The sequence below is a fragment of the Homo sapiens genome, chromosome 8, assembly GCF_000001405.40.
Source record: "Homo sapiens chromosome 8, GRCh38.p14 Primary Assembly".
In the NCBI taxonomy this organism is placed as follows: Eukaryota; Metazoa; Chordata; class Mammalia; order Primates; family Hominidae; genus Homo; species Homo sapiens.
The window spans coordinates 105981240-107134672 of record NC_000008.11 but is presented as its reverse complement, the minus strand read 5'-3'; the positions used below and the strand labels follow the sequence as shown (position 1 = coordinate 107134672).

Here is a 1153433-nt window from a genome sequence, read left to right as displayed (position 1 = left end):
CCAGGCGTGGTGGTGGGTGCCTGTAGTCCCAGCTACTCGGGAGGCTGAGGCAAGAGAATGGCCAGAACCCGGGAGGCAGAGCTTGCAGTGAGCCAAGATCACGCCACTGTACTCCAGCCTGGGTGACAAAGTGAGACTCCATCTCAAAAAAAAAAAAAAGAGAGAAACTGATAACCTTAGAGCTGCAAATCTATGTTGGCAGCCCTACTTCTGAATATTTCTGATGCTGATAAATGTATTTGAACTGATTGAAGTCTCTTTTACTATTTTTGATCCCTTACAATTGGAGTTGTTAAGTGATAGACAGTCCTTGGTTAGAGTAGGATTTCTTAAAGTATTAGCCAAAATATTTTCCAAAATTTCCCAGGAAATTTATCATTAAAATAAATTTTCATGGTCAATACATTTGAGGAATTCTAAATATCTTTTTCAGGAAAATGATATTTTAAACACCAGTTCCCTCCTTAAAAAATTTGCACTTAGAATAAAAATCATCATTCATATTATCTATAAGATTCTGCATGGACTTACCCTTAATTATTTCTCCTACTTCATCTCGAGTCTCTTGTTTGCTAGACTTTAACCACATTGGCCTTTTCTCTCCTCCTATATAGCAAACTCTCTCTTGCCTTGAAACTTTGAATTTGCTTTTTCACTCTATGATCTTAAATGCCCCTCTTTATCTGGCTAATTCCCACTTCTTGCTCCAGTTTAGATCACCCTTTTTGTGGGAGGAATTTCCTAAATCCATCCTCCAGTTAAATTGATACCTCTTCTTCATTCTCATGGCATCTTATTCTTTCCCTCCATAGTACATTACGATTCACTGCTATCTAAACATTTACATTTTTATTTGTTTAATCTCTATCTTCCCACTACTTTGGAAAGCTTGTGAGGACAGAAACCATGTCTGATTTGTTGATGTTTCTTTGAGCAAAGCATGGTACCATTCCTGGCACACAGTAGGAACTAGATAAATATTTATTGCTTAAATGCTATCTAGAGCTGTGAAGCATCTTAGCATATTACAGTGTTTTAATAAAGAATCCTATTTAAATTTGTTTAACCAAGAATTTCCCAATTATTTAAAAATCTAAACTTTTTATGTTTTAACATATACTAATATTTCTAGATACTATTGTCTTATAGCTCACATTTCATAAAACATTGTTTTACACTAAGTCATTTCTAATTTAAAGACTCAAGTCTAAAAGCCTGAGCTTATATTCTTATGATCATTGGATGAGTCTAAACCTCAGAGGCTTAAATAAGATAAAGCAACAATCGTCTTCTAGGACATTAACCCCAATCACTTTAGGGGGCATTGTATAGCATGCATATGTTACTTTTCTTGTGCTGCTTTTCAGGGAAAGGATGTAAAACATGCATCTTAAAGTTCATCAGCATGGAGATTTTTATGATATTAGACTTTAAAGAACTAGTGCATACTCCATTAGAATTTTAAAAATTACTAAATCAGTGTTCATTGAGAATATGGTTTGGCTTTTATTTTTAGGCACCTTTTAAATAAAGACTATCACATCATTGTTATGGAGATTAAATACTGTGGCGATTATTTTATTTTATTCATGTTCTCATTTATATTTGAAATGTACATTTTCCTAATACACAGAATTCCATATAAGTGTCCTTTAAAAAAATCTCGGAAGAACACTTCAAGCTGGCACTTGCTTTACTTTGCCTTCAGTATTTTGAACTTAACTTTCTGAATTCTGCCAAAAGCAGATGAGGTGAGTCCAAGAATATTTCAAATGACCACACACATCAATAATCAAACCTTCAAGCCCAGGTTCCTAACTCCAGAGCACAATAGAGTGCAGAAAACATTGAAAATGTCCATTATGCTGAGCAGGTGGAGAGTGAACTATTATTTGCTCACTCTGATGGAAGTCTGCCCACAGGCAGAATTCTTTCAAAAACCACAGGCTCCTCACTAACCATATGCAGGAATGACTTGCTCAAGGAAGGGTTGGGAAAATATCATCAGCTAAACCTGATAGTCATCTTTGCTTCTACCCAACTAGATCTACTTTCTCAATTTCATTTTAAACCAATGGATTTCAAACCAAAACTTACCAAGGAATGTTATGATTTTCTACTTATGATTTGTCCAACACCGTCTGTAATAGTTTTTTGATGTGTTCAAATTCATTTTCAACCACTGCAGAAGGTAAGAAGTTTTTCTCTCTTTATCCTCACATTGGAACATAAAACACAACCATCACCTTCTGGAACTTGCACGTAGAAAGCCTGGACAATGAAGAAGAGGCCCTTTTCACTGTACCTGATAGCAAGATAAGAGATAGAGGGTCTCTCCAGTGAAATAATACTCAGGTGTCCTGCAAGAGACAAGCCATCCTAGCTAAACCAAAATCTGTTTTGCCTCTAGAGAATTGGCACTGAGATTAGTCAGAATTGTTTTAATTGTCTCCCTGCAAATGTCCTCAACCCTCCTTGGATTTGAACACTCTCTAGTTTAAGGAAGAATGACTGGAACTGCATGACAGACATCCCCAGCCAAAGGAGAAAGAGAAAGGGTAGGACTATGAGAGGAAGAAGGGAGTGGTGTGTGAAAGTGGACCTAGAACACCAATAGGAAAGGGGTGGAGAGGAGATCTGAAAAGAAATAGGGTCCTTGGGGAGCAGAAGAAGTAGAGACTGTGCCCAGGAAAGTATAATGGGTGGAAATGGGCTTCTGTGAGTGGCCAGTCCTGCAGAAAGGATTGTCCTGCACATTGTTATGGATGGCTTGTGTGTGATCAGTCAGCACTGAGTTCCATCAGTGACAGATTATACTGTCTCATTTGTCCAAAGTTAAGGTTGAGTTAAGAAAAATTATTTTTTATAATTTCAACTTTTATTTTAGATTTAGGGGATGCCTGTGGAGGTTTGTTACCTGAGTACATTGCATGATGTTAAAGTATGGGGTATGAATAATCCCATCACACAGGTAGTGGGCATAGTACCCAATAGGTGGTTTTTTAGCCCTTAACCCGCTTCCTCACTTCCCCCTCTAGTAATTTATAGTGTGGGTTAAAGACATTTTTTAACACAGTTTTAAAAAAATACCTCATATCAGAAGCACATTCAGGAATAAATATATTCAACTATTGTTGGTGGAATAAATGCCTATTTTAGGATAAATTCTAAATTGCTTTATACAATATCAAATGTACAGATACCAAGGTATATATACAATTCCAGGCATCTATAAGAAGCTCAATGCATTACATAAATTATTTTATGTGGCTGAGATTCTACATGCAAACACACACACACACACACAGACTACCATCATTGCCTTAGGAATCCTGATTCTACTTTAAAGCTTACTAATACCTCATATTTATTCTGATGCTGCTTTGAGTTCTTACAATGAAAGTGATAATTTAAAACAGGGTGATTTACTGTTGAACTTTGATATTGAAGTGAGACCAAAGAACAAAACATTTGTATTTCTGCAAGTTCAAGCCAAGTAATTTTATGTATCAAAGACATCACTTCTTTTTTCTGTGTTCAATAACAGTCTTACCAGTGGTGGCCAACATTTCTCATGAGTTGAATATCATTTTACCAGACTTTAGCTGCAATTCAATCACCATGGGTCCTTACTTTCATTTGAGGAAGGGGAGTAGATTAATTAATACTTATAAAGCATTACATAAGTTTAAATAAAAGTTGAAATTAAAATGTGCTCGATGCAAGACAGACTGAATTTCATCAGCAAAATCTTTAGTCAATTTTTAAGTATATGAATAGGGTTAGGGAGCCAAACTGCCAAAGAAAGTCTTAACGACATTGAAAAAGGGATAAAAGCCGGGCGCGGTGGCTCACGCCTGTAATCCCAGCACTTTGGGAGGCCGAGGCGGGCGGATCATGAGGTCAGGAGATCGAGACCATCCTGGCTAACACGGTGAAACCCCCTCTCTACTAAAAATACAAAAAATTAGCCGGGCGTGGTAGCGGGCGCCTGTAGTCCCAGCTACTCGGGAGGCTGAGGCAGGAGAATGGCGTGAACCCGGGAGGCGGAGCTTGCAGTGAGCCGAGATCGCGCCACTGCACTCCAGCCTGGGCGACAGAGTGAGACTCCGTCTCAAAAAAAAAAAAAAAGAAAAGAAAAAGGGATAAAAAAAGGCCAGAAAGCACAAAAATTCCTCAAATGAAGGAAACAAAAAGAAGAAACAGACATCAACTCAACTTCTAAAACCTGAAACCACAATCAGCTAGAAAATACATAAATAGAAAACAAGAAATCAAGAAATTAAGACAACAAGAGAAATTTTTTTTTAATATGAGAAGAAACCAACAAGAAATGGAAGAAACAGGAACCTAATTATATTTAAATTACAGGGGTGGAGATTTAAGCAGCTAAATAGATGGCAGATGTTAGAGATTTCAGGATAATAATACAAACCTTTGTATTTAAGTGGAAAGTGAATTAACAAAAAAATGCAGCAAAGAAATACAGTATTATATTAAAATAAGAGTGTAGGTATAAAACAGCTAAGCAATGCAGTTTAGGAGGACCCAGGTTATATTTATACCCAGATCTCCAGCCTGAGATTTCAGCATGCTTGAATATGAAGGGAGTGTTTGTTGGATGGCTCCACCAGGAGCCATCTAATAGAAAGAGCTACCTGGGAAAGAAGAAGAAAAGGACAGGCACTTGAGATTGGCTAGTATGAACACATCAGTCATCTGACAGGCCTATTGGAAAACAGTGTCGTTCTTATTTAACATCTGCCATATATTGAACATTCCCAGGACCCCAGAAATACTATCTGCAGCTGAGGCTTATCCACTATTCACCTCCTTCCTCTTTCCCCCTTCCTATCCTCTCCATGCATGTGTCTCAGGTCTAAGGAAAAAAGTGTGATCGTATTAAAAATAATTAATAAAACAAGAATCAAAAGATCTTTCATCCCCAAATCCTTGTGAAACCTTTTTTGCTTTGCTACCAGTGGAACACAAAACAGTGAGAAAAAAGATGCTCCTTCCTTAGTAGATAACACATCCTGGATATCTGTAGAACAAAAGCTGCCACTGACACAAGAAAAGCACCTCAGGGGCCTGGAAAACAGGAAAACCTGATTGAGGCATGAATATCAGCTCCCTGTGCAGTGCACACAGCCAGCAGTGGTAAAGTGAGTTGCTCTCATGAGGGTTTACAGACATGTGAGGCCTAGAGAAGGCAAATATCTCGGAAGTATATTTATGATAGCAGAAGTGACCTATTTGTGAGCACATATGAGATATCCCCAGAGGCCTCCCAAGGAATAGTAGTGAGACTCTGAAATAGAGGATGGATATCTATAAAATTTGTGGTAGAAACTAGAGCCAAAGAAGTTTATCATCAACCTGTAGCCCTGCCTTGCTTTGAGATAACAATGGTCTGTAAAATGGACCCTATAATTCAAAATGATAAAAGGTATGAAACCACTTGCATGAATGCATGATGACCCAGAGATATGTAATAGTTTAACAACAAATATATTTACTGAGGACTATACTTCCTATTAAATTGAAACTCGATGAACTGAAAGTCTGGATGAAGTCTACCATCTGCAATCAAGACCTAGGTTCAAGAAATCTTCTTTTAATGCCATAGGAAATGACCGTAATCCCTTTGGGTTTAAAACTCAATTATCACAGGTTTTTCTCACTCACCTACATTTGAGAAACCCTTCCAAAGTTAGTGACTTATGAATGGTTTAGCCCTCGGAACAGAAACATGGGTAATGATTAAAGGCCACTGCTCCAGTATTAGTCTGCCTTTGTACACATCACACTTTCAATATTTAGTAGTTTAAATGCTCTAAACTTCAGTATACCTATCTGTTTTGTAGACTTTTAAGCACAGAGCCTGAGCTCATGTCAAAAGTATATGTGCCATAATCACATTCTCAACTAAAGTTTTATTTACTGGGTTAGTGCAAATGTAATTGTGGTTTTGGACCATGAATTTCAAATCAATTTAACTAGGCTAAAACACGTCTTTATTAATGAGAATAGAAAATGATAGAGTTTGGTTATGTCCCCACCCAAATCTCATCTTGAATTACAGTTCCCATAATCCCCATATCCCCCAGATAGAGAAAATTGAATCATGGGGGCAGTTTCCCCCATCCTGTTCTCATGATAGTTAGTTCTCACAAGATGCACTAGTTTTATGCAATACTTCATAGTTTTATAAGAAGAGTCCTTCACCAGGCTCTCATTCTTCTCCTTTATGCTGCCATGTGAAGAAGGATGTGGCTGCTTCCCCTTCCGTCATGATTCTAAGTTTCCTGAGGCCTCCTGAGCAATGCTGAACTATAAGCCAATTAAATCTCTTTCCATTATAAGTTAGCCAGTCTTGGGTGTGTCTTTATTAGCAGTGTAAGAATGAATTAATATAGTAAATTGGTACCAGTAAAGTGGAGTGCTGCTATAAGGATACCTGAAAATGTGGAAGTGACTTTGAAACTGGCTAACAGGCAGAGGTTGGAACAGTTTAGAGGACTCAGGAGAAAACAAGAAAATGTGGGAAAGTATGAAACTTCCTAGAGACTTGGAGGACTCAAAAGACAGGAAGATATGGGAAAGTTTGGAACATCCTACAGAGTTGTTAAATGGCCTTGACCAAAATGCTGATGGTAATATGGACAATGAAGTCCATGTTGAGGTGGTCTCAGATGGAGATGGGGAACTTCTTGGGAACTGGACTAAAGGCCACTCTTGCTATGCAAAGAGACTAGTGGCATTTTGCCCCTGCCCCAGAGATATATTGAACTTTGAACTTGACAGAGATGATTTAGGGTATCTGGAAGAAGAAATTTCTAAGCAGCAAAGTGTTCAAGAGGAGTTTGGAAAATTTGCAGACTGATGATGTGATAGAAAAGAAAACCTCATTTTCTGGGGAAAAATTGAAGCCAGCTGCAGAAATTTGCATAAGTAATGAGGAGCTGAATGTTAATCTCCGAGACAATGGGGAAAATGTCTCCAGGTCATGTCAGAGACCTTCACAGCAGCCCCTCCCCTCAGAGGGCCAGAGGCCTAGGAGGGAAAAATGATTTTGTGGGCCATGGCCAGGGCCCCCCTGCTCTATGCGGCCTTGGGACATGGTGCCCTGTGTCCCAGCTGCTTCAGCTCTAGCCATGGCTAAAATGAGCCAAGGTACAGCTCAAGCTGTTGCTTCAGAGGATGCAAGCCCCATGTCTTGGCAATTCCATATGGTGTTGGGCCTGCAGGTGCACGGAAGTCAAGAAGTGAGGTTTGGGAACCTCTTCCTAGATATCAGACGATGTATGGAAATGCCTGGATGTCCTAGCAGAAGTTTGCTGCAGGGGCCCTCATGGAGAACCTCTTCTAGTACAGTGTGGAAGGTAAATGTGGGGTTGAAGCCCCCATATAGAGTCCCCACTGGGGCACTACCTAGTAGAGCTGTGAGAAGAGAGCCACCATTCTCCAGATCACAGAATGGCAGATCCACCAACAGCCTGCACCATGTGCCTGGAAAAGCTGCAGACACTCAATGCTAGCCCATGAAACCAGCCAGGAGGGTAGCTGTAGCTTGCAAAGCCACAGAGGCAGAGCTGCCCAAGACCATGGGAGTCCACTTTTTGCATCAGCGTGACCTGGATGTAAGCCATAGAGTCAAAGGAGATTATTTTAAAGCTTTAATTACTTCCTCATACACTTTTGGACTTGCGTGGGCCCTATAGCCCCTTTGTTTTGGCCAATTTTGCTCATTTGGAATGGGTGTATTTACCCAATGCCTGTATCCCCATTAAATCTAGGAAGTAACTAACTTGCATTTGATTTTACATGTTCATAGGCAGAAGGGACTTGCCTTGTGTCAGATGAGACTTTGGACTTGGACTTTTGGGTTAATGCTGGAATGAGTTGAGACTTTGGGGGGCAGTTGGAAAGGCATGATTGTGTTATGAAATGTGAAGACACAAGATTTGGGAGGGAGGGGACAGGGCAGAACGATATGGTTTGGCTGTGTTCCCACCCAAATCTCATCTTGAATTGTAGTTCCCACAATCCCCATGTGTTGTGAGAAGGACGTGGTGGAGATAATTGAATCATGGGGGCAGTTTCCTCTGTTGTGTTCTCATGATAGTGAGTGAGTTTAATAAGATCTGATGGTTTTATAAGGGGCTTCCCCCTTTGCTGGGCTCTCATTCTTCTCCTTTCAGCCACCATGTAAAAAAGAACATGTTTGCTCCCCCTTCCATCATGATCATAAGTTTCCTGAGGCCTCCTGAGCAATGCTAAACTATGAGTCAACTAAACCTCTTTCCTTTATAAATTACCCGGTTTTGGGTAGTCTTTATTAGCAGCGTGAGAACAGACTAACACAGGAACCAATACAATCAACACATTTTTGCCAATGAGGAACATATTTATTTATTGCTGTAGTGTGAAAATCAATGCTTTCGGATGCTATGAATGCTTGGAAAGCATTTTCTATATCCTGCTGGTTGTGGAAGTGTTTTCCTTGCAAAAAGTCATCAATGTTTTTGAAGAAGTGGTAGTCAGTTCATGAGAAGTCAGGTTAATATGGCAGATGAGCCAAAAATTTTTAGCCCAATTCTTTCAACTTTTGAAGCATTGGTTGTGCCATGTACAGTTGGGCATTGTCATGGAGAATTGGGCCCTTTCTGTTGACCAATGCTGGCTGTGGGCATTGCACTTTTCAGTGCATCTCATGGATGTGCTGAGCATACTTCTCAGATGTAATGGTTTCGCCAGGATTCAGAAACCTGTGGTGAGTAAAACCAGCAGGAGACCACCAAACAGTGACCATGAACTTTTTTTTATTCAAGTTTGGTTTTGGGAAGTGCTTTGGATCTTCTCAGTCCAATCACTGAGGTGGTCATTGCCAGCTGTCATATAAAATCCATTTTTCATTGCACATCACAATCCAATCAAGAAATGGTTTGTTGTTGTTGCATAGAATAAGAGATGTTATTTCAAAGCAACAATTTTTTTTTTATTTTTGGTCAGCTCATGAGGCACCCAGTTGTAGAGCTCTTTCACCTTTCCAATCTGCTTCAAATGCCAAATGACCATAGAATGGTCAATGTCAAGTTCTTGGGCAACTTCTCATATAGTTGTAAGGGGATCATCTTTCATGATTGCTCTCAATTGGTTGTTGTCAACTTCTGATAGAAAGATGCTATGCTCATCTTCAAGGCTCTTGTCTTCTTTGCAAAACTTGAACTATCACTGCCCTGCATGTTCATTAGCAGTTCCTAAGCCAAATGTGTTGTTGATGTTGTGAGTTGTCCCCACTGCCTTATGACCCATTTTGAACTCAATTAAGAAAATTACTTGAATTTGCTCTTTGTGTAGCATCATTTCCATAGCGTAAAATAAATAGAAAAGAAATAGTAAGTAATCATTAGCAAAAAAGCAAGAAGTGTGCATTAAAATGACGTATAACATAACCACATTTATTTAAGCATGCATTCCAATATCAAACAGCAAATTCTAACCATGCAAAAACTACCATTACTTTTGCATCAACCTAATAATTAGGTATCATTATAAATTAGACATCATTATAAAAAGGGTATATTCTCTTGACATTTCACCTATGTGAAATGCCATGCAACTGATACAAATCCACAATATTAACTAAGTTATTCACATAAAAATCAACATATTTTATCAAGTTTTGAAGGTTATTATATTACCATTCATTTCATCAACAAATATTTACAGAATGCCTACTTCCTGTCAGGCTTTGTTCTAGAGCTATAGGCATAGTGATAAATGAGACAAATTGAATTTTTCCCTTCCTACCTCTTAGATTCTAGCAGGGAAGTCAGCCAATAAGCAAGGAAATAAAAACATAATTTTATATAAAGTCAGGGTAAAATATGAGGAGATGAGAGAGTGATAATTTAAATACACTTGAGGATCAGAAAGGCATCTTTGAGGAGGTGATAGTGAGGAAGGAACAAACTGAAGGGAGGCAATGATCCTTGAGAAGAGATGAAGTCACGCAATTCCAGGCAAAGGCAAAAATAACTGCAAAGGTGCTAAGCCAGGAAGAAGCTGGGTACATAACAAAAAGGGCAAGAAGTCCCATATGGCTGGTGCAGAATGAACATGGGGTCAGTAACAAAAGATGAGATTAGACATGTATGCTGCAGCCAGATCAGGCTATGGTAAATACTATGAAAATTCCTAATTTTTGTGTGTGTGTGTGTGTTTGTGTGTGTGTCTGTCTGTCTGGAGTGGGGGGTGTTGTGTAATAAAAACTCCAGAGCTAAATTGTAAACATAAAACTAATAGATTATTATCTAAGTAAAAAAGAGGAAGCCATATAGGCAGGCTTTTGATTACCTCAGGTCCTGTGGAAGAGCAAAAAATTATATAAGCCAAGGACCATGAGGTATTAAACTCCGGTGAGGTGTAACAAAATAGTCTAGGGTCACTTGTTTGGAGGTATGAGAAGGGAGAATCTGGACTTGACAGGAGGCTATATGACTCATACATTCTCTGATGTCGGCTCCCAATCTTATTTCTTAGGAGAGAGGATCTGTCAGTAAAGAAAAGATAAATGAATGAGCGAGTTTGTTTGCCTTAATATTGGATTTAATATGAGAGGTTAAAAATGAATGGTCCAACTTGAACTTCTATTTCTAATAATATTTCAGATTAGAAGGTCTCAGATACTACTCCTAGCATAGCATAGCTGAAAATGCTATAAGGGGACTCTTCTGTCATGGGATCCTTGGGTTGTTGCTTCACCAGCCAGAAAACTTTGTGGCCAGTGGTGCCTTTGCCTGAGTTTTGCTCGAGCCCGCTGCGCTCGTTCTGCCCACTCAGCCTAGCAGTGTGCCTGGCTTTTGTTACCAGCCCAGTTCCCACGCCTGCCAAGGGTGAGCCACACGTGAAACAATGAGGGGTGGGTAAGCGAGCAAGCACAAGGTCCAGCCACTGTGTGCAGCCATGCATGCCAGCTGCAGTGGGGCAGGCAGCTCTAGGCGCCGACACAGGCACTGGCTCTCTGCAAGGCTGCGACTGGACCAGGTGTACTATAGGTGGCTTCCACTGTGGGCACCAGGGAATGCAGTGGCACCCAGAAGCTTGAAGATGCCAGGAACCACAGAGCCCCAAGAGGGTGTCACATCCCTGGCTTGGGGTGCTCCTAGGTCTGGAATCCCTGAAGGGCTGCAGCTCTTCTCTCCTTCTTTATTCTCTTCTTGTCACCTGCAACGTGGTGAGCAGGCTGGTGGGGCGGGGGACGGAGGGGGGCCTGTCTTAGCCCTGTTTGTGTTACAGCTCTTTTAGTCCCTCCATTCAATGGGTCCTGAGTTCTTGTTCAATGTCCAGGAAGAATAAGGTACATGGACAACTGGACGGTAAGGGTGAGCAAGGTGGAGAGGAGCTCTACAATAGCTCTCAGGAGACCTGGAGTGGGTAGCTCTCTTCCACAGGCAGGTTGTCCCCCAGGTGTGCAGCTCTTAGCAGAGAGGAGACCTGAAGTGAGTAGCTCTTTTCCGTACACAGGTTGTCCTGATGAGTGTGCAGCTCTTAGCAGAGAGGAGACCCAGAGTTGGTCTATATGCAGGCATGTTGTTTCGACGTCTGCACGGCCCTCAGCAGAAAGGAGACCCAGGGTCTGTAGCTCCTATGGGCAGGCAGGTGGCCCTGTTGTCTCTGAAGCCCTCAGCCGACAGGAGACTTTTCTACCCAAGAGCCTGTCTGCCTCCTGCCGTCATCAACCTGCTGTGCATGGCGCCCAGGCTGTTCCTGCGGAGAGGCGCCTTCAGGCTCATGTTGAGCCGCCCTCAGCCCTGCCTTGGCCTCCCTTCCATGCTGTGGCACCCAAAGTCCAGAGGGGGCTGAGGCGGCAGGGGGGGTTGGCCTATCAACACCACCCCAAGCATGCACACATCTGGCCAGATCAAAACAGCGCTGGGGCTTGGCCACAACTTTGCTCTGAAATTGAGGCAGGCGCTGGGAGTGAGGAGAAGCCAAGTAGCAGGAGCAGGCACTTCTGAGCCTGTGGGGGAAGAGGAGCTTCCTGGTCCCCAAGAGTGCCGGGACGCCCAGGTCCACAACCGTGGCTGGGTGGCTGCAGCTACCCCTGGGAGGGTGGGGCTCCTGCCCCTCCCACTCAGAAAGGGGCGGGGCTCCTACCTGTCCTGGATCCTGCAGGCTCCATGGAGCAGGCAGCCCCAGCGGCACCTCCCACACGGCAGCCGGCGTCATGGCAGCTGCTCCAGACAGGCCACCTCTGCCATCACTTCCAAAAAGGTGATATCCTCAATTAATACATTCTGAAAATAAGCAAATGAGAAAAGACAATAGGGAAACGTTATCTGTCTTGATGTTTGTTCTAAGTAAACTGTGAAAAAAGTCAAAATGAAAATAGTTTCCCTTGAGAAACTTGCCACAGCCATGTAGTCACATGGTTTTGGTGTGGGAATTCATACTAACCACATGGTGGGGGAAGGCCTCGCAAAAACAAATATATATATATACACATACACACACACACATACACACACACACACACACTCTATCTGGAGAAATGTACTTAAAAGCCAGATCTAAAGGACATGCAGTATGCAGAGAAAAAAGTAACTGATACTTAAAATTCTGTATCCAGTAAAACTATCTTTTAAGAATAAGGTCAAAATAAAGACAACTTCAGGCGCACAAAACTGAAAGATTTTATTACACAAAGATCTTCAGTAAAGTAACTTTGAAAAGATATCCTTAAAGATCTGCGATGTAAGGTGAACAATGAGCTAAAAAATGTAAACATATAAAAATAATAGGGATTTATAAAAGGGTAATAAGAATGAATAATTTGTGAGATTAAAAATTCAACATTGAATTAACTGAAGCATCTACCATTACATAAATTGAGTGATCGAAATTGAACCACTCTAAGAAGTTTGTATTATTCAGGAGAAAGAAAAAAGATATATAACCTTTAAAATTTGTTGTTACTTGAGTATTTTCAAATGTCTAGTATAACCATTAAAAACACAGAAAAATACTTTACATCTCCCAAACTATCAGAGAAAATGTAAAATGGTGAGAGAGGAAAATAATTGATTAATCACAAAACTAGCAAGGAAGAAAATTAGAGAAGTGAAAAAATAGAAAGTAGAATATAAGATGGTTGAAATTAATCCAAATATAACAGTAGTCACAATATGTGTAAATGAAATTATTTCTTCATGAAGAACAATGTTAGAATTGACAATAAAATCCAATTATGTATTGTTTACAAAAGACAAAGATTAAAAACTGAGAACAAAGCATATTTACATATACTATGTAAATTACATATACTATGTAAATTACATATACTATGTAAATATAAATCAAAACAAGTCTTGTTTAGCTGTTAATAATATAGATAAAGAAAATTCATTTTAAGGCAAAAAGCAGCATTAGTGATCTTTGTCTTTTGGGAAATCAGATACTGATATATTATGTAAATATACATCAAAACAAGTCTAGTTTAGTTCTATTAATAACATAGGTAATATAAAAAATTCATTTTAAAGCAAAAAGCAGCACTGGTGGTCTTTGTCTTTAGGGAAATCAGATACTGATAAATATTTTAATTTTGAAAAATGATACAACAAGTCTTGGATACAACTATAATGAAACTATCAAATATAAGATAAATATTGACATATCTACATAATAATTGACAAATCATCTCTGAATTTTAGACTTTCTAATACTTCTCCCTCAGTATTCTCTCAAGTAAACAAAAGATATTAATAAAACTCTAGAAAATTTGAACAACCCCAAATTAATAATATTGATTCAAAGGACATATGCAGAAAACTCACACAACTATTGCAAAATACACATTCTTTGTCAGCATAAATATTTATAAAAATTTATTTCATTTTATTTTTTGAGATGGAGTCTCATTCTCTCACCCAGGCTGGAGTGCAGTGGCACAACCTTGGCTCACTGCAACCTCTGCCTCCCGGGTTCAAGTGATTCTCCTGCCTCAGCCTCCTGAGTGGCTGGGATTACAGGCACATGCCACCACACCAGGCTAATTTTTGTATCTTTAGTAGAGATAGGATTTTGTCATGTTGGCCGTGCTGGTCTCAAACTCCTGACCTCAGGTGATCCACCTGCCTCGGCTTCCCAAAGTGCTGGGATTACAGGCATGAGCCACCATGCCCGGCAAAAATTTATGATGTACAAGTCCATATAGCAGCTCATAACAAATTTCCAACATCTTTACGTACAGACATATTTATCAATCCAAAATGCAGCTTTGAAAATCTAAAACAGTAACATAAACTTAAAAAAATTAACATTTATGTGCTAAAGAAGATATAGTACTGAAAATTAGACAATATTTAGAACTGGTCATTATTTCATAATGACAAAAGTGACATTATTAGAGATGTAGCAAAGACGTAAAAGATAATATAAACCACTTTGAGGCAATGTATAAACAATTTAGTTGAAGAAATTCCTAGATTTAAAAGTAATAAAATTGTCATAAAAAAAAACCTGAGACATACAACAATTTAAATATTCTGATCAGTGGTTTAAATGTTTCTCCCAAACACTATGTCATAGCTTTGATATTTGGTCCACATTACTAGCCCCCCAAAATGTCTTTTTTATAAACTGAGAAAAAACATCTCCTGTACTATAACAAGAATATAAAAAATAAGTGTATAAAGATTTTTAAAGAATAAATATTTTTATTATTTTCAAATTCTGTGATTGTCTACATAGCAAATCCAAATTTCTAATGAACAAATTATTACTAAAACTAACTAGAGATTTCAGCAAAATTGATACATAGCTCATGGTGTGTCTTCACATCAGAGAGAAAATGTTAGACAATAATTTTTCTTTTTTTTTGGCGACAAAATCTCCCTCTTGTCCCCCAGGCTGGAGTGCAATGGCACAATCTCAGCTCACCGCAACCTCCGCCTGCTGGGTTCAAGCAATTCTCCTGCCTCAGCCTCCTGAGTAGCTGGGATTACAGGCACCTGCCACCAGGCCCAGCTAATTTTTGTATTTTCAGTACAGACAGGGTTTCACCATGTTGGCCACGCTGGTCTCAATATCCTGACCTCAGGTGATCCACCCGCCTCAGCCTCCCAAAGTGCTGGATTACAGGCATGAGCCACCGCACCTGGCTGGCAATAATTGTTTTAAACCATTTGCAATAATAACTAAAAACAAAAACACCTAGGAATAAATATAGCAAATTGTGTACAAGACTACTTTGGAGAAATCTACCAAACTTTTAAAAAAGATTTTAAGGACGACTTAATAAGTAAATGTAATGATGTGGCATGGTCACGGAATAACACAAAACAGCTTAAAGACATCAATTTTAAAAATCTATAAATTTATGTAAAATCTAATTAAAATCTGAATACAGTTTTTTATATGAATGTGAAATTTAAATAAAAACTAAAGGGCCAATAACAGCAAAAAACTCCCAAATAGAAGCTAGGGGGAAATGACTTATTAGATATCAAAACTTTTGTGAAGCTATAATGAACAAGACAGTGTAATAGTGGAAGAGCATTGGAAAAATTTTCTAATTAAACCAAAAAGAGAGCTTAGAAATAACACAACACCAGTGGAAAAAAAGAGGCAAATCAAGTATGGATTGCAGAGAAATAGGAAACTGAAGGACTACTTTTCAAAAAATAGTATCGAAAATTGGGTATCTGTATGGGAAAATGGAAATGGGTCTCTACTTCACAATATAAAACAATTTCAAAATGGATTAAGACTTAAATCTGACAAACAAAACCTTATAACTTTCAGAAAAATATGTAGGAGAATAATTTTGTAAGCCTGTAGTTAGGGAATATTTTCTCAGACTCATAATATGTAAACTGAAAAATATTTCTACAGATCTGCCAGAAAAAGAGAACTCGAAAGAAAAATAAGCAGATGTAAACAGACATTTCATTGGAAAGGAAATGTAAGTGATCAATAAAAATGTAAAAAATACTAAACTTTGCTAATAATGAAATAAAATTTCAAATTAACCTGACTTGCAAAAATTTTAAATGTTAGGCCAAGTGTTAATGAGATTATAATAATCTCCTTCATTGTTGGTGGGTATGTATAAATAGGGTCAACTTCTTTGGAAAACAACTGGGCCTCACCTAGCAATATGGTAATGAAATGGTCCTAACTCTACAACAGTTTTTTGACTCCTAAGGCATATACCATAGACAGCATTTGCACATATTTACATATAATTACACAGAACATGGACATTCACAATAGAATTGTTCATATTATTTAAAACATTGCTGACAAACTAAAAGTCCATCTAGAGTAGAAATGACACTCAAAGTGGCAACTCATACAATAAAACAAATACAGGAGTGAAAACTAATAAACCTTAGCTATGCACACCAATGTAAATGAACCTCAAAGACATATAATGAGCAAAACAAGCAAGTCATAGAACAAATGCATTGTAATTCCTTGTACGTAAAGTTCACAACCAGGCAAAACTAAATACTAAACCCTTTTGGGATATGTGTGCATGTGGGAAACGATAGGAAAGGCAGGGAGATAAGTGCTAAATTCAGGCTAGTGGTTATTACCTCTGCTGGGGAAGTGGGGATGAGATAGGGGGACAGAGAGTGATTCAAAGCTAAAAAGTGATTAAAGTTCTATTTTTCAAGCTGGCTGTCAGGTTCATGAATGTTCATTTTATTATTGTTGTTTATACATACAGGTATATCATATTTACTTTTGTATGTATTATATATTTTATTAAGATTCATATATTTAATATATGATACGGTTAGAAATTTTTTTTAAAAAGGTTTGAGGGTCCACTATATTCTCCCTTTTCAGCTTGGCGATGTTGAAGCAGAGCAGCTACACATTATTGGGGTGCTTGCTAAAACAATCAGCATGGCCTCAAGAGAAACATGGATAATTTTTAAAAATGGTACCAGTTCGAGGATGTAAATTCCAGTCATTGAACAAACAAGGGTACAAGGATGATTAGCACAAAGTTGACAAGGAGGAATACCTTAGTCACTCCTGAATGCACGAGAAAAACCAAACACTGCTTAAACTGGAGGAAAAAATATTTTAGACCATTCAGGTTGTAGTGTTATTGCTAGAAATTTGTTGCAGCCAGAAATTATTATTTTGTTTGTGGTCTGCAATGCACAACAGGCTGTAGTGGCCTCAAGAAATGTAGAATAAATATGCAAACATAATTAAGTTAGAAAATTATTAAATTAAATTTAATTTTTTCCCCACTGAGTTATATAATGATTCCAGGTTTTCTCAGTCACTAGGTCCTTCATGTTTTAAAACAAACTGCATAAGACAACCTGTATTTGAAAAAGTAAAAATCTATGTAGGTCACTTTGAATTCTGATATTCTTGTACAGAGCTAAAATTAGCAATGTATTGCATTGCTTCTTAAGTGTGTTCTGAAATTATTAACACATTCTCCAAGAGGCTAAACTTCTTCCAGGAAGGCTCTTATCTCAGAAGAGTAAAGCTTTTCTGTTTTTTTCTAAAACAGCTATAAAATAAGACTAGTATTTCCTGCCTTCCTCAAGACATGGTAGTATAGTTGATTGCTGAGATGTTTAAAAAGATCTATATGGTTCTATAGAATAAAGGACAAATAAAGCATTATTATATTTGAACATATTTTCCCCTAATGAACTCTTCAGATTTTGGGGGGTTGGTATCATTCCAACAATTATAAATTAGGAAGAAATGTGTGTTTTCTCCCAAAGGGCAGTTGAACTTTGTTCAGAATGCTTAAGAAAACATCCGGTGGGATGTTTGCTGATGGAGCTATGTCAACTCATCTTCAAGATTCCCCTCTAGAACAGTACAACAGTTATGAGTGCAAATGCCATGAATATTTTATTATCACTGAGATCTCATCTCCTAGTGGTCACAGAGCTGCTCTAAACAGCTACTGCTGGAAGCTTGGACATGTTGTTTATTCAAGAACAAACTGAAGGTTAAATGATAACATAAAATTTTAAGAGTTAGCATTAGTCACAGGAACAAAACACTAGAGACATTTTTAGCCAATAAGAAGTGTGTGCGTGTGTGTGTGTGTGTGTAATTCTTCTCCATTGAGAAGCATTTAAACATTAAACAGTTAACAAATAAAAATGTCTAAGAAGATCTTTACAAGACCTGAGCCATAGAATATTACAGTATTCACTGGATGAGGTGGTTTGACCCTGAGACTCTGTCTCCTGTTCCTCATGTGTTGTCCCCCTCCAGGGCTGCAGCAAGCAGGCATCTTTCTGATTGAGAGATTCAGAAACAGGAACAAAGGTCATGAATGTGTGACTCTACAGAGAGAGGAATTTAAAAGGAGATTACTCAGATAGTTCTTCTGTTCTTTTGATCTCTTAATCAAATTATATTTAAAAAGTCATAATTTCAGGCATTCTAGAAACAGTCTTGATTTTTTTTTCTTGACAACTCCTTTTAGAATATATGGTTGATAGCTCATTATAAGCAAATCTCCAAATGGAGGCTAACTAAAGTCTTAAAGTATAACAATCACCAAGTGTAAATCTGAAAAATTTAATGTAAATCAGAAAATTGGAATGATTCATTTATTCATATATAATTACTGATTACCTGCTATGTGCTCAGCACTGGGCTGTGTACTGGGGGATGTAGCCATCCCACACATGGAACTCACAATATAGTGGGATGAGTTGTTTTTACAGCCACATATATCATCACACAAATGTGATGATAATTAATAACTACACACGCTATGCCAGAGTGCTATAATAAAGAGCATGTAGCTGGGGGACCTTGAACACACCATACTCATACGCACGCACACACACACACACACACACATATATGTCTTAGTGGCTGGAAATGTTTTTCTTGTTTTGTTCCTGTGCCTAACCCTAACTCCTTACAATTTTATGTTATCCTTTAACCTTCGCTTTGTTCTTGAATAAACATGTCCAAGCTTCCAACAGAAGCTGGTTAGAATGGCTCTATGGCCAGTAGGAGATGAGATCTCAGTGATTAATAAAAAAAAAATTCACGGCATTTGGACTCATAACTGTTGTACTGTTGTAGAGGGGGAATCTTGAAGTTGAGCTGACATAGCTCCATCAGCATGGAGGGATTTCTGGCCATTAGAAATGCAGAATGGCTTCATAATATTTCATGGTGCATACATACCACATTTTCTTTATCCAATCCATGGTTGATGGATACTTAGTTTGATTCCATGACTGGAAATCAGAGAAGAATTCCAAAGGAAGCAATGGTTGATCCAAAGATAAATAGAAGTTAGCTTGGCAAGGGATTGAAGATGAAGGATGTATGAAGACAGTTCCAGGCATTTAAATATTTTTCAAAATTCAAAACCAAGACAGACTTTATGTTTCAGGAGAGTTTTAAAAATGTATTCACTAGAGTCACTCATCCTCACAAACCAAAGTGAATATACTCTAGGCTGAGAGAGACTGATGGCAGAATCACTAAGCAGTGACTCCATCTCTGGTCTAACCACACCTTTAGGCGAGGTAAGCCACCTGTTACATGGAATGATATGTGAAACTTTGTAAGACCAGGTGAGCTCAAATATCACGACACATTGTTATCTTTCCATTCCACACTTTTATTTTTTACTTTGTTTTATATTCAAGAAATACTCTATGCAGGTTTGTTACATGGGTGTATTGTGTAATGGTGGGGATTGAACTTCTAGTGTATCCATCACCCAAATATTGAACATTATACCCAAATGGCAATTTTTCACCTCTTCATCTTCCTCCTTTTAGAATTCCCATTATCTATTATTTACATTTTTATGTCCATGTGTACTCTTTGTTTAGCTCTAACTTATAAGTGAGAACATGCAGCATTTGATTTTCTGTTTCTGCATTAGTCACTTAGGATAATGTCCTCCAGCTCCATTTATGTTACTGCAAAGAACAAAGGACATGATTTCATTCTTTTCATTATATAAAAGACAACTGAACTTGTATGTTTATTGCAGCACTATTCACAACAGCAAAGTGATGAAACCAACCTAAGTGTCCATCACTGATTGACTGGATAAAGAAGATGTGGTATATATGCACCATGGAATACTATGCAACCATCCTGCATTTCTAATGGCTAGAAATTCCTGCCATTAATTTCATTCCTTTAGATTACACAACTTCAATAAAGGTATGGGCGTTGTCCTCTATAAAGCCATTTGTCATGATTTTCAAGACCTTGCATGATCTGGCACTTGTCTCCTCCCAGCCTCAGCCTCCCCTCGTGTTTCTTTCCATCATCCTCAGTATAGCCCTGCCACACTAGCCTCTCGGTTCATCTAATATGCCATGTTTCTGCCCACCTCAGTCTTCACAGATACCCTTCCCTCTCCCTGATGTGCTCTTCATTCCCTTCTTTTTCTCAGTAATTGCTCTTTTTAATTTAGATCACAATACATTTCTCAACCATATTTCCTTTGGGAAGGCTTTCCCTGACCCTCTAGGCCAGGCTACTTTCTCAGTCCATACTGTTTTAGCAGCCTGTACTTATATCATTTATCACAACTGAAATAATTAAGAAATTGAATAATTAACTAGTCATTTCAAGTTTATCTTCCTTCCTAGAATAAATACTAAACTTCACAGAAGCAAGGTTATATCTGTTTTATTCCTGACCCTTTTTGCAATAACTAGCACACCCTAGATGCTATTGAAGGAAGAAGGGAAAAGGGAATGAAAAGAGAAAGACAGAAAAAACACATGTGGCCCAACAAGTTTGCCCACTACCTCACTTTAAAAACTACTCATCATTGCAAGTAGCATAAATGGTGCTGGTTCCAACCTGGGACATTTGGCACAAGCCTATCCATATCCCTGGTCACCATGATTTATTCAGGGTTGTGCATATGGCTCAAATTGGGCCAGTTCATCTTCTTTCCCAGATTTCTTATCACAGAGCTTTTGGAAGAGATGCTGTTATTTCCTCTGAAATCACAAGGTTAAAAGAAAATGCAAATGAAAAGATACGCAGTTATCATTTGCCACATGGAAGAAGCAGTCAGTTACAGAAAACAATCACGCCAAAACTCAAAATGTAGCACATGGAGACATGGGACAGAAAGAGTGTGGACACAGAGAGTGAGAGCAAAGCAGTAGGCTCTATAACATCCCTTGACCTCTGGTCCAGCCACATTTGAAGGCTCCCTACCCACAGATTTTCAGTCATACAAATTGATATGGTTTGGATCTGTGTCCCCACCCAAATCTCATGTTGAATTGTAATTTCTAATGAGGTGATTGGATCATGGAAGTGGATTTTCCCCTTGGTGCTGCTCTCATGATAGTGAGTGAGTACTCATGAGATCTGGTTGATTAAAAGTATGTGACACCTCCCACCTCTTTTTCTTCCTTCTGCTCCAGTCATGTAAGATGTGCCTGCTTCCCCTTTGCTTTCTGCCATGATTGTAAGTTTCCTGAGGCCTCCTCACATGCCAAGCAGATGGTCAGCATCATGCTTCCTGTATAGCCTGCAGAACTGTGAGCCAATTAAGCTTCTTTTCTCTACAAATTACCCAGTCTCGGGTATTACTTTAGAGCAGTGTGAGAATTGACTAAAACACAAATCAATTCATTTGCTTTAGATTTAAGTAGGTTTCTGTTACTGTTTCTAAGGTGGGTTCCTATTACTTGGAAGAAGAAAGCAACTTATGCCTGTAATCCCAGCTCTTTGGGAGGCTCAGATGGGAGGATCACTTGAGGTGAGGAGTTTGAGATCAGCCTGGACAACATAGAGAGACCCTGTTTCTACAAAAAAGAAGCAAGCAAACAGACAACTGCAGAAGTTAATGGTCTGCTTAAACAAAAATTAAACCCTTCTCTCAGTATAAATTAATATTTTTGTTTAGTCTGTTCTCATGCTGCTAATAGAGACATACCCGAGGCAGGGTAATTTATAAAGGAAAGAGGTTTAACTGACTCACAGTTCAGCATGGCTGGGAAGGCCTTAAGAAACTTACAATCGTGGTGGAAGGGGAAGCAAAAATGTTCTCTTCACATGGCAGCAGCAAGAGAAGAATGAGAGCTGAGCTAAGGGGGAAGCCCCTTATAAAACCATCAGCTCTTATTAGAATTCACTCACTATCAGAAGAACAGCATGAGGGTAACTTCCCCCACAATTACATTACACCTCACTGAGTCCCTCCCAGGAAAACATGGGAATTATGGGAACTACAATTCAAGATGAGATTTGTGTGGGGACACAGTCAAACCATATCAATGTTGTTCTTCCCAAGTGCCAAGAGCAGAGCGTGGCATATGAGTGGCACCTAGTAAATATTTGTGACTGACTGATAAATGGATAAATGACCTAACAGTAACCATGAGTATTTTCAAAGGCACAAACAAAGGAAAGAAATCGAGAGAATATACTTTCAACATGAGATACAGAGTTCTTGGCTAGCAGATGAGAAGTTCAACCTGAATAACTATCATGGGCAAACTAGGCATCAATTATTAAGCAATAAACCTGTTCTAAATTGGGACAAAGAAGACCCAGCTTGCATCTCAGCCCTATTCACTACTAGAGAGTTGTTGCTGAAGAAAAAAAATTAAAGAACACAGAATTCAATTAGTAAAGAAAATGCATGAATCTAATCAAGCTTTCATTGAAAACACACACATATACACACCAGGAGAAGTAGGGTATAAGGTCAGAAATAGATTGAAATTTCAATTGAATACAATGGGTTTGATGATGCCCCATGGGCAGTACTAAAATAATTGCTCCAAACTTCCAACTATGGTTCTAGGAGGATCATATGGAAACTTTTTACTCTCAGGCACCATGTTCTAGACTCTGATTCCTAACTGAGAAGTAGCTATATTATGGCCCTGAGTTTATGGATTGACAACCTAAATATGTCTCAGATAGTAACTCTCCTCCATGTAGCTGGGCAATTAAACTCTAGGAAGACTTAGAAATAAAAATCAAATTAATACAATGTTGAATAGGAGTGGTGAGAGAGGGCATCCTTGTCTTATGCTGGTTTTCAAAGGGAATGCTTCTAGCTTTTGCCCATTCAGTATGATATTGGATGTGGGTTTGTCATAAATAGCTCTTATTATTTTGAGATATGTTCCATCAATACCTAGTTTATTGAGTGTTTTTAGCATGAAGGGGTGTTGACTTTTATCAGAGGCCTTTTCTGCATCTATTGAGATAATCCTGTGGTTTTTGTATTGGTTCTGTTTATGTGATGGATTACATTTATTGATTTGCATATGTTGAACCAGGCTTGCACCTCAGGGATGAAGCTGACTTGATCGTGGTGGATAAGCTTTGTGATGTGCTGCTGGATTTGGTTTGCCATTATTTTATTGAGGATTTTCGCATCAATGTCCATCATGGATATTGGCCTGAAATTTTCTTTTTTTGTTGTGTCTCTTCCAGGTTTTGGTATCAGGATGATGCTGGCCTCATAAAATGAGTTAGGAAGGAGTCCCTCTTTTTCTATTCTTTGGAATAGTTTTAGAAGGAATGGTACCAGCTCCTTTTTGTACCTCTGGTAGAATTTGGCTGTGAATCTTTCTGGTCCTGGGCTTTTTTTTGATTGGTAGCCTATTAATTACTGCATCTATTTCAGAACTTGTTATTGGTCTATTCAGGGATTTGACTTCTTCCTGGGTTAGCCTTGGAAGGGTATATGTTTCCAGGAATTTATCCATTTCTTCTATATTTTCTAGTTTATTTGCATAAACGTGTTTATAGTATTCTCTGATAGTAGTTGGTATTTCTATAGGATCAGTGGTGATATCCCCTTTATCGTTTTTTATTGTGTCCATTTGATTCTTCTGTCTTTTCTTCTTTATTAGTCTGGCTAGCAGTCTATTTTGTTAATCTTTTCAAAAAAACAGCTCCTGGATTCATTAACTCTTTTAAGGGCTCTTCGTGTCTCTATCTCCTTCAGTTCTGCTCTGATCTTGGTTATTTCTTGTCTTCTGCTAGCTTTTGAATTTGTTTGCTCTTGCTTCTCTAGTTCTTTTAATTGTAATGTTAGGGTGTTGATTTTAGATCTTTCCCGCTTTCTCCAGTGGGCATTTAGTGCTATAAATTTCCCTCTAAATATTGCTTTAGCTGTGTCCCAGAGATCCTGGTATGTTGTGTCTTTGTTTTCACTGGCTTCAAAGAACTTATTTATTTCTGCCTTAATTTCATTATTTAGTCAGTAGTCATTCAGGAGAAGGTTGTTCAGTTTCTATGTAGTTGTGCAGTTTTCAGTGATTTTCTTAATCCTGAGTTCTAATTTGATTGCACTGTGGTCTGAGAGACTGTTTGTTATCCGTTCTTTTGCATTTGCTGAGGAATATTTTACTTCCGATTATGTATCCCAGAACTTAAAGTATAATAAAAAATAAAAATAAAAAAAGAAATTATGACTAGATCAAGAAAAAAACAAATTAAATCTTTAGTATGAAAACATCACGTTAAATTCAGAATAATCTGTTTGCTATTTATTTTATTTGTAATATTTAAGATAATCTGACATAATGGTTTTGTAACTTTTAAGTGAAAGTTATTAGAGAATTTAAGTTAGTCAAGAGTGCTAGAATGTCTAAGAGAACTTGATTTACTATACTGATGAGTTAGATATACTAAGTTAGTAAGAGTTCTGACACTTATTAGCTTATGTGACTTTCAGCAGGTTACTCAACACCTCAATGTCTTAGTTTTCTCATCTGTAAAAGAGAAATAAGAATAGTTAGCCACTTAATGAGAATCTTGTGTGAATTACATAAATTAATATTAAGATATGTAAAAAGCTTACAAAACTATCTGGCATAGTGTAAGCACTAAACAAATGTTAGTTGTAAGGGTTTAGAAAAGTTTTGCAACTTAAGGTTACAAGTCTACCCTGTTATACATTTGGATCATTTAAGAAAATCAAATTATTAAATTCATAAGTGCAGATAAAATATTTAGAGAAATTTAACAAAATTGTAAATGCCATTGATTATTTAAGATGTTTTAGTCTATTCAACCCGAGCTCATGGATTGCTGTTTTGATACATATAAAAGTGATTTTGTTTTTATATTGTAAATAGCAGATATATTGATAGAATATATATCAAGAACTGTATGTTAAATTGAAAGACTAAAAGCTATGTTTTAAATTTTTTTCTAATTTAATATATTGAATATTAGTTGAAATCCCAAGTAACTATAAGGAGTTACTTTGCTCATCAAAAGTTACTTCTGGCCGAGATAGCTTACACCTGTAATCCCAGCACTTTGGGAGGCCGAGGTGGGCGGATCACTTGAGACCAGGAATTTGGGACCAGCCTTGGCAACATGGTGAAACCCCATCTCAAAAATACAAAAATTAGCCAGGTGTGGTGGTACTCACTTGTAATCCCAACTACTTGGGAGGCTGAGGCACAAGAATTGCTTGAACCTGTAAGGCAGAGGCTCCAGTGAGCTGAGATCACACCACTGCCCTCCAGCCTGGGCGACAGAGTGAGAACCTGTCTCAAAGAAAAATAAAAGTTATTTTTGTTCCCAATATTAAAAGAAAATTTACCTTGACAAATACCAGTTTCTCTTAGTGCAAAAGTGAAATAGAATCTTATATGTAAAAATGTATTTAATTATTTTCCAGTATGTGTTAAGAAACTACCTATACTATCTGTCACTTGAAGAGTCACAGTGCTTGTTAGCCTGTTGGTAAACCTGTTAAATTTATCTAATCTGGATTTTCCAACAGCCACAGAACAGTTTATTTTTGTACATCTATTATCTTTTTTGTGTAACACTTTTAGAGCTTTAAACTCTAGACCTACAATAAATTTATAAATCACTAACTTTGGTGTGTCTGAGATGGTAACTCTCCTCTCACGTAGGAGCCAAGAGGGCAGGTGCCTGGAGGGATGACAGGGAGACCCAGCGGAAGGTGGGAGAGAAATCTGCTCATGAAGGGGAAAGGCAAAGGGAGACAGTAACCCTGGGACACCTTGGGTTTAGGGGCTCCTTGTCAGGCCATTCCTCCCTGATTTGTTTTCCTGTCAGCATTCCCATGGACAACAAGATGATAGAGATTCATTCCTCCTCAACCCTTCCTCCCAATTTCTGTTACTCCTGGGAAAAAATTGTACAATATTTTATTGATAGTTTTTTTTTTTAATTGGTGGTTTCGGTGGTGCATCATTTCAATGGTTGATGTATGGAACTGGCAAAAAATTTGCCTGACACTGCACAACCCTGATGCGCATGAGTCAGACTACCACAGCAGAATCTGGAGACGTCTTTCCCCCACTTCCTCTGTGCTTTTCCAATGTTCATGCATTCTTTTTTTTTTTTTTTTTGAGACGGAGTCTCGCTCTGTCGCCCAGGCCGGACTGCGGACTGCAGTGGCGCAATCTCGGCTCACTGCAAGCTCCGCTTCCCGGGTTCACGCCATTCTCCTGCCTCAGCCTCCCGAGTAGCTGGGACTACAGGCGCCTGCCACCGCGCCCGGCTAATTTTTTGTATTTTTAGTAGAGACGGGGTTTCACCTTGTTAGCCAGGATGGTCTCGATCTCCTGACCTCGTGATCCACCCGCCTCGGCCTCCCAAAGTGCTGGGATTACAGGCGTGAGCCACCGCGCCCGGCCCCAATGTTCATGCATTCTTACCCAGCATAGTCCTTTTCTGGTGTTCATTGGCTCCACCTGCATTTGGCTGATGCCCCGTCAAGTGCATGCTAGTTATGCTAGCATAGGACCTGAAGCCCTTTGTTCCTCAAATCTTAAGTATGTGCAAAGAAAGGAAGATTTTTTTTATTTGCTTGAAGTCCCCAATCCATTTTTTCCAGGTGTCTTTTACTTTCCCAAATCTGAAAGTTGTCACTGTCATCTTCCTGTGGAAGCTTTCTCCTCCAGCCAGTCTCTACTCTTTATCATAGGGACCCTCCCATAATGTGAAGTTGCAGGTATGCTGTTTTCTGAAGCATTACATTTTCCATAAAAGTTTTGGCCCTAGCTTGTATTTACCAAATAAAATTATGGTTCTTTTTTAGTTTATATGTATATGCATGTGTGTGTGTGTTCTTTGAAATTGCTCTAATTACTTGTTGCTCTGATTTTGGTTTGGTTGAGGTTAGCCAGAGGAAATACATGACCCAAAAAAGGACTGTCTGAAGAATTTTTGTTTCCTGTCTATTTTTTTTAAGGTGCTGAAAAAAAAATAGATGAGATTCCATTGAAAAATCTCAGAAATGAGAGGCAGTCAGGATATTCGTTGGAGAACTACACTTTAGAAATTGAATATAGCTTCCAGAATCTAAACAAAACTTCTGCTTTGGGTAACTGTTTAAAGTTACCTTAAAGGGTTTAATAACAGTCAATGTATGTCCTGCGATTTACATATTTAACACATATAAACACATATAAAAATTTATAACACATATAAAACAAAATGTATGCCTCTGGATAAAACTGTGCTGGGCTTCAAGCAATCTAGGAGATAAAACATTTGTATTAACATCTACAACTGACCTGCTTCATCTCAATCACATATGCTTGGTGGAGGTGATATCAACCCCAACAGGGCCAAAATTGGTTCTTGAGAGGTGAAAATAATCTTAGCTATTACGATGGTTTGCAGTTACATATAAACAGATATATCTATTATATTAAAATTTCATGGGGAGTAGGAGAAGTGATTAGGAAAAAATGCTCGTTGGCAAGAGAATGATAATGAAATAAGGTTGAGAAACAGTAATCTAAACTGAGATTGTGATGAATTGGTAGAATTATTGAAAGTTCATTTTTCCAACATTTATCAGTCCTTGTTCTGGAATGTATGCTTTGCAAACAGAATCTGCTGACTGTGTGGATCTTTCTGTTTTGGTGCTGAAGAATTGTGTCATTTCTCATAGCCATGCAATTTTTGGTGTTTCTTAGATGACATGTTGGGAGAAGGCTATACATGTGAAATTCAAAACAACATTTTCTAATGGCTCATTTGACTGAACCAAAATCGATTTTTGTATTGGCCTAAGAAAACCTTAAATGAGGCTCGGCGCAGTGGCTCACACCTGTAATCCCAGCACTTTGGGAGGCCAAGGCAGGTGGATCACTAGGTCAGGAGATTCAGACCATCCTGGCCAACACAGTGAAACCCCGTCTCTACTAAAAAATACAAAAAATTAGCCAGGCGTGGTGAGGGTGCCTGTAGTCTCAGCTACTCAGGAGGCGGGGGCAGGAGAATGGCATGAACCCAGGAGGTGGAGCTTGCAGTGAGCCAAGATAGCGCCACTGCACTCCAGCCTGGGCGACAGAGCGAGACTCCATCTCAAAAAAAAAAAAAAAAGGAAAACCCTAAATGATTGGACTGCATTGCCATATGTCACCACTCATAATTTGTAATTACTTGCAATTTGCAAGACTTGTAATTTCCATACCTACTCAATCTTCAAGAGCTAAATCAAGCACCACTCTTTCGCTGAAGTCTAAATAGAGCTTCAAGGTCCACAGAGTAATTATTCCTTCTTCCAAGCTGGCAGTACTGAGTATATATGTCAATTATGATACTAACCACACTGAATTATAATTATTTGTTTCTGTGTCCATCTCACCACCTACACTGAGAGCGCCTGGTAACTGGAGAGCAATGTCTTTTCCATTTCTATATTCCTAGACCCTAAATGCTAACCAGCAGATGGGGATGTGATGCACAACTTACCAGTTGTCCAAATCAAAAACCTGGGAAGTCTAACTTGCCTCACCCCAATCTCCACCCCATGTTGATCTTTTTTCTACCTCTTTAATATTTATTCAATTATTCTTCAACTTCTAGTGAAGAAACAGCTTCATAAAAGTATATCCCTTCACTGGTTGAAGTGTTAAATTTGCTGTAGTGCAAAGACACTGTTTGTTTTTTCAAGCTCTGCTGTGGGGAGAGGGTGGTGGCAGCTGCAGTGCTGTAGCTTGGTAAAGTTTGGAAAGTAATACGTTTGGAAACAAGGATTTCAGAATCAAATGGCAGCCATTTTTATTTTACATAGGAAGAGAGAACACAGGAGAAGAGAAGACTGCAAAAGCTGAACTGCTTTTGTAGTAATAAGGGATATTTTTAAATTGAAGAGACCTCTCAATAAAACACATAACACACACACAAGCAAACTATACAATAGGCTAATGCTGTTATATACTTACCTCTATTTTCACAAAAAAGTAGTTTAAACTGAATATAGTTCCTAAAAGTACTTTTTCTGTTTTTAAAAGATTATAAACATTCCCTGATAGCCATACAACTTTATCACACATTATTTAATGACTCTATCCCATTCTAGTCTAGACTATATGAGGAACCTTGCATTGTGCAACATAGTATTTTTTCAAATTTATCATTATATATAATACTTTGAAGGAAAACTGTATGCATGAATCTTAATATACATCATTGAAACTTTTTCCTAAAAAATTCTAGAGTCGAATTGCTGAGTCATGAATGGTAAGCATTTTTAAGTTTTTTAGTGGGTACTGCCGCATTTCCCTCCAGGATGGTTGCATTGATTCACAGGCAAAATATATTAAAGACAATATTTAAAACCACAGCATGACCCACCTTCACATCATAGCACAGATGTGGGCTTCTAGGCTAGACCACAGCAGATAGAATGGCTTGCTTTGTGGCAATAAGGAAAGCTCTCTTCCTGGAAAAGTTTGAGGCAAAGTTACAGAGTCACTAATAGCAACAGCCTTGATTTAGGGTTCAAACCACAAGCAAGAATTAATTCCTACATTACATGCTGGTCATGCCAACACATTTTTTTAAACTTTTCCAATAAGGTTAGTAGTATCACTTTCAGGATTATCTTTGAATCCTATAGGACAACATAGGCACAGCAGAGAAGGAAATAAATAAAAATACACATAAAGCCTTCCAAATAGACACTGAATTAAGATTCTAAAAGGAAACCACAAATTATGCCTGTCTCTATAGATGGTCTCTGCATTTACATGTCAAATAAAGTTTAATGCCACACTGTGGAAACATTTAGGGACCTAATATTAGTCTTGTCAGCCATTTCTCCCTCAGAAATGACATATAAAGACAATAGAAGCCTTGGACTTTATAGTGTCACTTCTTTCCAGTGCCCAAAGCATTTCACGTAAGTGACAAATGCAATCATTTGTTAATGCTGGATAATACTGCTTTTATCTCCATAGTATAATTACAGCTGCCTCTTAACATATCTTAAACTGATAAACAGAAACATGTTTTCTACTTCCTTCTCTGCTCTCACTGTTAACAATGACAGAACATCCAAATGGGGAAAATGTTCAGAAGCAGAGATCCAACTTATAGAAGAATTAATGTCATCATCAACTCATGGCCCAGGGGTCCTTGCACAGACATGGCATTCTAATAGAAAATGGGCAATGGGACACTGTTGAAGGTAACTAGACCTCAAGCGACAGAATCCATCAGGCCAGTCATTCTGCACGACTCAATTTATAGACAAAACCCATAAAATTTTACAATCAGGAAAGAAAACTTCAAAGAGTTTCATCTCTTCAAAGGATCAATTTTCATAATTAAGCCCACAATTTGAGGCAGCAAAATACATTTAGTGGGAATGCGGCCTGGTGATTATCTGTACAAAATAAGCAGCTTCAACACAAAAAAGAATTTACACGTGCACACTTCTGTTTGTATAAGCAATCTTCTACTTTGCACATGAGGCCATATATTGTGCAGACACAGCTCCTTAAAATGTTCTGGAGCCACTGTGATTTAGCTGGTTGGTATTCACCTAATGTCAGTAATTAGAGTACAAGTGCTGACCTAGGGGCAAATTCAAGTTCTTTACTGTTTTACAGCTAAATACATGTATTTTAAAAAAACATAGTTATTTAAAAATTGATAGGTTTATAGTTAAAGTATTTGAGGATAAATACTCAAAAAATCTAACTTCTGTAATAGTAAGTTTACCTATGACTTGATTCGTTTTAAGTTCCCAACTTACAAACAGACCATGCTCAAGTAACCTAAATCTGTCAACAATTACTCCTTCTTACCCTGCTTCTGAAATACTTACTAAAAGGATTGCTGGGAACACCTATCAAATGCTTATAGGAAATTTGTTGTTTTAAAATGGAAAGAAAAGAACAAATTGAAAAGCAGAAATCATGAAGAGTGGCTAATTTAAAAAAAATGGTTATTGGCAAAACTAGGTTTGCTATGTGCATGTTGAACAGAGCCTTCCTCATTCTACACAGGGCACTGGAATGATTTTATCCTTTCATTTTTTCACATCCCTTTACAATTAAAAAAATAGAGATAAATTTTTAGAAAGCTTCTTCATAGCGCAAAGGGCTCTGCAAACTTCTATTCTTTAAAAACCCCCACATTTTTGTAAGGACTACATAAGATAAAATAAATTAAAATGCTTTTTAACCTTTGAGGTAGTTTATAAATGTACAATCCCCTCTACTATTGCCTAGCAAACCTAAATTATTCCTTTGCCCCCCTTTTCACCATGTGAGAACTTGATGTCTTACACATAAAAAATGCTTTAAGAGTTGCCCAGACTTAAAATAACAACTTTATCTCTTTGCTGACATGTGGCAACATATATGCCAAGTGTGCATATACAGGGTACACTTTTAAAAATGTCCATGGAAATAAAGACTGATTAAAAGAGCCAGTATATCCACAGAATTTTAGATTAACAACCTGAGCAATAGTAAATTGGGAGCAGAAGGAATTATGCAAGGGTATAATAAGTCTTTTTAAAACTTCAAATGGCTTTACAATAAGGAGGATGGTATATTTTCTTAGAAAACAATTTTATTTAATTGTTTCTTCAAGTTCTAGTGACAGATATGATTATTGCCAAAGCAGATTAAAAAATGATAAATGAGAAAAGGCAAAAATAATAGCTAACAGAACAGGGTACTAAAATTTATCATCAGTAATAAGTACGCTCATGAATCAAGATGCTAATGCTCTATATCATATGGAAAACAAATGGTGTGACTTACTATTAATTCTGACACAAAGCAAGAGACTTTCATGCATCTTCCCAAGATATTTCTAATACACTCTTTTCTAAGTAGCTAAAAACAAATCATATGATGAATGATTGAAGCAATGGAAAAAAAAAGTTTTTTTGCCTGAGGAAAATAAATATCCAAGGGGTAGCATAAGAGCATCAAGAAGGAACAACAACAACAAAAACCTGCTCTCAATTCAGACGGCAGAAAATGATAGGAAGTACAGAAAGACAGACTTCAGCAGCTCAACATAATCTAAGAAAGAACATTTAACAACTACAATCGACTAGCAGTGAAATTGATTCCTTATAAAGTTGTGTGTGTTTCTTGTCACAGATGTTCTGTGGAGTTTCAGCAGAGTTGGGCTGACTTTTTCATGGAAGTTGTATAACAGCATCTTATTTATAACTTTCTGCAAATTTATTGAATATCTATGATACACCAAGCATTCTGAATTATTAGAACCATGTGATACTGGAAAGAGAAATTTATTTTGCATAGTACCTGCCACTGATAAATGCCACATCCTACCTGTACCACTAACTCTAAACTCTTGCTTATCCTGGGAGTGCTAGGCTGCCAATCCAATATGTGACAGATCAAGACCTGCCTTTGAAGCAACACTATGATAGATGTCAAGGAACTGATAATTTGATGAGCTAACATTCTGGCTGAATGATCGTCTCATGAACGTGTTGTGTGTCTGGTCAGAGCTCTGTCTACTCAACAATACACAACTGTTTTCTTGCTTCCTACAGTGAAACCATACAAATCAATGAAACTATTTTGGTATGCACAAGTGTTATGTAACACAGCACTGACCGTATTACTGTGCTTTATGACAGACACTTCTGGGCTCCACTTGTGTTGTGTTTTAACCTCTTCTTTCCTATTTATCTTTGGTATCACCTGGTATAGAATCCTATCATCCCAGTGACCATATGTTTACCAGGAACAGCCTTGATTTATAACTGTTATCCCTGTATAATAATTGATAGAGCCTATTTCACTCTCAAAGCAATCTCAATTTAAATGCTAAATTGTATTGCCACCTACCTGTGACCTACTACATCCTAGAGTAACTATACGTAGTCCTTGCTTTGCATGGTATTATTATTGGGAAGTCATGCATGTCAGAACTGTGTCCTTGCTTTGTACAGTGAAACCATACAAGATGATGAAACTATTTTGGTATGTACAAGTGTTATTTAGACAGGCCATGCACAGTGAAGACTGCCTGTAGTCTGATATAAAGACTCCTGTGCTTTATATCAGACACTTCTGAAGCAATTATTTCTGGCAAATTGGGATTACAGGTCTACTCTAACCCTTCTTCTAGATATTGTCCAAACGGGTCAAACACTAAGGAGACTTTTGCAATTAGTATGCTAAATATTGTGCCTTACAACACAACCATTATTTTGCAATTGACCTAGTATCCTAAACAAAAGAACTGGAGCCCCTGACCCAATATGGCTTTCTTGTTAACTCTGTGTAGTTAACAACACTAATTAGCTTAACTGTGTTAGGGAATCTGCATCTACAAAAAGCTGGCCCTTTGGAATACATACAAACTTCTCTGGGTACACATCTAGGCCAGTTTAGACTTCATGATGTCATAAGCTATATATAACATTGTGTCTCGTTAGTTAATAAATTGTTTTACCCCATGAATTCCTGACCTGGGAAATATTTGATGTAGTCTATAATATATTTAGATGATATTCTAATACAGTATTCAGACTTTCTTGTACAAATCTTCAATCTACACAGATCTCAGTCATCACCATTTTTAAGTTAATTCCAAGTAATGTTTTGTTTCTATTCGAGCAGTGGACTTCCTGGGCTTAATTTGTCAGATAAATATTATTTATTTTTTACTTTTCTGAGATAGGGTCTTGCTCATTCACCCAGGCTGCAGTGTGGTGGTGTGATCATAGCTTACTGCAGCCTCAGACTCCTGCGCTAAAGCTATCCTCCCACCTTAGCCTCCTGAGTAGCTGGGACCTCAGGCACACACTACCATACCTGAAAAATTGTTTAAATTTTTATTATAGATGGGGTCTCCCTATGTTGCTTAGGCTGGTCTTTTTTTTTTTTTTTTTTTTGAGGCAGAGTCTTGCTCTGTCGCCCAGGCTGGAGTGCAGGGGCAAGATCTTGGCTCACTGCACTGCAAGCTCCGCCTGCCAGATTCATGCCATTCTCCTGCCTCAGCCTCCCGAGTAGCTGGGACTACAGGCACGTGCCACCGTGCCTGGCTAATTCTTTGTATTTTTTAGTAGAGACGGGGTTTCAATGTGTTAGCCAGGATGGTCTTGATCTCCCGACCTTGTGATCCACCCGCCTCAGCCTCCCAAAGTGCTGGAATTACAGACGTGAGCCACCCCACCCGACCTCCAGGCTGGTCTTAAACTCCTGGGCTCACGTAATCCTGCTTCAGCCTCCCAAAGTGCTGGAATTAATAGGCATGAGCCACCACACCCAGCATTTGATTCTTTTATCAATATCTGTATCTATCCTCTTGGTACATCAGGCTCCCTAGGCTAACAGCACCAAAGTTTCTGAGGTTTCAACTAAACTCCAGATATTCCAAGTTCCATTTCTCCATCCTTTATGTTTCATTTATGAATTCCTTCAAAAGGGGACCCCCACAAGTCACCATAGTGTTTGTAGGAGAAAAATGGGGAAACCCCAGCAGAAATAGAAAAGAGCACTTTAAGAAGACCCAAGTACCAACAGATTTACAAAAAGTTGGCCCCAGATATGGTAATGCATGCTCATGAAAGATCATTAAGTCCACATTCACAATTCAAGCATCCAATAATCCAGGTTTGGAGAAGGTCTGACAAATCCAGAAAATCTTCTGTGATGTGATGTGCCAGTCTTTTGGGATCAAGCAGGTCTGGGTTGAATTACTTCAGTCTAGTTTGCCCTGTGCCAGTCTTTTGGGATCAAGCAGGTCTGGGTTGAATTACTTCAGTCTAGTTTGCCCTGTGCCAGTCTTTTGGGATCAAGCAGGTCTGGGTTGAATTACTTCAGTCTAGTTTGCCCTTTCACATAGAAACCATTTAATGAGAAATGTATCTAATTACTAAATCTAAAATACAATGCTTTTCCATGTGTCTCTACATATTCTTGGATGTCTTAATTCTTTTTGTCATTTTCACAGGCTTTTCAGGATTTTGTAAACCAATTTGTTTAAGTTTATTTCCAACTTTTTTTAAAACTATTTATAATATTTACAGCATCTTAAAAGAAAAAGTGTTGTTTTGTTCCCTTGTAGGAATTCTTTCTTCTCTGCCTTTGGGAACTTAATATTGCCCTACCCATATTAAGAAGGAAGCTTTGTACACATTTTAATAGTTTTATTTTATTTTACTATTTTTGACTGCTTTAATGAATCCTTAAACACAAGGGACTCCAATTTTAAGCTAGCTAATCATTAAAACATTAAGTCAACAAACTGATATTACGTGAAGAAATGAGTTTGTTTGTTTAATTGGTTAGTTTTATTGTTTTTCCCCTTTCTTCCTCCATCTTTTCCTCTTTTTTCTTTTCTTATTTTTCTTCTTTTCTTTTTTTATACCTGGGATCCAAAATCAGTAGGCAGATTTCTGCTTTGAAACCTATGATAGTAAATGGAAAGCAGAAGCTTTTCCACTCACAGAAACTCCTATTGAGGCTCAGAAACTGATACCCTGAAATATCAAACACCCTGAAATACAGTGCTTTAACATGCTCAACTAAAGAAGCAAACTCAAGGTCTCTCTGACCTCCTGCCTACCCACCCTTGTCTCAATCCTCCATCTCTCCCAAAACACAGGATGAGGCTCTTCTCTGATGTCCCCTTATTTACCTAGAAACACAAACAAAATTATTTTTGATCTCTTCCCTGAAATGTCATTAATCAGAGAAGATTAAAATTCCTCTTACAAAGGAAGAGACTGAAAATTAAATATCACACCTAGAATGTAGATGAACTTTGTCCCAAACTACTGTCTGTTCTTAGACCCCATTCAATTCCCAAAGAGAATCATTTACAAACCATTTTATAGTCTTCAGGCCCATGGTTTTACAGCAACCTCCTCCGTGCACCCCATACACGCTTGCTTCTCCTCCAGTGAAAAGGGTATTTAAGCATCAACCATCTGGCCCTTTCTTTCAGTTTTCAATATTTTGCATGACTCCTGTGCACATAATACATTTGTTATGCTTTTCTCATTAACCTGTGTTTTGTTTTATAGGAGTATTGGCTGTGACTCTTTATGATTGGGAGGAAAGAGATTTCTCCCTTTCTGCCTCTAAATCCCCAACTTGCTGAAACTTCCCTACAATAGATTAGCTGAAGTTGGAATCACATAGGCAGGACTGATGCTCTTATGTCACTGTGTATCTATATACACACAATGGTATATCTATTCCAGTTGTCTATAACTGGTATCTTTTAAAATTGAGCCAGCATCAGGTATGATTGGTTGATACTTATGCTATATTAAACTTCACTATACTTCTGCACTGAGAATAGATTATTATTAATATCTTGGCTTTCATGGCCACTAATTTGCCCATAACACCGTACATTAGGGGTCCCCAACCCTCAGGCTATGGACCTGTACCATTCTGTGGCCTGTTAGGAACTGAGCCACACAGCAGAAGATGAGTGGTAGGGAGCAAGCATTACCACCTGTGCTCTGCATCCTGTCAGATCAGCGGAGGTATTAGATTCTCATAGGAGTGCGAACCTCATTATGATCTGTGCATGCAAGGGTTCTAGGCTGCGCGCTCCTTATGAGAATCTAATACCTGGTGATCTGAGGTGGAACATTTTCATCCCAAAACCATTCCCCCACTCCCAGCCCCTACCCCCACCCCACCCCCCAAGTCCATGAAGAAACCGTCTTCCACAAAACCAGTCCCTGGTGCCAAAACTGTTAGGGGCTGCTGCTATACATCATTATAACGCTGAATGTGAGCTGGAAAAATTGCCAGGCCAAACAGGGATATTATAACACACAATCCAATGCACCAACAGGTAATACAATTGTAACTGAGTACCCTATTTTTTCCCTCAACAAGTACAATTTTATTTATTTATTTTTAACTTTTATTGTAAGTTCAGGGTACAAGTGCAGGTTTGTTACATAGGTAAACGTGTGTCATGGGGGCTTGTTATACAGATTATTTTATCACCCAGGTATTAAGCCTAGTACCCATTAGTTATTTTTCCTGATCCTCTCCCTCTTTACACTCTCCATTCTTTGAAATGTGTTCATTGTGTTCCCTCTACATGTCCATGTGTTCTCATCATTTAGCTCCCACTTATAAGTGAGAACATGTGGTATTTGGATTTCTGTTCCTGTTGCTAAGAATAATGGCCTCCAGCTCCATCATGTCCCTGCAAAAGACATGATCTTGCTCTTTTTTATGGCTGCATAGTACTCCATCATGTAAATACACTACATTTTCTTTATTCAGTCTATCATTGGTGGGCATTTAGGTTGATTCCACGTCTTTGCTACTGTGAATAGTGCTGCAACAAACATACATGTGTATGTGTTCTTATAATAGAATGATTTATATTCCTTTGCATATATACCCAGTAATGGGATTTCAGGTTGAATGCTATTTCTGTCCTTAGGCCTCTGATGAAGTGCCACACTGTCTTCCACAATGGCTGAACTAATTTGCACTCCCACCAACAGTGTAAAAGTGTTCCTTTTCTCCACAACCTTGCTATCATGTGTTTAAATTTTTCTTTCTGTTTTCCTTTTTCATCCTTTCTTAGTAATGAAGTCATAACCTTTGCTCCTTCTTCCCATCAGGCATCTCCTGAGCAATGTTTCCCTTATCTAATTATATGCTTGCTTCAAAGTAAGTTCTGGGGACTGAATCTTAAAACAATCTGGGCACCTGTGGAATTCTGGCCCACCAGGGGATTACCTCAAGGCTTTAGTTAATTTACAGCCTGACTGTGCCCAGGAGGGTTCTAGCCCACTTACCAGATGGGACAATAACTCAAGATAAGTCGTTGGAACAAGTCTCATAGAATAGCACCTCCTCACCCTCCTTGCATGCCCCGCATTCCAAGCACTCCTTTTTAAGTCTTTGTTTTTTGTCCAAAATTTGAAATGGTTTCTTTAAGGTAGGAGCCTGGACCATTTCTTCACTGCTAGCTTTGGAAAATAAAGTCATTTTTCTTCCACTGAACCTCATCCTTGTTATTTGGTTCTGTGAGTGTTGAGGGACTGGACCTGCGTTTGGTTACACAATCAACATAAGTCATAGAGAAAGGACAAGCATAGATATCAGGAGAGACACTGACTCAAACACTGCATGGTACAGAGCTAACAGTAAGAATTCAATAAATATCATCCAGGCTCACTTTTCATTTGTTACATGAATATCTTTTTTAATAATATAATAACCCTATGAAGTCAATACTCTTATTATGTCAATGTTACTTATGAAGAGACTGGCATTGACCCAGCATGGTGGCTCACACCTGTAATCCCAGCACTTTGGGAGGCCAAGGTGGACAGATCACGAGGTCAAGAAATCAAGACTATCCTGGCCAACATGGTGAAACCTCATCTATACTAAAACTACAAAAATTAGATGGGTGTGGTGGTGCACACCTGTAGTCCCAGCTATTCTGGAGGCTGAAGCAGGAGAAGTGCTTGAACCCGGGAGGCGGAGGTTGCAGTGAGCCATGATCACACCACTGCACTCCAGCCTGGCAACAGAGCAAGACTCCATCTCAAAAAAAAAAAAAAAGAAAAGAAAAAGAAAAAAGAAAAAGAAAGAAAAGAAAAGAAAGAACCTAGCATTCAGAGAAGTTAAGGAATTTGCCTACAAATCTATTCATTGATGTTACTTTTCTGAGGTTTTCTCAATCCCTGTGACCTCCGCTGATCTCGATCAGACCATGTGCCATCCACCACTGCTCCTGCTGCCCAGCATGCACTATGAGGGTAGCTGCCATCTTTTGCTTTTTAAATGCTATTTCTAAACATCTCTGACCAGTGAAGTTTGGACACACTGATCCTTTCCACTTGTCAGTAAGCTAAGTTCTTGTTGCTTTTGACATCTTTAACTCAGCACTTGAGAATTTCTCTTATTCTTCACTGTAGCCTTTGACTTGATCAATCTTGATTCTGAATGGTTAAAGTCCAGCAGGCAGAAGGTTGGTAATTTAAGGCATTACTTTAATGAAGTGGTGGATAAAATATATTTGAATGCCTTCAAAGTACAAATAGAAGGTAATTTGCATCTTCTCTAATAATGTGTGTTGGTATTTGTGCGTATAAATATACACATAAACGTATATATATCTATATATGAATACAGATATATCTATTTTTAAGATTAGAACATATACTCAGGAAAATAAAATTTACAGATGGGAAGAATTTGCCATCTATTTCATTGCTATCCTGACTTATAACTCCCCTTAGTTAAAGACATTTGTTTTGGAAGTTGTCAGTTCTTATGTATAATCCAGTGTCTCAGAACACACTACAGAGTGCCATTTTTTAAAGAAAAAGCAAGAAACAAGTATAAAGCAACACATTGAAGACAATAGACCTCAGTCTAGAGTGATCTCCCGTTAGCCATCTGTCAATTTAAATAAAACTTCTTGCACAACAAATTTTTTTTAGGCAAAGACTTGACTAAATAGATTTGACCTTTCCTTCTTTCTGTCCACTTTCAATTCACTATGAAAGAGTTTAAGACAATTGGTTTGACATTATGAGCCAGGTCCTCTAAGTTGCTGTTATAGATAAAGCAAAGCAAAACAAAACACCACTGACAAGAGTTCTTTTTGAAGATAGCTTATGAGATTTTTATTTACCCCAATCCAATGATAAGAGTAGGTAGATCCAGGTTAAAGCATATATAAAATATTCAAACATCATTGCCTCTGTCTTATAGGCCATAGCCACATTCCTGCCATACCACAGCAGTAGCAACTGGTAAAAAAGCCAAAGTAAAATAACAACAAGATACCACTACATACCTATTAGAATAGCCAAAATCTAGAAAATCTGACAGCACCAAGTTCTAGGGAGGTTGTAGAGCAACAGAAACTTTCATTCATTGCTGGTGAAATGCAAAATGAGACAGACACTTTTGAAGACAGTTTGGCAGTTTCTTTCAAAGCTAAACAGACTCTTATTATAAGTGATCTAGCAGTTGTGCTCCTTGGTATTTACCTAAAGGAGCTGGAAACTTATGTCTACACAAAACCTGCACATAGATGTTTATAGCTTTATTCATAATTGCCAAAACTTGCAAATAACCAAGTTGTCCTTCAGTAGGTGAATGGATAATAAACTGTGGTGCATCCAGACAATGAGATATTATTCAGCACTAAAAAGAAATGAGCTGTCATCCATTAAAAAACGAAAAAGGAAACTTACATGCATATTATTATACTAAGTGAAAGACATCAATCTGGAAAGGCTATATGCAACATGATTCCAATTATATGACATTCTGGAAAAGGCAAAACAGTGGAGACAGTAAATAGATCAGTAGCTGCCGGAGGTGAAGGGGTGGAGGAGAGATGAATAGGTGGAGCATAAAGGATTTCTAAGGCAGTGAAAATGATCTGTATGTTACAATGGTGAGTACATGTCATTACACATTTTTCTAAACCCACAGAATGTACGAGAGTGAACCCTCATGTAAACCATGGACTTTGGGTGATTATGATGTGTCAATGTAGGTTCATCACCAGTAACAAATGTACCATTCTGCTAGGGGATTTTAATAACGGGGGAGGTTATGCATTAGTGGGGACAGGAGGTATATAGGAAATCTCTGTACCTTCCAACCAATTTTGCTATGAACCTAAAACTTCTATAAAAATTAGCCTTAACGAAAAGGTCAAGGTGACACTTCTCTGTGCATGCCTATTCCCACACCTTGGATAAGGTCTAGACAGCCCATTGAAAAGGAGGCTCACTCTGTTATCAACCAGCTGTGTTTTCAGCACCACATAAAACTGATTTGATTGATTCTTGCTCAGTGAATTGGTCAAATTATTTAGCTGGTTTAGTATAGGCTTCTGGATCTAAAGTGAAGTCTTAAAAGTATTATTTAACTTTTGGGGGAGAAAAGAGAAGCAAATGTCCATCCGATTTGTCCTTGCTTGGGTAGTGGTGTAAGAATAGCTGGCTGATCATGTGTGCACCGATGAATGTTCTTAGGTACTACTACCAGAAAAGCAAAGTGAGTTAAAATAAGAGACAAAAATTCATCCAGAATGTTGAACAATAAGCATTTTACTTCATCAAAATCTTTGAAAGCAAGAAGGAATTCTTGCTTACTTAATCCTTTAAAACAAATTAAAACTTTAAATAAATTAAGTGAATTAATTAATTTACCTATGGTAATGACACCTATCAACAACAGTGAATAACACCTCTGAAATATTTCCTAAGCATTCTGAAAAGTAGTAACACCTGATATATAAATATTTTGAAAGCATGTCAGGAAGAATTCAGTATTTTTTAAAGATAAGAGAAATGATACTTTTACATAGATATCTTGGAAATTCACATCCTTTTTCTTATTTTTTTTAAGTAGTGGATTATATTTCCTGACATAAAATTGATCCAGTCAAAAAAAGTTTGAATATTATTAATACATGTATTCATATTGAATTCTCACATCTTTTCAATCATTTCCTTGACAAATTGAGTATTGAATACAAATGTTTTTTCAGAGAGTATTACTGGTTAATAATTTCAGTGATCTTTAAATCACATACTCTTACATATATATTCATAAATATGTACTTTATAGTACTTTCACGTATATAAATATGAACTTAAAGATCAAAGTCCTATAATTATATATATTTATACAATTTTGTGTGTGTATGTGTATAAAATTATGTTAAAGCAGGTTTTGTTGTTGTTAACAATCTAATGTGATTTAGGCTCTTTTTTATTGCTTCATGTGCTAGACAGGCCCAAATAAAAGACAATTCTCCCATTTCCTTTGCTTTTACTTTCCTGTTATCTCACTTATAGTACTCTGTTTGAAGTCTGTCTTCCACACATTAATAAAACATTTCTTGCATTTTCCTGCCCAGCAAACTTCATATCAAAATACAGGAGCGATCATGTGGGAATCTCGCTGTCATTTGTCTTCCACACAGGCTTAACTGAGCTGGCTTTGGGGCAGATTTGTTAGGCTCCTGATGATGATGGGCTTGTTTGGGGATTTTCTTTTTAGTAACCTTGCCCTATGTATGTGAAATTGAGCCCAGGATATAGTTGATTCTTCTAAAATCCTCCCAAGAGCTACTATCTGCAGATAATTTTTCACAGAGAGTCATACAGCTCACAAATCTTTTGGACTTTGATTTTGATACATCCTTGAATTACTATTTAAATGAAGAGGAAACAAAAAATATGAGTTCTTCAGTATATTTGCTAAGTAGTTACTGAGCACCTATATTTTACATAGCACAAGTGGGAAAACTAACATTTGTTGAGTACTAAGTATTTTAGATGAGGATCATTATACTTGCCGTGATCCTTTGAATTAATTTGTCTTACTCATTCTTAAAGATGAGCACTGAGGCTGAGAGAAGTAAATGAATGACCTTCATGAAGCTTGTAATGGTGTCAAGATTCAAATTTTAGGATTGCATATTCTAAAATCAATGCACTTTTATGCACGGTATTCCAAAGGATAAAATAGGCAGTGTCTTCCCTAAAGAGCTTCTAAAAATAGATGTAATTAAATGATAGCCCAAGAATCAATCAAATATATTACATAGAAAAGTATGGATATAGTTAAATGATAGCCCAAGAAACAATCAATCACATATATTACATTAAAAAGTATAGATATACCAAAAAGCATCACTAGGTTAAATGCAACAGATTGATATAATGTAATGAATGCTTGAGAATCAACATTACGGTGGTTTGAAATGATCAAAATAGAGGTGAGAGAGGAATTGGACCTAGAATTAAAGGTAACTGGAAAGGCAACTGGAATTAAAAGTAACACAAATTGAGGAGAGGGACAAGAAATTATGATATAACGATAATTAAGAGAGATGTTATAGAAGCAAGAATGACCAGCTTTATTTTAAGAGACAGTGAATAACATACACTTGCCAAAGAAAAATGTAAAAAAAAGAATAGTGGCAGATTTGATTTCAAAGGTCATTTTATGGTTGGTTATGTCAAACTTTTAAGACCTAATAGTAATTTGGACACTACCATATAGGGGGAAAAAAGGGAACCATTGAAGATTGGTGAGTATGAAAAATGACATGATGAGAACAGGATTGAAATTAGTCTGGAGTACATGTGCAAGACATAAAGAAAATGAAAGAAAACTAGAAGCTAGAACCTGAAGTCAGGAAGCTGGGTAATACTATGCAGGAGGGAGTGAAAAAGTGTATTGGGGAACACAAGAAATGCTTAGGCAGGAATCTTCGCATTGATACCAATATGTGGGCCATTCTTAAAGGTCTGATGTTATCATAAGTAATCTTATTAGTTTATGTTTTATTTTTAATTGACTGGCACATATATTAATTGTAGATTTTATAACACAGAGCCACAAACCTTTATGCTAAACATAAAGTAATTATAGACTAAAATGTATTTTCAAGGCTTTATTAAAATTTAAATTTAAAAAAATTGTAGATGTCTTTGAAAAGAACAGTTTTTTTACTGGTTTCTGGGAGGAGGGGGCTAGAATTAAATATCATATATCAATATTAAATTTGGCCCAAAAAGTACGTATCAGCAGACTTGAAAAATAAAACGTTAAATGCACACATCACTTTTATTTTATCACTGTCACAGACAATTTTCTAAAATATGATCCTATTTTAAGACTACTAAAGTGTCAGCTAAATAATGTTACATCAGGACATTTGGATGAAATAATAAATAGGTTCTTTGACCTACAATGTTAAATTGTGAGTTAATATTTATTTTACTACCACAACAGAAATATTAATTTTTGAATGTAGTGATAATTCTTATTATCAAGTTAATCCCCTCATATATAACTGACTGTAAAGAAATGTTGTTCCTGAATCTATTGTATAAGACTCATAATCTATTCTTAAATATGTTTTATGCTCTTATTTATGAGCTTTTTATCATTATAATTCTCAAATTTTAAATAAGATTTGTAATTTAAACTTCTCTAATCTAAATGTGACTATGTGTAGTTGAGGCTATGTGATCAGAAACAGGCAAATGTCTGCTTCCTTGAAATTTCATCTAACAGTAATAAGATGTGTGTCAGTTATGAATCTTAGCCAAATTTCTGGATAATGTTAAGTCTCAATTTATATGGAGCTACTTCATTAGATAAGCAGACTTTTTAGAAGCCAGACCTCCCAAACAAGCATTTGTAATAAAGAAAAAGGGGCTGTTAATAGTAATTCCCTCATTGTTGGTGGTAGAATTTTCTATTTATGTTTGTTTTGGGGGGATTTTATTTTTAGAACCAGCAGATACAGAAGATATTTCTAATAATGAAATGGAGGAAAGGAATATAAAAAGTTCAGAAATGAGGAACATCATTTAGTCCTCCTCATCCAAAGTACCTATAATCTAAGTATATAAGCCTGAGAGGTTTTTTTTTTTTTAAAAAAAGTTGTAAGTTATGTTGTATCTTATCCATGATTATTCTGGATAAGAATGGCCAATAATAAAATGATGATATTGAGGCTGATGATGATTATGATGATGATGATAGTCCAAAAACAAAACATGTTATTTAAAAAATATTTTTGATTGTAAAAGATAAGGGAATTGAGGTGATAAGAAATAATGAAATCACCCACTAATAGCAATGCTGGGACTGTTCTATTTTGACTCGGGAGTGTGAGGAAGATTAAACCTATGTATAAAGCCAAGAATAAACCACTGACCTTCCAGAAAAAAAAAGAAGATATGATTGGTTTTTAGTCCTTCTTTCCAACAGTGATTTCCAGGAAGCATGATATCATTTTTCCTAATCTTACCTACAATATTACAATTTGGAAACATCTTTATTATGCTTTGTTCTAAAATATAATCATTGCTGGACCAGCCATTACAGTAGATAAGTGAAATTTATTATACCATATATTAGTAATATTACACTCTAATGTATATTGTTAGATGTGGACGAGGTACATTCTTAAACTCCCTGGTGGGGAAGCTCTCGTACATTATCTCTTATTCTCCACAAGCTTGATTCTCACAAGTATCAACATAAATGTAGAAACAGCCTGCTTGAATGTTTGTTTTTGAGAGGCCCAGGTTCCTGCCTCTCAACAGAGGTCTAATACTCAGACCAACAAAAGATTGTGATTCTTCACTGAAAGTCAAATGCCATTGAAAATATAGAACCCTGACCACTAGATCTCAAGATACTGAAAGGCTGGTAATCTGATAACAAAATTTTATTTGATATTGGAAAATATTGTTTCTTTAAATATTGCTTTCAAAGAGCACTACATATTTGTTTGGTTGTTTTTCAAATTTCAATTTGCCACACTGAGTGTTCCTGCATGATCCACAGATACACAGTATCTGTGTCCTTTTCAATTTTGCTGACCACTGAACCTATTATGAGGGATATGAGCTTCCTACACAGAATGGGCAGGTGAGTGAGCCTAGCATCCATGAGCACACACCTTTTCATCAGGCTTTGTGTTTGTACCTTGAAGTGGGTTATTACTGAATCCAGACACTTTAGAAGGTCCCTGTGGAATAAAAAGTCCATTCTACAGGTTGTAATATATAAGATAAAGTTAGAGTTCTAACTGTTCTCTGATCAAGGACAGAAAGCGAGTTTACATTGTACATTCTTAACAGACCTTCTTTGAAACACCTTGATCTCGATTCAATGTTACTAACAAAGTTGTTGAATGAAGAAACCATCCCCAAATCTCGTAAATGCAGTAAACTGTATTAGAATATGTTCGAACTAGAAATCTAGTTCACTACATTATTAAATTGGATGCCAACAGATAGGAAAAAGTGATTATGACATTCAACAAATTATTGTCTGCCTTTAGGTAACAGACAAATAAATAAGCCCAGATATCTGATAACCATTTAAATTTCCAATACAGCCACAATAAATCCCCTAAAGCTTAATTACAATAAGAAAAACCAAATACTAAAGTGTCTAATTAAGAGCATCCCTTAACATATGTTCCATAAAATAGAAATTTGCCAATATATGTACTATTGTCTCTGAATTAATTGCTTTATATTTTTTATTGTATCATACCAACAAACATTACAATCATTCAGTGCATGAATTTTGTCTTTATTCATTCAACAAAGATGGCTATTTCTATTTTTCTTCATGCTTAAATGAACAGTACAGAGTATGCAGATGAAGCTCAATAAGTAATTATTAACTAGGCTTGCCTACATGACACTGTACTAGGCTCAAACAATACTTTCAAGAATTGACATCTGTAATCAAGGTGTGGTATATCACTTCAGGAAATGCATATTATTCTTCGTAATGCTTTAAAAATCTCAAGAAAGCGTATGCTTTCTTCATTACTCTCTGTGAAGGCCATTACTTCTGCTCATAAGTATGCAGTTGATTGCTTCAAATATATTTGTGAGTAATTCTCAAAGTTTGTGAGAACAGTTTCTTTTGTTCAGTTTTCTTTCTAGCGCTCCCAAGACACATAAACTTTCACACAAGTTGCCTCTCACAGCAGGAAGTTCTACTGTGTCATAGAGAGAAAAACATAACAGTACCAACCAAAGACTTGACTATACCCTTAGCTGTAAACAGCAAAGCATTTGACCAAAAATGAATTGGCCAAAGCTGGAGCAATTTGAACAACAAAATAAATAGTAATAAGACTGTATTACAACCCAAAGAATAAAATAAATATCCATTAATCCATACTGATATCAATAAATGATTAAACAAACAAACTGGGGAGGTGGGATAGCTGCTCCTTAAAGAAAAATTCTAACTTAAAAATGTTAAATACATGAGGAAAACAGAAAGTCACTACTGAAACACTTCAGTAATACAGCTGCAAGCAAGATTTACCGAAGAATGCTAAATTAAAGAGAAACAGAAAGTCTACATAGCCTCAAAGTACCTCCCTCAACATATTTATTAATTACTGTGGTGATTTTTAAACATAGCAACATATTTTATGACACACATTCTTTGATGCTCCTCTTTAGAGGATGAAGCTAAATCCTTCTCTCCTTGAGTGTGGGCTGGACTTAGTGGTTTATTTCTAAAGAATATAGTACAGAAAGGGAAGAATAGTGACTTCACAGTAGTGAAACCTGGCAGGTACCACCAGGTTATCAAGGTCAATGTGGCTTGTAATAAAACATTGATATCCTGAACCTTTTTATTTAATGAGAAGAATACTTCGCCTCTGTGTATTTTTTCTCGAAATTCATAACCTCAGTCTAATCATCAAAAAAATCAGACAAACCCTAATTGAGGGACATTTTACAAAATACATGATCAATACTCTTTAAAATTGTCAAGATAATGAAAGACAAGAAAAGGCTGAGGGACTCTCACAGATTGGAGGAGATTAAGGAGATATGATCACCAACTACAGTGTAATATCGAGGCTTGGACACTGGAGCAGCAAAATGGCATTAGGGGAAAACTGGGGAAATAGGATTAAATCTATAGTTTGGTAAATGGTATTGTAACAATGTTAATAACTTAGTGTTGACCATTTTACCATGCAAAATGTACAAGATTAACTTTAGGGGAATAAAAGAGGTCACTGTACATTTTTTTTTTTTTTTTTTTTTTTGGCGACGGAATTTCACTCTTTTCCTCCAGGCTGGAGTGCATCGGCGCGATCTCGGCTCACTGCTACCTCCGCCTCCCAGGTTTAAGTGAATCTCCCACCTCACCCTCCCGAGTAGCTGGGATTACTGGTGCACGCCACCGCACCCGGCTAATTTTTGTATTTTTAATAGAGACGGGGTTTCACCTTCTTGGCCAGGCTAGTCTCGAACTCCTGACCTCAAGTGATCTGCCCAACTTGGCCTCTCAAAGTGTTGGGATTACAGGCATGAGCCACTGTGCCCAGCCTCTGTACCATTTTTATAACTCTTCTAAAGACTAAAATTATTTCAAAATAAAAAATTTTAAAATTTTTGGAAGGACTCTTAAGTGAAAAACCTTCTCTTCAGGCAGGTAACGTGTCATTTATTCAATCATTTATTCCTAGAATGCAAACTTCATGAAAGCAGGGAATTTACCAGTTTCGTTCACCACTATAGCCCAAACATCTAGGTGTAACATATCATGAGGGAAATTTTTAAAAATTTGAGCTATAACAAAAACAAAAACAGAAATAAAACACCATTTAATAAAGTTGACTTATCCTTATATCTTAAAAGTAAAAAAGTAATGACCGTAACAACAGCATAAATCATAGATATGAAGGATATTCTTAAACTGTCCCTTTTTTTTAAAAGCTATAAAGTTCTCATAAGACATTTCTCATTTTCCTAGTTTTGAGGAGCTGAGATGAATTTACTGACAAGGAATCACCCTGCACCTTGTTTCAAGGCCCTTTAATCATGAAGTTAGATATCACCTTCTGAAGATTTAATAAATAGCTACAGTGGCTTGGGGCAATAGACAACCAGTCGGTATGGAAAGTGATCTGGAACTTGTTACCGATCACCAGGAACTTGTTAAATGATGTACTCTGTGACTGATGGAGGCTTTTGAGTTAACACTCTGCAGGAAGCTGACAGGGCACAGGTTACACTCTGCTTTATCTTCAAACAGGTTTTAGGAGGAAGGAAAAATAGGAGGGAGATTACAGACACCTCTGGTGAGAATTCCTTAAATGTGAGAGAGTTTCACCCTGCTGTCAGAAAGCTTCATTCCTGACACTTTCCTCTATCTAAACAGAATCATCTTTGGAGCGTAAAAATGACAGGATATGGCTTTTCAGTCAGAGGAAGGGTAACTATTGGTGAAGTGATTTAATCCCTGTAATCTGACACAACAAGGAAAAAAATAAATAAATATTCAGACCCATATTCAAAATGTGCTACTTTGGAGCCAAGACACAAATAATATGTCTGCTTGGCAACTGGATTGGCCAAAGTAAATAATATTTTCTCTTCTGCTTCTTACCTCTCCATAATATATATATGTAGATATAATTCTTGCTGAAAACCAAAAAGAACATACCATATGATTTTTTTTGCTAATCTCATAAAATTACAAATAAAACTTTCATAGAATCATAACATCTGCTTTAGCAGTATTTTGGAGAAAAGCCATCTCTGCAGAATCACATGAGGACATACAGCTTAATGTGCAACTTGCCTTTCACATTTGGCGTTCACATTGTCTTTGAGAGAGCTTGGAGAACATTAGCAATAAATGTCAGATGAGGAATACAAAACCTCTGGACAATATGAAGACTTTTGCCTTATGTTACTGATAGTATTATCAAAATTGAAGTATAGTGTTATTAATTTGTTCTTAAATCCTATGCTAAGGCTTTTTAATATACTTTTTCTTAAGAAACAAATGGTATGACTAAATGTACAATGGAATGTCCAAAGAGTTTGAACTTTGTTTTCAAGCTGGAACTACTTGAAGAGTATCAAGTTAGAACTCTACTGGCAGATTGGAAAAGAGCCTGGTGCATCCTATGCCTTTCTTCTGTCTCCGTCTCTACTTCCAGAAAGCCAGATCATACCTAAATATTTCTCAAACGTAGCCATGTCATTCCATTCCTACTGCTACCACCCATGTCCAGGCCTTCATTTTTCTCATCTCCAGTCTTGCTTATATCCATCCATTGGCATTCTGGTAAACAAGCTTTGCAACGACAATAGCAACATGAAAACCAGTAACAACAAAACATTTACTTGTGGTGTTTGCCATTTCCAATACATAAACAGTCCTACCATTGCCAATTTCAAGCTACCAACAATTTAACAACCAGTAAGATTCCTAAACCTTTGAGAATTGACTCTCCTATGCCAGCTCAGCACACCACTGTCTCAATGCAGTACCCAGTGCAGCCAGTCATCTGTAATCTCCTTGCTTAAGAACCTTCAATATCTCCCACTTCCTTTAGCACTAAGTCCCAAATCCCTCTCTAAATTGACAAGCCCCCTACACTCTGGCCCACATCCACTTCTTTTTTTTTTTTTTTTTTTTTTGAGATGGAGTCTCACTCTGTCTCCCAGGCTGGAGTGCAGTGCGGTGATCTCGATTCACTGCAAACTCCACCTCCTGGGTTCACACCATTATTCCCCTGCCTCAGCCTCCCGAGTAGTTGGGACTACAGGTGCCCGCCACCACGCCCAGCTAATTTTTTTGTATTTTTAGTAGAGACAGGGTTTCACTGTGTTAGCCAGGATGGTCTCAATCTCCTGACCTCATGATCTGCCTGCCTCGGCCTCCCAAAGTGCTGGATTGCTGTCCCTCTTTTAACCACACACCAGCTACACTGTTTTGGTTTGCTTTTGTTTTCTAGTTCCTTTAACTTATCCTGGTATCTCTGGTCATTGAGCCATCTATCCTTTGCTCCCTGCTCTGTTCACTTTAATTACTTCTACTCCTTAGGTCTCAGTTTAAACAGTCAACATCCAGGAAGACTCTAGACATTGTAAATCAGGTAAGTATCATTCTAATGTACATTTGTATGCTTTTCTCATATCAGAAAACTCCCCAAAGTCCCTCAGGATTACTTGTTTTACTACCTTTTCACTCACCAAACTCAAAAGGTCTTCGGAGCCATGTCTTTGAGATCATCACTCTTTTCAGGGTCTAGCAATAGTGCCTGGCACCTAGCACACCTTTACCTTTTTATTAAATGGTAATTAAATGGGGATTTTTATCTGATATACCTGATCCTTAGTACAGGGCATATTTATAAATAAAAGAAATTCATAGCTATATTCAGTTGTATTATAACTTTTGCCATTAAGAGTCAAGTAAATTCCAAAAGAAAAGGTTTTCCACATTCTCGCCACCAAAATATGGTTTAAAAAGCAATATATTCTGAAAGCTTAGGTCTTATGAAATCAAAGTTATGTAGCTTATGGCAATGACTAAGGAATGCCACTCTTAAAGGGGATTTCAGAGTATAAAACAGGAACACATTCTTCCCTAGTCCAGAGCACACACTTTTGAATCTTGGTTCAGGGCCTAGAACCCAGAGATGAATTCTTATAAACTTGTCAAAGCTAATAAACAAGAGATCTCTGTATTAAGAAAGAAGTCAGAGCAGATGATCTTCGTGTTTGCGTCCAATTCAAGAGTTCTAAGAATACATAAAATAAATATGGGTGGTAGGTGATGGTAGATTAATATTCTCTTCTGCCTCCACTTAGTCTCTTATCCTGGCACCCTGGCAGTGACCCTGAATGTTAGGAGAAAATGTAACTGCAAATAGGGACACACTTCCACTGAGCAGTGCCAGGAAAGAAATAGGGTAGCATAGTGAGAACAATTTTGCTTTGCAAACCATCAACCTCTTCTTTAATGTTAGTGTTGGAAAAAAATTATCTTCAGAGACTCGAGGAACTAAAGATACATGTAAAAACAAAACATAAAATGCTTAAGACATTGTGTATGTGTATTCTTAAAACTTACAGATTCCTAGATGTGGATTCCCACATAAATCAACCAAAAATATTAGAGCAGTTTATAAAGAATGCCTTATAAATATTACAATGTATTTTTGAAATCTCAACTAAAATTATAACCCCACAAATAAGAAACAGCCCTCTTCCTTTCAGGATGTGAGTGCCGAATACCTCCTATTAGGAGTCTAAAATTAGCTCTACTTGTGGTGTTGGTGGTATACATCTGTCTATGATATAGTCTGTGTCCTCAGGATACACACAGTATAATAGAAGAGATACATAGTGGAAATACTTGTAATTCAGAGTGATGGGTACTGTCATAAAGATATGTATAAACTATTCAGGAACAAGGAGTGAATACCACGTGTTTCCTTTTAATTAGTTCTTTAAAATGCCACAGAATATTTTCAAATAGATCTTACATTATATTATATGTCTCCCTCTCAAATTTTAACATACCAGATGCATTATTAGATTAAATTGGCATATTGATTTTAAATTGTATTGCATTTTCAAAAATGTTTACATGTGAAAAAAAGTATTTGTATAGAAGTAAAGAGATAAGTGAAGAAAACTAACTTCAAAATGAAAGCCAAATTCTTCTTAGATAGGTAATTCTATTAATGGGGAAATATTACATTACAAATATATCTGATAAGTGATATGGTTAGAAAGGTATCTTTTCCTCCAGTGCTTAGGTTTTGGCTGGGCAAATTTGGGGTGAGGTGTGGGAATGGTGACAGCACTCTACAATTTAAGGAGGGACTGGAAAGATAGTTTCCAGGGCAAACTCATTTGTGAAAGAAGTAAAAATAACAGAAAAAAAGGGTAGGAAAGTAGGGAAACACTGATAAGAATATTGTGAATTATTCACCACGTTCAACCTAATCAACATATCCATCACCTCCCATAACCTTTTTTTTTTTGTGCTGAGAACATTTAAGATCTACCCTCTTAGCAAATTTCAAGTGTATGATACAATATTGTTATTCGTAGTCACATTGTTGTACCTTAGATCTTTTTAACTATATATAATTTTTAAATAGTTAACTGTATCTCAATAAAGTTGGGAGAAAAACTTAAAATTTAAAACACTGTGAGCTTGTCCTCTAATACATAAAAACCCAGACATTTTCATCTTGAATTTTACAAGAAAGGAGTGGGGAGCATAATGAAATGTGAGATATAGACAGGGCTGGGTTCACGGGCATGCAAACTATATGATCACCCTACATGTTGTTTAATGCTCTGCTGTTGTCATCTTAAAATTCCTAATAATCTTTGGAGGTATATTTTGTAGGTGAAATCCAATGAGACAATGGAGCTTGTGCGTGAGCAGAGGAGATAAGAGCAATATGCATATCTGCCATTTTTGCTGCCCTATTTGCATGCAATAGTTTCAATGTCACATGAGTGTAGAAATCCCAGGGACCTACCCTGCATGGGAGTTCAGCAAGACTCAAAGCATGAACAAGGTACGCATATTATGTCTACTCTTGAGAAAGTGGGGCCATTGACAACCCTTAGAAATCACAGTGTCCAGTCAAACCATAACTTGCTTAAAATGCAGAAAGAGGGCAATAATTTTCCAAAAAATACAAATAATCAAGAAATCTATCATATCACTTACATTGCTTCTCTGTATTAGCTGACCCTTATGCTAAAAATGTTAACATTATGGGGAAGATAGGCAATACATAGTTCCTTTTCCTTTCAGTTATTTTTTATTCATCAGTAAGCCTAAGATAGAGAGTGTTGGTAGAATGTGCACACATCAAGAAATGGAATAAAAAATAGCTGAGTTAGTTTTGTGCAGCATTTCTGTGGTTCTAGTCATAATTACATATATATGCATGGATGAGTTGTAAAAGATAAATTGTATAGTATCAGTGATTCTACCTATATAAATTAAATGCTGTAATTTGGCATTAAAGCTGGAATTGCATAATGTAAAGAACAGTAAAACTCATTCTAATAATTTACAATTTTGATTTTCTTTACTTAGAACAATGATAAATAACAAAAAAAATACCATAACCAGTAGAGAGAAAAACTACAGAGGTGAGAAAACTTTTACATTTTACTGTGTTTAACAGCAATTTATTTCCTGCTTTATGTGTTTATTTTTCACTAGGCCTCAAAATTAAGTAGCAGGCCTTGGATGTATAAGGTACAGGAAGGGAGAAAGGGAGGCAGCAAGATGAAAGGAGAGGTCTAGAAGTCTCCTGGACACATACCCAAAGGCAAAGCAAGGGATGGAGGATTACTTCCCAGGTTCTCAGGTGACTTCAGCTCAGAGTGATTTTCTTCTCCAAGCTGTGGTTAATGAAGTTTTTACATATGCTAAATCACTATATATTATGTATTTGATACTAATAAAAATGTAAACTCATTATTGGCAGGAGCTATATTTTAATCTTTACATATGCATATTCTCTTACAATGATGTCATTATTAAAGATTTGTTAAAGTATTTAACTTATATCTGTTGAGTCTACCCTCAAGATATGTCCAGAATCTGAACATTTCTCCCAGCCTCTACCTCTACCAGGGCTGGCCCACCACCATCATATCATACCTGGATTATCACAATGGTGTCCTAACTGGTTTCCTGGATTTTGCCCCTCCTCCCATTACATATCCTTTTAGCACAGCAGCCAGAGGGATTCTTTCAAAATTTAACTAACAGATTAAATGCAATCCCTGTCAAAATGCTAATGACATTCTTCACAAATTTTTTTAAATCCTAAAATTCCCAAGGAACAACAAGACCTCAAATAGTTAAAGCAATCCTGAACAAAAAGAACAAAGCTGGAAACATCACACTACCTGACTTCAAATTATACTTCTAAGCTATGGTAACCAAAACAGCATGGGACTGGCATGAAAATAGACACGTAGACCAGTGGAACCCAACAGAGAACTCAGAAATAAATCCACACATTTACTACAGATTTGACTGTGTCTCTACTCAAATCTCACCTTGAATTATAGTTCCCATAATCCCCACGTGTCCTGAGAGGGACCTGGTGGGAGGTAATTGAATCATGGGGGCAGTTACCTCCCTGCTGTTCTCATCATAGTGAGTTCCCATGAGATCTGATTATTTTATAAGGGGCTTTTCCCCCTTTTGCTTGACAGTTCGCCTTGCTGCTGCCATGTGAAGAAGGATGTGTTTGCTTCCCTTTCCACCATGATTGTAAGTTTCCTGTGACCTCCATAGCCCTGCAGAATTGTGAGTCAACTAAATCTCTTTTCTTTATAAATTACCCAGTCTCTGATATGTCCTTATAGCAGCATGAGAATGGACTAATACAGTAAATGAGTACCTCAGAGAGTAATATGCTGCTATAAAGATACCCAAATATGTGTAAGCAACTTTGGAACTGGGTAACAGGCAGAGGTTGAAACAGTTTAGAGGACCCAGAAGAAGAAAGGAAAATGTGGGAAAGTTTGGAACTTCATAGAGACTTGTTGAATGGCTTTGACCAAAATGCTGATAGCGATATGGACAATGAAATCCAGCCTGAGGTGGTCTCAGATAGAGATGAGGAACTTGTTGAAAACTGGAGCAAAGGTCACTTTTCCTGTGCTTTGGCAAAGAGACTGGAGGCTTTTTGCCCCTGCCCTGGAGATCTGTAGAACTTTCAACTTGAGAGAGATGATTTGGAGTATCTGGTAGAAGAAATTCCTAAGTGGCAAAGCATTCAAGAGAAAGCAGAGCATAAATGTTTGGAAAATTTGTAGCCTGACAATACAACAGAAAAAAAAATGTCTCCAGAAAAATCCAAGCTGGCTACATAAATTTGCGTAAGTAATGATGAGCTGAATGTTAATCACAAAGACTATGGAGAAATGTCCCCAGGGCATATCAGAGACCTTCATGGCTATTCTTCCCATCACAGGCCTGGAGGCCTAGGAGGGAAAAATGGTTTCCTGTGTTGGGTCCAGGGGACCCCTGCTATGTGCAGCCTCGGGACTGCATCCCAGCCCCTCCAGCCATGGGTAAAATGGGCCAAGGTACAGCTCAGGATGTTGCTTCATGGGGTGCAAGCCCCCAGCGTTGCCAGTTTCCACATGGTGTTGGTCCTTTGTGTGTGCAGAAGACAAGAATCGAGGTTTGGGAACCTCTGCCTAGATTTCAGAGGATGTATGGAAATGCCTGAATGTCCAGGAAGAAGTCTGCTACAGGGGTGGAGTCCTCATGGAGAACCTCTACTAGGGCAGTGTGGAAGGGAAATGTGTTGTCAGAGCCCCCACACAGAGTCCCCACTAAGGCACTGGCTGGTGGAGCTGTGAGAAGAGGGCCACCAACTTTGAGCCCCAGAATGGTAGATTCACTTCCAGCTTACACTGTGCACCTGAAAAAGCTGCAGACAGTCAATGGCAGCCCATGAAAGCAACCAGGAGGGGAGCTATACCCTGCAAAGCCAGAGGATGGAGCTGCACAAGGCTGTGGGAGCCCACCTCTTGCATCAGCATGCCCTGGATATGAGACATGGAGTCAAAGGAGATTATTCTGGAACTTTAAGGTTTAATGACTGCCCTATTGGATTTTGGACTTGCATGCGGCCTGTAGCCCCTTTGTTTTGGCCATTTTCTCCCATCTAGAATGGTTGTATTTACCCAGTGCCTGTACCCCCATTGTATCTAGGAAAGCTAACTTGCTTTTGATTTTACAGGATCATAGTTGGAAGAGACTTGCCTTGTTTCAGATGAGACTTTGGACTTGGACTTTTGAATTAATGCTGAAATGAGTTAAGATTTTGGGGGACGGTTGGAAAGGAATGATTGTGTTTTGAAATGTGAGGACCTGAGATTTGGGAGGGGCCAGGGGAAGAATGATATGGTTTGGCTATGTCCCCACCCAAATCTCATTTTGAATTGTAGTCCCCATAATCCCCACGTGTTGTGAAAGGGACCCAGTAATTGAAGAGGTAATTGAATCATGAGCTGGTAACCTCCATGCTGTTCTCATGATAGTGAGTGAGTTCTCATGAGATCTGATGGTTTTATAGGGGGCTTTTTCCTGTTTTGCTTGACATTTCTCCTTGCTGCTGCCATATGAAGAAAGACGTGTTTTCTTCCCCTTCCACCATGATTATAAGTTTTCTGAGGCCTCCCCAGCCCTGTGGAACTGTGATTCAATTAAACCTCTTTCCTTTATAAATCACCCAGTCTTGGGTGTATCCTTATAGCAGCATGTGAATGGACTAATACAACAACCAACTCATTCTCAACAAAGGTGCCAAGACTATGCATTAGGGAAAGGACAGCCATCTTATAAATGGTGCTGGGAAAACTACATAACTACATGCACAGTGAAACTAGATCCCCATCTTTTACCATATACAAAAATAAATTCAAAATGGATTAAATACTTAAATTTAAGACTTAAAATTTTGCTAGAAGAAAACATTAGGGAAATGCTATAAGACATTGGTCTGGGCAAAGATGTTTTGGGTAAGATCTCAAAAGCATAGGCAACAAAAGCAAAAATAACAAATGAGACTACATCAAGCTAAAAAGCTTCTGAATAGCTAAGAAAACAATAACAAAGCAAAGAGACAACCATCCCAACCACAATCAACAAAGTGAAGAGACATCTACCTATTCCTGTCCTGTCCATGTGGCAAGGGAGCAAAATAAGAATATATAAGGAACTCCAATGACTCAATAGCAGAAAAAACAAATAACCCAGTTTTAAAATAGGCAAAAACCTGAATAGATATTTTTCAAAAGAAGACACAGAAATAGCCAACAGGTGTAGGAAAACATTTTATCATTATTAATCATGAGGGAAATACAAATTAAAAGCACAATAAGCTGTATCTCACACCAGTTAGAAAGGCTATTATCAAAAATACCAAAAAACAACAACAAATGATAGTGAGAATGCCAAGAAAAGGTAATATTCATACACTGCTGGTAGGAATATAGATTAGTACAGCCATTATGGGAAATAGTATGGAGTTTCTTTAAAAAACTAAAAATAGACCTACTATATGATCTAGCAATCCCAGTGTTAGGTATATATCCAAAAGAAAGGAAATCAGTATATCCAAAATATATCACATTCCCACGTTTGTTGCAGCGCTATTCACAACAGCCAAGATATTCAATCAACCTGGGTGTCCATTAACATATAAGTGGATTAAAAATGTGATATAGATACACAATGGAATATTATTCAGCCATTTAAAAGAATGAGATCCTGTCATTTGCAACAACATGGATAGAACTTGAGGTCCTTATTATAAGTGAAATAAGCCAGGCATAGAAAAACAAATATTCCTTGTTCTCATTCACATTGGGAGTTGAAAAGATGGATCTGGATCTCGCAGAGGTAGAGAGTAGAATGGCAGGTACCTGAAGCTCAGAAGGGTGGGGGTTGGGGGTAGATAAAAAGAAGTTGGTTAATGGGTACAAAAATGCAGTTAGATAGAAGGAAAATGTTCTACCATTTGATAGCACAGTAGGGAAATTATAGTTAACAATAATTTATTGTATATTTCAAAATAGCTAGAAGAGAAAAATTAGAATATTCCCAACACAAAGAAAAAGATAAATGTTTAAAGTAATGGATATCCCAATTACCCTGAATTGATTATTACACATTGTAGACATATATAAAAATGTCACATGTACCCCAAAATATGTACAACTCTAACTTATCAATAAAAAAATCTAGCCCTTAATAAAGGATTTAATATCAAAAAAATTAATTCAGATCATGTTGCCCTTCTGCTGAAAACTGTTATTAAAGCCCATTCCGTAGATTGACTCCAAGTTTCTATACATGATCTGGCCCCTGCTACTTTTTTGAATGTATCTTTCCTACCTTCACTTATCACCAGCCACACTGACTTCTTTGCTTCCTTGCTGTTTCCTAACACACAGACATATCCTTGCCTGGGGACTTTCACAATGGTTCTTCCCATCTCTTTGAATACTCTTCCCCCAGATACCTCTGTACTTTGCTCCTTCACCTCTTCTTTGTTAAGCCATTCTCATTTTTAAAGTACAACTCCATTCCCACCCAAAGCATTCCTTCTTCCCTCTTCCATGCAGTATGATTCCCCACAGCACTTAGCCCCAGCCAGCCAGTATGTATTTCTTATATTTATTTTAAATTGCCTCCGCCCAGAATGTAATCCCCATGAGGGTGAGGACTTTTTTGTCTGTACTGTGGAATGCTATATCCACAGCATTTACAACACTAACTGACATTCATTGAGAATCCAATAAATATCTGCTAGATAGATGACTAAATGAACACCAGATGATTTACTAGCATGCTTATAGGTGATCATGAGTCTCCAAGAAGACTGTGTTTCTGTATTTTATACCTTTGGGGAAATAAGTGTTTAGTACCATATGTCAATATAAACTGTCATTTTTCTTAATTTTTTTAAGAAATATACTTCCTTTTATATCTTCACCTTGATTGTAGTATATCCCTTGTCACCAGAGAGTGGTGAGGTGTAGAGTACCACACTGCAGATATTTCAGAGATTCTAGAGGAGCTGTCAGGGGCTTGTAATCCAGCAGCTTAGTCAAGCACTTGCCCTGATTAACACCTTTGAATATGCTCAGCATGTCTATGGTTTCGTTTTTGATGCTGGTGTTGACTTTTCTTGGGATTCTTAAGCCAAGTGGCCTCTTCTGCTGCTGAGGTGCATTTGAGCATGAGAACTAGCCATGCAGCTCCCATGCAAACATGTTTCTCTTGATGCAAGCAACTCTTAATCCCACTTTACAAATCTCAGTCTAGCTATGAATACTAGGAATGTAAAAATTGAAAAATATTAAATATTATATATATATGCTTTAAAAAATACAGTTGTCTTTAGACAACTATAAATGTGCAAAAAAACCTGATTCATAGTTCTTTAAAATCTTCATAATCAAAGTATTTTCTTCCAGAAGCCAAGATGTGTATTTTCAGAATTCTTTTCTTTGCAAATAACAGAAACCCATCTCAAAACAGATGAAGAATAAAATGATGAAGACTAGGAATAAAAATGGCTACTGGAATATCTGTAGTGAAATAATGCTATATGAGTCTCTCTCCTTCAGACAATTCTCTTTTTTGTGGTAGGCAAGATGGCTGACCTATATCCTGCCAACTTATCAAGCCCAATGGAGAGTAATAGTTTCACTAATATTTATGGTGAAAAGCTAGAGAAGAAGTGTTCTGACTGAGATTACATGCCACTTGTCCATTCCTTAACCCATCTCTTTAGCTAAAGGGAGAAATACTCGGATTGATTGGATATGGAGGTCATGACTACTCTTGTAATTGATGAGTGGAGTGAATAGGGCTATCTCAGCCACAGAACCACAGGAAAAAGTGCTTCTTATACTGGAAAGGTCTATCATAATTCTCAATGTAATCTGTCATAGACCAATCACCTATTATTTAAATACGATTTCTAGGCAAGTTTCATGATTCAAATCTCCGGAAAAGGGGAGGCTTTCAGAAGTCAGGAGGTGGATAAAGTGGTGGTCTGGGTATACAGACAGGGTCTACTGGATTCATTCTATTTGTAACAGACAATGCTCACTATGCCTAGAGCTCCCATATTTTTTTTTCTCTTTAATCTTCAAAACAACTCTGGGAGGTAGATATTACTAGTCCTCATTTTGTGGCTGGGAAAGTAAATTGCCCAAGTTCACAAGCTTGGTCACATAAAAATTGGAGCCCAATTCTGAACCCAGATCTAATTCTGAAAACCATGTGCTTTTCGACATAAGGTAATATTCTTAGTTGGAAAATGCTGATGCCCTGACAAAAGTAGAGGTTTTATTTTGTTTTCTTTCTTTTGCTTTCCTATTAATCAGAGCATGTTACTTGTTAGAGGTCAACTTTGAGAAAGTGACCCATTTCCAGGGTCCAGGAGCATGGGTCCCAGAAGGGCTGTGAGATCATTAGCATTGAAAGCAGCAAGAAGGACAAGAAAGGCGTTCAGGTGATCTCAAGATGGAAGACACCCTGTTCCTCTATAATCATAATATTCAAGGGATGGAGATTTGGTAAGATATTTTATTTCCATATGTAATTGATAAATATATTATTTGTCATGGATTTTATATTAGTTGGTATGGAATGTAAGAGTATGTTATTCACTTATGTAACTACTATTACTGAATTTTTACTATAGGTTAAGCATAAAAAAAAGAAACCTAAGGTCATAAAATATCTAATGAAACAATAAAGACATAAACCAGTGCTAAAGATAAAGAAAGAAAGGTACAAAAGGAAGAGACTATATGAGTCTCTTCATAAGCAGAGTCTCACATAGGCTACCTTATGTACTTTGACCATTCTCATCCTCGTAAATGTAAAGAAAGAATGTGTTATGGACAAGTTCAGCTCTTGTTATTCCTTCTACAAAATTACAGTACACTATGAACAGTATAGTTTCTGTCCAAGTGAAAACTTCCCATAATTACGATTCTGGCATTTTACTATTTGAAAAGAAAAATCTAATTTCTCTACAGAAAAACATGATTTCCAAATTAAACCTGGAAAAGTTCAAAATGCATACTCTCTCTGTTATTTGGAGTGGCCTTCAAGGATGCTTAGTTGGAACCACTAAAGAGCAAAGTTATTTATTTTTAGTTTTTCATTTTTTAAAAAAGTATGTGCATATAAAGACCCCAAAACCCCAAAGGGAGCTTCACAGTATTGTCTAATCCAGAATAGACATTGTCAGTATCCACAAATATTTATTCACAGAAACCTTCAGTTTCTCAATTCCTACAGGATTAAGTCCTGAATCTTAAATGGCATACTTGGCTTTCTGCATTCGGGTTCCTGCTTACCATTATGTCTTGCCTAAGTCACATCTTCTCCCTCCTTCAGGATCCAAAGGCCTATTTGCTATTTTCAAATATCCTGTTGTGGGTGGTTTTTCATTTTGCCTCTATGCCTTTATCCCTTTGGGAACAATGTCTGTCACTTTTAGAACTAGGAAACTCTAATAATGCACCCTTCAAATTTTAACTCAAATACAATTCCGGATGCTGTTACCAAAGGAAAAGAAAATCAACCTAACTATCTGCTCTCCTAAAAAATTTTTTGTCATACCTCTAGGACAGATATTTTACTAAATTATTTTGCATTAAATTATGTTTAATTAACTGCATTTAATTATATTTTCCTTGATTTACTTAATTTAGGTCATTAATCTGCAAGTTTTTCAAAAGCACTGTTTTATTCATTATCATGCTTTCAACCCCTAAGGGTGCTTTTGTATGAGACTAATTACTCACTTCATAGTTGGTTAATTAATTCATTACTTTCCTGAACTACATGCTAAACAGTATTCCAATCAGTCAAGATAAAAAGAGACAGAAATAATGCCTCTGACTCCAAGAAGTATGCAATCTGTTTGCAAATGGAAGGTACACAAAATTCATGACAAAATAAAAAATATTGATATAACACATACCATATACCAGGGACCATTCTAAGTGTTTTAAATGTATTAATTTGTTTAATCCTCATGATAGTACCTATAAGGTAGATGCAGTTTTGCTAGTGAGAAAACTGAAACAGAAAGAATAGGGAGTTTGTTCAAGGTAAGCAATGTAAATGGAACAAAATCCCAGGCAGTCTGGATTTAGAGTTAATTTCAATCTACGTATTATACCATAAATGACCTAATAATACCAAAAGTTAAATTTAGTTAATTACATTAAACTAAAATGACTTTAAGTGTAAAATAACTACACATTCAACTATTAACACATGCAAAATATCCATACGAAAATATTCTATATTTTAATTTGAATCAAGGGCTGTGCCTTCATCCCACGTATCCTCTCAAACACCATTAAACTTGTAGAAACTCCTAACAGCTCCTTCTTAAGGTCCCCCATTGGTACCAACTGCCACCTACTTCAACCAGGGAAGCTCTGCTTTTTAAAAATTGATACATGATAATTATATATATTTATGAGGTATATATATTTTGATAGATGTATACAAATACATAATGATCAAATCAGAGTATTTAGGATATCCATTACTTCAAAACATTTATCATCTATTTGTGTTGGGAACATTTCAAATCATTTCTTTCAACTATTTTGATATATACAACAAATAATTGTTCAATATTGCCACTTTACTCTGCTATAGAATTGTAGAACTTATTGCTTCTATTTTTTATGCACTGGGGCTTCATACAGGATTTTGCCCACTGATCAAGTAAAAGGTACTTTGGAAATCACTGTTATATTAACATATATAAGTATATGTAAGACTCAGGACTAGCCTCAGACAAAAAAACAAAAAATAAGTAGAATGTTCCTTCCGAGATCACATAGCTCCCTTCATCTCCAACTCCCCATACTGCCAACAACAGCACCACTCTCCACAGCCACTACCAACTGCACATGTGGTTAAGCCAACCCTTCCTTGAACTAGATGGGAGATACTCCCCAAATCTTGCCTTTATTAACCATCTATGTCCTGAATTTTTCAACCCATCTCCTCCCTCTTCCTTGGTCAACACCATTTTGATATCTGTACTTGATCCCCTCTTTCTTCTCTATTAACACTCACTAAACCTTGGACTTGATGCTAAGCACATGCTTCCTTCAATACTCTCTATTCTGATCTTGTTTCCCATATCATCCCAAATGTCCTGGCCCAGGACATCATGCTGGTACCAGTCCAGGTCACTTGTATTCAGAAGAAAATAGAACATCCACAGGGTCTTGATTGGGGCTATAGCATTTGCTGATCAGAGATGTCTCAGCTTCTATGACTTTATATTTTACAGATTCTTATAAAGTAAAAAAATTGGATTTCTGTTGGTAGTTTGAAGCACTGCTGGAAGTCTGGGTTCCAGAGGCCTATCATCAGAATTGATTTTTCTGACCTGCCATCTTTTCCAAACTCATGTAAAAAGGAATTATAGTGTCACCCACCTCTTCTATTTTATCATTCTTTTTCTGCTACGGTGTCTGTAAATACAAGGCTCTATTTATAGGTGGTACTGTTCTTGGCTCCAGAAACCATGAAGAATGGGCTTTAAAATAGGGCTACATAAGTTAAAATACAGACAGAAAGTAGAATATCTAATCAACAAGACCTTCAAACACTTATATGAGATTAAAAGACAAAGTCTTATAGGAAATTAAAAGTACCAATAGGCTGACACTGGTATCATAAGTAGCATCATATGTAGTCTTTTAAATAACTCTTAACAATATTTTATGTTTAAGGAAAAACAGAATGGCCAAGAACCTAGCTATTCTAATATTTCTGAAATCCGGCTTGTGGCTTACAGAAACACATGTCCATTGGACTTAGTAACTGAACAAAAGACAAGTGCTGCTGGATGGTAGATAAGATAGATGGATGAATATAAAATGTATAGAAAGGGAGAGTGCTGGAAAAGCATCACAAAAGTAGAAGCTGAAATTACCTGACCATCAAATTCTAGGAAGTCAATCTAGTAGACACCCTATTATAATGTTGTAGGAATGATGACAATCTTTTTGAGCCAGGAATCATGCGGTCCCTAAGACAATTAGGTAGTTTGATAAGATGCAAAGACCTCTGTAAACAATACCAATGCAATAGAATAATTCTGATATATTGGAGAAGATTAATCACATATATATCTTTAAAAACCAGAAGATGGGAGGAAATAATCTCAGAAGGAGTATCTTCTCATACAGAGAACAAAAACAACATGCTTAATAGTCATTCAATTTTTTAAGGAAAAATTTGAGAGCATCTTAATAGGGCTTGGGAGTCACCCATCTGACCATATCCATCTTCTTGCAGTTATTTAAAGGTAACTTCTTTCCTTCTTATTTTTCTTCCTTCTTCCCTCAACCCCTCTCCTTCCCTCCTTTCCCTTCCTCTTCCTTCACCAAATATTTATTACATTTGCACTCTATGTCAAGAACTTCGCTAAACAGTTCATATCTTTATGCAATGGGTCTTGAAGCCATTAGAGCCTAGGATTGAATCCAACTGTGTAACCTTTGACAAGTTGCTTAATCTTTAAACTGCTATAGCTTCATTTGTAACCTGAGAATGGTAGTTACTTATCTATCTCCTAGGTTTGTGGGAAATATTAAATGAGATAATCCATGTCAAGGATTTAGTATTATACTTGGCATGTGGTAATAATCCAATAAATCTTAGCTATTATTATTGTTATTTTTAAGATTCATTGTGGATTCACTATCTATGATCTACTCCCTGAGGCTGCTTTGTAACCTTCCTCTAGGGTTTCATAGCATCCTATGTGTATGTGATCTATACTGTAATGCACTACCCAAAATTCCCTATAAGAAAGGACTTGCTTCTGAGCTTATAGGAAGTGTGGTCATGAGGCAGCCTTCAAATGTCAGCTTCAGGGTCTGCCTCAGCTACAAAGAGTGACCTCAGCCTCACCCAAGGTCATGCCTTCCTCGGGCAGCCCACATCTAGCCACTGAGTGAGACAAAGATTTAAAGGCCCAGGCTGACGTGGGACAGCTCTAATGGGCAATACTTGCCCCAGAAGTCCCACCATGTTGCCCAGTGCTTTGGCAGACCTGCAGCACATTTTAACTTTCCTCCCTGCCCATTTCTATTTCCACCCCCATCTTTTCACAGGTGTTTAACCCTAATAAACATCTTGCACCCCAAACTCCATCTCAGTGTCTGCTTTCTGAGAATGTAACTTAGGACCACATCATAGCTGTGCTCTGTTAGTTGGCTTATTTCTCTCTAACTCACTGCCTGAACTGTATGATCCTTGAGGACAGGGAAAATCTTATTTACCTTTGTATCCCCAGCACCTAACAAGTGATGGTTAAATAGAAAACACTCAGTCAGGATTTGTGGACTGAATGAATAAAAAACAAAGTCAACTTGAGAGGCAATTTAAAATAAAAACAGTATGTTCAGGGAAATTAAACCATCATACAAATAATTAGCACATTTCAAGTTAACTAAAATGTTTCCCATGAATGAGGTAGCAGTTCTTTTCTAAACTGCATGTACAATGTTAGAGGAAGTAAATTTTATCAGTAAACTCAACACTGCTCTGGACATAATCTTCTTAACAGCTGCAGCAATTCTTTCTCTTTCCACCACTTACTACATGTACTTGAAGAAGTCAAATAATGAACAATGTATGTACGACATCTGGTGGCTCCCAGATTATGTTACATCGACCTTGCCTGGAGTCTGAGCCACAGAGGTTGGTGATCCTGTTAGCCTGAGCCTTTTCTTCTATTGAAATCCTACACAGCATTAACATGGGTCAGTCTGCCTGTGCTGGCAAGATGGGAGCTATTAAATTTGTCAAAGATTCCAGTTGTGATGAATATAACAGCCCCATTTTTAAATCCTTTGATTTATATTATCTTTAGAATTAATAATCACTCATCCAATGAAATGATCTTGGTCTGGGCCTCTAGCCAATTCTGTCATTGAAGGCGATAAGACCTAATAGCTATAAGCCTTATATCAATCAGCTTCAGACCCAAGGGAAGTATGTTGCCCAAATGAGCCACTCCCTTCTAATTCCTTGCCATCATGACTGATGCTAGCAAGCATCTTCATTACATTGCTGCTGTTATGGTCTGCAGAACAGATTTACGTGCTACAGTTAAGACTACAAAACAAGATCTCATGGTACTTTTTCAACCGGTGTTGAATTAAATTTAGATAATTTTAAAAATCTATACAAATATTACATGACCTAATGCAAACTTATGCAAACATAACCATCTATAGGTAGAAAGAGTAGAATAAAAAGCATACAAGAATTTTATATGTTGTTGATGATATTATTACAGTATTATACTCTGGTGACCAACACTTTGACTTGATTTAAAAATACTCTGAGGGAAAAAAATAGGAAGATCAAACTTTTGTTAATAACAAGTTGCAGATTGAAGGTGAAATTATCTTGATTTGTATTATTTGGATAATTGACTTTATTCTGCCCTTAATTTTGCTAGTCTTTTTATAGCTTGTGTTGACAAAATATAAACATATGGAGATATAGATCATACATCAGGAAAACTAGGAGAAAAAAATCAAATCAAAATGTAGGAAACATTAACTAAGTATCCGAGGTTTCTTCAGGATGCAAAAGAAATCCACTAAAGCTAGGTAAATGTTTGGTGCAGTTCACATGGGTTGGAGCATATAGTACTTCGTAGTGGGCTAAACTATGGACCTTTCTTTGAACTACAAATCCACAAGAATAAGAACTGATGAAAAGGGTCAGTTAAATCGCCACGGAAATCCAGGCATTTTTACCCTCTTCACTTTCAAAGTTGACAAGTGTCATTGGGTTGAGGTCAACCTTGGTGTTCAAATAAGAATGCACCTACATTCCTTATAATGAAAGCCTAATAAATATTTTTAGAATATGTTATTAATAGAAACATCAATATATCTTCAATCTTTTAAATTTTCTTATACTGTTAATAAACATGGAAACTTTTTTCTAACAATGCAATGATACTGGGAAATATTTCTTTATTAGTTTTCATCTAAGTACATGAATTGCCTAAATTATAATTACCAGAATTTGTTGATCATGGTTCAAAGAAAAGCCAGGAGATTTTCTGGATTAAGTTACCTCACCGCTTATTTTATTCCACTTGATTTACAATGACTTGTGTATAATCTCATGACTACACAGTTTACCATAAGAGTTTGATTAGTCAAGAAGGATATGAGACAATATTTGTTCTTATTGCCTGTTGCCTGCTAAGGACTATGCCATCAATTCATGGATAGTAAACTCATCCAGATATGGGATATACACATGAAGCTCTCTAATTCTCTCTTTATTTATCATGCCTATGTTATCATGCTTATATATTTATCATGCTTATTGAACTTTGAACTTAAAGTCTTTTTCAAAAGTTACTATCATTGTTTCCTATCATAAATAGACATCTATAGAAATGAAAAAGGCTGAATTTGTATTTGATTCTTAAATCCCCAAATTGTATCTTATTAAGCAAAATTTTAATAAATGACTGAAAGTACAGACTTTTAAAAAGAGCTGATGACCTCATGAAAATCAAACCATAATTCTAATTTTACCTTAGAAATTATAAAAATTTGGAAGGAAAATATATACATATGAACACAATTAGTTTTCTTTTATATATGTCTACTTTTTCTGTTTTAATTATAAATATTTAAGGTGTACAACAGGATGTTTCGATATATATACACATAGTGAAATGATTACTACAGTCAAGAAATTTATCCTATCTATCACCTTCCATGGGACCTTCTAGTCATCACAGTGTACATTAGATCTCTAGAGTTATTCCTCCTACTTATCTTAAAGTTCGTACCTTTTTGTCAACATCTGCCAATTTTCTCCCCCTCTCCCTCCCCTGGTAGGCTCCATTCTAACCCTCTGTTTCTATGCATTCTACTTTTTTATGGACTCCACATATAAGTAAGATCATGCAGTATTTTTTATTTCTGTTTCTGGCTTATTTCACTTAGCATAACCTCCTCCAGGTTCACCCAGGCTGTTGCAAATAGCAGAATTTCCCTCTTTTAAAAGGCTGAATAACATTTCACTGTGTATGCATATATGCGTGTATGTATCACATTGTGTGTGTGTGTGTGTGTGTGTGTGTGTGTGTGATATCTCACATTTTCTTTTTTCATTTGTCAGTGGACACATGGGTTGTTTCCATGTTTCTGCTATTGTGAAAAATGCTACAATGAACATACAAAGGCAGATATCTTTGAGGTGCTTTGCATATATATCCAGAGTCATATGGCAGTTCTATTTTTAATTTGATGAACAGTATAAAGAAACTCCATACTGTTTTCCATAACAGCTGTACCAATTTACATTACCACCAACAAGGTACAAGTGTTCTCTTTTCCCTTCACCCTCACCAGAATTTGTTATCTCTGGCTTATTTGATAATAGCCAATCTAACAGGAGTGAAGTGATACCTCATTGTGGCTTTGATATGCACTTCCCTGATAACTAGTGATGATGAGCATCTTTTTATATAACTGTTGGCCATTTTTATATTGTCTTTGGAAAAAATGTCTATTCAAGTCTTTTGCCCATTTTTAAATTATATTATTTTGGGTTTTTGCTATTAAGTTGTTAGAGTTCCTTACATACTCTGAAACACTTATCAGATATATATTGCAAATATTTTCTCCCAGTCCATAGGCTGCCTTTTGATTTTATTGATTGCATGTTTTGCTGTACAACAGCTTTTTAGTTTGATACAACAGCTTTTTAGTTTGATACAGTCCTAATCCTTTATTTGTGCTTTAGTTGCCTGAGCTTTTGGTGTCATATTAAAAAAAAAATAATCGATTGCTGGCAAGATGGCCGAATAGGAACAGCTCCAGTCTGCAGCTCCTAGCAACATCAACACAGAAGACGGGTGATTTCTGCATTTCCAACTGAGGTACCCAGTTCATCTCATTGGGACTGGTGGGACAATGGGTGCAGCCCATGGGGGGTGAGCCAAAGCAGGGTGGGGCGTCGCATCACCTGGGAAGCACAAGGGGTCAGGGAATTTTTTCCCCTACCCAAGGGAAGCCATGAGGGACTGAGCCTGAGGAACTCTGGCACAGATGCTGTGCTTGTCCGACGGTCTTCGCAACATGCAAACCAGGAGATCCCCTCTGGTTCCTACCACACCAGGGCCCTGGGTTTCAAGCACAAAACTGGGTGGCCATTTGGGCAGACACCGAACTATCTGCAAGAGTTCTTTTTTTTTCAATACCCCAGTGGCACCTGGAATGCCAGCGAGACAGAACCGTTCACTCCCCTGGAAAGGGGTGCTGAACCAGGGAGCCAAGTGGTCTGGCTCAGCGGGTCCCACCCCCACGGAGCCCAGGAAACTAAGATCTACAGGCTTGAAATTATCACTGGCAGCACAGCAGTAGTCTGAGATCCACCTGGGATGCTCCAGCTTGGTGGGGGGATGGACATCCGCCATTGCTGAGGCTTGAGTAGGTGGTTTTACACTCACAGTGTAAACAAAGCCATTGGGAATGTCGAACTGGGCGGAGCCCACTGCAGCTCAGCAAGGCTGCTATGGCCAGACTGCCAGATTTCTCTTCTCTGGGCAGGACATCTCTGAAAAAAAGGCAGCAGCCCCATTCCGGGATTTACAGCAGACTTAAACGTCCCTGACTGATGGCTCTGAAGAGAGCAGCAGACCTCCCAGCACAGTGTTCGAGCTCTGCTAAGGGTCAGACTGCCTCCTCAAGTGAGTCCCTGACCCCTGTGTGTCCTGACTGGGAGACATCTCCCATTAGGGGCTGACAGACACCTCATACAGGAGAGCTCTGGTTGGCATCTGGCAGGTTCCCCTCTGGGATGAAGCTTCCAGAGGAAAGAACAGGCAGCAATCTTTGCTGTTCTGCAGCCTCCACTGGTGATACCCAGGAAAACAGGGTCTGGAGTGGACCGCCATCAAACTCCAGCAGATCTGAAGCAGAGGGGCCGGGCTGTTAAAAGGAAAACTAACAAACAGAAAGGAATAGCACATCCATTCAAAGACTCCATCCAAAGGTCACCAACATCAAAGACCAAAGATAGATAAATCCACAAAGATGGGGAGAAACCAGCACAAAAAGGCTGAGAATTCCAAAATCCAGAATGCCTCTTCTCCTCCAAAGATCACAACTCCTCACCAGCAAGGGAACAAAACTGGACAGAGAATGAGTTTGATGAAGTGAAAGAATTAGGCTTCAGAAGGTGAGTAATAACAAACTCCTCCGAGCTAAAGGAGCAGGTTCTAACCCAATGCAAGGAAGCTTTGAAAAAGTTTGGACGAATTGCTAACTAGAATAATCAGTGTAGAGAAGAATATAAATGACCTGATGGAGCTGAAAAACACAGCACAAGAACTTACTGAAGCATACACAACTATCAATAGCTGAATCCATCAAGCAGAAGAAAGGATCTCAGCAATTGAAGATCAACTTAATGAAATAAAGGGAGAAGACAAAATTAGAGAAAAAAGAATAAAAAGGAATGAACAAAGCCTCCAAGAAATATGGGACTATGTGAAAAAAACAAATCTACGTTTGACTGGTGTACCTGAAAGTGATGGGGAGAATGGAACCAAGTTGGAAAACACTCTTCAGGGTATAATCCAAAAGAACTTCCCCAATCTAGCAAGAAAGGCCAACATTCAAATTCAGGAAATACAGAGAACACCACAAAGATACTCCTCAAGAAGAGCAACCCCAAGACACATAATCGTCAGATTCACCAATGTTGAAATGAAGGAAAAAATGTTAAGGGCAGCCAGAGAGAAAGGTCAGGTTACCCACAAAGGGAAGCCCATCAAACTAACAGTGGATCTCCCTGCAGAAGCTGTACAAGCCAGAAGAGAGTGGGGGCCAATATTCAACATCCTTAAAGAAAAGAATTTTCAACCCAGAATTTCATATCCAGCCAAACTAAGCTTCACACATGAAGGAGAAATAAAATCCTTTACAGATAAGCAAATGCTGAGAGATTTTGTCACCACTAGGCCTGCCTTACAACAGCTCCTGAAGGAAGCACTAAACATGGAAAAGAACAACTGGTACCAGCTGCAAAAACATGACTAATTGTAAAGAACATTGACACTACGAAGAAACTACATGAACTAACAGGCAAAACAACCAGATAGCATCACAATGATAGGATCAAAGTCACACATAACAATATTAACCTTAAATGTAAACGAGCTAAATGCCCCAATTAATATTTACAGACTGGCAAATTGGATAAAGAGTCAAGACCTATCAGTGTGCTGTATTCAGGAGACCCATCTCATGTGCAGAGACACACATAGGCTCAAAATAAAGGGATGGAGGAAGGTCTACCAAGCAAACAGAAAATTGACCACAAAATTGGACGTAAAACACTCCTCAGCAAATGCAAAAGAATGGAAATCATAACAAACAGTCTCTCAGAGCACAGTGCAATCAAACTAGAACTCAGGATTAAGAAAATCACTCAAAACTGCACAACTACATGGAAACTGAACAACCTGCTCTTGAAAGACTACTGGGTAAATAATGAAATGAAGGCAGAAATAAAGATGTTCTTGAAACCAATGAGAATGAAGACACAATATACCAGAATCTCTGGGACACATTTAAAGCACTGTGTAGAGGGAAATAAAAGCACTAATTGCCCACAAGAGAAAGCAGGAAACATCTAAAATAGACACCCTAACATCAAAATTAAAAGAACTGGAGAAGCAATAGCAAACAAACTCAAAATCTAGCAGAAGACAAGAAATAACTAAGATCAGAGCAGAACTGAAGGAGATAGAGACACAAAAAACCCTTCAAAAAATCAATGAATCCAGGAGATGGTTTTTTGAAATGATCAACAAAAGAGATAGACCACTAGTCAGACTAATAAAGAAGACAAGGGAGAAGAATCAAATAGATGCAATAAAAAATGATAAAGGGGATATCACCACTGATCCCACAGAAATACAAACTATCATCAGAGAATACTATAAACACCTCTACACAAATAAACTAGAAAATCTAGAAGAAACTGATAAATTCCTGGAAACATACAACCTCCCAAGTCTAAACCAGGAGGAAGTCCAATCCCTGAATAAACCAATAGCAAGTTCTGAAATTGAGGCAGTAATAAATAGCCTACCAACCCAAAAAAGTCCAGGACCAGACGGATTCACAGCCGAATTCTACCAGAGGTACAAAGAGGAGCTGGTACCATTCCTTCTGAAACTATTCCAAAAAATAGAACAAGAGGGAATCCTCCCCAACTCATTTTACGAGGCCAGCATCATCCTGATACCAAAACCTGGCAAAGACACAACAAAAAAGAAAATTTCAGGCCAATATCCCTGATGAACATCGATGTGAAAATCCTTAATAAAATACTGGCAAACCGAATCCAGCAGCACATCAAAAAGTGTATCCATCACAATCAAATCAGCTTCATCCCTGGGATGCAAGACTGGTTCAACATACGCAAATCAACAAACGTAATCCATCACATAAACAGAACCAATGACAAAAAAACACATGATTATCTCAATAGATGCAGAAAAGGCCTTTGACAAAATTCAACAGTGCTTCAAGCTAAAAACTCTCAATAAACTAGGTATGAATGGAACATATATCAAAATACTAAGAGCTATTTATGACAAACCTACAGCCAATATCATACTGAAAGGGCAAAAATGGGAAGCATTCCCTTTGAAAACTGGCACAAGACAAGGATACCCTCTCTTACCACTCCTATTCAACATAGTATTGGAAGTTCTGGCCAGGGCAATCAGGCAAGAGAAGGAAATAAAGGGTATTCAAATAGGAAGAAAGGAAGTCAAATTGTCTCTGGTTGCAGATGACATGATTGTATTTTCAGAAATACAATCGCCTCAGCCCCAAATCTCCTTAAACTAATAAGAAACTTCAGGAAAGTCTCAGGATACAAAATCAATGTGCAAAAATCACAAGCATTCCTATACACCAATAACAGACCAACAGAGAGCCAAATTATGCATGCACTCCCATTCACAATTGCTACTAAGAGAATAAATTACCTAGGAATACAACTTACAAGAGATGTGAAGGACCTCTTCAAGGAGAACTACAAACCACTGCTCAAGGATATAAAGGAGGACACAAACAAATGGAAAAACTTTCCATGCTCATGGATAGGAAGAATCGATATTGGGAAATGGCCATAATGCCCAAAGTAATTTATAGGTTGAATGCTATCCCCATCAAGCTACCAGTGACTTTCTTCACAGAATTGGAAAAAACTACTTTAAACTTCATATGGAACCAAAAAACAGTCCACATAGCCAAGACAATCCTGGGCAAGAAGAACAAAGCTGCAGGCATCAGGCTACCTGACTTCAAATTACACTACAAGGCTACAGTGACCAAAACAGCATGGTACTGGTACCAAAACACATATATAGACCAATGGAACAGAACAGAGGCCTCAGAAATAACACCACACTTCTACAACCATCTGATCTTTGACAAACCTGACACAAACAAGCAACGGGGAAAAGATTCTCTATTTAATAAATGGTGTTGGGAAAACTGGCTATCCATATGCAGAAAATTGAAACTGGACCCCTTCCTCACACCTTATCAACTCAAGATGGATCAAAGACTTAAATGTAATACCTAGGACCATAAAATCCCTAGAAGAAAATCTGGGCAATAACATTCAGGATATAGGTGTGGGCAGAGACTTCAGGTCTAAGACACCAAAAGCAATGGCAACAAAAATCAAAATTGACAATTGGGATCTAATTAAACTAAAGAGTTTCTGCACAGCAAAATAAACTATCATCAGAGTGAGCAGGCAACCTACAGAATGGGAGGAAAGTTTTGCAATCTATCCATCTGACAAAGGGCTAACATCCAGAATCTACAAGGAACTTAAACAAATTTACAAGAAAAAAACAACCCCATCAAAAAGTAGGCAAAGGATATGAACAGACACTTCTCAAAAGAAGACATTTATGCAGCCAACAGACATATGAAAAAATGTTCATCATCACTGGTCATTAGAGAAATGCAAATCAAAACCACAATGACATACCATCTCATGCCAGTTAGAATGGTGATCATTAAAAGGTCAGGAAACAACAGATGCTGGAGAGGATGTGGAGAAATAGGAATGCTTTTACACTGTTGGTGGGAGTGTACATTAGTTCAACCATTGTAGAAGACAGTGTGGCAATTCCTCAAGGATCTAGAACTAAAAATACCATTTGACCCAGTGATCTCATTACTGGGTATATACCCAAAGGATTATAAATCATTCTACTATAAAAACATATGGACATGTATGTTTATTGCAGCACTATTCACAATAGCAAAGACTTGGACCCAATCCAAATGTCCATCAATAATAGACTGGATTAAGAAAATGTGGCACATATACACCATGGAATCCTATGCAGCCATAAAAAAAGATAAGTTCATGTCTTTTGCAGGGATGTGGATGAAGCTGGAAACCATCATTCTCAGCAAACTATCACAAAAACAGAAAACCAAACACCACATGTTCTCACTCATAAGTGGGAACTGAACAATGAGAACACATGGACACAGGGAAGAGAACATCACACACTGGGGCCTGTTGGGGGTGGGGAGCTAGGGGAGGGATAACATTGGGAGAAATACCTAATGTAGGTGATGGGTTGATGGGTATAGCAAACCACCACAGCATGTGTATACCTATGTAACAAAGCTGTACATTCTTCACTGTGCCCCAGAACTTGAAGTATAACCAAAAAAAAGAAAAAAGAAAAATAAATAAATAAAAATAAATAAAATCATTTCCAAGACCATATTTTCTGTATCTTTTCTTCTAGGAGTCTTACAGTTTCGGGTCTTACATTTAGGTATTTAATCTATTTTGAGTTGATTTTTGTGTGTGGTGTAAGATAAGAGTCCAGCTTCATTCTTTTACAGGTGGATATCCAGTTTTCCCAGCACCATTTATTGTGCCCTCTTGACAGCCTTGTTGAAAATTAGTTGATCATATATGCTTGCATTTATTCTGCATTCTCTATTTTGTTCCATTGCTCTATGTGTCTGTTCTTATGCTAGTATCATGCTACCTGACTTCAAACTATACTACAAGGCTACAGTAACCAAAACAGCATGGTACTGGTACCAAAGCAGAGATATAGATCAATGGAACAGAACAGAGCCCTCAGAAATAACGCCACATATCTACAACTATCTGATCTTTGACAAACCTGAGAAAAACAAGCAATGGGGAAAGGATTCCCTATTTAATAAATGGTGCTGGGAAAACTGGCTAGCCATATGTAGAAAGCTGAAACTGGATCCCTTCCTTAAGCCTTATACAAAAATCAATTCAAGATGGATTAAAGACTTAAACCTTAGACCTAGAAGCATAAAAACCCTAGAAGAAAACCTAGGCATTACCATTCAGGACATAGGCATGGGCAAGGACTTCATGTCTAAAACACCAAAAGCAATGGCAACACAAGCCAAAATTGACAAATGGGATCTAATTAAACTAAAGAGCTTCTGCACAGCAAAAGAAACCACCATCAGAGTGAACAGGCAACCTACAAAATGAGAGAAAATTTTCACAACCTACTCTTCTGACAAAGGGCTAATATCCAGAATCTACAATGAACTCAAACAAATTTACAAGAAAAAAACAAACAACCCCATCAAAAAGTGGGCAAAGGACATGAACAGACACTTCCCAAAAGAAGACATTTATGCAGCCAAAAAGCACATGAAAAAATGCTTACCATCACTGGCCATCAGAGAAATGCAAATCAAAACCACAATGAGACACCATTTCACACCAGTTAGAATGGCAATCATTAAAAAGTCAGGAAACAACAGGTGCTGGAGAGGATGTGGAGAAATAGGAACACTTTTACACTGTTGGTGGGACTGTAAACTAGTTCAACCATTGTGGAAATCAGTGTGGCGATTCCTCAGGGATCTAGAACTAGAAATACCATTTGACTCAGCCATCCCTTTACTGGGTATATACCCAAATGACTATAAATCATGCTGCTATAAAGACACATGCACACGTATGTTTATTGCAGCATTATTCACAATAGCAAAGACTTGGAACCAACCCAAATGTCCAACAATGATAGACTGGGTTAAGAAAATGTGGCACATATACACCATGGAATACTATGCAGCCATAAAAATGATGAGTTCATGTCCTTTGTAGGGACATGGATGAAATTGGAAATCATCATTCTCAGTAAACTATCGCAAGAACAAAAAACCAAACACTGCATATTCTCACTCATAAGTGGGAATTGAACAATGAGAACACATGGACACAGGAAGGGGAACATCACACTCTGGGTACTGTGGTGGGGTGGGGGGAGGGGGGAGGGATAGCATTGGGAGATATACCTAATGCTAGATGACGAGTTAGTGGGTGCAGCGCACCAGCATGGCACATGTATACATATGTAACTAACCTGCACATTGTGCACATGTACCCTAAAACTTAAAGTACAATAATAATAAATAAATAAATAAAAAAGAGTAAGGAAGAACAGAGCACTAATAAAGAATGGAAAATAAGATGAAGTAGAAGTTTGGGGAGAGAAAATAAGAGGCCGCTACAGAACTAAATCATCACAAATGTCCTAAATTTAGTGCAAATTATATTGGCTCTGAAACTGGCTGAGCTTTACAGGAACTACCTGGGTTGGTCTCAGGGAATTAGTGGAGGATTAGAAAGAGAGTAAGCAACTGCATCAAATGCATGTGACTGGTTAATGTGGCAGCGACAGTGGTATGTGCTCCCATTTTCCTATCCTCCTGGCCATAGAGCTAGATTCAATTTCCATTATGTTTAGCAGTTAGGTGTGGCAATGACACTGAATTAGGCCCAATGGAATGTAGCAGCTATATTGTGAATCATTTTTAACACTAACCCCTTTGTAAACAGTAAACCTTGCACTATTTTCTTCGTTTTTCTCTTCTCTTATCTGCCAGCTGTATGCCAAGAATCCAGGGGATGACTCTAGGGCTCTAGGGGATGATGAAGCCATTGCTGGGAAAGGACTTGGTCATAAGGTGGTGGCATGGAGCAGCCCTCCTCCTACTCCAACCTTCATACAACAGTGGCGTGAGCAAGAAAAAATCTTTCATTGTGCAAAGACATTCAGATTTCATAAATGTCAGTAAACCTACCCAGATGAGAACTCTCTGTTGACCTTTAGGTTTGGCACAGTGTGGGTAATTGATAACCTTCAGCTAAGTTTCTAGTAGAATTATGGAAATGAAAGCATTATGACAATGCATCCGAGAGACAGTGTCACAAGAGAATGTAGAGACACAATTGAGCAGTTTTCCTGTGAAAGCAAAAAAAAAGTGTATTTGTATGTGTATATAAAGTAGAAAATATAAATGTATAGTGAGGTGTGTGGTAGGCAGAATAATGCTACCTCAAAAGTCCACATCCTAATCTCTACAACCTGTGAATGTATTAGGTTACATGGCAAGGGTGAATTAAGGTTGCAGGTAGAATATAGTTGCTGATTAGCTGACCTTAAAACAAGGAGATTATTCAGGTGGGCCTAATGTAAATTTACATACATTCTTAAATAGAGAAGGAGGGAGAGGAATCAGAACTGGGGGGAGAGGAATCGGAACCAGAGAGATGATATCATGAGAACAGCTCAACTGGACATTGCTGGCTTTGAAGATCGAAGGGGGTCAGCATCTGGGAACTATAAAAGGCAATGAAATATTTTCTTCTTTAGAGCCTCCAGAAGGAACACAGCCCTGCCGACATCTTGCTCTTACGCCAGTGAGGCCCCTTTTGGACTTCTGACCTCCATAACCGTAAGATAATAAATTTGTGTTGTTTTAAACCACTAAGTTTGTAGTAATTTGCTACAGCAGCAATAGAAATCAAATTTAAAAAGCTCATTGTTTAAAAAACAACAAAAATGGCATGCCTAAGAATATACTTTATAAAGAATATGTTCATATATGGAGAAAATTACAAAATCTTAATGCATGTTATAAAATGATCTGCTTCCAAGTAGGAAGGCCAAATACTAAATGTGTTCAGTGTTCTCAAGCTAATGTATAGATTTAATGCAATAGCCCTAATATTCTTCAAGGCCTAATGTATTAGTCAAATATTAAATCCAGCTTGACACAGTATTTTTTAAGTGCTTTTGTTTTGAAAAAGTGAAGCTAGGAAGCATTGAAGATTTGGATGTTCCTTGCCTCTCTCTCATCAAATTAATTTCATTACTTCCTACCACAGTTAGGTTTTTTCACATTCTCTAGGGTGAGGGGGTGGGAAGGTGGGGTATGATTGCCCTGCAATACGCAATCAATAAGCTGTTTGGCCCTGTCTGGATCACATAACTGCTCCTGAATGTGTTTGTGTCGTGAAAAGAATAGGTATCATAATTGGCCCAGTCTGGGACACATGCCAGTCTTGTAGCCAGAGGAGATGGGTATTTTACCATAATAAGTAGGGACACAGATAAACAGAGTAGGTACTTAAGAACTTTATTTCTAGGAATCTACTATAGGAAACCGATGCAGAAAAATGTCTATGCAAATGTTTTTCATCATTGTAGTATTTATAAAAGTTAAGGAAACAATTGAAAAAATCCAACATAAGAAATAGTAAACTAAATTATGGCCTATCCACATGATGAAATACTTTGCAGTCACTAAAAATATTTTCCATGAGTTTTTCGAACTGAGTGATAGAATTCAAAATCCATGGGGAAATGCTCAAAATAATAAGCTAGCAAAAACAAAATACAAAAGAAGGTATAATATGGCCTAATGTTACAAAAAGGTATATATTTATACAACTTATCAAAATAATAATATATCTAAATAATATTAAACTTTATCTTGAACCTTTTCTGTTTTCAAATAAATAGCCTAAAGTGGCAGATACCTTAAAGTGTATAATTCCACATATAAGATTGTCTTTGTAAACTCTATAAATATTCAATTAGTGTAGACATATCTCTTGCCATGGTACCCAATGTTTTAATCCAATAGTTCTGAAGCTTGACTGTGTATCCCAATCACCTGGAGGACTTGTTAGACCATAGACTGCTGAGCCTTATCCTCAGAATCTGACTCATTAGGTTTCTGGTGGGAGCTGACAAATTGCAACCCTAAGAAGTTCCATGTGATGCTAATGATAATGGTTTGAGGAGCACAGTTAGCTACAGCTCAAATTCTGACTAAATAAAATGCCTTCAACACTCCCCTCAGATGCACCTCTGAGCCTTCATCTAGCTTCTCCTTTTCCAGGTACCAACCCCACCACCATGCTTTCTCACCTGCTGAAATCCTCCCTGTTCAAGAATCAGCTGAGGGATCATCTATCCTAAGAGGTATTTCCTTAACTTCCTAATCTGAATCATGTGATGTTCTCACCTGCTCTGAGTGTCTTGGCTCACTTCTGTCAGCCTCTCTGAAAGTCAACAAGCCAGTATATCCCCTACCATAGCTTTGAATAGATAAATGAGCCTATTATTTTTATCGATCTATAATTATGTAAGGTGGTAGTTGTTATTCAATCAAATTGTACAAAACAGCAAACAGATTCACAGAGATTAGTTACCTATTCAGGGTTAAACAGACAGTGATTAGCAGGGGCAAGTCTCAACCCCAGTTTTTCTGAATGCAAGTTTTATCTTTTCTATATTAGTCCATGCTGTTCTCCAACCATATATGACATAAGCTATGCATATACAACATTTTTTTCCTACCACCTACTACTATGAGATAAATTTGGCTCAAAACTAATGGATCTGAAGGCTTCATCTTTGCATCCTTGAAGAGCCACCAGTAGCAGAAAAGTAGAAGGCAAAAGAAATGATTCTTACTTAAAAACAAAACAGAAACATTTCTCTGTTTAGCCAAATTGGTTTTTTGTAACAGATTTATTGAGATTTTTCGTATATAATACACCTATTTAAAGTATACAATTTAATACTTTTTTAGTAATTCCATTGTGCAACCATCACTACAATCGCTTTTGGAACACTTTCATCACCCTCAGAAGAAACCCATATCGTTTAACTTTCATCCCCCAACTCCTGCTTCCTTTAGTCTTAGGAAACCACTATTCTCTCTCTCTCTGGATTTTCCTGCTGTGGACATTTCATGTAAATGGGATCATGTCACCTTGTGTGCCTGGCTTCTTTAAGTTAGCACAATGTTTAAGGTTCAGCCATGCTGTAGCCTGCACCAATAGTTCATTTGGTTTTATTTCATTTAAGATATACTATATTTTAACGTTTTTTCATCAGGTGATGGACTTTTAGGTTGCTTTCGCTTTTTGACTATTCTAAACAATGCTTCTGTGAACATTTGTGTATAAGGTTTTGCGTGGGAATATACTTTCACGTCTCTTTGGGCATATACCTAAGAATGCAATTGCTAAATCATACAGTAATTCTATGTTTAACCTTTTGAGGAACTGCCAGACTGTTTTCCAAGGTGGCTGCACCATTTAAAATTTTTTAAATTATGAACTTAGTTGATAAATTTTATTCTGGGAAAAGCAACATTTAAACCAAATATATACTTTTCACTTGTTATTCATTGTCAGGCCAATACAACTGGCAGTCTCCTGGGTCTCTCTGAGGGAGGATCTCTGAAGAATCCTCACCCTCCTCACTTGTTCATGCCATTTCATCTGGTCCATCTGTTACCTGTGGCTAATTTATCATTTCACTCATTGCCTACCTCCTAGTCTGACCATTTCTAGAATCCTGGAATAAGGCCTAATTGATTGAGCAGCTGACCTGTGGTTTCATGTAAGAAATTGAAGAAAAAGTTGGTGAAAACATGTACGTTTACTCAACCAGCAGACAAGGTTTGGCCCTGATTTTTTTCATTACTGATCATTTTTAACCTCTTGATATATTTCTGCTGAACTCATGGAAAGTACCATGCCATTGAAGTACTAATCAAGATATCTGTTTCCCATTTCAAAAATATTTATCTGTAATCTCTTATAGCCTGTTCTTTAATTCATGTTTCAGTTAGGCTTTTCCATAATCAGAGTTAGGTCTCCTCTTAAAAAAAATCAAATTTACAAAATGCTTCAAATTAGAAAAGAGTTGTAAAGGAGGGCAGCCTATAAGCCTACTGCATTAAGATTAAGTTTACAGTAATTCTGAAAATGAATAAGCCATTGAAATTGTGATTTTCTTAATTAATGAGGAGTTGGCAGTACTCTGTGGGATTTTAATATTTCTCCAACAAAATAAGAATCATATGTTTCAGAGCACAGGCTTTGGGGTCTGTAGCCTCCAAGCTGAGTGACCTTAGGCGTGTAATTAAATCTCTCTAGTTTCTCGTTGGTAAAATTGGACTATCGATAAGATTACCATCCTCTTACAGGATTTTTGCAAGAATTAAACCTGTTATGTAGCCAAAGCTCATTGCCTAGTCCTTTGAAGATAGCAAGTACTCATAGATGTTAATTATTATTATTATATTACTGCTACTAAAAAGAGGAATCAATCTTCTCTAAGAAACTATTAACTATTGAACTGTGTCAAATAATAGAAATAAGAAGTCTGTAATGAAAAACAGCAAAGGATGTTTTGCCTCCAACTTCTCAAAAACTAAAACGGTTTTTAGAATTGGTTTTGGTACAGTCCCCCTTCAACAAACTCACCTGCTTTCAAGCACTAGTTGAGTCTTCTCCCGGGCTATTGTAGCAATTTTTTACAGCTGTCTTCCTTGCCAGTTCACCTCTCCTTCTTTACCATATCAGTCTTCAAATAGTTTCTTCCAAATGGTGCCTCCTCTTTAAGCTGTTTCTCAGCTTCTCAGACACAAATCGCTGTCTTCATTACCATTGCTTGAATCTGGTTCACATCTTTCATGCTTATCACTCCTATTTTTATCTTTTACCAGTTCTACCTCCCTTTTTCCCTTTGTATTTTGAAAACTAAGTCTTCAGAAAGATTGCTAAAATAGTATAATGAATATTCAAATACCTTCACCTAGATTCATCAATTGTTAATTTGCCACATTGACTAATTTTTATGGTATGTATTTTTTCAGGATCACTTGAGAGTTCAACGTAAACATCTTGATATTTTACCCTAAATACTTCAGCATGTATCTCCTAGGAATAATTATTATATTTGGGAAATTTAGCATTGTATAATTGTATTACCTAATACATAATTCATATTTAAACTCCTCTACGACTGGGCCATTGGAGTTGTCTATTAAATGTCTTATTCCCAGTCTAAGTTAATGGAATCACTATCCATCATTGACAGCATGTTTACAAACCATGCAAAACATGTCATTAAGGTTTTTTGTCCAATAACCCCACATTTTGCAACATTTTGATTCCAAAATGCATTAGTTAATCAATAGATTTTGAACTGTCAGCACAAGGTTAAATTTTATTTTGGGTAAATATCTATTACACCTCTTATAGACTTAGTGTTGACAACAGTATTTAGACTCATTCCCACACCTCTGGAAGGGATACATGAACCCCCAAATTGAGAACTATTATCTTAATAAATGTGAAACTACTTAACCTGCCCTGTAAATCCCTTACACTGTGTCCCTTCCTGCCTCTGGCCTATTTATCCACCTCACCTTATTAAAGAAAACCAGAAAGGTTAAAGCAGTAAAGGCAGATTTTACTTAGGAACTATTGAAATAGGGTAAAACAGACCTTAGTATAGAATTGGGCTCAATTCTGAATACAACAAGACAAATAAGAATTTATAGCCAAGAAACATGTTTTTATGTTGTTTGTTTGGAGGGAGTGTGGAATTACTAAGAGGAGACATTAAAGGTAAGGGAAGTTCTTTCTAAACTGACCTAACAGGATTCTTGCTGAAGGAAGGTCAGGGTGATCAGCTATCATTTCAGGAATTGTGGGGGAATGAGGAATTTGATCAGATATCAAGGTTGAGGGATTCTCCCTAAACTGACTTGGCAGAAATCTTTCTAAAACTAGGATATACAGTCCTGAGTACAAGGGCCAAGGACAAGCCTATTAAGAAAAGGTCTTTTAAGTCTATTGATAGATGTAGATCAAGTCTATTAAGACTCCTATTATAGGAGTCTGGCTAAAGTTTGGTCAAGGAGAGAGTCTCTCAACTCCTTTTTACATGCTATACTCCAGCCATTTTTGCTGTTCCTCCAAATATTTCACACTTAACATCCTTTCTTTATCCTGTTTCCAAAGCTTGCAATCTACTTGTCTCCTTTTTTACCTGTCGAGACATGGGTCAAATGTCATGTTCTCTGTAAGGACAGCTCTTCTCACACTGACATTCCTAGTCTTATTTGAATGACTTCTCAATAATTTGATGATATCTCTATCATAGCATGTATTGACTGATTGATTGATTGAGATGGAGTCTTGCTGTGTTGCCCAGGCTGGAGTGCAGTGGCGCTATCTTGGCTTACTCCAACCTGCATTCTCCTGCCTCAGCCTCCTGAGTAGCTAGGATTAACAGGCCTGTGCCACCATGCCCGGTTAAGTTTTTTTTTGTTTTTGTTTTTGTTTTTTGTCTTTTTTTAAGTAGAGATGGGGTTTCACCATGTGGGTCACTCTGGTCTCGAACTCCTGACCTCAAGTTATCTGCCTGCCTCGGCCTCCCAAAGTGGGATTGCAGGCATGAGCCACTCCTCCTGGCCTATCATAGCTTTTATCACATTCTATTAGAATTACTATTTTGTCTCTCACTTAAGAGATAGTAAGATACTAAAGTTCAGAGCCCCTCATTATTTTCTTCTGTGGCCTTGCACTTAGAGATCATTAATAAATATATGGCTAATAAATTAAGCAACTAACTCTTGGGCAGACAGTGAAGGCAATTAGAGAGTACCTTGGTGATAGTGTTCTATTGGTTCTCAAGCATTTTGGGGTCTAGAACTACTTTGAACATCATATACAAGTTCAGAACCCATTCCCCACAAGGATGTTTACATAAAATTTCTTAAAATGTTAGGTCAGTGGACTTGGTCTCAACTTATAACTTCTGTCTTGAGAGAGAAGGATGTTCTGTTCTTCTGATTATAGGGTGGGTACCACTTACATGAGGGTCTTATGACCTATTTCAGGGGAAGGACTGAAAATTCTAAGTTTTATGCACCACTTAAGGGAAGAAGGATGGAAGATGGTCAGACTTTCCTGCTTCTGCAATTTTCTCAGCTTCCTTCAACTTAAAATATTCAGTATACCAAAGTGTTATATTGGGGTAGTGTGCTCTGAATCCATCAGGAGAAGAGGATAAATAAATATGAAGTGAAGGGACACGTTTAGACTAGTATTTGTTGTCTTAAACTAAAATTAATGTAATTATTGCTTGAAATAACACAAATGTAAAAGACATACTACATAGAATACAGAGCTAGAGGATAAGGAAAGAGTTGGTGGGAGGGAGAGTCCATATCTCCACCAATACTGTATTTATTGTTTTCTGTTGCTATATTTAAAGAGAAAATAAGCAGTAGGATAGGATATCATTTTTCTTTCTACTATGGTTAATGGGCACAAATTACAAGATAAAATGTGTCTGAATAATGTCTTTGTAATTAGTGACTGAGTATGTCATTGCAACAAAGGAAGGTAATATCATGGGTTGGCTGAACTTCAATTGTGATGAATTATGTAAATGAAAATACCTGAAGAATTAACTAAATCAAATTATTTTTGGAAAAATGGATGAAAGAACACACATGACTGTAACAATGTACGAGTATACTAGCAAAAATAATTCTTCTAGTGTTCTTGAGTTGCTTCCATGAAATCCCTGAAATTATAGATGTTTCCATTTGAAAATAATTTAATTATCAAGTTCTTTTAGAAATCTATTATAATGGGATTTTAGAAACTTATAATGGAATCAAGTTGGTATTTGCACATCCTTTGAAATGTTACTGCACTGATAGAATCATTTTAAACAAAATTGTTGCCCACAGATAGTTCAAATATGTGGAGATGCCATCAAGGAAACTCTCTTTGTGCTAGATATTGATAAACAATTTTACAACTGCCTCTATTTACATTGTAAAACTGCCTCTTCAAACAACTTCTCTAAAATGACTTCTTTACATGTTAACTTTCATAAAGTTTAAATAGATTTAAAGAAAAGCTGTTTTCTACTAAATAACATTTTGGGAAGCGTCCCACTATTTTATCTCAGTTCTATAAAAAGGAATAAACAAACTAAAAATACATTAATGCCTATTACTGCTTGAATATAATACCTTCTTCATTTATTATTTATGGGGGAAAATACTGAAAAGACGGGAAAGCATAAATTAGATGTAGAAGACAGGCTGAGACACAGATAGGGAGAGGACTTTGTCCCTTCAGCTACTATTGTTAACAGGAAGAATGTGTAATTGATTATCCAAGTTGAGACACTTTAGAGAGTCCAAAGTGGCTATTACTAATTATGCTGGGGCAATGGGTATAAGATTAGGCCTTTCTCAGGAGAACTGGGTCATATGAAGTGGGTCATACGCTCACCCTAATTAAGCATCTGTTAACACACCAAACATAGGGACTCTTTAACAGCAAAAGAATAATAATTGTGGCCCTCAAGGGTCCCACAGTCTAACAGGTGAAAGAGTACATTGGTCCTGCAAAACACACTACAGAGAGGCACTATCTTCCCAGCCAGCTGTGCCTCATAACACCTTTCTCACCCCCTGTTAATGTAGGTTTCCTACATTTAAGTAGGAGCACAAGAACGCTCTTGCTGTCAGAATTGTGCATGCCACAGAATGCTTGAGCCAGTTCTGAGTGTTAGCTCACTCTCTGAGGACTTATGAGATAAACAGCATTGATCTCGAATCTCTACATTGACACTTTCAAGTAGAAGACAATTTTCTCATTGTTTATAATATGCTGGGTACTGTCCTCTATATTGGCTTCCACACGTATATTGATCCAGACAATCTTCAAAGCCACTCTGTGACATTGATCCTATTGTTACCCCAATTTACAGATGACAAAATATCTGTAACATTTTATACCTCAAAGAGGTTAGTTAACTTATTCCAGGACACAGCTCATAACCATGGAAACTGGATTCAAATCCAGAAATGTAGCTCCAAACCTGTTATCTATAATCAGTACACTTTACTGGATTTAACAGAATACCAGGTTCAACTTGGAACTGACATCTATGAATTAATAATCGTTATCAGTTCAACTGTAATAAGTAGGTTTAGTGTTATTAATCTGCTTGTATAGCTATATATACTTCCCTTATAATTGATTATCTTTCCCCAAATATGTATGCTTAAAAATAAAGGAGTCTAAAATTGCTTGGAAGATACATTATCCTTTCACAAAATAAATATATACTAACGTTATTGAAGAAAGGCAGGAGTCCATGTTTTAAGGGTCAGAAAAAAAATCACTATTTAAGCTCCAAAACCCACAGGAAACCACAATCCCTTATCCAACAGTGCAATCAGTTGAGTGGTCCAAGTATCCATCATTCCAAATATAACTCCCCAAAGGCCAAATGAAGATGATTGGTTCAATCAAATTCTTCTGTCAGAAAAGCTTTTTTTTTTTTCCTTTTCTTTAACATGCTGATCACATAAAGATGACTGGCTTGTACCTACACTGTGAGTAAGTTAGTTTAACTTACATTTCAATTTCTGAACTCTCTAAATAGTTTCAATTACTAGAACAGTTTCAGATATCAGAAGGACATGAAGAGGATTCTCATGGCCTACCATCTGCATGAAGTAGGATTGTATTCCATCAGGTTATTCCAAGTACTCTGCATAATTGGGTTTATTATTATAAATGTTTGCTAACAATTAATTGGAGTCCTCTTTCTTTTGACCTAAATAACTGAAAAACATTCTAAATTGCATTTGTTCACATTACTTCTTTTATACATATAGACAAAGACTTTAAGGTATCTCCACCAGTCCTTAATGAGGTAGTATGAAACAGTAAACTTAGAATGAATTGGGTTCCATTGCTGTCTGCTCCTGCAATTTAGTCATTATTGAATGTATTAGTCTGTTTTCACACCGGTATAAAGAACTGACTGAGACTGGGTAACTTATAAAGAAAAGTTCAATTGACTCACAGTTCTGCATGGCTGGGGAGGCCTCAGGAAACTTACAGTCACAGCAGAAGGCGAAGGAGAAGCAGGCACCTTCACAAGGCAGCATGAAAGAGAGCAAGCAATGGGAGAACTGCCAAACACTTAAACCACCAGATCTTGTGAGAATTCACTATCATGAGAGCAGCACTGGGGAAACTATAGAACTGAAAATAACCAGCCTGAATATTATAAAGATGATGTTGTTTCCCCATGATCCAATCACCTCCTACCAAGTCCCTCCCTCTACATTGGAGGATTACAATTTGAGATGAGATTTGATGGGGACACAGAGCTAAACCATATCATTGAGGAAAACTCATGACAGTTTATGCCCTGGTTTTCCAAACTATAAAATGAGATGATTTCCCACCTATTTAATTTTAAATATTGGTTCAAAATTAAAATAGCATAATACATACAAATATACTTTGTAAATTATAAAGCTCTATATGTTTCATATTATGAAATATGGGTTGCTGGACAATATGAACAGATCCCAAGGTATAATCTGAAAGTTGAGAGCTTCTTGTCTGATACTTTTTTCCTTACTGCATTTGACTTCTTGATACAATAATCTATAATCTATATTCCTATTTTGTGAAGGTAATATATTTTGTAATGTTTATTCCTCCCTTCAATATGGGTTCCAGTCAAGAATTACATATTGCACTTAGTTGTCATATCTCTTTAAGCCTCCTATTATCTAAAAAAGTTTTTAGCTTTCATGACACTGATATTTTCATAGTATATATCACTTATTTTTATAAAAATGATATTCAGTTTGAATGTGTCTGATAGTGTCTTGTGATTATATTCAGATTGTCTCTCCAGCCTGAACATTACAAAGATGATGTTGCTGCCTTCTTTTGTTGTTACATCCAAAAGCACATGATGTCCAGTAGTTCCTCGTTCCTAATATTAAGCTTAAGATGATGTGTTAATGACACACTTAGGGAAAAATCTTGCACCTACAAGAGACTATGGGGAGACATTATGGACCATGTAAATATCCTGTTCCTCAGACAACCCACTATCCAAAAAGGTTTATTATCTCTTAATTCTTGCCTGAACAGAACTACTATCACATTTGAAAATTCTGATTTAAAAAAAAATTTTCCATTACTTTCTACTTAAGTGCTCATAAGTATGTATACATTATTTGAAAACTTTATATTTGTTTTAATAGGAAAACATATTTATTGAATATATTGTTCTGTATTTCTCTCTCTCTCTCTCTCTCCCTCTCCCTGTTTCTCCCTCTCCCTGTCTCTCCCTCTCCTTGTCTCTCGCCACCCACCTGCTCTCACTGCTCACTATGCCCCTACCAATCTCCCCTCCTGGCTCCCTCCCAGCTCTAACCCTTCCCCCTCTGCTTTCCCCTCCCTCTCCATCCTCCCTCCCCCAACTATTTCCCTTTTGCTCTCTATCCCCCTCCCCCCATGTATACCCCCTTGCTACTTCTCCCATCCCTCCTGCACCCCCACCCCGGCACGTGATCCCCACCCCTGCGCGCCCCCGCTGCTACACACTCACACACCCACACGCTCTCCCCCATGCAAGTTCCCATCCCCATTTTTTTTAAATTTTATTTTTCTTTAAATTACTGGATTACAGGTGGTATCTGGTTGCATAAGTAAGTTCTTTAGTGGTGTTTTGTGAGATCCTGGTGCACCCATCACCCAAGTAGTATATGCTGTACTGTATTTGTTGTCTTTTATCCCTCGCCCCCCTCCCACTCTTCCCCCCAAGTCCCCAAAGTCCATTGTATCATTCTTATGCATTTGCATCATCATGGCTTAGCTCCCAACATCAGTGACAACATACCAAGTTTGGTTTTCCATTCCTGAGCTACTTATAATAGTCTCCAGTCTCATCCAGGTCATTGCAAATGCTGTTAATTCATTCCTTTTTATGGCTGAGTAGTATTCCATCATATATATATCACAGTCTCTTTATCCACTTGGTGATTGATGGGTATTTGGATTGGTTCTAGGATTTTGCAATTGTGAATTGTGCTGCTATAAACATGCATGTGCAAGTATCTTTTTTGAATATTGACTTCTTTTCCTCTGTGTAGATTCCCAGTAGTGGGATTGCTGGATCAAATGGTAATTCCACTTTTAGTTCTTCAAGGAATCTCCACACTGTTTTCTACGTGGCTGTATTAGTTTACATTGCCACCATCAGTGTAGAAGTGTTCCCTGTTCACCGCATCCACGCCAACATCTACTGTTTTTTTGATTCTTTAATTATGGCCATTCTTGCAGGAGTAAGGTGATATCACATTGTGGTTTTTATTTGCGTTTCATCACATTGTGGTTTTTATTTGCATTTCCCTGATCATTACTGATGTTGAACATTTTTTCATATGGTTGTTGGCCATTTGTGTATCTTTTGAAAATTGTCTATTCACGTCCTTAGCCTGCTTTTGAAGAGATTGTTTGTTTTTTTTCTTACTGATTTGTTTGAGTTCATCATACATTCTGGTTATTAGTCCTCTGTCAGATGTATAGATTGTGAAGATTTTCTCCCACTCTGTGGGTTGTCTATTTAATCTGCTGACTGTTCCTTTTGCCATGCAAAAGCTCTTTAGTTTAATTAGGTCCCAGCTATTTATCTTTCTTTTTATTGCATTTGCTTTTGGGATTTTGCTGATGAAGTACTCGCCTAAGCCAGTGTCTAGAAGGGTTTTTCCAATGCTATCTTCTAGAGTTTTTATAATTTCAGACCTTGGGTTTAAGTCCTTAATCCATCTTGAGTTGATTTTTGTATACAGTGAGAGATGAGGATCCAGTTTTGTTCCCCTACATGTGGCTGGCCAATTATCCCAGCACCATTTGTTGAAAAGTAGGTCCTTTCTCCACTTTATGTTTTTGTTTGGTTTGTTGATCAGTTGGCTGTAAGTATTTGGGTTTATTTCTGGGTTCTCTATTCTGTTCCATTGGTCCATGTGCCTATTTTTGTACCAGTACCACCAGGTGTTTTGGTGACTATGGCCTTATAGTTTGAAATCAGGTAGTGTGATGCCTCCAGATTTGTTCTTTTTGCTTCGTTTTGCTTTGGCTATATGGGCTCTTTTTTGGTTTCATATGAATTTTAGAATTGCTTTTTCTAACTGTGGAGAATGATGGTGGTATTTTGATGGGGATTGCATTGAATCTGTAAATTGCTTTTGGCAGTATGGTTATTTTCACGATGTTGATTCTACCCATCAATGAGCATGGGATGTGTTTCAATTTATTTGTGTTGTTTATGATTTCTTTCAGCAGTGTTTTGTAGTTTTCCTTATAGAGGTCTTTTGACACCTTTGTTAGGTATATTCCTAAGTATTTTTTTGTTTGTTTGTTTTTTGCAGCTGTTGTAAAAGGGGTTGAGTTCTTGATTTGATTCTCCACTTGGTCACTGTTGGTGTATAGAAGAGCTACTGATTCGTGTACATTAATCTTGTATCCAGAAACTTTGCTGAATGCTTTTATCAGTTCTAAGAGCTTTCTGGAGGAGTCCTTAGGGTTTTCAAGGTAAACGACCATATCATCAGCAAATAGGGACAGTGTGACTTCCTCTTTACCGATTTGGATGCCCTTTGTTTCTTTCTCTTGTCCGACTGCTCTGGCTAGGACTTCCAGTACTCTGTTGAAGAGGAGTGGTGAGAGTGGGCATCCTTGTCTTCTTCCCATTCTCAGAGGGAATGCCTTCAACTTTTCCCTATTCAGCATTATGTTGGCTGTGGGTTTGTCTTAGATGGCTTTTATTACATTAAGGTACGTCCCTTGTATACTGATTTTGCTGAGGGTTTTAATCATAGAGGGATACTGGATTTTGTCTAATGCTTTTTTCTGCATCTATTGAGATGATCATGTGGTTTTTGTTTTTAATTCTGTTTATGTGGTGTATCACATTTATTGACTTGAGTATTTTAAACAATCTCTGCATCCCTGGTATGAAACCCACTTGATTGTGGTGGATTATCTTTTTGATATATTGTTGGATTTGGTTAGCTAGTATTTTGTTAAGGATTTTAGCATACTTTCTCCAAGATAGACCATATGATAGGGCATAAAATGAGCCTCAATAAATTTAAGAAAATTGAAATTATATAAAGCACTCTTTCAGACCACAGTATAATAAAACTGAAAACTCCAAAAGGAACCTTCAAAACCATGCAAATACACAGAAATTAAATAACCTGCTCCTGAATGAGCATTGGGTCAAAAACAAGATCAAGATGGAAATTTAAAAATTCTTCTAACTGAATGACAATAATGACACAACCTATCAGACCTCTGGGATACAGCTAAGGCGGTGCTAAGAGGAAAGCTCATAGCCCTAAACACCTACATCAAAAAGTCTGAAAGAGCACAGACAATCTAAGGGCACACCTCAAGGAACTAGAGAAACAAGAACAAACCAAAACCAAATCCAAACCCAGCAGAAAAAAGGAAATAACTGAGATGAGAGAAGAACTAAACGCAATTGAAACAAAAAAAAATACAAAAGATAAATGAAACAAAGCTGGTTCTTTGAAAAGATAAATAAAATTGATAAACCACTAGCAAGGTTAACCAAGAGAAGAAGAGAGAAAATCCAAATAACTTCACTGAGAAATGGGAAATATTACAACTGATGCCACTGAAATACAAAAGATCATTCAAGGCTACTATGAACACCTTTATGCACATAAACTAGAAAACCTAGAGGAGATGGATAAATTCTTGGAAAAATACAACTCTCCTAGCTTGAATCAGGAAGAATTAGACACCCTGAACAGACCAATAACAAGCAGCGAGATTGAAATGGCAATTTAAAAATTACCAACAAAAAAAGTTCAGGACCAGTCAGATTCACAGCAGAATTCTACCAGACATTCAAAGAAGAACTGGTACCAATCCTTTTGACACTACTCCACAAAATAAAGAAGGAACCCTCTCTAATACATTATATGAAGCCAGTACCATCCTAATATCAAAACCAGGAAAGGACACTACCAACAAAGAAAACTACAGACCAATATCTTTGATGAACATAGATGCTAAAATCATTAACAAAATACCACCCCCATCTTTTTTTAAAAGACAGTGTTGCTCTGTTACTCAGGCTAGAGTGTAGTGGCACAATCATAGCTTGCTGCATCATTGAACGCCTGGGCTCTAGTGATCCTCCTGCCTCAGCCTCCTGATTAGCTGGGACTATAGACACACATGCACTACCATGCCCAGCTAATTTTATTTTTTTGTGGAGACAGGGTCTTGCCAAATTGCCCAGGCTGGTCTAATGAACTCCTGGCCTCAAGCAATCATCCCACCTCAGCCTCCCAAAGTGCTGGAATTACAGGCATTAGCCCATTGCACCTAGCCCCTCTGCTATATGTTTGAACTTAACTCTATCATAAATTTATATAATTACTATATGTATTATATTTTATTTTCTATGGTGTTCTCTACTAGATATGTGTTTACTTTGTAAAGAATTTTCATTTCGAACTTATGAAGGTTAATATTCTTAATCGTTACCTTCGTAGAATCCTTAACCCTTCTTTTCTTGCATACCCTTTTACATGCTGTTGTTTAAAAATATTATTTTTTGGCCGAGTGTGGTGGCTCACACCTGTAAACCCAGCACTTGGGAGGCCAAGGTGGGTGAATCATTTGAGGTCGGGAGTTTGAGACCAGCCTGGCCAACATGGCAAAACCCCATCTCTACTAAAAATACAAAAAATTAAGCCTGGGCGGTGGCGTGCGCCTGTAGTCCCAGCTACTCAGAAGGCTGAGGCAGGAGAATTGCTTGAACTTGGGAGGCAGGGTTGCAGTGAGCTGAGATGCCACTGCACTCGAGCCTGGGTGACAGAGTGAGACTCCATCTCAAAAAAAAAAAAAAAAAAAAAATTCCTTGACTCCCATACATTGCCTATTCAACAATCGGTAGCCACAATTCACTTCTCCCTTTCCCTTTTTCCATTGCAGTCTTTCTCTTCTGTAAGTACACATAACATTTGCTTATATTCTTCTGCCATCTTCCTACTTGTTTGTCGTCTTCATAATTATATGTTCATAATATAAATGTTTTCTGCTCACCATCAGTCCTTTTGCTGAATGTTTCCCAATTATATAGTTGTATAACATGTATTAACTAGTAATTTCCTCAAGAGGTACACTTCTGAATAATATTCCCTGCTTGCTTACGTGTTTAAAACTGTTTTTTCATGCTCGCCTCGGCAACACATATACTAAAAAGCACCTGTTTTTCCTATAGTCCTGATAATTAAAGTACAGCTTGGCTGAATAAAACTTATTCTTTCTTCATAACTTCCTTGAGCTTCTTAAAAATTACTGATCTACTAGTACTTGTATTAAAAGTTGCTCAAAGTCTGATAACAAGCCTAATTTTCTTAACCTAATTAATACTTTGATCATTTTGCATGGAAGCCGTTAAGTTATTTTTCATCTTTCAAATCTAGTGGTTTTCATAGGCAAAGAATGGACCCCTTTTGATTTGGAGATTTGTCTTATTTATAGAATGCTTTCTTGGATTATAACATTAAATATTAGTTCTGTTACATTCCCCCCCGCCATAGGGACCTCAGTTACATGTATGTTGAACCTTCTTAGTTTGACTTCCTTCTTATCACTTTGTCTGTGACCTTCATCTCTTTTCTTTTGTTTTTCTTCTTTAATTTCATTCTCATTTTCTTGGATGTTATGCCTTTCTTCGGTATACTTAAATTTGTATTTGAATCTTTTTTCCCTTGTGCATCTTATTCTTTACTTCTGAAGTGGTTTGGAGTTTTCTTCTATTTTTTCCCTAAAATTGATCAGCTGTGATATACTTTCTCTTCTTTTTTGTCCATTTCCATTTAGTTTGTTATTCAATTTCTGATTCTAGTTTTGTTTTTTAAATCTCCAAATGCTTTTTAAAGTATACTAAATGACATTTGTAATATGGCACACTATTTTTCTGCTTCATAATTGTTGGGGAAGGAGGGGATTTTTATTACTTAAAACGTTATAATTTGCCTTTTCTGTTTCTTTGCCATGAATTTCTATGAATTTTTTTTCTATTTTTTCAACTGCCTTCTGACAAGGGTTTCATCAAGCACACACTCTTTAGCCAGTTCGAGACCAGCCTAACCAACATGGTGAAACCCCCATCTCTACTAAAAATACAAAAATTACCTGGGTGTGGTGGCTTGTGTCTGTAATCCCAGCTACTCAGTGGGCTGAGGCAGGAGAATTGCTTTAACCCAGGAGGTAGAGATTGTGCCACTGCACTCCAGCCTGGGCTACAAGATTGAAATGCTGTCTCAAAAAAAAAAAAAAAAAAAAAGTACAGTTTCTTTAATGAGTGGTGGTGGTGGTGATTGTATGAAATTAGGAGAGGATGACATGTTATTTTTTCTTTCTGCAAGGTATTTTATTTTCCCCTTTGACTTTCTTCTTTCCCTACACCTACCATTTTTCTGGGAATACCACCCTTGTTTATTTAATTCTCTTACAGAAGTAAGGCTTCTCTGAGGTTGCCACTCTTGGTCCCACTCAGGTCAAGTTCTTTTCCTGTAGCTGATACTTTCAGTTACCACGTTCCAGTCCTGAGTTTAATATTTTGGAACTGGTTTTGAATGTATCTTTCTGAAGGGGATTCTATCTGTGTTTCATCTATATCTTAGGTACTCTTTCAGCTCTGACACACAAAAGTGAACAGCTGTCCTTCCCCCACTCTCACAGGCTTAAAGCATCAGGAAGAGCTCTTTTGAAAATTAGTGTATATTTCTTTAATCAAAAGAAATGGAAACTTCAGAGAATTTTGTATCCTAGAACTGTGGAAGACAGGCCATGTGTGATTCAATTTGTGCCCTTTGCTTTCTCATTCTATAATTTTTGAGGTGAATGTGTGAAGTCATTGGATTCAGGCTACACCATTATTCTCCAGACCCTGAATTTGACTTCATTACTGATTAAAGATGAGTAAGTAAGGCGAAGAGAAGGGAGAAAGAATTGAAAAATGACTGGAAAGTATGACATAATCAAGAAAAGATAAAAAATAGAGACTGATGAGGAAAGAGACAAGGAAGGGCAGGAATACAAAAGGTGAGAAGACAGCAATTAAAAAATATCAAGACTGAGAGTGACCTAGGGAGATTATATACACACACATATTCACAAAATTATACATGCAAGTCATTAAGGAAAAACTAGTTAGATGACACAGTAGTAAGTTCTTCATCTGTATAACAGGAATAATTATACCTCATAGGAATTATGTAAGAATTAAAGGAATTCTTATATGTAAATAGGATATTAGTGTATTATAAGCACTCAATAAATGTTAACTATTAGAGAGAAAATAAGAATGCAAGTTTGCAGAGAGACTGATAGGCAAATGCATATTCACAGAAACACAAAGTTACAAAGAAATCAAACTTTCAAGTAAAAGCATTTTTATTCCGCTATTAAAGAGGAAACATCCTCTTGACTCAGGTCCCATGACTATGATAAAGCATGGAAATGCAAGAGGTAAAACTGATATATATAATGAAATTACTCATTAATACATGCTCACTTTACGCTCAAACATACATGGTTTAATGCACTGAGGTGGTATATGTCTCTCATTTGTATTTATTTGAAAATATAAATTGAAGTATTTTGAAAAGTCTTAAATTATAAAAATACATTTAGAAATACATTTTAAAAGCACAAAAGGTAGACAACCTTAAAAGAATTATGCCGAGTTTTCTCTTTATCTTTTTTGTTCTTTGTAAAATTAATTTTTTCTATGATTACCTTGTCTTTATTTTTCCCACTCTATCACATTTATTTTGGTCTTTTTGCCAGGTACAAATATTTTTAAAGTGCCTTAACATAGGCTCAAAAAATGTTAGACTTGCAAAAGGACTTTATTTTCTAAAAGAAATTAGCTTCTCTTCTTCTCTTTTTTATATGTTTTAAGGTGGAAAAATTGAAGACACATGAATATCAATAAATTGTATAGTACTACTTTATGTGAAGCTCTCTTCTCAACCAAAAGATTAAGAAAAGGTGTAAGATATATCCCCATCTTTAAATGAGTTATAATAGGTGCCTTATTACCCACATAAACTATTATTTTATACCAGTGTCTTTGTATATCTATGTGCCTAAGCCTTGAAATTAATCATGTTAATTCGAAAGACAGCCTGATGTATTAACATCACCATCACAGGAGATTTCATTCCTATGAAACTGCTTAGGTCACTAGAAACTAACTTTATCAAAGCCAGCATTTAACTGTCTCTTTAATCTTGACCTCTCAACAGCATGTGACAGTGTCTGTTGCTGCTTCTTGCAATGCTTTCATTGCCAAGCTTCCATGACCACACACTTGCCTGCTTTGCCTCTCTCCTGACTAGTCTCACTTTTTTAGATCCTTCTCCTCTAGCAGACCTCTAGTTGTTGAAGTATTCTAGAGCTCTGTCTTCAGCAATGTCTCTTCCCTATGCACACCATCTCCCTACAAACCTTCCCCTGCTCCCATGGTTTCAATATCATCTATATGCCAATGTCTCTTAAGTGTTACATCTTCAAACTGAAATGATTAAGTGACTCAATGTAAAAACTTCGACAAACAATTGCCATCTTCTTTTGAATGCCTAAGAGTAGTCATTGACTAGTTTTGTAGATTATGCATTGTACAACCCTAAAGGAATATCATTCAGATTGAACATGATATGAACATCTTATATAAATTGTTTAAATTATCTTACTCATAATCTGGAAAAGTAGATTCAACTAAATTCCAAGGTTTCTCCATATACTAAACACCTGGAGCTAGCTATTATACTTTTACTGTCTCCTTTCCATTTTAAGCAAAACTGAAGTTATACTTTCATTATTCTAATATTCAAAACTAGAAATTAGTAATTGGTTTTAGGACTTGCTAATACAGGCAATTGGAAAACTTTTATAAAACTGGATAGAAATATATCCTCACCAAAGATAGCAAGCAAAATTTTGAAAAATATTCTACGGTTACTCCAAAAAAAATTAATACAGACTAGGATCATGTTAATACATCTACAACTACATTTTACTAGTGGAAAGGAAGAACAGGATTCAGTGATCAACTCAAAGACATAAAGCAGATATGTAAACAAGTCTTCCATTAAATAAAACAGCAAGTAAACTAAAACATTGCCAGACTTCCTTGATAATTAGCAAATGAATGACAGTGTCCTATATTTCATTGGTTTAAGCATACATGATAATTATTAAAGTAATCCTGCAGTTTTCAGTAGGCTGACTGTGAGAGTTTCCAGAAATTTCAAGATTCATAATATGTCTTCTAGTCTAATATACAAAGCCTTGACACTCTAGTCTAGCTGGGATTCTTATGTCCAAATTAAAGAAATTCAAAAATAGTCTATTCTTAACCGATGGAAGAAATCCTCAAGCAGCTTCCATTCTAACAGATTCATATATATTTCTCATTTTTCCTACCAAATGAAAATGAGCTTTCGAACAGATTTACTTCCCAAAAGATGTTAAAGAATTAAGAAAAATCAGCTTATGCAAAAGGTAATAGTAACAAGAATATTGTGAACAGAAGAAACCAAAAATTTCCTTACCTTCAAGTTATTACCACAGACAGAAGAGTTCTCAAAATGTTTTATCATATATGCTCCAAAGTATATTTGTATATAGTGTGCTATTTTAATTTTGAACTAATATATGTTCCAATCTATACTAAATTTCACCAGTTCAACTTTATTTTTTCTTCCTTTTTCTCCTCTTTCTTTGACTGAAGTAATTGTTTTTTTAAATAAATGAAATGAACTCGAAGGTTTCCATATTAGAGTAAACTAGGAAATACTCCTAAATACAGACTTGATAACAAAGAAGGATTTTTAAGAAGAAAAATTGATCACAAATGATATCTCTGAGACAAATGTTACTGATGCTAATATTCTCTATGACAGTGGTTCTCAAATGTTAGTGTGCATCAAAAACACCTAAAGAATGTTACAACACGGATTGATGGTGCCCACTCCCACAATTTGATTCAATGTGTCTCAAATACAGTCCTATATTTGCATTTTGATCAAGTTCTCCACTGATGCTGATGAAGTTATCTGAGAGACCACACTTTGAGAACTACTGCTGTATAGAATTCTTCTCTTCCTTAATATTTTGAAAACCTGAGAAGATCCAATTACTTATTTTTCTTATGAATTTTCAAAGAGCTGTCCTATATCACCATCTGGCCACTTTGATTAGAGGTTTCAGGTCTCTACAGCATTAGTGACTGTTAGTAACAATAAGATATTTTTAGAGGCTTACTTTGTTGAGCCTTTATGTGGTAATTTCATTATCTGACAGGTAGAAATATTATTATTCCCACCTTAGAGATATAAAAACAGTCACACAACAATAAGTAAAGCCAAAAGTCACACAGAGGTCTGCCTGACTCCAGATCATGAGGTTTTACTCCCTCCCTATGATTTGCTTTGAGATAATAAACTTGGAAGACCCAAGATGCATTATTCTGTTGTCTGTGTCACAATGTAATTCAGCAAGGATAATTAACAATTTGATTGCATTAATGACAGAATTCTTTTACAAGACTAAACAGTATTCATTGTATATATATAATACATTTTTATATATCATTCATACATTAACGAACACTTGGGTTGATTCCATATCTTGGCTATTGTAAATAATGCTGCAGTGAACATGAGAGTGAATGCAGGTACCTGTTTAATATGCATCCCTTGAATATATACCTACTAGTGGAATCCTAGGATTCCTACTGGATCATAGGACAGTTCTATTTTTGATTTTTTGAGTACATACCTGTATTACTCCATTCTCACACTGCTAATAAAGACATATCTGAGACTGGGTATTTATAAACGAAAGAAGTTTAATTGACTCATAGTTGAGCATGGCTGGGGAGGCCTCAGGAAACTTAAAAACATGGTAGAAGGAGAAGCAAACACATCATTCTTCACATAATTGCAGAGAGAAGAAGAATGAGAATTGAGCTAAGGGGGAAATCCCTTATAAAACTATCAGATCTTGTTAGAACTTACTATCACGACAATAGCATGGGGGGAACCGCCCCCAAGATTCAGTTACCTCCCACCAGGTCACTCCCATGACATTATGGGAACTATAAGTCAAAATGAGATTTGGGTGGGGACACAGTTGAACCCCATGGACTGCATACAGGTTTTTGCAACTGCTGTACTAATTTACATTTCCACTACCAGTGTATAAGTGTTCTCTTTTCTCCACACCCTTGACAACACTTGTTATCTTTTGTCTTTTTGATAATATGTTAATATTATCAACATTAATATGCATTTCCCTAATAAGTGAGGTTAGCGTTCTTTTTCATATACATCTTGGCCATTTGCATGTCTTCTTCTGAGAAATGTCTATTCAGATTTTTTGCTACATTTTAATTGTGTTGGTATTTTACTATTGATTTGAGTTATTGATATATTTTAGATATTAATCCCTTATCAGATATATAACTTGCAAATATATTTTCTCATTGAAGTGAAGGTTGTCTCTTCACTCTGTATCCTTTGCAATGCAGAAGCTCTTTAGTGTGATATAATTCCATTTGTCTATTTTGCTTTTGTTGCTTGTGATTTTAAAGTTATATACAAAAAAAGTATTACCCAGCTCAAAGTCATGGAGCTTTTCCCTTATGTCTTCTTCTAGTAGTTTTATAATTTTAGGTCTTATATTTAAGTTTTACTCAATTTTGAGTTAAAATTTTTTTAATGTGATGTAAGAAGATGGTCTAGCAGCAGAAGTAGTAGTAGTGGTAGTAGTAGTATTGGTAGTCCTGCATGTGAATATCAAGTTTTCCCAGTATCATTTGAAGAGAATGTCCTTGCCATTGTGTGGTCTTGGCACCTTTGTCAAAAGTCAATTTGCCATAAATGCATTCATTTATTTCTGGGTTTTCTATTCTATCCCACTGGTGTATTGTCTGTCTTATGCCGTTATCATATTATTTTGATTATTATAGCTTCATAATGGATTTGAAATGAAGTAATAAGATGCTTCTGGCTTTGTTCTTGCTGAGGAATGATTTTGCACTGGGGTCTTTTGTGATTTCATACAAATATTAGGTTTGTCTTTTCTATTCCTATGAAAAACGTCATTGGAATTTTCATAGGGGTTGCATTAAATCTGTATATTGTTTTGGGTAGTATGACCAATTTAACAACATTAATAATTTCAATCCCTTTACATGGGATATCTTTCCATTTATTTGTGTCATTCTTAAATTTTTTATCAATGTTTTATAGTTTTCAATATGTCTTTCACCTGTTGGTTATATATATTCCTAAGTATTTTGTAGCTATTATAAATGGGATTGTTTTCTGAAATTCTTTTTCTAGTAGTTCATTACTAGTGTATAGAAATGCTAGTGAGTTTTGTATGTTGGTCTTATATCCTGCAACTTTATTGAATTTATTAGTTTTAACATTTTTTATGGAGTCTGAAGAGTTTTCTATATACAAGATTGTTAAGTGTAAACAGAGACAATTTAAGTGCTTCCTTTCCTATTTGGATGCCTTTTATTCTGTTCTCTGACCTAATTGCTCTGGCTAGGACTTCCAGTACTATGACGAATGGAAGTGGCAAGAATGAGCATCCTTGCCTTGTTCCTGATCTTGGAGCTTTCAACTTTTCACTGTTGAATATGATGCTAGCTATGGGGCTTGTTGTAAATGGTTTGAATTGTGCCAACGTACATTTCTTCTATACCTAATTAGTTAAGAGTTTTATTATAAAATGATGCAAAATTTTTTAAATGCCTTTCATGCATCTATTAAGATGATAGTATGGCTTTATCCTTCATTCTGTTAATGTAATATATCGTATTTATTTATTTACATATACTGAACCATCTTTGCATCCCAGCAATAAATCCCACTTGATCATTCTGAATAGTTCTTTTAATATGCTAATGAATTTGGTTTGCTAACACTCTGCTGAAGATTTTTACATCCATGTTCATCAGTGATATTGGACTGTAATTTTCTTCTCTTGCAGTGTCCTTGTTTGGCCTTGGTATCAGGGTAGTACCAGCCTCATAAGTTTGGAAGTTTCCTGCCTCTTCAATGTTTTGGAAGAGTTTGAAACAGTTTGGTATTAGTTTTTCTTTTTTCTTTTTTTTTTTTTTTTTTTTTTTTGAGACGGAGTCTCACTCTGTCGCCCAGGCTGGAGTGCAGTGGCGCTATCTCGGCTCACTGCAAACTCCGCCTTCCGGGTTCACGCTATTCTCCTGCCTCAGCCTCCCAAGTAGCTGGGACTACAGGCGCCTGCCACCACGCCCGGCTATTTTTTTGTATTTTTAGTAGAGACGGGGTTTCAACGTGTTATCCAGGATGGTCTCAATCTCCTGACCTCGTGATCCACCCGCCTCAGCCTCCCAAAGTGCTGGGATTAATTTTTCTTTAAATATTTGGTGGAATATAACAAAGAAGCCATCAGTTCCTGGGCATTCTTTGATGGAAGACTGTTAATTACTGATTCAATCTCCTGACTTACTCTGTTTAGATTTTATATTTTTTTTATGATTCAGTCTTGGTAAGTTGTATATGTCTAGGAATTTATCCATTTCATCTAAGTTACATAATTTGTTGCTGTATGATTTTTCATAGTAGTCTCTTATGATCCTTTGCATTCATCTGGTATCAGTTCAAATGTCTTCTTTCATTTCTGAATTTGAGCCTCCTCTCTTTTTTTCTTAGTTTAGCTAGAGGTGTATCCTTTTTCTTTTCAAAAAATCAACTTAGTTTTGATCTTTTGTATTGTTTTTCTAGTCCTTATTTCTGCTGTGGTCTTTATTTCCTTCTTTCTACTTTCTTCAAACTCAGCTCTTTTTCTTTTTCTAGCACCTTAAAGTGTAATGTTAAGTATTTTTGTTCTTGTGTGATGTAGGCATCTATTGCTATATACTTTCCTCTTAGAAATTATTTTCCTGCATCCCCTAACTTTTGCTATGTTGCCTATAGATTTTTGTTTCTATGAAGATATTTTTAAATTTCCCCTTTAATTTCTTCTTTGACCCATTGGTTTAGGAGCATGTTTAATTTTTACATATTTGCGAATTTTCCAAAATTCTTCATTGACTTCTACTTTCATAACATAGTGGTTAGAAATGATACCTGATATGATTTCAGTCTTTTAAAATTTGTTAACACTAGCATTATAGCCATATGATCTATCCTAGAGAAGAATTTCTGTGCACTTAAGAATGCATGTTCTGTTGTTGTTGATAGAATATTCTATATATATCTGCTCACTTATTAGAACTCCTGTGTATGTGATCTCTTTTTCTCTTGCTGCTTTCGGTATCCTCTCTTGTTTCGATTTTTGGCAAATTTAATTGTAACATATCTCAGTTGTCTTGTTCTGATTGGAGACCTTTGACCTTCCTGTACCTGGATTTTTATCTTAGAGTTCAAAAGTTTCTTGCTATTATTTTTTTAAATAATCTTTTTTCCTCATTTGCTTTTCTTTTCCTTAACTCCTGTAACTTAAACACTTTCTCTCTTAATGCCATTCCATAAATCCCATGTTTTCTTCATTCCTTTTTATTGTTTTTTCTTCTGTATATTTACAAATAAACTGTTTTCTAGTTCACATATTCTTTCTTCTGTTTGATCAGTTCTGCTCTTGACATTTTCTGTTGCATTTTCCATTTAATTTATTGTAGTTTTCAGCTCCAGAATTTGTTGGCTTTATGTGGAGATACATATAATTCAGATAGATAGATAGATAGAGATATATATGTATATACACATATAATTATTTTGGTCATTTATTGCTTTTCTGATTTCACTGAATTGTTTTTTGGTATTTTTTGAAGTTTGCTGTGCTGCTTTAATTATTTTTTAATTCTTTGTCAGGGAATTTGTGTATCTATTTCATTGGGTTCAGCTACTAAAAGATCATTTTGTTCTTTTGATGACATTATGTTTCCTTTGGTTTTTTTATGTCTTCTTACTTTGATATCTGCACATTTGATGGAAAAGTCACTTTTTCCAGGCTTTACAGGCTAGTTTCACTATGGAACGACTTTCCCTTAGGGAAAGTACTTACTGGGAAAGTATATGTGACAGTACTTACTGGGGTAGGTGCAGTGGTTAGGGTACTTGTGAAAGTTCCTTTGGTATGGTCTCTGCAGCTCTTTCAGCTAAGGTCAGTATTGATGAAGATTTTGGAGATCCTCAGTAGCTAGGACTACTATGGTGGAAAGGGCATTGGATAAACATTCCTATTCCAAAAAAGAGAAATCAGTCAAAAGAAATGGGCAGCAGGTCCCAATGCAAGTCCAAAAACCAGCAGGGCAATTGTTGATTCCATGTCCCACATTCTGGGCACACTTATGCAAGTGGTAGGCTGCCAAGGCCTGGGGTAGCTCTGCCCCTGTGGCTTTTCTAGGCTGAGATTATAAGCTTCTGTGGTCTTAAGGGTGGTGCCCCCATTCCCACAGCTTGTCTAGGCAATGCTCCAGTGCAGACTCTGTGTGGGAACTCCAACCTCACATTCCTCCTCGGTATTTCTTAGTAGATTCTCTCTGCAGGAGCCCTGCCCTGTAGCAGGCTTCTGCCTGGGCACCAAGATTTTCCATACATCCTGTGAAATCTAAGTGAAAGTTGTCAAGCCTCCTTCACTCTTAAATTATGTGTGCATCCTGACTTAACACCATGGGGATGCTACCAAGGTTTTTGGTACTTTGTGCTCTTCAAAATAGCCCAAGCCATACCTGATGCCCTATGAGCCACAGCTGGAGCTATAGTAGTGGGGATATAGGGAGCTGTGTCCCAAGGTGGAACTGAACAACTAACTCCCTGAGCCTGGGCCCCCAAATCATTCAGTCCTCCTAGGCCTCTGGGCCTGTCAAGGGAGGGGCTGTCTTGAAGATTTCTGAATTGCCTTCAAGGCCTTTTCCCTATTTTCTTGACTATCAGCACTTGGCTCTCTTTTAGTCATGTAGATCTCTGTAGCAAGTGGTTATTCAGCAGCCAACTTGTATTCCTCTCCGGAAAATGCTTTTTCCTTTCTATCACATAGCCAGGTGGCAAATTTCCTGAATTTTATGCTGTACTTCCCTTTTAAATATAAGTTCCAACTTTAAGTCCTTTCTTTCCTCCCATATCTTATCATAGGCTACTAGAAGCAGCCATGTCACTTCTTTAATGTTTTGCTGCTTAGAAATTTCTTCTGCCAGATACCCTAAGTTATCACTCTTACATTCAAACTTCCACAGCCATAGGGCATAGAGGTAGTGCAACCAAGTTATCTGCTAGGGCATAACAATAGTGTCCTTTGTTCCAATTCTCAATAAATTCCTCATTTCACTGAGATCTCATCAGCCTGGGCCTTTGCCATTTATATTTCCATCAGCATTTTGGTCACAGCTACTTAAGTCTCTAAGAAATTCCAAAATTTCTCTCATCTTCCTGTCTTCTTCTGAGACCTCACAACTCTTCCAACCTCTGCCTCTTATCAAGTTTCAAAGCCACTCCACATCTTCAGGTACTTTATAGCAATGCCCCACACTCAGTACCAATTTTCTGTGTTAATCTCTTCGTGTTGCAATAAATCTAAGACTGGGTAATGTATAAAGAAAAGAGGTTTATTTTGGCTCATTATTCTGCAGGCCATATAGGAGGCAGGATGCCAGCATCTGCTTCTGGTGAGGCCTCAGGAAGTTGACAATCATGGCAGAAGGCAAATAGAACAGATGTGTCACATGGCAAGAAAGGGAGCAAGAGAAAGAGGGGGAGGTCCTAGACTCTTTTAAACAATCAGATCTCACATGAACTCAGAGTAAAAAATCATTTATTAACATGAGGACAGCAGTAATACATTCATGAGGGATCTGCCCCTGTGACCCAAACACCTCCCACTAGGCTCCTCACCTCCAATATTAGAGGTCACATTTCAACAAGAGATTTGGAGAGGACAAAACATCCAAACCATATCACTGGGAACCTGTGGAGGGAGTATAGCTCTGAGATCCAGGACCCTAATGACACTGGTGCACGAGTTGCAGTTATCCCCACTGCCATGTTGGTAACAGAATGCATGGTATAGATGATTTTGAAGCAGCCATGGAGCCAATAATGGAAGCACTGGCATTTGAGAAGCTCCATGCTTGGAGCAGGGTCTAGCTCTCTGTGGCACGTGAGCTGGTATCCAGCATGGGCAGGTACAGCAAGTACTTGGTTCCAGGCTTGTGGTGTGAACTAGCTAATTATGGAAATGACTTTGTTGTCTGAGATGTGGGTTGGTGTATGGCCCAGTGCAGTCACAGAATTTAGATCTGGATTATGAGAACTCATGGAGTTGCTGAAGCTTAGGGGTCAAGGCCTGCAAGGGGTTGGGAGAAGTGGCAACTGCTTTCCCAAAGCAGCTCAAAAGAGTGACCACTTAATAGGTGGGCAAGGAGTGTGGAGCTCTATGGAATTCCCTGGCAGGAATGGCTGTTGGTTACCTCAGTGACAAAATGTGCTGGTATCCTCTGGAGAGCAGGCCACTGGAGACCAGTGGTTCCCACCATGTGGCTGACACTGATAGCTTTCACCTTTCCTCTTTGCTCCAAGAAATCTCCTGGTGTCTCCACTCTGTTGCTGCAGATTCTTTTATGGGTCATGGAGCTGTCCCAAGGCTATTTTCATATGTAAATAGCTCTTTTTGTTATGTCAAGACATGAAGGTTGGTATCTCCTACTCTAATATCTTGGTGACGTCACTCCCTTGGTCATTTTCATATTCTCAGCAACATTGTCTGCCATTTGACAAGAACCAAAAAATCACTGTTGGAACTGACTTACACTTGAGTTGTCTCTCAATTTGTTTTCAAATTACCAAGTCTCATCACATGGTATTAGCAATGATCAGGTCTGAACACTCTTGGCAGCAAGATGCAAGCAATTTTCTGGAAAAGACTGAAAAAAACTTTAAAGGTCATATATGTTTTTATTCACTTCTTGGTTCTCAATCAGTAGCACCATTTTCTTAGAATACTATAACAAAATAAAAAGCAGATATATTAATAAAACTCTAAATCTCTTTCAACAATGCTTGCTTTATGGCCTGACTCTGAGAGAAATTTAATCCTAAGCATTGAATAATGAAAAAGATTCCTACTTTCTGTAAAGGTGTGATTCCCCCACTCATACCTAAAGTACAGTCAATCGCCCATTTATCTTTTCTAAGGAGCAAAAATATCTATATTACTCATATATTACATTGATAGTATTTCTATCAATGAGGAACAAAAAATTCTTTGTTTCCCTTTCCAAAGTGCTGCCCAGAGAAAGTAGTAAATTTACTGTTGGAAGTCACTGGTAAACCAAAAAAAAAAAATTAAAATCTTGATTAAAACCCAGATGTTGAAAAATCCGTGGCCAAATTCCAGGGCAAAAATCTATAAATTTCAGGGGTACAGATGCCAAAGAAATGTAATGTAAAAACTAGTGTTGACAGGGAACCAGCAGGGCAAGATCATAGGAAGCAAAAAGCATGTAATTAGATATTTGATCTGTGACATGTTATAGTTAAGTCAAAATGATGTCAACCAAGTTATGGCACAGTTTGAAAGGCTTACAATGAAGCTGAAAGTAAAGAACAAAAGGATTATATGGACAAAGGATCCAAAGCAGTAAATAAACCAAGACATGCTCTTGAAGCAGACTAACATCTCTACTGGTGAGGGCCTGGGGGTTACCACATCAAGAACAATCACATCTGAGCATAAACTTTACAAATTTATAGCTATACAAGTACTCTATGTATACATACATATATATGTTGTATATCCAGGCATTCTCTCATCAGTAAATCCGATGCAAGCAGTTTTTCCTCCAGGCTGAAGGACAGCTGTTTCTTTAGGTGACACTAGAATAAGTTATGTGCTTTGTATCTTGATATACTAGGTAGTAACATGCTTTCAGTATAAGAGACTCGTGGGATCAAACAAGGAAGGATAACAGATTTACTTCACCCACCTGCCACTCAGAGGCATTGGCTCATCCCCGGGGAAGGAGGACAGCTTTTCCCACATTGTCTTCTTCCCCACTCTTCTCCTTTCACTCTTTTACATTTGAGTAAGTTACATATTGGTAATTGGACTCTTTCGTTTTGATTTGATTTTGAAGTTCTAGCTCTGGGTAGACATGGCCTCTGTAAACATCCTACCTGGCTTGACAATTTTGGGTTTGATCCAATATCATTTAATCCAGCCTCCTTTCTCCTAACACCAAGCATCTGTTCTCCATCTCTAGAGGTTAAAACAACAGGAGCTGCTTTCTTCTCCAAATATACTGAGGTTTTGACAGTATAACTTTTTTTTTTCAGAGCTACACCTGACTTAATAAAACAATAATATTGGAGACAATAGAGTTGAAAGAATACTTGGCTTCTAACTTCCCATGGACATTGAGTCACTGTCTTCATACTACAAACCCATGGTTGACAGTAACTTTTTAAAGAGAACATTGTTATGTGAACTTATGAGCTCAGTTTCAAATAATTATTTTCTTTAAAAGTAAACTTTTGCATTATTTTGAACTAGCAAATACAGCCAATACAAGTAGGTATGGACATAGGATGCATCATTTGCAAGTAAAACAAAATAGGTTTGATCAATTTTATCTCACATTATATTTCCATTCACTTTAATTTGTAATGTCTTCATTTATTGTGTCTCTCATTTGCAGTACTGACTCTGTAATAGTAGTAAATACCAAATTTTTAAGAAAATAAAAAAATGGAACTAACTTAAAACTGGAAAAATTATGGATTTTTTCTTCTAGAATCTAGTAAAGGCTCTGCTCTTTTTTTCTGTAGGAATTTATTCAGCTCAAACACCAGTGTTTTACAAGATCACAGTTTGAGAACTATCATGAAACTATCAGATACTATGATAATAACCTATTCTTGTTCCATCTCTCCATGATTTGGACACAACTGGTTCTTACAGCCAGTCTCTTCTCCACATGGATTGCAAAGAGCCTAAACTAAACAGAGCAATTTTGAGACCCCAGTGTAGTTCATATTTTATTGAAAGTAAAACTCTAATCTGTGGCCTCTTGTGGATACAGGGCCCCAGGGCAATAGGTTTTGTTGCGTGTTTATTTTTGTTTCTATTGGTTTTTAGTGAAGGACAGCCACAACTATGAAGGAAACAGGATTTTAAAAGAATTACTATCTTGAGGAGATAGCTCTCAGTAGCTCTTAGTCCAAACAATATTATACTTCCTCCCAAAACATATTCAAAAAAGTATTTCAGGCCTGGTGCGGTGGCTCACGCCTGTAACCCCAGCACTTTGGGAGGCCAAGGCTGGCAGATCACCGGAGGTCAGGAGTTTGAGACCAGCCTGGCCACCATGGCAAAACCCTGTCTCTACTAAAAATACAAAATTAGCTGGGTGTGGTGGTGCATGCCGGTAATCCCAGCTACTCGGGAGGCTGAGGCAGGAGAATTGTTTGAGCCCAAGAGGTGAGGGTTGCAGTGAGCCAAGATCATGCCATTGCACTCCAGCCTGGGAAAAGCAAGACTCCATCTCAAAAAAAAAAAAAATTCATTCTTGTTACTTGAGAGCATCTGGAAGGAGGAGCACAAGAGGACTGTCCATTGTGCAACTCCCCTTTGCACTGATTTGAGCAATAGTAGATAGAGAAGTGGCAGTAGAATTACAAGTGACAGGGACCCACGATGTTCACACAGAAAGCATCTTTCCTTTACAGGCTGAGATTTGAACAACTGCAGGCAAGCATCTTCTGTTCTCAACAATGAGCCCTAGATACAGAATACAGAAGCAAACCATATGAGTCAGAGGCAGAAACAGAACTAAGATAAAGACTTAAAACAGACCAAGATTCAAATATATTATTCTAACCATACCCAGCTAGGGACTTCCCCAGGAGCAAGAAAATGGGTGATAAACAGCTTTCTACTCCAGAACCTGTTCGGATAATTGGGTAGCAGTTGCTGGAGTGCGGTTAGGAAATCTCACCTGATTTCATTCTATATAAGCTCCATGTTTGAGTCCAATGTCTATCCATAGGTGGAAGAGATTTAAAAAGTAACACCTGTGGCCGGGCACATTGGCTCAGGCCTATAATCCCAGCACTTTGGGAGGCCGAGGCGGGCAGATCACGAGGTCAGGAGATCGAGACCATCCTGGCTAACAAGGTGAAACCCTGTTTCTACCACAAATACAAAAAATTAGCCGGGCGTGGTAGTGGGTGCCTGTAGTCCCAGCTACTAGGGAGGCTGAGGCAGGAGAATGGCGTGAACCCAGGAGGCAGATCTTGCAGTGAGCCGAGATAGCGCCACTGCACTCCAGCCTGGGCGACAGAGTGAGACTCTGTCTCAAAAAAAAAAAAAAAAAAAAAAAAAGTAACACTTGTGCTATAGGTTTACAACCCCAAGCCTAGAAAAATACTTCACACAACCTGCAAGCAATTATGTATTTAGGCCTCTGTTAACTATAAATAGAATATTTTAAAGAATGGATTTTATATTTCAAACAATTCTTTTGTTGATATTAAAAAGTATCAAGTAGAAAACTTTGTTCAGACCTTGTTTAGGAAGAGCATGTGAATGAGAAGGCCCCACATGAAATTGCAGTTACCATCCTGGGTCACTGACGGATTTACAGAAATGGCTCCATCACAGGGAAACATGCCTACTGAAACAAGTCAGTAAGTGGTCTCCTTTTGAAATGTGTCTGAAAAGAGCCCAAATGTTTAAAAGCCAGCATGTAGCAAGAAAATACACATAACTGCATCTTTAAATCTAAGACATACATTTACTGTTTCAGAAGTCAGTAATATTAGAACATTGATGTAGTGATAGGTTTTTGCTAAACCACTGAATTGGTAATTAAACTGACCTATTACAAATTATGGTACCTTAAAACTGGGAATATGACAGTAGTTTCATCATGCTATCAAAACATTAAGCCCAGCATTTATCCTGGTATCTTTAAACAGGAAGCTGATTAACCTAACCTTAGGTGATCTGTATAAGCCTGTGATTCAGAAAGTGATTGAGGTGCTGTCTTGGAGAAAATCCAGATGACCTTGATCACATTTCTGGCTCTATGCTACATGAACTTATTAGAATCTAGTCTTCTATTGATAGTAAGCTTTGATTAGATTATGTCTGTGAGCTTTGCCAAATCTAATCTTGGTTTTTATTAGTAAGCTTCAAAATATCCATAATACAAGAAGAATTGATATTTATAACAAATCATTTATAATTCAAAATATAAATGTATAAATTATCAAGGATTAAACTCTCAGTATAATCTTAATGCTAGATATATTTTTTATTTTCACCTTTAAATTGCCCATCTACTTACAGCGAATGAGCTTTTTCTTAAATATAATTTGCTATCAACTAATTAACTCTTTATTCAATCTGGTTAAATAAGCTAAAATTTATTTTTTAGACATTATAAATTTGATACAAGCATGGGCTACCACATAAAACAGGTGAGATTTAAATTATTATTTCTAAGTAAAAATAAGGTAGGCATATAGCACCATCATAGATTAATCACTAAGTTATATTTAAGTCACTTTTCATTCAAATTAAGAATCTGTCCAAGAAGAAACATATCAACATTAGAATATATTCATTATACATAAACACAAAGGACTATCTCTAGAGAATTTAGCAAATAATTAATCCCCCAAATCTGAAATTTATAGATATATCCCAATATGCTTATCATGGACTGTAGCAATAGCTTGGTTTTTAATTCCTAAATGACATTAAATCCATAGGCATCACTTAGCTGAAAAACATCACTAAAGTAGAATTGAAGCTCATATTGTTATTTGGAGAGGCTTAGATTTAGGAACTTTTTGTAAAAGCTCCAAGAAGACTAAAATAGAAATATTGGCATGGGATATACCACTTCTTTGCCTGCTTTAAAAAGAGATGTCTGTGACAAAGTTTATTGACATGGAAAAGAACATTAATGATATCAAATTCTCAATTAGGAATCTTGAAACATGCATTTCTCTGAATTAAATACCAGTTGCACGTTGTCTCTCACCAATGACCATTTCAAATAGTGTTTTAGCAACACTGGTGCATCATAGTCCCATAATATGTTTTCATTCCAAGCACAAACAGTTGTACTTGGAAAATATTAGTAATGTACCCAAAAGTCTTTTTAAAGAGACATTGCAAAATTATGAGACAGTCCAATAAGGGAATTCTTAAATGTGAATAATATTATATTTACAAAAAAATTAATATGGGGAAAACATGACAATCTCATGTCAATGAAAATTCATAGTACAAAGCTATATGTATAGAATAATGTTCACCATATATAACATCTGTAAATATAAATGTATTAAAATGAAAAAAATTAAATTATTCAAATCAGCTCTGGGCATGACCTTTATTATTCCTTTTCATATTTTTAATAGCTTAATTAGCAAGTGAAAATTGTATGTATTCATGGTGTACAGCATGATTTTTTAATTTATGTATACATTGTAGAATGGCTAATTCAAGTAACTTAAGGCATTCATTACATCACATACTTATTTACTTTAGGACAAGAACATTTAGAATATGGTATCTGAGCAATTTTCCAGTCTACAATGTATTGTATAAATTGTAGTCATCATAACGATCTGTTGAATTTATTTCTCCTAACTGAAATGTTGTATATTTGACCAAAATCTTTCCAAATTTCCCATTATCCAACCTCTGGTTAACACCATTTTACTCTGTTTTTATGAGTTCAACATTTTTATAATTCATATATAAGTGATATCGTATGGTATTTATCTTTCTGTGCCTGGCTTATTTCACTTAACATAGTGTTTTCCAGGTTCACCTATGTTGTCATAATGACAGGATTTCATTCTTTTTTATGGCTGAATAGTATTTCATTGTGTATATATACCACGTTTTTAAAAATCATTCATCTGTTGATGAACACTTAGGTTGATTCCATATCTTGCCTATTGTGAATAATGCTGCAGTGAACACAGGAGTTACCTGTGATTTTGGAGTCATATCCAAAAATAAAAATAAAAAAATAAAAATCATTGCCCAGAAAAATTCCAAAGTTTTTGCCCTATGGTTTCTTCTACTAGTTTTACAATTTCATATCTTACATTTAGATCTTTAATCCATTTTGAGTTGATTTTTTATATTGTATAAGATATGCATGTCATTTTATTCTTTTGTATGTGGATATCCAGTTTTCCCAGCACCATTTATTGAAGACCCTGTCCTTTCCCCACTGTATGGTTCTTGACATTTTCATTCAAAGTCAATTGACCACAATGTACGTATTTATTTCTGGGTTCTTTATTCTGTTTCTTTGGTCTATGTGCCTGTTTTTATGTCAATACTATGCTCTTCTTCTACTTCTGTTTTAGGTTCAGGAGGTACACGTGCAGGTTTGTTACATGGGTAAGTTTTGTATTGCTGCAGCTTGGTATACAAATGATCCCCTCACCAAGGTAGCGAGCATAATACCTGCCTGATAGGTAGCCTTCCAACCCCCACCTCTCTCCCACCCTCCCCATTCAAGCAGTCCCAGTGTCTGTTGTTTTCATTTTTGTATCCATGTGTATTGAATACATAGCTCCCACTTTTATGTAAGGACATGCAGTATTTGGTTTTCTGTTCCTCTATTCACTTAGGTTTTGTTCATTTTTTTAAAGTTCTTTATTTGTGTCTGTCTGTGATGCTTTAAAGAAGCGCTCTTCAGGTTCTGAGATTCCTTCCTCAGCTGGGTCTGTTCTGTTGTTAATGCTTGGAACTGTATTTTGAAATTCCTGTAGTGAATTTTTTCATTTCCAAAAGTCCAGTTTAGTTCTTTCTTAAAATGGTTATGTGGTCTTTCAACTCTTTGGATTGTTCTACTGTTTTCCTTGGATTGGGTTTCAACTTCCCCTTATATCTCTGAGCTTCATTGCCATCCAGATGCTGAATTCTATGTCTGTTATTTTAACCATTTACGTCTAGTTGAGAACCACTGCTGGAGAGCCAGTAGATCATTTGGAGGTAAGAAGTCACTCTGACTTTTAGAGCTGCCAGAATGCTTGTGCTGGTTGTTTCTCATCTGTGAGGGCTGATGTTTTGTTATCCTTTGACACTGCTGCCAAAGCAGCTTTTTGGATGGGGCTTTTGTTTTCAAATCCTCTTTATTGTCCTTGAAGGTTTGACCATGGTGCAAGTTGGTATACTGAATGCTTCATTTCTGGGTGCTCTCAGAGGTCCAGGGTTCAGATTTGCACTCATGGGCTGTGTGCTCTAGGACCTGGGACTAGGTCTGTGGCTTTGTCCTCTTGTCCCTTAAGGTTGAGCCCTGGCTGGGCTGGAGGGGCCAAGGAGCTACCAGACCGACTGGCAACAGCATTTTCTAGGAGAGGTGGGGGCAGGTGGGTGTAAGTGCTTCAGTGGTGTCTCCATGGAAAGGAAGCACACCCCCAGCAGGGGTTATGGGGGCACTGTAGGTGAGCATTCTCTGGAGGGGTGGCAGTGGGGTCACCGGCAAATCCATTCTGCTGGGAGGCTGTCAGCAAAATCACTCCAGTGGGGCAGTGGGGTCCTCTGGCAAAAGCACTGTGGTGGATGGCCCCTGCCAAAAGTGCTTCAAATTAACGAGTAGCTGAGGCTGCGCTGCATGCAAATATAGCCAGGCAGGGACTCTAATAGGGGGCTGGCAGAGAGCAGGGGCACAGATCAGACTCTCTAGTCCCACAGGATAGACATCCCTGCTGTCTCTCCAGGTCTGGCAGATTACACAGGTCACAGCCTCTCCTTTAGGAGCTGTCCAGGGCCTGGAATGCATCTCAGTGCTTGGCAACCCCATGCAGGATTTACAGCATCCTCCCACTTCAGTCCTGGTGTCTAGGTCATCTCTCTAACCTCTCTCAGTGCCTTCTCTCAGATGATCTGTTCCAAGTATGCCAGTTAACTCAATATTCTGTTCTATCTGGGTGGAATAAGTTCTTCCTGGCTGCATCTAGTGGGCCATCTTGCCTACGTCTCCATATTATGCTGTTTTCATTGCTATCGTTTTGTAGTGGATTTTGAAATGAGATAGTGTGATACTTCTAGCTGTGTTCTTTTTGCTTAAGATTGCTTTGGCTATTCAGGGTCTTTTATGGTTCCATACAAATGATAGAATTGTTTTTAAGGTTTCTTTGAAAAATGTCATTAGAATTTGTATCGGATTTCATTTAACCTGCAGATCACGTATGGACATTTTAACAATATTCTTCTAATCCATGAACGTGAGATATCATTCATTTGTGTCAACTTATTTCATCAATGTTTTACAGTTTTCAATTTATTGTCTTTCACTTCCTTGGTTAAATTTGTCCCTAAGTATTTTATTTTTGTAGTTATTATAAACGGAATTGATTTATTGATGTATTTTTTGGGATAGTTTGTTAGTGTATGAAAACACTGCTGATTTTTGTGTGTTGATTATGGTATCCTAGAACTTTACTGAATTTGTTAGTTTTCAGTTTTTTAGTGACATCTTCAGGGTTTTCTATATGTGGAATCATGTTGTCTGCAAACAGACATTTTTAATTCTGTCCTTTTTAATTTGTATGTCTTTTTTTCATAATTGCTCTGGCAAGGACTTCCAGTACCATGATGAATAAAAATGGTGGTAATGGGTATTCTTGTCTTGTTTTGGGTCTTAAAGGAAAAGTGTTAAACTTTTCCCCATTGAGTATGACATTAGCTATGGGCTTGTTGCATGTGGCCTTTAGTGGGTTGAGGCACATTCCTTCTCTTCTTACTTTGAGAATTTTTAATCATGAAAGGATATCGAATTTCATCAAATGTCTTTTCTGCATCTGTTGAGATGATCATATGGCTTTGGCCTTCCTTTTATTTAGGTGGTGTACCACACTTATAGATGTGCATATGTTGAACCCTCCTTGCAATCCAGAAATAAATCTGAGTTGATTGCAGTGATTGTAGTGTGTAATGTGCTACTAAATTAGGTTTGCTTGAATCTTGTTGAGGATTTTTGCATCTATGTTTATCAGATTTAGTGGCCTGTAATTTTCTTTTCTTGTAATGTGCTAGTCTGGCTTTGGTATCAGGGAAATGCTGACCTTATAAAATGAGTTTGGAGTTATCCCCTCTGTTTAATTTCTTTGGAAGTATTTGCGAAGAATTTCTTTTTTAAAATATGTGGTAGAATCTGCATGGAAGCCATCAAGTCCTGGACTTTCCGTTGACAGGAGACTTTTTATTACAGATTCAATATCCTACTCATTATTGGTGTCTTCAGATTTTCTATTATGATTCAGTGTTGGTAGGTGATACGGTTTGGGTATTTGTCCTCTCAAAAATCTCATGTTGAAATGTGATCCCCAGTGTTGGAGGTGGGGCCTGGTGGGAGGTGATTGGGTCATAGGGGTGGATTCCTCACAAATGGCTTGGTGCCCTCCCACAGTAATGAGAGTGTTTTCACTCTATTAGTTCACACAAACTCTGTTAAAAACAGTCTAGCATTTCTTTATATTTCCTCATTCTCTCTCTGGTTCCTTCTCTCACCATGTGACATGCCTGCTCCCTCTTCTTCTTCCATGAGTAAAAGCTTCCTGAGACACTCACCAGAAGTAGATACTGGCACCATGTTTTTTCGTACAGTCTGCAGAACCGTGAGCCAAAATAAACTTCTTTATAAATTACCCAGTATCAGGTATTCCCTTTATAGCAATATAAAATGAATGAATACAGTAGGTATTATATGTAGGTTTTATATTCCTACAAATTTATCCCTTTCTTACAGGTTATTCAATTTGTTGATATGTAATTGTTTATAGTTGTCTCTTACAATCTTTTGTATTTCTGTGATATCTCACTTGTAATATCTCTCTCATTTCTGATTTTTAAAAATTTGGTTCCTCTTTTTTCTTAGTGTAAGATTTGTTGATTTTGTTTATCTTTGACACACTTCTTAGTTTTGGTCATCTTTTCTAATGTTTTTCTCATAATCTGTTTCATTTATTTCTGCTCTGATCTTTATTATTTCCTTCCCCCTACTACTTAGCTCAGTTTGTTTTCTTCTAGTTCCTGGAAGTATAATGCTAAGTTGTCTATTTGGGATATTTATTCTTTTTCAGTGTAGGCGTTTATTGCTATAAACATTCCTCTTAGGACTGCTTTTGTTGCATCCCTTTAGTTTTTGTATATCGTGTGTCCATTTTCATTTCTCTGAAGAAATTTTTTAATTTCCATTTTTTCTTTGACCCATGAGTTGTTTTAGGGCATGTATAATTTCCATATATTTGTGAATTTTCTGAAATTGCCCCTATTATAGACTTCTAGTGTCATACCATTGTGGTCAGAAAAGGTATTTGATATGATTTCAATCTTCCTTGTTCAATTTGTTATGACTTACACTGAGGCCTATCATATGATCTATTCTGGAGTGTGTTCCATGTGCACCTAAAAAGAATGTGTATTCTGTAGCTATTGGTTGGATGTTCTATATATATATCTGTTAGGCCAATTTGGTCTAAAGTGCAGCTCAAATCCAATGTTTCCTTATTGATTTCCATCTGAATGGGCTGTCCAGTGTTAAAATCATGTTATTAAATTCCCTATTACTCTTGTATTGTGGTCTCTCTCTCCCTCCCTCAAATCTATTAATATTTGATTTATATATTTTTGATATTCTGATGTCAGATATGTATATATTTACCATTTTAATATTCCTGTGATGAATTGACTTTTTATCATTATATATTGACCTTATTTGTCTTTTTTAAAGTTTTTCACTTAAACTCTATTTTGCCTTATATAACCATTGCTACTTCAGCTGTCTTTTGGTTTCCATTTGCAGAAAATATTGTCCCTTTCTTTAGTTTCAGTCTATGTGTGTCCTTATAGGTGAAGTAGGTCTCTTGTTTGCAGCATGAGTTTGCATCTTGTTTTTTATCCATTCATTTACTCTATGTCTTTTGATTAGAGAATTTAATCCATATACATTCAAGGCAGTTATGACAGGTAAGTATTTACTACTGATATTTTGTTAATTGTTTTCTGGTTGTTTTGTAGATTCTTTCCTCCTTTCTTCCTCTTTTGCTACCTTCCTTTGTGATTAGATGATTTTCTTCAGTTGTATGCTTTGATTCCTTTTTATTTTTTGTATATTCTCTTTAGGTTTTTGGTGGTTACCATGAGTCTTACATAAAACATATGATATAATATACTATTTTAAATGGATAACAACTTAACTTTGATTGCATAAAATAATACACTTTTAATCCACCCTTCCCACATTTTTTATTGTCACAAGTTACATCTTTTTATATTGTATATCCCGTAACAAATTATTGTAGCTATTTTTAATAGTTTTGTCTTTAAGCCTTCAAACTAAAGATATAAATGATATAAGTGATTTATACACCACCATTAAAACCTCACTACAGTATTCCATAAAATCATTACAGTATTAGGCTATCTTACAGTTGGTTGAATACTTTCTTTTACCAGTGAGTTTTATATTTTCATATGTTTTTGTGTTACTATTTAGCATTTTTAAAATTCAGTTGGAAGAACTCCCTTCAGCATTTCTTGTAAGACAGATCTAGTGGTAATAAAATTCCTCAGCTGTTGTTTGGGAAAGTTTTAATCTTTCAATTTCTGAAGTACTGCTTTGCCAAATATACTATTTTTGGTTGCCAGATGTTTTTTTCCTTTATAACATTGAATATATCATTCCATTCTCTCCTAGCCTATAAGATTTCTCTTGCAAAATGCACTGATAGTTATTGAAACTCCTTTTTATGTGATCTGCTTTTTAAAGTTTTGCTGCTTTTCGGCAGTTTGGTCATAACATGTCTTAAAGTAGTCTTGTTTGGATTAAATCTCACTGAAGACCTTTGACCTTCCTGTTACCTGCTTTCCTTATATTCGGAAAGTTTTCTGCTATTATTTCTTTAAATAAGCTTTCTAATACTTTTTCTTAAGCTCCCATAACTAGAACATTTGTTTTTTGAAGCTGTCCCGTAAATTTCATGAGATTTGTTTATTCTTTTTTAGTCTTTTGGTTTTCTCCTGACTATATATTTTTAAATAGCCTGTCTTCAAGTTCATAGATCCTTTATTCTGTTTGATCAACTCTGCTGTTGTTGCTCTCTATTGTACTTTTTCATTTCATTATCTATTTCTGCTTCAGAATTTCTAGGTTTTTTAAAAAATATAACTTCAATCTCTGTTAAGTTTCTCATTTTGGTCATTTATTGTTCTCTTGATTTTTTTTGGTTGAATTGTTTCTCTGTATTTTCTTGAAGTTTGCTTAGCTTCCTTAAAAACAATTATTTTGAATTCTTTGTCAAGCAATTCATATATCTCCATTTCTCTAGGGTCAGTTACTGCTGCTTTAAAGTAGTCCTTTAGTGATATGTTTCCCTGATTATTTTTGACTGTTGTGGCCATGTGTTGGTAGTTATGCATTTAAAGTAGACTTATTTCAGTCTTTAAAACTGGCTTCCTCTGGGAAAGCCCTTCACCAGTTAACCCACCCAGAGATTGTGTAAAGGCTGTCTAGTGTGGTCCATAGGCAGACATGCTGCTGGAGCACTTGGGCAGCCTAAGTTGTGCCTGGGTCAGCAATTTGACTGTAGTGGCTTCCGAATCTATGGGTTTGTTTCTGGAGCTGATAAACAGGCCCACAGAGTGGGACTGGAGCCTGAATTTACATGGGGCCAGCATGAGACCTAGGTCTACAGGTACTATCTGGAACTGGGGTAGGCCTTAAGACTGAGTCTGCAGAGACCATCCAAGCCCTGGGATGGGCTGGGTGCCTGGGTCCACTGGGACAAGCCTGGAACCTGGGTTCATGAGGGCTGGCATGGTTCTAGGGCAGGCCTGGATCCTGAGTTCCTGAGAATAGGCCCATATTCAGGGTCTTGGCAGCTGGCCTGGAAATTGATTTACAAGGGTGGTCTGGAACCTTAATTCTTGATGGCTGACCTGGCACCAGGTCCTACTGGAGTTGGCCTGCATCCTGAATCCACTGGAGTTTGGAGCCACAGGAAATAATCTGGAGCCTGGGGCAAACCTGGTCCTAGGGCAGGTTTAGAGACTGGGACCATGAGGGTAAGCACATGGGATCTGTTCTGGAGGTTAGGTCCAAGAAGGCTGGCCTGGATACTGGATCCAGTTTGCAACCTGGATCCACAGCAGTGGTTCTAGAGCCTGGGTCCATTGGGGGCTAGCCCAGTGATGGGATCTACTGGGATAGACCTGGGTCGACTTGAGTGTGGGATTGCAGCAGCCAGCTTGGGAGCTCCCTAGGGCTCCAGGAACTGGCCTGGTCTTGGGAAGGCCTGGAGCCCATGTCCACAGGTGCTGACCTCATCCTGAGGGCTCCAGGAACTGACCTGGCCTTGGGAAGGCCTGGAGCCTGTGTCCACAAGTGCTGACCTCATTCCTGAGGCCAGGAGTATTGATGGAGACCTGATTCTGGGCTGTCTTAGAAACTGGAGTATGCTTGCATCCTGGGGCTGCAGGGGCAGGCCTGGCACTGAAAAGGCCTGGAGCCTGGGTCTTGAGGTAGGCCTGGTCCTGGAGTGGGCCAGAAACTCAGGACCCCTGGAGCTGGCTCAGTATTTTAGTCTGTCCAGAGCCTGGAGCCACTGGGGTTGGCTTGGCTCATGGGACAAGCCTGGAATCTGGGATTGTGTAATCTGGCCTGGCATCAAAGAGGGTCTGAAGTTTGTGGCCATGAAGATCTGCACTGTGCTGGTTTTTAATTGGGCAAGCCCAGTATTGGGATCTGAGGCAATGTCCAGTACTCACTTTACTATCCTTCCCCATGCAGAGGGTCTCTCTCTCCATTCTGTTCTATCTCTGGTTGGGAGAGGGGTGACATAGGTAATGTAAAACTGTTCTTCCTGCACTCTTAAATGCTATTTTCTTATTTTTCTGCTAAGCCCAGGTGCTGTAATCTCTCCTCTGGTTTCTTTATCTCTTATGAAGTATTTTTGTGCATGAATAGATCAAACTGATGCTTCTATGGGGGATTAGAGCTAGAAAGCCCTATTCTGCCATCTTATTAACATTCCCTCCTGATTATATTTTTTATACTTTGCTATATTTTTCACATTCTCTTTATGAAAAGGAAATATGGCTAAGGATATAATACAAAATTAAATTTTTTTTGTTATTAGAAAGGTTGATAGCCAGAATGATACAAAAGTGAAATCATTTTTATTTATTTATTTATTTATTTATTTATTTTTGAAACAGGGTCTGACTCTGTTGCCCAGGCTGGAGTATAGTGGCCCAATCTCAGCTCACTGCAACCTCCACCTCCCAAGCTCACACAATCCTCCCATCTCAGCCTCCCAAGTAGTTGCGACTACAGGTACTTGCCACCACACCCAGCTAATTTTGTTTTTTTTTGTGTGATTTTTTTTTTTTTTTTTTTTTTTGTATAGACAGGGTTTTGCCACACTGCCCAGGCTGGTCTTAAACTCCTAAACTCAAGCAATCTTCCTGCCTCGGCCTCTGAAAGTGCTGGGATTATAGGTATGAGCCACTGCACCTGGCCTGAAACCATTTTAAATGGGGCGAAAGAGTGCCTCCATACTCAATTCAAATAAATAAGACAGAATCAATTCTAGATTAGAAAAAAATAGTATTTAAAATTCAATAACTAACCAGAGAACAATATCTTTAGTAAAAATGTTTTCTTCCTAATAAGAGAAAGGACTAATAAGAGAAAGGAATCATTGTCTATATTCAGAATTGGGATTTCAGTCTTTTTTTTCCTAGTTATCTTGTGTTTCTTCTGATTGATGTCTACAACTCAGTGTTTGTGTTACTGAAGTCTGCGTCTTCTTCTCCATTGTTAAATCATATTTGAGACCATGTTATAACATGTTATATGAGAAACCAAGCACAGACAAATCTTGAGTCAGGCACCTGTATTCATATCTTGCCTTCAGCACTTTTTCTGAATGCTAGCCAGTTTCTTAATTTCTATGTCAGTTTCATCTTCAAGATGCAGATTATAACGTCAAAGAGTTTTAAGATGATTAAACGGATAGTTCTGTAAGCTGGTGATAATCTCTGCCACTCTACTCTGAAACTTCACCCTTCCCACCTCACTTTCATTGCTCAGGTTCAAATCCAGGCCCATCCTAGTCCCTATTTTTCTTTCACACCCCACATCCAACTTGTCAGCAAATTCTGCTCTCTCTGCCTTCAAAATAAATGCAGGCTCTGATCACTTCTCACCATCTCCACTGCCACCAACTGGGTAAAAACTGCCATCATCTCTTTCCTGGATTATTGCAGCAGCCTCCTATCTACCTTGCTATCTATGATAAATTCTGTGCAAATAATGATGTAAGCCAAGTCATGTTATGCCTCCACCAAAATCCTTCAATGGATGCCCATTCTTGCTCGGAGGAAAAAGTAAATTCTCAACCAAGGTCTAGGAAGGCCTACAAAATCGAATCTCTCACTCCCTCTGAGCTTAATTCCCTGAGCTAATTTTCCCTGTAATACTTTTCTTCAGTCACACAGGTCTCCTTACAGTTCATCTAAGACAAAAGACACATCTTGCTTCAGGACCTTTGTACTTGCTGTTCCCACTCATGCCATGCTTCTACTCTAGAGGGGCCCATAGTTTGCTCTCACTCCTTCACATCTTCACTCAAAAATAATAATCTCAACAAACCTTCCCTATTTAAAATTGCAAATCCTCCTTTTGAATGCTCCATCCCGTTTCCTGGTTCTATTTTTCTCTTAACATGTAGTATTCTGTAGCTTATTAATGCTATTTATGCCATTTAGAATACCACTTTATGAAGGTAAGAATTTGATGTAACCCTTGGGCCTAGAACAATGTCTGGCATCTAATATTTAAAAAGCATTTTTTAATGAATGAGTGAGCACATGCCCTCAGAACAGTATCTCGAAGATAGCAGGTACCATCTAAATTTTTAACTACTTTCATGTTTTATGATAATACCATGAAATCACTTAATTGAAAAGAACACTTTATCTAAATTTTTAGAAGATGATCATCTGACCTTTAAGCTCTTTCTCAACAGGGAACCATTAAAATCCCATAAATTTTATAAAATGAGCCAGAAGAATCTACTTATTTTAAGAAGGTAACATGTATGTTGATTTCTTGGAACTGAGTTTCTACTATACCACACACATTTATCCACATGCAACAAGAGATGTCAACTAACAAACTACCCCCTCTGTTTAGACAATAGGTAGTCCAAAGCAAACATGTGATTTAAAATGATATTAGTAAGAAAAGTTAAAGAAGTTTGCTAGGCAACTATAGTCTTTGCAGTAGAGTCAGCTATAGTGATTAATGTTTGAGACAGATTTCTAATCATGACCTCACTTATATTTATGCCAAGCCAGGTAAGCAGCATTTTACTAAAAATGCTTACAGAGATTTCTGCCTGCTGTAAATTAAGAAGTATAGACCAATATTCAGTTTCTAATTTGTTATGGAGTGGCAATGTGGCACTGTTAGTATCTCTAATTCACATTAGCCCCTTATTTTCTACTTATTGACACACTGATTTGGCCATGACTATGATTTTCTGCCTACACAGAAAAAAAATACATCTTATAGGAACACAACAGAGATGTTTCCTGTGGGATACCTTGTACATAGGGGTCACTCATTAAAAAAAAAAAAAAGGACTAGTAATTCTTACCTAAGCCTCCATTATTTGAATCACTGCATTGTTAGATGGTACGGTAATTAAGGAATGAGGGTTTGTGTTGGTCTCTTTTGTGTTGCTATAAAGGAATTCCTGAGCCTGGGTAATTGATAAAGGTTTATTTGGCTCATAGTTCTGCAGGCTGTGCAAGAAGAATGGTGTCAACATCTGCTTCTGGTGAGGGCTTCAGGAAGTTCCCAATTATGGTAGGTGGCAAAAGGGGGAGCAGGCATGTCACAGGGTGAGAGAGGAAGCCATAGAAAGATGCCAGGCTCTTTTAAACCACCACATCTCACATGAACTAACAGAGTGAGAACTCACTCATTACCATGGGGAGGGCACCAAGCCATTCATGATGGATCTGCTCCCATGACCCAAACACCATCTACCAGATCCCACTTACAACACTGGAGATTACATTTCAACATCAGATTTGGAGGGGACAAATATCTCAAATATATGAGGGTTATAAATTTACCTACAAGCTGTCAAATTATCTCTCCTGTAAGTTTTGGTTTTATTATTCAATTTCTGGCATAATTTAACTGAAAATTTCACTACAGGTTTTCCCTACTGTTAGATTTAAGCAAGGAATCTGAACATCTAAATTGAGAAGCCTAACTTTATAGAAAGAATTACATGTGTAATTGGAACAAATAGTCACACTGGGGATATCACATGCAATTTGTTACATGGTGAACTAGAGTATCTAGATCATGTAGGATTTAGTTTTGACATAACATATCCAATATTCAATTAAGTTCCCTATGGATGCTATCAATTGTGAAATCTTTATTATCACATTATTTTTCCATGTATAAACAGAAAAGAAACACAGGGAAAAGGTCAAGTGTTTCATGAAGAAAACAAAACAAAAAATAGAAAAGACGACTTGGTCCATGATTTTAGGAAAGCTTTCCACATCTTGGATGTCATCTGCTTCTGAGTAGAAACCTGCCTGGTCAGTTTTACCTTGATCTGCAACGGGTGTAAAGTTCCAAAAGTCTGAAGGTACCCTCTTGGGTTGAGAGATGTGAACCCAAGATTTGAGGCCCTGACGTTTTACTGCAGTTATTGGTGGTGAAAATCTGGCATGGCCTTCCAACAGAGCTCAAGGGCAGTCTTTCTCTGGTGTCGTTTCCAAAAGGCCCAATCTCTGGGTACTAGATGATGAAAGTTCTGATTGTTCCCAGTGGGCGGCGGCTTTTAGTTGGTAAAAATACATTTTGGCATAATGCGTTAAAGCCTTCTAGTATTTAGTCATAAGCAGAGATTACAAGCATAAGAGATACATGAGGTTCTATTACTAGGTACGAAAGTCTCTCAGTAACTATTTTATTAGGGGTTAAATTGAATATTACAGTAGGAGTGGATCTGATTGCTATCCAGGCCATTGATAATAGCCAAGGGAATCTAGTTGATTTAGTTAGTTTTGTCAATTTGTTTAACATTTTTAAATTTAGGTTTTTGGGGAACAGGTAGTGTTTGTTTACATGAATAAGTTCTTCAGTGGTGATACCTGAGATTTTGGTACCCCCACCACCCAAGCAGTGTACACTGTACCCAATGTGTAGTCTTTTATCCCTCACCCCCCTCCCACCCTTTCCTCTGAATCCCGAAAGTCCATTGTACCATTCTTATTCCCTTGAGTCCTCATAGCTTACCTCCTACTTATGAGTAAGAACATACGATGTTTGGTTTTCCATTCCTGAGTTACTCCATTTAGAGTAATGGTATCCAATTCCAACCAGATTGCTGCAAATGCCATTATGTCATTCCTTTTTGTGACTGAGTAGTATTCCATGGTGTGTGTGTATATGTGTGTGGGTGTGTATGTGTGTATGTATACACACATACACACACACACACACACACATATATATATATATAAATCACATTTTCTTTATCCACTAGTTGAGCATTTGGACTGGTTCCATATTTTTGCAATTGTGAATTGTGCCACTAAAAATATGTGAGTGCAAATATCTTTTTTGTATAATGACTTTTTTCTGCTGGGTAGGTACCCAGGAGTGGAATTGCTGGATCAAATGGTAGATCTACTTTTAGTTACTTAAGAAATCTCCACACAGTTTTCCATAGTGGTTGTACAGGTTTACATTCCCACTAGCAGTATAAAAGTGTTCCCTTTTCACCACATCCACCCAAAATTTATTATTTATTGTCTTTTTTATTATGTCATTCTTGCCAGAGGAAGCTGGTATTGCATTGTGGTTTTAATTTGCATTTCCCTGATAATTATATTGGGCACTTTTTTCATGTTTGGCCATTTTTATATCTTCTTTTGAGAATTGTCTATGTCCTTAGCTTACTTTTGGATGTAATTGTTTGTTTTGTTCTTGATGATTTGAGTTCCTTTGGATTTAGTACTTTGTTGGACACATAGATTGTGAAGATTTTCTCCCACTCCATGGGTAGTCTGTTAATTCTGCTATTTATTTTGCTGTGCAGATGCTCTGTAATTTAATTAAGTCCCATATATCTTTGTTGTATTCTTGGTCATGAAGTCTTTGCCTAAGCCAGTGTCTAGAAGGGTTTTTCTTATGTTACGTTATCTTCTAGAATTTTTATGGTTTCAGGTCTTAGATTTAAGTCTTTGATCCATCTTGAGTTTTTGTATAAGGTGAGAGATGAGGATCCAGTTTTATTCTTCCACTTGTGGCTTGCCAATGTCCTTTCCCCACTTTGTTTTGGTTTGCCTTGTAGAAGATCAGTTGACTCTAGGTATTTGGCTTTATTTCCAGGTTCTCTATTCTGTTCCTTCGGTCTATATGCCTGTTTTTATATCAGTACCATGTTGTTTTGGTGACTATGGCCTTATAGTTTGAAGTTGGGTAATGTAATGCCTCCAGATTTGTTCCTTTTTCTTAGTCTTGCTTTGGCTCTGTGGCCTCTTTTTGGGTTCCATATAAAATTTAGGATTGTTTTTTCTAGTTCTGTGTAGAATGTTGGTGGCATTTTCATGGGAATTGCATTGAATTTGTAGATTGTTCTTGGCAGTATCATCATTTTCACAATATTGATTCTACCCATCCATGAGCATAGGATGTGTTTTCATTTTTTTGTGTCATCTATGATTTCTTTCAGCAGGGTTTTGTACTTTTCCTTGTAGAGGTCTTTCACCTTGGTTAACTATGTTCCTAAGTATTTTATTTTTGCAGCTATCATAAAGGAGGTTGAGTTCAAGATTCTCGGCTTGGTCACTGTTGGTGTATAGCAAGGCTACTGATTTATGTACATTAATCTTGTATCCTGAAACTTTGCTGAATTCATTAATCAGTTATAGGAATCTTTAGAACTCCTAGGGTTCCAAAAAATGAGTTAAAGAACTCATCTTTTTGGATGAGTCTTTAGGGTTTTCTAGTATACCATCATGTCATCAGCAAACAGCAATTTTTGACTTCCTCTTTCCCAATTTGGATGTCTCTTCTTTGTCTTGTCTGATTGCCCTTGCTAGGACTTCCAGTACTATGTTCAACAGAAGTAGTGAAAGTGGACATTCTTGTCTTATTCCAGTTCTCAGGGGGAATGCTTTCAATTTTACACATTTAGTATAATATTGGCTGTGAGTTTGTCATAAATGGCTTTTATTACCTTAAGGTATGTCCCTTCTAGGCCGATTTTACTGAGAGTTTTAATCATAAAGGGATGCTGGAATTTGTCAAATCCCTTTCTGGGTCTATCGAGATGATCATGTGATTTTTAATTCTGTTTATGTGGTGTATTACATTTATTGACTTTTGTATGTTAAACCATCCCTGCGTCCCTGGTATGAAACCCACTTGATCATGATGGATTATTGTTTTGATATGTTTTAGGATTCAGTTAGCTAATATTTTCATGAGGATTTTTGCATCTATGTTAATCAGGGATACTGGTCGGTAGTTTTCTTTTTTCTTTTTTTTTTTTTGTTAGGTCCTTTCCTGCTTTTGGTATTAGGGTGATACTGGCTTCTTAGAATGATTTAGGGAGGATTCCCTCTTTATCTTTTGGAATAGTGTCAAGAAGATTGGTACTGATTCTTCTTTCAATGTCTGATAGAATTCAGCTGTGAATCTGGTCCTTGACTTTTTTTGTTGTTGGTAACTTTTTAATTACCATTTAAATATCACTGCTTGTTATTGGTCTGTTCAGAGTTTCCACTGATTTCTGATTTAATCTAGGAGAGTTGTGTATTTCCAGGAATTTATTCATCTCCTCTAGATTTTCTAGTTTATTATGTAAAGCTATTTATAGTAGCCTTGAACAATCTTTTATATTTCTATGGTATTGGTTGTAATATCTCCCATTTCATTTCTAATTCAGATTATTTGGATCTTCTCTCTTCTTGGTTAATCATGCTAATGGTCTATCAATTTTATTTTTCTTTTCAAGGAACCAGCTTTTGTTTCATTTATCTTTTGTAGTTTTTGTTTCAATTTTATTTTGTTCTTCTCTAATCTTGGTTATTTCTTTTCTTCTGCTGGGTTTGGGTTTGGTTTGTTCTCGATTCTCGAACTTCTTGAGGTGTGACCTTATATTGTCTATTTGTGCTTTTTCAGACTTTTTGATATAGGCATTCAATGCTGTGAACTTTCCTTTTACTACTGCCTTTGCTGTATCCCAATGGTTTTGATACATTGTGTCACTATCATTGTTCAGTTCAAAGAATTTTTAAATTTCCATCTTTATTTCATTGTGTACCCAATGATCATTTAGGAGCAGGTTATTTAATTTCCATGTATTTGCATGGTTTTGAGGTTCCTTTTGGAGTTGAGTTCCAATTTTACTCCACTGTGGTCTGAGAGAATACTTGATATAATTTTGATATTCTTAAATTTACTAAGACTTCTTTTGTGGCCTATCATATGGTCTATCTTGGAGAATGTTCCATGAGCTGATGAAAAGTATGTATATTCTGCAGTTGCAGGTTAGAATGTTCTATAAATATCTGTTACGTCCATTTGTTCTAGGGTATAGTTTAAGTCCACTTTCTCTTGACTATCTTGATGACCTGTCTAGTACTGTCAGTGAAGTATTGAAGTCCCCCACTATTATTGTGTTGCCATCTATCTCATTTCTTAGATCTAGTAGTAATTGTTTTATAAATTTGGGAGCTCCAGTGTTAGGTGCATATATAGTCCCTCTTAGTCCTTTTTAACTGCTGTTAAAGTTTGTTTTGTCTGATGTAAGAATAACTGCTTCTGCTTGCTTTTGGTATTCATTTGCATGGAATATCGTTTCCACCCCTTTACCTTAAGTTTATGTGACTGACTCTTTAGTGTCAAGAGAATCTCTTGAAGACAGCAGATACTTGGTTGGTGAATTCTTAATCATTCTGCCATTCGGTTTTTGTTGTTGTTGTTGTTGTTGTTTTTTGACGCGATCTCAGCTCATTGCAACCTCTGCCTCCCAGGTTCAAGCAATTCTCCTGCCTCAGCCTCCTGAGTAGCTGGGATTACAGGCATGTGCCACCACGCCTGGCTAACTTTGTATTTTTCATAGAGACAGGGTCTCTTCTTGTTGATCAGGCTGCTCTCAAACTCCCGAACTCAGGTGATCTGCCTGCCTTGGCCTCCCAAAGTGCTGGGATTATAGGTGTCAGCCACCACACCCGGCCCATTCCGTATCTTGTAATTGGAGAATTTAGGCCATTTACATTCAATGTTAGTATTGAGATGTGAGGTATTTTTCTATTTATTGTGCTATTTCTTGCCTGAATACCTTGTTTTGTTTTTAACTTAAAAAGTTCCAGGATACAAGTGCAAAATGTGTAGGTTACATAGGTATATATTTGCCATGGTGGTTTGCTGCACCTATCAACCTGTCATCTAGGTTTTAAGCCCTGCATGCATTAGCTATTTGTCCTAATGCTCTCCCTCCCCTTGCTCCACCTGTTGACTGGCCCCAGTGTGTGTTGTTCCCCTCCATGTGTTCTCGTTGTCCAACTCCCACTTATGAGTGAGAACATGCAGTGTTTGGTTTTGTCTTCCTGTGTTAGTTTGCTGAAAATGATGGCTTCCAGCTTCATGCATATTTCTGCAAAGAACATGATTTGATTCCTTTTTATGGCTACATAGTATTCCTTGGTGTATGTGTGCCTATTTTCTTTATCCAGTCAATCATTGATGGGCATTTGGGTTGGTTCCATGTCTTTGCTATTGTAAATAGTGCTGCAGTAAACATATGTGTCCATGTGTCTTTATAGTAGAATTATTTATATTCCTTGGGGTATATACCCAGTAATGGGATTGCTGGGTCAAATGATATTTCTGGTTCTAGATCCTTGAGGAATTGTCACACTGTCTTCCACAATGGCTGAACTAATTTACATTTCCACCAACAGTGTAAAAGCTTTCCTATTTCTACACAGTCTTGCCAGCATCTATTGTTTCCAGACTTCTTAATAATTGCCATTCTGACTGGTATGAGATGGTATCACATTGTGGTTTTGATTTACATTTCTCTAATGATCAGTGATGATGAGCATTTTTTCATGTCTGTTGGCTGCATAAATGTCTTCTTTTGAGAAGTGTGTGTTCATATCCTTTGCCCACTTTTTGATGGGGTTTTTATTTTCTTGTAAATTTAAGTTGCTTGTAGATTCTGGATATTAGCCCTTTTTCAGATGAGTAGATTACAAAAATTTTCTCCCATTCTGTAGGTTGCCTGTTCACTTTGATGATAGTTTCTTTTGCTGTGCAGAAGCTCTTTAGTTTAATTAGATCCCAATTGTCAATTTTGGCTTTTTTTGCCATTGCTTTTGGTGTTTTCATCATGAAGTCTTTGCCCATGCCTATGTCCTGAATGGTATTGCCTAGGTTTTCTTCTCGGGTTTTTATGGTTTTGGGTTTTATATTTAAGTCTTAATCCATCTTGAGTTAATTTTTGTATAAGGTGTAAGGAAGGGGTCCAGTTTCAGTTTTCTATGTATGGCTAGCCAGTTTTCCCAGCACCTTTTATTAAGTAGGAAATCCTTTCCTCATTGCTTGTTTTTTGTCAGGTTTCTCAAAGATCAGATAGTTGTAGATGTGTGGTGTTATTTCTAAAGTCTCTGTTCTGTTCCATTGGTATATATGTCTCTTTTGGTACCAGTACCATGCCATTTTGGTTTCTGTAGCCTTGTAGTATAGTTTGAAGTCAGGTAGCAGGATGGTTCCAGCTTTGTCCTTTTTGCTTAGGATTGTCCTGGTTATATGGGCTCTTTTTTTTTTTGTTCGATATGAAACTTAAAGTATTTTTTTCTAATTCTGTGAAGAATGTCAATGGTAGTTTGCTGGGAATAGCATTGAATCTATAAATTACTTTGGGCAGTATGGCCATTTTCACGATATTGATTCTTCCTATCTATGAGGATGGAATGTTTTTCCATTTGTTTGTGTCCTCTCTGATTTCCTTGAGCAGTGGTTTGTAGCTCTCCTTCACCTCCCTGTTAGCTGTTCTCCTAGGTATTTTATTCTCTTTGTAGCAGTTGTGAATGGGAGTTCATTCATAATTTGGCTCTCTGCTTGTCTATTGTTGGTGTACAGGAATGCTTGTGATTTTTGCATATTGATTTTGTATCCTGAGATTTTGCTGAAGTTGATTATCAGCTTAAGGAGTTGTGGGGCTGAGACGATGGGGTTTTCTAAATATAAAATCATGTCATCTGCAAACAGACAACTTGACCTCCTCTCTTCCTATTTGAATATGCTTTATGTATTTCTCTTGCCTTATTGTCCCAGCCAAAACTTCCAATTCTTTGTTGAATAGAAATGGTGATAAAGGGCATCTTTGTCTCATGCTGCTTTCCAAAGGGAATGCTTCCAGCTTTTGCCCATTCAGTATAATGCTGGCTAAGGGTTTGTCCTAAGTAGCTCTTATTATTTTCAGATATGTTCCATCAAAACCTAATGTATTGAGAGTTTTTAACATGAAGGGATGTTGAATTTTATCAAAGGCCTTTTCTGCATCTATTCAGATGATCATATGGTTTTTGTCATTGGTTTTTTTTATGTGATGCATTATGTTTATTGATTTGTGTATGTTGGACCACCCTTGCATCCCAGGGATGAAGCCAATTTGATCTTAGTGGATAAGCTTTTTGATGGGCTGCTGGATTCAGTTTGCCAGTATTTTATTGAGGATTTTCACATTGATTTTCATCAGGGATATTGGCCTAAAGTTTTTTGTTGTTGTGTCTCTGCCAGGTTTTGTTATCAGGATGATGTTGGCTTCATAAAATGAGTTATAGAGGAGTCCCTCCTTTTCAATTGTTTGGAATAGTTTCAGAAGGAATGGTACCAGCTTCTCTATGTACCTCTGGTAGAATTTGACTGTGAATCTTTCTGGTCCTGGCCTTTTTTAAGTTGGCATACTATTATTACCTCAGTTTCAGAACTTGTTATTGGTCTATTCAGGGATTCGACTTCTTCCTGGTTTAGTCTTGGAAGGGCATATGTGTCCAGCAGTTTATCCATGTCTTTTAGATTTTCTAGTTCATTTGTGTAGAGGTGTTTATAGTATGCTATGATGGTAGTTTGTATTTCTGTGGGGTCAGTGGTGATATCCCCTTTATCATTTTTTATTGTGTCTATTTGATTCTTCTCTCTTTTCTTCATTAATCTAGCTAGCAGTCTATTTTGTTAGTTTTTTTTTTTTTTTTCAAAAAACTGTCTCCTGGATTCATTGATTTTTTTTATTTGAAGGATTTTTTATTGTCTATCTTCTTCAGTTCTGCTCTGATCTTAGTTATTTCTTGTCTTCTGCTTCTTTTGGATTTGTTTGTTCTTGCTTCTCTAACTCTTTTAATTATGATGTTAGGGGGTCAATTTGAGCTCTTTCTAGCTTTCTGATGTGAGCATTTAGTGGGCATAAATTTCCCTCTTACCACTGCTTTAGCAGAATCTCTGTGTCCCAGAGATTCTGGTACATTGTCTCTTTGTTCTCATTGGTTTCAAAGAACTTCTTGATATCTGCCTTAATTTCATTATTTGCCCAGGAATCTTTCAGGAGCAGGTTGTTCAATTTCCATGTAGCTGTGTGGTTTTGCATGAGTTTCTTAATCCTGAGTTCTAATTTGATTGCACTGTGGTCTGAGAGACTGTTATGATTTCAGTTCTTTCACATTTGCTGAGGAGTGTTTTACTTCAAATTATGTGGATGATGTTAGAATAAGTGCTATGTGGCACTGAGAAGAATGTATATTCTCTTGATTTGGGGTGGAGAGTTCTGTAGATGTCTATTAGGCCCACTTGGTGCAGAGCTGAGTTCAAGTCCTGAATATCCTTATTAATTTTCTGTCTTGTCTACTATTGACAGTGGGGTGTTTGTTTAAGTCTCTTTGCAGGTCTCTAAGAACTTGTTTTATGAATCTGGGTCCTCCTGTATTGGGTGTGTATATATTTAGGATAGTTAGCTCTTCTGTTGAATTGATCCCTTTATGATTATGTAATGCCCTTGTCTTTTTTTTTTTTTTTAATCTTTGTTGGTTTAAAGTCTGTTTTATCAGAGACTAGGATTGCAACCTCTGCTTTTCTTTTTTTTTGCTTTCCACTTGCCTGATAATTTTTTCTCCATCCCTTTATTTTGAGCCTATGTATGTCTTTGCACATGAGGTGAGTCTCCTGAATATAGCACATCAATGGGTCTTGACTCTTTATCCAGTTTGCCAGTCTGTGTCTTTTAATTGGGGCATTTAGCCCATTTACATTTAAGGTTAATATTGTTATGTGTGACTCTGATCCTGTCATTGTGATGCTAGCTGGTTACTTTGCACATTAATTGATAGTTTCTTCATAATGTCATTGGCCTTTATAGATGTATATTAGGTCCACTTGATCCAGAGCTGAGTTCAAGTCCTGAATACCTTTGTTAATTTTCTGATAAGAAGCATTTACAATCTATTCTCTTTGAAGCCAGCCACCTGGAGGCTTTATGTGCATGACAAAACTTTGGTCTCCACAGCCTCTTATCACAACCCAAACATTTCCTTTCTATGACCCCAGGTCTTTAGATAAACTCAGCCAGTTATCAACCTGAAAATTTTAAATCTACCAATAACCTGAAAGCCCTGCTTCAAGTTGTCCCACCTTTCTGGACCAAACCAATGTACATCTTAAATGAATTTGATTGAAGTCTTGTATCTCTCTAAATGTGTAAAACAAAGCTGTACCCCGACCATCTTGGGCACATGTTCTCAGGACCTCCTGAGAGGCTGTGTCATGGTTACTTACTTTAGCTCAAAATAAATCTCTTCAAATATTTTACAGTTTGACTCTTCATCAATACAGACATACATAAACACATAGAAACTGATCTTATAGCTTTTATTTTAAAATTTTGGTGATGTGCCTGGTACAGTAATACAAAGCTCACTAATTTATTAAATAAGATCTGAAGCCAAATTGTATTTCTGGATAATCAAACAAGATTTCCTGATGGCTAAAACTGTTTACTAATATTTGTGGAAAATCAATCATTTTTATTTGTCCAGTTTCTAAATACCTATTTTTAGTTCTTCTAATGAGTCATCTCCCCTAAACTTAAATTTTAAAGGGACAGCTGTCAGGTCTTAGAGAAGACAGGTAGAACATTTACATCTCAAAGGCATAGAGCTTAGACTTCAGGCTTAAATACTGCCATTTGCCTAAACCATGAAACAGGAGTGTAGGTAAAGGTCTAGTTAAAACAAGATGGGCCGGGCACAGTGGCTCATACCTGTAATCTCAGCACTTTGGGAGGCTGAGGTAGGCAGATCACTTGAGGTCAGGAATTCTACAACAGCCTGGCCAACATGGTGAAACTGTCTCTACTAAAAATACAAAAATTAGCTGGGAATGGTGGTGGACGCCTGTAGGGTCCCAGCTACTCAGGAGGCTGAGGCAGGAAAATCACTTGAACCCAGGAGACAGAGGCTGCAGTGAGCCGAGATTGCACTTCTGCACTCCAGCCTGGGCAACAGAGTGAGACTCCACCTCAAAACAAAAACAAACAAAAAAAGACAGCCAGAAAAGCATCTTTAAACCAAGGGTAAGGCTTCTTATATAAATTTAAGCCAATGCCTTCTCCATTGTAAGAGTTTCTAGTGACTTAGTCTCTCTTTCTGCACTGGGAAGAAGCTTTGACAAATGGAGATTTCCTTTATAGATGTAAATTTCTCTTGCAAAAGGGTTTTAAAATAAGCTAAAAATAGTTCTAATGCCAGAAAGACAAATTTTAGAGACTAATTCAGCTGGATCAGTGGTTTCCCTGCCCAGCTTGTGTTTTAACTGTATAACTGAGTTCAGGGTTGAGTCCAGAAAAGAATAAGACAAGCATTTTCTATGCCTGCACTCAGCATGGATACTTCTAATCTTGCCTTATTGTCAGAGATGGGTTAACTTTTGTTTGTTTTGCAAGAAAGAGTTTTGGGGCATAGCAAAGGCAATGATAACAAGAAAGACAATGTTGGCAGAACATATCATTTGTCAGAGAGGGTCCCAGGGGAGAACAGGATTCGAGAAAACAGAGGACTAATTTTTACAAGTGCTTTTCTGAAAATGAACTTTATTTCTGCAATTGGGGTTTCAAATATTCTTCTGGTTTTTTTTTTTTTTTTTTTTTTCTTGGAGGGATTGGTTAATTATTGTCCTGGGAATCAAGCCCTTGGCTTGATTTCCTCTAGTGAGGAAATGGTCCAGGCCAAAGGAAAAATGTCTATCAGATGGCCGGTGTAAGCATGGACAATTTATTTTCCAGTGGCCTGGCTATTTACAATAAAGGAAGACATCTCAGGGCATAGGGCATAGTTTGGGACCTCTTGGTTTGGTTTAGAATGGTGGTCCCCAACCTTTATGGCACCAGGGACAGGTGTCATGAAAGATAATTTTTCCACAGACAGGGTGGGGGGATAGTTTTAGGATGAAACTGTTCCACCTCAGATCATCAGGCATTAGTCTCATAAGGAGTGCACAACCCAGATCCTTTACATGTGCAGTTCACAATAGGGTTCACACTCCTACGAGAATTTAATGCCACAGTCATTGACCAGAGATGGAGCTCAGGTGGTAATGCTCACTTGCCCACCACTTACCTCCTGAGTGGCCCAGTTCCTAATAGGCCACAGACTGATATAAGTACATGGCCCGGGGGGCTGGGGAATCCTGGTTTAGAATGTATACATGGAGGTCCTCTTGGTCCCTGTAGCTGTTGTAGCTATAAAAATACATGTCCTTTTGCAAGGAGTTTCTCCACTGCAATTCTAAGTTATCTTTGATAAGGTCCACCCATCTCACTAGAAAAGCATGTTTTGCATCCATAGTTCTTGTACATGAAATTAGCCAGAATTCCAGATTGAGGAGTTATAGATTCCTTGGATCCAAATGATCCCATGATTCCCTGTCTTCTAGTAACCTTCTCTGCTGAAGGTCTCTTAGTGGTCCCAGTCCATTTTCCTTATTGGATGTCATCCAATCCTGAACCCAGTCTGGTCAAAGAATTGCCCAATAAAGTCAGAACAAAAAACAGAAATTTGCAGAGCTTGAATCCAAGAAGAAACTTACCCATGACCTCCAGTTACTGTGAAAGAATGATGGGTCTAGTGGAAACCTTCTCTGGGTCACTGGAAGTCTCCTTCATATCCCACTTCTGATGCCAAACTATTATTAAGAAGCAACTTTAGAGAAATTAATTTTAGCAATATTTATTTGAACAAAGAATGATTCATGAATCGGGCAGGACTCAGGACCAGAAAAGGTTCAAAGAGCTCTGCCCAGCAGAGTGAGCAACAAGCTTTTACAGGCCAGATGGAGAAGCAAAGTAGAGAAATCACCTGATTCTTTACAGTTAGACATTGCCTTATTTGGGCACAGTGCAGTAAGTTGTCAGCATGTAATTGGCCAAAACTTGGCTCTTTGTTATATTCCTAAGTTAGGTTGTGGTTTGCTACTTAGGAACTCAAACTATGTAGATAGCCTCAGACTAATGATCTACTTATTTAACATCTTCTTCACAAAGACATTGTGAATCCTTTCACATCCTCCACTTCACCCCAAAATGAGCACAGAAGTGGTCATACCAATATTAATTTTATCTAGTGTGGTCACACCATTAGCTCCTGGTGAATTTGTAGTGACATAAAATGTCGAAATCATGCACTATTTTTCACATTAGCTTCTTTTAAGGTAGTTCTTTTTCGTTCCATTCTATGCTTTTCTCACAAACACAACTTAATCTCAATTGAGGTCCTATCCTCTTAAGTTTAAAAATAAAAGTCATTCCAGTGAGACGCTAAGGCTTTGAAAGAAAACAGTAATGTTAGCTTTGAAAGAAAACGTTTGGTATATATTTAAAGCATCACCAAAGAATTTCCATTAAAAATTTTATTCACCATGTTATTTTCTGCTAAAATTTTCAGAATTTGCAGCTAAGAAGGATCCCATCTTCCATGGCATCCTCTCAAGCACCTCTCTCTCTGTCTACCACAAAGTTCCAAGATGTTAAGAAAACTTTGAGCTGAAAAAAGTCTCCTAATGTAAAATAAAAAATATTAAGTAGAAACTTTAATTTGGTAAACAGCATCCTTATTCTATGATTTTTTTGTAACCTCATTGCTCAATCCCTTTATTAGTAAAAGTATGACCATAGCACAGTATCTAACAATATCAACAGTAGAATCAGATAGCCTTAATTGGATGCATTTGTAATGTATTTGAACTCCTTACAAGACATATTATAAGTAAGTATTTGAGTTAAAGCATAAATGCAAGCAATTAAGAATTGTTTAATAGCAGAGCAAACAGCTTATTTCCTGTAACAAAATATATTAGAATCCTCCTGAAACCAAGCCTCAACATGGCTAATGGAAAACAGGCTTTATTCTAACCTCAAAACAAATTAGTAGCCAGGAAGATGGCAATAGATGTGGTGCTGCTTCTGGGTGTGTAGTATTTGCGATCAAAACAAATTTGTTGAACAGTTATCTACTTTGGACATGAAAGACATATACATATACATACATTAAACCCTGCAGATAATGAAATGTTCATCAGAATGTCTTCCAGTGGCATGTACAGGGCTTTGGCTAAGATACAGTTGCCAGGTTTAGCAAATAAAATACAGAATGCACAAACTTGAATTTCAGATAAATATGAATAATTTTTAGCATATGCATTTTTGAATGGTTCATGGGACATGTACTAAAAATAGTTCATTGTTTATCTTAAATTTAAATGGATGTCCTGTATTTTATTTGGAAATCTTAGTCCAAGATCAAAGTAACATGACTGTCATTGGCGTTCACATCAGTGTAACAGTGCGTTCACTGAAAGTTTTGACCCAGGCAACTAAAAGAAAGGAAAAATATTTTTCCTCCTAACCATCTTAGGTTCATGCCTGAGGCCCCTGTAACAAAAGACAGATTAACAAGAAAAATGCAAACTCATTTATTTAATATAAGTTTTATGTGACACAGGAGTTTTCATAAGGAAATGAAGACCCAAAGTAACTATTAAACGTGAGTGTTTTTTTACAGAAGGTTTGATGAAGAATGGAGAGTTCTGGAACAATATGATAGAGCAAAAAGATTATGATCTAATTTAGCAAGGCCTGTTCAGATTCTCCTTAGCAACTCTGTATTTGGAGGTCAAGATGCTTCTTTCCTATGGGTAGAGGGAGCGTACCTCTCACATGAGTGTTTTGTCTGCCTCAGGGGAAGGTCAAAAAATCCCTGGTAGGTTTCATAAACTGCCCCCAAGGGGCAAAGAGACCTTCCTTATTTTGTCGTTTTCTCAAATCTCTTTAGTTTGAAATACTCAAAATGCCAAGGTGCCATATGTTGGGGTACCACATCCTGAACTTCATCACAAAGATGCCAAAGCTAAGGCCCAAACAAAATGCAGAATTCACAAACAAAATGTGCAAAAACTGGTTTCACACTTGAGCTTCTGAGACAGATTAAGGATATATTAAAAAGTGACAGTGTGCACAGAATGAAACAGAATGTTGTGGGGAAGGTTCCCATGGGAAAAGCTGGGCTTGAGCCTTACCTCTACTACCCAAGGAAAAGAAGAGTTTGTTGCCCACACATCTCAATGTAAGTAAGGGCTTCACTTGGAGGGCCCGATATTCTCTGCAGGGGGAATAACATGGACTGAGAAAGTTAAATGGCTTGTGCAGGGACAATAGAGAGAAGAGAGGCCTGTGTTTGTGATGTAACTATATTTCCACTGGTAAAAATCAAAGAATGTGTGTTTCCCATGGACCAGATGTGGGCACGTTAGGGAGAGAGCTTGCCTGGAGCACAAAAGGATTTGGATCAGCCCTGAGATGGACAGAGTCTCAGTACCAGGGCTGAGGCAGGAAGAGAAACATTACCTGTGCTGTGGGAGCTGCTGCTGGACAGGGCCAGTCATAGGTCTTCAAATACTCACAAGAAAAAGCATTAGTTGCAAACACCTGCGGAGTAAGAAGTCAGGTTTTGACAGTACCTATCACCAGTTAGGAAACAACTTGCCTCTTTGTCTCCCTAAATTTCTCCCTTCTTCCCTGGCAGAATCTAGAATTACAGCTAGAGAATCCAGGCCCAGGAAAAGGGTGCTAATAAGCTTTTCTTCCTCCTCTGCAAATCCCCCAGACTGCCATCTATAGAACTCAACCTTTCACTCTTGATTAAAGTGCTAATATATTTCTCTGGATTATTTTTTAAATTATGCATTAAGACTATATCTTATCTCTTACAGTAACTACATACCTTAAGTGTGAGCATAAACATTTAGAATCTGCTAAATTTTCATCTAATAGAGGAAAGGTTTCCCCAACTAAATAAAGTTAAAAGGAGTGATAAGAGATAAAGATAAAACTGTTTAGATTATATCCAGTCACTCACATGTATTAATGCATTGCTTATATTGAGACAGGGATTAAAATTGAATGCTTTTTTTGAAAACTTGGTTGGCTGGAACAGCTTGCAAGATAAACCCATCTGTTTATCATATTGATTAGCCAAAACAAAATGAAAACTACTGTACTGGCCACTTTTGCCATGCTACATTTATTTTAATGGCCAAATATAGAGCTAGTTTCAACTTTAGACGTCTGTACACCAAGATGCTTTTCATGCACTTGAATGCCTACCATTGAACACTTTTTTTCAACTTGTGATTCTCAGCAAGAATGGAAAAGGACTATATATAAAAATACTTCTAAATTTGTCTGCAATTTTTCATACCTAGCAAGGTTTCCCTTTGAGTCAGTTTATAGTTTTCTCTCCAAAAACTTCATTCAGCTCTTTAAAAAAAATAATGTGGCAGTTTTATTCAGCTCTCAAGGATTCCTAGATTCCTTTCTGCAAGAAAAGGAAAGATGCTAGGCAGATTAACCTCCAGAAACTGAGAACAAGAAAGACATATAAACGTATCTGGAACCAATAACAAAATCTATTGCAATAATGTATACCAAGAAACTCTTGACACAGCCAAAATGTGATATTAGCCAAACATTGCACAATGCTGAAGGCAGCAGTCAAATTTGAAAGTAAAAATAGTAGTGTCAGCATAGACAGAATGTACAAATTCCCATAATATAATTATCTCACTAGGTATGCAGAAAAAGAAGAGCAAATATGAAATGACCTGATGGTCTATTACATGTGTCTATCTTCAAAAATTTTCAGAAGTCCAAAATGCAGACAAAACTATCCTGTCATACTTTCTTTGATATTATCTTTTATAATAAATAACTAATTTCACACTTGGAAAAGGGCAGGAGATACTTTTAAACAAAAGTGAAATTACATACAGCATCTTGTGAGTCCATGGAATTTATATGTATATATCCAAGTATTTATTTTTCCTAAACTTTTGAAAATATATATAATACATTATATATAACATATTTTAAATATATAGAAAAAATAGTGTGTATACATATATATGTGTATATGTGTATATATATGTGTGTGTATATATATACACACATTAAAAGCCTAGTTTTAGGGCAACAACCGAAAAATGCTATTTATGGGGTTTTTAAACATTTCTGAAGAGCTAGGCATTAATAACAACCAGTCCTTCAGAAGAAATTTTTAAAAGTATGTTAGTGGGTCACAAATGAGAAGCCCTGGCTGTCATCTCCCGAGAGAACCTGAAGAAACCTGGCGCAGGTGCACCCACACGCCATTGCTTTTGCACCATAAACAGTTTTGCAAAGGAGTAGTTGTGCCAACAAATAATTCTACCTTGGAGCCACGGCCTAGAAGAGTCTCTAATATAAAACACACTTGTCTGTAATTTCTCCTCACTTCCCACCCTCACCTGTTCCCTATAAAATATTAATTTTTCTTCAGTGGAATAAGCAAGATGGATGCAATCTAACCAAATATTCAGGTTAAATTTCTGCCTGCCCATGCAGGTTAATCACAACAAAGTTTGTCAGCCAACTGATTCAAAATAAACCAAGCTCTGCTACACATTCAGAACATTTATTTATTTTAGGTTCTATTATGGGCTTTACTTTGAAAGCTATTCCTGTAACAGCTACAATAGGGGAACATTAAATTACATTTTGGAAGTCTGGGGACTTCACTTTGGCTTTAATTATGTTGGGTTGAAGGGGCTTAGGTTTGTTCATTTGTTTCCCTTTCTTTCTGAAAATTAAATTTACACTACTGTCATTGCATATAACTTCCTTAATTTTTTCATTTGAGACATTAACAGACATTTGAAAATTCACACAAGTAGAAACAAAGCAAGGAAAACTATCCATTTTCCTACCAGCTACCTTCAACTACTTTTTTCTAACAACTGTGGTCTTTGTATTCTAATCCTTTGACAAAAAAAAAGGTGTACTTCAAAAAATATATATTTGTGTCTTTATAATATGTATCTTACATATGGCATAAATGATTTCATGTTCGGTTCTTTTCACTTACTCTTCCATTAGTGGTAGCCATGTTATTGCATAATCTTTGTAAATACTTTTAGTGGCATTTACTATTTTATTGAGTGGGTATACCATGGTTCATTTATTTATGATTGGATATTCTGTTTCCAGTTTTTCACAATAATTAATGGTGAACCTCTGAACTTCTTTGGGTATAAAGCTCTTTTCTAGATTTGGAATTATTTTATTACAGTAGATTTTCCAGGGTGAAATTACTGTTCAGATGATATCAGGTTTCTTAGGACTCTTGATAAATACTGATAAATTGCTTTCCAGAAAGGTCATACCGATTAACACTGCCAGCAGCAATAACTAGTGCATTCCATCACACACTTACTTACTAGTGTTTTCATCCCAGGCTCACTAATATCTTTGCTAATTTGAAAGGCAAAGAATTGGATTCTATTATAACTTTTAGTGCGTACTCTTTCATCAGAGACATATATGAAGACGATTGTAGGCTTAAAAATCTTACAAGGACTTTTATGAAAAATGATAATCCCTTAAATCCCTGCCCAACTACTTCCCTACTGCACAAAGGCAATGTGTTCCAGCCACTGATGCTGCCTTATCTTTTAACAGTAAGACCACCTGTGTACAGGCCTGGAGCAGCATGACATCCTTCCCTCCCTATTCTGATTGCTGATCTGTCCATCCACCTTGGCATGATAAGGAGTGTCCTTATGTTGGTGTGCACTGAAATGCCTCACACATAAGGATGTAAAACAACTTTTGTCTTGGTTTTTGCTCCTTAACATGTTTCACTCAATAGTCTGTCCCTGGGTCATTCTGCCAGCCTTATGCCAATAGCCCAGCAACACATAAGATTAATGACAGGGTCAATTGTTTTTACCTGTTTTTCCTGGCTCTGCTCATGGAGTTGATTTTCTCCATCTTCAGTGGTCCAAGTTCATTCACTTAGTTACAAGATTAATTGTTACTACCTTCCTCTAAAGCAGTGGTCCCCAACCTTTTTGGCACCAGGGACTGGTTTGGTGGAAGACAATTTTTCCATGGATTGTGCAAAAGTACTAGATTGTATGTGCAGGGATCTAGTACTTACATCCGTCAATCTAAGAATAGTATTTAGAGTGCATGCTCTTATGAGAATCTAATGCCACCACTGGTGTGACAGGAGGTAGAGCTCAGGTGGTTGGAGACCCCTGCTCTAAAGGGTATCTTGGGGGTATTGAGCTGCTCCATTTCCTGCCTGTACCAGGGTAATTTCTCAAATAGCAGAGCTGAAGTCAAAACGAAGAAAAATAGGAGAAAGTAGGGTAGGAGCTCTAACCTCCATCACTCTCTGGCGTGACCTTATTGCTACTTACTGGTGGGACCTGGGGCAAGTTCTTCAATCTCTCTGATTCCATTTTTGATGTGTAAAATAGAAACAATAATACTTACCTCATAGGGTTACTGTAATGATAAAATGAGCTAGTATGTGTGTGTAGCACTTAGAAAATGAGTGTCTCACACATAGATATACCATATGTGCTAGCTATAACTACTGTTTTATTCCACTTAATTCTTGCCATCTGAAATGAACATCTTGCATTCTGGTTTATGTTTGCTTGCTCCAGACCTTTCACACAACTTAACTATGTCATGCTTCAAAGCATGGTACAGAACCTGGCCACTTCTATTAATTTGTTCCAGCCTTATGCTCCCACCAGGGAGCCTCAGAGATTCAGTGCAGAGACTTTCTGTGTTCTGTGGCATACTTACTGTTAAACTATTCTTACTGACATTTTAAGTTCTCGGAGGTGTCCAACTGGATTTGTATCAGGACTATTAAATTCATAACTGCTTTCAGGGAGAATTGACACCTGCCCAATAGTTAATCATCTCAGTTTACAACATGACATGTGCTATAAATCTCTGGCATCAGAAATAATTCTATCAGAGAAGCAGAACCACTGCATGTAAAATAAGGGACATGTTATCAGGATTGAATCTTACACAATCATGGGAGCTGGCTCAGTAGTATTTGTAAGGCTGTTGTCTTCCATTTGATGTTGGAGCTTGAAGTCTGCAGGGCAGAAAGTTGGGGACACAAGATGGATGTAATACAGGGGAGATCAAGGACCAACTAGAACCCATGAGGAAAGAATAAAACCCATGCCAGTTCTCACTGCCTGCAATCTTGATGACACAGTGTTCTGCACAGAAAGATGGCACCTGTCATGTAGCTAGACACATACCTGCCAAGAGGAGGAGGAGGATCCAGGGGAAGGAATTAAAGCTGCAGACCCAGTTGCTGTCCAAACCAAGATCCAAAACAGCCCCACTGGGTATGAACCACAAATTAAATTTCTGTTTAATTTCCATTCCCCAAACATCCTATGAACATTCTCTAGTGGCCCACTCTAACTGGCAATATACAAGAAAGGGAATTTTGGGAAATATTGTTGAGCCTAGCCAAGTTGACAGATGACAAACCCACCCTATCTGTTAGAATTTTTAATAGATCATACATGTTTCACACTCATAATTGTTTATTAGCATATTGCCACCATTGACGTGATCTTTATACACCATACTTACCATATGATTGTAAACACCCTAATTCCTTTTCCTTCTTTCCCTCCATCATATTATATCCCAATAACTCAAACTTCCTTGTCCAACACTGTTCTCTGTGCACTAAAGTAGCTGAATAATGCTAGAATAAAACCTGAAACTATGCTGAACAGTCCAACTTTAAATTTATGAATAAAAATCTTAGGTAAGCCCTCAGAACTGCCTGCCAAACTTACTATTACATTTCCCTGCTCAATTCACTTATTGTTCTCCTATATTACTTTTACATATTTTCTCCTCAAATCTCTAACATATCTTCTTCTGTTTTAGTTTGCTTTAGGTAACAAAATGTCACAAACTGGGTGGCTTAAACAACAGAAATTTATTTTCTCACATTTCTGCAGGCTTGAATTCCAAGATCTAGTTGCTGACTAATGTGGTTCCTTGGTGAGGACCCTCTTTCTGGTTTGTAGACAGCCACATTCTCCCTGTGTCCTCACATGGCAGAGAGAGGGCAAGCTCTCTGGTGTTTCTTCTCATAAGAGCAAGTCATCCAATCATGAAGGCCCCAGCCTCATGACCTCCCCTAAACCTAATTATGTCCCAAAGTCCCCATTCCAAATACTATCACATTGGAGGTTAGGATTTCAACATACAAAATCTCTGGGAGGGGTGGGGTTCCACAACTTAGTTCATAGAATCTCCCTCTTGCTGAAAAAACTCTTCTACTTTTTATGTAGAAAATGGAAACAAAAGAGAATGTGTACATCATCACACCTACAAATCTATCAACTCACACACGCCTGAATTCATATACTCTCTTCCTCTCCTGTTACAATAGCTAAAATATACACACTTCGTTGTGGGACCAAATGTTCCACTTAGGCACCAGACTTTCTTGTTCACTGAAGAACCTCACTCCAGGAAATTATCTTCTTTCTCCTACAGTATTGATTTTTCAATATTTTCTCTGCTGAATAATTCTCATGTGTATAGCAAGTTGTTGTAATATCACTAATATTGATAAAGCCTTTCCCTTCACCTTATGTCCTCCTACAAACAACTGTCTTTAGAACAAAATTCAGGAGTTGATTATACCCACTTTCTCTATTCCTTCTCCTGTTCTCTCGGGCCCATTCCAAACAGGCTTTCATGGATGCCAGTGACTTCCTCAGCAATAAACCCAATCATTAGTCTCCATCATATGTGGTCCACTGGCAGCATTTAATAATATTAACTCCTTCTACAAAAACTCTTCTTCACTTTTGAGACACAAGGTACTACAAGTCTTTTACCTTCCTGGCCACTTTTTCCCAAGATCCTTTAGCTAGTCCCTCTTCATTAGTCCACCTTCTGAAGGTCAGAATGCCTTGATAACTCAAACCTCAGTGCTCTGCTCTTCTCTAACCAACTCATTCTGAAGTGATATCATCAAAGCCTCAGTTTAAAAATCTTTCATGATCTGGTGATGCCTAAATGTGCAGCTCTAGCCCCAGTCTCCAGACTCATACATGCAACTATCTACTCAACGTCTGCACTTAGATGCCTAAAAAGCACCTAACACTTGCATGTTCAAAACTTTCCGATTCTCCTTACCTTCAACGTGGTTTTTTCCCCAATATTCTTCTCAGTAAATGTCAATTTTATTCATCCTGTTAGGCCCAAATTTATAGCATTATCCTACCTCTTTTTCTCCTGTGCCACAATCTATCAATGAAACTCGTTGGTTCTTTCTTCAAAATACACCCAAAATGTACTCACTTCTACCCAGGTGGTAGCCTGTTCCAAGTCCTCTTCATCCTGGAAAATTGTACAACCCACCTAAATAACCTCTCTGCGTTCTACCTTGCAAGTCTACAGTCTGGTTTCTAAAAACTCTTAGAATGGGCCTTTAAGTGTTGGGATTATGCCAGACCTATTCTCAAATCTAATAGCTTCCCATACAACATACTGCTGTTTTGCATGTTATACATCTAGCCACTTAAGTTAATTCACCCAAATTTTAATCATTTTTGTGTTCTGATGCTTCTAGGTATCCAAGCATACAAATTTCAAATATTTCCTTATTTTCATATATTTACTATCAAAAGGTATGCTTTGTATCCTTTTTAATTGATTGGAACTTTTATAATAACAACCCTTACTGTTCTTCCATCTCAATTTTAAGAAGGATACATAATAGTGGCTACTGGAAAAAAAAGAAAATATCAATTTTGAAATTTACTAGAATTCCTTTTTAGTGTAAACAGTAGTCAAATAAGTTCTTTCTTATTTAACCTGGTAAAGTGGTAAGAGTTTGTGTGTGGCAGCCAACTGTTGCAATCTAAGCACACAAACCCTGGGATCATACAGACATAAGTTCAACTCCCAGCCCTGACTTCCCAGTCCAATGACTTAGAATCAAAGATTCAGTGACTTGTTCAATTATGTTCCTACTTCCTCAAATGATTACTGTAATAATTGAATAAAACAAAGAAGATAATATGCTTGAATTGATTAACAAATAATCTAACAAACTATATACTACATGCTAAAAATGTTGTGTCTCTCTTCCCTTCGTTTTAAAAAATCATTTCTGAATACTTACATTCATTTATTTGTCACATGTGTATACAAAGTTTACTAAATATTAGCCATTAATCCAGCCACTGGAATAGAAGTTTCTCACAGTCTGGTAAGAGACAGATCATTAAACACATAAATATAATGCAATGTAAACTGAGCAGGTGTTCAAGTAACGTTTAGTAAATAAATGAACAAATAGTTAAGTAAAAAGCTTAATCTATAGTACCTATCTTTTTCTAGAGATTCCATTTTAAAGTTATATATCCTTTATTGGTGAAGGCTAAAACTTTCAGTTTATGCATATATTAGCACAGTATTCTTCATGTATGTCTGTGGCTAAAACAGGGAAGATGATCTAGGTGATATAGAGTATGTGGCAACAGTAGAATGACACTATGGTTTTGGTGCCTCAAAAAAGGTTTCAAAATAGACTAATCTTCAGTGTTTATTTTCATAAATATCCAGCTCCATCATTACCAGTATATTCAAACAACAATCACATTAAAAAGTGCCATTAGCGCAAAATGAAGAAATTCATATGACTTCTAAATACCCTTCAACTGTTTTCTTTTCTGAGTTTCCAATAAGCACTTAATTGTGAGATAAGGCAAAAGTCCAAAATACCACCCTGGTATTTTTCTAATTCCAGAAAAAAAAACAGACATCATTAAAGTTAAACCTAAAATATTACATTCACCTATCATCATCCATCTTTACTCAGAAAACAATAGTTGACTATCCAAACAGAGAGTTTGATTGATCCTAGGTTCTCAAAACACAGATGAATGATTTTGGACAGATGCTTCATCAATGACAAATTGGCCTTGAGGGAAATCTGACCACCTTGGAAAAACGCCACATATCCAACTACTTTTAGTTCCAGCAGTACTCATTTGAAACTATTTTCCAATCTTAAATTTCTAAGTAAACTTTTGTTAAAATAAATATTAAGGAACTCCATTTAAATTAGATTTAAATAAATCCACTAAAGGCTAAGATTACAGCTTTAAGTAACCCACTGATCAACTCTCCAATTTTTATGGCAATAAAACTATTGGCAAGATTTTGCAAAGCGGTTGATGGCATAAACCACAAAGCTCTGTTTGTAAGTACATATTATCACATTAGGGGCACCCTGTTTTGATTTTTAGAAAATTCCATTGAAGTTTTGACCTTGAACTGATCTCATTAATACTTTTTCTTGTAGTGGTTGTATTTCATTTTTGACAACAGAACAGACGAAAATTTCCACTTAAAATTAAATTCTCTAAGTATCTATGATTTAGCACTGTTAGCACCAGAAACTGTGAAATTATCTCCTAGATATTCTTCAGAATCTAGGATGGAAGAAATATCTGTAGTAGACTTACACGGTGCTTTCAAGAGGAATCCAAGAATTTCATAGCTAGGTAATCACTGATGAGATCAGCAGATGTTTCTGCTGAATTTATATTAAATGTTCTCTAATCATAGAATTAGATGCCCACAAAAAAATACTACCACCAAATACGATGAGGGCTCTTTATGCTATGAGATTGTTCTCAATCTACCCATTTTTTTGTTGTTTTATTATTTCATTTTATGATATGTTTTGTAGTCTTCATTATCTTGAAACCTGTTTTAATGCCATATTCAGGAAATCAATTGATCAAAGCTTAAATGCAAAGAGCAAATGCAAAAACAATCAAGTGTGTCTAAGATTCTCTTGACCTCATAAAAATGGGTTTGTGGGTATGTTTTCACAAATAAACACTTGTACACAGGCATGTACACATGATGCTTCTTGGGTCAAATATTTGATCATTTAAATGCTAATGAAGATACAACAATTTCTAGAGAGCTTACCGCTCCTCTTAACTTAAAAACTTTTATGTTTAATAGCACTTACAGGATATTCTCACAAGTGACACAGGATGGATTGTGATAACTGGGTTCTCGCCCTCCCTACGCACTGGTTTAGACACACTATAGCCTAGTAGAAATGACTCTCCTCACTACACCCTGAGCCAGGGCAGGAAAGACTCTCTTTCCCCCTGCTAAAGGAGATTAATATTCCTAAGATTCTCTCTCCCCCTGCTAAAGGAGATTAATATTCCTAAGATCTTACATTCAAGAAGAGCACCATTAAAAAGTCACGGACTCAAAGCTAGCAAGACCCTTGACACAATCAAGTCCAACATTTTTCACCATTGTCCCAATCAATGACCTGAGCTCTCCTCCTCTTCACCAAACCAACCCCTGGCCATCCTGTGAGTCTCTCTCTGGTTTTTGCTTCTGTAGAAATTAGATTGGCAAGCACCTTTCCTGTGATTTCACTTGGAATTCTTGCACACCTCTATACCTCTCTCAGGGCATTTACCAAACAATATTGTGTAATCCAAATGTCAACCGTTCCCTCCGCCCCATGGTCAAATTACACTTCTGCAAATAAAAAAATAAAATCACTATTAAATAGGTTTACATCACACAATCTACTACTTATAACTTTAAAATTCTGCTTTTGAATCTGTCTTTTTCAAAGTTCCCTTCTTTACCATTCTCCTTTTGGAAGAAGCATCCTGGCCTCCAGGATTCCCTGGTTATCATCAACACAAAACAATTCCACTTTAAGGCATACCAGATGCATTTTAGTGATTGAAAAAACTACGTCATGCAAATAACCGTATCTACCCTCCCCAGAGAACAATCACACATCAATCCAGTCTAGTGTTTCTTGAGCATGCTCTTTGACATCTTCCCTCCTACTTGAAAAAACAAAAGTATTTCACCATCAGGACTTTGTAGTTCTTTGGTCCAATGCTCTACTAATGTAATTCAACTCCCCTTCAGGTTTCTGCTTTGTTTCCCATTCTCCGTTTCTCCAACAATTGGCCTTTTCGCTCTGTGCTGTCTGCTTGCCATTTTTCCACCTCGAGGTTGCTGCTAACTCATAGTATCTGCCTCCCTCAGAACTCCAGCCTGTACATTAGGTCATCATGGCTTCTCAGCTTCTGCTTCCAATATAGCCTACTTCAAATATCCAAATTAAGAAATCTGATTGTCCTAGCTCATCTTTGAAACCTAGTCTTATCATAACTCATTGCTCAACATAGGTACCAATTGATCTTTTTCTGAGGCCTACCCTATCAAGCCATATATGGTTTTGATAATCCCATGGTAGAAAAATAAGCATCCAGACCTACCCACTCTGCAGCCATTGCTGACAATTTAGTTCATGTTAGACTGAGCCAGAAGGAAGCAACTATCATGGCTGTTGTCTGCTATGCCAATTGAAGGTCTTTTTTGTCTATTGCAATAGCATGTAATCCATAACCCCTGTCTGCATTGTGAGGCAGTGCACCCTCTCCCAGCTCCTATGAGTATGATTCCCTCCCTTCTCCAGGAACTGTCCTCAGCTGATGGGAGCTGCCTCAACCCACAGGGCATTGCCCTTTCCCCTCTAATTCACCTTCCCTCTCCTGCTTCACTTCCTCTCTTACAGAGTTTTTTTCCTGAAGAACACTCCCTCAACAAATCTGCATCTAAATCCTTGTCTCAGGCTCTGCTTTTAGGGAACATAACCTAAGAATCCTGTTAAGTAAACCAGGCTTCTCTTGTAACTCTATTGGAAATAAGCAATTCTGCCAGCTACTTTTGATAGTAATAACTTTGCATTTATTTTTAAATGTCTAGAATGCAGATTGTTTTGATTTCAGACATAGTATCATTCAAATGGGGACATATAATTGCATAATTAATCTATTGAAACACTTTCACGAGTTTGTGAAGGTAAATGAAATCAACTACAACAAGCTTAGCATTTGTATTCATATACATCATATATTTTTAAAAATCAAATTTCCAGGATCAAATTTAATGAAATAGGCTTATGGGAAATAAAATTAAATCATTTATGTCTAAAAAGAAATTAAAATAAAAACATTTTTTAAAGTGCTTTTAAAAAATGGATCAGAATAGTTAGCCTTAGGAAGTAGACAAGAAAAAGGAACCAAAATAGAATCTCACCTTATACAGATAACAAAAGTTGGTATTATATTTAGATTTCAGTTCTCAAAAGCTAACTTCTTCAAAGATTAATGTTTTGTCTCTTGCACTCTGCTTTATACATTTATTTTTTAACAAAACTGTTTGAGATGGCTAGTTTAGAGTCCAATTAAAAATAATTCCAAGAAAAAAAATCTCCCTTATGAGGTATATGTCCTTGTTATTCCAATAACTTGTTTCTGGCAAAAATTGATTAAGGAGCACTTAGCTTCGGGCCTAATTTAAAGACCTTTACATATTAGCTTTCATGTTGCCAATTTTAATTAGGTCATTAATGTTACCATTTCTGAAATCTTTAGAAAAGTTTTTCACTTTTACATAAGTAACCTCAGCCTTTTGTTGTTGTTACTTGGTATTTCCAATATTAATTTGTCTTCTGTATTCTTGATTAGCTTGCTTTGAGTTACTTTTATATTCCCTGAACTACTGATGGTTTCTTGGTTTAATCCGAGATATAACACAAGTCTAGCAGTTTTCAACAAGATATACTTCCATTCTTTTCAGTTTCTCCATACTATAAAGATGGTAGACCTTACTTTCTACACTTTGAGTCACTCTACATGGAGTCAAGGTGATTAAGACAAATTCCCTCCACTTAAGAGATCATTTATGAATTTAAGAAAACTTTTTGTCAAATACTATAACAAAAAAACACAAATATTAACACCCATCCAGTAGGATACGACACCAATTATCCAGTTGGTGTGTTTTAGTGTTGTTTTATTCACATTATTATAACTATTTACCTAAAATTCTCCTCATTTTAATACAAAACACGTCTAATGTTTACTGAATACCCCTCTGGCAAATAAGAATTGGCTTACCGGTGTTCTGTTCCCTCTACTTTCTAAAGTATGTTTTTGAGTTGCAAATACTGAAAAACTAAAAAATTATATTTCAAACTCCCTTGCAGCTAGGATTCTAGATGCCAAGCAGGTTCCACGCATGAGATCCACTCATGCAAGATGCAGAAAACAGAAGTGGGTTGGAGGGCAATGATCTACTTCATTGCTGTCTTCTGTGGACAGCCATAGCCAGAGACATTGGGTCTTTCTGAAATGGTGCTCCAGTGCCCAATCACTGCCACAGGGATGCCCAGCAGCAGTTGTGGAGTCCACTGTTGTAGCCTTGTGATTCCTACCCTTTACTGTGGTGGAGGGAGCCACTTTTGTTTCTTGCAACTGTATTCTTACTGATACTTCCTGTGGAAGAACAGCTTAGAAAAGAGCAACTGAGGTATATTTAAGGTAAATCATTTCCAAGAAATTCAGCCACTGAAGCACTTTATTGTAGTCTTTGGTGCCAAGAAATTCAGCCACTGAAGCACTTTATTGTAGTCTTTGGTGCTTGGTGGGCAGGGGCAGGTAATAACTGACTGATCATGCTGATAGGAAGTATAACTGGGTGCAAAAAGCAGAGTCTTTGAAGATAGACAAGAGTGTTAAGTCTAGTAGGTTCACAGTTAGAGTTCTGGTTCCCAGACAGGCTAGCAAAAGAAAAGGGAGCAAAATCAAGGAAATCTATCCTATGGTAAAAGTTTCATGGTTGTCACTGGAAAATGAGTGTCCCATGCCTGGGAAGGTGACCCCACCATAAGCTAGACCTGGTAGACAGACCATAGCATAATAAAGAAGAGGAAAGACTTTGGTAGGCAACAGTCCTGATGTCTTCCATGAGCTTTGCTACATACTGGCAGCATGATCTTAGGCATTTTGCTTAATCCCTGTGCTTCAGTATCTGCAACTTTAAATGTGGATTTAATACCATGTGCATATAGTTATTTTATTGTAAATAAAGTATGCAAAGCCCTATACTGCTGGGCACATAACAGGTGTTCAGAAATAATTAACTATCCTTCCCTCAGCTTTTGATTTAATAGCAAATCCAGCCTTGTTTATACAGAAGCAGAAAGAATATGAGAATTTAAACAGAAAAAGTAATAAGATAAATAGCAAGAAATAGAGCCAAAAGGACTCATAGAGTCTCATGCGCTCTGAGACATAGGGAAAAAGGAAACATTCTCTGATGGTGAGAAGAAAGGAAATAAAGTAGTTTGGAGACACAAAGAATCCAGGATAGGGCTCTCCTGCTGCATTAACAATGGGTGACTACAAAAACATGAGGTCTGATCTCAGCAGCAGAGGCATGCATAATGGTTTCTATTATAACTCTGTTTTCACTCAAAACTTGCTAAAAATTTGCAGTATTTTCTACAGCACAAATTGCGTATTTGAAAGTAGCATTGAAAGAAAGTGGAAGAAGAGGCACAAAGTTGTATGCTATCCCTTGTAAAACGTTAGCTGTTAGATTGCCCATCTGGATCATTAAAAAGCACTTGCATTTTTTTTTTTCATTGAAATTCAGCATGTGAAAAGGCTTTACAGTGAAGGGTTCTGCACATTTAAATGTTCTAAGTATGAACAATATTGACTAAAACACAAAACAATGTGAACTCCATGAGTCTAGCAACCACATTCTTTGCTTATTTGGACCAACATGGCTTAATGTACACTGTGTCCACAGCCTATATGAAACAACTTCTACAGCCAAAACAGCACAAAAATGACACATTCATTCAGTAAAATCAACCAAACTATTGGATAGTTCAGTGAAACAAAACATGACACTTGTTTTACCAGGCAAATCAAATTTGTTTGTATATAGACATATCTATAATCTTCTGGTTAATTTAAATTCCATTTAAAAAACCATGTCCAAATAGCATAGTATACATATATTATTATGAACTCTTTAAATATGGATTCAACTATATTTTTGGAATGACTAACCATATTCAATGAAGTTCAATCTTTGTCTGGTGTCAGTTTTCTTTAAGAAAGTTTACTTTTGTCAGGCAGAGGAAAGTTTACTTTTGTCAGGCAGAGATAGGTCTGAAAAGTACCACTGTCTTGAGCATGACCCAGAAGAATGATGCTTCCTGGGAAAGCCAAGTGCTCTGGACATTTCAGGATGGATCAGCAAGTGATACAGGTAAAACAGATACAACTTGGAGGTCTGGCTTAATTTAGAATGTGGTTCGATGCAGATATTTGAACATAGTAGAAATTAGAGAATAAGGCACAGATACTGAACCTCGATGGCATTAAGTACCTGGTCATTGGCACTCTTCAGATTAGCAATCCCTTTGAGGCAAGAGGAAGGTGCTATAAAATCTCCTGCACTCATGGATGCCACCCCCACATAGTACCCTGTGCTGACTGACATCAAGTTTAAGCCCTCGGAAGAACTTCCAGCCAAGGATTTCATCCTGCCTCTGGTGGAAGCCATAGCCTTCTCCTTTTCACAAGCCAAGGTTTCTCTCCAGCCTGGCAGCTTCAGTCCATTGTTTCTATCGAGCCACTCCACAGACCCTTGTGGTATATAGCCCTTTAGCAAGAATGCTGCAGCATTCCGTGTTGCCCTTTTAAGCAAGAATGTCTGCTGTTCTGTCTCCAGGGGTCCTGTCCTGGCTGCCTCACACAGTTCTGGTAGCTATTGGCATATATGAATTTTATATGCAATTCATGCTGTCCCCTCAGTCAGTCTGCAGGGTAGATGGCTGGCTTACAGGCCATCCTGGCAGTGGTGAGATCATTGTTCTCTGTCGTATAGGCTCCATGGCAGCCACTGCTTTTTCATTCATTGGGAAAAGTGACAAAAATACTAACACAAATAATGTACTTTTTCTGGTCCTCCCTTCCCTTCCTCCTTCTTTTCAGGTCTCCTTATCAGCTTTCTCTCTTAACCTTCTAATCCATTCTAAAGTCCATTTTGTATCTTAATACTAAAACTTCAAACACTTGGTTTCACCCTGATTCTGCTCTGTCAATATTTACTTAAATCTTACGTCCATAACATTAAATTACATTTAGACTGGTGTAGACTGGAGAGGAGCCTTAGGTCCAAAAACATTAAATAGTTCATAGAATACATCTATTGTGCCACTGAAGTTGTAATTTGACTTGAGAATAATAGTAGTAGTAGTAGTAAAATACATTTGATATTTACTGAATTCCAGACACCATGTTAAGTACTTTCCATACACAAAGATGGTATAGAATAATGGTTAAAATCTTCAATCTAGTATCAGAAAACAGATTTAAATCTCAGTTTTGCCATGTACTAACTTTGTAATCTAGACAAATTAATATTCCAAAGGCCTCTAATTTTCTTCTCTATAAAATGATACGATTATCTGTTCCAGGGCTATTTTTGTTACAGGTAGTTAGGCATGAGCAGGGCAAGAGAAGGCTCTCTCGGTGTTAGGAATGCCAAGTGATGGTTTGACAATTGTCACACTGCCTCTCTAAAAATGACAATTTGCCAGCCCACCCAGGGATCCAGGGAGAGGCCATTCCCTGATGATCCACAGCTATTAACATTAAAGCATTGATTGAATGTAGATGCCAAGGAGAAGAAACTTCTGGGCGTGCGCATACGAGACAAAATAGTGAAATACGATCTTCCCGGTACACTCCGCAGGAAAAAGGAAAAAAGCCTCAGATAGGCATGCATACAACTTCCTAAACACACTGTGCCTGCTCAATTCCCAAGGGTAAGGAAGGCATCACGCATGCGGGAAGCCCATCCTAAGGGAAGAATCATGGTCTGGCCTGAACAGACCCAGTATCAAGGTTAAATGCCTCTTTTATTCTCTTTAACCTTCACATGCTTGCCTGTGTCTCTTCCAAGTGCACCTCCCTATCTTTCCTTTTCTAAAGCCTTTTTTTTTTTTTTTTTTTTTTTTTTGAGACGGAGTCTTGCTCTTGTGCCCAGTCTGGAGTGCAGTGATGCGATCTCAACTCACTGCAAGCTCCGCCTCCCGGGTTCACACCATTCTCCCGCCTCAGACTCCCGAGTAGCTGGGACTACAGGCGCCCGCCACCACGCCTGGTTAATTTTTTTTTCTTTTTAAGTAGAGACGGGTTTCACCGTGTTAGCCAGGATGGTCTTGAACTCCTGACCTCGTGACCTGCCCGCCCCTGCCTCCCAAAGTGCTGGGATTACAGGTGTGAGTCACCGCGCCCGGCCTCTAAAACCTTTTTAAATAAATTTCCACTCCTGCTCTGAGACTTGCCTCAGTCTCTTTGTCGGCTTTACGCTCCTCATAGTCTTTCTTCTGAGAAAGCAAGGACTGAAGTTGCTGCGGAGCCACACAGATACGCCACCTGTAACTCGGGGTAACTTGGAGCTCCTCTAAGGTACCATATCAAGGATTACCTGAGATATTGCATGCAAAACTTAGAGAATGTTGAATGCCTGGCACTTACCAAATCAGAAATGCAGTGTGTGAGCTGTTGCTGACACGAGTATTTTTTTCATCGAATGATGATGTCATGTAACCCCACTATGTAGATGAGGAAACTAAAGCTCAGAAAAGCTAAGTAACTTGCCCAAGGTTATGCTGCTGCTAACTGGTTGCAAAGGAGTTTATTTCTAGTCTGCCCATAGAACCTGGGCTGTGAAACAACGTATTTATGGTTCTTGCCTCATGTTCTTTAAAACTACAGCTGCCCACGTGTACCCATGGGGATTCACATTCATGAGTTTGCTGCAGCTACTCACAGGTGGCATTTTGTTACTACTTTTTAGTTTAACCAATAATATCGATGACAACTACACAATGTACACTGCCTCTCACTTATAAAAGGGCACCAAAGCCTTCCTCATGGCATGCTTTGATTAGGATAAAATGAGAACAAGTATATGAAAACTACTTAAAGTCTCTAAAGACCAGCTTCATGTCAAGAGTTATTATTTTCCTAATTATGGAAATGGACAAACATAATTCATAAGGATAAATGCATCAAAGGAAATTCTTGTTTGTTGGGCAAAAGACATTGCACCTGGCAGAAGGAAAGCTCATGGGCTCTGAGTAAATTATACTCTGACTCTGAAAATTCAGGAACTTTTCAGGAGATGTTAAACAGTTGTTCCCTGGGACAGAACAGGAATCTGAATCCCTGGGGTGAGTCCACTGTGCCCCCAGCTGATCTTTCCATGAGGAGCCACCTGCTGTTTTGACTCTGCCCTCCTTACGTCCATTGCTGTGCCTCCTTCACTCCCGTCCATCTTTTTCCTCTCCTTTCCCACTGCTTCTACTTTAAATCAAGCTCTCATTAACTTCCCTCCGGGAATATTTTAAGTTTCCAACTATGCTCCTCAATCCATCATTTCTACACACATACCATAGCTCTGCTTAAAATTCTTTTTCCTAACTAAAGCCAAATCTCCTTAGTTGACTAGTCAACGATATCTATGAGCTGGTTCTAGCACTAACTTTCCATTTCTTTCACCACAATCATGCCCCATGCTTTCTCTCCACTCTCTGCCATATTGCTGCATGGCCAAGCCCTGTCCTGATCTCTGAGTGAAGTTCCAAAGCCAATTTTTCCACAACTTTTCTGGTTCCTACAAGCAAATGTGATATCTCCCACCTGTGAACTCATGCCAAGTGTTATTATTCTATTTCTACTAATTTTATGGCACTATAAGAAAGGAAAAAATTATCTGCCTCCACTCATCTTAGGTTCTTCAGCTTAGGGGACTATAAAATGAACTAGGCAAAGACAGATTAATAAGAGAAAAAAAAGTTCATTAATATTTGTATCACACAGGTACACAGGGGAGCACCCAGCAAAGAGTAACCCAAAGAGGTGATTAGAACTGTGATTGCACCACTGCACTCCAGCCTGGGCAACAGAGCAAGATCCTATCTCAAAACAAACCCAAAAAGAGTATAACAACAAAATAATTACAACAACATATTGTAATAAAAGTTATATGAATGGGATCCCACTTTCAAAATATCTTACCGTATTATACTCACCCCTCCTGAGAGGATGTGAAATAATGCCTACATGATAAACTGTGGGGACGTGACTGATGTAGGCTTTGTGCCATAGCGTTAGGTTGCTATTGAAGTTCTGATACTACATCAGAAGGACATCATCTGCTTCAGATGATCCTGGGTCACTGAGCCTCAGTGATATTGATGACCAATGGGCATGTCCCATCTACCGTGTGGATACGCTGGAGAAAGAGACAATTCATGTCTTGGGTGGGACAAAGCAGGACAGCATGAGATTTCTTCAGGGTACTCAGAATGACGTGCAATTTAAAACTTATGAACTGTTTATTTCTGGAGCTTCCCATTTTATATTTTCTGATCACAGTTGACCATGGGTAACTAAAACCACAGATGAAGGGGAGACTGCTATATCTGCAAACATCTCATCTTGCCTAATATTACTATATGTGGATCATCCTGACACAGATTAAACTTGAAATCTTTCTCCCCTCTCTGCCTCTGCAAGAAAGATACTTTTAAAAAGGGTAAAAGAATAAGGAAACAATGAGTCCTACCTTCTTTGGAAGAGGCTGGGTGGGTGACTGGGGTGGGAATCCTGCAGTCACTCTGGAAACGCCAACTCATCACTCATATTTTCCAGAGAGAAAACTACTTGGAATCACTAAAAAATCATTTTACTTAACAAAGATTGGTGTGACTAGGTGGCCCCACTGTCCTTGGTGGGGGGAAAAAAAAGCAGAACTAAGCCTTTCCTATTTTTTAGTTTAAAATCAGAGCAGCCTCAGGACTGGGACTGTTGGCTCTGAGCCTGGGAGTTGGCAGAGTAGATGTGCACCTCAATCCTGACCCACACTCTGATACTGTCCTGTAGCCAGGGAAGTGACAGAACTTCTTTAAAGAGGCATCACCCCCACCCCCACCATGCACCTGACCATGTCTTCAACAGAAGACCCAGTTCAGCCCCTAAGCTCCCAAGCTCCCGAGTACCTGATGACTCTGCCCAGGAGCTTCAGAATAGGATGGGCCTTAGCACTCCTGGGGACCGCAGGCTCTGCACATCAGAATTTCCTCTCTGAGGCACTTTCCCATTCCCCAAGGGCAGCACTGGGAGTCTGGCTCTGAGTATGTAGCCCTAGGGGACCTCTGGAAAAAGGATGATTTTGGATTTGCTACTATTCTTAATAGATGAGGAAACGAGTGTCAATCATCTTATCCTATGTTCATAGTAACACTCCTGAAATATAGAGAGAAGACCCACCCCAGTTACAATAATAAAACCACTGTAGTAGATGATCTGTCTTATTCACAGAGGTTCAATAGCACCTTGCACACCAGGTGTTAATACTCACTGAATAAAAGTTATATAGATACATTTTGGTAATTGGTGTTTTCTTTTCTTAGATTTGCAACTCATCTCACTTGGATTTGTTGCTAATAAGTATAAATGGCAAGTTTTATATAAGATATTGCAAAAGTCCTATGATTTAGATAATTCTAAGACATTGTTTATGCATTCCTTCATTTAATAAAAATTTCAGCTCCTAATATGTGTAAAGAACCACGCTTGATACTAGAATAATCATGATGCAAAACCACAGCCCATAAGCCTGAAACTGACAATATATTTAGATAGGCATTCACCAAACATTTACACATGCAACTTCTATTTATTTGGGGAAAACTAAAAAAACAAAAAGCATCTTCCTGGCTGGGCCCTAGTGACACAGCCCTTCCCTCAGCGTAGCCACTAAATAAGTAAAGAAAAATTTAATATATAACTATAAATCTTGATGAGCTCTATGAAGAAAACAAATAAGGTAAAGTAACTGAAAATTACCCACCTAAGTGACAGAAGATCTCCATGAAGAGATGAGGTTTCAGCTGAAACCTGAAGGTCAGGAAGTAATCATTTGTGGGAACATCACCCCAGACAGAGAATAGTATGCAGAAGGCTTTAAAGAAATACCTTTTAGACTGATCCAGCAAGACATTATGAGGGATTAAACTGGTACAGTATTAAGAATATTTGTATTCTTTTCAACAAGTGTTTAGTGAGTGAACACAATGATCTAGAAATACAGCGGTGAATACAGACACAAAAAGGTCTGGCTGTCCTGGAACTTACAATCAGGTGAGGAAGATGAACACTGAGCATGTACTGGGGCTCAGAAAATGATACTCCAAAGCGGCAGCCTCGAAAGCAAAGTTTCTATCTTTGTCCTCCTGTCTCTCACCCCCCATTCTCCACAGAGGCTAGCCATAGAAACTATAATTCCTCTTCCCCATGGTGAGCCATAAAAACCAGAACCCGTTTTCCCCAAAGCCAGACATAAAACCTAAAAATGTGACTCCAACTTTCCCCCACCTTTCTGTGTGAGAATTGGCCATAAAGAAATTCTCTGGCCTCCCTTGTTTGATTGTAGGTCATAAGACCCCCATTCCAAAGAGGGCCCTGCCCCATACTCAGAAGGAAGGAATGCTGCAGGGAGAAGAATCCAAACAGGCAGGGCTTGCTGGGTTTCCCGCCCCTCAGTCTATTACTATTAGATCACACCCTTTTTGTTTAATCATCTTTCTACATGGCTGGCCATGCTTCATCTACCTAAGCATAAAAATGGATAGTTCACCCTGGGTCTTTGGGGTCGTCAGTCTGAAGCCTCCCATGTCATGTAAAACTATGATCAAATAAATTTGTGATGCCTTTTCTCCTGTGAATCTGTCTATTGCCAGTTTATTTCAACAAACTGAAATCTCAGATCTTCAGAGGAAATGTTTGAACTTCCCTACACATGTAATTACAGGTGTGATGAGGGTCATGTGACAGAATCATAGGGATGTAGGTAGCACGTGGATCTTAATGAGCCTGGAAGGACTGGGGGAGTTCTTTCAGAGGAAATATCTAAACCCCAAATTTTGAAAGACAAGTAGGCATTGATTGGATAAGAAGGGCTGGAATCTCAGGAAATTGTCCCAGACAATAGCCCTTATCTGCTGGTTAAAGAATCTCTGAACGTGGGGACAAGCATATCTGTTATTTCAGGTAAAGGATTGATAGGAGTTTAGGGGCAGTTTAGCACTGGATGATAGAGAAGGAGGCAGTAAACCTCCTTTGTTGAAAACAAAAGGGATAAAGTGCTGCTCATGGCTGGATAAAGAAAGGAGATAAGCACATTTGAGCCTGATGGCCCATTAGTTTTCACTGAAAACCGTTTGTGTAATAATCAGCCTTATATTTTCTGTTATCCATGCTATTAATAATAAATTTAATTCTTTTCAAAATTGCTGTCAATAGGGCATTTGGGCTCCTCTCCTTAGGGTATAGGTTTTGTTTCTTTTCACTCAGAGTAGATTTCCTTGGGGGAAAAATGGAGCAGATTTTATGAAAACTAAAGTAGGTCACAAAACATAAACACAAACAAACAAACACAAAACAAAAAAGGTATGTGTTTTCCCCCAAAGGCTTCTAAAGTAATTTTGAACTCAGAACATTTCTGATTTTTTTCCTGTCCACAGCATCAGGCATTCATGAGAGCAAGAAAAAGGTTGCAAAAGGTGAATGCATTCCTTTAGTGGAAAGCACAATTTGTGGGAAATACTAAAATATTTATTGTTTTTCTAGGAGCTTTACCAAAGGATGGCAAGGCCATAAGGTTACTAATCAAGATTTCACCATTGTGACACTGGATTGTCAAAATACTTTAGTTTTTCATTTCAGAAGTTGCTGTTCTAAATATAGTTTTGTGGCATGACAAATTGTCCAGTGATCTATGGAACTTACCATACTGTGGAAGTTGCTGTATTATAAGAGCACAGCTGAATGCCACTTCAGATGGAGATCTTGAGCCCTGTGTCTCCTACTCCATGAAACCTTCCCATCTTCTTTTGAAGACCTGATACTTTCTGTGCTCAGCCTTTCATTCCAGCAGTTATAATTGATTGTAGTTATTGTTCACATGACTATCTCCCTTGCTAAACTGAATCATCAAAGGCAGGGACTATTATTTGTCTTTCCAACTGCATGAACTTGCATATAAGTAGATGTTCAAAAATCTGTTTGGCAACTATAAATGTAAGTGAAGTTTCAAGATATATTATTGAGGAAATCAAAAATCAGATTTTTGTCTTAACATAGATAAAACCTGAAAGGAGATGTTCATTTAAAGAGACCACCTCTCCCCAACAAGTGAACCAATATTCAAATATCCCCTCAGCCATTTTGACACCTAGTTCTTTTAAATGTTTCCCTTCCTTGAATGTACTCACTTTCACGATCCAGTGAGCCTAGGAAACACAGCCTTGCTGAAACATCTGGGATTCATCATGCTGGTTCTGTTAATCAAAGTTTTCTAGATCAGTTCCAGATGTTGACTAACTAAAGTTACACAAGCATTGTTCACATTTTTAACTACAATCAGATCTAACTTTCCATATCTTGAAGGTGACTTAATTTGTATAGGTAGGAGTTACACTCTGTCCTATTTTTAAAAATTAACTCTTAGTACAGAAATAAAGCTGATAGGTTATCCTAGAAGTAAATAAAGATCATTAAAAAATTCAAGATATATTTTCAGAAATAATACATCTAGTCACATAAACTCATGGATGTCATGAGAAGGAAAGAAAAATTAATCCTGTGCAAGTATCTACTATGTGCTGGACACCGTAATGGGTAATTCCACATGTATGATCTTGTTTAATTGATTTAAATCTCATAGTGACTGTACAAAATAGAAATTATCTCCATTATACAGATGAGAAAACAGGCTCATTATATTGTTGAAAATAATATGCTTAATGTCTAAGCTGAGATTACAGACTATTTTCTGACCCCAAATTCAGTATTTTTTTCCACATTTCCTTTCCCTGTGATCTTAAATAATATGAATTTGGAAAAGAGAAAATATACATACAAGTATGTTGTAAAACATTTTCTCAAGGAAGACTATAAATGTAAAAGCTATATCTACTTTTCACATAATTTAGTATTTTTGTGCATATTTTATTAAAATAATTAGTTTAATGATATATCTGATAACATAATTGGATTTTCATGAAGCCTGAACAAATCTGGCAGGCAAGGAAAATAAAGTGAATCAATGTAATTCCAGAGCTGGAGACTCCATAATAAACACCTTACACCAATCCAGAGATGCTTCAGGGCACTAGAAGAAGGCTGTCAGTTATAATGACGGGCTGACTTCTGCTGTTAGAATTATGAGATAGATGTTTCTAATGGCCCATGGATGGCAATGCAATTTGATCCCGCATAACTACAACAAACTTATTTCTTAAAGCAGTGTTGGGGTTAAAAAAAACCTGTAGAAATCACCAAAGATGAAGACAAAGAAAATATATGGGAAGGAGAAAGTGGAGAAAGAAGAAAAGAAACAGGGAGCTATACCCTGAATTATGCCAGTAAGCAAACACAAAAGCCAAGGTTCCCTGATTCTAAGAACAGTCCCTGGCTCAGGAGATGGCTCGGCCATTCTTTAAGGTCAGGATGCCTAGCATGAAGGCAGGATCCTCCACAAAAGTTAAGATGTACATTTACTTTTACTGGAGCCAAAGGAACACAGATCTATAGTCACTTTATATGGCAGAAAGCTACTCTACACATTAGGGCTTCTGTTCTCAAAGATTATGTGTAGTTAAAAAATAAGCTCACAATTTTTTTTAATTTACCCAACCATAAATAAAATAGGCCACCATGAGTGAGAATCAGCAGAAACCACACAAAAAAACTATCAAATATTGGAGACATTGGAATTAGCTGATGGTAAATAGAAAATGATCACATTATAAAATATCTAGGAAATTTTTTAAATAGTAAAAGTCAGTGAGGAACAAGAAATTATTAAAAATGACTAAGCAAACTGATTATAGAAAGATGAAGTAGAAATTTTAGAAAAAATAGATTTATTGAAATTAAAAGCTCAGTTTTAATTTAATTTAATTCCGTTATTTAAATTAAATAACATATTAACGGTGAAAAGACAATGAACTAGAAGTAAGAGCTGTAGAACTTGCAGCATTGAGAGACAAGGACATGAAAATATAAAAAGAGCTATTGAAAACAGAATAAAAATGAGAAGGTCAAACATATATGTAATTGTACTCTAAAAAATAAGAGAATGGAAAAGAGGCAATATTGGGAAGACAGAGACTTAAGCTGAGAATTCCTTGACTTTTTGGATAGGCACACATCTACAATAGAAAATGCACAATATATACCAAGAGGATCAAGCAAAGAAAAATCCACAAGTAAAACATAGTAAAATTTCAGAGCACCAAAGATAAAGTATCTGAAAGAGAGCCACAGAAAAAACCAGAGTGCCTAAAAGGAGGATGATCTACTCTAACAGCAGATTTCTCAATAGCTTCAATGGAAACCAGAGTTCATAGAGTAATATATTCAAAATACTGAGAGAAATACTATCAACCTAGAATTGTGTTATAAAAATTATTTTTCTAGGACATTGTCAAACACATGTCCAAAATTAAAAACTGAGTTTACCACCAGCAAATCTTTACTAACGTACATTCTAAAAGATATATTTAAAGAAGGAAAGATTGTAACAAGTTCTAAAATGCAAGAACTGTTGATCCAAGAAATTGTGAAATATGTAAATTAATCTGAAAAGAAATAATGTAAAATAATACATAATAAAATGAGTAAATTCTGAGTTCATAGGGACAACAAAAATACTACACTGACACTGTCCAATACAGAATCTACTAGCCACAAGTTGCTATTTAAATTTAAATACAATTAAGTTAAAAATTTAGTTCCTGAGTCACACTGGCCACATTTCTTGTAATCAATAGCCATATACCAATAGAGGCTAATGTTTTGGATAAAACAGATATAGGACACTTCTATTATCACAAGAGTTTATATTATACAATGCTGCACTAAATATACACTTGTAATTTGGAATGTGTTAGTCAGAAGTAGATGGTTCTAGGGTCCCTGTGTTCTTTAGTTAAGATACTGGCTCTCTTTAAGACTTTTAAATCACTAAATATGCCTGGTAAAATGTTTATAATAATCACTAAGGAATAAAAATAGAGAAGTAAGGTGTGGAAAAATCAAATAAGGAAAAAATAAACCCAAAGTAGAAAAAAAAATAAATGAAAGTGAAACAAATAGAAAGCACAAAGGTGGTGAAAACAATTTCGAATATATTTGCACACAATAAAATGTAAATAGACTGAAATTGCTAGTGATGAATAAAAATATCTGTCATGATTTTAATAATTTGTTTTTTGGTTCACTATAAGAGGTTTAATTAATCTAAGTATGTAATACTATGAACAATTTTATAATACAAATTTGAAAACTGGGACAAAATGGGAAAGTTTTTGTAGCAATGAAACCAAATGAATGTGACTAAAACCCAAATTTTAACAAATAAAATTTGCCAAACTATATGCTATCTAGTGCTGAGTGGCAAACCACTCCAAAACTTACTGAATTAACATTTATGTTGTTCATGGTCCTTTAGTGTGAGCAGGGATTAATGGAACTCATTCTTCTCTGTTCCACTCACATCAACTGGAGCAGCTCAAAGGCTGGAGGCTGGAATCCAATCAAAGTTCAATCGTTCACACATCTGGGGTTGGTGCAGGCAACTGTCTGAAACCTTGACTGGGTCTGTCAGCCAGAACACCTACATGCAACCACCCCATGTGACTTGGACCTCTCAACATGGTGGCTTTTTCCCAAGTGAGCATCCCAAGAGCATTCCTAGGGCAGGGCACTTGACGTTTCATCACTTAGCCCTAGAAGTCATGACACATCACATCTGCCTCACTCTGCTTGTTGACTCAGTCACAAAGTTCCCTCACCTTTTAAGGGAAAGGAAAATAGACCTCACCTCCTAAAAGGAGTGGAAAGGTTCTGGTAGATGTTGTGGGACTGAAAAATTGCTGTGGCCATTTTCGGAAAGCACAATCTGCCACGTTTCAATAATTTACAAAATTCATCAGAAATTAGGAAAAAAAAACCGTTTCTTTGAGTCTAGTTTTACCTCAAATACAAAAATCATGCAAATCTAGTAAAAGAAAAGCCAATCGCATTCACATGTATGAGAAAATATTAGTAATTCAGCAGCCATCCCACTACTGAATATGCATATAACAAAAAAATGAAATAAAATATTTGTCAAAGAGATATCCACACTGCCATGTTTATTGTGGCATAATTTGCAATAGCCAGGATATGGAATTGACTTCAGTGTCTTTCAGTGGATGAATGAATAAAGAAAATGTGGTTTATATACACAATGGAATATGCAATGGGATATTCAGCCTTAAAAACAAAATCCTACCATTTTTGACAACATGGACATTATGTTCAGTGAAATAAGCCAGACACAGACCGACAAATACCCCCATGATCTCACTTATCTGTAGACTCTAAAAATGTTGAATTCATAGAAGTAGAGTGTAAGAATGGTAGTTAGCAGAGACTGGGGGTGGGAAGGAGGTTGGGAAAATATTGATCAAAATACAAAATATCAGCGTGGATGACCAAGGTTCAGAGATCTATTGTACAATATGGTGACTATAATTAACAACAATGTATTATAATCTTGAAAATTGCTAAGAGAATAGGTTTTCAGTGTTCTCACCATGAAAAATAAGTATGTGAGGTAATGTATTTGTAAATTAGCTCAATTTTGCTATTCCACAGTGTCTAAATTTTGAAGCCATCATGTACATGAGAAATGTATAAAATTTTGTCAACCTTTTAAAAGATAAGAAATTATTAGGTATCCAAATGTAGTCAAGTGTTAGAGAATATATCATGAAGAGGTTGTGTTTACTCCAATAATCAAAGGTGGCTTAACATTAAAATGTTGTAAGTGTAAACCACTATATTTCCAGGTTAAATGAGAAAAAATATAGTCGTCTCAACAGATGCAGAAAAAACATTTTCTATAATCCAACACCCTTTTCCAACAAAACTAAACTAAATGCTTAATAAAACAGGAATAGAAGACAGTTTTCCTTATCTGCTAAGAAGCATTTACAAGGAGAAAAAGAACCCATAGCAAATACTAATGATGTAATGGGGGCATTCAATTTATTATCATGAAAAAGAAAAAGATGGATACCCCAAATCACTACCTCTATTCAACATTATGCTGAAGATCCCATCCAGTTTGTAAGAGAAGAAAATACTATAAATATGGAAAGAAACCAGGCTGTCACTATTAAAAGGTGATTTGATTGCTTATATAGAAACCCCATCTACCAACAAAATATGAGAATTAATGAGTATTTAGCAAGGTGTCTGACTATAACAATATGCAAATTTTATTGTGTTACTATACAACAACTATAAAACTAGAAAACATTTTAGAATTCTTTGTAATAGCAAAAATATGTAAGTAAAATGAAATAGATATTTTAAGAGGATCTGTAAGAAACTAAGGAAGAAAGACAAAATTTTTTGAAAGCTGTTTTTAAAAGACATAAATATGAAAAGGGAAATATGCCATGTTCATGGGATGGGATAACTCAATATCATAAAAATGTCACCTTAAATTGAACTACAGATTTAATTTGTTTCCAATATCATAAACTCAATATCATAAAAATGTCTCCTTAAATTTCTCCTCAAAATGAACTATAGATTTAATTTTTTTCTAATAAGGTTTTTGAGAAACTTGAGAAGCTAATTCTAAAATTTATTTGAAAAGGCAAAGGCTCAGTAATGGGTAAAGTATTGAAGAAGGATAGGAAAACAAAATTGTGCTACCAGATACCAAGTTTTATTATAAAGCTATGTCAATGAATACAGTGTCAATTAATAAGCAAAAACCTATCAGACACTAGGACAGAATTCCCAGTAAAATAGAGAACCCAGAAACAGATCTATACATAACAGAACCTGATATATGGCAAAGATGATATTACGATATCTGGAGAAAGGAAGTAAGCTAATAATATTAAAAAATGCAGGTATTATTTGTTTATATAATAAACAATATTATATATAGGCATATACAGGCATCAATTCCAGGTAGATCAAAAATTTAAGGCAAAAGGGAATATTTTAAAACTTTGAGAGCAAAATATAGAAAATAATCTTTGTGAACTCAGAATAGAGAAAATATTAACTATAAATTTTTAAACAATGCTAAGCTCACCTAGATTAATAGGAAGAACTTCTGCTTATCTAAAGACACCATAATATAAAGTTACAAACTATTTGTAACTTTTATAGTCAACAAATAATTAGTATTCATTAAGTATAATGAACTCTTCCACATTGAGAATAAAATAACAACTTCCTCTCTCCCCTCAAAAAACTAGTAAGTGGCCAAACCGGCATTTCAGATCAGAGAAAGTACTAATGACCCAGCCTCTTCAGTAATCAAAGAAGTACAAAGTAGGATCACAATAAGATATCTTTTTTTTGCATTATACTAAAATTAAAAATTGATATATATTGTTGGTAAGAAGTAGATTGATGAAAAAGATATACAGCTCTATAGTATAAGCATAATTGGAAACATCTTATTTGAAAAACGTTCATCTTATACATCTAAACACTAACTTATCTATAACCCAGCAATTTTACTCCTAGAAACAAAACCTAGAGAAATTTGCATGTGAGACCCAAAAGATATATACCAGAATTTTATAATTGTCAATAATAACTGTTGTCAATAATAGCAATAGAAATAGAAAAAAATCAGGTAACAAAAGTCAATTTACAGAAAAAACGTATTGATTATAGCATAGTCACATAATATTACAGAATTGTGAAAATGAATATATTATAGCTACTGGTGACACAATAAACAATGTTGAGTGAAAAAAGTTGAATAAAATTGCATAATATATGAAATGACCTATAGTATGTACCTAATTATTACATGTTATCAATTTTGAACTGTTACTTGTTTTAGAAACTGCCTTTATGTAGGGATTGCTACGTATTTGGTAAATTTATTGTAGAAAGAAAGAATAATAAATACATCAGTTACTTCTGGAAAGGTGGTAAAGGAATGGAATTTTGAAAGAATATGCACATAACTCAATGATGTTGATAACGTTCCTGTTTTTAACCTCAACAGTGGGTTCACCAGTGTTGTTATTATGCTTTCTAAAATCTCATAAATTATGTATATGTATTGGTTATTACATAATAATGCTTAATCAGAGCTTTTGTTTATTGCTTGATATACTTCATAAATTGTTTTGCTAAAAATAGTAAAGAAGGATTCATTCAATAAATTATATTATAGATGAGTAAACATAATAGAAGAATGAATTTGAAGCCATATAGATCTGGACTGGAGTTTTTGTTTTGAAGCTTACTAGCTTGAGCTATATACTTATGAACCAGATACTTAAGACCTCTGAATATCACTTTCCTTCAACAGTATTTATTGTAAGTCTGCTATGTACTAAGTACCATTCAGAACACTGGAGATACAGTGGTGAACAAAATAGACACCATCTCCAGGCACTGCATAAGTGTATGTAGAAGAGGTTCTATGGGAGCCTGTAAAGGGCTAACCATGAAAGAGCAGCAGTAGTACTTGGTGTGAGGTGTACGTCAGTACCTTCTTACAAAAATTTCTGTGGAAAGCATGTCATGAGCCTTTTCTAACTTGCCATATGCTATTCTTGCAACTTGTGCAACATTTTGCACAATATTGGGGAAATTTCCTGCAACTGTGAGCAAAGCAACACAATAAGACTTGACTATGTATTCACAATATATATCCTGGGAATATATGAAACACAGCTGAGGACATCATGCATCAAACTAATATGAACATAAAATACTATCAAGTAGTTTGCATAAAAGCTGACAATCTGCCCTTTTGCCAATCAAATTATGGTGTGAGGATGGTACAGTGTACAAGGATGTCTCTGTAGAAAACTCTTTATTATAACTTCATCAGATGCTAATAATCCCAGACTGCTTTAGTTGTATGTTTTTCCTATTTACACTATCACTACCTTGAATCTTCCCTAGTGTTACCAGAAAGAGAAGAATTCACTTCCTCCCAAATTACTTTTGCAGGCGTCAGGAGTCTAGTTCTCCCCACTCCTATCTCACTTTCTGTCTGCTCTCACTGAGCTCCTAGACACTCAATCTGTTCTAGGGTTACTGTAAGTGACTCTATGTGGGTTTATCAATAACTGTCTATCCTCAAGGAACATTTGCTCCAAAGAGGCACATGGCCAATTTGAAAGCAGAAAATGTTTCTATCATCTGCAAAGAACCCAAGGAAAAAATACAGTGATAATCTGATACCAATATCATTACTATGAAAATGAAATTTGAAGAAAAGAGAGAAGAATCAAGTAGATGCAATAAAAAATGATAAAGCGGAGATCACCACCAATCCTACAGAAATACAAACTACCATCAGAGAATACTATAAACACCTCTATGGAAATAAACTAGAAAATCTAGAAGAAATGGATAAATTCCTTGACACATACCCCCTCCCAAGACTAAATCAGGAAGAAGTTGAATCTCTGAATAGAGCAACAACAGGCTCTGAAATTGAGGCAATAATTAATAGCTAACCAACTAAAAAAAGTCCAGGACCAGATGGATTCACAGCTGAATTCTACCAGAGGTACAAGGAGGAGCTGGTACCATTCCTTCTGAAACTATTCCAATCAGTAGAAAAAGAGGGAATCCTCCCTAACTCATTTTATGAGGCCAGCATCATCCTGATACCAAAGCCTGGCAGAGACACAACAAAACAAGAGAATTTTAGACCAATATCCCTGATGAACATCGATGCAAAAATACTCAATAAAATACTGGCAAAACCGAATCTAGCAGCACATCAAAAAGCTTATCCACCATGATCAAGTGGGCTTCATCCTGGGATGCAAGCCTTGTTCAACATACGCAACTCAATAAATGTAATCCAGCATATAAACAGAACCAATGACAAAAACCACATGATTATGTCAATAGATGCAGAAAAGGCCTTTGACAAAATTCAACAGCGCTTCATGCTAAAACCTCTCAATAAATTAGGTATTGATGGGACGTATCTCAAAATAATAAGAGCTATTTATGACAAACCCACAGCCAATATCATACTGAATGGGCAAAAACTGGAAGCATGCCCTTTGAAAACTGGCACAAGACAGGGATGCCCTCTCTCACCACTCCAATTCAACATAGTGTTGGAAGTTCTGGCCAGGGCAATCAGGCAGGAGAAAGAAATAAAGGTTATTCAGTTAGGAAAAGAGGAAGTCAAAGTGTCCCTGTTTGCAGATGACATGATTGTATATCTAGAAAACCCCTTGTCTCAGCCCAAAATCTCCTTAAGCTGATAAGCAACTTCAGCAAAGTCTCAGGATACAAAATCAGTGTGCAAAAATCACAAGCATTCTTATACACCAATAGCAGACAAACAAAGAGCCAAATCATGAGTGACCTCCCATTCACAATTGCTTCAAAGAGAATAAAATACCTAGGAATCCAGCTTACAAGGGATGTGAAGGACCTCTTCAAGGAGAACTACAAACCACTGCTCAATGAAATAAAAGAGGACACAAACAAATGGAAGAACATTCCATGCTCATGGATAGGAAGAATCAATATCATGAAAATGACCATACTGCCCAAGGTAATTTATAGATTCAATGCCATCCCCATCAAGCTACCAATGACTTGCTTCACAAAATTGGAAAAAACTACTTTAAAGTTCATATGGAAACAAAAAAGAGCCTGCATTGCCAAGTCAATCCTAAGCCAAAAGAAGAAAGCTGGAGGCATCACACTACCTGACTTCAAACTATACTACAAGGCTACCGTAACCAAAACAGCATGGTACTGGTACCAAAACAGAGATATAGACCAATGGAACAGAACAGAGCCCTCAGAAATAATACCACACATACACAACTATCTGATCTTTCACAAACCTGAGAAAAACAAGAAATGGGGAAAGGATTCCCTATTTAATAAATGGTGCTGGGAAAACTGGCTAGCCATATGTAGAAAGCTGAAACTGGATCCTTTCCTTACACCTTATACAAAAATTAATTCAAGATGGATTAAAGACTTAAATGTTAGACCTAAAACCATAAAAACCCTAGAAGAAAACCTAGGCAATACCATTCAGGACATAGGCATGGGCAAGGACTTCATGTCTAAAACACCAAAAGCAATGGCAACACAAGCCAAAATTGACAAATGGGATCTAATTAAACTAAAGAGCTTCTGCACAGCAAAAGAAACCACCATCAGAGTGAACAGGCAACCTACAGAATGGGAGAACATTTTTGCAACCTACTCATCTGACAAAGGGCTAATATCCAGAATCTACAATGAACTCAAACAAATTTACAAGAAAAAACAACCCCATCAACCAGTGGGCAAAGGATATGAACAGACACTTCTGAAAAGAAGACATTTTTGCAGCCAACAGACACGTGAAAAAATGCTCATCATCACTGGCCATCAGAGAAATGCAAATCAAAACCACAATGAGATACCATCTCACACCAGTTAGAATGGCAATCATTAAAAAGTCAGGAAACAACAGGTGCTGGAGAGGATGTGGAGAAGTAGGAACACTTTTACACTGTTGGTGGGACTGTAAACTAGTTCAACCATTGTGGAAGACAGTGTGGCGATTCCTCAGGGATCTAGAACTAGAAATACCATTTGACCCAGCCATCCAATTACTGGGTATATACCCAAAGGATTATAAATCATGCTGCTATAAAGACACATGCACACGTATGTTTACTGCAGCACTATTCACAATAGCAAAGACTTGGAACCAACCCAAATGTCCAACAATGATAGACTGGATTAAGAAAATGTGGCACATATACACCATGGAATACTATGCAGCCATAAAAAAGGATGAGTTCATTTCCTTTGTAGGGACATGGATGAAGCTGGAAACCATCATTCTCAGCAAACTATCACAAGGACAAAAACCCAAACACCGCATGTTCTCACTCACAGGTGGGAACTGAACAACGAGAACACTTGGACACAGGAAGGGGAGCATCACACACCAGGGCCTGTTGTGGGGTGGGGGGAGTGGGGAGGGATAGCATTAGGAGATATACCTAATGTTAATGACAAGTTAATAAGTGCAGCACACCAACATGGCACATGTATACATATGTAACAAACCTGCACATTGTGCACATGTACCATACAACTTAAAGTATAATACAAATATATATATATAAAAGAAAAGAAACCTCCAGATTAACTAAAAAAAAAAATAAAATAAAAAAGAAATGCAATAAAAGCCCTCACATTTAGCAAGAAGACAGCTTCTGTGTCACACAAAGAGCCTGTGCGAAACCAGTGGTAAATTATTGAAGAAGGGCAGTTAACTGAAACAAATTTGAGTATAAAAGCAGCATGGAGACAACTGATCATTAAATTCTCAGCATCTGCAAAGAAATAGGATGGAGAAGAAAAATAAAAAATTAAGTCAAGGACCTTTTTCACAAGTAATATTTGAGAAATTTCCCACAACTCTGAGCAAAGCAACAAAATTAGACTTGAATATGTATTCCGATAGTTATTGATGGAAAAGAAAAAAAGGGATGAGATTATAATCATTTAATTTCCTAGGAAAAGTGGTTAGGAGAACACATAATAGAACTCTGTCAACCCAAAATTCAGATGGTAACATAGGCTTTCTTGAAAGGGTACTTCCCATTCTCAAGCAGCTGAAAGGGTAAATGAACCAGGTAATCAGACCACAGAAGAAACTTTAAATATCAGAGGCTGGTTTTTAATTGTTTGCTTATTTGTATTGTTGAAGCTCAGATTTATACCCCAAAATATGGCCAACTGACATGCTGAACCAAAGAAGCAGCCTCATGGTCTCTGACCTTCCCCATCCCTCAATGTCTTTGCCAAAAAAGTTGACGTTCTTTTATCTGTCTGAAGTCCAGATCCACCAAAGTAAACAACTATTTTTTCCTCCCTTCTCTGTAAGACCAAGAATATAAGACCACACCTGAACAGACCTTTTCATTGTCAAAGAAAATTATTTACAATCTTTTCCCAGATCCATTCATTCTCCCTAGAATTGCCAATAGAATTCCTTTTCTCCCCCTTCCCATATCCTGTTTTGCCAGGATAATATATAGGCTTCTGAATCATGTTGTGGGGTTGTGTCTTCATTCTGAAGGCTCCCCTGTATACACATTAAATAAATTTATATGTATTTTCTCCTATTAATCAACCTGCCTAATGTCAGTGATTTTTAAGCAGACCTCTATGAAGCCAAGGGCTTTGGCCCCCAAAGGGTTTTGGAGTTGTTTTGTGTGTTTGTGTGTGGCAATATCTACAACATAAGACTTGCCTCATTTACAAACAAAGCATAACACCTAAGCAAAAAAAAAAGTACCACTCTGACTCTATCCCATTATACCACTTTTTAAAAAAATTTTTAAGTTCCGTGATACATGTGCAGAACAGGCAGGTTACATAGGTGTATGTGTGCCACGGTGGTTTGCTGCACCTATTGACCCATCTTCTAAATTCCATCTCCTTGCCCCCCACCCCCAACAGGCCCTGGTGTGTGTTGTTCCCCTCCATGTGTCCATCTGTTCTCATTGTTCAACTCCCACTTATGAGTAAGAACATGAAGTGTTTGGTTTTCTGTTCCTGTGTTAGTTTGCTAAGGATGATGGCTTCCAGCTTCATCCATGTCCCTGCAGAGGACATGATCTCATTCCTTTTTATGGCTGCATAGTATTCCATGGTGTATATGTACCACATTTTCTTTATCCAGTCTACCATTGATGGGCCCATTATGCCACTTTTCTAAGCAGTTAATGATTTCCAACCCATAGGATTAGGAGAACCTAGAACTACTAGGCTACTAGCTCTATCCTCTTTTAGCTATCTTTCCATAGAAGATCAATGAACATTCCAATTCTATTATGGGAGCCTTGAATTTCTTAATCTTATTCGAATAAATGGGATTCTAAGCACAAACAAGGGTCAAAAATTTAAAAAGCATAAGATTCAGTCAGCACACATAGCTCTATCAAGTAACTGAGATGGATTTTAGCCTGCATAATATTTATATGGTTTACTTATTCTAACACCAAGTAATAAGAATCTTCATGCAAACTATGCTTTTCTCTCACCTGTGTTCTGTATTCTTTGTGTTACTCTGCATAATTAAGCAAACCCTTGAAAATATCTAATTGATCTAATACTTCAACCCTTTTGCTGTTTTTACTAGTCCCAGTGGTATCTTGCAGACACAGTTCTAGTCCCTCTAGTCAAAGTATAATTTTTTTCTTAGGATGAACCAAAGAGGCTATTTACATCTGGGTAGTGTGTAGCTGCAGACTTTTGTGAAACAATATTGGAAAACGAAAGGGTCACAAATCCTTTTCTCAATTGAAAATACAAATCAGTTCCTACTTTCTATCCAGGCAGACAGCCAAACATAAAATAAGGGAAGGCATATATCCATATTTGAGAGAAAGGTGCCTACATAAGTAAGGATTTCCCCCAAAGAACAAAGGTAACTTTTTTGATGGCTTTTGGTGGAAGATGGAAATGTAATGGACAGATGACAAAACTTTAAAATACTTTCCAAATAGCTTGAGGTAGTTTTTGAAGAAGAAACAGCAAGATAAAAGAGCCATAACCTTCATCAAAACTGATTAATGCAAAGAGGGCAGCTATGATATTTAAAGGTTCACCAGTTTCCTTACACTCAAGCACATCTGAAACTTGTTCTAATTTACCATTTCACTAATTTTCATATTAAATGTGAAATTTAATATTTTCACATTTTCTTTTACATATATAATTTTAAAAATTATTCCATATATCTTTATGTAATGGACTCTTAGTATCATGATTAAAGATATTTTCTGCCCTGTGGCCTTAAATATCTTCTACAAATTCTTGTAAAAATTTAAAGTTTTCACAATCTGTTCTTTAATCTAGCTGGACTTGGATTCTGTATATGGAATGAGAAAGGAATTTAATTTATTGCTTTATCTATTTGGATAATCAATTGTCCAAGGACCATATATAATTATCAGCTCTTTGTTCATTAATTTGTATTTCCACATGAGTCATAATCTATGTTCCCATATATGTGGGATCAGGTTTCTGGGCGCTGTATTCCATTCTTTTTGTCCATTTGTCTAATACTCTTGCAATTCTACAATGTGTTAAGTATTATAGATATGTAGTAAGCCATTCCACATTTTTAATGACACAAAAATCTATCATTTTCTCAATTTCTAATATCATTTTCTAAATATCATCGAAGCAATTGCTAAATAGCTGATGACAGCCCAATCACCACATCAAGGACAAATATGTAAAATTTAAAGAGGTGAGAAGAGAACATTTCCATGGCAAAACTTTCTAGAATACTGTAGCATTTTTCCCCTCCCACATAGGGGAAAGAAAGAGATGCTCACCTTATAACTTATAAGGAGCTTTAAGAAACCACTGGTAGTTCGACGCCAGTGTTCTGGAGCTCAAATAGCAAAGTGGAAAGAAATGGAGATTTACCACTAAAGGCAGCAGAAGCTGATGTGGAGGGATCAAGCAACAAGCAGCCAGCCAAGGAGGTGCTGCCTACATCAGGGAGCTAGAGCCAAATGGAGACTCTCTGAGGAACCTCTGGAACTACCCTCAAGAGAAACATTCAGATGACTTAAAAAGAGTTAACACGAATCCATGTCAAACTCTTCCAAAAGCTAAAAGCCAAAGGACTACTTTCCAACTTATGTTATGAGGTCATTATTATTCTGATCCCAAAACAGATAAGAAAATTATACAGATTAATATCCTTTATGAATAGAAACCTAAAAATCTTCAACAATTACTAGCAAACCAAGTCCAACAACATATAAAATGTACTGTACACCATGGCCAAGTGGGATTTATTCTAGGAATGTAAGGTTGGTTCAATATGTGAAAATCTAGCCACATAATATACCATAATAGTAGGAAAAAAGACAAAAACACATGATCATCTCAGTAGATGCAGAAAGGCATGTGACAAATCCAGCATTCTTTACCGTCAACAAACTAGGAATAGAAGGGAACTTCAACCAGGGCATCTATGAAAACCTCACAGTTAACATTATACTTAACGGTGAACAACTGAGAACTTTTCTCCTAAGACTAGGAGCAAGAAACGTTTTGCTCTCATGATGTGCATTCAACTTTGTACCAGAGGCTGCAGCCAGAGCCATTAGGCAGGAAGAAAATACAAAAGGCATCTAGATTATCAAGAACTCTTACAAGTGAACAATAAAAGGACAAATAACCCAATTAAAACATGGGCCGGCGGGGCGCGGTGGCTCACGCCTGTAATCCCAGCACTTTGGGAGGCCAAGGCAGGCAGATCATGAGGTCAGGAGATCGCGACCATCCTGGCTAACATGGTGAAACCCCATCTCTACTAAAAAAATACAAAAAAATTAGCTGGGCGTGGTGGCGGGCGTCTGTAGTCCCAGCTACTCGGGAGGCTGAGGCAGGAGAATGGCGTGAACCCAGGAGGCGGAGCTTGCAGGGAGCGGAGATCGAGCCACTGCACTCCAGCCTGGGCGACAGAGTGAGACTCCATCTCAAAAAAAAAAAAAAAAAAAAAAAGGGGGGGGCCAATAAATTAAATAGACATTTCTTCAAATAGGAAGGAAAAAGTTGAAAAAGTTCTCAATAATATTAGAAATTAGTGAAATAAAAATTAAAATCACAGTGAAATACCATTTTTCACCTACCAGGATGGCTATTAGAAAATAGGTTTTGGCAAAGATGTGGTAGGTCCTAATGTGAATGAAAAAGGTGCAGCTGCTTTCAAAAAGTTTGGCTGCTTTCAAAAAGTTTGGCAATTTGTTAAAAACGTCAACCTAGAGTTACTTTATGACTCTGCAATTCTGCTCTTAAGTATTTACCTAGGAGAAATGAAAGCACATATACATGTAAAAACTTGTGTCCAAATGCTCATAGTAGCATTATTCATAATAGCCAAAGAGTAGAAACAACTGAAATCTTCATCGTTATTCAGCCATACAAAAGATTGGAGTGCTGATACATGCTACATCACAGATGAACGTTGAAGACTTTATGCTAAGTTAAATAAGCCAGATATGAAAGGCCACATGTTGTCCAATTCCATTTATACTAAATTCCCAGAATAGGCAAATCCACAGAGACAGAAAGCAGCTTGGTGGTTGCCAGGGGCTGGTCAGAAGGGACAATGAGGAATAACTGATTAATGCATAGAGGTTTCCTTTGGGGATGATTAAAATATTTTGGAACAAAACAGAGGTGATAGTGTCACAGATTTGTCTATATTCCAAAAACCACTTAATTATACACTTTAAAAGTAGATAATTTTAGGTACTTGAATTATATCTCATTAAAAAATGATCAATGTAATAGCCCACATGAAGCAGGGAAAAGTAATGTGATTGCTTCAGTGGAGGAAAAAAATTTTGAAAAAATTCCAGGTTCATTTATAAGAAAAAACTGGCTGGGTGCAGTGGCTCATGCTTGTAATCCCAGCACTTTGGGAGGTTGGCATGGGAGGATAACTTGAGGCCAGGAGTTCAAGACCAGCCTGGACAAAGTAGTGAGACTGTCTTTGCAAAAAAGTAAAATAAAATAATTTTAACTAAACAAAGAAAAAACTGATCACAAACTAGAAATTGAAAGAAACTTCTTTAGCTTGTTAAACTTCACATTCACACACAAAAAGTAAACCAAAAATGCAACTATCTATGATTAATTATATACTTAAAGTAGAATAACTTTTTCCATTAAGAATACCTACCACTGGCCGGGTGCAGTGGCTCACACCTGTACTCCCAGCACTTTGGGAGGCTGAGGCGGGCAGATCACGAGGTCAGGAGATCGAGACCATCCTGGCTAACACGGTGAAACCCCATCTCTACTAAAAAAATTCAAAAAATTAGCCGGGCGTGGTGGCAGGCACCTGTAGTCCCAGCTACTCAGGAGGCTGAGGCAGGAGAGTGGCGTGAACCCGGGAGGTGGAGTTTGCAGTGAGCTGAGATGGCGCCACTGCACTCTAGCCTGGGCAACAGAGCGAGACTTGGTCTCAAAAAAAAAAAAAAAAAGAATACCCACCACCAACAATGTTATTTAACATAGTACCAGAGGTCCTGCCCAATATGATGAATAATGATATAATGATAATGATGATGATGATGTAAACCTTATAAGGGAAGATTTTTAAATGTTGCTAACAGATAATATCACCATCAACCTAGAGAAAAACAACTAAATTAGCAAACATTAAGAATTAGTAGGACAGTTTCACAAGATTACCGGAAATAGAATCAATATATTTATCTGGATAAATGGAGATATATTCTGTGGATGCGTCCACTTAACATTATAAAGATATAAGTTCTCCCCAATTTAATCTATAAACAAACTCAATTGAATCCAATAAACATTGCACTTAGAATTTTTAAAGAAAAAACCTCCAAACATATTCTGAAATGCACATAAAGAGAAATATACAAATAACTGTCAGCCTACAAAAATGGTTTAAATGGATAATCATCTCATATGATGCTGAAAAAGCAAATAATTTTTATCTTGCTTAATTCAACAGTTAAGAGAAATTTTTGTTTCAAAGGGGAATCAGTAAGGATGCCTATTCTGACCATCATTATTTCTTGTTTTTCTAAACGTTCTGGCCAATTTCAATAAAAATCAGAAAACATAGATGTAACAACATGGAAAATACAATAAAAATAATTATTTTCTGATTTAAATAATTCTTTACTGATAAAGCTCAAGAAAATTGACTAAAAGCTTACTAGCATTTTACTAGCATTCAGTAAAAAATCCAAATAAAAATGAAATATTCCCAAATGAATAATCATTCTCCTAATTTAATGAAAGGAAAATAACAAAATTATAAGATGAATATAAATGACCTCAATAATATGCTGTGTTCATAAAACTACAAAGTTTCTCTAAAGAATAAAAATTTATATTAAATAATGACAGTGCCAAATATTGTAAAGATATCCATTTTACTAGAATAAAGTTTAGTTAAACCCAAAGATAACAAAGAATATATTTAAATTTTTCTTGATACATTTGAATTTAAAACATCTAGATAATAAGTGTTTTACCAAGAAAAAAAAAAGGTAATTAAAAAGAGATGCATCCTACAAGGTATGCAAATTTATTCTGGAGTTACAGTAACTAAAATAATGTAAGCTTAAACTAAAAAATCAATCAGAGTATATGAAATTTTAATATATGCTAATCATTGTACAATGAAAAATAACTGGGTTATTTCAAGGGAGTTGGAAAAAATTGACTTGTAGAAAATCAGTTGGGTCATACTGTACTCCCAAATAAATTTCATATTAAATGCTAAGTATTAAAAAGAGTAAGCTAGAATAAAATATAGGAGAACAGTTTTAGATGATAGAGGAAGATTTTTCTATCTGTGCTGAGCTGGGATAAATGGAATAAAGAAAAAATGTGTCTAGGGCCTCTGAGGGAATGCCCAGAAACTAAACGTGGGTTAGATATGGACAATTTTCCCACCCACCATGCATCTTTCCATAAATGTGGACTTCCTACCCCCAACCCAGAGCACTACACCTAATTATGTCAGTTTCTCTGTGAATCTCTCACATCTTCTTCCAGTAACTCATTTAATAAATATACATAGCAGAATACACAGGCTCTGACTCTGATGAAGAAAAACTTCTGGCTTTTTGGGGTTGAACTGAGGATCTCAAAAAGGTAGCTCATGGAGGAGATACCCCTACCTTTTATGAGAAGTTTATTGTTTATAAAATGTTCATAAACAATCCAGTATTTGAGCAACAGGACCTTAACAAAGGTAAACTTTGAATATATGGATGCAATAACAGGGCAGTCCATTACAAAGGAATAGCAATGAAAAAAGGCAAAGAATTGGAAAGGTTTGGGAACACAGATGGGGATATCAAGAGATGGAATGAGCAAAAGTATGAGGAGGTATGTTCATCTGCCAGGGCTACAGTTACAAAACACCAGAAACTGACTTAAGCTGATAGTCACAGGGTTCTGGAAGCGAGAAGTCCAAGATCAAAGGATGGTCAGGGACATACTTCTTCCAAAGGCACTGAGGAAGAATCTCCAGATCCTAGCTAGGTAGTTGTGGCAGAGCTTGGCTTGTGGCAGTGTGTTCCAATATTTTCAATATTCACATGGTGTTTTCCATATGTGTCTTTTTTTTTTTTTTCTTTTACCAAATTTCCCCTTTATATAAAGACAGCAGTCGTATTGGATTAGGGCCCACCCAAATAATCTCATTTTAGCTTGATTACCTCTATAAGACTGTTTCCAAATAAGGTCACATGCTGAGATACTGGTGGTTAAGACACCAACATACTTTTTTTGTGGGGAGTGGGGGGCAAAATTCAACCTCTATAGTAAGCAACAGACCAGGGGGAGCTTTATTTCATGGGCTAGTGGGGTGAAGTACTGATAAACAATATCTGGTAACAATGTAAGTTAAGTGATTTTAGTTTGAGGAACAAATGAAAACGGGAGGAAGAAAAAAATCTAGTCAGCAAAAGCAAAAATGTTAGTGCAGGTAACAAGGTCAGAATAAGCTATAACAATTTACATAGGCTTTGTCATTTCCTTTGGAAATTAGGAATTGGTAGTTCAGGTCAGGGAAGAACTATACCAAGACACAGCTTTTAGCAAAAAAGAATACTGGAGCTACCAAGAAAAGTTGAACCAACAGTCTTAAAAAAAAAAAAAAAAAAAAAAGGAACACAGCAAAGAAATCTGCTGGAGGATATACAACCCCAGGAATTTTGCATGCCCTAACAATGAACAGCAGATGGTACTAAGTCCAAAGAACATCGGTAAATAAAATAGCCACTGGTTTCAATCAGTTGAAAAACTGGAATGTTAACTCCAAATCCTATGTAAACCAGTTTCCACAGAGAAATTTTTTTTTTCTTTTTAAGTGAAAACATATTTACATTTTGATGGCACATTTCTTCCATGGCTTTCAAAGCATTTCCATGGGTAAGTGTTCAGCTTTATGAGTCATCCAGGGCAGATCACTTTTAAATTGGTATTGTGGGGTTGCTTTCATTATAAAGGGGGTATTTCAGGTCTACTGTAGTTTCTAGGGTTTGGGGATGGCTTTCCTGGGAAGGGAACCATTATTTATAACAATGTTTCTATGTGAAAATGAGTACAACTGCATGAATAAAGTGCAAACTACGTAAGTATAAGCAAACCAGGAAATAAGAGACTTACATATTGCCATAAAATGTATCCAACTTAGTGCTAGTTATAGCTGTTTGCAGAACGTAGAGATGTTGGCACAAATCCATGAATAGTAACCGATTATGCAAAAATTAATCTAACCCATAGAAAACAGCTCACATTAGCACCACAATGAAATCTCTAACAGGCGTTATGTTCCAAAATGAAGTACATGAAAAAAATTCATATTGTCATAATTACCTTCAATAAGCCCCCAAACCACGCATAAAGTACATTGTGTTTTTGTACACTCTCCCAACATAGACTAAAACTGCTATTTTGTTTCTGCTTTTTGTTTTTTAGGTGGGCACCAAGCAGAGATAAAGTAGCTAATATAGAAGGTCCATATTTAATAGATTTTAAAGGTATGTATCTATTATCTATGTCGAGTGCTATAGTTGAATTTGGATAAGTGATATGATGGCTCTACTTTCCCCTTAAAAATATTTTTTAATATTTTCATGATTAGGGTTCACTTCATTTTTACTCAAGTCAATAAAGTATCCTTAGGCCCTGACCTAACACTTCTCTTCCTCTCTCTTATTTTCATTGTCTGTTTCTGTTTCTGTTGGATCCCACAGGTCCAACCAGTTCTTGCGGGCATAATGGGAACAGCAGCAGTACTGGAGCTGTGTCAGCCTTAACCAGACTCTGCCATTTACTAATTTTGAGCTCTTGGATCACTAAACCTCTCTGATCATTAGCATAAAGTCAGCATTAGCATCTAATTTATATGGTTTGGGGAAAATAAGGTATTTATAGACAAGCAGGTAGCTATAATATATGTGTAAAATGGCACGCATTTTACAGATGAGGAAACTGGAACTCAGAGACATTAAGCCCAAGATTATTCTGATATGAAATTACAATTGACTATATTAATTCAAGCTGTTATAACTACAGAGCCAGAGTTCTTCACCACTATATGTTCCTAATACAAAAGCCATAGATCCAACATTCCTCAAGATCTGAAATACTGCAGTCAGACTTACACATATTCACCTAACAACTGAGAAACCCAGGCTCTTTTCTCTTCTGCATCCTGCCATCTATTTAAATGTGAAGATTCTGTGCCAAAATTGCCACATTCTGCAAATTCCCCCAGATACTTCAGTAAGATGTGGCTCATAGAAAATATTTCAGAAAGAGCTAAAATATACCACATGCTGAATCAAGATTTCAACTTGAACATATGAGATGTTCAACTCAAACATATCAACAAAAACAAATCAACTATTTGTTCCATATCTACATCATCGAAGTGTTAAGACAATTTTTTATAAATTCTCTTAGTATGCCTTCTAAAGGGGCTTCATATAAATTCTATGTTATCTTAAACATTCTCTTACTTTAGTAAAATGAAAAGTATAAGAAAGTGATAAAAGTCAGAATAAAACTTAAGCCATGTTCTCAGTAATATTAAGCATGGATAAAAATAAAATAAATGCATGCCAGAAATCAACTTAGAAAAAAACAACAAAAGCGCTAAAGAAAAAAAATAAATATTGAAATGTGCTATTTCCTTTTCATTCCAACTAGCTTACTTTTGCTTATAATAATCTTTTGGAATATATACAGAATTTTCCTGGGGCAAGGATACATTCTGAATCTAGCAATTTTACTTTTTGGCCCTCATAAATACATAGCAAAGAAACATAAAAAGATGACAAATACTGAGATGCTGGATGACCCTGAATTAGTAACACTCCATACTTCATTTGTTAGTGGCATTCAGTATTGATCCTTAGTCCAGATATTCACAATTCCAAACATTAAAAAGAGTCAGTAAAACACATTTATGAATTTTTTTTCTGATCACAAGATGAATATGCATGCCCTTCTTGAAAAATTCTACATTAAAAATTATGGCAGGAACAATAAAATCTTCCAAAATCCTCCTTGAGATAACCTCTACTTCATTTAAAGATGTAAGGTATTATGGCTAAAAAATAAATAGGCAAATACTTGATTAAATTTGGTTCTAAATTGCAATTCTCAAATTTTAGAGAAGTCTATATAGAAAATATTTGTTTAGGTCATCAGTTAAGATAGAGGTACATATTATTTGTTCCAGGAATCTTTATTTGATTCTTTATTCAACAAATTCCATTTGAAATATACTAAAATTCAAGTACTTTCCTAGGTGATAGGAATGAACTAAACACATGCAAATTTCTGCCTTCACAGAAAAATTACATTTTATTAAAGGGGATGAAACCAAATAATAATTATCTTTAAAAGACAATATTTTACAAGAAACTGAATGTATTGATGAAAAATAAAGCAGAGAAAGGAGAAAGAGCCTGCCAAGGAGTAAACAAATGCTGCAACTTGAAGTAGGGTGGTTAGGGATGGCCTCACTGATAGGATGACGGTTGAGCAAAAAGCTGAAGATGAAGAAATGAGGTATGTCTGTCTAGGAAGCAGATTTCAGATATATCTCACATGCTGTCATGGGATCCTTGGGGTGTCACTTTGCCAGCCAGAAACTTCTGTGGCCAGTGGCGCCCTCTGCTTGAGTATAACTCATGCCCTCTGGGTTCATTCTGCCCACCTGGCCCAGCTGGCTGTGCTCAGTTTGCACTACCAGCTGTAGCTCTTCTCTCTTCATCACCCACAACATGGCAAGTGGGAGACAGGCATGTTTCAGCCTGGTTTGTTACAGCTCTTTCAGTCCTGCCATTTAGAAGATCCTGAGTTCTGGCCCCACGTCCAGGAAGAATGAGGTACACAGACAACTGGGGGGTGAGCAAGGCAGAGAGAAGAGCTACATTGAGTGACAGAACAGCTCTCAAGAGACCCAAAGTGGGTAGCTCCTTTATGCAGGCAGGTCATCCCAATGAATGTCCAGCTCTCAGTGGAGAGGAGACCTGCAGTGGGTAGCTCCTTTCCACAGGCAGGTCATCCCAACAAGTCAAAGAGGGTAGCTTCTTCCAGCAGCTGGTAGTCCTGATATCTGTCCAAGTCTGGCTGAGTCCAGGGTTTTTATGGGCTCTGATGGGAAGAAGTGCATGCTGATTTGTCTATGGGTGGCCATGAGTGGGCCTGAAAAAAGCAACATAAGTTCTCACTCTGGGCCACAGACTCCACCTGGAACTGGCAGCTCAGCCACCAGGTTTCAGGCTGTCCCTGGCTTGAAGGTGGGGTCTCACTGGGGACCTGTCCCTTTCCACCCAGAAGCCTGCCTGCCTCCTGCCACCATCAACATGCCATCCATGGTACCCAGGCTGTTCATTCTGAGGAGTGCCTGCACCAGGCTGCCCTCAGTCCCTCCTTGGCCTCTCTCCTGTGCTCGTTGGCACCCGAAGTTCAGAGGGGACCGAGGCAGCAGGGGGCTGGTATGTCAGCATCACCCTAAGCACACGCATACTTGGCCAGGTTGCAACACCACCCAGGCTTGGTCACAGCTTTGCTCCACCCTGGAGCAGACACCAGGAATGGGGAGAGGTCAGAGAGCAGGAGCAGGCACTTCCAAGCCTGGACAGTAGCTGAAATTGCCATCCTATCTAGTCTTGCCGGCAACAGAAACATTCTATTCTCTAATACTAATACCAATTACCTCTTAATGGCCCACATGAGCGGCCTTTAGAGGAATCCTATTGCTAGCTTATGAGAGGGAATATCTGGAAGACACACAGGCTCTTCTTAGTTACAGCAGCTTATTACATTTAGGTCTTCCCATCAAGGGGATGTACAATATTGTTATCAACTTTTCTGACAAGTTTTCACTCTTAGCTGGGATAGTTTTAATAAAAATTTTGGGTCTACCTACCCATATACAAACTGCAAAAGATAAAAAGCTACTTGTCCTATAACTCTCCGCCCTTCCTGGGGTCATGATGTATGCACCCAACAAATCAAAGGTCTTTCTTCACCCTTGGGGATAAGCCAGACACTTTGTTCTTTTTCTGGAGCAACGAGCTCTACAGGAATTCAGGAATAAGCATTTCACTGCAAAGCATGACTTCAGAAGCAGAAGAAAGTAGCCTTAAAGCAAAGATGAGGTTAGAAGTACCCTTGTAGTCAGCATGACTATTAGGCACCAATAGAAAAGAACATTCACATTCATGTCCATCTAATTGCCTTCAACCAAGGTCTAGTTAACACCAGTTTTTTTTTTCCATAGGAGATACCCCTTATGAGTATACCCTTAAAAATCTGGTCTTAAATGACCTCCTGTTTGACCATGCAAATGAGGTCATTAGCAATAGCTCATTAGAACACACCTTAGATTTCAGCCCACTGAGAAAGGGCAGGCAATACTGAGAGCTACCAGAATTTCCAATTATTATGCTTGATAGCTGCAGCTCATTGACTATGACCACTTCAGAGGTAAACTGCTTCATCAGGGAACCAGTTTTACTTGTCAAGTCTTAAAGACAAAACTCTTTTTGAGCTAGAACTTTAGGAAAAACAGCTAATGTAGATATTTTTCCAATAGATGGGCAGCTAACTACAGGTGGAGTTAACTGAGTCTGGGAGGAATGGTCTTATTCCTTGACTGGATGTACCATTTTTATTTCACAAGACAGCATCCTCAATTTTGTCTTACCTTATGGGACTTCAACTCAGAAAGTACTTATTATCAAATAGGAATGTGAAATTGAAGAGTCAAAGTTTTCCTTTAATGAGGAAAATCTCTCCACCAAATCTGAAAAGAGGTAAATAGATGCCAACAGTTTTATTATCAAAGACACAAGCCAACCAAGAGCCAGGTTATGTATATCGGCAAATACTTACTTTGAATGACCATAGCAGGTCTTGGTAGCATAGGAAGTTCCTACTGGTGCATTCAGCATCAACACATCAGGTCCTACTGAGGGTCTTCTACAGTATAAATTTCCTTTGCCAATTATGCAGTCTGACAAAGGAAGGGCTATCATGTTCCATTCAAAAGGTGAAAAATATCAAGTAATTATGATCTGGGCTTATGAGCAATGGCAAACACTAATCTCAAATCAAGAAAAAAAAAAGAATTTATTTTGTAGCTTCTCTGACCCATGGGTAAAAGTTACCTGGGGTTTTTAATCTAGTAAAAGTAGGAATTTGAAGAGTTCAACACTTATGGTGATTCTCCCTGGGAGATAGAAGGACAAGACCTCAACACTAGTTTTTTAATGTGAAAGGGCTCCCACTCAGGGACCAGGATCAGTTTTACAAGATGGTGCTGAAAGCAGCAAGAGTTTCCTCCATGTGCTCCACTTCAGTACCACCAATGTAAATGAGATTGGTTTGACAAAGTCTTTAGCTTCATCTCTTGGATGTACTTTCAAAGATTCCGGGATTTGAGGGTCATGCATGGCTAACATCAAGGATGAGAACAAACAATTCTAGTCTTTAAAGGGATCTCCCTTTGTCTCAATCTTCTGAAGGTTCTCCTTCTACTAACAAATTGCTCTAGCTCACAGATTAGTCTTCATTATATCCTATTAGTCTGTTCCTTGTACTTTCTTTAGCTTCCTTTGGGTTTCCATATATGAACAAGCTACCTTGCATCTAAAAGTTTGAGAAGCCATCATTTCCTCTGTGTCCATCTCTTTTCATAGGAGCTTTAGTCACATTATTTGGTGTGAGATAATCTCATAAGGCAGTTTGTGGTCCAGCACTCAATCCCCCACTTCATCTTTATTTCTTACTGTTTTGATAAAAAAAAACATGGACTCGTTTTGAGGATCCTTTGTCTCCATTAACTTCTTAATGCAAGTCATCTACCAGCCTGGAAGAATCATCTCATCCCCATTTAGACATTTAGACAACTATTCCAGGTATATTCAGGTCAGGCAACCGGGTGGGGCTTCATCATGCTGTACTGGTGTTTCCCCCTCAGGGCAGATTTGCTGTTCCAGGGCTGCAGTAGTCCAGAGACAAAGACCCCTAATCACTCCCCTGTTGGCATCCCAACTCAGCCAAGTCGTCCTCCATGTCCAAAGGGAGATATTTCTCCCATTTAGGGGTAATATAACACCTTGGACACTTTGTAAAGGTTGTACCATCAGGACTAGTGGGACTTGTCCTTCACTAGGTGCCACTGGATGTGCAAGTAGAAAGGGCAGATATTACAACCTATGTGCAGGCTCACAGAAATGTATACCTTCAGGGGTAGCAGGAAAGATGTGGTTTGACATCCCAAGGAGAGGCACACATCGTCAGCCATAACTAGGAACTTAGTGGATTTCCTCCAGGAGACGGACATACACCCTTGCCTCCTTCCACTTACATGGGGGAGCTTGGAAGGGATGGAGCAGAATCACCTGAACAATCTAGCCTTGGTGGCATCCAAAGTTTCCTCTTTTCTTATACTAATGACATGGAGAGAACAGTTACATATGAGAGGTCTGGCACGGTTCCTTACTGAGCCACAGTATCCAGTGAGCATATTTCTGTCTCTCTTGAGTCCACGTCCTGGCCCCAGTGGCTCTGGAAACATAGCTTTCATATCAGAAGACATTAGTTGCAGTATTGTGACTTGTTTGCACCCTGAGCTATTGGCTGGCATGAATCTGAGAGGCTATTTGAAGGAGCTTCTCTGTAGCTATAATACAAGAGGAGAAAGAAAGGATCATTTGCCTTGTAACCACAACATGCTGCTACTTGCTTTCTGGAGCTGGAAAGATTCACCTCAAAGTCTGTAGCCCATGGCAGGGCATGTGGGGGTGGGTGCCAGGTTTTTTGGTCCTTGCCTGTCACTCACTTGACTGGGTTATGTCTAGTCCAATTATGTCTCTTATATGGGATGCCAAAATTCTGGGAGGTGATGTATATTTTGATAGTCTGGCATTTAGAGATTATGCCAGATTGTGTCTTTTCTGGTATTTATCCTATCCCTTGCTTAACAATCCTAGAAAAGATAAAAACCACGTTGCATGGTTAGCCAGGGAAGGTCTCAGGTAGAGTTTTCCACAGCACTGGTGAGATCCAGGAGCAAAGGTGATTGGCAAGCTTAAATGGAACAGTAAGGTAGCTAAGTAAACACAAAGTCTGAAGAAGACTTCTTGTTAGAAGCAAGAGATACCTTAGTTATGATCTATGTGGACTATCCTGGACCAATCTGTGGAAAAAGGTGACTCGGCCAGGCGTAGTGGCTCACACCTATAATCCCAGCACTTTGTGAGGCCGAGGCGGGTGGATCACCTGAGGTCAGGAGTTCAAGACCAGCCTGACCAATATGGTAAAACCTCATCTCTACTAAAAATACAAAAATTAGCTGGGCGTCGTGGCATGCGTCTGTAGGCCCAGCTATTCAGGAAGCTGAGACAGGAGAATTGCTTGAACCCGGGAGGCAGAGGTTGCAGTGAGCCGAGATCGCACCACTGCACTCCAGCCTGGGTGACAGAGCAAGACTCCATCTTGAAAAAAAAAGAAAAAAAGAAAAAGGTGACTCAACAGATGCCAACTCAAATAGAGAGAAACCTAGTGCAGCCTCCTTCAATGTCCGTGGGGGATTTGTACAGGTGGTAACCCAGAAGCAACCCTGGGAAAGTAGAAAAACTGAACTTAGTGTTTGCCACCATGTGGGTTGGGAGTTGAATTAAAAACCAACTTGGCATAAAGAAAAATAAAACTAGTGGGTTCGTTTTCTTCTGCTGTGTAACAACCACAAATTTAATGACTTAAAACAAGATCCACTTATTAAGCCATAGTTCCACAGGTTGTAAGTCTAGCATGGCATGCCTGGGTTTTCTGGTTAGGATATCACAGGCCTGAAATCAAAGCATCGCACAGGCAGAGCTTTTGTCTGAAGGCTCTAGGAAAAAACCCACTTCTAAATTTATGCTTATTGTTGGAAGAATTTCATTCCTTTTGGTTGTAGAATCGAGGTCCCTTTTCTTTGCTGACCTTCATACAGGGGACTCTCTCAGTTCAAGAATACTCAAGTTCCTTGCCACTTGGCTTCTGCCAACTTCAAGCCATTTTCCTGTGTCTCAAATCTATGACTTCCTATCTCTGATCCCCAGCAACAGCTCTAAAAGGCTCATGTGATTAGATGAGGTCTACCTGGATAACTCCCTTTCTTAAAGTCAATGGTTCCATGTAGCATAACTTAATCATGGTTTTTCTATTCTATCATATCCACAGTACTCAGGGATTTTGCCAGGCGTGCGTGCCAGGGGATATGAATTAGGCAGACTTCTAAGAGGTCCTCCAATCATAAGTATATATTTTCTGTATCCTTGATTTAATGAGCTGGGAGAGATACGTGCTACATGTATATCTAGGCTGGTAGGCCCTTGGGACCAGCAACTGTCTCCATAAACAGTAAAGTGGATGTTAATGACATAGAACAGGGATAACTTGGCCACTTGAATATAATGCAGGTACTTTAGGTAGGTAGCAAGAAAACACAGCAGTATGTTCCACTACATACCATGAATATCTTTATAAAGTTTTATTCAACTTTTAGTTCCTTTTGTGCCTCTTCTCAGCTTTGTCTCACTTTCCTACTTCATTTCCTTTTTTACCTCTTCATTCTTCCTTTATTTTCCCTTCTCTTGTGTCTGCCTAAGACCTATCATCTGTGGATTGGGAGTAGAGGACCTAGCCTCTACATTCTAGTTCCACCAAAATATGGGTGGCCTTGAGCAAGTCTCTTATCCTCCCCATGGTTTGATGCCTTCCTCTGATGGTTGTAGTGAGAATAGAGAGGGGGTGCGTGATATTGAAGTATATAATAGGGAGGCTATAGAGTAAAATTGAACCACAGGGGTTTATAATCAGGCTTCTCTATGTAAGTTGCACAAAGTCATACGACAAGTAGGTTGTAGAGGCAAGACCAGTAGGTTGTATGACCTTGTGCAACACACATGATCTAACTAGTTCTTAGTCTCGCAGTCATAAACTGCAAATGGTAGTACCTCAACTGTCAGGAGTATTTTCATTATTATACACATAAGGCACTTAACACAATGTCTCTCACATACTAAGTTACCAATAAATGATAGCCATTATTTTAATTAACATATAAATATATATTATTATTTTACCTTTCTGATTTTATTCATAGCTAAAATTATTAATGATATTCTTCCTAGATCCTTTGCAAAAGATCCTTAGTAGCTTTGGGGAAAAAAACACATCATATTGGACTTTCATTTTTCATTTACCACTTTGCATCACCACTATGTATTCAATGTCATCTTCTTTTGGCAATTAAGAATTTCTGCTGACATTGGCTTTTTCTTTTCCTACTTGCATCTGATTAGCTTATCTTTCTCTTACTCATGACTGATTAGGTTATCTGCTCCTTTGGCAACTTGCAAGATTATGTGTTCTCAAGATCTATTGGCTATGTAATCTTTCCCTTTAGTCAATCTAATACATATTTAGTAAACTCCTGTAGCCTCAATAAAGTGAGGGGGCAGAGTAGACTAGATAAAGCACTAGAATGTCATTTCTGTCTTTAGGTGCAGGTGACTAGCTAAAGGTAAGTAGCCATGAAAAGAGGAAGGAAAAAGAAACGTTAAAACATGGGGTCAAATACAACATAGAAATAGAAGTCAGGTCAAAAAAGTAGACAAATGAAAGCTGTGGTAGGCAGAATAATGCTCCCTCCCCATGGATATCTACATCCTAGTTTCCTGAAGCTGTGAATCTGTTACATTACATGGCTAAGGGGACTTTTCAAATGTGATTAAGGTTCTTGAGATTGGCAGATTATCCTGTGTGATGCAGGTGAGCCCAATGTAATCATGGGATTCCTTATAAGAGAGAGAGGCAAGACACTGACTGTAAGTAATACAGCCTGAGAAGGACTCTTCCAGCTATTTCTGGCTTTGAAGATGCAAAGGAGCCATGAACTAAGAAATACAGGCAGCCTCTAGAAGTTGGAAATGGCAAAGAAACAGATTCTTACTCAGAGCCTCCCAAAGGAATACAGCCATGTGATACCTTCATTTTAGCCCAGTGAGCCTCATTTCAGAATTCTGACCTAAAAAACTGTAAGGTAATAAATTTATGTTGATCTAAGCCACCAACTGGGTGGTAATTTGCTACAACAGCAATAAAAATGAATACTAAAAAGGTATCTAATAACTGCAGTGACACTTAGATGGCAGCCAATTCAACAAGAAAAATCAGCATAGGCATTATAGGAGATGTTTCAGTGCATGTGTTGTTTACTATCCCCCATCTTCTGTGCTGGGTTCCCAAAGGCAACTGTGGTTGTAACATTTTGCTGCCACTCCTGTTTACTACAGCAAGAAACAAACACCTGATCAGATATGGGCCAATCAGGATCCATTTCCTAGAAATAAGAGAAGTCTGGCTTTGCAGTGTGCATTGTCATATATGAACCTGAATGTCATCAGTGATCATTTCCCTCTTACCACCAATATTGATAACAAAGAAAGCCAGCCTGTCAAGAAAGAAGACTTCAGCCCCGCAGAGAGGAGGAGAAAGGAGGGTGTGTGTGTGTATGTGTGTGTGTGAATTTGAGAGAGGATATTCTCTAGGCTTCCTACCCACCTTCTAGTTCCTGGATCAAATCCATTCTAAGGTCAAGCTGCATTCCTGCCTTTCAATTCCATGCGAGTTCTCATTCATGAACAGTTGCATATGCCAATTTCAGGTGGTTTCTTTTAGTCAGAACGCAAAAAGTCTTAAATATTGCAGAAAGTAAAGAATACAAAAGGAGAAGGGATGGATTAAGACTTGTATCTAAAAACTGTAAGCTAATGAACTATAGCTGACTTACTATGTAAGAAAGGATCAGTGGCCTGGATAGCAAAGTATGTAACAAGGTGTTATAGTTAAGCTTTTGTTGTACATACACATATAATTTTGTATGTCACTTTTAAATTTTTGAAAAGAAAATATTTTAATAAGTCACAAAGGTAAAAAAATAGAAATTTACAAAGGTAAAATGTCAAATGGAAATGCAGCACTTAAAAAAAAAGTCAAAACTTAGTCCAAGATGCTTTGGACAGCATGGACAGAACAAGGATAAAAAAAGAGGTCAAATTGGAAAGAGAATATGATTTTAAAGAGCTACTTCTGCAAAGAGGACTTTCAGAGCATGCCCCAGAAGGCTGGAAGATCTACTCCCTCAAAGGGAATATTGTGGAACCTAGCCCCATACCTCACAAGCTGGCGAAGAGGGATTCCAATCAGACTCCACTGAGAGCTTACTCTGAAGCCCTTGAAGCTTAGGGCATAGTGAATTAGGGTGCTGATAGAGATAAAAGCAGAATATGAGGCAGAGGGCTAGACACTATTTTATGGAGAGCAAAAACTAGAAGGTATAAGCCCAGGTGACTTAGTGCTTTTGGTTGCAGAGCCAGGACAGTTGCCTTGTCACTGGGGTTGGGGCCATCCCCAGAGTTTGTTGAAGCAAAGAATGTGTGAGTGTTTCCCATGTGCCATGAGTGAGAAGGAGCTAGTGAGGGGTCACCTCTGGTGTTCTAGAAAGGTCAAAGAGATCTTTCAGCAAGGGGCTAGAGATGAACATGAGTTCCTGAAGGCCACAGAAGGAAGTTCAAATGACTAGTTAGAATGGACAGGCAATCTCCTGGGTCAAGAACAGCCAAGTGAGAGGTCCTCTATTTGAGATTTTCAAAAGAGCCTATGGAAGACACCACAAGAGAGAGAGTGGGCATAAACCATGCCAAGCCCAGAGAGAATAAAGCCATTCAGCCCAGAGACACTTGTATGCCTTCTGACCTCTCTTCTTTCCCCAAGCCTCACCCCTGGAGGGGTATAGAACATCCACTGGGGGATAGAATTAGAAAGGGTGCAGGTAGTGAGTACACCCCAGACCTTAGCTGGGAGAAGGTGAGAAGTCATGTCTTTCAATAAAGACAGAAGTGTTCATTCACAGCTTGGACTAGATGCTCCTAACTCTTGAATTATGACTATTTTGTGACATATATTGACTCTGGGACAGTCTATTATTTCAGTAACTCTATTGAGGAGCTGAGGAAAGTCTTCCTCCACCGAATGAAGTTGAAAGGGACGTCAGGAGACAGAGCTTTTATCCATCTTATGAGTCATACATTCAGTGCATCAGTTACACATACCTATTACATATAGGTAATCTTCATTATAAATGTTGTGGTTTTCACATTTTAAGACATCTGTAAATAATTGGGCATGCTTAATTTAAATGCTGTAGATTTGATCTTACCCATACATTTAGTAAGTAATGAGCTCTCAGTGAGGAATTGATGCTTCTAAGTCTGTACAGAGACAATGCAGCTGATGTAGCTGTTGTCCCACCCCCTAAGCACTGAATCCACCTCTGAATTCACCTCCAGGTTGGGGGAGAAGATCCCTGCAGGCTGACAGTTTCCCTCCTCACAAGGGTGCTGTATCATTTAGTGATGTAGATATAATTAGCAGGAAAATGTAAAGAGAATTTGTATAAAAAGGTAATAATGGTTTCTTCTGGGGAATAGGATGGGATAGAGAGGGGAGAAACCGGTGATGGCTTTCCTTATGAACACCTATCTCCTTTTAAAAAATAATTATTTAAAGTATTTACCTGTGTGATATGGTTTGGCTGTGTCCCCACCCAAATCTCATCTTGAATTCCCATGTACTGTAGGAGGGACCCAGAGGGAGGTAGTTGAATCATGGGGGCAGGTCTTTCCCTGCCCCTGTTCTCGTGATAGTGAATAAGTCTCATGAGATTTGATTATTTTATAAAGGGGAGTTCCCCTGCACAAGCTCTCTTTGCCTGCTGCCATCCATGTAAGACGTGACTTGCTCCTCCTTGCCTTCCACCATGATTGTGTGGCCTCCCCAGCCATGTGGAACTGTAAGTCCATTAAACCTCCTTCTTTTGTAAATTGCCCAGTCTCAGGTATGTCTTCCTCAGCAGGGTAAAAACAGACTAATACATTATGCATACTTTCCAAAAGGAAAGCTATACATTAAGTTACAACTACAAGGTGCAGCGAATATGTACCTATCCAATTTCAATAGAACTAAATGCATGCATGCGCAGGCACATACACAAACACACTCATAGGACATAAAATTTTTGAAACTCCTCTTAAAATGAGCCAGTTTCTTTTGTTTCAACTTGACAGCTATTATGATCCAGAGAAAGTCAAGACAGGACAGATGCTATCCTAGAAATTTCTTCCAACCCCAGAAGACTGTGGGAAGAAAAAGATTAGTGGGGAGTGGTCAAGACCTCCTCTTTACTTTAAGCCAAAATCTGAAGTTGGGGTAGGAAGCATATTACATAGGTTGAAGAGAAGCTAAAAGTGGGAGGGCTTTTTGCCAGTTCCACATTTTGTCCTGTGGGAAGAGTCTTGCATGGAGTGGCCACCACACAGTAAACACATGGACATGGTGCAGTGAAGGAGAAGTCAGGTCTGAGTTTATCCTTCTAGAACTTCTGCCAGCAGCCTGCACACTATGTAGAAGGTATCCACAGTTCTTAGGTGCCCTGTGGAGGGAGGATGGGCCTTAACTGGTTCTTTCCGAGAAGCAGGACTGGAAGAGGAAGATGGGGGAAGGTATAGAAGAAAAAGTTTGGGCAGGAAGAGGAGAGGAGAAGCAGCTGACCCTAGTCTCCTTACAAATACTTTTGTACAAGTGAGCTTTTTATATGCTCTCCAGCCACAGGCTGCAGCAGGCAGGGGTAGCAGTGACCTTGTGGACAAGAGTAACCAGGCTGTAGAGTCCAATAGGGAGCCAGAAAACAACTCTGGGACTCTCCTGCAGATCTGAAGCCCTCCCTCCTAACACCCCCTCCACCAGCCACCGACACATGGCAAACTGCCCTAAGACTTCGTCATCAATCTGGGAAGGAGAAGAGGTAAGACAATCTGAAAAAGCAAGTATTTCCTCATGAAGGGCTCTGGTACACAAAAAGGAGACTTACAACTACCATCAAAATTTCACAAAATACACCCAGAGGTTTGTTTTTTTTTTTTTTTTAAAAAAAAAAAAAAAGAAAAAAGAAACTGTCAGAAAACTAGTCCAAACATGAAAAATGGTGAGTCATGAAAACACAGTGTGAGCTGTGAACTTTTTTTTTTCTCCAAGTCAGTGTAAAATGTATGCAGGTTTTGTTAGAATAAAATGGAGAATGGAGAGGATGGAGTGTCCTCTTAGGGGAAGACCTCCCATCCACTGCCTCCTGGGAGCCACCAGCCCTCCTCCACCCCCAACCTATGTTGTCCCAGATCATACATGCATATCAGAGTTAGCTAGTGTCAAACTAATTAATCAGAAGCACATAAGGTTTACATCAGACTAATTAACTTCAAAACAAACATAAATCTTGACAGCACGTTCCACAAAACAGCAGGGGTGAGTGGAATAAGACATTGTGACCGGGGCCCCAGCTCCAGCTCTATAACACCTCACACAGCCTGGCCATCACTAACAGAAGATGACCAGGTTTTACTTTAAAATTGTTATTTTGGCTGGGTGTGGTAGCTCACCCCTGTAACCCCAGCCCTTTGAGAGCCAAGGCAGGTGGATCACCAGAGGTGGGGAGTTTGAGATCAGCCTGGCTAACATGGTGAAACCCTGTCTCTACTAAATACACAAAAGGAGCTGGGTGTGGTGGCACACACCTGTAATTCCAGCTACTCGAGAGGCTGAGGCAGGAGAATCGCTTGAACTCAGGAGGCAGAGATTGCAGTGAGCCAGGATCGAGCCACTGCACTACAGCCTGGGCAACAGAGTGAGACTCTGTCTCAAAAACAAAAACAAAAACAAAAACAAAACAAAACAAAAAATACTTTTATTTTATACTTGATGACAAAACAATGACCTGAAAACTAAGATACACAGTAAGTCAATGAGCCACTTCCACAATGCTAAGCTTTATTTTTACAGCCATTTTTTTGCACTCTTTTTCTCACTAAGTTGAATGAACTGAAGATGGTTTCAGCATCACAGACACCCCTGAATTGAGTTAGGATGAGAAAGCCTGTCCCTGCTCTCATTAGAGGTGCCACTGCAGAAGGGTATACAGGTTTTAATGAGCCAAGAGTGATTTTCTTATAAAACTGGACCCAGAGGCAGCTTTGCTTGGAAAAGAAGCCATCTCTGTAGCACAACATATTAGAAAGAGCATGGACTTTATAGACAAATAGGTCTTCATTAAACTCTGATTTTATTCCCTCCTTGATGATATCAGATTAATAATATTAAATGACTTAGGTTCTTAGATGCAAGCAGCAGATGCTGACTATGGTTTTGTTCAGAAAAAAAGAAAAAAGAAAAGACTTGATTTAAAAGATACTGAGTAGCTGACAGGATTGCAGGGAAGACCAGAGAACCAGGCTTAAGCTAAGGAACTCCACCGGAGCCCCTACTGGCAGATGCCTCAGCTTGCCTCTCAGATACTATGGCCACCTCTGGAAAATGGATGTCTCTTTCAATCCCTACTGCTTCCATCAGTCACCAGCTCAGTTTTATTTTGTTTTTCTATGGTCTCTGCTTCATCAGGACACTCTCTTCCCATTCAAAGTCTGGAGCCAGTGTGCCCACACCTTAGCTAGGAGGGATGCTGAGAAAATGGAGTTGAAAACAGACCCTGCTCATCAGTCAACTACAAATACTTCTTTGGAAAAGTTTCAATAAGGCTAAAATTACAAAGACAGGTGTAAATTCCATCAAGGAAGAGATCTTGACCCCTAATTTAAGACTGGCACATAATGAATGCTTAAAAAGAGTTGTTAGAGTAATTTTAGGAAACAAGAAATGGATGAAGAATACGGGTAAAAATTCTTACTCTGTGTGGAATATAATAGACAAGTAAGGAAGTAAGACAAGTAAGACAAGTTTTTTTCTTTTTTAGTCTTATGTCACTAACTTCTTTGGAAACCATATTCTATACATTCTTTATATTTGGCAATAAGAAAATAAGTTTTCTGATACATGGCTTAGTATGTTTAAATGGGAACTATACGTTATCCAAATTATCAATTTTAAAATAACTAGAATGAAATAAATGCACTTATTGCCAAAAGTTTTTTTCATCTTCAGAAAGTTCTATGGCAGGCAGGCATTGTGGCTCATGCCTGTAATCCCAGGACTTTGGGAGGCCGAGATGGGTGGATCACCTGAGATCATGAGTTCGAGGCCAGCCTGGACAACATGGTGAAACCCTGTCTCTATTAAAAATACAAAAATTACCTGGGTGTGGTAGCGGGCACCTGTAATCCCAGCTACTCAGGAGGTTGAGGTAGAAGAATTGCTTGAACCTAGGGAGGTGGAGGTTGTAGTGAGCCGAGATCACGCCACTGCACTCCAGCCTGGGAGACACAGCGAGACTCCATATTGAAAAAAAAAAAAATAAAGTTCTATAGCATTACCCACTGGGCATTATTTGTTATCTCTGTAATTAATATTCTGATAATGAAAGTAAATGTCACATAATAGACTTCCAAATTTTAGATTGCTTCCTAAATCAACTTTTAAATGAATACTTTTCTTAGTGACTATAATTTTAAAAATATTAAAAATTTAAAAAACAAACACCTAGTGACTTTTTTCAAGCAGTGTCGTTTCACTTTTAAGAGAAAGAAATGCTGTTTTCAAACATGCAAATTAGTTTTTAATTGCCTCACTGGCAATATGTCCTTCATTCACACTATGAAGTGTTTGTGTCCTCTAAACAGAATTTGCTTTACTAATAAAGAAATCTTTATGATGGGCCAAATTCTCACCCTATTCAGTTGTCAGAATTCAAAACTTTTATTATAAAGATCTTATCATTTTCTAGGCAAGGCACTGAAAAATTGGAGGGGAAAGTAATTTACCATAGTAACTCTGAATATCTTTCTACTTCTGAAATTTGCAGGCTTATAAAATTACAAAATAAATACAAAAGTAATTCAAGATGTTCTGAACCATGGTAAATCAGAGTTAAACAGACCATGCAGCAAAGCTATTTACTCAGCATAGAATTTTGGCCATCTGGATCATCTTTAAACCAGACCAGGCAAAATGATAAAACACACAGCAGAAGGACAAAAGCCACATGCAGCAAAGCCTCCACCTCTCACCTACACACTATGTGTGGCCCCATTGCTAGAAATGGCCTAAAAACCAAAAGTTTCAAAAACAAACTTTCAATAAAAAGCCTTGGTTTGTTTGTTTGTTTTTTTTTTGGAAAAAAAAACAAATCAAATATATGTTAAAGGAAAATGCAAATAAACAAAATCAGAATGAAATTCATTATAATCCTACCAGAAGTAATCATTAACATTTTTGTGCATTCGCTTCTAATTTTATGTGCATATATGTGTATGTGTGTTTAGATGTATATGTGCATATTCACAAAAAATGAAGTCATATTGCACCTACTTTACATAACTTAATTTCCTCACCTATCAATATTTCCAGTCTCACAATATTTCATTGCATGGAGCTACAAAATTATTGACCACATCCTCTCCTTGGGTATTTAAGTTGGTTCTAATTCTTTGTCAGTATAAGTAGAATTATGATGAATATATTATAATAAAAAATCTGACTTCCTTTCTGATATTATACCACTGACCCCTTTCAAATCCCATCCCTTATTTTCCCCCAGTTGCCCCACATCTGGGCAAGCCTATAAGAAAGCCTGGTGCTGCTACTCCTAGCACAGAGAAGAACTTCAAGCCACACAAATCCTGCAGGAACCCTCACCCAAGCTCCAACCCCTAAATGCAATAAAAATCAAAGCCAATTTTTCCTTCTGTTTTGCAAACCATTTTAAATGATCCTATTGCTTGAGTATAAAAACTTTTCCTATCCCATTACTGCATGTGTGGCATCATCAGTCTCAGCATCTGAACCAATTTTGAGAGGTATAATTGGCGCTACAAGCAGGAAGTTCTACATGATGACTCCTACTTCCTGGGTCTTTCTTCTTTTGCCTTTGGCTTGCCAGCTGGATCATTTGTTGTTACAAACATGCCCTTTGACCTGTTGTCTGCTGACTCATGCAAGCTTTGAGCTGTGTGGCTGTCTGCTGTCAAGCTTGTATTTTGAGCATTCCCATGTTCTGATCCACTTGTAGAGTCCTACTCTGAGCGTCTGTTATAGACTTAACCTACCTAAGTCATATGTTCCAATAATTAGCATTTAGGGACAGGAGTATGAAATTGAGGCCTGCTTTATAGTGAATCTGGGTTGTATGCCTTGGCCAGGACCTATCCATCTGTCTCAGGTTGAATCATGTCTCAATCCCAGCATCATCAGTAAATTAAAGTTGGGCCATTCGTCATCACTGACAAATTGCCCCATTTTGAACTGGGTCCTCTACAAAAAAAGAGGGGGCAGGTGGGGGCAGTAGTCTCTAGAATCCATCCAGATTGCTATGCAACAGGAACTCCCATTAGTATGCCAGAGACCCCTTCCTGTAGAGGCTTTACCAACCTCCTCTCAGGCCTCCTAGAGCCACTGGACCAACCATAGTGGCCATAGTTGCCCATGTGTTTCTGACGCAAGAAACTGCCCTTCCCAGCCCAATGCCACATTGCAGTGGAGCAGCAATTTCTGGCCTCATACAAGGCCCTTCTGGAGATGAAGGCTTCCACAAGCCCTGAGCCTATGACTCTCCAAACTTAGCTGATTGTTATGTCTCAGGTTGTAGGGACAGAACCCTGAAGTCTTGGCATGGCCAATGACCTCCTAATGAAAATGGAAATTGTGCTTCCAGATAGACCCAAACCTGGACCCTCTGGCATATTCCACCTATGAGAGGAAGCAGCTTCCCCTGTCCTCATTCCGTTGTCATGTACGATGACACCAGAGGAAGGTCATCCCTCTTTGGACCCAGTGACCACTTAGGAGGCCCACAGGAGTCAACTGAGTGATCAGAAAGGGTGTTCATAACCTTTAGAGATATCACATGTGTTGAAGCTCCCTGGAGAGCTTTTGCTGTCTATCCCCCAACTGGGATATCCCTGATCAAAGACGAGATCCAAGGGTTACAACAACTGACCAAACTTCAGGCAATCGCCTTAGCACTAGAAGATGACTTGGACAATAGGAAGCTCTTTCTGCACATTTTTACAGACTCTCGGGCTATTGACAATGGTCTGGCTAACTGATCCAATTAATGCTAACAGCAACAGTTCCTTCTCTGAGGTTATCCCGTTAGAAAGAACTCTGGGAATTCTTTGTCCCACAGATACCTAAAATACACACCAAAGTCACACCTATCTCTCTGTGCCCTGAGGCATGACACAAGGCCTCACCAAGACATTCCTTATACCCTTCAGTTCTAGTCATTTTTGATGGTGACCAAGGCATTCATTTTATTTCTCAAAATACAAAACACTGGGCCATTCGCCAAAGCCTTGAATGGAACTTTTACATTCCTTACCAGGCTCAGGGTGCAGGCCTCACAGGATGCCAGAATAGCCTATTTAAGTTCAAATTTCATTAAATGAGACATGGCACATTTCCATCATTGATCAGGTATCAGGAATGAATTGTAATAAAGAGTCTGACTCCAGTTTTGGTGTTTGTTCACTGACAGCGTTTAAGGCCCACCCCTTCTCTTGCCCCTTTTGCCCCACATCTGGGCAGGCCCATAAGAAAGTCTTTTGGTGCCAGCAGGAAATTCAAACCACACAAGTGGCTGGCCCTGCACAGGAACACTCACCCCAGCTCCAATCCCTAACCACAATCAGAACCATCACCTCTCACCTCTCGCATCACTGGAGCCTTTGCAGATTGGCTTGGGTTTCTGCCATGCTCTCCCAGAAAGTCCTGTTATGTAAATTAAAAGCCTTTCCATACCATCTTTGTGTGTGTGTGGCTTTATCAGTCTGCACATTCAAAACTATTTTGGGTGAGGGGTTGATACCACTCTTCAGTGGCAAACACAAAACATATACCTATAACTTTGGGCACTTGTCTAATTATTTCCATATGAAAAATTCCTAGAAGTAAAATATTCATGGCTTGCAATTTTTAAAAGTTTACTCTTTACCTAGCAATGTAAATTGAGTATCTGTTTCTTGTAAATATCAAATAAGATACTCTTTATCCTTGCTAGTCTCATAGATGAAAAATGTATCTTATTGTTTAACTTAAATTTATTTGATTCTTAGTGGTATTAAGCATGTTTTCCAAATTATTTCCTATTCCATTTATCTATATTTTTTATTTCATGTACTTTCTATTTATATAATTTGTCCTTTCTTCCTATTGAAGCTTTTTTTCTTAACTCTGAGGAAATTTATATGTTGATATTAATCCCTTGTATATACTTACAAACACATAGAAATATATAAAAATTGTATATACAAAATATAAACAAAAAATACAAAATAAAAATACAAAAAAAATTCTATGTTACAAATATATACAAAATAATGTTTGTCAACTGTCTCATTTAACTATATCTATGGATTTTTGCAATAGAAATGTTTTAAAGTTTTTATATTAAATCCAAAGTCTTCTAGTGTCATTTACTGATAACTTGGTAACCTACAGAGAGATTTCTTTTTTATAATGAGTTAAGAAAATTTTAAGTTTCTGATTTGTAGTGGGAGGAGAGATGGCATATTTGGATTTGCTGTGATTGCTATGAATTTCCTTTAACTATTGAGCACATGAGATATCATACAAGGAGAAGAGATCCTTGAATATGCAAAAAAATTCTCATTGGCAATATCCAGATTTTAAAAATCAGGATCCATTGAACTACAGAAATATTGTATGATTTCTCTCTCTCCAATTTGTACTCAAAATTGCAGCCAGAGTGATCCTATTACATTTTAAATCAGATCTGCAATCTTCCCTTCAAAACCTTTCAGTGGCCTCTCGTATCACTTTGAGCAGTGGTTCCCGACTGGGAGTGGTTTTGTCCCCCAGGAGATATTTAGCAATGTCTAGAGACATTTTTAAATTTTCACACTGGGGAAGTGCTACTGTAATCTAATGCACAGAGGCCAGAGATGCTACAAAACATCATGGAATCCCCAGGACAACCCTGTAGTAATATGTCAATAGTGTTCCAATTGGGAAGCCCTGAGTTAGAGTAACAGCCAAAGCCCTTGCTATGACTTGCAAAGTTCTACAGTATCTACCTCCTGTCTGCAACTGTTACTGTGTAACTCATCTTGATCTTCCTCTCCCTTGCTCTACTCCAGCCATGCTGGCCTCCTTGCCTTCCATTTCACAGGAAGCCAAGGACAGAAAGGCACAGAAACTGCAATACAGAGGTACTGTCACCATAGTACTCCTTCCCTCCCAGCATCTCTCCTCAAATGCTGCCTTCTCAACAAAGCCTTCTCTGGCCACAGGCTCTAAACTTTGTCTTCCTCCAATGCTTTCTTCTTGTTCTCTTTAGTGCTTACCACTAACAAGCTATGAGTTTTATAGCATATATTGTCTTCCTCCCTAATTAGAATATGCTATGGTTTGGATGTGTCCCCACCCAAATCTCATCTTGAATTGTAGCTCCAATAATCCCCACATGTCATGGGAGGAACCTGGTGGGAGGTGATTGAATCATGGTGGAGGGTTTTCCCCTGCTGTTCTCATGATAGTGAATAACTATCACAAGATCTAATGGTTTTATAATGGGGCATTCCCCTGCACATGCTCTCTCTCCTGCCTGCTGCCATGTAATTTGAGCTTTTGCTCCTCCTTTGCCTGCCATCATTGTGAGGCCTGCCCAGCCACATGGAACTGTGAGTCCATTAAAGCTCTTTTTCTTTATAAATTATCCAGTCTCGGATATGTCTTTATTAGCAGTGTGAGAACAGACTAAAACAGAATATAAGCTCCAAGAGAACAGAAATTTTTTTGTCCATTTTTTTTTTCACTGCTGAATCTCCAGTACCTAGAACACTGCCTGGTGTATAGCAGGTAGTCAGTAAATAATTGTTGAATTAATGAATTGATGAATGTCCTAAAATATTCGACACCGTATATCTGCTGTATCCCAGGAACTCTATACCATCCACAATATGTAGTTAGAGGTTTTTTGTTTGTTTTCCAATGTTAGTTTAGGTGATAAGAGAATTTAAGGAAAGTATTTGAATTATTTAACTACAGAATCCAATTTTGCTTCAATTATTTGACTATATCAGACAAAATTTTGTTTTTACCTCAAAACAAAGTACTTCAGAAACTATAAATTTAAACAAATGATTGGGGCCAGAAAAGATGTAGAGAAACTAACACTCGCACAAATGCCTTTCCTAAATCTACACCAAAAATTCTTTGAAGTTTTCTAACCATTTTCTAAGAAGACAATTTCGTTTATAATTTTGAAGATCTGAGCATAGAACAATTGCTTTACTTTGGATGAATTATTTTAACTATATTACTTTATTTCCCAAGACTCATTTTCTACTGTTCTATTCAATTCTAAGATACTCCTTAGCATTCTGCAATATATACCTTCTAAAAGTATTCAGTCCCTACAGACATCAAAAAAAGGAGATAGGATTTGCTATAAAAATATAACCTATTTGTATACTAGCTTCAAATCTACACTTATATTCCTGGGTCTAAAGTACAATACTATCTACATGAAGCAAATGAAGTAACAGCCACAATCAAGTACTCATGTCTTGATTCTAAATAAATTGAGTTCTCCCTGAACTATGTCAACAGATAAATATTACAGACTACGTACAGCTTAGAAAGCCTATGTATATCAAAGGCTTCCATCTCTGTTGACCTGTCGTAGAATGGATTGAAGAGACAACTCCCAAAGCTACTTATGTGGAAAATTTGAGAGTGAAAAACATTCTGTGGACTTAAAGAAAAGTAGATTCAAAGCAAAATATGAATCTGAATCTCATAAAATTGTCTGCCTTCATCAGCCAGCCAACAGATCAAATAAAGTATACATCACCCCTCCCTTCTGTCTGATTTTAGGTCATCAGTTTATTAATGCAGGTAGAGATTTTGCATGGTTGAGTGATTTGTACAGATTTGATTTAAAAACAGGAAGAGGGCCATAGTTTCACTTTGGCAGGAGGACTGAATATCAAGTGAAATACTCATCACAGTCCCAAAGTCCAGACTCATAAATGTGAAGGAAAGTTTTATAGAATCAAACTGAGCTCTCAAAGATACTTGTCCAAGTATCCTAAGTTCACAAAGCTGTGTATTCCTTCTTAAAATATAAATTTTAGTCCGCATTCTGCTAATGCTATCTTTTTTTTTTTTTTTTTTGAGATGGAGTCTTGCTCTGTCACCTGGGCTGAAGTGCAGGGGTGCAATCCTAGCTCAACCTCCACCTCCTGGGTTCAAGCAATTCTCGTGCCTCAGCCTCTTGAGTAGCTGGGATTACAGGTACATGTCATCATGCCTGGCTAATTTTTGTATTTTTAGTAGAAATGGGGTTTTGCCATGTTGGCCAGGCTGGTCTCGAACTCCTGACCTCAGGTGACCCTCACCTTGGCTTCTCAAATGGTTGGGATTACAGGCGTGAGCCACTGTGCCCAGCCAATTTTTATTTCATTTACTTGGGAGCGATGGGGAAGGGATGAACAAAACAGAAAATAGTTGGGAAAGTAACCTCCTAATACCACAAAAAGAAATGTTTTAGTTCGAGCATGGGATCCAGAGATGGAACTTAAAATCTTCTCCCAGTCAAGTAGGGTTGATCACCAGTGACTGTCAAGAGAGCTCAACTGGGAAGGGGTCTGAGGCTGAGGCGAAGTGCATCTAGGTCATCTAGTTACATAAACTCTCAGTTGTGAGAAGGCTTTAGAGTCAGAGAGATGTGGGTTTGAGGCCTGTTCCCATCCATTGCTAGTTTTTAAACTGGCTGCATCATCTGTAAATGGAGATAATGTTTCCTACATCAAAGGATCTTTGTGAATATTACATAATTTCCATAAAATGGGTGACACGCACTCATGGTGAGTGCGCAAAATGAGTGAATATGCACTCAATACAATGATAGCTGTTATTTTAGATTGATCAAGTCCTCATACAATTGTTTATTCATAACCTGTCTTGTTCCAAAAAGGACAAGAAAACATTTTGAAATGATATGCTAAGTAGTGGTATAAATTTACCTTTGAAAAGACATGTTGGAGTAAGGACAAATCATGATAAGAAGACAAGTAAGAGGAGATCAGTAAGAGAGATTAGCTCCCAGAATATATATATATATATATATATATAAAGTTTTTAATTTTGCTGAAGTTTAGGGAAAAAAATTGACTTTAAATCTTCTTACAGGAAGCATGAGAAGGAAACCTGAACACATTAAAGATTCACAGGGCCCAAATGTAAAAACATGTTAGTTGTTCAGATGAAACAAAGCCATTCCTAATTTAGCATTAGAAACATTCATATGGTTAATAGAACAATCAGTTTCACACAGGTCTGCTTCTGAAAATACCTTTCAAAATAATTCAATGTCATTAATGCTAATTCATCTATATATACACACACACACACACACCACCACGCCTGGCTAATTTTTGTATTTTTAGTAGAGACGGGGTTTCATCGTATTGGCCAGGCTGGTCTCGAACTCTTGACCTTGTAAACCACCCGCCTTGGCCTCTCAAAGAGCTGGGATTACAGTCGTGAGCCACCACGCCCAGCCAGATCAGCTGATTTTTAACAAAATACTATGAACTAGCTGAACTGCTCCCTTGCCTATAATATTATTCTCAATATCAAAGAGGCCTTCCCCACTTTTAGACCTTAGTTTTTTGCCTGATTATATAGCATGTGATACCTATGGCCTTCAGTATGTTATTATGGCATTAGTCTTATCGTTCCAACTGGACCATGCATTTCTTGAGTCCAAGGAGAATATCTTACTAAATGTTTAAGACAGAATAGGATTTATATAATTTAATATAAACTCAGTATTTATGTAATTTAATAACTGATGCTCTTTTAACACTGTATAGATACAAATTAGAGAGAGAGTGGCAAAGGAAGATAGCAAGATAGATGACAGCGAGATAGAGATATATAGTGTATTATATCTCTTCATTTTCCTTCTTGGTAAGTTAACGGTACAATGGAAAGAAATTTGGAAAATTACTTCAGGAAGGACTGTTGTGATTTAGCACAGATCGATAAATAATACCTAAGATCAGGAGATAAAGAATAGTTAACACATCTGGGTCTGAATTCGATTGCCTCTACTTACACCTCTGTCACCTAGACACAGTAACTTCTCTGAAACTTCATCTCCTGAATGGCCAAAGAGAGATGATAAAAGAAATCTACCAATAAGGCTGCTGGAAAGAATAAAGAGATGACACATGTAAAATATTTAGTCTAATTCCTGGCACAGAGTAAGTGATCAATAAATGCTAGCTGGTGTTGGTACTCGCCTGTGATGATACTTTGCAAACTGCATTTAGAAAAATTCAAAGATGGAAATGCTCTGATGGTGAGAGCTCTCTCCTCTTTGCTTTGGGCTCTGTTTTTCCCAAGATTCCCCACAATTATATATGCTAATCTCCTTGACTGACAATTCCTTGAAACAGGAAGTACTTAAGCCCTATCTTGAAGGGATTGTAGCATTAGGTTATCCCCAACATGAAAAAGCGACATCCCATCGTTCTCAGCAAACTAACACAGGAACAGAAAACCAAACACCCCATGTTCTCATTCATAAGTGGGAGCTGAACAAGGAGAACACATGGATACAGGGAGGGGAACATCACACAACAGTTCCTGCCGTGGGGTGGGGGGCAAGGGGAGGGAGAGCATTAGAACAAATACCTAATGCATCTGGGGCTTAAAACCTAGATGATGGGTTGATAGGTGCAGCAAACCACCACGGCACATGTATACCTATGTAACAAACCTGCACATTCTACCTATGTATCCCGGAACTTAAAATAACAAAAACATTTTTTCTTCCAAAGAAAAAGTGGCATCCCCAGGCTTTCTTCTGATTTGCAGCCTGTTCATTACTTTTTGATGCCCATTCATTTAATTCTAGGGCACTTTTGCCTGTCCTCCTGAGACTACATCATAGAAATTTACCCAGATTCACATCATTGTACTTCTGATTCCATGTTCCACTTCTAGAAATCTCTCCCAGGAGTGTAATTCCTTGACCATGCTCCCAAGTCTCTGAGATTGTCTTCACTCTCTCACAGTGTTCCCTGGCTGTAAGGGTTTAGTCCTACCACACTTGGATGCTCCATGAATGACCATGGTCTACTCACCTGCGCTCAGTCTCCATCCTGCTACCTCTGTGAACCTGGGACTGCCCATATGTGAATACAATTTTGAATGTTCACTGTTCTCCAAACAATGCATATAGTTAGCACAGCAAATTCCAATCTGAGGATTTTAGTTCAGTACCCTCTTGCAGACCTAACACACACAGAAAAATAGGGAGTTAAGATAAAACTATTTCAGCAACAAGTACAGATGAATCAGAACAGTTTGTTTTTCAACTTTGCCTATGCAAGATTCATCATGCATTATATGATTCTACCACTCCTAGTTTAACACCTCATCAGCTTAATATCTACACAGATCTGCCCTGCCTCAGTCTAACTAGCATTTCATTTCAAATACTATCTTCCTAGCAGCACTCTCTCTATTCCCTGAAGTGTAGTGTTCTGAGGCAGGTCAGAGAAATCGTTGTGGCAGTGAGGCAGGGATTGTATAGAAACATGTAAGGGCTGAGTCGGGACTAGGAGTTTAGCTACATGGAGTAAGGCCTAATGTTATCTGAGATAGATGTTCAGAGACCAAGCTGAGTGAGGTCAGAGAATCTCCCAACACCAGAAACATAATTTTCTATCCACTCCTTACACAACCATCTATGGAACTTTCTAAAACGCAGACACCTTGGCCCTAATCTTAGATATTCAGAATCTGTAACTCTGTAAAGGAGGCAGGAAATGATTGCCAGGTTCTGATTTAAAAAGAAAGTAAGTCTGTTGTCCATACAATCATCAATATCATTGCACTACAGATTGAGTATTCATCATAGGGCAGAAACTATCCTAAGTGTTTATGGAAAAAATTAAAGCTTGCCTAAAATTGTGCAACTACCAAAGGTCAAAGCTGAGATTTTAATAATGAAACTCCAAAATCCAAAGCCATTCTCAATCCCTACTCTACACTACTTTTCAGTGTCTCTGGCTCTTGCTGCTGTTGCCATTTATACAATTTAATCTTTGGGATCTGGCCAGGTGCACTGGCTCATGCCTATAATCCCAGCACTTTGTGAGACTGAGGCAGGTGGATCATTTGAGGTCAAGAGTTCAAGACCAGCCTGGCCAACATGGAGAAACCCCATCTGTACTAAAAATACAAAAATTAGCCAGGCATGGTGGCATGTACCTGTAGTCTCAGCTACTTTGGAGGCTGAGGCAGAAGAAACACTTGAACCTGGGAGGTGGAGGTTGCAGTGAGCCGAGATTGCACCACTGCACTCCAGCCTGGGCGACAGAGTGAGACTCTGTCTATGGAAAAAAAAAATCTTTGGGACCTTAGAATCAAAATTCTGCAGAAGGCTCAGCTCAACCATTCCTCCAAAAGTACTTGGCCTAAGCATAACCAAGACAGGAGACAAAGAGCCTTAGATCAAGAACCTGTCCAATTCTTTCTCCATGTCAGCTTGCAGGAGGGAAATAAACTTGACATAAAAAATTACCCCAGTGCTGCTCTCCCAATAGGATGCTGACATTTCCCCACATTGCCCATAACATTCTTATGGCAGCCACATAAAACACTAGAACAAAATGTTCTGAAGATCAAACTAGCTAGGCTTGCTGACATTGTGTTATTGTGTATGCATATGAGTGCATGTGTGTGTATTATTAAGGTATTGTTTAACCTAAAGCAAATTTAAATCCATAAAATCAAGGCAAAGCACCACAAACAGCTAAAATTGGAAGTAGAATTTGCCATAATCATCATCTTCAGAATTCTCCAGCTTGGAATATGTTGTTTATTAGTTTGTTTAAATTACAAACAAATTCTATCTGAGCAGGTGCTAGAGAAAGAGGCTCAGCTACTTACAGTGTGGCTATTCTCAGATTTCAAGGGCCCTAAACACATGCACAACCTAAGCAGAGAAGAATTCATCACCATTACTGCTCCAACCCACTAATATGAATCATGTAAATTGGAAGGTAATCAGAACTTTTTCTCCAGCCATTAATGGGATAAACGCATGTGCTGAATTGCCCGAAGAGACGAATGAACATACAGCATGAGAAATGTTAGAACACTTTAGTCCCAAATTTATGCTTCCCTGTGTATCCATCCATTCCTGAAGCGAGATGTCAAGACAAACATGTCAATCTTTCTTGGAAGCAGCAGCCAGCAGCACTGTGAGCATCCAGTAGTCTAATCTGTTCAAACTGACCATGAAACAAAGCCTCTGGGGCTTCTCCCAGGCCCATGTCCTAAGCCAGTCTCCTCTCCATTAGTGATCACATTTCCCCCATCTGTGAAATCGAAAAAACCTGTCATTTTGCTCTGCGAGAATGAGATGATGATTAATTATTTACTATCTGTCAAAGGAGCATCAACTACTCTGGGGAAAATATCCAAAACTGTTATGAATAGTAATATACAGAAAAGTACCCTCCTGCTTTTTTCTTTCTTGGCCAGTTGGCAGCTACTGAAAGATTAAGGGCTTCAGGAAATATTGCCCCAAAGCCCCAGCATTCCAAAGATGTACAGTCACAGCACAAAATATTTCATCTGGTTTTTGGTGTGAATACAAATTCTATCTTATTCTCTTTCTCTCCGAAAGACCCAATGAATGATGGATCCTTTGTCTCTAGAAATAGAACATCCCCAAGTGTGTCAAGCAGTTATTTAGGCATGGTTTTTAGAAATCGTAGAGAAACCTTTTAATAGCTTCAGAGTGTTTATTAAACTTCCCACCATCAGTAAGCTTAGATTCTCATGGGCATAGAATGCTTCAGGAGAATAAGTTGGAGATAGGAGTATGCCCCATGACTGCTAAATGACCTCTCCTCTTTTACAGTCTGACACCTGCTGTATTAGTGTGATACACAGTGTGGAAGGCTCACAGGGCTTAGACAGAGGCTGTTTGAACTGCTTTATGTGTGACCACAGACTCCAAAAGACACACTGCCTCACCTACTCAATTCATGTTTAAATCTGGGTTTCTTTTTTTTAAAGAAAAGTTTAGGTTCACAGGAAAATTGAGCAGAAAGTATAGAGTCCCCATATACCCCTGTCTTCACCTGCCCCCTGCCCTCCCCTCCACACACACAGTATTCCTCACTATCAACATCTCCACCAGAGTAGTATAGTTGTTACAGTCAGTGAACCTACACTGATGTCATTATATCCAAAGTCTTTCATTAACCTTAGGTTTCACTCTCGATCTTATACATTCTGTACGTTTAGATAAATGTATAATGACATGTACTCCCCAGTATAGTATGAGAATACTTTCACTGCCCTAAAAATCCCCTAGAAAGAAATCTCCCTGTTCATCCTCACTAACCCCTGCCAACCACTGATTGTTTTCGTGTCTCTAGGGTTTTGCCTTTTCCAGAACATCTCATAGTTGGAGTCATACAGTATGTTGCTTTTTCAGATTGGCTTCTCCTGAAGTGAGATGTCAAGTAAGATTCTTTTAATGTTCTTCTATTTCTCTTCATGGCCTGATAGTTTATTTATTTTTAGTGCTGAGTAATATGCCATTGTCTAGATGTCCCACATTTATCCATTCACCTACTGAAGGACATTTTGGTTGCTTCCAAGTTTTGGCAACTATCAATAAAACTGCTATAAACATCCATGTGCGGGTTTTGGGTAGACATGAGTTTTAACTTATAAGTACCAAGGAGTGTGATTGCTGGATTGTATGGTAAGACTATGTTAAGAAACTGCCACACTGTCTTCCAAAATAGCCCTCATTTCTTTCTTTATCCGGGGGAAAATTGTCTTGGGGCTCCAAATTTCTCCTGTTTATTACACCATCATACTCAAAGAATGCCTCTAAACAGAGGCAGGCCTCTGGCTGGGACACTTCTAATATGCTTTGGCTCTGTCTCCACCCAAATCTCATGCCAAAATGTAATTCCCAATGTTGAGGGAGAAACCTGCTGGAAGGTGACTGGATTATGAGGGTGGATTTTCCCTTTGCTGTTTCTCATGATAGTGAGTTCTCATGACATCTGGTTGTTCCCCATGGTTCTCTCTCCTGCTCCGCATGTGAAGAAGGTACTTGCTTTCCCTTTGCCCTTCTGCCGTGATTGTAAGTTTCCTGAGGCCTCCCAACCATGCTTTCTGTATAGCCTGTGGAATTGTGAGTCAATTAAACCTCCTTTCTTTGTAAATTACCTAGTCTCACCTAGTTCTCTATAGTAGTGTGAGAACAGACCAATACAATTTCCAATTCCTTCCTTCCTTATCCCATCTCTGAGCAAGGTCTCTGGAAGAAGATGCCAGCAATGAACCATGCACCACTAATTAGGTGGTCAAAAATCATATCCAGAAGCTTCCATCATCTGTTTCATGTCAAGAAGAAGCCACATCCCAATCACAGTTCAGTCCGTGTGTTGTATTTACTGGCAGGAGTTTTTCCTATACCCAAACCAACCTTTCAGAGGTTAAGATTTGCAAAAATTCTTCATCAATTTGCCTGTTGGGCTGTCAGGTAACTCACCCATTAGTGGCTGCTTATCGTCCATCAAGCTCTTCAGGATTTTCTCAGTTTGAGAAACACATTGCTGTCATCAGCTACATTGAAGGGTCTGGAGCTAGAAAAAATCTCCAGTTCACTATCTATGGATGCAAGCTTCCCTATGTTCACAAATTCTTAATTGAATAAATAAATAGATGAACAGAGTCACTCTGCATCATCACCCACAACGCACAGATGTGGATATGTCTTCCCTTTAGAGTGGATACACATGCATTCTCTTATGCACTCCAAGAAGCTCCACTGAGCCTGACAGGCTCACGAACAAGGACAAAGTAATAAATTATTGTCACTTAGACCTGCCCAAGATTCTGTTAAACACAAATCATTGCCAGAAAATGTCAACATGTTAATTCCACAGTCTAAAGAGATAAAGTAGTAAACCTGGGAGTATTCACAGTAATAATACACTGTAGGTTATAATGTCCACATCATAATTAAATGGCCCCTGATTATCCACAAACAAAGCAAGCTATAACTCTGGAAATCAGGATGAGTAAACTTTAATTCTTTGGTTGGCCTGGATTGTGAAAATGTAAGGTACAATTGTATTTGATGAGAATTGTTTTGAGAACTATCTTGTTGACACAAGTTAAAAAGTCCTGTGTTAAAATTGCACTTGTGAATAACATCTAGAAGGTTATAGCACATGGCATCAGTCAGGGGCCTAACAGTAACCATTAGGCACAAACTAGGCATTGATGAGATCTCAGTAATGAATTGCTATGTACAGCTTAGAGCAGAGTGCAGTAGCCAAGGGCTATAGCGGGGCCATTAACATTCACAAGCCAAAAGGTGCACAGGAAAGGGGAGGTTACTGGAATCCAAAGAGAGTTGTATGCAAAGAGGCTGCCGGACAGAAGTCTGTGACTTCCAGAGACAAAAAGCAGCCAACCTATGGCAGTAGGTCAGGGAGGAAGCTGGGGGGATAAATACTCAAAAACTCACTCTCCTCCAGTCTTCAATACCCTGCCACTGCTTCTGCTGGTAGAGCCTAAAGGATGACAGAGAGCAATGTGGCCTGTGATACAGAGGTTAGCCATAAGGAACAATTGTCTTATTTAAGTTGAAATCTACACGCTCTGTTTCTTATTAGCACGATCAAAGCTCCTCGCCTTAATATTCAACTGCTTAACTAACCTTTTGGTTTAATCACAAAGGAATGTCACTTTTAACCATAAAGCTTTTAATAACCACAAACCTTATGAAACATTTGTTATAGAAAGCCACACTCACCCATGTAAATAAAAAATGTTTGTTATCAGAAGTTAAAGTTACACACTTAATTTATAAGTGTGCTTACCAGCATCACCCTTATAATCAATCCAGCCCTCTGTAAATGAACTCATCCCTTTTGTGGATTCTCTGTTAAGCAGGGGGCTTTCTGGCTGGCTGCCTTCTCTAGCTGTAGAAAGAAAAAAAATCCATCTCACCTCTAAATTGACCTAAATATATCACAAAGTTAATCTGCTTTTTCATATCAGGTAATTTCCTATGTCCTGGTTAGAAAGCTTGTCTGTCCTTCGATATTCATGTCAGTCATGGTCATAATTACTGGACCTTGAAATAGAGAAAATTCTAAATTACCAAGATGTTATATGCTATATTGTTTCTTACTTACGATCACCCAAATACAAGTGACTCCAGACCTTCGCAGGATGTTCAAAGCAATTACCTGGGGCTGGGGAAACAACAGGAAAATCTGTATGTGTATCCGTTCAAAACTTATCTGCAGGTGGGAAATGTCAGTGAAGCACAGATCCCAAGTGTTCAGTGCATACTGCTGTTCTCTCTACACTTGACCCTTGGGTCTTACATTAGCCCTATGATACCAGGATTCTGGAAAATTGACTTAATAACACTCCTTAACACGTATGCATCCAGAACATTTTGAAAATTTTCTAGGCCTCAAGGGAACCCAACCAATTGTTATTGGACTCAAGCATCTGTTTTTACACTTTAATTTTTTTAATGCTATTTGCAGTTTTATTTGTATACTTATATACAACAAAATAAAAAGGAATTTATTCTCCTAAGTAGTGTGGCTAAGCAGGCAGCTGTGAGTCAGTTCTAGAACCTTTTCTATGGGACTCGTCCTGAGCTTTGATGTCATTCTCCAATGTCTCCTGAATCCAGGGCCTGTATCCTAAGTCTTTAGGAAGGAGCTGATGGGCAGTTTACCAATGCATTTGCCACAAGTCAGCTGTTATTGAAACCTTATTTTTCTTCCTCCAGCCTCACCTGCACCTGATCCTGTACAAGCTGCCCCAGTCCCTTCTAGGTGGCCAATACTAAACACCAGTCTGCAGTCTTCCACGTTTTCCTTTTGCTCATAGAATTACATATACACGTGCACATTTACACGTACTTAGGGATGGAAGATTGTTTTACAAAAATTATTTTCACAATATTTTCTCTACATCTATCATTTCGCACATAGAAATCTCTTTTTTCTCAAGAGAGTTGACAGATCTAACTCATTCTTTGTTCACATATACATATTTGATGCATTTAATCTTAAATTCTACCCCACCTAATAATATTGCCATTCTGTCTCTTTCTTTGCCTTTGTCTGGCTTCTCTTTTTAAACTTTCTTCATAACTTTCAGTGTTTCATTACTGACTATATCTGGGTGGTTTTTTTTTTTTTTTTAAGTCTCTCAGTGTCAATTTTTCAATAAGAGAATTTGGCCAAGTCGTATTTAACATAACTTTTAGTTACTTTGTTTTATTCCTTACATCTTACTGCTTACTACTGTTTTACTTTGTTGTTGCTTCTTTAATATTGCTTACACTATTTTTTTGCTTGCTTTTGATGTTTTACTATTTATTCCTTCTTTTCCTTGGACTTAATATGAAATTCTGTAGTTTTCCATTCTACGAGTGTTTACTTTCTCTTTTCCAACTTCTTACATCTATCTCTTTTTATATGAAACCAAAATAACAACTATTTTCCTGACTGAGATGTGCTATTTCCCCACGGTGGTGGTGGTGGTGGTGGTGTTTTTTTCTTCCCTAAGAAGGCCACTGAGAGACTTTTCTTTCTCTATTCTCCCTTTTAGTGATGAACCCTGTAGAATGAGCCTTCCTAAGTTTTGATGAACATTTAGTAACTGCAGTTTTTCCTCTCTGAATGTCCCTTCTGTTTCAACAATTTGTATTTAGCACTTAAAACATGCATTCCTTGTTATCTTATCACTACTATTTATTTATAAACATTTTGTATCCCCTTGGTTATATATTTTAGGTACATTGTACACATTTTAAGGTTTATTGCTTGCTTGCTATTTGTTTTTCGACTTATAGTCACCTATGTGGAAGTTTCTTTTTTTTTTTTTTTTTTTTTGTTTGAGACAAGGTCTTGCTCTGTTACCCAGGCTGCATTGTACAGCACAGTCAAGACAGACTCACTGCATCCTGAACTTCCCAGGCTCAAGTGATCCTCCCACCTCAGCCTCCCAAGTAACTGGGACCAGAGGCATGTGCCACCACATGCTGGAGTTTCCTTCTGATGAAAGCTTTATTTTTTTTTTTAATCTTTCCCATTTGGGGCATATACATGACATATTCTCTGAATTCTCACAAATCCATAAATATCTTTCTTTTCCTTTAGCAGATGAATTATATCCACATTCCCAGCTTGTAGCCCTCTCCTCCTACTGATCTGCAGCCAGTTAGTCCACAATCTCTTTGCTTCCAGAATTCTAATCTCATTTTTCTTCCATTGTAAGTAGCTTATTAATATTTTTTTGCCTCTTTAGAAACTTTCCAGATTTTCTCTTTGCATCTTTTACCTTCTCAAAAATTTTATAGGCCTATTCTTCACATTTCTTAACTTTTTCTATTATCTTTTACGTTTTCCTGAATGTCTTCTAATTACATAGTAAGGACCATCCCAAACTAAAATTTTTTCTAATTTTAAATTATTTTTTACTTATCCTCTTCTTTCAGTATGTTGACACACTATTTCTATTCTCTTCTGACACTTCTTAAATGGGAAATGTGCAATTAATGTCTGCACATTTATCCACTGTCCAGTACATGGTAAGTGCTTACTGCTTCTCATGTACTCTTCCAGGGGCTGGGGGGTCAGTCATACATTTTAAAAAGACAAAAATGCTTGCCCTACTGAAACTTGCTGTCTTCATTTTATTTTCCCCCGTTCACTCTTCTACCTACTGAAATCTGCTTCCATCCCTCTCCCCAAACAGGGCTAATCTAGCAAAGACAGAGAAAGAACTGCAATTGCCAAACTCATGCCTAAGGTTTCTGTGGCATTTGACACTTTTCTTAATGTCTTATTTCAACATGTCCCTTTTTAATTGTATATATTTAAGGTATACAGCATGGTGTTTTATATACATACACAGCAGAAACTTCCATTGTCACTTTGGGTGTGTGAGTGTATGTCGTAAGAGCACCTAAAATTTACTGTTGTAGCAAATTTTCAATATGCAATACAATATTATTAACTACATTCCTCATGTTGTTCATTTGCAGCTATCAGGGTGCTTTCCATTTCAAACAAAGGAAAACTCAAATAAAATTGGTCTAAATAATAACAACATATAAGTTAATGTAAATGAAATTTCCAGATAAGGCAGAGGTCAGAGCTGATTGGATTAGGCAGCTTGTCCAAGGACCTGGTTTCTTTCCTTCTATTCTGCATCTCTGGTGTCAGTTTTATCCTATGTTGTAACAGTTCCAAGCTTCATATTAACATGTCACACCTTTCAGAATGAACAGACTGTCTTTCAGAAGATATACTTTCCCCAGAAACCTCCATCCAGCAAATTTCCCATCATGTCCAATTAAATTTAATTAGATCTTTTGCCCCTCCCATCCTGAAAATGCCATGTTACTTAGGCTTGGGTTATTTGAATTAATCATTATGGCAGTGATATAAGGTTAGTCTGAATGGCTGTATAAACCATGGCTCATCCCTAGAGCTGTGTTTGAGACAGATTCCTAAGGAATCTCGGCAACATAATGGGAAGATGTATGGATACCCAAACAAAAACCTGGGCACAGTTAGGAAGGGGAAAGGGGGAAATTATTGCTCAGCTGACCACAGACAAATGCCAATCATTATAACTCTCTCTCAGCTTCCTTCTTGACCGCGAAGTAAATTTTGTGGCTTTGTAGAGTTTCATGTACAGCAATTTTGGGTATTCTCATCCACTACTCCATGGCTTTAACTACCAGCTCTGTGATGGACATTCTCAAATCTATATCTGCAATTTCAGCTTCTGCCCTAGAATGAAATACATATTTCTAGCTATAAGACAGTTATCTTGGCTCATCAGTACTTCAGACTTAACTTGTTCTATACCTGCATCAACATCATCAGTAATCCAAGACAGAAGTCTCAGAATAACCTTTTACTAATAACCATCCTTTCGTTGGTAATGCTTTCTCCAAAACTGGGGAGCTTCTTACTCTCTGCACCAAATATTTGGAACTTCTTTATCAATGTGCATCTTGCCTATCCTCATATTACAGTCATTCCAGCACCTGAGACTTTCATCAAGAGGACATTTAATGTTGAGTCTTTGCTCCTGACCGTATCTTTTGTCCTAAAGGTCCATCAATGTTCACAATATCAAGGCAACTTGGTAAACCAGCTTAGTAGTATGGGAAGGTTGATGTCATTACCCTTTGTTATTCAGCCTTCCTTGGAGCCTTGACCAGAGCTAATCAGCTGGAAATACATTACTCTTTCATGTATTTGAGTTACCATCTATTCTCCATGCCTGAAATTTTCTTTCTGCTTGTGCTCTTAGGTGAAGTCTTCCTTGACTCATCCCCAGTCCTAACAGAGTTACTGACTCTATCTCTCCAGATGTCTTACACAGACCTAATCCTCTATAACAAACATTATCTATTATTGTCCAGATGCATTGCATCAAAATTATTCAGTTTTGTCTATCTTCACAGCAGATAGCAATATCCTTGTAGGGTAAGTAAAGATAAGCAAAGATGCAAAAACTATTTTTAAGAATGGAAGAAGGGAGGGAAGAAGGAATGTGTTGCATAATAAACAATGATCTATATTGTGCCCCTTATAGAATTTGCCTTCAATTTTCAGGAGATTTTATATGGGGAGAAAAAAGAATAATTTCAGCATCAAACAAGGATCTGAATCAAAATTCTTCTATTAAGCACAATGTATACCAGGGGCCCCAGAGGAGCCAAATCCCTTTTCTTTCCAGGTCCAGCCTCAGTGATTTACAAATGCAGACAATTCTAATCAGTCAGAAATTTTAGGTTGGCTCTGAGCACTATGAGATATGCAGTTCACTGAAAATGTTGCAAATCAAATGAAGCATGTTACATTGGTAATATATACCTGGTTTCATGTGCCACAGCACAAATCTACATAGGCATTAAAATAGACACAAATATCACAAGAGGATAGCAGATATCTCTCTGCCCCATTTAACACACACAACTTTTTCTTGTTTCTTGGAGATTGAGCTCTTGTTTCAGTTTTTTATTGCCTATCAATCAGCTTGAGAAGGCATCTGCAATTGTGTTTCGTTCATGAAGATATAAATCCTGGCAGCAGCAGCCTACAGACATCGAAAAGCTCCATTCTAAATTACCTTTGTCAGACTGTATAGAAAGTAAAAGGCACACTTCAGTCTTATTTTATTAAACAGGGGACGTACCAGCCAGCCTAAAAATGGAAAATCCTTTTCATTGACATGCTCCATTAACTGCATTTCTCTGAAAAAAAATATATATCTCAGTGCACTTCTTTACCTCTGCTCCTCTAATTACTGCTTACAAATTCTTTTCTCTCAATCATGCTATCTCCCATAAATCAGGAAGCAAAAACATTTGCAGCTGAGTCCCTAGCTATAATTTAACATGATATGCCACAATGCCACTATTATGCCAAAAACTAATAATATACCAGTCACCATGGGAACCAGGGCATGAAAAGGTGAAAGTCCTCCTTTACACAAGATGGGTGGGACTTTTATGGAGCCATGTGTCCCACCAACATCATGAGCTATACTATTCTGGCAAAATTCCTTAGACTCAGCTGATTCTCAATCCCAGAGAAGTGTTCATCCATCCTGCATTTCCTGATATTTAACTTGCAATTCGTCTACACCCCCAAAGGAGATAAATTATAGGGTAATCATTCATATTATGGACAGGTTTTTCATTATACATTCACTGCCAAGAAAAATAGCATATGACAAAACATTAAAAGATCAACTTAAAAAAGAGAGCAACTGAGAGTTATCACTACCATTAAATTAGTTTATTTCACTTTACAAAAGCACTGATGGATCTTAAGGTTCTATACTGTACTTCCCAATTCTTATGGACACATTCAAGATTGATAATTTCAAAGTTGGAAAATGTGGTCACAATGTTAAAGGTTGATCAGAAAAGAATTAAATATCTCTATAGTTATAAATCAGTGGGAAGGAATTATTTCATTTTCCAAAATATTAATTCACATAGTGATTCTGTGATAAGACTTGTTTCAGTGAGGAAAACCTGTTCTAGCACATGCATTCATACCTGTGCCCCCTACATACAAGGAAGGAGCTCCCATATAATTCTGTTCTGCAAATATTTCTTGCTCACTACTCTCCATTTCTATCTTATTTGCTCGGCTTTGGCCTCATGAAAACAGAAAATTTCAATTACAGGGGAAAAAATAATTGGATTTCTACCATAAGGAAAATATTTCTTAGAGGAGAAGGCAAAGAAAATGCAGGGGACAATACTAAAATGATAATATATAATGAGTTTGGATAAAAGTCAACTCAGCTGTATGTATGGTATTGAATGATATGACTCATTTATTTTTCTGCAAAGTTTTGTCCATGATTTCAAGAACTGAGCTGAAATTCTCTTTTGTTATAGTTCTATAAAATTTAAAGTAAAAATTGGTGCACAAATGCATTGCTGCTTACCAGAGTAGACAAATCTTTGCCACACATGTTGATTTCATTGTGATTCAAATGATTGCTAACAGTCTTGAGTTCATTAAATTTAAAACATATTTTATGGAATATTTTGTTCCTTCAATGTGAAAACCATGTGTGCTTTAATAAAAAATTTAGTTCAAGAGAGTTCAATTCCATTTCAAATTATTAACATTTAAGTGATTTTCTTGATGTTAACCAATAAAGTCAGCTAAACCTGCAGAATAATGTTGCATGAGATGTTTTGCAGTTAATGGGAGGCCAAAGTTAGAATTAGTGTCCTATGGAAGGAGTGGAAACATTTGTCCATGTACGCCAAGAAAGTAACCATGAAATTTTGAAAGATAATGGTGGATTAGAGGGTGCAGATTTCTTGCAAATGATCTTCAAATGATTTGGCACATTTATTTTGCTCTTTTTGTGACTAAATAAATACATATGTCTCTCACATATATCCTTTCTAGTTGTGTGTATGTACGTGTGTCTACATGCATTGTTATAATAAAATATAAATTCATCTAATAGGATAGTTTTTCAAGTGTTTTTTAAAGTAAATCATTTCTTTTCATGACTGTTCAAGTATCAATTGAGCTCTAAAGATATCAAAATATATTACGCTTGAAATAATACTAATAAGATAATATTTATTGAGCACTTACCATGTGCCACACAAACACTGCTAAAGGCTGCTTAAAAATCATCTCATTTAATCCTCGAAACAATTCTAAGAGGTAAACCTCTACCATACCTCAGATCTCTTCCAAGGTCATATATGTACATATATATATATGTACATACACATACACACACACACACATGCTTGTTAGATTGGTGCAAAAGTAATTGCGGTTTTTGCCATTACTTTCAATGGCAAAAGTGACAATTACTTTCGCACCAACCTAATAAATGTGTATATATACATGTATATTTTGTGTGTGTATATGTATGTGTGTGTATATGTATACATACACACACATATATATACACACATGTGTATGTATGTGTATATGTGTGTGTATATACACATATGTCTTTATAAAGGATAAATATGTCTGTCCTTTATAAAGCAGTTTAGAAAAGAGTGCAAAAAAACAGGCTACCCTGAGAGGTTTTTATTTTTAATTTTATCCTCTCAAAAAATAGGCATCCTAGAAGATATGGGGGGAGAGAAATGCCATCTATTTGTACCAGAGTCAAAACTAGACAATCTGTAATTGTATATGCTAGAGAGTCAAACAGTCTAGGTATTAAACATTGTACCAGGCCCAATCAGGCAAAACCAAAAACACAAGAGGTAAAACCCTTTGCTTGCAGCAACGTAATATATTATTTATTCAAAATATTCATTGCTCTCAGTGGGAGGATTATACATCCCCACTCTGCTGATAACAGGTTTAGCCATGTGACTTGCTTCGGACAATGAAAAGTGAACAAAAAGTGAGATATACTTCTCAGCAGAAGTTTACAATTCAGCTCATGAGTCACCATGATTCTATGTCCCCTCTGTTATGAGCCTTGCAATATCCCTGACAGAATCTCCATCAGCCCGGGTCCAGTTACGAAGTCAACAGATGGCAAAGCCTCAACCAGCCCATGGTGAACATGTAGATGTAAATGAGAAATAAGCTTTTATGGTTTAAAGCCTCTAAGTTTGGGGGTCATTTGTTATTACATATTAACTTCCTACACCCCATCAAATATAAACAATATAGGACAGGTCTTAAAAGAATGGGATAAGCAAACTGCCTGGTCTTTAATCAAAATTCTACCACCGTTATTTATGCTATTGTGATTTGGTTCCAAAAATCTGACCATTGAATTAGCCAAAGTGAATGTACAACAAATTTGATTTGATTCCTTAAATATTCTCATTGGCTAACATGGAAAAACAAGTAGGGCAATTTAATGTAGGGTTTACATTAAGCAAGGTAGATTACAAAGCTCATACATCTCAAAGGTAACTGTCAAAGTTTTTCCTAAATATATGTAACCATTTAAAAATTTTAAATTCTGACTCTGATGACCTAATTCCTTCTAATAACACATGCATAATAGCATGTGTTATTTTATCATGAATTCACAATTCATGATAACATGAATTATCAGTTTTTTTCTCCCTTTCCATTACTGGAATAACAACACTAAGATTTTTTCATTTCTGATCTTCATACTTTGGAGTCCGTATTCAGAAAATAATGGTATGTGATTTTTTATCTGTCACTTTGGCATAGTTGATAATTCATTCCTTGTTACTGTTTATTGCACTTATAAATTTTGATAAGGAAAAATACAACATTTGTTCAGGTAATTATACCCTATGTCCTTTCAAAATGATTTGAATTTTCTTACAGAAATATAGATAATGCAACAGGCTCAAAAACAAATCCAAGAATGAATACAAAGGATAATAAAGGCTGGCCTATTAGATAAATTTAGTACACAAAATTGAATTCCACAGGATATTACACGGTTAAATAAAATGCTTTTCAAATTCAGCTTTGAGATTCCTAGTGTCCAAAGCAAAAAGAGAAACAAAATTGCTCATCAGACATATAATGTCCAAATAATTTTAAAAGGCAATCATTCAAAAGAAGCATAACTTTTCATGTCATGGAAATATGTCAGACATTTCTTCTGTGGGTCAACATAAAAGAAAAAATGTGACATACCATCCTTAGCAATGTCTTTATCAATATCCCTACAAACACAACAGCAATGTGTTTATCAATCGTCCTACAAACCCAATAGGAAAAAGACAGGAAATTTTTCACTCTGCATTCTATTGGAGTTGCAGTTCATTTTGTGAATTGAGGAAATATTCAGTCCAAGCTGATAAATTCTTCCACAATTTTCCTTTACATTAAGCTTATGCAGCCATTTACACAATGTCAGATTCTTTATGTATAACATTCCAAGTGGCATTTCTGAACCAAATACAAAAATTAAGATTGAAACATTAGTTGTTGTTTTAGATACTCTGTGGTTTGTGTACTACAATTTATTCAGGCCAAATGTTAGAAAAACATTCTGATTTATCTCCATAAGAGCTTTGAATAAGCAAGACCATATTTTTATTCAGTCCAACAGTCTCTACATTTCTTGCCATCAACATCATTTTCTATTGTCGTATACAATTGTTTAGTTTTTATTTAGATTTTCTGAAACCAGTCTTCGTTTTATAACTGCCATCACTCATCTGTCACTTCACTTAAGGTGACAATCATGTGAAACTAGTACAGGATACTGTGTTCCTAAATAAGAGTATAACTCCTTAGGGAAACACCCCACTTGTATTAATATAGAGATTTCACAATGATCTCACCATTGGCACTTCTCTACAGAGTCCCTTGCTTTCTATAAAGTTTCCTTGACTTTGCTTATCTTTCTATTAGGTTGGTACAAAAGTAATTACGGTTCTTGTCATTTCTTTTATGGCAAAAACTGCAATTACTTTTGCACCAACCTAATATATATGTCAATGTTTGTTGTAGTAAAACTGGGCCTCATTGAAGAGTATTAACAAGTGCAGTCTAGAAAAATGAAAAAATCAGCAAAATAATGAATTGACTTGAGTAGCTCTTTGAGATTTCATATTTAAAATGAGAAAAATGGTTTCAGAAGCCATATAATGCACTGATAGGAAAAAAAAACAGTCCATTTAGATTTCTAAAGTCATTTTTGCTCTGCCATTCATTCCTAAATATATAAGGATTACTAAAACACTTCATTTTGGAAACTAATATTGGGACATACTGTTCATATTTTAATTGTTTGTTTGACCCAGAGCAAGTAGATCTATCTCTTGCTTCTGTTTCTTCTTCTTTAAAATAGAGATTATAATCGCAACTCGTGGACTTGTTATAAGGATTACATGGATTAAATTCATAAATCACTTAGAGCCCTGCTGGGCACAGTGTGAATACTATAAAGTGCCTGTTATAATTATTGTTCCTGACAAAAATCTAATTCCCTATATTTTTTCTTCGACTATTCAATAGCATATGATGGAAACAAGGGCCATGAAAATTAAACGTATTTGTAGATGAATTCCAATTTCTACTTCATTAGGAAGAAATGAAGCTGTAAGTTTTCCTTTTTTTGCACACACTGTTTTAATCAACAGACATCATGACATTTCAATCAGTGATAATTCAAGAAAGATTTGTTATTGCTAACATTTCTTCACTAATTAGTACTTTTTGTTAGAGGCCTAAATGAAGTGAACTACAGTTTTAGATTAAAAAAAAAAAAAAAAAGACTTATGCTCTTCCATTTAGCTTGTCCCTAAAGGTCCTCTTCACCCATCCCTGTGGGCAGCAGGTTACAATAAAAAAGAGCACCAGTCTGGAAATAAAAACCTTGTGCTGAATTGGCTGTGTGACTCATAAATTCTCCATATTTAAACAAGACATTTTCCCTTATTTAATTGAGTTTCCTGCAGGGGCTAAATGAAGATGATCATTTTGAATTATGAAAATTATATAATTCTCAGAAGCCTTTCACACATTATCTACATATGTTGGACAATGTAACATCAACTCCTCTAAAATTATACATCTAAATATATTCAGATTATCATTTATATCATTCATATATTACCCAGTTTTTTGCTTTGTTTTGTTTTTTGAGACAGAGTCTCGCTCTGTCACCCAGGCTGGAGTGCAATGGCGCGATCTCGGCTCCCGGGTTGAAGCAATTCTCCCACCTCAGCCTCCAGAGTAGCTGGGACTACAGGTGTGCGCCACCATGCCTGGCTAATTTTTGTATTTTTAGTAGAGGCAGGGTTTCACCACATTGGCTAGACTGCTCTCGAACTCCTGACATCAAGTGATTCACCCGTCTCGGCCTTCCAAAGTGCTGGGATTACAGGCATGAGCCACCACGCCCGGCCAATATATTACCCAGTTTTTTTGCTTTCTAGTAGGAAGGGAAAATAGTTTATATTTAAAGCTAATTAATACTTTAATAATTAGAATATTCTTAACAGCATTGGAATTATCTTTTCTTTCTTTCCATAAAGCAAACACAAATTTGACTGTATTTTTTTTTTTAAGACAGAGGGTCTAGCTCTGTCAGCTAAGCTGGAATGTAGCGGCATGATCATAGCTCACTGCAGCCTTGAACTCCTGGGCTGAAGTGATCCTCCTGCCTCAGCCTCCCTGGTAGATGGGACTACAGGTGCACACCACCATGCCCTGCTAATTTTTAATTTTTTTTATAGAGATGATATCTCCTTAAGTTGCCCAGGCTGGTCTCAAACTCCTGGGCTTGAGGGATCCTCCCAACTCAGTCTCTCAAAGTGCTGGTATTACAGTCATGAGCCACTGTGCCCTACCAATACTTTTTACCTTTCCAATGTTGACAAATCTCTGGCTGCTGCTTCTTGTTAGACGGTCACAAATACAAGAAAGATACTAATGCCAACATTTGCCTCTCAAAATATAACATCTTAAATATGGTTCTTTTACTCTCCATATACAAACATAGCTACTTTCTGGGACTGCCACTTGTATATCACAGTGCCAAGACGTCATCACCTTGTTTTTACTTCCAGGGTCACTAGTATTTAAAAGGTATGAGCAATCATTTTATTCATAACCAGACAAAATACTGCACCTCCTTGGAGACAACCACTGGTGTCACAAAAGGTAGGAAACATTTCCTGGAGTCAACACCACCACCACCAAAAAGAAAACAGACAAGCCAACAAAATATTGCTAATTCCAGGACTTCCAGGACAGGGAGTCTGGGTCAGACTGGATACAAAGCAGGAAACCCTGAAGGCTTCAGGAAAAACATCCCGGGACCCAGCCCATAGAGAAGGGAAGTCTGAGCTAAAGCAGCAGTTAGTCAGAGCAGTGGGCAGCCAGAGGGCATCGAGCTGGACTAAATCAACAGGTGCCCCTGGAAAGCGGTGCCCCCAGGGAACAATGCTGTAGAGATAGCACCAGGACGGAAATTGAAGTCTCAGAGCCCTCTCCTGAGCCATAACTGAAAGAATAGCAACTGAAGTGCCTGGGATAAATCACCCACAGGCAAAGGCAGAAGCAAGCCCTCCTTGAAGGAAACTTTCCTCAGGTAGGCTAAGTCTCCTACAGATTAAAAGCAAGCATGACCTTAAAAACAAGGATTCTCAAATACACAGAAAATCAAGCTGCTATGTATGAGAATCATCAGACAAAAAAAAAAAAACAAAGATTTAAAGTGAAGGAATTGCAGACCTTGAAACTGACATAATAGAAAATAGCTATAAGGGCCTGGTGCGGTGGCTCACGCCTGTAATCCCAGAACTCCGGGAGGCTGAGGCAGGTGGATCACAAGGTCAGGAAATCGAGACCATCCTGGCTAACAAGGTGAAACCCCGTCTCTACTAAAAATACAAAAAACTTCGCCGGGTGTGGGTGGCAGGCACCTGTAGTCCCAGCTACTCCGGAGGCTGAGGCAGGAGAATGGCATAAACCTGGGAGGCGGAGCTTGCAGTGAGCCCAGATCGCCCTGCTGTGCTCCAGCCTGGGCAACAGAGCAAGACTCCGTCTCAAAAAAAAAAAAAAAAAAAGAAAAAAAAAAGAAAATAGCTATGCATGAAATTTGTAAAAGAAAAGTGAAGTTACAAAGAGAAGCATAGAGTAAAAAACATGAGAAATAAGCACATTGAGCTGAAAAGATAGTAATTACAGAAATAAAATATTATAACTGTTGAAATTAAAGGCTCAATAAAGGCCAATAAGTATATTAGGTAAATAGCAAGAATTTTTTTAAAGAATAATAGATCATACGCCTATAATCCCAGCACTTTGGGAGGCTGAGGTGGGCAGATCACGAGGTCAGGAGATCAAGACCATCCTGGCTAACACAGTGAAACTCCATCTCTACTAAAAATACAAAAAAAAAAAAAAAAAAATTAGCTAGGCGTGGTAGCAGGCCCGTGTAGTCCCAGCTACTGGGGAGGCTGAGGCAGTAGAATGGCATGAACCCAGGAGGCGGAGCTTGCAGTGAAGCCAAGATCGTGCCTGCACTCCAGCCTGGGCGACAGAGTGAGACTCCGTCTCCCCCTGCCAAAAAAAAGAATAATAGATTATGTAATCCCAGCACTTTGACTTTGGGAGACCAAGGCAGGAGGATCCCTGAGGTCAGAAGTTCCAGACCAACCTGGCCAACGTGGTGAAACCCTGTCTCTACTAAAAATACAAAAATTAGCCAGGCATGGTGGCAAATGCCTGTAATTCCAGCTACTCAGGAAGCTGAGGCAGGAGAATCGCTTGAACCTATGAGGTAGATATTGCAGTTAGCCGAGATTGAGCCACTGCACTCTAGTGAGGTGACAAAGCAGACTCCGACTCAAACAAATAGTAATAATAATAGAATAGGCTGGGCGTGGTGGCCCATGGCTTTAACCCCAGCACTTTGGGAAGCCAAAGCAGGCAGACCACCTGAGGTCAGGAGTTCGAGACTAGCCTGGCCAATATGGTGAAACCCCATCTCTACTAAAAATACAAAAATTAGCCAGGTGTGGTGGCAGGCACCTGTAATCCCAGCTGCTGGAGGCTGAGGCAGGAACCTGGGAAGTGGAGGTTGCAGTGGGCCAAGACGGCACCATTGCACTCCAACCTAGGTAATAAGAGCGAAACTCTGTCTCAAAAAAAAAAAAGAATAATAGATTAGAGGAAGACATAGCAAAATAATTTATCCCCAATGTAGCATAATGAGACAAAACAAGTAAACATTAAAAGATATAGAGGCCAAGTGCAGTGGCTCACGCCTATAATCCCAGCACTTTGGGAGACCAAGACAGATGGATCACTTGAGGCTAGGAGTTCGAGACCAGCCTGGCCAACATGGTGAAACCCCATCTCTACTAAAAACATAAAAATTAGCCAGGCCTGGTGGTACATGCCTATAATCCCAGCTACCTGGGAGGCTGAGGCACAAGAATCTCTTGAGCCAGGAGGCAGAGGTTGCAATGAGCCGAGATTGCACCACTGCACTCCAGCCTGGGTGACAGAGCAGGACTTGGTCTCAAAAAAATAAATAAAAGAAAATAAAAGATATAGAGGATATAGAGGACAAAATGAGAAGGCTTTGGATTTTGTTGAAGATCAAAAAAATATATAAAAAGAAAGAAAATGAAGAGAACAAAAGAAAGGCAATAATAGCTGTAAAATTCCCAGTAGAGATGCAAAATAAGAAACCACAGATCCAAAAATACATCCATATTTGACAGATCATAATAAAATTATACAAAAAAAATCTTAAACGTGTTAAAGTGAGCCCCTACTTACAGACAAAATACATTCCTTGTGGCTGAGGTGCTCAAAGTTAAAACAGGTGGCCATGGCTGGGTGAGGGAGCAATCACACAGTTTGCGTTCTCAGAAAGTTGTTGTAAAAGTTATCATAGGACCTCCCTTTCTAGAATCAAGGCAGACCAGTTATTGTTGTTAGTGTCAGGATAAACTGCTTCCAGAAATCCTCCAACACCTGGCATTTGAAAGAAGCATCTGACAGATTTCTGGTTTGAGGGTTGGAAACCAACCAATCAGAGCTCATTTGTCCTAGTCCAAGGGCTGAGCTATATCAACCAATTAGGGCTTAACTGTATTGACCAATCATAACTAAGCAAAGTTCAATTCTTCTTTTGCATAAGTGAACCTGGTTGAGAAACTAGACAGGAACATTTGCTATAAAACCCAAACCCTCTCTTTGTTTTTGGAATGTATCTTTGTCTTACACTGCTATGTTTCTCCAGTTTGCAAACTATTCACTGGAATAAAGCCTCTTTCCTCCAAAATCCTTTCCAAAGAACTCTTGTTCATAAAAGCAACTAGAGAAAAAGCACAGCTCATATTTTTAAAAGAAGAAGATCAATTAAAATGACAGCAGAATTATTTTTGTTTCAATTGAGATGGAGTCTCACTCTGTTGCCCAGGCTGCAGTGCAGTGGCGTGATCTTGGCTCAGTGCAACCACCACCTCCTGGGTTCAAGTGATCCTCTTGCCTCAGCCTCCCAAGTAGCAGGGACTACAGGCACATGCCACCACACCTGGCTAATTTTGTATTTTTAGTAGAGACAGGTTTTTGCCATGTGGGCCAGGCTGGTCTCGAACTCCTAACCTCAAGTGATCTGCCCGCCTCAGCCTCCCAAAATGCTGGTATACAGGTGTGAGCCCAGCCAGCAGAATTCTTAACTAAAATTACAGCCTGAAGATTATGGAATAAGAACTTCCAAATGATGAGAGAAAATAACTGTCAACTTGGATTAATTATTGCAGCAGAATAAGGACAAAATAAAAATATTTTCAGATAAAAACTGACAGGGTTTAATCACAAGATCCCATCCAAAATACTTGCCACTACATTGGTAGGGAAGGAAAGATAAAACCTAAAATGTTTTAATATACATTTATCATATAGGAGAGGGATCAAGATGGTGTTTAGCTTTAAGGCTCTATTGGAGTAAATGTTTACAATACAATTATAAAGCTAAGGACTAAAGAAGAGAAGTTACATGTATAAATTCTAAGCAAATAAGATGTGAGAAAAGGAGGATAAAAACAAATGAAAACTCAATCACAGAAAAGGAAGAGGAGAAAACATAAGTTTTAAATGGTAGAAATAGCTCCAAATATACAAATAATCACAATAAATATAAATGTACTAGAATCATAAATTAAAGGACAACATCAAATTAAAAGGAAATGTAACATATTACATTTATAAAAAGTATCTGGTCTTTGTTTCCAGTCCCTGGCACACAGCTCCTAAAACACATGGAATCTGCATAAAGAAATGAGTGTCTCTTGTATGCTAATTAGATGACTGGTGACTGAGGGTCCCTAGTTAGCTTTGGGATTGGAACTAGGCAACAGGAAGACTAAGGCATGATTGAAGTATTAGAGCTTTCAACTCCTGGCCTGCAGGGAAGAGAGTGGGGCCAGAGATTGAGTTAATCACCAAAGGGCAATGATTTAATTAATCATGCCTATGTAATGAAACCTCCCTAAACAATGGGGTTCAGAGAGCTTCCAGGTTAATGAACACATTGAGGTCCTGGGAACACCCTGAGAGGGCACAGAAGTTCCACACACCTCGTCCATACCTGACTCTATGTATCTTTTAATCTGGCTATTCATTGGTATCCTGTATGACATCCTTCATAATAAACTAGTAATAGTAAAGTGCTTTCCTGAGTTCTAAAAGCCATGCTAGCAAATTATGGAACTTGAGAAGGGGGACATAGAAAACTCCAATTTATAACTGGTTGGCCAAAAGCAAAGATGGCAACCTGGGACTGGCATTTGCCATCTGAAGTAGGTGAAGCTTGGTAGGATTGAGCCCTTTAATCTGTGGGCTCAGTGCTAACATAGGAGAGTTAGCGTCAGAATTGAATTCAATCATAGGACACAAAGTTGGTGTCCATAGAGTTGGAGAATATATTGGTATAGAGAAAACCCCCACAAATTTGATGTCAAAAGTGTTGATAATAAATATAGGTCAGGAAAAAAGTTGTATCTTGCTTTTTAAAATTAGACATACATAAAGAAAAATTCATTTAGCAGACTTGGAGCCCAGTCTACAACCCTGGCACTCCCCATTCTGGTCTTTGCCTCAGGGTTATTGGTCAGGTACCACGTAAGACAAGTTGAAAATGCCTGGCAGTTAATGGCCCATGCTTTAGTCTGCATATTTTCTGTGGGCCTATATTCCGGTTCACTAATCCTATCTTTTGTTTTTCCAATTGGCTAATAAATGCATCTGTTGACTAATTAATTTCAATTATTGAATTTTTCAGTTCTAGAATTTATATTTAAAAAAAACATTTTAGAGGCAGGGTCTTGCTTGCTCTGTTGCCCAGGCTGGAGAGCAGTGATGCAATCACAGCTCACTGTAAACTTCTATTCCTGGGCTCAAGTGATCTGCCCGCTTCAGCCTCCCAAAATGCTGAGATTACAGGCGTGAGCCACTGCACCTGGCCTATAAATATTTTTTTGTCAAAGAAAAGATAAACAAAAAATTCAGCATAATGTTTTCCTCTGAGAGAGTGGCCAAAGACAAGCTGGAAAGAAGGCTATAGGTAGAATGACTGGCTTTGTTATAATTCCTGGTTTAGATAAACTCAGAATGAATATGGTTGAGTAAATAAACAAATGAATAAAAAGAACGGGAGGGTCCTGTGTGGAGCAATAATTACAGTACCATTGCTCTCATTCCTCTGCAACAGCTCACCTTTCTTACGAGCTACCAGAAGGAAAGTCTCCTTCCTATTTCAAGAGCAATTGGTTCCTTATATGAGACTTTGAAACATATCCAAATTAAATAATCTGTATCTTATTTGAAATCCCACCATTTTATCCCATAATACCATCCTCTCTTCCTTAGGACGAAAAGAAGAAGGAAGAAGGGGGACAATCTGGAATTTAATTTTTTTTTTTTTTTGCCTCAACGCTATGTTTGCATGGCATTGCTTCACGCCTTGAAAATGGACCTTCAGTCACTTTGACACTAAACAACCAAGAGTATAATTGTTTTAATTGCATTGAATAACTGATTGAATTAACAAAAAATCAGGCTTGTGTTTGATATATACTTAGCATAAATTGAGGCAGATTTCATTTTTCCATAAAGTTTTTAAAATTGTAATAAAATTAAAAGACTTTTCATCACAGAAGCCACAATATTCCCAATATTTTTTATTTCTCTGAAATCAAAAGGAGTTATTCTGCAGACACAAACTTGAATTGAAGAGTCACAGAATCTTACAAAGGACCTATGGTAGACTAATGGACCCCAAAATGTTTATATCCTAATTCCCAGAATATATGAATGTTCCTTTTTGTGGCAAAAGAGGCTCTGCAGATGTGATCAAGGTTATGAATTTTGAGATGGGGAGATTATGCTGGATTATCATAATAGGCCTAATCTAATCACATCAGCTCTTAAACATAGAAAACCTCTCCCAGCAATGGTCAGAGAGATGTGATGACACATAAAAAAGCAGGAGAGAGAAGGCAGGAGAAGGATGACAACTTACATTGTTGGATTTGAAGACAAAAGGGCCCACAAGTTAAGAAATACAGGCCACCTCTAGAAGCTGAGAATGACCACCAGCTGAGAGCCAGCAAAGAATGGTGCCTCAGTCTAACAACTTCAAGGGAATGAATTTGTATTTGTCGGTTCTCATGCTGCTAATAAAGACATACCCAAGGCTGGGTAATTTATAAAGAAAAGAGGTTTAATTGATTCACAGTTTCACATAGCTGGGGAGACCTCAGGAAGCTTACAATCATGGTGGCATGGGAAGCAAACATGTCCTTCTTCACATGGTGGCAGGAGAAAGAATGAGAGCCAAACGAAGGGGGAAGCCCCTTAATAAAACCATCAGATCTCATGAGAACTTACTATATTGAAACCAGGATGTGGGAACCTCCACCAATGATTCGGTTATCTCCACCTGGTCCCGCCCTTGGCACATGAGAATTATTACAATTCAAGATGAGATTTTGGTTGGGGACACAGAGCCAAACCATATCAGGTCCAATTTACTCCCTATCGAGATATAAAATAATATATGTGTGTTGTTTAAACCACTAAGTTTGTTGTAATTGATAAGGGCAGCAATAGAAAATGCATATAGAACCTTAGTGAACAGAGATGTGATTTCCTCAGAGTCTACAACTTTTAGGAAAAATATTAGGGGCAAAATACTGTACTATTAATTTATCTATTATCTTTAAATTTATTATTGGGAAAATTGGAATATACCCATAGTTTCCTGGTAATAATTATTGAACTGCTTCCTAATGTACATTAGCAAATTAACAAATGTTTTGAAAAGATGCAGAAAATGATTTTCTTAAATTAACATCAATTAGTTTTCAAGGAAAAAAATTACAAAAACTTTTTGTTTTGGCTTAGATGAAAATAATTTCCACATTTTAAAAAGTTGTCTCATGTACATCATTTAAGAAATGTTAGCTTTCATAGATGTGTACTGTGACTACTGCTATTCAACCTAGTACTAGAAGCCCTAGCCAGAGCAATCAGGTAAGGGAAAGAAATAAAAGGCATCCAAATAGTTAAAAGAGGAGGTCAAATTTTCTCTCTTTGCTGACAATACCACTCTATATCTAGAAAACTCTAAAGACTCCACCAAAAAGCCCCTGGATCTGATAAATAACTTCAGTAAAGTGTTAGCATACAAAATCAACATACAAAAGTTGGTAGCATTTCTATACACCAGTGATTTTCAAGCTAAGAGCCAAATCAAGAACACAATTTTTACAATAGCCATACACAAAAAAATAAAATACATGTAACCAGGGTGGTAGGAGAGCTCTACAAGGAGAACTACAAAACACTGCTGAAAGAAATCATAGATGACACAAATAGAAAAAACACTCATGCTTATGGATTGGAAGAATCAACATTGTCCAAATTGTCCATATTACCCAAAACAATCTACATATTCAATGCCATTTGTATCAAATCATCATCATTTTTCACAGAAAAAACTATTCTAAAATTCATATGGAACCAAAAAAGAGCTCAAATAGCCAAAGTAATTCTATGCAAAAAGAATAAAGCTAGAGGCATAATACCTGATGTCGAACTATACTACAAGGCTACAGTGACTGAAACAGCATGATACTGGTACAAAAATAGACACAGACCAATGGAATAAAATAGAGAACACAGGAGTAAAGCCACACACCTACAACCAACTGATCTTCAACAAACTCAACAAAAATAAGTAATTAGGAAAGGACTTTCTATTCAATAAACAGTGCTGTGAAAACTGGCTGTTTGTAGAAGAAGGAAACTGAACCCCTACCTATCACCATATACAAAATGACTAAAGGTGGATTAAAGACTTAAATGTAAGACCGCAAACCATAAAAATCCTAAAACAAAACCCAGGAAATACCCCTCTAGACACTGGCCTAGGGAAAGAATGTATGACTAAGTCCTCAAAAGCCAATTGCAATGAAAATAAAAATTGAAAATTGGGACCTAATTAAACTAAAGAGCTTCTGCACAGCAAAGGAAACTACCAACAGAGTAAACAGACAGCCTAAGGAATAGAAGAAAATATTCACAAGCTATGCATCCAACAAAGAACTAATATCCAGAATCTACAAGGAACTTAAATCAACAAGAAAAAAAGTAACCCCATTAAAAAGTAGACCAAGTACATGAACAGATACTTCTCAAAAGAAGACATAAAAAGGCCAACAAACATATGAAAAATAGGCTCAACAACACTAATCATCAGAGAAATGCCAATCAAAACTACAATGAGATACCATCTCACACCAGTCAGAATGACCATTATTAAAAAGTCAAAAAACAACAGATACTGGTGAGGCTGCAGAGAAAAGGGAATGCTTATACTCTGTTGGAGGAAATGTAAATTACTTCACTATAGAAATCAGTTTGGAGATTTCTCAAAGAATTAAAAATAGACCTTCCATTCTACCCAGCAATCCCATGACTGGGCATATAACCAAAGGAAAATAAATCATTCTACCAAAAAAAAAACAACACACACACACGCATGCATATGTTTATTGTAGCACTATTCACAATAACAAAGAAATGGAATCAACCTAGGTGCCCATCAACAGTGGACTGGATAAAGAAAATGTGGTACATATATACCACGAACACTACACAGCCATAAAAAAGAATGAAATCATGTCCTTTGCAGCAACATGGATGCAGCTGGAGGCCATTATCCTAAGCAAATTAATGCAGGAACAGAAAACCAAATATCACTTATAATGTCACTTATAAGTGAGAGATAAACCTTCAGTTTGTTCCCTTCAGTTCAGTTCCCACAAACATATTGATGGGAACAATAGATACTAGGGGGCCTAAAGATGGTCAAAGGAATGAAAAACTTCCCATTAGGTACTATGCTGACTATCTGGGTGATGGGACTATAAAAGTCCAAACTTCAACATCATGAAATGTACCCTTGTAACAAACCTGCACATGTATCCCCAACTCAAATTAAAATTAAAAAAGAAATGTTCATTTTATTAGCAACAGAACTCATGTAGACTTCCAACAAAAAAGCTGTTTGCTGCTGTTCTTATACTACAAGAGCAGCAGGCAGGTTCCCTGGAGAGTTCAGGGTGGACCACTATGGAAATTATTGCTTTATTAATTCAATAAAACATGTATTTTAAAATATTATAAATATAAGAAATCTAAAAAATATGAAGGGCGTTTAAAATAAAAAGAGATTGTAGAATTTATTAATGGGCCATAGAGAACGTTTTTAAGTTGGAAAGCCAGCAAATTGTACTGGAAATACCTTAAACTTGGGGGCAAAACATTTCTCGTCATATAGCCTTGGACAAAAATCCCTCTAGGGCTCAATATTCTTATCTGTAAACTAGTGGAGGACCAAATCTGTTTCTGCCTGAATGCCATATTATTTTATGAACCAAATGATACAGTGCAGATGAAGGTGACATGTAAAGAGAGCACAAAAATTACTCTGGACTAGGAGCCAGAAGCCCTGAGTGTTCCTTCCCAATCTGCCACATGACATTGTATTCCATAGCAAGCCATTTCAGCCTTCAAAATTTCAGTCCTATCATCTGAAAAACAAATAATGTAACATTGCCTTTGAACATCGTAAGATGCTGTCTTTGATATTATTTTCAAATAGCAAAGCTATAATACACCTGAGACTTTTTGGATACATAAGAAGGACAGCTCACTTTCAAGGAGTCAGGTCCAAAGAAATCTGAATACTCTCTGAGTAAATGATGAGATAATGTGTTGTGGATGGAGTTGTTGTCCCAGATACAAAAATTCATGATTTTAGACTGCTATGTAAACCTACAAGTTTGGATTAATTCCCAAAGGAGCTTAATCCTTAAAGGAAACACTCTTTGAAAGAGAATCATTAAGTATATGTGCAAGATTAATGGAAGAGAGACCTAAAGTGAAGCCAAAAAAGAAAGGCATTGCACAGAAACTTTCTGAAAGTCAAGAGGTAAACACTAACAGCATTGATATAATGAAGAGGACTTCCACATATTACTTCATGAAGAGAGGATTCTGTCTCATGTGTTTTCAGAAATACCTGAAAGGGTTATATGATATCTCAGTAATGAGAAATATCACAAAAGCTAGCCCACTCATCTCTTTGAATGGAATCTGGAGTATCTAACATGTCATTAAATTAAGAACATAAAAGTAGAATACCATTTTTTGGGGGGTTTTTGCCATGCAATTGAGACTCTTTTTCTTACAAAAATGGTCAGAATACTCTAATGTTTCTGATTAGAACACAATTCCACCAAACTAATCATACATGCTCAGATGGGCCAGGTATCTTATTTCTAATATAAATTACAAAAGAAAATGTGTATTCTGTCCAGGTGGATCAGAACCCAGAAATTCTAACAACTACTCCTTAATTGTACTTTCCACTGTTAAGACCAAAGATGATAACCTGCTGTTAATAATTCTTCCAGAAACCTCCCTGGATGCTGACATACTGTTTCTGAACAAGTTGTGATTATTTATCCCTCTCTTCTTGCAATTGTTTACAAATATCAAGCTTCTCATTCAGAATTAAAATTTTAATTTCTCCCAACAAGTAGTAGAGCATCACTTGGCAAATCCACAGTATGGCATCATTATATCTTCATAAAAGATAGGATTTTTAATATAATCACTAGGTCATTAAAAATGTAATGGCAAAATATTAAAAATTTTAAGGAAACTAGCTCAGAAATAAACCAATTATAATTGAATTATAAAAATGAACAATAAAATTATAACACATAAGAGTGTTATTGTATGGCTCTTTAAAATCCCCACCTTGCCTTTGGAATCACGGAATCACTCAGACCTGATTTAAATCCTCTCTCTGACACTAATTCATGTTAGGAACTTAATCATCTTAACCTGTTTACATTACAGTATGCTTGGTAAGACTATCTAGTTTATAGGACTGTGGTGAAAATTAAAAAAGGAAATATGTGCAAACCTCCTACCATAATATATATTAAACCATCAATAAATAAATGGTAGATATTTCTCTTTAATTAGTCCATAACCATAAAAAGTAGAGAAAATCATTCCAATTTTACAAATGAAAGCTCTGCAGAAATAGAATCTAGAAACCACTTTGGTGACACCAGTGTAATAATCAGAGCAACCTTTTAGAACTGTATAGAAGTTTGTCATTTAAAACTTTTAAAGTATCTTATTTGATACATATCCATAGCAATAGACAATTCATACACTTTTAGAGAAGAGAAAATTGAGGCTTAGAGAAATTAAATGACTTTTTAATAATCACTGTTATTGTAGTAGATGTATTTTGGTTGCATAGCGTTTTTCTTTGTCTTAAAACATGTCCTGTCCTCTTCTTCATTTATAGGGTTCCTGTGAGAACTTCCAAGCTTCAGATCATTCCCTTTTCTGTCTAGAGTTGATTGGCTCATGAGTGGGAAGAAAACTCAAATAGGGCAATAATAGTAGCCTACATTCACAGAGACCACAGTTGATTGGTCCAAGGGTAGACATCTGACTCAGTCTGAGCCAATGGGTCCCATCTCAAGATTTTTTGAAAGTTCTCTCTGATGACAGGGGTTTAATATGTTTAACTCTGGAGTTGTGTGTTGGCTTCTGTGACTTCTGTAGAATGTGAAAGATGATTCTGAGCAAGAGAAAAGGATAAAGTAAATAAACAAATTGAAGTAAAGATGTAAGAGAGCAAGAGAGTCCCTGTTCCAATTTTTCATGAGATGCAGGCTCATCACATCCCTGTTCTTGGGTTCCATGTGGTACACCAGTATCCTTGTTCTAAAAAATTCCATTTTAGATGAAGCCAGTTCATATGGTTTCTGTAACTTGGAGCCAAGAGAGACTAAAAGGAGGTTTTCTTCTACTAAATTTGGTAATCATCTCACTAGATAAGACACTAATAACCATCGCTGTCTTCCAAATACCTCCTTTTGCCATTTTTATTTATTTAATATTTGGTCCTAAGTAGGAAGTGTGATGAGCTTGAAATTCTATGCATGCATCGAATGTATTACAGTATATATGAAGGAAATGACCCAAAACATAGAGGGAAAGACCCATGCCCTAAAACTGCTTCAATTCATCCAGTATACACTCAATTCAGCTAATGAATGTTAAATTATTTAAGCCTGCCCTTCTCCATATAACCCCAGTTCATTCCATATGTTTGTTGTTTGCTTGCTTTTCCTGCTGTTGGTATTCCCAACCCCCAAACTACAACCTTGACAGCTGTTTACCTAGCAAAGTGTTGTTGCTTGTATCTCAGCAGAGAGGTAATTTCAAGAAGTCTTCCCTTAATTTCCAGCTCTGGGTTCTGTGCACCTCCTTGTGCTCTCTGAGCACCTGTATTTGATCTACTATAACTCTTATTCCTCTGCAGTGAAATTGCCTAATAAGGTCTACCAATATAATGTAAGTCTAAAGGGCAATAACTACCTATTTCAGTAGTGCATTTTTGGTAGCTAGAATATTGTATAACATGTAGTGGGCACTCAACAAATATTTGTGAGAGTCACTCTTTGTGAATAAACTCCCTTGGAGATTTCTAACAACTTCAAAAGCACCCACATGCAAACAAATCGCTGATGAGATTATCTCCTTACTGATGAAAGCATCTGAGATTACTCAGTTGTGTTGGGATACACATTAGATTGAAAGCTACTCAATTTTAATATGCCTGAAGTCCTCTTTGGAAATCTGATAAACAGAGTATTAAAGGCAAATTTAAATGGGCACTGAAATAGGAACTGCCTTTGGAGCATGTTTAGACAATTCTATTTAAGGTTGATAATAGAGAATGAAAGATTAATATCTATATTCCAGCAAAGGACAATAAGAACACCAAATATTGTCCCCCTAGAAAAGCAAATTACAACAGGTTAAAATTGAGAATTGTATAATGGTTCTCATCTAACTGGCTATTGACTCATATTTTGGCAATATTATTGTAGACTATCAATTCTCAAAAAACAAAAAAATGTTTTGCCATATGGGAGTGGACAAAACTGTGTAACCGAATCTCTCTCAGAATCTATTGGAAATGACAGTGATTAAATAAAATAACACAGTTAAAGAAATATATATGCTACTCGGATTCCATCAGCAATTTAAATGGTATGAAACAAATGATCCCCCTCACTAGGTGACATCAATCTGACATAAACAATAGCACTAGGAGAGAAACATACCTAAATATACTCCTGTCAAAAAGACTTAGGTTGAAGAGAGGCAGAGAGGAAGTCCAATGTTTTAGTTTCTATCAACTGTTTGACACAGTGTTTTCATCCTACTGCTGATCTTGGCCCTCCACTGTTTTTCTTAAGATTTCTAGAAATTTACAAGGGCATTGTGCATCCTAGGCAGGAGAATGGCAGTGCTTGGTAATGTGGTATGTCTAATATCATGCCTGGCACATACTATGCATTTAATAAATACCATTCAATAAGTGAAAGAACAAAACTAGCCAGCTTATTGCTTGGCTATACACTTTAAACTTATTTTGCAAATGCTTTTCAATTTTTAATTGATTTTTAACAACAACAAACCTTGGTAGTACATGAAAGCAAAGCAGTTTTATTCATAAATAGAATAGACGGCCTTTAACACATCTTGAGTTTAAAGCATGCCTCTCCCAAACTATGTCTATGTCTGTCATTAGAGTCACTTTTGGTTTGTTTATAGAAACACACTAGTGAAATCCAAATGTTTTCTCTGGGTCAAGTATTTGAATATAAACGTACCTATAGTTCTCAACAAATGGGAAAAGACCAATTTATCCACTTCCCCAGAAAATATCTTTAAAATCAGAAAAGTGACAATAATATATTAATATTGTGCCAACATGATTAGTAAACTAAATAAAACAATTTCCTACAAATATGTGTTTAGTATAAGTCCTTCAAAAAGAAACAGGAAACATAAAAGTCTATAAACCATTTGTGATGGTTAATACTGAGCGTCAACTTGATTGGACTGAAGGATGCAATATTGATCCTGGGTGTGTCTGTGACAGTGTTACCAAAGATGTTATCAGTGGGGTGGGGAAAGCAGATCCACCCTTAATCGGGTGGGCACCATCTAATCAGCTGCCAGCAAATATAAAGCAGGCAGAAAAACATGAAGAGGCGAGACTGGTCTAGCCTCCCAGCCTACATCTTTCTCCCGTGTTGGGTGCTTCCTGCCCTCGAACATTGGACTCCAAGTTCTTCAGCTTTGAGACTTGGACTGGTTCTCCTTGCTCCTCAAGCTTGCAGACCGACTATTGTGGGAACTTGTGATTGTGTAAGTTGTGTAAGTTAATATTTAACAAACTCCTATATATATTATATATTATATATAATACGTATTATATAATATATATAATATGTATTATATGTAATATAATATATGTATTATAGGAAATATATAATAGATATAATATATAATATCACATATATTATTGTTATAATATGAATATTAATAATATAATTATAATTTATTTTACATATTACATATAATATATATTATTTTATATTATTACATTATATATTATATAATAAAATAATATATATTTTATATAATATGTATATTTCATATATATGAAATATATATATTTATATATAATAGGATATATATATATATCCTATTAGTTCTGTCCCTCTTGAGAACCCTAATACACCATTAAAGAAATATTAGCAGTTGAAAATCTACCCAGGTCATCCAAAGCATTTCAAACTACATTACAGATAAATTATACTAAATAATAAAGAAAAATTGTTACAAACTTCACAAACTCTTCCAGAAAAAGGAGGAAGAGAAGAAACACGCTGTAACTTTTTTTGAGGATAGCATCACCTTAATATAAATATTAGAGTTTAAAAGGAAACTTTAGACTAAACTCCTTATTAACAGAATTGAAAAAAATGAGTAATACATTTTAGATTTATTCTATCAATACAAGATGAATTTTACAATAGAAAATATTATTCACCACCTAAACAGAGTAAAGAACATTCAGATAATCACAGAAGCAAGGCAAGCATTCAGAAAAATTCTATACCAATGAATGACAAAACTTTTATAAAAGTCAGTAAGAGATTGGAATTTCAGTAAAATCACCATCTAGTGTGATATTTATTGTAAGTTTTATATAGATCCTTTTATGCTTTCAGATAAAAAGGATCTACATAAAACTTACAATAAATATCACACTAGATGGTGAATCATTAAAAGCATCCCCTTTAAATTCAGGAATGGATAATATCTGGAATTATCACTTTTAACCACATAGACCTGAAGGTTCAAGCCATCCAGTAACATGGAAAAATCAATGTTTGAAGGAATAAAGATTGAAAAGGAAGAAACTAAACAATTATTATTCCCACACATAGATACCCCAAAAGTTAACATGGGAAATTTGTGAGAACTAAGAGAATCCATCGAGATTGATGGACATAAGGTAGTTTTAAGTCTCATTTCTATATACTAGCAACCAATAAAATAAAATTTTAAAACATCAATTTAAATAACAATAAAACATAGTAGATAGAAATGAATTTAAGAAAGAGCTTCATGGAGAAAAGTATAAAAACTTACTCTAAGACATTTTAAAATACCTGGATAAGTTCTTTGCGGGGACATAAATGAAGTTGGAAACCATCATTCTCAGCAAACTAACACAAGAACAGAAAACCAAACACCGCATGTTCTTACAAGTGGGAGTTGAACAATGAGAACATATGGGCACAGGGAGGGGAACATCACACACTGGGGCCTGTAGGAGGGTGGGGGGCAAGGGGAGGGAGAGCATTAGCACAAATACCTAATGTAGATGACTGGTTGATGGGTGCAGCAAACCACCATGGCACATGTATACCTATGTAACAAACCTGCACTTTCTGCACATGTATCCCAGAACTTAGGGTATAATAAAAAAATACCTGGATAAGTGAACAAGGATAATAAAATATGATATTTCTCAAACTTAGCTGTGGCTGCTCATTGGAATCATTTGGAGGATTTTAAAAAACACTGACCTCTGGGCCCCACTCCCAGAAATCATGATTAAATTGATCTGGAGTGCAGGCTAGGCTTTGGAAGTGTGCAGAGCTCCTCAGGAGACTCTAATATGCAGTAAAGGTTGAGAACGAATATTCTAGTGAATGCTGTGGTGCCCACCCCGATCCCCACATATGAAAGAAACACCCCATTCCTCCAGCTGCTTAGAGTAGTACTGGCAACTGATAAGCTGTCAGGTGACTCCCATCCCCAGAACTTGCCCTCAAGTACTTCAGCTGAGGACAGCAGATACGTAAATTACAAAATTGAACAGATTCTGGCATACTTAAACAATCTCATATAGGTGATCCGTAACAATGATGCAGTTCTTCCCTCTTGTGTTGGTCCTGGCAGCCTATGATTTCTAATGTCCTTGTACATGCACGGCATTGATTCATCACCTGGTTTACCTTGTGACATCGCACATCCCTTCCCTTGTCCATCAGTCTCACTAGAGACATCCTGAATGAAACGATTTCCACACCATTATAACTAGGATGAACTTTCATTCTCATTTGCCTGGGACAGTCATACTTTACAGCTATCTCCCAGTGCCATTATTAATAGCACCCTTTTCACTCTCATAAGTGTCCCACTTTGGTAAAATTTATGATTGCCAAAATTGTAATTCAATTTTATGATCACCATAAATGCAATAGTTGAAGACAGGCTTTTGAGAAGGAAACTTCATCTCTTAGAAATAAAGACACTGAAGTAACTTTTAAACAAACATAGCCATTCTTTCCAGCAGTAGAGAGAGATGAATAGCACCCAGTCTTACCAATATTCAGAAAGTCCTTGCCATAAACAGAGACTGCAGGTCCCTACAGCAGATGTTCACTAAGGAGATGGAATGGGACTAGGTGGATGAAAAGAAGCTGTTCTCCATGCTGCCTATTGCAGGAGAAAGAAATGGTTCTCTGACAGCATGACTAATGATCACTTGTCCAAGCCTTGCCCTTTCACTGGCCAAATCACCTGACCTCTGAACTGATACACTACTTTTAGAATCCAGATTCTCAGAATTCTTAGTAACTTGTCCAGCTCCCAAAACTAACTTTGTAATTCCCAGAAAGAAAACAAGCTGTGAAAAATGCCTGTAGTACGACCAGTAGTCAGTTCTAAATACACACTTTAAGTGGAAAAGTGTATACTATATTTTCTATGCCTATCTTTGATACAGTAATATATGAACATTAGAATGGCAGCATTAAGAGTGCTTTCATGATGATCAAAATGTTATAATTATAATCAAATGAAAACTGAACACAGCATTGTTTATATATTAAATGGGGACACAAAAATGAATTAAAGCACACATTAGTGATATGGAACTTTCAGTGATGCGCAATTCTTCAAAAAAAGTGAGACAATCCCAAATTTCCAATCTATTTGTCCACAAAGACAATTTATAAATCTAATAAAGTAATAAATATTAATAAGACGGAAATGAAGATTTTAAATTGTTTATCTAAATTTAGGAATATATATATATATATATATATAATATATGCTAAGCAGAAAGATTATCATGTGAAAATCTCCCCAGAAAAAAATTCCTTTCTTTTAGAAAATTGCCAGAGCTCCAAGTAAATTGAATTAATGTGAACAACTGATACCAGTGAGGGCTAGATAAATATCACTGGAATCCACCTGGCTTAAGGAATAAAAATTCTCTGGTTGAAAGTATTTTATTAAAGGAAGAAAATCATTCAACCATATGATCTCCAAGGAGAAAAATCCTAAGGAACAAGTATCCATCTTACAAAAAAAATCGAATAGGACCTACATTCTGATATAAATGCTGATGGTCTCGCCAAATGTTCTCATGCTGCTGAGATTTCCCCTACAGCTTGAAATGAAAATTCAACCATAACTGGCACGTAGGGACATGTTCCTTGTTCAAAAATCCAGTATCGCCAAGTGAAGTAAAACCCAGTGTATGTCAACCTTGAGGGGATTGGTGTTTTTATTTGGCTCAAGAATTTGATATGTAGAACATGAGCTGGGAACACAATTTAACCCAATTCCCATCTCAAAGCCTAAATCCAAATGAATAAATGAATCCCTTTTGGGTTTTATCTGCCTGGTACAATAAAGACACTGTCACGTTAAAAGAAAGCTGTGACATGATGGACCAAGTGGACTCCTCCCACAGCATTGAAGCCAGTGCCAAGGAACTGGAATATTTGTAGGATGAAACCATATCCTGACGGGTTAGTCTTCATGTATATCCAACTGTTCCTTGTTTGGCAATCTGAAGCTATTCCAAAAGGGCATACTATTCTATCAGCAACAGTGGAGGCAAGGTTGTTTACAAATGCCACCTACAAAGTTACTAGCTTTTGAAACTTCCATGTGCTTCCATCCCATTAGGCAATGCTGCTTCCCATTCTGTTAACAAGGGCCAGTGTCTCTGGCAGGTGTAGCGAGTTTAGACAGAGATGTCTTGCATAGGCATCCCATAGAGCTGACCCTAGACCATCATTTTGAATCCCTGGAAAGCCAAAGCAAGAAGTGCTTCTGAAACAACCTCAGGTTCATGCCAAGTCCCTAGCTGTACAAGAAAGAGACATATTTTTTATATACTCCCAACTAGAGTTTTTGTAGCTGAGAATACGATTTTTAGTCCTCAGCATACCAGTGAGAATTAGGTTTTGGACCTCAGCATGGTACCTCATGGAAACTGGAAATACATGACTTTCTACTTTCTCTAAATATCTGTTTTAAGCCCTGCAAAACTTAGGGAATGTTAGGAATCCGGTGACTGCATGAGGAATATAACTTCTGCCACTTTCAGGTGCTTATTAACTGGCATCTGAATATTTTAAGCTATCTAGAAAGCATAGTAAATAATATACTTCTAAAACACCCTTCATTAAAAAGTAGTAACAGCATCAATGAAAACCTGTTTATAATACAAATGGGTACTTATTCATATCAAGTATCTAGTGAGCAAAAATATATATATGTAGGTAACAAATATTATATGTTTACATGGTTTTATGTCTCCTCATTAATTGAAAGTTACCTACTTGGGTCAGCCATGCACTGACCAAAATTTAGAAGGATTTTTTATTGTACTTAGTTCCCCTTCTACACAATATGATAATTAAATTTATCTGTCAACTTAGTGGGCCTCAGGTGCTCAGATAGTTGGTCAAACATTATTCTGGGTGTGTCTGTGATGATGTTTTTGGATGAGATTGACATATGAACTGGTAGACTGAATACAGCAGATTGTTCTCCCTGAAGTGGGTGGCCCTTATCTAATCAGTTGAAGGCCTAAATAGAAAAAATAGGCTAGCTCCCCCGATGAGTAAGAGGAAATTCCTCCTGCCTGACTGCCTTTGAGCTAAAACATCAGTCTTTTTTTGCCTTTGAACCCAGAATGAAACATAGGCTTTTCTAGGGTCCCGAACCAAACTGGGTTTTGGACTAGAACTTACACCACTGGCTCTCTTGGTTCTCAGGCTTTCAAACTCGAACTGAAACTACATCATCAGCTCTCTTGGGTCTCTGAGTTGCTGAATGCAGATCTTGGGGTTTATACTCCTCCATAATCATATGAGCCAATTCCTTATAATAAATAAATATATCCTGTTCCATTTCTCTGGAAAACCCTGACTAATACACATGAGGAAAACCACCGAAATAATTACCAAACCACCAAAGAGTTTCAAAACTAGCCTTTGGAATTCAAGTTCAGTTAATGAACGAATATACTTTTAAATATCTAGTGAATCAGAGCTGCTCTGGGCAACACTGAAGAAAAACACAATAAACACAGTCTAGTGAAGAAAAGACAACATATCTAGGCTAGGGAAAGAGATACTTATTATGTAGATAAGAAAACTTCTATACATGAAAAACCAAGGAAAATTTCCATGAAAAAATATAAACAAGTGCTAGATGGTGAAGAAAAGAGTTACTTTAATGTCAGAAATAGCCCTGGGTTAACCAAAATTATTGACACAAAATTCAGTTCTTTCACATCTGCATTTAGCATTTCCTGCTTTATCTAAATTATTTCATGTCTTCCTTAAATTTGGAAACCTCAGTCATCTACATTATATTACATGTCAAGTTGCAGACTAGGAAACAATAACCTATATACACAGAGAGAGGAGATATATATATATATATATATATATATATATATATATATATGTATATAGCGAGAGAGACTATACATATATACCCTATGTGTATAGCCTGGATATATGGTGTGTGTGTGTGTGTGTGTGTGTGTGTGTATATATATATATATAAAATAAAGAAAATACAATTAAAACCACAATGAGATACCACTACAAACCTACTAGAATTACTAAAATTTTAAAAAGTTGACATTGCCTAATGTTAGCAAGACATGGAGCTATTGGAACACTCATATACCCTGATCATGGAAGTGTAAAATGTTGCCAACACTTTGGGAGTGGTTTGACGGTTTCTTAAAAGTGGAAAGTAAATTTACGTATGATCTAAAAATATATGTTTTCCCAAAGATCTACAAGATAAATAAAAATACATGTCTATACAAAATCTTGTCTTAAATGTTTATAGCAGTTTTGTATGTAATAGTGAAAAAGCAGAAAACTGGGAACAAACTGAATGTACATTAACAAATGAATGGAAATACAAACTAGATATTTTTATGCAATGGAAAATTACACAGCAGTGAAAAGCAGTGAATTGCTGAGGTACACAACAAAAAGATGAACCAAAAGGTATGCTAAGCAAAAGAAGACAGATGCAAAGAAATACATATAATTTTATTTATCTAAAATTCTAGAAAGATAAATCAAAGTATAGGTATAGAAAGCAAATCAGTAAATACCTGGGGCTAGTGGTGAAGCATAGGGACTGATTAGGAGAGGGCATAAAGAAAGCTTTGGAGGTGTTGAAAATGTTTTATATTTTGTTGCTGATGGCAGTAACATGGAATATATATTTGTCAAAAATCATCAACCTCTACAGTTACCATGGGTGCATTTTGCTGTATGTAAATTATCCTTCAATAAAATTGATTTTAAAAATCCAAAGAAAACCCAAAGTCAAGTCTAATGTTCTTCTGGATACTCACATGAAAGAGTTCCTTACCTCCTTTCAGTCTTTGTTCAAATGTCATCTTCTCAGTGAGGACTTCCCCTACCACTCTATTTAAAATTTCAACCAGGCTTTCCAATTCTTAACCCTTCTTCTACCCTCTTCCCTACGGTGCTTAGTGTCAGCTAATACACTATATAGTTTACCTAGATTGTATATTTATCATTTATTGTCTGCTTTCTCAAACTAAAATGAAATTTCCATAAAGCTGCAAATATTTTATATTTATTTTTATGTTTCGTTCACTGATGCAACCCCAATAGCTATGTACCTTACACACAGCACATGTGCAATAAGTCTGTACTGGATAAATGAATGAAGTTCCAAAGAGCAAATTTTTTCAGAGCAATCCAGTTTTAGCAAGCCACTAGAGGAAAAGTATTGGGATACCTTTGGGTAATCACATTTCTATGTTGTCATATCTAAACAGTCTTTCTCAAATGTATTTGCAGTGTTACTGGTTAAGTCTAAGTAACAATTGACACATAATCTTGGTATTAAACAGGAGAAAGACTGAGAAAAATATTTTTTAAAGGACGCAAAGACCATGGTGCCACAGTCAATGATACAACAAAGGAGCTGACACGTACCCTATTAAAATGTCACTTTAATCACATTTACTCTTAGGAATGCTTTCAAAGTTAATTTACTCTTAGAACCATTCAAGAAGGTTTATTTACCTGTGTCAAAGAAGGTTTATTATATTTACTTTAATCAAGTTATTTAACCTCTCTGGATCCGTTTTCTCAACTGTAAAATGAATAGGGTTTTCAGACTACGTAGAATCATTGAGTTTTGAAGAAGCTTCTGAGAAATCTAAAGGGTGTTTTTGGCAAGTAGAGCTGGGCTTAGGTAATTAATGAAAAATTTTTGGAGCCAAGTCATCAACATATCAGAACGCTAGAGAGAAAATTCACAAATTCCAGCTAATTCTCCGCTTCCCCAAAGCTAAATTGTCCCACTCTTCTTTTGATTCTATGGGTTACCACAGGGATTCTCCCATAACCTCACCCCCTCTTTTAAAAGTATGTTGACCAGGGTCATCCTCTATCATTTGTCACTGAGAATCCTGAATGATAAAGAAATTGGTCCTTGTTGAAGTGGGGTATCACATGCAGCAAATGCTAAAATGTGAAAATAACTGAAGTTTAAATGAGAAACATCAAGGTTTTCTTGCATTAATTGAGAAAATTTCAATTCTTGCTAGTTTAAATAGAAAAAAATGTTTGATTAAGATGCCATCTGTTATATTTTGAAGCCCAGATCAAATGACTAGACTGGACTTCCAGGCTACTGATAGGAAAGGTCAGTATGCTGAAGTGTGTCAGTTACTTCTTTCAAATTTTCATAAAATGTTACAAGACAGCGATGATCCACTGACATAGCTATATGTATAGGTTTTACCACAAAAGTTCATGTGAAATAATTGCTGGGGGTTCCTGTCATTTTTACTGCATTTTCTAAGTGTTTGTTGTAATTGTTAAAATTGTGCTAATGAAAAACTAGCACATTTAGATTATAAAAAAATTTCAATTGTAAATCACATTACTTTTCTATGTCCTCCAATATTGATCGAGATACAGTACATATTATTAATATAGAAGAGCTTAGCTAATTATAATGCAAAGACTCAGATCTTCCCAAGCATTAAATATGTCATGTTTTTATGACTCTCTGAGAAAACCTGTTATTGTCTCTTTATGTAATTGTACCTTTAACTTTCCTTATTTGCCATTTATAAAAAGCCTTTATAATGCTTAATTGTAGATGTATCTTTCTACCAGTCACATCACTGTTTTATTGTGACAATCAGACAAAACAACTTTAAAGAATTGTAAACAAAGTTTCATCAGCTTATACTTGCATTGTTTTTCTTTTTTTTATTATTTTATCTTAAGTTCTAGGGTACGTGTGCACAACCTGCAGGTTACATATGTATACATGTGCCATGTTGGTGTGCTGCACCCATTAACTTGTCATTTACATTAGGTATATCTCCTAATGCTATCCCTCCCCACTCCCCCCCACCTCACGACAGGCCCCGGTGTGTGATGTTCCCCTTCCTGTGTCCATGTGTTCTCATTGTTCAATTCCCACCTATGAGTGAGAACATGTAGTATTTAGTTTTCTGTCCTTGCAATAGTTTGCTGAGAATGATGGTTTCCAGCTTCATCCATGTCCCTACAAAGGACATGAACTCATCATTATTTATGGCTGCATAATATTCCATGGTGTATATGTGCCACATTTTCTTTACCCAGTCTATCATTGTTGGACATTTGGGTTGGTTCCAAGTCTTTGCTATTGTGAATAATGCCGCAATAAACATACGTGTGCATGTGTCTTTATAGCAGCATGATTTATAATCCTTTGGGTATATACCCAGTAATGGGATCGCTGGATCAAATGGTATTTCTAGTTCTAGATCTTTGAGGAATCACCACACTGTCTTCCACAATGGTTGAACTAGTTTACAGTCCCACCAACAGTGTAAAAGTGTTCCTACTTCTCCACATCCTCTCCAGCACCTGTTGTTTCCTGACTTTTTAATGATTGCCATTCTAACTGGTGTGAGATGGTATCCCATTGTGGTTCTGATTTGCATTTCTCTGATGGCCAGTGATGATGAGCATTTTTTCGTTTGTCTGTTGGCTGCATAAATGTCTTCTTTTGAGAAGTGTCTGTTCATATCCTTTGCCCACTTTTTGATGGTTTTTTTTTTTCTTGTAAGTTTGTTTGAGTTCTTTGTAGATTCCAGATATTAGCCCTTTGTCAGATGAGTAGGTTGCAAAAATTTTCTCCCATTCTGTAGGTTGCCTATTCACTCTAATGGTAGTTTCTTTTGCTTTGCAGAAGCTCTTTAGTTTAATTAGATCCCATTTGTCAATTTTGGCTTGTGTTGCCATTGCTTTTGGTGTTTTAGACATGAAGTCCTTGCCCATGCCTATGTCCTGAATGGTATTGCCCAAGTTTTCTTCTAGGGTTTTTATGGTTTTAGGTCTAACATTTAAGTCTTTAATCCATCTTGAATTAATTTTTGTATAAGGTATAAGGAAGGGATCCAGTTTCAGCTTTCTACATATGGCTAGCCAGTTTTCCCAGCACCATTTATTAAATAGGGACTCCTTTCCCCATTTCTTGTTTTTGTCAGGTTTGTCAAAGATCAGATGGTTGTAGATGTGTGGTATTATTTCTGAGGGCTCTGTTCTGTTACATTGGTCTATATCTCTGTTTTGGTACCAGTACCATGCTGTTTTGGTTATGGTAGCCTTGTAGTATAATTTGAAGTCAGGTAGCGTGATGCCTCCAGCTTTGTTCTTTTGGCTTAGGATTGACTTGGCAATGCGGGCTCTTTTTTGGTTCCATATGAATTTTAAAGTAGTTTTTTCCAATTCTGTGAAGAAAGTCATTGGTAGCTTGATGGGGATGGCATTGAATCTATAAATTACTTTGGGCAGTATGGCCATTTTCATGATATTGACTCTTCCTATCCATGAGCATGGAATGTTCTTCCATTTGTTTGTGTCCTCTTTTATTTCGTTGAGCAGTGGTTTGTAGTTCTCCTTGAAGAGGTCCTTCACATCCCTTGTAAGTTGGATTCCTAGGTATTTTATTCTCTTTGAAGCAATTGTGAATGGGAGGTCACTCATGATTTGGCTCTCTGTTTGTCTGTTATTGGTGTATAAGAATGCTTGTGATTTTTGCACATTGATTTTATATCCTGAGACTTTGCTGAAGTTGCTTATCAGCTTAAGGAAATTTTGGGCTGAGACAATGGGGTTTTCTAAATATACAATCATGTCATCTGCAAACAGGGACAATTTGACTTCCTCTTTTCCTAATCGAATACCCTTAATTTCTTTCTCTTGCCTGATTGTCCTGGCCAGAACTTCCAACACTATGTTGAATAGGAGTGGTGAGAGAGGGCATCCCTGCTGTCTTCTGCCAGTTTTCAAAGGGAATGCTTCCAGTTTTTGCCCACTCAGTATGATATTGGCTGTGGGTTTGTCATAAATAGCTCTTATTATTTTGAGATATGTCCCATCAATACCTAATTTATTGAGAGTTTTTAGCATGAAAGGTTGTTGAATTTTGTCAAAGGCCTTTTCTGCATCTATTGAGATAATCATGTAGTTTTTGTCTTTGGTTCTGTTTATATGCTGGATTACGTTTACTGATTTGTGTATGTTGAACCAGCCTTGCATCTCAGGTATGAAGCCCACTTGATCATGGTGGATAAGCTTTTTGATGTGCTGCTGGATTCGGTGTGCCAGTATTTTACTGAGGATTTTTGCATCAATGTTCATCAGGGATATTGGTCTAAAATTCTCTTTTTTTATTCTGTCTCTGCCAGGCTTTGGTATCAGGATGATGCTGGCCTCATAAAATGGGTTAGGGAGGATTCCCTCTTTTTTTACTGATTGGAATAGTTTCAGAAGGAATGGTACCAGCTCCTCCTTGTACCTCGGGTAGAATTCAGCTGTGAATCCGTCTGGTCCTGGACTTTTTTTGGTTTGTAGGCTAATAATTATTGCCTCAATTTCAGAGCCTTTTATTGGTCTATTCAGGGATTCAACTTCTTCCTGGTTTAGTCTTGGGAGGGTATATGTGTCCAGGAATTTATCCATTTCTTCTAGATTTTCTAGTTTATTTGCGTAGAGGTGTTTACAGTATTCTCAGTTTTTCTTTAATTAAGCCAATGCAGTTAAACTAAGGTTTAAGAAGATATGCACAGTCCTAGTTCTGTTCTTAAGAAATTATTTTTTTTACTTAATACACATACATAATGTGCTGTACGCTATTCAAAATGAAGACAAATACTAACTCTTTAAATCCTTATGAGGATGGTACTGTTATCCACCCTATTCTATAGATGAGAAAGCTGAGACACAGAAAGCATAAATAAGTGTACCTGATCACACAATTAATAAGCAGTAGAGCTGAGATTTGAACCCAGGCAGTCTGGCTTCAGAAAACTTTTTTGGTAAAGCCCATCTTTATATTTATGTCAATGGAAGGTTTTAATACAAGGTCTTTATGTACATAATCTTTATGTATATAAAGGACTCCATTTACTAAAATATATAAAGTTATCTGATGTATCAAATTATCGTAAGCATTTAAAAACTCAAAATAGCATTGACAATTCCAAGATTAACCAAGCCCCAATGCAAATATTATAATTCAACAACATTTTTAATATTGATTACTTGGTATCACAGTATTCTAAAAAGGAGACCAGGCCGGGTGCGGTGGCTCACGCCTGTGATCCCAGCACTTTGGGAGGCCGAGGCGTGCGGGTCACGACGTCAGGAGATCGAGACTTTCCTGGCTAACACGGTGAAACCCTGTCTCTACTAAAAATACAAAAAAAATTAGCCAGGTGTGGTGGTGGGTTCCTGTAATCCCAGCTACTTGGGAAGCTGAGGCAGGAGAATGGCATGAACCCGGGAGGTGGAGCTTGCAGTGAGCAGAGATCGCGCCATTGCACTCCAGCCTGGGCGACAGAGCAAGACACCATCTCAAAAAACAAACAAACAAAACAAACAAACAAACAAAAATACCCAAAGGACTGAAGGTAGTTGTGTTGTCAGAAAAATGCCAATTCTGAAAGCAGTCTACTGTTGTTTGATCTTTGTAACAATCTCTTGGAAATGGGTAAATAAGTTTTTATATACCTGCCAAAATATACTCTACAAATACCCACTTAGAGAAGGCCATCAAAAACTATTATTGGTTTCCTCCAGCCCAAGATCACCAGAGATACGCCCGTGGTCAAAAAAAGTTGTCATGATTGACTAATGTTGCATAAGAGAGCACACACACTATGGAGAACCATTGGGCATCTCAGCGAGAGAGGTTTAGAAAATATTCAAAACAGGGTTTTGGCTTGTGTTAGGTGATCTGGGGTGAGGTCTGTGGAAGGAGGGCTTGCTTTATTTTCTCCAGGAAATTAGCATAAATTTCTAATTATCTTAAGTTTTATCTAGAAGGTGGGAAGAATTAAGTGAGGCTAAAGCTATAATTGGTGAAGAAGCAGTTTCTGCTCACAGTAGCCACGAAATGGGATGTTAGGTTGTTTTTGTGGTTTGGGCAACAATCTTGCATTTTTCTGTGGCTAGATGTGATTATGAAGTGGTCTTAAATCACAGCACAACTGAGCTTTAAGAAATTACTTGTTGAATTATGGTGCAAAAACAAAGAACAATATTCACAATTATCTGAAAAGGCTACTAAAATGCATCTTCCTTTTCCAACAACATATTGTTTTGAGGCTGGATTTTATACAGATCCTTCAACCAAATCAATATATTACAAAAGGTTGCAGAAGCAGAAGGAACAATTCATGTATCTTCTATTAACGCAGACATTGAAGAAATTTGAAGATACGAAACAATGGTACCCTTCTGAATTGTTTTATTTTGAAATATATAGTTTGCCCTTCATAAAAATGTTATTTGTAATAACACAATAGGTTCATGTTGTTATATCAGAAATTATTAAAGTTTTGGATATTTAATTTCCAATGTGGTAGACATATAGCCTATGTCAACAAAGGCTTTTTGGAGTTCTCAATAATCTTTATGAGTATAAAGGAATCCTAAGAACAAACAGCTTGAGAATTCCTGATCTGGGCAAAGGGAGCAATGTGTGCAAAAGTTCAGAGGTCATAAAGGATATAACCTCACTGCAAGAACTGAAAGAAATTCAGTATGGTTTCATCATAGAGTAGGAGGAAGTAGAAGAAGTTGGCAAGAATTGAGGAAAAACATCTGTCAGAATGGCACAAAACTCTCAGGGACGTTAGCATCTCATGGTCCATCACAAAGGCCCAGCATATTTTCTTATTAATCCTTTGATCTTTTTTGTCAGCACCTATTGGTGATAAGGCAATATCATTGTGAGATCTACATTTAGGCAAAAATCACAATAATAATAATAATAATAATAATAATAATAATAATAATAATAATACAAAACTACTTAGAAGAATTCCTTTCCTCCTCCTTGCTTCAATGATTTGAAAATAAACAAAAATTAAGACCTCTTTCTAATAAGGGGTTTTGGTGAAGGGCGCGAGATTGAATGAGGCAGAAAACTTTATTGCCTTCTTTTCAATAATCACCGGCTAACCATCATGACAGTGTGCAGCATTAAAATACACCTGCTGTTAGATTTCAGGTCATGCAAAATAATGATTGAAATACTTATAAGCTAAGCCACTGACTGCCTGAAAACTCACCCCCCATATTTTTATTTTGCCTTAACTTAGGCAGGTATTGTGCTTCTCTCTAAATAAATTGTGAAGAGAGAAACTTAAAGCCTGATACCTCTCTGATGGAAGTGGCAGGCAGGCCTCTAAATTTGAAGATCCTTTTGATATGGAAAGTTGAAGATACTTTATTGTACTGTCAAGTATAACCACCTAGTTTTTCTGTAACACAACCTTGATAAGTTTGAGCAATGAATTTTAGTCATAATATATCTTACCCAGGAATAATACATCATGAATTTGTTATAATTTTTATATTAAAGGACATGGCTTTGAAACTGATAAGAAACTAAAATCTATGAGGTTAAAATAGCTCACATGACAAAGCAGTATGACCTTATACATATAAAAAAATCAACACAGGGAAATATGTTGAAGATACTTTTAACAGAGTGAATTTACCTGATCAATAAGATCTCCAAACTTCTTTAACTTACCATCCTAGAATTATTCATATTTTATTAATTCTAATGGTAAAGATCCACAACACAAAAATGCCTTAAAAATAGTACAAATGGAATTATCTGACATTTATTTGACAAATAATTCCCACATTCTTTTTAGAAACCAGATTTAAAATATGCATAAACTGATCTAATCTTCCAAATGCCCTTCTCTGTTGCTTCAGTTGTCCCGTCATATTTTTAACCAAAGCCAAACCCCTATCTTTTTCTCATAATTGCCATTAATCTTCTTAGGAGAAAGAACATAGCTTCTGTTTTTCACCACAATACTAATATAAGTCATAAGCCTCAAATATAATGAATTCACTGGAAAAATCAGTTGGGAATGTTTTTCACACATGCTACACATTAAAATCACATAAGAGCTTTTTAAAAATACTTGTATTTGGATCCTACTCAGAAATTATGATTTAATTGTTTGGGGCAGGTAGATAGGTGGTTATGTATCAGTACTTTTAAAGCAATATTTCTCAGCCCCTATTTCGTATAAGAATTACTTGGTAGACTTTTAAGCCATGTAATGCCAAGCCCAACCCCAGAACTATTGGTCAGACTTTGGGGGTAGCACCCAGCCATAGCAGTTTTTAAAAGTTCACATTTATTTCTAACTGGCAACACATGTTAAAAACTTCTGGTAGAATTTTTTTTTCTACAAAATAAATGAGCAATCACAAACTTGCCCACAGTAGGAGATCCTATCAATAGATGAACTTTCTGGCATTATGCTGGTAGAACATACCGTGTTCTGCAGTCTGTCAACTTGAAGCTGCATTGCAATCAGCTATACTGAATATAGTGGGGTTTTCATATCTGTACAACTGGACAAATTACAAGCCCATAAGATTTTCAAAACTTAGTGCTAACACATTACTTAAATATCACCATTTATAAAAGAATGTAGAAGACTGAACATTCCTAAGGAAAGGCCAGCAGTTGCTACACATGAAAACCAAATATATGAAAACAGTAATTCAAGAGATGAATAAGAAGGAGATTATAAGAGGAATGTAGTTGAGGCATAGTTGAAAAGTGCTGACTCAGAGGACATAAGGCTATATGACGGTATGGGCTAAATTCACCTAGCCTCTATTTCCTCATCTGTAAAGGGGGTTCATATCGATTCCATGTAGCTATTGGAGGATTCCATGTCAACATGCAAAAACTCTGTGCCCTTGCTACTCCAAGTGTGGTCCTAGGACAAACAGGATCACGTGGAGTCTTGTTAAAAATGCAGAAACTCTGGCCTCACCAGAAACACCCTGAATCAGAATTCATATTTAATGAGATCCTTCAGATGGCATGTAAACACATGCAAGTTTTAGAAACTGACCTCTGTACATCATCATTGATGCTTCTACTGTTGAAGTCAAATATAGTATCTCAAATTTCTAAATTTAAAACATTTTATATGGGAAGCAAGAATTGCAATGTGAGGCATACACACAGTCCAGGTGGTCTTTGGTATGTCCAAAGCACAAAGAGAAGGTTGGAGGTCCTATAAAAAGGAGAAATGTTACATACTGTTTTGCAAGAAAGTTCATTGTGACCAGTAAAGTTTTAGGGAGCTAACAAGCTCCAAATGATGGCAAAGGGTAAAACTCTTGTTTCAGAAGCTATTAGATAAAACTGGTTTCAGGTTACAACAGGCAGCTTCAGCAGCCAGGCTTACACAGAATTACATTCTTGGAGCAATGTTATATGCCCTGAGTGCTTTCCCCCGCTGGCCTCTGGAGTCTGTTTTAGATGCGTATGACAAAAATGACTCAATTTGTATGATCAATTTTCACATTACTAAAGAAGCCATTTGGGGATGCCTTTAACATCAAATCCTCTGATACAGATTCAAACACAAAAACAAAATACATGTACATAGAACTTGCCAGTCACACAGATTTTTCTGAAGCAGCGAGCATCTATGAAGCGTTGAGTTATCTGCAAACGTGTGCTACAACCTTACACTACAACCTTGCAACTTAATAGTGGGAATTTAGTTGCCCCGATAGTCAATCATTGGAATTCCTGTTCTGAGCCAGCTTTGAGGCTCCTGCCCATGTGACCATGACATCTCAGTGGAGAGGGCAGCTTATGTTCAACTGTTTTACATTCAGTTGCCTGAGAAGACGCCTGTCCCTTGTATTCCAGACAAACACACAAGATCCAGAAATCATTTCTAAGGTTAATTGGAGAATGAGACCAGGAAATGGGGCTGAATTATATCAATTTTAAAAGACAGGAAGTTGTTCAGAAAAACAACAGATAGAGGATCATGAAGTTTTACAGAAAAAAAAGAAGTTATAATTTTTAACCCTTAACTACATCTCATTTCTCTGTTTTCACAGGAACCATGCTTCCAGCAGTGAACTGCAGTGGCTAAGCTATATTTTGGTAGGTAAAATATCTTTTGAGAGTAGAACACAAGTTGCCTGGATCTGACGGAAGCTGTTTATGTTTATATTTGATATAAAAGATGAAATACACTACATTACATTGTTATGTGACCATCCATCGTTTCTCTAAGAAACACTCTCTCTCTCTCGAACCACATACAAATGCAACATGTGTCAAAGGATAAACAAGTTACCATTTTGTGTTAAAATATCTATATGGAATTGTCATATGACCATTCTCACAAGCCCTAACAAAAAGTGGGCATGACAAGAAAAAAAGAAAAGTTTTTTTTTAAATATAGTAATTTAGCATAACATTGGAGACTAAATGTCCATGTGAACATTCTCAAGAAATACTTTAAACATTTGGTCTGCCCCAGACAAAATGATAAGCTCTTGTTAATGCCTGTCTGATGATACATCTGGATGGGAATTTTCAATCTGCTTTGCTTGTAGGCAAATTTTCCTCTATTTGACCAGCCCATGAAAAATGGAAATACAATTACGCACAGAATGAGGAAAACAGAAACTCATTCTCTGCAGGTTTTCCCTTCAAATAAAGATAATTTCAATATCTACAAAGATTGGAGGTTTAGGAACAAAATAGAAAAGCACAAAGACTAAAGAATAAGCTTTTATCTAGGGTGTTTTATTTAGATCTCTAAGAATTTTTCAGTTTTAACCCTTTCTCACAAGTAACTAATGGTAATATCTTTATGAGCTAGCATTTAAATATTTTGCTCACAGGTTGATATTAAGTATATTCTCCAACTGCTCAATGCAATGTTTTGTTTTGTCATTGAATCTAGTTTCTTAATTACTGTTCAAAATCTACCATGTACTTAACTGATTTTGGTTTTTTACTGCTTCTTTTACTAGGATCTTATATGATATATTCTCCCTTTTGATTATAGACTTTTCCATTTATCTTTGTACTATGTCAATTTTAGTTTAGAATTGTTCTTTCTTCCAAGCAAATCAAAGATTTTTTCATTATGGGGTGACTCTATGAAAGAATAAAGTAACCTTACCTTTTAAAAAATTGCCTTTAAAATTATTTTAACCTTAAGGTCTACTTTACCTATTAATTCAGCTTCATTCACTTTCTTTTGGTTAAAATATAATCATATTTTCCATTTCTTTTTCTTTCAAAATTTTATTGTTATTTTAGCCAAATCCCTTATAAATATCACAAAACTGAATTTTAGATTATGTGCTTACAATTATTGTATTTTAACTTGGGGGTATATTCCATTTATCTTTATTTTGGTTGCTATAAATTTTGACTTTTTTCTGCCCTATTTGCACTTTCTCATTGTCTCAATTTTCCTTTTTTTTCCCTCATAGCTTGCCTTCTTTTTATAGGGATATCTTTTTTTCTTATTCTGAATCTATTTATCCCCTCTATTAGTTTGTGAATTAGGCTAATTCTTTTAGTGCTAATTCTTTTAATTATTTCATGCAAACTCAATCTAGACCAAGAATCATGTTAATAAAGATCCTTATTCTCCTCCAAAGCCATATAAGGGTCTTAGAACACTTTAATTCTGAAAGTCCCTACTAGATCATATGCTATTGTTTTACAGTTTCTTTGTTCTATCTTGTTATATTCATTCCACCAGTCCAGATTGAATGATATGTATTCAGCTATATCTCACTATTCTTTTCTTTTAAACTATGAGTTCTACATTTTCTACCTGTCTATGTGATCCAGAAAACTTCAATCATACTCATCAATTTTTTTCACAACAAATGTTTATTTAGACCTGTATCACACAATTACTTATAACTGATTTACCAATTCTCACCTCTTAGAGCTTACCTATAAGTTTTATTCTGCTTTAAGTATATTCTGTTGAATATTCTGTTGGCGATAAGTGCTCTCAGTTATTGTTGTCTGGAAGTGTCTTTATTTTACCAACACTCTGTTTATTATTATTATACTTTAAGTTCTAGGGTACATGTGCACATTATGCAGGTTTGTTACATAGGTATACATGTGCCATGCTGGTTTGCTGCACTTATTAACTTGTCATTAACATTAGGTATATCTCCTAATGCTATCCCTCCCCACTCCCCCCACCCCACAACCGACCCTGGTGTGTGATTTCCCCGCCCTGTGTCCATGTGTTCTCACTGTTCAGCTCCCACTTATGAGTGAGAACATGCGGTGTTTGGTTTTCTGTCCTTGTGATAGTTTTTTGAGAATGATGGTTTCTAGCAACATCCATGTCCCTGCAAAGGACATGAACTCATCCTTTTTTATGGCTGCATAGTATTCCATGGTGTATATGGGCCACATTTTCTTAATCCAGTCTATCATTGATGGACATTTGGGTTGGTTTCAAGTCTTTGTTATTTATTTTACCAATAGTCTTAAATGATATTTTCACCAGATGTACAATTTTAAGCTGACAGTTATTTTCTTCAGCATTTTGAAGACATTTACTTATCTTTGGCTAGGGCTTTTAAGAATTCAATCATCGATCAAATTGTCACATCTTTGTGGTAATCATTTTTTTCTGTGTTTGCTATTAACATCTTGTTTTTGCCTTTAGCATTCTACAGTCCGCTCTGACTCATCTAAATTAGGATTTCTTTTTATTTATCCTGCTGAAAATTGTATTTCATTCTTGTATTTCTTCAAAGGATTGGTATCTTTCTAAAATTCTAGAAAATTCTTAGTATCTACCCTCTCAATTATTGCTCCTTCCTCAGTCTCTGATTTCTTTTAGACTTCTAATTAAATATATTTTAGAATATTACCTTCTCACTATTCCTTTTTTCTCTTACTCTCTCTTTTTCATTTTCTATCTCTCTATGTAGTCAAAAATACTCAATTATATGCTTACAAATTTCTCACAGGATTCAAAGTGGTTATGCTTGATATATTTTTGGAACAAACAAATCACATGAATCCAGACAGTAAATCTGCATGAGGATTAAGTTGTGGTACAAAAAATCAGGGGAGATATTTTCTTCTCCCAATCTATGTCAGTGTTTTGCCCTCCTCTGTGTGGCAGGGTCATTACTCATCCTCCATTACATTAAAGTGTGGGTCTTTGACATTCCAGCTTCAGCAGCTTTCACCATTAATATCTTATTTTTGCTTTTGGCATTCTACAGTTCACTCTGACTCATCTAAATTATAATTTCTCTTTGTTTATTCTGCTTAATTTTGTATTTTATTCTTGCATTTCTCTAGTCAATGGATTGATATCCTTCCAGAATTCTGGAACATTATTAGCATTCAGCCTCTCACATATTGCTATTAGATTATTCACATTGAGAATGTCCTAAACTTTATCCCTGTACATCAAGACCTAGGGAACTTTGGAAATTGGGATTCAATTCTCTTCCCCCTTCCTTCCTCTTTTTAATTTTAAAAATATACTGACTTCTTTCCTTCATCAAAAAGCCATTCAAAAGTCCTGAACTTGGTGGTGTCCTAGAGAGGCAGACTCCTAAGTGGGTGGGGTGGATTAGCCGCCAACAGAGTGAGAACATTGGCCTCACACAGGGAAACTGAGCCAACGGGAACCAATTTTCTTATTAGACTAAGGGGAACAACTATAAAAAAGGGAAAGGTAGAATAAATCTTTTGTTGTTGGACTAGAATTGGAGATACCAGTATGAACTCATGGATTTTAGCAAATATCTAAGTAAAGGAATAAATGTATGTGTTGTGAATATGTGTGTGTGTACACATATATACATGCATGTATTTCCTAATCCATCCACTGAGAGCAATGGAGGAATGACACCCCAGTAGCACCATGCACAGCTCCTACCCAAATACTGCTTTCTGAATACCTTTCTCCACTAAATGGAACTAAGAGTCCTTGGAATAATAGGTTAATCAAGGGCTTGTACACAGGAAGGGCAAGATAGTAAAGACATATACAAATAATTGGGACATGGCCAAAGAACTCAAAAGGCAACTTGAAGGAATTCCCATTGGCTAAATCAGGGAAAATAAAAGCATCAAAACAAATAGTGGTAGTAATGTATTATATCGCACCCAATAAAATAGGAGCTCAGAAGCCCACACTAATATAATAAATAAGTATAGAGAAAAGAAACTTCTCACTTAATAGATACCAGCCAACAAATGTTGAAAAAATAATAGTATTATTTTTAAAAATCACCATTTGATAACCATACTAGTAGTCATTAATTCAAGCAAGAAACATTAATGCTAAAATTAGTTGATCAAAGTTATTTAAGAAACAGGATTTTGCATAGTCTTTAAGTATCTTACCATAAAATAATTATTAAAAAGGAAGGGGTGTCTGGGAACAACTCTACAATGGAGAAACCTGGCAAGTATCACCTTTTTAAAGTAATCATATATAACTCAACCAATAATGGGACAAATAGACATGCACTATCCAATAGGATTTAGTGATATTCAGATAAAAAACATAACCTGGCTGTAAAAGCATGTATTGCCTTCATAATCAGATAAAAAATAAAGCTAAAAACACATTTTTTAAAAATACATAACCTGAGACGGATAAGGCAATACAAGAGTAGCTCAAATTGAGAAACATTCTACAAAATGACTAGCCTAAAGTCTGCAAAACTATTAATGTCATGAAAGTTAAGGACTGAGGTGCTGTTACAAATTGAAAGAGAGAGACATACAACTAGTATAAGGCCTAATACAGGATAGAACCTTTTCTATTTAACAAAAACAAACAAACAAAAAAAATCATTGGGATGCTTAGCCAAATTTAAATGGGGTCTCTGGAAAAAGCATATTTAGGGATTCTTTGTGATATTTTTACATCTTTTCTTTAGTTTCAAACTATGTCAAAATAAAATAATAACAAATCAAACAACCTGAAGCTCAGGGTCACTTACGGTAGAGCAGGTATCCTCAGGACACTTCCTCACCTCCCAGTATTCCTGCTTTCACTTTGCTTATAGCCTTTGTGGATTTATTTTGTCAGCTCAGTGATACATCCTAAATATTTTTATTGTATTTTACCAAGAATTTTCCGTTGTTTTAAGTGGAAGAAATATTCAGAGTATCTCATCTACAATACTGCCAGAAGCTGTAGTCTCATATCTATTTTAATCTTTTTTTGTTCCATTTTTCCCTTCTGTTAAGAATATCGATAATGTGTGTGTGGTATCTCCTTTGCCTTTCTAGCACATTCTCCCTACTTCCTTTCTCTATGTTCTTTTTATCCACTTTTTTCAATTTCTTCAGCTGTCTTTCATATCTCCGATTTCATTTTTAGCAGTATCCAATTTTCAGTTTTCTTTTTGTCAATTATTTTATGTTTTTAATTTGTGATACACTTTTGTTTCTCACATTTCTTTTCTGAGTTCTGCCATCTTACTATTTTTATTACCTTCTCTTGTTCTATCTCTATTTTAAGCATTTAGGGCTTATCTCTATTTTTAGCATTTATTTCAGGGTAGTCGCTACTAAAATAACTTTATAAAGACTTTCTATCCTAATTTGACCTGCTTCATGGTTAAAAAAAAAAAAACTAATATGTACCAATTTTCAATCCTTTGTCACATTTTTGTCCAGATATTTTATACAATTTTAAGAGTCCCATCCTCATTACAGTTATTACTAGCCTTTAAAAGGGGCTGTTCTTTTGTGCCACCTATATTACTGAAAGATGGTCAATAAAGAGCTTCAATTTCAGTAAGTTGTCTCTGTACACTTACTTCCCCACCAGCTTTCTGCAAAATGAGCAAGTTTCCACTCCAGGAGAACAGGAATGTTTTCTGGTTACAATGACGCCCCTAATTCACAAGCCAGTATGTAGTAATTTAGTCTACTTCTCTTTAGCTGACAAAGATCTACAGCTGCAAAACTAATTACAACCAGAAGTGTAGTGATATGGCATAAGAAAGCAAGCAGGTAGTAAAGATGGCATATCACTGCATTTGCCTTTTCTCCCTGTCCCCAAACAGTCTGCAGTATCACACGGGGATGTGCATATAGCATATTAGACACACACAAACCTCTAGATCATACTAGAAGTGTTGCCCATAGGTGAGATGAGGTCAGAGGAGTAGGCAGTGGCCGGCCCTCAGAGAGGTAGTGGGGAGTCCAATTTGAATGGCATTCTCATAATCTAAAAAGAAATTGGATTTAGATGGTAGCAGTAAAAAGGATTGAAGTGCATGGATGCACAATTTGGGAGATACAACCATCAAGACTTACTGATGGATGAGATATGGAGGGAGAACAAAAAAGAGGACTCAAAGATGCTTTGCAGTATTTTTCTAAACAAAGGGGGAAATGAGAGATTATGAGTAAAAATAGGGGGGACCTTTTTAGAAGGAAGGTTAATACTAAGGTTTGGAAATAAATTTAGAAAACCATTGAAGACACATCAGTCTCTGCCCTCAAGGAGCATATATAACTCAGAAGGGGAACATAGAGAAGGAAGGAGGAAATATCAATAAAATGTGATAAGTGTGATCATTAGGAGAATGTAGAGCACTGTTGCAGGAAGTACATAGAAAGGGCAACTAAACCATTCTTTCCAAGTTGGAGTGGACTACCTGCAGGAAGTTACTATCACTTGAGTGAAGATCAGTGATGAGAAAGAGCTAATGCTTTCAGGAAGGCTCAGGATGGCTGAGACAAAAAGCAAGGCAGGAAATAATGAGAGGAGGGCTGAAGGGGTAGAGGCAAACAGACTGTGAGCAAACATTTAAACCATAATCAGAGTTTGGTAATTATCCTGTGGGGAACAGGACATCAGGGCAAGTGACATGCAAGCAGGGAACACATGTACTTCCCTTCTGCTCTCATTTCATTGGCCAGAACCGCTCACTGGCCTCACACCGCTGCATGGGCAGGAGAATGAGGTCTCCTGCAGGTCCAAGGAAGAAAAGAAGGAATAAGTGAGCACTAGCAACCTCTACCACAGAGGGAGATCAATTACTATGTAGATTGTATGTTAAATACCAGGTATCCAAACCATTCTTCTTCAGTGGAAAAACCACAGGGACAAGAGTTTTTTTAAATGATCTATTAAAATAAAGTTCCAGTCTATGTGTATATTTTTCTATTGCTATAATATATGGATAAAGATATATACACTGTGACCAAATCTGCAAGCTAAATTTGGGACAATTGATTTTTAATATGAGCTCTGCACCAAACGCCTGAACTGCTGAAATGGTACCAAGGAGAGCCCAGTATGGCTAATTGGAAGAGATTTGCCAAGTATATTAAGATACCATTGACAGAGAAAACAGCAGTTTCAAATCTGATCTCCAAACAGAAAGCCACATACGGAGAGGCCTCGGATTGCTGTGAAATGATTAGACTGTTTCTCCCTGTGACTGTCTGTGTGGTCAGGGGAGAACAGATCAGTGGTTGCTTTTTAATAATGGTTTTGATTCCCCTGAATACCTCTGTAAAAACTAGCTAATTTTGATATTACAGGGAAAGTCCAGTCTATTGCTGATATGAATCTCTGCTTAAGCTGTTTGACATTGCTTGAACTACATTACCTTTGCCTGCCACTTAGGTAAGCTCTTTTTGAGCACTAAAATTGTTTTAATTCTTCTACTCCTTTATTCTGCTACATCTGGAGCATTTATATACAGCAATGCTCTCACCATGAAAATAATAGCAGGCACATATTCAGCTGTCTTGTGAAGCAAGTTAGAGTAACTGTTCCTTCCACTTAGGTCCCGGGGCTGCAAAAGCTCTAGCTACTTTCAGCTGGACTCTTGCTGAAAGTTCAAAATATCTCTCTCTTGTAGGATCAGATTCTGAAAAACCGAATTCGCTTGAACTTCTCAAAGAGGTAAACAAATGCTAAGTATTCACTTTCTTGTCAGTAAAATGCACCAGTAGCCTTTCACGGATTAATAAATTATAATGATGAAACTGACATTTCTCAGGCTGTGCAGTGCTTCCTATTTACAACTGGTAATACACTCTACAAAGTTTACTCTTACTCATTACTGTAGGTAATACACTCTACAAAGGCATGTGCTTTGGTTTGGATAGAACCCAAAATAACCCCAGGTTCTACCATCTACTAGCTGTGTGGTCTTGGATAATAAACTCAAACTTTGTGAGTCTCAGCTTCCTCATCTAGAATATGTCATAATAATATGTATTTTACTATGTTGCTATAAGGATTAATGTTTTAAGGCCTGTAAGTCACATAATACCATGCTTGGCATGTGGTGAAAGTTCAATGAATGCAAGTTCCTACAACCTCATCTTTCAGACCCCTGTGTGCAGTTGTCATTTTTGGATAAAACCCATTTTTTTAGGTCACAAATTTAAAATAACATGATTTTTTTTATTTTAAATGTACAAAATAATTATCGTAAACAGGAATTTTTATAAAGTTGATTTTAATAAACAAATTTTACTTAAAAACACAAGTCCTAGTAAGTTCAGATCTTTTTGTTTTTCATGAAGTGTGGACAAGTAAAATCAAATGTTTGTTACATGTTTTATCATCTGCTGGAAACTACAGATGTCCTGGCACATGGTCCAATAACACCCACAGTCATGCCCACAGCCTGAAGGGCTTAAAAAAAAAACCTAATGTTTTCATATGAGCTAATGTTTTAATATGATTCCTAACATATGGAATCAGAGCTCATGGTGCTTGTTGATTCACAAAGCACCCCAACATCCAGCTCTGGGGCTGGGCTTGGTCCACTAATGGCCCCCTCAGGAACCCCTAAACTTCGGCTGAGTACTAGAGGCATTAAATGCAGATAATGCATTTTTGCAGATCTCCCTGTAGATATGATCTGTTCCAGAGTTCATATGGTAGAACAGGTACAAAGAAAGAGGGAAAGTATTAAGCAGCATCTGGACATTTGTGCTTAAATAGTAGTTCTGTAAAACATGAGGATAAATACAAAAGACATGGAAAAAGACTACATCAACATCTATGCAAATTCACCAGGTTGCTAATATTAGGAAAGAAAGATCAGAAAAGAACCATAAAAGGGAACTCATATTCTGAAATAAGCCTTCAGAGAGCAATAACACTAAAGCAGATGAAGTAACACAGTCCTTGAAACAGTGAGGTTTGGCTAATGAGTGGTTCACTAACTAATGTATGCCTGAGGTCGTTCCTTTCATTCTATTCCTATTCCTTCTGCATGTGTGCAGGGAGAAGGGCAAGAAAAGATTAACTTCCAAAAACAAGCTGAAGGGTAAGAATTCACCTTTGTTCTCATAGTTCCCCCATTATGATTTGCAAAGTTTCCTATCTAGCCTCTCTTGCCAGGTGAGCATAGAAACATGTAAAAGAGTAGTTGGAAAGGAAGGTAACTATATAGGAGAAACACACACACACACAACTTTATCAAGAGATGACTTTTCTCCTAACTTGGTCCCTGGGGGAATCTGTGACTTCACTAAGTTACAGTGTAGAACTGTGGCTTCTTTTCCTAATCTGTAGCATGACAAGGTTGACAGTTGACCTCTTGGTAAATGACCATACATCCCAGAACAGTCCAGCCTCCACCTGTGTCCTAGAGTTATTATAGCATCTCCTCTCACTCTCAGACATGTTCTGGTTTGAAGTTACATCGCCTGCGTATTCATTTCAGTTGTCTTTTTGAGCTCTAAAATTGGTTTAATTCTTCTACTCCTTTATCTGCTACATCTGGGGCATTTATATACAGCAATGCTCTCACCATGAAAATAATAGCAAGCACATATTCAGCTGTCTTGTGAAGCAAGTTAGAGTAACTGTTCCTTCCACTTAGGTCCCGGGGCTGCAAAAGCTCTAGCTACTTTCAGCTGGACTCTTGCTGAAAGTTCACAATATCACTCTCTTGTAGGATCAGATTCTGAAAAACCAAATTCGCTTGAACTCCTCAAAGAGGTAAACAAATGCTAAGTATTCACTTTCTTGTCAGTAAAATGCACCAGTAGCCTTTCACGGATTAATAAATTATAATGATGAAATTGACGTTTCTCAGGCTGTGCAGTGCTTCCTATTTACAACGGTTAATACACTCTACAAAGTTCAGGATTTTTAGATGCTAAAAGTCACTGAAAATATACATATACAATGCCACATTTTGTGGAAGGTTTTTAAAGGATAAGTCAAACTCAAAAAGTACTTTGCCCATACATATATTTAAATAATTTTAACATCTTCTTTCCCAAATTAAGGACTATCATGATTCGTTACATGTTTTAATATGCCAACAAAATTGTATAATTAAAATTTTCTGGCCGGGTGCGGTGGCTTACGCCTGTAATCCCAGCACTTTGGGAGGCCGAGGCGGGTATATCACGAGGTCAGGAGATACAGACCATCCTGGCTAACACGGTGAAACCCCGTCTCTACTAAAAATACAGAAAATTAGCCGGGCGTAGCGGTGTGCACCTGTAGTCTCAGCTACTCGGGAGGCTGAGTCAGGAGAAAGGCGTGAACCTGGGAGGCGGAACTTGCAGTGAGCGGAGATCACGCCACTGCACTCCAGCCTGGGACAGAGCGAGACTCTGCCTCAAAAAAAATTTGTCTCGATTTAAAAAAAAAAAAAATCTAAACCTCTAACTTGCCAATTAATTAAAATATGCTTTATCTTAGCGTAGCCTAAAGCAAACAAATCTATTTATTGGCCCTCTTATCCACACTTGATGCTCTTCCTTGGAAACCCTGACTCCCTCTGTTCCTTCTCCTTTTCTTTGGCAGCCATGATTGTTTTCTGGGACTCTCCTCCTCCCTCTGTCTGGGCCTCCTCTGATTGCCTTCATCTGTCCTGCACCCTTTGGCCGGAGCTGATGGAAATTTATAAATGTGATGGCTGCTTTCAGCAAAGCTGAGCTTTAAACGTTGACACAACATGTGTTTGGGGACATCTACAGGCTATCTTCACAGGGAACTCAGATGAATTCTTGGATTAATTAAGGTCACCTCACCTTCATACCTTGCACTCTCATCCTTCCTCCAGCAATTAATCTTCACATTTGTCACCATTCCAAAAGAAGACTTAGACACAAATCTTAAATTTATTTATCATCCACATAAATAATCTGTACTTATTAATTACTTTGACAATAACTTCCTGGAAAGATTGTAAACTCTCCCCTCTATATATGTGTTCCAAAAATATTTAAGTGACTGATTTTATACTTCAAACTGCAGAATATTAATAGTTTGACAAGTTATAGTTCATACTTAAAGATTAAAATACTTTGGAAAGTCAACCAAAAAATGACACATGCATTCAGATAAGATTAAAAAATAGATAAGAAATGAGAGTTTAGTCAATGTTTACAATAATTGTATATAATGTTTACCAGAAACGTTTTATGTACCAGTCCCAGATTTAAGCTTTGAGATGGAGTCCTGCTCTTGTTGCCCAGGCTGGAGTGCAATGAATGGCGGGATATCAGCTCACTACAACCTCCACCTCCCAGGTTCAAGCGATTCTCCTGCCTCAGCCTCCCAAGTAGCTGAGATTACAGGCACCCGCCACTACACCTGACTAATTTTTGTATTTTTAATAGAGAAAAGGTTTAGCCAGGTTGGCCAGGCTGGTCTTGAGCCCCTGGCCTCAAGTGATCCACCCACCTTGGCCTCTCAACGTGCTGGGATGACAGACGTGAGCCACCACACCAGGCCGATTTAAGAACTTTCTGTTGTATAAACTTATATAATCACCATGGCAATACTATGAGTTAATCATTTCACAGATGGGAAAACTAAATCAAACAGAATAGGAATGAATTCCCAAGGTCCTCCCAGCAAGTGGCAGAGATGAGATTTCATCCCAGGGCCAAGTTCATAGTCCTTGCTCTTAAATCATTGTGCCCTTCTACATAGATCAATGATTGTCAACCCTATCAAATCAAATACCCACTTAAAAATAAATATTGTGTAACTCCGTTTTCACTATTCTAAAACATAATTTATAGAAAATGTAATCTGCCTACAAGTATAACTTTTAAAAAACATAGAACATCCTAGTTATCATATAAAAGAAATAAAAAGAAAGCAATTTGCAGTAAAATAATAAATTCAATATGTAAATACTGAGGAAGCAATAATGATCTAAACAGTCAAAACTGCAAGCTGATACAAGTGCATTGCATTTTTAACTCAAATACCACAAGCAGCATTGTCATCAGTGATGAGATTTAACATAATAACAGACAATTCTTGGTAGAGTTCCAAATCAAAGTAAAATCTTTCTCTATATCACAATAATTGCATTCTAGCAGGAATAGCAAATTGAGTTAATAAACTGCATTTTAAAAAATGTGTTTATATGTGAAAAGAAAATTTGGTTATTCCTTCAGATAGTTTTAAATAAATTATTTGCATATATAAATGTCTGAAGGGACTTCAAAAGTCAGCAGTACAGGCTGGGTGCAGTGACTCACACCTGTACTCCCAGCACTTTGGGAGGCTGAGGAGGGCAGATCACTTGAGGTCAGGAGTTTGAGACTAGCTTGACCAACATGGTGAGACCCTGTCTCTACTAAAAATACAAAAATCAGCCAGGTGTGGAGGCAGACGCCTGTAATCCCAGCTATTTGGGAGGCTGGAGGCAGGAGAATGGCTTGAACTCGGGAGGCAGAGGTTGTAGCGAGCCGAGATCTCGCCACTGCACTCCAGTCTGGGCAATACAGCAAGACTCTGGCTCAAAAAAAAAAAAAAAAAAAAAAAAAAGGTCAGCAGTACATAGGATGATTATTTATTATGTAGGACTCTCCTGAACATTGTTCAACATCTAGCTTCCTGAGTTTCCTACTCTCTAAATGGCAGTAAGACATTTTAAACATTCAGACAAAAACAAAATACCCGCATAGATTGCTAAAACACTGCTTAGTAGGGGGACCGGCCCTAATAAGCACCATTGCTATACATGAGAGAACAGATGATTGCCTTAGAGCAGAGAAGGTGCCACCTCCAGAAGAGGAAAGTAAAGCACAAGAACAAATAAAGATGGAAAAGTTTTCTTTAGAATCTACAATCTAAGAAAACCTGAACTTGAATTTTAAATGGATCCTGAAAACAGGTCTTCCAGGGTTTTGGTTTTGACATTTTCCTCCCACCGCTCCAGCAAAAGGCATCTCACCTGGCACAACTGAGTGCATGCCTCTGGGTTTGGTCCTCTTCCAAAAGATCATCTTGGAATGGGCCCACTCTACTCTGAAGTTTATTTGCTCTTTATTCTCCTTCAGTCAAACATCATCACCTTCTCGTCTCTGACCTCTCTTTCCTCATTATTCCATTATTCCTAGCAGACGCTCCCCAGAAAGAGAGAGGAACAGAAATGAACTCCAAGAACATTTTTGTGATAAAGAGATTAGTTGATATAAAAGGGGACTATGACTCTTCTAGAAAGTATTTTATTCATTCATTCAACAAATATTACTAGGCACCTTTGCTATGCTAAACACTGGGTTTGGTACATACTCTCCCTCTAAAAGGAAATTACAACCTAGTGGGAAGGCAAATAATAAACAGGCAATTTCAAGAGACTATCATAGGCCGGGCGTGGTGGCTCAAGCCTATAATCCCAGCACTTTGGTAAGCAGAGGTGGGTGGATGACAAGGTCAGGAGTTTGAGACCAGCAGTGGCCACTTTTGAAAGTTATGATGGACAAAGGAGTTGATAGGACTAGGCAATTGTCTGAATCGGAGGGGTGAGGATGGGTCACATGAAGGTCTCTGGTCCCATAACCTCAGTGGACTATGGTGCCATTAACTGAGGTGGAAACCACAGAAGAAGCAGGTTAGGAATAACGAGAATGCTAAGGGTGGAGTTTGAGGCACAACATCCTGTTACTAACAGCTCTGTTACTAATGCATCTAATTGGTGGCTCAGAAACCAGCTTCTCTATTTAGAGCTATTGACTTTTATAATAATAGAACCAAAGGAGGCTTTGGATATAAGCAATCTCACTTTAAAAATAAACTGGGTACAGACTAGGAGAGAAAGCAACTTAATCCCAAAAGTACAGCTAATTAATTAATACAGAGTGATATGATGAGAGGAAGACACAGAATCAAATCCCTGACCTGCTACTTGTCAGCTATGTGATCTTTCCAAGTTTCCTTCCCTGTCTACCCCTGCTTGTGTTAAAAGACAAATTAAATCCCAGATGCAAAAGACACAGAATCAAATCCCTGACCTGCTACTTGTCAGCTATGTGATCTTTCCAAGTTTCCTTCCCTGTCTACCCCTGCTTGTGTTAAAAGACAAATTAAATCCCAGATGCAAAATGTAGCATAGTGCTTGGCACAGGGTAAGTACTCAAAAATATTTTCCTTGTGTCTCATTCCATGGAACTTGATTATTAAATTAAGTCTTCTCTAAGTAAAAGGGCAAAAGTACAATATTCCTAAAATTTATTTTTCATCAATCCTCTACTTGAGCATTGGAATTAGGCACAATATGATTTAAATACAGTTTCTGATATCCATTTACTAGATAAGCTACTTAAACATCTTAAACTAGATGTCCTTATCTGAAAATATGAAGACATCTACCTTGCAGGTTTTCCCAAAGATTACATGAAATAACACATACATGAAAATATCTAAAATATCATATGTCACATAGTAGATGCTCCAGAAATCCTTCCAAGGAGGCAGAGATGGTGGAAATTTCAATCCAGCTGTTAAGAGATCAGGATGAGAGGTGGGGTACTCTAAACAGTGACAGTAGATAGAAGATTGAGATTGGGAAGAGAGAGATTAGGAAGACAAGTAGCACCCCCCACACCAAAAAAAAAACCCACAATTAAAAAACCCAAAATGAAAATCATGCACACCCCTGGAAATTAATATTTGAAGTACAGTACATATTTACTGACTCTTTTTCTTCTTTTTTTTTTTTTTTTTTGAGACAGAGTCTTGCTCTGTCACCCAGGCTGAAGTGCAGTGGTGTGAAAAAGGGAGAAATCTATTAAGTCTTAAGGAGAACCTATACTTAGAGATGAGGGAGAGAAACAAGGGTTAGTCAAACAAAGAAAATAGAACCAAAGACACAGCATAACAGTGTAGAGAGGGAATACAGATTAAGCAAGTAGAAAAAGAGGCACAGAAGTAGGTAATAAGAGGTGTGGCGCTAAGACTATAAAACATGGAAATCAGTTGTGAAGGATAGGACATTTAAAAGAGCAGTTTCAGTTGACACTACAAGAGGCTGAACTGGTACAAAGTAAACAAGTCGTTTGGGAGGCTGAGGTGGGCGGATCACGAGGTCAGGAGATCGAGACAATCCTGGCCAACATAGTGAAACTCCATCTCTACTAAAATATAAAAAATTAGCCAGGCATGGTGCTGTGTGCCTGTAGTCCCAGGTACTCGAGAGGCTGAGGCACAGGAATCACTTGAACCTGGGAGGCAGAGATTTCAGTGAGCTGAGATCACACCACTGCACTTCAGCCTGGGCGACAGAGCGAGACTCCATCTCAGAGAGGAGAGGAGAGGGGAGGGGAGGGGAGGGGAGGTCAGTAAATATATACTGTACTTCAAATATTAATTTCCAGGGGTGTGCATGATTTTCATTTTGGGTGTTTTAATTGTGGGTTTTTTTTTTTTTTTTTGGTTATGGGGGGTACTTGTCCTGTAGTCAAAGGATATTGTCTGCACCATTTTTGCTTTGGAAAAGTTGTTGTACATACCGGAATCTCTGAGACACAGCTAAGGTAGTGTTAACAGGGAAATTTATAGCACTAAATGATCACATCAAAAAGTTAGAAAGGTCTCAAGTTAACAACCTAACATCACAACTAAAAAGAACTAGAGAATCAAGAGCAAACAAATCCCAAAGCCACCAGAAGACAAGAAATAACCAAAATCAGAGCAGAACTGAAGGAGACTGAGATACAAAAAAAAAGCATTCAAAAGATCAATGAATCCAGGAGCTGCTTTTTTGAAAAAATTAATAAAATAGACCACTAGCTAGACTAATAAATAAGAAAGGAGAGAAGTTTCAAATAAACTCAATCAGAAACAACAAGAATAAAATACCTAGGAATACAGCTAACTATGGAGGTGAAAGATCTCTACAAGAATGACAAAACACTACTGAAAGAAATCAGAGAGGACACAAACAAATGGAAAAACATTCCATCCTCATGGATAGGAATAATCAATATTGTTAAAGTGGCCATACTGCTCAATTTATAGATTCAATGTTATTCCTATTAAACTACCACTGACATTCTTCACAGAACTAGAGGAAACTATTTTAAAATTCATATGCAATCAAAAAAGAGGCTGAATAGCTAAGACAATCCTAAGCAAAAAGAACAAAGCTGGAGGCATCATGCTAACCACCTTCAAACTATACTACAGTGTTACAGTAACCAAAACAGCATGGCACTGGTACAAAAACAGACACATTGACCAATGGAACAGAATAGAGAACCCCAAAACAAGACCACACACCTACAATTATCTGATCTTTGACAAACCTGACAAAAATAAGCAATGGGGAAAGGATTCCCCATTCAATAAATGTTGCTGAGATAACTGGCTATAGCCATATGCAGAAGATTGAAACTGGATCCCTTCCTTACACCATATACAAAAATTAAATCAAGATGGATTAAAGATTTAAATGTAAAACCCAAATCTATAAAAAACCTAGAAGACAACCTAGGCAATACCATTCAGGACATGTTAACATGGTCATTATCCTTTTGAATTTCTTTGTTCCTGACAATTCCTTGCCATTTCTTTTATTCTTAATATTTTTTGTTATTTCACTTTAGCTGTGTCCCTTGCAGTATATATTTGACTTTGGTGGGTTTTTTTGCTTGTTTGTTTGTTTGTTTTGACACAGAGTCTTGCTCTGTCGCTCAGGCTGGAGTGCAGTGGCACAATGATCTCTACTCACTGCAACCTCCACTTCCTGGTTTCAAGCAGGAGGTTTCAATTATTCTCCTGCCTTAGCCTCCCAAGTAGCTGGGATTACAGGCACGTGCCACCACGCCCAGATAATTTTTGTATTTTTAGTAGAGACAGGTTTCTACTGGCCATATTGGCCAGGCTGGTCTCGAACTTCTGACCTCAAATGATCTGCCCAACCTCAAAATGATCCTGCCTCAGCCTCCCTGAGTATCTGGGATTACAGGCATGAGCCACTGCACCCGGCCTCCTTCTCTTTTTTATTTAAAAATAGAATCTGTTTATATTTAAGTTACAGACAAGTTTGTTGCTATTTATGTGTATGTCTTTTAATACAGTTCTTGTTTATACTTTTCTATCACCTTGTTTCTTTTTCTTTGTGTATCTGCTACATTTTCTCTGCTTTTATTAAAAGTTATCTAAAGTGTCTTCTAAATGTATTTGAAATCATCTTCTCCAATCATCAATATCAAGAATGTAACATCCCTCCCACATAAATAAGAAATTAGCATGTTTTTGTTTCCCTTAATTCTCTTCTACCTACTTGGAATTTTTATAAATAAAATTTTATATAGCATGTTTTTCTTTTATTTATAAAATATGGCTTTTTTAGGCATATATTTTATATATTTTTCTTTGGACATGTTTTTATGTTTTAACTACTTTTGTATTTGTTTACAGTAAGAACTTAGGCTTGCATCTATATGTTACTATTTTCAGTATTTAATATCCATCTTTTTATTATCTTATTTGTCCTTTTTTATTTTATTATGTCTTATTCCAAAGTATATTTAAATTAATTTTTTAAAAGTAGATAGGTGGTATATTTGAATTTTTTACTTTATGAGACTTTCTTTTTTATTTTATATTTCATATACTTACATTTTCACATTTCACATATACGTTGGATAAAGAGCAAAAAACTGGGTCACAAATTTTTCCCAAGAATGGATAATGGGTTGTGCCTTTAGAGTCTAATGCTAATGTTTTCTTTTTCTTTTTCTTTTAAATAGAGACAGAATCTCACTATGTAGGCCAGGCTGGTCCTGAACTCCTGGCCTCGAGCAATCTTCCCATCTCAGCCTCCAAAAGTGTTGGGATTACAGGCATGAGCCACCACATCTGGCCTAACTCTAATGTAAAGTGTGGGCCGGGCCCGGTGGCTCACGCCTGTACTCCCAGCACTTTGGGAGGCCGAGGTGGGTGGATCACTTGATGTCAGGAGTTTGAGTTCGACCAGCCTGGCCAACATGGAGAAACTCCATCTCTACTAAAAATACAAAAAATTAGCAGGGTGTGGTGGCAGATGCCTGTAATCCCAGCTACTTGGGAGGCTGAGGCAAGAGAATCGCTTGAACCCGGGAGGCGGAGGTTGCAGTGAGCCGAGGTTGCGCCATTGCACTCCAGCCTGGGCAACAAGAGTGAAACTCCACCTCAAAAACATAAATAAATAAATAAAAATGTGAGACCAGTTTCATTTCCGTTCATTTGTAACTACTCTGGTATGCTTCTGTGTTGTTTTTTTTTTTTTCTGCCTGGGTACTTAAAGAGAGTGCTGTCTCTGAAATTTAGCAATTCATCAGGGTATGACTAAGGGTTGTTTTAATCCATTTTACTTGTTATTTGATGAGCCTATTTTATCTATAAATGGTGTTTCTTAGGTCAGTAAAGCTTTATGTTCTCATGTGTTTTATTTTATTTATTTATTTTGAGATGGAGTCTCACTCTGTTTCCTAGGCAGGAATGCAGTGGCACGATCTTGGTTTACTACAACCTCTGCCTTCCAGGTTCAAGTGATTTGATTCTGAGGTTATTTTTAATATTTATTATGTCCTTCATTGCTTCTATTGAAACTATAAGTCATGCTACATCATTTACGGTTTTGTATATGATTTTTATTGTTTTTACCTCCACAAAAGCCACTCCTTTTTTATATTTTCTTGTCTTATATGTATATGCTAAGCATCTTCTTATAGAAGTTTTCTGTGTTTTACACAGAAAAGCTTATAAACTTTGCTTTAGTATTTTTCAGAATTTTCCTCTACAATTTGAAAAAAAAGTTCTCATTCTTTACACTGTACAATCTTTCTTAAGTACAATATTTATTTTATCTGATTTCTTATCTTTAAATGAGGAACACTCTATTCAGGTCAACTGTTTCAAAAAAAAAAAAAAAAAAAAAACGACAGCATGAGAACATTCTGCTTGAGATTCTGAACTTGGCATTCAAGTTGACGTCTGGAGCATGTTAGAGCATTCCAAAGCCAATGAAGCCTATAAAATGTTCCTCCCACCCCAACCCCAAGAGGAGTTCACCAGCAGAAGGCATCTTGATACACCAGAGGATAAAGGTTCTGCCCACGGATTCCGGGGCCCGACTGCCCAGGCTCAAATCCTGGCTCCACCCCTCTTAGGAGTATTGTTACCTAGATGCCTGCTTTGGAGAAGGCCCTCTGGGGCTGTGGTGAAGGAAGTATTTCATAAGCTTTAATGGTCTCATCTCTACAATAGGGATAATGACAGTTTTTTCCTCGTAGGGCTGAGAGCATAAAATAAATTTATCTATGAGCATAAAATAAATAAATCTGCAAGAATGCCTGGCACGTAGTGATGTTATACAGCATGGTGGCTGTTTTAAGGAAACTTTAGCTTTGAAGGAGATTGTGAGATTGGCAGCCTTAGCATTTGTACAGATCTATGCCCTGTCAAATAGGAACTGAAACAACTAGAGCAATAAATACCACCTGGTGCGCAGATGATCCACTCCACACTGAGGAAACTGCCTCCACAGCGCTGTTTCGTCTTTGGTTGTGTGCTACCCGTGACGTCATGTTCTAACAATTCTGTAAATCCCAGGGTGTATATTCGCACCCATTAAAATCCTCCCATGGAAAATGGGTGAGTAATGATGTAAGTATCCTTACTATCTGGCTGGCAGTGAGCAACAATGAAATGAAAAGACAGCTGTGTGTTTGGAATTTGAGACCTCTGGAAGGATAGAGAGCTGTACCGAAAAGGCAAATGAGATAGAAGATGGAGAGGCACAGGGCTGTGGGCCAAGCAACAGAACAGACTTGAAGTGAACTGATTGTTCCAGAGAAACAGACCTATGATGTTTCAAAGGACTCAGTAAAGAGAACACAGGTTGCAAAAGAATAAAAATGCTAAGGAGTCAACCGTCCCATGAAGGACATTAAAGGACAGGGCAGAGGCGCTGCCTCACTCCGCATTCACACAGACAGCATCTACTGTGTGCGGAACACCACAGAGGCCCAAAGCATCACCAGATATAATCGATCGCTTGCATGGTGGGGCACACCTGTAATCCCAGCTTTTTGGTAGGCTGAAGCAGGAGGATCTCTTGAGTCCAGGAGTTCAAGTCCAGCCTGAGCAACACAGCAAAAACTGTTTCTTAAATTCAAAAACAAAAACAAACAAAAAAATCAACAGTGAATGTAGAGAAAGGGATTCTCTGCCCCTCTACATATAAAAAAGATTCTGGAAGGGAATAAAATTAAGAGTGGTACAGGTTTGTGTTGATACAGAAGGAGTAGGAAGAGGTGGGAAATGGTTATGCTCACATTTATTTGGCCACAAACCTGGCCCACCCCATTCTGCTCCTGTGATGTTTATACAAAGTAAAAATGCCAAAGGTGAAGCACTTATGTACTTTATACATATGTGCTTCTCTACCTGATCTTCTCTCACTGTTTATTATCAACAGCCTTTTTTGTTTCAAACCTAACCATTATAGATTTTAATGATTTATAGATTTTTTAAAAACTAAACAAACTACCTAAATAAAATATATTTTGACCCATAGATATTAAAGAAGTTAAGAAAACATCATAGATTCTGTATGTTCCTCCAATCTAACCAGATCAAGTATAGTTTTCTGGTAATTTTGTTTGAAATTGCTTCAATAATTTACATATTTAGGTAAAAACTCACTTTGATCTTAACCATCTAAATAATTCATGTCCATTTTTAAAACCACAATATTTCCTCCTTGGTTCAATACACACGGCTTTGCTATTACCTTGAGCAGTCATGGTTTAGATCGAATCTGATGCAATTCTGACTATGTCCTCAAGATGGCAGGCGGGGATTTAGACTGAGCTTCAGGGTTCTAGCAAAGCCTTTTTACAGCTTTTTTTCTCTGAGTTAGGTCTCCTGTTACTGATTACTGAATCTATCAGCAAATCTTTTTGGAATGCATATTATGTGCCAAAGATTATGCGAGATTTTGTTGGGCAATACTATTCAGTTTTTCAAAGTGCCTTAATGCACCACATGGTTAAAAAAAAGCACCGGGTGTTTTTGGTTTGTGGGAGAAAAGGCAGGGACTTTTGTATAATGTCATTATACTGTGCACAGGATGCTGCAACTAAAAAGCATGGATGTAAAGTAACAAACACATAAGACAATAGTCAGCATATGAGAGTGACTGGGAATACCTGGAACATCTTTTAAAACCTACCAGGATTACCACAAAAATCTGGAGATTGACTTCAAAATCCCAACCCTCTTTTGTTCCCAAAAATATTTCCTTTGGAATTTGTTTACAATAATAAAATTATAAAATATTTTTCCAGATACCAATGTTAATCTTGCTTATTGATTACAGTTTGAATGATCAATACTAAGAAATCAATCTTCACTATGTTACAAAAGTCAATAAATAGAGTTATATTTTAAAATACGGGAAATTTGAAAGGTCAAGAGATACCAGGAAAAACGTTCTTTCCAGAATCTTAAAATTTAAATAAGTTTTCTTTCTACCACACCGATATGAGGCAACCTAGATTTAAGCAAAACTGAAGTCACTGAAAAATTATATATAATACAGCTTTTCACGTGTTCATTTTCTTAGCATTCCATGCTGTTTAACATCATTAATTAAATTAAAATTATAAAAGATAAAATTTAAGATTAGTATCCAAGATTAGGGAAGGCTAAAATAACATGACCAAATGCAAAATGGTTTTATGGATTAAATTTATCTGGGAAGAGAAAAAAGGATATTAGCGGAAAAATAGATGAAATCTGAATGAAGTCTGCAGTTAATAGTGTGGTATCAATGTTAATTTCTTAGTTTTGAGGAACTATGGTATGTGACATGTTAATACTAGGAAAAGGGGAGCTAAGTGAAGGTTATATAGACACTTCCTATATTTGTAGCTTTTCTATAAATCTAATATTATCTCAAAATAAAAAGTTAAAACAATATTAGTGCCCAGTCTATTCAACATTGTTGAGCACCTCCCACATATCAGATAATGATCTGGATGCTGAAGACACACACCCTACCTAAGTTGTTGACAGCCTAGTAGAAAAATTATATTGTTATATTACAAAATATGTCTTTACTATACATTTTGAAAATGTACCATTCTTGTTTTCTTTTTTAATTTTAATTCTTTTTAGAGATGGGTCTCACTGTGTTGCCTGGGCTGATCTCAAGCAATCCTCCTGCCTCGGGCTCCCTAAGTGCTGAGATTATGAGCACAACTGGCCAGTTTTCTTTGGAAGAAATAAAAGTATATCAAATAAATTAATGTGAGTGAGAGAGAAATGGTATAAAAAGCAAAGAAGGGAGAGGTCAAGTGGAGAAACAAAAGGAATAATGGCAGAAACAAAGAAGAGTTGTATTGATGAAGTACACAATCTGGTATGGTGGTGGAAACCCTCTCCACATTGCTTTACCTGTAAACTCGTTTCTTATTTAAAATGTGCAATTATTAATAACTGTAAAACAAATATGACTAATATGACACCATTCTCGTGGGTAATTTCATGGATACCTTGTTTTACATCCTATCATGTGGCTTGCATGAATGGGGCATGTGTACCCCATTCTAATAATATGCTTTGTAGATCGTGAGGAAAGAGAGGTTAAAGAGAGAAGAAAAAAGCACAGGAATAAAACATATTGTGGAAAATGAGAAAATAGAAGAGAAATATCAGGGAGGGAAATGGAAAAAGGAAAAGGCATCCTCAATCCAAACATTTTTCTCTAGTTCTTTAATACTCAAATGATCCATCTCTTATCTTAAAATTTTAAAAAGATCCTCTTGAAGACTTTTATTTGGGGGGTAAGTCCAGAGATGGAAATACATTCGTTCATTCATTCATTTAGAGACAGAGTCTCGCTCTGTCACCCAGGCTGGAGTGCAATGGCAAGATCTCGGCTCACTGCAACCTCTGCCTCCTGGGTTCAAGAAATTCTCTTGTCTCAGCCTCCTGAGTAGACGACAGGCACACACCACCACGCCCGGCTAATATTTTTTTTTAGTAGAAATGGGGTTTCATCATATTGGTCAGGCTGGTCTCAAACTCCTGACCTCAGGTGATCCACCAGCTTCAGCCTCCAAAAGTGCTGGGATTACAGGCATGAGCCACCGTGCCCGACCAGTTGAAATCTTTATATTGAGAGAAAGATGTTCTTATTTAAAGAAAGTATTTTTAGCTTGCCTTTCTCTTCGATGGTTTCATTGTATATAGATGGAGATTCTGATTTAGAATTATCTGTATCAATTTTGATATCGTATTTTCTTTACACTTTGAAAAGTCATCTCACTAAAATAAAATTTGCTCTTTCAATATGAAAATAAAAAAGGAAAGGCATCCTGCCTTATCCAAAAACTCAATCTTGAAATATTGAAATAAACAAGTCTGGTATATGCTAAGCCAGCCCTACTCAGAATCCAGCTATCACCATTAATTACCAACAGATGGCCCAGATAATGAACTCTAATCTGAAAGGATGCAGGAACTCTGAGAAGGGAGGCTAGCAAATTCTGAGAAAGTCACATTTTCACCCTCCTTTATGAATCAAGAATAATTTTGCCTCCTCTTGTCTCTTTTCAAAAATTGAACCATACAAATTTCTTGAACACATCACAGTCTGTAATGAAGTATACTTCTGTACCAGGGAACACAGGATATGATACAGGTAAAATGTATACACTTAAAAATTGAACCGACTGGCCACCTTGAATTTTATAATAAATAACACAACTATTTTATGAGAAATCATTTCTCATGTCAAAAACTCAAAGTTCATAAAGTGGAAAATGCTCAGAGAAGGGCAACCAAAAAGATCAGAGGAGAAAGGGTGCTGACAGTTTGGAATGTGTAGATTTATAAAGGCAAGGCTGGAAAGGGAACAGGAAAATGAATAAAACAATAGCATGGATAAACAGAGTCACTCATCAGATTCTGCAATGTGAAAATACTGTTTGAAATCTGAATGAAGTAGAGCTATGATATACTTAAATATTTGTTCTTTCAACTGGTTAAATTTTGGAACTGAGGGGGTGATAAAAATCAGAAATTTGTAGAGGCTAAATCAAAACTGGTTTGAGGAAAAGAATTTTGACTACAATATGCTAAGGGATCATTTTGTGATGGTTTGCCCAATGTCTCTCCACAATGTGTGTGATTGTTGTAAGAGCTGTCGGGTTACAATGTGACCTGTCCACCGGCCGATGAGTTTCCTCCCTTTTGAAAAGCTGAACCTAAGTCAAGAGAACTGAGATAGTCTAAGCCCGTGTTGTCGTACACAAACCCTGGGAGTTGTGGCCGTGTCCCACCATGTAGACAGAGGATCAAAAAACGCTGGTGTATACTAAGAGGAAAACGTAAACCCAAACATCGTAAGGAGTAGAAAGAAAGCGCCTTGATAGGGGTTCAGGTCCCTGAATCCCTAAAATGAATTCCAGAGGCCCAGGGCATTACTATTCTTTGATTCCATGATATACCCAATAATCTTATAGTGAAATTTTTTGCTGAAATTTAAATCGGTTTCTGCTCCTTTTAACCAAAATAATCTCAACTAAAACAAAAGCTGTATACCACTGTCTCTCCTTTCTCTCTCTCTCCAATCTTTTAGTCCCCTGCTGTAGACTGTTTATGTATACGTGTTGAAACCTAACATTCAATTTGATGGTCTTAGGAGGTGGGGCCCTTATAACTGGCATTAGTGCCTTTATAAAAGAGACTCCAGAGACTCGCCACTTAACGCCATGTGAGGACACAGTGACAGGATGGCTATCTATAAACCAGGGAGTGGGTTCTCACCAAATACTAATCTGCTGACACTTTGATCTTAGGACTTTCCAGCCTCCAGAACTATGAGCAATACATTTCCATTTATAAGCCAGTCAGTTTATGGTATTTTGTTATAGAGGTCTGAACAAACTAAGACATGTCCTCTCTCATATCTTCAGTTCCTCTGTATATAACCAGTATGTATAACACAGAGAAAACTATTGAAAGCAGTTACATCCCTGCTAGTTAGTAAGTAGAGAATGTTAACCACAGCCACAGCTACTTGGGTTTCGGGTGGGTGCAGTGGGATAGCGTCACCTGATAATGCAAGCAAACAAAAGAAAAACAAAGAACAATTACTTTTAGTGATGAGTCTGAGCCTGAAGTAGTAGTCAGCGTAGAAGGTTTTCTGATCTTGCTGAATACAACACGGGTCTTTAAAACCTCTTCCGCCTGGCTCGGTGGCTCACGCCTGTAATCCCAGCACTATGGGAGGCCGAGGCGGGTGGATCAGGAGGTCAGGAGATAGACACCATCCTGGCTAACACGGTGAAATCCCGTCTCTACTAAAAATACAAAAAAAAAAAAAAAAAAAATTAGCCAGGCGTGGTGGCGGGCGCCTGCAGTCCCAGCTACTCAGGAGGCTGAGGCAGGAAAATGGCGAGAACCGGGGAGGCGGAGGTTGCAGTGAGCCAAGATTGCGCCACTGCACTCCAGCCTGGGCGACAGAGAGAGACTCCGTCTCAAAAAAAAAAAAAAAAAAAAAATTACCGGCCGGGCATGGTGGCTCACGCCTGTAATCCCAGCACTTTAGGAGGCCGAGGCAGGTGGATCATGAGGTCAAGAAATTGAGACCATCCTGGCCAACATGGTGGAACCCTGTCTCTACTAAAAATACAAAAAGAAAAAAATTAGCCAGGCGTGGTGGCGGGCGCCTGTAGTCCCAGCTACTTGGGAAGCTGAGGCAGGAGAATCGCTTGAACCTGGGAGGCGGAGGTTGCTGTGAGCCGAGATCGCGCCACTGCACTCCAGCCTGGCGACAGAGCGAGACTCCATCTCAAAAAAATACTACCAAGATAAATCTTATTATATATGATAAAATTTAGCATTTATCCTAAATAAATAGGAACAGAAATATCCAGTCATAGAAATACGGTTGTTGAAAACCCTAAACGAATATGGCAGCTAGTGTATCACCTCTGGCTGCAGAAAAGACAGAGTAGTGTAATCACAGAGGGCATGCCCCAGTCCATGGATCACTGACGATGTGGAAGTGATCTTATTAGTACCCAATCTACTCAACAGACATCGCTGACCATCTACCAAGCAAGAATCAGAACCAACATTTTATGTAGATTTCTATCGCAATGATTTCACCAGTTCCCTGGGTTATTAAGAGGAGAATTACCTTGCACTGACACCTCTCATTTCTAGGAGGAAGTAAAAGTTCTAGCACATGGGGCTGCTTGGACTAGATGATCTCAATTTTTCCCTCCAGCTCAACATGTTGCTGTGCTTTTTATATTTCTAAATGTGAAAGGACTTTTTGGTTGACACCATTAAAAAGCTATTTGCAATGACAGTAGAGGATGTGGGAAAGTAGTGACAAGACAGAGGAAATCAGTGTGTATAAAAAGCCATTTATTTCATCAAAAGAGGATTTTTCTTGTTAAAATGTTTGAAGTACTTAGAATATGTCAAACTCAAAATATCTCTGTGGAAGGGATATGATGATGTATAAAGCTAGACAGCACACCAAATTGACTCATTTTATTCTCATCATAGATTCACATGCATTAAAAAATGAATCAGGCTGGGCGCGGTGGCTCACGCCTGTAATCCCAACACTTTGGGAGGCCGAGGCGGGCGGATCACGAGGTCAGGAGATCGAGACCATCCTGGCTAACATGGTGAAACCTTGTCTCTACTAAAAATACAAAAAATTAGCCGGGCGTAGTGACGGGTGCCTGTAGTCCCAGCTACTCCAGAGGCTGAGGCGGGAGAATGGCGTGAACCTGGGAGGCGGAGCTTGCAGTGAGCGGAGATTGTGCCACTGCACTGCAGCCTGGGCGACAGAGCAAGACTCCGTCTCAGAAAAAAAAAAAATGAATCAAAAATATATATTTCCACGTAATATCTGAATGTCTGAATGTGTGTGTGTACTGAGCATATATGTATTTTTTCACACTTTTTCTACTTTGACACGGCAATACATGCTGGCAGCCTTCTCTTATAGGAAAACCTCAATATTAGATTGGAATTAAAATTATTTAGGAATAATAAAATTAACTTTTCTTGAGAAGTCACTGTGTACCAGGCACTTTTATATGTGCTTTATGTATACATAATCCTCATCATACGTCTATGTGTCAAGTACTATAATTATCAGCACCCTTTTATAGATGAATAAACCAAAGCACAGAGAAATCTTCCAACTTGTCCCATGACCCACTTCTAGGAACTTGCAGTGTTGGGATTTGAACCCAGGCATCCTGTGTTCAGACCTACTGTCATACCTCCCACATAACCAGCTTCTGAGAAGCCATTAGGGGTAGAATTGTATGTGTAGGGGCTTGGTGTGGGCTCTGTAGGCTGTCATAGCTGGGTGCCACAATTCAGGTGCGAGGAGCTGATACAAAATTGGAATGGACGGTTTGGAGAGGGTACAGTGGATATGTATCAACTCTGCAGACAAATCGCATGTAATAAAGGACCAAGTACAAGTTTAAAGCTTTAAAGCCAATTCCACTCTATTCACTTTATGTCAAAGGAAATGACAGAAATCACAAAAGGGAACATCTGGATTGCTCGCCACTTTGCTCATATAAAATTGAAAACTATTATGATGCCAGCAAGACCACCAGCGTACATCCCCTTGGATCATTTAGAAATTGTTCCCATCACTCACTCACTCACCCATGTGAGAGCTAATAGAGCAATATAAATGCCCTAATGGGACCGGCTGTCTTTTATACACTGCTTGCTGAATTTTTGAAAGTATTTAATAATTTTTGGTAATATATTTTCACATTGCCTTTTAGAATTGGAAATTCTATGAAAGTTACTTATAGAGGGTTAAAAAGAAGACTTTATGTGGAAGCATAGTGTATAAAAAATATTAAAAATATGGTGGCTTCACTGAAGGGGCTGCAGAGTTCTGGTCTCCCACCATCACTACCAGCACCACACACACCCCCTCAATCTTTTTTTCTCTCTCCTTTCCCTAAGAGAATCCATAAATGTCTCTATTCAACTCACAGGCCTCCAGACCACAGTTTGAAAAGCACTGGCTTAACTGAATGGGAAGTCTTCCTGAATTCTGGAGGTGATGTATACTGCTTTCTGAGGACCAGAAAGATCATGTTTTGGTGACTCTGGCAAAGTGATTTAGTGTAGTCAATTTCCCAGAAGGTCTCCATGGAAATGGTAGTGGTGGGGAAGGGATAACGTGGGTAATTCTGAAATACGCAAGCACATATGATAGACTAGACACAAGTCCATTTGATTTAGGATTTGAGAAGTGTCTTCAAGTATTCTAAGGAGAGAGGGAGTCAAGCTGAGAAGATTTTATGAAGGTTATTAGTGCACATAGGGCAGGGGGAAGGTGAAGAAATAAGTGACTATGGTCAGAGGCAGAATGTCAGTCTGATATTAGTGACAAAAATGCTTCCTGATAGTGATAAGTACAAAGAAGAGTCACTGAAGTAAATTTGAAGATGACTGCTTAAAAGTGAGGAAATTGAAGAATGATGTTAGATTGCTGCCAGGATCATCATCAATATAGATGGAAAGAAGAAAAAGCCAGGGAGTATACTGAAGAGAATAAAGCACATTTGATGGAGAATCAACTGCTATAAGCATTGAGCAATATTTCGGAAAGTTCAAAAGGTTCTTAGCAAGGGTGGGACAAGCATCATATGGATGGAAAGCACAATCACAGGTGGTGGTGGAGGTCTTCATCCCAATTAGGGAGCCTTATGATATCTGTGTAAATTTCATCATGTTACAGACTTTTGCTCTGGCTGAGATGCTTTTTCGATTATATGTCTGTTACTCAAAAATTTTACCATTTTTTTCCATCTTAAATTCACGAAATCAACTGAGGTCTCAACCAGCATTTTTAATAAAATGGGATAAAATATTAAATGTATTTCACAGAGTAAAAGTATTGTTTTGTGAGATCTTTGTATTAAATATATGTGCATACATTTATTATGTGTATAACAATGTGTGTGTGTTGTAAATTACAATATAAAACTTGTCTTTTCTTACTGTTGGGTTATATTCAAGATAATTTGGAAAGCCATTGGATTAGACAAACTTCTGGTAATGATGATAGTGTGGGGGAAAAAGGCATTCTCATAAGCTTCAAGAGAGAACATGAAACAGTACAACCATTTTAGAGGGTAATTTGGCAATAGGTGTACTGAAAGTCTCAACATTATTCGGAACTTTTGATCTTGTAATTCTGCCCCTCAAAATTTAGCCTAAAGAAGTATTTGATCAAGTACTTAGGCACATATGTTTTTTCACAGCAACATGAATAATAATGAAAACCTGGAAACAACTAAAGGTCAAATGAAGTAATACTCTAAACAAATTTTGTGGCAGGTATATAACATGCAACCAAATTTGCTAGTTGTTATTTACCAATATAGAAAGATATTTATTATAATATTACATAACACAAATGGCATCATCCAATTTTTGTGGTTTTCTAAATTTGTGTCCATAGAGACATTTCTGAAAGGATCTATATGCAAAAACTGTAAAAATCAGTAACTCTGTGGAAGTGGGGAGGCGTTATGGATAAGTTCTGTTTTTCCCATTTCGATTATTTCAAACATGCTTTTTTCTAAAATGAATATGGATTTCTATTTTAGAAACATTGATAATTATTCCAATCTTGTTCAGTCTCAGATACGATGACTTTCAGATCTTACGCCTGGAGACCAACTTCTGACGCTCAGCCCAATTTCTTAAAAGAGTAGTTTGACTTAGGTATGTTATACCCTAAAGTTTGAAAAGGGAAATCAGAATTGTATATAAAGGAGACAAGAAGAAATTGATCCAACTAGAATAGGAGATGCTTTTCATAATTACATTATAAGACTAGATAATAAAAGGAAATCAATATAAAATCAGGCCTTAAGGTTTAGGATTTGCAACATGGACTTGATCTTCATAAGGTAATGTGGAGTCATTTAAGAGGAAGGCATTGATGATGTTTTACCAAACAGTACATCATAATTTCACCTCATGTAACTTTAATACTCTGTGAAAACTAGTTCTGAAGGTCAGTGTGAGAGCCATGCTGCAAAGTAAGAGCGGTGGAGTATGGAATGAAAAGTGAAAGTGACACAGGAGGGTTCTTCATGGAACTCTTTTCTCACAAAATGTCATATTCTATTCCAGCACCTCTTACAGGTACTTAAATCTTTATGACAAGCTTAAGAACATTGCATTTATACACCTACAAATGTCATCTTGAGTCCTAGGATTAATATTCTACTTGAATATCACCTCCATTTTGTGGGGAAAGATCTTTAAAGATTCCTTTTTTTTTTTTTTGCAATGTTTCAAGAATCATGTTTGGAAAATACCATGCCCTAGTGAAGACCTTATATTGTTCTAAGAGAAATAACATAGGCTCTACTCAGTATTTCAAAAGATAAGACCACACATATGTTTTGCATTGACTAAGCCTTAGTCTATGAGTTGGCAAGCTTTTTGTAAAGGGTCAGATAATTATTTTAGGATTTGTGAGACATATGGCCTCTGTTGCAACAGGAGCCATAGACAATGTAAAACAAATGGGAGTGGCTGTGTTCCAATAAAACTTTATTTGCAAAACTTTGTTATTTGCAAAAACAGATACCGGAACCAATTTTGCCCACAAACCAAGGTTTTCCAGCTCCTAACTTAGACAACATAATGTAAACTTTACCAAAACACAAATTTATCCACATTCAGAAATTTACTAAAAAATAACTGAACAGGATATTTGATCATTTAAGAATTCAATATTCTACTAGATTTCATATAAATCATTTATATAGATTTAGTGATTTTCTAGAAAGTTTTTATATTTTACAAAATCCAACAATATAGAAATGGAGATCAGGTCTCATGTTTACAAACTTACTTAGAATTTTAAATTTCATAAAGGTTGAAATTATTCTAAATCTGTTGGAACCTGCAAGCGTTTTAAGTGCATGCTTGGCTGTGCAAAAATGTAGCCTTTTTCTCTATACTGGAAGTTGACTAACTTCATAGCCTTTTCTGCTGATGGTGGAAAATTAGCCAATTCTTGATCAGTTCTCAGTTCAGCTCAAATACTCAGTTCAGGCCCAGGCTCAAAATTCTCTCCCAAATTTTTGGGATTTCTCCTTTATCCAGTTCCTGGATTGACTCTGTAGTCCAGTACCAGGGAGGTACTAGTATCAGCTACTGAATTTTTGTCCCATTTCTCCCCGGGGCACAAATGAGGCATGTTTCTCCCGAATAGTATCCTTAGTTTAACTGACTCCACTTCTTCCCTCTTCCCTGGGTTTTGGGATCTACTAGAATTCTAACGAAGTTTTCTGATGATACCTGAGATAAACTATATATCACACTCTCTCCCACTTCTATTCATGGCCACCTGGTGGCAGGCCTAGGAACACTTCCTCTTGCATATTCTTTGAGACTCCGCCAGTTCTCCAGAACAGTGAGAAAGTCAGATGGGAGATGAGGACAGGGCAGTCCCTGACCTTCTGATTCTCAAATACGTTACATTTGCATTTTCAGCTCTCTCCCCCCATACTGAGCTCAGTGGTATGGGGAGAAAAGGTATGGCTGCTACTGTTCAAGATCTCAAACAGGCAGTAGACGAGTCCATTCTCTCTCCAGTCCTCAAATCCTATGGCAGTGGAGGGTAGGGGGTGTTGAGGCTGTTAAGTCAGGGTACCACATCCCCACTAACTATTATCTAACTCATTTTATTTCCACAGATAGCTCTTTACATCTGGTAGAATGTACCCTTAGTTTTACACGTGAAATTAAGATTTTCAGGTCCTTTATTTTAAATTGGTCTGTCTTTGTCAACTCTTTCTTAGTGGATGGGGTGGGTGATGGGATGACAGGCAAAACAAAACAGGACCTCAGGAATGGAGCCCAAGAATCTCTGAGCCTTTATTCTAAGGAGACTGCCATCTCTAGTTGTCAACAGCCCAGAAACCCATGGGTGAGAACAGCTGGGAACAAAAATCTTGGCTGGAAAAAGGAAGTAGGAGATTAACAAAATATATTTATCGCCACTGGAGGCTTAAATAAAAAATAAAAATAAATTTAAAAAACAATGAAAATATATTCTTATGATTCTTACTTTTTAACTCATTTTCAGAAGGAGGCAGGCATATGATATAAAGCCATGAACTAGTAAATTGAGGATAAGGTATTTGAGGAGAGATAGACATAACAAGAAATTCATACTGAACGGTAACTTACAGGAGTATAGAATAATGAATTTAATATGCCATTGTATGGTGACTCAGCAGCAGAAACACCCGCTTCAGAATGCTTAGTTCTCTTTACTTGTCACAGATGAATTTCCAGCTCCTATCCAAGGCCAACCACTCCACTGGTACAATGGATCCTTACATTACCTACCCTTCAAAGACTTTGCTTCTGAATAGACCCCCTTTCTCTCCTACGCCATCCTTTTACTGTCTTGATGGGGTCTTTTCTATCAACATACTTAGATGCTGTAATATCTGCCATCTTTTTTTTGTTTTTTGTGTTTGTTTGTTTTTATTTTCTTGAGATGGAGTTTTGCTCTTGTTTCCCAGGCTGGAGTGCAATAGCACAATCTTGGCTCACCACAACCTCCGCCTCCTGGTTTCAAACGATTCTCCTGCCTCAGTCCCCCGAGTAGCTGGGATTACAGGAATGCACCATCAAGCCCAGCTTATTTTGTATTTTTTTTTAAATAGAGACGGGGTTTCTCCATGTTGGTCAGGCTGGTCTTGACCTCAGGTGATCCGCCTGCCTCGGCCTCCCGAAGTGCTGGGATTACAGGCATGAGCCACCGCGCCCAGCCCCAATATCTGCCATCTTTCAGAAGACCCCACATCTACTAAATTAATCTGCTCTAATGCTGCTAATAAAGATATACCCAAGACTGGGTAATTTATAAAGGAAAGAGGTTTAATGGACTCACAGTTCCACGTGGCTGGGGAGGCCTCACAATCATGGCAGAAGGTAAAGGAGAAGCAAAGGCACTCTCTTACATGGCAGCTGGCAAGAGAGCTTGTGCGGGGGAACTGTCATTTATAAAACCATCAGATCTCGTGAGACTTATTCACTACTGTGAGAACAGTATGAAGGAACCCACCCCCATGATTGAATTATCTCCACCTGGCCCCATCCTTTACACGTGGGGATTATTACAATTCAAGGTGAGATTTGGGTGGGGACACAGCCAAACCATATCATCTACCAACCCTTTTCTCTCTTCCTATTTATAGAAAAATTTCTCAAGATTTTGTCTGTACTTACAGTCTCCATTTCATCACTTCCCATTCTTAGAAAGCCACTGGCTATGCTTTAATTCATTCTAAACAAGTTATCCTAATAACCCTATGGAAACCTCACTTGAGATCACCAGTGGACAATCTGAAGGTCAATTCTCCCAGCTCATCTACTAAAACCATTCAGCAGCATTTGGCATAGCTGATTATTTCCCCTTGAAAAATTCTCTGCAGTTGTTCTCCAGGATATTACACTCTGGGAATATGACTCCTATTCATGGATCCATCTTTCTCAGTCTCTTTTGCTGGCTTTGCTGGCTCTTCTTCCTCAACCAACTCTCTTTTTATTATTATCACTTTTTTAAGACAGAGTTTCGCTCTGTCGCCCAGGCTGCAGTGCAGTGGCACAATCCCAGCTCACTGCAAGCTGCACCTCCAAGGTTCACGCCATTCTCCTGCTTCAGCCTCCCAAGTAGCTGGGACAACAGGCGCCTGCCACCATGCCTGGCTAATTTTTTGTATTTTTAGTAGAGACGGGCTTTTCACCGTGTTAGCCAGGATGGTCTCGATCTCCTGACCTCGTGATTCGCCCACCTTGGCCTCCCAAAGTGCTGGAATTACAGGTGTGAGCCCCCGTGCCTGGCCTTCCTCAGCCAACACTTGTCTATCCTCACTTTCCCTAATGAGCCCTCTCAATGTTCTTGCTTTAAGTGCTTTAAATATCATTTATAAGCTGAAGATTTTCAAATCTTTAGCTCTGTTCTTGACGTCTACTCTGAGATCCAGAAAGACTGCTCTGTATCTCTATCCTAATATGTAATAGGCACCTCAAATTTAATTGCCCCAAATAGAACTCAAAATCCTCCCTCAGTCTAAAGATGAAAACAAATGCAAACAAATACTGAACTCTATTTAATAGATTGTTTTTCATGGTGATATGAATTAGCAATTCTGAAACTATTTTATATATATTTCAGGATTGAACAAATGGTTAATATATTGATAATCATGGGAACCAGACATCTCTGTTAGAGAAAAAGCTACAAATATGGGAATGAAAAAGTATAGACTGGAATGGAAAACATTAGTATGAACTATGGTGTTTGACATAGATAATAGATGGAATGTAAATAGTTACACACAACACACACACACACACACACACACACAGACACACACAGACACACACAGCTCTTTCTGCTGAAAAGACAGTAGCATTGACACCCCAGGAGAAATGAGCTCACCTCGCATATACATTTCGATTTCAAAATAGCATTCCTCACAATAAGGAACCAGGGAATCTTGGAAATCATGGAGCACCAAAAGTATGTCATAAACCTGGAATATCTTTTTCCAGAAAGTAACGAATTGCTCAAAGAATAATGGGAGCATACAAAAAGGCTGCAAGAATTAGCATAAAGATGCTCTCAATGGCTATATTTCTTGGGAAATTGGAGCAGCAAAATAATTAATGAGAATAGATAATAATCCATTGAATAAAGCAAAAATCCGTAAACCAACACTTATATAAATACATAAATGAATAAGTAGTATATGCAGGAGAAAGAATAGCTTTATCTTAGAGTTGAATGACAACTAATAAATGTAAAAGCAATGACAGAGTTAAGGGAAAATTATCACTTTGCAACCACCCTGTAAGAACTGATTTAGGTCAAAATCACCAGTGGAGTGTTTGATGAGGAACAGGGTATTTACATAACCTCTGAGTATCTGACAAAGGGAAATATAGTAACTTTACAGTGGACCAAGCTGGTGGACACCTTAATATAGAAATCAAAGTTAATATCACCAATAGTAGGCAACACTTTATCACATGCCTTCTGATATGATATACTGAGAAAAACATATTATTATTCTAGTTTCCCTGCTGAAAATACATAAATGAATCTAAGCATGAGAAAGCTGTAGATAAACCCAAATTGAAGGACATTCTAGAAATTAATTGCCTGTCCTCTTAAAATATTTAAAGCTCAAGAAAGACAAAAAAGACTGAGGAAATGTCCTAGGCTAAGGGAGACTAAAGATATGGGGAAACTAAAAACAAATCATGATAGTGGAATACTAGGCTAGGAAGAAAAAGACATTATTGGGACAACTAGAAATTTGAATATGTGAGTTAGATAAGAGATATTTAATATTTAGGATCCTGATTTAGATCATTTTACTGTAGTTATGTAAGTCCTTGTTCTTAGGAACTGCACCCAGAAATGTTTAAGGGGTTAAGGGGTACTTTGCAACTTAATTTTAAATAAATCAGAAAAAAAAGAATGAGAAAGCAAAGAGGGCAGAGTGTTAATAAGTGCTGAATATGAATATGGAGAAGAAAGTTGTTTGTACTATTTTTGCAACTTTCTTATGACATTGAAATTGTATTAAAAGTCAATTGTTTTTAGAAGAGTTGGGAGCAGCAAAGATGTCATAAATAATGCCAGAAGCTAATATCAAGTAAGAATAAGAGAATTCAAGTGTGTGCTGAGAAGAAGAAACCTCAGAGTTTTACCTCATAAAGGAAGCTATTTCAGAAGATACAGTCTAAATTATGGCCTTACTTACGGTAATGATTTTATATATCAACTTGGCAGGGCTAAAGGATGCCCAGATAGCTGGTAAAACAGTATTTGTGGGTGTGTCTGTGAGGGTGTTTCTGGAAGGGATTAGCATTTGGGCAGTAGACTGAATAAAGAAAATTGTTCTCACCAACGTGAGTGGGCATGATCCAATTCACTGAGGGCCTGAATGGAACAAAAAAGTGGGACAAATTTATTCCCTCTGCTTGAGCTGGGATATCCATCTTGTCCTACCCTCAGACATTCATACTCCTGGCTCTTGGGCCTTCAGACTCAGACGGGGACTGATGCCATTGGCTCCTCTGGTTTTGAGACCTTCAGACTCCAACTGGAACTACACCATCAGCTTTCCTGGGTGTAGCTGCAAGATGGCTGATCATGAGGCTTCTTAGCCTCCATAATGATGAGTCACCTCCTTATAATAAATCTCTTTCTATGTAGAGTTGGTTCACAGTATCCATGGGTTTTGCATTAGCAGATTCAACCCACCATGGATCAAAAATATTTAGACTTTAAAAAACAACATTATAGGCCAGGCACGGTGGCTCACGCCTGTAATCCCAGCACTTTGGGAGGCCAAGGCGGGTGGATCACAAGGTCAGGAGATTGAGACCATCCTGGCTAACACAATGAAACCCCGTCTGTACTAAAAATACAAAAAAAATTATTAGCCGGGCGTGGTGGCGGGCACCTGTAGTCCCAGCTACTTGGGAGGCTGAGGCAGGAGAATGGCATGAACCTGGGAGGTGGAGCTTGCAGTGAGCTGATATCACACCACTGCACTCCAGCCCTGCGCAACAGAGCAAGACTCCGTCTCAAAAAAAAAAAAAAAAAAAAAAAAAAACTGTAAAAATAAAAACACAAATTAAAAAAAAGTATTAAAAAATATTTTAATATCAACTAAAATAGTTGATATACTGCATTACAAATAATAAAGTATATCAACTATTTAAATAGCATTTACATTGTGTTATGTATTATAAGTATACTAGAAATGATTTAAAGTATATGGAAGGATGTGTGTAGGTTGTATACCATTTTATATAAGGCACTAGGACATCCACAGATTTTGGTATCCAAGGGGGTCCTGAAACAAATACCTCTAAGATATTGAGGGATGACTGAATGTGTATCCTACTTCCTACTGGTTTTGTTTCTCTGGAGAACCCTGACTAATATACTGATAGTTTTAAAAAAGGAAGCCCAAAATCTTGGCATTGTGAAAGTCAAGGAAGAGAGGCCAGTCATCAACATAGTGTTTGAATTCTGCAAATATGATAACAGTGATTCAGCTGTAGAGAAAGACTCTTCTCAAGTTGTTGAAATCTTTCAGATGGAATTAGTGAATCATAGCAATGAGGATGGAGAGAAGATGGTCTAAGTGGAAAATACTGGGCATCCAGAGAAAGACACTAAAACAAATTCGAATAAGCTGGAGTACAGTGAGGGAGGAGCAGAAAATGGGAGTTTAACATGTTTGATCTTTCCAGGATCCATGAGAAATTATAAATAAATCCTTTATTTAATAGGGCAGCCAGGAAGTGATATATTATTGGGGAGAACTAAAGTTCTTTAAACAAAGTGTTCCAGAGAAATACTGAAACTATGGGGTTGTGTATTAGTCTGTTCTCATGCTGCTCTGAAGAAATACCTGACACTCGGTAACTTAAAAAGAAAGAGGTTTAATTGACTCAGTTCCACAGGGCTGGGGAGTCCTTAGGAAACTTAAAATCATGGAGGAAGGGGAAGCAAGTACATCCTTCTGAGAGACAGGACTAGCTGGATTTCCTAGGCCAACTAATAGCACTTGGGTTTTCCTGTTGAGAGTGGGGACTGAGAGACAGGACTAGCTGAATTTCCTAGGCTGACTAAGAATTCCTAATCCTAGCTGGGGAAGTTGACCACAACCACCTTTAAACACAGGGCTTGTAACTCAGCTCACACCCAACCAATCAGGTAGTAAAGAGGGCTCACTAAAATACCAATTAGGCTAAAAGCAGGAGGTAAAGAAATAGTCAAATCATCTGTCATCTGAGAGCAGAGCGGGAGGGACAATGATTGGGATATAAACCCCAGGCATTTGAGCCGAGAGTGAGCAACCCCTTTTGGGTCCCCTCCCATTGTATGGGAGCTCTGTTTTCACTCTGTTAAATCTTGCAACTGCACACTCTTCTGGTCCATGTTTGTTCCGGCTCAAGCTGAGCTTTCACTCACTGTCCACCGCTGCTGTTTGCCGCCATTGCAGACCTGCCATTGACTCCCACCCCTCAGGATCCGGCAGGGTGTCCACTGTGTTTCTGATTCAGCGAGGTGCCCACTGCTGCTCTCAACTGGGCTAAAGGCTCGCCATTGTTCCTGCACGGCTAAGTACCCGGGTTCATCCTAATCGAGCTGAACACTAGTCACTGGGTTCCACGGTTCTCTTGCATGACCCACGGCTTCTAATAGAGCTTTAACACTCACCGCATGGCCCAAGATTCCATTCCTTGGAATCCGTGAGGCCAAGAACCCCGGGTCAGAGAACAAAAGGTTTGCTGCCATCTTGGGAGCAGCCGCCACCATCTTGGGAGTGGCCTGCCACCATCTTGGGAGCTCTAAGAACACAGACCCACCCCTTAATAGTTCTTCACATGGTGGCAGGAGAGAGAGAGAAGTGTCCAGCAAAGGGGAAGCCCCTTATAAAACCATCAGATCTTGTGAGAACTCACTATCATGAGAACAGCATGGGGAAAACCGCCCCCCCTTGATTCAATTATCTCCACTGGTCCTGCCCTTGACATGTGGGGATTATTACAATCAGGGTGGGATTTGGGTGGGGACACAGAGCCAAACCATATCAGGTTGTCTCTTCAACAAATGCTGCTCAGTAAATGGAATAGCCACAAGAATGAAATTGGTCCCTTACCTTACGCCGTATATAAGATAAACTGAAAATGAATTAAAGGCCTAAATATAAGAACTAAAACTATACAACTATTAGAAGTAAACAGAGTAAAATCTTCCTGACACAGAATTTAGTAATGATTTCTTAAATATGACACCAAAAAGCAACAAAAGAAAAATTGTACTTTAACTGCTACTTCAAAAGACAAACTGTACTTCAGCACAATTTGAAACTTTTATTAAAGAACACTATCAAGAGAGTGAAAAGTCAACCCACAGACTGGGAGAAAATATCGGCAAATCATACTTCAGATGAGGGTCTAGTATCAAGAACACATAACGAACTTTTACAATTTGACAACAAAAAATACAAACAAAACCCAATTGCATGTGTGTGTGTATATATACATGGATTTATATACAAGTATACATATAAATTATCGACGGATTCAATAAATTCATACATATAATTATATATAGGATATGTTTATATAAATTGAATGTTCTCTTGTTGAAACTTCTATATGTATTCTAAATACATATTTAAATTCACATATATATGAATTGAAAACAGATGTTGAGAAACTTGTATACAGATGTTCATAGCAGCTATTCACAATAGTCAAAAGGTGGAAATATCCAAAGTGTTCATAATGGATAAACAAAATTTGGTATATACATACAATGGAATGGGTAAACAAATGGGTAAACAAAATGTGGTATATACATACAATGGAAGAGTCTTCAGTGATATAAAAGGAAAGAAGCACTGCTACATGCTACAACATGGACGAATCTTGAAAGCATTATGGTAAGTAAAAGAAGCCACCTGCATAAGGCCATATCTTGTATTATTCCATTTATATGAAACATCCATAATAGTCAAATTTATAGAGACAGAAAGGGCTGGTGTGTGGAGGAGAAAAAGGGGGTGGATACTTACTGTGTATGAGCTTCCATTAGCAGTGGTGAAAAAGTTCTGGAACTAGATAGTGGTGATGGCTGTATCACATTATGAATATACTTAATGCACTAAATTTTACACTTTAAATGGTTCAAATGGTACATTTTATGTTGAATATGTTTTACCACAATTTTTTAAATCTGGAGTTCCTTCTGGGAACATAGTAGAGGGCCCTAGAGAGGTGTGAAGTTGTATCAGGTGTTGGAGGGATGGGGAACAAGCTGATGGGAGGAGGAGTTGCATAAAGACACTAGAAAGGAAATTTGGGACCAAATTGGAAGAGGCCTGAACATCATACGAGTTTGCGTATTACCCAAAGACTATAAAGAACCATTAAAGAATTTTAAGCAGCAGGGTAAATGGATCTGGCAGTTCTAAAGTTTCTGTAATTCTCTTTTGAATGGAGTCCTGGTAGGGCATCTAAGCAGCTATCAAACACTCCTTTACTGAGAGTTTCATTAGTAAACATAATTAAATTATCCCCCACCCTTTTCAGGAAGCCCAGGCTAAAATGTCCTCTCCTCGTGTATAATTTTTGCTAAATCTTTCTTCCAACTGTAAGCCAAAAGAAGTAGCCAGACTGGTGACCATCTCTGACAAAGTTTTAATACCTCTCAAAGAAAACATTTTGTAAAAAAGTATGAAGACTAATGCCGCCATAAACAATTAGTGGATTAAAGGCCTAGGCCATGTTAAAAGGAAAAAAAAAAATTAGCAAAAATGTTTCCTCTGCTCCTAGGCAGCCCTGAAACCTCCTCCCAGCTGTGGGATGAGCCTTTGTATGTAAGCACAAAAGCCAGGGCTGTTAACATTACAGGGCAGAAAGTCAACTCTGCCATCTGCAAGTCTGGCATGTAAGGCATATAGATCTATCTTTAATGAAAACCACAAGCAGCTGGTACTTTGGGCACTCCAAGAACGCAGGCAGGAATTCTCCGTGATCCAACCCTGGCCCTAAGTGCGCATGAGCACCTGATGCCAAGAGACTTTGGTAAGATCATTGGTAAGTCTCTACTGTTCTCAATAGTCTAAGCGCTACTCTAAGTTAGATGTGTTCATAAATTTCACACGGAGGCCTCATTACCATAGTCCCCCATTTGCAGGCCTTTAGTAGACTTTAAGTAATGTTATAGTTTCAGATTCAAATATCCAACTAAATAATACTTCTTTTGTTTTAAAAATCAACCACGTTAGCCAATGTGTATTGAAGACTCTCCTTGAGTTGCTTAGAGGCATTCTATCCTTCTAGACTCATCTCCCTCTTCTCCCCCAGAGAGCTCCGACTTTTACCCACTTATCTTGTTGTGTACCTACTGATGTGCTGGGTGCTAGAATACAAAGATGATTAAGATATGGTTTCTGCTTTCAAGGAACTATCATAGTCCAACAGAAAAACAGACACTGGGCATTCGCAGGAACAAGGTATCTTTCAAATGTATCTCCCCAGTGCTGTTTTAGTGTCTGCCAAAATTATATGCAAAACATTTTAGAAGCTTTACAAAATTAGAGTCACCTCTCCATTCTAGGCAGGGCCTTACTTTGCATTGTTTAATCACAAGGAGATAGAAATGTAGGAAAATTAGAAGAGACTAGACAAATGGGCTTTAGTGTCTCTTTATGGCTGACAAAATGCTGCGCCAAGCAGTACTTCGATAATACTAGCTTTGCCCCTGCTCTGAGCATGAGGGTGTCATCCCCACCCTAGGCCAGGCACACATTCCACAGCCAAACTTCATGGCACACATTCCACAGCCAAACTTCATGGCCTTGACCAAGTTGATGGCATCAAAAGCTGAGGAAGTGCTATATTCTCTTTTATTGTCTCCTGAGCCTCAAACTGTGCTATCTAATCACAACTTTTACTTATTTTTGAGTCGTGAAGGGGCAAGTCTCTAACATCTTCTAGAAACATTAAAGAGCAGGCAATCTCTGGTCCAGGCGCGGTGGCTCACGCCTGTAATCCCAGCACTTTGGGAGGCTGAGGCGGGCAGATCACAAGCTCAGGAGATCAAAACCATCCTGGCTAACACGGTGAAACCCCATCTCTACTAAAAATACAAAAAAAAATTAGCCGGGCTTGGTGGCAGACGCCTGTAGTCCCAGCTACTGGGGAGGCTGAGGAAGGAGAATGGTGTGAATCCAGCAAGCAGAGCTTGCAGTGAGCCGAGATGGCGCCACTGCACTCCAGCCTGGGTGACAGAGCGAGACTCCATCTCAAAAAAGAAAAAAGAGCAGGCAATCTCTGGACAAATAGAGTTTCCTCTCATACATTTTATAAGATCAATATGTTCACTCCCCTGTGCAATATGTAGAATTTATCTCACAATGACTTATTAACAACACTAAACAATGGGTACAGTTAATCCTATTTGTTTCCCATGAAAAGATAAAAATAGCAATTATACACCAAGTATCAGGGATTTTGACTGAAGATCTCGAATAGCAAACATCAAGCGTGGTGCTGGGTGCATAGTTTATATATGTGTTCATTGTGGGCATGGACGCAAACAATAAATGACAAAGGTCATCTGGAAACACGAGAAGCACACTGTCTGGAAATAGTCAGGCCTGGTTTTGGTCCTCCCTTGCTATTAATGACCTCAAATGACTGTGAGAAAATCCCATCACTTTTTGTGGTTTTGGTTTCCTCATCTGAAAGTTAGAAACTGAGCTTAATTTCCAAACTTCTTTCTAACTCTAAAAAATGTTGTATTCTTAAGCCAAATCTCCCACCCCATCCTCAGCCTTTCCTCTAAGATGCCCAGCCTTTTTAGTGTGACCACCAGAATATAATGAGCTCCATTAAATCTTAGTAATATAAGTTCTAATTTCTAATATATGGTAGGCACTCAGTAAATTTAATTTCATCCTACTATAGAACGACAGTAAATTTAGTCCTGAATGTGGGCTTTCATGGAAAACTGGTAGGTACTTTTCTCCCAGTTTATACAGTTCTAATTAAATTTCTAAATATAGAACTTTTTTCAGTGCCTATTAGGTCCATCCTATTTGCATGTAGCAATTCTACATAATCATTAATAAATTTTTATCACTCACCCTCTCACTTTGCAAACTAAAGTCAATCTGACGTTTTCCACCTAAGGTCATTAAGGCAGATAGCTTTTTTCTGTCTGATATTTCCACCCTATGTGTCAAATATTCCATACCAATGGAATGGAATCACACACAAGGGGACGATTGTGAACTTCATATGCAGTCTTTGGATTAAGACAAAAAGTACTATGGGATACATATTCACCATGAATGAGTTTTCATTTTGTCCTGCATATGTTATAGGATTATTATTCTAAGACTACTATAGTCTTGAGACTAGAGCAAACTCATATGGGAATATTTCTCTTCTCCCTGCACTGCTACTGGCAGTAAGGCAGCCCAAGATCCTCCAAGTAGTTAGTAGAATCAGGTCACTCTATGTTTTGCAGAATCAACCTTCTCCAGGGCCAGTTCAAGGCCATTTGGATGGAGGTAGTAGGAAGCCTCTAATATTGCATTAATTGCCAATCAGGGAGCCATGGGCTTTGGGGTAATAAAACTAATAATTAAATTTCATTTATCTGGATCTGTTTTGTACTTGTTAGCACCCACAGCAGAAGAGAGGTGATTCCTTGGTACCCCTGGATGCCAACAGGTTTAGAAGGCCATTTCTACATTGGCTCAATTGTACTTTTCAGGACATGTTTTTATAACTTTGTGGTTGAAAGAACATAGAATTAGAGTGAACACTTGAATCCCTTAGCTCTAACTCCTCCTCTCCCTAAATATATGCAAAATCTATCGTTCAGAAGGCAGATCAGAGTCTAGAATACCAGACAAATCTATGTGTCTCCAATTTACTCCCAAATAGCAGGAGTGAGAATCTATTAAAGGGAAAACGATAAGAAATATGAGAGGAAAAAATAGGTACATAGCTATAGAAACTAGAAAATAAATTCAATCTTAGCAAAAACAAAAATTCTAATATTGAGGACCTTTAGCAAAGAAATGAAACTTATCACTAGAAATACAATGCGCAAGCTAGGTGGTCATGTCAAAGGGCTCTAGATGAGCTGTACAATTTGAGGGATAAATTAAGGATTCTCTGAGATCCAAATACATGACACAGTCAGAAGACACCAAGCTGTTGGCCAGCCCAAAACACAACCTAGAATGGCTTTCTTTCCTCACATAACATGAGAGACCACCAGGTGTCAGTGAAAGCTAGAAAATAAAAACAAGACTTTGGGCGTTTTTGTTGTTTTGTTTGAAAATAGCTTGCCTAAATTTACATGAGGAGATAACATTCTGGACATGTTTGAGATTTTAAAAAATGATGAATCTCAAATATAGGAAATCTCAAATACAGAAATTCACAAATGTCAAAAAAGTTTGTTAATAAACATCATGAGGTACTCCCAATTTTTTACATATCAGAGAATGTCTATTTTAGTTAACCAATGCCACATTTGAGATGAAGAAACAAAGTTTTCAATTGGTTAGAGATGCAGGAGATAGTAAAATTATTTTAATCAATTCGACTGTCAGATGCATCCCCACCCAGGATCAGCGCAAGCATCATGTGAAAGAGGCAGTTGTTTGAGGATCCCGACTATTGATTAACTCCAAGGAATTTTAGCTGGCTTTTCCATACCACACTGCCCTCCCCCAAGCTAATGACCTTGCTTCAGGTTCTTAATGACTATTTAGAGAAAGTATTATTTCATGAATTGTTGTGCCAGAAACAATCTAGTGAAAACAATCAACTCCCTTTTCCCCCCATGGATCTTAAACTTACCATGCTTAGAATAGATTAGAACTTCCTAGAAAGCAATTTTCTATCTTTCTACTTTAGAAGCCAATAGGTCCCTGAGTGGCCTCACCTGTGCTTTCAAATTAGCCCTGTTCTTAAGACTTAACTGCCTGTCTTTGCCTCAAAACCAAAATCATTCCTGAGTAAATAAAAACCAGCATTTTTTATCTCACCTTATACTTATAGGACAACACATTCACTCATATTATTTGACATTAGCAGCAATTCTATTTTGCAGGTAAAATAATATCATCCCTGTTTTATAAATGAGATTGAAACTAAATAATTCATCCAAGTTTGCACACTGTTAACTTCTTAGCCTCAATTTCCAATCTGTAAATTTTTCTGACTCAGCTCCAAGAGCAAATATAAATAAAGAGCCACGTTATAAAAAATGTTTTCTGTTTCCAGAGAAAACCACTATACAAAGGTAGAATAAAGAGACAAATGTGAATCTGGTTATCTGACAGAAAAAAAAATTCAATACTGAGAACAAAAGCAATATTAGTCAAATTTTAGCAAGGAGACTAAATCTGTCATGAGGCTATAGCACTATAAACAAAATAGAAAACAGCTACATATTTTTTCATGTCTTTGGCAGAAACAGAGTGGGTTGTGAAACAAACTCAGTGTTTATTTAAAAGGATAAATTTTAAATTTTTCAATTTTATTACCAGGAAACTCAAAGAAGCAGAAAAGTAAAAATTCTGAAGACTTGAGAAGGAACACCAATAATATAAACCATTTACCCACCTGAGGTCAGGCAGATGGGACTGGAAACATCTGCTTTATCACTATGAGCTGTGGGAGAAGGCAGCATAGGCAGGCGGGAGGCAGCGTTGCCTAAATGATGGTCTCTAAACAGATTCACCTGAAGCAGAACCCAAGCCAAGGATTGGACTAGAAGTAGTTCGTTTGGGAATCAATCCAAGAAGGGGAGTGAGGGAGTGAGACAGGGAAGAGAAGAAAGCCAACAAAGAGAATGTTCTAAAGCCAGCTATTGTTGCAGGCAGCCTGAGCTCAATCCATCTGGGTAAGGCTGGGAGAAAGCACAGAACACAACTCCAGGAAGCTGGCATATTTATTCATTAACTCCTAGGCCGTCCTTGTTTGAGGGCTACTTCTAGGGACATGAACTCTTAAGTACAGCTTGTCTTATGCATGGGCCAAGAATACTCGTGTGGCCAGAAAAAAAACAACAAAAACATTCCAACATAAAGTGCAGGTGTTTATGATAAACACTCTTCTGTGTGTAGAGGTGAACACTGGGAGAAGGATGGGGATGCGGCAGCATTTGCTGTATCCATCAAATCACAGGCAGGGGGCCTGGCATGGTGGCTCACACCTATAATCCTTGCAATTTGGAAAGCAGAGGCGGGCGGATCACTTGAGGGCAGGGGTTTGAGACCAGCCTGGGCAACATGGTGAAACCCTGTCTCTACTAAAAATACAAAAGTTAGCCAGGTGTGGTGGTTCATGCCTGTAATCCCAGCTACTCGGGAGGCTGAGGCATGAGAATCCCTTGAACGTAGGAGGCGGAGGTTGCAGTGAGCCAAGATCACATCACTGCACTCCAGCCTGGACAACAGTCAGAGTGAGACTCTGACTCTGTCTCAAAAAAAAAAAAAAATCACAGGCAGAACTGGCCAAACTCAGGATCCCCCCGCCCCCGCCCCCGTGAACACACACACACACATAAACACACAAGGCAGGCACTTCACTCTAAGCTTACCACATGGCCAAGAGCAGAGAGACCAGACATTAGGTGTTCCTGAGCGAAGAAGAAGCAACTGAGCCGTGTATACTCAGGTCTTCACCCAAACTGATTGCTTAAATCACACCTCTGCTGAGTGAATGGCGAGATGAAAGGCGCCAGGCGCATGCTCTGATGGAGCTAGGGAAAAAGGGACTTCTCAACAAAGGTAGTTCTGGCTAAGAATTACAGCAGGTGAGGACTATCTAGAAAAATCACCCAGAATGTTTTCACTCACCTTTTTACCTCTTGTTGCTGACTATAAAGAAATCCTGAGAAAACTGCTTTTTCTGGTGTAACTTAGGTTTCACTGAGGTATTAGCACATCTCAACAGAAATAGCAGAAGGTATATTTTAGGCAGTAGAGATCCAAAATATATACATTTAATAGAGTCAACTGGCATAAACATTACTTTCAGACATTAACATTTTTCCTCTATGGGAGAATTCAAAACTATAATCCAGCTATTGGGTACTAAATTAGGCTATCTTAAAATGTTTTTATAACTCCTAGATATCAAGTAAATTGACTTAAAAAGGTGAGAAGAGAATAAGCAAAAATAAATAAATGCTATGAACAGCAAATAGTCTTATTTGTAACTTGTCAGAATTTTTTTAAAGTTTTTATAGGATTATGGCATACTTGTCCTAGGAGCATTTACATAACACGTGGATATGGCAGGCCAACACAAACCACCTAACTTATTTTAGAAAGGGAATCCTTTCTGATATAAAATATATTTGGCAGTATCTATATCTATATATAGATACACACACATATATAATGTGTGTGTGAATGTATTTATGTGTGTATACCACTGACTTATTGAGTATAGATTTGAATAATAGATGTGAGTGTAGATTTAAATAATAGTCTTTGGCAATTTTCAATTCCATAGAAAGTTGAGACAATCAAAAGAGACCTATAAAATTCCCATAAGAAAAACAAGTATGTGCTATGAGAGACAATGGACCACCTTTGAGGGCCAAAGACAACTTATTCAGCATTGACAAAGGGAGACTGGGGAAAGGACAGAAAGAGATCATATTAGTTATCCATTGCTGTGTAATGAGTTCACCTACAATGTAGCAGCTTGGAACAAAAACAGGAATTTATAAAGGTCAGGAATCTTAGAGTGACTTAGTTGGGTCTAAGGGGTCTCATGAGGTTGCAGTCACCTGAAGTCTGGGCTGGAGGATTCACTTCCAAAGTCCCACTTCTGGGCCTTTTGGCCCTAATACTCAGTTATTCACTGCATGGGCCTCTCCCTAGCACTACATGGAAGCCAGCCTCCATAGAAGCATGTGATCTAAGAGAAAGAGAGAGCAACCAAGAAGGAAGCCACAGTGTTGTTTACCATCACAGAAGTGACACACCTGCACTTCTGCCACATTCCATTGATCATATAGACCAACCCTGGAACAATGTGGGAGGGAACATGTATAAATACCAGTGCCCACATTAGCAGGCAGGATCACTGGGGGCTATCTGGGAAGCTGGAAGAAAATAAGTACATATAGGCCTTGGAGCTTTTTCATCACAGCCAAAGAGATGATAACTTCAGTGAAACCTTTCTGAAGGACGAGGTCTTCATGCGAGAACAAAAAGATGATCAGAAAAAGCCTGAAAAATTGGAAAAGGTAGACTATTGCAAGTTGATAAGACAACACAGAGAAGCTGAAGGAGGAACCTGGTTGGGAAAGCAGTCAGGTCTGTTGTGAACTGATAGTGCAGAAAGCAGGCATTTTCTAAGCAAAATTGTGGTTCTCACTTTGGAAATTTTATATCCGATCCTACTCAGAGAAGAAAAGATGTCTTGGGATTTTCTGGTTTTTGTTTTTCTTTAGTATATTTCTTCATCTGTCATGCATTTCAAGATGGCCAGCTCTGGCTCCCAGCTAAGGAAGCCCCATAGGTAATCCCTGGGCACACAGAGATGAAAAGGAGGAAAATCCATCAGATTCAGATGGGCCAATGGTTCTGAGCAGACAGAATGCAATTGTATCTCTTCAGATCATTACCAACAATCTCCAGAGCACAAACCACTTATAGAACAGTGATGCATAAAATGTCACTATGGGAATGTTGGGCTCCAGACATTCAAACGATACCACACGCCTGACATGGTACTGAAGGCAAATTTGTTTCTTATGGCCACAGATCTAAATTACAGGCTTTACTATGAGCAAGGATTTGAGTTTTTTTCATACTAAGAGCAAGGCCTTTGCAAATGAAACGAATTTGACCCTGCGGTGGTTGTAAAACATGCCGCTGATTGTTTGGCATGTCGCCCAGCAGAGGCAGATCTTAATCCTGCTTTCCTTAAGCATGGGCCAGGCTTACTAACTTCCTCCTAACAAATAGAATGTGGAAGACATGACTTCCAGGGCCAGGTCATACAAAGCAACATGACTGCTGCTTGGCTGTCTCTTGAGACACATGTGTTTGGAGCCCTGAGTCACCATGTAAGAAGTCTGAAAACTGAAGCCACCATGCTGAAGAGAGCCCTTGGAGAGGCCACAGAGACCCAGAGAAAGATGCCCAGGAGACCCAGTGTGGCAGACGCAGCCTACAGCAGACCTTTGAGTTTGGAGGCCTTCAAGAAGACCCAGCCTCAGCCACTATGGGACTGCAGTCCCATGAGAGAACCTGAGCGAGAGCCACCTACCTGGACTCAGCCAAACCTCAGCACTTTCAGAGATAATAATCATCAGTGATCCTTCTTTAAGCCGTTATCTGAGGGAGTTTTGTTACACAGTCATAGATAACCTGAGACAGACTTCATTAAAAGTAAAAAGTCCTTCAACCACAACTAATCAGAAAAGGGGACTGAGAGGGATTATTTATTCGCATGGAAAAGGACTTCAATTGATGTGTTTTAGTCCAGTTTGGTGACCCTGAAAGCCCCTGATTTCATTTTTCCCGCTTCCTCTCTCCATCGTAAGTGCAGGCCTCTTACAGCACTTTCTCTCCTACAGAGCTCAGCTGTCAAACTTTCCCAGTACAAAACAAGTCACTTTCTTATCCTTCTGTTTAGAAATTCTAGTGGCCATTACCCTCAGAAATGGCAATTTTAAGGGAGAAAACTACCAAATAACTGTGAAAAAATGATATTTTGGAAGATGACAATATCCAAAGGGTAATTTTCAATACAACATTATTATAAATTGCACTAGTCTCTTCTGTTGTTTTTTGTTTTGTCTTGTTTTTTGTTTGTTTGTTTTTTGAGACAGAATCTCACTTTGTTGCCCAGGCTGGAGTGCAGTGGCACAATCTTGGCTCACTGCAACCTCCGCCTCCCAGTTTCAAGCGATTCTCCTGCCTCAGCCTCCTGGTAGCTGGGATTACAGGTGTGTGCCACCACGCCTGGCTAATTTTTGTATTTTCAGTAGAGACAGGGTTTTGCCATGTAGGCCAGGCTAGTCTCGAACTCTTGGCCTCAAGCAATCTGCCCGCCTCAGCCTCTCAAAGTGCTGGGATTACAGGCGTGAGCCACTGCGACTGGCCTGTTGTTGTTTTTAAGCGACATATAAAGCATTCATACATTCATGGGTGACTCCTTTTAGTCACTGCAGCAGGAAGTGTGCGGATTGAAAGACATCAAATGCAGGAAATGGACAGGATGCATTTGCTTCCCAGATCTAATTTAGAGGATGCTAGAAGTGCAGGCAACAAAGCAGTCTCAGGAATGGCCAGTGCAGCACCTGCCAATGAGAGACACTCCAGGAGTGCCAGGAGAGAAGGAATGCCAGGGTGGGGGCCAGCCAGTGAGCACAATAGGAGGGACTAGGGGGATAGGCAGGGGGAATGAAGTGGAATACCAGAGCTTCTTACTCAAAGTAACATCAACTGTGTCTCCTACATCTGTGTCACCTCTCCTACGTGGAATTCGTGTTGTCACATAGGGCAAATATGAACTAAGTGGCCCAGGCCCTCCTTTCTACAGTTGCAGAACATCAAAGTGAGCTTTGCCCGAATGTCTGATTTGCTCTGTAGGACTCAGTGGCCTTTGTGGCAGATTTTCGACATTTGCATACTGGCCTTGAACCTTGGGCCAATTCTGCCATTTATTACAAATGCAACATTTAAATGTGGCCATGAAGTTTCTTTTTGAGGTCACAGTTATTCTGCATGTTAACTCCTAGATACTCATATCAACCCAGAAAAGTTCCTTGACTTGACAGTATCTTTACTTCCTAAAGAAGCACTAGAGATGGGCTTTCTTGTGATATATTAAAGCTGAATGACAGAAGGGTGTTGGAGAAAATGTATGAGTTCTCCACACATGTGACTGATATGCCTGTGGCCTTCATTGGCATGCTTGGTGGTGATAATCTCTACAACAGTGGTCCTCAAGTCTGGCAGCACATTAGAATCACTGGGAGAGTTTATAAAAAATAGTCATGCCAAGCCCTCCCCAGACCAATTATATTCAAATCACTAGGGGTAAGATGCAGGCATTGGTATTTTTTAAATCTCTCTCATGATTCTAATGTGCAGTTAGGTGAACTTATGCTTTATATCATTTTTATCTATAATAAATTCTTCTGGTTTTCAGAGTAAATAACTGTTTTCAATGCCTTCTCATACTATAGGGCTGTTCACCCCTATCATTCATCTTTAAGTATTGCTACAATTGGTACTAAAAATGGCCCTAAATCCTTATTGAAAGGAAACATTGAAGACTATTAGGAAAGACAGAACTCTGAGAAGAAATTGATGCTTGAAAGTGGAGATCTGTACTCAACATGATCCTGAGTCTAGTCATTTTCCTTAAAGACTTGACAATGGCTTCCAAGAATCTTATGTAACCCAAGTTAAACTGGGTACCCTCTAGACCAGAACCAGCATAGTATTGAATCCACAAGACAGCTCAAAGATACTGCCAAAAAGCCTTAACAGATAGTATAAGTCTTTACTTGTATTTCTTGAAAATTGAGAGAGAAAACTATGTAGCAACGTATGCTTTAAAATACTGTCACCTCAAAATCCTACATTATAGTATAGTATAGCAAACACCTCTAATATTGATTCCCTGCTTTGTGTTTATTTATTTATTTATTTATTTATTTATTTATTTATTTATTTTTGAGACAGAATCTCGCTCTGTCACCCAGGCCGGAGTGCAGTGGCGCGATCTCTGCTAACTACAAGCTCCGCAACCCAGGTTCATGCCATTCTCCTGCCTCAGCCTCCCGAGTAGCTGGGACAACAGGTGCCCACCACCACGCCTGGCTAATTTTTTTTTGTATTTTTCATAGAGATGGGGTTTCACCGTGTTTGCCAGGATGGTCTCGATCTCCTGACCTCGTGATCTGCCTGCCTTGGCCTCTCAAAGTGCTGGGATTACAGGCGTGAGCCACTGCGCCCAGCCAATTCCCTGCTCTTTCTAAATACCCCGTCTTTCTTTCTTTCTTTTTTTCTTTTGGAGACAGAGTCTTGCTCTGTCGCCCAGGCTGGAGTGCAGTGGCACCATCTCGGCTCACTGCAAGCTCCACGTCCCGAGTTCACACCATTCTCCTGCCTCAGCATCCTGAGTAGCTGGGACTACAGGCGCCTGCCACCATGCCTGGCTAATTTTTTTTGTATTTTTAGTAGAGACGGGGTTTCACCATGTTAGCAGGATGGTCTTGATCTCCTGACCTCGTGACCTGCCCGCTTTGGCCTCCCAAAGTGCTGGGATTAGAGGTGTGAACCACTGCGCCTGGCCAATACCCTGTCTTTCAAAAGCTCAGTGTACTCAGGGTTTTCTGTTCTCTCTCCCTTCCTTTTCAAATCCATTCCTTTCTCCTATATACAGCTTTCTGTCTCTTTAATATTTCACCAGTCATCAATATCTTTTATATTTTATGCCCAGTATCCATAAATTCTTTTTTCCCCAGCTGAATTTAGGTATAATTGATAAAATTGTGTACATTTATGGTATGCAATGTGATATTTTGATATCTATATACATCAGGAAATAATTAAATCAAGCTAATTAACATATCTGTTTCCCCTCATGCTTATCTTTTTGTGGTGAGAACATTTAAAATTTACTCTCAGCAATTTTCAAGTGTGCAATATTATTAACTATAATCACCATGCTGCTCAGTAGGTCACCAGAACTTATTCATCCTAACTGAAACTTTGTACCCTTTGGCCAACATCTTCCATTTCTTAGTCTGGTAATGATAAAAGCATTTTTCTTAGAGTAATCAACCTTGCCTCTGTTAAAAGTGTTTCCAGTGGAGCTGACCAAGCCTGCCTCAAGGGCCAACCATCAGAGGGCCAAGCATGAGATCTGGTCAGTCATCTGCATCCCACAGTGATCTGTTTAAGATGAACAAATGTCCCAGCAAGGTGAATTAAGGGCAATGGAACAATTCCAAGATTGTTTATATTGTTAGACAAGAAGCTTGCTTTCTTCTGAAGATAATAGTCTTAGGAATAGATAGTCTATAATTGCTGAAAGTGACTATGAGAATTCTAAGAATGAAGCCAATGATAAGGAAATAGAATTTATGGGTAGAAAGAAAGTACACCTGGATATGACATAACTCTAGTAGGTTAATCCCAAACCTACTTAGCTTTTGATGGAATCCAGTTGTGCTTCCAGAAAAACTATCCTGTGTTGTACATATAGAAGACAATGAACTATTTTAAAGTAGACCGAGTTTGGTTTCTATTACTTGACACTGAAAGAGTTACATCTAATACAGAAACCAGTACTTGGAAATAAGGTGTTATAAATAAATCCATAAAATGTGGAACTGGCTGAGCTGTGATATGGTAGATGGCAGTAAAAATACCCATATCCTTACTATGTTAAGGATTTGGAAATGTTTGTTACAAGGTGCTTGACCTGTCACTTATTGTACCTCGGGATACAGATAATGTGCCTAACAAGGCTAGAATGTTAGAAAACTTGGCAGAAAAACTCTAGAATGTAGGAATACATTGATTACTCCTTGCAGCCTTCACTGAAATCCAGCAAGAGAGAGACTTTGTTTATGAAGAACTTATATGCATGCTAGCCTATCTGGAGACAGAGAGGGAAAACAGTAACATTTTGCTAAGAAAGACTTTTCCTGTCCACAAGTAATTGAAGATGTTTTAGAACCTGTTTGTCTTTTTATAGCAGGGCTAGAGATACTAAATTCTTTGCCCCACATTGAAGTTAGAATTGAGGCTAAAAGTGGAACCGGAGATAAGATAGACACCCAGGAGGAAGAGTCAACACCATCCTCCCTTGGGCTTCTTTTAAGCACCCCGACCTATGAGCTCCCTGTCAACATAGCAGATAACCCCAAGGAAAAAAGCCAATCATTGGTCTGCAGGTTGGCAACAAGGGACAGATAAGATAGAATTTTTGAGCTATCTTGAGACAAAGGTGGAACTGGAAAATATGAAGCTAATCACTGGTCTAACGTGCAGAGCTCTCCTTAGGCCCCATTGTCCCGAATCTAAATTCTGAGACACTGAATTGACAAGATAATTAACCTTATCAGGACTAAAATGGACACACCTTCCAAACTTTTAAGAGACGTGTTTTCAGTGAATTCTCAGTCTGTTAAACAAAGGTCAATATGTGTATCATTCTGAAGCTTTTCTTCTTTCAGTTAGTGGTAGGTTGTATCTTGTGAAAAGGTCTGTACTAGTCTTTACTGTCTTAACTCTCGCACATTAATTTCTGCAAATGGTATTTCATTGTATAATTTATTTGTCAAATTCACTATTTATCTTTATTTTCAAGTCCACTATTGCTAACCACGACTGCTATCCAATTTAGGTATATCATAAAGAATGATCCAACAGATATACTTTACTGTATTTATGGAAATAGATTTTTACTGAAGGCTCAAACCTGGTACTATTGGAAGGGTTAACATATCCTAGCTGACAACTTCTTTAGGCTCAAAAAAAGCATTTGTTCAATAAACAAATTGATGACTATCATTATTACCATGAGTGTCATACTTTATTCCCTCATCTGAGGGTCTTATAAATATCCTCCATAATACTCCAACCAAATACTCCACTGATGGAAGAGCAAAGTGCCCCATGGATAGTGAGTTGAGGTCCCGGCCTTTTGTGGAGCCCACCAGCACAGTCTCCACACCAGAGTCTGTTTTTTTTTTTTTTTTACTAGTTGGTTTTGTTAAATCCCCATGGTTTCCTAATATGCCAGCAGTATGTTTGTTTTTCATTTGCTTGTGGGTTATTAAAGCCACAGATGCGGGTGGGTGGCAGGAACTCAGCACTTTGCTTCCTTAGTGATAAGTACTGCCATCAACTGCACACACATGGCTCCTATTAAAGTCAATGGAAGGCACGTGTCTAATTTGGAGGGCAAAATTGGCAAAACTGAAACAGCTGTAGCTATAGACCCTCTGTTTTGAATGGGTACTACATGAGGTGGATAGTTCAATTCCTTCTTCTAACCTGTTTATATGACTTCCTCATTGCATAATGGTCATCTCTTTCAACCTCTGTTCACATATCCTGGGATTTTCTCTAGGCTTTTCTTGGTTCAGTATTCACTTCTTTCTTTTTCATTATGAAAGAAGAAACCTAGGAAAGCCATTTTGGATCAAGTCTATGGACACCAATGACAAACAATAACCCTCTAATGCCAACAGAACCTGGGTGACCAATTGTTGAGACATTTTAGAGGAGAATTAAATATCTAATTGGAGCAAGGAGTTAAAGGTAATGAGAGGTGAAGCCAGCTGGACTTCCTGGGTCGAGTGGGGACTTGGAGAACTTTTCTGTCTATCTAGAGGATTGGAAACACACCAGTCAGTGCTCTGTGTCTAGCTAAAGGATTGTAAATGCACCAATCAGCACTCTGTAAAAACGCACCAATCAGCGCTCTGTGTCTAGCTAAAGGATTGTAACTGCACCAATCAGCACTCTGTAAAAACATACCAATCAGCACTCTGTGTCTAGGTAAAGGATTGTAAATGCACCAATCGGCCCTCTGTAAAAACACACCAATTAGTGCTCTGTGTCTAGCTAAAGGATTGTAAATGCACCAATCAGCACTCTGTAAAATGGGCCAATCAGCACTCTGTAAAATGGACCAATCCACACACTGTAAAATGGACCAATCAGCAGGATGTGGGTGGGGACAAATAAGGGAATAAAAGCTGGCCACCCCAGCCAGCAGTGGCAACCTGCTCGGGTCCACTTGCACACTGTGGAAGCTTTGTTCTTTCACTCTTCACAATAAATCTTGCTGCTGCTCACTCTTTGGATCTGTGCCACGTTTAAGAGCTGTAACACTCACCGTGAAGGTCTGCAGCTTCATTCTTGAAGTCAGCGAGACCAAGAACCCACCAGAAGGAACCAACTCTGGACACAATAAGGCTCCTTTTGCCCTCAATTTGTCTACGATTCATTGACTAATTTTGTGAACATTTTTTGAACATCTCAACATGCCAATTACTGGTAGAATCAGGACACATAACAAAACAAAGACAATTTCTATATCCAAAGATTTTACATTCTAGGAAGGACAGTCAAAAAAATTATCTCCAACATGAAATCATGAACAACTTGAGGGCAGGGAACTTATGCCATTACTGTCATGTTGTCAGTTCTCAAGAAATATTTATTATTCTTGTTAATAAAATAATTGCAATGTGTGGGAGAAGGTCAACTAGAGACAGTAGAGACAAGGTCTGAGAGTTAAAAGAATGGTTCAAACTTAGATGGAGAATTACAAAGAATCACCATAGAGGTTATAGAGAAAATGTCAAAATGAATAGGATTGATCATATGAAGCATGGTCAGCTTTGGAGCAGCTGATGACCCCTAGGAGACAGAACAAGAACAAGGAGTCATCAGGACAGATAGAGATGTAGGATGAGAATCTGTAAAAACTAATGCCACAGAAGGCAAGGAAGAGAGAGAAATATCCAAGAGGGTATAATTAAAGATAAGAAAAGCTACAGAGTACATATGTAAAACGCACACTAAAAGTGTATGTTGAATAACGAGGATTGAAAAAACTAAAAGAATGAAAACAAGGCCAAAACTGTAAATAAGAAGTAGATGAGAGAAAGGAAAACATAGGCTTAGAGGAATAAGGGGTTCCTATGCCCATCCTTATGAATAAAACCTTCTTTTGCACCCCTCCACAGAATCCAACACAAAGATTATCAAAGCAGTCTCCTGTGAAATTCAGATATATTTCAAGGCCAGGTACAGTGGCTCACAGCTGTAATCCCAGCACTTTGGGAGGCCGAGGTATGCAGATCACTTGAAGTCAGGAGTTCAAGACTAGCCTGGCAAACATGGTGAAACCCCATCTCTGCTAAAAATACAAAAATTAGCCAGGTGTGGTGGTGCATGCTTGTAATCCCAGCTACTTGGGAGGCTGAGACAGGAGAAAGGCTTGAACCCAGGAGGCGGAGGTTGCTGTGAGCCGAGATCATGCCACTGCACTCCAGAGCGCAGTGGGCAAGAGAGGGAGACTCTGTCTCAAAAATAAATAAATAAATAAGCTGAGCATGGTGGCACATGTCTGTAATTCCAGCTCCTCATGGGTCTGAGGCAGGAGAATCACTTGAACTCGGGAGGCAGAAGTTGCAGTTAGCCGAGGCGGAGGTTGCGGTGAGCCGAGATCACACCCCTGCACCCTAGTCTGGGCAATAGAGCGAGGAAAGAAAAAGAAAGAAAAAGAGAGAGAGAGAAGGAGAGAGAGAAAAGGAAGGGAAGGGGAGGGGAGGGGAGGGAAGGGAAGGGAAAGGAAGGGAAGAAAGGAAGAAAGAGGGAGAGAAAGGAAGGAAGGAAGAGAGAAAGAAAGAAATTGATATATTTCAATAATTCAAGTTGGACAAAAGGCATTGTAGCACCTTGAAATAAAACACTGGTAGTTTTCCCCAACTTGCAAGAAAAAATAAAGGGTGATATCTTGTTAATTTCATTTGTCTCATATATTTGTATTACATTTTTGGCATTCACTCCATACTTCTGCTCTGAAGTGATAAGGGATGAGAAATAAGGGACTAAATGGCAATCAATATTAAAGAAGGAAACCTAGGAAGAAGTTAACCATGCTGGTTCGATGACTTTATTTCATGGACATGTATGCCCACGATTGTGATTTTATGCTACAAATTAAAGTATGCTCTTAATACATATGATAGAATTAACTAGTGCTTCTTTTCATGGCGTTCTGAAAAGTACCATAAAATTTGAGCACTGTATCTCCTAAAACAATTTAAGAACCATTGGCCTAACACATTAATTGGTATAAAGTAAGCAAACAAACTTCTAAACTGTCATTTACCTAGATTTCTATGATAGCAATCAGAGAAATAATGGTGCAACAGTGTGCTGAAACTGAAGAAATGATGGCATAGCCCAGGTCAATTTTACTTTCCCCCATGTATATTTCTTGTCAGAAACCTCACAGTGAGTTCAGTGTGGAATGCACGCTCTAGTGAGAAGCAGCTTTCTCCTTTGGGCCTACAGGAAGATGATTATTGCCAAGAATGTGGAATCTTCTAGACTGGGAAGTGAGACTATTGGGAGAGATTGGAGAAACTAGATAAATGAATAGAATCGATATTTTAATAAGTATTACTGTATACTATTGAAACGGGAAAAGTTCCCTTGTCCCCCTTTCAAGGCACACAATGGGGGTGTGGCTTGCTTCTTCAGTGCCCCGCTGCTTAAACCTCTAGGAGAGCATACAGATGGGCAGGCTGTGGGGCTCTGACCCCACCACAGTGTCTAGGGGTGAATGTTTACTGCTCCTGAAGCCCCAGTGGACATGCATTACAGGGTGCTCTTTTAGTTTTGCTCTTTTTATTTTGCTGTCTGTAGGAGGCTTGTGTTAACCAGCTCAATTAGACCCTCTACCTTGTCACAAGGACAGAGGGCTTTCTGTATCCCTGGGTTTCTTGCCATCAGATCACACATGGACTTGGAGAATGAGAGCAAGGTTTTATAGAGTAGAAGTAACTCTCAGCAGATGGGGGAGCCAGAAGGGAGACGGTTTCCCCTGGAGTCAGGCTGCTGAGCAGCCCAGGCTCTCCTCCGACTGCCCCAGCCAAACTCCACATTGTTGCACCAGTCAGTGGCCTGCCGGCCTGCTGGTGGCTGTCAGTGCACTCCTCTGCCTCGTGCTCCTCTTGACGCCCTCACGACGTCCAGTTGCTTCTGTTCTTCTGCTGCTAATGTGTTCCCTGGCCATCCAGCAGCTTCTTCTGTCTCTGCTGTGCTACGGTCTTGGGTTTTTATAGGCCCAGGATGGGGGCGTGGCAGGCCGGGGTGGTCCTGAAAAATGCAACATTTGGGCACGAAGGCAGAAGTGCCTGTCCTCACCTAGGTCCGTGGGGGTAGAGCCCTAGCCAGGGACCATGCCTTCCTCTACCCAGCACTTCCCTTCCCCAATTCCATATCATTTAGAAGGACCACGCTCTTCCCTTCCCAGCACTCCCGTATCATTATATTCATTCCTATTAATATTCTCAAAGTAGCCCAAATACTTGAATTTTTTTCTAGATTCCTTTTGAGTGTCTGGATTGTATTTTTTTTAATGTAAAACTACTACTTAAATAGGCCTATATGAGTCTCTGAGTTCAAACACGTTACACGTAGAATTTCAGGTTCATTGGGATCACTCTGGCAGGTCTCCAGGTTTAACAAGCCTGACTTCCTGGGTAGAAGACTTCCTTACCAAAGATATGCTGATATACACATTCTCTTTGTATCAATGTAGATGCTGCGCCCACGACCTCTGAGTGACTAAATCCTGGACAAAGGGCTGTGTCCACCTACCTTGCTTTAATTCGTTACTAAATTTAAAACCAGAAGGCTTTCTATTTATCAGCAAGATGTATAACCTACTTCCTATTAGTATCCAAAGGAAGCTGGATACCATCACGAATAAAATGAAATGTTCTCTAAGACCTTCAAGGAGGCAGAGCTGAAGGAAAGACATTTGAATACTATCGCTATGGTTGGTCTAAATAAAAGAGTTGGTCTCTTTGGCCATGCTCAAAGCTTGTGATCTTTAATATTATATACAAAGAGGTGACTGCGGGCCAGGCACAGTGGCTCACGCCTGTAATCCCAGCACTTTGGGAGGCCGAGGCAGGCGGATCACGAGGTCAGGAGATCGAGACCATCCTGGCTAACACGGTGAAACCCCATCTCTACTAAAAATACAAAAATCAGCTGGGTGTGGTGGCGGGCACCTGTGGTCCCAGCTACTCGGGAGGCTGAGGCAGGAGAATGGCGTGAACCTGGGAGGCGGAGCTTGCAGTGAGCCAAGATGGCGCCACTGCACTCCAGCCTGGGTGACAGAGCTAGACTCTGTCAAAAAAAAAAAAAAAAAAAGAGGTGACTGCACACAAAAATCTACATTTAGAAGAAATTGGTGTCTCAGTCTTAATCAAACCTCTCAGGTAGAGAAACCAGAGTCTTGTATCCCATGGTGAAAATGTACTGCTGCATCATTGGTAGGCTATCATTCTCCACACAATCGCCAAATGAGCTAGAGGAGTTTCCAATTTTCTCCACCCTTGGGAGAAGTCGCTGGAAGAAGTAGACCTCAAATTGATTTACAATTCTAGACACCCTTTCCCACCTATGTGAGAAAGTATTTCTCATAGGGCTTTTCACAGCTGTTGCCTTTTCCTGACACAAGTGTCAAACACTCTGGCAGGTGAATTCTGCGCCCCTTGGTGGCCTTGGGTGTTGGCATTTGTAAACCAGCATATTTCTGACATCACCCACATGCCAAAGCTCAGAAGAAAGCTACATGTGCGTTGGAGGAAAGACAGCTGCCTGGTCCCTGGAAGAAAACGCAATTAAGAACCCTTTCACCACACAGCCTCAGCAGAGTTAAGGGAGTTCAGGTGAGGGGAATGGAATCCCTGGGACCAGATATATGTCCCTGACAAAGAAGCCTAAGGAGACAGCAAGGTAGAACAAAAGGGCAAAAGATCAGTGTCTCATCTTGTTCCTCATTTTGCCCAAACCCTTGTCTGACGCAGCACCCAAAAACTGCTTCCTTTGATTCTGTATGGCAAGGCACCCAGGGTGAAATTAATTTCAATTGCACTTAATGTTTTGTAAACATAGCATGAATTGATTGGAACGAAAGAAGCCAAATCTACACAAAAGAGTCATCTACCCTGAGCCTGGTTACCTGTCAGGTGAAACATCTGACACTTTACTGGAAGACAATTAATGCTTTTTCTACTTTGTCAAACAATAAAGAGAGTGTGTAAAACCATCACAGGGTGAAGTGACACTTTACACACTGAAAAGATTATAGAATGTTAGAGACAGAAATTACCTTAGAATTAAGATTTCTAAGCACCTCATTTTGGATGAGGAACCTGGGTCTCAGTAAAGTGAATTCACCAAGTTTACACAGCCAGTTAGTGAGAGTCATATACTTGATATAGTTATTTAGCAAAAAATCATTTAGTAATATTTCCAGGCCCTATGCTGAGGACTGAGGATACAAAGGAGATATAAACAAGTCTGAGTTCCTTGAGGTCAGGGGCTATAGTTTTCCAACTGGGAGGTCAAAGTTGAAGTATTACACTAAGAATCATCCAGATATAATGACGGATAAATCCACAAGTGGATGAGTTCATTCAGGTCCAATGTGCAAAGGGGAAACAGGGGACTCACAACCCAGTCTCCTCATGAGCAGTCCAAGGTATTTTCCACAAGGTCCACCCCAGCCAATACCTTCAAAAGAAAAACAAAGCAATCCCTGCAGCATCACATTGTAAAATCTTGTGATTTAAGAGAGTTTTCTGTGAATCAGGAATGTCATATTTATTACCAAAATGCTCTCAAATCTCATACTTGTACTGATTACTATAAAACAGATCTTGGTACATTACATAAATAGCCCAGACTTCATAATCCGTGAGGTCCCACTTTCCTTTAACACACAAATCACAATAGTTGGAACCTTTTATCCTTCTAATGTTCAGTCTTTTGCCAGGTTTTCTTCTTCTAACAGTTTCTGAATATCTCAGTTTCTGATGTGTTCCCTGTACTAGTCAGGGTTCTCCAGAAAAACAGAACCAATAAGAAATATAGAGATATGTGACCAGGCATGGTGGCTCACGCCTGTAATCCCAGCACTTTGGGAGGCCAAGGCGGGTGGATCACGAGGTCAGGAGATCGAGACCATCCTGGCTAACACAGTGAAACCCTATCTCTACTAAAAATACAAAAAATTAGCCGGGCGTAGTGGTGGGCACCTGTAGTCCCAGCTACTCAGGAGGCTGAGGCAGGAGAATGGCGTGAGCCCCGGGAGGCAGAGCTTGCAGTGAGCTGAGATCTCGCCACTGCACTTCAGCCTGGGCGAGAGAGCAAGACCCCATCTCAAAAAACAAATATAGAGATATGTAAGAGGAGATTTACTAGGGGAATTGGCTCACAAAATTATGGAGACCAGGACATGTTGCCATATGATATCTTCAAGCTGGAGAACCAGGAAAGCCAGTGGTGTAATTCAGTCTGAGGCTGAAGGCCTGAGAACCAGGAGCTCTAATGTCTGTGGGCAGAAGATGGATTTCCCAACTCAAGAAGACAGAGCTAATTTGCCCCTCCTCTGCCTTTTTTACCCTTTTGGGTCCTCAAAGGATTGGATGATGCTTGTGCACATTGGCAAAAGTGAAGCTTCTTTACTCAATCTACAAATTCAAATGCCAATCTCTTCTGGAGATAGCCTCACTGGTACACCCAGAAAAAATGTTTTACAAGCTATCTGGGCATCCCTTAACCCAGTCAAGTTGACATATAAAATTAATCATTGCCTTCCCCAGGCCGCCTTCAGCAGCCATGTGATTCTGGACTCTGTAGATTATGTCTTCCCATTCTAGGGGAGCCATCTTCAAGTACAGCAGAAGCTATTTCCTTCCATTTCTGACAGCATTGCAGAAACAAGATACTTTTTGAAAAACTAAGACTTTTCCAACATATTGCACAGTCTCCACCCTCTTCTAGGTCCCTTACAAAGTAAGTTGACACCGTGTCTTCTATCCCAGGCCACTTGCTCAGGCCCAGGGGTTTATCCTACCCCCAACATCTATATGCGTTCTTGGTTCCTTTCGCTCCAGATCTAGGCTAAATTAACCCAGGCCTTGGAGAGAAAAGAAAGGTGTTTTCCTCACCCTTTCTAAGACTCACCCAGGAATGACTTCTTTCCAAAATGATTGACAATTGAAATATCCACTTCCATTAGAGGCAAACTTACTCCTATGTTCAAGGCTGCAGTTGAACTGCTCCCAGGAATTTTCTATGACGTGATATCAGCACATCCCCCAAAGCCTCTGTTCTTTAGTTTGTCCCAGTTTATAGGACATCAATAGCCCAATGGAAGTTAGGTGGTGCCAAAATTAGTCTTATTTTGTAATAGGCAACATAATGGCTCCCAAAAGTATCTATATCCTAATCCCTGCAACCTATGAATATATATGTTACCTTACATGGGAAAAGGTACTTTGCAAATATGATTAAGTTAGGGACCATGAAATGGGGAAGTTATCCTGGGTTATCTGGGTGGGCCCAATGCAATCACAAGCATCCTTAAAAGCAGAAAGCTCTTCCTGGCTGCGAGGAAGGTATGACTATAGAAGAAAGATCAGAGAGCTGCACATTACTGCCTATGGAGAAAGGGGCCACAAGCCAAGGAATGCTGGCACCTAGAGAAGTAGAAAAGGGCAAGGAAATGAATATTTCCCCAGAGCATCCATAATGAATTCTACATTGCCAACACCCTGATTTTAGCCCAGTGAAATCTGTACCAGGCATCTGACCTGCAGAACTGTAACATAAAAAATTTGTGTTGCTTTAAGCTCCTGAATTTGTGGCAATTTGATATGGCAGCAATAGAAAACTAAAACCTATTCCCTTTCAGTGTCTTTACATAAAGAGTGCAGAAGGCATGGAGGAGCAAGTCTCACCCAGAAATATCCTTGTAATGTGAGTTCATCTTGGATGTGGTTTAGTGGGTTTTGATAAGCAGCAGCTCTTTCCTAACCCCAGTCATTGTCAAACTCAATAAAATCATCTAAATCAGTAAATAAGGTTGAAGTCAATAGAGAAAATATTTAAATCAATTAGAAATAGATTCTCTAACCTAGGATTTCTCAACCTTGGCACTATTGACATTTTGGACCAGACAGTTCTTTGTTGGAGGTGGGATGCTGTCCTCCTCATGTAGGATTTTCAGCAGAATTCCTGACCTCTACCCCCTTGATGCCAGTAGCAACCCTTCACCTGTGACAACCAAAAATATCTCCAAATATTGCCAAATGTCCCCTGGGGGGAAAAAATCACCTGTGGTTGAGAACCACTGTTCTATCCCAAAAATCTCTTGGAGAAAAGCAAGGAAGCTGTCTTATAAAAATAACTAGGATATTTCAGGATATGAAATGTTTAGTTGAGAAGTAAACACTGGGAGGATATATGTCAATCCCATAGGCCTTTACACTTCTGGTACGTGAAACAAAAAGAATCAGGGACGTAAATATCCATTTCCAAGTGATTTAGGTATCAATAACTTCTTGAATAAATTCTCTGTGCTTTCCTCCACTTTTAATACAAGCTTTCTTTCCATGAGTCAATGATTTTTCCTGGCAAAGTGACCTGGAATGGCATTAAATGAAGCTAGGCACTGTGATTTCACTTGTAAGGACATGGCATGACTTCTTAGGATATTACACACTAACACAACCAACTGCAGGTGGCTTCAAGTTACACAGCAGAGGCCAGTAGACAGTGGGTGTGTCATCATAGAGCAACCTACTGAGAGGGGTGGAGGCCTTCAACATAGCTAAATTAACTTAGACTAAAACTATTAGGTGGAATCTCTTCCTAGAAAAGAACAAAAACAATTGAATTCAATGTCACAACTACAACCAGCCACATACTTTCATTCCATGAATGAGATTTAGCTACAATAGCCCTAAATGCTGGCACCTCAAGCTGCCACATGCCTAGGAAATCAAAGGTTCTCTATTCTTCTCAAACACGGCAATGATCTAAAAATAGGGAAGTGATTTAGGAACTAAACAAAGCAACTGAGTTAGTTGTTTGTAACCTGTAAATAAGTCAGCATATGAGTTCAACTGACAGCAATTTCAAAAGGAAGAATTCAACCTAGAGCAAAATGTAATCTATCATCACAATCATATTAACCAAATTAATACATTAGTGGAGCAAATGATCCAAGGTTTGAGTCTATAGCAAAACAGCTAAAGATCTGGGTGACATTTTTTTCAGACCAATAATAAATTTGTCTGGATCTCTTTTGTGGGATTGAGACTTTTCAAAATTGGCATTTTCTGTAAAGTACATTTCAAGATCTATTACATTAAGGGGGAATAAGTCCTTATGTATTTTTCCAGAACTAGGGCCCATGAATGGAAGTTTTAGAAAATCAGGTTTCAGAACAAAATACCAAAAAACATTTTTGCCCTTGTTGTTGAATAAAAATTGCTTAACAAGGGATTGAACTCTGTTGTGAATCAGTTTCCAGAAGGGGCTGCATCATCATTTATTAAAAATGGTGGTCGGGCGTGGTGGCTCATGCCTGTAATCCCAGCACTTTGGGAGGCCGAGGCCAGTGGATCACCTGAGGTCAGGAGTTCGAGACCAGCCTGGCCAACATGGTGAAACCCCGTCTCTTCTAAAATACAAAAATTAGCTGGCATGCGCCTGTAATCCCAGCTACTTGGGAGGCTAGGGCAGAAGAATCGCTTGAACCTGGGAGGCAGAGGTTGCAGTGAGCCGAGATCATGCCACTGCACTCCAGCCTGGGTGATGGAGTGAGACTCTATCTCAAAAAAAAAAAAAAAAAGGTGCCTGTGACAGCCCTGATTTAAATGAGAGGTTAGACTAGCAGCCCTTCACGTGGCCTCTTCATGCTTTTGGGGGGTCTACAGTAAGGTAACAGCAACCAAGAAGTGACTGTCATTGAGGGCTTCGGGGTCCTGGGTTCTAAGACACCAGATGACCTTTCCCTGCCCCCAGTCCCAGAGGAACCTGCTACTGCCCGCAGAAGAATCGGTGACAGGGTGCTTGTCCTTACTTCTATGATGGAGCCACTGTATGACTGAGCACATAACTGTCAGTTTGCACAGGTTAGCAGGGGATGAGGAAAGGCCCATCATCCTCTCTGTTCTCTACCTCTTACTCTTCTCGACAATATTTTTTTTGGTGGGGGGGTAATTCAGCTAAGGTTCAATCCCTAATAATTTAGTTCTCTTATTGATGTTTTTAAGTTGGCTCACAATTTCAGCTCTCACTTGTTCCCTTTGTATATTACAAACTGAAACCATTCTTTCAATAAATATTCATTAAGAATCTACTCATGTTGGATACTGCAGCAGGCACTGGAATTAAAATGGTGAGCAATATAGGGTGGTCCCTGCCCTTCAAGGTGTTAACAGTCAACAGAGAATACATGGAAACAAGCAGGCAGCAGCATCAGTGAGGTGTCAGAAGGGCAACAGAGGGCCTTAGGGGAGTGAGGGGCAGCATGCCTCTCACCTCTGGGAGGGGTTTGCCGGAGCCAGGGCCCTTTAAATTGAGCCCTGGGGAAGGAGTGAAAATTAGGCAAAGAAAAGAATAACTGTTCCAAACAGAGAGAAAAGCATGAAGGCCAGGAGACAAGAGAGCTACGTGCTTTTGAGGAGGTGGTAGGAGCTGTCCATGGCTGAGTTGCAGAGGACCCGGGGGCGGGGAGCCCTAAGCAATGAGGCTGGAGAGGTGGGTGGATGTCCTTCTTCCCTTTGGTAACCATGTGGTGTAGCCACATTAAGCCTGTTATAGTGGGAACTAGGAAAGCACCACCCTCCAAGTGCTGTAAAACAACCCTGTCTGTGTTCAAGCAACCCCAGGAGGTAATCTGCTCTGGGCACACTTTTCCTCCATGCAGCCTAGAGATGACACTGATGGTGGAGTCGGTGACTGTCCCTGTGCCCCATTTCTCCACAGTTCCCACCAAAGGCTACACTTACACTCTCCCCTCTCTCAGAGTGGGCTTACTGGTGATGTACACTGCACAGCACAGGCTCTAGGTCCACCCCACCTCCCTAATTCTGGTACTACCTGCAGGAACATTTCCAGTAGGCAGGCTGGAGCAGAGGCCTCAGTGGGGAGCACCCACCTATCAGCATTGTTCTCAAGGCATAGCCTCACCTGGAGAGGGAGGTTGGTGAGGAGAGTGTTAGTGAGACAGCATGTCCCTTCCATACTGAAGGGTTTCCTCTTTGCATTCCTTGCCAGGGTTGACTGGAAAGGTCTTTCTGGAATGACAGATACCAATGCTAGCCTCTCTCTGGCACCCTTCCTCCCAGGGTACATAATGTGGGAGGGTGGGGAAACAGTGGAGGTGGCTGTAGGCAATGAGGTCTCCCTCATCTAGAATTTGGGCCCGTCCACTCCTGTGCATCACTGAGCTTACTAACAAGGAAAGAGAAAGCTCACTCGATTCTCACACTTAGCCACTAGTGCTGATTCAGGGTCTCATGGGTGAATGTAGATTTTCAGGACATGCCTCTCCCCTTTTTCTCATAGCTGGCAGCTCTCCTGGGCCTTGGCACTCAATATTCCCAGAGAATGTCCCTAGTGGATCAACTTGGTTGCCAAAGGTTCTTGTTAGGCATAAAGTGGCCATCTAGCGGGTGACCACACAGATTGACAATTCGTTCTGGAAATGACACCTGGGGAAAAAAAGCTACAATTTTCTGAAGTTAAAAATATGATTCATTTGGTGAAATTTGGACCCTGACTTATTGATCATGATGTTAAGAAAATATTATATTTTAGGTCTGGTGGAGTGGCTCACGCCTGTAATCCCAGCACTTTGGGAGGCTAAGGCAAGTGGATCACGAGGTCAGGAGATCAAGACCATCCTGGCTAACATGGTGAAACCCCGTCTCTACTAAAAAATACAAAAAATTAGCCAGGCGCGGTGGCGGGCGCCTGTAATCCCAGCTACTCAGGAGGCTGAGGCAGGAGAATGGCGTGAACCCGGGAGACGGAGCTTGCAGTGAGCCGAGATCACGCCACTGCACTCTAGCCTGGGTGGCAGAGCGAGACTCCGTCTCAAAAAAAAAAAAAAAAAGAAAAGAAAAAGAAAATACTTTATTTTAGATGTGATTATGGTATTTTATATATATATATATTTTAAAACAGATTTATCTTTTAGAAAGATGGGCTGAAATATTTATCAAAAGAATGATATGCTCTCTAGGGTTTATTTCAATAGAATCTGACAATAGAGAGAGGGTGGGTATGTAGGTAGATGAGTCAAGTTTGGCCATTAGCTTATGAGTCTGGGTGATGGGGACTCGGGGTAAATAGAATGTAGTATGCTATACTCCCTACTTTTGCTACATTTGTAACTTTGCCCAATATAGAGTTTTAAAGGATATAATTAGTAAATATATAAGCTCTTCAAAAGCTTTAAAATATCTGAAATCTTTTAAAACACTTTAATAAATACCATTTCACCTCATGAATAAAAGAACAAAGCCTTCATAGTACATGTTGTATTCAACAAATCAAAGATTGATTTTGGAACACCTGCTACTGTGGATTGTAGGTAAGTGAAAATTTAGGCTCAGAAAATTAAAATTAGATCACATACAAAGAAGCTAAAATTAGTAAAGAGATCTTAAATATTATATATTCTTTCTTGGCAACAATACTATTGGGTTTACTTGTACATGATCAGTATTGAACAACAACAAAAAAGTTTACATATTTTCTGAAAAGTTTTGAGTCTAGTTCTGCCTAAGGACAGAGATACAGTTCCAAGTAACCTAGGATCTCTCAATTGAGTTTCTGTGTAAATGAGACATAATATGAACTCTCTCAGAGACATTCTTTCTGTTCTATTGAGGGCCTGTTTCATCCAAAAAAAAAAAAAAAAAAAAAAAAGCAGACAGAAGTTTCACTATAGAAACCCAAGGGACTGGAGATGCCCAGTTTTAAAACAATGGTGTAGACAGATGTGGCAAAATTCAAGCGGCTCCTAACCCTATAGTTTGAGCTTTCTCTCAAATGTAAGAGAAAAGAGACTACTCCAGCGAGCTGATCATTTCATTCTAACTTAGAATTTAGGTGTGTGTCACAATCCAAATTCTTAGAGCTCTGTTTGTAAAAACTCTGGTAAAGTTTTCATGTCACACTTCAACTGCCACTGAGGAACTGTATCAGGGGACAGATAGAAATTGACCACTTGGGCCAGTGCCCGGCCACTTTCAGGTAGGAGCGGAGTTTAACAATGAAATATTGAGTACTTGCTGGGTGCTAAGCACTTCGCCAGCATTATCACGTGAAAATCTTTCAACACCCTTTATTACTGTCTTCCCAATTTACAAATAAGGAAACTAAGGCACAGAGAGATTCAGAAAGTCACCTGAGATCATACAGCTGAAATCATGGGGTCAATTGAGATCATGGAGAAGCCTGGATTTAAAAGATATGAATAACCCTAGAATATATATTCTTCACCAGCACACAAGCCCATTGTATTAAATATAACAGAGGTATATGAAATATATCAGAGACCATGTTCTCTCTGGCATTGACCGAGTAAGTATTAATACATATCTTTTTGTTGATTCATCAGGCAAGTCATGGGCTGTGTCCTTTCTCCCTCGCTGCAATTAACCTCTAGTGCTGTGAAATTCCTTTTCATGCAGAAGCTCACAGAGCTCCAACCTGGGGTATGGCAAAGAGCCACTCATACATCCAAAAGTAGCCACTTATTTTACACACACACACACACACACACACACACACACCCCCCACACTGATTTCGGTGACTTGAAAGAGACGAAGATCAAAGAATCCCTAAAAATGATTGCTGAGTCAAAAATATCTTCTGATTAGAATTCAGAAGAGAGCCCAATCTAAGGCAGAGTTGACTTCTTAACTTGCCAAAGAGTTTATTTCCTACTCTGGGAGAAAAAAAAATCTGGGCCTGCAAGTATGTGGGCAAGAAGGCTACATATGACTTGAGAAGAAACTAGGAAAGGAGTAATTCATTCAAATAGAGTCTTTCTCAGGAGTAAGAAGAAAGGCTGATCTTTTCTCTGCAAGTGGACTTTAAGTGGATCTGGTTACAAGGTCCTTGTTAACCCTAAAGGACAAGTTACTTGGCAGAAAGGCCGAATGCAATCCTCACTTTTGAGAGATGTAAATGTTTACCTCCCTAATACCACTTGAACAGCAATCTTGTGGCAGGCAATATCCTCCATGCAAAGATTTACCATAGTACCCAGCACAGTATAGTTGTTAATTAAACGACAGCTTCTCCATGACATAACATTTGTGCCACCTGACAAGAAGCATTTGAAAGTAAATAAGGTATCTTATTTCCTGGTTTTTGATACTTATTTGGGTTGACTATACTCAGTTCATAAATTCTTTTTTTTTTTAGGGGCGGGGGGGCATTATATTATGTGTTTCAAGAAGACCTATTAGGTTTAGCGTTCTGTTGTACTTTGTGTTGAGATTTTTCATGAAGGATGGTGGCCAATTTCTTTTATAATGCTTGACCATAAGACATTCTTAGGTGTGGTAAATTCCTTCTTTAATTAAATTCTGAAATAGACAAATTATCGCCCAGACTCATGCTCTCCTTAAAAGACATCCCATAGTAATTAGATAAATGGCACAAAATAATATCTAATTGCATTTAAGAAAACAAACATTTACATGATTTTTTTCTTAAAGCAGAATCATGGTTATTCCTAGAATGTCACTCTCACTGGCTTATATTTTATTAAATTCCAGATTTTACTTGATTTTAAATGACAAAATTTTTTGCAAGATGGCTTAAACAAAAAAGGGAATTTATTGACTAACAAACTGAAGAGTCTCAGGAGACTACCACCTTCAGATACAGTTTGGTCAAGGTGCTAAACCAATGTTATCGGGAATCTGACTCCATCTTTTGGCTTTGCTTTCCTTTATGTTGATTTGATTTTTATATAGGCTTTCTCTGTGAACTGGCAAAACAGAGTACCCATTATTTAGCAACACCCACAGTAAGAAAATCTCCCCTTCCCGGTAATTCCAGCAAAACTCAGGGACTGAGTCTCAGTGTATCAATAGAATCACGTGTTCATTCCTGCCTCCAAGGGGGATAAGAGATGCTAATTTCTTAATCCAGTGGGAGGGAAAGAACTAGGTAGGTGGTGGGTTTTCAGTCCCATTCAACTACATAAGTAAGGAGTAAGATGATTTCCTAAAGAAAAATTGAGATTCTATTTCCAGAAAAAAAGAAAAATAAGAGACAGACAAAACCAACAGTAGTTAACTCCATACCGTAGGGTGGAGTTTTAGCAAAAGCATTTGTGAAATGCATGTACAAGCGAAGCCTATCTTTTTTTTTTTTTTCTGACTTTCACGATAGCAGCAGCTTTATAAGTTACAGTGGTATTTGTGGGTTATAATTTCATAATTCCTTTGAACTTGTTTTCTCATTTTATTAATAGATAAGCTTTGAACAAGGAAGAAAGGGAAAATGCAGAAAGAGTAAGTAGTATATCCACATCTACATTGACTCTGATGCACTTATGCAAACTTTGCTTCAACTTAACATCCACATTGTTTAAATTGCCCTCTATCGTGTGTGAAAGCAGATAGAAGTTTGACAGCTGCTTTGAAACCTCTGGAGATTAAACCTTAGGGTACCCCAACTCTGCCATAAGGTAAGCCTCCAGCCCACTAAAGATTTTTCTGGACCCTTAGTTTACAGTGTTTTGGAGTATCCTGTATCTTTTTTCTTAGATTTTCAACATACATTAGCACATTATGTAGAAATTGCCATAGATGTGACGGATATCTACTGAATGTAATTTGCATAAAGATTCATGCATTGGCCGGGCGCGGTGGCTCATGCCTGTAATCCCAGCACTTTGGGAGGCCGAGGTGGGCAGATCACCTGAGGTCAGGAGTTCGAGACCAGCCTGGCCAACATGGTGAAATCCCATCTCTACTAAAAATACAAAAATTAGCTGGGCATGGTGGCAGGCACCTGTAATCCCAGCTACTCAGGAGGCTGAGGCAGAAGAATTGCTTGAACAAGGGAGGCAGAGGTTGCAGTGAGCCGAGATCACGCCACTGCACTCCAGCCTGAGCAACAGAGTAAGATTCCATCTCAAAAAAAAAAAAAGATTCACGCATGAAAATAAGGGTAGAAATAATTATTTCATTGCTTTATACATGTAGTACATGTAGTTGCCTTTTAATGGTCCTAATACAATACTATCTTGTTTAACATTGTCATAAAATGAGATAGATATTCAACATCGGAAATTTTTCCAGTCGATTATTTTAATTACGTGTTTCCTTGACATATTTTTCTAAAATGCATTATTTTCTTTAGTAGCTGGGTTAACATACATATCTGGATCATAGACAAAAAAAAATTAAATTACTATGACCAGAATCAGTGGCAGCATCAGGGCTTATGTCTTACTCAAGTTTCCAAGGATTGTTAGCCAATAGATTAGATGACTTCAAACTCACACATTATTAGAGTTGTGTCTGCTGTGGCCTCTGCCATTGCGAGATGATCAACTGAGGCTTCTTAGGGCTATATTTTCTTTTGTGTGGCTTCCAATTTGTTAGAGAAGGGATAATACACAATTGGGTTTGTTAGACTTTTCTCTAAAATAAGAGTACCTAGATTTCATGTGATCATGTAAGGGGCTCTGTAATGAATAAGGCATAACAGTTTCAGTGCATTGGTTGTGTTTTTGTCAACCACTGCACTCTAAAATCTAAGACAGCAGAGGCCAAGTCTACATTAGAGCCTGATAGAGTATCTAATATATAATCAGCACTCAATACATATGTGTAGAATGACTGAATTTTTAGTTTGTCATTTATTCTGTCTGAAACTTATAAATGTACTTGCATACTCTTGGCTTTGTTCCAGATAGTGAAGATTTAGATAGGTGGATTCCACGTGAACTATTATTGACAGTTCATATGAAGTGAGAAAACGTGTATAAAAACCACCTAGCTTAGTGATGGACATGTAATATAATGGGTGCTCAATAATATTAGTTGAATCAGCATTTTCCTCACCTAGGGTACCCTTTAGTTTGTTTTTAAAATTGACCTTCATTGCTTACAGAATTTTTAGAGTTTGCATGGTATATCAGGAAAACCAGTTAATCAAGTGTCAGAATACCAAGTTCAAGTCCTCCCTTTCTCACATATTGTTTATCTGGCAATTAACATCTTTTTTTTTTTTTTTTTTTGAGACAGAGTCTCGCTGTGTCGCCCAGGCTGGAGTGCAGTGGCACAATCTCAGCTCACTGCAAGCTCCGCCTCCTGGGTTCAAGCGCTTCTCCTGCCTCAGCCTCCTGAGTAGCTGGGACTACAGGCACCCGCCACCAAGCCCGGCTAATTTTTTTTTTTTTTTTTGTATTTTTAGTAGAGACGGGGTTTCATCGTGTTAGCCAGGATAGTCTCAATCTCCTGACCTCGTGATCCACCCACCTCAGCCTCCCAAAGTAACATGATTTCTTTGAACCTCAGGTTCTACATATGTAAAACAGAAGTAAAGATTCAACCTAACAACATGTATTGAACTCTAGTCAGTGTTAAGTTGTACAGGATTCAAAAATGATCTATGCTTTGCTACTTTACATGGGTTCTTTTGAAATTCAAATTAAATAATCTATCATATGTAAACTATGAATCAATATTAAAAAATTAAATATGATTAGTATTATTTTTCCATGAACTCTGTCGTATTTTTTGCTGCTGAAAATCATCTAAATCCATGAGTTTCCCCCTTCGTTGTATTTTTCTGAGACAAATCAAAATCAGTAATATTTTGTTTTATTGAAAGCTTGTCTTTATTTGCATTTGATCTGATTTTCCCAAAGTCCAAGTTCTAGTTTGCCTTTCAATTTGTTCTATGGGATTCAGCTAAATATATTATAAAAGTTTGGGGAATGTTAGGAATGAATATTTGCTTAGAGGATCTTGGGGAAAGGTTTGTAGCATTTTCATAGGTAGATTTGATTGATCCAGGGAATCTACTTTCTGTATCGATTTAACAAAAAGCCAAGGAATAAAATATGGAAGGGGATGATTAATTTCTTCGAGACCAGCCCCTTTCTTTCTCGGATAGAGATTCAGCGACCTGTGCTAGGTTGCCAAATTTAGCAAATAAAAATAGAAGGCAGTTAAATTTGAATTTCAGATAGTAAATTTTTAGGGTTAATATTGCTGAATATTGCAGGTTCTATTTTATGTGTCAACCATAGGTGAGACAGTGCTTTTAAGATTCTTAGAATGCTTCTTGTCTAGTTGAAAGGGTCTATGAGTTATGACCTTCAGTCTTACAGGAGCCTTAACAAATCTGCACCCTTCAGATGATCTTCACCTTGTTAAAATGTAGGGTAAATTTGCCAACTGGATAGAGGGGTCTGTTCTTTGACTAGGGTCATCTGGAAAGTTCTCTTTGGGCTCTCTCATGTGGTACAATGGTATGGCTGCTGGGGTTGGGAATTTCTGATTGCTCAACTAAGGATGACATCTAAGAGAGCTCACTCACAGGGCTGACTGTTGGGCTGGGTGGTGACCAGGAGTTCAGCTGGAAGCTATGGACTGAAGTGCCTGCATATGGCCAATCCCCACGGCTTGGGCTTCTCCCAGCACAATAGCTGTGTTCCTAGAGGAAGCATCCTAAGAATGAATGTTCCAAGAGGTGAATCCTTTTCTTTTGCCTTCATACTAAAAAACTCACTGGATTTGGTGATACCACCAGCACCTACTTCTTATAGATGATTGATATTGTTATGTGGCTTGTTACACAGCTTCTACTCTCTAGGAGAATATTTATTTCAATGACCAGGAATATAAAGATACAGAGGAGAGCTCAAAGCCTAAGATGTGAAGTGAGGATTGAATAAGGAGTAGCAGAGGGACTGGGGAAGCAGGTGTTCCCCTAAAATTCATATGTTGAAATCCTAACCCCCAATGTGATGATACTAGGAGGTGGGGATTTGAGGAGGTAATCAGGTCACGAAGGTGGAGCCCTCATGAATGGGATTGCTGCTCTTTTAAAAGAGTCCAGAGATGTCCTTGCCCCTTCTACCATGTGAGGTTATGGAGAGAAGATAAAGCAGGTCCTCATCAGACACAGTATCTGCAGGTGTCCTGAACCTGGGCTTCCCAGCCTCCATAACTGTAAGAAATTAAATGTATGTCATTCATAAGCTACCAGTTTATGGTATTCTTTTACTAGCAGCCTGAACAGATAAGACAGGAAGTTCATAAAGCAGATATATAGTGTTTGAGAAATAGCCACCTCTGCTGGATCAGGGTATTAGCTAAAGTGGGAGAGTTATGGATTACATTGGATTGATACCTGCATTTTCTAGGATAATTCTGAGAATAAAGAGAACAGGTTTAAGAAATAAGTTGATCTCTGGGGAATAAAAACTAAGAACCTAGAATACACTTTTTTTTTTTTAAATCTCAGTCTGTCCAAACATTGGGTCTGAAACATTAGAGGTTCATAGTTTATCCTTTTAAAAATTCTCATTTGCTTTTATTTAAACTTTTTTTCATTTAAGTCTATGCCTGGTTGCTTTAAAAAAAAAAAGGCTACTTTTACTTAAATGCATTCAAAAATGGCAATTAACTAAAGGAACTTGCCTCTGACACAGATCTTGGCTTATATCTTGAATTGTATTGTAATATTTGGTGCACTTCTATTTCCTTTCCATATTTCATGGATGTCCCACATGTAACCTAAGAGTCCCAAAGGCACTCAGGAGCCTGAGTGAGTATAAATCCCACACTACTGAGGTTTCAAATCACAAGTTCTTGACATGCTTAAGACACACTAGATGTACAGAAAATGTTTGATTGAAGCTCACTATGATTTTACATTAGCCCCAGAAGTTGCTTTTAGCTAAATAAGTATTAGGTCTGTTAGAAGGGCACCTTTTCCAACCACAACATAGCTGCCTGCTGAGCAAAGCAGTTGGTAGCTAGAAAAGCAATGAATAAAAACATATTCTGCCTGTTGCTATGAAATGTGAAAGGAGGTAGCTGATAGCTCAATTTGCTCCAAGAGACTCTGAAGAATAGAAAAGTCAAGCAGCTCAGCTTTATTTTTAGACTAAAATGAAACTGAGTTGTTTCTGAAAGCTTAGTCTAGTGAGGGAATGTAACAAGAGGGAAAAATGAGATCATATTGTCCATCTACTGACTGAAAAGTCAGGCTGTGCTCTTAGGGTCTGCCACTGTATCAGAATTGACAGTTTCACCAATAGCATTCAGTAGTGGGAACTGGAAAGCCACCTTGCATAGGCAGAGAAAGGTAATGAGAGTGTGTATTTCACTAAACCAGAGTACAGGTGGCCCTGGAAAATAGTAAAATAAAACCGGTCATCGGTGAACCATATATACCTCTGTGAATGTGGGCTGGCCATTACCAACTAAAATAAAGTTTTACTTGGAAAATGGGGATTAGGGATGCAAAACAATTACTCTCACAGTGAGCAAAGAATCAGTTTGATGCCATAGAGAATACAGGTTGAAATAATTCTATCCTAAGATGGCATTTCTGAACAACCATTGAGATGGACACTAATGCCTAAATATTTAATCTTCAGTCTCCTTCCCTGTGAACTAGTCTTGACATTGGAGCCATTCAGATATGTTGGAAAACTAAGGTGAATCTTTACTACATGAAATGTTGCTTTAACCTTGTCACATTATCACAGCAGAAAGACGAGTGATTCATTTATTGATATTTGAAACTTCAGTTACCAGTCTTCCCTCACTTAAAGAAAAATAACTCATGAGGTTTATCTAACTCAATTCACAGACTGTCTTTGTTTATCTCCCAGAGAAGATCTCTTCTTTCTTCCTATGTGTTTGAGGCCAGCTTATCATAACCAGCAAGGTTTGTTTCTACGCAGCCAAATCCTGGCATTCTCCAAGAAGTGGTTCTGATAATATTTTTGCTCTCATCAGATTACTGTTTTAAAGCATTCAGAGGGACTCAGCAAGAGTTTTTTAGCAGCTCCATTAAGGTATTCATTTTTCCAAATATCAGGCCCCATGAAGAAGTTTTCCAGGTTGGAACTTCACAGAGCAGAGGCAGATTAGTTGACATTTTTAGAGTTTGAGATGAAAAAATAAGGAAGCACGCTACAACAGAAAGAAGAGCAAACACATCACAATCTTTTTTAATACTGCTCTAGGTCTTAAAAAGGTGAATCACTGAAACTTCGCCAGCATCAAAACTAGTTATTAAATAACATTGTCCATGGGTGACACTCGAAATATTGAACCACTGGGACAGCCTGAGCACTGAGTTGAAGCTGACTCTCAGGGTGCCACTATGCACCAGGTGTTGACCTTTGAATGCTGGATCTGGGGTGTCCAGGGGGGGTGTTGAACATGGGCACATATTTTAACAATTTAAGCAACTCTGATGGCTGTGACTGTGTTTACCTGAATCATATTATTCCATATTCATATTATTCCTGTTTATCCCATGCTGCCCCCCAAATTGTTTATTACAAGATACAACAAGAAACAAATATGAGCATATAATCTAGATTCTGTACCTTTGTTGTGATTTTCTTATGTGATTGTACAATTTACTTAATCAATTCATGTCTTAGTTTCCCTTGTATAAGATAATTTTTCCCACCCTAAGTCAAGGCATTGTGAAAATACAATGATGGTGAAAGCTTTCTGAAGGAAAATATGTCATCTAAAAATATTTTTGTAACTCTGTAGTATTGTTTGTCATTAAAAAGTTCTTTAGGAATTTTTGTCACGTAACTTTCCTAACATAGTCCATTAAAAATGCCTACATACAAATTTAGCTGGATTTAGATTTTTTAAAAAAGGTCTACTTGTTATCATCAATATCATTATTATATTGTGTGTATATTGTTTAGATATCTTCAGTCTCTAATAATGTTATGAAGAAAAGTTTATGTTCACTTTTATCACTATCACCAAATCAAGTTTTCTTTTTTCTTTTTTCTTTTTTTTGTTTTTTTGAGACAGAGTCTCACTCTGTCACCAGGCTGGAGTGCAGTGGCACGATCTCGGCTAGCTGCAGCCTCCGCCTCCTGGGTTCAAGTGATTCTCCTGCTTTAGCCTCCCAAGTAGCTGGGATTACGGGTGCACACCACTATGCCCAGCTAATTTTTATATTTTTTAGTAGAGACGGGGTTTTACCATATTGGCCAGGATGGTCTCGATCTCTTGACCTCGTGATCCGCCCACCTCGGCCTCCCAAAGTGCTGGGATTACAGGCGTGAGCCACTGCGCCCAGCCAAATTAAGTGTTTTTAAGTAGGTTAAAAACATACTCCATTGTGGCTTTTGTCACCAAAACAACTACAAAACCCATAGTTAGTGATGTTGGCCTCTTAGGGTTAAAATATATTAGGAATCCAGGGACTTATAATACATGGATCTGTTAGGTTGTTGCAAAAATAATTGTGTTTTTTGCCATTACTTTTAATGGCATAAACCACAACTCCTTTTGCAACAACCTAATGAATAAATATTTATGTATATGTAGACACCTGTAACCTGTATATTAATTGAGACGTAACTTGTAATCATCAACACTGGCACATTAAATTAATTAGTGAATATGAAATAAATATATGTACATATGAATACAGTCTATTGTATTATCATGCATATCTGAGGACAACACATAATTTCACAATTCAGCCACTTCTTCAGCAGGCAAAGGTAAAAAAACCATATTTGCATTAGCAACAAAACCTAAAGCTTTAGTTGATAAAAGAATGAAAAGTAAAACACGTACTGAGAGAGATAAACCTGCTTCTTTATCGTATCCTTTAGTGGCTTAGGAAAGGTTTCTGTGAGAAGAAAAGATTGTGGGAAGTTGGCTGCACATTGCAAAGGATGATTTATGAAAGTTCGATTATAGAGTGACCTCATCTATGGTATTTGCTAAGAACCAAATGTGAGCATCTGGTAGAGTAGAACAAAAAGCACTTCTAAATGAATATTGAGTTTCAAAACAAATAGCAATATCACAGGAGGCTGCCAATACAAGCGTCCTGAAAGGGCATTATAATTAAATATATCTAAACAGAATTCTAAATACAACATACAAGGTCATTCCAATAAGAAGGTAACCCAGGCATTGAAAAAGAATGACAGGGATACTAAGAATGTAGGTGTCTGGAACTGCATTGCATATGAAGGTTCATGTAGAGGCTAAAAAATTAAGCATCAGAAGAAAAGATGGAATTCATCTCCCATTCTAATTTTATTGTCACGACAGCAGTTGTGTTGCCACTCAAAGGCTCAGAGACCTGCCCTCGCTTCTGCATTGTTGATACCTGCAAGCAATGGTGTATAATCAGAACTAACATTTTACAAGTCTCCAAAGTTTCTGTCAAAGAGAAACAATGGATGGTTTATTGATTGGCAGGTTGGGAGGGGTAGACCCAGAAAAAAGACACAAGAGCTGAAATTTTCCCTGAGAAATGTCCATCCTCCGCCTTAATTTGTCCTTTGCCAAACAGCAAATAGCTCATGATGTTGTGAGAATACAGGCATGAATCAAGATGCAGGACTTTGGCCACGTGCAGTGGCTCACGCCTGTAATCCCAACACTTTGGGAGGCCAAGGCAGGCGGATCACAAGGTCAGGAGATTGAGACCACCTTGACTAACATAGTGAAACCCTGTCTCTACTAAAAATACAGAAAATCAGCTGGGTGTGGTGGTGGGTGCCTGTACTCCCAGCTACTCAGGAGGCTGAGGCAGGAGAATGGCGTGAACCCGGGAGGCAGAGATTGCAGTGAGCTGAGATCACGCCACTGCACTCCAGCCTGGGCAACAGAACGAGACTCTGTCTCAAGAAAAAAAAAAAAAAAAAAAGATGCAGGACTTAAATTCCAATTCCATTTATGCAATCAATTTCCTCCATGACATGCACAAATCATTTCCTCTGCAGCTCCACCTAACTGTCTATAAAATGAAGATAATGTGCATATTTTCACACTTTGGATTGTAACCAACAGATGCTTCAACAGATTCTTTTAGGTGAACAAACCTGATACAAACATGGACATAGACTTTAGCAGTGCTTACCTATATTTTTAGTGAAGCTAATTCAATAGACACATTTGGGTTTAATGTCCTAGAAACTCATATGCACGAAATGCAACATAATTTTTTGACCTTCATTCATTTTTCACACACTGCTTCAGCTCCCTTAAAAAGCAGTTTTCGGCCAGGCTCCATGGCTCATGTCTGTAATCCCAGCACTTTGGGAGACTGAGGCAGGTGGATCACAAGGTCAAGAGATTGACACCATCCTGGCCAACATGGTGAAACCCCGTCTCTACTAAAAATACAAAAATTAGCTGGGCGTGGTGGCTTGTGCCTCTAGTCCCAGCTACTTGGGAGGCTGATGCAAGAGAATTGCTTAAACCCAGGAGGCGGAGGTTGCAGTGAGCTGAGATCATGCCACTGCACTCTAGCCTGGCAACAGAGAGAGACTCCGTCTTAAAAAAAAAAAAAAAAAGTAGTTTTCAAAATAATTAAATCATGTAATTGTTTGTATCAGATAAATGCTATAATAATAAAATTTACTGAGTACTTACCATGTGCCAAGCACAGTTTTAGGCATTTTACACATATTACTCATTAATCTGCAAAATAACCCTATGGTTAATACTAATTTTATACTCTTTTGATATTTAGACAAACCTGTCAAAAGCAGATAAACAAATTGCCCTAGAAGTATTGGTTTTCTATTGTCATGGAACAAATTAGCATAAGTTTAACAGCATAACATAGTATTCATTTATTAACTTATAGTTTCTGTGGGTCAGAACTCCAGGCATATCTTAACTGGCCCTTTGCTCAGAGTCTTACAAGACTGTAATCAAGTTGTTAGTTGAGCTGTATTCTCATCTGTAGGCTCAACTGGGGAAGAATCTGTTTCTATGCTCCTTTAGGTTGCTAGCAGAAATCGTATCTTGGCAGCTATATGGTGAAGGACCCTGTTTTTTGCTGGCTATTGGCTGGAGGTCACCCTCGGGTCCTATAGGCTGCCAGCAGTTCCATGTGGGCTTCTCCAACACAAAGCCATTTATTTCATTTATTCCATCAAGCCTAAAAGGAGAGTCTCTCACCTCAAGGAAGGTCCAGTCCCTCTTTTAAAGGCTATTCACCTGATAAAGTCAGGCCTGCACAGAGTACTCTCCCTTTAACTCAGAACCAATTAATGTGGGGGGTTAATTACATCTGCAAAACGTTTTCACCTTTGCCCTCTTCCATTGGGTAGAAGCAAGTCACAAGCCCCATCCATACCCAAAGGGATGGGGTACACAGAGGCATGAACAATAGGAGGTGGGAATTACTGGAGGTCACCCAGGGTGTTTCTGTGACACTAGGTTAGTGCTCCTCAAACTTTAATGTACCTACAAATTATCCAAAGATTTTGTTAAATGCAGATTCTGATACAGTAGGTCAGGGATGTGATCTGAGAATCTACATTTCCAACAAGCTCCTACACAATGCTAATGCTACTGGCTGGTCTGGGAACCACCAAAACCCCATAAAGTTGGGACTGGAACCAGTAGTTTCAGCTCCAGGTCAGATACTCTTAACCACTTCCCCTATACTTGTCAACTCTCCCTGGACTTTATCTAAGGTCGTTATCAATAAGGGATATAGTTTTATTTTTGTTCCACGTTTATCCTAAGGTAGTCAATGTAGTTGACATCTAATTGTCTCTTTTCACATTTATGGGTTTTTTTTTTTTTTTTTTTTTGACAGAGTCTAGCTCTGTTACCCAGGCTGGAGTGCAGTGGTGCTATCTTGGCTCACTGCAAGCTCCACCTCCTGGGTTCGCGCCATTCTCCTGCCTCAGCCTCCTGAGTAGCTGGGACTACAAGCACCCTCCACCACGCCCGGCTAATTTTTTGTATTTTTAGTAGAGATGGGGTTTCACTGTGTTAGCCAGGATGGTCTCGATCTCCTGACCTTGTGATCCACCCGCCTCGGCCTCCCAAAGTGCTGGGATTACAGGTGTGAACCACTGCACCTGGCCTATGGGGTTTTACAGAACAAGCTTTGCCACAGGAAACGTGGCCTTTGAATCAAAGCTCAGGCATTCTCCAGCTGGCCCAGATGTCTTCTATCCCTTTCCTCAGGCAAGTGACCATCTGCTCTGGGCTAGGTAACACTCCGAAGGGGGAAGATTTGCCTGTTCTAGAGGCCCCATGTTTTACTTGCTGAGGAGTATTGGACAAGTGTCTAGGCCATCACCACCTTTCACTAGAACAAAGAAGTTTCTTCTTCTTTTCAAATTTATTTTTCATTATATATATTTGAGATGTGTGTACAACATGATGTTTTGACATACATATAAATGGTAAAATGATTACTACAGTCAAACAAATTTACAGATTCATCAAAAGAAGTTTCTTCTTGTTTTATAAATTGGGTCTCCTAGAGACTTTTCGTTTGACCTAAGTGTTTTTACCAGAAAAACATTTCCTTTTTTTTAGAAAATAAAAGAAGCGAAGATTTTAAACACTAGTTGGCTTTTGAAGAGAATAAATATTTACTTTGAAGAAAAGACTTATGAGGACTTAAAACATCTTACTTAACTAGCTACAAATAGCTCCTCCCTGGACTTTATGTAGGGAGTAGGAATCATTCTCACCAAAAGAGTAAGGAAATGTTGAATCAAAGTTTCCTTTTCAGTAATCTTTCCCAGACAGGAAGCTGTTATCTGTCTTCCTTTAAAAGTGCTGCTTATACCCTTGCAACTTAAATTTAGCTCTGAGGCAGCCTCTCCTTTCTCCCTGTGGGGTACAAATGGTGGTAAATGGCAGACAGATGTTAAACAAAGATACCTTCCCACACAGCTTCCTTTGATTCTTTAAGTAAACTCCAATCTCTATTTTTTAAGAAAATTGCAAGATAAGCCTGTCAGAGGCCTCTGAAATTAACATAATTCAGACCTCCTGCCAGTGTCCTAAATCCTAAAATAGTGAATTTCCAATTGTCTGCTAGCAAGCTGCAAGGCTTTCAAAGCAAAGCCAGGATTCCAAGATTGGAGTAAACCCCCAATGCTAACCTTAGCATTGGGAACTTGAAGGCAGAGGAACCAAGATAAATGCCTCCTTGTATAACTTGTATAACCATACATTGAAAAGCTGGAGTCCTCCTGGTCTCTACTGTTAGAGATTGCTAACCACAACAAAATAATATCTTCACATATTTATTGAGCTGCCCTAGGAACTTTACCTTCCATGCCTCATTTAATCTTTACAACAATCCTGTCAAATGCTCATTTACAGCTTCCATTTCGATGGACAACTCAAGCAGAGAGAAGTTAAGTAACATGCCCAAGGTCACACAACTAGCAGCTAGGCAGAATTCAATCCAAAGTCAACATATAGTGCTTTTAAAGAAGACTAAATACACAAGATGCTAAAAGAAAGAGGACACTTGCTTTCTTCTGAAGTGCCTGAATGGTGTTCCCCTAAAAGACATGTCCATGTTCTAACTCCTGGATTCAATGAATGTGACTTCATTTGGAAAAAGGGTCATTTCAGATATAATTAATTGAAGGATCTCAGGATGAGAATATCCTGGACTATCTGGCTTGGCCCTAAATTCAATGACACGTGTGCCTGTAAGACAAAGGCAGAAAAAGATCTGACTTTGACAGAAAAGAAGACAGAGACACAGAGGAGATGACCACGTAAAGACAGAGGCAGGAATTGGAGTGATGCTGACACAAGCTAAAGAGGCCTGGAGCCACCAGGAGGTGGAAAAGAACAAGGAAGCCTTCTCCCCTAGAGCCATCAGAGGGAGCATGGCTGCGCTGACACCTTGATCTTCTTCTGGTTTCCAGAACCGTATGACAATAAATTTCTATTTTCAGCCACTGAATTTTTGGTAATTTGTTATTTGCAGCCTTAGCAAACTAATATAGTCATGCACCTCCTGTTTCCATCACTGACTGACCACATATAAGACCATGGTCTCATGAGATTAGAATGGATCCGAACATTTCCTGTCACCTAGTGATATCCTAACCATTGCAATATGTCTGGAGTTGGTTCCTTCTGGTGCGTTCTTGGTCTCGCTGACTTCAAGAATGAAGCCACAGACCTTCGTGGTGAGTGTTACAGCTCTTAAAGGTGGCACAGAACAAAAGAGTGAGCAACAGCAAGATTTATTGTGAAGAGTGAAAAAACAAAGCTTCCACAGCGTGGAAGGGGACCCGAGCATGTTGCTGCTGCTGGCTGGGGTGGCCAGCTTTTATTCCCTTATTTGTCCATGCCCACGTCCTGCTGATTGGTCCATTTTACAGAGTGCTGATTGGTCCATTTTACAGAGTGCTGACTGGTGCGTTTACCGTACTTTAGCTAGACACAGAGCACTGATTGGTGTGTTTTTAGAGTGCCGATTGGTGCATTTACAATTCTTTAGCTAGACACAGAGCACTGATTGGTATGTTTACAATCCTCTAGCTAGAAAGAAAAGTTCTCCAAGTCCCCACTCGACCCAGGAAGTCCAGCTGGCTTCACCTCTCAATCCCCCCTCTAAACAGGACACCCCAACTGCTGTTGGGAATTGGGCGATGACTGCTCTAGCTACTTTCTGCTGGATAGGGGTGAAGAAGGGGCCCTGCAGTTGTAGTGTCCTCCAGAGGGGAACTCTTTAGGCCAGTCAAAGGGCCAGCTGGTTGGTCCAGGGGTCCTCGGTAGAAGTTGTTAGTTGAGCTCATTTGGGGTTCCATTTGTAAGACCATCTGTAGCTGGATGGCCTCAATCCTAGAGGAAACAAATTTGACAAGGAGGTTAAAAATACAGGGCCCGAAGGCGAGTAATAGCAAGATGGCTGTCACAGGACCTAGAAAGGGGAGAAGCCATGTCGCCCAACTCCAGAGGTTGGTATAAGAGTTTGAAAGGCATTGTCTGATTTCAGAAGCCTTTTCCTGTAAATGCCAGGCGGCATCTCTGACTGGTCTATCCCTGACTGGTTAGTGTAAAAAGAACACTCTCCCCCTAAGAAGGTGCAGAGTCTGCCTTTCTCAGCAGTGAGGAGCTCTAGGCCTCAGTGATTTTGGAGAGTCACTGCTGCCAAAGAGTCTATTTGGGATTGTAGAATAAGGATAGATTTCATTATTTCTTGCAAACTGTCTGAGAAATCCTTTGAGGGTGTGCGGTAGTAGGATAATGAAGCAGATAAACTGACTATTCCAGTTCATGTAGCAGTAGCCATTCCTAACCCTGTAAGTAGGGGTATTAGTTGTATGGCTCTGTGCTGACAGACTTGAGCTTTGAGGGGCACTGATAGGGTTTGATTTCCTGGGGCAATGTTAATGTTGAGACTTAGGAAGACTAAGGTGCAGGTGCCTGTCCAGTTAGTAGGGAGGCAGATATAGGTTGACGTTCCTCATAAGAAAAATATGCCTTGACTGAGTAGACAGAACTGGTTGTGTGTGTTAAAAAGGTATGTGAGTTTGTTGTTTTCATTTTCCCATACTCCTAGAGTACTTGCTAAGGTAGTTCCGGTGAGTGGCTGGAAAGGGGTATTGGGAGCAAACTGAGTGGCTCCCTGTGTTCTATTTTCCCACTGGAGAAAAAACCGTTTTGTATCTACTAGGAACCATTCGAGAGTGTGATTGAAAGGGGATGAGAAGGAATTCACTAGTGGTGGGGGTGCTGCTGCAGGGGGTCGAAGGGTGAATGGTCATGCAGGGAGTATATTTGCCATTAGAAAACCTGGACTGTTTATTAAGTAGGGAGGAGGTGATGAGTCTAAGATCTTGCACTAATCTCCACTGACCATTTGGTTTTTGTACTCCTAGAATTGGGGTGTTGCAGGGACTGCTGCATTTTCTTACTGAGCCTTGAGCTTTTAAATGTCTAACAATATCCTGTAATCCTTTATGAGCTTCAGGCCTTAAGGAATATTGCCTTTGATAAGGAAAAGTGGTGGGGTGTTTCAGCCTGATTTGGACTGGACAGGCATTTTTTGCGCTTCCGAATTGTCCTTCCAAAGCCCAGACTTCAGGGTTGATTCCCTCCTCAAGCAGTGGACTACAAATGGGTAACTTGTTCCCCATATTCATGTATATAATGGCTCCAGCTTTGGTTAATATGTCCCTCCCTAATATAAGGGTATAGGACTTTCAGGCACAACAAGAAAGGCATGTGAAAAGAGCAAAGTCTCCCAATTACAACTGAGGAGATGAGAGAAATACCTGGTTACAGGCTGTCCCAGGATTCCTCAGATGGTAACGGACCTTGAGGACTGTCATCCAGGACAGGAGATTAACACTGAGAAAGCCACTCCAGTGTCCAAGAGGAAGTCAACTTCCTGGCTCTCAACAGTTAAACATACCCAGGACTCAGTGAGAGTGATGACATGAGCTGGCGCTTGCCCTGGGCACCCTCAGTCCTGTTGTTGGATCATCTGGTTGGCGGCTTCTGGCCCAGAGAAACTTTGTCCTCTGGGGCAGTGCACCTTCCAGTGATTGCCTAGGTATAGTAGATATGGGCAAGGGGGTGGCTTGTTTCTTGTTGGATAATCTTTTTTAAGGTGTTCTTGCAAACCACACTGGTAACAAGCCCTACTGGGTGATTGGCCTGCTCCATTTTCTGTCCTCTCTGGACCACCAAAGTTTGTTTGTCTGAGGGCCATGACTAAGGCTGCAGCCTTTCTCTGATCTCACTTTTCCTTTTCGGCCTATTCCTCTTGTTCCCTATTATAGAACACCGAGGTTGCCAGGTTTAATAATGCCTCCAGATTTTGTTCAGGGCCCAGGGGTTGCTTTTCAAGCTTTCTCCTGATATCTGCAGCTGATTGGATAATAAACTTATCTTTTAGGATCAATTGACCCTCGAGTGAGTTGGGTGACAGGGGAGTGTATTTTCTTAAGGCCTCCTGTAGCTGCTTGAGGAAGGCAGAAGGATTTTCTTCCTTTCCCTGAGATATGGTGGACATCATTGACTAACTCATGGGCTTTTTCCTAATTCTCCCTAGTCCTTCTAGAACACAGGTGAGCAGATGTTTACGACTCCAGTCTCCATGATCTGAGTCTAGATCCCAGTGGGGATCCATACTGGGGATGGCTTGCTGACCGCTAGGGAATTTGTCCCTTTCTTCGGCTGTCATTCTATCATTTACTTGACTAAGATACCAGGTATCTCCAAACTCTCGGGCTGCAACTAAAGCCGCATTCTTTTCATGAAAGGCCAGGGTTTGATCTAACAATAGCATGACTTCTCTCCAAGTGAGGTCGAAGGTATGACCTAGACCCTGTAGGACATCTACATACCTATCAGGATCATCTGAAAACTTCCCCAGGTATGCCTTGATCTGCTTTAAATCAGAGAGGGAGAAGGGGACATGTACCCAGGTTGGGCCAAATTCCCCTCCCCCTACAGCTTGAAGGGGACATAACCAATAGCCCAGGGGTTTTTGTGGTCCCTTGGAGATTTCTTTGCTTGTTTCCTTCCTGGCGGGGGAGATTAGAGGAGGCTTGTCATTAATAGGAAGGGGAGCTATAGGGATGCTAGGATATGGGGGTAAGCTGAGAGGTCCTCTTGTGGGATATAAATTGCAAGCTTTGCATAGCTGTGGATTCTCCTTCAAGGAAAATAAAGCTTGGACATAAGGTATTTTATTCCATTTGCCTTCCTTCTTACAGAAAAGGTCAAGCTGCAGGATAGTATTGTAATTTATACTTCCTTAGGTGGCCATTTTTCCCTATCAGAGAGATAATACTGGGGCCAGGCCATAGTGCGGAAAAAAATGAGCCACTTCTCTTTCAGGATTTGCAGGTCAAATTGGTCCTAATTGTTTAGGATGCATTTCATGGGAACCCACAACAGTCCTTGAACCCTGCTGTTCAGAATAGTTGTGCTCACCGATGCAGCAGCAGAAACCCCTGTTGCCCAAGAACCCGCAATGGTCACTGAACCCTGCTGACCAGAGTAGTTGTGCTCACTGATGCAGCAGCAGAAACTCCTCTTGCCCAAGAACCCGAAATGGTCCCTGGACCCTGCTGATTGGAATAGTTGCATTCACTGACACAGCAGCAAAAACCTTAATTTTCCTCTTAGACCACAAAGAGGACCGAGGAAAGTCGGATTTATTGGCCCTTACAGATGCATTCTCGAAAACCTGTTAGAGTCCTGTTAGTATCGGGACCTTACCCCTGTCCTATAAAGATGTTATGCCCCAAAAATGAAGTGGAGGGCCATACCCTGAGGGAGGGAAGGGATCTCCAGGGTTGGAAGAGTGATGCCTTTTGTCCTCACTTCTCATCATATGAATAGGAAGGATATCATTTCTGAGGCTCCCCATATCTTAGCTTCAGGAATAGCTTTTGTTAGATCTGTTAGTCTGAGGAGGGATCCTAAAATTCCAGATAGTCCCCCCCCACCAATGGGACTTTGGGAAAAAATTATGTCTCTCTGCCTGGTGAGCCTGGTTGCGTAAAGAAGGGAACAGAGTCCTGAAGTTTATACTAGAAATCATTCTTATAGGATAAACTAGAAAAGCACCAGAGACAGGGAGTGGTTTTTAGAAGCAGGACTAGCCTTGGAGAAGGGAGACAGGAAGAAGTTGTCTGACAGGCATTAGGACCCAGGAGGCAAGGGTCAGGATAGATAGGATAGATGGACGAGTCTCACTTGGGTGACATGACTTTGAGAGTTCCACTCATGGCTACAGGGTCAACCAACTTTTTGTCGGGACCCCAGAGCTGAATGGTTTTCCTCTCTGTCAACCCTCGGTTTAGCCCAGAAGTACAGGAAAAGTGTAAGCTGGTTCCAGGCAAACCAATGCTCCCAACTCTGAAGAGTCAGGGGTTGTTAGAGAGTCCTTTCCCAGAAAGCCTGACACCCGTGTCTTTAGTCCAGTGGCTGCACTAGTTGCTTTTAACTGGCCGACAGGTGCCCAGTATTTAGCCCCCGAATTCTAAGGAAAAATAGGACAGAATAGCAAGCAAAAGGGGTCCAATGGTACCCATTCCTTGGCAATAGTCCCATCTGGGTCGCCAAGATATGTCCGGAGTTGGTTCCTTCCAGTGGGTCTTGGTCTCGCTGACTTCAAGAATGAAACCATGGACCTTCATGTAACTCTGAGTGTTACAGCTCTTAAAGGTGGCACAGAACAAAAGAGTGAGCAACAGCAAGATTTATTGTGAACAGCAAAAGAACAAAGCTTCCACAGCATGGAAAGGGACCCAAGCGGGTTGCTGCTGCTGGCTGGGGTGGCCAGCTTTTAGTCCCTTATCTGTCCACTACCACATCCTGCTGATTGGTCCATTTTACAGAGTGCTGATTGGTGTATCCTTTAGCTAGACACAGAGCGCTGATTGGTGTGTTTTTACAGAGTGCTGATTGGTGTGTTTACAATCCTCTAGCTAGACAGAAAAGTTCTCCAAGTCCCCACTTGACCCAGGAAGTCCAGTTGGCTTCACCTCTCAGCAACATCAGAGAACAACACGGTACTCATGTGTTTGAGATGGTGCTGGTGTGAAGAAACCTACTGAGCTGCCAGTCGTATAAAAGTCTAGCACATACAGTTCTCTAGGGTACATAATACTTGATAATGATAATAAACAACTATGTTACTTGTTTATATATTTACTATAATATACTTTGTATTGCTATTAGATTGGTGCAAAAGTAATTGCATTTTTTTGCCACTAAGGGTAAAAACAGCAATTACTTTTGCACCAACCTAATATTTTAGAATGTGTTCCCTCTACTTATTTTTTTAAAAGTTAACTGTAAAGCAGACTTAGGCAGGTCTTCAGAAGGTATTCCAAAAGAAGGCATTATTAAAGGAGATGACAGCTCCGTGTGTGTTATTGACCCTGAACACCTTCCAGTGGGACAAGGTGCAGAGGTGAAAGGCAGTGATATTGATGATGCTGACCCTGTGTAAGCCTAGGCTAATGTGGATGTCTGCGTCTTCATTTTAACAAAAAAGTTCAAAAAATTAAAAAAATTCAAAATAGAAAAAGTTTATAGAATAAGGACATAAAGAAAAAATATTTTTGCACAGCTGTACAATGTGTTTGTGTTTTAAACTAAGCCTTACTACAAAAGAGTCCAAAAGGCTAAAAAAATAAAAGGTTTAGCTGGGGCGCAGTGGCTCACGCCGGTAATCCCAGCAATTTGGGAGGCCAAGGCGGGCGGATAATGAGGTCAGGAGATCGAGACTATCCTGGCTAACACAGTGAAACCCCATCTCTACTAAAAATACAAAAAGAAATTAGCCAGGCGTGGTGGTGGGCGCCTGTAGTCCCAGCTACTCGGGAGGCTGAGGCAGGAGAATGGCATGAACCTGGGCAGTGGGGCTTACAGTGAGCCAAGATCACGCCACTGCACTCCAGCTTGGGTGACAGAGCAAGACTCCATCTCAAAAAAAAATGTATATATAAAAGGTTTATAAAGTAAAACAGTTACAGTAATCTAAGGTTAATTTATTATTGAAGAAAACTATTATTTAATCCATTTAGTGTAGCCTAAGTGTCCAGGTTTTATAAAGTCTACAGGAGTGGACAGTAATGTCTTAGGCCCTCACATTCACTCACCCTCACTCACTGACTCACCCAGAGCAATGTATAGTCAGTCCTGCAAACTCCACTCATTGTAAGTGCTTTATCTAGTGTACCATTTTTAATCTTTTATTCTGTATTTTTACTATACCTTTTCTATGTTTAGATATGTTTCAATGCACAAATACTTACCCTTCTGTTATAATTGCTATGGTATTCAGTGCAGTAACATGCTGTACAGGTTTGTAGCCTGGGAGCAATAGACTATACTGTCTAGCTTGGATGTATAGTAGGCTATACCAGCTAGGTTTGTGTAAGCATAGTCTATGATGTTTGTACAATGACAAAATCACCTACCGATGCATTTCTTAGAACATACCCCTGTCATTAAGCAACACATAACCGTACGAAGACTTGAGAAAAAAAAATCTTTAGGTGAACTCCAACAGTCCCCTGTAATTATTATTTGTGCCTGTCCTCCTGAATTGCAAGCCCTGAGATGGCACAGATGACATAACATTCACCTTTGTGCCTCTAACATTCATGACACCAATGTGGATCTCAATGAATGTTTGTCAACTTGAAATAGCAGGAACACTGGTGAGTGAAGACTGTGGAGACCGCAGGCCTGCAATCATCTAGGAACATACAGAGAAGAATGAAGCAAGTCAAATTCTTGTAAAGGAGCCAGATCAGGTGGCAAACATCCATGTGGCTCTTCTACAGAACTGTGAAGAAGGCCAGGAAGCCCTCCGTCCTTTAGGGGCAGGTGAAGCTGGCCCCGGGAACGTCAGAGCCACCAAACATTTTCGGCCCTTGTTTAATCAAAACAAACATCGAAATGGAGAGTGATTTCAACAAATACTGAAATGGGAAAAAAGTGGGAATACATCTACTACTATTCACTTTTTGGTTTTACTTTTAATTTACTTTTCAAAAAAATTTATTATTAAAATATACAAAAGTATGCAGTGAAGTTTCCCACCCCCTTACCTATTCATTCATTGAACACATATTGGAGTGTCTACTGTGTATACTATTGTTGGTGCTTGGGACATACCAGGGAATAAAACAGACAAAAGCAATAATCCTCATGGCCTTCACATTCAACTGGGCAGCTAGCCAAGGTAATCCTCTTTGAGAAGGGAAGATTTTTCTAAAGGCTAAAAGAAGTGAAAGAAATTAGCCAAGAAAGTATCTTTCCCAACAACCTCTATATTTAGATGTTTCTGAGTCCTCCCAGGGTTTCTTTATGGACTTATCCACAAATTCAAACATATATTCTTATTTTCCCTTATTTTCAATTTGAAAGACTGTATATTATATACATCTTGCTTTTCTCATTTAATGTATCTTAGAGCTTTTTATCCAATAACTTTATCAGAAAGTTTATGTATTTATTTATTTTTGTATTCCTGCATAACCTATTTGGGTAGCTATGCAGTAATTCATTTCACCTTTTCCATATGATAGAATTTAGGTTGTTTTCATTATTTTGAGAAATGTTGTAATGCCTAACTGTGTATAAATATCATTTAAATCCCTTGGATAATTTCCCAGAAGAGGAATTTCTTGGTCAAAGACATATGAATAAATCATTTTGACAAATATTGCCAAATTGCCTTCTGTGGGGTTTTACTAATGTCTGTCTCCCCAAAACAATGGAGAGTTCCTGTTTTCTCACAGGTTGCCAATGGACTATGATGTCAAACAAAAATTTGTGGGGTTTCTAGCCATTATGATTTAAAAAAAATGATAATCCCATGTAATTTTAAATTTTCATTTGTCTTATTTTGAATAACAGTCAACAGTTTTCATGTATTTAAAAGCCATTTTTATTTCTTTTCCAATAAACTTTTACTATTTTTTTCCCAATATAACTGGGCAAGCAATTGGGAAGTTGGTGTTTTTCTCATCAATATCTATGTGATTTCTATATATGACAGAGATTATTCTGTTTTATGAATTATAAATTTTTTCCTGTGTGTTGTCTTTTGACTTTTTAAAATAATTTTTTTTGCCTTACAGATTTTTAAGACATAGTAACATTTACCTTTTTTATGGCTTCTGGATTTTTAGTCATATTTTAAAAGATTATACACACCCCAAATTTAAAAAGCAATTTTATCATTTTGTTCTAGTAGGTTTATGATTTCAGATTTTACATTTAAGTCTTTGATCTATTTAGAATGTATTCTCATACGATGTGAAAGATGAATCCAACTATTCCCCTAGGTGGCTCTCTGGCTTTTGTCTGTGACCATTTTTTGAGTGGTTTATTTTCCCTACTGATTTCTGATGACACCCCTATAACATATGATGTTATTAGTATGTCATTGGGTTTATTTATTTCCTATCTTGTTCTATTTTCTGTTTGTCTGTTCATATGTCAATACAATACTATTTAATATTTTAGCTTTCTTCCTTTTAAATGTTTTCTTGACTATTTTTGGTTGTTTCATTTTTTTATACAACCTTTAGTATCAGTTTGTCTCTTTCTAAAGAAAGAAAAAATTGATACTTTTCATTGGAATAAAGTTAAACTTACCATAGAGAGAAATCGTGTTTCAACTATGTAGAATTCTCCTATCCAAGATTATGGCTTTATCTTTTCTTTGTTTGATTGAATTTAGTATCTTTCAAAGTATTCTTCATATAGTTTTTGAATATTTTCTAGTGAGTTCATTCATAGGTATTTTATTTTTATTGCTGATATTGTAAATGGTTCATTCCTTTCATTATATCTTCTAAATGATTTTGTGAAATATATGAATGATATTTTCTACATTCTCCTTTTCTACCCTACTATTCAGCTAAATTCTCTTTTTTGATTTTAATTTTTTGGTTTATTCTTTTGGCTTTAGTTTTTTTAGAGTGTCTTGGGTTGATATTATACTCTGAAAAAAGTATTCATCATTGAATGAGTTAAATTTTTCTGGACTAGCCATTTAAATAAGTTCCTATGGGGAAGGAAGAAGGACCAGAGTAGCTTCCAGGTGTCAAACTCTGAATAACCTTCCAATGCAACCACACAGACAGCTTTTCTGCAAAGATGGCACATCCATGTCATGCACTGTGTGATTTTACTGCCTCTGCATCTTCAAATCCACTGCTTTTCAAAGTTGAAGTCCAGGAGAATTTTTATTCGAGTCTTGCCACCAGATTTCTTCACTCACTGTAGCAAACAAGCCATGTAGCTTTTTCACTAGAGGGTGGACCTCTTCCTCTTAGAAAATGTGTTTTTGCAAAATCCATCACTTCCAGGACTTCTAAGTATTCCTTTTGACTTCCTTCTAGATGAAATCTAACCAGGTCTCAGTTAGTTTTAGTGGTCATTGTTAGAATCTGCAGATTATAGTTTTAGTGGTCGTTGTTAGAGTCTGCAGATTATCTGTGTCCTATTTTACTGAAATTGGAATTTGAGAGTTTTTAAAGATTCTACTTATTACCTTTGGATGGTTTCCAGAAGAGGAGAGAAATCTGGTATACAAATCGATGTTTAATGGGTTATCTCAACTACTGCTCAAAATGAACTGAAAGTAATACTTCTAGCACAATCAGTTTCAGGATTGGGAGTAGATTGTAACCAGATATGAAATATACACGCTTATGCACGAGCTTCATAAGTGTGGCGTAATTATGATTGGCCATTTCCTTCTGGTTTTCTAAACTTTCTATTTCTATCATGACTCCTTCTCCCTCGATTCACACATATAAACACACACACGACTGTGTGTAGAAAAGGATGTGTACAAAAATATCCAACACTGGGCCGGGCGCAGTGGCTCACGCCTGTAATCCGAGCACTTTGGGAGGCCGAGGTGGGCGGATCATGAGGTCAGGAGATCAAGACCGTCCTGGCTAACATGGTGAAACCCCGTCTCTACTAAAAAAAATACAAAAAATTCGCCAGGCGTGGTGGCGGGTGCCTGTAGTCCCAGCTACTTGGGAGGCTGAGGCAGAAGAATGGCATGAATCCAGGAGGCAGAGCTTGCAGTGAGCCGAGATGTGCCACTGCACTCCAGCCTGGGTGACAGAGCGAGACTCCATCTCAAAAATAAATAAATAAATAAAAATTAAAAAAAAAATCCAACACTGTACTATAAACAGTTAAAATAAGTGAGAACTAAAAATCTTTCTTGGATTTGGCAATGACTTTCTGTATGACTTTGACTAAATTGAGTTTGTAGGCAGAAACCAGAATTTTTAATGGAGTGAGTTGAAGGGTGAGCAGGAGGTGATAAATTAAGGAGTGTAGACTACTTTTGCAAGACTCTTGGCTATTAAGGAAAGGAAAATTTTACAGAATCAAATAGAAAGTCATTGCTGAGAAACTCTATATTTAGATCCCTGTAAGAAGCTTGTTTAGGGAGTGATGTCACAAGCTTGTAAAGTTCTGCCCTTCAAAGTGGGGGTGAGGAGCAAGAAGGAAGGAAGGAATTTGTGTTAGAGCACAGTTGTCAACAGCCCTGACCCTGGAGCCAGAGCACCTGGGTTTGATCCCTCCGTAACTCTCCTCTCTCTCTCTCTCTCTCTCTCTCTCTCTCTCTCTCTCTCTATATATATATATATATATATATATATATATATATATATTTATTTATTTATTTATTTTTTTTTTTGACAGAGTCTCTCTCTGTCATCCAGGCTGGAGTGCAGTGGCACAATCTCCTGCTTTCCGCAACCTCCACCTCCCGGGTTCAAGCAGTTCTCCTACCTCAGCCTCCCAGGTAGCTGGCATTATAGGCTCCCACCACCATGCCTGGCTAATTTTTGTATTTTTAGTAGAGAGGGGGTTTCACCATGTTGGCCATGGCTGGTCTTGAACTCCTGACCTCAGGTGATCCACCCGCCTCAGCCTCCCAAAGTGCTGGGATTACAGGTGTGAGCCACTGCGCCTGGCCCCTCTGTAACTCTTGTTGGCATATGACTTGGCATGACTTAGTCATTCTGATCTAAATGATGCCCTAATCTATGTAATAGCTTAGATCTTTTTCCTTAGCTTCAATCTCTGTATACTGGATAATTTCCCGTGGATGTCCTACAGGTACCTCTGAGTCAATATGTCCAAAATGTGATCTAATATTTTGTCCAATCCCCAAGCTTGCCCCTACCCTTTGTATGTTTATTCTTTATGACTAAAACCACCATTTACCTAGAAAACCAGGCCAGGATGCACATACTCATCCCAAATGCCTTCATTTCTTTCATATCTGACATCTAACTGTGACTAGTTCATATCAATCCTCTCTTAGTTTCACCTGTAGGACTTATGTCCTCCTTTCTAACTTTACTGCTACGATTTTAGAGCAGGTTCTAATTATCTCCTAGCCAGGTTGTTGCTATCACTTCCTAATTCTTATCTCAGCTTCTACTCTAGCCCACACACCATTCCTGAATCATCCTCTACACCATCAACAAAGTGAGTTTATTAAAATTCTATGCTCATCCTGCCATTCTGCAGATGAAAACCTACATTTCTTGTCAGGGTATTCATGTTTCTCAACAATCTGATCCTAGCTGTGTGACTCTCCATCCTCAGACCACACTGTATGTCCTTCCTCAGTCTCCATTGCAGACAGACAAAATAAAAGAAGGCACAATTCCACCCCCAACCCCCTATTCTACAGAAAAGGAAGCATTCCTCCTAAGAGGAGAACTTCCCTTGTTTAGAAAAAGATTTTAAGAAGTCTTTTGAATATGCAGGAGCAAGGGCAGCAAGTCTGGTGGGGAATAAGGAGGTTAAGGGGCTAGTGCAGAAGTCCTGAAGCAGGTGCCAACTTGGAGATCAGTATGACTGGGGCAGGACAAATAATGGGGTAGAGGAGGTGACAGCAGAGGTAGTCAGGAAGCTAACAAGGGGAGGGAGTTGTAGGATTTTACATTATGAGGGTTTTGGCCTTTACTCGAAATGAAAGCCATAGAAAGGTTTTGAACAAAGTAATCTGATCTGACAATGTTTTACATAATCTGGCTAATTTTGAAAGCATCCTGTCTGGATAAGAGTGGAAGCAGGGAGACTAGTTAAGTAGACTGTGCAATAATCCATGCAAGGCTTGATGTGGCTTGAGCCATGGACAGCCAGGGTGGGTGCAGTGGAAGACGGTTAATGGTGGTAAAGATGGTGAGAAGCATTTCAAGGTAGATCCAGGATATAGTGGACTGTATGTGAGATACATTAGAAAAAAAGGAGTTAAATATTTTTTCAAGATTTTTGGCCTGAGCAATGGGCAGAACAAAGTTGACTCTAGGCTGAAAAGGAGAATGCTATGAAAAGCTCAAGCTGGAAAGAAGATTGAGAGTTCACTTTTTTGCACATTAGGGTTGAGCTAGACATTAGACAGATATCCTACAGAGATACCTAGCAAGTTGTTTAGTATACAAGCCTGAAGTATAAGGGACAGGTCAGATTGGGGATACATGTGTGGGAATTGTCATCATAAGATGGTATTTAAAGCCTGACCCCACCAAGGAAGGGAGTATAGATTGAGCAATGAAGAAAACCCAGGCTAAGCCCTGCACACTCCAATGTTAAGAAGTTGAAGAGAGCAAGTAATGACAAAGGAGGCCGAGAAGGAGCATCCAGTGATGTAGGAAGAAAGCCAGAGAGAGAGTTTTGACCCAGAAACCAAGTGAAGAAAACACTTATAGAAAAGGTGAGTGTTCCCGCATGTTCTCACTCATAAGTGGGAGTTTAACAATGAGAACACATGGACACAGGGAGAGGAACATCACACACTGGGGCCTGTTGGGGGGTGGGGGGCTAGGGGATGGATAGCATTAGGAGAAATACCTAATGTAGGTGACGGGTTGATGGGTGCAGCAAACAACCATGGCACATGTATACCTATGTAACAAAACTGCATGCTCTGCACATGTACCCCAGAACTTAAAATATAATAAAAAAAGAAAAGGTGAGTGTTCTAATGTGTCCAATACTGCTGATAGGACAAGTAAATTTAGGACCAATAATTGATCATTAGATTTAGCAATGTGGAAGGTATTGCTGATAGAACAAAAGGAGTTTTAGAGAATCATGAAGGTAAAACGTGTTTGGACTGGGTTCAAGAGGAAATGGGAGAAAAAAACTGAAGTGGGCAGTATACACAATTCTTCCTAGGAGTTTGCTGCTGTGGGGTGGGGGGAGAGGAATGGGATGGACCATGGGGTCAAGGGAGTGTATTTTTTAAGACAAAAGAAATTGCAGTATTTTTGTCTGATGGAAAAGATACAGAGAGGTTGAAATTGTGATGAAAGAGAGCAAAAAAGACCTAATACAGCAGTATCATGACGGGGTGAGAGGATGTGCCAATAGAGATGATGGCCTTCATCAGAGATCTGACCACTCATCCATAACATCAGGGCCAAAGGCAGGGTGCATGGACACATGCAGGAAGGCGGGTAGACTTCAGAGTGGGAGTTCAAGAGTGCTCTTGGTTCTATGTGAAATGGACAGCAAACTCACTAGCTGGAGTGACGATGGTGGAAGAAGCATTGACCATTTAGAGAAGGGAAAACATTAAACAGTCACCCAGGACACTGGAAGAATGAAGGGACAAGGGAAATACAGTAGAGAGCTGAGCAGCATCTGAGGTTGGAGGTCAAAAATTGTAAAGTGAGACAGCAAATTTCCATGTGTTTCTCTAGTCACATTCAGCTGTGTGTGTGGGCATGAAGGATGTGGTACCACATGGCTGTGTTTTGCTGTGCAACTCAATGAGAAAAGAAGTCAGAAGTCAGGGTAGCTTAGGTTTAAGGTATTCCTCAGTATTATGAGATACACGTTTAAGTTAGTGCAGTGTGGAGTTAATTGGGCATTAATTGAACCAACTTAGTGTTACTAACATAGCGAAGGCTTAGCAACTGCTACTCAAAGAGAAGTGAGTTTGAATCATAATTGCAAGACCAGTTTCTGAGGCACCATTTTTCAGATTAAATTAGGTATGCCAGGCGATTATGTGTTCATTTCCTGAATTAAGTTAATGTGAGTATCGTTTACTAGACCATGGGATCCTGTGGCATTTGTTCCCTGAAATGTTCTTTAGGCTCTGACAATGTATGTAAATTGCGATTGTTTATAACATAAAAGTTTAAATGCATTATTCATACTGAAGTTTAGTATGTTGTCTATGAATCTAGGTCATTTATTTACAAAGTGGCATCATTACCCTCAATAATAGTATAAATAACAATATTAACAGCTTCCCTGTGATGCTCCTGTATGGTGTATTAAGCACTAGGCTAATGTCGTCACAGACTTGGGCTCATATAAACCTGATAGCTACATGTTGCCAGGAGGAGGTTAATGTTACTACTATTTTCAGACAAGTCCATCAACTATCAGAGAAGTTAAATAACTCTTCCAAGGGTAGACACCTTCTAGAAGAATATCCAGAATGCAAAATCAATCTTCCTGAACCCACATCGTGTTACACTCTTGAAACCTGCAAGTCAAGTGTCTGCTAGACCCACAGCACTCCAGCAGCTGGAACCATGGTTCTCAACCCTGATGCTATGCTTAGATCAAGCTGGTGCCAGGATCCCACGCAGGACTCGTCTCCAGAGACAGCATTTTACCATCTGTAGTTTTGAAAGTGCCACAAGTGATCCTAATGTGATTTAAGATCTCAAATTCTCAGTGATCCCCAGTGATTGGAAACTGCTGAGCTCTATATTCCACAAGGCTCCAGGAGAGAGTCTGTGTGCAACACTCCCAAGTAATTGAGACCTCATCTGACCTTATCCACCAGGCGGAGAGAAACCTTTTAGACATAACCTTAAAAGCCACACCATAAATTACCTTAAAATAAAACACTAAAAATAAGTTTTCCCTTGCAGCCTCCAGTCTCTACAGGTGACCATACATGACCTTCCTACCTGAAGACTCACCCCTGTCCTTGGTCAAAGAGAATTTAAGGAGTCTGTTTGCTAACTCCCATGACTCAACATTAAAATATTAATAGTAACCGCATATCAAGAATTAACATCTGCCAGGCATGGAGCTAAGTACTTTACACGTGTTAACTCATTTAATCTTCACACAGGCCCTGTGAGCTAGGTGCTGTGCTAATACTCATTTTACAGAGGAAGAAACAGAACCTTAGATAAGTTAAATAATACACCCCGGGTCACTGTGCTAACCAGCAGAGCCTGGATTTTCACCTGGTTCTGCCTGACCACGTGGTCCAGATTCCTGATTAATCTTGCTACTTAACAGCTCCACACCAAGTCCCAGAGATTCCCCAACTCAACATGAAAACTTTTCCCTCTCACCACAAATCCTGCTCTTCCACTGCCCTCTCCCTGCTGTCACTTAACTCAGAAGCTTCTGGATCACTCCTCACTGCCCTCACTCATGGCAACTTGTCAGTTTCTATGTCATTTTGGTGTTATTCTTAATGGCTCTCAGATCTCTTCTTTCAGACCTTCATTTGTTTCTTTCCAAGATTATTTTAGTAATCCCTATACATAATCTTCCTATCCTAGTCTTATCTTTCTCAAATCCAAACTTTTTTTTGCTGGTTCTAGATTGATCATTTGATAACACAAATTTGATACCACATCCAGGCTTAAGATCCTTGAGGGATTCAATGAGCCCTACTTGATAAAGCACCGATTTCTTAGCAAGATCCTCACAAAATAGCTCCAACTTATCTCCTTAGAGGTATCTCTTACCACTCTCTGGCCCCTTGTCCTTACCCCAAAAACACTATGTTCTCCAAAGGTCATAAACTGGGAGCACACAAGCAGGATCCAACCCAAAGACATGCTACATTGTTTTGGTTCACCCAATACCAGTGTGTGTGTGCACACAAGTCTTATCATTTAAGGAATGGGAGCACTCAAGCGAAAATACAGATCTCTTACTTCTTTGAAACATTATTTTATAAGTTGTCCACAATTCTCACCACACCCTATTGTGGCTCCAACCCAACTCACTTCGCATCTTTAAGTGACCTGCCTGACATTTGAGTTTGTGATCCCTACTGTAGACCATTAGAAAGTCTCTAGGTATACCAAATATCTTCATGCCTTTGTAACTTTTTTTGTGATATTTCTAATGGAGCTCTCTCCTAACTATTAAAGGTAGTTGTATGTATGTGTTCTCCTGGCTAGATTGGGAAAAATCATGAAAGTAGATTCTCTTTTGTTCATCTTTATACCCTATCCCACATTGTTTACCATCAGTCTTCACCCATTGTATACATTCCACGAACATTGAGCATGGTAAATTCCACTGCAATAAGAAGCTCTTTTTTACTCTATTAAAGTATTTTCATGACCAACTGTGTGAAACTAAGCAAGTTACCAGTTTACCAAACAAATAAGTCCAAACAAGTAAGGGACTTATTTGTTTAAGGACCTCACATAAAAAGGATTAATAAAATTATTCTTTCTCTAAAAATATTAGCAAAGAGAATTCAACAACACATCAAAAAGATTACACATCATGATCAAGTGGGATTAATCTCTGCCATACAAGGCTGGTTAAACATGCAAATCAAAGATACATCACATTAACAGAATGAACAATACCACAGTATTGTCTCAATTGACGCAGAAAAAGCATTTGACAAAGCTCATGATCTTTTCTTGATAAAAATTCTTAACAGTTTAAGTATAGAAGGAAAGTTTCTCAACATAATAATGGCAGTTTAAGAAAAATCCACAGCTGGCCGGGCGCGGTGGCTCACACCTGTAATCCCAGCACTTTGGGAGGCGAGGTGGGTGGGTCACGAGGTCAGGAGATCGAGACCATCCCGGCTAACACGGTGAAACCCCATCTCTACTAAAAATATAAAAAATCAGCCGGGCATAGTGGCGGGCACCTGTAGTCCCAGCTACTTGGGAGGCTGAGGCAGGAGAATGGCGTGAACCTGGGAGGCGGAGCTTGCAGTGAGCCGAGATCGCTCCACTGCACTCCAGCCTGGGCAACAGAGCGAGACTCCATCAAAAAAAAAAAAAAAAAAAAAGAAAAGAAAAAGAAAAATCCACAGCTAACATTGTAATCAACAAGGAACAAGTGAAAGCTTTTCCACTAACATCCAGTACAAGGCATGGATGCCCACTGTCACCACTTCTATTCAACATAGTACTGAAAGTACTAGCAAGAACAATCAGACAAGAAAAAAAAAAAATGAAAAGTCACTCAAATTTAAAAAGAAGAAGTAATCTCTGTTTGCAGATGATATTATCCTATAGGTAGAAAACCCCCAAAGTTTCATATAAAAAAACTGTTAGAACTAATAAATGAATTCAGTAGTTGCAGAATACAAAATCAGCATATAAAAACTTTTAGGTATCTATACACAAATAACCTAGCTGAAAAAGAAATCAAGAAAAACAATCCCACTTATGATAGCATAAAAATACGTGAAATAAATTTAAACAAAGCAGGTGTAAGATTTTTACAATGAAAACTATAAAACATTGATAAAAGAAATTGAAGAATACACAGCTAAGTGTAAAGATATCCCATGTTCACAGACCAGAAGAAGTAGGATTGTTAAAATGTCCATACTATCCCAAGAATAATTCAATGCAATCAGTTTTAAAATTCCAATGACATTATTCACAGATTCAATGCAATCAGCTTTAAAATTCCAATGACATTATTCACAGAAGTGGACACAACAATCCTAATATATATATATATATTTTGAGATGGAGTCTCACTCTGTCACCCAGGCTGGAGTGCAGTGGCACAATCTCGGCTCACTGCAAACTCCACCTCCCGGGTTCACGCCATTCTCCTGCCTCAGCCTCCTGAGTAGCTGGGACTACAGGTGCCTGTCACCGTGCCCAGCTAATTTTTTGTATTTTTAGTTGAGATGGGGTTTCACCATGTTAGCCAGGATGGTCTCAATCTCCTGACCTCGTGATCCGCCTGCCTCGGCCTCCCAAAGTGCTGGGATTACAGACATGAGCCACTGCGCCCGGCCAACAATCCTAATATTTTTAAAGAACCATAAAAAAAAAAAACCCAAACAGCCAAAGCTATACTGAGAAAGAAAAACAAAGTTGGAGGCATCACACTTCCTGAATAAGAATTATACCACAAAGCTATAGTAATCAAAACAGTATGGTATTGGCATAAAACAGAAACACAGACCAAAAAAACAGAATAGAGAGCTCAGAAATAAATATGAATATATACAGCCAACAAATTTTTGACAAGGGCATCAAGAAGACACAATGGGGAAAGGGTAGTCTCTTTAATAAATGGTGCTGGGAAAGTTGGATTTCCACATGCAAAAGAATAAAATTGGACCCTTATCTTATACCGTACACAAAAACCAACTGAAAGTGGATGAAAGACCTAAATGTAAGACCTAAAAGCATAAAATTCCTAGAAGTGAACATAGGAATAAAGCACCTGGACATTGACTGGCCTTGGCAATGATTTTTTAAATATATTATACTAAAAGCTCAGGCTACAAAATCAAACATAAATAAATGGAACTATATCAAACTAAAAAGCTGCACAGCAAAGGAAACAACAAAACAAAAGGGCAACCTATGAATTGGGAAAAATATCTGTAAAAAAATCTGTAAATTACATATCTGATAAAGAGTTAAGTATTTTAAAAGTATAAATAAAACACAAGTTAATAGCAGAAAGACAAATAACTTCATTAAAAAATAGACAAAGGACCTAAAGAAATATTTATCCAAAGAAAATATAAAAATGGACAGTAGGTATATGAAAATGTGCTCAACATCAATAATCATCCAGGAGATGCAAACCAAAACCACTATGAGATATCACTTCATATCCATTAGGATGACTATTATTGAAAAGTCAAGAGATAATAGATGTTGGCAATGATGTGGAGAAAAGTACATTGTTGGTGAAAATGTAGGGTGTTGCAGTCATTATGGAAAACAGTATGGAGGTTCCTAAAGAAATTAAAAATAGAACTATATATGATCCCACAATCCCTCTTTTGAGCCTATACCCAAAGGGAATGAAATCACTACCTCATAAAGATATCTGCAATCCCATATTTATAGTGGTATTTTTCACAATACCCAAAATATGGATACAACGTACATGTCTGTAGATGGACAAATGGATAAAGAAAATGTGGAATATGTATATATGTGTGTATGCATATATATAACATATAATATACATATTATATAGATGTATGTGTGTATATATATGTGTGTGTATATGTATATGTGTGTGTCTATATATAAAGAAAGAATGGAATATTATTCAGCCAGAAAAAAGAATGGCATCCTGCTATTTGGCACAACATGGATGGACAAGAAGGACATTTTGTTAAGCAAAATAAGCCAGACACAGAAAGGAAAATATTGCATGATTTTTTAAAAAAGGTCAAATATATAGAGTATAAAATAGTGGTTACAAGAGTTGGCTTGGGGGATGAAATGGGAAAACAGGTCAACGGATACAATGTAGCAGATATGTAGGATTAACAAATCTAGAGATTTAATGTACAACAGAGCACTATAGTTAATAAAAGTGCATTAGAAATTTTAAAGTAGATTTTAGCTGCTCTTATCAAAAAAGCAACTATGTGAGATGATAAATATGTTACCTTGCTTTCTTATAGTAATCATTTTGCTATTTATTATACATGTATTCCATAAAATCATGTTGTAAACTTCAAATATACACAATAAAACAACTTAAAAAAGCAGCTATTGTGGCCTGGTGTGGTGGCTCACGTCTGTAATCCCAGCACTTTGGGAGGCCCAGGCAGCTGGATCACCTGAGATCAGGAGTTTGAGACCAGCCTGGCCAATATGGCAAAACCCCGTCACTACTAAAAATACAAAATTTGCCAGGTGTGGTGGAGCATGCCTGTAATCCCAGCTACTCAGGAGGCTGAGGCAGGAGAATCACTTGAACCCAGGGGGCGGAGGTTGCAGTGAGCCAAGACCATGGCACTTCACTTCAGCCTGGGCAAAAGAGTGAAACTCCATCTCAAAAAAAAAAAAAAAAAAAAAAGCGATTGTTTCATATAGCTTTGAGCAAATGTAGGTTCCTAAAGTCTCTTTAATCAGATTATACAGCTGGCTATGAGGGTTGGCTCTACCTAACTTCTAAGTGTATCATGCAGAAAAATATATAAATACCTCTCCTTCCTCTTTCTACTATTCATATGATCAAAAAATAACAAATACTATTTTCAAGATACTTTCTCACTTATGACAGACTTCTTAGGCGATAATGATCTCATTAATCAGGTCTGCATCTTCACAAACAGTTTCAAATCTCAAGGTTTCCTAGGAAGCTCCCATTGTAAAACACTTAATTCATTTTATTTTTGTCTTTGAGGTTTTATTTTCATTTCTAACATAAATGAAACAGGAAAATCTAGAACTCCCAAGAATTTGAATTTCGATTGAGACAATGAACGTAATATTTCTATAGTAATCAAAGATGTATGGGAGGTAGCATACAGACCTTGCTTTAGGGAAGAAAGGCCCAAAGCACGCGTGAGGAGGAAAACGATTTTACACTCTCTTCTGTAGAGTGATGAATGAAGGACTGCAGTTGCCATGGAGGCTAAATCTCAGAAGGAATGACTAGGTTCTTTTAGAAGCTGCTCCTGTTTTTCAGCCAAGACCATCTGCTGACATCCCCAAACCCCAGTAGCTGACTGCAATGCCAGTTAATACGTGAAAGACTGTTAACATTTGCTGTTTCCCTTTCTTCTCCCTCTATCAGGACTGAATCTGGGGCAGGTGTGGACAGGCAAGCAGGAAAATCCCGTTGAAAGCTATAAATTATCCTGATTCTGGGCTAAGCGTATGGGTGTCTTAGAGGAACTCTATTTTTTCCTAAGACCTTCCAAGTGGGATGAAGAGATTCTGATAAGAACCAAACAGGCTGCAGTGAATCTGCATTGCTGGGAGGAATGCCAGAAATTTCAGGCTCAGATTGAAATCTTTGTTTGTAATAGTTTTCTTTCCTTGTGATCCAATTTCCTCTTAATTAATCAAGAGGGATTTTTTTTTTTCTCCGCATTTCTGGCCCTCAGTTAATGTTATCAGATGCCGTTGAACTCTGGAAACACCTCTGACAGATCTGTAGATTAAGTATTAAATCACTTCCCAATTTTTTTTATCCTAAGAGGTAAATAACCCACACGATGAAAAACGAATAGCGGCCGGGCGCGGTGGCTCGCGCCTGTAATCCCAGCACTTTGGAAGGCCGAGGAAGGAGGATCACGAGGCCAGGAGATCAAGACCATCCTGGCTAACACGGTGAAACCCTGTCTCTGCTAAAAATACAAAAAAATTAGCCGGGCGTGGTGGCGGGCTCCTGTAGTCCCAGCTACTCCAGAGGCTGAGGCAGGAGAATGGTGTGAACCTGGGAGGCGGAGCTTGCGGTGAGCCGAGATCGCGCCACTGCACTCCAGCCTCGGCGACAGAGCGAGACTCCGTCTCAAACAAAAAAACAAAACAACAACAACAACAAAAAACTAATACCAACTTTTTTCCAAAATAAATGTCTCACTCTCTGAAATAATTAACTTTTATACCTTTTTGTGCTCTTAAACAGCAGTTTTCAATCAGTATGGTTACTTGCATGCAAGACTGAAGGAAAGGATATAGTTTTAAAGCCAACAGACCTGTTGAATGAAAAAAAATTCCGTCTTACTTTAAGAAATTATTCATTGCTGAGCCCTGGACATTTTTATCTGGTTTAATACACTGCATAGATGTTTCTCTTTCTGTCCACATGCTTGTCTTTCCAGTCCTTTTAAAAAAATATTATATTTCAGTCCCTCTTGTGAGAGTTGAAAAACTGTCTTTGCCTACATGAACATAAAGTCCTGCTAAGGAAGATTGTGTTACTAAAAACAAAAGGGGCCAGACGTGGGGGCTCACATCTGTCATCCCAGCACTTTGGGAGGCCAAGGTGGGAAGACTGCACAAGCTCAGGAGTTTGAGACCAGCCTGGGCAACATAGCGAGACTCCGTCTATATAAAACAAAAACAAAAACAATTAGCTAGGCATGGTGGCTCATGCTTGTATTCCCAGCTGCTTGGGAGACTGAGGCAGGAGGACTGATTGAGCACAGGAGGTCAAGGCTGCAGTGAGCCATCATCACACCACTGCACTCCAGCCTGGGGACACAGCAAGACCTTATCTCAAAAAACAAAACAAAACAACAACCACAAACCAAACGGTAAGGGTAGGCGGGATGGGGATAAGAAGTGAGCTACCGATAGCTTTCATTTATTCTGTCCTTAGAATTCTGTCCTTAGATGATCTTTTCAAACAAAGTATTTCAAAATATGTATTCCAACAATAATTTCTTTCTTTCTTTCTTTCTTTTTTTTGAGACGGAGTCTCGCTCGTCACCCAGGCTGGAGTGCAGTGGCTCGATCTCCGCTCACTGCAAGCTCCGCCTCCCGGGTTCACAGGATTCTTCTGCCTCAGCCTCCCGAGTAGCTGGGACTACAGGCGCCCGCCACTACGCCCGGCTAATTTTTTGTATTTTTAGTAGAGACGGGGTTTCACCATGTTAGCCAGGATGGTCTCGATCTCCTGACCTCGTGATCTGCCCGCCTCGGCCTCCCAAAGTGCTGGGATTACAGGCGTGAGCCACCTCGCCCGGCCTCCAATAATAATTTCTAAAATCCAATGTGTATACAGGTTTTAAAAACATTTTTTAATGATTGGACCAAAATTTTGACTCCCTTTTTGTATTTTAATATGAGTTATCTATACAATAGTTCAAAGTTGGGACTAGAAAGTAATTAGTCTTTGACTATCTGGACTTTGGTCTTTCTCGTATCTGGGCTTCAATTTTCTCATTTGGAAAATGAAGATTGGATGAGTTGATTTTCTAAGGTCTATTTCTAATGGAGTTGAATGAAAAAGAAAAAGGCAACTTAGGATCTTTGATAACTGGAATAAAAGGAGGCACACGCTTTGAATTACACAGAGATGGATTTGAATCTCATATTTTATTAGCTGCTGGAAGTTAGATTTTATTTTACTTAGCTATAAAGTGGAACTAATTAGGAGCTGTACTGAGGGCTGCTGGGGTTTAAGTGGGAACAATCCTATAATGTTCCCAGGATAATATGTATGCACCTATAAATGGTAGGACCATATTAAGGTCAGACAAACGTAAGGCTGAGCACATGACTTGATCTAGTAATTTCCACTCTGGCACTTGGAGAAGAGAGTGAGCATATCACTGTTCCTTACCAGCAGAGATGTCCCTCTGCCGTGATGAAACTGGAGCTGTCATGATTTATAAAAAGAACACCATCAGGGCAAAGGCGCCACATCTTGGCAAGAAATGCTTCACATAGTTTCCATCGTCACTAAGCTCTCCTTCCCACCCCGCACCCTGCTTCTATTTAAATCCCAGGCACTCCACTGGACCACACTCATTTTAGCCAGTGTCCAGGCTATCAGCAGAGAAAGACAGGTGGGCAGCATGGCTCCGGGCGAAAAGGAAAGCGGGGAGGGCCCAGCCAAGAGCGCCCTCCGGAAGATACGCACAGCCACCCTGGTCATCAGCTTGGCCCGAGGTTGGCAGCAGTGGGCGAATGAGAACAGCATCAGGCAGGCCCAGGAGCCTACAGGCTGGCTGCCGGGAGGGACCCAGGACTCACCTCAAGCTCCTAAACCAATCACACCCCCTACTTCACACCAGAAAGCTCAGAGTGCCCCAAAGTCGCCACCCCGCCTGCCAGAAGGACATGGAGATGGACAAAGCTCAGAGAAAGCCCCTGAGGTTTCTCACATCAAAAAGAAAGAGGTGTCCAAAACGGTGGTCAGCAAGACTTATGAGAGAGGAGGGGACGTGAGCCACCTCAGCCACAGGTACGAGAGGGATGCTGGTGTGCTTGAACCTGGGCAGCCAGAGAATGACATTGACAGAATCCTCCACAGCCACGGCTCCCCAACGCGGAGGAGAAAATGTGCCAACCTGGTGTCTGAGCTAACCAAGGGCTGGAGAGTGATGGAGCAGGAGGAGCCCACATGGAGGAGTGACAGCGTAGACACAGAGGACAGCGGCTATGGAGGAGAGGCTGAGGAGAGGCCCGAGCAGGATGGAGTGCAGGTGGCTGTGGTCAGGATCAAGCGCCCCTTGCCCTCCCAGTAAGTGAATGCATTCTCCCACTCCTTGTGTCAGGATCACTATTGAGCCCCAACCAAGTCTGGGAATCCAGGCAGCAGATGAAGTCCTGCCAGGGTTAGAGTGAGAATCTCAAAGACTGGACAGGCAGTGAGTACTGTAGAGGAGGGATGTCCCTGGGCTGAAGGTCAGTGCCAACCTTAGACATGGACCTTTTGGTCAGGGCCTGCGCTATTTTGTTTCTCGTTTTTGTTTTGAACTGAACACTCAAGTCTTAGCCTCAACAAAGATGAAGCCATCAGAGAGGGAAGCCTGTTTTTCGTGAATTCTTTAAGTCAGTTCTATAATGAGTAACAAATTGGCTTATTTCTTTAGAGATAAGAGTGGTTTCTGATAGACTCATTGGGGAAACTTTTACCTTGTCCCAAATGTCTATGCTATTATCAGGAGATACGTCTGCTTCAATAACACCCATGGAATACAAATCTCTGACTCTAAACAGGTGGAGGCTGCTGTCTAATTTGAAAGCAGGCTCTGAATGAAGTCAGACAGACCCAAGTTCAAATCCTAGTTCTGCCCCTAACTAGTCATTTTTAAAGGTGATTTCATCAGCTGGGCGCAGTGGCTCAGCCTGTAATCTCAGCACTTTGGGAGGCTGAGGAGGGCGGATCACTTGAGGCCAGGAGTTTGAGACCAGCCTGACCAACATTGGTGAAACCCCATATCTACCAAAAAACACACAAAAATAGCTAGGCACAGTGTTGTGCATCTGTAATCCCAGCTACCCGGGAGGCTGAGGCATGAGAATGGCTTTAACCCATGAGGCTGATGTCGGAGTGAGCCAAGATCATGCCACTGTACTCCAGCCTGGGCAACACAGCAAGACTCTGTTTCACATAAAAATTAAAAAAAGCAGATTTCCTCATTTGTAAAATGACAGCAACAGTAAGCTTTTGGGAGAAGTTCTATTGTATTGGGAAACGTAAATGAGATTAGGGCTACCAAACACAGAGCTTGTCACATATGCTCAATACACGAAAACTATTATTATTCACATAGATTTGGTTACTTTGCAACTTTTCAAATTTTCAAAAACAGTTTGTCCTATTTGTAAACAAATACAGCAATAATTAAAATATCTAGATGGTAAATACACATACATACACTCACATACACATTTACTCAAACTGAAACATGTATATAGACAAGAAACACGTGCTTTATTTCAAGACAGTAACTCCACATGGTAGAAAGTCAGGATTTCTTATTCCACAATGCCAGGGTATCAAAATATAAGAAAAATGTCTGATGTCATTACATTTATAGACTGACTCCCTTTGGGGACAGTTTGATGTGCAAGTGTGTTTTTCAAGTCTTATGAAACAATAAGAAAATAAAGAAAAAAATTGTTACCTAATTTGACAAAAAGCTGTTCCTTTTTTTTTTTTTTTGAGATGAAGTCTCACTCTGTTGCCCAGGCTGGAGTACAGTGGCACGACCTCGGCTCACTGCAACCTCCATCTCCTGAGTTCAAGTGATTCTCCTGCCTCAGCCTCCTGAATAGCTGGGATTACAGGTGCACACCACCACGCCCAGCTAATTTTTGTATTTTTAGTAGAGATGGGGTTTCACCATGTTAGCCAGGCTGGTCTCGAACTCCTGACCTCAGGTGATCCACCCACCTCGGCCTCCCAAAGTCCTGGGATGCATGAGCCACCGCACGCGGCCTAAAGAGCTGTCTTATAGTTTGAGACTGTAAAGGTGTTTTGAAAGAATTAGAACTACTACACTGCCAGCTCTCAAGAAAAATAAAATGGCAAATGGGTAATTACAATAATCTGTCACGTGTTCAGTGTGTGCTGTAGGTGTTTAAATGCTTTGTCGCTTCACTTCTCATAATCCTTTGAGTAGCTATTCACTCATTTCAGGGATAAGAACACCAAAGCTCAGAGGGGAAGTTTGCCCAGCAAATTAGTGACAAAGCTAAGACGTGCCCTACTCCAAATGCAATGTTTTAAAACCAGACATGGTTCCAACCTTCATGCAGTGTCTTGAGGATGCATTCAGAGGTCTGGATTTGTGCTTAATGTAGGAGTTCATGATCAGAAGTAACTATGCTATCCGAACATGAGGAACCATATTCCAAACTCTGGCCTTTTGGATCTTGGGACATGTGTGCTAGAAATGGAATAACGGGGTCCAAAAGAATAAAGACTGAGGGGGCACAATGACAAGATCTTTCTCTCAGCACATTTTAAATTAACTAGAAGTAAGGAGGTGACAGCTGGGACCGATCCTGAATGCATAGTAGAGCTAGACATTCTTTGGCACTTGTCTAAGCACTTTTCATATATTTATTTATTTAATCCCACAATATCCTCATATGATAGGTTATAATCATCATCCCTCTTTGATAGATGGAGAAAGGAGATGAAGAAATATTAGGGAATTTGTATGAGATTTTACAGCCCATGAAATTTGAACTCAGTCATTCTGGCTCTGAGTAAACTGTCTCACCTAAAAGTGGGGAGTGGGATACAGGACCCATCTTGGGGTTCCCCAAATCAGGCTGGCACATGGGCACCTTCTTAATGTGTTGAAATGCCTACGCTTGGAATAAGAGACAATTAGATTTGAATCATGGTTACTTTGGTAATCCTGAGTCTCTCGGTCCTTATCTAAAAAAGAGATGTGATAACTCATATCTCACGGGGTTATTTTTATATTAGCTATGTAAAGTGATAGACTCAGGGGACCTCATTAGCAAATTGTACTCATCATAATACAGGAAGCCAGGCTTGGTGATCCCAGCCCTTCAAGATGCTAGGAGCTTGGCTCTGCAGGTTCAGAGTAGTAGTGGTGGTTAAATCTCTTCTTTCCTTTTTTGGTTCCTTTCCCTCTGTCTTAGAGTACATAGGGTACCAGAATGTTATATGCAGCAACAGCAGCTCTTAATTCCAGTGGTAATCCTAGCTGTGCTCAGGAAACTTCAGCAGAAGCCTCATGGGAATTTTTGCCCAATGATACTCTCAAATATTGCTTGAGAAATGAAAGCAGCATTACTAAGCCAATTTGGAAAGCCTTTTTGTCCACTTATTTTTAATTATAGGCACCCTTCTCTCCCTGTATCTGCCAATAAGGAGACAATTATGTATCACAGATGTTTAGGTGGAAAGAAAGTTTCTTGGTGGTTAAGATGTTCCATGGATAGTAGAAACAGATCAACTGTGAAAAAAGTAGATAAATTCTTTACCAACAGTGGTTCTTCTGACTGGAGTTTTACTATGAAAATGGTTCATATTTTGTCTTGCTTTAAAAATATTCAGTCTTTTGATCGTATGTGACTTGTTCAATCCAGTTCCTTTAGACAAAAGAAATTAGATCTCTCTCTCATAAAGGTGCAAGATTAAAGTACCAATCACTTATCCATCCTGTCCTCCATGTTTAATTCAGTGAAAATAATAGCAGTTGAGCAGGAGGCTGCCATTTTGTAAATAGGGAAACTGACACACAGAGACATTAAGAAACATATAATCCAAGTCACAGAACGAGGAAGGGATGAAGTTGGGAAGGCTGATGCCAGCACTTGTGTTCTTAACCACTATGCTAGACTGTCCCTCTTAGTAGAGAACAGACTTAAGGACCAAAATGGAGATCAAAATGTGGGCTTAATTAGTGAAATCCTAATGACTCCCAAAGTTCAGGGTTTTGGTGCAAATGTATTGAAGGATCTCACAAGAAACAAAGGCAAAATTATGCTGTCCTTCTGCCTGTGCCCAATTCTAGGGCCGCGAACACTTTCAATAGACTCTGAAGACAGTTCAATCTGCAAGGAGAATCACAGGCCTGGCTCTCAAACGAAGCTGAAAATGACAGACAGCAAAACTGCTGAGCAGAAATGTTCATATTGCCTTTTGAATGCTGTCACTCTGCTTCTGATAAATGTGCCCCTCTTGATGTCACGCTCTCAGTAATCAAATGGGCTAAACTGTCTGTAGGGAAGGACAAGCAAACCAATGCAGCATTTCTCCTAGAAGTTGGAAAGGGTAGCAGAGACTCTTTGCTTTCCTGACAGAGGAGGGTGCCTGCATGAGGAGGAGAAATACTCCCTCTACAGGAAGATCTATGGAGTTGGCAGTGAAAGCCCATTTTCACTTTCTCCATACAGATCGGAGACAGAAGAGAAAATCATGCCTTTAGGCGTCCCATGCATTTTGAAGCTGGTGATTCAAGTGAAGGGCAACCACCAGGAAATGTTTTCAGTGCCAGTGTTTTCAGTGTAGCTGGGACTATAGACACGTGCCACCAGGCCTGGCTAATTTATATTTTTGATTGACTATAAGAAAGTTTTTTTACTAATAATGAAGAAACTGAGAAGGTGGGTCTGGATTTAGGACTGCTGTTGTAAAATGCGGGTGAAATGTTAGCCTTTAAATATCGCTTTGCTTTCTTTCAATTTACGCTAGGTTATCTTTCTAAAGTTCAATCTAAAGTATCACTCACATTTTTCCCTGAAATTTTTAAAAACAGCATAATCTGGTATCGATTCTTACATTTATAGTACTTACGACCAAAAAAAAAATTCAGTGTATAAGACTTTCTAACCCTGAGTTAAACCAAATACACTTTGACCTTTTAAAAATTGGAGATATAAAAACAATACAGAATGTTTATAAAATAGAGAAAATTAGATGCTCATTAGGATGAGTTTCCTTCTTTTTTTTCCTAGCCCTATTTTCTAATTCTTCCTTATGGGACCAACTTTCTTTGGTGTTCTTCCCTCCAATTAGAGGGCATTACAATTTGACAATATAACAAATAGACATTAATATTTAAATGGTGTTTCTTTTAGAAGCTCTTTACAGTCTTTTTTGTTTGTTTGTTTGTTTGTTTTTAATAGAGTCTCTGTCACCCAGCCTGGAGTGCAGTGTAGTTACACCATCTCGGCTCACTGCAATCTCTGCCTAACAGATTCAAGAGATTCTCCTGCCTCAGCCTCCTGAGTAGCTGGGACCATAGGCATGCGCCACTATGCCAGCTAATTTTGTATTTTTAGTAGAGATGGGGTTTCACCATGATAGCCAGGCTAATCTCGAACTCCTGGCCTCAAGTGATCTGCCCACTTCACCCTCCCCAAGTGCTGGGATTACAGGCGTGAGCCACTGTGCCTGGCCTAGAAGCTCTTCACAGATTTATTGGCACACACCAATCCCAACTGTTATCCCAAATGACACTAAGTTTCAACATTTAGGGAAACTAAGTTCCTAATTAAAAATTAGAAGAAAAAAAGGCTACATCAAAGAATCGGAGACCCATATAACGTGCAGTTTAAACAAATTACCTCTGGATGCAAATTTGAGTATTTACCTATTTTTTGCTTTCTTTGTTACAAAATCAGTATAATACCAACATATAAGAGAATTTTGAAAAGTGAAAAGAACCAACTGCTATCTGGATACCGACATAATTACTTTCAATTGTGCAAATGTTATTAAATTCTTCAGCCTAGTGCTTATACATTTTACAGAGTTGTGATTGTACCATAAACCCAAATTTATATTACTTTATTTTCATTATAAAATATCCAATAAGTACCTTAAAAAGTGCCTGGCACACAGTAAGTATCACAAATAAATACTTCAAAGCATGGGAGGGATGTAAACATGCTCAAAAACTGTTTAAAGCCAGGATGCATTAGGATTTATACAATAGGGCAGAACTACAGTTGGTGCTCAGGAGACAAAGTATGAGTTAATAAATCACACCATTCACTTTCATTTGAGATACTTCAAGCCTCTTCTCTGGCAGGACACCTCAGCTGTTAAGTCTGGCATGAAATTTATGCTCTGCTAGGATGGCCTTGGGCTTGATATTGAAGAATATGCCTTTGATCAACATGGTGATCAGTCATTGATTAGCATGGCTCACAAGGGACAAGGTATTTGCTCTCTTTTGATAATGAGATTGAGCAGCCCACACTGAGGGCAGCTGAACAGGAAAAGTCGATGGAGAGGCAGGGAATCAACTGACAAGGAGGGCTGAGGGAAATCCATTACACTTCAGCCTGGTGAGCTCCTAGCACTTTTTCACACATATATTTTATAAAGTTGTAATAATTGTGTATATGGTTTTTGTGTGCTTTCTTTTACTAATTAACTTTGTCATACACTGTTATCCATGTGTATAAAGGATAGTGGTGTTACATGTAGGAGTATTTCCAATTCCAATTCTATTGTGCTATGAAACGATATAGCAAGCGTAGGACGTTGGGAAACACCAAGCATAAGAATTGATGAAAGTTCGCCATCTAGTGGATGTCATTTCTTTTTTGAAAACAATGTTAATGTAAGTATGTATTCCTCCCGGTCCACGTGTTTGGTTCCAGCCTTTGGGTAACCAGATTTCGGGAAGTGAGTTTGGATGGTGAGGGATACCCAAATCTGATTGGTTCCTGGGTTTTGAATAGTAAATTGTGAGAGCTGGGATAGCTCAGGCATGCCATTCACACAAGTACTTTCAGCACCACTTGAACATCTGCAATCCCAATGCTTCCAGGCATGAGGCCACTTGTTACTGGGGAGAAAAAGGGAGGGTGGGACGCTTGTGATGGTTAGGAGTACAACTCTCTTTTAGATAGTTCAAGAGTTCGTGTTTTAACTGTTAAGTTAGAGACCTAGGGAAAAAGTCTAGGCAATTGGAGACAGAGAAATGGCAGGGATGTCTTTTTGAGTTCTGGGATACACGTGCAGGATAGGATGTGCAAGTTTGTTGCATAGAAAAATGTGTGCCATGGTGGCTTGCTGCACCTATCAACCTGTCACCTAGGTATTAAGCCCCACATGCATTAGCTATTTATCCTGATGCTCTCCCTCCCCCTGACCCCCAACAGGCCCCGGTGTGTGCTGTTCCCCTCCCTGTGTCCATGTGTTCTCATAGATCAGCTCCCACTTACAGGTGAGAACATGTGGTGTTTGGTTTTCTGTTCCTGTGTTAGTTTGCTGCCCCATCCTAATATTAGGCTGGCATCCTCACGATACTACTAGTCTACACTTTCCAGAGTTGGTTTTTTAATAGAAAATGCATTCTGAATTCCAAAGATATACACATTTAAAACGCAACTTATTCCTTTATTAGACACTGTATGGGCCTGCTGAGTGGCATCACTACATAGTAGAAAGAGCATTGACCTTGGTCTAAGGCAGTCTTGCGTTTGAATCCTGCAACGTCACCTATTTAGGGCAGTATTTCACAGTTATAGACAGGCTCTGGAGCCAGCTTAACTTTGGTTCAAAGTCTAGTTCTACCACTTAACAGTTTTGTGACTTTAAGAAGTTACTTCATCTCTCTGGCCTCAGTTTCCTCATTTGTGAAGTAGGAATAGTAGTACCTATCTCAGGAAATGGTTGTGGGGAATATTAATAAAGCATTTAGAAGAATGCCAGTACATAGTGTTCAGTAAATGTTACTATTGCTAGCTAGTGTTTTCTATCTGTACAACTTCATATTTCGAAGTTTGTGGCATCATTGATACTAGTCTATATATGCTCTCACTGAAAAATCCACATATAAAAATCTATATATGATTAAATATTAAACTGCATGTGTAGTGGTAGAGTCCTTACCTTTGGGAAATAATTGGTTTCAGAGGTCCTCTAAGAACTAGATTCCTGAAAACACCTACATGATTTCAGTTCTAAAATGTTACCAATACTCAACTTAAAGATATACACATTTGCATTAACTTTGTGTGGGGAAGCTTTTTTCTTAAAATAGATTTTAATATCATTATAATGCTTAAAATCGTTATTCATAGAGAAAACAATCTAGAAGGATATGCACCAAACTAAGAACAACGGTGGGACTATGTATGATTTTTCTTCTTTCATTTCTAATTTTTTATATTGTGTTTATTTTTGTAGTGAAAAAATTATACTTACATTAAAGATGCATATGTGTGGGAAGTACAAAGGGAAAACAACACTCGGTGTTAACATATCTGAATCTTGATTGTTCACCCTCTCTCTACTTTAGGGTAAACAGATTTACAGAGAAACTCAACTGCAAAGCCCAACAGAAATATAGCCCAGTGGGCAACTTGAAAGGGAGATGGCAGCAGTGGGCTGATGAACACATACAATCCCAGAAGCTCAATCCTTTCAGTGAAGAGTTTGATTACGAGCTGGCCATGTCCACCCGCCTACACAAAGGAGATGAGGGCTATGGCCGCCCCAAAGAAGGAACCAAAACTGCTGAAAGGGCCAAGCGTGCTGAGGAGCACATCTACAGGGAAATGATGGACATGTGCTTCATTATCTGCACAATGGCTCGCCACAGACGAGATGGCAAGATCCAGGTTACTTTTGGAGATCTCTTTGACAGATACGTTCGTATTTCAGATAAAGTAGTGGGCATTCTCATGCGTGCCAGGAAACATGGACTGGTAGACTTTGAAGGAGAGATGCTATGGCAAGGCCGAGATGACCATGTTGTGATTACGCTACTCAAGTGAACCTTCAAAAACAAAAGCCAAATTTGGCCCACTATGGTCTTAATGCTAAATGCTCATGTAGGTAAAATGAAAATGCAAACTCTCTGTAATAAGTTAGTAAATATTAAACAATTTTTACATAAACGACTTTCTGGCATTCTATTTCTATCTAGAATGAGGAATTTTGGAGATTTTGAGAAGGCACAAAGCATTTCAGAAAGCACATAGAATGTTAATGTATAATAATAGTATTAATAGTTGAAATTCCACAGGGTGTTTTTGTTTTTGTTTTGAGACAGATTCTCTTTATGTCACCAAAGCTGGTCTTTTAACTCCTGGCCTCAAGTGATCCTCTCACCTCAGCCTCCCAAGTAGCTGGGATTATAGGCATGAGCAACAGCACCCAGCCACTTGTATATTTTAGGCAAAATATTTAGCTAGTCATTGTAGAAACTACTATAGATTTTTAATTAAACATTACATCTAAGAAGAATGCTGACTTGAGATAAATATCAGTAGAACATATAATAATGTGTCTTTATTTGGAAAAAAGAAAATACCATTAAGTTTGGTAAAACTAAACTTAAAATTTTTTCAGAAGCTTGACTTTGTATTATTGTTTATATCATAGCATCACTTACAAAACAAGCACATATATAAAAAGTTGTCAAGATGTTGCTGAAATTGTTGAAGTTCCTCTGTGGGCTTGGATTCTAACAGGTTTCCAGTAAGAGTTCACCTTCCTCTTGTTTGATTTCAGCAAATCACATAAAAACAGACACTTCCTGTCTTAGTACCAACAAAGGAAGGCACACCCTCACTAAAAGTAGAGCAGAGGTGAGAGATTCAGATTTACTTGCCTTTGTAGGACTTCTTGGAGAAGTTTATTGTTTCATTACATGTCAGCATATAACGAGTCAAGCTGCTTGCATTAACATCAATGCAATGATATGTATTTCTCCAACAATGGAGAAATACAGAAAATCTATGAAGTGGAATGTTCAGTATTAGAAAAATCCCATAGAATCATTGGTGAATTAAAAACAGATTTGAGACAGTTTAATGTTCCTCATACTGTAACAAAGAAAACTTTATGAAATGTTTAAGTCATAAAACTGCAATATTAGTTCTGCCAAAGTAAAAAATATACAATGATGATGGCAAGGAGAAAATCATTGGACATTAATGTGCCTATGTGATCTTAAAAACAAATGGAATGGAATGTGAGATTGCAATTCTTACTGGATTCAATGAAATTACTAAAATGCATTGATAGTATAGCACTTTGGTGTTAAATGTAAAAATTAATGTCTAAATATGATACCTCAAAATAATAGGTATTAGACTGCTATAAGAATTATATTTGTTTTCATGTATGAGTCTCTTTCAAACTGAAGGTTCTGGTATCTTAAGAAAGTATGCGTATTTTGTTTCCATACCGTATTTATAAAGCTATAAGTTAATGACCAATATTTCTAAGTAGGATTTCATGTAAGATGCACACTTCTATTACAAGTGAAACCTACGCCAAATGTTAAAGACAAATAGCATAAGAATAAAAGATGTTTTCTTGTATTTTCTGTTCTTGTTTTTATAGTATTTATAAGTTATATTCCACATACACTTTCTTCTGTTTGAAATACAATAAAATTATAGTGTGCAACTTAGGTTACTTATAGTATCAGTAGAATATGTATTAATAGATGAAGGTTTCAAGAGTCTCCTCATATTCAATTCTGAATAATATTAAGTTATGCAGGCACTGACATAGATTATTCAAAGTTCAATTTGTTTGAGTGTAAGGATGGAGTAAAAGGCCTCTTCTCAGACAGCTTCTAAGACATTGACACTCTTCTGAATAAGGCCTGGCTGTAAAGTGAGAAAGCTACTTTCCTTAGATAAAAACGCCTGCTGTGTGATAGGCACATCTTCCCAAGCACCTTGTGAGACAGATATCATCGTAAGAGGTGTCTTGTGATACTAGCTTGTGGTTTGTAGACTTTTTTCTTTATTGTGTATTATTCTTCTGATAAATATTTTATTTATTTTTAAGGCCATTTGTCATCTTAATGTTTCCTGAATTGGGATCCAAAAATATCTCCTCAAACAAAATATTATTATCCTACAAACTCCATGATAGGAATATCCATAGTTGGAAAAACTTAAGATATTTTGACAAAAAATTAAAACAAAAAATAAAAGAACTCAGGTGGCAAACAAGGTAATGAAAGTCCTCATATTTTGGGCCGGGCGCGGTGGCTCACGCCTGTAATCCCAGCACTTTGGGAGGCCGAGGCAGGCGGATCACGAGGTCAGGAGATCGAGACCATCCCGGCTAAAAAACGGTGAAACCCCGTCTCTACTAAAAATACAAAAAATTAGCCGGGCGTAGTGGCGGGCGCCTGTAGTCCCAGCTACTTGGGAGGCTGAGGCAGGAGAATGGCGTGAACCCGGGAGGCGGAGCTTGCAGTGAGCCGAGATCCCGCCACTGCACTCCAGCCTGGGCGACAGAGCGAGACTCCGTCTCAAAAAAAAAAAAAAAAAAAAAAAAAAAAAAAGAAAGTCCTCATATTTTTATAGTTACCAAATAATATATGAAATCATGTTATTTTATTACTGATAATTCTAAATTCCCAATAACAGGCAATATACAACTAATTTCCCAATCTTCAGGATTTTCCTTTTCCAAACTTTCAATCAGATGTTCGGAGGGTTTCTGTGCTGTACTTTATTACCCCTTCTATCTCATAACTTAAAGTTGTGTAAGTTCACCTCATCACTCTGCCGACTTACATCACAAGGAGGGAGGTTCTGAGCGTGGGCTTTCTTCTTCCCACAGTGTTGCAAGATGAGGCTGCATCTATTCTTGGTTTGCCTTCTGCTTTTTCCTTTCCCTTCCCAAGCTCTACTTCCTTCTTTTTCTAATCACTACTAACTGATAAAACGTAAGAATACCCAGTGCTGTTTCTCACATGATATAGAAACAATTCTGTGTAAACTAGAATTTTGTCAGTGGGAACTTCTCTATTACATTACTGAACAGTAATGGGTATATAAGTAATGGGTATATAAGAGGAGCAGGAGACCATGGAGTCCATACTGAAGTGACCCCTTAATGTAGATGTCCCCCAGGATTCCTAGAATATTTTAATTTCATTCCCAGTACCTATATTTTTAGTATAAGAAGTACACAGTCAATTTCTGTTACTTAATTTAAAAATGTGCTCTATGACCTAACCTCTCAGCCTAGAGGTTTTGTGGTCCATCCACCAGCTATCATTCCCATAAGGATTATCTAATAATACTATGTGCCCAGATTTGGGGGGCATGCAGTATCTAACAAAATTACATTGTATTTACTTTTTGACCAACAAATCCCACTCCTAAAATTTCTATAGAAGATACAACTCAAGCAATGTGAAAATACATATGCATAATGTGTTGTGCCTTGTTTTTAACTTAAAATACTATAAACAACCTAAAACATATAGGAAATGGTCAAATCAAGTATGGCATATGCACAAAATAGATGCAGCCATGAAAGAAAAGGAATATCTTTTAAGAAGTGAAATAGAGGGCCAGGCACGGTGGCTCACACCTGTAATCCCAGCACTTTGGGAGGCTGAGGCAGGCGGATCACGAGATCAAGAGATCGAGACCATCCTGGCTAACACAGTGAAACCCCGTCTCTACTAAAAATACAAAAACAAAATTAGCCGGGCCTGGTGGAGGGCGCCTGTAGTCCCAGCTGCTTGGGAGCCTGAGGCAGGAGAATGGCGTGAACCTGGGAGGCAGAGCTTGCAGTGAGCTGAGATTGTGCCACCACACTCCAGCCTGGGCGATGGAGTGAGATTCAGAGTATACCTCTTTATAGGGTTAGAGGTTTTGACTTTTGGGAACTTAAATATTATGCATGAAATAAAGTAAAATCAAATAGAAGTAGGAGAAAAACTAAAATTGGACACAAAGCAAATAAACTGAATTCTATTTTATCTTATTAAAATAACTACACAGGAAGAAAAAAGAAATGTACCCAACTTTTGAATACAATACTTTTTGAATAAATACTTTCAGTCTAAAGACATAAAAGAACTACAAAGAAATGTCAAATTCTACTTAATTTTGGTGTTTGGGAGGGCATGGGTTTGGCAATTCTGAAATTCTAAGGTGTGTATCATAAAATGAAGCAAACAAGTAAATACACAGATGTCCTGACTGTGGGGGAAGAGACAAACATGGAATGAGGGAAGACAAGCAAGAACTCTGTGATGTGAGATTGCAAGGAGTGGTATTGGTGTGAATTTATGCTGTATTTAGATGTCTCCTGAAAGGCCCTAAAGTGATACCACCCTAGTAGCAACAAGTGCCCCTGATTCTAAATAATATTCTCCTGCAAAGGAAATATGGGTCCTTTCAGAAATGGCTGATTCTAGGATTGGGTTACAGAAAGTACAAATAAATCTAAAACATTTTTGTTAAACGAGGAGTAAGCAAATGCTCAAGAAAATTGAAAAACTCATAGAAATAAGACCGATGGGGTTCTGACTGGTTAAGTCTAGGATAGAAATTGATTACGTAACCTTTTGAATTAGAAAAAAGAGAATTCGGCCGGGCATGGTGGCTCACGCCGGTAATCCCAGCACTTTGGGAGGCTGAGGCAGGCAGATCATGAGGTCAGGAGATCAAGACCATCCTGGGTAACACGGTGAAACCCCGTCTCTACTAAAAATACAAAAAAAATTAGCGAGCGTGGTGGTGGGCGCTGTAGTCCCAGCTGCTGGGGAGGCTGAGGCAGGAGAATGGCATGAACCCGGGAGGCGGAGCTTGCAGTGAGCCGAGATCGCGCCACTGCACTCCAGCCTGAGTGACAGAGCGAGACTCCATCTCAAAAAAAAAAAAAAAAAAAAAAGAAAAGAAAAGAAAAAGAAAAAGAAAAAAGAGAATTCATTAGTTCATACTGATAATACATATTCATAAATGATGGAGAAAGGAAAGCTCTTCCTTGTAGTAAATGGCAATGGCAACTAATGTGTTGGGAATGAAAAAGTTTAAAAATACGCATCTCTCTACATATTACTTATTACACAAGGAAAACTGATAGCAGGAGAGAAACATGGTAGACACTATCTAATCAAATAATCAAAGCTAATATCACCAATAAAGGGATAAACATACATTATGTGCACCCTGATTTGATGCAGAGGACAACACTTCTTTGGTTTTCCTATGAAAAATGCATAACCAAAATTTAAGCATAAGGAAAAATTCAGACAAATCCACATCAAAGCACATTCTACAATCCTGAAATTTTTCAAACACACAACTAACTGTCATGAAGCAATGAATAATGAGCTCTTCCAGGTTAAAAGAGATTAAAAAAAAAAAGGGCAGAACAATTGAATGCAATGCAGGATCTTTGGATCATGAACCAGGAAAAATAATGCTTGAAAGGATATTATTAGGGTCACTGGAGAAATTTGAAATGAATTACATATTAGACCATATTATTGTATTAATGTTAAATTCCCTGAATCTGATCATTGTACTTTGGCTATTTAGGAGGACATCTCTGTTCTTAGGAAATGCATACACATCTTTATAGGTAAAGTGAAACAATGAGATGCAGTAAATTAATAAGTAGGGTGTGTGGGTATGTGTACAGGAGGAGAGAGGATGGGAAGTGAAGAGAGCAAGCAAATAGTTCTGTAAACATTCCAGCACATCTCTTGGTAAACACATATACATATTACTGTTCAGTACATATCACTGAATTAAATTTGCTGGTCAAAGTCATGTGTATACTTAGCTTTAGTGGATACTGCCAGAAACATTTTCCAAGGTTGTTCCACTCTACATTCCCTTTTAAAACAGCTTTCAGTTTTGGGTTTTACATTTAAGTCTTTAATCCATCTTGAGCTGCTCTTTGTGTATGGTGTAAGGAAGCCGGGGTGATTCTTCAAAGACCTAAAAGCAGAACTACTACTCAACATAGCAATCCCATTACTGGGTATATACCCAGAGAAATATAAATCTTTCTACCATAAGGACACATGCATATGAACGTTCACTGCAGCGCTATCCACAACAGCGAAGACATGGAATCAACCTAAATGTTCATCAATGACAGACTGGATAAAGAAGATGTGGTACATATATACCATGGAATACTAAGCAGCCATAAAAAGAATGAGATCATGTCTTTTGCAGGAACACGGATAAAGCTGGAGGCTATTACCCTTAGCATACTAATGCAGGAACAGAAAACCAAATACTACATGTTCTCACTTATAAGTAGGAGCCAAATGATGAGAACTTATGAACACATGGAGGGAAACAACAGACAAAATGGTCTACTGGAGTGGGGGTGTGGGAGGATGGCAAGTAACAGAAAAGGTAACTGTTGGGTACTAAGCTTAATACCTGGGTGATGAAATAGTATGTACAACAAACCCCTGTGACACGTGTCTACCTATGAAACCAACCTTCACATGTACCCTCAAACCAAAAATAAAAGTTGGAGAAAACAACAGCTTTCACTCTTATTGGACACCTTCTTACTTTCAATGATGTCTTTTGATGAAGTGCTTAAAGTTTTAATGTAGCATAATTTATTTTTTTCCTTTATATTTAGTGCTTTTTGTGTCCCATTAAAGAAATATATGCTTACCCTAAGGTCATGAAGATATTCTCCTATATAAACTAATGTCTTTATTGTTTTGCTTTTCACAATTATTTTTCAATCTCTAATTGTTTGTGGTGTGAGATAAGACTTTTTGTTCCATATAGATATCCAATTAATCTACCATCTTTTTTTTTTTTTTTTTGAGACGGAGTCTTGCTCAGTCGCCCAGGCTGGAGTGCAGTGGCACGATCTCTGCTCACTGCAAGCTCCACCTCCCAGGTTCATGCCATTCTCCTGCCTCAGCCTCTCGAGTAGCTGGGACTACAGGCGTTCGCCACCACACCCGGTTAGTTTTTTGTATTTTTAGTACAGACGGGGTTTCACCGTGTTACCCAGGATGGTCTCGATCTCCTGACCTCGTGATCCACCTGTCCTGGCCTCCCAAAGTGCTGGGATTACAGGCATGAGCCACCACACCCGGCCTAATCCACCATCTTTTATTGAACAGACTGTCTTCTTTACTGAGCAGACAGCAGTATCACCTTCTTCAGAAATCAGTTTCTTTCTGAACTTTTGACCAATATATTGTCTTTCTTACTCAGCTTTCTAATAAATCATGATTATCTGATACTGAAGACCAGACACTCAATTCTTCCATGATGGCTTAGCTATTCTTTGATTTTACATTTCCATATAAACTCTACAATCAGTTTAATTTCCAAAAAATAAGCCTGGGTGAGATTTTCACTGTCAATATAATTTAAGAGAACTGATATCTTTTAATCAATATTGTCTGCCAGTAATGAATATGGTATATCCTTCCTATTTTGGTCTTCACTTTGTTATATATCTGATATTTTCAATGGTATTACAAATGGTAATACATAAATTTCATATTTGTTTGCATATAAAAAGTGAAAGAGTTTTATTGTTTTTTGTTGACTTTTAAAGTTCATCTTTCAGAATAGTATATAAAATGTCCTACTCCCAAAAAGTTTATTCTCCTGTTTCTCACATCATACTCTCATAAAGTCCACGACTAACTTCATTTTGCCACCTGCTTTTTTTTGTTTTTCCTCTATGTACCTTGCCCATCTTGATAAATAATACAACTAAACTCTTAAATCAAAATCCTGGGAGCTATCTTTAACTTTTTCTGACATCCAATCAATAATCAACTCCTGTTCATCCTAACTCATAAATCCTTTCCAAATCCATGCTTCCTTATTACCATTACCACTGTTCTTATTCGGGCCTAATCATTTTTTTTCTGGACTTTATAAAAGGCTTGTTTTCCCCTTGTCTCTAGTTGTTCCTTCTACTCATCTATTTTTCACAGATATTTTCCTAAAGTATACACCTGATCATGTCATTCCTCCTCTCAAATGTTAACTGAACCTACGGGATACAAAATATCAAAATTTCTTGGCATTGCACACACATAACTGTTTATGATAAGGGGCTTAGCTTGTTATGCATTCTCCACCCAAAATGAAAACAATGTACTTTAAAAATATCAAATAACTTACACTTTCCCATGTGTCAAGTGCCTTCTCCCATCTCCATTTTAAAAAATGTAATGCTCCCTCTAATTGAATGCATTCTCCTATCACTATTACTCCTAACACCATGACCACCACCACCACAATGTAAGCTATTAGAAGCATTAAAAAAAAAAAGATAGTAGTAGGCTTAATCAAAGACTTGTTAAGAAAATGAGTATTCAATAAATCCAAACTCATTTGTATTTCTGTATTTGATTTTATTTGGTATATGCCACTATGACCTTATTTTAGTAGAAATCCATTACAGGATTTTTAAATTATCATTAGTCAACTCCACAAAGACAATAATACTGCTGTGGAAGACCGAAGGGGAAAAAAACTGATATATTTATTTACAATTCCCTATATTGTAAACATTTAATCTATATATTGTTACTAACTTATAATGAGACAAGGAAATGATGCCCTGTATTTCTATTCATATTCAGCAATAGCATATTATAATAGAACATCAGATTTTCTTTTCCATTAGCATTATGCTTTCTTTAAATAATTATCTAAACTTTCAAAAGAACTAAATATGTAAGTGCTATACAACTAAATCTACTTAAGCCAAATATTTGGCTTATAATTTCATTTTTAGAATAACTTAAAGTGCTATAAGCAACCTGGCAATCAACACTTTCTGTAAGAACAAAACTACACCTTTAAACATTAATTTACAAGATATACAATGTTTATCTGGAATAGCTGAAATTTCAGCACAAAGTCACTGTCACATGTATAACAGCAGGATTCTTTTTTGCATAACATGAAGCTTTAAAATCAACTGATGAATTATTGCCACAATGGCTATTATTGGTTTCCTACAAAAGAGGATAAGAACTACTAGTGTATTCTATCTTTTCATTTTTTTTTTGAGGTCACTTGACAGTAAGTTTGCATATTCAACAAGTCTACTGAGTTACAATATTGTCTACTATAATCATTGCCCTTTATAAGAGCAAATGCTAATGGTAATTAATAACATATACCACTCAAAGAAAATCACAATTTTTTTTTTCCTTTTGAACAAGAGTAACCTATATTTTGGGAGTTGGTGTGCAATAAGGCTAAAACAACCAAATTATAAAACAGTATACCTGACACAGTATGTTGAGGAAATATGCATCTGTTTCATAGTTTTTGTACTTATGTTAATGCCTTACTAAGCTACACATATGTAAATAGTATGTTTTCTTGCTAATATATTAAATCCAATAGAATCATTAAGTTCTCATTCTCCTTTGTGACTTGTAACTTTATCAGATAATTTAATGATGAAAGCATATGCCCAAACCTGCAGATCATATGTACTGTCATCTATTACAACCAGAATTCTCCTCACATTTCATTTTTCTTAAAAGGAAATTGAGAATACCTGCAACATCGTTAAAGAGAATGTTGTAGTGTGAATAAAAACTAGAACTCAGTGGTCTATGAAGTATGTATTATTTTGGCAAGTGATTTTTTCCTTCCTAAGAATAAGATGAACATGTCCAAATGTTACCTGTGCCAACTTCACAGATACAGAAGTATCCAGTCTTCATTTCCTCAATGCCCCAATTAGACTGTTCTAGTAAACGAATCAATATAGTTAAAAAAAAAAAAATCAATACAGGTTCAACAAAAGAGCACCATCCTATTAGGGAACTGAGTAACATGTGAAAATGAAGTTGTCATTATAATCAAAATGTTGCCCAAATTCTAACAAACCCAAGCTGTTATACTAGTACATGGACGCAGTCCCTAGTGTTAACCTAAAGAACTCTGGGACAAGAACATGATTTGAAAAATAAACTCCAAAATTATAACTGTAATAAATGGTGATACAGACTAATTTTAAAGCACAAGTGACATGTTACACTGTATTGCTTCTTGAACTTTCCAAACAATGCTTGTCCATGTCAGGTTTGGGCCATTCTCCTGCTAAGACAGAGAGCATTTTATTTATTCAAAAGCCCAGATTTCAATATCTTGGATAAAGAAATCTTCCTTCTTAGAAAGTGTACGATTCCCAAACGTTTTACAAGAATGGCTTCTTCCATGGTAGAGATCTCCATCAAGCCAAAGCGCAAATTCTCCTCTGCAATACATAAATAATAATCTGTTAATATTTATGCCTTAAGTTATAAAACAATTTAAATGAGACTTTGAATACCTAACAACCCTAAAGTTATTAATTTTCTCAAATCCTTCCCTACTCCTTTCCACACTGACACAATTTTGTTTTACTCCTATTCCATTAAAAAATTATTTATGGGCCGGGTGTGGTGGCTCATGCCTGTAATCCCAGCACTTTGGGAGGCCGAGGCCAGCGGATCACCTGAGGTCGGGAGTTCAAGACCAGCCTGACCAACATGGAGAAACCCTGTCTCTACTAAAAAATACAAAAAAAATTAGCCAGGCGCGGTGGCACATGCCTGTAATCCCAGCTACTCGGGAGGCAGAGGCAGGAGAAGCACTTGAACCCAGGAGGCGGAGGTTGCAATGAGCCAAGATTGCACCATTGCACTCCAGCCTGCGCGACAAGAGTGAAACTCTGTCTCAAAAAAAAAAAAAAAAAAGAAAAGAAAAGAAAAGAAAAAAATTATTTATGATACAGACCAGGAACAGTGTCCTCTATAATGAACTTTATATAGGATTAGCTTTTGAGACAGGTACTACGCTGTAATTTTTTGCCTGGTATTATGAGTTTTTCTTTGGGTATTTTTTTTAGTATGGTTTTTTTTTTGTGTATGTGTGTGTTTATCTTTTCGGTATGGTTTTAACATATTTAACATGACTTTCGCAAAGGCACAAAAATTCAGTATCATCTAAAATAAAATTTGGGGATTCATGTTAAGGACCTAGTAAATAACTCTGGTTTCCTGCATAGGAAGCTGTTTGCAAAAGAGCTCAGTTTGAAAGGACTTTAAATGGACAAATATGTGATGTTGAGATTCAAGCAGAAGAACCAAGATATAATCTAGGTATAACAGGAACTTAACAGATAGATTATAAGGTCCAATTTATCTAATTATCTAATACATAACCGAGAGGGGAAAACACCAGGTTATGAGAGGACTTCTTTCTATTCTCTAGAAAATGTTTTCCTACCTAATAGAAGAGGAGAGGGGGCAAAGACTATTAATTAACATAATATCCAGAGAGCTATCCCTTGGGATTCTCTAAATCTAAAGTAATATATCAAGTCAGCAGAATTGAGCCAGAGTTTAGGAGGCGGAGGCTTTTTTAAAAAATATGGGCAGTTATATTTCATTGAAAGAAAAAAACTGGTCTGGGATCAAGACTTGTCTGTCAACTCAGTGGCCACAACTTATGTCAAACTTAGTTAAGTCACTTAACCTCTCTGGGGTAGAGTTTGTCAATTATATTAAAACACACAAAAAAGAAAAGCATATTAGGTAATTGTAAAGACTTACACAACTCTATAATTTGGGTGGCTATAACCTCTGACCTTCAGGCTTGCCATCAGGAGTCACATGGCATTACAGAGTTAACTGACTTGTGTGGGAGAGGAACTGACCTATTTTTTTTTTTTTTTTTGAGACAGAGTCTCGCTCTGTCACCCTAGCTGGAGTGCAGTGGCGTGATCTTGGCGCACTGCAAGCTCCGCCTCCTGGGTTCACGCCATTCTCCTGCCTTAGCCTCCCAAATAGCTGGGACTACAGGTGCCTGCCACCACGCCCGGCTAATTTTTTCTGTTTTTTAGTAGAGATGGGATTTCACTGTGTTAGCCAGGATGGTATCGATCTCCTGACCTTGTGATCCACCCGCCTCAGCCTCCCAAAGTGCTGGGATTACAGGCGTGAGCCACCGTGCCTGGCCTGGAACTGATCTATTTTTAACACTATCTTAGAACAAAAGAAAGGAACTATTTATTTATACTCTGTAATAAAAAACAGCATCAAATATATAATGTATATTAATTACATATACAAATTTTAAGTATAGAGATGTGTTTCTAAGTAGAGAAGGTGGCTACAGTGACCATGTAGAATGGTTCCTTTAAGAGTTGGGGCCGGGTGCAGTGCCTCACGCCTATAATCCCAGCACTTTGGGAGGCTGAGGCTGGTGGATCCCCTGAGGTCAGTAGTTTGCGACCTGCCTGGCCAACATGGCGAAACCCTGTCTCTAATAAAAAATACAAAAGTTAGCTAGGCGTGGTGGTGGGCGCCTGTAATTCCAGCTGCTTGGGAGGCTGAGGCAGGGGAATCATTTGAACTTGGGAGGCAGAGGTTACAGTGAGCCAAGATTGTGCCATTGCACTCCAGCCTGGGCGACAAGAGTGAAACTCCATCTCAAAAAAAAAAAAAAAAAAAAAAAAAAAAAAAGAGTTGGTACTTCACAACAAAACAGAAAAGACAGATCAGTATAGTAATTCACAATGACCAGGTAAAGAGATCATCCAGTGTCACTCAAGAAGAGAGTTGACAGTACAAAAAAACTGTAATGGGATAACCAGTGATGACGTTCTGATGAACCTCTTCTATAAATGAAAATGGGACTTTGCTAAGATACAAGAACACCCTGAAAATCATAACAATCCAGAGTCTGTGATACAGAAGCACTGCAAAACTATATCGTCCCCAAAATGCCCCCTGTCCCATGAGGAAGCCATCATTTGTTAAGGTTCAAATTGAAATTCATATTTGTCTAATTTGTTCAACTTTAAATGTGCATTTATCATGTTTCAGACACTGGCACTGGAAAATACAGAGATAAATTAGAAACGCATTTGAATTAAAAAGTTTATGGTCTTATGACAATAGACTTCTAGAGACTCTAACTCTACTGGCAACAACATGCCTTTAAAGAGATATCTGAATCCATGAGCCTTAAAAGCGCGAATAGACTATCATAGCCAATCTATTAGAAAGGAGAATATGAAAGGGTCAGACTTGCTCATAAAAACCTTCTGCTAAATATGAAAGGGTTAATAAAAGATTAAGACATCTAGTTGTAATCTCAGATGACTGCATCTAAGTAGTACCTCAAAATTGACCTTCAAGATTCATGAATGTCACTGATGCTGCAGTAAGTTTTATTACCAAGTATGAATAGTTTTTTCCAAGGTAACCTGAATTTTCTGAAGCCCTGAGTAGAAGCTTTCAACATTTTTGTCAATTTCTTAATATCACATATAAAATTGGATTATTTGTATATTCATTTTAGGACAATGGGTACCTCTGCATTTCATCAGCATTTCAAAAAGGTATGTGATATCCAAATATTTAAGTAAATGTATTTAAGAGGTTACAGATCTGTCCCAGGTGAAACACCCAGAAAGCCAGAAAGTGTATTTTTATATGAGCAATGCTTTCAAAGATGATTCATACGACTTTCTGAAAAGAGAATGGCTAAGGAAGTGGAAGGAATAAAAGTAGTCTTCTAAATCTTTAATTAATGTCTTATAGCTCATGCAGCCAATGATACTGCAGGCAGAATTCTTCCTGGTATCAGAAGGGAACAGATCATGTTGGATGAAAGAAAATGAGTAAAGGTGGCTATCAGTTTAGGTGGCTATCAGTTGTTGAGTACTTACTATATGCCAGATACTATACTAGGATTTGCACAAAAATTATATCCTTGTGAATTCCTTATAATCTCTCTACAAAACTGGTTTAATCTCCAATTTATAGCTAAGGAAAGTTTAGATTTGTTAAGGAGTTTGCTCAAGGTACCACATACAGCATATGTTGAAGTGAGAATCTGAATCATGTCTATTGGACTCCAAAGCCTACATTAAGTCCACTACATCATTTTTCTTTTGGGGTGCTTTTCCCTTGGAATTCTGGAATATCAACTCCCTGTAGTTTCTGCTTTCTGAAGCTGTACTCTCCTTTAAACACTGAAAACTTATATTAATTTATTATCAAATAACCCAGTGGTTACTCTAGCTTGGTGAAATCATGTTGTACAATAAAATCTAGTTCCAGCAGACATCTAATGGCATTGTGTATGACATTTTTGAAGACTTAAAGCACCCATAAAATCTTGAAATTATAAGCCACTAGATTGAGTGGACCTGTTGGAGAGCTAACAGAATCACATGTAAGACTACTGTTTAGGGGAGGGCTGAATGATACCCCCCCCAAAAGGTATAATTGGACCATGTAAATACATGCTGAGTTCAACAACTAAAACTAACAGAGAAGGCTACAATAACCATGATCACTTTTTAATCACCCTACTTATATCCTCCAAACACCTACTTACAGAGAAGTTGTAAGAAAATTTGTTAATAATAGAATAACCTGGGATGATGAATATTCTTTGGTGGTCTGAATAAATTATCATTATATATCCTCAACTGTGGGATACAAATAATGTAACACTTTTACAAGTCTGAAAATTATTTAGCATACCCATGTCTAATACTGAAAGACAGAAATACCAAAGGAAGGAGTTGTTGCTTGCTAAGCCCAGGCTAGGTGGGACCAGAGCAGCCTACCTCCCAACAATGCAAAGATTAAAGGAGGCTGGGATACCAAATAAAAAACAAAGCTCCTCACAGTACTTGCAATGCCAAGATAATCACATTATTGTCTGATTCATAATTGTTAAAAAACAAGCAAGCAAAAACCCCATTTCCATTATTGTCTAAAATATCATTCCAAATGGTCTCCAGAGTAGAATAACATGAAAACAATTGGACTTGTTCTATGCATTGGGAGAAATAAAATATTCCATCACAGTTATTTAAAAATTAGAGAAGTTCAAAGGTACTGAGATATTTCCCTTTATATTATCAAAGAGCCACTGTGCTCTAAAGAAAAAGATGGGTCTTAATAAACAGTGAATAAACTGAACAGTATTTTAAAATGAAGAAACAAATACTCCATCAATAGTTTCAATAACTACACTTGAGCTACTTCTTGCAAATACATTATACTCTCTTTTTCATAATATACAAATTTGAATTCTAACGTCAACACTTTCTAAAGACAACTGAATTTATAAATAATCCAAATGCATTTTTAAAGTTCTTCAAAAATCTCATAGTGAAATGTTCAAGAGACTTACCCTCCACCACCGAAAGCTAGTGAATCCATGTCTCCTTTGATAAAAAACATATTATCTCCTGTCCACTTAAAGACCTATATAAATTTAAAAAAAGCTTTAAATATATAGATGAAATGGTTATTATAGAGAGTTAGTTCTCCAAAACTCAAACGAGTTAACAAAGCCAAGACTGGCAGTATAAGAATAAGAACACCACAAAAAGCTCCGCACAGAAGGCTCTGGTGGTTTGGGTTTCAGTGTTTATATGACTAAATTTGAAAGCACACACTCTATCACTTAACTTTCAATTCCAATTTCTCAAAATTTTGTTAACTTTTCACACATACTTCTTTCTCCTGACTCTACAGACACCAAGAGTTGGACGGTTAATAGAAAAAATTGAGAAAGAAGTAAATGAGTTGAAAAAAAATCGGACACAAATGCCATTAACTTTTACCATTAAACAGAAATGTATGTTAATTGGATAATATTTTAACATAGGGCCAAGGCCTTTTCTTTGCATATATATTTACTGATCACAGTTCTTAAATAAACCATGACCATAATGGGTATTTATGATTTTCAGTTTCAATTTCTTTAAACAGTGAGAACTTAAAATCATTTGAGAAATCCAAGAGCAAACTAGACATGAATATTCTTAAATATCTTTTTCTAACCTTTTATGGGTGTTTTACCTAAACCTAACATAGTAGCAATTTCTAGCAACTTACTTTTATCAAGTTTTTAAAATGTGTTCATTACAGTTTTCAATAAAACTTTCTTTTAGCACTCGTTTTTCATAGTTATGTAACATTTAATTGACTACATTATTACACTTATCAGGTAGCAGTAACATAAAAAGTTTGAGAATAGGCACCACTGATGCTTAGAAAATCTGTAATAACTACAAGCTTTCAAGTAGCTGTTGCTATCAGTTGACATATTTTATGGAAGGAATGAAAAGCATTGGTTATTCTGGTGAGCTAGTTAAGTACAAATTTGCTAAAAGAATTTTTATTGTGTTACCAAATCGTTCCTATTTTCTTCATTTATTTTTATAACCAATGGTGTTGATTCCTTTTCTTGAGATTAAAATGAAGGTTTTACATGCCACACTCCAATGTGCCCGAGATACTAATATTGCACTCAATGTTTTAAGAATAGTCACACATTCACTAAAATTCATTTATACCTTTACATTTTAGATTTTATTGGCATGAGAATGTATTCAATTTGTGTTAGTCAAGCCACAGTAAAGCCACACAGGTAAAGAAAAAGAAACCAGTCAATAACTTGTTATTTAAATCCAAATAATTTATTTTTTATGCTTTCATGACTTACATCATTAAGCTTAGTCATTAAATGTTTCTGGAAATTTCACAATGACAATTTGTAAACAGAATAGTAATGATAATGTATATTCTTTACTAAGTCCATAATTTGTGTTTGGTGCCATCCCAAGTATTATATATAAATGATCCTCATTTAATTATTAAATGATCATGCCATATTTTATGATTCCTCATTCTATCTACAGGAAAGTTGAAGTTCAAAATGGTCAAAGAAAAGTTACCAGGGAGTAAAAGGCAAAGATAGGGGACAGATGCAACTTGCATGACTCCAAAGTGCATGGTTTTTTCATTTATGCCATCTCTTTCTCTTTTTTTTCCTTTAACTTTTAAGTTCAGGAGTACATGTGCAGGATGCACAGGTTTGTTACACAGGTAAACGTGTGCCACAGTGGTTTGCTGCACAGATCATCCGATCAACTAGGTATTAAGCCCAGCATCCATTAGCTATTATTTCTGATGCTCTCCTCTCCCTCCCCACACCCTCACCCTGCGACAGACACAAGGTCTGTGTTGTTCCCCTGAAATGTGTCCATGTGTTCTCATCATTCAGCTCTTTCTTATAAGTGAGAACATGTGGTGTTTAGTTTCCTGTTCCTGCATTAGTTTGCATGGTGTATATGGTGTATTCCATGGTGTATATGTACCACATTTTCTTTATCCAGTCTATCATCGATGGGCATTTAGGTTGATTCCATGTCTTTGCTATTGTGAATAGTGCTACAATGAACATTTGTGTGCATGTATCTTTATATTAGGAGGACTTACATTCCTTTGGGTAAATACCCAGTAATGGGATTTGCTGGGTCAAGTGGTATTTCTGCCTCTAGGTCTTTGAGGAATTGCCACACTGTCTTCTACAACAGTTGAACTAATTTACACTCCCACCAACAGGGTAAAAACATTCCTTTTTCAGTTGGGCGTGGTGGCTCACGCCTGTAATCCCAGCACTCTGGGAGGCCGAGGAGGGTGGATCACCTGAGGTCAGGAGTTCGAGACCAGCCTGGCCAACATGGCAAAACCCCGTCTCTACTAAAAATACAAAAATTAGCCAGGCATGGTGTGTACACCTGTAATCCCAGCTACTTGGGAGGCTGAGGCAGGAGAATTGCTTGAACCTGGAAGGCAAAGGCTGCACTGAGCTGAGATCATGCCACTGCACTCCAGCCTGGGCGACACAGCAAGACTCTGCCTCAAAAACAACAACAACAACAACAAAATAAAACATTCCTTTTTCTCTGCAACCTTGCCAGCATCTGTTATTTGACTTTTTAATAATAGCCATTCTGACTGGAGTGAGATGGTACCTCATTGTGGTTTTGATATGCATTTCTCTAATGATCAGTGATGTTGAGCTTTATTTCACAGGTTTTTTTGGCCACATGTATGTCTTCTTTTGAAAAGTGTCTTTGCCCACTTTTCAATGGTGTTTTTTTTCTTGCAAATTTGCTTAAGTTCCTTGTAGATTCTGGATATTAGACCTTTGTCAGATGGATAGATTGCAAAAATTTTCTCCTATTCTGTAGGCTGTCTGTTCACTCTGATGATAGTTTATTTTGCTGTACAGAAGCTCTTTAATTAGATCCCATTTGCCAATTTTTGCTTCTGTTGCAACTGCTTTTGGCATTGTTGTCATGAAATCTTTGCCCGTATCTATGTCCTAAATGGTATTGCCTAGATTTTCTTCTAGGGTTTTTATAATTTTGGGTTGTACATTTAAGTCTCTATCCCATCTTGAGTTAATGTTTGTATATGGTTTACGGAAGGGGTTCAGTTTCAATTTTCTGCACATAGCTAGCCAGTTCTCCCAGCACAATTTATTAAATAGGGAATCCTTTCCCTATTGCTTATTTTTGTCAGGTTTGTCAAAGATCAGATGGTTACAGGTGTGAGGTCTTATTTCTGAGTTCTCTATTCTGTTCCATTGGTCTATGTGTCTGTTCTTATACCAGTACCATGCTATTTTGGTTACTGTAGCCTTGTAGTATACTTTGAAGTCACGTAACGTGATGCCTCCAGCTTTGTTCTTTATGCTTAGCATTCTCTTGGCTATTTGGGCTCTTTTTGGGTTCCACATGAACTTTAAAATAGTTTTTCCTAATTCTGTGAAGAATATCAGTGGTAGTTTAATGGGAATAGCACTGAATCTATAAATTGCTTTGGGCAGTATGTTATGTCAACTCTTTATAAATAAAATATTGAAATAGTGGTTCTTACCTCAAACTCCGGACAGAATGTAAAAACAAAGGTCTCTCCAGTACCATAAAAGCCATCACTCACTTTCAGTGGCTCAGATGCTAACGCACCAAAAACCTAAGGATAAAAAAGGCATATTCAATGACACGACTAACAAATTTATTCCAGTAAGCATTATTTCATCATATATGTTTAAATAAAATGCAAAAAATAGAAATCTGGTATAGTTTAATCTAATCATACTTAAAAAGGGAAAAATGGTTAGCTGCTATATAATTTACATTATTGTCAAATATGAAGTATATTGGTTTTTCAATGGAAATACAGATTTTTTCCTAGTTTTTAAATTTTGGGATTTTATTTAAAGTAATTAAGCAGACAATCTTAAAAAGTGGTTAACACATTTCAGGACGACTTATATGTACAATGTATGTATGATATGGATAACATGATGCTATGGGATTGCGGTGCTTAATAAAATAAGTCCTTCAGTATAGGGAAACATTCTATCACTTTTAAAATATGATATTTTTTCTTTATCATTATACAGTAAATTCCATGAGGGCAGGTGTTATGTGTGAATTGTTTTGTCCTTTAACCCTGTGCATGATCTTATACAAGACACACAGTACCCTAATGAGAAAATTGATGAATAAGAGATTGACCAAGTAATTTCAGTGTTATGGGCTGAAGTTTCCACATCAGAAATGGGAGTGCAGAGAGTCTGACAGATAATCTGTACAGTCACTGTCTATCCTGACATTCTATCTTTATAGTCTTAATTTTGAAAATATTTCCTTATTGAAAGGTTATTTTACATATACATTATAGAAAAGTACACAAAACATAAACACATAGCTCAGTTTAGAACTATCACATGGCAAAGTCCCATGCAACATTCATTCAGACCAAGAAACAGAACACTACTAGTTCTAGAAGCTCTCTTTGTGCTTCCTCTCATCAATAGTCTCAACTACCTGAAGGAGTTACTAGCCTAATACCACTATAGATTCATTTGGCCCACTGATAAAACTTTCTATAAATGAAATCATAAGAAAGTTACTCTCTGGTGTTTGATTTCTAATTCAATATTATGTTTGTGACATTCATTTATGCCATGGCATGTAGCAGCAGTTCATTCATTTTCATTGGTGCAAATACTTTTTCTTGGGTATGTAACCTTGGGCAAGTTGATGAGCTTATGTCATAGTTGACTCATTCTTTAATATAAAGATAACAGTATCAATCTCATAGGGCTTTCATGATTAAATAACATAATGCATAAGTGATTAGTCAAGTTCCTGACACATAAAACACTAAAAGTGTTAGTAATACCAGTGTTTTGTTCTAATATTGCTATTTTACCTTCTCATTAGTTTCCAATTACAACTGACTTGAACTTGCTGTTTGAAGAACAAACCAATATTACTCTTATTTGTGCTTTTGTTCTGGCTATCACCTTCAAACAATTATCTTTAATCAAAACTTCACCCATTATTCAAGATTCTGTCAATTTCTACCTTTCCCATGAACCTCATTCTTATTTCCTCACTTTTTCTAGGTTCTAAGAAACCTACCATTTTCCCCACCATTAGAGATGTTGGTATGTGCAAATGTTCTTTTCTACCACTCTATAATCCCTTTGAAGGCAGTAATTCTTAATCATCATGCTCATATCTATCCTCTGTAATACTCAACATTGCCTTGCATATTAAAAGTACCCAGTAATTATCAGTTAAACAATAAAATGCACTAATAAAGTAATGTTTATCAAATAAATATGCTAAAAGTTACTGTTACTGCTCTTAAAGGATAAGCAATCTATGCAGTTGGTGTTTCATACCTGTCCATCACTGTCTTTAATCACCATCAGCACTGGGGTGTCTAAACCTGTCATTGTTCGATAAAGAGTTTTCAAGCTTGTGCCATGTTTTCCAGTACCATAAACAAGAGTCCATGGATAGCCAATTGTTCTTGGTGGAAGATGCTTGGTAAGCTTTAGAAAACAAAGTGTTAGTATTTACTTGATAGCTTGTTGTTCATTATGTAGAATACTAATGCCAGCTGGAATGTAATGGTGCCTATATAATATAGGCTATAAAAATAAATTAACAGTAGAAATTATTATTCTCAAAGATACTAAGATGATTGAAAAGTATTACACATTTCTCAGAATAAAATATTAATTGTCTATTAGGAAAATAAAGAATCACCCTGAACCAGACACAGATTAGAACAGAGATAAGAAACATAGATTACTTAATGCTTTTGCCTTCCATATTGAATTAACAAAAATACTTGATAGACTATTAGCTTGATTATTAAAATATCTCTTAAATAATAGGCTAGGGAGACAGACTATCCAAGTTAGGAATCAAGCTTTAATACTTCTCCCTGTGTGACCTTGAACAAGTTAATCGCTCTGTGCTCCCGATTTTTTAACTTAATAAAAAATGTGCATAATAAGAGCATCCAATTTCTACAGCTGTTGTAACAACTACATGAAATAATCCACATAAAGCAAGTAACAAGCACACAACAATAAAACAAATATTGGCTTTTAGTGTCTGCTTACCTAAATCTCCTAACATCTTAATTAACACTAGTTGCTATGTTTTGCTTACTCTTTCTTTTCACTGGAGTGGAATAGTAATAGCATTAACGCTGTTGCTTCAGAAACAACTAAAAAGAGGCTGTTTTACTCTCATGGGTACACACTCACACTCAGAAATGCACATATGTGAGCATGTCATACCTTTTCAATTTGATCTGGCAGTAAAAGTTCACTGGGATCACTTAGGTTTGGTCGAAAAGATTCAGACTCCAGGTCTGCTTTCACTGTAGCAACCTGCTTTGAATTTATGTCTTCCCTTGTAGTAATCTAAAACAGTAAATAGAGGTAGTGCATTAATGTAAACTTGTGACATGCTTTCAAAATTGTCAGACTTTTCAGATAAATAAAGCTTTATATCGTAGAAAATGTGGCTAAATCTTTAACCTTAAGATTTTATAGGGCAAAAGATGGCCCATATCTAATATCTATGATGTAGCCAATGTAGGAAAAGATTTTATAACAATATAAGCAGACGTTTTCTCATCCACTACATGAGGAACGACTGGTAGGAATGATAAATCCCCATATTTCTGTGTAAAGAAGATAGTTGCATGCATCTTTAATTAAGCCCTTGAAGGGCAAAAGTCAGCTAGCTGGCTTGCGCTGTGTGTGTGTGTGTGTGTGTGTGTGTGTGTGTGTGTGTGTGTGTATGCTATTTAAAATAGAATTCTTTCATGCTAACACAAAATTTGTCAAAAATAATGAACAAAACTTCCTGGGTGCCAAAATTTTAATGTAAAGAATAGTAGAATAAAAAAAAATAACTATTTTCTGTGAGTTGTGCATGTATTTGTTTCACTGACAAACGTTACCATTTTTTTAAATGCTTTCTTTTTATAACTTTCTAAACATTTAATTTTTTTCATCTACTTGGACCAAACAATAAATTTTACTGTTAATTTGTTCATAAATTTATTTTTTAAATTAGATTAATGTGTTGCATTACAAAGAATACATGCTTTTTTGCTTGGTGGAAATGATTTCACTGGTATTCTTAAAACGATAAGAATGTTAACTAAGTAAAAATAAAGCTTACTACTGCACAATATATTCTATTGGTGCTTACTTTTTAATATTAATTTTATTTTAATATATAAAACATAATAATATTAGAAAATAAAAGAAATGAAACATTATGAAACTTTTAAATTGGAAAATATGCAGAATTCTATTGGAGCAGATAACTAAAATGCAGCAACGCTCAGCAACTGTGATTCTATATGGGAATGAAATTCTTGCTAAATTATTTTGTTCCTTTAACAGGTTTCTTAACAAACCTGAGCAGCATATATTTGCAACCAATACATGTTCTATAAGTGTATTGTTTTTTGACAAGAAGCTAAATACTCATTCTTTCATATCATCATGTTTCACCCTTATTTTGATGATGTGAAAGGTAAAAAGAAAAAGAAAAAGAAACCCAAGGCAGCATTAGAAGCATTAAAAGAAAAAATTCAGGTCTAGCAGAGCCATGAAAGCATATCTTATTAAGAAGAAAGAAACACAGTATAATAGACACAACTTAAAAATGAGTTTTCAATTACATTGCTTTCTTGTTTCTAAAAAAAAAATCACAAAGATTATTTCACAGAATTTTAAGTAATTTATCCAGTTCTGTGTCTAAACTGTACTATTCCAATGTACTCCTAATACCAACCAAGAATGCCTCAAGAACAGTTTATCCTATTGAGATATTTGATGTGACGCTGATATAAATGAAATAGCCTTAAATAAAATATTTAAGCCTTGCTATTAAATTTTTTATTAGTTTTCCTATAGTACCATATCTTTCAGATTTTGTTTAGAAAAGATTCAATCTCAAAACCAACACCATTCTTCCAACGTTAAATGAATGAAAACTCCTCATCGCTGAAAGAAACACACAATACTGAGAATAATTCTGAAGTGACAGAACATTCTTCAGAATATTTTTCAAATGAAAAGATGACAGAAAAGATAATCCACAGCTCTTCACGGCAATACTATAACCTTTAATACAAAAAGGAATTTAATTTTAGTGCTGCAGTCAAAGCAAATTCTTCAAATGAGATTTGCCATGACAAAGAACACTAAAAACAGGGAGTATTTAGTCTCTGGAGGGGTTTAAACTACTGAAGGGGGCACCTGGAGGCGTCTGCAGAGTGTGCGCAGTTCTTCAGTATTTAGAGCATCGATCCTGCGGTGATACTCAGCCACTGACACTACCTAAATATGGAGACAGGAAGACAATAATTCCACTGACAGTTGAGAAAAACAGCAAAAAAAAAAAAAAAAAAAAAAAAAAGAGGAGAAATTAAAATGGGAAGAGAACTGTAATTAGGATTTCTTCCCCACTCTATGTTGAAAATCCAAGAGATTTATATATCAAACTAGAGTGAAATATCCATGAATGATTTTCACTACTACATCCAACTAGTTGGTATGTAAGGTTTATTTTATGGACTATTCCATATAGATTCAACTTAGTAAATAGAAATTATAGTTTTTTATACAGAAAACACTATATAAAACACATACTTTGCTAACATTAAAGATAACGTCTGAAAACTAAACGGTCTTGCAGTTACAAAGGAAGTGGTAGTTTCAACTACCCCCTCCAAATCAGGTGAGCTCAAACATTATATCCTAATGGCCATGCTGGAAGAATTTCTTCTAGGCACAGGTGACAAACATACCCATCTATAACAGAAACAACAGAGGAGAGAAGAGCAAGAAAACAATATAGAAGTACATTTTAAAACCTATGGCAATAAGAAAAATAAGCTCTAGAAAGTAGAAAATTAGATTTTCAAAAGTATGTCTAATCAAAAGTACCTTCTAAGTATGTCTGCTTCAGCCCTTTAAATGACTTTTTTTTTCCACTTTTTGCCTCTCTCCTGTTTTATTTCTTTATGGTTTTTACTGTATCATTTATTTGTGACTAAAATTTAACAACTTTCCTACATTTTAACTTTCAAAGGAAAACTTTCTATCTTCTATAATTGCCTAGACCAGGCTCTTGCACAGTATTAAATTTGAAAGCCATAAATGACAGATAAACACTATTACAGAAAGCCCACAAAAACAGGTAAGTTTCCTCAGGTTGACATAATAGTTACAGCTTTTTCAGATCATGACATAATTCTAAAAACAGTTACCATACTACAGTGAACGCTAATGGTGTGATAAATATGTGACGATTCTCTTGAGCTATGACTAGTTCCTCTTGTAATCAATCAAAAATGCACAGAGGCTCTGACCACAAAATGAGTTAATCCAACTGGCTCATAAAGAGTTTAGATTTTGAACCTAGGTTTTAAAGGCTTTTTATTTAGCCAACTAAAAGGAACTGGCTACCAGTAAACATTAAGGTAACTATGAAAAGCTATGTAAACTTGTTGAAAGTTCTGAAAGACATGAGAATAGAAAAAAGGAAAAGAGGCTGGACAGATTTCCATTCTGGCCATTATTATTATATTGAATTTTGTGAAGCAACAAAGCATACAATATGTTAGCTGACTCTGTACTTAGAAACCAGAAGCTGTTATTCTCTCTAGCTCTGGGGGCGGATGGGGGGGGGTGTCAGATAAACCTGGGTTCCCCATTGCCTATCAATTTTGTTATAAAACAATGAAAATAGTAAAAGTGCATATCAAATCTGGTTTTATGTGAATTACTGAGGAAATGCATATTAAGGACTGAGTATAGTGCCCAGAACATATTAATGAGAACTACTATTATTCATATGACTTTTACTTGATTACTTTTCACCAATTACCCTGGAGACTAAATGATAATGGCCAAAGAGCCTCCTTATTAATTTTTGGTTTTTATTTTTGAATGAGAATATTTCAGGTTTGACATCTCAACTATTTTTAACATTTTGATTATTCTGAATTTAATTTTTATATTTCAGTATTAGATAAAAATAATGAAGGACTTTCAATTAAGAACAATAGGATTTCAATAAAGATAAAAGAAAAATTAGGTACTAAAAATAAAAAACATCATGGGCTTGCTTTTCTATGCCCAGCAAAACAGGTCTCTAGAAATATTTAATGGCCAATTATATTTTTCTTTCTTTTTTCATGGCCTTCAATCCAATAGTCTCCTAGACAAGGATTGTCAAAAATAACTTATCTAATTCTCTGCTTTCCTTCTATCCCTCCAGTTAACAATTATCTTATATCTATATTCTAAAACTCCTTCATTTACTATAAGAAAAACACTTCCTGGGTGGAAGTGAAATTAAATTATGCTTACAAAAGAGATCAGTCATAACCTAATTGTATCAGCATTGCTGAGAGTAGGAGTTACTAATAAGAGAACAATAAATCGCCATAAGGCTAAGCTTATCTTAATAACACTTGATAAAGTCATAGTTTCTTTCATGTCACAAATCTACTCTTTCAAATTTATTTTTTTCAATTATATTTTTTTCTAGGACTTAAAAACTTTCTGCTTCCTTAACCTTAAACATTTACTCATGCCCTGATGGGTGAGGATACAGAAAACTGTAAGAAAAAAAAAAAAGTCTGTGAGTTAATAGAAAAAAGAGATTTGAATTTGAGTACAGAAATATACTTCCTTCTCTCAAAATAAAGGGATAAAAGAGCTATATATTCCCAGTATATATGAGGAAACTGGAATTACTCTTACATTAATTTTAAACCCTTGGTAAACCATACTCCATGTATACAATTTATTACTTTACCCAAAAGATTAAACCTAAATAAAAAATGAATACATTTCTCCAAAATATCCCTTATCACGCTCTGAATTATTAGGAGTAAACAGTTGAGAAAACCAAGACCTTCCAATTAAAAGTGCATTCACTGGCTAAAAAATCGTTTCTTAAGGAATAAAGTATTTGGATATACTGCTAACTCCTATCTATAGGAACTAAGTACCATGACCTATACTCTGCAGAATTAAATGCCACTCTCTAGTCTTTTCAGTCTTTGACAAAGGACCCTCACAAAGAGAAAGTATTTTCCTAAGCCTTTACTTCTACAGAATTACCAATGGAAAGGCAGGGGTAAATCCACCCATCACTATTACAAATGGACTAACAAAAACAGAGACTAGAGAAAATTCACAGTTGCTGCCAATCCCATGATTAAGAACACGTTCATCTCTTAGATATAAAGAACAATACCTTATGGACGTTCCAGTGTTTCCCCAAGATTACTCCAAAACAAACCCCAAATCTCCCTTTCTTCAATGTCTTGCACACTAACAAAAATCTGCTAGTTATATGTCAATGTGCCATTTTTACTACTTTCTCAGTAAATGGAAATGCAAGAGAAAAAGAAATACTATCTAATCAATGCCACTTACACTTACTTTGGTCTCAAAAAATATGTTAAAGAAGGAAATATAATTCTGAGCTTCTGTATCAAACAAAAAGAGCATACAACAGCATCCTTGAAGTCACATAAGCCGTTGTTCTACTATATCTCATCATATATTAACAGTCTTTATTACAAAATAAGACCTGAATTATGTTAAACTTTGCCCCATTTTGCCCAAATTAAAACTACTGCTTTCAAAATAACATTCCAGTTTGAGAACAGCCGGGGCAACATGGAGAAATCTCGTCTCTACAAAAAAATACAAAAAATTAGCCGGGCCTGGTGGCGTGGAAGGATCACCTGAGCCCAGCAGGTTGAGGCTGCAGTGAGCCAAGATCAAGCCACTGCACTCCATCCTGGGCAACAGAGCAAAATCCTGTCTTAAAAAAAAAAAAAAAAAAATCCAGAATTAATTCTATTAGTGAAGTTTGATTTGAAAAAATCTGCATTTAAAATCACTTCCTGTCTTTCATCAATACTGGGAAAAGGAAAAAAAAGGGAAGGAAGAGGGGAGGGAGCCATATCCCCATATCCTTTTTTTTTTCTTTTCTTTTTTTTTTTTTTTTGAGACGGAGTCTCCCTCTGTCACTCAGGCTGGAGTGCAGTGGCACAATCTCGGCTCACTGCAATCTCTGCCTCCTGGGTTCAAGTGATTCTTCTGCCTCAGTCTCCCAAGTAGCTGGGACTACAGATGTGTGCTGGGACTACAGGTGTGTGCCACCACGCACGGCTAATTTTTGTATTTTTTGTAGAGACGGGGTTTCACCATGTAAACTATACTAAAAAAAATGTGTATTACAAATTCTAGAGGAACCATTTAAAAAAGTTTTTTAAAAAAGTATAACTGAGATGCTAAGAGATGAAAGAATATGGAATCAAATTAAATCTGAAGCACAGGAAAATAAAATTAGAGCAGAAATCAATAGATTAAAAACAAAATCAATAGAAAAACAGCAATGGAACCAGAAGCCAATTTTGTAATCTTTCAGAAGGTCAATAAAATTGATAAACCTCTACCTCTAGCCAGGATAGATGAGAGTGAGAGAATAAATATCAGAAATGAAGAGGGGCCATCATTACTGATCCCATGGATATTAAAAGAATAATGAAGAAATACTATAAACTGTACACTCACTAATTTGATAATCTAGATAAAGCAAACCAATTCCTTGAAAGACACAAACCACCAAAAGTCACACAAGAAGAAACAGATAATGCATGCCTATTATCTCAGCTACTCAGGAGGCTGAGGTGAGAGGATCACTTGAGCCTATGAGTTCAAGACCAGCCCAGGGAACATAGCAAAACTCCAACTCAAAAAAAGAAAGAAAGATATGTATTTAAATAATTAATCAATAATTAATAACCTCCTAAAACAGAAAGCACAAGGCCCAGATAGACTCACTGATGAATACTACCAAACATTTACGAAGAAATTATACAAACTCTCCACAATCTCTTCCAGAAAACAGAAGCGGAGGGAATACTTCTTAACTAATTCTGTGAGGACAGCATTACTCTAATAGAAATAAAAACTTTACAAGAAAGAAAAACTACAGGCAATTATCTCTCATTAACATATATGCAAAAATTCTCAACAAAACACTAGCAAACTGAATTGAGCAATGTACAAATGTACAGAATTATATACAACGACGAAGTAGAACTTATCCCACCTACGCAAGACTGGTACAGCCTTGAAAATCAATTGATGTAATCTATTACATCAACATGGTAAAGAAGAAAAATCATGTGATCTTATCAACAGATACAAAAAATGCACTAGTCAAAATCCAACACTAATAAAAATGCTCAGGAAGTTAGGAATAAAGAAGAACTCCCTCAACTGGATAAAGAACATGTATTAAAAAAATTCAGTTAATACAACACATAATAGTGAGAAACAAGATCCTTTCACACTAAGACTGGGAGCAAGGAAAGGATATCCCTTGCCAGTACTCTTACCTGACATTATGCAGGAAGTCCTAGCTAATGCAATAAGACAAAGTTATATAAATTAAATTCAAAGAAAATTAAAGTTATATAAATAGGGAAGAAAGAGATAAAACTGTCTTTGTTAGCAGATGACATGATTGTTGGTATAAAAAATCCCAAAGAATCAACCAAAACTCTACTGGAATAAGTGATCATGGCAGGCTTTCAGAGTGCAAGATTAATATGCAAAAGTCAATGGTCTTTATATCAGCAATGAAAACTTGGAATTTGAAAGTTAAAAAGAATACCATTTATATTAGCATAATGTAAATGAAATACATATAATTCTAACAAAATACATAGAGATCTACGTGAAAAAAAGTAGAAAACTGTGATTAACAAAAGATTTAAATACATATCCCACATTCATAGATAGGAAGACTCAATATTGTCAAGCTGTCAGTTCTTCTCAACTTGATGTATGGATTCAATACAATTTCAATCAAAATTCTACCAGGCTATTTTGTAGATACAGGCAAATTGATTCTAAAATTTATAGAAATAGTTTATATGCAAAGACACAGAATAGCCAAGATAGCAATGAAGAAAAAGAACAAAGTTGGAAGACTGACACTACTCAACTTCAAGACTTACTATACTATAAAGCTACAGTAATCAATACATCATGGTTTTGGCAAAAGAACTGACAAATACATCAATGATACACAATAAAACACTCAGAAATATCCCACATAAATACAGTCAACTGACTTTTAACAAAGGAGTAAAGACAATTCAGAGGAGAAATAATGGTCTTTACCCCAATAGTATTGGAACAACTGGATATCCACCTGCAGAACAGTCAATTGAGACAAAGTCTTTATACCAAATGGACTACAGAGGAAAACACAAAACTATGGATCTCCTAGAAAATAGCACAGGAAAAAAATCTTGGTGACCCTAAGTCTGAAGGTGCACTTTTAGATAAAATACCACAAGTACAATCCATGAAAAAGAAAATTATTAAGTTGAATTTCATTAAAATTAAAAACTTCTACTGTGTGAAAGACACTGTCAAGAGAATGAAAAAGACAAGCTACAGACTAGAAAATCTCTGCAACATATATAAATGATAAAGGACTGTTATCCAAAATATATGAAGGAATACAGATAGGAAGGAAGGAGACAATGGTCTGTTCTATCTCTATGTTTATGTAAAACATAACAGTAAGATATCAAACAACCTGATTAAAATATGGACAAAAGATATGAATAAACATCTCATTAAAGAAGATATACAAATGGAAAATAAGACTATGAAAGGATGCTCACTATGATATGTCACCAGGGAAATGCAAATTAAAATGATTGAGATATCACTACACATCTATTTAAATAAAAGCTAAAATCCAAAGAGCTGACAACAGCAAATGTCAGCAGGGATGTGGAGAACAGGAATTCTCATTTGTTGTGGATGCCATGCAAAATGGGTACAGCCAGATGAAAGACAGTTTGGCAGTTTCTTTTTACTTTCTTTCTTTGTTTCTTATTTTTTCTTTCTTTCTTTTTTTTTTTAAAGACAAGGTCTAACTATGTTGCCCTGGCTGATCGCAAACTCCTCCCACTTCAGCCTCCTAAAGTGTTGATATTACAGGCGTGAGTCACCACACTGGCCTAGCAAACACACCCTTAACATAGGATACAGTAATCATGTTACTTGGTATTTATGAGTTGAAAACTTATGTCCACACAAAATCTACATCTAAAAGTTTGTAACAGTTTCTTTTCATAAGTGCCAAAAGGTGGAAGAAAGCAAAATGTCCTTTACCAGGTGAATGGGTAAAGAAGTGGATAAAACCATAAAATAGAATATTATTCAGCAATAAAAAGAAATGAGCTGTCAAGCCAAAAAGACATGAAGGAGTCTTAAATAAAAATTGCTAAGTGAAAGAAGCCAATCTGAAAAGGCTACGTACTATATGATTCCAACTATATGACACTCTGCAAAACGCAAAACAGTGGAAAGACCGGTGGGTGCCAGGTGTTCACTGGAAGGGAATGAGTGATAAATAGCTGTGGCACAGGGAATTTTTAGGGCAGAAAAATTATAGCATGTGATTCTACAACTAGATACATGTCATTATACACTTGTCAAAACCCACAGAATATACAACTCAAAGAATGAACCTTAATGTAAACTATAGACTCTGCATGACAATATATCAATATTAGTTCATACACTGTAACATATATCACACTAATGTCATTTGTGAATAACAGGGAAAACTGTGTTTTGGGGAAAAGAGAGTATATGGAAACTCTCTATGCCTTCCATTCAATTTTTCTGTAAACCTAATACTGATCTAAAAAATGAAATCTATTATAATTAAAAAAAGTTAGGGGGATAATAAAACAAAAAATCCAGAGAGGTGGTTACCAATATGAGGGTGACACAAGATGAGAAAAAACACACAGACAGATGCAGCTACATTAGTGATATTCTAGTTCTAATATTGGGTAGTGGTACATCACAGATGTTCATTTTACTATTATGCCTCATAACTTGCATACATAAGATATATGCTTTTCAACTACTGAGTCAGTGTTACAGCTCTCTTAGAATTTATCTAGCAGGTTTTCTGGTCTTCACTGGAAGACCACTATGCTATTAAATTTCACTGGAAAGCCCCCTATGCTATTAAATTTCTTTAAATGAAAAATAAAAAACAATTGAGTCAAATAAATTAAGAAAAAATATTCTACATTGAATATATGTGTATACTTTTTTCAACTAGGTTGTGACTGGAGAGCAGAAGATGTTTCACTTACCATAAGACATACATAAATACTGGTTAATAAATGTCTTATGACTATCTACTATAGATAGGCGGCATAATATTGAAGAATACTGGCTTTGGTTTTAGACTGCTACCTTAATTTTGATTCTGATTTTTATTAGTTTTGTGAACTTAGGGAGCCTCATTTAGTTTCCCCATTTCTGATTCTTCAAATGGAAATACTTTACATTTTATGAGAAATAAATAATATGTATAAAGTATATATAAAATAGGTTCTGATACATTAAATATATGAAATAAATAATTCTCTTCCTCTTGTTATATTCTGAAGATTTTTGAGGGCAAGTATGGCAAAGAGTTTAAGGGCATCAGCTAGAGCCAGAATGCCTAGATTAAAAAATCAGCTCTGACTTGCACTAGTTGTAGTATGATTGCTATGTCCCTGTTTTTTCACTTGTAAAATGGAGATGATAAAGTAATATTCCACAGGGTTGTGAGAATTAAATAAGGTAACTCATATTAAGTGTTTAGAACAATATTTGGTATACACTGTCAGTACAAGTAATTATTTTTATCATTATAGTTATTATCTCAGGCTGAAGTCACTGGAAAGATTTTTACATTTAAATTAGCTCTTCCTAAAAATCCACCTGTCAGCTAATTCTTGAACAGATGTAAACAATTCGACATACAAACTTTTCTCCTGTGTTTTCATATATGAAAGCCTAAATTTAAAAAAAGTCTGTTCATATATGACGGCCTAAACTAAGAAAATGGTGATGAAATTAGTGACTACTGATAAAGGCAATGAAACACTGATGCTATTTAATGACTTGTGACTTTGATTAAGACTAAATCCTTATTATAAAATGGGCTTATAATTTCAAGTAAATTACGACTTATTGACAGACACTAACAAGGTAGAGTATGGCACATGAATATATCAAATACATGAATAGCTTCAAATAAATGAATGATTAAAGTTTAAGTTATCAGAATAAACTATAAAACGGCCTTTAAAAAATAAAAGATAACAAAACTTAAGCATGCTTGATCAATATGGTTCTCATCGAAGCTAACTGGCAAAAGGTTAATTTCATGCCATGCATTTTGTTAGGAGTGTATGCTGCTTATTAGTTATTAATGTATTTGAGATGTAAATTAACTCACTTATAAAACAAAACAATCTGGTTAACACACAGGGTTACTGTAAGGTCATGTGATACTACATACATAGGCATTTGGAAAACTGTCAAGGTATCTATAGATACCTCAGTGATAATCTCTCTTACAGAGGTAGTAATAATATGGCCATATTATTTGTTGGGTAAAGACGAAGAATTCTAAAAAGCTACACATTATAAACTCCAAAAAGTCAAATTTCATTTGTTCTGAAATACTGGTTATTCTCTTAGAATTTTTTTTTTTTTTTTTTTTTTTTCCAGTTTAGAAGCATAAGAGCCCCTTGTCAGGCAAAATCTTACAGGGCTCTCAATCTACAAAGCAGGTAAAAGAACTGCTAATCCTTTTCATCCCAATTTTCTTAAGAGCTGCCTGCCCTACAGCTCCTAGAATCTCTGCTTTAAAACAAAGAAAACAACTAGAAAACTGGGACTTCAGCTTGTCTACACAACAAAACACATCATATTGTTCTATTTCAGAAAAACTTCAAAGTCATCCTGGTGAACTACAATATGTGCTAGGGTCAAGCTGTCTCTGTACTACATGACAACTTAGTTCAGTGACCACTCCATGCTTCAACTAGTCTTCAAAATGGGAAATAATTCTACTAAACTTTCAGGGTTACTGTGAGGGTTCAATTAAATAACATATATGTATGGGCAGAGCTAATGACCAATGAGTAGGAAGCATTCTTGCTCAGGCATGAAATAAAGTATCTGACAAAATTATATAGCCTCCCATAAGAATGAACAGAACTTGGCTGGGCGCAGTGGCCTGGAATCCTAACACTATGGGAGGCCAAGGCAGGTAGATCTCCTGAGCTGAGCTCAGGAGTTCAAGTCCAGCCTGGGCAACAAGGCGAAACCTAGTCTCTATAAAAAATACAAAAAAATTAGCGGGCTGTGGTGGTGCATGCTTGCAGTCCCAGCTACTTGCCGGGCTGAGGCAGGAAGATCACTTGAGCCCAGGAGCCCAGGTTGAAGTGAGCCAAAATCCCGCCACTGCATTCCAACCTGGGTGACAAAGTGAGACCCTGTCTCAAAAATAAAAATAAAAATAAAGAATGAACAGGCCTTGGACGTGGTGACTGTAATAAATGTAAGTGTTTGATGCACATTAATTAGATTGACCTATAAATTTCAGAATAACCACAATTTATTTTGCTTGTATTTGTAATAAACTGTATTGAAGTCTTTGCAAACTAAGAATAAATGATTATTCAAACTTCAAATAAAAAAAATGTATGAATAGCTTCATTGTTCTTGGTTTAAAAAAAAAACAACGGTGTTAACTGATTTATCTGGTAAATCTAATCACAAATTTTAAAAATTCAATCATTTCAGGTGCCTAAATCCCTCTGTGCTGATGTAACATATAAATGAATTTTGAAATTACAATTAAAAATAACACCTATTAAAATTTTAATATTTTGACACACTTAACATTTAAGGGCGGCAAGCTGCTTTGGGGGCATCTTCCAAAGTCCTTATTGGATTTTAAATCATCTACAATTAAGTGAAAATAAAATAAACATTCATAAGCAAAATATAATCCCAAATTACCACAGAAAGAGCAATGGACAATACATTTTATAACAATGTACACGTACAGAAAAATAAATAAAATTCTTACAATAGTATGGTTGACTGAATTTCCTTACTAGGATATCGTTTGAAGATTTGTATTAGGTAGCATTGCCTGAAAACTTTTTGAACAGCTTAAAAAACCTTTTAGTCAGATTCTTAAAATTATACCCTTAAGTAAACAATATCATAAAAGAATCTGGTTTGAGATCCAGTCAATAATAATTAATTTACTCTGTTCTATTCAATTTATTTTCAAGCAAGAGAAAATTCTGAATATTTTTCTAAAAAGTTAAGCTAAAATAAAAAACATTAAGGCAACAATTAAGATTTGATATCTTCCTGTTGGTGTAGAACATACAAAACACTTAATATGAAACAAAATTACAGTCCCTTATTAATTTCCCTTTTTGAAGATACTCAGAATTAACAGAAACAACTTCAAGGTACTTTGTACAATCATAAAATTTTGTATTCTATAAATATCCTCTATGCTTAAACTTTCAGAAATTGTATAATTTTTCATAATGTCACCATGAAAAGACTAGTATATATACAAATTAAAATAATTGACTAAGATTTACCAGAGTGTATTTATGATTAATTGGTTGATGTCTTCTCCCTTTTTTCCCATACCAGAGACGAGACATTTCCTTTCCAGGGCAAATTAAGTTACATAAAATCACGTAAGAACTGTTTTCAAAAGCATTCTTCCTCTGTCAAAGATAAATTTCCAGCACTAGAGCCTTACTACAGTGACAAAACAGTTTGCTAGAGACAAAGATTTGATTGACAAGAGAGAGAGCTAATCACTAAGTAGTATCCATAGCAATGATAGTCCTGAGTGGAGGCTGTAAAGCTGGGGAGGGAAGAGAGAATTTCCCATGCTTAAGTTTGGTTGCACTGTACCCAAATGTGCAAAGAAAGGGCTCAAAAGTTTAAAGACACAGAGCCTATATTTCCAAACATCAGTACATGAATATACTAAAAGTAACCCAGTAACAAAAAAGTAGTAAATATAATTTCCAGAGTCTCTTAAAGCACATGAATGATTTGAATGAACATTTTGTTATTTGTTCATATAGTCATAAAATTATGTTCCTTACTTACAGCTAACAGTACTATAAGATTGTATCTTTTATGTGAACATTTTTTAAGCAATAAGATGCCTTTTGTGGACTCTTCCACCCTAAAATTTTACAGAATGACTGTGTAAAAACCAAGCCAATATGCTACAAATAAATCCTACACAAATATTCAAAGTGACCTGAAAATCCCTCTGCCTGTTACACAGTCTGTTTTTAAATTGCATTTTCTAACATCTAATTTCTTGAAAAGGTAGTTATATTCACTATGCCTACATATACTTCACTAACCAGTGATATTTTGAATATAAGCAAAGAAGTGAATTTTTTAAAGATTAAATATAAACTACAAATACATATAAACTAAAACTATCTAGAATTCAGTTTTAATCAGAATATCAATATCATGATGATACATTTGAAAATTTCTTCCATTTTAAGGTAAAGCAGCTCCTTCCACTTCACTTTGTTGTATGCACACATGATGCCACCTTTTCACACACACACTACCTTTCTAACACGCAATACTGCATCCCAACCAAACCCCCACTCCCATCTCCTTCCTCCACATTCCAGCATGCACTCACACAGGGCACAGCACACCCCACAGTAACACCCTACCTCCCCCACATACCAACCATTTCCCCTATTCCTCTCATTCAGCCCCACTACATTTACCCTAAAATCTCTCCCACAGTCCCTCATAGGAACACCATCATTATCTTCACACCAGGAAAGTTCTCTTCTACATACAGTGCATTGTGGTCACACTCCACCCCTCCATCACAGACTCTCCTAACAACCATCAGCAATATTATATAATTTGGTGGTGGTGGTGGTGGAAGCAGCATTTTGAAAGCTTGTCATAACTTCCAGCTACATTTTCTAAAATAACAAATATGACGTGTGTTCCAAAATGAGGTTTAAATGAGATATTAAAAACAAAACCAAAAACCACCAAGCATGGCATAGTCTATTCTGTTGGTTGCCTATTCAATATCCACCCTTACAACTCCTTCCTGAAGTGGCCTTGATTTTGCTCAGGTATCCTTCCAGCCATGTGTTTCTGAGGAGGCTGGCTCTCATCTCTGGACAGAACTAGTCATTAGAGACCTAAATCAGTGGCTTTCAAGTTTTAGCCGGCATCAATATCACCTGGAGTATTTGTTATACCAGAATGCTGGGCTCCAAAAATGGTTTCTAATTAATCAGACTCAAATGGGGTCTGAGAATTTGCATTTCTAACAAATTCCCAGGTGCTGCTGCTGCTGATGGTCTGGGAACTACACTTCGAGAAACAACAGGTTTAAGCTATTCTGAGTGTGGTTTTCTGTTTCTCGAAGTCATCCAAATTTATAAATACAGTGTCAGGCAAACATAAAATGAGCTCAGTAAGTCTCCTTCTTGCCCTTTCTGTTTTTGTAGTATTTATAATACATATTGCTAAGTCATTTAAATTTGCCTAGATATCCAAGAATTTGAAGCAGATGTCAATTGTTATTATTATAACATGATGGGATATAAAACAAAGCACTTTTGAAAACACTACCAGTTTACAAGTTGAACATAATCTGTTCTCATAATTCAGATATTCAATTTAATAATCCTTTTCCTTTACTTTATTCGAACTGAAGTTATTAAATTACCTTATATCTCTTCCTATTTGAGTTGGGAATGGTATGATAGAAGCTATAATATATAATTTACCCTACTCACTATTTATTATTTTATGCCAGGTGAGGTGGCTGTAATCCCAGTGCTTTGGGAGGCTGAGGCAGGAGGATTACTTGAGCCTAGAAGATTGAGACCAGCGTGGGCAACACAGCAAGACTCTATCTCTAAAAAAAAAAAATTAGCTGGATGAGGTGGCACATACCTGTAGTCCCATCTACTGAGGAGGATGAGGCAGGAGGACCTCTTGAGCCCAGGAGTTCGAGGATGCAGTGAGCTGTGAGTGTGCCATTGCATTCCAGCCTGGGCAACACAGCAAGACCCTTTCTCAAAAAATAATAATAAATTTAAAAATAAAGTAATATTTTAGAATTTTAATATTTAAAATCATAAACTAGTCTGTCACCCATAAATCCTCTTCTGACAGTCTATATTAGAGGTTTTTTGTTTGTTTGTTTTTTGTTTTGAGATGGAGTATTGCTCTGTTGCCCAGGCTGGAGTACAATGACATGATCTCTGCTCACTGTAACCTCCGCCTCCTGGGTTCAAGTGATTATCCTGCCTCAGAGTCCTGAGTAGCTGGGATCACAGGTGTGCGCCACCACGCCCGGCTAATTTTTGTATTTTTTTTTTTTTTTTTGAGACAGAGGCTTGCTCTGTCGCCCAGGCTGGAGTGCAGTGGCACGATCTCGGCTCACTGCAAGGTTCGCCTCCTGGGTTCATGCCATTCTCCTGCCTCAGCCTCCTGAGTAGCTGGGACTACAGGCATCCACCACCACACCTGGCTATTGTATTTTATTTTATATTTTTAGTAGAGACGGGGTTTCACCGTGTTAGCGAGGATGGTCTCGATCTCCTGACCTCATGATCCACCTGCCTCGGCCTCCCAAAGTGCTGGGATTACACGCATGAGCCACCGCACCTGGCCTAATTTTTGTATTTTTAATAGAGATGGGATTTCACCATATTGGCCAGGCTGGTCTCGAACTCCTGACCTCAGGTAATCTGCTTGCCTTGACCTCCCAAAATGCTGGGATTACAGGTGTGAGCCACCACGCCTGGCCTAGATAAAGATTTTTAATGGAAATGTTATAGCTCATAACTTTGGGCTAGCAATTGAAGAATATTTTTAACAGGGAAAGCAAAACACTAGTTCAAAACTCTCCTAAGGTCGATAACAACTTTAAGATAACATAATCAGTAGTCAAAACAGACCATATTAGGCATAAAACCTGGGTGCCAAATGCTAATAAAAGAAAACATAAACAGTCTAAAAGTTTCATTTGTAACTATACAGGTTCTCAACATAGAAATATAGTCATATATCACATAATGACAGGGATATGTTCTGAGAAATGCATCTTTAAGCAATTTCGTTTTGTGAACATCACAGTGTGTACTTACACAAACCTAAATGGAATAGCCTACCATATAACCAGGTTATACGGTATGGCCTATTACTTCTAGGTCATACCATATAGCACGTTACTGTACTGAATACTATAGGTGACTGTAACACAGTGATAAGGATTTGTGTATCAAAATATATCTAAACATAGAGAGGGTAATGCATTGTACTATGATGTTATGACATCACTAAGAGACAGCTCCATTATAATCTCAGGGGACCAACCAAAATGTCATTATGTGCTGCATGACCGTATTATGAAAGTCAGTACCTATCAACTAATAAATTCTAATTAAGTGTTTAATCCTTCTGATTTCTTTTTTAGATTTATTAAATTTCTTCTGGAGTTATAATTTGTAATATTATTTGATTATTCGATCAGTATTAAAAAAAAAGAATACTTAAAAAAATTCCCTTTATCTGAGAAATGTGATTTCTCAATGTAGTGACTTTATACACAAAGAATTCCTTCACTTTTGGACAAAATTAATTCTATGTGGATTTTGCTGGCTAGACTGAGAAGAGATCATGAGGGTTTTGTGCGTTTAACATATTAACTCAGTTTTAATTTTGGTGTTACTTGTACCTTAATAATAATAGAAAACATATGTTTAATAAAATGATCACCAGAATACTCACTGCCTGTCAGCTTAGGAAATAAGATATTAACCAAACAAGGGAAGTCTCCTGATAAGGTGTTTCTTAAAAGTTGCAGCAATAACCACGGTTGTAGAAGTTTTCTGGGAAACCTAATGAATGATCCTGACCATAACTCTACTTAATGATAGCTGTGAAAACAGAACTGGCTCCACAAGGCAATCACCACATAGTAGTGAAAAACCAAATCCAACAATGACATAATGTGATAAATGTTATGGCCTACAATGCTAAGAACGGGTTACATATTTTACACTTATATAACTAAAAGGGACAGCACTAAATACTAAAGTCAAAATGGAAAGACTATAAATTATTTTAAAAACTAAGCTGAAAGGCAGATTCTAACATATTTTGAATAATAGTATAGAGGTTTATATAGTAAGTAGTTAACATATTTACATTTATACTTAAATAATCTAAACTTCAATTATTGAGAAAATGTGACTAATGTCATGTACCTAAAAAGATACAGGTTGTTTCAAAACCCCAAAACTGTACAGAATGTCTTTTTATCAGTATTTTGGCAAAGGTGAGAAGCAAGAGGGAAGCCAGAGCAATTTTATTCAAATACGAATCATTTTAAGAATGAAAAATACTGTTACACACCCTATCAACACATAATCTTAGTAAATTCGTTCTTAAAATTTAATCAAGTAAATGTGTGGGAGACTAAATAAATCAAGTAAAGTTGATTTAATAAAACCAGTTTCTTAGCTGTTTTTATTTATCATCCTAGGAGAACTGGATACTTTAATTAGGTTTGTAGTATGAAAGATACTGAAGTACATGTGGTATAAAATTAGAGATGAAAAATTTTGGAAAGCTTTCTCTGCCAGCTTTTATCCCAAAAGGACTGGAAAAGTCAATCCAAAGGAAAGGAACCAAAAAGCAATGTTAGCATAAAAAGCTCCACCTTTGAGGCCTGTGTGGTCAAGCAGCAAGACTGGCATACTGAACATGTGACACAATGAATCCTTGACTTTCAGAAAATTCTAGTATACAGCCTCTTGAAGTTGGTACTTGGGGTGGATGCTGATATTGTCCAGCATGTAATGTCTCATGATAAATGATGGCAGGATAAAAGCGATTCAACTTACAGTATTACCATTTTGACTTCATGATAAGAAATTCCAAATTCATCTTTATATTACAACAAATAAATTATAAAGCTGAATGAAAAGTTTTACATGAATCTGAGCTTATTGTGGTGGTCACTCCTTTAAGCTATACTACTGGATCCTCAGGCACTTGCCAAATATATTAAATTTTAAAGGGTATTTGATGGACAAAGTTGAAGAAGACAAAGTTCAAAGATCATTGACTTACAGCCTGGTATGTTTTTTGATCTTCCTCTCCTTGTAGTATCTCTGAGTACACAACATGATGGAAGTCCTGTGGTATGTAAGGGAGCTATGACAACATCAATTGTATCTGCATGGCTGTTACTGAGGAGAAAATATGTTTTCTTAAAAATCAAGGCACAAAATGATTAAACAAACCTTTTTCCATAGTGAACCAAATTTATGTTTTTGATGCAGCAGCCCAGATGAAAGGAATATGAAAAGTATTTCATATAACTTGCATGACAGGAACTCAAAAGCTGATCTATATTATAATCAATATAGTCTAAAGAGTCTTCCACAGTCTTAATATTGTATATGTTTAACACAACACCTGAAGTTGTGGCATGGTGGTATACTAGTTTTCGCACCTTGACTGCACAATGTAACTACCTAGGTAGCTTTAAACAACACTGATAACTAGGTCCTAGCCCCAATTATTCTGATTTAATTGGTCTGATTTGTGACCTTGGCAATGATATGTTTGAAAGCTCCCCATCATGATGCAAAGGTTCCGCCAAAGTTGAGTACTTGGTATGGTGGAAAAGGTATAGGCTCTGAATTAGAGATTAACCACTAAGAGAATTTTAGCCAAATAAAAAACCAGCTTAAAGAAATTATCTGGGCCAGACACGGTGGCTCACGCCTGTAATCCCAGCACTTTGGGAGGCCAAGGCAGGCGGATCATGAGGGCAGGAGATTGAGACCATCCTAGCTAACACGATGAAACTCCGTCTCTACTAAAAATACAAAAAAATTAGCCGGGCGTGGTGGCGGGCGCCTGTAGTCCCAGCTGCTCGGGAAGCTGAGGCAGGAGAATGGCGTGAATCCAGGAGGCGGAGCTTGCAGTGAGCCAAGATGACGCCACTGCACTCCAGCCTGAGCGACAGACGGAGACTCCATCTCAAAAAAAATAAAATAAATAAAAAAATACAAAGAAATTATCTGTAAAATAAAGATGATAATCTATACTTAAGTGTATTGCTCTAGATCTATCAATCATTCAAGTGGTAGAATAACATGTTAACAGACACTATGGGGATGCAAACAGCATATTCCAGACTGTGTGACATTCTACAGAAAAAAAATCTGATTTCTTAAAAACTGAAATAAAAAAGCAAAGCAAAGCAATGGAGGAGGAACCTACATTTAGAGAGACTTAAGAGATATTTTAACTAACTGCAGCATTTGAGAACTTAGTTGGATCATGACTCAAAAAACAAATTGTAAAAATACATACTGTACATATTACATGTATTCTAAATATTTTTATGACATTTGAATAACTATGAACAATTGGAGAAAAGGAGGGACACAGAAGAAATAAGCTGATGAAGCTGAATGGCACATGTGAATTTGTTTTACTATTAATCTTTTATTTTTGTATATTTATTGAACAAAAGTGCGATCATCACGAAATAGCAGATGTCAATAGGCATTCTGCCTCATCTTCACCTCAGGACTTGCCTGACAATTTGTTAAAATGCCATTAGAGCACTTCCCTTTTCAGTGAAAAGGCATAAAAAATCTGTATCAAAAAACAGAAAGTAATATTTATCACAGAACTGCAAAGCCCCACATCAAACAGTATCCTCACAACACTGGATATACTTATTGACTTCCTGTGTTGAATACCGGCAGAAATCAGGGGAAAGACTGTAATAAGTAGTTCCTTCTCAGTTATCAAATAAGGTTATCAGATCCCCAAAAGCAAGACTCATAATGCATATTTCTTTTATTTGGGTATCACACCAAAAACATAAGTTTGGTTCACTATGAAGAAAGGTTTCCTTAATCATTTTGTGCCTTGATTGTTTAAAAACATGCTTTCTTATCAATAGCAGCCATGTTGACGCAATTAATTCAGGCATAGCTCCTTTTTTTTTTTTTTGAGGTGGAGTCTCGCTCTGTCGCCCAGGCTGCAGTGCAGTGGCATGATCTTGGCTCACTGCACGCTCCACCTCCCAGGTTCACGCCATTCTCCTGCCTCAGCCTCCCGAGTAGCTACAACAAGAAGCGCCCGCCACCACGCCCGGCTAATTTTTTGTATTTTTAGTAGAGACGGGGTTTCACCATGTTAGCCAGGATGGTCTCGATCTCCTGACCTCGTGATCCACCTGTCTCGGCCTCCCAAAGTGCTGGGATTACAGGCGTGAGCCACCACGCCCGACCCACACCAAAGTACTCTTTATCATGTGGCATACAAAGTAACACTACAAAAAGAGGAAATTCAGTCCTTTACACATCGTGAGCAGTAAGAATAGTATTTCTCAGATCCTTTATCCAAATACTTAGGAACTGATTTATCATTAGGAACTTTTACTCCTGACCACCTTAAAATTTGGCTAAATTTTCTTTTTCTTAGTAAATATATGTTTCTGTCTGTCTTCAATAGGACTGGTCTTCAATGTTCATATTTGGAAATTAAAATTTTTAAAAATATTACGGAATTTTTCCTGCTATCCCAAGTGTACATTTTAGTAATTTGGGGTGCCATAGTTTATGAACTCTTTTAACATATTTTAGGGTACTGATATGAATAAGATCTGAATAGAGTTCATAAAGTTAAACAGTTGAAGTACTGGAAAAAATAATTCTGAAACAAGATTAAAAGGGAAGACAAACATTTTCACACTATCGCAGTAAATAGAAAATGTTTCTTGTTGTTATTGACTTGCATTGGAAGACAGAATAAAGATAAATGAATCCAATTTACAAAGATATGTTTCCTTAAGCTTATTGTAACAAATAACTTTCTAACAGAGCTGTCCTAAAATGTAAAGTATTGCCCTTTGAGGTAACAAATTCCCTTTCACTGAATATGTTTAAACAGAACAAAAAAAAATGTAAATGACAGACTGTGGACTATTAGTTAAAATGTCCAGAATCTATGGCTTTATGAAAATATTTACTACAACTGATGTAAGAACTTATTTCAGGAAATAGAGCAATCTTGAAAGATTAGAAGCTTTATACCTTAATTTTAATCTACGCCCAAGTTTATCCATTAATAAATATTGAGAATGAACTATATGCCTATACAATTCTTAGTTCTGAAGATATAATAGTGTATGAAATTGACAAATCCCTGCCTTATGACACTTACATAGGGAAAGGGAGAAAAAAGCAAACAATAAGTTTACCAAATTTATCATATACAAACTTCCCCAGTCAATGTATACATTTCTGGCTAGCAATATATTTCTGCTTGAGTAACAGTCAGGGATAATAAAGATCTTTTTTAAGTATCACTAAAGCAGAATAACAGTGAGTAGAGGTGTTAGTTTAAATCTAACTGATGCCCAAGTTGGTAGCCATAACAAGTTCATCCTAAATTCTAGGACACCTATTCTCCATTCCTTTGTAGAACAAAAAAATAAAAAACATCACGGCACATTCTGAAGTACTACTGTTTTATATAAGGGCTTTAGCCAAATTCTTCCTGTTTTAAAATAAATCATGTTAACATTTAAAATTACTCTTTCACTTAAATGAGTACTCATTAGTTTAACAAACATTTTTATTTTATTTATTTATTTTTTTTGAGATGGAGTCTCACTCTGTTGCCCAGGCTGGAGTGCAGTGGTGTGATCTTGGCTCACTGCAATCTCCGCCTCCCAGGTTCAAGTGATTCTCCTGCCTCAGCCTCCCGAGCAACTGGGACTACAGGCGTGTGCTACCACGTCCAGCTAATTTTTGTATTTTTAGTAGAGACAGGGTTTTACCATATTGGCCAGGCTGGTCTCAAACTCCTGACCTCGTGATCCACCCTAGTTTAACATTTTTTATTTGTTACCCTCGGCCTCCCTAGTTTAACAAACATTTTTTTAGGCACTTAGTATCCATGAGGCATAGACCTGCACTGCACAAGAGCAATATAATGTAAGATACATTACAATTGTAAATTTTCTAGACACCACATTAAAAAAGTGAAATTAATTGTATTAATATAGTTTATTTAACCTAATGTATTCAAAATATTATCACTTCAATATTAATCAGTATAAACAAACAAGATGTTTACATTCTTTTTTCTTTCCATTCTAAGTCATTAAAATCCAGTGTGTATTTTTTTTTTTTTTTTTTTTTTTTTTTTTTTGAGACGGAGTCTCGCTCTGTCGCCCAGGCCGGACTGCGGACTGCAGTGGCGCAATCTCGGCTCACTGCAAGCTCCGCTTCCCGGGTTCACGCCATTCTCCTGCCTCAGCCTCCCGAGTAGCTGGGACTACAGGCACCCACCACCGCGCCCGGCTAATTTTTTGTATTTTTAGTAGAGACGGGGTTTCACCTTGTTAGCCAGGATGGTCTCGATCTCCTGACCTCATGATCCACCCGCCTCGGCCTCCCAAAGTGCTGGGATTACAGGCGTGAGCCACCGCGCCCGGCCTCCAGTGTGTATTTTATACTACAGCTCATTTCAATTGAGATTGGCCACATTTTAAATGCTCAATGGTTACATGTGGCTAGTGGCTATAGGAAGTAGAATATTTTACACTACAGCACATCTCAATTCAGGCACTAAATTTTCATAGGAAATACTTGACCTTAATTAGATTTAGACTGATTTAGATCATATTTAGATTTCATGAAATTTACAGTTGAAAAAGTAGATCATATATCTAAGTTATTCCTAATATATTTAAAAATTGTCCAATAATGGAACCAAGTATCGGTTTTTAATTAATAATTAAAACTAAAAATGCAGTCCCTTAGTGGCATTACATGAATTTCAAGTACTCAATAGCCACATATGGCTAGTGCTGCTATACTGGATACTGCGGTAATATTTTCAGACAATGTAGCAAGGAGTTTCCAAAATTATTTTTTTCTCTTCCATTTTCTTTTGAACTGCACCAATTCCGGTCAAAGGACTGGTGAGGAGATTTATTTTTCCTTTAGAAATTATACCCTGCAGAGTCTTGCACAGAAACTGAGACAGTTCCTTTGAATCAAAATAGTCAATAGTCTCTTATTTCCAAAGTTAAGTACTCCAACCCCAATGGAGAGAAAGCTCTCAATTCCCGTTCATGACTGACAATTCTGCCATCCACCGTGCCACCCAAGCTGGAGATAACTTTATGGTTACCAGGTTGTCACTGAATCCTGTGTAATTAGCTAGCTAATACCTTTTCTTCTAGCTTTATTTCATCACCTTCCACTCTACCTTCAACTGTTGCTGCCTTAGTTAGGTACGTATCTTTGATCACCTGGGCTATTTTAAGTACCTTCTAAAGCTAATCTTAAAAACACAGCTCAGGGACATAGATGTATATAATATATATATATATAAGATACATATATATATTATATACGTATTATATATATTATATATATTTTACATATGTAATCACCCAAGTAACCACCACTGAGAGTAACATATAGAACATCCCCAGAACGCAATAAAGTTCCCTCCTGTCCCTGAGCCACCCTGTCACAGCCCAGTATCAAGTAGTGTGATGGATTTCTGACTAGTTTTGCCCTTTTGAACTTCGTGTAAATGAAATTACATAGTATATGTTCATTTGTGTCAGGCTTCTTTTACTCAACATATTATTTGTAAAATTCATCCATGTCATTGCCTGTACCAGTAGATCTTTTTTATTGTTATTTGGAATTCTGTAAGTATTCAAAAATGTATTCATCCATTCTCCTGCTAATGAGACTTTCCAATTTGGGGCCATTATGAATAAAGCTGGTATGAAGATTGATAATGTTGGTTTAAGTATTAAAATAACCCAAAATACATGGTCGATATGTTCTTCTTTCCCTCCCTTATATTGGAGTCACAGTAGAAACTGATGCTGTATATACTACACAGAATGACATTAGACACATTCCAAATCAGTTTGCATTTTAAACAAAAGACAAGCCATGTATACCTTCAATTACTATACATGTTAAGTGCATGCAAGATACATTCATATCACATTAACAGCCACAAACATTAACACCCAATGAATAAAAAAATTTGATTACATTTATTATAACATTTTAGCATCTGCTCTACATTTTCTAATGCATCAAGAAGAGACTAATCTAGGCAACACCAACAGATATTGCCACCCTACCAACCTTATAAGACAAAGCATGTAAAAGGTAATATGTAATCTTAAGATATATCTAAGAGGAGTTACAAAAAGTTTGTTAGTATAACTTTGACCATTTAAACAAGTTCAGTAAATCTGAGCATATAAAATTTCTACTACTTTATAAAATTAGCACCTGCTTATTTCCTTAAAATTATTATTGAAAAATTTAAGTCAAGATAATGCTTAGGTCTGAAACATAGAAAGGAGTAGTAATTTGTATAGATGCTATGCAAATACTATGCACAGATGTGTTAAATGACTGCCGTACCTCCTCCATGGAGGAGATGAAATTAAAACAAATCAGATGTGAAATCGATGTTTTATGAAAATTAATATAACAGCAAAATTAAAATTATTTCCTTCTTTGCCATAATGTTAATCTTTCCTAAACTAAATATTCTATAAGACACTCAATAAAAGTCATTTTATTGCTAGTGGGTTTTCTAGTATTTTAAAGCAAAAGCAGAATGACAAATATAGTATTAAAGTCACTATTCAGATTCATTCAATAACCACAAATAAACACGGATAGTGAACCTGACCTTTAAAAAAATTCCTCTTTTGTGGAAACATCACTTATACTTTGTACTACCATAAAGCTATAAATTCATACAAACTAAAAAGATGACTAAAATCTTCATATTTTTCTCCTTACCTCCCATTCTCTGGCTGCTGCTTGATTACTAGAATCCTCAATTGTTTCAGACTCCTCAATCTTTTTTACTACTATAAATCCAGGTTCTCTGGTATATTCGCCAGTATCTTCTGCATATATTTCTGGACTCCACTGAATGAAGAAGGCATACAAGTGATCTGTCCTGTTAGGAGAAGTGACTATTAATATACCTAGTATTCTGTGCTGCCAGAATTAAAAAATTATATTTGTAAAATATCTTGATAAATCTTGAAGACTTAAAATATACACAAAATATATTGTTTTATATTAATATAAAAGGTCTACTATCAGGAAGGCATTAACTTAAACATTTTATTTGGCTATATTCTGTCAGGTTGTTCTTTAGAAAACCAAATTAAGATTTTCCTTGGCATGTGTTTGACTAGTTCAGATGTTGTATATTATAAAGCTTTTCTTCTTTAAAGACACTAGTGATGGAAAAGGAAATTAGATACACAACTTTGACCTCATTCCTACAATAATCTAATGATCTAAAATACAAGTAAACAATTTATTAATGGCCTATTTTGAGACATTATATACAATTTTCCAAGTTAATAGAAATGTAATGTCCTTAAATTTTAAATGATACTAGGAACATACAGTGTTGAGAGACAGATGATCTAATCTTAGAAATCTCAGGTTCCCCTTTTCAATGTTTTGTTTACTACACTAAAGCCAGTTGTTACATTCCCTGATAAATGTATTTGAGAGTCACACACACATTTCAAATATCTACGTTTTATTGGTTTTAATTAACATGTTTTTGAAAATTGATTATATAACTTTCAGCTAACATATACCAGTTAATAACCATGGTTCTAGAAATTATATTTTCAATATAATGATTTTTAAAATTGCCATTCTTTACGTGGCAGCTAACATATTTAAAAGGTGCTACATTTTATCTTTCAATGTAACATCTTACCTTTTTATCAATTTCTCACTATCTATGCAGCAGTTTTCCTAAGTTTTATGTCTACAATAAAGATCAGAATCCTAATAATACTAATTTGTAATGAATATTAACCAAGATAAAAGAATGAATATTAAAATAGGGAATTCCATGTAAACATTAAAACCAAGAATAATGAGAAAAACTAAATTTTTATGTCCATTTTAACTAAATATAGTTACATTTCTCATTGTAGTGATTTCAACATCACTGGAACGTTTGAATATCAGGCTCTGTCCCTTTCAGGTATTCATCAATTATGCAAATCATATTTTAAGATTAAGCCAATGTTGTGGAAGACACACATTGTACTTACTCTATATATGGTGGAGTGGGAAAAGGGAAAAGAGCATTATCATTTTATGCCTAAAAGCTGTAGTCTTCCAAAGCAACATATAAAGATTTTCCAAGAGGTACACAAACGTGTAAGATGGTGCTAAGGGAATCAATTCGCGTATCTCCAATTTCCATATGTTACTCTTTGCTCATAATAATCTGCCTAAAAACAGTATGGTCAAGATATTTTACAGATTTCCTGTTATCTGCTTTCACTAAAGCACTTTTTCTAATTTATAAAAGAAGGGCATATCTTCACCTACTCAGAATTTACAATGGGATATGCCCTACAGTATAAAAACTTTTAGGCTGCCCAAGATTGGTGTTGAGACAGGAAATGATTATAAAGACTGGGTAATAAGTCCTTCTGTATGTCAGGTTGTTTCTCATTAATTGATTTCCGCAAAACTGAAGGAGTTTTCAATGGAGTTGTCCACTGATGATCACTAAAAATATTGTGACAAAAATGATTAATTTTTGGAATTATATAGAAACAAGTTTAAATAATTGAATGACATTATTAAAATGAAACTCTCTTCAGTCTCACTGACTTTTCTATGAACAAAGCTTCTCAGTACTTATAAAGAAAAATAAAAGGGAGAGGCAGAACTGATGCTGAGTCCTATCTCATCCTTTCAATGAAACATATTAATCTATCAATGGATATAGGAAAGGTCTATCTATCTCCTTAAGACAGGCATTTCCTATGATATTTTACTTTTTATGTGTAATACCTTTGCTCAGCAGTATCTTTTCAAGTATGTTAGTGTAGCATTATCTTAGAAGTAGAGATAGTATCTTACTGTCTAGCAAAGGGTAACCATGCTTACTGTCTGTTATAAAAATTCAGGTTCCCTAAACTTATGGTTCCTCTTCTGTAAAATAACCCCAGGTATGTGCAGCTGTCACTTGGCCTTTTTCACATCCTTTGTAGGAAAGGAGGTACAGAGAAATCACACAATTGCTGATGTTCTGATTACTGCTGTTGTACAGATGTTTGTGCTTTCTCCCAGCATGCACCAAATGGAGGCAGACTAAGTTGTTGGCTTGCAGGTAGCCTAAAACCTTAAACCCTTTACTGTTTTTACAAAAGTCACAGAAAATGTTAAAATAAATGCAATTTCAATATACACACACAGATATGTAAATGTGTTAAGTATATGTAGTTTGTTGCAAAGAACTATAATGGGGATAAAAATATAGTACGTTGTAATGAGTTTGTGTGAGGTGGTATTATGGAAATAGAAGTTTAAAGAGAAAAAGTAATGATGCAATGTCTAACTGTTAAAGTAATTTTAAGTGAATAATAGTACAGGGAAAGTTGTTATAATGTTTCAGTTCTACTGGGTATAAGTAACACTATTTACTTAAAATGTAAAAATTGACAAGATAGTACAATAGACATCTTTTACAACCGCTTAAAACTTATGATGAAAAATCTAATTGTGCAAAGGGTACACACAAATATTGTGAAGACCACTACATCCTTTTAGTAGCTAATTTAGTGTCACGTATATAGAAGATATTTAATGAATATTTGAAGAATTTTTAATATAAAGGAATTATACACCATTAGCTGCCTTCAGGAAGGAGCTATATCAAATAATATTTTGATGAATCTTCTTGCTCCAAGGTATCTTAAGTCTCTTTACTACCCAAATTGGATATTTGTTCACATTTTTAAATAATAAACTACAAAAGGGAATGCAATTAAAAATGGGGCAAATTATAAAGTAGGGGCAAAATGGTTTCAAATAGACTTATTGTCTGCTTTTAATCATAAACTATGTTTCAATAGTTTATCATTGGTATTTTGACACACAAAATAATTTTAGTTCAAAGAATCTCAATAATGCTCTCAAGGTGTCGTATGGGTTTTTTACCTTTCTTGTGGCACAGCAAACCAATATTCATGTTTCTTATCTCTCTGTGCATACTGTTGCATTGTAGCACTTGCTTGAGATACAAACGTTTTCCTCATTGGTTTTCCAACTCTGAGACACAAGAACTTATGTAATCGATGCCTTTGCTTTTCTTTTAAAAGTGCAGAACCTAGAATTGAGATGCAAACAGTGTTTATTCAATTCTCACACACCAAGTTTAGGTAGTTTAGTTAACTTTACCTTCAAAATTCTGACAAATAGTTACAGAATAAAACCTCACTTTAGTGGTGCTAAAGTACATTTTCTTAATTTATATTTTTTTTCCTTCAAAGGTAAAGTCACAGATACAACATGACTAAACTTAACAAAAGAGCCAAGTTAATGAATAAAAATTATGTCTAAGGACATTAAGAAAAAAAGTAAAAGTTTCAGAAACATTGTTACATTTTCAACACCCATACTAAAGCAATCATATATATATACACACACATAATATATATATAATTTTCTACATATTCTCTATCAGTCTTTTTGAATGACATCTAAATAACTGTAGAAGTTTTAAAGGTATACTTAACATGGTTGTTTCAGACAAAAATTTAATGAAGTTTCTAATGCTTTTACATGTATACAAAATTGTAATAAAACAGTCAATAATATGTTAGATTCTGCCACCTGTTTGGACAGTTAATTAAGAACGAATTAGTTCTAACTCTTTCAACCAGAGGTGCTGATAGAGTATACTGAGGGTCTGAATATATAGGTGAATTTAGGAACCCAGACATTGATTAGCTTACCAAGGCAGCACACTGGAGGAAATAGCACTTATAGTCAGGAGACCTGGGTACTCATCATGGCTTTTTCTGTGCAGTATTACACAAGGTAGATAATCTATGGGAACCCCACTATTTTCATGTGGTTAAAACGATGAGCTTTCACCATTCTTCTCATAATTGGACTAGACACTTTTATATTTATTACATAATTTTATTATAAAGTCATAAAGATCAGAAAGTTTGAATATTTCTCTATTACAGAATATTAAGTAACTTAAAATTACTTAAAACTAATTATTCCAAAAAAAGAAGAAACCAAATGGTAACAGTTTAGAGATGACTGTTTAAAAACATCTATCAATTTTTGTCCTTTTAATATTTGGTTATAATAACCTCCCCTAACCCCATTAAACCCCCAACCCCCACAACAAAATTGGTCCACCACATCATCAGCTTAAACAGATTATTTTATCTTTTTCAAAGGTTTTATAATATAAGGTAACTATCAGATGTAGTCAAAGATGCAGTCAAAGATCTTCAAAATATAAGATAACTATCAGATGCATTTTCTGTCTTTGATGTTTTGAAGAATGCTGGGCAGCATTCTTTAAAATGTCTTAACAATACAGATCGTTAATAACAACTGGATGTCTTAATAAGCAAATGGTTAAATAAATTTTAGGGCCTTTAAAGCCATGTTTTCAAAGAACTGTAATCACATAGGAAAAGGTTCATGACATAAAAAAGCAGGATACAACAGTATAGTATAATCTTGATTTGATGTAAATAACAAATTAACACATATGATTTTGTTCTATAAGAAAGACAGATATATTGAATGTTAACAATGATCATCTCTGGGTGATGAATTCCAGAAGATTTTTATAAATTTTCTAGAATCTTCCTATGTTTGCCAAATGTTCTTTACTGAACATGCATTAGTTTTGAATTAAAAAAATATTACAGAAGAAAAATATTAAATCTTTTATAGAACTTGGTTCAAGTATTAATATATGAATTATTTTAATATCTACTGAACACAGCCCTTAGGTCTTCAGGATATCTCAACTGCATGATGAAAAGAAAATTCGGTATTTTAAAAACTGACCCAAATCTTGTGTACTGCCGCAGGGAAGGTAAAATGGTGCAGCCACTATGGAAAACAGTACGGAGGTTCCTCAAGAAATTAAACATAGAGTTACCACATGATCCAGAATTCCACTCTGGGAATATACCCAAAAAAAACTCAAAGGAGGGATTCAAACAGATATTTGTACACTAATGTTCAAAGCAGCATTATTCACAATAGCCAAAAGGTTGAAACAACCAAAATGTCCAGCAACAAATGAACAGACAAAATGTACACACATACAATGGAATATTATTCAGCCTTAAAAAGATAGGAAATTCTGACACATATTACAGAATAAATGAACTTTGAAGGCATTATGTCAAGTGAAATAAGCCAAACATCAATGGATAAATATTGTATGACTCCACTCACATGAAGTATCTAGAGTAGTTAAATTCAGAAACAAAGTAGAATGTTGGTTGCCAAAAGCTATGAGGAAGGGAGAAAAGCAAGTTACTGGTTTTTGTTTTTTATTTTTTTGTTTGAGACAGCATCTTGCTCTGTTGCTCAGGCTGGAGTGCAGTGGCATGATCATGGCTCATAGCAGCCTCGACCTCCTGGGTTCAATCAATTCTCCCATCTTAGTCTCCCGAGTAGTTGGGCCTACAGGTGTGCACCATCACCATGTCTGACGAATTTTTGTAATTTTTTTTTGTAGAAACAGGGTTTTGCCATGGTGCCCAAGCTGTTCTCCAACTCCTAGGTTCAAGCAATCTGCCTGCCTCAGCCTCCCAAAGTGATAGGATTACAGGAGTGAGCCACCATGCCTGGCCAACTTATTGTTTAAGGGGTACAGAGTTTCAGTTTTAGAAGATGAAAAAAGCTCTGGAAATGGACAGTAGTGATGATCTGCATAACAATGTGAATGTACTAATGCCACTGCATTGTAGATATAAAAATGCTTCAAATAATATATTTACGTTACATTTTACCATAATTTTAAAAAGTTAAATGGTAAATTTTATTTTATGTATTACAGCAAAACAAAAATCTTTGAATTTAAAAAATGAAAGAAAAGTTCACATGTGAATGGACTAGTCTGGGATAAACATTCTAATAGAATATCAGAAATGTTAGCTAAGTTAGTTGTTATACCCCATTTAACCCATAATTTATTAACAGAAGCACAGTATATTAGAAATAAAAGACTGAAAATAGTGTAATTTTCAGAAGTAAACAGTACCAGAAAACTGACAGATAAAATAGTGTTTTTATTTGTCCTGAGGGCAGGTTTTTAAAAGAAAATAATTAGATGATGATGATGAAACTTCTCGATACGTGGAAGAATTCTGTAAGTACACTTTTAGGTTTAACTGTACATTTTATAAAAGATGGGATTACAACTTTGGCAATTAAAATGTTATATATGAAAAAAGACATTTTTAATGGTAACACACCAAAAACTTTTTAAGAGAAAATGGAGTGATCAAAGGTATTATACAGCTTTTGTGCAATTTCTCAAGAAATAAATTGTTTAATGATACGATGTAGTGAGCCAAGAATGTTTAAACATGGTGGGTAGCAATGATGCTCATTATGTGTACAATCCACCTGTGGGATAAGAAAAGACAGTAGACACTGGAGACTGTATATACTTGTCCCCAGAGAATCACCGGTCAAGGGTCACTCACTTATCCTTCAGGTTGCCCTAAGGTACAGCGGCTTTTGAGTCAGTGAGGAAAGACGGAGACACCATACAATTGGATGAACTAACTTCATTTACTCTATAACACTTACTTTCTATGTGTCCATCAGCAGATGTAATTTTATGCTTAGCTTCTTTTTGTGACACTTGTTGAATATTTTCCCTTTGCTGTTTAGTTTGTTGCATAGTATGGGTTTTCCAAAGTTTGCGTAGCTCTTCTGCCTCTGTCTGTGAGTCCTGATTTTGCTCCTTTCCTTGTTTTCCTTTGTTAACACTTTGCTTTTGTTTAAATTCTGCTGTTTCCCCACAAGGCATATTTTCTTTTTGACTCTCTTCTTGGTGTAACGAATTCTCATGAAGAAAAGAATCCTGGTCTGAATTACCTTTTATACTTGTGCTGTCTTCTTTAGGACCTGATATTCCTTGAAAGTTATCTGCAATCTGATCTTCCTTAATGGCCATTTCAAGATTATTTAAATCAGTTTTATGACATAAAGTCCCAACTTCATTTGTAGAATGTTCAGTATCAGATCTTAAGTGACCAGGAGTACCAGTAGATTCTGATTTGACTGTCAGACTTTCTACTTCAGCCTGATTGACAGTTTGCACAGATTCTGATGACGCACCAGAAGATTTATCTTGTCGCAGTTCATCTGAAGATACAAGCTCCTCTCGTATAGGGGAAAGTTCTGATTCTGTGAACACATCTTCAGAAAGAGACTCCTCAGTGCTCCTAGGAGCAGTGCTGGCACTATCATTACCTGCATCTCGGATTCTTGAGTCTATTTCCTCAGTGTTACTTCCTGTCATTTTCTTTGAATGGCAGAAGTCCCTTCCTGATAGCTGATCTATATCTCTGTCATTAAACAAAATTAAAAATAATTAGACTTTTAAAATTGTGGTATTTTACTTTTCACACACTGAACACAGAATTAGTATCACTAAAAAGACTTTTTAACAAAAGGATGTAGCACGTATCTCCAAAGAATATAAAAAATCTGATTTATTCAATATGACCAAATAATTAACCTTATAGACCAAGTAATTCTATAAATCAAGTAATTAAGTCAAACTTTTATATCAATTGCTTAATATTTAGGAAATATCAAAGTAAGATTTCCTTGCAAGTAATCCACTTGAAGGGAACTTGATGACATAAACCCTGGGTAAAGCTGTAATTCTAAACTAAAATTTACTCACTGATGGAATATGGAAAATAAACACAGAGAAATGTTTAATTAAAATTTTAAATCTCCCAATAAAGTAAAAATAAACTGATTTCCATAGATATACACACACACACAGTGCTTATTTACATTCAAATAGAGCTTAAATTAAAATATATGGCTCAAATGTAAGGCTTAAAACCAATCTGAATAAAACTCAAGCAAAAGTATATAGAGAAAATCTTCAGGCTAACAACTATACTCTTTAATACCTCTAAGAGAACTTGTTCAGGTGAAAAGTTTAGATACTAGACAAATGAATGGTTCATAACTGGGTCTAGACTTTCAGATTTAATGACATTTGTATATGTAAACACTAATGTTCAAAAGTTAAGTTCTGGAAAGAGGGAGTGTAAACCTCTATACCATGAAATGTAAGTTGCTAATTTAAAATGATGGTTACAAGAAGTCTGTGATAAATGAAAATTATATGAGTTCTTAATGAAAAAAGCATTAACATTTATACATACATAGTTTGAGAACCATGTAAAATATGCTGAAAAGGAAAGATTGTAAAGTAAGTCAACACAAAAATAATTGGCTATCTCTGAATGGTGAAGCTGGGTAACTCTTTGTCTTGTTCCGCTTTTCAGTATTTTCCAATTTTTCTGCAACAAGTATGCATAATTTCTATAACTAGGATGGATAAATTTTTGAAGTATTAATTAGTTGAAGTCAATATCTCTGCTGCCTTTGTATCTGATTCATCTTAAAAAAACAAGAATCTAGTTTGTTATTAAATATACAATAGTGTCATCTACTGGTGATGCACTCATACTGCATCTATAGGGTGTTGGAACCGGGCAAAAGTTTTGAGAAATTTTATCTGTACATTTAAAGAATTAGAAGACCCTTAGGTAAGAGATAAACATAACAAACGTGACAGGATATATATTTAGAAAAGTGCTATACTCTTCAGATTTAATATGCTGAAAGGCTAAACATTTATGTCAATGATGTTACTACTGTTGAATGTAATACCATAATAATACCTTTGAAATCAACCTCCCAAGGAGCATAAGACAGAAGAAAAGCAATCAAATCTTATACCTCATTTTTGGCATACATTTGTTTTATTTATCTAATTTTGTGCCAAATATTGTTTTTAATCAATCCATAAGGCAGAATTTAAAGATATTTCTTTCTGAAGAAATATCTTTAAATATTTAAATCCAGGTGACACTTTCCAGCTGACAATGAATGACAAAACAGTGATTTGAAAGGGAAGAGCTATACAGCATCCTTGTAGAACAGTGATGGATTGTTCAGAATAAGAGAACCCCAAAGTACCATATTGCAAATGGAAAAGGACAAAGCCAGGCATCGTGGCTCACACCTATAATCTCAGCACTTTGGCAGGCCTACGCCAGTGTATCACTTGAGGTCAGGGGTTCGAGACCAACCTGGCCAACATGATGAAACCCCGTCTCTACTAAAAATACAAAAATTAGCCAGATGTGGTGGCAGGTGTCTGTATTCTCAGCTACTCGGAAGGCTAAGGCAGGAGAACCGCTTGAACCCAGGAGGTGGATGTTGCAGATCGTGCTATTGCATTCCAGCCTGGGTGATAGAGCGAGACTCCATCTCAAAAAAAAAAAAAAAAAAAAAAAAAAAAAAAGAAGAAGAAAGAAAGAAAAAGAAAAAGAAAGAAAAGGAGGACAACAGAATCTCACCAATGACTCTCTCTCTCTCTCTCTCCATATATGTATATATCCTTCCTCTTCTTTGAATGTAATCCTTCACTCTTTTACCTTTGTCTCATCCCATTATCCACCTCCCAATAATCCTTATTTGCTGAAACTGGCCTTGGATGATGATCTACAAATATAACTAATACAGAGGATACTAACACCTTCTAGGAATTATCTGCAGCTCTAAAGATTAGTCTACCAAGTCAAAATAATATCTGTTGGGTGGAAGGTACAGTGGAGACTTTTGAGCAAAGGATTTTATTCTGTCACAGATATTCTACCAATTCATTTAGTCTTCCTCAGAAACAAAAATAATTTGTCCCTTTTTTCCTTTGTAAGTTGCTCTGCCCCACAAGGGTTAATTTTAAAACAGCTATCATTCCTGTGGGCTAATACAGGGATATAAATATCAGTATCAGTTAAAGTGAAGACAATTTTAAAATGTTGGTAGTCATGTATGAAGGAATGAGGAGGTTATTTCCTAGTACATATCAATTTCCTTCCTTGCTACTTCTCCTTCCTTTCTTTTTATACCTATCTTTTATCTTTTTCTCCTTTTATTTCCCATTCCTCCTTTTCTTTCTGGCCATTACTTTGGACAAGCATATTACTTTCAAAAGCTGTGTCCAAACTGTAGTCTCACAGCTATCTTAACATATCACACAAATCCTCTGACCAGTATATTCCAAAGTTAACTCTTTATATTTGAGCAAGTTGTGGGTTTTCTTCCCTGTACTTTACACTGTATTTTATACTGGGAGAGAAGATTGCAAACATATAAATCAATCAATTAAAAAAAAAAAAGCTGTCTTGCCCACAGCAATGTCAGCTCTTTGCTCATGTGGCCTCTCTCAAATCACAGCTCTTCAGTCACTTCCAAGGGAAATTTGAAAATTATCCCAACAGTGATTGCTCACAGGGGTAATTTAGAAGACTGGAAGCTGTGTCTGAATAAAAAGGCTGGTAAACACTGAATTAAATGGGCACTATAGGTTACTTTTCAAATATCTGGTTCTCTGACCACATACACAAATACAAATCTAAGATAATTCATAACTATCCCAGGTGCAAATTAAGAATAATCTTCTCAATAATGCATATATTTTCGTTTCATTATTGACAAAATAAAAGGCAGCTATAAGAAAACTAGTAAAAATAGTTAAGGTATTAGACAAGGGTCAACTATCTAGATACAATAAAGTTGCAAAGGAATATAAATATCACTCTTACATGGGTAAAGATTCCTTTATTTTGCTATCCAAAATTTCTTTGTACATTGCAGCTGACATCACCTCTTCCATTGGACACATGATGCCATATTCCTCACAGCCATTCTCTTGAACCAAAGGGTCATTTTTATGTGGATCAAACATTATATTATTTGGTGTAACTAGCAGCACACCACTGACTGTGCCCTAAGGTGAAAAAAGAAAGTAACATTTAATCCTCAAGGTTGATACTTCAAAAATTATCTAGCTATTTTTACTAATTTTCTTCTGATGTTAGGCCATATATAAAAATAGTACACTCAGGAACTGTGGCATTCTCATGAAACCATTTTTATTAAAACCCAAGTTTTCCCAGTAAATTCTCCTCTTTAGGAGAGGTAGAATATCATATTTCCCCAAAGACAATCAAGTAAGGAAATAAAATGTGCAAACTGAGTAAAATACTGAGTTACCTCATATCAGAAAGGTAACTTCAGTAAGGTAAGAAGCGCCACCTTTTATGTTAATTTGCATACTGCTTCCTGTGTTATTCCCTCACTACAAGTACCAAATACAGTGTCATGTATACAGTGCAGACTCAATAAATAATGTTGATAATATTATAAAAGGAAAAGAGTATAATATCTTTAAAACATCTCTTTAAAAAATCTGTTTCCACTTGACTCTACTACTACCTAGATTTGTGACCTTGGGCAAGGAGTCTCTGGGCTTATTTCTTCATCTGTAAAATTAAGTAGATTATATGACATCTAAAGTATATAGTGTATATATACTTTTAACTCACCATGAAAAGCTATAAAATTTTAAATATATTTATATAAATAGTGATACAGGGCAGGCACGGTGGCTTACGCCTGTAATCCCAGCACTTTGGGAGGCCAAAGTGGGTGGATCACTTGAGGCCAGGAGTTCCTGGCCAACATGGTGAAACCCCATCTCTACTGAAAAACACAAACTAGCTGGGCCTGGTGGCATGTGCCTGTAATCCCAGCTACTTGGGAGGCTTAGGCATGCAAATCGCTTGAACCCATGAGGCAGAGGTTGCAGTGAGCTGAAATCACACCACTGCACTCCAGCCTGGGCAACAGAGTGAGACTCCATCTCAAAAAAATAAAACAAATAAATAAATAAATAGTGATACAAATCTTAAAAGTTTAACCTTCTTACTTTATAAATGAGCAAACTAGGGTCCACAGGCAGCTGATCATACTAACATGAATATTTATTGAATACTTTATATGTACCATGCTTTATATGCATATTGCTTATTTGATCTTCACAATCATAGCTCTGAGATGGGTAAAACCATTTCCATTTTACTGATAGAGAAACTAATGGTGAGAAACACCTGGAAACTTGTCCTAAACAGCTAGGATTTGAAGTCCAGCTAGTTCATGCTTTATGCTATATATAATTCCTCTGTATCCAAGTCACAATCCATAATCACTCCAAGGGTGCAACATTCCTTAATTTCATTTTCAAATTTTCAGTCCACTATATATCCTGTAACTGTAAAAATGAAGAGCCAGAAAGAATTTTAAAAATAAACTAAATAGCTTCTTATCCAAAGAAAAAGAAAAACTCAAATCCTGATTGATTTGGCATCACATCCTCCTCCCAAGTCCATATTCAGCTCTGTGAATTCACCTGGTTCAACTTTAAGAATATAAAAATTAAGTTATGGCAGATATTGCTTTTAAAAATGATAAAATAAAAAGTAAATCTACAGAAAATGGTCATCCAATCACAAGTGAAAAAAAGTTACTGCGGATGTTCAAGATCACATACAGTTAATGCACACAATATTGGAGAGAAGAGTATATGTGTGTGTGCAGTTTGGTGAGGGAGAGGGAATCCATATGAAACTCTGAATAGCACCTCTTTTAGTTGAGGACGTGGACCACCTAAATAAGGAGTAACTTTATATAAACTACAGCCTATTTCTCTTTCAATTAATATTTTAATGAGATCCATACACATCAGTTTGTATTCCTGGGTCACATACCAACTCAAGTCAATGAGAGATGGTAAAGTACATTGTAGAGAACATTTACATTGTCTAGGATAATCCAAGATGTAGATAATCAAGGATAGAGTATATTTGATATTAAAAAAAAACAACTTTAAAGGTTTCTGATCTTTCATAACTTTCTCTCTCCCATCTTCTGTAAACTTATTTGAGAAAGGAAACCAAGCAATCAACTAGAAATAAAAAAAAAATCAAGCTCTAAATTCTCTGAAACACTTCAGGTTACTCTCCATTTCATAAATTTCACTTTTGCATTAGTTTTAACCAATTATTTGGTTCACTAGCATAATACTACATTTTATCTTTTAGGAAGATTTTCACAAAGACAGTGATAACTAGCTATGTATGACAGAAAAGCCTCAGTATACTGATAATGCTTTTAATTCTCTATATACCTTAATACCTTAATCCTAGTACTGTAACTATACAAATCATTTGAAAAGCATCTCAAAACCATGAGTCTACTTTTTGGATTAGAAAGAGTTTGAAGTCCTACCCACTAGACTGATCAATCTGCTAATGTTACTTTCCAGGAATCTCCCTTATGTGCTATTACTAAAAAGACACACTGATATATTCTTTAAGTTTCTTTCCCTCTGCTACACACTCAAAGTTCCCATACAGCTGGGGCTTTCTGCGGTAATCTGTTAGACATCATTCTCCATAAATCAAGAGTTTGCCAAGAGAAACATTTCTTCAACATAAAATTCATGAAAATGTCTTGAAAAAGTAAATTCTCAAATTCATTTGATCAAGTTGAAAATCATAAGCTTATACCAAAGCACTCCCATCTCATTATTTTTAAAATATTTCATAACTCCTACATATTATCAGGATTATATTAAGACTATTATGAGCAAGACGTTTTCAATTAAAGTATCTACTTAATCCACATGAACTTCAGAAACTTTAAGCACAGATTATTCTTTTGTATTAACAACTTCCATTTCCTTACGTGCAATTACCTGACTAATCTTCTAAAGAGAAATTATTTCTATTAGAAAATAAAGTAAAAAAAATAAAGTCTATCTGCAAAAGAAAAATTACCACTTACATTACAATATTTCTGCAAATACTAAGAGATAAAATCATTATAATTGGGAATCCATCCTAGCAAAGAGAAAAGCTTGTACTGATATTTTTTCAGTCTTACATCCACAATAACTTAGCCATTATAGTTATTGTTAATAAGTTTCCATAATTGTTACATAAATAATCTTTTGTATAATCAACTTGTAGGAAGATGAAAAAAGAAAAAACGACTTCCATGAGAAAGCACCACTTCCTGCTTATCTCCTTTTGTGCAGCAGAATGCACAGAGCCAGCCTATAACAAGGGATTACGTTCCAAAAACACTAGGCTGCAGATCATTCCTAATCCTGCCAATGACCTTATCTTTGCTTTGATCTTTAAATAAAATTTTTATTCAGATATCAAATGAACTTCTGCTTCTAGTCAAGAACTAATGCTGCCTAAAACTACAATAAACACACACATGCATACACACACCAAACTTACACGAACAAAATATGTGACATAATATTTTCAGACACCGGAATGCTAGGCAATGATACCTGAATAAGGAGAAACACATAAGATCAGCTCTTTGATTACCGAAGCATACTGAGTGGAGAAAGTTTCCAGTCCACAGGCAGAGAAAAAACAAGCAAAACAAACAAACAACCCAGAAATGAGCACTGTCCAGTGAGAAAGCTTTAGAGGTCTACAAAGGGTTCCCTTCCAGCTTTGAACTGAGTACTGATTACCACCTACATGTATCGCAGCTATCCAACGATAAGAAGAGAGTACTTGAAAGGAGCAGAAGAATCAATAGTCAGCGCCCACACAGTAAGAATAGTTCGTGTTCTCACTAAACATTAAAGCAAAAAAAAATCTTGTATTTACAAAGCCTCAGAATACTTACAAGTGTATTATTGTCTTAGTAAGGAGAAAAATTAGCTACACACTAAAGGCTATTCTGGTCCTAACAAAACTTATGAACAAGCCATTACCAAGTGATCATCAAAGAAATAAAAGCCACAATAGGATCAAGAAATAACTGTGTCCCAGATAAAAAGTGCAAGAATATATGTAGGAATACAAAAATATTCAGTATCCAATTACATAAAATTCATGATGTCTGGTAGCCAATCAAAAATTACCAGGCATGTAAATAAACAGAAAAAAATGAACCACATTAAAGAGAAAAATCAATAAACGCAAACAGACCCAGAAGTAACAGAGTACAAAAAAAAAGACGTTAAAACAATTATTATAACCATATTCAACAATATAGAAGATTATACACAGTATGGATATGGAAAATATAAGGGACCCAGTATGAACTTACAGGGAGAAAAATTGCAATGTGTGAGATGAAATATGCTGGATAGGATTAAGAGTAGATTAGCCATGGCAGAAAAAAAATTGGTGAATTTAAAAACAAGCAATTAAAATTATCCAAAATGAAAAGAGAAGGAAAAAAGTGAATGGAGTATGAGGGAGCTGTGAGACCCAATGTTAAGTAGCCTAAAATATGCAGAATTGGAGTTCCCAAAGAAGAGGAAAGAGAGGATGGGAGGCAAAAAATATTGGAAGAAATCTGGTCAAATATTTTCCAAATTTGGCATGAACTATAAACCTACAGAACCAAGCTAAAGGAACCCCCAGCAAAACAAATAGAAAAAAATATACCAGGGCACATCCTAATAAAATTGCTCAAAATCAGTGATAAATAGAACATCTTAAGTGCAACCAAAGATAGACACATTTTTTAACAGAACACCAAACATAAAAATAATGCAAGACTTCACTTTAGAAAAACACAAGCCAGAAAACAATGGAGTAAATTTTTAAAGTTCTGAAAAGAAATAAAACCTCATCAACTGAAAATTCTGTCTAGTGAAAATATCCTTTGAAAATGAAGAGGATATCTGGGTAGAAAATAAGCATGTAAGAAGAAGCTCGGCAGCTGCAGCCATTGCCTTGAGTGAGTGTGCCGCTCTCCAGCCCGTTTGAACGCTCCCCGCAGCCACCGCCACCCATTGGAATGGCCAACAGGGGACCTGCATTATGGCCTGAGCCAGGAGGTGCAGCAGAAGATTGAGAAACAGTATGATGCAGATCTGGAGCAGATCCTGATCCAGTGGATCACCACCCAGTGCCGAAAGGATGTGGGCCGGTCCCAGCCTGGACGCGAGAACTTCCAGAACTGGCTCAAGGATGGCACGGTGTTATGTGAGCTCAATAATGCACTGTACCCCAAGGGGCAGGTCCCAGTAAAGAAGATCCAGGCCTCCACCATGGCCTTCAAGCAGATGGAGAAGATCTCTCAGTTCCTGCAAGCAGCTGAGCGCTATGGCATTAACACCACTGACATCTTCCAAACTGTGGACCTCTGGGAAGGAAAGAACATGGCCTGTGTGCAGCGGACGCTGAGGAATCTGGGTGGGTTGGCAGTAGCCTGGGATGATGGGCTCTTCTCTGGGGATCCCAACTGGTTCCCTAAGAAATCCAAGGAGAATCCTCGGAACTTCTCGGATAACCAGCTGCAAGAGGGCAAGAACGTGATCGGGCTACAGATGGGGGGCATCTCAGGCAGGCATGACTGGCTACTGGATGCCACACCAGATCCTTTGATCCCACCCCAGGCCTTGCCCCTGCCCTCCCACGAGTGGTTAATATACATGTAGATATATATTTTAGCAGTGACATTCCCAGAGAGCCCCAGAGCTCTTAAGCTCCCTTCTGTCAGGGTGAGGGGTTCAGCCTGTCCTATCACCTCTGAGGTGCCTGTTGGCAGCCTCTCCCCCGTGCTTACTAATACATTCCCTTCCCCATACCCATCAAAACTGGACCAACTGGCCTCTTCTTTTCCCCTGGGATCAAAATTTAGGGGCCTCAGTCCCTCACCGCCATGCCCTGGCCTGTTCTGTCTCTCCTTTTTCCCCCTGGCCTGTTCTGTCTCTGAGCTCTGTGCCCTCCGTTCATTCCATGGCTGGGAGTCAGTGATGCTGCCTCTGCCTTCTGATGCTGGACTGGCCTTGCTTCTACAAGTATGCTTCTCCCACAGCTGTGGCTGCAGGAACTTAATTTATAGGGAGGAGCCTGTGGCAGCTGCTGCCCCAGCCACAGCTGCACTGACTGTGCTCACCACACATCTGGGGCAGCCTTCCCTGGCAGAGGCCCTCATGGCTTCTCATTTTCCATTCCCTTCACTGTGGCTAAGGGGTGGGGTGAGGGGACGGAGAGGGAGGGCTGCCTACCATGGTCTGGGGCTTGAGGAAGATGAGTTTGTCGATTTAAAGAATTTGTCATTTCTGAATAGGAAAAAAAAAAGACGCTTAATATAATATGCCATTAGAGAATTTCTAATTAACACAGTGAGATATTACCACTACGGATCTATTAGAACGGCTGAAGTCTAAAACACTGAAAACATCAAATGCTGGTGAGGCTGTGGAATAGGGATTCCCATTGCTTATTGGATACAAAATAGCACAGGTCCTTTGGAGGAGAGTTCTTCAGTTTCTTACTAAGCTAACAATGGTCTTACCATACCATCCAGTAATCATGATTCTTGATATTTTACCTGAGATGAAAACTTACCACACAAAACCTGCACATGAATGTTTAAAGTAGCTTCATTTACAAGTGCCAAAACTTAAGAGTGATCAAGATGTCATTTAATAGTGGAATGGATAAACTACAGTACATCCACTCAGTGGAATATTCAGTAATATTAGTAAAAAGAATTAAGGTGTCAATCCGCAAAAGACATGGAGGAATCTTAAACACACATTGCTAAGTGAAAGAAGCCAATATGAATTCATTCAATCATACTCTATGATTCCAACTATATGACACTCTAAAAAAAGGCAAAACTACAGAGAGAGTAAGACGACCATTAATTATCAGGAGTTCAGGGAAAGAAAGGGAAGGAGGGATGAACAGGTGGTGCATAGAGGATTTTCAGCCCAATGAAACTAATCTGGTAATACTGTAATGATAGATAAATGTCACTATACATTTGTTATAGCCCACAGAATGTACAAGAGAGAATCTTATGGGCTTTCCTTGGTGCCTGAATACTGCTTCATTGATTGAAACAAATATAGCACACAAAAGCAAGATGTTAATAAGGGAAACTGGGGAAAGGGGGAGAGTATAAATATGAATTCTAATTTCTGCTCAATTCTTCCGTCCATTTAAAACTGCTCTAAAAATGAAAGTATATTAATTAAAAAAAATTCAATGGACCAAAAAAAGATAAAGTGGCATAAAATTTAAAAGTTAGGGATCCTTTTTTATAAACACACATATAATTTTGAAAATGTACATAAACGTGCCGGGTGCGGTAGCTCACGCCTGTAACCCCAGCACTTTGGGAGGCTGAAGCAGGCGGATCACGAGGTCAGCAGTTCGAGACCAGCCTGGCCAACATGGTAAAACCCCCTCTCTACTAAAAAAATACAAAAATTAGCCAGACGTGGTGGCATGTGCCTGTAGTCCCAGCTACTCAGGAGGCTGAGGCAGGAGAATTGCTTGAACCTGGGAGGCGGAAGTTGCAGTGAGCTGAGATCAGGCCACCGCACTCCAGCCTGGGCAACAGAGTGAGACTCTGTCTCGGAGAAAAAAAAAAAAAAGAAAATATACATAAACATGATAGTAACATTTAATAAAATAAGGAAAAACAGACTTTTTCAAGGCAAATAAACACTGAAAGAATTTATCACTAGCTGACCTACACTGTAAGAAATTTAGAAGTCCTTATATAAAAGGAAAAATGATACAAATGGAAATCTGCAACTATAAAAAAGGAATGACAAGTGTAGGGAATAAGTAAGTGGATAAATATAATAGACTTTACCCTTATTTTAAAAATTATTTTAAATTAACTTTTTAAAGCAAAAATAATAACAATGAATTGTGTTTATAACATGTAGAAATAAGAGGTGTTACGATAAGAACACAAAGGCTGGAAGGGGGAAATAAAAGTATACTGTTGTAAGGTGTGTGTACTATATGTAAAGTGGCATATATAATGCTACTTAAAGTGAGAATGTGACATATTAAAGATATATATTATAATATACATGTAAATATATATAAATATTTTATATTTATATATATATAAATATATATAAATATGTAAATAGATAAATATATTTATCTATTAAATATATATATTATATATAAATGTATTTATATATTAAATATATATATTATATATATAAATGTATTTATCTATTAAATATATATGTATTTATCTATTAAATATATATGTATTTATCTATTAAATATATATATTAATATATAAATATATATATAAATATATAAAAATATATTTATATATTAAATATATAAACATATATTTATATATTAAATATATAAACATATATTTATATATCAAATATATATAAACATATATTTATATATCAAATATATATAAACATATATTTATATATCAAATATATATAAACATTTATATATCAAATATATATAAACATATTTATATATCAAATATATATAAACATATTTATATATCAAATATATATAAAAACATATTTATATATCAAATATATATATAAATATATTTATATATCAAATATATATAAAAATATATTTATATATATTAAATATATATATAAATATATATATAAATATATAATGTATGGCAAAAACAGATAAATAAAACTGAAAGGCAAAAACAGATAAATCCACAATAACAGTGAGATAGTTCAAAATTCTTCTATCAACAACTGACAGACAGAAAATCAGAAATACAGGACACTATCACTCAATTTGATTTGATTGACACTTGTGGAATATTCCACCCAACACAAATATAATGTGTCTCTTACAGTGCACACATTACATTTATTAAAACATACGATATTCTAGACCATAAAACAGGTCTAAATAAAGCCTTCAAATAGTAGTGTGTTCTCTGATCACACAGAATCGAATTAGAAATTAGTAAAAGACAGTTATCTAGAAAAATAAAACACTCTCAAATGGGTCAAAGAAGAAATCAAGAGAAAATATTTTAAAGTAAATGAAAATGAAAACACAACATTTAAAACAATATTTAGGGCAAAATGCATACCACTAAATGCTTATTATGTGTTTCAAATACTCATAAATTTATGAATTATACTTCAAAGAAATAGTTCTCATGTGTGAATTCTAAAGGCAGTATCATGTTATAGACATTTTTTGAGCAAAATCTGGAGTTTATTTTCCAACTCTATTACTTTACTATATTCTCTTTTCAGATTAGAAGTTTTTGCTTAGAAAAGCAACAAAGTGAAGCAGACAAAATAGATTCTGGGCTGGGTGCGGTGGCTCACACCTGTAATCCCAGCACTTTGGGAGGCCGAGGCAAGTGGATCACCTGAGGTTAGGAGTTTAAGACCAGCCTGACCAACATGGTGAAACCCTGTCTCTACTAAAAATACAAAAAGTTAGCCAGATGTGGTGGCGAGTGCCTATAATCCCAGCTACTCAGGAGGCTCAGGCAGGAGAATTGCTTGAACCCAGGAGGCAGAGGTTGCAGTGAGCCGAGATCACGCCATTGCACTCCAGCCTGGCTGATAAGAGCGAAACTTCATCTCAAAAAAAAAAAAAAAAAAAAAAGATTCTGACTAGGTTTGAATTCTGGCCATTATAGAGAGATCTTGGACCTATTAACCTTTCCTATGAACCCTTCCTGTTTTGTTTTTCCCTGTGGAAAAGAAATATGACTGCCTATTTCACAAGATTGTTTTGAATTGATAAAATAATTAAGATACCTCAAATACTCTCTGGCATATAGAAGGTACTCAATAAATACTAGATATCTTCCTATTTGTGTGCTATACTAGTTATACAGAAGTTCACACTCCACACAGTACCTGGCAGCAGTCATTTTATTCACACTTTTGAAATATCCTACCAACAGCAACTTAGCTGTGCCTTAGTGAATTTATTTATATTCCATTACTTTTAACAATTACAACAGATCACCAGACTCTAAGTTATAAGCAACATCCATACTAACCCAAAATAATAGTATCACTAGTACCTTTCTATAATATTCAAGCATTTTCTGACATTGATGACTTAAAATGTAAATGCCAAACTATCATACATTAGTAATAACTAAAGCATGATTAAAGGTCTTCTCTAAAGTGTCATTCTTTACCTTGCCACTGGTAATATATTTGCAATTAATTTTAAGAAATTTCTCAGTAAATGCTTCCTCCTCCTCAGAAGTTGAAGATACAACTCGTGCAGGTCGAATACCAGTGAAAGTAGATGAGGGAGTTGCTTCTGTTGGATGGACATCAGGATTCTTTTTTTTTTTTTTAAAGGAAAGAAAAAAAAAAGCAGAAAACAAAATAAAAATGAGCACACTATTAAAAAGTCAAATGAATAGCTTTCCCCAATAAGTGTTGTTTCATTTCACCGCATTCTGGAAGTCAGCCCGAAATATTTTTACGTACAAATTATAGGACAAAAGTGGCACTATTTTCATATTCAATAAAGATCACAAACACAGGTTAAACTTACATTTATAGTGATTTTTAATAGGGAGATACACATATCTATAAATTTAAAAAATAAAATAATCTGGAGAACAGTGAACACTACATCTCTTGTACCCACACCCAACACATACACACACGTGCACACACACTCAGATGCTCCTGAATTAAACCACTGACTCTGATAAGACCATATAATATAATATCCATCAGGTGCTGGGAGCAGTAAAAAGGTGGAAAGCTTACCTTAGTACCTAAGCATACAGCAGAACCCATTCACTGGAATAGCCTTTTAAATCTCGAGCTACAGTTGATAAATCCCATTCCACTAGATCACAAGTTTCTTAACTTTTTTGGTGCTACTGACCATTCTTACAGTGAAGCCTATGAACCAGCTTCTCAGAATGTTTTGGAATGGTCAAAATAAAATAGAGAATTATAAGGAAAAACAAATGGAAACAACATGGTATTAAAACATTTTTTAAAAACAAACTAGAGGTATAGTTATATATATATGTGTATATATATATGTGTGTGTGTGTGTGTGTATATATATAGACACACACACACATATATACGCTTCTTGGTTTTTTTTTGTTGAACTTAAGCTTAGCCAAGTTCAATAACTTGACAAATGAGTAAGGAGCTAAGATGCAAACCTATGTTATCAACACACAAACCAGTGAGCTTAACTGTAATATTGTATCGCTTCCCTTTCAAATCTTCTACCAAACAACTCAAAAATATGCTAAGAAAAAAATAGCTGATGCAGAGCTATAAGAGGGTCCCCTGCAAACTGGCAAAAAGCTATCAACAAATTTTGTGATTCCTCAATTCCCCCAAAACTGAGTTAACCGCATTAGTCACACACAAATATAAATATATGTGTGTGTATATATATATATATATATATATGTATATATATGTGCACATTGTCATATGCTTTCCTTAAATGAAGATATGCCTTTTTGAACAATATATGATCTCTGAGGTTACCTGAAAGTCTGAACTCAGTATCTATAGCAATACCAATTTGTCAATGTAATTCTTTTAAAAAGAATATGAGATTAGCAAATGCTCAAAGCAAAGCACAAAAAAGGAGATTACTTTCAAAAAAGATCAAAGTTGTTCAGAGGAATTACCAGACCTCACCGTAACTTACATAAATGTACACTATTCAAAGTATTAGTATCTCTATGTAGATGGTTTTGAATGCTATTTTTAAACTGTGATTATTAATGAGGTGGTTTTGCAGCTCATTTGATGGCTTGCTGATGCTTCCCTGCATAATTTTGTTTTAGCCACCAGAGAAGGTCCTTAAAAATATAGAAATATAAACATCTATATCTATCTATCTAGCCTCATTATTGCCCCAAATATTCAAATGTAAAAAAGCAAAGCATTGCTAGGGCAAATGATTTACAAAAAGTTTAATAATCACCTAGAGTTATCTTTTTTTGTAGAATATATTATACAATATGATTTGTATGTTATTATAAACCATTACCATAAATGAATTAGCAACTCCAAACTGTCCACTTCCCTTCTTGCCTTGGCTTTATTGTATTTTTCCTCTTTTGCGATTGAAAATTTGTAGAAATGTTCTCTAGTAACACATAGGTAGGGCAAAGGAAGATTGAGGAGGAAAATCCATACAGGCACAGAAATACCAACATTTGTATTTACTTCATGCAACGTATATACTATATATCCTTTAAAGAAAACATTTACTTTTGAAGCAGTGTATGCTGTATTTTTCTTTCAATCCAATATATACGATGATTGCCATTTACTGTCTATAAATTATGTTCAATAATCTCTACTTCCTGGGACCAAGAACTTAAGAATGTTTAAAATCAAATACAGAATAAAATAATAAAATTAAAATATCGGGATCAATTTTTAATTCTAATTATGGAAATAATGTTTCCATCTGGAATCTAGGAAAAAAAAAAAAACTCTCATCTAGTAATTTACCCATTTCTTGTGATGTTAAAAATACAGGGATTTCTTCTATATAAAATATTTGTTTCCTAAAATCTTCGCAAACACTAAGTCCTATTATAAAGTTTAATTTTTCAGATACTAACCATAAAATTTTGTTCTAAGAATATAAGACCGAGGTATAATTACAGTATAATCTATTAAAAAGTACATATTAAAAAACAATTCCTTACTAAGTTGTTATTTAAAATAGGTTTAAAAGCATCAAAGCTAAATTATATGTAATAATATGAATGTAGTATATATGATTTATGTGTTATTTACACATTTGAGTGGTATTGATATTTATAGTTTTATTATAATACATAAGCTTACATTTAATATATAAGTTATATATCACATAAGTTGTATATATTTATATTAACATTGAAGTCTAAAAGCATTGAAGTTAAAATCATAATTTAGAAAAAATTACGATTTATATATTCTATAAAAGAGATAAAACATGTTTTATATATAACATATAATATTGTATATGATAGATATTAGTGTCTTTAATTTTAAGTTAAAAAATATATATTCTATATATGCACAGAGAGAAAAGAGAGGTTATGTTTGTGAATTGTTAAAGGATGTCATATGTGAAAGCAATTCCTGAAGCACAGGCGATATTTAACCTTTTCAAACTACTTTGATATTCCTAACTAAAATTGTTTTAATTTCTTGCATGTCTGCTATTACTTGTAATTAATGTCTATTTTCAGGTATACAGGCATACCACTTCAAGATGCCAATTAATTATGTGACTATCATGATTAAAAAAGAGACGTTTTTAAAAAAGTTTTCACAATATTTTACAAATATTCACAAGCTTCCCAAAACCCTATGAGAAATTAACTTAACCCTTCAACATATCTTAAATGAAGAAAATTAACTAAACATCTCTTAGAAAATCTTACTTGACTAGAATTAGAAAGTTTTCTAAATTTCCCCTTTCCTTCAAAGACAAAAAATATAAAATTCTAGAATATAAATAAAGCTCCATAATATAAATTCTCTATAATTATAATTTTATGAGGCAATGTTATGGTTTGACTGTCTCCCCCAAAATGATAATGTTAAAGCCCTAACCTCCAGTATCTCAGAATGTGACCTTATTTGAAAATAGGATTTTTCAGATGTAATTATTAATTTAAGGTAAGGTCATACATGAGTAGGGTGGGCCCTTAATCTGACTGTTTTCCTTATATAAAGAAGAGACCACCATGTGAAGACATACATACAGGAAGTAGATGGCCACTTGTCACAAGGAAGGCAGAAAGTGGTGATATATTTACAAGATAAGGAATGCCAATGATACTTGGCAAACACCAGTTAGAAGAGGCAAGAAATGATTCTCCTCTACAAGTTTCAAAAGGAGCATGGTCGTACCAATAGTCTGAATTCAGACTTCCAGCCTCCAAAACTGTATGGTAATAAATTTCTTTTGTTGTAACCCACCCAATTTGTCACCCTTTGTTATGATAATACTAGGAAACTAATATAGGTAATTAAAGAACATTTCTAAATCTTCTACATTTTTATTTTTGCTTTGGCCAAGCAAAAATTTCATGCATTACTTCCACACAGTTCTTTACTACAAACTTCCTAGTTCCTATAAATTGTGACACATATATTTAATTTAGATCATATGTCTCAGTTATAGAGTACCTGCACTTGCTAGTAGTCATCATTTCATTACTTAGGCAGTACAAAAAGTAGTTAAGAACACAACACAGAATCTAGACCTTGACTGCCAGGTTTTCAGTCTCAGTTCTACCACTTACTAACCATCATTCTTCTCTCTATGCCTTACTTTCCTCATTTTTAAAAATACAGATCATGATTATTGTACCTACCTCATGGGGTTAAAGATTAATTAAAAGTCTAAAGTAATTAAAATGTTATTAAAGTGTTAAAGATTAAAATTCTGAAATGAACACAGTAAATACATAGTAAGCACTCTTTAAGTAAAAAAACAATAGCTACTGTAGCAGTATAATCACAGCCTATCCTTAAAAAGGAAGATTTAATATGCCTACATTCTATTGCTATTTTATACTTTTTCCTCTTTCCTCCTTTAGGACTTCCTAGGCCTTCCTCAGAATCTCTTAAAAGTATTTTTTTTTCAAAATTATATTGTCTTATCATCATGTGTATCCAATTCAAGTGTTATTAATATTCTATTTTTATCATATTTTAGATTGATTAGAGTATTATACCATGTTTTATCTTAAAGAGAATATGACTATCTGCATATCCCACCCTTCAATAGAGTATATTAATATAAACATAAGTACTTTAAAATTATTTCGTTTTTTCATATTACTTATTTTAAACATTTTTCCACTGAACTTCATCCTGAATATAACACATTAACAGTTTTACCCTAAAATGGCATTAGCATAATGGGTGAACTTACAGTACAAAGGAGAAAAACCAAAGGTGTACAAAACAAAAGCAGGTTTCTATATTTATTCAAAAAATGAGAGATTTAAAGAATCTTAGGAAGATGATAGTGCGAAATGGTAGCTATTACTATATCGACTTTTATAATGATTAAATATTACTTAACTCTTTGGGTCCAATTATTTATTGGGCAAGAGTAGTGTTTCTGAGTTATCATTTTCCAGCTATAAAGTAGTAATAAAAAATATGGGCTCCGAACCAAGCCCATCTGGGTTAGAATCTTAGCTTAGCTACTAGCTGAGTGACCTTAAACACAAAATAATTAACTTCTCTTCCTCTGTTTCCTCCTCTATAAAATGGATACAATACTTATTGGTCAGGTACTAGAAAAAACAGATGGCACATCAAACTGAGCTTTTTTTTTTTTTTGAGACAGAGTCTCACTCTGTAACCCAGGCTGAAGGGCAGTGGCGTGGCTCACTGCAACCCCCGACTCCTGGGTTCACGTGATTCTCCCACCTCAGCCTCCTGAGTGGCTGGAATTACAAGTGCCCGCCACCACACCCGGCTAATTTTTGTATTTTTAGTAAAGATGGGTTTCACCATGTTGGCCGCTCTAATCTTGAACTCCTGACCTCAAGTGATCTGCCTGCCTCGGCCTCCCAAAGTGCTGGGATTACCAGCGTGAGCCACTATGCCCGGTAGAAACTGAATAATTTTAAGAGGATTTAATTATGGAACTATTTACAAAGGTACATATGGTGTACAAAAACCCAGGGTGAACAATAACAGAAGACTCCTCTATCCCTAAAGAGGTAAGGGGGAGAAACAGATACCTAAATTTAGAGATGGCTCTGTGGAAAGGGCTGACAAAAGATAAGATGAGATGCTGAAGAATGTGGTCACTCTGGAGTAACCTTACAGGGAAGGAGCTAGGAGAATAAATATGTCCCCATCTTATTCTCTCTTTCCTTCCCCCTTATCTTCTGCAACTGCTCCAGAAAGAAAACCACCAACAGAAGCAAAAGGGCAAGAGAGAGTGCACTGATGCAGTCTACCACCCAAAGGACACTAGAGAATACAGAGTAAGTCTGGAGGGACAAACACAGAAACCCAGGCCAAGTGCCTACCTCATAAATTTGAGATAAGAAATAAATAATACTTTTAAAGTGCTTAGAATTATACCTGTTGCAATACTACATTTTAGCTATTTTTATGATTTTTACCATTACTTTGGTTCTATCTCCTTCTATATTTCTTCCTCCATATGTGAACAAAAAAAAGTGAAAAATAAAGAAAAAATAGTTTTCCATGGAAATTCTCAAAATGCAATATTTTTAAGTGAAAACGAATTATTACCAATGAAAGTCTTTATGCCGACAAAGCCAGGAACATATTTTTAGCTTCATAGTAAACCACTACTAAGCTGGACATTCAAAAAATTTATCAGTGGTTGCTGGTAATATAAACTGACAATTTCTGGGAAAAACATATAATAACAATACTAATAGACATTATTTTAATTAGTGTAATGAAAATGTAAACTATATCTAATAAAACATAATATCCTTATTTCTAAGGGATTTATACAGCATGGGAGACATAAAACCCAATAATTAGAAATATAGAAATATAGGCACTTGAGATATGCAGAAAGTCATAGAAATATTATCCTGGAGCCTGGTAATGAATATAATCCTAGGTAAAAAAAATACAACTAAAATTTACACAATCAACTGTTGTAAGAATTATTTCTAACTATTGCCCATAATCTCTTTGATGGCAGGTAAAGAGTATCATTCCATGTAAAGAGAAGTTTACAAACTCTTCTCTTACCTCTTTTTTTTTTTTTTTTAATTATTTTCCATTTCAATATGTTTTCAGGGAGCAGGTGTGTCTGGTTACAGGAGTAAGTTCTTTAGTGGTGATTTCTGAGATTTTGGTGCACCCATCACCTAAGCAGTGTACACTGTACCCAATGTGTAATCCTTTACTTCTCACCCTGCTCCCACCCTTTTGCCTGAGTCCCCAAAGTCCACTATATCATTCTTATGCCTTTGCATCCTCATAGCTTAGCTCCCACTTATGGGTGAGTACGTGCGATGTTTAGTTTTCCATTCCTGAGTTACTTCACTTAGAATAAGAGTCTCCAATTCCATCCAGGTTGCTGCAAATGCCATTCTTTCATTCCTTTTTATGACTGAGTAGTATTCCACGGTATATATATACCACATTTTCCTTATCCACTTGTTGATTGATGGGCATTTGGGGTGGTTCCCTATTTTTGCAATTGCAAATTATGCTGCTATATACGCATGTGCAAGTATCTTTTTTATATAATGACTTCTTTTCCTCGGGGTAGATACCTAGTAGTGAGATTGCTGGATCAAATGGTAGGTGTACTTTTAGTTCTTTAAGGAATCTCTCACCTCTTTTTTTTTTTTTTAATCTATCCCAGGGACAAAGAATTTACTCATATCACTGGCCAAATTACAGGAAGTTTTTTGGTCCATCTTTGACAGTAGCTAAGTCACTGAGGATTAAAAGATCATTCACATAACTTTATCCTCTCCATCTCTTTCAGTCAAATGGCAAAAGTAAGAAGGGGTACATTTTCACACAGGTTGAGGCCTGGCCTTGTTGCTCCCTTAACTTTCAACATTTTGTTTTCTTTGATCTTATACCTTCCAAGAAAGCCAGTAGACAGGCAGATTTAGGTTAAAGCCGAGGAACAGGAAGAGACCCCACAGGTTTCTAGTCAGGCATGATGCTACAGCTTAGATTTTCATCATTCTGCTTTAGGGTTTGAAACACAGGCTAAATTAACCTAAGGCTACGTAGTTACTTTGTCATTGCCCCTTATGAGTACATCTCTTTGTAAGTCCCATGGGAAAATGGCATGGCTATGTTCAAAAAGGTATTGTGTCATTTGGTAAGTAATACCTACCATTAAAACCTGACTTTTATTCTTATCAATGATGACAACAAATGTAATATATTCCTTTCATGTGACTGCATTCTAAAGCATAGTATTGCCATAATTATATAAAGAAGATATCCATCAAATAAATGAAAAAGGCCTCATTTCTCTCTCTCTTTCTCACACACACAAACACACACACATGCAGAAAAAAGTTCCCAGGCAAGGAGAAAAATAGTTATTAATAATATCATGTAATTTATTCTATGAAAGGCAAAGAAATATATAATATATAATTCCTTTCAGAAGATTTTAATCAAAATTATTAAATGAAGTTTAGTTCCCTGAAGTTCATTTGTAAAATGTAAGTTATTAGAACACTCATTCCTTAGAAATGCTAGATAAATTAATCTACTATGTCAATTCTTGGATGACTAAGATGATAAATTATTTTTTAAAAGGCAATGTGTCAAAATTAAACTCAAGAGTTCTAAGTACTATATACTCATTTATTTATAGATGAAATAAACATCAAATTGGACATGAACTTCCTCTACTGTGATAATGTCATGTTTTTTGGGTAAGATTCCTTTGTAAGTTAAATTATATATGTTCTTTAAAAAATAAGAGTTGATGAATATTTTTGGCCCACAACCACCACCTACAAAGGTAAGTCAATTTAAGCTATATGGTTTCATAAGAATGTCTTATTTTTAAAGCTGGGATTTACAAACTTAAGCAACAAAATAAAAAGGAAATATTTCATTCTAACCATAGTCAAAATGGAATGTAAAAAACAAGACAGTCAATGTAGACAAAGTGAGATTTCTTCATCGCCATCTTTGCAAAGCAGAGATACTTACAGTGGTCTTATCAAATTCAGCCTCAGATGATGTTGGTGACAGAGGACTTACGGGGCTTAGAGATGGAGAGCTCTCAACACTGGAGACATATTCAGGATCAGGAACATACAGAACCTGTAAGAAAACATTCACACAAAGATTTAGTTAAAATGAAGTGTTAATAATTAGATGGTGTTCTATAAGCAAGCACTATTAACAATTACCAATTAAACAGAAAAACATAAAAATTTTCAAATTATAAGAATATAAAAACATTTTTAAAAAAGAACCTTTAAAATCAGTTTAGACACATTTGATAATATATACGGCTGGAATAGGGTGAGGAAACATTAATTGTCATACACTATAGAGGTGTCACTCCTAAAGGACAATTTGGCAATAGCTAGCAAAATTTAAAGTGCACATATCCTCTGATATAGTAACTTTACTTCTAAGAATTCACCCTACAGAAATACTTACATTTAAAGAAAAACAGATGTGTACAGGCATGTTTACTACAGCACTATTGACCTTAGCAAAAGAGTAGAAATAGTCTAATGCTTTAAATAAGTATGATATATCAATACAATGTAATACCATGCACGCGTGAAAAAGTCTGAACTAGAACTGTGATTAAATACAACACTTTCCAAGAATCAAAGTTAAATTAAAACACAACAACAACAACAAAAGTAGGCTAGATTATTCCTGAAAGAAATGCAAACTGCCAACTGGTTGCTTCTGGAAAAGAAACTGAAAGTTTGAGATGGAGGGATGCCTTACTTTGATAAAGTAATTTTTTATCATATGCATATATTGTTCTGAATATTTTAAAAAGCTCTTTGTAACTATATTTAAAAAGAAAAATCTACAATTATTTTCAATATGTATTAAAAAAGAAACTAATACAGACATAAAACAGTTAATTTTCTCTTACATGGCCAATATGATTTGTTAAAAGCACATATAAAATTATTCTCAAATTTTCTATATTATTAACTACAGTACAATAAATACTTTCTGCCTTTCTGTTTAATGTTTCTAAACATCAGCACATTAAAAAAAAGATACTACCTGTCCAGTAACAACTGCTCGGGAGAATAACTTATTTAATTGAACAAGTTCGTTAGGTGTTGTATCAAACTTCAGGGCTATGCTATTCAAAGAATCCCTTGATTCAACCTGTTTAAAAGAAAAAATAAATTATTTCAATGTTTAAAACAGAAAAACTAAACTATAATATTTAATGAGCATTAATATATCTAGGGACCAGCTTACATTTGATTAACAACTGGTATTGTCATCTTTGAAAATAACTGTCAAGAAACACTGTGTTTTGTTAGCAAATGCTCTTAATCTATTACAATACAGAGTAAAGGCTTCATCACAATACATTTACATGTAGGTCTCTACTTCAAGTAATTTCAAAATACAAAACATAATTTAAAAGTCAAAAACTGATTATTTTCATTTTACAAAGGTTTTAAAATAATACACTATTCCTTTGAATAGTTTCTAAAATATATGTGACTTCTAGCAACATACTAATTTCATTTTTGCAAAGTACACCTGTATTAAACTCAAAATGATCTTTATGCATATATTCTGTCATTGCACATATAAATTAGAAAAATATTTGAACTAAAGTTGAGTTATTTAGTTCTGAATCATTCGTACGTTTCCATGATCATATGTGTAGAAATCATAAATAATGAGATTTCATCAATTACCCTAAAAGAAAATGTCACTTGGCCAATATAATATAACCACTTAAAGTCCCCATTACACAAGGCATTAAGAGCGCTCTAAAGAAGGCCGGGCACGGTGGCTCACACCTGTAATCCCAGCACTTTGAGAGGCCGAGGCAGGTGGATCACGAGGTCAGGAGATCGAGAACATCCTGGCTAACACGGTGAAACCCCGTCTCTATTAAAAAAAAAAAAAAATGAGCAGAGTGTGGTGGCGGCGCCTGTAGTCCCAGCTACTCGGGAGGCTGAGGCAGGAGAATGGCGTGAACCCAGGAGGCCGAGCTTGCAGTGAGCCGAGATTGCGCCACTGCACTCCAGTCTGGGCGACAGGGCGAGACTCTGTCTCAAAAAAAAAAAAAAAAAAAAAGAGAGAGCTCTGAAGAAAACACAAATAAGTGCAACTAAAAGTCATTTTGCACAAGGAATTTACAATCTAGTTGGAAACTAAGATAGAAAAGGTTATGCAAAAGATGAACAATTTAAAATGGAATAATGAATGCAATAGAAGTTTTGAGTATGAATAAAAGCACCATGTAATCCAAATTTTCCAGAAAAGACTACAGAAAAGAAATGATTTAAAGCTGGGCCTTGAAGAAGGGTTGGGAATTTGAAAAGTAGAGAGAAAGGAATGAACTTTCAAAGTGAAGATAACAGAACTGACATAGTTAAGAGACAGAAAAGCATAACATATTTGTGGGATACTGTCCTCTTCCTCCTAAACCATCCAGAGTAGACTCATGAAGCACAAATTTTTGGGAAGGTGATTACATGGAGTTAAGTCTCTAAAAACGATAAAGAGGCATTCAGAGGTCAGACATGGTGGGTCATGCCTGTAATTCCAGCATTTTGGAAGGCTGAGGCAGGTGGATCACTTGAGCCCAGGAGTCCAAGACCAGCTTGGACAACATGGCAAAATCCCATCTTGACAAAAAATACAAAAATTAGCTGGGCGTGGTGATGCATGCCTGTAGTCCCAGCTACTCAGGAAGCTGAGGTGGGAGGATCACTTGAGCCTGGGAAGTTGAGGCTGCAGTGAGCTGTGATAGCACCACTGCACCCCAGCCTGGGCGACAAAGCAAGACCCTGTCTCCAGAAAACAAAATAAAATAAAATAAAAAAAGAGGCATTTAGAATTAGGTTATAGAAGATTTCAAAAGTCAGGAAAAGCAGGTGCGTGTGCATTTGTTTGTGTATGTAAAACAATAATATACATATTTTCCTTAATGGTTTTATAAAACCAAATTTATGCCAAATATTTGGGTTAATACAATAATAATCTAGTTCTGCCTACATCCTTCTATGCAAACTTCCCCATCTACACAATGTACTGATATAAAACCTATGTTACCGAGATAATATATATAAAAGGTCTCTGTAAACAAATGATATTTTGCAGTAAAATCTGTAAGTTTACCAAGTACTTTCATAATTAATAATAACACATTTTATTCTCACAGTGATTCTATTAAATGAGATGATGAAGGTAACAAAACAGCCCAAGTGGCATCTCATATTACTGGCATCAGGGCTAGGATTACTGGAACAAGAAAGAGAAAGGATGCAGAAAAACAAAGATAAGGTTTAAAGTAATAAAAATGTAAAGAAAGAAATTAAGGTACAAGATTTCAACTAAGACTCAAGAGAAGACATTCATGGATTGAATGGAGTTGTGGTGACAGCAGTAGCAGTAGGTCAGGGAAGCAAATGTGAATGAGCAAACTGATGCTGACTCTAAAGACTGCAACCTGAATGAATAACAAACTGAAAGGGAACGGAAATGAGAAAATCAGGAATTGTGGAAGGATGGAGGAAGAAGAATTGGTAAGAGGCTTCCATAATTTGTTTAGTATGAAGTGATAGTAGGAAATGCAAGCAACTAGAAAGGGAGGGATAGAAAAAAAGTTTGGGTCTCACTCCACGTAGTTTATAAAGTTCTTAAGCACTCCAAGTAATAGAATGTCAATAGAAAAGCAAAAAGAAACAAGGGACCACTCACATTGGGAATTAAGAAGAGGCAAACACCCAGCAAAGCAGACAGAAGATACAATCAAAATAATAGCAAGGTCAACAAAGCATAATGATAGCAAAATGTAGTACAATTAGTTTCAATAAAAAATTAGAGTTCTGGAGAAACAAAATAGAGGAAGGAGGAGAAAATGGCAATCAAAGATAATTACCAAGAATTTTTCTAGAATTTATGAGTGACATGATTTCTTAGGCTGAAGAAACACAATAAACATGATAAAAACATGTATATATCTAAATTTTTCATATTGGCACTGCAGAATTGTAAAGACGAAGAAATTTTAAAGGTTACCTATAAAAAACTTATTTGAACTTATTTTCTCAATTATGCAGAGAAGGTACAAACACACGCAATTTGAGTTTAAAATATGCTGTGAGATTATCTTGATATTAGTAAATTTTATTTCATCCTAAATTATCTGATTCCTTTTAAAAATATTTAAAATCTCACACTGTCCGCTATATATGAATGGTATATCAAAATAGAGTATAAATTAGAATTTTGATAATTTGTTCAATTTTAAAGATGCATGGAAAATAAGAGTCAAACCAAGACTGGACGGTTTCATAATGATACAAATGCTAAATTAATGTTTAAAATTGCTGTTCTCCTTAATACAGTTATGTTAGAAAAACACAGAATAACAAAATTAAGCTCAGTTAAAAGTGCTTTACAACACGTTAACATTATCCAAATAAACAATCTTTACATTCAATCAAATATGCAGCATACCATATACCAAAGCTGATTTCTCACTTCAGTTTCCCAGAGTAACCAGAAATGTGAAAAGCCAGCTGACTGCAGGAAGATTTGAAGTTCATTTCAAGAATACAGAAAAAAAAAAAAAAGCTCAATGTTTAGAGCTAAAGGGAGTTAGCTATAAATAAATACAAATGATTTAATGTGGAAGGTTATACTGGAAGATTAATATCAACTTTTCTTTTATGTATCCCATCTGCCATTATAACTATCACTAGCACTGCTGCGAATATAATGAAGATCACATTTCTAAAGAACTAAAAATTTTCCTAAAAGCCTAACCTAATAAAAATTATTGGCCCATGGGAACTCTCTCAGTAAACTATCATCTATATTAAATTAAATTTTCTAGGATAACTACCTTTATATCTCAGTAAAATTTCTCTTTAAAGAAAAAAACAACAACTAAAAAATAAAACAATTATCCAAAGTGAAATACAGATTTTTAAAAATAAGGCAATTAACAATGCTTGTCTTATTTATAGTATAAACAGAGAATGTCTTAAAGAAGACTCTTACAAAGAAAAATAGCTTTTTCGAAAGCAAATAACTTACAGTATACTCAATAGTCCCTTTAGGTTTCTGAAAAGACATTCGTCTTCCATCTTTCTTGTCTAGGGTCTTCTTTTGGCCAGTGTCTGGGAAAAAAAGGCAAAATTCCTATTAAATTCATCTTTCTTTCAGAGTAATGTCAAGGACTACTGAATAGAGCTCTTTGGGCAGATGTCTAATTTACTAGTAATACAGCTTACTCCCTGGGATGCTCTGCTGTAAAAATCAAGCAACTGTCAAAAAAAAGGAACTGAACTTCCTACTTGCTTGCTTTAGGAACTTAACTAGTATGAACCAATAGAATAATTGCAAGTCAACGCAAAACATAATTGTCAACAGAAAGGAAGTCATTAAAAACTAAATTACAATTTATTTCAACAGATTTAACCTGATTATAATACCAACACATTTTAAGATACATTATATATTTTTAAAATACATCTTTCAAGATATATATCATTATTTTCCAAATAAGAAATTGTAACATTAGTTCTCACAGGAAAAAATTTTTCTACAAGTCATAATGAAAAATAGTCTTCTCTATGGGATTAAATTATGAACTTTCATATTAACATGCCATGAAGTAAATCAAGGTGTGCTTTCATATAGAAACATACATTTGAACATTTACTTTCAGATTGAATGCCAATTATTAATATTTTTCATTTGCTTATCAAGACTTCCTTGAATGTTTCATTATCATCAAGATTAGCGAAACTGCTTCCCTTTAAATTTTGTATTAGTGTTAACCTTTTCATCTATACTTCATGTAATAACAACACTGAATTAATAAAACACCACTCCTACCTAAACATAAAAATTATTAAAATGAAATCTAAAAAACTAAATAAATCACAAAATTAAATAAGATAGTAAACATGGCAAAATGCTACATTTACTTTACCCTCAAAATTTACCAAAATTAAAAACTATAGTTTTCAAAGAAAATTTATGGTTCAACCTAAGACCATATAATCTAGAAAATATCTATTTCATTGTTCTCCCTCTATCTAAACTTAAATGGCATTTTGACCATACAAGAGTTTATGTTGACCTAATCATCTCAGCTGTCGGGTGAATGGTTCTAAACAAGCACTAAAAAATAATAATAATATCAAAATCCCCAAAAAGGACAATTACCTCTGCAATGCTTTAAAAAACTATCCTAAAACCTTCCTGATCACCCAGCTAACCCAAGTCCCTGTTATTAGTCACATAGCATCTTTATGTCTCCTTCACAGCATCTGACACAGTGTTAAGTTAATATTTGGGTTTAAATCCCTTCCACTAAATTGTAACCTCCAAAACATTGCCTTTCTTCCACAAAGCCTCCTCAGTGCCTAACTAGGGGCCTGACACATGGCAAGCATCTAATAAAGTAATGTTCTGAAGCAACAACTTGAACTATACTTTGAACTACCAAAACTATTATGAACTGCCATTAATTTTCCATAAAGAAAAGTAGAGAAAGAATTATGGTTCATCCATTACAACTCTAGGAAAAATAGTATGCAGAGATACACACACACACACACGCGTGCGCATACATACACATATTCTACTTTTGTATCCTAAATATTTAAAGAACTCTTAAAAACTAGGGAAAAAATAATGCAGGTGAAAATATGCACAAAAGATATAATCAGACAATTCACAAGAGGATGTAAAAATGTCCTTAAACATGTAATAATGTTGTTCAATCTCACTCATAATTAGATAAATGCAAATTTAAACTATACTGAAATATCATTTCACACCTATCGGGTTGGTAAAAACTCAAAAGAAGTTTGGTCACATACTGTTTGACAGTAGGAAATGAGATATTCTTCTGCATTCCTGGTGGCAATGCAATATGGTAGAATTTTTATAAAGAATATTATTTTTGCTTATCAAAGTATTCTAATTCTTCTACACTGAATAGTTTATATTTAAATTTGCTTCTCTAATGAGAAAATGCAAACATTAAAACTATTTTAAGATAAAATAAGTTTTAAAGAATTTATTTTTATTTTAAACAACTGAAAATGTATTAAAATAAAATTCGATTTATTTTTGAATAATTTATGTTTTAAATAATTTTTAAATGATTTCTTTGAATAGCAAATTAAACTTGCAATTTAAACTTCTCAAGCAATGCAATATACAATTACAGATTACCTTTAACTAATAATATACCCTTCCTTAATTGATTTTAGGAGTAACCGTTAGTTTGTATTTACTTTGCCTAATAGCTTTTCGATCTGTGTTTCATAATATCCCAATAATTCATTAAACATGTTTGCAAGTTTGCAATTGCTCTGTAATTTTCAAAAGCTCACCACAGAATGCAGTTCAGGGCAAGAAAACTAATGTACTAACTTTCTACACTTTAAAGTTTGAAAAACAAATGGAAAATATTCTCTTTACTAATTAAAAATTATAAAATATTATGCAATAATTACATATTATAAAAACAGTTCTAAATTTTAATAATTAATATTAAAATGTTTATTCACAGATCTAAATACCAAAGCACATAAAATAAACTATTTGTTTTCTTCCATCAATATGAAAGTACAATCAAATAATCACAACATTTGAGAGCAGCTAGAGAAAAAGGCCAGGTCACCTACAAAGGGAAGTCCATCAGACTAACAGCAGACCTCTCAGCTGAAACCCTACAAGCCAGAAGAGATTGAGGGCCAATATTCATCATTCTTAAAAAAAATTCCAACCCAGAATTTCACATCTGGCCAAACTAAGCTATATAAGGGAAGGAGAAATAAGATCCTTTCCATAAGAGCAAATGCCAAGAGTACTGGTTAGCATCAGAACTGCCTTAAAAGAACCCTAAAATATGGAAAGGAAAGACCATTACCAGACACTACAAAAACACAATGAAGTACACAGACCAGGGACATTATAAAACCATCACATACACAAGCCTGCAAAATAACCAGCTAACATCATGACAGGATAAAATCCACACATAACAATACTAACCTTAAATGTAAGTGGGCTAAATGTCCCAATGAAAAGACGGAGTGGCAAGCTGGATAAGACACCAAGAACATTGATATGCTGCCTTCAAGAGATCCATCTCACATGCAATGACAGACATAGGCTCAAAATAAAGGTACGCAGAAAAATCCGCCAATCAAATGGAAAACAGAAAAAAGCAGAGGTTGCAATTCTAGTTTCTGACAAAACTAGGATTTAAATCTAGTTTTAAACTAAGACTTTAAACCAACAAAGATCAAAAAAGACAAAGAAGGGCATTACATAATGCTAAAGGGTTCAATTCGTAAGATCTAACTATCCTAGATATATATATGCACACAACACAGGAGCACTCAGATTCATAAAGCAAGTTCTTAGAGACCTACAAAGAGACTTATACTCCCAAACGATAATACTCAGAGACTTTAACACCCCACTGACAATATTAGACAGATCACTGAGACAGAAAATTAACAAAGATATTTAAGACCAGAACTCAGCACTGGAGCAAATGGACCTAATCTCTACAGAACTCTCCACCCAAAAACAACAGAATATACATTGTCACATGGCACATACTCTAAAACTGATCACGTATTCAGAAGTAAAACACTCCTCAACAAATGCAAAAGGACTAAAATCATAGCAAACAGTCTCTTGGACCACAGCAAAATCAAATTAGAAAAATTAGACTAAGAAATTCACTCAAAACTATACAATTACATGGAAACTGAATAATCTGCTCCTGAATGACTTTTGGGTAAATAATGAAATTAAGGCAGAAATCAAGAAGTTCTTTGCAACTAATAAGAACAAAGATATAACATACCAGAATCTCTGGGACACAGCTAAGATAGTGTTAAGAGGGAAACTTATAAGATGTATAAATTTTGTAAATGCCCCATATATGCTTGAAAATAATGTATACTCTGCACTGCAGGGTTTAGTGTTTTATATATGTGTATGCATACATGCACACACATGTATTTACATATCCATGAGGTCAAGTTTGTGGACTGTGTTAGTCAAATTCTGTATATTTGTATTGATTTGTTTTTGTCTGATTATTCTGTTACCAATGGAGGTTGTTAATATCTCTCACTCTAAATTATGGGTTATTTGGTTCCCAGTAGGTCTCCCTACTTTGCTTTTTATACATTGGGACCATGTTATTAGGCTCATACAAATCGAAAATTATATCTTCCTGGAAAATTAAACTTTTTCTCAGAATACTGTTTCCATAAAGTATTCTTTGTCTAATATTAATGTACCAATTCTCTTTTCATTAGTTTCTGCTTTTTCTTTCTACTCTCAACATTTCTGTATCCTTATGTATTAGTCTGTTCTCACACTGCTATAAAGAACTGCTCAAGACTGGATAATTTAGAAAGGAAAGAGGTTTAATTGACTGACAGTTCCACATGGCTGGGGAGGCCTCAGCTTAAGTCATAGCGGAAGGCAAAGGGGAACCAGGCACCTTTTTCACAAGGCAGCATGAGGAAGAATGAACTCAGGAGGAACTACCAAACACTTATAAAACCATCACATCTCATGAGAACTCACTATCACAAGAACAGCATTAGGGAAACCACCCCCATGATCCAATTACCTCCACCTGGTTTCTCCCTTAACTCAGGGAGAGTATGGGGATAATATTTCAAGATGAGATTTGGGTGGGGACACAAAGCCAAACCATATCATTCTGCCCCTGGCCCCTCCCAAATTTCATGTCCCTTTCACATTTCAAAGCCAATCATGCCTTCCCAACAGTCTCCCAAAGTCTTAATTCACTCCAGCATTAACCCTAAAATCCAAGTCCAAAGTCTTACCCGAGACAAGGCAAGTTCCTTCTGCCTATAAGCCTGTAAAATCAAAAGCAAGTTAGTTACTTCCAAGACACAATGTGGGTACAGACATTGGGTAAATGTCTCTGTTCCAAATGGTAGAAATTAGGCAAACCAAAGGGACTACAGGTCCCACGCAAGTCCAAAATCTGGCAGGGCAGTCATTAAATCTTAAAGTTTCAAAATAATCTCCTTTGACTCCATGTCTCACATCCAGGTCACACTGATGCAAGAGGTGAGCTCCCATGGCCTTGAGCAGTTCCACCCCTGTGGCTTGGCAGGGTACAGCCCCTCTCCCAGCTGCTTTCGCTAGCTGGCATTGAGTGCCTACAACTTTTCCAGGTGCACAGTGCAAGCTGTCAGTGGATTTACCATTCTGAGGTCTGGAGGAAGGTAGGCCTCTTCTCACAGCTCCACTGGGCAGGGCCCCAGTAGAGACTCTAGGTGGGGGCTCTGACCCCACATTTCACTTCTGCACTGCCCTAGCAAAGGTTCTCCAAGAGGGCTCCACCCCTACAGCAAACTTCTGTCTGGACATCCAGGTGTTTGCATACATCCTCTGAAATCTAGACAGAGGTTCCCAAACCTCAATTCATGAGTTCTGGGCACCCACAGGCACACCACCGCACGTAAACCGCCAAGGCTTAGGACTTGTATCCTCTAAATAAATGGCCTGGGCTGTATGTTGGCCCTTTTTAGCCACAGCTGGGATTCAGGGCACTGTGTCCTGAAACTGCACAGAACAGCAAGGCCCTGGGTCTGGCCCATGAAACCATTTTTTTCTTCCTAAGTCTCCAGGCCTGTGATGGGAAGGGCAACCACGAAGGTCTCTGACATGCCCTGGAAACATTTTACCCATTGTCTTGGTGATTAACATTTGTCTCCTCGTTACTTAAGTAAGTATCTGCAGCTGGCTTGAATTTCTCCTCAGAAACAGGTTTTTCTTTTCTATTGCATTGTCAGGCTGCAAGTTGTCCAAACTTTTTAGCTCTGCTTCCCATTTAAACATAAGCTTCAAATCCAAACCATCTCTTTGTGAATCCATAAAACTGACTGATTTTACGGTCACCCAGGTCACCTCTTGAACACTTTGCTGCTTAGAAATTTCTTCTGCTAGATACCCTATTTCATCTCTCTCACGTTCTATATATCTCTAGGGCAGGGGCAAAATGCTACCAGTCTCTTTGTAAAGCATAGCAAGAGCCAACTTTATTCCAGTTCCCAACAAATTCCTCATCTCCATCTGAGACCACCTCAGCCTGGACTTCATTTACCATTATCACTATCAGCATTTTGGTCAAAGCCATTCGACAAGTTTCTAGGAAGTTCCAAACTTTCCCACATCTTCCTGTCTTCTTCTGAGCCCTCCAAACTGTTCCAACCTCTGCCTGTTACCCAGTTCCAAAGTCGCTTCCACATTTTTGGGTATCTTTATAGCAGTACCCCACTTTGTAGTTCCAATTTACTGTATTAGTCTGTTCTCACACTGCTATAAAGAATTGCCCAAGACTGGGTAATTTAGAAAGGAAAGAGGTTTAACTAACTCACAGTTCTGCATGGGTGGAGAGGCCTCAGGAAATTTACAATCATAGCAGAAAGCAAAGGGGGAAGCAAGGCACCTTCTTTACAAGGTGGCAGGAGGGAGAATAAAGGCAGGAGGAATTATCAAACACTTATAAAACCATCAGAACTCATGAGACCTCACTATCACAAGAAGAACAGCATGGGGGAAACTGCCCCCATGATCCAATTCCCTCCACCTGGTTTCTCCCTTGATATGTGGGGATTATCGGGATTATAATCCAAGATGAGATTTGAGTGGGGACACAAAGCCTAACCATATGACGTTATGTTTCTGGTGTGTATCTAAGCAGGTCCTTTTTGTTTATTTCTTCTTTCTTTCCCTTCCTTCCTTTCTCTCTTTCTTTTCTTTTTCTTTTCTCTCTCTCTCTCTCTTTCTTTCTTTCTCTCTCTTTCTTTCTTTCTTTGATGGAGTCTCACTTTGTTGCCCAGGCTGGAGTACAGTGGCACGATCTTGGCTCACTGCAACCCCAACCTCCCAGGTTGAAGCAATTCTCCTGCCTTCGCCTCCTGAGTAGCTGGGACTACAGGCACACGCCACCAACCCCAGCTAATTTTTTTTTTTTTTTCATTTTTAGTAGAGACAGAGTTTCACTATATTGGTCAGGCTGGTCTCAAACTCCTGACCTCAAGCGATCCACTCACTTTGGCCTCCCAAAGTGTTGGAATTACAGGCATGAGCCACTGTGCCCAGCACTATTTGTTCTATTTTCTATCTGTCTACCTGTTCTTTTAGACTTCTCTCCTTTGTTGCCTTCCTTGGATTCAGTATTTATTAACTCCGGTTTTTCCCCACATATCTGAAAGTTACACATTTTTTTAAACAATTCTTTTAGTGGTCATCCCAGAGATAAAAAGTCTGAATTACTGACTCCTCACAGCCTTTTATTATTATTATTATTATTATTATTATTATTATTATTATTATACTTTAAGTTCTAGGGTACATGTGCACAACATGCAGGTTTGTTACATATGTATCCATGTGCCATGTTGGTGTGCTGCACTCATTAACTCGTCATTTACAATTAGGTATATCTCCTAATGCTATCCCTCCCCCCTCCCCCCACCCCACGACAGGCCCTGGTGTGTGATGTTCCCCTTCCTGTGTCCAAGTGTTCTCGTTCTTCAATTCCCACCTATGAGTGAGAACATGCAGTGTTTGGTTTTCTGTCCTTGTGATAGTTTGCTGAGAATGATGGTTTCCAGCTTCATCCATGTCCCTGCAAAGGACATGAACTCATCATTTTTTATGGCTGCATAATATTCCACGGTGTATATGTGCCACATTTTCTTAATCCAGTCTATCACTGATGGACATTCGGGTTGGTTCCAAGTCTTTGCTATTGTGAATAGTGCTGCAATAAACATATGCTCACAGCCTAATATTAACTGGTACTTTTATCCTCTTCCCAGACAATGCAAGGATGTTAAAAACTGTCTGCCACTGCCAAGATATATGAAACAGTTTTACACGCTGAATACATGCGTATTTAAAAAACATTATTTTTAAGATAGTCAAGGTTGATTTAGTTTTGCTCTCATATTTATGATTATTATTGTATCTCTGGGAAATTTCACAGGTCACAGAATTCTAGGTGGCAGGTACTTTCTTTTAACATTTTAAATCTATAGGTTCCCAGTTTTTTAGTTTTTACTGTGTCTGTTGAGAAATCAATGTCCATCTTAATGCTGTATGATTGAAGGTAGAAACACTATTTTTTCCTTTTTTTTTTTTTTGCCTTTGGTGTGGTTTCCACTAGAGGTTGATAGGGATGCTTGAATCTGAATTAAAGTTTTTCTTTAGTTTGGACGTTTTCAGCCATTCTTTTTTTTTTTTTTTTTTTGAGACAGAGTCTCACTCTGTCACCCAGGCTGGAGTGCAGAGGTGCAATTTTGGCTCACTATAACCTCTGCCTGCCAGGTTCAAGCAATTCTTGTGCCTCAGCCTCCCAAATAGCTGGGACTACAGGCACGCACCACCACGCCTGATTTTTATATTTTTAGTAGAGACAGGGTTTCCCCATGTTGGCCAGCCATTCTCTCTTTAAATAATGCTTTTGCCCATTCTATCTCTCATCTACTTTCAGGATTCATATGTATATGTACATACATATTAGAACTTCTCACTGTATCTTGTATTGAACTTACCTTCTCCTATATTTTCCTCTTTCCTGTTTACTCTGAACATTCCCTTTTGACTTACCTTTCAGTTAGGGAATTCTTTCCTCTGCGGTGTCTAATTTGCTGCTAAATCCATCTACAAAGGTCCTAATTAGAGGGGTTGTATTTTTCACTTCTAGAATATCCATTTTTCTTTCTCATAGTTTGTAACTTTCTACAAAATTCTTAATCAGGTCAAAATTCTCAACATAGCTATTTTAAATCTGATAACTAGAATATCTAGAGTTACCGTGGGCCTGTTTCTATTCTCTATTGTGTCACATATCTTGTCATGTGCCTATTTTGTGTGCAGAACATAAAATTTGCAAAATCGTCTGACAAAACATTTTTACATGTAGAAACTGGTAATTCTCCAGAAAGAATTAATGTTTGCTTCTGTCAAGTGCCTGAGGACACTAGTAATACCAGATCTTATTAATTAAGTTACAGAAATTTTGATAATTTGAAGTTGAAGTATCTTCCTAGGGAGGCCTAGCTACTTCAGTTTATCTTTCTCCCTAATGTACAACATTTTGGGGTCCAAAGTGAGAAGAGATCACTAGGGCCACCCATCCCCTGTGACAGGCCTTGCACTCTGGCCCGGTTCCATTATACCCACAGCCTGTCAAATGCACCTTTTGGTCTCTCAGTTCCTGTTTCAGGAATCAACACTACCCCTGGGGTAAAAAGCAATCAAATTGGAGTTCTCCCTCCTTAGACCTTTGTCCTCATTCAGATCCTATCCTACCCATACCACTTAGCTTTCTGATACCCTTAATAAAATGTTTGCTTTGTGTCCAGCTTTTTAAATTGTTCTCAGCAGGATAGTCTGAATTACCTAGCTTGCTATTACTAGACTCAGAACTCCTGAAGGACTTTCAAGCAGAGAATTAACAGAGCAGTATAAAACCTTTAAAAAAATCATTTTGGTAAAGAAATGGAAAGGTATGCTGTAGAAAGTCTGGAAATCATCAATGAACGTACTATGAGATCAGGTTTAATGTAATAAAAGACTCCTATAATAACTGAATATTACAATATTGATAATAGCTATGTATAAAAAGTTTGACTATTTAAAACATTGAGCTGCAAGTCAGTATTTTCAAAAACAGTAATATAGATACTAAAACTTCAAACACTTTAAAAGTATCTTCTAAACTAAAAAAAAAACAGATTGCTGATTGTAGCTTTTCTAATAATTCTCTCAATAATGAGATACTAGGGAAAAAAACCTGTATTTTCAACATTTCACTATTGACTCCTTATCCACGATCAAAACAAAAACAAAACAAAACCCCTCAATTTTCCCTCAAATCTAGTATCTATCTTTTTCTAGATACTACTCCATCTTTCTGCTTCTTTTCAGTTGAATTTTTGAAAGTAGAAATCTACTTTTACTGTCTTTACTCCATTATCTCCTACAGAATCCACAATGTATTGTAATATCTTCTCTTCCCCAGTTCACAATCCCCACCCTAAAATGAATAAATTAAATGGCAAATTTGATGGGCTTTTCCACTTTTTTTTTATCTGATCTCTGTGAAACATCCAAGAGACTTCTTCTGCATGTTCCTCTTTCCCTTTATTTGAAAGTATTTCACACTCCTCTTGGTCTCATACCCATTAATGTTCCTTTTTACTGCCCCTTTTCCTCCATCTAGACCTTAAAGTTGGCTCTCTTCTAAGTGAAAAGATCCATGATATTAAAGAGCTATAGAGCCTTGCTATTTAAAAGTGTGTTCCAGGGACCAGCTGCATTGACATCACCCAGAAGCTTACTGTGAATGTAAGATCTGAGGCTCAGTCCGGACCTACAGATTTACTATTGATTTGCACGCACAACACATTTGAGAGACATACAAATAGAGCTTCTGAAGAGATCAAAGACCTGCAGACTGCGTAAGTGACAGAAGAAATGGGCTTCCCTACATAACTTCATATTTGTGACAGTTAACACCAGCAGTTTTCAAATCTGTCAAACTAATATAATGGTTTCTAAATTAGTCATGGTGATAGACTATATTATTGTTACTAAGCCTGTATTCCTTCCTGTTGAGGAATATAAAATATACCTCACCATCCTATTGATGTCAGACATGGCCAACTTGCTTTGCCCAATGAACCATATATGTCTTCCAGGTGGAAGTGTTTGGAGCCAAAATTGTACTTCTTAGCTCTCTTTTCTATCTCAAAACCAGAGATCTTCCATATAGTGGCTGCTCCATCAACATGTATTCCAGAAGAAAGGTGTAATTCCTAAAAGATTATTCCACATAGACACATGTGGGCACATGAGTCAGGCTATTCCCATTTCTACTCTTAGTTAAATTATTATGCTTGGGAGCTTAAAAAATTATTCAACAATTCATGCATAAAAAGCAAATCATCTACTAGGGGAAATGGAAAAGAATCTGGCTGGCTTGCATGAGACTTCTCTACTGAAACATTACTCAGTGCTATAAGACTGAAATTATGCCAATTGTATCAAAAACTCCAGAATCAAGGAGGACATTCTAAAAGGTTACTAGAGAATATAGAACAATAATAAGTTATAAAAAAGTGGTTGAAAAACTAAGTATGAATGTTACAAACATGGACAATGTAAAAATAGTAAAATGAGTAAATATTAGGATGTGAGGAGGAGAAAAATGAGAAATGAAACTGCTAATGTCATACCAAAGCATGGTTAAATATATCCCACCTAAAACTGAAACAAGATTGTAATAACAGTATCTGTAATTTTTTTTCTTTTTTTTTTTTTTAGAATTTGCTTAAATTTAGACACACCCCTTAGGAATTAACCTCTTGTGGTGAATAAGTATTATCTTTCATTCTGTCACTCCCTCCTTCTAACCACCCATCCATCCTTCTATATGTACATACACATAGAAGTGATGTACATTACTTGGCAGTAATGCCTACCCAAATATTAACAGTATCTCTGGGTGACTGGATTAGAGGTGATTTTTAAAGTTCAGTATTTGCAACATATGACTTATTTATATATAGTATATATCAGGTTTATTTTAAAAATTAATTTCGTATAAAAGACTGGAAGCAAATATTCCACAATATTAATGGCTCTTAATTGTGGCATGTGAAAAAAGAATGATCATAATTCCAGTAGTTTATTTATTCCACAAGGACCTTGCCACACAGTCATTTTATCTTCAGCATCTTTCTCTCAGCATACAAACATGTCTTCCTTTTAGGAACTTTTCATTGTAAGTCACCTCAACTTTCCTAAGGTCTCAATACTATCCAGAGGTTGGCAGAAAACTTAAACATGCATTTCTTTTATTAACTTGCATCATAAAATAGGTGCATGCCCCAAGTACTTGTAAAGAAAAATAAATAAATAATAACCTGCTAAATTCAGCAAGAGTTTGATTGAGAGAAATATCATTAAGGAAAACAGAATGATGTAGAGTCCTTCACATCCTAAGTCAGTGGTTTTTAACCCTAGTTACATATTAGAATTCCGTAAGAAACTGTAAGTGGAGATCTTAAACAGAGATTTCAAGATCAAATCTTTGATTATAATCAGATCTTGGCATCAAAATTTTTTCATGGCTACCCAGGGAATTCTAATGTGTACCCTGCATTGGGACTCATTGCTATCAATGCTGCCCAATAAAACTTTCTGCAATGGTAAAAATGTTTTATATCTGCCTTGTATAATATGGTAGCCACTAGCCATCTGTCTTGTGAGTACTTGAAATGTCTCTAGTGAGACTGAAAACTGAATTTAAAGTTTTACTTAATTAAATTAATTTACATTAAAATAGCTACATGTGCCTAGTCACAAAGATTATTTGCATAGCCAAATTTTAGTCAGGCTGCTGAACCTTCTCCTATGCCAATCTGTTCACTTCCTTATAAAACCGAGTTTCAGCAAGAATCATGTTAAGGTCAGTGTAGCAGGAACCCCCACCCCGATCCTGGATATCTGATTACCTTCCGTATCTGATCAGTTTTCTCATCCTCCACTGTCCAGGTGAAGTCTGATTACTCTGGCCTGCCTTCAGCAAGAATCCTGGTAGGTCAGTTTCACCATAATACCCCTTATTCCTGACGTTACCTCTTAGCAATTGTCCATCCATCTATCCTTACTCTACTCCTTGGCTAGAAATTCCCACTTGCCCATTTTGTATTTGGAGTTGAGCCCAATCTCTCTCCTCAACTACAAAATCTCATTGCCACAGTCCCTATCCCTATTGCAATGGTCCTGAATAAAGTCTGTCTTATTGTGCTTTAGGAAGTATTATCAAATAATTTTTCCTTTAACACTAGTTGCTACCATATTAGATAGAGCAAATACAGAATCCTGAATCCAATTTTCTCAATCCAGTTCCTCATTTGCATTAGCTGCAATTCAGATACTCAATAGCCATATTTGCCTAGTGGCTACCATACTGGCCATCACAGATACAGACCATTTTCATCACCTCAAAAAATTCTATTGAGTAGTACTCTCAAAAAAATCCAAAACAGAGAGTCGTAACTATCTAAAATCTATAGTTTAAAATGTAAAACCTACCTCTCAGTTAAGATGGACTGTTAGATAACTGCATATTTGGATTAATTGTTTTCCCCTTGTACAGAAGTGCTTTTACTAACTTGCAGTTTAGAGCTACACCATTGAACTACATTAAAGATTTAATGGGTTTAAAAAAATTAAAAATAGATTTTTGAAACTGAAGTCTGTACTTACCATAAAAATAAGCTTTTTGGTTTGTTTTGCTTTATTACAGAGTTCCATGAGTTTTTTTTTTGTTATATTCTCACTATAAGGAATAACTGTGTTTCTCCTGGCTGCCTAAGCAACAGGTTTATCTTTATCCTAGGGACACTGTGATTTATGGCTGATTACATTTCCTTCTTTCCATTTACTGCTAGAAAATAAAAGCCAATTTTTGTCCTTTCTCTAATGTATGTATTTGACCCTAAAACACATTCCTTTTTGTACTAGTATCACCTATTGAACAACATTTATAAAGAGTCTCCTAATGTAAGTTTCCTAGTGGCCATGAAATAAGCCTTCACACACAGAAAAACACTATCTGCAGTCACTTTACTTTTAATGTTAGATTTCTTGAAGTTAAAAATATAAAAACCTACTTTCCCTTGTCTTCTACCATAAAAAGTGCATTCTATTTATAATCTAGCAAATTTTAACACTTTCTAAGGTGCTTTAAATAGCTGACCAACTCAAACTGGAAAATTAAATATCCCTAAATAATCCTGTTATAAACATGGGTAACTAAGTTCTCTTACATATATTACAGGTCCTTGAATAACATCGTTTTGTTATCATTGTTTTGTTATAACTTTGATAAGAACAAAAAATCAATTCCCAGACAAGGCCACTGTCTGTGTGGAGTTTACACATTCTACCCACATCTGTATAGGTTTTCTCCAGGTACTCCAGTTCCCTCCCACATCCAAAGATGTGCACATTAGCTTAATTAGTGTGTTTAAACTGTCCTAGTATGAATGTGTGTGTTTGTGTGCGTGTGTGTGTGTGTGACTGTGCCCTGAGGTGGAATGGTGTCCCGTCTAGGGCTGGTTCCCACCTTGTGCCATGAGCAGGACAGGATCCAGCCAACAGTGACTCTGACTGGAATAACTGAGTAAATAATTCTCTTGTCTTTATTAATCTTTCTTTAATGTTTGCATAGTTCACATTTATTTCAATGTTTAATAATGGAAGTATTTTAGGTCTTTACTTACAAGTTTGCTAATGTTTTTGTGACCAGAAATATATGGTAGGAACCTAACTCTTGTTTACATCAATTAGCTTATGGTAAAATTGGTTTCTTTACACATCATTTTGCTTAAAAGGTGCAACTTCCACAAACCTATTGATGATGTCAAAGGAGGACTTACTATACTAAACTGCATTTATAAATTTACTATATTCTATTTTAAACACATTGCTTCTAACAAGTAAACCTCCTGAGAAAAATATTAAAAACCCTATACTAAGTTTTAAATATAATAAATGTTAAGTTCTTAAACATTCCAGTGGTTTCTAAGTTTAGCCAAATTGTTGCACCTTTCAACTTAAAATCCCAAGTCAAAAAACAATTACGCAAGTATGCATTTTAAATTATACTCTTAAGACTAATTTGTTGGCCACTTTTATAGGCCTAATTCTATGAAACAGAACAAATACCTTAAAGACCAAATACACTGATTATTCCTAGACTTAAAACAAAACTATTAATATAAGCATTTAATAAATTTCATCATTTCTATATTTACTTCTAACCTTCCCATGGATAAAAGACTTACCCACTAAGAAAAGTGTGGTTGCCAGACCAGCAGCATCAGCATTACTTAAGAACTTGTTAGAAATGCAAATTCTCAGCCACACAGAATCACAAATTCTAGGAGAGGTATTCAACAATATTTTTCTAACAAGCCCTTCAGGAGATGATTCTGTTGCATGCTGAAGTTTGAGAATCATCAGCTTATTTTAGAGGCAGTTTTGTTCTACAACATAGATAATACAGAACTTCCTATCAGCTATCCTGTGAGACAAGCAGCAATTCTAAAACAGGCAAATCAACCTCATGCCTGAGAACCACTGAACTAAATGATACACTATTAAGAAAGGCTAACTAGTTGGGAGTTACCACTAGAGCCCACTGAGGTTGCCGATCAAGTAGAGAGTATTCTCTTCCTCCCATCCGGCTTTAGGAAAAGAGACTAAAACTGGGGCCAGCTAGGGTTATCTTCTACCAACACTGTGAGTTTTTTGTTTTGTGGTGGTGGTGGTTGTTTTAAAAAGTTACTGTAACAACTGGTACACTCCAGGTCTCTTAAAGCAGTGGTCCCCAACCTTTACGGCACCAGAGACAGGCTTCATGGAAGACTATGGATTATGGACATGTGGGCAAGGGGTGGGGGATGGGGAGAGAGATGGCTTCTCAATGAAACTGTTCCACCTCAGATCATCAGGGATTAGACCTTGCATGTGCAGTTCACAATAAAGTTCACACTCCTATGAGAATCTAATGTCCCCACTGATCTAACAGGAGGCAGAGCTCAGGCAGTAATGCTGGCTCGCTTGCTGCTTACCTCCCGCTGTGCATCCTGGTTCCTAACAGGCCATGGACCAGGGCTGGGGACCCCTGCCTTAGAGGCACTTGGTCCTCCTGGGTTCAAGATAAACCATCATCTAACTCTTAACACATCATCTGAGGTGGCAATTTCCAACCTAATATATACCTAATTTTTCTCACACCCTCATTGGATTTTGCATTTCCAGCTCTGTCATTTTACTATCTTTCTAACTCTAAAGAACCTTCAATGACAATCCATTCTATCCTTTACAATCTTAACTAATTTAACTTTAATACCTTACATGATAGAATTTTAATTCTTCTCACATTTTTCCCCTATCTCAAGGACTGTAACTCTTGCAAATACTAAGAAAACACCCAAATAAATTCTGAATTTCTCACTTCTTTCTTTGGCTCAGATTTTTCAAAAGGAAAATAGGATAATAATAGTACTATGTCATCAGGTTTTTATTAGGATTAAATAAAAAACTTTTGCTCAGAGCCTGCCCCATTACAGCTATCATTCTTGCTATAGGCTGAGTACCACTTATCTGAAATGCTTGGGAACAGGAGTGTTTTGGATTTTTTTGAATCTTCCTAAAGGATAGGATGGATTTGGAATATGTGCATTACTGATTGAGCATCCCAAATCCAAACATCCAAAATGCTCCAAAGAGCATTTCCTTTGAGCATCATGTAGGCCCTCAAAAAGTTTCAGATTTTGGACTTTCTGATTTGGGATGCTCAACCTGTATTACTACTTCTGTTATTACTACAAGTATCATCATCATCATCATCATCATCATCATCATCATCATCCCATTTACTGAAATAGACATTACCCCCAATCCAAGCAAAACATGATATTTTACACCCCCCAATATTAGGTTAGAAACCCTTCTTATATACTCCCATAATATATTTTACATTCCATGCCCAATAACCAACACAGTTATAAATTCTTTGTCCAATGTCTATTTTCCCAACTAGACAGGATCATTAATGAACCTCAGTACCCTCACCAGTAAAATGAAAATGCTACTATTAATTACCTCATAGGGTTGTTGCTGAGGGTTAACTTGTGCGTAAGACACAGCAAGCACTATATGTTTTGTCTATTATAATTATTATTCCATGTCTTGGTTTACATTTTCCATGATTATCAAAAGTGAACCAGTAACAAGAATATCAATCTCAGGCTTCTAAACGCTTCTCCTTCAGTTACATACATTCAGTACATAGGATTTGCTTAATGTAAACCTAAAATGAAACTTCAGCAACAGGGATAATCATTTAAAAAAATATTATTATTAAATAGTTTTTCCTTGACATGTCAAATAATTCAAGTCATAAAAATGTAATACATTCCCACTTAACTTCATTTTTCATCAACTCTATTGATATACACACACATACCAGTAACATATATGCTATGAGGCAGAGCAGTTTTAGGTGCCTAGTACAACAATTTGCAACTAAGGTCTATGGTTGGTATTACCAGATGTTAATGTCCCAGATTCAAAGTTGAAAGAACTGTTGGCTACTGAAGTCAGCACTTCTGCATAGGAGTAGCCATTTTAGCAGAACTGTTCCATCACTGCTGCTACTACTGCTATCCACCATTGTCATCCTCCCACTAAGGGGCCAAAAAGGACTAAAATGAAAAAGTGGACCCCTGCTTCTATTCCTTCCCACATCCCAACATCAGAGGAGTTAATGCATCAAGAAGGGGTGGAGGGGAGTTTGTGAGAGCTAGACCACACCTCTTCTCCGCTACCAACCTAACTTGGAATGGGAACTGAGGTAGAAAGGTAAATGGAGATATAAATTGAATATGAGACTGAAATTTTTAAATAAATGGACCAAGTCTTAAATAACTGAAAGATAGTTTTAATTGCTAAAAATAAATGAAAAGAAAATGTAAAAGGGCTGAGTTGTGCTCAAAGAATCCTGTCACCAAGTGGGAAAATGAGGTTGATATAATAGGACGCTTATGATAAAAACGATTTCATGTTTATACGACAGTAAGTTGAGAGTCTACACTAGTAAAATTTATCTATATTTATTACAATATAATCTAGTGAAGTGAGTACTTTTAAAGATTATACATTATGAGTTATAGTTATGCCCCCAAACAAGAGCTATATTTAAAGTTCAAAACAATTTTTTAAAATCAAAGCATAATGTACCCGTTAATCAGGAACAAGCATTGTATTTTAAGATGTTTCCTTTGTAATTGTTATTAACTAGATCAATGGTGTGATAATGTCCTTAATATGTCTAAGTCTCAATTATGGTTTTCCTGAGAGGGCTATAATGATGGAGCCAGCAAGCACTAAAAGCTGGTAAGAGCAAAAGCAGCCACCTTGGAGAGGAGTAAAGGAAGGAGAGACATTAACAGTTCAGTAAGTGGTTTCTTTATAGAAAGGGTAAACTCAGAAACATTGACCAAAGTTTTTTTTGGTTTTGGTTTGTTTGTTTGAGATGGAATCTTACTCTGTCACCCAGGCTGGAGTGCAGTGGTGTGATCTTGGCTCATGGCAACTTCCACCTCCCAGGTTCAAGCAATTCTCCTGCCTCAGTCTCCTGAGTAGCTGGGATTCCAGGAGTGTGCCACCATGCCTGGCTAATTTTTGTTTTTGTTTTATTTTTGAGATGGAGTCTCGTTCTGTGGCCCAGGCTGGAGTGCAGTAGGGCGATCTCACTGCAACCTTGCCTCCTGGGTTTAAGCGATTCTCCTGCCTCAGCCTCCCGGGTAGCTGGGATTACAGGCACGCACCACCACGCCCAGCTAATTTTTGTATTTTTAGTAGAGACAGGGTTTCACCGTGTTGGCTAGGCTGGTCTCGAACTCCTGACCTCAGGTGATCCGCCCGTCTCGGCCTCCCAAAGTGCTGGGATTACCGACGTGAGCCACCGCAACTGGCTGACATTTGACCAAAATTTTATCTGGTCTATCCTTAATCTGTCAATGGTGAAACTATCTTATCAACATCATTGCTGAACATGACTCCCTCCACCCCTTCTTGATGCGTAACTCCTCCGATGTTGGGTTGTGAGAAGGAACAGAAACAAGGTTCTACTTTTTCATCTTAGTGGATGAAAGGAGGAATAAGATCACTAACAACAAAGGGTTTCCTGGAATGCAGTCAATTTACATGTGTGAAAGTATCTGTAACAAGAAATACTCCTATAATACACAGGGCTTCTTAAAGAACTGAAGAAAGAATGATAGCAGGAAACTTAAGCAGCTATTAAGAAACTGAAATAAGAGTAGAAAGAGCAGAAGAAATCCTTCAAACAGACTGACAGACACTCATTCTAAAGGACACAAACACAAAGAACAACCCTAGAGCCAAAATCCATCTGAGAAGCAGCTGCAAAGCACAGAATTCTCATTTTAAACAAAGGCTAGCTGGAAACATATGAAGAATCATTTATTTTTCACTTGTGTATATACACGTTGCCTCTCAAAAGTCAGCTAGTTTTCACTAATTCTGCTCCAAATGAAAATGCTCTAGAATAGAGAATTTTGAAATCACCAAATCCAACCTCATTTACAAAGAAGAAAATATAGGCCCAAAGACACTAAGTAACTTGTCCAAATTCTTTCAGGAAGTTAATGCTAGGACGTACCTGCCCACATGACTGTGGTCATACTTTGACCTCACAACGCCTCTCTAATGTGTCAGAGATTTGGGGGCACCATGACTATTAAAGAATATGCAATGAATACATAAGGCAGCTTCAACAGAAGAGGAATACATATCACTTCAGAAGCGCCACTTTGAAGGAGGGTGTCAGATATAGCTGTGTGCTCCACATATATAAACACATAAGTGTCTCTCTGCTGCCCAGTCTGGATTCTCCTCCTGGGCTCAAAGGATCTTCCCGCCCCAGCCTCCTGAGCAGAGTAGCTGGAACTACAGACACGGGCCACCGAATGAATCAGATACACGTGTTTGGCCATATTTATTAAAATACTAACCATATTCCTTTTTAGTTAAGTTACCCCACATATTTCTGAATTCTCCACCCATTTCAAGGCTGGTCACACATCAACTGTTTTCAATTAGGCTACTGAAAACTCATTTTAAAAAGTCCTTGATTTGAACACTTTAAAGTCCCTTTCCTATGCCTGGTCCCACCTTTAAGAGGATTCTGCATTTGGTTAACGTCCTTCAGAGCAGAAACAAAAGTATTCCCCTCCCCTTTTCATTTCCTAATTCCATAAACAGCATTTCTAAAGATAAAAAATATTTTATGTAAAGTAAGGAAAATTTATTTTAAAGGGCTATGCTAAAATGAGACTTTAATATTTCTTCAAAGCTTAAATTACATACCTACACACATAGATCAAAAATGTCCTCACTGTTTTACTGCTTTAAAACAACTGGCAGGGCCCAGCATGGTGGTTCAGGCCTGTAATCCCAGCACTTGGGAAGGCCTAGGCAGGAGGATCACTTGAGGCCAAGAGTTAAGACCAGCCTGGGCAACACAGCGAGACTCCATCTCTACAAAAATAAAGTAAGATAAAATTTAAAATAAAATGACTGGCACGATGTGGAGTTATAAACAGATTTTACACACTTTGTGCCTATCTCTATTTTCTAAACTCTCTAATGCTCATTTATTTTCATAACCCTCAAATATTAAAGCAATTAACAAAAATAAAAATCAGACATGGCTAGGATGTCTGCTACCTGTTAAACGAAGCCAAGGACACTGGAAGTTACCCTATGCATTATGCTAAAACTGTTCAGCAGCACTTTCAAAAATTCTTTAAGTTATCAATATCATGTCGCTACAAATGACTGTTTTAAAGAATGGTACAAAGCCACTGTGGTGAAAAAAATCGGCCAACACAACACAAAATAAACAGGAACTGAGAAAGTTTCTAGGTTCTGCCACCACAAGACAACGTGCAGCCGTTCAAAAAGTACACGACGCAAAATGTCAACTAGCTTCCAATGTTAATGAAGTGTTTTATTTTACAAAGAAGTATCTGGCTTTTTATTTTTCGGTTAGGAAGTGAATCCTAACAACTGAGAAATATTAAGGAAAGACTGACCCAAACCAAAACCAAAGCAGGCACAGCGCTCTTCAAGAATCCAAGACTGAAAACACGGACGTCATAACTGGTTCAGTCTTCACCTCCCAGTGGGAGGGAAAGAGAGAATGGATCGTCCCCTTGAAATACTTGGCGGGGAAAGAAAATCAAGTCTAGGTGAGGAAAGCAGGAAGAGCAGAGCAGGAAGAGCTGGCACGCAGCTGAAAGTCTTCCCTCCCCAGAGCCGAACGAGTCCTTCCTTCCTCGCCCCCGGCGGCCGCCACCCCGGCCACGTTGCCCGCCCCGGCCCAGGCACACCTGCCAGAGCCGGGCAGCGACCCCCGCCCGGCGCCACGACCGCCGCCTCCCCACAGCCCTCAGCCCAGGTCGGCCGCGCGGGAGGCGAAAGAAAGGTGGGCTCACCAGGTCCCTCCGGGCTGGACGGCGCCGGGGGCCGGTGGGGCGGGGACCCGCACCCGAGGTCCCCCTGGGCTGGCTCCCTCAGGTAATCTTCGAAGCGCACCTGCCGGGCTTCGCCGCCGCCCCCGAACCCCAACAGGCGGTTGGCCGTGCCCCGCAGAAGGCGCCCACTCTTCTCGGTGAACGTCGTCAGGTAGTCCATGCTGCCGCGGGGCTGGACGCGGAACTGGGGCCCAGGAGGTCGACGGTTTCGGCGGTGGCGGCCACCACTAGCGCGCCCACCGGCCCATCAGACCTGACCCAGGGGAGGCGGCTCCGCGCGCCTCACAAGAGGCGGGGAGGAGGAGGGGGCGTCCCTCTCTCTGCCCGGGGACGGACCATCAGGAAACCACGCGTCGGGGGAGCAAAAGACGGACAAAAGTTTTCGAAAAGTTTTTCTTGTGGCTTCTAAATGCAAAATGAGGCAGAACTTAGCTTGTCACATAGGTGTATTCTTCCTGGAACCGATGCGGGGTCAGAAAACTGATGGCTTTTAAGCAAGCTGGACGGGTCCTCTCAGCGCATTCCCCCACCCGCCTGGCGCCAATGGAGCTGGCCTGGCCCGCCCAGCCCCTCCCCGCCCCGTCCGCGCTCGGACCGGACTTTCAGGACTGCAGGGGAAAGGGTGGACACCCAGCCTCCCGCCAGGTCAGAGCAGAGGCTAAAAATGGCCCAGGGGAGACTGCTGGAGTTGCATGGAGTTCGGGAGCCTAGGAGGGGTCTGAAAATAACTGTCAAAAAGTTTGAAGGGTGTGTGTTGGCTTGGGGAAAAAAGAGGGTGGAGTGCATTACATAAAACTTTTGCAGCTTGTATTTCCTTTTTTTTTTTTTATGTTTAAGGACGGCGGAGATACCTTCAACGTAAGACTGCAATCATAATTAAAACATGAATAGTAACATTTTAAGTTCGTTGTGCCATTATGAACTCATGTTAGTGTTGGACATTCTATGATCCCAGTCCTGTTTAGGCAACGTTATTGAGGGATTTAGTTTGCGGATCTACCTTTCAGGGACAAAGAACCTAGACAGGGAAAGAACAGTAACTTTTGACAGAAATTTTGCTTCCTGTGAGATGTGGTTATTCTCTTCCTTTCACATCTGTTTGTAGTTCTTTTAGTTTTCCCAGGCATTAAATAAATTAAACCCTCTTTCTTGGAATCACCAATATATTAATATATTGGGGGGAAAAAGATTTGAATTACTTAGGAAGTTGATGAACTACCCACTCCAACAATAGAGCCCTGAAAATCAGGCTTAAGCTTTTGGCCATACTACTAAAGACTATCCCTCCTGACAAACACACACCCTCTTTTTTTTTTTTTTTTTTTAACTGGTTGACAGATCTTTTTTGCATCATCACCATTTTCAGTTTAGATTCTTACTAGGTGGGATAAATTTCACCATTCTAATATCAGCCATCACCATTATGCCTGGTGAAAAATACAGAATGTCTGGGCTGCATCCTCAGAGTGTCTAATTCGGTGTTTATGGGAAAGGGACCCAGGAGAATCTGCATACCCAGCAATCCATGTTTTCAGGGTTGTGGCTTGGGAAAGAACTGTTCCAGACTTCTGCACTTCCTAAGGACCTATTTTGTAGATGTTGCAGTGGACGGAATGTTTGTGCTTTCCCTTAAATTCATTTGTTAAAATCCTAACCCCAATGTGATGGTATTAGGAGATGGGGCCTTTGGGAGGTAATTCATAGCATAGAGGCCGCATGAATGCGATTAGTGCCCTTATAAAAAAGGGACCCAGAGAGCTGTCTCCATCTTTCTGCCACAGGAGGATACAAAAATACATCAGTTTGCAAACCAGAAGAAGGTCCTCACCAGAAACCAACTATGCTGGCACCCTGATCTTGGACTTCTAGCCTCCAGAACTGTGAGAAATAAATGTGTGTTTATAAACCAGTCAGTCAGTCTATGGTGCTTTATTATAGCATCTGGAACGAGCTAAGACAGCTGCTAAGTAGCATTCCATTTGACAAGGAAGACTTACCATTCACACTACTTCTGAGTTCAATGAAAGAGAGGCTCGGTAAGTTTTAAAAATCAAATTTCAATGACTTAGTCTAATTCTCATTAATAATTTAAATTATTTTTCTAAGATATGTTTTACATCTTCTAAAAATTTACCGGTTTGTTATAAGCATATCCAATTAATGCTTGAGATTTTACCTGATTAGATCTGCACTTTTACATCCAACATTTGCAGGAAGCTTCATTCTACCAGTTCAAATCCAGATTTACAGGTAGTTAACCCATCTGTTTTGGGTTTTTTTTCTGCTTCTATTTCATAGAAGGCTAGAGCTGCTGGAGAAAAATGTATAACCTTGATGACTGAATGCCTTACAATCTTTGATTTAAACTCGGCTGAGTCGTAATGTCTCTAAAATCCTTCTATTCATATAGTCAGTGTTCTCTTTTATTCTCTGTATTTGTTGTCTGAACTGTCATCATTATCCTAAAGTTACCAAATTCATCACTTGAACATGTTACTTTGCCTTCTACATGACCCAGAAAATCATAGGCCATCAAATATGAACATTCATTTTTCTTTCCTTTTTCTCTTCAATCTACATCAAGTTGCTCTCCCTACCTTGCTTTAGAAGGAGGTCTTTATTCCTGTCCATGCCTTTCTTCCAGATTTTCTTTTGATAGTCTAATTATGTTGTCTGTGACTTGCCAGCTTTATTATTCCTCTCTGTTCCTTTTCACTATATTTCCTTTCCTCTTATCCTTCCTCTATCAGCCACATAAGTCACTCAGCCTTAAAAAAAGCTTGCTTATATGCCATGCCTGCTTTTTCACGCTACCTTTTGCCTCATTAAAAAAAAAAAACTTTATTCATATGTAATTTAAGTACTGTAAAATTCACGTGTTAAAATTATATAGTTCACCTGATAACAATTCAGGGTTATAAAGCCATCATCAAAATGTAATCTTTGAACCTGAGCATTTCCATCACCACAAAAAGAAACTTTTTACCATCTGTAGTCACTCCCCAGTCACACTTGCAGCCCTAGGCAACCACTAGTCTATTTCTGCCTCGGTGGATTTGCCTTTTATAGACATTTCATATAATGCTTGGTCTTTGGGGTCTGGCTTCTTTCACTTAATGTTTCTGAGGCTTCTTCATGTTGTAACATGTATTGGTACTTCATTCCTTCTTACCACCAAATAACATTACTTTGTATAAGATATACCACATTTTATTGATCCGTTCATCCATTGATGGATATTTGGATTGTTCATACCTTGCAGCTATTGTGAATAATGTAGGAACATCTAGGTAATTAAGTTTTTTTGTTGACCTGTTTTCATTTCACATATATACATAGAAGTGAAACTGCTGGGTCAAAATGGTGGCTTTCAATGTACAAAAAGGTTTAATTTTGATGAAGTCCAAATTTATCAATATTTTTATCACATCCGTGCTTTGCATTGTATCTAAGAAATCACTGACTAATCCAAAGTTCGAAGATTAACTATTATGTTTTTTCTATGAGTTTTATTTTATTTAGCTCTTATATTAGGTCTTTGATCTAACATAGGACTTTGATCTAATATAGGTCTAATATAGATCTTTGATCTTATATAGGTCTTTGATCTATGTTGGGTTAATTTTCAGGTTTGATGTGAGGAAGTGGTCCAAATTCATTCTTTTATGTGTGGCTATCCAGTTGTTCCAGCACCATTTATTGAAAAGATGATTTTTCCCCCATTGTCTTTGCATCTTTATCAAAAATTAATTGACCTTAAATACAAGGTTTTATTTCTGGACTCTCAATTCTATTCCTAAACCCATGCCAATACCATGCTATCTCGATTACTGTAGCTTTGTAGTAAGTTTTGAAATTGGAAAGTGTGAGTCTTCCCATTTTGTTCTTCATTTTGAAGATTGTTTTGGCTATTTTGAATCCTTTTCATTCCATATGAATTTTAGGATTACCTTGTCAATTTCTTCAAAGAAAAAAGTCAGTTGTAATTTTGATAGGGATTGCATTAAATCAGTAGATCAATATGGGAAGTATTGCTATATCTTCTATAAACAAAAGGATGTCTTTCCATTTAGGTAGATCTTCAGTTGCTTTCAGCAATGTTTTGTGCTTTTCATTGTATAAATCTTGTACTTTTTTGTGACATACATTAATAAGTGTTTTATTTTTTGTTGATATTGTGAATAGATTTTTTTTAGATTGCCATTGCTAGTATACAGAAATAAAATTGATTTTTGAATACTGTTCTTGTATCTTACAACCTTGCTGGACTCATTAATAAATTCTATTCATTGTTAAATGGATTTCTTAACATTTTCTCTATATAAGTACATGTTTTCTGTAAATAAAGGTGGTTTTGTTTTTTCCCTTCCAATTCAGGTGCCTTTTTTTCTTGCCTAATTGCCCTGGTTAGAACTTTCAGTACAATATTAAATAGAAGTTGTGAGAGCAGATATCGTTTTATTCCTGAATTTGGAGAAAATGCATTGAGTCTTTCACAATTAAATATGATATTATACATCGTTTTTTTGTAGATGCCCTTACTCTAGTTTAGGAAGCACCATTCTATTCCTAATTTCTAATTTTTTTGTCATAAATGACGTTAGATTTTGTCAAATGCTTTTTCTGCTTCTGTTGATATAATATTGTGCTTTTTGTCCTTTATCCTGTTAATATAGTGTTTGCATTAATTAATATTTGTATATTAAATGAACCTTGCCTTCCTTAGATAACCTTCAGAATGTATAATATGATGCTTGATTTGGTTTGTTGGTATTCTGTTGATTATTTTTTGTCTATATTCATAATAGATATTACATTGGTTTATACTTTTCTTCCCTTGTGATATCCTCGTCTGGCTTTGGTATTTGGGTAATACTGGCCTTTGACAATGAATTGAGAAGTATGCCATCCTTTTCACTTTTTTGGAAGAGTTTCTGAAGGATTGTTACTAATCATTCTTTAAATGTTTGGTAGAATTCACCATTGAAGCCATCTGGCTCTAGGCTTTTCTTTCTGGTAATATTTTAAATTACTATAATCATTTACCATATATATATATATATTTTTTTTTTTTTCTATTTCTCCTTGTGTCAGTCAGTTTTGGTAGTTTTGTCTTTCTAGGAATTTGTTCATTTAATGTAAGTCATCTAATTTGTTGTTCATAGTATTCCTTTATAATCCTGTTCATTTCTCTGATTTATATTAATATCAGCTCTTTTACTCCTAATTTTAGTAATTTGAGTCATCTCTGTTTTTTTCTTGCTCGATCTAAATCTTTGTCAATTTTGTTGCTCCTTGCAGAGAGCCAACTTGAGGTTTCATTAATGAGGTTTCTCTAATGTTTTTCTATTTCCTATTCCATTAATATCCATGCTAATCTTTATAATTTCCTTCTATTTGTTTTGTGTTTAGTATCTTCTATTTCCCCCCGCCGCCCCCCAACCTCCCTAGTTTCATAAGGCAGAAGGTTAGGCTATTGATTTGAAATCTTCTTTTTTTTTAATAATATAGGTTTTTACAGCTACATACCTCATTAGTTCTGTCCCACAAATTTTGGTATATTGTACTTTAGTTTTTATTTATCTCAAAGTAATTTTCCTTATGACTTATTATTTGACTCATTGGCTATTTAGGAGTATGTTGTTTAATTTCCACATGTTTGTGAATTTCCCAAATTTCTTTGTGTTTTTGACTTCTAACTTAATTTTACTGTAGTTAGAGAACATACTTGGTACAATTCCCCCATCCTTTCAAAATCATTGAGTTTTTTTATGGCCTAGTTTATAGTCTATCCTGGATAATATTCCATTTCCTTCATTTTTAAGGCCTTCCATTCATCACTGAATTTCTTGAAAATCCATATTTGCTGCCTCTCTTAAGCTCCTACCCAAGCTCACTCTCAGCAAATTGTCATCCATTCATTCAGCTTTAGTAAATGCCTACTCAGCACTAAGATAGAGAGTCCCTATTTCTATGGCACTTTCAAGCTGATGTTACACTCCCAAAGATCACCAGTGCCAGCACAAGATGTTTTTGTGCGATTAGAAAGAGATACCCCTGCAAATAGACACATTACAAAAAGGCATCTCTAATCCAAAAATGAAATTAAGAAAATAATTCCATTTATAGTAGCATCAAAAAGACAAAAATACTTAGAAATAAATCTATCCAAGGAGGAGCAAGACATTTACTGAAAAATACAAAACATAATTGAAAGAAGTTAAAGAAAATCTAAATAAATGGAAAGACATCCCATATACATGGACTAGAAAACTTAATATTGTTAAAATGGCAATTCAGAAATCAATATACAGATGCAATACACTCCCTATCAAAATTCCCCTGTTTTATTTACAGATATGGAAAATCCCATCCTCAAATTCATATAGAATTGCAAGGAACCCCAAAGAACCAACACAATATTTAAAAAGAAAAACAGAGTTGGGGGACTCATACTTCCCAATTTCAAAACTTTCTTCAAAGCTACAGTAATCAAAAACCGTAGTACTGGCGTAAGAATAGATGTACAGATTGATGAAATATAATTCAGGGTTCAGAAGTAAACACATACATTTAGGGAAAACAGACTGATTTTCAACAATGATGCCCAGGCCATTTAATGGGGAAAAATAGTGGCTTCAATAAATGGTGCAGTAACAACTCCATATTCACATACAAAAGAATGAGATTAAACCCTTACCTCACACCGTGGACAGAAATGAACTCAGAATAGATTAAAGACATAAGTGTATGACTTAAAACTATTAAATTCCTAGAAGAAAACATAAGGTGAATCTTCATGATCTTGGAATTGGCAGTGGACTCAGAGATTACACCAAAGGCATAAACAACAAATTTGCTTCATTACTAATAAGAGGAATGCAAATATCTGCCAATAAATACCATTTTCTTCTATCAGGATGGTGAAGATCAAAAAGTTTCAAGCCATTTTGCTAACAGTGGGTGGAAACTACCACTTTCATATATTACTAGTAGGGGAGCGAATAATGGTACTACCGTTTTGCAGGATCATCAAAGAGGGTCATTTTGCAGGATCTATCAACATTTTTAAAGCACACTCCTTTTGACTCAGTGTCCTCACTTCTTGATATTTATCCTACTGATGTATGAAATGATGCAATTTTCTATTTGCAATAGCAAAATGTTGAAAATAACCTAAGTGGTGACTAATAAGGAAATGATTAAATACAATATGACATGTCTATATAATGGAATATTATTCAGCCATTAAAAATAACTACACAGTTCCTGGTATAACTGATTATGAAAGAATCTTGAGAAAAGTATTTTTAAGGGGGAAAGGAAGATATAGAACACCACATGTCGTATGCTTCAATTTTTGAAAACAATGTGAAGTATGTGTAGTTATCCACATACAAATAAAACATTTCTGTTAGTATATATAAGAACCTAGTAATGGTGGTTGCTTTCTGAGAAAAGAAGTGGGTGGCTTAGGGTGTGATGAGAGAGAGCCTTAATTTTCACTGTGTGTATAATATGCATGTATCACCTATTCGAAAATGATTTTTTAAGTTAAAAAGGACCTGTTTCCCATAAGCCCATTCTATCTTGTAGGAGCTTGCTAGACTGTCCACTGCCAATCTGACTGTCATTCAGCTCCTATGAAAGGCATTTGAGATAGACTGCATTTCTCAATCATCAGTAAGAAAAATGTGATCTTTCTTAAGTTGTCTAAGAGTTACAGGCATATCAAGTTAGGTCATCTGCAGTCAGTATACCTAAGGCATGTCTCATCATTGAGAACATGGGCCCTTAGTCTAACTTCAGATCCTGGCTTTGCCACTTACTAGCAGCGTAATGGGAAAGTAACTGACTTAGCCTCTCTCTCCCTCAGGTTCCTTACCTGTAAAATAGAGATCATATAGAGATGTCGGGAAGATTTAATAACATCATGCAAGCAATATGCCTACAAGAGTGCCTGTAAAACATTAAGCCTTGGTAAATGTGAGCTATAATGCTTCCTATAAAATACCTTATCAAGTTATACCATTAGTGTTATATTCTGAATTTTATTGAAGTTCAACGCAAGAAATAATTGTGTGAGGAACTGATATTGAAGACATTATTCATTATGTTGTTATTTAGTGTATATAATTAAAAAATATTTTTGGCCAGGTGCGGTGACTCACACCTGTAATCCCAGCACTTTGGGAGGCCAAGGTGGGCGGATCATGAAGTCAGGAGGTCGAGACCATTCTGGCTAACACAGTGAAACCCTGTCTCTACTAAAAATACAAAAAATTAGCTGGGCGTGGCGGTGGGTGCCTGTAGTCCCAGCTATTTGGGAGGCTGAGGCAGGAGAATGGCGTGAACCTGGGAGGCAGAGGTTGCAGTGAGCCGAGACCGCGCCACTGCACTCCAGCCTGGGCGACAGAGCGAGACTCCATCTCAAGTATATATATATATATATTTTTGACAGATATTTAGAATTTTATGTCAGGAAAAATCCTTGTGAAGACAGGACAGGCATTCATTAACCAGATAATACGTGTTATTATCTTGTCTTAAGTTTCAAATACAATGACCATCTTTTCTTTTTTTTTTTTTTCCAAAAAAGTAGAACTACCTTGCCATTTCCTTTGCTTAGTAATTTCTGGTCTCATTGAAATTATTATTTTTTACTAGATGTTTAAATTAAAAGGACAATATATAACTGGGTACATGCATATGGGAAAACAAAACTATAGTACAGAAGGCTATATAATAGTAAATTTGTTACATCCTTCCTGAATCAACCTCCACAGCTTTGTGTATATCCTTCTGTAAATTTTGTATGCATATATTTACATAGGGATTAGTATGTGTATATATGCATGTGTGTTTCTTTAAAAAAAAAACCCACACAAATGGGAACATATTGTGTCCACAATTTTGTTGTTGTTGTTGTTGTTTTCTTGTTTGAGATAGGGTCTTACTCTGTTGTCCAGGCTGGCATGCAGTGGTGTGATCAGGGCTCACTGCATCCTCGACCTCCTGGGATCAATCCATCCTCCTGCCTCAGCCTCCTAAGTAGCTGGGACCATAGGCACATGCTATCACACCCAACTAATTATTGTAGTTTTTGTAGAGACAGGGTTTTGCCATGTTGCCCAGCCTGTTCTTCAACTCCTGGGCTCAAACGATCTGCATGCCTCTGCTTCCCAAAATGCTGTGATTACAGGCATGAGCCAAGATGCCTGGCCAATGTCCATAGTTTTATACAAATATTTTTACTTCACTTTGTCTTAGACACCTTTCCATATCAATTTCTATTAGTTCTCCTTCATTCTTTTTACAGTTTCCGAGTTCAATTTATTATTATCTGTTGAAAAAGCCTTTTGTTGTTAGTTGCTAGAATATTTAATTTAATTACATCACATTTACTTCCAAAAAAAATGTAGGAGCTAAAAACTCACTGGAAAGCAACTATTAATAAGTTGGAAACTTGTGCACTACTATATGTAGGTTATTTAGTTAAACCACTCCCCAAAATGCTTTAAGAAATTCTGCCCCTGCCCCCGCAGCACTATTCCTTAAAGGAAACATTGTTCTTTTAATTGTGGAATCTTAAGTAGAAAACTTTCAAGTAAGACAATGATTTCTGAAAATATGAAGAAAAATGACATGAAAACTAGGCAAATGGCTCTGATTTTATATTTTTATACTAAAAGAATATCATCAGTAACCTAAAAATAATTAGAACCAGATTAACAAAAACATTGGTTTGTAATGTTTATATTTTCTTAATTGTTAGATGAATTAAATGATTCCTATTTTAAGGGGACTATTCTTTGATTGCTTGTTTACATTGGCTAATGACTGAAGTTCTGTTTAATGTTCAATCTTCTCAATCTTTTTATTCCTGCCCCAGCTCCTATCTCTGTCAGTCATCCTATATACCAAGCTCTCTGAATTCAAGCTCACTTCTTTATCTTTTACTGAAGATGACATGAAATGGTTTTTCTACTAACAACCATCCCCTGGCATACTTCCTGATTCACTAAAACTATTATGAGTAGCCACAACATTGTGTTCATTACATTTTAAAATACTTTTTAACACAGATAAAATTATTGAATTTTAGGAAATAAAAGAAGCAGAACTGTAACATCCTGAGAAAACACAGAGACATTGAAGTATATGAGCACGACACATCTGCAAATCTTTAAGCAAAATGGTAAAAGTGAGAGCTGTGTTCTCATTATAAGGCTAGCTATGTTAATAAACTCAGAAAATAACAATTGGATCTTAAAAGAACAAAATGAAAAAATAATCTTCTCCAGTAACAAATTATATCTACCTGTCAACTATTTCATAAGATAGAAATGTTAGGGTTGGGCATCATAGCCCACACCCGTAATCTAAGCACGTTGGGAGGCTGAGGCCAGAGGATCGCTTGAGGCCAGAAGTCAGCACTCAAATTTCTGATATGATAAGCCAAACCACTGATGGAATCAATAAAGCAGACTGACAATCTGACACTAAACTAAGCAAACAGATTTTGTAAGTTTAGAAACTAAGGCATGAATCTATTATACAGTCACTACATCTGCATCTGCCAGTAAACCTAAAGCTTAACTTCATAGACAAATTTGATACCCTTAAAATTGACTCTTTTTTTATATAAAGCATTTGTGTGTTTTTTGCCACTAAAATGGTTTATGCTAACATTCAAATTCCTTATCATATGTGAGACTGCCACCTGTGTCCCAAATGACCACAAAGAGGAAGAATGTGGGTTATCGTTTGAATATAATCATGATCACAGCATTGAAGAGTATATGATAGAGATTTAATACGGCCTTTCAATAGACTGGGAGAGAGTCTAATATTAATTTTCTAAAAAGTTCCCCTCTAGAAGATACCAACCTTGGATATAATAATTACAAACCCTACTAAAAACCAAGTAATTTTCTTTCAATTCTGAAAATTGTCCAAAAGGTGTTAACTCCTTCACTCATCAGAAAAACACTGCATGGCAGTCAAGCCAAACAAGGACTCAGCAATAGCATCGTTAACAATTATAATTGAAACTTGGGTCACAATAAGTGACATCAACTTACCATAGAATTATTCCAGTTCTATTTTTAATCCTATTAAAGACAGTAATTACAATGGTATAATTACAGCCCCCAAATACTCCATACCTGGAATGTGGCAGCTTCTGGAGCTTTTGGATCAGTTTCACTCAGCTCATTGGACAAGTGCCAATTGGTATTACCAATGGTGCTTAAAGTTCTGAAAACTCAATAAAGCTTTAAAAACCTTGAGGAACAATAGCTCATCAGGACACCCAAAGAATAATGTTACATCATGAAGACAAACATTCTCATTTTCTTTCTTCTGCAGATTTCTTTTCCTGCCTGCACTTTCTTTGAGGTTGCAGTAGAGAGTGTGTGTCTACAGAAGGTACTGTATGCATAGCTATAAGGAGGTCTTACCCTCTGTCTTTTTATCTTTCTGGGCCCTTCTTTACCCTTGTTCTTCCTCTTCTCCTCTCTTAATTCTATAATGGGTCTTCACATATTGCTGTACCTTCTCATGTTACTTGAATAGAATTTTGATACTTAATCTGAAAAGCTGATAAGTGAAAACATTTGTTTTGTGGTATATTAAGTACTTTATTGAAATTATTAATTTCACATATTTTAAAGTTATATAGCTTTTAGCTAATTTTTTGGATAATTTCCCTATCTTTGTTTTTATTAAAGATAATAGGGCCAAGCGCGGTGGCTCATGCCTGTAATTCCAGCACTTTGGGAATCTGAGGTGAGCAGATCACCCTGAGGTCAGGAGTTTGAGACCAGCCTGGCCAACATAGCGAAAACCAATCTCTACTAAAAATTACAAAAATTAGTCAGGCTTGGTGGTGTGCACCTGTAATCCCAGCTACTTGGGAAACTGAGGCAGGAGAATCGTTTGAACTTGGGGGGCGGAGGTTGCAGTGAGCCGAGATCACGCCACTGCACTCTAGCCTGGGCAACAGAGTGAGACTCTGTCTCAAAAAAAGAAAAAAAAAAGATAATAGAGAAAAAAGAAGATGAACAGGCAAAATAATATTGGAAAAACCTAAATCTGTTGCCAGCACATTTCCAGCTTTAACCTGTAACCAGTAGTTAGGTAGTTTTTTGTTGTTGTTGTTCCTTCTGTTGGGGGAAAGTCTATAACTGGGGCTGTGTCAATACAAGATGAAATGAAGTACAATAAAAAGAGAGCCTACCTATAAGTTCATCCATCTCAGAGAAAGTGCTGGGCAGCAATGACAAATTTTTATCAATTGTCCAAATGTTTCAGCCATGATGCATGAACAGCAAACTCCTAAGTGCTGTACATAATGTTTGAAAGGAATAGAACTTATTCCTCTTCCCAAAGTAGATGGGAGTTCCCTAACTCCCCACCTCCCCATACCAAACACAATCTGGGAAAGATGCTAATATCCCCAGGTGAATCAGCCCAAAGGCAGTCAGCATATAGGAAGAGAAATTCAAACCTAGATGGTCAATCTTTAAATGATCCAGCACTGACTAGACAGGTTTAGTTTTCAAGCAGAATCATGCACTGGTCATTTTCTTCTGTTGCAGATCTACTCTAAATTCTCAAGTCTTCCTAGAGAACAGTAGACACAGCAATATAACCAGATTCAAAACTCAAATCTATGCTGCCCTAACAGGCTTGAAGGAAAGTTGGATCATTTCTAATTGCCTCTCAAGAGAGAAGCAGGGCATGCCTAGGCACCTCAGCCCCACCTACTATCCACAGACTCATATGGGTGCCAAGCTGGCTATACAGCCACCACCACCAGTAGAATTTATCAAATGCATTGAACAAGGACTGGTTGGCAGCCAATTTGTACCTACCCTACTGGTTTTCTAGGAGTCCGGAAGGAAGGGTTGGGGATAAGATTCTTAAATATACAGAGACATCAACAACATTGTTAGGCCCTCAGATTGAGCTAGTTCTGCTAACACACTGCATGATATGTAAGCACATGCATTTGTGTTTGCTCATTAGAGCCTATACATTATGTAGTAAAATGAAATCTCCCAGCTTCTACTTTACCCCCTCTTTAATCGATCTCCAACACTGCAGCCAGGGTAATCTTAAATCCGCCAATCTAAGTATTGCCTTTTCTCCGCTTTAAAAACACTCCTTGTTCACAGCAGCAGCTGCCTGTTGATAATGAGAATCAGCTGTGGAACTTTTTAAAAAATTAAAATTCTCCAACTATACGCAGAGATTCTGGTTCCATGGCTGTAGGGTGGGGAACTCAGGAACCTCAATTTTTAAATTATAAGCCACGTTTGCGGCCTGCTACTTTAGTTCTTCCAAATGGTTTTTGCATATTTAGTTCATATGAGTCACACAATGACTTCCGAAAAAGGTCCATGAGACTAGATCTGGCAACCACCGAGCAGTGATGTATGTGTTTCACATACGTGTGCAAAGAACAGGCGCTGTTTAAAACTGCCAGTGTTTTACGCTCCAGGTGCCTCAGCCCCTGCCTCAGCAGCTAAGGATATGATGTGCACAGGACGGTACAGCTACAAGATGGTGGAGCCTCCATCAGTCTGGATCCCTATGTAACTATATGGATCAGAGCCCCTGCTCCCAATACAACCCAAAATTGGATATGTAAGAGGAACAAGAAATACATCAAGAAATATACACCTATTTCAGCAAGTCACTTAGGTTTAGGGGTTCATTTGGCATCACAGAATAAGCTTAGCTTATTTTGACTGATAGATTTTGCAAATGATTAAGTTACATTTTTAATGATATATTAATATGCTAAAGATCACCTGATTTGTTAATGATTTTGCTTTTCAATTGTCTCTTGCCATGTCTATATTCTGAAAAGTATTCTGAGATTGCGAAACTATTCATTTACCTTTTGTGTATGTGAATAAGTATTTTCTTAATACAACCAGAGGAAAACCAACAAACAACAAAAGCAAAATGGGGAGAATGCGGAGTTGCTGAAGCTAAAAAGAATCTGTCGATCATTTATCCTCCCAGTTTAAAAATTTGGTTTCCTATCAGCCTTATTCTCTCAATAAATATCTTTATAATCAAAATGTAAATTTGAACTTGTAAAACACATGTAGGCTCATAAAATGCCATTTTTATGTTTTACATACTGTTCTCCCATAAAAGTACACTAGAAAATGGTTGAAAATAATTACTTTAAGAGCTACAAAGAATACATCTCAATTGTCTTTCACACAATGCCCTTAACATACTAATCGCAACCTTAACCATAAGACATGAGCGGGGCCTTGGTGTTTATCTAGTCAAGCCTTTCATTTTTATGGATTGGGTCATCAAGGCCGAGAGAGGTCAAGTGTACCTCTCAAGGTCACACACTTGGAAAAGAACAGAGCCAGAACGCAGGGTTTGCCCATGGGAAATGCTGCCACATGACATTTCCCTCCATCTTTTACTCAAGCAATTAACTGTTACTCTCTCAGTTCACCCAAACATTTGGTTAAAGTGGCATGATGTCCCACAGCGGGTTTTCTGGCTGTGAAAGCTAGGTCAAACTATTGACTTATTTATGTATTGAGATGTAGCTTTCTGATCTGTAAAATAAGAGCAAATAGTGCCTAACTTGGAGCTCTTCTATTATTAGAAAGGACATGATGTATGTATTAGGCCCATTGTTCTTTGGCTGTAAATTAAAAAAAAAAAAAATTCTATTGATTCCCTTCAGAATTTCAGCCTATTCTTCTAGACCAGGGAACAGCAAACTATGGCCCATGAACCAAATCTGGCCGGCCATCTGTTTTTATAAATTTGGTTTCCTTTGAACACAGCCATGCCCATTCATTTATGTATTGTCTGCGGCTGCTTTGGGACTATATCAGCAGAGCTGACTAGTGTGACAGAGACTTTATGGCCCAAAAAGCCTAAAATATTTGCTCCCTGGCCCTTTTCAGAAAAATTCTGTTGGACTGTATTCTAAACTGTTGGGATCATTTTGATTCTTTCACCCACAGTGACATTCGGTATCCCTAATTACTGAGTCAACCATAAATTTGCCTCTGTTAAGGTTGTTCATAAAAATATTTAATGAGACATGAGAAAGGAAAGTCACAAGACACAGGTCAACTGACACCTTCAAGGATGACAATGACTACCACTCATTGAACACATTAATCTAAAGAAGTATGAATCCACTAAATGCTACCATCACCCAGAACTCATTTATCAACAATGCCACATATTAGTTAAACATCTTTCTAATACGCAGAAGATAAGGTACAGACTCCAAGTGATCACTGCTTTCCCCTCTGAAATGGTTTCAAGTCTATGATGTTTCTATACCCTTCAACTCCATTTCAATAGCATTTTAAAAATTCGGGCTATTCGCCTAACTACAGTTTTCTGGCAGATGTCTCATTATCCAGCTACAGAATGGCTAGCTGTAACCAAACCTGATTCTTCTTTTTTCTGGGCACATAGTGAGCCTACATTTCCCAGATTCCTTTTTGGGCAGCAGTGCTCAAGTGATTATTTTTTAGCCAATGGAAGGACTGCAAAAATGGTGTGTGCTACTTCCAGGCCTGGCCAGAGAGTCCCTATTGGTGATCTCCATGCTCTTTTCTTTTCACATACTTGTAGCAGATGAACATGGTGACTTGAGAAGCCATTTATTAAATATGACAGAGCCTTGAGATAGAAGGTACCTAGGTCCTTGAACCCACCCTTAGTGGAGAGCCACCACCACCCAGGAACTCCAAATGTAGACTCAAACAAGAATAAACTTCTCTTGTATTTAAGCCATTTTATATATTTTGAAGTTTGTTACAGGAGGGAGTATAACTGTCAAAAATACACTATGATTCCTGTAAGGTTACTACCAAAGGTTTTGTGACCACATAGGAAAATATTCTGGTTTTCTGGACCAAGAGGTTTCAATTCATGTAAAGTAGATGTAGGTGTTCTTTCACTGTATCCCTGTGTGCCTTAGCCTAAAAATTTCAATTTTACAGTATTTGTTTTGTACTTCCTTGTAGCTCATTCTTCTTAATTGAGAAAAATAAAGCAAAACTGTGGCCAAGTGTGGTTGTGCACACCTGTAGTCACAGCAACTTGGGACACTGAGCTGGGAGGATCTCTTGAGCCCAGGAGTTCAAGCCTAGCCAGGGCAATATGGCAAGACCCCATCTCTTAAAAAAAAAATTAAATAGGCATTAAACTTACTCTTTCTTTTAATAAATTGTTAAACAACACAAGCCTCACCCATCCATCTTGTTCTCCTTTATTGTAGGACTTTCCTTTTCACTAGTTTTTTTGGTGCTTATATAACCTCACTCTATGTTTTGGCCTGATACTCTTTCACAGTTTTATGCCAGTCTTTTTTGTTTGTTTTTTGTCCCTGGTAATATGTTCCTCTTTTGTTTCTTCTAAGAACTAAGCTCAGAAAACAGCTTGCCAAATCACACTGGTATCGCCCCATTTTGCTTTCTTATTAAGATTACTCATGACTTTGTTTGCCAGAGTTTGATTTTTTGGGTATGCTACTAATACTCAATTAAGAAACCCTATTCTACTGGATGTTGAGAAAGATTCAGCGCTCCCATAACCACCTTACACCTCTGGCAACTTTTATAGTCTGTTTGTAAAAAGCCTTATTTCATCCTGTATCTAGACACAATATTCAATATTCTTTAACACTCGTACTTTAGTATGCTGTGCGTGGAGATAACATGCTTCTATTGATCCTGATGCTTCTCCATCTCATTTACAGAGAAGATGCAGGGCAGGCTGTTGCCACTTCCTGACATATCTTTCTGGGCTTGCTCTTTCAGCCCCACGTTTTCACTCACTAGCTTCAAAAGCTATGAGGTCCCATTCAAGACATCCTACTCTCTAAAGCCTTCTTTATACCAGTTTGACTTAGCTTCAATTGGCACAGAAAAATCTGGGAATGAAAGATGTGATTGTAAGCTCATATGGCAAAAAGAAGAAGACAGCTGTGTGCAAAAAAGTTTATGGCTAACAGAATGATGTTTCTTTAGCTAGCAAATTTATATGTTGTAAATGTCATTAGCATGATTGGATGTATTTGATAACTTGTAGAGTTATACTACTGTCTATGTAGATGCTTTCTTAAAATTTTAGTTAAAAAGTATAGAAGTGAGTTTTACCTCAGTGAATTTCTGCAACATGCATATAAGCTTGTCATAAATAAATGAAGTAAATTTACTTTATAGTATGCATATGTTCTAGTTTGATTTTGGAACTAGTAAAAAGCATGCTATGTATTCTTTCAAGTATTGTGAACAAACATAGGGTGTATTTGTTAAAAACAAAGTTGTAACTATTATTGCAAGAATTTGAACATTGAATCACTGGCAAAATTTGAATTTCAAAATTTTAAATTTGTCTTTCTCAGATGTAATTTAAATATAATCAGTTTAGGGTATTTCTAAAAATTGATTTGCAAAGAAATAAATGTTATTTTTATGCTATCGAAGTTACTTCCCAAAGTAAAGATTACATGTTATTCACACTTTAAATATACATGTACTTATTCTATTATTATTAAAGAGAGGATTCCTCTGCCATTCTCACTACTTTCTCCTCAAAAGAAGAGACCATATGTCTTAGATAAAATAAAAAGAGCGCCATACAGATGCCTGCTTATCCTTAAGGTCTCAATGATGATTATCTGCATTATAAGGGGAAAATCATAATTAACATGAAAATATAAAATATAGTTCATTAATATATATGTATATATACATATGCATATATTTGTGTATATATACATCTATATACAAATATGCAAATATATGTATTAGTATATATACACAAATACGTATATACAAATGTATATATTTGTATATATGCAAACATATATATATATTTGCATTGGTTGTATGATATAGTAGGTCTTTAATAAATATGAACTATTTTCATTCCCCACAAATTTGATATTGTTTGTAAGATAAAATATGTGAAAGTATACACATCAGTTCTGAGGCTGTTAACAGTATAAACAAAGAAAGAGAAAGAAACAAGGACAAACTTTGCCTTGCTAAAAATCAGTGCCTTTTCCTTGATATACCAGAGATAAACCAAAGTAAGACATTCACCATCTTGGAATTCCTGGCAGTGGCAGATGGCAGGGAGGTTACAAGATTTGATATACTTGCTCACAAAGGGCACTGTGACTACCTTGATTATACTTACCTTACCATACTAATTTTTTGTTTATGTGTCTGTCTCTGAGAATGGAAACCATTAATATACTTGTCTACATTAACATGACCTTACACTCACTCTACTGTCTCCTAGTTTATTCTAGGAGCATCTGGAATGATACATCAATTCTTCAATAGAAAGCATTAATCAATAGTTTATACACTAGGACTCTTTGAATCCCTTGCCACATCTTATTTTATCAATCCTAAACTATCATATCATGATCCTTACCCAATCTTAGCCAAGTTGCCCTATTGAGAGATCTGCCTTAAATTAGACTTGAAAATCTCAAATATTCCAACTATGTCCCACCCTTTTCCTTCTTTTTAGGCACTACAAAGGCTCTGTTGAAGTGGTATTCTCCATACCTCAATGAACTTGTTTTGTCTTACCAAAAAGGTAATATCAGTGATATTTTGGGGAGCCAGCTTTCAACACTCCCGTTAGATTGTGAACTCATGAAGAGCTGGGTATATGTCTCATTCATCTTCTTGTCTGCAGTTTTTTACATGGTTTCTCTGTATAAAATAAAATTTACAGAAGGCCATTGTTTTATGGAAGGTTGGCCATTGTTTAATGGCAATTGTTTAAGGCCATTTATGGAAGCACCTGCAGTAGGCCCCATAAGACCAGAACAAATCAGAATAGAGTGACATGTGCTAGGTGCCGCACAATCAGACTGAAATTTAAAATGAACCAGTTTAAAAGCAAAAACAAAAAAAAGGAAGATTCATAGCAACCAGTCAGAAGGGGTCCAGTCAACCTGAAGTGGTATGATAGGAAAGTCCCCTCTGGTTTAACTCTATAAGGAAAGTAACTTCAAAATGACCACTCTACTTTTTGTTTCCACTTCTTTAGCCCTTTTCTTCCTATAAAGCCAACTCATTCAAGCACCTTTCTATTTCATAGATGGGATGCTGTCCCATTCATGAGCTGCTGAAAGAAAAAAGCCAATTAGATTTTTAAACTGAATTTTTTTTTGATTTTTGTTGTGTTGTTTTATAGGTTTTTTTTTTTTTTTTGAAATGGAGTCTCACTCTTGCGCCCAGGTTGGAGTGCAGTGGCACGATATCTGCTCACTTGCAACCTCAACCTCCCAGGTTCAAGCATTTCTCCTGCCTCAGCCTCCTGAGTAGCTGGGACTACAGACACGTGCCACCACGCCCAGCTAATTTTTGTAGTTTTAGTAGAGATGGGATTTCACCATGTTGGCCAGGCTAGTCCTGAACTCAGGTGATCTGCCCACCTCGGCCTATCAAAGTGCTGGAATTACAGGTGTGAGTCATCGCGCCCAGCCGGGTATTTGCTTTTTGACATCCCTGGGTGGGTGGTTCTTAAAGTGTTGTCCTCAGAGAAGCAGGATCAATGTTATCTTAGAACTTGTAAGAAATGCAAATTCACAGGCCCCACCTCAAATCCAGTGATACAGAGGATAGATGAGGCTCAGCAATCTGTGTTTTAACAAGTACTCTAGGTGATTCTGATGCCTTCAAGTTTGAGAACAGCAGATAGTCAATATAGAAGAAAAGTACTAAAAAATGCGTAAGTATCAAAAGGAGGGTAGTAATTCCCGGTTAGAATAGATAAAATACGACATGGCTTCTTGGTGAAGGTGACGATTTATCAATGACTTGAAAGATTAATTAGAATTTGGGAATATGTAGTTAACTTTGACTGAATAAAATAGGATATAGGGATGGTGGGATTCATAAAAGAAAATGTTAGAAAGAAGCTGAAGCTAAATTGTGAACGTCAGCCTAAGGAGGCTGGACTTCTTTTTCTTGGCAGGAGGGACTAACTATGGATATCCTGCCCTTAGGAATACAAAACTGCTGGTTAAAATAAAAATCGGGCCAGGCACGGTGGCTCACGCCTGTAATCCCAGCACTTTGGGAGGCCGAGGCGGGTGGATCACGAGGTCAGGAGATCAAGACCATCCTGGCTAACTCGGTGAAACCCCGTCTCTACTAAAAAAAAATACAAAAAAGTAGCCGGGCATGGTGGTGGGTGCCTGTAGTCCCAGCTACTCAGGAGGCTGAGGCAGGAGAATGGCGTGAACCCGGGAGGCAGAGCTTGCAGTGAGCCGAGATCGCGCCACAGCACTCCAGCCTGGGTGACACAGCAAGACTCCGTCTAAAAAAAAAAAAAAAAAAAGTCGAAACTATGTAGTGTCTAGAGTATACTCTTAGGGCTATCTGATTCTGATTTGATAGGAGCTAATTTACAACTCTATAAATTGTAAAAGCTGGTAGCAAGACAAAACGGTTTTTGTCTATAAACAATGACATTCTTGTCTATGCAAATTCAACCCAATAGACTTTGAATTGACTTTCCTCCCCAAGGTTGGAAGAATGTACCGTCTATACTTTCATTTCAGTCGTCTTGATTTATAAATATGTCTGGTTTTTGAGTTCCCCTTTGAACTATCTGTAACATCTTACTGGTTCCTTCATTACAGAATGAAATAAAATATTTAACACGTGTTCATCTTTTTGTCTTAATCTTATGTTTTCTGGGGAAAATGATCCTTAAATGGTACTCATTGTTTTATTTCACTGTAGAATCCATTTTGGATATATATATATACACACACACATTAAAGTTCTTTCTTTTGACATAACATAATTTTAAAATAGCATCATGCTCCTACAGTAGTAGAAGAATTTTAGGTATCTTGAAATGTTATTATATTTTATAATCATGAACAATCTTTAACAGTAGCAACAAGGTTAGGAGAAACAACAAATTATTTTAATTACAATTCTCTAGCCAAGGATGATAATATTGTACCATAGCAAAACAAACAAGCTGAGGAGTAGAGGGGTGTGTGGGGCATGTTTGCAGTATGCCAAAGGAATGATTACGATTTGACTACCAGATTTTGTTTGTACTCACTGAGGGCTAATGAGCAATGGAGAAAATTTTATGCAGGAGCTGCTCTTGTGGATGGAACAGAGAGAGACTAGGTGACTAGAAGAATAAAGAAGAGGAAAAGCAAACAAATATCTACAAAATTGAAAATCATACACATCTAAGAATGCGGCTTCCTATAAATAGGGAGCCTGTCACCATGGGCATACCTAAATGACAGGAATGTAAGTAGCACTGTCTGAGTGTCAGTGACTCTGCTTCACAGTTGAAACCAAAATTCCCTTCACTATCCTATTCTACTCATTTATTCCTCCTAATAGGTATTCGTTTAAAGAAAAACTTAGATCCTTTGTATTATCCCATGAAGCCCAAACAAATAGACCAAAACATAGAACCATATAGGAGAAACTATTTGTATTTTAAATAGGAAGGTTTCTGGAAGCAAATTTTTGCTGTCCCACTGACTCACTCTATAAATACATGGCATCTACTAAACCAGTCAGGCATTAGTGGTTCATCTGCATACAGCATAGTGTCTATCTCTGGGGATGATGGCTGAGTTTATTTTAGTTTTTGAAAACTATTCTCGGGTTTCTATAGGAAGGAGCCACAAAATATAAGACATACTAGCACAAATACTGCCACTTAATAAGTTGCAAAAGGGTTTGGCTGGTAATAGCTTGTGGAATTCCTGTTTGCCCTCCTTGTCCAGAAATAAAAAAAAAAAAATGATGTGCTTTACAGTGAGTAAGTACATTAAAGGGTTTATATGATGTTAAAAGGAATGCTTTTCTATATGACAAACACATACCAGCTTAAAGTGTTTCCTATTGATCACATAACATCAAAAGGCCTTAGTTCGCACTTATAAGAATGAGATTAGTACAGGACTCTATTAAATGCTTGATGTGGACAAGTAGGTAGCTCAGCATTCCATTGGTCAACCATTAAAGTGAACTGCCAGTGAAGAATGCCATGAGAGTAAGTACAGGGCTAGAACAGAGCCATCATCAACTGCTTTTTAAGAAAATCATAACTAAGGCATTAAATCTGACGCAAATGGCCCAAAGTATTCACAAGTATAACATCTACCATGGAATCATTTCTTGTGAAAGAGAACTTGAAAGTTTTTTAAGTCTTCTGGCTTTTACCAAGACTATATCTAAAACTGCCCCAGACCAATGAATTTGTCCTATTGTAAAAAATCCTTTGGAGAAAGATTTTCTGGCATCCCTTTAAGTGATTAATCACTCTTACTATAAGAAACTTCTTTCTTATAGTTATTTCTAAAATTCGAGGCCGGGTGCAATGGCTCACACCTGTAATCCCAATACTTTTGGAGGCTGAGGCAGGCAGCAGATTGCTTGAGCTCAGGAGTTCGAGACCAGCCTTGGGAACATGGCAAAACCCTGTCTCTACTAAAAATACAAAAATTAGCTGGGTGTGGTGGTGCATGCCTGTAATCCCAGCTACTTGGGAGTCTGAGGCACAAGAATCGTTTGAACCCAGGAGGCGGAGGTTGCAATGAGCCAAGATTGTGCCACTGCACTCCAGCCTGGACCACAGAACAAGACTATGTCAAAAAAACAAAAACAAAAACAAATGCACCTCTCCTAAGGCATAAACCCATTTCTTTTAATCTTTAAAATAAAAACAAATTTATGAAAAGCTCTATAATATACTCAAAAATAGAGGAGTAGAATGGCCAATCACACATATGCAACAATTTTCAAGATTTTCTCATATTTGCATCACTTATTGCTATTTTCTTTGATAAAACACTGTAAAGAAAATTCTAGACATATACACTTCACTATGCATGCCTAAATTTTAAAAGATTTGGACATTCATTCATATCCAGGAGGCACCATTATCACACCTCGTGAAATTAACAGTCATTCTTTGGTAGAATCGATGAACAAGTCAATGACCAAATCTCCTCTCTTGGCAAAAATATCTTTTTGCAGCTGGTTCTTTAAATCATTTAAACAAGGTCTACATATTATAACTGATTAAGTCTTTGTCATTAAGACCAGTGCCTCTCAAACTTTAATATGCAAATGAATCACTTATGGATCTTAAGATTCAGTAGGGTCTGGGGAGGGCTAGAGCTACTGCATTTTAACATCTCCCAGGTAGTGCCAATGTTGCTGGACTCAAAGTGGACCACACTAGCAAGATCCTAGCAAAGGCCTTTTTTTTTTTTTTGCATGCCAAGAGCTTGTTACAGAAATAGGTCAGTTATCCTGGTCTAGATTTGCATGTTTGCTTCCATGTGGTATTATTTAACATATTCCTCCTTTATTACCCTTAATTTCTAATTAAGTAAATGATGTTAAGTCTAAAAAACTTGAATAGATTCAAGCTCATCTTTTTTGGGAATAATTTATTAAGGAGATATGTGATTCAGTTAACTACTTGATCTGTAGGAATATCATCCTTATACTTTGTAATAACTGTAGCATTAAAAAGAGGGCTCTACAGTCATATTTCTATTAGTCCACTTCCACCTCCATCACTTACTACTTGTATGTGCAAGTTACTTAATTTCCCTAAACCTCAGTTTTCTCATCTGTAAAATGGGTATAATAGTACCTACATTATAGGGCATGTGACAAGTGGTCAATAAATATATGCTACTATAACTTGATTTTGTAACCTTTTTACTCTGAGCTAAAATATTTTAGTTGCTGGGACCTTTCTTCTAAAATTAGCTTTTCAGCCCTTTGTTCATTTGAGGCTCTCCTATAAATCAGCTATAGCTTTGCATGCCACAGAACTAGGCAGGACCCTCAGAGGGAGCATATTGTTAGTTTTTGGAGGATTTCCTTTTCATGTTTTAACTTGCCTTTCACGTTATACTGGCTCATAAAGCCTACAAATAAGACTTTCAAAAAATCTTATGTTAACGCATTCAAGTAAGTCTTTCAAAGAGTAGTAGTTCTGATAGTTTATCATGGAAATTTTGTAACAAAATGGTACTATGTAAAATGGTTCAAAATCATCCTAAGGTGGATATTAGAAAACCAAGGGAGATTATTGTCGATTCAGGTAAATCCAATATGAATTATGTAGCCTTTTTGTATGTCATTATTAATAAGGAAATTGCTGAAGTTAAGCATATGGGACCTCTGATATTTCCTTACTTTTGTTTAATAAGCTCCTGCAGTTTGGAGCAAATCCTCAAATTAAACTTGACACTTTGGGAAATCTAAGAAGCTAGAGAAGGAAGCCTAGGATGACCCAAAACAGCAATGTACATTCTGAATTGTCTTATGACTTTAGGAACATAGCAGATGACTTATATGAACTTGAAGTCTGCAATTATAAGTTGACACCATGACGAGGAAATTATTCCTTTCCTTGTAATAAATTCTATCAGCACAGAGTAACTTTGAGCCACCTTTCAAAAGAAGCAACTGCTGGCTCAGATGATCAGGGCCAAAAATAAATTAGATAATAAGCCCAACATTGTTCTACACTTTGGTCTTTTCTTTTTCCTTTTGGGCTTGAGTTTTTCAGATGTCTTTTCTAGAAGACTATGGCTTTCAGAGATGTATTATCTTACTTTAATGATACAAAGAGTAAGATACGATGGTAAAATTGACAAAGAGCACTAAGACCAAAGTAAAATAATTGAAGGGAATATTTTGAAAATCAATAACTTTTGAAGAGTTATTTGTAAGACGGCCATATAATAACAGCAGAGTAGAGTAGTGCTATTAACATAATTTTGTAGTGTTTTTTATTATGCAATATTTTCTTTGGTTGGCTTTTTTTTTGTTGTTGTTTGTTTTGTTTTGTTTTGTTTTTTTGATGGAATCTCACTGTGTCGCCCAGGCTGGAGTGCAGTGGCGCAATCTCGGCTCACTGCAACCTCTGCCTCCCGGGTTCAAGCAATTCTCTGCCTCAGCCTCCCGAGTAGCTGGGATTACAGGCACCTGCCACCATGCCTGGCAATTTTTGTATTTTTAGTAGAGACAGGGTTTCACCATCTTGGCCAGGCTTGTCTTGAACTCCTGAGCTTGTGATACACCCGCCTCAGCCTCCCAAAGTGCTGGGATTACAGGTGTGAGCCACCGCACCCGGCCGGTTGGCTGTTTTTTGAAACAGGGTCTCACTCTGTCACCCAGGCTGGAGTGCAGTGGTGTGATCTTGGTTCACTGCAACCTCTGCCTCCTGGGCTCAAGTGAGCCTCCCACCTCAGCCTCCTGAATAGCTGGGACCACAGCCATGCACCACTATGTCCAGCTAATTTTTTGTTGTATTTTTGGTAGAGACAGGGTTTTGCCAGTTGCCCATGCTGGAATATGCAATATTTTGAATCATACTATTTACATTGTGATGCAAGTAAAGCATAAGTAAAAATTGTATGACAGGCTACAAAATTATGTCTAACTTGACAAAAGGCAGAAACAATTGAAATAAAAAAAAAGAGGTATATAAAGTGTTCCCCTCTTTTGAGTGCCTGGACCAAAATTAAGATCAATACAGAAGAAGCATTAGCCAACAAGAAAAACCCATCAATTATTAGATAGTAGAGCATTTAATTTGACAGCTTGTTTGATTTTCAGACATTTAATTGCATTTAACCTGAAATTATTGATTAAAAGCTGAACATAAAAATGAATTAGATGAAATAAGATTATCCAGAAACAAACACAATAACATTTTTAAAACATGTTCAGATTTTAGGCCATAACAGTTTTCCAAAAACTGTCCATATAAAGATAAAAGACACAGAACATGTTTTATGTAATCACTTCAATAATGGATGCTACTGCAAAACTAGGTATGTACTTGAAGACACCACTTGAAGGTAATATTTGTTTTCACATTAAGCTTGAAGAACACTATTTTTTTCTCTCTAAACCTTTCATTAAAATCTGAAGGGTAGCTCTATTTGGATCATGTTGTATCTTTCTTCATTTCATATCTAGAAAACTTTCTGTCTTCCTAATCTATATTTAGGTTTAGCGAGCATATTGACATTTTCTCAATGAGTATACACTTTTTGGTCTCCTTGTCTAGGATAAGAACTAAAATATTCCCAGGGCCTCTGATCATATTTCAGTTTCCAAACTAAGTATTTAGTATATTTTTTGTACTATATCTTGATGAGGGATATAGTAGTATATAAGGTGCTGTAATAAATAGCAGACATAGCAATTTTCTCAGAACTTTACTGAAGGGATTTTTTCAGTTGGCAATTAAATCCCTATCTCAGCAATATGTTCTCCAAGTAAATTCACTGAACATCTGTATGACCTTATTAGAATCAAATCTTTCTTAGTAGGCTGATTATGATCCTTTACAACATGATCTAGCTCATTATTGGCATATAGTAACCATTTAATAAATATCTGTGAAGTGAAATAAATACGGTAACAGAATGCAATTAAAACATATTACATGTTCACTTATTGCTCTCACTATAGGCTTACACCATAAAATATTTTACCTTTAACAATTCAATTTGCAACAACTTAAAAATTAAGACCACAAAAACATTTTAATAGGGCTTTTATGGCAGCTAAACAAAAGACTAATAGATAAATGCAAAGTGGGTTGCTTAAACAGTTGAAGGGTGAATATTTCTAAAGGCTTTACATTGCCACCTTAATTTTGTGTTCCATCCATATGCATGTAAAACAACAGGTTAACATCCTCACTTAATGCCATCAAGAACTGCCATAGAATAGTTGTGAGCTTTGAGAAAACCACAGGTGATAATGTAATACTTACGTTTATCTCTATTTATAGATAATACATTTACATTTGTATTTATATTCTATTTATATAGATGTGGAAATTAAGGAAATAAAGGAAGGAACTAGGGTATAAGGAGGATTAGTAATGATCAAACATACACAGGGTTAAGTCAGCTCTTACTCTCATCTAAAAAGCTTCAAGCACTTCCACTCTCCTGGTTCCCTTTTCTGCCTCTCCTCTCTCAACCACTCACATATTGTTGGTCTTTCTTACTTTTCATTATTGAATGAGTATTTGACATGTTTAGTCAATATTTTCTTCTTTTCCAATTATCTTCATGCCCAGTAACTATTCCTCATCTCTTTCCGACCAACCCCCAAAAGTCCCTTACATTTTCTCACTGCACCTTCTGCCCTCAGCTAGCACAGGCAGCAACACAGCATGAAGCAGGGTTTTGGTGCTCATTGTTAAGAGCCACTGAGCCCTAGAACTAGAAGTGTTAGAAACAGAAAGCAAGGAATGTGTTTTTGATAACTCTATACATTAAAAATAATACCCTTAGTAGATATTTAATCAGGTATACAAATCTGGCTAAAAGGTTTTCACTTTTTACTCTATGTTTGGCATGCTGTAAACTCTCTAGTAAATATTCTTCCTTGTACCTTCCTCTTTGCTCATCTGCTATCATGTTACTTTGTGTAAACAACCCGCTTCCCCTTCCAGATAATTTTATCATAGCTTTTACTTCTTGCACGTGCATATGAGTTCTGTTGTGCCTAGTAAGTGAAAAGACAAAGAAACCTTACAGCGACACAATAATAAAACACAAAAATAAAACACAACAACATAGTACGGAATCAAAATACTTAGTTTCTAGTCTTATAATAGATGTATAACTCACTGGCCAAGTGTCTTAGACACGCATGACCTTTACCATTCCTGTGCCCCAGTTTTCTTAGCTGAAAAATGGCGAAGTTAGAGTCCATGTTGTAAGAATCCTTCTCTGTTCAGAGATTGAATGAGTTCAGCCCTATTTACACCTATGTCATTCATCTCTGCAACAACCTTGAGGGGAAGGACAGTAAGTAACATTATCCCCACATTGCAGATAAAGAAACGGAAGCTAAAGGAGATTGTAGGACTTTTCTACTGTTCCACATTTGTCTGGTAGCAGCGCTAGGACCCAAACCCAGGCTTTATTTGCCTTTTATATCTACAGAGAAAGCTAAGCCACAATCTCCCAGAGAAAGCTAAGCCACAATCTCCCTATATAAAGAAGAGACAAAGGGGGTAAATTGGTGAGATTTTAATGTTTGTCTAATAAATGTAAAGGCAGAGGCAGGAGTTTCTCTCTCTTAAGAAAGAGATTGTACTTTATAGATATACTGTATTTAGATCACATTGACTATTATTTTGTTTTACATTATTACTATTTTCTCCCAGAGTACCAAATCTGCTTTGGACCTTATAGTTGTTGAATCTCACTCACAGATGGAGAATCCTACCACACAAGTTTTTTTAAAGAGCAGTTTGTTAAAAATAATGTTTGCGCTCTTCCTTAGCAGAATAATAATGCAGAATGAATATTTATGTGTTTTATTCTATAATTTATGAAATGCCTTTGTGGTGATATTATGTGGGTTCTCTGTATTTAAAGGTATAATGTAAATTATAGAAGTATTTCTGTACTGGTGTTTTTTACATATTATTACATAATAACCAATAGCATACATGCATTAATGAGTTTTTAAATTATGCTACTGAACATGGAAAAATAGAACATGGACAGTGGCAATGACAATGATTTACTTTGTCAGTTATGCCATCTGCTATTTTTACCAAATTCTTCAGGGAACATGGCAGTAGCTAGATGACTAGGACCCTAGACGAGTAGTCAGAAGATCCAAGCCCTATTCATAGAACTTACACTGACTCACTTGGTGACCATGTGCTCATCAGTTGATCTCCTGTAAGTTCTCAGGAGAGAATTTGGGAGTGTTTCCTCATTTGCCAACCTCTCAGAAATGCCATGAATGTAGGTTTTCCTGTGTTTGCAAAATATTGTTAAAAAGGACCATGAGGAAAAAAAAAAACAGACTTGAATAGCAGACTTAACACAAGGTATAACTAATCTTTAAAAAAATTTAAATGTTATTTTACTATCTAAGCACACCTTTTCTCTCCTTCAACTTTGTCTCTTCCTCATCTGGCAAGACAATCTCTCAAGTTTGGAGGGTGGGGGAGAGGAATGAAGTAAAAGAGGGTGATTTTGTCTTTTCTTCATTCTCTCTTACTCTGTTACGCTCTGAAGTCTGTCTTTGCTCTTTCATAATCTAGCTGAGTGTTAGTTGAAGTGTTAGTGCAGTTAAACATTAAATGGAAGCAGAAATGCAGCAGTTGTGAGAAAAGAGAGAGCCCACATACTTTAAAATTATCCTTGGAGTCTGTTTTATTCCTTCAGTTGTTCAACAGATATTGAATGCTGAACATCAAGATGCTAATCCCTGAGGGTACGAAGACAATGGAGACACAGTGCTGCATACGTGAAGTGCCAACAGATCAGAGGCATTAGATATACAGGTCAACCATTACACTTGAAGTATGATGCGTGTGAAGATGGAAGAGGATAGCAGAGAGGGGATGGGACATCTAGAAAGAGTCCAAGAAGTGAGGTATCAGCTAACCTTGGAGGGCAAGGAAAGCAAACCAAAATATTTTTTAGATACTGTAAGTTTTATAGTAATGGTTTTTAAAAAATGAATATTTAATCAAATGGAATTGTACACTAGGAAATGTGCCAAGCAACAGTAAAATCTATAAAAGCATCAATTTTGGAGTTGGAGAGATAAAATTCAACTCCATTTCTATCTATAGGTGTGACCTTGGGAAAGTTGCCTGACCTCTCAAAATCTGTTTCTTCATTTATAAAATGGAGTTTATAAAAGCATTTACATCTCTTGGGGTTGTATGAAGATTAAATGAGAGAATATGTATAAATTCCCTGCCCAGTCTTTGGCACCTGGTAAGATGATAAAGGGTCAATAAATGCTAGCTATTATGAAATATTTCTATATATTTTATCATCGAACCCTTGCAACAATCCAATGGACAGGCATTCCTAATGTCAGCTCTTTGGGAAAAGGACACAGAAAACAGGAGGTTCTAGGAATATAGGTTAGAAACCCTGAAAGACCCACATGTGCCATAATAAGGAGTTTGGACCACATGAAGAAGGCAATAGGAAATCTCCAAAGATTTTTAAAGGAGAGAACCAATGAATTTTACGTTTTAGAAATACTGTTAAGATGGCAGTGTGGATAATGGATTGGAAAGGCAGGGAGAAACCTGAAAGGTAGGAGTCCAGTTAGGAATTCTATGTAGTAAATCTCTCTGTGTAATAGTAAGCATGGGAAATCTGCTAAGTGCAATCATACAGACCTGCAGAAGGGATAGCTGGTGGATCCCCTGTGCCCTCAATCTCCACTTATTCCTATATCAATCCTGCTATGGTAAAGGCTTTAGGACTCACTGCCAAAATGCTTAATGCTTTCCACTATGAATCCCACCAGTAATGGTGGTCTCTTTATTGCTAAGTGGCATGAGGTTTTAATCATCTCCGAAAAAAGAGTAGGTAAGCTTCCTGCTGGAAATGAAAGAACTAAATGTCAGTATAATTGCTTCTTGGCTGCGGGGAAGAAGTAGAAAGATTCCCTAAAAACATTTGGGTAGTTCGGTAGCTTAATTTTTTTTGTCATCTTCATATGTTGATGATGTCATCATCATTAAGCCACTACATTGATTCAAGGGTAAATCAGACATAATAGAATTGATGTAAAACACAAATATAGAATATCTCACGTTACCACTTTTTAACCATCAGATGGCTATCATTTCATCTTTTTTTCTTTCAAAAAGTTGATTTTCCTTATCTCAACAGCATTTAGTATTTCCACTGTAAAACACCAGTCCTTTTCCACTATTTTTGTGGGAGAGTCTCCATATTAAAATGCATACATTTAAAAAGTAATGAATGCAAGGGAAGTTTAAGACATGTCGAAGGCTACTCTTCTCTCAAAACACCAGAAACTAAATAATTTGGAAGGAATGTTCTCTTATGTAACAACATCTGAATATATACCATGAGGAATCTGTGAGAAACCAAGTTTTCTTTTGAAATATCACTATTCTATCCTGAATTCTTCCCTTTACGGATGTGCTTCCAATCCAATTTTGCTTAATAGAATGTACTTTTTTTTGCCTTGGTTTTAGTTGTTTGCATAACATGTGCATGTACTTTGAGATACAGGTTGTTGTAGACACGAGAGGTTAACTACGGAGAAAAGCATCGAAACATAATAGAGGAAATGTATCCAAGCATTTCATATTTTTCAGGACTCGAATATTTTAAATAATATAAGAAAAAATATATCCTAGTGCTTTACAAAAGTTATTGAGCACATTAAAATCATGATGCATTTAAAATATGATAATTATAATATATATTTAAAAATTAATTTGAAATATTTATCACAACGCTAGTGAATAATAACCACAAAATTTTTTCCTCAAGTTTAAGATCTGGTAATAGTGATTTGTAAAAAATTATTACAGGGATCTACAATGTTAAATCAGGAAAGCAGCTTTGAGACTTGGCAGAAAAGTGAAATAATTTTTTTAAAGATATTATTAAACACATACCTCAAGCTTAATAAATGTGTAAGTGTTAAAAAAAAAAAAAACCTAAGAAAATGAGCTACTTTTAAGGTAAAAAAAAATTTACAACATGGATTTAATAATTCAGACAGAGAAGGTGTTAATAAACCAGAAAACCAAAGCAAAAATAATTACATTAATGTAAAAATATGAAAAGGACTGAATGAAAAGGGAAAAGACACCAAACTTCAATCAAGGCCATGCCATACAGAGAATGACATGTGTAGAAATACAACTAAAATTATAAAAACAATAAGCAAGAAACAGGAAAGACTTTTTTTTTTTAGAAAATGAATTTTAAAGATAACCTTCATCTTATCATCTGCATAGGGTGAAACGGCTTTTTAGTTAATAGTTGAGTCAGTAAATAATATACTTCTATATAATATCTTTTTAAAAATTTTTTTTACAAGGAAAAACAGGATTAGCTATCTTTTGCCTCTAAAAAGTAGGCTTGATAGCTTCAACACTGGAATATTTTTAATGTATCTAGATTGTTTTTTCAACTTAAGAAAATTGTCTTTTTTCTTGTAAGAACTTATGCTATAAGACACACACACACACACACACACACAAAACGCAGAACAGAGCACAATAGTACTTCTTGATAGAAAATATTTTTTAATTCTAAAAATTATACATTAGTATTTGAAAAGATATAAAATTAAAAGCAATTTTAAGCATATAGAGAAAAAAATATGTATTAAATATAACTGAAATTCCTAAAAAGACATATATAATCTAATATACGTTTACAATAAAGTAAATATATGAAAAATAGAAGAAAAGTAACTATAGCTCACTTCTTTGAATTTTTAAGTGCTATCACATGTGAGGTCATTTCAACAAGATTGGGAAACATTATTGATTATACAATGCAGACACACCTTAGTGACTAAGATGGCTAAGCGAGGAGACCTAAACTATCATTACCCTAGTTCAGATTGTCAACATATCTCACCAGGCCTAAGCTGTCCTGCTCTCCTCAAATACATGTTTCAGAGAGAATTACTTAAAACTTAAATCTGACAGTGACCAACACATGATTTATAAACTAGCCACCCAGCAGAATAAAAAATGTGGCTAAACAGAGAATGTAGATTCTTGCTCTACACACATGTGCTATTAGAACAAACCAAGGTTGCCTGTTTTTCATTCATTGCAGCAATTCTTTTTGTTTTCCTGTTTTGAGCAATAATGAGCCCTTAGTTATACCAAAGTCACAAATCCATTTTCTATCCAAGCTAAAAGGCAGTTTTGACTTTCTGAAAGGGGGTGGTCTCACTTTGTTGTCCAGGCTGGTCTCAAGTAATTCTCTTGCCTCAGCAAGCTGGGATTACAGGTACACACGACTGCTCCCAGCTTGAAAATTTTGATTTAGCCTAGCAAGTCAAAATGGGTGTCAAGCATAGCATGTCAAAACATGTGGGGTATGGGGAGGGAAGGGGAGTTGACCTTTTTATGGAATTCATGTAACCTTTTGGTATCATAATTTCCTTATCCACAAAACAGAAATAACATTAGGCTTGGCCAGGTGCAGTGGCTCATGCCTGTAATTCTAGCGCTTTGGGAGGCCAACGTGGGAGGATTGCTTGAGCCCAGGAATTCGATACCATCTTGGGCAATGTGATGAAACCCCATCTCTACAAAAAATAGAAAAATTAGCCGGGCATAGTGGCACATGCCTGAAGTCCCAGCTCCTTAGTGTGTTGAGGTGGGAGGATCACTTGAGCTCAGGGAGGTCAAGGCTGCAGTGAGCCATGATTGCATCACTGTACTCCAGCCCGGCAACAGAGTGAGATCCTGTCTCAGAAACAAAACCAAAAACAAACATCAGGTCTGCAAACTTCAAAGTGATGTTATGAAATGTTAAATAAAATGCGAATGTATGTCAAAGGTTTTTTACAGTGCAGAGCAATGTGAAGTTATTTTCTACAATAAATAATGGTAGATTTACAATTGGGACACACCTGAAAAACAGCAATTCCAGTGCTTGTAGATGTAAACGAAGGTCAGTTTGAGTGTATACCCAGCCCTCAGCTATCTCTGAGACCTCATTTTTGTACCCCTACCACTCTGTCCCATCTTACTGGTATTTGTTCTGTTCCTTGAACAAAGCAAATTAATTTCTACCACCTGGCTTTTCTCTCTACCTGGTTAGCTATTCTTCCCGATCCTTGTTTTTCTGCTTTCTTCTCACAATTTGGGTTTCAATTCTAATGACACCTTCTCAGAGATGCCCCCATCGTTAGCCAGGCTAATTGCACCACTGCCCTACCCTACTCCAGTCTCATTACTCTATTATTTTCTTCTTAACATTTGTTATCTAAATATCTTACTCCTTCTTTACTTCCTTATTTGGAATGGCCACCATACAAGGGCACTATGCCCTTTTATCAAAGGACCTGAGTGACCCAGCAGTCTGTCACTAAGCTAGACCATACTGCCAATGGTTTCAATGAAAGTAAGTTCAGAGTGACCTTGTCAAATCAGGGAAATAATTGGTCGAAAACCTGACTTTCCAGAGAAACAAGGGTGGAGAGGAAAGAAAACACACATGTGAATGAAAACACTAAACAGACACAGGATAACACAGGATAGTGTGTGTGTATGTGTGCTGTAGGAAGCTGAAGCTGGCTTAATGTGTTAGCAAAAATAACAATTTGGAAAACAGAATTTCTTGTTCTGGTTTGTCAGAAGGAATAGATTGAGGTAGTCTGGGGAAATGAACTGGACAATTTTCTCACATGATGCATTTGGATAAGTAATGATACCCTTTTACAAGTTAAATTCAACACAGCCTTTCAATAACTGATTTTCCTGTAATTTCTATTCTACGGCATATAAAATGTTATTTAAAAACCTTCTCTCATACTAAGTCCCATCCTCTATAGCAAAATAGTGAGGTAAGTCACATTTCTCTTTGGTACTCTCCCACCTCCTCTTTCAGAAACTGTTTCTTCAGTCTCCAGTTCTTCAATCCCTTTCCACCACTACTATTCACCTGCCCCACAACTTACTCTACCAGGCCCCACTTTCAGCTGTCACAAGACTTCTGTTTGATGTTTTTTCTTCTGAATTCCAATTTAGAGTTTGTCTGAGTATGTGTCTGTCTCTCTCATTAGACTCCATGTAACAAATATGTCCTCAGAGTGCCGACTTATTACAGAATATAATAGGCATTCAATGCATGTTTTCATTTCATACTTTTCCCTAGTGTTTTTTTTTTACTATTGTGTAAGTTAACATTATTATTACTATTTTAATGTCCACAGGGGTGGGATTAGGGTTGCTTTTAAAAAATATACATATATTTTCTATTTTTAAAAGGTCTCATACTTTTTTTTACAAAAAGAAATTAAAGAGGAATGAGAAAAAGGAGCTTTACTATATCTGACTATGTTGTCAGTAGCAGATGACACAATTTTTCCATTTAACTGGATGGAACCCATATTGAAGAAAATCTCAGGGAATAGAGGAATCTATAGGTAGCTCTCTTCTTCTAATTAATCTACTCAGTCAGTGATCTGAACATATATTTTGGAGCCAGGGTCTTGGGTTTGAATCTTAGCTCTGACGCTTGCTTAGCTTGTTTGACTTTGAATAAGTTTCTTAATTTTTCTGTCCTTAACTTCCTCATCTGTAAAATGGGGGTAATAATTGTACCTATTGAGGGTACAGGGTTAACTGAGGATATATTCAACAAATAATGTTTGAAGACATTCTACGTATTAGGCCCTGCTCTTGGTACAAGGGCTAGAATATGGAGGGAAAAAGACAAAAATTCATTTTTTATAATGTTTGTATTCCAATAAGGTAGATAAATATGTGTTAGTGTAAGGAGAAAAAGAAAAAAAGCAGAGAAGAGTGTATGTGAACTGTTGATGGGCAGGGGATTTGAAATTTTAGGTACAGTGGCCAGGGAAGGTCTCACTGAAAAGACAATTTTATAAGAACCCGAAGAAAGTGAGGAAGTTGGCTATGTGGATCTCTAGGAGGAGAGCCTTCAAGGTAGAGGGCACACAAATTGCAAAGGCCTTGAGAAAGAAGCAGGCATGGTGTGTTCAAGGAATAGCAAAGAGACTAGTGAAGTCGGAGTGGAGTAATGGCGGGGGAATTATATGAAGTAAGGGGTGTGTGTGTGTGTGTGTGTGTGTGTGTGTGTGCTGGGGGTGATCAGTTAGGGCCCTGTGGGCCATGATTAGGACTTTGGGTTTGGACAAAGGAGCGATACAATGAGATTCATGTTTGAACCACATTCCTCCCAGTTGCCTCACTGAAAACTGACTGGGGTGGGGATTGGGGAGCAAAAGCAGAGACAGGAGGCCGGTTGGGAGTCTCTTGCACAGTGCAGTCAAAAGATGATGGTGTTTGGACCGAGGAGGAAGCAGTGCAAGTGGTAAGGACTGGACAGATTCTGGGTTTATTCTGAGAAGAGAGCCAACAGGATCTCTGGGCTGATTAGATGCAGGGTCAGTAAGAAAGAGAAGGCCTAGAATTACACCAATGTTTCTGGCCTGAATAGCTAGAGAAATGATGCTTCCATTAATGGAAATAAGAATATAGTTTAATATATGAATAATATATTATCATGCCAAAATGTGTTAACATGTTAATGAATTGGTGAATTAAAAGCACTAAGTATAGCAGTTAACATCAAGTGGGTCTGATGTGTTTGTTGTTATTAATAATACATTGAAATGGGAACATTTTTTAAACCCCAGTATATGACTAAATGTTCATGTCAGAGTCACAACTTGTGGTCTTTGGAAATAAAGTGATTTAGACTTTCCACTGACAGATGTAGTATAGTAGAAAAATATAATTTTCAAGTAATGACTAAGAATTCCCTCTCCTTCAATTCCCCTTTTAACCTGCACATGCCTTTAATATGGCACTTCCTTCTTTTCTTTATTCTTGCCTTTTCAAAGTATCCCTATCCTCAAAAGTAACACATATACTAAATATATTAACTTTTAATGGATAATCTTGTGTTTTATAGTTACTATTGCAATGGAATTTCTATTCAACAGTACTATTTCAAGTGCCATTGAAGTATCCTGTCTTTTAAAGATGCAAAAATAACAAGTTTTTTTTTTTTTTACTCTTATTGAATGTTTTTGAAACTGTGAAAACCAATACAATTCATTTTTGTTTTTGTTTTTTTTAGAGACAGCATCTCACTCTGTTGCCCAGGCTGGAGTGAATTGGTGCCGTCATAGCTCATTGCAGCCTGGAACTCCCGGACTCAAGCAATCCTCTCACCTCAGTCTTCTAAGTAGCTAGGACTACAGGCATGCACAACCACGCCCAGTTAGTTTTGAATTTTTTGTAGAGACAGGGGTCTCACTTTTAAATGGAAAGAATCAAGGCAGGAAAGGAAGTGGGGAATCTAAGTAATCTCTTTTATTTTTAATACCACAGAGATACTGTGGGTTGTGGCTTGCTAATTCAATAAAGGATACAAGCTCTCAGAGATTGGCATGCATTCAGCACTGGAGTTCAGAACAGACAGGACTCTGATATGCAAGAAATAATCTGAAGATAGATTTCACGGTTCTCCTCTAAATTCAGAAAGCTAGTTAATGGGTCGTATCATCATTTCCAATGATAATTTAAAACTTTCTAATTTGGAATGAATTATTTAATTTTTCCTTCTTTCCTTTCCCTAACTTTCTACTCACACATTTCTAATAATGTTTCATTTAATGTTGATCCTTATGGTTTATAATTTAACAGTACTTCATGGCTTAAAAAGTACTGTCATACACATTTCATTTTCACTATTTTTACTGGTACAATATTTTTTACTAATTGTCTTAATTTATAGATAAAGAAATTATTTGTATTATTTCCTTCTTTAGATGTGTAATTTGAAGCTCTGGGAATAATTATCAGATTGCTAAATACACATAGCTTTTAATGAGCAGAAACATAACTTGAATGTGGGTCTTCAGTTTTAAAAACTTGTTCCCTGTCCATTTCATTACAGTTGAATATTGGTAATTACTAATAAAATTCTCTGAGTATTTTCCAGGGAGTTCAGTCAAGACAGTGGCCTAAGAACAGTTAGAACCACAGTGCCAGGAAGCCAGAGTGGAAGAATGTAGTGAGGAGAGACAAAAATTGGCCACAGATAAGCCACGTAAGGAAAAAAGAAGACTTTATGAAGTTCCAAATATATGGCCTTTAACATATTATACAAGTCACAAACTTAGGTATATATTTTCACTGCTGCATTTCATCAATCTAAGATACCACTGATTGTGAGACGCATGACCAAGAAAGAAAGATTGAAAAAAAAACTGTCAATTAAATCACAATACAGCTTGATCACAAGGTGATTTTAGATTTTAAAAAGTTAAAATTTGAAAAAAATGTACATCTTAGAATCAAAGAAATATAGTACTAGTAACTGCAGAGGGTATGAAAAGTCTCAAAATCAGTTATAATACAATCTCACTAGACAATCGATAAGCACTTATTAAGTGCCTATGGATGGGTACAATGAAGCAAAATGCATAATCTAGATGAAGAGGTTTAAGTGCTATATATGAAATATTCATTGCTATCCTTCAGTTTCACAACAATGACCACTGCTGAAGACAGCAGATCCACTTGTAGATGTCTCAGTGTAAAAGTGCCAAGAGGATATAAGGCATAGGAGGGAGGAGGAGAGAGAGGAATACAGAGGCAGAAGCAGCAAGGGGAAAGGAGAATGGGCTGGGGAGGGGTAAGAAGGATGGGAAGAGGGATCTAATTGAACCAGGAGTTTCATTGAAATTCAAAAGTGGTCTGAATCCTGCTCACGCCAAATCTCCTGATCTTATTAAATATAAATGCTGTCCTGTATATGAAATGATACCTTAAAACATCAGCTTTGAAAAGGGGTTCATACATTTTTATAGCGTTGACAGCTCCATGTTTAATACTAAAAATTTTTATCCTTTCTTGTGTATTTTTTTATTACAAAGGCAATTTTAGTACCTCTCAAATTTGAACTAGATATAATTGATTAAATATTTGGCATTGCTTAAAAATTAAATTTTGTTATGACTGGTTATCAACCTCCCCAATGACTTAAAAGTTTTAGAATTTGTGATTAAAATTAAAAAATTGTTTGGGCTCAAAACCAATCACCTAAACATTTCACTTGATAATTTTGTATAAATTATGATTATCATCACAGTATCTGTGTGCTGAACTGGAAAAATGAAATTAGATTATTTCTAATTAAAAACACTTTTGTTTCAGCAATGAGAATTTCATAAATAAATTGTCTTATGATATGAAATAATTGCTTTTGAAATTACCCAGATAAAAAGAAAAGATAGTCAACCTCTTAGCTGTGCATTATGCTCATAAATTTATTACTAACTTAAAAAGGGATAATGTCCTGCAACATCATTAAGCCTCATGTCTAAATAAGTGGTAAAGTATATTATACATTCTGATACTGTCACACAGTTGCTTGTGATTGAGGAAAAACTAACCTAGTAATGGTAATTACTTCTTTTGAAAGGCAAAACTATAAATAAATAATAATGCAGAGCAATTTCATTTTTTAAAGTCAATAATGAATTCCATCTGCTGCATGCCATTAAAAATCAAAGAGGTTACTTACACGCCTCAGTTCTTTTTATATCTTTATTCCTTCCATTTAAAAGTACAGGTCGATCTGTTTAATGATAATGTTATTTTGGCTTGTTTGACCAAAACTTCAACCAAAAAAAAGAAAAAAGGCAAAAAAAAAAATCCTCCTATTTCTTGCCTCGTTTTTCTGGAGCCTAGAGAATGTAACGTAATAAAACGCTAATGAAGAACAGAGACATTTAAACAAATGTTTAAGGGGATGGTTTGGAGAGTCTTAATGAAATGAATTACAAGTCTTTGAAACCCAGAATACAGTGGTGACAAAAGTGAGAGCATGTGACTTGATCACTGCCATTACCCGAGTTAGGGACAATTTTTGAGTGAAGAATAAGGTAAGGCAACATGGAAATCTTACTGACAAATGTTGTCCTATGAATGAATAAAAAATAAATCGCTAAGGACTTGTTACAAATGGCCACTGGACATGAAGAGACTCAAAATCATTATGTCTGAATCTATTTCTGGGAGTACTTATGGAATCATAATTAGCAGCAGTATCTACAGCAAATCATAGAGAAATAATTTACACACATGTAAAGTCTTTTTAGAAAGATATTCTATTTAGATTCAGTGTTCTGACACAGTTTAATCCCTCCTAACCTCCCCAGCCAAACATTTGCATTTTGGAGGCAGTAGCTATAGAACCTCCAACTGCATCGTCACAGATCCATACAGCTCATCTGGACTTTGAAAATGCAACATAAAGTGTGCCCTTTAATGTCCGCTGTATCTGACTTTCCAAAATAACTTATTTAAAGCCACTAAGAGAGCACTTACACATACCTTTGCGCTGGCAGAACATTTCTGAGGTCCTTCCTTCGAACCTTGCTCAGCTAGCAGTGAGCTGCTTTCAAGAAGAGGAGACAGGAATTTTGATTCCTGTGCTTCTCAGGGTAATATAACATTTCCTTTCTGCCAGAGTGCCTTCTCCTCCCGCCCGGTCCCTGACCCCTGGTGGCAGTGTGCAAGATTCAGAGGTTTCTGTTTCTGCACACAGGAAACTCACTGTACCTGCCCTGTGACTGTGGACTTGCTCTTGGCTCACTGAACATTTTAGAAACGGTGACGACGACATGCTCTGTATGATACGTTACTAAGTTGATACTGTAAAGTCTATCATGGAGTGAGATCACAAGACTCAATATCTAGCCTCTGTACAATTTCTTATCATAAAGTAAATAAATGGCATGGCCACCTTTAACAAATCTCTATTTTATAGTCCTAATAGCAACAACAGGTAGCAGATTTGATAAGCTGAGTATGAACCAGGCTGGTGTTCTGTACCTTTATAGATATGTAAATACTGCTAGCCATTGTCAGAACATAATTTTGATGTTTTGCATCCAGAACTTCCAATTGCATCATAATGGATATAGTTCACACTGCTTTGCATTATAGTTATTTATTTTAGTCTTTTTTCCCTAGGAGGGAAAGAAGAAAGTCCACACAACAGCACTAACTGCTTAGTAATTAAAAGAATGGATAAAAGTAGTAATAACTTCCTTCTTTGTACTTAGCACCCACCCCCCTTTTTTTTTGAGATGGAGCCTTGCTCTGTCACCCAGGCTGGAGTACAGTGGCGCCATCTTCATCTCAGCTCACTGCAACCTCTGCCTCCCAGGTTGAAGCCATTCTCCTGCCTCAGCCTCCTGAGGAGCTGGGTCTACAGGCACACGCCATCATGCCCGGCTAATTTTTGTATTTTTAGTAGAGATGGGGTTTCATTATGTTGTCAGTGCTGGTCTTGAACTCCCGACCTCAGGTGGTCCACTCGCCTTGGCCTCCCAAAATGCTGGAATTACAGGCATGAGCCCTTAGCCCCCTTTTAATCCACATTCCCTGTTATCCCGGTAGAAGTAAAGGGCAGCACCTATAGCCCGGCTGCTTCTGACTTACTGTTTATGTCCTTAAACTTTAGAATCCTGGAGAGGATTGTGGTGGAAAACTGCCTTTCCTTCTTCCCTGTCATCACATTTTTATGAGACCCTTCAACAGCAACTCACTGAGATATATACATACTGTAACATCATATTTTATTTGAGGGCAGAGATCACAACCATTGAGAACAGACAATGTCAAGTCAGTGGGTGAAGATCTTCATGAGTCTAAGAACTAATGGATGCCCAAACAGGTGGGCTTCAGGGGTAAATTTAAAAGATAAACAAATTGTCAAAAACCACGTGCAGAGTTAGTACAAGGTGATGAAGTGACAATGATCACGAAGAAAATGGAGTTCATGGTGCCACCAGTTCACAACGCTGAAGTTGTATAAATAGTAATAATACTAAGATTTTGCATGTAATATAGAGCTTATGGTCTTGGCCAAGTTCTGACAACTCCATAATAACTGGTCATTGACTAGTAAAGTACATGACCAAGCCAATAAGCTTTTGCAGGAAAATGATATAAATTGGCAAGATGATTCATTCTCAAATGAAAATTCATGATGTCTAATCTTCTCTATGGAGCTACATTTGTATTCAATACAAACTCTATTTGGTTCCTTTAAGAGTTCCAGTATTTCCTATGAATGCTGTTCAATACATGAGGTAACTTATGTAAAACTTCTAGTTAAGCTCCTGGTACTCTGCTATAAGAAGGTGTTTGGCTGGGCGCGGTGGCTCACACCTGTAATCCCAGCACTTTGGGAGGCTGAGGTGGGCGGATCATGAGGTCAGGAGATCGAGACCATCCTGGCTAAGATGATGAAACCCTGTCTCTACAAAAAAAAAAAAAAAAAAAAAAAAATTCCAAAAAATTAGCCAGGCATGGTGGCGGGCACCTGTAGTCCCAGCTACTCAGGAGGCTGAGTCAGGAGAATGGCGTGAACCTGGGAGGCGGAGCTTGCAGTGAGCTGAGATCGCACCATTGCCACTGCCCTCCAGCCTGGGAGACAGAGCAAGACTCCGTCTCAAAAAAAAAAAAAAAAAAAAAAAGAAGGTGTTTCATTGGATATTAATTTCCATTCTCTTCCTTAGTGACATGAATGGCTTATTCCAGTCCTGGATTCCATTCTACTACATTAAAGTAATGCCAATGATAACAATGACTTACTATGTGTAATGTTTTATCGTTTACAAAGTGCTTCAACGAATATTCTCATGTTATGCACACAACCACCCTGGGAGATGTTGCTTATTCTCCAAGATTTGCCAAGCACGCTATGTATAGAAAATTAATGACACAATGTTTCCTTGCAGCTTTATAAGGTGAGCATAAGGAGAGAACAGAAATGTTTTGAAGATGCCTTGATGTTCCTGTTCAAATCATTCAGCATAGCTGCAGACTTCTGGAAAACAACAGCAGCAGGTAGAAAGCAAGAATGAATTGGCATTTTTTTCCTTTTTTTTTTTTTTTTTGAGACAGATTCTGTCTCTGTTGCCAAGAGTGGAGTGCAGCAGTCTGATCTCGGCTTACTGCAACTTCTGCCTCCTGGGCTCAAGCCATCCTCCCACCTCAGCCTCCGGACTTACTGGAGCTGTGGGGCTTTAAGTGCTTGCCACCATCCCGGCCATCTTTTTTTCTTTTTTTTTTTGAGACGGAGTCTTACTCTGTTGCCCAGGCTGGAGTGCAGTGGCGCAATCTTGGCTCACTGCAACATCTACCTCCTGAGTTCATGTGATTCTCCTGCCTCAGCCTCCTGAGTAGCTGGGACTACAGGCATGTGCCACCAGGCCTGGCTGAATTTTTTGTATTTTTAGTAGAGACAGGGTTTCACCATGTCGGTCAGGCTGGTTTCAAAGTCCTGACCTCAAGTGATCTACCTGCCTCGGCCTCCCAAAGTGTTGGGATTACAGGCACGAGCCACCGCGCCTGGCCTATTTTTCTCCATGTTGCCCAGGCTAGTCTCAAACTCTTGAGCTCAAGTGATCCACCAGCCTTGGCCTCCCAAAGTGCTAGGATGACAGGCATAAGCCATCATGCCCAGCCAAATTTTTAAAGCAAGACTTCATGTAACAATAAAACTCATACACACAGAAGCAGCACCCCAAACAAAACATAAATACATGTGGTTTTTAGCATCTGCGGAATATGCAAAGGAGGGCTTTTACAATATTTACATCTCAAATAGATGGTATAGTAATACTATCTACATTTGCATTGTGTCTGAATATGAATGAGAGAGTTATAAAACCATACACACACACACTGCCATATCAAACACACCTATGAATTGGTCATATGACAGTATGTATATAAGTAAATATATCTATTTATCTATATGTCATATCTATAAGATACCTATTTCCCAATATTTGGCCATTTGTTCTTTATTCTTTGCTCTCATTGGGAATCTGATAGGAGCTAGACTCAAGTCACTGGTCAGTTAAGTTTACTTCTTTCAAGGTTTTGTAAAACGAAATCAATCTTATAATTGTGCTTAGAGCTGTCCACTAGGTATACAATCATCATTTCTGACAAATATTGGCTATCTACCACTTTTGGGATGTGGGCTGCTAAGAAGCTCTGATTTACGGCAGTCAAAAATGCTCTTGCTTCTACATCTCTAGTTTTTATTCTAGATTCTTTTTCTAGTTTAGTTATTTATTTTACTGTAAGTTGGTTCTTTATATCCTAGCGGACTTATCTACTTTCCTTATATCTGTTGTCACACCATGTAGATTGACCAAGTTGTGATAAAGTGACTTAAATGTCTAGGTTTATTGATTTATTTTTATGGGATTGAAAAATGTGCTTGAGAATATAATTAGAACTTGATCAAACTGAACCTTTTTTAAGACGGTGAAAATAATAGACCTTTTACAAAAGAAAAACATATGGTAAAAACAAGCCTTTCCAAGACTTGGGTAATTTTGAAATCATGTAGTTTTCCTAATTATAGATGTGAATTGTTGGCAGGTAGGATTATAAAAGCACTTTTGCTAATATCACATTGCAATGCTGAGGGTATAGTCTTAGCCTGAGATGTGAATTTCACTTGTAGTGTGTACACATTTCTCAAAATGCACTCTGCAGAACACCAAAATGAACACTTTCACCCCGAGAAGTGCCAGATGGGGAAACAAATGCAGTCGAGATGCCAAGCCATATAAATGGTGTCAGTTCTAAAACAAGGCTTTCCAGGGGATGGCTGCAAGGGAAAGAATTCCAGAGAAAACATCTAGTTTTTCTGTGAGAAAGGTTACTTACTAAGTAGTTAACTCATTTTCAGGGGAAGAGAGTAGGTGTTTAAGAGTAATTCTTAGGAGAAATTTTGAACTACTTACACTGACAGTTATGGTTGGCTGATATGTATAGGACATAACAGGCTGGGCTCAGTGGCTCACGCCTGTAATCCCAGAACTTTGGGAGGCCAAGGTGGGCAGATCACCTGAGGTCAGGAGTTCGAGACCAGCCTGTCCAACATGGTGAAACTCTGTCTCTACTAAAAATACAAAAATTAGCTGGGTATTGTGGCACATGCCTGTATTTCCAGCTACTTGGGAGAATGAGGTAGGAGACTTGCTTGAGCCTGGGAGGCAGAGGTTCCAGTGAGCCGAGATCGTGCCATTGCACTCCAGGCTGGGCAACAAGAGCGAAACTCTGACTCAAAAAGAAGGACATATCAAGTATGTTAGGTTTTGTGGAAATTAAATACATCACAAAATTCCCATAAGTTTAGGTTGCATAAAAGAGCCTTCACTAAACCAGATCAGGTAGCATGCAATGAAAATTAAAGTTTAATGAGCAACTATACGTTTGAGAGCAGCCTACGCTAAGCACTCGGGTTACTGGCGATTCAGCCATCTGATCCAAACAGCCCTTTTCATTTCCTCCTCTTTCCCTCTGTGTGAACATATTTTCTTCTGCTTGAAGGGAAATAGCCAAAGTTCTGTTTTCCCTAGGGAAAAATGTCTCATATTAGGTAAGAAGCATGTTTTCCATTCTGTTCTTCCCTCCTGTTATATTTCTCAGCAATCTGCATAAGTAGTCAACTTGCCTCCTGTTTTCCCTGAGCTGCACTGACTAACGCTTGCCTGAAAGCACGTGTTGCAGAGTGATGAGCAGTTATGATTCTGAAGATAGTTGACCAGGGTTCAAATCTCAGTTCCTTCACTTTCTAGCCTTGAGGTGTAGGGCCAATTACTTAACCCACCTGCCTCTCAGTTTCATCACCTGTAAAACTAGAATCTTAGTATTCGTAGGGCTGTGTGAGAATTAAAGTATTTAATACATGTAAGATACTTAGAATAGTACTTGGAATGTAATAAATACTCAATAAATGCTTTAAAATTTTCAAGAAGTGAGAGCCATAAAAGTGTATGTAGGTACTTCACATTTTGCCTGCTCTGTCAAAATAAACAATGTTAATACAGTCCTAAACATATAGAAATGCATTATGATGAACTCCTGAAAACAAAGATTTTCTTAACTATCTGACTTAGAAAATACAAAATTGTCATAAGAGATGCAGAAAGGAAATGAATTAAAGAAAAAATTCTCAGATCATAATAAGAAATGAGTTTTGAGCTTGAATTTCAAGCTTCTATAAAAAGTCATCTGAAGAAAATGAATGATACATATGTAACAAGTTATATATGAAGGTTATTATACCCCCCCAAAATTATATAAAGTTATTGTTTAGGTACTTACATCAATCATGCTTTGGAGACTGCTTAACAGTGTATATGTTTACCTTATACAGTTTCACTGGACTTAACCTATATGCCTTATATATACTATTTCATTTCCATATTATTTTCTTCTCCAGTTTCCTTTCTATCTTATATATGTATTTACATTTCTTTCACACAAATTTTAAAAAGTATTCCTATCAGAATAATATTTTTTTCTACAAAAGGTAGACAATCTTTAAGGTATGAACATGAGAAAAGGGAAAAAGCAAAGCTCAAATACAAAAAAAAACTGAAGGAGAAAATTATGAAATGAGTAGAGACTGATTAACAAGAAAAGAAAATGCAAAGCTATCCTTTTGGAAATAATTCAAGCTCTCTCAGTCATACAGAATTAATCCTGGAAATAAGGCAGTTCTCACGAAAAACAGAATGACCTATTTTTTTTTTGTTTTTATGTGTTTTTACCATACAAAGGTATAGAAATTAAAAGTATGCTACATTTGGTCTATTTAGGCCACTGTGCCGAAAACTGATGTAAAAACTGAATTCATTATTTTATTTTTTTAAACAATATGTTATACTTCCTTACAAAAGTCACTGCTGTTTACAGGCAACAGGACTCTCCATCCCCACCTAATGCTGGCAAAGAATAAAGATGTTCTAAGTTAATTTTGGAACAGTTAGGAATGAATGGGGGTGGGAAAGGGCAGAGGGGAGAGATTAGATGCCAAGACACTCTGACAAGCGCTGCCAATTTGCGTGGGACAAACACTTTGATCTACTTACTTCTACCTTTCTGACATCACCCTTCTGGTTCTCCAGGGTCTATCCAATTCTCAATCTTTAACCCTTAGGGAAATAACTTTTTACTAGGGATGCTCTCTTTCGATCACCCTTGACCTCCATACAAAATGCAGCCCAGTTTGTGTTCTCCATTCACTCACAAAGTTATTTGGACAAATGAAATGCGTACAGAGTTAAACTGAACCTGACAAAGCACATTCACTGCTCAACACTCCAGGTTCTGGCCTTCAGGACTCCTTTCCACCAACACATCTTGCTCACTGAGTTGAACACAGACAGGCCTCTTTTCTGGTCCTTGAATGCACCAAGCATGCTCCTATCTTAAAGCCTTTGCACTTGCAGTTTCTCTTTTCTTAGAATGCTCTTCCCCAGACATTGGCCAGCCCTTGCTCTGCCATTCTATTTAGGTCCCAACTTACATACCTCCTCTTTAGAGGGGTGTTCTCTGACTACTGTATCTAGGTCAGCACCCTGTACAAGTTTCTTCTTCGTACCACTTATCACTAACTGATACTACCCATCTCATTGTTTGTGATTAGTCACCTCTATTAGAATCTAAGTTCTAAGAATGTTCACTGCACCCAAAATAGTGTCTGGAACACTGTAGGAGATCAATAAATAAATATCTGTTCAATGACCCAATCAGAAGTTGCTGGGCATAGAACAGATATTTAATAAATGTTTAAGGAAAACCTTATTGACGGAAGGACTGTGTACATGCTTTATGCTAGTTTAAAAACAGGCAGAATCTTATTACTTTATTTTAAATTTGCATCTAATTATTGGTTGGATCAGACTTGGGATGTCATGATTGTTTCTTCGAATAATGTCATCTAAGTTGGGATTTAAAGGAGGAAAGAGTAAGTCAGGCAAGTAGGATTATGTATTGAACAGGTAGTTGGGAGCAGGGGAAAAGGAAAGTGCTCAAGTCAGAGAGACTAGCATGGGCAGAGGCCTGGCAGCCAGAGGAACTTCCACTGAAAGGAGTCGAATGAGACTGTGGCATGGTACGAGACAGGATAGGATAAACGATGGTAGGATGAGAGGAGAGAGATGAGGTTAGAAAAATAAGCAAGAACCAGTGTCTTCACATGCATTGTAATTGTATTGAGGATTTGGATTTTGATCTGAGGGTAACAGAGAGATACTTCAGCTTTTAAGCAGAGCATGAACAAGATCAGATTTGAACATCTGAAATTAGCTGCAAATGAGAAGATGGATTGGAGGAGGCACATCCTGAATGCAGGGGACTACTTAGAAGATGATGATTATAAACTGTGTGATATATGAAGCTGAATAATAGCAGCAGTGATTGACAGAAGTGGATCAACTGATGAGAATTTGCAGGGTTGAATAGACAGAATTTTTGGATTGTAGCAGTGTTGGTGGGGACTTGGGAGGGAGAGGAAAGAATCTAGTTTGGTGCCAAAGAACACTGAAGGCAACTGGCTTAAAGGGGTAAATTATAAAAAAAAAAAAAAAATCAAAAGGTTGATTTTAAAACACCTGTGAAATATTTTACTGTATATTACTAGTGAACAATTGGATTTATGGGTCTAGAGTTTATGATAATCTTCTGGGCTAGAAATTTAAATTTGAGCATCATCTTCCCACAGATGTGAACTGATATCGTTTAGGAAAAACATATACTCTTTACCTATATTCAACTATTGTTCATACTTTATCCCATTTGCTTTCTGTTTGTGTTCTCTTTCTCTCATAAATGTGTGTGTGTGTGTGTTATATACATACCACACACACATATATACTTATTGAACCATTTGAGTGTAAATTACATGCATCATAGCCCTTTACCTCTAAATAGGAAATGTATATTTCCTATAAATATGGGTAGTCTTTTATATAACCATAGTGTAACTTTCAACTTTGGAAAATTTCACATGAATGGAATACTTTTCTGTAATCTGTCATCTGCATTCTAACTTTGACAATTAACCCAATAATGACTCCAGAGAGCACTTTTAATTTTCAGGTTAAAGTCTTAATTCTTCTGCTATGTTGTTTTCACAATTACACAAAAACCTAAGACCTATGTAGAATAGTTGATTCTGTTTAAATTTTCCTTCCGATAAAAAAGTAATAGGTTTGAAAGAGTATTTCCTTATATTACTGAAGACCATTTCTTACAACTTTTCTATTATCTATCTACTTAGAATCCATGAGGGCAAAGCTACTATGTGATTAAAAAAGAGTTGCCCAAACTGACCTCCTGTGTATATAGCACTTGCTTTGATGCTTCTTTGTGAGCAAGAAGACTTCTCAAGGCCCAGGAAGTGCTCTTCCTTTTATTATTATTGTTGTTGTTATTATTATTATTACTTTTTTGAGATGGGCTCTTTTTTGTCCAAGCTGGTCTTAAACTCCTGGGCTCAAGCGATCCTCTCCCCTCAGCCTCTCAAAGTGCTGGGATTACAGGCATGACCCACCACGTCCCACTGCCCACACATTCTTCCTTTTACTAAGATCAACTAAGATTGAGTTATGTTATGTTTTTCTCTCTTCAAGAAAGTAAAAACAGAAAGCAATCAGGAAAGCATATGGTGGAGTGATAAGTGGGGAACAAAGTTCATTCTACAAAATGGGCTTTATGATTTCAGTCACCTTTAAGGAGTAGCAGAATTCAAATACTAAAAAATGCAATGTAGCAAGCATCAGCTAGAACTAAATTCACAATGTTGTCACTAAGAATTCAGAGTAGGACGATATAAACCCATCAGCATTCCAAACCTAACATGACCAGAGAAGCACAATGAGCAGCTTTATTTATAGGAATACTTCTGCACCCACTTGCAAAGTTGCTAAACTGGTTTCTGTTTCCTTTGTGGGTGTTTTGGTCAAAGAATAAAAGCATGTTTGGGCCTGTCACTGGGTACTGAGAGTTGATCTCTAATGACAAAGAACAGATTTATCAAGATTATTTACCTCCACAAGAGCTCTAACTTACTGTGACTCAAAGCCTCTCGCATATAGAAAAATTATTTCCTTCCCTCAGAACCCATCCTTTTCAAAAAATATGAGAAATGTACCTGGATTAATCCACAAGCCACTTCAAAGGCAGATGTCTGACAGTACTAGATCTCTGATAAAAAATAGTACACATAGCAGTCTTTAGCCTCCCACAGAAACCACCACCAAGATGACCCAACCATAATATGTTTGTCATTAGGCCATTGAAAGATTTGCCCATAAAGTACATGAGCACAGGTAAGCCTTGATAAAATGGATTTTTTTTTCATCGTTTTTGTTTGTTTGTTTTTTGCTTTTTTAGAGACAGAGGACAGGGTCTCGCTCTGTAACCCAGGCTGGAGTCTAGTGATGCAATCATAGCTCACTGCAGCCTTGACCTCCTGGGCTCAAATGATCCTTCTGCATCAGCCTCCTGAATAGCTGGGATTACAGGCACATACCACCGTGCCTGACCAGTTTAAAAAAAATAATGTTTTTTTAGAGATGAGGGTCTCACTGCATTGGTCAGGTTGGCCTCAAATTCCTAGCCTCAAGCTATACTCCTGCCTTGGCCTCCCAAAGTGCTGAGATTACAGCAATGAGCCACAGTGCCCAGTGCCCACCCTAATAAAATAGATACCTTCAAAATAAAGTCAAATGACGGGTCTAATGTAGTGGTAAAACTAGAGGCTTTAAAGAAAGACACAGCCGAGTCTGAACTCTTTGCTACATACTGTGTAGGTTTGGCTGAATTACATAAAGTTCTCTATGTCCCAGTTACCTCACTAGTAAAAAAAAAAAAGAAAAAGAAAAAGAAAAAGAAAGAGGAAATAACATCGACCTGCTAGGTCATTAAGTTGGGATTAAATGAGATAATGTATGCAAAATGTCTAAGCACAATGTCTGGCATATGGTGGCTGCTTAAAAATAGTTCCCTGCACCCTTTGGCATGCTGACAAAGACTTATTTAATGCTAAGCAGAAGGGCTGATTTAAGGCAGAAGGATCGATTTAAGGAAGAAGAGATGAGAAGGAGGGACCTGAGACCTCCAGGGAGTGATGACACAAATCAGTGAAGGAAGGCAGGAGATGGTTCTGAGGCTTTGCCTGTAGTCCAGGTAAGTGTAAGCAATCCTTGAACTTGGATAATACAGTGAGGAAGGCTACTTGAGAGGACTGTGAAAGTGTTAGTACAAGAGGGCTATTGACTCCAAATGTTGACTTATGCATGGCAGAAAGAGTGATGCTGCCCTTGCAATCAGAGGGGAGGAAGGGATAACTTATGTCAAAAATGGTCATTTGAATTCTGGAGATGTTTTCAGAGGCACACAAAATATAAGGGGAAAGTTGCCTAGCTCACAGCTGGATTGTGGTGCTTTAAGCTCGACAGAATGGCTGGCATTCAAGTTCCGCTTCTGAGGAGTCAGCTACATGTAAATAAGTTGATACCCCAGCAGTAAAATATCTTCAAGAAGGGAAGAGGTATGGAGAGAGAAGAGGAAAGTTACAGACCATGTGTATTTAGGTCAGACATAACAACCCTGCTCTTTGTTTTTCAGCTTGGTAGGCAAAGTGCCAAAACTACTGTTTGTGAAAGGTGTTGAAATGAAGCATGCTAGGGCTCTACACCCATTTGGTTTCTGGGACATTGGTCAGTTGGCATTTTCTTAACTAAACAACAAAAACCATTCAGAGAAGGGCTCTTTCTTCCTTTGGGTTAAGAACAGCAAAAACTACCATTCCTGGTGTTTTTATTTAGTAGCAGGTACTCCAACAAGGTAGGCAGAATGATGACCCCCTAAAAAATATTCTTATATTGATCCCTGGAATCTGTGAATGCTACCTTACTTGGCAAAGAGAAATTAAGGACGCAGATGGAATTAAGGTTGCAGCTGACTGTGAGATGGGAAATTATACTGAATTATCCAGGTGGGCCCATTGTAATCAAAAAGGTCCAAGTGGAAGAGGGAAGCAAGAGCTATCATATGATATCAAGAGTATCATAGTGGCCAGGTGCAGTGGCTCATGCCTATAATCCTAGCACTTTGAGAGGCTGAAGCGGGCGGATCATTTGAGATCAGGAGTTTGGTACCAGCCTGACCAAAATGGTGAAACCCTGTTTCTAGTAAAAATACAAAAAAAAAAAAAAAATTAGCCAGGCATGATGGCACATGCCTGTAATCTCAGCTACTAATGAGGCTGAGGAAGGAAAATCACTTGGACTTGGGAGGTGGTGGTTGCAGTGATCCGAGATTACACCACTGCACTCCAGCCTGGGCAACAGAGTGGGACTCTGTCTCAATAAATAAATAAATAAATAAATAAATAAAGAGTATCATAGTGATATGCTCTAAGGAAGACTTGCTGGGACATTGCTGGCTTTGACGATGGTAGGTGGCCAAGAGCCAGGGAAAGTAGGGGGCCTCTAGAAGCTAGAAAAGGCAAGAAAATGGATTCTCCCACAGGGCCTCTAGAAAGGAGCACAGACCTACTGACACCTCGACTTTAGCCCCAGTGAGATGCATTTTGGACTTCAGAATGCTGGGACTTAATATAATAAATTTGTTTTAAGCCACTAACTTTTGCATGACTTGTCACAACTGCAATAGGAAACATAATACATCTGGTAAACACTTTGCATCCCATAGTGAGGTGGGATTATCATCCACATTTTATTATTATCATCCACATTTTATTGAAAATAAAAATAGAGACTTAGAGAAGTCATATGTTGTTTCAACCTAAGTAGGAAGTGGGAGATATCAGATTTGAGGTGTTTTTTGTGTTTCCTTTATTTTATTTTTTCTTTTTCTTTTTTTGGAGACAGGGTCTCCCTCTGTCACCCAGGCTGAAGTGCAGTGGCACCATCTCGGCTCACTGCAACCTCCACCTCCCGGGTTCATGTGATTCTCCCACCTCAGCCTCCTGAGTAGCTGGGATTACAGGCGCCCACCATGCCCGCCTAATTTTTTTTTTTTTTTTTTTTAGTAGAGACGGGGTTTCACCATATTGGTCAAGCTAGTCTGGAACTCCCGACCTCAGGTGATCCACCTGCCTCAGCCTCCAAAAGTGCTGGAATTACAGGTGTGAGCCACCATGCTAGGCCCAGATTTGAGGATTTTAGGAATGCCTTTGTTCTCACCATTAAATCCTAGCTATTTCTGGTCTGGCTTTTCCCCTACAGAATGTGGTTGGCTCAATTAAAGCAGGTCACCAGGCAACTCCAGGCTGAGTCTTGTTGGAGAATAAAGTAGAATATCTGTCCTGTACAAATAGACCTAAGACAGAAACCAGATTAGCATTGCAGAAAGTCAACCATACCCTATCTGTGTGTTTTAATTGCTAGAGTTTTGATTTGGATAATGTCTTTTTAAAAAATTTTAGCTTTCAAGTATAAAATATTACAGATTTTATCTTTATGAATTATACAGCAAACTCTTCTAAAAAAGCTTGGCTTTCCCAGTGGCATCTTGTCAGCCACATGTTTTCAGCACAAAGGAACGATTTTGCCCCAGTGCAAATTAAAAGTCCCAGGCTCTCACCTCCTTCAACTTGTAAGATTTTAAGAAATCTAAGTTGAAGAGAGCATTATGTAGCATCTGACCTATTAACTGCTTGTAATCTGAGGTGGCTTTTACCCAGGATGAATGACATCCTGAGTGACCTCAAATCTTTTGTGAAAAGAAATGTGTGAATCACAGGCATATACACGTGCCCAGGCCCACACAAACACACTTACAGGCTTTTGCACACAGATAAACAGCTTCAATCATTTCTGAAATGCTTCCTTCTTAGTATAACCTTCAGGCATATTACATAAACTTTTTGCAGACAACTCTAGGAGAACAAACAAGAAAAACTTATGTCACAATTATCGAAAGATAGGCTTCTTCCATGTTATTGCAAACAGCTGTACAACCATTTGTTAAGCATCTGTTTCCTAGAAACGTTTATTCAATAAAACTCTTCCTCTCTCCTTTTTGTCTCAAGTTTAAGGTCACGCTATCAAAATATGTTAGTAAAGAAACTCAGTTTTGTTACTGGATATATTGTCTGCATCTGTCAGAGTTCAAAAGCAGTGCTTTTTAATGCTGCAAGCTTTAATACCTATAGAATTTTACAAAAAGCTAAATATCCTATCTGGTTTGGAGGATATCAATAATACTGTATACGGGTGGCTCACACTTGTAATCCCAGCACTTTGGGAGGCCGAGGCGGGTGGATTACTTGAGGTCAGGAGTTTGAGACCAGCTTGGACAACATGGTGAAATCCTGTCTTTCCCTGTGAAAGCCAAGACCCCTGACTTCAAGCATCGTGGCTTATCCCTTCACCCATAGGAGTCATAATGCTTTTGACATTTTTGCCCCTGACACATTTTTAAAAGGTGTTTGAAAATATATTTAAAGATTAGTTAGGGGTTTCAAAAGTATACTTGGTTTGTGGCCAAGTGCTATGGCACACAGTTAATAGACGGTATACACCTGCTTTTTAAAAAGTTTTCCCATTTAATCCCTGCAAGTGTTCAGGTTTCTTCTGTTTTTTGTTTGTTTGTTTGTTTGTTTTTTGAGATGGAGTCTCACTCTGTTGCCCAGGCTGGAGTGCAGTGGCACTATCTCGGCTCACTGCAACAACCGCCTCCTGGGTTTAAGCGAGTCTCCTGCCTCAGCCTCCCGAGTAGCTGGGACTACAGGCATGCACCACCACGCCCAGCTAATTTTTATATTTTTAGTAGAGAGGGGGTTTCACCATGTTGGCTAGGCTGGTCTTGAACTGCTGACCTCAAGTGATCCACCCGCCTCAGCCTCCCAAATTACTGGGATTATAGGTGTGAGCCACTGTGCCCGGCCCTGTTCTTGATTTTTAAAGCAATTTTACAGACTTGCTTTCTAAGACATCTTAAAGTACTCTTTATTAAAATTTAAAGCTCTATTCAAACCTTTCTTTTTAAGGGAGAATTACACGTTCCATATTAAAAGTTTTGGCAATATAGAAAAGCAACAAAAACAAAATAACAATCACCCATCATAAACCCATCACCCAAAGGGAGCTATTATTAAATAATACACACTCTCATTCACTTAATACACCTCTCATAACTGATTCTTGAAATACGTTGTGGAGGTTTTACTTGACAGTTTTAGCTGAAAAAGATGGTAGTATTATCTACCATATACCATTTAAAAAATACAGAAAAGCCAGATGAAAAATGTTACTGACTTTTTTTTTGCTTTTTATTTTATATAGGCAAGGTGTAAAAATAACTATACACTGTATGTTTTTAGAAAAAAGCTGATTTGTATATAAGGACAGCATCAAGGCTTTCTGATTCTAGATACAATCTCAAGAAATGTCAGAGGTAATACCCATGTTATCACAGAGGATGTGTGACTTAATGGCATCATTCTTACTAACAACAGGACCTGACTCCAGTCATACGCATGTCAAATACAGTGAGAGATGTTAGGCCAGGCAAGAAGAAATAGTACAAAACACTGAAGCATACCTTCAAGATATACAGGCTATGAAACATTAATAGAGAAGTGAGTTTTTTTACCTTTAAAATGGCAAAGATGCTTTTAAAATAATAATACCCAGTGGTGAAAATGGGGTCAACTAGCTTTCTTATATACCATTATGAGGAATGTAAATATAAATCATCTTTCTGAAGGGTAATCTAATACATTTGAATAAACCTGAAAGGATAAGAATATTCACTAGGACAACATAAAAGCAAAAAACAAACAAAACAAAATAAAACAAAAAACAAACAATAGAGGAATAAGGGACTGCACAGGGTAGAATATTTTATAATTATTAATATTTATGTTTTTACTGTTAAGTGGAGAAAAAGTAACATGAAGAAATGTACTATCATAATTTTTATAAAATAAACACATAATCATATGTAATACAACATGCATACATATATACATGTATATATACACATACATATGTATATGAAGTTCACCTAACTTCTAATTTGGTAAAATAGAATATTAATAAAACTGAACACCATCTTCCACCACTCTTGTTAACTCCACAGAACAAAATATTCCTTCCCTATTCTTTCAATATTTACTAGACAGCACCACCATCCACTCATTTGCTTATACCAAAGTTGTAAGAATCATTCTTGACGATTTCATTTCTTTCACCCTCCAAACTGTATTTATCAGCTAGCTAGCCCTGTTTCACTTCCAAAACATAATTCAAAGTCTGTCTACTTCTTTCCAAGCCACTCCAGGCCATGCTTATCTTTTGCCTAGACCACGACGGTGACTTTCTCAATGGCCTCTACTCTTGTCCCTCTCCAGTCAGTTTGGTTACAGAGAAAATCATGTCATTCCCTTTGTATGAGTTTGCTATTGCTGTGCAACAATTACTATAAATCTAGTGGCTTAGAAAAAACAATTATTTATTCTCTCACAATTTACTACCCACGGTTTTGTGGGCTAGGAATCCTGGCATGGCTTTCCTGGGTTCTCTCTAGGCTGAAATCCAGGTGTTGGCTTGGGTTGCAATCTCAGATCTGAGCCTCTTCAAGATCACTGGGCGTCATAACACATTTCCTTTCGGTTGTAGGAGTGAGGCCCTCAGCAATGAAGGGTCACCCATCACTTCTTGCCACTTGGGTTTCTCTACACAGCAATTTTCTTTAAGCCAACAGTAAAGCGCATCTACTGCTCTGAATCTCTCTGACTTCTGTCTCTGACCTCTAGAGCCTCTTTTAAAGGGCTCCCTTGACTAGGTCAGGCCCACACAGGATAATCTCCTTAAAAAACTTAATATAACTGATCAAACACTTTAATTACATTTCTAAAAAATCCTTTCACCTTTGCTACATAATGTAACCTAATCAAAATAATGATAAATCTTATTCATGTTCACATTCCCATAGGCAGGAGGAAAAGAGTACCCAGGGAATGCACACCAGAGGATGGGAATCTTGGGAACTGTGATGAACTGCCTGTTTGTGACTCCCCAGAATTCATATATGGAAACCCAAACCCAAATCCAATAGGATAATATTAGGAGACGGAGCCTTTAGAAGGTAAAATCATGGTTATATTAGGAAATGGGGGTGGAACCCATGAGGGAATTAGTGTCCTTCTAGTATATTAGATGGAAGGGCCCGGGCTCTCTCCATGTGAGGATACAAGGAAAAGATGGCTTCTACAAGCCAGCTGGAGTGCTTCACCAGACCCAGATCTGCTTGCGCCTCAGTCTTGGGCTTTCCAGCTTCCAAACTGTGAGAAATAAATGTTTGTTGTTTAAGCTACTCAGTCTGTGGTATTCTGTTTTAGCAGCCGGAACAGATAAAGACAGGAGCCATTTTAGAATTCTGGCTACCATACCTCCCATCCTACACCAGACTTGTCTCTGGGTAATGGTCTCTTGCATAATGGATATTCTTTTTAACTTTTTTGGGTATTTTCTCAAATTTCTACACTGAATATATGTTAGTGTTCTCACTTTGCAAACAGTGCCCTAAGATCAGTTATTCTGCTTAAAATCCTTCAGTGGCTTCTCACTATTTTCTTACAATACTCCAAACTCCTAATAGCCTGGAAGTCTACTAGGCTGCATGATCTGGCTACCTCCTGCCTCCCTCCTCCAGCCTCTATTTCCTTCAGAGAATTTATTAGAACATTTAATTACCATGTTTTTGTTTTCTTGATTGTATTTATTTCCCTAACTAAAATGTAAGCCCCAGGAAAGGATAGCTCTTTATGACCTTTTGTCTCCTGTATCCCAGTAATTAGACAGTGCCTAGCATGAAGAAATCAGTCAGTAAGCATGTGATGGGGTGAACCAATGCTAATGGCAAGCAGGCCCTTCTGAGATCAGCCTATATGACATGAGCCATAGAAGTAAACCTGGAATAATATAAGAAAAAGTAAGATCACATTGTACAGTTCTGAAACTGACTATATCTTCCATGAAACAAAGCATTATAATCCTCAACAGGGACAGAGTCTCAAGGAACAATCACAAAACAAAAAGAGGTCCATTGGATCCTTGTTGGTCAGAGCAATCTACTGTTAAAACTCACTAATCTGTTCTGATTTTATCCTAAAGCACAAAAGATACTACCATCACTACCACCACTAATATGATTGGCAAAGGACTTGACAGTCCCCCAAAATTCTTGCAACTGGAATTGCTCAAACAGAAGCTGAATGGCCACTGGTAGGAGTGCTCAAGAAAGAACCTAGGCCTTGGATGAGAGGTTGGAAGAAACTGTAGTCTAGGCCGGGCTAAACTGTAAGGGGAGAAAACTGGAGAGCCACAGGCCACATTGGGTTTGTGGATGGACTTTGTATGGAAGGCACAACATTTATTTTTAAGTTGATTTGAATATCTTTAAATAGGACATATGCTCTCAAATTCCCATGGTTTCCATTACTCCTATTACTTACAAGTGACAGATATGCTCATCCATTGTAACTGCTTGGCCCCAAATAAGTATATGGGTTTGCTACTCTTGGACTCTCTAAGGCAGGAGTCCTCAACCCTAGGGCCACAGACTGGTACTGGCCCTTGGCCTGTTAGGAACCAGTCTGCAAAGCAGAAGATGAGCAGTGGGCAAGTGAGCATTACTGCCTGATCTCTGCCTCCTGTCAGATCACCGGCAGCATTAGATCTTCATAGAAGCATCAACCCTATATAAACTGCACATGTGAGGGATCCAGGTTGCACACTTCTTATAAGAATCTAATGCCTGATCATCTGTGGTGGAACAGTTTCATCCAGAAACCATCTCCCCAACCCCCAACACCCCTACCCCAGGTCCCTGGAAAAATTGTCTCTCTGGTCCCTGATACCGAAAAGGTTGGGGACTGCTGCTCTAAGGTTTCTTCTGGCACCTGAATATAAAGGACAAGGTAATACGTTAAAAGAGTTGTTGGCATGGAGGAATATAAACTTTACACTAAGGATAATCATTTTATGGATGACTTGCAAATCCTTCCTCTACGCTTTATCCTTGACATTCTAGCACATGAAATCTAACTTGCATTACTTAAGCTTCTGGCTTACTTTGAAGATTTTATCTGTTATCAAAATATTAACCTAACCTTTTCCAGTAAGAAATTTGACAACAATCCAATACACATGTGGATCAAAAGAAAATTAAAGAATCTCCTTTTGTTCCTGGTTGAGGAATAAATATGATCCAGGTCAGACATTAGAAGGAAAAAATATATATAGTAAGAAGTCTCTCTAATCATGAAATATTGAATTCAGGCTCAGCATCCTTTTTCATTTTTGACCACTGAGTTACAATTACATTTGATTTTAAAAGTGCACACTTTTAAACTACTCTGGTTGAGTAACTTTGTGTCCTGCCACCAGTTTTCACCATCTGAGGTGCTGCATTAGCTTCTGTTAAAAGAAATACTGACATTTTCATCTTTCAGTAATAAATAGCAACTGGGGAGAAAGAAAACTACTCATTGTGCATGAGAAGGAGGCAATGTCATCCTCACATTTGCCTTTCAGCTAGGCTCCTTAAATGAAATGAGGCCTACTAAATGAAGCCACTGAACTTGTCTACAATGTCCCCTCTTTCTCATGTGTTTATAATTTTCTCCAAAATAAAAGCTAATTTTTAAAATAATTTCCCAAGTTTTATCAAATGAAACCTGAAGGTAATACTTTTTAAAATTAAGGACACGAGAAATAATTCTTTACAAATTCAGCTTCTATTTCAGGTAATTATATTTGCTTAAAATATCAGGGGCCTCCTCTTGTTTTATTTTATTTTTTTTCTGAGGCAAAATATCCCTCACTTGTGAGATTAAGTTTTTGAAGATATTGTTCAATGGTGAAGTTTACACTAAAATTTCATCCTGAATGTATTCCAACTGGACTATGTAAATATGAATATTAATCACTTCAAAATTAGCAATTGTTCAGCTCATGACTTCTGTTTTCTATGGATATTTGTAAACTTTCCAAAAATATTAAAAGGCATTAGTTAGAATTACTATACAGCTTATATAATATGTAGCTTAAAAACAGTTGTCTTTTGAATTTTGGACATGTCGGTTCCTGAAAGCAGGAATCAAACCACAGTGAGCACACTGGGCTTGCTTCCACAGAGGAAGCAGGGAGGACAATCGCAGAACTGTGAAATTGCCAGACATTGATTGGTAAGTTATTATCAAAACTGGAGGAGTTTTAGAGAGGCCCACAGAAAGAGAGGCAGGAGTTACCTTTCCTCCTGTAGTGATAGAGCTGTGATAAGGACAGGAAGCACCTGGCAGGAAAAACTGAAGTTAGCAGAAGTGAGTCTGAAGGAGATACCTTATAAGACATTAAACTTTCAGAGAAGCCATGTGTTAAGCCACTAATCTCTCATCTTGAAAGGTCAAGAAAAAAATTCAAAAAGGGGAGAAAAGGCTGACCTAGATTACGGATTTCACCCTATCTAAGCTTCAAGCTCCTCCACAAGTTTAAAAGGTTTGGATGAGGGGTGGGGACCATCATGTAGGACTCTAAAGGAGAAATATTAAGAGAAACTATAGTGGCCAGGAGGTGCCTGTGGAACAGGGGGAAGGCCCTGGACTCAGATGATTTTGTATGAGAGGTTCTAGCACTGGGAAATAAATGATGCCCAAGTGGAGACTGGGATAATCTTTAGAGGGTGGCCAGAGGAGGTGACAAAAAATAGTATGTGCAAAAGTCCAAAGGCAAGAAAGGGAGAGCTTAGCAAATAGTGAAAGGAAGTAGCTAGATATTGGGGCAGTGTGGGCAGTAAAGAGGAAATTAGCAAGAGATGCTGTGGAAATGAAGCAGAAGCCAGATCGTGAAGGGCCTTGTGAATAGTGATCAGAGATCTGGGGAATGGGGAATCCGAGGGGCAATGTGGGATCGCTTAAGGGGGAGTGACTTAAGCAAACCTGTAAGCTTCATCTTTTCACCTAGAATATGGAAATAATTCCACCTGTCTCAATGAGTTATAACGAACATCAAATAAAAATGTGTGAGAAGAACTTTGCAAGCTAAAAGCTTGAGAGAAAACTATTTTTTAAATAGTCCTTTCCCTTATTGTACAAATATAAAATACCCAAAACAGATATTCTTTAAGCAGTTTATTTTGTAGAACTGTTTGTGTTAAATTTGTCTTCCTTTCTTAGTCCATTCAGCCTGCTATAACAAAAATATCATAAAATGATTGTGGCTTACAAAGAACAGAAATCTATTTCTCATGATTCTGGAGGCTGAGAATTCCAAGATCAAGGTGCCTGCAGGTTCTGGAAGGAGCCTGCTTTCTCACAGGCAGACATCATCTCACTCTAACTTCACAGGAGTGACGGGGTCTCTCCTGAGCCTATTTTGTAAAGACACTAATCCCATTTATGAGGCCTCTGCCCCCATGACTTAATCACCCCCCCAAAGGCTCACCTTTGAACAGCATCGTCTTGGGGTTTAGGGTTTCAGCATATGAATTTTGGGGAGACATAAACATTCAGACCATAGCACTTTCCCTCTTTGTTTTAAAGATGTGTTCTATGAGGTGTACATACCACGTACTAGTTCTTTTTTTTGTTTGTTTGTTTTTGAGGTGCAGTCTCGCTCTGTCCCCAGGCTGGAGTGCAGTGGTGCGATCTCAGCTCACTGCAGCCTCCGCCTCCCAGGTTCAAGCCATACTCCTGCCTCAGCCTCCTGAGTATCTAGGACTACAGGTGCACACCACCATGCCCAGATAATTTTTGTATTGTTAGTAGAGACGGGGTTTCACCATGCTGGCCACAATGGTCTTGATTTCCTGACCTCATGATCCACCCGTCTCAGCCTCCCAAAGTGCTGGGATTACAGGCGTGAGCCACCGCACCCGGCCCCATCCACGTACTAGTTCTTTACCATTTAACGTATACTACTTGGATAAATGGAGAGAACCATTGACTCTATGGAGTGGGAAAGTCAATTAAAAAAACACCAACCTCCTCTCTATGAGTCATTGCTGAAAAGTCACCAAGGCCCACTCTGACCTCTCTAAAAATACAATGTGTACACCCTCTATTTTTGATCCCTCTTAACCTGCTTCAATTTTACTTCTTCCATTGCACTCATTTGCTTCTAATTTGCTGATAAATTTATTATTTATTAGTACTGGATTGTAAGCTCCTTGATGGCAGGGCTCTTCATAAGTTTGTTTGTTTTTTTGAGACAGAGTGAGACTCTGTGTCCCCAGGCTGGAGTGCAGTGGTGTGATCTCAACTCACTGCAAACTATGCCTCCTGGGTTCAAGTGATTCTCATGCCTCAGCCTCCCAAGTAGCAGGGATTACAGACACACACCACCATGCCCAGTTAATTTTGTATTTTTTAGTAGAGACAGAGTTTCCCCATGTTGGCCAGGCTGGTCCCAAACTCCTGATCTCAAGTGATCTGCCCACCTTGGCCTCCCAAAGTGTGGGGATTGTAGATGTGAGCCACTGCATCCAGCCCTTTCATCTGTTTTGATAACCTGTTGATCTTGTGTGCCTAGACTGATCTTTGGTATTAGTAGGTGCTCAATAAATATTTATTGAACAAACGGAATGAATAAAAGAAAAGAAGCGTCAGTAGAAAGTTTTGCTAAAATTTATATTTAAAAATAAATGATAACTTGAAATTACAAAATTAGGAGAAGGAAGAAATATTTAGAATTCATTTTTCAAAAATCTAAATCCTTATTCAACACTTTCTTTTTCAAGGGTTCATATTCACCAGTCTCCCCTGACCTGCACCTGTAGCTAGACATGCTACAGATTCCATTTCCAAAAATACTCAAATGTGTACTGAATTCTAATTTCAGCAAGTTTTGAGAATTTGAATACTGCTCTAGGAGTTTTACCTGGCACAAATGTTTATGGGATATGCTGCATCTCTATGAGGCATGTGGGATTATTTACAAGCAAGGAAGAAAGGCTATTTCCAGCATTATTCCATGCTGGTAAAAGTGACCAGAAAACAAACAAACAAGATAAATGCTGCCTTTCTTCCTATTTTCCCCCCATGAGTTACAGTTCTAGCACTCTTTCGTTTTCTTTTTCTTTTCTTTTTTTTTTTTTTTTTTTTGAGACGGAGTTTCACTCTTGTCGCCCAGGCTGGAGTGCAGTGGTGCAGTCTCAGCTCACTGCAACCTCTGCCTCTCGGGTTCGAGTGATTCTCCTGCCTCAGCCTCATGGGTAGCTGGGATTACAAGCGCCCACGACCATGCCTGGCTAATTTTTGTATTTTTAGTAGAGACGGGGTTTCGCTATGTTGGCCAGGCTTGTCTCGAACTCCTGACCTCGTGATCCTCCCTCCTTGGCCTCCCAAAATGCTGGGATTACAGGCGTGAGCCAGCGCACCCGGCCAGTTCTACACTCTTAAGGAGAAATGATACTTCTTTAAACAGAGAAGGTAATGATCAGACTGCTTTTTAACAAAGCAAAATGATAGTTCTGTGCATGCTTCTTTCTCAGAGTCTAGAGAACAGAAGTTGGTTATAATTTTAAGGCAAGGGTTGCAAACTGGTCGTCCACACAAAGAAGACTGTGGTTTTGCCTATATGTTTCAAAAGCTTTTTTGAATTGATTGACAACATTTAAAGAATAGAAAGTGTTTCATAAAAATGCAGAACATCAACTTCCACTGAAAAATCTAGCAGCAATGGGCAGGCATCTGCAGAGCAACAGCTTAACAGAGCTAAACAAGAGCTGCCTCTTTCATCACTCTGATACTTTCCAGTTCCAACAATTCCCCTGCCAATTTCCCTCTGATGTAGTACTTGCCCTTACAGACAAGGGGCATTGTGTAAATACTGAGCACCTTCCAAGGGAGGAGAGCCCGGCTCTGGTTCATTTGTGCCCACTCTGCTATGTTTCATAGGTCAGTTCTGAGTCTTAGCAGCAATATGAATCAGTTCATTCTTATCAGTATCCCTGTGCTCCAGATTCCATGCCTCACAGTCTTGCTGGTCGCCTCCTCTTATTTTTTTAGGTGCCAAAACTTTATTTTCAACTAAACTTGCTCTGAGAAGAGATTATGTACTCACACTGAAGGCAGAAAGGCAGATGAGAACACTAGGAGGTCTGAAAACAGGAGGTACAACTCTCAACTAATAAGGTTCTGAAAACAAAAGCAGCAGTTAAGGGTGGGTTCCCAAGGCTTCCGTGGGGGTCTGACATGATTCTTCCAGTCTTGCATGTAACAAAGAGGACTATCCCCAGCTTTGCTGGTTTTAGGACCACTTATACAAACTTCCAGTGGAAACAGACGATGAATTAATCATTTAATTTCAAATTAATTTCAAAGATGACAAGGAGGTCCTCTTACATAGAAACATTGGTGCTGACATACCCTTATTAGAGTTTCACTTTAATGGGGACTAAGAAGAAATCAGCTCCCAAAATAGAGACACATGTCCTTTACACTGCTAGCTGGAGAAAAAAAAAATAAAGCCTCAGCAATTGAATACACCCTTATATTTTACTTCCCCTGGATATTGTGACCTTTGCTGAAAATATGTCATCAGCAATCTTAACAAAAGTCCTCAAGGTTTCTAAACCATGGTATCATAGACTGTGGTGCACTGCAGTGTCCTAACACTTCAACATAACGGCCTGTTCCAGTTTGACGTACCTTAAATCTGTCATCTACGCTTTGTTTCCCTCTTTTTACACAAACCACAGCCTATCAAGCAATTGAGATATGGTGGCTGTGCAGGGGGGCTTGGCAGGATGTCCAATCCCATTCCTTTCTGCATATAGCCTTGGTAAATGAGTAAAGCATACCATAAACCTTGAGTTTTTCATCTTACTTTCCACAACTGGACTTAGTTAAATCAGAATCTATTATTATTATTATTAGAGATGGAGTCTCGCTCTGTCGCCCAGGCTGGAGTGCCGTGGCGCGATTTCTGCACACTGCAAGATCTGCCTCCTGGTTCACGCCATTCTCCTGCCTCAGCCTCCCGAGTAGCTGGGACCACAGGCGCCTGCCACCACACCCGGCTAATTTTTTGTATTTTAGCAGAGACGGGGTTTCACCGTGTTAGCCAGGATGGTCTCGATCTCCTGACCTCATGATCCGCCCGCCTTGGCCTCCCAAAGTGCTGGGATTACAGGCATGAGCCATCGTGCCTGGCCAAATCAGAATCAATTATTAATAAAAAGGTTTGATAAAATATCTACTATGTGTATACTTCTATTGCTAGATGTGATGTGCTGTTTCGGATGCAAAGATGAAAGAAATCAATTCTGGATCCACTATTTTATATGATATCTCTATACAAATTAGACAAAAAAGGACTCTCCCCTTCATGGGTGCAGCCTGTGTCAGGGAGCTCAGTTTGGTTAGCAGAGTTCCGGCGGGTCGGGTGCCCTTGTGAAGGAGTCAACGTGCATACTTATACAGGATGGCCTGAAAGTCCTAGCCCTTGATCTCAAGATTGGGATCTAACAGTCCGTGAGGTAGGCAGTCAAATAACAGATATCCTAGGACAGAGGTTAACACAGAAAAGCTATACTTGAAATATACAGAGTTCAAAGGATGGAAATTATATAATTGAAGAATCCGGGAAAGCTTCACAAAAGAAATCTTAAAAGGCAGGCTGCAATGGAAAGGAGAGGACTCAAGGAAGGGATTCTAAACAGAGGAAAACACCTGAAAAAGGAACAGGAGACTGTAGGGGTCACATTTAGAAAACATGGAGTTCAGTATTGCTAGCGTTTATGCAATGTCTATATAAATGGTAGAAACAGGAAACTCTTATCCTACCATCTGTTTTCCTTTCAACATCCAGAGTGAGCTCCTTATACCATAAATCAGGTTGGTGCTCTGATTGAAATCCTTCAATGGCTTCCTCTTGCAATTTAGAATAAAATCCAAGCTCCCTACCATGACCTGGCCTCTGCTAGTCTTCTGCATGCTCCTTTAGTACAATCATATGGGATGGTTTTTGTTTGCTTGTTTGTTTTTCCCTATACCTTGCTATACCAAACTCACTTCCACTTCCAGGCCTTTGTGCTTGCTCTTCCCTTAGATCTTCAAAAGCCTGGCTTCTTCTCTTCATTTCACTGTTGCCTTCTCAGAGCAGACTACCCTAGACACTTCTGGAGTCAGAAGTGGCTTGGTTTCGAATCTTGGTTCCATCACTTAGGATCATTCTAGCCCTGCCTCAATATCTTCATCTGTAAAGTGAAGTAGCTATTTGCAGGTTGCAGTGAGAATCAAATGAAAGAAATCATGGAAAGCACTGGGAACAGTGCCTTGAATTCCATGTTCTCCTAGTACTCCAGAAATCTTTATCATTGTTACTATTTAATACATCTATTATTCTCTTAAATTATTTATTGATTTTTTCTTATTTATTGGCTGTTTACTCACACAAGAATATGAGTTATGTAAGTGCAAAGATCTTGATTTTCACTTCTCCATTTTGAGTACTTCTACGTAGGCACACAGTAGTTTGTTGACTTTTAATTTAATAGGGAAAAGGCAATATGGTAAAGCAGGAAGAAGTGACTTTTCCATAATCTAAATCTTCTACTATCCATGTCATCCAGATCACTTTCAGGGCCTCAGTTTTCTCCTCAGTATGATTTTATAATCTGGGTGACAGACAGTGTTAATTTTGAGTACACGTGAAGAAGGAAAACGATGTATCAGGCAGCAGGGGGCAGCAGTGTGTCGGAAATGCCGCTGCAGCTCTCACGCCAGGTGTCCCCTCATTTACCATTTTATGAATAACCTTGCGTTTAAATTTCCCATCAAGTTATTACATCCTGTGAGATAAAGAACGGATGTTTTCAGAGAAATGGATTGTAAAATGTCTTTTCTTTCTGTAAAAATGGAGTTTTCAATTCAAGGATCAAGAAAAACTCATTTTTGGTTTCTTATTTCATCCAACTGGGAAACAGTCATGGGACCCTCCCCACTCCCCCAATAATTGGGTGGGTAGTGGTGGTGGTAGCAATATTTATGATTCCCAGCTGTGTTATGTTTACCAGCTGTGTGACCTTTGGAATGTTGGAAATAAGTGGTAAAAGGTAACTTATCTATAATTATACATTTAATTTATGGACTAGACTTGTAACCAAGTACTCCCATTTTTCTAAGAGTAAGAGTTATTTTTTAATAATTTTTCTTTCCTCCTTTCCCCTTGTTTCCTACCTCCTACTTAGTTCTTTTTTTTTTTAATTATACTTTAAGTTTTAGGGTACATGTGCACAACGTGCACGTTTGTTACATATGTATACATGTGCCATGTTGGTGTGCTGCACCCATTAACTCGTCATTTAGCATTAGGTATACCTCCTAATGCTATCCCTCCCCCCTCCCCCCTCCCCCCACCCCACAACAGTCCCCAGTGTGTGATGTTCCCCTTCCTGTGTCCATGTGTTCTCATTGTTCAATTCCCACCTATGAGTGAGAACATGTGGTGTTTGGTTTTTTGTCCTTGCGATAGTTTGCTGAGAATGATGGTTTCCAGTTTTATCCATGTCCCTACAAAGGACAAGAACTCATCCTTTTTTATGGCTGCATAGTATTCCGTGGTGTAAATGTGCCACATTTTCTTAATCCAGACTTAGTTCTTTAGAAACGCAATGATACCCTTTACCTTCCCTTCACCAGATGCTCCCCACAGGGCAAGCTTATCTAACTATGTACTTATCTCAAAATGTGTACTTATCTCAAAAGCTCCAGGTCCACTCATGCTACCAAAAATAGAGTGGGCTTCCTCAAGGAGATGGGCACACCTGGCTATCGGGGTGAACACATCAATCAGCTCACCCGCCAGCTGAGCTAGACCCAGGTGAGGCAGGGCTGAAAACTGCCCTTGGGCTGACTTTTGATAGGCCATGCCTTGCCACTTTACAAGTTCTTTTTGCATTTACTAGTATTTAAGAGTAACCTTGAGATTGGGAGGAAAGAAGAGGCTGGTACAAATAGATGGAGACCTGCTGGGATCAGTGAATGCCTGATTAGGACATGGGGCTATGCATAGCCTAAGAGTTATAGGCTTAAAGATGTCGAGTAACTAAAAACCGTATTGCTGGCCGGGCACGGTGGCTCATGCCTGTAATCCCAGCACTTTGGGAAGCCAAGGCGGGCAGACCATGAGGTCAGGAGATTGAGACCATCCTGGCCAACATGGTGAAACCCTGTCTCTACTAAAAATACAAAAATGAGCTGGGTGTGGTGGCGCATGCCTGTAGTCCCAGGTACTTGAGAGGCTAAGGCAGGAAAATCGCTTGAACCCAGGAGGCAGAGATTGCAGTGAGCCAAGATCGTGCCAGTGCATTCCAGCCTGGGCGACAGAGCGAGACTCCGTCTCAAACAACAACAACAACAACAACAACAACAAAAACCAAAAACCTGTATTGCCGCAGTCATTTAGATGGAAATGGGGAAAGAATAATATTAATAACTGATTTCAAAAAGGACTTGAAGATATGAATCATCTATTTTGCTGAAGAAATCGTAACTCTTTGAAATTACTTTCTATTGCTGTTGTCATACTCTTAGGTGCCAAACTGCATTAAATTTTTTATCAATGAAGTGGAAGCATGTGTTTTGTCGTTTTGGGAATTTTTATCAAGTATCTTCAGAGAAGATTATTTCCTGCTTTATCTTCAAAAACTGGAAAGGAAGGGTCAAAGAAAAGACAGTAGCTGGCCGGGCATGGTGGTTCATACCTGTAATCCCAACACTTTGGGAGGCTGAGGTGGGCGGGTCACCTGAGGTTGGGAGTTTAAGACCAGCCTGACCAACATGGAGAAATGCCGACTCTACTAAAAATAGAAAAATTAGTCGGGCATGGTGGCATATGTCTGTAATCCCAGCTACTCAGGAGGCTGAGGCAGGAGAATCGTTTGAACCTGGGAGGCGGGAGTTGCAGTGAGCCGAGTTCATGCCATTGCACTCCAGCCTGGGCAACAAGCGAAACTCCATCTCAAAAAGCAGAAAAGACAGTAGCTTATGTTCATGTCAAGCACCTCTCATCACAGTCTAGTTCCAAGGAAAAATTCCAGCGTTTTCTACATTGGGTGCTGCGTCGTCTGAAATCGGCACATTCCTGCTTTGTTGGATCTATCCTAGGGTTTACTGTTGGTAAATGAGTCACTCTAGCATTTGTACAAGGCTCCCTAAGACTCCTGCAGCAGTCAACCAAGCCCAAGGACATAATTGAATCTGGAGAGTCCTGGGGCCTTGTTTTGAAAAAGACTTGAAATACACATAGGAAGAAAGGCATAAAAATAAATGTTCACTTGTCTCTGCTGTGGAAAAAAAAAAAAAAAAGGCTCCAGGGCCAGAACTCTGTCTCACCAAGCTGCCTAGAGACAACAGCCAATTTACAACCTAAGGTGTGCCCTGCGATGGAACTCTCTCCCACCTGGAGGGTGTCTTGAGACAATGGCCATTTTACAACCCACATCTGCCTGTGATGGTGCCAGCTCACCACCCAGTAGATAAGGCACCAAAATGATCAGCACCTGCTCGCTCTCTCCCCTGCATGCTGTTCACACCAAGTCCCCCTTTAAAGCTTCGGCTTTCTGCCCCAAAAGTGAAGCAGTCCACTAAAGGCAGGAAGGAGCCTGCACCTCTTTCCCTAAGCTAAGCTTTGGAATAAAGCCACTTTCTTTATACCAGACATCGCTCTTGTTAGTTGGACTTTGCACACAGTGTGTGATGGAATCTGCATTTTGGTTACAAAGTTATGAGTTAGATATTAAAACATCAGACAGTGAAAGATTAAGTAATCTGCCTAGTATTGTGCAGCTGAGATATACAAGCCCTGATAGGAAGCTTTTAACTATTATACCATATTAAAAGAAATTGCTTGGTTTAAAATTAAATGAGAGGCTGGGCGCGGTGGCTCATACCTGTAATCCCAGCACTTTGGGAGGCCGAGGAGGGCGGATCATGAAGTCAGGAGTTTGAGACCAGCCTGGCCAAGATGGTGAAACCCTGTCTACTACAAATACAAAAATTAGCCAGGCACAGTGGATGCCTGTTCCCAGCTACTCGGGAGGCTGAGGCAGGAGAATTGCTTGAACCCGGGAGGCAGAGGTTGCAGTGAGCCAAGATCGCGCCACTGCACTCTAGCCTGGGTGACAGAGCAAGACTGTCTCAAAAAAAAAAAAAGTAAATGAGAAATTATATGAATTTCTTGCACATAAATGAAGACCAAGAACCAATGAACATTTTCCTCCTTGCTTGGCACATTAGATCATTAAAGAAGAGCTTCAGTGCTCAGTTAACCCAATATCTGGCAGTCCTATCAAAGATAACTCAAAATAGGTTAGGAGTCCTTTGAGATATATTGAATTTCCAACCCATCACTGCAGTTTCTTCTTCTATTTAAAAAAAAAAAAATTGTTGGCCGGATGCGGTGGCTCATGCCTGTAATTCCAGCACTTTGGGAGGCCGAGGTGGGCGGATCACGAGGTCAGGAGATCGAGACCATCCTGGCTAACATGGTGAAACCCCATCTCTATTAAAAATACAAAAACAAAAATAATTAGCCGGGCGTGGTGGCGGGTGCCTGTAGTCCCAGCTACTTGGGAGGCTGAGGCAGGAGAATGGCGTGAACCCCACAGGCGGAGCTTGCAGTGAGCCGAGATTGTGCCACTGCACTCCAGCCTGGGTGACAGAGCGAGACTCTGTCTCAAAAAAAAAAAAAATTGTTTATATTTAGAAGATGGTTCAACTGGTCTTACCTTCACGGATCTATTATTCTAAGTAATTCTTTACCTAAATATCTATCTTTTCCTTCTCTGTACTAGGCATCCTAGTACCATTTTCTTTTCCTCTTCCACAGCTCAAATAATGATTATACTCAGTGATTCAAATATTAATGTTCCAGTCTATACCCTTAAGAAAAAGAAAACATGCAAGAAGAGAGGGAGGTTTCATGAAGAGGAGGGAAGGAAAAACCATGCTACATAGTTTATTCAGGCACAGCAATGGCCACAGGTGTGAGCACGCCTCAACCAGAACCCCAATGATGATTACAAACCTATCTACTGGGACTTCTCTGAGAAGTGCTGCAGCCCATCATTTGAGAACATTCTTTATTTAAAGTCCACCTTAAAATAACAACCATAACTAAGATGTCTTTGTATTTTCAAATATAACTCTGTCATAATGATAAGCAAGCTTTGCTAAGATATTTATGAGTGTGAGCTTCAAGTGAAACTTTAGTGCTGCCTGATCTTTGTAGTATATTTTCATAGTTCATTCACTCTCCTACTCTCCTAGAGGATAATTTCACGCCATTTGTTCTTTCCCTGCAAACCCAAGAAACTCTTCCAACATCCTTAATCTCCACTGATAATCTTGGTCCCTACTTTACTGAAAAAAAAAAATTAGAGAACTTCCACAGACTCAATACCACATCGACCCACCTACCAGTATCTGTGCCCACCGACTCAACCTTCTCAGATGCTTCTACTTTAAGCTAATGTATCCCCATCCTCTCTCACCTATTCAGAGACAATCTTGAAACTCTTTACTCTCCTCTATATCATCAAATTTTCCACCTCTACTGGATTAATCCACATAAAAATACTCTGTTACTTTCTCATCTTAATAAAACCCTCTCCTGACCCAATTTACACTATGGATGAACACTCCTTTCTACTGCTTCTCTTTACAGCAAAAATCCTAGAAATTTTCCCTAATTACCATTTCTAAATCGTCTCTTTCCATGCTCTTTTTAAAATCCATTCTAAGTGGGCCTAGAGACCCACCACTGCACTGAACTGCTCTTGCTGAAGTCACCAATGACCTCCTCCTTGATAAACAGTCATCTCAGTTCTCATTCAACACATTTATCTCTATCTTCTTCCCACCTGCTTTCCTCACTCGCCCCCAGGACATCACAATCTCCTGATTTTCCTCCTCCACTGCTGCTCCTTCTCAGTCTCTTTTCCAGGTCTACTTCTTCCTACCCAACACTGGAAATACTAGGCCTTAGCACAGATCATCTATCTATGCTTTCTCCTTTGCTGAGCTCTTCCATGGTTTTTGCTATCACCCATGTATTGAAGACTCCTAAATCAATATTTCTAGTACAGTTTCTCCCCCAAACTCCACATTCAAATAGCCAGCTAGTTTATTCCATTTCTCAATTTAGAGATTTAGCTAACACCTGAAACTTGACTATGCTCAGAAGTAAACTCCTGAATTCTCTGCAAACCTGTGCCACCTTCACTGTTCCCACTGTATGTGAGGTCAAATCCATTATATTCTCAGGTCAAAACTTGGGGGAGGAATACATGACTGCTTTGTTTGTTTTTCTTCTCTCTTTTTTTTTCTTTCTTTCTACTCCTTCACACTCACCCCATCGTATTCACCAGGAAAATGTGTCCGCTCTATCTTTAAAGTATATACAGAATGTGACCACTTCTCACCACCTCTAGCACTACCATCTTGGTCTCAACTACCATGTTTCTCACCTGAATCATGGCTATAACTTCCTAACTGGTCTGCTTCCAATCTTGATGTTCCAACAATTTGTTTTCCACGTTCTAGTTAGAACAAGTCTCTCAAAATGTAAGTCAGATTTGCCAAATCATTGCTCAAAATCACTAATCACTTATCATTTCACTGGGAGTAAAAACTCTAGCCCAGAATTAGAGTAAAAAGTCTAATTGGGAGTAAAAGCTTCTAAGATGTCATATAATTTAGCCCCCATTATCTCTCCAAAGGCATCTCCCATATATTCTCCTGTTGTTCACTCTAGTAACATGTACCTGGATATTTCTGAAATATGCAAAGCAAGCTCCCATCTCAAGGCCTTACTTTCCTGCTTCTTGGAATGCCATTTCCCAATGTATCTACATTACTAACTCCCTTACCTCCTTCAATTTTTTACTTACTTAAGTCATCTTCTCAATGAGGCTTACTCTTACTACCATTAAAGATTGTGACACATCCCCTCTTTGGCACTTCTGACTTCCTTTACCTGGCTTGGCATTTTCTTTACTCCATAGCATCTGTTACCTAACTTACTCTACAATTTACTCATGCCCTACATTCATGTTCATTTATATAGTTTTTGCCTTCTGCTGATATGTAACATAAGTTCCATGAGGAACTGAATTAAATTACTATAGCATGTAGAATGGTGGATAATGAAATAATGTAAAATTTTAAAAGAGTACTGAATTCAATCAGGTAGAAAAGAGAAATTCTAATCTGGGTAATGGATATACAACCTAGCAAGTTGGTTTAGACTAAAGTTGCCTGAGATAACAGGAAAATAGTGAATAAAATAACCTGGGATGCACTAGGGTGTAAGAAAAGGAGTGGGCTTTAGAAGTCCCACTGAAAGAAGGGACTTGGATTGCTATCTTGTTTTTAGATAGAATTTTCCTAGAAATATCTCTGAGAAGCCCTATTCTAGAATTGCCATCCACAACACAAACCTATGGTCATAGTTGCTGTTGTAGACTGGAGATGATGATAAAATTCTCCTTAGTCAAATAAGCAACTTTTCACCCCAGGAAAGTATACCATAAAAGTGCAGAGATGATGAAGGAATAACCATTATTCAAGTTGAGTTTATAGAGGAACAGTGGATTTTCTAATTGACATGGCATTTAAATTATGTTTTGTCTCTTTATAAGTTTAAATTTTTATCAAAGTTCCACATAAACTAAAGAAGCAAATAGCTAGTTCTAATTGACTTGTAAAATAAAGCAATCCCCCCAATCCCACCCTTTTTCCTACTCTCCAGAACCAACCACTCTGAATTATTTTCTCAGACCTGCACCAGCCTAGACTGTTTTTATGTGGTATAGCTGTCTTAGAATCACCCTGTGCAGGATTCCCTTCACTTCTTCCTTATGGATATCTCCTATTTCTTGGATTCCATTTTTTTTCTTTCTCATATTGCTGGAGCACTTGAGAAACTGTAATGGGAGGGAAATTTTTAAAATGTGCATATATGAAAATGGCTTTATTCTACTCATAGTTGATTTATAATGATAGTAAAACTATTGATAGGAAATAATTTACCATTTACCATTCAAATTTTAAAGGCATACTCTTACTTCGTAGCTTCTAGTATTGCTATAGAGAAGTCCTATGTCATTCTGATTCTTGATCCATTGAATGAATATGTCTCCCTCATGATTTAAGAATCTTTTCTTTGAAACAAGTTTTCTGAAGTTTCATGATAATATGCCTGAGTGTGAGCCTTTTTTTCATTGTTCTTGCTACTGGGCCCTTTCAATTTGGAAACTCATGTCCTTCAGTTCTGGGAAATTTTCTCACATTATTTCTTTGACTTTTCTCCCCCCTCCCCCGAACACCCCTCTCTTTTTTTAAGTCTGGTATCTCTTTCTGGAGATCCTGTTTGGATGATGGAGTTCCATGACTGGCCCTCAGGTTTCTCTACTTTTTCTCTATTATTTTCATCTCTTTTCTACTTTCAGAAACATTTCCTTCAAAGCTTTTACTGGGTTTTTCATTTATGCAATTATACCTTTAACTTCCTAGAAATTTGTTTCCTGAATATCCCTTTTTGTATCACCCTATTTTGGTTTCCTGGATACAATCTATTTTATCCTTTTGAGAATGCTAAGAATCTCTTTAGATGGTTTTCTTTCTTCCCAAGTATTTTCTTTTCCTTCCAATTTTTCTTTTCTGTGTCCTTGGTTTAGTCAGTGTTCTCATATTAGGAGTTGAACCTCAATAAATTTCCCATTTAAGAACAAGACACTAAAAAAGCAGATTGGAAGTGAGGCAGTAACTGTGGTCTTGACTGTAGCATGCTCTGATTGAGCTGGTCCTAAGAGAATTCTTAATGTCAGTAACGTTAAGTCTTCTCTCCTAGGTCAATCTGCTTTTCGAAAAGATACTTTAGCTTTATCTTTACTCCTACTTTTTAAAATACTCAACATCACCAACTACTTTCAGGAGTTCCACACTGTAAATTGGGTGCTTCTCAGTTATTCCCACTGTTAGCATTAGCTTTCTTGGGTCTGCTAAATTGCCTTCAAACTACGAAATTTTATCACTGTTACCTCCTCTTCTGGTTTTGGTCCTTTTGGCATATGTCTTCTTAGAAAATCCTTTTACTGTCATTTTAGTTGAGGATAAAAATGGAACAGACCTTAATGGTTGCATTTAATCCGCCATCTTTTACTGGAACTCTTGCTTCCAGTCCTGATTTTAAGATGTTTGAAATGCTTAGGAGAATCTAATTTACTACATTTATAGGTTTGATTTATTAGTTTTACAGAGGTTAAGTGTTTAGCAAGCATTGGCTTATTACACTTTAAGTTTGTCCTATCAGGCATTTAAAGTGTTTGTTAAAAATCATATAAATTTGTAATTTAGCTTGAAGTATTTAAAGAAGTTTAATAGGCTTGTAAATGAGAGTAAATTTTGGGGAACTTAACCCATTAGAGTCACGAGTCAGTGGAATCAAGTGACTATATTTTATATGAAAAATACTTAGCCTTATGAATTGCCCTTAAAGCTTAAGGAAAAACTATACTTTCTAATTCATACTCTGTTTATGAAAGTTATATATTTAGACACAAATAATTTTAGTCTTTTTCAAAAAAAACTCCCTCCTAACAACTAAAAACTTAATCAATAGGAATAAGTTTAAAATAGCATAACCACATTATGTCATAGAAGTAGAGAAGCAATGGAAATGGAACTTTGTTTTAGTTTTGGCTGAGAACCCCAAGGCTGAACACTGTGGGGAGGGTGCCAAATATATTCATATCCTAAAAGTGGTGCCAAGAGACTGTGACATTGGTTTGGTCCATCATGTCCCTGAAACGTATAAGACAATTGATAAGGAAGATGCTTCTCCAAAGTCTTATTATTTTATAAATTAGTAAGTTCTTTGTAAAATAAGCCTGCTTGTCAAGTGATAAGCTTTAGTGGTTATTTTCTAAAAAGAGGAAAAACAACACTTCTGTGGCTTAATAAGCTTTTTTCACTACTTTATAAAATGTGGTGGGTGTTTTTCCTCTAACTTCATTATTATTAAGCTTTGCTCAGAAACTCAATAAGGAATTTGTCTCTTTAACATTAACAAAGACTAAATTAAAATGTTGTAAAAGACTGCCTACTTTTATTTAACGCTCTCCATTGTGGAATACTACCACCAAGAAGAAATAATTGTAAGCTCTACAATGGCAGGCACAATTCTGTTTTAGTCATCATGCCAGCTAACCAGCATAGAGAATATGGGAAGAAAAACCTTGTTGTCCCCAGGTTTGCTATTTTCAGCTGCCACAAAGAACAAGTGCTTTGTTTTTAGTTTATTCTTAACTCTTACTCCTATAGTTCCAAATAATCTTGTTTTACCTAATAGGTCTTTGTTATTTTTATTTCTCTCCAAGTGAGCTGCCCTGGATTTTGAATTTTGATCAGTATTTACCTTCATATATATATATATGTTCCTTCATATATATATATATATATATATATATGTCAATAGAAAAAAATCTGTCTTGCTTGTTTTTTAAATCCATTATTGTTATAAATTATCTGATAGGTTTAGAAAATTTACTAGTCACTGGCTAGAAAATGATAATTTTCTTTTTGTTGTTGTTGTTTTTTAGGTTTTTTTTTTTTTTTTTTTTTGAGACAGAGTCTCATTCTGTTGCCCAGGCTGTGGTGCAGTGGTGCGACCTCAGTTTACTGCAACCTCCACCTCCCACGTTCAAGCGATTCTCCTGTCTCAGCCTCCCTAGTAGCTGGGATTACAAGCACCTGCCACCACACTCAGCTAATTTTTGTATTTTTAATAGAGACAGGGTTTCTCCATGTTGGTCAGGCTGGTCTTGAACTCCTGACCTCAGATGATCTGTCTGCCTTGGCCTTCCAAAGAGTTGGGATTATAGGTGTGAGCCATTGTGCCTGGCCCTGAAAATGATAATCTTCTTTTCTCCATACAAGCAATTTTTTAAGAATCTCAATATGGTTGTCTCAAGTGTGACATTAAATGTATTAGAAGTTCATTTTATTCATCTGCGTTCATGTTTAAAATGAAAAAAGACATTTACTTCTAGAAGCTTCTATGAATGAAACAGGAATTGGAAACCAGAAAAATCAAGTGACATTAATAGAAATAAGACAAATGTTTAAAAGGTTTTTTTTAAAAAAAAAACACAGAATCAAAATATTACTGACAACACACATATTCTTTTCTCAAAGTCAAAAGTTGGCAATTTCTAATACTCCATAAAAGGGCCACTAAACAAATATCCGAATCTACTATTATTTGCATAATACTCTATTTGGTTAATTTATACATTCCAGTAGCAAGACTCCGCTTGCCTCAACAAGTGGTTGACATTTTTTAGGCAAATGAAAAATTAAAAAAAAATAGAAAGGCATGATTTCAGAAACTTACTTCTCAGCTTCATGGATATTGGGCATATTTCCTTGGAATTCAGCTTTCTGCAGCAGTGGTTTGTCAAGTTCTCTTTCAAATGTTCTTGCTATTTCACCGGATTATTTCCATCCAAAATTCTAAATCTTTAAGTCTAGACTGTCTTTGAATAGCACCATATTTTTCCTCCATCTTTAGCAGACTATTGAAGTGAGAAGTCTACACCTTCCCACTTGTCTTCCTCTGACTAATTTTAAGAAGCTTTTAGTGCTGGGTAAGACAGTGGTAGCCACAAGAATGAGGAAACAAGCATGTGTTTTAGGTTCAAAAGAGCAAGTCATTCATTTACTTAAGGAATGTTCAGGAAAATATTTAGCTTCTGAAAGTGAACACACTTGAAAGGCTGGATAATATTTAAATATATTGGCCCTGCATTTTTGCTCACAAAATATTAGCTTAAGTCACATATTTCTTGAAATAAAAATTATATTGCATCATTAAAAAAAGAAAAAGATATAATGTTTTACAGACAATAGCAAGTGTTGGTGAGAATGTGGAGAAATTGGAACTGCCATGTACTATTGGTAGGATGTAAAATAATGCTACCACAATAGGAAACAGTATGGAGTTTCCTCAAAAAATTAAAAAAATAAATAAATACCATAGGATCCGATAATCTCAGTTCTTGGTATGAATTCCAAACAATTGAAAGCAAGGTTTCTATAAGATATCTGCATATTTATGTTCACAGCAGCACTATTCACTATTGCCAAGAAGTGGCATCAAACTACTTGTCCACCAATGAATGAATAGATATACAAATGTGGTATATATGTACAATGAAATATTATTCAGTCATAGAAAGAAAACCCTGTCATGTACTACAACATGGATGAACCTTGAGGATATTAGGCAAAGTGAAATAAGCTAGTCACAAGAAGATAACTATGTAAGATTCTACTTTTCTTAGGTATAGAAAGTGGTCAAATTCATAGAAACAAAAGAATTGAGGGAGGGGAAAAGGAGAGTTGTGATTTAATGGGTATAGAGTTTCAGATTCACAAAACCAAAACAGTTCTGGAGATGGCTTTTACTATTATGTGAATATTCTTCACACTACTGAACCATACACTTAAAGATGGCTAAGATGGTTTAAAAAAGACATAATGCTTTAAAGGATACTTGTTGAAATTATTCTCATGCCTATAGTTCTGTGCATTTAGAGTCACAGCTGCCAGTCAATCATACACAGGAAGAAAATGCTGGCCATCAGTATGCTTTCCAATCTAAATCATGAATAGTGATTTTATGCAGCTGGCGGGAAGTGTGTGGTCAATCAGAATGCACATGCTTCTGCTGTGAGCCTAGGATGATAAAAGCATTTGCTCTGCTGCCATGAGACCAGTGAAACTTTTTGGACTTGAAACCAATCATTACTACCCCAAAACTCACTGAATTGAAGAACTAGACAGATTGTGAGGGCTCAATTATATGAAATCAAGCATATATAGCATAGTGATTAAAAAAAAAAAGTGGGACCAGAAACAGCTTGAATTTAATTCCTGGCTCCCCTCCTTAGCTACTATGTGCTTTTGGACAAGTTATGTAACCTTTCTAAGCTTTAATCTTTCTTTCTTAAGTCTGGATGGTGAAAGGGTGATGCCTACCCTATGGGGTTCTCATGAGCAGTGCATGAGATGAGGCAAGGAAGTGCTCCAGAGCCAGCAAGCTCAGTCCCAAGGCTTTGCAACATCCTTCCCTGCACTCTCGTAGATAATCAGACATGCATAAAGTCACCTAATTCTCTCAGTTCAGCCTATTCTTTCTAGCTCATTTTATTTAGCTAGAAATAGCTTGCTCATTTATTTCAGCAGGCCTGGAAAGCAGCAAGGCCAGAGCTAATCCAGGGCCTCAGGTAAGATGAAAGGACACACAGGAGAGCCAGAAGTTTGAGGCAAATCAGGGATCAGGAGTTTCGAATGTCAAACACTAGCAATTACAGGATTTCAGGCAGGAAGTGACGGGTTTGAAGTGAACACTGTACAACCAACTACAGCCATAAATAGGGAATTACAATGAAACCCAAACTGTAAGCCAGAAATGTGGCCCAAGGCAAGCCAGAAACCCAGAGTCAGTTCAGAAGGGTATAATCAAAATAGTCCAGCTAGAGAAAGGCAAAAAAGGAGACAGTCAAGAATTTTAGGAGCTTTGAGAGGACATTCCCAGTCAGCAATAAAGAAGGTGGTATTGGGTATATTTTCATACTAGGCAAAAAAAAAAAAAAAGAAAGAAAAAGTGAGGTTACCTAGGTGGTCACTAAAGTCAAAGATGCCACTATAGCAGTGGTTGGAACAGGCTGGGAACAGGGTGGGAATAGGGTAAAGAGTAAATGGGAAGCCTGGATAAACTTGATAAGAGCAATGCAAACACCATGTAAATACCACTGAGCTGATGAATATATAACCAGGTGTGCTGACTATTTTGCCAAGTAATGAATTTAGTGCCCAGAGTCTAGAACTCAGATGCAAGTGGACTAGAAATTAATCTATTTTACAAATTAATAATTGTATTTTACAACCACATTAAATCTGTAAATTGTTTTTCTTCTTGTCCTCCTGTCACAATTTTACAATGACACACACAGTATACATAGTAAGTCCTTAATTCCTTAAAATGTTGATAAAGGAGATATGCTATGCACAAGAATTTACTATGACTTATGTCTCTGAACCACATAGAACTACAAATATTATGTATATGAACTCATTTACTCGCAAGTTAAAGTTTGGATAGCTTCTATCGGAGTTACCATATGAGTATCCCTGTTAACTTATACACAGGAATATTAACTGGTAGGAAAATTATCTTGTCAAATCCCAGTATCTGCTTTAAAAAACTCTACTGTATCAATCAATGTAGTCAGGAGACAGGACAGAATATAAAGAATAATGGAGGTATCAAGTTGATGACACTAAGTTATCACAAAGAAAGCAATAGCAGAAAACAGCTACTGACTCAGGGGCTAGGCAGCAAAGGGAAATAGTTGGAATTATTAAAATACAGAAGCTTAGAGAAGGAACCCTGCACATGGCTGCTGATAAAATACAGTAAGCACAGTTAAATATGCAATATCGGGAAACATACTTATACTAAATGTTTATTCATTGTTTACCTGAGATTGAAATTGGGTTTCCCATAATTTTATGTTAAATGTGACACCCCTAGCCCTGTGAAGCCACAACCCAGATTTCTACAAAGGGGCACCGGCCAACTAATGCTGGCGTCTCTGAAGAGCAGGGTACAATGGAGCTGGTTCTGCAAATGTTAGAAAAACTGCAAACTGAATTCAGTAGTTGCTGCTGGAATGAACCCTTGTTGCCACAGCAAGGAAGGGTAGCTGGAGAGGAGATACAGGAACTACAAGCGTACCTGAAGTGAATTCCTCCTCCCAGTTCCGGCCTTGCAGCTTCCTTCTGGAGCCCCCTACTGGCAGGGCCTAGCAGGTGGCTGCTGGCAAAGCAGAAACTTGGGTTGCAGGAACTCAGCCCCAGCATCCTGAGGCTGAACAGAAAAGGGTAGCTTTGGCCGGGCGCAGTAGCTCACGCCTGAAATCCCAGCACTTTGGGAAGCCGAGGAAGGTGGATCACCTCAGGTCAGGAGTTCGAGACCAGCCTGGCCGACCTGGTAAACCTTGTCTCTACTAAAAATACAAAAAATTAGCCGGGCGTGGTGGCGGGCACCTGTAGTCCCAGCTACTCGGGAGGTTGAGGCAGGAGAATGGTGTGAACCCGGGAGGCGGAGTTTGCAGTGAGCCGAGATGATGCCACTGCACTCCAGCCTGGCTGACAGAAGAGAGACTCTGTCTCAAAAAAAAAAAAAAAAAAAAAAAAAAAAGTTAGCTGGGCATAGTGGCGGGCGCCTGTAATCCCAGCTACTCGGGAGGCTGAGGCAGGAGAATCACTTGAACCTGGGAGGTGGAGGTTGCAGTGAACCAAGATTGCACCACTGCATTCCAGTCTGGGCGACAGACAGAGACTCCATCTCAAAAAAAAAACAAAAAACAAAACAAAACAAAAAAAACGGATAGCTTTGGGTCTGTGAGACAATAATGTAAAAACTGACATATATATCCATTGTAATTTATAATTTCATGGAGCAAATACTGTAGTTTAATTGTTCATGTTAGTTTAGAAAGTCTGCCGATGACTATTATTAAAGCTCATACATTTAATAATTTTCTGGAAAATACTATAAATTCTTCGAAGTAAAGGTAGTTGAAAGTTACTCCTACAAAATAGAAACAAAAAAGTTCGAATTAAGAGATACTACAAAAACAATTTACATAAACATGCCACTCTCATATGCAAGATGAGTGTATATAAAATTTAAAAATATTTTGATTAAAATTGTTGGGATTCTACCAGCTTGAAATGTAATTTTACTTTCTATAGTGTTTTCAGTATTTACACAGCATGAGCACACTAAATATGTGATGATGTTTGACTTACTGAATTTGAGAATTTTCTTTCTAATGCCATCATAGTCACTATGATCATTATTTTATAAAACAAATAATTTAAATATTACTCAAGAGACATCCTCAAAAGACCAATGCCTAAATAATGATTTTTAAAATCACCCCTAACTATGAGTTTTGAATTTCTGTTGTTTACCTTTACATGTTACATAGACTGTACATTTATTTTTACTTTGGATAAAAATCTTCAACAACAGATAACTTTCCCAGGTCTTCTGCAATAAAGCCTGTGGCTCTATTTGATGTTTTCTTTTTTTTTTTTTTTTTTTGAATAACTGTGCTACCATTATAAGCACAAATAACTGTATAATTCTATTTGTTAGTAATATACAAAAGAATAATTTCTACTCCTAAAATTTCCAGAATGTTATTCTAAAAATAACATAAAGTTAATTTTCTTTATTAAGGTAATACATCATATACATTTTAGAAAATTTACGAGATACAGAAAATAATCTTACTGTTCCTAAGAACAGTACTTCCAGGATATCTCTTCAACTATTTAAAACCATATTTGTAATTAAATTCTATCTGCAAAGTTATATCCAGCTTTCCCTCTTAGTATAAAAGTGATTTTTTTCTGTGACATTAAAAGTTCTTGTAAAAATAATATAAGGACTTCTTAATAATCTTTGAATAGATGAGCTATAATTTACTTAAACTCTGTTATTATTAAAAACATCACCATTTTAAAAAACATAATTTCAGGGTTTTGTGTGTGTGTGTGTGTGTGTGTGTGTGTGTGTGTGTTATAAACATTTCTATCTCTTCTCTTTGTCATTTTCTCAGTGACCATTATTTGTTGTTAATGTGTCTGCTGCTCCTTTCTACTTTGCTGTTTTTAATCTGCCACGTATTTGAAAATCATATAATCAAATGTGTTAGGATTTTATCTAGGTTAAGAATTAATGTGCTTTGAAATAAGAATTTAAAGTCTTTCCTTCTGAGAAAACTGCATGAGCTTTGGCACATAAGTGAGGTGTCATTTATTTCAGTAATCAGTAATTCAAGCCCCTTTCTCTTTTTTTTTTTTTTTAATATATTCTTCAAGGTTCTTGGATGGATCAAGTTGATTGCTATCATTAAATTAATTGTATATCATTAAATGTAGGGGTCATTAAATGAGATATCTTCATTTACTTTGTACCTGCCTTCATGCTTAACACAGGCAGGACTGTTCATATTTGCATTAAAACAAGAAATGAATACATGATCAAAATATGAGAATTTAATCATGGTAACATTGCTGGTACATGTGAAACCATAGGAGGTCTCATCAGTCATCAAGGGGCTGTGAATGTCCATTTTCATTTAATTAACTGAGTCAAATTTATTTAATTGTAATAATGCTAGTGAGGGTGATATGAAAAAAACTAGTAGAATTAGTTTAAGAAGAAATTTTCACAACACTTTTTGGAAAGTGATTTAGCAATATAGATTAAGAGCCTTTAAAATTTCCCTACCATTTGAGCTTATTTCACCTTTAAGATTCTATATTAATAAATACAAAATCAGATAAAATTTATGCATAAAGATGATGATAGTAGCATTATTAATACTAATAAAGACTGGAAACTCTAAGCATCTAACATCAGTAATATGTTGAAAAAATTCTGGAACTTCTACAGGTTAAATTAACGCAAATGTAAAATGATATTGAGAATCACATTTTAATGGTGTGAGAAAAATGTATATTATTAATATCAGGATAAATAATGCAAAACTGAGTCCAATTATGTAAATGAAAAGTCACATGGAGAAAAGCCATAAAAAACCAACTAAAGATAACTTAATGGTTATCTCTGGCTAACGGAATTGTAGTTGATTGTCATCTTCTTTATTTATTTTTAGTATTTCCCAAACTTTTTAAAAATGGGCATTCAAAAACATCAGAAGTAAAGAGTACATGTTATAATTTTTTACATGCTGGAATCTAGAAGTCATGGTAAGCTGCATTAGAAGCACTATTTTCATAAGTGTATAAGAATCTTATGTTCTTTCCATGGTTATTTCTATTTGGACAACCTGGCACACTTACTGGGAGATCTGGACAGATGCCCCTTACTTAGCTTTGGTGGATGGGGCATAGCCCCTGTCCTTCAGAGGGTCTGTGCCAAAGCCTTCTTGCTTTCTCCCTACTGTCTATACTCACCTTTTTCTATGAAGATACAGGGTTTAACTGTGCCCAATGCTGTCCAGTAAAGGATCTTATCTCCTAGACTTACTTAGTGCTAGGTGTGGCCATGTTTGTGGCCAATGAGAGATAAACAGAAGTGATGTGGCAACATTTGGGTCATGTTTCTACAAGGAGGGTTCTGTGTCCATCCTTCATTTCCCCCCTTTTTTTCCACTGGCAGATGTTGGAGTGGGAGAGAAGTTACCAGCAAAGGCTTTTTAGACCTAGAGATGGGAGTTGAATATTAAGGAAGCCAGAGGAATTAGGAGAATCTACCCTTGATACCAAAAAATCTGCCCAGGAGGTTACTTATCTTCAGACTGTTGTGTGAGACAAAAATAAACATTTTGGGGCTTTTTTATAGGAGCAAATTAGTATCCTAACTGTTACTGCTTCTATCTGGCAGAAGCAGCTGGATTTTGTTATTATTCTTAGAATATTAAGTTACCATTAATTACCCCCAAACTAAAATCACTATATTTAGTAGCCATTTCCCAACATTTAAATAGCTAATCTTAAATAGCCCATTCTGTAGGCCAATTAATATAGCAGTTTGCGAGTGCAGAGTGCCATGCTACTTGAAACCAGATGTCTCAGAAGCCATCTAAATTTCTTCTAAGAATGAATGCTTTCTTTTTTTTTTTGAATTAAAAATTACCCATTAAATGCCACATGGCCCAGAATCAACTGATGGAGAACATTCAAGGAATTTATTTATTGAGAAAATGTTGTGAATACTTTTAGGTTACATGGTTTCCCATTCTAGTGTCCAAATAAAAATTAGATTCTCAAGTCTTCACAGTAGAAATCTGGGTACTTCAGATCAGACATCTTAAGCATAAAGACATCTTGCTTTACTTATCTTAAAATGCTGCACTACAGTCCCTTCTTAGAGAACTTAAACATGAAGTCACAGCAATATAATACTGCTCAAGCATTTACAATGGCTTTATTTGAAGAACTAATGGATATATTAGCAATCTAGTCTAGATTCTTCAAATCATGTCTTTCATTAAATTAAAACAAATATGTATACAAAAAGTCAGTATTTGACCAGTGTTTCTGAGCTTTTTTAGCAGAATCATTACTGAATACAGCATCTCTGCTTTTGGCATTTCACTCAATAAACTCTTCCTTGAATTTAATTCCTGAAAGTATAACACACACTTCAAGCTTTCCGTGTGTGTGTGTGTGTGTGTGTGTGTGTGTGTGTGTATGTGATGGTTAATTGTAGGTGTCAACTTGACTGAGCCATGGGGTGCCCAGACATTTGGCCAAACATTATTCTGTGTATGTCTGTGGTGGGGCAGGGGTGGGGTGGTTCTTGATGAATTTCACATTTAAATTGATAGGCTGAGTAAACCATATTGCCCTTGCTAACGTGGATGGACGTCATCCTATCATTTGAGGACTTGAATACAACAAAAAGATTTAGTAAAAGGGAACCCCTCTTGCCTGACTGCTTGAGCTGGGATAATAATCTTTTCTGGCTTTCAGACTCTGACTGAAACACCCAGTTTTCTTAAGTCTCCAGTGTAATAACTGTGGACTAGAACTTACACCATCATGGTTCCCATGCCTTTGATCTCAGACTGGAACTACACATCAGCTCTCCTGGGTCTCCATTGGCTTGCTTGACTACAGATCTTGGGAGTTCTCAGCCTTCATAATTCCATTAGCCAATTCCTTATAATAGATTCTGTACTAATAAGAAGGGGCTGCTGTAACAAATACTTAAACACGTGGAAGTGGTTTTGGAACTGAGCAATGGGTAGAGGCTGGAAGAATTTTGAGATGCATAGCAGGAATGTAGATGTAAAGGGTGATTCTAGTGATGTCTTAGACAGACATGAAGAAAACGTTATTGGATACTAGAGAAAGAGCAGTTTTTGTCATGTAGAAGCAAAAAAAATCTTGGCTGAATTTTGTTCTAGGGTTTTGTGAAAGTTAGAACTTGCATGTGATGAAATTCAGTGTTCAGCAGACGAGATTTCCAAGCAAAATATCAAAGGTAGGGCTTGGGTCCTCCTTACTGCTAACAGTAAAATGCAAGAAGAGAGAAATAAATTGTAGAAGCAATTTTTAAGCATAGATGCAAGAGCTTGGATATTTGGAAGATTTTCAGGCTACCTATATTGTGAAAAATTGAGAAAGCTTTTTCTGAAGAGAACACTAAACATGTGGCCTAAAAACAACTTGATAAAGAGATGGTGAAAACAATGGATTTAATCAGCCATCCCAGCGGAAGCCAGAAATATAGATCAGATTATACCATAGGGGTCATTACCAGTTTGAACTGAAGGGATGGAAGCTAGGTAAAATGAAGGAAGGCTGTCAGACTTTTTGGAATCTATAGGATGGAACCATTGAGTTATTTGGTTGTGAAAATGCACTATTCTTCAAGAAAAGAGAAGGATGATATTGAAGGTGATTCCGAAATCACCAGGGCTGCCACTCCCATCACAGGCAGAGGGGGAAGAGTTGTTTCTTATTCCATTTGAAAGAGTGGGGACCCTGCAGAGAGCCACAGGGGCAGCAATCCCAGGCCAAATGGGCAGGGCTACCCCATCAAGTCATGGGAGTGACATTGCCATCTCTACCTGGAGGGCAGAGCATCAAACCAAAAAGGACTATTTTTGAGCCTTAAGATCTGATGATATTTGCCTTGCTACATTTTGGACTTGCTTGGGACCCATCATGCCTTCCTTCTTTCCTGTTTTTTTTCCTCTTTTGGAATGGGAATGTCTATTCTATGCCTGCCCACTCTTGTGTTTTAGAAGTGCATAACTTGTCTGGTGTCACAGGTTTATAGCTGGAAAGCAATTTTGCTTCAGGATGAATTCGACTTCTAGTCTCACCCGTATCTCACCCCTATGATTTACATGAGAGTTAGATAAGACTTTGGACATTAGAGTTGATCTTGGAATGAGTTAATAATTTGGGGGCTGTTGGGATGGAATAAATATATTTTGCATGCAAGAAGGACATGAATTTTGGAAGGTCAGGGGAGGAATGCTGTGGAGTGAATTATGCCACACCCCTGGCCGCCACCCAGTTCATATGTTGAAGCCCTAGCTCCCAGGGCAATGGTATTTAAGGAAGGAATCTTTGAAATATAATTAGGTTTAGTTGAGGTCATGAGGGTCAGGCCTTCATGATGGGCACCAGAGAGGTACCACAGAGCTTTCTCTCTCTCTGTCTCTCTTTCTCATGTAAGAACACAGTGAAAAAGCAGCTGTCTACAAGCCAGGAAGAGAGCCTTCACAAGAACCCAACCACACTGGCACCCTGATCTCTGATTTCCAGACTTCAGATTGTGAGAAAATACATTTCTCTGGTTTAAACCACCAGTCTATGATATTTTGTTACAGCAGCCCGAACTAACTAATGTAAAACCCAATGTTTCCATTTAGTTGTAGCTACCTTGGTGGATATCTGCCTTTTTGGCCACCTAGCATATATTCCTCTTGCTCTTGGTGGTAGCACTTCCATTTGTTTACTGGTTCCAACTCTTTGGAACAATGTGTCCCGTGTGCTTCAAGGGTAGCTGGCTTGACCTCTGAATTAGAATCTTTGACTCAAGTCTAAGCTAATTGGCATGACCCCATACCAAGCTGCATTACTGGTATAGAATGGGCAAGTGCTCTAGGGTGATTTGTTTAGGTCAAAACTCAGTAATTTTGTTTGAGAGTGAAAAACCTGTGCTCTTGTTTGCTGAATGTGAATAAGATAGCAGGTATGAGATTCAAGTTCCCAACTGTTCACAGTAGAATGTTGGCTATTTAGATTGGACAGCTTAATCAGGAAGAAACCTGAATGTCAACAAGACAGGCATCTGGGGACAATGAGGTAGGAAGCCTGCACAAAATGGAGTCAGCATGAAGGAAGCAGAGTCAGGAAATGAAGACAGCATGAAAAAGGGTCCTTCTCACAGGATGGAAAAGGGTTCTTCTTGCACCATTTCAGAAGAGAGAACAGTCTCAAGTCAGCTGACCTCTGTACTTCAGGCACATGTGCCTGTGAACTTCTCTTATTATTTATATCAATTTGAGATAGAGTTTCTGTTACTTAATCTTTCTAAATTCTCCATTTTCTCCCCTCCAATTTCACCCTATCACTCAGGCTCCTTCCTAATCGTTCATGTTGGTTACTTCATAAAAAGTGAAATCATATCTAAAGCTCTTGGTAATCATCATTTGATCATATCAAATTGAGCTCTATGCAATACGGCAAGTACAAAGCGGAGCACTATGCAATACAGAAAATACAAAGTCATTGGTCCTGGACTTCCAGGACTATGTATTCTAAAATATCTTCAAAGGGGAAGAAAATCACAAGTATGGAGATGTAGACACAGTGGAAGCAGCATTAATGATTTTTCTGAATGTCAAAGTCAGAGAACATAAGGAAGCACTACTGGATATTATCAGATTTATTGTTCACATTAAGAGTGGATGATAAAAACACAAGCAAGAATCATGGCCAGGGGTCAAACTCAGATCAAAGCATCAAAGCTTCACCATGACAGTGCACTGACAAGAATGCAGCAGCTGTGAAAATTATGTAAGGGCATATTCAGATGCTGTATGTTCTGGTTATTTAAAAGCATTTGCACCTAGAGATATAAATAATAATCTATTTACCTTAGGAAAACAGCTCCCACACAGACATTTCACATTTGATTCCATAATGGGAGACTACTGTACAAGCTACAAATGTTCCACAAGGGTTTTTATGGATTTCATAACAGTTTAGAATTAATTTAAATGGGCATTGTAAAACTATCTGCATGTAAAACATTATTTACTGAAAGTGATACTGACGTAGAATGGTAAAATGTCAAAGTGAGAGAATTCATGTGAATGTCAATGGACAATTTATATGAACTTTCCTGTCATTTCTCCTAAATTAATCAAATTAGTAAGACAAGACAGAACTCTCTTTATACCGATTTAGTGAGACTGCATCTTCGCTGGGTTATAGGATCTTGTATATCTGGAAAAGGGTTTGGAAAGTTGTCGTGGGCTGGTAACATAGCATGAAGAATGGATGTTCTTGCCGTTCAACACTTAGGATGCGATGATTTGCTTTTTAAATGTGTTTTTTATTTTTATTTTTCAACATAATACCTATACGTGCAATTGCAGAAAAATGCTCAATCTCAGTTGACTGGATTGTAAATTGATATAATCTTTTAGAGAACAATTGGCAATATGTAATGATTCCCTAAATTGTGAGTAGATTACTTGAACTTGGCAACTCTCCTTTTAAGAATTTATCCAAACAAAATCATTGAGAAGAAAGAAGAAGGGGGGCATAGGTTTGTTTGCATGGGTGTTGATTAAAACACTGTTATGGGGGAACAAAACACAGAAAGCCTGACAAGTCAAAGTAGGAAATAAATTAAGTTTTGATTTTATCTATATTGTAGAATACTATGTGATCATTAAAAGTGATGCTGCAGAATTGTATTTATTGACACAAAAAGATATATGGAATATACTAAGTTTAAAAGGGTATCCAGTACGTACCCTGTGTCCAGCATGTTACTGAAAAACAGATATCAAAGCAAAGCACACCCCAGCCTTTATAGAACACTTATTCTGATGCTTACATTAGAAATATATAGTATTAACTCTTGTTTTGTACACGTTTTACATAATGTTTACATGTAGTTAGAAAATATAGGAAGTTATATAAAGTAGCTCTCCCTGGACGGTGTGTTTATGCTTAATGTCTTACATTTATTTATTTTCTAGTATTTTGTATAATGAACAAATAATCATGTTGGTATTAATTTTAAAAATTGGGATATACAATAGCAAAAATAATTTAAAAATTGTTGGAAAGGAGCAATGAGGAAAGGTATTCTATCATACAGGAAGCATGCCACTTTCTCGTGATTTGGATGTATTTCATTTACAAAAGCAAACTGGATGTGAGACCTCAGTGACAAAAGGAAAAGGGAACAGCAGGAGGGACAACTCTCTTCAAGAGCTGCCATCATTCTTTTTACTAAGACAACTCAGGAGGAGGGGAAAATTGTCTTTTATGTTTTATCTGCTATAATTCTCATCTATATTTTATCATCCGTCTAGTACATTCTCCAGAATTGTAGTCTTTTCTATTGGGAGGAGAGGATGGAAGGTTTCATAGAAAAGGCAGATTTGAGAATTCTAAAATGATGGAATATAAGAAAAGAAATACAGCTTATTGAGGACTTGATAAGTGAAGAATCAGTATTGGAACTTTAAATACTTCCTTGTTTATTTATCGTAATCCCATGAGGTACGTGTTCTCCATTTTTTTCCAAATGAAGTAGCTCAGGCAAAGGTGTCTTGTTCATGTACATACAGCTAGGAAGTGAGAAAGCAAGATTTAAATTCATATCTGAGTCTGAAATGAGTCTTCCTTCTGTTACTTGATCAGTAGTGCAGAAGAAAACAAGATATAACAAAGTCACAGAATTTTAGATCAGGAAAGAATCTTGTATTCCTGAGGAAATGTGTTTCCATTTCCTCATTTTGTAGATGGGAACACAAAGACTCTGGAAGGCTAAGAAACTTTTTCAGGCTCACATTCATCTAGTACTAAAGAGGAATGATTATAACATGTCATAATTTGAATCATGAAGCAATGATTCTACTTTATTTTAGACATTGTTCAGTGGCTGTTAGTAAATTATTCAATGATGACATATCATCCAGATAGATCGCTTCATGCAATGAATTCCATTTACATTTTAATTGAAGATATTCTGTATTAACAAACTGGAATGGAGAGCTGCAGAAAATTATTTAAAAATTATTTAGTTTTCATTACCTTTATTTGGTTTGCATTACCCTTATCAACTCTTCCTGAAAACTTCATGTCCTAAAAGGATGCATAAAAGATACAGCTTTCAAATTATTTACTATTTTGACACACAAATGTAAGCTTCCAAATGTTCCTCATTGTAATAGCATTTGTATTTGGTATTACAGTAAATCTTGGCAGGCCAACTCCAGAAAAGTAACTCCTTATTTAGGTAATTATCTGGCCATCTGCTCATAGAAAAAAATGTAAACAGATGAGGCTAAAAAATGAATTTTAACTCATTCCTCACTGAAGTAAGCACAAAACAAAAGCCATGGCATTAAACTAAGTATCTCCCCCTTTTCAGGAAGCATCTGTATAAAGCACACACTGCTGATAAAATTTCAGAGAATCTGGTGAAGCGATGAGTAATCATTTTAAAACCTGAGGAATTTACCTGAAGTGTTTGGTCCACCTTTCCTGAATCTAAATAGATTCAATATCTTGGAAATCTCTATGTACACAGCAAGCATGTATAAAAGAAAAAGTTCTTCTCTTCTCTCTCCTCACTGCACCAAATGCACCAAGTTTGAAAACAAAATAATTCCATGAGAGGTAACATGAACACTTTCTTTTATTATTCTTTTTTTATTATACTTTAAATTATGGGATACATGTGCAGAATGTGCAGGTTTTTTACATAGGTATACAAGCGGCATGGTGGTTTGCGGCACCTATTAAACCATCATCTACATTAGGTACTTCTCCTAATGCTGTCCCTCCCCTTGCCCTCCAACCCCCGACAGGCCCCAATGTGTAATGTTCCTCTCCCTGTGCCCATATGTTTTCATTGTTCAACTCACACTTATGAGTGAGAACATGCGCTGTTTGATTTTCTGTTCCTGTGTTAGTTTGCTGAGAATGATGGTTTCCAGTTTCAAGCCCTGCAAAGGACATGAACTCATTGTTTTTTATGGATGCGTAGTATTTTATGGTGTATATGTGCCACGTTTTCTTTATCCAGTCTAACATTGATGGGCATTTGGGTTGGTTCCAAGTGTTTGCTATTGTGAATAGTGCTATAATAAACATGCGTGTGCATGTGTCTTTATAGTGGAATGATTTATAATCCTTTGAGTATATACCCAGTAATGGGATTGCTGGGTCAAATGGTATTTCTAGTTCTAGATACTTGAGGAATCACCACACTGTCTTCCACAATGGTCGAACTAATTTACACTCCCACGAGCAGTGTAAAAGCATTCCTATTTCTCCACATTTTCTCCAGCATTTCTTGTTTCCTGACTTTTTAATGATCACCATTCTAACAGGCATGAGATGGTATCTCATTGTGGTTTTGATTTGCATTTCTTTAATGACCAGTGGTGATGAGCTTTTTTTTCATGTTAGTTGGCCACATAAATGTTTTCTTTTGAAAAGTGTCTGTTCATATCCTTCACCCACTTTTTGATGGGGTTGTTTTTTTCTTGTAACTTTCTTTAAGTTCCTTGTAGAATCTGGATCTTCGCCCTTTGTCAGATGGATAGATGGCAAAAATTTTCTCCCATTCTGAAGGCTGCCTGTTCACTCTGATGATAGTTTCTTTTGCTGAGCAGAAGCTCTTTAGTTTAATTAGATCCCATTTGTCAGTTTTGGCTTTTGTTGCCATTGTTTTTGGTGTTTTAGTCATGAAGTCTTTGCCCATGCCTATGTCCTGAATGATATTGCCTAGGATTTCTTCTAGGGTTTTTATGGTTTTGAGTCTGACATTTAAATCTTTAATCCATCTTGAGTTAATTTTTGTATAAGGTGTAAGGAAGGGGACCAGTTTCAGTTTTCTGCATAAGGTTAGTCAGTTTTCCCAACATTATTTATTACATAGGGAATCCTTTCCCTATTGCTTGTTTTTGTCAGGTTTTTCAAAGATCAGATGGTTGTAGTTGTGTTATTTCTGAGGCCTCTGTTCTGTTCCATTGGTCTACATACCTGTTTTGGTAGCAGTACCATGCTGTTTTGGTTACTGTAACCTTGTAGTATAGTTTTAAGTCAGGTAGCATGATGCCTGCAGCTTTGTTCTTTTTGCTTAGGATTGTCTTGGCTATACAGGCTCTTTTTTGGTTCCATATAGAATTTAAAGTAGTTTTTTTCTAATTCTGTGAAGAAAGTCAATGGTAGCTTGATGGGAATAGCATGGAATCTATAAATCACTTTGGGGAGTATGGCCATTTTCATGATATTTATTCTTCCTATCCATGAGCATGGAACGTTTTTCCATTTATTTTTGTCCTCTCTTATTTCCTTGAGCAGTGGTTTGTAGTTCTCCTTGAAGAGGTTCTTCACATCCCTTTTAAGTTGTATTCCTAGGTATTTTATTCTCTTTGTAGCAATTGTGAATGGGAGTTTGCTCATGATTTAGCCATCTGTTTGTCTATTATTGGTGTATTGGAACACTTGTGATTTTTGCACTTTGATTTTATATCCCGAGACCTCACTGAAGTTGCTTATTAGCTTAAGGAGTTTTAGGGATGAGACAATAGGGTTTTCTAAATATACAATCATGTCATCTGCAAACACAGATAATTTGACTTCCTCTGTTCCTATTTGTATACCCTTTCTTTCTCTTGCCTGATTGCCCTGGCCAGAATTTCCAATACTATGTTGTACAGGAGTGGTGAGGGAGGGCATTCTTGTCTTGTGCTAGTTTTCAAAGGGAATGCTTCCAGCTTCTGCCCATTCAGTATGATATTGGCTGCGGGCTTGTCATAAATAGCTCTTATTATTTTGAGATATGTTCCAATGATACCTAGTTTATTGAGTGTTTTTAGCATGAAGGTGTGTTGAATTTTATCGAAGGCCTTTTCTGCATCTATTGAGGAAATCATGTGATTTTGTCATTGGTTCTGTTTATGTGATGGATTACATTTATTGATTTGCTTATGTTGAACCAGCCTTGCATCCCAGGGATGAAGCCAACTTGATCGTGGTGGATAAACTTTTAATGGCTGCTGGATTCAGTTTGCCAGGATTTTATTGAGGATTTTCACATCAATGTTCATCAGGGATATTGGCCTGTAATTTTCTTTTTATGTTTTTTCTCTGCCAGGTTTTGGTATCAGAATGATGCTGACCTCATAAAACGAGTTAGGGAGGAGTCCCTCTTTTTCTATTGTTTGGAATAGTTTCAGAAGGAATGGTACCAGCTCCTCTTTGTACCTCTGGTAGAATTCACTTGTGAATCTGTCTGGTCCCAGGTTTTTTTTGGTTGGTAGGCTATTAATTACTGCCTCAATTTCAGAACTTGTTATTGGTCTATTCAGGGATTTTAGTCGTGGTGGGGCGGGGGTGTGTGTGTGTATGTGTCCAGGAATTTATCAATTTCTTCTAGATTTTCTAGTTTATTTGCGTAGAGGTGTTTATAGTATTCTCTGATGGTAGTTTGTATTTCTGTGGGATCAGTGGTGATCTCCCCTTTATCATTTTTTTATTGTGTCTATTTGATTATTCTCTCTTTTCTTCTTTATTAGTATGGCTAGCGGTCTATCAATTTTGTTAATCTTTTCAAAAAACTGGCTCCTGGATTCATTGATTTTTTGAAGGGCTTTTCGTGTCTTTATCTCCTTCAGTTCTGCTCTTAGTTATTTCTTACCTTCTGCTAGCTTTTGAATTTGTTTGCTCTTGCTTCTCTAGTTTTTTAATTGTGATCTTAGGATGTCGATTCAATGTCTTTCCTGCTTTCTCCTGTGGGCATGTAGTACTATAAATTTCCCTCTAAACACTGCTTTAGCTGTGTCCCACAGATTCTGGTACATTGTGTCTTTGTTCTCATTGGTTTCAAAGAACTTATTTATTTCTTCCTTAATTTTGTTATTTACCCAGTAGTCATTCAGGAGTAGGCTGCTCAGTTTCCATGTAGTTGTGTGGTTTTGAATGAGTTTCCTAATCTGAGTTCTAATTTGATTGCACTGTGGTCTGAGAGACTGTTTGTTATGATTTCTGTTCTTTTGCATTTGCTGAGGAGTGTTTCACTTCCAATTACGTAGTCAATTTTAGAATAAGTGCTATGTGGTGCTGAGAAGAATGTATATTCTGTTGATTTGAAGTGGAGAGCTCTGTAGATGTTTATTAGGTCTGCTTGGTCTAGAGCTGAGTTGAAGTCCTGAACATCCTTGCTAATTTTCTGTCTTATTGTTCTGTCTAATATTGACAGTGGAGTGTTAAAGTCTCCCACATTATTGTGTGGGAGTCTTAGTCTCTTTTTACGTCTCTAAGAACTTGCTTTATGAATCTGGGTGCTCTTGTATTGGGTGCATATATATTTAAGATAGTTAGCACTTCTTGTTGCATTGATACCTTTATCATTATGTAGTGTCCTTCTTTGTCTTCTTGGATCTCTGTTGGTTTAAACTCTGTTTTACCAGAGACTAGGATAGCAACCCCTGCTTTTTTTTTCTTTTTTTTTTTTTTTTTTGCTTTCCATTTGCTTGGTAAATCTTCCTCCATCCCTTTATTTTGAGCCTATGTGTGCCTTTGCACGTGAGATGGGTCTCCTAAATACAGCACACCAATGGGTCTTGATTCTATCCAATTTGCCAGTCTGTGCCTTTTAACTGAGACATTTGGCCCGTTAACATTTAAGGTTAATATTGTTATGTGAGAATTTGATCCTGTCATTATGTGGCTAGCTGGTTATTTTGCCCATTAGTTGCTGCAGTTTCTTTGTCGTGTCAATGGTCTTTACATTTTGGCTTCTTTTTGCAGTGGCTGATAACTGGTTTTTCCTCTCCATATTTAGTGCTTCCTTCAGGAGCTCTTGTAAGGCAGGCCTGGTGGTGGCAAAATCTCTCAGCATTTGCTTGTCTGTAAAGGATTTTATTTCTCCTTCACTTATGAAGCTTAGTTTGGCGGGATATGAAATTCTGGGTTGAAAATTCTTTTCTTTAAGAATGTTGAATATTGGCCCCCACTCTCTTCTGGTTTGTAGGGTTTCTGCAAAGAGATCCGCTGTTAGTCTGATGGGCTTCTCTTTGTGGGTAACCCGACCTTTCTCTCTGGCTGCCCTTAACATTTTTTCCTTCATTTCAACCTTGGTGAATCTGACAATTATTTGTCTTGGGGTTGCTGTCTCGAAGAGTGTCTTTGTGGTGTTCTCTTTATTTCCTGAATTTGAATATTGGCCTATCTTGCTAGGTTGGGCAAGTTCTCCTGGATAATATCCTGAAGTCTGTTTTCCAACTTGGTTCCATTCTCCCTGTCACTTTCAGGTACAGCAGTCTAACATAGGTTTGGTCTTTTCACATAGTCCTATATTTCTAGGAGGCTTTGTTCATTCACTTTCATTCCTTTTTCTTTAATCTTGTCTTCACACTTTATTTCATTAAGTTGATCTTCAATCTCTGATATCCTTTCTTCAGCTTGATCAATTTGGCTATTGATACTGTGTATGCTTCATGAAGTTCTTGTGCTGTTTTTCAGCTCTATCAGGTCATTTATATTCTTCTCTAAACGGGTATTATAGATAGCCATTCCGCTCACCTTTTTTCAAGGTTCTTAGCTTCCTTGCTATGGGTTAGAACATGCTCCTTTAGCCTGGTGGATTTTTGTTATTACTCATCTTCTGAAGCCTACTTCTGTCAATTTGTCAAACTCATTCTTGTCCAGTTTTGTTCCCCTGCTGGTGAGGAGTTGTGATCCTTTGGAGAAGAAGAGGCATTCTGGATTTGGAATTTTTAGCCTTTTTGCACTGGTTTTTCCTCATCTTTGTGGGTTTATCTACCTTTGGTCTTTTATGTTGGTAACTTTTAGATGGTGTTTTTGTGTGGATGTCCTTTTTGTTGATGTTGATGCTATTCCTTTTTGTTTGTTAGTTTCCCTTCTAACAGGCCCCTCTGCTGCAGGTCTACTGGAGTTTGCTGGATGTCCACTCCAGACCCTGTTTGCCTGGGTATCACCAGCAGAGGCTGCAGAACAGCAAAGATTGCTGCCTGTTCCTTCCTCTGGAAGCTTCGTCCCAGAGGGGCACCCACCAAATGCCAGCTAGAGCTCTCCTGGATGAGGTGTCTGTCGACCATTGCTGGGAGGTGTCTCCCATTCAGGAGGCACGGGGGTCAGGGACCTACTTGAGGAGGTAGTCTGTCCCTTAGCAGAGCTCGATCGCTCTGCTGGGGGATCTGCTGTTCTCTTCAGAGCCAGCAGACAGGAACGTTTAAGTCAGCTGAAGCTGCGCCCACAGCCGCCCCTTCCTGCAGGTGCTCTGTCCCAGGGAGATGGGAGTTTTATCTATAAGCCCCTGACTGTGCTGCTGCCTTTCTTTCAGAGATGACCTGCCCAGAGAGAAGGAATCTAGAGAGGAAGTCTGGCTATAGCAGTTTTGCAGCACCGTGGTGGGGTCTGCCCAGTATGAAATTTCTGGTGGCTTTGTTTATACTGTGAGGGGAAAACAGCCTACTCAAGCTTCAGTAATGGTGGATGCCCCTCCCCCCACCAAGCTCCAGCATCCCAGGTTGACTTCAGACTGTTTTGCTGGCAGCAAGAATTTCAAGCCAGTGGATCTTAGCTTTCTGGGCTCTGGCGGGGGTGGGATCCGCTGAGCAAGACCACTTGGCTCCCTTGCTTGAGGTGTTCTAGGCGCCTCTGAGGTATGAAAAAAAAACTCCTGCAGCTAGCTTGGTGTTTGCCCAAATGGCCACCCAGTTTTGTGCTTGAAACCCAGGGCCCTTGTGGTGTATACACCCAAGGTAATCTCCTGGTCTGTGGGTTGAGAAGACCATGGGAAAAGCATAGTATCTGGGCCGGAATGCACCGTTCCTCACGGCACAGTCCCTCACAGCTTCCCTTGGCTAGGGGAGAGAGTTCCCCAACCACTTGCACTTCCCGGGTAAGGTGATGCCCCATCCTGCTTTTGCTCATCCTCCGTGGGCTGCACCCATTGTCTAACTAGTCTCAATGAGATGAACTCGGTACCTCCATTGGAAATGCAGAAATCACCCACCTTCTGCATTGGTCTTGCTGGGAGCTGCAGACCAGACGTGTTCCTATTCGACACATTCTAAAGTCAAGCTTGTTGTAGCATATTGTGTAAAAATGAGATGGCTGAAGTAGAGTGGTTTCATCAGAGAGTGGGATCTACTTGTTGTGGCCCCTGGAGAGTGTTCTGTGACTTCAGTGCTATTTGGAGCCAAAGTCACTCAGGTCAGCACCCCTGCTCAGCAGATGGGACTTCCAGGTCTTACAGATGCTTCAGAAGAATCTGAACCAGTTATCTGTCAAGGTTCAGGATGGGAACTACATCTGGATGTCTGCTTCGAGCAATCCTAGCCAGTTTTACACAACTCCCATAGAAGTAAAATGAGTAAGTAGGGAGTGTTGGTGCTATCAAGATGGGCTTAAGGGTGGATTTATGCAAAAAAAGCACAGAAGAAAAACCCTACCCAGCTTACAGGGCAGAAATCTGTAACCAGTGGATATCTTGAACTTGCCTTAGCAAGCTGCAGTACCTCTCTTTATTATCCAGGTTAGTGCCCTTTTACAACTGCATTTCCTCAGTACAGTGAATAGTTTGTAGCCAATGGTTTTCCAACTTTAGTACCACTAGGAATCATTTATTTAAAATATAGGCTCCTGGGCTGTACCCCAGAGATTTCTTCATATTACTATATTTCCTCTAGCTTTCTCCATATTATCTCTAGTTTCATGTTTCTCGGTTTTAACCCATGATGTCTTTTGAAATGGGGTGTGTCTCTTTTGCTACTTCAAGAACTGCATGTCTGTGCAAATCTCCACTAGCTTATTTTCTGTTATCTGAAAAAATGGAGGTTTTTGTCCCACTTGACAAATATAATTGCTATATCATTGAAATGCTGAATATGTTTTTTCAAGCTACCCATCTCTCTGTGCCCCATCAAAATTCCTATGTTGAAATCGAATCTGCAGTGTGTTGGTGCTAAGAGGTAGAACATTTGGGAGTTGACTAGGTCATGAGGTTCCGCCCCATAAATGGGATTAAGACCCTCATAAAAGAGGTGAGGGAGCCAGCTAGCCTTTTTGCCATGTGAGGATACAGCAAAAAGGACCCACACCATCTATGGGTCAAAACCCTCACCAGATATCAAGTCTGCTGGTGCTATGATCTTGGACTTCTCAGCCTCTAGTACTGTAAGAAATAAATTTGTCTTATAGTCTATGGTTTTACAGTATTGTTTTTTATTTTCTATGATATTATGTTGTAGCAGTCCAAGTGGATTAAGACAGAAATTGGTACCAAGAAGTGGGGAGATACTGTAACAAATACCTAAAAATATGGAAGCAACTTTGGAACTGACTAATGGATAAAGGCTGGAAGAGATTTTTATGTACATTACCAGGAAAATAGTTGTAAGGATGATTTTGTTGAGGGCTTAGAAGAAGAGGAGAGCTGTAGAGAAAGCCTCAATCTTCTTAGAGATTACCTGTGTGACTGTGATCAGAATGTTGTTAGAAATATGGACAGTACATGCCATTCTGATGAAATCTCAGATGGAAATGAGGAACATGCTACTGGAAGCTGGAGGAAAGTCCATCCTTGTTATAAAGTGACAAAGAACCTGGCTGAATTGTGTTCGTGTCCCAGTGTTTTGTGGAGGATAGAACTTCTGAGTGATTAAATGGGGTATTTCAGAGAATAAATATCTAAGTAAAGTGTTGAGAGCGTGGCATGGTTTCTCTTCACTGATTATAGAAAAATGCAAGAAAATAAAAATGAATTAAAGGTGAAATTTATAATCAAAAGGGAAGCCAACTTAAAGATTTGGAAAATTCTCAGGAAAAGACACCATCACTACCACCTTTTCTCCTAAGAATTGTTGCCCTATTTCCAAGAAGTATGTATATAATGTGTGCTTGTTCTTGATGTGGGTTTATTGGCATTTAGGGTAGGAGGGATGGACAGACACATGGATATAAGCAGTATACTTGTTGTGAAGATATAGGGAATACCAATGCTAATTGGGCCCTCACATCCTATGTGATTCATCTCACTTGTTGAATTCATCATCTTATGATTTTGGAAAAGATTTTCGGTTGTCTTGCAATAAGGTTGTTCCTAATAAAAAAAGTAGAATTCCACAAAACAGTAGTTTTACTGTGATTTCTGCTATTTTATGGGTATATTAATAAGATATCAAGATGCTTGGGGCAACCTGGACAGGAAAAGGATTGTAATATGAATGGGACAGGGCTAACATAGCCAACATTTAACCATTGTGTATCAGAATACTTTGTACTGGCTAATATATAGCTGCTGCCTTAGCCTTCCAATGGCCCTCTCCCTTGCTGTCCCGGATCCTCCATTTGGCCTACCAGGCCACCTGATTATCTAGGAACTAGAGGACTGTCAATCACCTGGCAGGGGGAATCCAGGGTGGTGATTCTGTACCAGGGCAGTGGCTTTGGAATTGCCAGCTCATAGAATTCTGAGTTTGATAAATGGTTGTTGTTTTAAGCTGCTGGCTTTTGGGCTGCTTTGGTACATAGCAATACGAAAAGGCTATGTGCTTTTACTCCCCAGAGTAGCCTCTTCAAGAGGGAAGCTTTTCCTATGCATATGTCCTAGAATTAGGAGTTCATTACTCATGTGATTCTCACAGTAACTCTGTGAAGCCATGATTGTTACGCCCACTCTGTACATGGTGAAATGGAAGTTTAGAGAGATAAAATGACTTCTTCCAAGTTAAAAAAATCTACTCAGTGGTAAAGCGGAAGTTCAAAGCCAGTCTGACTTCAAATCATAGAGATTAACAATCACAGTAAAATGTAATATACTTTGCTTTGCTCATATATCTTCAGTTTTCAATTCAGTTTCTGAGTTATGTTTAAATTATCACTTATTGATTTTTCCTTCTTTATTGAGATGGAAGTCTCTTCTTAAAAATAAAAACAAAAGGAACAAGGCAAGTCTCAACAAAGAACCCACTTCTGAGAGAAAAATTCTGTTACCAACATGTGTGGCCTTTAACCCTGCATAGGACAGCAGATTTTATGTACAACTGTAAGGGCTTGTTCTTGCAGCATTTTAGCTAAATTCATCATTAGGTGCCTGCAGAGAGAGCGAATAAATGCTAAGTCCCAATATTCCTTTTTGTTGCCAGAGTATCCTATGTGATGAATTCAACATGTGGAATCTAGGAAAAAAAAATTGAGTTGCCTTGCAGTAAAGTTATTCCTAATTTAAAAAAAAAAAAGTAGAATTCTAAAAAACAGTAGTTTTACCATGCTTTCTGCTAATTTATGGGTATAGAATTTTGTAGCTCAGATATACAAGCTTAGGAAATGCTACTCACCTGAGTTGCCTGTCAATCACCAACATTATTGAGGAAAAACTTTAGTCTAGAACTCTATGAATAACATAACCCCAAACTATATGATTTACATAATTAAAATTTCATTTTAACCTGAACATTACCTTACAGCTATGTATGGAATTATTTCCTATGCTTCAGCTTACCTTAAAAAGAATAGCAAGAAATGAAAATGGTTTTAAGTACCAATAAAGTGGAAAGATGTCTTTAAATCCTGTTGATCAGCTTTTCAGGTATATTTCCTCAATTAGAACAGGAAAATAATCTTAATTAATTGGAAGGGCTCAATGTAGGAAATGTTTTATTAACCACAATTAGAGCAAACACAAAGGGAGAAAGGAATTTGAGTTTGTATATTATGTGTGAGAAGAAAAAGAAAGAATTAGATTCATATAAGAGTTTGGGGAAAAAAGAAAACTGCAGGTGAGTATTTGTTCAAACTGCGTAAATATCTTCAAGGTTACAAAATTAATGAGGGAAGGGAATTGCTCAGTCTTGGATGATGAGAGCAAGAAGCCACGGCTCAAAGCTATGGGAGGAAAGCTCAGACTAGCTGTTAGGAAACACAGTGAGTTAGAAAGAACATTTAGTGGTGAAACATATACACAGAAAAGTGACTGTGAAGCAACACCAGCAGAATCATTACATAATCAGTGAGGAAAGATTATGTAAAACAGACTTGGCATTAGCTGGTCATCTTGCATAACAAGGGGCTTCTGATCAGCTTTTGCTGGAGTGAGTTTTCAATTCCTTTTTTGCCTTTTGATTCTTAAGGACATATGACTTCCTACTAAGCTCATCTTTCTGTGCATGATCTCATTTAATTAGAACAATTTGTGAATTAGATCTTTCTATAATCCTGTTTCCCAGATGAAGCAAATGAGGCTGAGAGATATTAAGTATTCCACCCAGCTCACACACACACAATAAAGGCAGAGGCAGGATTCATTTGGGATTCTCTACTTCTTGATGTTTACATGACTGGCTTCTTATCATTTAGGTCTTAAATTAAAAGCAATTTCCTTGGAGATGCTTTCCTTGATGGCCCAATCTCAAGTACCCACTTACTGTCCCACATCTCTCTCTGATGACATCATAAGGAACTTTTAAAAATTATTATTAGTAAGGCAAAATGTGCATAACATAAAATTATTGTAAAGTGGACACTTCAGTGGAATTTAGTGCATTTGTAACATTGTGCAACCACCACCTCTATCCAGTTCCAAAATATTTTCATCACCAAAAAGGAAGTATCATATCCATTAAGCAGTTGCTCCTCATTTTGGCTACCCCAGGCCCTGGCAACCATCAATATGCATTCTGTCTCCACAGATTGATCTTTTCTGAATATTTCATATAAATTGATTCATACAATATGTGACCTGTTTCTGTCTTACTTCATTTAACTAAGTTTTTTCAAGTTTTATTTACATCATAGCATCTATCAGTACTTCATTTCTTTTTATAGTTTAATATTCCATTGTGTATATATATATATATATGTACATATATATACGTATGCCTACACACATATACACAGACACACACATATATATATACACACACACATACACATATACATATACACACACACTATAATTTGTCTGTTCATCTGTTTATGGATATTTGGGCCGTTTTAAAATTATTTTTTAATAGTAATTTATCTGAAACTATCATATTCATTTATAAATTATTTATCATATTCATTTATACTTATTTATCATTCTATCCCTCTACCACTGGAATGCAAGTTCTATAGGTCAGGGACTTAATTGTCTACTACTCTGTCTTTAGTAATGAGCACAGAAAGCGCTTAGAAAATCATTAGTGAATAAATAATGGCCACAATTACTTATATTCCATTGGAATTGGGGATTTCTCATCTATAGACTCTTCATTTTCCTGCTACTACCAGCTGTGTGAAAGATCTCTTAGTAGGGCCTTAAACTTCACTATCAGAAGCTGGACCACACCTAGAATTTCTAGACAGCATATAATACTTCCCAAACTTTTCTGATAATAAAACTCATCTTGAGTGAATGTTAAAATACTATCCTCCCTGAATATTGATTCAGTAGATTTTTAGTGGGAGCCTCTACATTAAAATGCTCATGATCCTGGACCATTCCACAATATACTTATTATCATGCACATTTGGGAACCTTAGCTTGCAGCAGCAGTTCTCACCCATGACTTGCATGGAATTACCTGAAGAGCTTTTAAAAAATATAAAACAGTGGTTTCCAAGGGTAAGGGCAGAGGGAGAAATGGGGAGATGTAGATCAAATAACACAAAATAGCATATGTAGAATGGAGACATCGAAGGATCTAACGTACAACATGAGGACTATAGTTAATGTATTGTATTCAGGATTTTTGCTAAATGAGTACATTACAACTGCTAATGCCACAGGGACTAAAACTGGTAACTGTGAGATGATTAATACATTAATTTGTTTTATTATAATAACCATTTTACTATATAGATATCCTGTTGTATACTTTAAATATATACAATAACATTTTTTCACAAAGTTTAAAATAAATAAAAATATCAATTCCTTGGTCCTACTCTTGGACATTCTGCTTTAATCTGGGGTTAAGAATGAGCATTAAGATATTAAAAAATCTTCCCTGCTGATTCTAATGGACAACCAAGGTCAACTAACATTGGCTTAGAGCACTGGTTCTCATATAATTTGTGGGGATTTTTAAAGGTCCCAATGCCCAGGTTTCACATCTGGGGGTGACATAAGTCACTTTGTAAAAATGCTTAAGTTTCTATTTAAAAATAATTGTAGATTACAGTAAAGTTGCAATAATGGCATTAAGAGTCACCATATACACTTCACCCAGATTCCTCTAAAATTGTGTTACCTAACCATAGTGCAATTATCGAAATTAGGACATGTGACAGAATATTTTAACTAATCTACCGGTCTTATTTGAATATTACCAGTTTTCATAGTAATGTCCATTTTCTAGTTCAGGGTCCAATCCAGGATCCTGCATTAGATCCTGAAAATGGAGGTGAAATTTATATAACATAAAATGAATCATTTCACCCTTGAAAAATCCCTTGCGGAAAAAAACAATAACCATTTGGAGGAGTGCTGGCTATTTTGTAAGTGTCCTTGAATTACATCTGTCTGATGTTTTCTCAGGATTAAACTGGGTTATGCACTTTTGAGAAGGATACTGCAGAAGCCACGTTGTGGCCCCTCTCTGTATATCACATCCGGGGCACATGATGTTGATATGTCTTATTACAAGCATCCATCTATTTTCAAATTCTCCAGGTGACTCTAATGTTAAGTTTGAGAACCACAGGCATAGAGGATGTTATGGTGAGGGTCTCCAGCAACCCATGGTAACTCAAATCCTGGGACTTGGATGTTACAGAGATGATGAAAAAGAGAAAAAAAATTCCAGGATAATGAAAACTCATATATAAATGACTGGCATTTAGGTTTAACATTTTAAATTGAATGTTTACTACATGCTAGGCATTTTGCTAGGTTTTTGGAAACAATGATAAATGGGATATTCACTTGGCCATCAGGGAGCTTAAGGTAATGGGTAAGAAAGTATTTTTAGCATAAGATATCCAATGCGGAGGCACTATGAAGGCCTCCTGGAAGCGATGCTACTTGAGCCGAATCTTAAGAAAACTGGAGGCAAGAAGTGAAGTTTATGGTAGGGGTGGTGGAGGTGGATGTATAGATTATACACATTTTGCTCTTAGTATTATATAATGTTTTGGTGATTTTTAAAATCTAATACTGGAATACAAATTATATAAGAATAAAATTGCAGCTGGACATGGTGGCTCACACCCGTAATCTCAGCACTTTTGGAGACCGAGGCAGGTGGATCGCTTGAGCTCAGGAGCTCAAGACCAACCTGGGCAACATGGCAAAACCTGGTCTCTAGAAATCATATAAAAATTTAGCCAGGTGTGGTGGCACACACCTGTAGTCCCACCTATGGGGGAGGCTGAGGTGTGAGGATTGCTTGAGCCAGGGAAGTTGAGGCTGCAGTAAGCTGAGATTGCACCACTGCATTCCAGCCTGGATGACAGAACAAAACCCTGTCTGGAAAAAAAAAAAAAAAGAAGAAAATTGCATGAAAAGTTTACTTTGAGTTTTGATTTTTAAAGTACAAGACTTTAGGCTTATTTTTTTCCACAGTATGAATATATTTATTTTATTTTATTTTATTTTATTATTACTGTACTTTAAGTTTTAGGGTACATGTGCACAATGTGCAGGTTAGTTACATATGTATACATGTGCCATGCTGGTGTGCTGCACCCATTAACTCATCATTTAGCATTTATGCCTACAATTTTTTTTCTCTCTTTGGTTTAGAAAAATTTTCTTTCCTAAGATGCTGGCAAATACTTATAAAATCCTACTGCACACCCAGCACTCTGATCAGTGTGAGGGGAATAAAAGAGAAGGAGAATAAAACAGTCTTTGTTATCCAGGATGATATTATTTATTTGGAGAGACAAGTTGAAATCATCGACCACTATGACCACACTTGGGCTGAGAGAAAACATGTGGATTTAAGTAAACTGAGAACCCACCAATGTCACTATTGTTAAGAGAAATGAAATATTCATACAAATGAACTTAACTGCATTTCAAATGAATTTCATATCTGAAAATCTAAGGATAAATATAGTCTTCAGCCACCTCCATCCATCAGAAAAGCTATCTATTTTATCTTTTGCAAATGCAAGAGTTACTGAATCCTCTCTCAGGAAGACACAGAGAATAAATGAAATCATCATGCACTTTTGCTTTGTGGCTTTCCATCAATATATATGGCCAATTAAGAGCTAAATTTACAAAATAATCTCTATCAGGAGGCCTTAAGGTTTAATGTCTCTAAAGTCCCTATGGATCTAAGAGGCTTGAATGTACTGAATTCAAATTTGGTTTTTAAATGTTATAATAGTTTAGGCCCGAGAGCCACATATTTCTGCCTAAGAATAGAAAGCATAGCTAGCTGCCCACACAGAATATTCATATAGAGGTGGGGGGCAAGAACAAAATTTATTCATTTGATACATAGAAATGGGACTACTTAGAATAGACTCATAATAGAAAGCATCATCTGGTTTCTCATCTCAGCTGCAAGTCTTCCAACAACATGGATTTCTGCCATGTACTTGATCTACAGGCAAGCAGAAAGGGTGATGGCAGCTTTTACCAGAGGTAAAACTTAGTATCTCAAACTATGAATAAATCCTCCCTGTTCTCTTTATACAAGTATTCCCCTAGTATGAATGATCACCCTAGCTGATTCGGTACAAATGATTATTTATTGAACCCTGCCTTCCTTTTATTTTTACTTTTATTTTTTGAGACCAGGTCTCGCTCTGTCACCCAGGTTGGAGTGCAGTGTTGCAAACATAGCTTACTGCAGCCAGGACCTCCTGGGCTCAGGCAATCCTCCTGCCTCAGCCTCCCATGTAGCTGGGACCACAGTGCGCACCACCATGGCCGCTATATATATATAAATACACACACACACACACACACACACACACACACACACACACATATATATACACATATATGTACACATATATATATGTGTGTGTGTGTGTATATATATATATATATATATATATGTATAGTGGAGACAGGGTCTCACTTTGTTGCCTAGGCTGGTTTCAAACTCATGGGCTCAAGTGATCCTCCCGCCTCAGCCTCCGAAAGTGCTGGGATTACAGGTGGGAGCCATTGTGCCCAGACATACCCACTCCTTCTAAGTCAAATCTTCTTAAAAATTTAGTTAGCAGAGAAACAAAGAAACATCCCCAGGAAGTCCCTCTCATCCTCTCTCCTCTTTCTCTAAGATATTAAACTAAGACTTGCCTTCAGCATTTGAAACTGAATTGTTATCACAACCAAAAGCCAGTATTCAAGTAAAAGGCTACTTTATTTTAGCCTATATAAGCAAAAAAGTGAACCATATACTAAAGTAAATAGCTAATTAAAAGTTTATATATTTTTGTATTTATACCTTAAGTGAATAGAACTTTCAAGTGGATTTTCTGTGGCTCATTTAGTTTCTTAATCATTATGTTTCAACCAAATTTTGCTCATTTCAACAAGAAATATTCCCTAATCACAGCAATTATTGAGCCCTATATGGCTGGTTGTTGGTTGAATACGATGTTTAATTGACTATTTCCTAAAATAGATATAGTGTTCTGGAATGAGTGAATTTTCCAGATAATTTACCTACTTATTTTAAAATGTAACTGCTCTTGATGTTAAACTCTTTGAATTACATTACTCCAATTAAACGCCTAAATAGACAAAGGTATAACAGAATGGATGCACTGAGGAAGGAAAGATTTATTTGGGACTGGGAGTACGTTTCAGAGGACAGGTAGCATTTAAATTAAGTTTTAGAACATTAATAAGCTCTCAGGTCTAGATAGCTGAAGGATAAAAGAAAGGGCCATTCTAGAATAAACAATTGAGTACTTAAACATTTTAACAGTTCTTTTCTGCATTGCTTGGTCATCACTTAGTTTGGACTGTTAATTGTTCTAGACAGGGTGTATTAGTTCATTTTCACACTGCTATAAAGACATACCCAAGACTGGGTAATTTATAAAGAAAAGAAGTTTAATTGACTCACAGTTCCATGTGGCAGGGGAGACCTAATGAAACTTACAATCATGGAATCATGGTGGAAGGGGAAGAGGCATGTCTTACATGGCAACAGGTGAGAGAGAATGATCAAGAGCAGGGAAAACTGCCTTATAAAACCATCAGATCTCATGAGAACTCACTCACTATCATGAGAACAGCATGGGAGAAAAAGCCCCCATGATCCAATCACCTCCCACCTCATCCCTCCCTCAACGTGTGGGGATTATGACAATAACAATTCAAGACGAGATTCAGGTGGGGACTCAGAGTCAAACCATATCACAGGGGATTTGTTTCTACCATAGGTGAAATCCAAATGAGTGAGGCTTCTGGAGGTCTTACCCCCTTCCACCATGATTGTAAGTTTCATGAGGCCTCCCCTGCCATGCAAAACTATGAGTCAATTGCATGGAATGCTGTTGTGTGAACACACTGTGATTTCTGCCCTTGCTCTTCTTTGTCTAGTGTACACTCCGTGTTTTCAGAGTAGTGGCTATAACATTTTTCTCCATTGGAATCCTCAGAGACAGCACTCTGGGACTATCTGCTGGTGAACATCTGATGAGTCCATTACCAGTAGGAACCAAAATTAACACCACAGGTGACTGAATTCCACTTCTTAGTGGCATAATGACTTTGGGTAGATATTTAAGCTCTTCAAGCCACGTTTTTCTCATATGTGGCATAGGAATTACAATAGCATCTGCCTCACAGGATTGCTATAAGGATTAAATTAGATATCCAGGAAATGTTTATTAGCACAATGCCAGGCAGACACTAAGAGTTGAGAAGTATCAGTTGTTTTTATTCAAGGTGACCTCTGCTAAACAATGCTCTTCTCCAAAGCAGGAGATAAAATAGGATTGTTTGTGTTGTCCAAAAGTCATATGTTGACACTTAACACAAAAAGTGATGGTATATGAAGGTAACACCACTGAGAAGTGATTAGGTCCTGAGAGCAGAGCCATGATGAATGGAATTAGCACCCTTATAAAGGGACCCCAGAGAGCTTCCTCATCCCTTGCATATGTGAATACATTGTGAAAAGACAGTCATCTATGAATCAGGAAGCAGCCCTCACCAGACATCAAATCTGCAGGTGCGTTGATCTTGAACTCTCCAGCATCTAGAACCATGAAAAATACATTTCTGTTGTTTATAAGCCATCCAGTCTATAGTATTCTGTTATAGCAGTCTGAACGGATTAAGATAGTGATCATTTTAAAAATAGATATGAGGAAATTAGTAAGAAAAAACCCTTTGTGTCCTGTGCAGAAATAAAACTTCAAAGCTTTTAAAAATTAGAAGTTTCTAAATTGTGTTCATACATATTTGCTAATATTCAATATTTATTCACAAATTCAACAAGTGTTTACTGACTATTTCCTATATGTCTAGTCTCAAGTAAAGTGCTGGGGAGATAGTAATAAACGAAGTAGCCATAAATCCTGCCTTCCTGGAGCTTATGGTCTAGATAAGGATGTAGCTAACTGCAAAAAAAAAAAAAAATGTTTGATATGTTTGTGATGGGAAAATACAAGGGGGCCTGGGGGTTTTGCAGTAGGATTTGTGACATAAGAATTTCCTTTGCTTCAAGGAGCATTGCTTCTATTTAGGCTGTTTCAATTCTCTGGAGGAAATAGCCATATCTTAGATTTATTTCACTGGTTTTGTTTTTTTTTCCGGTGATCATGACTTTGAGGCAGGTGTAATCTTTGCAGGCAACAGAATTTCTTCTTTATGCCACTTTAATATATTCATGGATGTGCGGAAGTTATTTTTGTGTTGTGATCAATTTCAGTGAAAGGGAAAGATTCTGTGATTGGATGTTTAGACAAGCAATTCTTTTTCTGCAGCTGGTTTTAGGCTGCCAGAAATGGCACATTTTATAATATTCACAGACTACATTACCTCTGAATTCCCAAATATTTTGAGAACTCTAAAAATCAAATCCAAATCTCTTCATATTAATAGAAAATGACAAAGCAATAGTCAATACACATCCCACTAATATGCTGAGCACTCCTTTATATGTAGCCATTCCCTCCAAACTACTTCATCGAGTTCCTAAACATACAGTATACTAATAAATTAAAACTACTTTGGCTGCTTATAATTTATTGTTGAGCAAGAGAGTGTAAACTACTCTTTAATTCATCCTTACTTATTAGTTTGTGGAGGAAATAATATTTGCTCATGTTTCTTTTTGAGCTTTTTATATATTATAACATTTTTATAGTTGTTGCCTCTATAGCCTTATAATTTTCTTCTCTCTTTTTTATAGTGAGATATTAGAAAATGTTTAGCTATAAAGCAAGAGGGAGGCAAAGATAAAGTTAAAATAGAAAGTTTCTGGCCTGTTCCTCTTTGTGTCTACTTGTATGACCATAGGGACATTTTGGCTTGTTGGGAGGAGCACTGGACCAGGGGTCAGGAAAGATGTTAAGTAGTCGTTTAACCTAGAGTAAATCCCATGAATCTGAGTCTAGGTTTGCTTAAGGTGTAATGAGTAAGTCAAATGAGACAACTGCTGAGATACATTCTAGGTATAAAAATGAAAGATTCATAGCATTTCCCACTCATTAGGATGACTATTATTAAAAACAAATACAACAAACAGAAAATAAGAAATATTGGCAAAGATACGAAAAATTGGACTGTTGTGCATTGGTGGTGAGAATTAAAATTCCCACCATGAGAAACAATATGTTGGCTCCTCAAAAAATTAAAAATAGAATTTCCATAGGATCCAGGAAAGCCACTTCTGGGTATATACCCAAATGAACTGAAAGCAGGGACACAAACAGGTATTTGTACGTCCATGTTTATAGTAGTATCAGTCACATAGCCAAAAGATGAAAGTAACCCATGTGTCCATTGACAAATGAATGGAGTAAGCAAAATGTGACACAGGATGGAATAATATTCATTCCTAAAAAGAAAGGAAATCTGGCCAGGTGCAGTGGCTCACAACCGTAATCCCAGCACTTTGGGAGGACAAGGCAGGTGATCCACGAGGCAGGTGATGAGGTCAGTAGTTCGAGACCAGCCTGGCCAACATGGTGAAACCTTGTCTCTACTAAATGTACAAAAATTAGCTGGGCATGGTCATGTGCACCTGTTATCCCAGCTGTTTGGGAGGCTGGGCAGAAGAATCGCTTGGACTCGGGAGGCAGAGGTTACAGTCAGCTGAGATTGCGCCATTGCATTCCAGCCTGGGCAACAGAGTTTCACTCTGTCTCAAAAAAAAAAAAAAAAAAAGAAAGAAAGAAAGGAAATTCTAACACATTGTACAAAATGGATGAACCTTGAAGATATTATACTAACTGAATAAGCCAGTTACAAATGAACAAATGCTGGGTGAGTCCACTTCTATGAGGTACCTAGAATAGTGAAATTCAAGGACAGAAAATAGAATGATGGTTGCCAGTGTCTGGAGGGAGCGGGAATGGGGAGTTTAATGGGCACAAAGTTTCAATTTTGCAAGATGAAAATGTTCTGGAGATGAATGGTGGCGATGTGTACTTCATGCCACTGAACTGTTCACTTAAAAATGGTTAAAATGGGCTGGGTATGGTGGCTCACGCCTGTAATCCCAGCACTTTGGGAGGCTGAGGCGGGTGGATCATGAGGTCAGGAGGTCAAGACCATCCTGGCCAACATGGTGAAACCCGGTCTCTACTAAAAATACAAAAATTAGCTAGGCGTGGTGGTGCACACTTGTAATCCCAGCTACTTGGTAGGCTGAGGCAGGAGAATTGCTTAAAACCAAAGGCGGAGGTTGCAGTGAGCCGAGATTGCATCACTGCACTCCAGCCTGGCGACATAGTGAGACTCCGTCTAAAAAATAAAAACAAACAGGTTAAAATAGTAAATTTCATGTTATGTATGTGAAAGGAAAATAAAAACTTGGAACCCCAATTCACTATGCCAAAAGGAGAAAATTAAGTTGAAAGCTGAGTCACGCAAGCAACTGCTTTTCCTTTTATGCCTAAGCAAATAGCTGCAGATGAAAGTTAACTGTCTGCACAGGTAGCTTCTCTATGTTCACCTTACCTTATGTAGAGCACTGATTTACTGACCATGAGGGGAATACATCATTGACTGTTCCCCTAACTGCTCCTTTTTTCTTGCAACATTTTGATTCAGTAATGTGACCATACCCTTCCTCTTTTCCTTCCAGCTCGCTTTTCCCCTTTAAATACCGAAGGTCTCAAAATCATCTTTGGAGAAAAGTACAGACCTCTCTTCCAGGCACATCCTTTACCTTGGCAAAATAAACTTCTAAATTGATTGAGACCTGTCTCAGACACATGTTGGTTTACATATATGTTTACCACAATTTTAAAAATGAATGATCCTTTTTATAAATGTACTTAACAAATAACAAGTCCACTGTGTTAGATCCTGGGAATGCAATGACAGAAGTCTCCCCAAAGTGAGCACAGTTTAGCAGGGACAACAGCTAAGGGACATTCACGATGAAAGCTAAGCATATCCCCATGTGGAATTACATGCCAGAGGTATCTAACAAAAACTGTGGTGGGTAAAGCACGAAATGACTCAGCTACGCCTTGGGGTGAATGTCCTGTAGCCTGGTGAAAAAGACAAGACAGACTCTCGGGTAGAATGAGACCCTACCGAATGACACGTGACAGTCAACATTTATTTTGTTGAAATGTAATGTGTGAAGTGTTTAACATTTTTATTCCAAATGATTAACCAATTATACCTGCATCATTCAATTTTTTTTTTTTTTTGACAGAATCTCACTCTGTCACCAAGGCTGGAGTACAGTGGTGCGATCTCAGCTCACTGCAACCTCTGCCTCCCGGGTTCAAGCAATTCTCCTGCCTTAGCCTCCGGAGTAGCAGGGACTACAGCTGTGCACCACCACAACTGGCTAATTGTTGTATTTTTAATAGAGACAGGTTTTGCATGCTCACCAGGCTAATCTCAAACTCTTGGGCTTAAGTGATCCACTCACCTCAGTCTCCCAAAGTGCTGGGATTACAGTTATAAGCCTATTTTCCTTCCTTTACCTTTTGATCTGTGGGGCTTCCTTTCAAAACTAACTTTGTTATGTAAATCAAAGTCAGTTTTGAGGCAATTCTGTTCTACTTGTCTAGTCAGATATACTTTAAAGAAGATTTCATGAAGGTCTAATGGTTAGTTACTTCATCTGTGTACCACCGTTTTAATTATTATAGGTTTACAGTATGCTTGTGTGTCTGGAAGAGTGAAATGATTTTCATTCCTTTCTCCTTTATAATATCCACACACACTTTGCTTGTGTTCTTTATAGTTTTTTCTTTTGTTTTTGCTACCCAGTATAAAACGGACTTCTAAATTACCTTTGCTAACTTGTTATTGATAGTTATTGATTTTTGTACATTTATGTTGTTTTGGCTACTTTATTTAAGTCATTAGATCAAATAACGTTCCAGCTGAATGTCTTGTTTTCAGACAATCAATCACATTATCTAAAATAATCATTTTTATCTCCCTTTCAGTACCTTTGTTTCAAACTTCTGTTTTGTATTATACGGCAGTGTCTAGAAGAGTAGCTTTCAACCAGGGGTGACTTTGCCCCCAGGGTACATGTGGCAATTCCTGGGGACATTTTTGGTTGCCACAACTGGGAGCAGTGCTGTTGGCATCTAGTGGGTATAGGCCAGGGATACTGTTAAACAGCCTGTAGTGCACGGGACCGCTTTCACAGCAAATAATTCTATGGCCCAAAATGACGTTAGTGCCAAGTTTAAAAAAGTCTAATGTCAAACTTCCAGAAGATGTTAAATAACAATGGTAAAAGATGGGCAATATTGTTTCTGGATAATCACTTTTGCAGTAATAAACTCTAATAAGCTAATCCAAATCCGGATGGCGAAATTCCAGTCTATGTAAGTGTGCTGGCCATTGTGAAGGTTCTTATAATAGGATAGTCACAAAAAAAATTAATTAAATAATAGGAGATACTTTGGAGCTAATTGAGACTATTGTCTTGTTCCAAACTTTACAAATTGTTCCAACACAACCATATAATCTTTAATACAAACTTTCAGGGAAAATCCGTCTCTTGTGATGACGAGATTCAGCATTATATATTTTTTTCCATTATTTTTATTTGCAGAGGAAAACAGAATACTTTTTCGTAGTGCTATGTCAGTCAAAAAGAATGAAACATCACAAGAAGAGCATTGCTCTTTTCCCTACAGCTCTTTTCACTGATGTTATAGACATAATCGCTTTCCAATAGACAACAAATCAGATATACTGTAAAGAACATTTCCATGATGAGGTATAACCTTTTAGCTTCTAAAGCAAGATAAAGTGAAAACACTGAAATAGGTTTCTGCATGCTTCACCTTTTAATGTGATCAAACTTTCTAACAAAAATGCTCATACAGGCAAAGAAAAGCTGGACATTTCAAATCTCATTGATTGCTAAGGAACTCCCTTATTACCTGTGTGTTGCACATCTGCCTCCCTTTGGATTTATGCCTTGACAAGAACACCATCTTATAAATGAAAAAAAAAAAAAAAGAAAAAGAAAAAGCTTATCCTTTCTACAATTAAGAGACAGGATAAGAGTGGGTACATAAACATTCAGAGTGTTAATTTATTCAACATTACTCAGGCCAGTGCTTTGGGAAAAAAATAAAATTCTGCATAAGACTTATAGGAGCTGACTAGTGTGCTTTTTATTATATATATGTCAATGCAGTGTCATCCCTGACCTATTAAGCACAATGACCCAAAGAGTTAGAAGCTTGAAAACCACATTTTCCAAATTCTCCTAATAGTAAGGGCTCCATTTAAATTCCATCAAGGAGAGTTATTCATAAAAGATTTGGAAAGGAGATGATATGGAGAAGTCATTCCTTTCCTCCATTTGTGACATGGTAGACTTAGGGCTGGATGGCAATGGGAGGTTTTCAAAGGCTTCTTGGTTAGGTCTCAACAAATTATTCACTTTAGCACTGCAGGCAGCTGAAAGCCTGGCTATAGCTTCCTGCCATATTGACATTTCTGGGTTTGTCTAAAAATCAGCAATAATTCCTCTGAACTTGACCCTCAGCCCTTTCCATAGCTTTGTAGGCATATAATTCCCTGTATTAAGAAGTTATTTCTTGGTCAAATATCTAGAGCAGTTTCAGTTTTCCTAAGCAAACCTTAGCTGACACACAGTATCAGCTCATCAATGAATATTCATCTGGGGATATTCACCTTACTTGTATCTGAAGAAATCAACTCTCCTCTCTAAGGAAGGAAGGCAGTAGCTTTTCATAAAATTTTAAAGATACCATACCAGTTGTGGTTAAGAATGACACAATTTCTACAGGATTTTTTGTTGGTCTTATCTTTTGTTTGATGTGAATGCAGTGTTCAGAATCATTAACCTCTAACCCCCACAAAAATGAAATAAACATGGAAGAAAAACAAAGATGAATACACTGCATCTCAGGTGGGGAATTAAAAAAAGGATGAAAAAACAATGACATGAACACACATAAATTAAACTAGTTAAATTAATTCAAAGCACAGTACTTAATCAATAAAACATTCATGGAATTCTGTGAATGATGAGTGCAGTGCTCATTAGGAAGTCTCTTTCTCCTTCCTCAATTCTGCTCTGTAGACTCCTCCAATATACAAATTCAGAGCAAGCTACAATAGGTGCAGCCCCTTTTATCACAGAAAATAAAATAGGACTCATAAAAATAGGAGCTCAGAATTGTGTCTTAAGTCAAAAGCTAATGGACTTACAACCTAAATTTGAAATCAGTTAAGGGCAAAAAATAATATAGCATACCCTCAACTCTTTGGGGGCAATCGTTGACACAAACTATCTATTTATGAAAAGCAGAACAAACCAGAGAATGGTGAGAGTTTGCTAAAAATATTAAAGTAAGATTCTTCTGAGATGCCAGAACTGACACATAATTATATTAATTTTTTTTCTTCTCATGACCCTAGGCATCAAGCTAAATAATGAGAAATTTACTTTCTTGCAGCGATACTACTTCGTGGTTATTGCTAACAGCATGATATATTTGAAACATTTAAACTGAATCTATTTTTATGCAATAATGCTACCACAGTTTTACTGAAGGGAATGGAAATTAAAAAAGAAAAAAAAATAGGTGCCTAACCCGTACTGGAAATTTACTAAGACAGAATAATTTTATGATTGCATATATGTGATATATGCATATATATAATTTTCTTAACAAACGTTGGTGGAAATATGGATTGGGAAGTAAAACACATCTTTTCTTAAGAACTTTTTAAGTTCTTAATAAGAATTTCATGTTTAGGAAGCTCTGCCTCCAAATTTTCCTAGAGTTGCCCTTTGAAGATGAACAAAAATCCATCTAGGTGTAGGGGGGAGTGTTTTCCCCAGTCAAGTGCAACACCAGTTTAATAAACACTAGTTTTAGGCTACTTGTTGCTTTGTTTTGCTTTCTTGTAAACTTGATTCATTTTAGGATTTTGATATTCATAGTAATCTCCAAGTATAAACTTAGCTGCTGAACACTTTGCCTACATCTAAAAAATTATCTCTAAAGGTCTTGGGAAAAAATCTGCCTACCTATTAAAATTGTGAAATAATTGTGCCCTCTTTGTAAAAGAAAGGGTCACTTTATCCACTGAAGGCAGTGACATGGAGCACAGCTTTTGTACAGAAGCTAGACTCAAGTCCTTACTCTAGGTTACTAACTGGGCTCTCAAGGCAAGCTCCTTAACATGTCTGAGCCTTAATTTTGTCCATTTGCTAAATGAAAGTGAAAAACACATAAGTTAGATACTTGAGATTAAACAAAATGATACAGGTAGCCAGGACCAAATACATACAGTAAACACTGGGCCTGGGTAAAATGTTGGTATCTTATCCCTACTTCATTTTATGTGTTTCTTCTCTAGCACTTTTGAAGATCTCTGCTTCCTCCCTAGATTCCCCTTGGGAACTATTTTTAACCACTCAGTGTTAAATCCTCTCCCTGCTTCTCCAACCCTCACTGAAATCAACTGTTTCCATAGCTAATCACACCCTGGGGAACTGCTTCCTTGCTTCTCAGGTATCAGCCACCAATTTACTAAACTCAGTTTTGGCGAGGTACTGGTAAGCAAGAATAAAAGGTTTGGTTTGGGATCAAACTAAAAGAGGAAATATTTGCAGGGTAGATATGGTTTTATGATACTACTTGAAACATGCAGTACATGCTAGCACCAATGTTTTAAATGAATCGTTCTTTCATTTCTTCACCATTGTATTTCTCTTGGTAGAGGTTAATGTAAACAATACAGTGCTTCTAAGAAGAACATATAGCATGAGTTTATGCTTGTTGGTAGAGGCACATGAAGTGAAAATAAATGATTTGTGTCAGGTCCTCACAAATTTGAAACACTGTTTAAGGAGCAACATTATACGAATTTGTTTCACATTAACATAATAGTTATTCACTTTTATTTATTTACCACTTACTATGTGTCTGACACACTACTAAATGTTTTAAAACATGAATTATCATACTTTTATAAACTGTTACTTGTGGGTATTATTTGTTAAATATTTAACATATTTTAAAGGATATCCTAATTTAAAAAGCACATAGTCCACTGTCCTGAAACAACATAGTGATATAGAGAATATCTTTTTACTGATGTAGAAAATGAGGGTCAGAGAAATTAAGTGACCTTTCCAACATCACATAGTACATGGTAAGCCTGGATTTAAATCAGGATATATCTGGCTGTGCACCTGATATGGTTTGGCTCTGTGTCCCCACCCAAATCTCATCTTGAATTGTAATTCCCACAATTCCCACTGTGTCATGGAAAGAACTTGGTGGGAGGTGATTGAATTATGGGGGATGGTTTTTCCTGCACTGTTCTCGTGATAGTGAATGAGTCTCACGAGATCTGATGGTTTTCACAAAACAGGAGTTTGCCTGCACGAGCTCTCTCTTTTTGCCTGCCACCATCCATGTAAGCTGTGACTTGCTCCTCCTTGCCTTCCACCATGATTGTGAGGCTTCCCCAGCCACGTGGAACTCTGAGTTCTCCATTAAACTTCTTTCCTTTGTAAATTGCCCAGTCTCCAGTATGTCTTTATTAGCAACATGAAAACAGACTAATACAACAGCCATGGCTTTTAGCCTCTTTTATAATGCTAATTGAGGGCAGAAATGCAGAAGTACTAGAGGGAAAAGAAAACAGAAGTGTATCAAAATGCAAACAAGTTGATTGTAACGTTGTGTATTCTAAAAACTGGAATGGTGCAGATATAAGCATGGTTTTGTGCAAAAATGAAAAATGTTATTTTAAAAGAATAAAATAGATTCACTCTAGGACAGAGTTGTCTAGAATCCCTTATATATATTTATTATTTTCATATAGTCCTTTTTAACATTAAGCTAAATAGTGATCTTTCTGGAACTTTTACCCACGGGCTTTAGATTTACCTATGGAACCCATACAAACAATGGTTGATCTTTGCTCCTCGGGTGTTCCACTGTTAACATGTATCTCTGTGCTCCTGATTCCTTAACTTTATTTTCCTTTTTTGGCTTGCTATGTCACTTTATTGACAGTTCACTCCCAAAGAACAAGCTTCCAAATGAACTCACTGGATCTTTTTTACCCAAATTGCTGCTAGTCCAAGTGTTCTGAAATCTGTATATGTATACTTGACTTTTTCAAAGACAGAAAAGAAATAAATATTTAAATTTCTTAAATATTAACTTTTCCATTTGAGTCAATTTTATAAAGTTTGAATCAATTATATAAATATTATTTTTTCTATTTACAGCTATCATTGAAAGTGAACTTATCTTGTCATATGTTGATCTCACTCAGCATTGTGTTCATTCTTTTCTCTATGAGTCAAAGATATGAATGAATTCTAGATGAGACACAGCCCGAAACTCAGGCCCTTTGGCTCAGCGCTAGGGACCACTGTCCCATCTGACCCCTTATTATTACTCTTCAAAACTAGGAGTATTATCTCATGTGCATTTCTCTTTCTTTCTAAATGACAGCCATAAGTTTGTAAAAGGATCTGCTAAAATCAACATACTTCTCTATGGCATTTTCATATTCCTAAGAAAAGTTGTTGGACATGATTCACTCTTAAAGAATTCATACTACATCCCACTGCAGATCCTAACCTTTTCTTTTGGTTTTTCTAATTTACCATTTCCTTAGCAATATGTTTACCGAGCTTAATTTTGATTTTCATCAAAAAAACCACTGTAATTTTATCAGTTCATAATTTACTAAGGAGTAAAATATGCAAATTATAGAAGTCGTATTTAGTTTTTACTGAAGAACACAGACACACACAATTCCCCAGCACAACTAAATCATACAATGAATTTTCAAACCTTGACAATATGGAACGGGCATGTTCAATGCTTCAGTGGCAGTAATGTATTGATTACAAAATACTGTTTAGATATACACATGAGAAGTAAAATTACGGCAGTAAGACTAAGTGCATAATTGGGCTTATCAATTACTTATTTTTGTTACTTAGGAAGTTTAAATGGCTTATTCACTTTTATCAACTACAGCAACATAAGTGATAGTTATGTAGCACTTTATGGTTTATACAGAGTTGATACAGTCATTATCTCATCTGATAAATAAGTGGCCACAAGATAGTATGACATGTACCCAGAGAAAGTAAAATTTAATGGAAGGAAGACAGGCTTTGAAGTCAAATGTGGATTTAAAGCCTTACTCTACCCCTTTACAGGTAGGCAACCTTGGGCAAGCCATAGAATATCACTGAAATTTACATGTAAAATGAAGATGTAAAAAACCTACGGCATAAGGTTTTTAAGATTATTAAATGAGATAATAATGCATAGCATCCAGCATATGCAGTTCCATACTTTTTCCTTTTCCCCACGTTGAAGAATTTCACTCTGCATGCATTTTTGAGCAAACTTTAACTTTGTTTTACTGCATGCAAAAAGCCTGTTTTTATGCTATTCACAATTGTTGAGTTTGTCAGAACTATCTGGGGGCATGAAACCAAAACAAAGAGCATACATGTTGAGAAAAGATCCCTTTCTATACAGATATTTAATTATTACAAAGGTTGCTCATTTTAATCCAGCAATAGAGTTGTGCTAAATAAAGAAGTTTATGAAACTGCAAAACAACAAAATGTGATGAATGGTTAGAATTATGAATGAGCAATAAACAAGTCCAACCTTAAATTGGTACATTTTGGAAAATGAGTTAAGCCTAGATTTGGAACAACAAAACTTAATGGGAGGGGAAAAAAAATAGTAGAAAAGAGATGATACAAGAAATCGAACATGTTTTCATAAACAAATGTTATTTTGAGCTTTATTTAGAGAGGCGTTGTGCTAAAAAATCAAATCAATGCTGAAGATAATTTCATTTTTACTTGTATCCAAAAATTAAAATTAAAAAGTAATAATTTCATTTGAATACAGCACTAATAAAATGAATCTCAGTTAAAAATATTAAAATTCAAGAATTTGAGGCCTAAAGGGGTCTTTGGGATCACAGGATATTAAATCACATAATTTGCCAGATGTGAGATTTAGAATCCCAGGAGAATACCTACATGGCCACTATGGACTGAATATTTGTGACCCAGGTCCAGGACCACACATTTGGCTAGGAGTAACCATTTCTCACTATTTATGCCTAATTCAGCCAGGACAAATAACTTAATCCTGTCATCAGTTTCCACAGAAAATCCAATCACAGCCAGAATTTCATGACTTGTATAAACTTTGCTAAAATTTCAGGAGTCACAGATAGAGGAGGTGGGAAGGTGGTGTAAGGCTCAGCATTCTCATAATTTCACCCTCCCCTCTTTTTCCTCTCTCCTTCCTCTCTTTATTCAGGTTTCTACTTCAAGATCCATTCTTCTTTTTTGGGATGGAGAGTATATTCCCCCCTCTCTGAACCCTGAACCTATCTACGTCAAGTCTCCATTTGGAACTCCTTCATTATCTTCACTGTAGAAATCTGTGACTGGCTGTCAATAGTGGCCTCTAGAATTCTTCTTCTTCTTCTTTTTAAAATACTTTAAGTTCTAGGGTACATATGCACAATGTGCAGGTTTCTTACATAGGTATACATGTGCCATGTTCGTTTGCTGCACCCATCAACTTGTCATTAGCATTAGGTATTTCTCCCAGTGCTATCCCTCCCCCAGCCCCCAACCCTAGGATTCTTAACTATTACTGAAATCCTTTCCATAGGTGAAGACCCACCTCAGACTTTCCTTTGTTCTGGAGCCATGCTTTATTCTTCCTAAATTACATATGAGCTCCTCCGTTTTTAAACTCTTACGGCATTTTGCACTTGCCTTGGGACATTTACATCCTGTGTGTTATTAGAATCACTGCACCCTCACTCTCTTTGCTCCACTGTACTAGCAGTCAGCTCCTAAAGAAAGGGGCCTTGTCTTACTAGCTTTTGCATCATCTAATGCATTGCTGCTATGGATTGAATATTGTGTCCCTTTGAAATTCATATATTGAAGCTGAATCCCCAATGTGATGATATTAAGTAATGAGGCCTTTGGGAGGTAGTTATATTATGAGGGTGAAGCCCTCATGAATGGAATTAATGCCCTATAAAGACATGAGGATACAAGGAGAAGATGGCCATCTGCAAACCAGCATGTGGGTTCTCACCAGACACTGGGTCTGCCAGCATCTATTTTTGGACTTTCCAGCCTCCAGAACTGAAAAATCAACATTCATTGTTTAAACCACCCATTCTAGGGTAATTTGTCATAACAATTCAAACTGGCCAAGATAACTGCTTTTCAGATAACAGATAATGTTGTGGATTTGAATTCTCATGAGGATTGAATGTTTCCACTGGTGTCAGGGTCCTTTGTGAGTTTGGTTAGAAAAAATACAATCAAAAAACAAATGGCTGACAAATCTGAGCAACAGAGACAGTCTCAGAATCTTAAAGCATTTGTTAGGCTTTTGTCTCTGCTTTTTCCCCTATCATGTTTGCAGATTATTTGCTTTGAGTGACCCAGCACCACCTATTTAAAAATGGCTGGCTAACCCAATAAATATATACACCTACAATGTACCCACAAAAATTAAAAAAAAAATTTAAAAAATAAAATGGCTGGCGAGATTGCTATGTAAATGCTATTTCCTAGTAGCCCTTAGCTTAGTCAAGTTACATCTGACTATGTTCATGGAGACACATGTCCTTTAGCAATTTCCCTTTGGCAACTATCCTTTAGCAATTGCTTGGGTATTAGTCTTCAGTCATTTCTGTGCTTGGCAATGACCATGTGTTCTCGGTGATGCTGATGTTAGGGAGACTGCAAATTCATAGCCTTGCTACTCAAAGCCATTCTGGTTTGTACATTGGTGGGAACCATACAGAGCACAGCCACATCATTTGGTCAGGTGTTATCTGCCTTGTGGTCAAACTAGAGAACTGCTTCCTACATTTTTGAAAATTTGTTTTCTTTCTTTCTTTCTTTCTTTCTTTCTTTTTTTTTTGAGACAGAGTCTTGCTCTGTCGCCCTGGCTGGAGTGCAGTGGCGCGATCTCTGCTCACTGCAAGCTCCGTCTCCCAGGTTCATGCCATTCTCCTGCCTCAGCCTCCCGAGTAGCTGGGACTACAGGCGCCCGCCACCACGCCCGGCTAATTTTTTGTATTTTTAGTAGAGATGGGGTTTCATCGTGTTAGCCAGGATGGTCTCGATTTCCTGACCTCGTGATCCGCCCACCTCGGCCTCCCAAAGTGTTGGGATTACAGGCGTGAGCCACTGCAGCCAGCCTGAAAATTTGTTTTCTATCTTTATAACTACTCATCCAATGACAAGGAAAATAGTTCACACATTAGGAATTATTTAGGAGGTATGGAATGAATGACACACACTAATAATGAAAAATTTGAAGGAAATTTATAGAAAGCCTGGGTTTTTCTTATTATTATAATTATCAGAAATGAAGGTTGAGTAGGGGAGGATTTGCTAGGGATGGTTTTACTTTTTTTCTATTATATGAGGTAGTTAATAATTTTTTTCTCCATTAATGTAACTTTATAATAGGGTTATAATTATCAGGAAATGATGTAAATTTCATGTTGCTACAGGGTCAGGCTTTCTGAGCAAAGAAAATTGGCAACTGGGTGAAATGGTGATAGAATAGATAGCTCAGGAGAGAAACAGAGATTTATCTCCTTGGGGCTTTGTGTTTACATTTCAAAGGAGGCTAAATCCCTGAGCTATTTTTCTTATATTCCAAAGGACTGTAAAAACTTAGGGATCTTTCCCAGAGAAGACTCTTTTACATTAGGGACAAAAGTTTCTCTCCTTCTTTCCAGAGGGGGAGTAGGGCAGCTGTCCAGCTCCTCTACAGATGTCCAGATTCATAATTTCAGCGGTTTTGCAGTAGAAAGCCCTGTAGGTACAGCTGACATCTACCTTCATTGCATCGCCTTGGAGACTGGGGAAGGGGGAGCCAGCCTGCTGTTATTTCTGCAGATCATAGTTCTCGTCCAAGAACCTCGTGCTACGAGGTCAGGAGATCGAGACCATCCTGGCAAAAACAGTGAAACCCCGTCTCTACTAAAAATACAAAAAAATTAGCCGGGTGTGGTGGCGGGTGCCTGTAGTCTCAGCTACTTGGGGGGCTGAGGCAGGAGAATGGTGTGAACCCGGGAGGCGGAGCTTGCAGTGAGCTGAGAAGGCGCCACTGCACTCCAGCCTGGGCGACAGAGCGAGACTCCGTCTCAAAAAAAACAAAACAAAACAAAAAAAACCTCGTGCTAGCTTTCAGGATAAATGAATATAGGTATTAAAAACTTATCAATAATGTATTTTCCCAAGCTAAAACCACTTACTATTGATTAGCTATTACTTCCCCCTATTAACCTCTTTCCATTTTCTTTCTGCTTCTTTAATGAAATTGCAAGTATTTGTTAAGTACTTACTAGTCAGATTCAGTACTAAGAGATTTACATGCACTATCTTATTTAATAATCACACAAATCCTATGAAGAAAGTGCTTTTATTCCCATTTAACAGTTGAAAAACTGACCAACAAACTTGACCAACACAGCCAATGACTGATAGAGCTAAAATAGCCAGTGAATTGCTAATTCTAATGTTTTTGTGTCTGTACATCTGAACCTGTGTTATTTTCACTGCTCTACACTACACTATACTGTCACAGCTAACTGCTAATGTGTCTCAAATGCTCTAATTTTAGTAAAACAATTTTATCCATTACTACTTTGTGGTCATTTCTTTTATAGTATAAAAACTACAGGGATGTCTCTGTAATAATATCCATATTCTTTTTCTTACTCTAAAGGTTTCTTACAGGTGTTAAGGACTGGGAACTGGGTAGTTTGTTCTGGGAAAGGAACACACGTGTTAAGATAAATAGATTCTTGATTCAGGATGATAACTTGGGATCAAATAGTGAAAAGTATTTTATGTGTGCTGTTCGATGATGAAAGCCTTCAGGCTCTTTAAATTAGTCTTGCTACCCAGGATTGGCAGCATCAGCATCAGCATCATCTTGAATCTCGTTACAAATGCAGAAAAAATTGTAGGCCCCGCCCCAGATCTGTTGAGTCAGCATCTGTATTTTTGTAAGATCCCCCGTGCACATTAAAATTTGGAATGCAATTCTTTGGAATAGATTTCAGGCTTTAAAGCTTTCCTCTCTGAGTCCCTCTGATAAAAGGTAAACCTGGCTGCGCGTGGTGGTTCACGCCTGTAATCCTATCACTTTGGGAGGCTGAGGCAGGTGGATCACCTGACGTTGGGAGTTCAAGACCAGACTGATCAATATGGAAAAGCCCTGTCTCTACTAAAAAAATTCAAAATTAGTCAGGCGTGGTGGCACATGTAATTTTAGCTACTCAGGAGGCTGAGGCAGGAGAATTGCTTGAACCCAGAGGGCAGAGGTTTGTGGTGAGCCAAGATTGTGCCATTGTACTCCAGCCTGGGCAACAAGAGAGAAAATCCATCTCCAAAAAAAAAAAAAAAAAAGTAAACTCAACTGCTGCCCTGTTCAGGTAGCATATCATAAAACTGCCTTCAAGTCCTGAGCCATTTATTCTCTGCTGCCTTGCCTTTAAGACTTCTATAAGTCCCAAAATAATATAGGAGAAAGGTCTCAGGCCGTGTGATGTGGTATGACTCTGCAATACATAGGGTGTTTAAACAGAATGAATCCTAAGTGTGATTTACACTAAGTGCAAAAACTAATAGATACCAAACCAATGTGCTGCTTCCTCTCTCTCTTTGAATAAAGAGTCTTCTCCTGCTACCATTCCCAACATAGCTTTCATAAACACCTTTATTCTCTAATTCCAGGATGTCAAGGTCCCATCCTAATCGTCTTCTTTTGTACTTTTCATCATATGAATGACATAGTTTCATTTGTTTTCCTAATTACTAGCAGAGGCTAAGAATTAACAAATTTATTGGATTATAGAGCAGGAAGAAACAACAAAGATTGCCTTCTATGTCTCTGATCATTGGTTCTCAACGTCCTTTCCTATTTGGCTCTTCCTATCCCTTTAGGGCTCTGGTCCAGAAATAGTCAGGGGCAGCCAAGAGCTCAACTCTAGCATTGTAACTAGGAAAAGGACACCATAAACTGTCACAGCTGAGAAAAACCCCAGATGTGACAACTAAATATAATGTAGTACCCTGGATAGGATCCTGGAAAAGAAAAACGATGTCAGGTAAAAAGTAAGGAAATATGAATGAAGAATGGATTTAATTAATAGCAATGTATCAACACTGTGCCTAACAGGCTGTCCTCCATATGCTCAATGCATGATGTTTCTGATATTTATGATAAGGTTATTTTAAATTCAATGTATATTAATTCAAAAGGCATATAGCTTCAACACTCATTTATTGTTATGCATTTTATCCTTTTTCTGGCCCATAGAGATATTTATTTTGTTCATGAAAGAGGATATATCTTTTTAAATGAAAAGGTTAGCTTCTATGGCTTCAAGTATTTAAAGCCTGAAATCACAGCATTGACTGGAAAATCTTCCTCTTACTTATTTCTAGCTGGTCATGAATTCATCTAGATTTATATACTGCATCTGTCTGGAATCTTTTGCTTGTCCTGCTGCCTCTTAGTTTTGGTTCTTGTTACTCCTCTTTATTTTTCTTCTGATAATTTGCTTTTTAATTAACATTTATTGTGTGCTTACTGTGTGCCAGGATCATTTAAGCAATTTATATACATTATCTTATATTACAAATCTGAGTAATACCAGGTAATATCCTTAATTTCATGAAAATCAGAAGTCCAGAGAGATTAAGTGACTTGTCCAAGGTTACAGAGCTGCCCAGAATAGCAGAGGTAGGATCCAAATCCAATTGTATGTAATTCCAGAGCCAAGGCTCTTAAATAACATAATATGCTATCTTTTTAGCTCTTACACTATATGGCTAAAAGATTCTTCTCTTTGTAGGCACATAAATTCCCAACCATTCTCCATGTGATGCTAGAAATATCTCTCTATAAAGCAATCTCATCAAGACACTGCCTTAGGCAAAGCCCTTCACAAGTTCCTAAGACGCCAAGAGTAAGCCCAAATTCCATGGTGTAGCACACAAGACTCCCTCTCCTCTCTCTCAAGCCTTGTTTCCAACTATTGGTAGTTGATAATGTAGGCATTCAATCATATTTTTAAATGAATGAGTAAGCATTCTTAAAATTGTCCACTGAATTGAGGTTTACCCAGGCTTATATAGGGGTGGAGGTGAAAAAGAAAGAAGAAAGCATGGAGAGACAGAGTTATTATTTATATTCCCCTTTTCCTTAAGTGCATCTTTTTGGCTATCCCCATTCCATCCCACTCACTATACGTTTATTTACACGAGTGTTTTTCATATCACAAAAGATCTGCAACTTGAGAGAATTATTTAAAGCAGGAAGTAAAAACTTTGTACCCCAAACAGCACACCACGTACCTTTTTTCTTTACTTAGAGTAAATATTATTGTGCTGATTTTGCCACATCTTGCCTCCCTTGAAATAGTACTTGAAAAAGACTTCAAAACGGAATCTATCTAACTGGAAAAGAAATTCTATTGAATTGGCCTGTAAGACACTCAATAAATCAGAGTCACAAGGTTCAACTCTCTGTGGGCACCTATGATATTTTATCTACAATATGTTATCAAAGATAATTTTTGCCCCCTCTAGCTCAGAAAACTAAGAGAGGATATCAATGCCCTTTCTATCAACATGTATGAAAATTTAAGCAACACAATAACCTCCAAGAATCTTTGAGTACAAATCCTAGCAAATAGAGAACATTGAAATGCAGCAGGGAGGCAAATACTGTTAAAAGTCTTACTGATTTGTATACTGGGTTGAGCTGCCTCTATATGCCTAATCCATAGTGTTTCTCATACTAAGAGGGTTTATAAATATAATAATTCATTCATTAAGAGTTTATGTTACATTAGTTAAAAGAGTTCATTTAAATCCAACGCATATTAGTTTTTTCTACAAAGCATATTAGTCTTTTTCTGTAAGACAGAAGGTTCAGATTTATGAAAGAGGCTTATCAAATTAATGATCAAACAGAATGCTAAGATTTGTTGGTCATAATTAAGGACACATTATGGGCTTTCTCCCTCAAAAGATACCAATCTAAATTAACTAAACTTTTTCATGTAATATTTTGGAGGAATTTCACTTTATTATTTTCAAACATATATGGTAACATAAAATAAACTAACAAATAACCTTACTTTAAAACCAACTTATTAATTTCTCTTAGTACATATTTTTCCCTACCAAAAAGCAGTTTTCTAAGCTAAATTGCTGAACCTAATATCTTCTGTGTCCTGAAATCATGTTTCAGTTATAAACCCACATAGATTTTTTTTTCATATTGTACTAACACAAAGACTTTTTATCTCAGTTTGTTCAGATGATCACAAAATTTCAGTTAGTGAATTTTAAAGCTGTTTACTAATAGCTTGCTTCTATGTAGATGTACACATAATATATAGGGAATGTATCATGAATGGTCACTGTAACATTTATAATCTTCAGTTGAATTCACAGTTTTTAACTATAGTAAAAGTAGTTTCAAAACTTTGGTAGAAACAGCAATAGAAGATTCTCCCCCCAGTTGTGTCTGGTTTTTACCTATTTTTCCATTCTCATAAGTAATATTCTTTCAGTCATAACTGTTAACATGGTCAAAATTTCATTGACCAGCATAAATCCTGTAGTATTTTTACATGTAAAGAAATATCTTGACTCGGTACGGTTATGCACACCTGTAATCCCAGCTACCCTGGAGGCAGAAGGCTGACTTGCGCCCAGGAATTCAAGGCTGTAGTGAGCTATGATCGTACCACTGCTCTCCAACCTGGATGACACTGAGACTTCATCTCATAAAAGAAGAAAAAACAAATAAGAAAATATATATCCTTAGGTACAACGTGGGAAGAAAAGCAAATTAAAAAAAATCAGGAGATACCAATAGTTTCATTTCTGAATGTGAGCAAGATCCTAGAAGCTCTTTAAATTCATACTCCTAAAAAAATGAAAACATTGGGAAATGTAGACATATTACTTCACTGTTCAAATCGCCATTAGTTCTATCTATAAATGTTTAAAATAGAGTAGGTCTTGCTTAATAATTTGTCATTTTCTTCCCCTCACCATTATTCAGTGAAATGGGATGTTCATAGACGTGTTAGCAGGTTAAAAGGGCAAGTTTTGTTTGCTAACAGCAGTGAAAGACTAATTTTAATAGTGATTTAGGAAATTTCAAACAGGATCATGCTTATTTCTCAACCATGAACAATGTCCATTTTAATTATTCCATAAATTAAACCAGTATAGGTTTAATTGGGCAGTTTAGAAATCATTAAATAAATTGACAGATATAATTTGTTTTTGAATAAGTTATAAGACTATTAGGCTGTAGCTCAGACATAATACCAAAACCATTTGCTCAAGGAGACCTCAGGGTTACTGACATTTCTTAATCTGTTTATCATGGCCATGATTAAGCTGTGTTTCTTGATTCTGGGTTGATTACTTCTGACAGAGAACAATCACAGAATCAGGGCAAAAAAGAATAAAGCAAATCTATAAAATAAGGTACTAATGCTATAAAACTAGAGTTGGCAAGCTTATTTAACAAATTATAGGCACTACAAATTTATAGGAATATCAAGCAAACATATTTTTTCTCATTCTGAGAATACCTCCGGTTCCTTGGTAAATTTTAGTTAAAATTACATAAATGATTGGTTAAAAAAAATCTAATTTATCTTGAAAGAAATAAAGCTTTCATATTAATTTTAGAGTTGAAAGTAGTTTCAGCTTGTGGGATTTCCTTAATCTCATGTTTTAAAGTAGATATTAAATGAAATAAATGAAAAATGTTGTAAAATAAAATCCCAATCAAATATCGCCCCCAACAAACATGCACATGGAGATGTAGACTGTCAGAAACATATATTGAATCCCATGGTCTTATTAATCCACAAATGAACCAAAAAACTAAACTTGAAATCTTGATATCCTCAAATTCCACTATCTTGATAAAAAAAAATTCCATATTGGCTACTTACACAAACTTTGAACCACTCTTCAAAAGCTGTGAAATGCCCAGGTCCACTTAGGGACTTTTAGCTTCCATGTGTAACAAGAAACCTCAGCAAATGAAATAATTTTCCCTAAAAATTTTTGTGATCCAGAAAATGTAAAAAGCCATCAAACTGTCAAAACAAATTTCAATTCAAACAAAGTCATAGTTCTCAAGAATTTAATTTAATTGGAATCCTCAGAGCAGCTATGTGTTTTAGTTTCTGTGCTTATAGACAGTGACCTGCATGCCAAGATAGTTCTGTTGATTAAATCACAGAGACTTCCTGCTTTTCCATGAAGAATCTTCTAACTTGGAGAGAACGTTCCAGGTCAGTGGTGACCTAGTTTCACACTGCAGAATGTGCCACCTCTAGCAAGATTAGTTTTTTCCTTTTATTTTTTAACCTCCTGTTATAGTATTGTTACTTTAGGGTTATCTTTTTTATTAAATGAGAGGCGTACAAGTTATGTGATGATATTTTAAAGTGTCTGGTGTACTGCAATTAAAAAGCAGTTAAATATGTGTCTTGCTTTTCTCTTCAGAGCTTCCAAACTAGTTATTACTGTTTTAATTTTGCCTACTACTGAGAAGAATTCCCAGGGAACCCCTAATTCCATAGGCTCTCTTTTCAATATGTAAGCAGCCTGGGGTTAGTAAGATACAAATTTGTATTTAACTGTGCATCGTTAAGTTTGGAATGTTGAAGGTATTCTATCCTGCAAGCAGGGCAAAAGACAGGATCATTGCATTGGATTTTAGAATTTGCAATTTCACAGACCATCACAATTTTAAGAGAATATTTTAGGGACCATTTCCCAACTTAATATTTTGACAAGTAAAATAATTTTAAAAGAACAGACTTAAACAAATATCCTAAACTGATACCATAACTAAGCAGTCATTTCACAAAAGACCATTCATTTTAACACAAGGAGGGAAGGAAAGAAGGAAAAAGAGAGGAAACAGGGTGGAAGAAAGAGCAGAAGGGAGAAAGAAAGGAAAGAGGGAGGGGACAAAAGAGGAAAAAAGAAAGAAAAAATGGAAAGGACAGTCACTTCAACTAAGTATCGTCTTATGAAAAACTACTGTTCTTTTATTATTGCATCGTTTTCACCATCAATGGTATAGACTAGCACTTGGGGAACCACTCAATGAGATCTCCATCAATGATCTAATTTCATTTTTGTTTTTGAAAAGAGAATTTGATCTGAAAATCAATGTAGAGGATGAGCTCTTTACCACTGGCCATTTTACTTAGATTGTTCCCTTGGCTTTGAAACTATTTACAGTAGGACCATGAATAAGTCATTTAACTTCCAGAGACTTAATTCCACTCACTCTATAAAAATGTTATAAGCATTTATTAAATTTAGTAAATTCAATATGTTAGTCACCTAAAAGACTGACAATCTGTATATTAAAATGCTTGAAATGTATTCATATTAATCAGATTTAGAGAAGTTGTGGCCAGGTGTAAAGGACGTTTGGATTGAATCCTGGCAAATGAATAGTTAATCAGAAGGCTAAAAGAGGCGGAGGTATCACTATTCTAGGCAGGAGGAAAAGCCCAAGATACATCATACAGAATTACAACTTCGAGAAACCACAAAGAGTTTTTAGCTTGGCTGGAGTGTAGGGCTGAGGTCTGCAATGAAGCTGATGAAAGGTAAGCGCAGTATGAAAGATCTATAGAGTAACAACCTTATTTTGTGGAAGTGGGGAACCACTGCCGGGTTTTAAACAGGGGATGACTTGATCAGATCCACAAAGGTCAAGACAAGAGGCTTGTTTCATATAAGCTCCATGAGAGCAGGTACCATGGTGCTTCATTCATACTCTATCCTTAATTCACAACAACAACAAGCTCACTAATATTTACTGAGAACTTGCAAGTCCTAGGCACTAATATAAGTACTTTAAATACATTACCTCACTTACACCTCACCACAGCCCTTTCAGTAAGCAACAGTTTTATTTCCTTTTATAAAGAGGCATACTGGGATTTGAGATTCTAACTACTTTGTTTATGGTCTCATAACTAGCAGGAGGAATATAAAGGTCCAACTTGGACTTTAGATTCTCAAGGCCAAGTTCCTCACCATTGATTCACCTGCCTTCCTGAGCAAAAGAAGGAGCTCAATAAACACCCACTGAATGACTACACAGCTTTCATGGCCTTGATCAAAAAAATTAGGATCTTTGAGAGCTAATTTTCTCCTTCCCTCTGGCAAGCTGACACCTAAACCACTCTGAAGAGACAATAGCTATACATGGCGCGGTGGCTCACGCCTATAATCCCAGGACTTTGGGAGGCAGAGGGGGGCGCATCACGAAGTCAGGAGATAGAGACCATCCTGGCTAACACAGTGAAAACCTGTCTCTACTAAAAATACAAAAAAATTAGCCGGGCGTGGTGGCGGACGCCTGTAGTCCCAGCTACTCGGGAGGCTGAGGCAGGAGAATGGCGTGAACCCGGGAGGCGGAGCTTGCAGCGAGCCGAGATTGCGCCACTGCACTCCAGCCTGGGCGACAGAGCGAGACTCCGTCTCAAAAAACAAACAAAAAACCAACTTCCCTGTATATACTAATACTTGTTACATTTTCCCTGATATTTAATTTCAATACTCTAAATTATAGCTTAATCCACACTCCTTATTCATTGTTGGTAGAAATGGACATCTGGATACCTCCTCTTGAAAACAATGTGGGGAAGCATGAGGGTCATTAAATTTCCCCTCAATCATTTTCTCCTTCATGCTGCAAATATCAATTCCATTAGTCTTTTCATAAGCTAATCTGATTCCAAGGAAGGTGAAAAACAACTCTGAAAAATCTATTATTAATGCGTCTAATGTCCTGTAATCGAATCCAGCCAATTGAGTTCCCAGTTAGAGCTGAGACAATTCATCATCTAGAATGTCCATAAAAATTGTATAAGATTTAAACATATTTTACGTGAATAACATATCACCTCTCTCACTTAATCTATTTTATTCTTCTTTAAAAACTTATCATTACTTGACAGTGTGTTAAATACCTGATTGTATATTTATTGCCTGCCTTCCCAACTAGAATATAAGCACCTGAGGGCTGGCCTTAGTTTAATCTTTTATTCACAGGACTTTGAACACAGCCTGGAACATAGTAGGCATTCAATACATATTTATTTAATTCATTTATCTGAAACTAAATGACTATAAATGGCTGTGTAAAGAACATTGGATGATTAATCGTAGACTGTGTCTTACAAGAAGGTGTTACAGTGAGATTAGTTTAGATAGGATAAAAGGGAGAGGTTGATCCTGAAGACAAACAAGATTAAAAGGGACAAATAGACTGTCAATTCCCTTGACAAGGTGAGAAACTGAGAGGGAGAGATTTCAACTGAAGGAAAGTTCCAGAGGTATTATTCAAACACCTGTTAGCCGAGGAGCCCCCCTTTTGGACCTATTCAGGAGCCCTGCCGAGGAAAGGCTAAACTGAAAGCTTTTCTGGCTTTTCTACGAAGTTGCAGAGAGCATTTAGGTGGCATAAGTAATAAAAGAGGACTTTTAAAAAATAAACATAAAGGTTGTAATTATCTTACTTATTGTTTGCTACACCAGGTATTCCAATCCTTCTCTAATGGACTACAGACAGAAGAATCTTTTAGCTGTATACTTATGGTGAGGGGTAAACAGATAGCACGTTGTGGTGTTTAAGAGCCTTTGCTCTGCAATTACATTAAACTGGGTCTGGATCCTATCTAGGCTATTTGGGGAAGCTGTGACCTTAGACAAATCTCCTAACCTCTCTGGACTTCTGATTTTCATGAAAGTGAGGCCATTACCCTGTGTCACTGAGCTTTGGATAGTGAGATAATGTGAATAAATTGCTTAAAGATCCTGGCACACAGTAAATGTTAAGCTCGTCCTCCAACTGAATTCTGAGCAGACTCCCTCCTCTCCTCTTCCACTTCAAAGGACAAGATTCATAACCCTTTCTAACTATCCTCTCTGCCCTCCATAGTTATTTGGCACTTAACTGTGTGCCTCACACTGCACTAAGTGCTGGGATTAATAAGATTGCAGGCACCATTCCCTCCTCCTAAGAACTGAGAACCAGTATGGAGACAGACATGCCAACACAAGAAAACAGGAGGCACAGAGAAGTGCAGATGCCAGGGGAGCTCATAAGCAAAAACAGAGGAGGATGGTGAGGGTGTCTTGCTCTATGGAGCCCATAAAGGCCCTCTGAGCATCTATACAATCTGAGATTTCTCCATTTTGTGGATTCCAGGGTACTCTGAATATCCCTTGGCTCCTGCTGCCCCCTCCCTCATTCATTACACACCACCCTCTCTCCCATCTCTATGGCATTTAGGACATTCTCTGTTGTCTATTTTGCTTACCGGTGTGCTCATTTCAACCAGGCACGCTCTTTCCCAACGCATACGATGGCTGCCTTGAAAGCAGGGCTCTCTCTGTTTCATTTTTCATTCTATTCTGAGCAGCATCTTCTATGAGGCCTTCACACAGCAGGGATTGATCAGGGACTAATCACTGTTTGGTGTGTCACTGAGTGATTCTGATCGTGTGGATATTCATTCAAGAGTGGTCCTATTTCCTAACTGTCCAGCAAAAGTCCTCCATATAGAAAAACATCAGGAGCTTTTACTAATAGTTGCAGAAGCTGGACCGTGATATATGAATTCCAGCTCCAGTTCCCTGAAGTGAGGAATCAATATCACATAGAACTGTACAGGTATACCTTAGGGAGCAATCGTACATGCTTGGTTCCTGTGTGCACAGTTTTCTTTACTACCTCCATGCTTAATTTACAATATTTTTCAGAAGTCCTTATATGTAGTTCTTTGAATGAAGGGTAGTGAAATAAGCTGATTATCACAAATATCTGAGTCTACTATTTGGCTTCATTATCTATCTTTAAGTAGGGGCTGTGGTTTTGAAGGATATGTTTCTTATGCTCACTGTCAAATTCAAATGGTTTTATGTAACACAAACAATAATTGGAGTGGTAAAAAATTCCACTCCAGGCCAGGGATGGTGGTTCATGCCTGTAATCCCAGCACTTTGGGAGGTCGAGGCAGATGGATCACGAGGTCAGGAGATCGAGATCATCCTGGCTAACCTGGTGAAACCCCGTCTCTACTAAAAAAATACAAAAACTTAGCCAGGCATGGTGGTGGGCGCCTGTAGTCCCAGCTACTCGGGAGGCTGAGGCAGGAGAATGGCATGAACCCAGGAGGTAGAGCTTGCAGTGAGCCGAGATCGTGCCACTGCACTCCAGCCTGGGCAACAGAGCGAGACTCCGTCTCAAAAAAAAAAAAAAATTTCCACTCCATTTTCTTCTATTTACCTATTAGTGCTACTCCACTAAGTTAATGTTTTTTATTCTAGCTCTAATTAACCATTCTATTTTTCAAAGAATAATAGAAGTTTAAGTATCTGAAGGATTTCAAATATCAAGTCCAGTGATTTTTCAAACTTCAGGTCATAGCCCATTAATGGACTATGAAATAAACTTAGTGAGTTGAGACTGTATTTTAAAAAAATGAAATAGAATATTGTATTCTATTTCATATTCTATAGAATATTCCATTCTATAAGTAGTCAAAATAGTAATGGAAGTGCTTTTAAGAAATTTCATCTGAGATATATTGGTATTTGCATGTGTATATATCAGGTGGTGCTGTAAAATGTGATAGGCAGAATTCTAAAATGGTCACCAAGATCTCCCACCCCTCTGGTGTACATACCTGCATAACTCCAGGGTCTGGAATTTATGATGGACTTTATTCCTGTGATTAGGTTGTGTGGACCTTAAGACAGAAAAATTACCTGGGTGATCCTGACTCAATAACATGAATTCTTTAAGAGCAGAGAGTATTCTTGGTTGGTTGAGGCAGAGGATCCAAATGAAATAGATTTGATGTGAAGTTCTTTACTTGAAGGTGGAGGGGACCACATGACAAGAAAAGCAAGTGGCCCCTAGGAGCTGAGAGTGGTCCCTGGTTGACAGCAAGCAAGGAACGGGTAGCTCAGCCCTACAATTGCAAGGGACTGAATTCTGCCAACAATAAGAATGAGCTTAGAAGCAATTTTTCCCCTGGTTGAAACTCCAGATGAAAACACAGCCCAGCTAGCCCCCTGTCTTTAGCCTTGAGACACCCTGAGCAGAGAATCCAGTCATACCGTGTGGACTGAACTACAGAGCAGTGAGTTCATAAATCGGTGTTATTTTAAACTGCTAACGTTGTGGTATTTTGTTTCACAGCAATAGAAAACTTATACAGTACTTTCTATGGTCAGTTGTGATCATAAAAAGAGAGTAAGAAGAAAAACAACTCTGAAAGACAAGATTTGGTTTCTCTCTTTCATTGTACACATGTAAGTATTAAGGTAAAATGATGGTAAATAACTTGTGCCAGATTACACAGTTAGTGATGGAAGCAGGGCAGAAAATGCTCTTTCCTGAACCACAGCCTGACATGGTGATTACTTTCCTTTTATCTGAAGATTCATTTATTTCACATCAATAGTGACTAGCTTTCCCCTACTTATTCTAAATCAATGGAATTTTATTATACAGCCATCCCTCCATATCTGTAGGCTCTGCATCTATGGACTCAACTAACCACTGATTGAAAATATTCCAGAGTAAAAACAATAAACAGTAACAATGCAACAATATAAAACAATACTGACTAAAAATACAGTATAACAACTATTTCTATAACTTTTACATTGTATTAGATATTATAAGTAACCTAGAGATGATTTCCAGTATACAGGAGCATGTGCATAGGTTATATGCATATATTATGCCATTTTATATCAGGAACTTGGGCTTTGCAGATTTTTGGTATCTGTGAGGGTTCTGGAACCAATCCCCTCTACTCCCTGAATACTAAAGAATAACTGTACTTCTAGGAAAATAATTCTAGAAAAGCCACTGCAGCCACTAAAAGACACTTCAATGGCTGTAACATTTTTCTAGTTATTATTTTTTATTTGAAAATCCTTTAAGCCCTAAAATTATTGCTTGAATGTATATAGTAACTATAGTATGAAACTTCATTGCTAAATTTAAATGCACTTACTTGGCCACAAGAGGGCTCCTAGAGTTTTCCAGGAGTATAAACTCTAAACTGAGATATTGAAAAATATCTTTCAATGAATGAGCATATTGGCTTGTAGACGGGTTCGTTCGTTGGCAAGGCTTCCTTCACTGAGATTCTCTGGGACTTGTGGTAAAAATATCACTCCACTATATTATCCATAAAATCTCTTCCAGCTGGCCGGGAGTAGTGGCTCATGCCTGTAACCCCAGCACTTTGGGAGGCTGAGGTGGGCAGATCTTGAGGTCAGGAGATCGAGACCATCCTGGCTAACGCAGTGAAACCCCGTTTCTACCAAAAATACAAAAAATTAGCAGGGCATAGTGGCATGTGCCTGTAGTCCCAGCTACTCGGGAGGCTGAGGCAGGAGAATCGCTTGAACCCTGGAGGTGGAGGTTGCAGTGAGCCGAGATCGCACCACTGAACTCCAGCCTGGGCAACAGAGCAAGACTCCGTCTCAAACAACAACACTCCTCCAGCTTATTATAGCGCAGGGATGGCAACCTTTGAGAGTCAGAGAAAGCCTGATTCTGACGGGTCACAAGAGAACATAGATTTAATTTGCAGAGCCTGCTCTCTACAGCTCATGACCCCATCTTTAAATGATCTATGGCTCTATCCTCATCTATAAAAATAGGGTGTAACACTTACCTGTCCAAGCTGTTGTGAGGGTGAATTGAGGATAAAACCCAGGAGCTTAAATTGCCCCTGGCATATGAAATTATCAATAAATGAAAATTTTTATTGTTTATTACTAATACTTTTACTAAGAGACATAGAAGTACATTTGTTTTGTAAAGGGAACTTTCAATACCGGTGATTATACGGTTGCTAATATGTTAGCCTTGAAAATAATGTTTCCAGGTCCAAATTACTAAAAGGGTTATATAGATAGAGTATATTTAACAGTTCAGATGTCTCTTTTAACACAATAGACATGCCACTCCCATTGATTATGAATCAAATTGTTACCAATTCAATAGTGAAGAATTCATGAGTGGTGGTATTATTTAAAATAACTCATCGTTCATCTTTTTGCAATCCACCCCTTTTGAGACTTCTATTTTCTAGGCTTAGCCCATTAGTCATGGTGGCCAAGTTGGTCAGTATCTCTCCCTTTTTTTCTAATTTTTAAGGAACATTGAGTTTGTAGGATAAGCTTTATTTGCTGAAGGAAAAAATACTAATTGTGTCTTTTTCGCTAATTAGAAAAGCAATAGAAGGCGACAGACATGTTGCAGAGGAGAGAAGGATAGTGGTAATTGGAGAGAGTTATGTAGACTTTGTGAGATTTTCTAGTCAATTGATTTGAGGAACTGTGCTAGCATAGGTTTTAAAAATGGAAATATGTGCCTGTCTACACTTTTATTAATTCTCATTACCTGACTATGGACAGTCTCATTGACACCATACTTGTTGCCTTTTAGAAAATAAGACTTGACCATCTGGAAAAAGGAAGCCTGAGAATGAATATATAAGAAGAGGACATAAAATGGTGGAAAGAGAAAGCATGGTTTTAGCAGCCAAATTCTGAAATAAGGCTAAACCTACATGGAGGCATTTCTTCAGCTTGAAGGAAGGAATTTAACCCAAAGACATTGGAAAATGACTTGACAGAGTCACACAGGAAATTGTTGTAGGAATTAGAACTAGAAATCTGGTCTCCTGATGATCATTTCTAGGAATGGCTACTAAAAAATCAAAGAAAAAGATTTCAATAGAACTAGAAATCTGGTCTCCTGATGATCATTTCTAGGAATGGCTACTAAAAAATCAAAGAAAAAGATTTCAATCATCTTAAAGCAAACAGTCTCATACTGGAGTGGTGAGGATGGTAAATTTTAAAGAAAACAGGCCCTCTTTGATGTAACACTGGTTAACCCATTAAGCCACAGTCTCTACTATTACAGCTTTTGGATGTGACCAAATCTCTCCAAATTGAAGTAACAAGCAAGGCCAAAGCAGCCACACTCTTTTTGGGTGGATTTGTCTCCCCTACACACCATTCTTTCCCATATACTAGATGTTTAGTAACTTTTGTCTCAGATAGACTGAAGACACTAAAAGCTGCTATTGTTCATTAAAAAGCAAGGCCAAAGACATGCTGGGCTAATATGGTACACTAAAGTTGGTAATTTGATTGGTTTGGACTGATTGCCTACAACTGTCTGATTAAATGTTAAAATACAAAAATTACAGGATATCATTATATCTGGGGGAAATAATGTAATGCCTGCACAACCCAAGCCATATCCTATTACTCTTCCCTATGAAGGGCCTGGATGTCATTCAATTTTTCCAAAGTAAAGCAAGGTGCAAGGTCAAAATAGACCCACAATGTAATCTGTCCTCTCTCAGAATGTAATAACGTTACTTTCTTACTGGCTTTGTTAGTTACAGGCTAACGTCAACCACAGTCTTAACAACCTGACGGAACAGGTTCAGAGACCTGGGAGCCTGAAGGGAAAATGAAAATAACAAAAACAAAAAACAAGAAAGGTGCTGGCTGAACAATGGCTAAAATGAAAATAGCACACAAAGTTAAAAATTGAAAAACCTAAGAGAGAGAGAGATAGTATATGTGTACGTATATGTACGTATATGTATATTTACTTCCCCTAGGTTAGGATATAGAAGGTCCTCAAGCCTGCTTTTATTTAACTTTGCTGAAAGTTTTTCAGTAGTTTTCCATCTTTATGTTCAGACCACATAAGAAAATGTCCAAATAAACCATCAGAAAGATTTACATGTTTTATAACAAGGAGCCACTTAACTAAACAGACCCAGAAATTCTCAATGCCATTTAGGTAGATTTCATCTATTCACTTGCATAAAACATCTGGTGCTCACCAATTGTGTAGAACCTCTTCAGTTCGCTCCTTCTGGAAGGATGTTTCTGAGTATTTGCTGCATTGTTCTGCTCTTCTTCAATGATGGGGGTCTTGGGTGCCGGGGGCTTACTGGCTTGTGGTGTTTGCTTTCCTGCACCAGCCAAAGGGTTGAACCCTGGAGCATTAATATCCACCGACTGGGACTTTTTCTTCAGCCTACAAGTAAAGAAGACCACATGCTATGAATCCTGATTCTAGAGACACATTTGTTCCATGTTTATAATTTTTTTTCAACAATTGAGTTATATTTAACCTTGAGATAGAACCACATCTATTCAGAAATGATAGACATTCCCTACAGTATTTTAAGAAAAATTCTACAAATATTTTTGAAACTAGAAGGAAAAATATCTTCTGCCTAATCATTTTGAAAGATTGCATTAAAATATAAGGTGATAAAGAGCTTTTATTTTTTCAATAACCAATTAAAATATAGTGTCAAAGATAATGTATTTGACTATAGTATTTAGTTCTGAAAGGAATTTTTTAATACAGTGAAACATTAGTTAAAAATAAATGTTAACTCCAAAAAGAATAATAAAATCATTATTTTTTAATCAGAGGCTGCCAGTGTTTTTCTGCTTAATCTATACAGCATCTTAGCTGTAAAAATGATAGAATTCATGTTATTTTACTATGCATTCTCAGTAACAATAAATGTGTTGCTCACTTCTACATTTTAGATAGCTGACATAAGGCCTAACATGGAAAGCAAAAAGCTATCCAGGAAATATTTCCCTGCTCATGCATATTTCCTTTGGCATACAAATCATTGTAAATGATGGTGAGTTAACTTCAAACATTTCAAGCTACACAACTAATGTAATTAAACCCTAAGTCCAATTTACTATTGGCCCTTGGTACTTCTGCAGGCTGATGTTAAGTGTCATTTTTCAAGTCTTTCATTCCCTATAAACAAGATGGTGGCAATTTTCTTTATTTTCTGAACACTTGCAATTTCCTAAAAGTTTCATACTTCTTCATACCTTCAAATATGATTTAGGCTTTTCTAGTACGTTGGCTTCCCTTTTCTGCCTTGCTTGCAGACCCTGTTCATGCTTGTTAGACATAGCTTCAACGTGACATCTGGGAAGCTTCCCATGACGTGGACCTTGGTAGCCTCACACCATTCAGCATGGAGGGTTATTCATAATTAACCCACAATTAGCTTCTATTGAACTGAATTTTCCACAGCAAAAGCTTTGTGAAGATAATACAATCTATCAAGTACTAAAAGAGTCATTAATGAAAGCAATGTCTACTAAATTTTAGTCATTAAATTATGACCTATATGATTTCTACCTTATCCATATACGACCTATATTATCTTAATATCCATGAAAATAGATTCACGTAACTCAGATTGGCAACAAGTACATTTTTAAGTGTTCAACAGCAGTAGTCCTGAGGAATACAAATTATAACTACATTGCACTCACACCACACCCACCACAGTGGCTAAAATGTAAAAGACATGATACAAAGTGCAGTGATGAGAAGCGATTGGAATTCTGCCCTGCTGGTGGTGGTGCACACTGGTAACATTACTTTGGAAAAATGTCTGGCAATATATTTTTGAATGAAGTTCAAGGCATGTATTTTTATGTGTTAACCAAAAGATGCATTCAAGGATGTTAATCTCAGCAGGATTTGTAATACACAAAAATTGAAAAAAACCTCAAATGTCTATCAATGGTAGAATGGAATTTTATACAGCAATGGAAATGCATGAACTATGACTATTAGCAGCAACATGAATGATTTTCATAAAAATAGTTTTGAGCAAAGAATCCAGATATAAAAGAGGGCATGCCCTATGATTCTACGTATATTAAGTCCAAACACAAGCAGTACTATCTATGATAGTAAAATGGTAGGCTAAACATTGGGGAGTTATTACATTGACAACAACATGAAGGGGTTTATGGGATTCTGGTAATGTTTTGTTTCCTGATCTGGGCACTGGGTACCAGGATGTATTTACTTTGTGAACATTTAACCATCTACGATTTTTGGATTTTTCTGGGTATATGTTATACTTTCAATAAAACATTTTCATGAGAAATTGACTTTTACCATACAGTAATCACTTCTTATCTGCAGGGGATATATTTCAAAACTTCCAGTGGATGCTTGAAACCACAGATAGTAACAAGCCCTATACAGTACATACCATGTTTTTTTCAATGCATGCATAAATATGATAAAGTTTAATTTATAAATTAGGCACAGTAAGAGATTAACAATAATAACACAGAACAACTATAACAATATACTGTAATAAAAGTTACATGAATGAGGTCTCTCTCTTTCTCTCTCTTAAAATATCATATTGTACTATATTGCAGTTAACTGAAACTGCAGAAAACCAAACTGTGGATAAGGTGGTACTACTGTATTCATTTACAATGAAGATTATATATGGTGCCAATGACTACTTGCCACAAAAAGGTGGTAATAAAAATAAATAGAGTGAAGCTCTTTTCATTCCAGACTCCTAGAAACTGACAGAGTAGAGTGACATTTAATGAACAACCCTTTTTTTCCACTGGGAATGGCTGTTCTCCCTATCCAGCGCCCTACTTCTCATGAGCTGAAATGAACTGTTCATTCATTCCTGGAATGGCTACTCTCCACCCTACACTGTTCTGGGCACCAGGGATACACAGTGAACAACACAGGCAAAACAACTGTAGTCCTAGAGCCCTTATTCTTATGGAGGGAGACAGGTGATAAGTAAACAAGCCAATATATAACAAATTAGGTGGCAAAAAGTGCAGTGGATTAAAATCAAGCACAGTAAAAGAGATAGGGAATGAAGGTATGCATTTGTACTGCTATATATGGGACAGCCAAGTAGGGCTCATAGACCATTGGACTTTTGAGAAGAGACTGAAGGAATGAGCTATGATCATAACTGAGGGAGCAGTTATGAGGGAGCAGCATTTCAGAAATAGACTTGTATGTGATGTTAGTGGAGCAGGGAGGGCACAATGGCTGGAACAGAGAAAAAGAGGGAGTGAGAAGCTGGAGATGAAGTTAAACAAGATGGTCCTGAGGGCAGGGGAGTGAGGCCAAATCATATAGAGCTTCAAGGTTCTTAAATGAGGCCAAGAGAGGATTTGAGCAAAGCAGTCATCACATGGTAAAAGAATCACTCTGAGCTGCTTTGTGGAAATTAGGGTGAAAGCTGTATCTCACAGTTAAGCAAGCTGAATGGAGTCCTTCAAGGAGTAGTAACCAAAAATCACCTATGTTGTCATATACTTGAGGAAACATGGATTTACACTGTATAGCTTTATCTACTTTTTCCTAATGCCTTGTTCCTCCCAATAACACCATTCTTATCTTAGGTGTTTTCAGACTAGAGCTAAAAGCTACAGAAGTACTATACGCACCTAAGAAGGCATTAAGATTAATAATAAAAAAAGCAGTTTAAGAAACAACTTGCATGTATACACAACGGAATACTACTGAACTTGAAAAAAATATCTTGTCATTTACAACATGAATGAACCTGGAACACATTAAATGAAATAAGCCAGGCACAGAAAGACAAATACCACACAATGTGACTTATATGGAATCTAAAATAGTTTAACTTGTAGAAGCAGAGTAGAATGAAGGATATAAGGAATTTAGATGGGTATAATGTTGATCAAAGGATATAAAATTTTATCAGGAGAAATAAGTTCAAGAGATCTGCTATACAACATGGGTGACTATGGTAAATACCAATGTAGTGTATTTCGAAAACTGCTGAGAGTAGGTTTTCAGCGTTGTCACCACAAAAAATAAATATGTGAGGTAATGCATATGTTAATTAGATTAAGCCATTGCACAGCATATACATATTTCAAAACATCATTTTGTACCCTATAAATATATATAATTTTTATTTTTCAACTAATAAAAAAGAAGATAAATAAGCTATAGATCACCAAGGCAACAAAGTTTATTTGGACCAGCATGGCTTTCCAGGAGAGCACACTTACACACGCCAAGACTTAGACTGCACTAACAGTATTATGTTGAACCTGATGAAATCCCTAATATTCAACCATTTTTGACATACAAAATGTCAATATTCTATAGTTGATCCTATAAATTTTATTTCAAAATTAAATTTAAGTTTCAATATAAAGTAAGTTATTTTGGGGGAAGGCAGTTTCAGAGGAGTAAATATTTAAAGGAAAGGTGTGAAATTATACAAAAAGCCAGCTGCTCTTTTGTTCTCAGCAATAATTATCATTATTAACAATTATTTACATTTTATAAATGTTTTACCTTCAATTCACATAGCAGATTATTTTATCACCAGAAACTGTTTGTATTTTACATTGGCCCATTTTAGAATTGATCTAAAGTCTCATATTGGCTTATATGATGGCTTATATTTGATAAAGGGATAGATATTATAACAAATGATGCTCTGCCAGCACTACAAAATATATAAGCATCTCATTGCCCTTTTTATATTCTCCGTAGAATGAGCAAAGGACGTGGCACTGAGCTCCAGATGGCCAAAGACAAACAGAAAATGACACTATTATTCCCCTTCTTCTTTCTCCCCCTCCTCACCAAACACTCTTCCCAACCAAGACTCGAAGGGCATCACGTTTTTGTTCTAAGTTTAGAATACTGCTAGTAGGTTTTCTGGCTTGCATAAGACAAGACTTCCATTTGCACATTCTTAGAAAGCAGAACTGTGTGGGTAATTGAATTACTGGCTAACAATTCTAAAAATGAGTATTGTGGTTGACAAGGAAACCCGTTAAATGCTACCTTCAATTTCCAAATTTCGTGAAAGGGGAAGTCTTTTTAAATTTTTAACAATGTTCTTAATTAAATGCGTTAAACAAATGTAAATATGGCATAATGGAACATATAGGTGTGCACGAGATAAAGTACCCTATTTGATAATAAATGAAACATTAAAAATGAAGACAAAAATAAGCTCTTAATAGGCACTGCGAGGTTCTTTGTTGAATGTGCTTTGCATTCCCAAAGGAAAATGGGTGCTGAAGCCTTAGACAGAGACTAGGAAATAAGGAAAAGAAGACATCTCTCTTGGCATGGCTCCTATAAGCAGACTGGTTTGTCTTAATTTTTGCTTTTTCTTGTCCTTCTGCTTTTGAGAAGAAAAGAACAATCTTATTCCTCTGCACATGTATTCCAATGCCTTCCTTCAGCATGGTAACAATGCTGGGTGCTTTTCTGAGACTCACTCTCCTCATCTATAAAACGGGTATAAAATATACCCAGAAAGGTTCTAAGAATCAATAAACACCATATGTGAAAGTGCCTAGCACAGCATCTACACAGGAAGCTCTCTATAAATGCAAGTTCCAATCATTTTGTAAGAGTATGTAAGATGCTATAATTGTGTTCTGCACAATTCCCAGGGATGCTGAGGAAATTATATCCGCTTCTCAGGCTTCTTTCCTCCTGTACCACTTTCGATAAACACTGAACCTGCAGGGACTGCACTGCATTTTGAAGGAGGCTTGACTCATTCTGGAGTGTGGGTTTTGAGGGAGGAGTGAAGGATAACAAGAGAACTAACTGAATACAAGTCCCTTATGTGGTATGCAATGTGGTATTTCTTTCACGACAATCCCCAAATCTTTCAGAAAACAACTAAACCCATCAGATAGATCACCTGAGTGTGTGTGTGTGTGTGTGTGTATAAATCCACGCAGGTTTGACCTGAGACAGCAAACTCAGGAGCATAGATGGAAACCAGAGAACCATGAAAAAGTAAGGACAAGAAGTGGTAATGCAATTTGAGGAGGGATCTTGACTTTCCTACTCTGTGAAAATAGGGTTCAATCCCATTTCAACCAGCTCTCCAAGGAGCAGGAAAGGCCTGGTAGGTTGATAATGAAATCTGAAGTCACAGAAACTAGTGAAAAAAAGAACTGGCAGAAAATATCCAAAACTCACTAATTTTAACAGAATGATTCTTACAGTAATTAGCTAATTTTACTCTTGCATAATTTATTTCTATTTTACTAGAAGCATAGGAAATCTTACACTCATTTTCTAAATCACTTTTTGAGTAGGATAAATGCACTTTTTGGCTTAAATGAATGAACGTACATCCCAAAGCCCAGGGCAAACGCCAACAGTGACTGAATGTGGCTTTATACTGCTCACTGTGGAGGGTTTCTCCCAACATCTGGGTCAATTCTTTATTTCAATAGCTTTCTTTGTAGCAAATCTTTCTTCAAGCTTCTTCACTTTTAGCCCTTATAAACCATTATTTATCACTTGTCTTACTTTTTTTGTCTTATCTTCCCTTTTCCTCTCACATCTGTGGGGTTTTCTCTTTCCTACTATCTCCACCCTTCTATCATCATCCCCTCACGTCATAACCAAGCAATGCTTTTCATCTTTCCTCGTCTATCATGCTCTGCATCTCTTAATAGTTTTGTAATCTGGTCTAAATACTACATGATACAACTCTACCTTGAGCCTAAACTACATCATGATATGACTGAAACGCATAAAAAAGTGTTTTTATTTAATTGAGTTCTTCACTGGAATCACCTCTCCCATCAAGTGGAATTCAAATTGTGCCTGGATTATAACTAGTTGGATATGTTCCTGAGTTCTGTAGTTGTCTGGAAAAAAAAACAGATCTTCTTCTATCCACTTATTATAGTCCTAAGATATTGGTGGTAATAGTAGCAACAGTTGAGAAAACCCACTATAGCATATGGGAATATTCCCTAGGCCTTAGGAATTTAAAGCAGTATAAAATTAGCATATACAACTCACATTTCCATATATCCCACTGTGTACATTGAGAATAACAGAATAGCATTTAAGACTATGGACATGGGGACTGGATTATCTGGAATTGAATCCATAATGTGGCATTTACCAGCTGTGTGACCTTGGGCAATTGGGCAATTTTCTTAACCTTTCCTTGCCTCCATTTTCTCATCTGTAAAATGGGAATATTAACAATATCTGTCATAAAATTGACATGAAGATTAGACTAATATTTGAAAAAGTACTTAGATTTGGCATAAGTATCGTATAAATGTTTGCTTTGAAAAAGCAAACATGAACATTCATTGAGCATTTATAATGTATCAGGTAAAAGGCCACATGTTATACACGCAATATTTCATTTACTGATCACAACAAGCTTATGAGGTAGGTAGCATATGTCCTATTGGTAGAGGTATCAACTGAGGCTTTAAGAAAGTAATGGAACTAGAAAGTAGAAAAGCTGAAATACAACCAGGGCATTTTGAACCAAAGGCCACATTCTGGAATTAGGAGAAATAGATAAACTTCAGCTCTTACACTTGGGCAAGGACCTGGACTATCTAAGTCTTATCTACAATAATGGTATTCATGCTATATCTGCCTGCTCTACCTAAGAAAGCTATTGTAAACATAAAATATGTTCATTTCTATTAAAGCAGTGTATAAAATTCCACAGAAATCTATATACTAGTAGTAGCTATACACATTCTCACTTTGCCTTATTCATTTGTATATTCACACAAGTGTGTGTGTGTGTGTATGAGAGAGAGTGTGTGTGTATGTGTGTGTGAGGTGTATGAATGCATGTGAATGACTGTGCCCCAAAGGCCGAACACTCGTAGTCCTTTCCAGTAATTTCCAGCAAGAAGACCATCTGTGGTTTGCACATCTTGTTACTGTTAGGGAAGCTGTCTCTTTGCTTCCTAAAAGAGCTAATGTAAGAATATTATTTAAAGTAGGAAAGCTGCTGAGAATGCAGGTTTTCCAAGTTGGATACTGTGGCTGCTGCAAAAGTCTCAAGTTACTCAAAAATAAGCTTTCGGGAGCAAATGCATAAAGAATTTTCACATTGCAAAATTAAGGGTTTTTGTTACCCCTCCTATACAGTCTGACTAAAAATCAGCAGCTAAAAACAAACCATAAAATCAGCAAAACCCAAGCATGTTCAGAAACTCAACCACAGAAGAAATGATAGATTGGAAACTTATGCTTTAAAAGAAGAAAACAATCCCTTGGGGGTATAGAATATTCCAATTCTAGCCCACTCAGTAATTGCAGTGGCCATACTATTCTTTGTGCCCTTAAACAGGAGGATTAAGACAGAAAGTCTCATTAACGTGGAATCGGGAATTACTCAATCTACTTTTGCAATTCCAAACCAAAGCAAAAATGCTTCAACAGAAGTATCCTTTGGGAATTCAAATTGGTGTTGGAACAGTTAATGGGATGCTGAAACTAGATAGTTTGTTATAACAAGATGTGTTTCTAACCCTGTATTCACTCTAAGAAATTTATGCTTTTCTATCTTGGAAATTCAGAGAACAGAAAATGTAAGAATTAAGCCACAGGTGCAATGACATGCAGAAATGGTTTGCTAGAAATTCTAACAAAAAAACAAGAAATTCTCTCATTAAATGTAGTTGAATTTAACTCTGTGAAGGGCTAGGCCAGTATAAAGAATAATAATAATTATATAGAAGCATACATAGATTCACTGCTATTATACCTAATTTTATGCTATGAATACTAGAAATTAAACCCCAAACTAATTCTGCCTCTTCAGAGTTTAATAAATGCTAACATAAAACGTTAGCATTTCTTACTGACCTTTAATGAAAAGGACATCTAAATCATCTAAGTTTGCCAGCTGGTTTGTTTATATTCCAATTCTTGCATCAGTTCAGAGAAAGAGGTAATATGAGAGAAGCATTTTCTATTAGAAGTGCACACCACCAGATCAACTTAATTACTACATTCATGGAAATTCTAGTCTGTTCATCATTTCATTCCTAGGATTTAGCACAGAGCTAGTCATAGAGTAGGCACTTAGGAAATAAATTGTTGAATGAATGAATGGTTTCATTACAGGGGAAAAACCACAAAGAAGAAAGCATGTCTACATATAAAAACCTATGAAAATAAACTAAAAAAAAGACTTGATATTTGGTAGTGGATATAATGATTAAATTAATGCATCCACATAACATAGCCTCCTCCCTATCCCATTATAAGAATATGTGTTGGGGCTGGGTGCAGTGGCTTACTCCTGTAATTCCAGAACTTTGGGAGGCTGAGGTGGGCAGATCACTTGAGGTCAGGAGTTCGCAACCAGCATGGCCAACATGGTGAAATCCCATCTCTACTAAAAATATAAAAATTAGCGGGGCGTGGTGGTGTGCACCTGTAGTGCCAGCTACTCAGGGAGGCTAAGGAAGGAGAATTGCTTGAATCCAGGAGGCAGAGGCTCAGTGAGCTGAGATCTCGCCACTGCACTCCAGCCTGGGCGACAGAGCGAGACTCTGATTAAAGAAAAAATAAAGAATGTTTGTTGGAGCTTAGATAAAAGAAACAGTTTCTTCTCCACCATTAATACTAAGATAAATCCAAATAATACCTCAATTTTTTATTCACTAAGTCATTTTATAATTTCTAAATAAACACTCTGCAGTTTTGATAAATTGATATCATCATGCAAAAATTTTCTATAGTGCCCTGGGGGACAAAACAGGGCAAGGGCTCTAAAATCAAAGATCTAGATTTAAGTCCAGGATCTAACGCTTTCAACAAACTAGTGATCAGATATTTTAATTTTATTGATTAGAAATATGTAGCATGTTTCCTTGGAGCAATCTTTAAGAATTTTGCATATCATCTTTCTACTATAAAGTTTCAAACACTGAGTTAATAGTAGCAAAATTTGTATGGGTTTTCCCTCATGTGCTTTCTGATTATGTCACTATATCACAAGCATTCACTTTGAAATTACACAAATTTCCAATTTATTTCAGTTTTTGCCTTGGAACTTCAAAGTCTTTCAACTGGAAAAGGCTGAAAGTAGGAACACATTATGTAAATCCAAAGATTAGGGCTTGAAGGATTTGGAAGTCAAATTCTTGTAAATGTTAAACAGTCTTTTGCAGTAACTCACAGAGATGAAATTTAATTTCATTACCTTTGATGGAGTGATTTGTAACACGCTATTGCCACATCGATTTCTTTCTGTTTATTCATTTTAGGAAGAAGGAATCAGAATAAATATGACTATTTTAAGACTTTAGGCTTTTATCCAATATTGCTGATTAAAGATACCTATTTTTAACAAGGCCTATTACAAACTATCTCTATAAATCATATGGACAAGCTGATTAAAATGTAGTTTTGCTTATGCACAACATAAGGCAACTCCAAACTTAATCAAGATAGCTTCTGCAGGTAATAATAATCTGGGCCAAAGTCCAGTGGTTTATAGTTAAAATGACAATGTAGTCCAACGATCTACCCTCTTAACTTTCCCCAAAAGAAGACACAAAAGACAGGAAAAGAAGGTACAGAAAATATGATTCTTAGCTACATTTTAATTCAGGAATTGGGTGGAAAACACTCTGGGTAACCCATTGTTTCTTGACTTCTTCAAACTAAATCATCCTATTGATGAATATAAAACATCCTTAAGTCATTATAAATGTTTTAAGTAAAAATGACATTTTGTGGTTTTTAAAAATGTACGATTGCATTACTGATTACATTGTTGATTGAAATGATTTCTTTTGAAAGCTGCCCTATCGAAATTCGGATTAGCTACCCTAGACAGGGCATGCCACATCCTCTTCCTCAGTTTGAGAATCACTAGGTGTATCTGTTCTAGTTTTCTTCTGCTTAGATGATAGTGGCTTCACACATGAAAGCTATGTAGTGCTCCCAATACAACCAAGTTGGATTTCAGACTTTATTCAGAAAAAAAATTATAAAATGTTAAAAATTACATTACAGAAATCACTTTTCTTCTTCTCAGCAGTGACTCTATAAACATTATCTTTCCCCATTATTTTAAAACTTTTCTTTCTATTACAGAAGAGAACATGATCCTCTTCTTGCCAAAGCCAATCTCTCCACATGTTCTCTAAACCTAATTGCATTCCCTCTTTATACTGGGGGTTTTAATGTACTAACCACTCTCTTCCTTCTGTAAGTCCTGAACTAATTGAGAAATAGACACAGGGGGCAAGGACCCCACCCCAAGCTGGCACTTGGAGAAGCAGTGTCCTGGTGAGATTGCCCCAGGGGGAGCAGGAGTTAAGATGGACATGCTGAGGGCCATCAGGTCCCAAAAGAAGAAGCCAGAGGAGGCTGGGTCATGCAGCCAGAGTCCTTCCTTTTCACAGCCTCAGAAGTCACTTTTCTTCCTCTGGGGAGGCATGAGTCAGGGAGAATGAAAGAAAAGCCAACATTCTCTTTGAAATCCTTCAGAAAGGAAGAACATTTCTATTTTACGCACAAAGGAAGGGATGCAGGAAAGGGAGAAAAACTTCCTCCTACACTCCCTTTTCAAGGCTTTACTCCGAAGTGATCTCTCTTATCCTGTTCACTCGCTCCCTGCTCACTTATTCCTGCCAGCATTCACCCAGCGCAAACACTTCACATCACTTCAAGTCTGTTTCTCTGTAAGGCCACCATTCCCTTCCTCTAATTTCTTCTCTCCTTTTCAGCACACAGCTTCATCTCCGATTCCCTGCACAACCCTCTCCAAAATACTGCTTTGTACTCACCGCTTTCACAAAACAACTCAGGTTTTCGTAACTTCATGTAGTCAATTTCAAAAGGTACTTTTTGATATTTATTTTTCTCAGTCTTTTACCTGCTGGGTGTATTTGTGGAAGAGAATAGCACAAGGGTTAAGACTATGGACTCTGAAGTTAGAATGCCTGGCATTCGACACTTGCCTTCTTATTATGGGATCTTGGGCAAATTACTTAATCTCTCCATAGTTTCCTCATTTGTAAAATGGATCTAATAACAGTACTCAACTCAATAGTCTATAGGAGGGATAATATAACACCATCCAGATAAAGTATTCAGCATGATACACACTGGCACATATAAATACTCAACTTTTTTTAACCACTCCCTCTATCTTGAAACATTCTACTTTCATAGATTCCCTGACATAATTCTCCAAATATTCCCTTTTTCACTATTCCTTGAATAAGCCTCTTTTTCTTTTCTTTTTTTAAGAGACAGGCTCTCACTGTGTCTCCTAGGCTGGAGGGCAGCTGTTATAGCTCACTGCAGCCTCTGAACTCCTAGGCTTAAGGGATCTTCCCACCTCAGCCTCCCAAGGACCTGGGACTACAGGGGCACACCACTGTGCCCAACTTTTTTTTTTTTCTGGAAGACACAGGGTCTCATTATGTTGCCCAGCTTGGTCTTGAATTCCTGAGCTCAAGCAATCCTTCCATCTCAGCCTCCTAACTTGTTGGGATTAGAGGCATAAACCACCACACCTGACCCAAGTCCTCATTTTCTATTCGACCTCTAAATATTTTGTAATTTTGATTCAATCCCTAAGTATTTTGGAATATCCAGGGGCCTAATCCACTTGGTCCAGTTGGGCCTCCCTCTGCTCTATTTTCACTCTTTCCCTAGATATTGTAGTCTATTTCTTTGGGATTAAACATTTATATCCTGAAGACTCTTTTTTTCTTTTTGAGATGGAGTCTCGCTCTGTCACCCAGGCTGGAGGGCTGCGGCGTGATAGGCTCACTGCAAGCTCCGCCTCCTGGGTTCACAACATTCTCCTGCCTCAGCCTCCCGAGTAGCTGGGACTACAGGTGCCCGCCACCACACCCGGCTAATTTTTTGTATTTTTAGTAGAGACGGGGTTTCACCATGTTAGCCAGGATTGTCTGGATCTCCTGACCTCGTGATCCGCCCACCTTGGCCTCCCAAAGTGCTGAGATTACAGGCGTGAGCCACCGCGCCTGGCCAAAACTCTCTGTTTTTACCTCCAAAGTTTTCCTCAACACTTGGAACTTAAATATTCAGCTAGCTACTTGGCATTATCCATTACATGCAACACATTTTATACTTAACATGTCCAAAACAAATTCTTGATTTCTAAACTTGACCCTGACTTTCCTCCTTGTCTTCCCAATCTCTGGAAATGGCACCAGCAGGCACCTACACAGTCGCTCATGACAGAAACCTTGAAGGATATTTCATCCTTTCCTTTGTAACACTTTCCAACTCTGATTCATCAATAAACCCTTTCTATTATACCTCCAAATTATATCTTAAGTTTCTTCATTTCCTAGTCATCATTTCTCTCGACTGTTACCAAAGCCTCCATGCTGCTCTCTCTGGTTAGACCTTGGTCCCCTACTACCTACTCTGCTATAGCAACCAGAGCAAGCATTTTTAAACATCAAGCAAATGGGTTGTTCTCTGACTTTAAAGAACTGAATGGCTTTCCACTGTGGTTGGATGAATTTCTAAGCATCTTTCAATGGTCCATAGTGCCCTGATAGTCTTGGGCCACTTTTCTTGCCCATGTCCTAGTTGCCTTGATATCCTTCAAGATTCCCAAATATGTGAATCTCTTTCTGTCCAGAGGGCCTTTGCATATGCTCTTACCTCCACCTGGAATGCTCTTTGAATTGCTGATTGCTTCTTATTTTTTAAGTCTCCTCTGAAAGACCATCCCTACAATTTTAAGTAGGTTGTCTCTCATCCTCCTTCCCTAGCTCCCACTTCACCCCAGGTTACTCTTTAGCACTGCATTCTGCTCATTTGCTTCTCATGGTGTTTATCATAAAGTCTACCAACAGATTTGTTCATGTCCACTTTGTTCTGTCTCTCTCATTTCATTAGACACTCTGATGGGGAGTGTCTTTTAGAAGTCACTTCAAAAGGAAGTAGATTTCTTTTATGTATCCAATACAGTGCTTTGCAATTATATGCACACCAAAAACATATACTATATGAATTAATAAATGAGTGAATCAATCAGTTCATGAATCAATGACCCCCTCCTCATAGGCTTCACACCTGTCTTCATACAGAAGACTTATAGGACATGTGGTTATGTTTATTTTCTCCATCTTCTTTCATTCTTAGTTTGGCTCAGTCACAATGTCCCAAATCTTTCGCAAGAAATTACTGTCATATTTCTCTGGTTAGAAAACCACAGCATTCCTAATAGTTATGTAAAAATACAGCTATCTCCTGATCTATAACCTGGACCAATTTTTAAATCTGAAAATTATGACTGAATACACAGTTTAAGAAATAGGGTTAGGTAGAAGATTCTTTTAAACATGTGTTGATTTATTGGTATTGTGCTAATGAGCATTTCACACCTGCATTTTCCAGGCCTCATACTTCTGCAGGTGGTAAATTACATTAGGAGAAAAATCAAATGGAGAGTGAATGCAGAAAAGCAATATATTATACATTAACAAAGCCAGGAAAAAAGGGGCAATAGAAAAAATATGTATCCATATATGTACTTCTAATTGCATGACTGATAGAAATTATGACATAACTATTTAAAGCAGTATATTTTTCAATCCTCATTAGTATATTTAGTCAATCATCATCAAAGAATAATAAAATCTGATGATAACAAAAAGTACAATCTTTATTTATCTCTAGATTAGAAGGCTTTTACATCTGTTGGGAAGCCTAGTTCAACTATTAATGTTATAGTGACAGTAATGTAACTATAGAAATGTAAGATTTCTTGAGCTCGTGCTATACATTAAGTAAATGATAAACAATTGCCTTTAATCCATTTGCTATCAGCCACTTGAGGTCAGGGATTGTCTTATTCTCATTTGAGCCTTCAGTGCCCTGTATTCTGCCAGGCACATAGTAACTACCACTTAAAGCTTGACTTCACCTAAGATAAGCTTAATAACCTGGAACGTAAAAACAGCACAGGAAAGGATGCCTTGAAGCCCTCTCAGAAACACTTAGTTGCTCTACATCACAAACTTGATATTAGCACTATAGTTTCAAGGGTGCTCCTCTGGACTCCTCTTAACTGTGAGTGTAGTAAAATTAAAACAACACTGGTCTGGACTAAAAATTAAATTTTGAAGTGAGGCACTTAACCTGAACCTCATAATTCCTTCATGTGTACAAAGCTGAGAATCATTCCTGCAACATTAGCCCAACGAGGGAACAGGTCTTTGTGTTCCCCAACATCTGTTGAGTCCCTTCTATGTTCAAAGCACTGTACTAGATTCCAGGGATCTTACTTGCTGGCATCAGCTCTTTGTATTTTGTTAGGTGTTTAAAGCTGACTCTCTCTTGTTGGGTGGGATATTTTAGGAGTTCTTTGTCTTCTCCTCACTAGAGAGATATCTGTAGTTTGCTCTTTGTGACTGAAAGCAGCTCTTCCCACTGGTCACTCATAGCTCCTTCCCAGGGCTCTGACAGTAGACCTCCATGTTCTTTCTGCTCGCATTACCTCCCTCCCCCAGGTAGAAGAGAACTAAGATTCTTGCAGGACAGTTCTGGACAAGATCCAAGACTCTTTCAGGCCAGTTCTCTCTTGTAAGGCCACATCTTGCCAACACGAAACATTCTTTGCCCCGCAGGTTTCAGCATACTCACCGGATGGCAGCTCTTTACATCCCCTTGTCAGGTCTCCAAGCAGCTGTAGTCTCTCCCCCTTTTCATTTCTCGTATTTGACTCAAAGTCTAAGCCATTGTTTCCCCCAAGCTCTTTGGTTTGTTTCAATGAAGGCTCTTACCTATTTGGGATAAGGTAAAGGCATCCCTCACCCCTTACCCTTAAGGGTTGGGATAGGACAGGATTCCCAGAACATCAACAACAGCCCTCTCTGAAAACCTTGCTCTAATCTCCACACTGTTGTATTGGGCGGTCAGCCAAGGGTCATGAAATCAGTCCCTGTCTACCAGCTTTTCAAGGCTTTATTTGGTGGGCTCATGCCTCATTTTGAAATGAGGGAGTAAAAGGTACCTTCTCAGTTTTAGCTGAAATAGAGAAAATGTCTAATTTTAACTTCCTGTTACAGATGTAGTGTATCTTTATTAACATTTCTTACGGTCATTATTGTTCTCTGGCTAAGGAAGGGTTGAAACTGCCAAAGAAGGTGTAAATGGAAGAGAGACATCCTTCCATTTCTAGTTTAAAATTTTTATTTATTTATATTTATTTAGTTTCTACATATTCATTGAAGGATTATTGAGTACAATGCCCTGTGCTAAATGCTGGAGACACAAAGATGAAAAGAAAAATGTTGCTATCCTTTGGGGCATAAAAAGGATGGATTTATAAAATAAAACTATAAAAAAAGATAAGTAGTTTGGTTGCAAGAGGGTAATCCTTCCCCAATTTCAATTTTGCCTTGCCAGAAGTTCTAATATTCGTGTGGATTTGTTTCTGATTACCTTTTACTCAGTTGTACAAAACTGAGTTTAGTTATTTGTGAATGGTGAGGCATTGGTATTGAGAATAATTACAATAAGAGAAAAGTGAGCCTGGGATTAGAAAAAACAGGTAAAGGTACAGGAGTGGGATAAAGGACTTCTTCTTTTCTGCCAAGAAGCATTGAGCTGAAATGAGATGGTCAAGTTTTCTTTTACAGAAGGTACTTTAAATACAAAGAAAAAGCTTCTACCTATTGCCAACATGTTATTATATAAAACGAAAATATTTTTACAGCAAAAATTATAGGTGAATCTAATCTCAGAATAAAGAGCAGACATTTGAGTTGAATACATTTAGCTAAAAAATAAGAACCCAATGGCATCATCATTCTTGTGATTTTGCTATGGAGAGGTAAAAATCTGGTGGGCATGGACTGTAAACAGGCACCTGAGAACCACTAGACTAAAAAGTCTCAAATTTTATAATTGATGAATTTGCTTTTCTGAGAATTCCTTTATTCAAGTCTGCTCCTTTCCTGTCTCTATCTTTCTATATCTTATAGCAGACGAACAGATTTTCATAGAGTGTTTTGAGCCCTGAATTCTGGACTGGCTACATAATTTGTGGTGCCTGGTACAAAAGAAAACTGTGAGGCCCCTTGTTAAAAAATTATTAGGAATTCAAGACAATGAAGGCACAGCATTAAACCAAGTGTGAAGCCTTGCTAAGCACAGGCCCTGGGAAGCTGCATGGGTTGCACATTTATGAAGCTATTGCTGCCTGTAATTCCTGATACAATCCCCCAAATTGATTTCCCAAAGCACAGCTTTTTAAAAATGATGTTTCAGTATCTAAGAATCTTATCAAAAGAAACATTTCTGGAATGAGGTTCCAGCTAGGTGGAGTCTTTGTTACTGGTCAGTAAATTACATCCTGCAAGTCAAAGCTTAACCCCAAAGTACTATAGATTATGAATTGAGATATTGCCTTAATCTCCTGGCAGTTAACATTTCTTTAGTCAGTTTATGTTAATCTTTCTATCTGTAGGGTTATTATTGAAGCTTAAGAATAATATTCTAAGAATACATGATTTGATCAAAACCACCTGGATGTTTCAAAATAACCTCCATGTGGAGAAAAAGCACTGACAGTCCCAAGCCCTGCAACAGGAAACAGATGTGGAGGAAGTACACCATCCTTCCCATTTGCATTAAAACACGAACTATTTACATGGAAAGGATTTTGTTCTGCAGAGGCAGGAGGCATTTCAGAACAAGGATCATTGGGAGACTCCTAAAAGAGTGCTCTGGCTATCACCCTAGGCTAACCCACTTTTCCTCTTTTGGATACCACTGTGGCTTCCTTCTCCTGCTTCCACTCTTTCCTCTCACTCATTCCATTCTGCAAACGAAGAGCAAAGTGCTTTTAAAAAACATAATTCAGATCGTGTCCGTCACTCCATTGGCTTCTCATCCCACTGAGAGGAGATTCTAAACCACTCACCATACTCTGCAAGATCCCATATAACCTGGCCCCTGCCTACTTCACTGGCTTCATCTCTATGCTCCTCCTCCCTCTCTCTGTTCTGTTCACACTTTCCTTTCTGTTCTGAGAAATTGCACCAACTTCAAGCCAGGCGTGGTGGCAGTTGCCTGTCTTCCTAGCTACTTGGCAAGCTGAGACAGGAGGATCCCTTGAGTCCAGGAGTTTGAGGCTGCAGTGAACCTTGATTGTGTCACTGCCTGAGCAACAGAGGGAGACTCTGTCCCTTAAAAAAACAACAAAGAAGCAGTTGTATGAGTTTGTACAAGAAGATTTTTCTGCTTGAAATCCATCTTCCCTAAAATTTCACATCTGGCTTTTTGTCATGCTGGTCTCAACTCACAATTCCCTTTCAGAAAGACCTTCCTTGATCACCCAACTTCAATTTGTCAACTCTCTCCATCACCCAATTTTGTGTTTTCTTCAGACGACTTATCAATGATACATTTTCTTGTGAATCATCTGTGACCTTAACCCTTTTACTAATGATGTAAGAGTTGAAAGTTTGCCTGCTTTGTTCACTGATTTATCCCCAGTGCTTAGAACAGACATTTAGATGATATAGCAATTTTGTTGCACATTCACATATTTCACTCTGCATTAACTAAAAGGAAAACATTATGCACTTGCTATAATTAAAAAATGACAGTTTCTCTGCAGAGATTTTAAATATACAGGGAAAAGATTGACATCTTGGATGTAACGCTTCAATGTATTGTAGCAGGATGAGCCACAGACAAAACCTCTCAGACACCAAGTTGTAGAAGGAAGGGCTTTATTCAGCTGGGAGCATCGTCAAGCTACTGCCTTAAAATCCGAGCTCCCTGAATGCACAATTTCTGTCCCTTTTAAGGGCTCACAACACTAAAGATTTTACATGAAAGGGTCGTGATTGATTTGAGCAAGCAAGGGGTATGTGACAGGGGCTGCATGCACCAGTGGTCAGAGAGAAACAGAACAGGGCAGGGAGTTTCACAATGTTCTTCTATACGATGTCTGGAATCTATGAATAACATCGGTTTCTAAGTCATGAGTTGATTTTTAACTGCTGGGTTTAGGCCAGGCAGGCCCAGGCCTGGTTTCGGGCCTGGCGCCGGACTGCCTGTCTTTGGTTTTACTTCCTTGTTGTTTTTTCTTAAAACAGGTACTGAGTATAAAACAATATAAAATAATATGAGAGGGTCTTTCTCTTCCTTCAGTATAATATATGCTATATTTCTCCTTGATGACTATACTAACTTATTTTATTTCTTTGGTAATTTCACAGGAGCTCCTTTAAGTAGTCTACACTTGATGATGATTTGTAGCACAAAAATCCATACAGCATACAGCCAGCAGCTAGACAGTAGTCACTTGTGATTCCTGGGTCACTGGCTTTTGGCACAGTAAGCAAATGAAAGCTCAGTGACTACATATTTAGCATTCACTTCTCAGCGTCACAGGCCACAGAAATGCTGCTTAATTATTCAGGCAATGATTTGCAATTGCAAGTCACTGCTGAGACAGTGACAAGCAAGTCAGAGTTTTAGGGGGAGAACACGTCTTTTTTCTACCACACATGCTCCTATTTGACTTCAAGGGTATTGCTGGAGTCAGAACCCAAATATTGCTTTATCTCATATTAGTTATATTTTTGTGGTTCCTTTCTCCCGTGACATGAAACATAGAATAAAACTCTACCAGTTATTCAAAAGTCAAAGAAGAAAAGAGAAAATTGTGAAACTTGTTCATAATTTCTGTCATGCACTGAGTTGATTAATGGCAGCAGCAATTTTGGAGGTGGTGGTGGGTCTGTTGTGTGTTTTCATCATTCCTACACAGTAAAAGCAAAGTATCACATAAGTTTATGGAAAAAAACCCTCTAAATATACAGAGAAGAATCTATTATGCTATTTGTACTGCTGTCAACATAGACTAAGAAAGAGAAACCAAGCTATACAAAGGTTTGGGTTACAAAGAGGAAGGATATTTTACATGAAACGTATACACTCTTTCCCCTGACTTAGGAGGACCCTCATCAACTGGTCTTCAATAAAGACCACTAGAAATAACATTTTTCATAAGAATAAAATATTAGACCAATAGAAAAATAGTAATTTAGCAGTCATTCTGGTAATCATCTCCCAAGCAAAATTATAGTTGTCAAGGAAAACAGGATATAACATTTAAACATCTCCTAATTCTTTTTTTTTTTTTTTTTTTTTTTTTGAGACGGAGTCTCGCTCTGTCGCCCAGGCCGGACTGCGGACTGCAGTGGCGCAATCTCGGCTCACTGCAAGCTCCGCTTCCCGGGTTCACGCCATTCTCCTGCCTCAGCCTCCCGAGTAGCTGGGACTACAGGCGCCCGCCACCGCGCCCGGCTAATTTTTTGTATTTTTAGTAGAGACGGGGTTTCACCTTGTTAGCCAGGATGGTCTCGATCTCCCGACCTCATGATCCACCCGCCTCGGCCTCCCAAAGTGCTGGGATTACAGGCGTGAGCCACCGCGCCCGGCCATCTCCTAATTCTTTAGCTAAAAAGGTAAAACCTGCATCAGTTGGTTCCTTGTTATATAAGACGATGAGATGAACTAATGGCACATAAAATTATCTTGGAACAAAATTAACTCCAAACATTTTTTTAAAGTTTTTAAGTGACATACTGCAATGAGTGCCCAGATGCATCATGTAATTTACACATACACATGCACACACATGCACTTACAAGCACACACGCCCACACTCACACACACACTCACACACACAGCTTAACATGTGAGTTGAATGAAACATAAAGATGCAATCATGATTTAAAACAACAGTCTTGAATTAAAGTCTCTTAAATAAAACACATTTCTATGGTCCATGCTGTGATTTAAAGGATTCTGGATTTCGTATAAAGCTTTTTGATCAAAACTACAATATGTGGGCTGCAAATTGTCTCATGAAATTTCTTCATTAGTAAGCAAAATTTTTACTATTTATCACATATAATATTTCCCTCCATATATTTTTATTGTATCTGAGTCACACGCTTGATTGATTTATTTGCAAAGCAAAATGGTTTTGGGATTTATGTTTAAAGGAATACTCCATGTATAGATTTATTATCTAGGCAATAAACCTCAAAAATACATTTGAGAAAAATGTTTGGTGTTAATAAGTGTAGATACTTGATGTTCATGCAATTGTACCACTTTCCTAAAATTATATTTTACTACAATATTGTGAAATGTAATTTATAGCAAACAACAGAAGCATATTTCCAGGAGTCTCCATAAGAACTTTTGGTGGCTATTGCTTAAGGACGACTATAAGCAAATTTCTAGCATGGAATTATAATCAGAAGACAAAAGTCAAACATACAAAAGTCAGAGATGAGACAGTACATTTGAACCCAGTTAAAAGTACATTAATTAATCCCATAAATCAGTTTTCCTGAGCAATACACATACATGGTAAGAATGGGGAAAAAAACAGGGCCACAAGTGGGCAGAAATTAAAATGTCCATATTTCATAGTGAGAAGGTGAAACATATGTTTGGCCTCACTCTCTGACATGCAATGAAGACACACACACACACGCGTGTGCACACACACACACACACATATGGTGACCATATAAATTTTTCTACCATAAACCTTTCCCCCAAGGAAGAGGGGTTTAATCATCTAATACACATTACAATGCAACTGAAACAAACATCAGAGTCATTCAATACAAATGTGCACTTCAGAGGTAGATTTTGATCTTCATCAAATACACATTTATGGTGTCATAGTGGCTAAGACTCCAGTAAATATTTCCAAAAGTGTGAAGTAATAAAACCTTCACCACATGAGCCAGACATTTTCCCAAGACTGTATTATTTCAATTTTTACTATGACTACTTTCTCATCACTACGTGGCTAATACCTTCTCTTTATTTTGAGATGAAAGCAAGGCAGGCAGGGAAAATTATATAACAGAAAAATACTAGCTGAATGCCTGTAAAATTTTCTAATAGATAAAAATGAATTAACTGTCACAATCACAAAAAGTGACTAACTACCAACGACTCATATTTCTCCATTAATTGAATCCCCAATATGAATTTACAAAAATTATAGGTCTCAGGCTTTTCTAAGTCAATATGTCAATTTAGTGTTAAAGTATATGAAGAGTTTATCATCTTCCAAGCATTTATGAAATCCTCCTCTAAACTGCCCCATGTTAAGTGCTGAACTAGTGCACTTTACACAGATAACAGCTCTAGTGGATATGAACTTTTCTCCCCGTGTTGAAGTGTGTCAGAAATATCACATTTCTCTGAATCAACTTAAATCTAACACTGAGCGTCCTGTGGCAGGAAATTCAATCTCAATCACTTTTGTGCTTTCCTCCCGTGCCCAGAATGGTGCAAAAATCCCAGGATCTTAAGTATCTCTAAAGCAAAAGGAAGTGCCCCCTTCCTTGACCCTCCCAGTCTTTGGTTTACATTGGTCTACCTCCGTCACAGATTGCATGGAACACATTGGGCCACACTAGTTCACCCACTGTCTCAGCTGATCCTTCATGGCTGTGATTCTGCTGTTTCTGTGCCTGCTGCAAGCAAGGGAATCATAAGTGCGACTGTAATAGTCTCCCTAGGGATATTAGCAGACCATCTTCTCTGAGATCTTGCTGTATCTTGATAGTGTGTTAGTCATCATTAGCTCCCTGGCTTCCAGGCCCTTCCTCTCCTTGTAGTTACTGGCTGGAACCATGGGACTAGCTCTGGCCAATTAGATGTTAGTAGAAGCGATATGCATCACTTCTGCACCAAGAATCACCAATGTGAGACTCTCCAGCTCTCTTTCTATCCTGGTATAGTACTAGTAATGTTGGAGATGATGGCTGTTCTGTCAACCAGGTTCCTGGATTGAGGAGACATGGAGCAGAATAAGTCCATACTATCTGTGATGAAAATGAAGATCAAATGGAAAATAAACCATGTATTTTACACTACTGAGATTTGAGGCTGTTTTTTTTAATTGTTTGTTTACAAAAGTATAATTTAGCTTAGTGCTTCTAAAACTTGAGCATGTATCAGAATCACCTGGAGAGCTTATGAAAACATACATTACTTGGTCCTGCTCCCAGAGTTTCTGGTTCAGTAACACTCGGATTGGAACTGAGAATTTATATTCCTGATAAGTTCCCAGATGATACTGATATTATTGGTCCAGGGATTAGACTTTGAGAACCACTGACCTAGACTATCCTGACTGATATGCACTGCCTCAAAGTGATGTACAAGCCCTTCTTCTGAACCTGGGGTCCATCCTCAGGGGTCCATGGACTTGAGTAGGAAAATAATAATGTCCGTTTTTTAATTAACCTCTAACTGAAAATTTAATATTTATTTTTTATTATAAATGCAGATAATGAACCACAATAGTATTAGTAGTAACTATAAATCTACAGTGAATAAAAAGCAGATTTTTATATAATTTTATAGTTAAAAATCTGTGCTCATCACTATATGAAGGTTAATTACTTGATCTGCTGCTAGATATTAATATTTTATGAATTAATAAACAAACACACAAGTTACTTATTCCAATCTCTAAAGTATTTTATAAACAATTTTTAATATAATGCTTCCTTTGACATCCTCATCAAACTGCTGAAGGGGATTGTGGTGCAGAAAGGATTAATATTTGAAGTTATCATCCTCTCACTCAGACCGAATTCTTTGCTGTCTTGGGAAAATTTCTCTTTCCACTAGCTGTCTGCAAAAGAAGCCATCTCTCTTCTATCTTACCCCAGGATACACAGCATAATTTCAGCAAATTTTGGAATTTACAAAACGTAGAAAGAACAAACTTCTAGTAACTTCTGCTTTTTGCACTCAAAATTCCCTACAACAGGAAAACTAGGGAACTGGATAATTGATCAGAAATATGGAGATGTCAAGAGGAATAAAACTTAAGAATAAAACCTCAGAAAATTATCCCACTACATTCCATCTACACGGAATACCCTCTTCTCCTTTTCTCTCTCTATTTATAGAATTGCCTGTCTTCTTCCAGGATGAGTGCAAGCTCTAGCTCTTCATTCCTAACACTTTCAATAGTTACCTGATTTCAGTAAGTTTTATTGTATTTGCCCGTAATACTAAATAGACACATATTATTGCATATTTACAAACTGTGGTTGATAATAGATTCCTCAAAATGTTATGTGGATTATGTAAACAATATATAAATATTATATATCTATGTATATTAAATAATAGATAACTATTATATATCTATGCATATTACCAATACCTATATTCATTTACTCATGTACTGAATCACAAATATTACTGAGCAGTGGTGTGCAGGGGCAAATCGGCTATCAGCTCCACTACCCTACTGTGAGTACCTACACGTGTCTGGCACTATTCCAGGTGCTGGGAACACAGTGATGATCAAGGTAGAAACGTCTGTGCTCTCATATAACTTAAATTCTACTGGGGGATGTAAGTAATAAATAACAAATGAACAATGAAGAAATGCCAAAAAGTATTACACAGAGATTTAAAAGGCAGAATGGGACACCACAGCGTGTCTCAAACTTAAATGTGCACCAGAATCACCTCGTCCACAGACCAGCAGCTCTGCTGTCATCTAACAGCTTGTTAGAAGTGCAGTCTCAGGTCCCATTCTACACCTACTGAACTGGACTTTACATTTTGATCACTTCCCAGAAGATTTGTTTATATATAAATGAGAAGCACTGTTATAAGTGACTATATAGTTGCACATAGTAGGTATTCAATATTTATTCATTTAGTCCCAGTCAATATTCATAAGCCAACTACATACTGTAGATGCAGGTGGATAAGTCAGGATACTGATGGGAGTTGGGGAGGGTTAGGACTTACAGACACCTGTCTTCAGGCTTTAAGGGAACTGGGATCATTTTCAGGGCTCCTTTCATTCCTTACAGTGCACACCTACTGTGTGTGTGGTGAAAGGTCGTCAAATATAAATTTTTCTTTAAAAAATAGGGAAAAGCCACTGTTTTTAGTGAGACCACACACAATATAATCAGCTTTAAGTTTTCATCAAATGCTACAAAAACTGAAACAAAAAGAGCTAAAATCTTAATACTGCAAAAACTTGATGCTACAGAATCCTCAGCTCCTAGAGGGCAATGAATTATCTGGCAAGAAAAAGCCTGTAGAAGGGGGCAGGTAGGGGTGAAAGGTGCCTTCTGGTCCTGTGGTTTATGAGCTATGAACTGCAGCATGTTCTCTTACTTCCTCTGTCCTCGGTTGACTCATCTGTAAAATGGGTTTAGTAATAATAACATGCTTACAATTTTCAGAGATTTAAACTCTTTCAAACATTTTCTGGTATAAATCTCATAATGACTATGCAAGGTAGGTATCATCATCTCCTTTTTATAAAGAAATAACTGAGGCTTAGGGTGGTTGAATATATTAGTCAAGACCATGTAAACTTGCAGAGCTACTTTGATACCCAGTTCAGAAAGCAGCCTTCTAAGAGTGTGTCCTTACCTTTAGCTTACACTGCTTCACAGAGCTATTTTGGTAATGTAATACTAAATTAGCCTTCATTCCCAGCTCCATTTTTCTTTCAATATCCTCTCTTATAATAACCATAAATATAAATGTAGAATGTAAACAAGTATAACCTTGATATTCAATTAGCCGATCCTAAGCCCCCAGAAGACATAAGCATGGCTTGGGAAGATAGTGAAATCTCAGGAAGGGAGAGAAACACATTCATGTGTAGAGAGTCCCAAAAGAGCAAAAACGTATTTTTTTCAAATGGAGAATTCAGTGTGGCCCGACATTGTTAGTTAATATAAGCATGAAAGAATCAAACGGGAAGTTAATTACACTGCTTATTCCTGGGGCCCATCCTCAGAGGTTCTGATTTGGTGGGAGTGCATTTTAAATAGGCTCCCAGGCCCGTCTGGTTTCAGATGGTCCATAGACCATGGTCTTGGCTATGGTGGTAACAAAGTGTGTAAAATGAGTTAAGAAGGGAAAAGGTAAGAGATAAAAGGAGGACACTCAAAGGAAAACAAGGAGGAATGAGAAGACACCTGCAGGGAATACAGGTATATGACAAATGCATACTGGAACCCGACAGAGGCAGCATGCTAACATCTGCATGTCAAGCAATATGGTTCTGCAGGCTAAAATAGCTTTTCTCTAAATTGTAATATAGTTGCAACATTGCTTAACCCAAAAGGTCCCCACCAGTTAGCTACCCATATAGCTGTAGCTGTAGCATTTAAGAATGTATAATAATTTATAATGCATTTTAGAAAAATTTACTATGAATACTAGTTCAATTTTTTTAAAAAAAAGTCTCCTAGCCTGAAGGTCTACTCCAGGTACTTCTGTACATATAACTACAGCTTTCCAGAATGTGGGAAAATCCACAATGCATTTTAGAAAAAAAATATTTTTTAACATCAGTTCATATATAAAGGCTTGTGTCCCTGTCTATCCCCCAGATCTTCATAAACACAGACCCTCCTATTTAGGATTCTGGACTGGTGAAAGTTCGTTGAAGTCTTAACACAATTTGGTAAGCATTAATATGGAACATATACTATTTGAGAGGTTAATTGGCCTGAGAGTTTAAGGTGTATGAGGCATAGCTTCTTATCCCAAAGACCTAATCAGCTTCTTATACCCCAAATACCTGTAGACAGTAACTTAAAAGCTTGTAAAGGATCTGAAAGACAGTAAGCAGACAATGTTAATGTTATATTGCTGTCTGTTTCCAGAGCCTGGAGGGGGGAATGGTAAACATAAGACATTCCTTTTACACACATCATTGTGCAGGTGACCTTCAAGTAGCTCCTACTTGGTACGCCTGCCAAAGAACCTCAGAGAACCATAAAAGCAGGTATTCCCAGGTTTTAAGGGCAACTGTAACTGATATAGTGAACACACTGAGAATTTAGTCTCTTATTTTCCTCCCATTTTGCTTTAGATTCTCTGAGGCTATTGGACACAAAACAACACTTTACCCGAAGTTTTAGCTTTCTTTTTAAAGTTTTCATCTGAGGGCCTTCTGAGCTAACTATCTAAAGAGATCAAAATGTTTTGGAGACAGGGAAGTCATGAATTAGCAACACATAGCACTTGCTGAAAGTTGGATGAGTTAAATAGCAGTCAGAAAGTAAGAGCTGAACAAATGAGTTCCTCTGTCATTCCCAAACTGTGACCCAGGCACCTCAGGGTATCAGGGGAATTTTAAATTTTCAAAGAAAACACATTGATATCAGATGGACATCAGGCAAAAGTTATCTTTCAGTTGTCTGGACCTAATTATTTCATACACAAAATGTTAGGTATTTATTTTAGTTTGGGGGCCCCATACAAAATTCTGAGATAAGGATAAACCCAGAAAGTTTGAGAACCTCTGGTGTGTCCAATAAAATATAGCCAGATAGCATTTTATATCACTTTTGTTTTTTTCATTTATTTTTCATTGTTAAATTGAGAGGTAACATACTAAAGGTGACAAAGATAACTTAGCATGTGTTAAGCATTGATCTAAACACTCACGTAAACCACCTCAATTGATACCTATGAATTTCTCATTCCTAGCTTCATTTTACAGGAAAGAAATGAAGCACATGAGGTTGACACAATTGCCAGAAGTCACACACATTAGGAGCAGACCATGTGCCCCTGGAGGTGGTTCTTCTAACCACCATATTGCTGGTCCTCACCCGGCAGAAGTGTATCAAAGTGTGTGACACATAATTCAACTAGCCACTGCTTGCTTTCACAGGCTTGAAAACTAGAAATTTCACACTACCAATATTTGCACACTTCTAAAATGCCACAGATCATATAGGAAGTTTTTATGGGGATTAGGAAGATGAGATATATCACCACATTAATGGTATGTATTGGTTAAAAGAGTTCTATTTCAGATTAGTTAAAATGTGAAAATAAAGGTTACTTAAAAACAAGGAAAAACAACATGCTCACACTGGTGTATGGGTATATGTATGTGTTTGTCTGTAGGCAAATGAATATGTTTGTCTGCACATACATATTAATTACAGGTGTGTTAAATGAAATAAAATGTCAACTAAAAACTGTTGAGAGGAATACTCATGGAAGAACAAAGATAAATTAGAAGTCAGAAGAAAATGAAAAAGAAAGGAAAGCAAGGCCAGTATCTAAGTAAGATTGGCAGAGATAACTCCTCCCAGAAAGGAGGCAGACAAGAGAAAGTCTGTGACTATCACATTGCAAGTCAGTAGAAATCAGGATGCCTGCATATTGAGCGGAGCGTCGAGGAAGCAGATCTGAAAAGAGCAGAGGGAAATGAATGATAACCCCAGATTGAGATTACACTAGTCAGTATAAAGGCAGATAGGACACCCAGGACAAGCGAAGGGGCTGAGCACTATCATTTGTTTAATAACAAATAAATCATATAAATATATAAATGTATATATCCCTCAGATTGGCTCACCAACCCTCCATAATGCTATAGGGCATTATCTCCTACAGCTCCCCCCTCCACACACGCTAAACACGCCAAATCCATCTTATCCTTCTCTTGTGCTTTCCAAGCCAAGGTGACAGAATAGAAGGCTTACTCTTGGCCAGAGATATTTCCCCGGGGTGCTTGCCCACTTACATTTCCATCTTCAGTCCTTCTCACCATCCCTCAAGGATCATCCTAAAAAGCACTCTTTTAAAATAGTGCATCCAGCTGGGTTCAGTGGCTCATTCCTGTAATCTCAGCACTTTGGGAGACCGAGGCAGGAGGATCATTTGAGATTGGGGGTTCGAGATCAGTCTGGCCAATATGGTGAAACCCCATCTTCCCTAAAAATATGCACACACAAAATTAGCTGGGTGTGGTGGCGCAGGCCTGTAGTCCCAGCTACTAGGGAGGCTGAGGCAGGAGAATAGCTTGAACCTGGGAGACGGAGGTTGCAGTGAGCCAAGATCATGCTGCTGCACTCCAGCCTAGGCAGCAGAGTGAGACTCCATCTCAAAAATCAATCAATCAATCAATCAATCAATCAAATACCGCATCCTCCTACCTTCCACAAGACATGCTTTCCTTTACCTCTGTTTATCATAGCATTTTAAATCTCTCTCATGACACTGACCATATTCCTGCACTCTAATCCATCAGTGGCTTTCAAATACTTTAAGCAGGTAACGTATTGTTGAAAGAAAAACAAATAAAATACTACATCAAAGCAGAACACTGCTGGCTGGTGGCGAAGATGGCTGGTGAAGGGGAAAGGTATTCCTTTTTAAAAATCTGTGGTCTGAAACACAATGTCTTGGAAATAACAGTACTCAATAAAGATTTGTGGTATTTAATGAAAATGGGGCTATGGTTGGGTGATCCCACATTCCAATTTGCCTGGGATGGTTTAATTTAAGCCAGTTGTCCTGGTATAATTTTTAATAATACTTCATTCTCTCTGAACTATTTCAATCTGGACAAAAATTATATGATCACCTTATGTACAGGAAAAAAGTTATGTGATAGGTGAGAAATATATGCAGTAGAAAAGGTTAAATTATTTTCCCAAAATCACAGCACATAAAAGGACTAAGAATCCCTTGTTAATAAAGCCCACAAAACTCAAGCCAACAGAATGCAAGTATTTTTCATAAAACTAAACATGATAAGTACAGAAGACTATTTCAAAAAATGAAATAGTTTTTGAAATTTTTTTAAAAACCATATCAGAACAATTCCCTTAATACATATAAATATTTTGTGTTGTCTATATCATCACTAATTTATTTAATATTCCAAACATATCAATACAGTCCTCAAAATGGCAAAATCAAGCAACCAATAAATATTTACTTAGTATCTACTACATATAAGATATGATATATGTCAGATACACTAATATCAAATGTTTGTATTTTTGGCACATATCATAGTTATTAAAGGAAATCTATCTCCTGGGAAAACTTACAATGCTGAGCTTTCCTGGCAATTGCTCAAACTCACCCAAGTGAGGGTACTGCTGGGGTGTGCTCTCTCAGGGCTTATCCCGTCTCTGCCAAATCACACAGCAGCATTAGAAATACCTGGTTAAGCAACTTCAGCAAAGTCTCAGGATACAAAATCAATGTACAAAAATCACAAGCATTCTTATACACCAACAACAGACAAACAGAGAGCCAAATCATGAGTGAACTCCCATTCACAATTGCTTCAAAGAGAATAAAATACCTAGGAATCCAACTTACAAGGGATGTGAAGGACCTCTTCAAGGAGAACTACAAACCACTGCTCAAGGAAATAAAAGAGGATACAAAGAAATGGAAGAACATTCCATGCTCATGGGTAGGAAGAATCAATATCGTGAAAATGGCCATACTGCCCAAGGTAATTTACAGATTCAATGCCATCCCTATCAAGCTACCAATGACTTTCTTCACAGAATTGGAAAAAACTACTTTAAAGTTCATATGGAACCAAAAAAGAGCCCGCATCCCCAAGTCAATACTAAGCCAAAAGAACAAAGCTGGAGGTATCACACTACCTGACTTCAAACTATACTACAAGGCTACAGTAACCAAAACAGCATGGTACTGGTACCAAAACAGAGATATAGATCAATGGAACAGAACAGAGCCCTCAGAAATAATGCCACATAACTACAACTATCTGATCTTTGACAAACCTGAGAAAAACAAGCAATGGGGAAAGGATTCCCTATTTAATAAATGGTGCTGGGAAAACTGGCTAGCCATATGTAGAAAGCTGAAACTGGATCCCTTCCTTACACCTTATACAAAAATCAATTCAAGATGGATTAAAGACTTAAATGTTAGACCTAAAACCATAAAATCCCTAGAATAAAATCTAGGCATTACCATTCAGGACATAGCCATGGGCAAGGACTTCATGTCTAAAACACCAAAAGCAATGGCAACAAAAGACAAAATTGACAAATGGGATCTAATTAAACTAAAAAGCTTCTGCACAGCAAAAGAAACTACCATCAGAGTGAACAGGCAACCTACAAAATGGGAGAAAATTTTCGCAACCTACTCATCTGACAAAGGGCTAATATCCAGAATCTACAATGAACTCAAACAAATTTACAAGAAAAAAACAAACAACCCCATCAAAAAGTGGGCGAAGGACATGAACAGACACTTCTCAAAAGAAGACATTTATGCAGCCAAAAAACACATGAAAAAATGCTCATCATCACTGGCCATCAGAGAAATGCAAATCAAAACCACAATGAGATACCATCTCACACCAGTTAGAATGGCAATCATTAAAAAGTCAGGAAACAAGAGGTGCTGGAGAGGATGTGGAGAAATAGGAAAACTTTTACACTGTTGGTGGGACTGTAAACTAGTTCAACCATTGTGGAAGTCAGTGTGGCGATTCCTCAGGGATCTAGAACTGGAAATACCATTTGACCCAGCCATCCCATTACTGGGTATATACCCAAAGGACTATAAATCATGCTGCTCTAAAGACACATGCATACGTATGTTTATTGCGGCATTATTCACAATAGCAAAGACTTGGAACCAACCCAAATGTCCAACAATGATAGACTGGATTAAGAAAATGTGGCACATATACACCATGGAATACTATGCAGCCAGAAAAAATGATGAGTTCATGTCCTTTGTAGGGACATGGATGAAATTGGAAATCATCATTCTCAGTAAACTATCGCAAGAACAAAAAACCAAACACCGCATATTCTCACTCATAGGTGGGAATTGAACAATGAGATCACATGGACACAGGAAGGGGAATATCACACTCTGGGGACTGTTGTGGGGTTGGGGGGTGGGGAGGGATAGCATCGGGAGATATACCTAATGCTAGATGACGAGTTAGTGGGTGCAGCGCACCAGCATGGCACATGTATACATATGTAACTAACCTGCACAATGTGCACATGTACCCTAAAATTTAAAGTATAATAAAAAAAACAAAATATCACATGTATCCCATAAATATGTACAATTGTTATGTATCCATAAAAATTAAAAAATAAACAGCATAAAAAAAAAAAAAAAAGAAATACCTGGTTTAGATCAGGGAGTGGTGGCTCACATCTGTAATCCCAGAACTTTGGGAGGCCGAGGCGGGCAGATCACCTGAGGTCAGGAGTTCGAGACTAGCCTGGCCAACATGGTGAAACCCCGTCTCTACTAAAAATACAAAAATTAGCTGGGCGTGGTAGCACACACCTGTAATCCCAGCTACTCCAGAGGCTGAAGCAGGAGAATCGCTTGAACCCGGGAGGTGAAGTTTGCAGTGAGCTGAGATCCTGCCACTGCTCTCCAGCCTGGGTGACAGAGTGAGACACTGTCTCAAAAAAAAAAAAAAAAAAAAGTGTCTGGATTAATATTCAAGGAAGGCCTCACAATATTTGGGATATTTACCCACTATTACCCAAAGCTGTTGTTTCGTTGAACTTCAAAATTTTTCAGGTTAAAAACTACATTGATGTTGAAGGTATTATTACCATATAATTATTATAACTTATTATAATACAATAACATCTACCTTGTCATTTCAGTAAGTTACTCTGCATATGAATTTAACTGCTGTACTATACTGGAAACCCACAAATTTTACTTCTTCCTAAATAACAAATGACAAGACGAAAAGAGTCATTTTATGCATGTAAATTAAACAGGAATATAAATGAAAATTGAAACAAGAAATCTCAAAAACTCTTAATATAAATAAAAATAGGTCTATTTTCCACAGTTTCAGGCAACTTAACATATAAACACAAATTTTACTACTTATGTAATTGAAATACTGCAAAAAAGACAAAGGAATTGTTAAAAATTCACAAAACGACCAGTATTTTTCTCTAATTTATTCCATCTGATTAAACAAATTTAGAAAAGACAAGTAGGTAGACTCTGGAAATTTTTACCAAGATCAGATTCCTTAATATGTCTTACTTCTTGACATAGTGGACTCTAAAACCTGGAAGGTCATATCTGAGAGAATACACACATGCACAATTTGCTAGAAGAAAACCAATTTGAAACATGGCGTGCAGCTTGTGAAATTAGCTAAATGTAAAAGTGGAAGCAATTAGAGGTTGTAATGTAACATTTCTTTTAAAAATGTTTTATTTTATTTTTTAAAAAATCACAGATAAAATTTTACATAATTACCATGTACTACATGATGTTTTAAAACAACTATACCTTGTGGAATGGCTAAATCAGGAGAATTAACACATGTATTACTTCACATATCTCGTGATTTTGTAATAGAACACATATAATCTACTCTCTTAGCATTTTTAAGAATACAGTATATTATTAATTATAGTCACCATGTTGTACAATAGATCTCTTGAACTTACTCCTCCTGTCTAATAAAAAATTTGTATCCTTTGAACAATATCTCCTCAAACTCCACCCCCACCCCCTCTGTCCCAGCTGTTGGTAACCACCATTCTTTTCTCTGCTCCTATGAGATCAACTTTTTTAGGTTCCACATATCAGTGACACTGTGCAAATTTGTCTTTTTGTGCCTGGCTTATTTCACTTAACATAATGTCCTCCAGGTTCATCCATGTTATCCCAAATAGCAGGATTTCCTTCTTTTTAAAGGCTGAATTGTATTCCATCATGTATATATACCTCATTTTCTCCATCCATTCATCCATTGATAGATCATATCTTAGCTATTGTAAATAGTGCCATATTAAATATGTAAGTGCAGATATCTCTTTGACATACTGATTTCGCATCCTTTGCCTATATACCTAGTAATGAGATTGCTGGACCATATGGTAAGTAACATTTCTTTGAAATGTATAAAACAAATGGCTGAGACTAACACTCTGAAATAGGTGAACAGTTTTCTTTTGCTTGATTAATCAATGGAATAACTATTTGATAAATGAACTAAAAAACATTTATTGAGTGCTCTGCTCTAGGTCCTACAAAACAAAAACTAAGTGAGGCATGGCTCTTCTACTAAAGAGGCTGAACATTTAGGGGGAGATAAGAATGTTACATTTGTTACACTTGATAAACTTATACTAACACATCATAATAATGCAAAGTCCATAGTTTACATTAGGATTCACTCTTGCTCTTGAACATCTATGGGTTTGGAAGAATGTATAGTGATGTGTATCCAACATTGTAGTATCATACAGAGTATTTTCACTACCCTAAAAATTATCCATGCTCTACCTGTTTATCTCTCTCTCCTTTGAACCCCTGGTAACAATGGATTTTTTTGTTGTATCCATAGTTTTACCTTTTTCAAATGTCATATAGTTTCAATCATACAGTAGGTAGTCTTTTCAGATTGGCTTCTTTAGCAATATGAATTTAAGTTTCCTCCCTATCTTTTCATGGCTCGAGAGCTCTTTTATTAGTGCTGAGTAATATTCCATTGTTTGGCTGTATTACAGTTTATTTATCCATTTATCTACTGAAGGATATCTTGGTTGCTTCCAAATTTTGATAATTATAAATATAGCTGCTTTAAATATCAGTAGGTAGGTTTCTGTGAGAATTCATTTGGATAAATACCAAGGAGTGTGATTGCTGGGTCATGTGGTAAGTATATGTTTAGTTTTTTTTTGTTTTTGTTTTTGTTTTTAAAAAAACACCAAACTGTCCCCCAAAGTGGCTGTACCATTTTGCATTTCCATTAGCAATGAATGAGAGTTCCTGTTGTCACACATCCTTGTCAGCATTTGGTAGTGTCAGTGTTCTGGACTTTGGCCATTCTAATAGGTGTGTAGTGGTATCTCAGTATTATTTTAATTTGCATTTCCTTGATGACATATGATATGAAGCGTCTTTTCATATGCTTATTTGCCATCTGTATATTTTATTTAGTGTGGTGTTAAGATCTTTGACCCATTTTTAATTGGTTTATTTTATTTCTTTTGTTTGCTTTCTTAAAAGATTTTAATTATTATGAATACATAATAGTTGTATTAATACATGTTTATGGAGCGCATGTGATATTTTGGTACACATATACAATGTGTAATGATCAATTCAGGGCAACTGGGCTATCCATCACCTCAAGCATTTATCATTTCTTTATGGTAGAAACATTGCAATTCTACTCTTTTTGTTATTTTGAAATAAACAATAATTGTTAACTATAGTTGTCCTATTTTTTCCTTATACTTGAGTTTTAAGAGCATTTTGCATATCTTGGATAAAGGTCCTCTACCAGGTATGTCTTTTGCAAATATTTTCTCCCAGTCTTTGGCTCATCTTTTGATTCTCTTGACAATGTCTTTCACAGAGCAGACATTTTTCTATTTTAATAAAGTTCAGCTTATCATTTTTTTTCTTCCTTGGATCATGTCATTAGTGTTGTACCTCAGAAATCATCACCATACCCAAGGGAATCTAGATTTCCTAGTCATACATTTTTACAAACAGAGTGAGAGACTAACAAGTGATTCAAATTCCCTTGGGCTGAGTTCTTCAAAATCAAATGTACATTCAATCATTTTATTTGAGTCTAGGATATAATAGCTTCATTTTGAATGAGAAGGTTTTCAGCAAGGTTATCTGGGGGAGGTTGGTTCCCCAGATAGTCTCCCTTAGCTTATAATGACATCACTATTTCTCAGAATCTGTTCCTCAACTCTGTGGGCTTGGAAATTTGGTTGTTCATCCATGGGAGAAAATCTGCATATAATCAAATTACCATAAGACTAATACATTAAGATCACAATGCCAAGTCATTAATTTATAAATAGAAATGTTTTCAAGTGGACCAGATACTTCATTGGACCATATGCAAACTAATAATTCATAACTATATTATAATCGGAAACTTCTTGGTGCAGATGGGGTTAAGTGGATTTTTTGTTTGCTTTGAGATGAGGTCTCACTCAGGCTTGCCTCAAACTTCTAGGCTCAAGCAATCCTCCTGCCTCAGCTTCCCAAACAGCTGGGATTACAGGTACATGCCACCGAGCCCAGTTAAGTGGATGGTTTTAATGGCTACATTAAAGTATTTCCTAATAATGACATTATCAGGAAATACTTTCTAAATTCAATCATGTTTAAATGGTCATATCCACCCTGTCCCCCACTCCAGATGGCACTAGAGGTCAAGCGTCCCTCACAAAGTTGCCATTTTGTCTTTTCATTGCTACTAACTCTCTACTGACTGACACTTTCTTTTGTATAGAAATGCCCATAACCTCAAGTCAAAGCTTGCCTGTGAATCATTCTCAGCTGACTACTGTGAAGCATGATATTTGCTTTACAATATCCAATATACCAATATACCTATTGGTATATTGTATTTCTTTTCCCCTAATGGTTAGAGCAAGCTGTTGCTGCCATATTTTCCTATGGAGTCAGATGACCAAGTGACCTAGGATATTGCCTGACAATTTTCAAAGCACTTTCACATGTTCGGTGTCATTAACTGTGAAGATTATTTTATCTTCATAGTAACTTAAAGCTCATACAACTAAGTGTTTAGGAAATGATATCTGGTAAGACACTCTGTACTCATTACTAAAAAAATTGATCTAAATTTTTACACATCATGACATGTGTAAAACCACTGCTCATTTGAAAGAGTTTTTGAAGCCTGGAACAGATGGTCCATACTTAATTTGAATCAAAATGAGTGAAAAGAAATTCTACAGTTAATAAGATAGATGAAGGAGATGTATTTTGTCTGTTATTTAAGTCTATGGATATCTGATGCTCATCAAACTATACTACTGATATTGTTGTGTCAATACAGTAATAAGGAAAGTCATATTTATTAATTACATCATATTTATTAATTACTTACCATGGGCCAAAAACTATGCGGGACACTGTGTGCAAGCTTGAGTAGTAGGTATTTTTTAAACTCCATTTCATAATGAAGAAATAGTCGTTCAGAAAATCGATGTAACTCTCTCAACATCACAGAGCTTTGCAGGGGCCATGGATGGGATTTGAGCCTTTTTTTTTTTTCCCCCAGTTCCTAACTCTTGTTCTTCCCAATATCCCACACTGCCTCATCATCTCACTCACTCATTGCTAAAACATTTACTTGAATGGATCCCTTGGGGAGGGCTTTTAATTCTTGCTCTTCGTTCTTTTCTGCCAGATAATCTGGGGGCTTGGAGCAGGCATGCCCATACCACAGCCCTTCACAGCCCCTATCACTAATACTTCCTCCACCAAGATGCGGAAGTATAGAAAGGCCATGAGGGCAGCTTGATGTTACTTACTCTAAGTTGTTTTGGCAATTTCATACCTTTTTCCTCATTAAATACCCACGATATATTTAAATGCAAACCAGCAAGGGGTCTGTCTCAGATTTGGCACCCAATAAATGTCTGTTTAATGAATGAATGAAGGCATCCTTGAATACTATGTACATGTCATTTTTTCATGTGTACTCTCCTATCCCCAATTTTCTGATAACAGTATCTCAAATGTATTATCTTACATATTCTGCTCATGGAAGCCCAAGAGAATTATAAGTATATAGGAAAATTAGAATTACTTCATCTACCCATAATTCATTTGCATCACTATTAGGTGGAAGATGCTACAGAATACAATAAAAATTAATGGACAATTTAATTCTGAGACACAATATCGACCTAGTAGGAATCAAACTATGAGTCCATCAAGTTATGTTTTAGCATTGTTTTCAAAGTAAAACAGGTTAAAATTTTAAAGTAACAGGTGGCAAAATTGAGTTGGTCCATGTATAGAATGATTTGTACTTTTCCTTCTCAAAAACTAAATTTGAGTGCAAGCTCTCCCCAATTCTCCATAGCTCATTTTAATAATTTACCCTCCGGGCTCTCTAGCTTAAAGATGCTTCATCTTTTCCTCAATTTCAATCAAGTCCTGCTCACATAGAAAGCAGCCAGTCAGATGTTCTTACTGGAGCTATTAAAACACTTTATTGGAGAACCATTTAATATGGCCTTAGAAAGTTTTCTTATGTTTAAAAAATCAATATTGAAAAGCCTTCTGTATCTGGTTGTCTTATATTTCTGAGAGTCAGCCTCTCTTTATTGTTGAAACTCTTTAGTATGATTTTCTAAAAGCTTATTTGTTTAAATTTAACATGCCGAATTAAGTAGGTAGCAGAAAACCATGTTATACAGCTTCATGGTAAGGCCTTCCCATTCAATCTCCAGTCTGTAACATTAAGGGTCTTATGTGTGACAACGGCCCAACTATTTAAGATTCTAAGATCTGAGTATGTTTTACTAAAGCACTTGCCTGTCTTATGATCAGCACAACATAAATTTTTCAAAGAAATGAGAGGCTACTGTTATCCACCTCATTATTCTTGCTTAGTTCTAGCTATTACCTGGTTTTCTTTATTTACTTGGTAAGCCATACACTGTCCTAACAGTGCTGGGGATAGTTACGTAGGAGTCAGAGTTACCAATTTATTTTTACTCAGTGACCTGAAGCAATGAAGTTTTTATATGATAACTGTCACCTTAATTCATTTGAGAAGTATTCAATCATTCTCTTCCTTGGATTCATATGACATTTTATTGGTCTAAAGAGTTTTTTCATGTACATTAAATAATTTGATCCACACAAACTTTTGTGAGATAGGCAAGGCAGGTATTTTTTATTTCTATGAGGAATTTAAGGCTCAGAAATCTTATGTGACTGTATAAATTTACATGGCTGGTGATTGGCGGAAGGGATGCATAAAGCCAGATACCTCCCCCATTGTTGGAGCACATTTTGCTATGCTACAAAATAAGGGTTTACTGAGGGCTCACAGTAAACCCTTATTGTGTAGCATTATCTAGTTTATAAAACCATATAGAAACACACGAAAGAATGAAGCAAAGCTATCACTCAAGTGGTCTGAAATACTTCTATAGTTTAACACTCAATATCCAGTCAACCAATCAAAGTACATTAGTAGTACAAAGGAAATAGCATTTTAAGGAAAAAAAGGAGAATTATTATACACATAGCAGTTAATATTTTTCCATATGCCAAGTTAAAGACTAAAGTAAAACCTTCTCCCACAAGGCCTTTACACTGAAATGAGAAAAAATGCAGAAAATGAAATGGCTATAATAGGTTTGAATTTTAGAAGCAAGATAATTGGACAAATATCACAATGCAGAAAAAAAAGAGATCAGAGCTGGGTCTGCATATTGGTGTGTGGTATTAACAAAATCAGTTGATCTTTCAAGGTTTTTCCTCTTTTCCATCATCTTTCCATCCTCCCAATTATTTATCACATATAGCTTGAGGATTAATGAAAAAGTAATCAGTTCTTTTGGAACCACTGTGGGGTAACAGAGGATCCCAGAAATTTGAGGCATTGCTACCATAGTTGTTAAAAACATAGAGAAATCAGGGAGTTGCAAAATGCTTGTAATATACTGACTATCACAACTCCTACAGCTCCCGCCTACATAACTAACCAACTTCACAACTGAAAACATTGCACTGTAAATATGCCAAAACTATTTACATTCCAGTAAAGTCTTTCACGTTTGTTCCTTAAATCAAAGTAAAAACTCTATAATCTTTTGGAGAGTAAATTATAAAGTCCAAATCTTTATATTCCCAAGTGCCGCTTCCACTTTAGGAATAACTATGAACTGCCAAAGAATAAAACAGATGTGAATATTGATTAAATTTATATTAACTAAGTCATGTTATCAAATTCTGGATCTTTATGAAAATGCTAGTTTATGTAAATCCTATGTCAATTAATTGTCTGTCTCTAAATAGTAAACATAAATACCTCAAATTGTATTCCTCTGTGCTTGTGCAAAGAAAGCAATGTCATGGCTGCTGTGGATGGTCAGGCAGGCTGTGTACTGCACAGTACCAGGGGGATTGGGGTGGGGAGCAATGATGCAATAGTGCTCTCTGGAATTATACAATGCAACAGTGTAAGTGAATTTAGTGGAAGTAATTGTTTCCTATTAGCAGTAGAGAAAATCCAAAGTTATACTACAGAAGGCAATAAAGACTTATTAGGTAGATGAGACAGTGCATAGACTATGTTAATGGGAATTGAATGAAAGACTTTAACTTATGATTCCATTAGGTATCATGACATGATGGCATGCATAATTATTAACAGCATTAGGTTGGTACTAATTTCCAAAAGTAGTTTAAACAGGCACAATCCTAGAGAAACAGACAATATAAGACAGATACTAACACTGTATTATTCTAAATATTTAGGCCAATATTTAGATCCAAAAAGCTAATTATTGTTGTTGTAGTTTTTTATGTTAATGTAGTATTTAGTTAGGATGGAATTGTAAAAGTGAAACAACCTATTGAAAAGTCACACTTTTTCTCCTCTGAGGAAGTCACACTTTTTCTCCTCTGGGTATTGAATTGCTATAGTATTTAATGGAGGATATCTATGAATTATCAAAAGTATGGGACTGGAAGAGAATTGGATAAGAAACAAACTATCATAGACTATTTAAATGTAGTTAAATTTAATTTCCTACTTTATAACAAAGTATACACACACAATCACATATACGTATATACACACTGTCCAATTTTTCTTAGAAACCTATTCTAATTTTTAAATCTTGCTTGCAGGAAAACCTTTTCTTACTGCTAAAGTTCATAATGGGTTTATAATGAAAAGCAAGCAGTAGGAAAAATTAAATAATAGTACAAATTATTTTTTAGAATTAATCATACGTATTATGTTAAATTTAATGATTACCTCAAAGGCATTGACATCTCACTCTAACTTACCCAACTGTCATCCTAAAATATTCTGTTTTTCTGGATTTAACTAAGTCCAGTATTTATCTCTAAACAAAAAATTCTCTACCAGCCAAGCACTTCACTTCATCCTTTTTTATATAGTTACTCTCTTTGCCAAGAACTTCCTTACTTACTATTCTGACACAAAAGAATTCAACCATGAGATTTTTTTATTGCCCTTTTATTCTACTTTGCAAGTGTGAATTAAAATGTAATCTTTGTCAACTTCTGGTGATTTGAGATGGCCTAAAATATATAATACAATAAAAAGTAATCTACTTTGACTCCAGTAATTTTGAATTCACGGCAATTTGGCTAGAAGGCTTATCAGTTTATTTTTTTTAATATATTAAGGATAGTGTGCTTTGTGAAATAATGATATAAACACAAAAAGTTAAGGACTCCTTCAGTCACACTCAATCTTTGTAGAATGACCAGTTACATAAAATTCGCACACTGATAATAAACTATTCTCAACTATTTATATAACAAGGTCAATAAGGACACTAGCACTAGTTAATAATTACTGTCAAGTTAAGGTCAGTGTCACCGATGATTTTAAATGTAGGAATAAATATTGTATCAATCATATGGAAGGCCTTTAAATTTACTTCCCTTTTACTCCCTTTTATTCTGACAGCCATCCAATCCCCAGTCAACATGAGAATCACAGATACACCTGTACATTACAGCTGGAAATGTGTCTCATCAATAACAAACAATAACAGCTAATATTTATTGAGCCCTAAGTTTCACATGAATTATCACATTTAATTCTTATAATAATCTTGTGAGGTAGATGAAAACAATCACAATACTATCACCAATAATAAAAAAATTACACTATTAAAGCCAGACACTACAGATGACCTTTGAACAACATGGATTTGAACTGTGAGAATCCAGGTACATGTGAATTTTAAAAAATAAATGTACTGGAAAATATTTTGGAGATTTGTGATAATTTAAAAAAACTTGTAGATGAACTTTGTAACCTAGAAATATTGAAAAAAATAAAAAGGTATGTCACAAATGCATAAAATATGTTTAGATACTAGTCTATTTTATCATTTATTACCATAAAATATACACCATCTATTATAAAAGTTGAAATTTATTAAAACTTACACACTTGAAGACCCTACACAGAGCCATTCAAAGTCTAGAGAAAAGTAAACAAACATAAAGATGCAGTATTCAATCATAACTGCATAAAATTAACAGTAATACATGTATGTACTGTACTACTATAATAATTTTGTACCCACCTCCTGTTGTTATTGTGGTGAGCTCAAGTGTTGCAAGTATTGAGTATGCCTTAAAACACCATGAGATGGTAATCGTCTCTGTGTGAGCAGTCTGTCTCTCCAGTAAATTACATGTCACAGGGAAAAAGTGATTTCTCATGGTTCTAGTGTACTTTTCATCATGTTTGGTACAATACCGTAAACTGTGAATAACACCACAGGACCCATATAAAGTGTAATTAGTGATGCTGAAGTGCTCCCAAGAAGCAGAGAAAAGTCATGACATTACAAGGAGAAGTTTAATTGCTTGATATGTACTGTAGATTGAGGTCTGCAGCTGGGTTGCCCACCATTTCAGGATAAGTGAATCCAGCATAGGGACCATTGTGAAAAGAGAAAAGAAAATTTGTGTAGTCGTGGCTGCAGCTCTGTTGGCAAACACAGAAACACTGCACTTTGCAAAATGCCTCGAGGCTTTCATGTGGGCACAATATTGCTATAAGAAAGGCATAGCTACAGACTCAAATAGGATTCCAGAAAAAGAAAAGCCATTATATGACAAATTAAAGGAAAAGGAGGGTGAAGAATCTAAAGTTGGAGAACTGAGGTGCCGGGAAAGGACAGTTTGATAATTTTAGCAAGAGGTTTGGCTTTAAAATGTCAGGACAACAGGAGAAACAGCTTCTGCTGACCAACAGGCAGCAGACAAGTTCCCAGACGCCATTAAGAAAATCACTAGAGAAAGGATATCTGCCTGAACAGTTTTTTTAGTGCAGATGAAAGTGCCCTATTCTGGGGGGAAAAATGCCACAAAGGACATTTATTAGTGAGAAAGAGAAGTGAGCACCAGGATTAAAGGCAGGAAGGGTTAGGCTAACTCTACCATTTTGTGGAAATGCAGTCAGGTTTATAATCAGGACTGCCTTTATCTATAAAGCTGCTAACCTCTGAACCTTGAAGGGAAATGATAGACATCAGCTACCAGTCTTTTGGCTGCACAACAGGAAGGTCTGGACAACGATAACCCTTTATCTTGATTGGGTTCATCAACGCTTTGAGTTATTGAATTCAAGAAGTATCTTGCCAGAAAGGGACTGCTTTTTAAAAGTTCTTTTGGTATCGGAAAATGCTCCTGGCCACCCAGACCTCCATGAGTTCAACTGAAGATGCTCTACTTGCTCCCAAACACAACATCTCTAATTCAGCCTCTAGATCAGAAGGTCATAAGGACCTTTAAATTTCATTACACACAGTACTCTATGGAAAGAGTTGTCAGTGTTATGCAAGAGAAAACTGATAAAGAGAATGTCAAGAAAATCCGGAAGGACTGCACCATTGAAGCTACCATCATTGTTATAGAAAAAGCTGTGAAAGCCATAAAGCCCAAAGCAAGAAATTCATCCTGGATTAAACTGTGTTCAGAGGGTGTGCACAACTCTATAGAATTTATGACAGAGCCAATCAAAGAACTCATGAAAGAGATTGTGGATATGGCAAAAAAAGAAAGGTGAGAAATAAAGGGTTTCATGGGATGAATCTTGAAGAAATGAAAGAGCTAATCAATACCACAAGACAGGAATTAACAGAAGACAACTTGATGGAGATGAGTGCTTTCGAACCAGTGCCAGACAATGAGGAAGAAGGCATAAGAAAAGCAATGCCAGAAAACAAACTGACATTAGAAAATCTGGCAGAAGGGTTCCAATTATTCAAGACTTCTTTGATTCATTTTCAAAATGGACTCATAAGATATGGGCACTGAAACTAAAGCAAACAGTGGAAGAAGGATTGGTACAGTACAGTACAGAAACATTTTTAGAGACTGAAAAAGTAAAAAACATCAGACAGAAACTATGATATATTTCCAGAAAGTTATACCAAGTATGCCTGCCTCTCCTGCCTCCCCTTCCACCTCCTCCACCTCTTCTGCCTCTGCCACGCATGAGACAGTAAAACCAACCCCACCTCTTCCTCCTCCTCCTCAGCCTACTCAATGTGAAGACAAGGATGAAGACCTTTAGGTTGATCCACTTCCACTTAATAAATATTAAATATATTTTCTCTTTTTTAGATATTCGTAAACATTTTTCTTTCATTTAGCTTACTTTATTGTAAGAATACAGTATATAATACATATAATGTACAAAATATGTGGTAATGGACTATTTATGTTATAAGTAAGGCTTCTGGCCAGCAGTAGGCTATTAGTTAAGTTTTAAGGGGAGTCAAAAGTCTTACATGGATTTTGACTGTGTGGGAGATTGGCACCGCTAACTCCTACACTGTTCAAGGGTCAACTGTACAAGAGTCACCTATGTTAACTCATTTGATTTTACAGAAATCCTATGAGGTAGGTACTAGTACTATATTTTCCTTATTTTGTAGATAAGGAAACAGGCACAGAAATGTTATGTAACTTGCCTAGGCCAAAAGCTATTAAACAGAGGACCAAGATTTAAACTCAGACAGTTTGGGTTCCAGAATCTATGTCTGTGATCATTACACTATACTGCCTCTTCATTCTCTTATAAAAATTCTATGAAATAGGTACAGTTTATTATCTTCATTTTGCAGATGAAGAAACTGAAGCACAGAGAATCTAAGTAATTGAATAAAATCATCTTGCTCAAGGGTTGGAAAAGCTTTTCTGGAAAGGGATAGATAGTAAATATTTTCAGCTTTGCAGACCATGGGGTCTCTGTCACAACTACTCACCTCTGCTGACGTAGCACAAAAGCAGCCATTGATAATACACAAATGAGTATGGCTGTGTTCTAATAAAACTTCATTTATGAACACAGAAATTTAAATTTTATGTAGTTTTCATGTGTCACAAAATATTCTTTTGTTTTTTTTTCAACTTTTTACAAAGTACAAACTATTCTTAGGTTGAAGGCCATACAAAAATAGTCAATAGGCCAGATTTAGAATTGCAGCTATCATTTGTCTACCCTTGACATACCTTCTTGAGATTATTGGAGTTTATATATTACTCTCAGGTAATTCACCTCCAGTGTTTGTATCCCAAAACACTGTAATCTAAAGAAATACTTCTCATACTTGAATGTACATAGGCATCTCTTTAAAATGTGCTTCTTTAGATTACCATAAACCCTCCTAGACACTGGAAGCTACACATCCAGTAGTATGCTGCTGTTCATGATCAGACATTCGAAAGCTCATGACTTCCAAGCATACTTTGAGAAATAAGATTTACCCCTGTCACATGGGGATGTCAATTTACCTGGTAAATTAAAAAAAAAAACAAAACTTTAGATTACGTAGTCCACATATTGTCAGTCCTAAGGGAACATTAGCATGAAATTTACATGAAATACTGTGTGTGTGTGTGTGTGTGTGTGTGTGTGTGTGTGTGTGTGTATAAATATACAATACATATATTATATATAATATATATAATATATAACTAGATTCATGATAGCATAGTACAACTAAGTAAACTTTTGCTTTTAAATTGGACATCCTTTCTGCCTTCCATTGATAAGGGCTATAGTACTTATAATGGTGGCAAAAAAAAAAAGAGGAATAGACAGAATATGAAAGAAAATGAGGCTCCGTATCTGATTTTTCTTAAGAGTACTGAGTAGGCAAAACTAAAACTACTGTCCCTGACAAGACCGCAAATGCTCAAGTTCATACCTTAAAAAATGAAAATAACTCTCTTAAGAAATCTTCACTTTCCACTAGAAATTATTCACGGTTAACTACTACTTCAGTAACGTGGGTTTTTTCATCCTATAGATTTGAGATCATATCACATGGCTCTTTTTAGAGCCTTTTAGAAAACAGACATACGCTTTGTGTAAAAATAAAGCCTTTATGGTTACTTTAGGAGTTTATTATTTTACATAACAAAAGGTTACATTTAATTTTCTTTTAAACCTACAATCTAGTACTCAGAACCCTAACATTTCTTTGATTTTTCTAACGAAAACATGAGGTACTTAATGAGGGCATTTTCTGCCTAAACAAAACACATAGCATTTTTTAGACTTTTCAAGTGACATTTTCAAAGGCACCAGGAGAAAGGCTGATGTTGTGTGATGACTACCATTAGGATGCAGTGATATTCTTTGACCTTTATTTAATCACCATCATCAAAAGGCATTTTCCAGTTGCCCAGTTGTGGCAACAGCCGATTTGTGCTGTGCCATTAAGTTCCATCCTGACTTAGAGCTGAAAAAAACACTTGAGTGGTCATTTTATCCAACATGAGCTTCCAACCAAGAATCCACTTACCCCATTCAGAGAATTTTCTCTCCTTTTCCAAATAGTGTAAACAAATTTTTATATCCTTCCTAGTCAAACGTTTTATGGTAAACTCAACTGAAAGGCAGTGAAAGGCAGATTTTATACTACATACAAGTAATGTATAATTTGGGTAATGCTGGGGAAAAAAAGAATGATGGAGAAACTGGTTAGGAAGTTTGCAACATGGCTTACTGTTAGGGAAAAACAACCAACAAAACAAAAAACTCAAGAGTATAAGGTTAAGAAGAACAGCTGTAAAAATTTAGTCACCTGTAGTCCAGACTAAAAGACCATAGGGAGTGAGACTACTGATTACTCTGGCTTAACAAAGAGAAATTCCTGAGAAATAGAACCACTGGACACTGATATTTACATGGAGGGCAAGTGTGGATATTAACATTAGAAAGAAAAAAGACTGGAGTGACACGGATGACAGAATAATGTAATTTAATTGCATAAGTCTCTTCCTTTACCTAAGCATGGGATAGCAAGTTGTCTGCATGTAGACATACCTTTTACTGTAGCAGTAAATTTGTCTGTTAAAATGCTTTTCATTTAAACTTTTGTGCATATACATTTTAATAGTGAAGAAATTCATTAACAATGAACATATTCTCTATGTCTTGTCACCATAGCCTGACTGTACAGTATTTGAAGTAAAGGATTATGTCATATATTTCCTTGTATTTCCTGAAGCACGTAACAGTATGTTTTTACTTCATACTCTCAAGCATTTTTTGCTTGATTTACTGAGTCACCTTTTTATTTGTGAATAGGAAATCCTCAGTAGATTTAAACTGGGGAAAAAAACCAGCCCCAAACTGTTAAAATGTGGTCTTTAAGATTATATTGTTTGCCTATAACATATTACTACTTTTTGCACAAATGCATCCTGGCTCATATATTCCAGAGAGTATTCTCCTACATATCCTGAATCCCGTGATGTGGAAACATCACTCAAACGTTCTTTAAAATAACTGACCCTTACTCTTTGAAAATGGGAACGTCATGGATGATAAGGAAAGACTGACACAGATTAGGGGATACTAAAGAGACATAACAACAAACTGATCCTGAATCAGATCCTAATCCACACAAAAGACAGTAGTGGAAAAACTAATGGAATTACTTAGGGTTGGTAAATTAATTAACAGTATTTCATCGATAACAATTTCCAGATTTCAATAATTGAACTATGGTAATGTAAGATATTAACACTAGGTGAAGCAGGGTAAAGGACATACGTCAATGCTGTGACTACTTTTGTAACTTTCCTCTAAGTCTAAAATTATTTCAAAATAAAATGGTAAAGACCAAAAAAAAGCACGTAGCGTGAAAATGCCCCAGTGATTATGTTGTTGTTTCAAATATTTTTGAAACTTATCTTTCAGAATTGCCTTCAGAGCAAATTTTAAAAAAATCTCTTATTACTTTAAAATCAGAAGCACTAGCTTGGTATGCTGCCTTATATACATGAGATCCTTGAACATGGGAACAACATTGGGAACAATCTAGAATGCAATCTAGCTGTATTGTAGCTTCAGCACCAGGTCTATGGTTACTGAATAACCTAGTCTATCGCATGCAATACACAAAGAAACAAAGATTAATGTGAAAGTTCTTTAACTTAGGCACAGGAGGGAGAACTGAAGGAAATGAAGCCAGTAAGGTACACTGAGGTCAGAGTACAACCATCTTGCCTGCTGGGCTGAGGTTCCTAGGCTGGATTGAATAGGCAATGGGCTGCTACAAAAGGTTTTTGAGCAGTGATGAAAAACTCTCTAAGCAATTAATAGAGAAACACTTTCCCAGATAAATTATTGCTAATTATTAATATTAAAATTATTAATCGTCTACTTATGTACTAGATAATATTTCTTATCATCTATTCAAGCCCATTGCTCTAATAATTTCCCCTCTCTCCTCTATAATCCACCCTTCCCTTTCTACTAAACTGTTAATATCAGCATATAAACATGCTGTTTTTACTCTCATAAATACTTTCTTTTGATCCCACTTCCCCAGCCACTACAGTCCCATTTCTGTGCCTCCTTTGCCAAAAAACACCTCAAAAGCATGGACTCATATTTATTGTCTCTAATTCTCTTTCATTCTCTTTTAAATCCACCCTGGTCAAGTTTTCACTTTACCATACCACCAAAACTGCCCACATCAAGGTCAGCAATGACCTCCAATGGTCAGCAATCACCATTGCTAAACCTAATGGTCAGTTATCAGTGCTTACCTTAGCAGATGGCACAGTTTATCAGTCCCTCTTCCTTCATACCCTTCCTTCACTTAATGTCTAAGATGTCACACTCATATGTCTTTTCATACCTCACTGATCACTTCTTCTCAGTCTCTTTTGCTAGATCCACCTCTTCTCCCTGACCTATTAATGTTGGATGCCCCAGAGCAATCTTTGGCCTTCTCTTTTCTATCTACACTTACTGCCTCAGTGAAGCCATGGCTTTAAATACCATTTATATGCAAACAATTTCCAAACTTCTATCTCCAGACCAGATCTCTCCAAAATTCTCAAAAACCTATTGGCATCTCCATTTGGACACCTAAAGGACATCACAAGGTTCACATGTCCAAACTAAACTTTTATTTCCCTCCAACTATTCTACCCCCCAGTCTTTCCCATCTTGGTTGGTGGCAAGTCCATTTTTTCAGTTGCTCAGGCCAAAATACTCGGACTTATTCTTGATTTCCTTCTTTTATTCACACTCACCTCCAATCTGCCACCAAAACTTAGCTCTACATTCAAAATACGGAAATAACTGGAAGAATGGTTTCCATTATATTTTTCTGGTAGTGCATCTTCTGGTTTTTAATATACAAACTTCATAGGATGTATGTACTTTTAATAGGTTTATATGAGAAAATTTAGTATTTACAGATGATGTCTTCTGCTCAAAGTCCTGCAATGACTATCCTTTGCTCTGAAAAATAACCAAAGTCCAGGGAGCCTACAGGCCAATCACGAGATACTTCCTCCAACTCCATTACCTCACTGACTTTCTTTCTTACTATTCTTTCACTAACTCATTGCACTGTAGCCACTCTGGCTTCTTTGCTGCTCCCCAAACTGATCAAGTATATTCCTACCTAAGGGGTTTTGTTCTACCTACTTGCCCTGCCTAAAATGCTTCCCCCACAGATACCTGTTTCGCAGATTCATTTGTGTCTTTCATTCATGCCTTTGTTTCACTTCATTTGCACCTTTGCTTAAACTCACCTTCTTCAATGAGGTCTACAGACCTGTCTGACCAACTTCTTTATTACTGCAACCTGATTTTACCCTTGTCACTCCAGATGCCTATTTCAGGCTTTACCAACATATCGTAAGATATATCTGTTGCCTGTTTTTGAATATCACTTTTGTTTTAACCTTTCTACATGTGGGAACACCAAGGGAGACCTTGAGGATCCCTAATTTATACAACTCATGATACTGACACTGTTAATCACAAGCTGCCCATTTACTTGACTAAATTGTGCTGCTTACTCAAAACCTGTTACTTTCTGTCAACCCTAGCCAAGCATTCAAGTCTACTAACAGCCAACACATTTGTTCCTTTATATTTCTATAGCTGAGGCAGAAATTAATTGAGCTATAAGCCAATACTGTACATGCTCTTGTATGTATAACTGTGCTCTCACAGCTCCTGCCATCCCAATTTAAGTATTCTAGCTCAGCTCATTTCTGACCAATTGGATCAGAAGTAGACATATGGCCCAGGGCAAATCAAGTGAAGAGTTTCTTCAGTGAAATTTGAACATAGATTCAGAGAAGATATGTAACCATTCTCATGCATTCAAACTGGGAAATTACGTAAAGTGGAGCTGAAGAACTTCTGGTTGGCCATAGATTACCAAAGCAGAGAAAGTCTATAGGCAAGAAGGGAGGGAGGGAAAGAGGACGAGAAAGAGAGTATGAATACGAATGAATCCCTTGGTTCCTGATAGCTTTCTGTTGACTTTGGTTATCATGTTCACAGAAGACTTCTCTGAGGTGTTAACATTTGAATGAATATGTAATTATTAGAAGATAGCTATACATATACTACACACACACACAACAACAACAACAACAACAACAACACACAAACAAACAATGACCACAACAACACTTCAGGATGAGTAAGTATTCTAGGCAAAAGGAATATGTAGTCAGTTTCTTATGGCGACTGACTACCTTTCTGCCCTTGATTTTCATGAGCTATCTTCCTTACGATAAATTCTTTGCTGTTTCAACTAACTTCAATATATTTTTGTCTCTCATGACGAAGTAATCCCTAAAATGTACTTTCTCTTGGCTCAAGTTCTGCAAACATTATTAGACTCTCTGTGTTCTTTCTTGTCCAACTGCAATCCGTTCCACAATCCAAGCCATAAGGAGCCAGTGTAGCCCATATTAACCATAAATCCAAATATATCACATCATAATTTAAAACTTTCAGTGACAAACAAAATTCCTTACCATGACTTCCCCAAAGATACTACCTGACCATCCCCTTGACTAATATTTTTTCTCCATGGTCTCTTAATCTTACCCTTGTTCACTCTCTTTCCACCACGTTGACATACTTGTTCTCCTTCAAACATACCCAGCTTACTTCTGCTTTACAGTCTTTGACTATGTATTCCTTTGGCCCAGAATACTTACTCATCCTGAAGTGTTGTTGTTTTTTGTGTGTGTGTGTGGATGTAGTATATGTATAGCTATCTTCTAATAATCACATACTCGCTCAAATGTTGGCACCTCAGAGAAGTCTTCTGGGAACATGGTAACTAAAGTAAACTCAAAAATTGTTTAGTTTTCTTCATAGCACTTGTCACTTTCTGATCCTATTTACTGTTTGCATGTTTGTTTCCTTACTATACTCATTAAAATGTAAGCTCCTTGAGGGTGAAGACCTTGTTGGTCTTGTCCATGGCTGTTCTCTCCAAGACCTAGAATGGGGGCTGGTGTTGGACAAACATTTATCATTAAATAGATAAAGAATGAATAAATACACAATGCTACTTATCTTCCTGTCTTCCTGTCTCATTCCCATAATCATTACCACCACAGACTAATGGATCAAAAATTTATCCATCCATCTCCATCTCTGTCACTCTCTTTCTAGCTCTAAACATACTTTTCCCTCATACTTTAACCTAATTTAATCACCCAGGCCATTTGGGATTAATATCTAAACACAAAGAAATAATTAGCAAAACGTTACTATCTTCCATTGGTACAATTTGGATACTTGAAATTATGGTTTTACTAATTTGTCAACATTGTCTCTAAGAAAGATTAGATTCTTGAAGTTCAGAAATACAAGAATCCAGTGGGGAGAGATATCCTCCATGGATGTCTTGTGCTCCTACACATCTCATTAGGAGTGCAAAGCATGTAAGTAAGGCCTTGGCTTTTCTTTCCCTGGCCACTTCTCAGAGTGTATTTGCCAGGAACAATCTTGATTAATGAGATAATGTCACCCTTCCAGACAAAGAGCAGGTTTGCTTACTGCTTACAATAAAATGAGTGGATTTCTAAAGCTCAATATTCTTTTGTAAGTATAGCTTCCATCAAGATCATCCCTGTGAGATATGGAGGCCAGAAGCAAGGACTTAGGCTGAGGGTCATGCTGCCTATCAAGCCACCAGGAATAAAGCTCTTTGTGGTCATCCATGAAGCAGTGACAGGCTAACTTGCAAATAGGGTAAAAGCAACTTTGAGACCCGATGAATCCCACTACTATATTTGTTAGCAAGTATTCAAGTTCAGTCAATATAGTCACAGAATACAGCTTCCATCACCAAGACTAGCCCTGAAAATATTAGTACAAAAAAGCCCACTCTTCATGAACATGATAATAATTGCTTGTTGTTTGCTAAACTAGACAGAATGAAGGAAGTAAGTGAAAAGTGGATTTCAGCTGGTGACCTGACCTTGAGACGTCTTGGTCATCTCATCTCTCAACAGTGGATGAAATACTCTGGAAGGTAGTTTGGAAGTGAAAAAAATGTCAGGCTTTGGGAACAGACTTGGGCTGAAAACTTGAAATTATCACTAGCAGCAACTTTCTTTAACTAAAAATTGGAAAGGATACTCCTTAGTTTATAGTGTTGTGGAATAAAGATGCAAATATGAAATACCAAGTACTATATCAGGTATGTTGTAAGTAATCAATAAGTATCATCATTTATCAGCTGTACAATATCAAATAAAAATATCTATTAGCCATCAATAGTATAAGTTATATTTTAATATGCTTAATCAGGGTTGTATTTTGCATATATTTACATGTATTCAATATCCATTATGAGGATATTGTCTGTATACAGAAAAATGACATCTGTTGAGGCTCTTCCATGACGCAACACTGTGGTATGTGTTTTCCAGTATAACTAAATTACATGATGCAAACTGTAGATTTTCTTAGTGGCAGGCCTTGAGCCTTTCATCATTATTCTATTTCTACATTTATACTTATTATAAAAATGTATTTCTTCTGGGGGGGAAGTCAATAAATGTAAACTGGATTGGAAATACATTACATTCTTATAAATTAAGTTTATAAGATGTAAATTTTTGAATTGAGAGCAAAAAAATCCAAAGATAACCATGTGATTTCTAAGTTAAAGGTTTAACTTCTGAAGAATAATCACGAGCATGATCAAACTACACTAGTTTAATGTAAACTATTAGGGATAAAAGAATTGGCATTGAAAAAGAAGTCCCTCTTGTCTGCCACACTCTCCCCACAAAAAAAGTGACTCTGGGTGGTATAATCCATATTTCAAAACAATAATATTAATATTTCCTTCCTACTTCTATAATATTTTCTAAAATTATACTATGAACACTGAATTTCATGAAACAATGACAAATGTTCATCTTTTCATTAAATTCAGAAATCATCTAAAGTAAGATTTTAAGTGTCTATCATGTGTTGCTGTACACAGGATGCAAAAACTTATAAGACTCAATTGAGGACCAAATGGTATAGTAAGGAAAACAGATATATCAAGCACAAAATATGTGGACTATTAGAAGTTTATACAAGGTATAGAAGTAGGTCAGTAGAGACATTGATGAATACTCTTTGGACAATGATATTAAAGAAGGCTTCTTAGAGAAGATAATGTCTGAGTCAGTCTCATTTGCAAATGAATAAATTTGAGACTTACAGTAAGTGGTTGAATCATACATCATACGGCTAGTTCATGGAATACTCAAGAATAGAAACCAATCTCAGAATTCTCTCTTGGATAAAGTACTATAATAGTATCCTGCCATTATGTTCAAATTGGTGAAGTTATCCACTCTAAATCTAGTGATATAAGAGAAAGGATGTTGACAGGTCATGATGTTTCTCATATTGCTAATGACAGCTCTAGTCTTCTAGTTACTGAAAACAAAAACCCTGGTATCATTCCTGTTCTTTCTCTTTTTCTTACACTCCACAACTGGTCCCTCATCAAATCTTGCAGGGTATACTTTCAAAATTTATCAATAATTTGACGACTTCTCATCCTCCCACTACCATTACTCTAGCCCAAGTCAACAGCATCTCTTACCTGGTCTCTCTGCTTTGCCTTAGTCTACTCTTAAAACTGCATCTAAAATGATCATGTTAACATGTAAATCTGATCACATCACTCTTCTGTTCAGTACCTCTAGTGGCTTCCCATATCAATCAGTGTTAAAGCGAAAGTCTCTGCAATGAACTACAAGGCTGTACATGGTTTGACCTCTTATTGCCTCTCTGAACTCAACTCCTATTACTCCTCCACCCCTCCTGCCACCTTGATAACACCACTTTAATCACATTGTCCTTCAAGCACATCAGGCATGCCCCCACTTCAGGCCTTTGTACCTACTTTCCTTCCACTGGGAATGCTCATCTCGCAGACATCCACAGCTAACTCCCTCACTTCCTTCCAGTATCGATCCCAAATCACCTTCACATTGAGGCTTTCCATGGCCAATCATTTAAAATGTCACCCCACCCAACATTTTACATCCCCCTTCCATTTTTTATTTTTCTCCTTAATACTGAAAATTATTTAACATACTCTATATATTAAGGTACCTTGCTTATCTCCCCTTTCCTCCTGGAATGAGGGCAGGAACTTTGATCAAACTGTTTTCCTTACTACTTTATCCCTAGTACCTAGCATATAGTAACTACTCAATAAATGCTCATTGAATGAATGAATGAGTATAAATGTAGTGACAGCAGAGAAGAGGCCCATCCTCAGTGATACAGAACAAGGAACAGATAAGAGATGACAGTCCATGGTTATTGCGTAATGAAGCCCGAGATATGCTTCGTGCTCAATAAATACTCATCAAATAAATGAATGTTTTTTAAAAAATATTTCTTCCAGCTACAGGATAAGTAAGACCTGCCACTCAACAACTATGAAGTCAATAACAGAAAAGGCAGATGGACTGACTGCCAAGAGTCTGTCTCACTGCTACTTCTACTGCACTAGTGCCAAGCAACCTGGGGATATCTCCTAAGGATAGCTGCGATAGGCTGACATTTGTCACGTCGAAAGCTCCTGCACTCAAGGAGGAAGAGAAAAAAAAATACCATAATAGAAGTCAGGAAATGAATAGTTTCTTCTTTATGTCTTTGTTTCAATTTTTGCATTTTTTAATGCCAAAAAATTGTCACGGGGGCAATAAGCCTCTTCTCACAGATGCACATATCTAATTAATTAATATTTTCGGTCTAGGAATAGACAACTTGGATTTCCTTCCTCATAGCTTGACTTCACTCCATTAACTATGGTATCAGTTTTCTCATCACAAAATAAGAATAAAAATATCTCCATCACAAGATGTTTTGAGGATTAGTGCAATATTGGGCTTGAAAATGTTTTTAAAGCATTAACTGCTATTATTATTCCAAAGGAAATATTTGTGGAATACAGTACCTTTCTATGAAGATTCTGGGTTCAGGTCACTAGGCTACAATAAGACAAAACTATGAGAATATAATCAGAGATTTTTAGAAATTCGTAGGCTAAAATAAAATTAATAAATAAGTAACAGAAAAAAATAGGTAAGTTCACTTAACTGTAGAGATAAATAGATGAGACCCTATAACTACATTCTGCAATTGGAACGATCTGTAGTTTTGAGTGAAATCAGTTATGTATCTATGAAGAAACTGAGGCTCTGAGCAATAATTGACTCTGTGCTACACAGATAAGTCAGGCTTAGAGCTCAGGTTTTCCTATTTCTAAATCAGGATTCCATAATATAGCAAAAAAGCATTTATTGAGCTCTTCCTAAATGCCAGTGTTGTCCTAAGCACTTTATATGAGTAACAATATGATGCTGCTGCTCTTACAATCCCTACTTCACGGATAGGCTCGTTTAGACAAAGATCAGATATGTAATTTAGCAAGGTTACACAGCAGGTAAGTGGCTAAACTAGGATTTGAATCAAGACAGACTGATACAGCCTCGCTGTGCTCCCAACATCTATGCCACTTCTCTAAGCAGAGATACATTGCTCAGCCTTCCATCATGTATTCTCATCATACAAAATTAGGTCTTGGGGTGAAAAAATCTTAGCATAATGATTCTGGAACTCCAAAGGGCCAAAGAACATAAACAGACATGAAGTATATTTGTGTTATTAACATTTTATTAAGGGGAGATTATGAAAAACATGTCTAAGAACTCTTCTTATTTGAGAGGCATGCACAATTATTAACATGTTGAGAAATACTGCCTTCGATTGATACCTGACTTAACAGAGAAAAACTAAATGTTTATGCATTACATTGAAAATGGATTCAATAAACCCCCCTCCCATTAAATCTCTTCCTAACTCCACTTAGAATACTATTGTAGTTGAAGGTCACATGAAACAGTCATTTAAGTAAGGAGAGCATCGAGCTTTATTAAGGCTGACAACCAGCCTCTCTCCCCATAATTTTTTCTGTGTTCTCCTTGGCTTGCTGTTCTGTTTCTCCAAAGTGTATAAAATATGGGCTTAGGGAAACAGGTATTCACTCAAAAGAGTGGAGGTGACTTATGGGTCAACCATTTACTGGTATTGATAGATCATTTTAAACCCTCTGAACCTCAGATCTCTCACCTATAAAATGGAAATAATAAACAATGAGGTGTAATAAAGAATTATAAAAATGTTAGGTATTATTATTATTGGAAAGAATGTAGGTGGTTTCACTTACTATTACTGAACTACAGAAATAATTTAAGTGTACTTATCTATATTGTCCCCACTGATCCTTCCTCAAGATATGGTGGGTTGATCATTATTTGTTCTCTTGAACACATGAGAAAAAATGTGGTTCAGGGAAGTGAATGCATCTCCCAAGGTCACAAAATTAGCAACTATCAGAACCAAGTCTTCTAACTCCTGATGCAGTGCTTTCTGGCAAATGTTTCTGTTTATTGCACATTATTAATAAGTAAAATTTTGTTGACTTTTGAATATATTAATTAGTTTTAGGAAAACAAAATAAATGATGATGCTGAGAAAAGTAGGAAATGTTTTCACCATGATAATGTTTCTGCTGACTGATTCATTCTTCAGAGGCTCTTATTTGACTTTTAAATAGCTTATCCAAGGTCTTGTGTTGCATTTGCTATTCATTCAGAGAAGCAAAGTGTTTTCCCAAAGTTCACCCAGGAATTGTAGAGTATATGAATGGGTAATGATTTAAACAGAGGTGAAAAAACAAACTAACATATTCAATGCAGAAAGAGCAATTAAGAGGAACAACATAATATCTCATGTATACATCTGTGCGCTGCCTGAAGCATAACAATCAGGTAAACCTTGTAACTTTTAAAGTTTAATAAAAACTATTATAGGAATGTGAATACATAAATCTGGGAAATCTAACTTAAGTTCTCTAAATGGTTTTAATTCTGCTATATTATTTGCAGAGGTAGGATTTTCTGGGACAGATTATTATCCTTTTCCATAATTTCTTTAATGTAAGACATACAAAACAGACCAACAGACCAATAAACCAACAAAAACCAGTCTGTAAGGTCACCCATCATCTTAAACATATTAGAAAAAGAAGACATTAATACAAATGACTAAAATTAAACACAAAATGGAAATAAATTCACTAGTAATCCAAGTCCCTTTAAAGTGAGTCAGGATCCTTTTCTCTAAACATAGTTTCAAAAATGCAAGTTCATGTTGCATCTTTAGGTGTTTTAATTTGAATGTTTCTTATAGATGATAATGAATAACCTGTGGTATTAGTCACATCTGATTCACACTCATTAATGAGTAATTTCCTTTGGTGCAATAGAAACACTCATTCCTTATATTTTTGTGACACTGCGCATATTATCTGTTCCGATCTGCAAAACAATCTGCAGGTGACAAGACAGGTAATATTATTGTCAATTTACAAATAAAGAAACTGAGAATCAGCAGGAATCCTGTATTTCCAGGCTTAAAATAGTTTTAAAGGCCATGTATTTAAACTGCATTCCCAATGCTTGATTCCTCTCCAAAATTCCTTTATTTATTTGTTTTTATTTTTGAGACAGTCTCACTCTATTGCCCAGGCTGGAATGCAGTGGCGTGATCTCTGCTCACTGTAACCTTCACCTCCTGGGTTCAAGTGATTCTCCTGCCTCCTGAGTAGCTGGGATTACAGGTACACGCCACCATGCCTGGCTAATTTTTGTATTTTTGTAGAGATGGGGTTTCACCATGTTGGCCAGGCTGGTCTCGAACTCCTGACCTCAAGTGATCCACCTACCTCAGCCTCCTAAAGTGCTGGGATTATAGGCATGAGCCACTGAACCTGGTGAATTTCTCTCTAGAATTATTTTATATTTAAGTACATCTAAGGAAAGAGAACTCACCGTCTCCCAGGGGAGACTACTCTTACTCTAGCCAGATCTGAATTTGAGAAAATTTTTCTTCATAGTGAGCTAAAATCCATTCCCGTAATCTCAAACCACTAGCCCTAATTTGCTTTTGAGGCCATACAGGACAAATCTAACTGCTCTTGAATAAACAGATTCACAAATACACGTGCTTTGCTATTATGTCCCCCTAGTGTTCTTTCCTTCAGGCTAAACATCTGCTTGTTCAGCTCTTCATGTCTTAAATATATAAATATAAAATATATAACTAATATAGATTTTAATTTAATATACACGTGCCCATTAACTTACTTGCACTTTATATATAACTTCTAATATAGAAATATATCATCCAATTATACGTAATTACATATGTATATAAATAGCTGTAAAACATCCTTTTCATATTAGTCTATGATTTTGGCTCATCCATCAGTCATCTGTCTTAGACCAGTGTACATGGCTAGTACATTCTCAGTACAGGGAACGATTTTGCCTTACAGAAAGTCTTTTCCTTAACGAGACATGTTAAGGAGAACATGCCCAGAATTTTTGAAACATACCATCAGATGAATGCTTATTAACTTACTTTTATAAAATGACAATATTCTACAAATTGTTTCACCAGCAGTGAACCTGGTTTTGCCCAGGCATGAGGCACAGCCACTTTTAGAGACTTTTAAGCCCCTAGCCACCATTAGAGCTGCTTCTGAAACCAAGGCATCACTTTACTTGGTGCAAATACTTTCAAAGTACCAAGCAATGGAATAGTAGGAAGTAGAACACAGGTCTTTGTGTCTCATTAGAATCCACATCATTGTCTTCTGTGCAGTCCTCAGATAATTGGAAGCAGAATATAAGATTGCGAGTCATGTTTCTCATATATAAAAAGATGAAGGCACTTAATCCTGTGCATGGAAACTGACAAAGGCAGCTTTTAAAGGATAGGGCAGACTCCGATGGTGTAATGTAAGTCTTTACAGATATTTCTAGGTGTAAAGAGATTCTCAGTGATCTATTCTTTGGGTAACTGTCAACTTAGAAGTCAGTGATTGAGAGCAATGGTGTTAAAAGTAAATTTAACGTGAGTAGCAAGTGACAAACTGAAATTCCTAAGGCTAGGACCATCCCTGCCTTGTCAACTATTGCATCTCTTGTACCTAGCACAGTGCTTCCACAAAGCAGGCACTCAAAAAACATTTTATTTTAAAACAAGTAAATGAATTAATGAATAAGTGACTGTGAGGAGTTGACAGTCAACAGTCAACTCTATAGCCAGAGGAAGAGAAACGTATGGATGCTCCATCTTCCCTTGATTGTAACATGTGCTGGCTTGTGGCACCTGATGAAAAATGAGAGTTAACCATGTATCATCTTTCTGACAGCCTTTAGTATAAGGAGTGTCTTTTACGAAATTAGTGAATAAGTACACAGTGTGGCAGCTGATGCAATAGGAAACACAAGAAATTTATAAATGAGGCTATATCATGACAGACATATTAAGCAAAAGGAACAACAGATATGCTATGTCCTGGGCTTTTCAAGATTTAGGACTGCCTTCCTTCTAATGAAGAGCTCCTGCATAGAACAGATAATGGTTAGCTTATTGTAGATGGGGACAGGAATAAAGAAGATTTTTCCTAACCTGTGCTAGAAGCTAGATAGTTAGAAGGAAGTAATTATTTTTTTTTTCAGATAAGAGTATGCTGGCTTTATGTATAGGTAATGCGCTTGTCTTTGTCTGCTTTGTATTGCTATAATGGAAAAATACAGACTGGATATTTAATAAAAAAATAAATTTATTCCTCACAGTTCTGGAGGCTGGGAAGTCCAATAATCACAGTGCCAGCATCTTATGAGGGCCTTCTTGCTGTGTCATACCACGGCAGAAGGCAGAAGGGGAAGAAAACATAAGAGAGGGCAGGGAAGGGGGCCAAACTTACCCTTTCATCAGGCACCCAATAACGCAATAACTAGCCCACTCCCCAATAACAGCATTAATTCTTTAATAAGAGGTGATATAACCACCTCTTACTAGGCCCTATCTCCCAACACTGTTGCACTGGGGATTAAGTTTCCAACACATGAACTTTGGGGGCTATGTTCACACCACAGAATTCTACTCCAGGCTCACCAAATTTATGTCCTTCTAACAGTGCAAAATACATTCATTCCATCCCAGCAGTCCCAAAAGTCTTAACTCATTCCAGCATCAACTCAAAAGCCCAAAGTCCAGAGTCTCATCTAAATCAGATATGGCTGAGACTCAAGGCATAATTCATCCTTAGATAAATTTCTCTCTAGCAATGAGCCTATGAAGTCTGCAAATTACATGCTTCCAAAAAACAATGGTAGGACAGGTATTGGGTATACATTCTCATTTTAAAAGGGAGGACTAAGCAAGAAGAAAGGGCTAACTAGTCCCAAGTAAGTCCAAAACCTAATAGGGAAAACAACATTGCCTCATAGTTCCAGAATTAACCTGGGCATACTGAGGCAGGCATTGGGCTCCTAAGGCCTCAGGCAGTCCCACCCCTGTGGGACTGCTGGGCTCAGTCCACCCAGCAGCTCTCCTAGGTTAGAGTCTCATGCCTCCAGTTCTCCCAGGCTGATGCTGCAAGCTGGTAGCTCTACAGTTCTGAGATCTTGGAAGTGGCCCCACTCTCATGGCTCCACTAGGTATTGCTTTAATGGGGGCTCTCTGCAGTAACTCTACTCCTGTGAGAAATCTCTTCCTGGGCCACTAGGCTATCCACAACAGTCCTTGAAATCTTGGTGGAGGGAGCCAAACTTCCACAGCTCTTGTAATCTGCATGTCTGTAGAATTAGCACCATGTGGACACCCACCAGGGTTTACAGCTTGTACCTTCCAGAGCAGCAGGTTGAGCCACATCTAGGCCCAACTGAGCCACAGTTGGGGCAGCCAAAGAGCACTGCACCAGAATGCAGGGAGCAGAGTCCCATGGCAGACCTGGGCAGCAAATATTGAGCTTTTAAGGGAACCTCTCTGGAAATCTGGCCCTCAAGTTCCTAGCTTGCCTCAAAAATCTTTGAAATGCCTTTGGGGTCATTCACTCATTATCTTGATAAATAGAACTTGGCTTCCTTCTATCCATATTAATCTCTTTAGTGATCAGTTGCTTGGTCAGACCCTTAGAATTCTCTCCTGAACATGCTTTTTTATTCTTTATGCAGCCAGGCTGAGAGTTTTCCAAATTTTTCTGTTCTTATTTTTTAGCTATAAACTCAGTCTTTAAATCATTTCTCTCCACTCGCATTTTACTATAACTAGTTAAAAGCAGCTACACAGCTCTGTCAAAATTTTACTTAAAAATTTTCTTCCACCAGATATCCTAGTTTATTGCTCTTCAATTCTGTCTTCCATATAGTCCTCAGGCACGGACACAATTCAGCCAACTTCTTTGCCATTTTGTAAGAAGGATGGCCTTTCCTTCAGTTCCCAATACCTTATTCTACATTTCTAATTGGGAGCTCATCAGAATGGCATTTACTGTCTATATTTCTACCAACATTCTGAGACCAACCACTTAAATAATCCCTAAGAAGATTTAGGTTTCCCTATAGCTCCTGTCTTCTATGCCTTCATCAGAATTGTCCTTAATGCTCCATTTACAGTAATCTAGCCTTTTCTAGCCTGCTCCTCTGAATTCTTCCAGCCTCTATTTGTCACACAGTTCCAAAGGTGCCTCCACATTTTCAGGTAGTTATGATGGCACAGCCCCACCTCTTGGTACCAATTTTCTGTCTTAGTCTGGCTTTTGCTGCTATAAGAGAATAACACAGTCTGGGTAATTTAAAGAGGAAATACATTTATTTCTCAAAGTTCTGGAGACTAGAAAGTCCAATATCAAGGTGCCAGCAACTTGTGAGGACCTTCCTGCTGCATCATCCCATGACAGAAGGTAGAATGTAAAGAAAACATTAGAGAGCACAGGGAAAGGGACCAAAATCATCTTTTTATCAGAAACCTATCCCAAGACAACTAACTAACCCACTTCTGGGACAACAGCATTAATCTTTTAATAAAAGGTGACCTAATCCAAAGTAATTATTGTGCACACCAGTGAATCCCAGTACCTAGCACAGTGATTGGCACACTGACTGGCACATTGGAGGTATTTATCAAATGTCTTTAATAGATAAGTAGGCATTCAACTAATAAATTCTAGCTCAAGAAATGGAGAACTACTAAAAATTTTGATGAGAACTGTCTAAACAATAATGCCACTCAGATGGCTTAGCCACTTAATTAAAGGTCAATTTGATGATGTGTTATTATGTACAATGCAAATAATAAATGCAACTGGAATTTTCAGAAAGAACACACACACATACAACACACACAAACACATGCACACACATGTTTCTTTATTTGGTCTCCTGGATTCCTGAGTCTCCATCCATCTATCATTCCTTTGGTTGACATGGGACTTAATGTTTCATTTCATGACCAGTTCAAAGAAGAGCTGGGCAGAGGGATTAACAACGCTCAAAAGGTAATCAAATAGCTGCCAATGTATTGTTATGTTATCATGGATGGATATTCTATAGATTATGCAAGCTGCAAAGAAAACATGTAGGTGAAATCATGGTGTGGAGAAAAAAAACCCACAATAGTTGCTCATCAAGATAGATTCCATTTGTTTCTTCTTCAAATTACATTGATGGCATTAAATAACTTCCAACATACTTATTTTATCAATAAAAATAAAACAAGGCAATGGTGCTAGATGTATCAAAATCCATTATTTGATCATTTTTTCAAGTTTTGTTTTTATTTCGTAAATAATCCAATGCTTTTTTAAGATAAATAATGTTAATTCTGCTTCTGCGGAGTATACTAGAAGCCCAGAAAATCCTTAATAAAAAGCTATTCAGGAAACAACAACACTATGAGACGGTCATATGACTCAATGAATGAATTTGAATTGTTGGAGGAAGCAGGCAAGTGGGTAAGGGACAGAAAGACAGTATCTTCGTTCTGTTCCCAGCTATATCTTCATCCTCTGGGTGACCTATGGTGACTCACATCTCTCTGAGTGCTTGCAGTGACTCAGAATTGTTTTAAAAAGTTTTTTATTTAATTCTATATCATAGATCATTTCCGCTGGAAAGCATACAATACAAAATGATCTCTTTTTATTTCTTTCTTCTATCTATTCAAAGGAAAAGTTATTAACTTCCTGTATAGATTGAAGTGAAATGTCATTAAGTTTACAGAATTTAATAGTGAAAAACTAGTTATAAAAATGTTATAGAAAATATTTTTTAAAGTTTTTGAATTATGTGACTAAACAGCATTGAATTGTACAGTCCAGAAGCAAGAGCTCTATTGGAATTTGGGTATTAATCTAGGTCTATTGGGAAAACACTAAATATATCTTTCATGGTATCAGATTCAATGGATCATAATCTAAAAATACAAACTTTCAAACTTCCTTTTCTTTAAGAATTACTCAGAATCCTGGGAGTCAAAAGAGTCCAAAGGTATGACTCTGACCCCAGGTAACTGCATTTCTGCCCAGTATGCCAGGTGACTGATTGGACTGACAATATTTTCAGTAACACTGCTCTAGGGGGTCATCACCTGTTCCTTTGTTGGCAACTCTTTGAGAATTACATTAACATCTATAAATAGAATGACTCATGACTAACATCAGGAATTCAGACACAGACTCTTAATTTTAACACTCAGTAATGAAATGAGAAGACAGTTTTAAAGGACATGCATTTGACCTTGGCTAATGTTTTTATCAATAGACAGTATTTCAACTGAGACTTTACACTTGCTCCTGAAAGTTCTATAATTGCTTTTAGTTGTCTTATTTAGGTTCCGGTCTCTGGGATGATTTTAGTGTAAAAATTGTGAAGATATAAATTGTCATTTATCAAATAGATTGTTCAATCCTGATGAAATGCACAAAAATATTGGGTTAGTGAGCTTTTTATTTGTTTATTTTGTAAGACATGGGCCTTGGCCAACACAAAACTTAAATATTCTGACTAACTCAAAATAACAAATCCTTTGTTAAATGATGCTTGACCAAGGGCACCAAGTCATATAAAAGCAATAGTAACAGAAGTCCTCCCTGGACAACTCTGGAACTCTAAACCACTCCATAAGCAAATAAAAGGAAGGAAATATATCAAACCATATTTAATCAAGTTTTATCAAATAATAGCTGTGTGCAAGCAGCAAGGGTACAGACAAAAGTACTATAGTGTTAGTTCTTATCTTTCAACATGCATACTAAAAATTGTCAGAAGTATTCAAATAAGTATACACAAAATGCTCAGAGGGTGGCAAGGCGGAAGAGACCCCGTCCATCTGGGGAAGTAAGAAAGGCTTGAAGATGGCAATTACATTGGAATGAATGCAACAACACAGAGTCAAAAAAGCATCTGCCCCAGTTCACAAAATCTCATAGTCTGGAGTAAAAGTGTGAGGGATTGAGTAGTGGGAAGAGGAAACTGGAAGAGTATGTTGGGGACAGACTAAAAATACCATATATTGATTCCACGAATAAGACAATTAATATCATCAATTCTGAGACGGACTTTAGTTATTATTATTTTTTAACATTTTAACACCTCTGAAATGAAGATGCTGTTGGGTTGGTAGCAGTTTTGATGTTGTCACTACCTATACATGGACATCAAAACTTGCAAAGTAGGTGTCAGCAACTTGAAATAAAATTACTTTTTAAATTTTATATATATACATATATAATTTTTCTTTTTTTTTTTTTTGAGACAGAGTCTCACTCTGTCTCCCAGGCTGGAGTGCAGTGGCGCCATCTTGGCTCACTGCAACTTCCCCTTCCCAGCTTCAAGCAATTCTCCTGCCTCAGCCTCCCGAGTAGCTGGGACTACAGGTGCATGTCACCACGCCTGGCTAATTTTTTGTATTTTAGTAGAGACAGGATTTCACCATGTTGCCCAGGCTGGTCTCAAACTCCTGAGGTCAGGCAACCCACTTGCCTAAAATCACTCTTTTAAGAAATGCTTCAACTCTAATACTCCTGATGAAATGGAGAATACTGTGTGGAAAAACACAAATCTCAATGATTTGCAGGTAGAAAGAGATTCATAAAGGTCAAACTTAAAATGTAAAGTTGTAATAATTACTTTAACCAATGTATTTTTCTTATGTTTCCCTTTTATTTATGCATTAGAGTGACATATAATAAAATCTTTTTTCCTGAAGTATAAAAATGGTTTTTCAATAAGAATAAAATAAAAATTCAAAGAATAAGAATGCTTTGTGCCTTAGTTTAATTGGCAGGTTTTTTTCTTAGCAGTGTGTAAAATAATGGTGTGTTTTCTGATCACACCATCTTAGATTTGATGAAATGGGCTACTCAGCCCATGTGCATTGTGCACCTAGGCTATGCCAAGTACTATGCTATATGCTGGGGGGATAACAGTGAGGAAAACATGACAATGTCTCACATCTTACAGTGCTTACAGGCTCAGGTCCTGAATTATGGCTGAAAGGCCTGGACTATGTATTATAATTGGATGCCACCATGAGAGTTTAAGAATAGGAGTGATGCAATCAGAAACATTTTGAGGGAAGTTAGCTCTAGCAGTGGCATATAGGAGAGAAGGCAGGAAAAGGAACTGGTGGTAGGAGGAATAGTTAGAAAAGTCTTGAAATAGTTTGTGTGAGAGATAATGAGTGCCTGAATTAAGGCATGGTCACAGGCAGAGAAAGAAAAAAGAGAATTTAATCAACATGATTCCTACTGCTCATAGTTCATGATCAAAGAAATCCAGCAGACAATTTCAACTGCCTTCACATTGATGGAAATATACTAAAGCATTTGAGAGCTATTCTATCATCAAACATATTTTTCATTTTCAAAGTGGTCCATGTACTTTACCTTTGGTTAGCCCAACACTTAGGGCAAGGCACCATGCTAAGCCCAGGGAATACAAAGAAGAGTCTTCCCAGGTGAGGGAGAGAGAGATCCATGGGTGATGTGATGACACCAATGTGATTATGTGCAGTAAAGCCAACTGGGTGAGCTCGAAGTGCACAGCACCACTGGAGATGGAAAAGATCTCCAAGGGGCAGTCACATCTGACCAGGCACTTGAGGAAGTAGTACAAGGAAGTCATTGTACATTCTTCTACGATGCAAGAAAGGGCATCCTGGGCAGAGGTAAGCTTGTGCAAAAACAAAGAGGTGAGAAAGAGCAGAGCACATTTGGGGCAATTTTCAATATATGGCTATGGCTTAGTACAAGATGCCTATCAATAGTGGGAGAAGTTCGGGGCAGATAATCCAAAAGGCCTTACATCTATTAAAAGATATCAATTTAGTCCTAAAACAGGACAGATCCACTAAAGGATTGCCTATGTTTCATTTTATGTTTTTTAAAAAGGCCCTTAAAATGTACTGTAAATTGGATTCCACATAGAAAGAATCCTGGGAAGAATTTTCAACAAGTTTCAAAACAAACAACAAAAAGCAAAGGACAAGATTTCAAATGTGACCCCAGTTTAAGGATGCAATTAATTTGAAATGTTCTCATAAAGTACAATTCCAGGAACAGTAAATTGGTGACCAAGTTAAACTTTTGTTTCTTTAAAAGTCCAATATCAAATAGAGCAGGTGGCCCTATTTTCAGAATAATTCCATGATGCACTTTGACGTAACAGAAAGAAAAGGTATCCATAGATACAGAATGTTGTTGGTGGTGATTTTTAATTTTTGGTAAAGATAACAAGATATGAAACAATTTTCCTGTTAATTAAAACTTACTCTATTTCTGAGCATGATATTTTAAAGAAATTTTATATATATAATGAATATTTGGATATATATGTGGTTAATGGTTATTTTAACAAACATTTTGGTTTGCTGAAATTTTTATAGGCTAAATTAAAAGATAGTGCTGTCTTTAAGTTCAGACTTACATGGATTTCACAGATTTAAGAAAATGCAATGGAATAAAAATTTCAGCTAATATCATGCTTCTCTTCTGGATATTTGTGGAGTTCGGTTTCCATCTTGTATCATATTTAATTTACCATTGAAGAATTAACCACCTCTTTGTCCTGAGTCTGTAATTACACATGAGCTTACCAGACAGAAACCAAATGCAGATGGAGTTAGGAGCTAGACTATGTTCCATGTGTCCTGCATACAATATGTCGGCTAGCCTCTGGGACCCCAAACTGAGCACACAGTGGACATTTAGTCAAATATGCTCCCGCTCCCCAAATCATCTCACGTTCTCGTGTTTTTAACTTCCTACTGTTTGAGCAGTAGCAGCGTTCCTGCTGTTACACACATTTGTTTTTAAGCATGTAACTCTCAGTCTCACCCACTAACCTGTAAAATTCTGGAGAGCAGGAATCATGTTTTATTCATTTTTGAATATTCTTATTTTAAAAAAAGTCAAGGGACATGCAAAAAATAAAAGCTAAAGAAATGTATGTTGAACCAAATTGGAAATATATGCAGAATACTTAAAACTTCTATTGCTAATCTCAACAGAGACGATGTTCTAGAAAACAATCAAAATCTTATACTATATCAAGCAACGTAATGCCTGTCTCTGCGCTATTTCAAAATCATAAAGTTTTCAACCAGCATACTTCAACATTATCAAAACTAATATTTGAAAGAAAAAAGAAAATTTCCTGTTATTCTAAATTAAAAACAATCATTATATAAATTGAAACTGAACTGGCTTCCAAGTGAATGATTATGTATATACAAAATTGCTTAAAATGGCAAAGCTAAAAGAACACATTCTTAACTCTATTCTGATCCATGTATAAGAATGAAAACTATAATGTATTCTACAGATAACTTTTTTGTTTTTAAATGGGCATAATTCATCTGTATAAATAAAATATATATTAGAGCCAGTATATATGCTTGTAAGATTTCCAATTGCAATGATAATAAGCCAAACTGTTTGCAAGTATAACACACTCAGATGTGGTCCTTGATTCCAGGTAGTCTAGAATGGAATGTTCAGAGTATCAACATGAAAACTCACATGCTCAGGTGACGGCCTTCTTGTCCTCACCTCAAGAGCATATTGTTTTACACTAAACCCTGAGGGAATGAGCACAATTTCATTTAGACATTAGAATATTTATTTCAGACACTGGAGCTGTTAAGAGAGTCAGGCTCAACATCTTTAGCCTTGATAGGTTCTATAGGAGTGCAAAGGATGTGTTATATCCTTTCTCGGTTCCCAATTTGCAGTGAGAACTTCACTGAATATCACAGTTTGCTGCTTTACAGAATACTACAAAATTAGCAAATTTGCTTCAGTTCTAGAAGCAAGAAAAGTTAGGGGAATGACTAGATAAGCTGTTTGTTCTTAAGAAAGGAATTACTTTTCTGAGGTGCACAGGCAAATTATCAATCGGTGCCAAAGCTTTGCTTTGCCTTAAAACTAAAACTTAAAAAAAAAAAAAGCACCCTCTTTCAGAGCTCTGTAAAATGAAAGTATAAGAGCATTTAAGGAATCATACTCCTATGCTCAAGAGATACTTAGGTGGCTTTAAAAGGTCTGCTCTGTTTTACTTGGAATGCTAGTTGGCACTACAAGGAGTTTGGGACTGGCAGTTTGTTGTGTACAGTGCACTGCTGCTGCATCAGCCAAGAAGAGCAGACTCTTAGGGAGAATGTCCTAGGCAATGTGTTGATTTCAGAGCTGCCTCTCTTTTCCTGCTTCGTATTTTGATAGCTTTTGCTTTTCCTTTTCAAACCATAATTTAGAACTGCAATAATTTAGTGTTTTTTTCCCTTTCCAACAACAAAAATTTAATATTAAATGTACCCAATTCCTTCCACTTTGCTACAAAGAATCTAAACTGAAAATAGCACACGGACAAACATGAAAAGATTCACCACATTCTTTCAGGTGATATGGAGTAATTTAAGAAATGTGTACTTGGGAGGCATCCAGACATAATTTTGATCACTTAATCACTAAGAAATTGCAGCGTTATGAGGAACGTCTTCATAAGCAGACCTTAGCTTTGGTAAAAGCACCTAGCTCATTTCACTCTTTCTGTCAGGTGTCTATTTAAAACACTCAAGGAATTGATCATTCTCTTATCTGAACATCCATCATTGCATGAATAAATTATGATTCATTCATCACATGAAATATTATGCATCAATGCAAAGCTCAACTACAACTTTACTGGCCTGGAGTAAGCACTATGATATATGACTTCATGAAATATCAAGTTTCAGAGTAATGTTTATATTGTTATTTTTGTTTAAAAGTGTGCATGCCTGTGAGACAGCATACATGTGGCAAGCATGAAGAAAAATGTGAAAGTGCTCTCCATGCCCAGAGAGTAGGATTAGAAAGGGGATGTGGCCCCTACTGACTCCAAGGGACAGCAAAAAAAAATTAAAAGACAAAAAAGTAAAAGAAATCCTCTTAATGTGGCATCATTAAGATTTTTCTTTTATTTGTATCAATATGTACATATTTTGTAATTTGAATATCTAATGAAGGAAATGTAAAAGGAATTTTAAACAAGTAATTTGGGATTGGATTTATTTTAATTTTTAAGAAATCTATTACCAAGCTTCTGTGGACTCTACCATCATCATTTACTAGCTGCGTGGAGCTGGATAATTTGCTTACTCTTTTCTTATCTCAGTATGCTATCAGTTACAATGGGAATTATAACAATACAAACTTTGCAGGAGTGGTTGTGATGATGCCGTTAACACAGGCAAAGCATACAGAACAGTGTGTAGCCTACATTCAACAATAACTTTGGCTTTGAGTAGAAGTGGTGTTGTATCTGGGACTACTTCTAAAGGAATAACTTGCTGAGGTTTCTGGTAATTCTATTGGTTCTGTGACTAAACCATATTCTATGTAGCTAGCTGCATTTGGCTCACAGCTATGAATGCTTTTCCTTGTTTAAATATTGATGGAAGGGAGGCAAGAAGCACTGCAAGTTATTTACTTATAATTAAACGAAGAGTCAAAAGTGATCAGAGGGGTAACATCAGCTGAGGGAGGTTAATTCTTAACAAGGCAATTTCAACCCCTAAAATATAAGTCAGGCAAAATTTATATTTTTTAAATTAAGTTTCCAGATAATTGTTGTTTTCTGGCTTCCAAGATGCAAATTCATGATTAACTATAAATGTCAAGCCAGGCAGAAGAGGGTGCTAATTAAGTAATCTGGTTAAGTACTCAACTTTCAAAAATTGTGTTTTTCTTACCTGCCCACCTATAAACTTTATACCAGAGAACAAAATAGCTTTAATTATATAAGAGCATAATATAATCTTGAAATTTAAATGATGTTAACAACATCAATGATGTTATCTATACCTGACAGAAATAACGAAAAAGAAAATGCATTCTTACAGTCAGGAATAATGAGAATTCATGAGTAAAGGTAGTTTGCTTCTGGGGGTGGTAGATTTCTGCACTTTTGTTTTAACTGATTTTCTAAAAGAGCACCTGGTCATCTACCAAGGGCAATGAGGCCTATTCCTGTAATGAGGTCTATGCCGGTAACAACTGAAAGTAAGAATTTCCAATAATTATTTTTTGTTGCTAGACCTATGCTATTATTAGTTTAAAATATTAAGTGGTTGAAACTATTATTCACAGAATAATATAGACAACATTTTTCATGATTTTGTTTTTTTCAAGTAATTTTAGATTATTTTAAATAATATATTTAAGCTGAATACAACATACTGAAATATATGTGCTTAATATATTTTAATTGAGAATACAAATTATGATTATCTCTCTAAGCCATTTAAAACCGCTTACACCAAACAATAAAACTGTGTTCATAAACGATAGGTGGTGCCGAGCTGAAATTAGGAAAAACAGCATTTAAAAATACGAAGAACTATGACTTTGAAAGGGATCGTATGCAATGAATACTGCACAGCAAACATATCAGAAGGGTTTTCCCTTTCTTTAGTACCTATGTTTTCGGCAGTCTGCCTTGTTCACGGTCCCACTTCGCCAGGAACCAAATGGCAACAGAAATCCATCTGTTTGGTCCCATAAACACAAAGATTTGATTTCTCACTTGCACAGAAATCAGAGAGCTATTTTATAATGGAACTAGGAAACGTTTTCTTCATAACACAGGAAGTAACAACAGATGGAGGCTGATAGATCCCACCTACCCTGGGCTGTTTTTGTCCTTCGTCATTTCTGTGCAGGCAGGCAGGCAACCTTATAGCTGTGTGGGAGCCGGGGCGGATCTGATCAGAGTTCTGTTACCTGTGAGCCCCGTACTAGATGTCTCGTTAGCTCCACCCACTACCTCCGCCAGGAGCCCGGCTGTTGGGGGGTGGGGCTAGTATCAGACCAACATCTAAGGCAAAAAGAGACCCAAATCCCACACAGCAAGCTGTTATCACCCAAAGAATATGCCGTTCGGTGTGTACAACGAAGGAGGTTATTAAATACGATGACTCTTCAGATATGTATGTGAGAAAGATCTTCTGGAAGTGTATTTTTCTTTGTATGCTACAAGGAAAACACAGAAGCGATTTAGAGATAGTGCCCATTATCAGACTTTTAACCAAGGAACACAAGTATATTGATATTGACATTGCTATCACTGTAATTCATTGTGTTCTTACAATGTGCTAGGCATTATGGTAAGTGATTTAAATGCATGACTTCGTTAATCTCACAGTGGACTCTAAGGGAGGTGCTATTCGTATTTCCATCGATCAGAATAAACAATAGAAAATTACCAAGGTTGAGGAACTTGCCCACGGTTACATAACTAGTAAGTGGCAGAGATGAGATTTGAATTTTGTCCTGTAAGAACCCAGACACTGACTTCTTCAGCACTTTACCATACTTCCCTCCCCTTCATACATTGCTTTCAGATCTTTTTATATCATCAGACCATTTTCCCTTTATATTAAAAGAAAAATCAGATAAAGTAGATTAATGATTTCTTGTGAAGCATTCTAATAGAGATTAGCCTCAGTTACCAAAAGTTACCAAACTGATTAGCCTCAAAAATTTGAGATGCCCTCAAAGTAACGTTTGACTTTTAATTTATTTTAGAAATAAGAGATATGTATGATGATACACAAAATTTGTAAACATGGTCTTCAGCTATAAATTACACAACATTATAACAAATAGAACTACCAGAAAGAATGAACTATGTGTCTTTTAAGGAATATGTTGAAGGTGGGATAAAAGCTTATTAAGTTTTCTTCCACCAGAGGTCATCACAAAAATTCAGTTTCCTTTCTTTGTTTTTTCTGTTTTGGTTTGGTTTTTGAGACAAGGCCTTGCTCTGTTGCCAAGATTGGAGTTCAGTGGCACCATCTTGGCTCACTGCAGACTCAGCCTCTCAAGTGATCTTCCTGTTTCAGCCTCCAGAGTAGCTGAGAGTACAGACACATACCACCATGCCTGGCTACTTTTTGTATTTTTCAGTAAAGATGAAGTCCTGCTATGTTGCCCAGGCTGGTCTTGAACTCCTGGCCCTAAGCAATCCTCCCACCTCAACCTTCCAAAGAGCTGTAATAGCAGGCATGAGTCACTGTGGCTGGCCAAAAATTTGATTTTTTAGTTTTTTTTTTTTTGAGATGGAGTCTTGCTCTGTTGCCCAGCCTGGAGTGCAGTGATGCTATCTCAGCTTGCTGCAACCTCCGCCTCCCAGGTTCAAGCAATTTTCTTGCCTCAGCCTCCTGAGAAGTTGGGATTATAGGCACACACCACCACGCCTGGCTAATTTTTGCATTTTTAGTAGAGAAAGGGTTTCACCATGTTGGTCAGGCTGGTCTCGGACTCCTGACCTTGTGATCTGCTCGCCTCAGCCTCCCAAAGTGCTGGGATTACAGGCGTGAGCCACGGCACCCGGCCTCAAAAATTTGATTTCTAAGTGGAGAAGTTCCCTGTGGATTCAGAGAAGTAATGAAACAGGATAGCCCCAGGGTATTTCCACACCTTAACTTGTAAAGAAAAGTAGAAGTGAGTTACAGCAATGTTCTTAGACTACAAGTTTATTTGTTAATGAACCACATTTGAACACAAGTGTCCACCTTGCAGATTTCTAGAGGGTATCAGGGTTGGGGAGACAAACCACTTCTCATCACCCTCATATTTTTCACTCTCATTCATCTGCCTGGACTGGAAAAGAAAACTTTCACAAAGCCAATCTCTATTTGATAGCCTAGTAAGAAAGGGTTCTTCTTGCTTCCCTCTGCAGATAGTAGGGTCTGAAAAACATTGTAAGGCCCTGGTCTTGTTACTGTTTCTGTTAATCAGCATGTCCAACCCAGGCGAAATTAAAGTCAACTTGTTTTTAAGAAAGGACATAGCCTGGCTCCACAAACATTTCATTTTTGCCACTGTTCTCCAGGAGGAGCTGCATTTTTCTTGCACTTGAAGAGGAGTAGGAAGATATGATTTGCCATGCCTAGAAATTCTTTCTAAAGCCTCGCAGTACGAATAGTGCTAAGCTGCGAATTAATTAGTATGAATGTCCTTTCATTTCTGCCCCTAACATTTACATTCACATAGAATCTGATTAAGTGGACATCTAGAGTATACTTAAAAAGTAAATAAGGTCTAAAATAGGCAACAGATGATGGACATGGTTGGAAATGATGGTAAAAATGATGACTTGGTAAGTAAGTGAGAGCGTGCATAGGAGACAGGCATGGTAATGAGGCTAGTCGTCTTTTAGCACAAGCTGGAAGTGGTGCATCTGGGGTGCTGTCCTGAATCATGACCCAGTTAATAATGAGCAGTTCTCAAACTGCAGGCACCAGACAGTATACTTCAGTATCCTGCAGATGGATTCACCTGGCACTGTGAAAATGCTAATGTTTGAATGGACTCTTACAATAAAGCTGCTAAGACTCATGGTACTTTTCACCTCTGTATTGTGGTTTGTTTTATAATGATTCAGATTTCACTCTTCTTTGGTATTTCATGCTACATAAAGCCTCTTAAATGACTGCAAACGTATCACTAGTCCATGAGGTTATACTAGAAATAAAATACGTAAGATGAGTGTGTTTGTCTACTTCACTGTACTCCAAGGCTCTTTAATAATAGGACAGCAGGTGGAGATTATCAGGAGTGCTTTAGCAGTTTCCATTTAATTCCCTGTAAATAAATGGCTCTGTTGGTAGACTCATTAGACAAAGGATTTAGAAACACTAGAAGAAGAACTCTCCTTGAATTCCTAATGCCTATTGCCCAGGGTCATATCTAAACTATTCATATTTGTTCTTAAATACTGTGATTTATATTAAATTATCATAATGCTAATATCTGTGTGGTGTATATATATATGGGGGGTATGTGTGTGTGTACATATACATTTTCTACAAGAATTTTGTAACTAAATTTTTCAGATGATACTATCCTTTTTAATATATCTTCTTTAAAAAATGGGATACATGTGCAGAACGTGCAGGTTTGTTACATAGGTATACGTGTGCCATGGTGGTTTGCTGCACCTATTGATCCGTCCTCTAAGTTCCTGCCCCTCACCCCCCACCCCCAACAATCCCTGGTGGGTGTTGTTACCCTCCCTGTGTCCTTGTGTTCTCATTGTTTAACTCCCACTTATGAATGAGAACATGCGGTGTTTGGTTCGCTGTTCCTGTGTTAGTTTGCTGAGGATGATGGCTTCCAGCTTCATCCATGTCCCTGCAAAGGACATGATCTCATTCCTTTTCATGGCTGCATAGTATTCCATGGTGTATATGTACCACATTTTCTTTATCCAGTCTATCATTGATGGACATTTGGGTTGGTTCCATGTCTTTGATATTGTAAATAGTGCTGCAATAAACATGTGTGCATGAATCTTTATAGAAGAATGATTTATATTCCTTTGGGTATATACCCAGTAATGGGATTGCTGGAACAAATGTTATTTCTGGTTCTAGATCCTTGAGGAATTGCCATACTGTCTTCCACAATGGTTGAACTAATTTACATTCTCACCAACAGTGTAAAAGCATTCCTATTTCTCCACAGCCTCATTAGAATCTATTGTTTCTAGATTTTTAATAATCAATTCTGACTGGCATGAGATGGTATCTCATCGTGGTTTTGATTTGCATTTCTCTGATGATCAGTCATATTGAGCTTTTTTTCATACGTTTGTTGACCATGTAAATGTCTTCTTTTGAGTGTGTCTGTTCATATTCTTTATCCAGTTTTGATGGAGTTGTTTGTTTTTTTCTTGTAAATATGTTTAAGTTCCTTTTAAATTTTGGATATCAGACCTTTGTCAGATGGCTAGATTTCAAAAATTTTCTCCCATTCTGTAGGTTGCCTGTGAACTCTGATGATAGTTTCTTTTGCTGAGCAGAAGCTCTTTAGCTTAATGAGACCCCATTTGTCAATTTTGGCTTTTGTTGCAATTGCTTTTGGCATTTTTGTCATGAAGTCTTTGCCCATGCCTATGTCCTGAATGGAATTGCCTTGGAAAGCAAAGAAATAAGCAGGGGTTGCAATCCTAGTCTCTTATAAAACAGACTTTAAACCAACAAAGATCAAAAAAGACAAAGAAGGGCATTATAACATGGTAAAGGGAACAATTCAACAAGAAAAGCTAATTATACTAAATTATATGCACCCAGTACAGGAACACCCAGATTTATAAAACAAGTTCTTAGAGACCTATAAAGAGACTTAGACTCCCACACAATAATAGTAGGAGTCTTTAATGCCCCACTGTCAGTATCAGTCAGATCAACGAGACAGAAAATTAACAAGGATATTCAGAACTTGAATTCAGCTCTGGATCAAGTAGACTTAGTAGACATCTACAGAACTCTCTACCCCAAATCAACAGAGTATACATTGTTCTCAGCACCACATGGCACTTATTCTAAAATCAACCTTATAGTTGGAAGTAAAATGATCCTCAGCAAAATGCAAAAAAAAACCTGAAATTATAATAAACAGTCTCTCAGTACAACAGTGCCATGAAATTAGAACTCAGGATTAAGAAACTCACTCAAAACCACAAAATTTCATGGAAATTGAACAACGTGTTCCTGAATGACTCCTAAGTAAATAACGAAATTAAGGCAGAAATGAAGTTCTTTGAAACCAATGAGAACAAAGATACAACGTACCAGAATCTCTGGGACACAGATAAAGCACTGTTAAGAGGGAGATTTATAGCACCAAATGCCCACATCAGAAAGCTAAAATGATCTCAGATCAACACCCTAAAGTCACAAATAAAAGAGCTAGAGAGGCAAAAGCAAACTAATCCAAAAGCTAGCAGAAGACAAGAAATAACTAAGATCAGAAAAGAAGAAGATAGAGACATGAAAAACCCTCCAAAAAATCTTAATGCAGGAGGTGTTTCTTTGAAAAAATTAACAAAATAGATAGACCGATAGCTAGACTAAGAGGGAAGATGAGAAGAATCAAATAGACACAATAAAAAATGATAACGGGGATATCACCACTGACCCCACAGAAATACAAATTACCATCAGAGAATACTATAAACACTTCTATGCAAATAAACTAGAAAATCTAGAAGAAATGGATAAATTCCTGGACGCATACACCCTATCAAGACTAAACCAGGAAGAAGTCGAATCCCTGAATAGATCAGTAATAAGCTATGAAATTGAGGTAGTAATTAATAGCCTACCAACGAAAAAAAAGCCCAGGACCAGACGGATTCACAGCTGAATTCTATCAGAGGTACAAAGAGGAGCTGGTACCATTCCTTCTGAAACTATTCCAAACAATCGAAAAGGAGGGACTCTCCCCTAACTCATTTCATGAAGCCAGTACCGTCCTGACACCAAAACCGGGAAGAGACACAAGAAAAAAAGAAAACTTCAGGCCATTATCCCTGATGAATATCGATGCGAAAATTATCAATAAAATACTGGCAAACTGAATCCAGCAGCACATCAAAAAACTTACCCACCATGATCAAGTCTTGGCTTCATCCCTAGGATGCAAGGCTGGTTCAACATATGCAAATCAATAAACGTAATCCATCACATAAACAGAACCAAAGACAAAATCACATGATTATCTCAATAGATGCAGAAAAAGGCTTCGATAAAATTCAACACCACTTCATGGTAAAAACTCTCAAGAAACTAGGTATTTATGGCACATATCTCAAAATAATAAGAGCTACTGATGACAAACACACAGCCAATATCATATTGAATGGGCAACAGCTGGAAGCATTCCCTTTGAAAACCAGTACACAGGGATGCCCTCTCTCACCACTCCTATTCAACATAGTATTGGAAGTTTTGGCCAGGGCAATCAGGCAAGAGAAAGAAATAAAGGCTATTCAAATAGGAAGAGAGGAAGTCAAGTTGTTACTGTTTGCAGACGACATGTCTTTATATTTTGAAAACCCCATCATCTCACCCCAAAGACTTCTTGAACTGATAAGCAACTTCAGCAAAGTCTCAGGATACAAAATCAATGTGTGAAAATCACAAGCATTCCTTTACACCAACAATTGGCAGGCAGAGAGCCAAATCATGAATGAACTCCCATTCACAATCACTGCAAAGAGAATAAAATACCTAGGAATACAGCTAGCAAGGGATGTGAAGGACCTCTTCAAGGAGAACTACAAACCAGTTCTCAAGGAAGTAAGAGAGGACACAAACAAATGGAAAAACACTCCATCCTCATGGATAGGAAAAATCAATGTCGTGAAAATGGCCATACTGCCCAAAGTAATTTAGAGATTCAATACTATTCCCATCAAACTACCATTGACGTTCTTCACAGAATTAGAAAAAACTATTTTAAATTTCACATGGAATCAAAGAACCCCATATAGCCAAGAAAATCCTAAGCAAAAAGAGCAAAGCTGGAGGCATCATGCCACCTGACTTCAAACTATACTACAAGGCTACAGTAACCAAAATAGCATGGTACTGGTACCATAACACACATATAGACCAATGGACCTGAACAGAGACCTCAGAAATAATAATACCATACATCTACAACCATCTGATCTTCGACAAACCTGACAAAAACAAGCAATGGGGAAAGGATCTATTCAGTGAACAGTGCTGGGAAAACTGGCTAGCCATATGCAGAAAACTGAAACTGGACCCCTTCCTTCACCTTACACAAAAATTAACCCAAGATGGATTAAAGACTTAAATGTAAAACACAAAACCATAAAAATCCTAGCAGATGATACTATCTTTTTAAAAAACAATGAAAATTTTAAACAGAAGTTTATAAATCCAAGCTCAGCTATTAAAAATTAAGCAATGGCTAATACTAATACTGGGAATATGGTACGAATGGGGAAGTACCAATTATTTTTATACATTTAACCTAGGAATACACATTGGTGATAAAACACTCCTATCATCTAGGTTAACATGCTATACTGGTATTTTAATTTTAATTTGGTGATGTTTTATATTTCAGTATGTTTTCAAAGACTAAAGCTAAATTATTACTTAAAAATCCCAACTGCTGAATAATCTCTTAAATATTATTTTTTAATTTTCTGTATCTAAGGATATAATAATTACAAACCAAATCCTATGCCTTCCTGAAAAGAAAAAATGAGAGTGGAAACTGTGGCTAGTAATCTATTCAACAGTGGCTTGATATGTTTTAGATGCATGCCTAGGGCTATAGTAAGGTTTAACAATGAAATTTTGATGAGTTGGAAATTATTCTATCACCCAGAACTAGAAAGGAATGGAAGTATCTTTTCTTTATTCTTTAACTACATACCAAATAGTTTACCATGTAATAATATACCATATAATTTCTCTACTACTGAAATCAGCAGTACTTTTCAGTATATATAGAAAAAACATCACATTTTCATTAGAGATTGAGCCGATTGTCCTGTGACATGAGGATTGAGGACAAATTGTGCAGTCGTCCATATGGCAGCACTGAGCACAACTGTCCAGAAAATATTGCACTCTTTTCTTCAAAGCAGAGCCTATTAGACCATAGCTTTTTGGGGTAGGGTGTGGGTGTGGGAATAAATCAATAAATTATAAGACTACAATTATCTATATAACATCCTAGAGTTTCTAAAACTGCTGTCCACCTTGAAAATTACCAACGCAGTCCCACCGCTGAGGAGCACCACTCTCAGTTCTCTCTATAATATGGAGCAGACTTTTTTCCATTTAGTTGAAGATGAAATAAAAGGTCAATTCAGTGAAATTTTCTTCATGCCTCCGAATATCAGCCACAGTAAAACCTCACTTATCCATTAACTTCAGCTATCCAGAATCTAGTCAATGATTTAAAAAATTCACAAATTCTCAAGGATTTTATTCACATAAGAGCTTTAAATGCAGAACCTAATTAGAACTATATTAAAACTTGATTTCATTATTATTCTTCAAGTAAGTATTTATATCGGGTTTCTCATTCATTCAATGAATTTATTGAACCCTTTGGTGAATACTTGGTGGCATGTTGCTAAGTATTAAGGATTCAGTAGTAAGAAAACAAATGCTCTGCTCGATCTCCTAGCAGGTAGCAGGGCAAGATAAAATCCACAATGTTTGTATGTCAAATAAGAAGGTGATTGAGGTGGGGTGGGCAGTGACTTTTAAAAGCCAGCACATGCCTTTAGCTACATGGGAATTCATAACACACAGTGGTTTAGAATTTCTGAATTTAAAACAAAATATCAGAAAAAAAGGAAAGCAAATATCAGGAAAAACACAAATTGAACTAAATTTTAAAAATTTTAAACTAAAACAACTGTTTTATTTTGGGCTGCTCTAACAAACTACGATAGACTGGCTGTGTTAAAAAACAAACTTTTTTTTTCTCACAGTTCTGGAGGCTAGAAATCTGGGATCAGAGTGTAACAGTGTGGTCAGGTTTTTGGCGAGGGCTCTCTTCCTGGTTTCCAGAGAGATACCTTCTTGCTATGTCCTCACATGGTAGCGAGAAAGCTCTGGTCTCTTCAACTCCTTATAAGGGCACTTAATCCCATCACCGGGGCTTTACTCTCTTGATCTAATCTAATCCTTATTGCCTCTCAAAGGCCCCCAACTCCAAATGTCATTTCATTTGGGATTAAGGTTTCAACACATGAATTTTAAAGAGACGCAGAAATTCGGTCCATAGCAGTAACAAACACAAATAGAAATACAATTTTTAAAGAAGCAAATATCTTCTGAATATGAACAATTGCAGTAACAACAATACAAATATAATTTTCCATCATTTTGCTCCAGGAAGGTTCTAAGCACCTTTCATGGATTATCTCATTTAATTATCCCAAGAACAGCAATGGGGATGCATCTCTTAATAAACCCAATTCATATGCAGGTGGGGGCTGAGGTACTTAGAGGTTAAGTAACTGGCCCAAGGTCATAAGGCTAGTAAATTATGGGAAGCGGAGTAGTGCTAATCTAATTCCACACTTATTGGACAAGCTATATCGTCCTGCACCAACATGTTATGTCTGTATCATGAACATACTGCTCTCATTTATTGAATCCTAACTGTAAGCTGGGCACTGGTAAGTACTTATTAAGTATTATTTGATTTAACACTAAGAACAAATCTGTGAGAACAGCACTACTTTCATCCCCATTTTACAGATGATAAAAATGAATATCAGAGCAGTTAAATGATTTGCACAGTTCCAAAGCAGGAAACCCAGTGCCATCCAATAGCCATATCATATAAGCCATATATGTAATTTTAAATGTTCTGGAAGCCACATTAAAAAATAAGTAACTTTAATTATGTTTTATTTAGTTCAGTATATCCAAAATAGTATCATTTCAACATGTAGTCAGTATAGAAATGATTGAGATATTTTGCATTTTTTTCATATTAAATCTGGGAAATTCAGGGTGTGTTTTTCATTTACAGCATATGTCAATACAAACTAGTGACTCCTGTTTTGCATTTTAACATAGGTAGATATAACCATTTCTCTGGTTTGTGGTGGGCTTCCCAATCTCTTTCTTTATTTAGATGACTCTGGATTTGAATATAATTGGTTGACAATCTAGTCCTTGTGTCCCTACCTTGATCTCCTACATTTACCTCTATGCTGATACCCATGGACACAAAGAGATCCACACATATTACAATGTACGTGTGAACAGTCCCTAAAGATCTGCACTGGTCATTAGAAGCTGAATTTCTAAAGTGGGTGTTTGTCCTGTTCACATGGCACATCACACATCAAATATGCTGCCTTGTTGTGTTTATCTTTCTTTTTGCTTACATCTCTCCAGCTAGTGTATAAGCCCCCAGTAGTTTTCTTTACATCTCTACAGTCCCAGCTTCTAGCACAGTGTCATACACATATTAGACAATGCATTTTAGGGGATGACAACAAATTCCTAGGAGGAGGCATCTTGCAGCTTCACTGTATCTACCACAGTACCTTGTCATAGATTCTCAATTCATTTTGTCTGAGTGAATGAGTTTTGCTTTATTGGCTAATATGAAAAACTCTATTGCATTCAGCATGAAAACAGCCATTAAAGAGATTATATAAGAGGGTTGTTGGAGATCATCTCAGAAAGTTAGAACCCATTTGCCATCCCTTATTCACAGGGAGCCAATGTCAAATTGGGATCATGATCCTGGTTTCTTGGTTCCTAATAGTGTCCTCTTTCCATTGTTTACATGATTTCTTTCTGCTTATATGCTTCCTAATTTCTCCCAAGGGGAGAGTACTGTCCTCTAAATCAGAGGTCAAAGATAATGAAATAAAGATTGTGAGTTGTTGATAAAGACCAGTTGCATTGGTGTAAAAGGCAGAAAATAGTGCAGTCTTATAAGGTAAGAAAAATTCCATTCTATGCTAAATATCCTTTATTTTGGAGATATGAAGAGGGACATTTTACTTAACGCAAAGATATCTATGAAATTAGACACGAAATCATTATATTTTCTTACCTAAAGTTCAGAGTTTCTAGCTTCTAGAAATAGTATTTACCTGTACATTGATAGACTTGCTATTTTAAAAGAGATTAACCACAAGTATGCTGATGCTTTTGAACATCACTTCCTTAATAATTTTTTTAACGGAAGTACAGGAGCTTCACAGTCTCACAATGAATTTTAAAAGACAATTATATGGAGATAAAAGACAGCATAAAGGGTAAGAGAAAGTATTTTGGAGCCTTATGAATCTGGATCTGAGTCCTGACTATGCCACTTACTGCTATTGCACTGGAGGCACATAGAAAGATTTTTTTGTTTGTTTGTTTTGCTCAGCCAATAGTCACCCCCCTTTCTTTTTGGGGAAGGTACAATGTACCACTTCTCTTCTTTTGGGGTTTGAGTTGCATTGAGCTGATCTTCCTGCCCCAGGGGGAGCATGTATTTCAGGTCAAGCCAATCAAGGAAAATGACACTCAATTCCAGAAACTGTAGGAACTACAGGGAGAGAGGCATGGCTGGTCTTCTAGGGTGACCAGAGAGGATGTGAGCCTGTAGCTGCTGGAAGCTATTCTGCTACTTCTGCAGGGAAGGCTATGTGTGAAGGTAGCTGACAGAGAGAAACATACAGTAAAGAGATGAAGAGAGGGAGATTATCTCCTTTAGGCTTAGGCATGACTGAAGCCAGGCCCACCCCTAGACTTTATATGAACCATTAAACCATTAAAACTTAGGTTTTCTGTCACTTGAAATTGTAAGGTCCTGAAGAAAACTTCTCATCTTCATTTTTTTTTTTTGCATAGGCACAAAACACTCATTTTTATTAGGCTGTGGTGAGGAGTAATTGAGCTCATATTCATAAAACTCTTGGGATACAGTACAGTGGTGGCTATTTGGATTTTAAATGGGGCTAGAGAGTGAGGTGATTACAACTTTGGGCTGTTGAGCCAAACAAATCTTGTTTGAAACCTGGATATGCTAATTACCAGAAGTGAAAATTTGAATGAGATTACATAACTTCTTAATTCCAGTTTTATATGTAGACTGAGAATAATAATAAATACTTGATAGAAGCCTCATGCCAACCAGAAATGACATATGCAAGGGTCTAGGTGACTGTATGGCACATAAACAGGAGACATGAAATGGTAGCTATGGCTTTTGCTACTATCAATTTCAATAATTACTAGCTCTAATTTTTTTTATGAAGAAAGGCTTATAAACAGTATCTGTTTTTGTTTTTAGACTAAAAGAGATGATTATTTTAAATTTCTCCTTGGAAAGGAAAAAAAATGTGAAGTGGATTTCAAAAAAGCTAGGGTGACCTTAAATAGTGAAAATGGATGTAGCATCCAGAATATAAAGCTCTACTTTACTCTTCATCCATCTGACCCACTTTTGATTGGTTAGATCACTTTTGGTCATATTTGTATGACCAACAACATCCAATAAAGTAGTGAGTGATCAGAGCACTGAAGGGTGACGAAATATGTCACACAAAGAATGGTTACTATACCTGAGACTGCTGAGCCTTGAGAAGATAGAGGGGCTTTGATAGGGCCACATGCTATGGTGGCGAAGAAGGAATGTTCTGGAACACCAGATAGTAAAGGAAAACTATAGTGAAATAGTATCACTCTTATTTCACGTCAAAACGTACCCACTTTCCACAGTTTGATGGTCACCCCGTCCCATCATGTAGAGAGAGTGTACTGGTTCTTTACATGGGACATAAATTCATATTCAGAAGTCCCCGATGTGCTTATAAAGTCACATGAACATATGAATAACTCAGGCTTTAAATGTTTAAGTGATTAAACAGATGTACTGGTAATTATTGGAACAGGCACGTGCCTTTCATAGCATCGCAGATCCTCACAATTGAGGGTGATTAGGGAGAAGACCTGACTGAATGACTGACAAGCCCGGATTCAAAGGTAATTCTGTCATTTTCTATGTTCAAGTAGAGACTCTGTCAAGAGCAGTAAGGTCGGCAAGTAAGGTGTTGCTGCCAAGGAGAGCTCTTCGAAATCGGCTTTAGGAAACTCCTTATCAAGTCTCCACGGCCCCCTTCCTGTCATGCCAACCTCACCAACCATTCCCTCCCTCACTTCCTCAGCCACGCTGACCTTTGTCTTCCTCCAACACAGCAAACATGTTCCCATAATCAGCACTGTTCATTTGCTGTTCCTTGTACTGCAGAGTCTGTCACCGGATGTCTGCACAGTGATCCCTCATTCAGCTCTTATCTTGACTGTTACTTCCTTAGAGGTGACACCTGGCCACCACAGCTAAGGCAGTTCCTCCCCACCCCTACCCATTCACCTTCAGTCATGCCGCCCTGTGTTATATGCTTCATAGCAATGGTCATCTCACCATGGGATGCTCTCTCATTGAAACGCGTTTATTATTATCTCTATCCTCCACTAACAGTAAGCTCAAAGGAAGTAGAGACCTCAATGATTTTATTCATAATTGTATGCCCAGCATCAGGAATAGCATCTGATTCCTAGTAGGCACTAATTACAGAATTGCTGAATTAATGGATTGTATTTTCTGAATCCATTCAACTTTAACATTAGCAAATTTTTAATTTTTCTTAGCACAGATAAATGTAGAAGTAAAGTTTAGATTAACCTCTGTCTAAACTGTTACAAATTACAAATTAAGTAAAGTGAACTCAGCTTCTTTGTCTCTCAGAATAATTTGACTATGAGCAAGGAAAAATTATCACCCCTGGAAAAGTAATTTTTTTTCTTATCTGTTTTAGTGACATTCATAGCTTCAGAGTCAAAACACATGACATCACCCATAAAGTATGCTTCTTCAGAGCACATAAAAGCTACTATTCTTTTGGAAACTGTCCATACTATACTCTAGAATTACAACCCTTAATGAGTTTTTCAATAGTTTCATTTCTTTCTCCTCATCTGTTCAGTTTAATAAAGCTTACAACTCTGTCACAAAATTAGCTTTTTCTTAAACTTTGACAAACAAAATGCAAAACTCTCTGAAAGGTTTCTCTATGATTTAGTGGAAGAGTAGTGTTGCCTATTACCACTGGGGCCACAGTAATTCAAATGATCTTACTGCTATACATGCTCACACAAACATGCATGCATATAACACCAGAACAAATAATTTAATCATGGGTAACATTATTTTCTAGTTTTTTTTAGGAGAAAATATTCATAATTAGGGTATTTTATCAGAAAAGTATGAGATTTAAAGGATAAACATAATATCAAACTTGTTCTTTCAAAAAATGTGATATTATGTTTCCCCTCCTAAAATGACTTTTAGATTTTTATGGGAACATTTGCTGGTAGACCAATCATCAAAGCAAAAAATAATTTAAACGCAATCACTATTATCATGAATGTAATTGTTAAGTGAAAGAAACCAAATTCTTATTCTGTTATACATCTACAAGGAAAAAACAAAGAAGGTAACTATCTTTAAACGAATGTTCCTTTCAGCATTGCTTAGAAAAGTGAAAAACTGTAAGTAACTACAATCTAGCAATAGTGAAATGGATCAATAAACTGTGTGGGATAATGAGCCACAGTTAAAATAACTGGACTAGATAGATTAGATATACAGATAAAGAGCTCAATCTGAATCCGCCTTTGCAAAATTGTAACGGAGAACATTATAACAGTGAAAGAAATCAGACCTAATTGACTCTACCTTGCTTCTAACCCTTAAGCTGTCCTTATTCATTCCTGGGCATAGACGGAACTAAGTTTGGGAAGGAATTCAGTTCATGGTTTGACTCTGAAACAAAATTGATAACAGCCCTTTTCCAAAAAGACCCACTTCTTGCCTGGGGTCCAATCTGCCTTTGCAGGACTAACAAATTAGCGACAAGATTTGAAATCACAATTTAGGAGTCATGCAGCCTCTGGCTCCAAGAGTCCGAACCTCCCCAAATTGCTCCTGGGGGTAACATCACTAATGTAAAACCTAAGATCACTGCTTGAGATGTTTTGCTGACCCTGAACTGGATGAATCAGCTGACACCACTCAGATTGATAATCTGGCCCAATCAGTTCTGCCATCACACCCAGGAACAGAAGACATTATGAAAACCTAACTTTGGCCCCCTATGATTCAATCTCCAACCTGACCAATCAGCACTCCCCACTTCCCAAGCCCCTATCTACCAAATTATGTTTAAAAACTCTGATCCCCAAATGGGGAAACTGATTTGAGCAATAATAAAACTCCGGTCTCGCGCACAGCCAGCTCTGAGTGAATTACTCTTTATCCATTGCAATTCTCGTGTCTTCATAAATCAGTTCTGTCTAGGCAGCAGGCAAGGAAAACCCATTGGGCAGTTATAGATCAATCTCAATATGGACATACTTTGACATGAGAAAAGCAAATTGCCACAAGATGCATCCAGTATGATAAACTTTATGTACAGTTTTAAAAGCAAAACACTAGATTCCCATATTTTTTCATTCAACACATACTTTGGGGGCACCTACTTTATGTCAGTTATTGTTCTAGGCCCCAAAACAATAGAATAATAGAAGGTCCCTGACCTTACAAAGTTTATAATCTAACGAGGGAATAGACAGAAAACAGATAAATGCATCCTACATGCATGCATACATACAAACATAAGCAAATTCTACCAGGTAGCAGTAAGTTTTGCAGAAAAAAAAAACCTTGGTATGGGTTCATGAAGGGAGTTCAACTATTAATCAGTTGGTACTGCCCATCCTCATTGGGAGGTGACTTTTGAACAAAAAACAAATGCAGGTTGTAAGCAACTCACGTGAGACAAGACGGTGGGAGGATAAGCTAAGGGAAAGAACGAGCAAACGCAAAGGCCCAGAGGAGGAAATGTGCTCGGTGTGCTCTCTAAACAGCAAAGAGGCCAGTGCACCAGGAGTGCCTGGAGCACGGCAGGAACAGGAGGGCTGGCACTGCAGCATTGGATGAAACAGGGCCTTGAACATGGCAAGGATTGGTGTTGTATTTCAGGTATGATGGAGACCATGGAAGAGTGAGGAGAGGGGAGGATACGTGATCCAATGTTTGTTTTTGAAGGATCAATCTGGCTGCTGGGTGAAGAAAAGATGGAGTAGTGTTGCACTGATGCTGTGAGAGAGTAAGCAGAGAACGGTTAGGAAGATGTAGTAATTCTGAGAAAAGATCGGGGATGCACTAGGGAAGTAGCAAGGGCAGGTGAAAATGGATTGGAAATATATTATATTTTGAAGGCAGAGCCAAGTAGATATATTATTTGTAGATAAAATTATATGTAGTAAAAGCATAAGAATATACAAGTCAAATATATAACAGTGTTGACTTTAGGACAATGAAGAGGGAAATAGAAAAATATACACAAATTCAACCTCCAACTCTAATATTTTATTTCTTTAAGACAAAAACTATGATGTGAACATGTATCATCTTAACATTTGCTACATTGGGGTTTTAGGTTATCAAATGTTTGCTTTATTACCTTTGTAATATTCTGGTTTTCACATTTTCCCAGAAGAATAATACTCTAAACAGATACAGTGATATTTATGCTTTATTTTCTCTGAGAATCATCTTTCATTAATTCATTCATTTATTCAACAAATACACTGTGAGTGCCTAATCATGCCAGATGCTAGTATAGGTGCTGTTAAAGCTGCAAAGAGCAAAATAAAGTCCTCATAGAGTTTATATCCTGGGAGAGAAAGAAGACAGACGAACGAATAGATACGTAACATAATGCCATTTTGGTTAGGAGATATGAAGAAAAATGAAGCATGATGGCAGAGTTATTTTAAATTCGTTCTAGCTTTGTTTTCTTATGAGAGAAATATAACTCATTCGTTTTATTCCTGTAATTCCTATAAATCATAAGTTTAATACAATATCACAGGTACATGGGCAGCTGACAGTTACAGGGAGGAAACTGAGCACAGGCACTAGAGTCAAAAGCTCTGAGTTACAGTTTTGCAGGTGTTCCAGTTATCCACACCAGTTTAAAACAACAGTTTATCATTATTACTATCTTCATCATCATCATCACCATCATCATTATCATCATTAAATCTCATGAATTTTTAGGTCAGCAATTTAGACTCACATGAGTGGGGACAATTCATCTCTGTTGCATGTTATCATCTGGGATGGCTCAGAAGTCTATGGGCTACAACCCCTATACACTGGCTTAGCATATCTTCAGCATATCTTACAGGACGGTGGCCTCAGGATAGTTGGACTTCTATGTCAGCTCAGGGCTCCAACAGCAAGTGTCCCCTGGGTTGTGTGTAGAAACTGAAAGGCTTCTTATGATCCAGCCTCAAAAGTCTTAGAGCATCAATTCTCCCAAATACTTTTAGTCAAACACATCACTAAGCCAGCCCAAATTCAAGGGAAGGGAAGAAGAGTTAGACCTTACATCTCAATGAGAGGAGTAGCAAATAATTTACTTTACTACAGCAAATCACTTAACTATTCAGAGTTGCATTACTGTAGTCCATAAGATAGACTAAAATGGGTTTGTCCTGTCAGTCTGACCAGGAACTAGCAAGCAGACTGCAAAATTATTTTCCCCTGAGATGAGGAAGGGCCAGGAAATCCTTGAAATCCACTGGTACTAGAGAGTTTAGTATTCATAAGAAGGCTCTATTATTTTCTCCAGCAACTGGAAGACCATGATAGGAAGATAAACTGAAGTACTGGTTCTAAAATATCCCAAACTCTATGGATCTGTCTTAGTTTTCAAAGTTTTATACCTTCTACAAAATAAGCAGAAGCTTCATTTCAATAGAGGTAGGGCATCATTTTACACCCAGCAGGTGTTTAGGAGAGTGTTAGGTAATGAAGTCTTTATTCTCAGGATTATAAAATCAATGAACTTTTCTTCCTGAGGCAGCTGTTAAAACCAGCTCATTTTGAACATATTAATAAATATTCTTTCTCTTAGCTCTGAAATGAAATCAGATAGGTAAAGAGTATAATCTACATTTGAAGAAAGCACAGGATAAACATAACATTCATTCCATCTGTGCTATACAATTGTAGTTTTTAAATGCTAGCTAATTCCATTCCATCATTTCCCTTTTAAGATTATCTAAAAGTTGGCCCATTGGTTTACATAACACATAAAGTTCCTTTCAATTTTTTGTAATGGGCCTTTGGATGATTAAAAAATACATTCATTTTGCAAGGGATTATGACTTTACAAAAAAGACTTAAAGAGAAATAAAGATACCAACCTGTTATATAAATGAAAGCACTACAGTTCTACACACAACACACAGACACACACACACACAGGCTACAGAAATCCTTCTATTCTTAGTTTCCATGTTAAGGGAACATCAGCCTGTATAACTGTCAATTCAAAGAGAAATTATTACAGAGATTACTGAAAAATATTTACACTGAGCATGTATAAGTTTTAAATATACTGAATAAAATATTGGAAGATATTCATAAATTTGACCTAAATTTTACAATCATATTTTCTTAGAAAAACTGAGAAACGCAAAATCAGTCTGGAAACAAACCAACCATCCCTGGTGGAAAGAGGAAAAAAAAAATAACATTTGTATATTTTTCTAATACCCCTCCAAAACTGGGAGAATTCTTATATCTATATCACACATTATCTGATAAAGTAAGCATTTTTTTTTTTTTTTTTGAGACAGAGTCTTGCTCTGTCGCCCAGGCTGGAGTGCAGTGGCGAGATCTCGGCTCACTGCAACCTCCATCTCCAGGTTCAAGTGATTCTCCTGCCTCAGGCTCCTCAAGTAGCTGGGATTACAGGCACACACTACCATGCCTGGCTAATTTTTGTAATTTTAGTAGAGACAGGTTTTCGCTATATTAGCCAAGCTGGTCTTGAACTCCTGACCTCAGGTGATCCAACCACCTCAGCCTCCCATAGTGCTGGGATTACAGACGTGAGCCACTATGCCCGGCCTAAAGTAAGCATTTCTTAAGTGTGTCAGATGCTGTTCTGGGATCTAAAGACAATTAGAAGAAACTGTTAACTCTGGAGGAGCATATGATAGTCTTGGGCCGGCATCCTCCACTCCCTCATTGCAGGCTAGAGGGCAGAGAGTCAGATTGGGGGGCCAACTCAGAGCAGCCACTGAGAACGAATTTCAAGCTGGGGAACAAGCGTGAGCAGATGTGGTCATAGAAAGATCACATAGAGAGGGGAAGAGGCAGAACGCGAGCCCAGGACAATAAAGCCGTGGCTTCCCTGCCTCCGCCAACTTCGGATCTGAATCCTGACTGTCACATAGCAGTTGAGGTTTTAGATAAGTAGCGTAATGACTCCAAGCTTCAGTTTCCTGTTCTGTAAAGGGAAGTTTTAAATCTGTGTTTGTGGTTGAGAGGATAAGCATTGGTGTGGGGGTTCCCAGGGTGACCCATGGGCTGGTGTTCCATCAGGCCATGAGTCTCGTATATACTGTAACAATGAGATGCTTACTGATGTTGAGATTTTGGTTTTCAATTTCTAACTCTTATATCTTTATTTCCTCGGTACGTGCTAAGTTGTTTTTAATACTTCAAAATCCATTTACACTATCCAGTCATTAGACAGTTTTCCTCAAATGCAATACTCATCATCACTCCAATATATCAAAGTTCTAATCCTATATTCTATGTGCTAAACAGTCTTCAAGCCCAAGTCTAGTGTCATTTACAGTTTGTCAACTAGATGTTTAAAAAAAAAAAAAAAAGACATTGGCAGCTCCAGGCCCATGAGTGTGGCATGATTGTGGAATTCCACAGGACAAAGAGCCAAATGTCTGCTATGGTAAAAACTGTAGACCAGTGGCCTCCATATCCATTCCAACCTCTTCCTCCTTTTGCTTTATCTACAACAGAAGTTGCTGAGGGAAATACTTAAACTCCCAGCCTCCCTTGCAGGCAGGGATGGCCATGTAACAAGTCTAGGTCAATGAGAGGTTGGTAAAAGTCTTTTTGGAAAAAACACAGAAGAGCCTTCTGAAAATGTCTACCTTTTACCCAATCCCCTTCTTCCTGTAGAAAATACAGATGAGATGCACCAGGGCACAGCCATCTTGTGACCGTGAGGATGAAAGTCAAATGTCAGGCAGGGATGCTGAGGAAGAACATGGAAGGAGCTCATTTCCTTACAACATCCTTAGGCACCCATGGTATCCCTGTGCTTCCCAGTTCTAGATTTCTTCTTATGTGAGGAAAATAAACCTAGTACTCATGTAAGCCATTGCTTATAACTATGCTTCCAATAGGGTAGCCACCAGCCACCCACAGCAACTAAATTTTAAATAATTAAAATAAAATAAAATAATTTGTTCCTCGGTATTAGGCAGCACAAGTATAGAATATTTCCATTATCATAGAAATTTCTATTTAAACAGCACTGGAGAAAATTTTGTTAATTTGCATCCATAATTATGAATGCTACAGATGCTAATATTTTCATCACTAAGCTAAAGGCAGAAACATGTCAGCCTCTGTCCCCCAACTAAGACCATGTGCCCCCAGGTGTCCGACTGTTTATTCTACATTGAGATATCACATATTGATTTATCACTAGCCTTTCATCTAAGACATTTCTCACACTTTCTTAGAGGATTAGATTAGCCTGTCAGAACATAGTCTTCACATAGCCCCAAGTAATCAAGTATTTTTCATAGAGATAATGGAAGACTTAAGAAAATTAATATTCCTATGCTAATATTTCAGGAAGAGAGGGAAAACAGCCACAATCATGTCACAATAACAGCAGCTGCCAAGTTAAAGCAACTGATGACAATATACAGTGACGACAATGTACAGTGACGCCCCTAGTGGTGGTTCTCAGCCCTTTGGAGAATCTATCAGTCTCTTTTATTCTCTTAAAAATCAATTCATGCCTGTAATCCCAGCCCTTTGGGAGGCTGAGGCGGGCAGATCACGAGGTCAGGAGATCGAGACCATCCTGGCTAACATGATGAAACCCTGTCTCTACTAAAAATACAAAAAAATTTGCCGGACGTGGTGGTGGTCACCTGTAGTCCCAGCTACTAGGGAGGCTGAGGCAGGAGAATGACATGAACCTGGGAGGCTTGCAGTGAGCCGAGATCAGGCCACTGCACTCCAGCCTGGGCGACAGAGCAAGACTCCATCTCAAAATAAATAAATAAATAAATAAATTCATGAGGAGAGATGAGTCTGAGACCCATATCATTCACAACTGCAAGCCTGGTTGTTTGAAGTCTTCTAAGAAGCTTTGCCCTGCAGTCTTTGATTGGGCTTCAGTGAATACAGTCATGAATCAGTATACAAAACGCGCAGCCATGAAGCAGAATTAAAATCAATGGGAGGAAATATCTGATGAGTCCATTTCTTACCATTTTTAACTTAGCAACAGCAGAAGAGAAGGAAATGATAATTTCAAAAATATTTCTAACAAATTTCCTGATGCAGTGATTCTAATTTTAGTTCACTTATATACTTCTAAGTCACAAATCGCTGATTATAATAATAGTATCCAATATTTATTGAATGTTTACTACTAGTCAGGCAGCCTAGCAAATAATGTTCATACACCATACACTTTCATTTAATCCTAAAATTGTACTGTGAGATAGGTACTATCATCATATTAATTTTATAAAGAGACTGAGGCACAAAGAGTTTTAAAAACTTGCCCTAGGTCACACAACTAAGTGAAGCTCAAATTCAAACCCACACAACCTGTATCTAGGGTCTTCACTCTTAATCACTATATACTTTTAAATTGATCATATTCCTACAGAATGAAGTCAGAAATTACTCAATGACCCAATGGAAAAATATCACTTTCATTCCAGAAGAAATCTAAGACCACACTGAAGCTTTTCTCCATCACTTATAACTCTACTTCCTGAAGAACAGAAAACAGCTATTATAAATACAAATGTTTTTCAAGACATAAGTACTATAGATTCGGTTATGATCTTTCAATCAATTGTTTAAAAAAAAAACAAATGTAACAAGGCATCAAAAAGAGGCAAAGTAGAGTGGATATGCCAGAAATTAGAGGCCTTTAGAGGCAGGTATCAATTTTTAAAATAACAATAACAAAAAACTATTAAGTCTTACGGTGCCAGGTCCTGTTCTAAGTACCTCAGATCAACACATTTTATTCTCATAATAGGTCAGAGGGGGAAATATTATTATCCCATATGAGGGAGCAGCTGAGGTATAGAGATGGTCACATAGACAGTAAGCAGGAGTCCCAGGCATCTGGTCCCACAGCCCCTCCACTGTAAGTCAGGGAAAACTGTCTGTCTCTCAGGCCTTTTGTGGTCCAGCCCTTGACTTTGTCTCTGACTTCAGCTCCTATGGCTCTCCCCTTCATTCACTCTGTTGCAGCTCCCTTGCTGTTCCTTACATACCTCCTCTGCAAGAAGTTTGCACTTGCTCTTTCCTCTCTCATCGGAGACAACCTTCCCTAGCCTCCTAAAGTAACAATCCACATACCCAATCCAATAACCTACCCCATGTTTATTGAATGAATGAATAAAAAGACCTGCGTCAACTCCACCTCCTGCATTAGGTGCAGTGATGATACCAAGAACTCACTTCTGTAGAGGTGTCTCTATTTGCTTTCCTTTCCTTCCCAGTCTTTGGCACAGTTTTTAAAGAGTGGAAGCTAAGAATTCCAAGATAAAAAAACTCACTCTGGAAAACAAAACATTTCAGAGACAGAAATGGTCCACATAACCATGGTACTGCAGATGGTGTGTCCCTTTTACCATCCCAGACGTTGAAAGAAACAAGACCAATAATGATGCGGACTTACTGATCCCTGGTTCTTTTCTTTGCTGATTATTTTTATCGTCTTCACTTATTGGCAAATCTTGTACTTTCACAAAATACATTCTCAGAGAGAAATTATATTCTCTATAAGACTGTATGAAATAAAAGGTAATATTAAAAACTAAATAATCTGTTTAATTTTTAGTTTTACCACTGGGCACATTGGCCCATGCTTATAATCCCAGCACATTGGGAGGCTAAGGAGGGAGAACAGCTTGAGCCCAGAAGTTCCAGACCAGCTTGGGCAACATAGTGAGACCTCAGCTCTATAAAAAAAGAAAAGAAAAGAAAAAAGAGGCAGGAGGATCCCTTGAGCCCAGGAGGTTTAGGCTGCAATGAGCCATGGTCACCATGCCACTGCACTCTTACCTTCCTACCTGGGCGATGGGAGTGAGATCCTGTCTCAAAAAAAAAAAAAAAAAAAAAAAAAACCAAACCAAACAAAAAACCCTGCTAAATATCTACAAATTAGAGTGAAATTTAGTACTCAGCTTTCATAGCTTAATCCCAAATTAGTCTTCAATTTATTTTTTTGATTAATGATGAAAGCAATAGTTCAAAATACGCTAAATAACTCAATCTTGAGGAGAGTTTTAAAAAATATGTCAAATCAAAAGGAAGAAATGTGAATACAAAAATGCATAAGAAAAGCATTTATCCTCACTAATAAGAAAATAAATAGAAATAAAAATAACACCATTTTTTAACTCCTCAAATTAAAAAAATAAATTATAGTAATCAAAAATAGAGTCCAAGGAAAGTAGAATCTCATAAATTTGCTAGTGGAGATAAGACCTTGCAAGAGGACAAATTGACAAAATTCACTGGAGATTTATAATTTTACATACCCCATGGTCCATAATTTCTACTATTATGAATTCACACTGAGGAAATAATTTTAGATGTTGGAAAATTTTGTCAGATGTATGGTCATTGTAGTGCTCTTCTAAAAGTGAAAAATTAGAAACAATCTAAGTATGACCAAAATGACTGGTTAAATACATAATAGAATCTATAATGGAAGTTTTGCTCCCACTTACTAGGCAGCCATTAAAAATAATATTATTGAAGAATATTTCATGACAGGGGAAATTACCATACTATATATTTTAGTAGGAAAAAGTAGATGATAATCTGAACCCATTTGAATTTACAGAAAAATCTTAAGAAAATACATATAAAATGTTAAAAGTTTACTTGGATTACTAAGTTACAGATAATTCTGATATTTTCCCTTTTATTTACATGTATTTTCTAAGTTTTTCTGTAAAGAATCAGACTGGGTGTGGTGGCTCATGTTTGTAATCCCGGCAGTTTGGGAGGCTGAGGGGGGTGGATCACTTAAGGTCAGGAGTTTGAGACCAGCCTGGCCAAAATAGTGAAACCCCATTTCTACTAAAAATACAAAAAATTAGCTGAGTGTGGTGGCAAACGTCTGTAGTCCCAGCTACTTGGGAGGCTAAGGCAGAAGAATCACGTGAACTCGGGAGGCAGAGGTTGCAGTCAGCTGAGATCATGCCACTGCATTCCAGCCTAGGCCACACAGCGAGACTCTGTCTCAAAAAAACAAAAACAAACAAAAAATCAAGACTAGTTAGGAAAGAAATGATTATTCTATTTAAAAGACTGCTTGGAAGAAGGTTGAGATTTTACATTTTCCCTATATTTTAGCTAAAGTGATATGATGGGATTATATTTCTCTCAGCAGAGGCTCCTGAAGGAGGATAAGATTCATTACTCAGAAAAAGGAGAGCTAACTCTTAAGAGATGTATGGTTTTTCATTTTGTCTTCATCTCCAGTGGTTTAAATACTGCCCACGTGCACAAATCAAAACCAAGCCAATTTTTTCTCTACTTTTAAGATCTAGTTTTGCCTTAGCAAAAGTTTAAATAATGGCACAAATCCACTGAGTAAACAACTGTTCTGGCACACTAATTAGCAGAACAGAGGCTGAGAGAATAAACTCTGTTTAGAACCATCTTTGGATTAGCTAATTTACCTGTCAGAATTTAGCCCATTTATTTTTTTCAAATTGCTTCTAGAGTATAACCTAGCTATAATTCCAGAAATACAGAAATCGCTCCTTAAATGAACCCCAGTCATTTAGTTTGAATGACAGTTCCAAGAGTGAACACCTGGGACTGCTGCACTGATAAAGTAGGATGGTCAAAAGGATAGTTGACGACTGCATTTTCGAACAAATATTTCATCTGAGGGTATCCATCGTGTGCACTTTGGAGATAATCTATATAGTTTTGAAAGACTGAGCTTACAGTGATAAGAGTTGTAGTCTTTTTTGAAATGTTTTTCTCTGTTAATATTTACTTAACTAGATGCTAATTTAATCAATTATGATAAGTAATAAAACTCCCCTGAGGCCAGTCTGTGTATTCATTATGGGAGCAAATCACAATGAGAAGGTGACTTAGTTGAAAACACAGTCAGAGCCAAGGCTGTGGTCCAGTGGGCTGGGTCAGCTTGAGAACTAATGTTATTGTATCTAGAATGTTTGAGAATGCTGGATATTTACGCTGGCCAGCCAGGGGATTGTCTCTCCTGGCCAATCCCAAAGACCATTTTGACCATATCTTTAGTAGGCACTATTCAGACCATTTACCTCTTAAAAGTTCTCTATAATATTAATATCCATTAAGTGCAGTGAAATGTAATGGTGAAGAGCATTGGCTTTCATGTCAAAGAGAAGATTTCAAGTTCTGACTCTACAACTGACTGTGACCTTAGGCAGTCTACCTTTAAAGCCCTTCTTTTTTGAATCTGCAAATATGGGGTAATTAAAATACCTGCCTTATAGAGTTGTGAGCATAAAATGAGTGCTCTAAAAATGGTAGTTATTTCTATAAGGGTCCGTATGAACTCTGAGAAGTCATACGGCTCTTCATGTGAAATGATACAAGTGAAAAACAAATGGAAAATTATTAAATGTGATTAAAGTGAAGATATTATTACTATTAGTCTTTTTTTACTATTTTATAGTGCTTTAAATAAGCAAATATTATTTAGTATAATGAATAATAAGCAAATATTTATTGTCTTTTTCTAAGACACAGCACGGAATCTAGGACATTTATATTATCTCAAAAATAGATACAAAGTTATCATTCAGAATTAACTTTTTTTCACGTTTGAAGAGAGGTGCTCTTATTTCCCATTGGGATCACATGTCTTTTAAATAATAAATGTGTGTAATATATACTACAGGACACAGACTTTGTATCTTTGTAGTGGAGCTTATCAATTCTTTAGCTGACTTACAGAATTTTAGCACGTTTCCTCCTTAATTTTCAGCCAGTGCTCCGAAAGGAGACTTCCTTTCTCCACTGCGATGTCCTATGTAGAACTAGTAAGCTCTATCCACATGTGGAACAAATGGATGCATAATTATGATAGTCACAATTCTTCCCTTCTTCTTCCTTAGAGCCCAGACTACCCAAGCCAGTGATAATGAACCCCCTTAAAAATTCAATTTTAAATTTTAACTTAAACTTCCAATGAACTGAATTACAAAGATGCAACTTCTCTAGCCTCTATGGCTAGAGAATTACCCCAAACAGCCAAATAATCAGAACACTGGGGTATAATTAGCACTAGCCACTCTTATAGCTATATAGAAATTATCAACTTGCGTATATTTAAGGAAAAGAGATTTTCTTATTGCTGTAGATTGATGGCATTAATGACTACAATTCATGGCCTCTCCCAGTCTACTGCTGAGCTCCATCACATAACTTGCTTTGGCCAATGGATAGAAGCAAATTTGATATAGTTTCTTTCTTCATGTTTATTTATTCATTTATTTCTTCATGTTTCCAGTCTTGCCTCTTTGAGATCACCATGAGAACATAACCAGCCTAGACTTCTAAAGGAATGTGATAGACAAGTATGTGAGAAGCATATGGAAGGGAGACCAGTTGTCTCAACTGAAGCAATCCTGAGTTGGGCATGTGAGAACCATGTGACCAGTCCACAGCTAGCCATGTGAGAGAACCCAGCCAAGACTAGCAAAACTGCCTCTCCACCCTGCAGCTAACCACAGGCTTACAATGGGCCCAGAAAACCGGCAGCCAACCTATAGACATGTGAAGAATTATAAATGCTTATTTTTTTAAACTATTAAGTTCTAGGGCAGTTTGATGCATTCTACTATTTTGGCAATAAGATAACTGATACACTTGTCAATTAGCAAACAATTTTTAATCTTCCAATTTTAACTTCCAATTATGCAGCTCAGAATTATGTCAAGAGGTCTAGAGAAGAGCAGCATTCTTTACTAGTGTTCTATAGAATGTGTGTGGGTTGTAGGGGCCGGGGGACACAAATCCAAGTATTCTAAGAAATCATCTATTTGGCAGTGGTATTAAATATGTTAAAATTTCTGCTTATCTTAATAATTCTATTTTGGAACTATGTTTTACTATGTACATAGTATGTTATTGCAGTAGTTCATATATAATTCATTAATAAATACATGCATACATATTGGAAGGACAGGTTTTATTGATGGGGTACAGCCTCAAAAACACTCAGAGACAGCCGATCTTGACTCTGCTTACATTTGTTAATTTTCTTCTCTAGTAGCAGTTTCCCTTATAGTGTGGGTCTTCATTGTAGGTCATCTATCCAGAAATTAAATAAAGACCAGCTAGATTTTACATTCTGAATTGTCTGAGACTTTAAATATCTTTAACAATTATTAGCATTAAATTAGGGTAAACTGAAAAAAAGGCTAGTAACTAACACACACACACACACACACACACACACAATATTTTAATGCATTGTCAGAGCATGGTCTCTTTGACTTGAGAACATTCCTAAAATATTAATACCTTAACTGGTTGTACTAATTATGATGTGATATCTTCTTAATGCTTTAAGCTATTTTAGGTATTATATATTATATATTTAATACCAAATATTTTATCAAGAAATGCCAGCAGACAAAACTATCTTAATGAGTATACAGATTTGGGAGTTTGTGATTTCATAAGAGATTGCATATAGCAATGTTTTAAAGCGATTTTAAAACATCACTTATTTACTTAATGACAAAAACCCTAAGTAACTGTAAAATTGGAACTGAAATTAAAAATAAAACTACTAGTAGAGTAAATATATTAGTAAAGAATAATATATTTATTTCTCATACATAAGGAAATTTATACAAAAGAAATTCATAAGAAAAATATATTCTTCAGTACTTCCAACTAAAAATAAATGTTAGAACATGAATTCTACAAACAAAGAAATAAAGATATATGACCTCCAATTCATAACCAATTTAACAAATGCTATAACTTTCAAAGAAAAGTAATTTAAAACCGTCAGCTTTGCTTCAGTGTCAGTTTCTTATATGTTAAATTTCTCTCATAATCCTATAATAAATATTTTTCCTTTCCCCTTAGATTATTCTGTAAAATTCATACATGTTTATACTTAAAGGTATTTTTGAGCACAAGTTATTTTCCTCCTCTTTACATAAAAATGCTTTCCTTCCTTTCTGCCCTAAGAAGTTAAATATTCTGGGCTACTGACTTTCTAAAAGCTCAGTTTCAACCCTTTAAAAAAGGGTTAAAATAACGTGTATGCATTTATCCAGGATGAATTGTTTCCTTTTCTGAAAAAAGTTTGAATGCAGAGTCCAATTCGCATGTTGATTTCCATAGTGTTTGGAGTTACGAGTTATATCTAATTCCATAAAATAAAATAAAACTGTCAGCTAATACTACTGCAGAGGGACTGGCAAAGAAAAACATCCAGTGACTAAGAAAATCCAATTAGTTACTGCCCAAATAAGAAACAAAGAACCAGGGAGAAACTAAAAGCCTGTCTCCCAACAATCCAGCAATCCAGAGGAACACAGAGCTGGGGACTTTGGTAGGCTCTAACTGCCCTGTTGGGAGGCCGTCCGCAGCCCCACAAAGGGAATGGAACATGATGCAGGATAACAAGTCTCACAGGCTCTTTGGCAATTCCACTCCTCATACCTCTAGCTATATGATGAGCTCATCTATCACCTGTTTAGCTTTTGAGCCAACAACAGGCTATAGACTAGATCCAGACTCCAGGAACTGGGATGTTCTTTGCAGATCTGCTGACAGACTCATCATGTGACCTTGAACAAACCAATACACCACCCTGTGCTTCAAAGTTCTTTATTTGTAAGTAAATAGAGGATAAGAAATAGCCTGCAACGCACCTGCCTCACCAGAATGTTAGGAGGCAGAATGAGCACATCCTTTTAAGTCACCGTGAGTTCTGAGGAAGGAAGATGCTTCGTCAGGGTAAGATGCATGTTCTAGCCCACAGCACTCACAGCAGTCACAACTCTCAATTGCTCACAGTGTTCCTGTGCTTCTATTTCCCAAAACATTACATGCAAATGTGTGTAAATAGAAAATTTGACATTTCAATGGAGTCAGTGATGCCATCAATGAAAACCATAGGAGTGGAATATTTTGCTTATTATATTTTTCTGATAATAGTGCTATATGTGTAATGGTTATGAGCGTTGGTTATGAGCATTTTTATAAAATTAAAAATAACTTTTTTCTGAAAACTAACATATGCTCATTGCTAAAAAGAATTTGAATGATACAAAAATGTAAAATGACTCTGAATCTCATCACTCAGAGATAACCACTGTCAACATTTTGGTGACTTTTCTTATAGTCATCTTTGTGGATACATGAACAGAATACATACACACATGCATACATATCTGGAGGTCTGGAGGTAGGTTCAAAGTGGCGCTGAACTATCTATTAACCCATCTAAGTAGCTGCTATTTTGCAGTCTCATTTTTTTTCAGTTGTCTTGTGAACATGAATTCCTCTTCGGTAAATAAATAAACTAATAGCATGATTTTTAATGGCTGCTGCATTATGTTCCATAGCAAGGATATATACTATTTTACTGAATCCCATTACTGAGATCTATTTTAAAGCACTCTTAAAAAAAAATGACCAACAAACAACAGGAAGGAGCTTTAGCATCATTAAAAAAAATCAGACATTTTGTTAGAAGAAAAGTCACTAAAATGTTGACAGTGGTTATCTCTGAGTGATGGGATTCAGAGTCACTTTATATTGTAACATTTGAATTTTTGCTCAGCAATGAACAGGGCAATGCCATGAAATATACAGAAAGGAGGTGAGAGGAGACAAACATATTAGTATACTTGCAAATGAATCTTTTATAGCTTATCTTTAGACATATATTATATATATATTAAGTAGCCCATTTACAAAATAAAATAAAAAACTAAAGTTTACAAAATCCCAAATTTGCAGTCTTCATTCTTTGACAATAACACAGCTCCAAATGAACTTCCTCTTCAGTGATTTAATGTCTTTTTTCTACTTCCTTTTAATAAAATTCTATACATTTTTGAGTGATCTGTCACTTTTGTCAAAAGTTGAAATTTAAGATGAGTCCCTTTACTATAGCTGACCACTTGATACTGACTAGGCTACTGCATCCCTGAGAGAAGTCTGAGACTTCAAGCCCTCTCCACAAAGCCCTCAGCTTCTCACCGTCCTTGGCCACTCAGGCCTAGAAGTGGTAAAGCCCACCCCATCACCAATGCTGCTCCTAGTCCCCTGAGGATACTGCACTTTCCTTGCAGTCACCCATACTCTGGTCCAAACCTCTGCAAATAATCCCTTTATTAAACTCTCCTCAAATTACCAGTTTTGAGAGTGCCATCTATTTCCGGTTGGGACCCTGACTGAACAATACTTCATACTTTATGGGTAGAAAAGCACTATAGTAGTAACACTGTATGAATGTGGTAAAAGTTGGAACTCCTAGTGGGTCCTGTTTACATCACAAAATTGGGCTGATTGGGAAACTTAAGACATTTTTCTGTGAAAAGTAAGAGTTTTTGTAGACAGTGTATGCATTATGTTATTATAGAAACAGAAATTTTAATAAATGATCTTATTGGCCTCAAGGACATGTTTTGAAATTTAGACTATTAGGCATTTTCTAATCACACTTGAAATGAATGAATCTCCTCAAACTCACAGTCTGAAGTAACAAATAATTAGTTCTGGAGAATAAGGACTATACATAACACACTATAGTAAACCTTACTCAGATCTGAGTGATAAATCTATAAATCTAGTTTTAAGAAGTGTACATTCTCTGTTATTTGCACAATTTATCCTCATAACCATGTCACATTTGCATAATAGTGGAGTTCCAATAGCTAACACCAATAGAATATTTAATATCTGCCAGCTATCATGTTAAATATGCATATAAATTATTGTATAATTCTCTAGTGATCTTATGACATAGGTACTATTATAGTGATTTTTCAGATGAGATCACACAGCTGATATAAGGCAGAAGTGAACTTGACAATTCAATATATGTGTGTTAAACATAATACATTAAAAAATTTATTAATCACACAGAAATATATTTGATGTGCAATATTCCTAAAGTCTCCTTATAGTACTCATTCTTCCTTCTTATGCATCAACCTTGTTTCTTTGTCACGTTAATTAACATTCTAAGTTAAGAGAAAACTTGATAATTCCTGAGTCAAGGCCCCATCCATCTCACCAACCACAAAAGATTAAGCTGCAAAAAAGTTATTTTGAAATAAAACCTTCAAAAGCTGCTACTTTGGGTTTCAATCTAGAGATAAGCAATGGTGAAATAAGAAGGGCCTTGGACCAAGTGGCAAATATTTAAAAAATATTAGACCAGAATGACGAGCTTTCAAGGGAGCATTGGCCAGATTTATGCATTCTCACCAGGCCAAATATGCTTCATACCTCACTGGATCTTTCCCATGAATACAGACAGAACACTCCACAAAACATACCAATAATACAAATTGAATTCTTACATTTGCTGTGCACTATGGTATTCACTTTGCTTGCATTATCTCATTGAAAATTCAAATTTTAAAAGAAAGTACTATTATTTTTATATATTATGTATATGTATACATATATATTAGAACTCTAATTCCATACAGATTCTAAATGTGCTTATAAGGTCTAAAATAATGAAATAAAATAATATTATTTTTAAACCAGACAACCTTTTATTTTTTCAAAGAAATACCAATGGATAGCCACAGCAATTGACCCCTTTGTCAAGAATTTAGCAACCAATTAATTTTAAATTGTAGCTTTAAAATGACAATATAGAAATCTGTTTGTAACTGATTTTTTGTGTTAAACCAGATTTATTACTCACCACTCCCCTCAGTCACACAATTAGCCGTGATCTGATCCCATGATTCTCTCTTACACTCATGACTGTGTAGATGTTGTTATAACTATAGCTCCTGTTTTCTCATCTTTACACTTTTCCTTTTTAATTGCATTACAACTCAGATAAAAGGTCACCTCCTCTAATTAGCCATTCTCTAACCTCAAGTTTACCTACACCAATAACACTTACAGACTACATTGTCATTTTCTGATCCTTTGGCTGTAAGCTTTCTAAGAGAGGGACTCTGTTCTGTTTACCTGGCAAAATACTTAGGATATTCTCAAGACTTGTGGAATGAGCAAAAGCCCAAGCATGATAGTTCTAAGAAAGGAATACTTAAACTCCATGGAATAAATATTTGAAAATATACTATGAGCCAAGATGCCATGCTATGCATCAAACGCATAAACATGTCTTTGAGAGACACACAATCTAGTTAAAAGGAAAAAGGAAGAAGGCTTACTATAATAAATAAATTATATAAGTTCAAAATAATATTGGAATGCAGACAAAGAGGCAAAAATTTATGACTATGTAAGCAATAAGTGTGAGTAGAACTAACCATCAAAATGTATTAAAAAGAGTGTGTCTTATAAGTAACTTAATTATGTAACTTTTTGGTTTGCCAGGAGCTGTTCCCGAGAAGGAAGCAATTCCCTCTCTGTCTCTCTGTCTCTCTCTCTCTCTCAGTCTCACTCTCAGTCTCCTGCCCTTGCATGCATGTAGGTGAGTACACACACAGACACACACACACACACACACACAGTCTTAAAATTACCAAATGGTAAAGGAAACTAATATGTTTTTATGTAGCTTACTCTCTAAATTTTAAAAAATTATCTTAGTTGCTAGAACTAAATTTGAATGTTGTCTTATAGTCAAAATCAGCTGTTAAATCAAATGGCAGAAAACATAATGATGACTTCCCTTTTGGCAAAGCCTATTAATACCAATAAAAAATGGCAAAACATTATTACAACTAATAAGACAGATGGCAATAGATTTTAGGCCTGCAGAAAAGCCATAAAAACACACTGAATATTTACAAGGATGAGAGATTTGTTAAATGGTGAAAAGTAAATTATGGCACTGTTAAGGCATTTTAACAGCATGCCACTGTGGAGTCAAATAAGTGAAGTCGGCTCCAAAAAGACATGTCACCTGTCACTTCACATACTTGTTTACATTGCCAGGAGTTTCTACTCCATTGTGAAGGATGACTCAGATTAAATTCAGGCCATCACCCCTCACAGTAATTGGTTTGCTAATTCTGCAGTACAGCGTTTGGCTTCTGCTCAGCAGTTGGCCTAAGGTTATAGACTGTACTATTTATTAAGCCTTATTAAGACTGCTGTCAGCTATAATCATATTGCTCCTCCACACAAAACCCTCAGTAGCTCCCTGGTGCCTTCCTAATTAAGTCCATACTCCTTATCTTGGCATTTGAAAAGTCCTTTACAACATGTTGCTAACCTTCCTTTCCAGTCTGTACTCTTACCAATCTTCCAAAGATTGTTCTGGCCAAACCAAACTACTTCGTGTTTATCAAACACACATTCTAATCTCTATCCTTCACCATGTCACTGTGACTGGAATATTTTTTACTGCTTCCCCTTGTTAACATCCCATTCCCACCCATCCGTCTACATGAGCAATGCTTTACCAAGCTTTCCAGATCTAAAAATACATTGTTTATTAAATAATTTAAGTAGTATAGATAAGAAGACTATCTGCTTCTGGAGAGATAGATTTGATTTTGAATTCTAGCTCTTTCTCATACTTGCTAGATGACCTTGAACATGTTAAATGAGATCCCATATATAATAATCGTGTCACAATGCCTGAGACAGTGTAGAAAATAAATATACACTAGCTTCCCTTTCCCCAATCTCTCCAATTCAACATGGTCCCTTCCCTCTCGGAATTACACAGGATAGACACCACTCTAACTGTGGCAACTGGGAGCTGATCATGGTCTCTTAGCACTGGTCATGTTGGAACTATCTGCCGTCACTGATAAATCATTGGCAGTGCATTTACAAACCAACACCAAGAAAGCATTAATACCATGAAATAAAGTCCCAAATAACACAAATCAGTTCAAGTTCAGAAATTTTACATAGCTCCTTAGATCCTTATTTATACTAAAAATATTATTGGTTAAGAAAGAAAACTACTGCACAGTACTAGCAAAAAAATTATAAAACATTAAATTAAAAGAAGATATAGCAGTCTGCGTGCAGTGGCTCACGTCTGTAATCCCAGCACTTTGGGAGGCTGGGATGGGTGGATCACTTGAGTTCTGGAGCTCAAGACCAGCATGGTCAACATGGTGAAACCCTGTCTCTACTAAAAATATTTTAAAAAGTTAGCTGGGCATGGTGGCAGGTGCCTGTAATCCCAGCTACTCTGGAGGCTGAGGCAGAAGAATTGCTCCAACCCAGGAGGTGGAGTTTGTAGTGGGCTGAGATTGCACTACTGCACTCCAGCCTGGGTGACAGATTGAGACTTTGTCTCAAAAAAAAAAAAAAAAAGTAGATACAGCATTAGCTATATATTAATCCTATTTCTTTACTTACAATAGGATAACTACTGTAAGCACTGAGAACTGGATCTACTTTGAAGACTAGAAAGCGTACAATTAAGAATATTTTCTAGATAGTATGGGGGCTAAAATAAAAATCTAATTATTGACCCTTAACCTACTAAAAGTCTTTTCAGTGTTACTGAAAATGTGTCTTACTTAGCTCTTATTCATCTTAACAAATGTTTAGCAATCACTACCTCTGTCTAGGATACCTTAAATTTTCAAAGATTTTAGAGTCTTAAGAAGAAGCTCAAAAGACATTGATGTCTTTCCAAAAATACTAGCACATACATTAGCACATCACAGTGAGTATGGCAAGGGATCGTTAATTCTGAGAGTACATGGAGAGCACAATACAATTCTCAGGGTCAGCTACCTATATGTGCTTGAATACACATTTAGGACTTACAGCAAATGACTATGTTCAAAAGCAATGTTAGGCCAAACTTGAGGGCAAAGCCAAAAAAATATCACAGAAGAGCTTACTAAAAACAGGATTCCTATATGATGAATGCTATATATATTTTTTTTTTCTACAAAAGTAAAGCATATATTTAAAAAATTAAATGAGGGCAATGTTGAGCCTTGTATAAAACAAATTTTCCTTGGTTATTTGCCAAAAAATGTTCTAAGTCAGTCATACACAACTAAATGAATTCCCTGGCAAGCAATTAAAATTCATATGGTATTCATCAAGATTAGCTTTCAGAAAAATGCAAGGTATCATGTATCAGTAAATTTCTATAACACATTGTGCATAGGACCATAAAAATAAATAGGATTATAGAAGAGATACATGTACACGTCATTACCCTGTAATGATATATACATCTTTTTTAAGGAAAAATAATTTTTCTGATTCTATAAATAATACAAATTTATTATAAAACCTTTGGAAAATATAGAAAACTACCAGAAGAGAAAAGTTATCCCAAATACATGGAAGAAATAAAATGCAGTCTGCTCGCAGCCAATAAAAATTAAGGTGCATATCGCCTGACTTGATCATAAACATAATTTTATTTGAGAATAAAGTTTTGGGTCTAAAATCCTGACTCCCTGCGTACTCACTCCACCTTGAAAAATGATAATGGTTGTTCCGGAACTTTCTGTGCCAACATAAATTTGGTTCTGAAAATTGATAAGAATACTTACGTAGGAATTGTTTACAGCCCAAAGGTCTGTTTGTTTCTAATGCTATAAGTTGGCACACTGTTATTATGGTGACAATTTTAAAGAAGTCCAGAAATTGTTTCCAAGATTTGGCTTTAAATAGCTTTTATATTTACAGCCCAGTTTGAGAGATGGGCTTTCAGGCCCAGAGACACAATTTCCCCATCCTACCATTTGAAGCACAGGATGCCTACTGGGATTAGGGGAATTGATTTTTGTGCTACTGAATACAACTGAGTAAACCTCCTATTGGCACAAAAAGCCTGGGGCAGCCAGATATAGTCAAGAGTGAAAGTGATCAGAAAAAAAAATTGAGGGTCAAATGTTAGAAACACTAGTATCTCACAGGAATTGTGAGAATTACCTAACAAAACAATAATTTAAATGCAGGTAACATTTTTGAGTATTTAATATTAACATGCATCAGGAATGTACTAAGAACTTTCACATTTAATCTTCACAATAATCCTGTGAAGTAGGTTCTGCTTTTCTCTCCACTTTATTGCTGAGAAGCTGGGGATAAGAAAATTAAAACATCACAGTGCTTATGAGAAACAGAGTCATGACTGGATCCTGAGCACTTTGGCTCCGAAGTGTTCAATTCCCACACTGCTAGTAAGACCCTGTATATAATACAATAGCTTACTTTTAGTGGCCTAGCACTCACTCAGTCCTGAATGGGTGGGGCCCCCACCATATCTAAGGTGGTATGGTTTAATCACAAAGGTTCAGAGGCAGTAGCCTGAGTCCCAAGCTCTCTAGATTCTAAAAGGCCAAAGTTCTAAGAGTCAAAATCTTGCACAGAAATCAGGGACCTGGAAAGGCAAGGCCTTATCATCACATTATAGGTGTTTATTAAAAATCATGCAATCAATATGTATTATTTACTGCTGAGCAGAAAGTAGGTGTCATCTATTGTGTGAAGGACAGGGAATAAAATGAAAGCTTAGCGACCCTCTCTTCCAGAAATATCACATGAGAGAAAAGGCATCTTTTACTTGTCTCCTCCACGATACCAGAGGCTTCCTGAATGAACCAACTATGTCTTCCTCACTTCTGTGTCCTTCATGGTGCCAATTATATGCCATCATGTGCACATTATGTGCCATTTGTACACTGCACAGTACAAAATGGGTATCTGTTGGGTAAAGGCCAACATATTTAACTTGGCCTGAAATGCTGTGCATGATCTGTCATGCCACTCTCTTCCTACTCCTTATCATCCAGCCTTCTCTTTGGTCTCTTAATTCCTTGAAGATACCAGGACTTTCCCAAACTAGAGAGTTTGCCCACATGCAAGTTTCAGCTTAAGTGTCACTTTCATAGGGCAGTTGTCTCTTTCCTGTACACTAGATCAAATTCTCTATAAATCAGTCCCATATCATAAAATGCTTTTTCTTTATTACACTCATCTCAAATATAATTAGACACTTGTTTATGTAATTAATTACATCAGGGCAAAAACACTGCAGGGTTTATTTGCTGTTATAACCTCAGCACTTAGCATAGTACCAGGTACCTAGCAGAAACTCAATAATGGTGTATTAAATCAATAAAAAGGTGAATAATTGGATGAATATAAACATTTCTGAACAAATGAGTCATTTCTGGGGAACACATATAAAACCATAGATGCAACAGAAACAGATGAAGCCTCAGAAGCTTTGAGTTTAATACAAAATAGAGTCGTTAGAAATTATTGTTGTCTTCTCTGGGATATTAATTTTAAAGTTGCTTGTTATACACATTCCATCACTCCTCTTTTTCTTATACCAGTAAGTCAACCATATAATGATTTTCTCCTTTCTAAGTCATATCTTATATTGGCTTAGCTACATCTTAGGTTTTCAAATCAGAGATTTTTGACTATTCTCTTGGCTAAGTTTATAAGCACTTGGATCCTCACTTGGCTCAGCATCCATTTTCAGGAATTACCTTGAAAGTCTTTCAATGTTCTAAAAGTCTACTGCCTTCTAAAGGCTCAGGTCTACTTTTGAAAGAAGGTTCCAGGTTGAGTTTGTACTAATGAACTGGTTTACTGAATATTGAAGGAATTACATATTTCTTCTAAGGAAGAGTTACTAATAGCCAACGTCTAACACCACTTCACATATAAAAGATACTTAATAATCACTGGATTTGATTAGAAAAGCAAGTAAGTTACAGGAGTGTTAGCTTCCAAGCTAAAACAAACTCATTTAATTCTTTTGCTTGGCAACAAAAGAATCTCTTTACTGGCAAATGAAATATCAAAGCCAAAAATATGCTTAAAGGGATATTAAAACTATAATTCAATCTACAGAAAATTTGGTGTACCTACATTCTTTTCCTCGTAGAAATGGATGAGGCCAAGTGCAAATGCAAACTCAAATTTGTTTTGGCCTTCTAACCTCAGATTGTTATTGAAATAATAGGAAATTATCTATCCATTGTCAGTTTTCAGATTGAGATTTTGTTGGTAGTTTCTTTAAAAAAGTTCTTATGTGTGTGTGTGTGTGTTTGTGTGTGTGTGTGAATTCCTGTAAGCATTTTCAAAAATGAATCCCAATAAATCAAAAAAGTCTTCATTTTGATATTTAGTGGCATTAGGCCTTGTCATATACTCTCCAAGGTAAAACATTTGCAAAATGATTCTCTAAGGAGAAAAATCAAGTATAAAAATAAATCATTTAATTCACAAAACTCATTTTAAAGGCCATATGTACTTATTTTTATGTACTCCAGAAAAGAAAGTCAAACTAATTCTTTTTCTATCATTAAGCCCAACTGTAACTAAGCCTTTCATGCAGTGCAACTATATCATCCCGCTAAAATAAAGCTAGTGAGTAAATCACAAATATTCTTAAACATTCTCTAGGAGTTGTGAATTAATTTCCATGGATGTCATTCCTTTGAGCTTTAAAGTTACACTAAATGTTTTAAGGTTTTTGTTCATTATTTTTTACAATTTCATTGGCTTTGTGTGTTCAGTACATTTAAAATGTCTGGTATTTCTTGTATATGATAATTGTTAAATCCCTTTTGTTAAATCCCTCCTCCCTTCCTGTTTTTTGTTTGCTTCTTTGTTTGGACAGAGTTTTGCTGTTTCCCAGGTTGGTTTCAAACTCCTGTCCTCAGGTGATACTGCTGTCTCAGCCTCCAGAGTCACTGAGATTATGGGCACCAGCCACAATGACCAGCTAAATCCCTCTTGACAGGCCAAGTTCGCCTCCTCTCCATCCTCCCTTTGGCCCCACAAACACCACACCACAGAATATATGGTCGGTCTTTTCTTCCGAGAAGCTAATGGGGTTATCCTACTGTGACTGCTATTTTCCTTAGCTAAGTCATGTGTGGGGAATCAGTCAGAGTGGTGGGAGAAACTATAGGTAAAGGACACAAACCTTCTGAAAGGTAGGAAGCTTCTGCAGAGCCCCAGGGGAGAATAGCTGAAGGCAGCTATTCTATAACTCTAAGGCAGAAGGCAAGGAGTAGATACAAGGGAGTATGGGGGAATTTTTCTTAAACAGGCTTGTTTACTTGTGTTGACCAGGAACTCACCTTTGATCATCCGCGTGCCTGACGTTCCCTGAAACGGGAACAATAAATGTTAATTACCTACAGGTTGTGTTGGCTCCAGTTTTTGGCACTGTGCCTCCACTGAATAAAAGCAAGCAGCTCCAGCTTCTTGCTGCTGTTCTCTGGCCACTAGAGCCAGGCAGTCACCTAGCTGCTCTTACACTGCATACCTGTGTCTGGAGTAGTCATTTCATCTGTCGGCCAGGATCTGCAGGACAGATCCGGCAGTCACGATTACACCCACGTGCATCTTGCCCAAAGAGCAGCAACAATTGAAAGAATGTATAAAACAAATTTGTTGGTATGTATAAAGTTGACATTAGTGAAGAGAAAGGGACCTGCCCACTGAATTTGCCACCAGTGAGATATTAGTTTGCTCTTATTGGAAGCCAATAATTCTATTTTGGAAGAGGGGAGATAAAGTAATACAGCCATCCCTTATTCCCTCCCCTTGAAAATGTAAGTGAAATATTGTGCATCTAAATCCTTACAAAGTAAGTGAACTTAAGCAGGGGGAGGAGGAGAAGAAAGAGAAGTCTCACCATCAAAGAACTGATGCCAATGTAAGTCATATCTGAATACTGTTGAACACAGTTTTAGGTTTTAAAAATTGCAAGAGCAGTGGGAAAAAAAAAACACACCTTTGAATTAATGTGTGTCTCTTGATGTCCTAAAATGTTCATCTCATTGTTTAGTTTAAAAGAACTAAAAGTAACTATTCCAGAGAGAAGAACCATTCTTGGCTTTGGCAAGTATCTAAAACAATAACTATAATTCAGGGGTTCTCAAGAGCAACGCTATTTGGGGATCGATGATTCTTTGATGAGCATGGGCCGTCCTGTGCATTGCAGGATGTTCAGCAGCATCACTGGCCTGCACCCACTAGGTACTACCTCAAGCCATGACAATTAGAAATATTTCCAGACATTCCTCTATTTCTCCTAGAGAGCAAAAGCACCCCTTGGTTGAGAACTGTGGCTGTAACTGATGGGTAGCACAAAACGTAGTGGGGAATCTGGTCAATAGTGCCTGAGTACACTAGTGAAGGCTTTCCAAACAATATGATGCTTAAACTGAATTTTGAAGGGTGAGCAAGAATTGTACAGAAGGCCAAAATAAACCCCTTCCTCCATGAGGAAATGTAATTGAAAAACTCAAAATTGAGCACATTCAGGGTTAGTACTGGCAATTCCCAGGTCAATGAATTATCCAAATTGTACACGTACAGTTGCTGTGGCATGCTCTCCTTCCTCCATCACATGTTTCAGACAGTTTGTACTGCTGAAAGATGTTATCAAGTAATAAATAACAGTACTGGCCCAATCATTACCCAGCTATGTGATCTTGGGGAAACTGTTTAACTCTTGAGAATTTCAGTGCCTGTGTCTATAAAATGAAGGTATTCAATTAGTAGATGACCTCAACTGGCACTTCAGATTAAGAAATTCTTTGATAAATCTGTTTCTTAGAGTAGTCTTTCTGCTTATTAAAATGGACACCCTTCATGTTATATTGATTTGCAGTGGGCACTAATCAAACAGCAATTCTAATAAGTTAGGTACAGCAAACTGATTAGAAATGCATTCTGAATTCTAATGCCCCTCTGGGGAAAATCAATCAGATTCAAAGGAGAACTCACTCACCCTTCAGACAAATCCCAGCATTATTACACTGATGGTGAATTAAGTAGCTCAAGATAGTATCAGTTTCAAAGATTTAAATCTTGTCATGTGTTAGCCTGTCACAGATGTACATACATAAGTATACATTAATATACTTCAACAATTCTGAAATGTTTCCACAAAAAAAGAGAGGGAAACATTTAGTTTAATACATAATCCATAGTCCAGATACTTTTAGTAATAGTCTTTATATTTTAGAGAATTTTTAGGGTAACAGCAACTCTGAGTAGAAACTACAGAGTTTTCATATACCCCCTGCTCCCACTCTCGCACAGCCAGAGTATTTAGTTAGTGCAGAAGTAATTGCAGTTTTGCTATTACTTTTAACAGCAAGAACCGCAATTACTTTTGCACCAAACTAATAGTACATTGTTACAAGTGATAAATTTATATGGACGTGCTATTATCACCCAAAGCCCATAGTTTCCATGAGGATTTACTCTTGATATACATTCTAGAGTTCTGACACATGTATAATGACAGGTATCCACCATTATAGTATCATTCAGAGTAGTTTTACTGCCCTTAAAAATCCTCTGTACTCTACCTATTCATCCCTCTCTCCTGAGTAATCCCTGGCAACTGCTGATCTTTTTATTGTCTCCATAATTTTGCCTTCTCCAGAGTGTCATGTAGTTGAAATCATACAGTATGTAGCCTTTTTGGATTAGCTTCTTTCATTTAGTAATACGCATTTAAGATTTCTTAATAACTGTTCATGGCTTGATAGCTCATTTCTTTTCAGCACTGAGTAATATTCCATTGTCTGAATGCACCAGTTTTTCATTGCTTCATCTACTGAAAGGACATAGTTTTGGCAACTATGAAGAAAGCTGCTATAAGTGTCAGTGTGCAGGTATTTGCAGGGAGACAGGCACTTTTCAAAACATAGTTATATATATATATGAATAAGTAAAACAGAGAATGGGTATTACATCTTAATTTTTTAATTAAAAAATAAGTGAACTTCTATTAAGTCAACTTTTAATTTACATGTTTCTGAATCAACTCAGCAGTTATATTAGAGGGCCAGAAGTAACAGCCATTTTGGGGATCAATGAGTACAGACTGTGCTCCAGGTACTCATACAAATGCAAAAGCAAACAGTAAGCCAAGCCACCCTATGACAAGATTAGGTCGGGGTAAGATACAGACAGGAGAATCCCAAGTATGTTCTAGCCACACAGCCTGCAGATGCTTATTAGTTTCTTTGGAGGAATAAGAGAATGATTTCAGACTATTCATGCTTTTTAGAGTTAATTATATACAGTATATAAGATAGAGTTATTTAATATAATGTTGATTAGTCTTTTGTTCTGTTAAAGAACTCCTTTGGTGTATCAGTTATCTATCACTGCATAACAAAACAACCCAAAACTTAGTGGTTTAAAGCAATAACCACTTACTTAGCTTATTATTCTGTGGATAAACAATTTCGGCTGAACTCATCTTGGTGGTTTTGGGTTTTTGTTTGTTTGTTTGTCTAAATTGGCCTCCTTCATCATCTGTAGTCAGTTGCAAGTTGGTTTTGTTGATCTTTGCTATACTCTGTTACATCATCATGGCTGGGATACCTGGGTTGACTCAATTCTGGCTGATATACTCTCTCATCCTCTAGCAAGTTAGCCTATGATTGTTCACATGGTGGCTGGATAGGGTTCCAAAAGAGTAGAAGCATGTAACAACTCTGGTGGGCTAGGCTCTGAACTTGCACAAAGTTATTTCTGCTGGATTTTGTGGGCTGAAGCAAATCACAAAGTCTGCCCCTATTCAAGGGAAGGGGAATCAGACTTCATTTCTTGATGGGACAAGTTTCAAATTCACCTTTCACAGAAGAGATAAAGAAAGGAGTGAATGATTATGCTCCCAGTTATCAGGTCTTCAGACTTGGACTGGAATCTATACCATCAGCTCTCTAGTTCTTAGGCCTTTGAACTATGCCACCAGCTTTCCTGGATTTGCACCTTGTGGATGGCAGATTGTAGGACTTTCCAGCCTCCATAATCACATGAGCCTATACACACACACACACACACACACACACACACACACACACTATATATATATATATATATATATATATATATATATATATATATATATATATATATATATATGTGGTTTCTGAATTGGCTCTCTAATCTGATTTGAGGTAAATATTTTAATGACTTCCTCTTCAGAAGTGAAGAAAGCACTGATACTACATGTTTGATCTGGCAACAGAAATACACAAATATTTGCATTGGAAACTCAATCCATCACTTATAAGAACCAAGGAGCAATCCCAGCACTTTGGGAGGCTGACGCGGGTGGATCCCTAGGTCAGGTGATCGAGACCATCCAGGTTAACGTGGTGAAACCCCGTCTCTACTAAAAATACAAAAAATTAGCCAAGCGTGGTGGTGGGAACCTGTAGTCCCAGCTACTCAGGAGGCTGAGGCAGGACAAAGGCATGAACCTGGGAGGTGGAGCTTGCAGTGAGCCAAGATTGTGCCATTGCACTCCAGCCTGGGCAACAGAGTGAGACTCTGTCTCAAAAAAAAAATAAGCAAGGAGCTGAGCGACTGCATATAATACCTTCTGATACTTTTGGAAAAGTAACAAACATAGTAAGTTTGGCTGTTCACTCCTAATGTTTCTGGACAAAGTGGTGAAAAAAAAAAAGAATGAGCTAAGAGGTTCCAATTCCCAGTTTTTATGTGGTAGAAATGACCTAACGTCTTCTATGTGTGTTCTGAAGGAAACCTGTTACTCCTGTAGCCATAGGGCTAAGATTGACAAAAATCAAATGCAGAATCTCATCTTGCAGCTGGCTGAATTATAACACAAGTTGAACTCCTAGTCTCACAGGTTCTCTACTGTTAAAATGAGGGTATTAGTTGAAAAAACAATGGGATCCTGTAAGTTGGGATGGAGATATGTAGGAAAACTCTGATGAAGTTGGGGACATTGAGGCCCTACATTCTGGTAAGTCTTCTTTACCCGTAGAAGAAGTCTCCCCCTGTTCAGTAGAAGAAGCTTCTCCATGCAGCAGAAGTGGCCTCCCCACTCCCAGCAGAAGTGGCTTCCTTACTCCCAGCATCTCCACACCCAGTGGTAGCAGCATCCCTACCCCCAGGTGAATTGATTTGTCCCCCAACAACCTCAAGTGGTAGAGGGCTTTCCACCCCCATCTGAAAACCCTATACCACTTTGTCTGAGGGGATTAACCCTGCATTGCCTGAAGAAACTGAAATGGTATCCTCTGAGGCCTCACATGCAAGACAATGCTAGATCTCCTTAGAACCTCCCCCTCTCACATCTCTTTGTTTGCAGATCTATAACAAGATTTAAGACCCAACAGGCCCCTAAAGGTGAGGTTCAAAGTGTGACCCATGAAGAGCTGTGCTACATTCCAAAAGAAATATTTGAGTTTTCTAATGTACACAGACAAAAATCCAGGGAACATGTGTGGGAATGGATACTAAGGGTGTGGGATAATGGTGAAAGGAACATAAAGTTGGAAAAGGCCAAACTTATTGATCTAGACTCCAGCAGTTTATTTGGATGGCTGAAACATGAACCAAAAGGTGGTCAACAGTGAACAAGTTGGAAATGCCAGACCTGACTTGGTTTATTACAGAGGAAAAAATTCAAAGGCTCAAGGAGATTGGAATGTTAGGGTAGGCTTGTTATTTGTGATCTACCTATCTAAACTGGTAGAATCCAGAAGATATACATTTTACCACAAGCATGAGAAATAAATTTGTGTGGGAGGCCCCATCATTCTTGAAGAGCTCCACAATTGCTCTTCTCTGTAGACCAGACCTTACTGTGGGAACTACACCCATTGATTTGGGAAAACTTAATTCAATGGGAATAACTGAACTGCAGTGTGGCAGAGGCCAAGTGGCAGCACTCAACTGTCACAGGCAAGGTGGGCAGGGTTTCCCTGATGGACAGAAGTGCCAAAGCAGCAATCAGAATACGCTGAGTCTTGTAGACCTGTGGTATTAGCTAGTTGATCATGATGTTTCTCGAAGAAAAGAAATAGGAAGCCTACTAAATTCTTACTTCATTGGTATAAGCAGAAAAGTCTTGGTCAAGTGAACAAAAGCCTAACCTGAATCATAAAAACAGAGTCATATTCCCTCAATCAATTCCCAGACTTGAGCCACTTTAAAGAATCAGGACCCCTTCGGGAGGCCGAGACGGGTGGATCACAAGGTCAGGAGATCGAGACCATCCTGGCTAACACGGTGAAACCCCGTCTGTACTAAAAATACAAAAATTTAGCCAGGCGTGGTGGTGGACGCCTGTAGTCCCAGCTACTCTGGAGGCTGAGGCAGGAGAATGGTGTGAACCTGGGAGGCGGAGCTTGTGGTGAGCTGAGATTGTGCCACTGCACTCCAGTCTGGGCGACAGAGCGAGATTCTGTCTCAAAAAGAAAAAAAAGAAAAGAAAGAAAGAAAGAAATAGGACCCTTTCAATGAAGGGGAAGTTGGGTCTCCTTGAGGAAGGATTCCAGCATACTCTCAAAAATTCATGCTGTAATTCTTTTTCCCAGGCTTTTCCAAAGTGACCTATAGCCTTTTACTACAGTAAACTTGCATTGAGGAAAAGAAATAATCAGACCTTTGGAGAAATACTGGACACTGGTTTTGAGCTAACATTAATTTCAGGAGACCCAAACATCACTGTGGGTCACCAAAGTAGTGGCTTATGGATATCAGGTGACCAATGAAGTTTTAGTTCAAAGACGTCTCACAGTGGGTCCAGTAAGTCCCTGAACCTATCTTGTGGTTATTTTCCTAGTTCCAGAATACATAACTGAAATAAATATACTCAGCAGCTGGCAGAATCCTCACATTGGTTTCCTAACCTGTGAAGTCAGGATCATTATGGCAAAAGACCAAGTGGAAGCCACTAGAACTGTCTGTACCTAGAAAACTAGTAAACCAATGGCAATACTCCATTCTTGGAGGGACTGCAAAGATTAGTGCCATCATCAAGGACCTGAAGGATGCAGGGGTGGTGATTTCCATCATATTACTATTCAATTCATCTGTGTGATCTGTGGAGAAGACAGATGGATCTTGGAGAATGACAGTGGATTATCTTAAGCTAAACTACGTGCCTACTCCAATTGCAGCTGTTGTGCCAGATGTGATTTTGTTGCTTGAGGAAATTAACACATCCCCTAGTACCTGGTATACAGCTATCCATCTGGCAAATGCCTTTTTCTCCATCCCTGTCAATAAGGCCTACCAGAAGCCGTTTGCTTTTAGCTGGAAAGGCCACCAATACACCTTCACTGTCCTATTTCAGAGATATATCAACTCTCCAATCCTCAGGCTATAAAACCATAGTTTGCAGGAATCTTGGTCAATTTTTCCCCTTCATAAGATATTATGCTGGTTCATTACATTGATGACATTATGCTGATCAGACCTACTGAGCAAGAAGTAGCAACTACTTAGACTTACCGCATGCCAGGGTGGGAAATAAAACTGACAAAAATTCAGAGGCTTTCTACTTAGGTGAAATTTCTAGGGGTCCAGTGGTGTGGGGGCATGCTGTGATATCTCTTCTGAGATGAAGGATAAGTTGTTGCATCTGGCCCCTCCTACAACCAAAAAAGAGGTCTCTTGGCTTTTCAAGATAACATATTCCTCATTTGTGTGTGTTACTCCAACTAATCTACTGAGTGACCGAAAAAGCTGCCAGGCCTTTGTCAGACCCCTACAGGTGAATTACAGTGCAGGCCCTTAAAATTTCAGAGCTGCCAGGCCTTTGTCAGATCCCTACAGGTGAATCACAGTGCAGGCCCTTAAAAATTCAGAGCCCTGGCATCACACGTAGATAACTACTCTGTTTTTGAGAAACAGTTACCAGGCCTTAGTAGACACCGAACGCTTAATTAGAGGAAGATAAGACCATAGGCATGGTCTGCAAATGGTTCAACGTGATATGCCAGTACCACCTGAAAGGGAACAGACAGCTGCACCACTACAGCTTTTTTTCTGGGACATCCCTGAAGTAGAGTGGTAAGGGACATCTTTCTCGTGGGCAGAACTTTGAGCAGTACACCTGGTTGTTCACTTTGCTTGAAGGAGAAATGGCCAGATGCGTGATGACATTCAAGGACTGTGGCCAATGATACAGCCGGATGGTCTAGAATTTGGAAGGTACATGATTGAAAAATTGGTGATAAAGAAATTTGAAAAAACATTTGTCATGTAGTTTCAAACAAAACTCTCTTTGGAAATGTTTTACTTTTCATTTGTCTTTAATTCTCCATTTTCTTCAACTTACTCTTCACCATAATATGTACTAACAGACTGAAATTTTTGAGTAGCAGCTAATAAACCATGTTGACTAAATTAAAAAGTAAAAATAATAATTTACTCCTCCAAAACACATACCTAGTTGTATCTATCTGTCATAATCTACCCAGCAGAATTGTGATATTTTGGAGCATGTTTTATTTACAGATTGCAATTAGATACTCTGTCTCTAAGTGTGATTCAGAATGAAATCTCATTATGGAGATACTTAATACAGACATTTCATTTTATAACACAACAAATTTAAGTCTTATTTATTTTCCCAGTCTAAATTGGATGTTATAATTCAGTATTTCAGTCACAAGTAATCTGCCAACTCTAGCTATAAAATCATAATATAAGACCAATTTATGTTAATTAAAAAATAAAAGTTTAAAAATATTATTATCAGCATTTTAATACCTTTGAAAAAAGAGGAAACTGATTGGAAGGAATAATTTTACTAGTGTTGGAAAATCCTGGGAATCTTCCAGTCTAAAAATATTCATTGTGTTTCATCCTCTTTTGGGAGTATTTTTAGGAGGGTAGACATTAAACCAGAATAACAAAACCCAATGGAGTTGATTTGCTACAGGAAGATTTGTCATTTAACAAAAAATACTTTTGAGCATCTACTATGCACTGCTTGGTGGTGATATAAAGAATACTCCTGACTTAAGGATGTTGCAGTATGCTTGGAAATATGGAGCATGAACACTTTAATGATGTCAGAATATATACAAAGAACATAAACCTGAACGATCATTAAACTAGTGCAACACATGCAACTGCTAAGAGTCACATAGTGAAACAACAATCAAAATAGTTGGAAGGCTTATAATCAAGAAATGATTCAGGAAAAAAAGTGAATTTTGAAAGGGCAAAACACAAATAATTTCTGTGAAAAAATGAAAATAAGTTAGGGTTATTAACAAAAAGTAGAACAGAAGGGCCACAACACATATAATTGCTTTATGTAACAGCCTGATGATAAGTTTTCTTTAATTAATCAGAAACAAGGATTCTTGATGCAAGGAAAAATGCACTGAGATTTTCTACAGAACCCTTTATCTTATCATAGAGACAGCAAAACTCAGGGGTAAGAAGCTTGCAATCTGGAATCAGACTGTCTGAGTTCAAACCTGACTTTACCACTAATTAGCTGTGTGGCCTTGAGTAATTTACTTGACTTCTTTGTGCCCTGCCTCTCATTTGTAAAACACAGATGATAGTAGCACCTGTTTAAGCTAGATTGTGTTACATCTGTTTGGTTAAAGTGGGAATTACATTTCCTAGAATCCCATCCCTGTATGACTCTGGGTTATTCTGGTCAAAAGAGGGTTTCTAATCACAGTCTGAATGTCACATATAATACTTCAGAGAGGGTTCTTTGGGGATAGTGAAATTCTATTCCAAATGATATTTGTTAACTATTCACATCCATCACTGTAGCACCCATTTTTTTGTAATGAGCTTCAAAATATAATATATTGGATGAGGTAGCTAGCATCAGACTATAAAATCCAAAACAAGCTATAAGAACTCATTTCTATTTTGATTGCTCCTGGCCAGGTAAACAGCTGGGAGCTCAATCAAATAGTGATGATGAAATGCTAGGATTGCTATTGTCACAGCTGTATCACTGAATACAATAAAACTGAGAAAATAGAGTATTTTATATTTCCCAAGTCCTTTTTACTATCTTTATTCTTCTAATCCTGACAAGAACACAATGAAGTGCACTGGGACAATTATGGAATTAATGTGTCTGTGTCAGAGATGGGGAAATGTAACTCAGATCATTTAGTAGGCTTAGTGTCTAAGTGGTAGTTACTTCCACTTAAACTTCACAACATTTCAGTATTTTCAAGTGGCCTTTTGGGCACCAAAATCATTATGGAAAGTACAAATAAATAAAGACAGTAGTGAAAAAGTAAAAGATTTAGTATTCCAATTTGGTTGAGATGACTTTGTTGGGGAGGGATTAAACAGAAATTTTAGGGAAGATGAGAAAAAAATCCCCAGATGTGCATGTGAAAGGATTATTTTTAGAGAACAATAAGACTCAGTGAGTGAAGCAGTGATTTATCAGCAGAAAGAAGAATAGCAAATAGCTATGTTTATACTCTCAGATGTCTGTATTATTTCAAGCGTAGGCCCTGATGAATGAAAACTAACTGATTCACCAGAGGTGGGGTGGGTGGCACCTGAGCAATTGCTGCTACTCAAACCCCCTTGAACACATTCCCAAGAAGGGAAGAGGGAAACTTAAAGATAGTAGAGTTAAAGAAGGCATCTGGACCAACTAAATTTGCTGAGAGCCATTTAATTTCCCTTAATATTCCTGTGTGCTTGAACCTTACACACACCAGAAGGAAAAGAGGCTAATTAGTTTTATACCTATTCAGTATTCAAAAATAGAAAGGGTTGTGATCACTGACTCACTCATTTCCCATTCCTTGCCCAAGGCAGAATATGCTCATGTGGCAACTGACTCGTTCTTTCTCCTTGAGTGCATGGGGCTTGCAGCAGCAGCTCTCAATCCTGTTGCAAACAGGAATCATCTGGGAAAATGCTTTTAAACACTCTGATGCCCAGGCTGCACTCTGTACCAAATAAATCTAAATCTCTAAAGAGTGAGACTGCTGCATCAGTATTTTTCAAAGTTCCCCAGGTGACTCTGATGTACAGCTAAGTTTAAGAATAAAGGAAGACCACGGAAATGCAATTACTGACAGTCTAGACCACAGCTCAGCCAATGAAGAGAATTAGTGATACAAACTTTATTTGGAAATAGGATCTTTACAGAGGGAACCAAGTTAAAATTAGTTCATTAGGTAAGCCCTAATCCAATATGACTGGTGTCCTTATAAAAGCAGAATTTGGACACAGACACACACACACAGAGAAGGCCATGTGAAGGAGAAGGCAGAGATCGGAGTGATTAATCTACAAGGCACAGAATGCCAGAGATTGCCAGCAAACTGCTGGAAGCTAGGAAAAGGAGCTTAAAGAGATTCTGCCTCAGCCTTCAGAAGGATCCAACCTTACAGACATCTTGATTTTGGCTTGTGGTCTCCAGAACTGTGAGACAATACATTTTTGTTGTTTAAGCCACTCTGTTGTACTTTGTTGTGGCAGCTGCAAAAAACTAATGCAAGGTACAACTCGATATCTAACTTATAAGGCCAAGTTGAACATATTAAAACATTCTCCTACTTGGGTCATGTTGACTTTTAAAAGAAATTGTTGATTTATGGGGAAAAAAAAGTTGAGGTAAAACCTTATTAGCTAGATTTTTTTCAAGGGCAGAAAAAAGAAATCTGTAGATTTAAATCCCCAAACAGGAACTAATCAATACTTTATTTATTTCATCAAAATTCCCAAGAGTATAATCATCTTCTGCTGAACTCTTAAAAAATCCCACGGAGACTATAAGTAATAAAGATTTAGAAAAAAATCTCTTCAGAGAAGTATGACTAGAATGCCACCACTAACTGAGCTTTTTAAAAAGTTAATTGTACTTTTTAAATCAGAAGATAGAAAAGTTTATTCAGTAAAAAAGTAAGGCTCCTTCCGACCCATGTACGCTATAGTTGTTATTTAAGATTCAAAGGTGTGACCTTCCTCTCCTCAGCCTTACCCCACCTTCCTAGGGTTTACTTACTACCCTTAAGCCCTAAGAGATTAGCTGGGCTTTAAAATTTATATACATATCATTAGTTTATTTTTTCAATAAGAAATGCATGCACAAGTACCAAAACTTAAATGGTGCAACAAAGTGCAAGATATCCAAGTAAATCTCCTTGCCACTCTTCTTCCCAGAAAACCTCAAGGCAATCAGTATCACCAAGTTTTTGGACAAACTTTCCAGGATACTCAATGCAATATGAATAATTTACACATACATATTTTAATATAAATAGTAGCATATTATACATATTGGTCTGCAAATTGCTGGGGGTTTTTCCTTGCACTTAATAATATATCTTGGAATTGTTCCAAGTCATTATACATACACAGCATTCATTTGTTTTTAAATAAAATTTTATTTTTAAATAATTTTAGATTTAAAGAACTGTTTCAAATACAGTATAGAGAGTTTCTGTGTACCCTTCATCTAGTTTCTCCTAACATTAACACTTTACATAACCATGGTATATTTGTCAAAACTAAGACATTAACCTTGGCATATTACTATTATTGGTGCAAAAGTAATAGCGGTTTTTACCATTAAAAGTAATGGCAAAAAGCACAATTACTTTTGCACCAACCTAATAAAAACTACAGACATTATTCACCAGTTTTTCCACTGTCTCCTTACTGTCTGAGGGTCCATTCCAGGGAACCATACTGCATTTAGTTGTCATGTCCCCTTAGTCTCCTCTGGTCTGTGAGAGTTTCTCAGTCTTTCCTTATTTTTGTATTACCTTGACAGTTTTAATAATATTTGTCAAGTATTTTGTAGAATGTCCTTCAGTCTTTGTTTCATAATTTTTTTTCTCATAATTAGACTAGGACTATGTGTTTGGGGAACACTGTCACAAACATGAGGCACCCTCCTCCGCACATCCTATCAGGGGGTACATGAGATGGATGTCCCGTATCACCAGCAACGTTAACTTTGATCACTTGGCTCAGGCGGTGTGTGTCAGGTTTCTCTACTGTAAAGTTACTCTTTCTCCCTTTCCAAACACTATTCTTTGGAAGTGAGACACTAAATATGACCCACTTTCCAGCACAGTGGAATTAAGCTCCACCTCCTGGAGGGGGTTATATCTACATATAGTATTTGGAATTGTTCAAAGTGGAAGATTTATCTGTTCTCCCTCTATTTATTTATGTATTTATGTATGTATGTATGTATGTATGTATGTATTTATATAAGTAGGAACTCATGGACATTTGTTTTATGCTTTGGGTTGTAAACTAGCACTATTCTATTTATTTTGCTGCTTTAATGGTTCCAGTCTTGGCCATTGGGAACTCATTTAGGTTGGCCCCTGTGCCCCTGTGACATGCCCCATTCTTTTCTTTTTTTGAGCACTTCCTCATTTTTTGACACTAGAAGACACTCAAGGTCTGTCTTGTATCTTCCCTGCCCAGCCCTAGAATTAGCCATTTTCCCAAAGAATGCTGAGTCCTTTTATTGGAGAGTGGTATTTAGAAAGTACAATCTAGGCATTGGGTCTGCTCTTTACCAATAGTGTATCATTGCTTCTTGGCCCTCTTGGTAGACAGACCTAGGAAATAGATGTATCTGTACTAAACGATGTATACACACATATCTATACTTTTATGTATCCATATCTGATATGGTTTGGCTGTGTCCCCACCAAATCTCAACTTGAATTGTAGCTTCCAGAATTCTCACATGTTGTGGGAAGGACCCAGGAGGAGGTGATTGAATTATGGGGGCCAGTCTTTCCCATGCTATTCTTGTGATAGTGAATAAGTCTCATGAGATCTAATGGGTTTATCTGGGGTTTCCGCTTTGCTACTTCCTCATTGTCTCTTGCTGCTGCCATGTAAGAAGTGCCTTTCACCTCCCATGATGATTCTGAGGCCTCCCCAGCCATGTGGAACTGTAAGTCCAACTAAACTTCTTTTTCTTCCCAGTCTCAAGTATGTCTTTATCAGCAGCATGAAAATCTTTATCTTGTGCATATTGATGGCTCCAACTCTAATTCAACACCACAGGATTCATTCTAGACTGCCCCCTTTGCTTATTTTAGCTTTTATCTGGTAGTGATTTTAGCTTTTATCTGATAGTGATAAATCTGGCTCCCATGATCTAAAACATACACATACATCAAAACACATAACATGGTTTCAGAACTGCCAGAAGGTATCGCTATGCACAGTTCCTTTTGTTTTTAGCTTTTCAGTTTCCAGTGAAAACAATGTCAATGTTTTCTAAAGTTATTCAGGTCAATTACTTTTCCCCCCACTACTTTTAGTGAGGTTATAACATACATTTGTAAACGTTAGATTTCTTTCTCAGTCTGCATTCCATCCTGAGATCCTTAGGTTGATCCTTTTGAAAATTTATTTGCATATCTAAAGTTCACACTCACGATGCACAGTTCTGTGGACTTCGAGAAATGTATAGAGTCATATTTCTGCCACCCAAGTAGCATGTGAAACAGTCCCATTACACCAGAGTTCATCTGTGCAGCCTCTTTTGGTCAACTATTGTCCTCTCCCTCAAACCTTGGCAACCACCAAATTGCTCTCCATCCCTAAAATAAGTGAAGTCAAATATGTAGCTTCCTGGGTCTAGCATCTTTAAGTTGACAAAATATATTTAAGAGTCATCCATGATATTGTTAAAATCAATAGGTCCCACTCTTTATTGCTGAGTAGTATTCCATCATTTGGCTGTATCATATCAGTTTATCCACTTACCAGTTGGAGGACATTCAGGTGGTTTCCAGTTTTTAATGATTATGAATATAAATGATATTCAGAATGCACAATGATATTTATAGTTTTTAATGATAATGATTATCAACATCATAGCACAGGTGTTGGTGTGGATATTGGTTTTAAGTTTTCTTAGGTAATTACCTAAGAGTGAGGTTGCTGGGTTATATGGCAAGCATGTGGTTAATTTTGTAAGAAATTGTTTTATCTTTTTTTTTTTTTTACCATTCTAACAGTTGTATAGCATATCTATTAAATATACCCTTTAAAAAGTCCTCTAATTTTAAAGATTTCATCTTTCAAAAAGGGCAACATGTTGTCATGATTTTGGGGTGGCTGTGTGTCAATAGCTGAAAATGTGTTTCCTGCCCCCAACTCTTAGAATAAAATGTTGCAGCTGAAAATGCTCTGTCATTGATTATTTAATCACTGAGTGGATAGTATATCTGTACAACAGTTATGGTCTGCCTTTTCAGGTAGAGATTCCATTTTAAAAATAATTTTCTACTATTTCCCTAAAATTTGTGTCCCATTATTATCTTAAAATGTATGTTAAACAGAAATAGCTAAAATTGTCTTTAAAATGTAGAAGTATCACCTTTTCCTTGGCTAACAATGTTTTAATTGTGTTTCTGATAGTATAAATATATAGGAATATCAAATCCTAATGATAAGTATGTATTATACAAGTTATATCAAGTACTTAGTAAAATTTGATACCAAAATCATATATATGAAGATCATTATAGAATTATTTATAATATGTACATAAAATTTACTAGAAAAGTTACATTTTTGAAATTCCTATATTCTTAAACTATAAAGTACTCCTTACATATCTGAAATATAGCACCTTTCAATCCACCTTATGTTATGTATTTCATTACTCACAAAAACCATCAAGAAGAAGGAAGGGGAAATAAAGAAGAATTCATAAGATTATTTTAATAGCATTTAAGTGGTTGGAGATTTTTAACTTTTTAGACATAATATGTTTTTTTCTATCGACTGTTTCTTATAGCAATGGAAAGACTTTTAACATAGACTGTTAAAAATAGATCACATGTGATTTCTACTTTTATTCATTATGTAAATTAGCAGTTTGAATAAAAACTTCAAAGCACTGATATAAATTGGTGGCTAGATTATGACTCGTTACTGTGTTTTGGGATTATCTGAGTCCAGGCACACTGTAGTAAACTAATGAATAACTATCTCACATGGTTTATGACATGCAAAGACAGTGTTATCAATTTACCATTAGGAAATTTGTGTTGACTTACTTCTCTAGTAATAAGGATAAGCTAATATTCGCCCATACTGCTTCTACTAATTTCTCTTTGTCATACATTTGTGAGATTAATTAGAGTTAAAGGTACAGACTGTAGCAATGAAAAGATTACAGGTAATCAGCTTGCTATGTAAGAGGAAGGAAACAGAAACCATATGGAGCTGTGACTCAGAAAGGAAAACAATCTCAAGTTAAGTGGAGAAGTTGGAGAAGGATGGAAAACAGTCACAGGTTCTCCAGATCCCCCGTGTGGGGAGCAATATGGTTCTAAAAGGAGCTTGGGTAATTGTTTTGAAGCTGCGTATGGCAAGAAAATCTAAAGAACAACAACAAAAAGAGCCAGCAAGCTGTTTTTATTTAGATTCAATGTCATTGAGTTGGTACATCTATTGGGTGATGACCCCTATCCTGTGAAGAAATATCATAGCTATATTTACTGTTCCTAGGAAATTACTTTCCTATTTGCTCCCTGTCTTTTAGATATTATTGTCTATGACATAACTAGCTGGTTTAGGGTGATAACTAGGTTACAGGAAAATTATAGAAAATCTCATTCTGAAGCTTCTTGGTTAAAGAATATGAAATTCCCACCCATTACCAATTTTTTATGCTGATAAAGCAATAATATCATCACTGCATATCATATGCAATAATATCATCACTGCATATCATAAGCAACAGGTTTTCCATACTTGGCACTACCTTACTATATTTTGTTGTCAATATAATATTCCCTCATGTCTCTACCTCTGTGACCTTGTGTATGCTCTAACTCACCTGGAAAAAAAATTCTCTTGTCTCTTCACCAACCTAACTTAAATTTTATCTTCTCCAACTGCCTACTTGACATCTTTACTTAGATGTGTTAAAGGCAGCTCAAATTCAACGTTTCCAAAACTGAGCTCATGAATCCTTCCCTCTCAAACGCAGTCCTCTTCCATTGTCCTCCACTAGAGTAAATAGGACCATCCTTTGGTCCTTTGCACAAAGCAAACACATATGTGGGGTGAGGATTTCCTATGTACAAGAAACTTTCTAAGCAATGGGAAAAATCAGTCAGTCACCACAAGGGTTGAACATCCATTGGGTTATTTGTAAGTCCTAAGGTCTCACTTGCCAGCAGAGAGTACCAAGAGCAAACTGCGATTGACCACAGATGCACATAGGTTCATGCTCATCACCTGGTTCTTTCAAACGTCCTGCAGCTCTGATGATGCTTTTGTGTCATGCTTTGAGCAAGGAATTATTTGCTGAGGATGAGAGGTCTTTAGGACAGAACATAACAATCCCAGCTGGTGTCTCCCTAATTCTCTGGGGCAGTGCCAGGGTATGGTGTGAAGGTGCCCCTGCCCTCAGTGTTTTGATTGGTACTTCTGGATTACAGATCTGCAGATGCCTTTTTTTCTTTAAAATTTTCCATATTTTAAATGTTTCTCTTATGTAAAGAATGGCTTTAGCCATCAGAAATAAATGAATACTGTATGGAAAAACACTAACAACAACAACAACAAAAAGAGATTTTAAATCTGTATGCTAAGATTTAAAAAAAATTCTAAGTTTGCAGAGCTCAAAAGAATGCACAAATAAATTTATCCTTCATAGGACATCAAACTGTGGTTTGAAAAAAACATTTGTTGTGGTATATAAAAAAACTAAAGGGACACAGACTTGAAATCTCATTTTAAATGGAGCATGTGTCTTTATTTGTTACATTTCAGCATTCATTACTCAAAAATATTTTAAAGAAAGAACACATTTTTCCCTCATGACTCAAGTCAAGGAGTGTATGTCATGGTCATGGAACACAGGCATCATTTTAATAAAGATGATTTATTATTTTATACTACCACATGCATAATACCATCAACGTAAATTCTTAGCAACTCATGCCCAAAATTTCACATTGGATATTAACCCTGGCTGAATTAGATCTACAGCAAAATGTTAAAGTATTTTTTGTAAATATAATTTCTGTATCTTTCTAAAACTTTTAGTTGTGAAAAAATGGCAAATACAAGCATAGACAGATAACCTAATGAATCCTCATGATTCAATAATTATCAAGTCATCACACATCTTTAATAATTATCAACTCACGGTCAATCTTGTTTTATCTCTGCTTCCACTCACTTTCTCCAATTCCAATTATTTTGAAGACTTCATATCATTTAAGTTTCTATGTTTTTTAAAGGCGAACCCCACAAAAGATAAATGACAAACATAAGCAAATGTTGCCTTTAATTTAATAACACTGAATTTCTCTTCTTGTGCAAAAACTTGAGTCCTACAGGCACAGGGTTGGTAGTTTACTAATGAGAGTATCTGGGGGAGGGGGGCTTCCAAAGAGCAAATTAAAATTTCCAGTGAATCATTCACTTAAGACCAAACTATATTGGAGAGTCTTATGTGTGAGTCTACTTGGGTAATCTATACATATTGACTTACAGAAGAATTTAGGTTTTCTGGGATAGAAATTATAAATTATTTTACTATTATTACCATTACCAAATTAACATCTGTTTTTCAGTAACTAAAATTTTCTACTGAATTGTTTATTCTGCTCATACTGTTATGATTTTTAAAATTCTGCAGAATAGTAACGTAATGATACTGTATGTGCAATACTTATGAACACCTGCAACTAAAGCCAAGTTGCCTGGGTTTGAAGCGTTGTTCTGATACTTTCTGTGTGACGTTGGAAAAATTGCTTAACCTCTCTGTATCTCAGTTTCCTTATGCATAAAGTAGGCGATAATAACAGTTTGCATCTCTTAACGGTGTTATGAGGAACTAACTGAATTAATATATGGAAAGTGTTTAGAACAGTGCTTGGCACACAGAAAGCATTATATAAGTGTAAGCTATTATTCCATACACTCCCCTTCTCCTCCTCTCCAAGAGACAGACTCTAGAAAGGCTGATGTTTTTTGTCCATTAAGGTGTCCCAGTAGTGTCCCTAGGCTGGCACAAAGCAGACATTCAAATAATATTTGTGGAATAAATAAATCTATAAAACCTTAGTTTTCTTATTATAGATTTTTAAACATGAATGTATATTACTTATTATAACATTAAAAATAAAAATACTAAACAATCCTGCTGAAGTAAAAATTATAATTAAGTAAAAATCATGAAATTGCTACTTTCATCCACAATGGATAATTTTTTTTTGAGACAGAGTCCTGCCCTGTCACCCTGGCTGGAGTGCAGTGGTGCGATCTCAACTCACTGCAACCTCTACCTCCCGGGTTCAAGCAATTCTTCTGCCTCACCCTCCCAAGTAGCTGGGACTACAGGCACCTGCCACCACTTCCAGCTAATTTTTGTATTTTTAGTAGGGACAGGGTTTCAACATGTGGGTCAGGCTGGTCTCGAACTCCTGACCTCAAGTGATCCACCCACCTCGGCCTCCTAAAGTGCTAGAATTACAGGCATGAGCCACCGCACTCAGCCCATGATGGATAAATTTAAAATCCAAGAGCAAATGAAACTAATCCATATATACCCCCAAAAATTTGTCTTTCCAGTTAATATCTGAAGGCATACATCATCAAATATGAAATATCAGTTTTATTGAGGTTGAATTTATACTTCTCTTTGGGAGGTAAGCTCAGTTCTTTAGGTCAGATCTCTACTTTAAAAACTAACTGGGAAAATGGGTATGATCAGCTTCTCACAAGTCTTCCAAGCATATGGATTATTCCATGAATTACTGAAAAAGGATTTTAAAGTGTTAAGTATAAACTAATTTAGGCTCTATAGACACAGGCCTCATAGGCATGGTAGGGATATAGTATTCATGTTTATTAATTAATAACTTATTGTCTTATGAGAAAACACAGTCAAATACAGACATGCCTCATTTAACCAGCACTGACAGCACATGGGCGTTTCACAGAATTTAACTTACCAAATAGCCTAAAGTTATCTTTCCTTATAAAGTTAAAACATTTTCATGGGCAGTTTTTCAAAATGTATGCAATTCTTCCTTGCTTTTTTGCATGTAGCAGGCATTGCTTGATTAAACTTTATGTTGGATGACTTAACCTTTTCATAATGACTCAATGTCATCATTACAAAAATTAATTATTACTCTGGGTTATAATACAGTATTGTTCTCAGGAGTTTTTGAGGTTTGGAAAGATATTTATCTCACTAAAAGCTCTAGAGTGCTATGATTCTTCTTATTAGAAGGATGAGGGTAAAGAAGGGGTCTAAACTGAATACTCAGTTCCCATGGCTCTGATTTTAGAGGTCATTATATAATTCTCAGACACCTAAGTTTTGAGGCTATCCCTGGAAGAAACTACCCTAAAGTGGGAGAGAACAGAAAGATCTCTTTGAGCACAGAGGACGTCTACTGAAGCTCAAATAATTTTATACTATCAGCTTTCCAGCCTAGCTTATTGGCCTAAGCCATCAAAGCAGGAACATACGAGCTTCAAGGTGCAAGATAGTAAAATGGTAGAATTTCTTAGGTCCTGTGCTATTGAAGCTCAACTTAAAGAACTGAAAGGCTGGGCAAGGTGGCTCACGCCTGTAATCCCAGCACTTTGGGAGGCCGAGGCGGGCGGATCACAAGGTCAGGAGTTTGAGAACAGCCTGGCCAACATAGTGAAACCCCGTCTCTACTAAAAATACAAAAAATTAGCCAGGTGTGGTGGTGGGCACCTGTAATCCCAGCTACTCGGGAGGCTGAGGCAGGAGAATCGCTTGAACCAGGGAGGCAGAGGTTGCCGTGAGCAGAGATCATGCCATTGCACTCCAGCCCAGGTGACAGTGCAAGACACTGTCTCAGAAAAAAAAAAAAAAGAACTGAAAGTCCTGTGAGACCTTGGGGCTAACAAATGGCATAAGAGCAGTATTAGGCCAAAGGCAAGGGCTGCAGGTCTTTGAATGCTGGATCCAAATGCACAGGTATTGGATGGGGACATCATTGTTCCAGCACTTGCTATAGGGTTAGCCACAAATTTTATTTACAACTAGGTCTTCAAATAATTTTTCCAAGTCTAGGGAAATAAGGATTCTGTTTCTCTTCATCCTCTTAAAGTGAAACACCTAGCTTTTACTTCTTGATGCACTCACTGTATTTGTCACTGTCACCTTTTCCTTCCCTTTGCAATTTCTTGCTTCTAATTTGTTATGGCCTGGAAAGCCACAATCTTTCTAATATTGGTTCTACAATAAAAGTAATATTTCCCCAAGGGATTTACCCCTGGAAAGCATATGAGCTTTATACAGTAGACATTGCTATAACTATTTTAGGCTGTAAGAGAATTTTAAACTTGGTTCCTGGTCCTTAATGTGTCCTAGGATGGCTAAAAGTGCAAAATAAATTACCTTGAGAAAAATAAGTTGTTACTGTAAACAGATTTAGAGTCCTTTAAGTCACCAGCTTAGTACTGATGTGATGCATACTACTCAAGAGTTGGAGCATAATGAACACCTTCTGGGTACTTTTATTACCTGGAAAATCGAATGCACTTGTATGACTGGTCTATACCATGTGTCCTCCAATGATCTATTTGAAATTAAATACTATGAGAGATGCAACCCTAGACTTAAAATACTTTTTGTATTTTTAAAATTTTCCATGTGGGAAAAGAAAAAGTAATCTTGAGCTCTGCCGTGACCCTTGCAGTTTTCCATTAAAAGGTAAGTATTCCAATGTCACTTTTATAAAGATTTATAAGCAAAATAAAAACAGAAGTAACAACTGGATAAAGAACCTCAGAGAAACACCCAACAATCTCAAAAGAATGACCTCCTTTTTTCAGACCCATGAGAACGTAGCATGAGGTTTCTCCTAGTGCAACCTGGAAAACATAATTGTGTCTAGATGGAGAGAGAGAGAGTTTCTGTGGTAAACCCACCAGCTTTTAGATATTTGGTGCTAGTTATTTCAATTGTGAAATAAATAATTTTTCCACTAACAAACAACTAAAAAGAATGACTGGTCTGTGCAAACCTGCATTCCCTGATATTTGCAATCTTTTTCCAACATTGTATTTGGAATTATGCTTCAAGGATAATTAATCTTCAAGTTCTATAGTTTAACATGTCTGTATTCTTATTTATATGTAAGAGGCATGGCACTAATGCTCACTCTCATTTTTTAAAAACTCTTTTTTTGTACCCAGCTTACATAACAATTTCTTAAGTTAGGCCAGTGCATCTTTGCTAACTCTTGTCCTTTCTGTTTCCAGTTTTTTATTTCAGGTGTTTATTTGCCATTGCTGGCTTACTGAAGCAGCTTCATCACTATTTCTCCTGCTGTTTCATTCCCACCTCCAATCATCTAACTTACTGATTTCATATTAATCTTCTTAAAAAAGCCTTTTTTAAAAGTCTGCTAAAAAATCATCAGCCTATCCACATGATGGAAGACTATCTCCTTAGCTCTTTCTTAGCTCCTGTCCCCATGCTTATTTTCCCCTGCTTCTCCACACTTCCCTTTACACCAGAGAAACTTGCAGACTCCTGTTTCCAAAACATCCTGCCCTTCTCAATGACTGTTCCCTTCCAGGGAGGCTTCCCACATCACCATATCCACCTTCAAGGTCCAGTGCCCTTCCCATTTTCCCCTTGACTTAGGGGTTGGAGGAGGGCAGGAGAAGAAAAACAAAGACAAGAGAGATCAGAGAACTCCCCATTCCATTATTGCTTTTCCAGAATTGATTGGATTCACATAACAGGCAATGTTCATTTGGGCTCTCCTTAATTATTTTGGTTTAGTTATTCTTCAAGGCAGTACAAGAGGCACATTTTCTCCCAGAAATGCAATGCTTTTTGTCATATGGCTAACTCAGGAGGGAGGAGATAATTTCTATAGAAAAACTTGCTTAAGCAAATGCATGAAGGATCTCCTCTCTACCCTATTCAGAGTCTTCTGTCTTAAAAATCAGAAAAATTTTAAACTTAAAATGAGCCTTCTAGTTCAATTTTCCAGCACTGGATGGGCACCAAAGGTCAGAGACCCTCCTGAACCAATATCCCTTTATAGGCTTGAAGCCCTCTGCATCCACTAGGGATCTTGTTTGCAGAGAATGTAATCTAGCTAGCTTAAGTAGCAAGAATTTTATTACGGGATAGTAGACAGTTACAGAAGCTTCCAACCATACCCTAAGAGTGTTCTAGAGGAAACCTTGCTGCTGCTGCTGCTGCCCACTGCTCAACAGCTATAATGCCAAAGACCAGACCAGCATGCACAAAAGTACCCATCACATGTCTTTGCTGCCATGCCCGTACCTCATTTTCACACATTCCAAGGCTTAGACGTCTGAATCTGCTTGGCAGAACCTAGAGCACAGGTAGAAGTCTAGCAGTAAAGGACTCTTAAAAATGTGGCTTTCTAGTTTCCAGCCTTTAGAGTGCAGGAAGACATTTTAGAATGGGAGCAGGGTGGATATCAAGTGAGCCAATGTGCAGTGACTGCCTCACAGACTCCCCACATAATGAACAATTTTGCTTCTTTCATGCATAACAAATTGGATAACAAAAGGCCATCTAGAAACCTGATTATGTGTGTACACATAACCTGGAACCTGGAAAAAGAATGTTCAGTTTCAAGTCACATTTTAGACACTCACTACCTGCGTGACCTTGGACGGTTACTCATTCTGTGCATTTATTATGTCTATAAAGAGAGAATATTTGTCATTGTTAACTCCCCAGGTTGGTGGGGTGTAAAGTACTTGGAACACTGCCTGTCACATACTGAGTGTTCAACACATGTTAGTTACAATTGCATAATATAGCATTATATAAGTTATATTATAGGAAATGGTGACTTTTAAAAAATTTACGTAAGCTCAACTAAGATCTGGGTGCATCTTTACAAGAAGGCAGTTTATATGAATTGTAACAAATGAAACATATTATATTTGTAAAATATCAATAAGAATTTTCTCTCTAGACTTCCCTCCAGCTTTCTTTTGCAATGTTGCTTTTGAAGAATGGAAAGGAATTGTCATTCATTTGCCTCAAATTAGGTAATTGTCACAGACAACTGCTGTTCCAGGGAAAGTAATAAAAGCTTTCAGGAATCATTCTTCTTTGAAGGAGTTGCACAGTCCTGCCCTAGGATGTTCACTTTGAGTTCTGAATGAAACCTTCTATTTCTGTCCCTTAAGAAGAAGAAAAAGCAAGAGTCTAGACTGGAACTAGTATAAGAAATAACAAAATGCTCTTTAATATTATTTTAAGTTAAGAATTTTAAGACAGGCCAGGAGCAGTGGCTCATGCCTGTAATCCCAGCACTTTGGGAGGCTGAGGTGGGCCAATCCCTTGAGTCCAGGAGTTCAAGACCAGCCTGGCCAACCTAGTAAACCCCCATCTCTACTAACAATATGAAAATTAGCTGGACTTGGTGGTGCATGCCTGTAATTCCAGCTACTCAGGAGGCTGAGGCAGGAGAATAGCTTGAACCCTGGAAGCAGAGATTACAGTGAGCACTCCAGCCTGGCCAACAGAGTGAGTGAGATTCCAACTTAAAAAAAAAAAAAAGAAAAAAGAAAAAAAGAATTTTAAGACAGTAAGACAGCAATGAATGCTTTTGACAATCCTTAGTACCTAGATAACTGGAAATTTCCATCTCTATAGAGAAAAGAAAATAAAAGGAGCACACCAAAGATAAGAGCTTCCCCTGATTTCGAAATATACCTAAGATAGCTCCTCCTGCCATTTTTTCAGCATCTGCCAAATTTAGCCAATGACTAGTTCTGTATCCTTATACTCGATGAAGCTATGAAGTCACTTTCCTTCCTCACACAGTGTTGAAGGCCTAGGATAACACTGTCAAGGACCGGCAACTGCTTATGTTTGATGTAGCACAGCACTGTCATTAAGAACATGGGCTTGAGCTGTCCCGAGTCATGTGATCTCAGGAAGTGCAGTGACTTCTTTGTGTGCATGTCATTATCTGTGAATGGGTGATCATAAGCACGCCTATTTCACTGGATTGTCAGAACATTAAATGAGATAATGAAGTAAACATTGTCCTTAATGATACCATCATCATCACAGACTCCAATTGGTCTTAAAGTTAACTAACATTTTTAAACTCAAACATCCTTATGAGATGCAGTTCTATTTTTATTTACTTTTTATAGACAAGCATCATTTTGTCAGTCTTCTCTGTAAAGTAGTGGTTAGAAATGAGCCCCCTACTCTACATGTGATCTAACTACTATAGCACACAGATGAAGTCTTCCCCCTTGCCCATTTGTTCTTGCCCCAGACTTCTATTCATTCTACCTTTTGTAATAGGTATAGAGGCTCACCACACTTTAGGTGTATATTAACTTTATGAACAAATAAAATCCCTAGGTCTTTTCCTGAGGAGTTGCTATTATGCCAAGTTTTTCTCATTCTATAATTTTGTGGTGATTTTTTTAATCCTAAGTGCTACATGATAAAATGATTTTGATTAAAGGCTGCACTGACTTGGCTTACGATGTATGGCTTCAGACCCTGTAGGTAAATAGAATAAAGTCAATGAAGTTAATTCCTATGGTATGGTTTTGAAAGCCCAGTCTTATATCTATCTCTTTCACCAGACTGTGAGCTATGTGAAGCTGGAGTTTCAGTCTTGATCATCTTTTTATCTTTTGGGCAAAAGTGTACACTCACTACATGCTGAACTTCTAACCTCTGTATTGTAAAGTAATGGTTTGCTCCCTACATTTTAATCAAACACATGCAAAATAATCCTTATAGATTTGTGAGCATTGCATCAATTTCTTCATAATGCAGTATTTCAAATGAGGCAATGACAAGGGCACACATCTGGCTTACAGGCGATGCTTCATTTTAACACAATGCTGTAGCTGCCAAGAGGATATAATACATATCATAGATAATACATTTCCAAACTAATACAACATGGCCTATTATCAGTGCTGAAAATGAATTAGATATCCAGAAACCAATGATGTTAACTATGTGAAACTCATGGAAACTTTACATAGAGAAATATAAAAACAACTTTAATGCTATAAACCTAATTAAAATACTGATTAACAGTGTTCTTGCATCATTATACAAGCAACTCAAAGAATAACAACTGCCTTCATGATCATTTATTATTAACAATGGGAAAATATGATTTCCATTAGAATAGATACCCTGAAATGAAATGAATGTGCTCTCCAAAGATATGGTTACCAATCTTTCCTTTCTCATATTCTTCAAGTCTCCCCACTTCCTTCCTACCTTTCCAGGCACCCAGGGTTACAAAAAAAAAAAGAAAAAGTACTCTTCCACCCAAAGTTACTATAGATGCACAAAATCAGAGTAGCTAAGGGCCAACACTTTGGATGTTAGCTGTCAGAGGTTCAGACCATTTCCCTCCGCTTACTTGGGTAAATTATTTCACCTGCATTAGCCTTAGTTTTCCCATATATAATGTTGTGATTACCCAGCTGCCAGAGCCAGAAAAGGTATAAACATTTATTGGAATTATATTACAGATCACCTAACACAGTGCCTAGTATATAGCCCCCTGTCCCCCTAACTTCTCTCTCTCCTTAAAAAAAAAAAAAAAAAAAAAAAAAACCTATAGTTCTCAGACCTGGATAGGAGACTTTAGAAAAGAAAATACCGGATTGCCGGGACCCTCTAGCAGAGCTGGGCTGTGGGGTTGAGTGTAGTAATCATAATCAGGGTCCACACCAAGCAGGAAGCCTAGGTCCTAACAAGCGCAAAAATGCTGTTCAGAAGGCCTGTGACTGGGACAGCTCCACAAGCAGCTCTAGATCAATGTTAGTTATATGTGAAGGAATCCATGGACAGGAAGGAAACACCACGATTTCTCTTTTGAAGACTTGTGGTCAGCTGAAGAAATCAGCCATGAGAACATAAGACATTATGGAACATTATACCTTTAAATCAGGATGCTGCATTTTTTTTTTCACTTGGGGATCTGGGTTAGTAAACAATGAGAGAAAGTTCAACTCCAAACTAACAGAAAGATTCACAAAATAACAAAGCTGGAAAGGACTATACACTTAACATTTTGATCTTGTGATTTCACAATGAAGAAGCAAAGTATTCAGAAAGAATGTGACTTGACCAAGGACACAGAGCTAGTTAGCTGCAGAGCCAGGACTTAAAGCTGGGTCTCCTGATTTCTGCTGAGTTAAAAGTCTGATTTCCATACATTTAATCTACAGATAGTGAAATCGCATCAATAAGAAAGCTTCATATATAAACCACAGAAACAAAAGGAATATCATCTGATGGATGCTCATAATTTAGAAAGAAATGTTTAGACTATTGTTTAATTAAATTTGCTTCGGCTAAGTGATTAATGTTTGTAACCATTTCCCACTTTTATATGCCACCTGGAATTGTAGTATGACTGGAGGTATATTTAAGCCACTAAAATACTGAATTATAAGGGATATCAGGAGAATTTTTGAATTAAAAGCTTGCCTCAAACTTCAGAATGTCACTGCAAAAATAACTCAGCAATACAGAGTATTCCATAATAAGGAACATTTCTTCATGAATGAATTGACCCAACCCTGATGATTAGATAGAAAATTTAGATAAATATATTAGAAGAGGGAATTTAATGAAGATTAGAAACCTCATTGAGGTCAACAGGCCCACATGAACAGTAAAGGTATAACCTGTGTGTTTAGATCCCACATCTGAGCAAGGTTCAGGAACTCTAAGAGGTGACCCAATGGCCATTATTATACAGCTCCCTGTGAGTTCTGTATTCTTCCCTGCCTACCTCACTGAGATTCTGCCCTACCCTTCTCTTTTATGTTCAATTGATTGGTCCCTCCCCACACACTTTCCTTCCATTCCTTCAAACATGCTCAAATCTTTCAAAGATTTGACCCTCTGCTTCCTTGACCCTAATTCCATCTCCTCACCAGCCTCCTCTCTCCTACTCATCGCATTCCAGCTTAATGGAGGCAAGTCTTCTCCATCTTCATTTCCATTCCTCTCTCACACGTATAAGATGAGTGCATTTTGCTTATTGTTCCATCATTCCTGAGAAACTGTGTCACCAATAATTAAGATCATTGTTCACAGGTTGAATAACTTATATTTAGTTCCAGTCCTGTGTGAACTCTTCAATATTCAGCTATCTATTCTTTATGGAAACTCTCTTTCCTTCAGAACTCTGCACTGGCTTCCTTCTCAACAAATTTCAAGCAAAAATCTCAATTAAATATCCTGCATATATAATAGGTAGATTTGGTGTTGAATTGTCGTACTAATGCCCACTGCTACCCTGTGTTTCATTGAGAAGAAAATTAATATTTTTATCTCTCATTAATTTCTCTCTCCATTCACAGGAATCATATTTGACCTTTTAAATCTTCATCCCAAAAAACTTCTATGAAATCATATATCTGATAAGGGCCTGCATCTAAAAGATATGAAGAACTTTTATAATTCCATAATGAAATACAATAACCCAAGTAAAATATGAGCAAAAAATATGAATAGCATTTCTTCAAAAAAATTGCCGATAAGCATAAGAAAAATGCTCCACATCATTAATCACCAGGGAAGTAAATATCAAAACCACAGTGAGATTGTACACAGACCCACTAGGATGACTGTAACCCAAAGCAGATAATAATAAGTGATGACAAGGATGTGGAGAAACAGAAACACCCAAACACTGTAGGTGGGAATGTAGAATGGGACAGCCACTTTATAAAATAGATTGGAAGTTCCTCAAAAAGTTAAACACAAGAGTTACCAGGTGAACCAATCATTCTATTTCTAAGTATATACCCAAGAGAAATGAAAACAATGTCCATGTAAAAACTTGTACATGAGTGTTCACAGAAGCATTATTCATACTAGCCAAAATGTACAGACAACCCAAATGTCCCTCCATTGATGAATGCATGAGTAAAGTATGGTATATCCATTCAATGGAATATTATTTGGAAATTAAGAAATTAGGTACTAATATATTTTATGACACGTATAAATCTTGAAAACATTATGTTAAGGGGAAAAAACAGAAAGAGAAGACTATATAATGTATGATATGTATGATATAATTTATCTAAGATATCCAGAATAAGCAAATCCATAGAGACAGAAAGTAAATTAGTAGTTGTTTAGGACTGGGAGAAGGGGAAGGGGAATGGGGTGAGAGTGAGAAAGAAGGAATGACTGCTAACGGGTTCAGTATTTCTTTTTAGGGTGATGAAAATATTTTAAAATTGTGGCAATAAAAGCAAAACTCTGTGAATATACCAAAAGATATTAAATTGCTTAGCTTTAATGGGTAAATTGTATGATGTGTAAATTCTATCTCGATAAAGCTGTTATATTAAAAAATATATATGAGAACCAAAATAGGCAGGGATACACATTCCTTTTCAAGTACTTTAAACATGAAGAATCCAGGTTTGGACCGGGTTTGGTAGCTCATGCCTGTAATCCCAGCACTTTAGGAGGGCAAGGCAGATGGATCACATGAGGCCAGGAGTTCGAGACCACCCTGGCCAACTTGGTGAAACTCTGTCTCTACCATGATAAAAATACAAAACTTAGCCAGGTGTGATGACACGCATCTGTAATCCCAGCTACTCGGGAGGCTGAGGCACGAGAATCGCTTGAACCTGGGAGGCGGAGGTTGCAGTGTCTGAGATAGCACTACTGCCCTCTAGTCGGGGTGACAGAGAGAGACTCTGTCTCAAAAAAAAAAAAAAAAAAAGAAAGAAAGAAAAAAGTAAAAAAAAGAATACAGGCTTATTATAGTAAACTTGTATACAAAAAATTGGTCCAGTGTTTATATCAATTAAATGCCACAACAAATAGGAATAAAAGCATGATCTTACATGCTTATAATGTTCTTCTCTTGTCAAAAAACAACTTTAAAAAGCAGCTGAAACTGTTAGTTAATATTATCAGAAAGATCTACATATCAATTATGCCTAAAGCCATTATTTTTGGCACTCACACCATAAATCTAGACTCTAGAGTGATAATTTTATACCATCTGCTCTTAAACTTGAACATGCATCAGAATTACCTGGAGGGCTTGAGAGAATACAGATTGCTGAATGCCATCCCAGAATTTCTGATGCAGTAGGGTTGGGATGATGCCTTTAACACGTTTCCAGGTGATGCTGATTCTGCAAAGCCTAGGAACCACATTTTAAGAGCTCCTTATGCTATACTAATCAACTTAGTTGTCTTGTGGTCATAATTACGGCTAACTTATCCTGATTGGGTCAAATACAGTTATACTCAAAAATCAAACCCATTATATAAGGCATATGGCAGATTAAAGTTGCAATAGTAGAAGCATTGCTTGATTGAAAAAGGGTATAAGACTCAGCAGTGTAATGAATAGGCCAACTCTTGAATTTGAAATATACAGTAAGACTTAAGCAGTGGTAGCAGGAGCAGAATTGGAAGTCCCAAAGAAAGTCAGACATCAGGCCGGGCATGGTGGCTCACACCTGTAATCCCAACACTTTGGGAGGCCGAGGTGGGTGGATCACCTGAGGTCAGGAGTTTGAGACCAGCCTGACCAACATGGAGAAACCTCATCTCTACTAAAAATACAAAATTAGCCAGGCGTGGTGGCACATGCCTGTAATCCCAGCTACTCGGGAGGCTGAGGCAGGAAAATCACTTGAACCTGGGTGTCAGAAGTTGTGGTGAGCCGAGATCGTGCCATCGCACTCCAACCTGGGCAACAACAGTGAAACTCCGTCTCAAAAACAACAACAACAACAACAACAAAAGTCAGATGTCAGCGAATGAGATTAATGCCAGAGAACTAGAAGAGACATTAATAGAGTCCTGCTCCTTGAAGAGAGTGGGGGGAAGCAACGAGATGACAGTCACTCGGGCATCACTGCATCTTAATGGGTTTCCAGTTCCTAAGCCACATTCTCATTCCCATGTGGCCCAGTGATGCAGCAGTAAGAGGTTGTCCCAGCACAACCTCTGACACTTGGATGTGCTGCTATTTCTGCAATGCTGCGAGTTTCACTGTGTCACTAAGATATTTGTCCTCGTGATTTCCAGTGTTAATCCCTACAGTAACCTGTCTTTACTTGAGATATTTGAGTGGGTATATTTCTTTGAAAGCTAATTAACAAATTCCAAAAAGATCTTAATGTGACAGGTTGATGGACCAGCTCTAACAAGTTGATTCTTAATATAGATATGCACTTATTACAGGATTCTAATTTGGTATTTGATAACCACATGAAGTACTAGACAAAAAGAACACAACAAAATAAAAATGAACTTCTGTTAATGCTGATAGAAATATACAAATAGAAAAAGAAGATAGCACCTATACTACACTAGGTCAAAACAAATCTGATTTTTGTGTTCAGTTATCACCATAATTTCAACAAAAGCAAGGACAAAACAAGGGCATGCCTAGAGTAAAGTTAAAGGGTATAGAAATCATGTAACTGATTAAGGGTTAAAGCAATTGACATGTTTAGATAAGAAAAGTTAAAGAAAGGTAGAACAGGAAATGAATATAATGTTTGTTTAATGATTTACTGCTGCCCTAAATAGCATTCGCTGCTTAAAAAAAATTAATTCCATAGGCCAAATTTCAGAAACTCGGATGACTGTATATCCCTCTGAAATATATCCAGCATAGATTAGCAAATAGAACATGGCTGCCCATGAACTCCTTATGCTATACTAATCAACTTAGTTGTCTTGTGGTCATACTTACAGCTAACTTACCCTGATTGCGTCAAATATAATTATACTCAAAAATATTTTGTTAGGTCAGTCGCCATAGCTCACACCTGTAATCCTAGCAATTTAGGAGGCCAAGATGGGAGGATTGCTTGAAGCCAGGAGTTTGGGATCAGCCTGGGCAACAAAGTGAGACCTCATCTCTATAAATTTTTTTTTTTTAAATTAGGCAAGTGTGGTGGTGCATGCTGTAGTCCCATCTACCGGGGAGACTGAGACGGAAAGATCGCTTGGGCTCAGGAATTCAGGTTAGAGTGAGCTATGATCATGCCACTGTACTCTAGCCTGAGCGAGAGGGGGAAACCCTGTCTCAAAAAAAAGAAAAGTGTGTGTATTATCCCAAAAATGCATTTCTGAAGTACTGAAATAACCTATAGTTTGAACTATTGTTTTCCAAAATAATTTGACTGTAGTTCTCCCCCCTTTTTGTGGTAATATCTATTAATAGATATTAATTATTCCATAGAGTTCCATAGAATTAATGTTCTGTGGAACACAATTAGGAAAATGTTACATTAGACATAGCATATACAGTTCTGGGTAAAATTAAAAAGTAGCAATTAGTATAGAAGACTTACATCCAATGTAGGGGATACTTGTATTAATTAGAAGAGTCCAAAAGCATAATGGGTAGCCCATCTGGCTGAGAACCCACAGGAAGGGTTTTCAGGGAAGGCTGGATTACCACTTGTTAGCATTTCTGTTGACGGGATACATGGTTTGAGTAATTAGCTGAATTAGATCAGTAGTTCCCACATTCTTAGATCTATGAAAGCACACATGTGGAAATCAGAGGTGGAACCCCAATTTAGGGCTAACCACTTCTGATTTTATCAATTAGTGACATCAATGATCATTTATTATCACCTTCATTTCACAAAAGAATGTCCATTTTAATAACAAAAAGTCAGGAAGGACATCATTTTCAAACTAAAGGAAGAAAGTAATGTTAGGCCAATAACTATCTTTATTTTTCTCATTTTGAAGTCTTAGGCCAATATTATTTTTATTTTTCTCATTTTGTAACAAGATTCTTTGTCTTCACTAGTCCTTGATCATGAACTCAGGCTTTGTAACCCTGTCTTTTATGATTTCACAGCTTCGTTCTACAAAATTCTCTACAATTTTAGGGAAATCCCCCGTCAATGTCAGGTAATAATTTACGATGATGAGAAAAGGCTAAGGGACAGTTAGAAAGGGCAAAAAAGGACAGAACATGAATCTGAGGATATTCCTCCAAAGGGTTGATGTTAAAAATCAACAGGACAGAATGGGAACAGGGTTGTTTTATTTTCTTGAATATCAGGAATGTTTTCACCTTAGCTCAAATGAGCCACAGCGCTAATTCACAGCTGGAAATATATCCTCAAAACTCCTCAGTGACCAGTAAAAAAATGTCGGTATACAGAGACTGAGGTGAGAAGGGCACTTGAGCCCAGGAGTTTGAGACCAGCCTGGGTAACATACTGAGACCCTGCCTTTGAAAATATTTTTAAAATTAGCTGGGTTGGTGGCATGTGCCTGTAGTACCAGCTACTCCAGAGGCTGAGGTGTGAGGATGGCTTGAGCCCAGGAGTTCGAGGTTGCAGTGAACTATGATCATGCCATTGCATCCTGGCCTGGGCAGCAGAGCTAAGGCACCACATGTCTTTAAAAACGTGTCTGCATATGGTAGGCACAGAATAGCCTTATAGGAACCAAATGATGTCACCTCTTTTTCTAACACTGGGCTTTGCTTTTCTTTTTAACCAAACTCTTCAACCAATATTGTATACACACTCTCTGTTCCAAGGCCTAGCTGGGAGTCAGACTGAAAGCACTAATGAATGTCCAGCCATTTGTGATTGCAAAGCACCTGTTGAGCACCTGGGACCAGAATTGTGTAACATGACCCCATCCCTTTCCTAGTAGTCAGATGTCTCGTGGATATTTCAACTGGGAAGCTGAGGTTTCATGTGTCTCCCCATATATGTTCTGATGATAACTATAGCTCAAAGTTTGACTTCAATTGATCTCATTTATAACCTGCTAAATATATGTTTTATTCTCCAAATGCTTAAAATTTTAATTAAAAAAAATCTATGGAGGACTATCAAACAAACCTTCAAGAAAATTACTTTCTTATTTCATGAGAACCTAGAAGTAAACAATGAATGCTTTCACAATGCAAGCAAACTATTTGTCATTAAAAGTACGACAAAAACCACAATTACTTTTGCACCAACCTAATAATAGATGGCTTTTAAATCTTTTTATATCATCGTCTTTACAGTGACTTAAAATATCTAGCTAGTTTTCCATAAAAACACTACTAGCAATATTACAGATTGAAAAAGATCATCAAAATTTCAATGAGCCTGATTCTATGCAAATTCTGTATCTGAATGTAATTTAATGATACTATAAAAACCTCAGGGAAAAATATCTAAGTGAAAATACACACAGGGACGTCACTTAGTCTGAATTTCAATTTATTTTGTCATAGTCATGAAAGCACTTTGTATCAGTAATCTAAAATCAAAAAGTAGTTAACCTAATCTAATTTTTTGTCAATTGTTGGAGCAAAACCAATTTTCAATTACAGCGGGAGTCTATGAGGCTAGTGTGCACAACGCTGAAAAACCATCTGGAACAATAATATTCCTCCTACATGAAATTTATCAGCCAGAAAAGATGGTGGACATCTTAGAACCTCAGCCTTCTGCTATGAGCTCATAGCTGAAATAGGGAGGCCTGGTGAATCTGGCTGTTTATAAAATCGTCTGTCAGTGGAGATTATTCTGTCTCTGTTGCTGCTGCTAGGCTGCTCTGATTACTTAGCACTGAAGTTGCTAAAATCATGGACCATTTTATCTAAACAGACCTAGATCAAAGGAAAATGTTCACTTGAATTCAACCTTGTATCTATAATTAATAGTTTGAACTCACTAAATATCATTTATGTGACCTCTGTAAGTATAAATGTGAGAACATTTAACTTTCCAAATTCTGAGAAATTAAAACACATTCAAAGGCTCAAACCTAGTTATTATGAAAAATAGATATTTCTAAATACTTGGAAATAGCATTAGCAAGTTAGATGGTATTGAACAATTAACTGATTTTGACCATAATAAAAATGAGTTTGTCTGACCCATCAGTAGGAAAACTTTAATGCTACCCAATAAAGAAAATGTAATCATTAAAAAGAGAAGGAAAATGCATAAATGTTAAATATGACTATAAAGCAGTAGTAGGAAAAAAGTAATTATAACACTATGGTGTATTTCCCAGACATCAAATGGCAAATATCCAGGGAAGAAGATGATTAGCCATGCTCCTTATATAGGCAGTGATCTATGTGTGTCTAGTAAAAGAAGACTCCAGTAGGCTGTAATATTTGTATGCTTATAAGATCATTTTTAGCCCTTTCTAGGCAATTATGTAATGTTTAAGCTGTTTCAATACACTGAATCTACCAACCTAAGTGCCAAATGAAGGTGGGAGATACACGAGTGACTTCTGTAATACGGATCATATACCATTGACACTACTTTGGCTAGGAGCCGATTTTAAGTAATTCCTATTACATCAGTAATTCCAAACTTTTTGATTTTACATTCTGATTTTTAAAAAAGACATCAGGGCTGGGTGCAGTGGCTCACACCTGTAATCCCAACAGTTTGGGAGGCCAAGACAGGCAGATAACTTGAGGTCAGGAGTTCAAGACTGGCCTGGCCAACATGGTGAAACCCTGTCTCTACTAAAAATACAGAAACTAGCCAGGTGTGATGGCACACACTTGTAGTCCCAGCTGCTCAGGAGGCTGAGACAGGAGAATCACTTGAACCTCGGAGGTCGAGGTTGCAGTGAGCTAAGATCATGCCATTGCACTCCAGCCTGGGTGACAGAGGGAGACTGTCTAAAAAGATATTAAAGAACACCCTATCTTCCATCTATAACCAGTACCATAGAAGAAACCATATTTTACCATGAAAAGTATAGAAAGGTCATAATTTTAGAATAAAGTGAATTTTATCCAAGAAGGATGCCTAGTAATTTTATGCCAACATTCTCTCCATAACATGTTAGCACCTGGATGGGTACTGTGTTATACCTGATTCCTCACTAAAACCACACGCACATTAAACAACCAGTAAAAAAAATTTATTGTTTAATGCACTTTTGTGTTTACATATTGAAATTAGCCTTAAAGTTTATGGGAAAGGGAGGGGATTTAAAAATAAGCATAAAACACAAGTTGGGCAACTGTAATACAGCCATCCCTTAGTATCTATGAAGGATTGGTTCCAGGTCCTACCAAGGATACCTAAATCCAAGGATACTCAAGTTCCAGGTATAAAATGATACAGAACTTACATATAACTATATACATCCTCCCAGAGACTTTAAATCATCCCTAGATACTTATAATACCTAATATAATGCCTACACATTACTTCATTCATGTGGATTCAACATAGTACTTGCTGTGGGCCAAATTCAAATTTTTAAGAACTTTGTAAATTTTTTTCCCTGAATATTTGCAATCTGAGGTTGGTTGAATCTATGAATATGGAACTCATGGATATCGAGGGTGACTTGTATATTCTGAATTTCCACAATTTATAAAAACATAATTCATCTACTGATAAAAGGCAAGGTAAAATGTTTCTATAGATGACATCTCTTTTATACAGATTGAGTATCCCTTATTTGAAATGCTTGGGACCAGTAATGTTTTGAATCTTGGATACTTTTGGATTTTGGAATATTTGCATTTATGATGAGATAACTCAGGGGTGGCACCCAAGTCCAAACCCAAAATTCACTTATGTTTCATATACACCTTATACACATGGCCTGGAGATAATTTTATATAATATTTTCAATAATTTTTTGCATGAAATGGTTTTGACTCTGTTTTGACTGTGACCCATCACATAAGGTCAGGTGTAAAATTTTTCATTTGCGGCATCACATCAGTACTCAAAAAGTTTGAGATTTTGGAGCATTTCAAATGTTGGGTTTTCAAATTAGGGATGCTTAACATGTATCATAGGGGAGAGGCCAAGATGGCTGACTAGAAGCAGCAGTGTTCTAAGGCTGCCATCGAAAAAAAAAAAACATAATAAGCATGTGAATTCTTTACCAGCAACCAAGGTATCCAGGTTCTCTCATCAAAATTGATTAGAAGGCTGGTGTGACTCACAGAGAGAAGGAAGAACAGTGTGGTGTGGCAGGCCACCTGAGAGCCACAGGGAGATGGGGAACCCCCTCCCCCCAGCCAAGGGAGGTGTTGATTGAGCACACTACCCAACCAGGGAAACTGCTTTTTCCATGAAACTGTGCTACCCACAGATTGGAAGATACCAGTTGCGAACCCATGCCACCAGGCCTACTGTTCCAACCCTGGAACAGGCAGATTCTTACAGCCTCTCAGCTGGAATCTGCCTAAGCCTGCTGAACTCCTGGGGGGAGGGGCAACCAGCACAGTTGTGACTGCCTGCTGTCTAAGTCCTTTGAGCTCCTTGTGGGAGAGGCAGCAGTCAGCACTGGGACTCGCAACTGCCTAACAAGCTAAGCTCCCTGGGCAGGGGAAGGGCAGCACCCATTTCTCTAGTTCCAGGCTGTGCTTTTCCCCTGCTGGAGCCAGGGAGGCTTTGTCTCAAGACTTGTCCCCACAGCCCAACACACCTGCTGTGGCAGTCTGCCACCAGAGTGTTTCTTCAGGCCTATCCTTCCTCATTGGGTGAGGCTTCCCTGCAGGAAGAGTTATTGGAGAACACAGTACAATCAAAGTAGAACTCAGTATCAAGAAACTCACTGAAAACCACACGATTTCATGGAAACTGGAAAACCTGCTCCTGAATGACCCCTGGGTACATAATGAAATTAAGGCAGAAATCAAGAAGTTCTTTGAAACCAATGAGAACAAAGAGACAACGTAGCAGAATCTCTGGGACATAGCGAAAGCAGTGTTAAAAGGAAAACTTATAGCACTAAATGCCCACATCAGAAAGCTAGAGAGATCTCAAATCAACACCCTAACATCACAATTCAAAGAGCTAGAGAGGCAAGAGCAAACTAATCCAAAAGCTAGCAGAAAACAAGAAATAACTAAGAGAAGACTTGAAGGAGATAGAGACACAAAAAAACCCTCCAAAAAAATCAATGAATCCAGAAGCTGCTTTTTTTTTGAAAAAACTAACAAAATAGACTGCTAGCTAGGCTAATAAAGAAGAGGGAGAAGAATCAAATAGACACAATAAAAAAAGATAAAGGGATATCACTACTGACCCCACAGAAATAAAAATTACTATCAGAGAATACTATAAACACCTCTATGCAAACAAACTAGAAAATCTAGAAGAAATGGATAAATTCCTGGACGCATACATGCTACCAAGACTAAACCAGGAAGAAGTCAAATCCCTGAATAGACCAGTAACAAGCTGTGAAATTGAGGCAGTAATTAATAGCCTACCAACCAAAAAAAAAAAGCCCAGGACCAGACGAATTCACAGCTGAATTCTACCAGAGGTACAAAGAGGAGCTGGTACCATTCCTTCTGAAACTATTCCAAACAACTGAAAAGAAGGGACTCTTCCCTAACTCATTTTATGAAGCCAGCATCATCCTGATACCAAACCCAGAAAGAGACACAAGAAAAAAAGAAAACATCAGGACAATATCCCTGATGAACATGGATGGGAAAATTCTCAATAAAATACTAGCAAACCAAATCCAGCAGCACATGGAAAAACTTATCCACAATGATCAAGTTGGGTTCATCCCTTGGAAGCAAGTCTAGTTCAACATATGCAAATCAATAAGTGTAATCCATCACATAAACAGAACCAAAGACAAAATCACATGATTACCTCAATAGATGTAGAAAATGCCTATGATAAAATTCAACATCCCTTCATGTTAAAAACTCTCAATAAACTAGGTATTGATGGAATATATCTCAAAATAATAAGAACATTTATGACAAACCCACATAAAATATCGTCTTCAATGGGCAAAAGCTAGACTCATTCCCTTTGAAAACTGGTATAAGACAAAGTTGCCCTCTCTCACCACTCCTCCTCAACATAGTACTGGAAGTTTTGGCCAGGGCAATCAGGCAAGAGAAAGAAATAAAGGCTATTCAACTAGGAAGAGAGGAAGTCAAGTTGTCTCTGTCTGCAGATGGCATGATTTTATATTTAGAAAACCCTATCGTGTCAGCCTCAAAACTTCTTGAACTGATAAGCAACTTCAGCGCAGTCTCAGGATACAAAACCAATCTGCAAAAATCAAAAGCATTCCTTTACACCAACAATAAGCAAGCAGAGAGCCAAATCATGAATGAACTCCGATTCACAATCACTACAAAGAGAATAAAATACCTAGAAACACAGCTAAGAAGGGATGTGAAGGACCTCTTTAAGGAGAACTACAAACCACTGCTCAAGGAAATAACAGAGGACACAAACAAATGGAAAAACATTCCATCCTCATGGATAGGAAGAATCAATGTCGTGAAAATGGCCAAACAGCCCGAAGTAATTTAGAGATTCAATACTATTCCCATCAAACTATCACTGACATTCTTCACAGAATTAGAAAAAAACTATTTTAAATTTTATATGGAATCAAAGAAGACCTCGTATAGCCAAGACAATCCCAAGCAAAATGGACAAAGCTGGAAGCATCACACTACCTGACTTCAAACTATATTACAAGGCTACAGTAACCAATACAGCATGGTACTTGTACCAAAATAGACATATAGACCAATGGAGCAGAACAGAGACTTCAGAAATAACACGACACATCTACAACCATCTGATCTTCAACAAACCTGACAAAAACAAGCAATGGGGAAAGGATCTCCTATTCAGTAAATTGTGCTGGGAAAACTGACTAGCCATATGCAGAAAACTGAAACTGGACCCCTTCCGTCATCTTATAAAAAAATTAACTCAAGATGGATTAAAGACTTAAATGTAAAACCCCAAACCATAAAAACCCTAGAAGAAAACCTAGGCAATACCATTCAGGACATAGGCACAGGCAAAGGCTTCATGACTAAAACGTCAAAAACAATTGCAACAAAAGCCAAAATTGACAAATGGGTTCTAATTAAAATAATGAGCTTCTACACAGCAAAATAAACTGTCATCAAAGTGAACAGGTAACCCACAGTATGGGAGAAAATTTTTGCAATCTACCCATCTGACAAAGGTCTAATATTCAGAATTTACAAGGAACTTAAACATATTTACAAGAAAAAACAAACAACCCCATCAAAAAGTGGGCAAAGAATATGAAAAGATACTTCTCAAAAGAAGACATTTATGCAGCAAACATATGCAAAATAGCTTAACATCACTGATCATCAGAGAAATGAAAATCAAAACCACAGTGAGATACCATCTCATGCCAGTCAGAATGGTGATTATTAAAAAGTCAGGAAACCATAGATGCTGGCAAGGCTGTGGAGAAATAGGAATGCTTTTACACTGTTGGTAGGAATGCAAATTAGTTCAACCATTGTGGAAGACACTGTGGTGATTCCTCAAGGATCTAGAACCAGAAATACCATTTGACCCAGCAATCCCATTACTGGGTATATACCCAAAGTAATATAAATCATTATACTCTAAAGACACATGCACAAGTATGTTTATTGCAGCACTATTTACCATAGCAAAGACATGGAACCAACCCAAATGCCGATCAACTGCAGACTGGATAAAGAAATCATGGTACATATACACCACGGAATACTATGCAGCCAGAAAAAGGAATGAGATCATGTTTTTGCAGGGACATGGATGAAGCTGGAAGCCATCATCCTCAGTAAACTAACACAGGAACAGAAAACCAAACACCGTGTGTGTTCTCACTCATAAGCAAGAGTTGAACATTGAGAACACATGGACACAGAGAGGGAAACAACACACATCAGGGCCTGTTGGGGGGTGGGGGTTGAGGGGAGGGGTCTTAGAGGACAAGTCAATAGGTGCAGCAAACCACCATGGCACACATACACCTATGTAACAAACCTGAAAACTGTGCACATATATCCCATTTTTTTAAGAAGAAACAAAAAATAAAAATAAAAAATAAAATAAAATGCAATAAAACAAAACAAAACACATACCATGTCCTTAATTATTCAGATGTGTCAGATTTGTTGAATCTCTTAAAATGTATAATAATGAGAAACTGGTTATATTCATGAAAATGGTTTTCCATTACCTTGGTATCTTTTCTTTTTTTATTATATCTTATTTTTCTGTCATATGTTTATATTAAGGATACAATATGAATTATTTTCATAAACTTTGAAGAACATAGAGAAATCCTTTTGAATTTAGAAATCAGATCATGTCAAGACTCTGCTTTCAACACTCAATTATTCCTATCACTGAATTTCTCTAAATTTACATTTCATATGAACTCTCACCTGTAACCTAGTAAGGGAGGGCAAAATTTCCCATCACATTTAGAACACACTCCAGTCTTTCTCTTGGCCTACATGCCTCCCTGCTACCTCTCTAAGCTCAGTTCCTGGGACTCTCCCCCTTATTGGCTGTTTTCCACCTACCTGGCTTCCTAGACAGTTCCCCAAGCATACCAGATACTTTTCAGTCTCAGGTTCTTTGTCCTTTCTGTTTCTCTGCCTGAAATGGTTTTCCTCTAAAAGTTGTATAGTTCATTTCTGCTTAAATGTCACTTCTGAGGAGCCTCTTCATACCAACTCCCCAATCCTCTACCATCATACTCTATCTTTATGAGCTGCTTATTCTTCAAAATACATATCACTATCTGTCATGCTGACATATTTTTTATCTATATCTGTCTTCAGCACAGATATAGATAAAAATTAATCTAAGCTTCATGAGAGCAGAAATTTCTGTCATTCATCATTCTCTCCACAGCATTAAAAATAGTACAATGTAGATGCTCAAAAATTTGTTGAATAAAGAAATGAATGAATATAAATATTTTTAAATTCTAATTTAATAAAAATAATATACTGCCTGTTTAGAAATAAATTATACTAATTTATCTCTAATTGAGCAAGAATTATTTTAAAATTATTCATTCATAAACTAACTTTAAATTATTCTCAAAGCTCATATCAATGAACCTACCCTTAAAAGTGGAACATAGATCGGGCGTGGTGGCTCATGTCTGTAATCCCAGCACTTTGGGAGGCCAAGGCGGGCAGATCACGAGGTCAGGAGATCGAGACTGTCCTGGCTAACACAGTGAAACCCTCTCTCTACTAAAAAATACAAAAAAATTAGCCGGGCATGGTGGCACGCACCTGTAGTCCCAGCTACCTGGGAGGCTGAGGCAGGAGAATCCCTTGAACCCGGGAGGCGAGGATGCAGTGAGCCGAGATCGCACCACTGCACCCCAGCTTGGGTAACAGGGCAAGACTCCGTCTCAAAAAAAAAAAAAAAAGGGAAACATAAAACTCAGTGTAAATGAATGCATTGAATTCTTTTATTGACCATATAATGGTAATGAAAAGTGATTGTTTAAACTGGAATAGTTTTATAATCAAGCTGGAAATTTTAAAAACAAATAAAAACCAAACAAAATGTAATACATGAAAGAAGATGGAGAATGTATCTATTCTTTTTTTTTTCTCTTCCTCAGTTATTTTCTCTTAATTTATGCTCCCCTAAACTTGAGTTACTCTACTCTGTCTCTTCTCCTTTACAAGCTGACCATTTCCACTTAACAGGAAGATTCTTTGGTTTCAGGCTCTCACACCCACTTTCTTCTCAGTACCGTAATGGAACAGTCATTCATTCAACATGAACTTACCACTGAGAAATACTCATATTATCTCACAGCTAAGCTTTTCCTATCACACAGAGTTCTCCTTTTAAAAAAAATTAGAAATATCAGCCTTATATTCATGTCTAACCTTTCTCTTTATTTTTTTTACTAGGATAACACAATGTTGATAATTTTATACACTTACAGAAAATAGTGTTTAAGACTTGACAGTCAATTTTATTTGATCATGCTGAAAGTAACATCTCTTAGCCTACATAACTATTTTGATAACTAAATTATATCGTAGACGATTTGCTGGTCTTTTACCTAATTGTTCAAGTCCACAAATGGGTGGTGTTTAGAAACTCTAGCCTTAAGGTTTGGAATGGACTACCCAGTTTTATGTTAAAGCTTCTACAGTCTAAGGAAATATTGGTGTGATAATTCACTGTAGATCTTCCACAAGAAAGTAAATTATGGTTCATTTGAGAATGATGAAAAGTCTTATTTCAAAGCATAAATCTAAATTATTTGACCTGGATGATATTCAAAAGGAAGATGATATATGTGACCCATTATCAACCCCTAAAGAACACTTGATTTTCATGTTTATATTTTTCCCCAAACCTGGTTGTAAGCTGGTGATAATCAATCAATTATTTCTAATGACTTATGACCAATGGCAAGTTTGAGAAGGAGGGCTGGTCAAGGTTACAGGTCTAGTAGGCTTTGGAAAAGAAAGAGAATAGAACTTATTAGTCCCTGTGGGGTTTGAACCTGCAACCTCAGGCTCATTAAATGCACAGGAAATCAAACTCCTCTATCTAGACCAAAACTTACCAAGCAATTCCTTTCAAGGATGTGATTTATGTCTAGTTGGCATTAGTTTTTAAAGACAAAATTAAAATATAGTGTTTTACTAATTATTTGACTATTCAAAGAGAAATAATTTGAGGGAGATACAAGAAGAAAAATATCCAAGTCTCTTATAAATGTCTAATTTTTAAAAAGTTATTCTAAAGGCACATAGCTCAAAGCCAAAAAATGGTTGCGGATTCTAAAAATGTAGTGTATTTAATTAAAGTGTCAATCCCAAATCAAAATAGTATTAATCATTTTACTAATGAAAGACTTTCAATTTGAAAAGGCATAGTTTGAATAGAAAGACATTGGCATTTTGTAGAATTAATTAAATTTAACTTTAACCCAAATAATGATACTTTACCTTAAAGTTTTATGTAATTTGGGAGGACACATTTTTCATTCCTCTTGAGCTTTTGTTTTGGCTATTCTATTCTTTTTTTTTTTTCTCTTCCTAGGTTATTTTCTCTTAATTTATGCTCCCCTAAACTTGAGTTACTCTACTCTGTCTCTACTCCTTTACAAGCTGACCATTTCCACTTAACAGGAAGATTCTTTGGTTTCAGGTTCTCAAACCCACTCTCTTCTCAGTACCGTAATGAAACAGTCATTCATTCAACATGAACTTACCACTGAGAAATACTCATATTATCTCTCACAACTAAGCTTTTCCTATCACACAGAGGTCTCCTTTTAAAAAAAAATTAGAAATATCAGCCTTATATTCATATCTAACCTTTCTCTTTATTTTTTCCTTCTTGACAACAATAGACCCTTCAAAATTCTGACTTTTCCTCCTTTACTATAAAACCGGGGCTAATAACTTCCCTTACAATCTCTATTTATCCACATTGTTCCCCCTGCAGGTCCTGATTGTTCCACAAATAGAGACAGTTCAAGTCTCTACTTCCTCTGCCATTGCAAATACAAGTACATTAGTATTGTCCCTGAGAGCCTGCAATTTAGCAGCACAAATAGGACAAGTAGTTTGCAAAACAGTGGCTATAGCAATTTTTGAGATAAGAGTTTGATTTCCCCATTCCACCTCCTTAAAATGAAGTGGCTGCTTCTGTCTCTCCAGAATTTTCTCATCCTAAATGCAGGTGCCAAAGAACAATATAGAATGATTCAACTTCTTCATTTATTCATTAAATAAGAAGTTAGACATAAATATTATAAGTAATGTGAATAATCTGACAAAGAAAACTTTCTGCATTTCTAATTTTGCATTTTTCTGAACTCTAAAATTCTAAAAAAAAATTATTACTTTTTTTGTTTTTGTTGTTGTTGTTGTTGTTTAGAGATGGAGTCTTGCCCTGTCACCCAGGCTGGAGTGCAGTGGTGTCATCTCTGCTCACTGCAACCTCTGCCTCCTGGTTTCAAGTAATTCTCCTGCCTCAGCCTCCTGAGTAGCTGGGACTACTGGTGTGCGCCACCATCCATGCAAATTTTTTGTATTTTTAGTAGAGATGGGGTTTCACCATGTTGGCCAGGCTGGTCTTGAACTCCTGACTTCAAGTGATCCACCCGCCTCGGCCTCCCAATGTACTGGGATTACAGGCGTGAGCCACTGCACCCAGCCTAAAAAAAATCATTATTTTTGGATAAAGAGAATAATTCAAATGTATTTATTTCCTATTAAAGTGTTATTGAAATTGCCAACATTCATAATAGTATTTTAAATGATATACATATGTAATGAAGATCATTCACCATTTCTAAATTTAGTCAAAACATTAATAACTTACCCAACTTAGGCTTTGTTATTTTTCCAATCTGTAGGCATGCAAAACGGAATATTTTGTTGACTTCTGATAAAATTCTACTAACAAACTGCAGTATTTCCCAGTTACCAGCACATTACTTGATGTTTATGAGGAACTAAATCTGGGAAAAGGGTGAGCATACATAATGGACCCTTTTCTAAAACTGAAAAAAAAAAGAAGATGAATTAACAAGTCTCTTTCGCAGAAACGTTATTTCTTCCAGGGCCTTGATGTCTACAATCCAGGTAGTTGCAACAAGATAGGGCTCTGCTGCATACCCTGAATGGCACAGTACTTTGTGACCAATAATCTCTGAATAATTTTCCCCACAGCAGAAATATTTACAATCGTATAAAAGAAAAGTGGAAGCTATCTGAAGGTCCAACCTAGATGGCTAAACAACACTACTGCCCTGCAATGATACACCAGCCTCTATAGGTGATGATGTGGCTCTATATCCACCAAATGGAGTGAGGGCCATAGAAACTGTTCACTAAAAACAGAAGATGGCAAAGTATCATACATGTTTTGAGTCTAATTTTGCAAAAAAAAAAAACGAATATATGCAGAAAATAATATACATAAATGTTTTAAACAATGGTTTTCTGTGAATTATAAGATTTAGGTCATTTTTAGTTTCTGCTATATAATTTTTCTGTAGTGTTTGACCATTTGCAATTAGTTTATTTCTTTATATTAAGGAATAAATGCAAGAGGTGTATTTGTATTTCTGAAAAATAAGTCATTTCATCCCAAGCAGGCAAAACAAATATCCCTTTTGTTTTCAAACACATTCTGCACGTACCTTTTATCTTTTAAAGCGCTTATCACATTAAATCAGAGCTATTTGATCACTTATCAGTCTTCTGGCTTATAAATGAGCTCCAAAAAGAGCAGTCATTACTTTTAACCAATACTGTTTCCCTGTGCTTAGCACAGGACATGGCATGTTATAGATGCTCACTAGTTTTTGAGTGGCTACTTGGATTCTGCCTTTCATCCAGTGACTTCTTTCTCCCATACATGGCTCTAGAAGAATTACTATCACCTCCACAAGATGCTGTCCAGTCTTTAACAGATTTGGGGACCAAAATTAAAGTGTGTGCAGGCATCACAGTGAAAAATAATTTGGGTCAAAAAGATGTCATCTTGCAAAATCAGTTGAGCCTTCACTAGGATCTCTATCAACATACTGAGACCCTCCACTACTAAACCAATTCCTTGCTAATCTCCAGGCCCTACTACACACTAAGTTCCCACTATTTTAGTGTTACTGTACATATGCTGACCAGTATTTTGTCTCCAATTACTTATCCATGCTACCAGAAACAATTCTTTCCCTCAGATTAGCCTGGAACCTGTCACTTATTCGTAGTTTTCTGCAACAGATTCTGCGCATCCCTTTGTTTCTATTTCAACGAGCATCAACTTACTCATTGTCTCTCTCTGATCATTATTTACTAAATAGGAAGATTCATGAAACAATCAAGTTCCACTATTCCTTTTTTCCAACTGAGACTGTAGTTTCCTGGAAACTTGGAAGTTTCCTAGATTAAATATATTTCTTAGATTTTACATGAAATGGCTAAATTATTTATATATTTTTTCAAGTATCATACACATAACTATTAGAGCAAGAAGTTTCTTTAATGTATAAAAAGATAACTTTCTTATACAGGGTATTTAAAAGCTGGGAGAATTGCTTAGGTATTTGTAAATATGCCTGTAACTATACTAACCTATGCTTTTAAAATTCCTAGGTTTTCTACGAGAGTCACAACAGGCATCCTGCACTTCCCACATTAACCTCAGAGTTACATTTTAAAATCAACACGTGGATATGGTCAACTAATACGATGTCATAGTAGGCAGACTACACTGTTCACAGATTGCAGGAAGTTTTGACTAGAAGCTCAGTGGTAACATTGACAAGACAGCCAAGCAGACAGAGTCTGGCAGAAGTGGAACTCAGAATCATCGGGGCAAACATTGGCAGTGCTAATCCAACTCCTAGACACGAAGAAGCTGCCCTGCGAGGCTGACCTCTGTGTTTAGCAGGTGGATCCTCTATTGACAGGTGTATCCTGCCAAGTGTATCCTATCCTGATTCCTTTGAACACTGGAAGCATGTAGCTCTCCTTGTTATGATTATATGGTTATCAGCCAAACTTCTGATTTAGATTCCCATGTAGTTTTCCACAACAGTTAGAGAATGCACTAGTCAGGCTAAATCAAGCATGGCATACACTTAAATGTTACATGTCTTATTTTAAATTAGTAATCTTTCAACCCAGTTAATTTTCCCATATCAGTCAATATTTTCATGTCTTTGTTTCTGGATTTCAAAACAGAGAGCCCGATGAGGGACTATAACAGCTTAACTAAATTAATGTAATGATGAGTTACTGTGCATTCCTGTTAAAATATTTATAAAACAATAATCCCCAAAATAAAAATTAGAAGATGTTAGGAATATAGAAGAATTACAAAGGTTATTATAAAAAAAATAGAAGGTTAACGATGTCTAAACTAGGTATCAGTGACATAAATCAGTGACTCGTTTTGCATGCTTTAGATTTACTTTCTTGTCTCCTTTGCTGCCAGCACTTGGGCAACCCAAATGCTAAGTGGGAGAATGAGGATGCCAAACACCTCACAGCTGCATGGTGGGGGTGACACTGGTAAAACAAATTAATAGCTCCCTGCATGGAAATCTAATGCAGAACACTAGCTAGAATCGAGGATAGTGCTGATAAAAATATCCAAGAATCATTTCTATAAAATCTGAAGCTGTAACATGGAAAGAATTCTTACAAATTCCACATAGATGAATTCTATAAGATAGCCTCACAATTTAAAGCTTTCTTTTAGAAGGATAACATTTATTTACCATTGAATTACCTGCTTTGCATTTTTTCACTCATTTCCAAGCATGCACTTACAGAATATCTACTAAATTCTAGGTGCTGTGCTGGACAATTGGGCTGGAACCATGACATGCAGTCTCTCTCTTTGCGGAGTTCACTGTGTTTTGGAGCAACAATCATATCCTCATATCACATCAAAGCAGTTAATAGAAGCATGCACCGAGGCCAGGCCTCAATGTTAGTCCTGCCCTGACCCTGTGAACCAGGCTGCACTGCACACTATCTTGAAATACAACAATCATACCTGTTTCAATCTCCTGCCCTTTCCTTTTCCTTTCCCCAACCCTCCTGTCCCCCTTCTTTGACATGCTCCCTGCTTTTTGAGAATTCATCTCCTACACACAATTTGCCAGGAGTATAATTCCTTTAAGGAAACGTGTCAAGGTCTCCCAGGAGCTCAAAATGACTCACAGGTTCTACAAAAATTACATTTTTAAAAACTTTTAATTTTAATAATAATATAATAAGAAAACATACTGTGCAGTAATAATTCAAAGTTTAAATGAAATTTGTTTGATTATACTTTAGTTTCTTTAATGCTTTTTTTTTCAAACTGAGATTCTTAGCACCCAGGCCAAAAGATCCAAGGATATCTTCTAGGGAGTCCATGAACAGTGGGTCCTTCAGAAACATGACTCCGAATCTAAACAAATAATTACATCCTTGCCCTAAAAAAATTGCTGACTTCACTAAAAATAAATTTATGGAGCTAAGTTGAGCCAGTAACAACTGTTTAATCTGATGCTATCTACATTTCCAGCACAAATTGAAGAGCAAGGATAAAATGAATTCTTAAAGAAATGGAAAAAATTACCAGATTTTCCTTATATTCATGTATTGAATACTGTAAATTTATATAAATGTCACTTACTCATCTCGTTATATAAAAAAGTCAAAGTTCAATAAAATACCTTCAAATTTATCCCTACTAGTATTGTTCTTCATTGCTATAGAAAAGCTCATTTTTTGTCAGAAAAATATCCTTACACTTCTTTTTTTAAATCCCAAACAGCTTTTAAACATGCACTGAAAGTCAAAGATTATTTAGAATGCCAGCTATTTAGAGATGTGCATCTATAACAAATTTTTCTATTCCGTATTTCAGTTCTATTCAGTTTAATCTGGGTAGATTTGTTGAAATATAAAACCTGAAGCAAAGAAGTACTGATGAGCAAATATCTACCCCACACTGGCAGCCACCCATATAGCTTGCTAGTCCTATATCTGGGAATATACCGATAGCAAGGAATACTGAAAGGATATAATATTACTTCTCTCTCCTAGGGTGTGCTGGGAAGAAAGGTATTGGAGGTCACTGGGATTCAGTGCGAGGCTTCAATCCTTTCCAGAGCCCCCAGATATCATAGCACTGAAAGTGTCAGACTTCTAATCCTAGATTGCTTTCTTTACGCTAACATGGGACAATAATCTTTGGAAACCAGATTTTTAAGTTTTCTCTCTGCCCAAGTTCTGCCTGTACGACTCCCTCAGAAAATACTGCTCATGATATATTTTCATTTACATTTAAGGCAAGAAAACCATTCACTCACCATGATAGATTAGACACAGACATTGCAGCAACTTGTTGAGGAGTCTTCTCTCGATTCCAGAACAGGAAATTAGCAGGTCAAGTCGACAACACCGCTAAAAATTTTAGCTTTGCTTCTGGAATGATGCACAAACCACTTAGTTACTCACAGTTTGAGAGGACCTATAAAGAAAAGAAATAAATGAATATCTCTAGTACCTGGTCTATGTGGTTTGTCACAGATTTATTTCATCCAAATCAATGGTTTTGTCATGGTATAAGATACACACAAAAAATATGATCTTTTTCTTAAAATATAAGACATGTAATAAACCAAAGATAAAATTAAACCAACCATATGATAAGCTGAATGCTTTACTTTTAAAACCATCTGAACAGTTAATAAAATGTTAAATCCCCGGAGTAGAGAATTCAGGGAAATGAGAGAATGTGATTTGGAGGAACCAAATATTTTCTCATATGGTTATACTCTCCAAATCAGTTTTATATACCTGTGATAAAAAGATTAGAACAAAGATCCTGATTAGCCCATAGCAAAGAAAGAAAGAAAGAAAGAAAGAAAGAAAGAAAGAAAGAAAGAAAGAAAGAAAAGAATTCCATGACACAAGTTGCCATCACACCCAAGGCTTTAACAAAATATTATTCATTAAATAATTTAGTGAATTAAATTATTCGCTAAATAAGACGGTGAATTAAATTATTCACTAAATTATTTAGTGAATTAAATTACTCACTAAATTATTTAGTGAATTAAATTATTCACTAAATTATTTAGTGAATTAAATTATTCACTAAATTATTTAGTGAATTAAATTATTCCACTAAATAATAGGAAAAATGATTTATATTGATTAACATGGGGGAGATAAGCCAGGGTGTTATGTATGTAACAAATATGACAAACATCTCCACACATGTATTTTGACATCTACTATAGTGTCCTATGATTTTGAATCAAAATCAATCAAATTAATTCCATAGTACTGTTAGCACTTTATTCAGTCAGGTCATTAATCCAGTGTTTTTCAATTAAACAAATACCTATTGAGCATATCCTATGTGAACGTACACTATCCTAGCTTTAGCTCAGGGATGAATGAATAAGACATTGTTCTTGTGCTCAAATAATGTTTTATGTAAAATAAGATGATTTCAATAAAATAGGGAAAGTGTTCTAATAAAGGCACATACAGGGCATGTGGGAGCACAGAAAAGGGGGCTTCCAGCCCAGTCTCAGGGAGTTGGGAAGGATTTCCAAAGATGTGCCCCAAATGACTACCATTAGGCTGGGCTACAAGTTTAAGAAAAAGCCACTAAATAAAGTGGCTTAAAAAAAGTTTATTTTTCTTTCATACAAATAAATCTCGACCTGAGAAGGCCAAGGCATATATGGCAACTCCATGGACACCAGGGAAGGAGGTGTATTCTTTCTTGTAGTCCACCCTTCTCAATCATGTGTTTGCCTTCGTGGTCCAAGAGGTTGCTGAGCTCCAGCGAATATGTCTGCATTCCTGCCAGCAGAAAGGAGGACGAAGAAAAGAAGGATGCTTCCTAACATTTACACATGACATTTCTGCCTACATTTTATTGGCCTGAGTTTAGATACTTGGCCACTCTTACTCTAAAGACAATTGGAAAATGCAGCCATTATTCCGGGCATCTAGTGTCCTAACCGTAAACCAAAGTGCCTGTCGGTAAGGAAGGTGGGGAAGTGGATACTGGCAGAAAACTAGCAGCGTCTGCCACCACGTTTGAGACTTGGTGACCTTGACCCCCAAAGTTTTGTGGTTTTTTTACTTACTGCAAAGCGGAAAACATGGGGCAAAGGAGAGATGGAATCAGTCCATTGTTTACTGACAATTTTACATTTTATATTTATAATTTTAAATATCAAACTTCAGCTTCCTTAAGTCATTCATAAGCAAACAAAATATTTCTCGTGCCCTATTACTATTAGTATTAATGATACAAGGATTAATAAAATATAATATTTACCTATAAAAAACCATTTAACATAGAGGCCATCATATTTTTAAAAAAGCACAAAAATAAAGCACACTCTGAAAATTGTTGTGTGCATACAAGCGCATATGAGTGGCTATCAAGGAATAAAGCAAGAACCATGATTTTAATGAATTCTAATTTTAGCTGGACCCTGACTGCCAGAATAATAATATTGGCCTGCCAGTGAAGTAAGCAGCTATGAAGTTTCATCCACATCCTAACTTGTCTGTTTACATTCCAAAAGAGGCTGTCTATCCTGTCCTTGGTAAAATTGTTACGGCATATAGACTTACATCTGTAAAGGCAAAGGAACTCCAAATTCTGACACCACAACAGTTAACTTCAAAAGTTTCCAAGCTGTATTGCCTCATTTTTATCGAGGGTTCAGTTTACCAAAAAAAAAAGCATATATATACACACACACACACACATATATACACATATATATGGAATATTGTCTGATGCAATTCATTCTTCTAGATATATTTAATTCCATCTTTAGAGGACTGTGTATCTGGATGTTGTTATTTTCATACCTAATCAAATTGCTTTTACTAAATTACACTGTGGAGTTTTGCCAAGTTTGCATTGAGAGACATCATTTAAAAAAAAACAATCAACGAGCAAAAACCCAGACTATGAAATCAACTATTAGGCTTAGTGGACAAGTTGCCAACACACAAATGTTGCCTTTATGAGCACTTAAAGGGAAAAATTGTGTTAGGTCTGAACACCTGTAAAACTATTATTCTAAATTTCTGGGTTGCTTTTCTCCTAGGGTCATTACTGCAACTTACTACACTTCTTTCCTTGCATTAACTTATGGGAAGCTCTGAAACAAACCTGTGACATTTCTTTAGGAAGTATTCAAGACTTCTGCTAACCTTTTTTTTTATTATTATTTTTGCCAACTTCAATTTTAACCTTTTTTTAAATAAGCACACAGATATATACAAACATATGCATAAATATATATATTATTTAATGTAAATACACATAAAATCCCCCTAAGTCCTTTTTGAAATAAGAAAGTGTAAAACTAAAAACCATAAGTGGAGAATTGTTTGCTTCTGCAGAATGTAAAAATAATACAAAAACAAACTGGATCCTAGAATCTTAGATAGAGTCATATGAACCCATTGCTTTTGTAGGTCAAAAATGGTCAAATATTGTCAATGTACATGGTACAATTTAGTATAACTGAAGAGTTGACCAAGATAGACTTAATGTTTCCCTCAGTTTGACTAAACTTTAGGTGGGTTTCTTCCTGTCTATGGCCTCCTGACTTCCTTTTCCTTAGGGTATTTACTTCAGGAAACTTGCAATTGTAAATCCATTCTCTGCCCCTTTGAGATGCAAATCTTGTGTCAACCACCTGTCAGTTTCATAATCCAGTAATGTATTTCTCAAGGACCTGGGAGCCATCCCTTTAAAATGTAGCCATTGAAAAAGATAGCTTTGCTAGCTGCCTCTCCCTGTGGGAGGGTAGAAGTCTAATTTAAATAAGTGCCAATTAGTAAACAAAGATGGCATAATCAAATTGACCAACCATGCCCTCACTCAATGTCCTCTAGAACTTTTCTGCAAGCTCAATCCAGCACTTAAAAACACTTCTGCCTTTTGTTTTAGCGGAGTTGTGTTCAGTCTCTCTCCTCTATTGCAATAATATGGAATCCAGTTTTCCTCGCAGCTGTTTAACTCTGTCTGATGCATTTTTTCTTTGACAGGGTATTGTTTTTAGTCCTTAAAGTTCAGGATAATTTCCTAAGATCCTAACCATAATGTTTAAAAGTGCAATCTTTACTCAATGTCCTTTACCTGCAATAACTACCAACTTGGAATTTGATAAGCTTATATGTAGATTTCTAAAATGAAATAAATATTAAAGAATTGCATTTTTTCTGATGACACCAAAAATTAAAAAAAAGAAAAAGAAAAAAAACTTACATGTTTATAAGTAAATATCCAAGCACACAAAAAAATTTATAGTGACCATTCATAGCAATTATACTAATCACTCTAACATTCATTTTGTTGTTATATCATCTTTCCTTTTCTTTTATAACTTATAACTATCTGATTTATTTTGTCAAGAATAGGCACAATGTGCCTAACAGGCACTCAAAGCTTACTGAGTTGAAAAAAATTAAAAAGCCTGTTATATTTACTTTTTTATGACGTGATTTTTTTAAAAAACCCTGTATTGGGCTTGTTATTTTTTTAATTACATGTAAATGATTGATTGCTTATCAATGTAATCTTTCCAGAGAAAACATCTTTAAAATCTTCACATAAGTTTAAATTTTTTGTTCATTTTGGTGATTCATAATCTTAACACAAATCTCCAACATCATTCTCCACACTTACATATGAATTCATAGCTTTCAGCCAAAATTCTAACATTGCTAAGAGTGAGATCTGTCCCTTTTTCACAAGAGAAAGACTATATCTTCATATTAGAGGAAACATTTTAAAATATATGGAGTGATTTGACTTCCCCTGAATGCCCAGCTATGATATAAGCTATAAGCATAGACACAATTGTTCTCTTTAGGTCACTCATTTAGTGCAATATTAAGGAAAATAGGATGTGAATTTAATAAACCCTCTCTCTTTTAACATATTTATTAAAATGTGAAGAGTCCTTGAATACAACAATGGATTATTGGGATGATACTTTACCAAAATAATCATTTTAATCATTTTATTCATGAATGAGATTTTAGGCTTCAAATCCATCTGAAAAAAAATACTATATTCTAATAAATTCGTTTAGTTGTAATTACTTTGCCATTTCACAAATCTTCTGTGAAGTGATTTTATTTAAGCAAAAGACACATTTTTCTAAACTACTTCTATACATACCTAGATGCTGCTGTATCATTAAGATCTTAAAATTCTGTGAATATCAGTTTAAGTAACCTACCACATAATAAATATAGGTTTTCTATATTTCATATTTAAAACAGTAAATCTATAAAAATGGTTCTTGGAAGAACCAAAATGGTTCAAGGTTTTGACCATAAGCACCATAAGCATTAAGTGTACACAGTGAATGACATTGCCTTGCCTGCAGAAAATTAGGCTTCAATTCCAAAGGGGATACTAAACATTATAGATAATTTCAAACTGGGATATCCAAGGGTCCATTGGATTTTGTTTTAAGAGATGTACTGTGCAGGTAATGAGGTACATATATATTTGAATTCCACTCAGGGCACTACAAGAGCTAATGGGCATAAAATGAAGAATAAAATGCATGAGGTATGAAGAGAAGACTTTTATGCTAAAGATTCAAATAAATGTTAGCAGAGCAAATTATCAAAGAAATATTAGACTCTTTTGAGTTTTACAAGGTGGATTCCTTTTTATTTTCACATAAAATCTAAAGCCTCTTTCTTGTTTTCTGGTTTCCCTATAAACTTACCTTATTGATATTTCCTAACCTAGGCTCTCTACTCTGCTTGAGCTTGCTTACTTACAATGCTCATACCTGAGCTCTGAATATACTATACATTAAAAAAAAAAATGGGCAAAGGGCCTGAATGGACATTTCTCAAAAGAAAGAAATTCTGTCATTTGAAACAATTTGGATAACCTGAAAGATAGTACGCTAAAATCAGCCAGGAACAAAAAGACAAATATTGTATGATCTCAGTCATATGTGAGATCTACAAAAGCAGAACTCATAGAAGCAGAAAGTAGAATGGTGGTTACTAGGGGCGGCAGGCTGGAGGTAGTGGGAAGATGTTAGTCAAGTGACACAAAAAATTCAGTTAGACTAGAGGAATAAGTTCAGGAGATCTATTGTACAACACAACACGGTGACTATAGTTAATAACGATGTATTGCATTCTTGAAAATTGCTAAGACAGCAGATTTTTTAATGTTCTCACCATAAAAAATGATACATTAGTGAGGTAATGGACATGTTCATTAGCTTGATTTAGCCATTCCACAATGTATACATACATCAAAACATCATGTTGTATATCATAAATAGATACAATTTATATTTGCCAATTAAAAAATAAGAAAAAAATTTAATGTAAAAAATGAACAAAATAAAATGTTAGCAACAATATGACTTGAATGACTCAAAAATAATAATTTAGTGACATTATTATATTCTTACACTTGAATTATGAATTTTTGGAACTCCAGGACTTTGGAAGGATATAAGTCAATCATTGGGGAAAGATATTATTTTTCCTGTGAAAATTGATTGTCTATATAGTTAAATTATTATTATTATTATTATTATTATTTTGAGACAGAGTCTCACTCCGTCACCCAGGCTGGAGTCGCCCAGGCTGGAGTACAGTGGCGTGATCTCGACTCACTGCAACCTCCACCTCCTGGGTTCAAGCGATTCACCTGCCTCACCTCCCCAGTAGCTGGGACTACAGGCATGCGCCACCACACCTGGCTAATGTTTGTATTTTTTTGCAGAGATGGGGTTTTGACATGTTGGCCAGGCTGGTCTCTCGAATTTCTGACGTCAGATGATCTGCCCTCCTCTGCCTCCCATAGTGCTGGGATTATAGGCGTGAGCCACCATGCCTAGCCCATAGTTAAATTCTTAATGAGGCACAAAATAAACAAGGAAACCAAACTAACAGTTTTACTTTTCCCTTAAGGTAAACTTTCTCTAGAGACAAGATTTTAAAAGAGGGGGTTCTGCCTTGAATTTTTATAATTTGTGTTATCTTGTTATTAATTCTTAATAAGAAATCTATGCTTATAGAGTAAAATCAAAAGGATATTCGCTGAAGAATAAATATCTCTCCCTTTTCTGTCCTCTGTACCCAGCTATCAGATTTATATCTATATCTACTTCGATATCTATCTATCTACTTGGCTTTGATAAAATGGCAGCCTAACATATACAGTTTTACCTGCACCTTTATTTTTTACATACATACAGTCATAAAGTCATGTACATATACAATATTTCCCCATCAATACACATATAGAGATGCCTCATTCCTATTCAGGATTTTAGAGCATTTCATTGAATGGATTTACCTTAATTCATCAGCCAATCTCATACTGAAGGAGATTGAGTTTGTATGCAATATTTTGCAATTACATAAGATGCTGCAGTGTATATCCTTATACACATGATATAATATCGGTTTATATTTGTGGATAAATACCTACACATAAAATTTCTGGGTCAATCCTATGCACATTTTAAATTCTAAAACACACTGGTAAGCTCCCTTTCATAGAAGTTGTACTAATTTACATTCCTACCAGAAATGTATAAATGTAATCTTTCTGACATTACTGCTTCTTGGAGAACCAACATATCCAGTGGATTTTACAAATACACTTCCTGAAATATACTCATCGTCCAAGCCAGAAGTATATTGTTCCACCCATCCAGTTAATCACTAAGCCTGGTTGATTCTACCTCTGAGATATATTTGGAACACATCCACTTTTCTCCATTCTCACTACCTCTATCCACTGTCTTCTGATGCCTGATTAATAACAATGACTTCATAACCAGCCCCCCTTTCCAGTTTAGCTGTCATCTAATACATCATTGCAATACACTGCAAACTGAGTGCTCTTGGTGGAACACAGTCATTTTCTACATAAGAACTGCAGAGTAGAGAGGCAGGGACTACTATGGTGTCAGAAACTCCTGGATGCGATTACCAACTGTGCTTATTGGTAACTGTGAGCTTGGGGAAACTAAGTGCATTCCTTGTTTATTTCTTCATTTGTAAAATAGGAATATTAGATGTAGTAATAAGCTCATGATAAAAATTTTATGTAAAAATGCATGAACTAACTTGATATTGCCTGCCACATAGTGAGTTCATACAATGATGATGACGACAATCATGAGGAAGAACAAGGAGATGCTGGTGGTAATAGATGTCTTCCCCAACACTCTGTAATTGCTCTATATTGCCCTCGCAGTAAAGTATCAGTTCCCTGAGATGGTTCACAAGACTCCAGGTGATCTGACACCTGCTTTCCTTTCCACCTTCTCTCACTGAGACCCTTACCTCCTTTCCCCTGCTCCCCAATACACACTATATTTCAGCTAAGCTGATTTGCATTTTCCCGAATGCATCTGTGTCTCCACAGCTTACAGGCCTTTGATGTGCTATTTTCTCTTTGTCTGCTACACTCATCCCTTTCCTTTCCCCTCTGCTCAGCTAACTTCTAACTCATTACATCTCAACATGCACATCATTTCTTCCAAACTTGCCTAATCGTCATTATGTGCAGCCCCTATGTTCTTTCACAACATCCTGTTCTTATTCCATGACAACCTTCAGAAAGGGTGGTTTAATTACCTGGGCTGGTCTGTTTTCCATCTAGATTGTAAATTCCTTGAGGACAGACAGCAAGTTTTAATGACTTTGCAAACTTATGGCCTAGCACGGTGCCTAGGACAGGGAAGGTATTCAATCAACATTTGTTGAAAAAATGATAAATGTTTTACATTAAGAAATGTTAAGTTCTATACAATTTTGAACTAACAGCAGTCTCTCTTTTCCTTTTAGACTATCAAAATACCATTTCTTTAATTTGGAGCCGTATTTATAGGTTCTAGACTCCTAAAATGTCTATACTTTTATAAGTTTTTAAATATTTTCTTGAAACTTGAATATTAATTATGGAATAACTATGAAAACTCTAGAGTAGAAGTCATCCAATTTTTCAAATCTGTTTTGCCCCTCAATTTTATCCAGAATGTAGTTCAGTTGTACAACATGTAAATTCACATCTTTTTATTTGTATATGCAAAGTGGAGTCAAATAATCCTGACATTCTATTTCCCCAATCGTTGCACAAAATTTCTAACAGAACACAGATATGTGTCTCTCTAGAACAATTGAATGATTAAGGTCAGCATGGATGTATCCCAAATAAATGCTTAAGTAGCTTCCAAGCTGCTTTTATATCCTATTGATACCTATCCTGAAAATACAGTCTTTGCACAGGTTGAGAAATCCCACACATTAAAACTTCAGATCAGCACAGATGGTAACCTTGGAGACAAACTAATGCAGTTTTATGTGTCCTCTCACTGCAGTGCAGCTGTCATTTTACTTGTATTAAAGTCATTTCATGGGAAGTATTAGTATTCAATTGAGCATGTCAGTAATTAGTCTAAAGCATTTATCACAGCAACATGTCTATATTTGTGATTAGCCTAAGCACCCCCTTCAGAAATATCCTTATGTTCAAATTACAGGAAGTATTTACCATAGCCAGAGAACTAAACAGTTATGAACCTTACAGCAACTTTTAAATAAATTATTACTTCAAACAAAGATCACCCTAAAACAGTTTGAGATATTTTCTCGAGAATAATTAACTATATCAGATACTGCTATAATTTTCTGAGAAAAAAGATCATTTCATTCATATATGAACTATAAAGACAACTTTTGTCCCTGTGCGTTGATCTCATTTTCTCCTGAACTTTAATGCGATTGTAAGCTTCTTTGGTGCCTCCGTCTTTCATGTCTGCCTCTTACTGGTTCTTTCTCCTCTGTTTCTGATTCTGTACAATCTTTCCTTGCCTCAGCTGTGACTTCAAACTATTGCTTTCTCTCACTTCTTCCCTGTATTCACAAATGCCACCAACTATTACCCTATACCCACAGCCTTCACCTTTTTACATCCACTCTTGTTTTCTGAGCTTCACTCTAACATTCTCATCACCAGTCAACTGGTGTATTGACTTAACTACTGATTCCAATAGGCTTCTGTCAGACTCCACTCCGCCCACTTGTTCCTGATTTCTCCTTTGCATTTTCCTGAGTGCACCTGTGCCTCTATAGCTCATAGGATGTTGACGTGTTATTCCCTTTGCCTGCTATACCCATCCCTTTCCTTTCCCTCTCTCTTTGGGTAACTTGTAACCCTTGACTTCCAGGGTGCTGAAACATCGAAGCTCTCCAATTTTCACTGTTCTTCATGGATCCATCACCATTTTTCCATATGGTAATATTGTTCAAAGTTCTATCTAATGTGATTTTCTCAGGAGATAATTTTCAAAATTTTAATCTATGGAGTTGATCTTTTTCTTTGGCTTCCAGAATAATTTTCCCTGATTTTTTATTAAATGGTAGTCCGAGGTTGTTTTCGTTTCTGTTTTGCTTTGTTTACTGCTCAACTACATATCTTGAAGTCACTTTCTCCTCTTTATTCTGATTGCCATCCCCCAAGTTCAAATCCTTATTATCTTTTGTCTTGACTGGTTTATTTTTTTCAGATTTTTTAAAGCATCTGAATAACATATTAAAATCTTAAAAATGGACAAACATCCTAATTTTTTAAAAAAGTTAAATTCTTTGGGCAGTTTAAAATCTTCAGTGTTTAATGGGGAACATATAATATAATGATTTTTTGAACATTTGGATCATTTTGATCATTTGGATGATCAAAAAATCATATGATCAAAAACCTAATAATCAAAAAATCACCCTAATTTTTTTAAATTCTTAAAATTAAAAAATCTTCAGTGTTTGATGGGGAACATATCATTGGCAAATACTTGAATCCTCTCCACTGATCACTGGTGTTCCTGGTACACAGTTTGCACATCACTGGCTGGAAATTAGCTGGAAATTATTGCATTGGCCTTCAAACTTGTCTCTAACCCTCCAATCCATATTACAATGTAATTTTATTAAGGGAAAGCACTTACATATGCAAATTTCTTATTTAGAAAACCTCTGATGACTATTCCTACAACCTAACTATTACGCTTGGGATCCTCCTCAGTGTGGCCTATGCTATATCTTCTGGCTTGTCTTCCCTCGGATTACTACTGCTCAGTGTGTTTGTTTCCACTCTCTGCTGAAGGCCTAGCACAGTGCTCTTCACTTGGAACTAGCCCAAAATTAAACAGAATTCTCGGTTCAAAACTCAAAGTTTTTCAGGTGTACTTTATTGTACTCAAGGGTAGCACTAAATAAATAATCATTTTTTAAAAGTACAATATCTCAAAACCAGCTGTTTTGATATATTTATCAATGTTTTTATAATGTTTTTAGAATCTACAATCAATTTTAATGAGTCATTAAAGGTTCAAACCCATGTGGATTGCCCAATAAAAAAGATTGCCAAAAAACAGTTTAAGTTAAAAAAAAGCAGCAGATTAAATTTTTTAAAATAAATGTTTCAAATGAGAAAATATCTTAGGCACATTTAATGAATCTTTCTGTATTCTCAGAACATAAGCATGTTAATGTTCCGAAGTAACGTGGGACAAGTCGAGGAAAATCAGCTTTTGAACACAATGCACTTAGGAATGCAATATATAAATAGGTAGGGGTGTGTGCGTGTGTGTTTGTGTGTGTTTTCTGAAGACTTTTCAGACTTTGCTTCAATGTCCTTCATAGCACAGCCCAAGTCACCTTGTTGATATTCATCCTAAACTTTCCCACCCCTCGTGCCCCCTAAACCTGGCAACATGTACCTGGTTTCTCTCCAAATAAACTAAATGCATCCATGACCTTATGTTTCACAATGAACAAACTGATCATTATGTTCCCATTTCAAGGAATGTCCTTTCCCTTCTTGAATAGAAATATTAGTCTTGCAAAATCTAGCTCAAAAATCAATACCCACTTTAATTCAAAACTTGGAAAAATTCAGTTCCCTTCATATATGTACTCTTCACATTTTATACATTTTGTACATATTTCTATAACAAGGTTCATCAGAAAACTCATGTTACGGTTTACCTATCTGTGAAAGGTGAACACTAAATGTTAATAATATGATATTATTTACCTACTTAAGAAATATTTATTATTTAAGAAATACTGAATTTGAAGTTTCTAGCCATGGGAATCAGAGAGCCCCCTTTTGTCATAACAAATGACAGTCAATGAAAGAGCAGATATAGTAATAGTCACATAAAATATAATTAATCATTTATAGGTATTTTAGAAAAAGTACAAAAGCAAAATAAACCCAATAACTACTTATTTACTTATTTGATCTGGCTTTTACTAATTCCTCAAGAACAATAATTATATCTTAATTTTTTTCCTAGTCCCTGTACAACCTAGTAGAGTTTATTGCCTACAATCAACAATCAATAAATATCTGTTAAGTCAATTTTAGTTGAATTGCTATGTTATAAAGGTTATATAAGTTATTGATATTTCCTCTGTTAGACAGTGAAGGCATCTGCATCTACTGTTTGACTCATACTCAAACAATAGATAGTAGAAAACTAATGTCTACTTCTAAGAGGGTAAGACCTTCTCCGGTGATAACCACTACTCAGCCCCCAGGCACAGGCAGTATTATTTGTTAGGGCATATTGCAATCCTGAAGTGAGGCATTTTTCACAAATACGGATCACAAAAGAAATCTGCATGTCACTCTTTGCTTAGGAAAATGTTTTCTTCTTTAGGGCATTATTGGAAAATATACAACGTGATAAAAATCAATTGGCTTCTCTTAAACAAGTCCTTTCATTGAGCCTAGAGAAGAATTGCCTATTCTCTAAAAGCCTTTGGCTTTCACTCCACAGACACGGACATGCTTAATTAAAATCGAACACCAAAGAGCTTCCTTTTTTGTTTTTCTTTTCTTTGAGACGGAGTCTCGCTTTGTCGCCTAAGCTGGAGTGCAATGGCGCGATCTCGGCTCACTGCAAGCTCCACCTCCTGGGTTCACGCCATTCTCCTGCCTCAGCCTCCCGAGTAGCTGGGACTACAGGTGCCCGCCACCACGCCCGGCTAATTTTGTTTTTGTATTTTTAGTAGAGACGGGGTTTCACCGTGTTAGCCAAGATGGTCTCTATCTCTTGACCCCGTGATCCGCCCGCCTTGGCCTCCCAAAGTGCTGGGATTACAAGCGTGAGCCACCGCGCCCAGCCAGAGCTTCCATTTTTTGGAACTCAACAGAAAGGGCCTCTAAACCTCAGAGAGTACCACTGAAGATTCAGTGAAGCCACAGCATCCTTGGAGAAATGATGTTGCCACTGGCAAAATGAATTAGGGATGGAAAAATAATTCAGATATTCATGCTGATGTGAAAAAAAAAAAGAAATTTTCTTAGTTTATCATCCAAACTAGGTTTCTTCACAGCAACTTTATTAACCATTTATTTTATTAAATGAAATTTACCCAAACCTCAGCCACAATTCTTTATGTTCTAAGATTCTATACCCCTAAAAAATGGACCACTGGAAACAATGACTCCTTGAAAAATGACTGAATGCTTCCTTTTTCAACCAAGTTTTAGATTTAAGAACCACATAATAGACACTTTACCCTTCCACATTTCTTTAATAGTCCCGGCTGTTCAGATTTACACAAGTAGAGAGGTTTTAGTTTACTATCGCCTCCACAATTTTCACTTAAAAGTTATGCTAACCTATCTTTGGATGCGTAATATTCTAGCTCTTTTTCATTATCTTCTGATAACACTTATTTATAAAAAGCCAAATTATATCAAGAAAATTTATATTACTGAAAATTTGTTTGCTACCTTTGTCGATAGTTTTCTTCAATTCACTGGCGGCGGTAGGGGGGGTGGAATAAACTGCTGCAACCCCATTACCAAGATGTTCCCTCCTCTATGATCTTCATTCCAATGATTCCATCTATCTTACATAGTTTTAAAATCTTTTGTACTAGTCCAGAATTTCAGCTGAAAGTCAACTTTTTACCGAATGATCAAATTTTTTCATCTCCTTCAGATCTTCAAAGAATTACAGCGCCATCAGTAGGTAATCCATGGTTTCAATTTTTCTGATTGTCTACCCACCACATGAGATAGGTCTCTAGCTTCTCAAACATACCATATTATGCTTGAGTGACACAGGGAAGCTTTCAAAAAACCAATAATCATAATATATTTTAAAATTGTCTTACATGTGGAAAATACAAGCATTATAGAGAGAGCCATGTGCATGATCAAACGTATGTTTTATGTGTTAATCTTTCTCTGTATATTTTATGCACCAATATTTCTTTTAATACATGGGATTTTCTAGACCTCTTGTACTCACCAACTTTCTTCACAGGCTTTTCTACTTCCTTAGAAGACACTGGCATGATTCTATATGGAGATACTCTATATCCTCCTACATGGACTCACCTACGACTTAAACATTTCCATTCTTGCACTTATATAAATGTTATGATAGAATTTTCTATTTGGATACTAAAACTTTTGTGAAAATTCTAGCAAAATGTGACAGTAAATATTTGGATAGCAAAGGCTATCTTTATTGCAGGAATATATGTGTTTAATGGTCTCAAATCTAGAATCTTAGAGTGAGAAGCTTTGCCCAACACATCCCTCCTAGCTCTAACCAGCTTTAATTCCTGCCAATTAGGAGTCCTTGTTATATTTTCTGCATATCTCTTATGTTATTCATTCACTTATCTAATATTTATTGAGCACCTGCTATGTGTTCTTATGTCATTCATTAATTTCTCTAACATTTATTGAGCACCTGCTGTGTGTCAGGCACTTTTCTAAGGATATAAGAAATAATAAAATAGGCTCCCTGCTTTCAAGGATCTTGCAGCATAAGAGAAGCAGACAAACATAAATACAGAAACACAGTAATTAGTTACAGAAACTATGGCAAATGTTCTTTTAAGTGCAATTGGACAAAAGGAAGCACAGCTGTTTCCTCACAAGGAGGGTGATTCCAGGAAGGTGTTCACTAAGAAGACGACACTTGACACAACTTTTGAGAGATGATGTGTCAGATGCAGATGGTGTAGAATTTGTCAAGACACAAAAGAATTGTGAAAGGCATGTAAGAGAAAGGCATACGGGATTTTACAATAAAGGATGAATGTGAGGGGTATGTGGTAAGATGTAAGACTGGAAAGGAATACAAGAGTGTTACACATAATATACAAAATTTCACTTTTCATGCATCAGCTGGCTAAATTCTTCCTGTCCACTGCTTCTACTGGGAGAAAGGCCGGAATCCTATGTAATTGCCTTTTCACTCAAGTAGAAGTTTAAAAAAATTGGCCGGGCGCAGTGGCTCATGCCTGTAATCCCACCACTTTGGGAGGCCGAGGCGGATGGATCATGAGGTCAGGAGATCAAGACCATCCTGGCTAAAATGGTGAAACCCCATCTCTACTAAAAATACAAAAAATTAGCCAGGCATGGTGGCACGCGCCTGTAGTCCCAGCTACTTAGGAGGCTGAGACAGGAGAATCGCTTGAACATGGGAGGCGGAGGTTGCAGTGAGCCGAGATTGTGCCACTGCTCTCCAGCTTGAGTGACAGAGCGAGACACCGTCTCAAAAAACAAAACAAAACAAAACAAAAACAAAAACAAAAAACGGTGGCTAGCTATCTTTGTACCCTGATCCCTGTGGAGGGATTAGGAGAGAAACTGTAGTTCGTGGGAAGCAGATATCTGCTGCAAGCAGCTGGGGACTTAACATCTCCACCCCAACCCAATCCTGAGCTATTAACCTCCTAAAACCAGGGAACCCCACCCATTTTGACATTTCTATGCACTCTAAAAGTCATCTGGTGCTGTGGAAGACAGGGAATGTGAGAAATCTCCAGTGGTTTTTAGCTCTTTAAAAATGTAACACATTCACTTTATATTATTTAAGTTAGTTTCTGAACTACCAGTCATCTGGCTTACAAATATTCTCAGGAATTTATTAGGTAAGAAAGTAAAGGAAGGCCCATACTCAGAAATTTGTATTTTGCAATAAACACCAGTAATTTGCTGTGTCTAACTTAGTTAAACTACCTAAGCCTTCTGTATATCAGTTTTCTCCCTTCCTCATGATGTTGTTTTAAAAATTAAGTTAACACATGCAAAACACTGAAGCACTACCCGAGATATACAAAGCGCTAAATACATATTAGATGCTTTCATTATAAGTAGTCGCTTTCCTACTGTCCATTCTTCCAGCAAGAGTTTGAATTTCCATTTGAGGATACACCTTCCTTAACTTTCATGTGGCTTGGATACAGGCCAATCAACATATTACAATTTACTAGCAATGGTGATTCCTTTGGGGTAGGCACATGGCCCAGTTGCAATGAGATAATTATGAATCTCTTCATGGGAAGGTTGGAGTTTCTAGTTTCTTTCTTGCTATATGTTAAAGTTGAGACATTATACAGCTGCAGTGGCAGCCACCATCCTTGCTATCACACCGAACCTGAGACTGAAACCAACACAATGGAAAGCAGAACTGAAATATGAAGAGAAACAAATTCCCGTTGACATCATTCAACCTAGATCCATTCTCTAGAATATTCAGTTGCCATTAGTTCCATTTTGCTTAAGCGATCTGGACATGGTCCTCTGCTATTTGGAAATGACAAAGTATTATATAATAAAGACATTATCCCAGAGGCTGTGAAGAGCCAGGGAAGGATTTTGAGTAGGGAAGAAACTTGATCAGGTTTAAATGTTTAAAACACACCATTCCAGTGGCATTGGGAAGAATGGGCTGAGTCTGACAGAAGGCAGGAGGACAAACTGGGAGAAGATTATAACAATCTATGTAAGAAATGGTAAAGACCTGAAAGAAGGTAGCTGGGAGTGAGAATGGAGTGATGGAGGAGGAGGGACAGAAAGATAGTCAGGGACTGACTGGATTTGCAGAGTGAAGAAAAGCAAGGAGTCTAAGATGACTCCCAGGGTATAGGACTTCCAGTAGAGGCAAGGGAAGCTGTCTAGTTTCAGAGATTTGATGTGAAGTGAAGAAGCTGATAGATTTAGAGTATACTCTTTTCCAGAACATGGTTTTAAGGGAAGGTGAGGGACTACAGCAGCAGTTTGCCTGTAAATGTTTAACAACCGGTGCTGGAGAGTGGAGGGGAATTTGATTCATAGAATTTGCCAATTTCCCACACAAAAATAACCCCACTATAGTGAGGGCAATTTCAATCTACCAGTGTGACACCAAATGCAATGTTGGGAAGAGATGCTCACAATGGACTCTCAGATGCAAACTGGTATGGGCTGCACACAGATGAACTATGAAAAAACAACCCAGAGGTGAAATACAGGGTATGGGAAAGAGCCAGTAGAGAGAGAAAAGCTAAAAAAATACATAAAAGATGAAAAGAGAGGCCGGGCACGGTGGCTCATGCCTATAATCCTAGCACTTTGGGAGGCCGAGGCAGGTGGATCACTTGAAGTCAGGAGTTCAAAACCAGCCTGGCCAAAATGGCGAAACCCCATCTCTACTAAAATTACAAAAAAAAATTAGCCAGGCATGGTGGTGGGCACCTGTAATCCCAGCTACTCAGGAGGCTGAGGCAGGATAATTGCTTGAACCTGGGAGGCCGAGGTTGCAGTGAGCTGAGATCGTGCCACTGCACTCCAGCCTGGGCAACAGAGTGAGACTCTGTCTCGAGAAAAAAAAAAAAAGAAAAAAGAAAAGAAAAGAAAAGAAAAAGAAGCAAGAAAATTCCTGAAGAGAAGACATCAGATTAAGGATATAGACGGGGTCAGGTTCAGTGGCTCACACCTATAATCCCAGCACTGTGGGATCTCATGAAGCTAAGAGTTTGAGACCAGGCTGAGCAACATAGTGAGACACCATCTCTACAACAAAAAAAAAAGAATTTTTTTTTTTAATCAGCTGGGCATGGTGGTATGCATCTGTAATCCCAGTTACTCTGGAGGCTGAGGCAGGAAGATTGCTTGAGCCCAGGAGTTCAAGGATGCAATGAGCTATAATGGAGCCACTAAACTCCAGCCTGGTAACAGAGCAAGACCCTTTTACCTAAAAAGAAAAAAAAAAAATAGAGGTGGGGGATATAGATGGAAGGATGATCCTAGTCCAGAAAAAGAGGAGAAAACCTCCTCTGAGGCTTGACAAAATGAGGTGATCTTGGATGCAGATAGAGAAACACTTTTTAAATACAGAAATGGGAAAATGGGAAACAGTGGTACTTATGACTAAGCAAATGTATGGCCTCCAGTTCCCTTAGAGGTGAGATCATTTGGTTAGCAGTCAGGTGGATAGAAGAATAGAGCTTTCAGAGGACAGAAGAACTTGTGTGGGAAGCAGTAGCAGATGGTGAACAGGACAGAACACTAAATATATATATGGTGTATGTGTGTGTGCAGACACATTCACACATATTTGATATTCCTGTCTTCCCCCACTGAAGTCCCTCTAGAGATGAGACAATATTATTTATCTTTGTTTCATTAACATATATTCTATCACATTTAGTTGTCTTTTAATAATACTGTTTGTTAGAAAGTATATATATATATATATGTAGATTGACTAATTGAATAAATGAGGAAATCAATATGTAAGTATTTCTAAAAAGATGTACTATTTTAAATATTTTCCTTTTTTCTCAATCTTATTCAAGTCTCATTAACCTGAATTTGTATATCATATTTATACGTAGCATTTACTGTTGTTTTAGATATATGAGCACGTTTATTTGGAAAATAGTAGCCTTAGTCCCAAGATATAAAATTAAGTAAGGTGAAGGCTATAAAATAAACTATATATACAGAGGTGACAGAGAAAAAATATTGGGACGTCTTCACTTTTTTATATAATAAATAAAACGAAACTTTTAGTAGCAGCAGTTGAAATATGTTGACTGCTTTTAAGGCAGACAAGCTGTTCAAGCTTGGGCTTATCACTTAGTATCTTCATGTACTGTGTTTATATTTGCCTAGTCTACATTATGAATAATGCAAGTTTACCCAATGTATCTTTGAGATTACACTAAGATTTGCTATAAACTTTTTGCAAATATCAGTAAATGTTGAATAATACAGAGGCTTTAAGAAAAATTGTTTGAGATTCCTAAAATTATAGTAGATAGTATAAATGTAAATCATTGCTTCCTGCTGTGTTCCTTGGTGGTTTTCTATTCCTTATTCATTCATTCATTCAACACATATTTGAATGTCTATATATGAGAGGCACTGTTCTAAGTGCCATGAATATAGCACAAAACCAGGAAAAGCTGTTTCACCGCAATTGTCACAAAAAGCTGTTCTGATTTATATCCTAGGGGAGGAAAAAGACAATAACAACTAAATAACAGGGATATATAATATTAAGAAATCATAAATGCTATGAAGAAAAATACAGCAAGTATGTAAGGGGCTAGTGGGTTACAGGGTTACATCTATTTTAGATGTGGTGATCAGGAAAGGCCTATCTAGGAAAATTATACTTAGGCAGAAAACATGAAAGGGGACAATTTAAACTTTCTTCTGAAGTATTTATGGATTTTAAAAGTTGTATTGAAAACATGACAGGGTATTCAGCAGCTCAGGTAGAACTTCTAAAGCATATAATTACATATACCTTTGCTTTTTTAATGGACTAAAATAAAGATAATTTAAGTGCTTCCTGGTGACTTAGGGTGGCAGGTCATTATTATGATCCATTCAAGTCAGAAGGTTTTTTTTTTTTTTTCTTTTCCCTCACAACTGTTCCAATCACATCCTATCAGTTGACTGCTGCTAATCACTATAGTACAAAAACCGGAGTTATGGTTAAAAGGATTCAGGGTAAACAGTTAAAACTTCTGAATGATGGTTTTACAGCTTGCCTACAGAAGAGCTTTAGGCTGGAAGCTTATAAAAATTCTTTCATCAGCTAAGAAAATTGTGTTTTGTAAAGTGACTTTGGGAAAAGAATTACAGAAATGCAAAAAATTTACATATCAGATCATAAAAGCTAATATTTATTGATTCACATTTATATACAGTAATATTTATATTGCTTACTACATTTTAAACTTTGTTCTAAGTACTTTATCTCATTTAATCCTTCAAAAGCTAAACGTCTCTGCCTTAGTTTTATATCTGTAAAATGGAGAAAGCAGTAGTACCTTCTTCAGAGTTTTACTAACGAATTTATGATCTACAAAATATCCCATTTAGCATAGAAAGAAGTATTTTTTTTTATCAAAGGAAGAAAGAATAATGAATAAAGGCCCTGACACAAAAATGGATTTGGCATGTTTTAGGTACAGCTAAAGAGCCAGTATGACTTATTAAATATGTATATCTAAATAGCAGTGCATGCTAGTCTCTATAATGATTATTGAGTATCTATTTTATCTGTGATTTCGTTTTATATATATATATATATATATATATATATATATATATTTTTTTTTTTTTTTTTTTTTTTTTTTTGGATGGAGTCTCGCTCTGTTCCCAGGCTGGAGTGTAGTGGCTTGATCTCAGCTCACTGCAAGCTCCGCCTGCCAGGTTCACACCATTCTCCTGCCTCAGCCTCCCCAGTAGCTGGGACTACAGGTGCTCGCCACCACGCCCGGCTGATTTTTTGTATTTTTAGTAGAGACAGGGTTTCACCGTGTTAGCCAGGATGGTCTCTATCTCCTGACCTTGTGATCTGCCCTCCTCAGCCTCCCAAAGTGCTGGGATTACAGGCGTGAGCCACCACGCCCAGCCAATTTTGTTATATTTATCAATATTTATAGCTGAATACATGCAATTAGGGAATGATCCCCAAAGAGCAGTATTTCAAATAAATTTATCAATGTGGACACAAAAGTATGTAAGTATGTTCTTAAAGGGAAACATGAAATGAAAAATGCAAATTTCCCTTTAAGAAAAGAAGCACCTTTAAACTAAGAGAAAATTGGGGCAAAAACATTTCTGTCCATTATGTAATATGTGTAAATTCCTTCTTTTGATGAGAGCAGCTTGAAGAGACAGAGGGAGTATTCGCAGTCCTATTTGCCAAATAATCAGATAGGGACCAGAGGGTAAATTAAAGAGAGAGAGAGTGGGTGAGTGAGAGAGTTACAGAGAGAGAGAGAAATTCTTGGTATAAATACCAAGAATCACAAAATATGTTTTAGAGAATTACAAGTTATAAAGCATGGATGGCTTAGGATATGTCAAAAGATAAAATTACAACAAATTTAGTGATAGATATAATTGGCTTTTATTTGAGACACATGAATCAAGTAGCCTCCGTTTTATAAAAAAGAATGAGAGCTCCCACTGGGCTATAGCAGAACAGTGGTTTTTTTAAAAAGTGGGAATAAGGAAAAAATGGATTGGTTAACACTGGGTTGCTTTTTTTTTTTTTTTTCTGAGACAGAGTCTCACTCTGTCCCCCAGGGTAGAGTGCAGTGGTGTGATCTTGGCTCACTGCAACCTCCACCTCCCAGGTTGAAGTGATTCTCCTGCCTCAGCCTCCCAAGTAGCTGGGATTACAGGTGTGGGCCACCACACCCAGCTAATTTTTGTATTTTTAGTAGAGACTAGGTTTCACCATGTTGATCACCTCTGACCTCAGGTGATCCGCCCACCCCGGCCTCCCAAAGTGCTGGGATTACAGGTATAAGCCACCACGCCCAGCCCTAGATTACTTTTTTTTGTAAGGGGCAAAGCAGACTGGACTTCCTTATTAATCTGATTCGGATAGAATAGAATCTCCTATTTTGAGGAAAAACTGGTCTGCTTGGGACTGCATATGCTCCTTTAAAGTTTCCGTTTGATTATTTGGCATTTAGCATGAGTGACTCCATTTTGGTTTGGTCTGGTTTGTTGGGGCCCAGAACAGGAGCTCAGTCCAAAACAATGGCCTCCTATAATTTTGTTTAACAGATAAAATAGAAGTTCATGAATTATACTTGTAAATAACTTCAGATATAACCGGAACAATGAATGCTCTGAGTTTTCCCACAAAAGAGTTCAGTATTTGTTCTCCTAAACCTATAAAAAGCCACATTAACTTTTAGTGTTTTAAGTAGCTATTATAATTCTTTATTATGTACAATTTTAACTATTGAAATAAAAATTGTCCTGATAGTGCTTATAACCAGACAAGATATGGAATTCTGTTTATACATCAACATAAGAGAAAGGTGATTTCCAATAGACTTTATACTTCCACTTTCTTTGTTAGGAAAAATATTTTATTTTTTTCTTCATATCATGAAGGAAAAGATATGACCTCAAGAACATTTATGTTTGAAACTCTGAGATACTTAAGACTACATATAACACATTCTGACAATGTTTAAGTATTTTTTAAACCCAGATCAATAGGCATCTGAGAAGTTGTTTCATAATGAGAGTTTCCTATGGGGACAACATAAAATTGATGGCTTAGAAACTTGGGTTCTACCCCAGGATGGTGTCAGTAAGTTGTGTGATCCTCGTCTGGCCATTTGAAGAATCTCAAGTTTATTCTCTATTCGTGAAACAAGGAAGTTGAATTAGATCATCAGTCTAATGTGACACAGTAAATGAAATATCTCATAAAATGTCAAGCATTTACAGGCTTTCCTTCCTTCTCTCTATATTTCTTAGTTTATGCTAGTGTCACATTTTCTATAAGCTCTTACTTCCAATTTTTAATTTTAGTCAGTAAGCCCATATCATCTGCAGTACCTATCTAGGCCACAGAATTATTTTTTCATAATAATAATTACTTCCAAATTGTTCTGACTCATTAAATATGCCATATGATAGAGATATTTAAGCCTTAAAAAGCACAATTAAAATCTCATCTGTAAACAGTGAGTTTATGAATTATCTTTGTAATTCTACGCTAATTACAAATTAAATATTTTAAGTCATGCTTTATAATTCACGGATATTTCCCAATTAGAAAACTGACTAAGCATAGCTGCTTGATGTTACATTTATATTTGCAAAATATAAGTACAGTTTTATTTACTAAGGGCTTAAATATCCTATCATAATGGTATACACATTTGCCTAACAAATTTTGAATTAGCTCAGTATCTAAATGACTCTAGGTAATGCCATAAGCCATGGGTTTATGTCAACATTTTCAGGTTATTAAAGAGCCATTATGATCCAGTGTTTATGACATGAAGTACCAGGAAGTTTTGTCAACCTGCCACAGGGCCCAAAATTCTCCTATTTGGTATTAATCTAAGATGGCTTTAAGAGTTCACCAAAAATGAAATATCTTCAGAAGAGAAAGCTGAAGTCAATATCTGGGGCTTGCCAGTGTCCCTTCCCCAAAGTAATAAAAGATTTAGTGGGTAGAGGGGGCAAGACACTCCACCTGATGTTAGTTAAAGACGGGTAACATAATTTGATTCCAATTCATCAGTTTGAATGTAGGCACAAGTCTATATTTGAAATGTGAAAGTGAGGTAGCAATATGTTACAAAGGGATTGGTGGGTTTGTTATGCAAAAGCAAATGAATCCCTTAATGACTAGAGTCAGATCTACTGCTTCAATAGGGAGTGATTCATAAGACTATCATCCAGGGTACCCTGATGGAACACAATCAAGTCTCTGAATCTGTCATTGGAATTGCTGAATCTCTACAATATAATTTCTGCCTTTCCCTAAACCACACAATGAAAGTCTGTGTCCTTGGGGATCCACTGGGGTGCCAGACAATGGCTACTCCTGTTCTGCACTGACAACGTATACTTTGCCTTACCTGGAGAAACTGTGATCCTTTTATCTCATTTTGGCTAGCCCTGCCACCACTGCATTCTTTCCAGTGGGCCTCAGGAAAATGAGATTAACATTAAAATTAGCCTTTTTATTTCTATTATTATTATTATGAAGAAACAGTCTCACTCTGTCGCTCAGACTGGAGTGCAGTGGCATGATCTTGGCTCACCGCAACCTCTGCCTCCGGGGTTCAGGTGATTCTCCTGCCTCAGCCTCCCAAGTAGCTGGGCTTATGGGCAACCACCACCACACCTGGCTAATTTTTGTATTTTTGGTAGAGACAGTGTTTTGCCATGTTGGCCAGGCTGGTTTCAAACTCCTGATCTCAGGTGATCCACCTGCCTCGGCTTCCCAAAGTGCTGGGATTACAGGCATGAGCCACCGCACCTGGCCTTAAAATCAGCCTTTTAATTTATATCTCATGTGTCTATATTATCTGAATTAAAAAATCACTCTTTTATAAGAAAAAAATAAAAACAAAACCCTGAGCATAGTTTTAACTATTGACCCAGAGAATTATAACTTAGATTAGGAATCAAATAATCGGGAAATCACTTAGTTCAAATCAAAATTTTTTTTATTTTTTCTTCAGTGAAGAGTGTACTGTAGTAATTATAACCAAGCAGATAGAATGGGCTGAAAGAGGGATAAAAGAAGGAAAGATTCAAGATGCCATGTCCTTCCATGGAGAAATGTCTGAGTAAAACTCAGTATTTAATTCTGGATACCCAGAAGGGCAGTATGAGTACACTATTAGTAGTAAGCATTCATTCAAATATTTTTGAGCATTTACTCCATATCACTGTTCAGCTTGAGATATCCAGAAACCAAAAATAGAATTTGATGTCAAGAAACTCAGCGGGCAAGGTGAGTGGCAGACCCGTAAATCAACAATTAAAATAAAGTGTAATTTTATACTTGAGGGTTAGAAGAGGAAAGTGGAGGATAGAAAGCCATCAAACAGAAAAAGGGAAGCTAGGCAAGCTTCCTAAAGAAGGTAATGTGAGAGTTTGAAAATTTGAGGCACCATAGATGAGGGAGAAAATAAAAGTGTTTCAGCAGACGAAACAACACATGGAAAGGACAGAGAGAGAGAGAGAATGGCATGTTTGTGAAGTGATTAGGACAAGGATGGTTAAAGGAGTAAGGATGTGTGTGTGTGCATTTGTGTGTGTGTGTGTCAATGTATGTGTCTGATGTGAAGGGTAGACCATCAGAAGAAGCAGGGGAGGTAATAGGATGTTTCAAGAAAGGTGCTGAGATGGCAGCCAAGGAGTTTGCATCTGTTATTGAAGTCAATGCCGAACCACTGAAGGATTTATTAGCAGTAGTAGGATGGTGTGAGATGATACGATCAAATATGCATTTTTCTGCTTTCAGTATGGAGGATAAGCTGGAGGACAGAAAGAATGGAATATCAGGAAATAGTTTTAAAGTTTCTGCAATAGGCCCAGCAAAAATGAAAATAGCTGAAATCAAGAATGGCAGGAGAAGGGGAAGCATGCAATAAATTCCCAAGGTTTTGGAGTGTAGTTTAGATGAGTTGATGAGTTATTTTGTTAGTGGTTGCCCCAGGGACTACAATCAACATCTAAATTTATAACAATCTAATTCAAGTTAAGTGAACTTAATTTAAATGGTATCCAAATTTCACAGCTAACATCATACTTAATGGTAAAAGACTAAAAGCTTTCCCCTAAGATCAGGAACGAGAAAGGATGGCCATTTTAACCACTTCTATTCTGGAGGCTCTAGTCAGAGGAAGTAAGCAAAAATGAAATAAAAGGCATCAAGAGTACAGAGGAAAAAGTAAAAATACTTGCAGATATCCTAAGGATTCCACACACAAAGAAATAACTATTAGAGTTAGTAATGAGTTCAGCAAAGCTGGAGGACACAAGATCAATTCACAAAGTTCAGTTGTATTTCCATACACTACCAATGAACAAACTGTAAATTAAATTTAAAAAAAACTTCATTTAAAATAGCAATCAAGTATAAAAAAGTATTTAGGAACACATTTAACAAAAAAAGCAAGATTTGTACACTGAAAACTATAAAACATTGTTGAAAGAAATTAAGACCTAAGCAAGTACAGACATGTTTATGTTCATGGTTTCGAAGAATTAATGTTGTGAAGATGGTAATCCTCTCAAATTAATCTACAGGTTAAATACAATTCCTCCACAAATTTCAACTGCCTTTTATCTTTTTTACAGAAATAGACAAGTTTATCTATAAGATCGTATGAAAATCCAAGGGACCCAGCAAAGCCAAAACAATCCTGAAAAAGAACAAAAGTTGGTAGGACTTAATCTTACTGATTTCAAAATTTACTACAAAGTTACAATAATAAAAACAGTGTGGTATTGGCATAGGATAAGCATAAAGGTCAGTAATCTATAATGGAGAGTCCAGAAACAAACTCATATATCCATGGTCAATTGAATTTCAACAAGAGTGCCAAAAAGAACAGTTATTTCAACAAATGCTGAAACAATCATTATCTACATGCAAAAAGAAGTGGATTGGACCTCTACTTCACCATATACAAATATTAATTTAATAATAGATCACAAATATAAGTGTAAGAATTAAAACTACGACAATCTTAGAAGAAAACATAGGTATAATTTTCCATGACATTGGATTAGAGAAATATTTTTTGATAAGACAGCTAAAGCACAGCCAACCAAAAACAGAAAAAGGTAAGTTGGAGTTCAAAACTAAAAACTTGTACATGTTACAGGATACTATAAAGAAAGTAAAAATGCAACCCACATAATAGGAGAAAATATTTCCAAAGTATATCTCTGATAAGGATCTAATATCTACAATATATGAAAAATTATTACAACTCAGCAATAAAAAGATAAATAACTCAAAATTAGGCAACTGCAAATTAAAATGTTGACTAGAAGGTTAAGAAACTTGAATCTCCATATATTGCTGAGAATGTAAAATGGTTCATAGCTGCTGTGAAAAAGTTTGGCAGTTCCTCAAAAACTCAAAGGTAGAGTTATCATATGATCCAGTAATCCCATTCCTAGGTATCCATACAAGAGTATTAAAAATATATGTTCACACAAAACTTATACATGAATGTTGATAGAAGTGTTATTCGCAATAGCCAAAAAGTGGAATTATTCTAGTTTATCAATTGATAAATGGATAAACAAAATATAGTATATGCACACAATGGAATATTATTCAATCATAAAGCAGAATGAATAAATGATATATGTTACTACATGAATGAACCTTGAGAACATTATGTAAAGCTAAAGAAGTCAGACAAAAAAGGGCACAGATTGTATGATTTCAATTATATGAAATGTCCATTATAGGACAAATCCATAGAGATAGGATAAGCAAATCCATAGAGACAGAAAGTAGAATATGGTGTCCAGGGGCTAGAAAAGAAGGAAGTAAGAAATGACTATTAATGGGTACAGTTTCTTTTTAAGGTGATGGAAATATTCTGGAATTAGATAGTGGTGATGGTTACAGAGCTTTTTGAATACACTAGAAATCACTAAGTTGTATAAAGTTGTATAAAGAAATCACTTTATAAGGGTGAATTTTATGATATGTATATTATATTTCAAATTTTTTAAAAGAATTAATGTATAGCCAAAGGAAATGCAAACTCTCAGACACACATGGTAGGACTGGGTCTCCGATATAAGGTGCAAGTCTCCAAAACCTAGCTTTATCTTTCTTAGTTTCACCTATAATCAGCCCTTGTTCTATCAAATGTATGCAGTTTCCAACCAATAAGTTACTTGGGCATTGGCAAAAATCAAATTCCTAAGCATTAATAATTTGTAATAAGCATTTTAAGTTTCTTAAATATACATAACAAGATCCTAAGTGTTCATAACATTTAAGATAGTGGATATCCAACTGGAAGATTCAACTGGAAGAAGAAACATGGCAAAGGCAGATTATTAAAACACAGCTTCTTATGTACAGCTCTGATTTTAAAGCTCATGATTTACCATGTGAGCATCCTAAATTTTTCATTGACCCTCTCTCATATTTGCTTCCCAATTCCTTAATACGTGACTTGATTTAATAAATTCTCAAATCCAAAAAAATTTATCACTTATTTTATGAAAATAAGAAACTAGTATGCTGAGGATGGGGAGGAAGAAGGGCATTCACACACACACACACACACACACACACACACACACACACACACACTATGTTCTTTCTAAGAAATAAATATAACAAAGAATGCCAAAAGAATTATCATTTTTTTTTTTGAGACAGAGTCTCGCTGTCACCCAGGCTGGAGTGCAGTGGTGCGTTCTTGTCTCACTACAACCTCTGCCTCCTGGGTTCATCATTCTCACGCCTCAGCCTCCTGCATACTGGGATTACAGGTGCATGCCACCATGCCAATTTAATTTTTTGTATTTTTAGTAGAGATGGGGTTTCATCATGTTGGCCAAGCTGGTACAGAACTCCTGGCCTGATATGATCCGCCCACGTTGGCCTCCCAAAGGGCTGGGATTACAGGTGTGAGCCACCGCACCTGGCCTCAAAAGAATTATCTTAAAGATATTCTATGTAATGCTTCCCTTTACCATTACAAAGAATAAAAAGTTTTTCAGAATGGGATTTACGACATTTCCTTTTGTAGTTCAATACAAATAATTTCAAAGCCATCATTTATTATATTTTATTATAAAGCTAATATAAATCTTTAAAAAATATTTTATAATTTATTTCTAAGACATCTCTAAGTGCAATTGCAATGAGTTTGCAAAGAAATTAACTTGTATTTTTGTAAGTGTTTCAATGACAAATTAATCTATGGCAACAATAATTTTAATTGTGAAAAATATTTGAAGCAACTTTTCAAACATTTCATTTTAATCAACTAATGAAAAATATCCTATCAAATTTGCATAAAGTTAATTTAAAAATGTTTTGTTATATTAGACAATTAGAATACATTGCTTTTTTGTCACTGGATGAGATGTTTGTTTACTTGGGGACTAATGATAAAATGAACCTAAATATTTATAAAGTAGGGCAAATAGTTTTGTGTTCATACACAAACAAGTAAGAAGCATGTCTTGAACAAGACAGTCATTTACTGTATTGAAGCAATTCTGGGCAACTCACCAAAAATAAATCACTGCAATTGCAAATAAAGTAATTCTAATATGAAAGATATTTATAATAAAACTTTATTTCTCTTAGCACTTCATACTTTTCTCCTTTTAACTACCATTTTTGGGGGGTCACTTTTATCAAGACTGGCTATGGAAATCAGGGAAGAATGAATATTTTTGAGTTCTCAGAAGAAGTTGCCAATTAACAACTACACATTTGAGTAGGAGAAATGCTTCTAATGTATTTTACTGCGGACAAATCACCCTGGTTGAATGGTTCAATGCTGATGAAAATGAAAGGGCCAGTAGTTCTTCACACTTTGATGGCAGAGCCCAATACCCTCAATATTAGTGACCTGCACTTGCAGGGGTCATGTTTGTTTTCTCCGGCACAGGGAAGGTGGAGTCTTAAGAAGACAAGTCATAATCTAGAAGAAGTTCTTAACATCCAGCAGTAATAAACCCCATCCAAAACTCCCCAAAACAGCTCCAGAGAAGCTTCTACAATTTCAAGACAATTTTTATATTTTCTCTAATAACCCTAGAAATAAACATGATTTCTTTTTTAAATGATCTAATGTTAGCTTTATTTGAAACAGGCCGATCATACAACTTTTTTTTCATGAAGTCTCTGGGACAGCATAGAAAATTTTAAAAGGCTGTCAGTAAAATCACTACACTTAGCCCACAAAACCCATTCTGCAGTGTTGCAGAATATCCCTGACACTAGGGCAAAATAGTTTCCTTCAATGAGGCTTCTGCACTACCCCACCATGAAGCTGAACTAAGGCAAGTACACAAAGAAGTCAATTCAATTTTGAGAAAGAAATAGTTGTCCTCATCCAGCAGTATTTGTTACAGTCTTCAGCAAAGTGCCTGGCATTGTGTTAAGTATATAAAAGCACGGAAGAGAGAATTACTAACTTTATACTGTTCAGTCTAGTGGAAGAAATAGAAGGGGCAGTATGAATGAAGGCTAAGAAGTGTGAAACAGAGTGGCAAATGAGGAACTCAGAAGGTTGCTGTGGCTAAATCATAGGACAAATTTGGGAGAGTGTCCATGGATAGGGCTACAGACAGAGAGGGGTCAGAGAATAGCCAACATTCATTTAAAGTTTAGTATTTGCCAAATGCTGTGGTGAATATGTCACTTTTTTTTTTTTTGAATTGAGTTCTCACAACACAAGTCTACAAGGCAGACACTATTTTGATTCCCCATTATAGGTGATGAAACTAAGACCCAGAAAAGTACACTGGATACACACTCACACCCATGCAACCCGCTCACTGACACCTATGCAACCTGCTCATAGGTAGGGGGATGTGAGACTGTCATGTGACTGCTGTTCCCACTCGCCAGAGCCTAGGCATGTATCATAAAAGGTCCTGTGCTCCAAAACGTGCATCTGTAGTTAAGAAAGTGTCACTGATGGCTGGGCGCGGTGGCTCACGCCTGTGATCCCAGCACTTTGGGAGGCCGAGGCAGGCGGATCACTAGGTCAGGAGATCGAGACCATCCGGGCTAACACGGTGAAACCCCGTCTTTACTAAAAATACAAAAAATTAGCCAGGCGTGGTGGAGGGCGTCTGTAGTCCCAGCTACTCGGGAGGCTGAGGCAGGAGAATGGCGTGAACCCGGGAAGCGGAGCTTGCAGTGAGCTGAGATCACACCACTGCACTCCAGCCCGGGCGACAGAGACAGACTCCGTCTCAAAAAAAAAAAAAAAGTGTCAATGAGTATTACACAGATGAGCAGCATGATTAACCTTGTATTTCAAAATGGTGTGGCCAGGCACAGTGGCTCATGACTGTAATCTCAGCACTTTGGGAGGGCGAGGTGGGCGGATCACCTGAGGTCAGGAGTTTAAGATCAGCCTGGCTAACATGGTGAAACCCCGTCTTTACTAAAAATACAAAACTTAGCCAGGCGTGGTGGTACACACTTATAATCCCAGCTACTCGGGAGGCTGAGGCAGGACAATCGCTTGAACCCAGGAGGCAGAGGATGCGGTGAGCAGAGATCGCACCACTGCACTCCAGCCTGGGCAACAGAGACTCCAACTCAGAAAAAAATGATGGTGAGCCTGACCCCAAGTTGAGCTCCTGACCCCCTCAAAGCAGGTGTGATAAGCAGAGGGCCAAAGTGGTAATCCAGGCTAGGGATGATGAGGTCGAAAATTCTGACAGCAGAAATGAAAAAGGGAAATGGCCCTGCAGGAGCATTAATGCCACTAGGTTATTTCAGTTGCTAACTATTGACTCTGGAATAAGAAATATGCTCTTGATGTATCTCTGAGACTCATTAAATGTGTTGGTCTGAAAGGATGGTGGTGATCTTGTTATGTTACTATTCCTGCTCAAGGGTTTTCTTTTTTCTTATTACTTTCTTGCCTTTTATTCTTTATTCTTTGCTCTGAAACAAAATTGTCACCATCTCAATATCTGAATCTCAGAAAGCAGGCAGACTGACATTGAAGTTTCACATACCCCAAACAACCAGCTTCCAGCACGGTAGCCTTACAGACACTTCCCAGAATACAGCAGGACCGCCTTTGCTTATTAAATTTATTTTTAACTTTTAATGTAGGATATTTTAAAATCTAAAAGAGGATTTTACTGGACAGGGATAAAAACAAACAAATGATAAAAATGTCATCATAATCTTTCCCTTTATTGTGAAACAAATGAAACTAACCCACACTGGAATTTGGTATTGCTGCTGTTCATCTTGCATCTCTGGTTTTAAAGTCTCCCATTCTCTGTTCCTGCCATTTCACCTTTCCTATCTCAGTTGAGCACTTAATCCATATCAGTTTCCCATTCTTCTGGACAAAGACTTATCCAGGGGTGTTCTCATGGCTAAGAATGGCCAAATATAGCCCTTGTGGCCAAATAATAAACACTGGATTGTTAGCTATGAGCCGCATAAGCCTGAGACTGACAGGGGCCAATTTGCTGCCATGTGGTGCCTGAAAATGATGCTAAACTCAGGAGTTAGTGAAGTGAGAGAAATGCACAGACAGTCAGCATCCTAGTGATATCATTTGAATACCTAAAGCCACTGGGTTGGAATCAAACCCACATCCTTTAGTTTCCCCTCATCCTTTTTAAAATACAATAATTTGAATTGGATTTCTGCTACTTGCAGCTGCAATAGTCCTGATGACTAATGCAAGGACAACAATAAATTATGTTCTTTTCTTTGAAAACACAAAACAATAGAATGCTGGTACATTATATGGTGAAGTAAATTTATACTTTGCTTATCGATAGATTAACTTGAATTATGAGCTGGTACTCACAATTCCTCTGGCATGAGTAACCAAATATTAGAGAACTTTGAAGTACAAAGCCAAATGAGTATTCCTTTAAGAAGAAACTTTTATAAAGAAAGCCAATGACAAAACAGACCAAAAGAGATTTTTTTTCACAAGTATAAAAACATTAGGAATCTGAAAATTTCAGCAACATTTAAAACAATGTGGTGAGCTGCATTTAGCAAGACGCATTACAATTGAGGAAGATCAAAAACAGGAGTGAATATATTTCATGAATTATGCATTGTATCAGTATCTCATTTGTTAAGTATTTTGACCTCTGCTATTTTTGTGCTGGTGTCTGTCGTACTCCCAATTAATCAGAAAGGAAATTAGCATGGTAGATAATAGATAATGCTAGAATTAAGGACAGAAAGTTGAAAACCCTTATAGTAATTTAACATTTAAAAGCATGAAATTAGTTTTAAAATTAAAATGAAATCAAAGAGCAGGAACAAAAAGTAACTTTTTCTTGGTTCAAACTATGCTTTTTGAAAGGACATAAAATTGCTCACTATATTTTTAATCTCCACAAAGTAGTTCATTTGCTTTTGAACTACTTTCTGTCAAATAAAAATATAGAAAACAATGAGCTAACCATTGGAGGTTCGGCATTCAAACTGAATATAGCATATTAAAAAATGGTATGATGGTCAAATATAGAAAACAATTTTTACAAAGGATACTTTATTACTGAAATTATAGGCAAAAATTTTCATCAGAGATGGGAAATTAAAATGATTATATATGTATTTGTGAATTTTCCTAAAAATTAAAATAATGTAATGATTTCTCTCATAAAGGAAGTATTAATTATAAAAGTAATTTCCTTTATAAAAATGCACTATTTTCTAAATACAAAGTTCTAAACAGAGAAATTAATAAAAAGGCACCATTTCCTACAAAGTCCTAGAAAGCTCTCATGATGTCCCTCTACCCTTCCCTACTACCTCTCTGACTCCATTCCCTATTGCTTTCCTCTGCTCACTGTGCACCAATCAAACTGGCCTCCTTCGTGTTCCTCAAATGTTCCAGGCATGTTCCCACCTCATGGTCCTTGCACTGGCTGGTCCCTCTGCCTGGAATGCTCTTTGCCCTATATTCACATGGCTCTCTCCCTTCAAGAATTTGTTCTAGTGTCATTTTCTCAAGAAGTCCTCCCTTGACAACTGTATTTAAAATTGCCCTGCGGCAAAGCTGAAACATCTCTGGCTGAGATTAAAACAAAATTTTCTAATCAGAAGCAGAAATCAACTGGTTACTTTATTCTTTTTCTATCTTCATTGACTAGAAAAATAATTGACTTGTCTTGCCAGAGGCAGAATTTAGCTTGGAAAACAAGAGTCACTTTTTTCAATATAGTTTACTTACCTTTTTCTTGTCTTATTGGAATTATGCTGCAGGCAAGGTTAACATTTAAGATCCATGTAAACACGAGAAAATTTACCTAACCAGAGTATCCCTGCACTCATCATGGTTGTTGTTTTCTACGCAACACACTAGGGACATCCTTCCATTTTAATAAGACTGCTTTACCTTGGGAATGCTTCTTGGACGAGTGAGAGGTGAAGGGAGACTGGTAGACATACTGAAATTTTGACAGACGATGTGGTCAAAGATGGTACATTCCCACCAATACGATAATTATCAGCAATCACAGAACATTCACCCAAACCTATTATAATTCCAAAGACAGCAAAGCAACTGACTTTATATACTTGGTATCTAGGGTAAAAGATCAATCACAATCATGATAACTAATGACTATACATATGTCTGTTATTTACTGTTCTTTTACAAGTAACAAAAATACATTGCACTTAGATAACATCACCTAAATGTATTCTTCTTCAGATCCTCAAATACAAATGCTTTCACCTTGAATGAGGATTTTACCTTATAGTAAACTTAATTTTTAAAAGGCACTCTTCTTTTAATAAAGAGCAATTAAAATCAAAATAATCTATGCATATTTGCATAAAAATGTAAATGTAAAATATATTTTAAGTTTTTCTCTTTATGGGTATATTCCTAAAGCATTCAGATCTGAGTGAAAAATATAAATCAAGTAAATAAATGTGACTGGCAAATTTCAGGGTGACTCAAGGACTGACTTGTACTAAAAACAAGAGTGGTAAAGAATCACATGTACTGAGCAAGCTGGAGAGTAACCAGCATGTACACAATGTGTGTTCTCATGCAGTAATCATAACCTTCACAGCAACCCTAGGTCATAGATGCTATTATTATACACACTCTACAGTTGAGAAATCTAGGCACAGAGAAGTTATTTGATAAAGATTAATAGAGTTGGGGATAAAAAAACTAGGAAATCTCATTTGCGCTCTTGGGCCCTTAACCATTACACCATATTTTCTCCAATGACTAGCAAGTCTTCCGAAGGAAAAGTGTGGAAATAAATGAAGGAGAACACATGCAGATTATTTTTAAAGAAAAATTTTGTAGATTCAGAAAGAATAATAGCAAAGTAAAGACAGCCAAGTCTTTATACTGTTAGCAGAATATGTTATATGGCAATATGTTAAGAGGTAAGGAAACAATATTAGGACAAGCAATTCATTGTTCTATTGGGGGAGAAAGATTTCTGTGAAATAAAAAATTCTTCCCAAGAGTCTCTTCCTCTTTGGTCTTCTATTACTTTTATTCTTTTCCTAAAGGTCCTGCTATCCACTTACAGAAGATAAATACATCTTTTTTTTAACCTACAAAATTTCCTTTACAGTTTAGGAGGTCACACTATTAGCAGGAATTATGAAAAGATTGTAAAATTTCAAGTTGAACGACCAGGATTCTAGTTCTAATTCCTTTACCGTGTAGTGTGTGAATTTTATTTCAACACAATACACATTGTCTTATGGAACCATTTTCCCCTCCTCAGCAGAGATGAGTAATTGTGACAGAGACCTTATGGTTCCAAAAGCCTAAAATATTTATTACCTGACCCTTTGCAGAAAAAAGTTTGCCCAAGCCTAGTCTAAGTGATCAGTGAGAAAATGCACAGGCAATACAGAGTTTCTGGCACAGGGTAAGCACTCAACAGATGGGGGCTCAGCATCCGCAGCAGTGGGTGGTTGATGACGATGGAGGGCACTAGGTGCTCTAAAAAAAAAAGAAGGAAATTTCACGGTACCCAAGGACTAACACAGGATGCATAACATGTATTGCCAGAGAGTTCTAAAGTTTTTTTTTTTCTTTTTTTGTATAGAACCTCCTTTCCTTTAAAAAAAATATTTTAGGTTTGGGGTACATGTGAAGGTTTATTACATAGGTAAACACGTGTAGGGGGGGTTGTTGTACAGATTATTTCATCACCCATGTATTAAACCCAGTACCCAATAGCTATCTTTTCTGCTCTTCCTCCTCCTCCCAACCTCCTCCCTCAAGTAGACCCCAGGGTCTGTTGTTTCCTTCTTTGTGTTCATAAGTTTTATCATTTAGCTCCCACTTTTAAGTGAGAACATGCAGTATTGGGTTTTCTGTTCCTGTGTTAATTTGGTAAGGATAACAGCCTCCATCTCCATCCATGTAGCCACAGAAGACATGATCTCACTATTTTTTATGACTGCATAGTATTCCATGGTGTCTATGTAACACATTTTCTTTATCCAATCTGTCATTGATGGACAGTTAGGTTGATTCCATGTCTTTGCCATTGTGAACACTGCTGCAATGAACATTTACGTGCATGCATCTTTATGGTAAAATGATTTATATTCCTCTGGGTATATACCCAGTAATGGGATTGCTGGGTTGAATGGTAGTTCTGCTTTTAGCTCCTTGAGAAATCACCATATTGCTTTCCACAATGGTTGAACGAATTTACACTACCACCAACAGTGTATAAGTGTTCCCTTTTCTCCACAACCTCGCCAGCATCTATTATTTTTTTACTTTTTAGTAATAGCCACTCTGACTGGCATGAGATGGTATCTCATTGTGGTTTTGATTTGCATTTCTCTAATGGTCAGTGATATTGGGCTTTTTTTCATATGCTTGTTGGCCACATGTATGTCTTCTTTGGAGAAGTATCTGTTCATGTCCTTTGCGCACTTTTTAATGGGGTTTTTGTTTTTATCTTGTAAATTTATTTAAGTTCCTTATAAATGCTGGGTATTAGAACTTTGTCAGATGCATAGTTTGCAAATATTCTCTCCCATTCTGCAGGTTGTTGTTTACTCTGTTGATCATTTCTTTTGCTGTGCAGAAGCTCTTAAGTTTAATTAAATCCCACTTGTCAATTTTTGCTTTTGTTGCAATTGCTTTTGTTGTCTTTGTCATGAAATCTTTGCTTGCTCCTATGTGCACGAGGTATTGCCTAGTTTGTCTTCCAGGGTTTTGGGTTTTATATTTAAGTCTTTAATCCAACTTGAATTGACTTTTGTATATGGTGTAAAGAATCTTCTGCATATGCCTAGCCAGTTATCCCAGCACCATTTATTGAATAGGAAGTCTTTTTGCCATTGCTTGTTTTCATCAGTTTTGTTAAAGATCAAGTGGTCGTAGATGTGCAGACTTCTTTCTGGGCTCTCTACTCTGTTCCACTGGTATGTGCCAATTTTTGTACCACTACCACGCTGTTTTCATTACTGTAGCCTTGTAGTATAGTCTGAAGTCTGGTAAAGATGCCTCCAGCTTTGTTCTTTTGCTTAGGATTGCCTTGGCTATTGAGGCTCTTTTTTGGTTCCATATAAATTTTAAAATAGTCTTTTTTTTTCTAGTTCTCTGAAGAATGTCATTGGTAGTCTGATAGGAATAGCACTGAATCTATAAATTGCTTTGGGCAGTATAGCCATTTTAATGATACTGATTCTTCCTGTCCATGTGCATAGAGTGTTTTTCCATTTGTTTGTGTCTTCTCTGATTTCTTTGAGGAGTGTTTTGTAATTCTCCTTGTAGAGATCTTTCACCTCTCTGGTTAGCTGTATTCCTAGGTATTTTATTCTTTTTGTGGCAACTGTGAATGGGATTGCCTTTCTATCTTTCGCTCTCAGTTTGGCTGTTGCTGGTGTAAGGAATGCTAGTAATTTTTTTACATTGATTTTGTACTCCGCAACTTTGCTGAAGTTGTTTATCAGCTGGAAGAGCTTTTAGGATGAGTTGATAAGGTTTTCTAGATATAGAATCATGTCGTCTGCAAACAGAGATAGTTCACTTCCTCTCTTCCTATTTGGATGCCCTTTATTTCTTTCTCCTGCCTGATTGTTTTGGTTAGGACTTCCAATACTGTGTTGGATAGAAGTGGCAGTTGTCTTGTGCTGATTTTCAAGGAAAATATTACCAGTTTTTGCCTATTCAGTATAATGTTGGCTGTGGGCTTGATATAGATGGCTCTTGTTGTTTTGAAGTATGTTCCCTCAATACCCAGCTTACTGGGAGTATTTAACATGAAGGGGTGTTGAATTTTATCGAAAGCCTTTTTGCATGTATTGAGATAATCATGTGGTTTTTGTTTTTAGTTCGATTTATGTGATGAATCACATTTATTAATTTGTGTATGTTGAACCAACCTTGCATCCCAGGGACGAAGCCAACTTGATCACACTGGATTAACTTTTTGATGTGCTGCTGGATTCTGTTTGCAAGTATTTTGCTGAAGAACCTTCTTTTCAACTAAAGTGTTATATTGAAACTCAATACGCAAAACAAAAGCAATGCCCCTCTTGTTGGGGATGGAGATGGCAGAGCTAAAATTCAGGCATATTGGTTATCAGCCTTTAGTTTTTTCCTCTGCATCATATACTATTTTCTTATTTTCTCATATAATAAAGTTTTGTTATTGCTGAGTTTTTATTTAATTGAGTAATGAAGATATATAAAGTTGTATTAAGAGATGTCATGACAAATTTATCTTTCAACTAGTAAACTAGGGCCTCCTCAGCAAAAGGTTCATATCATGTTTTTCCAACATCAAACATCACAGATACTTATTTGATAGTTCCCAATTAATTGTTTAAGATTGTTTTACAACTCTATCATTAATTATCATTCTAGAAAATACCGCCTTATGAAGGGAAGCAAAAGCAATTTATAACATCAGTCAGAATGCACTTTGGGGTAGAATCTGGAGGCTGTGCCTTTAGTTGGTGGGGAAGCTTGAATGCGAAGGAGGGGCTACACTCTAATTTTCTTCTCGCTCCTCGCTCTTACTTCTCACTGCTCACTCAACATCTTTACTAAATAGTCTTAACACCATTCAGAAACTGGTGTCAAATGTAGGGCTGTTTGGCCCATCTGTGTCCTCCTCCACCACTACCACTACCACCACCACCCCTACCTCAACATCAACCTCTGACTTCTGTCTCCTATCTGTCCCTGCTGCACTTTGGACCACATGTTACTACCAGTCACACGTCCACTGTCCAAGGACCCTCCTCACCATAAAGGTTCCATTTCATTAGTTGTAGTATAAAATCTATACTATATACTATAAAATCCATTACATTTTTTCTTTGAAACATAGTCAACTGAAAACATTTAATGTGGAAAAATTTATTTAACATCAGTTGTCCTATCAACAAACAAAATTTTTCACAAGGCCCTGTTTTGTTAAATTGTGATTTCAAATTACTTTTCATATTACCTAAAAACTATTTTTTAACTTCTTATTTGTAGAGATAAAATGGTTCCTATAATAGATTTGAAAAACATTTGCTCTTGTTACATGAAGTACTACAGATTTGTGTTACTAAGTCTTACGAGCATTAATCAATACTTTCAGCATTCAAAAAGGTATAGGTAATAACTGCTACCAAGAATGAGAGAGAAAGAGGCTAGGCGTGGTGGCTCATGCCTGTAATCCCAGCACTTTGGGAGGCCGAGGCAGGTGGATCACTTGAGGCCAGGAGTTTGAGACCAGTCTGGCCAACATGGCAAAACCATGTCTCAACAAAAAATACAAAAATTAGCTAGGCATGGTGGTACATGCCTGTAATCCCAGGAACTCGGGAGGCTGAGGCACAAGAATCACTTGAACCCAGGAGGCAGAGACTGCAGTGAGCCGAGATTGTGTCACTGCACTCCAGCCTGGGCAACAGAGCAAGACTCTGTCCCCGCCCCCCCCAAAAAAAGAAGAATGAGAGAAAAAGAGAAGAGAAAAGAGATGGGAGAAAATAAGAATTAAAAACACAGGGTAATTTTATACTTAATCACCAATAAATTATTTGTGAAGAGGAATATGCTCAGTAAATTCTTAACTGCTAAAATACTACTTTGCCCTAAAACCTAAACAGAAGGGCATATTTACTTACCACTATTACAGGCAAAGTAATGGAATTATGAGCCTATGAGACAAATGTTAAAGGGTAAGTTATCACAACGATTCCCCCTCCACCCCTTATAAAAATGAGTTTTGCTGCCTTGTCACTGTGGGCTAACCAGAGGTAAAGGGGACAAATACTTGGAGAAACCTAAGTCTACGACAAGGAGATCCTGACGCAGGAGTGGATGTAACCCAGTGAAGGAAAGATCTGTAGGGACAATGGGGGAAGAAAGCAACAGAAGGTGAGGAGAGTCACAGATCATTGTGAAGATGAATGTTGGCACTTCAGAATGAGGGGCTAAACTTCATTCAGAACTTCAGAATGAGGACTTAGCACTTAGATACGACTTCAGAATGAAGATTTGGTCTTGCTATGTGATGTGTGCTTTGAATGCATCATTACATGTCAATCATAGTTACCACTGCTCTAAGGTCTGCAGCCTGAGAGACAATTTCTCGGCAAAGGGGTATACAGTGTGCACTTCACTCAGTTTCTCAGCCTCCTCCAGTCCACAAAAGGTCACCTCTCAAACTTCTGCAAACTTGGAAACAGAGAAAAGAACCATAACCACCCACAGGACTGTGCTGCAAAACTTCAAAACAAAAAGTACTGCTGACCTGCAACTATTCCTAATCAAAAAGTTGTGTTGACTTTTAGCTTGGGCTAACCAGCAAATTCACAGAAGTGCCCACAGTATGAAAAATAAAGAATCGCCTTTATTCCTCCTGCCCAAGGCTACTGAGGAACCCATTTATCTTTGGGGAGTTATTCTCTCAAATATTCCCTCAGAATGCTGCCTACGGGAAAACGGCTGCAGCTGCTTCTTAATGCAATTTTTGTCAGGAAGATAAGTTTCCTCATTGAAAGGGTAAGTGGAAGAAGAACAGGCTTCTGCAAACTGTCATATTTCACAACAAAAAGGGCTTTTAAAATTCCCTTAGAGTTTGATTTTCTCTTCTAGACCAAAAGAGCTTTAATTGCTCTACCTCAATATGCCTTGTTTCTTCAGTCCAAATCTAGACAAAAAATTTAATTCTCTGAAAGACTACTCCTTTTCTGTTAAATTGCTTTCCTTCTGGATATAAAGTTGGCCAATAATCAGTCTGAAATGGGCTGCCTTTAGTGGAATGTGATTCTCTTTAGTCAAAGGAAAGACACTTTTCACCCTGTCCTTCTGGCTCTGCGGCAAAGAGGGAAGACAGTCTGCTTTTCTGTCCTCTTTAAGGAAAGCTCCACTTCAATGCTATCTGCTAGACAGAAGGCTTTCAGATAGACACCAACCCGAAATTACTTCTGCTAGAAGATCTCATGGAAATAAGAACCCATGAAGCAATCAGTTTGAAGAAAATGGTATGCTATATTTAGCTAGTTATTAAATTAATTTTGTAAGGCATCTTTATGATGTCCACAGTTTGGGATTAATGGTAAAACACAGGAGCAACGTAAATTACCTTTGGAATACACAAGCTAATTAGAAATATCAACTATTCAAATAGTCCATCCACTTAAGCAATAAGATTGATAGACTCAGATAAAGGAGAAGAAAAACATTTTGGATATTTTCTCCCTCATTTATTACAATGACTTTTAACATCTGGAGATAGACCTATGATTCAATTCATTTATTTCTCTCCTTTACCATACTGGGCTCTAATGATTAAAAGATAAATAACACTGTATCTGCACTCCAAAAGACTAAGAAACTAGCAGAAAAGCAAGTATCTTATAATAATTGTGTAATCTAAGCCAAACTTGTGATATGAACAAAGGAGCCAGGGAATGCAAGGGAGGAAGAAAGTAATTTGGCCAGAAGTCAGAAGAAAGAAGAATGCAAGATGCCCTCCTCACTAAAGGGTAAATTTGAGCTGACCCTTGAGAATAATAGGAATTTGCTAAGCAGAGAAGTGTTAAGAGGGTATTTCAAAGAAGACTGAAATCTATAACATTTGAGGCAAGGCAGAGAACTTTGTGAACATAGGAAGCAGGGTGGAAGGAGTGGGGAAGAGGCTAGCAAGGGAGATCTTTGTGAAGCCTTGAATACCATACAAAAAAATTCATTTTCCTCGAGGCTCTGAGGAGATGCCAAAGATTTCTGAGCAAGGAAGAGATTACCATGACTTTGCCTTTAGGTTAAAGTTGAAGCAAATGATAGCTGCAATAAATACTATACAACATAGCTTTTAAAAAGCATATTGTTTTGGATTTTAACAACTCAGTTCTAGGGCAGGGAACAAGAGAGAAATCGTAACCACTAACTTTTGGCTCTTCATTTTTGTGTACGTGTTTACACTCAAATAACAAAGCCATTGATTTTTTTTAATAATCAATTTTGTTAACAATTATTCTCAAGGTTAAATTCTGCTTGAGATGCCTACGTGTATAATAAGCATCACATATGCCCAGTATATCTAAAACTTATGGAAAAGACACTACAGTTTAATGCTATCATTATTTCCTGTCATGGTCATTAGGAATATATTAATTTTATCTTCTCACATTCAATACTATTCTTTACAGGTTTATTTTCTTTGTTAGTCTTTCCTCTGTGTCCTTTTTCATGAGCAGAAGGAAGATTGGAATATTAATGCACATTATTGTGGCTGAATACCAAAAAAAGCTATTTTCTAAGTTTTTATTTTCAGAAGAACAATACAAACTCTCCCACTCCTTTTTGTTTTTTTTTTTTGGAATTTAGTTAGAACAGATGAAGTAGAGAGAGAATGAGAGAGAGTTTTCCTACAAAAAGATATTCTGAAGCATCCTGCTATGTCAGTCAGATCCTCAAGCTGCCAGAAACAGGACATACCCAGAAGCACTGTGCTGTGTAATGGGAGAGGGGCCCCCCTGTTTTTGAGCACCTTGATCCAATGGTGTCCTAACTAGAAAGTCACCTCGGAGATGAAGCAAGGAAAAATACACATTAAGGTTACACTTTATGCAAAAAGCATTAATAAGATCGATATTTAAAACCAGACCTTACTGAACAAAGTAATGGGCTCATACCCTTTTTTGGTTTTCCTTTAGTAAATAGTTGCCTAAATTTGGTATAGTTTCCTGTATTCCTATTGCTAAAAATAAATAAATGAAAATGGGGGCTACTGTTTGGATACCTCATGGTCAACCACCCATAGACACTTAAGCAAAATTTAGGTCATCCCAATTTCCTGGAAATCCTAACCCTAAACATAAAAATGCAAGCGTTATGTTTTTGCCCCTCACAGCATGATTCAGTGAAATTAAATCAATCAGCTATAGACAAATCAGCTTAAATAGCTCTATTTGCCTTAAAAAAGAAAACATGACAGCCAATCACGACAAAGGTGAACACACTTCCTCTTTTATTCCCTGTCAACTGTGCTGTAACTGCTGTAGAATTGAGGCTTGATGCCATTTTTCAGTTTTGAGGCTCCCAGTCTGCAAACTATTGCTCTTAAAATTCAAAATTAGCTGGGCATGGTGACACATGCCTGTAATCCCAGCTACTCAGGAGGCTGAGGCAGGAGAATCACTTGAACCCGGGAGGCGAGGGTTTCAGTGAGCCGAGATTGCGTCACTGCACTCCAGCCAGGGCAACAGGAGCAAAACTCTGTCCCTAAATAAATAAATTAAATAAATAAGTAAATAAATAAATAAAATCAGACCTTAAACTTAGAATTTCTACTTGCACAAAAAATTACATCTCTCTCTCCCTCTCTCTTTCGAGCAATAGATAGATAGATAGATAGATAGATAGATAGATAGATAGATAGATAGATAGATAGATGATAGATAGATAGATAGATAGATAGAAAAAAAGAGAGAAAAACAAATACATTAAGCCACTAACCTTTCCTAGCCCAATGTTTTACTTAAGTTTTAAAGAAAAAAGTTCAACATTTAATCTTTACAGGGACCGAAATAAAATGAGGAAACAAGGATGTGATTTAATATTGTAGGCTCATTTATCTTCATTTGTAAAAAGAAAAAATCACTCTAAGTAAATGGTTATAACCCTCAATGACCAACAGAGGTAAGAAGATGGCAGATAAATGCAAAATGTAATGAGGTAGGAATGTCCAAAAAGCCCTGCCTGTCCTCAGTGTAGATTCTTTTCAATAAAGATTGATTGTAGCCTTCAAGGCACAATGTATGTCATCATTCTTCAGACTGCTCTTCCTGGGAGACTGAACTCCCTGGCTATTTTTATTAACCTGGGTTTGTCTATTTTGACAGAGAAAAAGAAAAAAGCTTTGAGTTGTGTATTTTTGAAGTGTACCCTCATATAACCAAAGCAACAGGTTTGCATTGATATAATCATCTGATATGTGTGCCTATATTTCTGAAATTGTCAGATTCTTCTCTACATACTGTTACCAATGTTGAGCCACATCAGTGAATGCACATCATGAATGCACTGTCGACTTACTACAGTTTTTTATTTGACAAAAACTGTTAGAAAGTTACACAAATTATCCCAGACGAATTACCTCTCTAAATGGTCTAACCTATAGATTATCTGTTTTTAAAGGCTTTTGAAGAAATACATTTCATGATTATTCTTTAGTTCATGTCGAAGTTTAAAAATAATACACACACGTGAAAAAAGTGTTTTCTGATCTACTCCACATGCCTCTTGTTTCCAATTTGGCTCATCCGGATTTACTCCTGTGGAATTAAGGACTTGTGTTAAGTGTAAGTAGAGATGATCTTCTCTGAAAAGTGGAATCCGAGTCTTTTCTCTACCCACTGCTACACAGGTGTTTGGAACTTCAGTTTCCTTTCTACGAAATGGAGAAAATAACAATTCATATGTAATAGATTTCAACACATTTCTTTGCTGCATCACCCAGTATGTTTCTGCTATATTTCTTCCATTCTAAGGTGCCACTGATTGCAAGTCCCACTAGTGAATGAATAACCGCTTTTCTGAACATTTCTGAAATATTAAATGAGTAAAAACATTGTCTTAGTATCAGAAAAGAAGGATTTTTAAGGCAATTTTTAGCCAGGCTTTAAACAGATGTTCAACTACAAATTAGTTTGTTAGGAGGATAACATCTGGTTGTAGAAGGTCTAGGATATTTTATCTTGGGATTTAACATATATATTAAATGAGTTAATTTCAATGACAAATAAAAATTTTAAATATTACTGAAATAGAGAAAACGGGAAGAAAAATGTGATAGCTTTGTGCCTTGTCCTATGTGTTTTATATAAGTTATTTCATTTAATATTTACAACAATCCTTTGAAATACATACTACCTTACCATTTTAAATTGAAGGAAATTCAGGCTCCAAAGAGGTAAAACAAAAACAAACAAACAAACAAAAAACTTGAGCAAAATATACTAATAATAGGATATCTAGTAAGTGGAGAAATGGAAACTTAAAAAGCCTAGGACCCTTTCTACTACAATGCCTCTCAAATAAACGCCCACTCGACAAGTTTACAAAAAAAAAACTAAACCTCTGATAAAATATACTTCCACATGCTTAAAACAGTTTGCTTAGAAATACACCTTTTATATTATCTTCATCTAATTATTCGGGGATACTTACTCACTAAGCACTACTGTTAAAGCCAATGTCATCACGGAGATAAAATTCTGAGTGTCTATACCGTTATGCTCTAATATACATCATCATTTTTAAAATGCAGATAAAATCCCATTATTTTTACTTAAATTAGGATACTTGTTCTCTGATAAGGCTAAACAATTATTATTAATTGCATTCTATCTATGCCTATATATGCCAGAGGTAGTTAGGAGCTGTGTGAAGTCAGAATGAACTGGGTTTGAGTACCTGCTTCACTACGTTACCAGCCATGGGACCCTGGACTAGTTTACTGAGCCTGTTTAAACCACAATCTCAACATCATTTATAAGTTCATGTTCCTAAAGCTCTGCCTAGCATAGAGTAAATCTGGATGATTCATTCCATAAATATTTTAAATGTTACTGAGGTAAATAGCCTATAAAAGGGAATTCAAATTCTCAACACATTTAACTTCAGCTTAGGCAAACTGTGCTCAGTGTCTTATATATAGAAGTAATTATGCCTAATTTTAGACTCAAGCATATTATAGTCAGCTTCATCACTAATTAACATATCAAATATTGCCTTCTCCATAGAATTAGAGAAGTACTGGTGAAAATGGTATGGTGGCCCATAATAAGCACCTGTTAGAGATCAATTCTTGATCAAGAATATCAAGAACCAAAGTGAACTTCGGTTTGCAATGAGTGAAAATTACCTACAAAGGTGTTTCCCAGATTTTATTCCATAGACACTAACATCATAACATACTCCTAGAGGAAAAAAGGGTCCCTGCAATCTTGGATTAATATAAAAGCTCCCTTTTGGGCATGCAGGCTGCGTATGTGCTCTCTGGTGACCTGCAGTAAGGAAGTCTGTTTAACTTTGTTTACAGATTCACAATTCTCTGAATGTGTATGATGACAGAATTGTTTTTCTTACATGAAACCTATTAAAACTAGTTCCGTGGAAACATAGTCCAGGATTCAATACACTTCTTTTGATTCTCCAATTAAAAAGATGAGAAAAACATTCTTCTTTAATTTCCAGTAACAATAATGGTATGATTGATCTCCTCTTCAGTTTTCAGAAAGTTTCTGCTACAGAGAAATGAAGGTACATGTTAAAATTTCAACTAATTCAATGTTGAGTGTGATAGGATGAGAACAGCATATGGCAGTGAGTCTTACACTTCCTACCTACATGAACTGTTTTAGTTCCATAATTTTTTTTTTATTTTTGGCAATGGATTCCTGCCACAGAAATAATATATCTCTAGGCTATGATATGGCTGGACAAATTCATTTTGTCCTAGCAAAAGGAGAATAAACGTACATTGGATTGGTAGGTTCTTCCTCATCACAAAACAGCAATGGTGTATCATGCAATGAATTGCTGTGCTTATTAAAAGAAAAAAAATATCCTTCCACAGTAAAACATGGTGTCAGCTTACTGGTCACTAAATCAGGAAAATCTCATTAAATTCAAAACACCCAAATGAAAATCAAACAACCATGGAAAACAGTGTGCTTCATTTGCATGTTTCTAAAATCTACTACAGGACAGAATATGCTGTACCCTAATTATATTGGTTTCTAGTGGACTTAAAATGGAAATTACAACTCTCTCACTCCCTTACCCCCTAAAAGTCCATATTTAGAGAATTTTTAAAATCCCAAAGTTGAATGTGTAGTTTCAATGGCATGATGTAAGGCAATATTAAATCTTCACCAACCTCAAAAGCAGTCATGATAATAGAAATTATTTCTCAAAAAAAGAGAAGCCGGTATTGTCTCATCATGCAATGATTCACATATCATTGTGACTACTTAGAGTATTAGGATTAAAAAAAAATAAGAAATGACTACTGGAGAAAAAAATAAAGATGCTCTCTATCCTCCTAAAATTTCACATTGGTAAGTGATCTCTGATGCTCCTTATAATCACGTTTCTAATAATCACTTTTCTTAATAAGAAAGTCCTTCCAAAATACATACTATGTGGTTCAAAACATTAGCCCTTCCAAACAGAAGTCCCTATTTGGGTGTCATCTGATTCCTGGCCTACCCAGATGAAACACTGGACACATACACAATGTGGATACCCTTTATTAGCATCTTGAAGGATAATTTTATGTTGGGCCAATTTATAGGGTCTTAGTTAGCTGATGACTGTATTAATAATATACAACAAATTACACAAGTTGGGGTTTTAATTTAAGCTTTATAAATGGCTTTCAAAAAACTGACATTTGTTATTTTCATTCTTCACAAGTAACACCATAAGACTTAATTCATATAGGTGCAACAACCTGAGTCATTCAAGCTTGGATCTGAGAGTAACTTAATAAGTGAGGGAGCCTGAGTAAACATCCAGTGTGGTAGCTAACTTCCAATATGGCCCTCGGTGATTTTTGCCTCTGAGTATTCATATCCCTGTACCACCTCTTCCACAGTGAATTGACTAGCCTATCTCTGTAATTAATAGTATGCTGAATTAATGAAGAAATGTGACATCTGAGGCCAGGGCACAGATGACACTGTGGCTTCTGCCTCGTTTTCCCGTCTTGCTCACTCTGGCGGAAGCCAGCCACCATACCCTGAGGACACTCTTCTAAGACTGCTCTCTATTTTTGACTACAAATGATCCCCCATTGAAACTGAAGCTGGCCTTGGGCTGACTTGAGATTGAACTTGGCTGTTTATCTTAATGTACTCAGGGTAGAATTTGGTACTATGATTGTTAACTACTGCACAAGAAGCAAAAGAGGGTAGAGCAGGAGGTGTATGTTCAAGACATATTTAATTCAAATCGCTTTAGTTTATTTCACTGAAATCATATAAAATTCAATCTTTAAAATCTCTTAAAATCGTTAAGACTCCCAGTCAAACAAGTTAGCCTCTGCTCCCTCCTATAACTACACACACAAGTGAAAAAAAGGTCTGTGGGCAGGGGGGTGGGGGTGTAGGTGAAGATGAGGATATAAAAGTCAGAGGCCCAAAAGAACAATGAGAATAAGAAGGGAAACAATAACAGAGAGAAGAGGCAGGGAGGGAGAGACAGGGTGCAAATTATAAATGCCGGAAAGTGAAAAGATAAAAAACAACTAACTTAGCAGAGCAGATGAAGCTGAAAGTTCAATGCTAAGAATGGGTAGGGAAGAGAAATAGCCAATTAACAAGCAAATTCACTTGACAGAAATCAGAAAAGGGTGCAGGAATAGGGCACATATTTGTATTTTTGAAGGCAGTGGTATAGGTAGGGCTGAGAAAAATGGTTGGTTAAACATCTAAAAAGCATATAGGCTCTTAGATCCAATCCCTACCCTAAGCAACCAGATGACTACACCTCCTCCACCCAGTAAGACAATAGCAGCTGGGTCTTCTAAAAAGTTAAACCAATAGTCTAGTAGGAACGAGTTCAGAATATTCCTTTCTGAGTAAATTAACACACACAGGACAAAAATACCTAGAATTAATGATAGTTTAGTATATAAACTAAATATACCAAATAAAGTGAACAAGTGATAAAATAGTAATGCTTACCACTCAACAAGTTCTACACATAAATACCAGTTATCTAATTAGCTTTTAAATCCTTGATTTGCAAATATGAATGGACAATTCAGACAGAGACAAAAGAAACCAAAAAAAGGAACAATGCAAGAACAGAGGAAAACTTTAGAACACTATAACCGATATAAGAAGACATGCAAACATGAAACAAGAACAGGATACTATTAAAAAATTATCGTTGAAATTTAAAAGAAGAGCAGAAATAACTCATCCCATAAAGGAATTAGAAAATAAAGCTGAAGAAATCACACTCACAAAGTAGAAAAATAATGAGAAAAAGATAAAAATTAGAGATAAATAATAAGAAAATTAGAAGACTGATCAAGATGGTCCAATACACATATTGTAGGAGCTCCAGAAATGTCAAACAGAAAACCAAGGTATTCATCAGACAATATTCCAGAAAATACACTAGAACTGAAGTACATGAATCACCAAGATAGAAAGGATTCACTAAGTATTTTACACAATGGATAAAAAAATGATCCAACCTGAGGCACAAAAATGTAAAATTTTGGAACACTGAGGACAAACAGAAATCCCTAAAAGCTTCAATCAAAGAAAATAAAGCAATTGTAAAAAGCAGACCAACAACAAAATGTTAGGTAGCAGAATAGCATCACACCTCTCAATAATTGAGTGCTAGAAGAAAATGAAGAAATGCTTTCAAAATTTAGGAGGAACTTATTTCTAACCTATATTCCTGTACCTATTATACTATCAATCAAATGTGAGATTAGAATAAAGGCATTTTCAGACCATGTGATATCTCACAAATGTATACTCTCAATTATGGAAGCCTTCTCTAGAAGTTATAAGAGGATATGCCTGACTAAAATTAGGAAGAAAACTAAGAAAAAGGAAGACATGAAACCCCAAGGGGAGAAAATCCAAGACAGGAGAAAAGCAAAGAGAATTGTCAGGATGACAGTGAAGGGAAATGGTGCATGACAGTGGCGCAGCAGAATTACAGAGCAGCCACCCCAGATTGGAACAGGAGGGCAGACAACCAGGAAACAACTGTCTGAGGAATGTCTCCAGGAAAGCAAAACTAAAACCAAAGCCATGACAGAATACCTGATTTTAACAAAGTTATTGAGAAGTTGTTTATATTTCTGATAGAGAGCTTAGGAAAGAGTTCACAAAAAAAAAAAAAAGGTCACAGGAACTGTACCAATTATTAACTCCAGGAAAAACAAAATATTGTTAAAGAAATGTAATCATATAATAAAATATAACATTTTTATAGCCATAATATGAGTACTAATATTGATTTAACTGAAAATTTATGACTAACTGAAAAATATAGGAAAATATATATTTAAAATCATTCCCATTTTCCACAGTAGGAAATCAGAAGACAATATGCAAAACAAAAACATAAAAAATGAAGATATTCAGAATCACAGAGGTAAACCGGAAGAAAAAGCAGCTAAAAATGTTGAACATGGTTTCCCTAAGGAATAAGAATAGAGAGGTGGGAAGAAAGGGACAGAGTAATGGTACATTTTCTTAAACATTTGTAAAATTACAAACCCTCAAGCTCAATAAATATGTGGACAAATATATATATGTGTATATACATATACCTTTATATATTTATATATGTGTATATATATTTTTATTTTAAAATTTAGATTTAAAGCAGCAAAGCTATTGGTTTGTCCAAAGATGACTAAAATTTTATATTTAATAAAATATTAGAAAATTTTACCACATGTGAAAACAAATTTTATCTCTCAAAGGAAAAAATAATTTACTGCTCTAAGATTGAAATATTCATTTTGTTCATTTTTCTCAGGCAGAAAAGTCTTCAATAACTAATTTTTATATTAATAGAGATCCATATATAGTTTCAAATACTCATATGAAAGCTAACCAAAGTGACTGATAATAGGTCCACTAAAATGGCTATAAATAGCTCACGTATCCTGGAGTGGGTTCCTGCTAATTTATCGTCTATGTAAATGTCGTATATATGATAGATACACACAAACATATATAATTATTTAAGATGTGTATGTAAGGTTATGAAAGATAATTTTGCTATGATTAGTACAGAATTGATTTTATTTTTCTGAAGATGTTTTGCTCAATATAAGAATTTAGCTGGGAGCAGTGCTCACACCTGTAATCTCAATACTATGGGAGGCTGAAGCAGGAGGATCACGTGAGCCCCAGAGTTTGAGGCCAGCTTAGGCAACATAGTGAGAGCTCATCTCTACCAAAAATAAAAAATGTAATTAGCTGGGCATAATGGTACACACCTTGTTCCTAGCTACTTGTCAGGCTGACGCAGGAGGATCTCTTGAACACAGGAGTGCCAGGCTGCAGTGAGCCATGATTGTGCCACTGCAGCCCAGCCTGTATGACAGAGCAAGACCCTGTCTCAAAAAAAAACAAAAAAAAAATTAAAATTTAACTTATAAATCCTCCAGTAGTACCAGAGCTTTTCATTGAGTACTACAAATTAAGTCACATATTGTGTCAAGCTGAGAACTATTTATGTCTGCTTTGCCAACAATTTATAAAATATAAGGATAAAAAGCAAGTAAATATTGAATATTTTCCTATGTAAATGTACACATTTAGCTGATTTTTAATTTTATTTTGTGTAGATCTCTAGTACTACACAGTAGTTTATGCAAGAGAGAATGTTCTAATGCATTCTAGCATTTTTAAATAAGTAGCTTTTAAGCATTAATCAATAGGCGATCATGTAAAAGCTTCCTGATGTTTAGATATTCACCTGCAGTTTCTTTCTTTGGATTTTGATCTAACTAGAAAGCCATTAATAGCGAGGAACCAGCTAATACACAGGGAAGGCAAGGAATTCTTGGGCCCTTCTCCTAGGTCTGACCAGGTCAGTATTGGGATATTAACCTAAAGAGGTGTGATGTTTAATTTTATGTGTCAATTTGACCAGGCTAAAGAATGCCCAGATAGCTGGCAAAACATTATTTCTAGATGTGTCTGTGTGGGCGTTTCTGGAAAAGATTAACATTTGAATCGGCAGATTGAGTAAAGAAGATCACTTCACCACTTCACCAATGTGCGCAGTCACCCTCCAATCACTGAGGGCCTACATAAACAAAAAGGTGGAGGAAGGGCAAATTTGCTGTCTCCTTGAGATGGAAATTCTGACAACCTGGGACATTAGTGCCTTTAGTTCTCAGGCCTTTAAACTCAGACCAGGACTTAACACCATCAGCCCCATGGTCCTCAGGCCCTCTGTCCTTGATTGAAACTATACCACTGGCTTTCCTGGGCCCCCAGCTTGCAGACAACAGATTGTGAAACTTCTCAGTCTCCATAATCATCTGAGCCAATCTCTCTTTTAATAAATTTCTGTGTGTGTGTATGTGTGTGTGTGTTTGTGTGTGTGTGTGTCCTTTTGGTTCCATTTTTGTGTGTGTGTGTGTGTCCTTTTGGTTTCATTTCTCTGAAAATCATTGATTAATATAAGTGGTCCTCATTTATTTTCAGAAAATGGACATATGATAATCACTGCTTTTACTGTATCCTCAGAAATATCACTCCAAGATTTTGTAGCCATTGACCTAACATCTTGAGATCTGTCTACAAACAGGGAAAGATTTAGAATTCGACACTTACATTGCTTCTTAAAGTCATGCTACTATTTTAAAATGTCAAACTATGTACTCATTTTAAATATATGACTGGGAACCAACTACAGCCCTAGGTACCTGTTATAGCTGGTTTGGATGCAACCTTCCAAAAGATCCACATAGGGTTCCTGCCCTTAGGATGCTTTCATTCTGGAGGTAGATACACACAGATTAAAACAGAACAACAAAAAAAAAAGGACAAAAAAATCCCTTAGGCCAGTGAGTATGGGAACCGAAGAGTTAAGTGTTTGAACCTGAGAAAACATTATAGGAAAAAGCCCAGGATGAAACAGAGTAAGACACATTCTGGAAACCCGAAGACAATGGGTGGATGAGGAGTGTGAGGAGGAAAAAGGACTAGCAAATATAAGGCTAGAGGGGCAAGGGGACGCCAGACCATGAAGGATTGAAGCTTTCGAATGTTATCCTGGGGACAATGGGGAAATCATAACATCTTTAAAATGTTATTTTCATCAAAGCACTGTGTATACACAGTAACATATTTGATCCATGGACAAACTTATACTGAAAAGGAGGCATGCCCACGCCTCCCTTCACATACCATTCCCAGGAAGCAACCTCCTATAACGTTTTCTTATTTTAGGTCACTTGTTGGCTACCAACTCTGAATAAAATGCTGTTTCTTGATGATTCATGCTATTCCTTCCTTCTTTTCCCAATTGTTGATAATCCTGTTATTATTTTTAGAAATTTATGTAGAGTTGGTATCCCCTTCTCCTGCTAGGTAAGGTGAAGCTACAAGTGCTTCTAGTTCTCCCTCCATCTTGGCAATCCTTTTTATTTCTCTCCCTTTGGCTGGCTAACATTTTCCTTTATTATCACAAGCTTGTTAACATCTACAATCTATTTTGAAAATCTACATAAAATCTACACAGAGCAAAATGCACAGTTACCAAGTGTAGAGTTGGGTAAGGGTTAGCAGTTGTACACAACCATGTAACCAACATCCCAATCAAGAAATAGAACATCTCCATTACTCCAGAAAGTTCTCTTGCTTTCCCTTTTAGCCCATAAGTAACTCCTCTTCTGATGTCTGTTCTAGAAATTGATAAAAATCGAATCATACAAAATGTACTATTTTTTCACTCAAAGTAAAGTCATGGAGACATCCATGTTTTTGTGTATAACAGTACACCATTTTCTCTGTATTGCTAAGTAGTATTCCATTTTATGAATATACCACAATTTGTAAAACTTGTTTGGGATTTTTTTTTTTTAGTTTTTAGCTATTACAATTAAAACTGCTGTGAACATCATGAACAGCTATTTTTGTAAACAAAGCTTTCCATTTGCTTTTGGTAAATATCTTGAACTATTTTAATAGGGAGCTGGCTCCTCCCTATTACCTGCTTTCTAGTCACAGGTTAAGTGTATGTTTAATGAGATCAAGATATAATGGATACCGGAAGCTTTAAAACCCAATGTATTATGATATAAGAATGAAATAAAATTATTAACTTTAAGGATTTGTACATCAGTGCTTTGTGAATCCAAAATTGTTGAATCTTACGTGCAGATTAAATCTGAACACTTATGTCTAATATTGCCCCAGCCATCAGGAAAATTATTCCTTAGATGTTCCCAGAGGAGAACCATCTCAGTGCAACTTAAACTAATGTGTATAATAGTATCCCTGGCTCTTCAAAATCTAGATAATCAGATTCATACTGCATTTTAATGAAAAAAAAAAGAGCTCTGAAGGAATGGAGGGAAATGCACAAGAAGGGTAACCTAAAAATAAGAAATAACTCAAACATGTTGCTTTCTAAAAATCTAAGTCAATTGGGTAGTCTCTTATATCCTCTCCTGAGGTATTTAAGAAGAACAAAGAATCCTCAGTTTTTTCTCTAGTATAAAACTGTGGCTTTGAGTTAGAAATAGCAAATAAAATGCTCTCTATCCTCGTTAGATGTTACAAAACAGAAGGAAGTACCAAGGAATATAGTTACATAATGGTAATGAAGCAGATACATAAAACAGAAATTGAATCTTAGATACAGAACACTGCTAGGAAGAGATATTGGGCCTGGAGAAATCAAAGGGAACAGTGGCAGATAAAAAAACATGAGAAGCAGCCACTGCAGAGGATAATGGGTGGGTGTGTATTTTGGGGATGCATGGAATTAAAAATGAATGTAGAAAATTATCATCCATCCACACAGCTAAATAAATCATTAAATATTATTTTAATCAAATGTTTCCCAAGTTAATACAAATAGATCAAAGATCATTTTTATTGTAGTGAGATATTAGCAAAGTCATGAAAAGAATTATTTAAATCTGTCTCCTAAACTAATTTAAATTTGAGTGTTTGCCTTACCTAGAAATGTTAACCCTTAAAAGCAGTTATTAGCTAAATTTGACTCTCCAAAGTAAAGTTTGAAAAAGTGTACTTTCACCCATGATGGACCTTAAGCTGTAAATACACATCAACTTTTTTATTATCTCTTTATAAAATATATTTTGGAGATTAAGAAAACTTGTTAACACAAATTTGGCTACCAAAAAAAGAATGAAACATAAAAGTCAAATGATGAAAATACAATTCATTGATGGAGTGCATGGGCAAAGAAAGTAGTGTAACACTTCAATTTCAGTGAATATGATTCTTCTCTACATAATAGTTTTCCTGGACCTAATTTCTTCTAATTTGGAAAGCAAAATCACAAAATCTCTGAACCCAGTTTTTATTCTTTTCTTTATAAAATATTATACTACTTTAAGTGTCATGTAGAAAGGTAATTTTGATATAAATATTTATACTTTTTCTCAACCAAAAATAAGGAATTATTTAAACTAGGCATGTGGACTTCTGCCCATATATTAGCTAAAGTAATAACTATGGTGAGTTACATTATGATTACTACTGATAATTAACGCCAATTAACCATGAAACTAAAATTCCCTTGAGTAAAAGGTAGAACCTGCCAATATATGTTCCATCAAATAGACCTGAGCTGTCCAATAGGGTACCACTAGCCATATGTGGCTACTGAGCCCTTAAAAAGAGGCTAATTTGAGATAATGCTGTAAATTTAAAATATATACCACATTTTGAAGACTTAATCTAAGAAATGTTAAATTAAATTGCAGTAATGCTTTTTTGTATTCCTTACAAATTGAAAAGAAAATATTTTTGACACGTTGAGCTAGATAAAATGTATTGTTACAAATAATTTCACCTACTTCTTTTTACTTTTTTAATGTTGCTACTAGAAAATTTAAAATTATATATGTGGCTCACATTATATTTCTAGTAGACAGCTCTGGCTTAGAGCCTTTAAAACAAAATGAACTTCTGGTTCTCAAAGATTTTTAAATCTGTGGATTCATCTGACTTCAAATTAAAATGCACAATGATATGTCCAACATTTTTTGAGAATAGCTGGCTAGTCTGACAATTTACTTATTAGATATAATTCTAAGCTTTGACTTCAGACAGAAGAAATGATCAAATTCAAAACACTTTTCCAAGAAAATATGTCTTCAAGCAAAAGAAAGAATCCAGTTTGCCTTTAAAAAAATAAATAAATATTTAGGAATTTGAGGTGATGAGTCAAGATTTTGGTTTAGCATAGAGTCCAGTTACCACTTAGAGATGAGAGACAGATTAAAACGTGGTACAGTAACAAACTAAATTAGAGAGGATTTGATATAAAACACACATTTAGTCAGGATTACAATCACTAGTCAGAAAAGACTTGATTGAATGAATTTTCCTGTGAAAGTAATTAAAACTAAGGCAATGTTATTTAATGAAATACATAAGGCATTTTAGTGTTTTTTACTATTTACAGATTAATTTGTTAATAATTTGCATAGCTAAAAAAGAGAGAAGTGAATAATGATGTCTTTTGTCTTAAGCGAAAAATTACTGAAATACATATGATACTTATTAAATCACTGGTAGATATCACAATTTTGGAAGGAGAAACACATACACAAATATACTTACCTGAAGGGTATTGGAAAGGAAGCCACACCAATTTTAAAATATTTAGTTAAATTTTAATTAAAACAAGTTTATTGTTATACATTTTATTCCAATATATAAACTATTCCATTATGTAGGTTTTTCTGTTTTGAGCATGTGTACCATAAACGCTATGCCAACGGTGACTTTGAATCCTGGTTTTTAATCTATTTAGTAGGTTTCCTTGAATGATTGAATGAAGTAAGGTATACAAATTGCCAAGTTCCGGCCGGGCTCGGTAGCTCACACCTGTAATCCCAGCACTTTGGGAGGCCAAGGCGGGTGGATCATGAGGTCAGGAGACCAAGATCATCCTGGCTAACACAGTGAAACCCCGTCTCTACTAAAAATACAAAAAATTAGCCGGGCGTGGTGGCGGGCTACTCGGGAGGCTGAGGCAGGAGAATGGTGTGACCCTGGGAGGCGGAGCTTGCAGTGAGCCTAGATCACACCAGTGCACTCCAGCCTGGGTGACAGAGTGAGACTCTGACTCAAAAAAAAAAAAAAAAAAAAAAAGAAAGAAAAAAAAATTGCCAAGTTCCTGGCAGAGTAAGCATCCAATAAAGTTGATTCTGTATGTATGTGAAATGCATGCCTTCTAAAAGTTAAAGAAAAATTCAGCCAATCTATATAGAAAAACTGAAATATTAGGCTAACTTATTCAGGGCTTTCGTTTTCATATCTGTAATTTAAAAAAAAAAAACAGGTTTGCGGCCAGGTGCGCTGGCTCACGCCTGTAATCCCAGCACTTTGGGAGGCCAAGGCGGATGGATCACGAGGTCAGGAGATTGAGACCATCCTGGCTAACACGGTGAAACCCCGTCTCTACTAAAAATACAAAAAAAATTAGCCGGGCCTGGTGGCGGGCGCCTGTAGTCCCAGCTACTCGGGAGGCCGAGGCAGGAGAATGGCATGAACCTGGGAGGCGGAGCTTGCAGTGAGCCGAGATGGCGCCACTGTACTCCAGCCTGGGTGACAGAGCGAGACTCTGTCTCAAAAAAACAAACAAACAAACAAAAAAACCCAAACAGGTATGCTTGTTTTTCCCTTTCTTCCCCACAAATACCCAATTTATAACTTTTTTTCTCTGTCATTATATTTTACTGCCATTACATTTTCTCTGTCATTATATTATACCTAGGTCATAATGTCTAAACGATTCTTGTTTTTTTTTTTTTTGAGACAGCATCTTGCTCTGTCGCCCAGGCTGGAGTGCACTGGCGCGATCTAAGCTCACTGCAAGCTCCGCCTCCCGGGTTCACACCATTCCCCTGCCTCAGCCTCCCGAGTAGCTGGGACTACAGGTGCCCGCCACCACGCCGGGCTTAATTTCTTTTTGTATTTTTAGTAGAGACGGGGTTTCACCGTGTTAGCCAGGATGATCTCGATCTCCTGACCTCGTGATCCACCCGCCTCGGCCTCCCAAAGTGCTGGGATTACAGGCGTGAGCCACCGCGCTCGGCTGATTATTGATTTTTTTTTAAGGCATAGATCCACCATTGACTATGAAACTTATTAAACTGAATATTTTGGGAAAACAAATTGTTGAATTCAAATATAGTAGGAAGTTATTTTGACTGAAGAATGATTCTAGAACCTGGGACAAAGAAAACTGACAATAGACTAGAAAATAGCAGCAGATGGCCATGAACTCTTTATAAAGTTAGGAGGCCAACACTCCCAGGTGACTTCAAGCTTGCTATAAGTAGACAGGTCTTTCTTTGGTTACTCCTTTCTTATCCCTATTATCAGTAATTTAACAAAATTGACTTTTGTTTTTATCTGATCTGCTTTTAATTCTCACTCGTGATACTTTTATGTTCTTTTAGAAGGAAAAGATGGTCAAGACTACATTTTATTTCTCATTCCTAAAAGGGTTTTTATTTGAAATATAAACAACCTATCTACAATCACTGAGGCATTTACTGAGTCCCTGAAAAAAAAGGCTCGATATTTCTACCTATTCTGTCATATAACTCCCAGAATATCTCTATAAATCTTGAAAGCTTTCTGAGGAGAATACCATTATTCACTTACCTTTTTAACTGATAAGGAAATTAAAGTTCAAAGAGGTTATTACTTAACTTACCAAAATCAGACAGGTACTATATATTTATCAGATTCTTTGCATCCCTAAAGTCTGGGTACTATTTACAATCAATGGTGTCTTGATTGGATAAAATTTGCTAACAAGGGCATCACAGCAGGGATTCAGAGGCAGGTTTGTTCAATACAAACCTTGCTCTTCTACACAACTGCATTACAAAAGTTAGATGGGCCTAAACCTGAAGTTCAAAACCTGACTGAGCTCCCAGTCCCTGTAAATTTCAAAGCCCAAATACATCTTTTTTATTTTCCTACTGACTGAGTATTGAAATCAATCAAAATAGAAAAAGCAAATTATTAGAATTTTAAATAGTTGTTGTATTCTGCATATATAACATGGAAGCCACCTCAACTCTCAAATAAATGACTCAATTTTCTAAGTAGTGAAATCAGTACGTAAGCATAGCTGAAATATAAAGTGACTGCAAAATTTATAAACAACACCCTATCAGTGACAAGCGCTGCTTCTTCAAATCTTTGGCTCCAGGTAATGCATTCACTGTTCTTATTCTGGGGCAATTTTACAGTTATGCCCCCCAAAACACTATTGAAAGTCAAAAATGCTGGTTTATAGCCGCATCTTTTATATGACGTGCGTTTTATCACTTACATTTTTGTACCTAAAATTGTCACATTTTAAAACATATGGGTTTGAGTCACTCTGAAATATTCCAGTTCTAAACCCAAACTATCCATCATCTAATCCAGACATAAAAATGAAAAAGAGTTGGGAAAAAGAAGAACATTGTCCAACTAATTTCTGCAGAAATATACCCTGGAAGGCAGTGTATGAAGAGATTGTTTCTCCCTAGTGGAAAGTAAAGCATTGATACATAGTGTTCTCAACCTCAATTCAATTGAATCTCTTCAAAAAGATAATGCACAGGAGCTTCTTGTGCAATATCCATACCACTAACTTTTATGAAAAAGTAACTAAAGCAATGATGGTTTTCCTAGCAGGTTACCTTTCGATCTGTTTCTGAAATGTCTGTACAGCACAGTCCTTATGCCACACATGAGTCATTGAATGCCTTGGGTCGAATATTTGTAGAACAGCAGAAAAACAATGATTCACGGTGCATTTCATGTTGCAAATGACTCATTTTGTTGAATTAATTCATTTTTGTAAACACGTTAACTGTAGGATCTAGTATAACAGGAGACATTGTATATGTTGGACAGAAATATAGAAATCAACATGAGAAAGTTAGAGGAGGGTCATCTTTTAGGCCACTCATTGGAGCTAGGTCACTCTATCCAAATGGAATAAGCCATAATAAAGATGCTGAAGTATAAATCTTAGGTAGTCATAGAAAATGGGAAATGCAGGACTCAAATTAATCAAAGTTAATACATACAAAGCAACCATGGGACTCACCCTGGGACACTGCTCAATTGAAAAGGGTGAGTAAAAATGAAGAGGTCAGACTGCACAGTCAGAGGTGCCAGTGAGAATACTCAGAAGTTCAGGAAGATTGACCTTTCTAGATAGAGATGATGAATTGTTTCAAATATCTCCAATTTCTCTTATTGCATTTATTCAGATGTATCTTTATGCTTTCCCCAAATTCTATACCATAACTATAAAGAACTAGTTTTATTTCTCAGACATGCTTTACATTTATATGCTCTTCTTTATACTGATTTCTTTGCCTAGAAGGCTTTCACCCCACTTCTTCCTTGACTTCTGACAAAATCCCATCAATCTTTCTCTGTAACTATGGTCCCAAGCACTCTGTGAAATTTTCTACAACGTGTCCGTCTCTTCCCACAAAACTGTGATGTAGTTTCATTCATGCACTATAGTCCTTCATCAATGTGTTTTTTATCTAAAATTAACTATTTACTTCAGGCCTTAAATCACTAAGAAACAGTGTTTCTGAATGAGATCAACATATAGTCAAGCATGCGGCAAGGTGCCTGACACAAAGTCAGTCCTCAATAAGTATCTGTTGATTTAAAAATATTGGGAGTGAACTTTATAATATAGAAATAGTGTCGCAATGACATTAATATGAAGAATAAAGAGAAAGAGTATATGAGAATAAATGAGGCTAATGCCACAAAGCAAGATTCTGTTACTATCAACATCACCCCAACCACCTGGAAAAAAAAGTACACACCTAGTATCAGATGGAACAGTTGCCCTGGGTACAATTACATTCTGAAAACTACAACACATTCAACACCCACCAATACTCTCTCCAACAGATACAGTATTAGTTTTGTGTATCACTCTAATGTGCTACTATACTGTAGCAGCTTGCATTACTATTCAAAAATATTTTCTACAAGAGGATTATATATACTTGTCCCATGCTGACATTAAGTTGCTTTGACAAAATGACATGTAGAAAGAATTGATTCATGTGAGCAGAAGCTCTTAAATCTAGTATGAGGTCTGCCATGTTCTTATCTTTCTCTCTGTTAAAAGATAGGTAGTATTACAGGTATAGGCTACAATGTCAGCCTCAGTCCAGAATGAAATGAGGTAAAGGAGAGGTGCAGTTAATCTGCGATGAACACAAAGTGATAAAGTAAGTTCACATGAGTGAGCAATGAACTTTTGTGGTCTAAAACACTGAGATTTGGGGTTTGATTGTTAACGTACAATATTGTCTAGCTTATCCCAACTCATTGTATATCTGTATATGTGTGAGATTAAATAAGCAATGTTATTACATATAACACACACATACATACAAAATACACATAGACACACACACACACACACATATATATATAAATGCATCTTTCTCATGTTTTGTTTTTCAGGGTCACTGAAGGGGAAAGAAAAGAACGTGTTTCAATCTGGACAGATTAGTAAAGGTTTTATCCTTCTGCCAATAAACACAATTGCTTTTGTTCTGGGGTGGTTTTTTGTTTGTTTGTTTGTTTATTTGTTTTGTTTTTTTTCCTCCAGAAAGTTTTTCTTGCAATAAAAAAGTATTATTTGACACTATAGCTCAAATCAGCTATGTGCATCTTCCATCTGTCAATATTTATGGCTCTGAGTATCCACCTTTGCATATTTTCTATTCCACTGCATTCTATTCCATCCCACTCGCTTTCATAAAATACTGCAGAAAACATCGGCATTATAGAGACAGAGACTTTATTATCATGATTGATTCTGATATGGTCTGGCTGGGTCCCCAACAAATTCTCATCTTGAACTGTAGCTCCCATAATCCCCACATGTCGTGGGAGGTAACTGAATCATGGGGACGGGTTTTTCCTGTGCTATTATCTTGATAGTGAATAAGTCTCACAAGATCTGATGGTTTTATAAAGGGCAGTTCCCCGGCACACGTTCTCTTGCCTGCCTCCATGTAAGATGTGCCTTTGCTCATCCTTTGCCTTCTGCCATGATTGTGAGGCCTCTCTAGCCATGTGGATCTGTGAGTCCATTAAACCTCTTTTTCTTTATAAATTACCCAGTCTTGGGTATGTCTTTGTTAGCAGCATAAGAACAGACTAATACAGATTCCTATTGTAAGGACTTATTTTTCCCCCATCCCTACTTGTTATGCATAAATAAGCAGAAGCATATCTGATAGAGAAGGCAGAGAAACAAATCATACTTATTATAAGAAAAATTGCTGTTGACTACCAGCCGAATTTTATTGCAATATTCCTTTGCAAGGTTTACATTTGGTTTGTCGCCAGATCATTGCCTCCCACAGGATAAAGTTTATGTATCTGCCAGGGCAATAGCTTGCTGGCAAAGATCTCTTCTCCATGTTAAACATTTGCTCCATATTCATTAAGTCCCCTCACCACTTTTTGTTCATTTCCTTTATCTTATAGATTTCTCCCTACTCCTTTCCCAAGGTGTTCTTAGGCAAAGAGTTGTGCATGTTTGAAAACACATTCTAAATCCATATTTAACCTAAATCATAAGGTTGGTAGAAATAAGAAACTATTTGGAAACAGCTAGGATAGTGTCCCCCAAACAGCAGGTACAGTCATACATGGCATGATGACATTTTAGTCAACTATGTATGGCATATAAGACAGTGGTCCCATAAGATTATAATACTGTGTTTTTACTATACCTTTTCTATGTTTAGCAATATTTAGATACACAAATACTTACCATTGTGTTACAACTGCCTACAGTATTCGGTACAATAACGTACTGTACAGATTTGTAGTCTAGGAACAATAGTCTATACCATATAGCCAAGGTGTATAATGGGCTGTACCATCTAGGTTTGTGTAAGCACACTCTATGATGTTCACATAACAATGAAATCAACTAAAGATGCATTTCTCAGAATGCTGCCCTGTCATTAAGGGACACATTACTGTATTTAGTAAGTGGTAGGATCCTCCTCCTTAGGAAAATTATCTAATCCAAGAAAAAATAATATATCTGATATAAGATAAAATAAAATTATATAATCAAAGACAAAGTAAAATAAAATAAAATAAAATCTGAGTCCATTCATCTAATGTCTTCCCAGTCATGAGGTTCAAGTCATTTTATAAAGGAATGAGTAATCAGCCACACGGATTGCTATATACAGATTACTGTATTCATAATACAGTGGAATCAACCTCCTGAGGTTTTTATGAGGATTAAGTGAAATAATGCACATGAAACACATACAGTTTCAGGCCTAAGTGCCTCTAAACAGCAGTGATAATGTTGAGTAGCGTTACCATCACAGCTCTAGGGTGTGCTTGGACTCCTCCTAGAGATGAAGACTAACTTTTTCAAGGAAAAGCAATATTCATACAGCATCTGTTACCAATTCAGTTCAAAATAAATACATGACCATTATAAGACAAAAATTAGAAACACTCATACTAGCATGGGCAAAGACAGGTGTCATAACCTGAGACTACTCTTGTTCCAGTGTTATCTTTCCTCTCTTAAACCTGCCTCAGCCTTTGATACAAGCTCAAGAACCATACAAACATTCACTGCTTGTCCAAGGAGAGCATGACAGCCAGAGATGATATTTAGTCCCTAATATGTACACTGGCCTTACTACTATTCATCAACACAAACAGGTGATCACTAGAGTTCAGTCAATCATAGGAAGCTTATGAGAAAACCAGAACTCAATATGGGGCTGGTTTTATAGGTGGTGCTAAGAAATGAGGAAGGTGATAGGCAAGAACTTAACTTCTCTTTGACTAGGTTACTTATCTTAAAATGTAATAATAATGCCATCTTCCTTCCACAGTTACAAGGAACAAATGAGAAAAAATCTGCCAATCACTTAGAATGGGAACTCACCTATTTTTAGCCCTCAATACATATTACTAATATCATTATTAGTACTATCATCATCATTATCAATACCTAAAAGAGCCTGAGGCGATCACTAATTCTTTTTATGCCTGCTTTTAGGAACAGGGTAAGAAAGAGATCTTTGGAGAACTCACCTGTAGCTAAGCGAAAGTTGATAGAACAATTGATTGCTTCAGGGCAAAACAAGGAAATGAGAAGGGACTGGGAGTACAGTGCAAGTTGATTATAAGCCCATGAGACTCGAAGAACTGCAGGTTGGGACAACCAGCAGGAGACTTCAAACAACACTGGCTTTGAAAAGTGCTGAGATAGTTGGGATCTTTCCTAATGAGTGGTACACCTACAGGAACAATTTCAAGAATTGAAGAAAGCAGCCACTTCTGGGAACAATCAGTGGGAAGAACAGACATGACACTGTCAGGTTAGAAGACTTTCCAGGCTCTGAGATCTCCACCAAGGAAGCATGACTCACTCTTCAGGACAGAGGTTCAGTTTGCATTATCCTTCAGTATGTGGAGGTATGTGCAACAAAGAAATGGCAGATATTTCATCTCACTCTTCCCTAAGGACAAGATTCATGTGTAATTCATCTTTCTATTCCCCTACAGTGCCTAGCACTTTAATGGCACCTGGTACTTTTTCACATGGTAGATGTTCAAAAAATCTCTTGAATGGAAAACACCGTAGCTTCACAAATTGTGATTTGTTAAGAAACCTAGATGCACTGGATGGTAACTGGTCAGCTTGTAAACTATAATCAACTCTTTAGATTCTCAGAGGTTTTGCCAAATACCACTTCTGAACTCCAGCTGATACTAAAGCAAATAAGAGAAAAAAATTACTAGATCCCAGCACCTCAAATCTTATGGTAACATTATCTAATGAGTTATGCATATAATGAGTCGTGCATAACATGTTGTATAACGTGACAATGAGGTTATTATATGTATACATTATAATATGTATACATCACATATATATGATAGACATATATACAGTGTATATGTAGGTATATATACACAATATATACTATAATGTCCTTTATTTTTGAAGCACTATCACTCATGCCAGTTGCTCTCTTTTAATAGAGATGGTTAAGTCCAATGTGTAATCCTCATTTAAATCCTAAAACCTCTTATCCTTATATTTGAGGTTGCAACTGATATCATTTACCTTGGACTGTCATTAGCCTAATGAAGGCTTTGCCTTGGTAGTTACCCCAAAGTTAAGTGCTAACCATTATGCCCAGCAGTGTACACAATTATCCTTTTGTTCCTTGAAATTAAGATCACATCACTTAGCTTGTAAGGATTTAATTAAATATCTACAATATTCTATACATCCTATTAGGTACTGAAGTTATAAGACACAGTCTTCCTTCTACTTGCTTCCAGTTTAGGAGGAGGCAGGTAAAGGTAAGTCAACTATTCTTGATTTATAATAATGCTATGATAATGGTAAAATACACAGATTGTTATGAAAACACAAAGGAAAAACATGTAGAATGGTTAAAAGATATGAAAGGCCGCATAAAAGTGGCACATGAGTTAAGTTTTCAAGAACAAGTAAGGGTTTGCTTGAGTTACCCTGTGATATGGTTTGGCTGTTTGTCCCTGCCCAAATCTCATGTTGAATTGTAATCCCCAGTGCTGGAGGTGGGGCCTGGTGGGAGGTGATCATGGAGGCAGATCCTTCATGGCTTGGTGTTGTCTTTGTGATAGTGAGTTCCCATGACATTTGGTTATTTAAAAGTGTTTGGCACCTTTCTCTCTCTCTTTCTGTCTCTCTGTCTCTCTCCTGCATCTGCCATGTGATGTGCTTACTCCCCCTTCATCTTCTGCCATGATTGTAAGCTTCCTGAGTCCTCCCCAGAAGCTGAGAAGAGGCCAGCACCATGCTTCCTATAAAGTCTGCAGAACCCTGAGACAGCTAACCTCTTCGTTATAAATTACCCAGTCTCAGGTATTTCTTTCTTTCTTTTTTTTTTTTTTTTTTTTGAGACAGAGTCTTGCCCTGTCGCCCAAGTTGGAGTGCAATGGTGCATCTCGGCTCACCACAACCTCTGCCTCCCAAGTTCACGTTAATTCTCCTGCCTCAGCCTCCCAAGTAGCTGGGATCACAGGCACATGCCACCACACCCGGCTAATTGTTTCTTTAAGAGACGGGGTTTCACCATGTTGGCCAAGCTGGTTTTGAATTCCTGACCTCATTATCTGCCCGCCTCGGCCTCCCAAAGTGCCAGGAATACAGACGGGACTACAGACATTTAAGCCATTGTCCCTGGCCTTTCTTTATTGCAATGCAAGATTGGCCTAATATACCCTGTGACCCTACTTCATAAACACAAAGTAATTGACTTTTTAAAAAAAAATGTTTTCCTCAGCTTATTCTATTTGCCTACTTACCAAAAAAAAAAAAAAAAAAAAATTAAACTGTCATATGAAAATCTAGAAATCATAATGCTATGGTCTGAATGTGTCCCCCAAAATTCATTTGTTGGAAGCTTTATCCCCAATACAAAAGTGTTGGGAGACAGGGTGTTTTGGGAAGTGTTTAGGTCATGAAAGCTCCAACCTCACGAATGGATTAGTGCCTCTATGAAAGGGCTTGGAGGAATGGGTTCTGTCTTTTGCCCTTTTGCCATGTAAGGACAAAGAGTTTGTCCCTCTCTTGCCCTTCTGTCTTCTGCCACGTGAGGATACAGTAAAAAGGCCCTCACCAGATGAAGCCTTGATCTTGGACTTTCCAGCCTCCAAGAATCATGAGAGAGAATAAATTTCTGTTCTTCATAAATTATCCAGTCTCAGATATTCTGTTATAGCAGCACAAAATAACCCAAGACACAAAAGTTTAAGAAGGCATTGCTCCACAAAGTATGTTATAACTTATCTGTGTGCAGTTCCAAGTAATGTTGGCAACCACGACACTCCTGTACAATGACAAAATCAGCAATTCTTCAAGAATGGGACTGGATAAACCACTTGGTAATAATGGCTTTCACTGATGACTTCATCTAATTCAATGCTGCAATGTAAGATCTGCATATGAGGCTGTCTGGAAGTGCCTTCCAGTCTACGACAAGATAAGGGACTGTGCTAGAATGTAAATCAATGTACTTCCTTCCTTGAAAGAATCTTGCCATGGAAAAAAATGTGATTTACATTTTGGCCCAAGCTTCTCATGTTGTTACAGACCAGATAGCAAAATTTCAGATGAATATTTTCTGTAGCATTGATCTAAAGTAGATCGCCCAGTTCTCTTTCCCTCACATCCAATATTGAATCCATCAGTAAATCTTCTGTGTACTACCATTTTTTGCACATTACCTTTGAAATATATCCCAGATCCAGCTACCTTTACCACATCTACTGCTATAATCATAGTCCAAGCAGTCCTTACTTCTCACGTCACAGCAACAGCCCATTAAATGGTTTCTCTGCCTCTGCTCTTACCCTGCTCTAGTCCTGCCCCCTTGGCAACCAGGGCGAAGCTTCCTGAAAGCATCCATTTGATCAGGTAGGTCACTCCTGGGCTTAACATTCTTCAGTGACATAAACATTTGCTAAGAACTACTTACTTGATTTTCGCTACCTCACAGGCTGCTCCTTCTCAGTTCCCTTTCCTGGTGCCTCCCTGTCTTCTTATCCTCTAGATATTGGTCTACTCTCAGGTCAATCTTCATGTTCCTTCTCTTTTCTATTACTGCTCACCAACCCTCATGCTTGTCATGCTTTATCACATTATCAGAATATGTTTTCTTCAAAGCTTTTATTATGTACAGTAGTCCCTCTTTATCTGCAGAGGAATACATTCCAAGACCCACCAATGGATACCTGAAACCGAGGATAGTACCAAACCCAATTGCCATCAATCAGAACATCTTTCTATTCATGGTTTCCATCCATAAATTTAATGCTTTTTCCATCTTAACTAGTCACTCATCACGCACTCTGGCTATCACTTTTGCAGTTTTGAGGTGCAACCACAAAACTAACACAAATTTTGTTTTCCTTCTCCACAATTTCTTGGCTAAATTTAGTCTTACTGCAGATTTTTGCAACTTCAGCATGTGATTAGTTTCCCTTTCCTTATTAAGTTGAGAACTTTCACCTTTTCACTTAAAGGAAGCACTTTCCAGCTTCTCTTTGGCATATCCAAATTCCAGCATCACTACTCTTGTGCTTTGGGGCCATTATGAATAGTAAAATAAGGATGACTTGAATACAAGCACTACAATACTGCAACAATAGATATGATAACTGAGGCTATGGGTGGGTAGGATCTATAGCATGGATACGCTGAACAAAAGGATGATTCACACCCCAGTTGGGCCACAGCAAGATGGCAGATTTCATCACGTGTTGATATGGTTTGGCTGTGTCCCCATCCAAATCTCATCATGAATTGTAGCTCCCATAATCCCCACGTGTTGTGGGAGGGACCCGTTGGGGGGTGGGGGTAAATGAATCATGGAGGTGGGTTTTTCCCTTGCTGTTCTCATGGTAGTGAATAAGTCTCACAAGATCTGATGGTTTTATAAAGGGCATGTCCCCTGCACATGCTCTCTTGCCTGCCACCTAGTAAAACATGCTTTTGCTTCTCCTTTGCCTTCTGCCATGATTGTGAGCCCTCCCCAGCCATGTGGAACTGTGTCTATTAAACCTCCTTTTCTTCAAAAATTACCGAGTCTCTGGTATTTCTTCACAGCAGTGTGAAAATGGACTAATATATGCATACCACTCAGAATGACAAGCAATTTGAAACTAATGAAATTTATGTATAGAATTTTCCATTTAATATTTTCAGACTGTGATTGACCACTGGTAACAGAAACCTTGAAAAGGAAAACTACAGTTAAGTGGGAGACTGCTGTATGTGCTTGTTTTTTTGTTTTGTTTGTTTATATTTACTTCCAAGAATGATGCAATTTAATGCTAATACAAATCTTGCATTTATAATGGTTTCCACTGAGACTTTTTGTTGTACTTTTATTTTAGGTACTGGAGTACAAATGCAAGTTTGCTACATGGGTGTGTTGCACCCATGTAGTGAGCACAATACCCAATAGGTAGTTTTTTGAGTCACATCTTCCTTTCTCTTTCCCCCTCTAGTAGTCTACAGTGTCTCCTGTTTCCAGGTTTAGGTTCATGTGTTCTCAATATTTAGCTCCAATTTATAAGTGAAAACATGCAGTATTTGGTCTTCTACATTCATTCACTTAGGATTATGGCCTCCATCTCCATCCATGTTGCTGTAAAGGACATAATTCCATTTTTTTATGGCTGCATAGTATTCCATGATGTATATGTACCATAATTTCTGTATACAATCCACCACTAATGGGCACCTAGGTTGATTCCATGTCTTTGCTACTGTGAATAGCCCAGCAATGAACATACTAGTGCATGTGTCTTTTTGGTAGAATGATCTATTTTCTTTTGGCCATATACCAAGCAATGGGATTAGTGGGTCAAATGGCAACTCTGTTTTAGGTTATTTGAGAAATCTCCAAACTGCTTCCCACTATGGCTGAACTAATTTACATTCCCACCAACAATGTATAAGCATTCCCTTTTCTCTGCAGCCTCACCAGCATCGTCTCTTGTTTGACTTTAATAATAGCCATTCTGACTGGTTGGGGGTGGTATCTTATTGTGGTTTTGATTATTTATTTCTACGCTGATTAGTGATGATGAGTATTTTTTCATATGTGTGTTGGCCATTTGTAAGTCTTCCTTTCAGAAGTGTCTGTGAATGTCCCTTGCCCATTTTTTAATGGGGTTATTTGTTTTTTGGCTATTGATTTAAGTTCCTTATAGACTTTGGACATTAGACCTTTGTTGGATGCTTAGTTTGTGAATATTTTCTCCCATTCTATAGGTTGTCTGTTTACTTTATTGATAGTTTCTTTGGCTATGCAGAAGCTCTTTAATTCGGTCCCACTTGTCAATTTTTGGTTTTGTTGCAATTGCTTTTTGGGACTTAGCAAAACATTCTTTGCCAAAGCTAATGTCAAGAAGGGTATCTCCTAGGTTTTCTTCTAGGATTTTTGTAGCTTGAGATCTTACATTTAAATTTTTAATCCAACTTGAGTTAATTATCGTATTTGGTGAAAAGTAAGGGTCCAGTTTCATTATTCTGCATATGGCTAGCCAGTTATGTCTGCACCATTTATTGAATAGGGAGTCCTTTCCCTATTGCTTGTTTTTACCAACCTTGTAGAAAATCAGATTAAGTGTGTGGCTTTATTTCTGAGATTTTTACCCTGTTCCATTCGTCTATGTGTGTATTAGTCCATTCTCACACTGCTATGAAGAAATACCTGAGACTGGGTAATTTAAGAAGGAAAGAGGTTTAATTGACTCCCAGTTCTGCAGGGCTGGGAAGGCCTCAGGAAACTTACAATCATGGTGGAAGGGGAAGCAAACATGTCCTTCTTCACATGGCAGTAGCAAGGAGAAGTGCCAGTCAAAGGGGAAAGTCCCTTATAAAACCATCAGATCTGGTGGAACTCACTCACTCACTATCATGAGAACAGCATGGGGGTAACAGCCCCGATGATTCAGTTACTTCCCACTGGGTCACTCCCATGACACATGGGGATTATGAGAACTACAATTCAAGATGGGATTTGGGTGGGGACATAGCCAACCCATATCAGTGTGTCTGTCTTTGTACCAGTACCGTGTTGTTTTGGTTACTATAGCTTTGTAGGATAGTTTGAAATCAGGTAGTGTGATCTAATTCTGGGAAGAATTACATTGATGGTTTGATAGGAATAGCATTGAATCTATAAATTGCTTTAGACGGTATGGCCATTTTAATGAAATTGATTCTTCCAATCCATGAGCATTGAATGTTTTTCTATTTATTTGTATCATCTCTGATTTCTTCCAGCAGTGTTTTGTAATTCTCCTTGCAGAAGTCTTCCACCTCCTTGGTTAGCTGTGTTCCTAAGTATTTCCTTTCTTTGTGGCTATTGTAAATGGGATTGTGATCTTGATTTGACTCTTAGCCTGGACATTATTGGTGTATACAAATGTTACTGATTTTTATACATTGATTTTGTATACTGAAAACTTATTAAAATAGCTTATCAGTTCTAGCAGTATTTTGGAAGAGTCTTTGGAGTTTTCTAGGTATAGAAGCGAAGAGAGATAGCTTGATAACTTATTTTCCTATTTGGATGCCTTGTATTTCTTCCTCTTGCCTGATTGCTTTGGCTAAGACTTCCAGTACTAGGTTGAATAGGAGTGGTTAGAGTGGGCATCCTTGTCTTATTTCAGTTCTTAAGGGGAATGCTTCCAGCTTTTGCCCATTCAGTATGATGCTGGCTGTGAGTTCGTCATAGATGTCTCCTATTATTTTGAGGTATGTCCCTTGGATGATTGTCACTATAAACTGGAAAGCAGAGTCTGTGAAAACAAGGATTTCTCTGGTGTTATTCACCACTTTTTTCCCAATGTTTGGCAAAGAGTGCACAATCGACATACTTGCTGAATGAAAGAACGAATGAATGAATGAGTTGTGAATCCCTGAAATTCAGAATGAAAATGACTCACAGTTTATTATGCAGGTATCTTAAGAATATACTATATATATGTACACATATATATTTATATACACATATATATACACACAAATACATATTCTCTCTATATATTTATATATAAATATATATAATATATAAATATATAAATTTGTATATTTAATACATAAATTTAAATATAGATAGAGTATGTGTGTGTATATATTAATATATAATGTATGTGTATATAAATATATAGAGAGTATATATATGGTGTGTATATACATATACACACCATATATATACACACTATATATATATACACACACACACATACATATATATATACACACACATATTTAGGTTGTCAAGGGAGGTGTTCTTAAATCAATTCCGATCAATTCTGGTCAGAACCACATTCATGACAGGCTATAGGAAATATTTGGACATTCCTTCTACTTTTGTTGCCCTGATGTTGCTCCTCTGTGGTTCATGCTATTCTGCATTGGAACAGTCCCTTCTTTGCATCAGAGTCTGTACTGTAAATAACAGAATGCTCAGGCTGTCGGCAATGTTCCACATGCAGTGTTCATGAATTCAGAGTCAACACTTGGACTTCTGCAAACCCAGCTCTCTCTTAATTTCACAAAATTTAAGGAGGCTCCCACACCTTCCAATACACTTCACCTGCCAGTACTAAATTCTCATAGCCCAGGGACCCCATCTGTTTTCATGGCCAGCTGTCTTCAGGCTGCAGCTACAGGTCCCATCCAGCAACCTCTGCATTCTGCATGGGTGTGTCCATGGCAAGAGGATATGCTTCATACCTCACTCCTTTTGGTAGAAGAACTTGCAGACAGATCCAAACGCACAGGAAACTCCATCGCACAGAAGTTTGGATTCCAGCCACTTCCCATGTGAGACTATGAAATGTTCCATCTGGCTGGAACAGCTCAGAGGAGCTCTGCTCTGTTAACTATATAGGCTTGTAGAAATAGGAACTAATAACAAATCAAGTATTGGAAGCAAACACCAAATTTAAATGTGAATGCTAATTTTGCTTACTAGAAAAATTTCTTATAGATACAAAGGTCAGAACTTTTTATTGTCACCAAGGCAATAGTTTATTAAGCCATCAGTTCATTAAATACAGCACAGAGTTTCATTATGCTCATGCTACTTTCTTTTGCACAGATTTTTTTTTTTTTGAAATGGGATGTTCTTCTCATTAAATTACCTGGGAAGGAGAAATCTATTTTTCCTATTGCAGTATCATAAGGGATAATAAACACCTTAGTACATTCTATGATGCCATGTGGGAAATTGGTGTTTATTGCACTTTTCCCTCTAATTGGAAGTGAGCCAACCAAGGTGTTTCATAATGTACTTGGAGACCATTCAGACCACACCTTGGATGACACTGTTTTCTGGTCACTGAATTAATATGCAGATTATCTCTTCTTATAGCTTAGTAACCTTGTTCTATTTTTAGTTAAAAAGCTTATCTTATAACCCATCTTAGCAGAAATTATTATCCACAGGACAAGTATCAATGTAAGATAAAGTGAATCTTAATAATACCTCCAATACCCCTGACCTCCTTTTAGCCATGAACAATCCTAATTTATACATGTTTCACACGTCTTTTCATAAAGAAATCATGAGAAATAAGCCTCTATTTTAAACTTATATCAGAAATGTCATTTTAGTTCCTCTGTTTTTCTGCTTTCTACTTTAGGTCTACAGGACATTTGAAATGCTCATTTTTATTACCGTATTGGGTATCTTTTCTTTCCTGTGGTTAAAAGGAAATGTCTGTAAGAAACTGATACCTACGATACCAAATGGAATGAAGCTGTGGCAGAATTTTGCATCCGAAATGACTGACTCCTATTTTCTAGCTATTTAATGTCCAAATGAGAACATAAATGGCTTTTATTGCTGAGTTACTAGAAATAGAGAATTGACAAGATAATTTGTCTTTTATTATTTTTACTGATTGTCCCTCTAATCTTGTTATTCATGTTAGAGACCATTACGGGAGTTGTAATATCTTATTCGTTGAACAATAGACCTTAGAATACCTCATGCTAAAAGCAAATTTATGAGAAATAAATGTATCCATGGATTTCAAATGGCAAAGCTGTAACTAGGATTCATCCAGCTCATTTATGTTTGTTTCTGTAGTACATAGCAACACAAAGTCTCTCATTTCTGTATATGAGAAAAACTAGGATTCTACAACCTCGGAATGTAAACAGGTTTTGTTAAAACATCCAGTGCTACTTAAAGAAAATGGAAACAGGAGAGAAAAGTTACCACCTTCTTTGGTCTCACTTACAAACTCTTTTTGGCTCAGGGCAACAGAAATTTTTACATCTATACCAGATGATATCTTCAGACCTCTCCCTTCCTGCTGCCACCTCAGTGTAGGGACAGTTTAGGCAGCATTTATGTTTTAATTCTTTTCATTGAAAAAAAAAAAAAAAAACCCTAACTTAAATTAGCTTAAATAGAAGTGAAAAATAATGGGTTAATGCAGCTGAAATATTCAGAAATCATACTGGCTGCAGGTGTGGTGGGATTAATGGGCTAGATGTACTTTTTTACTTTTTGTTTTGTTTTGACTAATTTCTCTTTCAGGCAGGCTTCCTCCACTGGATAACAATGATGGGCATCAGCTGCACTAGGCAAGAATCCTAATAGCTTTGTAAGCTCCATGAGAAAGACAGCATGTTTTTAGTGTTCTGTCAAAATCCCAGGGAATAAGGTCATCATTTTACCAACTTAGACCATGAATCTATCCTTGAGCAACTCACTGAGACTAGAGGTGAGAGTTATTTGGCTGGATAGGTCACATTAGCCCCACATCTACCACAGGACTGAAAAAGGTGGTTACGGGGCGAGGGCAGTCCACAAAGGAATGTTGCATAGATTAAAGACACACATTCCCAGAAGGAGGGAAGTCCACAAAGGAATGATGCATAAAGACACACATTCACAGAAGTACAGTCTCAAAAACAGAACCTGCTAGAGAACAAGGTCCTCTGATAGTAGTCAGACTCTAAGGCTCTTGTTGACGTCGTGTATAAAGATGCCACACACACAGAAAAATAATTCTCTGCAACTGCTCTAGTCACCTCCTCTGAATATCCTTGTTTAAGGGGTCTTTGAAAGTGCATCACGATGCAGAATCAATATGCAACTTCTTACGTCTTCTGCTTACTAGATAATAAGTACCTGGTGAATAATAATGAGCCTCCCAAGTGCAGGTGGAGGCCAGCTGTTTCAGCACAAGCTGTCTTTGCTTCACATGAAACGTTTCAGAAATTGCACATATGGGGACACACAGACCTAGGGTGGCAGCATTAAACGGAAGGACACTTGTTACTGTCCAATACTCCAAAATATCCACAAACAAACTCTGAGTTTCCATGAGAATAATATAATGAGCTGGCAAGTAATTAATCCCCACTGGTAGTTAACACTAAAAATGAGGCAGAGCTGCCCAATTACTCTGCAGACAAAATTTTCTCATTTAAAAAAATATAAGCATGAAATGAAAACTGCATTTTACATTCTTACTCAAATGATCTAAAGATTGCAAGGACTTTTAATTCAGAGGATTAGCTGAGAGGGCCATGTACACAATTGTTTAGTATGACTTTGGCTCATGTTTGCTAATCAAATGGGGACTCAAAATTTTCTAGAACATCACACACCGGGGCCTGTTGTGGGGTGGGGGCAGTGGGGAGGGATAGCATTAGGAGATATACCTAATGTAAATGACGAGTTAATGGGTGCAGCACACCAACATGGCACATGTATACATATGTAACAAACCTGCACATTGTGCACATGTACCCTAGAACTTATTTTATATATATTTAAATGTACTAGAGATTACCATCCCTATAAGGGACTATTTTTCAAGTCAATTCAATTCAATTACAGTAACAGTATCTCCAGCCCTTTATAATAAAGTTCAAATAAACAAGTAAGCTATGGCAATAGCAAGCAAACAGCTGAATAATTTTAACAGCCTTTTTTTTTAAAAAAAGATTGAGGTTAATGTTAATAGCTTTTTATAATGGAAACTTTACAAACAATTCTTCAAAGGCAAATGACAAAGGCAAGTGGTTTAGAATTCCCTCCCCTCAGAACCTCAGAGAAACTAAGTAATCTAATCCTAGCACTGAAACTGAAAGCTTGCTATCCAGAGGTGAAGGCATATTTGTAATGTTGTATATGTATTATGGTATATGTATCATGTCCATTATGTTTAAATAGAAGACTTTTTAAAAAGTTGCTAGGCATGCTGATTTTGCTGAATACTATCTGTTCTCTTGGAAAATAGATATCATTATGTCTGTGCCAATAAAGGATGGTTGATCATGTCACCCCCTGCTTCAAAGACCAAAATCCTTAGCCTCACCAAGAGGACTCTGGATTATCTGGCACTGGCTTACCTCTCCACCTCCATCTGGTCCCACACTCACCTTGCCCCAGACACTCTGACCATCTTTGGTGTCCTCATATGTGCCAACCTATTTCCTCTGCCTGGAACACCTCTCTACTCCTGCCGCCAGCTCCAAGTGGCCTTCAAACTAGGCAGCCCCTCCATTCTCAGTGTCATGTTCCTCTGCAGCACAACCTGCTGACCGCCTCTGCTTGGCCTTCAGAGCACCTTCCAGGTAGTCTAACTGACATCCTCTCCCCAGCACAAATATTATACTATTAGCTCCATGAAAGCATGGGCCATGTTTGCTTTACCCCTTATTGTATCCCATGTTCGGCTGAGTGCCTGGCACATACTTGGATCCTCAGCATTTGTTAGAAAAATGTTCTGTGCATTTGGGAAGAGGCTGGTCAAAGGGTTAAAAAAAAAAGTTTCATGCAACCTAAAACTGCTGTTTCCCAGTAAATATATTTTGATTTGGCAGATGTCACTATGATTAGCATTCCTTGAATACATCAGGAAGGCCACAGTAAGAGCATTTTAGTAACTTCAGGAAATTCCTAAATAATTGTGAGGTTTCACTGACCTGAGTTAGGTCAATGACAGAAGTTAAACTGAAGCAGATTTTACCCTAAAAGAGCCAAAACTTCCTGTCAGGGAGTCAAAAAAGAAATAAGCTTTATTAAAATGGTTAGGAAGTTTAGCTTTAAAATGGGTATGTATCTAATTGTAAATACGACTCATGAGGAAGCAATTCTCCTACTCCTCAGGGGGAGGCCCTTTGACTACTACCTCCACTGATATTTAAGTCACTCAAATGATATGCTTTGGCATGACAGCCCTTAGAATAAATAAAGTTTAAAAGATAAGAGTATAGATCTAGGCAAGGATGGTATGTTCATTTAAGTCATACCCAGCCTGCCAGGGAACCACATTAAAACTTAGAAAAATATCCCTGATCTATGGGCCTGGAAGTTTGACGTCGGTCCTTCTGGAATCCACAGACACATGAGGTTGAACCCAACAGATTCAGAGCTGCCTCTCTCCATCTAGGGTTCCAGGGATCCAGAGTCATGCATATGGTATGGTCTAAAGCCTAGGCCTCCTGATAGGAAAGGTTACAATGGGTTGTACATGGCACTTAATTCTAAGACTGCGTTGCTCCACATAGGAAAAGCCCTGTAGAAAGCCCACAGAGAATCTACAGATGCTCAGAAACGTGCTAACTCAGCAAATGGCATGAAACCTGCTAGAACCAGTGTTTCCTATGGAATTGCATAGCTGACATCTGGCAGATCAAGCACAAGCGTGGACAGAACACCCTCAATAGTTCTGGCTTTCTGGACCACACCAGTGTTCACACTGAATAGAACTTACTACTGGGAGGAATCAAAGAAAGATTTTAGGTTCTTCATCTACGAATCCCTCTGGGAGTCTGTAAAACCTATAATACATTCTAAAAATGAGATACATAGGATTTCAAATGAAACTAAATGCAATGAGAAACAGTTATCAAATTTTAAAAGAATGAATTTCTGACACAGTCTATGTGTTTCTTTATTAATACAGTTGACCCTTGGACAACACAGGTTTGAACTGTATGGGCCCATTTATAAGTGAATTTTCTTCCATCTCTGCCACCCCAAGAAAGCAAGACAAGTCCCTCTTCTTTCTCCTCCTTCTCAGCCTACTCTGTGTGAAGAGGATAAGGATAAAGACCTTTATGATTATTCACTTCCACTTAATGTATAAACATATGTTATCTTCCTTATAATTTTCTTAATAGCATTTTCTTTTCTCTAGTTTACTTTCTTTTAAGAATACAGTATATAATACATATCACACACACAATAGCCATGTTATTGGTAAGGCTTCTGGTCAATAGTAGGCTATTAGTAGTTAAGTTTTTGAGGGGTCGAATGTTATATGTGTATTTTCAACTGTGGGGCAGGTCAGCACCATTAACTCTCATATTGTTCGAGTCAACTATACTTGAAATAAAAAGTTCTAACAGCAGGTCTAATAATCATATTTTCAAAGTTGTGATGAGCATAAATGGTTTTTCAAAATATCTGCAAACAGCTGTAATGTGATATATTCTCTGTGACTTCTACTGGTGACAAAGTGACAGGTACTGCTAATTACTTATGTGGTTTCTGACCCACACCCATAATTAATGAATATGCCAAATTCCAATTAGAGGTAACAATAAAGATGTCATTTTCTCTGTCCAGGTTTGTGAATTAACTGAATTCTATCCATGTCAGTGAGCTACAGGTTAAAACCACCTATTTTAGAAAGATTTTAGATTAATTTTAAAATCATTTAAACTTGGAGACTATGATTAACTTGACATAAGTTTGGGGTAGGGGGAAAGTTGTATATATATTGATAAATGGGTTTGAGTTTTAAAAATAGAATATAGCATATAAATCAGTAGTATTTTATGTATGATAATGAAAAAATTCAGATTGTATATAGGGTATTTTTCTCACTGAAAAATTATGGTCCCTCATTCCTGGCCTTATATTCTCCCCTTATAATCAGCCCTTCTAAGTACTCCTGCTTTCTATATAAGTGTCTTTTTTTTTTTTTTTTTTTTTTTTGAGATAGAGTCTTGCTCTGTCACCCAGGGTAGAGTGCAGTGGCACGATCTCTGCTTACTGCAACCTCCACCTCCCAAGTTCAAGCGATTCTCCTCTCTCAGCCTCCCATGTAGCTGGGACTACAGGCGTGCGCCAGTGCACCCGGCTAATTTTTATATTTTTAGTAAACACGGGGTTTCACCATCTTGGCCAGGCTGGTCTCAAATTCCTGACTCGTGTTCCACCCACTTTGGCCTCCCAAAGTCCTGGGATTACAGGCGTGAGCCACCGCACCTGGCATATAACTGTCTTAATCTACTTCCAAACATTTACATTGTCCGAACGTTTTCATGAAACTTTCATGGCTCCTGTCCCAGTGGTTATCCTCAGTGATCACCGGTACAGTGGTGAGGTCTATAAAATTCCCTCTATTCCTTTCTATTGCCAAGTAAAATTCTATTCTGTGGAATCCATGACTATTTGTTTATCCATTCCTCAACTGACAGACATCTGGGTTATTTCCAATTTGGAGCAATTATGAACGCAGCTGCTGTAAACTTTTGAGTTCTCTGAGTCCAACCTTAGTCTTAGGCCCCATGGACCTGGGCCTTGGGCTGGCTTTTCCACAACTTTTCTGCCCCTCCCTCTTCATGTGGCACCAAACTATGCTCTATATGGCTTGCAGACCTCTGCTTTGGATAAGCGCAGAACCGTGGGCCCTATAGTTTCTGCCCTTCCCCTAGTTGTGTAAGGCTTTTCACATGAGAGAAAAATCTGGGGTGGTATGTGGGATTTTGTGCCTGTTCCTAAGGGCAGGGTCTCAGTACCTGCACACCTGTGGAACCAAAGGGGGCTTTCTCTGGTCAACTTCTCTGTCCCCAAAATTTCTGATAAGTACTAAGTAAAGGTCCCTGGGAAAGAACTCATGGATGAGCACAGATTTCCCTTGTGTCTGAGGCTCCCAGTTACTCTCAACTATCCTACTGGCCCTCACTTGATTTTTAAGAATTAGAAATTTTCACTAATTTCTTCTTCTTCACTTTTTACATGTTTAATTTTTTTTAATTGTGGTAAAATACACGATATTACATTTACCATGTGAACCGTTTTTAAGTGCACACTTCAGTGACATCCAGTACCTTCAAACCGTTGTGCAACCATCACCACCACCCATCTCCAGTAGTCTTTTCACCTTTCAGACTGAAACTCTGTACCCATTAAACACTGACTCCCTATGCCCCCATCACCCATCCCCTTGCAAACACCATTCTACTTTCTGTCTCTATGAATTTGAGTCAGAGACACAGAAGAGAAAGCCATGAGATGATGAAGATGGAGACTGGTGGTGTGATGAGTCTATAAACCAACAAATGCCAGGGACGGCCAGCAAAACTAGAAGCTAAGAGAAAGGCATGAAGCAGATTTTCCCCATACAGCCTCCAAAGCCCGAATGGCCGTGTCAACACCTTTAGACTTCTAGCCTCTAGAACTGTGAGAGAATACATTTCTGTTGTTTTAAGCTACCCAGTTTGTGGTAGTTTGTTATGTAGCCTTAGGAAATGAAAACAGTATTTCTGTTTACCATATAGACATTGTTGAGATAATACACTCAAGGGTTTTGGTTTTCCTTTTCTCTTTCTAGTAATTCATGATCACTAAAACAAGTTTCTGCATCCTGAATGGACATCAGTCTAATGTGCCTGCCCAGCAGGCACATTATCATTTATTCCCCTCTTCCAGTAGTAACAGATTATAGATTATGCTTTAGGACTATTGGTCAAAATGGCCTATTCTTCCCCCAAACTCTGTCTCTCTCTCTCTCTCTCTGTCCTTTCTAAATGCTGAGTCTTGAGGACAGTGACACAATGATGGAAAATAGCTAGAGCTGATCCATTCCAGCACTGGGATATTATCCTGTCCAAGGTCCTGCTCTTCAGAATTTCCTTCAATTCCATGAACTCCTCCATAACCATCCAATGGATTCCTTTCTGCTTAATCTGAATAGAATACACTTCTATTGAAGTCAGTGAAGGAACTCTGATAAGTTACAACATCATAACTTTGAGTTTTGTTCTGTTTTGTTTTAAGATTTACCTTATTTGGACTTACTACTATTAGTAAGTTCCAGTGAAATTTCAGCCTTACTCCATTCCCTTCCACAAAGTAATCTAAATGATTAGTTCAGAGCTTTTCTATGTAGTTATCTATAATGTATCTATTACTGTTTTTGCAAATCTCTGTGCTTCAGTCAGAAGAGGCAGTTGATGGAAAACTTTTTAAAAGTGCATAGTTTCTAATTAAGCTACTAAAAACCTTTTATTTTCAGTCCCATTAGACAGCAAAAATAATTTAAAAACTGCAATACCAAAGAAAACCTTACCCATAATATTTAGGAACAAACATAATGTGTGCATGATACTCAAACACAAAACTCTTAATACAGTATATAATCAACAGCTATGCCTTAAAGGCTATGTTAAAATGATTTCTCTCTAGGTATTTCTTAAAATTACAGAATATTTTTACCATGCCAGAATGGTAATTTTTTCTTCTTAGTTGTTCATTTCATATTTCAGATAATTAAAAACTGTATCTGAAACATTCACATGACTTTATGCTTTCTCTGTTATACACCCACCAATGTAACTGCTGATTGGAAATTTAAAAACATGCTGGCAAAGAGGTAAAAATCTCACTTCAATGATACTTTAGTCGTGTGAAAGAATACCTTTCAACTTCTTTAGTCTTCTTAAGAATTTAAGAACCTAAATAGATATAACAGAAAATGAAAGTCTGGTTCATTTCTGTGGTTTTTAATTTTTGAACTGCATTGTGCTAAAGTATCTCCCCCACCTCCCATGTTGGAAACTACATATGGAAAAACCAATTGCTACACTGACATACTTACCACAAGCAGACTACATTTTATAGTAGCCTGAAAGCTACTAACTTTAAAAATGCAAAGATATGTGATTTTATTTTCCCATTTTAAGACATTTTAAAATAAGGCACTTACATTTATTTATGTGACTAAACCATTGGATGAATGAAAACAGAAGAAAATATTTTTCACTCAAAGCCATTTATCATGGCTGTTAACATTCTTCTGCTTAATATGTGATGTATGACATCCAGTCACTGTGATCTACGCAAAGGGTGAAAAATAAATGAGAGAAAGCATCCTTAGTCCATTAATATGTTAATTAAAAAAGTAAGATCACATTTTATCTTAGAAAATGACTGCATTTAAGAGACTGCATTCAACAGCCCTAATGGATGATGTAGAATTTTTTTTTTTAATATACATTTAACAAGTTAACCTTTCTGGATTTTTTTTTTAGTTGCCCATGTTTGTAGATACTAAGACTTGTTTGTACATAAATCTTAGTAGCCTTCCTGTAAAGTGTAATTTGGTATGTAGATGAAGGACCAGAGGTTAGTAAGGTAAGCCAGGAACAAAGGAATAAATCACGGGATGTTAGATTAACAATTTACATGATGACAGCTCCTGACTTTTATCAGAAAACAGTGATTCTACTACCTAGTATCTAATGTAAGAAAATATATTAATTTGTTCCTTGAACAGTTGTTTGTAGCAAAACATAAATTCTAGTGTGTACCCAGCCAGTCTAATGATGTAGATTGAAGGAAGAGAGCTAATGGGCACTGCTGTCATTAATCTTGAAAATTCAGATCAATCATTGGAAACACATATTCAGTAATGGTACAGAAAGAATCCTCTAGACTTTAACCATGACCCAGATGAAATAAAACCATGGCTCTAACATTTTTCTTTGGGGCCAAACAGTAACATAAATGCTGTGGTGGCTTCTTATTGTGCTAGCATACAATCAGCATACAAACAGCAATCCCTCAATTTTCTATGGGAAAACACACTTCCTCAACCAGTATATTCCACCTTTCCAGCCACTATGACTGGTGGAGGGCTCTTGACCTGACCAGGGATATTTGCTGGAATTTCTAGGAACAGCAGCTTCCTCTTTCATCTGTAAAAGGTACAGGAAGAGACTGTCCTCTTCACTAGGTTTGAACCTGGGAACATGAAGCTCTGAAAGCTTCTGGCAGCCATCTTAGAACCCTGAAGAGTAAGCCTGTCAAGGACATAGCCAAGATTAAGGAAGAGGAGCTAAGAAATTGCAATGGAAACTGCAGTGCAACTGGTCACATGGGTGTGAGCCCTGAATCAGGTCCTGCTTAGAGTCACATAGAGCTCCCGGCTCCACTTACACAGTCATGAATCATGTCTCTCTTTTTTTTCCTCAAGAAACTTGAGATCAGGCTTTATGATTCTTGAGAGTAAAACAGTTGGAACTAATTCAAGCATAAATGATCACTTGCAAGGGCACAGCTGAAGTGTGGTGGAATTAGCAGAGTACAAGGACAAAGAGGGTGCCAGACATCATGCTAGCATCTTTACTTGCTTATGTCACCGAATCATCACAGGAATCATAACCTATAATCCGGTGGATATGATTCTTAAAAAGTAGTAAGGTAGAAAGTAATTTGCCCAATTTTTTTGTAGCTAATAACTGAGGAACAGAGATTTGAATACAAACTTGGGTGGTGCTAAAGAGAATGTTCTTTCAAAGTTTCCATCTGTTCTGGTTTCCAATTTTAACTCTTTCATTATTCCAATTGATCATATGCATATCAGTCACCATAAATTACAAATAAGAATACATACATTATTTATTTTACAATGAACAACATACAACAGGTTTTCAGATTTTTATTGAATCTGAAATGCTTCAATAAACCATAATGGCAACAACACTAAACTGGTATAAAAACATCTATAAACTTAATAACAGAATTATCAGCAAGGGCCAATCTTCAATTTTCTGATCATCAAAAAATACATCCTAGTTGAAAGACATTATGCATATGGTTTTGTTTGGTTTTAGAAATCTTTACCTAAAGCTCTACTTATTTTCATCCCAATTAGGAAAAAATAAAAAGGCGTTTAATCTTTTTGACAATTTAGGTGAATACCTGAATTGAACATAATTAGAGACCCATCAGTTACCTTTTTTTTTTTTTTTTTTTGCCTCTAACAGAATCTAACAGCTGAAAGGAGAAGCTCTTGAGCTAAATATCGGTTCTTGAGCATTTTTAAATAAACAGAAGAAACATGGATTTAACCAAGAAAATAAGCATGCTCTTGAGAAAGAGGTTTGGATGGAGATTTTGAAAACTGTAAACTAAGCTGAAATGATGCAGAGTGACTACTGACCTCAGGCAAATCACTTCATAATTATCTTCATTTTAAAGATGAAGAAATAAAAGTTCCATAAAGTTAAGCTCATCTAAAGTCACAAACTACTAAGCAGGAGTGCCAGATTTGACTGCAAAGCTCTTGATCTTCCCTAAATGTCTGTGCCTCTTTCCTTGTAAATGGGTGGTTAGTATTCTGGCTCATCAGTCAGTCTTTTCCAAACACATCAGTTGATTGTCAAACCTGGTCAAAACACTGTTGTTCAAATCAAAATTGCAAAAACCAGGCTTCATGATCCAGAAGGCTGAGTTCAGTGTTTTGGTCAGTGGGGTCCCAGACCAAGGTCAAGCAACATGCATGTAATTCTGTAAAACAGACTACAGCCTGCACCTATTACTGTGCCCCCAATGACAAACAGCATGTCTCTTTCACCTTCTTTAGGAGGATAGAGACAATTCTGAATGACAAAATCAGAAGGAACCACATCAGCCATCTGAGCCCAGGATTCAGATTCCAAACGGCATCACATAATGAATAATCCAGAGATAGAAGAGATACACTATTTATAAAGAAGACTGAAAGCCTGGGGAAATGTTCCAGGCTATTTTTTTTCTTAAGATGAATAAGCATTTGTAAACAAAAGTAAAACCTTCCACAAACAAGGTTGCCTTTTTCCTGCATTGCTATTACTTATCTTTAACAATTATAAGATAAAATGAAATTTTAAAAAAAGATATTCTCTTTGCCTTTGCTACAGCATAAATTTCAAAATCTTGCTCTGTGTGTGTGTGTGTGTTTGTTGTTGCTCCTGAATTCAACAAGAACAACATAAGGTGTTTGATAAAATTCTCACATGACCCTCCTTCCAGCTGGCACAATAATTGACATGCCAGAGTAAGCAGCAAGTTTGTTTTTAGGTAAATGGAGCTGCCATCTTATCAATATTTCCTTTTCCCCCAAATAAATATGGTTTCTCCAAACAAGTATACTTTAAAGCATAGGTATTCCCTAGTACCCAAAATAACAAAAATGCTCAGTTCTGTAGTCTTTATATTAATCCCCCCAAAATAGTGACACAGAATGTTCAGTCTTTGAAAGTGTGTGGTTAGAGCCTTTGCTGCAAACACCATTAGAACAAAACTGATTTGAAATTCTGCTTCCTCTAACTACCAGTGCCAGCCAGCCCATTGTCTTCTACCACTGTGGCTATCAGAAGTGCAAAAGGGCACACATCCATTCAACAAGTATCTGCAGGGAAGGAAACCACCTCTCCTTGCTCAGATGTCAAACAAAATCAATAATCATTTGCTAAGGAAAGGAAAAGGGAGACAAGAACTGACCCCTTTCACCTCAAATTTCTCATTTCTTCCTTGTCTAGGCTGTACAGAAATCCATGTAACTGTTTTCCCTTTAATGATTTCTTCTGCCTTCTGCATCTCACCAATTATGTTCTGAAGTCTTTTCAACAATCGGGAAATATCTCTATAATTGCTCCAAATTCAATGAAAATGAATGCCCATCTTATGTTTCTTTGTACAGATACTTTTAGAGATATATCTGGGTATTGCAAGTGCAAGAGTCCCAGTGTCTAGAACAGAACCTGCTACTGCTGAGTTTACAAATGCTTATTGAATTTACAAATATGATTATCACTGGTTCAAACCATATTTATTGGGTTTTCACGTAGTCCAATGACAGGTGCATTCTATCAGTACCAGTGTTGCTTACACTGAAGTCATCTTTTCCTCAGGTCTTTCACTATTCCCTTGGGAAAGAGGAAGCCTCTCTAATAGCAAGAATATGCAATTGAACAAACCAATTCAGTAAATATAGAAGCAGAGAAACTGAGGTTGCCTTTGTGAAAAACAAAGGCTCTCCCCACTGCCTTTTTCCAAGACAGGTACAAATCCCCATTCCACCTAGAAGCAGAAAAGAGCTGTTTGTGTTTGTATGCACAGGAGAAAGGGCGGGGTCGGGGGGGGGGTGGCGTTGCTGGGTGCCCCAGAGTCTTAGCAGGAGTATCAAGTCTGCTGCGACACAAATCCCTGAGGGACAGTAATAGGTAAGGGTGATTGGAATAGTTATTAGAACAAGAAAGGAAGTAAGCAACCCTAATGATGATACCTTCAGAATGAATTCTGAAACAAACCAATAACAAAAATGGGTGGAATGGTGAGACAGAAGAGGGGGTAGATACAACGACCAAATTTTAGTTTCACTAGGCTTCATTGTGCTAATGACAAGGCTTTTACCTAATAAGTGCTCTGAGCTCCTGCATGCAGGGGATATTAGAACAGTATCTTATTACATTTATGAGTGTAAGGTATTGTTCCTCCTTTCTAGGCAACGTATTGTGCTACGGAATCGAAAGGCTTGATGCTTCTCAATACGCTCCATGCTGTCGATTTCAAATGGAAATTAAATACAATACGAGAAAATTATACGACATTCTTACCTTTCTATGTAGATACCTATAAATACTAAGATTTCATTTTGGAATATTTTGGGGTGTTTCAAATAAATATTTGTCTAACATTTTTCTCTGATTGTTCAATCCCTCACTTGATAAAGAACTTACAAGTTGTAATTTTAATTAAATTCATTTGAATTAAAAATTAAGATTATCGCTTTTAAAAAGCAATTACCAAACAAGTTCAGTGAAATTAGTACAGCAGAATAGTTCTGATTTGGTTTTATCAAACAATGTTTACTTAGCTCACATGCACATATGCATATGATTCACCTTTTAGAAATTCTCAATATGTCTTAAGATTTTTTGTTTGTTTGTTTTTTAAAGGCTGAAAAACAGTTCTGCCAAAAGGAAGCCTCTTTAATTTCCTTAAAACAAGTGTTTTTGAATATGGACCATTTTGCAAAGAAAGTCTCTTATTAACTACTCTTGATTTTCAAGATGGACTTCCAATAGGAATATTTGAAAGTATCCTAAAAGGGGTTGCTTTTAATGTTAAGCACATCTTATTGAAAGCCAAGTTTCTCAAATTAAGCATTACTGACATTTGGGCTGGATAATTGCAGAAGGCTGTCCAGTTTATTGTAGAATGTTCACAGCATCCCTGGCCTGGCCCACAAGACACCAGCAGCACCTCTCCCCCAAAGTTGTGACAACCAAAAATGTCTCCAGACATTGTCAGTATCCCCTAGGGGGTAAAACTGCCCCCAGTGGAGAATCACTGCTCTAAGCCTATCAACAAGATCTATCCCTAAAGTGAGAGAAAGTGATTTCTCTTCTTCCACTTTGACTGACATCTCTATTTCTCATTCTGCCTCCTCAAGCCATTTCACCACCTTTACTTTCTTCTTCTTCTTCTTTTTTTTTTTTCTTTGTAATGACTTTATCTTAGGGCAACAAAAATTCCATTGACTATTTTCTAAAGCTTCCCAGGATTTAGGGAACAATCCTCCAGAAAAAAAGTGTCCAGTTAGGCTTCCACTTAAGGACCAGGAACCAGCCCAAGGGTACAATCCTTTGTATTTCAAATGCAGGAGATCGGGAGTAAAAGATTCTCTCATCTCACATTAAATTTAGCATTCTATAATGAAGCCTTTTCCTGCACACACTCAAAAGATCTACCCGGACCTAATCTCTGCTTTTATATGATACCCTAATCAATTTGGCCGACTTTCCCTCTTCCGTGACCCCCAAACAAAACAATACAGGCAAACATATCAGATGATGTTTTATTTGAACAGCATTCTGTGCAGAACAGAATGGCTAAAATGATCATTTATTTTACCTTCACATGATTTATAATAATGACTGAAAAAAATCATAGCCATAAAAGCCAATAATGACAGCAGAAGTCTTTTTATTCAAATCTCCCACCTTACAGATGTCCAGAATAATCAACATATTTCAAAGGGTATATTTCAAAAACGTACTAGCAACTCAGCCAGCCACTGTCACATGGAATAAGAAGACATGCCCTGGCCATTAGAACCATGCTGTCCTCGCTCTTGTGTCCCTCCACGGGACAGACATCACCTTGCAAGACAACTCGTGCCACTGTCCCCAACAGTTTTCCACAGAGTTCTTGTTTCCCTTCATCTGAATCTTCTCTGTGCAATTTGATGTCCTGAACTATTTCTGACGGTTGCACACAAGATCTCAGGGACTGGACCTTTTAGTTATGAGACCAGCCCTCTTAGACAGCAGACAGTAGGTACAGTGCTTGCTCTCCCTTCTTTGCATCCTTCCAGAGTTGCCTTCATCCTCATTTCCTGCATCTGGTAAAGTCTCTCTGAAAATGTGAAACCGACGACAGAACATGGCAAGCTGGATGGAGAAGCCGACAACCCCTCCCCCACTCTCACCCAACGCCGGGCCGGTCCTGTTTCGGATCCTGCACACTGTGGAAGCTTCTTGCTTCCTTGTTTTGGTGGGTGAAATCTTTGCTGTTCAAAAAGGTGTTTTTGCACAGAAATTTTAGGACGTGTTTATTCTAGTAACGTAGTGTTTTCTTTTTTCGCTATATTTACATGTGGAGAACTCCAGGGAGGCCCCCACCAGAGATCCCTTAAATGCTGGTCTCTGTCCCTGCTTCTCGGCCCCGCTGGCCTTTTGGAGCCATCGTGCTTCCCAGTCCGCAGGCAACAATCACAGCATCACCTGCAAGGGGCAGCAAAGTGAACCGCGGACCCCTGGAGTGACGCCTTGGAGATGGACCCTTTGGATTTGGGAACCCCTCTGACGGCCGGGACTCCCAGGATTCCCTTCCATAGAGGGAGTCCACGGTGGTCGCAGCCGGCGGCTGAGTCCTCCTTAGAGTGCCGAATCAGAGAAGACCCGCATCAGGTTTGGGATGTAAGTGGAGAGGGAGAGGTTAGAAAGAGGCATCATTGGATAAGCAAAGAATGCTACCCTGGGAAAAGGAGGCAGAAAAGACGTAGGGAAGTATGTTCCCCTTAATCCCTTCCCCGTGCCGCCCGTAGATCCCTGGATCTTCTTGTCACGGAGACAGGCTGCAGCCACACACGCGACCCCGGGCCGGAAACATGCACACGCGCGCGCACACACGCACACACACGCCCCGCTGCGAGTTGCACGCTGCAGACTTCTGCCTGACTTCCCGGCCAAAAACACCGCACCTCTGGGGCCAGACCACGAATTCCTGTGGCCTAGAACTGACACCACTCCCCCTACCCCCGCAATACACACATTCAGACCCTACACTGCACCCTGAGCGTGCCGGGAACCACTGAACGGAAGCCCGAGCAGCTCCCCCCGTAAACGACTACCTTCCCCACTGCCTAATGTCTATTTAAATCTCCTAAAGCTCGCCTACAGCGAGCCGAGGTGCGTCCAAGCCGGGTAGTAGACGGAGGAGGAGCCAGGGGTGAAAGTGAACCTCAGATAACAGTACTAAATCACTATTCAAGGGGCGGCACGGGGAAGCCTCCAACCCTCTCCTGAACCTTTCAGGCCCTACCAGCAGCCCAGTTCCTCCGCCCGATACTGCACAGCTCCCCCCCTCTTCACCCAAATCCCTCAGCGATTTTCCAGTCGGCCCTCCAGGCCACTTTCTACATCCATCCTTTCCCCAGCCAGTTCCCAACATGTGGCCTCGGGTACTCTAGCGGGAGACAGATTCCAGGCTGACTCCATCATGATGTGCCCCCTAGCCTTTTACTGATTCCCCAAATTATCCGAATCCACTCGCCCCTCCGGAGCCCACTGTCCCTTCCACCGGCGTCCTTTGCTCTCGTCCAAATCCGCTTTCCACGCGCCCCACTTTCCACCCATCCTCCTGCCGTTCTGTTCAAGACACGCTTGCCCTCCACTCTGCGCCCCCAACACTGCTCTCACGCTGCTCCCACTCTATCCCCCGGCGACACCCCCACTTTCCTTCTGCGGCTGTCCCTGGCCGGGCTCCCGCGCCCCAAACCCAGCCTCCCCGCCCGGTCTCCTCCCTCGCCGCCCGGTCTCCTCCCTCGCCGCGCGGTCTTTCCTTCTTCCCAAGTCCGCCCTCTGGGCCCCCGCTGGAGCTAGTTCTGCCCTCCTGCTCTGCCCGTCGTCCCCGCTCGAGCATCCCAATGGCCACCCGCTTTCAAATTGGCTAAGTGGCTCGGAGAGGCGCCAGGCACAGGGGGCAGAGGCCAGCCGGCTCTCCCGGGCGCCAGCCGCGCCTCTCGCTATCCCTCCTGGACTCCCCCGGGCGCCAAGCCCTCGCCCTAACGCCCAGCAGCCTCACAAACTTACTTGCGGGTCGCCAGGAGGGGGCTGCGGTGAGCGGCGGCGGGCCCCGCGGCGGCGAGTGCGCCCCTCTCGGCGGGGCTGGGCGGCGCGGCGCCGGCGCTGAGCTCCTGTGGCCGCGAGGTGAATGGGCTCAGCCTGACGCAGCCCAGCTCTAGCCCCGCTGCTGCCGGCGCCGCTGAGCGCTTGCAGACATGCTCAGTTTCCGGACCTGCCCGCGTGGAAGCTACCAAGAGCCGGCAGCGGCGGGGGAGACTGAGAGGAGCCGTGGGGCGCCGCGAGCCGGAGGCTACCACGCCGGGGGCGGGGGGAGGCACGCACCGCTAAAAATAGCTCCTGCGGAAGCCACGCTGGCTTAGCGCGCACCCCTCCCCGCGCGCGGCCCCTCTGGCTGGGGTTCGGGTTTCTGCTCTGGCTACCGCGGTGGGGACCCCAGCTCGCCGAGTCCTGCCAGGCGTCTGCCTGCACTAGGATCCCCATCCCGGTGGAGACGGCGCCTCCAGTTCAGGCGCCCACTCGAATAGCCTGGACTAAGCCAGAGCTGCCCCGATTTCGGGGTCCCGCCTGTCGGGCAGCTCTAATACTAGGCTCTCCCTAGAGAAGCAGAGGAAAGTTTTGTTAAAGCGATAAAAAAGCTTCTGCAAGGAAAGCTGCAAGGAAATTTGTTCAGATTTACGGAGGAAAAAAATGTTCTTCAGATGCTTTGGTTGCTGGGAAAAACAAGGAGGAAAGGAAGGCGAAGTCTGACAGCCTAGAAAGGGACCCAAGGCAGCTTGGAGCGGGCTGAAGGGGGTTCTGCAAAGAGCTTCTAAAATTCAGAATTCTTTGCAAGGCGTTTGTGACTCCTCATTCCGCAGTGTTTTGCATAATTCGTTGACACCCCACCCTGACCTTGGAGATTTTCTTGTTCCTGTCACCTGAACTGTAATTTACTTTCTCCGCATGCTGCCTTCACTCCTTCCCCCTCCAACCCGGTTTTAAATTGCAAAACGAAAAGGGCGCAAACTCTGGATGGGTAGATTCCCAGACCTGAACTGGAACCTGGCTGTTCTGTAACCCTGAGGAAAGGAGCTGGTCCTGTTGCCGAGTTCGGGATGTATCCCAGATCTCCTGTGCATCCAGCAAACACTTCAAGCGTAGGAGCCTTTCAGCCACCTCACCTGCAAATTAGCTATTTCCCGCTATTAGTGTTCACTCTATTCTACCTTAATTTCTGATCATTTATTATTATTTTTTAATTCTGTTCTTTAAAGTAAGAGGTACAGATATTTCCTGGGTCAAATTTCCGTCTTGTTTCACTCACCTCTCACAGCCACCCAATGAGAGAATCATTATTATTCCCATTTGACAGACAGGGATGTTGAAATTTAGCGACAGGAGCTCATCGCTTGTCTGGAATAATAGAGTGTTGAACCTAGGGTCGGCCAGACTAGAAACTTTCATGGTTTCCGCATAACCTATTTCCCCGAGTCAATAGCTTTACCTGAGATAAGGGATCAAGAAAATTAGATACTATTCTGAGTGGCGTGGCGTGTCAACAGTAAGCCGATTGATAAGCCGATTGCGGGTTTTGTTCTCCATTATTTTTACCTAATTTCTTTACGAGCATTCGCAGCTTAAATTTTCTGTTATGTTGAAACTGATAGCGTTTAATTTTTATTCTATCAGAAAGATTTTACTGAGAATCTTCTACAAGCAATGTATAGACTAGGTATGTATTTTATAATTATCTCAGTTCAGACTCTGTGATAAAGCTACTTTGTTTTCCCAGTATTATAAATTAGTTAGACTTTGCTAACCCTACTAAGTAATGTACATGTGATTTTTTCATAGAACTGTAGTGGAATCTGTCTATTTGGGTCAAGATGTCCTCCCTCCTAAGATATTTGCGCCCTTCCATCCCCACTTGCAATTTAGTGCCATGTGCACCCCAAAATAAGTAATCAATTAAGGTTTGATCTTTTACTTTTTTACTGAAGCTGCAAATATTATCTGCAGGACCAGGGCCACTTTATAATGACAACATCATGTTTCTAATTTTCCATAGGTGATTCATTGGGAGATCAAAATGTGAATTTCCTTAGACTATCAACACAAATCATTCCTTTCTATCAGTGGTGAAGGAAGGTGAAAAATAAACTTTACTTTCATCCTGGTTGCTTTCATTCTTCCTCTTTCAGTAATTATTCTTAAGGTGGTATGGCACTCTGAACATCTTCATGCTACAGCATGCACACTACCCATAATCATGAAACAGGGAAAATCTTGATTTCAAAGTCTCTTTGGTGTCCTATGGAAAAGTGTAGCTCAAAAACGTACTGCATTGAGGACTCGAAGTAACAAGTGACAGGGATGCAATTCTAACTTAGGCAGAGAAAATGCATTGACCCGTGTAACTCAGAAGTACTAGAAATAGCAGGGCTTGTCCTGGGCTTAACAACATTAGGAAGAATATGATTTTCTCTTTCTCTAACTTGCTTTCGGCATTGCTTCCTGTGTTGGTTTCATTCCCCTCACATTATGTCCATAGTGCCAGCCCTACACAGTTGACAAATTTTGTAACCTTACAAAGAAATCAAGTCTCTTGTTCTGTTGAGCAGATCAATCTTTGAAGGTGTACTCTTATTGGCTGTCCTGGCTCACACAATCAACCACCTGCATCCTCTTGGGGATGAAAGATTCTCAAAAGGGAAAAAAGTATTTGGTTAGCAAAAGAAGGAATAGGGGATGTTTGCAAGATGGAAATAATGGATAACCAGTAAACTCATAGACTGGCCTGTTTCCCCATGGACAAAAAAAGGACAGCAAGTGTGTTGGGAGGTCCGTTGGTTTCAGTTATTCAGAAATGAGCAAGATAATAATAATGCTTTGAAGTGAACTTTTCCCATCTCTTTTTAGGCTCAGTTGCTTTGATTTGCCTGCCTAAGGGTAACAGAGAGTCCCCTCTTTGTTGCCTTTTCATCTTTATTTCAGGGCCCTGGTTATTTCCAAGGTGGTGCCACTCATTAAAGACAGCTAATGAGCCACCCAGCCAACTGACGCTTTCAGTCCCCAATCTGTCTCTGCAGGAAAAGGATGTTTTCCATATTATTAAAGCCCATTTTTTTTGTTTTGATCTAATGTACTTGATCATTATGTAAACCATTTGATAATAAAAAGTGGGGGTTTTCCCATTGTGCCTCAAAACATGAACAGATGGGGGAAATGCTGCTGTCCTTATAGTTTTGTATTATTTCTTATGCTAGAATTATTTGAATAATTGGCTGTCTTTTTTCCCTTTACTTATCTTATGCAATTTGTTTGTTACCTCCTTTAATATTTGTTATTCTAGGAATAAATCAATGCAATCCATGAGTCATCTCATTTAAACTGCATTCTATAGTTACGTTAAACTTATCAAATCCAGGATCTTTTCCTTGAACTTCTTCTCATGACTTTGTACATTGTCTTCTAGGAACTCCTCCCTTAGCTCTGTCACACCACAGCAAACATATTTTTTTTTTTTTCTCTGAAACGGAGTCTCACTCTGTTGCCCAGGCTGAAGTGCAGTGGCACTATCTCAGCTCACTGCAACCTCTGCCTCCAGGATTCCAATAATTCTCCTGTCTCAGCCTCCCACATACCACATCTTAACCTACACCTCAGATTATTCTTCTTTTCTTCTCCTAGTTCTCATCTCTGTAGTTCTTTGTCCCTCTCTACACCACACTGCCTTTTTGTTTTAGTTATCTACATACTTGCTTCTCCTCCCCCACTAAACGGCAAGTTTCTGGAGGATTGGGGCAATGGCAAATTTATATTTGTGTGTATTTTATCTTCGTCAGTGCTCAAATAGGTGCTTGCTGATGCATTGAGGGATTATAGGACAGGAAGTGAATATTTAAGTCTGAAACGGGGAATGCATGAGGTGGGCACTAAGTCATCTGCTTTCAGGGAGTCAAGGAAACATGGAGAGAGCTGATGCTGGAGGTAGGCTGACATGCAATATACACTACTTCTTTCACCATTTTGTGTAGGGATACCTCTGTATAGTCCGTTCTTTTCTCCTTTACTTTGTCTTACTTTGAATTCCTTCACTGAGATCTATGCTACACTGCCAAGCATCTGGTATACTTCCAGGTATTGGCACTGACCACTGAGCATATTCTCCTTCCATTGCACAGAGGCAAACCATTTTAGATACTTGGACACTAGCCTGTCTTTCTGTTGCACTTCTTTCATACCAAATTTGCTTTTAGAAAATCAGAACCAAGGTAGAAATGTGAAACAATTTGTAAATGAGTTTTTTAAGGGAAAAGGAAATACCAAGACAGTTTCATTAAAGGGCTATTAAAAGTTTGTCTTCTTGATAGCTATTTTCCCGTTGTGAAAAAAATTAAATTTGGAGAACTAAATAGTAGTAGTTCAAAGTCACTTATGCCCCAATTATTTTTTCATTTCATGACTATAGATAAATGTCACAACAGATTCATTAATGATATATACTAAAGATATAAATGCACATTTCTACCCTCTCTCTGCACTTTCAGGCTGAAACAATTCTAGATAATAGTCATGGGACATTAAGGATCACACAGTATTTGTGAATCAAAGATGCTTCTTGACTAAAAGACTTAGCTCTGATGGCCCTTTCCTCAGGAAAGAAGAATGTGGATAATTATGTACTTCAAATATCAGGATGCTCTTTTCTTGCCTCTGAATCTAACACAAACGTGGCTTAGTTCTTGCAGAAGCAGCAAGATCCTGATAAAGCTACAACTCGTTTCACTTCTCTTTGAGTCCAATGCTACAATAACAAGTATGTTTAATGTGTGATCTCAGATTCTCAAATATAACTAAGAAATCTATGACCATTAGTTTATTTCCACAATGTTTTTATTATAACGGATTCAAAATACTACTGTGCATCAACTAATATTAATAATAATATTCAACATTTATTGGTACTTCTATGTGTCTCTTTCTGTGGTAGGCACTCCTTTGCATACTACTTATTTAATTCTCATAGCAATCCAATGAGGTATATAGTATTTTAGCCTATTTTTGGTTGGACATATAGAAATTCAACCTAGACTGGTGAAGGTGAAAAGGGAAATTTTCTGGCACAATAGTAGAGTGAAATATAAGACAGGGAGCTTCTCTGAGCCTCAGGAGGTGGAAATGCCATCACAATTCTGTCCATATCTCATCAGCAGGTTTATTTTCCCACCTTGCAGACAGGCTTTTTCCACAGCCTGTATAGTCCTTGGATCCCTTCATTAAATAAGGACAGGATCTGTTCAATTGGCTTTGGTTTAGAAGTTTCCAAAGAACTCGGTGGCTTGCTTCCAAAGAATATAGAAAAGGAAGAATAGCAACTTTACAGTGGAAAAGGCTGGCCGAAACTATCTTAACCAAGTGATGAAGGCTTAACATCACCAGTGATGTCATGTGACTATCATTTACTGTCTAATATTATGTAATGACAAAGGCACCTCATCTCTGTGGATTTCTTTCCAAAAACCTACAACTCCAGTTGAATCATGAGAAAATATCAGATAAACCCAAATTGAGAGACATTCTACAAAATACCTGACCAGTACTCCTTAAAACTGTCAAAGTCATAAAAAACAAAAACTAAGCAACTATTATACAACAAAAGAGACCAAAAAGACACAACAGCTAAATCCACTGTGGTATCTTGAATTGTATCCTGGAACAGAAAGAGGGCATTAATGAAAACAATTGGTGAAATATGGAGTTCAATTAATAGTAATGTAACAATGTTAATGTTAATAGTAATTAACCAATGTTAATGTTTTGACAAATGTAAGATGTTAACCATGGGGCAAATTGGGTGAAGGATTACAGGAACTCTCTGTATTATTATTACAACTTTTCTAAAAACATAAAACTATTCTAAAATTTAAAAATGTATATTTTAAAAATACAGAGAAAAAGAAATCCCTGGGGAAAAACATGATCCAAGAAGCTTGGGTTAGGTGCCCATCCAAGACAGATTAACTGAATAGCAGGCAAGTGCATCCAGCAGGAAAATGTCCCCTGGGGTCCAGACTTGGTATTCCAGCCATTCCCAGGGAATGAGAGTGGACAAGAGGGATGGAAGAATATAGCTGTGAAGCAGGCAGGACTGCAGCTGGTAAGTAACATAGATGAAAAAGCTGAAGGTCAAAGAACTAAGTGTACTGTATTTCATCAATCTAAGATAATCCACATGTTAACCTTCATGAAATTGGGATGTATCTTTTCTTTCTTGGTGATTTGTCAGCAATGTTGTAGATTTGACAAAATGTGGTAATTTTCTTAACCGTAGTAAATTATAAGACCCAGGATTCCAACACAGGTTCTTAGTTTAACTGTCGTTCTTTTCAGGCTTTCCTCGATATTGACCACACTGTCATGTAAAACAAATGCTGATTATGTAGACAAAACTGCAAGAACAAAAGTAGAATTGAAACCATGAAAAATTTGACCTAAGAATTTATTAATCTAATAAAGTCATCAAGACACTATACACATCTAGAGACACCAAATTAGATAGAATTCTGTGAAATTAGGATAGTCGAGGACCAAGACGTAGGCTATTTGACATGTAATATACAAGATAAGTTATAACACTCCATTTTAGAAATTTTAAGTTGACATTTCAGTTCAAGTAGCTAGAAAGAAGCTAGATATATTTTTAAAATAACTTTTCTTAGCCCTGCACCTCATTAGTTTAATAAGATACCAATGAAACCAGGTAACATGGCATTTGTGTTTCATTCCTTTAATACACAATAACATACTATTAGGAAAACAACTGAAGACAATGAGGCAGAGCCTCTACCAATTCCACTTTTTAATTCATTATCATTTATTGTACACCTGTTATTAGCCATATACCCTAGTGGTATATATTTTTAAAAAGATAGATACACTTGGTTCCTGCTTTCATGAAACTTGTGTTTCATCATAAAAGAAAGAGGTTTCAGAGTGTAATTACAAGTGAGGTAAGAATTTCAAAACTGTAGAAGTTTTGGGAGCATATAGCCAGGGAATTTAATCTAGTCCAGAAGGACAGAAATGGCCTAAGGAAGTGATACTTAAGCTGATACTTTTAATAAAATAAGTACAGACATTTATTGAGCACTTGCTGTGTGCCAGGCACTAACTTCAGTGCTTTACCCAACCTGACAGATACAGTCCAGATGGCTAGCTCATTATATGTTCAGACCTCTTTCTAGAGGTTTTATTGTAGGCATAAGTTGAATGGCTAAAAGCCCACCTTTCTCAAACATCCTTGTAGCTGGATCCCCAGGTATAATTTAGGTTCTACCAGTTACAAGTTTTTGGCTAGCACACTATCCCAAAACTCCGCTGACCTTTACATGCCTGCAGAAACACTTTTTTCTGATTGCTTTACCTATAGCTACCTCATCTGAGGTAGTTGCCTTGAAAGATTGTGTGTATTTTCCATTCATTCACTTCTACCAATTTTCTTGGCCTCTAAGTCTATAGCATGAGTAAAATTTCAGCAGCCCGAGGAGGTTGGGGAGCAGGGGGAAATTACAAAGTCAACCCAAAGGAAATTCTGCATGCTTACAGAATAGCAATATTTATCTGTTTTTAAATTGTATTTGCATGAAGCATGAGAATATGGAATATGTGTATGTGAATGGATTCGAGTTTGCTAAACCAAGGAAGAAAGAGGAGCATAATTTATTAATGTGGGGTCACTCATCAGAGAGTCTGTCTTTAATATACTAGCAGTTGGAAAAAGTTCTAGCAATTTGTTCACTTGGTTAACTTAATCCTGATCTTAATGTAAATGTAAAATATGCAGTGAACTGTGATAAATGAAGATGTTAAAAATTCCTAGCTGTGATATAACAGGGATCTGAGAAGGTGTGGAGATGGGGATGTTGGAGTGGCATTATCCAGGACGACTGGCTCAACAACTCCCTGTTGGTTTCTGGGAAGGCCCAAAAGACCCTGCTTTCACCAAAACACCAAGTACTGCATTGGCTTCCCTCTTTTGCCAAGAATAAAGGTGGGAGATACTGATGTTTAAGTGGTTTCTAAGATTTGATGTAAATGAAAGACTATTAGGGCGGAGGAGGCCAAGGGAGCAATTTAATCACCAGAATCAAGGTGGATGTGATTGTCATGATATCATTATAAATTATCATTATATCATTATCAATCTATTTTATTTATTTGATAGGCCTCTAATGGTTATCATAAAGGTGTGACTCACCTATAAAATATCATAGGGTCCTTAGGATGGAAAAACCTGAGTGTTACTCTGAGGTCCTGCTTAATCTATATAACTGAGATAGCTTTAGTTTTGGTGAACATACACCTGACTTAAACCATCAAAACAGAGAATCATGACTCTTCATCTAAATTCCAGACCTGGATTAGAATGGCAAAGAGGGGGCAGGACTAGCTTGCAGCTCCTGCTCAAATGAACAGAGCAGCATGTGGATTCTCACATTGTGAACTTTTGCTCCAAGAACTACTGCAGGAACATAACAGGAAAGCTGAGAGAATCCACAGACCCTTTGAAGGAACTGGATCACTGCTGCAGGTTCCCTGAAATGCTGAAAAACTATGACTCTGCTTGCATTCTCAATGGGGAGGCTCATGGTCTGGGGCAAGTTCTAAGCCTTGGTCACTGGCTGCCTGGAAATACACTTGGTGCTGTTGCGGCAGGGGGCACGGCGGTAGTGAGACTGGCCTTTAGGACTACCAGCTCCATGGGAATGGGGTGAGGCCTATGACTGCCAGCCTTCCCCCACTTCCTTGGTGACCTTTATGACTCGACAGAGACAGCCATAATTCCCCTGGGAATATAACTCCATTGGGCTGGGAACCACACTACCATCCCCCACAGCAGCTGCAGCAAGCCCCGCAAAAGGAAAAGCTGAGCTCAGACATGCTTATCCCTGTCTCCACCTGGTGGTATTTCTCTACTCACCCTGGTAGCCAAAGACAAAGGTCATAATCCTTTGGGAGCTCTATGGTCCTGTCCACCACCTGAGAAACCTGAATACTTAGTCAGGTTTTCCTAGGGTAAGTTTACATCCTTCCTATAGGACTGCAGTTGATGGTGTCTGGAAAGTGCCACCTCCTGGCTGGATGCCAACAAACACAAAACCAGTGCTCCAAACAAAAACAAAACCAAGGACTCTTGCAGAGTCCACTGCTCTCCCCTGCTACCTCCACCAGAGCACATGCTGGTATCCACAGCTGCAAGAGTTGAAGATAAGTCACATCACAGAACTCTTTGCAAACACTCCCCAGTACCAGCCTGGAGCCTGGTTGCTCCACTGGGTGACTAGACCCAGAAGAGCAAAAACAGCCACTATAATTTGGGTCTCAGGAAGCCAATTAAAAACCAAACCAAATCTGGTTATAAATCACACCAAGGGAGCATTCCATGGGACAAAAGAATGTAAGCAGCAGCCATTGATTCCCAGATCTCCCCTCTGACGTAGTCTACCCAAATGAGAAGAAACCAGAAAAACAATTCTGGTAATACGAGGAATCAAGGCTCTTTAACACCCCCAAAAGATCATACCAGCTCTCCAACAATGGATCCAAACCAAGATGAAATCTGAACTGCCAGATAAAAAATTCAAGGTCAACTAATAAGCTAATCAAGTAGGCACCAGAGAAGGTGAAGTCCAACTTAAATAAATAAAAAACATGATACAAGATATGAGCGGAAAATTCCTCAGTGAAATAGATAGCATAAATAAAAAACAATCACAACTTCTGGAAGTCAAGGACACACCTAGAGAAATGCAAAATGCACTAGAAAGTCTCAGCAATAGATTCAAACAAGCAGAAGAAAGAACTTCAGAGCTCGAAGCCAAGGCTTTCAAATTAACCTAACCCATTAAAGACAATAAAAAAAAATTTTAAAACAAAGCCTTCAAGAAGTCTGGGACTATGTTAAACATCCAAACCTAAGAATTACTGGTGTTCCTCGGGAAGAAGAGAAATCTAAAAGTTTGGAAAACTTATTTGAGGGAATAATCGAGGAAAACTTCCCTGAGCTGAGTACAAATACAAGAAGCTCAAAGAACACCTGGGAAAATCATCACAAAATGGCATTGCCTAGGCACATAGTCATCAGGTTATCTAAAGTCAAGATGAAAGAAAGAATCTTAAGAGCTGTGAGCAAAAGCATCAGGTAACCTTTAAAGGAAAACCTATCAGATTAACAGCAGATTTCTCAGCAGAAACCTTACAAGGTAAAAGGGATTGGGATCCTATTTTTAGCCTCTTTAAACAATTTTCAGCCAATAATTTTGTATGCAGCAAAACTAAGCTTCATTAATGGAGGAAAGATACAATGTTTTCTAGACAAACAAATGCTGAGAGATTTTGCCACTACCAAGCCAGCACTACAAGAACTGCTAAAAGGGCTCTAAATCTTGAAACAAATCTTCAAAATACACCAAAACAGAACCTCCTTAAAGCATAATTCTCATAGAACCTATATAACAATAACACAATGAAAAAAACCCCAACATATTCAGGCAACAAATAGCACAGTGAATAGAATAGTACCTCATATCTCAATACTAACATTTAATGTAAATGGTCTAAATGCTCTACTTAAAAGCTATGGAAGGTAGAATTCACCAACCAAGTTTCTGCTGTCTTCAGGAGACTCATCTAACTCATAAGGACTCACGTAAACTTAAGGTAAAGGGGTGGAAAAAGATATTCCATGCAAACGGACACCAAAAGTGAGCAGGAGTAGCTATTCTTATATCAGACAAAACAAACTTTAAAGCAACAGCAGTTAAAAAATACAAAGAAGGACATTATATAACGATAAAAGGACTAGTCCAGCAGTAAAATATCAAAATCCTAAATATAGATGCACCTAACACTAGAGATCCCAAATTTATAAAGCAATTACTAATTGTTTTAGAGCTAAGAAATGAAATAGATGGCAACACAATAATAATAAGGGACTTTAATACTCCACTGACAGCACTAGATGGGTCATCAAGACAGAAAGTCAACAAAGAAGTAATGGAGTTAAACTACACCCTACAACAAATGGACTTAACATATGTTTACCAAACATTCTACCCAACAACTTCAGAATATACATTATTTTCATAGCATATAAAACAGTCTCCAAGATAGACCACATGATATGCCACAAAACAAGTCTCAGTAAATTTAAGAAAATCAAAATTATATCAAATACTCTCTCAGATGACGGTGGAATAAAATTGGAAATCAACTCCAAAAGGAACCCTAAAAATCATGCAAAAACATAGAAATTAAATGACCTGCTCTTTAACGATCATTGGGTCAACAATGAAATCAAGATAAAAATTTAAAAGTTCTTTGAACTGAACAATAATAGTGACACAACCTATCAAAACCTCTAGGATACAGCAAAAGCAGTGCTAAGAGGAAAGTTCATAGCATTAAATGCTTACATCAAAAAGTCTGAAAGAGCACAAATAGAAAATCTAAGGTCACACCTCATGGAACTGGAGAAACAAGAACAATTCAAACCCAAACCCAGCAGAAGAAAATAAAAAATGAATATTGAAACAGAATTAAATGAAATTCAAAGAAACATACAAAAAATACAGAAGATAAATGGAACAAAAAGCTGGTTCTTTGAACAGATAAATAAAATTGACAGACCATTAGTGAGATTAACCAAGAAAAGTATCCAAATAAGCTCAACTAGAAATGAAATGGGAGATATTACAACTGATACCACAGAAACACAAAAGATTATTCAAGCTTACTATGTATTGGGGGAACCAGCCCCCAATATTTCAGCGTATGTTCTCTTCTATTTTCCCTAAGTGTCGGCGGCTCTGAGAAATAAAGAGAAAGAGTACAAAAGAGAGAAATTTTACAGCTGTGTCTCTCAGGGTGACATCACCTATTGGCAGGTTCTGTGATGCCCATCTGAGCTGCAAAACCAGCAAGTTTTTATTAGGAATTTCAAAAGGTGAGGGGTGTGCGAATAGGGAGTGGCTCACAGAGATCACATGCTTCAAATGGCAAAAAAGATCACAAGGGCAGAAGGATAGAGCAAGGTCACAAGGCCAGGGTGAAATTAGAATTACTAATGAGGTTTCAGGTCCCACTGTGCGTGCATTGTCATTGATAAACATCTTAACAGGAAACAGGGTTCAAGAGCAGACAGCCGGTCTGACTAGCATTTTACCAGGCTGGAATTTCCTAATCCTAGCAAGCCTGAGGGTGCTGCAGGAGACCAGGGCGTATTTCATCCCTTATCTTCAACTGCATAAGACGGACACTCCCAGAGTGGCCATTTTAGAGACCGCCCCCTGGGAATGCATTCTTTTCCCAGGGCTATTCCTTGATGAGAAAAAGAATTCAGTGATATTTCTCCTATTTGCTTTTGCAAGAAGAGAAATATAACTCTGCTCTGCCCGGCCCCTAAGGCAGTCAGACCTTATGGTTATCTCCCTTGTTCCCTCAACATTGCTGTTACCCTGTTCTTTTAGGATGCCCAGGTTTCATATTGTTCAAACACACATTTTACAAACAATTTGTACAGATAACACAATCTTCACAGGGTCCTGAGGCAACATACATCCTCAGTTTACAAAGATGACGGGATTAAAAGATTAAAGTAAAGACAGGCATAGGAAATTATAAGAGTATTGATTGGGGAAGTGATAAATATCCATGAAATCTTCACAATTTATGTTCAGAGATTGCAGTAAAGACAGGCATAAGAAATTATAAAAGTATTAATTTGGGGAACTAATAAATGTCCATGAAATCTTCACAATTTATATCCTTCTGCCATGGCTTCAGCCGGCCCCTCTGTTTGGGGTCCCTGACTTCCTGCAACAATTATGAACACTTTTATGCACATAAACTAGAAAACCTAGAGGAGATGGATACATTTCTGGAAATAAACAACCCTCCTTCATTAAACCAGGGAGATAGAGAATCTCTGAATAGACCAATAGCAGTAGAGAAATTGAAATGGTAATAAAAAAATTGTCAACAAAAAATAAAATCCAGAACCAGACAGATTCACAGCTGAATTCTGTCAGACATTCAAAGAGGAATTGGTATGAATCCCATTGACAGTATTCTAAAAAATAGAGAAAGAGGGAATCCTCCCTAAATCATTCTTTGAAGCCAGTATCACCCTAATATCAAAACCAGGGAAGGACATAACAGAAAAAGAAAACTAAAGACCAATAACCTTGATGAACAAAGATACTAAAATCCTCAACAAAATACTAACGATCCAAATCCAACAGCATATCAAAAAAATAATCCACCATGATCAAGTGGGTTTCATATCAGGGATGCAGGGATGGTTTAACATACCTAAGTCAATAAATGTGATACATCACATAAACAGAATTAAAAAACAAAAATCACATGCTCATCTCAATAGATACAGAAAAAGCATTTGCAAAAATCCAGCATTCCTTTATGGTTACAACCCTCAACAAAATTGACATAGAAGGGATTGTACCTGAAGGTAATAAAAGCCATCTACAACAAACCCACAGTCAACATTATACTGAATGGGGAAAAGTTGAAGGCATTTCCTCTGAGAAATGGAATAAGATAAGGATGCCCACTTTTAATACTTCTATTCAACATTGTACTGGAAGTCCTAGCAAGAGCAATCAAAAAAGAAAGAAAGAAAGGGCATCCAAATCAGTAAAGAGAAAGTCAAAATGTCGCTATTTGCTGATGATATGATTTTATACCTAGAAAACCCTAAAGACTCATCCAAAAAGCTCCTAGAACTGGTAAATGAATTCAGCAAAGTTTCACGATACAAAACGCAAATAAGTAGCTCTGCTATATACCAACAGCGACCATGCTGAGAATCAAATCAAGAAATCAACTACTTTTGCAATCATTGCAAAAAAATACAATATTTAGGAATATACCTTACCAAGTAGGTGGAAAGACCTCTATAAGGAAAACTACAAAACACTGCTGAGAGAAATCATAGATGACACAAACAAATGGAAACACATCTCATGCTCATGGATGGGAAGAGTCAACATTGTGAAAATGACCATACAACTAAAAGCAATCTACAGATTGAATGCAGTTCTCATCAAAATACCAACATCTTTCTTCATAAAACTAGAAAAAACAATCCTAAAATTCATATGGAACCAAAAAAGAGTCTGCATAGCCAAAGCAAGACTAAACAAAAAGAACAAATCACATTACCCAACTTCAAACTGTATACTGTAAGGCCATAGTCACCAAAACACCATTGTACAAAATAGGCACATTGTATAAAAATAGGCACATAGACGGATGGAAGAGAATAGAGAACCCAGAAATAAAGCCAAATACTTCAAATCAACTGATCTTTACAAAACAAACACAAAAATAAAGTGGGAGAAGGACACTCTATTCAACAAATGATGCTGGGATAATTGGCTAGCTACATGTAGGATAATTAAACTGGATCCTTGTCTCTCACATTATACAAAAGTCCACTCAAGATGGATCAAATACTTAAATCTAAGACCTGAAACCTTAAAGATTCTAGAAGATAACATGAGAAAAACCCTTCTAGACGTTGGCCCAGGCAAAGACTTCATGACTAAAACCCCAAAAGCAAACGCAACAAAAACAAAGATAAATAGATGAGACTTAATTAAACTAAAAAGCTCCTGCACAGCTAAAGCAATGATCAACAGAGTTAATGGACAACCCACAGGGTGGGAGGAAATATTCACGATCTATACATCCAACAAAGGACTAATATACAGAATCTACAAAGAACTCAAACAAATCGACAAGAATAAAACAAACAATCCCATCAAAAAGTGGGTAAGGATGTGAATAGACCGTTCTCAAAAGAAGATACACAAATGTCCAACAAGCATATGGAAAAATGCTCAACATCACTAATTATCAGGGAAATGCAAATCAAAACCACAATGCCATACCACCTCACTCCAGCAAGAATGGCCATAATCAAAAGTAAAAAAAAAAAAAAAAAAGATGTTGGCAGGGATGTCGTGAAAAGGGAACACTTTTATACTGTTGGTGGGAATGTAAACTAGTACAACCACTATGAAAAACAGTGTGGAGATTCCTTAAAGCACTAAAAGTAAATCTACTGCTTGATCCAGCAATTCCACTACTAGCTATCTAACCAGAGGAAAAGAAGTCATTATACAAAAAAGATACTTGCACATGCATGTTTATAGCAACACAATTTGTAATTGCAAAAATCTGGAACCAGCCCAAATGCTCATCAACCAATGAATAGATAAAGAAAATGTGATATATATACATATATATATATATGTATATATATATACACACACACATACACATAAACACACACACACACACACACACACACATACATCATGTAATACTAGTCAGCCATAAAAAGGAATGAAATAATGGCATTTGTAGCAGCCTGGATGGAATTGGAGACTATTATTCTAAGTGAAGTAACTCAGGAATGGAAAACCAAACATTGTACATTCTCATTCACATGTGGGAGCTCAGCTACGAGGCCATAAAGGCAAAGAATGATACATTGGACTTTAGAGACTCAGGGGAAGGTGAGAAGAGTAGTGAGGGCTAAAAGAATACACATTGGGTACAGTGTACTCTTGACATGGTTTGGCTCTGTGTCCCCACCAAAATCTCACCTTTTATTGTAGCTCCCATGATTCTCGTGTTGTGGAAGGGGACTGGTGGGAGATGATTGAATCATGGGGGCAGTTTTCCCCATACTATTCTTAGGGTAGTGAATACAGCTCACTAGAGCTGATGGTTTTATAAGGGGTTTCTGCTTTCACTTATTTCTCATTCTCTCTTGCTGCCACCCTGTAAGAAGTGCTTTTTGCCTTCTCCCATGATTGTGAGGCCTCCCTAGCCACGTTGAATTGTGAGTCAATTAAACATATTTTTCTTCCAATTATCAGGTATATCTTTATCAGCAGCATGAAAACAGACTAATACAACACTGCTTGGGTGATGGGTGCTCCAAAATCGCAGAAATCACCCTAAAGAACTTATTCATGTAACCAAACACAAGTTTAATTTCAATAGGTTTTATTGAAATTAAAATAAAAAATAAAAATAAATTCCAGACCTAAGATAGGTCCCTGGAGTATGGATATATTCATAGAGGTGTCTTGCATTACAAGTAAATTTCTTCTCCAGATCTTACCCCAAAGGACTTGTGGTTATTGACCACGATAACTATATCTCAGAAAAGCGAAGTACCCAGACTTTTCTGAGGGTTATTTTGTTCTGATTCTGACCCAGAATGCCACTGTGATCTATTGGAAGGTCATAAATAGAAAGTCTGTGCTGAGTCAGTGTTATACTGGGCCCAGTGGTTCTGCAAACTCATCCTATGCTAATTTCCCACTCCCTGAGTGAAGAGTTGGAATAGATATACTTAGCAACTGGTATTAGCTTCTGACATTGTCCATGAATGCTGTGTCAAGGGAGAAAAAAAGAAAAACCTTCTAGATTTCAACCTCCCTAATAATATCACAACCCTGGGGAATTACAGAGAAAAGTTTCACCACCAAATACATGAAAGATAGAAGAATACTGACTGCAATCACATATCCCATTTAACTCACCTGTTTAATTTATGCACAAGCTATATGCATCCTGGGAAAAAGAGGATTCTCAAAAGCCTAATTAGGTGATTATTCCAATTGCAGTTGATTTTTAAAGGTGACCTCATTACTGGAACAACTCAAGACAGCCTCTAGCATCCAATATGCAGCTATTTATTTTCCAGGTGTGTTTTTCATTGTATCCATAAATGCAGAACTCCAGAAGGTGTTTGCTTTCACCTTCACTTGACATAGAAGCAGAGCAGTATAATTCACTGTCTTGTCTAAGGGAAAGATCTACTCTTTGGTTCTGTTCCATAATATGTAATCCAGAGGCTCCTTGATTATGTCACCATCCCCAGGTTTTATTCTGGACAACTACACTGATGACATCATGCTAGTGGGATCTGATTACTGGAAAATAGTGGGTATATTAGGTCCCTTAATAAGACAAATGTGTGCCCAGAAGATAGATTCAGACAAAAATCTATTTACCCATTTATTTGATTTCCAATAGTTTTTTAAATATTGCCTCTGTCAACTAGAATGTATGTTCCATGAGAGCAAGGGTTGTGTCAGCCTCATTCACCACTATATTTTCAGAACAGTACTGGTACCTACAATAAATAAGTGTTCAATAGATAGGTGTGTTCTTTACCGCACACTCTCTTCCAAAGAATGGTGAAGATTTTATAACAGCTATCTCCCCAAGGTAGAGATGAAGTTTTGTACTGCTAGGCATTATAATTCAGAAAGATTTTGAATTCTGCTGAAACAAGATTTGATGTGGAATCATTTGGAGGAAGAAGCATGGTTTGGAATAGGTAATAAACATAAATTTCCTCAATTCTCTTTAACTTGTGCATGAAAGAACTCCCATTTATAAGAAAGGACAGAATAATTACTTACTTTGAGAGATGCTAGGAAGTTATTGGTCACATAGGGCAATCATAATATTCTATTGTGTATTTGTTGTTTTCTTTTAGCATTTATTATTGAGCAATGAATCTTGAAACACCAAAATACTGCATATTTATTAAGACAGGAGTTCAAAGCCACAAAAGAAAGGAGTAAACAAAAGTGAAGCATCACTAAGACTATTCACATCATATTTTTTAACAGAAGACATTAATGAGAAGAAATACATTTTTTTGCCTATCTAAATAACAGTTGGTAAAGACTTTTTTGTACTAAAATTTAAATAGCATTTTTAAATGTCTTTAGGAAGAGATACAAGAATGAGACTGTTTCTTAAATAACGAATATATTCTGCCAACGCATACAAATCTACACAGAAAACCAGAATGGGTCATCCGCATGCCATATTTACCAGTGCAGGGCAAATAAATATGCTTCATCTATCCACCATCATCTGTCTAGATTGAGCTTACAACTTACATCCCTGACACCCCACTTTTTCTAAGTACTCTTATATTATCATGTTCTGCTCATGCCTCCATAATATTTGATGATTGCATTTGCCTGTGTTCTTCTCTGCCACCCAAATGTAAGTAAGGGGCTACATCCTGTTTCAGATAATATTCCCAACACTAACATAGTGCTTAAGCACAGAGTAGCCTCCAAAAAGTACGGATTCAAAGGACAAGGATTCAAAACATGACATTTGACTCCCTCTCTACTGACAAAGCATCTTCCTGGATTTTAGGGAGAATGGCTTGATTATTCCTGATGACACTCTTTAATTCAGAGAAGCAAGGGCAGAGGCGAGGATTGACTAAGGGGCTAAAAGGGCCACAGACGACTTGCACTTTCTTCTGAGGATTAGCAGCATTTTGATCCATTCAGAATTAGGAGAAAGCTCTGTGTTTTGCCCATAGTGCAAACTCTTATACAACAAAGGAGCCACTGCAGTGAGGTAAGAGGATATTTTAAGCATTCTCTGCTGAGCCATAGAGATCAAGTTATTTCCCTACTGCCTATAGGCTGTGATAATTTTTTTTTTCTTTTGTGGTTTGTACTTATATCCTGTCTACATCAAGGCCATAAGACCCTATTTTTTAATACTATTGTGAATAGTATTTTTTAAAATTTCATTTTCTTTTCTTTTCTGTTTTGAGACAGGGTCTCGCTCTGTCACCCAGGCTGGAGTAAAGTGGTGTGATCTTGGCTTACTGCAACCCCTGCCTCCCAGGTTCAAGTAATTCTCCCACCTCACCCTCCTAAGTAGCTGGGACTATATACACGCACTACCATGCCCAGTTAATTTTTGTATTATTGGGTAGAGATGCGGTTTCACCATGTTGGCCAGGCTGGTCTCGAACTCCTGACCTTAAGTGACCCGACCTCCTTTGCCTCCCAAAGTTCTGGGATTACAGGTGTGAGCCACCACACTGAGCCACTGCTCCCAGCCTAATTTCATTTTTAATTATTTGCTGCTTATATATGGAAATGCAATTTCTCTTGTATATTGACTTTGTGTTTGGAAATTAACTTGTTAGTTCTAGTACCTTTTTTATACATTGGATTTTCTATCTACAGTATCATGTTATCTGCAAATAGAGACAGTTTTACTTCTTTCCAATGTTTAGGTCTTTTATTTCTTTTTCTTTCCTTATTACAGTGGCCAGAAATTGCATTATAGTAATGAGAAGATGAGACAAAGTGACATCCTTGCTTTTTCCTGAGCTCAGATAAAGTGTATCTTTAGGTATATCAGTAAGCATGTCCTTAAGTATGATATGAGTTGTAGTTTCTTCATGCTGTCCTTTATCACATTAAGAGAGTGCCTTCTCTTCCTGATTTATTCATAGATTTTATGACAAATAGGTGCTGATTTTTTGTCAATTTGTTTCATTTTATTTTGAATCACATTGAAATACGTACATTTTTTGAAAGTTTACTCAAGTTGCATTCCTGGGATAAACTTCATTTGATAATAATGTATTATTATTCATTATTTATGTTATTAGATTCAGTTTGCTAATATTTTGTTGAAGACTTTTGTGTATTCTCATGAGGAATATTTTTCTGTAATTTAACTATATTGCAATGCCTTTTTCAGCATTTCAGGATTAAGATAAATAAGTTGGAAATTATTCCCACCTTCTGGGATGGTTAATATTATGTGTCAGCTTGACTGAGCTAAGGAATGCCCAGATAGCTGGTAGACATTATTTCTATGTGTAGACACACCTAGAAACAATATGGGAGTGTTTCTGGAAGAGACTAGCATTTAAATTGGTGGACTGAGTAAAGCAGATAGCCGTTCTCAAAGTGGGCGCATATCATCCAATCCACCAAGGGCCTGAATAGAACAAAAAGTGGAGGAAGGGCGAATTCTCTGTTTGTCAGAATAGAGACAGCCATCTTCTCCTGCCCGTAGTCATTGGAGTTATTGTAAGTTAACTTACAATAAGCTAAGGTTAATTTATTACTGAAGAAAAGAATTTTGAATCAATTTAGCTTAATGTACAATGTTTATAAAGTCTACAGTAGTGGACAGTAATGTCCTAGGCTTTCACATTCACTCACCACTCCCCGTATGACTCAACCAAAGCAACTTCCATCACTGCAAGCTTCATTCATGGTAAATGCCCTACACAGGTGTACCATTTTAAAAATCTTTTAGACCACATTTTTACTGTATCTTTTCCATGTATACATACACACTTACCATTGTATTACAATTACCTACAGTATTCAGTACAGTAACTTGCTGTACAGGTTTGTAGCCTAGGAGCAATAGGCCACACCATCTAGCCTAGGTGTGTAGTAGGCTATACCAGCTAGGTTAGTGTAAGTCAACTCTATGATGTTCACACAAGGACAAAATCACCTAATGACACATTTCTTAGAACATATTCCTACCACTAAGTGACACATGACTACATGTAGCTATTTATCTATCTATATATTCTATTGATTCCATTTCTCTGGGATACACCTTCTGTATTTTCTGGAATGATTTGTGGAAGGTTGGCATTATTTCCTTCTTAAGTGTTTCATAGAATTCACCCTCTGAAACCATCCAAATATAGAGTTTTCTTTGTGGAAAGCTTTTTGATTATTAATTTAATTTAATGACTACATGTAAAGCTATTCCCATGTTCTATTTCTTGTTTTGATATTATATTTTTCAAAGAATTTTTCTACTTCTCTAAATTATTAAATGTATTCTTTTAAATATGTTAACAATTCCCTGTTATAACTTAAATGCCTTTAAGACCTGTAGTGATATACCCTCTTTTTTTCCCAATATTAATGCTTTGTGTCTTCTTTTACCTGATTAACATTACTAAGGTTTTTTTTAACTTTTATTTTAGGTTTAGGGGTACGTGAGAAACTTTGTTACATAAATGAACACGTGTCACAGGGGGCTGTTGTACATATTATTTCATCACCCAGGTATTAAGCCCCGTACCCAATAATTACCTTTTCTGCTCCTCTCCCTCCTCCCACCCTCTCCCCTCAGGTAGACCCTCGTGTCTGTTGCTTCCTTCTTTGTGTTCATAAGTTCAGTAACGGATTTTTAAGCCAATTTTATTAATCTTTTAAAAAACGTTAGTCTTTTTTCTGTTGTTTTCTATTATATTGATTTCTGTTATTCTCTTTTTTATTTCTTTCCTTCTAAATGCTTTGAGTTTAATTACTTTCTTAGCTTAAGGTAGTCGTTTAGACAACTGATTGAACCTTTTTTCTTTTTTAGTATGCACCTTTAAAGGTATATGTTTACCTTTAAGCACTACTTCAGCTGTATCCCACATATTTTGATGTTATGTTATTATCATTCAGTTCAAAATATTTTTAAACTTCCTTTTCTTTGAACCATAGGCTATTTTCCAAATATTTGCACCTTTTTCTAGATATCTCCTTGTTATTAATTTCTAATTTAATTCATTTTATAATTTTGAGACTTATTACATATTCTAGTGTATTTTCTATGTTGGAGAATGTTCTGTGTGCGCCTGAAAAGTATATATATTACACAGTTGCTTGGTGTAGTGTTAATAACAATAATGTCAAGCTAGTTAATAACATTGATGAAACATTGATGAGATGTTCTATTTTCTTACAATTTTTTTGTCTACTTCTTCTGTCAATTATTAAGAAAGGAGTGTTACATTTTCCTACTACACTGTGAATATCTTTCTTTAGTTGTGTCAGTTTTTGTTCCATTCATTTGAAGATTACAGTGTATATGTCTTACTCATGAATTGCCCCTTTCATAATTAGATAATGTTCATGTTTACCTCTACATCTCATATTGTTATTAATGTAAGTATTAATATAGTAATACCAGCTTTCTTCTCTTTACTGTTAATACAAGATAGCTTTTTTCATTCTTTTACTTTCACTGTAATTGTGTATTTGCATTTAATATGCATCTTTTTTAGACAACTTATAGTTGGATCTTGCTTCTTTATGATTTTGAGTGTTAATTTCATTTACACTACATATAATTATTGGTATGATATGTTTTAAGCTGACTATCTTGCTATTTATTTTCCATTAGTGATTTTTTTAAGTTAGTCAAATTTTAAATATTACATTTTCTTTCTCTATTGTTTTCTTAGCTATATTTCTTTTTTATTTTGTGTTTTTTGTTGATACAGAAGGGATGTACATATTTTCAGGATACGTTGTGATATTTTGATACATTTATGTAATATATAACAATCAATGCAGGATAATTGGAATATCCACCACCCTAAACATTTATCTCTTCTTTATGCTGGGAACATTTGAATTATTCTCTAATAGCTATTTTGAGATATACAATAGATTATTGTTTGCTGTAGTCATTCTACTGATTTATGAAACACTAAGTCTTATTTCTTATATCTAACTTTATTTTTATACCCATTAATCCACCACTCTTTCTCCCTCTCTTTCACCCATTTTTCTAGGCCTCTGGTAACCACCAGTCTACTCTCTATCTTCTAGAAACCCATTTCTTTCTTAGTTTGCACATATGAGTAAGAACATGAGATATTCATCTTTGTGTGCCTGGCTTATTTCACTTAACCTGATGGTCTCTAATTAATAGACCTCTAGTTAACATAATGGCCTACAGCTCCATCCATGTTTCTGCAAATGATGGGATTTTACTCTTTTTATGGCTCAATAATATTCCATTGTGTATATCAGTAATCCCCACCCTTTATGGCACTAGGTACTGGTTTCATGGAAAACAATTCTTCCACGGACTGCTGGGAATGGCTTCGGAATGATTCAAGTGCACTACATTTATTGTGCACTTTATTTCTATTATTATATTGTAATATAGAATGAAATAATTATATAACTCACCATAATGTAGAAGCATTGGGAGCCCTGAGCTTGTTTTCTTGCAACAATTAATAAATGGTCCCATCTAAGGGTGATAGGAGAGAGTGACACGCAAAGTGTGCTGCTTATGCCCAGTCTAATTTTTTTATTATTCATTTATTTATTTATTTTTATTATTTTTTTTTGAGATGGAGTCTTGCTCTGTCACCCAGGTTGGAGAGCAGTGGCACAATCTCAGCTCACTGCAGACTCTGCCTCCCGGGTTCAAGCGATTCTCCTGCCTCAGCCTCCTGAGTAGCTGGGACTACAGGCATGTGCCACCACACCCAGCTAATTTTTGTATTTTTAGTAGAGACGGGGTTTCACCATGTTGGCCAGGATGGTCTCTATCTCTTAACCTCGTGATTTGCCCACCTCGGCCTCCTAAAGTGCTGAGATTACAGGCGTGAGCCACCATGCCTGTCCTGTCCAGTCTACTTCTTAATCTCATTTTGGTTGCTGTAACTGCAGAAAACTCTTCTCCACAAGATAGGATATTGGAAATGGAAACAGCCTTTTCAGCGCTTTTGTGGCAATCTCAGGATATTCCGCCTTAACTTTAATCCAGAACATATGGAGATTTTAAGTTGTTTCAAACATACTTTTAAGACCACCATCATTTGCCATTTCAAGCAGTTGATCATTTTCTAACACAGATAAAGTCGATTCACCTGGCTTATTCACACGTGGGTCACCGATCCATTCCTCCAAAGTTCAGGGGTCTTCCGTGGTTGGGAAGTAATGCTCAAATTCTTTCGAAAGTTGAGATAGGTGAACAAGCACCAGCTGGGAGAAAGAAGTTTCTGGTTCCGTTTTTTTCAAAATTTCTGCTAATGTTTGAAACATGTCAGAAATCCCGATGTTGACTTGTCACCCCCGTAATTCCAGTTTGGTTTTGAATGTAGCCACTTTATTTGCTGACTTGAACACAGTTGTCCTTCTCCCCTGAAGTGACAGATTGAGTTCATTGAGCAGGTTGAATGTGTCACATAAGTAAGCAAGTTCTGCAACCCATTCTGTGTCACTGAAGTGGACTGCCAGTGGTGATTGTTTTTCTAAAGGAAATCTGTGGAATAGCTCTTGTGACTCAAAAACTCTGGCCAGTGATCTAACTTTAGAAAGCCATTTCACTTCTATGTATAAGAGAAGATGTGAGTGCTCTGCATCCGTCTCCTCGCAGAGCTGTGCGAACAGACATGAGTTAAGGGTGTGTACTTTAACATGGTTGATAATTTTAATCACATCCTGCAAAACGTTTGTTAAGTTCAGGTGGACATTTTCCGGCTAGCCAGCATTTATCTATGGATGATACAGTGTGTAGACTCACATTTAGAAGTGACCTCTTTAACCCAAGTAGCAAAACCAGAAAGCTGTCCAGTCATGGCAGCCACTATGTCCACGAATATACCAACACGAAATGACCAATTCAGTTTTCCTGACATGTAATCATTCAAAGACCTGAATAGTTTTGTAGTTGTGGTGTTGGTTGGCAATAAAAGTGCACATAACATATCCTCATGCGGCACATCCTCCTGAAAAATATATTGCACAAAAACAAGCATTGTTGTTCTGTTGTCAACATCAGTAGACTTGTCAACCTGGATTGCATACCACAGTGACTCATTAATCCTCTCTAACAATTGTGCCTCAATATTCTCTGCTATCTCATCAATTCATCTAGTTACAGCGCTAGCTGAAACAGGAAAACATGTCACCTTTTGAACTTTGGCCTCTCCTAAAAGTTCATGACAAATGCCTTTAGCAGCCGGCAAGATCAACTCTTCACCAATTGTAAAGGACTTCTTAGTTAAGAATGATGCTGTTAGTGCAGACACATTTGATGAAGTGGTAGCCTTCAATAACTGCTTCCGTTCTTCGTGTTCACTTCTTTTTTCTTTTGAAAAACTCCAAAGCCTTGCCTTCTAACGCAGGGTGCTTGGTCCCCATGTGGCAAAGCAGTTTTGGAGGTTTCATGCCTTCATTGGGTAGCCTATTACCACATATTATACCAAGTGGGCTTGGAGAATGTGAAGCACTTGTTTCAATGAACCCATAATTTAAGTAGGACTCTTGGGATTTTCTTTTAAATGCAGCTTTCTTTTTGTTGGCAGTCTCAGAGTCTTCTGCAGTCTCATCATTGGGTCTTCCCTCCTTTTCAAAGAAGCTCTCCAGTGACGTTTGTTTTTTTACTACTTTTGGCTAGGGTTAACTTGTGGGCTTACCAAAACTTTGACTGAGACAAGTGTGCAGTGTGGGAAAGAGGCACAGATGGAAGTGGTAAATAAAATAATGGGCAGAGCATGCATGGACTAAAATAAGTGTCGGATTCTGTCTTAAAGCCTGCCACCAGATGCAGCTTAATTGTCACTTGCCACTCACTGATAGGGTTTTAATATAAATTTGCAAGCAATTGCACAGAGACTTGTAGGTCTCTGTGCAGCGAAACCTCTCTGCTAATGTTAATCTGTATTTGCAGCCACTCCCTAGGGCTAGCATCCCTACTTAGGCTCCACCTCAGATCATCAGGCATTAGAGTCTCATAAGGGGCATGCAACCTAGATCCCTCACATGCACAGTCCACAATAGGGTTCATGCTCCTATGAGAATCTAATGCCCTGGTTGATCCGACAGGAGACAAAGCTGAGGAGATAATGTGAGGATACGGAGTGGCTGTAAATACAGATGAAACTTTGCTCACTTGCTTGCCACTCACCTCCTGTTGTGAGGCCTGGTCCTTAACAGGCCACAGACCAGTACCAGAGGTTGGGGACCCGTGGTGTATATTTATTTACTACATCTTCTTTATCCATTCAATCATTGATGGGTGCTTAGGTGGATTCCATATTTTGGCTATTGTGAACGTTCCAATAAACATGGGAGTGCAGATATCTCTTTGATATATTTATTTCCTTTCTTTTGGATATAAACTCAATAATGAGATTGCTGGATCATATGATTTATTGAGAAACCTCCATACTGTTTTCCTAACTGGCTGTATTAATTTACATTCCTGCCAATAGTGTACAGGAATTCTCCTTGCTTCATATCTTCACCGGCACTCTTTATTGCCCGTCCTTTTGATAAAAGCCATTTTTATGGGGTGAGATGATATCTTATTGTGATTTTGGTTTGCATTTCTCTGATAATTAGTGATGTTGAGCATTTTTTTATATACCTGTTGGCCATTTGTATGTTTTCTTTTCAGAAATGTCTTCTCAGATCTTTTGCCCATTTTTTAATTGGGTTAGGGTTTTTTTGCTGTTGAGTTGAGTTTCTCATATATTCTGGTTCCTAATCCTATGTCAGATGGATAGGTTGAAAATATTTCCTCCGATTCTGTGGGTTATGTCTCCATTTTCTCAATTGTTTCCTTTGCTGTGCATAAGCTATTTAGCTTGATATAATCCCATTTCTCTATTTTTGCTTTTGTTGCCTCTGCTTTTCAGGTATTACACAAAGATTCTTTGCCCAGACTCATGTTCTAGAGTATTTCTGCACTGTTTACTTCCAGTAGTTTATATTTTAGGTCTTAAAGCCTTTAATCCATTTTGATTTGCTTTTGGACATGGCAGGCAAAAATTGCATATGGAAAGAGATAGGGATATGGTTTAGTTCTGCATATAGTTTTCTAGTTTTCAGAGCACCATTTATTGAAGACACTCATTTTTCCCCAATGCTTGTTCTTGGCACTGTTGTCATAAATTAGTTGGCTGTAAATGTGTAGATTTATCTGTTTTGTTTCATTGGTCTATGTGTCTCTTTTTAGGCTGGTACCATGCTGTTTGGGTTTCTATAGCTCTGTATATATTTTAAAGTCAAGTTAGCACTACAACTCCAGCTTTGTTCTTTTTGCTCAGGATTGCTTTGGCTCTTATGGGTCTTCTGTGATTCCATATAAATTTTAGAAATTTTTTTCTAATTCTATGAAGAATGTCATGGTATTTTGATAGAGATTACATTGAATCTGTAGAACACTTTGGGTTGTACTGGCATTTTAACAATATCAATTCTCCCAATCCATGAATACAGATATCTTTTTATTTTTTCTGCCCTCTTCTATTTCTTTTATCAGACTTTTATAGTTTTCTTTGTAGACATCTTTAACTTCTTTGGTTAAATTTATTCATAAGTATTTTATATTTTTTGAAGTTAATGTAAATGAGATTGCTTTCTTAATTTCTTTTTCAGAGGATGTGCTATTGGTGTACCCAAATGTTACTGATTTTTATATGTTTATTTTGTATCCTGCATCTTTACTGAATTTGTTTATCAGTTTTCATTCTAACCTTTTATGGCAGAGTCTCTAGGGTTTTTTAAGAATACAATCAAGTTTTCTGTGAACAAGGCTAATCTCACTTATTCCTTTGTAATTTGGGTGCCCTTTATTTCCGTCTCATCTCTGATGGCTCTGACCAGGACTTCTAGTAATATGTTTAATAAAAGTGGCTAAAGTGGGCAGCCTTGTGTTGTTCCAGATTTTAGAGGAAAGGCTTCCAGCTTTTCCCCATTTAGTATCATGTTAGCTGTGGGTTTGTCATATATGACCTTTATTGTTTTGAGCTACATTTCTTCTATATCCAATTTGTTCAACATTTTTAGATCTTTCATATAAATGATGGAGCAGTGAAAAATATAATTAACCAGAATGCCAAAAGTGGCAATTTCTGATTGGTAACAATAGGTCATATTCATTATATACTTTTTTAACTTTTCCAAACAATAACAAAGGTAAACTTTATTATAAAATGTATTTCTCCTTGATGTCATAAATGGCCCCAGACACTGGAAGTATAAAGCAGCTATACTTTTAACTTCACAATATTTCTGTGCAAGAGATGTTTCCTTTGAGTCAATTTAATTCAACCAAAGCCCCCTCCCATCCAGGCTGATGGAAAAATTAAGTCTTAGAAAACCATGTAACTGTCTCTTATGATAAAGTCCTGCAAAGGCTCTGATTGTTGTATAAGCAACATAGCACATGAAGCCCCATCTTTCATTGATACACAGTGGTTACTGCTCAACTGACTGGTGTTCAGAAAGATCTTCACCCTTGAAGGCCAAGAGATCTCACTATCTTGCCCCCTAGCATGTAGAAAACCTTTCCATTTTCTCTAAGGTCCTGCTATTCACATAATTTATGGATTTTCTCCATTTCCTAACGTAGAGTCAGTTATCATCTCTATACTACTTTCCTCACCTCCCCCAAAGCAATGACTTTTCTTCTCTTTTTTTTTTTTGTGTTCTTGTGAGATGATTCCCTTTTTAGTTAAGACAGGAAGAGAGCTTGCCTTTGGGCTTCTTATTTCTCCTCCTCCTCCTCCTCTTCCTCCTCCTCCTCCTCCTCTTCTTCTTCTCAAATATCCATTTTGTTTTTAATGAGAGTCAAAGATTTTTGACAGTCAATGCAGTTAAAGGCCTTTTAGCTAGGTGCTGAAGTTGAAAGAAAGTCACAGCCCAGCTGGGAAGACAGGCTACTCATATGGATAATCAGCCAGACAGAGCCAATGTGTAAATGTTAAGTATAAATTGGTGGTGCCGGTTTTATTGTCATCTCTTCCCAAAGTCTTTAAATGTTTTCTACATCTTTTTACTTCTTTTTTTTCTCTTGCATGTCCTTAATAGGTATCTTTGGTCCTTTTCCCCCAAATGGAAGCTGACAGATTTCTTCCTTCCTACACAGTTTACTCAGTCAGTATGTCAGAAGAGTTTTTGTTTTTCTCACAAAGCAAATTAGGAATCTGAAATGTCAGGTAGACCGATGTGTTAAAATTCTTTTCAGGTAGAGGAAGAGAGATGAGTCAACATGTATATAAAGAGGAAGCAAAACAGAATTCAGTTCTATTGTGTTTTGGAGAGTATAAATGTCATAAATTAGAGTTCCGAATTACTTCAACAAAATCTTTGTCTGTTCATAAGATTTCTCAGAAAACACCCCTTGATGATGATGATGATGATGATGATGATGATGATGATGATTATTTTAGAGATAGGGTCTCACTATGTTGCCCAGGCTGGAGGGCAGTGGCTATTCACAAGTGTGATCATAGCGCACTACAGTCTCAAGTTCCTGGCCTCAGTCTTCCTACCTCAGCCTCCCATTAGCTGGAACTATCTTGTTTTTTTTTTTTAAAGAAGCAAATTGCTGTTAAAACACAACTGACTGGTTCTCTAATTTCGTCCATTGAGTTTTCAATTTATAAGCATTTCTTTCTTCTTTAAATATGCCTGCTTTAATGAAAGAAACTTAAGCTTTTCCTACAGGAGCTAGTTTGTCCAATACAGTATAATCTTGTCTAGCTTTTTAAATTAGTGCCAGTTTATTCAAACCATCAGAAAGAAAAAATATAGAGAAAAAAGTGAAGGAATAGATAACATTCACAATGCTCTAGTATTGAAAGATTGGAATGTAACACAGAGAAAGCCTCTTAACCCTTACTGTTCCAGCCGGCCTTCCTCACACTCACCTTTCTCATGCCTCTTTGTGATCAGTTTGAAGCATTGATTCTCAACATTTCCTATGTTTGAGGTGTCAAGAAACACATAAATATTGTATTATGCATTATTCTTCTGAGTTGAAATTTAGGCAATAGAAGCTATTGTCTTGGACAACATAATTTTAATGCCAAAAGACTTCAGTTTTAGTTCTATTTCTCGCTTCTTTCTTGGACAAGTAATGTTGTAGAAGGAACAACTATCCTGTGTTTTAGTTTTCCTCATTGGTAAAATAAAGAAAATAATGAAATCTAGTTCCTAGAATGGCAAGGGATACGAGAGGTACTCTGTCTCAGAGCCTGTAAATATAGAAAGTATATATTTGCAATTTTTAAATACGTTCATGAATATAAAGTTAAAAAAAAAGTTTATAGGTTATATTTAGAAGTTTTGAATTTGTCTGTAGATTTTGCCTCTCTCTGGATCTCTCTCTCTCTGTCTCTGTCTCTCTCTCTCTCTATATATATATATCTCCATATATATATATATGTGTGTGTGTATATATATATATATATATATATATACATATGTATCAGTTCTGTATCTGAGGCTATGGGGAGAGCCTTTTAAAAATAGCATAGTTCTATGGAGTGTTCTCTGCCAGGCATATGATTCGCTTTTAACATTTATTATTTTTTTAAATTTTATTTTGTTGTGTTAAGAACATCTGACATGAAATCTATCTTCTTAGCCAGTTTTTAAGTGTATAATATAGCATTGCTAACTATAGGCTTCTACTATTTTTTTTTTTTTGAGACAGACTCTGGCTCTGTCACCCAGGCTGGAGTGCAGTGGCATGATCTGGGCTCACTGCAACTTCTGCCTCTTGGGTTCAAGCAGTTCTTCTGCCTCAGCCTCCTGAGTAGCTGGGATTACAGGCATGCACCACCACACCCTGCTAATTTTTGTGTTTTTAGTATAGACACGGTTTCACCATGTTGGCCAGGCTGGTCTCGAACTCTTGACCTCAGGTGATCTGCCTGCCTCTGCCTCCCAGAGTGCTAGGATTACAGGCGTGAGCCACTGCGCCTGGCCGCTTCTACTATTTTTTGAATTTGACTTCTGCTCATAACCTATTTGTGATATCTTTTGGTGTTTTCCATCTCAATTACAAATTATCAGCTGCCCTTTGCCACCTGTTACGCTTTCCCCTTGACTTTGCCATGGGCTGCCCAAGAAGACCAATTGTCTCTGGTCTTCTCACCTTTAGAGATTACCCTTGCAGTGATATCTAGCAGAATTCAAGACTGTGCTCTCCAAAGGAACATGAGAAGTAATTTAAAAGATATTTCAGAGTGAATGTCAAAGGGAGAAGTATTAGTAAGATAATAATAAAGGTTAGTACTTTATAACTCAATGTTTCTTTACTTATTGAATTTATTTCTCTCCTGTTTTTTCCAAAACAAAGCAAGTCTCTGAAATTTCTTTAGTCATAAAATGAAAGATAAACATTATTTGAATTTTAAAAGACAAAGAAGACTTTGAGTGATATCTAAGATAGGATTTTCAGCTCAGTACATTTGCTTATTTGTTTATTTTATGAACTTTAGGTAAACAGTTAATAAAAGAAATGCTTCTGGGATTTTAAAAGTACCATGCAATAAAGAGCAATAACATCAGAAAGCAAATGAAAGGTAAATGTTAGTGGAATAAAGTTTCATGGGAATATAAAGGAAAGAGATTATTTCTAGTTGGGAAAATCCAGAAAGCATGCAGGAGGGGGTTGTCTATTTCCTCTTTCATTGTTCAGTAATATTTTGTTGTGAAAAGATAAGTGAAGGGTAAGAAAAATGAAAGAAAGTCAAATGATAAATACAGGGAAATATAGTTAATGAAATAAAACTTTTACTTCCAAAGTTTTGCAGTGTTGGGTCAGTTAATCTATGGCAAGAGTCAAAATCTGAACTCTAGACTAACAAAGGCAATGTGTTAGGCCATATAACTGAAAAGTCCAGAAGGATGCTGATTTCAAGTATAACTAGATTCAGGTGTTCAAATGATGTCGATAGGCACTCTCTGTCTTAGCTTGACGGCTGTGCTTTCTTCTGTGTAGTTTTATATTCAGAGAAGTTCCTTGCACAGTGGCTGCTGGTTTTTCTAAGCCACACAGAGCCAGGGAATACAGTGAAAAGAGGTCCTGGAGCTGACTTCTTGGGTCTGTTTGGTAAAGCTTGGATTTTTGCTTGTCCCTAAGCTAATTATTCTGGCCAAAGAAACATGTTTCTTTAACCATGCCTGCATTATGTGCAAACCTTTAGTGCCTGCGAGTGGGTTAGCCCTTAGGTAACCAGGTAGACTGAGAATAGAGAGAGGCGAGTAACCATGAAAAGCAAGGGCGATGTCACTAGCAGAAGAATGACTGTATGCTGAGGAAGCAAGTAAAACAAATACTCTATTACCAAGAGGAAACGCCAGGTCATGAGGAAAGAGTGGCTGACCAAGCAGCCCTGACCATCTCCCTGATCTCTGCCATCATCTTGCTGGCACTGCATTGTTCTTTCTCTAGCACTCTGGTTCAAGTATTCTTTCAAAAAAGCAAACAAACCTTTGCTGGGTCTCTTTAGTCCAGATGAGGTAGATGGGATCTTTAAGACACTGAAGAACAGAAGGAAATAGATGCAAAGGAGAGTAAGTATTGGTATTACAAAATAAAGATTTATTTTTAAAAATATAGCTTAGGGGGAAAGATTAATTGCCAGCATCATTTCCTGCTTCCTTCTTTCCAGATAATGCCTGTATGTTTAGCCCAATTCCTTCAGCTCTCCAATAGTGTCCATGCACTTCAAAGGAAACTGAATGCTTCCTCAGCTCCAAGAGAACTGATATAAATGTCCTCACCACAGGGCATGAGACCTCATTCAGAAAAATAAGATCTGAGGAAAAGGTTTCCTGAGGTTTTCTGGAGACAAGTTTCCCCCCTCTTTAGAATGAGCCTTCTGAAGAAATACTGTTTCTGTTTAGGTGGCATTGTATAGCCATTCAATTTGTTACTGTTACTTAGCTACCAGAAAGAAAACCTTCTCCTTCTCCTCCTCCCCTACTCCTTTTTCTTCTCTTATTCTTTTTCTCTTTACTGAGCAACAAAAAGGACAACTAACCAATGGGAAAGGGATTTCTAAAAAATACTAGCTTTTGGAGCAAAGAGATAGGATTGTCTAGCTTTAATGCTATCTCAAAAAGTAGCAATGTTAAACAATGTGTACAAAGAAACTCATCGACTGTGCTGATTTCCTACATTATCAGGTTACTTGGTTCATACCCGGAGCTCAGTTAATGTGATCTGATCTGATCGTTTTATGACCAATTAGATGTGGGCCATTCGTTCACAAAGATCTTCAAATGCCACTGGTTAAAACATTTATCGTGGACACATTGACTTCTGCATGTTTTTGTCCCTTCAATTAGATTAATTGCCCAATTATACAAGCTTAAATAAAAAACAATTGTCGACCTTTTTATAATACTTTAAACACCGACATTCTTTAGAGCTATAGCTTTAAAGGTAGAATATTTATCTTCTCTTGGCTTTTCTTTTGTTAGAGTCACTGTTGGCAGCAAAATGTCATTTCTGCGTCCGTTTGCATGTTCAGAGCTTGAGTGATGTCACGGAAAGCAGAGTGGAACAGAATGTGAAAGGTCAGGTCAAAATTGATCTTGCTTTATAATGATGAAGGGCCAGTACATCTTGGAATGCTTGTTTGCTCATCCCACTCAGATGACACTGGCTGTGATATGTGTTTTCACACTAGTTAAAAATTTGTCAAAAACTTGATGAGAATAAATAAGAACTAGCAACACTGACACTTGGAAAGAAAATTCTCCACTATACTATGGATCATTCTTTGCATTCATGAAAATAACACAGTATGAAAGCCATTTATGTCTATGTCAAAACATACATGGGGCACTCATTAAACTCATTGGATGCTTACTACAGAGAGTGTAGTTTTTAATAATGAGTCAAAATAAGACCAATTAGACTAATTTTTGTATTCCTTCATATTTGGGACTTGCTTTCTTTCCCAAAACATAAACCATTTTTGTACATGAAGTCATTCAAATATTGGAACTATAAATAGGCTTTAAATAAAATATGTTTTAATGTTGTTATAACTCTTTTTTTTTTTTTACCCTTTTTAGGTTTTTTGTTTGTTAGTTTATTTGGTTGTTCATGTTGTAGTTCTCAGGTTAAAGCCTTGGAAAAGCTTATATAGAAAGCCCTTTATAAATATAAAATTTTTTGTTACCTGGATTTGGAGGCCTGAAGGAAACCACTAGATTCTCCCCAGGGGAGAAAAGGTTTCTATTATCCAATAAATATAGAAAAAATTAAGCATGGCAAAACAGATCTGCCTAACTTCAGCACTTTTTGGAGACTCTACTAAGCTAATGTGCATGAGGAATCTGAGAGGGTGGATCTAACATGCAGCATTTTCCTAGCTGTTTTGACCACCAAATCTTTTGGTAATGACCATCTTATGGAGCACTGTTCCTTAGAGCACATTGTGAGAAAAGCCCATTATAAGTCCTTTCAGAAGTGGGGAGAGCAGGAATTATGGATGACTTGTTTCCTCTCGTTGAGACATTTGGAGTCTATGGTAAATTGATAAATTCTGTGGCTCCATTTATCTATTCCATTTTTTTGTTTACTGCCAGCTCGAAGTTCCCTCTAAAATATTTCATTATCAAAATGTCACATTCTAATAGCTTAGGCAATTTAGAAAAACTCTTGTAAAACCATACTCATTTTTAAAAGTTCAAAGTAACCAAAAATCTTTTAAAGAGAAAGATGTAAGCTTTTTAAAAAGACCTACATATGTTAGTAACAGCATACTTTAATTGTTTGCAATGTATTTTAAATCTTGAAGGTGGTATCTGTCATAATATCATGGTCTCTAAAATGTGTTTGGAAGAATTTTATAATGAATTATGCAAAAAGCAGAAGTGACAACACTTAAATTTCTATTTTCAATAACAACATGTGCAGAGACAGTGAAGTGACATTTTAAAACCTCTAATAATTTTTGAAATAGTCAGAAAAAGATTCTGCATTTTCACACTGAAACTCAGAAAGAATATTTACCAAATAATTTTTAGAGCTAGATTTTTTATTAAAGAGAATCTCCCCATGAATAATTCTAGCATCTTTGCAAATACAGACATTGCTACCAGATAGTTGTACTTTCTGGGAATTTTACTGTACATTTCATTTATTCCTATATTCATGTGTACACACATGTGTATATGAATAAAAACTTATTAGAGTGATTTTTTATCTTTCATATATAGTCATTTTGTTCAATTCATTTACCATAATTTCTTCTTCCTCCTGTTATCTGAAAATATCTGAACTACAGAATAGATACTTCCAATCTTCTTGTGGCTTTGCCACTATGTTGGAAAAAAATTTTTTTGAAGGTGTTGGGCAGTGTTTTAATTTCCACTTAAAACACCTAAGATTTAAAAAGCAATCGATGTCATAAATGTTGTTTACACAGGAATAAATTAAGTATCCCTCTTCCGGTAGGTTTTTAAAGTACTGCCTTAATAAAGCAATGCCTACATTTTCACCCTACTCTACTCTTACCCTTCCTTTCAGCTTTATTGTGGTATAATTGACAAATTAAAAGTCTATACATTTAACATATACAATGTAATGTTTTGATATACATATGTATTGATAAATAATTACTACAATTAAGCTAATTAACAAATTCATTACCTCACAGAGTTACAGGGTTTTTTTTAAAGTGTAGTGAGAACATTTAAGCTTTATTTTGTTAGCAAATTTCAAGTATAAAATACATTATTATTAGCTATAATCACCATGCTCTATATTAGGTGTCCAGAAATTATTCATCTTAAAACTGAAAGCTTATACCACTTGACCAATATCTTCCCATTTCCCCCACCCCCAGTCCCTGGCAACTATCATTCTACTGTTTTCTATGAGTTTGACTTTTTACAATTGTACATATAAGTGAGATCATGCAATATTTATCTTTGTGTGCCTAATTTCGCTTAGTATAATGTACTCCATGTTGTCACAAACAGCAGGTATTCCTAGTTCTTTAAGACTGCAAAATATTCCATTGTATGTATACACAACACATTTTCTTTATCCATTCATCAGTTGGTGGGCAGTAAGGTTGTTTCTATATCTTGGCTATAGTGAATCATGCTGCAAGGAATGTGGGAGTGTAGATATCTCTTCAACATACCAATTTTACTTCCTTTGCTATATAATCAGAAGTGGGATTTCTGGATCATATGGTTGTTCTATTTTAACTTTTTGAGGAACCTCCATACTGTTATCCATAATGACTGTACTAATTTACATTCCCAGAAATAGTGCACAAGGGTTCCCTTTTCTCCATATCCTTGCTACCATTTGCTGTCTTTTGACTCTTTGATAATAGCCATCCTAATATGTGTGAGGTGATAACTCACTGTGGCTTTGATTTGCATTTCCTTGATTTAGTGATGGTGAGAACCTTTTCATTTACCTGTCGGTCATTTGTTTGTCTTCTTTGAAAAAAATTGTCTATTTAGGTTCTTTACCCATGTTTAAATTGAGTTATTGGCTTGTTTGGTATAGATTTATGAGAGTTCCTTATCGATCTTGGATATTAAAGTAAATATCCCTTTATCAGATACATAGTTTGCAAATGTTTTCTACTATTCCATAGATTGCTTTTCCATTTTGATTGTCTCCTTTGATGAGCAGAATGATTTTCTGCATCTACTGAGAAGATCATTTAAGAAATTCATTCTGTTAAAGTGGTGTATTATTGTTTGACTTACATATATTGAAAATCTTTGCATCTCAGGGGTAAATCCCACTTGGTCATAGTTACAATTCTTTCTTTCTTTCTTTCTTTCTTTCTTTCTTTCTTTCTTTCTTTCTTTCTTTCTTTCTTCCTTCCTTCCTTCCTTCCTTCCTTCTTTCTTTCTTTCTTTCTTTCTTTCTTTCTTTCTTTCTTTCTTTCTTTCTTTCTCTCTTTCTTTTTTTAGATGGAATCTCACTCTGTCACCTAGGCTGGAGTACAGTGGTGTGATCTTGGCTCACTGCAGCTTTTGCCTCTCGGGTTCAAGAGATTCTCCTACCTCAGCCTCCCTAGTAGCTGGGATTACAGGCACACACCACCATACTTAGCTAATTTTCATATTTTTAGTAGAGATGGGGTTTCACCATGTTGGCCAGGCTGGTCTTGAACTGCTGGCCTCAGGTGATCCACCCCCTTTGGCCTCCCAAAATGCTAGGAGTACAGGCATGAGCCACTGTGCCTAGCTGTAGTATACAATACTTTTAATGCACTGTTAAATTCAGTTTGCTAGTGTTTTGTTGAGAATTTTAATCAGGGATATTGGCCTGTAGTTTTCTTTTCTGTTAGTGTTCTTCTCAGTCTTTAATATCAAGATATTGCTGGCCTTATAAAATTAGTTTGAAAGCATTCTTTCTTCTTCAATTTTTTTTTGTAACAGTTGGAGAGGATAGTTATTAGTGCTTCTTTAAATGTTTGGTAAAATATACCAGTAAAGACATCTGGTCCTGGGCTTTTCTTTGCTGGGAGATTTTTAATTACTAATTCAATACCCTTACTTGTCATTGATCCATTCAAGATTTTTCCATTTCTTCATGACACAGCCTTTTTAGGTTCTATGTGTACAGAGATGTATCCATTTTGGAAGCTGATGCTAATCCTGAAAGTCAAAATCCCTAACATCTTAATCCTGAATGTTGAAATCCCAAAAGATCAAAATCCCAAAAACATAATCTGGAAAACATAAATTAACATTTTTTAAAGACATATTTGTTTATATTTTTAAAAGGGGATTGAGAAACACATAAAAACATGATGGAACCCTTCATAGGACAATTTATATAATAAGATAGGCAACAACATACATATTTTTGCAAGCATAAACACTTAGGTATGCTAATGACAGTCACACAGGTACAATAGCTATGAGAAGATGAACTATATTCACAAGTTAAAAGGTCAACAAGTGATGTATATAAACATATATCACTATGGTTGGTAATTGTGTGCACCCAGCATTATAATTGGTCACCTGAAACACCATGATGGACCACTTAAGTCTTTGACAAGATTGATTAGAAACCACAGTGGGTCACCACTACATATGTAGTCACCCAAGGGGCAAAGCTCTCAAGAAATTTTATTTTTCACAAATGCAGATGGACAAAAAGGACATCTCTTCACTTATGAGGAAGTTTTAGTGTTTTTACATTGAGAACCAAGAAAGCTGATGGTGTGACTCTTAGTCCAAGGCTTCTTTTTTCTTCTGTGACTAGATAATTTTAAATGAGCTGTCTTTGAGTTCACAGGTCTTTTCTTCTGCTTGATCAAGTCTGCTGTTGATTCTCCTTATTGCAATTTTCATTTCATTCATTGTATTCTCCAACTCAAGAACTTTTTATTTGTTCTTTTATATGTCTATCTCTTTGTTGAACTTCTCATTTTGTTTTCCTGATTTAGTTGAGTTTGTCTTTATTCTCTTGCAGCTTGCTGAGTTTCCTTAAAATAATTATTTTAAAATCTTTGTCAGGCAATTCATAGATCTCTAATTCTTGGGGCTCAGTTATTGAAGGTTTATTAATTTCCTTTGTAGTTGTCATGTTTGCCTGATTCTTCATGATCTGTGTAGCCTGGCACTGATGTCTATGCATTTGAAGAAACAAGCATCTCCTTCTGTCTTTACAGACTGTTTTCAGCAGGTAAAAACCTTCTCCTGCTGGGTCTCCAGACTGATGGGACTATGTCCAATATTGCATTTAAGTGGGGCCGGAACTGGGCCATGTGGCTGTTACCAGTTCCGCAGTTGAATACACAGTTGGCAGGCATATTACAGGGGGTGTGAGCAGATGTGGATCCTGCCAAATCCCCAGGTGGAGAGGACTGCCTCTGGGACCACAGTTGAGCAGGACTGGAACCAGGTTGTGGTACTCTTCTGGGTCTGTAATTGAGTCTACAGATAGCAGGATAACAAGAGTGTGGGTGCATGTGGCTCCATAGAGACCCTCAGTAGGCTTTTACAGGATCCCTGAGCAGATCCTTGTGTAAGTCCCTGGGAACAATGGAGTGCCTTAAGGACTTTGTTAGAGTGGGGTTTGAGCTTGGTTACAGAGCCACTTTAGAATCTGCAGTAGGGTCCATAGTGAGTGGGCTTGTTACCACGGGAACAGAGAGCATAGTTCCTCCTAGATCCATGTGCAGATTGGATGGCTTCAGAAATGCAGCAAAATAGGGTTGAAACTGAGTCCACAGGGGGCTGGGGCTGCCCTTGGTCTGCAGCTGGGGCCACATTTAGTGAAACTACCACTGGGTCATGAGCCTGCCTTCTCATAGCATCTCTGCTCAGTCTTGGGCTTCATCAGGGTTTTACCACCTCCTAAATGGATCCTAAAGCTCCCACAAAGGCATTTTTGTCTTTTGATGACTTCTAGATTGTTCCTTGTGGTGGAGGGAAGGTAAGTTGGGGATTCTGTCATCTTGCTCCCTACTCTCTAAAATGTTTAAATAAATATAAATTATATTTTTTAAATGCTCAAGTCCGTTGATGGCATATGAAAGACAAAACAAAAGAAAAAACAAAAATGCTTGCCCTTATCCTCAACATCTCAGTCTTTGGTGAGTCCTTCCCAGAGTTCACAACAGCTTACCTGTCCAGTCTGCCAACCAGCTGCGTTGTGTGCATCTGATATGTCACTCTTTTCTGCCCTGCGTTTCCTGGGATTTCACTGTTAACATCTCTTCCTGACCACAGACAGCTTTATCAGTTGGAATGCAGTATCAACCATTGTTTAGTTTCTGGGATTACTGTAATGTCTGCTGTTCATGTAATCATAATTTTAGCAGGAGTGAAAGGAAAAGTCACAGCATCTCTTTCTCTAGATGACCATTTCAACTTCTAGATTCAGGCCTTATTTCCTTCTCTTTTTATTTCTTTCCTTTCCTACCGTTCATACCCACCATTGCATAGCTGTTTCTGTTCTCTGGTTCTTCAAAGGTATCATGGGATACTGGAAAGAGTAGTCTTGGGATCAAGTAAATCTCAGTTTGAATCTGAGTTACAACTCTTACTAGTTATTTGGTCTTAGTGATTAACTTATTCTCAAGCTCACATGACCAAGACAGACCATATTCTGAGCTATAAAATGCATCTTAACAAATTTAAAACATTAGAAACCATTCAATATCTGTCTGCAGAAAACAATGGAAATAAAATAAAAATCAATAACAGAAAGGAAGCTGGAAAATCCCCAAACACCTGGAGATTAAACAATGCAGTTCTAAATAATATATGGGTCAAAGAAAAAATCTCAAGAAAAATTTAAAAATAATTTGAATTAAATGAAAATATAACATCAAAATTTGTGGGATGGAGTGAAAGTAAAAGAAAATTTATAGCATTGAATACATATATTAGAAAAAAAGAAAGATCTAAAATCAATAAAGTGTCTACCTTAGAAAACTAGAAAAAGAAGAGCAAATTAAATCCAGTGTAAGTTGAAGAAAAGAAATAATAAAAATTAAGACAGAAATCAATAAAATACTTAGGTATAAATCTAATAAGATGTGCTATATCTATTTGAGGAAAATTACAAAACTCTGATGAACAAAATCAAAGAAGTAAATGAATAGAGAGATATTCCATGTTTGTAGACAAGAAAACTCAACATTGTCAAGATGTCAGTTCTTCCCAGTTTGATCCATAGAGTCAATGCAGTCCCAATCAAAATCTCAGCAAATCATTTTGTATATATCAACAAACTGATTCTCAAACTTATATGGAGGGGCATAGGACCCAAACTAGCCAACTTAATATTGAAGGAGAGGAACAAAGTTAGAACACTGCTACTGCCTGACTTCAAGACTTATTGTTAATCTACATAACCAAGACAGTGTGGTATTGGTGAAAAAACAGAAAAATAGATCAATGGAACTGAACAGAAAGTTAAGAGACAGACCCACATAAATATAGTCAACTGATCTTTGCCAAAGCCATAAAGGCAATACAATGGCAAAGAGGGTCTTTTAAATAAATGGTAATGAAACAACTGGGCATCCATATGCAAAAATAATGAATCTAGATGTAGATTCAGATTTAATTTGAACCAGATCTTATATCCTTCACAAAAATTAGATTATAATGGATCATAGTTCTATAGGTAAAATGCAAAATTATATAATTACTGGAAGATAACATGGGCAAAAATCTAGGTGACCTTGAGTATGATATTTTAGATACAACTCCAAAGGTACCCATACATGAAAGAAATAATTGATAAGCTGGAATTCACTAAAACTAAAAACATCTGTTCTGAGAAAGACATTTTCCAAAAATAACCTAATAACAGACTATTATCCAAAATATATTTAAAAATTCTTAAAACTCAACAATAGGAAAATGAATAACTTAATTAACAAGTGAAAAAAAGGAACTGAACAGACACCTAACCAAAGAAGATATGCAAATGGAAAACAAGCACTTGAAAAGATGATCCACATCATATGTTATTTTTGATTTGGAAACTAAAACAGCAATGAGATACTAATTCACAGCTATTCAAATGGCTAAAATTGAAAGCACTGACAATACCAAACATTGGTGAGGATGTGAAGCAACAGAAACTATCATTAATTTCAGATGGGAATGTACAATGGTACAGGTACTTTGGAAGACAATTTGGCAGTTTCTTACAAAACTAAACATAGTCTTACCATACCATTTAGCAACTGTTCTCCTTTGTATTTACCTGAATTTGTTAAAAACATATGCCCACTCAAAAACAGCACATGAATGTTTATAGCAGCTTTATTCATAATTGCCAAAACTTGGAAGCAATCAAGATGTCCTTCAGTAGGTGAATGGATAAACTGTGGCATATCTATACAATGGAATATTATTCAGTGATAAAAAAAGATATGAACTATCAAGTCATGAAAAGTCATGGAGGAAACTCAAATGGATATTGTGAAGTGAAAGAAGACAATTGGAAAAGGCTACATACCATATGATTTCAACTATATGACACCTGAAAAAGGTGAAAGTATGGAAACAGTAAAAGGACCAGTAGTTACCAGGAGTTAGTAGGGAAGGAAGGATGAAGAGGCATATTACTATGGAATTTTTAGGGTCATGAAATGGTATGTATTGGTGGATACATATCATTATACATTTGTCAAAACTAATAGAATGTACACCACTAAAATTGAATGCAAATTATGGACTTTGAATGATAATGTTGTGTCAATATAAGTTCATGGATTGTAATAAATGTACCACTTGGGTGTAAGAGTTTGATAATGGGGGGGAGAGGATTGTGCATAGGTGGGTGCAGGAAGGATATGAGAAATCTCAATACCTCCCACTCAATTTTGCTGTGAATCTAAAACTGCTCTAAAAATAAAGTCTCTTTAAAAAAATTAACTTAGATTCAATTTATTTAACTGAAGAAAAATAAAAAGAATACCAGTGTAATAAAATTGTTGGGAGTATTAAATGAGATAAATGTCTGTGAAAACTCTGGCATATAATTGGCATTCAATAAATATCAAGGTTCCTCGGGAAATTCTCTATCTTCTGAGCCATTGTACAAACTCCAAGTCACTTTCTGGAATCATTTCCTAATCCAAGTAAAAGCAACAGGGGCAAAACTACCTGTTGGTTATTGCATTTTGACCCTTCAATGAAATAAAATAATTAGGAATTAGTTTACTTAGCAACTGATTGTTGTGCAACCTATGTGCATTTTACTGCACTAAGGATACTGTAAAGAAATTTAAGAAACAGCATCTACTCTAGAAGAAACATTAAATCTATTTGGGAAGATCAGAAATGAAATGGCAAAGTATCAATTCATAGTTACATATAATTAATTATAAAAATGAGTGCTATAATAAGTCCTGTGGGATTTGTTGTTAAACTGCATGTCTTAGCATACGAATGTTTGGAGAAGGCCTTTTGGAATTAGTTGATCACCTACAAAAGATACTTGTGGTAAATGGTCCCATAAGACTATCTGCCTTTCCTGTTTCAAGCTTGATGTTTTGAAGTATTTCATGTTTGATAGTCTAAATATTGTCTTCAATTTCTCTTTTAACAAAATCAAATGCTTGCTTCTTAAAAGTAAGATAGGTTTAAATTCTATGAGAAAAATGGTCACCACTTATTGATAAAAGAAACATTTAAATATTATTTAAGTTATAAAAAAGACAAGAACCTATTTTAAGTAGACACAAAACATTTTTCTGACATAATTTTTCAGAATAACTATTTTGAAATAAGTCATTTACAATCAATAATGATTTAGAAATTATCATGTTTTGATGCTATAATTAAAATTCCTTTTTGATGTATTAATTAATTCATCCACTCAATAAATACTACTAAGTGCCTTTCATATTAGAGATGACTCCTGTCCTCCTGGAACTATGGTTAATGAAGGAGGCAGGCATTTTAATACAAATATATATTAAATAAGTAATTACCTATTTTAATAACAGATAATGGAGGACAAAAATGGGTATTGTCAGGGGAGAGGTGTTGTGGAAATCACAAAAAAGGGGACCACATTTAGATTTGGGAGGGAGTTAGGAAAAGACTCTCAGGAGAAGTATCTGATAAACTGGAGCTTAAAGAATGAGCAGGAGTTAGCTGGTGAAGAGTAGGGAGAAAGAATTCCAAGCATTGGGATTAGCATGTGCCAAAACTCTAATGTTAGGTAGAGCTCAGTACAATGGTTGAAGACAGTTAAAAAGGCCATATGACTAAAAAGAAAGAGCAAGTGGGGAGCGGCACAAAATGAGAGTGAGGAGGGTTTAGGAGGACAAGACAAAAGGTTTGGATTTTATTCTAAGTAAAAGAGGGAGCCATTAAAAGTGTAAAGTTGCCTTTATAGACTGGTTTTTATGTAATAGCATATTTACTTAATAAATATAACAGTACTTAATATAATAAATATAACAGTAGTTCTTAGCAAGTACTAATAATAAATATAATAAATTATGTAATATAATATGTAATATATTATATAATATGTAATATAATATGTAATATATTATATAATATGTAATATAATATGTAATATATTATATAATATGTAATATAATGTAATATATGTAATATATAATGTAATATAATGTATATATGTAATATATAATATGTAATATAATATGTAATACATAATATATTATATTACATCATAAATACACTTACATAATAAATATAACAGTAGTTCTTAGCAAGTACTAAAAAGTGGTGACTCGTTTTGATATCATTGGCAACATGAAAATGAATTAAATATGAAATTTCAACCCTAAGATAATTGCTATTCTTGAGTCTCCTATTCTATACATTAACATGACAGATTATGACCTAGTTAAATTTTTACTTAAAATATCAGCTTTTAGAGATTCTGATATCCTGAAACCTCAATGCCATAATGATGCCAGGTTTATTCAGTGAATCAGGAGATTGATTTCTTTAAATAGTAATACCACTTAAAATACTTTGGGGATAGTTTCTTAGAATTCAAAAACTTGAACACTGTCATTATCAACAACGTGTATTCATTAAACACACACTGTGTTCAGTACCTGAGCTACAAATGGATATAAGAAAGAGCCCCAGAAGAGCTTAGAATCTGAAGATTCTAATTAAAATTGCACACAAAAAGAGCAGGGCAGATTCACACACTGTAGAAATTCAGACAGGGAGTTACCAACAAGAATAGAAGTAGTCCGAAATTCTCTTCTAGGGACAGTTAAGCTTGAACTTAGAATTGAAAAGAGAGCGGCCCTTTGAGATAACACACTCTGAATGTTTGTAAATGTATACAATGTTATTTCACCATAAGATATTAAAATGTTGTTGACAAAAGCATTTTTGGAGGAAAAAAAAGGATCATTCCTATACTTCTCTTCAGTGAGAAAATCCACAATTCGGGAAATTCACCCAGAGCTGGTTAATTAACTGAAAAGAAATTCCACACTTTAATTAGAAGGAGCAATTATGAGAAGGTCTGTTTTGGATGTAAGGTTATCATTAATGAAGGTAAAATCTTCCAAAATATGACTTTATTAATAAAGCGAACATTGATGACAATACCTCATCAAATCTTGGTGCTGTATTACAGCTGCAGAATCAATCAGTAGCTTTAATTTGGCATCAGTTCTAAACAATGATTGTTAAATTCAATAGAGGTTTTCTGTTAATCTCCTATCTAGTAAACAAATACATTTATGTTGCACCAAAATTTTAATTTTAATTTTAATGTACATTTTCAGTTACTGCCATATAAAGAAGTACAACTTTACTTTCATTTTTTCAAGATCACTTAAGTTTCAAAGGAAGACTCCTTATCTAGGATCTGGTGACCAAAGTGACATTCCCTTTATTCTTTCTATATAGGATTTTCTCAGACAAATTTGGGGAGAAAGTATTGTCTAATGAAGAAAGTAGAAGATGGATTATGTGGAATATTTGATTAGCTATAAGAAACAGACTTAAAGTGTGTACAAGAGCCAACTTATTTTCCTTTATTTATTTATAATTAAAAAATTATTGTGGGTACATAGTTTTTAATCACATCATGGAAAAATGGAGTATCTATCCTCTCAAGCACTTATTCTTTCTGTTACAATCTAATTATATTCTTTTAGTTAGTTTTTAATACACAATTAAATTATTACTGACTATAGTCACCCTGTTGTGCTTTCAAATACCAGGTTTTATTCATTGTTTCTAACTATTTTTTGTACCCATTAACCATCCCTACCTTCCCCTCAATTCCCCTCCACCCTTCCCAGCCTCTGATAACCATCTTTCTGTTCTGTATTTCATGAGTTCAATTGTTTTGATATTTAGATCCCATAGATAAGTGAAAAAATCTGATGTTTGTCTGTGTTTTTTTTCACTTAACGTAATGACCCCAATTGTATCCATTTTTAAGATCGTTACACTTTATTTTTTTTAGAGTTGATTTAGGTTTACAGAAAAATTGAACAAAAAGTAGTGTTTCCATACAGTCTGTCACCACCCACCTAGTTTCACCTGTTGTTAACACTTTGCATTAGTTTGGCACATTCGTTACATTTGATGAGCCAATATTTTTACATTATTATCAACTAAAGGGTGTAGTAGTTTAGAGTTCATTCTATAATAACATGTATCCACCATTACAGTATCATATAGAATAGTTTCACTGCCCTAAACATTCTCTGTGCTCCACTTATTCATCATTTCTTCCTTTCCTTCAAGCCCCTAGCAACCACTGATCTTTTTACTGTCTCCATGGCTTTGCCTTTTGCAGAATGCCTTATAGTTGAAATCATACAGTACTTCCACTTTTAGCCTAACTCCATTTCTCTTTCACTTAAGAAAGCATATAGGTTCACAGTAAGTCAGGGAGTTTTTATTATCAGAATATCTTGGACCTGCCCCAATTTAAAGATAAAAAGGTAAATCAGAATCACTTGAACACGAGAGGTGGGGGTTGCAGTGAGCCGAGATTGCGCCACTGCACTCCAGTCTGGATGTAAGAGTGAGAGTCCATCTAAAAAAAAAAAAAAAAAAAAGGCAAATCCTTTATAAATTTGAAAAGTCTATTATTAAAGTCACATTACTAAGGGCAGTGTGGCATAATGATGAAATTCAAGGTCCCTGGAGGCAGACTGCCCATGTTTGAATCCCAGTTTCTCTACATAATCTGGATAACAGGTAAGCTACTGAACACCAGCATGTTGGATAGATTCTGTTTACTGCTCCAGATCATCTTGCCATGGTTCTTCACAATACTCTGTGCTTCTGAGACAGACCTGATGACCTATATCAATGGGCTCATTTGTCCTCCAGCTTGTGGCTAAGATACTAGGATGAAATTACAGGGTGGAAGGAGAGTGAGATGTAGGCTTTTACCCCTTTGATTTCTTCTCACCATTCTATTGGTTGGCAATACCCAAGTTCCTCAGCCAAAGGCTGTCTCACCAGTCAGCCTTCTCCTTCACCTGTGGTTCCCAAAGTTCCTGCTCCTGTCTCTTGCCTCTTCAGACCCAGAGTTGTAAAGACTCCCAGCGCTGATAGTCCTTGGGTGCTTTACCATCCATTTAGTGTCAACTTTAACCTTTCTTATGTTTTAATAAGCAGTTCATTTATTAAACTTCTTAAGTTGCCACTTTTGGGTGTTTCCTGTTGGGTCTCTGACACATGGAATTTCTGTCTTTATAAAAAGAATAAGGCCGAGCAAGTGGCTTACACCTGTAATCGCAGCACTTTGGGAGGTCGAGGAGGGTGGATCACTTGAGGTGAGAATTATGAGTCCAGCCTGGCCAATGTGGCAAAACCCCGTCTCTAATAAAAATATACAAATTAGCTGGGTGTGGTGGTGCATGCCTGTAATCCCAGCTACTAGGGAGGCTGAGGCAGGGCAATCACTTGAATCCAGGAAGTGGAAGCTGCAGTAGGCTGAGATCATGCCATTGTACTCCAGCCTGGGTGACAGAGGGAGACTCTGTCTCTAAAATAAAATAAAATAAAATAATATAAAATAAAATAATAAAAAGAACAATGATATTACCTCATAAAGTTGTGAGAATTGGATATTTATATGTATTTTTAAAACAGTGCCTGGAACATATTGAGTTCTCTGTGTTACCTCTCATCACAATTCAGTTCACAATTGATTGTTTCACACCCAGCTATCAAGAAAATGCATAAAGGAACCACTATCTGGAACTGAAAAACTTTGGGTTTGGGCAGAGATTGCTAGATCTTTAATAAAATTAGTTTTCTCCTCTTCCTGGGCAAACAGTGAATCTTTATTTCCTGGCATCTTTTCAATTAAATATGGCCAAATACCTGAAAGTTAGGTAAAATATGAGCAAAACTGATGAGTGAGCTTTGCCACTTAAAACACTCAACCACATGTTCCACCGTGGTCTTTTCTCTTCATGGCTAACTGAGATGGCAGCTACAAACACAGTCTTGCTCCTGAAGATAGCAGAGTGGTCAACAGCCTGACCCTGTGACAACCGTGTGGAGAGATCATCCCACCAACCGGAACACTTGAGTTGGGCCGTTATATGAGCAACAAATAAACTTCTACTGTATTTGAGCTAATATACACTTTCATGAAAATTTATTATAGCAGCTCATATGGCTTTATCTTATATGGTGGTTAATTACATTATCACCACCACCAAAAATATATTGAGATGTTGTAAAAAGGTACAAAGCCAAAATAAATCAATGTACTTGAAAACTATATATTATTTGACCTGATGCTTTCCAAAATGTCACTTAAGGGTACAATATGATTACGCATATTATGATTGAACATGACAATGGTAAACACGACTATATTTTTGTTTGTCTTTCTATTTGGGTCTTATATCAAATTTTAAATAATATATATCATGGTGATTTGATTAGTTGTATTTTTGTTTTACCACTTGACATAAAAATTTCTCATATTCATACATATCATTTTAAAACATGCATACTATTTTATTTGATTGATACACTACAAATTTCTTAACATTCATTTGTATACAGTCAGGTGTTCTAGTTTTTCTTTTTTTTACAAACTAAATATAGGGGCATAATTAATACCTTCTGTGTGTGTTTTCCTTAATAAATCTTAAATACAAATCACTAGGTCCATTTTGCAAACATTTTTATGACTTGATATAAGTTTTCAAAATTAATTTATTATAAAGGTTATTCCAAATGACTACACAAGAATAAGTGAGTTGTTAGGCCAGGTTCACAGTCACTTCTCCAACATTAGGACTTGGCATTTCCAAACGAGTAAGATATATTGATCTTGTGGTAATGACCATGAGAATGAGGTCACATCTTCTATATATTCACAGGAATCATAATTCGTCTAGCTAAGTGTCTGCGGTATTAAAGTGCTCAAGAAACACTTGCTGAATGAATGCATGCATTAATGCACTAATGAATATATTGGACCACGTGTCCTAGTGTTGATATCTTAATACATTAAATGGTTTGGAGTATTTTTTAAATTGTTCACCACAAGGAATAGGTGAGTCATCATATGAGGACCCTGGCCAAGCCCACGGGGCTGGATCTCCAGGAATCACTTCTAGGGCTATTTATTTCATTTGAGGCAACCCAGCACAGGAAGAAACACAAAAGGGCCTCTGAGAAAACTCCTTTAAAAAGAACCAAGAGTCAAGCTGGAAGGCCAGCAACAAGCATCAAGTTCAAAGGTGGGAGTGGTTGCCTTGGTCATCTGTGGGATTGGCCTCTTGGCACTATTTAGGGGTACAGCCTCTTGCCATTTACATGGTTCCATGGAAGCTGGTATGTGTTTCTATGACTCTGACCTCACCCCAATACCAAGGCATAGTTGATTTGTTTATGGTGAACACATGAGTCACAAGACAAGTGAGTCCTTTTCAAGGGAATTGGGACAAAATGGAACGTGAGATACATTTCTTTGTTGGAATTTGTAGTTTTAAGAGTAAGGCCTAGAGCCTGAGGATGTGAAAATATTCTGCCAAGGATAATATTACATAAGGGGATGTTTTTTTTAGAAGTATGTTTAGTGTTTGCTTCTTGTAAGGGTCCAAATTAATTCCCAAGTTATTTATTTAGGGAAGGATGTAAAAGTTTCATAATACTAAAAGATGTCAATCAGAAGTGTTTTCTAACACCATCCCTTTATGTTCTTCTCAACTAAAACTATGTAATAATTTGAGTCTTCCCTCACAGGTTTCTTTTTGTTGTTGTTATTGTTGTTTTTTTTTTTTTTTTGAGACGGAGTCTCGCTCTGTCACCCAGGCTGGAGTGCAGTGGTGCAATCTCGGCTCACTGCAAGCTCCACCTCCTGGGTTCACACCATTCTCCTGCCTCAGCCTCCCAAGTAGCTGGGACTACAGGCACCCGCCACCACGCTGGGCTAATTTTTGATTTTTTTCTTTTTTAGTAGAGATGGGGTTTCACCCTGTTAGCCAGGATTGTCTCAATCTCCTGATCTCGTGATCCACCTGCCTTGGCCTTCCAACGTGCTGGGATTACAGGCGTGAGCCACTGCACCCAGCCCTCCTCACAGGTTTCTTGGGATTCTGCTTAGTGAGCTTATTCTCCTTAAACTGATTTAGAAATTTAATCAGAATTCAATTAAAATGTCCTTACATCAACCCCTGTTTCAGAAGGTGAGTGGTAGGCAAAAAAGATCTTTTACCATTCAATTTTATGGATATGTTCCCAACACAGTATCTCCCACTTGAGATCAACTATCTCTTTCTTTCATACTCAAGGTGATTAATAGGGATATTAGCTCTGGTGAATTGTGTTTTTTTTTTAACTGTAAACATTTGATTTCTTTTTGTGTGTGTGTTTTTTGTTTACCTTATATTAAGTTCAGGGATACAAGTGCAGCTTTGTTACATAGGTAAACTTGTGTCATGGGGGTTTGTTGTACAGATTATTTCGTCACCCAGGTATTAAGCCTAGTACCCAGTAGTTCTTTTTCCTGATCCGCTCCCTCCTCCCACCCTCCACCCTCTGATATGCCCCAGTGTATATTTGTTCCCCATGAGTTCTCATCATTTAGCTCCCACTTATAAGTGAGAACATGCAGTATCTGGTTTTCTGTTCCTGCATTAGTTTGCAAAGGATAATGGCCCCATCTCCATCCATGTCCTCACTGGTGACTCCATAAGGCCCTTGTCCACTAGGCTTCTTCTTGGTAGTCCTCCGTGTAAGGGCACTATTCTTTCTGCTCTTTGGCTGTCAAACTTGTCATAACTTGCTTTAGCCAATGGAATGTGAGCTTATGTGATGTATGCCATGTCTGAACAGAAAAGTTATAAACAATTGTAAGATTCAGTCATTGTTCCCTTCCCTCTGCTATGAGAATGGCATACTCCCACTATGGGCTTCTCCTTTAGCCTGGAACTTACTACAGAGAAGACACAGAGAGCAGAGACAGTGGACCTTCAGGCAACATTTAATATGAACAAGAAATAAACCTTGTTATGGTAAGTTACTGATATTTTGGAGCTGTTTGTTACTCTAGCATAACCTAGAGAAAATTGACCCTACAACAGCCAATGACTATTTTTCCCTTCTTACTTGAGGCAGTGATACAGGATCTTCTATTCTTTAGTAGAGAGAAGACAAAATAGCTACATGTGAAATTTCTCAAGATACCATGCAAGATAGAAAGACTACAGAATATCCTGTGCTTTTGTCTCATTTCCTTGCTATAAGTTATATAAATTCTTTCCTAGGGAAAACGTGGATTCAGCCTTGCTGCATCATACACTTTTAATGACAGCTTACCAATTCCATATGTTCAAAAAATAAGACAAAGTCATGTGACAAATAGTTCAAATCTCTCTCAGTCTTATTAGGCAGGAATGACCAAGAGACCAAGCATATTCTACATCTTAATTTCTTCTTGTTGACTGTGAACAGACGGGAGCTATGCTATTTAAGGAATAGTAGATTTTGGCATTTGGCCATTATCCAAAGCAAACTGAAAGAAGGGGCAGTATTCATCCGGCTCAGTAACAGAAGACAACTAAAAATAGGCACCCAGCCCAAACCCAGCCAGGCTGTGAGTTGCTAGGCAAGAATGCTTTTTCCACAGCAGTCTAGGGTCCTCCATTCACAAGTTTTCCATTGGCTATAAATTTGTCTAAGATATTCATTTCACTGCTGTGTTTGATTAACATCCACCTCTATGGCCTCTCCATTTTATATTAATTTGAGATACAAATTAAGATGACTTACAAACTGAAGCCAGTCTGGTTTTTCTCAACCTATTGAGACTAAGTGTTATACTCTCAACTTTCAGAAGTTTCTGCCAAACGCTACTATTAATATTTCATTCTGAAAAGCAACTTTTTCCTCTAGCTACAAAAGTTACACTATGACCTTAAAGGTGTGGTCCTCTGATATTAACATTAGATGCATTAATTGAGTTGCCATTTATTATTGAGCAATTGCTAGAATTGCTGTCTTTTTGTACAGACAGAGGAGTAGTTGAATATACAATATTATTCTCTTAGAGCAAGGCCATATTTCTCTGTCTGTGCTGCAGTGACCATGATTTGAGACTCCCAGCCAGAGGCATAAAACCACTCACTGAGAACTAGTGTATATATAAGCATAGTGTTGGTAAATGGGACAGGCTATGGGAAGAAAAAAAATGAACTAGAACTCCTGAAGCTCACAAGTGGCTGTTATACCATTCTCAGCAGACCTCACTTCTTTATACGTATTTGAAATGCTGTTGATAAAATTATACCTTAAAATGAAATAAACAGGCTGAATACAGTGGCTTATGCCTGTAATCCTGGCACTTTGGGAAACCAAGGCAGGAGGATTGCTTGAGTCCAGGAGTCTGAGACTAGTCTGGGCAACATATTGAGACCCCATCTCTATTTTAATAAATTAAACATAATTTAAATGGTATGAACAAACTACAAAAACATGATACAACATGGAAGAAACACACAAAATTAATATTGAACAAAAGAGACCAGATACAAAAGAATACCGGGTGTATAACAGCATTTCTAAAGTTCAAAACCACATAAAAGTAATCTGTACTGTTAGAAGTCTGATTGTCTTTGCAGAGGAAGGAGACACTAGAAATTGGGATGAACATGAGGAGGCCTTCAGGGTTAGTAGTCATTTTATTTCTTGACCCAAGTGGTAGTTACACAGATGTGTTCCATCCATGATGCTTCCTCAAAGTGTATACTTAGAATTTTTGCACTTTTCTGCAGACATGTTATGCTTTAATAAAAAAGGGGAAAAATCATACTCCATAACTAAAGGCACAATCTTGGGTGGCAATGTATTATTAGCTATGTAGCTATTATTGGTTCTTCTTTATATATGAATTGTGAACTATATATCATGATTTATTTTGAAACACTGCTTTGTAATTCTGTAAGTCCATTAAACCATGTTTTATTCTTTCATTAGCTCTTTCTAAGCAATTAACAGCCTCTGTCTCTTGAACATGGGCAAAGTCTGACCTGCAATTAAATGTGGACTGACTCAGACGTTTCAAATCACACTAAGGCAATGCTCATTGACTTCCATAACCTTACTGTCCCTGAAGCTAAGCCGACTCATTCTTATGTGTTCCAGTCATTGAGAACATTTATGTCAATTTCACCTAGTTCTTTATTTCATGGAATTTTTAAAGATTAGACGGCTTCAGTGAAAACCAGGTAAATTTCATATCCCAAGATGATTTAGCTCCATGTAGATTTCTTTTCTTTTCCTTTTATTATTATGATTATTATTATTATTATTTTGAAACAGAGTCTTGCTCTGTCGCCCAGGCTGGAGTGCAATGGCGCTGTCTGGGCTCACTGCAACCTCTGCCTACTGAGTTCAAGCAATTCTCCTGCTCAGCCTCCCGAGTAGCTGGGACCACAGGTGCGTGCCACCACGCCTGGCTAATTTTTTGTATTTTTAGTAGAGAAAGGGTTTCACTATGTTAGCCAGAATGGTCTTGATCTCCTGATCTCGTGATCCGGCTGCCTCGGCCTCCCATAGTGCTGGGATTACTAGCGTGAGCCACAGCGCCCCGGCCCATGTAGATTTCTTAACACAGTTCGGTTTTTTTGCTGGATACACTTCAGGATCTTATTTTTTATTTGGAAACCTCCTTCTTTATCTTGGACTTTTTAACATAACACACCGTATCTATATGCACTATGAACTCTTAAAACCTCAGACAGTTTACCTGCAAAAGGTGGTCCCAACAACGCAGAGATGCCATTAGCACAGATGATGATGCCGTAGGCATTGGCCAAATGTTCAATGCCAACCAAGTCTTCAGTCACTATGGGCATTAGGGAGAAATAACCGCTGGAAAACCCTGTCAGTGTGCAGATGACCACCAGGCCAGCGTACATATGCATCAAAGGCAGAATTAAAAATACTGAGGAGGCCAGGTGCGGTGGCTCACACCTGTAATCCCAGCACTCTGGGAGGCTGAGGCAGGCGGATCACGAGGTCAGGAGATCAAGACCATCCTGGCTAACACGGTGAAACCCCATCTCTGCTAAAAATACAAAAACAAAATTAGCCTGGAGTGGTGGGGGCCGCCTGCAGTCCCAGCTACTCAGGAGGCTGAGGCAGGAGCATAGCGTGAACCCAGGAGGTGGAGCTTGCAGTGAGCCGAGATCGTGCCACTGCACCCCAGCCTGGGCAACAGAGCGAGACTCCGTCTCAAAAAAACCAAAACCAAAACCAAAACCAAAAACAAAAACAACAAAACAAAAATACTGAGGACAAGAACGAAGCTGGCCAACAGGAAGACATTCCAAACACTGATGCAAGGTAAGTCAGCTATGACGCCCAGGATCACTTTTCCAACAATGTGAACTATTGCTATAATTGAAGTCAGAGGGAAAACCTTCGTTTGCTCCAATAAGTTATACAAATTGACGATTTCTGGGAGATGAATAAAGGAGATGACAAAGCTGCTGTATGCAAATGAAGCCCAGAAAACAAAGGCTACAAACATTCGATTTGTAAATAGGCTGTCCCAAAATAGCCTGAGTACCAATCCTCGAAGCCCTTCTTGACTCTCATAATGAGCCAGCTGACCGTCTTCAGAACCGGAAAGCGCACATGATCTGGCCTGATCGGGGCACTCCTGGGCTTGCAGGTCACAGAGGGTCTCCTCGTTCCCAGACCCGCCATCCTTCTCTTCTATTCTTCCCTGCTGTCCATTTGACATTACAGACTCTGTGGAGTGCGCGGGCAGGACGCGCAGATCTTTCTCTTCTGGGTCATTTGGGTTTTTCCCAGGAGGGAGGGGCCTCATGAGGGTCCCAAAAACAAACAGGTTTAAGGAAACGGCGCCTTGGATCAACATGGCATTCCTCCAGCCATACTCTGCACACAAGTACTTCAGTAGCACAGTTATTAGGAAAGTACCGAATCCGGTCCCCTTAGTGCTGAGGCCCTGGGCGAGGGCGCGTCTCTTCGGAAATACCTGCTCACCCACGATGACAACCGCTGACAGATAGGCCATCCCGCTGCCCAGGCCAGCTGCCGCTCCAAAAGTAATGAAGAGAAAATGCACGTTTGCAGCGTAGGCACTCAACACCCAGCCCAGGGAGTTGACGAGCCCTGCAATGATCACAGTCTGGAGGCACCCACAGGTGTTAATGAACGAGCCATTGAAAGGGCGGCCCGAGGCCCGCTGGGTTGCGCCTTACTCGGCTCCGCATCCAGATCCTCGAACTTGCTGCTCTGCTTGGAGCCCCCTGAGCTGCTAGGTGTAGAGATTTCTTGCAATGTCGCCTATCATCCTGGAGACGCGGGTGCCTGCGGCTCAGCTCTCCACTGGGCTCGGTGCGCTGGGTACCGGGCTCCCGCGCTCTTCTGCCGCTCGCTGCCAGGCCAGGTGAGAGTTTGGTGGAGCTGAAAGCTCGACGCCTCAGTCCAGGTGGCTTTAAAAAGGGAGCTTTTGGAGGCGCCCAAACCTAAGCTGGGCTTCCTTCCAATCGGAGCAATTTCCAATCTTCATGCTGGTTGATTCCTATACTGGCTATTTCTGGTTTGGCAGGGGGAAAAAATGCAGTCACCTCACATGCACACTCTTGTGGTGGCCAGTTGAAGTTTATAGCTTTGGCTGAGGTTCCCCTAAGGCACTGCACATTTATCACTGGAGGAAAGGTCCTGAAACTGAATCCAGAATGCAGGTGAGACTAGCAGTAACCTCCATTTCTCTGAGATGGGAGAGAAGGGATGAAACAGACCCTCACTGCAATATTTTTGGCCAAAGAGGACTTAATGTGACTCATTGTCCCTTATTTTTTCTCTCTCGCTCGTTTAGAGTGAGGGGTTTCACTGTGTTGCCAGGCTGGTCTTGAATACTTGGGCTCAAGCGATCCTCTGGCCTTGGCCTTCCAAAGTGCTGGGATCACAAGCTGAGCCACCTTGCCAGCTCAGTCCCTCATTCTTGGTCCCACTCTGGGTTCCACCTCTCCCTGCTCTTTCTGCATGTCTATTACCTACCTTCATGGGCACCAGGCACAACTTTCATCTCAGTGCCTCCCTACCTCATTCCCAGCAGGGAACACAACACAATGCTTTACCTTGGACAATTTTCTGTATTATTGAAGTTAATGCATGAGTCGATGAAGCCTGTGCTGTTTTACCCCTCCTGAAGGTTTTGTAGTAGTTCTCTACTGCTGTTGTAATAAATTACCACAGTAATAGCAGAGGAAAACCACACAAATTCACTATTTACAGTTCTGGAGGTTGGAAGTTTGAAATGGGTCATACTGCGCTAAGATCATGGTGTTGGCACATTGAAGGCTGTGTTCCTTCTCATGGCTCTAGAGGAGAGCCACCAGCTTCTGCAGGCTGTGCACATTCCTTGGCTGGTGGCTCTTACTCCATCTTCAAAGCCAGCACTGCTGTATCATTCTGTCTTCTTTCCGTACTCACATTGCCTTGTCTCCTCTCCCAGGATCTTATTCTTAAAACGTCTATGTACTTTCCCATTTGTTATTTATTTATTTATTTTTGAGGCATGGTCTTACTCTGTCGCCCAGGCTGGAGTGCAGTAGTATGATCATGGCTCACTGCAACTCCTGCCTCCTGGGTTCAAGGGATCCTTCTACCTCAGCCTCCCAAGTAGCTGGGACCACAAGTGTACACTTCCACACCTGGCTAATTTTTGTATTTTTGGTAGAGGCAGGGTTTGCCACGTTGGTCAGGCTGGTCTTGAACTCCTGACCTTGAATGATTCACCCGCCTTGGCCTCCCAAAGTGCTGGGATTACAGGCATGAGCCACTGCACCTGGCCCCATTTGTTATTTCAATTATATTAGACTGATTATTTACTTGACTTGAGATTATTTTAAAATGGAATTCATTTTGAATTCACTATCACTCAGGGTACTAGCAAATTCTTACTAAATATTATGTCTGTTAATAGAAATAATTTATAGTTAGGCACAGTTGGACGAGATCTAGTGTACTTTATAATTCTGTCTTCATATTAGGCACCTTGAGGTTGACTTAGGTGCTATACACACCAATTAACATTAACATTTGTTTATCCTCATAGATGCGCTTACCCAGTAACTATGCCACTTCTATAAAGCTCAGTTTCCACCTATATATGCTGTGCAGGTATGTGATTAGATGTAATTCAGATTAAAACCCATAGTTGGTTTCTGGCATGGGAGCTGAGTTTTCTTCATTTCTCCAGAAATCCTCATGAGTAGTTTCCAGATATGCTTTAAAGAGGAATGGGTTTTCTTTCCATGTCCTATAATTATTTGTAGCCAGGGAAATTTGGGTCAATTAAGTCATAATGACAGCCATGATCATAGTAGCTTATCACTATAAGGAACAGGATTAGGGATCCAAACCAGAAAAGTAAACTTTTTGTCAAGTAAAATTTCTTAATATCCAGTAATTTGGGGGTATAAAATTATATTTTTCTTGGGCTCTAAAGCATTACTTCTTTTTGTATAATTAAGCTATTTCATGTCTTCTGTATGGTCAAAGGAAATTTTCATTTTTACTTAATATTTTTGATGAATGAAAAGTCATAAGTCCTTGATTTGGTTTAATCAATAAGAAATTTTATATGTTTAATTATTATTTTTTCTGAGGTTTTTGTTTCAATTTCTATGAGTTTTTTTTTTGTATGAATGTACTAAATAAGTAAGCTTCACTTTTACTTCCTCCACTTGGGCTTCAACAAAGAAACGTTCGAGTCTTATATAGTAGTACCTCCATGGTTATGACAAAATACACCTGCAGTGGGAGGGTGGTGGGAATTACAGATTAAATTTATTTCCTCCACTTAATTTTTTTCTATTCCTTGGTCTTATCTGGTAGGAGGCAAGTGACTACAGAGATAGCAGCATATAGGAAGGATCTATAAGACAGGACCCCAAAGAAAGGTTCTAGTAATAGACTCAAACCTGCTAACATTTTAGAGTGGGGAGAATTTTAATCCATTCCATAGTCCCATTACATCCATTGCTTGAAGATGAGGACAAATAAAAGTTTCATTTTATACATATTCATATTATGAACCCATTAATAGACAATAGTAATTGTGAAGTTTATTTCCTAAGCAGATATATTGGGATCAGAGATTCTGTGTATTTGAACAACATTCTGCACCAGACTACACATTGTTGATACTGCCTTGCTGCTTTAACTGGAAAAGTGTTCCTATAACCTGAATGAGAATAATATATATATACACATTTATTTTTACGTGGAAGGCCTAATGTGTCCTGGCAACAGACATACAAGTATTGTCATACATATGAAAAGATAATCTCACTCATAATGAGAGAAATGCAAATTACAGCCAATCTGAGATCCTATTTTTTAATATATAAGACTAGTGATATCAAAACATTTAATAAAATTATGTTAAAGATGGAGGGAATATAAATTCTTACAACTTCTATGGGATGTAATTTGGCAATAGTTATCAAAATTACAGTGCATTTGTACTATGGCCCACATTTCCCTTTCTAGGAATTTATTTTACAGATTTATTTGCACTATGTAAAATGATATATATAGAAGAATATTCATTGAAGCATTATAATTGTAATAATAAAAGACCAGGCCGGGTGCAGTGTCTCACGCCTGTAATCCCAACACTTTGGGAGGCTGAGGCGGGTGGATCACCTGAGGTCAAGAGTTCAAGACCAGCCTGGCCAACATGGTGAAACCCCATCTCTATTGAAAATACCAAAACTAGCCGGGCATGGTGGCAGGCGCACCTGTAATCCCAGCTACTCAGTGGGCGGCTGAGGCAGGAGAATCGCTTGAACTTGGGAGGCAGAGATTTCAGTGAGCCGAGATCACACCATTGCACTCCAGCCTGGGGGACAAGAGTGAGACCTCGTCTCAAAAAAAAAAAAAAAAAAAAGCAACTTAAATGTCAATCAATATGAAACAAATTAAATATAGAAAGGTACATTCATACAATAGCACAATGCACAGTCATTTAAAAATAACAGAGACACTTTTTATGTATTGAATTGGAATGTTTTTTAAGATACATATGTTATTAAAGCAAGGTGCTGAACAGTATGTGTAATATATTACCATTTATGCAAAAAAGGTAAGAATAATGAGTGTTTGCTCATATAACACAAGTATAGTGTTAAGTATAATAAATCTCTGATGGAATACTGAGAAATTGATAAGGGTGGTGTCCCTGAGGAAAAGTAAATGAGTGGCTGGGGAACAAACAGGGATAGAATGAATAATTTTCATTATCTGTTCTTTTATTTGTTTTGAATTTTAAAATTTATGAATAAATTACCTACTTAAAAATTAAACACTGGAAAATAAAGAAAAGAATATATTTTCCTGGTCAGTGATCTCATTCAGTTAAGATTTAAAATATCATCCTCATATTAGACACGATTTCAGATCCAGAACAATTGTAGTTGGCACAAACTCATTTAGCTTCCAACCTTCCACAATAAATATGCAGGAACTGTCTTCATATTCAACAAGTTGGTGATTTAAGGGCTAGTAAGTTGGATGGATTACCCAGTTCCTCTCACTCTCAAACCCCATTCATGATTTCAATCCCTTCTTCTGGGTCATTGTACAGTTTCCCATTTATAATTGTGGTGGTATGGGGACTATTCCATAAGTTTCTGTTTCATGTCCTATTATCAACCCTACTTGGTATCCGCATTTCAAATTCAAGCCACAACTCCTCCTTTCTGCCATGTTACTCTAAACACACACTAAGGGGGAGGTAAATTCACCCCAGAGGATATCTTTAGTCCTCTGTGTCTAACAACAAAAAATATATCACAATTCATAAACTGGATCCTTGCTTGTCCAACTCTGTTGTTGGTCCAAGAAGCCCCTCTTATGATCGGAATTAGTGCTTCCTCTGAACCTACATCTGAAAGCCCCTAAGATGATTATACTTATATATTTTCCCTGAAATACCTGGGCTTAAGCGTAGGACCATCTTTCTGGAAAGACTTGATATCGTATATGGAGAGAATATACATATTTATTCTTCTCCTTAGACTGGGCTATTTATCCTTCCCCTTAGACCGATGAGTCCAGAGAGGATAAATTGAAGTTAGTTTTCCTTAGCATTACTCCTTAAAGTTGTAAAGGAGTACTAATACAGTCAATTATTAAACCATTTTTCTCTTTGCTGGTTATACACACATGTAGTATAGAAGAATATACAATGCAAAACTTTAATTCAGGCTCAGGAAGCACATTTTAACCCATACCAGGTACACAAGAATTCTGTAGATTTTCCCTTTATTTGAATATAGATATGATACTTTCAAATTCTGCCCACTTAAAACCTTCCATAGAGTTATTCCAATGGAACAAGAAAGAAGTATCCTATTCTTGCCTGACTGATTCATTTAGCCAACATTATTTGTAAATCTCTGTCAGGAGTTAGTTCACAAAAGTGCAGTGCATTTGCTTCATGTGCTGCTGCTCCATGTCTCAGCTTTGCCTGTGTGTCGGCTGCTCAGTGGGTGGGTGGGCAGGTCAGCTTGGATATTCTTTTTTTTTCAAACTTTAAGTTCTGGGATACATGTGCAGAACGTGCAAGTTTGTTACATAGGTATACATGTGCCATGGTGGTTTGCTGTACCTATCAACCTATCATCTAGGTTTTAAGCCCTGCATGCATTAGGTATTTGTCCTATTGCTCTCCCTCCCCTTGCCCCCGACCCCCAGACAGGCCCCAGTGTGTGATGTTCCCCTCCCTCTATCCATGTGTTCTTGTTGTTCAACTCCCACTTATGAATGAGAACAGGCAGTGTTTGGTTTTCTGTTCCCGTGTTAGTTTGCTGCGAATGATGGCTTCCAGCTTCATCGGATATTGCTGTTCTTAATGCATGCAGTTGACCCCTTGTTCTCAGAGACAAATGCATTTTCAAGTTTTCAATAGTTTTTTTTTCCCTTATTAAACTCAGCTACTGGAGTTACAATTTCCCGCACACTTGGCTTGTTTTACCTATATCAGAGTACTCTTTAGAAACCTTCCCTATTATCTTGTGGTTGGCACTATCATTGAAGCTAATAATCCTGCAGCCTCAAAAACATCTTTCGCCTATGTGGACAGAGGGAGGAGAGGAACCTAGAGGAGATCTGCTTACCTGCTCATGCACTCCTTTGGCCTTCCTATCACAGCGCTCCTTTAAGGTAACTGCTTCCATTTAGTAATATTCCTTCACTGTTCCATGAGTCTTTTTTCTCATTAAGTCTTCTGCTTACAACTTAATGTTTATACTCTTAGTCCTTGACTATGGCTTGCCTTCCTGTTCAATTTCAGCAAGTTTGACCTTGGCCATAATTAAATGAAAGACAAGTACACAGAAGGATGTATCCTGATCCCACCAGTCTCTGAAGCATTGCTGTGGTAGGAAATACAAACATAAATTCTGAAAATCCACAAAGTTTTCAGTACAATCATGTCAATTTTCTTTTTCTTTTTTTTTTTTTTTTTTTGAGACAGGGGTCTCACTTTGTCACAGGCTGAAGTGCAGTGGAATGGTCATGGCTCACTGCAGCCTCAACCTCCCAGACTCAAGTAATCCTCCCACCTCAGCCTCCTGAGTAGTGAGTAGCTGAGATCATAGGTGCATGCCATCATGCCCTGCTAATTTTGTTGTTGTTGTTGAGACAGGGGTCTTACTATTTTGCCTAGGCTAGTCTCAAACTCCTGGGCTCAAGTGATCCTCCTGGCTTGGCCTCCCAAAGTGCTGGGATTACAGGCATGAGTCACTGCACCCAGCCAATCATGTACAGTTTGTTTCTTTCCCCAGATATTAGATTGAGGTCCCTGAGTTTGGGAATATTTTGAAATGTATCTTTATTCCTGGCATCTAGCCCAGTACTTGACACATAGCAAGGACACAGTAAATGTTTACAGAGGAATGAGTTTATTTCCTTTGTTCTCTCTATTCATGTACTTGTTAGGCCAGCATGATTTCCTCTTCAGAAATCAGATTGTCTTAGGTTAGAAAGTGTAATGTGTACTGTGGCCCAACCTCTGAAATGACTCATTGGCCATAATTTCCATAGTTTCCTGTGGGACTCTTCTCATGTTCAAGGTCTCACTGGTAAACTCTCATCCTCCAGCATCATTGTGCTTATAAAAAAAGGATTTTCCATTTTGGCTAACAGTTCAACAATTTCATCCTTGGGTTAATTTAAAATTTTCCATAGCTACCATATGGTCTCACAGATCTAATACATTTAGTTAGTTTATAATTTTCAGAATGCCTGAACATTTGCCAGCGTTTGCTCAAGTACATTCAACCTGTACACTTCGAAAGCCAATTTGGGAGTGCGAAAACTTTTAATAAGTTTCTCTTTAAAAATGTTGACAGATAATTTATTTGTTCTCTCTACTGTCTGTTCTTTTTCTTTTATATGCCCTGTGTATCATGATCATCAAAGTGATTGCTCTCTGTATTTAAAGAAATACTTTTCACATTAGGAACAAAGCCTTGTAATCTTCATCTTCATATGCCATGCCTGCTATCTTCTTTTCCTTCCTTTTTTTTTTTTTTTTTTCTGAAACAGAGTCTTGCTGTGTTGCCCGGGCTGGAGAGTAGTGGCATAATCTGACTCACTGTAACCCTCCACCTCCTGGGCTCAAGCAATCCTCCTACCTTAGCCTCCTGAGTACCTGGGACTACAGAGGAGTGCCACTACAGCTGGCTAATTTTTGTATTTTTGTAGAGATAGGGTTTTGCCATGTGGCCTAGGCTGGTCTTGAACTTCTTGGCTCAAGCGATCCACCTGCCTCAGCCTCCTAAAGTTCTGGGATTATAGGCATAAGCCACTGTGCCCAGGCTACCTGCTACATCCTAATGTGCTAAAACTCTTTTTACTTTGCCTATATTGATACTTTCTGAAAAAAATAAAAGGGAATATATTCAGGATAGTTCCTTTTAATTTTCCAGCTAAGGATGTCAGGTTTTTCTTGTTTAAATATCTAATAATCTTGATAGTATATTTAATCACAAGGTTCTAATCAGCTATCTTGATGAAGTTTCTAGAATCTGTGTAGATTAATGGATTTTATATAGTTTCCACAAAAATATCCAAACTTTGTTTCCTCATTCATTAAAAAATTGCCTACTTATAGGAAAATATATTAATATAGTATAATGGATTTCAGCAAGACTTGTGACAAGATGTTTGATGGTATAAATACACTCAGATAGAGCAGCATTGGGATAGATGATTATATAAGTAGATAAGTTTGAGGAGTTGGAAAAAAAATCCCTAAGTGCTTTGAACATAGCACACATGAAATAATTGAAGGATTGAGTCATCTTTAAGGAAGGCATCTGGAGTCAGGACACAGGGCTCTGCAACTGACATTGTACAAATCGAACAAGAGTTTGGGTAACTAATGTAATCTTGGGTCTCAAAAACAGAAATATAAAAATAAAAAGAATCAGACTATGTTCTTATCATATCTGTAGAGTACCCTTCCTTCTGGATGCCAGTACATTTTTTTTTTAATTTAAGAAGTATGCTGTCAAAACATAGTATATCAGGGTACACATTGCTAAATGACAACTACTTTGAAAACAAGATGAAGTGGCCAAAGTGGGAACATGGACAATAACTTCAAATATTTGTGTGACATCACATGACATAGGGATTTATCTAACTTAACTCTGGAAAAAATACCTAGGGTCAATAGTTAGAATTTAAGAGGCTGCCAGGTTCAGTTCCGTATAAAAAGTGTTTTAAGGAGTATTCCAACAAAATAGTGATTTAGCTTTGTGAGATAGTAAGTTCCCTGCCATTAGACCTATTAAGGCAGACACTGAATAAAGCTTGTCAGGTATTCCATCCAGTTGGGAGTTTAAATACATTCATAATTTTCCCCTCCAAATTAAAGATAGCATGATTTTGATGCTTCCTGTTTGATTAATTCCATTTTCCACTGCTAAGGAGATAAGGTTGATTTGAAGTGTTGCACTTACTTTCAAAATTCATTCACAGGAACTCACCACGCTCACCTGACACAGCAATACCAATCACAGAGATGGCTGGGAGCTAATACTCCCTGGACTCTTGTCTTTAGAGGAAATGTTAACAAACATAGCACACCCACAAGGACCTGAACCTGAACGTGAGAAGGCTGCTGGTTGCCTTCTTTCTTAATCGGCAGATGCAAACATCTACTGCTGGAGGACCATATTTTACAACTGATATTTCTAGGGAAGCTGAGGCAGACACTTCTGGTTCACTGACCCACCTCCATTTCAACACTCTGCTCCCCCACTGCCCTCTGGGTTGTCATGAAATAGAAGCAGAGTCCTGTGCTAAGGTTCCAGGGAAAGCCTTTGCTTTCCTGATGCAGGCATTGCTACTTCCTCCTTCTAAAGGACTTAGTCATGAAAGCTGATGATGGAGCTGCAGCGGCTAATGTACAGCCAGGCATGAGCAAAAGCCCCTGGGGAACTGCAAAGGCATCAGCACTGACAACAACTGCCTTGCAAACACTCAGCGGCCATTTGTTTAATCATCTCTGCTCAGACATTTCTGTTGCCAGCAGCTGAATACTTTTCTGACAGAGAGTGATCCTTTATGATTTTCCCCCTTGGGAATGTAATATTTCTAGTCATATGACTGCTTAAGCATCCTGTACAACTAGTTCCTTAAAGCTATCCTTGTTTGTAACTGAGAGGTCTGAGGAACATATTGAATGTTTATGGGAATCATAGAATCTTAGTAGTCAGAAAGAATCTTCAGGGTTCATCAATTTTTTTAAAAAAATCTCAGAAGTATAGAAATTGTCTTCTATTAAGAACCCAAATAAATGTTGTCTTAGTCCATTTGGGCTATAATGGCAGAATACCACAATCTGGGTAGCTTATCAACTACAGAAACTTATTTCTCACCCTTCTAGAGGCTGGGAAGTCCATGATGATCAAGGCAACAGAAAATTCAGTGTCTATAAAGGACCCACTTTTTGGTTTATAGACATAGACTCTGTCCTCACATGGTATAAGAAGCAAGGGAGCTCTCCTAGGTTCCTTTTGTAAGGGCACTAACCACACTCATGAGGCCCCTGCCTTCATGACCTAATCCCCTCTAAAGGCTCATCTCCTAACACCAGCACCTTGAGGCTTTGAATTTCAACATGTGAATTTTTGGGGGGACACAAACTTTCAGATTATAGCAAATGGTCATTTATTTATTCATACAGTAATTCACAAAATATTGATTGAGTGGCTACTAGATTGAATGCCTTCATTGAAGGATCTCAATAACATATCAAGGTAGCCTTTGAATAGCTCTGATTGAGAAAAATTCTTTTATGAGCCAAAATGTTTTGATTTTATATGGAATATCATTTTTAAAAAAGTTATATTTTGGTTTTGTAGAGTGTGTAATTTCTGAAATATTTATTACTATATATAAAAATATATATATATATATATTTGAGATGGAGTTTTGCTCTTGTTGCCCAGGCTGGACTGCAATGGCACTGTCTCGGCTCACTGCAACCTCCATCTCCCAGGTTCAAGGGATTCTCCTGCCTCAGCCTCCCAAGTAGCTAAGATTACAGGTGTGTGCCACTATGCCTGGCTAATTTTGTTTTTTTTTTAGTAGAGATGGAGTTTCTCCATGTTGGTCAGGCTGTTCTCGAACTCCCAACCTCAGGTGATCTGCCCGCCTCAGCCTCCCAAAGTGCTGGGAGTTATTTCTATAAGTTATAGAAAAAACAACTTGTCACATTGGAAACAGTTCACAGAGTTTGTTGGCACTGTCTCTTACTAGCTGTGAGAATTTGGGCAAGTTATTTGGACTCGCTTTTCTCTGTTTGCTCCTCTGAACTCCCTCACCCTCTGTCCTCTCTTTGTACTACATTTCCATTGTGCATCAACAACTGGACTCCCTTGCCTGCTGTCACTGGGGAGCATTGGTTAGTGGAGGCATCTGCAGGAGATTGGAGGATGGGAGGAGAGGGAGAAGAGAGGTGAGGTTATTTGCTCCTTCAGTAGACTTTCTTATTCTCTGTTGGTTCTATCAGTGGCTGCATCCTTCTGCAGCCTTCTTTAAGATGCTGTTTCTTCTCTCAAACCTTCCTGTGGCTCTAGTAACATCCATCTCTCCCCTTTCTCCTTTGGGCCTACATGTGGAAGTGGCTCCCTGTGGTTGCACATTCTGGTTGACATTATTGTATTTTCTTTTCATGTTACACTGCCTCTTATAAGTTTCCTTTTTCCTAATTTCTATCCTTATATATTGTTCCTTTTGAATATATCATCTGTTTCTTGTTGGGTCCCCAGTTGCTGCATTATTAAGTCTCTGTGCCTCAGTTTACTCATGTACATGAGAATATTAATAGCTACATCAAAGAGATCCTGCGAAACTTTAATGAGATTAGCTCTGAAATACTGCACAATGTCTGGCACATAGTAAGTGTTCCATAAATATAGGATTATATAAATATTAATCAGCATAGTAAAGAGGGCTTCAAGAGCATTCTTGCCATTTGTACATGCTGGTGGAAACTATTTAAATATAAATATAGCATAACACATAGGATTAGAGAGAACATACAGTAATATTAATGGCTGCAAGTGTAAGAAGAAGCATTGCTTCTCTTAAGATTCTCACCCTCCCCTACCAAGCCCATCTATCTTTTTCTCCCTGGGTGTCTGCTCATTCAAAGATGAGTAATAGGTAATGCTTCACTAGCTGAAAGCAGTGCCAGCTTCATTCATTTTATCACCAATTTAATTACCTGACTAAATGCAATTTAAAACACATAGCACTACCATTAATTGTGTGCGCGTGAGTGTATATATATGTATATATATATATATGCCTTTTCTTGATTTTTGAAAAGCTGGATGAAATGTTTGTTTGTACACACTTTAACATGAAGAAAAGCCTTATGCACATTCTTGCCAATGTGTAAATTCTTCCTTTAGAATTTGCACATACATCTCTGTATCACTTATGAAGTTGTTTCATAGTTACTTGCTTTCCTATTGCTCTTCTCTGTGTAACTTTTTAACCCACATCACCTTGTAGATTGCCTTTCACATAGTAGGCACTCAATAAATGCTTGCTGAAAGAATGACACATGTAATAAGTTAGTAGGAACTATTGGTTTTATTTAGGATCCAGAGTAAGACACAGATGGCCTGGCAGATGGCATGTGAGGTCATGCAATGCCCTCCCAGGGAGCCTGAAATTATTCACCAAAAGCCATTGCGTCACCACTGTGACCAGCTTGAGCACTCCTGTGAATCTGAGCAGACACATTAGCTAGCAATAGAATGATTAATAAGGGAGAATTCTACATCGGACTCCCTGTTGAGAAAAGACAATATACAGAACTGAGAGAAATAATGGCCTGAGGATAGAAGCCTAGGTCAATGAGAGACATATCTTAAATTGAACCATGATCAGGGTAAAGCACACAGAAATGATGTAGCATTTTTTCCCTCTTAACTGAGATCTTTTGGATTTAGATGTTGAACATGTTAAAGGAATGGACAAACAAGGTAGTTATGATGGTTGAAAACATACCAGCAAATAAATCCAAGGTCTAATGGGAATTTCTTCACTGAGATCATATTGATTTATATTTACTGCAGTCATTATTCAAAAGATCTGCAGCAACTCAAGTGATGTAGCTACTTCATACTTCCTGATTGATTTGTCATGGTGCAAAGGAAATACATTTGTAGTTTTAACCTTCCAAACCTTTATTTCTGATGCAAAGAAAACTTCAATATCGAATGCTTTGCAGTGCATGGAACGTGACATATTTCTTTGTGTTGGGGTGCTGTATTGCTGCTTAAAATGCTTTGCTCTTCCTTTGTCTATCTAAATCCTGAATGAGAAGTCTTCCATGGCTACACTAAGACCAGCATAATTGCTCCTTCTATGTACTTCTATGAAAATACCTTTGCACAATAGATTTTGTCAGCAGCCTGAGTAAATAACATCATCTGGAAACTCACATTAGCTAGCTAAAATTGTTTTGATATAGTCTAGTCAATATGCGGTTTCTCTAGTCTTTCATTATTTTTTTCCAGTATTCATGGCAGTACTGGAGGTGCCCAGAGGTTATCTGGCTCTGTTTTACTCTCCCCGTTCCCAGTATGAGGCATATACCTTTTCGTGGATGCTTTGGTGGACTGTGCAGAACATGACATGAAGAACTTACTCACCTAGTTTCTTGGAGTAATGGCAGGCAACATCAGCTGTCAACCCCCTTTGGATGTGGCCTCAGCTGAAGACAGCACCCTTAGCAAGTTTGGTGGGGAGACAGTTTTTCTACCCCACTGAGACTACTGTGAAGGGTTATTCTTTCTTTGGGATTTCCCTTGGAGTTGGCTGAGGCTTTAGCTGAGGCTTCATTGTTGCTCCACTTTTTCCTCTGCCCAATCTGCTTTCTTTCTGCAGGAACTGACTCCAAGAGCACTCCCTAAACCTCCTGAAGGCAAATTTCTATCTGAGAATCTGCTTCTCAGGGAGCCCAATTCATGAGAGGTGGTGGCAGTAGTGGACCAAGAGAGTACACACACGGATAGCATTTGGAGCCAGATTACACAGCTGCCTTGCAGGCAGTAAGGACCCCATCACTGGTGGTAGGTACAGCACAAAGAGCCTCGGCACAAGATAACAAACAGTATAAACTGCAGAGAACAGGGATGGCAGATAGGTAGAAGGGAATGCACTGGATGGTATGATGTTTCCAGTGTTTGAGCAATATAGGAAAAATAGTAACTGTAAGGAGGATAGAGTTGGGTGGCTCTTGTTAAGCTTGATTGATGCTCTGGAAAAATACCACAAAAAGATGAATTGTAGCCTTTGTTCAAAAGCTAAGCTTGAAAGCCAGAGGGCCTCCTTTGTAGCATAAAAGAGACTAATCTTCTGCAGCAGGAGGGGAGAGAAACTGAGGACCAGGGCCAGGACCAAAGAATAGTTGAACCCCCTAAAATATCTAAATCCTACCATTGAAGGTCTACTAAGCCAACATCAGGGCTCTGATTGAAATAAACTGGGAACTTGACTCATGGGATGGGGTTGGTGCCCTAAAAATCTTGAATTCCTAGATCCTCTTGAGTCCTCTGAACTTTCAAAAAGGGTTACTTTTCCTAACTACTAACTACTTTCCTAACTTTTCCTAAGTAGGTACCTGCCTCCATTTGAAAATGATGCAGAGGCCTCGCCCTCCCAAGACAATATATATTCACTCATTTTCCTAGGATCTACCCTTAACTCCCTTCTGTCTACTAGGAGAACAACTAGGGCTGAGTTATAACCTCATCTAGTAATATGCTGGGTCTGACAAGTGAGGAAAGATCTTGCTATCATGTGCCTGGAGGAGTTGGAAGGTTCATATGGTGTTGGATCTGGGGGGTGCTTGATCAGGTTGGGCATGACATAATGGTTGGATAGAGAAGAGTATATTTAAATCTCGCTTAGGATATGTGACTTAACACCCTGAGAAAGACTTGGGGAGATGGTGAGGATAAGCAGAAAGTGATAGATGACACATAGGGAAGAAATGCCAGAATTTCCATGACATATAGTGTAAGAAGAGATTAAAAGGCTCAGAGATGTGGACATGATAGGATGAATGCACTATGAATATATTATGCAAGGCTAGAAGTTCCATCATATGACTATGTTCCATAGAAAAGCCAGGGGGATATGTCACTCACCAAAACAATGGAAAATGTACTGGGCAAGGGGCATCAACATCAGTACAACGTTCAAGGTGGCCATCCTCAGTAGGCAAGGGCTAATGGCGAGACTTGCCAGTACAAAACTGGCTCACTATTGCAGTGGAGATGCAGAGATCCCTGAGACAACAGAGTCCATTGACAGCACTTAATAAAAAGTCAGGTAGACACATTTTAATGAATGGCAAATTTGGAAACGGGGCAAGGTGTGGCCTGACTCTGTGGTTGACAGAACATGCTGTCCTTAGTCAACTGGTAACTAGTAAAAGTACTACCAAAACCGTGCAATTAAAAGAAATCACGAATGAATGGGCAGTTGAGGGCAGTTGCCCTCCATAAAACTTACAATCTCATGCATAGATCTGAGGTGGTGTTAGACCTGGGATCTACTGACTGAATGAAAGACCTGACCCCAGGAGGAAGGACCCTGAAATACCACAGCAAGTGCACATGTTGTGATTCCCTCAGTTTTTCCCTTGTCCATAGCTTTAAACCACCAAGTTTTGGAATGGATGGTTACACTGCAATAGTTATCAGCTACTCTGATCATTTTGTGCCTGAGCCCACCAAGCAAACACTGGGGCAACTGGGGAAGGATCCAGAGGGATTCAACTTTCTCCTAATTATGAAACACTTTTTCCAGAGTGGAGGCCTTTGGTGAGAATTCACATGATAAACACCCATCTTCATAGGCTGGATGTGCTCATAACTTTTTCCCAAACTTTGTCACAAATCCTCTCTCTTTCCCTACTCCCATCCCCCAAATTCCTGACCATCAAGTAACACCATTAGATCTTCACAAATTGGTATACATCTTGATTTTAGGCTACCTCTTTAGAGGCAAAGAGGACAGTGACATCTACTTCCCAAGGTTTTGTCTACTGATTAGACTTTCTTTATCCACTGCTTTTTAAGTCAGAGGATGTGACTCTGCAGCTGTCCACTTCCAGCTTATAGTAGCACACTGAGCAGAGTCATTCATAAACCACATAGCTATGGGTGGAGGAGGAGGTGATGTGCCAGGACTATGGATTTGAGTCCATGCCTTGAGACAAGGATTTGAGGTTTGAGTGTTTCATTTGCCCTTTCAGCTGACAAGTGCTATTAAAAGCCCTCACTTTATCTTGCCCTGAAGCCATTCAATACCTTATGCCCTTCATTTGGCCTTGCTGACATGAACCCCCAAGATATTGCCTTTGTTGTGTAGTTCATTCATTCCAAGGGAACTTGGATGATAATTTCATTAGCTGTTTTGTTATGGTAGGCCATGGACTACCAGTTTCCTATTCCTTAGATGCTCCCTATCCCTCAGATTTCCTGGAGGTTTTGTGCTACAGTCACTCCTGGTACCATTTTCTATAAAGTCAGAGTTTTTCCCTACCAGCAACAGAAGCTGACTTTGGCTGAATTAAGCTGAAAAATAATATATTGAACAAATATTGGGTAACTTGAAGAATTTTGGCAAAGATAAGGAAGCACCTGGAGAATGGCAAGTTTAAAAGGTAACTGCACAACCAAAAATAGAAAAGCAAAACAAATAAACAAAATTAGTTCTGAGAAGCAGTCCAGTGAGATGACTAGTAATGCAGCCACCAGACATGAATGCTGCAGCTTGCACCCACGCTATCATGGGCTCTGCCTGTCACCATGGCAACACTGCCAATCCTGCCTCTGGACTCTTGATGTTGCTGCTGCTGCTTTTGCAACAGAAATAATTCCCTGGAGTCACTGCTTTTTTATGTTATTAGCTCCAGACTCCAGATCCATGGCATGTGCATTTGGTTAACTGAGCCTAGATCCACATCTGCACAGCAGCTGTCTCAGGGGCTTGGAAAACAATGAACTGGCCTTTGTGGGCTTTTTTAGTGAAAGATATGCTCTGATTCCTACCAAAACTCAGGTTCAGAAAATTTCCCAAACATGGAAAAGAGGTTCAGATGTTCGACAAGGAAGAAAAAAAGGCAGATGTCCTCTACATAAGATCCCTCTGATCTTTCTATCCCTGGCCTAGGTTCCCTACCGTGTTGTATTATACATTCGTCTTCTTCAAGAATCCATTTGTTTTGTAAGATTTGAAATAATCCACTTCCTAAACTTGAACATGTTAGCCTCCAGCCTGAACTTCTAACACGTTCTGAAGAATAATAAAGCTGAATAAATAAGAAATTACATTTGTTTTCAGGTGAAGACGTTTGTACAAGGGGAACTTCAAGTTAAAGGAAAACACATTTGCTTTTAGTATGAGAGTTATGTAAGGTCAGTAACTAAAGTCCACAGTCAGTTCTACAGAGTTGGAAATTGGCAATTTTTGTCTAAATGAAAACGATTTATGAAGAAGACTTGTGGTAGAGCCATTAAAAATGAAGTTAACAAGTTTAGATTAATAAAACTGGGAATATTTTTAAGATATTAGAATCTGAACTTAAGGTTTTTCATAAAAGAGTCAGTCATAATGAATAAAAAATTTTTACTTTTCCTGAGACAACTTCAATTGAGATGGTTAAATGTAATTTAGCCTATGGCCTCCTTTTCATGCACAGATCTTACTAAATATGGAGAAGAGGTGAAAACTCAATTACATACTTCATGAAAGACAGGAAAGGCAGGTCATTTTACATATGGCTCATGGTATGGGTGGCTAATAGAAAGGTGCCACAGATATATCTAAAAAAATCTTCTTTACCTTTCCATTCTAAATTAAGCTGCTGGGTCAACAGAGGCTGTAATCAGGAAATTTTCTTGAGTGGATATACAAAGTGGGCAGCGGGGTGTCGGCCAAATCTGAAAAGTCATGGTGCACTTTAGAATCTTTTTAAGAATTGTGTAATAGGTCTGAAATGTAGGTTCTAATACCAAAAAGAAATTATGCAGGTGGATCAATGAAGTGCATGACACTATTTAGACTTTCAGAAACCATAGAGTTTCTATGATTGTTTTCCCAAGGCCTACTCATGCAGCCCTCACTATGCCATCTCCCAATTGTACGTTTTTAGGTTTATGTATTGTCTATTCTGAGATTCTCCCTCTTATCTACTTATCTATCTATCCATCTCTCTATCTATCAGATCTATCTTTTATTAAAGAGAAATTAGACCACAAACACAAAAAGACAGAGGAATATAAGAAACTTTTAGGTACCATTTTCCAACTTCAATAACAATCAATTTGTGGTCACTTCCACCAATCCCATACTATTTTGAAGCAAATGCCTGACAATATAATTGGATCTGAAAATATTTTAGTCGATATCTCTAAAAGTTAATGTTTTTAAAAACAACCACAATACCATGATCACAAATAGAATTCACATTTTTTAGTATCATCAATTATCCAGTCAGTATTCTAATGTCCAATGATCTCATATATCTTATAAATATGAATGTGTTTTTTTTTTCCAAAAGTAGAATCAAAATTCAGACATGACCTGTGCATTATGAGTGGTTGCTGTTTTTTTAATCTTTCTCAATTGGTAAGTTCTTCTTTATCTCTGTCCCTCTTCTCTCCCTCCTTGAAACTTGTTTGTAGAAGAAACCAGGTCATTTGTCTCATAAATGTTTCCCACAGTCTGGAGTTGTGAATATTTGAGAACAAAAAATAGTAATGTGTGAGATGTGAGTGTTCACAGTCTTGTGGTCCTGGACCCTAAGAGAAATCTGGCTTTGCCATAATAGCAAAGTGAGGATGGGTAAAAAGGTCCTTCTCATTACAAGTCATGCTTACCCCAGCAGGGTTTGAGGATAGAGAGTGTGATAAGAAATAGAGCAAGTGTGTTTGGATGGAATATTAATTTTGTTGTATTTCTTAGAAGCTTGACATAATGGTTAGCAGCTGGATAGGATAGAAAACTAGTACAGAAGAGGAGGGACCAACTCTTACAATTCAGTTGTTGAAAGACATTTTAAGGAGAGTGGGCAAGGGAAAAAAGAAAAGAAGAAAGCTTTGACAAACAGACTTGATCATGTAGGCCTCTAGATTCCAGGCACAAAATTTAACATTCTCCCATTCATTCCTTCACAAATATCACAAACACACTGCCTTACTACTTTCCCTCTAGCTATGCTCCGTTTTGTTTGCGTAGATAATCTATGGACTATTTCTGTTGTAAGCTGGGAAAATATTTGCATGCATCTAATTATTCTATATGTATAGCATTCATTACTTCTTTGGTCTTGAGTGAATCATATTCTGTATTGAGACAGAATTCTATTTTCCATCCCTACTAAAGCATACAGGCAGGTATCAAATAAAATCATTCCTCCAACATTTCTTTTCTTCTGCTACAGGTTTTCCCTGGATATAATCACCCATTCTGAGACCTTAAAATATAATTTTTTTAAATATAATTTTTACATTGATGACTTTTGTATTAGCACGTATAGCCCAAGCTTCCTATCTTCAAGCCTTAAAATCCTGAAAGCTAATTATTAATATGGGATTCAAGTCTTCTTTCCGAATTCATTTTTTGTCCACTGGAATTCTCATGGTGTTGAGACATTTTTTTCTATTGAATACAGAGAAGCCTTTGTTTTCTCTATCTTGTGTCGCTAATTTACAGCATTTTAAGCCCTTCATGAAAGTTTTCAAGGTCACTACCAGTTGGGCCTACCATGCTACGTTAATATGTCTACCTAAATATCGTGCAGTTCTCACATTTTCCATCTCCAAAATGGACGTTCTCATCTTTGCCCTCTATCCATCTCTTCTTACATACAGTGTGATACATTTATTGACTTGTCTATTCTACCAATCTTGGTGTTTGGTACTTTGAGTAATCAAATGATGCATGCCATAGTTCCCTTTCTTACTATCTTACTCCATGATTTTACCTTCTAATGAAAAAGAGAAAGGGGGAAATCAGTGATAATTGTCTTTGTTTTCTAAAATCCTACATTGTTGGCTATATATTAATTTTAAAAGGGTATGCATCCTAATTAGTGTAGATTTAAGAAAACACTTCCTTTATTTTCCCAGAGGTAACTTTTTTAATTTTGAAAATTTGTTATTTTTAATTATTATGGATACATAATGGTTGTATATATTTGTGGGGTACCTGTGATATTTTGATGCAGTTATACAATTTGGAATGATCAAATCAGGGTAATTGTAGTATATATTACCTCAAGTATTTGTTATTTCTTTGTGTTAGAAACATTCCAATTCCACTCTTTCAATTATTTTAAAAGATACATGTTAAATTACTGTTAACTATGGAACTATGGTAAACTTTTGTGCTACCAAATACTAGATCATAGTCATGTAATCAAATTGTATTTTTGTACCCTTTAACCATCCCCTCCTTCTTGGCCCCCTTCCCTGCTACCCTTCTCAGCCTTTGGCCTCCATCATTCTACTCCCAGAGATAACTTTAGTAAGGAATTGGGGTCGTGCCAAATAAATAAAAGACAAAATGGCACAATGAAGCAATTTTTTTTTTATCAAGATGATAAGCCTGATTGGTGGTGACCTTGAAAGCTTTCATGAAGATTTTAAAGTGACACAATGTTAAATTAGGGACACTAGACAGAGAAAGCAATGGCTCATCTGTATTAAGTTAAAAAGTGTCTTAACAGGAGGAAAATTCAAGTGGACAAAAAATGAATTCAGAAAGAAGACTTGAATCACATAATTAACTTTCAGGGACTCAGTCTACTTTCTCATCTGATAAAATCTTTCAGGATGACATGCTGTAAAGGTCAGCATTCTGTTACTTCTAAGTAGAAAAAGTTCTTATTCTCTAGTTTCTTAGTAAAGATGACTTGCAGTTAATGCCTAAATTATGATTTCTGTGAAACATTCTTCTAACCAGGGGTTAGTGGAAATCATAATGTAAATAAAAATAAAATTAATATGACTAAATAATAAGACTAAGAAGAAGTGAGTGTTCATGATGAAGTCTCCAAGGACACAGAGCCTGTCTTTAAGATTAGAAATTTGTAGGGAAAGGTGTATTCTCAAGCTCCTCCTATACAAGGCAAATTTTGATAATTTTTAGAAAATACAAACACAGAGCTATGCGAGTTCAAATAAAGGGAGGCCAGATTTAATAGCAGGAACAAGGCAGTATTCATGCAAAAGTGACCACTTGAGCTGGGTCTTGAAGATGAGCTGAGCAGGCAGTATTAGTTATTCAGCAACTATTATTGAACCCATTTGCTAGGTACATACAAAAGTGATCATTGAAATTGTGGGAATGAAATCAAGTAATGCTGACTTGATTTAGAGAGGACCTTGAGGGAGTGATTAGGAGGAGAAAGAAGAGCCAGAAAAGAAGCAAGCAGTGGTTAAATGTTGCACGAGGACCAAGGATATACCAATCAGGAAAATAATCATTAAAAAATAAATTTCACTAGAGGATAAAGCTAAATTTTAAAGTGGGATCTTTATAGTTGGGGATGCATATTAGCATGGTAATTAATAATGCAACTCTGACAATTACAACTGGAATCCTTAAGTTATTAACTATTATTTTATTCTTGATATCTTCAAAATACAGAAAGAATAGTTTTTGCTATTTATTAAGTTTATTTGATTTGAAAATGTTTACTTAGAAATCTAGGATCTTGAACAAAAATGTCAAAAATTACAGATATGCCTTTTCTTGGAGTTCTCAGATTGGTTGTAGTTATCAGAACCAGGATATTAGGCTAGAGGAACCGTGGAGGGGAAATTAGCAATGCTAGAACGAGAAACAGAAACAAGATAAGATCCAGGCTTTTACTGGAGATAGTATCCTAATTATCTACCACTGCATAAAAATAGGCTCAAAACTTAATTACTTAAAACATAACCATTTTAGGCCAGGCGCGGTGGCTCACACCTGTAATCCCAGCACTTTGGGAGGCTGAGGCGGGTGGATCACCTGAGGTCAGTAGTTTGAGACCAGCCTGGACAACATGGTGAAACCCCGTCTCTATTAGAAATACAAAAACTAGCCAGGCGTGGTGGTGTGCGCCTGTAATCCCAGCTACTTGTGAGGCTGAGGCAGGAGAATTGCTTGAAACCAGGAGACAGAGGTTGCAATGAGCCTACATGGTACCACTGCACTCCACCCTCAGTGACAGAGTGAGACTCTGTCTCAAAAACCAAACCAAACCAAACAAAACAAAAAACAAACAAGCAAACAAACAAAAAACACAAAAACATCACCATTTTATTATTTTTCATTTTTTGTGGGTTGCCTAGGCTCAGCTAGGTGGTTCTTTTGTTCCACATGAGATTGGCTGGGAATGCCATCATCTGAGGAGTCCATTGGAATGCAATGACCAAGATTTCATATTCATGTCACTGAAAGTTAATGCTGGCTTAGATGCATGCTTACCTGGGCTCTGGTGTACTTACATAGTGAGGTCACTGAATACTGAGATGGAGTGTTCCAAGAGCAAGCATTCCAAGCAAGAAGAAGCAGACTCTTCCATCCTCTTAAAGAATAAGGTTAGAACCAGCATGGTGTCATTTTCATTTACACCACCATCTATTGTTAGGCACTTCCAGGGCCAGCCAGAGTCATAGAGGAAATAAAAGTTCACCTCTCAATGGGGAAAATGATCAAAATTTTGCAGCCAACTTTAATCCACCATAGATAGTGGCAGAAGTAATCAAGAAATATAGCAATGGCAAGTGAATCAATTAATTAAAGAAAGCCAAGGCAGAAAGCTATTTTGCTAAATTTTTAAAACTGTTTATATATACTGAGCATTAGGAATGTCCTGAAATAGCCAAAAATACATTTTAAAAACTACCTTAGGTAAGTATCATGTTATACCTAAACCAAATTTGGTCGGAAAAGCAAAGGAAGTCTTTACCTAAAAGGACCATTGTATCAAAAGCAAAACATTCAGCAGAAAACAATTAATAAATTAAAAAAAATTAGTTTTTCCCCACCACTAGAGGGAGTAAATCCCCAAAACAGATTCTCAAGAGAGACTGCATAATAGTTTGCCCCAGTAGACTGGAGCTTGAAACTATTTCAAAATTTGCTGCCAAAGTGACTTTCATTGAGAAGTGAAAAAATGTATTTGATGTGATTCTTATGTATGTATTTCATTTCTAAGTGTGGCTTAATATTTTCTGCATGAAAGCAAGGCATTGCTATGGCAAGAACAATGATAAACTCTGTTCAAATGAACTCAAGCCACAAATGAATAGAATGTTCCACGTGGGAGTGGTAATAATGAATCATTAATTATGTCATTTTTTACCTTTTGTGTTTCATCAGTAAAAATACTTCTAAGATCAGAAGTCAGATAGTACATGAGATTTTTTTTAAAGGTGGAAAGCTCTAACATACTGACTTATTAATGTTTTTAATCTTTGAAAATACCTTCAGAAGGATAGATCTGAATTCAAACTTAGAACAAGAAAATCCTGAGACTTTCAAATACCCAGGCTTAGTATGAGTTCATGTAGTGCATCAATTCAGCAAGTTACCATAAATTTATCTCCAAACTGGATAAGAAACCAAGCCACTCATTCATTCATTGAAACAAGTCTTTATGTGTGTCTTCTCTACACCATGTGCTGGATCAGCTCTAGGTGTAAAATGGTGGGTGGGTAATAGAGACATGTTTCCTGGCTCCATAGAGCTGCAGACTCTGGTATTCAGGCCATTATATGGATAATAACACTAACAATTATAAGTATTTAATTAAATGGGTCAATCCTAATTTTAGAAGAAACTAAAGAACCCTTAAAAATTAATTTATGCTTCTGCTTCCTTTTTAATCCAGTCTCATATTTTGAGGGACTTGGAACATTATGTTTGTGGAGACAGTGTTTTCTTTAGGATGCCTAGGCAAAATTTTTGAAAAGTTGATCTTTGTTGCCTTCGGAATTCTATCGCCACTTCTGCTTATCCTCTGCAGTATTCACAGTGCTTAACACCTACTTCCAGTTGTCCCAGTGCATCTGTGTGGCTCTCTGACTTAATGACTCCACTCAGCCCCTCTCAAACCTACAGAGATTTTTCTGTTTCTTTTTAATCATCCACATATCTTATGATGAGACCCCTAGTCTTTCAGTGCAGTTAATAAGAGATAGGTGTTGGGCATATCTTCAACTGCTCTGAGTAGACAATTCTGGGATGTATATCTCTGGCTCAGGCCTCCCCGTTCTCCACTGTAAATCCAAATGGCTATTTCATATCCCCATTTGGGTACTTCAAATCCACCATTTTAAAGGCTAAGCAATTTTTTTTTTTTTTTTTCAGACAGAGTCTTGCTGTGTCACCCAGGCTGGAGTAGAAAGGCGCAACCTCGGCTCAATGCAACATACGCCTTGAGATTCTCCTGCCTCAGGCCTCCTAGTAGCTGGAATTACAGGCACTTGGCACCACGCCCGGCTAATTTTTTGTATTTTTAGTAGGGACAGGATTTCGCCATGTTGGCCAGGCTGGTCTGGAACTCCTGACCTCAGGTGATCCGCCCCCCTCGGCCTCCCAAGGTGTTGAGATTATAGGCGTGAGCCAACGAGCCTGACCTAAAAGCTAAGCACCTTCTCTACCACGCTTGCAGCTACTGCTCAGCTTCTTGTGACCACTCAACAGCTATTCATTGAATATTTACTGCAGTCTGTGAGGTGTGGGAAGGTCTGATCAGATTACACTATAACAGGCTCTTTACTTGTCAAACTGTCTCATCTGCCCACTAATGTAAACCCCACGGATTTTCCAGGTTTTGGTGCAGATTAGAGGAGCATTAATATTTGTCTTTTTTGGAAGAGAACAAGAATGGTTTTCTTGGAGAACTATTCCCATCAAGGCTCCTGATATTTATTGTCTTTTTAATTTTCCCCTTCACCTTCTCTAAGCTTTGCCATTTGCAGTTATCCTCAATTATCTTTTTAGCATCCAGAGACCTTCCTCAGGTTATCTATTTCTGTGAGATTAGTAATTATCCTGATTGTCAAGGTTTTTCTATTTCTACCACGTTGTGGGTATTTAGCAGTAACTCCTTGTAGGCCAGAGCATGGAAAAAATGTTTAGCTAGTATGTAGGAAGTGGGGCCTATATCTCCATCAGACATTCACAAAAATGGCTTTGTGAGAATAGCTTTTAAGACATGTATCTTTGAAGGATCCAGTCGTGTGCAGGTCTATACAAATAGATGAAAATGTAGTCATACAACGTGAGAAAGGACTGGAAGAATGGATGGGCTTTTAGAAGGTGATTCTCAGCTGGTAAAATATAGAAAAATCCCACGAAGTTGGAGTCAATCACTATTTGGCTTCCAACTTCATGGTTTAAGATAAAAGTAATATGTCAACATTTTTATTTAAGGAAAAATAAAACATTCAGATACATTTGTAAGTGAAATTAAAAACTTTTTTTTTTTTGGTTTGCCAGTTCCATGACTTACCTGTTATGATTGAAGAAACTTTTCTTTTTTGGGGGGGTCTGGGGGGGAAAGAGTCTTGCTGTGTCACCAGGCTGGAGTGCAGTGGCGTGATCTTGGCTCACTGCAACCTCCGTCTCCTGGGTTCAAGAGATTGTCCTGCCTCAGCCTCCAGGGTAGCTGGGATTACAGGTGTGCACCACCACACCCAGCTAATTTTTGTACTTTTAGTAGAGACGGGGTTTCACCATGTTGGCCAGGATGGTCTCGGTCTCTTGACCTCATGATTTGCCCACCTCATCCTCCCAAAGTGCTGGGATTACAGGGCGTGAGCCATGAAGAAACTTTTACATTCATGTTTGTGGAAGTACTGATTGTTTAATGAGAACTAAAACTACTTTTGGCTAATTAGCAAGATATATGTGGAAGAATCTACTGTTTAGATCATTCACTCTGCTTGTGACAGTGTTAATTTTCTTAGAACATTATGCTAAAAAAAATCACAGCTGGGTGTGGTGGTGTGCATCTGTAATCCTAGCTACTCAGGAGGTGGAGGCAGGAGAATTGCTTGAGCCCAGGAGTTAGCAATCAACCTGGGCAACATAGTGAGACCCCATCTCAAAACAAACAAACAACTTTAGTATCATCAAGTATAATTATTAGATGAAGAAAAAAAAAGGAAACGAGGGCTTAAGCAATTAGGTGAGTTGTTCAAGTTGACCCAGCTTATAGAAGAGGCCCACGGTATATTTAAACTAGGCTGGAAACATGAGGTCAGAGAGCATGTCTGTTTAATTCACCATTATAGCTTTAGCGCCTGCCATTTTCACTGACATAGGGTGAGTATTTAATACATACATGTTGGGTAAATCAAATAATAAAGAATAGATTATTTCATTCTTCCTACTTTTCCAAAGTTATTAAGTCCATGAAGTCTCCTTAACCTCAAGTATATGGTTAAATATATGGTCAAGTCTAAGTCTTTGCTACTTATTTCTTACATATACCTAAGGTTATTGGTTTTATTTTATTTTTATTTTTTGCTTAACTGTGGGCTACAAGAAGCATGGCCAGACAAATTCTATTCAGACCCTAAGACTCAAATCCAGTGATAAGTAATCCCTATCTACAGGAGAAGAAACTATTCCGTCTGCATCTGAGAACCTAGCAGCATGCAGAGCATGGGTCACAGGTAGGAAAGGAGTCCTACAGAAAGTGAGTTTGAAGGCATTTTGCTGCGTAGTGTATAGAAAATGATACTAAGGATATTTGGAAACAGCAGGATAAAGGCCATAAACACAGACATCAATTGGTTATTCAGCTCCTGGGCTATTGGCTTGGCCCTTGGGGTCAAGATCCTTGTCTCTAAAGACCAGGGAAGTCCTTGTGACTGTCAAAGAGGAAAGGAAATTGAAATTTTAGCTTACAAAATCAATACTGTAAGATTTAAACAGGAGTCAAACTACTGAAAAAATAATGAAATTATTGTTCTTGAACAAACTGAATTTGAACAACTAGAATTATAAATAGGTTAAAGTTTTCACATAGACTTTGGGCTCCTTTAGAACAGTATCCTTTTTCGGTAGCACTTTCAACAGAACATGTTCACAGGAAGAAGCCGAGGTGTCAACCTTAGTGTAATATAATACTCAGTAAGTAGGAGCAAATAGAAAATGTGGCAGATTGATGACCAGCATTGCTGTTTCCAGTTTTGTTTTATTCCTCTAATTTATAGTCAAGGTTCCTACTTGGAGACTTTAAAAATTAAAAAATTTCTTATTTCTTTTAAACCTAAATTTCCAAGACAAATTTTAAAAGAATGTTGCCACAAAAACGTTTTGAAAGACAAAATTAGCATGTCCCAAAGGAAGTTTTATAGACATATTATAAAATTTAATGATGATGAAATGATGAATTAATTTAAAACCATTATTGTGCAGTATAGACAGTGATGGAAATTGGATTGTAGAGTCTTACTAATCCTGACATGAAAATAAGCTCAGGCACACAAACCAAGATCTCAACTGAAGAGCAGCAAGCCATATAGCCCAATAGCATTTCCATTTTATTTTGTTGGAAATACGGGGTCTTACAGTAAACCTTTTGAACAGGGATGTCTTTCAAATGGGTTCTTTAGAGGTAACACAACAAGCTACTAATAACTGCTAATTATTGATGAAGCAGATGGCAGTAGTAGGGTGGGATTACTGAGCTAATATAATGCCCAGGAAAAAGGCAAAAGTGTAACAGAAATCCAAGATAATTTAGGACCAAATATCAACAGTCTTTTTCCAAGATTATCTGACTATTATTACCTGGTAGTTTAAGTGACTTCAATAATCTTGTTTATCTTCTTATTTTTCCACTCTCATTGCTGCCATAGGACCAGGTTCACAGTTGTAGTCAGGCGTAAAATTTCAGGTTAGCAACACACACAGAAGTAGAAAGGCAAAGATCTTCCTGCCTTTTATTCTTGAACCATCTACCTTCACAGAGACCCCATTTTTCCCACCTGTGGGGTTAGCCCCAAATATGATTCTGAGACTATTTATGTGTTGTGATTTAAGGTTCCCTTTTTCAGTGTTTCAGTGGATAAGAATCACATCAGCTTCTAGCCGGGTCTGCTCTGACATTATTCCCATTCTAAAACCTAAGCTTTCACTGCCCTCGTGAATAAGCTCCAACTTGAACTGCAGTTCTAGAGATACTGGCGTATATCTGCTTGCAGGAAAAAGATTTCAGCTCAAGGGACAGAGTAAAGATCTAATAACAAGAATTGTGATTTAAGGTGGGAATTTGTTTTAAGGTTCTAAGGAATACGATGGTAATCCAACTGGTAGAGCCAGGCATAAGGTCTGTCTGAGTACAATTGCCAGCATATTTCACTTGCTGCTAAGTACCCTGAGTATTGACAAGTATCTTCTTTAATCTCATCTGTGTGAGGAATACAGAATTGGGCTAGAAGAGAGGATCAAGCTATCTTAGTAGTGAGGAGAGGAAAGTAGCTGGTAGGTAGCCAAACATGGACTGGTATACTTAATGCAATGAGTATTTTCAATCCCTTGTTGAGCTGAAAAGTGGTAAAAAAAAAAAAAAAATTGTTATTCTGCACTTAGACTACATAAATCAATGAAGCATCAGTAAATGATTGAACATGAAGTGCTTCCAACATGTCATCTTTTTAAAAGGTTGTTTAGATAATTGTCGTAGCCTTCTCTGCCAGTGACCAGGGTACAGTTATTAGCAATCATTTTGATTGTGATTTCTAGTCTAGATTGTTTATGTGCATGCATGCGTAAGTGTGTGTATTCCTCCCTGGTGGAGTATTTTATATATGAGGAGTGAGATTTTGTTTAGAAAAACTCAGAATTGGAACATCTTCTGAAATCTGAGTCTTTTTAGTCCTAGATCCCTGCAGCTCTGCCTATCAAATTCTGCATGCTACATTTTTTACTTGCTAACTTTGGAGGTCATTCTTTTTCTTTTTTATATTCCATGCATGATTTTTAGTAATGTAGAGATCTCTCAAAATATTCATAGTCAGTGTTGAACAATAAAAACATTCTGTGGTCAAACGCCTTTAGGAAATGCTGTGCAAATAAAGGTGAACACTTTTCTTTATAGGAGGATTTTGCAACAACTAAAAATACTTATAGTTGTTGTAAATCCCTGAGAAGAATTAAAGTGCTGGCTCTTTGAAAACAGAACCCTCCACTGTTCTGATCACCCATGAGGAACTCTTGGAACTATTTTTTGTTGGAGCACATTTTGGGAAAAGCTGCTCTGGAGCCCAAGGGAAAAGGCTTAAATAGAATTTTTCTATCCTTTTACATTTATTCCTCCTTTGTCACTCTAAATCAGGAGAATCTATTTCTTATAAAACAAATTTCATGGGATGATAAAAAAGCAGACCTTCTTTAGAGTGTTAACTTCACATTCCCTGTTCCTCAATCTGGCCCTGATTCCTTTGCTTTGAGGCATGAGTTTCCTTTGCCAAAAATAGAAAAGGTTGCTGTAATCAGTGAAGCACAATCATGGTTCTGAAAGGCTCGTTTTTAGATACTATTTGTATCATAGACATGACAGCTATATGCTAAAACCTACTGGGGATATTTTTATGAAAAACATCTCCAGGCAAGGTAATATTACTAGAATGTTAGAGATGTTTATTTTAGGTAGTAAAAGTACATAATGTAATATATGCATTAAATAATAGCAAGAAGGTTAAAGAATTATGTGAGCTATAAATTAATGTTAACCAATCTCCATGATAAAGAAAGGAATACCTGTTTATAAACTAGTATAATTCTGAAATGAGTAAATTTTATGAGGAATTCACATATGAATTCACATGTGAATTCACAATTAAACTTTTATGTTAAATACTATTTCACTACTTTTTATTCTTATATTTGGTGGTTTTGAAAATATCTTCATTTTATTTTTTGTCCATGACAATAGTAAGATTTAATAGGGCTTTACATATTACCAGATGTACTGATCTCATTTACTTCCAAAACTCTGTGAGTTCTGTTTAATCATTGATTTCCTTGCAGAGATGAAAAGGATAGGTAAATAACTCATTTGTAAACAGCTATTAATGTCTCAGAGCCAAGATGCAGATTCACTTCTTACAGTGCCAAATTCAAAAGTCCTTGTGACATTTAAATAGCCTGGTCATTTGATGTATATAATGACTATCTACTTAGTACTTTGAGTCTTCATCTAAAAAACACCTAGCAACGCATTCAATTATATCATTGGCTGCCACATTTCAATTAATTCAATAGTAAATCTTTTTAGATTATGATTCTTCTAAATTTTTTCCTCTTTCTTTGCCTAATTTTTTTCCATTTCACTGCAATAGAGGGAAAGAATATGGGATGATAGAGAAGTTATTCATCTAAGCGGTTCATGTAATCTGCTGAATACTTTTGTAACATATGAATATTATACACTGGGCTATCCAACATTCCAGAAAACTCCAGGATAACCTGCCACATACCTCTAGAACAAATACCAGAGAATGTCCAGGTACATAAAAGTGACCCATTCACCTAGATAAGTAAACCATTTTGTTGTATATCTGAGTTCTAATTGTTTCTATCCTCAATTAAAAGGATTACACCTATAAAATCCTGCCAGTTCATGTTAGCACACCTAAAAACCCTATGGTGACCATTCAGACCCTCTCCCCAATTTCCCCTATTCTGATGAACAACTCCTTGTTTTAGTTTTCCTTTTTTTTTTTTTTTCCTTTTTTGACTTCTGCCTAGCCCTGGTTGCAGCCCTGGCTTGATGGCCCATTAGGACATGATACTCTTGAGTCAGCCTGGCATTCCTCTTTGACAGAATGTTTTTTTTCTCTTTTTTGAAACAGGGTCTCACTCTGTTGCCAGGCTGGAGAGCAGTGGCCCTATCTCAGCTTCACGGAAGCATCAACCTCCTTGCGCTCAAGCAATCCTCCCACTTCAGCTTCCCGAGTAGCTTGGACCACAGGCACACTCCACTATTCCTGGCTAATTTTTGTATTCTTTGTGGAGACAGGATTTCACCAGGTTGCTCAGGCTTGTCTTGAACTCCTAAACTCAAACGACCCACCCCTCTGGGCCTCCCAAAGTGCTGGGATTACAGGCGTGAGCCACTGCCCCTGGCCGACAGGATCTTTATTTTCACATTCCCATTCTCATTATATTTAGATGAGAGAGAAAGAAAAAGAACTGATATGTTTATGCAAGCATATTGAGATTACTACAGTTGACCTGTGTTGAATGGCCAAATATCGAGGATGTATTTGGTAGATTTCCAAGCCAATTATTACTGCTGATTTTCCTTCTTTACCACACATTCCTTTTCAAAGGAATCCCCATGGGAGGAGTGAGGCAGATGGTGGTATTATTTCTTTCCATTTTGACCAAAGATTTCTCATCCTCTTTTTCTCATCAAGACAGAATAAACGAGAAAACACTCTTCTTCCTTAAAAAAGCTTTATTTCTGTCCATGACAAAGTACTCTATGGTAGTCATTTGAACTTAAATATACAATTTGTTTTGGAATATTTCAAATGGACCAGATCCACCTGCATCTACTAATCCCGCTAACTCGTTTTTGAGGCTATCTATAATGTTCTGCCTACTGTAAATGTATTCCCAGTATCCAACACAGCCTCTGAAGGAAAAATGACACACATTAGATTCTTCCAAATGGATTGGTTAATTCTCATTAGATTTATTCTGTCTCTTTAGGACAAAGACACATGCATGACAGATTATTTCCATGGTTATTTCTATGCATAGTTTCATGAATTTTAAAAATATCTCTATCAAATATTGGCAAACAATTTATTGATGAGAAAAAGCTAGGCCATGGAAGAAGGAAGGTCAGCATAAAGCCACAGAGTTGAACAGAGACACGTAGGAAGTGAACTTCCGTAGGTACTTACCGTTTTTGACGTTTGACAGAATTTGGGAAATGGTAAGAAAACTGAATATTAGACTTAGATTTAGGAGCCTTGGTCCTGAATCCTATTTCTGTTAGTTACTAGCTGTGTGAACTTGGAAAGTTATATAACCTCATGGGCCTTCAGTTTTCTTACCTGTTGTGCTGGAGATAACATATCTAATTTAGAGAGGTGGTAGGAGATTAAGAGAGAAAGCATATGTGAGCCTACATGGCATTGGTAGAAGCCCACTAACTGTTAAATGGTATCTGTAGTTTCCCAATAAGTTTCACTGAGCAAAAATGACACAGTCTGCCTCATTTATATATCTGGCATTGGGATAAGTGATTATTGATAGAGAGAACTGTTTCAACTTTAACTCAAGACTGACACATGTATCCAAGCAAATTAGTACCCCAGGCCAGAGTCCCACAGTATGAACATGGGGACAATATATGCACTGAGAACCTGTCTTACTATAGACCAAATTGTCTGGCAGTGCATCCCAGAAAATGAGGGTAATGGGCTGAGCAATTTAATCATATCCTAAAATAAGAAAGAGAGAAAATATAAATTAGGAAAATTTATAAAGACTCTACAAGAAGGGGTACTTTTTGTATAAGGGAAATAAAAAAATAGTAACAAAAAAGAACAGACCCTGAAGTGCTCCACTGTCTGTGCTGGAGATCTGTGGTGAGCTGCAGGCCCAAGCTGTAGAATCCTTATTACAGGAGAAAGCCTTGAGTCAGGTTTTTTATGTGACAGTTTCACTGATTGTATTGTGGTAAGAAAGTGTAAAGAGGCTGCAGAAAACTGGGTGGACTTCCAAAGCTGGAGCAGAGAATAATCAGAAATAATGAATTCTGATAATTCAACTAATCATTTGGCAAAACTTTGTTTTTCTGATATTTAGTAATGCAAAGTACCTAATTTTATTTATATGATTGAACTTAAAGTATTCAAATCAGTTTGCAACTGTTGACATTTATAATACGAAAGTACCATGGCTCTACTAGGCCATGTAAGTGGTTAGCAGGGGAATGTCAATTATGAAAGAGTTCTTCTTCAGATAGAATAGAAAACAATGAGGGATTGACATAATTGCAACATGCCATTTCACTATTGAGGAGAATAAATGCTCATTTGTACTATGTGGCACTACATATTTTAACATGTAACTACAGATCATTAGAGAAGTCTGATCTCAAATTAAATATTTAATTGGTTGGGTGCAGTGGTGGCTCACACCTGTAATCATAGCTTTTTGGGAGTCTGAGGCTGGAGGATCACTTGAGCTCAGGAGTTCGAGACCAGCCTGGGTCACTTGGGAAGACCTTGTCTTACAAAAAAAAAAAAAAAAAAAAAAAAAAGGTGGGCATGTTGTGTTGGTGTACACCTGTAGTTCCAGATACTCAGGAAGTTGAGATAGGAAGAGTACTGGAGTCCAGGAGCTAGAAGCTGAAGTGAGCTTGCACTCTGGCCAGGGCGACAGAGCAAGGCCCTCTCTCTGAAAAATAAAGAAATAAAAATACGAATAAACAAATATTTAATAAAATTATGTTAAGGCTTCATTTTTATGGTACATTTTAAAGCCAAACTCAAATATGCAGAAGTTGGAAAAACAATAACAAAATCCCTACTCCTTGAAATAAGTTTTATTTTAAGCAAGCATTTCCACAGTTTTACAGCATGATTAACAATTTATATAATCTCTGTGAGTCACCAAGGGAAGCTGGCATAGTTGACCTAAATGCTTTTGATGTGCAACAAAGGAGACCAGGCACGCAGTGGAATTGCATCTGGAACCCCATGTTAACGTTTACTACTTTGAGAGGATTCTCTCTCGGGTCTCCTTTGCAAGGCTCACTGGACACCATGTTGATCACTTAAATTACTATTAACTAAGATTAAGCTTGAATCCCATTTTTCTGTTTTCTTCATTTCAACTTTTGGGAGTGCATTGATTAAGCATATAAAGCAATGACATGATGAATGTATAAACAAAGAAATAGAAGGCAATGAATCAACCTATTTAAGGTATAATAAGGTTTCTTGTTTTTGTTTTTGTCTCCACATTAATGTTTTTTGGCTCAAGGGAATGTCAGTGTTTTCAGGAATGCGTAAAGTTTCTTAATCTGACAATTTGCAGGATGCTTGGGGATTGTTAGTCAGGGAAATGTGGCTACAAAGGAGATGAAGTTTTAAAATTGGGATGGATCCCAAAAAAGTTATGAAAGTTGTAAATGTGTTTTCAAAAATATTTTGTAAAATTCTGAAATATCCACATTAAGAAGTGAAAATCTTGCCCTTAATCTCATTTCCTATTTCCTGTTAACAGTGTGGTGTGCATTCTTAAGGACACTTTCCCAGTGTTAATCCAATCCTATACAGTAGTTCTCATGTTGTTGTTGTTGTTTCAAAAAATAATAGAGAATCATACTATGTATATATTTTATACATTTCTTCCTCAAACAATATAAGCTGTGAAACTGTTATTTGTTAGAATAGAAACAGCTACCTCATTCTTTTTTAATAACTTTAAAATATTCTGTAAAAAAATATACTATAATTAATCTAATCCTTCCTCTCTTAATGAGCATTTATATTAACTCTAATTTTTGAATTTCTACTTTTTTGACTGAAATAAACATATTATATATACAAATAATACTATAAATATTTCTATGTGATAACTTCCTAAATGTGAAGTTATTGGATACAAGGATTGAGTATTTTATATTTGATAATGGCTTCCTAAAAGGTTGTGTTGATTTGCATTTCTGTCCCCGTGTATGAGAATGCCTGTTTCCTCACATGTTTGCCTACCCTGGATAATGCTGTCATTTAAAATCAGTGATAGTGTAATGGGTAATAAATGATATGTAATTACTGTTTTTAATTTCCACAAATGAAAACATCAGTGTTATTCACCTTGTTTTATTCACTTTCCTTTCCCTTGGTCAATTCTCTAGATATAATTATTTTATACCGACATGTTTTTAATCCTCCTTTTAGTCCTACTCGATTCATCATTATGGAATCACAGGAATTCAGAATGGGAAGGGGACTTGGTAGAAATGTAGTTCTTCTACTAATTTGGTACTTGGTTCATGCCAAGTGGTCAGCTTATGCTTGAATACTTCCAGTGATGGAGAACTCATGATCTTCTGAGACAGCTTGTTCCATCTTTCAGTGGTTTTTCACCATATGAAAGATTTTTCTAAGAAGTCAAAACTCTTTCCCTGTAGCTTCTAGCTATCACAGCTCATGAGTTTTCAATATGAAATCTAAAGCTGAGGCCATTGCGCCCTCTGCTCCAGGAATTTCTTCTGCGGTGCATTTCCTAACACTGGTTTACATGTCTACAAATTGGTTCAAATTAATTGCTAAATGGAAGTCTTGCTTCCATTCCCCAGGACACTTCAAATATGTCAGATTGGAGGTTAATTTTCTTCTTGGGCAACTAATGCTTGTACACTGTGTCTACTTTTATGCCTTCTATCATTCCTATTAAGACATTATAGTTTCAATGTATGCTATTTTCTCAGATAAAGAGAATAAACAGAGGCGTTCTTAGAAAGCTACCTACTTTCTTCTAAAAGATATCAGTTACAAGTAATTAGATTTGTTTATTGGGGAGTGGATGGATAAATTTAAATGGGCTGGATATGTTATGGGGTCTCTAAGGTGATAAGTTACAAAAATGAATTCTGAGGATGGGATTAGACTAGGGAATAGAAAGACTTTTCTTTCCCTTTCTGTTTTTATTTTTGCATTTTAACCTTTGCATATATATTATCTTATTCTGTATATCTAAGAAGAAAGAGGCATTTATATCTGGGTTGTTACTAATTCTTATTTTTTCTCTTTCCAAATTAAAATAGGATTGTGTAAGATACACATATTTCAGCTCTACTCCTTTGTCCCTGGGTTCATTAAAGCAGAAATTCTGGAGTCAATGAAGGAGACCTTCTTCTCACTTAGGAATGCAGTAGGAGGTGGAAGTGGATGGTCATTTTTTCGCTTTTTTCTGAGTCAGTACATCAATTGTTATTATGGTCAGTACTGGCTAATGTTCATCAACCAGATGAACCAGGGAACCTGACTTAGAAATTGTAGATGTGATAATATTTCCCATTTCTTTTGTTTACTTGTGCTGTATTACTGGTAACTGGAATATTAATATAATTTTAGTGCTGGATGAAACCGTTACAGAATTTTATCTGTATTTTCCTTCAAATTTAATAGCTAAATAAAGGGAATAGGAAGTTAGAAAAGCAATATCCTGAAAAAATTTTTAAAGGAATTCAGTACTTCTAAGTTGCTATCTATGTTTGGAACAATCTGTAGAAAGTCTACTTAACTGAGAGAACCGGTGGTCGTTTATTGAGATACAATAAGTTAAAAAGCTATTTTAGGTTTTCTTCTAAAGAAAGTAGGACTGGCTTAGATACTTCAGATAAATAGAAATCACTTAAACTGAAGCACAGAGAGAAAATATAATAAGAAAACTGAAAGAATAGTGTATAAGAGATATGTGGGATCCACATGAAATACCTAGCATATGAACAATTGAAAACAGAGGAGATCTTGCAGAAGCAACATTCGAAGAGATAATGGTTGAAAATTTTCAAAATCTGATGAAAGCATCAACCTGCAAACTCAAAATCTTGGTGAACCAGGATTAAGAGACCCAAAGAAGACATCACATTCAAAGAGCTAAAACCAAAAAAAAGAAGAAAACGCAAAAAGTAGTGAGAAAAAAGTGCATAGTGATTTAAAAGGAGCAACAGTAAGGCTGATAGTTGTCTTTTCAACATAAAGAAAACAGTGGAAAGCCAGAAAACATTAAAAAGGCATATTTAAAGAACTGAATAAAAGTAGCTTCCAACCTAGTATTCTATATCCGTTGAAAATAATTCTCAAAAATGAAGGGGAAATAAGTATGTTTCAAACAAACTGAATGTAATATGTCACAAGAAGACTTTCACTTGAAACAAAGCACAATTTTAAAATAATAATTTAAAAAAAGCAAATACCCTAAAGAGAAATTTCCAATTAGAAGGAATATAATCTCAGACAGAAAAAATGAAATTGAGAAAGGGTACTTTTGTATGTTATTATAAATTCATATTGACTGTAAAAAATAATTGAAAAAAGTACAACAACAAAAACATGTGTAGAGCAAAAACACATAAGAAATGATGAAAGACAGCAGGGTAAATGATATTTAAAGGTTTTAAGCTTCTTTAAAATACATGATATAATGAAAGAGAGAAAATAACAATTGCCTAATCAGATTCAGCGATTTTAAAGCCACACTCAGCAACTGATAGAGCAACTAGAGAGAAAATCAGTTATGACAATGTTGATCCAAACAACCCTATCAACTACCTTCACCTAATATATATTTATACAACACCAAACCCAACAAGTCCAAAATACACATTTTAAAAAGTGCAAATGGAACATTAACCAAGCTATATATGGTAGCCTATAAAACAAATCATTGGAGAGATTGTATATTTTTTTTCCAAGGGAAAAATACATCAATAGCAATAAGGTAATCAGGAAATCACAACATATTTGGAAATTAAATCACTTACCTCTACATAATTCATTGTGAAAGAGAAAATCAGAAGAGTAACAAAAATATACTTTGAGCTGAATGACAATAAAAACGCATCATGTCAACATTTGTGGGATACACCCAAAGCACTGCAGAGAGGGAAATTTATAGATTTAAATGCTTACATCAGTGTAAAAGAAAGGTCTAAAATCAATAACTATTTCTCATAGAAGACATACAAATGGCAAACAGGCATATTAAAAGTTACTCAACATCATGGATTATCAGATAAATGCAAATCAAAACTAAAATGAGGTATCATCTTACCCCAGTTAAAATGGCTTACATGCAAAAGACAGGCAATAACAAATGCAGACAAGGATGTGGAGAAAAGGGAACCCTTGTACACTGTTAATGGGAGTATAAATTAATACAACTATCATGGAGAATTGTTTGGATGTTCCTCAAAAAAACTAAAAATTGAGCTACCATGTGATCCAGCAATCCCACTGCTGGGTATATATCCAAAAGAAAGGAATTCACTATATTGCAGAATATCTGCATTCCTATGTTTGTTGCGGCACTGTTTACAAAAGCTAAGATTTGGAAGCAACCTAAATGCCTACCAACAGATGAATGGATAAAGAAAATGTGGTACATATACACAATGGAGTACTATTCAGCCATAAAAAAGAATAAGATCCAGTCATTTGCAACAACATGGATGGAACTGGAAATCATTATGTTAAGTGAAATAAGCCAGGCCCAGAAAGACAAACATCACATGTTCTCATTTATGTGTGGGATCTAAAAATCAAAACAATTGAACTAATGGAGATAGAGACTGGAAGGATGGTTACCAGAGGCTGGGAAGTGTAGTTGGGAGCTAGAATGGCGGTAGGGATGGTTAATGAGCACAAACAAAATAAAAAGAATGAATAAGATCTACTATTTGATAGCATTATAGGGTGACCATAGTCAGTGATAACTTAATTGTATATTTTTTAATAACTTACAGAATGTAATTGGATTGTTTGTACCTCAAAGGAGAGTGTTTGTGAAGTATTTGGTTAATTTTGCTTACATCTCTGCTGGGCTGTGTAAAAGTGTTTATTTCAGACAAGAAGAAAAATGTTACAACTCTCCAGGTACAAGAGGTATAACGTTTTTACATTGCTGTGGCATCTACCAGCAAAAGTGTATTTATCTATCTGCCCACATCAAGTCTGGTGTATGCTTGAGGGGATGGATACCCCATTCTCTATGATGTGCTTATTTCACATTGCATGACTATATTAAAACATCTCATGTCCTGCATAAATATATACACTTAATATGTAGCCACAAAAATTCTAAAAAATAATAAAAATGAAATGAATAAACTTAACGGCATAAGATTGTATACTAGGAGGCTAGAAAAGAAGAACAGAATAAATGCAAATAACAACCAGGAAATAATAAAGATAAGAGTAAATAATCAGTGAAATAGGAAGCCAACAATGGATTTTGAAAACATTAACAAAATTGATCAATTCTTAGCTAGACTGATCAAGAATAAATGAATGAACAGAGGAATATAAACTTTTAATATTAGAAAATCTATCAACTTAATTTACCTTAACTGAATAAAGAAAAAATCTATAAGATTATCTCAATATATGCAGAAAAGTGTTTGAAAAAATTCAACCTCCACTGATGATAAATACTCTCAGAAACTGAGAATAAAGAGTAACTTCTTCAACCTGACAAAGAACATTTATTTAAAAACCTGCAACTAATATAATATTTAATAGTGGAGTATGCAACTCTTTCTCTCTAATATTTGGAACAAAGCTAGGATGCTTACTCTCATCACTTCTATTCAAAGATGGACTGTTGTTGAATAAGTGATTATTTTATATACAGTGCTGGCCATACAGTAAGCACACAGTGCATGTCAACTATCCTTATTCTTTGTGTATTACTCATTGGATCTTGCTGTGTGCATTTGTGGAAGGGCACCATTTCACTTATTTTATTGGTCATGTCTGCTTGATTTAATGGGATCTTCAGAAAAGAGGAACTGTGCTACAGAAAATATATCTCTCAATCCTAGCCAACAACCATCTTAACAGATGAAAATGTAGGCAAAAATATATGCTTAGATTCTCATGGAAGCTCATCACTGCTACAGGAAAAGCAATTGCATATAAGTTATGAGTGGTAAATTTGATTGTTTTCATTTATAAAGGGGAGAGTGTTTGTGAAGTATTTGGTTAATTTTGCTTACACTTCTGCTGGGCTGTGTAAAAGTGTTTATTTCAGACAAGAAGAAAAGTGTTACAACTCTCCAGGTACAAGAGGTATAACATTGTTATGGCATCTTCCAGCAAAACTTTATTTACCTGCCCACATCAAGTCTGGTGTAAGCTGACAGTTATAAGGCAATGCCTGTCTGCAATCCTAGTTTGAAAGTGATATTATTTCACAAGACAATAGTGAGGGGCTGCCACATGTTAAAAGAAGATGAGACTGATGTCAGATCCAACTGCTTAGTTGTTTGGGGGCATCCTGTATTTACCAGGTCTAGGATTGGAGTTATAAAAATATCAGAATTTTTAAACAATGTTTTTTTTTGGTAAGTTTATGGAGGGGGCACCTGTGAGCAGTCAAAGAATATTTCCAAATGAAAATTTTTTTAAGAAATACATAGTGATAGCAATGTGTTTGGCCCCTCTTCTTCATTTCTTTCCTCACATCTGAGATAACAGAAAAAAAACATATTTCTGATATTAGAGTGGCTTAATAAAAGTATTCTTACCCTGGAAAACATTTTCTTTCTAGGAACCCCCAGAAACGTTTTATTTTTCTTATAACTTAAATTGGAAACCAGGATTTGGGGAACCATATTTAAATAGATTAAGTGCTAGTTGGCATTTGGTTGCAAACCCGGGTTTCTCCTTTGTTTCATTAAAAATGTTCCAAATGATTGATGGGTAATGCAGTAGTTTTATTTTTCAGTTTTTGAGGAACCCTCAAACTGCTTTCCTTAATGGCTGTGCTAATTTACATTCTTACCCACTGAATGCCCTCACATTTTCTAATAAGATCTCTGCTAAGTTCAGTTTTCTTCAGAAATAAGTACACAAAACTAAGAAGAGGGTAAGTCCTGGGACGCATCCTCCTCTCCCTTGCTTTGTTTTCCGTCCCCTCCTCCAGCTCCCACCTGCAGCTTCCACCTCTGCTTCTTATACTTGGGACTCAGGGGAAAAGCTTTTGATAATAAACGTGACTTGCATTACCTTGTATTTTATTCCTTCCCATTTCAATGGCATCAAGAATGACAAAGAGAGAAAGAATTAAGGTGGAGAAAGGGAATAGACTTTCCAGAAATTGAGTTAACTATTTACCAATTCTAACGCAAATCCAGAAACTATATCAATATATCAGTTCTAGGATAGAACTTATGGCACTATTTCTCTCTTAAGTCTGGCATTGATTGAAAAAGTTTTTTGGAAACTCTTATAAATGTTACCAAAGGTTTGATTTGGAGATGAACGACTGGTTCAAAAAAGAAAAGAAAAAAAAAAGATTAGCTGGGGTTGGAGTGGCAAGGGGGAAGGTAATTTCTCAAGGGTTTAAAAGAACACAGTGAATGAGTTAGAATTGGATAATGATGATGAAGAGGAAGAGGAAGTTTGGTCAGCAACAAATTATTTTAGGCTTCCTCAATTTTTTACATAATAAATTTTAGGCTATGAGACATCCAAGTGAAAATACCCTAAAGACAGCTGGGATTGTAGGAATAGATCATGAATGATACACAGTAATGAAGATTTCTATTTGAGATTCAGAGAATCACAGTATTTTATTGCTTGAAGGAACTTTAGACGACATCTGGTACATTCTCCTCAACTTAAAGATTATGAAATTGAGTCTCAAGAGCTTAAATAATATGCCCAAGGTCACAAAGCAATTTAGTGTCAGAGTTAGAATTACCTCCCAGATTTTTTGGCCATCAACTAGCCCAATGTTCTTAACATACCACTGAGCTATTATCAGGATAGAGATGATTAGTAATGATATGAAAGAAGTGAATAAAAGGGAAATAAAAATATTTTTTAAAAAGAAAAATGAATGGAAAAGAATATGAAGCCCAGGGTTTGGTGATGATATTTATAATTACATTACGTATGCAGAAGGATGAGGAGCACATAAGATAGATGGGTGATTAGGGAGCTGGAAGGAAAGCAGCAAAATTGTTTTCTTAGAAATCAATCATGAAATGCTTCAAAGTCCTTTTCAGCAACTATTTTGTTGTTGTTGAGTTGTCCAGGAAGTATTAGTGACCTGTCAGTTGAGAACATTCAGAATATAAGTTTTAGGGACAGATAATGATTTTGTTAGTTTTGTGCACTTATGTGTCCCACACACATAGTAGGTCCTTAATATGAGAAAATAATTCACTAGTAAACAATACTACACATTGTTTTAAAGATGCTATAAATATATAACGTGATCTATTTTGTGCCTGTTAACCTATAGATCATCTATTACTATAGATTACAAAAAAACTTCCTCTAAAAATTATAAGGGCATTTGAAATTGAAGCAGAATAACCATAGACTAAGATTCAATTTTCATGTCATAGATGCTCTGCACGTTTTGGAGCAATATGTTATGCCAAAACAATGTATTGTTATGACTACCATATTTAATATCAATAACAGTGGCATTCTGAAAAATTGGAATTGTCATTATATTTGAATGTAAAAACTACTCATTTAGATTTGTTGAGTTTTAGGATTTGGAACCATAGGTATAGACAGTTAATAAACACAGAAACTTACGAAGTGCAACTTAGATTCATATACATGAAATTCAAAATTCTTGCATATCATCTTCATAACACCCTGTTTCTCTCTGTACCCTTTCTCTTTTCTCTTAATCAAAGTTTCTACTTTTATTTAAAATTAGATTATTGAGTACTTACTGTGTGCAAGGCTATGCTCTAAATGCTTTTCATGTATTGACTCATGTAACCTTCACAACAATCTATAAAATAGTTACTATTAATGCTCTCACATATGTTCTTACATTTGAGTAAATTGAGGTACAGAGGAGTTAAGTAACTTGCTCACATTCGTACAACTAGTAAATTAAATAGCTGATATTTAAACCCAATAAATCCATCTATGAAGACACATTCTGAGCCATTACCTTATGCCACTCATTTAAGGAATAAGTATTTACTCCCATTAAAGATACTCATCATTTACCTCTCCTATCTTGGGTTTACCCTATTTGGGGTTTGCTAAACTCTTGAATATGTGGGTTCATATGTTTTGTCAAATATGGGAGACTTGGGACCATTTTTTTTGCTGCTACATATTTTTATCTTTCTCCTTTCCATCTGGGCTCCCAATTATACATATAATATAGAGCTTATTATTATTACATAGGTCACTAGGGCTCACTTGATTCCTCCTTTTTCCAGTCTTCTTTCCTCTTTGTACTTCAGTTTGAATCATTTTTATTAACCTGTCTTCAAGTTCACTAATCCATTCTTCTCCAGTGTCTAATTTGCTCCAGTGTCTAATTTTCTTTTAAGTCCATTTAGTGAATTTTTCTTCACAGATACTATATTTCATAGTTCTAAAATTTCTATCTGTTTTTAATAGTTTCATTTATCTGTTCTCAGTCCTCATATGTTTATTCATTACATCTATATTTTACTTTACATTTTTAAAAATATTTAGAATACTTTTTAATGTTTTTTTGCTAACTCCAAAATTTTTTCATCTCACGGTCTGGGAGAAAATGCAGAAATAATAGCTTCAGTCAAGGCAAAGAAGTTGGGACTTCAAATTATACTACAGAGCTATAGTAACCAAAATAGCATGTACAGACATAAAAACAGTCACATAGACCAGTGGAACAGAACAGAAAATCCAGGAACAAGTCCACACACCTACAGTGAACTCATTTTTGATAAAGGTGCCAGGAACATATATTGGAGAAAGAACACTCTTTTCTATAAATAGTGCTGGGGAAACTGGATATGCATATGCAAAACAATGAAAACTGACCCCATACACAAAAATGAAAATCAAAATGAATTAAAGACTTAAATCAAGACCTCAAGCCATGAAACTACTATAAGAAACATTGGGGAAACCCTGCAGGACATTGGTCTGGGCAAAAATTTCCTGAGTAATAAACCACAAGCACAGGCAACCAAAGCAAAAATGGACAAATAGGATCATATCAAGTTACAAAACTTCTGCACAGCAAAGGAAACAATCAACAAAGTGAAGAGACAACCCACAGAATGGGAGAAAATGTGTGCAAACTACCCATCTGACAAGAGATTAATAACCAGAATATATAAGGAGCTCAAACAACTCTACAGACAAAAGTCTAATAATCTGATCAAAAATGGGTAGAAGATTTAAATAGACATTTCTCAAAAGACATACAAATGGCAAATGAGCACATGAAAAGGTGCTCAACATCACTGATCATCAGAGAAATGCAAATCAAAACTACAACGACGTATCATCTCACCCCAGTTAAAATTGCTTGTATCCAAAAGACAAACAGTAGCAAATGCTGGTGAGGATGTGGAGAAAAGGAAACATGTAGACCCCAAAATTAAAACAGAAAAAAAAAAAAACAAAGAAGCTGGTGTCTGTGTGTTCTGTGTGACTGGAGAGTTGAATAATGCATTTACACAGTGGGCTTGTATAGAGCCATGAAAATAAATGACCTATGGCTAAACATATCAACATGATTGTATTTCAGTAGCATAATACTGAATGAAAAAGCAAGTCACTGAGGACTTTTCACAATAATGTACCCTCTTTTATTTTAATTTTAATTTTATTTTTGTTATTCATTTATTGATTTATTTTTGAGATAGGGTCTCACTCTGTTGCCCAGGCTGGAATGCAGTGGCGCGATCTTGGCTCACTGCAACCTCCGCTTCCCTGGCTCAAGTGATTCTCTAGCCTCAGCCTTGTGAGTAGTTGGGATTACAGGCATGCACCGCCATGGCTGGCTAATTTTCGTATTTTCAGTAGAGACGGGGTTTCACCATGTTGGCCAGGCTGATCTCGAACTCCTGACCTCAGGTGATCCACCCACCTCAGCCTCCCAAAGTGTTGGGATTACAGAGTGAGCCACCAAGCCCGGCGTCCCCATTTTTTAGAGTTGAAAAACAGGCAACATCAAACAATATGGTTTAAACATACCAACATGCAATAAAAACAATGTAACAAGAAACATTCTGGATAGTATTTGTCCTATTCTGAATAGGATAGCTGGGGGCACTTTGGGAGGGGAAAATAGGGAGATGTTAATTTTACATGTTCTTGGAAAAATTACCAGAAATTCAATTTATATCCTACAACAATACTCCACAAAAAAATTTTCCTCTCTTGTCCACTAAAATTCCCCCTTTTTCTGCAAGTGCTTTGGAGCTTATTATTTGCTAAATCCTTAGAAGTTCCTCTCCCGTCTACCCAAGTTGATAGATATTGGTTTGGCTAGTAGTTTTATGGATATTGATATATTATAAAATAAAAACTTAAATGCACAAAATACTAACCAAATAAAGTAAGATAAATGAGGTTCACCATACCAATGAGAACAGAGTATTGTGAAAAAGGATTATGATTATGTATTGGGCAATTCCGAGCCCCTGGGTGACATGCCAAAAATTTAAAAGCAAATTAAGAAACAGGCAATGGGGTATATAATGCAGGAAAGGTGGGAGATAGCGACCCAATATTTTCTCTGCCCCATCATGTCCCTGAAACTCACAGCTTGCTTCATTTACAAGCAGTAAGCAAATATTTAAACTTCATTTGAATTTCTAGGTCCATCCTTTCTAAAGTAGGAAGTACCCCAATGAAGTTGGCATCCCCAACTCTCATTTAAAAGGGGTTCCACTTATGAGCTAATAATGCATCTGGGATCCAGAGGATTAGTCAGAATCACAGGCCTTTCAAGTTACCTGACACATCTGAAATCTTCAGCTTTGTGGGATGACTCTGCACATTTGCCTTATGCAGCCTCCACTTCCTTATCTCCATTTTGGTTTTCTCTGCTACCAACTATCACCACTTCCTATATCACTCCTGCTGTCTGAAAACACACACACACACACACACACACACACACACACACACACACCCCACACACACACTGTGGCAGCAGTTGATAGCGCTGGGCTGCTTCATTGGTCTCTACTACTGAATTCTTTCTGTGCCTGCTCCTGAATTGTTCAGTCCTCTTTCAATACCGAATCCATGTGCAGGCCAGGAGTTCTGCTGCTTTCTCTTTTTTAAGCCGCTCTGTGGCTCCAGACCTGCAACTATGTTCCATATTCCCAGCCTTGTGGCTCAAGTCCTGCCATTGTTTGACTTCTGGGTTTATCCTGTTACCTGCCTGAAATGTGAGGCTTTTCTGACTTTGCTTTCCATGGGTTAACTCATTTGTTCAGGTTCAACTCAGGCATCTCCTCCTCTGGGGAACCATCTCTGCCTGGTGTGCCCCGCTTCCTCCCCGTCTCAGCACTGATAACTCCAGCAAAAAAAAAAATTCCTTTGTAATTTTTTATTTGAGGACATGATAATTTTAATATGTCAGCATTCCCAAGTTGCCTTTCTAGTGTTTTTTTGTTTTTTGTTTTTTGTTTTTTTTTGTAACTCAAGTAGTGTTCTTTCTTTCCCAGCTCCTTTTCCTGGGCTTTTTGTGGGGTAATTGTGACAAAAGGCAGAGACAGACAGGACTAGGGAGGCTGCAGAAAAGGGTTTGTTCTTAAGTTTGCTTTTGTGATAAAGAATCCATGCAACTGATTAAAAAATAACATCTAAATCTGAATCCAGAAAGAAAAGTTGAAAAGTCACTTGGGTAAACTGAGGAGGAATTTTTGACAATAGTCTCTAAAGCATTTGCAGAGAAAGAGAGAATTTTAATGCACAAGAGAGGAAAATATTTTTTGTGTGGGATATTGCTGTAGAACATAAATTGAATTTCTGGTAATGTTTTCCAGGAAGAACATAGAAAGACTGGAATTACTTTTGAATTATTGTCAACTGACTTAAAAAATTGTTACTACATAACAGTCCTAAGTCTCTTTATTTTTTTTTTGTATTTTGTATTTAAAATTATTTTGGGGCCTATGATTCTCAACTTGGACCTCATAAGGGCAGAAATTGTGTGCCCCAAGCGGCTATATTGTGTTTAGGCATGAGCATCATGCTCAATAGTTTTTGTTGACCATACAAATACATTGTATTGAGATATATGTTCTAGGCAGGAGTATGAATTCTGTTTTGAGTGCAGTGGAGAGGTACAGCCGGCTTTTTTACTTTTTAACTAGACAAATAACTGGATTAAATTTCTTTTAGAATTGGTAACTACGGAAACAACCTGGAGGATCACTTGGACATGAGAAGAGAATGGAGAGAGTGAAATCTCTTGTGAGGCTGTAACAGTGGACAATGGGAGAGGCTTAGCAGGGCTTGAATTAGAGTCTATCAGAATGAAAACAAGTGGATAAATATAAGAAGCAGTGTGTGGGCATTGTTGTTAGGGCTGTCATCAACTTGTAGGCATCTTCGAGAAGCTTTTACTTGATCCTTGCATCTGCCACAGCACCTGAGGTAATACTTTGTACTTATTTAGATTTAAGTCAGTGGTCACAAGGGCCACGAATGGGTCATGAGTTAGAGGGATAGACAATAACACTTGTATTGTGAATCTTAGAAATAAAAATGATGAAGTGGTTATTGAACCAGACATGTAGAAAAAGGACAAGAGATAGAATTAAGGTGTAAGATGATGTGTTCTGTTTGAAACACTCTGATTTTTATGCTTTAACACAATCATATAAAATGTACAAAGGTTATCTTACTTGGGGCTTGAAAGAGATTTCAGGGCTTGAGACATTTTATTTGAGAATGAATTGCATGGAGCTTATTATGACTATGGAAATAGTATTTCTGATGCAATAGCACATACACCATAGTAAGAAACATGATGTGCTGAAGTGTAAACTTTAGGGAACACTTATATTTAAGTGTTGGACAAATGAAAACATGCTAGAAAAGCAGCGTCAGAACTCAGAGGAGGAGAAGTAGGTCATGGTATCTTGTAAAGATGCCAAAGGAGGAAAGCATTTTCGGGAAGGCATGGCCAGTAATGAGGGACCCTGCAGAGGTTGGTGTAAGCTGGAGAGGAGCTTGGCTTGAGAAAAGGGCCAAGAATCAATGGTGGTTAGAGGCGCTAGTAGTCAAGGAAAATGAAGCTTAAGAAAGTTCTATTTAATTTAGCACAGTATTAGTGTACTTTAGTGGAGCAGTTTCATTAGGTGTGAGGACACTGCCCAGATTACAGGAGCCAATATAGAGAATGTGAGAGAAAGGAGAGGCAGTAAAGAGTGATGCTCCTTTGAGAAGTTTTGCAGTCAGAGGAAGAAACTAGCTAGCTTAGGTTGGGAGAGGAGTTGAAGAGATAGATTTGAAACTCTTTAAAGTTTGGCAGAGGGGAGGAAATGAAAAGGAAGAGTTTGAATATATGAAGGAAATGGAACAGGCTGATACAGCAGGGTCCTGGAGACCCCAGGGAGGACTGAAAGGTTCCAAGAAACAGGGCTGCTTCAGAGTATGAGTCCTTCTCAAGAATAACATTTGGAGGAAAGAGGGAGGAGAGGTAAGGGAGCTCGTATCAGAGGGTCTCTGTTAATCCTGGACAGTAGGTACCCTGACAACCTACCAGGAGGATTCCGGTGGTACATTTAGAGTTTCATGGGAAATAGAAACAAATTCACATTATCTCCTTTTGTATGTTTCTAGAACAGTTTAGAGGCTGCTGACTTATCTTTGAGATCCTTCAAAGCTCTTTGGAGAGTATATATTTTATAAAGTCAAAATAGTCCACCTTATTTTACCCATCCCCCAAATGGATTTATAGCCCTTTGCTCATCTTAGAAACTTGGAAGATGCTCATTTTGAATCTGTGTATTATGAAACAGCCATTGCAATCAAATTGATCTCTCCAAGTGGTAATTAGCTCTCCCTCAGATTGTTTTCTGCCTGTGACATTTTGCCGTGAGTTTTCTGTGGCAGCCCTGGGTGAGTGAGTATAAAGCCAGGAGCCAAAGCAACTCCAGGCCAGGCTGCCAGCAAACTGTTTCCTCCCCAAATGTCAATGCGTCTGGTTATAAAGGCTCATCATACATCACTTTAAAAGGACACTTCTCTTTGGATCATTTCAAAGTCAGATAACATTATTCCAGACAAATAGCCAAGATTAAAATTGCCATTATACCCTTAGGAGTGGTGTGTATCCAAATGAACCTTATTTATTTATTTATGTTTAAAAACTCCAGCTAAGGAAAGTTAAGGAAAGTTGTTGTTTTTTTGTTTGTTTTGTTTGTTTGTTTGTTTGTTTTTGAGACAGAGTTTCACTCTTGTCGCCCAGGCTGGAGTGCAATGGCGTGATCTCGCTCACTGCAACCTCTGCCTCCCGGGTTCAAGCAATTCTCCTGCCTCAGTCTCCCAAGTAGCTGGGATTACAGGCATGCGCCATCATGCCCGGCTCATTTTTGTATTTTTAGTAGAGATGGGGTTTCTCCATGGTGGTCAGGCTGGTCTTGAAGGAAAGCTTTTAAAGTAAGGATGTGCCATCACCCTTAAAAAATGTCCATACTTTTATTCCATGTAGGAAAACAGATTCCACGGTGGTCTTGCCATTTGGATTACATCTGTGAGCACCATCAGTTGAAATATGTATAAGTTCTCGTCTAATATATATGCTGTATCTTGTGTTGTTAGACTAGAAAGGTTTTGCTTTAGGTGTGAGAGATTAAACAACAAACAACCAAAGCAGTCGTTTGAAGAGGATGGAAGTATATTCCTCTCTCATTTAAGAGTCTACAGGTATGTAAACCGTGGTTGTTATGGCAGCTCTTCTCTGTGAAGTCCTTAGGGACTCCAGGTTCTGTCCAGCTCAATGGGGCCTTATGCTCATAATCCAATATGGCAGATTTCACATTCCAAACAGTATTACAGAAGAAGAGATAAAGAAGACCATGGGAAAGAGATACATTGGCGAGAAGCACCAAAATTTACCACAAGAATTTTTTGCCAAAATTTAGTCATGCCGCCAGAATTTAGTCACATGGCCATACCTGGCTGTAAAAAAGGGTGAGAAATATATTTTTTTCTAAATGCTCAGGAACTAACCTAAAATGTAGAAGTTACATTACGGATCTCAACTAGGAGGTGGCCACATAGGCATCTCCTCCTCTGCAAATGCCCTGAAAGGGAATATTCATCGGCATGATTATTAACAAGAAGGTAACCTACTAGATTAGAGAAAAATGTGAGGAAGTTTATTTGACCAGAAAACAAATAGAAACTAGCTCTAGGCCTCAAAAAAGAGCTAAGGGTTCTTCATCATCCCTCTCAAAATACAAATTGGTTAACACCCTCTGTCTTCACTTTTACTCTTGCATGTGTGGTCTCAACATCCACCTAAGATCATCAATGCTTTGAAGGTCAGCTGCAGAGGGAAGCGGAATAGTAGCTATGGAGTGACAACTTTGTGCATGTAATTGTTAAGTTGAAAATATATGTTCTACTTATACTTATTTAGCATAACAACAGCCTGGAAAGCCAAAACCATTTACTTAATATTAACTTAGCAGCTAACTTGGAATTAGGAACAAAAAGTATTGCATTCCAGAGATTAATATTTTTGTGTGTTCTAGCATTTTCTATCCTTAAAAATCTGTTTTTAAATTTTGACTCAGGGTTAAAGAAGAAGTAAACCAATATTTAATAACTGGATAGTATCTATGACACATGGAAAACTCTTGGTAGGGAAAGAAGTTGTGGTGTTTACTTATGTCATTAACATGACATTTAAGCACCCATTAGTAATTAGTTCTCTACCATACCAAAGGTAATGAGTGAGTCAATATTCATCTATTTTTATAAAATACATTACACTTTAAAAAGCCTTTAATCCTATCATTTAGCATGGTTTTCTTTCATCATTATAGTTCTCAGTGCTTGTAAGTGGCTTTGCCATTGACAACTGAGTTGCTGGGTTTCATCTGTTTGCAAGGGGGAGGAGAGGAGTAGTGGAAATCGATAGTACTTGTCTTGCCATTGATTACTTTTCTAATTCTGCTTGGAAGCTTGTTTCACCATGATAACCACACTTCTCATCTTCTCTAATGCTGAAGAGCAATAGGAAGATGATTGGTAGCATAACATATAGCATCTCTTTTAAATTTCTTCCTCTCCTTTTCCCTCCTCCCCTCCTCTCCTGTTTCCTCTTCTCGGTCTCTCCATAAATCTTTCTCTTTCCTTCCTTGCTTCCTTCCTCTTTCTGTTTCTTTCTTTTCCCATTCCCTTCCCTTCTTTTCCTCCCTTTCCTGAGCTTTCTTTAACTTTTCTTTATTTCCCTGTTACTCTCAAACTTAAAGAAAACAAACACATCCAAATGGTGAATCAGACTTTGCAGCATAGAGATAATAAGTCTGAAGCAAATTCTAGATCTAAGCCTTTCAGTTCTGGATCCAAGATTAGATTGCTTAGACAATCAATGAGAACAGAGTCATACATTAAAAGATAAATGGAAAGAAAAGAGAAACACTGACACATACAAAGAAGAAGGTGAAAATAGCTTCTTTTACTTCAAAGAGAAAGCTCTATACAGTAATAGGGCAGGTAGTTTACAAATTTGAAAGTATATTTTATCAGTAAAAAATTTTGATCTCTCATCTCCAGTGTATGCATATTTATAAGCTTTTCAATAATATCTTCTGGCATTAAAATATTAAACATTAGATAATTAAAAGGATTTGCTGTAAAATATATATGAATATTTCTTTCTCTATCATCTTACTATTCTTCAATAGACTGCTCTCTCTTTTTTCCCACTCCACCTTAGACACCTTTAATATGTATGTATTTGGTGTGAGCACAAGTTCTGAAAAGTGTTGAACTTTCCAAATGCCAACCCTTAAGCAGTGATTCTCAGACAGTCAGCTGACTGATTGGGGTTTTGAACCCCCTGGGAATATATAAGCATGAGTGCCCAATAATTTGCTCATAGATTCCAAGAGCTCAACTGAGAAACTTAGGATAGTTGTGTCTAACTGGAATGTAGTTCCTTGATTATTACAAAGCAACAGGAAGGGTGGTAGTGGTGTTTTATATCCTGGGATAGAGGATGGTGGGTTAAGACTCCTTAAAGCTGGAGGAGTTGAACTTTTGTGGGTTATCAGAAGCACCCAAGTGAAATTTTACTACAATATATGTGCATTTCATAAAATGGGACTAGTCAGTATACACAGTATTTAGAAAAGTGTTGATGGGTCTTACTCTCTCTAATTATATTCAGCACACATCACTTGTCACCTTCCATGCTTTAGGAACTGCATCAGATGTTATAGAAGTAATAAATAGTTGAGTAAGTCACTGGGACATCCATGACTTCACAAGTAACAGAGAGACTCAATATGAAAATTAAAAAGCAATCTAAGAGAATATGATATAGTTGTGAATCAGGTTCAGAAGAAGCAGGTGAGAAATGATTAACTCCAGAAAGAGGCATTTAAAGAAAGGTAGATTCGATCTTGGCTTTGAAAAATTCAGGTAATAAACATAAATGGGATGAGGCAAAGAGATACGGTATGACAAAGTTTTGGTTCTAATTTCACCATTAATTAGTTCTGTTGACTTGGTCAGAATATTTACTTGATTGAAACTTCGACTTTTTATCTTTAAAATTAGACCTTTTGACTTTATGGTCTTCAACAAGTCAGCAAATTTATTTGTGCACCCATTACATTTTAGGGGAAATAACAATGAATAAGACAGTACTTTCCCTTAGGGAGCTTTCAATCTATTAGCGGAAAAAGACAAGCAGACAAATTACTAGACTTAAGGCTGTTTTTGTGAAAAATCTGGCAGCCTAGGAAGTCAATAAGGAAACACTGATAATGGTTATCATGATTACAACAACTGGTATTTCCTCATAATTATATGTACCAGCTTTACCTGCATGACTCAAATTACCTCATGTAACTAACATGGAAAGTCTAGGAGTTTCTTCTGCATCCTCTTCTTCATCATCTTCTTCCTCTTCTCCCCATTTTATGGAAGAAGGAACTAAAGCTTGGACAGGTTAGGCAATGCTCCCAGGTAACAAGGTAGTTAGTGCTAAAGTTGATGTTTGAGTGCAAAACAGCCAGTGATAGATTCTGAGATATTTATCACTACACTCTGTGACCTACTTCATTGTTCTCTATAGCTATGATTATGGAAAGCACTCAGGGCTTGACTTGATGAAAGCAAGAAGATAGCATGGTAGACAAGTGATCCATGTCAGAGATTTTTGCAGTTATTAGAGATTCAACCATAAAACTAAGATTAAGGAGCAGCATATTGGATCCACCATTTAAGAATTGAGGGAAGTTGGAGCAGTAGATAAGATTACAAGGTAGGGATATACAGGCTTTGTAAAAAGAACCAGAAGCACACCTACTGAAACTGGAGTTCAGTGCAAGAATTAACTATTAGGAACAAGGCGTGAACCCAAGTACTGGAAGAGGATACAAAATTAGAGAAGTGCTAATGGCAAATTGTGGTATAAGAGGTTGTTATAATGCCTCCAGGTAGTGGATCTCTGACTTTGGGTTAGATTGAGCCTAAAGCCTGGAGTAGATTATATTCTGTGAGTGATGATATGGCATGTGGTTTGAGAACACTTGCTTCAACATGTACATGCCTATTTTGTAATGCCATTTACACCACTTACTCAATGTAAGCTATAATTTGACTTCTCTGAGCCTCAGTTTTGTTGCCTGTGAAGTGGGTAAAATGATATCTTTTGAGTTGTTGTATTCATCAAATTATTACATAATGTATATAAAGCACCTAGTATGGAATGTGGCACAAAGTTAGTGTATTGCCAAGAATTACTTCGGGAGCAAGTAACAGAAACCTCAAGATAACAATGGCTTAATTAGATAGAAATTAGATTTTCTCTCACATGAATGCAGGCAAGCTCAAGTGTGGCAGCTCGAAAGTCATCAAGGTCTCAAGTTCCTTGGTTACCTCTTGTTCTGCCATGTGTAGCATGTATTCCAGGTTGTGGTCAAGACGTTTACTCCAGCTCCAGCCATTATCTCTGCATTCCAGCCAACAGCAAGGAGGCTAAAGGCACTTCCTGGAAGTTGCAAATACATCCTTTGTTATGTTTTATTTGCCAAAACCTAGTCACATAGATAAACTAGTCACATGTGAATCTGGAAAATGTCTTTAGTCCATGTAACCATGCCCAAGGCTGAATTTTGGGTGTTACATTACTGTAAAAGAAGGAGAGAATGGATATTGAGAGAGAAGTAGAGTCTCTGGCACAGTTTGTAATGATACCACAAGGAGAAGTACTTTAGTAGTTATAGTACTTAATATGGGAGTAGTAAGACACTCCATTTGTGGGAATTAGATGAATTAAATGAAAACTCTAGAGGAAATTGGAATTTTGAATAGCCAGTCCTGAAGAAGCTCAGGTTTATACATAGGACTCGATTAGTAGAAGTCAGGAATTGAAGTTTGACTTTTACAGTTAAATACAGCTAACTAATTACCAAGCCTGTTTCCTCTTTTTACTGAACTCAGAGTTAGGCAATATTTTTCAGTTTCCCTTGCAGTTAGGGATGGGCATAGCATGGAACACTAGCTGATGAAATATGAGTAGAAAGATTATAACCCTCACAGGCCTGGCTCATATAAAACTTTCCTTGAGTGATCTTCCGGGTTCTTTTTCCTTCTAAAGTAAGCTAGGAATCCACTAGTTTAACATAGCAAAGCATAAAATAGAAGGAGCCTGGATCCCTGCATCACTGCCTGGGGAACAGTAAAATTCAGAAGAGTTTCTTTTGTAGAGATAAAACTTCCTTGATAAAACCTTCTAATGGCTTTCGAGTGTGCTTGGAATAAAATTACAATTCCTAATCAGGGCTTTCAGGACCCTACGTGAAGCAGTCCACGCTTCTGTCTATACTCACTTCTCATTTGTTGCTCCTCTATCATCACTTTACTGGTTCACTGTTCCCTCATGATATTGACCCTCTATCTGCTTTTGAGACATGATAAGCTCATGCTTATTTCAGAGTCCTCTCTCTTATTCTTTCATGGCGGAATCCATTCACTTTATTCAGGTCTAAGCTTAGAACTCTTTTCTAAAATGAGTTTCTTCTTGTACCCAGTCCCTATCTTTCTTGCTGCCTTTAAAAAATTTATCTTTAATGTTTATTGTGATTATCTATCTATCTCTCTATCTATCTATCATCTTTCCATCCATCTGGCCTCCTTAAAGTAGCATGTAATATTCATGATAGCAAGGACCTTGTCTATTTTGTTATTTGTTATTCTGCATCCCAGCACTAGGATAGAGCTTTGTGCATTGTAAACATTCAGTAAATATTCATGGAAAGATTCAAGAAGGTTTTTATTTCTTATTTTTCAAACTGAAAATTTCCCCTTATCAAATATAGAAACTTTTTCTTCTGCATAATGGGATTTAGGGATCTATGTTATTGCAATGGACTGGAGAGCATAGATTCATGTATGTGCTGGGTGCTATAAGTGCTTGATAAATAACACAGATATTATTTAAATACAATATATACTGTATATGTGTATACATCAAATAGACATAGTATTATTCAGTATATACATAGAGTGTACAATAATTGTGAATTGATGTAAAATCTAGACATTTTATGGTTTCTAAATCTCCTCATCTAGACTGTAAGTTATTTGATGTCAGGGGCCAATTCTCCTATGTTGTTCTATCCTCTCAATACATTATAGTTAGTGATTATTGGAAACATCTGCTTATTAACTGAAGAAGAAAGCATTAGTAATAATTTATATTCTCACATGACTACTCTAGAATTATTTCCAACAAAGAAATAATTTACTGACTATCAGGTGCATGATAGTCGTACTTTTCTCTTTGCCCTGCTGGGATGAAGTACCAGTCATAATGGTACCCCCTAATAATTTCCAGTGCAAAGAAGAGGGTAAGATGTAGTATGGGGGCTTCTGAAGATCGAGGGGGGATCTATGTTAGGTGTATTTAGCTAGCTGGTAGGGTTGATTGGCTTATGTGGTAGATAATTTATAAATAAAAGAGAAAATGAGGTTGTGCAAGGTAGACAGAGATACATCTAAAACAAGTAAATTAATTAAAAATTAATTGATAAAAATGCGAAAAAAAAGCCAACAAAAAGCTGGCTACAAAAATCAGCCAGAAGGCCAACATACCAGATATGATACAGAACTTCCAGCTTATGTGCAAAAATATCTCTAAAAACCTCAGTTTTCATGTGGGGACTGCTGCTTTCCTAGCCAACTCTACCTTTGCTACTCAAAATATTAAAGACAGTTTAAACTTTACACATTTATTATTTATTATTTCTTTTGGTGATAACATTCAAAATCCTCTCTTTTATCTTTATATCTTGTATATCTTTAAATATACAATACATTGTTATTAGCTATAGTTACCCTACTGTATAAGATTTTTTCTTTAACATATGTGGAAAGTTACTGGTAAAAATAATCCAGAACATATTGTGATTTTTACCTTTGGGTCTATCTCTTATGGGCAAGAATAATTATCCTCTGTCAAGGCAACTGCGTCACCTGATCATTGGATCCGCACCTGTTCTTCACTGGCAAAGCAGTTAATAGTCTCAAGTTCCCTAGTGAAAACAACATAAAAACATTCTCTGGTACACCTTTTCATTATTTTGCAAAATATAAAAAACCCAACCAACGAAACAAACAAACAAAACATGGTCATACATTGCTCATCTGGCTCTAACTATACGGCTTCCTGAGGGCTATTTAGTTTTATGGGAAGACTGAATTCGTATTGCTCCTGAGATAAATGCAGACATGTCCTTTTCTGAGGGGAAAATATGCTGGCTGAACAAGGAAGCGCTAGCTCATCTTTGATGGGCCCAAGGGAAGTCAATGAGTCATTAAGATGAGCAAAGCTCTCGACTGATCTTAAGAGAAATGTGGGAAAGTTCTGATGAATCTATGTGTAAAGGTTCAGCAAGTGTCTGATTTGGAAGCATCTTTTTAAGCATAAATGCAGTGTAAAGAATAATGAAGGAAAATGGATATAGCTCTGACTACCTAATTGAAAAATATTATTTGGAGATTAATATCACAAACATTCATTCATTCTATACACATTTAATGAGGGCTTTATTTTATTTGTTTCAGGTCTTGTGTGAGGGCCTGGATATACAGTGCTGAGTAAAACACAGAGAGGGTCCATGCCTGCTTGGACCACAGAACATCTAGAGAAAAAGACAGACTTTGAAAAATATTCAGGTGGGGTATTCTGGGAATATGGTTACCCAAACACAACTTTCTTCCCATCCCCCTATTTCTATAATCTAAATCCAGGTTACTTGTCTCTACTGATACAAATGGCTCCAGGGTCCTATAAGTAGATGTGTAAAGTTGGTGCTATGAGCGTTGTCGGCATCCTAGTGGAGAAAACTGGTATCGGGATGTTTTCCCTAAGGCCTGGAATGCAGCTGGAGATAACCATGACAGCCTCAGTGTAAGATCAGAGAGCAGTGGATCCTGTAAGAACTTGGCCTTCAGAGATGTGTAACCACTCATGTAGAAGGTTCTCACTAGCTGCAGAATAACTTGCCAAGTCTCCTTGAATGCATGAGGCAACTAGCAGCTGAATGGACGACTGAGTACCCTCAAGTTTGGAGAGGACAGGAACACCCAAGAACAAGGAGTCTTCCTGGAAGTCAGCAGTGAACTGGCTTATGTACCATTAGCACATAGGACACTTTTCCTCCCACTGCTTATGAGAATGCTGCCACTTAGGGAGCTTTTATGTTGGCAGAGCCCTAATGAACAGATACAGAGAAACAGCCACCCATCTATAGGGACAAAAGCCAGGAAAAGGGAGATCAATTAGAGCAAATAGAACCCGTCCCTAGTGAAATGAGAGCATCTGGAAGGGAAAAAAAATGAAGAGAAAAATAAGGACACTTTTTGGATCAAAGCATTGTTTTCACAACTCTACAATTCAGTATATAAATGAAGGAGAGAAGGATTTCTGCTAAAACCTGAATTATTAGCCTGAACATCAAGTTTAAAAAAATATTCCAAAGCACAGAGGCAAGTATAGATTAAAGATATAAAATGGAAACCATAAGAGAGTTAGTGGATAGATGTGAGAGAATTAAAAAGTGAAAAATAGAGATTGCAGGAGGAGAATGGAACAGATACAAGAAAGGAAATAACTATCTTGAAGTTGTTTTTTTTTGTCTGAGCTGAAGAAAGTCCAAGTTACCAATTGAAAAGGCTTAATAAATTCCAGACAGGATGGATGGGAAAATGCACTCACCTAGGCAAATTCTGGTAAAACTCCCAAGCTTGCAAGCATCCATTCAGAGAAACAAGCAGTTTATAGAGGCACAGAAAATCAAATTCATGTTGGACATCCCATTCACAACTGAAATGAAAGCCAGTGAAATAGCAACTATAGATTACTAGGAGAAAAGAACTACCACACAAAAATCCAAACCCAGCTGTCTGTCATTTATTCATCAGGGCAGAAGATTTGGGGGACCTGCAATGTTCTTGAATGATGAGACTCAGTATCACAAAATTTAAGTTTTTCAGAAATTAATTTGTAAGTGTCATACATTTATAACTTGGTAGAGTGCCAACAACTTTATTTGTAAGTAGAGGAAATTGGATTAAATAGCTTTAAATATAAATAGTATTAAATATTAAAATATAGCCAAATATATAAATTATGGTATGACTCTTTTTAAAATCAGATATCATAATACTAAAAAACAAAGCCTTTATAACCACATCAACATAATATTGACACAGGACTAAACAAGTTATGGAAGAAAATAGAAAATGCAGAAATAGACCATATAATTGTGTACGTGAATTTATCACATGCCAAAAGTAATACTTTGATTTAGTGGGAAAAAGATGAATTATTCAATAAGCAATGCTGGGCCAACTGGCTATTCATTTTGGAATAAATAATAGGGAACACAAATTTTATGCCACATACAAAGTACAAGTAGATTAACATTAAATTCAAGAGAAAAATATTAAAACATTATCATTCTCAGTAAACTATCACAAGAACAAAAAACCAAACACTGCATATTCTCACTCATAGGTGGGAATTGAACAATGAGAACATATGGACACAGGAAGGGGAACATCACACTCTGGGGATTGTTGTGGGGTGGGGGAGGGGGGAGGGATAACATTGGGAGATATACCTAATGCTAGATGACGAGTTAGTGCGTGCAGCACACCAGCATGGCACATGTATACATATGTAACTAACCTGCACATTGTGCACATGTACCCTAAAACTTATAATAATAAAAAAAACATTAAACATCTTGTGAAAAACATTAAAAATGCATGTGAAATCAAAAAGATGCTTGCTTAACCAACACAGAGAAAGCAGAGACATATAAGAAGGAATAAACATCTTTGACTATTTGAAATGTGAAATTTTTATACAAAATATTACAATGTTGATACATAAATGTTTGATCTGGAATAAAAAACAATGTAATATATATAGCACACAGTTAATATCTATAATATACCAAAAATATTTTACAAAGTGACAAAGAAAAACAAGGCAAAGGAAAATAGGCAATCTAGTAGATAGGCAATACACAGGAAAGGATAAATCCAAATAGGCAACAAATTCATAGGAAGATTTCCAGCTTCATTAACAGTAAGGGGAATGCAAATTTAAATAACCATGATATATAGTTTCATGCTCATTACGCTGTAAATATATTTATAATTTCTGGCCAGTACATGAAGAAAATAGAATTTTATATATCACTTGTAGAAATATAAGACTTTACAGCCTTTTAAAAGAACTTGATCTGACCACATCTATAACAATATAAAATACATGTGTTCTTAAAAGTGGTATATAATCCTTGGATACTAGCTACTAGAGATAAAGCATCAGCACATAAAGTGTATATCTGTAAGGATTTTTATTTCATCATTGTGCAGAGTAGCTAAAAACTGGGAACAAAGTTAATATTCAATAATAGATAAATAATTTAATTTTTTTTGAGATGGATTCATTCTGTTGCCCAGGCTGGAGTGCAGTGGTGCAAGCATGGCTCACTGCAACCTCTGTTTCCTAGGTTCAAAATTTCTCCCACCTTAGCTTCCCAATCAACTGGGATTACGGCAGGCACCACCATGCCTGGCTAATTTTTGTATTTTTACTAGAGATGGGATTTCACCACATTGGCCAGGCTGGTCTTGAACTCCTGGCCTCATGTGATCTGCCCAGCTTGGCCTCCCAGAGTGCTGAGATTACAGGAGAAATGATTGAGTATATTAGCATTCATCTGTAGCATGGAATATCATGTGGCCATAAAAAAATGAATACTTGTCTTAGAGACTATCCTGTAGTATTATTGAATGACAACAGTGAAATACAGGAAGGTGTGTAGAAAAAGGACAAATGATGGAATATTATTCAGCCATAAAAAATAATAAAATCTTGTTATTTGCAGCAACATGTACAAACCTGAAGGAGGTTAAGTGAAATAAGCCAGGCACGGAAAGACAAATGTTCCATGTTCTCACTCATATGTGGGAGCTGAAACAACTGATTTCACAAAGGTGGTAAATAGAACGGTGATTACCAAAAGCAGGGAAAGGAGAGGGTGGGTAGAGTTGAAGAAAGGTTGGTTAATGGATATAAAAATACAGTTAGAAGGACTAAATTCTAGTGTTTGATAGCACAGTAGGGTGACAACAGTTAACTAATTTATTGTATATTTCAAAAGAACTCGAAGACAAGATTTGGACTGTCCCCAACACAAAAAAATGATAAATATTTGAAGCGATCAATACCCAATTATATTGATTTGATCATTACACACTGTATGCATGTATCAAAATATATGTACATAAATGTGTAGAACTATAATATTTTAATAAAAAATAAAATTAAAAATACATTCTAAAAGAAAAATAATTTCATACATTGTGATAAGTGTTATGAAGAACTTCAGGGAGCTAGAATGGCATATAAAATATGCTTTCCTAGAGGAAGTGACATTTAAAATAAGACACAAAGAATATATAACTATTGGCTAGGTAAAGAGGGAGGAGAATAGTGTTCCAGATAGAATGGCACATGAACAGGTTGCATGTTGGGAGAGAATTCATATTGGCACCAAGGAGGAATTATGAGAATTCTAGAATGATAGGAACTTTGTAAAGGAAGAGCAGCCCAGCTTCAGATGAGATTGGAGGGGTGGGCAAATGGGCATGTTTTTAACACGTAAAAAAGCTTGGTTTTATCCCAAGAATGATGAGCAGTCTGTAAAGGGCTTAATTACGGCAGGAAACACCATATTATTAGTGTTTTAAGAAGGTGACACTGGCTATTTGTTTAGGTGGCATTTGTATTGTAGTGGGTAACAGTGAATGTGGATTGCTTGGTTTACAGAACTGAAAGGCTTGGCCACTCAAAGGTAAGTTGGATAAGGATAGAGGTAGTGACGTTGGAAAGAAGAAAAATAATTTTATTTTATTTTTATTATTTTTAAAATTATTTTATTTCATTTCATGTTAGACAGGGTCTCTCTGTTGTCCAGGCTACAGTGCAGTGGTGCAATCATAGCTCACTGCAGCCTCGATCTCCTGGGCTCAAATGATCCTCCCATCTCAGCCTCCGAAGTAGCTGGAACTACAGGTATGCACCACTGCACTTGACTATGTTTACTTTTATTTTTTGTAGAGACAGGGTCGTCTTTTGCTGCCCAGGCTGGTCTCTCCTGGTGTCAAGCAATCCTCTCACCTTGGCCTTCCAAAAGAAAAAAGATTTCAAATATAATCCATGTTCCAGTTAAAAAGTTTTACAAGTATGTTAGGCAACAGTGTTATTAAAATTAGTAAAATTGGAAACAATCTAACTTTAGAAAATGATAAAAACAAATTTTAGAATACCCTTTTGATATACTATTTGTATTCTACAAAGATTAAAATTATGTCAGCAAAGAAAATATAATGGCAAGAAAAATAATAGTGATAAAATGTTTAAGGCAATGTTTGTACAGTGTATATTGTGATCCTAGCTATATAAAAAAAAGTATTTGTATGTATGTATGTATGTATGTATGTATACGTCAATTCAGAAAGTGATTATGATTTCCCATTATAATTTTTTGTGGTTTCCAAATTTTCTCCAGTGACTACAAATTACTCTCTTAATCAGATTTTTAAATAATAGGAGGATTAAAAGCTGCTTAATCATGGATCTTTCAGATGTTTATTCAGATGGCTGAATTAGTCAACTTTGTTTTATCTTCTTTAAAAAAATTCTTCATCTGTACTCAGATTTCAAGTTATTTTCATCGTTATTTTCTTTAAGCCTTTTAATATGTAGAATAAGTTCATTTACTAAAAACATAGGCAGATTTTAATTAACTTCAGAATTTAAGAGCCATTTCTTATTTCTAGTTTACTTCGCTGAAATTCTGGAACCCAAGTTACTGAATCCAACATACTATAAATGCCTATTTTTAGAGCGTCATAAAAAATTTCAGTTGTAAAAAGTTCAAAAGCAGTGAGAGAAACAACAATGGTGAGAGTTAGTTAAATCATAATTCTGAAATCTGCCTATGTGAAGAACAAACTTTTATTCTTAACATAGATGTGGAAACTTTAAAGTGTTGATTAGATAGAATATTCTGTCACAAATAGCAAGAAAAGTCAGTTCTATTTGGATTTTCATAGTTTAGACATGGCTGGGTTTTGACCACAGGGATGATAAACTGAGAAATGTATATTCTCATATGTGAAGTAAGAGAAATTTTACATTTGTGATATATGTTTATAATGCCATATAACACACGCATAATAATACATATTAAAGTATTATATATATTTCAAAATTTCCCAACCGTTTTCAAATTTTTAACATGCTTCTAAGATATATAAAAATAAATTCATGAAAGTTAATGAGATTTTCTTCTTACTTATAAAGGTATTAAAATATATATATGAAAGTATGAATCAGCATTTTACTTTCATTTTGATCTCATAAATATTTCATATTGTGGTTTTCCTATATTTCATTTAGAATTATATTCCCATGGATATCTCTTTCTAGTTAAAAACTATGTATTTATGATATAATACAGTAAAATAATATTCACATATTTTTATATATTTTACCTGCCTTTGGATTATCACATGGAATTAATTCTCATAGTGAATATCTAAGCTGTAAGAAACAAAAAAAAAGTTGTATTAAGTAGAGTACCTAGGAGAGTACTGTATAAGTTGTACATGTACATACACTGTCATCCTTCCATATCCATGGGGGATTGGTTTCAAGCCTACCCCACCCTAACGCCCCTTTCCACTGGGCAGATACCAAAATCCACAGATGCTCAAGTCCCTTATATGAAATGGTGTATTATTTGCATACAACCTGTGAACATCCCCTTGTATAGTTTAAATCATCTCTAGAGTACTTATAATACCTAATACAATGTCAGTGCTATGTTAAGCAGTTGTTTTACTGTACCGTTTAGGGACTAATAACAAGAAAAAAAGTTTTTACATGTTTTGCACAGATGCAAGCACCCATTTTTTATCAAATATTTTTTACTGTGATTGTTTGAAGCTATGAATACATAACCTATGCTACAGAGGGCTGACTATATGTACGCACACACACACACACACACACACACACACACTTATATGCATATATATACGTATAAATATTTCCAAGTATATTTATGTTCATAAATATTCTAAATTATAGGTATGTAAGTATTTATAATTCTTATACATTTAAACTTCTATGCATAGAACCAAATCATAAGGTATTAGCTGGGCATAGATGCCGAAAAATATTTTAAATAGCTAACCCTTTGCTTATATGCAAATACTGCAATTAAAGCAGTATTTTTCTTTCATAAATTCTCTAAGTAGTTGGCAGAATTTAACTTTTAAGCAGGTTAAATAGTTCCCTTGTTTACACTATTGGAACTTTGCAACTAAAAGATATTATCTAGGAAGGTAAATTAAAGCTCAACCTGTTTGAACTACTACATATCCCAAAATAATAGAATCAGAAAATGAGATTTTGCTGAATTACGTATTAGTTGATTATAATACAATGGTTTGATAAAGGCATATTTGATTCGGTTAATTCATTGTGTGAATATTCAGTAAATGCCAGTGGGATAAAATTACACCGAAGGGAGGAATTATGAAAGCAAACTTTCCACTTGTTTTACATAAAATTTGCAATTTCACATCTTAAACTAATCATTACAATATTTGAAATTATATTTACATTGTGTTAACTTGATGGAATATGTTGAAAAATATGATTTATAAATTTTAGTTTACTCAGATTTAAGAGGATTCTCATTCATTTTGCAATATCATATCCTACCCTTTACAACCTAAAATCCCATAGTGAATTGTATATGTTGTTGCTTCTCCTGTTGTAGCCATACATCTAGGACCACAAAACACAGCAAAACAACACAGCAACAGTAAAAACCCTGGAAATTTGTTTGGAAACTAGAACTTACACAGAAAATAGTAGAAGACTTCGATTTTTATCTAGAGAAAATATTCTCTTTAGGACCAGCTAGCAGTTTAATGACTAAAAAATTTCTAAAATTTCTGTTTTTTCTCATTTTTGCTGGTAATGGAAAACAATTTCCATTAGAGGAATATAAAGCAAAGTTGGAAGCTGGCATAGTCATAGAATATTAGCAGTTATAAAAGCAACGTGTTAGATTCACTGACTGCTACTATTATTTCTCACATGAGTGTGTTAGACTCAGTTGACTCACTTCTGTTTGTACAGCAACCATTGGTGGGGTAGGATTGAAGCCAAAATTTTCATACTTTTTCTCTTATTTACCTTCTTTTGTAAAACCAATTTGTTCCATTTTAAAAGAGGCATATTCATACAGATTAGCTGTTCATATGTCACTTACCACTAGAGGGGACATGGTGAAATGATTTTAGATGGAAAATAAATACCATGTATTTTAATAGCTAAATATATATTTTGATATGTGCAAATACAACCACACTTATGTTTTCATTGGTGTTGCCTAGGATGTCTGCTTTAACTTTGCTTTAAATAAAATGAACCATAAAAAAATTTGAACAATATAACAAAAATATTATATATGCAATAGTACAGATGATACATCTATGGTTAGCATTCGAATGACATATGTGTATATATATATATATATATATATATATAAAATATCTAGGTTTTCTCATTTTTGCTGGTAATGGAACAAAATTTCCATTGGAGGAACAAAATTTCCATTGGAGGAACAAAATTTCCATTGGAGGAACAAAATTTATAATCTTGGTTTTTGAGTGATTAAAGTTTGTGAAATGTTGTTTTATGTTAAAAATATCCTTAGAACTGTGATGACCATAAAAGTTCCCTAGCAATCTAAATGATTGCGCCAAATAACATCAAAAAATAACATTAGAACTCTGATGACCGTAAGTTCTCTGGAAATCCAAATTATTGAGCCAAAAAATAATTGAAAGACTAATACAATTATTTACTTAAATTAACGTGTGTTTTTTAATTTTTGCCAACAGCATGCCGTTTAAAAGAAAAAAAAGTTACTCTTTTTCTCTTGTGTAAATTAATTGCCTTCTTTTCATCACCTTTGGTTTATACTCTCAGAATTTCCAAGCTGGACTAATATAAAAATCTTAGAATGATTTTTATGCCTCTAGTCTTGCTCCCTTCCAACTATATTCCATGATATTGAAAGATTTTTTTAAAATAAAACAAATTTAATAACTTTAATCTCCCATTTAAAAGAACCTCTTGGAATGGCATCATTTTGCTTGCAGAACAAAGTCAGGAATATTTAGTGGGACTCCTCTCCGACAGTTTCAGCCTTTGCCTTTGCATCCCCCTTTTTTTCATCTCTCTCCCCATTGGACAACTTTCTGTTTCCTGGTGTTTTTCTGTTCTAGAACTTCATCTAAAAGTTGCTGTATTTCAAGACTCAACTTGTTCATATAATCTTTCCCTCATTTAATGAATATTTATTGAGTGCTCCTTATATCATTTACTGTGCTCGGCAAAGTGCAAACAGACATGTTTCCTTACTGAAGTTTGCAGTTCAATGCAAGAGAAACATTAGGGTAGTTTATACAATTAAAATGGCACTACGGTTTTTGAAGAGAAAAAAACAACAAATCTCTGGTGATACAACAGAGTAAGAGGAGAAACTTTTATACAAGGGACGAGGGAAAATCTGCAGAGTTGATACTTAAAATGAGAGCTGGAGACCAGCCTGGGCAACATGAAAAAAACCCATCTCTACAAAAAATTAAAAAATTATCCAAGTGCAGTGGTGCATGCCTGTAGTCCCAGCTACTCAGGAGGCTGAGGTGGGAGGATCACTTAAGCCCAAGTCTGTGAGATTGAGGCCACAGTGAACCGAGATCACATCATTGCACTCCAGCCTGGGCAACAGAGCAATACCCTGTCTCAATAAATAAAATAAATAAATAAAATAAAAAATAAAATGAGACCTGAAGCCAAAAGACTGTCTCTATTAGTTTCCTGTTACTGCTGTAACAAATTACCATAAACTTAATGGCATCACACAACACAAATTTATTATGTTACAGTTCTGGAGGTCAGAAGTCATTGTCATGGGTCTTATGGGTCTAGAATCAAGCTGTGGCAGGGCTGCATTCCTTCTGGAGAACCTAGGGAACAACCTATTCCTTATTTTTTTCAAGATTCCAGAGGCTGCCCCTATTTCTTGGCCTGTGGCTGTCTTTCATTTTCAAAGCCAGCAGTCACATCCCTCTGACCTCTGCTTCCCTATCTTCATACCTCCTCTATTATTAAAAATTCATCAGAACTTTTTTCCCTTAGGTTTAAAATAGTGGTTAAGTATGTGGACACTGGCTCCAGGCCACATAGGTTGGAATCCCAGCTTTAATACTTACTGGCTGTGATATTGAGCACATCTAAAACACAAACACAAAAATAGACAAAACAACTTTTGATGCCTAGTTTCCTCAAATGTAAAGTGGGGCTGATGATGGCACTGACCTCAAAGGAATGTGCTGAAGATTAAAAGGATTAATGATGTAAAACTCTTAGACTGCTGCAAGGAGTACTAACTGCTATTATTATTATCATTAATAAATATTTATTGAGTGATGATTATAGTTGAGGCAGGGTTCAGCTGAAATTTCAACTATATCTAATTACTGTCTAATCAATCATGATTTCATGGAGCAGAAAAAAGATTTGAGGAACCACTGATACATTCATGTATATTTCATTAGTAGACTTTAAACACTTTGAGAACTATGTCATGCAACTAGAAGTACATGGGGATGGAGTTCAGCTTTAGTATTGACACTTTTTACTTGTAAAATGAGATTCTAAATATATACCTTAAAGTAACAACTGGGCCAGGTGCAGTGGCTCACACCTGTAATCCCAGCACTTTGGGAGGCCAGGCAGGTGGATCACCTGAGGTCAGGAGTTCGAGACCAGCCTGGCCAACATGGTAAAACCCCCATCTCTACTAAAAATACAAAAATTAGCTGGGTGTGGTGGGGGGCGCCTGTAATCCCAGCTACTCATGAGGCTGAGGCAGGAGAATTGCCTGAACCCATGAGGCGGAGGTTGCAGTGAGCCGAGATCATGCCATTGTACTCCAGCCCAGGTGACAAGAGCAAAACTCCATCTCAAAAAAAAAAACAAAAAGTAACAACTGATTTTGTGGCAAAACTTTGGCATTTCCAGAGATGACTAGCTTGGCTCTATGAAGATGGTCCAATGTCATCTAGCCTTTGATAATTTGATTGAAATTAATCTCAGTAATAAAAATAGAGGTTTTGCAGGAACAAGGTTGGATTTTGGGGTTAGGAGGTGGGAGGATCATTGCCTCAGCCACAGAGAAGAAGGCTTTCATTGTGCATTATCCTTCAAAGGTTAAAACGCTCTTTCAGTTCTTGTTCTATCCCCATATAAATGCCTCCCAGCACTCTTTTAACTGGTGGTGTTATACTTTTCTTAGTTGTAGGTAAATTACATTTTACTGTGGATGTTTTCCAAGATTTGTGACTAGGCTGTGTGGTTTATTATGTGCTTTCAGTTTTCTGTCAGGTTTTATATGTTTTAATCTTCAGAATTTCAGCAGATGGTGACTCTTTCTGGAGGTTAGATGAGCAATTAAAATGCTGTCTGGTTGCTTTGTGTCAGTGCATATGCTATTCACATTTCATGCTAAATGTGAACAAACCACACAGTCTTCTTTTCCTTACTTTCCTCTTTGGGAATTTAGGAATAGAAATATTCATTCTTCCTGACTGCTGTGAGGAATGAGTCATAGGAAAGATGTGACATCTAGCTCAGCTAATACCCACCAAAGCTAGGCAAAATCATAGGTCCTCAAGCCTGCTTCTAAAAGTAGTTTTACCAGTAACTGTTCTCCATAGGGGTTCACAGCATACAGTCAAATAACATTATGAACGCAGGTTGCAAATTAACCTTCAGAACAAGAAATTAATTATGCAGAAGTACTCCTTTGGGTGCATTAAAGATGAAAGTATCTGGTATAGATATTGTCTTCTGCTTTGTTAATAGTTGATACCCATTTTCAACTTTGCTGAACGTTAGATGCTACTCATATATGGAATTCATTCTAGCCTCACTACCTAGGACTCTGTTAAAAGTCAAAAGAGGTATTAAATTGCATTGGAACAATAGAGGATTTTGATTAAATTCAGCAAACATTTATTGCACATCACATATACAATGGAAAAGTTCTATACTTAGTATGAAGGGTCAATCTGGAGAATAAACAAAATGCAATCTTTGCCCCAAAGGAATTTGCAATGAATTTATAACAGACAGAAATATATTGCCAGTGCCTAGAGGGCACTCAATAAATGTTTATTAAACAATTGTTAAATGTCATGAGAGGAGTAAAGGACTGGGATTGGAGCACAGAGTAGGGATTGATTTTGAATGTGAGTCTTAGAGAAGACTTGACAAAAAGGGCAACATTTAAGATTGACTTTGAACAAAGTAGATTTGGCTGTTGATGAAAAAGTTGCTTTGCATCATAACTGGCACATTGTGGAAAACCATTTTGTGTATTCAGTGACTATGAGTAGCTTGGTGTTGTTGGAGTTTAAGTTTTCTAGGCCACAGAGAATAGTGAGATATGGAGCTAGAAAGCAAGTTTAAGCCCAGACGATAGAGGTCTAACATGCTAAAGAGTTTGGACTTTAGATAGTGACCAACACTAACCTTTGAAAATACAGGCAGTGGTGTGCTGGTTAACGTCTTGCCTAAAAACTTGATTTGTCACATTTGACAACTTTTATACTGTAAATACTCCCACTGTGACTGACTTCAAGCTGCCAACTGGACATCACTGAACTGTGAGCTGGGAAGATATGCAACTCTTGCCAACCAGCCTGAGCTAGCTGAAGGGCACATTGACAAGATTTGGCATGCTCAAATATCTATTTTAGAATGTTTATCTTGGCTCCTGGTTAATGAATAGATTGGAGACAGGAGTTGGAGAATCGGTTGGGAGACTAAACTATAACTCAAGTGCAAGTTGAAGAAAACTAAAGCTTGGAGTGGGGATGGAAAACTGAGATGGATGAAGGAGAAAATACTTAGCAGGGAAGGGTTTTCAGGTCCGGGGCCTAAAGATGGGTTCCGGGATGTCTGTGAACTCCCTGAAACTGTATATACTTTTTTGTGTGTATTTTTTGGGGAATGAGTTTTTATTAGACTTTCAATAGATCTATTACCTTCACTCTTAAAATTTAAGAATTGTAATTTTCAGGTAGAATACACAGAATTTGCCAAGCAGCTGTATATGGTGCAAAAGGAGATTGGGTGACATGAGAGAGTACAGTTGCTGATGATTTGGAGATTTGTAACTTGAGCAATTGGAAAGATTTTATACCATTTTCTGAGACAGGGAATGAAAAATAGAGGCAAAATCAGAGGATTCAATATCTTACTAAGTAAATGTAATACTTATAAGAGTTTTAGAACAAAATAACAAGATACAGCAGAGCACAATAGGTAAAACACAAGAAAATTGGACGCTAACATGAATTTTATTACTATGTTGAATGCAGATATGGGATCTCAGTATATATTTTGTTATGAAAACATGATTTTTATTATATCTCCAGGCCATCTCAAAGACCCTATCTATGAGGAAGAAGAAAAGAAGTAGAAAGAGGAAGAGAAGAAGGAAAAAAAATAAAGAATAGGGAAGAGGAAGAAAAAGACAAAGAGACTCAAGCCCTATCCTAAGTTTGTTTTGTTTTATTTTCAAAGCAATATGTGATAGCAGGTCTCAGAGTTAGGAGGAAGTGCCGTATAATGGAAAGAACACAGGCTAAGAAGCAAAGTTTAATTTATATCTTATTTGCTTTATGACCTTCAGGAAGTAATTTAACCTCTCTAATTCTCATTTTCCTCATTTCCAAAATGAAACAACTAAAATTTACTTTTCAAAACTATTGTAAATATTGAAGATGAGGTCTATAAAGAAGCTGGTGATAATTGTTTAAACAGGCTCTTATAATCAAAACAAGGTAATTCCTTGGTACTTATTATAACAGAACCTGATTCACATAATCTCTCTCTCTCTCTCTCTCTCACACACGCACACACACACACACACACTTTAACTTTTAGCATGCATAAAAAATTAGAAGATATAGGTAAATAAAATTTGACTTCAGTAGGCTTTTGCTATTTCATGATTTCTCTCCAATCCAGTATCACTTTAACTTGTGGATATATAAAAAAACAAAAGAAAAAAAAAATCAGTGGGACTCCTGTCTGCTCTTCCACTAATTGATTTAAATGAAAACTGACTTTATTGGTTGATAATCAATATGGAGTTGAGAAGGCAGTACCCCAGGGTTTAGGATTTGAGCAATATCATTTTTGTGATTTGCCTTTGGCCTTCTTTTATGTTACTGAAACACGACTGTTTAAAATAAATCTTTGTGAATTGAAGAAGCATTTTATTTCTTATCCTGAATAAAAAAAAATATTACTGTAATAGACCCCATGGCTTTCTCCTAGACATATAAAAAAGTTTGAATTTAAGACATAAAGTGGTTCAAGTGGTTTTCTAGGGCTGCCATAACAAATTACTACAAATTTGGTTTAAAACAACAGAAATGTATTGTCCTACAGTTACGGAGACCAGAATCTAACATGAAGGTGTCTATACTCTAAAGAAGAATCTGTACCTTGACTTTTACAGCTCTGGTCACTGCAGGTATTTCTTGGTGTTCCTTGGCTTGTGACCACATTACTTCAGTCTCTACCTCTGTCTTCACTTCACTTGTATGTGTGTGTCTTGTTTGTGTGTGTGTCACCCTTTGCCTCTCTCTCCTAAGGACACTACTATGGCATTTAGGGTCCAGAATGATCCAAAATATTATCTTCATCTCAAGATTCTTAACTTAATCATATTTGTAACGAGCCTTTTTCCAAATAAGATAACATTACTATTTTGACACATAAGATTATATTCAGGGGTTTCAGGGATTAGAAGGTGACTATATATTTGGGAGGCCATTTTTTTCAGACTACCACAATGGTTGCCATGAGTTTAAACAGAAGTATTTCCTAAAATAAATTCTTTAAAAAAATTGCTGGGAGTACAACATAAATTATTTGAAAAGAGACAGAAACAAGAGACAAGATTATCTTAGAGATAAGAGATGCCTACTTTACTTTGGTCCTGCTTTAAGTCTCCATGCATTTGTGGATTTGTTATGCCATTAATAACTAGGGATTACTTTTGTCTATGTTCCACAATTTCAAATTTAGTAGGATAAAAGAATCTAGCCACACCACGAGAAGCTACAAAAAAGGTATTGGGAGTTCACACAGCTGGCCTGCAGTGAAGAGCTGAAACATGTCTAGTTCAATGAATTAATTAATATGTTATTTATGAAGGCCTACATGTGCCTTTCATTTATCACCTTCCTCACTGAGATATTTCAGCTTTGCTAGGGAAGCTGGAAATGATTAGTGCCACTGGGTATCATGTACATAGAAGATATTCAATAAACAGCTGATTCCTCCTTGAGGCTTTGACCTTTCCTTTCATAGTGAAACATCAATATTTTAAGTCTAAAAACTAGTTTTTGATTAAGAACCTTGTTACCAACCCAGAAATAAAAATTTTACTTTATTTTAAAGCCCAGGTTAAAAAAAATTCAAAAACAAGTGAAAAGTATTAGAAAAAATAAATAAAGCCAAATGCCAACACTTTGAAAGGTATAATCAAAAAGATAAACTATGGCAATCCAGATTAAGGAAATAAAGAAAGAAAGCAGGCTGGGCACGGTGGTTCACGCCTGTAATCCCAGCACTGTGGAAGGCCGAGGCAGGCAGATAACTTGAGGTCAGGAGTTCGAGACCAGCCTGGCCAACATGATGAAACCCGCTCTCCAGTAAAAATACAAAAATTTGCATGGCACGGTGGTGGGCGCCTGTAATCCCAGCTACTCAGGAGGCTGAGGCAGGAGAATGTCTTGAACCCAGGAGGTAGAGGTTGCAGTGAGCTGAGATCACACCACTGCACTCCAGCCTGGACAACAGAGCAAGACTCTGTCTCAAAAAAAGAAAAAAGAAAATTATTCTATATTAAGACTGAGGAAACATAATCACAGATATAGAAGTAATTTTAGAATTATGAGATATTATCTTATGCAACTCTGTATAACTTTAAAATAATATATGGCAAGAAATGTGAGGATCTAGAGAAAATGATTTTTTTCTACTAAAATAAATACTACAAAAGGTTGACCCAAGGAGAGGCAGATCATCTAAATAGATCAATCACTGTTAAAGAGTTTGTAAAGATCATTGAAAAGTCTCCATTTTAAGGGCTAGTTTTGTGATTAGATTTGACCTTTTTTTTTTTTTTTTTTTTTTTTTTTTTTTTTTTTTTAGAGGGAGTCTTGTTCTGTCACCCAGGCTGGAGTGCAGTGGCACGATCTCAGCTCACTGCAACTTCCATTTCCCGGGTTCAAGCGATTCCTTTGCCTCAGCCTCCCAAGTAGCTGGGATTACATGGGATTACCTGATCTGGCTAATTTTTGTATTTTTAGTACAGATGGGGTTTCGCCATGTTGGCCAGGCTGGTCTGGAACTCCTGACCTCAAGTGATCCGCCTGCCTCGGACTCCCAAAGGGCTGAGATTACAGGCATGAGCCACTGCCCTCCACCTAACTTTTAAAGAGAATACACTTCCTATGACGTTTAAATGATTTTAAAACATAGAATAAAATTGTATGACGCATAAGCTTAATACAAATATGTAGTATGTACTAACTCACTTTTTATGAGTTTGTAGTATATAGTAACTCATGTATTATGAGTTAGTATTATGTACTAACTCATGTATTATGAGTTAGTATTATGTACTAACTCATGTATTATGAGTTAGTATTATGTACTAACTCATGTATTATGAGTTAGTATTATGTACTAACTCATGTATTATGAGTTAGTATAGAAAACATCAATCAAATTCATTTATATATACGTAAAAACTCATATCCACATATTAAATTCATCAGTATGTTGAGAGTAATCCAACATGGTCAAATAGGGCTTATTCTAAGACCATAAATTTGAGATCACATTAAGAAATATATCATCATTATTAATATGATTAAATATATCCACAAATTATAGGAAGGTGGAATTGCTTATATTAGTTGATAATAAAAAGGCTTCAATAAAATTTAGTAGGTATTCCAAATAAAAACATTGACTAAAAAGTAGAATATTATCCATGATTAAATTCAGTTGGTTAGTATAGTTACATTAGTTATCCTTTCCTCGATACGTTATCTTGAATTAAAAAAAATTTAAATTATAAAAAAACACAAATAGGAAAATATTGAAATACAATAAAGACTATTTGTCAAAAGTAAGAGAAAATATTATAACCAATACTAAATAATAAAGAAATTTCCATTAAAATCAGGAATAAGAAAGGAATACCCAAATTTATGTTTTAATATTGAAGGTGATTATGTCAAGCACAGTGATAAAACAAGAAAAAGGTTTTAAATAGAAAAGGAGAGACAAAAATGTGCATTTGCAGATGATATAATTATACAGTCAGGAAATCTAAAATTACCAATAAAACTAACTAAAAAACTAGTGGCAATTCATTAATTTCACTATAAACTTAACAATGCATCTTTCTTACTAGCATCAGTGCTAGGAAGAAACAAACATGTTGAGGGGAAAATAAAGAATGTTAATATATATTTTCAAATGTAAGTGAAAACTCAATATATAGTAATGTTAGCATTTTAATTCTGCAGGAATTAAAATGATTGTTTTATTTAATAAAGGTGCTGGTAAAACTGGCACTTAATTTAGAAGAAAATAAAGGTAGACTCTATCTCATATGATATGAACAATAAATTCCAGATGGATTAAGAGTTTAGGCCTATAGTATGAAATAAATGTTAGAGAAAAATAGCAGATTTCATTTATCACATTTTGGATAGCTTTTTCATTGTGAAGTGGGAAACTCAGATGCTATAAAGAAAATAAAATGAAACATACCTCACTTAACTACCTAAAACATAAATAAAAAGACATAACAGTAAAAGACACTATAAGCAACCGCAAAAGATGAATGTTAGCTTGAGAAAAATATTTGCAATCTACCCATAACACTCAAAGGATTAAAATCCCAATTATATAATGCACTTTTATGAATTTTTGAAGCAAAAGTAATTAAAAATGGGTAAAAAATATAGTAATGCAATTCTTTGAAGAGGAAAGAGAGGCAGCTAACATGTATTAAAAGATATTCAATCTTAACAATAGTCAGGAAAAAGCAAATGAGAAGTAATAGGCAAGGAAGAGATTTAGCCTCTCCCTTCTGTTATTTCTAATGAGTCTTTTCTTCCAGAGAGGCTACCAGGCTGTTCTCCTGAGAATACACTCAGAGTAGATTTGCTGACTCTCCTAATGTTCATTCTTATTTCTATCTGTGTTACACTTCTTACAACCTATAATATTTTATACTTTTATATTTTCAAGTCACTTGTTCAGCACCTGTCTGCATACGCTCTTTGTCTAGAGTAGGAGTAAGATATTGTCTTAGTCCATTTTATGTTGCTATAACAAAATACCACAGACTGGACAATTCATAATAAACAAAAATTTGTTTGGATCATGATTCTGGAGGCTGGCAAGTCCAAGTGCATGACACCAGCATCTAGTGCGGCCTTCATTCTTCATTATCCCAGGGCAAAAGGAAGAAGAGCAAGAATAAACAAGAGCAAGAGGGCAAGTGTGTAAGAGAACACCAAATTTGCTTTTATAACAGCTCATTCTCTTCATAACTAACCCACTTCCATGATAAGGACATTAATCTATTCATGAAGGCAGAGACTTCTTATTAGGTCTCACCTCCCAACATTGTTGTATTGGGGATTAAGTTTCCTACATGTGAACTTTGAAGGACACATTCAAACTATAGCAAATACATATGGAGATAATTAGAATACAATGGGGTCAATAGAAAAATGCAATAGAGGCCCCAAGAGAGAGCTTCAAACTTTTCCTGTAAAGGCCAGGATGGGGAAGACCAGTTATCACACAAAGGTATTATTTTTTTCATTCACAGATTAGAAAACTCAGGTTCCCAACTTTAGTTTAACAACAGCTCTGTAGACTCTATAGTGATATTGTCACTCTCACGCTTGTCTTGATTATTTGTGTCTCCCTCTTTTCTGATCATCTGATCCATCTAGTTAGAGATTTATCAATTTTATGGGTAGCCAACTTCAGATTTCATTTATTTATTCTATTGCTCTTCTGTTTTCTATTTTCTAGATTTTGGTCTGAAATTTATACTTTAGAATTTATACTTTAGTTTTTTCTGCTTATTTTGAGTTTAATTTGCTCTTCTTTAATCTAGTTTCTTAAGGTGAAAGCTGAAGTCATTGATTTGAGATGTTATTCTTTTTTATAAAGATATTTATTCCATAAATTTCTCCCTGTTTTCTGCTTTATCAGCATCCCACAATTTTTTGATTTTTTTTTTTTTTTTTACTTTTACTTTAGGTTCAGGGGCACATGTGCAGGTTTGTTATATAGGTAATCTCAGGTCACAGGGTTTGTTGAATAAATTATTTCATCACCCAGGTATTAAGACTAGTACCCAATAATTATTTTTATTCTCCTTTTCCTCCTCTCACCCTCTGCACATGGACACAGAGAGGGAAACAACAAATTTGATATGTGGTATTCTCATTTTCATTCAGCTCAAACTACCTTGTAATTTTCCTTTTGATTTCTTCCTTAACACATGAGTTATTCTGAAGAGTGTTATTTAGTTTCCAAATAGTTTTAGAACTTTTTTCAGGAATCTTTCTGTTATGAATTTAATTTCAGTGTGGTCAGTGGATAAACTTTGCATGTCTTGAATTCTTGTGAATTTTTTTGAGAGTTGTGTAATGGGCCAGAATGTGGTCTCTCTTGATAAATGTTTTTATGTGCACTTGTAAAGAATGTTCATTCTGGGCCGGGTACAGTGGGCCACACCTATAATCCCAGCACTTTGGGAGGCCGAGGTGGTCAGATCGCTTGAGGTCAAGAATTACAGACCAGCCTGGCCAACATGGTGAAACCCCGTCTCTACTAATAATACAAAAATTAGCCGGGCGTGGTGGCACACCCCTGTAATCCCAGCTACTTGGGAGGCTGAGGCAGGAGAATTGCTTGAACCTGGGAGGCAGAGGTTGCAGTGAGCTGAGATAGGGCCACTGCACTCCAGCCTGGGAAACAGAGCAAGGCTCTGTCTCAAAGAAAAAAAAAGAAAGAAAAGGAAAAAAGAAAAGAGAAAAAAAAGAACATTCATTCAGCTTCTGCTATTTTGGGTAGAATGTTCCGTGAGTGTCAAATAGGTAAATTTATTCAAGTCTGGATTATTCTTAGTACCACACTATTTCTGGTTTTCTCAATTTTATAAATTTCATTTGTATAGATGTTTTTAATTTCTACAACATTGGTATCTTCTCTTTAAGTTATTATGTACAGTGACATATAGCTCCCTCTGGTGACTAAATTAAAACTTTCATATTTCTAAAATCACTTGTTCTAATGTTTAGAGGAATATGCTTAGTAAAAAATAAATACTTCAGAGGTTACAAATTCTTTTTAAATATTTCCAGCCAAATAAATGTAAAGTATTACAAATAATAAAACTTTATGAGGTATATTATATATATATATCATATTATATATAATGCCTTTCTAACTATATATATATAATTAGAAAGTCATTTTTATAAATATAGGGGTATAAGTAATTATATCATTTTTCTGTTCTTCTTGTGAGTTCACATATTGCCTAAAACTTTTATGCATAAATTGAAAGATGGGTCCCTTTGGCACAAATACAACTAACTAATCAACCATAACCCCTACTCTATGTCTACCGAGGTGATATACACTCTTAATTACCAAAACCAATTATTCCACTTGTAGTAACTGAATATTCATTATGTGCTGCTTTGAGTTGAATTGTGTCCCTCAAAAATTCATATGTTGAATTTCTAACCCCTAGGACCTCAGAATGTGACCTTATTTGGAGCTGGGTTCTGATATCATTTGGCTGTGTCCCCACCCAAATCTCATCTTGAATTGCAGTTCCCATAATTCCTATGTGTTGTGGGAGGGACCTGGTGGGAGGTAATTGAATCATGGGAGCAGTTTCTCTTATGCTATTCTCATGATAGTAAGTTCTCATGAGATCTGATGATTTTATAAGGGGTTTCCCCATTCATTCAGCTCTCATTCTTCTCCTTCCTGCCACCCTGTGAAGAAGGACTTGTTTGCTTCCCCTTCCACCATGATTGTAAGTTTCCTGAGGCCTCCCCAGCCATGCTTAACTGTGAATCAATTAAACCTTTTCCTTTATAAATTACCCAGTCTCGGTTGTGTCCTTATAGCAGAATGAGAACAGACTAATATAAGTTCTTTATCAAATTATAATAAGGTCATTAGAACTGGCTGTAAGCCAATATGACTGGTTCCTTACAAACAGGAAAAAATTGAAGACAGACTCTAATATACAAGAAGAAAACCCTGTGAACATGAAGACGGCCATCTATAAGCCAAGAAAAGAGGCCTGAAACAAAACCTTCTCTCACAGCTCTTATATTTTAAAATAATGTAAGCAAAATTTCTCTTGCGGGTGTATTTGAATAAGATTTCTCAGATTAATTTTTTCTAGGTCAGAGTTGCTTTCTTTTCTTAGATTTCACTATATGTGTGATCATGAACTTGTACTTTAAATTTATTTTCTATAACTTAATATACCCAGAATTGATAAATAAATCTTAATTACTAATGATGAGACATCCAAAAATGCTTATGGCCTTTAGGAAAGCTCAGTTTCAAGAAGCACAGCAGTTTCACATTATTAAAGTTTATGCCCTCAGAGTAAGGTTTTTTTGTTTGGCAGAAACAGCCTAATATTGCTTCATGGAGAACATCAGAGATTCAGGTATAAATGATAGAGTTACAGCAAAGATCCTTTTTTCTTTTTTTACTTTTGCATCTGGAGTCCCCATTAAGTACTGAAGAAGATAGGGCCCAAACTGGTCCAACAGTTCTCAAAATAAAAGCTACTATTTAAGGGAGCTGAGCCATGTTGAAGACCATAAGTTGAGTATCAGAGTTTAGTTTTGCTCCTTAAGCAGATCTGGCCATAACTTTTTGGATTTCCATTCTTTACTATTCCTGTGTTTCCTGTATATTATTTCTTAATTCTGCATGCAAATATTTCTTAAGTAACACGGTTCCTAATGTTCCATGTTTTTAGTTTTGTGTACTGCATTTTAAACAGATGGAATTTCTTCTAGTTATTTTTAGAGAGAACAGAAGAGACTAGGGGAATTAAAATTCCTATATTGGATATGCATTTCAAGTTGCTTTGATTCTCGCAGGTGCTTTAGAGAGAGTTATAAATTCCTCTTCATAGCTAGCTCTTCTGCATCCTACTTACAGATCAATATTCATAGCTGGTTCCCTCATGTTCTTACAGACCAATAAGCGAAGCTCTCAGGCATACTAACCTCTTGGCATAATCAGCTTCTCATTCAAACATGCCATCTGTGCTCCACCAGGGACATCCTTCTCTCATGAAACTGGCAATAGTGACAAAGTTCATTTGAATTCCCAGTACTCATAATCATCATGCAGTTTGAGGTACCCTTTTGGTAAATATGGCCTCTACTTGGAAAACTCCTATTGTCTGCTATAGTGCTTCAAGGTTTACATTCATTTTCTATGCCAGGAAAAGAATACCTTGTGATAGTTCTCTTAAACCTCTGATTATGTTACAGTGTTTTTCTGTGGTCCCCCAAACAGGCTTCTTCCATACCATCAGGCTCTTTCACATAAATCCATCAACATGGAACTGAAGGCAATTGGATGGAAATCTCAACAGGAGCTGTCAGGGCCATTCCTTAATCAGATTTACAGGTTGCTACCGAACAGCATGAGACAGTCGTTCTCTGCCCAGAGATTAAGTACGATCTGCTTAGAGGTGATGTGCAGGGGAGCATCACAGTCGCCTGTGAAAACATGCTAAATCATCAGAGGTTTATTTTCTCCTCTAACCTCTGAAAACAACAAAACAAACAGGTGAGCTTAAATAACAGGCCAGCACCCTTATTAGTTCTAAGTGTATTTCAGGATAGGTTAGGATGCTGCTGTTAAAAAATGTCTCAATCTATTTTGAAGTTAAAGATACAATAGATTCCAATTGAGTTTCTTGTTTGTTATTGTTATTTGTTTGTTTCTGTTGTTGTTTCTGTATTTAATAAGGAATAAACTACTAAAATGCTGCTGAGAAAAAGGTTTCTCTTGGCTGGGGTTTTAAATCTCTCAATATTTCAAGGGAAAATTTTAAAAATGCTACCAGTTATAGGAATGGGAGATTAACCTCCTTGGATAGTCCACAGAAAAGTAGAAAAGATTAGTCAATTAGGAGGAGACATTCTATTTTGTTTTTTCTCAGTGGCATAAGCAATTATCTTTTGGTTTCGTAAATTTTTCTCCATTTGTAAAGCAATGAAGTCTCCATATCTCCACTGTAAACAAGCTTAACATTTCCTTGTTAATCAAATGCTTATCACCTCTATGATGTCACATTTATGCTTGGTTTCAAAGATTTCATATTAGGAGTCTACAAAAGCTTTCATCCATATTTTCTCTTAAAAGTTTTCAACTTTAATAAAAACTGAGTATGTGGTTTGGTTTATTGCTGTCACTGCCAGCTGATATTTGGTCAGAAAATATTCATTGATCCATTCCAAAATATTGAATAAGTACCTATTAAATGTCAAGTGATATATGAGACATTGATGCTGTAGAGGAAAAGCAGATATAGAAATATGCAAAATTAGGTTAGACACGGTGGCTCACACCTGTAATCCCAGTGCTTTGTGAGGCCAAGGCTGGAGGTTCCCTTGAGGCCAGGAGTTAGAGACCAGCTTGGGCAACATAGTGAGACCCCATCTCTACAGAAAGCAAAAATAAAAAGAAATTAGCTGAGCATGGAGGTGTACTCCTGTGGTCCTAACTACTTGGGAAGCTGAGGCAGGAGGATCACTTGAGTCCAGGTGTTTGAGGCTGCAGTGAGCTATGACAGTGCCACTGCATTCCAGCCTGGGTGAAAGAGTGAGACTTGAGTCCAGGTGTTTGAGGCTGCAGTGAGCTATGACAGCGCCACTGCATTCCAGCCTGGGTGAAAGAGTGAGACTTGAGTCCAGGTGTTTGAGGCTGCAATGAGCTATGATAGCGCCACTGCATTCCAGCCTGGGTGAAAGAGTGAGACCCTGCCTCAAAGGAAAAAAAAAGAAATATGCAAAATTATTCTTAGTATATGTGTTTGTTATTTTATAAATCAGATATTTTTAGAAAAAAAGGGTGTGTAAATCAAACTTTATAAATAGAATTATTTAAAATATAAAAATAAATATATCATATCTCACATACATACATAGCATATATACGTTATATATATCTATGTTATACACATGCGCACACACACACATACACACCTAGTATTAGGTAATAGGCAACTTATACCTTTGTATCTAATTCTCTTTCTGTATATAATATATATAACCTCCCAAATTAGATTATTGAAACCATCTCTATAAACGTTATAAAATCAATCAGGGAGAAAGGAGCAAGAGAAACAAAAATAAATAAAGTGTACAGTACATTCAGCATTAATCATTAGGTCAGCTTACTCTCTGGCCTACTTCCTCATAGTTGTTTGGTGCTTATTGTCCTAGAATCTTACAGACCCAGATTATAGTCCCCTTAACTGCTGTAAAGATAACAACTTGAGCATTATAAAACGTCAAGTTTTGTCTTTGAAATATTCTTTCAGGTACCGCATTCTGATGAAACTACTGAAGGACTTTACTGATACCAGCTGGTCTGAAGGACCCCATGAGGTGCTGACTTAACAAAGAAGACAGAATGCAGTTTCCATATCCTGATGATTTCATCCCCCTTGCCTCAACCAAGCAATGACTCCAATTTTCAACCTGTCACCCTCCATGATTCTCTTAAAACCCCCCACCCAGAACCCCACTGGGGAGATGGATTTGAGGGTCTCCTCCCACCTCCTCACTCAACACCCTGTGATTATTAAACTCTTTCTCTGTTGCAAACCCTGCTATTTGAGTGTATTGGTATATTAATGTGCAGCAGGCATATGAACATCTTTGTCCTATAATATTATAACCTGAACTTCTGAGGATACTTAGAAGAATACCTTAAACATTGTAAGTACTCGTGAAATATTAATAGGTTGATGTAAACACACTGATTCAACTGGAATGTTTCAGTGAAGAAAGGCCAAGTAAGTTGTTTTGTCAGAAAGTCCTCTGCAGATTTTTTAATACATATATTTTCTTTTTCTAGGAGTGCGCAGAGAATTTCAACACTGAAGCACTTTTTATATTCCATTGAGATGGAAGCTATATTCACATTCCAAGCCTGAAATAAGAATTCCTATTAGAGACAAAGTACCTACAAGTTAGTTTCCATCCTTAGAATCTTAAATTCTAAGTGTATTTGTTTCCTTAGTTACAGCCACAGAATTGTGGTCAAGTAAGTGAGGGATGGTAACGAACTTTTCTGTGTCTTTAGTTTGGATAACAGAAGAAGAAATAAAGGTGTGCCCTTTTTGAAGAATTCATGTTTGGCAATAGAGGAATTTCTTCCAAGTGAGCTATCAAACATTGAAGAATGGTATGTGCCTTAATCGTTATATTCTTTACATTGTACATCAGTCTTTTGCATACATATTCGTATTCCCCGCAAGAATATGTGTTGCTAGGGAGTTGGTGTCTATGCCTGGTTTAGCTTTTTGTCCGCATCTTTTAATACACTATTCAATAAGTCTTTGGGGAATAAATAAATAAATAAATCCATGTGTGATTTGGCCTTAAGCTATGGAAGAGGGTCACGGTTGTAACAAAGGCTGGGTTTGGTTTTCTTCCTCAGTGCTCTCATAACAACTCATTATTATAATTACTTAATCTGGTATCTGTCTCATTCAATAGAAAGGGAGATCTTAGGGATCTGGGACTATTTCTTATTTATCTTTGTTTCCCTTTAAAATCCATCACAATGCTTAAAAATAGTTAAAATTGTTTGTGAATGAATGAATGAATATGATTGTTGGCCAACTCTAAGCTCCTGTGAGGTTCTCATGTTAGGTGTCTTTACAGATAATATGTGTTTATTTTCAGAATCTTCATGTTTATCTAGGAAAACTGCCAGTAATTCCTAGAAACCAATTTGTCCAGAGCAAATAGTGACGGACACTACACTTTTGGTTGTCCCGTGCACCAAGTCCAAGGTAAAATTATGAAAGAAAATAAATTCCCAAGCCTGAAAGTAAGTTGACACAATTTTGAAGGTACACAGAATATGAGGTACTAATGGAAATTTAGTTTTAGTTCTCTCATCTAATATAAGCAAAAAACAAAATTCCACAGAAGGATAATTTTGTTTCATATGATGAAAAATAGCTTTGTCTATATTGCGTCTTGTATAAATATCCTTCAGTATTTAGAGAGACAGAAGATGAACTGCAGTCTTCCTCAGCAGCAAGACAGCATTTCATATCATTTTTTATTTTATATTAATGAATATTTGTGGGTATTTTAGTTCATTTAGTGTTGCTATAACAGAATACCGGAGGCTGGGTAATTTATAAAGAAAAATTGTTTATTTAGCTCATGGTTCTGCAGGCTGGGAAGTACAGGAAGCATGGTGCCTCCTTCTGCTCGGCTTCTGGTGAAGGCTTTTCGTGCCGCATCACAACATGGTGGAAAAGGTCAAAAGGAAAGCAGGCTCATGCAAAGATGCAAAACCCACAGGGGCATCCTGGCTTTATAACAACCCACTCTCACAGGATTAATTCATTCCCATGAGAACTTATTCAGTCTTGCCAGAGCAAGAACTCATTACTGGGAGAAGAGTACCAATCTATTCATGAAGGATCCACCCTCATTATCCAAACACCTCCCACTAGGCTCCATCTCCCCAAAACTGCCACATTAGTGATCAAATTTCAGCGTGAGTATTGATGGAGACAAACTCAATCCATAGCACTGGGTTACCTTAAAATGACAGCTCCTACTCCTACTGAATAGCTAGTTATTCCATAGACATGTACTATTCATTCATTCTTGGGCAAGAAACTTATAGTCTCAGATTCTCAGTTGCTTCATCTGAAAACAGTTTGTGAAGAATTTATGAGGATTAGAGTTTATCGATGTCAAATATTTAGTGCAATGTCTGGTACATATTTGATGCTTGAAAACTAATAGGTATTTCATCATCATCATCATCAATATCATGAGTCATTATTATAAAAATTTACTTAAAATTTGAAGCAGATTTTAAACTCACAAAATGCAATAAGTAATTCATATTGATAATAGTAAACAAAAATGCCATGGCCTTCCCATGTCTTCTTGCTCTTGATTAGTCCAGGCAATTAATTGATCTATCAATCAGTACCTTAAGTTTAATGGACTCAGAGGGAGACACACATAGTTATACAAGTGCTTACTTTCACTGGGCACCTTGGAAGATTGTATATCATGTAATTCTATTTTAGATACCAAGAAAAATACCGTTTTGAATGAGTCTGCCAATCTTACATTTCTTGAATTGTAGATTTACTTCTGTATTATCAAAAGTGGGATGCATTGATTTTACAATTGCTCAGAATATTATGAAAGACTTCACACAATATTAAATAAACAGCACATTTTACTTAGAAAAAAACATAATGAATTATTTAGCAAACATACTGTAAAAAACCCTTATACTTGTGAATAATCAGAGAAATAAAAATAAAATATTTTATTTAATATTAATCAACAACAAAATAAAAATGGTTAACAATTTTGTCAAACTTCAAAACTAGTGTTTTAATATATATTACAAATTAGCATAATCTTTTTGGAAAGCAATTTGGCTATAGGCCAAAAGTTACAAAATTTGTCTTCTCTTGACTGAGCAAATGCAGTATGTGGAATATATTCTTAAGAAAATAATTTATTCTAAATCAAAATATACATGGAGAGAATATTCATTGAACTTTTTCTATGCAGTGAAAGTGAAATAATAGCCCTAACAGCCAACACTTATATAATACCCTGCACCGGAGATGTTTGCATTTTCGGTGCTGACATACTCATTTAATCCTCACAAATGTCCTTTTCTCATCTTATTGATAAGGAAAATGAGGCGCAAATTGTTTAAATAACTTGCCACTGAGCAACAGGTATCAGACTGTGGATTTTGTACTCTAAATCAATACACTATTTAGCCTTACCAGTAGAGGCAAAGACTTATGACAGCAATAGAAAAATGGTTATGTAAATGATGATTTTAACTGAACAGAATATTACATAATGATTCAAATGAACTATTATGGAGAATATAAAGCAATTTGGACTTCAGAAAAATTCTACTAAACTACAAAATAATATAGTATAGTCAACTCATTATGGTTGCAACTGTAAAAGATGGCTCTTATGAAAGGCTTAATATATACTAATGTGCAAGGCCAGCCACTTGCACATGAATATTGAGAGATAATTGAAGTAAGATAAACAAGGAATAAGATCTAGACAACTAGTAAATCCTATGGTCAGGAAGACAGCAATCTACATAGTCAGTCCCATCTGATGCTGCATAGGCTTCCCACTCAAAGGGCATTTGAACTGAATGATGGAGAACACCTAGCTTCAGAAGTGTGACATGCAGATGGAGGGCGAGTCAGAGACACAGGAAGAATTTTCCTGAAATATCAACCAAAGAAAAGTCCCAGGAGATTGAAACTGGAGCCTTACCCCTATGTAGATAGAGATTGGAGAGCAAGCTCTAGCCTGATGGCTCAAAAGCCGAGCAGGGCTCTTTTTGGTGTCAAAGACTAGGAAACACTTTGAAACCCTAAATGCTCAAGAGATTCCAGCAGAGGTGAGCAGTTGTTGATGGGAGTGGAAGTCAGATCAAATAGGAAGTTAGGCCTCCCTTTGACTGGAGTAATTTCCAAAATTTTTGAGCAATTAAAATTGTAGAACCCCAACAGCTACAGAATCCTTGAGTATGGAGAAGTAGAAGCTGCTCTAAATCCTACTGACCAGAGCCTTAGAAGCTCCTGCTAGCTTTCCAGATTTTGTTCCTATTGGATTCAGGAGAGGGCCAATGTAAGACATGAGTCAGGAGCATCAGATAGCTGAGATGATGCTAGGCCTGCTCAGGGCTTGACAACAATTAAGTAAAATATGAAAAGTAATGCATTCAATTAAAAGGGTAATAAATTTACAGATATTTTTATTTTATATATCTTTAATGTCATAATATTTCTTTTAAAATTTTAAAAAATCTGGCAATTTATGGAGGGTACACTTTAGCAAGACTTTTAGCTGTGCCCTCTAGCTATCTGCTTAGGTTCTTGTAATTGGATGATTTAGACAAACATTTCCTTTCTCTTTTTCTCTTTCACTGTCTATTCTCTCACACATGGGCACAATGCTATGGCCCCAGCACTGAATGTATTTATTCACAGCAGATACTCCTTAGTGCTGGCTATGATGCAGTCTCTCTCAGTGCATTTTTTGCAAAGGTTTATGGTAATATAGTATATTGATCTCCTTCTTAGAGCAATGTCGACAAGTTTGTTCCAAGACAGAGGTCACATGCATGATCCTTCATTAAAATATTAAAAAGCCATGTGTTTCAAAGTTAACAAATATTGACAGGTAGTTAATAATTTTCCTCTTTCTTGTATTTCATGGGACTAGTCATTAACCTCTGACATTCTGTGTAGGAGATTGCAATGGCAGAGAAATCATGTGACATCAGGCCAGGCTGATGTGACTCTGATGGCAAATGATAGCAGGACTTTCCACCCAACAACAATGTAAATCAGTTGATATAGAAAATGTTGTGTAAATATGTTTGTTCATTTTATCTCTTTCCTCCCTTCCAGTCTTCCTTACCTTCTTCCTTCTCTCCCTTTCTTCATCACTCTCTCTCCCTCCTTTCCTTTCTTGTTTTCTAAAAAATTTTGAAGGAGTTACCTGAAAATAAGTGTTTATGTGTGCTTGTTTAATATTTTAATTATACAAACTTGATGAGTCATTTATTGTTTTAAGTTAACTTAGAAGAACTTTAATGTATGCCAATTTCTTATTCCAATCATAAATTTAAAAATAAGATATGGGATAAAGTGAGAAAAATATTATATTGATTTCTGTTTTGTTTCAGTGTCAAAAAGCAAACTAATGACTGTGTGGTTTCTGACTTTTGGATTTTCTATGGAATTAATTTTAGTCCTATATAACTGTACAGTATGTACATTTAAAAAAAATCTTGGCCACAATTTATAGATTCAAGTTCTAGCATTGAACCAGTTTTAGTATAAAGTTTTCACTCAAATGTCACTGGATCATCTTGGAGGTTAAAAGATTCAAGTGAAACTGAAAAAGTACCCCATGTCCCTGACTTCTAGACTAATATTTATTAACCTATAGCAGTTGGCCAAATTTCATTTCTATTAAACCACCCATATTATCTAAATTTTTAAAATTTATCTTCTAAGAAGCAAAATTTAAGTATTGGTTGGATTGTATCCAAAATAAAAGTTGTTCTAGGGGATAGGTAATAGGAAATGAAGAAATCCTACCGTTGAGCTTTGCAAGCATTGTCAAACTACAGTCATAAGGCATAAATAATCTGTCCTTTACTGATGCTGGGCCAGCTTGATGCTAATGAACTTCTTTTCTAAGGCCTTAATCTGTTGCATTTCCTGTGACTCAGCCAATCCTCCCACTCTCTGTTGAAAAGAGTCATGGACCATTTTGGAATCGCTTGCAGTATGCACCCTTTATGCTTTGATGACATCAAAGATAGTTATATTTAGTGACTAAAATGCAAACATTTGCGCGTGGAAGCAGCCACACCACCCCCTTTTAACAAACCAAGACATCGCTTTCCATCAAGCAGCTTTTACTGAACATTCACTGTGGTCAGACACTTTTCTGAGTACTTATTAACTCTATTAACTTTTTCTGAGTACTTATTAACCCTATTCATTTAATCCTTAGTAACTTTAGGAAGTAGATGATGGTGATGATGATAATGATGATGATGATGATTATTATTATTATTATTTTGAGACAGGGTCTTTCTCTGTCACCCATGCTAGAGTGCAGTGGCATGATCAAAGCTCACTACAACTTTCACTGCCTGCTGCCCCCTCAGGCTCAAGCGATCCTCCCACCTCAGCCTCCCTGGTAGCTGGGACCATAGGCACATGCCACCATGCTGGCTAATTTTTGTATTTTTTTTGTAGAGACTGTAGAGATGGGGTTTCTCCATGTTGCCCAGGCTGTCTCAAAATCCTGAGTTCAAGCAATGCACCTGCCTCAGCCTCCCAAAGTGCTGGGATTATAGGTGTGAGCCACTGCACCTGGACAGAATTAGACATTACTATTACTCCCATTTTTCTTATGAGTAAACAGAGACACAGAGGTTGAATAATTTGCTCAGGCTCACAGAGGGAAACTGGAGTTCTAAAGCAGGTAATCTGGTGCCAGATTTCCCACATAATAGCCTTGACTCCTATTTGCCCTCTCCTACCCCAGCCATCACCTCCTGGTGCTTTACGTATTATCTGTGCTCTAGCCAAACTGGACTACTTTGCAGTTCTGCAAACACATTCCCATTTTTTCCGTTCGAAGTTAGATTCCCTTCCTGTGCACTGCCATTGCCTCCTGTGCTTGCAGTACCTCTGTCTGATTTCTCCGTGAGGAATGTATGCCTACCTGCCTTCAAACTAAGGCACTGAGGGGGATCTGTGGAAAAATTTTGTAGCTAGGAAAGCATTTTGGAGGCCATTCAGAAGGAAGAGCTACTTTTCTTTACCTTAGAGCTACTTTTCTTTACCTTAGTATCAGCCTGCTCAGTTTGCACAGATGGTTAAGGGGAAGGATACTAGAGAGAAAAATTACAGTAAAGATAGTGTGTTAGTCCGTTTGCATTGCTGTAAGGGAATACCTGAGGCCGGGTAATTTGTAAAGAAAAGAAGTTTATCTTGGCTGATGGTTCTGCAGGCTGTAGAAGAAGCATGGTGCTGGCATCTGCTCCTGTTGAGGGCCTCCGAAGCTTCCAATCACGGCAGAAGGCATAGGGGGAGCAGACCTGTCATATGGTGAGAGTGGGAGCAAGAGAGATGCCAGGCTCCTTTAAACAAACAGCTTGCCCATGAACTGATGGAGTGAGAACTCACTCTTCACCAGTGGGACGGCACTAAGCCATTCATCAGGGATCCTCCCCACCTCAATCACATTTCAACATGACACTGAGATTTGGAGGGGACACACATCCAAACCATATCAGATAGGTAGGATCAGATGTCCCCTACTGTGCTAGGCATTAACCCCTTAGTTGCTTGATAATAGGAGGTACAGGATTTGATTGGAGGGGCCAGAGTAAATAAGGGAGCTGTAGAGGAATTTGGGGCAGGGTCTGTTATCAATGGGTATGACATTATTTAACGATGTAAGTAACCAGTAGGTCTCTATCAGTGTGTCCTGGCTAAAGATTCTCAATTGGTTGCATCTTGTATTAGTGATCTGAATGGAATTCTAAAACTCCCAAATTCTCTCCTTATTTCTCTCCTTTTCCTCTTTAATTGCAAATGAAATAGGCTTTTGTTTAGTAATAATCCATTCATATTCTTGTCTCGAAGTAGGGGAACCTGGAATTCTTCCCTGTTTAGCCCTACAGAGGAAAATACATTGAACTCTAATTATTTAATCTTGGAGCCAATATGTATAGGTGTCAAGTTCACAAAACATTTCACGTTCTGTGTTCCCTGGTTTTATTTTAACCTCTTTCAGAATTATAATATTCTTTTACTTTCTGTCTTAAAAATATGCTGCTTTACCTTTCTGTTTATGACATATCTAACGTCATCTGTCAGGCCTGGAAGACTAAGAACTGAAATCCAGATTTTAAAGAATGCCTAACTCAGGTGTGCTGGTCCCAGCTTTGTTTAGTGTGTGCTCCAGGTCCCCTGCACTTTCACCTCCTTAACTACTTCTGCCTTGAGACATCTAGTAGCTGGTGCATCATCCACATTGCTGTCTTTAATAGATCATTTCTAGTGGTATTAAGCTATGTTTTTATATCTCTGATCTTAAAACAAATAGTCAAACATGAAGCCCCACATCTTCCAGCTTCTGAATGTCACAGTAAAACATCTCAAAAGAATTCTCATGTCACTCATTGTGTTCACTTCCTCACCTCCCATTCATTCTTTAACTCATTTGAATTTGGTTTCTCTTAGCTTCAATTCATTTGTCAATGACCTCAATGTTTCCTAAATCAATGGGCATTCCTCTCTCATCTTTTACCCAACCTTTCAGCAGCATCCAAAATAGTTTCTTTTGAAGACTGTCTTTTGTGTTTAAGTGACATGCCACCCTCCAAATTTTGTTTCTACTTACTGGCCATGCCTTCTTAGTCTTTGGTTTGCTGGCTTTTCCTCTTTCTTCAATAAAATATTAGAATATATTTTATTTAACTCAATATACAAAAGTATTATCATTTCAACATAATCAATATACAAAATAATTAATAATTAATAAACTATTTTATAATTTTCTTTTGTCCTAAGTTTTTGAGATTTGGTGTAATTTATTTTATTTTTTTGCTTTACTATTATTTTTAATTGACAGATAATAATTGTACATATTTTTGGAGTACAGTGTGATATTTTGATACATGTATACAATGTGTAATGATCAAATCAGGGTAATTAGCACATCCATCACCTTAAACATCTGTCCTTTCTTTATGTTTGAAACATTCAAAATCTACTCTAGCTATCTGAAAATACACAATAAATGGTTGTTAATTATAGTTATTCCATAATGCTGTAGAACACCAGGACTTTTGACATTTAAAGATTAGTGTACCTCTGGTCAAATTCTGTACTTTTCATACTTATTTTCTCTCACTTAAACTTTCACCTGCCTGATTAGTAAGCTTATGTTAAATAGAACCACATGAAACTGATGTCTTTGTAAGTAAAAATCAGGTGAACAGCAGCAATTTATTGATTCAACCTAATATTTCCAACCAACTCCTCTGCACTACATATATGTAGTGCAACTCCTCTGCACTACATATCTAACTGTTTATCCAACACCTTTATTGGATGTCTAATAGACATCTGAAACAAAACTTTCAAAATGGAAATTATGTACCTATTCATCTGCTCAAGTCCAAGTTTTCTCTATGTTATTCAATGCCACCATCTAAGAGTCATCCTTAATTTATGTATTTTCCTTATCTCAAAAATGCAATCAATCACCTAGTCCTTTTTCTTCTTTTACAAATTTATATGTTGGGTTTCTAGGTCTACTCTAAGCTGCTCTAGTCCAAGTGACCTGTGTCTTGACTAAACACTGTAATAACTCTGTTTTTTCTGCTCCTTTCACACCCCCTCTGCTATACAATCTCCATATAGCAACCAGAGTGATCACTTGGAAATATATATCACACTTTTGTGCTAAACAAACAAGCAAGCAAACAAAAAATAGCAGCAACAAAAATACCTCTTCAGAGGCTTCCCAATGTATTTGGAATCGTCCAATCCTTACCGTGGTTCTTACCACGGGTTGGCAAATGATACCCTGCAGGTTGTGTTGTTTTCACTGTCTGTTTTTGTAAATAATTTTTTTAGACACAGCCATGCTCATTCATTTATGTATTATGTATGGATGCTTCTGTACTACAATGACAGATTGAGTCATTGCAACAGGGAATGTCTGGGCTGCAAAGCCTATAATATTTGCTATTTGAGCCTTTATGGAAAATATCTGCTGATCTCTTGTTTATTCTCTACAATCTAAGTCCTATCTAGCTCTGAACTCGTGTCTAGCCATTCTGCCCTTAGCTCATTTACATCTTTTCCTACAAAGGCCTTATTCCCATTACAGGACCAGGCCTAGTAATTTACTGCCATAAAGAATTTCCTTGCATCTGGTCTTCCCTCTACAGGAAATGCTCTCTTTCTGGATCTTTGATTGGCTGCTACTTTCTCATTATCTAGCTTTCATCTCCTTGGAGAGAGGTATTCCTTGACATTCAATCTAATGTTGCCCCTAATTCCTTTCTGTATATCATTGCACTCTTTAAAATTTCCTACACAGCATTTATCACAGTCAGCAATTATCTTTAAGTTTTTGCTAACCTTTTCTCTTTCTTTCCCTCTAGAAGCTCCATGAAACAGGAATGTTTTCTTCTTTATTCATTTGCTCCACTCCAGCAACTCACACAGACTTATACATTATATGTGCTCAGTAAATATTTATAAATGAATGAATGTGACCATTGTCTTTGGTTTCCCAGATGGGTCTCTACCATAAACTTTCCTACCAGGCACACTTCTGAGTGCCTGCAGCTAACATTCCTGCTCCTACTGAAGATTGCTTGCAGTTCTCTGGACACCAAAAGAGCATTTTGTGCTCTAGACTCCTCTGGGTAGCAGAAACTACGCTATTCCAAGTAAAATTAAGGACACTGTCATGCTCCTCATTTTATTATTATAATTTTCCACCTGGGTCTTGAAGCAGTGTTATTAATGCCACTGTGTTTTATAGTGTTTTTCATAAAACACATTTTTTCACTTTCTATCCCTAGCCCCTAACCTCAGCAAAACTTATTATCAGCCTTGTCCAGAATAGGGATAAATTCAAATGACAAGCACATGCTGCACAAGTTCAGAACTGACTTTCATCCTGATGATTAAAGTTTTGTCCTTTTGTTAGGGTTGTCCCATTGAGCTCCTTTTCCTTAGAATGAGTTATCATCAGGAAGCTTCCTTAAGGATTTCTGTAAATAGTATTCTATTGATTCTGCATCAATAGTGTAAGGAATCCCTTCCTTTTGCAAACACGTATTAAATCCCTGTTGTATGAAGCTCTGATTTAAATGCTAAGAATAAATTGTTAAATCTGATACATATGGAATTTAAAGTTTAGTGGGTTATCTTAGCTCTGGTGTGTCCAAACATCTTTGAGTCTCAGTTTCCTTATTTGTAACTTGGCATAATATCATCTACACTGAAAGTTCATTGTAAAGATTAAATGACCTTATAAATATAAAGCACCTAACACAGCATCCTATACAATGTAGGTACTCAGGAAATTTATCCACTATGTGGTTTGCAAATGAGAAATAAATACTAGCAATGAAGTAATGCTTCCCATATATTCCTACTGATAGTGACAGGAGGCAGCCAAATGCGTAGGCAGATGGGGTGGGTACCCAATAAAACCCCACCTCCAAGCTGAAGACAGTTTAAAACCTGAAAGCCAAGCTGCAAGTTGAATCCTTGGACCAGATTGAGAACTTGTTTTCCTCTTTGGCATGCTTTCCTCTGATTGATTCCCACCCTTCACTTATTTTACATATATCTACCCTTTCCTAATTGGTTTTCTACACTGTCGTGCCCACCTTTGAATGATGCCTTCGCTTTAATCTTTTTTTGCATACTCACAAACCAATCAGCACACACTCCCCATCCTGTGCCTATAAAGACCCCACCTCAGTCGTTAGAGGGGGAAATGGTCTAACTTCTCCCCCTCTGAAGAGATGGGCTGACTTCAGGGAAGAGACAACCTGACTTCCGGGAAGGTGACCTGCCCTTCCTGTCCTCTCTCCAGCTCCCCTCTCTACTGAGAGCTGTTTTCATCACTCAGTGAAATTCTCCAATTTCACCATCCTTCAGCTATCTGTTTGACCTCATTCTTCTTGGATGCCATGCAAGAGCTGTCACACTGGCCCTTTGCCCTCACCAGTGGAGGACAGCTGCCCCACGCAATGAGGCAAGAGGCCAACTGAGTTGCTAACACACCACCATTCATGGACAGCAGAACTAAAGGAGCACTGTAACACCTCATCTGGGGCTTCAGGGTTGTGGGTAACCCCACATGGGCACTGCTTCATTCTCCTTGAGGCAACACACCCGGTTTGGCCATGGGTCCCAAACAGAGTTTGCTCCTGTGTTGGCACCCAGGACAGCCAGCCGGGTCTTGCACTCGCTTGTTAGTACCTGGTCTGGCCGCAGGCCCCACACAGAGCTTGTTCCTGTGTTGGCCAGATCCTCACTCATTGGCTCATGTGCTCCCTCCTGCAAGGAGTTGAGCTCAGGACAAGTAGAGGGGGTGCCTCTGCTGGGAGTTGGGTGAAGGTGCTGAGAAAATTCCTGCATCACTACCATTATCAATTTTTCCACTCAGGTTATACCTCAATATGATGCATTAGGAAGGACAAAACTTCTAACATTCAAACTGTGTAGCTTTTAGGTAACTATTGTTCTAGGACTAGGAGAGAGTTATTTAGTAGCATTACATTATATTATTTAGTAACATTTAAAATCAAAATTATAATGTTAGAGTACCCTCAAAATATTTTTGCAATGGATACATGATTGGTTAAAGCATATTATTTTTAATGTATTTGCTTATCGTGCTGGTGTACCTACTCTGAAGTAATCGGTGATCAAACAAGGCAACTAGGACTTCAGAGACTGAGTCCACAAGCTCCAAGAGAACAGAAAAATCCGATTAGGAGAGCCTTATGTTTGGCTGTATTCCATCTCAGCACTTCCACCCAGTGCATTTACTATGTGATGTCTTGCACCAAAAAAAATTGTTTAGAGCCTATTGCAGTATCACTGGACTGGGCAAAGAAGGAAAAAACAACCTAAACAAAACAAAATAGCAGGAGCAACAACAAAACTGAAGTTCAGTGCAACCAAGGCAGGCAGGATTTGAGTAGCGAAGGTGTTAGACAAAAATGAATCACTAAGCAATGAGCCCAGCACTGCACAAAATTTCCCGTTAGGGTATTTCCTGATTCCTAAGCTGTTTGTGTATGGAGCAGGATTCTAGAAACCAACTAAACAGCAGCTTAGGCAATCTCATTGTGCTGGAGATTTCAAGTCCTACTGATGAGGAGTTGCCTTGAGACCCCACATAATCAGAGCATCTCAAACCCTGATTTCATCAGAGATTGATTGTTTGTACTCTATTTTCCTGGCAAAGAAAAGTATATCACATTGTGAGGAAGATAAATATGTCTAGTGCCCTAAAATGTTTTCTGCCAAAATGTCTGGCATTTAATTCAAAATTACTATGTCTTCCAGGAAACAGGACCAAAATGACTAAATGTCTAATATTTTCAAAGAAATGATAAAGGTAGTAAAGAAATTCTAATAAGGAAAGGACACATGTTGCAATTGTTAGTTGACAACGGAAAAGAATCATAAAAGAATGTAGGCTAGGCCGGGCGCGGTGGCTCACGCCTGTAATCCCAGCACTTTGGGAGGCCGAGGCGGGTGGATCATGGGGTCAGGAGATCGAGACCATCCTGGCTAACACAGTGAAACCCCGTCTCTACTAAAAATACAAAAAATTAGCCGGGCGCGGTGGCGGGCGCCTGTAGTCCCAGCTACTCGGGAGGCTGAGGCAGGAGAATGGCGTGAACCCGGGAAGCGGAGCTTGCAGTGAGCCGAGATTGCACCACTGCAGTCCGCAGTCCGGCCTGGGCGACAGAGCGAGACTCCGTCTCAAAAAAAAAAAAAGAATGTAGGCTAATATACTAAAAACATACAAATATACAACAATAATTAATTTAAAATAAATCAAGAAATATGGGAAAGGGTAATGGATAGAATATTTATGTATGGTACATTGAAATCATGATCTATCAGTACTTATGTAAAAGAAATAAAAAAGATGGAAAAATATGAACCATATAGACACTAACCAAAAGATAGCTCGTATACCTATTATACTATCAGACAAAGTAGACTTTAAGGCAAGATGTATTACTAGATAGGCAGAACATTTATTGTCTATCTATAGAGAAGACAGATTTTTGTGGCTATATACCTACCAGACAAAGAACGCTTCACAGCAAGAACAATAAAGAAACTTAAAGAGGTATTTCATAATGATAAAAGGTCAATTCAGTAAGAAGATAAAAGCAATTTTAAATTTGAATGTACCTGAAAACATAACCTCAAAATATATAAAGCAAAGACTGGCAGAGTATAAAGAGAAAAATAAATATTCACAATCATCTGGCTGGAAATTTTAACACTAATTTCAAGAACTCATAGACCAAGAAGATAAAATATCAGTAGTAAACCCTGTTAATGACATATTACTCTTTTTTAAAATTGCTGATTTTGATTTCTGAAATAATTTGTTTAGAATTTCTTATCTAGGTTAATGAAATATTTTGATTTATGGTATTCTTTTTTTGTAGTACCTTTGTCAGATGTTGGTATTAAGACTATGCTGACCTCATAAAATGACTTGGGAACTAGAGTTCTTTAGCAGTGTTTTTATAAGACTGGTACTATTTCTTCCTTAAATGTTGGAAGATGTTTCAGTGAAGTAATCTGAGCTAGCATTTTCTTGTGGATGGGTTTACTTTTTAGTGATAGATTCAGTTTATTTAATACAAATAGTAGTATTAAGATAACTCAATTTCTTCTTGTATCAGTTCTGCTAAGTTGACTTTTCAGGGAATGTATCCATTTCATACTTTTAAAACTTATTATCATAACATGGTTTGTATATCACACATGGTTATTGTATTTAATGTCTATAGAATCTGTTGTGATGTTTCCCATTTTAGTCCTTGTATTGAACCTTTCTTCTTGATTAGTGTTTCCAGGCATTAATCAATTTATTAGACATGTAAGATGCCAAATGTTTAGATATATTTGTTAACTATTGCACTGATTTCTAATTTTATCTTTATTATTTTCTTCTAATTAGGTTTACTTGCTGTCTTTTTTGATCTTCTTGAAAATGATGCTTACATTGTTGGTTTTTAGACTTTTTTCTCTTCTAATAGACGTACTTAAAACTATTAATTTTTCTCCAAGCATAGTTTTAAGGTGCTATATTTTCATTAACATGCACTTTAAATTATTTTCTAATTTTCATGTGGTTCCTTTATTGGACCATGGACAACTTAGGACAACATCGTTTAATGTCCAATTTTAGAAAAATATTTTAGTTACTATTATACTCATTTCTAGCTTGATTATAGTGATTAGATAATATGTTCTGTAGGATTTTAAGTCTTTGAAATTTGTTGAGACTTGCTTTATGGCCAAACATAAATATTTCATATATACTTACAAATAATGTGTATTTTTCCATAGTTGTTTACAGTCCCTTATATATTAGGTAAAGAGTGTTAATTAAAATTACAATGTTCAAGGCACGTTTTTATTTCTTCACCTTGGTGGTAATTCCATGAATGCTTGCTTATAATTTTAATTAAGTTGTTCATTTATGTTTCATGTATTTTTTCAACATATTTCTAGGTAAAAAGATATAATTTTTTTAAAAAGAATGTGAAATAATATCAGAGTATATTGTGAAGGGTAGGGATTAAATCAGTAACACGGGTGCTATGGTATGAATGTGTCCCCTCCAAAATTCAGGTGTTGCCAATGGATAGTATTAAAAGTTGGGGTCTTTAAGAAGTGAATTGGCAATGAGGGCTTCTTCCTCATTAATGGAATTAAGGCCTTTTTTTTTCTTTTTTTAAATTATATTTTAAGTTCTAGGGTACATGTGCACAATGTCCAGATTTTTTACTTATGTATATATGTGCCGTGTTGGTGTGCTGCACCCATTAACTCGTCCATTAACATTATGTATATCTCCTAATGCTATCCCTCCCCCTTCCCCCCACCCCACGACAGGCCCCGGTGTGTGATGTTCCCCACCCTGTGTCCAAGTATTCTCATTGTTCAATTCCCACCTATGAGTGAGAACATGCGGTGTTTGGTTTTCTGTCCTTGAGTTAGTTTGCTCAGAATGATGGTTTCCAGCTTCATCCATGTCCCTACAAAGGACATGAACTCATCCTTTTTATGGCTGCATAGTATTCCATGGTGTATATGTGCCACATTTTCTTAATCTAGTCTATCGTTGATGGACATTTCGGTTGGTTCCAAGTATTTGCTACTGTGAATAGGGCCACAATAAACATACATGTGCATGTGTCTTTAGAGCAGCATGATTTGTAATCTTCTGGGTATATACCCAGTACTAGGATGGCTGGGTCAAATGGTGTTTCTAGTTCTAGATCCTTGAGGAATTGCCACACTGTCTTCCACAGTGGTTGAACTAGTTTACAGTCCCACCAACAGTGTAAAAGTGTTCCTACTTCTCCACATCCTCTCCAGCACCTGTTGTTTCCTGACTTTTTAATGATCGCCATTCTAACTGGTGTGAGATAGTATCTTATTGTGGTTTTGATTTGCATTTCTCTGATGACCAGTGATGATGAGCATTTTTTCATGTGTCTTTTGGCTGCATAAATGTCTTCTTTTGAGAATTGTCTGTTCATATCTTTCACCAACTTTTTGATATGGTTGTTTGATTTTTTTCTTGTAAATTTGTTTAAGTTCTTTATAGATTCTGGATACTAACCCTTTGTCAGATGGGTAGATTGTAAAAATTTTCTCCCATTCTTTAGGTTGCCTGTTCACTCTGATGGTAGTATCTTTTGCTGTGCAGAAGCTCTTTAGTTTAATTAGATCCCATTTGTCTATTTTGGCTTTTGTTGCCATTGCTTTTGGTGTTTTAGTCATGAAGTCCTTGCCCATGCCTATGTCCTGAATGGTACTGCCTAGGTTTTCTTCTAGGGTTTTTATGGTTTTAGGTCTAACATTTAAGTTTTTAATCCATCTTGAATTAATTTTTGTATAAGGAGTAAGGATGGGATCCAGTTTCAGCTTTCTACATATGGCTAGCCAGTTTTCCCAGCACCATTTATTAAATAGGGAATCCTTTTACCATTTCTTGTTTTTGTCAGGTTTGTCAAAGATCAGATGGTTGTAGATGTGTGGTATTATTTCTGAGGGCTCTGTTCTGTTCCATTGGTCTATATCTCTGTTTTGGTACCAGTACCACGCTGTTTTGCTTACTGTAGCCTTGTAGTATAGTTTGAAGTCAGGTAGCATGATGCCTCCAGCTTCTCACTGGGGCTTGTTGGACAGTGGGTGCAGCCCATAGAGTGTGAACTGAAGCAGGGTGGGGCATTGCCTCACCTGGGAAGCACAGGGGGTTGGGGAATTCCCTTTCCTAGCCAAGGAAAGCCATGACAGATGGTACCTGGAAAATCGGGACATGCCAACCCTAATACTGCACTTTTCCAGTGGTCTTAGCAAATGGCAGACCAGGCAATTTTATCGCAGGCCTGGCTCGGAGGGTCCCACGCCCACGGAGCCTCACTCACCGCTTGCACAGCAGTCTGAGATCGAACTGCAAGGCAGCAGCGAGGCTGGGGGAGGGGTATCCGCTATTGCTGACGCTTGAGTAGGTAAACAAAGCGGCCAGGAAGCTCGAACTGGGTGGATCCCACCACAGTGCAAGGAGGCCTGCCTGCCTGCCTCTAGACTGCACCTCTGGCGGCAGAGCATAGCTGAACAAAAGGCAGTAGAAACTTCTGCAGAATTAAACATCTCTGTCTGACAGCTTTGAAGAGAGTAGTGGTTCTCCCAGCAGAGTTTGAAATCTGAGAACGGACAGACTGCCTCCTCAAGTGGGTTTCTGACCCCCGAGTAGCCTAACTGGGAGACACCCCCCAGTAGGGGCTGACTGACACCTCATAGAGCTGGGTGCCTCTCTGAAACAAAGCTTCCAGAGGAAGGATCAGGCAGCAACATTTGCTGTTGTGCAATATTCTGTTCTGCAGCCTCCGCTGGTGATACCCAGGCAAACAGGGTCTAGAGTGACCTCCAGCAAACTCCAACAGACCTGCAGCTGAGGGTCCTGACTGTTAGAAGGAAAACTAACAAACAGAAAGGACATCCACACCAACACCCTATCTGTACATCACCATCATCAAAGACCAAAGGTAGATAAAACCACAAAGATGGGGAGAAACCAGAGCAGAAAAGCTGAAAATTCTAAAAATCAGAGCACCTCTTCTCCTCCAAAGGAATGCAGCTCCTTGCCAGCAACGGAACAAAGGTGGATGGAGAATGACTTTGATAAGTTGACAGAAGTAGGCTTCAGACAATTGGTAATAACAAACTTCTCTGAGCTAAAGGAGGATGTTCGAACCCATTGCAAAGAAGCTAAAAACCTTGAAAAAAGATTAGACAAATGGCTAACTAGAATAAACAGTGTAGAGAAGACCTTAAATGACCTGATGGAACTGAAAGCCATGGCACGGGAACTACGTGATGCATGCACAAGCTTCAGTAGCCGATTCAATCAACTGGAAGAAAGGGTATCAGTGATTGAAGATCAAATGAAAGAAATGAAGTGAGAAGTGAAGTTTAGAGAAAAAAGAGTAGAAAGAAATGAACAAAGCCTCCAAGAAATATGGGACTATGTGAAAAGTCCAAATCTACATCTGATCAGTGTACCTGAAAGTGACGGGAAGAATGGAGCCAAGTTGGAAAACACTCTTCAGGATGTTATCCTGGAAAACTTCCCAAACCTAGCAAGGCAGGTCAACATTCAAATTCTGGAAATACAGAGAATGCCACAAAGATACTCCTCGAGAAGAGCAACTCCAAGACACATAATTGTCAGATTCACCAAAGTTGAAATGAAGGAAAAAATGTTAAGGGCAGCCAGAGAGAAAGGTCAGGTTACCCACAAAGGGAAGCCCATCAAACTAACAGCGGATCTCTTGGCAGAAATTCTGCAAGCCAGAAGAGAGTGGGGGCTAATATTCAACATTCTTAAAGAAAAGAATTTTCAACCCAGAATTTCATATCCAGCCAAACTAAGCTTCATAAGTGAAGGGGAAACAAAATCCTTTACAGACAAGCAAATGCTGAGAGATTTTGTCACCACCAGGCCTGCCCTACAAAAGTTCCTGAAGGAAGAACTAAACATGGAAAGGAACAACAGGAAGCAGCCACTGCAAAAACATGACAAATTGTAAAGACCATCGAGGCTAGGAAGAAACTGCATCAACTAATGAGCAAAATAACCAGCTAACATCATAATGACACAATAAAATTCACACATAACAATACTAACCTTAAATGTAAATGGGCTAAATGCTCCAATTAAAAGACACAGACTGGCAAATTGGATAAAGAGTCAAGACCCATCAGTGTGCTGTATTCAGGAGACCTATCTCATGTGAAGAGACACACATAGGCTCAAAATAAAGGGATGGAGGAAGATCTACCAAGCAAATGGAAAACAACAAAAAAGCAGGGGTTGCAATGCTAGTCTCTGATAAAACAGACTTTAAACCAACAAAGATCAAAAGAGACAAAGAAGGCCATTACATAATGGTAAAGGGATCAATTCAACAAGAAGAGCTAACTATCCTAAATATATATGCACCCAATACAGGAGCACCCAGATTCATAAAGCAAGTCCTAAGAGACCTACAAAGAGACTTAGACTCCCACACAATAATAGTGGGAGACTTTAACACCCCTCTGTCAACATTAGACAGATCAACAAGATGGAAAGTTAACAAGGATATCCAGGAATTGAACTCAGCTCTCCACCAAGCGGACCTAATAGACCTCTACAGAACTCTCCACCCCAAATCAACAGAATATACATTCTTCTCAGCACATCACACTTATTCCAAAATTGACCACATAGTTGGAAATAAAGCACTCCTCAGCAAATGTAAAAGAGCAGAAATTATAACAAACTGTCTCTCAGACCACAGTGCAATCAAATCAAAACTCAGGATTAAGAAACTCATTCAAAACCACTCAACTACATGGAAACTGACCAACCTGCTCCTGAATGACTACTAGGTACATAACAAAATGAAAGCAGAAATAAAGATGTTCTTTGAAACCAATGAAAACAAAGACAACATACCAGAATCTCTGGGACACATTTAAAGCAATGTGTAGAGGGAAATTGATAGCACTAAATGCCCACAAGAGAAAGCAGGAAAGATCTAAAATTGACACCCTAACATCACAATTAAAAGAACTACAGAAGCAAGAGCAAACACATTCAAGAGCTAGCAGAAGGCAAGAAATAACTAAGATCAGAGCAGACCTGAAGGAGATAGAGACACAAAAAACCCTTCAAAAAATCAATGAATCCAGGAGCTGGTTTTTTGAAAATATTAACAAAATTGATAGACCGCTAGAAAGACTAATAAAGAAGAAAAGAGAGAAGAATCAAATAGATGCAATAAAAAATGATAAAGGGGATATCACCACTGATCCCAAAGAAATACAAACTACCATCAGAGAATACTATAAACACTTCTATGCAAACAAACCAGAAAATCTAGAAGAAATGGAGAAATTCCTGGACACATACACCCTCCCAAGACTAAACCAGGAAGAAGTTGAATCCCCGAATAGACCGATAACAGGCTCTGAAATTGAGACAATAATTAATGGCCTACAAACCAAAAAAAGTCCAGGACCAGAAGGATTCACAGCCAAATTCTACCAAAGGTACAAAAAGGAACTGGTACCATTCCTTCTGAAATTATTCCAAGCAATAGAAAAAGGGAATCCTCCCTAACTCATTTTATGAGGCCAGCATCATCCTGATACCAAAGCCTGGCAGAGACACAACAAAAAAAGAGAATTTTAGACCAATATCCGTGATGAACATTGATGCAAAAATCCTCAATAAAGTACTGGCAAACCGAATCCAGCAGCATATCAAAAAGCTTATCCACCATGATCAAGTGTGCTTCGTCCCTGGGATGCAAGGCTAGTTCAACATATGCAAATCAATAACTGTAATCCATCATATAAACAGAACCAAAGACAAAAACCACATGATTATCTCAATAGATGCAGAAATGGCTTTTGACAAAATTCAACAGCCCTTCATGCTAAAAACTCTCAATAAACTAGGTATTGATGGGACATATCTCAAAATAATAAGAGCTGTTTATGACAAACCCATGGCCAATATCATACTGAATGTGCAAAGACTGGAAGCATTCCCTTTGAAAACTGGCACAAGACAGGGATACCCTCTCTCACCACTCCTATTCAAGATGGTGTTGGAAGTTTTGGCCAGGGCAATCAGGCAAGAGAAAGAAATAAAGGGTATTCAATTAGGAAAAGAGGAAGTCAAATTGTCCCTGTTTGCAGGTGACATGATTGTATATCTAAAAAACCCCATCGTCTCAGCCCAAAATCTTCTTAAGCTGATAAGCAACTTCAGTGAAGTCTCAGGATACAAAATCAATGTGCAAAAATCACAAGCATTCCTATACACCAATAACAGACAAACAGAGAGCCAAATCATGAGTGAACTCCCATTCACAATTGCTTCAAAGAGAATAAAATACCTAGGAATCCAACTTACAAGGGATGTGAAGGACCTCTTCAAGGAGAACTACAAACCACTGCTCAACGAAATAAAAGAGGACACAAGCAAATGGAAGAACATTCCATGCTCATGAGAATCAATATCGTGAAAATGGCCACACTGCCCAAGGTAATTTACAGATTCAATGCCATCCCCATCAAGCTACCAATGACTTTCTTCACAGAATTGGAAAAACTACTTTAACGTTCCCGTGGAACCAAAAAAGAGCCCACGTTGCCAAGATTAAGGCCTTTTTAAAAGAGATTTGCTGGCTTGCCATTCCAACTTCTGCCATGTGAAGATGTGGTAAGAAAGTTCTTATCAGACACCATGTGCCAATGCCTTGATCTTGGGCATCTTGGCCTCCCAAACTGTGAGAAATAAACTTCTATTTTTTATAAATTACCTAATCTGTGGTATTTTGTTACAGCAGCACAAAAAGACTATGACAATGGGCATACTTTCTGGTTTCTGATATTTGAAACAGCTGACCCAGAGGTTTTAAATAAATGTGTTTGCCATGAATTCCCTGAACTTAGATTATGTTTGGGTTGTTTTATCTGGCAACGTCACTTTCTGAGTATCACCAAAGAACTCTTGGTTTTGATGAAGTGATTATTCTGTACTTATAATCAATCATTGTCATTCTTTTATAAGGTGAATGCTAGATTTATTTATTTATTATTTAAACATTTGCTTTGTGAATTAAAGGAATAGTTGACAAATTAAACTGTAAGATGGTAATATTTCTTTCTTTCCTCAAATAAATTAAAAGTTATTTTAACAAGGAATAATTGGTATTTAACTGATTACTTAATCACAGTGAAATGAGTATATCTGCAACTTCAGTTTCATTGGCTAGAAAACTGACTTAGTAAATAAATCAGAAATATACACTCTCCATAATTCACTACTGCTTAATTTTAAAGAGGCTTCAAAATAACAGGCATGTAGCGTTTAAAGCATTTTTTTTTTTTGAGGCGGAGTCTCGCTCAGTCGCCCAGGCTGGAGTGCAGTGGCGCAATCTTGGCTCACTGCAAGCTCCGCCTCTTGGGTTCATGCCATTGTCCTGCCTCAGCCTCCCGAGTAGCTGGGACTACAGGCGCCCGCCAACACGCCCAGCTAATTTTTTGTATTTTTAGTAGAGACGGGGTTTCACCGTGTTAGCTAGGATGGTCTCGATCTCCTGACCTCCTGATCTGCCCGTCTCGACCTCCCAAAGTACTGGGATTACAGGCGTGAGCCACTGCGCCCGGCTTAAAGCATTATTTTATTTTCTTTCTTTATTTTTGAGACAGCATCTCACTCTGTCACCCTGGCTGAAGTGTAGTGATGGGATCATGGTTCGCTGCAGCCTCCACCTCCCTGGACTTACGGGATCCTCTCACATCAGCCTTCTGAGTTGCTGGGACTACAGGCAGGTGCCACGATGTGGGCTAATTTTTGTATTTTGTAGAGATGGAGTTTCACCGTGTTTCCCAGGCTGGTCTTGAACTCCTGGACTTAGGCGATCCTCCTGTCTCAACTCCCCATTTGCTAGGATTACAGGCGTGAGTCACCATGCCCAGCCTAAAGCATTGTTTTAAATTAATATGTCTTTAGTGGACCTCCTTTCCTTTGGGAAAAAATGCTTTAAATGCTCAGGTGGTTATCAAGAACACTGGTCAGTTTTTAGAATAAACATAGTAAGCAACAAATTCAAGTTCAAAACCACATCCTGTATGCATTCAAAACAAATGTCCTTTACTTATAGTGCTTATTGTTTTGTTTTCATAAAAGAACTTAAGTGACTATAAACATCACAAAATGTTTTCCAGTTCACAGCTATTTTAGACTTCCACAGTTCTACCTAGTGAGCAAAGCTCAATCCCTATTTTCATATGAAAATACCTAAAATGAACCAAATTTCCATTTAAAAATTAAACATTTGGAAAGGGAGTTGAAAAGCAATAAATGAATTTCTGAATTGTTTTTCACTACTACCCAATGGCTAGTTAACTTACAAGAGAAGGGATGAACAGGAATCTAGGAGTTGACACTTTCAACACCTTTGAAATATGGATGAATGAACATTTGTCATTCAGGGTTGACCAGTGTTTGAGGTTCTGGGTAGCTTTGTTTCTGAGGGCTACACATTGGCAGAATTTATACATTCTCAGCAGTTGTTTCTCACTAGTTAGACTGACCACACAGTGACAGATGCTCTTTCATCCTTTGCCAATATCCAGCAGTGCAAAACTTTATTACAGCAATATTCCCCTTCTACTGAATTGCTTACATTTATTTTTCATAGTGTTTGGTAGCCTGCCTAATCAGCTTTTACAACACCAAGTATCTACCATTATACAGGTTTTGTCCCATAAGCAGGATACCTAAGCCACTTTGTTTTTCTGGAAACCACAGTCAAGGGAACCAAGGACCTAAGGGCCACACAGGGCTTTTGGGCCTTTGTGTGCAGATGCTCCACTGAGAAGGTGAGACTCTAGAAAATATGAATGGACAGATGTAGGTTGTGCCCTATTTGCAGCTAGCAAAACTGTTCTTTCTTTGAGCTGTCTTTGGGTGGTTCTGGATCTTGTGAGGACTACTTTGTATTTCTTTGTGGATACCACATGCATCCTTGCAGAAATCATAACCTTGGTTAAGTCTGGTTGGTTTTGGTGAGTCATTTGGGATGCTAAGTTCGAAAGCCAGAAATATCAACTGTTTGTCCTGACTAAAATAAAATATAAAGAGATTTGAAAAAAAAAATTTAAATATCTCTATGCTCAGAAAGCTTAATTTTGATCTTTTTGTTTGCCTCCTTTCTTGTTGGTATAATTTTGCAGAGAGAAATGTAAAATTGGCTGGGCACGGTGGCTCACGCCTGTAATCCCAGCACTTTGGGAGGCTGAGGCGGGCGGATCGCCTGAGGTCGGGAGTTCAAGACCAACCTGGTCAACATGGTGAAACTCTGTCTCTACTAAAAATACAAAAATTAGCTGGGCATGGTGGCAGGTGCCTGTAATCCCAGCTACTTGGGAAGCTGAGGCAAGAGAATTGCTTGAACCCGGGAGGCGGAGGTTGCAGTGAGCCCAAATCATGCCCTTGCACTCCAGCCTGGGCAACAAAACCAGACTCCATCTCAAAAAAAAAAAAAAATGTAAAATTATATTGGTCTTTTAGAAAGCTTAAAATCTCCCCAACGTGGCTCCTTTAAGAATTGTTCTCCCATTTATTTTTACCATTCCCTCATATTTTATCCTCTTTACCATCTTCAGTACCATATGAATTTATCTACAGTCAATGTCTAATGACTCTGAGACCCCTTAAGAAACACAGAAAAAGATGACATACACCCTCCTTTGGGGGTCTTCTGTTTTCCTTGTGGAGTCCCAAGAGTCATGGGCAGGTTCCTCTCAGGTCTAAAGCTCTGCTCTCTTTTTGCATTGAGTTACCTGATCTCTTTGGATTTGAGGGTGCCAGGATTACTTTATACTATGAGAGAAAACTCGACCTTTGTGTATGAAATGGCTAGCAAGTCACTAGTGGGAGCAGCAGTTTTGGATGTGGCTGCCTGCAATTGTAAATAAAGATTATTACTGCAGGAGGCTGCTCAATTCTTTGAGTGTTTAGATATAAAATGCATGGTTTGAACACTTGGAGGATGTGGAAATACTCACCACAAAGGGAAAAGACTCCCATGAGAATGAACTGATCACAGGGTGGGCAGAGTGGCACTGGGTAGCCTACTGGCCTTGGGAGAATGTGTTTGGATGCACTATGGAAATGTTGCATGGCTCTGTCCCACGGGCTCTCCCTCTATGGGGGGACCCAAGTTTCAGTGTAAAAAAAATGGAGTTCTTTGATTTGGGGACACCTAGGTGTTCTGCCTTCCAGCTGCACCTGCTTTTCACATATGTAAGTATTAGGCTCTGAAAACTACAAATGCTGTATTGGCTCTATTCATTGATGGAATCTTCTCTGATCTCAGTGATCCAGTTAAAAAGCAGAGACAAAATTAGAAGCTTCCTATCTAAATCAAATTAGACTCCTAATAAAATCCTGTTATGGCTATAATGTTGTTACCCTGGCATCCATTTTTAATCTTCCTCTAACACAACCAAATTCCTTCTTGAAAAAGCTGAAATTTTCTCTCTGTGCTTTGAAATATAAATTTGCTACCCCGTTTTCTCCAAAATTGAGTAACGGTTTCAGACATGTGAGGCAGATAAACTTAACGTTCCATTTATAGAGGCATAATTTAATCCAACTGTCCTTTTAAACTAGTTATTTGTACCTGTCTCATGGCCAAAATTTTCTAATCAAAACTATAAAGGCTTATTTGTGTCTGTTTGTATTTTTTACATATATATATATATATGTATACAAGTCTGCTTGTATATTGTCTACATGGGACCAAAATGACCAAATTGACTTATAAATAAATGAACATTCATAAATTAAGTAAACAAGCTCAAATTCTTTTCAAGTTTATATGACTTCAATAATATTTGGTAGATAAAGCCAGTTCTTAAAATGATTGGTAAAGTGAGATGAAAATATCTTCTGAATTTAATTTATATCTTTTTGCCTGGGTCTATTGGTCAGACAGGATTATACTGTCTCCAATAGATGTGTAAGGTCATAAAACTGTTTCTTCTGATATTTTGATACTTGCTTAATTTTTCAGTGACCCTTTGTCTTTGGTTTTGAGCCTTTATAGATTCTGGGGTCTAGACAAGTGACTATGTTGAGATGTGGGGACATATGTGTATCCAAAGTGCCTGGGTTATTAACTGTGGGGCAGAACCAAAGTCAGTATGTCCTCCCAGACCCAGCTGTGCCTTCTGGCCGTGCTGGTTGGATCCACCAGGTATTGTCGGTATTGTCTCCACACCTCTGTCCTTTTCCTAGCCTTTGCACCTGATATATTACAATTAAAATTGCTTACTTCCTAGGTAGTTTTCATTGAAAATTAGGGTAACTAAGAGTTAGCATTGGACTTGTATACATAATTAAAACTACTACATAAAAAAATTTGATATCAGAGAGTATAAGAAAATTAAGATATATTTTTGGTAACAAAGTTTATAAAGAAGGCATGAGAATGCGCTTTTTGTTAAAGAAAAAGTAATTTTGTCTGGCTTAGAGGTTTTTAGAGGTTGTCTTAACTGAAGAAAGAAATGAAAATGATAGATAAAAACTAAATGGGTATGGAAAGTTGGGGACAGATAATGGAAAAAATTCTAAGAGGTTATAAAAGGCTTTTGAAAATCTTATCACATGTGGTCAAAGTTGATTGAGATTGGATCAGTATGTGTATAAGGTTTTATTAAATTTGGATTCAATAATAATACACTGATACAAAGTAAGAATTTGGTTTTCTCATTTGAACAAATTTTTTATGCAGTATTAATAAGAGACAGTAAAATATTTCATTTGCATTTTGAGTAAATTGCAAAAAGGAGGGAGAGTTTGTCTCATGCTATCATTATTAGGAGTTTTGATTATTTAGCAAACTAAGTTTCTTTTCAATTAAAGAGTAAAGGTTTTGGCTTTTTGAAATCTTTTAATTATCACTTTGCTGAATGAATAGTTATTATTTTACAGTGACCTATGTGATCTTATTTTGATCAAGTATTTTAAACATTTGATATATGATAAACTTCCCAAAATTAAATTTCAAATTCTAAATTAAGTCTTTTTGACCTTGAACTAACCTTTGGAAATTCCAAAAGGAAACCCTGGAAGTCCAAGAGAATCATATTAGGCTTATTTGGCTTATAAAATATCATCTGGGAAGCACTGTCAAATAAATGATGTTTAACTTTCTTTGAGTTGTATTTGTACATATGTGTTATTAATATGTGTTCCAAAATTGTATGAGCTTCCTAGGATTCTGACATGTCTTGGTATATGTTAATAGTCATAATTATTATGTTAAATTATTGTATGCCACAAAAATAGATAAATTTTCTTCTCAATTACATCTTTAACCATGGATATTCTATCTTTTGTAATCCACAATTATTATTTTTATTTATCTCAAATAGCAGCTTATAATCAGCTATAGTCCAAAATCTGCTGCTTCTTCAAGGACAAGTACTTTTAAATTCAGGTTCCTGATAACTTTTGACATCATACCATTAGACTAGGTAAAAACTTGCAGAACTCTAATTTAAAAACTGATAGGTTCATGAAAATTGCTAACCTAACATGAGAAGAAAAAGAGTTAATTATGTGGGACTGAACTAAGGAAGGACTGAAATAATCATTTGACTTTTTGTTTGAAACACTGCTTATTCTTTTTATGTTTTGTTTTCCAGAGTCAAGAAAACTTTTTCTTAAACTATTTATAACTTATAACAATTGAGTAAAGTACTTTTATGAGCAAAATGGAAACATTTACCTTCTTCTTTATCTAACTTCTCCAGAGTTCAGAAACTATTCATGAGTATTCTTATTTTATGGCAATATAGTAATTTGTATAAGTTCAATAAGAATCTGTTTTCTTTTGTAACAACACATAATTGGAGACACTGGTTATTTTACCAAAGCTTTTACTGGAATGTCACATTTTCAAACATGACCAAATTGCTTTGAAGAATGGAGATTTACTTTCAAGCCAATAGACTTGGAAAAGAAGACTTGCCTGGTACTTCATCTATACTGTTTCCTTACAAGGTTCCTGACCTTGCAGTAAGAAACGAATGTCACAGATGTAGGAACTTCAGGGTATTTTGGGGATCTCAAGAAGAGAGGAATTCACCCAATTCGTACAGGTATTACAGGCACAGTCTGATGTCAAATCCTTGGTTTGGCTTCTTAGACTCAAAAGCTTTTAAAAGTCTAATGAAAAATGTCTTACAAAAAAGTTCCAGCAACCTTAAGTTAAAAAGGTCCTATGTGGCCAGTCACTCTTCTTTCTGCACTTTATACAAATATTCAGGCCAAGAATAATAAGAGTAAAACTTATTTTGAAAATAAATTGGTCCTACTATGATTTATATTTGGTGAAAATGAGGGACTAGAGAGAAAAAAATGTATGTTTCAGAAGAAAGCTACAGCACACCTATTATTGGATCCTAGCCCTGATCATTGCTTTCGAATTCTTACTGTTTGCCTACAGATTGGACTGAATTCTGAATTCTTTCCTGGCTACAAGTCTCCAAACTAACATTTACAAATTTGTCTCCCATTTATCTAACTTGAAATTAACAAAAATTAAAACTGTACTTTTCCTGAAGCCCTGAAAACTTGCTATAAACTTTGGGAGAAATTATTATGGCAACTTAGATATGCTTGTTGATATATGGACTACTCAGAAAGTTCATTGAAACACAAAATCTGCCATATTGCCCATGGAATCAGAAGATGCTCAGAGACTCTAAGAAAAAGCAGTGTACAGACTACTGCAGACATTACCCTTTGTTTTTCTCCTGTTTCCATAGATATGCCTCTGATTAAAGATCTGTTTTCCTACATTCTATGTAGATGGATCCTAGCCCATCTGCAATGTCACCTCCTAGAATGGGAAACAGCTGTTAAACTTAACTGACCTATTCTCAGGACTAAGACTGATTCAGGAAGATATGGGGCAATATATTTAAATTTGTTATTTTCTATTTATCCCAATTTGTTTTTCTCTTCCTTTGCCTATCTCTTACCTAACAACCTCTAATCTAAATCTCTACAAAGCCATCAAGTTGACTTTTAATATGTGAAACTTCCTAAAAGTAAAGTTTCAAAGGAAGGGACTTAAGGAAATGAGAATATTCACCCCAAAATATATTTCCTTGACATAGTTCAAGGTGGCTATATAGAAGGACTGGAAATACAAATACAAGAATAGCTAAAAAGCTGTCTTTCGTTGCCGGGGATTTGTAAGTGTAGAGAAAATCTTCATTGATGTAGCCAGGTTTTCTCTGTGGCCCTTTGCTTGTTCTATCTAGGAAAGTTTGACAGAGAGTATGACATCTTTAAAGGTCTGAAAGAAAACTTTGCCATCTATTCTCTCTGAGGACCTCTATGTGTAAGGTTTCATCTGCATTACAAGACCACCTTTTCTAGCTAGACCTCCTCTTCTCTCAGTGCCATAGCCTGTCCTGCCACCATAACGTTTTGATGATGCGCTGAGCCCTTATTTTTATTTTTATTCTATTTATTTATTTAATTTTTGAGACAGAGTTTCACTCTTGTTGTCCATGTTGGAGTGCAGTGGTGTGACCTTGGCTCACTGCAGCCTCCACCTCCTGGGTTCAAGTAATACTCTTGCCTCAGCCTCCTGAGTAGCTGGGATTACAGGCATCCACCACCATTAGCCAGGCTAATTTTCTGTATTTTTAGTAGAGACGTGCTTTCACCATGTTGGCCAGGCTTGTATCGAACCCCTGACCTCAGGTGATCCACCCACCTTGGCCTCCCAAAGTGCTGGGATTACAGGCATGAGCCACTGCACCTGGCTGAGCCCTTATTTTTTCCATAAACTCAAGATGGTACATAAGCTTCTGAACCCCATCAGGAGTTTGGGGTAATCACTCTGTGCTTCTCCACTGTTCATGTCAATAAATTTGTATGCAATTTCTCCTATTAATCTGCCTTCTGTCAGTTGATTTTTCAGTGAAGCTTCAGAGGGCGAAGAGGAAGTTTTATGTTGCCCCTTACATTTCTCAGTGGTTGGACTGACCACACAGTTCCAGATGGTATTTCATCCTTTGGCAATATCCAGCAGGGCAAATCTTTATTATAGCAACACTTCCCTTCTACTGAATTGCTTATATTTCCTTTCAAAGTATTTGGTAGCCTGTTGAATGTGCTTTTACAGCACCGAATATCTACCATTATTAAAGAAACATTCTATATTCATCTGTTTACTTAATAGCCTTCCATACAAGACAGATTGAAGGAAAATATTACCAACCTTATTTACAGATAGAGGAATTTGGACTTAGAGAGTTAAATATGTATAGCGAGTCATGCAGAGAGTAATCAGGCCATGTGGCTAAAATATTCAAACCTTGTGCTCTCTGTCCTTTATCTTTTTCCCTAGATTACTCTGTCTCCCTGATGAATGAGTCAGCAGTTTATTGGGGTTTTTTTTTCCTGTAATTACTATACATCATTTTCTTCCTCATTATATATACTCAAATGTAATGCCATAATTAAAGATCTAAAAGATGTAGGGTTGGTGGTCCCTATCTCATCTCTGTTAAATTTGCCAGGTTGCCTCCTGCAGAAATGGATGGATTCTAGAGGATGACTGTAGTATAGACTACTGTGAGCTCAAACAAGTAGTAGCAGCATAGCTGCTATGCTGGATGTAGTGTCATTTCTAGAGCAGATTTATAAAGCCTCACTTTCCTATGGCCATTGGTTTAGTGAATGCATTCTTTCGTATTCTGGTCAGATGACAGGATCAGAAACAGTTTGCATTCGTGAGATATGGCAAAATATATTCACTTATGATTTTCACTTCAGAGCTTTGCTAACTCTCCTTCCCTCAGTGCTATAAGTCTTAGGAGATTAGGCCTGTCAGAGTCCCTTGGAACATTACATCAATCCATTATGTCAATGACATCATGCTGATTGCACATGAGGAACAAGAAGTGGCGGGCATGCTGAAAGCCTTGTAAGACATGTGTGCTCCTGGTAGTAGAAGATAAAATTCCATGAAGATTCAGGGACCCGCCATTTCAGTAAAATGATTAGGGGTCCAGAGATTAGGGGTATGCTAGGATATTTCCTCCAAAATTAAAGACAAATCAATACTTCTTGCATTTCCTATGATAATGCAAGAATACACTGGGTTTTGGGTTTTGGGTTTTGAGGCCACACATTCCATATCCAAGAATATTGTTCTGACCCAGAGAAGGCTGCTAGCTTTGAATGGAGTCAGGAGCAAGAAAGGGCTGAGACAGGTCAAGGCAGCAGTGTGCAAACAGCCCCACCTCATAAGCCATACCACCTGGCAGACTCTATGGTGTTGGAGGATTCAGTGGTGGAAAAAAGTGAAGGGTGGAGTTTTTCGCAAGTTCCTGTGAAAGAATCCCAATTCAGGCCAGTTTTAGATGGGCACATGACTGCCCTAAGACTACTTTTCCCAGCCTCCTATGAAGGTTTGTGTAAATATGTGACTATGTTCTGGCCAATGGGATATGAATGGAATAATGTGTGCTTCTCCTGTTTGTGTTCCTAAGAAGAAACGTGTGTTCTCTTAATTCCATTGTTCCTTCTTACAAATGACCAAGATAGGCTTAGCATTCCCCTCAGACTGACTATTTCAGGCAGGTTTCTTCTTGATTACAGGCTCTTGACTTTTCTTAGAGCATTTGCTTTAGAAAACTTGCAATTGTGAATCATTTTCCTGCCCCTTTAAAATGTAAATTGTTTCCCAGCTTCTTGCTGGATTTCCAACCCAGGGATGTCTTTCTCAAGGACCTGGGACCCATCCCTTAGAAATTTCATCTTCAAGGAAGATATTGCCTCTATCTCTCAGTCTCTCTGGGAGGGTAGGTGACTAACTTCCATAAGTGCCAATTAGAAAACACAAATGGCCTAATCACATGGACCAATCTGCCCCCTAATATCCTCCAGGACTTTTCCACCAGCTCACCCTAGTACTTCAACACTTTCCTGCCTTTCGTTTTAATAACTCTGAATACAATTTTTCTTCTATCTTGCAGTTGTTTTGAATAGGGTCTTTCTTGCTTGTTTAACTCAAGACACAGGCTTCATAATGAGGAGAACTGGGGCAGCTGCTTTGGATGTTTTGGAGATTGCAGAGCTTCCCTTCCCCTTCCAGTGCTGTACCACCTACTTCTTGACCATGACATGAGAGAAGAATAAACATTCACTTTATTTTAGCAGCTGAATTTCATGTCTCTTGGTTGGAGCGGTTTCAACTGTCGTAAGTAATACAAGGGCCATTTGGCCAAGCTACTTTAAGAAGAAGAACAAAATGAAGTTTTCAAAAAATATAAAATTTAACTTTGTTTTCCTCCTGTAAGCATAAATTATCACATTACACTTTGCTGAAAGTCAAAACTAAGTAAAACACAGAAGTACATGCAGTATTTCATCACACAATAATTTCAATAAATAAATAAATTTAGTCTTAGACTAAAATCACATTTTTAAGAAACAGGAAAACAAAGAATGAATAAGTGTATATCTTAAGGCTCAGGCCAGCTAAATTATATAATGATTTATTTATTAGAAAAACATTACAGAGAACCTACTCTAAAGTCCATTTTTATTTATTCAATAAATATTTAACAAATACTCAGAAGAAGTGAATATAAAGACTTGATATGTGTAAAAAGAAATATTTCTCTGTGTTGTTATGGACCTATATATATTTTTTTCTCAATATTCTTTTTTATTTTTAATTTTAATGGATACATAGTAGCTGCATACATTTTTGGGGTACATGGTACGTGAGATATTCTGATACCGGCATACAATGCATAATAATCACATCAGGGTAAATGAAGTACTCATTACCTCAAGTATATATCATTTATTTGTGTTATAAACATTCCAGTTATACTATTTTAGTTATTTTTAAATGTACAATGAGCTATTGTTGACTGTAGTTACCCTGTTGTGCTATCAAATACTACATCTTATTCATTCTAGCTAACTATATTTTTGTACCTATTAACCATCTGCACTCCCTCCACCTCCCACTACCCTGCCAAGCCTCTGGTAACCATTGTTGTAACCTCTATCTTCATGAGCTCAGTTGTTTTAATTTTCAGATCCCACAAATGAATCAGAACATGCAAAGCATGTCTTTCTGTGCTTGGCTTATTTCACTTAATGCAATGTCCTCCAGTTCTATCCATGTTGTTGCAAATGACAGAATCTCATTCTTTTTTAATGGCTGAATGGTACTCCATTGTGTATCTGCACGGCATTTTATTTATCGTTTGTTGATGGACACTTAGGTTGCTGCTGAATCTTGGCTATTGTGAATGTGTTGCAATAAACATGGGAGTACAGAAATCTCCTTGACATATTTTGTTTCATTTGGAAAAATACCCAATAGTGGAATTCTGGATCACATGGTAGTTCTATCTTTAATTTTTTTCAGAAACCTCCATACTGTTCTCCATAGTGGCTGTACTAATTTACATTCCCAGCAACACTGTACAAGAGTTCTCTTTACTCCACATCCTAGCTGGCATTCATTACTGCCTGCCTTATAGATAAAAGCCATTTTTACTAGGGTGAGATGATATCTTACTGTACTTTTGATTTACGTTTCTCTGATGATAAACGATGTTGAGCACCTTTTCATATGCCTGTTTGCCATTTGTATGTCTTCTTTTGAAGAATTTTCTTCAGATCTTCTGCCCATTTTTAAATTGGGTTATTAGATTATTTCCTATTGAATTGTTTGGGTTCCTTATATATTTTGGTTGTTAATCCCTTTTTCAGGTCGATATTTTGCAAATATTTTCTCCCCTTTTGTGGGTTATGTCTTTACTTTGTTGATTGTTTGCTTTGCTGGGCAGAAGCTTTTCAATGATGTGATCCCATTTGTCCATTTATGCTTTGGTTCCCTGTGTTTGTAGGGCATTACTTAAGACATCTTTGCCCAGACGAATCTCCTGGGGAGTTTCTCCAGTGTTTCTGTTAGTAGTTTCATAGTTTGAGGTCTTTGATTTAAGCCTTTGATCCATTTTGATTTGATTTTTTTATGTGGTGAGAGATAGGGGTCTAATTTCATTCTTCTGCATATGGATATCCAGTTTTCACAATGTAATTTATTGAAGAGACTGTCCTTTCTCCATTGTGTGTTCTGGTCACCTTTGTTGAAAATGAATTCACTGTAGGAGTGTGGATTTGTTTCTGGGTCCTCTATTGTGTTCCTCTGGTCTATGTGTCTGTTTTTGTGCCAGCACCATGCTGTTTTGGTTACTATAGCTCTGTAGTATAATTTGAAGTCAGGTAACGTGATTCCTCCAGTTTTTTGTTTGTTTGTTTTTGTTTTTGTTTTTGCTCAGGATGGCTTTGGCTATTCTGGGTCTTTTGCAGTTCTATACAAATTTTAGAATTGTTTTTCTATTTCTGTGAAGAATGCCATTGGTATTTTGACAAGGATTGCGTTGAAACTGTGGACTGCTTTTGGTAGTCATTTTAAACAATATTGATTCTTCTAATCAATAAACATAAAATATCTTTTCATTTTTGGTGTCTTCAACTTCTTGCATCACCATTTTATAGTTTTCATTACAGAGATCTTTCATTTCTTTAATTAAGTTTATTCCTAGGTGTCTTAACTAACTTATTTGTAGCTATTGTATCATATGTTTCAAGAAATTTTTCAATTTCCTTTTCAATTTCTTTATTGACCCACTGGTTATTTAAAAGCATATTGTTTAACTCCATGTATTCTTATAGTTTCCAAAGTTCCTCTTGTTATTGATTTCCAGTTTTATTCCATTGTGGTTAGAGAAGATGCTTGATATTATTTCAATTTTTGGAATGTTTTAAGATTTGTTTTGTGACCTAACATGTGGTTTATCCTTGACACTAATCCATTCACTGAGGAAATGAATGTTTATTCTGCAGCGATTGGATGACACGTTCTATAAATATCTCTTGGATCTGTTTTGCTCTATAGTGCAGATTAAGTCCAATGTTTCTTTGATAATTTTCTGTCTGAATGATCTGCCCAGTGCTGACAATGGGGTGTTAAAGTCTCCACCTATTATTATATTGGGATATATCTTTCTTTTTTGCTGTAATAATATTTGCTTTCTATATCTGGGTGCTCCAGTGTTGGGTGCATATATGTCTTAAAGTGTTATATCCTCTTGCTGAATTGATCCCTTTATCATTACATAATGACCTTCTTTGTCTCTTTTTATAGCTTTCGTCTTGAAATCTATTTTGTCTGACATAAGTATAGCTACTCCTTATCCCTTCTTAAGTATTTGTATGGAAGTTTTTCATCCCTTTATTTTTAGTCTATGTGTGTCTTTATAGGTAAAGTGTGTTTCTTATAGGAAACAGATTGTTGAGTCTCATTTTTTAATCCATTCAGCCACTCTATGTTTTTTGTTTGAAGAGTTTAGTCCACTTAATTCAATGTTTATTATTGATAAGTAAAGATTACTTCTGCCATTTTGTTGTTTTCTATTCTTCTCTTCCTTCCCTCTTGAATTCCTTTTTGTGAAGGTGTTTTTTTCTAGTGGTATGTTTTAATTTTTTGCTTTTTATTTTTTTGCACATCTGATGTAGGTATTCTGATTTGTGGTTAGCATAAGGCTTGCAAATAACATCTTGTATCTCATTATTTTAGTTTGATGATAACTTAACACTGATTGCAAAAAACAACAGGCAACAAGCAAAGGAAAAAGTAATAGAAACTCCACACTTCAACTTCATCCCCCTGAGTTTTAACTCTTTGTTGCTTTTATTTGTATCTTATTATATTATGTCTTGAAAAGTTATTGTAGTTAATATTTTTACAGGTTTATCTTTTAGTCTTTCTTCTCAAGATATGAGTAATTTACACACCATAATTATAGTTTATAATATTCCATTTGTCTGTGTACTTACAATTACCAGTGAGTTTTGTACCTTCAGATGATTTCTTATTGCCCATTAACATCCTTTCCTTTCTGAAGAATTCTCTCCTGTATTTCCTGTAGGTCAGGTCTGGTGTTGATTAAATCCCTCAGCTTTTGTTTTTCTGAGAAAGTCTTTATTTCCCTTCCATCTTGAAGGATATACTTGCTGTATGTACTATTCTAGGATAAAATTTTTTTTTCCCTTCACCATTTTAAATGTGTCATGCCATTCTCTCCTGGCCTGTAAGGTTTCCACTGAGAAGCCTGCTGCCAGATGTATTAGAGATCTTTTCTATGCTATTTGTTTCCTTTCTCTTGCTGGTTTTATGGTCCTTTTTTAATCCTTGATCTTTGGGAGTTTGATTATTAAATGCCTTGAGGTAATGTTCTTTGGGTTAAATCATCTTGGTGGTCTCTAACCTTCTTGTACTTGGATATTGATATATTTCTGTAGATAAGGGAAGTTCTCTGTTATTATCCCTTTGAATAAACCTTCTACCTCTATCTCTTTCTCTACCTTCTCTTTAAGGCCAATAACCCTTAGATTTGCCCTTTTGAGGTTATTTTTTAGAACTTGTCAGTGTGCTTCATTCTTTCTTACTCTTTTCTCTGTTGACTCTTCTATGTATTTTCAAATACCTGTCTTCAAGTTCACTAATTCTTTCTCCTCCTTGATCAATTCAATGGTTGGAGGACTCTGATGCTTTCTTCTGCATGTCAATTGCATTTTTAAGCTTCAGAATTTCTGTTCCATTTTAAAAAACTATTTCAATCTCTGTAAAAATGTATCTGATAAGATTCTGAATTTCTTCTCTGTGTTATCTTGAATTTGGTTGAGCCTCCTCAAAACAGCTATTTTGAATTCTCTGTTGGAAAGGTCACATATTTGTCACTCTGGCATTGGTCACTGGTGCCTCGTGTAGTTTGTTTGGGGAGCTCATGTTTTCCTGGATGGTACTGGTGCTTGTGAGTATTTGTCAATGCCCAAGCATTGAAGAGTTATGTATTAACTGCAGTCTTTGCAGTCTTGTCTTATTTGTATCCAATCTTCTTGGGAAGGTCTTCCAAGTATTCAAAGAGAATTGAGTGTTATGATATAAATCTTTGGTCACTGCCATATCCACACTAGGGGTCACCCCAAGTCCAGTAATGCTGTGTTGCCACATTGGTGGTCTTTTGAAACTTCTGGGAGAATTTCCTGAATTACCAGACAGAGACTCTTGTTCTCTTCACTTACTTTCTCCCAAACAAACAGTGTCTCTTTCCATACTGAGCTGCATGGAGCTAGGTAGGGGAAGGGTGACACAAGCACCCCTGTGTCCACCACCCCTGGAAATGCACTGGGTCCAGGCCCAAAGCCAGCATAGCTCTGGGTCTTGCACAAGGCCCACTGTGACCATTGCTTGGTTACTGCCGAGGTTCACTCAAGGCCCAAAGGCTCTTCAGTCAGCAGGTGGTGAATCCAGCCAGGCTTGTGTCCTATCCTTCAGGAAGGTGAGCTCCCCTTCAGCCCAGGGTAGGTCCTAAAATGGTATGAAGGAGCAAGGGCTTGGAGTCAGAAACCTTAGGAATCTACTAGGCACTCTGTTCTATAGTGGCTTAGCTGGCACCCATGCTGCAAGACAAAGTCCCTTCCAGTCTTCCTTCCCCTTTCCTCAAGCAAAAGGACTCTCTCTCTATGGCCACCACTGCCCCAGGCCTGAGGTGACTACAGCCTGGCTACTCATGATGTTCACTCAAGGGCCAAGGGCTCTTTAGTTGGCTTGTGTGGAATGCTGTGTGGCCTGGGTATCTCTCTTCAGGACATCCTAGGGCAGGCCCTCTGGACTGGGATGGGCCCAGAAATACTGTCCAGGAGCCAAAATCTAGAATCAGTGACCCCAAGAACTTGCTTGGTTGTCTACCCCACTGTGGCTGAGCTGGTGCCCAAGCTGCAAAACAAAATCCCCTTTACTCTTCCCTCTCCTTTCCTTGAGCAGAAGATATCTCTCCCCAAAACCACCACAGCTGGGTATGTGCTGGGTCACACCTGAAGCCAGGACAATCCTGGGTCTCACCCAAGTCCCAAGGCAAGTACTGCCTGGGTACCTCTGATGCTTATTCAAGGCCCAAGGGCTCTTCAGTCAGCAGGTGATAAATCCTGCAGGATTCAGTCCTTCCCTTCAAGGCAGCGGGTTCCCTTCTGGCCCCGAAAGTGTCTCGAAATGTTGTTCAGAAGCTAGTGCCTGAAATGGGGTCTTCAGGACTCTGCCTGGTACTCTGTTCTACTGTGGCTGAGCTGGTGTCCAAGTTGCAAGACAAAGTACTCTTTATTCTTCCTTCTCCTCTCCTTAGGCAGAGGGAAGAATCTCTGCTGGAGCTGCAAGCTATTCTGTCTGAGGTTGGGGTGGTGCAAGCACTCCCTTAGCTGCTCTGGCTGATGTCTCACTAGGTTGCATGCAACCCAAGTCCACTGACTCTAGCCCAGCACAGCACCAGGACTTGCCCAGGAATTGCAGTCCTTGTGGCCTAGGCTGCTTTTAAGATTTATTTAGGAACCCAGAGTGCTTTAGCCAGTAGTGGTACGGCTAGCCAAATTTCAAGTTCCAGCTGCTGGGATAGTGGATTTCCCTCTGACTATGGCTGGTCTAAATGCTCCCTCTTTGGGTACAGGGTGAATTCTGCCCTATATTGCTTTCTGCTGTGACAGGGCAGCACTAAGTTCCAATGCAAAGTCTCAGAATCACTGTGTGCTCTCTCTCCCAAGTGCACATTCCCTCTCTGCAACACACAGCTGCTGCCAGGGATGCAGGAGGGGGTGGTGTCAGGAATTCAAGACTGGCTTTTCAACCTCTTTCAGTGCCTCTTTCTCTGATATATTGTTAAAGCCAGCTACTGTGATTGCTTATCTGATTTTGGTTCTTATGAAGGTGCGCTTTCTTTGTGAATAGTTGTTCAGTTTAGTGTTCCTGCAGTGGGGTCAGGGGGATGATCACTGGAGGCTTCTATTTGGCCATCTTGGTCTGCTTCCTCTCTGGTCCTGTATATTTATTTTCTAATTTCATAACGCATTTTTTTGTCATCATGTCAATATTACAGTTTTCTTGAGATAATGCTAACTTTCCCCATATTACAGTTTTCTTGGGATAAAGCTAACTTTCCCCACGTCCCTCACTGAAGCTCTACTTTCTTTTCTCTCCATTTGCAATTGTTCTTTTGTTTACTAACTAATTCATTCAACAAAAACTTTTGAACACTTCCATTGTGCTAATGAGAACCCTAAAGGGGATTGGACAATAAAAATGAACAAATCAAATAAACAAAATAATTTTAGTTTGTGAGGAATAGGAGGTGGATGCCAGGAAAGGAAGTGCCACGACGATAAGGAGACTAGTGGGATGGGGCAGAGAGAATAGATCAGATAAGCTGGATAGAGCAGGCCGCACTGTGGAAAGCTGGGGAAAGTAGATGCCAGACCAAGGAATGTGGCCATACAAAGACCCTTGGGAAGGAAAGAGCTTGATTCTACAGTAGAGAAGAAGGCTAATGAAGCTGGAACATGATAAGTAAGGAAGTGAGTGGGATGAGAAGAGGTGGGAATTGGAATTGGAGATGCCTGATTAAGGAAGGGATTTATGACACAGTGAAGGAGTTTAAATTTTATTCTAAGCACAAAGTAGATTTTTAAGGAGAGCAGTAATAGAATAAGATTTACATTTAAAAAAATATTGGTCTAGTTGGTGGTGGTTCTGGATTACAGGAGAGAGACTGTCTTACCTTTTGTGATTGAGGTCACATGCCTCTGGGAATAGGGGTGGGGATTCAGAAGAGTAATGACTTCCCCATTTGAGGACTTGAGGTGAAATCTCTGAATGCCAGAGTTCATTTGTGTATTACAGTTTGATTGGTCAAAAAAGGGTTCTCTTTGTATTCTGGTCAGACTCCCAGCCAGATGGCTTGTGGCTGAAACTGAAACAAAAAAATCTACTGGGCTATACACAAAAATTTTCTGCCTCCCCACATGTTAGTAGGGCCTGAAGTTGTCACTGATGAGAGGTGAGGGCCATAGGTCCATTTTGGTCTTTGTACTCCAAGATGTGAGAACAAAGATGAATCTCTGATGATAACATGTTTTTTTGCTCTGGAGCATCAAACAGCCAGCAAGCATCTAGCACAGGTTCTTATTAGCACTCCACTTTAAGTCTGCATGGTGCTATTCTTAGTTAGGCACCCATCTTCTCTGCAGCAAGAATGTTTCTTAAATTTTGTTCTTCTTAAAACTTCTCGACACTCTTTATGAGTATCACCTTGAAGTTAAATGAGTTGGAATTAAGTCATTCATAACTAATTTACATGCAGCAGAAAATCCAAAGCAACTGTTCTAATACTTGGTAAATTATTATTTAGGAGCTAAACACATTTGAATAATTAATATAAATAATTAAGATACTTTGAGACTATTTGTGCTGTGTTGGCATTATGGGAAAAGAGATTTTAACTATCTGTGAAAAATTTATATTCAAGAAAGCATCCTTGATGATGATTAAAACTCAAAAGGAATTTCCTTTCTCCCTTCCTTCCCTCCCTCCCTCCCTCTCTCTCTCTCTCTCTTTCTTTCTTTTTCTTTCTTTCTTTCTTTCTTCTCTGTCTCTCTTTCTCTTTCTTTCTTCTTCTTTTTTTTTTTTTTTGACAAGGTCTCACTCTGTCACCCAGGCTGAAGTGCCATGGCATGATCTTGGATCACTGCAACCTCCGCCTCCTGAGCTCAAGCGATCTTCCCACCACAGCCTCCCAGGTAACTGGGACTACAGGCTTGTGCCACTATGCTGAGCTAATTTTTGTATTTTTTGTAGAGATGGGGTTTTGCCATGTTGCCCAGGCTGGTCTTGAACTCCTGAGCTCAAGCCATCTGCCCACCTCGACCTCCCAAAATGCTGGGATTGAAGGTGTGAGCAACTGTGCCTGACCTTATTTTCTTCTTTAGTAATAAGAAGATAGTCCAGGCATGGTGGCTCACACCTGTAATCTCAGCATTTTGGGAGGGCAAGCTGGGTGGATCACTTGAGGCCAGGAGTTCAAGACTGGCCTGGCCAACATGGCAAAACCCCGTCTCTACTAAAAATATCAAAATTAGCCAGACATGGTGGCATGTGCCTAATGCACATGGAACTTAAAACCTAGATGAGAGGTTGATGGGTGCAGCAAACCACCATGGCACATGTATACCTATGTAACAAACCTGCACATTCAGCACATGTATCCCAGAACTTAAAGTTGAATTTTTAAAAACAATTAATTAAAAATGAATTTTAAAAAATAAGGAGGCCAGGCATGGTGGCTCACACCTGTAATCCCAGCACTTTGGGAGGCCGAGGTGGGCAGATCATGAGGTCAGGTGATTGAGACCATCCTGGCTAACATGGTGAAACCCCGTCTCTACTAAAACTACAAAAAAATTAGCCAGGCGTGGTGGTGGGCACCTATAATCCTAGCTACTCGGGAGGCTGAGGCAGGAGAATGGCATGAACCCAGGAGGTGGAGTTCGCAGTGAACCGAGATTGCGCCACTGCACTCCAGCCTGGGTGACAGAGCAAGACTCCATTCTGCTTCATGGCATCCAGAGTTGAATTTATACTTGTGAAATATGCAAATATTTTCAAGGTGTAAACTTTTAACTCCAGTTGAAGTCAACTGAGGCATTACGAAAAACAAAACTAACATAGCCCATGTATTAGTCAGGATTCTCTAAAGGGACAGAACTTATAGGATAGATGTATATTGGTACGGTTTGACTGTGTCCCCACCCAAATATCAACTTGAATTGTGCTCCCACAATTCCCACGTGTCATGGGAGGGACCCAGCGGGAGTTAATTGAATCTTGGGGGCCAGTCTTCCCGTGCAATTCTCGTGATAGTGAATAAGTCTCACGAGATCTGATGGGTTTATCAGGGGTTTCCGCTTTTGCTTTTTTCTCATTTTTCAATTGTCGTGGCCATGTAAGAAGTGCCTTTCACCTCCTGTCATTATTCTGAGGCCTCCCCAGCCATGCAGAACTGTAAGTCCAATCAAACCTCTTTTTGTTCCCGCTTTTGGGTATGCCTTTATCAGCAGCATGAAAATGAACTAATACATATATGTAAAGCGGAGTTTATTAAGGAGTATTGACACGCACAATCACAAGGTGAGGTCCCACAATAGGCTCTGTGCAAGCTGAGAAGCAAGAAAGCCAGTCTGAGTACCAAAACCTCAAAAGTAGGGAAGCTGACAGTGCAGGATTCAGTCTGCGGTCGAAGGTCCAAGAGTCCCAAAGCTGAAGAACTTGGAGTCTGATGTTCAAGGGCAGGAAGTATCCAGCATGGGAGAAAGATGCAGGCTGGGAGGCTAAGCCAGTCTAGTCTTTTCATGTTCAGCCTGCTTTTATTCTGACCTCGCTGGCAGCTCATTAGGTTGTGCCCACCCAGATTAAGGGTGGGTCTGCCTTTCCCATTCAACCAACTCAAATGTTAATCTCCTTTGGCAACACTGTCATGGACACACCCAGGAACAATACTTTGCGTCCTTCAATCCAATCAAGTTAACACCCAATATTAACCATCACAGTCTGTAATTTCATTTTTCATTTTAACAATCTTGATTAAACATTTTTTCAAGATTGAGATTTTTGGAGAAAATCAGTTTTAGGTACCACAATCTCGCTTCCTCAAGTTCTTTCTACCAACCTTCATGGGGCTGGACTACCACCCTCAGGATTCCAAATAGGATCATAGTAGAACCCACTTTTCCAAGAAGTCAGGAGCCAGCCCAACAGGAGCAAGTTCTACTTTGTTTTTTCCTTCCTTTGCCTTAATAAATAGACTCTCTTAGAATGCAAATGCCCTCTGGAAAGATGAGAGTTACAACTTTGCAGCATTTACTTGTCCTTCACTTGTTTGTTTATAAAAACATTTAAAATTAAGAAAATGTAACCAAGAGAATGGTATTTTGATTCTACCTGTAGTTATTTTCAGAGGTGAGTAGGGTGAGAGGATACATTTTAAAGTCTTACAGCACTACCAGTGAGGGTGTTGGGGGTGTCTGGACATCAATGATAGACAGGGATGAAAAGGAAGAGATAATGAGAAAAGGTCCAGGAATTTGGAAATGGAAGGAAAAAAGCATTCGTTGTTGTGAAGGGGAGAGAACTCTGGCTTAGATGTCAGGAAACCTTGATTTTAGCCCCAGGTTTATAAACAAAGCCATTGTAAATACTAAAGTGAAATAGATCCAAGGCACACCTCATCTTTCCGTGAAGCTTATACATCTCTGGGACCTTCTGGGGAAAAATGATAAAATTATGAATAGAAAATTAGGTATAGAGCTTTGCAGGGGGCCTATGCAAGTGAGGAACCCTGAAGCTTAAACTGTACTCTCACCTTCTCTTCTATAAATTCTCTTCTAGAAGTAGATATCAGAATTTCAATTCTCACATGACCATAGCTGAGATACGAAGGTAAGAAATAGCTTCAGGCTAGTACATAGATAGAGCTAAGCCTTAAATTTGTTCTCATGAGCTGAAATCTCTGCCTTTTTCTATTTTTAATTTTTAAATGTTTATCTGATACATAGTTATGCATATTTATGGGGTATATGTGTTCTTTTGATGCAGATATACAATGTATAATGATCAAATCAGGGCATACCCATTACCTCAAACATTTATCATTGGCCTATCAATTACCTCAAACATTTATCATTTCTTTGTGTTGGGAACATCAAAATAATTTCTTCTAGCTATTGAAATAGAGAATACATTTTTTTAACTATAATCCCTACTGTGCTATTGAATACTAGAATTATTCCTTCTATACAACTATAATTTTCTACTTATTAACCAACCTCTTTATATGCCTTCTTACCCTTCTCTGGTAACCACTATTCTACTTTCTACTTCTATCAGATCAACTTTTTTACTTCCCACATATGAATGAGAACATGCTGTATTTATTTTTCTGTATCTGGCTTATTTCACTTAACATAATGTGCTGCAGGCTCACCCATTTTGCCACAAGTGACGGGAGTTCATTCTTTTTTATGGCTGAATAATATTCCATTGTGTATATATGCCATTCTTTTCCATTCATCTGTTGCTGAGTGCTTAGGCTGATTTCATACCTCAGCTAGTGTGAATAGTACTGCAATGAACATAGGTTGCAGACAACTGGCATACTGATGAAAATTCTGCTATTTATTACACAGTGAAACCTCCTTATGTGACCTCAGGCAAGTTACTTCATCTCTTGGGTCCTTCTGTCCCACCACGAACAATGAGAGGCAAGACAAAATGAAAGTAAATTTCTTCTCAGTTGAATAAAAGCACTCCCTATTTACTCATACTAAAAACAAGAAAATTATCCTTCTTTCGTCTCTCAGTCTCTTCCTTAAATCTAACATAGCATATAATATGGTGACTGCTAGTTCTGTGGTGATGTCAGCCTCCCAGGGTTTGATTCCTGGCCCTACTGCACACTAACTGTGGTTGCATGGGCAAGTTACCTGTCCTTTCCTCCTTTATAAAATGTTGATAGCCAAGAGCAAAGTCATGGAGTCAACCTGGCTGCCTATCAATGGTTGATTGGATAAGGAAAATATGGTACATATACACTATGGAATCCTACACAGCCAATAGTACAGTATAGCATAAAGTGCAACAATGCCCTTTGCAGCAACTTGGGTGCATCTGGAGGCCGTTATCCTAAGCAACTTAATACAGAAACAGAAATTCCAATAACACATGTTCACTTATAAGTGGGAATTAAACCTTGGCCACACATGGACACAAAAGATGCAAATAATGGACACTGGAGGCTACAAGAGGGGAGAGGGAAGGAGGGGTCAAGGGTTGAAAAACTAATATGTACTGTGCTCACTACTTGAGTGATGGGATCAGTTGTATCCCAAACCTCAGCATCTTGCAATATACCCCTGTAACAAATCTGCACGTGTAACCCCTGGACCTAAAATAAAAGTTGAAATAAAAATAATTGTAAAAGAAAATATGCTGACAACAATTATAGTACTGACAGCATAAGTTATAGTGATTATTAAATAACTTCACACATAGTACAGTAAGACTTAACCATTATTATTTTCTACTCAGTCACTAAATCAAGAAAGACTCCTATCTATAACTCTGAACATCTGCCTCCCCTATTTTATCTTTTTTCTCTTATATTTCCAATCAGAATGCTTCTCAGAATTCACTTTAGAATCAAGATAGAAACCACTAGTGCTGGGTCTCATATATCTGTTTCTAGAACTTGCCATTCCTTTTGTCATTCTAGTCAAGTTTTTATTTTCAAAGACCTACTACTGCTAAACTTCCATTCAACAAACTTTTCCTGAATGCTATTCAAGCAACTCAAAATCTCATGGTGGTTGTTGATGGTGAGGATGAGAGTAAGAATACAAAATAAAAAGGGTTAGGATGCATGTGTGCACAGTGGGCAAAAGGACCACAGCCCTTAGCTCGGCTGGGGTCTGGGGAAAGCTCCATGGCAGTGAGCTCAGTCTAAAGGAGGTTCCTCCAGCAATCAAAGAGCATCCAAGACAAGGAAAGAGGTTGGGCAGAGGCATGGACATGCCAGTATAGTCTGTCCCCAGTCGCTTTCCTATAGAATCATTCTCAGCAGGAAAGGGAGGGCTTTACCTCTCCCTTTCTCCAAGTCTCCCAGATTTGTAGTAGCAAAATCAGGCTTTTACAAATATACTTCAAAGTGAAAAGGTTGCAAAGACCTGCAAGAGGCTGCTGGCCGTTCTCAAGATCTCTCTACTCTGTAAGTAAAGACACAAATAAAAAATGACCTTTGTCAGACCCAAGGAACCCTAATCATCTGAATAATCTGGAAAGGCTTGACTGAGCTCTTTGGATGAGAGGAAAGTTCACAGTGGATATGAGTATAGGCCGTAACAGTTTACATCCATAACTTCCTCTTCTTTTTTTTTTTCCAATTTTTATTTTGAAAAATAAAATGTGCAGGTTTGTTACATGGGTATATTGTGTGGCACTGAGGTTTGGGGTGCCAAATTGATATCATTACCCAGGTAGTGAGCATAGTACCCAAAAGGTAGTTTTTCAGCCCTTTCTTCCTTCCTTCCCTGCTCTGTAGTTCCCAGTGTTCAATTTTTTCCATCTTTATGTCCATACATGCTCAATGTTTAGCTCCCACCTATAAGTGAAAACATGGTATTTGGTTTTCTGTTCCTTTGTTAATTCACTTAGGATAATGCCTCCAGCTGCTTCCATGTTTCTGAAGGGGATGAGTTCCTCCTTTTTTATACTTGTGTAGTATTCCACGGTGTAAAAATTCCACACTTTCTTCATCCAATCCACCATTGATGGGCACCTAGGTTAATTCGATATCTTTGCTACACAATTTTCAATGCTTAATGTAAACTTAAAAAAAAAACTCTTAAATTTTTTCCTTCAGTGCTATGTTTATAATGTTTGAATGCAGCCCTAGGAATTTTTTCTCCCCAGCCCTCCTCTTTTTCTATTACAATATTCCCTGAATGGAAACCATTTGCCAAAATGTCTTTTCTGTAAAGGATTATCCAATATTTGCATTCATACTTGATTCTCAATTCTGGGCCAGGGCCAGGTCATCAACTAAGTTAATGTTCAATCAATTACCATATTTGGTTATTTTAAGTTATTACTTAAAATTTTCAAGTTAAATAGTTCAGCAGTGCTTACAGCTAAAAGCTAAAAGCCTCTGGATCTCCCACCCATTTGTACCTTCCCTAAGGTATAAGAAGTCTAAGAACACTGCTTTTAATTTTAAATGAGCTTTTTATTTTCTGGAGGATGCCACTTATCTCTAAATAATAAACTTTTTTGAATATGTCAATTTCAGGTGTTGTCTCTTGACTGTCTGCTGTTAGATCCTACTCTATCACAGAAGACTCACTTATACGCTCCCCAGTCATCTTCCGAGTACACTTACATGACTGTTTTCAGTTGCTTTTGCAATTACAAAAATATATACTTATCACCTTTATTTTTTGTTCCTTCAATTACAAATAATGTTGTGGGTTGAATTGTATCCCCCCGCCACCAAATTTATATATTGAAGTCCTCCTAACCCCTAGAACCTCAGAATGTGACTGTATTTGAGGTCTTTACACAGGTAATCAAGTGTAAAGTGATATTTTTAGGGTGGGCCCTGATCCAATGTATCTCTATCCTTATAAGAAGGGGACATTTGTCTTGTACAGTCTTGTACAGAGGGAAGATGATGTGAAGACATGGGGAGAAGATGCCCATCTACAAGCCATGGAGAGTAGCCCAGAACTGATCATTTTCTCATAGCCCTCCAAAGAAACCAACCCTGCCAGCACATTGATTTCAGACTTCTAGTGTCCAGAACTGTGAAACAATATATTCCAGCTGTTTAAGCCACCTAGCCTGTGGCCTCTGTTATGGCAGCCCTAAGAAACTAAGACAGATGATATCTGTTGATTTCCAATATTGCGAGATGACGGTATAAATCGCCCTTCCCTTTTTGTTTTTCATCTGCCCCTTCTATTTCCACATACTAAACATTCAGGTGGGATACCTTTCTCAATATCAAGGGGTCCACCATCTTTCTCCTATTCTGAAGGAAGAGAAAGACCCTCTCATATTATTTTATATTGTTTTATACTCAGTACCTGTTTCAAGAAAAAACAACAAGGAAGTAAAACCAAAGACAGGCAGCCCGGCGCCAGGCCCGAAAGCAGGCCTGGGCCTGCCTGGCCTAAACCCAGTAGTTAAAAATCAACTCATGACTTAGAAACCAATGTTATTCATAGATTCCAGACATTGTATAGAAGAACATTGTGAAACTCCCTGCTCTGTTCTGTCTCTCTCTGACCACCGGTGCATGCAGCCCCTGTCACGTCCCCCCTGCTTGCTCAAATCAATCACGACCCTTTCATGTGAAATCTTTAGTGTTGTGAGCCCTTAAAAGGGACAGAGATTGTGCACTCAGGGAGCTCGGATTTTAAGGCAGTAGCTTGCCGATGCTCCCAGCTGAATAAAGCCCTCCTTCTACAACTCGGTGTCTGGGAGGTTTTGTCTGTGGCTCCTCCTGCTACAATTCCTCAAGTACTTTCGTTTGTCTTCTCATCTAAAAGACCACATGTCTTTGGAACTGCTCCCTCCTTCCTGTGGCATGGCCTCATGAGTCCTGTCTTCCTCAGCAGAGTAAGGGAGATTTGAGACAGCTTCTTTTTCTCCCAGACACTTCCCTCACCCCACTTCCATGCGTGGCCAATGCTTGCCTCTCAATATCTGCCAGGCAAGGCTACAGGTGGATACAGTAAACTACTGACTTGACTGGCAAATATTGAGAGGCACATATTGGCCACACATGGCCTTCGTTGTCTTGGTCATAGATTGGCATAATAATTGTTCCTACTGTGGTGAGGATTAAGTTAAACAAAGCATGTAAATTAGTTAGCACACTGCATGCACTGAGAAGTATTATTATTATTATTATCCTAACAATTGTTCTCTCTAGCAGTTTGGTAGCATCCTGTTTCCCTTTCCTCAGTAAAATACTTTCCCAAATGGATCCGGTGGCATTCCGGTTTCAAGTTCTGGGGATAATGAGCAGAAGGTTGGGTATATCAGTAAAGTTTTCTGCTAATCAGGAACACTCCTCTTTTTGATTGCAGAATACATTCTTATGCTGATATGTAGTAATCATATTGCATTCTTACAAACCTATGGTTTTAAAAAAATTTTCAGTGACTAAAAATTCTTAAGAGATGTTTACTTATACTGTGATAGAGATTGCATTTTACTTCTCTAAACAACTTCTTAATAAGTAATTTCAAATCGTATGTTGAAAATAGGAATACCATCAGGGAAATGTTGATGCAGATGGAATGGTTTTTGAACTCAAAGTAATTAGGAGCTCTTGGCAAGAAGAAAGAAACTTTGAAGAAATAGAATCTAATCCTTTACCCATGATAATTTAATGTTGTACCTTTAATAAGCTCTCATTAATACTTATTATTTTCTGCTTTACCGAAACTTTGGAGAAGTGAATATAAATGAGGCCTTGTTATTCTGAGTGCGTGCATTTAAAATATTGATTGTGTCAGTTCCGTATTTTGCAAGGTTCTGCTTTAATGCCAGAAATAAAATATCAGCTATCTCTTTAAAATGATACCAAATACTGGAATTGCTACATATCTAGCATGGAAAGATAGTGTGCCTAATAATAAAATTGTTGGCTTGGAAAAATTATTTAGCGTTTCTTACACATTAGTTTTTTTTAGCAGGTTCTGATAACTGACCACATACTGTTAACACCTTTGGTTAAATGTAAACACCTTCCCTTATCAATAGAGAGTAACACTCTGCTTACTTGAAAAAATGGGAAATAAATGAATGTTTTGTTATTGTAAAACATAATATACAAGGATTCAAAGCAGCCAAATCTCAATTATGATCACTAGAAACTAAAATCTCTGTTAAATGTTGTATCCAAGAAACTGTAAATTTAAATCCAGAAAAGTTAATAGAACATTCCGTCTTTCTTTATTGACTTATTCATTCAACAATATGAGTACCAACTTTATGCCAAAACTCAGACTAGTTGCTATATATTCAAATATTAAAGGAAACAGACATAGGACATGCTTTTGGGAAGCTGAAACATTAATGAAGCAGGCAAACAATAAATGAATAAACAAAAAAAATTAAACTGTCATCTGTAGTTTAAAAAAACAACAAAGAAAGTAGGATTAGAGATAATGGGAGTGTAGAACTTTGATAGGGTGGTAGTATTTTCAGAGGATATGACATTTATGCTGAGGCCTGAATGATGCCCAGGAGCCTATATTAAGGAGAAATAGGGGCATTCCAGCAGAGGAAACTACACATGCAAAGGCCTCAAAGTATACAAGAGTTTGAGAAATAGCAAGAAGGTCAGATTGGAGCAAGGCTAGTGCATAAAGGAAAAGATGGATTGAAATGACTTTGGACAGATAGACAGGAGTCAGGTTATATGCATGAAATAGTAGGACAGTGATATGTTAACCAGTATGCTGTGGGGACCCTTAATTTCTAGAAGGAAGTGGTTGTGCCATTAATATCCAAATTATACATTGTTTTATGTCTTCTAGATAGTAGATATTGTTCTTTTTAAGTCATGGAGCAATTCAGGAGGCAATGTATGTAAGGAAGAAGAGAAAGAGCAGAAGCAGAGTGGTGGTAAAGAACTACCTGGAATGGAACAGAGAAATAGCATGTGCTGTGAGTATAAGATTTTGAGAAAAGATGAGACGCATGGCTGTCAATGTTGAATTTATTTTTAATTTTAATACTATCCTTCCCAAAGGCTGAAAACCTGGGTTTCCAATAGGGCTACAATTTGTTCAACAAATTTTTATTGCCCTTCTGATATGGGCCTGGAATTCTTCCATTTAGTGAGATATAATTTAATCAGATTGATAAGACAATAACAAAAATGGCAAATGAAGGATGGGAAAAAGTGGAAACCTCTTTGTTGTGGTCAAATAAGTGCTTCAGTTGGGAGACAATATATCATTTATTTGTTTGAAAAGTATTTTGTGTGTTGATCATATGAAACTGTGACCAAGGTTTTCCATAATCTAGGTTACAGGGTTAAGTCTAATCTGTGTCCTTTTCTCAAAGAACTCCCATCCAATGGATGTAAGACAATTACAATAGAATCAGAATTGATATGATTCTGAAGATCCATGTATCTGCTACACAGGAGCTACACCTTCATTCATTTATTCCATAACAAAATGTGTTGAACACCAACTATGTGCCAACTATCACCAACTCTTGTACCTATCTATTTTAGAATATTACTCCCTCGTATAAATTTTTACAAAGCAAAGACAACTAACATATACTTTGAACATATTTTGTGCCAGACAATATGGTGGATGAGGTTCTATGTTATTCTTATTCATTGTAAATTTATTATCTGTCCTTCTTCTTAAACAGAAATTAAGGTCTATAAAGTATATGTAATTTGCCCAAATTCAACTAAATATTAACTAGCAGAGATGGAATATGAATTGTTTTTATGTTAAAGCCTCTTCTCTCTCCTATTCCTGGCTATTTCTGGATCTGTGCTTAGGAAAGGAAAGTACTTTTTCTCAGGAAACTGTTACATGTTTTGATGCAAATTTTAGAACAATATATCTGAAGGTAGATGGACACAAGTGGAAAGACATTCAAAATATACACTTAAGTTGGAGAAAAAGTATATTGAAGGTGAAAACATACCCATGTATTAAATAGTAAACCTCAAACCAAACACAAACTGTAGAAACATGTAGAGAAAGGACTAAAATGTTGTGCACAAAACTGGTAACCAAGTTTGCCTCTTACAGGGCAAGGGGATTACGAGGTGAGAAGGGAACTATTTGCCCTGAACTCTGTATAGTTTAAATGTTTTCACAAGAATTAATCCATGTGTTACCTATGTAATTAAAGCAAATAAACATATGCATAAACTTCTTTTGATTTCAGTAACTGTGTAATAAGGAGAACAGTGTGGTTTCACTTATGTCAATGAGAGTTCTAGGAACAGTTTCCTTCATTCTGTGCAGAGGTATACTTTCCTGGGGGCTTAATGGATGAAGAGATTAACCATCAAATCACAGATTTAACGGCAGTAGAGCATTGCATATCATGGAAGCTCTCTGAGATGTTACTGTTGATAAACTCAGGCTAAAGATTTTCTGCCATCAGATCTTTACTTAGCAGATGTCAGCTGGGAAGTTAGTCACCACAGAGCCTGCTCTGGGCTCAGGATTCTTGCCTTTAGACCGTATGTTTACACCTTTCAGAGCAGCAGTAACAGTTAAAAGGCCTTTGTTTTCCCCGCGAGTATAGCCTCTTACCTCTCCCAGTGTTTGCAAAGTGCTCTTTCTGACTGTCAGTTTTTAGATGTTTTTATACACCCCTTGAGACAATCTGGTGTGCTGTTTCCATGGCTACTCTTTCTGAAAAGTTGTTTTGGCAACTGTACAACCTGCATGACTCAGGGAATTTTCAGATTTTCATTAGAACAGGCCATCTTTAGGATGAGGCTGTGATTGCCAGTAAACTGGGTGCTATCATATGTTCTGGGTCTAATTCTTATGCTAATATTACTATTTCCTTCTCAAGGCTTTTTCCAAAACATTTACTTTGGATCAGAAGATGTCTGCATATTAAAGAAGCAGATCCCATGATATGAAAAGGAAAACCATGACCTAGAGTCATTGACTATGCCCAGTTTTTAAAATGTGAACTAGAACTCTCAGTTCCTGCCTCCCACCCACTTTAATGCACTTTCCATCTATACTGTGGTATGCACATGTGTAGGTCTTTTTGGTTGATCTGTTTATGTTGAGTCACCAATTGTCTCACTATCACAAAGACAAAATAAATGAACATTCATAACCCACCCACAGCAATAGATTGTTTTGTTTAAGATGTAGTAAGGAGAAAATTCTCTTTAAAACCACACTCACAGAAACATAATTTAATTCCCCATTATGTATCTTTCTTTTTTGTCTCTAAAGGGCCCTCTCTAGTGTCATCCTTCACATTATTTTTTCCTTTTCTGCTCCACACAATTTCTGAAAACTTCCTCTTTGTTCTTGGCAATTCAGCAATGTCTCACAGCTTGCATCTGCAACTCAGAGGGAAGTTTGCTGAAATGCCAGCCTTGGATCAGTATTCAGAAATCTGCCTCATTCAAGCATGCTCCTTGATAGTCTCTTTTATCCTTATACACCCACTTTAGTCCTATGTGACTGACAAAAAGATATAGCAAGAGAATTTCTACATATAGATGAAGGTACTGAGGCTTATTGTATTTTCCGGGTAACTCAGCATGCCTATTTGAAGCAGAGGTTTGACTTTTTATCACTTTTATATCATCTAGTGGTCTAATGCTCTTACAATTCCACCAATCTTAACATGAAATGCCATTTCATTGCCTTAGTTCTGCTATTCTAAAGTCAATAAAACTACATTTGCTTCAAAGGAACTAGGATTCTACCATAATTATGAATTAGGCCTAATTTCAAGGTATGCATAAAACCTTTCTCTTATAAGTATATTCGGTAGAATTGGTTAAGAGAAGAGAGAAAGCCTAAGGGTAATTTTAGTTGGGGATAACTTCCCAGTGGGCAAGTTTGCAAGAGTGTTTTGATAGAAACACCGACTGATGTCTGAAACCCATAGAGGAGGACCCTGAGTTTGGAAATTCACTATTTTCACTTCTCATTTCAGTAGGATTACTGATCTTACAGCCCAAGACAAGAGAACAATAAAACACTGAAATGACTCTTCTGCATTGGACTTGGGGTCTTCCCCTTCTTGCTTCAAAGGATGATGGTAATTTAGATTAGTGAGGTCCTTTGAGCAGTTAATTTGTTTAATTTCATAGCGGAGGATATTTTTTAACTCCAAATGGTATGGGCAAAAGGCAGTGTGAATGGGAACAGACTTTTTTAGTGGAGACTCAGGAATCGCTGCTTCTGGATCCTGATCTTGTAATACTGAAGAGCTTGATAGGAAATATTTGGAGAAGAAGGTGTTAACAGGGTCATTTTGCTTAAAGGACATTGTGTCACTTTGTTGCAGCTGCATCATCAGATACTGTGGTACAGCATATTTTATTGATCTTTTACCAGAACCGACCTAACTGGTAATAGAGACCAGTGAAATTGAGGACATAAATAATACTGTTTATCAAGAGGCATCGTGATTGGTATACATTATCTCATTTAATTCCATAACATGCCTGCAAAGTAGGTATTGTTGTCCCTACTTCACAGAAGAGGAATTGAGACACAAGGACTTTCCCAAGATCACACAGCTTCAAGACTGGCATCAGGCCTGCCAGATTTCACAGCCAGAGATTTGAGCCGCGTACTACACTGCTTCTCCACTAGGGGTCCCAGGCTGCTTCAATCCTTTTTTAAATTGTGCAGGATAAAGTTTTGTCGTTGAAAACTTGTATTCATATGCTGGGAAAGAAGGAGGTTCTAGGCAGGCCATTTAACATTATCCCTGGATTTTCCACGGAGACACTAGACTTAAGAAAACATGAGTATGATTGTCTTTGAAATCAAAACATTCTTTGTAACCTTGGACAAAATAAAATAGTAAACCAGGAAATGGTCTGAGATTTCTACCTCCCTGTTCACTGACACTAGCTGGAAAATATGCACACAGGGCAAAACCATTCAGTTAAAGGAGGAAATGAAAGTAAGTTGAATAATATACAAGCTAGAAATTTAGCCCCTAAATCTGCATTGCTAGCAAGGTAATTTATGAAAATATTTTTAAAAATGTTGATTTCTTGTACATTTGTATTTACTTGTATACATATATTCCATATATGTGTATGTAAGTCCATGATCAAATATAATTAGAAAACTTGCATACTATAGTTCACATTTTAAAACATAGAACGAAAGCACCAATAATGTCAAAGAAAACAAATATGTTTATCTTGTTTAATTCAGGCTATCCCAAACTTATTTGAGCCCAGAACTTGTCTTTCTTCCTTTAACGTCCATGGATGTCCTGTACAACACACTTTGGCCCCAAAGGAGAGCAAGCTGAGAGTGTGTTCTGCAGCCTTACACACCACTCCAGCTATGACACCTTATGGGGTGACTCCGTTTGCTTTGAGAACATATCATTTTTTTTAAATAAATGTTTATAATTATCATGTCCTGCCAGTTTTCTCCCAACCGCAATATAGCCCCTTGATGAGTGCTCACATTTACAAACTTTCTAAAACATCCAGAATGACTAAGAGTGATAGCAGGAACAGGGGGCCTGGCTCTGGGTGCCAGGAGTAGAGAAGGCCAGGCCTGATGTAGGAAAGCTCTCTGTGCATAAGAACATGGACGAGGTGAGAACAATGTTTGTTCCTCCTCAAATATACAATTCTATAACACTGTATTTCTCAATGTCTCAAGACAAGGATCTGAATATAGTAGTCTCAGAATTTAGTAATAGAGTTCCTTGAGGCATTGGGGTATTGGGAGATTACATCAATAGAAATATTAAAGGATATTAAAAGGGTAACTACCAGGGTTACTCTCACAAATAGATCTAAGGAAACACTTGCAATTTCCTGAAGAGATAAAAGGATTGCAAAAGGGAAGGATGTTTTCTGGCCACTTTTCCAGTGAAATAAAATGAATGGGAATTTAGTGGCAGATAATACCTCAGCTAAAATAATGATAGCTTTCACAAATAAATCCTAAAACATCAGGGGTTCACATAATTCAATTTTTGTTCTTGTTCATGTGATGGTCCAAGGCAGGTATTCCTGGTGAGCAGGTAACTTTTATCCAGATAGTGATTCAGGGGGCAAGGCATTTTCCATGTTGTAACTTGGGATTCTTTGCATGTAGCCCAGAAAGGGAAGGCACACCTATTTAAGTGCTTTGGTCCAGAAGCAATCCAATTTTGGTTGCATGATTTCACAAGATGCAAGGAGCTGGAAAATAGAGCTCCTGGCCAGGCAGCTGCTTAGAGCAAAATCTCTACACTGCAGAAGGGGGAATCACATATTTTGGTGGACAGCTGGGTTTTTCTGCATGGATAATAATAATAATCACAATAATAATAGTATGTATTAGTTTCCAATTGCTGCTCTAATAAGTCACCACAAATTTAGTGGCTTAAAACAACACAAATTTCTTGTCTTATAACTCTAGAAGACAAATGTATGAAATGGATCTCACTATGTTCCTTCTTGGTGGCTCCAGGGGAGCAGCCATTTTCTCACCTTTTCCATCATGTAGAGGCTGCTGGCCTCCTTTGGTTTGTCGCAGGCCAAGTCCTTCACCACCATCTCTCTGGCTGTCTGTATCCCACTTACTTTTTCCCCTGTGATGATATCAGGACTACCTGGATAATCCAAGATAATCCCCCCATCTGAAATCAGCTCCTTAGCAACCTTAATTCCATCTGCAACCTTCCCTTCCCTTTGCCTTATAACCTAGCATACTCACAGGTTCCAGTGATCAAGACATGGACATTTTGGGGTGCCATTGTTCTGTAAATACCATAGTAGCAAATAGAATAGTTTTACAATGACATTGAGTATCTTCTGTATACAGGAACCATGATTAGAGTAACTCATTTATCTTTACAATACCCCAATAAAGTAAGTATTTTAATCAGTATTTATAAATGAGAAAATTGTGAAAGAGGTGTTTGACAACTTCATGTTTAAAGTCACAGAACCCACAAAGGGAAAAAATAGGATTCAAATCCAGTTCTGCTTTGCCCCAAACTTCTACCTCTTCCCCATCAGATCTTTCACTCCTTATCTTTCTGCAGATGTCCTTGCCTCTTGCCTTTTTGACAAGAGTGAGGCTACATTACTCTCTCCTTTTAAAATATGTTTACATTTTTAGTCCAGGCATGGTGGCTCATGCCTGTGATCTCAGCACTTTTAGAGGCAAGATGGGCAGATCACTTGAGTCAGGAGTTTGAGACCAGCCTGGCCAACATGGTAAAATCCTGTCTCTACTAAAAATACAAAAATTAGCTGGGCATGGTGGCACGTGCCTGTAATCCCAGCTACTCAGGAGGCTGACGCAGGAGAATTGCTTGATCCTGAGAGGCAGAGGTTGCAGTGAGCCGAGATCACGCCACTGCACTCCTGCCTGGGTGACAGAGCAAGAGTCCATCTCAGAATAAATAAATAAACATATTTGCATTTTTAAATGACTGAAATGAAATCAAAAGAAGGGCAATATTGTGTGAAAAGTGAAAATTATATGAATTTCAAATTTCAATGTCTATAAATAAAGTGTTCTAGGGATACAGTGTCTCATCCATTTATATAGTCTATGGATTTCTCAGTATATCCTCTTGCCTTTCCACCCAAGTCACAAAGGAAAAGGATTCTATTCCCCCCAATGGTAAGCAATTGAAGCAGAATTTCTGGTTCACCTTCCCCCAGAAAGCCTCAGGATGTAGTTAAAGGACAGGCCAATGTTACTCCTTAGAGTAGAGCACAGGTCTGTTTGGAAACTTTGGGACTCCAGGGCTCTAAAAAACCACATGAACAGGGTTAGAGAAGGCTGGATGGCTCTGCCTTTGCTTTCTTGGGAACAATAAGTACACTAAGAATTGGAGACAGATAATTTAGAGCAGGAGGAAAATTTAAACATGATCAAGTTCATCCTTCTATTTTACAAATGATAAAACTGAGGGCCGAAGGGAACATATCGCTGGTCTCAGTGGCACAGAGTTACTGATAGTGATGATCTGGAGCCCAGGTGTGGGATTCTCAGCTTAGCCTCTTTCAACCATATCAGGATAAGCCAGCTCCCGATATTCAACGTGGGTCCTTTTCTATTTTCCCTAAGTGTCGGCTGGTCTGAGAATAAAGGGAAAGAGTACAAAAGAGATAAATTTTAAAGCTGGGTGTCCGGGGGAGACATCACATGTTGGCAGGTTCCATGATGCCCCCCAGGCCGCACATGCTTCACAAGGTAATAAAATATCACAGGGCAAATGGAGGCAGGGCAAGATCACAGGACCAGGGCGAAAATTAAAATTGCTAATGAAGTTTTGGGCACGCATTGTCATTGATAACATCTTATCAGGAGACAGGGTTTGAGAGCAGACAACTGGTCTGACCAAAATTTATTAGGCGGGAATTTCCTCCTCCTCATAAACCTGGGAGTGCTATGGGAGACTGGGGCTCATTTCATCCCTTATCTACAACCATTAAAGACAGATGTTCCCAAAGCGGCCATTTTAGAGACCTCCCCTTGGGAACGCATTCTCTTTCTCAGGGATGTTCCTTGCTGAGAAAAAGAATTCAGCAATATTTCTCCTATTTGCTTTTGAAAGAAGAGAAATATGGCTCTGTTCCACCCGGCCCACAGGCAGCCAGACTTTAAAGTTATCTCCCTTGTTCCTGAACATTGCTCTTATCCTGTTCTTTTTTCAAGGTGCCCAGATTTCATATTGTTTAAACAATTTGTGCAGTTAACACAATCATCACAGGATCCTGAGGCGACAGTCATCCTCAGCTTATGAAGATAACGGGATTAAGAGATTAAAGTAAAGATGGCATAGGAAATCACAAGAGTATTCATTGGGGAAGTGATAAGTGTCCATGAAATCTTCGCAATTTATGTTCAGAGATTGCAGTAAAGACAAGTGTAAGAAATTATAGAAGTATTAATTTGGGGAACTAATAAATGTCCATGAAATCTTCACAATTTATGTTCTTCTGCCATGGCTTCAGCTGGTCCCTCCATTCAGGATCCCTGACTTCCCACAACACATCCACACCCACTGGACAAATACAGGACTCCACTTATTTTTGTACCACCTGTGAACTAAAAATTGTTTTTCCATTTTTAAATGGTTGAAGACAATTGAAATATAATGTTTTGTGAAAAGTGAAAATTATATAGCATTCAAATTTCAAATTTCAGTGTCGGTAAATAAGTTTTATCAGAAAACAGCATACTCATTTGTTTGCATGTTGTCTATAGCTGCCTTCTCACCATAAGAACAGAGGTAAATAGTTGCAACAGAGACTGTGATACCCATAATCTGGTCCTTTACAGAAATTTTGCTTTATACCAGACCACCAGTATCTACCTTCCCATTACATCATAGCCCAGCCAGGCCACAGTGGGCTCAGGAAGCAGCATTGTTGTGGGACAGATGAATATTTCACTCGTATACATGGTCCTATGTGTACTGAAGGCAGGTTAAATTTTTTGAAAATGGAAATAAACTGAATATCATTTCTGTAACCTTCTGGTTTGTGAATAAGGAATCATCCAGACTTTATCCTTAGGGAGAACTGTCTACTTTGGCCAAATACTGTGTATGTGAGAGATCTTTTATTTATAATCTCATTTACTCTTCACAACAACTTTGAGAAATGTTATTATAGCCATTGTATTAGTCAGAGTTCTCCAGAGAAACAGAAACAATAGGATGTATATATATGATGTATATATATATATATATGTGTGTGTGTGTGTGTATGTGTGTGTATCGTGAGCTTATTTCTTGTAATAAAAGATTATTTTATACTAAAAATGATCATAAAAGATATTTTATCTCTTTAAATCTCATAACAAAAAGATGGTTTGTTATCTTATAATAAAATATTATTTATTTTAATAAAAGAGATTTATTATAAGGAATTAGCTTACATGATTATGGAGACAGTCAAGTGCAAAATCTGCAAAGCCACATCCTAGCTTGGGTCTGAGGGCCAGAAGCTGCAGCAGAACCAGGAAGAGCTAATGTTTCAGTTTGAAGGCCATCAGGCAGGAGAATTCTCTCTTAGTCTTTTGTTCTATTCAGGCCTTCAATGGATGGCCACCTTAGAAAGGGCATTCTGTTTCACTCAGTCTACTGAGTTAAATGTGAATCCCATTCAGACATACTCTCACAGAAACACCCAGAAGAGTGTTTGACCAAATATCTGGCCACTCTATGTCCCTGTCAACTTGACAAATTAACCATCACACCCATTTTATAGATAAAGCAACTGAGACACTGATAATTTAATCTATTTGCTCTGAATCCTAATCAAGTGGTTGGAATATAGTTTTTTTCAAAAAAAAAAAAAAGTCATGGTCCTTGTTCTATATAGTACTCCTGCATTGGCTATCCCCTGAACTCCAGAATAAAAATAAATGAATAAAAATGTTAAATTTACATTTTTCATTGTTTTCACCTGTGGCTGTAAAAGAAAGATTAACTTGTCAGGACTTTGATAGCAGTTACGATTTTATGGTTACTGTGGAACTCTCTTGTATGGGTATCTTTTAAAGCTCAGTACTCACATATTACAGTGTGAAACAATACCAGAGCAAGACAAAGTCCTATTTCCCTGCCCCCACCCCCAAATGGGACAAGGAGGGGAAGCCACACACTCCCTAATGGCTGAAGAGAAGGAGGATCCTTCTGAACTGCAAATTAAAACTGAAGTGCTTGCCAATTGACTCCCAATCGATTATTCCAAGTGTTTGTTCTGCAGCGATGGTGATTTCTCCCAGGGACTCTGAAGGGTGCTTAATTATTCATCATGAAATTTAATTTCAGAGCTTGTAATCATGTAACTGTTGAAAATGGAATTTGTTATTGAAACACGCTGAGAAGAAATAGAGGATTGTTTAGCATCTACTCATCTCACATCAAGATCAGTTTAAAATTGGATGCTTTCTGTGATTTCACTACAGCAATCACATGAGGGCCATGTAAGCTAAACTCCTACATATCTTCTGCTAATTTGGTTGATTTAGGTCATTTCTTATCATGAATTGGAAAGGATATTGCAGATTAGGGTATGTAGATACAAGACTTTTCTTTCCTCCCAAATGTCCAACTTCACAGAAACATAATTAACTTACTTTGAGCCATTCCTTGAGAAGGTTAGAAAAATATTAGCTGACAAATTAAGTCTAAGATATTAGGTGGGGTAATACATTAACTGTTTTTCTTAAATGTAAGGATGAAGCAATTAAAATTCATTTTAATCTTAGTTAAACAGAGGTAAAAAGACGCTTTTGAATTTGACAATTATCAAAGATTACATAGAAATGCTTTTTATCAGAAAATTCCAGTCTTGGGTTTGAATATAATCAGTTATGGGGTGAGGCATCCTATATAGATGTCTCATAATACCCCGCCTGGACATGGATGACCAGACAGAAAACCATTCCACGTAGTATTAATGGAAAGGGAGCTTAGTGAAGCTGAACTAGAGGCATTTTATATTGCCACTGAAATATAAATAAAACAACAGGTTTCTCTAGGTTCTACAACTATTATTTAAAAAACTGACTATTGTCTAATGATCAATTGTAAAAGTTTTAAACAATCTACCTTTAGAAGATATTATGTTATTTCATTATCTTAGGTGATATGGCTCAATGAATAACATAGATTTGGCAAATAAAAAACATAAACACTTTGTATTGTTGGATATTCTGTAATCCATTTTCTACATTCCAGTTAAGCTGAGTTTAAAGAACAAATCAATTTACATTTCAGTTTAAATCAGATCCACAATTTTTTTGCATGGCCCATAATGCTGTCTGTGGTCTGCGGTCCTGACAATTTCTCCATCCTTGTCTCATGTTACTCTGCCCTCACCTTACTGGCCTTTCTTTAATGCTTCAAAGCTACCATGACTTTATTTTGTTCCCATCTGTAAGCTTTTTCATATACTGTTCCCAGAACCTGCAAAATCCCCTTACTTCCTCTTCATGTAGCTGACGCCTTTCCTCCAGGTCACTCCAGACAGCTTGTTTACCTTGTACTTTTCCCTCCCTCCCTCCCTCTAATTTTCTCCATTGCTGATCTTGTCTTTCACAGCACTTATAATCATTTATATATTTCTTGTGCACGTATTTGATAACTTGTGTAGTATCTTTTAACTCAATTACATTTTAGTTTGCATAAACTTTTTGGCATTACATTTTTATCAATGTCTACTCAGTGCCTGATAAACAGGAGGTGCAATGAAGATTTAGGAAATAAATAAGCTCATATATCTCTTTCTATCTCCATGGCATTCCCTTACACACATTTATGAGTAATTGGCCAAATTTCATGTCTTTAGAAAATAGTTCTAAAACTAGTAATCATATTCTGGATGATATAATAAAAGACAATATAATTAAGTAATTTCCCCAAAGTTTATTAACTCCAATTCATTGGTGGGCCATTTTATTCTGATAGTTGAGTTACACACATTGTAAGATACAGTCTGTAATAACAAAAAGCTTATAATTTTGTGGAAGGAGCACCTATATATGTACGACTTAGATAATCAGATACCTATTCAAGACAACTAAATCAGGTGGTAAAATGTTGAGGAAAGTAAAAGTGATGGTCAAAGGATTTTCAAAGAACAGAGATAGGACATTAATGTTGTTCAGGATGCGAGCAGAGAGGTAAAGGCCTAGAAAGATTATTTATTTAATTATTTATTTATTATTTTGAAACAGAGTCATGTTCTGTTGCCCAGACTGGAGTGCAGTGGTACAAACATGACTTATGCAGCCTCAACCTCTGGGCTCAAGAAATCCTCCTTCCTCAGCTTCCTGAGTAGCTGGGACCACAGGTGTGCACCACCATGCTTGGATAATTTTTAAAATTTTTGTAGAAACAGGGCCTTGCCAGGTTGTCTAGGCTGTTCTCAAATTTCTGGGCTCAAGCAATCCTCCTGGTTCAGCCTAAGTGCTGGTATGAACCACCATGCCTGACCAGAAAGACATTTTAGATGGAGATAAAACATGAGAAATGACAAAAAAGAAAAGAATAACATACTATGTAGCAAAAAGAAGCACAACCATTCCAGAGCAGAGAATATCTGTTCAGAGGTACTTTAGGTGGGATTGTGTAGATAGTGTAGCCCCATGGAGGGACACTAATGTAAGACTGAGTTGTGTCAATATGAGTTCATGGTCAACAGGTTGTCATTGCAGATGCAAGAAAGAGAGAAGATATAATAAAACTGGAATTCCAGGAGACATCTATCAGGACATATCTGAAGACAAAAATGTTGTCTGTAACAAGACAAATGAGGAGGTAAATGAAGCCATGCATAAAGAATGGCAATGAAGATAAAGACAAAGGAACTAAAAATGCACTGAAGATTCTCAATATTCACTTTCACTTGAAGAAAAGGTTTTATCATGTTGGAATAAATGACCTAGAAATTTTAAGAGATTTACAAATTGAAGTTGTAATTTTTCTTAATCATGAGAACAAACTTAAATACTAAAAAATAATTTTAAAGGAAAGTTGATTCAATTTGAGCAATCAGTGGCACACTGATGACTTCTGACAGGCATTCCTCAGGCATTTGCTACTGAGGATTTTATCAGCTGGAATGAACATGTAGTCAATTGACATTGAAAATAAAAGAAATGAGCAAGGAGTTTAGATTAAAATTCTCTTGACCCAGAATGCTTTAAGCTTTATCTGACAAAATGGACTTAAAAATGTTTAGCTAGTGTATAATAGAAGCTTTCTTATCCTGACATTATTCTTGAAAGTCATCTTATACTTTAATTTATTCCAAATTCCAACTGTCTTCGGTATAAATTAAAGCAAAGCACATAGGTCTTTTTAATGGAGACAAAGCAATGAGGGAACAATGTGTTCTTTTGAAAAATTACAGTAGGACCCTTTGAACCTTTTTTCCCCCTGTCTTGCCTGATTTTATAAGTTTTGATTCTATTTCAATCTTTTCGTGTGTAAAAGTTATTTGCAGAAAATCTTCAGGAAAAATTATTCTTGGGGCTTACAACAAATGTCCACTACATCATCTGAAATTATGATCAAAAGTCACAGAAAAAACAACAGTAGCCCACAAAGTGGTATTGGCTCTGTTCAGCAAAATATGTTTTGTTATCCATTTATTATAGATATATAGAGGTCTGCTCTCTACAAAAGATTACAATATCATTAAACTGCATTTTGATTCATTCCTTTCAAAAGTAATATACTACTATCATTTTTACGAAGTGCATTGGATATTCCTCCTATTATAAAGGCAATACCATTCCTTTGAAGAACATTTGGAAAATACAGAAAAACAACAAAAAGGAAGACAATTACTTGTAATCCTGTCACCTAACTTAGCCACTTCATTTGGCTCTATATCTGGGTCTATATATAAATTAGAATCTCCTTGCATATTCTACTTTGTAACTTGAATTTTCCATTTGATATTATATAATAAATATTTACCATGTTTTTATGATTCTCATACATTTTAATGGCTGCCTACTGCATCACATATAGTTGAACCATACTTTATTTTACTAATCACTTATTGTTAAGTAGGTAGGTTTGTGACATTTTATTATAAATAATATTGCAATGAACATCATTGCTTAAAAATGTGTTTATTTCCCTTTTTTTATTATACTTTAAGTTCTAGGGTACATGTGCAGAATGTGGAGGTTTGTTACATAGGTATACATGTGCCATGGTAGTTTCCTGCACCTATCAACCCGTCATCTTCATTAGGTATTTCTCCTAATGCTATCCCTCCCCTAGCCCCTATCCCCCCGACAGGTCCCAGTGTGTGATGTTCCCCTCCCTGTGTCCATGTGTTCTCATTGTTCAACTCCCATTTATGAGTGAGGACATTTGGTGTTTGGTTTTCTGTTCTTGTGTTAGTGTCCTGAGAATGATGATTTCCAGCTTCATCCATGTCTGGGCAAAGGACATGAACTCATCCTTTTTTATGGCTGCATAGTGTTCCAAGATATATATGTTCCACATTTTCTTTATCCAGTCTATCAGTGATGGGTATTTGGGTTGGTTCCATGTCTTTGCCATTGTGAACAGTGCCACAATAAACATATGTGTGCATGTGTCTTTATAGTAGAATGCTTTATAATCCTTTGGGTATATACCCAGTAATGGGATTGCTGGGTCAAATGGTATTTCTAGTTCTAGACCCTTGAGAAATTGTCACACATCTCCACAATGGTCGCACTAATTTACAATCCCACCAACAGTGTAAAAGCACTCCTATCTCTCCACATCCTCTCCAGCATCTGTTGTTTCCTGACGTTTTAATGACTGCCATTCTAACTGGTGTGAAATGGTATCTCACTGTGGTTTTGATTTGCATTTCTCTAATGACCAGTGATGATGAGCATTTTTTATATGTTTGTTGGCTGCATATATGTCTTCTTTTGAGAATTGTCTGTTCATATCCTTCACCCACTTTTTGATGGGGTTGTTTGTTTTGTTCTTGTAAATTTGTTTAAACTCTTTGTAGATTCTGGATAGTAGCCCTTTGTCAGGTGGATAGATTGCAAAAATTTTCTCCCATTCTGTAGGTTGCCAGTTCACTCTGATGATAGTTTCTTTTGCTGTGCAGAAGCTCTTTACTTTAATTAGATCTCATTTGTCAATTTTGGCTTGTGTTGCCATTGCTTTTGGTCATTTAGTCATGAAGTCTTTGCCCATGCCTATGTCCTGCATGATATTGCCTAGGTTTTCTTCTAGGATTTTTATAGTTTTAGGTCTAACGTTTAAGTCTTTAATCCATCTTGAATTAATTTTTGTATAAGGTGTAAAGAAGGGATCCAGTTTCAGCTTTCTGCATATGGCTAGCCAGTTTTCACAGCACCATTTATTAAATAGGGAGCCCTTTCCCCATTTCTTGTTTTTGTCAGGTTTGTCAAAGATCAGATGGTTGTAGATGTGTGGTGTTATTTCTGAGGCCTCTGTTCTGTTCCATTGGTCTATATATCTGTTTTGGTACTAGTACCATGCAGTTTTCATTACTGTAGCCTTGTAACATAGTTTGAAGTCAGGTAGCATGATGCCTCCAGCTTTGTTCTTTTTGCTTAGGATTGTCTTGGCTATGTGGGCACTTTTTTGGTTCCATATGAAATTTAAAGTAGTTTTTTCCAATTCTGTGAAGAAAGTCAGTGGTAGCTTGATGGGAATAGCATTGATTCTATAAATTACTTTGGGCAGTATGGCCATTTTCATGATATTGATTCTTCCTATCCATAAGTATAAAGTGTTTTTACATTTGTTTGTGTCCGCTCTTATTTCCTTGAGCAGTGGTTTGTAGTTCTCCTTGAAGATGTCCTTCACATCCCTTTGAAGTTGGATTCATAGGTATTTTATTCTCTTTGTAGCAATTGTGAATGAGAGTTCACTTGTGATTTGGCTGTCTGTCTATTATTGGTGTATAGGAATGCTTGTGATTTTTGCACATTGATTTTGTATCCTGAGACTTTGCTGAAGTTGCTTATTAGCTTAAGGATATTTTGGGCTGAGATGATGGGGTTTTCTAAATATACAATCATGTCATCTGCAAACAGAGACAATTTGACTTCCTCTTTTCCTAATTGAATATGCTTTATTTCTTTCTCTTGCCTGATTGCCCTGGCCAGAACTTCCAATACTATGTTGAACAGGAGTGGTGAGAGAGGGCATCCTTGTGCCCATTTTCAAAGGGAATGCTTCCAGTTTTGGTCCATTCAGTATGATATTGGCTGTGGGTTTGTCATAAATAGCTCTTATTATTTTGAGATATGCTACAGCAATACCTAGTTTATTGAGTGTTTTTGGCATGAAGGGCTGGAGAATTTTGTTGAATGCCTTTTCTGCATCTATTGAGATAATCATGTGTTTTTTGTCATTGGTTCTGTTTATCTGATGGATTACATTTATTGATTTGCGTATGTTGAACCAGCCTTGCATCCCAGGGATGAAGGCGACTTGATCGTGGTGGATAAGCTTTTTGATGTGCTGCTGGATTCAGTTTGGCAGTATTTTATTGAGGATGTTTACATCAATGTTCATCAGGGATATTGGCCTAAAATTTTCTTTTTATGTTGTGTCTCTGCCAGGTTTTGGTGTCAGGATGATGCTGGCCTCATAAAATGAGTTAGCAAGGATTCCCTCTTTTTCTATTGTTTGGAATAGTTTCAGAAGCAATAGTACCAGCTCCTCTTTTTATCTCTGGTAGAATTCGGCTGTGAATCCGTCTGGTCCTGGACTTTTTTGGTTGGTAGGCTATTAATTACTGCCTCAATTTCAGAACTTGTTATTGGTCTGTTCAAGGATTTGACTTCTTCCTGATTTAGTCTTGGGAGGGTGTATGTGTCAAGGAATTTATCCATTTCTTCCAGATTTTCTAGTTTATTTGATTAGAGTTGTTTAGAGTATTCTCTGATGGTAGTTTGTATTTCTCTGGGATTGGTGGTGATATCCCCTTTATCATTTTTTATTGCATCTATTTGATTCTTCTCTTATTTTTTCTTTATTAGTCTGGCTAGTGATCTATCTACTTTGTTCATCTTTTCAAAAAACCAGCTCCTGGATTTATTGATTTTTTGAAGAGTTTTTTTGTGTCTCTATCTCCTTCAGCTATGCTCTGATCTTAGTTATTTCTTGTCTCCTGCTAGCTTTTTAATTTGTTTGCTCTTGCTTCTGTAGTTCTTTAATTGTGATGTTAGGGTGTCAATTTTAGATCTTTCCTGCTTTCTCTTGTGGGCATTTAGTGCTACAAATTTCCTTGTACATACTGCTTTAAATGTGTCCCAGAGATTCTGGTATGTGTCTTTGTTCTCATTGGTTTCAAAGAACATCTTTATTTCTGCCTTCATTTCGTTATTTACCCAGTAGTCATTCAGGAGCAGGTTGTACAGTTTCAATGTGGTTGTGCAGTTTTGAGGGAGTTTCTTAATCCTGAGTTCTAATTTGATTGCACTGTGGTCTGAAAAACTGTTTATGATTTCCATTCTTTTCCATTTGCTGAGGACTGTTTTACTTCCAATTATGTGGTCAATTTTAGAAAAAGTGTGAAGTGGTGCTGAAAAGAATGTATATTCTTTTGATTTGGGGTGGAGAGTTCTATAGATGTCTATTAGGTCCGCTTGGTCCAGAGCTGAGTTCAAGTCCTGGATATCCTTGTTAATTTTGTCTTGTTGATCTGTCTAGTGCTGACAGTGGGGTGTTGAAGTCTTCCATTATTATTGTGTGGTAGTCTAAGTCTCTTTGTAGGTCTCTAAGAACTTGCTTTATGAATCTGGGTGCTCCTGTATTGGGTGCATATATATTTAGGATAGTTATCTCTTCTTGTTGCATTGATCCCCTTCCTATTATGTAATGCCCTTCTTTGTCTCTTGATCTTTGTTGGTTTAATGCCTGTGTTATGAGACTAGGATTGCAATCCCTGCCTTTTTGCTTTCCATTTGCTTAATATTCCTCCATCCCTTTATTTTGAGCCTATGTTTGTCTTTGCACATGAGATGGGTCTCCTGAATACAGCACACTGATGGGTCTTGACTCTTTATCCAATTTGCCAGTCTGTGTCTTTTAATTGGGGCATTTAGCCCATTTACATTTAAGGTTAATATTGTTATGTGTGAATTTGATCCTGTCATTATGATGCTAGCTGGTTATTTTGCCCGTTAGTTGATGCAGTTTCTTCATAGCATCAATGGTTTTTACAATTTGCAGTGGCTGGTACCTGTTGTTCCTTTCCATGTTTAGTGCTTCCTTCATGAGCTCTTGTAAGGCAGTCCTGGCGGTGACAAAATCTCTCAGCATTTGCTTGTCTGTAAAGGATTTTATTTCTCTGTCATTTGTGAAGATAATTTTGGTTAGATATGAAATTCTGGGTTGAAAATTCTTTTCTTTAAGAATGTTGAACATTGCTCCCCACTCTCTTCTGTCTTGTAGGGGTTTTGCCGAGAGATCCGCTGTTAGTCTGAGGGGCTTCCCTTTGTGGGTAACCCAATCTTTCTCTCTGGCTGCCCTTAACATTTTTTCCTTCATTTCAACCTTGGTGAATCTGACGATTATGTGTCTTGGGGTTGCTCTTCTCAAAGAATATCTTTGTGGTGTTCTCTGTATTTCCTGGATTTGAATGTTGGCTTACCTTGTTAGGTTGGGGCAGTTCTCCTGGATAATATCCTGAAGAGTGTTTTCCAACTTGGTTCTCTTCTCCCTGTCACTTTCAGGCACACCAATCAAACATAGATTGGTCTTTACACATAGTCCCGTATTTCTTGGAGGTTTTGTTCATTTCTTTTCATTCTTTTTTCTCTAATCTTGTCTTCTCACTTTATTTCATCAAGTTGATCTTCAATCTCTGATATCCTTTCCTCTGCTTGATTGATTTAGCTATTGATACTTATGTATGCTTCACAGAGTTCTCGTGCTGTGTTTTTCAGTTCCATCAGGTCATTTATGTTCTTCTCTACACTGATTATTCTAGTCAGCAATTCATTTAACCTTTTTTCAAGGTTCTTAGCTTCCTTGCATTGGGTTAGAATATGCTCCTTTAGTTCAGAGGAGTTTGTTATTTCCCACCTCCTGAAGCCTACTTCTGTCAATGTATCAAACTCATTCTCTGTCCAGTTTTGTTCCCTTGCTGGCAAGGAGTTGTGATCTTCTTGAGGAGGAGAGGTATTCTGGTTTTTGGAGTTTTCAGTTTTTTGCTCTGGTTTCTCCCCATCTTTGTGGATTTATCTACCTTTGGTCTTTGATGTTGGTTACCTTCAAATGGAGTCTCTGAGTGGATGTCTTTTTTGTTCCTGTTGCTACTATTCCTTTCTGTTTGTTAGTTTTCCTTCTAACAGTCAGGCCCATCTTCTTCAGGTCTACTGGAGTTTGCTGGAGGTCCACTCTAGACCCTGTTTGCCTGGGTATCACCAGCAGAGGCTGCAGAACAGCAAAGATTGCTGCCTGTTCCTTCATCTGGAAGCTTCATCCCAGAGGAGCAGCCACCAAATACCAGCAAGAGCTCTCCTGTATGAGATGTCTGTCAGCCCCTACTGGGAAGTGTCTCCCAGTCAGGATACATGGGGGTCAGAGACCCACTTGAAGAGGCAGCCTGTCCCTTATCAGAGCTTGAATGCTGTGCTGGGAGATCTGCTGCTTTCTTAAGAGCTGTCAGGCAGGGACATATAAGTCAGCTGAAGCTGTGCCCACAGCTGCCTCTTCCCCCAGGTGCTCTTTCCCAGGGAGATGGGGGTTTTATTTATAAGTCCCTGACTAGGGCTGCTGCCTTTTTTTCAGTGATGCCCTGCCTAGAGAGGCAGTCTGGCTGCAGGGGCCTTGCTGAGCTACAGTGGGCTCTGCCGAGTTCCAAGTTCCTGGTAGCTTTGTTTACACTGTGAAGGTAAAACCCCCTACTCAAGCCTCAGCAATGGTGAACGCCCCTCCCCTCACCAAGCTCGAGCATCCTGGGTCAATCTCAGAATGCTGTGCTAGCAGCAAGAATTTCAAGCCAGTGGATCTTAGCTTGCTGGGCTCTGTGGGGGTGGGACCTGCCGAGCCATGCACTGGAGGTAATCTGGTCTGCCCGTTGTGAAGACCATGAGAAAAGTGCAGTATCTGAGCCAGAGTGCACTGTTCCTCCCGGTACAGTCTCTCACAGCTTCCCTTGGCTAGGAACGAGAAATCCCCCGACCCCTTGTGGTTCCCGGGTGAGGCGATCCCCCACCCTGCTTCAGCTCACCCTCTGTGGGCTGCACCCACTCTCCAACCAGTCCCAGTGAGATGAAATGGATACCTCAGTTGAACATGCAGAAATCACCCACCTTCTGCATCGATCTTGCTGGGAGCTGCAGACCGGAGCTGGTCCTATTCAGCCATCTTGCCAGCAAGTCCCTTATTTCTCTTTTTTAAGGTTAGTTTCTAAGATTGAAATCACCAAGTCAGAGAGCCTTTATATTTTATTGACTTTTAGTATATTTTGACAAATTGCCTTTCTAATATACATAAAAATATAGTTTCTTTTCAGGTTAACTTTTCCTCTATAGTCACACATTTGTGACTGTGTCACATGGAACTAGGTTTTTTATCTGCTGCGTAATTTTGTCTTTGGAGGTGGTCTTCAATGGAAATCATCTTCTGTTGGGATCCTGCACACATTCTAGGGTGTGAATGCATCTGATATTTCAGTTTCCTGACTCTCTGCTGTCAAAAGCCAGTGGGATCATGATACAATATGATATTAAAGAGGTAGTGAAGGGCCAAACCATCCAGGACCATAGGTCATATTTGGGAATTGAGCAGGTACTGAGGAATTAGTCTATGAATAAGACTATCCAGTAACTATATTTCAAATTCTAGAGATATTTAATTGTTTATATTTCTCTTTGTTTTGCAGTATCTTTTCATGGATTCAGTTGGTATATATTTTCTGTTTCATCATCATTGAATGAGGAAAAAAAAGCCTTATTAAATGCTGTAGTTCTATCCTCCCCCCTCCATTTTTCTCCTTGAATGCCATGCTCAGATGTGTAAATAATCTGATAAAATTTGTAGCTATGTGTGCTATATGAACCTGAAAATATATAGGAAGATCCCTCTTCTTTCTTGGCTAGTTAATGCAATGTTAGTATCTGTCAAAAAAAACTGGGGAAACTATTCTTTTACTATGAGGATTCTTCTTTCTTAGATAATCACACAACAGAATCTTACTTCTCCTCCTACATAAAGAAGGTGCAAATGCAGGAAAAACATCAGGACAGAAAGTTGGGATAGGTTGGAATTAGTCATGAGTAGGAGCAGGGCAGAGACGGGGAGGTCACGCATAGCAGTTATCATTTGATGCAGTTTCTCAGATATTCCATTTGTTTAGAAAGTCAGAGAGCTAGCCAAACATCCCATACACTAAAGCATGAGCTTCCTTACATGGTGTCCTCTAGAAACTGGCATTTAAGTTAGCATTTGTCATGAAATTCTACTCTTCTCTGAATTCAAGTATGCAGGGTCAGAGAATTAATCTCTAGATTCTGAAAGAGCCTTACAGATAGCGTTGTTTCATATAATCATTCCTAGCAACCTCTGCAAAATCATTAATAATATATTTTAAATATATATAATATATTTTAAGAAGCAGAATGTGAAGACACATGCAAGGAGTCATTTTTAGACTTGAGTACCTGCAATCTGCATGCTTCTATGAAAACAAGTAAACAGTACTAATCTGATTTTATTTTTAATAATGATATTAGGGTTAAAATTATATAACTTTCCACATACACAGCTTATCTTGATTTTTTAACCACACATAATATCCATGTAGGCAAGGAAAAGAAATGCAAAGTCTGGATCCCTACAAAGATATTACCTTAGTAGAATATGCAGTTAACTGCAATGTATATAACATACAATTATTAAAGGATCAATGTTATTGTGCATTCATTCATTCAACAAATATATATTTACTGAGTCCTATTAAGTGCAAGGTACTATTCTAGGGCTTGTCTTATAGTGATAAAAAATCAGTCACAAATATCTGGCAGAACTCCATTGCTAGTTCACCGTGGGTTCTTTCTGATGGTAAAGGCTGCTTGCTTGTTGATAGTTTTCTTTGGAAAGAGATCCCAGGAAACTAAAATGAAATGACAGAGAACACAGAAACAGGGAAAGAAATAAACGCAATTCAAGGATGCATTATTGAGCTGGTTGCCATGTAGGCTCTCTGAGGAACAGTGTAAAGAGCATCTCTGAATGGTCTATCCTAGGCATAGGAGTGGGAAATTTTAGCCACTGGCTTCCATCTTCTATTGATCAAATATTGCCCAAGGGTGTAATGACTCCCTTGTACTTCCTGGTATACCGTAAACAGCATGGCTATGTGAACACTTTCAGATTTTCATGTTGAACAACAAAAAAAGCCCAGGACAGCAAGTAAGAGATATACAGCCCAAAGTGCTACAAGGGTACCCCTGCACGCAGCCAGTTGGTGCAGCAATAGCTGGAAAAAAATATGTTCCAAAAGGACATATGAGAAATCTTCATGCTCCACTTCATATGCTGGTTGGACATACTCATCGTATAGCCTTATAATATGTAGCTGACTGCAATCTCTACAAAAGAACTCCATTCTAGAATTGCTTGAATCCGGGACACAGAGGTTGCAGTGAGCCAAGATTGTGCCACTGTACTTCAGCCTGGGCAACAGAGTGAGACTCCGTCTCAAAAAAAGCAAAACAACAACAACGACAAAAAAACCATTCTGAAGGCGTGTTAGTTTTCTGGGGCAGCTGTAACAAATTACTGCAAGCTGAGTGGCAAAATAAGAAAACCAAAAAACCCCAAAAAACCAAACAAACAAACAAAAAACAAAAAACCCTCAATCCTCCCCAGCCACACAGACACACAGACACACACACACACACACACACACACCCCACACACAAAAAAACAGAAGCTTACTCTCTCTCCATTCTGGAGGCTAGAAATCTTAAAATCAAAGTGCTGTCTCTGGAAGCCTCCAGAGAATGATCCTTCCTTCCTTTTCCCGCTCCTAGGCATTCCTTGGCTTGGGTAGCATAACTCCAATTTCTGTCTCCATCTTCACATGGCTGTCTTCCATCTGTGTCTGTCTTCACGTGGCATTCTCCTCTCCATGCGTCTCTGTCTCTGTGTCTACATTTCCCTTTCCTTATAAGGACACCAGTTATATTGGATCAAGGGCCCACCCTACTCCAGTATTATTTCATCATAACTAATTAAATCTGCAAAAACTGTATTTCCAAGTAAGGTCACATTCTAAGACACTGGAGATTAGGATTTTGACATATGTTTTTGGAGGATGCAATTTAATCCATAAGAGTTAGTGGAAAAAGGTAGAGGTCCCACTGCTGCAAATGGTCCTGATGCTATAGCTGATACTTCTCATCCCTTTTCTCCACCACCCATTCTAGACTTTCCTCATACTCAGCCAATATGTCATTGCATCTAAGTTATTTGTGTGGTAGAGTAACTTCCACTGGATAGAGCAGAAGCTCTGTAAGTCTTTACCCTGGCAGGGGGCAGGAATGCAACTCTACATCTGGGATACATGTAATTTTCTTTATAGAATAATCAGTAGAAGCAGTAGCTAGATCAACATTAGGAGGTCCATGCTTTGGGTCTGTGCATAGACTCTATTCCTGACTTTGTGCTCATATATCCACTGTGCATAATCTAGGTGGTTGAGGAGGTTGGCTGATATCCACAGAATAAGTCATCCTTCCTCCCTAGCTGTTGAGTGCTTCTTATGTAGCAGATGTTCTCCTACAGGCATTAATGTGCCAGCAATCCTCCACACCCTTTGTACTACTCCAATAGGTTCATAAACTTGCCTCAACACAAATTTCATTTTTACTCTCTTCTAGTCTTGCCACTACCAGGCTTCTGCCCATGAAGACAAGCCCAGCAGTTCCATATATCTTTACCTCATATTACTCTTCTTTGCAGCCAAGATGAATAACCAGGTTTGCTTGCAGTTCTGCTCATTGAGAGGATGTTCCTTTACCCCCAGTCTTCAGGCAGTCCCTGGGTGGGGCTGGAGTGATGGCATACCATTTTATACTTTTACTAACCTATCAGCCAACTGATCCCATGGACCAAGCTCAGGCTTTTCCCCTTCAGTTAGTTGATTGTAAGGAAGCCCCTATGAGGCCATGGGTTCCAGCTGAGATGAATTATCCTTCAGAGTTCTTTCTTGCTTGTTTCTACTTATATTTGGAACAGGCAATTTGCAAAGGTAGAAAGGAAAAACATCAATTAGGTAGATACTACAATAACTAAAGAGTTAAGTATCAAAATTTTAACTCATGAGGTGATGGTAAGAAGTGAAAACATCGCCTCTAAGAAATATTGGGCAGATAAAATAGAATGCAACAATTCAAAAGAGAAGGATGCTTTAATGTAAGGAGAAAAGCTGTGACTTTAGCTTTAAATATACTAAGATGGAGGTGGTGAGGGTATTCAACCACAAACCTACATTCTATGTGCCCAGGATTGTTCAAGGTATGTGTCAGGTTCTAACTGAGGTCCGAGGGGAGTCAGTGGGTGAGTGGTGGGTAGCCGGAAAAACACTGGGGGAATCGTAGACAGTTTTGACATGGCTTTTCTCTCTCTCTGCGCATAAGCCATATGTACAGCATCAGCAGTGTAGTTATAACTTTTACAGACGACAGTGGCTCTGAATCAAGCACGCGCTCACGTGACTGGTTACTAATGCGCCTCACGTGGCGTGGTTACCTAATGAGCTGAGTTGTGTGAGTGAGCTCCAAACTCACTGAGTCATGCTGGACCGGATGTCTGCTTCGACCTATTCTTGACCGCAGCACATCCGTTTTCCTTACAGTATGTAGTACGCATTCTACCTTTTCCTACAATGAATCCACCAGCAGAAATTCCTGTACACATCTTATCAACAAAGAATTTGAACCTCAAAGAGTAAGTACTTTCTCCAGAGTGTAAGATTGTTAATGTCTGTGATATTCTTTGAAGTGAGGCAAGTAAATACTTCTCAACATGTTTTCTTTTCCTGCTCCTCTTTCTCCTACTTCTTTCCTTCTTTTTTCCTCCTCTTCCTGTTATAGGACTAGCAAGTACACAGGACCACTGTACAGTAACAGATCAGTTACACTGAGACAACAGAGTTTACAGCAGAGAAAGAGTTTAATGCTCACCGGATACCAAGTGAGGAGATGGGAGGAGACCCTCAAGTTCGTCTCCCCAAGGAGCACTTGGCTGGGGTTTTTAATGGGATCATGGAGGGTGAGAGGTTGGAGCATTGAGATTGTTGATATTTGGGGTAAGGGGGATGACATCATGAGGATGTAGAAACTGCATTCTTTGGTGAGTCAGCTTCTTGTGGGGTCCTTCAGACTAGCTGATGTCAGTAGTTTCATTCTTTTACAGGGCTTGCAGGACTTGAAAGAATAGAACTTATGTTTTCCCTTTGAGGTATTTTAAGTTTTTATCTGTAGAGCAGTGAAGGGGAACGGTAATCTTGTAACAGGGTCTATGTAATTCGGAGGCAATAGGCAAACAACTATGAGGAATGGATCACAGAGCATCTAACATAATGATTAATGCTGGGTGTGCTGCAAGCTTGCTTTATTTTCATTTCTCCCCGTCCCTTCTTCCCTGATTGAATTTATAAAGTTTACAGGAGCAGTTTCACTCATGGTAACTATATCTTGGTTTTGAATTAGACTGTCAGTATAGACAGGAAATACGGCACTGCTCACAGTTGATGCTTCATAAATATTTTGGGGGAAAAAGTTCTTACACATTACTCCTCCTGATCTCCGAAATTTGAGTTTGAAATAACTTAAGTAAAACCTTTGAACATTGTTATTTACCAGCTGCAAAAGTTTAAAATATGAAATTTACCTCAGTACAACCCCTCTTGAATGATTTAATTTTATACTTTAAAAGCTACATTTCATCCTATCTGTTTTTTGGCAAAAAGTAATTGAAGCCAACTATTCTTTTCTTTTTCATAATCCCACATGTACAGTTCTTAATTAAGCACAATTAAAATCAGCTTTTTCTGTCTTATTTTGTATTCTCATTCCATATGCTATATGTTCTTTATTTCTATTAAAAAGATGTACTTTTAATAAAAATGGATCTTTCTTCCTTTCTTATATTGCTATGATTTTATAGCTTTCAAATCCATTCTTAATTAGGTTCTGGTGCTGGTGATTATTAAGTTCTTCACACTTCTCTCATAGTGGAGCTTAAGGTAAGATAAAGGAAATGACAATTCCCAACCTTGTCTAGCCTTGAGGAAGAGGGTCAGAATAATATTGGTGGAACTTGAGCTGGAATGACTCTAGATTTAAGCAAAATTTGCGTTTCTTTGGCCATTAATTCAGAATGAAGGATGAGTTTGTGTCACGTGTGCCTCCTGAAGTACTCTGAGATTGCCTATGTACTCACAGGCTCATTCTAGTCTGTGAAAATCCTTTTTTAAACCGGCCTGAAACCCAGGAGCCTCATAAAAAAAGAGAGAAAAATCAATGCAATTAGTTTTCATGTATACTTACGTCTTCCTTCTGTTGTTTGTTGACTCTACACTTTAGTATAATTTCAGGCATAATGCCTCCATCTTTGAGCAGGAAGGAATGGGTTACCCGTGGGCCTTGATGCTGACCTTTTGCCCTGGGAAGCTTGGCTCCAACTGGAGCAGCTGAGGTTTCTGGGCTGGTTACTTCTGCTCCATACAACCTGCTCTATTTACCCTCGGTGAGCTATATAATCTATCACAGTTTTCTGTGTACACCGTGATTTTAAAATGATGGGAAGCACTGGCTTAAACTATGTGATAATGAAGAGAAATGCCATCTACAGATAGACCTGCTATAAGACAAGCATATTATATTCTTATTTAAAATATTTATTTATATCTGTGGCTTTTAAACTGTGTTGCATATTAAGTTCAACTGGGGAGCTTTTAAAACGGGCCTGCTGTGGGGTGGGGGGAGGGGGGAGGGATAGCATTAGGAGATACACCTAATGTTAAATGATGAGTTAATGGGTGCAGCACATCAACATGGCACATGTATACATATGTAACTAACCTGCATGTTGTGCACATGTACCCTAAAACTTAAAGTATAATAATAATAAAAAAAAAAAAACTCTTTTTGTTTTGTTTTGAGATGGAGTCTTGCTCTGTTGCCCAGGCTGGAATGTAATGGCACAGTCTCGGCTCACTGCAACCTCTGCCTCCCAGGTTCAAGTGATTCTCCTGCTTCAGCCTCCCGAGTAGCTGGGACTACAGGAGCACGCCACCATGCCCGGCTAATTTTTGTATTTTTAGTAGAGATGGGGTTTCACCATGTTGGCCAGACTGGTCTTTAACTTCTTTTTTTTTTTTTTTTTTTTTTTTTTTTTTTTTTTTTTTTTGAGACGGAGTCTCGCTCTGTCGCCCAGGCCGGACTGCGGACTGCAGTGGCGCAATCTCGGCTCACTGCAAGCTCCGCTTCCCGGGTTCACGCCATTCTCCTGCCTCAGCCTCCCGAGTAGCTGGGACTACAGGCGCCCGCCACCGCGCCCGGCTAATTTTTTGTATTTTTAGTAGAGACGGGGTTTCACCTTGTTAGCCAGGATGGTCTCGATCTCCTGACCTCATGATCCACCCGCCTCGGCCTCCCAAAGTGCTGGGATTACAGGCGTGAGCCACCGCGCCCGGCCGGTCTTTAACTTCTGACCTCATGATCCCAAAGTGCTTCCACCGCACTCGGCCAAGCATTTAAAACTCTTGATGCTCAGGCTGTACCCCAAACAAACTGCATCAGAATTTCTGAGGATGGAATCTATCTGGTGGAGAAATAGTGATTTGTAGTTTCTATTACGATTCTTAGTAATAGGGGACAAATACAGAGTTCTCTGAAACAGTCCTGATTTCAACTATTCTTTTATAGTAAATCAATGTATTAAATGTGGAGCTAAATGTGCAAATTATGTGTAACTAGATACAACTCAATTGTTATAGCTTAATACTTTTTCACATAAAGAGATTCACAAAACAGGAGCAAAAATTGCTGATTTAATATACCAAAGTAATATCCAATCAACCAGAGTGGTAGATACAAAAAGCCTTATGTAGTCACTTTAGTTTGTTTAGTTTTGTTTTTGTTATGTGACAACTGAACAAAATGTAAAATGATTTTTCTGGGTTACTTTTTTCTTGTGCTGTTAATCAGGAAGGAAAAATAAAGCATTGGTTTGAGCAAAGGGAATCACATGAGCTTGCACTGTGGGTGCTTTTGTGCCTTGCTTTGCGAGAGCTGTACACACGGCAAGGAACCTGGGTGAAGATTTGATTAAAAGGATGGATAATTTTGTTCTTAGGCTGTGAACATCTGAACAGGATACATGGTAAAAAATAAATAAATAAAAAACTAAGTAATTCTCTGGGAAGACTGAACCACGGGGAACAAATTTGGAGAACGGAAGCCTGAAACTCTAGGAATTCTTTAATATAAACTGTGTTTTGCTAAGATATTTAATTATTTTCTCTAATAGTGTATATCACTTAAGGAATATAATCACACTGAAGAATCTGTGATGATTATTTCAGTCATTGAAGGAAGATGATTTGTTTTGACCAAGTATTTTTAATTGTTTGACAAATCAACTTCAGTGGGTTCAAAACTTTCTGAATTTGTACAATACAATTTTGTGTTAACATCTTTAGTGAATTTGTTTGGGGTAAGAGTTCACTGTTTTTCATTAGGTTCTCACAGAACTGTCTGACCTAATGGGATTAGACATCACTGTTTACTTGATCCAAAATGTATCATACTGACTTACTAGACTCCAGGTTACTGTTAAATTTAAGTCCCCAAGGGCTGAATTTGTTTGTATTTGCCTTTTGTCTCATTTCCATATTTAGTAATATTTTAAATTGATATAATGAATATATTATACATATTAGGAAACAAAAATAATAAGAGTTGCTTTAGTACTTTTTGTGTGTGTGTGGAAACTGAGTCTCATTCTGTTGCCCAGGCTGGAGTACAGTGGCATGATCTCAGCTCACTGCAACCTCTGCCTCCTGGGTTCCAGTGATTCTCCTGCCTCAGCCTCCCAAGTAGCTGAGATTACAGGTGCCTGCCACCACACCTGGCTGATTTTTGTATTTTCAGTAGAGACAGCGTTTCACCATGTTGGCCTGGCTTGTCTTGAACTCCTGACCTTAAGTGATCCACCCACCTGAGCCTCCCAAAGTGTTGAGATTATAGGTGTAGGTCACCACTCCCGGGACTTTAGTCCTTTCTTTGGCTAAATTTTGGTAGAGAAATGCTGAGGGTCAGTCAACATTCACTCTGATACCACAGTGCTACCAGAATCTCCTTTTGTGGCCTTTCACAAAAGGAAGATGCAGCTGCAGATGCCGCATAATAACAAAAGGGAGAAAAATATCCACAAGCCCACTAAAGAAAAGCAAAAGGAAGGCTGCTGGAGACTGGAAGATGAAAAACCAGAAGCATCCTCGAGCCTTCCACTTCCGTATTTTGACTTGCTGTTTTTATTCCTTTTCGTTGGGGACAGCTGTGTTCTCTCAATAGATGAGCAATTGTGTGGTGTTGTTAATTTTAATTTAACCTGTGAATCATGGTGATTAGGAGATCTGTAACCCAGGCATGTTAATTAAAGCACCCTTTGTGTGAGTTCTAAGTGGAGAAAAGCCTTCCTTCAGTGTCTATCAGATAGCCATGTTTCGTATGCCCTTGGCCTCATCTGGCAATCATGACATTACATTGCACTTTATCTTCTAGTACCAATTTTACATCATGTTCCTGTCCATGTTAAGGCTTTTCAGAAACATCGACTGAGCTGGGGAAAATATATCTTAATGCATTGCCTTGTTGCTCTTTTGGAGGAACAAGAGGCTGTGTGCATGACAAACAACACTGTCTGCAACATACATGCCAAGGCTCATTTATTTAAAGATTTACTATTCATCATTGTCAGAGTTCCTGCAGGCATTACTGTCAATGTCTTATGTGCATTGTGAGTTCCTCCAAGTGTTCAGAAGAAGACTAAATCCCACTGTGACTTAATGCAAGAGTAGGAAATATTTTGTTTGCTTTAATTTTCCTGAAATGGATTTCTTTGGTTTTAGGGGAAAAAAAAAAGATTACTGCAGGCCACTGAACTATGTAGATCATACTTTATGCCTATGTTTAGTGGTTTCTGATGTTTTATAGTTTTTATTCGTTTTGTTTTATATTTCACCTCCCACCAAATACACACAGAGCAAGTTGTGCAAAACTTATACAGGGAATAATTAATCAACATTTCATCAACATTTCTTATTGACACTACAAATTTAAATCAACAAAATGTATGTCCATTTGCAAACACTTCAAGGAGATGATCCACAAATCAGCAATTGATACTGAATTATTTATGGTGGATTTTTCATAAAACAGGCATCTGCTTTTCTTTGTACTTGGAAAATCTAGTTCATTTCTCAGAGCTTTTTAACCTTTGGGAAAAAATCCACTGAGAAAAAGCTGACAATAAAGAGCAGTGAGTCACCTCTTTGAAGTCATTAGTCAAATACTTGAATTTATATGAATTATATACTTACATAAATTATACGACATATATTTTTGTTGACTACACACTAAAAGCTGTTAAGTTGCTCAGATGTTAAGTTTCCCTCTCCACAATCACATCTCCAACTCTGACTAGCCAGCATCACAAATTTCATGTCTAAGAGATACTCGATGAAGAATAAGCATTGGGGTTTACAGTAAACATCTTCAATTCATCCAGCCTAACTTCAAATAATATTCTATACTTACCCTATATATACTACATTATTATTATAGCATGTGATATATATATATATATAGATTTACACTATCTCATGTAAGAATCCTACATGAGTATAGTCTCAGTTCCTCTCTTCTGCTTTTTCTACTGTTATCCTATATTTTATTTTACATATGATATATATATATATATATATGCAATATATTGCTGTTTTTTTCCTTTAGAACAGAGGTTGGCAAACTAAAGCCCAAGGGCCAATAGCAGGTTGCAATTTATTTTTCTGAATAAAGTTTTATGGGAACACAGAACATCCATTTGTTGACATATTTTCCATGGCTACTTTTGACTAGTTGCAACAGGGACCTGAAAAGCCTAAAATATTTACTATCTGGCTCTTTAGAAAAAAGTGTGCTAATCATATTTCCTAAATTTCTGAGTAATTTAAAGTGAGAGAAAAGTCTTTTGCATTTATCTTTATTTTAACCATTCCTAAAGATCTTCACTTTTTTGTATATATGTGTATAGACTCTAGTTTCTATCTGGCATCATATTCTAGAGAGTTTTTCACCTGAAAAATTCCTTCAATAATTTTTTTGTGGTACAGGTCTGCTGGTAATAAATTTTCTTAGTTTTGTTTGTCTGAGAAATATTTCTTTTCACTGTTATTGAATTCTGGATTTATAGGCTTTTGTTTCTGTTTTTGTTTTAGGCACTTTGAAGATGTTATCTTCTGGGTCGCATAATTCATGACAAGATGTGTACCGTATTTATCACCTTTATCCTTCTTTATGTAATATGTCTTTTATTTCCTCTCTGGCTGACTTAAAGATTTATTCTATCTTCCGTTTCCATCAGTTTAAAGTTGATATGTATAGGTGTTCTGTGTGTTGTCTTTATCATATCTGGGGTTCTATGAGCTTCTTGGATTTGTGATTTGAAGTTCTGGAAAATTCTCTGACCTTTCTCTGCGGGTATTTCTTCTACCCAAATCTCTCTCTCTTCTACTGTAGAATTCCATTACCTATATATTAGACTTTGATATTTTCTCATAGTTCTTGGACGCCCCTTTTTTCTTTTCTGCTTTTTACTTTTTCACCTTTTGGCTCTGTCAAATACATTCTTCCTCTATTTTTATGATTTTCATTTCCAGAATCTCCATTAGACTTTTTTGTATATTTTCCATTTCTCTACTAACATTTTCATCTGTTTATGCATGTTATCTACCTATTCGATTAAAGCCTTTTGCATAATAATCAGAGTTATTTTAGATAACCTCTCTGACAGTTCTAAAACCTGGGTCTGGCTCTGTTATTTTTATTTTTGCTTTGCCTTTTAATAGAAATTTTTCCTCTTGCGTTTTGTATATCTCATAATTTTGAAATTTAAACTTTGGGTGTTATTTATAGGGTGAATGCCCACATACCCATTTTCTGCCAGACTATTAGTGTGGGGAGACTGAGTCCATCTATTCAGAACTTGAGCTGGGTTTGGGTTTTGTTGCTGCTATGCCTCCTTTAGTATACCACCAACTTCAAATTTCTCTGAAATTACAGATGATCTCTGAATTAGGATGATTCAACTTGGAATTTTTGACTTTGCAGTGGTGTGAAAGTGATCCACATTCAGTAAAAACTACTTCAAGTATCCATACAACCCTTCTGTGTTTCACTTTCAGTACAGTATTCAATAAATTACATGATATATGCAGCACTTTATTATAAAATAATTTTTGTGTGAGATGCTTTTCCCCAGCTGTAGGCCACTGTAAATGTTCTGAGCCTAGTCTAGGCTAAGCTATCATATTCAGTAGGTTAGGTATATGAAATAGATTTTTGACTTCAGGTGTTTTCAATTTACAGTGAGTTTATGTAGGCATAACCCCATCATAAGTTGAGAAGCATCTGTATCTTATAATTAGGGTGGGGTATAGGGTGGGGTGGAAGTAGCGGAGTCTTTTTCTCAATGTGCCTGCTTCAGTCTCAGCTTTTGGTCTTCCTTCTGTGCCTGCATGATGGCAGGATTATTTGTTCAGCCTCTTTCTTCTGCAGTAGTAGTGATTATTTGTGCTTGTTACTTGGAGCTTGCTTGCATGTTACAAAACTTGGAAAGTTTTCTTTTGTCCTGTTCCTGCCCTCATCCTAGGTAAACCTCATGTCACTGAATCTTGGGGTGAGGCTTTCTCAGTGATTTTATACTTCCCCAAATAGCAAAGGCTTCTAATGATCTGAGCCTAGGGTAATTATTTCTCCTCCCCTAGTACCACAGGATTATTTTTCTTTTTAATCCCTCAGGTTTGCCCTACTGAGAGAGGTTTTCTTGGGTCTCCTGTTCAATTTTTTTTTTTATGAGCATCTATTGAGGTTCATGGAGCAAGCATGAACTCTCCTAGTACCTGAGGCTCCTGGAGGATCTATACCCTCACAGTTTAGCAGTTTTTAGCAATTTGGCTTTTAGCAATTTTTGAAAACTAGCCAAACTCTTCTCATCCATTTGCTGGTTCTTAGCTTTTGTGTGTGTGTGCGTGCGTGTGTGTGTGTGTGTGTGTGTGTGTGTGTGTTGTGTGTGCTCTGCAACAGATAAGCCAGTGTTCAGTTCATCTCTTCCTGGAGACAGCTCTCTTTCCTTAGATTGCAGGCTACTTGGTTGTTCTGCACACTCAGCTTTCTAATGGTTTTAAGAAAACTTACGTTTGTAGATTCTTCAGCTTTTTCCTGTTTTTAGGGAGGAAATGGTGCTTTGTCCTGTTTTCTACAACCTAAGAAGAAGCATAAGCTTGGTCCCTGTAATATTGATTTTGCTGACTTGAAGATGAATATTTCTCTTCAGCTCTGGAAAATTTTGTTTATTGTTGCTTCATAATTTTTCCCTCTTTTCCTTTTCCATTATCCCAGAAATTCTCTTAGATAAGAGTTGAACTCTATGATTATTTTTCTAATATATTATGTCTCCTTGAAGATTTCTTCTACATTCTTGGACATTCCTTATCTTTTTCTTCAAATTTTCTTTGGAATCTTGTTTTGGCAATTTATTTCAAATGTACAAGAGCTCTTTCTTATTTTATTCCCTTTTTTCTTAGTGTCCTGTTCTCACCTTATGATGCAAAATTTTTAAATTTTATATATCTATGAGGATATAATTTTGTTTCTTATTAGGTATTTGACATTTTCCCTTGATTAAGAAAAAAATAAATTTATTCTGTTGATTTTACCTACCTTTATCTTTTCTTCTGAAGACTTTCTTGAAATATCTGGTGGGGGCTGACAATTTACTTATCTTTCAGAAAGAGCATGAGGATGCTGATGAGGTCTCTGCATACATGGGCAGTATATTTCCAGTCAGTTTTGCTTTAAAGTTAGCAGACAAGATCCAGCCATTTTGTCACAGGCCTTACAAATACCAAAAAGCAAGTGGCCCTGACTCTGAATGTTAATAACAAAATAACTTTCCTCATTCTCCCAGGACAGTTTTTCTAGTTTATTAAAACAACAGCAACAACAACAACAATGTTTTGCCCCAAGAGATGGAGATAATCTATGCTCACTGTGATTTGCATTATAAGAGAAATTATTTGAAACCTTAAAAAAGCAAAAGACACTATTAAATATTCTTTTAGTGTACTTCTGGGATTTATGTTTTATTGTCTGTGCTAATTTATAACTCTATGGGGGCATTGGTTAATTTTTAGATTTTTGTTTAGTAAAGATGTGAATAATTTCTGTCTAATAGAACAGATAATCCTAAAGATGGTGGTTTCTGTCCATTACAAACATTAACCAGCTCTGTATCTAACCTAGCACTCTTATCCTATGATAGTTTTTGTTAAATTGCCTTTCTATAACTTCATTGGTTTCTTCATTTATTGAATTAATATCTTTGACATGTGTTCCTTTTATATTTATATGAGAATCATGACTTACCTTTTTGAATGTTATACTTTACCAGTTGCTAAGGCCTAATCAGCCCCAAACCATCTGGGAGGAGTCTGCAGTCTGATAAAATAAGATTTATTGATTTGCAGCAAGAGAGTCCACTCCAAGGAGTTCTGCTGGGACCCAGGGAGGAGGGAAGTGTCTTTTGTAAGGTTGGATTTTCACTGAAGGATTCTGAGGCAGAACTAAGGGAAGTAGTAATCAGTCCTGGATTGGTTGCTCCTTCTGAAGCAGGATTGGAAGAAGTGAAATTAACTAGGCACTGGGTGCCATTGCAAAGTGAGGAAGATAGTAATTCAGTATCCCCTCAAATAAATGAAAATTGCAAAACAGGTCTAGGGCATCACTGGGAAGAAAGCAGTAGTCAGTCAAAAAGTAGCCATTATAACATTTTATAACCGCTGTATGATCTTAGAAGAAACACCGTTTTCTGTTAATTTTGCAGTTGGCTTTGTCTGTGTGTTGTCTTCACCGCCTTAAAAATGGCCAGGTGATCTTTTCTTCTTCGGTTCAAGCTAATTTTAATTATTTTAGCATTGGTCAGGATTTTAGTCCTTCACAGCCTAAAAAGGTGTAAGATGGAAGATGAGCTGAATGTTGAACAGTATATGTGTCTTTACTTAACTCCTCTTTTAAATCCTATTTCTGGCTGGGCGTGGTGGCTCATGCCTGTAATTCCAGCAATTTGGGAGGTCAAGGCAGGTGGATCACCTGAGGTTAGGAGTTTGAGACCAGCCTGGCCAACATGGTAAAACCCCATCTCTACTAAAAATACAAAAAATTAGCTGGACATGGTGGTGCATGCCTGTAATTGAAGCTACTCAGGAGGCTGAGGCAGGAGAAACACTTGAGCCCCGGGAGGTGGAGGTTGCAGTGAGCTGAGATTGCACCACTGCACTCCAGACTGGGCGACAGAGAGATTGTGTCTCAAAATAAATAAATAAATAAATAAATAAATAAATAAATAAATAAATAAATCCTATTTCTCTCCCTGGTCATTTATGCAACATTCTATTTCTGAATCTAGAGGAGGGGTCAGCAAAGCTTTTTTGTAAAGGGCCAGGTAGTAAGCATGTTAAGTTTTGACACATGCACTACTTATCTACGCTATTCTAACATGAAAACAACCAAAGAATATACATAAATAAGTGTGTGTAGTTGTGTTCTAATAAAACTTTGTTTATAAAAATGGAAAGTGACTAGATTTGGCCTGTGGGCTGTAGTTTGCCTACACTGATCTAGAGTCTCTCTGGGTTTTGACCCAGGTGACCAGCTCCTTTTAAGCTGTAGCTTCCTTTACTAATTCATCTTTCAACACTCCCATTTGATTTGATTTTCCAAAAATGTGCTGATATGTATCATTTACTAATGGCCCTTTTTTATTTCACCCGTTAGACCTTTTTAATTTCTTTTATCTATTTAGCGGAGTCTTTTGAGGTATGGGAGGCAAATTATTGCACTCACTTTGTCATCTTGAAATGCAGACAATATAAAAACATTTTAATAAAAGTGACTCAAGATGAAGTACTTGCATTACCCATTAGGGTATGCCTAGAATGACAATTTTGTCATCTATCAGCATTTTTTTCAGGTTCAAAATTAGTATATTCCTGCACTATTTAATAAAGCAGGCAGGGTTTCCCATCTGTAAGAGCATCACACACAAAAAGCTAAAAGAAAACTGCAGACAGATTAATAGAGCAAACAAGTCAAACCATAACATTAATGGGTAATAATACATATTTAATCAATACTAGTTAATGTTAAAGTGAGATGATACCCTGCAAAGGAGTTCTAATTCTGATTAACTAGTTTGTTATAGACATAGAAAAAATTGAAAGCCAAATATTTCTGATTGACTCCCAATTAGCACCCTCCTCTAAGTTCTTTTATGAAGATACAGATGCAAGATGCCAAATGGAGACCAATGTATAAATGTTTTAAGTAGTGGTGCATTAAATTTCTAAAGTACAGGGCATTCTGAAAAATCCAAATAGGAGAACATACTAGGATCTAAGACTAAGGAGTGAAACTGCTACTACTTACTATAAATCTACTCTTTGATATCATCTACGTGAATGGGTGATTTTTCAAAGCAGACCTCAAATATATTCATTTGGCAAGATGCATGGAGAGCTATGGTCTTCCTCAGAAACCAGTCACCATCAAAATAAACTATACCAGATAGTATATTGGGTGTCTAGGCTGGCTTCCAAAAGGTGCATTTAACATATAGAAGGAGAAATGGCATAACAATGCATGAGACAGATGGTGCAAGAGAGAGTGCAACAGGCCGTACTTTAGAGACACAGTAATGCTACCTACTGCTAAAAGTACCTAAGAGATATTAAGTAGTCACCAATTAGATTCACTTTTTTCAACCTTGGGGTAAATAATCTATGGAAAGAAAAAAAAGATTCTCCTAGATATTCCCCGTATGGTGGAGAGAAGTGGAGACTTCTTTGTTTATGTAAAAAGCAGTGGGGCTAAGAAGAAAAGTGCCCTGCTACCCCTCAAAAAAAGGCATGAGAGTAATTCAGATTATCCTATTATATCAATGCAACTAACATTCTATTAAATGTGTTACTTAATCTATAATATAGATATGATCAAGTCAAAATCTGTTTAATTTTTACCTTAAAACCTGGAAGATTTTACAAAGGAAAGGAAACTGGAGGATTATAAGTAAATAAATACCTGAGAAGGTTAAGCCAGTTATAAACTGGTCACCAATCTACATATATTAATGCTATGAATTTAAGAAGCTCATTAACTTTAGAACTAGCAATTGGCAGGCTAAAGTTATATATATAGAACTTTTAAACTATCCTCTTCAACAGTGTATCAACAGATAGTAATTAGGTTTGGACCCCAGGGGCCTGCAGCTGAGACTGTGTCATCTGGTGAAGGAGGCTTACACATCCCCATTGCAGCATGACTCACATGAGGTAAAAAGTAAAATGAATCATCTTGGCCCCTTGTCCTTATTTTGAAAAAAATATCGTGGAACAAGCTCCCACTTGAAATAAAATTGAAAGCGAAGCACCCAATGTTCTATGATAAAAGCAGCATTTTAAAGAGGTTTAGCTTTATGAATGTAGCTGAAATCTAATCCAAAATTGTACAGACTTTATCAAGAGCCAATCAACCACTTAATTGCATTTTTTTCTAATTGAGTTGGTTCTGCGTCATGCAGCAACTCCATTACATGTACAGTACATACACTCATCACGATACTGTTTTAGGTTTAAAATCAAACAAAGAGCAAAACCATTGAACTCTCTTTACCTGAACTAATTACTCATGTAGTGTAGGAACAAATTATGCTATTTCTTTGTGGAAGCCATTCAGTTTTTTCACCCTTTTGAAAGTAGGACTTACCCTCTTTGTCCATAGCAAGTTGACACTAAGTCACTATGGAACATATACTGACCCCCATTACCATTGTACTCAACTTAGATGCTCTCAAGAGGCAATAATTCATTGAATATTATGAAGATATGTTGCCAGATAAATTTTTAAATGACAGTAAAATCATGAGTCTCATACAAATACAAAATAAACTCATGTCAAATATTTCACTAATTAATTAATGAGGGATCAGTGAAGGTGTTAAGAAACCGATTCAAAGAAGTCAAAGAAAGACATATCTAGGGAATAAAGCAACGCTGAAATATTTGTTAACAGATGCAAAACTGGCTCTTTTCATAAGGTTTAAGGAAATCAATGTACTGTCACTGGAAAAAAATTCATTTGCATGTCTTTGGACAGGACTAATTTACATTAATATCAGTTTTCTACCACTTACAGGGTTGTAAAATAACTCAAAGAACAATGAAATACAGAGATCACTCTAGATTCAGATATACCGGGAAAGATGAGCTACATAGTTCCTTATGTTCCTGAAGGCAGGTATTCTTCTTTGTTTCCTGACAAACCAAGACTAAATTAAGATTTAAATTAAACACAACCACTAAGCAAAATATTGTGTAAACTTTTACTCTGATCATACACATTTCAACTTATTCTATTTTGTGTACACAGTAGATATACCTAAAGTTAGCCGAATAATTTCCTTGTAAATATTGATTGTAAATATTTGTAAATATGTGTGTGTAAATCTCATTGAAGCAGAAGTCTACTTCTCATTTACTTTTTATTATCTCATACATTTGGGCATCAAGAACTACTCCTGTTGACTTCCTTTGTAAGTTATCTTACAGCTGGCCATTGTTTTTTATTTTCACTGCTAGCACCTCAGTCCAACTCTTTAGGCAGTAAATAACAGAACATCTGGGTTAGGACACCAATGGATCTCTCTTCCATGAATCTCTTTTCCCTCTGAAGTTTACAGGACTGCTATATCAGCAGCACCATTTTCTTGTAACTAGCCTATCCAAAATCCTTTACTGTTTCCCAGACCTTTTAGCTTCACATTCAAGGGCAATTGGCTATCGGAAAACAAACACAAGATGGATGAGTCACCTTAAATCCCTTTTTTAGCAAGCTGGTGGATAACTAAACAAAGAGAGCAATCAAACCTGATTTATGATGAGTAAAATGTAGATAGGTCAGCAGGTTTGTAAAACAGGAATTCTTTTCCAAACATGCTTTAGAGGCTACTAGATTTTCATTCTTTCCTTTTTAAGGAATAAGAGTGACTTAAAAAAAAAAACAACTCTGAGTTCACTGACGTGCCAAAGTTCTTTGTCTTTATTGTCACAGTATGTCACAGCTTCAGAGTGACTCAGAAGACCTTAGTGGCATTACTGATTAGTTGTGCGACTCTGGTCAAATTGCTTATCCACTCTGAGATAGCTTCCTTTTTTCTAAAATGGGGATGCAAGTGACAACAACCCTATCCAACTTACAGGGTAGTTGTAAGAATTAGTTGAGGTTGTGTACCTTAAAATAATTACTAATTGATAAAATCTTGTTCAAATACTAATAGTAATAAGTGAATTAGCGTTGACGTTTCCATATCTCTTCTGCATATTCTTCACTGTACAAATTTTATAATTACCTATAATAAAACCTGATAAAAGTAGCCAGAAAGTGCACTATCTAGGTTGAAGGCTCTTCCACCATTTTCTTTTGTAGGGACAAAGGGAAAGCTTCCCCTTTCCCCTCGGAAGTTCTGTTGAAAAATCAACTCACAAAGAGGCAGATTGATAAAAGCTTTAAAATTTTATTAATACTGTGCACATGGGGAGAATCAGAGTGATTGTTCAATATCCTAATGTGATACAGAAGCTTATGTACCTTAATTCTTAGGGATAAAGGGGATGGGGAAATGTAGATAATTTTAGGGGGATAGGAATTGATTTTTAAGGGAATTAAAGGAACTTGAAGAACACACAATGGTCTGGGGCAAAGACAGTTGGGCCCACAGAGTGGATGATGATTTGTGACAAAAGTCTGTCCAGGTTTGTTAACAGACTTCAGTCTTCTTTCCTGCGATATGATTTCAATTAATCTCAGGAAAGGGAACCAGAGGTTAATTGTTTTCTTTTCTGGTAGGTCCAGACATTAGGCAGATAAGGGAACTTCAGCCTGTGGTTTGGGAAAGGTAGAAGATTGAGAGACCGTAGCTGAGAGGTGGAGGCAGGATGCATTGTTCTCCTTGGCATTCTGGTCTGCTCTTTATGTAGATAAGGGAAATGTTTCTTACAGTGTCTGTCTATCTCTAAGGGCCTTTAAATCAAAATACTCATTATACCAGGAGCCATGTTTTGGGGTAAAGTTCCCTGTACTCTTTTACTTCCAAGGACACATATAGAGTTGTTTTTATTTTTCCAAGAATAAAAAGTACATCAGTGGAAGTCTAGGGTTTGCAAGCATATCATATACCAGTAGTTACAAAGTTTGATGTGAATATTATCTGAGTTTTTTACTCATAATTCTATTAAAAGTTATGCTAGACTTTACATATTTGAATTTCATTCACAAGAAAATTCCAAAAGAGAAAACTTGGAAGTAGTTGAAAGAGACATACGTAATATAAAAAAGGAAAAATTTAAAAATGTATTAATTTAGGTTCTAATTTAGAAATACAAATATGCACTAGTTTCAAACAAATAACAAATGACTATGCAAAAGGCACTATCTCATCTTCAAATATAGCTTAATCTCAGGAAATAAATCATTTCCAAAAGTGAAAGAATGCAATTAACATTTTATTAAATATCTACGATTTGTCAAACAGCCTTTAATTTCTACTATTTGTCAAACACAGCTGGGTTAAACTTTATGAAGATACTTTACTGAGCTAATAAGAAAGAGTAAGAATAAGCACATTATTTGTCATTAGGGGGTCTCACAAAGCAGATTTTGATGCAAAGATCTCAGTGCAAGTAATTTATTTGGAAATAAATCCATGAAGTACTCTGAAAGAGTAAGGAAGTGGGAGAAGGAAAGGTGGACAGGTCATAAAGTGTGCTTTATTGAGCAGGATATCTCTGTGTACAGCATGGGGAAAATCTCAATTGCAGACCTCTAAGAGGCTGTACAAAACATGGCTTAGAGTTTTTCCACTGAGAGTAAGGAAGCTGGGTTATTCATCTGCCAGCTCCTGTCCTTCATTGGTTAAGGATTTCTATTGGCGCAGTAAGAGCAATAACTCTTCAGAGATCCAGCCTGCCCAGCAAAAGTACTAACCATATCTGATGCCAGAAAATACTCCTAGGCAGAAAGACACAGGAAGCCTTTGGCCTATAAGGGGACCATCTGCAAGAGAAATAGACCATGGAGATATGGCAGGGCATCACAGAGCCTGCTGCATTAAATCAATGAAACTTGTCCTTATGCTAATCATTGAGGGTGCAGCAAAGAAACAAGAAACCTAATGCATTCTGCTTATGAATTGACATACTTTTAAGAGTTGTATTTGTCATATATAGACCATGTGTCAGGTATTGAGCTAGGTACAAGGAGTACAATAAATAACACAACACAATGTATGCCCCAAAAGGATTTTATCAGCATCAGAAGACATATGATAACATTCCAAGATAAAAAGATATAGAATAAAAGAGTTATAGAAATTTATTAAAGATGGAGTCATGGCTGAGGGCCTCTGAAAAACACAAGCGTAATTTGAAGTTAGCTTTGAAATATTTAATAAAGGGAAAAAATAAAAGAAAATGAGAGCATCAATTGGAGTGGAACACTCATTAAAAAAAAAAACAAAAAACCTAGTGCTCAAAACATAGAAGTAATGTTACTAATACGAGCAGCAGCAAGACCTGTATGTTTGAGACAGAGTGGATGGCTGCCAATGAATGGAGGGTGTAGGGCCATTAGTTGGTTACCCAGGAAAAGGAAAGTGTAGTATCAGGATCTCTAAGTTTAGATGGTATGAAATGAAGGCATCAGTGAAACTGGCTTAGCCTTAGGGAAGGACTTAACTTTCCCTGAGATTAGAAGGCAGTAAGAGTGAGCAGGGTCAGAAATGTGTATTGGTGAAGGATGAAGGAACTCTTCTGCCATTTGCTCTGGACTATCTTTTTAAAGGAGTTTTCATAGCAACACTGTTCATTTTTTTCTCTATTGTGGAAAGATTTAAACTGTTTCACAAATTCATTAATTCAGCCTACAAGTATGCATTGAACATCTACCTGTGCTAGCTATTAAGACAGGTTCTGAATTTATGACTTCAGGGAACCAACAACTTTCTGAGGGTGGATAATGAAAAAGAAGCCTTGAAGGCAGTATGGCAAAAATATGCAAAATGTTTTAATTATGTATGAAGATTAACATAAAGCTGACAATAGAGTTTTGACGTGTTTTTCAAATTGCAGATCAAAACCCATTGGTTGAGTGTGAAATCAATTTAATTACTTAACTAGGGCCATTTTTCTTTTTTAAAATTATATAGACTAGAATAGAAAGTTGCAGAATGCATTACACAAGGTAAATGATTATTTTTTTATGAAAGGACAGCTTCAATTATATGTATATAGTTGTATATTGTGCCATAATATTAAATACATTTCTTACTGTGGATCATGGTAAAAAAAAAAATGCCAGTAAATAATGGTTCAGAACAGTGACCAAATCTGACTTGCCACTTCTTTTGGTAAATAAAGTTTTATTGGACTATAGCCAAAGCCATTCATTTACATATTCTCCATGGCTACCTTTCTATTACAGTGGAATGGCTGAGCAGTAACAGGCCATATGCCCTCAAGTCCCAAAGAGTTACTATCTGAATGTTTAGAGAAAAAGATCGCTCACCCCTGGTTTAGGCTATTTTACATTTCTAAAGAAAATATTATATTGATCAACATTGTTGAAAGTTTAAAATACTGTGGGATATAAGTTACTTAGATATAATTAGACAGAATTATATTCTTTCCAAATTGATTTGTAGATTAAATTCAGTCCCAATCAAAATTCCAATTTATCTGTAGAAACTGACAAAGTGACCCTTAAGTTCTTGTGGAAATGCAAAAGAACCAGAATAATCAAAACCAGTTTAAAAAAGAAAGATAAAGTTGGAGAAATACCATTATCTGATTTCAAGAGTTAGTGTAAAGCTGCAGTAATCAAGATAGTGTGCTACGGACGTAAACATGGACAAATAGAACAAGGGAACAGAACAGCAATCGTGGAAGTAGTCCTACATATATATTGGCAACTGAGTTTCTTCAAAGATGGAAACGTAATTCGGTGGCAAATGATAGTCTTTTCCACAAAGTATAACTGTATGTAAAAGACTGTACTTCATAATTAAAATTAAATCCACAATGAGATACCACTTCATACTTAGTAAAATGGTTAAAAGTTTGAAAGACTGGATGTACCAAGTTTTGGAGAGTTTGTGAAAAAACTGAAACTATCATCCATTGCTGGTGGGAATGTAAAACTGGTACAATCTCTTTGGAAAACAATGTAGCAGTTTCTTGAAAGGTGAAAGGTACATCCACTATATGGTCCAGATATTCCACTCCTAGGCATTTACCCGAGAGAAGTAAAAGCATATGTCATTTATGTACTTGAATATTTATAGCAGTTTGATTTATAGTAGCCCAAACTGGAAACAGCTCAAAGGTCATCAACCAGTGAATGGATAAAAAATAATGGTATATATCTATACAATGGAACACTACACAGCAATGAAAAGGAATGAGCTGTTGATATAGGCAAGAAGATTAATGACTCTCAAAATAATTACACTGAGTGAAAGAAGCCAGATTAAAAAAGGGTGCATAGCATGTGATTCAATTTATACAAAATTCTATAAAATTAAATCCATTTATAGTGACAGAATGTGGATGAATGGCTGCCAGGGAATGGGTGAGAAAGAGGTTTTATTAATCTGTTCTCATGCTACTAATAAAGACATTATCAAGACTGGGCAATTTATAAAGGAAAGAGGTTTAATGGACTCACAGTTCCACATGTCTGGGGGAGCCTCACAATCAAGGCAAAGGAGAAGCAAAGACATATCTTACATGGTGGCAGACAAGAGAGTGGGTACAGGGGCACTCCTGTTTATAAAAGCATCAGATCTCATGAGACTTATTCACTATTATGAGAATAGCATGGAAAGACCCACCTCCATCATTCACTTACCTCACACTGGGTCCCTCCCATGACACATAGGAATTATGGGAGCTACAATTCAAGATGAGATTTTGGTGGCGACACAGCCAAACCATATCAGAGGTATCACAAAGAAGCATGAGGAAAGTTTTTGGGGTGATGGCCATGTTCATTATCTTGATAATGGGGATGATTTCACAGGTCAAAACTTAGCAAATTATATCTTTAAATATACAGTTTAGTATATGTCCATTAGATTACAATAATGATAATAAAAATACAAGTATCCCTAAAAACCTTCACTGATTTTTTTTTTTTCTATTTGGATATTAAGAGACTGTTCTCCTTTTCTTCCCTGTCTCATCTTAATACCAGATTAGTGAAGTTTATGTAATAGTACTCCTGGAATCAATGAGATTAATATGACCTTCTGACTTTTTAATAAAATTGCTGTTGCTATGGCACAGTGATTCTCAATGTGGTCCCCAGGACAAGCCACATCACCTGAAAATGCAATTTTGAGGCTGCATTTCAGTGTTTCCCACAATAGTGAATCAGAAACTTGAAATGGGGCCACAATTTGTATTTTAACAAGCACTTCAGATCATTAATGCAAACTATAGTTTGAGAACCACTGCTATGGTAGATTACATGTTTGGGTAATAATTTGGATGTCAGTTCTATTTTATCAGATATTTTTATCTTTGGGGTTAGATCCTAATTTATTCATAAGAACAAATTCAAGCTAATTTATTTCTGTCAGTAAGGAACAACATATTTTGAAATCGTCATGGGATACCTAGCATAAAATACAATGATAAACAATATGTTGGTTGCCTTTGCCTTCAAGGATCTTCCATTTTATTTTGTGACTTTTAATAGAAGTATATAATGATTCCTATACTGCTCTCCTAAAGTACACTTCAATCATGACTATAAGACATTATTGCTGTATGTAAAATTATGGGTGTTTGCTTTATTCCCTCTATCTCTACAATGCCAAGTTTTACAGTAAAAAAAAAGTGCAATTTTTGCAATAATTTGTGTTGGATTCTCTATTAATTTTTACTTAACAGAGTCCTACACACATTATCTGAACTCAAACCACCAGAAAGGCACATGTGCAGGGAGGAAACAAGCCATTGTATGTACTCAGCAGGGTCCTCCAGCACACAACCACAGGACCCAGTGCACTGAAGTTCCCAGCATGTGTGTGTAAGAATCCTTTAACTGCCAATCCCTGTCTTCCCCTTGAAGGTATTTTCAAACTTATCTTCAATGTCCACCTGAGATTAGTGAATGGAGTCATTTTAGAAAAGTTTAGTTTTAGAAAAGTAGAATGCCTATGGTTTTAGGTCTAATGTTTAAGTCTTTAATCCATCTTGAATTGATTTTTGTATAAGGTGTAAGGAAGGGATCCAGTTTCAGCTTTCTACATATGGCTAGCCAGTTTTCCCAGCACCATTTATTAAATAGGGAATCCTTTCCCCATTGCTTGTTTTTCTGAGGTTTGTCAAAGATCAGATAGTTGTAGATATGCGGCGTTATTTCTGAGGGCTCTGTTCTGTTACATTGATCTATATTTCTGTTTTGGTACCAGTACCATGCTGTTTTGGTTACTGTAGCCTTGTAGTATAGTTTGAAGTCAGGTAATGTGATGCCTCCAGCTTTGTTCTTTTGGCTTAGGATTGACTTGGCGATGCGGGCTCTTTTTTTGTTCCATATGAACTTTAAAGTAGTTTTTTCCAATTCTGTGAAGAAAGTCATTGGTAGCTTGATGGGGATGGCATTGAATCTATAAATTACCTTGGGCAGTGTGGCCATTTTCACGATATTGATTCTTCCTACCCATGAGCATGGAATGTTGTTCCATTTGTTTGTATCCTCTCTTATTTCCTTGAGCAGTGGTTTGTAGTTCTCCTTGAAGAGGTCCTTCACATCCCTTGTAAGTTGGATTCCTAGGTATTTTATTCTCTTTGAAGCAATTGTGAATGGGAGTTCACTCATGATTTGGCTCTCTGTCTAGACATTACCATTCAGGACATAGGCATGGGCAAGGACTTCATGTCTAAAACACCAAAAGCAATGGCAACAAAAGCCAAAATTGACAAATGGGATCTAATTAAACTAAAGAGCTTCTGCACAGCAAAAGAAACTACCACCAGAGTGAACAGGCAACCTACAAAATGGGAGAAAATTTTCACAACCTACTCATCTGACAAAGGGCTAATATCCAGAATCTACAATGAACTCAAACAAATTTACAAGAAAAAAACAAACAACCCCATCAAAAAGTAGGCAAAGGACATGAACAGACACTTCTCAAAAGAAGACATTTATGCAGCCAAAAAACAAATGAAAAAATGCTCACCATCACTGGCCATCAGAGAAATGCAAATCAAAACCACAATGAGATACCATCTCACCCCAGTTAGAATGGCAATCATTAAAAAGTCAGGAAACAACAGGTGCTGGAGAGGATGTGGAGAAATAGGAACACTTTTACACTGTTGGTGGGACTGTAAACTAGTTCAACCATTGTGGAAGTCAGTGTGGTGATTCCTCAGGGATCTAGAACTAGAAATACCATTTGACCCAGCCATCTCATTACTGGGTATATACCCAAAGGACTATAAATCATGCTGCTATAAAGACACATGCACACGTATGTTTATTGCGGCATTATTCACAATAGCAAAGACTTGGAACCAACCCAAATGTCCAACAATGATAGACTGGATTAAGAAAATGTGGCACATATACACCATGAAATACTATGCAGCCATAAAAATGATGAGTTCATGTCCTTTGTAGGGACATGGATGAAATTGGAAATCATCATTCTCAGTAAACTGTCGCAAGAACAAAAAACCAAACACCACATATTCTCACTCATAGGTGGGAATTGAACAATGAGAACACATGGACACAGGAAGGGGAATATCACACTCTGGGGACTGTTGTGGGGTGGGGGGAGGGGGGAGGGATAGCATTGGGAGATATACCTAATGCTAGATGACGAGTTAGTGGGTGCAGTGCACCAGCATGGCACATGTATACATATGTAACTAACCTGCACATTGTGCACATATACCCTAAAACTTAAAGTATAATAATAATAAAAAAATCCTTACATTTATAAGCTTAAAAAAAAAAAAGAAAAGAAAAGTAGAATGCCAGGCATAGAGTAAGTCTTCTAAAATAAGTTAAATTTTTTTTAATAAACGGAAAAATTGGCGGGGCATGGTAGCTCATGCTTGTAATCCCAGCACTTTGGGAGGCTGAGGCGGGCAGATTACAAGGTCAGGAGTTCAAGACCAGCCTGGCTGACACGGTCAGCCTGGCTGACGCCCCATCTCTACTAAAAATACAAAAAATTAGCTGGGCGTGGTGACGTGTCTGTAGTCCCAGCTACTTGGGAGGCTGAGGCAGGAGAATTGCTTGGACCTGGGAGGTGGAGGTTGCAGTGGGCCGAGCTCATGCCACTGCACTCCAGCCTGGGTGACAGAGTGAGACTCTATCTCAAATAAATAAATAGGAAAAATTAGAGTGGCCTTGGATCACCTGGTATATAACCCATAGAGAGGCCACCAAATTTAAGCAAATAAGATCTTTATAAACTGCTGTAAGGATATTTGGAGGTGAAGTTGAGAGACAAACAGACAAAGGAAAAACACTAGCAATTTCATTTAATTTAAATTGGGGGTGGGCAGGAGGGAGAGGCGGAGGAAGAGTGAGAGTTGATTAAGACCTGCAGCAGACTATGATGTGCAAAACTTCTATTTTAGTCCTGGCTTGATTTATGTCCTAATACCAGGATTTAATGTCAATAAATATGACAGCTGGATGAAGAGATAGAACCTAAAGTTAGGACTAATCAATTTCTGTCTAAGAAGACTGAAGCCTTAGACATTCATTTTAGGCTTTGGTGATTGCAAAGTATATATAAAATTTTATTTAGGAGAAAAAGCTAGAATTATTCTCTGGATTTACCATAATGAGTCCACAGCCTCGGGGGACGATTGTTCCTGTTTCTGTAGAATTGATTTGAAACTTGAATAATGTCCCACTGGGAGGCAAGGTGATCATAAATGAAGAAACAATAGAAGTCTGGGGTCACTAGATCAGAAGATACTATTTTAAATATCTCAAAGGGCAAAAAATGGCTATAGGAGATGTCTGGGAAAGAAGGAAATAAAGGGTGGTATGAGCTTCAGCAACTATTATAAAGACACCAAGTCCATGACAATACCTACCAATATTAAGTAATAACAAGGTTCTGTATGTGTGATTTAAACTTGACTGCTGAATCACATAGCACCGTGGTTTCCTGCCTCAGGCTGCAACTCAGACATTCTAATTCCAACAGTTCAGGGTGAGACCAGTGTATCACTACTTTCAAAAACCTCTGCCCATGACTCTAATGTGTTGCCATGTTTGAGAATGGTGGACATAATACGCTGGGTACATGTAGGTATGAAGACATTTAAAAGATGTGGAAAGAAGAATCTGCCATTGCTGCAAGTACCATCATTCATATCTTGCCCTCAAGTGGACATTTTCTATTTTTGAATGAGTTGTAAATGCAAAGAAAAAAAAGGTGAGGATTTCAGTTTAGGCTTGTTAATAAGGACGTCACAAAATCTGCCTTACTGTGCTGTCCTTGGAAAAGAGAATACATATGTAATAACTCTGTATGCAGCCTACTTTAAGCAAGTAAACATTGTGTGTATGTGTGTACATGTTTGTATATGCATGCAAATATTTATGCTTTGACAAATTTGGGAACTATTTTGATTGATCAATTTCAGCTTTGTGAAATATATCAAAGACAATATGGACCTGAAAACTTGCTGATATTTTTTCTATTTCTACCTCATTACAAGTAATTCTAACAGTGGGAAGATGCAGGTAATGTTCTTGAATTGCATCCTCCACATTCTTAACCACTAATTCCCATCTTTGCTGAGATAATCCACCGGAGACATGTACAAGTATTTCAAGGGTTCCTACATTTGAAAAGGTGAGCAATGGAAAATCAGAGTTCTAATATAGATGTTTTCTTCGTTCTTCTCTTTTTCCTTGCCCCTAGTTCCTGTGCAAGCAACACATCTTTATGCACTGATGTCAATCTAGTTAATCATGTGTATTTCCCTGAGGGTGTCTTCTTATGCGCTAGAGGAATTACAAGGGACGTTTTTTTAAGAACTAGGTCAGGTTCTACGTGTACTGGGGCAAGAAGGGAAGAAGAGACTAAACAGGATGGTAAAAGTCACATATACGATTATAGATTTTTGTTGTTGTTATACTGTTACACTCCTTTGAAGGAATGGATTCAGTGTCTCTCAGGGCCTTCATCTGTTTTTACACTAGAATATATATTATTGCTAATGACTATATCCTATTTGGTGGTCATCTCTTTAATTGCCCTGAGCTGTATTTGATTACAACTTGCTTCTCTTTATTGTCTCATTTTCTGTTGGTGTCAAAGTCAGGACCATTCTGTCCTTAAATCACATAAATCAAGTTTGTTTAGCTTATGCAAGAAGTTTAATTATTGAAGCTCCCCTTATTAGATTGTCTCAATATAAAAATTTCTAGGTCACCATTAAAGGAAGTCTCAAATGTTCACCATATTTTATGTCGTAAGGTAGTTTACAATAAAATTATTTTATTTAGATTAATTTTTCTCTCTAACTCTCATTACTGCTGTTATTCATCCCATATTAGGATATCTTCAGGCAAATTACCATTTTGTTCTGTCTACTGTGTTAAATTTTACTGGTGGAGCTAAGACACACTACTGTGATGATAAATGAAAAATCACAGTAATTATGACACTAGCTATTAAAATTAACTTTGTCAATATGATAGTTTCTAACTTACTCTTCAGTAATTGTTTTCAGTCCTCAGAATTTTGATAGCAAGAATTATTCTTCATTGCCAAAAAATAATTTTCATTCTTCTTAAGACATGTTATTACATCTAGATTTCATGTTAGACCTCACAATGATGGTACAAATATACCTAACATTTAGAGTATATCTAAAATAAATAAACTTCTCAGGGCCTACTTTGATCAAGTGTGGTTTTAACTCATGAACAATAGTGAGAAACTATTATGTGTTTCTACTTTAGAGCTCATATCCTCTCATAAAGGCACAGAATGTGACACTGGGGGATACCCAGTCTTCCCACACATTGAGCTTTGCTTCAAGGAACCCTTAAAGACAGCAATTTAACATTTAGAAATGTGTGTGGTCAGATATAAAATAAGGCTTGGTTCCAAGCCCTACTATTTTCTCTTCTGTGATCTTGATCTGCAGATCAAGTAGATCACCATTCTCTTACCTATAAAATAGAAAAATGAAGTCTACTTTGCAGGTTTGTTCTGTGGACTGAAATAGTGTTTGGCTTATAAAAGAACTCAAGTGATGATGACTATTGAGCTCTTTAATTCTAACATTTTGCTTACTCTTTTCTAGCATTGGGTTCTTCTATGCTTGGTTGAATTGGCTTGCCATCAAAGTTCTGTAACATTTTTTATTCGAAATAGGTCTCTGACATACCTTTTCATTTTCCCTCTACACCAATGATCATCTTTGTAAAACATTTTGTGATGTCTTTTAGAAATAATATTTCTAATAAAATTATTCTATCCAAGTTACTTTATGATGTAATGCTCATTTCTGTGTTGATATATTTTAAAAGCAGCAGTTATTTTGAATCTTTCCCATTTTTAAATGTATTTTCTTTGCATTTATAAGTCTTTGAAATGCAGTGCTAATACTGTGCTATGATAGAAGAAACCATTTTTAAAATCCAGCAAAGTTTTAAAGGTAATAAAGTATCTCTACTTTTTCTTGCCATCTGGATTGTAAATGATGCCCTGAAATTATAAGGATAATGGCTTCTGAATATATAGGTTAAGTGATTCTGCAGCACATGAATATGATAGTTAAATTAGACATATGTTTCATTCACAGTAATATCCATCTATTTGTTAGAACAACTGGCCTAGTACATTACAGGTGGTAAGTGCATTGCAAATAATTGCTGATTAATCTTTTTATTTGCATACAAATTATTGAGTGGGCAGTTTAGCTGAAGTTTTATGCTCATAGTGAAACCTAAATTATTTTCATAGTACCACAATTATAGCCACTTTCAATTGGAAAAACATTATGAAACGCAACAAAACAATGCAGGAGAGACTTAACCAAATACATACTCATAGGAATGTGATGAGATTCTCTGACTGCTTATGCTGGTCTCTGAGTGGTAACTCTCATGGTTCCACTTAAAATCGTCTCAGAACACCAGGGCAATGGAAAATGGCTGAAAGCCAGTCTGTGTGCTCAGCTGGTACAACTACAAGAGGGCAATGTGCCCCTGTTTGAGAGGTAACTAATTAAGACTGTGCTTTCCATGTGTAGAAGTCTCTTAACCACATGCATGTGAGATAATGCTTAAAGCATCTGTATTTCCAACAGACACGTTTGGGCTATCAACCTGGTAATGCTTCCATTGAAAAACATGCTTATACATCAGGAAAGTCCAGAGAGGCATCTTTACCATTGGATAAATTACATACTTCATGAGTTAATTCAAAAGCTTTTTTTTTCTTTCCAAATAATATCGTTTACATAGATTTGTTTTCAGTAGAGTGTTGTTCAGTCATAAAAATGGAATTATATTCAAACAAATGGCTTTCTTAATATTGATTACACATACAACAATTAGCTAATTACATGAACATTTAAGTTAAATCAGGGAAACAGTCCTCCAATTAACCCTGTGCTGAATGTAATTACAAAGTGACTTTTCAAAACCAACTGAGTTGGCCATTTACAAATTATAATTGCTTTTCTCTTGAGAGTGGAAGAAGCAAGCTTTGTAGTATTTAATGTTATAGTAGCTTTCCACGGCTTTGAAAGTTTGGTCATAATGCTAAGTAAGCTTTGACTAAGTATTTAGTAGTTTATAGCACTTATGACAATTTCATTATTTGCTAAATATCCTTTATCAAAATTTTTTGTGGGGAGTCCTGCCTTTCTCATATAAACACTGCTGTTTACTGTGAACAAATGTGAACTAATCAGAACCTGAGTCTGTTGAACATAAAGAAACTAATAATAGTCATATTAAATGCAATAATCTTACATTTATAGTATAGCTTTTGGATCTTCTTGCAGATGCATACAGTTAATGCAGAACTATAATGCCTGCTGAATTTAATTCATAAATGGAGAAAAAAATTCCAAAAATTATACTGTATGTTTCTAGAGAAATTGAGTGAAATAGGGGTATTTTTAGATCTCTTCTATGAATTAGGAAATCAAGTCTCAGAGAGATTAAATAGTTTACTCCAAATAACCCAGCTAGAAAATAGCAGAGCTGGTATTCAAAACTCCCTGTATAAGGAACACCAAGAGAAGAGAGTGTTTTGAACAGTGTGATCTATAGTACTAAAAGCCGTTTAGATGTTGGATAAGGTAAGGACAAGAAGGGCCTATTGGAATTGATAACATGGAAGGATTTAAAATGATGAGAACAATTTTGGAGGATTGATGGGGTTGGAAACTGGATGGAATGAGTTGTGGAAGAACGGAGGGTTGAGAAGGCAGCAATCTCTAGTGCATATGCATTTCAAGAAGTATGACTGTGGAGGTGTAGGGTCTTGAAACAAAGACCATCAAGGCTGGGTGCGGTGGCTCACGCCTGTAATCCCAACACTTTGGGAGGCCAAGGCGGGTGGATCCCGAGGTCAGGAGATCAAGACCATCCTGGCTAACATGGTGAAACCCCGTCTCTACTAAAAATACAAAAAAAAATATTAGCGGGGCATGGTGGCGGACACCACCTACGTGGTGGCGGTCCCAGCTTCTTGGGAGGCTGAGGCAGGAGAATGGTGTGAACCCGGGAGGTGGAGCTTGCAGTGAGCCGAGATCACACCACTGTACTCCAGCCTGGGTGACAGAGTGAGACTCCGTCTCAAAAAAATAAATAAATAAAAATAAAAGACCATCAAAATGGAACAACAAAGAGAAAGATTATATATATAGCCTCCTGCAAATGTTCTGTTTTTATTTCTCAGAAATAGATGGCCCATGGAGATGCAAGCCAACAAAAGTACATATTGTGGATTTGAGTTTAGCAGGAACAAGGGACAGTTTTGCAGTGAGAGAGTATACTCTTTAGTTTTCAGTTTAACCATAGATACTAAGGCACTGGGCTTGCAATTCTTGGTGTAGTGTGTTGCAAATATATATACTTCATATATATGTGAAGCCATAGCTAGAGGGACTTTTAAGGATGAGAACTATTTGAGTATATTTCTGCTGTTGAAAAGTAACCAAAACAGAAGGATAGATGGATGATGCAAAGAGAAATGAAACAAAGTTTTTGAGGAAGTCAAGAAGAAATGAAATTCAGAACACAGTGTAAGCATTAGCTATTGGTGGGAGGGAGCTCAAGTTTTATACACATTAGTTATAATATGTAGGCAAGTCAAAGGACCTATCAGAATCTGAAGTGTTTTTTGAATCTACAAGATGTAGGAGTTGGATTACATCTTTTTAAAGTCCCTTCAAGCCCCTATAGTCTACAATTCTATGCTAACATTGTCTTCTTAGAAACTGCTTTAAAGCTTTTAAAATTGTGTTTCTTTTGTTGTTGGCCATACTAAGTTTCATGTCATACTTAGAAGCTCATTAAGTCCTTCTGATATCATAGTTAGAGTAAAAACTTCACCATTAGCTTTGTTACCTTGGGCAAGGAACTATGTCCCAGTTTTCCCATTAGTAAAATAGACACCTGCCTCACAGGATTGCTATAAGATTTAAATTAAATCATTTGCATACGTGGTATAGTGCCTAGCAAATAGTGAATGCAGTAAATGTTAGAGACTGTTACTATTTTTATTCTCAGATAAAGCCACATTAACCTATGTAGGTCTTCTTTTGCTGACTTAATGCCCTTTGCCATTTAACAAATTATTGCTTTCTCAAAGCTATCTGTTTAGTTAATCAGTGAAAGATTCCCTCACCACATTTGCTAACATGTTAAAAATATGTATTACAAGGCAGGCTGTGAGAAATGGTAGAGAAAAGTAGATTGATAAGATTAGGTCCCTGCATCAGAGATAGTTATAAAGACTTCAGCGCAGGATGAAGGGTGATAAATGAGGACTGAGCTATTGATGGATGCTAAGAGGAGAACCTAAGAGATTGGAGTAAGGGAGGTCTGCAATGGAGTTTTCAAAATGAAATAGGGGTGGAAAAAGATCAAGATAGGTAGGAAATTGACATTTCTTGAGGGCTGAGTATACATGCTTGTGTTTTTGATCTGTCATCTAACATTACATCTGCTCCCAGACTCTAATGTAGCCTCATGCAAGGAGGGGTGCTTTCTGGTTTCATTTAGCATTGGAACCTCAGTGTATGGTGCTTGGTATATGGCAGACACTCAACACTTTAGAATAAATAAATTAATAAGTATACACATGCATGAATGTGTATTCCTACCTGTGAACTAAAAAAGATACTTCAAAGCTCTTTTGACGTGTTGAATATTGATATAGGAGTTAAAAAGAAATTATTTAGGCAGATAGTGAGGATAAGGAGGTCCTCAGTAAGGTTTTCCTTTTAATGAAAAGCAGCCTCCAGATCATTTTCTTTTCTAACAAAGAGCAGCCTGTAAAAGTTAGCTGCAGACATAAACAAGAAGGCTGGAAGCTTACGCAGGTAAATACTGTCTGTTGTGCCATTAGGAAAAGGCTACCTGGGACTAGGCATGATCAAAATGGTGGCTCCATCATCCCTTCTCTTTGCCAGCCACATGTACAGTAAGGAGCAGACAGGATGGCGCTGGCCAAGTGGAATGCCAGTTTACATAATAAGATTAGGATGGGACAACCAGCTTTCCCAGGGCTTTATGTAAATGTCACACCTGGTTGAACAAATCTGTGGGCCCTACATAAATCAGACGCCACCTCCTCAATCCTGCCTATAAAATCTGTTGCAAACCAGCTTTTCTCTTTCAGATGCCTCTACCCCAACCCCACCCCATGAAAGAGAGAACTGCTCTCCTTTCTCTTTCTTTTGCCTATTAAACCTCTGCTCCCAAACTCACTCCTCCTGTGTGTCTATGTCCTCAATCTTCTTGGCATGAGATTACCCCAGGTATTTACCCCAGACAACAGTGCCACTTCAATATAATACAAAATATAGTCGATGAAAATTGAATCAATTCAAATATAGAACTAATAGTGCGGGGTTTATAATTTAAAAATATTCATCTTATAAATTCTGATGTTATAGAATCTATTCTATAATAGCTTAGATAAAAGGAAATGAAATGCGTCAACTTTCTCATCCTTTAAGTAGTAATTAGATACTTTCAAAATTTGAAATGTAATTTTAACAACTCTAGGATTTTAATTTTTAAAATCCTTTTTATTCTCAACTTCAGAGTTATCTCTAAAAAGCTTATTCTATTATGGTAAAGGAATGAATACTGGAAGTTAAGCAGGTCCTTCAGCTTTAGTTTTTTTAATATTAAAGTCATTAAAAGTTACTTTTAAAACATGTATTTTAACATTCCATTTCAAGTTGATTCCATTTTTTTTATTATACTTTAAGTTCTAGGGTACATGTGCACAACGTACAGGTTTGTTATATATGTATACATGTGCCATGGTAGTGTGCTGCACCCATTAACTCGTCATTTACATTAGGTATATCTCCTAATACTATCCCTCCCCACTCCCCCCACCCCACAACAGGCCTTCCCGTGTCCAAGTGTTCTCATTGTTCAATTCCCACCAATGAGTGAGAACATGCAGTGCTTGGTTTTTTGTCCTTGCAATAGTTTGCTGAGAATAATGGTTTCCAGCTTCGTCCATGTCCCTACAAAGGACATGAACTCATCATTTTTTATGGCTGCATAGTATTCCATGGTGTATATGTGCCACATTTTCTTAATCCAGTCTATCATTCATGGGCATTTGGGTTGGTTCTAAGTCTTTGCTATTGTGAATAGAGCCTCAATAAACATATGTGTGCATGTGTCTTTATAGCAGCATGACTTATAATCCTTTGGGTATAAACCCAGTAATGGGATGGCTGGGTCAAATGGTATTTCTAGTTCTAGATCCTTGAGGAATCGCCACACAGTCTTCCACAATGGTTGAACTAGTTTACAGTCCCACCAACAGTGTAAAAGTGTTCCTATTTCTCCACATCCTCTCCAGCACCTGTTGTTTCCTGACTTTTTAATGATCACCATTCTAACTGGTGTGAGATGCTATCTCATTGTGGTTTTGATCTGCATTTCTCTGACGGCCAGTGATGATGAGCATTTTTTCATGTGTCTGTTGGCTGCATAAATGTCTTCTTTTGAGAAGTGTCTGTTCATATCCTTTGCCTGCTTTTTGGTGGGGTTGTTTGTTTTTTTCTTGTAAATTTGTTTGAGTTCTTTGTAGATTCTGGATATTAGCCCTTTGTCAGATGAGTAGATTGCAAATATTTTCTCCCATTCTGTAGGTTGCCTGTTCACTCTGATGGTAGTTTCTTTTGCTGTGCAGAAGCTCTTGAGTTTAATTAGATCCCATTTGTCAATTTTGGCTTTTGTTGCCATTGCTTTTGGTGTTTTAGACATGAAGTCCTTGCCCATGCCTATGTCCTGAATGGTATTGCTTAGGTTTTATTCTAGGGCTTTTATGGTTTTAGGTGTAACATTTAAGTCTTTAATCCATCTTGAATTAATTTTTGTATAAGGTGTAAGGAAGGGATCCAGTTTCAGCTTTCTACATATGGCTAGCCAGTTTTCCCAGCACCATTTGTTAAATAGGGAATCGTTTCCCCATTTCTTGTTTTTGCCAGGTTTGTCAAAGATCAGTTGGTTGTATATGTGTGGTATTATTTCTGAGGGCTCTGTTCTGTTCCATTGGTCTATATCTCTGTTTTGGTACCAGTACCATGCTGTTTTCGTTACTGTAGACTTGTAGTGTGATTTGAAGTCAGGTAGCGTGATGCCTCCAGCTTTGTTCTTTTGGCTTAGGATTGACATGGCAAGGCGGGCTCTTTTTTGGTTCCATATGAACTTTAAAGTAGTTTTGTCCAATTCTGTGAAGAAAGTCATTGGTAGCTTGATGGGGATGGCATTGAATCTATAAATTACCTTGGGCAGTATGGCCATTTTCACGATATTGATTCTTCCTATCCATGAGCATGGAATGTTCTTCCATTTCTTTGTATCCTCTTTTATTTCATTGAGCAGTAGTTTGTAGTTCTCCTTGAAGAGGTCCTTCACATCCCTTGTAAGTTGGATTCCTAGGTATTTTATTCTCTTTGAAGCAATTGTGAATGGGAGTTCACTCATGATTTGGCTCTCTGTTCGTCTGTTATTAGTGTATAAGAATGCTTGATTTTTGCACATTGATTTTGTATCCTGAAACTTTGCTGAAGTTACTTATCAGCTTAAGGAGATTTTGGACTGAGATGATGGGGTTTTCTAGGTATACAATCATGTCACTTGTAAACAGGAACAGTTTGACTTCCTCTTTTCCTAATTGAATACCCTTTATTTCTTTCTCCTGCCTAATTGCCCTGGCCAGAACTTCCAACACTATGTTGAATAGGAGTGGTGAGAGAGGGCATCCCTGTCTTGTGCCAGTTTTCAAAGGGAATGCTTCCAGTTTTTGCCCATTCAGTATGATATTGGCCATGGGTTTGTCATAAATAGCTCTTATTATTTGGAGATACATCCCATCAATACAAAATTTATTGAGAATTTTTAACATGAAGGGCTGCTGAATTTTGTCAAAGGCCTTTTCTGCATCTATTGAGATAATCATGTGGTGTTTGTCTTTGGTTCTGTTTATATGCTGGATTACATTTATTGATTTGCATATGTTGAATCAGACTTGCATCCCAGGGATGAAGCCCACTTGATCATGGTGGATAAGCTTTTTGATGGGCTGCTGGATTCGGTTTGCCAGAATATTATTGAGGATTTTTGCACTGATGTTCATCAGGGATATTGGTCTAAAATTCTCTTTCTTTGTTGTGTCTCTGCCAGGCTTTGGTATCAGGATGATGCTGGCCTAATGAAATGAGTTAGGGAGGATTCCCTCTTTTTCTATTGATTGGAATTGTTTCAGAAAGCATGATACCAGTTCCTCTTTGTACCTCTGGTAGAATTCAGCTGTGAATCCATCTGGTCCTGGACTTTTTTTAATTGGTAAGCTATTAATTATTGCCTCAATTTCAGAGCCTGTTATTGGTCTATTCAGGGATTCAACTTCTTCCTGGTTTAGTCTTGGGAGGGTGTATGTGTCCAGGAATTTCTCCATTTCTTCTAGATTTTCTAGTTTATTTCTGTAGAGCTGTTTGTAGTATTCTCTGATGGTAGTTTGTATTTCTGTGGGATTGGTGATGATTTCCCCTTTATTATTTTTTATTGCATCTATTTGATTCTTCTTTCTTCTTTATTAGTCTTTCTAGCAGTCTATCAATTTTGTTGATCTTTTCAAAAAACCAGCTCCTGGATTCATTGATTTTTTGAAGGGTTTTTTGTGTCTCTACTTCCTTCAGTTCTGCTCTGATCTTAGTTATTTCTTGCCTTCTTCTAGCTTTTGAATGTGTTTGCTCTTGCTTCTCTAGGTCTTTAAATTGTGATGTTAGGGTGTCAATTTTAGATCTTTCCTGCTTTCTCTTTTGGGCATTTAGTGCTATCAGTTTCCCTCTACACACTACTTTAAATGTGTCCCAGAGATTCTTGTATGTTGTGTCTTTGTTCTCGTTGGTTTCAAAGAACATCTTTATTTCTGCCTTCATTTCGTTATGTACCCAGTAGTCATTCAGGAGCAGGTTGTTCAGTTTCCATGTAGTTGAGCAGTTTTGAGTGAGTTTCTTAATCCTGAGTTCTAGTTTGATTGCACTGTGGTCTGAGAGACAGCTTGTTATAATTTCTGTTCTTTTACATTTGCTGAGGAGTGCTTTACTTCCAACTATGTGGTCCATTTTGGAATAAGTGTGATGTGGTACTGAGAAGAATGTATATTCTGTTGATTTGAGGTGGAGAGTTCTGTAGATGTCTATTAGGTCCGCTTGGTGCAGAGCTGAGTTCAATTCCTGGATATCCTTATTAACTTTCTATCTCGTTGATCTGTCTAATGTTGACAGTGGGGTGTTACAGTCTCCCATTATTTTGTGTGGGAGTCTAAGTCTCTTTGTAAGTCTCTAAGAACTTGCTTTATGAATCTGGGTGCTCCTGTATTAGATGCATATGTATTTAGGATAGTTAGCTCTTCTTGTTGAATTGATCCCTTTACCATTATGTAATGGCCTTCTTTGTCTCTTTTGCTCTTTGTTGGTTTAAAGTCTGTTTTATCAGAGACTAGGATTGCAACCCCTGCCTTTTTTGTTTTCCATTTGCCTGGTAGGTCTTCCTCCATCCCTTTATTTTGAGCCTATGTGTGTCTCTGCATGTGAGATGAGTCTCCTGAATACAGCACACTGATGGGTCTTGATTCTTTATCTAATATGCCAGTCTGTGTCTTTTAATTGGATCATTTAGCCCATTTACAGTTATGGTTAGTATTTTTATGTGTGAATTTTATCATGTCATTATGATGTTAGCTGGTTATTTTGCTCGTTAGTTGATGCAGTTTCTTCCTGGCATCGATGGTCTTTACAATTTGGCATCTTTTTTCAGTGGCTGGTACTGGTTGTTCCTTTCCATGTTTAGTGCTTCCTTCAGAAGCTCTTGTAGGGCAGGACTGGTGGTGACAGAATCTCTCAGCATTTGCTTGTCTGTAAAGGACTTTATTTCTCCTTCACTTTTGAAGCTTAGTTTGGCTGGATATGAAATTCTGGGTTGAAAATTCTTTTCTTTAAGAATGTTGAATATTGGCCGCCACTCTCTTCTGGCTTGTAGAGTTTCTGCCGAGAGATCACCTGTTAGTCTGATGGGCTGCCCTTGGTGGGTAACCTGACCATTCTTTCTGGCTACCCTTAACATTTTTTCCTTCATTTCAACTTTGGGAATCTTACAATTATGTGTCTTGGAGTTGCTCTTCTCGAGGAGTATCTTTGTGGCTTTCTCTGTATTTCCTGAATTTGAATGTTGGCCTGCCTTGCTAGGTTGGGGAAGTTCTCCTGGATAATATCCTGCAGAGTGTTTTCCAACTTGGTTCCATTCTCCCCATCACTTTCAGGTACACTAATCAGATGTAGATTTGATCTTTTCACATAGTCCCATATTTCTTGGAGGCTTTGTTCATTTCTTTTTATTCTTTTTTCACTAAACTTCTCTTCTCGCTTCATTTCATTCATTTGATCTTCAATCACTGATACCCTTTCTTCTAGTTGATCAAATTGGCTACTGAAGCTTGTGCATTCGTCATGTAGTTCTCGTGCTCTGGTTTTCAGCTCCATCAGGTCATTTAAGGACTTCTCTGCATTGGTTATTCTAGTTAGCCATTCATCTAATCTTTTTTCAGGGTTTTTAACTTCTTTGTGATGGGTTTGAACTTCCTCCTTTAGCTAAGAGAAGTTTGGTCGTCTGAAACCTTCTTCTCTCAACTCATCAAAGTCATTCTCCTTCCAGCTTTCTTCCGTTAATGGTGAGGAGCTGCGTTCCTTTGGAGGAGGAGAGGTGCTCTGATTTTTAGAATTTTCATTTTTTCTATTCTGTTTTTTCCCCATCTTTGTGGTTTATCTACCTTTGGTCTTTGATGATGGTGACATTCTGATGGGGTTTTGGTGTGGATGTCCTTTCTGTTTGCTAGTTTTCCTTTTAACAGTCAGGACCCTCAGGTGAAGGTCTGTTGGAGTTTGCTGGAGGTCCACTCCAGACCCTGTTTTCCTGGGTATCACCAGCGGGGGCTGCAGAACAGTGAATATTGCTGAACAGCAAATGTTGCTGCCTAATCGTTCCTCTGGGAGCTTCGTCTCAGAGGGTTACCCGGCCATGTGAGGTGTCAGTCTGCCCCTGCTGGGGGATGCCTCCTAGGTAGGCTACTCGGGGGTCAGGACCTACTTGAGGAGGCAGTCTGCCCATTCTCAGATCTCAAACTTCATGCTGGGAGAACCACTACTCTCTTCAAAGCTGTCAGACAGGGACATTTAAGTCTGCAGAGGTTTCTGCTGCCTTTTGTTTGGCTATGCCCTGCCCCCAGAGATGGAGTCTACAGTGGCAGGCAGGCCTCCTTGAGCTGCGGTGGGTTCCACCCAGTTCAAGTTTCCTGGCCACTTTGTTTACCTACTCAACCTCGGCAATGGTGGGCACCCCTCCCCCAGCCTCGCTGCCACCTTGCAGTTCGATCTCAGACTGCTGTGCTAGCAATGAGCGAAGCTCCCTGGGTGTGGGTCCCTCCGAGCCAGGTGCAGGATATAATCTCCTGGTGTGCCATTTGCTAAGACCATTGGAAAAGCACAGTATTAGGGTGGGAGTGATCCGATTTTCCAGGTGCTGTCTGTCACAGCTTTGCTTGGCTATGAAAGGGAATTCCCTGACCCCTTGCGCTTCCCAGGTGAGGCGATGCCTCACCCTGCTTCGGCTCATGCTCGGTGCGCTGCACCTACTCTCCTGCGCCCACTGTCTGACAAGCCCCAGTGAGATGAACCCGGTACCTCAGTTGGAAATGCAGAAATCACCCCTCTTCTGCATTGCTCACACTGGGAGCTGTAGACTGGAGCTGTTCCTATCCGGCCATCTTGGAACAGCCACCTTCCATTTTTTAAAAGTAGTTTTACTTTATCTTTTTTTCTATATGTGTATATGAACAAATATCAAGTATATATATTCATCTACTGATAACAGATATAGAAAATATGCACATATGTAAGAATATACATATTTACTTATATATGAAACATGTAAATGGTGTTCATGATTTAATGTTCAATATTTAAAATAGTTACTTTGGGATTTGGGATGGTGGTATTTAAGTCAGCTTTTAATTTTTCTTTAAACTTATTTGTTGGGATTTTTAAATAATACAATTTTCATGGACTCTTTACATAAAGTCTTAGCTCACATAAACTGTTTCATACAATCAAGTGTGAAAAAGCCAGCAGTCCTCCCTGGAATACAATTCCCAGATTGAACTGATTAATCTCAATAAGAAGGGAGTAATTAATGAGTCTGATAGTATCCTGCTTGCTTAATAATGTTAATAACTTGAATGTGGCCTAATCTTAATGTGTGTTGAATTTTTACTTTCATTTGTGAATTATAATAAAAAACAGGGCAAAATCACACTGAATTCTAAAAATTACATTGAAAAAATGTTCTATACATTCATCCTCTAAGAGAAAATTAAGAATTAACAAACATTTCTTTAACAGAGTATAAGAAGAACATGTAAAAAAATTTATACAATAGGACTTCAAGTTAACTTTTAAAAGAGTCAATAAATCCAATAAAATCTTTATTTGCTTGTTTGTGCTGTTCAAATGTTTTTTTTCAAAATTCCATGTAGCTCTGGTCCTCTCTTGGAAGGATTTTTGAATTATGTATATGAGATAATTGTCTCAAGACACCCAATAGATTACATTAATTTTAAAACCAAAATAATTGCCATTTATCTCTGCATCTTCACAATCACTGTGATACCACAGTAAAATACAATTTGTGTGTGGGTGTGTGTGTGTGTCTGTGTGACTGTGTGTGTGTGTGTGTGTGATTAGTTGGTTAGTTAGCTACTGTTGGTTCAATTGGTTTTGTTTAGTAAATGGATAGAGGACAGAATGAATAAAGTTATTTCATGGTGTCTCATGTTTTAGTTAAGAGAATGAATTATCTGTGCTCATATATATATATATATATATATATATATATATAGCACCTGTGGAAAAAGTCTCATATCTATATGAGCTCTGGTTCATGCATCGTTCACTTTCATTGCTACAAAGCACCTTGTGACATTATATTAGCACTTACCAGTTTCACATATCATAACATATAGTGGGATTAGCAGACTGTAAAAAGAAGTGACAAGTTGCTGGTCAAACCTGGAGGAGATATGAGACATTATAATGATAGCTTCTCATTTAACTGTATTTCAAAACAATTATTTTAAAATTAATTTTAAATCTTTGGTACTATAAATGAGAAGAGCAACAAAAATAAATAGTGGGGTCAATGGTAAAGTATTTTTTAAAACTCTGTATAAGAATAAAGGGCTAGAGTTCTGACCAGGGACCTCTTCTTGGCTACAGACTGCTGACTTCTTGTCATATACTCAATTACAGGAGAGTTAGCCAGCTCTCTGCCCTCTTCTAAGGTCACTAATCCCATTAATCTAGACTCCACTCTCATGACCTAATTACCTTCCAAAAGCCCTACCTCCATGTACTGTCACATTGGGATTAGAGGTTCAGCATATGAATTTTAGCGGGGCACAAACATTTAGTCCATCACAGGGCCATTACAAATAAAGCTGATATTTTAAAAAATTACATCAGGTGTTTGTATGAACATAGGCGTTATTTCTTCTGAGTAAATACATAGAAGTGAAATGCCAGGATCATATGTTAGGTGTTTAATTTTTCAAGAGGTTGCCAAGCTGTTTTCCAAAGTGATTGTAACATTTTATATACCCACCAGTAGTGTATGCAAGTTCCATTTTGTCTACATCCTCATCAAAATTTGGTATGGTGAGTATTTTTAATGTTTAGCCATTCTAATGAATTTGTAGTAGTATTTCACTATAGTTCTAATTTGCATTTCTCTAATGACTAATGATATTGAAGGTTTTTAAAAACATGCTTATTTGCCATCCTATATCTTCTTTGGTAAATTATTCAAATCTTTGGCCCATTTAAAAAATGGGTTATTTCTTTTTTATTATTGACTTTTAAGAGTTCTTTACATGTTCTGGCTGCTACCATAACAGACTGGGTAGCCTAAAAAAGAGGAATTCATTTTCTCTTCGTTGTGGAGAGGGAAGTCAATGATCAAGGTATTGGGCATGTTGGTCTCTGCTGAGGTCCCTCTCCTTGGTGTGCAGATGGCCGCCTTCTCACTGTGTCTTCACATTGCTTTTCCTCTGGACATGTGCAACTCTGGTGTCTCCTCCTCTTTGTTAGGGAGAGGGGAATCACAAAGTAGGCGCTTCTTCTTAGAATATCAGGGTATTACAAAGCAGGATTTTTATTCTTTGCCTCTCAGCACTCATGCCTTTTAGAGATACCTGAGTCTATATGGCAACAAGGTTAACACGGTGCCCAGATGTTGGAATAGAAATGACTGAATAATGTGCCAGATAGAAAGACCTGAGAGAGCATTCTCACAGCTCCTACTCTCCACCCTGCTCCCACCCATTCTCACCGTCTTTAAGGGATTTGAAATTCCCAGGTAGATACCTAGGGATGGAATGAGAACCAATAGAAATTTATTTTCTTACTGTTCTTGAGGCTAGAATGCCAAGGTCAAAGTGTAATCAGGGTTGGTTTCTGGTTAAGCATCTCTCCCCATCTTGCAGACAGTACTTCTTATTATGTCCTGATATGGCTTTTTCTCTTGGTGTTTCTTCCTCTTCTTATAAGGACACCAGTTCTACTGGATTAGCCTTCCCCATTAAGACCTCATTTAACTTTACCTCTTTAATTAATTAATTTTGAGACAGGGCCTCCCTCTGTTGCCAAGGCTGGAGTGTACCACACAGCTCACTGAGGCCTCCATCTCTGGGGCTAAAGTGATCCACCACCACAGCCTCCTGAGTAGCTGGAACTACAGGCATGGTGCCCAGCTATATATATTTTTTAGTTTTTTTTAGTAGAGATGAAGTCTCACTTTGTTGTCCAGGCTGGTCTCAAATTCTTGAGCTCAAATGATCCTTCCCACTCAGCCTCCCAAAGTGCTGGGATTACAGGAGTGAGCTACTGTGCCCAGCCAGTTACCTTTTTAAAGGCTGTATCTCCAAATACAGTCATATTGGGGATTAGGATTTCAACATGAAATTTTGGGGAGAACACAAATCAGTATATAACATTAAACTTTAATCAGATACATGCTTTGCAAATTTTTTCAGTCTGGTTTTCCTTTCATTGTCCTAATGGCATCTTTCAAAGAAAAGAAGTCAGAAAATTTGGTTGTCCAGTTTATCAATTTTTTATTTTATAAGTTTTACTTTCAATGGCATATCTAAGAAATCTTTGCCTAACCCAAAGTCACATTTTATTTTATACTTTCTTCTAAATGTTTTAATGTGTTCAGCATTTCCTTTAGGTTCACAATATATTTGGGTTTTTTTACATATCTTATGACATATGGTGAAAAATTCATTTTTATGTGAATATCCAATTATTTTAGCAACATTTATAGAAAAGACAATCCTGTCTGCCTATATGATCTTTGTTACATTTCTTGAAATCATTTGTCCATATGTTTGTGGCTCTATTTTCTGGACTCTTGATTGTATCTGATTTATCAATTTGCTTATATTTATACTAATATTACTTTAATTACTGTAACTTTATACTAAAACTTAAATCAGATAGTCTTAGTTCTCCAACTTTGTTTTTCTTTATCAGAGTTGTTTTACTTTTTGTATATTCTTTGCTCTTCCACATACGTTTTAGAATCAGTTTACTAAGTTGCTACAAAAAGACCTTCTGGGACTTTTATTGGGATTAAATTTGGTTTATAGATCAAGTTGGAAATAATTACAATTTAATAATGTTGCATCTTTTGACTCACAAATACTACATATTTTTTTAACTATTTGGTTAGGTTTTCTTTAATTACTCTCAATGTTTTCTTGTTTTCAGCATACAGGGGTAGCACAACTTTGTCAGATTTTATCCTCAGGCGTTTCATTTTTGATGCTATTTAAATTAGTATTGTCTATTTAATTTAATTCCTGATTGTTCATTGCTAGGATATAAAAATATAATTATTTCATATACTGATTTCATATCCTGCAAGCTGCTAAAATACCTATCAGTTCTAGTAGGTTTTGGTAGATTCCATTGGATTTTCTATTTAGATGGTTAGGTTGTCTATGAATAACAACAGTTTTATTTCTTCCTTTTGTTTTTTTGAGTCAGGATCTTGCTCTGTTGCCCAGGTTAGAGTACAAGAGCATAATCATGGCTCACTACAGCCTTGACCTCCAGGGCACAGGTGATCCTCTCACCTTAGTCTCCTGAGTAGCTGAGATCATAGACATGCAGCACCACATCCGGCTAATTTTTTGTATTTTTTGTAGAAAAGAGGTTTTATCATGTTGCCCAGGCTGGTCTCGAACTCCTGAGATCAAGGGATCTGCCCACCTTGGCCTCCCAAAGTGCTGGGATTACAGCTGTGAGCCACTACACCCAGCCACTTCTGCCTTTTTAACTATATGCCTTTCATTTCTTCATCTTTACTTGTTGTACTTGCTAGAATCTCAAAAAAATGTTGATTAGCGATGTTGTGAGTGGATGTCATCATCTCATTTCTCATTTTAGGGGAAAACTATTCAGTCTTTTTTTTTTTTTTTTTGAGACAGAGTCTTGCTCTGTCGCCCAGGCTGGAGTGCAGTTGCATGATCTCGGCTCACTGCAACCTCTGCCTCCCAGTTCAAGCAATTCCCCTGCCTCAGTCTTCTGAGTAGCTGGGACTACAGGCACCCACCACCACGCCTGGCTAATTTTTTGTATTTTTAGTAGAGACAGGGTTTCACCGTGTTAGCCAGGATGGTCTCGATCTCCTGACCTTGTGATCCACCCACCTCAGCCTCCCAAAGTGCTGGGATTACAGGCGTGAACCACCTTGCTCGGCCCTATTCAGTCTTTCATAATTAAATATGATGTTGGCTGTAGGCATTTCATTTATATCCTTTGTAAAGCCGAGGAAACTTTTTTATATTCGTAGTTTGCTAAGGGTTATTTTCTAAGGAATGAATTTTGTGTTTTGTGAAACGCTCTTTTTTTCATCTTGAGATAATCATATGTTTTTCTTTCTTCTGTGGTTAATGTAGTTCATTACACTGATTGCTTTTCAATGATAAACTAACCATGCATTCTTGTGATAAATCCCTCTTAGACATGATGTATTATGCTTTTAGTATGTCTTTGATTTCAATCTGCTAAAATTTTGTTTGTTTACATTCATGTTCCTGAGGGTTATTAATCTATTACTGTTTTTCCCCCTTGCAGTATAGCCTAGTTTTGGTATCAGAGTAATACTGGCCTCATGAAATGAGTTGGGAATATTCCCTTTACTTTTTTCAAGGAGTATGATATGGTTTGGCTGTGTCCCCACCCAAATCTCATCTTTAATTGTAGCTCCCATAATTCCCATGTGTTGTGGGAGGGACCCAGTGGGAGATAATTGAATCATGGGGGCAGTTTGCCCCATACTGTTCTCATGGTAGTGAATAAGTCTCATGAGATCTGATGGTTTTATAAGGGATTTCCCATTCGGCTTGGCTCTCATTCTCTCTTGCCTGCCGCTCTGTAAGACGGATGTGCTTTTCACCTTCTGCCATGATTGTGAGGCCTCCCATCCATGTGGAACTGTGAGTTCATTAAACCTCTTTTCCTTTATAAATATGACACAATCTCGTATTTGGGTATGTCTTTATCAGCAGCGTGAAAACAGACTAATATAGAGGATGTGTAGGATTTATGTTATTTCTTCTTTAAATGTCTGGTAGAATTTACCAATATATCGATGTGGGCATTGCATTTTCTTTAAGGGAAGTTTTAACTACCAACTCAATTTTCAAAATTGATATAGATACATGTTTATAAAGCTACCTAAATTTTCTGAGTTAGCCTTATAACTTGTGTCTATCACATATTTTATCCATTTCATCTGAGTTGTCAAATTTATAGGTATGAAGTTGTTAATGATCTTCAAATCTTTAGAATCTGTAGTGATTACTGCTATTCTTGATATTGCTAATTTGCACTCATTCTCTCTCTCTCTCATTCCACTTCAAGGTTTATCAGTTTCATTGATATTCTCAAAGAATGAGCATTAAGGTTTGTTTATCTTTCTCTACTGATTTTCTGTTTCTATTTCATTAATTTCCACTGTACTTTCTATTATTTCCCTTTGTCTGCTTACTTTGGACTTCTGTTGCTCTTCCTTCATTAGTTTCTTAGAGTGGAAGCTAATATTGATTTAAGATCTTTCTTCTTTTATAATGTGGGATTTAGTGACAACATGTCCCATTTAAGTACTGTATTAGCAGTAACTCACACTTTTAATATGTTGTATCTTTCTTCAGTTCAAAATACCTTCTATTTTCCTTTTGATTTCTTCTTTGAGCTATTGTGTTTTGTCAGCAATATGTTATTTAGTTCACATAGTTAGGGATTTTCTAGTGATCTTTCTGTTACTTTTTTCTGATTTTATTGTAATCAGAAAATGTACTTTATGTGAATTGAATCCTTTTACACTTTTATGCTTATTTTTGGCCTAGTATATAGTTTATCTTGGGAAACATTCCATGTGTGCTAGAGATAATATATACTCTCTTGTTTAGTAGAGTGTTCTATGAATATCAGTTAGATTTAGGCCATTGATAGTGTTATTCACATCTATACTACATGTCTACTTGTGCTATCAATTTTTTAGGGAGGGTTATTGAAATATCCAGCTCTAATTTAGATTTACTTTTACTTGAAGTTATATATTTTTTTACTTTAAAGTTTCTTATAGTGTGGGTATGCTGGTGATGAATTCTTTGAGCTGTTGCATGTCTGTCAAAGTTCTTATTCCACTTCCTTTTTTTTGGACCTCGTGATGCAACAGTATCACCTTTGTTTTTGAAGGATAAATTCATTGGGCATATAATTCTAGATTGATAATCCTTTTCACACTTTAAATAAGTTGTTCCACTCTCTTTGTATTTGTATTACTTAGGATGAAAAACTGCTATACTTATCTTGGTTCCTTCATATACACAATTTTTTAATTGATTTTAAGATTGTCTTATTTTTAGTAGTTTTGTGCAACTTGATTATAAAGTGCCATAGTGTAGTTTCCTCATATTTCTTGCGCTTGAGATTAAGATTTATGGATCTCTGATTTATAGTTTTCACCAAATTTAGACTTTTTAGAATTTTGTAAAAGTATTCGATTAACATTATTGTCCCACTCTCCTTTCCTTTCTGGATTCCGATTATGTATATATTAGGCTTCCAATTATGCATATATTAGGCCTCAACTTACTGATGCTTTTTAAATTTTTAATGTTTTTTCCTTGCTGTTTTTGATAATTTCTATTGTCTTGTGTTCAAGATCATTACTCTTTTCTTCTATAATATCTAATTTGCCATTAATGTGTTTATTTCTGTCTCTGAGATAGTAATTTTCATTTGCAGAAGTTCTATTTCAGTCTTTTAATATTTTCCATGTCTTTACCTAACTTTTGTAACCTATGAAATACAGTTTTGTGACTATTTTAAATTCCTTGTCTGCTAATTCTAACATCTGTGTCAGATCAGGGTCATTTTTGATTTATTATTTTTCCTCATCATGGACCATGTTTTCCTGCTTCTTTGCGTGGCCAGTAATCTTTTGCTGGACACCAGGCATTATGAACTTTACCTTGTTAGGTGCTTGGCATATTTGTATTCTAATTAATATTCTTGAACTTTGGGGATGCATTTAACTTCTTGAAAACAGTTTGTTTTTTTTTTTCCTTTTTGGCTGATAGGAACAGACATGTATTCCTGGCCTTTGTAAGCTCTATGCCCACAAAGATAATAATAGATTATTTCTAATCTATTTACATGGTTCTTTTCCCAATCTTAGGTAATTTCATTTCATTCATGAGCCAAATCAGCCCTCTACTGAATACTAAAGAGGAAGCTTCTGTAGATCTTCAGAGTTCTATCTGTGTGCAACTCTCTCCTCTCTGTTACTCTGTCTTAGGAAGTCTAAAAACTTGGTCTCCTGGATTCCTGATTACCTCTACACAGCTAAGAAAGTCTGCCTGACTCCCAGTGGGTTTCTGCTTCTGTGCTATTGACTGGAAACTCATGGCAATGAGTTGGCCAATAGTAGTGTGTGACTCATTTGTTTCCCATTTTTCAACATCACTGTCCTCCACTGTCTAATGTTCAGTGTCTTAGAAAACATTACTACTTATATTTTAGCTATTATTTTTCTTCTTTTAGTTGATTCAGTGGGGTACTATATCCAGCCTTTGTAATTCCATCTTGCCCAGACCCAAGACTTTTGATTTTGGATATTTTTTCCTTGTTCATTCACCTTAAATTAAACAGTTATGCCTCCAGATTACATTAAATACAACTGAAACATCATTCAGCTCAGTTGTCAGACATTATGTCAAATTATTTCAGAATAAAACCTGACTCACCAAATATTTGTCAGTGAAATTCTATCACCTATGTTTTCCATTTTTCTCAAATTCACTTACCTTTTCTCAGAAGTTAAGAGATGCTTTTGTCATTACATTTATCCTTCAAGGATAAGATATAATAATAAAATAATATTTTCTTTTTTTGTATGTGTTTCATTTGTAACGATATTCTACAACTATGAAAATTCAGAAATCAAGTAGTTTTACTTAGAAAAAAAAGTATGCCTAGTATTTGTCAAAAAGTCAAACTGTAGAAGGTTGAAAATCCCAAATCATTAGAAAATCTGAATTTATCCCCAGAAGACTGATTTATTTGTGCATGTTTGTATCTTTCCTTAAACCTGAAAGGGTTGGGGTGGGGAAAGTTTCATGTGCATTAGCCTACTCTACAGCCAATTTAAAAGTCAAAATGTCTATCATATGTTTTAATTTTAGGAATATAAGTCTTAAATGTTCCAATATTTAATGAATATATTAGACTGTTGATAGCTTCTGTATATTAAAAAGCTGTCCTTGTCGACAATTTTTTTTTTTTTCTTGAGATGGAATCTCCTTCTGTTGCCCAGGCAGGAGTGCAGTGGCACGATCTCAGTTCACTGCAATCTCTGCCTCCTGGGTTCAAGTGATTCTCCTGCCTCAGCCTTCTAAGTAGCTGGGATTACAGGAGCATGCCACCACCCCCGGCTAATTTTTGTATTTTTAGTAGAGACGAGTTTCACCATGTTGGCCAGGCTGGTCTTGAACTTCTGACCTCAGGATGATCTGCCCGCCTCAGCCTCCCAAAGTGCTGGGATTACAGGCGTGAGCCACTGTGCCCAGCTGGCAGTCTTAAAATTGGATTTTTTTTTTCAGAAATTTTAGTAAATTAGAAACAGAAAAGACTATACATAAATTGACACCCTAAAATAAAGTCTAGGACACTGGATATGCCATATTGCTTCTGGAACTAATATTTAGGGGATACTCAACATAAACCTGTAATTTTTCTTCTTGGATGTCACTATTATGGACATTGAAAATGATAAGCAGAGGAGAGTGAGAATTAAATTGTTTAGCATGGCCTCTTGCGGACATCTGACTCTGATATTTTGTCATGTCCAAAAGATACATAATACAATATTTTATGCTGTGAATTGAAAAATGATTTATAAGAAATCTCAGGAATGACCTTCTATTTTCTCCTATTACCTTTCTAAAGTCTTTCCCTGTCAGTAATTACACTAATAGCTCTGTCCAGATGCAGGAATTAAATTTCTCTCTTTTCTCAACAACACAGTGCTCATTTCCTATATTCTGAGCATACGTTTTGAGTTTTTCTTTTTATCCAATGATCAGTTGAAATGACAGAAGAAATGACGTAGGAAATATACTAGCCTGGGTTTTAAATTAGAGATCGATTCCATTGACAGAACTACAATGCTAAAATTCTTATGCTTGAAGTGCAGAGTGGGCTTACTGATCAGTCATCATTCACTACATAGACAAGGGAAGCCCAACTTAAATAACCAAAAAGTATCTGTCATTTTCTCTGATGAAATCTGTCTCAACTATTAATATAATGGGACTCCCTCTGAAAGCCTGGGAACAAATAGACACATTTTCCAAACAGGTCGGTAGTTCTAATCTAATAACTTCTAGATTTCCACATCTAGTTAGGATGTAGACAATATGAAATACCTTTACTCCCATTGAAACAACAAGAAATTATTGCTTAAATATCTGTATATGCAGAAAGACAGATTGATAAATAGATATAGATGTACATGTAGATATTCATATACATATTTTCTTTAAAGCGATCTGGGCATAAAGATACCTAAAACCTAAAGGCATTGAACTCAGAGGATGGGCTCTTTGGCAATGAAGATGGAAAAGATAGAGGAAATTTTCACACTGAAGATCCACTGGTGAAGTTGGGGATGTGGGAGAAGGTGGGGGCAAGCAGTGAACTAGGCTTCTGGAGAACAAAATCTTGGTTTTACTTCAGAGGAAACAGTCAAACTTGTGACAAACCTGTGGGCTAATGTGTCAGGTTTTAATCTGGAGGAAGCTGAAACTCAAAGATAATGCTCTCTGCAAAATAATTAGTTTTTAAAAATTTGCTGAATAATCAGAGGCTAGGGACAAGATTGGAAAGCAGAAAGAGCTCTCTGTCTTCACAGTATCACAATTTTGATACCTGGAGATGTCAAAGTCTCTTGTTTGATCTTCTCGCTGTCACTAAGTCTCTCAGTCCTTGACTCCTTAATTACAAAGGCTGTTGTCTTGCAGTCTCATAGTAACAAGATCTCACAGTCTCACAGCCTTCCGGTCTTGAAATCCCACACCTTGTAATATGGAAATCTCAGCCTGTTAAACAGATGGTCTCAGAATCTCAGGATCTCACAAGTTCAAGGTCTAACAGGCTCAAGGTCAAGCAGTTTTGAGATCTAGCAATATCATAGTGTCTGGTTCTAGGACTCTCCTGAAGGAAGAGCCTAAATTCACTATCATAATGCTTTGGGAGCTATTGTGACCAAATCCTGACACAATCCAACTTACGATATAGTCAAAACCATCAGCCCTCTGGCAGCATAGAAAATGGAGACTGGGCTGACAAATACAATGTCTTAGGCAGCTACTATGAAACATATTTCACAGAATAGCAGGAAAATCAGTAAACTTAAATATAGGTTAATAGAAGTCAAAACTGTAGTATAGAAAGAAAAAAAAGGAAAAATAATGAAATTAGGACAGGCAAAGATTTCTTAAATGGGACACAGAAAACAGTAATCATAAAAGAAAGAAACAGAAAAATAGGTTAGACCTCATCAAAATTAGAAAATGTTCTCAAACTACACTGTTAAGAAAATGAGTTAAGCCACAAAATGAAAATATTTGCGAAACATTTATCTGTCAACTGACTCATATCCAAATATATATAACAATTATATGAGAAAAGCAATCCAACAAAAATGGGCAAAACATTCAAGAACAAACTTCACAAAAAGTAGATATGTGAATGGCCAGTAAGCCAATCATAAGTAAAAAAAAAATGACAGTACCAAGTACTGAAAAATACATAGAGCAAATTAAACTTTCATACTTTGCTGGTGGGAGTTAAATAGCCCAGCCTCTGTGGAAAACCACATTTTGTCATAAAGTTAAACATGTATCTACCCTATGACTCAGCATTTCCATTCATAGGTGTTTATCCGAGAGAAGTAAAAATAGGGGCCCGCAAAAAGATTTATCAGTGTGCATTTCAATTTCATTCACTTTCCAAACAGGAAATGACCCCAATGCTCATGGGAGTGAAACTGTGGAATAATCATACAATGGAATGCTCCCCTGCAATAAAAATGAACAGACAACTGATACACACAACAGGAATGAATCTGAAAATATTGGGGGAATAAGTCAGACACAAATAGGATCATATAATCCTATTCCAATTATTTGAAATTCTACCACTTCAAAATGGTGGTAGAAATAAAATTAGTGGGTTTTTTTGTTTTTGTTTTTGTTTTTTTGTTTTGACAGAATCTTGCTCTGTTGCCTGGCTGGAGTGCGGTGGCGCGATCTCGGCTCAATGCAATCTCCACCTCCCAGGTTCAAATGATTCTCCTGCCTCAGCCTCCTTAGTAGCTGGGATTACAGGCACCTGCCACCACACCCAGCTAATTTTTGTATTTTTAGTGGAGATGGGGTTTCACCATGTTGGCCAGGATGGTCTCCATCTCTTGACCTCGTGATCTTCCTGCCTCGGCCTTCCAAAGTGCTGGGATTATAGGTGTAAGCCACCGAGCCCGGCCAAAATTAGTGGTTTTGAGGGTGAGGAATTGAATGAAAAAGAGCTGGTGGTGAAAATATTTTGTATCTTGATTCGGGTGGGAGTTATAGGTTATATACATTTGTCAAAGCTCACTGGACTGTTCACTCACTTAAAATATGTACATCATATCATACATAAGGTACATTCAATAAAGCTGATTTAAAATAAACAAGAGAAGAGGACCAGTTTAAGTAATCAGAATGGATGTGAAAAACTTTATAAAGATGCTTATAATTTCTACTCTATAAAATATTAATTATAACCGCCGTTTGTTGTATATTCACTAATAGTCAAAGATTGTATATAATTGTCTTATACATGCTATTTCATTCAAAACATCACAATAAAACTATAAGTTTACATTAACTTGAACTATCTTGATATAACATTTTTTAGTCAGTCCAATGAAAAATATGACATGTATAAAATTTTCATCCCTAAAATGTTCTACCATTTAGCTAATAGTGTTTTATCTTTGCCTCATGGAATATGTCCTTCACATTTGCTGCTATGTGATTCTTATGTTAACTAGCTTATGTCTTGAAACATTTATTTCATCAGGTTGGTTGCTTTCAGCAGAAACACTCTTACCATATTTTCCATTTTGTTGGCTATCATATGGCCTTGGCCTCCAGAGCTGACTGGATCAGCACTGCTGCTCGACTGTGCAGCCAATGTCTCCTCTAACTCTCAATAAAGCTAAATCAAAGGATACCACCTGTGAGGGAAACAGCTATGAATACAAGACTGGATGTTTTGTTTTGTCTTCTCCTACCGTTTATGGCAAAGTGACTAAGGATAGTGTTGAATAATTTTGTTTCCTCTGTTTCCATTCTGTAATCCACTCTTCTGGAAGCAGAGGGGAGTCGTATTGTTTTTCCAGTGTCTCAATGTTCCAAAAGGATTCTCTTTGTCCTCAAACCAATATACCTTTAAACCCTGAATTTTAAATCACACATTAGCCTAGAAGAGTTACCATATGCTACTATCACTTTTCTTGAATGCCATATTTGAAGGTGACTTTTCATCATGAATATCCCACACGAAATGGTAGCATTTGCCTTTCTTTTCTTCCTGTTTATTAATCACATAATAAACAAAATTAGAGCTATCAAATTTCTGTGAGCAATGAAGCAATAGCTTGACAAATAAAAAAACAGAATAAAACAAATACGTAACAAATAAAACAAAAATCTGCTTTCAGCACACTGATAAAATCTTAAGCTCTCAGCCCCCCACCATTTACTGTATTGATGTAATTCATATACATGTGGCTTTATAACGAAAAGTGTGTTAGAAATGATTGTAATCAGTAAAACAAAAACATCTGAAGTCAACCTTAAAAAAAAAGTGCTTAATGTAGTCCCAGCTACTCGGGAGGCTGAGGCAGGAGAATGGCATGAACCCGGGAGGCAGAGCTTGCAGTGAGCCCAGACTGCGCCACTGCGCTCCAGTCTGGGCAACAGAGCAAGACTCCGTCTCAAAATATATATATATATATATATGTTTTCTAATATAGAAAATAAATAATATAATTAGGCTACATTTTGAAAAATGTAAAATAATATCTATAATTAGACTACGTATCATTGTTAAGGAAAATAGGATAATAGAGCCATATTTGAAGTACAGATAATAAAATATTGGAGATGGCTTTTTGTTCATGAATAAAAAAGCCAGTCATCCTGCCAGGAATATGGATAGAATAGGCAGGCATTTTGTGACCATGAGGAGAAAAGATCCACTTTGGGAACGGCAGATTAGAAAGATGGAAGGCAACTGAATTTTTGAGGGCACACGTGAGCAGATGCACCAAGCCTGGACTATGTACTTCCTAACTTCATGTGAAGCATAAAAACTAAGCCACATTTGGTTAAGCTACTATGTGCTTTTGTTCCAAGGCCTTCCAGTAACTCCGGCTCCCAAGAGATTAGGGCTTAGCACCTGAGCATTTTGGTATCCTGAAATACCTACTTAGTCTTGAGAACTCATTTTCTTTCCCTAACATAGTCTCCTCCAGGACTAGAGGATTGCTTAAGTATTAACCTATTTGAATAAGGATCTGATATTAGGACTGATATGGCCTAATTCTTGTCAGTGTCCTCCTAGAGGAATGGATCATTTCAGCCAGTGAAGGTATGAAGGATGACACTTCACAGCCAAAGACTGGAGTTGTGTAGTGAATGAGCAGATTGTCACACTTTACAATGCGGTCATTAACTTACCTAGCTCTAAGTACTCCTAGTCTCCTAGACGTGAACTTCTTGCTGACTGTTACTTACAGCACTGGAGTAACCTTATCTGTCCTCATACATTTCAAAAATTGATAATTGCCAGACCAGAGCCAAGCTTGCTCTGACATTGAATACTATGTTTTGAGCTGTATAAGCGTCTTATTTTGGATCAAATTTTGCAACCATATTTTGTTTGCTTTAGTGTTAGGCAGTCTGAGTTGCTAAGATCACATCCAATAAGCTGAACCCTCTCGTATTATGACTTATCTGTGAAGCAGATATTACCTGTGAATTTATCATGCAATTTGAAATTCAGAATTTCTTATGAAAATAAAAATTTGAACTATAAATAGTTTCAAATTGGAAAGCTCTTTGGAACTAGTATTATCATTTATGTCTTGACCTGAAAATAACAGAAAATAACAGCTTTTTTATTGAGTTTGGATGTTAAAAACCTTGAAATGTTCAAGAATTAATGAGACATTGAAGTTCAGGAGCAGAGGTTTATTCCTGGCTGAATCATTTGTGTCTAAAACATTTTTATTTCAGGCCAGAAAGAGTCCCCAAAGACTCAGAAGATTTGTACTGGTCTATACAGTTCAGTACACTCTATGCTTACCACTGTCAAATGGGAAAGACAAGGCTAGAAGATTTAAAATTTTAACTAACAACATTCCCATTGCTAAGATTTCAACACAGGTGAATTGCCGCTTTGTAAATTTTGATGAGAACAACATGAAATATGAATGGTTTGTGTGTGTGTTTGTGTATACAGATCACATATACATGTGTTTAATATATATACATCTGACAATTACTGGGTAATTATTTATATTCACATTTAAAAATTCTATACTGTAATTTTAGTGTGAGTAAAGACAATAGAAGACCATTTTGAAGAAGTATATGGAATATCTGTTACAATATTCAACAGAGTTATGTTTGTTCCGCAAAATAAACTATCAGAAGCACCAAGAAAGGAATAACTGCAAACTATTACCACAGTAAGAAATGTAAATTTTATAGACTTCACCTAATTTAGTCCAAATAATAAAGTGTAAGTTAGATGCACCAATGCTGCTTTATTCACATTTGTTCAACTTCATAATGTTACTTATTGACTTATTTCTTCTATAAGAAAGTGGCTGATGATTCTGTATTGAACCTCAGTCAAGGCATGCAATAATAGCTAGAATGTGATTATGAAAGTAACACCTAAAATATTGTACATCTATTTTCATTACCTAAAATGTGCATTTTTATATTATGCATTTTTATATTATTTACAAGCAGGCTGAGGAGATGAATGCTCCCAGTTAATCAGTCCTTTAAATAACATTATTTGAACTGTATCAGGAAAAGTGAGAAATTACAAGAGAAAAATACAGCAGGCCGGGCGCGGTGGCTCACGCCTGTAATCACAGCACTTTGGGAGGCCGAGGCGGGCGGATCACGAGGTCAGGAGATCGAGACCATCCTGGCTAACACAGTGAAACCCCGGCTCTACTAAAAATACAAAAAAATTATCCGGGCGAGGTGGCGGGCGCTTGTAGTCCCAGCTACTCGGGAGGCTGAGGCAGGAGAATGGCGTGAAGCCCGAGGGGCGGAGCCTGCAGTGAGCCGAGATCGCGCCACTGCACTCCAGCCTTGGTGACAGCGAGACTCCGTCTCAAAAAAAGAAAAGAAAAGAAAAGAAGAATACAGCATAATTCTCTATGACTTATTCTATTTCAATAGCATTTGCATATAATTTTGAAATACAAGTGACACACATACAAAAACGAAGCCACCAAGTTGTAACAATAAATAAGAAAAATAATTGCTTACTGCAATGGTATAGAAAAAGTATATATCACTTGATATTATAAAAATAAGATTTAGGCAGAAAGGTTTAGTTTAGGGAAATTGGCATTATTATAATATCCTAGAATGTTTTTAATGTGTATGTTTGTGTCATTGTCAATGTCAAAGCAAATGTCTCCAAGTCATTGTGCAACAAGCTATTGCTAAAACATGACTATCTCACTACTGCATGAGTTTCCCAACCTTATATGAGGTCTCTATTGTCTTCTCCCCCCCAATATAATAACTTCAAATTCCTTACTTTCAGTGTATTCCATAATTTGTCTAGCTAAAGAATTGTATATATACATAATATATGCAAAATAGTCATGTACGTACACACACAAAGCTTGAACCATCACCATGAAAATATTAGGGAAAAGCAGGAGACTCTTTAAAATACATTTTAAAAGCAAGAAAAAGGAGGTAAAGGCAACATAAGTAGGGAAAACATATTCATTCCGTTTCAGCAGAGAGGCAGAAACCAGATAACATATTTCATTGAATCTAAAAACCATTCATTTTAAGATGAACAGTTTTTCTTGTACCACCAAGAAAGAAAAAAATGCTTCCAATTATACTATGACACATTATTGATGAGAAGATGCATCTTAATTTCTGCAGTACTAACGTGTGAAAAAGTTTTTTAAATTGATGAAACATGTACTTAATGTTTTTCATCTTTCTTTTATTTTGAGGGGCTATCTTCCTTTTAAAGTACCCATTCTTAATATTAATATTTCAGATTAACATTAACGTTAAGTTTTACTTCCAAGTAACTGAAATGGTAAATGAGAATGCTAACAGGCTGTAAACATTTCCTTTTTCCATGAGTTACTTCTGAAATCTAAAGCGTGTTTAGTGCCCCATTCATAAGGAAAAGATTTGCCCTGCAAAAGAACAAGTCATAGATTTGATACAAGTGAGTTTTATTATTAAGTGCCTGGAGCCTTATGGGCTCAACAATCTGAATTAGTAATGCAGAACTGAGAATGAGTTTGTCTATTTTTATTTCTCCTAGACTAATGTTTGAAGTGCAAGTCTCTATTATTAGACTAATTTTCCCTCCATTATAGAACCCTTTAACAAACTCATTAGTTTTCAAAGCAAATGCATCTACCTTACTCAAATTAACGGGATTCTTAGTTGAACATTCTTTTCAAATTCTTATGGCTTTTTTTTTTTTTACTATTACACAATTAAACAGTGCAATCTAGTATCTCTCTATGATATAGACACATATTTTAGGTACAACTATTATTATTCCTTTCCTAACCAATGCTAAATATTAATTTAAGACTTTAAGAGAAAAAAAACAGTCAAAGCCAGTATAAGGTTTTCTGTAAGTCTCATTAATAGCATGACAGCCTTGTATGTATTGACAGCTCTGAGTTATAATCCTAATTTTTAAATTATAGTATGGATCTCATGTTATTAATGCTTCTTTAAACTACAGTATGGATACAAGATTGTTAATGCTTCTTTCTCAGATTATTAATGCTTCTTTAAAGTAGCTTAAAAAAGTGAAAATCTAATTCTAATTAGTGTAAAACTGGAAGAAGTTCTTCTGCATGTTGCTTCTTTAAAACTTATATTTTAAAAATATGAGATAGTTATCCCGTAAATTGGATCTATGTCTGCTGGCTATATATAGCAAAGCACTAAGACTTGCTCCCTTGTCTAAGCTGATGGATAGTGTTATAATGATGCCAATAGCTTGATTAAGACAGCTGCTATTTGAGGAACACAGTGTAAAGGGCATGTAAGTAGCAACTGTTCTCAGACCTTAGCATCTTGTATGTTGGATGTTACATGGCAAGAGAATAACATATGTGAGCTGTATTACAGTGGCTGCCATGGAAACCATTTACCTGAGTTAAGGTACAGTGTTATACTCAGAGCTTTTATAATAGAGTAATTAAAAAACCTCCATTTAAAATTATTTTTTGAATTTATTTTCAAAATCAGCAATCAATAATACGATTTTCTGTATTAATCAACATCACGTTTAATCTCTGTGCTTCAATTTCTTCTACCAAAGGTACAATAATAATATATAAACCATACCCATTTCTTAGGGTCATTATATCAAATAAGATAGTGTACTGGAAAGTACTTTACACTCCTGCCATTAGTTAATATGTAGGAAACAACACAATTAAATTCCATAAAATAAGGAGCTGCATTTTTTCAAGGTTAGTGAACTGACTAGGTGAGCCCAGCTAGCCCCCAAGGAATTCCATCCAAAGTTGTCCATTTCTTATTTATCGTTTAGTGCCACCTGTTGGCAGTTTTGTTTTCTGGCTCAAATATTAGTGGAAGCAATCCCGGGTTCTACTGCTGCTTGGGAAGTCTAAGAGTGCAGCAGGGATTTCAGAAATCTCCTGGTTGTTGGTATTTCCTCCATTCATATTGAGGATATTAGGAACAGATAATAGTGGGAATGGGAGACTCAACTGTACCCCCTCATCTTCTTCTGATAGCTTTCTACTCCATCTTTCTTTTCCCCTTCTCCCCACCCCCACGCCTGAAGATAAGAGGTTTTGTCTGTCACAGTTGGAAGGCGTAAGAGACTGGGTGGAAGACAGGAGTACTGGGGTCAACGATTGGATTATATCAAAATCAGAATGATTAGATGGCTTATTTCTCTTTGCATGCTTTTTATTTTTCATTTTTCTTATTTTCATTGATTTTTTAAAAATACATTTTATCATGTACACTTAATGTATACAACATGATGTTGTGGGATACATATAAACAGTAAAAATGTTACCATAGTGAAGCAAATGAACATATCTATCTGTCTACCTATCTATCTATCTATCTATCTATCTATCTATCTATCTATCTATCTATCATCTAACATAGCCTTTCTTTTCATTTAAATCTACTCATTTAGCATGAATCTCCAATACAATTTCGTTACCTGTAGTTCTCATGTTGTACATTAGGATCTCTAGACTTGTTCATCACACATACCTGCTCATTTGTATCCTTTGAGCTACATCTCTTCGTTTCTTCCCACCCCCATTTCTAGTAAGCACTATTTTTTCTATCTCTGTATATCTGAATTTTTTGTGTGTTTGACATATAAGTGAGATTGTGCAATTTTTTTTCTGTGCCTTACTGATTTCACTTAACTGGATTATCCATGTTTTGGCAAATGGCAAGATGCCATTCTTTTTTTGGATAAATAATATTCCATTCTATACAGATGCTCCTTGACAGCGGGTTAAGGCCCAATAAACCAATCATAAACTAAAAATATCCTAAGTGGAAAAATGTATTTAATACATCCAACCTACCAAACATCGTAGCTTAGCATAGGCTACCTTAAACATTCTCAGAACATTTACATTAGCCTACAGTTGGACAGAATCATCTAACAGAAAGCCTATTTTATAGCAAAGTGTTGAGTACCTCATGTAATTCATTGAATTCTGAAAGTGAAAAACAGAATGATTGTATAAGCACTTAAAGTACGTTTTATACTGAATGTATATCACTTTCACGCCATCATAGATTTGAAAAATCATAAGTACAACCCTCATAAGTTAGAGATTATCTGTACATCTACCACAGATTCTTTATCTGTTTTTTCACCCATGGACACTTGCGTTGTTCCCATATGCTGGCTACTGTGAAGAATGTCTCAGTGAACATGAGGGTGCCGATCTCTTTATGAGATGATTATCTCATTTCCTTGAGTATGCGTATGCTTTATAAACTACAAAGTAGTTTATAAATGAATACAATATTATAATCACTATCTAAAAACATCTAAACATTTTTGTGATAAATTTTACCTAAAGCAGGCTGCCATAAAAAACTGTCTGCATGTTAACTTTTATACTTTTTATTAGCAGAATTTGAGAACCAGCATATTCATATTTAAAAATGTAATAAATTCAAATTGGAGGAAGCTGAAGAGTTGACATAATTGTTAATCGGTGGAAAAGTCACCCAAATTGGCTTGAGAATTTTTCTCATGATGGTTTCTTTTGGGTCCATCATTGCTCCCCACTATTATGACACAAAGAATATGCATAGCAGTGTAGAGTAAAAGCATCAACTAAAATAAACTTTCGAGAAATTCTGAAAGGGAATTTTTAAAAAGCCAAACAAACTCTGGGAGAGTAATATAATTTAGTGGCTGAGGATATAGACTCTGGAGCCAAATTGCCTGGTTCCAATATCCTAGCTTTGTCAATTACTAGTTATATGACCTTGATCGTGTCACTTAAATTCTCTGTGCCTCAGTTTCCTCATCTGTAAAATGGATACAAGATACCTACTTCATAGAGGTGTTACAATAAAAAATAAACTTTCAAAGTATAAGAAGAACTAAATTAATATAAATTTACGTTATATAAAATTTCACAGTAGTGTAGTTTATCTTTAAGTGCATTTTAAAGTGGACATTCTATGCTTGTTATTTTTCCCTACACATGCTCTGAATTTTGTACTGGAGAAGTTGGCATAGAGAGGTAAACTATACTTAATGACGCCTTCTTCTAAATGTCTCTTAAAATTTAGAATTTCCTCTGGTCAGTGAAATGGTGGACAAAAATCTGGGTTCAGTAATTCGTTGCATATTAAAAACTCTAAAGCTAGAAGATCAACTTATCTTTTAAAATCTAAATTTACTGAGTTAGTGGAGGCTAACTTTGTAATAATTGGATCTACAAACATGTGTCTTAATCACAATCTTGCAGACAGAACAATCCTCTTTGAATGAGCTGGTGGGTATGATAGTCCATCTTCATGCAATCATATGAGGTCCCAAAATGATGATGGCTTTGTGCTTCTTTCCATTCAACCCAGCCAGAAAGGAAAGAGCACATGGAGGAGGCTTACATGGGTAGTTTCTATGGACCCATCACTTCCATTCACATGTTTTTGGCGAAAACTCCATTTTTTGGCTTCACCTAACTGCAATGGATACTGGGAAATTTATTTTCTGCTGAGCAGCCTCTTAGAAGCAACAACTGTGCCCAGCAGAATGGGAAGCATATTCTGTGCTGAGCTCAACATCTTTGACACACCTAAGTGTCAAAGATTTTACATATTTTGAGGGTCTTGTACAGTGTTTTAAAGACTTACAAATTGAATATTAACATTTAATAGTTTGTAGATTTTACAAAAATCTTTCATAATTCTACCTTCTCTTGAAAAATCAGAAGATTTGGACAAAATGGATTTATAGTTCCCCTGGGCAGCAATTGTTTGCAGCTGCCTGCATTCTCCCCAGTTTGCCAGAGGGAGCATTTTGCCAGCGTCACTTTTTAATTTGCCTTCCTGAATTTGGAGGCACTAAATTTGTGACCCTTGCCAGATCATGAGATGAAAAACTTGATTTAAGAAATCTAGGGGCTGGGCGCAGTGGCTCATGCCTGTAATCCCAGCACTTTGGGAAGCCGAGGCGGGTGGATCACAAGGTCAGGAGTTCAAGACCAGTCAGGCTGAGATGGTGAAACCCCGTCTCTACTAAAAATACAAAAATTAGCTGGGTCTGGTGGTGCACGCCTGTAATCCCAGCCACCCGGGAGGCTGAGGCAGAAGAATCACTTGAACCTGGGAGGCGAAGTTTGCAGTGAGCCGAGACTGCGCCACATCACTCCAGCCTGGGTGACAGAGCAAGACTCCTTCTCAAAAAAAAAAAAAAAAAAAAAAAAAAAAAAAAAAAAAAAAGAAGAAGAAGAAGAAGAAAACTAGGAAATTCTAAATTTTAAAGGATCTTCAGAAGAAGAAGAGTCACTTACTGTAGTTTGCCTTTCTGTGCCAACTTCTCCAAATAGAAAATTCAGAGCATGTGTAGATAAAAGAAAACTAGGTACATAATATATACTGTAAAATATATTTAAAGAACAATACATTTAAATATAGAAGAAAAGGAGCAGAGGAAGTGAAAGAGGAGAAAAACAGGGGAAGACAAAGACAGGGTCAGGGATAAGCAGAAATTTAAAAAAATAGAACAAGTAAGAGAGAAACTAACTTTTTCAAAGTAAATAAAGATATTGATGGAGAGCAACAAAAAATTTTGATGAATCTAATATGGAGAGGTTTTCATAATTCATATATTTAAGAATGTTTACTAAGAGGTAACAATATAATGATGATGATATTAACCATACGTAATGACAGCTAAGATTTATGGTGTATTCACTCTTTGCTGGCATGATGCTAAGGACTTTATATAGATGGTTTCATTTGGTCATTTGAGAATTATGTCTTAAGTCAACAAAAAAAGTGATGATTAGTCACCTACATGACATCAGACAGGCTTTGAAATGCAGAGACGTCCAGCGAGATACCAAAGGTCCCCTCCCTGGGAGGGGAGCTTTAACAATTTTAATAAATTATTGATTGGACACCCCAGTGGGCAAGAGAAGGGAAAAAACCAACAAAGCGATAAAAATTCTAAAATTTGCTTCATAATTTATTGCATAATAACACTTTTTAATAGATTGACCTTGAAAATTGTTTTGTGAGTTGAATATCATCATTTTTTTTCTGTGATGTCTTCTAGCTTCCAGTAGTGATGGTAGAGAGTTTAGAATATTCCAATGTCAAAAATCAGCCAAGATGTCATCATTGTTGGGTGTTGTTTTCAAAGATAATATTGTTTAAATCAGAAATTCAGAAACATGATGTCTCTACCTAGTCATTGTTTCCTTTAACAAATGGTTTTTCCTCCTATTGGACAAATTTTACTTCAATTATTGACTATTATCTAGAGATGTGGAGACATATGTATGATTAATGGACAGGTGTGATTTTGCATTTAATATTGAGAAACAAAAGAGGAACTTAAACTTTAGATAGAAATTTAAAAATCAGTTTTATTATTCTGCAGAGAAGTCAGCTCCTTTCTTTTCCAAAATGATATTGGAAATATAAAATTTCTCTAGTAACTTCAAAAAAGTGATTAATCTGGCATTGTTTTTGTTTTCTTGCTGGATAATAGAAAAGATACTAAGCTGGTAGAAACTTTCTTAGTTATTAGTTTATTTATAAACAAAATAGTAAGAGGAATATTGAGATAATGTTTCCAGCAGCAATAATTTCATGTTATAAAAATCTTAAAAAGCATTTTCAACTAGAGAATCTTGAGAAATTATGTATTAGATAACCAAGTAGATTCATAATGCTTTTTACCTAGTTTGAGTGGCAGACAGTTTTAAGGTTAAACAAAGACTCTTGACTTGTTGCCTCTAAGAATCATCAAATTATTTCATTATTCACCTCAAAATCTTCCACATATCCTTTCTTCTTTTCCAGGAATTTTAAACGAATGTATACATAAGGAATTGAATTGTCATCTCTAGAAAATAGTGATGCATTAGATTTTTAAAGTATCTTTTTACAGTTGAAATTGATATGTTTATTTATACTGACAACTTTTTGAAAAATAAAATTGTAATGAGGCATCATACAAAAATAAAAACTCTAAGCTGCCTTTTTTTAAACAATAAAAGCTTTTTAAAAAAAGTATGTTAAAATAGTTGCCACTTTTATAATAGTTTCACAACAGATAATTCTAAAGTATATTCTCATTATTTTTAACACATGTAAATGATACTTTAAAAATGCAGAACTTCATTTTATGAAAATACACTTAGAATTCCATTAGTTCTTTGTTGTGAAATAAGGTATTTATTTATTCCCCCATTTTTTTCTTATTCAATCTGTGAGCCATTGTATTTTGATCAGTTCACCAATCCATGACATGCATTCATCATATATTCCTCCCACATGCTTTGAAGCTGTTGGACACTTATACCACTGTCTTGCAAAGTTGGGCTCATTGGCAGGTCAGGGTAAAGTGGGGAACACCTCACTTGGAGTTGCTGCTCCTAAAGGCCCACCAGTGGACCTTAGAGACTGGCCATTGTTTTATTTATTGATTTAGTTTTTTTTTTTTTTTTTTTTTTTGAGAGTGTCTTGCTCTGTTGCCTCTGGCCATTGTTTTAGCTGGGGATTACTGCTGTAGTTGAGCACCAAATATGGCAAAGAAAGGAGAATGGGCCGCTATATCAATCAGAAAGCTGTCAACCCAACCCCTCCTCGTGAACATATTACCAAGGGAGGCACAGAGTTAAGCATCCTGACTGTCGCTGCTCATAGCCCCTCTTAATCCCCTCTCATCATAGCACCTGAATGATAGAAACAACATAAACACCAACATCCAGGCTCCAACTAACTTCTAACTAGGGAATTCAAGTGTATACCAGAGAAGTAAGGCAACTAATCTGTGTCAATTTTCAGAATTTAAGAAAGAGTCACATTTAAAAATGGATAAAGGAAAAACAAGAAGGTCTCTATGCAGTAAGTATGGAGCATAAAGGAAAGCATGATATGCTATGTTTGCTTGATAAAAAGCATATGTTCAAAGAAGATAACAGAAGAAAGATTGGATGACTTCACCTTCTTAAAGGAAATTAAATAAAATATTAGCTCTATGAAGTTGGAGATGATAAGAAGATGAGAAAGAGACAGGCTGCAACAAAAGGGAAGTTAGCATGAAATAAATTAAGGGGGGGAAATGACACTGATGATCTTAAAACTGCATTGGAAGCAAGAAAGAGAAATAACAATGTAAAAGCCTATGAATGGAGAACAGGCTTGAGAATATCATACCATTCAAAGAATGTGACTGAATAGACGATAATCAAAATTATAGAAAGTAATAGAAATCCATCATTGAGATAATAGTCATGCTGGAATAGGAAAAGAAGAACACATGCAACAGACAAATATTCAAAGATAAAATAGAATAAACCATTCCTGAATTGAATGAGGACCTGAAACTATAGATCAGGGTTTATCATATAGAAAAAACTGTATTAAAGAACAACCAACATTCAGAAACATCCTAGTGAATTTATTGAACTCTAAGAATAAGGAAAGAACACTTCAAATATCTAGACAACAAGAGGTCACCTACAAGTAAAAAAATTAGTCTAGCTTTAAATTGTCAGCCAAATAGCTGACAGATGGAAGTGGAGCAATTTGTATAGAAGGTGCATACACTAGGGGTCTATACAGTCTTGTCAATGCAAAGACAACAGAGAGACTGTCAGTTATGTGAAGATTTAGGAATATAGAATCCATTTATCTTTCCTGATGAATCTACTTGAATATATAATTAGTGCAATGAAAAGTAAAATGTAAACTTCATGAAAGTTGTGCTATGTATATATTTGAACACATACTTATACCTAAATGGTTATGACTACAGATTATATACATAATTATTCCTATCTATCATCTATCTACCTATTCTTTCTTGCTAAGATGAAAAATCTATACACGATAATAATACAATGGAGACCAAAATCCTACAGTACAGTAAGAAAACCCCCCAGAAGGAAGGAGATTAAAACTGGCAAGTTTAAATATCTTGATTTTTTCGTACCTCATTAAGTAGGAGATTAATTAGATATTGTTGTTGTGTCCAGAATTGGTTCCTTCCAGTGGGTTCTTGGTCTTGCTGACTTCAAGAATGAAGCCACGGACCCTCACGGTGACTGTTACAGTTCTTAAAGATGGTGTGTCCAGAGTTTGTTCCTCCAGATGTTCAGATGTGTCCGCGGTTTCTTCCTCCCGGTGGGTTCATGGTCTCTCTGGCTTCAGGAGTGAAGCTGCAGACCTTCGCAGTGAGTGTTACAGCTCATAAATGTAGTGCGGACCCAGAGAGTGAGCAGCAGCAAGATTTACTGTGTAGAGCGAAAGAACAAAGCTTCCACAGTGTGGAAGGGGACCCAAGCAGGTTGCCTCTGCAGGCTGAGGTGGCCAGCTTTTATTGCCTTATTTGGCCCCGCCCATGTCTTGCTGATTGGTCCATTTTACACAGCACTGATTGGTCTGTTTTTAACAGAGTGCTGATTGGTGTGTTTACAAAACTTTAGCTAGACACAGCATGCTGATTGGTGCGTTTACAAACCATTAGCTAGACACAGAGCACCAATTGGCAAGTTTTTACAGAGTGCTGATTGGTGCATTTACAAACCTTTAGTTAGACACAGAGCGCTGATTGGTGCATTTTTTACAGAGTGCTGATTGGTGCATTTACAAATCTTTAGCTAGACACAGAGTGCTGATTGGTGCGTTTACAAACCTTTAGCTAGACAGAAAAGTTCTCCAAGTCCCCACCCAACCCAGAAGCCCAGCTGGCTTCACCTCTCATTGTGATACAGGAGTTAAGAAGAAATCATTTAGGCAGATAGTGAGGATATGGGAGTCCTAGGTAAGGTTTTCCTTTTAATGAAAATCAGCCCCCAGATCATTTTCTTTTCTAACAAAGAGCAGCCTGTAAAATCGAACTGCAGACATAGACAAGCAAGCTGGAAGCTTGCAAGGGTGAATGCCAGCAGTTGTGCCAATGGGAAAAGGCTACCTGAGACTAGGCATGTTCAAAATGGTGACTCCATGTTCCCTTCTTGTTGCCAGCCACATGTACAGTAAGGAGCAGACAAGATGGTGCTGGCCAAGTGGAAAGCCCATTTGCATAATATTAGGGTGGAGTGGCCAGCCTTCCCCATGTGCTATGTAAATGTCACATTTGGTTAGACCAATCTATGGGACCTATGTAAATCAGACACTGTCTCCTCAAGCCTGTTTAGAAAATCTGCTGTGGTCAGCCACAGGCCGGATTTTCCTCTTGGAAGCCCCTCTCTTTTGCCAGGGAGAAAGCTATTCTCCTTTCTGTTTCTTTTGCCTATTAAACCTCCACTCCTAAACCCACTCCTCCTGTGTGTCCACGTCCTTAATCTTCTTGGTGTCAGACGATGAACCCCGGGTATTTACCCCCCAGACAATCACACTGCTTCCGTTGCAAGATGGAAAGTATATACATTGAAAATCACAGGTTATAAAGATGTTATTTAAAGTTATATACTTTACAAATTATAAAGGAGAAAATAAACTCATTTAAAAATTGGAGAAATGCAATAAAAATAAAATATAATTACATCATAATATCAAAAAAATTGTCTAATAATAGCTATTCTAGTGAGGACTAGGCTCTGATTTTTTTATCTGCCCAAATTCCTATCTAAGGGGTCTGGGGAGTCATACCCTACAAACCATAAATTCTTATCAGATGGGGGTTTTATTTAATCCTATATATTGTGACTTACGTTCCAACCTGACTCCAGCATACCATTACATGACAAAGAAGAAAGTAAAAATATTTTACCCCAAAACATGTTTCTTTGCCATATTTTGAAATGGCCCTGGAAAGCCTTTGTGGGAGGGGGAGGGGGAGGTGGGGGGGGGGGAATTTGCATCTGTAAAGAATCTCTATTAACATAGCTAGATCTTTTTCTTCCAGGCCCTCCCAATCCTGAAGAGATTAACTAAGAGTCTAGTCTACCTTTTAAAGATCTGAATAGGAAACATTTGTCATCTGTTGTCTCTAAGGGCAGCCACTGTAAGACTTCAAAAGAACCTTGGTATCCACAATCTTTTATCTTAACCAGACATTTCTTTTCTATAGATACCAGGTCTTTAGACAAACAATCAACTGTCAATCAGAAAATGTTTAAATTTACCTATAGCCTGGGAGTCACCCCAACCCCCTACCCCTGCTTTGAGTTGTCCCACCTTTCTGGACCAAACCAATGTATTTCTTAAATGTATTTGATTGATGTCTTGTGCCTCCCTAAAAATGTATAAAATGAAGCTGGACCCCAGCCACTTGGGCACATGTTCTTAAGACCACCTGAAGGCTGTGTCATGAGCCATGGTCACTTATATTTGGCTTAGAATGAATCTCTTCAAATATTTTACAGAGGTTTGACTCTTTTTGTCAACACGAGTCAAAAAAAAAGTCCTGATCAAACTTATTTGTCTAGGGAGGAGTAACCTACCTATATGTACCTGACTTGTGATATGTTTTAAAAATAAATAAAATGAATCCACAAAAGGAAGTTAAGTTCTAGGCATTGTAAACCAAAATAAAATTCTAAGTCTCCCAACCAAATGAATGGACCCTCTTCTCAGCCAACAGATTCCAAAGAAACTTGAGAAACTAGTTCAGGCCACAGTGGGGGTGACAGGGTTAGACATGCCTCATTATACCTTCTCCGTTTTAGAGTTTAGAAACATTTGACTAGCATTCACATTAAAATAGAGATCTTAAGACTGACAAAACAGACTCTGTAGCAATGAGTTACTAAATTCCAATGGTATAGTATCACATGACAGATAGCAAGCCCTGAAGGAAATCAAAGTATTTTACCCCAAAATATATTTGACATATTTTGAAATGGTCCTGCAAAGGTGTCTCTTGTGGGTGAAATTTACATCCCCCTTCCTGTTCCAGGTCTTCTTCTGATACTGAAGACATTAGCTGAGAGTCTAGCACCTTTTATGGGTCTGAATAGGAAATATTTGCTATCTATTGCATCTGGGTGCAGCCACCTATGAGGCTTCATCTACATAATAAGAACTCTAGTCTCCACACCTCCTTGTCTTAACCCAAACACCCTTTCTATCGATTCCAGTCTTTTAGATAATAGAACTCTTTCAACCAATTGCTGATCAGAAAATCGTTGTATCCACCTATGACATATAAGTCCCTGCTTCAAGTTGCCCTGCCTTTTCCGGAGCAAACCAATGTGTATACCTCACATGTATTGATTGATGTCACATGTCTTCCTAAAACACATAAAACCAGGCTGTAACCCAGTCACTTTGAGTACATGTTCTAGGACCTTCTGAGGCTGTGTTATGGGCCTGTCCTTAACCTTGACAAAATAAACTTCTAAATAGATTAAGACTTACCTTAGATACTTTTTGATATACAGCATACACACACACACACATGCATACACTAAGTAAATGTTAACAAAGAGTAAAGGCTTACAATGTCGATATCAAAGAAAGTGATATATTGATGAGAGTTTAAATTCACAATGGAGTTATATTTATATTTTATATAAATATAACTATATTGATGAGGGTTTAAATTCACAATGGAGTTATAGGTGTCATGTATCTTTATGTTTCTAAAAATATTGCATAAAATATATAAAGCAAAAATCTTCAGTTATACAAACAAAAATACAAAATAGAGTAATGTTGCAATACTTGTATTTTATTTTTTCAATCTTTGACACACCAAGTAGACAAAATATAAGGATAGTGAGTATTTCTTTGTATATGTTATATAAATTATTCTAGTGTACTCTAATACAATATAGTGTATATTATTCTAGTGCATTGTATGTAATATATTCTAGTATATTCTATATAATATATAACTTTCATTTCAGTCATCATTTTATGAATTGATGCCATATAAGCATATAAGTCTATCTGAATAGATTTCTGAAACTATGTAAACCACACAATTTAAATACAATGCTATATAACCAGAAGTAAATAACAAAGTAAAAAAAAGTCCCAAACATAATTCATATATTAAAAATCTCTCAGAGTTCCACTTCTGGAATAGTGATGTAAGCTCTCACACACAAACCCTACCACTGATAACAAATATCAACTCTGCACAAAAGACTAAAACAACAACAACAATGAAACACCATCTAATATTCCTGAAGAGTAAATCAAAGCATGTGATGGGGAGAAGAGTCTAAACTTGGAGAAGAGGCAGGATCAGAAGTAATTTTCTCAATTATTTGCAACTTTACCTTGAAAGCAGACCACAGCTCAGGAGGCTATAAATCTGATAGAATCTCTTTGCCAGAGGCATGAGGGAAGGGACCCTGGGCAGACATAGCCAAACTCCAGACCAGCTGAGGGAGTCCTGGAGAGGAGAAAGCAGGAGGAAGGGCTCCGCTAACTCAGTATGTGGGCATTGTCCTTGTCTTAGGATGAGCCTGATATGCATGAGGCAGAGGATGAATTTAAAATGAGGCCAGATGGTAAAACTGTGCATTTTCTCCATTAAGTTGTTTAGACTCAGAAATAGAATAGGCAGATAATCAGGCTGCAAGAGATTACAGACAATATGACTTGGTAAACGAATACAAGAGATGCATGGCAGAAGAGAGTCTGAGATAATTCCTAGGATTTGCTTTGTATGGACAGTAGTGCGGAGATGACAACAATTTCCTTGGGAGAAGTGTTAGGTTTGAGATGCCTGCAAGATAGTCAAGTGAAACTTGATTTCTAATACTGGCATCTCATGAGAAAGATCACCAGAGGTATGGATTTGGGAGCCACTGAGTATAAGGTATCATTGAAAATATGGGAAAACATAAAAATTTCTCAGGGAGAGAGCCATATGTTAGTAAACATCCTTATTGAGTATCTAAAGCATTGTAACTATGTTCATTCAGGTAGCCACTCATTCATTCACTCAAGTACATGTACTCCTTGTAATCTAAGCACTGTACTGGGCGCTAAATACACAATTGTCAACTCTTAGTCAAATGTACTTCACACCTCCCAACTAAGTTTATGGAATGTTTAGTTAACAAACAGATTTCTACAATCAGAATTGGTCTGTTCCAATATTTATTTATGTTTGCAACATAAAAAGTTAATACATACTTAGTGGCTTAAAAGAATGCTCTACACTTTTATCATGTTACAATTTCTGTGGGTCAGGAATATGGACACATCATAGCTGGGCCCTCTGGTCAGGATCTCACAAAGCTACAACCAAGTTATTAGCTAGGCTGCATTCTCATCTCAAGGGTGAACTGGGGAGGAATCAACTTCCAAGCTAACTCAGGTTGTTGCCAGCTTTTTCTTCCCTGCAGTTGTAGGACCAAGGAGTTGGCTAGTTACTGGCTCACAGGTGGAGGGTGCCTTCAACTTCAGAGGCTGCCTGCAATTCCTAAAAACTGCCCACTTTGGGAGGCTGAGGCAGGTGGATCACTATGTCAGGAGATCGAGACCATCCTGGCTAACACGGTGAAACCCCGTCTCTACTAAAAAATACAAAAATTAGCCGGGTGTGGTGATGGATGCCTGTAGTCCCAGGTACTCGGGAGGCTAAGGCAGGGAATGGCATGAACCCGGGAGGCGGAGCTTGCAGTAAGCCCAGATCAGGCCACTGCACTCCAGCCTGGGTGACAGAGCGAGACTCCATCTCAAAAAAAAAAAAAAAAAAAACCAGCAACAACAACAACAAAACTGCCTGCAGTTTCTAAGGGCTGGCTGCAGTTCCTAGAGGCTACATGCAGTTCCTAGGTGCTGGCTGCAATTCCTTGCCATTTGGCTTTTCAAGTATGTCTGCTTAATTTGTCAAGACAAGAGGGAGAATCTCTAGAGTGGCTAGTAAGGTGGAATCTTATACAATGTTATAGAATCATGGAAGTGACATGCTATCACTTTTCTCATATTTTATTGATTAGAAGCAAGTTACAGGTCCCACTCATACTCAGCAGGAAGAGACACAAGGCCATGAACACCAGGAGACAGAGCTCATGGGGGGCATCCTTTAAATGCCATTGTACATAGCCATAAGGAAAATGTATACAGCATGTATTATGTCCCAACATGATTGAAAACACTGGTGTTCCAAAAAACACATTCTGAGAAATGCTAACCCAGGTGGAAGTAAGCCACATGTACAACAAATACATTTGAATTTCTGTTCATTTTCATCTGCTTCTCCTTCCCTCCTGCTATTCCTCTATACACACAGAAATCTTATTAAGGTGACTTTATTAAAGGTCAAATCATACTAAGTTGAGTATCATTATAAAAAATTTGTTTTTCCAGCTGCTCAGTGGAATCATTCCTTCTTACCACTATAATTGAGTTTATTCCAAATTTTTTGATGTTATTATTACATTAAGAATAAGAACTTCAGTTTTATGGACATCTCTTACTTCTGTCATACTTTTTCATAAAGACTATTTTATTATAAATTGGTAAGGTTTGTATTCCGAGAAGCCTGATTTTTCCTAGTAATTCTTACCACAGCTTTCCTCTGGAGCTCAGGCAGACATCCTGGACCAGCCTGGGGAATAGATGCCATGCTGTTCTCTGTTTTTCTAGAAGCACTAATCCTTGTTCTTCCTTCCCAACAAATCAGTTCATATTGATAGACACATATAGGACTCTGGCTCATTCTTCTCAACAGATCACCTAGAGAGTTTAAGAATGACTTTAGGCTCAGCTAATATCCACACTACGCTCTTTCACCACCTTTGACAAATTTGATGTTTCAATGAGAATATCCCCTCTGTGGAGACTTGGAGACTCCATATTAAGCCACAATGGATACCAACTAAGGAAGAGGCTGGAGGCATGCAATACCTACAAGAAATGGCCCTAGATCCAAAGAGTTTGGAAGATGTGTTGGGAATGATAGCTTATACAGTAAAACCAGTGTTAGACTGGAGGTAGGGGGCAGGAGTGGCATTAAGAGGATGCTGATAAATCTCTCCTTTTCCATTTGAGGAAGGTAGAATTTGATAGTTTTCAAATTATGTTATTTGTAGTCCTAAGGTTCAGAAAATTTTCTGGAGTTTGCTTAAGGGACAATTTGGAAAATGAACTAGACCACCCTATCCTCACAGCCAAAGCAGCATAAGAAAATGTAAGATTTAGAATGTTGTCAGAGGGTGTCCAAGCAGAAATTGCAGTGGACAAAGTTAAACAGGCAAGAATGACTTTATGCAGCCTGCTGCAATAAGAGAGAGGGACAACTCAATTCCACCAAAACAAAAGTTAGAGGGGTTTTAAGCACAGGGTGAGCTAGTGGAAAAGTACTGAGGGATAACCATTGCCCTCTTCTAACCTATTAGCAGGGGGGTTGATCAATGGGATGTGTTGAGTACATTGAGTTATTCCTAAATTCGCTAATGTTTTTCTCTGTGATTAGGCCATCTGTGTTTGCTAATTGCTGCTCATTGAAGTTAGGCTTCCACCCTCCCATGGAGACTCGGGAGATAGGGGTGTAATGTCCGTTCATGTTTACATTTCAAAGAGATGGTTCCCAGGTCTTTCAAAAAAGACATTCCTGGGTTGTAAAAGTGGCAAGAGGCTATTTAAAAGATTTATATCTCAAAGGGACAGAAAGAATTTACAATCACAAAGTTTTCTAAAGTAAATGCTCTATAAAAATGGAGGTCAGGACCTAGAGTCAGAAAAAAAGTCTCTCTGAACTTGAAGTCAAGCTAAAGAAAATGTTAACTCTTTCTTGGTTAATGGTATGTTGGCTAGGGCCTGCAGGAAATAAAGGATCCTGACCTAAATCGGAGGAAGCTCTCCCCACTGCCTCCCACAAGGAGCAGTCATAAAATAAAGCAAAACAGCCTAATTTAGCTGGGCTTTTCCCCTACATCATAATGCAGAACATAGATAAAGTAGCCTAGAGCATAAGGCTTCACTCCTTCCCTTAAGCCTAAACCCAAACTTTCCACACCCCAGCAAGGAAAGGAGAAACTGGTGAGAAGTGAATGCTGTCAAGGTGGCTGAATGATCTATTATTCTAGCAGAAGATGCATAGATTAGAGCAGAGAAAGAAGTGACAGAAAGTCACATACCTGCTTTATTAATAACTCTGCTTATTAGCAAATATGCATTAATCCATTTTTGCATTAATAACTCTTCTTTGATAGGGAAGGCATGAAAGGAAGTAGAAAGAGAGTAATAAAGGAATCTTAAGATCTTGTATGTAGTACATAATTTTATTTCTGCATGTATTAAGCCATTCTTGCTTTGCTCTAAAGAAATTTCTGAGGCTGAGTAATTTATAAAGAAAAGATATTTAATTGGCTCATCATTCTGCAGGCTGTACAGGAAGCATGGTGCAAGCATCTGCTCAGCCTCTGGTGAGATCTCAGGAAGATTTTACTCATGGCAGAACGTTAAGCAGGAGCAGGTGTCTCACATGGCAAAGTGAGAGCAATGGAGAGACAGGGAAGTGCCACACATTTTTAAACAACCAGACCTCATGAGAGCTAACCCACTATGGTAATGAATGACAGCACCACCATGGGGGATCCACCCCCATGACCCAAACATCTACTATTAGGCCCTACCACCAACACTTGGGATTACATCTCATCATGAAATTTGGAGGGGACATCCAAACTATATCATTCTGCTCCTGGCCCCCTAAGTCTTATGTCCTTCTCACATTTCAAAATGTAATCATCCTTTCTCAATGGTCCCTGAAAGTTTTAATTCATTCCAGCATAACTCCAAGGTCCCAAGTCCAACGACCAAAGTCTCATCTGGAAATGAGTTCCTTCTACCTATCAGCCTGTAAAGTAAAAAGAAATTATTTGCTTTCAAGATACAATGGAGTAGAGGCATTGGGGTTAACATTTCTGTTCCAAAAGGGAGAAGTTGGCCAAAAGAAAGGGGATACAGACCCCCATGCAAGTTTGAAATGCAGCATGGCAGTGACTACATCTTAATGCTTAAAAATAATCTCCTCTGACTCCATGTCCCACATTCAGGACACACTGCTGCAAGGAGAGGGCTCCCAAGGCCTTGGGCAGCTCCACTCCTGTGGCTCTGTAGGGCTCAACACATGTGGTTGCTCTCATAGGTTGGACTTGAGTGCCTTCAGCTTCTCCCTGCTGAGGGTGCAAACTGCCAGTGGATCTAGCATCCTGGGGTCTGGAGGATGGTGACCCCTTCCCATAGCTCCAGTAGGTGGTACCCCAGTGGGGACTCTGTATGGGGCTTCCAACCTCACATTTCCCCTCAGCATTGTCCTAGTGAAAGTTCTCTGTGTGTGTTCTGTCTCTGAGGCAGGCTTCCGCCTGGCCATGCAGGCTTTTACATACATCCTCTGAAATCTAGGCAAATGCAGCCAAGCTCCCTTCGCTCTTGCACTCTGTGTTCCCACAGGCTTAACACCACATGAAAGGTGCCAAGGCTTACAGCAGCTTGCACTCTCCAAAGCAGCAGCCTAAGAGGTACCTGGACCCCTTTGAGCCATGGCTGGACCTGGAGTGGCCAGAATACAGGGAGTAGAGTCCTGAGGCTGTGTAGGGCACCAGGCCCTGGTCTTGGTCCATGAAACCATTCAGTCCTCCTAGGCCTCTCAGAGTGTGATGGGAGAGGCTGCCTCAAAGATCTCTGAAATGCCTCCATGGCCTTTTCCCCATTGTCTTGGCTACAAGCACTGGCTTTTATTTTCAGCCATGCAACTATCTCTAGCAATTGGTTGCTCCACACCCTGCTTCAATTCTCCTTCCTAAAAAGCTTTTACTTTCTTTGCCACATGGTTAGCCTGAAAATTTTCCAAACTTTTACACTCTGCTTCCCCTTTGAATATAATTTCCTACTTTAAGTCATTTCTTTGCTCCCACATCTGAGCATAGGTTGTTAGAAGCAGCCAGGCCACATGTTGAATGCTTTGCTGCTTAGAAATTTCTTCTGCCAGATACTCTAAGTCATCACTCTTAAGTTCAAACTTCCACAGATCCCTAGGACATGAACACAATGCAGCCAAGTTCTTTGCTAAGGCATAACAAAGATGACCTTTGCTTCAGTTCCCAATAAGTTTCTCATTTCCAACCAAAATCAACCATAGTCACAACCATTTAACCAAACTCTAAGAAGTTCCAAATTTCCCTCATCATCCTGTCTTTTAAGCCCTCTGAATTCTTCTAACCTCTGAGTGTTAGTTCCAAAATCACTTCCATATTTTCAGATATCTTTATACCAACACTCTAGTACCAATTTTCTATGATAGGGCTTTCTTACATTGCTATAAAGAAATTCCCGAGGCTGGCTAATTAATAAAGAAAAGAGATTTAATTGGCTCACATTTCTGCAGGCTGTACAGGACATGGAGCATGTCCAAGTGTGGAGCTGGCATCTCCTCAGCCTCTGGTGAGGCCTCCAGAAGCTTTTACTCATGACAGAAGATGAATCAGGAGCAAGCATCTCACATGGAAGAACAGGAGCAATAGGGCAGGGGGAGGTTTACTTTTACACAACCAGACCTGGTGAGAGCTCACTCACTATGGTGAGGACAGCACCAAGCCATGAGGGATCCACCCTCATGATCCAATCACCTCCCACCAGGCCCCACCTTCAACACTGGGAATTATATCTCATCATGAGATTTGGAGGGGAAATCCAAACTATATCACTGCAGCTAAAAACAATAATGAAAGACCTCTAGGAATTTTTTTAGTTCAAACACATCATACTAGCTATATATCTAGATCTATATATTTGTCTATATCTGTATCTATCTCCTTTCATTGTGGGTTTGAATTTCATTCTGCTTAATATTATTTAAAAGAAATGGCTTATGGCTCACACCCTATATTTTACTGAAGTTTTGAGATTTTTCTGATTTTGCAGGAATGTAAATTGATTGAAATTATTACGTAGTTTGACCAACATCAGGATTAGAAAAATGTAGCAAACTCTTTTGAGCACTGAGAATCACATAGATATGAAGCAACTGATAGCATCTGTTAAGAAACTGTGCTGAAATTATTAATTAATGCTTTTTTCCCAATAATTTTTTTCCTAATGTGATTTTTCTTGTAAGACACTTGGCTATTCAAATAATAACAGAATAAAAACTGAGTATCTGGGCAGGGCATAGTTTCCAGGATCTGTGGCAGCTGAGTGAGATTGAGCTGAAATCATGTTAGATGTGTGAGTCATCAATTTGAGGTTTGTAATATTAAAGCAAAAGGCCTTGGTTGACACAAAACTGGAAACAGACATTGCAATAACAATCAACTCTTGAATAATATTCTGAGTAAATTTAGCATGCTTTACACACATTTCAAAATGGTCTTTAAATTGATCTAAAAGGAAAGACTGAAGCCTTGGATTATAGTGTTGGGATAAACATTAATCTCCCAATAGCAAAAGCCTTTTTTTTTTTGCCAAGATCTTAAGGCATTTTTTTTTTTTTTTGGAAATTTGTTCATTCATTCTTCTTATTCTTTTTATTGCTATTGTCTCTTTATTTAGCAATTACAAATTGTACATTATATTATATAAGTGTATTATACTAATCTAAAGCAAAATGCTGTCCAAGGTCCGGTACTTTTTAAAATTACCTCATTTAGGCCGGGCGTGGTGGCTCACGCCTGTAATCCCAGAACTTTGGAAGGCTGAGGCATGCTGATCGTGAGGTCAGGAGATCAAGACCATCCTGGCCAACATGCTGTCTCTACTAAAAATACCTTCTCTACTAAAAATACAAAAAAATTAGCCAGGCATGGCGGTGCGTGCCTGTAGTCCCAGCTACAGGAGGGTAGCTGAGGCTGAGGCAGGAGAATTGCTTGAACCTAGAAGGTGGAGGCTGCAGTGAGCTGAGATTGCACCACAGCACTCCAGCCTGGGTGAAAGAGTGAGACTCCGTCTGAAAAAAAAAAAAAAACAACCTTGTTTAAATTTATTTATAGCACATATCTCTTCTTTTTTCAAGAATACAACATATTGACTATAGTCACCATGTTTTACAGTAGATCTCTTGAAATTACTCTTCTTATGTAGCTTAAATTTTGTGTCATCTAACATCTCCCCAGTCCCTCCAACCACCATCCTCTGGTAACCATCATTCTACTGTCCGCTTCTACTAATTCAACATCTTTAGATCCCACATGTAAGTCAGATCATACAGTATTTGTCTTTCTGTGCCTGGCTTATTTTACTTAATATAATGTCATCCAGGTTCATTGATGTTGTTGCACATGACAGGATTTTCTTCTTTCTAAAGTTTAAATAGTATTCCATACGTACCACATTTACTTTATCCATTTATCTGTTGATGGATACTCAGGTTAACTCCATGCCTTGTTTATTGTGAATAGTACTGCAAGAAATATAGCCATGCAGATATCTTTTTGACATACTAATTTCATTCCTTTGGATATATTCCAGTGGTGGGATTGCTGGATCATATGGTACTTGTATTTTTAATATCTTGAGGAATCACTATGAAGTTTTCTGTAATGACTGTACTAATTTACATTCCCACTAACAGTATGCAAGGGTTCCCCTTTTTCCACATCTGCATCAAAACTTATCATTCTTTTTATTTTAATAGTAGCCATTCTAATGGTGTGAGGTGATATCCTAGCGTGGTTTCATTTTGCAGAACTTGCATTTCCTTGATGATTAATCATGCTGGGTATTTCTTTAACATGTCTTTTGGTCATTTGTATGTCTTCTTTTGAGAGATGTCTCTTCAGCTTTTTTGTGTGCCTATTTTAAAATCAAATTATTTGGGGTTTTTGGTATTAAATTGTCTGATTCATATATATATAAATTTATACCTCTTTATATATATATATATAGTTTTCTTATACTTTAAGTTCTAGGGTACATGTGCACAATGTGCAGGTTTGTTACATATGTATACATGTGCCATGTTGGTGTGCTGCACCCATTAACTGGTCATTTACATTAGGTATATCTCCTAATGCTATCCCTCCCCACTGCCCCCATGCCACAACAGACCTCGGTGTGTGATGTTCCCCCTTGCTGTGTCCATGTGTTCTCATTGTTCAATTCCCACCTATGAGTGAGAACACGCGGTGTTTGGTTTTTTGTCCTTGAGATAGTTTGCTGAGAATGATGGTTTCCAGCTTCATCCATGTCCCCACGAGAGACATGAACTCATCCTTTTTAATGGCTGCTTAGTATTTCATGGTGTATATGTGCCACATTTTCTTAATCCAGTCTATCATTGATGGACATTTGGGTTGGTTCCAAGTCTTTGCTATTGTGAATAGTGCCACAATAAAATAAATATATACCTCTTATCAGATGTATGATTTGTGAATATTTTATTTCATTCCATAGGTTATCTATTCACTCTGGGGGTTGTTTCCTTTGCTGTGTGGAAGTTTTTTAGTTTGATGTAATTCCATTTGTCTATTTTTGCTTTTGCTACCTATGATTTTGAGGTCATATCCAAAAAAATCATTGCCCAGGCTAATGTGATGGAGCTTTTTCCATGTTTTCTTCTAGTAGTCTTCTTACAGCTTCAGGCCTTATATTTAAGTCTTTAACCCATTTTGTGTTTATATTCTTATGCATGCGTATATCTGGTTTTCCCAAGACCATTTATTTAAAAGACTATTATTTCCTGAAGTGTATTCTTGGCACCACTGTCAAAAATCATTTGACTGTAAATGCATGGATTTATTTCTGGGTTCTCTGTTCTATTCCATTGGCTTATGAATATGCCTTTATGCTAGGAACGTGCTGGTTTTTGAAATTATAGCTTCATAATATATTTAAGAAGTCAGGTAGTGTGATGCCTTCAACTTTGTTCTTCTTATTCAGGATTGCTTTGGCTACTGCTTTGGCTAAGTTATGAGCTTAAAATAGCCTGTTATAAGTATAAGATGGTCTTTTGTGATTCATACGAATTTTGATCTTTTTAAAAAGAAATCTCTGTGGGCCAGGCACAGTGGCTTATACCTGTTATCCCAGCGCTTTGGGAGGCCAAGGCAGGTGTATAACTTGAGATCAGGAGTTCGAGACCAGCCTCACCAACATGGTGAAACCCTCTCTCTACTAAAAATACAAAAAATAGTGGTGGCGCATACCTTCAGTCTCAGCTATTCAGGAGGCTGAGGTGGGAGAATCGCTTGAACCCAGGAGGCAGAGGTTACAGTGATCTGAGATTGTGCCACTGCACTCCAGCCTGGGCAACACAGTGAGACTCCATCTCAAAAAAAAAAATCTCTGTGAAAAATGACATTGGAATTTTGATAGGGATTGAACTGAACATATAGATCTCTTTGAATACCATTGACATTTTAACAATATTGATTCTTCCAATCCATGAAAATGAGATGTTTTCCATTTATTCGTGTCTTCAATTTTTTTCGTCAATGCTTTATAGCTTTCTGTATACACAGGTCTTTCACCTAGGGGAAATGTATTCCTAAGCATTTCTTTGGTAGCTATTGTTAATGGTTTCTTAAGAAATAAAGTTTAGTGTATAAAAATGCTACTAATCTTTCTAGGTTGATTTTCTATTCTGTGATTTTATTTAATTTGTTTACTAGTTCTAACAGTTTTTGTTGCAGTTTTTAGGGTTTTCTATATAGAAAATTATGTTATCTACAAACAGAGACAATTTAAACTTTTTCCTTTCCAAGTGAGATGTCTTTGTTTTTTCCTCTTGCCCAATTGCTCTGACTAGGGCTTCCAGTACTATTTTGATTAAAAGTTATGAGAATGGGGACTGTTGTTCCTGATCTTAGAGGAAAACTTTTCAACTTTTCAACATTGAGTATGATGTCAGCTGTTAGTTTGCCATATATGGCCTTTATTGTGCTGAGGCACATTACTTCTATACTTAATTTGGTGAAAGTTTTTATAATAAAAGTATTTTGAATTTTGACAAAGCTTTTTCTGCATCTATTAAGATAATCGTATTGTTTTTCTTCTTCATTCTGTTAATGTAGGGTATCACCTTTATAGATTTGCATATGTTGAAACATCTTTGTATTCCTAGATTAAATCCCACTTGATCATGATGAATGGTTTGTTTAATGTACTGTTGAATTCAGTTTGCTAATATTTTGTTAAGAATTTTTGCATCTATGTTTATCAGGGATATTGGCCTGTAATTTTTATTACTCTATTGTTCTTGTCTGACTTATTATCAGGGTAATGCAGGATTCATCAATTGAGTTTGGAAGCATTATCTCTTCTTTGATTTTTGGAAGAGTTTGAGAAAAATTAGTATTACTTCTTTAAATGTTTAGCAGTGAAGCTCTAAGGTCCTGGGTTTTTCTTCGATGGAAGAATTATTACTGATTCAATCTCTTTATTAATTATTGATCACTTCAGATTTTCCATTTATTAATGATACAGTCCTGGTAGGTTTTATGTGTCCAGGAATTTATCCATTTCTTCTAGATTATCCAATTTGTTGGCATATAATTGTCCACAATAGTCTCTTAAGATCCTTTGTATTTCTGTGGTGTCAGTTATAATGTATCCTCTTTCTTTTCTAATTTTATTTACCTGATGCTTCTCTCTTTTTTTCTTAGTCCCAGCTAAAGGTTTGTGAATTTTATCTTTTCAAAAAACCAACTTTTAGTTTCATTGATCTTCATATTGTTTTTATAGTTTCTATTTTATTTATTCATGCTCTAATATTTATCATTTCCTTTCTTGTACTACCTTCGGGTCTTTTTCCCATCTCCTTCAGGTACAATGTTAAGTTATTTATTTGAAATCTTTCTACTTTTTTGATATAGGTTTTTATTTGTATGTACTTCCCTCTAAAACTCTTTGTGCCGCATTTCATAAGTTTTGGTGTATTGTATGTCTATTTTCATTCTTCTAAATATATTCTTAATTTTGCTTTTGATTTCTTCATTAAATCATTGGTTATTTGAAAACATGCAGTTTAATTTTCACATACTTGTAAATTTTCTGAAATTCCTCCTGTCACTGATTTCTAGTTTCATACCAGTGTGGTTAGAAATATACTTGATATTATTCCAGTCTTCTTAAGTTTGTTCAGACTTGTTTTGTGACCTAGCATATGACCTATCCTTGGAAAAGTTCTGGGACTGTTAAGAAGAATGCATATCTGCTGCTGTTGGATGGAATAATCTACATATGTCTATTAGATTCATCTGGTTTAAAGAATAGTTTAAGTCTTATGGTTTCTTTTTGTTGTCGTTGTTGTTGTTTT

At 37.2% G+C, this 1153433-nt stretch overlaps 2 protein-coding genes, 5 long non-coding RNA genes and 3 pseudogenes across 37 annotated transcripts in view, besides 17 other annotated features; 7 read left to right on the top strand and 3 right to left on the bottom strand.

The window, feature by feature from the left end:
* Nucleotides 29130-30329: an enhancer, noted in NCBI's record as "MED14-independent group 3 enhancer chr8:108116572-108117771 (GRCh37/hg19 assembly coordinates)". NCBI's record gives its function as "activates an origin of replication core promoter dependent on BRD2, BRD4, P300/CBP and CDK7 cofactors, and independent of MED14, by STARR-seq in HCT116 cells {active_cell/tissue: HCT116}" and the evidence as "EXISTENCE:reporter gene assay evidence [ECO:0000049][PMID:35650434]".
* Nucleotides 159759-160306: an enhancer, noted in NCBI's record as "OCT4-NANOG hESC enhancer chr8:107986595-107987142 (GRCh37/hg19 assembly coordinates)". NCBI's record gives its function as "activates a minimal SCP1, AML or CMV promoter by ChIP-STARR-seq in primed H9 embryonic stem cells {active_cell/tissue: H9 hESC(primed)}" and the evidence as "EXISTENCE:reporter gene assay evidence [ECO:0000049][PMID:30033119]".
* Nucleotides 237016-242695, bottom strand: LOC124902066 (uncharacterized). The gene is made up of 2 exons (XR_007061180.1): nucleotides 242587-242695; nucleotides 237016-237402 (listed from the first exon to the last, which is right to left on the bottom strand). It is a non-coding gene; the product is annotated as an uncharacterized LOC124902066 (long non-coding RNA).
* Nucleotides 242696-325598: 82903 nt separating this feature from the next.
* LOC124902004 (uncharacterized) lies at nucleotides 325599-328148 on the top strand. Its single transcript, XR_007061062.1, has 3 exons — nucleotides 325599-325697; nucleotides 327938-327977; nucleotides 328085-328148. It is a non-coding gene; the product is annotated as an uncharacterized LOC124902004 (long non-coding RNA).
* Nucleotides 328149-364428: 36280 nt separating this feature from the next.
* ABRA (actin binding Rho activating protein) lies at nucleotides 364429-375190 on the top strand. The gene is made up of 2 exons (NM_139166.5): nucleotides 364429-365150; nucleotides 373159-375190. Exons 1-2 carry the CDS (start codon nucleotides 364483-364485, stop codon nucleotides 373634-373636), a joined length of 1146 nt encoding a protein of 381 aa, NP_631905.1. The 5' UTR covers nucleotides 364429-364482; the 3' UTR covers nucleotides 373637-375190.
* Nucleotides 375191-381978: 6788 nt separating this feature from the next.
* OXR1 (oxidation resistance 1) lies at nucleotides 381979-864495 on the bottom strand. Of its 19 annotated transcripts, NM_001198533.2 has the most exons (17): nucleotides 864306-864483; nucleotides 775037-775197; nucleotides 615534-615730; nucleotides 455381-455463; nucleotides 451367-451474; nucleotides 450314-450427; nucleotides 441796-441945; nucleotides 431583-431767; nucleotides 427528-428291; nucleotides 423883-424051; nucleotides 420688-420850; nucleotides 397073-397153; nucleotides 395090-395215; nucleotides 394178-394330; nucleotides 392356-392451; nucleotides 388811-388884; nucleotides 381979-383867 (listed from the first exon to the last, which is right to left on the bottom strand). In NM_001198533.2, the coding sequence occupies exons 2-17, from the start codon at nucleotides 775057-775059 to the stop codon at nucleotides 383732-383734; spliced, it is 2622 nt and encodes an 873-aa protein (NP_001185462.1). In that variant the 5' UTR covers nucleotides 775060-775197; nucleotides 864306-864483; the 3' UTR covers nucleotides 381979-383731. The 19 variants fall into 19 exon arrangements, 17 of the variants coding, with proteins under 17 accessions (NP_001185462.1, NP_060472.2, NP_001185461.1 ...); NM_018002.3 differs by lacking the exon at nucleotides 397073-397153 and having other exon boundaries at nucleotides 864306-864495; NM_001198532.1 differs by lacking the exons at nucleotides 775037-775197; nucleotides 864306-864483 and adding an exon at nucleotides 686625-686749.
* Nucleotides 389158-389207: an enhancer, noted in NCBI's record as "active region_27803". NCBI's record gives its function as "activates an Ori minimal core promoter by ATAC-STARR-seq in GM12878 lymphoblastoid cells {active_cell/tissue: GM12878}" and the evidence as "EXISTENCE:reporter gene assay evidence [ECO:0000049][PMID:35858748]".
* On the top strand, nucleotides 404816-404877 carry RNU7-84P (RNA, U7 small nuclear 84 pseudogene; annotated as a pseudogene).
* On the top strand, nucleotides 436578-437446 carry TAGLN2P1 (transgelin 2 pseudogene 1; annotated as a pseudogene).
* Nucleotides 460625-460825: a silencer, noted in NCBI's record as "peak7139 fragment used in MPRA reporter construct". NCBI's record gives its function as "represses an SCP1 promoter by STARR-seq MPRAs in K562 erythroleukemia cells {active_cell/tissue: K562}" and the evidence as "EXISTENCE:reporter gene assay evidence [ECO:0000049][PMID:32103011]".
* Nucleotides 464426-464485: an enhancer, noted in NCBI's record as "active region_27802". NCBI's record gives its function as "activates an Ori minimal core promoter by ATAC-STARR-seq in GM12878 lymphoblastoid cells {active_cell/tissue: GM12878}" and the evidence as "EXISTENCE:reporter gene assay evidence [ECO:0000049][PMID:35858748]".
* Nucleotides 470314-470814: an enhancer, noted in NCBI's record as "H3K4me1 hESC enhancer chr8:107676087-107676587 (GRCh37/hg19 assembly coordinates)". NCBI's record gives its function as "activates a minimal SCP1, AML or CMV promoter by ChIP-STARR-seq in naive H9 embryonic stem cells {active_cell/tissue: H9 hESC(naive)}" and the evidence as "EXISTENCE:reporter gene assay evidence [ECO:0000049][PMID:30033119]".
* Nucleotides 473286-473786: an enhancer, noted in NCBI's record as "H3K4me1 hESC enhancer chr8:107673115-107673615 (GRCh37/hg19 assembly coordinates)". NCBI's record gives its function as "activates a minimal SCP1, AML or CMV promoter by ChIP-STARR-seq in primed H9 embryonic stem cells {active_cell/tissue: H9 hESC(primed)}" and the evidence as "EXISTENCE:reporter gene assay evidence [ECO:0000049][PMID:30033119]".
* Nucleotides 473787-474287: an enhancer, noted in NCBI's record as "H3K4me1 hESC enhancer chr8:107672614-107673114 (GRCh37/hg19 assembly coordinates)". NCBI's record gives its function as "activates a minimal SCP1, AML or CMV promoter by ChIP-STARR-seq in primed H9 embryonic stem cells {active_cell/tissue: H9 hESC(primed)}" and the evidence as "EXISTENCE:reporter gene assay evidence [ECO:0000049][PMID:30033119]".
* Nucleotides 476343-476492: a silencer, noted in NCBI's record as "silent region_19466". NCBI's record gives its function as "represses an Ori minimal core promoter by ATAC-STARR-seq in GM12878 lymphoblastoid cells {active_cell/tissue: GM12878}" and the evidence as "EXISTENCE:reporter gene assay evidence [ECO:0000049][PMID:35858748]".
* Nucleotides 476533-476782: a silencer, noted in NCBI's record as "silent region_19465". NCBI's record gives its function as "represses an Ori minimal core promoter by ATAC-STARR-seq in GM12878 lymphoblastoid cells {active_cell/tissue: GM12878}" and the evidence as "EXISTENCE:reporter gene assay evidence [ECO:0000049][PMID:35858748]".
* Nucleotides 476853-477062: an enhancer, noted in NCBI's record as "active region_27801". NCBI's record gives its function as "activates an Ori minimal core promoter by ATAC-STARR-seq in GM12878 lymphoblastoid cells {active_cell/tissue: GM12878}" and the evidence as "EXISTENCE:reporter gene assay evidence [ECO:0000049][PMID:35858748]".
* Nucleotides 476953-617639, top strand: OXR1-AS1 (OXR1 antisense RNA 1). 11 transcript variants are annotated; one of them, XR_007061055.1, is made up of 4 exons: nucleotides 476953-478562; nucleotides 487897-487956; nucleotides 611840-611952; nucleotides 614111-617639. It is a non-coding gene; the product is annotated as an OXR1 antisense RNA 1 (long non-coding RNA). The 11 variants fall into 11 exon arrangements; XR_007061059.1 differs by lacking the exon at nucleotides 487897-487956; XR_007061061.1 differs by lacking the exons at nucleotides 611840-611952; nucleotides 614111-617639 and adding an exon at nucleotides 493298-494026.
* Nucleotides 525889-525998: an enhancer, noted in NCBI's record as "active region_27800". NCBI's record gives its function as "activates an Ori minimal core promoter by ATAC-STARR-seq in GM12878 lymphoblastoid cells {active_cell/tissue: GM12878}" and the evidence as "EXISTENCE:reporter gene assay evidence [ECO:0000049][PMID:35858748]".
* Nucleotides 634803-634852: an enhancer, noted in NCBI's record as "active region_27799". NCBI's record gives its function as "activates an Ori minimal core promoter by ATAC-STARR-seq in GM12878 lymphoblastoid cells {active_cell/tissue: GM12878}" and the evidence as "EXISTENCE:reporter gene assay evidence [ECO:0000049][PMID:35858748]".
* Nucleotides 864129-864488: a silencer, noted in NCBI's record as "silent region_19464". NCBI's record gives its function as "represses an Ori minimal core promoter by ATAC-STARR-seq in GM12878 lymphoblastoid cells {active_cell/tissue: GM12878}" and the evidence as "EXISTENCE:reporter gene assay evidence [ECO:0000049][PMID:35858748]".
* Nucleotides 864509-864758: a silencer, noted in NCBI's record as "silent region_19463". NCBI's record gives its function as "represses an Ori minimal core promoter by ATAC-STARR-seq in GM12878 lymphoblastoid cells {active_cell/tissue: GM12878}" and the evidence as "EXISTENCE:reporter gene assay evidence [ECO:0000049][PMID:35858748]".
* On the bottom strand, nucleotides 917453-919106 carry SLC16A14P1 (solute carrier family 16 member 14 pseudogene 1; annotated as a pseudogene).
* Nucleotides 963698-963992: an enhancer, noted in NCBI's record as "tiled region #12229; K562 Activating DNase matched - State 5:Enh, and HepG2 Activating non-DNase unmatched - State 24:Quies". NCBI's record gives its function as "activates a minimal TATA promoter and a strong SV40 promoter by Sharpr-MPRA in K562 cells, with weaker activity in HepG2 cells {active_cell/tissue: K562 | HepG2}" and the evidence as "EXISTENCE:reporter gene assay evidence [ECO:0000049][PMID:27701403]".
* LOC124902003 (uncharacterized) lies at nucleotides 979168-988993 on the top strand. 2 transcript variants are annotated; one of them, XR_007061048.1, is made up of 2 exons: nucleotides 979168-979415; nucleotides 988156-988993. It is a non-coding gene; the product is annotated as an uncharacterized LOC124902003 (long non-coding RNA). The 2 variants fall into 2 exon arrangements; XR_007061049.1 differs by lacking the exon at nucleotides 979168-979415 and adding an exon at nucleotides 979601-979636.
* Nucleotides 1073476-1074675: an enhancer, noted in NCBI's record as "P300/CBP strongly-dependent group 1 enhancer chr8:107072226-107073425 (GRCh37/hg19 assembly coordinates)". NCBI's record gives its function as "activates an origin of replication core promoter dependent on BRD2, BRD4, P300/CBP, MED14 and CDK7 cofactors, with strong dependence on P300/CBP, by STARR-seq in HCT116 cells {active_cell/tissue: HCT116}" and the evidence as "EXISTENCE:reporter gene assay evidence [ECO:0000049][PMID:35650434]".
* Nucleotides 1074170-1153433, top strand: part of ZFPM2-AS1 (ZFPM2 antisense RNA 1) — a 280094-nt gene continuing 200830 nt past the window's right edge. The window contains exons 1-2 of one of the 2 annotated variants that reach the window (NR_125796.1): nucleotides 1074170-1074292; nucleotides 1075537-1075592. This is a non-coding gene — a long non-coding RNA (ZFPM2 antisense RNA 1). The remainder of the gene's footprint in view (nucleotides 1074293-1075536; nucleotides 1075593-1153433) is intronic. The other variant, NR_125797.1, reaches the window with a different exon arrangement.

Bases quoted from the DNA above. Each gene is read 5' to 3' on its own strand.
- OXR1 (NM_001198532.1), bottom strand. From the start codon at position 686,650: ATGACGAAGGACAAAAACAGCCCAGG. The intron at 392,452-394,177 runs GTATGAAACACC...TTTTATCCTTAG, and splicing joins TTAAAGACAGTGATGGACAG to GTTTTTGGTGCGTTAGCATC. The intron at 388,885-392,355 runs GTAAGAACCACT...AAATTTATATAG, and splicing joins CATTCTGTCCGGAGTTTGAG to GTCTTTAAGTGGACAGGAGA.
- ABRA (NM_139166.5), top strand. From the start codon at position 364,483: ATGGCTCCGGGCGAAAAGGAAAGCGGGGAGGGCCCAGCCAAGAGCGCC. The intron at 365,151-373,158 runs GTAAGTGAATGC...TCTCTACTTTAG, and splicing joins AAGCGCCCCTTGCCCTCCCA to GGTAAACAGATTTACAGAGA.